Genomic DNA, 1,134,570 nt, shown 5'->3' on the forward strand with positions numbered 1-1,134,570 from the left:
GAACTTCCTGTTTCACCAAGGTAACATAATTCAATGTAAACTCACAATCTTCATTAGTATCAATCAATCAATCAATCAATCAAACTTTATTTATATAGCGCCTTTCATACATCAAAATGCAACCCCAAAGCACATTAGTAAGCATCATACAGGTCTTGACTTTGATATGGATGGGGTCACTCCTCTGGAAGGTGTACATTAAAGTCAAAAACATGCCATTTCCTGTGGCCAGTAGGTGGAGATATAACCATAAGTCCATTCTGGCATGCAGGTGCCACAAGGCCAGGACTGTGAAGAAGCATGCCAAGTTTGGGGCAGATTGGACAATATTTGCTTAATTTACAACTTCCTGTTTTATGATGAAACATGCAAAATGGCCGCTGTGCCATATCAAACCCATTAGATGAAAGCTCATAATTTTCATCTGAAAGCATCATCAAGGTCTTGAGATTTTTGGGGTTTTATGAAAAGCATAAACCATGTTGTTTCCTGTTGCCATTAAAGAGACACCAGGGGCTCTAGTTTCCCGGCGCAGCGCAGGTGGTGCAGGGTTGCGAACCCCGCGCAGAGCTAGTTTCCAGCAGCGCAACCTGAGGCACACTCAGTTTGGTAGTTTGGCAGACTGAGGTGCGCTGAGATGGGTGTGGCGGCGCAGCAGGGGGAGGTGCTGACAGATCCAGCTTGGCACAGTGACAGTTTCGTGCCAAAAGGCTTTGCCGAAGGTGCGCTAAAAGCTTGCCATCTGAAACCAGGTCTACTGTCAACGCAGGCACAGCGCAGCCGGTTTAAGCTGAATTTTGGCTGACTGGCAGACAATGCACACACGTTACCAAAACCTCACAGGCAGGTTTCCAGAATATAGGCACATTAATAATGCAATAAATAGCCACATTAACTATTCAATGCAACTATCTGCAATCAGCACAGAAATGTATCTCTATACCGACTGTCCCGTCACATCTGATGTCAGATCAAAGGGGATTGGCACCGTTTGGCATGTTTGGCACGCGTAATGGAAACCCAACCTGATTTGATTAACACAGCCTGCAAACTAATGAGTTCACATCCCTCTCAGCCGACCACAAACAGCCACAGCATCAGATAGGGAGTATATATTCAACATCTGTCATCTTAGAAAAGTCAAAAGAAAAGAAACAGAGTGAGACTGCAAGAGAGAAAGAGAGAGCGCGCGCGTGCACGAGAGAAACGCAACATTGACTTACAATTGTGGTGACCTCCTCCCAGGCTACCTTTGCATCATCAGCCCGTAGAGGTCTCCTTGCAGTTCCTTATATTTGGACACTGCGACCTTGGACCTCCCGGACCAAAACATCAGTTTCCTCCTGGGAGGAGTTTGGCTGTCTGACGCTGCTGCTCTCTTCTGCCATGGCGAATTGAGTAAACTCTCATTACGCCTTCGCATGGCGCATTTAAGGGCGAGGAGAGGGGCTCATTTGATTGGTGTGATGTGTGTAAAACCCACTCCACGCCTTCTCTCCTCCCTCTTTCCAACTTGCGCCGGTAGGAGGGATGGAAGTGGGAAAGAGGAGTAGCTGGGCCAGGCGCACAGTGTGCCAAAATTGCAAAATCCGCCTGGCCACACCCAGTTGGTGAAGTGCAAGTGCGCTGCGCCCCCGCCGCGCCTGGTCTGCAAAACTAGAGCACCAGGTCTTGGCCAGTTGACAGCCCCACTCCTCTCTTGAGCCAAGTTAGTTGTAAGACTTACAGCTGCTGATTTGATGATGAATCAAGAATCAAGAGAATCAAGCATCACATAATTTTATAACAGTTCATTTTAATTTCTATGTTTCATGAGCATTTTCATTTTTGACATGACAAAATTCTGATCTATTTTTGTTTTCCTCATTAAATTGACATTTTACATTTCAGATTTTTAATAGTTTTTGTAAGAATGGGGAACAGTTCGCACGAAGCGACAGGATGTCATGGTCTTCATGATGTGCTGTCGAATCTCAGTGGTTCTCATGCCGTAGATGATTGGGTTGAAACAGCTCGGGAACAACACATACATGATACTAAAGAAAACCCGTACAGCAGCAGGAAGACTGTTTCTGATTCGATATGACAGTAAAGCAACAAGTGCAAAGGTCAGGCTGATGGTCATTACCACAATGTGAGTGACGCAAGTGTGGAGCGCTTTAACACCCGACTTACCGGAACTCAGCACAGAGGTAAATATGACCACATAGGAAGAACTGATGAAGATGAAGTCTGCTACAGGGGTGAGGAAGACACCCAAAAGCCCAAACAGGTTGTTTTTGGCGGTGCTTTCACAGGCCAGCTCCACTAAGGCCATGTGCTCACAGAAACAGTGATTTATCACATTTGAAGAGCAGAATGACAATGATCCTGCCAGACTCACCACAAGTGTATTCAGGAAGATGTTTCTAATAAGAAGTGGAATTACGAATTTGAGGAATCGTGGTATTGCCATGCGTTCATGGTAGCAGAGTGGCGAACAGATGGCAAAGTAGCGGTCCAGTGCCATCCACACCAACAATGTGGACTGAAAAGCCCCTGAAAACTGAATGAAGAGCATCTGAACCAGGCAGCTAATCAGAGAGATTCCCCTCCAGCCAAACAGGAAGCTCAGCAGCATGTTGGGAACAATGACCAGTGGGGAGCTCAGGTCCACACATGCCATGCCAGCAATGAGGATGTACATTGGCGAGTGGAGGCTTCTCTGTGAAATGATGATATAAAGCAGCATGGAGTTGGCCGACAGTGACACAACAAACATGATGAAGAATGGGATGAAGAGGACGGGCCTCAGAACTCCGATTTCATTGAAGCCATTGAGAGTGAAATGTTTGTGTGAAGAGACGTTCTCCATCTCCACTTAAAACGTCCTCATTCAGGGTTTTAAATGGATTACCTGAAAACAGAGAAACATTTTTAAAAGTTCCTTCACCCCGTCAAAGACACAATCTGTGATCTGAATCAAGTCAAAACACACGTACACACAACAAACAGTCCGATCATCAGAAGAAAATGTCAGCAAACACAAATATGTTACATTTTTGTATTTCATCTGTAACTAAGGTTCTATGAATCCTAGATGACCCCTGCCAAACTGCAGACCACTGCTGACAACAGGAACAAACCACAACCTAAAGGTCTCTTTGCCTGAACCTCACCACACGTTAACTACAGTGTTGTTGAGAAGCATCACGATTCAACGTATCCACAACAAAATACTGTACAACTGTAACTTATTTGTGGTTGACAAAACCAATATTTTTCAAAATAAAGTGTAATATAGACAAGGTCATTAGAAACACTTAACACGTTAAATCAGTTCATGTCTGTGTCTGTCTGTGGTTCTTAACTTATTGGTCACGTCGCTGAGTTAAGAATATTAATGGCATTTGGGATGAGGGACTTCCTTAATACATTTTTAGTTGCCAAAGAGACTCTCTAATGCCTTCCAAAGTTCAAGAGCTCAAACTGGCTGAAGACAGGATGGCAGCTACCAGCTAAAATACTCCTTGCTTTCTTCTTTGTCCTCCCTGTAAAGAGTTGGCTCAAGGGCTTTTATGGTTTGGCAGATATTGTGCTTTCAATTGATGCAGTCCTAGAAAGTTTTTTCCTAGATATAGAGATAAAATGACCATAACAAGGAGAAAGGTAAAAACACTCTCAACCATAATTTACTACATGATGTCTACAATCTGCTGGCTAACAATGAGGCCACAAAGTTTCACTTGAGAGTCGAGAACCGTACTGAGATATTTAAAGTTTTCCACAGTTTCAACATATTGACCATCAAGTGAAACTGTCTCTGTACTTAGATCTTGTTTTGTGGCAAATATATAATTCTAGTTTTGCCTAAACCTAACCACATGTTAACCTCAGCATTGCTGAGAAGCATTAAGATTCAATGTATCTGCTACAAAATTACATACAATTGCAACTTATCTGTAGTTTACAGAAATGTTAAATGCCAACATTTTTAAAATAAAAAGTAATTTTTAGCTGGTTGATTGAAATATGTAGTGGAATCTAGAGCCACAGATACAGATGCAGCTCTCAATCTCTCCAAACAAAAGTGAAGAAAAACTGCTGAACATGTTTTATAAAGATATGTACATTTGTGTTAAAGGTTCAAAACATGTAAAAAGGGTCCATCTGCACATTCGGAAAGATTCTATTTTAAATTAAGATAATAAGAAACTTTTTTATTGCCAAAGACTTTCCTGTGCAGTTCATCATTTCATTTCATCATTTTATTTTAATTGAAAGTAGGTTGTCTTTAACCATTTAGTTGTTAATACTGTTACTACTAACACTACTACTACTATGTCTGCAACAACATAGAAATATAACATACAAAATGTCCCACGCCCTCCCTCTCCCTCTATAAAACAGTAAAATGCTCCTGACACTTTAATTTATTTTTAATATACATTTGTTTACATCAGTACTGTTAGTAAACAAAGCAGGGTAAACATATTTAAATTCTGATCAGCTAACAGACACAATACTAGTTATTTTCTGTTTCTTGGTTAAATTGCAGTCATCTGGAAATTATTCTCTTTCTGCAAAATCTAAACATACACTTTTGGCCAAGATTCTCTTGCATTTAATTTTTTTTTTAGAAAATAATTTAAAATGACTGGTTTAAATAGTGAGTTTTGTGGTTTGTAGTTTGTTTATGGGGCTACCCTTTTGTAGACATTTTCAGTAGTGACCGTACCTGCAAGACTCCTATCCTACACCCTGAAATATCGTCACTAAAATAAAGTACTTAAAAACCGGACTTGTAATTTTATCCATTCTGCCAAAAAAATACTTTTTTTCAGTGACCACAGAACAAAGCAAGAAATTCATCAGGGATGGAGAAAGGAAAAGAAATTCAGGCCTGCAGTCAGAGTAGTTACCGCCTCCTGCAATTCTTAATATTTTCTATTTTGACCATCTTGGTGACTTCACTGCCTTTGTGTAGACTCACAGAAGTCAAATCTGTCTCCTTAAGTCACATTTTTACATTTTGCAAGGGTTTGACTTTTTTGTTGGAGAGGAAAATACGAGCGACAAAGAAACAGGCACAGGAGCGACTGCAGAGAAATAACTTGTATCAGAAAAACAGCAATAACATTATCAGTTAATGCATCTGCTGGCTGAAGGGAAACTTTGAAAGGATTCAAAAGCACATACTTGTTAAAAGGAACAACACATCAGCACCATCACACATTTTAACAAACAAACCTCACCAGAAGCAGAGCTGGCTCATCTCTCCTCAGAGTGTTTGGTTTCACATCACAGAGAACACTGAAAACACTCAAATTCATTAGAAGACTCAGGCAATCATTTCACAGTGTCTAAAAATGGCATCAAAGAGCATATCATTGATCATATCATCAACTCTGGAAAATGTCTGAAACAATCCAGGTGAAATATCTCCTCCACTGTCAGAAAATCAGATTTGGGAACTCAACCATGAAAAGTTCAACAAGAGGAGCTGCTGACAGTTCAGCTCTGTCAAAAAGAAATCAGCAGCTTTTACTTGTTCTTGGTGTTTGGGAATTTGTCTTGTTTGCCAGGTTAATGTCCTCCATCCATCCCATCGACCACATGTCCCTGCTGAATGCTAACTAAGCACTTTAATACTCTCCGTCTCATGCTGCCATAGGCTGCAGAGATGACGTTCAACACCTCATTCCATTTCAGCCAATTCACAATAAAAAAATCTAAGAACTACAAGTCATGATTGTTAACAAGGTATTCATCAGCTGTAGTACTGTACACATGTGTAACAGCCCACTGATCTGGATTAATACATCAATTTATTGATCAACAATCTAATATCATGGATGCAAAGTGAAAACATTCAACCATATCTTCATCTCTTGGATATGCCTTTATTTTGAAAATCTGCCACAGTCAAACAGCTGCAGGTAGGCGGCAAACAGCCAAGAAAAAAACAATGAGGTTAAAGTGATAGTTCAGGTTTTTGGACATGAAGTTGTGTGAAACGCTGACCATCTGTAGCTCTGATGTGACGGTGTCACTACTCTCAACGAGCGTCCTGCTCTGAGAAATCGCCCGTAGCTTACCGGAGAAAAAGGAGTTCTTAAGATATAAGGGGGACACATAACCAAAAGGTTTTAAACTACAAAAAAGTATGCATGTGTTTTGTTAGACTGTTACAATAATTTTAAAACATCCCCGCATTACGTCAGACCTTGCTATCAATTGGGACTATTTTCTGGCCAGTATCACTCCGCCATGCAGGCCCGCAAGACAGCACGGCAACAGAAATCAATAAGACAGTTCATCACCACGCCGTGCAGGCGCGCAGGATAGCAACGGCTAACGAAAACTTGATCGGCTGTTTCCAGCAGAGAACCAGTAGGCTTTTATTAGTGAGGAAGAAGATGTACTAGCCCTATATATACCTACTACTACAGCGCAAACACCGGCTCGGGCTCATGACACACCCTCATCAGCTGCTGTAGGTAAACAGAGGAATACCAAAATGGTGCGAACTTGTGATTTCACCAGCTGTGGGAATAAAAACATCGCTGGCTCCCAATTCCATCGGTTTCCTGTTACAGTTGTAACCCGTAGGCAACTTTGGCTAACCCACCACCAGAACAAAGCAGAGACTGGTCATAGTCACATATCAATTCACATTTCTATGTGACTGATTATTCGTGTCATGGATTTAGCAGTTTGCCTATTGTAGCAGGATGAAGTGCTCTCCCATGGGTGAGTGTGCTGCGTTGCTCTCCCCTACCTTATTAGCCAATCCGCACCTGAGGCCACCTTATTTAGGGAGGCAGTGTCCATCTCGTCTTCCTCTTGCTCTTTGGCTCTGAGGCCCACCCACTTCCAGGTCGCCTCACTTCCTCCTCTTCGCCATCGCCTGTGCAGACGTCCGACGGGCGGACGCTGCGCCTGTGGGGCTGGCTCGCTGGTAATCTGCCATTCAATGCGCTATTGGTCAGCCGCGTTTGCCACTGCCGCTGGGAGACCTGAAGTGCTCCGACCCTCTCCAGTGTGTGTGCGTCATCGACGCTGCCTGATCGATGTTAATTGATATGCGGTGTGACGCTGTCTGAAGACCCGCTGCTGCTTTGCTGCATGTTTTGCTTAGTGCGCTGCTCGCATCACTCCTGTGCTGGCTTTAATCTGCTGGGCTCTGCACGTGCTTGCTGTATGCGTATGGCTGGGCTGGATGGGATGTTCTGTGCCCACCGACAGAACTTCTTCACCCCTATTAGCTCCTCTTTCTTTTGCCTCAGCCCTGATGCAGCATGTGTTGGTTTTGATTTTCTTATGTTGGATTAATTTTTGTTGTTTTGGTTTTGTTTAATCAGATCTTATTTTCTTTTCAGATTAGTAATTAATTACCTTTGATTGACTGTAGCTCCTTTTTTTCTCTCTTACATTAGGATTACTTTGTGATTTGTTTGGTCAAGGTGCCTGAGTTTTGTAAATTCTGGTAGCTGGACTTTCATCATTTGATTTATTTTGTGTATAAATGTTATTCCTAGTAAATCATTTGTTTTTCTTTTGTTTATTCACTTTTGTTAGCTTATTTTGTTAACCATTAAATTGAGTTATTTTTGGCAGCTACAGTGACTATTTTGTTAAGTTGGTTAATTTGTAACCTTGGTTGCTGTCTATCTTTAAGTCTCATTTATTTATTTGGTTATTTTGTTTATTGGGTTGTTTTGTTTGCTTTGCTTGCTTGTTTTGGAGTTATCCCCTTCTTTAATATTTTCTTTTTCTTGTTTTTTTTTCAGGTGCTGGAAGCTTACAGTGGCAGTCCTGGTGTCCTGGTGGTGGGGTTCCCCTTTTTCTTTTGGTGTCTGTGTGTGCGGTGCGACCCTTCCTCAGTTATTTGGTTTTGGTGTTTGAGTGACACGAGCGAGTGGGGTGCTTTTCTCCCTGGGTTCCTTCACCTCCCCGTTCTCCTAGTCTCCTCCACTGGTAAGCTCCAGCCCTGTTTGTGCATTTCTTTCTATTAAAGAGCCACACGCAAAGCTTCTTTTAATATATATTGGTTTTATGAAATTTTGTAATAAAAAAAAAGAAAAAAATATATATTTTCATAACTGGAACCACGTCTCCTGCTCCTTAAATAAAACGAACCTGAGTGCCTTGGTATTAGCTCCAGTAAGGTAAAACAAAACTATTTCCTTGGGTGAAATTCCCAAGGTGGCGTTGTCTAGTTTGGTTGGTCATTCCCTAATACTTAAACTTCCCACTTGTATGCTGAACGCCACAATCTGGCGTTGTCGGCAGGACCTTGCTTGCTGTGAGCAGAGACGTGTGTTCAATTTTCTTTTTTTTCCTTCTAATTTTCACTTTTGCCCTTGATAAAGTTTCTTTTAAGTGTGTGTTCATATTTTATTCGGTAGCAAAGCAGCAGTTGGTATCTTCGAGCCTTAGTGAGATTCAAAATTTTCCTATTTCTCTTTCCCCTGTACCTCACTTCACTGCACTATTAAACTGGTAATTGCAAATTGTCACCTGTTTTTGGTTCAGGGGTAGCTATGGAGGGAGAGTTGCAAGAGCTGAGGGAGTTAGTAGCACAGTTAAGAGCAGATAATGAGAAGCAGCGGCAGGAACAGGCTGCGGCCGTGCCTGCTCCTAGTGCCGCACCTTCCACCTCTGCTGTGCCCCCTCCTGCTTCTTCCACTGCTAGCGCCCCTCTAACAGAGAGGCTAGTGTTTGTGCCTCGGGACAGAAAATGTCCCATGTTCAGGGGAAGAACAGGGATAGGTTTAGCTGAGTGGATCGAAGAGGTTCAGGCTTGCATGAGAGCGCGTCATTTATCTGCACCCGATCAGGCATTTTTCTTGTTTGACCATCTGGAGGGAGAGGCACGTGAGGAGATCAAATTCCGTCCTAGTGCGGAACAGGGGGGACCCAGCCAAAATAATTTCTGTATTGCAAGAGCTTTACGGTTGCGCTGACTCCTACGTAGCCCTACAGGAGGCGTTCTTTTCCAGACGACAGCAAGAGGGTGAGACACTGGAAGAGTTCTCCCTTGCGCTGATGGGTTTAATGGCATCTGTTAAACAGCATGCACCTAGTGAGATGATAAATGCGGAAGTCTTGCTGCGTGATCAATTCATAGAGCATGTTATTGATGGTCCCCTCTGCCGTGAACTAAAACAGTTTGTGCGCAGGCAGCCTACCGCTACATTACTCGAGGTCCGGAGTGAGGCGATCAGGTGGGAGCGTGAGGGGTCCCCTGCGAAAGTAAGGGGCCGAAGTAACTCTGTCCCCTCAGTTCTTGGCCTTTAGTATGGAGTCAACAGTGGTCCTCAGGTGGTGGTAGCCCATGTGTCTGAGCTAAGTGAGATGAGGGAGATGCTCAAACTTCAGCAAGAGCAGCTTAACCAGCTCACCCAAAGCATTTCCCGCTTGCAGAGCTCTCATCAGCGCTGTTGCTCCTCTTATTGTGGCCCAATCGTCTGCAGAAGATGTCAGCAGCCTGGTCACTTCGCCAGAGAGTGTGATGGGGTTTGTGTTACTCCGCGCGCTCAGCCCTCTTTACCAGCCCAACAGTTTAGTCGGCAGCCCCATGCCACTGGGCATCCGGAAAACTAGCACCCACCGAGTTGCAGAGCCACAGTTCGGGGGGTGCAGCCACTGGCTCGGAAGTTGTTTTTAGTGATTCAGATGAAGTTGCTAAGCTCATGTCCTCTTGTCCCCATCTAAATGTAAGCGTGGGTGGAATCAATGTCCCTTGCTTGGTGGATACAGGCTCCATGGTGTCCACTATAACAGAAAGCTTCTTCCACCAGCATTTCGAGTCTTGGGGACAAGAGAAGTTTCAGTCTTACCACTGGCTCCAGCTCAGGGCCACCAATGGGCTGGCCATTCCTTACATTGGCTACTTGGAGCTAGAAATTGAGCTTTGTGGTAAGCTAATGCCACAATGTGGGGTATTGGTGGTCAAGGACCCTCCTGGTGGTGTGTCAGCTCAGGTCCCTGGTGTCTTAGGGATGAATGTCATCCGGAGATGCTACCGTGAGCTTTTTGGGCAGCACGGTCTGGCCTTGTTTGAGTTGACCTCAGTATTTGGGGCCCCAGAAGCAGTTGTGCAGGCACTGCAAAAGTGCCATCAGGCCAGCGTGAATGCCCCTCAGCATATCTCCGGCAGGGTCCAAGTGTGTGGCAGGAAGGCTTGGCAGATCCTTGGTGGCACGATGAAGGTTGTTGTAGCCACCTGCTCAGAGCTCTACTCTGGCACCACTGTGTTGTTTGAGCCCTTGGACTCTGGCCTTCCTGCTGGACTGCTCACCTCTCCCGCTTTGGTTCAGGTAAAAAGGGGCACTGCCTACATTCCCATCGTGAATGTAGGTTCCACTGAGGTGTTGCTCTACCCCCGCACAGTTGTTGGCGGATTGAATGAAGTAACTGTTGTGAGCCTTCCCACAGGAGTCACTGAAGTGCCTTCTACTGTGGCCACAGTGGCATCTCAGTCTGTGTCTGCTTCGGTTCTAGAGCAGATTGCAGCCATGGATTTGTCATCCTTGCCTGCTGAAGAGCAGGTTAAGGTAAGGTCCCTCCTCACAAAGTATGCTCCCGTCTTCGCTCTACACGATGGGGATCTCGGCTGCACCAACTTGATTGCCCATGACATTCCTCTCTTGGACAATGCTCCTGTTCGACAGCGCTACAGGCGCATCCCCCCATCTGATTATGAGGTTGTGAAGGAGCATATTAACAAATTGCTTGAGTCACAGGTGATCAGAGAGAGCTGCAGCCCCTATGCGTCCCCCATCGTTCTTGTTAAAAAGAAGGATGGCAGTCTTCGCCTATGCGTCGACTACAGGCAGTTGAACCAGAAAACCAGGAAAGATGCATTTCCTCATCCCCACATCGAGGAGTCACTTGATGCTCTGACAGGTGCCCGCTGGTTCTCCACCATGGACCTGGCCAGCGGGTACAACCAGGTCCCAGTAGCAGAGGTAGACTGACCCAAAACAGCCTTTTGCACTCCTTTTGGCCTTTTTGAGTGGAATCACATGCCTTTTGGCCTCTGCAATGCCCCGAGCACCTTCCAGAGATTGATGCAACAGATTTTTGGTGACCCGCAATGCCAGTCTTTGCTGCTCTATCTGGATGACATTGTAGTCTTTTCCTCTACAGTCAATCAACATCTGGAAAGATTGGAGGTGGTGCTCGGGCGGCTACAGCAAGAGGGGCTTAAAGCTAAACTCACCAAGTGTTCCTTTTTCCAGACGGAGGTGCGTTACTTAGGCCATGTGATTTCAGACAAGGGTGTCTCCACAGATCCCAGTAAAGTTGAGGTGGTGGCAAACTGGCAGCCTCCAACTACCATCTCTGAACTGCAGTCATTTCTCGGCTTTGCCAGTTACTACCGCCGGTTCGTGGAAGGCTTTGCCAAGTTGGCAGCCCCTCTACACAGACTGGTGGCTGAGTTGGGGGGCACCAAATCCAAGAAGAGGTCAGATCATGCAGTTGCTGAGAAGTGGTCTGATGAGTGTCACCGAAGCTTCGAGGCACTAAAGACCAAACTCACTACTGCATCTGTGCTGGCATATGCCGACTTCTCCCTCCCCTTTATTTTGGAGGTTGACGCAAGTCAGGGTGGCCTGGGAGCCGTGCTGTCACAGGAAAAGGGTGGCAAGGTGAGGCCCATTGCCTATGCAAGCAGAGGCCTGCGGCCCACTGAGCGCAACATGCTAAACTATAGCTCCATGAAATTGGAGTTTTTGGCACTCAAGTGGGCCATGACAGAAAAATTCAGGGAGTATCTGCTTGGCCATAAGGGCGTTGTCTATACGGACAACAATCCGCTTAGCCACCTGTCCTCCGCTAAGCTTGGTGCCACGGAACAACGTTGGGCAGCACAGCTCGCAGCATTTGACTTTGAGATCAGATATCGCTCAGGAAAGGTTAACAAGAATGCTGATGCTTTGTCCCGTCAGTGTCCTCCCGGTGCAAGAGACATGGAAGCCATGCTCCCCGGCACATCACTCCCTGAACCTTTGCAACAAGCCTTGCAGTTTCAGAGGTCCAAAGCAACCCAAGCTGCTGTTGTAGCACTGCCCCATTATGCCCCTTCTGACCTTTGTACACTCCAGCAGGCTGACCCTATCATTCAGGAAGTCTTGGTATTCTGGAAACAGAAGCGGCATCCAAACCAAGCAGAGCGCGGACAGCTTTCTCAGCCTGCTTTGGTCCTCCTCCGTCAATGGGATCGCTTTGTGGAGAGGAGTGGAATTGTGTATCGGCAGGTGTTTTGTCCAGATGGCGCTGAAGCAGTTTTCCAGCTGCTGTTGCCTGCGGTCTTGAAGGAAGAGGTCCTGACTGAAGTTCACCAGAGGCATGGCCACCAAGGTGTCGAGAGGACCTTGGAGCTACTATAGCAGAGGTGTTACTGGCCGAACATGTCCTCCGATGTGGCACAGTGGTGCCAGTCATGTGAGAGGTGCCAGGTTGCCAAGAACACACAGCCAGCCCCTCGTGGCTTCATGGGTCACTTGCTAGCATCCCAGCCAAACGAAATCCTGGCCATGGACTTCACAGTGTTGGAACCCACCCATACTGGGATTGAGAACGTCCTTGTAATGACTGACGTTTTCAGTAAGTATACACTGGCAGTCTCCACTCGTGACCAGCGAGCCGCCACTGTGGCTCAGGTTTTGGTCACGGAATGGTTTTGTAAGTTTGGTGTCCCCGCCCGTATTCATAGTGACCAGGGCCGCAACTTTGAAAGCTGTCTGATTCAACAGCTTTGTAGCCTTTACGGCATTGAAAAATCTCGCACCACTCCATACCATCCAGCTGGTAACGGACAGTGTGAAAGGTTCAATCGAACCCTCCACAACTTTTTGCGTACCCTACCTGTCTTCCAAAAGCGGGACTGGCACGCCTGTCTGCCTCAGCTCCTGTTTTCATACACCACCACTCCCCATCAGTCAACTGGTGAGTCGCCGTTCTTTTTACTGTTCGGGCAAGAGCCCAGGCTCCCAGTTGATTTCTTGTTGGGTCAAGTCCAAGATCCAGTTGGTGGTGATGTTAATAAGTGGATCCAGAAGCACCAGACTCGCTTGCAGATTGCCTTTGAGGGTGCCTGAGAGAGGCTCCGGGTTGCAGCAGAGCGTAGAAAGAACAACCATGACCAGCATGTCCGAGATGCTCCATTGCAGGAGGGCCAGCTGGTGCTGTTGCGGGACTTCGGTGCAAAAGGGCGTCATAAGATTCAGGATCTGTGGGGACCCGTAGTGCATATAGTCCTCAAGGCACCGAAGGACAGAGGCTCTGTGTACACCATCGCCCCCGCTAATGATCACTCTCGAATCAAACATGTTCACCGTACACTTCTGAAGGCAGTGGTTGGAGCTGGTGCTCCAGATGGTGCTGCCGCCTCTTCTGCACCGCTTTCTGACGAGCAACCATCAGAGGACGAACTTCCACATGACGGTGATTTGTTTGTTTTGAGGCAGGAGATCCCTCCTGCAGCACCCGTTCAAATAGCTGCAGTGACCCAAACCACTCCTCAGTTGCTGCTCCCACAAATAGACCCAGTACCAACTGTACCAGGTCCTTGTGTGGATCCTGTGGCAGGCGCACCATCCACTCACATTGACGTTCCACCAGTCACATACCCGGGCGCTGGTGAGGCAGCAGTCCGCCGTTCCGTACGTTCGACTGCAGGGCAGCATTCAAACATGAACCATCTCCCAAGACCCGTTGGGGACTTGGTACACGGTGCTGCAAATTCTTCTGGCCCAATGTCAAATGCAGTGTCCGCTCTCTTCCGACCGTGGAACAAGTGTTGGTTGCCTTGGGATGGAGTGTTACATCGTCGGGGCAACGATGCATTTGGGGGGGGGGTAGATTGTAGCAGGATGAAGTGCTCTCCCATGGGTGAGTGTGCTGCGTTGCTCTCCCCTACCTTATTAGCCAATCCGCACTTGAGACCACCTTATTTAGGGAGGCAGTGTCCATCTCGCCTTCCTCTTGCTCTTTGGCTCTGAGGCCCACCCACAGGCACACCTTGAAAAACTGAGTTCATAATACTACAGGCTCTCTATAGCCTCCTGTTAATCACTCTGTGTGTGTTCATATGGGCGTACATGAGCTGCTTGTATAATGTTATGCATGCACGCGTGTGCGTGTGCGTGTGCGTGTGCGTGTGCGTGTGCATCAGCACTGTACGTGCATGTCCATGCAAATACCAGTCTGTCAGATGATCGGTCTGGAGTTATTCCTTCCCAAAAAGTGCGACAATGTCTTTCATGGTCTGGCCTTTCAGTTCAGGCTCGAACCTTGTGTCCCACATAGCCGACCGGCCCGGTCCATGCAGTTCTTTTCGGGCAAGTTCTGCTTACCTTACAGTTAATCCCATGCCCGTATAGGCCGTCTGCTGCTTCCCAAGCTGAGTTGAACACCACCGCTCCCGTCTCCAGGAAAACTTTAAGCTTAAACTGACTGGAATCTGATTTCTTGCCGTTTTAATTGCTTCTTAATCTCGATGTATTCTCTCTTTTTGTTCTGCAGGGAATTAGAGTGATCATGATCGAGAAAAATCCTCCTCCCTTTGAACTCCAGTTTCTTCTTTTTCCAAGCCCTGTGTAGGACACTTTCTTTAATTTGAGAGCTTGAAAATTGATCTCGGAGGGTCCATCGGGTTCGTTGGTTTCCTCTGGAGTGACCTGTGTGCTCCTTCTATCCCCAGATTGCCGTCCGGTGGTAAATTTATGAGCCCTTTAATGAACGGGTCTATGAACTTCAGCATATCTGCAGCCTCCGTGTCCTCCGCCACTCCATAAATCCTCAGGTTGTTGCGTTGCTCTCAGTTTTCCAATCTTGACATTTTTCTTGCAAATATTGATTACTTTGCAAGAGGAAGGATATCAATCTCTCTGAGGCAGCGTTGCGATCCTCTGAAGTATTTATCTGACTTTACGTCTCTTCAAGTCAGCCATCAAGTTTTTTAACTGCTTCATTCAGCATTGTCACTTTCTCTTCCAGTCACTCAAATCCATTTTTCATCTCACCACAAAGTCATTTCATTTCAGACCTCAGATCTGACTTGATATCTGTTTTTAGTTCAGCAAGGATTGTCTTTATTTCAGCAAGAGCAGGTGTGTCCGAGCTCATGTTCTTCTCTTTTTCTCGCTGTTGTCTTCTGGTATTTACTTTACTCATATGGGTCGGCTTCCTTTGAGTTTGTTCACTTAAGTTTATTTGCCCATAATTAGTCTCAAGATTACTTGTCTGCACAAAGCATGAAATTGTTTGTTTGTTTGACTGATGGCGTGCAGAGCTAGATCAGTCCGCCATGCCTCGTCACTTAACCGGAAGTCAAACTATCTGGATCAATATTTTGATGTGATGTGGTACCAGCTGAAGGGAATAATCCTATTAAATTGCTTTCTGATAATACAAACAAAGCCAAATGCTTCCCAGTGTTATCTCCATAGAGACATTATACATACAATAAAAGTGGAACATATCAATTGACATTGTCGCCTTATTTCAATAACAGGATTGTTTGAGACTGAACAGGTTGTGACAAATATATCTATTGCACTACGAAAAGGAAATGAGGGGTTGTACATCCCAAAGGCCAAGTGATGATCTGTTGAAGAATGGGGAATCTTCAAAGAAGTTGGTGGAGTTTAATGATGGGTATCATTTCCTTAAACATAATAGAGGTCTCCGATCTTTTTGGCAGGGAGCACAAGTGTAAACTAGACAAGAAAGTCAGTTTAATACAATGTGCGAGTGCAAATCAGGGTCAGAAAGATTCTACCCAGGCAGCAGAGATTATGACAGCAATCAAGAAGGCTCTTTCAGATGAGAACAGTGGCTATGATAGCATGGCACATTTGTTTGAAAATTCAGGTATAAATGAACCTAACTGGCATGTTGATGCCTTCATGCCTGGGGCCATATGAAACGAATGAAAATTTGGGGCAGACTAGACAAGGTACACATGAAGTTACATGAACTTCCTGTTTCGCCAAGGTAACATAATTCAATGTAAACTCACAATCTTCATTAGTATCAATCAGTCAATCAAACTTTATATAGTGCCTTTCATACATCAAAATGCAACCCCAAAGCGCATTAGTAAGCATCATACAGGTCTTGACTTTGATATGGATGGGGTAGGAAGGGGCTGGAAGGTGTACATCAAAGTGAAAAACATGCCATTTCTTGTGGCCAGTAGGTGGAGCTATAACCATAACTCCATTCTGGCATGCAGGTGCCACAAGGCCAGGACTGTGAAGAAGCATGCCAAGTTTGGGGCAGATTGGACAATGTTTGCTTAATTTACAACTTCCTGTTTTATGATGAAACATGCAAAATGGCCGCTGTGCCATAGCAAACCCATTAGATGAAAGCTCATAATTTTCATCTGAAAGCATCATCAAGGTCTTGAGATTTTTGGGGTTTTATGAAAAGCATAAACCATGTTGTTTCCTGTTGCCATTAAAGAGACAACAGGGGCTCTAGTTTCCCGGCGCAGCGCAGGTGGCGCAGGGTTGCGAACCCCGCGCAGAGCTAGTTTCCAGCAACGCAACCCGAGGCGTGCTCAGTTTGGTAGTTTGGCAGACCGAGGTGCGCTGAGATGGGTGTGGCGGCGCAGCAGGGGGAGGTGCCGACAGATCCAGCTTGGCGCAGTGACAGTTTCGTGCCAAAAGGCTTCGCCGAAGGTGCGCTAAAAACTCGCCATCTGAAACCAGGTCTACTGTCAGCGCAGGTAGAGCGCAGCCGGTGTAAGCCGAATTTTGGCTGACTAGCAGACAGTGCACACACGTTACCAAAACCTAACAGGCAGGTTTCCAGAATATAGGCACATTAATAATGCAATAAATAGCCACAAAACCACTATTCAATGCAACTATCTGCAATCAGCACAGAAATGTATCTCTATACCGACTGTCCCGTCACATCTAATGTCAGATCAAAGGGCATTGGCACCGTTTGGCACGCGTAATGGAAACCCAACCTGATTTGATTAAACAGCTGTAAACTAATGAGTTCACATCCCTCTCAGCCAACCACAAACAGCCACTGCGTCAGACAGGGAGTATATATTCAGCATCTGTCATCTTAGAAAAGTCAAAAGAAAAGAAACAGAGTGAGACTGCAAGAGAGAAAGAGAGCGCGCGCGCACACAAGAGAAACGCAACATTGATTTACAATTGTAGTGACCTCCTCCCAGGCTACCTTTGCATCATCAGCCCGTGGAGGTCTGCTCGCAGTTCTGTATATCCGGACACTGCGAGCTTGGACCTCCCGGACCAAAACATCAGTTTCCTCCTGGGAGAAGTTTGGCTGTCTGACGCTGCTGCTCTCTTCTGCCATGGCGAATTGAGTAAACTCTCATTACGCCTTCGCGCGGCGCATTTAAGGGCGAGGAGAGGGGCTCATTTGATTGGTGTGATGTGTGTAAAACCCACTCCACGCCTTCTCTCCTCCCTCTTTCCGACTTACAAAATCTGCCTGGCCACACCCAGACCGCGCCAGGTCTGCGAAAATAGAGCCCCAGGTGTTGGCCAGTTGACAGCCCCATTCCTCTCTTGAGCCAAGTTAGTTTGTAAGACCTACAGCTGGTGATTTGATGATGAATCAAAAATCAAGAGAATCAAGCATCACATGATTTTAAAACAGTTCATCTTAATTTCTATGTTCCATGAGCATTTTCATTTTTGACATGACAAAATTCTGATCTATTTTTGTTTCCTCATTAAATTTATACTTTACATTTCAAATTTAAAAAAATTTTTTTTTAAGAATGGGGAACAGTTCGCACGAAGCGACAGGATGTCATGGTCTTCATGATGTGCTGTTGAATCTCAGTGGTTCTCATGCCGTAGATGATCGGGTTGAAACAGCTCGGGAAAAACACATACATGATACTAAAGAAAACCCGTACAGCAGCAGGAAGACCGCTTCTGATTCGATATGACAGGTATGCAACAAGTGCAAAGGTCAGGCTGACGGTCATTACCACAATGTGAGTGACGCAAGTGTGGAGCGCTTTAACACCCGACTTACCGGAACTCAGCACGGAGGTGAATATGACCACATAGGAAGAACTGATGAAGATGAAGTCTGCTACAGGGGTGAGGAAGACACCCAAAAGCCCAACCAGGTTGTTTTTGGCGGTGCTTTCACAGGCCAGCTCCACTAAGGCCATGTGCTCACAGAAACAGTGATTTATCACATTTGAAGAGCAGAATGACAATGATCCTGCCAGACCCACCACAAGTGTATTCAGGAAGATGTTTCTGATAAGAAGTGGAATTACGAATTTGAGGAATCGTGGTATTGCCATGCGTTCATGGTAGCAGAGTGGCGAACAGATGGCAAAGTAGCGGTCCAGTGCCATCCACACCAACAATGTGGAATGAAAAGCCCCTGAAAACTGAATGAAGAGCATCTGAACCAGGCAGCCAATCAGAGAGATTCCCCTCCAGCCAAACAGGAAGCTCAGCAGCATGTTGGGAACAATGACCAGTGGGGAGCTCAGGTCCACACATGCCATGCCGGCAATGAGGATGTACATTGGCGAGTGGAGGCTTCTCTGTGAAATGATGACATACAGCAGCATGCAATTGGCCGACAGTGACACAACAAACATGATGAAGAATGGGATGAAGAGGACGGGCCTCAGAACTCCGAGTTCCTTGAAGCCATTGAGAATGAAATGTTTGTGTGAAGAGACGTTCTCCATCTCCACTTAAAACGTCCTCATTCAGGGTTTTAAATGGATTACCTGAAAACAGAGAAACATTTTTAAAAGTTCCTTCACCCCCTCAAAGACACAATCTGTGATCTGAATAAAGTCAAAACACATGTACACACAACAAACAGTCCGATCATCAGAAGAAAATGTCAGCAAACACAAATATGTTACATTTTTGTATTTCATCTGTAACTAAGGTTCTATGAATCCTAGATGACCCCTGCCAAACTGCAGACCACTGCTGACAACAAACAAGAAAACCGATTGTGGGCAACCCTTTGTGACGTTTCCATTGGTGTTGAGCCACAGAACCTCTGTGTTTTTCAGTGACCCATCCCTGCTTTTCAAATGTAGGTATTTTATTTCAAAATGTGAACTTTTCTTGACCATAACCAAAAGGTCTCTTTGCCTGAACCTCACCACACGTTAACTACAGTGTTGTTGAGAAGCATCACAATTCAACATATCCACAACAAAATACTGTACAACTGTAACTTATTTGTGGTTGGCAGAAATATAAAATACCAATATTTTTCAAAATAAAGTGTAATATCGACAAGGTCATTAGAAACACTTAACACGTTAAATCAGTTCATGTCTGTGTCTGTCTGTGGTTCTTAACTTATTGGTCACGTCGCTGAGTTAAGAATATTAATGGCATTTGGGATGAGGGACTTCCTTAATACATTTTTAGTTGCCAAAGAGACTCTCTAATGCCTTCCAAAGCTCAAGAGCTCAAACTGGCTGAAGACAGGATGGCAGCTACCAGCTAAAATACTCCTCGCTTTCTTCTTTGTCCTCCCTGTAAAGAGTTGGCTCAAGGGCTTTTATGGTTTGGCAGATATTGTGCTTTCAATTGATGCAGTCCTAGAAAGTTTTTTCCTAGATATAGAGATAAAATGACCATAACAAGCAGAAAGGTAAAAACACTCTCAACCATAATTTACTACATGATGTCTACAATCTGCTGGCAACCAATGAGGCCACAAAGTTTCACTTGAGAGTCGAGAACCGTACTGAGATATTTAAAGTTTTCCACAGTTTCAACATATTGACCATCAAGTGAAACTGGCTCTGTACTTAGATCTTGTTTTGTGCAAATATATAATTCTAGTTTTGCCTAAACCTAACCACATGTTAACCTCAGCGTTGCTGAGAAGCATTAAGATTCAATGTATCTGCTACAAAATTACATACAACTGTAACTTATCTGTGGTTTACAGAAATGTTAAATGCCAACATTTTTAAAATCAAATGTAATTTTTAGCTGGTTGATTGAAATATGTAGTGGAATCTAGAGCCACAGATACAGATGCAGCTCTCAATCTCTCCAAACAAAAGTGAAGAAAAACTGCTGAACATGTTTTATAAAGATATGTACATTTGTGTTAAAGGTTCAAAACATGTAAAAAGGGTCTATCTGCACATTCGGAAAGATTCTATTTTAAATTAAAATAATGAGAAACCTTTTTATTGCCAAAGACTTTCCTGTGCAGTTCATCATTTCATTTCATCATTTTATTTTAATTGAAAGTAGGTTGTCTTTAACCATTTAGCTGTTAATACTGTTACTACTAACACTACTACTACTATGTCTGCAACAACATAGAAATATAACATACAAAATGTCCCACGCCCTCCCTCTCCCTCTATAAAACAGTAAAATGCTCCTGACACTTTAATTTATTTTTAATATACATTTGTTTACATCAGTACTGTTAGTAAACAAAGCAGGGTAAACATATTTAAATTCTGATCAGCGACAGACACAATACTAGTTATTTTCTGTTTCTTGGTAAATTGCAGTCATCTGGAAATTATTCTCTTACTGCAAAATCTAAACATACACTTTTGGCCAAGATTCTCTTGCATTTATTTTTTTTAGAAAATAATTTAAAATGTTTAAGGTTTAAATAGTGAGTTTTGTGGGGGTTTTTTGTTTTGTTTTTTGTAATTTTATCCACAATAACTAAACTTTCTGCCAAAAAACTACTTTTCTTCAGTGACCACAGAACAAAGCAACAAATTCATCAGGAACGGAGAAAGGAAAATAAATTCAGGCCTGCAGAGTAGTTACCGCCTCCTGAAATTCTTAATATTTTTCTCTTGTGACCATCTTTGTGACTTCGCTGCCTTTGTCTAGACCCACAGAAGTCAAATCTGTCTCCTAATATCACCTTTTCACATTTTGCAAGGGTTTGACTGTTTTGTTGGAGAGGAAAATACGAGCAACAAGAAAACAGGCACAGGAGTGACTGCAGAGAAATAACTTGTATCAGAAAAACAGCAAGAACATTATCAGTTAATGCATCTGCTGGCTGAAGGGAAACTTTGAAAGGATTCAAAAGCATATACTTGTTAAAAGGAACAACACATCAGCACCATCACACATTTTAACAAACAAACCTCACCAGAAGCAGAGCTGGCTCATCTCTCCTCAGAGTGTTTGGTTTCACATCACAGAGAACACTGAAAACACTCAAATTCATTAGAAGACTCAGACAATCATTTTCACAGTGTCCAAAAATGGCATCAAAGAGCATATCATTGATTATACCATCAACTCTGGAAAATGTCTGAAACAATCCAGGTGAAATATCTCCCCCACTGTCAGAAAATCAGATTTGGGAACTCAACCATGAAAAGTTCAACAAGAGGAGCTGCTGACAGTTCAGCTCTGTAGAAAAGAAATCAGCAGCTTTTACTTGTTCTTGGTGTTTGGGAATTTGTCTTGTCTGCCAGGTGTTAATATCCTCCATCCGTCCCATCGACCACATGTCCCTGCTAAACGCTGACTAAGCACTTTAATACTCTCCGTCTCATGCTGCCATAGGCTGCAGAGATGACGTTCAACACCTCATTCCATTTCAGCCAATTCACAATAAAAAAATCTAAGAACTAAAAGTCACAATTGTTAACAAGGTATTCATCAGCTGTAGTACTGTACACATGTGTAACAGCCCACTGATCTGGATTAATACATCAATTTATTGATCAACAATCTAATATCATGGATGCAAAGTGAAAACATTCAACCATATCTTCATCTCTTGGATATGCCTTTATTTTGAAAATCTGCCACAGTCAAACAGCTGCAGGTAGGCGGCAAACAGCCAAGAAAAAAACAATGAGGTTAAAGGGATAGTTCAGGTTTTTGGACATGAAGTTGTGTGAAACGCTGACCATCTGTAGCTCTGATGTGACGGTGTCACTACTCTCAACAAGCCTCCTGCTCTGAGAAATGGCCCGTAGCTTACCGGAGAAAAAGTAGTTCTGAAGATGTAGGGGGGACACATAACCAAAAGGTTTTAAGCTACAAAAAAGTATGCATGTGTTTTGTTAGACTATTTCAATAATTTTAAAACATCCCCGCATCACGTCAGACCTTGCTATCAATTGGGACTATTTTCTGGTAAGTATCACTCCGCTGTGCAGGCCCGCAAAACAGCACGGCAACAGAAATCAATAAGACAGTTCATCACCATGCCGTGCAGGCGCGCAGGATAGCAACGGCTAACGAAAACTTGATCGGCGGTTTCCAACAGAGAACCAATAGGCTTTTATTAGTGAGGAAGAGGATGTACTAGCCCTATATATACCTACTACTACAGCGCAAACACTGGCTCAGGCTCACGACACCCTCGTCAGCTGCTGTAGGTAAACAGAGGAATGCCAAAATGGTACAAACTTGTGATTTCCCCAGCTGTGGGAATAAAAACATAGCCGGCTTCCAATTCCATCGGTTTCCTGTTACAGTTGTAACCCGTAGGCAACTTTGGCTAACCCACCACCAGAACAAAGCAGAGACTGGTCATAATCATATATGAATTCACATTTCTATGTGATTGATTACTCGTGTCATGGATTTAGCAGTTCGCCTAATATAATAAACTAAATGCCGACGGTAAAACGAGGCCGCGTATAATGTACTCTCCACAACACAACAGGCTATTAGTTCAATCAAACATTTTGTTTTACAGACAGTCAGTTACAGACATCGTAATACAGACTGGTATTAGGTAATATATCTCTCTTTGGGCACAGCAGTGCGGAAATTGCGTTTTCTCTGTCCGTCGGGATCTGTGGGCAGCTGAAGTAAGCCTGACATACGCGCAGTTGCTTCACCCTCGCCGGCTTGGTAGCGAGGAAACCGATGAAATTGGGAGCCGGCGATGTTTTTATTCCCACAGCTGTTCGCACCATTTTGGTATTCCTCTGTTTACCTACAGCAGCTGACGAGGGTGTGTCGTGAGCCTGAGCCAGTGTTTGCACTGTAGTAGTTGGTATATATAGGGCTAGTACATGTTCTTCCTCACTAATAACAGTCATTGCTATCCTGCGCACCTGCACGGCGTGGTGATGAACTGTCTTATTGATTTCTGTTGCCGTGCTGTCTTGCAGGCCTGCACGGCGGAGTGATACTGGCCAGAAAATAGTCCCAATTGATAGCAAGGTCTGACGTGATGCGGGGATGTTTTAAAATTATTGAAATAGTCTAACAAAACACATGCATACTTTTTTGTAGCTTAAAACCTTTTGGTTATGTGTCCCCTGTACATCTTCAGAACTACTTTTCCTCCGGTAAGCTATGGGCGATTTCTCAGAGCAGGAGGCTCGTTGAGAGTAGTGACACCGTCACATCAGAGCTACAGATGGTCAGCGTTTCACACAACTTCATGTCCAAAAACCTGAACTATCACCTTTGTAAAAAATGCTGTAATGAGATTGAACATCATGTAATGTTTCCTAACTTCTTGCAGCAACATTAGCTGCTCTGTTTCAACAATGATTGGAGAAAACATGCATTCAGGCTGAAATTCATTCATTCCTGCTGGAGGTCACAGGTTGATGAATTTTTAAAAGCAGAGATGCAGTCTCTATGGAGAAACTCAAAGGGACACAGTCTTATCCCAGTCAACAAGCCATGCCAGGGTCCTTTCCAGCAACCTGGCATATACTTTCCAGAGGGGACTCAGCAATGTGACACCTCGATAATCAGAGCAGACCCTCCCGATCCCTGCCATTCCAAATTTATTATCCCCATCCACCACAAAACATTAAAAGGTCACCTAAGTCACCTGAGACAGCCCAACATTACCCTGGCCTTTCAGCATGGGCAAGGGCAAATATCATCCACCCTTGGCAGTTGGCAATTCCAGGGCTTGACAACTAAATGACTGATCTCTCGGTAAGGCTTTCCCTGAGTCCTCCAAATCTGCTTTTCTTCATGTTGGTTCAGAAGTTCCCCAATGTTTTCAATGCCCCAAGTCAAGTCTAGCAGTTTCCTGGTTCCCTTCTCCATGGCTTCCCTGAAGTCCTTCCACATGCAGGAGTTGTTTCAGTGATTATCAAGCTGCAGCCCCTCTAATGTCCTGGTACTATTCAGCTACTTGAGGAGAAGTTTAGAGATTCTTCTTTGCAGGGTCTCAGGTTACCACAACAAAAGGGTTTAATAACCTTATGACCTCAGTTGCCAGCAGCTTCCTTCACAGTGGAGAGTTAAAACATTGCCCAATCTGATTCCATATCCCCAGCCTTCCCAAAGATTTAGGGAAAAATCTTCCAGAGATGGTGTTGGAGAATTGGAGGAACTCACCCTCATAACACATTTGAGTTTACCAGGTCCGTCTGGCAGCCTCCCCCACCACCTTTGTCCAACTCACCACCAGGGGCTCTAGTTTCCTGGCGCGGCGCAGGGTGGCAACCCCCCCGCAGAGCTAGTTTCCAGCAGTGCAACCCAAGGCGCGCTCAGTTTGGTAGTTTCGCAGACCAAGGTGCGCTGAGATGGGTGTGGCGGCGCAGCAGGGGGAGGTGTCGACAGATGCAGCTTGGCACAGTGACAGTTTCGTGCCAAAAGGCTTCGCCGAAGGTGCGCTAAAAGCTCGCCAGCTGAAACCAGGTCTACTGTCAGCACAGGTAGAGCGCAGCCAGTGTAAGCCAAACTTTGGCTGACCGGCGGACAGTGCGCACACATCACCAAAACCTCACAGGCAGGTTTCCAGAATGTCAGGCACATTAACGATGCAGTAAATACCCCAAAAACCACTATTCAATGCAACTATCTGCAATCAGCACATAAATGTATCTCTATATCGACTGTCCCGTCACATCTGATGTCAGATCAAAGGGGATTGGCACCGTTTGGCATGTTTGGCACGCGTAATGGAAACCCAACCTGATTTGATTAACACAGCTGCAAACTAATGAGTTCACATCCCTCTCAGCCAACCACAAACAGCCACAGCATCAGATAGGGAGTATATATTCAGCATCTGTCATCTTAGAAAAGTCAAAAGAAAAGAAACAGAGTGAGACTGCAAGAGAGAAAGAGAGCGCGCGCGCACGAGAGAAACACAACATTGATTTACAATTGTGGTGACCTCCTCCCAGGCTACCTTTGCATCATCAGCCCGTGGAGGTCTGCTTGTAGTTCTGTGTATTTGGACGCTGCAAGCTTGGACCTCCCAGACCAAAACATCAGTTTCCTCCTGGGAGAAGTTTGGCCGTCTGACGCTGCTGCTCTCTTCTGCCATGGCGAATTGAGTAAACTCTCATTACGCCTTCGCACGCCGCATTTAAGGGTGAGGAGAGGGGCTCATTTGATTGGTGTGATGTGTGTAAAACCCACTCCACGCCTTCTCTCCTCCCTCTTTTCGACTTGCGCAGGTAGGAGGGACGGAGGTGGGAAAGAGGAGTAGCTGCGCCAGGCGCACGGTGTGCCGAACTTGCAAAATCCGCCTGGCCACACCCAGTTAGCGGAGCGCAGGTGCGCTGCGCCCCCACCTTGCCTGGTCTGCGAAACTAGAGCACCAGGTGTTGCTCAGCTGACAGCCCCACTCCTCTCTTCAGCCAAGTTTCTAAGACTTACAGCTGCAGATTTGATGATGATGGATGTTTAGACGAAGCTGTCCAGTAATAAGCACTGGGCTCAATGACTATCCCCACTGTTGCCTGGCACCTTTCAGCATGGGCAACTCTTAGAAAAGACAGAATCAAGCATCACATAATTTTAAAAATAGTTTGCCTTATATTGTGGAAAACCAGAGGATTGTGATCAGTGAAAACAACAACTGGGACTGAACTGGAGCCAACATATACCTCAAAATGCTGCAGGGCAAGGAGCATGGCTAGTGTCTCCTTCTCAATGGTGGAGTAGTTCAGCTGATGGCACTTGAACTTAACAGAGAAGTAACATACTGGGTGGCACACGCCCCCCTTCACCACCCTGCAACAGTACGGCACCGGCTCCAGAGGCACTGGCATCCACCTGTAGCTGGAAAGGCAGGGAAAAATTAGTGGCAGTCAACAAAGGAGCACTACAAAGGAGAAACTTGGCAGCCTCAAAAGCATGCTGACATTCATCATTCCACACAAATGGAGCCGCAGGACTGCACAACCTGGTCAGGGAAGCAACCACCACAGAAAAATTCCTGCAGAAACAACGGTAGTAACCTGCCATGCACAGAAAATGCCGCAGTTCACGCCTGGTGGTCGGAACTGAGTAAGACAACACTGCTGCAACTTTTATAGGTGACCATAGTGTTACCAAACTCACATTTAGCAAGGTTAAGGGTTAGCGACGTGTTAGCAAGCCGCTGAAACACTTCTCTCAGACTGGACATGTGGCTGAAGCCACTTGTAAATGGGGAAAGGCGGGACCTGGAGGAAAAAAAAAGGGAAGGGGACACAAAGAAAAACAACACTGGCCAGCGGCCGTAACAACAGTATAAATTTGTTTACATCAGTAATGTTAGTAAACACAGCCGAGAAAACGTGACAACCTTTTTGAATTCTGATCAGCTGACAGACACAATACTAGTTATTTGGGTTAGGGTTAGGGTTACTAGGGCTACTGTTATGTTTTATTTTTTTTGGTTAAAGTGCAGTGTCAAATTCTCTTGCTTTGATTTTCTTTTCGACAATAATTTAAAATCACTGGTTGAAATAGAGATTTTTGTGTTTTGTATTTTGTTGATGGGGCTACTCTTTTGTAGGCATTTTCAGCAGTGACTGTACCTTGAAGACTCCTCTCCTAAACCCTGAAATATCATCACTGAAAATTAAATATATTTAAAAAATTGACTTGTCATTTTACCCACAATGACTAAACTTTGTAACAAAGAAAGCAAAAAGTCAGCCAAATGAACGATATAGAAAACTACTTTTCTTCAGTGACCACAGAATAAAGCATAACTTCATCAGAGACAGAGAAAGGGAAAATTACATCAGGCCTGTAGACAGTTTACTCTGACTGCAAAATCTAAACACACACTTTTGTTCAAGATTCTCTTGCATTTATTTTTTGTAGAAAATAATTTAAAATGACTGGTTTTAAAAGAAAGTTTTGTGTTTTGTAGTTTGTTTATGGGGTAACCCTTTTGTAGACATTTTCAGTAGTGACTGTACCTGTAAGACTCCTATCCTACACCCTGAAATATTGTCACTAAAATTAAAGTATTTAAAAACCGGACTTGCAATTTTATCCATGATAACTGAACTTCATGCCAAATGAACAATATGGAAAACTACTTTTCTTCAGTGACCACAGAACAAATAACAACTTCATCAGGAACGGAGAAAGGAAAAAAAATTCAGGCCTGCAGTCAGAGTAGTTAAAATGCGAGCAACAGAAAACGGGCACAGGAGTGACTGCAGAGAAATAACTTCTGTCAGTTTGAAGGCTGAAGGGAAACTTTGAAAAGATTCAATAGCATATACTTGTTAGAGGAACAACACATCAGCACCATCACACATTTTAACAAACAAATCTCACCAGAAGCAGAGCTGGCTCATCTCTCCTCAGAGTGTTTGGTTTCAGATCACAGAGAACACTGAAAACACTCAATTTCAATCAGAAAGCATCATCAAGGTCTTGAGACTTCTCTGAGTAAATTTGAGGTTGATTTGGTCAACCTGCTGGGAAAAGTAAATGAAAGCATAAAACATGTTGTTTCCTGTTGCTATTAAAGGGACACCAGGTGTTGGCCAGTTGACAGCCCCATTCCTCTCTTGAGCCAAGTTAGTTTGTAAGACCTGCAGCTGGTGATTTGATGATGAATCAAGAATCAAGAGAATCAAGCATCACATAATTTTAAAACAGTTCATTTTAATTTCTACGTTCCATGAGCATTTTCATTCATGACATGACAAACTTCTGATCTATTTTTGTTTTTCTCATTAAATTGACATTTTATATTTCAGATTTTTAATAGTAGCGACAGGATGTCATGGTCTTCATGATGTGCTGTCGTATCTCAGTGGTTCTCATGCCATAGATGATCGGGTTGAAACAGCTCGGGAACAACACATACATGATACTAAAGAAAACCCGTACAGCAGCAGGAAGACCGCTTCTGATTCGATATGACAGGTATGCAACAAGTGCAAAGGTCAGGCTGACGGTCATTACCACAATGTGAGTGACGCAAGTGTGGAGCGCTTTAACACCCGACTTACCGGAACTCAGCACGGAGGTGAATATGACCACATAGGAAGAACTGATGAAGATGAAGTCTGCTACAGGGGTGAGGAAGATACCCAACAGCCCAAACAGGTTGTTTTTGGCAATGCTTCCACAGGCCAGCTCCACTAAGGCCATGTGCTCACAGAAACAGTGATTTATCACATTTGAAGAGCAGAATGACAATGATCCTGCCAGACTCACCACAAGTATAGTCAGGAAGATGTTTCTAATAAGAAGTGGAATTACGAATTTGAGGAATCGTGGTAACGCCATGCGTTCATGGTAGCAGAGTGGCGAACAGATGGCAAAGTAGCGGTCGAGTGCCATCCACACCAACAATGTGGACTGAAAAGCTGCAACAAAGTGAACGAACTGCATCTGAACCAGGCAGCCAATCAGAGAGATTCCCCTCCAGTCAAACAGGAAGCTCAGCAGCATGTTGGGAACAATGACCAATGACCAGCTGAGGTCCACACATGCCATGCCAGCAATGAGGATGTACATTGGTGAGTGGAGGCTTCTCTGTGAAATGACGACGTACAGCAGCATGCAGTTGGCCGACAGTGACACAACAAACATGATGAAGAATGGGATGAAGAGGACGGGCCTCAGAACTCCAAGTTCATTGAAGCCATTGAGAATGAAATGTTTGTGTGAAGAGACGTTCTCCATCTCCACTTAAAACGTCCTCAATCAGGGTTTTAAATGGATTACCTGAAAACAGAGAAACATTTTTAAAAGTTCCTTCACCCCCTCAAAGACACAATCTGTGATCTGAATAAAGTCAAAACACATGTACACACAACAAACAGTCCGATCATCAGAAGAAAATGTCAGCAAACACAAATATGTTACATTTTTGTATTTCATCTGTAACTAAGGTTCTATGAATCCTAGATGACCCCTGCCAAACTGCAGACCACTGCTGACAACAAACAAGAAAACCGATTGTTGGCAACCCTTTGTGACGTTTCCATTGGTGTTGAGCCACAGAACCTCTGTGTTTTTCAATAACCCATCCCTGCTTTTCAAATGTAGGTATTTTATTTCAAAATGTGAACTTTTCTTGACCATAACCAAAAGGTCTCTTTGCCTGAACCTCACCACACGTTAACTACAGTGTTGTTGAGAAGCATCACGATTCAACGTATCCACAACAAAATACTGTACAACTGTAACTTATTTGTGGTTGGCAGAAATATAAAATACCAATATTTTTCAAAATAAAGTGTAATATCGACAAGGTCATTAGAAACACTTAACACGTTAAATCAGTTCATGTCTGTGTCTGTCTGTGGTTCTTAACTTATTGGTCATGTCGCTGAGTTAAGAATATTAATGGCATTTGGGATGAGGGACTTCCTTAATACATTTTTAGTTGCCAAAGAGACTCTCTAATGCCTTCCAAAGCTCAAGAGCTCAAACTGGCTGAAGACAGGATGGCAGCTACCAGCTAAAATACTCCTCGCTTTCTTCTTTGTCCTCCCTGTAAAGAGTTGGCTCAAGGGCTTTTATGGTTTGGCAGATATTGTGCTTTCAATTGATGCAGTCCTAGAAAGTTTTTTCCTAGATATAGAGATAAAATGACCATAACAAGCAGAAAGGTAAAAACACTCTCAACCATAATTTACTACATGATGTCTACAATCTGCTGGCAACCAATGAGGCCACAAAGTTTCACTTGAGAGTCGAGAACCGTACTGAGATATTTAAAGTTTTCCACAGTTTCAACATATTGACCATCAAGTGAAACTGGCTCTGTACTTAGATCTTGTTTTCTGCAAATATATAATTCTAGTTTTGCTTAAACCTAACCACATGTTAACCTCAGCGTTGCTGAGAAGCATTAAGATTCAATGTATCTGCTACAAAATTACATACAACTGTAACTTATCTGTGGTTTACAGAAATGTTAAATGCCAACATTTTTAAAATCAAATGTAATTTTTAGCTGGTTGATTGAAATATGTAGTGGAATCTAGAGCCACAGATACAGATGCAGCTCTCAATCTCTCCAAACAAAAGTGAAGAAAAACTGCTGAACATGTTTTATAAAGATATGTACATTTGTGTTAAAGGTTCAAAACATGTAAAAAGGGTCCATCTGCACATTCGGAAAGATTCTATTTTAAATTAAGATAATAAGAAACCTTTTTACTGCCAAAGACTTTCCTGTGCAGTTCATCATTTCATTTCATCATTTTATTTTAATTGAAAGTAGGTTGTCTTTAACCATTTAGTTGTTAATACTGTTACTACTAACACTACTACTACTATGTCTGCAACAACATAGAAATATAACATACAAAATGTCCCACGCTCTCCCTCTCCCTCTATAAAACAGTAAAATGCTCCTGACACATACATTTGTTTACATCAGTACTGTTAGTAAACAAAGCAGGGTAAAGATATTTAAATTCTGATCAGCGACAGACACAATACTAGTTATTTTCTGTTTCTTGGTTAAATTGCAGTCATCTGGAATTTATTCTCTTTCTGCAAAATCTAAACATACACTTTTGGCCAAGATTCTCTTGCATTTAATTTTTTTTTAGAAAATAATTTAAAATGACTGGTTTAAATAGTGAGTTTTGTGGTTTGTAGTTTGTTTATGGGGCTACCCTTTTGTAGACATTTTCAGTAGTGACTGTACCTGTAAGACTCCTATCCTACACCCTGAAATATCGTCACTAAAATAAAGTACTTAAAAACCGGACTTGTAATTTTATCCATTCTGCCAAAAAACTACTTTTTTTCAGTGACCACAGAACAAAGCAAGAAATTCATCAGGGATGGAGAAAGGAAAAGAAATTCAGGCCTGCAGTCAGAGTAGTTACCGCCTCCTGCAATTCTTAATATTTTCTATTTTGACCATCTTGGTGACTTCGCTGCCTTTGTGTAGACCCACAGAAGTCAAATCTGTCTCCTAATATCACCTTTTCACATTTTGCAAGGGTTTGACTGTTTTGTTGGAGAGGAAAATACGAGCGACAAGGAAACAGGCACAGGAGCGACTGCAGAGAAATAACTTGTATCAGAAAAACAGCAATAACATTATCAGTTAATGCATCTGCTGGCTGAAGGGAAACTTTGAAAGGATTCAAAAGCATATACTTGTTAAAAGGAACAACACATCAGCACCATCACACATTTTAACAAACAAACCTCACCAGAAGCAGAGCTGGCTCATCTCTCCTCAGAGTGTTTGGTTTCACATCACAGAGAACACTGAAAACACTCAAATTCATTAGAAGACTCAGACAATCATTTTCACAGTGTCTAAAAATGGCATCAAAGAGCATATCATTGATCATATCATCAACTCTGGAAAATGTCTGAAACAATCCAGGTGAAATATCTCCCCCACTGTCAGAAAATCAGATTTGGGAACTCAACCATGAAAAGTTCAACAAGAGGAGCTGCTGACAGTTCAGCTCTGTAGAAAAGAAATCAGCAGCTTTTACTTGTTCTTGGTGTTTGGGAATTTGTCTTGTCTGCCAGGTGTTAATGTCCTCCATCCATCCCATCGAGCACATGTCCCTGCTGAATGCTAACTAAGCACTTTAATACCCTCCGTCTGATGCTACCATAGGCTGCAGAGATGACGTTCAACACCTCATTCCATTTCAGCCAATTCACAATAAAAAAATCTAAGAACTAAAAGTCATGATTGTTAACAAGGTATTCATCAGCTGTAGTACTGTACACATGTGTAACAACCAGTGTTGTGCTAGTTACTGAAAAATGGTGACTAGTTACCATTACTAGTTACTTCATTAAAAAGTAACTCAGTTAGTAACTCAGTTACTTAAACCAAAATGTAATGTGTTACTGAGAAAAGTAACTTTTTAGATATGAACTCAACGTAGGACTCTCATCTTGGCTCGCCATCACGCCATGACCTTGACGCACGCACACTAGTGTCATCTATAACTCTGAATATGTCCTGGCTGTAGATGACTGAGTGAGGACCATAGAGGGCGCCAGGTGCTTTTTTTTTTTGCAGTGTAGTTTTTCTAAGCCACAAAGAAGGATCATGTTTTGGGAAACTCAGCCCAGGACTGAGGAACCTGAGGATGGCTGAGGACGGCTTTGAGCTGAAACGCATCCGTTCGACCACTACTGTGCAATCCACTATATGAAAAAGTATTATACTTATTAGAGAGTGCTGTCGGGTTTTTCTGCTTTGCTGTAATTTTTTGGACTTGCACCCAATTACACTTTCAGACTTTTGAGTGAGCACGCCAAGTTTGCTGAACACTTATCTCCATACACAACAGTACTAGCCAGCCGGCCGTGCCCTCCCCAAGATGGCGGCGACGTTGACGCATCGCTGAAATGGGCCAAAGCCGTCAACGAGGTATCTACTGTATATGATATCTATGGGTGTAATAGTCATTTTCATCCACATTCTATTCCAGTTAGTGGCGGTAATAAGATAACAATGGATATCACGTCACTGGATATCATGTTACTGGATATCATGTTACTGGGACATAAAATCTACAGAAGCGCTACGGCTTAATGTAACGTTACAGCACTGTGGTGAGGCCAGCAGGTCGACAGTGACTTCAGAGATGGTGAGAGACGTGTTTCATTAAGAAGCTTCATATACCTCTATCTGACTTGACCAGAGATGGGACCAAGTCACACATGTGCAAGTCTCAGGTTATGTCAAGTCAAGTCAAGTCAAGTCAAGTCAAGTCAAGTCACAGGTTATGTCAAGTGAAGACAAGTCAAGTCACCTTATTATTGTAATTCTACCTGCAGAATCTGATCTTAATAAAGTGAAAAGACAAGATATAAGTAACTGTCAGTAAACACCATTGGCCAATGTGTCCAACCTGTTTTTAAAAATATGACAATAATTTGGATTTGCATTGTAATTACTGATATTCAGTAAAATACATCATGGAATCAAACAAAACAGAAAAAATAACTTCATAAAATTATTTACTGATGGCTTTCAATCTAAAGAAGATCACTTCTGCTAACAGTGTTTGAAATATTTTAGTTGCCAAGAAAAAAAAGGCAAACATATAAAAATCTGAATACTTCATTTAGTCCATCTCAAACAGTATTCACTCAACTTTACAACTTAAGTTACTTGGGTTACTCAGTTTTAACCAAATTTTAGGTGACTTCATCGCTGCAATGTTTACTTTGCAGGGCCGACCCCCATGTACACAAAAACAAAATGACAAACAAAGTTTGAAGTTGTCGCCTGGCTGTCTGAGATGTTTATGCCACGTCTTGCACTGTGCTGTTCGTCTTTTGCCGTAATAATGGTAATTCCGAAAGCCGAAGACGATGACTCTCGGTACCCCTCCCGCTGACATGTTGATGCCTATCTGATATAAGAGGGCCTGTTTCTCCAATAAACATGTAAGGTACGTAGAGAGGGCATGACTGATTGACAGGGTAGTGATCCAATCATGACAACGCCATTCTCCGCCTGCGCTCCTACCGGGTAATCGACATTATTTTTTAAATTAATTTATTGATTTTATACTCTAACCGAAAACATGATGTGAATAACACTGAAGTCATTCAAGTCATCGTGTCTCAAGTCAAGTCAAGTCCTGAGTCTTTAACTTCCAAGTCTGAGTCAAGTCTCAAGTCTTTTATTTTTTGTCAAGTCAAGTCACAAGTCATCAAAACAGCGACTCGAGTCGACTCGAGTGCAAGTAACAATGACTCAAGTCCCCATGTCTGGACTTGACTATCGTTTATTGTTTAGGGCTAAAATGTTTTAGTGAAAAGGAACTTCAGTTTGTGAAGGAATACTGCATGCTGTGCGCCGTTTTAAAACCTGGCCAAAAATAACAGAGTAACACACCTTTTGGTGATGGTAACTGAGTTACTTAATTTAAAAACTAATGCGTTAGAGTATTACTTACTGCCAAAACTAACGGCGTTACTGTAACGCTTTACTAATAACACATTACTGCCCAACACTGGTAACAATCCACTGATCTGGATCAATACATCAATTTATTGATCAACAATCTAATATCATGGATGCAAAGTGAAAACATTCAACCATATCGTCATCTCTTAGATATGCCTTTATTTTGAAAATCTGCCACAGTCAAACAGCTGCAGGTAGGCGGCAAACAGCCAAGAAAAAAACAATGAGGTTACGGATATTTACTGAGGAATAAATCAGCAGTGTGATGTTTGTAAAAAATGCTGTAATGAGATTGAACATCATGTAATGTTCCCTGTTTGGCTGGCACCCACTCTGCTAACTTCTTGCAGCAACATTAGCTGCTCTGTTTCAACAATGATTGGAGAAAACGTGCATTCAGGCTGAAATTCATTCATTCCTGCTGGAGGTCACAGGTTGATGAATTTTTAAAAGCAGAGATGCAGTCTCTACGGAGATACTCAAAGGGACACAGTCTTATCCCAGTCAACAAGCCATGCCAGGGTCCTTTCCAGCAACCTGGCATATACTTTCCAGAGGGGACTCAGCAATGTGACACCTCGATAATCAGAGCAGACCCTCCCGATCCCTGCCATTCCAAATTTATTATCCCCATCCACCACAAAACATTAAAAGGTCACCTAAGTCACCTGAGACAGCCCAACATTACCCTGGCCTTTCAGCATGGGCAAGGGCAAATATCATCCACCCTTGGCAGTTGGCAATTCCAGGGCTTGACAACTTGAGAACTTGACTGATCTCTCGGTAAGGCTTTCCCTGAGTCCTCCAAATCTGCTTTTCTTCATGTTGGTTCAGAAGTTCCCCAATGTTTTCAATGCCCCAAGTCAAGTCTAGCAGTTTCCTGGTTCCCTTCTCCATGGCTTCCCTGAAGTCCTTCCACATGCAGGAGTTGTTTCAGTGATTATCAAGCTGCAGCCCCTCTAATGTCCTGGTACTATTCAGCTACTTGAGGAGAAGTCTAGAGATTCTAGAGATTCTTCTTTCTTCTCAGGTTACCACAACAAAAGGGTTTAATAACCTTATGACCTCAGTTGCCAGCAGCTTCCTTCACAGTGGAGAGTTAAAACATTGACTAATCTGATTCCATATCCCCAGCCTTCCCAAAGATTTAGGGAAAAATCTTCCAGAGATGGTGTTGGGGAATTGGAGGAACTCACCCTCATAACACATTTGAGTTTACCAGGTCCGTCTGGCAGCGTCCCCCACCTCATCCAACTCAACTAGAGCTTAGATCGGGCCCAAAAAATTCAGCCCGACCCGGCCCGAGCCCGTGCACATTATGTCCGGGACCGGCCTGTCCAATTAACTGCAACTGTGGGCCCGAGCCCGATTTAAACCCGACATTTGTCAATAAGTTGGCTGTTATAATTAACGCTAAGGACACACCGAGTGCGTTAGTGCCGCGGAAGTCCTGCGAGTGTACTCGCAGGCGCTTGACTGTCCACACAGGCAGCGCATTTCTCCTGCGCTCTCCGCACCGGTTAAACATTGACTCCACTCATCTGTTCCCGTCAGTACTCGTTTTTCACTTCAGCAGGTCATTTTAAACATGGGTAAGTCCATATTTTCATCATAAGTTAATGACAATTTGTCATTGCATGTCCATGTATTGAGTGTGTTGGGTAAACACTGAATGAATAGGGCATATTTTTTGGAGGCATGGAAAGCTGCTGTCCCTCCCACTTATCTCTACCACCCCCCCTCTTTCTCTCTTTCTGTATGTGTAAATAGCACCCCCCAACCTGCAGCCATTTCTCTCTCTCTTATATCTGACTCTCTCTCTCTCTTTTTGGGGCCGGGCTCGGGCAGAGAATCTAAGTTCTAAACTCACCACCAGGTGTTGATCAGCTGACAGCCCCACTCCTCTCTTCAGCCAAGTTTCTAAGACTTACAGCTGCAGATTTGATGATGGATATTTGGACAAAGCTGTCCAGTAATAAGCACTGGGCTCAATGACTATCGCCACTGTTGCCTGGCACCTTTCAGCATGGGCAACTCTTAGAAAAGACAGAATCAAGCATCAAATGATTCTAAAATAGTTTGCTTTAATTTTTAGGTTGTGCATTTGTCATTTATGACATGACTGACTTCTGATCTATTTTTGTTTTCCTCATGAAAATGACATTTTACATGTCAGATTACAGTTTCTTTTAAGAATGGGGAACAGTTCGGACAAAGTTGCATGTCAAGGTCTTTACAATGTGCTGTCGAATCTCGGTGGTTCTCATGCCGTAGATGATCGGGTTGAAACAGCTTGGGAACAACAGGTACATGGTGCTGAAAAAAACCCGAATGGCGGCAGGAAGACCGTTTCGGATCCGATAAGACAGTAAAGCAACAAGTGCAAAGATCAGGCTGACAGTCATTACCACAATGTGTGTGACACAGGTGTGGAGTGCTTTGACCCCAGACCTGCCAGACCTCAGCACGGAGGTAAATATGACCACATAGGAAGAAGAAATAAAGACGAAGTCTGCCACAGGGATGAGAAACACGCCCAAGAGCCCCACCAGGCTGTTCATTGCAGTGCTTCCACAGGCCAGCTCCACTAAGGCCATGTGCTCACAGAAACAGTGGTTCATCACATTTGACGCACAGAATGATAATGATCCTGCCAGACCCACAAATGGTGTGATCAAGAGGACATTTCTGACCACAAGCGGGATGATAAACTTGAGGAATCGTGGTAACACCATGCGCTCATGATAGTAGAGAGGCGTACAGATGGCAAAGTAGCGGTCCAGTGCCATCCACACCAATAGAGTTGAGTGAAAAGTTCCAACAAAGTGAATGAAGTGCATCTGAACCAGGCAGCCGGTCAGAGAGATTCCCTTCCAGTCAAACAAGAAGCTCAGCAGCATGTTGGGGACGAAGAACAACGGGACGCTCAGGTCCACACATGCCATGCTGGCCATGAGGATGTACATGGGCGAGTGGAGGCTTCTCTGTGAAATGACGACGTACAGCAGCATGGAGTTGGCCGACAGCGCCACAACAAACATGATGAAGAACGGGATGAAGAGGACGGGCCTCAGAACTCCGAGTTCATTGAAGCCATCAAGGACGAAATGTGTGTGTAAAGAGACGTTCTCCATCCTCTCCTCCTCTTAAAATGTCCTCTTCAGGGTTTTACTTTGATCAACCTGAAAACAGAGACAAAGATTTAAATACTTCAGTCACTTTTCCAAAGTGAATTTCTGTAAGGTATGTTGAAGTTGCACACAGACACTAGAAATTATTCTGCTTGCTTTGAGGACCCACGCTACATTTATCTTTTATTCTTAAAGGTACATCCGCATCTAAACATTAACAAAAGAGCAGACCCACCACCAAAAATACAAAAACAATACTGCCCTACAAAGGCTAACAGCAGTCACTGCAACTTTGGTCAAAACTGAGTTATGACTGAAATTAAAACTTTTCTTCCGACAGAATTTCTGGTTCAGTCTTGTTCTTTTTTAGAGGAAATATGGTGTAAAAAAAAGGAGTAAGAACAAAAATGAACCAAAACTGTAGTAAGTGTCATGACTACACTCCAGAAATTTGGGATTCTGTTGGGAAAACCTCAGTGAATGTGTGACAGCGATCGGTCAATGTGAGAATGAGGAGGATGTCAACAACAAAGCAATAACATCACAATGACCGTAACAAGATCAGGGATGAAGATGATGATGATGATGATGTCAAGTAATCTTAATTAAGGTTAAACTTTACAAAGTAAATATAATCACCATGTAATACTTGAGGGTTGCTTAAAATCTGGTGCATTACTTCTCATAGTATATGTAAGAACAGTGTATGAGAACAGTCTGGCTTTCGTGAATCAGCCTTTTTTCACTAGTTGTACATTGCACTCCAGTATTTCAGCGTTTCACGGCACAAACGCCACCCTGTCAGGACTTGAAGTCCACAGTTTGTAGGGAAAGAAACGACACTAGCCTTCGTGCCGGTGAAGGGTTGCTTAAAATCATCTTAAAATCATCAATCATAGTTTTCAGTCATAAAAAATATTTCAGGAATATCTATGTAATTGGTGAATTATCACTTTTCTACCTGTAACATGTTTGTCTGGACAGTCAAACATCTTTAAGCCATTTGTACTCAATTTCAGTGTACTTACTGTGGTTAATATTGTTAGGGCAGAATAATGGAGCCCAACACATGACGGAACATTAAACAATAATTTCATATACGTTACAGGCATTCAAATAATTCAAAATGTGCAATGTGCCTAAATCTCAGCATTTTATTCATTTTTGTGAAGAAAATTAAATGAACTTGTTATTTTTTAAAGTTTAGATTATTATTCAAGATATAAACATGAAAACATCTCACAGGATGAAGAAGACCTGAACACATCTGTGCTCACAGAGCCTTCACTCTCTGATAAACAGCCTCATCCTGCATCAGGAAAATTAAAACAGTTACAACAACCAAAGAGCTGACAGATAAATGGCCGAGCGTCAGGGAGAAAAAAAGGAAACATATTGAGTATGGTAGCTGAAAAACAAAACACAATAAACAGAGAGAATTGTTTAGAACATTTCTAAAAATATCAGGAGAACTCATCTCCGATGACATATTCACAGGACAAATCTGCTCAAAATGCATCCAAATCGCTTGTTTTACACAAACACTGTGCAGTTATGCATTCACTTCTTCTGTTAATTTCACAGCATATCAGTTATTTTGTACTGTTACTGTTGTGCTTTGAATTTAATATGAAATATCCATAACATATGTCACTTAGTAAAAGGTCCCTAAAGGGAAAAGTTAACATTTAATTCAAATAAAGGCTCAGGCTCTAAAAAAACAGTATCACAGTTTTGATGCTCAGCTCTGTGAGGACTCCTGTGATTTTGGCATCAATCCAACAGAAATAAAATGGAACTTTTAGTTGATTGACACTGATGAGAAAAAGTTCCGGACACGCAGCTCTCTATCTCACCTAACAGGCCTCACTGACTGCTGGTAACACCACTACTACTAACAGTAGTACTACTACCTCTGAGACTGTACCTCACAGCTCAGGTTGGTTCTGACTGTGGGAAATCCAGTTTGAGGTTAACTAACCTCCAACATTATGATCTTTTATCTCCCCTTGTACTTTTTAAATCAGCAAAGTAGCATTTAAAGGACATTTATGTGACATTAAATGAGTCCACTTTCTAGATTTGACTCCCACCTGAAAGCTCACCTTACTTTGCAGGATTACTTTTGAAGTTTGAATAACCAACATGAGCCGCCACAAACAACGGTGGAAACATTAGTGGAAGAAAACTATGAGCAACATGAGAACAACAGACACAGAGGAGGCTGAGAAATCATGTCGACCACAAACACAGCACTAACATTCACCAGTCTATACATGGAAGCTTTGAAATATTTCACAGCAAATATTTGTCAGGGAAAAATCACACCAGCACCATTAGTTATTACAGCAAACAAACCTGACAGAGAGCAGAGGTGGCTCTTCACTCTTCACGGTTTCACATCAAAGAGAAAACTGACAACACGCTGAAGTGAAGAAAAATGTAGTGAATGAAGTGAAATAATTCAACTTGTGCTCAGTTCAGGTTCTCTCGTTTTAAGAGTTTTCCAGAGATGTCAGCATCAAAAAGTAAAAGAGAACACCAGGCCCCCGCAACATACACATAAGAATCCAGATATATGACATTAACATTATTTTATAAAACCTCTGAAAACAAGCTGAGGTTAAATAATCTCCCCCTGCTGTGATTGTTCTGCTGCTTTGAAGAAATCTGATTTCAGGACTCAAACATGAGCTGCTGACAGTTCAGCTCTGAACCAAACAGATCAGCAGGTTTAACTTGTTCTTGGTGTTTGGGAGTTCGTCAGTAAATCTTGTCTGCAGGTTGATGATGTCAGCCGCTGACTCTCCTCCATCCACCTGTCTCTGCTGAACGCTGACTCAGCACTTTAATACCCTCTGGCTGAGGGTCATTGGCTACAGAGTCGAGGTCTAACACCTAGTCATGCTGTCGGTGTGACGGACTGAAAATCCCAGAGTGCAGCAGCAGCACACAGCCAAACTTACAAGTCGAATTCTTTAAATTAATGTAAAGTTTCTTGGAAATTTCCTTTTAAACAGAGAATCCAGACATTTATTTATTTTTTTTGCAAGACATAAGGGCAGCAATTCAGACGACAAAGAGGGTGAGCAATGCTCTTAAAAATGCTTTTTGGCCCTCACCCCATAAAATGACATCACACAAGGGAGTCAGTTTCTCTGACTCTGCTGTGTACGGTACTAAGTGATAGTGAGTGTGAGCCATTGTAGTTTAGCACCATATCCTCATATAGCTGTTCATATGAACGAATTAGGGCCCCACGTTTCGCACTTAATGTAAAGTCACATACTAAACGTAAAGGTTTAGGGAGAAAGATGGTGATGACGAACCTTAAAATAACTCAGAGTTCACTTGGTTTCACAGGACATGACCACAGGTCTCCTGGGGGAAAGTCCTGTGTTCGTTTGACCCATCCACCACTCCAACTTTCTTTACTTCCATGAGCACAGTGGTCACCTGACTGCAGCCTACCTGATTAGGTAGGTCATATACGAATTCTGGTGCATTACTTCTCATAGTATATGTAAGAACAGTGTATGAGAACAGTCTGGCTTTCGTGAATCAGCCTTTTTTCACTAGTTGTACATTGCACTCCAGTATTTCAGCATTTCACGACACAAACTCCACCCTGTCAGGACTTGAAGTCCACAGTTTGTAGGGAAAGAAACGACACTAGCCTTCGTGCCGGGATGTGTTAGGTGCAGCGGAAGAGACGAGACTTCACTGCTGTATCAAAAAACTGCCCTTAGTTCAGACAGTAGGATTGTGTTTTCTGTCCCTCCTTCTTTGGTTGGTGAGCAGCTGGAGCTTCTATGCCCGTCCCCCACTTCTTCCCACCTCTGCTTTATGAAGCATTAAACAACAGCTCTCTGAACGTGGCTCAAACAGACACAAAAACTCTTTTGAATGGTAGAAGAGACCAGACGACTTATTGCTCAAAACAGACACAAGTCTGTAAGCTCATTTCCAAGCAAATCAGAACAAAGCCAAGTTTGCGCCAAACTGCTATCTCTGTAAAGACACACAGAGCAACCAAATTCCTCTGATCGGCATCACTGGCATATGGCACAGCAATGACAGCACTGGCAGCAAAACTCTTCTAAACCAGACTCATCCACAATGGACAAGTGCCGGCTAACAAGCAGCACAACATCAACTCTTCCCTCCATTAATGGACTGGTAACGTAACAACTGGGCACCGCATTACTACAACAGTGCACAAGTTAAAGAAGCTGATGAGATCACATTTTACTGGAGTTGTACATTGTATTATTTCCATGTGACAAATAAATTATGATTATTTCATAGGGTACATTTTACATTACAGATTTTTAATCGTTTCTTAAGAATGGGGAACAGTCTGGACAAAGCGACAGCACATCAGGGTCTTCAGGATGTGCTGACGGATCTCAGTAGTTCTGATGCCGTAGATGATCGGGTTGAAACAGCTCGGGAACAACACGTACATGGTACTAAAGAAAACCCGAATGGCGGCAGGAAGTCCATTTCTGATTCGATATGACAGGAAAGCAACAAGTGCGATGGTAAGGCTGATGGTGATGACCACGATGTGGGTGACGCAGGTGTGAAGTGCTTTGACCCCAGACCTGCCAGAACTAAGCACAGAGCTGAATATGACCACATAGGAAGCAGCGATAAAGATGAAGTCAGCTACAGGGATGAAGAAGACGGTGAGCAGCCCTGCTAGGTTGTTGATGGCGGTGCTTCCACAGGCCAGCTCCACTAAGGCCATGTGCTCACAGAAACAGTGGTTCATTACATTTGAAGCGCAAAATGACAACGATCCTGCCAGACACACAAACAGTGTGACCAAAAAGACATTTCTGACCACAAGCGGGATGATAAACTTGAGGAATCGTTGTAGCGCCATGCGTTCATGATAGTAGAGAGGCGTACAGATGGCAAAGTAGCGGTCCAGTGCCATCCACACCAACAATGTGGACTGAAAAGCTCCTAAAAAGTGAATGAAGTGCATCTGAACCAGGCAGCCAATCAGAGAGATTCCCCTCCAGTCAAACAGGAAGCTCAGCAGCATGTTGGGGACGATGACCAGTGGGACACTCAGGTCCACACATGCCATGCCGGCAATGAGGATGTACATTGGCGAGTGGAGGCTTCTCTGTGAAATGACGACGTACAGCAGCATGGAGTTGGCCGACAGCGCCACAACAAACATGATGAAGAATGGGATGAAGAGGACGGGCCTCAGAACTCCAAGTTCATTGAAGCCATCAAGGACAAAATGTGTGTGTAAAGAGACGTTCTCCATCCTCCCCTCCTCTTAAAATGTCCTCTTCAGGGTTTTACTTTGATCAACCTGAAAACAGAGACAAAGATTTAAATACTTCAGTCACTTTTCCAAAGTGAATTTCTGTAAGGTATGTTGAAGTTGCACACAGACACTAGAAATTATTCTGCTTGCTTTGAGGACCCACACTACATTTATCTTTTATTCTTAAAGGTACATCCGCATCTAAACATTAACAAAAGAGCAGACCCACCACCAAAAGTACAAAAACAATACTGCCCTACAAAGGCTAACAGCAGTCACTGCAACTTTGGTCAAAACTGAGTTATGACTGAAATTAAAACTTTTCTTCCGACAGAATTTCTTTTTCAGTCTTGTTCTTTTTTAGAGGAAATATGGTGTAATAAAAAGGAGTAACAACAAAAATGAACCAAAACTGTAGTAAGTGTTATGACGACACTCCAGAGATTTGGGATTCTGTTGGGAAAACCTCAGTGAATGTGTGACAGCGATCGGTCAATGCGAGAATGAGGAGGATGTCAACAACAAAGCAATAACATCACAATGACCGTAACAAGATCAGTGATGAAGATGATGATGATGATGTCAAGTAATCTTAATTAAGGTCAAACTTTACAAAGTAAATACAATCACAAAGTAATACTTGAGGGTTGCTTAAAAGTTTCTGTGACTTTTTAAAACAGATGTTGATTAAAAAAAAAAGTGAAAACATGAATAAGTAGACATGAAAATCATTTTCTTCATCATGAAAAAATAAGTCTTTCAAACTGTAGTTTCTGTTCTTTGCTTGTGTATTTTCCATACAGCTGGTTAAGGTCATACACAGGCAGAGCACAGCAACATCTGCTTCGGTTCATTTTTTGGGTCATAGGACAAATCATCAATCATAGTTTTTAGGCATAAAAATTATTTTATAAACACATATGTAATTAGTGAATTATCGCTTTTCTACCTGTAACATGTTTGTCTGGACAGTCAACCATCTTTAAGCCATTTGTCCTCAGTTTCAGTGTACTGTGGTTAATATTGTTAGGGCAGAATAATGGAGCCCAACACATGACGGAACATTAAACAATAACTTCATATAAGTTACAGGCATATCTAAAGTCCAAAAAGGTTTGAAAACAAGGATGAACATTGCAGAGAAAAACTGAATAAAAGTTATTAGACCACTGGTTCCCAACCTGGGAGTCTCAACCCACAGGAGGGGTCCCCAAAGCCCAAAGCTACAGTGGGGGTCATGAGGCCTTATATATATATATATATATATATATATATATATATATACAGTACAGGCCAAAAGTTTGGACACACCTTCTCATTCAATGCGTTTTCTTTATTTTCATGACTATTTACATTGTAGATTCTCACTGAAGGCATCAAAACTATGAATGAACACATGTGGAGTTATGTACTTAAGAAAAAAAGGTGAAATAACTGAAAACATGTTTTATATTCTAGTTTCTTCAAAATAGCCACCCTTTGCTCTGATTACTGCTTTGCACACTCTTGGCATTCTCTCCATGAGCTTCAAGAGGTAGTCACCTGAAATGGTTTTCCAACAGTCTTGAAGGAGTTCCCAGAGGTGTTTAGCACTTGTTGGCCCCTTTGCCTTCACTCTGCGGTCCAGCTCACCCCAAACCATCTCCATTGGGTTCAGGTCCGGTGACTGTGGAGGCCAGGTCATCTGCCGCAGCACTCCATCACTCTCCTTCTTGGTCAAATAGCCCTTACACAGCCTGGAGGTGTGTTTGGGGTCATTGTCCTGTTGAAAAATAAATGATCGTTCAACTAAACGCAAACCGGATGGGATGGCATGTCGCTGCAGGATGCTGTGGTAGCCATGCTGGTTCAGTGTGCCTTCAATTTTGAATAAATCCCCAACAGTGTCACCAGCAAAACACCCCCACACCATCACACCTCCTCCTCCATGCTTCACAGTGGGAACCAGGCATGTGGAATCCATCCGTTCACCTTTTTCTGCGTCTCACAAAGACACGGCGGTTGGAACCAAAGATCTCAAATTTGGACTCATCAGACCAAAGCACAGATTTCCACTGGTCTAATGTCCATTCCTTGTGTTTCTTGGCCCAAACAAATCTCTTCTGCTTGTTGCCTCTCCTTAGCAGTGGTTTCCTAGCAGCTATTTGACCATGAAGGCCTGATTCGCGCAGTCTCCTCTTAACAGTTGTTCTAGAGATGGGTCTGCTGCTAGAACTCTGTGTGGCATTCATCTGGTCTCTGATCTGAGCTGCTGTTAACTTACGATTTCTGAGGCTGGTGACTCGGATGAACTTATCCTCAGAAGCAGAGGTGACTCTTGGTCTTCCTTTCCTGGGTCGGTCCTCATGTGTGCCAGTTTCGTTGTAGCGCTTGATGGTTTTGCGACTCCACTTGGGGACACATTTAAAGTTTTTGCAATTTTCCGGACTGACTGACCTTCATTTCTTAAAGTAATGATGGCCACTCGTTTTTCTTTAGTTAGCTGATTGGTTCTTGCCATAATATGAATTTTAACAGTTGTCCAATAGGGCTGTCGGCTGTGTATTAACCTGACTTCTGCACAACACAACTGATGGTCCCAACCCCATTGATAAAGCAAGAAATTCCACTAATTAACCCTGATAAGGCACACCTGTGAAGTGGAAACCATTTCAGGTGACTACCTCTTGAAGCTCATGGAGAGAATGCCAAGAGTGTGCAAAGCAGTAATCAGAGCAAAGGGTGGCTATTTTGAAGAAACTAGAATATAAAACATGTTTTCAGTTATTTCACCTTTTTTTGTTAAGTACATAACTCCACATGTGTTCATTCATAGCTTTGATGCCTTCAGTGAGAATCTACAATGTAAATAGTCATGAAAATAAAGAAAACGCATTGAATGAGAAGGTGTGTCCAAACTTTTGGCCTGTACTGTATATATATCTCATATATCATATATAATATATCATATAAATCATATATGTAATTCAAAATACAGTGTGTCTACATCTCAGTATGTTATTCGTTTTTGTGAACAAAATAAAATTAACTCATTTTTTAAAGTTTAGATTATTATTCAAGATGTAAACTTCCAAGATATAAGTGTCCTGTATCAGGAAAATTAAAACAGTTACAACAACCAAAGACCTGAAAGAACAATGACCAAGCGTCAGGGAGAAAAAAACACTGAATTTGTCAAAAAAAAAGGAAACATATTGAGTATGGTAGCTGAAAAACAAAACACAATAAACAGAGAGAATTGTTTAGAACATTTCTAAAAATATCAGGAGAACTCATCTCCGATGACATATTCACAGGACAAATCTGCTCAAAATGCATCCAAATCGCTTGTTTTACACAAACACAGTGCAGTTATGCATTCACTTCTTCTGTTAATTTCACAGCATATCAGTTATTTTGTACTGTTACTGTTGTGCTTTGAATTTAATATGAAATATCCATAACATATGTCACTTAGTAAAAGGTCCCTAAAGGGAAAAGTTAACATTTAATTCAAATAAAGGCTCAGGCTCTAAAAAAACAGTATCACAGTTTTGATGCTCAGCTCTGTGAGGACTCCTGTGATTTTGGCATCAATCCAACAGAAATAAAATGGAACTTTTAGTTGATTGACACTGATGAGAAAAAGTTCGGACACGCAGCTCTCTATCTCACCTAACAGGCCTCACTGACTGCTGGTAACACCACTACTACTAACAGTAGTACTACTACCTCTGAGACTGTACCTCACAGCTCAGGTTGGTTCTGACTGTGGGAAATCCAGTTTGAGGTTAACTAACCTCCAACATTATGATCTTTTATCTCCCCTTGTACTTTTTAAATCAGCAAAGTAGCATTTAAAGGACATTTATGTGACATGAAATGAGTCCACTTTCTAGATTTGACTCCCACCTGAAAGCTCACCTTACTTTGCAGGATTACTTTTGAAGTTTGAATAACCAACATGAGCCGCCACAAACAACGGTGGAAACATTAGTGGAAGAAAACTATGAGCAACATGAGAACAACAGACACAGAGGAGGCTGAGAAATCATGTCGACCACAAACACAGCACTAACATTCACCAGTCTGTACATGGAAGCTTTGAAATATTTCACAGCAAATATTTGTCAGGAAAAAATCACACCAGCACCATTAGTTATTACAGCAAACAAACCTGACAAAGAGCAGAGGTGGCTCTTCACTCTTCACGGTTTCACATCAAAGAGAAAACTGACAACACGCTGAAGTGAAGAAAAATGTAGTGAAATAATTCAACTTGTGCTCAGTTCAGGTTCTCTCGTTTTAAGAGTTTTCCAGAGATGTCATCATCAAAAAGTAAAAGAGAACACCAGGCCCCCGCAACATACACATAAGAATCCAGATATATGATATTAACATTTTATAAAACCTCTGAAAACAAGCTGAGGTTAAATAATCTCCCCCTGCTGTGATTGTTCTGCTGCTTTGAAGAAATCTGATTTCAGGACTCAAACATGAGCTGCTGACAGTTCAGCTCTGAACCAAACAGATCAGCAGGTTTAACTTGTTCTTGGTGTTTGGGAGTTCGTCAGTAAATCTTGTCTGCAGGTTGATGATGTCAGCCGCTGACTCTCCTCCATCCACCTGTCTCTGCTGAACGCTGACTCAGCACTTTAATACCCTCTGGCTGAGGGTCATTGGCTACAGAGTCGAGGTCTAACACCTAGTCATGCTGTCGGTGTGACGGACTGAAAATCCCAGAGTGCAGCAGCAGCACACAGCCAAACTTACAAGTCGAATTCTTTAAATAAATGTAAAGTTTCTTGGAAATTTCCTTTTAAACAGAGAATCCAGACATTTATTTATTTTTTTGCAAGACATAAGGGCAGCAATTCAGACGACAAAGAGGGTGAGCAATGCTCTTAAAAATGCTTTTTGGCCCTCACCCCATAAAATGACATCACACAAGGGAGTCAGTTTCTCTGACTCTGCTGTGTACGGTACTAAGTGATAGTGAGTGTGAGCCATTGTAGTTTAGCACCATATCCTCATATAGCTGTTCATATGAACGAATTAGGGCCCCACGTTTCGCACTTAATGTAAAGTCACATACTAAACGTAAAGGTTTAGGGAGAAAGATGGTGATGACGAACCTTAAAATAACTCAGAGTTCACTTGGTTTCACAGGACATGACCACAGGTCTCCTGGGGGAAAGTCCTGTGTTCGTTGACCCATCCACCACTCCAACTTTCTTTACTTCCATGAGCACAGTGGTCATCTGACTGCAGCCTACCTGATTAGGTAGGTCATATACGAATTCTGGTGCATTACTTCTCATAGTATATGTAAGAACAGTGTATGAGAACAGTCTGGCTTTCGTGAATCAGACTTTTTTCACTAGTTGTACATTGCACTCTAGTATTTCAGCATTTCACGACACAAACTCCACCCTGTCAGGACTTGAAGTCCACAGTTTGTAGGGAAAGAAACGACACTAGCCTTCGTGCCGGGATGTGTTAGGTGCAGCGGAAGAGACAAGACTTCACTGCTGTATCAAAAAACTGCCCTTAGTTCAGACAGTAGGATTGTGTTTTCTGTCCCTCCTTCTTTGGTTGGTGAGCAGCTGGAGCTTCTATGCCCGTCCCCCACTTCTTCCCACCTCTGCTTTATGAAGCATTAAACAACAGCTCTCTGAACGTGGCTCAAACAGACACAAAGTTTACTAGCTAACTTTCCAAGTAAAGCAGAACAAAGCCGAGTTAGTGTCAAATTGTTAACTCTGTAAGGAGACACAGTGCAATTAAATTCCTCTGATCTGCACCATTGGCATACGGCACAGCAATGACAGCACTGGAACCAAAACTCATCTAAACCAGACTCATCAAAAGAGATAAAGTCTGCCGACTAAGAAGCATCACAACAATCAACTCTCCCTCCATTAATGGACTGGTAATGTAACAACTGGGCTCAGCTTTGGTTCAGCAGTGCAAGCTAAATAGGATTGTTAGATTTTGTCAATGTATGTGCTGATTAAATGTTTTCCAATGAGTTTCTTGTTGTGATCTCTTTGTACTCAGGTCATTGGTTATCTGGCTTTGCCAAAGCTAAGTTGATGTTAGTTAGCCAACGCTTCACACAGACAGTCTTACATGCCACTAAACATGTACAGCACAGATCACAAATATACATACCAATTTGGCTTTTACACCCAGCTACACATGTAGAGAGGGAGCCTATAGTTTCCACTCTCACATGCTCTATTCTGAATGATCTCATGTGGTGAGGAAGAACCCTCCCTGCTTTGATTTGGACATCTTTGTAGTTGTCTCTGGTCAGCCATTTGGCCTTAGTTAATGGCATGTAGCTGTAGGTCCTCATCAGGATGAGGAAATCAACTCACCAGTCTGTAAACTTTCCTAGTGCTGACTTCTAGCTGCTAGCTAGCCAAGTCCATGTTTCCAAATGTAAACGTCAATAAACACTGAGAAAAAGATGTAGATTAGCACCAGCTGAACTAACATCCTGCCAGCCACTGTACAGGGGTTAATCAGGAATTGTAATATCCTTTGATTGACTGAAACTTGGCTAAATCCTGTACAGCTCTGTTCAACCAGGTGGCTTCCTTTCTATATGCAGATCCGACGAAGCAGAAGACTCTGATGAGAGATGGAGAGGAGGAGTGAGTTTTATGCCGTATAAGGAGTGGTGTGTTGGCGGGAATGTGAGATGCTGTCCTGTTTCTGCCATGGATAACCATCATAATATTTCACAGTGTGGAGATCACTGCGGAGCAGCACTGCCGTGTTCAGTGGAAATGACCATGCACATCATCTTGTTGAGTTTGAGATTTGTGGACAGTTAAATTAGTCCACAACCAGAAACCATGCAGAATCCTGGAGAATAAGGCAGCAGATAACAATGTAAGAAAACATAAAAAAGAACTAAATCACAGTGCACAAGTCAAAGGATGTTATTTTATTGGAATTGTACCTTGTATTAATTCCATGTGACAAAGATATGATGATATGATACATTTTACATTACAGATTTTTAATCATTCCTTAAGAATGGGGAACAGTCTGGACAAAGCGACAGCACATCAGGGTCTTCAGGATGTGCTGTCGGATCTCTGCAGTTCTGATGCCGTAGATGATCGGGTTGAAACAGCTCGGGAACAACACGTACATGGTACTAAAGAAAACCCGAATGGCGGCAGGAAGTCCATTTCTGATTCGATATGACAAGAAAGCAACAAGTGCGATGGTAAGGCTGACGGTGATGACCACGATGTGGGTGATGCAGGTGTGAAGTGCTTTGACCCCAGACCTGTTGGACTTGAGCACAGAGCTGAATATGACCACATAGGAAGCAGCGATAAAGATGAAGTCGGCCACAGGGTTGAGAAATATGGTCAGTAAACCAGCCAGGTTGTTGATGGCGGTGCTTCCACAGGCCAGCTCCACTAAGGCCATGTGCTCACAGAAACAGTGGTTCATTACATTTGAAGCGCAAAATGACAACGATCCTGCCAGACACACAAACAGTGTGACCAAAAAGACATTTCTGACCACAAGCGGGATGATAAACTTGAGGAATCGTGGTAGCGCCATGCATTCATGATAGTAGAGAGGCGTACAGATGGCAAAGTAGCGGTCCAGTGCCATCCACACCAACAATGTGGACTGAAAAGATGCAACAAAGTGAATGAAGAGCATCTGAACCAGGCAGCCAATCAGAGAGATTCCCCTCCAGTCAAACAGGAAGCTCAGCAGCATGTTGGGGACGATGACCAGTGGGACGCTCAGGTCCACACATGCCATGCCGGCAATGAGGATGTACATTGGCGAGTGGAGGCTTCTCTGTGAAATGATGACGTACAGCAGCATGGAGTTGGCCGACAGCGCCACAACAAACATGATGAAGAATGGGATGAAGAGGACGGGCCTCAGAACTCCAAGTTCATTGAAGCCATCAAGGACGAAATGTGTGTGTAAAGAGACGTTCTCCATCCTCCCCTCCTCATTACTCCTTGTTCAGGGTTTTAGTTGGATTACCTGGAATCAGAGAAACATTTCTCAAAGTTCTGTTACCTCTTCAAAGACACAGTCTGTAATCTGAATATAAACAAAATACACATTCAAACATTAACATGTCCAGGGGTGTATTCCAGAAAGCGGGTTCAGTAAAAACTCTGAGTTAGTTAACCCTGAGACAAGGGATACTCTGAGTTAGTTGTCAGTTTGGTAAAGCTGTTACACTAAAGTGTTTATTGCACATAATGTGTCATCTTAGTTTGAACTGTAAAAATCGGTAAGAAGCTTCTGACACATCGGATCAATTCATAATTCTCTTCATCACTAATGATGTGATTGGCCGCACTAATGGAACATTATTCCTATAATACTGGACATCATATGTTAACAGGCTATTCTGAGTGAGCAGGATGGTGGCGCAGTTGCAGCATATGAATGTGAGGTTTTGTTAAATAGATTGCGTTTATAGTCTGAATATGTTTTAGAAGCATTTCATTTAAATGTTGACATTTATTATATCTGTTGTAGTAGCCAAAGGCTCTACTGTATCCTGTTCCTCAATTACAAATCATCAACCACATTATATCCTGGACCTGGTTATAATTATGTCTTTGATTTATATGTTTTTTAAAACTTTTACCATTTTTACCATCTTTAGTTTTGTACCCGTCAAATTAAATTAATTAATTAAAGCTGAACTTAAAGATTTAAGATATAATGTAGCCTGAAGCCTAAATGATGAATTAATGGACACGGAATCTAACTTTATTGTTCTTATTTATCGACACTTTTTTGCCTTCTGACTCAGTTTAAAAAGAAAAAAAAAAGATAAATGTGCACAGTCTGTATATCTGCTGACAAATATATGTCACATTCATCATAATTCTGCCAAGCCCCAGCAATGGAGCTTGCGATCCCAGTTATTAATATCACTATGTGGTCTGGATTAAAATGGAGGCTCTGCCTTTTATTGACCCACTGCCATGTTGAATCTTAGAATCGGAGCTCCACTGATGATAGCTTTTCTTTTTCACCGTGCACAAGCTTAACTCAGAGTCACCATACTCAGAGTTGACCAAACTGACCAAGATCAGCTGTTATGAAACTGAAAACTCAGTTTTCCATCTCAGGGTTCAGGATTAGACTCAGAGTTTATTAAACCTGCTTCCTGGAGTGGACCTGAGCTCTGTGACGACACCTGTGCTTTTCGTGTCCAGCCAACATAAATAACATGTAACTTTCAGTTGATCGACACTGACGTGACAATTTTCCTGAATGTGTCTCACACACAGCTGAAGCCACAGATTCACCTGCAGCTCCCTAACAAGCTTCACTGACTACATTTGCATGCAAAAATTGTTTTGTTGCCCTTATTCTGAAAAAGGTAACATTCCTACTTAACTGTAAAGCTGTGTAAGTGAATATTCCACTAATATTCCTGTTTGTATGCAGCTGTACATACTCTGATTAACATGTCCTAAAATGTTGTTTGTCACATCAAACTATAGTAAAGTGGAACAGCTGAAGCCGCTTGTGTCATTTTGCTTCTTTGTATCAAAATAGGATTTTTTCAGTTTTCCACAGGTGGTGAACTTGTTGGACTGTGTGAATGCAGCCTCCGACTCTCTCCTCCAAAAGGTCGGCGCTTTGATATGTGCACATACCCAGAAACCTGCTGCTATCCAAGTCTTTCATCATGTTTAAAAATAGGTGCATTTGTTTTTCCAGTCAGATATGTGGGCTTTTCTTCCGACCATGCATTTCTTCACCAGCCTGAAAAACTGTTGATGAGTTAGTTTGTGATTTAGGGCTGACAGGAAACAGACAAGAGGCTGTGTGTCACAGTAAAAACACCACCCGAGAAACATATTCTGAATTCATTATACAGTAAAGATGTCCAAAGAACACTGTAAAAGCCTGAATAATATCAGCATATGTTGCATGTCTTAATTGGAAAATGCTACATTCTAAATAAATCCTAATTTAGAATCTCTAAGCAGAATATTTCTTTTTACAAGACCCGTATCAAATCCAGAAAATTATTCAGAATAATAGCAGTAATATTAGTGTGCATGTAGACATAGTCAGTGACTGTTGTTAATTTTGCTACTGCCAACACTAACACTATCATGTAAAATGAACAACAGTCTGTATTCCTTGACTGAGCATTGATATTGTCTTTACAGAGTAGACAGCTGGACCAGTCCTAGAATTACAATGTTGAGTAAAGAAATACATTTAAATACATAATCACATAATGGTGACTTTTTATTTATAATGTTTTGTGTCATTATGTGAATAGAACTGTAACATGTTAGCAGGCACATAGCCAAGTGACCTTTTCAAGGTCTGGTTTTTGTTTAGGAAATCACATTGCATTCTTTCACTCACAATCATTTTGTGTTTTACTGCGTCAAAAAAAATAAAATAAAAAATATTTAAAAGGTTTAAAACAATCGCTGTAATGGGTATAAATCTGTCCCATTTCAATACAGATGATGTTATCTCAGTCATAGTCAGCCTTTCCTGATTTGACTTGCTTGTTTTTAAGGTCATGTTTTGAAGATTTTTTTTCACTCGCTATAATGAAATCTTTTGTGTTGCATTGATGACCTGCTGATTTTTAATGTTTGGATCATGGATTTTATATCTAAACTTCCTCCTCACCATCCTTGCAGCTCAGCTGCCTATAATGTGACCAACAATTTTTTTTAACAAAAGCCTTTGCAACTTTTATTTGGCCCAAAGCTTAGCTGAAACAATAAGGTTACTACTCTTTAAACAATTCAGCATTAGCTGTAGTTCTGCAGTTTTAATTAGCAAAAGCACAGAGCGAGGCACGGCTGTGACACCTGCCAAAATTCTGGATGTATTCAGCAGAAAAACCAGCAGGTCTGCGATATCATAAGACCCAAACTCATAAGGATTATCTTGTCATTTAAGGTCTGTCAGTACCTTTTGGTGATGCTGCCTGATCCTGTTTTTGGGCCCATGCTCTGTGTTCTCTGACTCACAGTCTTCACTTTTACAAACACCCTTCCTAAAACTCTTTAAATTATTACTATTTACCAAACACTCACTTTGTGTTTCTCCATATTGTGATCGTATTCAAGGTCCATCTGTCTATTTTGTAGGTTAAATCCTTTAACAGGAAAAAAGGTTGAGTGTTTCCTGATCCTAATCTGGGGTCCAAGGACAGAGGGCGCTAAATGTTGTTCTGTTTGTGAGGATGTCTGAGAAAAAAATGATTTTCATTCACATAAATTAGACTGTTTGTTGAAAAAACACTTCTAACAGAAACACCGCAACATTTACCACATTTCTTCACATTGCTTCACATTCAAGTGTCATCTGGCTTCATGGGAGCTTTGAAAGGACTCAACAGCAAATATATGAAAAGGCAACAACATAAAAAGCTGGCTCATCTCTCCTCAGGCTGCTGGGTTTCACATTTAAGAGAAAACTGAAAAATACTGTAAACAGAACAACAATAATTAAAAGATTCAGCCAGTAGAGTCAGATCATTTCACTTTTCAAAAACATCTACAGTAAGGCACATCAAATCACGAGAGTCAAAATATATGCCGATATAGCAAAAGTCTGAAATAATCTGAGGTGAAATTATCTCACCAATGTTTCTCTTCTTTGAAGAAAATTAGATTGAAGGACTCAGACATGGTGAGATGCTGACAGTTAAGCCCTGTACAAAAAGAGATCAACAGGTTTTACTTGTTCTGGTTGTTTGGGAGTTCATCAGTAAATCTGTCCCGTCTGTAGGCTAAAGATGTCAACCGCTGACTCCTCCGTCCACCTCTTTCCTACTGAACCACTGACTCAGCACTTTAATACCCTCTGTCCGAGGCTGCTATTGGCTGCAGAGACAAAGTCAGACTGAATGTGTCAGAAAGTGTCAGTGTCTTGCAGTCTCACTAAGAAACTAAGTATGGAAAACTTTATCAATTCTAAAGCACATGGAAACAATTTAAAAAGTTACTCCCAGTAAGGTAAGAAGGACTGAACCATCATCATCCTCACTGTGACCTCGTCACATGTCCACGTTTGGTCATGGACTTTCCACGTCCACATATGGCGTCCAAGGTACCCTGGGTGTGTTGGTTGTTGACGTTCTGGGACGCCGTGTCAACTTCAGCCTGTTACATGCATTGTCTGTTTTCAAAATACACCTCTGTTTTCACAGGAAATGTACAATTTGATACAGTCTCTTTCAAAATAAAAGCACTACGTCGGTACAACACTGCAAATTGATGTCTTTTTTTCTTCAGCAACACACAGACGTGGTTACGTTTAGCCAACACACAGACGTGGTTACGTTTAGCCGACACACAGACGTGGTTACGTTTAGCTGACACACAGACGTGGTTACGTTTAGCCAACACACACACGTGGTTACGTTTAGCTGACACACACACACACGTGGTTACGTTTAGCTGACACACAGACGTGGTTACGTTTAGCCGACACACAGACGTGGTTATGTTTAGCTGACACACACACACGTGGTTACGTTTAGCTGACACACACACACGTGGTTACGTTTAGCTGACACACACACACACGTGGTTACGTTTAGCTGACACACAGACGTGGTTACGTTTAGCCAACACACAGACGTGGTTACGTTTAGCTGACACACAGACGTGGTTACGTTTAGGAAAAAAGAACAGGGTTTGGCTTTACAATCTTACAGGAAGAGAACACCATGAATGTGTGAATGTAATACCTCAAGAACACCTTAAGGGCACTCCTCAAGTTTGGCACAAATGTAAACTTGGCCTTAAGAATGAACTGAATAGAATTTGGTGGTTAAAGGACAGGGTCACTGTGACCTTGTGTACATCTCATTCTATGAATGCAATATCTCAAGAGGGCCTTGAGGGAATTCCTGAAATATGGCATGAATTTGTAGAAAACCAAGAAAATAAAAGACAATTTGTAGCAGGGCCAATTGCTCTGAGACAACAAGGGAGGCTGAACTTCCCCTAAACTTTCATAGAAGAAATGGTCAAATATGCACTATTGAATTTACATTAAAATAAGAATCTACATTGCATTAAACGTGCGCTAGGATGCGTTTCATGATGACTATGATGTTCATACATCAGCTTTTTATCACCAGTTTTCAAACGCGACCTCCCTGTCATACATTCTTGTGTCAGCACAGTGGACGCGGAGCCTCCAAGCATTCCTGTGAGACAGCGCTGAGCAGGTTTTTTTGCAGCAAAGCGAGATGCTCATTGGATAAATGCAACAAAATCGTCACTTCCAGGGAGGCTCAGCTTCCCTGGGACCTACTGGAGCGGCAGGCGGGCGAGGACACTCAGTGTCTGCATGCTGATTGGAGGAATTGTCTAAAAGGCTAAACCCCTTTGTGACTGACAGCGCTTTGTAAATACACACACTTTGATATTAGAACTCAAGTAAATCAGGAAAGGCTGTCAGATAAAAGTATGCTTTAAGAAGGGACTTAAAAGATATCAGTGACTCAGCCGACCTACTTCTTCTTCTTCTTCTTCTGATATTTAAATTCAGTTGGCAAACAGCTTTTAGGTGCATTACTACCACCTTCTGAAATGGAGTGTGGATCGGAGCGGCCTCATGCCTACATTATATTATTCTGCTTATCCCTGTGCTCTCCAAAAATGTAAATATTGCCCTATAACCTACATGCCCTGAGTTCAACTGTAGCATTTCCTTTAGTTCCAGTTTGATGCGTCTTTCCTGCCAATACTTTGGACAATTCATTATAACATGCTCGACTGTCTCCTGCATGTTACAATATTCAAACATGCCTGTTTCATTTTTACCAATTAACCTAAGTGCGCTATTCAGACCAGTGTGTCTAAATCTCATCATTGAAATTATATATTCCTCTTTTTTAGTTGTGCTAGTTTCTCTCATTTCTTCTGCTTTATTTTGGGTACTGTAGTAATGGACTCGGCTGACCTGATTTCCTTGTGCAGATCAATCCAGAGCCTCGAGGCCTGACTGCAAACACCCTGTCCTCTTTAGTTCTCAGCCGGGCCTCTGAAAAAGACAGAGGACCTCTGCTCCCGAGAATCTCAGAGTACGTACCAACATGTACAGAATTAAGAGGTCTGAGATATAGTTGGGAGAGAGAAAATGAAGAGCCTTAAAAGTAACTTGTGAACATATTTGTACTTATTTTCCTTTATTTCAATAAAGGGTTAAAATATCTGCAGCTCATTCAGCAGGAGGCTCTCGTGTCTTCTGTGTCTCTGCATCAAAAACCAAATTTTTTTGGAAATATCTGAACTCAGGAAGCTCAGAAATCAACAGTTTACAGGAAACAAGGACCTGAACCACAGCGCTAACACATGACGTCGACCTGTTCAAGGTCAGTGAAGGTCATAGATGGATTCATTGTCCTTGTTTGTGTGATGTATGGTGGACAGAGAGTGGGCAGTGGGGACTCTGGTGTGTGATTTCATCATGTTTACTGTTTCATCTGACGGTAATGAGCCCGGGAGGAGAAACAACACCAGACCCCAGAGGCATCTGTGGACACTTGGACACTCTGGAGGCTCTAAGCAGCTCCATAACAGGCCAATTAGCACACTGTGCATCATGGGAAATCATGGGAGGAGACTGCTGTAACCATGGTTACTGCTGAACACACAGCTGCTTCAGGCCTTAGCTCTGGGTGTTTATGCTCCTGTGTAGTGACCAGAGGAAAAAGTAATGTTTTATTTTATTATCTGTTCCTGTGGCAGCCGTCACACTGATGTGTAATTGGCAGATTAAAAAGATGAGAAAGTGAAAGAAGTAAGGAGGAAAACTTACAACAGTTTACAGTTCTTTTTTATGTTTTGTCCAAATAAGCACAGCTACAGTTTACTTCTGTCCCCACTGATCATTTTCCAAATCATCACCAATTTTTAGATTGATGTCCACCCTCCAAATAGCCACTGGTTCTAATTAATTTATAAAACATTTCATCTTGCCAATAAATTATCAATCACATTAAACATTTGTCACCTTTATGTTTAGTCAGAATTATAATATTACAAGGTGAAGCAGGAGAAAAACAGGAGCGGATTGGAAAATGTCTCCCTACTGTCAAACATCTGATCTTCAGGCCCTCTAAAGGTCTGGGTCACTTTACCTGGTTAATCAGCCCTAATGTCTGTGAGTTAACTATGACTGATGAGAAAAGCAGTGAATGCAGTGAGCTGTTGATTTACCACCCCTCCTGCCTACTCCACTTGGACTTTTTACCGCCTTAACTTTCGTCCTTGTCCTGCTGCGTTTCCCCTTGAGGCCGCCACGCATCATTAAACTATAACAACAACTGGCTGCGTATCATGCCAGTGTTAAAGGATGCCTTTTTTGTTGGTTTATGACGCTGCAAGTCACTGCCCAAACAGCGGTTTTTGACGACTTCAGAGTGAGACCTGGATCTGATATCTGTCTTTCACTTTGCATGGTAGAGTCTGAACTGTCATTGGTTGCATTCCCAAAATGCTGTATATTGGCGCTTGGGCAGTAACTTCCGTGTCAGACACTGACGAAAAAAGCCGTCCTTTCATGTCAGTATGACACGCGGCCGGGCACCATCAGGGTGTGAATTATATTTACTCAGTCTCTTCTCAAGGCAGCTGGTCTGTAATGATGGTGCCCACCAATTTTTTTTTTGTTCTGTTTTTTTTTCAAAAGTGTTGCATTGCTATTAGTATTAATAGATTAGCAGATTAACGGATTATTTACAGTTCAGTAGATGTGTTTATTTCTTCACACTGAAAGAGAATACATTTTTATAACACAATAATAACTTCATTTGTGGAGCACTTATCTAAACAAGGTTACAGAGGGTTTCACACAGTGTATGAAAATAAAACAAGGATAACAAGAACAACAATTAGCCTAATAAAAGTAGAGATTACAATAATTAAAAACAATGTAAAGAGCGAAGGCAAATCATGTACAAAAACAGAACAAAATGAAATAAAACAAACAAGTAACGTGCTTGCAAGCCTGATTTACTCAGGCAGAGAAGTCCAGGGCCTTGGGCCTTGATGGCAACAGCCCAGCAACTAGTGAGGGCTGGCTTAAGGATCTAAGTGCATGACTTGCAGCACACAGAGTCAAATGCTCAGCTATATAACTAGGAGCCAAACCACACTGAGCTTTAAAAATTATTAAAAGAACCTTAAAATCAAATCTGAAGTTCACTGGCAACCAACAAACAGAGGCGAGATTGGGCTGATATGTGACCTACGATTTGTTCCAGTTAAAATATATCATACCTTTACATAAGACACGGATTTTAGACAGTTTCAGACCGTACATGATAGGGTTAAAGAGCGGCGGGCATGTGAGAAAGTATAATGAGAAAAAAATGCGCAACACATTGGGAACACCAGTCATATTAAACCTGCTCTGTATTATTTCAAAGCAAGCACCAAAAGAAAAGTTGAGCAGAGAGGCGAGGTGAGGTGTGCAGGTACTGACAGCTTTCTGTCTCGTCTGTTTAGAGCCAGAAAAACAAACTTTAAGGATCTTTATATACGTGTAACAGATTAAAAACAGAGGACAGAAAACTGATAAAGAAGTAACAGTGAGTCCATAAATGTTATTGATGGTTGTGTCAGAGCAAGCCAGTTTCACTACAGAGTGATTGTCACAGTACACTTTGTTAATGATGTTCCCACACAGCTGTAAAGGCACAATCAAAGTTAATGTGAAAATATTAACAAAAAATGTGAGTAACCATATCAGAGCAATAAGAACAACAACTTTTTTTGCTGTCATACGTGTGTTATATTGTAGAGGAAAACAGATGGCGAGATATCTGTCATAAGACATGACGGCTAAGTTTAAAAATTCTATGTTTCCATACGTGTACACACAGAAAATCTGCAGGAAACAAGCTGAAGCAGAGACAGTGTGAATGTCAGAGAGGATCTGAAGCAGCAGCAATGGAAACAACCCTGTACTACCATACAGTTCATTTACAAACAGGCTGCACAGAAACATGTACATAGGTTCATGTAAGCTTCTGTTCACACAGATAACCACAATCAGCAGGAGGTTGGAGCAAAGAATCAAAATATATAGAGACATGACGATCATGAAATATATGTAATGATATTTAAAATAACCAAATGTGTGAAAGTAGGCAACAAGTGCAAAATATGAACTTTGCGTCGAGTTTACCATGAGTCTCTTATTTTTCTCTTATTTAACAGTTTCACTGAGCACATGGACTATTGATCATGTTGCATTTTGCTTTAGATTCAAACATATTTAATTGATTTAAAGTCGCACTTGTTTTTCCCAGCATGCAGCGAACACCTCGAACACACATGAACAGAAGCCAGTATCATGATAAAGTTATAATCGAGTCATTATCCTGGAAAACAAATATTCCGACGGCACCATTTTCTTTTTAGTCAATATAACATTTGGTTATTTATAGTATTGTTTATGGCATTGTGTGAAACTCTGCATTTGGCTGCTGACCTGCTGTGATCGCACTGTGAGTCTGTCCCAACTGAGGTCGAACTCTCAACAAAAAAAGGCAGGCTCCGCCCCACAGCAGCAGACTGACGTCATTATCTAACCCATTAATAATCCAATTAATAATAATAATAATAATAATAATAATGATAATAAATTTTATTTATGGAGCCCTTTTCATAGTACTCAAAGACACTTCTCATTAGTTAAAAATAACAACTAATAATTATAATAATTATTATTATTTTTATTATTATGATATGTTCCAAACACAAAAAATATTTTGATTGTAGATTTCTACTCTAAATGCACCCACAAATTATTAGTATTTTTTTTTTTAAATTAGGATATTAATTACTTAACAAATGTTTTTTTTTTCCTTTCCATTCCAATGGGCGAAGATACTTAAAGCATAAATCACCCAACAGGAAAAACGACTGTAAATGGTCTCAGTAGAGTTTTTTTAAACAAACCTCCTCATTAATGTACAGAATCAATAAAATGCTATATAAGCTGATGGTGTCATTACAAAATCAATTCAGAACAGTATTTCCCTGTTTAAACATTATTTCATTTTCTGGGGACACTTGGGTCCAAAGGGCAGATATTTTTGAAAAAAATCCTGTTTAAAATCTATAAATATTTCACAGGATTTTTTTTAAATGTAAAAGTAAAATAACACCTCACGTCTACTTTACATACAGTTGAAACACAAATTTTGTACTTTAATAATATGATACATAAACTAAAATGTGTCTTGCGCTTCCTCCTTGTCTAACAGTTGACCTTGCTGGTCTGTGGAAGGCTGTGATTGGTTTATAGATATCCCATCAAATAAGTCTGTCCATTTGAGTGGAGTTAGATGACAGAAATCATAGATCTAGACATCCTAGAAAGGTTATGTCCATTGGAAGGGATGGGGGATCAGGCAGCAGGCTAAGGTGCCACTGATTCTCACTGATGTTGAACTAATGTCAGAAAACAAAGATACCATTGTACCGAGTTAGCACCAAACTGCTAACTCTGTGCGGACACACAGTGAACAGATTCCTCTGCACCACTGGAGCACAGCACAGCAAGGACTGCATCAGGAGCCACACTTCTTTCAGCTTTGCTCATCCAGCTAACAAACAGCACAACAACAATCAACTCTTCCCTCCATTCATGGACTGGTAACATAACAACGAGTCATCACATTAGCACAGTAGTACAGGCTAAGCAAGACTGTTAACTTTTGTCACCATATGTGTAACATGTTTTGATTTTAATGTTTTACTGAGTTTATTGTTGTGATCTCTTTGTAGTCAGGTTACTGGTTAGCTGGCTTTGCCAAAGCTAAGTTTTTTTAAAAGATTTTTTTTGGGTATTTTTAGCCTTTATTTGATAGGACAGACAAGCATGAAAGGAGGAGAGAGAGAGAGAGAGAGAGTGAGATGCAGCAAAGGGCCACAGGCTGGAGTTGAACCCGGGCCGCTGCGGCAACAGCCTTGTACATGGGACGCCTGCTCTATCCACTAAGCCACCAAGGCCCCTTCCCAAAGCTAAGCTGATGTTAGTTTGCTAGTGCATTGCACAGAGTCTCACACACAACTTAAAATCCTTTCTACTACCCAACACCTTTTCACAACATAGATCACATACACATATGCTGTTATTTGGCTCTCAACATATTTTCCGCTTCACAGGTTTCCATTGTTTCTTTGTCCCTGACTGACCACATGTGGTTGGACAGAACCACCCCCACTCTGAGGCCATCTTTGATCTAGCCTACACATTTGTAGTCTATGTTGTCAGCCATTTTGTCTTTGATTGTTCACACTCACACTCTCACACCCTGGCAGCAACCTTCCAATTTACAGATTTTTCCACATGTCCTCACTATCTTTCTTAATTTCTTTAAATTTGGCAGACTGGTTCACTTGGACTCAACAATGAACTGGAAAGATTTTGTTGGCCAAAGGTCAAGGTCACTGTGACCTGGTTTGCCCCATTCTCTGAAGACGATATCTTTCTCCTTCCCCTTCAGGGACTTCATTAAAATTTGGCATGGATCTCCTCTTGGACACAAGAATGAACTGATTAGATTTTGGTCAAAGGTCAAAGTGAAGGTCATTGTGACCTTGTTTCTGTCTCGTTCTCATGAATGCAATATCTGAAGTACTCTTAAAAAGAAGTTTGGCACAAACATGGCTTTTGGACTAAAAGATAAACTTATTAGATTTTGGTGGTCAAAGGTCAATGCAGATATGACCTTGCATCTGTCTTGTTCTACTGAATGTGATATTTGAATAAGGCCTTGTGAGATGTTCTTCAAATCTGACACAAACATCCAAATAAAATAAGTTGTTCAACAGAGTTCAGTGTTTTGCTGGCATTAATTAAACGTGAGTATGAATCAGTGTGCCCTTTTATAATGAGGTCACTCTGCTGCTGTGGGTGTCCTCTGTCTGGAAAAGTTTAAGAGGAGTCAAAGCAGAGTTTCAGCTCAGTGAGGAGGGACTCTCAGTATGACTGCAGCAGGTGAAGGCTCACATTGACACAACGTCACAAAAGTGTTTTCTTCTAATTTCTGACCAAAGGATTTCACTGACTCAGAAATTGAAACGATACATCTGGGGTTGGTTGATAACATTTTTCCTGTCACAATGGATCAGTTTATATGTGCTTCATGTTTAAGCTGCACATTGTGCCAAACAACCAGACTCACTGTAACTACCAGTTGAATCTACAAGATTTTAACAACTCTGTTGCTTTGTGTGCACAGTAGAGTTGTGGTGAAGCAGAAGGAGGCTCATGACTAACTCTACACAAATTTCATATTTCATGTTTGCTGCCTACTTTGACATTGGGCTGTTTAAACACTTATGTTTCATGATCGTCATGTGTCTCTACATGTTGATTATCTGTGCCAACCTCCTGCTGATTGTGGTTATCTGTGTGAACAGAAGCTTACATGAACCTATGTACATGTTTCTGTGCAGCCTGTTTGTAAATGAACTGTATGGTAGTACAGGGTTGTTTCCATTGCTGCTGCTTCAGATCCTCTCTGACATTCACACTGTCTCTGCTTCAGCTTGTTTCCTGCAGATTTTCTGTGTGTACTCTTACGGAAGTGTAGAACTTTTAAACTTAGCCATCATTTCTTATGACAGATATCTTGCTATCTGTTATCCTCTGCAGTATAACACACGGATGACAAATCATAAGGTTGTTGTGCTCATTTCTCTGAGTTGGTTATTCCCTCTTCTTGCATTTATTGTTTTGGTATCTTTAATTGTGCCTTTACAGCTGTGTGGGAACATTATTAACAAAGTGTACTGTGACTACTACTCCATCGTTAAACTGGCATGTGATGACACAACAGTCCAGAACATTTATGGGCTAACTCATGCCACTCTTGGTATCTCATGTCCTGTACTGTTAATCTGTTACACGTATATAAAGATCCTTAAAGTTTGTTTTTCTGGCTCTAAACAGACCAGACAGAAAGCTGTCAGTACCTGTACACCTCACCTCGCCTCTCTGCTCAACTTTTCTGTTGCTGCTTTCTTTGAAATAGTTCAGAGCAGGTTCAATATGACTGGTGTTCTCAATGTGTTGCGCATCTTTTTATCATTGTATTTTCTCACATGTCCTCCCCTCTTTAACCCTGTGATATACGGCCTGAATCTGTCTAAAATTCGTGTGACATGTAAAAATCTCATTTTAAATGTAGGCTGTTAGTATTAGCAGACACACAACAGATGTGCCTGTTGTCTTTAATGATGTTGTATCTTTTTATTGTTCTGTGCAGTGTGTTGCTATTATACTTTGATTATTATTTCAGCCTGTTTTGCTTTTGTGCACACAGAGACATGATGGCCACAGTAGTAATGCTAAAGCTGTACAACAGTTGTAGAAACAGTTGTGTGCACCACGTTGTGTCGATTGGATTCAAATATGTAGGAAACCTCAGGAAGAAAAACTGAGGAGGGATCCCTCTGCCTGGACGGACAGACGTGCCATAGATGCCGTGTGTACAGAACACGTCAACATAATGAATTTACAGTGATTCATATGACACAATGATACACAGAGACATCCAGAGAGACAGACGGATGCACAACAACAACAACAATAACAATAAATGTAACTGTAGAATATGTAGTAATAAAATATGAATAATATAAATAGTTAAAGACTGTATTATTTGTAAGCATTAATATGACAGTACATGTATGTAAGAATAATAATGATACATATTTGGCACAAACAGCCATTTGGACTCAAGAATAAATCTAGTGGTTTGTACCTTATTAAAAGCTCTGCAATTTTATCGAGTGCTCCAGCCTCCTTTCATTTGGGTTCAGTCATTTTTTGAAGTGGCCCACCTGATTCAGTGTCTAATAAATCGAGTAGATTTAACTCTTGCACTCCACCCCCATTCTGTAAAAATGCATAAAATGACATACCCACATTAAAATGACTGTAGCTTCTGAACCGCTCTGACTACATGCATGCATGAGGTCTTGCCAGAAAGAAAACTCCCTGAAGTTTCTTGTGAAAGTGTCAGAAACACTCTAGGTGATACAGAGACAGAGTAATGGGCCTCTGAAGTCAGTAACAAGTTGAAGATTTTGCCTAAAATAAAATAAAAAATGTGTTTCAGGATGAATAACTGTCTGTGGCTTCATCTGAGCAGGTAAATGACACTGTGGGGCTGTAGGCACACTATCAATGAACACTTGTTTCAAATTTGAAGAAGACTGCTCAAAGTATGACCATTCTACAGTGTTTTTACCATGAAAAGAGCCAGGCGGAGCTCCAAATGACAAGTCTGTCACTCTGCTTCAAAACAGTACTATCAGTGATCAAACAACACTCAGCCAGCTTCAGACATTGTACCTTATTGAAATCAGGTGTGATTATGATAGCTGATGTTGTTTATGACACAGAAACACCATAAAATATCACCAAATAAAGCCATATGAAACGTGAAAGTTATGATCCCACTTTCTAGACGGTATATCTCAGCCAACAATAGTGGTAGGAGTGAGACTCTTCCCTTTTATAAACCAGCTACGTGCCCACTAACGGCTCCACATAAGATCGTGAGTAATCCTTTAACTTTTCCCGTCAAAAAACGGCATGACATGACTTGTCACCACTCATCGTGATTTTGGACTTTGTGTGTTTAGGCTGCTCTGGTGCAAAATCCATAATAAACAAAAGAAAAACTATGTTATTTTTTAAAAGTCGAGAGCTTCCTGAATCCAGCAATACCAAACATCACATGATTTGATGACGTAGTGCACCTGTGAGATACCATTTAACAGAGGAGGGGGGGAGTGAGGACGCCGCCGTCCTGGCGGAGTTAGAGAGGTTCAGTAGTCAAAGTTCAAAGGTCACTGTGTCCTTGCATCTATATCTCAAGAAGGCCCTGAGAGAATTTCTTCTAAATTGGTACAAACCTCTGCCTGGACTCAAGGATCACGGCATTTTGGTAGTCAAAGGTCAAAGGCCAAGGTCACTGTGACCATGTGTCTGTCTCAGTCTCATGAACAAGATACCTCAAGAACATTTTGAGGGAATTTTTTCAAATTGGGCACAAACGTTTGCTTGAACTCAAGGATGAACTGTTAGGATAATGGTGGCTGTGACCTTGCATCCATGTCATTCTCATGAATGTGATATCCCTCGCTATCGGATCATTATCTGATTACTTTTGATTTCTTTTTACTCGATTACACGCCACTCAGCAACAGTTACTATACTAGATGTTTATCAGATAGTGCTGTCGCAAAACTTAAGGAAAAGATTACTTCGTCGTTAAATTCAATACCAATACCTTCAGTAACAGAGGTTTCCCGTGCCGACTTTAACCTCTCCCGAATTGATCATTTTGTTGATAGCACCGTAGGCTCGCTACGAACAACGCTCGACTCTGTAGCTCCTCTTAAAAAGAAGTTAAAAAAGCAAAGAAAGTTCGCTCCTTGGTATAACTCTCAAACCCGTAAGTTAAAACAAATATCGCGAAAATTTGAAAGGAATTGGCGATTAACCAAACTGGAAGAATCTCGTTTAATCTGGACAGACAGTCTCAAAACTTATAAGAGGGGCCTCCGCAATGCCAGAGCAAACTATTACTCAGCTCTAATAGAAGACAATAAGAACAACCCCAGGTTTCTTTTCAGCACTGTAGCCAGGCTGACTGAGAGTCAGAGCTCTATTGAGCCTCGTATTCCCTTAGCCCTTAGCAGTAATGATTTTATGAGCTTTTTTAATGACAAAATTCTAACTATTAGAGGCAAAATTCATGACCTCCTGCCCTCAGATAGTACCTATCTAACCTCAAACACAGCTGTAAAATCTAATATATATTTAGATTGCTTCTCCCAATTTCTCTTCAAGAATTGACTGCAGTGATTTCTTCATCCAAATCATCAACGTGTCTCTTAGACCCCATCCCAACTAGGCTACTTAAGGAGGTCTTACCTATAGTTAACACTCATATATTAGATATGATCAATATATCCTTATTAACAGGTTATGTACCACAGTCTTTTAAGGTAGCTGTAATTAAACCTCTACTAAAAAGCCCACCCTGGATCCAGAGGTGTTAGCCAACTATAGACCAATATCTAATCTTCCCTTTATGTCAAAGATCCTTGAGAAAGTAGTCGCAGACCAGCTGTGTGATTTTCTCCATGATAATAATTTATTTGAGGAATTTCAGTCAGGATTTAGAGTGCATCATAGCACTGAGACAGCTCTAGTTAAAATTACAAATGACCTTCTGATTGCTTCAGACAAAGGACTCGTCTCTGTACTTGTTTTATTAGATCTTAGTGCGCGTTTGACACAATTGACCATCAAATTCTGCTGCAGAGACTGGATCACTTAATTGGCCTAAAAGTTCAGCACTAAGCTGGTTTAAATCTTATTTATCTGATCGTTTTCAATTTGTTGACGCCGTTCGCAATGAACCATCCTTACGGACTAAAGTTTGTTTTGGAGTTCCACAAGGTCCTGTGCTCGGACCAATCCTGTTTACTCTATATATGCTTCCGTTAGGTAACATCATTAGAAATCACTCTATAAATTTCCATTGTTATGCGGATGATACTCAGTTGTATTTATCAATGAAGCCAGAAGAAAGTAATCAATTAACTAAACTCCATAACTGCCTTAAAGACATAAAAACTTGGATGAGCACCAATTTCCTGATGTTAAATTCAGACAAAACTGAAGTTATTGTTCTTGGCCCCAAACAACTCAGAGACTCTTTATCTGATGACATAGTTTCTCTAGATGGCATTGCTCTGGCCCCTGCCACTACCGTAAGAAACCTCGGAGTAACATTTGATCAAGATTTGTCTTTTAATTCTCATTTAAAGCAAACCTCACGGACTGCATTTTTCATCTGCGTAATATTGCGAAAATTAGGCCTATCCTGACCGAAAAGATGCAGAAAAATTGGTCCACGCTTTTGTTACCTCAAGGCTGGATTACTGTAACTCTCTATTATCAGGTAGCTCTAGTAAGTCCTTAAAAACTCTCCAGCTAATTCAGAATTCAGCAGCACGTGTACTAACAGGAACTAATAAACGCGATCATATCTCTCCTTTTTTAGCTTCTCTGCACTGGCTCCCTGTAAAATCCAGAATTGAATTTAAAATCCTACTGTTAACTTATAAAGCTCTAAATGGTCAAGCTCCATCATATCTTAGAGAGCTCATAGTGCCATATTATCCCACCAGAACACTGCGCTCTGAGAACGCAGGGTTACTCGTGGTCCCTAAAGTCTCCAAAAGTAGATCAGGAGCCAGAGGCTTTAGCTATCAGGCTCCTCTCCTGTGGAATCATCTTCCTGTTACGGTCCGGGAGGCAGACACCGTCTCCACATTTAAGACTAGACTTAAGACTTTCCTGATAGATAAAGCTTATAGTTAGGGCTGGCTCAGGCTTGCCCTGTACCAGCCCCTAGTTAGCTGACTTAGGCCTAGTCTGCCGGAGGACCCCTATAATACACCGGCCCCTTCTCTCCTTCTCTCTCTCTCTCGATCCTATTACTGCATCTAGCTAACTCGGCCATTCTGGATGTCACTAACTCGGCTTCTTCTCCGGAGCCTTTGTGCTCCACTGTCTCTCAGATTAACTCATATCACAGCGGTGCCTGGACAGCGTGACGTGTGTGGTTGTGCTGCTGCCGTGGTCCCGCCAGATGCCTCCTGCTGCTGCTGCTGCTGTTATCATTAGTCATACTTCTTCTGTTATTATACACATATGATTATTGTCACACATGTACACTGCCAGGTATTAATACATACTTTCAACATATTGTACCACAGTAACCAGAACTATAACTATAATATTATTACTTCCATTAATGTTGTTGTAAGATACTGTCATTACCTGCATATCTCTCTCTCTCTCTCTCTCTCTCTCTCTCTCTCTCCCTGTGTCATACGGATTACTGTTAATTTATCATGTTGATCTGTTCTGTACGACATCTATTGCACGTCTGTCCGTCCTGGAAGAGGGATCCCTCCTCAGTTGCTCTTCCTGAGGTTTCTACTGTTTTTTCCCCGTTAAAGGGTTTTTTTGGGGAGTTTTTCCTGATCAGCTGTGAGGGTCTTAAGGACAGAGGGATGTCGTATGCTGTAAAGCCCTGTGAGGCAAATTGTGATTTGTGATATTGGGCTTTATAAATAAAATTGATTGATTGATTGATTGATTGATTGATATCTCAAGAAGGCCTTGATAGAATATCATCCACTGTGACTCAAGGATGAACTGATTAGATGATGGTAGTCATTGTCACCACTCATCCCCAAAACCCTGACCAGGATAGACAGGTTAAATGAATGCTTGGCTAAAATGGACACGATTGACCTTTTGTAAGGTCCTGCACCTTAAATGCAGACTGGCCAATTATAGCGTAGCATTGGCTAGCTCCAACATGAGTCCAACAACAACAACACGGCTGTGCTCTGTAGACTGTTATACGATTGTTTCAGGTCTTGTTCATTTTCAGGCTGGTTTTGTGGATTAGGAGCTAAACATTGTGCGTGGAGCTCATCGTGTGTTAATGACACGCAGTGGACGGAGATATACGTTTCTTTCCTGTTCCAAGACCAAAATCAAACACTAGAGAGTGCAGGGTTAGCTAGCTAGCTGCAGGAGATAAAGCCTACTGAATGTATACACATGCTGCTTGTTAATGAATACAACAATGAATAAAGGCCGACCTGCTCTAAAGAAACCAGTGAAGGGAAACTTTGCCAAAGTTTAACCAGCTCTGTGACATCACAGTGTGTGCAGATAAACAGTGTTTGGCTTCCCCTGAAGCTCCCTGCCCGTGCGGCAGTGAAGATCCAGGCACTGGTTGCATGGGAGAAGCCAAACACCATTCATCTGCACACACTGCGATGACACACAGCTGGTTAAACATTGGCAAACTGTCCTGTTTAATTCACCGGTAATGTGGTGGTTCAGGTTTACACTGTGATCTGTAGCCTACAGTTCGGCTTTAGCTCCGATGGACTGTAATCTTTGTGACCTTTTTTTGTGAGTTTGACATTCTGCTACATCCTTGAACCACATATTGTAGACCTTCTGTATGCTTCTTCTTGAAATCGCATTTTCTTTTTTTGTGTGTGTGTTTCATAAAATTGGACATTGTTTCTTCAGGGAGTGCAGTTAGTGACAGTCGGGGCTCCATGCTAACTCCAACAGCTTGATGGACCATCATAAAGGGGCGGGGCTTAGCAAAGGGTCAGCTGACTGAAACATGTTGTTTTATGGTACAGGACCAAAATCATTCCTTTTACTTTCTATTAAGTATAAAATAAGTTGTTCAACAGAGTTCAGTGTTTTGCTGGCATTAATTAAACGTGAGTATGAATCAGTGTGCCCTTTTATAATGAGGTCACTCTGCTGCTGTGGGTGTCCTCTGTCTGGAAAAGTTTAAGAGGAGTCAAAGCAGAGTTTCAGCTCAGTGAGGAGGGACTCTCAGTATGACTGCAGCAGGTGAAGGCTCACATTGACACAACGTCACAAAAGTGTTTTCTTCTAATTTCTGACCAAAGGATTTCACTGACTCTGAAATTGAAACGATACATCTGGGGTTGGTTGATAACATTTTTCCTGTCACAATGGATCAGTTTATATGTGCTTCATGTTTAAGCTGCACATTGTGCCAAACAACCAGACTCACTGTAACTACCAGTTGAATCTACAAGATTTTAACAACTCTGTTGCTTTGTGTGCACAGTAGAGTTGTGGTGAAGCAGAAGGAGGCTCATGACTAACTCTACACAAATTTCATATTTCATGTTTGCTGCCTACTTTGACATTGGGCTGTTTAAACACTTATGTTTCATGATCGTCATGTGTCTCTACATGTTGATTATCTGTGCCAACCTCCTGCTGATTGTGGTTATCTGTGTGAACAGAAGCTTACATGAACCTATGTACATGTTTCTGTGCAGCCTGTTTGTAAATGAACTGTATGGTAGTACAGGGTTGTTTCCATTGCTGCTGCTTCAGATCATCTCTGACATTCACACTGTCTCTGCTTCAGCTTGTTTCCTGCAGATTTTCTGTTTGTACTCTTACGGAGGAATCGAGTTTTTAAACTTAGCCATCATTTCTTATGACAGATATCTTGCTATCTGTTATCCTCTGCAGTATAACACACGGATGACAAATCATAAGGTTGTTGTGCTCATTTCTCTGAGTTGGTTATTCCCTCTTCTTGCATTTATTGTTTTGGTATCTTTAATTGTGCCTTTACAGCTGTGTAGGAACATTATTAACAAAGTGTACTGTGACTACTACTCCATCGTTAAACTGGCATGTGATGACACAACAGTCCAGAACATTTATGGGCTAACTCATGCCACTCTTAGTATCTCATGTCCTGTACTGTTAATCTGTTACACGTATATAAAGATCCTTAAAGTTTGTTTATCTGGTTCTAAACAGACCAGACAGAAAGCTGTCAGTACCTGTACACCTCACCTCGCCTCTCTGCTCAACTTTTCTGTTGCTGCTTTCTTTGAAATAGTTCAGAGCAGGTTCAATATGACTGGTGTTCCCAATGTGTTGCGCATCTTTTTATCATTGTATTTTCTCACATGTCCTCCCCTCTTTAACCCTGTGATATACGGCCTGAAACTGTCTAAAATTCGTGTGACATGTAAAAATCTCATTTTAAATGTAGGCTGTTAGTATTAGCAGACACACAACAGATGTGCCTGTTGTCTTTAATGATGTTGTATCTTTTTATTGTTCTGTGCAGTGTGTTGCTATTATACTTTGATTATTATTTCAGCCTGTTTTGCTTTTGTGCACACAGAGACATGATGGCCACAGTAGTAATGCTAAAGCTGTACAACAGTTGTAGAAACAGTTGTGTGCACCACGTTGTGTCGATTGGATTCAAATATGTAGGAAACCTCAGGAAGAAAAACTGAGGAGGGATCCCTCTGCCTGGACGGACAGACGTGCCATAGATGCCGTGTGTACAGAACACGTCAACATAATGAATTTACAGTGATTCATATGACACAATGATACACAGAGACATCCAGAGAGACAGACAGATGCACAACAACAACAACAATAACAATAAATGTAACTGTAGAATATGTAGTAATAAAATATGAATAATATAAATAGTTAAAGACTGTATTATTTGTAAACATTAATATGACAGTACATGTATGTAAGAATAATAATGATACATATTTGGCACAAACAGCCATTTGGACTCAAGAATAAATCTAGTGGTTTGCAACGTATTAAAAGCTCTGCAATTTTATCGAGTGCTCCAGCCTCCTTTCATTTGGGTTCAGTCATTTTTTGAAGTGGCCCACCTGATTCAGTGTCTAATAAATCGAGTAGATTTAACTCTTGCACTCCACCCCCATTCTGTAGCAAAAATGCCTAAAATGACATACCCACATTAAAATGACTGTAGCTTCTGAACCGCTCTGACTACATGCATGCATGAGGTCTTGCCAGAAAGAAAACTCCCTGAAGTTTCTTGTGAAAGTGTCAGAAACACTCTAGGTGATACAGAGACAGAGTAATGGGCCTCTGAAGTCAGTAACAAGTTGAAGATTTTGCCTAAAATAAAATAAAAAATGTGTTTCAGGATGAATAACTGTCTGTGGCTTCATCTGAGCAGGTAAATGACACTGTGGGGCTGTAGGCACACTATCAATGAACACTTGTTTCAAATTTGAAGAAGACTGCTCAAAGTATGACCATTCTACAGTGTTTTTACCATGAAAAGAGCCAGGCGGAGCTCCAAATGACAAGTCTGTCACTCTGCTTCAAAACAGTACTATCAGTGATCAAACAACACTCAGCCAGCTTCAGACATTGTACCGTATTGAAATCAGGTGTGATTATGATAGCTGATGTTGTTTATGACACAGAAACACCATAAAATATCACCAAATAAAGCCATATGAAACGTGAAAGTTATGATCCCACTTTCTAGACGGTGTATCTCAGCCAAAAATAGTGGTAGGAGTGAGACTCTTACCTTTTATAAACCAGCTACGTGCCCACTAACAGCTCCACATAAGATCGTGAGTAATCCTTTAATTTTTCCCCTCAAAAAACAGCATGACATGACTTGTCACCACTCATCGTGATTTTGGACTTTGTGTGTTTAGGCTGCTCTGGTGCAAAATCCATAATAAACAGAAGAAAAACTATGTTATTTTTTAAAAGTCGAGAGCTTCCTGAATCCAGCAATACCAAACATCACATGATTTGATGACGTAGTGCACCTGGGAGATACCATTTAACAGAGGAGGGGGGGAGCGAGGACGCCGCCGTCCTGGCGGAGTTAGAGAGGTTCAGTAGTCAAAGTTCAAAGGTCACTGTGTCCTTGCGTCTATATCTCAAGAAGGCCCTGAGAGAATTTCTTCTAAATTGGTACAAACCTCTGCCTGGACTCAAGGATCACGGCATTTTGGTAGTCAAAGGTCAAAGGCCAAGGTCACTGTGACCATGTGTCTGTCTCAGTCTCATGAACAAGATACCTCAAGAACATTTTGAGGGAATTTTTTCAAATTGGGCACAAACGTTTGCTTGAACTCAAGGATGAACTGTTAGGATAATGGTGGCTGTGACCTTGCATCCATGTCATTCTCATGAATGTGATATCTCAAGAAGGCCTTGATAGAATATCATCCACTGTGACTCAAGGATGAACTGATTAGATGATGGTAGTCATTGTCACCACTCATCCCCAAAACCCTGACCAGGATAGACAGGTTAAATGAATGCTTGGCTAAAATGGACACGATTGACCTTTTGTTAGGTCCTGCACCTTAAATGCAGACTGGCCAATTATAGCGTAGCATTGGCTAGCTCCAACATGAGTCCAACAACAACAACACGGCTGTGCTCTGTAGACTGTAATACGATTGTTTCAGGTCTTGTTCATTTTCAGGCTGGTTTTGTGGATTAGGAGCTAAACATTGTGCGTGGAGCTCATCGTGTGTTAATGACACGCAGTGGACGGAGATATACGTTTCTTTCCTGTTCCAAGACCAAAATCAAACACTAGAGAGTGCAGGGTTAGCTAGCTAGCTGCAGGAGATAAAGCCTACTGAATGTATACACATGCTGCTTGTTAATGAATACAACAATGAATAAAGGCCGACCTGCTCTAAAGAAACCAGTGAAGGGAAACTTTGCCAAAGTTTAACCAGCTCTGTGACATCACAGTGTGTGCAGATAAACAGTGTTTGGCTTCCCCTGAAGCTCCCTGCCCATGCAGCAGTGGAGATCCAGGCACTGGTTGCATGGGAGAAGCCAAACACCATTCATCTGCACACACTGCGATGACACACAGCTGGTTAAACATTGGCAAACTGTCCTGTTTAATTCACCGGTAATGTGGTGGTTCAGGTTTACACTGTGATCTGTAGCCTACAGTTCGGCTTTAGCTCCGATGGACTGTAATCTTTGTGACCTTTTTGTGAGTTTGACATTCTGCTACATCCTTGAACCACATATTGTAGACCTTCTGTATGCTTCTTCTTGAAATCGCATTTTCTTTTTGTGTGTGTGTTTCATAAAATTGGACATTGTTTCTTCAGGGAGTGCAGTTAGTGACAGTCGGGGCTCCATGCTAACTTCAACAGCTTGATGGACCATCATAAAGGGGCGGGGCTTAGCAAAGGGTCAGCTGACTGAAACATGTTGTTTTATGGTACAGGACCAAAATCATTCCTTTTACTTTCTATTAAGTATAAAATAAGTTGTTCAACAGAGTTCAGTGTTTTGCTGGCATTAATTAAACGTGAGTATGAATCAGTGTGCCCTTTTATAATGAGGTCACTCTGCTGCTGTGGGTGTCCTCTGTCTGGAAAAGTTTAAGAGGAGTCAAAGCAGAGTTTCAGCTCAGTGAGGAGGGACTCTCAGTATGACTGCAGCAGGTGAAGGCTCACATTGACACAACGTCACAAAAGTGTTTTCTTCTAATTTCTGACCAAAGGATTTCACTGACTCTGAAATTGAAACGATACATCTGGGGTTGGTTGATAACATTTTTCCTGTCACAATGGATCAGTTTATATGTGCTTCATGTTTAAGCTGCACATTGTGCCAAACAACCAGACTCACTGTAACTACCAGTTGAATCTACAAGATTTTAACAACTCTGTTGCTTTGTGTGCACAGTAGAGTTGTGGTGAAGCAGAAGGAGGCTCATGACTAACTCTACACAAATTTCATATTTCATGTTTGCTGCCTACTTTGACATTGGGCTGTTTAAACACTTATGTTTCATGATCGTCATGTGTCTCTACATGTTGATTATCTGTGCCAACCTCCTGCTGATTGTGGTTATCTGTGTGAACAGAAGCTTACATGAACCTATGTACATGTTTCTGTGCAGCCTGTTTGTAAATGAACTGTATGGTAGTACAGGGTTGTTTCCATTGCTGCTGCTTCAGATCCTCTCTGACATTCACACTGTCTCTGCTTCAGCTTGTTTCCTGCAGATTTTCTTTGTGTACTCTTACGGAAGTGTAGAACTTTTAAACTTAGCCATCATTTCTTATGACAGATATCTTGCTATCTGTTATCCTCTGCAGTATAACACACGGATGACATATGAAAGAGTTGCAGTCTTTATTGTTCTGATATGGTTAGTCGTATTTCTTGTGAATTTCTTTACACTGCCTTTGATTGTGCCCTTACAGCTGTGTGGGAACATCATTAACAAAGTGTACTGTGACAATCACTCTGTAGTGAAACTGGCCTGCTCTGACACAACAGTCATTAACATCTATGGACTCATTGTCAGTGCCTTCTCAGTCTTTGGCCCTCTCACTTTAATCTGTTACACGTATATAAAGATCCTTAAAGTTTGTTTTTTTGGCTCTAAACAGACCAGACAGAAAGCTGTCAGTACCTGCACACCTCACCTCGCCTCTCTGCTCAACTTTTGTTTCGGGGCTTGCTTTGAAATAGTTCAGAGCAGGTTCAATATGACTGGTGTTCCCAATATGTTGCGAATCTTTTTATCCTTGTATTTTCTCACATGTCCTCCCCTCTTTAACCCTGTGATATACGGCCTGAAACTGTCTAAAATCCGTGTGACGTGTAAAAATCTGATTTTAAATGTAGGCTGTTAGTATTAGCAGACACACAACAGATGTGCCTGTTGTCTTCAAAGATATTTTACCTTCGTATTGTTCTGTGCATTGTGTTACCATTTTAAACACAAGTGTGTACACAGGGACATGATGGCCACAGTAGTAATGCTAAAAGAACTGAATATATTCAGTAGCAGAGGGGGAATTAAAAGCTCTGTGTAATCAGAAAATAGCATATTAAACACACTTTGCTTTTTAACCACGTATTTGTGGAGACAAGTGGCTGCATCTTGAATGAAACTGTTCACATATTTGCCATTGTGCTATGTTAACATCAGAAAAATCAGACCATTCAGAACTTCATAAACATGACGACATTCGAGGAGGTTACAATGTTGTTAATTCTGAGATCACAACAGAAAAAGTGACAGCGGTGCCATCATAGATTGCAGAGGTGGGACTGAGTCATTGTTTTGCAAGTCACAAGTAAGCCCCAAGTCTGAGTCAAGTCCCAAGTCATGACCAACAAGCCCCTGGTTTAGTCTTTGAGTTTTAAGTCCTACACAAGTCATTACATGTTCTTCACCAAATGTAATGCCATTTTAACAAAAATAATAATACATGACATCTACAAAAATCATGGATGCTTTTTTAAAATTTATATTTATTTGTTGACCAGTTTTGGTCAAACAAGTGCAGCTGAACTTCATCTTAAAAACCGTAGTGCTGACAATGCACCTTTGTAGCATATAGCACTGGTAACAACAACAGAGTGAAATGTGTATGTTTCTATCCTGTCTTGTATAATATGAATGTACATTATGTAAATTGGTAAATACAGTAAACTGTAATCATATACCATACCAGCGATTGTAAAATACTCTTTAATCTTTGGATTTATGGAAACGTTTCAAGTATTTTTAAGCCAAAAGACTCAAGTCCAAGAATAGCCATGAATTATTTGTGTTACAGTCTAAGTTAAGTCCATTCATTTATTCATTGTCCGTAACGTCTAATCCTGTTGAGGTCACATGGGGGGCTGGAGCCTATCCCAGGTGACATTGGGCAAGAGGTGGAGTTCACCCTGGACAGGTCACCAGACTATCACAGGACTGACACATAGAGACAGACAACCATTCACACTCACATTCACACCTACGGACAATTTAGAGCACGGGTGTCAAACATACGGCCCGAGGGGCCAGACTGGCCCCGCCAAAGGGTTCAATCTGGCCCACTGGATGACTAGTACAAAGTTTTAAGGGCCAGGTTAAGAAGTGATTAGCTGCTTCAGAGGCCTCTCCACCCCAATTACAATATACTTCTCTGGGGAAAAAAACCCCCAAATAGTTACAGATATTAAACAATGTGCAAAATATTGTCAGTCAGCAAGAATCTTTATTAAAATTCCTTCTTAAAACAATATAAGTGGAGCTGTATTACTAAAAAAAAACATGTAGTGACTGAGAGGTATAACTGAATGTGGGAAAACTGAGACATATTATTGAAACTGCACCTATTTTTCTGAAGACCTCTCAGGTTGTTCATCTGTTTTAGGAAATGGTGAACATTCACAGAATGTATTTGTGCTTGTTTACATGAACAGAAAAATGGAAGCTATTGTTATTTGCAGGTTGTTTTTTAATATTTTAATCGCTCCAGCCCACTTGTGATCAGCTGGTTGGATGTGGCCCATGAACTAAAATGAGTCTGACACCCCTGATTTAGAGTCACTAATTAACCTGCATCTCTTTGGATTGTGGGAGGAAACCGGAGCACCTGGAGGAAACCCACGCTGACACGGGGAGAACATGTCGGAGCACCTGGAGGAAACCCACGCTGACATGGGGAGAACATGTCAGAGCACCTGGAGGAAACCCACGCTGACATGGGGAGAACATGTCAGAGCACCTGGAGGAAACCCACGCTGACACAGGGAGAACATGTCAGAGTACCTGGAGGAAACCCACGCTGACACGGGGAGAACATGTCGGAGCACCTGGAGGAAACCCACGTTGACACAGGGAGAACATGTCAGAGCACCTGGAGGAAACCCACGCTGACACAGGGAGAACATGTCAGAGCACCTGGAGGAAACCCACACTGACACGGGGAGAACATGTCAGAGCACCTGGAGGAAACCCACGTTGACACAGGGAGAACATGTCAGAGCACCTGGAGGAAACCCACGCTGACACGGGGAGAACATGTCAGAGCACCTGGAGGAAACCCATGTTGACACTTGGAGAACATGTCAGAGCACCTGGAGGAAAACCACGCTGACACGGGGAGAACATGTGAGAGCACCTGGAGGAAACCCACGCCCTGGAGGAAACCCACGTTGACACAGGGAGAACATGTCAGAGCACCTGGAGGAAACCCACACTGACACAGGGAGAACATGTGGGAGCACCTGGAGGAAACCCACGCTGACACGGGGAGAACATGTCAGAGCACCTGGAGGAAACCCATGTTGACCACACCACATATATGTTAATGTCCGCCTCCTCTGTTCACTGAGTTTTTCCTACTGACTAAAATATGAGCCTGTACACATCTACTGTGGACAAGGGTGCAACTTAACACTTTCCCTCCCACTGACAAGATTTTCTGTCATTCATGACACACTGCTCCCTGCCATTGATGGGATATTCTGGCAATCTGTGTTTTCACTGGTTTAAGATAGGGGGCACCTTTACACATCTTGTGAAATAGAACAGCACTGCCGTGTCCAAAAATAAATGAAGAAGAAAATCCACTGGAAACCGGAGGAAGATGTTGCAGCTTGTAAACTGCACGATGGAAAAGTTTACGGTTGCACAAGCCGTGGAGATGTTGATGGACTCGGACTCTGACACTTCCTGTTTTGATCAACGTTCTGAATGTGATTTGGATGAAGAAACAAACGAGTGTGGTGGGACGAAACAGGATCTCCATGACAACCACAGAGGAGACGGAGACAACAGAACACTGAACGATCACTTAACGTGACAATGTGTTCAGCTATACTTTGAAGAGAATTTTATTATTATTATTATTATTATATTATATTATATTTTCATTTATACAATGCAAACTTAGATAAGAAAATACAAAAAATGTAAATGTGAAACGATTTTGTTCTAGAAAATTACTTTTTGACAAAAATGCATTTTTCTCAGCTTTTTGTCTGAAAAGGATAAATAAAATGTTTTTTTGTTTATAAAAACAGGAGGGCTGTTCTTTATTTTGATGTATATACTGTTCACATAATTATAGAACAAATTATTCTGTGGGTGTTGAAATATTAGTGAAGATGATCAAAAAGGCCGACAGTGGCTGGCGACTTAAAAATCATACTCTGGCAGGAAAGTGTAAATACACCTAATATTATATTTTTGTTTCTGCTTTTTACATGTTATTGTCATTCTTTTTTCATAAGTTATTTCCTACTCGGGTCAGCTCTGTACTCTGCAAAGATTATGTCTTAAACATGTCTGCCCTTTCTGGAAGAGGAACCCTTCCTCTACAGTTATTACTGAAGTCAGATGAAAACGTGATGGGACAACAACGAAAGTTAAGGGGGCAGGATGATTGTATGATTGCAAAGACAAACCCTTTTCTTTTTTCCTAAACCCAACAATGTGTGTTTGTTGTTTAAGAGAAAAAATAAAAATAAATAATGTCGTGTGAGAATGTGTTGGTTTGTTACATCAATACGTACCGCTCTGTGAGGACACTTGTTCTTGTGACTTTTCCAGAAATAAAAAGTAGCATCTACTCAAATGTTGTGCTGAAGTACTATTAAGAGATAACTGTACCAAAATCATAAGAGGGGGAAATGTTGAGTGAATTAATTTTATTTTTCATAACGATAACAAAATGCAGTTCTACATTAGAATACTTCAAAGGTCTGATTAAATTAAAGCTGATAAGTAAACCTGTTCAGCGACTTGGCAACAGCTTGTACCAACCATCGATAATAAATGATTAATTAATAGTTCATTGAATTTTAGGTGGGGTATTTTACTGTAAATAAACAAATTGAGCAGATATTTACAACACTTTGTAAATGGTTAATATTTGGTTTTGGAAACTGTCTAGAAGTATTATTTTCGACAGCTATAACAAAAATCATAACACCTTGTTTGATGATTAATAAATACTGTGCAATACATCTGTAAACATTATCTGGGTGGTTATTATAAAGCTGTGGTGGTTGTAGCTGCACTATGGAGTATTTACTAACCATCTCATAAGGTTTATAACAGCCATCCAAAATATAGTTTATGGACTCTTAACAAACCATTTTTTTTATCCTTTACAAGGTGTTACAAATATCCAATCCATTTATCACCATACAAATTTATCTATTTATTTATTTATTTATCAGAAAATATGGACTAACTTCAGTTTAATTAACTATTATTTTTTATCATTTGTTAATGATGGTTTTGAGAAATTGTTACAGACAACATTAATATCCCATATTTGACAACAGACTTTTACCTATTTCACGGATCTTGGACATGTTCAAGCCATACAGTACAGGGTTGAACAGTGGCGGGCACGTAAGGAAGTATAAGGATAAAAATATTCGCATCATGTTGGGCACACTGCTCATATTAAACCTGCTCTGTATTAATTCAAAGCAAGTTCCAACAGAAAAGTTAAAGAGGGAAATGAGGTGAGGTGTGCAGGTACTGACAGCTTTCTGTCTGGTCTGTTTAGAACCAGAGAAACAAACTAAAAGAATCTTCACGTACGTGTAAAGTATGAAAATTAAAGCCCCAAAGATTGTGCCAAAACATGCAAGGAGCCCATAAGCATTAACTACAACAGTATCTGAGCATGCCAGCTTGACAACAGAGTGGCTATCACAGTAAACTTTGTAGATGATGTTCCCACACAGCTGGGAATCAGAATTCAAATATGTATAGACAACACATGCAAGCAAAGGATAAAACCATGTTAAAGCTATAAGAGTGGCGATCTTGTTATGAGTCATGCGTGTGTTATACTGCAGAGGATAACAGATAGCAAGGTATCTGTCATAAGACATTATGGCTAAGTTTAAATATTCAACAGCCCCATATGTGTACAAACAGAAAATCTGCAGGAAACAACAGGAAGTAGAGACAGTGTGAATGTCAGAGAGGATCTGAAGCAGCAGCAATGGAAACAACCCTGTACTACCATACAGTTCATTTACAAACAGGCTGCACAGAAACATGTACATAGGTTCATGTAAGCTTCTGTTCACACAGATAACCACAATCAGCAGGAGGTTGGCACTAACAATGAAAATATATAAAGACAAAACAATAATAAAATACAAGTACTTCAAAGCTCCGGTGTCAAAATAGGCAGCAAGTGTGAAATATGAAACCTGCGTAAAGTTAATCATGATCCCTCTTTAGGTTCACAACAACTCCTCTGTACACACCAAGCATTACTTACCTTTTGTTATAGATTTGTAAAAATTTAACTAGCTTCAGCTTTGAATTGTTTGGCACGATTTTCAACTTAAACATAAAGCACACACGAACAGAGGTCAGTGCAGTAATGCTAAACAGATTCATCATCATGGAAACTATTGTAAAAAACATCACTAAATGGACCATTTTGTTTCAAAGTCACAGCAATATCCTGGTTAAAATGTACAAAACAAAGTCAGAATCATTGTGTGAATGTGATTATTCACCTGCTGCCCCTTTGTACTGTAACTGTGAGAGCCTCTAACTAAGCTCAAACCCTGCTTCAACGTCTTATCAAAACTTTTAAAGACAGAGAACACCCACAGCAGCGTGACCTCACATCAAAAGGTCCCAATGATCCTCAAGTTTTTGTTCAGTGTTAGTAAAAACAAGAAAAGTTTGTAGCCTGCTCTTTGTAATTTCTAACCTTAACCTCAAAGATTGATACTGATCATTTCAGTTCCCTAAAAGAACAATTTTCAGTCAATTGTCTTTCCCTGTTTCAGAAGTTACTGAATACTGGATTGTTGCAATAGTTGCTTCATTCCTAAAGTGGTAGACTCCACCAGTATAAAACAATTCAGAACCATTTTACTGCTGACTGTGGTTGGATTAAATCTTCACAAGTCATATTTTTGCCGACTTGCATGAGTCTGAAGAAGAATAAAAAACCAACACTTCAAAGCTGACACAGTGTAGCTTACAGTAGCCTGCAGCTGCATCTTTGCAGTGGAAGAGGCACAGTCCTGATAGTCAGTCAACAAATCAATCAATCAGTCCAATTTGTCATTTTACTATACATCTGTTTGGATTCACTGGACCACAGATGATTTGTCATTTGTTAAGATCTAAACTTGACATGTGGAGGCTTTTCTTCTGGGTCTGTGGTCTGAAATGGCGGCTGAGACAACATGATCTTTGTTCATCAAACAAAGGACAGCCATTTGGCACTCAACTCCGCAGGATGCCTCATTGTCACACCTCAGTGAGAGTCCTGCCCATGGACCCAGTTTTAAAATCACAGTGACCTGTGACCCTGTGATGTCACCAGGCCAACAGACCTCAGCTTCTTGGTTTGGTATGATCTTTTTTTGCCCCTGAATCACTGAAGGGGCTCTTGCTCCTAGATCTCAGCAGACACAGAACCTGAAGACCAGAAAAGTTAGTGTGCCAAACACAAGGTTTGCAACTAACTTTTCAACAAGAAGAGCCAAGTCGAGTTGGCACAAGACTTCTAACTCTGCAAGTATACTGTATACTCAGATCTGCGCCTTTGGATCAAAGACACAAGGACTGAATCTGGAACAACATTTCTTTCCAGCCTTCAACTGCCAGCTAACAAAAGCAACACGCCACAGCATCTCTTTTTCATTTAATTTTTTTAAATTTAATTTTTAATTTTATATACTTTATTAATTCAATTCAATTCAATTCAATTCAATTCAATTCAATTTTTTCACTCCGTTGTCATTAACACACAGGTCCGAAATACACCCACATGCACAAAGTGGAGAGATGTCAGAGTGAGGGGGCTGCCTTGGTCAGATGCTCCGAGCAGTTGGGGGGTTCGGTGCCTTGCTCAAGGGCACTTCGGCAGTGCCCAGAAGGTGAACTGGCACCTCTCCAACCACCAGTTAATGCTCCGGGTTTGGTCAGGACGGGGACTTGAAGCGACGATGGTAACCACGTGTGTGTGTGTTGCTGAAGGAAAAAAAAAGTCAAATTGTGGTGTTGTACCAATGTAGTGCTTTTATTTTGAAAGAGACTGTATGCAAACTGTACATTTCCTGTGAAAACAGAAGTGTATTTTGAAAACAGACAATGCATGTAACAGGCTGAAGTTGACACGGCGTCCCACAACGTCAACAACCAACACACCCAGGGTACCTTGGACGTCATATGTGGACGTGGAAAGTCCATGACCAAACGTGGACATGTGACGAGGTCACAGTGAGGATGATGATGCTATGACAGGCTGTCTGTATCCCCTCCACACTGTTCCTCATAGAGCAGTGAAGGACAAGACGGCCAGCTGTGTTTTTGAACGAGCTGAATTTTATTAAGCTCTTGTTTCGAGGCACTAGACCAGATCCCTGGACAGAAGTCCATGTGTGATAAACCCAAACGTACTACTTGTTTAATTGTCATCTCTGTTAAAAAATAGAAATAAAAGTAAGCACACTTTCTGATAACTGAGATGCCTCTACTCATTTTAGTAACCATGTTATTAATGTGAGCTGACCAAGTGTGACCCCAAACAATTTGGCCTCCTTAACCTGCTCAGTAGCCACTCCATGCAAAGACATGCACAGCTCTTGATGTGTCCATAAAGTATACCTGGAGCACAAAATCAGACCCTTTGTTTTTGAGATGTTCAACTTTAGCCTGTTTTCAGAAATCCATTTAAAAACCCACCTCAACTTGGCATTTTTTGCAGATACACACTTTGTTGTATCATCCGTGTAACCATGCATGCATTTTTTAACCCTATGGGCCCTTGGCGTTTTTGGGGTATTTTTACTGCCTTTACTTTTAAGCTCATATCACAGTCATTGTAAAGGCTACATACACATGCTATATCTTGGTTTTTTTTATCAGGACAATCAGGGCTATCCAGATTTGCCATCATTTCATGTCCTCCTATGTGCCTGTATTTTATATTAATTTTCATATCAATGAAAAAAACAAATCCGTGTGACTAAATTCTTACATTTTTACATGTATCTCACCATAGCAAGTTGGAAGAAGACCTATTCTGCCATATATGAAGAGGGGAGACTCTCTGGAATCTGGCAATATAAGAACCATGATGGTGGGACATTCTGTCACTTCACAGCTGTCCAAAACATGTGGTTTGTGCCAGGCGGACATGATTGCCAGTATTTTTTCATTCTTGCAAGAAATTCCATTGACTCATTCACAAGTCAAAAATGTGTTTTATCTGAAAGAAACATGCAATATTTACATCTAAGATCATAGAAAAATAGTCAACCAAGTGCAATGATGTCCTCCAAGATAATGTTTGCCACTTTGTTTGCAGTAAACAAAGTTTGTTGTTGTTTTTCAGTTTCAGTTATATATTGGGGGCATTTTGGGCAATGGTGGGGGGGCACATGTCCCCCTCAATGTATATGGTGACTACGGCCCTGTCAGCATGCATAATTAGGCTACATTCGTCTGGGTGTGCAAAGGTGAAGTGGCTGGTCTTGTCATACAAAGTTTGATGGAGTGTCAACTGGACAATATGGAGATATTTGCATCTTGAAAGCCGGACTACAAATGTGGATAGACAGGGAGAAACACACGCAAGCCTGAGACGTGGTAAGATACGATATTCCTCACTACATGAAGTGACTGATAACAAGATCTGTATAATGGATTGTAAAGAAATTCATCAGGTTTTTATTTTGTAGACAATTAATCTGGATTTATAACATGATGGGATGACAGCACAATGATGTGTGTGGTATCACTGGAAAGCTCTGCTCCTGCACTTTCATGTGATATGCGTGGCATTTCTGTGCGAGCCTGCATTCACGAGTAATCCATCCAACAGTAATGTGTGTGCAGAGCTGTATGAAAGCTCTGTTATTCATCATTTTAGTGTAACTTTAGCATTTTTTTCACTATGAAAACATTGGACTACTGACAAGTGGTCTTGGTCTTGTCGGAAAGCTACAATTTCGCTGTTTCACGTGATATGTGTGGCTTCTCGCTATGACACATGGTCACGGAGAAAGTCAATAGAGAAGAACAGGTGTGAATTTGGACGCACAATGCGTCGTTCAGGCCCATAGGGTTAAGAAATCTGTCATATCAGCTGTGAAGATCGAATAAGGGAGCGGTCCTAGGCAGCTGCCCTGGGGAACTCCACATTGTAATGTTTTAATGTCTGACAGGGCAACATTAAAAAAACACATTGCTGTCTATTGAATAAATAATTTTTCATCCAATTTACCGCTGAAGTTTTGAATCCATATGTAGATAGCTTTAGAAGCAGTAGATCATGATCTATAAGTACAGTACCCATGATTCATTTTTTGTAAATCTGTTATTTGTTACGGTCTGATTTTTTAGACTGGTGTCGAAACTGTGTCATCTGGGAATATCTGACCCCGTCTGCCGCTGGATCAAAGACTTTTTGACAGACCACCCCAAGAGGGCGAGAGTGGGTCCCCATGTCTCCCCAGCCATCGGCCTCACACCGGCTCCCCTCAGGGCTGTGTGCTGAGCCCCTTATTATAAACACTCTACACACACGACTGTACCGCCATACATCCCAGCAACAGCATTATAAAGTTTGCTGACGACACCACTGTGGTGGGACTCATTTCAGGAGGGGACAAGTCTGCGTACCAGGATGAGGTGGAGCAGCTCTCTGTATGGTGCAAAGCAAACAACCTAATCCTCAACACTAACAAGACAAAAGAAATCGTGACAGACTGCAGGAGGAAGACAACACCCACCCGGCCCCTGTTCATTGGCGGGGAGTGTGTGGAGAGGGTCCCCAACATCTGGTACCTGGCCGTGCACATCGAGGACCACCTGACCTGGAGCACCAACACCAGAGCCACCATCAAAAAGGCACAGCAGAGACTGTTTTTTCTGAGGATTCTGAAAAACAACGACCTCAATCAGAAACTGCTTGTGTCCTTCTACAAATGCTCCATTCAGAGCATTCTTACATACTGCATTGGCGTGTGGTTTTCCAGCTGCACAGCAGCAGACAGAAAAATGCTGCAGAGAGTCGTCGCCTCAGCCCAGAGCATCATCGGTTGCAATCTTCCTTTGCTGGAGGAACTGCACAGCTCTCGCTGCCACAGGAAGGCTCAACACATCCTCAGGGATTCAACCCACCCTGGAAACACACTTTTTAAACTGCTGCCCTCTGGCAGACGGTTCAGGACTCTGAGGTCAAGAACAAATAGACTGAGAAACAGTTTTTATGCAAGAGCCATAACTGCACTAAACACAGCTTGATTGACCAACTAACTGTAACACATAACACAAATTACAGATGTGCAATAATAGAGTTGTTTTATTTATTGAATGTGAATATGGTGTGCTTGTTGATAGATATATTTTTCTACCTGTGTTTTTTTTTTTGCTTTTCTGTATTTCTCTTTTAATGACCTTTTAATGACACCTAAGGGGGAGGATGGACCTCTCAATGTCTTTGTGCTTGTTGCAAAGACAACAAAGACATTCTATTCTATTCTATTCTATTCTATTCTATTCTATTCTATTCTATTCTATTCTATTCTATTCTATTCTATAACCAGTCATCTGTTAACTGCGTTAGAGCTGTACATGTTGAGTAACTCACCTTATAATCATGCTGGAGTTCAGAGTAAATGTTATTTTCTGAAAAATTGTGCTGAATCTGTTCAAATACAAATCCCTCCATAAGTTTGCTCAGGACAGGCAAAATATTTATCGGATGGCTGTTTGGTCCCGTAAATTACTTTTTGCAATTTTTTGGTACTGGAGTAACCTTTGCAATTTTCTACATTTGTGGATAAACACCTTCATTCAGAGATAAATTAAAAACATGACATAGTGGCTTTGCTACAGTCCTAGCTGACAGCTGCAGTAATCTCCCATCCAGATTGTCATAGCCACACTTATATGACGAGAAATGCTTTTCCATTTCTTCAGTGTTTACATTTGTAAAATTAAATACACACTTTCAACACACATAAAATGCCACTTAATTAATGACTGAGAAAGTTCACCATACCACCTGGTTTCTAATTATAGCCACTTCACTTATGAAGTGATTATTGAAAAAGTCAGCTATATGTTGAGGCTTGGTAATAAATTCTTTACTTGTTTTAATAAATGGGGGGGTTTACTCACTTTATCTTTACTCATTACTTAATTTGGGTTCTCCATAACTTTTTGCAATCACCTTTTATTTCCTCAATCTTGGATTGATAATATTTCTTTTTCTTTTGTTGATTCATTTTTGTGACTCTGTTTCTCAGTGAACTGTAAGCCTGCCAATCAGCTGAGATACCATGTGACAGCAACTTTTTTCAGTTGGTCCCTCTCTGTCATACAGCTTCTTAGCTCCGAACCAATCCAAGTAGCTTTGATGTCTATGACAGTTAGTTTCCTAACAGGAACTGCTTGTCACAAACAGATAAAAACAAATGCATAAACAACTGTAATGCAGCCTCTGTATGAGTTAGGTTAATGACATTATCCCCTTGTATCATAGTCACGTCTTCAATGAATGCATCTCTACAAAAGTTTCTGTTAATTCTTTTGTAAATCACTTTTGTCCCAGTTTTAGGACCCTTCATTTTCCTCACCACAGCAACGATGTTGTGATCACTGTAGCCCACTGGTACTGATATAACCTTCAAATATTATAAGCTGTTACAGACAACATTAATATCCTATATTTGACAACAGACTTTTACCTATTTCACGGATCTTGGACATGTTCAAGCCATACAGTACAGGGTTGAACAGTGGCGGGCACGTAAGGAAGTATAAGGATAAAAATATTCGCATCATGTTGGGCACACTGCTCATATTAAACCTGCTCTGTATTAATTCAAAGCAAGCACCAACAGAAAAGTTAAAGAGGGAAATGAGGTGAGGTGTGCAGGTACTGACAGCTTTCTGTCTGGTCTGTTTAGAACCAGAGAAACAAACTAAAAGAATCTTCACGTACGTGTAAAGTATGAAAATTAAAGCCCCAAAGATTGTGCCAAAAGATGCAAGGAGCCCATAAGCATTAACTACAACAGTATCTGAGCATGCCAGCTTGACAACAGAGTGGCTATCACAGTAAACTTTGTAGATGATGTTCCCACACAGCTGGGAATCAGAATTCAAATATGTATAGACAACACATGCAAGCAAAGGATAAAACCATGTGAAAGCTATAAGAGTGGCGATCTTGTTATGAGTCATCCGTGTGTTATACTGCAGAGGATAACAGATAGCAAGGTATCTGTCATAAGACATTATGGCTAGGTTTAAATATTCAACAGCTCCATAAGTGTGCACACAATAAATCTGCAGGAAACAACAGGAAGTAGAGACAGTGTGAATGTCAGAGAGGATCTGAAGCAGCAGCAATGGAAACAACCCTGTACTACCATACAGTTCATTTACAAACAGGCTGCACAGAAACATGTACATAGGTTCATGTAAGCTTCTGTTCACACAGATAACCACAATCAGCAGGAGGTTGGCACTAACAATGAAAATATATAAAGACAAAACAATAATAAAATACAAGTACTTCAAAGCTCCGGTGTCAAAATAGGCAGCAAGTGTGAAATATGAAACCTGCGTAAAGTTAATCATGATCCCTCTTTAGGTTCACAACAACTCCTCTGTACACACCAAGCATTACTTACCTTTTGTTATAGATTTGTAAAAGTTTAACTAGCTTCAGCTTTGAATTGTTTGGCACGATTTTCAACTTAAACATAAAGCACACACGAACAGAGGTCAGTGCAGTAATGCTAAACAGATTCATCATCATGGAAACTATTGTAAAAAACATCACTAAATGGACCATTTTTGTTTCAAAGTCACAGCAATATCCTGGTTAAAATGTACAAAACAAAGTCAGAATCATTGTGTGAATGTGATTATTCACCTGCTGCCCCTTTGTACTGTAACTGTGAGAGCCTCTAACTAAGCTCAAACCCTGCTTCAACGTCTTATCAAAACTTTTAAAGACAGAGAACACCCACAGCAGCAGCGTGACCTCACATCAAAAGGTCCCAATGATCCTCAAGTTTTTGTTCAGTGTTAGTAAAAACAAGAAAAGTTTGTAGCCTGCTCTTTGTAATTTCTAACCTTAACCTCAAAGATTGATACTGATCATTTCAGTTCCCTAAAAGAACAATTTTCAGTCAATTGTCTTTCCCTGTTTCAGAAGTTACTGAATACTGGATTGTTGCAATAGTTGCTTCATTCCTAAAGTGGTAGACTCCACCAGTATAAAACAATTCAGAACCACCTCACTGCTGACTGTGGTTGGATTAAATCTTCACAAGTGATTTTTTTTGCCGACTTGCATGAGTCTGAAGAAGAATAAAAAACCAACACTTCAAAGCTGACACAGTGTAGCTTACAGTAGCCTGCAGCTGCATCTTTGCAGTGGAAGAGGCACAGTCCTGATAGTCAGTCAACAAATCAATCAATCAGTCCAATTTGTCATTTTACTATACATCTGTTTGGATTCACTGGACCACAGATGATTTGTCATTTGTTAAGATCTAAACTTGACATGTGGAGGCTTTTCTTCTGGGTCTGTGGTCTGAAATGGCGGCTGAGACAACATGATCTTTGTTCATCAAACAAAGGACAGCCATTTGGCACTCAACTCCGCAGGATGCCTCATTGTCACACCTCAGTGAGAGTCCTGCCCATGGACCCAGTTTTAAAATCACAGTGACCTGTGACCCTGTGATGTCACCAGGCCAACAGACCTCAGCTTCTTGGTTTGGTATGATCTTTTTTTGCCCCTGAATCACTGAAGGGGGCTCTTGCTCCTAGATCTCAGCAGACACAGAACCTGAAGACCAGAAAAGTTAGTGTGCCAAACACAAGGTTTGCAACTAACTTTTCAACAAGAAGAGCCAAGTCGAGTTGGCACAAGACTTCTAACTCTGCAAGTATACTGTATACTCAGATCTGCGCCTTTGGATCAAAGACACAAGGACTGAATCTGGAACAACATTTCTTTCCAGCCTTCAACTGCCAGCTAACAAAAGCAACACGCCACAGCATCTCTTTTTCATTTAATTTTTTTAAATTTAATTTTTAATTTTATATACTTTATTAATTCAATTCAATTCAATTTTTTCACTCCGTTGTCATTAACACACAGGTCCGAAATACACCCACATACACAAAGTGGAGAGATGTCAGAGTGAGGGGGCTGCCTTGGTCAGACGCTCCGAGCAGTTGGGGGGTTCGGTGCCTTGCTCAAGGACACTTCAGCTGTGCCCAGAAGGTGAACTGGCACCTCTCCAACCACCAGTCAATGCTCCGGGTTTGGTCAGGACGGGGACTTGAAGCGACGATGGTAACCACGTGTGTGTGTGTTGCTGAAGGAAAAAAAAAGTCAAATTGTGGTGTTGTACCAATGTAGTGCTTTTATTTTGAAAGAGACTGTATGCAATCTGTACATTTCCTGTGAAAACAGAAGTGTATTTTGAAAACAGACAATGCATGTAACAGGCTGAAGTTGACACGGCATCCCACAACGTCAACAACCAACACACCCAGGGTACCTTGGACGTCATATGTGGACGTGGAAAGTCCATGACCAAACGTGGACATGTGACGAGGTCACAGTGAGGATGAGTTGCTATGACAGGCTGTCTGTATCCCCTCCACACTGTTCCTCATAGAGCAGTGAAGGACAAGACGGCCAGCTGTGTTTTTGAACGAGCTGAATTTTATTAAGCTCTTGTTTCAAGGCACTAGACCAGATCCCTGGACAGAAGTCCATGTGTGATAAACTCAAACGTACTACTTGTTTAATTGTCATCTCTGTTAAAAAATAGAAATAAAAGTAAGCACACTTTCTGATAACTGAGATGCCTCTACTCATTTTAGTAACCATGTTATTAATGTGAGCTGACCAAGTGTGACCCCAAACAATTTGGCCTCCTTAACCTGCTCAGTAGCCACTCCATGCAAAGACATGCACAGCTCTTGATGTGTCCATAAAGTATACCTGGAGCACAAAATCAGACCCTTTGTTTTTGAGATGTTCAACTTTAGCCTGTTTTCAGAAATCCATTTAAAAACCCACCTCAACTTGGCATTTTTTGCAGATACACACTTTGTTGTGTCATCCGTGTAACCATGCATGCATTTTTTAAGAAATCTGTCATATCAATTGTGAAGATTGAATAAGGGAGCGGTCCTAGGCAGCTGCCCTGGGGAACTCCACATTGTAATGTTTTAATGTCTGACAGGGCATTAAACATTAAAAAAAACAAACTCCTGTCTATTGAATGAATAACTTTTCATCCAGTTTACCGCTGAAGTTTTGAATCCATATGCAGATAGTAGGGGTGTAAAGATTCATCGATTACATTGATGCATCGATTTATTTTCCTACAATCTAACTGCATCGATAGAGCCTTGGCAAGTTGTCCCTCACTGATGACGATATCGCTGTGAAATCGATTTACAAGGTCAAAAATCGATTATATCGATTACAAAGCATTTGTGCGTTGTATTTAAGCACGACAACGTTATATACATGTATTTTTATCACTTCTAATCGTAAAGTTGCTCGATTCGCTTCACTCTCCCTGAGTGTGACATCATCGGCATGTGCCGGTAGTGCCGACTCAAAACAAAATGAAGCATGGCTAACAGCAAAGAGGAGGCGGACAAGCTGGAGATTTTCAAGCTGAATTTGAAGTCGAGTGTGTGGAAACACTTTGGTTTCTGCAAAAAAGGAGATGTTCTGGACAAGTCGGTGGCTGTCTGTCGAATGTGTACTGAATGAGTAAAATGACAGAGAAGAAGCAGGGAAACCTACTGTCCATTCAACCTGATAGGTAGGGTTGCACTTTATTTTTGTGTATTATTGTACTCCTCTTGTACTGATTGAAAATCACGAGAGAAGTAGCAGGGAAACCTACTGTTCAGTTGTAATTCAGCCTGGAGGAATGTTGATCACACTTTTTTTGTCTTTTGATCAGCAGGTTCTGAACTTGTGATAATTATAATATTTAATAAAAGGTGAATGTTTTTGCCATTAATCGTTGTGTTTACTTATTTATATCCAAAATTAATTAATCCCTGATTCTCTTTCAAGAAAAAATGCCCCTGCACTGTCCATAGTATTCAGGTATGTATTTCACAGTCACACTGGTTCAGTTTTTGGCAAAATAAAAAAAGTTACTGAATCGATTTCTAGCCCTTGAATCGAATTGAATCGTATCGTTCTAGATGAGCCAAATATCGTTCGTGAATCGAATCGGAACCATGGAAAATTATATGAATTGAATTGTTGTAAAAATGAATCGTTACACCCCTAGCAGATAGCTTTAGAAGCAGTAGATCATGATCTATAAGTACAGTACCCATGATTCATTTTTATAAATCTGTTATTTGTTACGGTCTGATTTTTTAGACTGGTGTCGAAACTGTGTCATCTGGGAATATCTGACCCTGTCTGCCGCTGGATCAAAGACTTTTTGACAGACCACCCCAAGAGGGCGAGAGTGGGTCCCCATGTCTCCCCAGCCATCGGCCTCACACCGGCTCCCCTCAGGGCTGTGTGCTGAGCCCCTTATTATAAACACTCTACACACACGACTGTACCGCCATACATCCCAGCAACAGCATTATAAAGTTTGCTGACGACACCACCGTGGTGGGACTCATTTCAGGAGGGGACAAGTCTGCGTACCAGGATGAGGTGGAGCAGCTCTCTGTATGGTGCAAAGCAAACAACCTAATCCTCAACACTAACAAGACAAAAGAAATCGTGACAGACTTCAGGAGGAAGACAACACCCATCCGGCCCCTGTTCATTGGCGGGGAGTGTGTGGAGAGGGTCCCCAACATCTGGTATCTGGCCGTGCACATCGAGGACCACCTGACCTGGAGCACCAACACCAGAGCCACCATCAAAAAGGCACAGCAGAGACTCTTTTTGTGAGGATTCTGAAAAACAACAACCTCAATCAGAAACTGCTTGTGTCCTTCTACAAATGCTCCATTCAGAGCATTCTTACATACTGCATTGGCGTGTGGTTTTCCAGCTGCACAGCAGCAGACAGAAAAACGCTGCAGAGAGTCGTCGCCTCAGCTCAGAGCATCATTGGTTGCAATCTTCCTTTGCTGGAGGAACTGCACAGCTCTCGCTGCCACAGGAAGGCTCAACACATCCTCAGGGATTCAACCCACCCTGGAAACACACTTTTTAAACTGCTGCCCTCTGGCAGACGGTTCAGGACTCTGAGGTCAAGAACAAATAGACTGAGAAACAGTTTTTATGCAAGAGCCATAACTGCACTAAACACAGCTTGATTGACCAACTAACTGTAACACATAACACAAATTACAGATGTGCAATAATAGAGTTGTTTTATTTATTGAATGTGAATATGGTGTGCTTGTTGATAGATATATTTTTCTACCTGTGTTTTTTTTTTTTGCTTTTCTGTATTTCTCTTTTAATGACCTTTTAATGACACCTAAGGGGGAGGATGGACCTCTCAATGTCTTTGTGCTTGTTGCAAAGACAACAAAGACATTCTATTCTATTCTATTCTATTCTATTCTATTCTATAACCAGTCATCTGTTAACTGCGTTAGAGCTGTACATGTTGAGTAACTCACCTTATAATCATGCTGGAGTTCAGAGTAAATGTTATTTTCTGAAAAATTGTGCTGAATCTGTTCAAATACAAAACCCTCCATAAGTTTGCTCAGGACAGGCAAAATATTTATCGGATGGCTGTTTGGTCCCGTAAATTACTTTTTGCAATTTTTTGGTACTGGAGTAACCTTTGCAATTTTCTACATTTGTGGATAAACACCTTCATTCAGAGATAAATTAAAAACATGACATAGTGGCTTTGCTACAGTCCTAGCTGACAGCTGCAGTAATCTCCCATCCAGATTGTCATAGCCACACTTATATGACGAGAAATGCTTTTCCATTTCTTCAGTGTTTACATTTGTAAAATTAAATACACACTTTCAACACATAAAATGCCACTTAATTAATGACTGAGAAAGTTCACCATACCACCTGGTTTCTAATTATAGCCACTTCACTTATGAAGTGATTACTGAAAAAGTCAGCTATATGTTGAGGCTTGGTAATAAATTCTTCACTTGTTTTAATAAATGGGGGGGTTTACTCACTTTATCTTTACTCATTACTTAATTTGGGTTCTCCATAACTTTTTACTATCACCCTTAATCTTCTCAATCTATGAATGATAAGATTGCTTCTTCTTTTGTTTATTAATTTTTGTAACTCTGTTTCTCAGTGAATAGTAGGCGGGCCAATCAGCTGAGCTACCAGATGTAATGACAGCTTTTTTAGTTGGTCCCTCTCTGTCATACAGCTTCTTAGCTCCGAACCAATCCAAGTAGCTTTGATGTCTATGACAGTTAGTTTCCTAACAGGAACTGCTTGTCACAAACAGATAAAAACAAATGCATAAACAACTGTAATGCAGCCTCTGTATGAGTTAGGTTAATGACATTATCCCCTTGTATCATAGTCACGTCTTCAATGAATGCATCTCTACAAAAGTTTCTGTTAATTTTTTGTAAATCACTTTTGTCCCAGTTTTAGGACCCTTCATTTTCCTCACCACAGCAACGATGTTGTGATCACTGTAGCCCACTGGTACTGATATAACCTTCAAATATTATAAGCTGTTACAGACAACATTAATATCCTATATTTGACAACAGACTTTTACCTATTTCACGGATCTTGGACATGTTCAAGCCATACAGTACAGGGTTGAACAGTGGCGGGCACGTAAGGAAGTATAAGGATAAAAATATTCGCATCATGTTGGGCACACTGCTCATATTAAACCTGCTCTGTATTAATTCAAAGCAAGCACCAACAGAAAAGTTAAAGAGGGAAATGAGGTGAGGTGTGCAGGTACTGACAGCTTTCTGTCTGGTCTGTTTAGAACCAGAGAAACAAACTAAAAGAATCTTCACGTACGTGTAAAGTATGAAAATTAAAGCCCCAAAGATTGTGCCAAAAGATGCAAGGAGCCCATAAGCATTAACTACAACAGTATCTGAGCATGCCAGCTTGACAACAGAGTGGCTATCACAGTAAACTTTGTAGATGATGTTCCCACACAGCTGGGAATCAGAATTCAAATATATAATGAGAACACATGCAAGCAAAGGATAAAACCATGTGAAAGCTATAATAGTGGCAATCTTGTTATGAGTCATGCGTGTGTTATACTGCAGAGGATAACAGATAGCAAGGTATCTGTCATAAGACATTATGGCTAGGTTTAAATATTCAACAGCTCCATAAGTGTGCACACAATAAATCTGCAGGAAACAACAGGAAGTAGAGACAGTGTGAATGTCAGAGAGGATCTGAAGCAGCAGCAATGGAAACAACCCTGTACTACCATACAGTTCATTTACAAACAGGCTGCACAGAAACATGTACATAGGTTCATGTAAGCTTCTGTTCACACAGATAACCACAATCAGCAGGAGGTTGGCACTAACAATTAAAATATATAAAGACAAAACGATAATAAAATACAAGTACTTCAAAGCTCCGGTGTCAAAATAGGCAGCAAGTGTGAAATATGAAACCTGCGTAAAGTTAATCATGATCCCTCTTTAGGTTCACAACAACTCCTCTGTACACACCAAGCATTACTTACCTTTTGTTATAGATTTGTAAAAGTTTAACTAGCTTCAGCTTTGAATTGTTTGGCACGATTTTCAACTTAAACATAAAGCACACATGAACAGAGGTCAGTGCAGTAATGCTAAACAGATTCATCATCATGGAAACTATTGTAAAAAACATCACTAAATGGACCATTTTTGTTTCAAAGTCACAGCAATATCCTGGTTAAAATGTACAAAACAAAGTCAGAATCATTGTGTGAATGTGATTATTCACCTGCTGCCCCTTTGTACTGTAACTGTGAGAGCCTCTAACTAAGCTCAAACCCTGCTTCAACGTCTTATCAAAACTTTTAAAGACAGAGAACACCCACAGCAGCAGCGTGACCTCACATCAAAAGGTCCCAATGATCCTCAAGTTTTTGTTCAGTGTTAGTAAAAACAAGAAAAGTTTGTAGCCTGCTCTTTGTAATTTCTAACCTTAACCTCAAAGATTGATACTGATCATTTCAATTCCCTAAAAGAACAATTTCCAGCCAACTGTGATCCCTATAGTTTGTCAATCTATACCCATTTACCCTGAACAGGTCTATCACTGGGCTGACATAAACAATATTAACAGACAACATTCACACTAATATTAACACCTATATGCCAATTAGTGTAATCAGTTTCCCAAACCCTCTGTCTTTGACTCGTCGGAGGAAAAACATTTAGACAACAACGTTTAAACTCCACAAATAAAGACCCCAAACAGTTTGTGGATTCCCGGGACATTCTCCATGTATGGTGACATACATTTGCCTTTTATCAAAGGTCCCATCATGATATCAGATTATGGTGTGTAAAAACAAATGGAAGTAGCATGTGGTTGTTAAACCTTAAATCAAAAGATGTCTGACAGAAGTTATGGAATAGAGTTTTTAAACTAAAATAGGACAGTGACTATAAGAAAAAACTAGTGAGAAATCTTTGAGGCATGGTAACAGATCAACCTGGACTCACTCCGAAGTTGGCAAATATTGGTGCCTGGTCAGTGACCTCCAGTATCAGACGCCAACGAAAAAAGCTGTTTCATGTCAGAATGATACGTGGCCAGTCTTTGTTATTGTTATTGTGCCCAGGAGGATCCTGATCAGATGCCTGAACCACCTCTACTGACCCTTTTTGACACAAACGAGCAGCAACTCTACTCCAAGCTCTCTCCGGATGTCTGACTCCTCCCCCATCTTTAAGGCTGAGACCCCAAAGAAGAAATACATTTTGGCCTCTTGTATCTGTGACCTCATTCTTTCAGTCACTGCTCAGAGCTCATGACCATCGGTGAGGGTTGGGACGGAGATGGACCAGTAAATCGAAAGCTTTGCCTTCTGGCTCAGCTCCCTCTGAACCACGACGGTCTGGCACAGAGCCTGCATCACTGCAGATGCCGCACCAAAACGCCAGTCCATCTCATTTTCTGGCAGAGAACCATGGCCTCAGAATTGGAGCTACTGACTCTCATCCCGACCATTTCACACACGGCTGCTAACCTCCCCAGTGCACACTGGAGGTCACGGTGTGATGAAGCAAACAGAACCACATCATCTGCAAAAATCAGAGACTCAATTTTGAGGTCACTAAACCACACCTCTTCCTCCCCCCGGCGTGTGCCTTGAGATCCTGACCATGAAAATCACAAACAGAATCTGAGACAAGGGACAACCCTGGAGGAGAAACAAGACCCACTGAAAATGTGTTTGTGCCAAGTATTTGGACACAGCTCTCAAGCACCAGACGGGGGGGATGCAGTCGTAAGCCCCCTTGAAGTCTACAAAAAACATGTACGCTGGATGGGCAAACCACCACGACCCCTCAAGCAGCCCTGCAAGGGTAAAGAGCTGGATAAAAGAGGTTAAGAGCTACTGTTCCACGACCAGGACGGAATCAGCATCGCTCCTCCTGAATACAAGGTTCGACAGACGGTTGGAGCCCCCTTTCCAGCAACCTGGAACAAACTTTCGCAGGGAGGCTGACCAGTGCCCTTGTAATTAGAGCAAACCCTCTAGTCCCCTTTTTTTAAAATGGGAACCACCACCCTGGTCTGCCACTCCACAGGCACTGTACCCAACTGTCACATGACACTGAAAAGGTGTGTCAGACAGGACAGCCTAACAAAGTGTGAGAAAGATACTGACATACTAAGACACAGCTGATGTAAACTTATACTGAACAGAGAAATCTTATGACACAGTTTCACTCTGGATGATGGCAGCAAGGCCTGTCATAATTTTGTTATCGGCTCATTGTATGAAACATGGCCATGACCATGTTCATTTTGCTGACCTCCATATTGTCTGTTGTGTTTATGTGTGTGTTTGTTTACATAAGAAACACCGATCACCAACATTTTAGTCAACATAATGTCAGAATAAACATTTAGCCCTCAGTAATGACTTTATGAGTTTTTGAAAACTTCTAACTATTAGAGACAAAATTCATCACCTCCTGCCCTTGACTGGTACCAATCTGCCTTCAAACACAGGGACCCTAGACTCAGCTATGAGGCCTGATATATATATCAGGATTGCAGCAACAACTGACCTCAATGATTTCCTCTTCTAAATCATCATTTCTATTAGACCCCATCTCATCTAGGCTACTTAAAGAAGTTTTACCTTTAGTTAACACTAATTTATTTGAGGAATTTCAGTCATGATTTAGAGTGCATCATAGCACTGAGACAGCACTAGTTAAAATTACAAATGACCTTCTGATTGCTTCAGACAAAGGACTCGTCTCTGTACTTGTTTTATTAGATCTTAGTGCGGCGTTTGACACAATTGACCATCAAATTCTACTGCAGAGACTGGATCACTTAATTGGCCTAAAAGGTTCAGTACTGAGCTGGTTTAAATCTTATTTATCTGATTGTTTTCAGTTTGTTGACGTTCATAATGAATCATCCTTATGTACTAAAGTTTGTTTTGGAGTTCCACAAGGTCCTGTGCTCGGACCAATCCTGTTTACTCTATATATGCTTCCTTTAGGTAACATCATTAGAAATCACTCTATAAATTTCCATTGTTATGCGGATGATACTCAGTTGTATTTATCGATGAAGCCAGAAGAAAGTAATCAATTAACTAAACTCCATAACTGCCTTAAAGACATAAAAACTTGGATGAGCACCAATTTCCTGATGTTAAATTTAGACAAAACTGAAGTTATTGTTCTTGGCCCCAAACAACTCAGAGACTCTTTATCTGATGACATAGTTTCTCTAGATGGCATTGCTCTGGCCTCTAGCACTACCGTAAGAAACCTCGGAGTAATATTTGATCAAGATTTGTCTTTTAATTCACATTTAAAGCAAACCTCAAGGACTGCATTTTTTCATCTGCGTAATATTGCGAACATTAGGCCTATCCTGACCTGAAAAGATGCAGAAAAATTGGTCCATGCTTTTGTTACCTCAAGGCTGGATTACTGTAACTCTCTATTATCAGGTAGCTCTAGTAAGTCCTTAAAAACTCCTGTTTTAGCTTCTCTGCACTAGCTCTTTGAAAGGGTGTGCTTCTATTGATATACAATCATATTATCATTATACACATGGTTTAACATGGTCTTAAAATGACAATGATATTGTTAACATAATTATTTTTGGGACAAAACCTCATCCAACAAAAGGAGTTATTGTGACAGGACCAAAGACAGGAGAGTCATACATTGTCTCCCTGAGGTCAAGTATACCTCTCCATCTTTGATTTGGCCATCTTGTTGTTTTCATGTACACACCCACGCTTGTAAATTGTTAGTTAGAATCTGTGGGTTTTGTTTTACTTTGCCTCTTTGTGAATAAATACTTTTGGAATCCTACCTGCTGTCTGTTTAATATTACACAAGAGTGAATGAGTAGTAATCCCCTGCTGTGTCAAGAACTCTGACATCCTTCAACGTTTGCTATTAATATAGAAATCGTGGTTAAAGCTATTAATCTAATTATTAATCAGAATTCCAAATTGATAGGTTAGCGTATTTTATGAGACTTATTTCATTAACCGGCTATCATGTTTTCCCTTTCTGGGAATGGTGCCCCACAAGGTGATTTAATGTAAATTAAGTCACGTTATTTAACATAATTGATAATTATTACTATAAATAATTATTTCCGATAGCAATTTTGATACTTGAACCAGAAGTTCCTGACACTAGATAATCCGTTACAAGGTCAGGTCCCAACAGCAGCTTGCTGCTAACTAAGGTTTGTTGCTCCTTGTTGCCTCTGAAGTTAGTTTGCAGACTTTATTGTAGCTGCTTGTATTAAACTCATTTATTTTAGATTAGCAGTCCACTCCTAACCAACCAAGAACTTTAGCAGGCCCTTACGTCCTCTTAAGAAAAGTTCTATGTCTCCTTTTTGCAGGCCAAATGTGGTGACCACAGCAAGGCTGCAGCTCTTTATGGCAGCAGAGGTAAGAAGAAGACGACAAGGGGCTGGCAGGTCCCCCTGCTGCAGTGATCCTGATTGCTGGGGAATCCCTGAGCTGAGGTTTTGCTGGCAGTTAACATTACAATTTTCCCACCTCATCTGTGCAAGTATTTGACATTCTTTACTGAAATGCAGCAGGAGAGGGGCACATGTCAGTTTACTTGTGCATATCCACCAGCACTAACGCTACCGGGAATATTTGTCTCCTACGTGCCATCTCTTGGTCATCTTCTGTTTTGAGCTTCAAAACTGAAGATGACGATTCCGCAGACTGCAGCCTATCATTTGCTCTGCTGAAAAAAATAATTGGCTACAATCTGCAATATTACCAGGACCGGTGGGACTCCAGCAGCGTGACATGAACAGGAATGATTATGGCTGGCCCCCCCACCTTGGTCACAAATTCTTTGACACACTCCTCTCCAGCGAGAGGTGGGGGTCTATCAAGACCAAAACCTCATGCCACAAGAACAGTGTCTTCTCAACTGCAGCTGACCTCATGAACAAAGCTCAGGACTCCAACTGACTCTGACTCTGATCCTGCTCTAAACACACTACTAATGACATTCATTATGTTTTCTTAATGGTGACTAATGACCAACCAGAAGTGTATGGCGATGCATTTACCTGCAGAAAGATGGACTTAGTAGTAGACTAGTAGACTTAGTAGGACTAAGTAGTGACCAGGTAGTAGAAGGAAAAAGCTACAAAAGTTGAGGACAAAGTACTTAGAAAATACAATCAAAGAAATGCCAAGCAGGCAGATCTCATTCTAAATGATAGCGAATGGCATTCACTTTCACTGGTTAGCACTGAAGGAGAGGATGAGGTTGAAGATTAACAGACAGTTGGACTTTTTTCTGGAGGACAGGTCGATGATGGTAGTTACCTTAGTTAGCTTGCTGAAGTATCAGCTCTTGCATTACAACAAATGTGACATCCCTGCAGTCGTACAGTAGCCTGCAGTGAACGTACAAGCAGCATAGGGAGGAGACACCAAGTTTAAATGTTGTGTTTACAAACAGTAACCGATAACTCCCGTCCCTTCTGTTTCTCTATGCTGGAGTTCAGCCTACCTCCAAATTTGTTGGGTGGTTATTTGATTGAAGACCTTTACTCAGATGCATCATGGAAAAAACTAAATAATGAAGGTCTTGAAACTTGAATTGATACAAGGACCTACTTTGAGAAAGGCCTCAGGGAAAAAAAGAAGAAGAAAGGGAGTATCCTCCTCTCCCCCTTGGAGACATTATCATGTTGGCATGATACATTGGAACTGTGCCTGAGTGGTGCATGTTTCTAATCTCACACATTACCAGAGACCAGTCATGTATATTTCTCTTTATTCATTCATCTCTCTAATGTAACTTGACCCAATCAATTTCCACCCTGTGCAGTGTGTGAGTCCACAGAGACCTGTCCTTCTCAGGCGTTTCATAACCTTGTGATCTGTGTGTCTGACTGATTTATGATGGAGTTCTGACTTCTGTATCAAACTGCAGCATTTGCATCATTACTATCGAAAATAATTGATTTTGACTAAAGGCTGGACAGTGATCAATACCTACTTTAGGACTATCACTCTGATTCAAAATGTCTTCCACATGTTTTTTGTTGATCACAATCTATTCTGCTTTTAAATACATTTCACTCATTTCTTAATCTGTTTCTGTACAGATTTATCATTGGGATTGTGAAGAGAACATCAAAAGCAAAACATTTCAGAATTTTTTATATTTTTTATATTATATGTAATATACATATATTACATATAATTTGTACATATATATATATATATATATAACAGTGTCTTCTCAACTGCCTCTGTGTGCACAAAAGCAAAACAGGCTGAAATAATAATCAAAGTATAATAGCAACACACTGCACAGAACAATAAAAAGATACAACATCATTAAAGACAACAGGCACATCTGTTGTGTGTCTGCTAATACTAACAGCCTACATTTAAAATGAGATTTTTACATGTCACACGAATTTTAGACAGTTTCAGGCCGTATATCACAGGGTTAAAGAGGGGAGGACATGTGAGAAAATACAATGATAAAAAGATGTGCAACATATTGGGAACACCAGTCATATTGAACCTACTCTGAGCTATTTCAAAGCAAGCAGCAACAGAAAAGTTGAGCAGAGAGGCGAGGTGAGGTGTGCAGGTACTGACAGCTTTCTGTCTGGTCTGTTTAGAACCCAAAAGACAAACTTTAAGGATCTTTATATACATGGAACAGATTAAAATTAAAGCACCAAAGATTGTAACAAAAGAAGTTATGAGTCCATAAATATTAATGACACTGGTGTTAAAGCATGCCAGCTTCACAACAGAGTAGTTGAGACAATAAACTTTGTTAATGATGTTCCCACACAGCTGTAAAGAGGAAGTCATAAATATCATGCAAATGCACACTATCAAAGGGTATAACCATGTTAACGCAATAAGCATGGCAATCTTATGAGATTTCATTTGCATATTATATTGTAGAGGATAACAGATAGCAAGATATCTGTCATAAGACATGATGGCTAAGTTTAAATATTCTACACCTCCATAAGAGTACAAGCAAAATGTCTGTAGTAAACAGACTGCAGCAGAAACAGTGTGAATGTCAGAGAGGATCTGACCCAGCAGCAATGGAAACAACCCTGTACTGCCATACAGTTCATTTACAAACAGGCTGCACAGAAACATGTACATAGGTTCATGTAAGCTTCTGTTCACACAGATAACCACAATCAGCAGGAGGTTGGAGCAAAGAATAACAATATAATGCGACATTACAATTATAAAATATAAGTATTTGAGCAGTCCAGTGTCAAAGTAGGCATCAAGTATGAAAAACAAACCCTGTGTAGAGTTTATCATGATCCTCTCTTTGATCCTTAGGATCACTACATCTATTCTGTGAGCATAGAGCAAAAATTATTGCATTCTCTTAAAGATCTGTGAAACTTCTTTAAACTTGCATTTTGGCACAATGTGCAGCTGAAATATCAAACACACAAAAACAGTGGTCTGTGTAGTTACACTGAACAGATTCATTATCATAGAGAAAACTGTAAAATACAACCCCAAACAGACCATTTACTTTTTAAAGTGGTCAGAAATAACACTTTGGATGAGTACATTTGAACATTCACCTGTTAACCTGCTGCAGTCACACTGTGAACCCCTCATAACTGAACTGAAACTCTGCTTCAACCTCTTTTAAACTTTTCAAGTCACAGAGGACACCCACAGCAGAAGGATGGCCTCATTAGGAAAGATCCCACTGATTGATGCTCATGTTTAATTAAAGTTAGCAAAACAGTTAAACATTACAGAGAGCCTGTTGTTTACAATTTTTGATTATTTTCCCCATTAAAATAACTACCAGAACTAATGTTGGCACTGTCTGCAAACTATTGATATGTTCAAACTTGAGATTTCTCTTTTTGGGACCAAAATTAAAAGATCGACCCTTTTTCCATAGTTTAAGATATATCCTGAAATTTAGATTCTTTTTGAAAACCTTCACACATTTGTTTATACTTGGTGAATGCAAGAAGGAGTAGTGGACCACCACCACCATTGATATTCTGGATCAATTTTTGTCCAAGAGGCAGACACTGTCTCCACAGTTAAGAGTACACTGAAGACTTTCCTCTTTGATAAAACTTATAGTCAGGGCTGGTTCAGGCTAGTCTTGAACCAGCCCCTAGTTAGGCTGATGTAGGCCCTCGTCCACTGGGGGCTTCATATGATACACTGAACTCCTTTCTCCCTCTCCTGTCTTCATCTGCTAACATTCACATCCTATTACTGCATGTCACTAACATTCTTCTTACAGTCAGGGCTGACTCGTATAGTTAGGGCTGGCTCTAATAGTAGGGCTGGCTCAGGCTTATCTTGAACCAGGCCCTAGTTAAGCTAATATAGGCCTTATCTGCCGGGGGACTTAATATGATACACATTAGTCATACTCAGTGCTTAATTTGTAAAATTAGAAGTAGGGGAACACTTTGGGCCTCTGAGAGAGCAGTGTTCCCCCACTCCCAAAAGTGGGGGAACACTTTTGTGAGTGGCACCCGAGCGGCCTCACTGCGCAACTCCGAACGGAATGGTTGTGACATCTAGTGTTGTCACGGTACCAAAATTGGGACCCACGGTACGATACCAGTGAAAGTATCACGGTTCTGAGTAGTATCACGATACCACAGTGAAAATGAGGCAGATGTGCCTTTTGTCATTTGCGAAAAGATAAATCACTTTTCTATAATACATCAATGATATTTCAATGGAATAAATTACTTATTGACTTATTGACACTTCAAAAACAGTATCAATCAGTGATGAACATAGGGGGGATCAAAACAAAATAAATAAATGAAATAAAGATCAACCAGCCACCCTCCTCCCCTGACAGTCCCTTCATAAGTAAAGAACAGTCCCTTCATAAGTAAAGAACAGTCCCTAAAGTGCGGTGAGGTTTGTGGACCGTTACCTGCCACAAAGGCTTGTTTCTCCTCTGACACGCCACATACCTATGTGCCGCCACGGCTCGGTTGTCCAGGTACTACTGGGCAGTCATGACACCAACTAAAGAGGAAATTAGGCGACTGGACCTGGAGTCAGACCTCTCTGTGTCCGGTTACCTTGCGCCGCGGAGCCGCCGTAGGCTATTTGACCATCGTAATCCGGTCTGTGACCCCCATTCAATCCACTAATGGCAGGATTTGCCTATCGTTTCTGCTGCTGGTTGAAATCTGCAATGTCGCAAATGCGAGTAAAATGCTCACACGTAGAGCTCTGTGGAAAAAAAATCACTGCAGACAAGTAAAAAGAAATAAATAATAACTTTCACTGCTCAAAGATACTCACATGTCTGGAAAACAAACCACTACAGCAGCATATTGAGTGCCAGGTGGCCAGCACACGCCGTTATTGACCAGCGCGTGCTGTTATTGAATGGCGCATGGACACTCACCCTCTTGCGATTTGACTTCGAACTTATCCCACAGTAGTGGTACGTGAGGCACCGTAGTACTACAGTACTCCACCATGCAACACTAGTGACATCAGCCAATACTGTATGTAGTTTTTAGATGTGAAAAGTTCTAGACCCATGCAAATTAGTTCCAGAACGCACCAGAGCCTTTTCTGAAAAGATCCTGGTGCGTTCCACTACATTCCGGCTCAAATTAAGCACTGGTCATACTTCTACTGTTATTATACACATATGATTATTGTCACATATGTATACTATCAGATATTATACCATGGTCTCGGTGAATACTCAGTTTTGATTAGCTGCAGGGTGCTCTTTAAAAATTATCATGGACACCTAATCAGGCAATACTCCTCACTGAATGTTTACATACCACTCATAGTACTATATAAATCAAGTGTTTTATTATTAGTAGTATTATTCGTATTATAATTATACAATCACATTGTACTATTATTAATAATCATATTTCATATTTATATTATTGTTGTTATAGTCGTTATTGTTATTTAAGTTGTTGCAGTGCATCTCTTCCTCCATCTCTGTGTGAAAGAAGGTTGCCAAACATCATTATGAGTCCACAGAGACCTGTCCTTCTCAGGTGTTTCATAACCTTGTGATCTGTGTGTCTGACTGATTTATGATGGAGTTCTGACTTCTGTATCAAACTGCAGCATTTGCATCATTATTATCTAAAATAATTGATTTTGACTAAAGGCTGGACAGTGATCAATACCTACTTTAGGACCATCACTCTGACTCTGTCTTAGAAAAATGTCTTCCACACGTTGTTTGTTGATCACAATCTATTCTGCTTTTAAGTACATTTCACTCATTTCTTGATCTGTTTCTGTACAGATTTATCATTGGGATTGTGAAGAGAACATCAAAAGCAAAACATTTCAAATCAAAGTATTAGTTCATATACTTTATTTTTCATTTTATAAAAAAACTGAACGTGTCTAAATAAGCATACTACAGGTCTGGTTACATCAGAGATGACGTGCTGATCTGTTAGACAACTTAACCTTGACGGAGAACATTTGCAATCAGATTTTTACATGTGACACGGATTTTGGACAGATTCAGGCCATACATTAAAGGATTGAAGAGTGGAGGGCAAGCGAAAAGTATAAGGATAAAAGATACGCAACATGTTGGGCACACCGCTCATATTAAACCTGCTCTGTAACATTTCAAAGCTCGCTCCAACAGAGAAGTTCAAGACGGAAGCAAGGTGAGGTGTGCAGGTACTGACAGCTTTCTGTCTGGTCTGTTTAGAACCCAAAAGACAAACTTTAAGGATCTTTATATACGTGTAACAGATGAAAATTAAAGCACCTAAGATTTTACCAAAAGAAGTTATGAGTCCATAAATATTAATGACACTGGTGTCAAAGCATGCCAGCTTCACAACAGAGTAGTTGACACAGTAAACTTTGTTAATGATGTTCCCACACAGCTGTAAAGAGGAAGTCATAAATATCATGCAAATGCACACTATCAAAGGGTATAACCATGTTAACGCAATAAGCACGGCAATCTTATGAGATTTCATTTGCATATTATATTGTAGAGGATAACAGATAGCAAGATATCTGTCATAAGACATGATGGCTAAGTTTAAATATTCTACACCTCCATAAGAGTACAAGCAAAATGTCTGTAGTAAACAGACTGCAGCAGAAACAGTGTGAATGTCAGAGAGGATCTGACCCAGCAGCAATGGAAACAACCCTGTACTGCCATACAGTTCATTTACAAACAGGCTGCACAGAAACATGTACATAGGTTCATGTAAGCTTCTGTTCACACAGATAACCACAATCAGCAGGAGGTTGGAGCAAAGAATCAACATGTAAAGAAACATTACAATTATAAAATATAAGTATTTGAGCAGTCCAGTGTCAAAGTAGGCGTCAAGTATGAAAAACAAACCCTGTGTAGAGTTTATCATGATCCTCTCTTTGATCCTTAGGATCACTACATCTATTCTGTGAACATAGAGCAAAAATTATTGCATTCTCTTAAAGACCTGTGAAAACTTCTTTAAACTTGCATTTTGGCACAATGTGCAGCTGAAATATCAAACACACAAAAACAGAGGTCTGCGTAGTTACACTGAACAGATTCATTATCATAGAGTAAACTGTAAAATACAACCCCAAACAGACCATTTACTTTTTAAAGTGGTCAGAAATAACACTTTGGATGAGTACATTTGAACATTCACCTGTTAACCTGCTGCAGTCACACTGTGAACCCCTCGTAACTGAACTGAAACTCTGCTTCAACCTCTTTTAAACTTTTCAAGACACAGAGGACACCCACAGCAGGGAGATGACCTCATTATCAAAGGACCAGTGATAATTCGTGTTTGATGAGTGTCAGCAAAACAAGTACACTCTGTCCATGTTTCCAATGTGTATAATTCTTCCACCTTTACTATTGATCTGGTAGTTTTTCACAATTATTAATCAGAGTTTCAAATCAATAGTTTATTTTACTTTATGAGAATTTATTTATTGGTTCTCATTTTCCCTCATTTAGAAGTGTAGCCCCACAAGGTGAATTAATAGAAGTTAAAACATTATTTGATCTCATTCATAATTCCATCCGGTCCCTGTATGACCAAGGTGAGAGCTGTGTCCGAATACTCTCGGTGGATGTTGGCCTCCACCAGGGTTGTCCCTTGTCTCTGATCCTGTTTGTGATTTTCATGGACAGGATCTCGGGCACAGCTGGGGGGGAGGAAGGGGTCTAGTATGGGCCCCTCTAAAGTTTATCTCTGCTTTTTGCAGATGATGTGTTTCTGTTGGCTTCATCACACCGTGACCTCCAGCATGACCTGGGGCGGTTTGAGTGTGAAGAGGTCAGGATGAGAGTCAGCACCTCCAAATCTAAGGTCATGGCTCTCTGCTGGAAACTGATGGATTGCTTCCTTGTGATTGGGCGACAGTGCCTCAAGCAAGGGAGTTCAAGTATCTCTGGGTCTTGTTTAAGTGAGGGTAGAATGGAGCGTGAGATGGATCAGTGGTTTGGTGCAGCTTCTGCAATGATGCGGGCGCTGCGCCAGACCGTCATGGTGAAGAGGGAGCTGAGCTGGAATGTGAGGCTTTGATTTACTGGTTTATCTCCGTCCCAACCCTCACCTATGGTCATGAGCTCTGGGTAGTGACTGAAAGAATGAGATCACAGATACAAGCAGTGGAAATGAGTTTCCTCTGTGGGGTGTCTGGGCTCAGCCTTAGAGATAGGGGGAGGAGTCAGACATCTGGAGGGAGCTCGGAGTAGAGCCGCTGCTCCTTCATGTCGAAAGGGGTCAGTTGAGGTGGTTCGGGCATCTGAAAAGGATCCTCCTGGGTGCCTCCTGTTAGAGGTGTTTTGGGCACCTTCCACTTGTAGGAGACCCCGGGACAGACCCAGAACACGCTGGATGTATTACTTATCTCATCTGGCATCAGAATGCCTTTAGGTCTACCACGAAGAGCGGGAAACCGTTGCTGAGGAGAGGGATGTCTGGGGTGCTTTGCTAGGTCTGCTGCCCCCGAATAAGTGGATGGATGGACAATTCATAACTATTTTTAATAATAATTAATAATTTCTGATAGCCATTTACATACTTTGAACCACAACTAGCAGGTCTTATAAACTTAGACTATCCAGAAAGAGAACTGATATGTAGCCACCACAACAATTAGGTGTTGCCCAAGGTGGCTGTGGGACTGCAGAAAATGTAAAAGTTATACACATGGTTTTCCTGATCAGTGACCCTTGCTTCTTCGGGTGTCCATCATCCTTTGGTCTAAGTGTTCAGAACAGGGAGCAAGTTGAGAAGGGCAGCAAGCACAAAAGGGTGACCTTGAACAATTCTAGTCTCTGGTTCTTGAAAGCCAGGAGTTGAGATGGCAATTCTGGAGATTTCCAGGTGGGCTACAGTGAATTTGCAGTGCAATCACTCCCGCAAACTTTAGGGGTTTGAAGGCTTTACCAGCAAGAAGTTAGTGGCTGACATCAGTAAACAGGCAAAGGCTGTGACTCTGTCTCAACAGAAGTGTGCACTGACAGAAACTACTTGGTGGAAGTAAGAGACTTAAGGTGATGCCAGCTGAGAGACTGAGGCCACAGTTCAGGTATGCTGGTTTTGTTATTGAGCCTGCTTAGGGTGTTGTGGGCAAACCACCAAAACAATAATGAAGGAGCATGAAAAATTAAAAAACATGTTTAGTCCAAACGTCTCAGCCACCAAGCTGCACTCTAAAGAAGGAAAATGCCAAGATGTGCCCCTCCACCCCCTGTAATCTCAATGCATGAAAAGAGATGGAGAGGTGACAAAGGTCAGAGGTAACGCTTGTGACAGAAGGAAACACCAGTTGTTATCTACTATACAGTGTAATTTAGGTGAAGTTGAGAATGAGGTTCATTTCTTGTTTTACTATCCTGTATATGAAGACTTAAGGAATGTACACTATATGGACACAAGCAGGGCAGGAATTTCACGAGGGCCCACGAGAGTTGAAAAAAGCAGGATTGAATCATTTCATTGACATGGTGTTCAAGTTTCAATTAAGGGTCAAATGTAATGCCAACTCCTCCGAGAACCGTCACCTTATCGTGGTGGAGGAGTTTGAGTGCCCTAATGACCCTAGGAGCTATGCTGTCGGGGGCATTTTGCCCCTGGTAGGGTTGCCCATGGCAGATTGGTTCTGGGTGAAGGGTCAGACAAAGAACGGTTCAAAAGACCCTTCATGATGGTTATGATCAAGGATATGTGTACCCGGCCCGCAGGGTTACCGGGGCCCCGCCCTGGAGCCAGGCCTGGGGTTGGGGCCCGTGGGCGAGTGCCTGGTGGTCGGGCCTTCGCCCATGGGGTCCGGCCGGGCCCAGCCCGAACCGGCTACATGGGTTCGTCCCCCTGCAGGCCCACCACCTGTAGAGGGATCCAGAAGGGTTCGGTGCAATGTGGATTGGGCAGCAGACCAAGGCGGGGGCCTTGGTGGTCCGATCCTCGGTTACAGAAGTTGGCTCTTGGGACATGGAATGTCACTTCTCTGGCGGGGAAGGAGCCGGAGCTTGTGGAAGAGGCTGAGCGCTACCGGCTACATATAGTCGGCCTCACCTCGACACATAGCTTCGGGTCTGGAACCCTAGTCCTTGAGAGGGGTTGGACTCTCTCCTTCACTGGAGTTGCTCCGGGTGAGAGGCGGAGGGCCGGGGTGGGCTTTCTGATAGCCCCCAGACTCTCTGCTTGTACGTTGGGGTTTACCACCGTAGACGAAAGGGTTGCTTCCCTGCGCCTTCGGGTTGGGGAACGGGTCCTGACTGTTGTCTGTGCTTATGCACCGAACAACAGTTCAGAGTACCCGCCCTTTTTGAAGTCCCTGGGACGGGTGCTGGACAGTGCCCCAACCGGGGACTCCATTGTTCTGCTGGGGGACTTCAACGCTCACGTGGGCAATGACAGCGGGACCTGGAGGGGCGTGATTGGGAGGAACGGCCTGCCCGATCTGAACCCGAGTGGTGTTCAGTTATTGGACTTCTGTGCGGGTCGCAGTTTGGCCATAACTAACACCATGTTCAAATATAAAGATGTCCATCGGTGCACGTGGCACCAGGACAGCCTAGGTCGCAGGTCAATGATCGACTTTGTAGTCGTATCATTTGACCTGCGGCCATATGTTCTGGATACTCGGGTGAAGAGAGGAGCAGAGCTGTCAACTGATCACCACCTGGTGGTGAGTTGGATCAGATGGTGGGGGAACGCCTGGAGGAAGAACCTGTCCGGATGATCTTCAACTCCCACCTCCGGGAGAGCTTCGACCGCGTCCCGAGGGCGGAGGGGGACATTGAGTCTGAATGGGCCTTGTTCCGCTCTGCCATTGTTGAGGCGGCGGTTGCGAGCTGTGGCCGCAAGGCCGCTGGTGCCAGTCACGGCGGTAATCCCCGAACCCGCTGGTGGACACCGGAGGTGAGGGGACCCGTCAGGCTGAAGAAGGAGGCCTACAGGGCATGGTCGGTATGTGGGTCTCCGGAAGCAGCTGACGGGTATCGGCGGGCCAAGCAGAGCGCGGCGGCGGCAGTCGTGGAGGCAAAAACTCGGGCGTGGGAGGAGTTCGGTGAGGCCATGGAGGAAGACTATCGATCGGCTCCAAAGAGGTTCTGGCAAACCGTCCGGCGCCTCAGGGGGGGAAGGCGGCAACTTGCTCACACTGTTTACAGTGGGGGCGGGGAGCTGCTGATGTCAACTGGGGACATTGTCGGGCGGTGGAAGGAATACTTTGAGGAGCTCCTCAATCCCACGAACACGTATTCCAGTGAGGAAACAGAGACGGGGGTCTCAGGGGCAGGTCGTCCAATTTCTGGGTCAGAAGTCGCCGAGGTGGTGAAACAACTCTGAGGCGGCGGAGCCCCGGGGGTGGATGAGATTCGTCCCGGATATCTCAAGGCTCTGGATGCTGTAGGGCTGTCTTGGCCGACATGCCTCTGCAGCATTGCGTGGACATCGGGGGCAGTGCCTCTGGACTGGCAGGCCGGGGTTGTGGTCCCCATTTTCAAGAAAGGGGACCAGAGGGTGTATTCCAACTACAGGGGGATCACACTCCTCAGCCTAACCGGTAAGGTCTACTCCAGGGTGCTGGAGAAGAGGGTCCGGTCGATAGTTGAACCTCGGATCGAGGAGGAGCAATGTGGTTTTCGTCCCGGACGCGGAACCGTGGACCAGCTCTTTACCCTCGCCAGGGTGCTGGAGGGGCATGGGAGTTCGCCCAACCAGTCCACATGTGTTTTGTGGATTTGGAGAAGGCTTACGACCGTGTCCCCAGGGGCATCCTGTGGGGGGTGCTCCGGGAGTATGGGGTGGGTGGCCCCTTGCTAAGGGCCATCCAGTCCCTGTACGGAAGTCTGGTTCACGTGGCTGGCAGTAAGTCGGACCTGTTCCCGGTGAGGGCTGGACTCCGCCAGGGCTGCCCTTTGTCACCGGTTCTGTTCATAACTTTTATGGACAGAATTTCTAGGCGCAGCCGAGTGGTGGAGGGTGTCAGGTTCGGTGATGGGAGAATCTGCCCTGCTTTTTGCGGATGACGTGGTCCTCCTAGCTCCATCGAACAGTGACCTCCAGCTTTCACTGGGGCGGTTCACAGCCGAGTGTGAAGCGGCTGGGATGAGAATCAGCACCTCCAAGTCCAAGGCCATGGTCCTCAGCCGGAAAAGGGTGGATTGCCCACTCCAGGTCAGGGGGGAAGTCCTTCCTCAGGTGGAGGAGTTTAAGTATCTCGGGATCTTGTTCACGAGTGAGGGTAGGATGGAGCGGGAGATTGACAGTCGGATTGGGGCAGCGTCAGCAGTGATGCGGGCGCTTAACCGGTCCGGTCCGGTGAAAAGGGAGCTTAGCCAGAAAGCGAAGCTCTCGATTTACCGGTCGATCTTCGTTCCAACCCTCACCTATAGTCACGAGCTCTGGGTAGTGACCAAAAGGATGAGATCGCGAATACAAGTGGCCGAAATGAGTTTCCTCCGCAGGCTGGCTGGGCTCAGCCTTAGGGATAGGGTGAGGAGCTCAGACATCCGGGAGGGACTCGGAGTAGAGCCGCTGCTCCTCCACATCGAGAGGAGCCAGTTGAGGTGGTTCAGGCATCTGGTAAGGATGCCTTCCGGTCGCCTCCCTTGGGAGGTGTTTCGGGCATGTCCAACCGGGAGGAGACCTCGGGGCTGCCCCAGGACACGCTGGAGGGACTACATCACCCGGCTGGCCTGGGAACGCCTCGGGGTTCCCGCGGAAGGGCTGATGGAAGTGGCTGGGGAGAGGACTGTCTGGGCTTCCTTGCTGAGGCTGCTGCCCCCGCGACCCGGACCCGGATAAGCGGAGGACGACGAGTACGAGTACGAGTATGTAATGCCAAAATTTCTAGTGTTAATTTTGACATAGGGGGCAAGTGGGCCAATATGCTGAAAGATGCCTTGAGCAGTATTTTTGGGCCAAAAATGAGAGGCTCAGTTTTGTCAGAATTTAGCTGAAGAAAGTTGACAGACATCCAGTCCTTTATTGCAGCTAAACAGTTGTGGAGAGTGTTTAGGTTGCTAAGATCATCTGGCTTTAGTGAAAAAATATAGCTGAGTGTCATCCGCATAGCAATGACAAGATACACATCCAAAGTGACTAATTATCTGGCCAAGGGGAAGCATATACAATGAGAAAAGAATGGGACCAAGGATTGAGCCCTGGGGCACCCCATATAACAGCAGAGTTATAGTTATAGTTATACTATAGTTATAGTCTTCTACCAGCAGACTCGCCCATCTGACTGCCAAACAGAGAACTGTAATTTGTCACTCCACAGAACACGTGTCCACTGCTCCACAGTCCAGTGTCGGTGGGCTTTACACCACTCCATCCAACACTTGGCGTTGGACTTAGTGATGTGAGGCTTGTGTGCAGCTGCTCGGCCATGGAGACCCATTCCGACTTTTGCTTTGTCTTACAATTAAATGCACATGTCTAAATAAACATACTACAGGTCTGGGGCCTGTATCACGAAGCAGGATTAATGTGTTAGCGAGGTAACTTCAGGGTTAACCCTGGGTTTTCGGTCTCATGAAGCTGGTTCAGTTCTTATCGGGGTAGATCACCATGGTAACTTACTCTGAACGGCTATCCTGCTCCGGAGCAGGGTAAGTTCAGGGTTGAATCTGATCCTATAAAAAGCACCACCCACTGGCCAATCAGCTGTTCGGAAAAAAATGACTCCGCTGACAGAAATGCAGCCCAGTCATGACGGGAAGTTTAATTCATTTGATTGATTTTGATTTGAAAGTTTATTTTGAACATTAAAAAAGAAAAGAAAGCAACAACAACAGACAATGAAAAGATTGTTCAAAAAGGAGTGGAAAGAAGTGGAACTTTCATCCCAGCCCTTCATAAGAAAGAAACTGATCATTAGCGGACACTTAATAGCACCATTAATTAGTGCCAACATTTTGTTTTGTTGGAGGAAATGATCCCTGTTAAAGATAATGGGCCTAACTGACAGCTTTGCTGCTGGAAATGAGGAAAGTAGCCTATCATGTCTACACTTGATACACTCTGCACCTTTTCTGGTTGATTTTTGGCTAGTTTTGCATTTTTCCAGTGCCCTCACCACTAGTGGTATCATGAGGCAGTATCTGCAACCCGCAGAAGTGGCTCAGGTAGTGCAGTTACTCCAGGATAGCACATCCATACACACAGTGGCCAGAAGGTTTGCTGTGTCTCCCAGCAGTGTCAAGAGCATGGAGGAGATACCAAGAGACAGGCCAGTACACCAGGAGAGGTGTAGGGGGCCATAGGAGGGCAAGAACCCAGCAGCAGGACCGCTATCTGCTTCTTTGTGCAAGGAGGAATACGAGGAGCACTGCCAGAGCCCTACAAAATGACCTCTAACAGGCCACTCATGTGCATGTTTCTGCCCAAACTGTCAGAAACAGACTCCATGAGGGTGGCATGAGGGCCCGACGTCCACAAGTGGGGCCTGTGCTCACACCCCGGCACCGTGCACCCTGACTGACATTTGCAAGGGAACACCAAAATTGGCAGATTGGCTACTGGCGCCCTGTTCTCTTCGCAGATGACAGCAGATTCACACTGAGTACATGTGACAGATGTGACAGAGTCTAGAGACGCCATGGAGAACGTTGCTGCTGCCTGCAACATCCTCCAGCATGACCAGTTTGGTGGTTGGTCAGTGATGGTCTGGGGAGGCATATCCTTGGAGGGTCACACAGACCTCCATGTGCTAGCCAGAGGTACCCTGACTGCTAGTTCAATGGTGTTCATTATGTCTTCAGTTTCTGATAATGACTTTAGTTGTTCTTTTATCTCAGACATGTATTAGGATGTTACATACCTTGACATGTTTCAGCGTAAACTTCCGCCTTCCTCAGAACTGTCACTTGGTGGTGGTTGTGACACGTCTTTATCAGCTGATCTGTCAATCAGCTGATATTAGGGAGGCGTGACCATGCGTAAATAAGGAAGCGGGGCCCAGGGATGATGAACAGGGACGAGGGGGCATACATGCTCTCCCATACCTGGAGCAGCGCCCTGGAGAGGTGGCGGATGGACAGCAGGTGGCGTGATCGTCCTGTCAGTTTTGACAGGACGATCACGCCACCTGTCTCCCTAATACCAGCTGATTGACTGATCAGCTTAAAAAAATGCGTCACAACCACCACCAAGTGACACTTCTGAGGAAGGCGGAAGTTTACGCCCAAACATGTCAAGGTATGTAACATTCTAAAATATCTGAGATAAAAGAACAACTAAAGTCAGTACTTTGACTGCTGTTAGGTACCAGGATGAGATTGTCAGACCAGGTGCAGTGGGCCCTGGGTTCATTCTGATGCATAACAATGCCCGGCCTCATGTGGCTGGAGTGTGTTAGCAGTTCCTGGATGACAAAGGCACTGATGCTATTGACTGGCCCACCTGTTCCCCAGACCTGAATGCAATTGAGCACCTTTGGGACATCATGTATCGTAGCATCTACCGCTGCCACATCGCACCACAGACTGTCCAGGAGCTGACTGATGCCCTGATCCAGGTCTGGGAGGAGATCCCCCAGGAGAACATGCGTGGTCTCATCAGGAGCACGCCCAGACATTGTAGGGAGTGTATACAGGCACGTGGAGGCCATACACACTACTGAGCCACATTATGAGTTGTCCTGAGAAAATTCACAGAAGTTGGATCAGCCTGTGATCTGATTTTTCCACTTTGATTTTGGGTATGATTCTGAATCCAGTCCCAAATGAGTTAATGATTTTGGTTCCCATGGATTGTTCCTACATTATTTTGTTCTCAGTGAATTACACTACGTAATCAATAAAGATTTTCATTGGATTATTTCATTCATCGAGATCTGGGATGTGTGATTTAGGTTTTTCCTTTATTTTTTGAGCAGTGTATATACTATCATATATTTTACCATGGTCTGGGTGAATACTTGGTTCTGATTGGCTGCAGAGTGTCCACTAAAAACTGATCATGTACATCTTGTCAGGCATTACTTCTTACAGAATGTACACATATCACATATAGCGTCCCAATGACGAGATGTTCCTTTCAACCTGGATAATCTCACTGCATTAAAACATGGGGAGAGGTGAAAAAGGTTAGCGGTAAGGCTTGTGGGAGCAAGGAACATCAGGCGTTATGTACTACCAGTGAGTTCTGATCCCACGTCGTCACATATTGCCACTTTGTCAGTGGACTTTCACATTACATAGTAGGTGCCAAGTATCCTCCTGCATCTGCTGTTGACATTCAGGGATGCTACAACCAAAATCAACACTTCAAGCACTTGATTGTATTTAGGCAACAAAGCACATGGTTAGGTCGATGAAAAACAAACAAACCAAAAAACCCCATCATGATTTGGCTCTACATTAGAGGTGAACACAAGGCTCCAGGGCCATGTTGCAAAGTGACTATGCCTGGCGACAAATCGGACCACTGCGAAAGGTGGGTTTTGAGGCCAGTGTATGTGACACTGAACTTCATAATGAGAACAGGCTGGCACTACACATTTAAACTTATTTGTACTCCAAAAGTGAAAAGAGATCTGTGTAAAAACAGGCCTGACACCTCCCAGAAAACCCTTTGCTAGAAGCAATTAACCGTATTCACGGCCAACAGATCTAATGGACATGAAAACACACCTCACTCACTAAAATGTAAACTACCAGTGATCCTGTGCTTAGATGAGCACCGAACATGAACAAGGCACTGATATGTTGAACTGGAAAGTGTCATATTTAACTTCATACTATGGGGCGACCCTTTAGATTATAGTTTTAACCATGGCTGGATTAATTGTTATGGAGCCTCAGCACTGAAATCAGCTTCTGGGTCTCATTAATGCCAGTTCCTCTTGCTCTCTGTGCAGTGTGCAGAGTTTTTCTGTGCTGAGGTATGGCCTCAGACCAAATGTGTTGGAGGGTAATTTGATTAAACACATTTATGTAGTAGATGCAACACAGAGGCACAAAACTAAAATAATAAAGGTCTTAAAACTTGGATTTGATGCAAGGACCCACGTCAACAAAGGTCTGGGGGAAAAAGAAGAATCCACCTTGAGGTTGTTGTCATGTCAGTTGACACTGTGCCTGAGTGGTGCATGTTTCTAATCAAAGTTTCTCACACATTACCACAGTCATGTATATTTCTCTTTACTCATTCATCTCTCTAATGGAACTTGACCCAATCATTTTCCATCTTGTGCAGTGTGTGAAAGAAGGTTGCCAAACATCATTATGAGTCCACAGAGACCTGTCCTTCTCAGGCGTTTCATAACCTTGTGATCTGTGTGTCTGACTGATTTATGATGGAGTTCTGACTTCTGTATCAAACTGCAGCATTTGCATCATTATTATCTAAAATAATTGATTTTGACTAAAGGCTGGACAGTGATCAGTACCTACTTTAGGACTATCACTCTGACTCTGTCTTAGAAAAATGTCTTCCACACGTTGTTTGTTGATCACAATCTATTCTTCTTTTAAGTACATTTCACTCATTTCTTGATCTGTTTCTGTACAGATTTATCATTGTGATTGTGAACATCAAAAGCAAAACATTTCAAATCAAAGTATTAGTTCATATACTTTATTTTTCATTTTATAAAAAACTGAACGTGTCTAAATAAGCATACTACAGGTCTGGTTACATCAGAGATGACGTGCTGATCTGTTAGACAACTTAACCTTGACGGAGAACATTTGCAATCAGATTTTTACATGTGACACGGATTTTGGACAGATTCAGGCCGTACATTAAAGGATTGAAGAGTGGAGGGCAAGTGAAAAAGTATAAGGATAAAAAGATGCGCAACATGTTGGGCACACCGCTCATATTAAACCTGCTCTGTAACATTTCAAAGCTCGCTCCAATAGAGAAGTTCAAGACGGAAGCAAGGTGAGGTGTGCAGGTACTGACAGCTTTCTGTCTGGTCTGTTTAGAACCCAAAAGACAAACTTTAAGGATCTTTATATACGTGTAACAGATGAAAATTAAAGCACCTAAGATTTTACCAAAAGAAGTTATGAGTCCATAAATATTAATGACACTGGTGTCAAAGCATGCCAGCTTCACAACAGAGTAGTTGACACAGTAAACTTTGTTAATGATGTTCCCACACAGCTGTAAAGAGGAAGTCATAAATATCATGCAAATGCACACTATCAAAGGGTATAACCATGTTAACGCAATAAGCACGGCAATCTTATGAGATTTCATTTGCATATTATATTGTAGAGGATAACAGATAGCAAGATATCTGTCATAAGACATGATGGCTAAGTTTAAATATTCTACACCTCCATAAGAGTACAAGCAAAATGTCTGTAGTAAACAGACTGCAGCAGAAACAGTGTGAATGTCAGAGAGGATCTGACCCAGCAGCAATGGAAACAACCCTGTACTGCCATACAGTTCATTTACAAACAGGCTGCACAGAAACATGTACATAGGTTCATGTAAGCTTCTGTTCACACAGATAACCACAATCAGCAGGAGGTTGGAGCAAAGAATAACAATATAATGCGACATTACAATTATAAAATATAAGTATTTGAGCAGTCCAGTGTCAAAGTAGGCATCAAGTATGAAAAACAAACCCTGTGTAGAGTTTATCATGATCCTCTCTTTGATCCTTAGGATCACTACATCTATTCTGTGAGCATAGAGCAAAAATTATTGCATTCTCTTAAAGATCTGTGAAACTTCTTTAAACTTGCATTTTGGCACAATGTGCAGCTGAAATATCAAACACACAAAAACAGTGGTCTGCGTAGTTACACTGAACAGATTCATTATCATAGAGAAAACTGTAAAATACAACCCCAAACAGACCATTTACTTTTTAAAGTGGTCAGAAATAACACTTTGGATGAGTACATTTGAACATTCACCTGTTAACCTGCTGCAGTCACACTGTGAACCCTCATAACTGAACTGAAACTCTGCTTCAACCTCTTTTAAACTTTTCAAGACACAGAGGACACCCACAGCAGAAGGATGGCCTCATTAGGAAAGATCCCACTGATTGATGCTCATGTTTAATTAAAGTTAGCAAAACAGTTAAACATTACAGAGAGCCTGTTGTTTACAATTTTTGATTATTTTCCCCCCATTAAAATAACTACCAGAACTAATGTTGGCACTGTCTGCAAACTATTGATATGTTCAAACTTGAGATTTCTCTTTTTGGGACCAAAATTAAAAGATCGACCCTTTTTCCATAGTTTAAGATATATCCTGAAATTTAGATTCTTTTTGAAAACCTTCACACATTTGTTTATACTTGGTGAATGCAAGAAGGAGTAGTGGACCACCACCACCATTGATATTCTGGATCAATTTTTGTCCAAGAGGCAGACACTGTCTCCACAGTTAAGAGTACACTGAAGACTTTCCTCTTTGATAAAACTTATAGTCAGGGCTGGTTCAGGCTAGTCTTGAACCAGCCCCTAGTTAGGCTGATGTAGGCCTCGTCCACTGGGGGGCTTCATATGATACACTGAACTCCTTTCTCCCTCTCCCTGTCTTCATCTGCTAACATTCACATCCTATTACTGCATGTCACTAACATTCTTCTTACAGTCAGGGCTGACTCGTATAGTTAGGGCTGGCTCTAATAGTAGGGGCTGGCTCAGGCTTATCTTGAACCAGGCCCTAGTTAAGCTAATATAGGCCTTATCTGCCGGGGGACTTAATATGATACACATTAGTCATACTCAGTGCTTAATTTGTAAAATTAGAAGTAGGGGAACACTTTGGGCCTCTGAGAGAGCAGTGTTCCCCCACTCCCAAAAGTGGGGGAACACTTTTGTGAGTGGCACCCGAGCGGCCTCACTGCGCAACTCGAACGGAATGGTTGTGACATCTAGTGTTGTCACGGTACCAAAATTGGGACCCACGGTACGATACCAGTGAAAGTATCACGGTTCTGAGTAGTATCACGATACCACAGTGAAAATGAGGCAGATGTGCCTTTTGTCATTTGCGAAAAGATAAATCACTTTTCTATAATACATCAATGATATTTCAATGGAATAAATTACTTATTGACTTATTGACACTTCAAAAACAGTATCAATCAGTGATGAACATAGGGGGGATCAAAACAAAATAAATAAATGAAATAAAGATCAACCAGCCACCCTCCTCCCCTGACAGTCCCTTCATAAGTAAAGAACAGTCCCTTCATAAGTAAAGAACAGTCCCTAAAGTGCGGTGAGGTTTGTGGACCGTTACCTGCCACAAAGGCTTGTTTCTCCTCTGACACGCCACATACCTATGTGCCGCCACGGCTCGGTTGTCCAGGTACTACTGGGCAGTCATGACACCAACTAAAGAGGAAATTAGGCGACTGGACCTGGAGTCAGACCTCTCTGTGTCCGGTTACCTTGCGCCGCGGAGCCGCCGTAGGCTATTTGACCATCGTAATCCGGTCTGTGACCCCCATTCAATCCACTAATGGCAGGATTTGCCTATCGCTTTCTGCTGCTGGTTGAAATCTGCAATGTCGCAAATGCGAGTAAAATGCTCACAGAGCTCTGTGGAAAAAAATCACTGCAGACAAGTAAAAAGAAATAAATAATAACTTTCACTGCTCAAAGATACTCACATGTCTGGAAAACAAACCACTACAGCAGCATATTGAGTGCCAGGTGGCCAGCACACGTTATTGACCAGCGCGTGCTGTTATTGAATGGTGCATGGACACTCACCCTCTTGCGATTTGACTTCGAACTTATCCCACAGTAGTGGTACGTGAGGCACCGTAGTACTACAGTACTCCACCATGCAACACTAGTGACATCAGCCAATACTGTATGTAGTTTTTAGATGTGAAAAGTTCTAGACCCATGCAAATTAGTTCCAGAACGCACCAGAGCCTTTTCTGAAAAGATCCTGGTGCTCCCACTACATTCCGGCTCAAATTAAGCACTGGTCATACTTCTACTGTTATTATACACATATGATTATTGTCACATATGTATACTATCAGATATTATACCATGGTCTCGGTGAATACTCAGTTTTGATTAGCTGCAGGGTGCTCTTTAAAAAATTATCATGGACACCTAATCAGGCAATACTCCTCACTGAATGTTTACATACCACTCATAGTACTATATAAATCAAGTGTTTTATTATTAGTAGTATTATTCGTATTATAATTATACAATCACATTGTACTATTATTAATAATCATATTTCATATTTATATTATTGTTGTTATAGTCGTTATTGTTATTTAAGTTGTTGCAGTGCATCTCTTCCTCCATCTCTGTGTGAAAGAAGGTTGCCAAACATCATTATGAGTCCACAGAGACCTGTCCTTCTCAGGTGTTTCATAACCTTGTGATCTGTGTGTCTGACTGATTTATGATGGAGTTCTGACTTCTGTATCAAACTGCAGCATTTGCATCATTATTATCTAAAATAATTGATTTTGACTAAAGGCTGGACAGTGATCAATACCTACTTTAGGACCATCACTCTGACTCTGTCTTAGAAAAATGTCTTCCACACGTTGTTTGTTGATCACAATCTATTCTGCTTTTAAGTACATTTCACTCATTTCTTGATCTGTTTCTGTACAGATTTATCATTGGGATTGTGAAGAGAACATCAAAAGCAAAACATTTCAAATCAAAGTATTAGTTCATATACTTTATTTTTCATTTTATAAAAAAACTGAACGTGTCTAAATAAGCATACTACAGGTCTGGTTACATCAGAGATGACGTGCTGATCTGTTAGACAACTTAACCTTGACGGAGAACATTTGCAATCAGATTTTTACATGTGACACGGATTTTGGACAGATTCAGGCCATACATTAAAGGATTGAAGAGTGGAGGGCAAGCGAAAAAGTATAAGGATAAAAAGATACGCAACATGTTGGGCACACCGCTCATATTAAACCTGCTCTGTAACATTTCAAAGCTCGCTCCAACAGAGAAGTTCAAGACGGAAGCAAGGTGAGGTGTGCAGGTACTGACAGCTTTCTGTCTGGTCTGTTTAGAACCCAAAAGACAAACTTTAAGGATCTTTATATACGTGTAACAGATGAAAATTAAAGCACCTAAGATTTTACCAAAAGAAGTTATGAGTCCATAAATATTAATGACACTGGTGTCAAAGCATGCCAGCTTCACAACAGAGTAGTTGACACAGTAAACTTTGTTAATGATGTTCCCACACAGCTGTAAAGAGGAAGTCATAAATATCATGCAAATGCACACTATCAAAGGGTATAACCATGTTAACGCAATAAGCACGGCAATCTTATGAGATTTCATTTGCATATTATATTGTAGAGGATAACAGATAGCAAGATATCTGTCATAAGACATGATGGCTAAGTTTAAATATTCTACACCTCCATAAGAGTACAAGCAAAATGTCTGTAGTAAACAGACTGCAGCAGAAACAGTGTGAATGTCAGAGAGGATCTGACCCAGCAGCAATGGAAACAACCCTGTACTGCCATACAGTTCATTTACAAACAGGCTGCACAGAAACATGTACATAGGTTCATGTAAGCTTCTGTTCACACAGATAACCACAATCAGCAGGAGGTTGGAGCAAAGAATCAACATGTAAAGAAACATTACAATTATAAAATATAAGTATTTGAGCAGTCCAGTGTCAAAGTAGGCGTCAAGTATGAAAAACAAACCCTGTGTAGAGTTTATCATGATCCTCTCTTTGATCCTTAGGATCACTACATCTATTCTGTGAACATAGAGCAAAAATTATTGCATTCTCTTAAAGACCTGTGAAAACTTCTTTAAACTTGCATTTTGGCACAATGTGCAGCTGAAATATCAAACACACAAAAACAGAGGTCTGCGTAGTTACACTGAACAGATTCATTATCATAGAGTAAACTGTAAAATACAACCCCAAACAGACCATTTACTTTTTAAAGTGGTCAGAAATAACACTTTGGATGAGTACATTTGAACATTCACCTGTTAACCTGCTGCAGTCACACTGTGAACCCCTCGTAACTGAACTGAAACTCTGCTTCAACCTCTTTTAAACTTTTCAAGACACAGAGGACACCCACAGCAGGGAGATGACCTCATTATCAAAGGACCAGTGATAATTCGTGTTTGATGAGTGTCAGCAAAACAAGTACACTCTGTCCATGTTTCCAATGTGTATAATTCTTCCACCTTTACTATTGATCTGGTAGTTTTTCACAATTATTAATCAGAGTTTCAAATCAATAGTTTATTTTATTTTATGAGAATTTATTTATTGGTTCTCATGTTCCTCATTTAGAAGTGTAGCCCCACAAGGTGAATTAATAGAAGTTAAAACATTATTTGATCTCATTCATAATTCCATCCGGTCCCTGTATGACCAAGGTGAGAGCTGTGTCCGAATACTCTCGGTGGATGTTGGCCTCCACCAGGGTTGTCCCTTGTCTCTGATCCTGTTTGTGATTTTCATGGACAGGATCTCGGGCACAGCTGGGGGGGAGGAAGGGGTCTAGTATGGGCCCCTCTAAAGTTTATCTCTGCTTTTTGCAGATGATGTGTATCTGTTGGCTTCATCACACCGTGACCTCCAGCATGACCTGGGGTGGTTTGAGTGTGAAGAGGTCAGGATGAGAGTCAGCACCTCCAAATCTAAGGTCATGGCTCTCTGCTGGAAACTGATGGATTGCTTCCTTGTGATTGGGCGACAGTGCCTCAAGCAAGGGAGTTCAAGTATCTCTGGGTCTTGTTTAAGTGAGGGTAGAATGGAGCGTGAGATGGATCAGTGGTTTGGTGCGGCTTCTGCAATGATGCGGGCGCTGCGCCAGACCGTCATGGTGAAGAGGGAGCTGAGCTGGAATGTGAGGCTTCGATTTACTGGTTTATCTCGGTCCCAACCCTCACCTATGGTCATGAGCTCTGGGTAGTGACTGAAAGAATGAGATCACAGATACAAGCAGTGGAAATGAGTTTCCTCTGTGGGGTGTCTGGGCTCAGCCTTAGAGATAGGGGAGGAGTCAAACATCTGGAGGGAGCTCGGAGTAGAGCCGCTGCTCCTTCATGTCGAAAGGGGTCAGTTGAGGTGGTTCGGGCATCTGAAAAGGATCCTCCTGGGTGCCTCCCGTTAGAGGTGTTTTGGGCACCTTCCACTTGTAGGAGACCCCGGGACAGACCCAGAACACGCTGGATGTATTACTTATCTCATCTGGCATCAGAATGCCTTTGGGTCTACCAGGAGGAGCGGGAAAGCGTTACTGAGGAGAGGGATGTCTGGGGTGCTTTGCTAGGTCTGCTGCCCCCGAATAAGTGGATGGATGGACAATTCATAACTATTTTTAATAATAATTAATAATTTCTGATAGCCATTTACATACTTTGAACCACAACTAGCAGGTCTTATAAACTTAGACTATCCAGAAAGAGAACTGATATGTAGCCACCACAACAATTAGGTGTTGCCCAAGGTGGCTGTGGGACTGCAGAAAATGTAAAAGTTATACACATGGTTTTCCTGATCAGTGACCCTTGCTTCTTCGGGTGTCCATCATCCTTTGGTCTAAGTGTTCAGAACAGGGAGCAAGTTGAGAAGGGCAGCAAGCACAAAAGGGTGACCTTGAACAATTCTAGTCTCTGGTTCTTGAAAGCCAGGAGTTGAGATGGCAATTCTGGAGATTTCCAGGTGGGCTACAGTGAATTTGCAGTGCAATCACTCCCGCAAACTTTAGGGGTTTGAAGGCTTTACCAGCAAGAAGTTAGAGGCTGACATCAGTAAACAGGCAAAGGCTGTGACTCTGTCTCAACAGAAGTGTGCACTGACAGAAACTACTTGGTGGAAGTAAGAGACTTAAGGTGATGCCAGCTGAGAGACTGAGGGCACAGTTCAGGTATGCTGGTTTTGTTATTGAGCCTACTTAGGGTGTTGTGGGCAAACCACCAAAACAATAATGAAGGAGCATGAAAAATTAAAAAACATGTTTAGTCCAAACGTCTCAGCCACCAGGCTGCACTCTAAAGAAGGAAAATGCCAAGATGTGCCCCTCCACCCCCTGTAATCTCAATGCATGAAAAGAGATGGAGAGGTGACAAAGCTCAGAGGTAACGCTTGTGACAGAAGGAAACACCAGTTGTTATCTGCTACACAGTGTAATTTAGGTGAAGTTGAGAATGAGGTTCATTTCTTGTTTTACTATCCTGTATATGAAGACTTAAGGAATGTACACTATATGGACACAAGCAGGGCAGGAATTTCACAAGGGCCCGTGCAATTTTGCCCCATGTCCTTGAAAAAAATATTTGCCCTAAAGCCACAGTGCCCCAGGTGATTTTGTTATTTTCTCCTCTGCCTCTTTCCTGTCAACACAGATTTGACACCTGCATCTTTTGAGAAAAAAAATGCGTCTTTTGATGACATTCTGGATTCTTATTGGGCAACATCAAATGAGACGATGCGTACATCACCACTGGTGGGTTTGATTCGAGCCTGGCATGAACCGCTCAGACAGGCTATAGTAAGAAAGCAAGTAAAACTTTATTTTTATAGCACGTTTTTTAACGCAGGTTACAAAGTGCTTTACATTGAAATTAGGACACAAAGAAAAGAGGACCCCAAGACCATAAAAGACACATTCAAGAACACATACAGTACAGGCCAAAAGTTTGGACACACCTTCTCATTCAATGCATTTTCTTTATTTTCATGACTATTTACATTGTAGATTCTCACTGAAGGCATCAAAACTATGAATGAACACATGTGGAGTTATGTACTTAACAAAAAAGGTGAAATAACTGAAAACATGTTTTATATTCTAGTTTCTTCAAAATAGCCACCCTTTGCTCTGATTACTGCTTTGCACACTCTTGGCATTCTCTCCATGAGCTTCAAGAGGCAGTCACCTGAAATGGTTTCCACTTCACAGGTGTGCCTTATCAGGGTTAATTAGTGGAATTTCTTGCTTTATCAATGGGGTTGGGACCATCAGTTGTGTTGTGCAGAAGTCAGGTTAATACACAGCCGACAGCCCTATTGGACAACTGTTAAAATTCATATTATGGCAAGAACCAATCAGCTAACTAAAGAAAAACGAGTGGCCATCATTACTTTAAGAAATGAAGGTCAGTCAGTCCGGAAAATTGCAAAAACTTTAAATGTGTCCCCAAGTGGAGTCGCAAAAACCATCAAGCGCTACAACGAAACTGGCACACATGAGGACCGACCAAGGAAAGGAAGACCAAGAGTCACCTCTGCTTCTGAGGATAAGTTCATCTGAGTCACCAGCCTCAGAAATGGCAAGTTAACAGCAGCTCAGATCAGAGACCAGATGAATGCCACACAGAGTTCTAGCAGACCCATCTCTAGAACAACTGTTAAGAGGAGACTGCGAATCAGGCCTTCATGGTCAAATAGCTGCTAGGAAACCACTGCTAAGGAGAGGCAACAAGCAGAAGAGATTTGTTTGGGCCAAGAAACACAAGGAATGGACATTAGACCAGTGGAAATCTGTGCTTTGGTCAGATGAGTCCAAATTTGAGATCTTTGGTTCCAACCGCCGTGTCTTTGTGAGACGCAGAAAAGGTGAACGGATGGATTCCACATGCCTGGTTCCCACTGTGAAGCATGGAGGAGGAGGTGTGATGGTGTGGGGGTGTTTTGCTGGTGACACTGTTGGGGATTTATTCAAAATTGAAGGCACACTGAACCAGCATGGCTACCACAGCATCCTGCAGCGACATGCCATCCCATCCGGTTTGCGTTTAGTTGAACGATCATTTATTTTTCAACAGGACAATGACCCCAAACACACCTCCAGGCTGTGTAAGGGCTATTTGACCAAGAAGGAGAGTGATGGAGTGCTGCGGCAGATGACCTGGCCTCCACAGTCACCGGACCTGAACCCAATGGAGATGGTTTGGGGTGAGCTGGACCGCAGAGTGAAGGCAAAGGGGCCAACAAGTGCTAAACACCTCTGGGAACTCCTTCAAGACTGTTGGAAAACCATTTCAGGTGACTACCTCTTGAAGCTCATGGAGAGAATGCCAAGAGTGTGCAAAGCAGTAATCAGAGCAAAGGGTGGCTATTTTGAAGAAACTAGAATATAAAACATGTTTTCAGTTATTTCACCTTTTTTTGTTAAGTACATAACTCCACATGTGTTCATTCATAGTTTTGATGCCTTCAGTGAGAATCTACAATGTAAATAGTCATGAAAATAAAGAAAACGCATTGAATGAGAAGGTGTGTCCAAACTTTTGGCCTGTACTGTACAGACAACACAGACATATATGAGCACAGCGAGCATGCAGTCATCATCCAGAGTATACATTTGAATTTATCGAATGTTATGAGTGAGCCATTCTAAAAAAGTAGGTTTTTAGGTGTTTTTTGAAACAGTCAACAGACTCAGCTGATCTAATGGAAGTGGGGAGGTTGTTCCGAAGTCTGGTTGCCAAGGCAGCAAAAGCACAGTCACCTTTGGTTTTTAGTTTGGCACGTGGTATGGCCAACATGTTTTGGTTGGAAGACCTAAGTGACCACTCGGTAGTATATGGGCTTAGTAGCTCGGAAATATAGGTGGGAGCTAAACCGTGTAAGGCCTTATAGGTGATTAAAAGAATCTTGAAATGAATCCTGAGCTTCACTGGCAGCCAATGCAGTGAGGCTAAAACAGGAATGATGTGGGATCTCCTGCCAGTCCTAGTTCATATCCTCGCTGCTGCATGTTGTACAAGCTGGACACGTGACAGGTCAGCTCGGCTAAGGCAGGTGAAAAGGGAGTTGCAGTAATCGAGACAGGAATAACTGAAGGCATGAATGATATGTTCCAAGTCAGAGGCTGACAATAATGGTCTGATTTTTGCAATGTTCCTGAGTTGAAAAAGAGCAGGATTGAATCATTTTATTGACATGTTGTTCAAGTTTCAATTAAGGGTCAAATGTAATGCCAAGATTCCTAGTGTTAGTTTTGACATAGGGGGCAAGTGGGCCAATACGCTGAAAGATGCCTTGATCAGTATTTTTGGGCCAAAAATGAGAATCTCAGTTTTGTCAGAATTTAGCTGAAGAAAGTTGACAGACATCCAGTCCTTTATTGCAGCTAAACAGTTGTGGAGAGTGTTTAGGTTGCTAAGATCTTCTGGCTTTACTGAAAAATATAGTTGAGTGTCATCCGCATAGCAATGACAGGATACACAGCCAAAGTGACTAATTATCTGGCCAAAGGGAAGCATATACAATGAGAAAAGAATGGGACCAAGGATTGAGCCCTGGGGCACCCCATATAACAGCGGAGTGGACGAGGACACATAGTTACCTATGGACACACACACACACACACGCACGCACACACGCACACACACACACACACACACACACACACACACACACACTCAACAGAGTGAAGTCAGACAACAGCAGAGAGGCCACGGTGCAGATGAAGGGAATATAACTTCAAGATTATTCCAGTTGATGACAACTATGATTGTTACTGTAAGTGTTATGAAACCTCTGGCAGCCAAGTCAATACTTTATCAATACCTGTGATCAGCATGTAGAAAGCCATATTTCAACCCACTATGATTTATGATCGCGGTCGACACAAGCACATTGCGCTCGCGAGGCTAACAGCAAACTGTTAAAGACAAACTAAATGAAAGCTGTCTGTATGTAGGCTAACACTTTATCTGAACATGTACCTGAGGCAGCGACCTGCAGACAGTGAGTGTCCTCAGTAGAGGAGGGACAGAGAGCAGGATGAATAACTGATACTGATGTTTGTCTTCATGCTGAGATAACGTGACTTTCTTCACTCAGTATTGTGATGTCAGGAGGAATATTTATATTCCAGTCAGGTATTATTAGTTTTTAAATAGTGACTCTGTTGTTGTAAACATGACTGTTGCTGCCATGGACTGTATAAAACTATATCCTGTGTAACTGACCTATAAGGAAAGCATCAGGAGGTGAGGTGTGTGCATGTGTGTGTGTGGAGGAGAGGAGAGAGGGAAATGCTGGGAGAGAGATAGTGTGTGTTGTTAGATAATGTTAATGTCACTTATGCTTCTGTGCATTGACAGCTCTCTTTGGTCTGTTCCTACATCATGTTGAGAAGGGCCATGCCTGTATACAAATATTATATATGTATGAAAAAAAAAAAGTGGATCGGTTGCTTGCTGCTAAAAATGTGCGCAATCGACATGATCTGGTTTTGAAATGTGGCCCAGTTGAAATAGTAATTGAATAGCCCTGCTGTAGTTTGTTTGTTTGTTAGCTATCTAACAACACAACAAAAATAAGTGTAAGCCAGTCTTGTTCAATGAATCAGTTTATCATGTACACTCAAAACAGATTGTTTACTTATGAATACATAAACCTGGTTGTTCTATATTTAAAACACATTGGGTTTATTAGTGCTATTAAATAAATCACACTATTAAACTTATTATTATTACTTGAGCTTGTTTTATTTATTCATTTCACAGATAGTTAAACATCTTTCGTCCTGAAATTAAATTCATCATGGACGTGGACTTAAAATCATTGTTTTATTTTATGGCCTTGCTGCCCTCAAAAATTGACAACATGAAAGGTGAAGTGGCCTTGCCCCTTAAATGACAACATTCCAGGCCTGACCATTGCACCAACAGGGACTGAAAGGACATTGTATTCAAATACATAAATTTTGATATGGAGTAGGTCCCCTTTTGCACCTTCAGCAGCTTCCACTCTTTTTGGAAAGCTTTCCACAAGATTTCTGAGTGTTTCTGTGGGAATTTGTGTCCATTCATTCTGTAGAGCACTGATGAGGTCAGGCGCTGATGAGGTCAGGCACTGATGTTGGACGAGAAGGTCTGGCTCGCAATCTCTGTTCCAGTTCATCCCAAAGGTGCTCGATGGGGTTGAGGTCAGGGCTCTGTTCTTCCACACCGAACTCATCAAACCATGTGTTCATAGTTGTTGCTTTGTGCACAGGGGCACCGTCATGTTGGAGCAGAAGAGGGCCTTCCCTAAACTGTTGCCACAAAGCTGGAAGCATAGCATCGTCCAAAATGTCTTGGTGTGCTGAAGCATTAAGGTTGTCCTCCACTGGAGACAAGGGGCCGAGCTCAAACCCTGAACAACAGCCCCGTACCATCGTCCCTCCTCCACCAGGCGGGTAGCATTCTCCCAGCAGACTTGTCCATCTGACTGCCAAACAGAGAAGTGTGATTCGCCGCTCCACAGAACACGTGTCCACTGCTCCACAGTCACACGTGTCCACTGCTCCACAGTCCAGTGTCGAGTGTGCTTTACACCACTCCATCCAACACTTGGCGTTGGACTTGGTGATGTGAGGCTTGTGTGCAGCTGCTCGGCCATGGAGACCCATTCCGACTTTTGCTTTGTCTTCCAATTAAATGCACATGTCTAAATAAACATACTACAGGTCTGGTTACATTAATAAAGACACGCTGATCTATTAGACAACTAACCCTAACCCCAACCCTAACCCTAAACCCTACTGTTAACTTATAAAGCTCTAAATGGTCAAGCTCCGTCATATCTTAGAGAGCTCATAGTGCCATATTATCCCACCAGAACACTGCGCTCTGAGAACGCAGGGTTACTCGAGGTCCCTAAAGTCTCCAAAAGTAGATCAGGAGCCAGAGCCTTCAGCTATCAGGCTCCTCTCCTGTGGAATCATCTTCCTGTTACGGTCCGGGAGGCAGACACCGTCTCCACATTTAAGACTAGACTTAAGACTTTCCTCTTTGATAAAGCTTATAGTTAGGGCTGGCTCAGGCTTGCCCTGTACCAGCCCCTAGTTAGGCTGACTTAGGCCTAGTCTGCCGGAGGACCCCCCTATAATACACCGGGCACCTTCTCTCCTTCTCTCCCTCTGTCTCTCAGATTAACTCGTATCGCAGCGGTGCTTGGACAGCGTGACGTGTGTGGTTGTGCTGCTGCCGTGGTCCTGCCAGATGCCTCCTGCTGCTGCTGCTGCCGTCATTAGTCATTAGTCATACTTCTACTGTTATTATACACATATGATTATTGTCACACATGTATACTGCCAGATATTAACATATACTTTCAACATATTGTACCACAGTAGCCAGAACTATAACTATAATATTATTACTTTCATTAATGTTGTTGTAAGCTACTGTCATTACCTGCATCTCTCTCTCTCTCTCTCTCTCTCTCTGTCTCATTGTGTCATGTGGATTACTGTTAATTTATTATGCTGATCTGTTCTGTACGACATCTATTGCACGTCTGTCCGTCCTGGAAGAGGGATCCCTCCTCAGTTGCTCTTCCTGAGGTTTCTACCGTTTTTTCCCCGTTAAAGGGGTTTTTTGGGGAGTTTTTCCTGATCAGCTGTGAGGGTCATAAGGACAGAGGGATGTCGTATGCTGTAAAGCCCTGTGAGGCAAATTGTGATTTGTGATATTGGGCTTTATAAATAAAATTGTATTGAAATTGAAAGTGTCATATTTAACTTCATACTATGGGGCGACCCTTTAGTTTATAGTTTTAACCATGGCTGGATTAACTGTTATGGAGCCTCAGCGCTGAAATCAGCTACTGGGTCTCATTAATGCCAGTTCCTCTTGCTCTCTGTGCAGTGTGCAGAGTTTTTCTGTGCTGAGGTATGGCCTCAGACCAAATGTGTTGGAGGGTAATTTGATTAAACACATTTATGTAGTAGATGCAACACAGAGGCACAAAACTAAAATAATAAAGGTCTTAAAACTTGGATTTGATGCAAGGACCCACGTCAACAAAGGTCTGGGGGAAAAAGAAGAATCCACCTTGAGGTTGTTGTCATGTCAGTTGACACTGTGCCTGAGTTGGTGCATGTTTCTAATCAAAGTTTCTCACACATTACCACAGTCATGTATATTTCTCTTTACTCATTCATCTCTCTAATGTAACTTGACCCAATCATTTTCCATCTTGTGCAGTGTGTGAAAGAAGGTTGCCAAACATCATTATGAGTCCACAGAGACCTGTCCTTCTCAGGCGTTTCATAACCTTGTGATCTGTGTGTCTGACTGATTTATGATGGAGTTCTGACTTCTGTATCAAACTGCAGCATTTGCATCATTACTATCTAAAATAATTGATTTTGACTAAAGGCTGGACAGTGATCAGTACCTACTTTAGGACTATCACTCTGACTCAAAATATCTTCCACGTTGTTTGTTGATCACAATCTATTCTGCTTTTAAGTACATTTCACTCATTTCTTGATCTGTTTCTGTACAGATTTATCATTGTGATTGTGAACATCAAAAGCAAAACATTTCAAATCAAAGTATTAGTTCATACACTTTATTTTTCATTTTATAATAAACTGAACGTGTCTAAATAAGCATACTACAGGTCTGGTTACATCAGAGACAACGTGCTGATCTGTTAGACAACTTAACCTTGACGGAGAACATTTGCAATCAGATTTTTACATGTGACATGGATTTTGGACAGATTCAGGCCATACATTAAAGGATTGAAGAGTGGAGGGCAAGTGAAAAAGTATAAGGATAAAAAGATACGCAACATGTTGGGCACACCGCTCATATCAAACCTGCTCTGTAACATTTCAAAGCTCGCTCCAACAGAGAAGTTCAAGAGGGAAGCAAGGTGAGGTGTGCAGGTACTGACAGCTTTCTGTCTGGTCTGTTTAGAACCCAAAAGACAAACTTTAAGAATCTTTATATACGTGTAACAGATTAAAATTAAAGCACCAAAGATTGTACCAAATGTGGCAATGAGTCCAAAAATGTTATTTACGTTGGTGTCAAAGCATGCCAGCTTGACTACAGAGTGGGTATCACAGTAAACTTTGTTAATGATGTTCCCACACAGCTGTAAAGAGGAAGTCATAAATATCATGACAACACATGCAAAAAAAGGGTACAGCCATGATACAGCGATCAACATGATAATCTTGGTAGATGTCATACGTGTGTTATACTGCAGAGGATAACAGATAGCAAGATATCTGTCATAAGACATGACGGCTAAGTTTAAATATTCTACACCTCCATAAGCGTGTACACAATAAATCTGCAGGAAACAAGCTGAAGCAGAGACAGTGTGAATGTTAGAAAGGATCTGAAGCAGCAGGAATGGAAACAACCATGTACTACCATACAGTTCATTTACAAACAGGCTGCACAGAAACATGTACATAGGTTCATGTAAGCTTCTGTTCACACAGATAACCACAATCAGCAGGAGGTTGGAGCAAAGAATCAACATGTAGAGAAACATTACAATTATAAAATATAAGTATTTGAGTAGTCCAGTGTCAAAGTAGGCGTCAAGTATGAAAAACAAACCCTATGTAGAGTTTATCATGATCCTCTCTTTGATCCTTAGGATCACTACATCTATTCTGTGAACATAGAGCAAAAATTATTGCATTCTCTTAAAGACCTGTGAAAACTTCTTTAAACTTGCATTTTGGCACAATGTGCAGCTGAAATATCAAACACAGAAAAACAGAGGTCTGCGTAGTTACACTGAACAGATTCATTATCATAGAGTAAACTGTAAAATACAACCCCAAACAGACCATTTACTTTTTAAAGTGGTCAGAAATAACACTTTGGATGAGTACATTTGAACATTCACCTGTTAACCTGCTGCAGTCACACTGTGAACCCCTCGTAACTGAACTGAAACTCTGCTTCAACCTCTTTTAAACTTTTGAGGACACAGAGGACACCCACAGCAGAAGGATGACCTCATTTGGAAAGATCCCACTGATTGATGCTCATGTTTAATTAAAGTTAGCAAAACAGTGAAACAGCACCGAGAGCCTGTTGTTTCCAATTTTTGATTTTTTTCCCCTCATTAAAATAACTACCAGAACTAATGTTGGCACTGTCTGCAAACTATTGATATGTTCAAACTTGAGATTTCTCTTTTTGTTGTGAGAACGTTGTGGTTGTTTATGCACAAACACTGGGTTAGAGTTAGAAAATCAACTATAGAGACAGTGGGCTCCAGTTTCCCAGCGCGGCGCAGAGTGGCGAACCCCGCGCAGAGCTAGTTTCCAGCAGTGCAACCCGAGGCGCGCTCAGTTTGGTAGTCTGGCAGACCGAGGTGCGCTGAGATGGGTGTGGCGGCGCAGCAGAGGGAGGTGTCGACAGATCTAGCTTGGCACGGTGACAGTTTCGTGCCAAAAGGCTTCGCCGAAGGTGCGCTAAAAGCTCGCCAGCTGAAACCAGGTCTACTGTCAGCGCAGGCAGAGCGCAGCTGGTGTAAGCCGAAGTTTGGCTGACTGGCGGACAGTGCACACACGTTACCAAAACCTAACAGGCAGGTTTCCAGAATATAGGCACATTAATAATGCAATAAATACCCAAAAAACACTATTCAATGCAACTATCTGTAATCAGCACATAAATGTATCTCTATATCGACTGTCCCGTCACATCTGATGTCAGATCAAAGGGGTTTTGGCACCGTTTGGCACGTTTGGCACGCGTAAAGGAAACCCAACCTGATTTGATTAACACAGCTGCAAACTAATGAGTTCACATCCCTCTCAGCCAACCACAAACAGCCACAGCATCAGATAGGGAGTATATATTCAGTATCTGTCATCTTAGAAAAGTCAAAAGAAAAGAAACAGAGTGAGACTGCGAGAGAGAAAGAGAGAGCACACGCGCACGAGAAAAACACAACATTGATTTACAATTGTAGTGACCTCCTCCCAGGCTACCTTTGCACCATCAGCCCGTGGAGGTCTGCTCGCAGTTCTGTATATTCAGACACTGCGAGCTTGGACCTCCCGGACCAAAACATCAGTTTCCTCCTGGGAGAAGTTTGGCCGTCTGACGCTGCTGCTCTCTTCTGCCATGGCGAATTGAGTAAACTCTCATTACGCCTTCATGTTAAGGGCGAGGAGAGGGGCTCATTTGATTGGTGTCATGTGTGTAAAACCCACTCCACGCCTCCCCTCCTCCCTCTTTCCGACTTGCACAGGTAGGAGTGATGGAGGTGGGAAAGAGGAGTAGCTGCACCAGGCGCACGGTGTGCCAAACTTGCAAAATCCGCCTGGCCACACCCAGTTGGCGAAGCGCAGGTGCGCTGTGCCCCCACCTCGCCCGGTCTGCAAAACTAGAGCCCAGTGTCTGCCTCTAGTACCGAAATTGAAAGATCGACCCTTTTTCCATAGTTTAAGATATATCCTGAAATTTAGATTCTTTTTGAAAACCTTCACACATTTGTTTATACTTGGTGAATGCAAGAAGGAGTAGTGGACCACCACCACCACTGATATTCTGGATCAGTTTTTGTCCAAGAGGCAGACACTGTCTCCACAGTTAAGAGTACACTGAAGACTTTCCTCTTTGATAAAACTTATAGTCAGGGCTGGTTCAGGCTAGTCTTGAACCAGCCCCTAGTTAGGCTGATGTAGGCCTCGTCCGCTGGGGGGTTTCATATGATACACTGAACTCCTTTCTCCCTCTCCCTGTCTTCATCTGCTAACATTCACATCCAATTACTGCATGTCACTAACATTCTTCTTACAGTCAGGGCTGACTCGTATAGTTAGGGCTGGCTCTTATAGTAGGGGGCTGGCTCAGGCTTATCTTGAACCAGGCCCTAGTTAGGCTGATATAGGCCTTGTCTGCCGGGGGACTTAATATGATACACTGAACTCCTTTCTCCTCCTCTATGCTAACATTCACATCCTATTACTGCATCTAGCTAACTCGGCCAATCTGGATGTCACTAACTCGGCTTCTTCTCCGGAGCCTTTGTGCTCCACTGTCTCTCAGGTTAACTTATATCACAGCGGTGCCTGGATAGTGTGACGTGTGTGGTTGTGCTGCTGCCGTGGTCCTGCCAGATGCCTCCTGCTGCTGCTGTTATCATTAGTCATTAGTCATACTTCTACTGTTATTATACACATATGACTATTGTCACACATGTATACTATCAGATATTATAGCATGGTCTCGGTGAATACTCAGTTTTGATTAGCTGCAGGGTGCTCTTTAAAAAATTATCATGGACACCTAATCAGGCAATACTTCTCACTGAATATTTACATACCACTCATAGTACTATATAAATCAAGTGTTTTATTAGTAGTTGTATTATTCATATTATAATTATACAATCACATTGTACTATTATTAATAATCATATTTCATATTTATATTATTGTTGTTATAGTCGTTATTGTTATTTAAGTTGTTGCAGTGCATCTCTTCCTCCATCTCTGTGTGAAAGAAGGTTGCCAAACATTATTATGAGTCCACAGAGACCTGTCCTTCTCAGGCATTTCATAACCTTGTGATCTGTGTGTCTGACTGATTTATGATGGAGTTCTGACTTCTGTATCAAACTGCAGCATTTGCATCATTATTATCTAAAATAATTGATTTTGACTAAAGGCTGGACAGTGATCAATACCTACTTTAGGACTATCACTCTGATTCAAAATGTCTTACACATGTTGTTTGTTGATCACAATCTATTCTGCTTTTAAATACATTTCACTCATTTCTTAATCTGTTTCTGTACAGATTTATCATTGGGATTGTGAACATCAAAAGCAAAACATTTCAGAATTTTTTATATAATATATATATATATATATATATATATATATATATATATATATGTATATATAATCTTACAATAAAATGAACGTGTCTAAATAAGCATACTACAGGTCTGGTTACATCAGAGACAACGTGCTGATCTGTTAGACAACTTAACCTTGACGGAGAACATTTGCAATCAGATTTTTACATGTGACACGGATTTTGGACAGATTCAGGCCATACATTAAAGGATTGAAGAGTGGAGCACATGTTAGAAAGTATAAAGATAAAAAGATGCGCAACATGTTGGGCACACCGCTCATATTAAACCTGCTCTGTAATATTTCAAAGCTCGCTCCAACAGAGAAGTTCAGGAGGGAAGCAAGGTGAGGTGTGCAGGTACTGACAGCTTTCTGTCTGGTCTGTTTAGAACCAGAAAAACACACTTTAAATATGTTCACGTAAGTGTAAATAATTAAAATTAAAGCACCAAAGATTGCCCCAAATGTGGCAGTGAGTCCATAAATGTTATTTACTTTGGTGTCAAAGCATGCCAGCTTGACTACAGAGTGGGTATCACAGTAAACTTTGTTAATGATGTTTCCACACAGCTGTAAAGAGGAAGTCATAAATATCATGACAACACATGCAAAAAAAGGGTGCAGCCATGATACAGCGATCAACATGATAATCTTGGTAGATGTCATACGTGTGTTATACTGCAGAGGATAACAGATAGCAAGATATCTGTCATAAGACATGACGGCTAAGTTTAAATATTCTACACCTCCATAAGCGTGTACACAATAAATCTGCAGGAAACAAGCTGAAGCAGAGACAGTGTGAATGTCAGAGAGGATCTGACCCAGCAGCAATGGAAACAACCCTGTACTACCATACAGTTCATTTACAAGCAGGCTGCACAGAAACATGTACATAGGTTCATGTAAGCTTCTGTTCACACAGATAACCACAATCAGCAGGAGGTTGGAGCAAAGAATCAACATGTAGAGAAACATTACAATTATGAAATATAAGTATTTGAGCAGTCCAGTGTCAAAGTAGGCGTCAAGTGTAAAAAACAAACCCTGTGTAGAGTTTATCATGATCCTCTCTTTGATCCTTAGGATCACTACATCTATTGTGTGAGCATAGAGCAAAAATTATTGCATTCTCTTAAAGACCTGTGAAAACTTCTTTAAACTTGCATTTTGGCACAATGTGCAGCTGAAATATCAAACACAGAAAAACAGAGGTCTGCGTAGTTACACTGAACAGATTCATTATCATAGAGTAAACTGTAAAATACAACCCCAAACAGACCATTTACTTTTTAAAGTGGTCAGAAATAACACTTTGGATGAGTACATTTGAACATTTCCCTGTTAACCTGCTGCAGTCACACTGTGAACCCCTCGTAACTGAACTGAAACTCTGCTTCAACCTCTTTTAAACTTTTGAGGACACAGAGGACACCCACAGCAAAAGGATGGCCTCATTAGGAAAGATCCCACTGATTGATGCTCATGTTTAATTAAAGTTAGCAAAACAGTTAAACATTACAGAGAGCCTGTTGTTTCCAATTTTTGATTTTTCACCCTGTATAGCAAACACAAAGGACAATTTAACAACCAGAGTTAATGTTGGCACTGTCTGCAAATCACTGATATGTTAGATTCCTTCGTTCCTTCACAGCACATATGTTCACATATCTTTAGATTTCTTTTTATCTTGTGAGAACTGTGGTTAACGCTGTGGTTGTTAATGCACAAACAACACTTGGTTAGGGTTGGAAAATCATCATGATTTGGTTAAGGGTAGGGGGATAGGATTACAATACATAATAATAATAATAAAATACCCAGTTTGGTTGCAACAAACACAGCTGGACATGTCCCAGACTGTCATTAAAAAAAACCACACACTATAGTTGGTCTCCAACCATCTGCAGCTCGTCATGAGCAAAGGTGGAACGAGCTAATTTTAGACTAAAACTAAGGCTCTGACTCCTGAACCCATCCAGAATATCAATGGTGGTGGTGGTCCACTACTCCTTCTTCCACTCACCAAGTATAAACAAATGTGTGAAGCTTTTCAAAAATAATCTAAATTTCAGGATATATCTTAAACTATGGGAAAAAGGGTCGATCTTTCAATTTTGGTCCTAGAGGCAGACACTGTCTCCACAGTTAAGAGTACACTGAATACTTTTCTCTTTGATAAAGCTTATAGTCAGGGCTGGCTCAGGCTCATCTTGAACCAGCCCCTAGTTAGGCTGATATAGGCCTTGTCTGCCGGAGGACTTCCTAAAATTAAAAACTAATATCTTAAAACCATAATGCACAAATGTATGTAAGTGTGTGATGGCTATATAACATCTCTGTCCCCTCATCGGCTCTAAACAAGGTAATAAATGTCATCTGTCAGGAGCTCAAAGGTATGAGATGACAGATAATGTGGTGACAGGACCTGTCCTCCGAAACACATTGCACAGGTTCATATATTCAAGTGTAACTGGTGTATCCCCACCGTTGTATTTGTATTTCAGCCTTTATTAAAAAAGCTGAACCTTGATAAAGCTCCTCCACAGAACTATAGGCCCATTTCTAAGCTGCCTTTCTTATCAGAAGTTCTTGAAAAGGTGGCACTAACTCAACTCTTATTTGTTAACAATAATAACATCCTTGATAAATTCCAATCTGCGTATTGCAAACAACATAATACTGAAATGATTTACTGATGGGTGCTGATGCTGGGGAATGTTTTATTTTATTGCCTCATGACCTCGGTGTTGCGTTCAACACTGTCAATAAAGTTGGTGTGTGGATATATCTGGAACTGCTCTTAAATAGTTTGAATCATATCTCTCAGATATTTTTTTGTTTCCATTTGTAATTTTGTTTCATCTTCAGCTCCAGTGATTTGTGGAGTGCCACAGGGACGTACTCTTGGTCCTATTTTGTTTTTAGCTTATATCCTTTAGGACGCATCATCAGTCATGTCAGTGAGGTATCCTACCACTGTTACATCAATGACATGCACATCTACCTGTCCGTTAAGCCAGATAATGTTAGCTGTGTGAGTGCTTCTCTGCTATTAAGAAATGGATGACCTGTAATTTTCTGCAGCCAAACCCAGACAAGACAGAATGAATAAACTTTGGAACTGATCATCTAGCAAGCAAATGACAACCTTTTATTGGTCCTCCAGCAACCAATATAAAATCTACAGTGAGAAATTTAGGCATCACATTGATTCTCAATTGAACTTTGAACCACATGTCTGTAATCTCATTAAATCCTGCGACTTCCACCTAAGAAATATTATCAACATTAAATCAGCTGTGTCTTTCCCTGACCTAAAAAGGCTTCTTTGTGCTTTTGTTTTCTCACAACTCGACTACTGTAACACATTGTTTACATGTTTACATCAGTAAATCTTCAGTAGCAAAGATAAAATCGTAGGTCGCATATCACCCTGATCATAGCCTCCCTCCACTGATTGCCAGTCAACTTCAGAATTGATTTTAAGATTATTTAATAACTTTTAAAGTTCAACATGATTTAGCCCCCAGTTGTATAGCTGAGCTTCTGACTGCATACGCTCCAAGTTGTGACCTGAGATCCTCAAGTCTGCCTTCACTAGTCGCCCCTAGATCAAGGCTGGTAACTGAAGCTGATCAGGCTGTTGCCAACCAGGCCCTGAGGCTCTGGAATTCTCTGCCTGAAGACATTAGGCTTACTAGCTCATGACCTTTTTTTAAATCATTGTTTGAAACATATTTCTGTAGGAAAGCTTTTCCTTTTATACCTGATTTGTACTTTTGTGATTTGTAAATTTGTTTGTTTTGTTTTGTTTTGTTCTATTTTTGTCTCTGTGCACAGTATTTTTCTTTGCTCTTAACATTATTTTAATTATTGCAATTTTATCTTAATGCACTTTGTGAAGCACTTTGTAACCTTGTTCTAATAAGAGCCATACAAATAAAGTTACTATCATTTATTATCATTATTGGCTCCCAAAATGCCCGGAAGAAATAAAGGAAAACTTAAGGCATTTGAAGTATTTATTTTGTAGAACTTTTTACTTTCAAAGGTAACAAATCAATGTATGACACAAACTGTACTTGACACACAAGTCCTGCTGATTAACAAAGGCTTTTGTTTTCCATTCTTCTGTCAAATACTGCAAGTCACGTTTCATAACTCTAAATGTTGCTTGTATTTGGAGGAAAAAAAAAACTTTTTCACTTGTACACAACAGGTAATTTTACACGATTCAAATCAGCAAATCTCTGGGATGAATGTTAGTGGTTTACATTTTAAAATGAATCAGATTTTTACATATGATACGAATACTGGACACATTCAGGCCGTACACGACAGGGTTAAAGAGAGGTTGGCATGTGAGCCAGTATAAGGATAAAAATATTCGCACCATATTTGGTACACTGTTCATATTAAACCTGGTCTGATACACTTCAAAGAAAGCCCCAAAGGAAAAGTTGAGCAGAGAGGCAAGGTGAGGTGTGCAGGTACTGATGGCTTTCTGTCTCGTGTGTTTAGAACCAGAAAAACAGACTTTAAAGATCTTTGTGTAAGTGTAAAGAATCAAAGATACAGGACAAGAGATTGTGACAAAAGTGGCAATAAGTCCATAAATGTTATTGACTGTTGTGTCAGAGCAGGCCAGTTTGACGATGGAGTAGTTGTCACAGTACACTTTGTTAATGATGTTCCCACACAGCTGTAAAGGGACACTTAAGCACATTGGAAGAAAACATACAACAGAACAATAAAACCATATCAGAGCAATAAGTACTGCAATTTTGTTATGTGTCATGCGTGTCTTATATTGTAGAGGATAACAGATGGCCAGATATCTGTCATAAGACATGATGGCTAAGTTAAAAAATTCCACAGAAGCATATGAATACACACAGAAAATCTGCAGGAAACAAGCTGAAGCAGAGACAGTGTGAATGTCAGAGAGGATCTGAAGCAGCAGCAATGGAAACAACCCTGTACTACCATACAGTTCATTTACAAACAGGCTGCACAGAAACATGTACATAGGTTCATGTAAGCTTCTGTTCACACAGATAACCACAATCAGCAGGAGGTTGGAGCAAAGAATCAACATGTATAAAATCATCACAATGATGAAGTATAAGTATTTCAGTACCCCGGTGTTAAAGTAGGCACCAAGTGTAAAATATGAAGCCTGTGTAGAGTTCATCATGATCCTCCTCACGCAAACAGAATTCACTGTAAAGACACAAAACAGGTTATCATGCATTCCCTTCATTAAAATCCATATTGTGTTAAGATTAAAAATAACAAAACCACAGTCAGTTTATGACATTGTGCGAATTCCTACATTCAGTGTCATGTGGTGAGACTGTGAGTCCCTCCAAACTGAACTGGAACTTATACTGCTCTTAACGTCAGTGGATGCCCACAGCAGCACACTCACTTCATCACCACAGGGACTTTAGTTTCTAACTTGGGGAACGGACTGCTGTTTGCAATTTTCAGAACAGAGCTTAGAGAAGAAAACAAAATCTTCTGTACCTTAATGTAACATGTTACTTCTTATTTCTTGACTTGCAAGTCAGAGACTCCACACCAAAAAAACACCACTGAATGGGTGATATTAAAGGACAAGCAGTTCTCACTTTACTTATGAATGAACGATCGAGAAACTTAAGTCTCTAGGGTGATAACAGAAAATCAAGACTGCATTATGTTATACCCACGAATAGAATAAGCAACAAAGCACATGGCTAGATTAAGGCAAGACAAAGAGCAAGTGGTTAGGTTTAGGTAACAAAATAATGTGGATACGTGTAGGCCACAGAAGCACGTTGACAGGTTAATATAACAAAAGCACATGGTTAAGTTTAGGTAACAGAAGCACGTTGTTAGGTTCAGGTAACAACATCACCTAGTCAGGATCAGGGATCAAAATGAAATTGTGAGGTTTAGGTGACAAAAGCACGTGAGTAGGTCCAGGAAACAAATGCAGGTGGTTAGTTTTAAGCAACAACAGCATGTGGTTAGGTTAAGAAAAGACATCATGGTTTGGCTCTACATTCTATTTCATATGCACAACAACCTAAAGGAGATGAACTGAGGCCAACCTTGCCTAAAATTCACCATTCCTCTCAGGGATTAGGAAGTGTATTTTGAAAACAGACAATGCATGTAACAGGCTGAAGTTGACATCCTAGAACATAAACAACCAACACACCCAGGGTACCTTGGACGTCATATGTGGACGTGGAAAGTCCAAGTGTTGATATGTGATGAGATCAGAGTGAGAATGTGTTGCTACAAACATGCTCTCAAGAGTTCAGTTAGAAGGTGGTGAGGCCTGTGTGAACACGACCACCTAGAGTACAGAGACATAGATAGATAGATCTTTATTTGCCATTTCAACACACATGGTTGATTGGAAATTGCCTTGGTGTAGATTGCTCATACAGGCAAGGAGTGACAAGATAAAAACATAAAACCACACAAATGGCTAAAACTATATAATTTAAAATAGTGCTGCACGATTAATCTAATCGCAGTTGTAATCGGGCTCAAAATTGAGCAATTTTGCTCGGGCTCGGCCCACTTGACATGCTGCTGTGTTGTGCTATGGCGCTGGAATTTGTCATTTACGTGACAACGCCTGAACGCAACACAGCTCGCTCCGTTGTGTGTACAGTGTCGTGCTGCGCTGCTGTGTGAGCAGTGTGTTTGACTGTGCTGAGTCTGTTGATGGTCATTGACACACTGTCTGTCCATAACAATAACTCTGTCAGGTCAGTGCTCCCTGATATAATGTAGGGAAACACTGAATGAAGCAACAAGACTCATGATACCATTTATTTATTATATTGTAATCACAATCGCAAATCGCAATATTGTCCACTCAAATCACAATCGCACATTTTTATCAAATCATGCAGCACTACTTAAAAGACAATAAAAACACAATGGACAATAGCTCAAAAACCATACATTTAAAAACTTAAAAACAATAGTAAAGACACAATGGGCAGTAAAAGTAGCTTTAAAGTACAGAAAAAAAGTGCTTAGTAGTGCAAGGTGCTTAGAGGAGTGCAAAAAAATTGCCCTCCTAATACAAAGTGCACTTGGGCTAGGGTTGAGGTGATGGACAGCCTCAGGGTATGTGCTATTTCTAAAGCCAGATGTCCTACACCTAATACTCTAGAGTAAAGCGGGATGTGAGGGATCTCCCATCACCTTATCCCTCTTTTGCTTAATGCGTGTGGCATATAAGGAAGCCACAGAAGGAAGGTCACAGCCTACAATCTGTGCTGTGCGTACCACTCTTTCTAGCTGTGCCTTGTCATGCTCAGTTGTGTTTCCACACCACACTGTCACTGAAAAGGTGAGAACACACTCAACCGTAGCTCTATAGAAGCTGAGTTTCCAATCCCTGGAGACCCCAAACTTCCTTAGCTGATGCAGTGAGTGGAGCCTCTGGTGGGCCTTACCAATAATGTTGCTGGCGTTCCTCGGAATTTAGAATTACTTACTCGCTCCAGCTGTTGACCATTGATAAGCAGGGGAGGGTGAGCTGCATGGCCATGCCGAAAGTCTATGATCATTTCTTTTGTTTTGGGGATGTTTAGGAATAAGTCATTCTCTTCACACCAGTTGACAAGGCTATCTACCTCAGCTCTGTAAGCTGACTCGTCATTGTTCTTAATTAAGCCCACTACTGTTGTATCATCTGCATATTTAAAACATTCATTCAGAGTGGGAAACAGTCATTTGTGTATACAAGGTAAAGAAAAGCAGAGAGAACACAGCCCTGGGGGCCCCGGTGTTAAGAGTCCTAGAGAGCAGGTTACCAATTTCAACCACCTGTTCTCTGTCTGAAAGGAAGTCTAGAATCAAATAGCACAGAGACTCATCAATACCTAACACTCTAAGTTCTTCAAACAATTTAAAAGGCACAATTGTATCAAATCCTGAACTAAAATCAATAAAAAGAATTCTGGCGTAAGTGGCAGAGGCCTCTAAGTGCTGCAGGATCGTGTGGAAACACATGGATACAGCATCATCTACAGACCTGTTGGGTTGGTAAGCGAACTGATACATATCTAGCTTTATAATGCTAGACAAGTGGTCACATACAAGTCGATCAAACACCTTCATTATAACAGAGGTCAGAGCAACAGGTCTGTAATCATTCGGGCAAGAAGGGTTGGACTTTTTGGGCACAGGAATGACTGTAGCAGATTTATACAGTGCTGGGATTTTAAGTGTGCTCAGAAACGAATTACGCAGGTCAGTAAAAACAGGGGCAAGTTGATCGGCACAATGTTTCAAGGTAAAAGTAAACACATTGTCTGGCCCTGCAGCTTTCCTGACCTTTGTTTACATAGGAGAGCTTTAACCTGGTGCTCCTCAACTGTGAAAGGAGGGGTTAGAGGCCCCACACTGTCAACTTCTCTCAGTCGATCACCTGACTGTACATCAAAGTGACAATAAAATTTATTCAATTTATCAGGGAGTAGGGGATCTACATCCTGGACCAACTGCTTTTATTGGTCTTGGACCCAGTGATTGTAATAGGCCCTGCCAGACCCCCTAACATCCCCAGCTTTCAGTTTATCCTCCAGGCTCTCTCTGTATCTAGCCTTAGCTGTTTTAGCTGTCCGTTCAAATTCATAGCTGGCAGTCTTGTAGAGATCTGTGTCTTTGTTTTTGGAGGCCTGGAGGCTTTTAGCCTCTTTGTTAAACCAAGGTTTTCTGTTGCCAAACACAGACACTATTTCTGATGGGATAGACATCTCCTGAGAAAAGTTTATATAGGAGGATAGTGTATCAGTGTATTCGTCTACCCCATCACATGCTTCTTTAAGAGCAGAAAAACCAGTGGTTTCAGTGGTGTCTTAGCTCGTCAGCAGCCTCTGGTGAAAAACGCCTCACAGGCCAGACAGTCCGTTTAACAGTCTTTAGCTGCTGGCGAAGCTGGGGGATAAGAAAGACCGTGCAGTGGTCAGATTGGCCTAGAGGAGCGTGAAACGCCTGGGAGATTGTACAGTAACACCGGTCGAGTGTTCTTTCACCCCTGGTGGCAGCGTGTATTTGCTGTTTGTACCTGGGTGCCGACTTCCTCAGGTCGACGTGGTTGAAGTCTCCCATCACGAGAAGGATGGAATCTGGGTGTACGTTTTCCAAGTCTGTAATCCGTGCAGCCAACTGCTGTAGTGCCGATTTGTCCACGGCCTCCGGAGGGATGTATACTGCCACAATGACGATTGAGGCGAATTCCCTTGGCAAGTACAAAGGTCTGCATTGGATGGCGAGGGTCTCTAGCTCAGGAGCATGACTGATGTAATGTTCTCATGTCAGTACGCCACCTTAGGTTGACGTAACAGCCGAGGCCGCCACCTCACTGTTTCCCCGACTATGGTGCGATCTGCTCAGTGGAAGGAAAACCCCTCCAGCTGTAGTGCTGAGTCGGGAATGCCGGAGTGGAGCCAAGGTACCCTGGGTGTGTTGGTTGTTGACGTTCTGGGACGCCGTGTCAACTTCAGCCTGTTACATGCATTGTCTGTTTTCAAAATACACTTCTGTTTTCACAGGAAGTGTACAGTTTGATACAGTCTCTTTCAAAATAAAAGCACTACGATGGTACAACAACACAATTGACATTTTTTTCCTGGGTTTAGGAAAAAAGAACAGGGTTTGGCTTTTCAGTCTTACAGGAAGTGAACACCGACCTTCCAGATGAAAGTCGGTGTTTGTTGGAACTATCCACCACCCCTCTCACCCTCCCCCACTCGGACTTTCGCCATCTTAACTTTCATCTTTGTCATGCTGCGTTACCCCCTGATGTAGCAAGTTGCCATTAAACTACAACGGCAACTGGCTGCTTATCATGCCAACATTAAAGAATGCTTTTTTCTGCTGGTTTCTGAAAGTCACTGCCTTAGCACCTGATTTCAACAAGTTTGGACTGAGATTGTAATACCCTCCGCCATGTTACCTCCTGAAACCACCAGGCACTGTTAAACAATAACAGCGACCAGCTGTGTATCATACCAATGTGAAAGGGCTGCTTTTTTGTTGGTGGCTGATGCTGGAAGTCACTGACCAACTGCCTGATTTCAACAACTTGAACAATGGGCTACATTTAACGGCATTTAAATACTGCATCTAAAAAGAAGTGTGACAAACGAAAGGAAGATTCAATATCAAGTGTCTTAGTGTAACCATGAGTTCAACAGCTTTATGGCTGCTCGTCACAGATAATTGGATAATATTAAATGTTACTGATGGGATGATCAGCCAACAGATATTAGTGTTTAGTTGTTCTGATGGTGGTGAGGAGCTCTGCAATCGTATTCTGTATTGACATGTTTCACAAAACTGGAATCAATATTTGGTCTGAAATGTTTTTACTTTTTTCCCCTCTCAGTGAGATGTGTCCTTTGATGATGAGATCAGATCGCTGCAGTGGGCGTCCATTGACTTATAAACTTTAAAAGAAGCAGAATGAGTCTTTCACTCCAGGTAGGAGGGGCTGACAGTCTGACTGCAGCAGGACAGATGATTACACAGTGTCTTTAACTGTGTGTCATTTCTAACCTCAGCATTACTCGACTGGTGAGACTGTTGAATCTGTCACATTTGATTTTATAGGAATAAATCCCGAATACTGTTTTTTTGTTGTTAAACAAGCACAGCTTTGACATTTAAACTGTTATAAATCCACACAAAATTTGCACCACACCATCCTGCAACTAGTTTGTCTGAAATAACCCAGAGGATCATGATTAACGCTACACATGTTTCATATTTCACACTTGCTGCCTACTTTGAAGCCGGGATTTTTAAATACGTCTTCTTTCTAATTGTTATGTTGTTATACATGTTGATTCTTTGCTCCAACCTCCTGCTGATTGTGGTTATCTGTGTGAACAGAAGCTTACATGAACCTATGTACATGTTTCTGTGCAGCCTGTTTGTAAATGAACTGTATGGTAGTACAGGGTTGTTTCCATTGCTGCTGCTTCAGATCCTCTCTGACATTCACACTGTTTCTGCTTCAGCTTGTCTCCTGCAGATTTTCTGTGTGTACACGTATGCCAATGTACAGTTTTTTAATTTAGCTGTCATGTCCTACGACAGGTGCCTCGCTATCTGTTTCCCTCTTCAGTATAACACACGGATGACTTCTGACAAAATAGCCATTCTCATTGCTGTGATATGGTTACCCCCTTTTCTTGTGGTCCTTGTGGCGATAATGTTGAGTGCCTCTTTACAGCTGTGTGGGAACATCATTAACAAAGTGTACTGTGACAACTACTCTATTGTGAAACTGGCCTGCTCTGACACAACAGTCAATAACATCTTTGGACTGATTTACGTGTATATCTCAAAACTTGCTCTTGTAACTTTAATCTGTTACATGTACATGAAGATCCTCTACGTCTGTTTCTCTGGCTCTAAACAGACGAGACAGAAAGCTCTCAGCACCTGCACACCTCACCTCGCCTCTCTGCTCAACTTCTCCTTCGGGGCTTTCTTTGAAATAATGCAAAACAGGTTTGATATGAGCAGTGTGCCAAATATTCTGCGCATCTTTTTGTCATTATACTGGCTCACATGTCAGCCGCTCTTTAACCCTGTGATGTACGGACTGAATCTGACCAAAATTCGCATCATATGTAAAAGTCTTGTTTTTGGTAAAAGCTAAACTGTTAATGTTAAAAGTCAAATATTTCATCAAATCAAATAACCTTCACAATCTGGAGGAAAGTGTTGCTTTAACAAATAACAGCAGTGACAGTTTATAAAGTGTGAACCATTTATTTACCATTTCTCTTCTCTCAGTGCTACGGGGATCACTATTCTATTGTTTATTTATTCATATATTTATTTAGAATTGATTATGTTGATTTTTATAATTAGATTATTTATATATTGTTTCTGTATACATGCGCATATATATCAATAATAATACATTTTATTTATAGAGCACTTTTCACAGTACATAGAGAAACTTTACATTAGTTAAAATGGTCATAAAATAGAGTACACTAAAACATTATATTAAAAACAATTTGCTTTGTATATGGTTTTAATTGTTTTGGGTTTTTTTACATATTAATATGTTCTCATCTGTGTTATCACGATGATTATGACTATTATTAATTTGAATCATCACTTGCTGGAGAGACAAAACGAAAAGAAATTATGGTTGTTCTTTGGTGACAGATTTGTGTGTCATATGTACGACTGCTGTGTGTCTTGTACATGTTAATCAGAAATTAATATAAAGTTCTATATTAACTTATAAAAAATGCTTGTACTGTGATTCCAAAAATGTGATTAAAGATAAGTTAACAATAGTTTGGTGAGTCTGGAGAATGTTTTTATGTGACCTCACAGTTTGTGCAACACTTCTTCAGCTGGTCCAAAATACACATAAACTGAGTATTTCAACTATAAACCAGTGAAAGCACCACCAGGAACAACTCAGAGAAAAGAAAAGTTTCTGCTCTCATTTTTCATTTTAATGATCACCTGAGAGATAAGAGAGCTTCCTTGTCATCTATTTGTATCCAGCACAGTATGGTACAGAGGGGGACACGAGATGTGATTCAAAACAAAGACTGACGCAACAGTCTGAGAGGGAAAGGCAAACATTCAGGCGAAGGTGCAAACAAGTTACGACAACAGGAACAAACATGAAGTGCAATACACAGAACATCTTTACAAGACTGTAATAAGAGAATATAAAAGTACTGATATAAATGAAAGTATCATCAAAGTGTTAATGAAAGTATTTAATAACTGAAGTCTACAACCCTGATTCTAAAAAGTTGAGATGCTGTATAAAATGTAGATAACGACAGATTGCAGTTATTTACAGCTCCTGTTTGACCAATACTCAACTGAACACAGCACAATGTCAAGATATTCAAAGTTCAAACTGATAAACTTTGTTTTTCATTTTGTAAGTATACACTCAGTCTGCAACACGTTATAATAAAGTTGGGACTGTCACACCTCGTCTTGTTAGTTAAGTTACTTTTTGTTTCTCACATTTATCTTTGTTGTTTTATTTTGATACTCACCTGTTGTCTCATTTCAGGTCCTTCACTTCCTGCCCTCGTGTTTTCCCACCTGTGTGATTACCTGCCCCGCCCCTAATGTGTTGCACCTGTGTCTCATTGTCTCCCCTCCCTGTAGAGTATTTAGCCTGCTTGTTTTCTCCCCTCTGTGCCAGTTCGTCTTGTTTCTTTGTGACAGCGTTCCAGCGTTTTTTCCTTGTGAGTCTTCAGTGTTTTTTGACCAATAGCTACCCTTTTTTGACCCTGCTTTTTGCCTGCCGTCTCTGTACCTTTGCCTCCGCTGTTTGACCTCCTGTGTACCGACTTTGGCAAGATTAAAAGGACAAGTTTGTGTTTTCCACTGTGCATGAGTCTGCTTTTGAGTCCCTGCGTATGTCAGTCTTTACAGGGACAGCAGCAACAAAAGACTGAGAAAAAAAAAAAACTCCTGTCTGAAACCTTCCACAGGTGAACAAGTTAACTGGTAACAGATTATTATGACTGGGTGAAAGGAGCATCCTCCAAAGGCTCAGCTGTTCACAGGCTGGGATGAACACTTAGTAAAAAACTGTGAGGACAAACAGTCCAACAGTTTAAGAATGAGCCTCAACGTGCATGTGCAAAGAATTTAGTGATTTCACATCTACAACCCATAATATCATCAAAAGTTTCAGAGAATCTGCACAAATTTTTGCATGTAAGGGACTAGGCTGAATGTTGGTGACCTTTGACCCCTCAGACTGCACTGCAGTAAAAACCAACTTAACTGTATAAAGGATATTATCACATGGGCCCAGGAACGCTTTGGAAACCACTGTCAGTGAACACATGGCTGCATCTACCAATGACAGTTCAGACTCTACCTTGAAACAACAGATATCAGAGCCAGGTCTCACTCTGAAGTCGTCAAAAAGCAGTGTTTGGGCAGTGACTTGCAGCGTCATAAACCAACAAAAAAGGCATCCTTTAACACTGGCATGATACGCAGCTGGTTGCCGTTATAGTTTAATGGTGTCTGGTGCCCTCAGGAGGGAACGCAGAAGGACAAGGAAGAAAGTTAAGGCTGGGAAAGTCCAGGTGGAGTAGGCAGGAGGGGTGGTGGATGAGTCAAACAAATACTGACTTTCACCTGAGAGAGTGGTGTTTGCATCCTGTAAGATTCTAAAGCCAAACCCTGTTCTTTTTTCCTAAATCTAACTACGTGTGTTTGTTGTTGACAGAAAAAAGACGTCAATTTGTGGTGTTGTGCCGACGGAAATTTCCTGTGAAAACAGAAGTGTATTTTGAAAACAGACAATACATGTAACAGGCTGAAGTTGACACGGCGTCCCAGAACGTCAACAACCAACACACCCAGGGTACCTTGGACGTCATATGTGGACGTGGAAAGTCCATGACCAAACGTGGACATGTGACGAGGTCACAGTGAGGATGATGTTGGAAATCAACAACATCCAGAAACAGCTCCGCCCACTTCTCTGGGCTCACCTGAGATGGACTGATGCAAAGCAGTCTGACTAGTCCATAATGGACGTCCTGTCCTCCGGGACCATCCAGATTGTTACCAGCTCAAGGTTCAAAGCCAGCAGCTGTGATGGGATGGAGAGGTGCATCATGAGTAACTTCACATCTGTGATGGCTCCATGAATGCTGAAAGATACATACAGGTTTTGGAGCAACATATGCTGCCATCCAGATGCCGTCTCTTTCAGGGACGTCCCGTCTTATTCCAGTGAGACACTGAGACACATTGTGACGTGTTCCAACAGCGTGTCTCCGTAGTGACAGAGTGCAGGTGCCAGACTGACCTGCCTACAGTCCACACCTGTCTCCCACTGAACATGTGTGGGACATGATGAAGCATCGACCCCAGAGAGGTGCATCATGGGACTGTTGAGACACTGAAGTCGGATAAACTTCAACAGTTAGTGTCCTCAGTTCCCAAACACTGACTGAGCGTTGGTCAAAGCAAAGGTGATGATGTCACAACTTTAGCACAACCTGCTGCAGAATGAGTGATTTACAAAGAACAATAAAGTTCATCAGTTTGATCATTGCATTATGTCTTTATTCATATTTCATACGGCGTCCCAAATGATTTGGAATCAGGGTTGTAAGCAGCGCAGTAGCAGCAGTTCGGGGCTCACTGAGGATATATACAGGAGTATATATGGTAAAAGGTAAATGGCCTGCTCTTGTATAGCTCCTTTCTAGTCTTCTGACCAGTCAAAGCGTATTTACACTATGAGTCACATTCACCCATTCACACACACATGCACACACTGGTGGCCGAGGCTACCACCTGCTACTCAGTAACCATTCGCACGCACTTACACTCTAGTGGAACAGCCATCAGGAGTAATTTGGGATTCAGTATCACGCCCAGCTTGCGCACTAGAGGAGCCGGAGATCGAAACCGCCAATCTTCCGATTCATGGACGACTCGCTCAACCTCTGGGCCACAGCTGTCCCTTATATGGTATGTATGAAGTAAGGTACAAGAGGTAAAACTGGTGGAGGAAGCTGCTGAATCTGGAGGATCTATGATCCTGAAGGCACCGTTTGTGCATCCATCCACCTCTCCTGGAGGATTCCCAGGCGTTCCCAGACCAGATGAGATATATAATTCCTCCACTGTGTTCTGGGTCTGCTCTGGAAACTCATTTCAGATGATTGTATCCGCGATCTCATTCTTTCAGTCACACTCATGACCATAGGTGAGGGTTGCGACATAGATGGACGGGTAAACTGAGAGCTTTGCTTTCTGCCTCAGCTCCCTTTTTACCACAACAGTCTTGTACAACACCTGCAACACTGCTGACAGCACACCAAACCACCAGTCCATTGCATTTCTCCATTTTAATCTCACTCATGAACAAGATAGATACTTGAACTCTTTCCCCCGGGGCAGTAACTCTCTCCCAACCCAGAAGGAACGATCCACAGTGTTCTGGCAGAGAAAAATGCCCTCAGATTTAGAGATGCTGAGTCTCATCTGGACTGCGTCACACTCAGCTGCAAACTGCCCCAGGTCATGCTGGAGGTCACAGTGTGAAGAAGCCAACAGAACCACATCATCTGCAAAGAGCAGTGATTTAATAACAGTCATGGATGGAGGGGAAAGTGTTCCCAATGTGCCGTCCTCTTCCTCACATCATCATCCCCTTGAATATTGCTAACTGACCTGCTATCAGAGGTATGAAAGGATGGCATGCAACCTGTTCCTCTCTCGTTGTGGATGTGTCCCACAGCCACATTTTCTTCACCGCTTCTTGGTCAATCGACTCTCTAAATGCTACAAAACACTGAAAATCAAACCTGTTCAAAAAGCTTAAATGATGGGTGAAGGTTTCGAAGTCAGTGTCTAAACGCGACTGATGCAATGTGAGGGTGTGTTTATTTTTATGTATACGACAATTTCAGATGACAAGTGTGTGTGAGTGAGTGTTCAAAGACCATAACATTTAAAGTAACATTTAACACCTTAACTCAAAATGGCTGCTTCATCCATGCACACCGCTATTTTGGTATAACTGCACCTCAGCCTTGAGTGTGGTCAGACTGACTGGCTATAGACACTTTCTGTAGACATGGTTGGACAACACTTTGTACGAAACAATTTCAAGAAATAGCTTTAAGAACACTCTGGCCTTTAAGCAGCAACATAAGCTTTCTCTTTTATCACTGTGTATTCTTCCTGTATGTTTTTTTTCCAATCTAACATTCAGGTCACTGATGGTTGAGTTGTTCTCCCAATGGATCACGAATCATCACTCTAACAATGTCTTCAGTTAAAAAGCAGATGTAGCTGGGAGAGTTGTAATTCCATTCTTTGCTAAAACGTGATGAACCTCAACACAACCAGATATTTTAGCATTAAAATATATTTCTGATTTCTTTTAGTACAAGACTGTCCTTCAGGGGCCCGAGGCTCCAGGTCCATTGTGTGGCAGTTGGTTCTGTGATGAGGAGGTCAGTCTGCTGCTGTGAAGCAACAGACAGTGATTGTGATGAACTCCTCAAAGTTTTCAAATTTAAACCTACTGTAGATCTCTCCACTGAACAAAAACAAGAAAGAAGTAAGTAGGGCTAAGAACTGCTTGTAAAAACAAGTTGTTGGGTCATATTTTGGATGACGGTGTCTGTGGTTATCACTTTTTGTGAATCGAATCATATCGCAGCTTTTCTGTTTAAATAAACAGCTGATGATTTGTGTCCAAGACAAATGTCCCTGCAGGGACAAATGAATTAATGTTGAATCTTCCTGTAGAGTCACTGCTGTGTCTTCAGTTAGGTGAGTCCAGTGGGGATGAGGTCCGCCTGCTGATGTAATCTGACTTGAAGATGTTAAAAGAAGCAGAGGCAGAGTTTGGTCTCAGTCACAGCAGGACTGACTCACACTGTGTCAGGAACTCCTCTGTAATTTGTAACCCGGAATTTTTACTGACTTTGAATCAGGGAAATGGTGTGTGTGTGTGTGTGTGTGTGTGTGTGTGTGTGTGTGTGTGTGTGTGTGTGTGTGTGTGTGTGTGTGTTGATGCAGTGAGTCCAGAATTTTAAACCAGCTTGATTTCTGCAGATCTCCTCCACACAACATAAGACTGTGAATCCTTCATCCTGTGCAAACTTGACTTGTTGGACGGTCATGATCAACTCGTCACAGGTTTCATATTTCACTTTTGGTGCCTACTTTGAACTCGGGCTTCTGAAATACTTTGTTTTCGTGATCATAATGTCTCTATATGTTTTTGATTCTTTGCTCCAACCTCCTGCTGATTGTGGTTATCTGTGTGAACAGAAGCTTACATGAACCTATGTACATGTTTCTGTGCAGCCTGTTTGTAAATGAACTGTATGGTAGTACAGGGTTGTTTCCATTCCTGCTGCTCCAGATCCTCTCTGAAATTCACACTGTCTCTGCTTCATTCTGTTACCTGCAGATTTTCTGTCTGTACACGTATGCAAATGTACAATTTTATAACTTAGCCGTCATGTCTTATGACAGATATCTTGCTATCTGCTGTCCTCTGCAGTATAACACACGGATGACGGCTAATAAGATCACCTTTCTTATTGCTGTAACGTGGTTATTCCCTCTTCTTGCAATTGTTGTCATGATTTCCCTAAACGCCTCCTTACAGCTGTGTGGCAACTTAATTGACAGACTGTTCTGTGACAACTACTCCGTTGTGAAACTCGCCTGCTCTGACACGACCGTCAATAACATCTATGGACTCATTTACACTTTCACTATATTAGCTGGTCTTGCAACAGTGATATTTTACACGTACATGAAGATTCTTAAAGTTTGTTTTTCTGGTTCTAAACAGACGAGACAGAAAGCCGCCAGCACCTGCACACCTCACCTGTTGTCTCTGCTCAACTTCTCCTTTGGTTGTTTTTTTGAAGTGGTGCAGAGCAGGTGTGATATGAGCCATACACCAATTATAGTACGTATTTTTTTATCTTTGTATTTTCTCACTTGCCAGCCGCTCTTCAACCCTTTAATGTATGGACTGAATCTCACCAAAATCCGCATCGTATGTAAAAGTCTTGTCTTTGGTAAAATGTAAAATACTCATTTTGAAAGCCGTGTAGTTTATTCCCTCAGCTACGATGACATGAAAACAATGTGGAAAGACTGATGCTCTGACAAAAGCCTTGAATTTTTGAGTGATAAATGTTTAAGTTTGTAATTTGTTGAGTGTGTATAAAAGGTACATCTTCACAAAAGATGAAATAGTGTTTTACATTTATTAAAAACAGCAGCTTTTTTCAAACAAGGCAGGAAATTAAAATCAGCAAAAATCTGGCAACACTTTCTATGAAATCAACACGAGACCATTCACAGCGAATTTTACTGCTTTCAAGATGTTTATGACCAGGCCCAAACAGAATCTGCAGATGACCTCAAGCAGGATAAACAAACTACTGAGCGGATTTTAGGAGAAACTTTGAGTCAGAATTTTGATTTAATCCTGAATACTTCAAGAAAAAATGCAAACATTTGTTGGACAAGTCAGTCAACAAAGTGTGGAACACATTGCCGTTAAAACTGGAGCAGAGAACAAACATTAACAATTTATTAACAGTAAATCTGATTTGTGACATTTCTTCTCTCTACACCACTAACTCTGATTTTAATGCTCACTGCATACAACGCACAATCGTTACACACATGCACAAGGGGGTGCAGGAGACAGTGACAACCTTCTGAGTTTTACAAGCAGCATCTGATCGCATCAGTCCACTTCTACACCATAAACCCTGATCCATCCATGTTACAGTTTAATGTAAAGTCTTCACAAATGTCCCGCATGATCAAAATTACCTTCACTTCAAACACGTTTGTCAACATGTTAAGTCAACAATTCTTGTGACTAAAAAGCATAAATAAACAACACTATTATTGTGCACTTATCAGATTGTGGCATGTTGGGGCTAATTGGGCGGAGTTTCCCAGCATGCCTTGTGTTCAAGGCCATAAACCGAACAAACTGTGTTTAAATGTTGTATATCACGGACGTTACCCATTACACAGTGATTGATATTTCTGTATTTCACACTAGTTCTAGTGGGTTCCAGTTAATGTTGTGGTGATTGACATTTTGCACCGTGAGTGAATATATTATTATAGTTCATTCATTCATTTTCCATAACCGCTAACCGCGTTGGAGGTTGTGGGGGGGGGCTGGAGCCTGTCGCAGCTGACACTGGGTGAGAGGCAGGGTTCTGTGGGAGGAAGCTGGAGCACCTGGAGGAAACCCACGCTGACACAGGGAGAACATGTCGGAGCACCTGGAGGAAACCCACGCTGACACAGGGAGAACATGTCAGAGCACCTGGAGGAAACCCACGCTGACACAGGGAGAACATGTTGGAGCACCTGGAGGAAACCCACGCTGACACGGGGAGAACATGTCAGAGCACCTGGAGGAAACCCACGCTGACACAGGGAGAACATGTCAGAGCACCTGGAGGAAACCCACGCTGACACAGGGAGAACATGTGGGAGCACCTGGAGGAAACCCACACTGACACAGGGAGAACATGTCGGAGCACCTGGAGGAAACCCACGCTGACACGGGAAGAACATGTCAGAGCACCTGGAGGAAACCCACGCTGACACAGGGAGAACATGTCAGAGCACCTGGAGGAAACCCACACTGACACAGGGAGAACATGTCAGAGCACCTGGAGGAAACCCACACTGACACAGGGAGAACATGTCAGAGCACCTTTGCTCCATGCTGTGGGGATGCTCAGCAGCCCATTTTTGCCTGCTGTCCTGAAACAGATTATCTCGGCCCTGCGTAGCTACTTTATCTTTTCTACGTAAACGTCAGAGCTCCGGGGAACATTTGTTTCATCACAACTGACCAACTCAGAAAAGCTCTCAGATTCTTTTTCAGCAGAACCAACTCTTTGTCACCTTTAGCAGCTTCTAAACTTTAAAATAAGGTTTAATTTGTGAGATGTTTGTCTATGAGATTTTTTAATCAGGGTGCTCTGTAAACATGATGTCAGCCTGCTGCTGTGGGCGTCTCCTGTCGTCAACAGTTTGAAAAGAAACAGCAGCAGAGCTTTCAGCTCAGTTAGGAGGGACTCGGTCTCACCACAGCAGAGCAGCAGATGAATTCACACGTCACCTCTGTCATTTCTTACCTGAGCTTTATGTTGATTTTCAATGAGACAATGGCAGCTTCACAATACTTGTGTTTATGACAACTAATTTCTGTACTGATAGACTGAACACTGTTTTTCTGTTAATGCTGCTCACAGTTAAATTACACATTTAACCTTGTTTAAAATTCTATAACAGGAAGTCAAACAGTCGATACAAATGGTTTGCATACTGTGCAAACTGTAATCATTCTGTGAACCAACAGAAAGTGATTGTGATGAACTCTACAAAGTTTTCATATTTCACATTCTCACCCTACTTTGACTCCGGGCTTTTAGAGTACGTATATTTCATGATCGTCATGTCTCTGTATGTTTTGATTCTTTGCTCCAACCTCCTGCTGATTGTGGTTATCTGTGTGAACAGAAGCTTACATGAACCTATGTACATGTTTCTGTGCAGCCTGTTTGTAAATGAACTGTATGGTAGTACAGGGTTGTTTCCATTGCTGCTGCTTCAGATCCTCTCTGACATTCACACTGTCTCTGCTTCAGCTTGTTTCCTGCAGATTTTCTGTTTGTACACGTATGCAAATGTGGAGATCTGTAATTTAGCCGTCATGTCTTATGACAGATATCTTGCTATCTGTTGTCCACTACAATATAACATGCATATGACCCACAACAGGACCGTCATACTCTTCGCTCTAACATGGTTATACCCTTTTCTTGCAGTCATTGTCTTGATATCATTGAGTGCCTCTCTGCAGCTGTGTGGCAACATCATTAACAAAGTGTACTGTGACAACTACTCTGTTGTGAAGCTGGCCTGCTCTGACACAACAGTCAATAACATCTATGGGATGATTTACACAACTGCAACAATTTGTGTTGTAATTTTAATATTTTATTCTTATATCAGGATCCTTAAAGTTTGTTTCTCTGGTTCTAAACAGACGAGACAGAAAGCCGTCAGCACCTGCACACCTCACCTCGCCTCTCTGCTCAACTTCTCTTTCGGGGCTTTCTTTGAAATAGTGTCAAGCAGATTTGATATGAAACATTTACCTGATATGTTGCGCATCTTTTTATCATTATACTGGCTCACATGCCAGCCGCTCTTCAACCCTGTACTGTACGGACTGAATTTAACCAAAATTCGCATCATATTTAAAAATCTCGTCTTTGGGAAAATTTAGGCTCCTGACATCATAAATCTCAAATTCTGTACCATGAAAAGAACAGAATGGAAATTGATATATTAAAACAACTGTGGAACTAAATCAGCATAAATCATTAATGGTAGCATTACTGATAACGTTGCTCTGTCAGCAAGAGCTCAAACCTCAACCTCATGTTTTAAACTATGACTCAGCGCCAGTGTCTGGGCCTTATGCAAATATTATTCCACAGTGAGCCGTGTTACATGATGGAGGCATAATGCTGAAACCATTGTATTTCACATGAAATGAGTTGAAGCTTGTTGTTTGTGCTGTTTTGGGAAAGGTCAGTGACATAATGTCAGCAGTAACCAATCCCGTTAGACCTCTGTGATCTCCCGTGAACACAAATAACCACAGACTCTTTTCTCACTCAGAGAAAAAGGAGGCCACTTCTTTGATTTCTGTACTCAGGTATAATTCTCCAAAACATAATCTAAACATCTGTCTGTTTCAAATCCATCAGATGCTTTATGTGTATATTCCCTGAGTGCAATTTCACTGACAGCTCTCAACAAGCATGTTCTGTCTATGCATTATTAATTGTAATTAATACAAGATCTAAATAAAAAAAAAAACAACTAAAACATTGGTTTGAATCTTTTGATTCACTGAGAATCACTACAATTATTCAAATGGTGATTGTTTCCAGCCCAGCTGCAGAAGAACATGTTGGCATTTGTTGGGACCACTCAACTAAACTCTCTTTACACAGCACCTTTCATACTAACATGCAGCCCAAAGGGCTTCACGTGGCAAAACTGGAATGACACAGACACAATTTAAAGGGTACCTCAAAAAACTGAACATAAAGTTTTGAAAGACTAGAAAATTACAACAATAACACAATAAAATTATTTCAAAAACAAAAGCAAACTAAACAGAAAAGAACTAAGTAACAAAAAAGATTACTAAAAGTCCATAGAATAAAGAGAAGGTAAATAAAATAAGGTAAAAACTCAAAACAAAAAAACAACGATTAAACTTAAGTCAAGACTGTAATGTTACTCCACATTAAAAAGAAAGATTAAAAAGACAGATCTTTAATTTACTTTTAAAAATATAGAGAGAGCAAGTGGAAGCAGATACAATGAAAACAAAACTGGGTCAAAAATGCTTCCTTGAGGAACACCACATTTAATACTATAAGTCTCTGATTGATACATGAGCACCCAGGCTGTCAGTTAAATACAACTTAAACCAAGCTAACACACTGTCAGAGAGACCAACCCATTTTTTAAGTCTGTCTATTGACATACTCTGGACGACAGTAACAAATGATGCACTAAAGTCTCACAGAAGAAGAACAGCCACATTGTTTCCATCCACAAAAACCACCAGACTTCACAGATGATTTGGTTATTTGTGCATGTCTAAACTGGACATGTAAGACATGTCCTGTAAGTTCAGCCCACTCCAAAGGGCAACTGTAGCCTCCTTTGAGACTCAAAAAATGACTCATTTTCCCAGAGTCCTCTGTTTTTTCACTCACTATATGTGAAAACTTGGCCACACAGCAGTGCAGTGGTTAGCATTGTCGCCTCACAGCAAGAGGGTTAATGGTTTGAACCCTAGGGTGGGGGAGTTTGCATGTTGTCCCCATGTCAGTGTGGGTTTCCTCCAGGTGCTCTGACATGTTCTCCCTGTGTCAGCGTGGGTTTCCTCCAGGTGCTCCGACATGTTCTCCCTGTGTCAGCGTGGGTTTCCTCCAGGTGCTCCGACATGTTCTCCCCGTGTCAGCGTGGGTTTCCTCCAGGTGCTCCCACATGTTCTCCCTGTGTCAGCGTGGGTTTCCTCCAGGTGCTCCCACATGTTCTCCCTGTGTCAGCGTGGGTTTCCTCCAGGTGCTCCAGCTTCCTCCCAAAGACATGCACGTCAGTTGGTGACTCTAAATTGTCCGTAGGTGTGAATGTGAGTGTGAATGGTTGTCTGTCTCATGTGTCAGTCCTGTGATAGTCTGGTGACCTGTCCAGGGTGAACCCTGCCTGGGATAGACTTCAGCTCTCCTCCAATGCCTAAGTGGTTATGGAAAATGAATGACTGAATGTCACAACCTGGCCTGTCTCTCACCATTGGTCACTGAGGCATGTGACTCTGTGATGTCATCAAGCTGACAATAAGAAGAAGAAGAGGAGAGTCGTAGGTGCTGGAGGACCTGCTGAGACCTTTCCCTGCTTTTTCTCAACTCAGTTCTTGACAGCTGTACTTTTAGATCCCCCCCCCCCCCCCCCCCATTAAATATGAAAGGAGGCCCCCACATGCTTGAGCTTTACACTGCTGACTTGTATAATCAGAACAGACATGTCCTGTGATTTTCAGCCTTCTATGATTATATTTAACTTTTACAGCAGGCACATCCTGACAGCTGAGATTATTACTGTCAGGTAATATTAAACATGAAAGGAGGCTGAAAATCACAAGACATGTCTGTTCTGATTATACAAGTCAACAGTCCTGAAATGTGTGTTTCTCTTCTGTAGTACGTATTCCACATCTCGGAGGCGACGTCTTTCCACATACAGGTTTCCTTCACCTTTCAAACAAGGAAGGGATCTGTGGGAAACAGTGGGGGAGACACAGCCCGACGGGGAACAGGGATCTGACACAACACTGGAGGGAGAAGCAGGTCCGTGGAGCTGTGCGCCAGATGAAAAACAAGCGCGTCGCACCGAATACGTGATGCTACGGCATTGCTTTGGGTTGTGAGCGCGCATGACGCACATCTACATTGAAAGTAATGGGTTTGTGCGCACAAAAGACACTACATCTGAACGTGCCCCATGCACACACACACACACGCTTTCACCAAGGCGGCGGCCAAAATCACCCAGGCGGCCCGCCTTTGTCTTTGATAGGCAGGGAAAACCCTGGCTGTGATCTCCCTGTAACCAGGTTTTTGGGTTGTTGGCTATGCAAAAGCTAAGTTGATGTTGGTTAGCTATGCTGGTCTACTAACCCGGCACCTTTATACACCACAGATCACACACACACAAACACACACACACACGCACACACGCACACACACACACACACACATTTCCTGTTCCATACACGCTCTGACCACATGTGGTAAGTTAGAACCTCCTCAACTTTGATTCGGCCATCTCTTATAGTTTTCTCTGTCAGGTATTCTGTTTTGAATGCCAGTCTTTAGTTACGTTTATTTAGATTATTGATTTTTGTGGAAGTTTTTTACTTTTGCTTTCTTTTCAAATAAAGACTTTTGAATCATAAGTGCAGTCTGTTTAATGTTGCACAAGAGTGATTGAATCACCAACCCAAGACCTCCAAAATCCTTAAATCTTAACTAGTGATATGGGAAATTTAATCAAATAAATGGTAAATTTACTCATCGATGAACTGGTTAGAATTTGGTAGTCAAGTTAAAAGGTTACTGTGACCTCACAAAACATGTTTTTGGTGATAACTCAAGAATTCATACACAAATTATGACTTAATTTCATACAAATGTTGAACAGGATAAAAATAAAGTGATGACATTTCATATCAAAAAGGTCAAAGGTCAACTCCATTGTGACATTAGTGTAAATAGGTTCATTTTGTCTACTTAAATTAGATTCAGTGTAGAAAGTTTTTAAGGAGAAGTAGTTGACCTTTTGACATGTTTCGACTGTCACTGCAGTCTTCTTTAGAAGCGTCATCTGACATGCGTCATGATGTGTCTTTATTAGCTGGAAGTATCCAGCTGGTCACACCTCATTGTCTGAAAAAAAAAAATAAAACTTTCTAGACTCCATTGTGTTGAATACCAGCGCTTGGCCAGCGACTTCCAATGTCAGACACCAATGAAAGAGCCATCCTTACATGGCGGCATGATAAATAGCCATTGAACTATAACGGCATCAGGGGAGAATGTGGCGGGACAACAAAAGTTAAGGTGGCAGAAGTCTGAGGAGGGCAGCACGGTGTTCACTTCCTGTAAGACTGTAGAGCCAAACCCTATTCTGTTTTCCTAAACCTGTCACATGTCCACATTTGGTCATGGACTTTCCACGTCCACATATGGCGTCCAAGGTACCCTGGGTGTGTTGGTTGTTGACGTTCTGGGACGCCGTGTCAACTTCAGCCTGTTACATGCATTGTCTGTTTTCAAAATACACTTCTGTTTTCACAGGAAATGTACAGTTTGATACAGTCTCTTTCAAAATAAAAGCACTCAACTTCAGCCTGTTACATGCATTGTCTGTTTTCAAAATACACTTCTGTTTTCACAGGAAATGTACAGTTTGCATACAGTCTCTTTCAAAATAAAAGCACTATGTTGGCACAACACCACCGACTGATGTTTTTTACCTTCAACACATTTAGTCAACACGCACATGTGGTTACATTTACCGACACATACACGTAGTTATGTTTAGCCAACACACACACGTAGTTACGTTTAGCCAACACACACACACGGTTACGTTTAGCCAACACACACATGGGGTTACATTTAGCCGACACACGCACACACACACGTGGTTACGTTTAGCCAACACACACCCACGTGGTTACGTTTAGCCAACACACACCCACGTGGTTACGTTTACCCAACACACACACACGTGGTTACGTTTAGCTGACACACACGTGGTTACGTTAAGCCGACAAACTCACGTAGTTACGTTTAGCCAACACACACACACACACACACACACACACACACACACACACACACACACGTGGTTACGTTTAGCCAACACACACACACACGTGGTTACGTTTAGCCAACACACACACACGTGGTTACGTTTAGCCAACACACACACACACACACGTGGTTACGTTTAGCCAACACACACACACGTGGTTACGTTTAGCCAACACACACACACGTGGTTACGTTTAGCCAACACACACACACGGTTACGTTTAGCCAACACACACACACGTGGTTACATTTAGCCAACACACACACACACACACACACACACACACACACACACACACACACACACACACGGTTACGTTTAGCCAACACACACACACGGTTACGTTTAGCCAACACACACACACGTGGTTACATTTAGCCAACACACACACACGTGGTTACATTTAGCCAACACACACACACACACACACACACACACACACACACACACACACACACACGTGGTTACGTTTAGCCAACACACACACACGTGGTTACGTTTAGCCAACACACACCCACGTGGTTACGTTTAGCCAACACACCCACGTGGTTACGTTTAGCCAACACACACTTGTGGTTGGGTTTAGTAAAAAAGAACAAGGTTTGGCTTTACAATCTTACAGGAAGTGAACACAGGCCTCCTGGGTGAAAGTCGGTGGTTGTTGGACCCATCCACCGCCCCTTCCACCCAAACTAATCAGACTTCGCCCACCTTAACTTTCGTTGTTGTCCCGCTGTGTTTCCTCCTGACGCCGCTGGCTGCCATTAAACAATGACAGCGACTGGCCGTCAACCATGCCGAGGTGAAAGGACAGCTTTCATCGTTGGTGTCTGATGCAGGAGGTCTCTCACCAGGTGTCGGTTTTCGATGACTTCAGAGTGAGACTGGCTTGAGACAGCACCTGTCGTGGTGGTATGATACAGCAATTTACGTAAGAAATGTTGCTGGTAACAGCAAAATATATGGAGCTTGAAAGGGAGGCTGGGAGGGGAGATGTACGTGCCCAACAAACCCCAGGCTTTTACTCAGCAGGCTGATGTTCGCTTTCAATGTCGAGCCAAACCATGATGTTTTTTTTTTCTAAACCTAACCATTTGATTTTGTTGACATCTCGGTGTTGGTTGCAGAGTCCCGGAGTGTAAACAGCAAAGGCAGTGAAAGGCGACTGCAAAGCAATAATATGTGACCACTTTGGATTGAGAATGGGTTTGAAATGCTGTGGGGATGCTCAGCAGCCCATTTTTGCCTGCTGTCCTGAAACAGATTATCTCGGCCCTGCGTAGCTACTTTTCTACGTAAACGTCAGAGCTCCGGGGAACGTCTGTTTCATCACAACTGACCAACTCAGAAAAGCTCTCAGATTAGCAGCTTGATTTCTGCAGATCTCCTCCACACAACATAAGACTGTGAATCCTTCATCCTGTGCAAACTTGACTTGTTGGACGGTCATGATCAACTCGTCACAGGTTTCATATTTCACTTTTGGTGCCTACTTTGAACTCGGGCTTCTGAAATACTTTGTTTTCGTGATCATAATGTCTCTATATGTTTTGATTCTTTGCTCCAACCTCCTGCTGATTGTGGTTATCTGTGTGAACAGAAGCTTACATGAACCTATGTACATGTTTCTGTGCAGCCTGTTTGTAAATGAACTGTATGGTAGTACAGGGTTGTTTCCATTCCTGCTGCTCCAGATCCTCTCTGAAATTCACACTGTCTCTGCTTCATTCTGTTACCTGCAGATTTTCTGTCTGTACACGTATGCAAATGTACAATTTTATAACTTAGCCGTCATGTCTTATGACAGATATCTTGCTATCTGCTGTCCTCTGCAGTATAACACACGGATGACGGCTAATAAGATCACCTTTCTTATTGCTGTAACGTGGTTATTCCCTCTTCTTGCAATTGTTGTCATGATTTCCCTAAACACCTCCTTACATCTGTGTGGCAACTTAATTGACAGACTGTTCTGTGACAACTACTCCGTTGTGAAACTGGCCTGCTCTGACACGACCGTCAATAACATCTATGGACTCATTTACACTTTCACTATAATAGCTGTTCTTCCAACAGTGATATTTTACACGTACATGAAGATTCTTAAAGTTTGCTTTTCTGGTTCTAAACAGACGAGACAGAAAGCCGCCAGCACCTGCACACCTCACCTGTTGTCTCTGCTCAACTTCTCCTTTGGTTGTATTTTTGAAGTGGTGCAGAGCAGGTTTGATATGAGCCATAGCCACCAATTATAGTACGTATTTTTTTATCTTTGTATTTTCTCACTTGCCAGCCGCTCTTCAACCCTTTAATGTATGGACTGAATCTCACCAAAATCCGCATCGTATGTAAAAGTCTTGTCTTTGGTAAAATGTAAAATACTCATGTTGAAAGCCGTGTAGTTTATTCCCTCAGCTACGATGACATGAAAACAATGTGGAAAGACTGATGCTCTGACAAAAGCCTGTGTTTGTAATGTGGGTAGTAAATGTAATAAATATGAGATTTAAAATAAATATGTGAACAAACGCTGTGAAGGTTTGAATTTTTGAGTGATAAATGTTTAAGTTTGTAATTTGTTGAGTGCGTATAAAAAGTACATCTTCACAAAAGATGAAATAGTGTTTTACATTTATTAAAAACAGCAGCTTTTTTTCAAACAAGGCAGGAAATTAAAATCAGCAAAAATCTGGCAACACTTTCTATGAAATCAACACGAGACCATTCACAGCGAATTTTACTGCTTTCAAGATGTTTATGACCAGGCCCAAACAGAATCTGCAGATGACCTCAAGCAGGATAAACAAACTACTGAGCGGATTTTAGGAGAAACTTTGAGTCAGAATTTTGATTTAATCCTGAATACTTCAAGAAAAAATGCAAACATTTGTTGGACAAGTCAGTCAACAAAGTGTGGAACACATTGCCGTTAAAACTGGAGCAGAGAACAAACATTAACAATTTATTAACAGTAAATCTGATTTGTGACATTTCTTCTCTCTACACCACTAACTCTGATTTTAATGCTCACTGCATACAACGCACAATCGTCACACACATGCACAAGGGGGTGCAGGAGACAGTGACAACCTTCTGAGTTTTACAAGCAGCATCTAGATTCCTAAATTCTGCAGAAAATCTGTGGCTGCAGATTCAGTATGGAGCTGGTTATGACACACAGTCTCTAGGTGTCAGACTTCAGTCAGTATTCTTGTGTATGGTAGGTGTTAGTCACTTCTGATGCAGCATAGATTCTTTTAAATACATGAAAATGCATTACACTTTACTTCACGCCAACAATGGAACATTATGATGAAGCATGCGTTACTATAGATGCCTCAATATTTACTTCTCTTTACTGAACACACAGAATGATAACTTATAATACTGCATGAACTATTATAATGTTCTACACTACAATCACTACAGTTGATTATAGGTGAGTAAAGGTATTCATGATGAATTATACATCCCATCAGTCCACTTCTACACCATAAACCCTGATCCATCCATGTTACAGTTTAATGTAAAGACTTCACAAATGTCCCACATTATCAAAACAGAGAACACGTCAGAGCACCTGGAGGAAAGAACATGTCGGAGCACCTGGAGGAAACCCACGCTGACACGGGGAGAACATGTCAGAGCACCTGGAAGAAAGAACATGTCGGAGCACCTGGAGGAAACCCATGCTGACACGGGGAGAACATGTCAGAGCACCTGGAGGAAACCCACACTGACACAGGGAGAACATGTCAGAGCACCTGGAGGAAACCCACACTGACACAGGGAGAACATGTCAGAGCACCTGGAGGAAAGATCATGTCAGAGCACCTGGAGGAAACCCACACTGACACAGGGAGAACATGTCAGAGCACCTGGAGGAAACCCACGCTGACACGGGGAGAACATGTCAGAGCACCTGGAGGAAACCCACGCTGACACGGGGAGAACATGTCAGAGCACCTGGAGGAAACCCACACTGACACGGGGAGAACATGTCAGAGCACCTGGAGGAAACCCACGCTGACACAGGGAGAACATGTCAGAGCACCTGGAGGAAACCCACACTGACACAGGGAGAACATGTCAGAGCACCTGGAGGAAAGATCATGTCAGAGCACCTGGAGGAAACCCACACTGACACAGGGAGAACATGTCAGAGCACCTGGAGGAAACCCACGCTGACACGGGGAGAACATGTCAGAGCACCTGGAGGAAACCCACGCTGACACGGGGAGAACATGTCAGAGCACCTGGAGGAAACCCACACTGACACAGGGAGAACATGTCAGAGCACCTGGAGGAAACCCACACTGACACAGGGAGAACATGTCAGAGCACCTTTGCTCCATGCTGTGGGGATGCTCAGCAACCCATTTTTGCCTGCTGTCCTGAAACAGATTATCTCGGCCCTGCGTAGCTACTGTATCTTTTCTACGTAAACGTCAGAGCTCCGGGGAACGTCTGTTTCATCACAACTGGCTAACTCAGAAAAGCTCTCAGATTCTTTTTCAGCAGAACCAACTCTTTGTCACCTTTAGCAGCTTCTAAACTTTAAAATAAGGTTTAATTTGTGAGATGTTTGTCTATGAGATTTTTTAATCAGGGTGCTCTGTAAACATGATGTCAGCCTGCTGCTGTGGGCGTCTCCTGTCGTCAACAGTTTGAAAAGAAACAGCAGCAGAGCTTTCAGCTCAGTTAGGAGGGACTCGGTCTCACCACAGCAGAGCAGCAGATGAATTCACACGTCACCTCTGTCATTTCTTACCTGAGCTTTATGTTGATTTTCAATGAGACAATGGCAGCTTCACAATACTTGTGTTTATGACAACTAATTTCTGTACTGATAGACTGAACACTGTTTTTCTGTTAATGCTGCTCACAGTTAAATTACACATTTAACCTTGTTTAAAATTCTATAACAGGAAGTCAAACAGTCGATACAAATGGTTTGCATACTGTGCAAACTGTAATCATTCTGTGAACCAACAGAAAGTGATTGTGATGAACTCTACAAAGTTTTCATATTTCACATTCTCACCCTACTTTGACTCCGGGCTTTTAGAGTACGTATATTTCATGATTGTCATGTCTCTCTATGTTTTAAGAATTTTAAACCAGCTTGATTTCTGCAGATCTCCTCCACACAACATAAGACTGTGAATCCTTCATCCTGTGCAAACTTGACTTGTTGGACGGTCATGATCAACTCGTCACAGGTTTCATATTTCACTTTTGGTGCCTACTTTGAACTCGGGCTTCTGAAATACTTTGTTTTCGTGATCATAATGTCTCTATATGTTTTGATTCTTTGCTCCAACCTCCTGCTGATTGTGGTTATCTGTGTGAACAGAAGCTTACATGAACCTATGTACATGTTTCTGTGCAGCCTGTTTGTAAATGAACTGTATGGTAGTACAGGGTTGTTTCCATTGCTGCTGCTTCAGATCCTCTCTGACATTCACACTGTCTCTGCTTCAGCTTGTTTTGTACAGGTTTTCTTTTTGAATACATACGGAAATGTGGAGATCTGTAATTTAGCCGTCATGTCTTATGACAGATATCTTGCTATCTGTTGTCCACTACAATATAACATGCATATGACCCACAACAGGACCGTCATACTCATCACTCTAACATGGTTATACCCTTTTCTTGCAGTCATTGTCTTGATATCATTGAGTGCCTCTCTGCAGCTGTGTGGCAACATCATTAACAAAGTGTACTGTGACAACTACTCTGTTGTGAAGCTGGCCTGCTCTGACACAACAGTCAATAACGTCTATGGGATGGCTTTCCTAATTGCAACTGTTTTTTTTATATCTTTAATTATTTACTCGTATATAACAATCCTTAATGTTTGTTTCTCTGGTTCTAAACAGACGAGACAGAAAGCCGTCAGCACCTGCACACCTCACCTCGCCTCTCTGCTCAACTTCTCTTTCGGGGCTCTCTTTGAAATAGTGTCAAGCAGATTTGATATGAAACATTTACCGGATATGTTGCGCATGTTTTTATCATTGTACTGGCTCACATGCCAGCCGCTCTTCAATCCTGTACTGTATGGACTGAATTTAACCAAAATCCGAATAACATGTAAAAGTTTTGTCTTTAAGAAAATTTAAACTCTTGACATCATAAATCTCAAATTCTGTACCATGAAAAGAACAGAATGAAAACAGGTGATATATTTTTTAAATTAAACCCATCAAATGCTTTGTGTTTATGGGCACTTTCCACCACAAGTGTCGGCAACCATGTGCTGCATATGCATTTATTAAATGTAAATATTATAAGTTCTGACAATATGTAAATTAAAAAAAAACACTGGTTTGAATCTTCTGAGTTATTGAAAATCAATTCCTCATACGGTGACTGAGCTGAGTTTCTTAGTAGAGGTTTAATTACAGCTACCTTAAAAGACTATGGTACATAGCCTGTTAATAAGGATATATTGATCATATCTGAGTGTTAACTAAAGGAAAGACCTCCTTAAGTAGCCTAGTTGGGATGGGGTCTAAGAGACACGTTGATGATTTAAATGAAGAAATCACTGCAGTCAATTCTTGAAGAGAAATTGGGGAGAAGCAATCTAAATATATATTAGATTTTACAGCTGTGTTTGAGGTTAGATAGGTACTATCTGAGGACAGGAGGTCATGAATTTTGCCTCTAATAGTTAGAATTTTGTCATTAAAAAAGCTCATAAAATCATTACTGCTAAGGGCTAAAGGAATACAAGGCTCAATAGAGCTCTGACTCTCAGTCAGCCTGGCTACAGTGCTGAAAAGAAACCTGGGGTTGTTCTTATTGTCTTCTATTAATGCTGAGTAATAGTTTGGTCTGGCATTGCGGAGGCCCCTCTTATAAGTTTTGAGACTGTCTGTCCAGATTAAACGAGATTCTTCCAGTTTGGTCAATCACCAATTCCTTTCAAATTTTCGCGATATTTTTTTAACTTAAGGGTTTGAGAGTTATACCAAGGAGCGAACTTTCTTTGCTTTTTTAACTTCTTTTTAAGAGGAGCTACAGAGTCAAGTGTTGTTCGCAGCGAGCCTACGGCGCTATCAACAAGATGATCAATTCGGGAGAGGTTAAAGTTGGCACAGGAAACCTCTGTTACTGAAGGACTTGGTATTGAATTTAACGACGGAGTAATCTTTTCCTTAAATTTTGCAACAGCACTATCTGATAAACATCTAGTATAGTAACTGTTGCTGAGTGGCGTGTAATCGAGTAAAAAGAAATCAAAAGTAATCAGATAATGATCCGATAGCGAGGGATTCTGTGGAAAGACTGTTAGGTTATCAATTTCAATTCCATACGTCAGAACTAGATCGAGGGTATGGTTAAAACAATGAGTAGGTTCATGTACACCCTGACTGAAGCCAATGGAGTCTAATAATGAGATAAACGCGGTAGCCAGGGAGTCATTATCAATGTCAACATGAATGTTAAAATCGCCTACAATAATAACTTTATCTGATTTAAGAACTAAACTGGATAAAAACTCTGAGAATTCAGATACAAATTCAGAATACGGGCCAGGAGCATGGTACACTATAACAAATAAAAGTGGCTGCGAGGTTTTCCAGGTCGGATGTAAAAGACTAAGAACGAGGCTTTCAAATGAATTATAATCTAGTTTAGGTTTAGGGCTGATTAACAGGCTAGAGTTAAAAATGGATGCAACTCCCCCTCCTCGGCCGCTGCCTCGAGGAATGTGGGTATTATTATGACTGGGAGGAGTGGACTCATTTAGACTAACATATTCATCTGGACACAGCCAGGTTTCAGTGAGACTGAGTAAATCAATATGATTATCTGATATTAATTCGTTTACTAACACTGCTTTAGACGATAGAGACCTGATATTCAACAGTCCGCATTTAATTCTCCTGTTTTGTCTTTCTGTCACAGAAGAGGTTTTAATTTTTATGAGGTTGTTATGCACAACTCCTCTTTGTTTAATTTTAGATTTAAATAATTTAGGTGGTCGGGGGACAGACACCGTTTGTATAAAACTATGAAAACTATGGCTGGGTAACTGAACTAGAAGCTCAGAGGGGCGTATAGGACTGTGACTCTGAGTCCTGGTCTCAACTCTGGGTTGTCAGGGATTTGAATTACTAATAAAATATGCCAGGTTTCTAGAAATGAGAGCAGCTCCATCCAAAGTGGGATGAATGCCGTCTCTCCTAATAAGACCAGGTTTTTCCCAGAAAGTTTGCCAATAGAGTCGTAAAAAGATACATCTACTGAATATATCAAATGTCTAGTAAAGCCGAACTAGTAATGACACTGAGCCTAGATGAAATATGTTTAGAAAAGGTAAGGATGATGGTTAATTTCAGATATTTTAGCAAGTTCTCTAGAAACGGCGTTTTTGAGACTCCGGTTGTAGAGTTGTCAAATAGTGTTGTAAAAAAGTAAATCTACTGAATATATCAAATATCTAGTACAGCCGAACTATCATGTTACGGTTATTATTATTATTATTATTATTATTATTATCATTATTATTATCATTATTATCATTATTATTATTATTATTATTATTATTATCATTATTGGTGGGAAATTATAACAGAGGAATATATTTGCCGTTTTAATATCAAGAACACTTTGGTGTTTTTGTTTGTATACAGGACATTATTAAATCAGGGAATCCGTGTGTCCACCACTAAAACGGATCCTAACTGACTTTACATTGGCATATTTTCCATGGTGGCAGCACGTAATTTCAACCCATTACGTGCTGCCACTATGGAATGCGGTGTTAAAAGGTCGTGGTCATTTCATGTATTTCTGTGAGATCAGGTTGGGCACACCGAGCAAGAAAGAGCAGAAGGAGAAGCCATCGCTAACTATTAAGCTAATGTAGCTAACAAGGCTAATAACGTGCAAACAAGAGCTAAGAGATTAGCAAGAAAGTCAGAAGTGTTATAAGTGTTATAACAGAACTAGTGTAGGTTAAGACTTGAAGCAGATGTTAAGCAACTGAAGTGAGGAAAAAACAGAAAGCAAGCTGGTAGAGTTCGCTAGAGCAGCACAGAGACGTTCTCACAGAAACACCGGAAATGACAAAACATGCTTACTGCTGTACGTCAACACGCCAGTCAGCTAACAGCCTGAGTGAGCTGTAAATGTCTAGCATTCATGAACAAATAAAACCTCAACAAACTTTGATGGTAAAATTTATTTCAAACCTCAATAAAACTTGTTAAAAATATTCACATTCAATAAACAAACATCATTACTGATGTAAAAGAATCAACCTTTTCAGAGTTCTCATGTTACAGAGGATACAAATATACACTGCATGATTTTTTACATTCTACCCAAGACAAGCTGTTTACGTAAGGTATTAACTTTAGACAGTTTCAGTCCGTATATTACAGGGTTAAAGAGCGGCTGGCATGTCAGAAAATATAAGGATAAAAATATTCGTACTGTGTTGGGCACACTGCTCATATTAAACCTGCCCTGCATTATTTCAAAGAAGCAGCCGAAGGTGAAGTTGAGCAGAGAGGCGAGGTGAGGTGTGCAAGTGCTGACGGCTTTCTGTCTCGTCTGTTTAGAACCAGAGAAACAGACTTTAAGGATCTTCACATACGTATAATAGATTACACCTACAGCACCTAGTACTATGGCTAACGTGTAAATAATGCCAGAGATGTTGTCCACTATTGTGTCAGAACATGCCTGTTTGACAGTGGAGTAATTGTCACATTACATTTTGGGAATAATGTTCCCACACATCTGTAACATAGCAGTCTGACATATCATGGACGCAACTTTACTAACTGGAAATAACCACACTACAGCAATCAGCACTGCGACCTTTTTCAATGTCATACGTGTGTTATACTGCAGAGGATAACAGATAGCCAGATATCTGTCATAAGACATGACGGCCAAGTTACAGAGCTCTATATTTGCATATGAATACACACAGAAAATCTGCAGGAGACAAGCTGAAGCAGAGACAGTGTGAATGTCAGAGAGGATCTGAAGCAGCAGCAATGGAAACAACCCTGTACTACCATACAGTTCATTTACAAACAGGCTGCACAGAAACATGTACATAGGTTCATGTAAGCTTCTGTTCACACAGATAACCACAATCAGCAGGAGGTTGGCACAGATAATCAACATGTATAAAATCATCACAATGATGAAGTATAAGTATTTGAAGAGCCCGGTGTCAGAGTAGGCAGCAAGTGTGAAATATGAGAAGTGTGTGGAGTTGATCATGATCCCTCTTCTGATCAGTGCATCTGTTAAGTAATAATTACACGGCGTCACAAAGTGTCAGATTTGCAGTTAATTTGAACCAAAAGCATCACCAACAAACAAACAAACAAACAAACAGTATTCAGTCAGTCAACACTTTACATTTCAGAAATAAGACACATGATCTAAATGTTCCTTTCTGTTAGTAAAAGTCAATATCATACACAAAGACTCTGCTCTTTGAACTGTCACCCAACATCTATCAGCTGTTCTGCTGAAGTCAGACTGAGCCCCTCCTCACTGAGCTGCTTCTCTTAAACCCCCCCATACGGCAGCAGTATGACATCATCACTGCTGTCAGCAAAAACATGGAACCAGGTTAAACCGCTAACAGCTAGCAAATTTGGAAAGATGGCTAAAATAAACATCCACAAAAACAACAAAACAGGACGTGGTTGCATAAAACACAGTAAGTTTTCTCCTTAAGGCTTAATTTCTCCTGAGCTGAGGGACTTACTGTTTTTATTCATTTATTTATTTATTTAACCAGAAAAAAAACCTCTTGAGATTAAAAATCTGTTATTTAAGAGTGTCCTGGCCAAAACAGGCAGCAACATATTTACAGACAGACGGCATAGACCAGAAATACAAAATAAAATTAAAGCTGCAAGCAGCATTGGGCGGGACCTCGGCCTCTCGCTGCCGGCCTCCAGCTCACATAGACAATGTGAATTAGCCTCTCCATAAGAGTCCAGATGTCGATAAAACAAGCAATGTCAATAGAACACAAGGTCATTTTTGACAATAAACGCATGACTTGGGAGTAGAATTTTGATGCTGTATGCTGTAAAGCCCACAGGGCTTTACAGCATATGACATCCCTTTGTCCTTATGACCCTCACAGCTGATAAGAAAAGCCTCCCTTTAACAGGGGAAAAACACAGCAGAAACCTCAGGAAGAACAAATGAGGAGGGCTCCCTCTTCTAGGACGACAGACGTGCAACAGATGACAAACAGAACAGAACGTCCTTCGGCCGAGGTCTCCAATAATAATAATAATAAACGCACCAAAAGCAAGAGGGACTTCGTCCTTCGGCCGAGGTCCCTAAATATCCAGCTCTAAAACGAGCAGTATGAAACACCTGATGAGATTATTATAAAGAAAAGCCAAAAAGTATGTTAATATCTGCTGTAAGGAACCATAAAAACATAAAACATGGGGCAACTGCACATGATTACAAAGACCAGATAAAATACACCCTGACATCAGCATATAGATGACTCTGTACAAAAATCCTGCAGCAGTGATTTGAAACAGCTGAGAGGAACCACTGAGTGCTATTTGATGTTGTGTTCTGACACGTTTCAGAAGAAAAGACTCAGATACAGAGGAAAAAAAACCCAGGACAAAAAAATGCAGAAAGTCAAAGTTCTTTACTTAAAAATTCAAGCAGAATCCAAAGGAAGGCAATTCCAAGAGTAAGACACCAAAAGTCTTCAAAGTCCAAAAAAACAGGCAAACAAAACTAGATCCACAGGGCTGGAAAGCATGAACATACTGGGAGACAATGGTAATCTGGCAGAGGGCTGGTGAAAACACATGGTATATATACACAGGTGAAGTCAGTCAGTCACAGGTGAGTGATAAAAGGCGGGAAAAGAACAAAGACAGGAAGTAAAACTAGACATCAACCAAAAACAACAGGATTTCAAAATAAAACAGGAAATTAACACAAACACACTAACAGCTAAAGGGAACATTACAGTTTCACACCAGGCGCAAATAAAATAATCCATGTGAGTGAATTACCTGTGAAGTCAATGTAAAGACATGATTAAACACAAATCACTGCCAGGCAGCGTGATGGACGCAGTGGATGTGATGCAAATGACATGAAATACGCAAATCAGGTGGCAGAAATGAAGCGAGAGGCACGATTTTGCATCATTTGCTTACTCATGAGAGTTTAAAAATATGAACATGAATATGAATATGATCAGCGACCGATCAGCATTGAAATCCTCCAAGGACGTATGATACTGAGGACGTGCCCGCAGAAATTCATTCATCGGTTCAACAATTTGCATATGACAGAAGTCAACACAAAATATTCTAGCATTCAACCTTGTACAAGTAACGTGTCAGGAAAATTTGCATCACATATGGTGTGAACACTAATTTGAGTCCGTCTGCAGAAGATTCCATAGATAAGGAGCTGCAGATCAGTACCCAGCCTCGGTACAGACAATAAAATTGTTCTGTTAACTGAGAGCAGAGCCATTTTTATTTTTTTGCCTACTGTACACACATTAATACGCTGGAAGTAGGTCAAGAATAACTCTGTACTTTGAGCATAGAGGATTCAGTGATGAGTTCGGGCCTTACAGTTGGTCATGAATCTCAATGCACCATGATACACAGAGTCCAGAGCAAACACTGGGAGGGTGCATTCATATATAATCCATCCCAGAATCAAGCACAGCCAAGAATGTGGCAGACACCAGTATTATTTTTTTTCCCGCCTTTTTAAGGATGTTGGGCAGATTCCCTTAAAAGGTTTCCTTAGTTAAGGAAAAACAAAAAGACATTTACACTACTGAAAGAGATTAACAGCAGTAGAAGTTTCCATGAGGTGTGTTTGTTTGCATGGACTCGTGACGCCTATTGTCGCCCCACAAAGTCAGACTATCGATAGAAAAAAAAAAAAAAAAGAAATGACCCGAGGTCTGGAGAGAAACAAAAATAGACTGCACACACTAAAAAGTACATTTGATCCCCAAATACCAGAAAACAACATCTGTGAGAGGATACTGCAACAATAAAAGCGTATCCAGTGGCTTCCCTGGATGTGTTATTTTTCCTAAAACAAAACCTTGTGCCAAGAATTTAGCTGATGTTCATTTAGAAAACAATTTGTCCAAAGCCAATCTGACGCTGACAAGACAAGACAAGACAAGACAAGACAAGTCAAGTCTGGGTACGTAGGAATTCTTGTTCTTGTAGGAATTCTCAGTTATGACAAAAAACATGTTTTGTGAGGTCACACTGACCTTTAAAATGCAACCAAAAAATTTCAGTGGGTTCATTGTTGAGTCAAAGTTAACGTTTGTGCCAAATTTCAAGACATCCCCTCAAGGTATTCTTGAGATATCAGGTAAGATGTTTCTTAGAGTTTCTGAAACTATTCCAGACACTTTTTTTAAACTATCTGTCTGTCTGTCTGTCTGTCTATGCTTGATTCCTAGTCAGAGCAGGTAACACATATCCAGTTTGGACCCTTAGGCAAGGTCCATAACCTGATGAGAATTGGGCTACTGGAACAAGACATAGATGGTCTCGAACAAAGAATATGGAACTGTTGGAATGCTGCTGTACAAATAACCCCTGTGAGAGGGGCTACATGCAGAGGATGTGGGAGACATGGAGGCTCCAAAACGTAACGGCTGACGTAGAAAAAATTCCTAGCCCAGTGTTCCAACATCCACAGACAGCAACTGCTATTGCAACTAGAGATTGATGAGGTACAACAAACATGCTACGGCAAGGAAGAGACAGGACGACAGGTCAAAGTGGGGATGTCATCATAACCCCCACACTCCGAGATTGGGTACCAGCCCCCAAGCTCTTCTGACACAGATTCACTTACAACAAGGGCAAATGACCTGAGATTGAAAATCATGAATAAGATGGAAGCCCGGCACCCCTGAAGCCAACTACCAAGGCTAAGTGGCAAAGTGACAAAGTACAGTCTGAAAGTCTGCTAGATGATGTCAATGCAGTACTACAAACTATCCCCACTAAAACCATAACTGAGACCAATCAGTTAATATACACCACAGCGACAGTGATCCTAGAGATGCTTGGCTGCATCACAGCAGCTAAGATGAATAGGCACATGGCCTAATACATGAGCAAGGCCCAGAAAGGAATTGGTGGTAATACCAGGGTGGCCAAGCACCAGCTACTGGTCGGCAGAGCAGTTACCCAAGACTGAAAGACCAGGCAGACCAACCTGTGCACCGCCTGGATCAACTACAACATCTTGTCAGATAATGTGCAGGTTTACATTCATACTGCATGGAGCAACATGCCTCTCATTTCAGCTGAAACTGAATTATAATTTACATGGTGTAATGTGCCCCACATTTCAGAGGCAGTTCATTTATTTCAGATGTTATTTTAGTGGTTAACTTTTGACTGAGCTGCCATCATGTTCACATTCATACCTTACAGCACAAAGTGTCTCGTACTTCAGCAGCATTTAAAATCCAACATGGTTGTTAGGGCTGGGTGATATGGCCTAAAAAGAAAAAAAAAAATTCTCAGATTTTTTCACAAAAAATCCGATTCACGATTTAAATCGTTTTTTTCCCCTCCTAGTTAAAAAAAAAAAAAAAGAAGAAAGAAACGCGGCCTGGTAGCGCATACCTGGGGTTCAAAACTTTAAACATGTGAATAAACCCTGGCTTTTTCCACGGTAGCCTATATAGCCCATCCTGGATCCAGAGGTGTTAGCCAACTATAGACCAATATCTAATCTTCCCTTTCTTTCAAAGATCCTTGAGAAAGTAGTCGCAGACCAGCTGTGTGATTTTCTCCATGATAATAATTTATTTGAGCTGTGCTCGGACCAATCCTATTTACTCTATGTATGCTTCCTTTAGGTAACATCATTAGAAATCACTCTGTAAATTTCCATTGTTATGCGGATGATACTCAGTTGTATTTATCGATGAAGCCAGAAGAAAGTAATCAATTAACTAAACTCCATAACTGCCTTAAAGACATAAAAACTTGGATGAGCACCAATTTCCTGATGTTAAATTCAGACAAAACTGAAGTTATTGTTCTTGGCCCCAAACAACTCAGAGACTCTTTATCTGATGACATAGTTTCTCTAGATGGCATTGCTCTGGCCTCTAGCACTACCGTAAGAAACCTCAGAGTAACATTAGATCAAGATTTGTCTTTTAATTCTCATTTAAAACAAACCTCACGGACTGCATTTTTTCATCTGCGTAATATTGCGAAAATTAGGCCTATCCTGACCCGAAAAGATGCAGAAAAATTGGTCCACGCTTTTGTTATCTCTAGGCTGGATTACTGTAACTCTCTATTATCAGGTAGCTCTAGTAAGTCCTTAAAAACTCTCCAGCTAATTCAGAATGCAGCAGCACGTGTACTAACAGGAACTAAGAAACGATCATATCTCTCCTGTTTTAGCTTCTCTGCACTGGCTCCTCTAAAATCCAGAATTGAATTTAAAATCCTACTGTTAACTTATAAAGCTCTAAATGGTCAAGCTCCGTCATATCTTAGAGAGCTCATAGTGCCATATTATCCCACCAGAACACTGCGCTCTGAGAACGCAGGGTTACTCGTGGTCCCTAAAGTCTCCAAAAGTAGATCAGGAGCCAGAGCCTTCAGCTATCAGGCTCCTCTCCTGTGGAATCATCTTCCTGTTACGGTCCAGGAGGCAGACACCGTCTCCACATTTAAGACTAGACTTAAGACTTTCCTCTTTGATAAAGCTTATAGTTAGGGCTGGCTCAGGCTTGCCCTGTACCAGCCCCTAGTTAGGCTGACTTAGGCCTAGTCTGCCGGAGGACCCCCCTATAATACACTGGGCACCTTCTCTCTCTCTCTCTCTCTCTCTCTCTCTCTCTCTCTCTCTCTCTCTCTCTCATATTCTATTACTGCATCTTGCTAACCCGGCCATTCTGGATGTCACTAACTCGGCTTCTTCTCCGGAGCCTTTGTGCTCCACTGTCTCTCAGATTAACTCATATCACAGCGGTGCCTGGACAGCGTGACGTGTGTGGTTGTGGTGCTGCCGTGGTCCTGCCAGATGCCTCCTGCTGCTGCTGCTGCCATTATTAGTCATTAGTCATACTTCTACTGTTATTATACACATATGATTATTGTCACACTTGTATACTGCCAGATATTAATATATTATTATTAATTATAATATTATTACTTTCATTAATGTTGTTGTAAGCTACTGTCATTACCGTCTGTCCTGCTTCCGTCTCTGTCTCTCTCTGTCTCTCTCTCTCTGTCTCATTGTGTCATACGGATTACTGTTAATTTATTATGTTGATCTGTTCTGTACGACATCTATTGCACGTCTGTCCATCCTGGAAGAGGGATCCCTCCTCAGTTGCTCTTCCTGAGGTTTTTACCGTTGTTCCCCCGTTAAAGGTTTTTTTGGAGAGTTTTTCCTGATCAGCTGTGAGGGTCTAGCCTGAGTGTAAGACTGAAGCTCCCAGAAACTTCAGTCTGACATCGCCTCCATTGAAGGTGATTTACAAGGGGGAGGGAATTTGATTTTTCCCTAACCAATCAGTAGACAACAACAACTCACCCAGAATATGACGTCATTAGTATCCATGCCTCGGGGGTGCCGAAAACAAGCCAGCATTGTCCGTTTAAAATGTCTCCGTCGTTGTGCACGCCCAGCCGCATTGCCGTTAAATCCAGTTTAGCAGCTTCCTTAATTTGGTCCTCCATTAACACGAGTAGTGGCGAAATACTTCGATAGCATCGTTAATGTGGTCTGTAGGATCTGTAGCGGTCGCCTTTGTTGCTATCCTCACCAGTTACCCACCGGCGTACAGCTTGACATCAGCGTGGCGCTGATTGAGTAATTGCTAGACCCGCCCCTACCCCCGGCCTTCATTGGTCTGTCCATCGTTTGGACGAGATAAATCGCAAATTCATTGCAGTATGCCAGACCAGAGATGCAAGCCTACTCAGTTGAGTGGGCGGGGTCTATGGTCTGGAACCAGGCTAGTGAGGGTCATAAGACAGAGGGATGTCGTATGCTGTAAAGCCCTGTGAGGCAAATTGTGATTTGTGATATTTGGCTTTATAAATAAAATTGATTGATTGATTGATATGGGCACCATATCTCTTGCAATATACATGGCGACTGCATCTGTGATCGCTTTCCACCGGACCCCTTTCTTATCATACGGCAATGTTTCCCCTACCATCATATTGGATCACAACAGAAGTCATTTAAGGTTACCTTTAGTATCGAACAGGTCTATACCTTGTCCTTTTATTAAACAAACTAAATAGCCTTGTGTTACAGGTGTACAGATGGTACAGATGTAGGAGGTATGAGACGTTAGTGTGCCGGGTGTGGTGTGTGATGTCAGATGGATGCGCCCCAGGAAGAAAGTGAGGCATGTGCTCTGTTGTTTACTTCGAGCAGCCACAGCAAAGAAGTCTACGCAGTTCTGCATGCTGTTTTTGAGTTATTTCCCTCTATGTAAAAGTCAGACACTGATGAGAGAGGCTGTGCATCATCCCTGCAGTGCTGAAAATAAAGTGCCGTTCTTTAACGCAGACGAAGTCCCGTGGTTTATGTGTTGTTGCCACAACGAGCTAACACAAGCTAAAGGAGCTAATGGTCTTCGGAGGTCCCTTTACTACGGTTCGGGGGTCTGCCAGCTTGGCGTTGGTAACACTTGTTTATCTTATTTACACAACGGCATGTCATTTATGTCCCTACACGGTGCGCGTCTAAAATCCTCCTCTCTGTGTCGCACACGGCGGAGTTTGGCCCTGATGAAGATTGTGATTGAAGGCTTTAAAGGGCTCTGAATGCTCACAATATGTTTTGGGACAATCTTTCAAATACTCAACAATAAACTGTGATAAATTTTGACTATTATCTGATTTAACTGATCTATTTCCCTGAATGGCAATTCTGCCTTTGAAGTTTCAAATGAGCTGAAAACTTTTTACAACTGTTTTAATGTCCATCATTTTAATGAAGAGCTGTCAGTCTTTCCAAATGCTGCTCCTGCTCCTGAGGGGAACTGTGTTCATGTAGATAAGGGCAAAGTCCTCAAACTCTTCAGGAGTGTAAAAGAAATGAAAAGTCCTGGCCCTGACGTCATTTCAGGACATATTCTCAAACACTGTGCCGAAAAACTGGAAGATTTATTCTGGTTTATCTGTAATTTGTCACTTCAACTACATAAAGTTCCTTTTTGTGGAAGGATTTAATTATCTGACCTGTTGTTTTTCATTAACTGCTAAATATTAACTAAAGATTTATTATTTAAAAATGTGGTAGCATGTAATACCATGTTACACCATATGCAAGTTAATCATAAAAATGTTTAAAATATATGTACTTATATAAAATATGCTAACACATATATAATGTTCCTATATATTAATCCAAAAGCCCATAAATATGTTGATATTATATATGTTAACATAAGAAATATATACACATACAAAATTGTTGTATATTTGTTGATTTCATAAGCTTCTATGTATTAAATGAATCTTTTCATTAAAATATGGTAGCAACAAATGATACCATATTAAAATGTACCTTACAATTTTTTTTATATAAAAATAATAATAATAACTTAATTTATATAACACCTTTAAAAACAAAAGTTTACAAAGTGCTTTGACAAACAAAGCAAAAGCAGGAATATCTATAGCAAGAGAGTCAAAACAGTGAGGGCAAGCAAAAGCAGGACAAAATTAAGCTCAAATTGAGGTAAACTTAAGCAAAACATAGACAGAATGATATGACAGAATGTTAAAAGAGATAAGAACAATAAAGGTAATAAAATATTATTTCTAAATACTAGAAAAAACGAATAGAAGGATAAAAAGACAACATTGCATAATAACAATAGCATAACAAAGAATAAACAATTAAACGGAATAGAATAAAATAAATAAAAAGAGTAACATCACATAAAGGCAAGTCTATAAAAATGGGTTTTAAGAAGAGATTTAAAAGATGTTACTGATTCTGCAAGCCTTATCTCCTCAGGCAGGTCATTCCAAAGTCGAGGGGCCCTGGTGGAAAAAGCGTGGTCGCCTCTAGATTTAAGTCTGGACTTTGGAACGGCCAGGAGGGCCCTGCCTGAGGATCTAAGGCTGCGTACTGTCTCATATGGGGTCAACATTTCTGCTATGTAACTTGGGGCCAGACCCAGACGGGCTTTAAAAGTGATCAGTAAAATCTTAAAATCAATTCTAAAAAGCACAGGGAGCCAATGGAGGCAAGCCAGCATTGGGGTGATGTGATGCCGTCTGTTAAAACCAGTAAGAAGCCTAGCTTCTTCTAAGCGCATATATATATTCATCCCAGTCAATATGTTATTATTTATGTTAACAAAAGTGATGTCAAAAAAACCTCAAAAACATGAAGAATTGTTGCATATATGTTGTTTTCATAAACTTGTGCATATTAAATATTCATCATTCAACATATATTGTAACATGTAAAGGCACAACAATTCATCATATAATTGTTTTTAATATATGTTTATATGCTCATATTGTAGACATACATTATGCATATTAAAAATGTTTTCATACATTTCTTTATATGAAATATTCATTGCCTAAATACATAGTAACAGCATATATTACCATATAAAAATCCATCATATAAATGCTTTTAATATGCACATAAACAAAACGTACGGTGGGTATTTCACAGATGAATGCAGATGCATATTGCAGATGCCTCAAACTTTGCAACAAAGAGACATCTGTAGAAAATTTGCATTAAGTTTGGAATTTTAGGATAAGTAAAGATCGTACAGATGTCATTACTGTTGACACAAATATAATCAAAGACAGACTTTTCTTCCTCACTGGGCCAGACTTTTAAATATGTTACGAATTTTGGACATATTCAGTCCATACATTACAGGGTTGAAAAGAGGCTGACATGTAAAAAAGTGTAATGACAAAACGATTCGCAACATGTTGGGCACACTGTTCATATTAAACCGATTCTGTATTATTTCAAAAAGACCAGCAAAGGAGAAGTTCAAGAGGGAAGCAAGGTGAGGTGTGCAGGTGCTGACAGCTTTCTGTCTGGTCTGTTTAGAACCAGAAAAACAAACTTTAAGGATCTTTATATAACTGTAAAAGATTAAAGATACAGGACATGAGATTATGAGAGAGCCGTAAATTAGTCCATAAATGTTCTGGACTGTGGTGTCATAACATGCCAGTTTAACGATGGAGTAGTAGTCACAGTACACCTTATTGATAACGTTCCCACACAGCTGTAAAGAACCAATTAATGACACCAAAACAACAACTGTAAGAACAGGGAATAATCAACTCAGAGAAATAAGAACGACGACCTTGTAAAATGTCATACATGTGTTATATTGTAGAGGATAACAGATGGCAAGATATCTGTCATAAGACATGACGGCTAGGTTGGAAAACTCTACACATCCATATGAGTACACACAGAAAATCTGCAGGAAACAAAAGGAGGTAGAAACAGCGTGAATGTCAGAGAGGATCTGAAGCAGCAGGAATGGAAACAACCCTGTACTACCATACAGTTCATTTACAAACAGGCTGCACAGAAACATGTACATAGGTTCATGTAAGGTTCTGTTCACACAGATAACCACAATCAGCAGGAGGTTGGAGCAAAGAATCAACATATATAGGAACATGACGAACAAGAAATATAAGTACTGGAAATGGCTGCTGTCAAAGTAGGCGGTGAATGTGAAGTATGTCACCTGAGTTGAGTTTACCATGATCCTTCTTTTGGCTTGTGAAACATTAATAAAGCTGTTTGCAGATAAAACTAATTTTACTAATCAAATTACATTTCAGCAGATTTTTAACTCATCTAAACTAAACAACATCAAACACCAAGTATCACATTCACCTGCTGTCCTGCTGTAGTCATACCACAACTGTGCCCTAACTGAACTGAAACTCTGCTTCTTTAAAACTTTTTAAAGACGCCCACAGCACTGACCTCATCATTAAAGGGACCCACAGACTGATACTGATGATGGGAAAACAAACTTTTTAGCCCACTCACTGGAAAAAATATGAAGATGACAAAAAGAAAGCTGTGAACTAGCTATATTTTAGTATTTGGACTTTGACCCTCTCCAGTCAATCTATGGCTTTGGGCATAAACCCCTGCTGGGACCTGACCTCGTAACGGGTCACCAATTGCTACCAGAAATATTTATTAATTACCAATAATAATCATTAATTATGTTAAATATTGTTACTTAAATGACATTAAATCACTGCGTAGGGCACCACTCCCAAAAAGGCAAAACATGATCGGCAGTTAAAGAAATCAGTCTCATAAAATACACAACACATCAATTTGGAATTCTGATTAATAATGAAATTAATAATTATAACCAAAATGACCACATTAATAGTAAAGGTTGAAGGATTTTGGATTTCTTGACATAGCAGAGGATGACTACTCATTCACCTTTGTGTAACATTTAAAAGACAACAGGTATGATTCCAGTATTTACTCACATAGAAAAAAAGTCAAACAAACACAGATACTCACAAGCATGGATATGTGTGTGTGTGTGTGTGTGTGTGTGTGTGTGTGTGTGTGTGTGTGTGTGTGTGTGTGTGTGTGTGAGTGAGGCAAAGGCCATCTGACCTACAAATAACATGGCTGACAACAGGAAGCTATACATGGATTGGACTGGTCAAAGATGGCGCAATCAAAAATGACCTTGGAGTTCAGGGAGGGGTCTACCTGACTGTGAGGTCAGTCAGACAATGGAACAAAGAAAAGACTTGCGAACTTTGGGTTTCCTCTCAAAGAGTAGTCATGTTGAAAATAAAGTCTGTCTTGAGTACATGTGCGTGTGATATACAGTATATCGGCCCTGTGAAAAGCTAACTTTACAGCCTGACAAAATATGCTTTAAGGTTGCGGTACATGAACACAATGGGCATGATGGGTCCTCATTTACCCACAGTTTTAGGTTCTGGGTGGTTGGTAACACATCGTATGTAGCCCCTATCAGGAATCTAATACGATTCTCCTCCATACTCCACAGGTCCCTCCAACTAAGCTTCCTCTTCTCTACATTTTCCCAATTCAACCACTGTCCCTGTTTAGCCTGGGCCACTACCTTTGCACCCCTTAGCATCTCTTCCTGTCTGCGTCTCTGTTCTACAACCAGCTTTCTTTTATCTTTGAGGCCTGCTGTATTCCATACCGGTTTGCCTGAGCCAAGCCCCAGGCCTCCCCGGCCAAACTGAACATTACCTACAATCTCTGCATGTCTAAGAGCTGCCTCTGCCTCCTGAACTGCCGATCTTGGGTTCCACTTCCTCCCCTTGGTTGGATTTGGAACCACACTCCTAACTACCACGTCCTTACTCCCAGATAACAAGAGCTCTGTCCTGACCTTGGTACATTTAAATTCCTCTGTTAAACTAGATACTGGCAGCTGAAGTATCCCTTTTCCATACAACACAACACTACTTAGGCACCTAGGAGCACCCAACCACTTCCTAATATAGGAGCTAAACGACCTTTCAGTTCTCTCCACAACAGATATTGGAATTTCATAAACTGACAATGGCCACATTAACCTAGGATATAGCCCAAATTGCAAACACCACAACTTCAACTTTCCTGAAGTTCTGATTTATCTATTCTATCCAATCCTTCAGCCACATCTTTTCTAAATTTCACCACCTGTTCCTCATCATTCAACTCTACATTGTACAACCTACCTAAGCTCTTTACTGACTTTTCCCTAATTGTTGGGATGTCCTCATCATCTATGAAAAACTTCCTATCACTTAACTTCCTTCTACATATCGAGATTTACTAGGCTTGATCTTCATGCTGGCCCACTTGAGGTTCTTATTTACCTTCTCTAGTAGCCTCTTATGTACATGGCATTGTTGTGGTCACCAGTGTCATGTCATCCATGTAAGCCCTAACTGGTGGAAGATGCAACCCATTCTGCCGTCTCTCCCCACCTACCACCCACTTAGAAGCCCTGATGATTACTTCCATCGCCATAGTAAATGCTAATGGAGAAATTGTACACCCTGCCATGATGCCTATTTCTAGCCTCTGCCAACCTGTTGTGAAACCTGCCATACTTAGACACAACCTAATATCCTGAAAATATGCTTTCACTAAGTTGACAACTACCTGTGGCACTCTGAAGTAGTCAAACGCACTCCAAATGAGGCTATGCGGTACTGAACCAAATGCATTTGATCTAAGATCTAAAAATACTACATGCAGGTCCCTTTTGTTAATCTTCGCTGCCTGAATCTGGTGCCAGATCATACTAGTATGCTCTAAACACCCTGAAAAACCTGGTATTCCTGCCTTCTGCACCATGGTATCTATTAAGCTATTCCTTTCTAAGTAGCTAACTAATCTCTGCGCTACTACACTAAAGAAAATCTTCCCCTCTACATTCAAGAGAGAAATCATCCGGAACTGGCTAAGTCCACAGACTCCTTCTCCTTAGGAATGAGGACACCCCCTGCCCTACGCCATGCTCTTGGGATAATTTGTTTCTCCCAAACTATTCTTAGCTGTTTCCACAAAAATTTAACGATATCAGGTGCACTTTTATAAACCCGGTAGGGGACTCCATTAGGCCCTGGGGCCGAAGAAGCCGTTGCATGCCTGACTACCTCATGAACTTCCTTCCACCAAGGTGGCCTGACATCCATCTCATGCTCTATCCCTTCTAATGGAGGGATATTGGGTGCGAAACCTACTATACTATTCTTCTCTAAATCTGAATATGTACTTTTCAAATATTCTTCAACCTCTAGCCTTTCTGCTTTGAGCTGCCCTCCCCTGTCCTAACATATTCCTTCTTTCTCCTCTTTTTCCTGAGATGCTCTGCCCTTCTAAGAACTGCTAGCCTGCTTCTCAACTCCTCTTGCAACACATTAATTCTCTCCCTTTCTTCTTCTGTAGCCTTTCTCCACACCTTTCTTAACTGTCTCCTTTCCTTGACTAACTTCTCTATTTCTCTTTGCCGCCTAGACTTACCTGACTGTACCCTCTCACTCCTCTTTCTCTCATGCACCCCGAACCTCTCTACACCATATGAGTAAATTATATCTCCCATCTTTTCTAGCCTTTCTATTGCATTTCCTCTAAGCCTACTCAAGATTACTGACAAATCTCTATTAATTATCTCCCATTCTTTACTGTCATTTGCCCTAGGCCATCTAACTCTAACCTTTTGCTCCATGGTTCTCTCTCTGACTGGCATACTGACCTCAGTGTCACCTGCATCCTCTCTTACCTCCTCCTCCTCCTCCTCCTCCTCCTCCTCCTCCTCCTCCTCCTCATCAGTGGCAGCATTACTGATATCCTGTGAACTGTGGTTTTCTACCTGCTGCTGGACTTCATCCGACTGACTCGACTGACTTCTTAGGAAGTACTGATCAATGCGGCTACTCTGCCTTTTCTTTGCCACACACTTCTTCTTTCCCTGATGAGTTCTGAGGCCTTATAGTGAGGTTACTTTCTGCCAGCTGCAAGGACAAACCTGAAGCATCTTGATCTCAACTGTGCTACTTTTATCCTCTACAGATGCGCTCACCTTGCCCTGAATGCTGCTAATTCTAGCCCTGATGGATAGGTCCGTGCCCCTATCGTTCACTGAGTCACAGATCCAAGTCATAGTCGTGTCCGTTACAATGTCTGTTACCGTGTAATCCACCTGTGAGTCATCTTCCACCCCAGCTCTCGCTGACTCTTGGGATATTTTCCCTATGTTGGCTGTAGCTAATTTTGGTTGTAGTAAGGCTGCTAGGCCTCACCACTGCTACCATGGGTTGCTAACCCATGCCAGCACCTTTGGAGTCTTTTCCCTCCTATCAGCTGTCTTTCCTGATCTTTCCCTTGTTGTCAGCTGCCCTATTCACAGCAGTCACGAGCTAGAATCACAGCTATTATCAATGAACCTTTTATTAACTACAGTTGTATTTGTTAACAACACATACATAAATATACAACCTGTATGTATGTAAAAGATTATTCCGAAAATCATATAGAATTTAGATAAGCTCATGAAAAATACATAAAGCCTGTACAACCTGTATGCATGTGTTGTTTTATTAATCTTTTGACCTGCACATCATCTTTTATATGATATCAACATATGTTGATGGGCTTTAGGATGAACATTGTTGTATAAAGCATTAATGTCTACAATATAAGCATATACTGTAACATATTTGTTAAAAATATGTATAGCATGAGTTTTTATGCATTAATTTATGGTGTAACCATTTATGTTAAGGACATATAGTTAATTTTGATATGCAAATTCATGAAAATAATATATATATACACACACACACACACACACACAACAATTCTGTATGTATATATCTTTCTATTATTAATTTTCGACAATTATATCTATCTTCAGTGTAAAATATAAAAATTTATTGATGAGTTTTAGGATGAATTCATATGTACAAAACATATATGTCTACAGAATAAGCATTTATACATATATTAGGGACATTCATACACTGAATTTTTTGACAGTATTACGTGCTGCCACGTCCAGACTCACAGGAAAGAACCCAGATGCAAAGCAGCAAGCAGATAAAGTAATCAACAGTCTTTATTGAACACTCAGGAAAATATGTAACTGCCTCAGGCAGGTCTCGTACCCGCGTCGCCGGTGGGAGAGTTGGCGCTGTTACCTCTAAGCCATGAGGCGGTGACGTGTGCAACACAGGAGCAGAGTCTTTAATATCACTGGTACAGCTGGGGCTTGAACCCGCAATGCCAGGAGGGGAGTCAGAGACGTAACCTCCCGACCAAGAGGAGATTACGTGACTTGCAATCCAGATGAACAGTTGCGGGGGAACAGACAGTTGGAGAGTCGGGGACAGGCGAGGGATCAGATAACCAGCACAGTCAGGACTTACAGGCAGAAAGCTCGGTGTCAGAAACAGAAGGCGAGGTCGATAGCCGGGGATCAGATGAGCAGGCAGGGTCTCTGGTGTCTTCCTCCAGCGTGGGCCACCAGAATCTTTGGAGGAGGACCTCCTGAGTACGTCGGGAACCGGGATGGCAGGTGAGGTTGGAGGCATGGGCCCACAGCAGGACCTCAGACCTTAATGTTTCTGGGACGAAGAGGCAGTGGGAAGGACAGGTGCTGGGACCTGGCTGATCCAGAGTAGCTGCTCTCACCCGCTACTCAATGTCCCAGGTAAGGGTGGCGATGACACAGGGAGGCGGAAGGATGGGCGCCGGTCCCTTAGCAACATCGTCGTCCTGCAGAAATTGCTGTGAGAGGGCATCAGGTTTGGTATTACGAGAACCAGGGCGATAGGAAAGGGTGAAGTTAAACCTGGTGAAGAAGAATGACCAACGGGCTTGGTGGGAATTTAGTCTTTTGGCAGTCTTAATGTATTCCAGGTTTTTGTGGTTGGTAAGAAAGGGATCCTTGGTACCCTCAAGCCAGTGGCGCCATTCTTCCAGAGCCAACTTGACCATCAGGAGTTCTCTGTTGCTGATATCGTAGTTCCTTTCAGTGGGGGACAAGCGGCGAGAGAAAAAGGCGCAGGGGTGGAACTTTAGATCTGTGGTGGACCGCTGAGAGAGGACTCCTCCCACTCCAACATCAGAGGCATCCACTTCCTCTATGAACTGGAGGTCGGGATCAGGCATCTGGAGGATGGGGGCAGATGTAAACCTCTTTTTGAGTGTCCTGAAGGCGTTCTCAGCATCTGGCAACCAGAGGAAAGGAGTCTTGGAACTGGTGAGAGTGGTGAGCGGAGCTGCCACAGAACTGTAGTTTCGGATAAACCTTCTGTAGAAATTGGCGAACCCCAGGAAACGTTGCAGTTGCTTGTGGGAATCAGGGACAGGCCATGAAGCTACAACGGAGACCTTGCTAGGATCCATCTGAATGTGACCCCTTGAGACGATATAGCCCAGGAAGGAGACTGCTGTGACGTGAAACTCATATTTCTCTGCCTTTATGAAGAGTGAGTTCTCCAGGAGCCGCTGCAGGACGGATTGAACATGGTGGATGTGCTCGTTGTGGGTCTTGGAGAAGATGAGGATGTCATCAAGGTACATGAAGACATGCTTATTAAGCATGTCGCGGAGGATGTTGTTAACGAGGACTTGGAACACGGCGGGAGCATTGGTGAGACCAAACGTCATGACCAAATATTCATAATGGCCAATGGGGGTATTGAACGCCGTCTTCCATTCGTCCCCTTCATGGATGTGAACAAGGTGGTAGGCGTTCCGGAGATCAAGCTTGGTGAAGATGGTGGCTCCCTGCAACAGTTCAAAGGCTGATAAGATCAGAGGCAGAGGATAACGGTTCTTCACTGTTATTTCATTCAGTCCTCGATAGTCAATGCAGGGCCTCACGGATTTGTCCTTCTTTTCTACAAAAAAGAAACCTTCTCCAGCAGGGGATGAGGAGGGACGGATGAGGCCAGCCGACAGGGAGTTGTTGATGTACTCCTCCATGGCCTGCCTCTCAGGAGCGGAGAGGGAGTACAGACGGCCCTTAGAGAAGCGGTGCCAGGCAGGAGATCAATGGCGCAGTCGTATGGCCGGTGGGGAGGCAGAGACGTAGCTTTGGCCTTGCTGAAGACTTGGCTGTAGTCATGGTATTCAGGTGGCACATTAGAGAGCTCAGATGGTGGAATGGTGCTGGCAGGGTGGAGTAGTGCAGTGGCGTTCTTCAGGCAGGTGAGATGACATGATGTTCCCCAGCCAAGGATGGAACTTGTAGACCAATCGATGTGGGGGTTGTGGCGGTGAAGCCGTGGGAAACCCAGAGGCAGATCAGGGTAATCCAGAATGTGGAACTGGATGGTCTCATGATGATTCCCTGACAGGAGCATCGAGACTGGCGCAGTCTGGTGGGTGATGGTGCCCATCTTGTGGCCGACGAGGGCTCGTGCAGGGATCGGGTGAGTCAGTGGGACCTGGCCAAGTCCCATTTGCAGAGACACCCTCTCACTGATCAGACAGGAATCTGCTCCAGAGTCGATGAGGGTGGCCAGGGTGTGAGAACCATCATGGAGAAGCAGACGGGCTTGAAGCAGGAGACGGTGAGAGCGAGGAGACTCTGTTATTGAGCTCACCCATATCTCCTCATCTACGGGTGAGCTCTGTCTTTTAACGGGCAGGTGGCAACGAAATGTCCTTCTCCTCCACAGTACAGGCAGAGCTGGGCTAGCTGGCGTCGCCTCCGGTCTGCCGGGGTGAGGGAGGTGCGTCCCAGCTGCATGGGTTCCGGTTCAGTCAGCAGTAGGTTCGGAGGTGGGTGTGGACTGGTGGGCTCCCTCTGACATGGACCCTGGCATCATTCCCATCGCCGAGTCTGAACCCGGAGATCAATGCGGATGGCCAGGTTGATGATGTCGTCGAGGGAGGTAGGAACCTCGTGTGACACCAGCTCGTATTTGATGTAGTCGGCCAAGGCATGCATGAAGGCGTCGATCTGAGCAGCAGGGTTCCAGCCACACTGGCTGGCCCGGGTGCGAAAGTCTATAGAAAAGTCTGCCACTGACCTCTGGCCTTGTCTCAGATTCAGGAGTCCACCAGCCACTTCAGATCTAGCAGGAGTTTGTCCAAAAACCTTGCGGAGCTCTGCTGAGAAGGCCGAGAAGCTCTGGCAGGCAGGTGACTGTCGTTCCCACTCGGCAGTTCCCCACAGCTATGCACGGCCAGTCAGGTGATTAATGGTGAAAGCCACCTTGGCTAATTCCGTGGCAAACGTGCATGGCTGGAGAGCGAAGAGCAGGGTACAGTTTGTGATGATGGTGCACAGTCCTCTGAGTTCCCATCATAGTGTTCAGGCATCCCAACACGTGGCTCAGGAGTGTCCGTGGCTAGGAGAGGAGCCATGGGCACAGCAGCGGAAGCCGACGGTGCGTGTGAAGGGCCAGTGCATGATTGTTGCTGAAGCTGGTCGGTTAACCCTGACACCATCTTAGTCAGAGAATCAATTGCCCGTTGCAGATGGCTAGTAGATGCTGCAATCAATCCCTCATGGCTCACCAGTGTGTCTTCAATTCTCTCCAGTCTGTCAAGTGGGGAGGGCTTACTACTCGTTGGATCCATCTTTTGGCCAGATCGTACTGTCACGTCCAGACTCACAGGAAAGAACCCAGATGCGAAGCAGCAAGCAGATAAAGTAATCAACAGTCTTTATTGAACACTCAGGAAAATATGTACCTGCCTCAGGCGGGTCTCGTACCCGCGTCGTCGTCGGTACCTCTAAGCCATGAGGCAGTGACGTGTGCAACACAGGAGCAGAGTCTTTAATATCACTGGTACAGCTGGGGCTTGAACCCGCAATGCCGGGAGGGGAGTCAGAGACGTAACCTCCCGTCCAAGAGGAGATTACATGACTTGCAATCCAGATGAACAGTTGCGGGGGAACAGACAGTTGGAGAGTCGGGGACAGGCAAGGGATCAGATAACCAGCACAGTCGGGACTTACAGGCAGAAAGCTCGGTGTCAGAGACAGAAGGCGAGGTCGATAGCCGGGGATCAGACGAGCAGGCAGGGCCAGAGCAGAAACAGGTCAGGATCTTGCAATCAGTCCGAGGGCAAGGCCAGCAGGCAGGAACGGGGATGAAACGGGTCGGCAATGGGTGATCGGTCCAAGACAAATTGCTGGAAAGGCTTTCATGAGAGCGAAGACAATCTGGCAACTGGTGTGTGTGGAGCTGGAGCTTATGTATGCTGGGCTGATTGCATGAGATGAGCTACACGTGTGCTGATGAACACAGGTGAGTGGAATTGCCTGATGAGATGGGTGTGGCTAGGAAACATACTAGGTGAAGGAGAATGGAGACTGTGACACGTGCTGCTGTCATATATTTTAATGATGAATGTCTATTATATATACACAAGATTATGAAAACAACATGTACACAAAAAATCAGTATGTTTATATATGTCATTAATTTTGCCATACGTGTATATCATTCATGTTAACATAAATAACACATTGATGAGCTTTGGATGAATATATTTGTGCAAATATTAAAATAAAAACATTTATGTGATGAATTATTTGATGGTGTTATAGGTTGCTATCATATATTTAACAATAAATATTTAATCAATATATAGAAGTTTATGAAATCAACAACATAAGTTGATATTACACATCAATTAAAGATATGTATGCCAAAATTTATAAGAAACACATATACGTATAAAAGTATTTTATGTTGATTCCAAAAACTTGTAAATTTGAAATATTTCTGTTAAAATATATGATAGCAACATGTAATACCATATAAAAGTTCATCATAGTAATGTTTTTATTATATGAACTTCTATGTAGATGTGGTGATATTGTACACATGTTTGTACATTAAAATTCATCCCTTAGCTCATAAATGTATGTTGATATTATGAATGTACACATGAAAGATAGATGTGTATATAATTAATAAGAAAAAACATATACACACACAGAACTTTGTATATATGTTGTTTTCATAAACCTGAACAATATTTATTGATTGCATGAGATGAGCTACACGTGTGCTGATGAACACAGGTGAGTGGAATTGCCTGATGAGATGGGTGTGGCTAGGAAACATACTAGGTGAAGGAGAATGGAGACTGTGACACGTGCTGCTGTCATATATTTTAATGATGAATGTCTATTATATATACACAAGATTATGAAAACAACATGTACACAAAAAATCAGTATGTTTATATATGTCATTAATTTTGCCATACGTGTATATCATTCATGTTAACATAAATAACACATTGATGAGCTTTGGATGAATATATTTGTGCAAATATTAAAATAAAAACATTTATGTGATGAATTATTTGATGGTGTTATAGGTTGCTATCGTATATTTAACAATAAATATTTAATCAATATATAGAAGTTTATGAAATCAACAACATAAGTTGATATTACACATCAATTAAAGATATGTATGCCAAAATTTATAAGAAACACATATACGTATAAAAGTATTTTATGTTGATTCCAAAAACTTGTAAATTTGAAATATTTCTGTTAAAATATATGATAGCAACATGTAATACCATTTAAAAGTTCATCATAGTAATGTTTTTATTATATGAACTTCTATGTAGATGTGGTGATATTGTACACATGTTTTGTACATTAAAATTCATCCCTTAGCTCATAAATGTATGTTGATATTATGAATGTACACATGAAAGATAGATGTGTATATAATTAATAAGAAAAAACATATACACATACAGAACTTTGTATATATGTTGTTTTCATAAACCTGAATACATAAATTCAATATTTATCATAAAAATAGGAAGCAGCATATATTACCATATCCAAATTCTTCATATACATGCTTTTAATATGCACATAAACAAAACGTAAAGTGGGTATTTCAGTCAGTGACTGAATGGAGATTTAACACTTTACAAATAACACGTAATACCAGAGTTAAATTAATGAACTGCGCAGAAATACAATTTTATCTGTACTGAACCTACATATTGTTTTTAGATCTCTTTAAATGAATGCAGATGCATATTGCAGATACCTCGAACTTTGCAACAAAAAGACATTTGTGGAAAATTTGCATTAAGTTTTGAATTTTAGGATAAGTAAAGATCGTACAGATGTCATTGCTGTTGACACAAATATAATCAAAGACAGACTTTTCTTCCTCACTGGGCCAGATTTTTAAATATGTTACGAATTTTGGACATATTCAGTCCATACATTACAGGGTTGAAAAGAGGCTGACATGTAAGAAAGTGTAATGACAAAATGATTCGCAACATGTTGGGCACACTATTCATATTAAACCTGCTCTGCAATACTTCAAAGAAAACTGGTGTGCAGGTGCTGACAGCTTAGTCCATAAATGTTCTGGACTGTGGTGTCATAACATGCCAGTTTAACGATGGAGTGGTAGTCACAGTACACCTTATTGATAATGTTCTCACACAGCTGTAAAGAACCAATTAATGACACCAAAACAACAATTGCAATCAGAGGGAGTAACCAACTCAGAGAAATAAGAAAGACGACCTTGTTAAATGTCATACGTGTGTTATATTGTAGAGGATGACAGATGGCAAGATATCTGTCATAAGACATGACGGCTAGGTTGGAAAACTCTACACATCCATATGAATACACACAGAAAATCTGCAGAAAACAAAAGGAGGTAGAAACAATGTGAATGTCAGAGAGGATCTGAAGCAGCAGCAATGGAAACAACCCTGTACTACCATACAGTTCATTTACAAACAGGCTGCACAGAAACATGTACATAGGTTCATGTAAGCTTCTGTTCACACAGATAACCACAATCAGCAGAAGGTTGGAGCAAAGAATCAACATATATAGGAACATGACGAGCAAGAAATATAAATACTGGAAATGGGTGCTGTCAAAGTAGGCAGTGAATGTGAAGTATGTCACCTGAGTTGAGTTTACCATGATCCTTCTTTTGGCTTGTGAAACATTCATAATGCTGTTTGCAGGTAAAACTAATTTTACTAATCAAATTACATTTCAGCAGATTTTTAACTCATCTAAACTAAACAACCTCAAACACCAAGTATCACATTCACCTGCTGTCCTGCTGTAGTCATACCACAACTGTGCCCTAACTGAACTGAACCTCTGCTTCTTTAAAACTTTTTAAAGACGCCCACAGCACTGACCTCATCATTAAAGGGACCCACAGACTGATACTGATTTCTAAATGATGGGAAAACAAACTTTTTAGCGCACTCACTGAAAAAAATATGAAGATGACAAAAAGAAAGCTGTGAACTAGCTATATTTTAATATTTGGACTTTGACCCTCTCCAGTTAATCTATGGCTTTGGGCATAAACCCCTGCTGGGACCTGACCTCGTAACGGGTCACCAATTGTTGGGAACCCATGGTTCTAAGTATCAAAATAGCTACCAGAAATATTTATTAATTACCAATAATAATCATTAATTATGTTAAATATTGTTACTTAAATGACATTAAATCACCGCGTAAGGACCATTCCCAAAAAGGCAAAACATGATCGGCAGTTAAAGAAATTAGTCTCATAAAATACACAAACCATCAATTTGGAATTCTGATTAATAATGAAATGAATAATTATAACCAAAATGACCACATTAATGGTAAAGGTTGTAGAGGCAGATAATGTATTATTCTATATCAAAGGTGAAAATAATGTCAGTTGCAAAAAGTCTTAGAAACAGTGGACCAAATGTCAGATTGTGCAATAGGAAGGACTCCTTATAAGAAGTTATTTTTGAGTTGGTGAACTTTGGAGCTACTATGAGGGACTCCTTTAAAGGAGTTGTTTTGGTAATTCTGAGTAATTTTTGTACAATCAGTTCTTGGAAATCAAACTTGGCAGAACAGTTAGGACTCAGAGTAATTTTTGTACAATCATATCCAGGTAATTAAACCCGGCGGGACAGTTAGGTCATACGCCCAGACCTGTCTGCACATGGACACACACACACACACACACACACACACACACACACATGCACACAAACAAACAGATGTCCACTCACTCAAATAGTATAAAGGCATTTGAAAGTTGGATAAGCGGGGTTGTTTCTCCCATATCTTTTGTTTTCTACAACCTGTGTTGTTGAATTGTGTTCTGCAATTAAAGTAATCCCACTGGCTGTAAGTTTTCTCTGAGTCTCAGTGTTTCAGTGTTTGCTGAAGTTAAGCAATTTCCTTACAAGGTTGAAGGATTTTGGATTTCTTGACATAGCAGAGGGTGGCTACTCATTCACTCTTGTGTAATTTTTAAAAGACAACAGGTATGATTCCAGTATTTAGTCACATAGAGAAAAAAGCCAAACAAACATTCAAACTCAAACTAGTCACTATATACAAGCATGGATGTGTGTGTGTGTGTGTGTGTGTGTGTGTGTGTGTGTGTGTGTGTGTGTGAGTGAGGCAAAGGCCATCTGGCCTACAAATAACATGGCTGACAACAGGAAGCTATATATGGATTGGACTGGTCAAAGATGGCGCAATCAAAAATGACCTTGGAGTTCAGGGAGGGGTCTACCTGACTGTGTGGTCAGTCAGACAATGGAACAAAGAAAAGACTTGCGAACTTTGGGTTTCCTCTCAAAGAGTAGTCATGTTGAAAATAAAGTCTGTCTTGAGTACATGTGCGTGTGATATACAGTATATCGGCCCTGTGAAAAGCTAACTTTACAGCCTGACAAAATATGCTTTAAGGTTGCGGTACATGAACACAATGGGCATGATGGGTCCTCATTTACCCACAGTTTTAGGTTCTGGGTGGTTGGTAACACATCGTATGTAGCCCCTATCAGGAATCTAATACGATTCTCCTCCATACTCCACAGGTCCCTCCAACTAAGCTTCCTCTTCTCTACACTTTCCCAATTCAACCACTGTCCCTGTTTAGCCTGGGCCACTACCTTTGCACCCCTTACTATCCCTTCCTGTCTACGTATCTGTTCTACAACCAGCTTTCTTTTATCTTTGAGGCCTGCTGTATTCCATACCGGTTTGCCTGAGCCAAGCCCCAGGCCTCTCCAGCCAAACTGAACATTACCTACAATCTCTGCATGCCTAAGAGCTGCCTCTGCCTCCTGAACTGCCGATCTTGGGTTCCACTTCCTCCCCTTGGTTGGATTTGGAACCACACTCCTAACTACCACGTCCTTACTCCCAGATAACAACAGCTCTGTCCTGACCTTGGTACATTTAAATTCCTCTGTTAAACTAGATACTGGCAGCTGAAGTATCCCTTTTCCATACAACACAACACTACTTAGGCACCTAGGAGCACCCAACCACTTCCTAATATAGGAGCTAAACGACCTTTCAGTTCTCTCCACAACAGATATTGGAATTTCATAAATTGACAATGGCCACATTAACCTAGGATATAGCCCAAATTGCAAACACCACAACTTCAACTTTCCTGAAGTTCTGATTTATCTATTCTATCCAATCCTTCAGCCACATCTTTTCTAAATTTCACCACCTGTTCCTCATCATTCAACTCCACATTGTACCACCTACCTAAGCTCTTTACTGACTTTTCCCTAATTGTTGGGATTTCCTCATCATCTATGACAAACTTCCTATCACTTAACTTCCCTCTACATATCGAGATGCTTCTAGATTTACTAGGCTTGATCTTCATGCTGGCCCACTTGAGGTTCTTATTTACCTTCTCTAGTAGCCTCTTTGTACATGGCATTGTTGTGGCCACCAGTGTCATGTCATCCATGTAAGCCCTAACTGGTGGAAGATGCAACCCATTCTGCCGTCTCTCCCCACCTACCACCCACTTAGAAGCCCTGATGATTACTTCCATTGCCATAGTAAATGCTAATGGAGAAATTGTACACCCTGCCATGATGCCTATTTCTAGCCTCTGCCAACCTGTTGTGAAGCCTGCCATACTTAGACACAACCTAATATCCTGAAAATATGCTTTCACTAAGTTGACAACTACCTGTGGCACTTTGAAGTAGTCAAACGCACTCCAAATAAGGCTGTGCGGTACTGAACCAAACGCATTTGCAAGATCTGAAAATACTACATGCAGGTCTTCGCTGCCTGAATCTGGTGCCAGATCATGCTAGTATGCTCTAAACACCCTGAAAAACCTGGTATTCCTGCCTTCTGCACCATGGTATCTATTAAGCTATTCCTTTCTAAGTAGCTAACTAATCTCTGCGCAAATACACTAAAGAAAATCTTCCCCTCTACATTCAAGAGAGAAATCATCCGGAACTGGCTAAGTCCACAGACTCCTTCTCCTTAGGAATGAGGACACCCCCTGCCCTACGCCATGCTCTTGGGATAATTTGTTTCTCCCAAACTATTCTTAGCTGTTTCCACAAAAATTTAACGATATCAGGTGCACTTTTATAAACCCGGTAGGGGACTCCATTAGGCCCTGGGGCCGAATAAGCCGTTGCATGCCTGACTACCTCATGAACTTCCTTCCACCAAGGTGGCCTGACATCCATCTCATGCTCTATCCCTTCTAATGGAGGGATATTGGGTGCGAAACCTACTATACTATTCTTCTCTAAATCTCAATATGTACTTTTCAAATATTCTTCAATCTCTAGCCTTTCTGCTTTGAGCTGCCCTCCCCTGTCCTAACATATTCCTTCTTTCTCCTCTTTTTCCTGAGATGCTCTGCCCTTCTAAGAACTGCTAGCCTGCTTCTCAACTCCTCTTGCAACACATTAATTCCCTCCCTTTCTTCTTCTGTAGCCTTTCTTCACACCTTTCTTAACTGTCTCCTTTCCTTGACTAACTTCTCTATTTCTCTTTGCCGCCTAGACTTACCTGACTGTACTCTCTCACTCCTCTTTCTCTCATGCACCCCGAACCTCTCTGCACCATATGAGTAAATTATATCTCCCATCTTTTCTAACCTTTCTATTGCATTTCCTCTAAGCCTGCTTAAGATTACTGACAAATCTCTATTAATTATCTCCCATTGTTTACTGTCATTTGCCCTAGGCCATCTAACTCTAACCTTTTTGCTCCATGGTTCTCTCTCTGACTGGCATACTGACCTCAGTGTCACCTGCATCCTCTCTTACTACTACCTCCTCCTCCTCCTCCTCCTCCTCCTCCTCATCAGTGGCAGCATTACTGATATCCTGTGAACTGTGGTTTTCTACCTGCTGCTGGACTTCATCCGACTGACTCGACTGACTTCTTAGGAAGTACTGATCAATGCGGCTACTCTGCCCTTTCTTTGCCACACACTTCTTCTTTCCCTGATGAGTTCTGAGGCCTTATAGTGATGTTACTTTCTGCCAGCCGCAAGGACAAACCTGAAGCATCTTGATCTCAACTGTGCTACTTTTATCCTCTACAGATGCGCTCACCTTGCCCTGAGTGCTGCTAATTCTAGCCCTGATGGATAGGTCCGTGCCCCTATCGTTCACTGAGTCACAGATCCAAGTCATAGTCATGTCCGTTCCAATGTCTGTTACCGTGTAATCCACCTCCCCACCCCAGCTCTCGCTGACTCTTGGGATATTTTCCCTATGTTGGCTGTAGCTAATTTTGGTTGTAGTAAGGCTGCTAGGCCTCACCACTGCTACCATGGGTTGCTAACCCATGCCAGCACCTTTGGAGTCTTTTCCCTCCTATCAGCTGTCTTTCCTGATCTTTCCCTTGTTGTCAGCTGCCCTATTCACAGCAGTCACGAGCTAGAATCACAGCTATTATCAATGAACCTTTTATTAACTACAGTTGTATTTGTTATACATAAATATACAACCTGTATGTAAGTAAAAGATTATTCCGAAAATCATATAGAATTTAGATAAGCTCATGAAAAATACATAAAGCCTGTACAACCTGTATGCATGTGTTGTTTTATTAATCTTTTGACCTGCACATCATCTTTTATATGATATCAACATATGTTGATGGACTTTAGGATGAACATTGTTGTATAAAACATTAATGTCTACAATATAAGCACATACTGTAACATATTTGTTAAAAATATGTATAGCATGAGTTTTTATGCATTAATTTATGGTGTAACCATTTATGTTAAGGACATATAGTTAATTTTTATATGCAAATTCATGAAAATAATATATATATATATATATATATATATATATATATATATACACACACATACACACAACAATTCTGTATGTATATATCTTTCTATTATTAATTTTCGACAATTATATCTATCTTCAGTGTAAAATATAAAAATTTATTGATGAGTTTTAGGATGAATTCATATGTACAAAACATATATGTCATATATGTACGGAATAAGCATTTATACATATATTAAGGACATTCATACACTGAATTTTTTGACAGTATTACGTGCTGTCACGTCCAGACTCACAGGAAAGAACCCAGATGCGAAGCAGCAAGCAGATAAAGTAATCAACAGTCTTTATTGAACACTCAGGAAAATATGTACCTGCCTCAGGCGGGTCTCGTACCCGCGTCGTCGGTGGGAGAGTTGGCGATGTTACCTCTAAGCCATGAGGCGGTGACGTGTGCAACACAGGAGCAGAGTCTTTAATATCAGTGGTACAGCTGGGTCTTGAACCCGCAATGCCGGGAGGGGAGTCAGAGACGTAACCTCCCGACCAAGAGGAGATTACGTGACTTGCAATCCAGATGAACAGTTGCGGGGGAACAGACAGTTGGAGAGTCGGGGACAGGCGAGGGATCAGATAACCAGCACAGTCAGGACTTACAGGCAGAAAGCTCGGTGTCAGAGACAGAAGGTGAGGTCAATAGCCGGGGATCAGACGAGCAGGCAGGGTCAGAGCAGAAACAGGTCAGGATCTTGCAATCAGTCCGAGGGCAAGGCCAGCAGGCAGGAACGGGGACGAAACGGGTCGGCAATGGGTGATCGGTCCAAGACAAATTGCTGGAAAGGCTTTCATGAGAGCGAAGACGATCTGGCAACTGGTGTGTGTGGAGCTGGAGCTTATGTATGCTGGGCTGATTGCATGAGATGAGCTACACGTGTGCTGATGAACACAGGTGAGTGGAATTGCCTGATGAGATGGGTGTGGCTAGGAAACATACTAGGTGAAGGAGAATGGAGACTGTGACACGTGCTGCTGTCATATATTTTAATGATGAATGTCTATTATATATACACAAGATTATGAAAACAACATGTACACAAAAAATCAGTATGTTTATATATGTCATTAATTTTGCCATACATGTATATCATTCATGTTAACATAAATAAGAACATATTGATGAGCTTTGGATGAATATATCTGTGCAAATATTAAAATAAAAACATTTATGTGATGAATTATTTGATGGTGTTATAGGTTGCTATCGTATATTTAACAATAAATATTTAATCAATATATAGAAGTTTATGAAATCAACAACATAAGTTAATATTATACATCAATTAAAGATATGTATGCCAAAATTTATAAGAAACACATATACGTATAAAGGTATTTTTTGTTGATTCCAAAAACTTGTAAATTTGAAATATTTCTGTTAAAATATATGATAGCAACATGTAATACCATTTAAAAGTTCATCATAGTAATGTTTTTATTATATGAACTTGTATGTATATGTGGTGATATTGTACACATATATGTTTTGTACATTAAAATTCATCCCTTAGCTCATCAATGTATGTTGATATTATGAATGTACACATAAAAGATAGATGTGTATGTAATTAATAAGAAAAAACATATACACACACAGAACTTTGCATATATGTTGTTTTCATAAACCTGAATATATAAATTCAATATTTATCATAAAAATAGAAAGCAGCATATATTACCATATAAAAATTCATTATATACATGCTGTTAATATGCACATGCACAAAACGTACAGTGGGTATTTCACATATGTTATAAACTTCTATCTTCATACATCCAAAGGATTATGTATGTGCTAATACCATATCACCTTATAGGTAACATTTGTGGCAACATCACTCTTGATTTAGGGGCATATGGGTCATATATTACATTTGTGTAAGAGGTGAGGTTAAGAGGTCATGAGTTTTATTTTCCACAGCTGGTTTGTGTCAGTGACTGAATGGAGATTTAACACTTTACAAATAACACGTAATACCAGAGTTAAATTAATGAACTGCGCAGACATACAATTTTATCTGTACTAAACCTACATATTGTTTTTAGATCTCTTTAAATGAATGCAGATGCATATTGCAGATGCCTCGAACGTTGCAACAAAGAGACATTTGTGGAAAATTTGCATTAAGTTTTGAATTTTAGGATAAGTAAAGATCGTACAGATGTCATTACTGTTGACACAAAAATAATCAAAGACAGACTTTTCTTCCTCACTGGGCCAGACTTTTAAATATGTTATGAATTTTGGACATATTCAGTCCATACATTATAGGACTGAAAAGAGGCTGACATGTAAGAAAGTGTAATGACAAAACGATTCGCAACATGTTGGGCACACTGTTCATATTAAACCGATTCTGTATTATTTCAAAAAGACCACCAAAGGAAAAGTTCAAGAGGGAAGCGAGGTGAGGTGTGCAGGTGCTGACAGCTTTCTGTCTGGTCTGTTTAGAACCAGAAAAACAAACTATAAGGATCTTTATGTAACTGTAAAAGATTAAAGATAGAGCATATAACACTGTGACAGAAGTACAAGTTAGTCCAGAAATGTTCTGGACTGTGGTGTCATAACATGCCAGTTTAACGATGGAGTAGTAGTCACAGTACAATTTATTGATAACATTCCCACACAGCTGTAAAGAACCAATTAATGACACCAAAACACCAAGTGCAAGCAGAGGGAGTAACCAACTCAGAGAAATAAGAACGACGACCTTGTTAAATGTCATACATGTGTTATATTGTAGAGGATAACAGATGGCAAGATATCTGTCATAAGACATGACGGCTAGGTTGGAAAATTCTACACATCCATATGAATGCACACAGAAAATCTGCAGGAAACAAAAGGAGGTAGAAACAGTGTGAATGTCAGAGAGGATCTGAAGCAGCAGCAATGGAAACAACCCTGTACTTCCATACAGTTCATTTACAAACAGGCTGCACAGAAACATGTACATAGGTTCGTGTAAGCTTCTGTTCACACAAATAACCACAATCAGCAGAAGGTTGGAGCAAAGAATCAACATATATAGGAACATGACGAACAAGAAATATAAATACTGGAAATGGCTGCTGTCAAAGTAGGCAGTGAATGTGAAGTATGTCACCTGAGTTGAGTTTACCATGATCCTTCTTTTGGCTTGTGAAACATTCATAATGCTGTTTGCAGGTAAAACTAATTTTACTAATCAAATTACATTTCAGCAGATTTTTAACTCATCTAAACTAAACAACATCAAACACCAAGTATCACATTCACCTGCTGTCCTGCTGTAGTCATACCACAACTGTGCCCTAACTGAACTGAAACTCTGCTTCTTTAAAACTTTTTAAAGACGCCCACAGCACTGACCTCATCATTAAAGGGACCCACAGACTGATACTGATTTCTAAATGATGGGAAAACAAACTTTTTAGCCCACTCACTGGAAAAAATATGAAGATAACAAAAAGAAAGCTGTGAACTAGCTATATTTTAGTATTTGAACTTTGACCCTCTCCAGTCAATCTATGGCTTTGGGCATATACCCCTGCTGGGACCTGACCTCGTAACGGGTCACCAATTGTTGGGAATCCACTGTTCTAAGTATCAAAATAGCTACCAGAAATAATTATTAATTACCAATAATAATCATTAACTAGAACTGCAAGCAGTTATGAACGGGGGCCAAGCCTCCCTGCGCAACTCGGCCCCCGGGTGTCGCAGAGCCCTTGGAAGTCGGCCCAACCAAACATCACTAAGCTTTATGGCTGGCCTCAGGAGCGACTCTGCATCACGCTCACCAAATTTCATGCGAATCTCATCAACTTTCATGCTAGCTGGTATGGGTGGTCTGTGTGCTATTCTATATATACCCTGTGAATTTCAAAGCCCTCAGTATAAAAATAAATGTTTGTTGTTGATCTTGTAATAAGCCATGCCCACTTTGACCAGTCATGATAAACTTCAAGTTATGGCCTCAGGAGTGACTCAGCATCATACTCACCAAATGTCATACAAATCGGTGCTGCCATTTGAGAGATATAAATTTCCCATATTTGCAGCGCCCCCTAGTGGCCAACATTAGTCAAATTTGGCTCATACCCTCAGAGTCACATGCCAAGCAAGGATCTCAGATTTAGTGTTGTTAGCATTTATTTTGACTGAGATATGCAGTTCGCGTTTTTATAGGTAGCTAGAAAAATGTATTTGTTAATAATTTGTGCATATTTGTACCGAACAAAATTCTTTTGATAACTTTAGATCAGGTCCAGCTGACGACTGTCTGTGCCAAGTTTCACGCCGATCGGACAAAATCCCAAGGAGGAGTTTAAAAAAGCAGGTTTTCCAGTTTTCATGATTTTGTGAAAAAAAATTACAGGCGGAAATGGGCGTGGCCCAGCCCAGGTGATTCAGCACTATTCAGGGAATCTGGGGATATGACGCTGTTGAATGTGTGACATACAGTGTGCGTTGACCTTGGTTATAGCGCCCCCTGCTGACAGACTTATGTCATTTTTTGCGTCTGAGGTACGTGCAGGGGTCTGGACCAACCCTCCAAATGGCACCACCCTCCCTTGCACGGTTTAGCCTGCAGCATCACTTTTACCAACGGAAAAATAAAAATAGAGAAAAACTATAATAATAAAAACCCGAACAAAAACAATAGGGTTCCCAGCACCGCTGGTCCTGGGAACCCAGGCCCCGCGGGCTTGGCCCCCTAATTATGTTAAATATTGTTACTTAAATGACATTAAATCACCGCGTAGGGACCATTCCCAAAAAGGCAAAACATGATCAACAGTTACAGAAATCAGTCTCATAAAATACACAAACCATCAATTTGGAATTCTGATTAATAATGAAATGAATAATTATAACCAAAATAACCACATTAATGGTAAAGGTTGTAGAGGCAGATAATGTATTATTCTATATCAAAGGTGAAAATAATGTCAGTTGCAAAAAATCTTAGAAACAGTGGACCAAATGTCAGATTGTGCAATAGGAAGGACTCCTTATAAGAAGTTGTTTTTGAGTTGGTGAACTTTGGAGCTACTATGAGGGACTCCTTTAAAGGAGTTGTTTTGGTAATTCTGAGTAATTTTTGTACAATCAGTTCTTGGAAATCAAACTTGGCAGAACAGTTAGGACTCAGAGTAATTTTTGTACAATCATATCCAGGTAATTAAACCCGGCGGGACAGTTAGGTCATACGCCCAGACCTGTCTGCACATGGACACACACACACACACACACACACACACACACACACACGCACACATGCACACAAACAAACAGACGTCCACTCACTCAAATAGTATAAAGGCATTTGAAAGTTGGATAAGCGGGGTTGTTTCTCCCATATCTTTTGTTTTCTACAACCTGTGTCGTTGAATTGTGTTCTGCAATTAAAGTAATCCCACTGGCTGTAACTTTTCTCCGAGTCTCTTCATTTCAGTGTTTGCTGAAGTTAAGCAATTTCCTTACAAGGTTGAAGGATTTTGGATTTCTTGACATAGCAGAGGGTGGCTACTCATTCACTCTTGTGTAATTTTTAAAAGACAACAGGTATGATTCCAGTATTTACTCACATAGAGAAAAAAAGCCAAACAAACACACAAACTCAAACTAGTCACTATATACAAGCATGGATGTGTGTGTGTGTGTGTGTGTGTGTGTGTGTGTGTGTGTGTGTGTGTGTGTGAGGCAAAGGCCACCTGGCCTACAAATAATATGGCTGACAACAGGAAGCTATATTGAATGAATGAATGAAATGAAATTTATTTTTGAACATGAGAATCAACAAGGAAGCATTTTTCACATGACATTTCTCACAGAAAATAAATAAATTAAAGGTCTCTACATGTTCAAAAAAGGAGAAGGAAGAAGCTAACTTATGTTTACCTTCCCCTTTTATACATCTTAATTTTCTAACATGGCTACTGTTTATTTTATCAAAGTACCGCCATTTGTCCAAATGAGAAACTCTTGATTCATCTGAGGTAGTTAGTTCTGGAAATAAAAAACAATATATACTGAAAATATAATACAAGACAATATTTGAAAAAAAGGAAAAAAATGCAGACTTTATGGCTAAACAATTCAGTACAACCTCTTAAAGTGGAAATGAAACATTTGGCCCACCTTCACCTCAATTGTTATAGTTTTCTAATGTGAGAATTTTAAACTGTCTTTTGAATTGAGCAATGTGTTTACTTTCTTTGATCGTTACAGGTAAATTATTCCACAACCTCACCCCATTGACAGATATGCACATGCTTTTGAGTGTGGTACGCACCTTGGATTGTAAGAGATTCCCTCTCCTTCTTAAATTATAACCACTTTCTCCTTCTTTAAACCATTTTTGTATATTATTAGGGAGTAAGTTGTTTTTGGCTTTGTAAATAATTTGTGTGGTCTTGAGATCCACTATATCCATAAATTTTAATGTTTGTAATTTTAAAAATAAATCATTTGTTTGTGCTTTATAGCCAACATTGCTGACTATTCTCATTGCCTTTTTCTGCATGGTGCATATTGTCTTTAGGGTGGATTTGTAGGTATTACCCCACACCTCAGCACAATAAGACAGATAAGGAAGAAAAAGCGAGCAGTATAGAATGTACATTGTTTTCTGATTCATTATGTGTCTGACTTTACAAAGTATACCATTAGTCTTTGCCAATTTAGAGCAAATGTGTTTGACTTGCGGTTTCCAGCTGAGATTGTGATCAATTATTACTCCCAGGAAGGAATTTTCATAAACTCTTTCTAATCTGGTGTTATCACACAGTACTTCAATAGTTAAGTCTTCTGGAATTTAGCGTTTCCCAAAAATCATAAATTTGGTTTTCTTTATATTGAGAGATAATTTATTTGTATCAAACCACTGTTTTAGCTTAGCTAGCTCTTCAGAGACAATCTTTAACAGCTGTTGGAGGTTCTCTCCTTTACAAAAGATATTTGTGTCATCTGCAAAAATTACAAATTTCAAAATATTAGAAGTATTAATAATATCATTTATGTATAATATAAATAATTTTGGTCCCATTATTGATCCTTGTGGTACACCGCAAGTTATATTTAGGAGCATTGACTTTTCCTCTCCCATCTGCACAAACTGTTGTTTATGTTCTAAATAACTTTTTATCCAACTGAGCCCTACACCCCTAATCCCATATCTTTCCAGTTTTTGAAGCAAAATATGATGATTAATTGTATCAAAGGCCTTTTTAAGGTCAATAAATACCCCTATGGCAAACTTCTTGTCATCAATGCTGGTAGTTAGTTCTTCCACAAGGTCAATTAGAGCCAAAGATGTAGATCGATTTGGTCTAAAACCATACTGACTATCAGTTAAGATCTCATGCTTATCAATAAAACTGTCCAATCTGGTGGCAAATATCTTCTCCAAGATTTTAGAAAATTGGGGAAGCAATGAAATTGGCCTGTAGTTAGTATAAAGATTCTGCTCACCAGCTTTAAAGATGGGAATGACTTTGGCTATTTTCATCTTAATGGGAAAGGTGCCCAGTTTCAGTGAGAGATTGCAGATATGTGCTATGGGATCTGCTATAGCTACAATTACTTGTTTAATTAAGAATAGATCAATATCATCACAATCCCTTGATGTCTTGTTCTTAAAATTATTAACAATGTCAATTATTTCGGTTTTATCTGTATCTCTCAGAGAAATAGTAGCTGAGTTTCTTTCTTCAAAAATTTGTGAGACACCTCGCCCTTGTGGAGGGATTATCTCATCGGCCAGCTTGGGCCTGACATTTACAAAGAATCTGTTGAAGCCTGCCACCACTTCATCACTGTTTTTAATTATCTTACCATTATCAAGAAATTCATTTGGAAATCCAGCACTTGGTTTTTTTCTTCTAATAATTGAATTTAAAATATTCCAGGTGCCCTTTATGTTATTTTTATTGGTTTCCAACAATTTACTATAATAATCTTTCTTACATTTTCTTAGAATATCCGTTAGTTTATTTTTATATGTCTTATATTTAATTTCTTTTTCTTCAGTTCTGTGCTTGATAAAGTCTTTATATAATTTATTCTTTTTTTTGCAGGCATTCAACAGACCCCCCGTAAACCAGGGGTTATCTGGACGTTTTGATGTTTTCTTTGGTTGCTGAATTGGACAGTTTTTATGATATAAAGTCAAAAAAGTATTAAGGAATAAGTTATAAGCTGAATCAACATCTTCCTTTTCATAAACATTCCTCCAGTTTTGAACTAACAGATCATTTCTGAATGTATTCAGGGTGTCTTCCATTCTTAATCTCCTCTGCATGTTTATTTTGCTGCTGTCTAAGTTCTTGTGTTTACATTCATGGATAACAAACACCGGCAGATGGTCAGTAATATCGTTTATTAATAATCCACTTTCTAAATTACTGGTCATATTATTAGTAAGAATATTGTCTATTACTGTTGCTGAGTGGGTGGTAATTCTACTTGGTTTGGTTATACTAGGATATAGGCCCTTACTGTACATTGCATCTATAAATTCCTCTATTGCAGGTGATTTATTTGGATTTAAGAAGTCTATATTATAGTCCCCGCATAAAAAGGCAACCTTCTGCTCGGTGTTTGAAACCATGGCCTCAAACACATCTTTAAAACTTTCAATGCTAGAGTTGGGTGCTCTATAAACACAGCTAACAATGACATTCTTCATTTTACCCATATCAATTTCAACAGTAATACATTCACAGATGTCATCAATCACAGTCGTCATACTCTCTACTATCCTATACTTTAACCTGTTGTCCACATACAGTGCGACTCCTCCACCCTTTTTATTTGCTCTATTCACAAAGTTGAAATTATAACCTTCTAATTCAAAATCGGTCCCTTTGTCATGGCTAAGCCAGCTCTCAGAAATAGCGATTACATTAAATTGCATGGTGTAATGCTGTAGATAGTCTCTGATCTTATTAAAACTTGCGTATAGACTCCTACTATTGAAGTGTACAATTGATATACCATGCTCTAAATTGAATTTCTCCTTAAATTGGTTTTCGGTGTAATAACAACAATTACTGGTTACATAATCAAAAAAATTACTTTCCGGGTCTATATCTATATCTTGTTCCTGCATAGTAATTGTTCAATGTGGTCGCACACAGTCGCCTTCCCAGTCACACACATCCAAATTTGAGCATATACACACCCACAAAAATATATGGATTGGACTGGTCAAAGATGGCGCGCTCAAAAATGACCTTGGAGTTAGGGGAGGGGTCTACCTGACCGTGTGGTCTGTCAGACAATGGAACAAAGAAAAGACGCGCGAACTTCGAGTTTCCTCTCAAAGAGCAGTCATGTTGAAAGTAAAGTTTGTCTTGAGCACATGTGTATGTGATATATGTTGCAAAGGGTCTGGGTTAGTAAAGAGGATGTTTAATTGCAGGCAAGACGCATTGGCAAACTAACATTACTTAACTTTGGTGAAGCCAAATAACCAATTACCTAACTACCAACACGTCTCGATTTGCCTGTATAACTGTAATAATACTATGCCCAGTTGTTACGCTACCAGTCCTCAAATGCAGAAAACCCAGTAAATATTCCAACAGACTAACATTCTCTAATTTTTTTTTTTACTGAAGCAAAAGTAGCAACAGTGTAGAAATACTCTGTTGCAAGTCAAAGTCCAGCATTCAAAATATCATTGAAGTGCAAAAGTATTTCCAACAAAATATACTTAAAATAGCCTTCCAAAACTGAAAGTATTTTAAGTATTACATTTATTAATACATTCATGTGTTTATCACTTTAATGATGCAGCTCATTTTAAACATGGGATTACTGCTGGGTAGTTTCACCTATAATAATACACAGAAAGCTATTTGTTTGTTAGTAATCTGAATCTGTGAAGTAACTAAAGCTGTCACATAAATGTAGTGCAGTAAAAAGTACAATTTTTACCTCTGAGATGAAGAGGAGTAGAAGTAGCCTACAAAGTACCATAAAATGGAAATACACCAGCACAAGTACCTCAAAATTGTACTTAACTACAGTACTTGGGTAAATGTACTTAGCTACATTCCACCACTGTTAACAAATACAGCTGTAGTCAGTAAAGGTTCACTGGTAATAGCTGTGATTCTACTCAAAACCCATAATAATTTCTAACAGACACTAATGTTTTTAACATCATAGTTCACAATTAATCCAAAGAGGAAGTGACACTTTCTGACGCACACATTTTCAACTTTTTAATTATCAAGATGTGGTTCATTTTTGGTAAAGCATCTATATAGATGCATGACTAATGTTCTTTGCCATCTAAGCTCAAATCTAAAGTCAGTATGCTGGTTATTTAACTTTAAATATTAACTGGTCAGGGGTATAAACTAGGGGTAGGGCACGGCAAGATTAGTGCTTCTCCCTGTCCCCTTTTTTCAGACATATGGACTCAAAAATTATTAAAAGGAAAGAAAAAAAATGTAGAGTTTTCTAAAAAGGGCGTCATGATAGGATTTGTATTTCCTTTTGCATTTTTTTTCTATCTTTTCTCTTTGCATTTATATTTTCAAATGAATGTATTCTATTTGAATGTATTCTATTTCCTTTGTCCAACATCCGAAAAATAAATAAATAAACTAAAAAAAATAAACTAAAAACTAAACAAGCTCTATTTTGATGCTTGTAATGGACTCTGGCATCTTGTTTACATTCAAAGTGCACATCTTGATAATTAAAAAGTTGAAAATGTGTGCGTCAGAAAGTGTCACTTCCTCTTGGATTAATTGTGACCTATGATGTTAAAAATATTAGTGTCTTTGTAGTAATTATTATGGGTTTTGAGTAGGATCACAGCTATTATCAATGAACCTTTATTAACTACAGTTGTATTTGTTAACAACACATACATAAATATACAACCTGTATGTATGTAAAAGATTATTCCTAAAATCATATAGAATTTAGATAAGCTCATGAAAAATACATAAAGCCTATACAACCTGTATGCATGTGTTGTTTTATTTATCTTTTGACCCAAACATCATCTTTTATATGATATCAACATATGTTGATGGGCTTTAGGATGAACATTGTTGTATAAAACATTCATGTCTACAATATAAGCATATACTGTAACATATTTGTTAAAAATATGTATAGCATGAGTTTTTATGCATTAATTTATGGTGTAACCATTTATGTTAAGGACATATAGTTAATTTTTATATGCAAATTCATGAAAATAATATATATACAATAATTCTGTATGTATATATCTTTCTCTAACTAATTTTTGACATTTATATCTATTTTCAATGTAAAATATAAACATTTATTGATGAGTTTTGGGATGAATTCATATGTACAAAACATGTATGTCTACGGAATAAGCATTTATACATATATTAAGGACATTCATACGCTGATTTTTTTGACAGCATTACGTGCTGCTGTCATATATTTTAACGATGAATATCTATTACATATACAAGATTATGAAAACAACAACAGAACATAATGATGGGCTTTTGGATGAATATATTTGGGCAATTATTAAAAAAACAAAACATTTATGTAATGAATCATTTGATGGTGTTATAGGTTGCTATCATATATTTAACAATAAATATTTAATCAATATATAGAAGTTCATGAAATAAGCATATATACATATATCTTTAATTGATATTATATATCAATTAAAGATATGTATGTCAAAATTTATAAGAAACACATATACGTATAAAGGTATTTTATGTTGATTCCAAAAACTTTTAAATTTTTTTGGTTCAAATATATGATAGCAACATGTAATACCATTAAAAAGTTCATCATAGTAATGTTTTTATTGTATGAACTTGTATGTATATGTGGTCATATTGTACACATATATGTTTTGTACATTAAAATTCATCCCTTAGCTCATCAATGTATGTTGATATTATGAATGTACACATAAAAGATAGATGTGTATGTAATTAATAAGAAAAAACATATACACATACAGAACTTTGTATATATGTTGTTTTCATAAACCTGAATATATAAATTCAATATTTATCATAAAAATAGAAAGCAGCATATATTACCATATAAAAATTCATCATATACATGCTGTTAATATGCACATGCACAAAACGTACAGTGGGTATTTCACATATGTTATAAACTTCTATCTTCATACATCCAAAGGATTATGTATGTGCTAATACCATATCACCTTATAGGTAACATTTGTGGCAACATCACTCTTGATTTAGGGGCATATGGGTCATATATTACATTTGTGTAAGAGGTGAGGTTAAGAGGTCATGAGTTTTATTTTCCACAGCTGGTTTGTGTCTGTGACTGAATGGAGATTTAACACTTTACAAATAACACGTAATACCAGAGTTAAATTAATGAACTGCGCAGACATACAATTTTATCTGTACTAAACCTACATATTGTTTTTAGATCTCTTTAAATGAATGCAGATGCATATTGCAGATGTCTCGAACTTTGCAACAAAGAGACATTTGTGGAAAATTTGCATTAAGTTTTGAATTTTAGGATAAGTAAAGATCGTACAGATGTCATTACTGTTGACACAAATATAATCAAAGACAGACTTTTCTTCCTCACTGGGCCAGACTTTTAAATATGTTACGAATTTTGGACATATTCATTCCATACATTACAGGGTTGAAAAGAGGCTGACATGTAAGAAAGTGTAATGACAAAATGATTCGCAACATGTTGGGCACACTATTCATATTAAACCTGCTCTGCAATACTTCAAAGAAAACCCCGAAAGAAAAGTTCAAGAGGGAAGCGAGGTGAGGTGTGCAGGTGCTGACAGCTTTCTGTCTGGTCTGTTTAGAACCAGAAAAACAAACTTTAAGGATCTTTATATAACTGTAAAAGACCAAAGATACAGGACATGAGATTATGAGAGAGCCGTAGATTAGTCCATAAATGTTCTGGACTGTGGTGTCATAACATGCCAGTTTAACGATGGAGTGGTAGTCACAGTACACCTTATTGATAATGTTCTCACACAGCTGTAAAGAACCAATTAATGACACCAAAACAACAATTGCAATCAGAGGGAGTAACCAACTCAGAGAAATAAGAAAGACGACCTTGTTAAATGTCATACGTGTGTTATATTGTAGAGGATAACAGATGGCAAGATATCTGTCATAAGACATGACAGCTAGGTTGGAAAACTCTACACATCCATATGAATACCCACAGAATATCTGCAGGAAACAAAATACAGTAGAGACAGTGTGAATGTCAGAGAGGATCTGAAGCAGCAGGAATGGAAACAACCCTGTACTACCATACAGTTCATTTACAAACAAGCTGCACAGAAACATGTACATAGGTTCATGTAAGCTTCTGTTCACACAGATAACCACAATCAGACAGAGATTAATGCAAATAATTAAAACATATAGACACATGACAATGATGAAATATAAATATTTGAAATGACGAGTATCAAAGTAGGCAGTGAATGTGAAGTATGTCACCTGAGTTGAGTTTACCATGATCCTTCTTTTGGCTTGTGAAACATTCATAATGCTGTTTGCAGGTAAAACTAACCATACTGACTAAATTACATTTCCACAAATGTCTAACTCATCTAAACTAAACGGCATCAAACACTCATGAATGGTTTTCACATTTCAGTATCAATCCTTACATTCATCTGTTCTCCTGCTGTAGTTATACCACAAAAATTGCTAAACTGACCTGAGCCTCTGCGTCTGCTTTTTTCAAACTTTTAAGTCAGCAGACGCCCACAGCACTTACCTCATCATTACAGGGACACAAAGATTGACACTGATTTCTATCTGATGAAAAACTTTTACGCCCACCTACTGGTAAAGTATTACGAAAATAAATTAACAACAATAAAAGACGTATATTTAGGCAACCTAACATTTGACCATATGTTCTACGGTAGCTATATTTTAGTTTTTAGACTCACACCAATTCCTAACTGGATGCAGCACGGGTTTGCATCAGTGATATAATCGGTTTGACTGCACTGTCTGCTTTTGGACTGTCATAACTTCACGTATGTGACGTGGAATGATGCAGTACGCTGTTTTAAGCCAAACTTTTGTCGTACAGCCCATTTCACATTGAAAGATGGACAAAGAATGGCTGATTTACGGGATTGAAATGAAGCATTTTTTTAGGATACCGCCTCATTTTACTACAAAAACCTAAATAAGTTGTCATCTGGCCGGAGGGTGATCACCAGGGAGCTGAATGTTTCTGGTAACTACTGTGTGGGATGTTTAGCAAAGCTCACTAGCAAGCTAGCTTGTTTTACAAAGTGGAGATGGTGGTATTACATAGTAGCTACACCAATGATATCTACAAGTTACCCATGAGAGTATTGTTGTGAACATTAACAAAGTATGTATTCACCCATCTTTTCAGTGGGAGTTTACATGACGTGACCGGAGTTCCATATTTAACAGATCCAGTGTGGACAAAGAGCATCTGATGTAACGCAATGTGGTTTGATCGTCAGACAAGGTGTTGGACCCCATCCAGTCACTCTATAGCTTTGGGCATCACCCCCTCTTATTCAGAGGTTTATAAAGGTAACAGGTCATAAGAGTTCATGTCAGTGGGGGTCTGAGGACTTATGGATGAGTCCAGCTATGGTCAGGGAGAAACTGTTCTTGGTGAAAGGGGTTTTGCTCCTGATGGACTGCAGCCTCCTGCCGGAAGGGAGTGTTTCAAGGACTTTGTGTCCAGGGTTTGAAGAGTCATCCACAATCTTCCCTGCCTGCCTCAGGGTCCTGGAGGGACGAATGATTGCAGCCAATCCCCTTCTCAGCAGAGTGAATGATACGCTGCAGTCTACCCTTGTTCTTAGCTGTGGCATCAGTGTGCCAGATAATGATAGTGGAAGTAAGAATGGACTCAGTAACGGCACCATCATTGACTTTGTCAAGTAGAACTTTGTGCTCCTTCACCAACTTCTTAGGTAAAGGAGCAGGGCGGTGGTTCCTTAGTCATGAAGTCCTTTGGTCCTTGGCTTTTGGCGATGATGATGATGGTGGAGGTCTTGAGGCAGAATGGGACATAGCATGTCTCCAGTGAGATGTCAAAGACGTCTGTGAACACCGTAGCTGACTTTTGCCTCCTCAAAATCATAACTTCCTAGTGGGGCAATGGCAGGTACAGAGACACCACATGGTGACGGCAAGAACTTTGATGTGTCTGTTTCTGATGGCAGTAGAGATTTCTGGGAGAAAAAACATGAAGCTTCTTTAAAAAAGTATTTTCCTTTTACACATCTATCAAAGCGAATGAAACATGAAGACTGCAGGGAATAGTCTCCTATTTAGTCATGAAACAAGTCGGACTGTCCCACTCTGTATCACACAGTAAAAGGTAAATGAACTGTATTTAAAGTGTATTTGCCTAATGCAAGGTGCTGGCCTGACCATCAGAAGCAACTTGGAGTTACCCAAGGATACTCTGACAAACAGAAAGGAGGAGGCAAGGATCATTAGTGGTTGACCCGCTCTATGAATCAAAACTAATGCCACAGGTATACTAGGGCTGTCAACGAATATTCTAAATTCGAATTTAAATTCGAATTTGAAAAAAAAATGGACCTTCGAATGTGAAAATTGATATTTGATTGTGGAGAAAAAAAAAACACCACCGCAGTTGTCCTCTTTGCGAGTGGGAGGCGGGAGCGGCCACGGAGGTGGATGACACAATCGGTTAACATGGGCACCGAAAGGAAACTGGCTTCCCTTCTCGGCGCTTTGAGGCTATTCGCAGCGCTTCCGCAGGCGGTGTAGCCTGACGGGTCAGAGAGGGGGGGCGAGCGAGAGGTCCGCGGTCGTTTATAACGTAATGTTATAGATAATTGTTTTATGTGTTTTAATGTGTAGGTATGTAAATATTTTCAAAGACGTTTATGTTGAAATAAAAATAACTACAAGTAGTTATGTTTCCTTGTATTAATACATACAGAAGTATATTTCCTTGTATTAATTTGCCCTCTTGTGGACATAATGCGAAAAAAAAATTCGAATGGTTCGAATCTATGAGTTATTTTTAGAATGAATATTCGAACTTCATTTTTGAGCAATTTTGACAGCCCTAAGGTATACACAGTTTGACTCTGGATGAGCCCTTGCATCAAATTTAGCTTGATCCAGTCTGACCTGAACTGCACGTCACTTTGATGCTAGCTAGCTCCTGCAGTCTGCATGTCAAAGTACCCTTGAGCTTGAACCCCAAACTGCTCCCGATGATGCTTCCAGTTAAAAACTGAGTAGCAGGTGGCACCTTGTAGAGTAGCCTCGGCCACCAGTGTATGAATGTGTGTGTGAATGGTTGAATGTGACTCGCAGTGTAAATCGCTTTGAGTGATTGGATGACTAGAAAGGCACTATACAATAGCAGGTCCATTTACCAACTCTTAATGGAGCATTTTCAAATCCTCCATGGTTGCACAAAGTTACAGCCAGAAGATCATTTGTGTCCTAAATGACCAAATTCCCAAGAATCCGCTGGCCATGAGGTTTTGGGTTCTTCCATCTCGGGAACTCTGACAGAAGAAAGGTCTTGGTAGGCCTGAAAGACTGTCCACTATAGGGTGGGACCGGTGTGAGCATCTTCAAACCGGTTTGATTTTAAGCCAAACACTGGAGTAACCAAATGTTATACCAAATGTTACCTGGTGTCGCACTTGACTCAGCAGCTGCTCCTGAGTGGATCATAATGACACCGTGTCCAAACAGCTAAAGAGCATCAGACTATCTTTTAAATACGCACTTCTGTTACGTCACGTAAACAAATCATGTAAATATCAGCTATTTGCTCAAGACTGGAGACGTCAGTTCAGTCTCACTCATCGAAAACTGGCACTTGGTCGGCGACTTTTGGGGTCACACACGTCTTTTCATGTCTGCATGATACCAGGCAGGTGGCCGGCGGCGCCAGGGGGAAACGTGGTGTGACAGTAATTAAAGTTAAGGCGGCAAAAGTCTGAGGCTTGTGGGAGGGGTGGTGGATGGGTCTAACACCCACCAACTTCCACCCAGGAGGCCGGTGTTCACTGTAAGATTGTGAAGCCAAACCCTGTTCTTTTTTCCTAAACCTAAACACGTGGGTTTTGTTGGCTGAATGTAACCATGTGCGTTTGCTGTTGACGGAAACAAACGTCAATTGGTGGTGTTGTACCGACGTAGTGCTTTTATTTTGAAAGAGATTGTACATAAACTGTACATTTCCTGTGAAAACAGAATGCATGTAACTGAAGGTGACCCGGCACCAAACGGTCACAGTCTGGAGCCCTCTACAAGAAATGCACTCAGTAAATCCATAAGTGCTACAGGCAGCCTGGGTCCAGGAATTGAGGGCGAGGAGCCTGCTGAAGCGTTCTGCACCGTGGGACAGTGTTGCAGGGGACCGCTGATAAAAACAAACTTTCCACAGTTTTTTAAAAGAACATTGACACAAAATCCATTTTTGGCAGCTCTGGTTGCCAAATGAAAAATCAGCCGGTTTATGGAGGAAGGGAGTGAATGAAGCAGTTCTGGAAGTTTGTCAAGGATGACCGGGACTGTGCCTCCAGGAAAGCAGTGAGTTGTGACATTGAAAAAACAAATATTCCTGATGATGCTGTCCCTAAACAACACAGTGGAAGGAGGGAAAAGAGGACGAAGAGGAACACAATCGGGATTGGGGGACTCACGTGAGGCAGGTGGACGGTCCATGCTGCGTGACCGGGGGGGGCAGGTGTTGCGGTGACTCGGCGGCCCTGGCCCCGGCAGGAGGAGCGCCATCCCGGCTGTGGGAGAGGAGTCCTCCGGAGCGTCTCAGTACAGCCTCTTTTAGGAGCCTCCGACGCGCTGCAGAAGCCGATGCCTAGGAAGGGAGTTGATGGTCGGGTCCTGCAGCAGTGGCACTCCGGTCCTCAACAGGTGCCAGCGAAGAAGACCCAGACCCATCCATGCAGGGCACCACAGGAGTACCACCGGTCTGCGGAGAGGGAGCCACAGCGCCGTGGGACACCGAGGCCAACCCCTCCAAGCGGGGAGCGGCTGGAGCAGCACTGGTCGGCGGGGAAGGAGCCGCAATGGCAGCGTCTGCAGGGCCAGTGTCTGGGTCTCCGTCCGATGCCAGGGCGCTGTAGCGGTTTGACAGGCTGAGGCACAGAGGTGAGGCAGCACAGCCAGGGGCTCTCTTACCCCTGCCGACCAACTCCACCCAGGACCACCGGCAACTCGGCGTTGAGCTGGAGGACAGTGGAGGCCAAGCGCTGGGATCCCAGTGCACCATGTCTTGAAGGGCCGCCGTGAGTGAGGAGCGACTGTTCATGAGCCACCTCCTGGAGGGCGGTCAGCATGGAGGATTTGTCGTTTAGTTCACCAGAGATCCGGCAAATGTCCTTTGTCTGCTTTTTCAAGATGGGGGTCCACATCAGGGTGCATAGATGTAGCCATAGATGTATCGCTGTGCTGTCAGCTGGCGGAAGTTTTCCCACCTGTCAAGCAGACCGGGTAGTGTCTGGCTGTTAAAACCCCTAATGCTTGGACATCCAGTGAGTAGAATTTAACACCGATTAAAGGAGATAAATAAAAACAACTGATGTCCAAGCAGATAGCTTAAAAGTCACTTAAAAGCTAAAATAAATCAGTTTAAAATTGCGGGTTAGGGAGAGCACAGGCAGGCAGCTACAGATGCCGACACATGCGCAGATCTCTCTCTATATACAGTATATAGAGGAGGAAAGGTTGTGTTAGGGAAGTGCATATTTATTCTGTAACACTGGGTCGTACTTGGACTGTAAATAAACTGGGTTCATTACTTATATATTTAATTAGGTGGTAAACAGACTGAGGATTGTTGTAAATAAATTTGGCAATCTGTTGAAATAATATGAGTTAAAAGAAGAAATGTAAGGAAGGGGTAGAGACAGTTTCACTTCTACCTACTCCTTTTCGGACACTGTTATCTTTGTCTCGTTAGTTTTTTTGTTTTTGGTTCGTTTACATGAGGTTACTTAAAGCTAACATGATGTCAGTTCACCACACTATTATTATTTTATTTTATTTAAGCATGAGGTCCCGTTGAAATTGAAAATCTCTTTTACAACAGAGACCCAGCCGAGGCAGCAGCCAATCAGAACACGTTTAAAATGCAACTAATACGACATATAATCCAAAAATCCACAATAACACAACAGCTATTCAAACACAGCAGCCTCTCAGGAAGAACAAGCACATGTCTCTGTCACCACGTTCTTTATGATGCCCTTAAATGCATCAGTGGATACAAGTGTTTCTAGTTTTAGATATTTTTGTGGATTATTTCATGTCCATGGTGCGGAGTAGGAAAATACAGTTTCCTCCAGATCTGTTAAAACCTGCCGTTCATTAAAAAGCAGCCACCTGGAGGAGCGTAGCTGGAAACTGTCAGAGCTGACACACAGAGAGATGCAGACTTCGGCTGGGAGTTTGACCAGTATTGCTTTATAGATTAAAAAAATATAGCAGTGCTGCCATCTGCGAGTGGTGAGTGATGTCCAGCCCACCAAATCATAAAGAACTCAGGGACAAGTCAGAGACTCTGCATCTGTAATAAAACCCTAAGGTGCATGCTGAACTGAATCAAGGCTGCGTAAAACAGTGACAAAACAGTCTCATGTTTTTAATGGGCACATTCACTGAAACATTGTTAGCACATCTGCATCTGATCTCTGCGGCCGGCCAACAGTTTATAACACAGGACATGTTTACACGTGTTCCGTATCTTTGACATCTGCAGTCCGTACATGATGGGATTCAACAGCGGCTGTATGATGAGAAAATACAGCGAAAGAATGATCCGCAGCACGCTGGGCACGCCGCTCGTATCAAACCTGCTCTGAATGATCTCAAAGCAGCAGCCGAAGGAGAAGTTGAGCAGAGAGATGAGGTGAGGTGTGCAGGTGCTGACGGCTTTCTGTCTCGTCTGTTTCGAACCAGAAAAACAAATCTGGAAAATTTTCACGTAGGAGAAAAAGATGGGGAGCAGAGGGACTATGACGGTGAGGACGGTCCCAAATATTCCATAGAAGTTATTCACTCGAGTGTCAGAACACGCCAACTTTACAACTAAGTAGTTGTGACAGTACAAACTGTGTATGATGTTTCCACATAGCGTCAGACGGATATTTAAAGATAAAGTGATCATGAATTTCACAAAAGAGTAAAACCATAGACCAGCAATGAAGATAAGAGCCTTGTTAAATGTCATGCGTGTGTTATACTGCAGAGGACAGCAGATGGCCAGATATCTGTCATAAGACATGACGGCCAAATTACAAAACTCGACATGTGCATATGTGTACAGACAATAAATCTGCAGGAAACAAGCTGAAGCAGAGACAGTGTGAATGTCAGAGAGGATCTGAAGCAGCAGCAATGGAAACAACCCTGTACTACCATACAGTTCATTTACAAACAGGCTGCACAGAAACATGTACATAGGTTCATGTAAGCTTCTGTTCACACAGATAACCACAATCAGAGACGTGTTGATGAGAACTATAACACTGTATAACACTGCAGTCATCATAAAGTACAAGTATTTTAAAGCTCCTACATGCATATAAGTGCTGAGAATAAAATAAGATAAAGTTGAATTCACAGTCATTGTTGTTTCAGTTTAAACACGTTCACTCTTCACTTTTTAACCCACAACCACTCAGACACTGTTCTGAATAACACACATTATTTTCATACCTGCTGAGCCGTCACTGACCGTGTGAAGCGTGTCACAGGCAGGATAAACTCATCATTCACCCTGCACCTTTAAAATGATAGAAACACGTCACACAGCTCAGCTCAGGCAGAGTGCTTCAGTAACTGACGGGAGGCTGCAGTGATGTCTGCTGTTTATACCTTTACATGACAAGGACACGTCACCACAGTCAACACACTCCAACACACACTCAGATCTTTATGATCACTCTGCAACGTCAAGGGAGTTAATATCTGATGTCAGAACTGGGGGGACAGATGAAGACCAACATCATCATCACAAGTTAACACAAGATTAATACATGAATTATTAAATATAAACAGGAAAATTATTTATGTGGAGCTTAAAATGCTTTTAACCTGCAGTTATAGTTTATGTCAACACGTCCTCACTGTGACCTCGTCACATGTCCACGTTTGGTCATGGACTTTCCATGTCCACATATGACATCCAAGGTACCCTGGGTGTGTTGGTTGTTGACGTTCTGGGACGCCGTGTCAACTTCAGCCTGTTACATGCATTGTCTGTTTTCAAAATACACTTCTGTTTTCACAGGAAATGTACAGTTTGATACAGTCTCTTTCAAAATAAAAGCACTACGTCGGTACAACACCACCAACTGATGTTTTTTCCTTCAACACACACACGTGGTTACGTTTAGCCAACACACACATGTGGTTACATTTAACCGACACACATACGTGGTTACATTTAGCCAACACACACCATGGTTACGTTTAGCCAACACACACACGTGGTTACATTTAACCGACACACACACGTGGTTACATTTAGCCGACACACACACGTGGTTACATTTAGCCAACACACACATGTGGTTACATTTAACCGACACACATACGTGGTTACATTTAGCCAACACACACCATGGTTATGTTTAGCCAACACACACACGTGGTTACATTTAACCGACACACACACGTGGTTACATTTAGCCGACACACACACGTGGTTACATTTAGCCAACACACACACGTGGTTATGTTTAGCTGACACACATACACATGGTTACGTTTAGCCGACACACACACGTGGTTACGTTTAGCTGACACACACACACATGTGGTCACGTTTAGCCAACACACACACGTGGTTACATTTAGCCAACACACACACATGGTTACGTTTAGCCGACACACACACACGTGGTTATGTTTAGCCAACACACACCATGGTTACATTTAGCCAACACACACACGTGGTTACGTTTAGCCAACACACACACGTGGTTACGTTTAGCCAATACACACACACGTGGTTACGTTTAGCCAACACACACCATGGTTACGTTTAGCCAACACACACACACGTGGTTACGTTTAGCCAACACACACCATGGTTATGTTTAGCCAATACACACCATGGTTATGTTTAGCCAACACACACACACACGTGGTTACGTTTAGCCAATACACACCATGGTTATGTTTAGCCAACACACACACACACACGTGGTTACGTTTAGCCAATACACACCATGGTTACGTTTAGCCAACACACACACACGTGGTTACGTTTAGCCAACACACACACACACGTGGTTACGTTTAGCCAACACACACACACGTGGTTACGTTTAGCCAATACACACCATGGTTATGTTTAGCCAACACACACACACACGTGGTTACGTTTAGCCAACACACACCATGGTTACGTTTAGCCAACACACACACACGTGGTTACGTTTAGCCAACACACACCATGGTTATGTTTAGCCAATACACACCATGGTTATGTTTAGCCAACACACACACACACACACGTGGTTACGTTTAGCCAATACACACCATGGTTATGTTTAGCCAACACACACACACACACGTGGTTACGTTTAGCCAATACACACCATGGTTACGTTTAGCCAACACACACACACGTGGTTACGTTTAGCCAACACACACACACGTGGTTACGTTTAGCCAACACACACACGTGGTTACGTTTAGCCAACACACACACACGTGGTTACGTTTAGCCAATACACACCATGGTTACGTTTAGCCAACACACACACACGTGGTTACGTTTAGCCAACACACACACACGTGGTTATGTTTAGCCAACACACACACACGTGGTTACGTTTAGCCAACACACACACGTGGTTACGTTTAGCCAATACACACACACGTGGTTACGTTTAGCCAACACACACACGGTTACATTTAGCCAATACACAAACACACGTGGTTACATTTAGCCAACACACACACGGTTACGTTTAGCCAACACACACACACACACGTGGTTACGTTTAGCCAACACACACCATGGTTACGTTTAGCCAATACACACGTGGTTATGTTTAGCCAACACACACCATGGTTACGTTTAGCCAACACATACACACGTGGTTACGTTTAGCCAGCACACACACGTGGTTACGTTTAGCCAACACACACACACACGTGGTTACGTTTAGCCAACACACACCGTGGTTACGTTTAGCCAATACACACGTGGTTATGTTTAGCCAACACACACCATGGTTACGTTTAGCCAACACATACACACGTGGTTACGTTTAGCCAACACACACCATGGTTACGTTTAGCCAACACACACCATGGTTACGTTTAGCCAACACATACACACGTGGTTACGTTTAGCCAATACACACGTGGTTACATTTAGCCAACACACACGTGGTTACGTTTAGCCAACACACACACACACACACGTGGTTACGTTTAGCCAACACACACCATGGTTACGTTTAGCTAATACACACGTGGTTATGTTTAGCCAACACACACCATGGTTACGTTTAGCCAACACATACACACCATGGTTACGTTTAGCCAATACACACGTGGTTATGTTTAGCCAACACACACCATGGTTACGTTTAGCCAACACACACCATGGTTACATTTAGCCAATACACACCATGGTTACGTTTAGCCAATACACACCATGGTTACGTTTAGCCGACACACACACACGTGGTTACGTTTAGCCAACACACACACACGTGGTTACGTTTAGCCAACACACACCATGGTTACATTTAGCCAATACACACACATGGTTACGTTTAGTCAACACACGTGGTTACGTTTAGCCAAAACACAACATTGCTACCTTTACTACATTTATTTACATTTAAGATTTGTCATGAGCAAAACGTAAAGTTTTCAATCGGCTGCTCGCTGCTAAAAAAAACCTTAAACTGGTCAATAGTTTTTTTCTGGTTTTAAAAAATCCGGCCCAGCTGAATCCATAACTGAACAGCTCTGCTGTCGGATATTTTCTGACGCAGATGTCATTACACCACGACAGTGTCTCAAACATTTCATAACAGAGCATGTTTCAATAGATTCAATAGATATTTTAAAGGACTTTAATTTGTTGTTGTTTTATTTATTTGGTTTGAAGGATTTTGCCTTTTTTTTTTGCTTTGTGTGAACATTTAGGTGACAGAAAGTGTCTCAGCATTAATGATCATTAAGACTTATGTAGATATGTAATATAATTACCACTTTCTTTTCTGTTGTGTTTTATTAAAATACTGTGAATTATCTGCACATGACACATGCAACCATGTAAATTCTGCCACTGTCTGTTTATCATTATAGCTTGCTTTGTTTTTTTTTTGTTTTTTTTACTGCGGTACAAAGTCTCAGGGCTGCTGTGACACTGCACCGACTGAGGGCAACAAAAAAGAGTCTTGGATGCGTCGGTGTAATGGATGACCAAGAAAGGACGTCAGAGGACAGACACAAAAAGCTTCACAGGCTGAGATCAATGCAGACACATGTCAGTTTATTTCAAACATCCGTCATTATGATGATCGACAAGGACTGAGATGTTTGCTGCTTTTTATTCACTTCTTTTTGTGCACAGATGTTCGAAATAAACTCACATTTCTCTGCATTGATCTCAGCCTGTGAAGCTTTTGGTGTCTGTGCAGCTCAGTCACGTTGGTGTGCAGGTGTCTCCTCTGACGTTCTTACTGCATTACAATCACTCAGCTTTAATATCAGTGTTGTTAAACTGTGTAATATCTGTACTTCCATCAGTCAGTGATGTGAAATCAGCCCTCAGTCTGTCTCTTCTGCTTCTGTCTGCTGCCTCCTGATTATACTGCTCTTTGTTTCTGTACACTTGACTTGTTTTACAGACTTATATACTGCTCTGTATTTGTTTCTCCTGGTGCTTCCTGTTTGCACTTTGCTGTTGTGATGTTGCAAACGTCCCCGCTGTGGGACGTCTAAAGGATGATCTTCAAGCTGACGTGATTTCGGTTCATCACACTCCACATTAACTTGACACAAACAAACTGTTTCCACTCAGTCTCGTGTTTTTAATGGGCACATTCACTGAAGCATTGTTAGCACATCTGCATCTGATCTCTGCGGCCGGCCAACAGTTTATAACACAGGACATGTTTACACATGTTCCGTATCTTTGACATCTGCAGTCCGTACATGATGGGATTCAACAGCGGCTGCAGCAGCACAAAATACAAGGACAGAAAATTCTGCAGCACGCTGGATCTACTCGTCATATCAAACCTGCTCTGAATGATTTCAAATGTGCAGCAGCAGAAAAAGTTGAGCAGAGAGATGAGGTGAGGTGTGCAGGTGCTGACGGCTTTCTGTCTCGTCTGTTTCGAACCAGAAAAACAAATCTGGAAAATTTTCATGTAGGAGAAAAGGATGGGGAGCAGAGGGACTATGACGGTGACAGCAATGGCACACAGTCCGTAGATGTTGTTGACTCTGGTGTCAGAACACATCAACTTAACAATGAGGTAGTTACGGCAATACAGGTTGTTGATTATGTTCCCGCATAGCGTCAGACGGAGGTTTAAAGAAAGGGTTATTAAGAATTTAACAAAACAGACCAGCCAGATGACGATAATAAAGACAACTGCTCTGTCTGGTGTCATGCGTGTGTTATACTGCAGAGGACAGCAGATGGCCAGATATCTGTCATAAGCCATGACGGCTAAAGTACAAAACTCTATATTTGCATATGTGTACAGACAATAAATCTGCAGGAAACAAGCTGAAGCAGAGACAGTGTGAATGTCAGAGAGGATCTGAAGCAGCAGGAATGGAAACAACCCTGTACTACCATACAGTTCATTTACAAACAGGCTGCACAGAAACATGTACATAGGTTCATGTAAGCTTCTGTTCACACAGATAACCACAATCAGAGACGTGTTGGCAACAACAATAACAACATACAACATCGCAGTCAGCAGAAAATAAAAGTACTTCAGGTTTCCAACGTGCACATAAGCTCCGAGGACGAAAAAAGACAAAGTTGATAAAGTTGAATTTAACATAATTCAAATAATACACACCTCACAAACAGCCTAAACTCACCATCGACTCCTCTCTGAGTGTTTCAACACCTTCACATGTGGAAATGAGACATGGTCACATGACACACAGCGAGGTGTTTGTCACCTGTTGTGCTGCAGACGGCTGCAGTCACTGCTGTCAGCTGCACAAACCTGCTGCTTTATACCTTCTCACAACACAAGAGACCAACAGGACAGTCCCACTCTATCATCTGAACCAAACCAGCTGACCATCCATAGGCACAAATCCCGAGGGGGACGGGGGCAGGGAGGTCTGGAACCACTCTGCAAAGGTTCACTTCAAACCAGAGACACCTTTATTAACTTCTGCTTTCCAACACAATGAAAGACGTGAGCAGTTGTAACCTGACAGCGTTTGTTCACTTCATCACCTTCTGTGTGACTGCAGCAGTCGTACGAACAGAGCAGCTGCTAAACATCGTTCAAACTCAAAGAATTTTGAGTTACAATTTACAGAAGTGTTTTTACCAAAGACAAAACTTCATTCTCATAATAATGTTTTCATCTTTTGTAAAACTGTCACATTTCTACATTTGAAATCGACGTACCTTAAACAGTTAAGTTCCAATTATCTTTTCTGCATTTAAAGTCGTGGTGTGATGTTGTTTATAATCCTTTAAATAAATGAAGACTTGATTTAAAAAAAAATGACATAATTACAGCAGTCTCTGGCAGTCGTCATGGTGATGTGAGCGAAACAAATAAATCTTCTTCTTTGGGAAAATTAAATCCAATTAGGCATCTATTAGCTTTAATTCAATTAACAGGCATTGCCTCTGTGTGTGTGTGTGTGTGTGTGTGTGTGTGTGTGTGTGTGTGTGTGTGTGTGTTATTAATTGGCCATTTCGGTCAGCAAAAATGGCAGAAAAAAGAAAAATCATTTCTCAGTTCATCACTCACCAAAACACCAAGTTAGCAGAGAGCCTGTAATGTGAAAGGCCGTTTAATAAGATCTGTAAAACAGTCCTGGAGCTTCTGCAAATGTTTCATCATGGTGTCGTTAGGCAAAGGAAGCACAGAGAGAGTCTCAGAGTCTCAGGTCAGTTTGATAAGCTTGTGTTTATTAGTGGTGTGAAAAAGCGTCCCATTTGATTTAGACATGAAATAAAGTCGAGACGACAGAGTTGAACTGGGTGAAGGTCGGGATGCTGCTCTAAACATTATTATTACTTTAATATAATTATTAAATACATTTGACCACGCTGGTTCCATTTATATATGTGTTACAACAGCAGAGGTGGAAAGTAACTAATTACATTTACTCACATTACTGTAATTGAGTATTTTTTGTGTGTAATTTGTAATTTTTTCAGTAGTTTTTGAAATCTGCGTGTGTGTGTGTGTGTGTGTGTGTGTGTGTGTGTGTGTGTGTGTGTGTGTGTGTGTGTGTGCGTGTGTGTGCGCGCATCGGGACCGAAATCCGCCGTGCGCGATACAGAGAGCAGAGGAGGATTGTAAAGGTTTGACCATGTAGAGACAGAAATGACATGCCGCTGTGTAAACAATGTAAGTCATCACGTTATAAAATGAAACATTTCAGCGTATAACACAATAAACAGTATATTGTTATGTTATTATATGAAGCGTCCATCGCACAAAATAATATAACTTTAGTTTATGAAGAGATCAGACGGAGAACTCTCCTCCCCTTTTATATGCTTTACTCACAAGTGTGTGAATTGACCTGGATATGAAGCATCCGTAGCGCCAAATAATATAACGGTAGTTTCTGAAGAGCTACGACAAAAAAACTAAAAATAAATCAGCAGGTCATATTTCAGCAGCACCACCGCTGCTAGTTGCATATAGAGGAAACACTGTTGCTCAATGGATTTGTTGTGTTTTGGAATACACAGTATTCATCAAAATTAGTGTTGGTGTATTTTAATATTCAGAATTTCGCTTCGACAAGCTCTCTCTTTTTTGACCATACACCTGTTTGCATCCCTGAGAATAATGCCCAACAACATTGCTCAAAAAGTTGCTCTGTGTATCATCAGTCTAACAGTTGTGTTGGTGAGTCAAAATGAATGAGGGCTGCACAATATTAGACACAACTGACAATGAGACGGACCGAGCCTTCTCAAATCTCACGTCTTGTGTCACGTCTCCTGAAAGTAGAGTTGTACCGATACCAGTATCTGAAATGCCTCCGATACTGCCTAAAATGCAGTATGGGGCATCGGCGAGTACAGCCTATGACCAATCTGATACCATGTAATGCCTCACGTCATTACGCATACGCACGCTACAGACAAATGAAACGGGCGCTGGTATCGGATCGGTACTCGGTATCAGCAGATACCTAAGGTTCAGGGATCGGACTCGGTATCGGGAAGGAAAAAGTGGTATCGGTACATCTCTACCTGAAAGCTCACAGATGGTGGTGAAAACAGTAGGGATGGGCAACACAAGCAAAAACACTATTCGAAAATCGTGGCAAGTATTCGACAATTTTTCAAATGACCCCCCCCCCAAGCCACGCACACAGAGATCCATTCATCTTTAAAGGCCCGAACATACTCAGGCAGAACGGACTTCACAGAGATCTGCGCGGTCTTCACAAGCCCGCACACCAGTGACTGCTCGGCATGTATTTTTCACATCGCGGGGATTTCTCACGGACATTTTTACAGGAAACTACAACGCGGAAGTGCGCTCAACTATGAAAGCCCAAATGACTGCGGACATTCCTTACGGAGTAGTAGTCTCTGCACGTTTCTCCTGTTTGTAGAAGAGCATCTCACACCGCTGTAGCAATCCTAGACTGCCCTCGTGCGGTTAGGAGCTGAATTGCATGTCAAATAAAGGAGGGAAATTAGACGGCGAATTGTAATAGTCGCATTAAAAAAATCGATTTTTCAAAAATAAAACGACTATTTGAAAATCGAAAATCGTGACCCCTCCCTAGAAAACAGAGCAGCAGCACCAGAGACTGTGGAGGCAGTGTAGCGTAGCTCAAGTGACAGACTGGAGGAGACGAAGAGGACGTTTTTAAAACAGATGGAACGAATCATGGTGAAAACAGTTCTCCGTCCACATGTCATCATGTGTTTAATAGATGTGTTTCACGTGTTTAGACTGTAGAGACCTGTGGCTCAGAGGTAGAGCGGGTTGTCCACTAATTGGAAGATCGGTGGTTCGATCCCAGGCTCCTACAGGCCACATGTCAAAGTATCCTTGAACAAGATACTGAACCCCAAATGTCTCCAGATGGCTGTTCCATTAGTGTGTGAGTGCACTGAAAGAGCAGTAGCAGGTGGCACCTGTACGGCAGCCTCGGCCACCAGTGTGTGAACGTGTGAATGTGACCTGTAGTGTCAAAGCAGCTGAACAAGTGCAGGTCCATTTAATTGGATTAAACAGAGAAAACTTTTTGACATGAGGTAAAGACTCGAAGTAACAAACATTTCTGTCTAAATCTAAAACATTAAAGGAGGAGTAACTACTGTTACTATGCCACTACCTCCAGCAGCACCACGTTCAGGCACATTCCTCAGGGCTGGTTTGAATTCACCAAAAGTCTTTTTCCAGTTTTAACAAAAACCTGCCTGAACTTCCTGTGTTTGTTCTGAAAGTCCAAACCATCAAAAATGTTTCCACACCAAAAACTAAGCAATGAAAGCAGTCCCAGTGAAGTGGAGCTCCAGTCCCAGCTGGACGAGGACATCTAACTGGCCTACTGTCCTTGTCCCAGTATACAAGCACGGGAGGGGAATCCATTTATTGAGCCAAGTATGTGCGACTCCTCTACGATAGGTGGAGATATGCCCCCTTTCAGCTTGTTAGTATTGGACCTTTTTCCTGTTGACCTATTACGTCACAGACCAAACAATGGACAAACAAGTTAGCTACGGTTAGCTAGCAGCTAACTGCTACCATAGTGGACAACTTTACAGCTCTGTACATTTGGTCCGTCCAGAAAGTCACGGCTCTGGATGTAGATTTCTCCATGTTGTTACCGGCTTCTTCTTCTCTTACACATTTAATGCTATTGGACTTCCGGGTCAAAGCCCGGGGCGGAAACTGTGGAGCATGCTCAGAGCGCCTCGGCCAGTTTGGGTCTGATTGACTGTATACATGCAGGAGTCACATGACCTGGGTGTGTTAGTCCCACTGTGACACATTCACTGCAGGACCATTTCACTCACACTGACATGTTTACAGGGGTTTGATATAAATCCCTTTTCTCTGTTGTCATGGAAACGGACTGAATGGTTCAGACTGATCCGCACAGAGGCTGCCTCTGTTTGGTGGTCGAGGGAAGTTTCACATCTGACGCTTTGTTTCAGATCAAACTGAAAAATCTGGACCAAGTGAGGTCGGTGAGGAAGGGCCCTCATAACGTCACAGGAAGTGTTCATGTGTTCATCAGTGCAGAGATTCACCCAAATCTGGAGGTCCCAATTCATATCCAACATTTAGTGATTATTAAAAATATTATTTTCTAATCTGTGTCCGTCCGTCCGTCCTGACGCTGTCACAGAGCGGTCTGAGGGGAGGTCATTATCAGCCCTCTGAGGACCAGTGCAACCAGTCCTGAGGTGTGCTCCTGCTGATTGGTCTCACTGGTCAACAGCTCTGAGTGTAATTTGCTTCAGAGGGAATTGGTGGAAACTGTGGCGAGCGTGAAGACGCCTCAGGGACAGACATGTTGACGGGCTGAAATGACCTCTGACCTGAGGGACCTGGTTAATGAGCTGCTGTGATGTAACTTCCCCCAACACCTCTGAGAGGTTTGCATCAGTCACAGACGGGAGTGAAGTTAGTTTGTGTTAATGAGCTTTGCTTCAGATTGTTTGTCAAAGTTTAAAGCTCCAATAATCAGATGTTTTCATATTAACTGATAAAGTGTGACAGGAAAAGACTTTTTAGACTCTGAACTCAGGTCCACACGCTGCTGCTTGAAATATCGGAGCACTCAGAATCTAAATTAAAAAAAATAATTACCGATAATCACACGAGGCCGTGCATGAGACAGACAAATAAACACCTCATGTTGCAATCAGTGAGCTCAAGATGTGGTTTGTGGATATACTGGATACTGGAGAACATCTGAATATGTTTGATAATGATCCTGTAATGAAGTCGTGACTTTGTCCTGCCCAGTCACCAGAAGAAAACGTCAGCATTGTCCGTGACTGATAACTACAGATGTGTTACATTTCTACATAAGCATCATATCAGTGTTTGACGGGGAGGTGGAGAAGATAGTGGAGGCGCACACCGGGACGAGATGCTTGCCAAGCTGCAGGCCACTGTTAAACACCAACAAACAAAGGCAGCGGCTGGCCTTTGGACCAGTGGCTGCACTTCCAGCAGCATTCTTGCTAGTGAACATGGGTGTTCTTTGGCGACCCATCACTGTGTTTGCAGCAGCGGCTTTTGTGCCACAAAACATGAGTGTTTTCTTTGCAATTGGTGGCTGCATTTCAAGCAGCATTTCTAAGACCACACGTGGGTGTGTTATAGTGAACAACTACCACATTTCCAGCGGCTTTTGTGCCACTGAACACAGTCAGTCATTACCGCATTTCAAGCAGGTGTTGTTCAGTGCTTTAGTGACAATAAATGTAGGTGTTTTTTTTAGCAACCAGCGACCATGTTTCCAGCAGAACTGTTGCCACCAAACGTAGGTTTCTTTTAGGGACCGGGCCGTGTTTCAAACTGCCTTTTTGCCACTGAACGTGGGTGTTTCCAGCAGATGTTGTGCCAACACTGTCGGTGTTCTTTCAGGGACAGGTGGCCTTGTTTACAGCTAAATTTCTGCCGCCAAATGTAGGTGTTTTTAGGGACTGGTGGTCTTGTGAGGTTTTCACCACCAAATGGGAGTGTTTCTAGGAGGCCATACACTGTTCCAGCAGCTTTTATGCCATCCAATGTAGGTGTTTTCTCAGGGACTGGGGGCCGTGCCCATAAATGATCTTTTTCTAAGCACGTAGGTTTTGTGCCTAAACATAACTACATGTTAACCATTGTATAGTTTGAAACAAAGAGTTTCAACATACAAATGTAACGCATCACTGGTTTGTACTGGTTTCTGACCAGTTAGGAGGCTTTAATGATTCTGATCCAGCCAGCAGCTGTAACAACAACTGAAACCATCCTCTTCCTGCTGCTCAGACGGCACAGTCCTCACAGACAAACCTGGGCTCTTAAACATTTACTTGATAAAACAAACTTAAAGGCCGACGGCCCGTCAGGACACAAGAACAAACTTTTCTCATGTTTTCTGATCTTTTAAATGTTTAGATCAGATTGTTGTTGCACCCCGGGAGAAAACAGTGTCTGCTGCGTCACACCATTACAATCATAAAAACTTAATAAATGAAGACACATGACGACACTGCATGTGCTGCTGCTACACACAGAATATTATATCACGATAAAAGCAAATTAAAAAGATGTGTGTGATTTATAACATAACAATGTTCTGTTTCTTCTGCAGGTTAAAACTTTACTAGCAGATATTCAGCCCTCGTGAGACGACCTAGACTTTACTCAGACACATCACTTTGACTGAGTCGTTAAATAATTCAAACAAAGGTGATCAGTGAAGAACACAGTGAGCATCAGCTGTCTGTCTGTCACATGAAACACTTCATGGTATTTGTTAAAAGGATCAAACTCGTACAGACGCAGTGAAAGTACACAATTTAAAACTACTTGTACATCAGTCCCGTCAGCCTCTGTCGTCACTATCAGTCTTTTATTGATTGTGTTTTTCATTGATCTGCTGGTTTCACAGCCGAAAACTTCAAACACACAAACAGTCTCATTGTTAAAATCTGTGACACCACGGGACTGGACCGGTTTGTGCGATCAACAAATCCTCCTTTAGCTTTTTGTTTTTATAGTTTTCACAGGGTTTTAAATCTGTTTTACAATAATTTGTCTATGAACTCTTATTATTTACAGATTCCTGGATTCCGCTGAACTCCTCGTCATACAGTCGACCAAACGTCAGTCGGCCAGAAAGGTCACTAGTCACCAAGATGTCATTGGTCGCTTAGTGACAGAAAAACAAAACAAACGAACATGAATATACTTTCAGCATATTGTAACAGCCAGAACTATAACTATAATATTATTACTTTCATGTTGTTGTAAGCTACTGTCATTACCTGCATCTCTCTCTCTCTCTCTCACTCTCTCTCTCTCTGTCTCATTGTGTCATGTGGATTACTGTTAATTTATCATGGTGATCTGTTCTGTACGACATCTATTGCACGTCTGTCCGTCCTGGAAGAGGGATCCCTCCTCAGTTGCTCTTCCTGAGGTTTCTACCGTTTTTCCCCGTTAAAGGGTTTTTGGGGAGTTTGGACCCTGTCAGTCAGCTACAGTAGGAACAGTCTCAGTCAGGAGCAGCCCGACACTGATAAATGTGAGAAATGAAATAATGGTCCAGTTTGTCTCTGATGCAAGTGTCGCGTGCACGTCAGCAGATTTTCTGGAGGTTAATAAGATCTTCAACACAGCAGACACAGAAACAAGAAGGAGAGACAGCAACATTTCCAGAGGAGGCTAAAAACTCACACGCATGTTGTCCCACCACAAAAAATCTCACGTACCAACATCATGACGTCAACTCATGACCCGAAACGAGCTCAGACACAGTGTTAAACTGCCCTTTGGGAACATCTGAGTGAAACAAGCAGAACAGGAAGTCGTATATCAAACAGAACCTGAGAGAACCTCGTCACCATGAACAATCAACAAACCTCAGAAACAAAGTCAAGATTCAGGAGAACACGAAAATGTTCCTGCAGCTGTTAAAACAATCAGCTCCTCCTCCACAGTAGGAAAATAACAAGAGACTCACCTAGTTCTCCTCTCTGTGTGGTTCTCCTCTCTGTGTGGTTCTCCTCTCTGTGGTTCTCCTCTGTGTGTGGTTCTCCTCTCTGTGGTTCTCCTCTGTGTGTGGTTCTCCTCTGTGTGTGGTTCTCCTCTCTGTGTGGTTCTCCTCTCTGTGGTTCTCCTCTGTGTGTGGTTCTCCTCTCTGTGGTTCTCCTCTCTGTGTGGTTCTCCTCTCTGTGTGGTTCTCCTCTCTGTGGTTCTCCTCTGTGTGTGGTTCTCCTCTCTGTGGTTCTCCTCTCTGTGGTTCTCCTCTCTGTGTGGTTCTCCTCTCTGTGGTTCTCCTCTCTGTGTGGTTCTCCTCTCTGTGGTTCTCCTCTCTGTGGTTCTCCTCTCTGTGTGGTTCTCCTCTCTGTGTGGTTCTCCTCTCTGTGTGGTTCTCCTCTCTGTGGTTCTCCTCTCTGTGTGGTTCTCCTCTCTGTGTGGTTCTCCTCTCTGTGTGGTTCTCCTCTCTGTGGTTCTCCTCTCTGTGTGGTTCTCCTCTCTGTGTGGTTCTCCTCTCTGTGGTTCTCCTCTCTGTGTGGTTCTCCTCTCTGTGTGGTTCTCTTCTCTCTGTGGTGAATTCAGCAGCAATGCATCTTTTTGAGACGTTATATTATTTGTTAACTTTAAGAGTTGTTGTCAGATAATGTGCAGGTTCACATTCACACTGCACGCAGCAACAGGCCTCATAATTATAATTTACATGTTGTTTCATTAACTTTAAAGTGAAGTGCATCATTTCTGTCAGATAGTCTGCAGGGTTCAACGTGCCCCACACTTCAGAGGCACTTTATTTATTTCACGTTATTTTACTGGTTAACTTTTGACTGAGTTGCATCACGTTCACATTGATACCGCGCGGCACAAAGTGTCTCGTACTTCAGCAGCATTTAAAATCCAACATGGTTGTTGAAGATTGTGATTAAAGGCTTCAAAGGGCTCTGAATGTGCACAGTGTGTTCTGGGACAATGTTTCAGCTGTTTTCTGAGTGTTTTCCTTTAAAGTTTTCATTGAGTCAACAAGAACATCTCTAATACAAACATAATTACACTTTTTTATTTTCCACACATGCAAAGCTCCAAACTTTAGCTAATGAAATATTTTGGTTAAATCATTTTTACATGCATCTCTCTGACACTGAGCTCTGATCACACAGTGTTTATTCATCTTTCATATTTAAAACACGACTACATTTTAAAATATGTTTTAACTCATGACATTTAAATGTTCAAATAATGTACTCTTTTAAACATCATCACAACATTCATGTGACATCATGACCAAGTCACCAGAATGAATGTTGGGATTGTATGTTTCTAAAAACCAGAGCTGTGTCGCTCAGTGGACCCACAGCTGTCGTGGCGTGCTTTACGTGACACTGGGACAGTGACGATGCTGCAGAGGGGAGGTGACTGAGACAGAGTCGCCCTCCACACACACTGGAAACATTTGCTTGATCCCTTCGTCCCAACAGAATGAACGAGGAGATCCATTTGCTTTTCATGAAGTGAGTTTCTCTGATGCAGAAGATTGTGTGTGATGAACAGCTGTGGCTCCCCCTGCTGGGCTCTACCTGAGCTGCAGTACAAGAGTAACTCAGGTAGACTGCTGGAACAACACGGAGGCCGTCAGGTGTTTTAACCCAGAGGCAAATGGTTTCTGACGACAGCGTGCTACGTGCTGAGAGCTGTGTGTGTTCGGTTTGGATGAATGATAAAGAAATGGACATTTATTCGACCTGTGTGTGCGGGTGTGAATAAATACGATGATTGTTCTGTAACTGGAGGCTGAAGCTTATTGTCTGAACACAACACAACTGAAGAAGCATCAGCCGAGTGAAACATCTCATGTAGCTGCAAGCAACAGACCAAGAGACCAAAAAAGAGTTCACCCTGAAGGTACTTCACTAACTCTAAATCCTGCGTCGTGGTTCAGACCTCATAAACACTGAACAGATCAGTTTTACCTTAAAATAAAATGTGTCTTTCCAACGCTCTCGTTGCAAAGGGGCGCAGGACATGAACACATCAATGTCTCTATCTAGAGTCAGTGTTCGGTTTGTCCGTTCTGGGCTACTGTAGAGACATGGCGGAGCAACATGGTGATCTGTGTAGACGAGGACCTGCTCCCTGTGGAACAGCTCATTCTGAGGGAACCAGAACAAAACAATCAGATCAGATTTAAATCCTTCACACTGGAGCTTTAAGCGTTCTCTGTATTTAGAATAATGTGACGTCACACAGCTCTCCAACCAGGAGCTGATGACATCACCAGCGTCAGTTTCCCCTCTACGTTCTCCTCACAGACGCCAGACTCCAGCAACAACTAATGTTTCAGCTCCATAAACACACCATCAGAATCCTGCGGACCACAGATGGATTAAAATAATACACGCAGTATATGATCTAATGTGTGAAGCTGTCATAGATTCCATGTCTTTGAATTGTAATAGAGTACTTCTACTCTGACTCTACTTCTTCTTCTCTTTTACTTCACCAGTTCAAGACCTGAGATCTACTGGTGCACAAACAAAAGTAGATTTATGTTTTTTTTCTCGTCAGTCAGTAAAAACTGAACATATTTTAATAAAAATGAGAAATATTTACCTTTAAAATGATCAATAATCAGTTAATAATCAGCTGATCAGATGTATTGATGATGATTTAATCACTGTTTGGACTCATTTGTTAATGAGGAGTGAGAAAATGAACACCTGCAGGCACAGGTGAGTTAGCATTAGCCTCAGAGCTAACTGTGGCTCATAATAAAGTTAGAGACACGAGCTAAATGTCCTCCTCGCGCAGTTTAGACTCTCAGGTGTTACTCACCTGTTGTTTCAGTCAGGACTCACAGCCCGCTTTACCGATCGATCCTGATGACGTCAGTCACTTTAATTATTGATTCAAACGGCCACAGGTGACACTTCTTCTTCTTCTTCTTCTTCTCCTCTTTCTTCCTCGCGTAGTTTTAAAAACACCCGCCAACAGAGCGACCTCCTTCACTCATCAATGATCCGCACCTGAGAAAGGGGGCGGGGCTGACCCTTTACCTGTGATGACGTCATGTGCCATGACAGGTACACATACGTGCAGTGGCGTTTCTGGACTGTATATTAAAGTGAAACAAAATCATGACGTCAAAACTGAGTGTAAAAATGTCATTCAACATTTTGAATGAAAAATATGAGCAAGAGTAAAAAAAGAGTGATCATATGTGAGAGTTAGCACAATGATTGATTAATAAACATTTGGATTTATTTGTCAAACAACTTTGTGAAAACAACTTAATCTTAAAATAGTCCTGATATTAAACTTTAATAACACATATGTCAATAATGTAAATTACCAAAAGTTACCTCCAAACTTTCCTGAACTGTGAATTTTAAATACGTATAGACTCAAAAAAGTTCATATGTAAATATCACAGATGACATCAGAGACTCCTCCTCACTCTGCACCTTCAACACACCCCTCAAATCACACCTCTAGAGACCTGTTTCTAGAGACCTGTTTCAAAAGACCTGTTTCAAGAGACTTGTTTCAAAAGACCTGTTTCTAAAGACCTGTTTCAAAAGACCTGTTTCTAGAGACCTGTTTCAAAAGACCTGTTTCTAAAGACCTGTTTCTAGAGACCTGTTTCTAGAGACCTGTTTCAAAAGACCTGTTTCTAAAGACCTGTTTCTAAAGACCTGTTTCAAAAGACCTGTTTCTAAAGACCTGTTTCTAGAGACCTGTTTCTAGAGACCTTCCAGAGGTCATACAGAAGTGGACAGCGAGGCGGCCACAGTTTTTAGATGCAGGCGCTGCAGCTGCTCTCCACCAACTGCAAGACCCAGGGCATGATGGGAAACGCCTGGTTCTCACCTGATCTAACAGCCCCCACCTATCTCTCTGACCTCCTCCAGGAGTACGCCCCCTCCTGCTCCCTGCGCTCCTCCTCTGCTGGTCTCCTGACCATCCCCACCTCACGCCTCAGCACCATGGATGCTTTCAGCTGCGCCGACTCCAGGCGCTGGAACTCTCTACCTCCTCACATCCGACAGTCCGATAGCAACATCCTTCAAATCCCATCTCAGCTGTTCAAACTGGATTATTCACTTTAACAAAGACTGAACCTCTGAGATCACAGGAGACAAAGACTCAGGAAATAACTGGTCTGTACTTTATTGATCGACAGTCTGATACACAGTGTTTGTGAGGACGCTGAACCTCAGAGATTAAAACTATATTAACATGAGTGTCTTTGTACTGAATCAGTCCAGAGTCTGTCCCACCTCCTCATCCCGACCGCCCTTCATTGAGACGGCCGTGAAATAAAAATCAGGTGTTCTCCTGTTTCTTGTGGCACAGTTCAGGAGTCAGGAGACCAGCTCCGTCCTCACTTTGTCCTCTACTGACACTCAGAGACCTTTAAACCAGCTCTACATCTCACGTCGTCTCTTCTTTGTGTCGCTTTGTTTTAACAGAGAGCCAAAGTAGATTTCAGTGTTCACATGTAGACCAACTTCACAGCTACACGCCAACTTTGGCCTAAAGGTTGGGTCCTAAACGCCGCAGGCTGCCGCTGAGATCTCCTCCTCCTCCTGCTCTTCCTCCTGGTCTACCTCTCAGCGCTGATCTTGTACCGCAGGACAAAGTAAGCGATGAGCCTCAGAGAGAGGAAGAAGATGCCGAGGACGATGAAGTCCAGGTAGAGTTTGGCGTCCAGCATGTCCAGCTCCTTCAGGATGGCTTCAGACTTTTGGAAGTGACAGGTGTCGTCCTCATCGCAGTGCAGATCCTCTCGGTCCAGGCTGTAGATGGCCAGAATGACGCCCTCGAAGCCGTACCTGAAACACAACACAGGGAGTGGTTTTATAATCAGCTGATGTAGATACATCAGACTACTGCTAGTAGGATTCATTATTATTTCTGATGCTTCAGACGAGGAGACCTGCAGGTAAATATCAAAGTTAAGGAAGTACTCTGTGATACTCTGTGATACTCTATAAGTAGTAGTATAATTCTAATGTACTTGTACTTTAGTATCCCTTGTTTGTGCTACTTTACACTTGTACGGATCAGTCAGTCCATCCATCCATCCATCCATCCATTTTCATCTTGTTATCCAGGGCCAAGTCTCAAGAGCCAGCAGGCTGAGCAAAGCACCCCAGACGTCTCTCTCCTCTCAAAAAATGCTTCCCAGCTCCTCCTGGAGGACCCCGAGGTGTTCCCAGACCAGATGAGATCTATAATCCCTCCAGTGTGTTCTGGCTCTGCCCCGGGGCCTCCTACCAGCTGGACCAGGAGGATCCTGATCAGATGTCGAACCACCTCAACATGAAGGAGCAGCGGCTCTACTCCGAGCTAGACCTTGATGAAACAGTATATTAGGACTTTGAGCACCTCTCCTGGTATGGGGACACTGAGGTCCCCCCCGGAGCCAGACCAAATCATGTACTAAAAAATTGTCTGAAGGAAGGATGGGGTAGAATCCAAAGGATCTTTGGCACTGGAAGAGTCCTTCAGCAGATTCGATGACATAACCTCCCTGAAATTCAGCTGTTTAAGGATCCTTATTCGACTTTGAGAAACAGTTAACGATGCTTTAATGTGAAAATATCAGAGATTCTTCTTCTCTCTGCTCTGCATCATAGAACTGTAACCAAACAGCGCCCCCACCTGACGTAGGAGATGTAGGACATCCACTGCAGGTACCAGGGGATGGTGTCGAAGCTGACGAAGAACCCGGAGAACAACAGGACAGGGATCGCTGTGACCGGACCCACAAACGTCGCCACCTGCAGGAGACAAACAAACACACCTGAGCGAACACACACACACACACACCTGTTGGTGAGGTCACACAGGTGAGTCTTCAGGTGAACTGACCTGCAGAGAGGTGGAGGCGGCTCCGATCAGCAGACCCAGACTCTGAGCCACCAAAGAGGTCAGAACTCCCAGAGACAGGAAGAGGAAGAAGCGTCCGGCGTCCGGAGGCTGAGCAGTCATCCAGTACACGATACTGCAGTACACCACCGGGAACACGACCTGTACAGGAGAGGGTCGGCGGTATTCAGGGGTCAATACCACGACCTGTACCTCACACATTCTTCAGTCAGACGCTGCTGTCTGGAGAACACGTGTGCTTACCTGGAAGGGAACGTCCGCCATGGTTTTGGCGAGATAATACGCCTTCAGACTGTACCAGTAGTTCAGGTGCTCCCTCAGGAACACTCCCATCTCCAGAGGAACTGAGGCACAAACACACACATCAGATCACATCAAACTGAACTGAATCACATCAGCTAGTTCAAAAGCACCTGCTGCGTGCACAGCACTGTCAGTCCTCATGAAATGGTGCAGCAGGTGACGGCAGGAAACATCAGACTGATAACAAATAAGCAGACACACCGCACACAAGAGGGCTGAATTGGTTTCTTCTTAGGATTTAAAATTCACTTGAAATTATGCAAACAATACGTTCTACCCACGGCTGGGCAAATCAAATCACACTGAATCGCATCAGATCAAACCAAATTAAAACAAATTCAGCTGAATCTATGTTCCCTCACTCATTTCAATGTTGATTAAAATATTAATGATTGTCTTTAAACTATTTTCAGCTCTTTAACTTGACTTCTGTGTGATGACACAGGAAGTACTCACATCCTTTACTTTACTTTGGTATTCAGTATTAATACTGCAGTGTGGACATACTTTGAGTCGTGCACACTCAGGTGTTCAGAGTCTTGAGTTTGTGTGTAAGGACTCACAGGTGAGCACCGTTGGCATCAGAGCAGCGAACATGAGGAACAACATGGAGAAGAAGAGGAACCCTGAGTTACTCAGAACCTTCTTGGCCTCGTTCCCGATGCCCAGGTACAACAGACCAATCAGGACGCCGATCCCGATGTGGGAGGAGATCCTCAGGTGAGTCAGCACCTGCTCGACCAATGAGAGCAGAGATCGGTTACTCTGTATCACAGATAGATTCAGACGTGGAGACGTTTCTGCCGACCACAGGTACATTTGTACGTCATTAAGTAGCAGCTACATTTAAACAGCGCTGTGGTTGATCATGTTCAGGCTTCAGATAACCAGTCTGGAATGGGGCCGAAAAATCTGCTGATTTCACGAGTGACTCAAAATACTGACAAAATAAAATAAAAAAAATATCAAAATAAATAAATGTCTAAATTAATGAATAATGTCAAAATAAATCACTGACTTTATGTTGAAATAAGAAAATAAAAGAATAAATAAAAAATAAATGTTGAAATAAAATAAATAAATGGATTTATACATAAACATAAACAAATTATATGATCTAAAAATAAATAAAGTATATTTTAAATTTGTGTCAAAATAAATAAATGTGAAAATGAAAATAAACAAATAAATAATAGAAAATGTCTAAATAAATTAAACAAATATTTATTAATAAATAAATGTCAAAATAAATAAAAATAATTATTCAATTTATATCAAAATAAATAGAAAATAAATGATTAAATAAATAACTTAATGTCAAAATAAAAAAATGAAATAAAACAAATTCTTGAAGTGTTGTGATGGTATCGTGTGTGTGTGTGTGTGTGTGTGTGTGTGTGTCTCTCTCTCTCTCTCTCTCTCTCTCTCTCTCTCTCTCTCTCTCTCTCTCTCTCTCTCTCTGTGTCTGCGCTGCAGTATCTGTGTGCGTCCACCAGGTGTCGCTGTGTGTCCTCACCGAGTCTCTGAGGATGCTGAGGAAGGTTCTCCGGAACAGGATGGAGAACTGGGTCATACAGCTGGCTGAGAAACTGTGACACCCTTCAGACGTCGAGCTCTCCTGACCGACCGCAGAGGGACAGATACACATTACAAACCTCAGTTACAACACAAATATATATTTGACCTGTTTATAAATGTATTTAATTGATCCACAGACTGTGTCACTGAATCACGACACATGATAACACATGTTCACGTTCTGGTGTCAAAGCACGTTTGGTTTTTTGAACTTGACTGTCTCAAACTTCAGTCCTGGAAAACCTTTTTTTAAACTTGATCCTTGAAACAACACTAAATGATTTTATTAAAACATGTTTCAGAGCTGACAGCGGCTGTGCTCGCACCTATTCTCTCCTTCTGACTGTGTGAGATCAGAGCGCTGACGGGACGCTAAACGCCAGTTAAAGTTCCTCTGATCGCAGGAAGTGATGAGTTTTTGACTCGACGTCTCCGCGTCACGAACTTTGACATTTTTAAGCTAAAACAAAAACAAAACTTTCGAGGTGAGAAATGATCAATGCGGCGACAGAATGTTGGTTCACATCTGATCGACGGCGGCGTCAGAGACTCCTCAAATCTGATTGGTTGTTTTAGTGACTCCTGTAAATGCCGTCAGAAGCACTGTGAGGATGTCACTGAGAGCCGTGTGAGTACGGAGACCAGCTGCAGCTTTAAACCTGTCGAACACTCTGTTTGTGAATGCGTGGAAATGATGACATCATGAAGGATTCACAAACACGTTAAGAACACGTGAAGGGAGCACAGTCATCGCTGCACAGTTCTTTGTCCTTTGACTAATGAGAGCCAGTTAATTAATGATGCATCAGCTGTCTGTCTGCAGCATGTCTTTGCTCTCTGTTGAGAAAACAATTTCATCCTTGAAGATAAAAATGACAACTTCATAAAGTCAGCCGCCCCGTTTCATCATCAACACGTAGCTGATCTTCAGACGATGGAACTGATTTACTTAAATTTGCTCTCAGCGTGACAGAAGCTGAATGAATTTGGCCGGATAAAATGAGACGCTCTGAGACGTCACCTTGACGAACACCCTTCACTCTAAACTGAATGTTGTGTAGAAAATAATCAGAAACAAGATGAACATAAATCTGAGTCAGAAAGTTTTAAACACTAAATTACAGTTTGCATTTGTGTGAAATCTGGTCATAATTAGTTTGAATGAATGAATTCTTGAGTTATGGCCGAAAACATGTTTTGTGAGGTCACAATGACCTTTGACCTTTGACAAAATTCTAATCAGTTCATTCGAGTCAAACTGGACATTTGTGCCAAATGTGAAGAAATTCCCTCACAGTGTTGTTGAGATATTATGTTCCTGAGGATTGGATGTACGGACGGACACAGAGACAGACGGACACAGAGACAGATGGACACAGACGGACACAGAGACAGATGGACACAGAGACAGATGGACACAGACGGACACAGAGACAGATGGACACAGAGACAGACGGACACAGAGACAGATGGACACAGAGACAGACGGACACAGAGACGGACAGACACAGAGACAGACGGACCAACTGAGATAGACTGAGTCCAAACACAGCAGTGTGCACCGCATGTCATGTGAGGAGGACCGACCAATCACAGCTGACAGACATCTTTCCTCAGTGAACATCAGTGTGTGATAACTATGGAGGGAAGCTGGTCATGTTGGTGCAGAGCTGTCAGAGCGTCTCATCTGTCCCACTGACAGACAGGAAGTAGATCAGCTCTGACCTCAGGGTTTCAGGTAAACAGGCCGTGATACGTTGCTGGTTATGGTTGCTTAGCAACCACCGACGCAACCTGCCGCCGCGCTCTTGAAAGCTGGCAGAGAGAGGGCGCCAGAGCAGCACCTCGTGTGTGTTCACCTCGTCCGTGCGCTGCCACAGGAGCGGGTGGAGGTTAGTGTCTCCGTTCAGTTCGGTCTGATGATCCTTCTCACACTTCCTGTCCTGCACCGCCTTCACCAGTCGCACCATCTGGTCTCCGTATTCTCCAGACGCCACCTCCATCACTAAACACACACACATACACACTCGTACTTTAACTACACACTCCATGTACTTGTACTTTGCCATAGTACTTCCAGTCTCAGAGGGAGGGAACTCTCCTGATCAGACCTCAGTGTGATGTCACAACGTCTACAGAGGTCAGTACTCTTTGAGTATTCATGTATACAAATAATAATCAGTAAAACCTGAAGTGTTTCCCTCTGAGGTAGAAACATAAAGTAACTGAGTACATAAAGTAACTGAGTACATAAAGTAACTGAGTACTCCTCAGACTCCTGCAGACAGGTTTTTAACCACAGATATAAATGTGTGTATTAATAAGTTGTGTTCAGTGAAGAGTCCGTTCTCTGTTTCTGTGACCTCGAGTTTCAGACTGGACTCTGATTGGCTCCAGACTACGTGTGATGTCATAAATCCTGCAGCTACGTCGGGTGTTAAAGTCAGATTCAAGGTGAAACACAGAAACTGTCATCGCTCAGGAGACGAGCGTGAAAACAAAGATCTGAAACGTCACTGTGACGCAACAGGAAACAGAAACATCACGACCTCACACAGGTCACCACACAAGGACTACAGAGACACACAGGGACTACAGAGACACACAGGGACTACAGAGACACACAGGGACTACAGAGACACACAGAGACACACAGGGACTACAGAGACACACAGAGACACACAGAGACACACAGAGACTACAGAGACACACAGGTCACCACACAGGGACTACAGAGACACACAGGGACTACAGAGACACACAGGGACTACAGAGACACACAGGGACTACAGAGACACACAGGGACTACAGAGACACACAAGGACACACAGGGACTACAGAGACACACAAGGACTACAGAGACACACAGGGACTACAGAGACACACAGAGACACACAGAGACACACAGAGACACACAGAGACTACAGAGACACACAGGTCACCACACAGGGACTACAGAGACACACAGGGACTACAGAGACACACAGGTCACCACACAGGGACTACAGAGACACACAGGTCACCACACAGGGACTACAGAGACACACAGGTCACCACACAGGGACTACAGAGACACACAGGTCACCACACAGGGACTACAGAGACACACAGGGACTACAGAGACACACAGGGACTACAGAGACACACAAGGACACACAGGGACTACAGAGACACACAAGGACTACAGAGACACACAGGGACTACAGAGACACACAGAGACACACAGGGACTACAGAGACACACAAGGACTACAGAGACACACAGGGACTACAGAGACACACAGGGACTACAGAGACACACAGGGACTACAGAGACACACAGGGACTACAGAGACACACAAGGACTACAGAGACACACAGGGACTACAGAGACACACAGAGACACACAGGGACTACAGAGACACACAGGGACACACAGGGACTACAGAGACACACAGGGACACACAGGGACACACAGGGACTACAGAGACACACAGGGACACACAGGGACTACAGAGACACACAGGGACACACAGGGACTACAGAGACACACAGGGACACACAGGGACTACAGAGACACACAGGGACACACAAGGACTACAGAGACACACAGGGACTACAGAGACACACAGGGACACACAGGGACTACAGAGACACACAGGGACACACAGGGACACACAGGGACTACAGAGACACACAGGGACTACAGAGACACACAGGGACACACAGGGACTACAGAGACACACAGGGACTACAGAGACACACAGGGACACACAGGGACTACAGAGACACACAGGGACTACAGAGACACACAGGGACACACAGGGACTACAGAGACACACAGGGACACACAGGGACACACAGGGACACACAGGGACTACAGAGACACACAGGGACTACAGAGACACACAGGGACACACAGGGACTACAGAGACACACAGGGACTACAGAGACACACAGGGACACACAGGGACTACAGAGACACACAGGGACACACAGGGACACACAGGGACTACAGAGACACACAGGGACACACAGGGACACACAGAGACACACAGGGACTACAGAGACACACAGAGACTACAGAGACACACAGAGACTACAGAGACACACAGGGACTACAGAGACACACAGGGACACACAGGGACTACAGAGACACACAGGGACACACAAGGACTACAGAGACACACAGGGACTACAGAGACACACAGGGACACACAGGGACTACAGAGACACACAGGGACACACAGGGACTACAGAGACACACAGGGACACACAGGGACTACAGAGACACACAGGGACACACAAGGACTACAGAGACACACAGGGACTACAGAGACACACAGGGACACACAGGGACTACAGAGACACACAGGGACACACAAGGACTACAGAGACACACAGGGACTACAGAGACACACAGGGACACACAGGGACTACAGAGACACACAGGGACTACAGAGACACACAGGGACTACAGAGACACACAGAGACACACAGGGACTACAGAGACACACAGGGACACACAAGGACTACAGAGACACACAGGGACTACAGAGACACACAGGGACTACAGAGACACACAGGGACACACAGGGACTACAGAGACACACAGGGACACACAAGGACTACAGAGACACACAGGGACTACAGAGACACACAGGGACTACAGAGACACACAGAGACACACAGGGACTACAGAGACACACAGGGACTACAGAGACACACAGGGACACACAGGGACTACAGAGACACACAGGGACTACAGAGACACACAGGGACTACAGAGACTACAGAGACACGCAGAGACTACAGAGACACACAGGGACTACAGAGACACACAGAGACACACAGGGACACACAGGGACTACAGAGACACACAGAGACACACAGGGACTACAGAGACACACAGGGACACACAAGGACTACAGAGACACACAGGGACTACAGAGACACACAAGGACTACAGAGACACACAAGGACTACAGAGACACACAAGGACACACAAGGACTACAGAGACACACAAGGACTACAGAGACACACAGAGACACACAAGGACTACAGAGACACACAAGGACTACAGAGACACACAAGGACACACAAGGACTACAGAGACACACAAGGACTACAGAGACACACAGAGACACACAGGGACTACAGAGACACACAGAGACACACAGGGACTACAGAGACACACAGGGACACACAAGGACTACAGAGACACACAGGGACACACAAGGACTACAGAGACACACAGGGACTACAGAGACACACAAGGACTACAGAGACACACAAGGACTACAGAGACACACAAGGACACACAAGGACTACAGAGACACACAAGGACTACAGAGACACACAAGGACACACAAGGACTACAGAGACACACAGAGACACACAGGGACTACAGAGACACACAGAGACACACAGGGACACACAGGGACACACAGGGACTACAGAGACACACAGGGACTACAGAGACACACAGAGACACACAGAGACACACAGGGACACACAGGGACTACAGAGACACACAGAGACACACAGGGACTACAGAGACACACAAGGACTACAGAGACACACAGAGACACACAGGGACTACAGAGACACACAGAGACACACAGAGACACACAGGGACACACAGGGACTACAGAGACACACAGAGACACACAGGGACTACAGAGACACACAAGGACTACAGAGACACACAGGGACACACAGAGACACACAAGGACTACAGAGACACACAGAGACACACAGAGACACACAGGGACACACAGAGACACACAGGGACTACAGGGACACACAAGGACTACAGAGACACACAGGGACACACAGAGACACACAGGGACACACAGAGACACACAGGGACTACAGAGACACACAGGGACTACAGAGACACACAAGGACACACAAGGACTACAGAGACACACAAGGACTACAGAGACACACAGGGACACACAAGGACTACAGAGACACACAGAGACACACAGAGACACACAGGGACTACAGAGACACACAGAGACACACAAGGACTACAGAGACACACAGGGACTACAGAGACACACAGAGACACACAGGGACACACAGAGACACACAAGGACTACAGAGACACACAGGGACACACAGAGACACACAGGGACACACAGAGACACACAAGGACTACAGAGACACACAGGGACTACAGAGACACACAGGGACTACAGAGACACACAGGGACACACAGGGACTACAGAGACACACAAGGACTACAGAGACACACAGGGACTACAGAGACACACAGGGACTACAGAGACACACAGGGACACACAGGGACTACAGAGACACACAGAGACACACAGGGACTACAGAGACACACAGGGACACACAGGGACTACAGAGACACACAGAGACACACAGGGACTACAGAGACACACAGAGACTACAGAGACACACAGAGACACACAGGGACTACAGAGACACACAGAGACACACAGGGACTACAGAGACACACAGGGACACACAGGGACTACAGAGACACACAGGGACTACAGAGACACACAGAGACACACAGGGACTACAGAGACACACAGGGACTACAGAGACACACAGAGACACACAGGGACTACAGAGACACACAGGGACTACAGAGACACACAGAGACACACAGAGACACACAGGGACACACAGGGACTACAGAGACACACAGAGACACACAGGGACTACAGAGACACACAGGGACACACAGAGACACACAGAGACACACAAGGACTACAGAGACACACAGGGACACACAGAGACACACAGGGACACACAGAGACACACAGGGACACACAGAGACACACAAGGACTACAGAGACACACAGGGACACACAGAGACACACAGGGACACACAGAGACACACAGGGACTACAGAGACACACAGGGACTACAGAGACACACAAGGACACACAAGGACTACAGAGACACGGACTACAGAGACACACAGGGACACACAAGGACTACAGAGACACACAGAGACACACAGAGACACACAGGGACTACAGAGACACACAGGGACACACAAGGACTACAGAGACACACAGGGACTACAGAGACACACAGAGACACACAGGGACACACAGAGACACACAAGGACTACAGAGACACACAGGGACACACAGAGACACACAGGGACACACAGAGACACACAGGGACTACAGAGACACACAAGGACTACAGAGACACACAGGGACACACAGGGACTACAGAGACACACAGGGACTACAGAGACACACAAGGACTACAGAGACACACAGGGACACACAAGGACTACAGAGACACACAGGGACTACAGAGACACACAGGGACTACAGAGACACACAGGGACACACAGGGACTACAGAGACACACAGAGACACACAGGGACTACAGAGACACACAGGGACTACAGAGACACACAGAGACACACAGGGACTACAGAGACACACAGGGACACACAGGGACTACAGAGACACACAGGGACACACAGGGACTACAGAGACACACAGAGACACACAGGGACACACAGGGACTACAGAGACACACAGGGACTACAGAGACACACAGAGACACACAGGGACTACAGAGACACACAGGGACACACAGGGACTACAGAGACACACAGGGACACACAGGGACTACAGAGACACACAGGGACTACAGAGACACACAGAGACACACAGAGACACACAGGGACTACAGAGACACACAGAGACACACAGGGACTACAGAGACACACAGAGACACACAGGGACTACAGAGACACACAGGGACACACAGAGACACACAGGGACACAAAGGGACACAAAGGGACTACAGAGACACACAGGGACACAAAGGGACTACAGAGACACACAGGGACTACAGAGACACACAAGGACTACAGAGACACACAGGGACTACAGAGACACACAGGGACTACAGAGATCTGTAGGGTCTTACCGAAGTCAGCCGGGTTGTGGTAGGTGGGGCAGTTGAGTCCCAGGTCTCTCAGGTAAGGAACCAGACTGGAGACTTTACCTCTGTAGACACACTGACCCTGACTCAGGACGTAAAGCTGCAACACAGAGACAACACCACCCACATCCTTTACTGCAGCGACACCAATAATCCTTGTACGTAGTTGAAGTGGTAAAAGTGGAAGTAAAAAGTTTCCTGGTGTATCTGAGGACCTTGTCAAAGAGTTCGAACAGTTTGGCGCTGGGTTGGTGGATGGTGCAGATGACGGTTCGTCCTCCCTGAGCCAGAGCCTTCAACAGAGAGACGACCTGGAAACAGGACGAGCTGTCCAGACCGCTGAGACACAGGAAGTGAGACACAGGAAGTACTTTAATGTTTTATCTCATCTGTTCTATCACATTAGTGAGTGCAGAGTTTCTGATCCAGTCTCTGAAAGATTTTTGCCCTTTTTGCAGGACATGTTTTTTTTTCTCTCTCTTCTTTGTTTTTAATATTTTTATATATTAATTTTTTAATTTCAGCCATGGCATCAATTCTCAATCAGGTGCTCTGCAGAGCGTCACGTCTCTATGACCTGCCGTCATGGACAGTCAGGTAACCATAGTGTTTGTCCTCAGCTTGACAATTAAATCACTGTTAAATCATCTTAATGCAGGCCGAGCTGAGACAGACGCCGAAATGCTTTCCCACCTCCATGTGTCTTTTTTAACCAAAACTCAATTTGAAATAAAGTCTACATCTCCCACGTCACGTCTCTGATAATTAATCAAACAGAAATGACATGCATTTTGGGGCTGTGGAGCGTAAAGAGGGGAGGAGAGGAGGAGGAGAGGAGGAGGAGAGGAGGAGCGCGTAGGTTTGTTATTGTATTCATTCAGAGAACAGCATTTTCCAGGTTTGGAGTCACGATTTTAAGAAATCTAATCTTAAATTTAAATGTGCTAAATGCCAGTCAATACATCTAAATGTGTTTCATTTCTAATATTTTCTCTTGTTTAACTCAAGGGTTTCAAAGACATCTGTGTATTGTGAACATAACGGAGCACAAAACGAAATAAAACTGTATTTTCTTATAACGCACAACATTTATGTGTGATTCATTTCAAAGTGCCTGACAGGAGTGTGACGATAAATCCAGACTCCACCCTGCCTCCTGATGGAGGTTTTACAGAAACAAAACTTCCGTCAGTGTTTAGTAACATTAGTCTCGTAGCACCAACGGCAGATAGAGAATATCTGAGGCGGAGCAGATGGAGAGAATCAGGACACACCTGCTGTGAGTGAGGAGGACAGGTAAAGACTCTGAGCTCTGACAGCAGCCAGGTCAGATTTATTTATAGAGAATGCCGAGTCACAGAAGGTTTTACAGTCCGATCCTGAAACGCTGGACTCAGATCAGGAAAAACTCGGCTGAAGTGGGTCAATCTGACCGAGCGACAGAAACAGAGCTGCTGCAACAAACAGTCACCTTGTTTTCTACCACAGGAACTAAATCAGGAGGAAACCTGGAAACAGTTTGGGAGGGTTATTAAATGTGTGTGTGTGTGTGTGTGTATGTGTGTGTGTCAGACCTGGTGGGTTCATCGAAGAACATGACTGGTGGATTGTTGACAAGCTCCAGAGCGATGGCCAGTCTCTTCCTCTGACCCCCCGACAGGTGGGACGTCCTAGTTTTAGCACAGTCCAGTAAACCCAGAGCCATCAGGATCTCCTGTACCTGAACACACACACACACACACACACACACACACACACACACAGTAGTAGTATGAGTTACTTCTCCACAGTCAGTGTATCATCTTCAGTAGGGTCAGTTTGGAGAAGCAGGCAGCACACTGTAAAAACCAGTCCATCCATGTAAAGTCTACACAGATGCCCCGAATTGTCAAGAGAAGAGCGCCTCTTTCGTCAGACGGCGATTTCCAACCGGGAACTGAAGCTGACATCAGGCTCTACTGACAAAAAGAGTCAGTCCAGCTCGCTAAACAACCCAACCGCCAGAACAAATGGTGGCATTGACCACAGATATTATATTTGTAGGTTATTATGCAGCACATATGTTAAACTATGTTCCAGCAGTGTTGTTTAACACGTCATGAGGTTGAGGCACAAAAACCTCTCAGTTACAATCAAGAAACGATCATGATTTCACTTTGAATACTCATGTGTGGGCACAACCCTCTGGAAACACAGTGATGACTCGCTTAAACACAATCGGTTTAGTGTTTTGTTGGTGTTGAACAGTGCTCATCTCTCCGAGGTGTCACACCATCCACCATCCCTCCACCTCCTGATGACGCAGTCAGCTCAGATACTATGTCACTTTAGAAACATTGATATGAGACCTTTGAAACACAGCAATGTAACATGTCTGTGGTTTGCAGGAACGTACAATGCCAACATTTTCCTCTGGCGACTGGGCGGAGCGGCTGATTTACCACGGCCTCCATCAGTTTGTTAGTTTGTGTTACTGTGTGACTAACCAGTAACACAAACTAACCATTTAAAAACAGATGTTTTCCTGCTGACCCTGTGCAAACTGGAGGACGTGTTGACTGACATCTCCTGAAGGCAACACACTGACTGTGGACCAGTACCTCGTACAACCCCACGTCTAAAATATCAGAGCCATCCCTTGAACCTCTGAGACTCATATGTAACCAGGAAGTAGTCTGTGGTCAAAACCTCACCATCTCTCTGCGGGCCTCCACCTTCTCCTGCAGCTTCAGGTTGGCTGAAACCTGCAGAGACAAGATTCATGAAAACCTGCAGAAAACACCCAGAAACTCTGTTTAAATCTTTCCTGGCAGAATTAAACTAAAGTAGAAACCCGGCGAGACTGCTGATGAACACGTTAGTAGACAGAACATGAAACTAGTTTGATGGTTGAGGTCGTTTTTCCTGTTAAACCATTTCATGGTTCAGGTTCACAAACTTTTCCTTTGAATAATGTTTATTGTATAAACACACTGCTCAAAAAAATAAAGGAACACTTAAATCACTGATGAGATCTGGATGAAGGAATTATTTGAGTATAAAATCTTTGCTGATGTATGTTGTATAATTAGTTGAGAACAAAATGACATAACAACGGTCGGTGGAAACCAAAATCATCAACATCTGGGCATGCTCCCATCCTCCCAGACCTGATCCGTGGCGGATTCACCGATACATAACATCCCATAGGTGCTCAGCTGGATTTAGGTCAGGGGAACGAGAGGACCAGTCAGTGACATCACTGCCTTCATCATCCAGGAACTGTCTACACTCTGGACACATGAGGCCAGGTCCTGCAGCAAGAGGAACCCAGGGCCCTCTGCACCAGGAGGAACCCAGGGCCCTCTGCAGCAGGAGGAACCCAGGGCCCTCTGCACCAGGAGGGACCCAGGGCCCTCTGCACCAGGAGGAACCCAGGGCCCTCTGCACCAGGAGGAACCCAGGGCCCTCTGCAGCAGGAGGAACCCAGGGCCCTCTGCACCAGGAGGGACCCAGGGTCCTCTGCACCAGGAGGAACCCAGGGCCCTCTGCAGCAGGAGGAACCCAGGGCCCTCTGCACCAGGAGGAACCCAAGGCCCTCTGCACCAGGAGAAACCCAGGGCCCTCTGCAGCAGGAGGAACCCAGGGCCCTCTGCACCAGGAGGAACCCAGGGCCCTCTGCACCAGGAGGAACCCAGGGCCCACTGCACCAGGAGGAACCCAGGGCCCTCTGCACCAGGAGGAACCCAGGGCCCTCTGCACCAGGAGGAACCCAGGGCCCCCTGCACCAGGAGGAACCCAGGGCCCACTGCACCAGCTTTGGGTCTGAAAATCACTCTGAGGATTTCATCCTGGTACCTAACAGCAGTCAGGGTACTGTTGGCTCTGACATGGAGGTCTGTGTGACCCTCCAAGGATCTGCCTCCCCAGACCATCACTGACCCACCTCCTAACCGGTCACGCTGCATGATGTCACAGGCAGCATAACATTCACCACGGCGTCTCCAGACTCTTTCACGCCTGTCACATGTGCTCAGTGAGAACGGGGCACCGATGGTGGACCTGCCAGTTCTGGTGTTCTCTGGTGAATGATGGAGCTGCACGGTGCTGGGCTGTGAGCACAGGTCCCACTAGAGGACGTGGGGCCCTCATGCCACCCTCATGCAGTCTGTTTCTGACAGTGTGGTCAGAAACATGCACACCTGACTGATATGTCTTGAGTTTAGCTGACGTCCTGTTAGACTGTGACCTTTAATTGTTCCCTTCAGGTTTTGAGCAGTGTGGTTAAATATTTACTGAAGCAACATTTTACTATGCACAACTTTTACTGTAACACTGTAGTGTCAGTACTTGTACTGCAGTGTGAGTACTTCCTGTACCATCATGGCCTCCTGTACGGTGAGGTGAGGCAGCAGCATGTCGTCCTGCATGATGTAACAGGAAACCTTCCTGAAGGAGCGCAGGTCTCTGGGCTGACTGTTGATCAGGATCTCTCCCTTCATCCCCGTCTCTCTGGACACACACAGAAACATACATGTTAGAGAAACACACGCTGACTCTGGATGATGCAGGTGTGTGACAGTGTTAAATGTGAGCACTGTTAGTGTTCTGCCACCAGAGGGCGCTCTAACACATCTCATGGTTTCTCTGTGTCACTGACGACTCAGTGATTCTGAGCTGCTCAGACGGACATACAGCGTTTCATGCACTGCTCAGTCACTGTTCACTGCTCTTAGATCAATGCAGTGACGTGTAAAGGACAATTATGTTCAAGTACCAAAATAAACCTTCTTTAATAAAAACTGAACAAATATTGTGCAGGTCTGTGCACAACCTTTTCAAGTTTTCTGAAACTGAATGTTTAAATATACAAATCAGACATTATATTGCTTCCATAATATTTTCAGACTCGGAAAGAAAACGTCCAAAACACACATTTAGGTTTATTTACGTCAAACTGTTTCAGATTAGTTGTTTGCATAAATGTGATTATTGGATGCATGTTTCTGAATATAAATAAAAGACTAAGTTTGTTTTATTGAGAATTTATTTTTCATTTCCTCCTGTTAATGTTTATCTTTTATGTTTGTATAAACTGACACTTCATGATTTGAAGCTACAGATGAATCACCTTCCTCTCAGGATCAGACCGTCGTCGTAAAGTCCCATTAAAATCAACATTCACAACGTCAGACAGCAGAGCGGGACCCACCTGTACCCGGCCAGAATATTCATGAGGGTGGACTTCCCGGCTCCGGAGGGCCCCATGATGGCCACCAGGTCCCCGCTGGTGAATTTCCCAGAGATCCCTTTGAGCAGAGTTTTGTAACCTGAGACAGAACAGAAACAATCAGTCTGCAGGTTCCCAGCCGCTCTGAGGACAGCTCTTTGTCCTCCAGTCCTCCAACCACGACTCAGGTTTCACCTCAGTTTGGACGTTTTTCTTTTTCACATCAATCTGACACCCAAAAAACCCGAGCTCCCCCCATACACACCTGAACACACCTGAACTCTGTCACAGCTTTGTCCCGTTCAATCCTCTCTGAGGACAAAGTGTCCAGATGTTTGGACAGCTGACAGTGAGTTTTATCTGACACAGATTGATGTCCAACAGACTGGGGACAAAATAAAACAACCGACTGAGGCCTCTGATTTTTAAACAGCAGGAAACTAAAAGTACAGAAACATAATTCATATAAATCAGATGTGAAACAAACAGACTGCCGTTAGAAACAAAGTCCACAAACCTCCTGTTTGACTCAAGATTGTTCACCACTGTCAGACTGAAAGATTCATTGATTAAATACTTTAGATTTGATCATTTCATACTCATTCACTGACTCATTCATTGACTCATTCATTGACTCAGTGACTGAATGAGTGAATGAATAAGTCACGCACTCAGGGACTAACGCATTCATTAACTGACACACATTCACTCACTCACTGATTCATTCATCTAGTCACAAAACACCTCTGTGACATTTCATCACATTCATCAAAATAATTGGGGTCCCCACTGATGATGATGATGATGATGATGAAGAAGGAGATGATAACAGTGATGAAGATGGTGAAAAGAGTGATAGTAACAATACACTCTGTACTGCAGTAATAATACACTCTGTACTGCAGTAATGATACACTCTGTACTGTAGTAATAATACACTCTGTACTGCAGTAATGATACACTCTGTACTGCAGTAATGATACACTCTGTACTGCAGTAATGATACACTCTGTACTGCAGTAATGATACACTCTGTACTGCAGTAATAATACACTCTGTACTGTAGTAATAATACACTCTGTACTGCAGTAATAATACACTCTGTACTGCAGTAATGATACACTCTGTACTGCAGTAATAATACACTCTGTACTGTAGTAATGATACACTCTGTACTGTAGTAATAATACACTCTGTACTGCAGTAATGATACACTCTGTACTGTAGTAATGATACACTCTGTACTGCAGTAATGATACACTCTGTACTGTAGTAATGATACACTCTGTACTGCAGTAATGATACACTCTGTACTGCAGTAATGATACACTCTGTACTGCAGTAATAATACACTCTGTACTGCAGTAATGATACACTCTGTACTGTAGTAATGATACACTCTGTACTGCAGTAATGATACACTCTGTACTGTAGTAATTATACACTCTGTACTGCAGTAATGATACACTCTGTACTGTAGTAATGATACACTCTGTACTGCAGTAATGATACACTCTGTACTGTAGTAATGATACACTTTGTACTGCAGTAATAATACACTCTGTACTGTAGTAATGATACACTCTGTACTGTAGTAATAATACACTCTGTACTGTAGTAATAATACACTCTGTACTGCAGTAATGATACACTCTGTACTGCAGTAATAATACACTCTGTACTGTAGTAATGATACACTCTGTACTGTAGTAATAATACACTCTGTACTGTAGTAATAATACACTCTGTACTGTAGTAATGATACACTCTGTACTGTAGTAATAATACACTCTGTACTGCAGTAATGATACACTCTGTACTGCAGTAATGATACACTCTGTACTGTAGTAATAATACACTCTGTACTGCAGTAATGATACACTCTGTACTGCAGTAATGATACACTCTGTACTGTAGTAATGATACACTCTGTACTGCAGTAATAATACACTCTGTACTGTAGTAATAATACACTCTGTACTGCAGTAATGATACACTGTGTACTGTAGTAATAATACACTCTGTACTGCAGTAATGATACACTCTGTACTGCAGTAATGATACACTCTGTACTGTAGTAATAATACACTCTGTACTGCAGTAATAATACACTCTGTACTGCAGTAATGATACACTCTGTACTGTAGTAATAATACACTCTGTACTGCAGTAATGATACACTCTGTACTGTAGTAATAATACACTCTGTACTGCAGTAATGATACACTCTGTACTGCAGTAATGATACACTCTGTACTGTAGTAATGATACACTCTGTACTGTAGTAATAGTGATAATACACAGTGTGCAGTGATAGGAAAGGATGGAGGAAAGGATGGAGGAAAGGATGGAGGAAAGGTTGCAGGAAAGGATGGAGGAAAGGTTGTGTGATGGTGAATACAGTGTTTTCCTCCCTCAGCTGTGACTGTCAGGTAAACTCAGTGCAGCCTGGCAGACAAACAGCAGCTCAGTCAGATTAGTGACAATGAACTGTAGTGACCTCTGTGACAGTCAATGTTCTGCTGACGGCAGGTCACCTGACCATCATCACCATCATCATCATGGGGGGGAGGAGGAAGAGCAGCAGGTGTGTATAGCCCCCCCCCAGTGAAACTCGGGCATGAACAAGAACAAAGAGTTAAAGTTCTCTTCTCTCTGATTACACCTGAACACAACAGCCAAGAACTGAAAGCACACACAGGGATTACTGAGCATTGTCCTCTACACACTGTAGTACACACTGTAGTACACACTGTAATACACACTGTACTGACACCGCAGGTACTTCATGTACTTTAAAGTACTGACAGGAGGAGCCTGTGGGAAACCTTCATAACTGGTTAGTAAAAACTAATACTGAGGAGGTTGAGACGAGACATCAGCTGCAGCTAACATGTTCCTGTGTAACGTCGGCTCCATACTTTAGTTTCTCTGACTGAGGGTGCACTGAATCTTTGTTTCTCTGTTTATACCTCAGATTAATTTGTTCTTCACTACAGCCCTGATGTGTTTCATATAACGAGACAACTGAGACACTGTTGAGACAAAACAATCTGACAGTTACAGAATAAAGTTCACACAAAGTTTTATATATTATTATTTATCTACTGAACCCTGAACAGAGCAGAGATCAGACTTATTTTCACTTCAGTTTGAAATCACTAGTTAATCAAGGTGTGTATGTATATACGTGTACATATATACATATATTTGTGTATATGTATTATATATATATATATATATATATATATATATATATCTGTATATATACACATATATATACCATCAGACGGACAGACTGCGGCTCTTCAGGCAGATTAACTGGTTCTTTTGTTCCATAATCACAGGTCGAGCTCAAACATCATCACGTTTCCTGTTTTCAGTCTCAACTCTTTGTGCTTTCACTCTTTTAAAAAAACTGAAACATGATATGAGATTTTTTGTCCAGACTCACTGAGAGTTAAAAATATATTTACATTTATTTGATCTTGTTTAATGTGTTTTTTTTATCTATTTTTTATTATTATTTTTTTAATAACTTGTTTGTTGTTGTTCGTAGCAAAGATTTAAACTTAAATGTTTAAATAAAGTTTGTGATCTGAACAAAGAAACTAAACCACTGATGGATCTGGATACAGTTTGTGTAGTGTAATAAATAAAATTAGTATGATTCTTAATACGTCAACATTTATCTTCTAAACTCTAAAACGATATCAGAAGGTATCAGGGTGGTTTTATTGTGTTATGTTTATAATCCCACAGATTATATCATTAGTGTATTAATATCACTGTAAATATTAATGAGTCGTTCAGACGTCAGTCGGCTCCTCGTTCGTCTTTGTTTCTGTCGTCTGTATTTTATTTCCTCTCTGAGCAGCAGAGCGGCGTCTAATCTGACCTGCAGCTATTTACAGCAGGAGACCCTGCAGAGATTAACAGATTACAGCCCCATAATCCAACACACACACACACATACACGCACACACACACACACACACACACACACACACACACACACACACACACACACACACACACAGCGTCCCATATCAGGCTCTGATAATAATAAACTGTTGCTTATGGTTAAACTGAAGCTCTGCAGGGAAGTCCCCAAACACAAATAGAACAGAAGTACAGTCAGTACACTGAGGAGGTGTTTACCTCTAAGGTGACATCACAGGAAGTGACAGCACCGAAACAACTTCTGTATGACAGGAACAGACAGCTGGACGGGTGACGTTTTCATGACGTGTTATGTGTACAACATAGTGCGGGAAATTTAAAAAGCAGCTGTTCGCTGTTAGCAGCTAACTCAAAGACAAAGAACAGCAGCTATCAGCAGCTACCTCAGAGAAGAACAGCAGCTGTTCGCTGTTAGCAGCTAACTCAAAGAAGAAGTACAGCAGCTGCTAGCAGTTAGCGGCTAACTCAAAGAAAAACAGCAGCTCTTAGCAATTAGCAGCTCACTCAAAGCAAAAGAACAGCTGCTGTTAGGGGTTAGCAGCTAACTCAAAGAAGACGAACTGCAGGTGTTAGCAGTTAGCAGCTAACTCAAAGAAGACAAACTGCAGGTGTTAGCAGTTAGCAGCTAACTCAAAGAAGACAAACTGCAGCTGTTAGCAGTTAGCAGCTAACTCAAAGAAGAACAACAGCAGCTGCGAGATCAGCCGCAATATAACAGGGACGCTAAATGATGTTACTGACATGTGATGTCATTGTTATTGTTTATAAAGAGCTGCTGACACGTATGTTATATGTCACACTAGAGGCTGACGCTGTTGTGTTACATGTCACGCCTGTCACACCAATCTGAAGCACCTCTGTGTGTGAAAAGGACTTGAATGACATCATCATCATTATCTTCAGGTGCTGCTCAGGTGTATCACCGTACCTTTCTTCCTCCACCAGGGTCCGTCTCTGACAGAATACGAGACGTCCTTGAACTCGATGTTGACCGCCGGTCTCCGTGGTAATGAGGAGAACCTCTGGGCCTCCGTCAGGTTGTTGTCCACCTTCTTCAGGTGTCCCTGCAGCAGCGGCGTCTGCTGGCCGCCCGCCGGCCGCTTGTTGACCACCTCATCCAAACAAACGCACACCGTCCGGGGGTCCAACATGAGGTCCGGGGGCCCGTTGGTGTTCTGAGTGACAGAATCAGAGAGACATGTCGTCATTTCAACTCATCCCAAACAGCACATTTAATCTGAGAGTTCTCACCCTGTGATATCACGCCATAATTATAACTTGATCTTAACCTGTTTATCCACTCTAACAAACTCTGTACGCACAGCAATATTCCAGGACTTTTCCAAAACTTCCAGGCCTGGAAAATGTGATTGCACCATTACATGACAGCGAGAATCCTGAAAGGAGATGTGATCGACTCATCACTTGTTTCTCTGGCGCCACCATGTGGTTTAACACAGTTTTGCACCACACATAACGTAAGGCAGTGACGTCATTATGCACATGTACAACGTGATGACACAGACAAGAGAAGCCTGGGATTATGAATAAATGTTTGAGCTGATTTTTAATATTTTTAGGTCTATTTAAACAGGATTGAGCAAACAACGACCTCCCTCAATCACCAGGTGCCACACGGGGAGAACGTGTTGGAGCATCCGGAGGAAACCCAGGTGGCTGTCCCAGTTATAAATTGATTCTGTGCGCCCCGTTCCTCTGTCTGGTCTCAGCTGTGTCCCGCCACCACATTTTCTCCACTGATTCTTGGTCAAACGTCTTTAAAGGCTCCGACACACAAAATGGAACCTGTTCCGAAAATTTAAATGACGGATGGAAGTTTCGGACTCAGTGTGCGAACGCTGACAAAACGTGAAGTCCTACTTATTTTTAAACGTGCAACAATCTCAGACAAAAAAACAGGCCTAACGTTATGTTCTGCAATAATCCAACATGGAAAAATATCACTAGCTGTTTGACGAAGGAACCAGTGCGACGCCAACTCATCCTCACTGCGACCTCGTCACATGTCCACGTTTGGTCATGGACTTTCCACGTCCACATATGGCGTCCAAGGTACCCTGGGTGTGTTGGTTGTTGACGTTCTGGGACGCCGTGTCAACTTCAGCCTGTTACATGCATTGTCTGTTTTCAAAAGACACTTCTGTTTTCACAGGAAATGTACAGTTTGATACAGTCTCTTTCAAAATAAAAGCACTACATCAGCGCGAACCACTAACGCACGTGGTTGGGTTCGGGATAAAAGAACAGGGTCTGGCTTTACAATCTAACAGGAAGTGAACACCGGCCCCCTGGGTGGAAGTCAGTGGATGTTGGACATATCCACCACCTCTCCTGCCCGCCCGACTCAGACTTTTGCCCCCTTAACTTTTGCTCTTGTCCTGCCGCGTTTCCCTGATGCAGCCAAGTGCCGTTAAACTATAATGGCAACCTGCCACATATCATGTCGACATTAAAGGACGGCTTTTTTCATCTGTGCCACAAGTCACTGACCAAGCATGGGATTTTGATGCCTATTGAGTGAGACCGGGTTTGGGACGCTAACTTCAGGGTCGGACTACACCTCTGCACCACCATAGAAATGTCTAAAGTCACATGAGCTGATATTAACGTCTTGTTTCGGACCTGATTGGTGAAGCCTCTCTCTAAAGCCCAGTTCAGACCGAAGATCGGCGACGACACTAAACTGTTTCAGAACGTTGCAGAGAAAAGTGTCAGTGGTGTGAACTGGCCGGTCTGAGCTGGACTCAAGCCGGCTGATGGTGTCACCTGACACTCAGCTGGTCAAATGGCCAGTGGCTGGTTTTAAAGCACGTCACCTGAGTTGGCGTCACCCCACAGAGCCCTCTGTTTCCGTCCTCACGCCGTGCCGGTGTCAGACGGTGGGTCACTGCTGCTGCTGGCTGTATGTGCTTATGCCCCGCCCACACACACATTCTCACTGACTGATGAATTGGTGCTGGTTATTTATATTATTGTGGCGTATTGATTATGAACACAGTCCATCTGATGCTGGTTTTGTTTCATCACTGTAGCCAGTATCTCACTATCACTATCCTCATTCAGATTTTAAGAAGCTACAAATTATATTCAGCCACAAAGTAAGTCTGAAAAGCTGCAAATCAGAACGAAGCACAGAGAGTTGTTGACTAGAGATGATACGCCGTCTCATGGCGGTCACTTCCTGTCGACGTTACAGATCAGAAGCACAGAGAGTTGTTGACTAGAGATGATACGCCGTCTCATGGCGGTCACTTCCTGTCAGCGTTACAGATCAGAAGCACAGAGAGTTGTTGACTAGAGATGATACGCCGTCTCATGGCGGTCACTTCCTGTCGACGTTACAGATCAGAAGCACAGAGAGTCGTTGGCTAGAGATGATACGCCGTCTCATGGCGGTCACTTCCTGTCGACGTTACAGATCAGAAGCACAGAGAGTTGTTGACTAGAGATGATACGCCGTCTCATGGCGGTCACTTCCTGTCAGCGTTACAGATCAGAAGCACAGAGAGTTGTTGACTAGAGATGATACGCCGTCTCATGGCGGTCACTTCCTGTCAGCGTTACAGATCAGAAGCACAGAGAGTTGTTGACTAGAGATGATACGCCGTCTCATGGCGGTCACTTCCTGTCGACGTTACAGATCAGAAGCACAGAGAGTCGTTGACTAGAGATGATACGCCGTCTCATGGCGGTCACTTCCTGTCGACGTTACAGATCAGAAGCACAGAGAGTCGTTGACTAGAGATGATACGCCGTCTCATGGCGGTCACTTCCTGTCGACGTGACAGATCAGAAGCACAGAGAGTCGTTGACTAGAGATGATACGCCGCCTCATGGCTGGTCACTTCCTGTCGGCGTTACAGATCAGAAGCACAGAGAGTCGTTGACTAGAGATGATACGCCGTCTCATGGCGGTCACTTCCTGTCGACGTCACAGATCAGAAGCACAGAGAGTCGTTGACTAGAGATGATGCGCCGTCTCATGGCGGTCACTTCCTGTCGACGTTACAGATCAGAAGCACAGAGAGTCGTTGACTAGAGATGATACGCCGTCTCATGGCGGTCACTTCCTGTCGACGTTACAGATCAGAAGCACAGAGAGTCGTTGACTAGAGATGATACGCCGTCTCATGGCGGTCACTTCCTGTCGACGTTACAGATCAGAAGCACAGAGAGTCGTTGACTAGAGATGATGCGCCGTCTCATGGCGGTCACTTCCTGTCGACGTTACAGATCAGAAGCACAGAGAGTCGTTGACTAGAGATGATACGCGGTCTCATGGCGGTCACTTCCTGTCGACGTCACAGATCAGAAGCACAGAGAGTCGTTGACTAGAGATGATACGCCGTCTCATGGTGATCACTTCCTGTCAAGGTCACAGATCAGAAGCACAGAGAGTTGTTGACTAGAGATGATACGCCGTCTCATGGCGGTCACTTCCTGTCGACGTTAAAGAACGGAGCATTGAGAGAAGTCGCCTGTTTCAACTCGTCTCGTTGTGAATGTTTGGTCTGAACTGGACGTTACTGAAGATAGTCTGTCCTCTGAGCAGCAGCAGGTGTCCAGATGTCTCAGGTGTGTTACTGCTGATTGTGTCAACAAATACAATAAATCATATCAACCACACTTTAAATCAGCTCTACAGGCCATCATGGAAAATTCTGATTGTTCAGTGGTTGTGATTTCCAGTAATTAGATGACAATACAAATATTTGACACATTTTTATTCCTGTTATATTCATAACTCTTGACCTCTGCAGTTCTTGTTTTTATTTTCTGTCACTGTTTTTGTTGTGACTGAGACGAGAGGACAAACAGGAAGCAGTTTTGTGAGGCATCGGTCGATCAGCTGCTCCTCTCTGTTGTTGTGTTTGTGAGTCGCCTGTAAACATCATCCTGCCTCCATGTAGGGCACTAATCTGCCTCCATACAGGAGCTGCAGGAGGTCACTGTCGGTCACTGTCGGTCACGCTGCAGCACGACTCACCTGCACCACACGTCCTGTTTATACAGATGACATCTGTACGTGTCATTCATTATTTGGAGGCTTCAGAACTTACAAACATGAGTCGATTTAAATCGATGGTGTGAGCTTCCTGTGTGTCTTTGACACTCGTTATAATTATGTAATAATGTTGGTTAATTTAATTTAAAGCAGCTTCATGTTGTTTTTAACTGCCGTACGAAACATCTGCGACAGACACAACTTTAAGTTCACCGTATTAAAAGAAGACTCGTCAGAAACATCTGTTGATCATACTTCAGACTTGTTTTCTAAAGTTCAGCTGACATCACCAACAGGAAGTGTCACACCGCAGCGCGTCAACAGGAAGTATGTCTACTTTTACTACAGTAAAACATCGCAGCACTTCCACCGCCTGCTCTGGCCACAGATCTGATGATGTCACCATCTACTTAAACCTGATTTCCTGTCCGGAGAGCCAGTCTCTAGAGCTGCGGCTCGACAGGAAGTTACTTTCTGTCACTGTCTTTAAAATGATGTAAATGATGTCGTAAAGTTCTTCATCCGTCCTTCGACACAGAGAGACAACAAGAGGCGAGAAGAGTCGAGCTGCTACAGGAACTGAGACGTATGGGTGGAGTCAGTGTGCGCCCTGCCACCCGCAGTGTGGGGACGTAAAAATAATAATAATAATAGCTGTTTAATCTTAAATGTCCAGTGTGTCTTCAGTGTGTCTCCAGTGTCTCCACTATGTCTTCAGTGCGTCTTCAGTATGTCTTCAGTGTGTCTCCAGTGCGTCTCCAGTGTGTCTTCAGTGTGTCTCCAGTGTCTCCACTATGTCTTCAGTATGTCTTCAGTGCGTCTCCAGTGTGTCTTCAGTTTGTCTCCAGTGTCTCCACTATGTCTTCAGTATGTCTCCAGTGCGTCTTCAGTATGTCTTCAGTGTGTCTCCAGTGTGTCTCCAGTATGTGTCCAGTGTGTCTCCAGTGTGTCTTCAGTATGTCTCCAGTGTGTCTTCAGTGTGTCTCCAGTGCGTCTCCAGTGTGTCTCCAGTATGTGTCCAGTGTGTCTCCAGTGTGTCTTCAGTATGTCTTCAGTGTGTCTCCAGTGTGTCTCCAGTATGTGTCCAGTGTGTCTCCAGTGCGTCTCCAGTGTGTCTTCAGTTTGTCTCCAGTATGTCTCCAGTGTCTCCACTGTGTCTTCAGTATGTCTCCAGTGTGTCTCCAGTGCGTCTCCAGTGTGTCTCCAGTGTGTCTTCAGTTTGCCTCCAGTATGTCTCCAGTGTGTCTCCAGTGCGTCTCCAGTGTGTCTCCAGTGTGTCTTCAGTTTGTCTCCAGTATGTCTCCAGTGTGTCTCCAGTATGTCTCAAGTGTGTTTCAAGTGTGTCTTCAGTTTGTCTCCAGTATGTCTCGTGTGTCTCCAGTATGTGTCCAGTAAATCTTGAAGAAATTGTCTCCACTGTAACTCCACTATGTCCCTAGTATGTCTCCAGTATGTCTCTATGAAATGTCCAGTATGTCTCCACAATAATTCCACTGTCCCCAGTATGTGTCCTGTATGTCTCTACTTTGTCCCTAGTATGTCTCCAGTGTGTCTCCAGTGTGTCTTCAGTGTGTCTCCAGTGTCTCCAGTATGTCTTCAGTATGTCTTCAGTGTGTCTCCAGTGCGTCTCCAGTGTGTCTCCAGTGCGTCTTCAGTGTGTCTCCAGTGTGTCTTCAGTGTGTCTCCAGTATGTCTGCAGTGTGTCTCCAGTATGTCTCCAGTGCGTCTCCAGTATGTCTCCAGTGTGTCTCCAGTGCGTCTCCAGTGCGTCTCCAGTGTGTCTCCAGTTTGTCTCCAGTGTGGCTTCAGTGTGTCTCCAGTGTCTCCACTATGTCTTCAGTATGTCTCCAGTGCGTCTTCAGTATGTCTTCAGTGTGTCTCCAGTGCGTCTCCAGTGTGTCTCCAGTATGTGTCCAGTGTGTCTCCAGTGTGTCTTCAGTATGTCTTCAGTGTGTCTTCAGTGTGTCTCCAGTATGTGTCCAGTGTGTCTCCAGTGCGTCTCCAGTGTGTCTTCAGTTTGTCTCCAGTATGTCTCCAGTGTCTCCACTGTGTCTTCAGTATGTCTCCAGTGTGTCTCCAGTGCGTCTCCAGTGTGTCTCCAGTGTGTCTTCAGTTTGCCTCCAGTATGTCTCCAGTGTGTCTCCAGTGCGTCTCCAGTGTGTCTCCAGTGTGTCTTCAGTTTGTCTCCAGTATGTCTCCAGTGTGTCTCCAGTATGTCTCAAGTGTGTTTCAAGTGTGTCTTCAGTTTGTCTCCAGTATGTCTCGTGTGTCTCCAGTATGTGTCCAGTAAATCTTGAAGAAATTGTCTCCACTGTAACTCCACTATGTCCCTAGTATGTCTCCAGTATGTCTCTATGAAATGTCCAGTATGTCTCCACAATAATTCCACTGTCCCCAGTATGTGTCCTGTATGTCTCTACTTTGTCCCTAGTATGTCTCCAGTGTGTCTTCAGTGTGTCTCCAGTATGTCTCCAGTGTGTCTTCAGTGTGTCTCCAGTGTCTCCAGTATGTCTTCAGTATGTCTTCAGTGTGTCTCCAGTGTGTCTCCAGTGCGTCTTCAGTGTGTCTCCAGTGTGTCTTCAGTTTGTCTCCAGTATGTCTCCAGTGTGTCTCAAGTGTGTTTCCAGTGTCTTCAGTTTGTCTCCAGTGTGTCTTCAGTTTGTCTCCAGTGTCTCCAGTATGTCTCAAGTGTGTTTCCAGTGTCTTCAGTTTGTCTCCAGTATGTCTCCAGTGTGTCTCCAGTATGTCTCGTGTGTCTCCAGTGTGTCTCCAGTATGTGTCCAGTAAATCTTGAAGAAATTGTCTCCACTGTAACTCCACTATGTCCCTAGTATGTCTCCAGTATGTCTCTATGAAATGTCCAGTATGTCTCCACAATAATTCCACTGTCCCCAGTATGTGTCCTGTATGTCTCTACTTTGTCCCTAGTATGTCTCCAGTTTATTTCTCAAAAAAAAAAAAGTCCAGTAAGTTTCTGATGTATTTTTAAGAAATGCCCAGTAAATGTCCTCAGTATATTTCCACTGTGTCCCCAGAGTCCAGTGTCAGCAGTGTGTCCCCACTTGGACAGAGACAGAATGTGTGTGTTTTCTAAAGCTGGTGTTGGAGGTTGATTATTTGGACGTGGTTTAATCATATATGTTTATATACGTGTGTCTGATTTTAGTTTTCAGTTTATTTCCACCTCATCTGGTTTAATTGCATTAGTTGTATTTAGATCTGTGTGTCCCTCTGAGAGCTTAACGCTGTCCCACATGTCCCCGGCAGATTGATGTGATGGACAGAGTGTCTCGTGCGTACTCACCATGATGATGGAGTTGGTGACGGTGGGGTTATGGACGGACCAGGCGGCCATCAGACAGGCCATGGCCGAGACACAGCAACACACTCTGCTCCCCTCACACTCATCTGATCAGTGCTTACTGAGCCACAGCTGACCTGCCTACTTATCCCGCCCACCGCTGCACTGGCCCCGCCCACCTGCTCCTGCTCTCTGATTGGTCAGAGTCTCAGCCTGGAAAACTGTTTGGTCTTTTTCAGCTTGATGCTGGTTGTAGACTTGGTTTTTACATTTTCACAGGTTTTTCTGCTCCTAAAGCAACAATATAAAATAAAATGTGTGTCCGAATTCATAGATAAAGCATTTAGAATAAATAATAATAATAATAAATAAAATGATACAACTGAGATCCTCCTTCCAGTTACGTTGTTTTAAATGCCATAGATACATATATGAACACAGGATGATAATGTCAATTTTTAAACCACAGTATATATCTTTTAAATCTTTGCGGTGTTCCACAGGGAAGGTAACTGGGTCCAATTTTAATTTAAATCTTTGTGAAGTATTTGCTATCAGATGTTAAAAATGCTTGCTAACAACTCAACTTTGTTCTGCGCTTCACCAACACTCACTCATGGAATATAACAAAGTACATTTACTCAAGTAGTGTGCTTACGTACAATTTCATTTACAATTAAGTACAATTTTGATGACTTAAAATTTTCTATTTTTTACATAAGGGCGACTGTAATCACAATTTCCCCTCGGGCATCAGTGAAGTGTTTCTGATTCTGGAAAACTATTCTAATTATTATTATTATTACATCTTAAATTATGTCACAGAACCTACTACAATTTTTAAGCAGCTTTCCAGGTTATTTTCCGTGTTTGTTCCAGGTTATTTCTTGTTTTTGAATTTTCTCTTTTTACTAATGTTTTGCTTATTTTTTGGGGTCATTTTCTTCCTTCGTTGCTGTCTCCCCATATTTTAAAAGAAAACATGTTTTTGTATTTAATTTTTTTCACTAAATAAAATTTAGAAAGCAGGACATTTAGTTGTAATAATTTGTCTACACTGGAGTTTACTTTTATTTTAGTTTATTTGTATATTTTTAATACATAACACAGGAAGCAAAAAAATGCAAAGTAATTTTTTTTTTTTTTTTTTTCGTAAATTGTACATCTCTCTCTAATCATTTTGTATTTCTTGGTCTGGATCTCTTTTTCAGTTCTTTAATCTTTGAGGCCCCGGTGTCCCTTTATCGGGCGAGGTGCTCTGAGTCCAAATGTTGCGTTACATCAAGGTCTCTTGTCTTTTTTCCTGTATTTTCTGTACAACTAAACAAAAAAAAAACATTTAAATTAACTAATTTAAAATAGAATCAGATAAACGAGTCTAACATAAATTAACCAAAACAAACTGAACTACAAATAAACTATTGAAATAAAATAAAATTAACTAAGCTAAAACAAAGTAATATAAAATAAACTTAAACAAAATATATTAAAATAAAATAAAATAAACTAACCTTGGGTTCTCAAATCAATAAATATCAATATTTTCTCTCTGAGAGATGAAGTAGAAGTATTGAACAATATTCTGTAATGCAGTGCTTGAGTAAAAGTACTCAGTTACTTTAGTTACTTTACACATTCTCTGCTGGTTTCATTAACAAATGAGGAGAATTTTAATTTAAAGATCTTTTTCTATCTGAAGCTTCAAAGTATTTTTATTTGTCTTATTTAAAGTCACTAAAACTCAAACTGATTCATGTCACTCTGTTTCTTTTATTTCTTATTCAAACTCCTGTTTCCTCTCTTTTCATCTGTTGAGTCATTCAGTTCTTTATTCTGTTGATTCAGTGTGATTTTAAATTGTTTGTTTATTTGTTTGTTTGTTGTGTGCTGAGCTCAGGAGCAGAGACACTCCGCAGAGGCTCATGGGATCTAAATAAAGACTAAATTACCAGCCGCTGACCTAAATCCACTTTAAACACAGTGACCGTCAGCGAGCAGCAGGACGACGGCGCCACCTGCTGGATGAACGGAGGTACTGCAGGACAAACATCACCTGTAAACTCACTCTGAACAATCTCCATCTTTAATGTGTCGATAACAAAGTCACAGAGAAATAAATATGACATTCAAAAGTAAAGTGTGGTCGACATTCGGTCCACTTCCTGTTGTAAGGCATCAACACGTGCGTCCGTCTGTGTTCAACATCCTTTCACTTCCACTCATAAATGCTCATCTGTCGTTGAGTCGCACACAGACGCACGCTAACCAAGAGCTCCTGATGGTGATGTCATCGACACCGAGACAGAAATCAAATCTTTTTACAAACCGCGGCGCCGTGGACCCAACGTCTTTCTGTTCTGATTTTATATCTTTTATTTTGTCGGCTGCTTGTTCATGACCTGTGTGACCTTCACTGGTTTGGCCGCCCTCACAAGGCTCCGCCCACCAGTGATGTCACATCGAAGGGCCGTCGTTTGTTCTAAAACTGACAGAAGGAGACGAAGAGAGAAACTTTTAAAGGTGCGAATAAAGTCGATGAACTTGGTCCAAACCTGTGGGTCACTGTGAAGAGAAACTTTCAGAAGATGATGTTTTAAGATTACCGCATTATCTCGAAATAGTGAGTCAATTTCTTTGACCCAGAATGACTTGGTTATCATTTCAGAGTAAATCATAATGTAGAGATACGATGACATCATGTCGAGATACTGAGTTATCTTGAGATACTGTCAGAGTTCAGAGATGAGGGAGTTATTATTTTGAGACACTGTAACTTTAAGAAACTGACATTATTTCATGGTTATTTCTGAAAATCACGCCGAGGTTTTGAGATACGAAGTCATTATTTTAAAATGCTGTCATTACATTTTTAGATACTGTTCGATTATTTCGAGATCTCTTTTTACTAACTGGATCTTTATTCTAATCACATTCGTGCATATGGACTCCCATAAAGACTTATTAAAATCAGAATTTAGAAAACTGAAATAAGCCTCTCAGAGAATCTGACCAGTCATACAACGACACGTCACAGTTTTTAAAAACCTCCAACAGGAAGTCTCGTGGCGCGGAGACGTTATGATGAGACGAACCTGCAGAGTTCAGAGAAACACTGACAACACCTGAATCAACACTTTGTCACCGCTCGATGAGACAAAAATACGTGTTAATAACCTCACAGTATGAGCTGATGAGCTGCTGAGGATCATTAATTACCTTATAAATGACTGCCTGGGCCGAACAGAGCTGACCAAGAGGAACGCCACACTTTATTCAGCGTGTTTGCACATTAGCATTAAACTGTGAAAACTTCAACAGCAGCGCTGCAACGATCAGAGAAGACGGAAAAATTATTTAGATAACTGAACGATTAAGTTGTTTTACATCATGTTACACTGAACGTCTTTAAGATTTAGACTGATGAAACATGTAAAGACAAACATTTAGAGATGCTACGTCATTATTTTTGAGCTGCTATGCTTTTTTTCCCCAAGACAGGTTCGTTCTTATTTTGAGATCTGATGGTTTGGTTTGGTTTTTTTTTCCAGGATACAAAGTCATTATTGAGTCATCGTTGAGATAACTCATTTTTAAAATATAAAAGTAACACACATCAATAATTATAAGGAGGTGCTGATCACAGGCAGCACACCTGATGTAGAAAACAAGTGTCGCACACTCCGGCTGTGTTTCTTTTACTTTGATGACGTTTGGGCCAAAATGTCATCAAAGTAAAAGAAACACAGCCAGAATCTGAGAAGCCATTTGACATTTTATAGACCAAACACTGACGGAGAAAATAATGAGCAGACTGATCGATAATGAAAATAATGCAACTAAACATTATTTTCATTATTTTCTTTTGCTGTGACGTCTTCAGACGGTTCATCTGACCAACAGTCCAAAAATCCAAAGCTGTTCACTTTATTATCATGTGACAAAGAAAAGCATCAAAACAGAAAACGTTAGAAATAAAAAAGAAAATGGCTGCAGCTGCAAAAATAAAAGAACAACGATAAACAGATGAAAATAAAATAAAATAAAAGCAACAGACGACGGTGACGGTGTGTCCGTCAGGTGAAACTATAAAAAGGTTTTTTAATTCACTTGTTTCACAACAGAAGAGTCGATGTTATTGTCACTAATCGTTCTGTGAGGAAACTCTTCATTACTGCGGCTAAAAGCTTCAAGGCGAGCGAACGCTGACAACCTGACAGGAAGCGCTTTACTTCCTGTCGAGGACTTCGTTTGGTTTCAGGTCATCTCCATAAAAATGGCGGACAGCGTGAGAGAAAATCCATCAGCAGCTCCTGATGAAGACGACAGAGGAAACGCTGAGACGTGTGGTCTTCCTCTGCGGACACTCGGTGGTCACGGTCATCAGGTGTTAGGGTGAACAACTGAACTGTCAACATGTCACCATGACAACCGAGAAACCCTCTGATGAAGACCACAGAATGCAGCTGAAAACTCAGATGTGAAACAATTTGACAAGTAAAGTTTAATTTAAATCAGAGGAACAGACTGTTCAGCAGTCGGCTCTCTGAACGACCCTGAACGCATCACCAGGAGCTGCACTGACAGGTAACGATGAGGTCGTCTTCACAAACTCAGACGGTGATGGAGTTTCTCTCCGCAGGCTGAAATGAAACCAAAGACGTTCCTCCTGAATCAAGTGCCACCTCATGACTTCACAGATGTTCTGGTTTTATTTGGTCTTCTTCTCCGACGCCAGCGTGTCGTGAAGTTTAGAAACACACTTCTCAAACTGGTCCATGGCCAGCGTCCCGTTCTCATCGAAGAACGCCGACACAGATTTGGTAAACTCAGCTTCCCGCGAGGTCTTCGACTTTCCATCGCAGAAGGAGACTCTGAGAGTGTACTGGTCATCGAACCTGCGACACAAAACACACACAGTTAGCACATATTAAGATAAATGATGACGTCACTGATGAAGAGCTGCGGTCTCATTTAGAAACACTGAGTACACACAAAACGAGGCCTGAAAGAGGCGAAAGCCACTTCCTACGGAGAAAGCTGTGATCTATAAAGACAGACTTAGAGGGAGAAACTTTGACCCATGATGATCAGCATTTTGGAGACAGGAAGATGGCGACGCTGTAGAAACTGGCAAATATTATTTGGAGCACGCCATTTTAGCTTTTGTTCATCCATGCATTTTCAGAAAGGAGTCTACAAATGGTTTTATTAATGAGACGGCAGCTGACTGAGTCTGTTTGTCAACACAGTCAAACTCACAGACCCTTCAAGGGCCGACGCCACCATGACGTAACGATGACATCACAGTGACATCATGTTATCAGCTGGAGGTGCAGCTGCCTCTCCCCCACAGGGCTGTAGGCTCCATAGGAGTGTTAAAATGTGTTTGTCTTGTTGTGTTATTGGGAGCCAGAATAGAAGGAGTCATGGCTCAAAACCAGCCGCCACTGCCCGTCAACAAAAACAAAGACAACTATGGTTAAATGTGATAAGACCAAAGGACTGGACGGAGGCCATCATCAAAAATGCTCACATGTGCAGCGCACACTTCATATCAGGTTAGGGAAAAAGTATTTCCTGTTGTAGGGATGAATAAGGTTATGTGTATTAAGGGTTATCATGTCCACCTCATCAGAAACTGGGGAGGGATTAAGAGGAAGATTGGATTTCTCTGCAACGCTAACTTTTTAGCACATTAGCTAACGTTAGCTTCCATAGCAAAACAAACAAGTGTGGTCCTCCTTTGTAAGATTGGCTTCCTGTGACATCATCCATCCACTGAGTGAGAGCATACGGGTCGGCCAGTCTGGTCCCGTTGGTCAGTGTTTACTTATTCAAGTAACACTGGCGGTCCCGGAGAGTGAGTGACCTGACATGGTGCGTTGGTAAATTCAGTCTGACGCTCTACACTAAAATGAGAGCCCTGTTGGTGGAAGAAACGCAGCGTTATATTTCTACATGAATGAACCAACGGTTAAGTTAATCACACATTCACTCCGCTCGGCGCTCTGCTGCTCCGTCTCCACAGACAGAGTGTCCAGAGTGCGCTCTGCCACTCTGAGAGTGCGCTGCTCTGGATAACCCAACGCTACATTCAGACAGTGCTCCCAATTTATCAACGCTCCAGTTTGTGTCAGAGTGCGCTCCCACACTCACAATGAGTGTTTCTGAACGCACCACTCACATCATCTTCCTCCATCGTCTAAAACAAGACAACACAACTTGTTAGCTAGCGCTAGCTAACGTCTGTGGAGGACTGTTTTGCCTCCAGCTAAGCCCCGCCCACCAACAATGTCATACTAAACAACACTAATTGATAAAACTATTGAAATTATGTCATAGATGAAACATGACTAACTTTACAGATTCAGATCTGTGAAATCAGATGGGCTTGACATGTTTCCTGTGCAGTGGGATGTGTGTGTGTGATCAGAGTGCATGCTGGGTAAAGAGTCGTACCGTTTGAGGGAGGAGGACAGCTGCCACATGTGGTCTGGATCCATCCCAGCTGGATCCTTCTGCAGAGACACCAGGAAGATGTTCTTCTCTCTGTAGGAGGTGTACAGCGTCAGGATGCCCATCATGATGAAGTACGTGATGGACTGTTAGGGAAAAACAACCATTGCTCCCAGTTCCCCCAGTGCTCCCAGTCACCACACACACACTGACCCCACACCACATCAGAGGCTCGTTTGAGACAAGCTGCACCAACGCAGACCTGCTCGGTCCAGATCTTTGTCCTGCACTGCATGATGGGACCATCTGACAAAACTCTGTTCCTGAGATATGACGTCAAAACATGATGATGTCACAGTGAAGCTGACCTTTGACCTTTTGGATTTAAAATGTCAACACGTCATTATTTCATCCTGTCAGACATTTATGTAAAGTTTTGTCAAAATCAGCGCATGAATTTCTGAGCTATGGCCAAAAACCTAATCAAATCTTCTAATTAGTTCATCCTCATGGACGTTGGCGCCAAATTAGGGGAAATTCCCAAAAAAGCGTTCTGGACATATCACTATCATGAGAATGAGACGGACACAGGTCACAGTGACCCTGTCCTTTGACTACCAAATTCTGATTAGTTTATCTTTGAGTCCAGGTGGATGTTTGTGTCAAACTTGAAGAAATGTCTTCAAGGCGTTTTTGAGATATTGTGTACTCGAGAAGAGGACGGACAGACGGACAACCACCGGCTGTGGCTATCACCGGTGCCGAGACCTAAAAAAATGTATTGCATCAAATGTTTATTGCACACGGCTTGAGTGATGCGTAAAGTGAGGTCATCAGACAGGAAGTAGTGTCATACTTTGAACTGTACACTGATGCCGCCTCCAGACGATAACAGCGCCGTTTTTACTGCCGTCTTTACACGACGAGTTAAAACGACTTGACATCATCTGCTCTCGAGCCGCAACTCGTCTCAAACAAGCCTCCTGACACGAGTCCAAGCGGTCTCAGGTGGACTTCCTGTCCCCTGCTGCTGGTGAAGGATATGAGATGACGCAGCAGGCGAGGACTGGTCTGGACTCGGGGAAGGGGTGCAGGTAGTCCCAGACCAGAGCCAGCATGGCGAACAGACAGGAAACCGTACAGATCAACAGACGACCATCCACCAGCCTGAAGTTCTCCACGTAACCGTATTTCTCCAGCAGCACCTGAAGGCCACACAAATCAATACACAGATGGATTATTGATGACTGATTCTGACTGTAACGTTAACACACCAACATCCTGAGTGTGACGGACTTTCAGAATAAAGGCTGACCTTCTTGGCAGCGTCATCCAGAGAGTTCTTCACAGCGGCTCCGTCCCATTTATCGATTTTCACCGGCTTCTCATCGATTCTCCACTGAAACACAAGTTTATTGATTATCACTGATCATGTTGTGATAAAACAAATAAAAATAAGAACGGTTTCATACATTTAACTCTGTTATCACACGGCTATATTTATTCATTGACACTGGGCTGTGTAAATAAAGTTGACTTGACTTTTCTCAGGCAGGACGAGGCTGTCTGACAGAGTGACTGTAGTTTGTGTCTCACTCGTTTCAGGTTCAGCTCTTAAATAACGATCCACACTTTATATATTATCACATTTATTACGTGAACTAAAAGGGCCGAGTTACCTGTCAAGCATGTAATTATAATAAAAGGTTTTCTTACAGCCCTGATCATCACGGAGGTCATGTGACCCTCTGTGAAGCTATGGTGACCCCTTATTGGTGCCGGGACCCACAGGTTGGGAACCAGTGTATTAACAGCTCATCACTGCAGCCTCAGCATGTGAAGAAGTTTCCTCTGGTAACTAGTGACGCAGCGTTCATGGACAAATTAACTCATCACTGGTATCAAGAATAAAAAAATAACTCCTCGTATGGGATCAATGAGCCCAAACATCGATCTGCAGGACTTAAAATACAAACTACAGCTGACAGATCTGAGTGTGCAGCTTCCGCCTCATCTCTTTAACTCAGTAACATCTCTTAGGAGGTGGTGATGCAATAACGCGGGCTCAGCTGTCACTATAAAACCATGGCCGATTTAATGACCCAGTGCTAATGTCTGCTCCTGTGCTCTTACAATGACTCAGAGTACCTTTAACATTTAAATAAACCTAAATCACCTGTTTTCTGAATGAGGTTTGGTGCAGCCGGCTGAGCACCAGCTGTTTGTAACGGCTGCACACAGTGAACTAAACAACCCGCTGCAGTGTGAACACACAACGAGAGACGCGCACACACACTCAAACACAGCTTCACCTCCGAATGAACTCGGCTTGATTTAAATGTAATAAATACATGTATTTTAGCCAGCTAGCGTTAGCTTAGCAGGCTAACCGCTAACAGAGGATGAAGCTAGCCGGCGCGCAGACAGATAAAATGTCCGCTCCGACAGCCCGTCCTCCGGGAGAAAATAAAATCCTCCACTTTTCTTTACAGCTGAAGAAAAACAAGAAAAGTTTAACTCCTCACTTTTTCCAGGAGTCCGCTCTTTCCGTTCCTCGCAGCAGCCATCTTCTCTTCCGCTACGAACACGGCACCTGTGACCTGGACGATCCTGATTGGCTCTCACCAATATTTGAATGTTCAAATACGTAATGACGTCCGCGTGCCCGAGGAGGCGTGGTGGAGGCGGCAGCGTGCGCGCTTTTGTTTTTTTTTTAATCGCAAACAAAAACAATAAATGACCATAAAACATATTTTATAAAAAAAAGAGGACAAAACGAGGAAATGTTTTTTATTTTAAAAATTAAACTCAGTTTTTTGAGTAATTTATTCAGTTTTAAACATTTAAATAAAATAATCCATAATATTCCTTGTTATTAACTGATTACTGATATTTTCATGCTTGATCTGTTCTAAAATACGCTTTAAAAGAAAATTTTAAAACCATGGAGATAAGAGTCTCAGCATTTACTGTGAGATCAACAAACCTCTGGAAATGCTCATCTGTACAAAGACCCCCCAAAAAGCAAGAGATTTGTTAATTCACAAAAATATTTTGAAAATATATAAAAGATCAGCAAATACACAAATTCCTAATTTTTTTCTTAAAAAAAGCATAAAATAAAATTCTATAAACACAGAACTGAGATTCACAAATACGTGTTTGAAAGTTGCACGTTAGAAAGATATTCACAAACACTTGTAATCTAAATTAAATTATGTTTACACGTTTATTTTTTAATTTGTGGAATTTTGTTTGTATAGTTGCAGATCTGTTTTATATTTGCAAAATATTTTGTGATTTAACAATTTTTTTTAATTTTATTTAAATTTTTATTTATATATTTATTTTTGTGGATAGTTTTTTATTTTCAGATTACACAATATTTAAATCTATCAGGTCTTACCTCACCCAGAAACAATCAATAATTATATATTTGATGACAAAATATTATTGTGTGTGTGTGTGTGTGTGTGTGTGTGTGTGTGTTACAAAGACGACAGGACACAGGTTGTCTCAGGTCTTTAGGTTTTTCTTGGTCTCAGCAGCCACAGATCTCCTCTCATACAAAACTACTGAATAATTAACATGGTCCATCAGAGAGTCTCTGATCATTTGGCACTCAGCGTTAACCCCCCCTTCCCCACCCTGACCCCCCCCAACACACACACTCCTCAACACTTAAGTACAACTTTATAAAATGTGCATATCAGTGTTGTACAGAGTAAAGCTCATGTGGCGTCAGTAAAAAAAAAAAAAAGCCCTTCAGAGTCTCTGAAGAGAAACACTCTGTCAATAACACACAATAATAATAATAATAATAATAATAATAATCGTAATAATAATAATAATAATAATAATACTCATCTCACAAATCAGAACAGTCCCCTCCTCCTGATGATTTCACAACTTTAACAGAAAGAAGAAATAAACTGCAGGAATGTAAAAGACATGATGAACAGCTGATGGAGCGAGGCCGCATTCACATCACAGAGGAAACCATGGAAGTAAGGACGTCTCCTACGGCGCCGCGCTGCAGCACGACATACTGAACACGTTACCACGTGTTATCTCAGAGTGACGACGAAGTTTCTAAAAGTAACGACGTAGAATCTAAAAATGATTAAGTATCTCAATATAATGACATCTTGAAATAATGACTTAATATCTCAAAAAGAGTTCCTATGTCAAAACGAAGAAGTATTTTTTAAAAATGACAACGTATCTCAAAATAAAGAGTTGGTATCTGAAAACACAGAATCTTAAAGTATAGAGAAACCTTCTCATATTAATAACTCTCTGAAAAAGGCCTCAGATTAAATATTGTTTCACATTTTTAAGACACTGACTCATTATTCAGAAACACTACATCAAGATTTCAAGATACAGATTTGAACAAAATACAAACTCATTTTCTTGACATGCTAACACTCCCTTATTGTGACTCCTTAGTTTTTAGACAGTTTCTTTGTTGAGATACTAACTCATTTCTGACCTTCATTGTTTCAAGATACCAATATAACTATTATGTCACTAGTTTGAGATACGAACACATTATTTTTGAGAAACTACGTCATTGTTGGGCGATACAAACCCATTCTGAGATAATCACTCATTACTTTGACATACTGGTCTTTCATTCTGATACAGGAACTCATTTTTACAACCACGCCACTGTTTCGAGATATAGTTACCTCAGGCTGCTGTCAGCCCTAGAGTGGTCTCCTCTGGTCTGAATCAGGGACTCATGTTGTTCCAAAGTTGTGTAATTGCCTAGAGTTGGTTGGTGTTCTCACGGCAGCATTTACAAGAGGACCAGATCAAATGCCTTGTGTGAGAAAGCTGCTCTTGATTGGTCAGAATTTCCATGTGGGAAAAATCCAGGAAGTAAAGCAAACGCTGAAGAAGAGTACACTTGCAAGATAAATGTGACACTTTCTAATGTCACAATGGAGGGACAACTACGCAGGTTGATTTTAGCGCTGCTCATCGTGGACTATATTGCTGTCATTGTTCATTTTAGTCAAAGCATACAGTTTGAAAACGAGGCAAACGCGGCTCCAACTAGAAAACAATGTTTTGATGCATTGGATGTGCTGAATGTGCATATTAAGGCAGTACAGGAGGAGGTGCACATTAATAATCCTCCAGGACTGTAACATGCTCATGTTTAACCCAAACAATGTGTCATGTGACTGCAGTTGCTTCACATCCAGGTCGCAACACCTTCTTACCACAAACCAACCGCACCAGAGTTCCTTTGGAACCAGACTGAGACCACCTCTTCAAGAAGGTCTCGGTCCGGTTGTTTTGGTGTGTTCACACCTGCACAAATGAACCACGCTGAGGGGGCAAACACACCTGAGTTTGACTGAACTGAAGCGAACAGAGCAGGTGTGAACTCAGCCTGAGATCTACCTCATTTTGAGAGATGATGTCATTATTTTGGGGAAATGTCTCATTACAAAGAATTAAAGCTATAGTGCGTAACTTCTACAGGTCCGTAAATGTCCGTTTCACCCAAGCCACTACTAGACGAGATGACACAATGCTGATTAAGCCGATCAGCTCCTCTAACATCTCCCGGTATTTTTCAATATATATCATTTTTAGTATGCATGTAGACCGGCGACATTCCGCGCTGGCACACAGGAAATGCTTCCTCACAACAAGATGGGAGGGGGAGGAAGAGCGGCGAGGTAGAGCGCAGGTAGAAAGAGAAAGCAACATGGTGGAGAAGCGGCCGAGACACGGTGCAGAAGTGGATCCTACCACAAAGCCAAGTGTTATTCTGTGTACAGCGTGTGGCGACTGGCGAGTGTTACTCTGTGTACATGGAAGTGCTGCCGGCTTATTAGTTGTAATAACGCATTATCCGCTGGGAGGTGACACAAGTTACGCACTATAGCTTTAAAGTGTATTTTTTCCATCAAATTGGTGACATGAGCTTTTGTAGTTCATCTTTATGAGACTGATTATTTTACATTAATAAACAGAGCAACACTTTACAGTCATTACCACCTGCTGTATATTAATCATAAAGCCTGCAGTGCTGTTACTCTGAGAGATCAGGACTCTACTGAAGGATCTGAATTCTGCTGCCTTAGAGACGATATTCATTTTAATTGTGTTCATGTCCTAAAGTGTTTTCCTTCCTCATCTGTTTCACTGCTGTTAAACAGTTTGAACAACCACATTTGCTTCCTGTGTCATCATCGTGTGTCCAGATTATCTTCAGCGTGAATTAACCAGGTGAATCCTGGAGGTCCTGATCCAGAACTTTCCAGGTTAGATCTGATTGTGTTTTTGTTTCCATGAATCAAATAATGTGAATGCGGCCTCAGGCGTTAAAACACTGACTCCTCCCCCTCCTACAGGTTGAGTCCCGTTTGTTTCCATCCTGACCCCAAACACCAAACTGACTCCTGTCTCCTGATCCGCCTCCTGTTCAGTCTGTGGACTCCTAAAGGACTACAGTACCCATGAGCCTCAGCGCTCACAGAGCAGAGTCCACAGCTTCAACATGTTCAAAGACTGTCTGACAAACATTCAGACTGGAAGACTGTCACCTGCAGAGGGGTCCCAGTAACAACAGATAGTGGCCCCTAAAGCCTCAACCTTTGGTGGCCCCTAAAGCCACAGACCTCCAGTGACCTAACAACTCTGGAGGCCTCCACTGGGCCCTGGAGTCTAAGACTTTAAGAGGCCTGAGACCTTTGGCAGCCCCTGAAGCCTCAGACCTCTGGTTGCCCCTGAAGCCTAAAACCATTGATGGCCTCAGACCTCCAGTGGCCTCAGACGTCTGGCAGGAAGCCTCAGACCCTCAGTGGCCCCTAAAGCCCCAGATTATACGATCTGAAGCTGCTGTGTTAGGAGCTCCGATCGTTTCGTCCATGTTCAACTCGTTGTGGACGTTCTTTAATGAAACAACCTGACCGACACACAGAAGACCTGGACCAGGTCTGCACCCAGATGGTCTCTGGGTCTGGGGAGAGTCAACAGGGACCGGCCATAGGTGTGAAAGGTGTTAATGCATGTTGCCCCTGTGTAAGTTGATTTTACAGCCACAATCTGGTTGTATGAGTCAGTCTGGATTTTTGGTAAATGAACTGAATCTATGGAAAGTTCGTTTGTCCTCCGGAGACGTGATGAGAGTTCAGATTTTAGGCTGCAGCTGATTTTCATTCAGTTTTTGGTGATTTGCTGGTGAACAGATCAAAAGAAACGACGTTTGGAGGAAATGTTTCAGAGTTTATAACCTCCTTCCTCAACAGAGTTTCACTGTTGTCGTGTAAAAACATTCATACTTTGCATCAAACCGTTTGTCACTTTGCATATATGAACCACGTTCTGTCTGTCTTTGTGCCGAGTCAGCAGACGACTCCTCTCTAGTGCTTCTTGTTGATTCGTCGTGATCTCCTTAGGCCGCGCCTCCTGCGGTTCTGATTGGACATCCAGGACCGCAGGAAGTACTTGTTGGGGCTCCTGCGGCGGTTGGCGGTCTGGTTCTCCAGGTCGAATTGTCTCTGCAGCTTCAGGGCGAGCGCTCGGTCCTGACGCTCCTGCTGGATCTGATGGATGTACCGCTCGTCGAAGGCCTCCTGGCTGACCGACCGGCTCCTTTTCAGGTCTGAGTCCCGCTCTGAGTCCAGGTGTTTGGTCTTCTGTTCCCGCTTCTTGCCCCTCCTTGAGGTAGACTGGTTGTGGAGGCTACTGTCGGACTCCTTCCTTGGACTCTGAGAGTCCTTTGGCACTAATTTACACGACTGGAACCCAGAGTTCTTAGTGTACGGTGAGAACGACTGTTTCCGACTAAAAAGCGCTCCTCCTCCACTGCAGGATTCAGGAGCGCCGACTGCCGGCTCAAAGTCCGAACTTCCTCTGAATGTCGCCTCACTGCTGTAGCGGATTGCAGGGACCCGGATCTTTACGGACTGTTTCTGGAAGGTGTCCATGTCTACGGCCGGGGGGTCGAACAGCAGCCTCCTCTTGTTGACAGACGTCACTCCGTCTCCATCCTGTCCCGCCAGCGACTGATGGGTTTTTGCGTCCTCACCCCCGCCGTTCTTGTTGTGGAGCTCGCTGACAGGGCTCGTCAGCGTCGCCTTGGAGTTCACTTTGAGGCTCTGCCGGTCCAGTTCGATCTGCCTCCACTTCTGCAGGACAGCGGGACTGGCCTCATAGCTGGTGGCCTTCTGCAAGCCGCGGGTCAGGTTCCTGGGCGTGGACTTTACAATGGTGGGTTCCACCAGACGGCCATCAGGCAGGCGTTTGGGTGGCGTGCACGGCGAGCAGACGATGGGTTTGAAGTGGTTGAGCTCCTCGGAGATGCTGTCATTGCTCTCTGGGCTGATGGAGCGCTCCGGTCTGGGCGGAGGGAGGCCCAGCGGAGTTGATGATGATGAGACGACAGCTCGCCAGGTGAGCTTTCGGTCAGGAGCGGTGATGGGAGCGGAGACCGAGCGACTGTTCTCCGAGGAGAGGAGGATTCCTGCTGTGTAACTGTGACTGATGCCGACCTGACAGACCAGAACAGACAAACCGAAGTAAACAAACAGATGTAGTCACTGACAGACCAAAGTGTATGTGTTAGCAGACAGAAGGTGCTGCACATATGCATTAATATGGTTAAGCACCACAGATTGCCTAACATACTCTGTCCATGAGGGCTGGCTGTGCGATGACCTTCAGCTTCCCTCCTCGGTCCTCCACCGGGTCGGTGCAGCTCTGACTCCTCCGAGAACCACTTAAGAAGAACACACAGGTGAGATGATGGAGTAATAACACAGCCAGAGAGCATGAAAGCAGCGACTCCAGACCATGGTGCTTGTACAACTGCTGCTGCAAGATGGATCTGCGTTAGCACTGCCACCATTTTGGACTGAAATCGCCAACGGGTCACCATTAAAATTAAAATGATCCCAAACTGACAAACACAAGTACACATATCAGCTTCACTATAACTCGCAGCATTCACAGACAAACACTTGTCTTTATCTGGACACATTTTCCCCACAAATACAACATGCTAATGTTATTAGCACAAGCCTATGGCATTTTACATTGAATAAATTAGCCTAACAGCTAGCAGCTAGAAGACTTTTCCTCTTCTCATATAAAACCAGGGACAACAGCAACATGTAACAAAGGTAACTTTACAAAACTCAGCTCCATTACAGCTCACAAGGTTCACTGACAAAACAACTGTCTTATACTAAACACGTTTTCCAAACAAATACAACATGCTAACGTTATTAGCACAAGCCTATGGCATTTTACATTGTATACATTAACCTAGCAGCTAGCGGAGATTTCCTCTAATCGTATGAAGCCAGGATAAATCACACACAGGACTTAAAATGCTATTTTGTGGACAGACAAACAGACAGGTCAACATGTAGTTACATTTCTGGAGATGTGCACGTCAGGCTTCAGCGTAGGGTACGACGTCTTTTCAACTTTTCAGCTTTGAACAAAACAAGGTCTGTGCTCTGTTGTGCATCTACTTTGGAGTGTGGTGTGGCAACCTAACGGACAGAACTTCTTCCACTCCCAAGCTGCAGCTTTCTGACCTCATGTTGGTGACATTCTTAGGTAAACAAACACATATGTAAACACAACGGGCAATATCGAGGTCAGCAAAATGATTGAGATCACATCCATATACTGTACGATAAGTGGGTAATTATCCTAACAGGTCTGATAATACAGTCATGGCCTTTCAGTCCAAAATGGTGGGGGCACAGCGCTGATGTTGTGATGGAACAAACAATCAGCTTTCAATTCCTATCGGTGTAATGCGGGATTGATACTTCTGCATCGAATTGACACTGTAGCCTGATGTGCACCTCCAAGAACTGTAACTACACCTCGCGGCGACGCAGACCTCTGTCTATTTTTGTGAGCTGAAACCATTTCCCTCAGTGGAAACGAAGATTTTATTTACTTTGATTTCGGACTTCATATGAGCAGAGGAAAACTCCACTAGTCACTAGGCCAATTTATACAATGTAAAATGCCATATGTGCTTATAACGTTAGCATGTTGTATTTGTGGGGAAAATGTGTCCAGATAAAGACAAGTGTTTGTCTGTGAATGCTGCGAGTTATAGTGAAGCAGATTTGTCTTTGAAACTGTTTCTATTAAGCCATGTTTACTGTGTGTGTGTTTACTGTGTGTTTACTGTGTGTTTAATGTGTGTTTACTGTGCGTTTTGAATCAACTAATCTTAACAGCACTTCACAGAAACCCTGACACCGACTAGTGTTTTGTAGGTGTGACTGCAGAGTGATTCGTGAGTATAAATCCCACTTAAGGTGTTTGAGGCAGCTGAGTCGTGCTCACCCTGTGAAGGCTACCGAGTTTTTGGTTTTCCTGACGAAGGCCGAGATGTTTCTGATCCTCCTGCTGATCGGCTCCTCGTTCTCTGAGTCTGACAGAACTCCCTGCAGAAAAACAAAAAGAAAACATCCAGACTGAGTCTGTTAGCAACCATCTGTACTTCTTTAAAAAGGTGACATCGTTATAACTCTGAGACGTCTGAGCTGCTGAACGTCTCGATGCATCTTCAGGTTCAATAAAAGTGCTGCTTTGACTCACAGGCTCTTCATCGTCCTTACAGTTCCTCCTCTTCACCTCCTCTCTGTCCTCAGACAACAGCAGCTGAAACACAAACCACCATCAGTCTGAGGCTACACATGCTACGTTCACTGACAGCAGGAAATCGGACTCACTTTGTGTTTCCCCGTTGGTCCTGATGGAGCGTCACATTTTGGGATGAGAGCAGGAGAGACGAAGAACTCTGAAGAGTCAAAACAAAACAATGCCATCACAGTTCCAGCTACAGAAAACAACTTACAGCTAATAATTTAAGTACATCTTTAATTTGACGCTGAGGTCAAAATCCTCAATCACAGAAGATTTAATGACACGTGGTAACACTGATTTATGACACGTGTTCTGGAAAAATCTACCATGACAGACAGAGGCTAAAATAGGCTCACAGTAATGAACAGGCTTCTACATTTTAAGGTACGTTACGTTTACGACTTTTTTTTAATGCTAGTCAGAACAAAATATTTACAATCACCAAAACTGAAGAAAAATTAGGACAATTTGTCAGAAACATTACGCAGAAGCACCAGTCCCTCTGCTTTCTACGTAACTTTAGGATATGTACGTAACATGACAACACCCAAAACTTAACCTACGTAACTTTACGCAAGTGCATCACGTGACGACGCCCAACGACAATTTTTTCCCCCAAATCTAAGATATGCAACTTTACATTAAGTAGGTAACTTTACGTCAAGTATTTAACCATACTGACCAACGCCCACCTATGTTTATTTTCCTAAACCTGACCTATGTAACTTTTCGTTAAGTACCATTAGTACATAACTTTAGCATATGTACGTAACATGATGACACCAAAACATGTTTCTTTTTATAAATCTATGCTATGAAACTTTATTTTCCTAAACTTAACCTACGGAACTTTATGTCAAGTACGTAACCTTACGTTAAGTGTGTAACTTTAGGATATATACGTAACCATGTGTCTTTTTCTAAACCTAAACTATATAACTTTCAGTATGTAATATGATGACGCCCCCAACCATGCTTCTTAGACTAAACCTAACCAACGTAACTTTACATTAAGAACATAACTTAACGTTAAGTATGTAACAAGACGACACCCAACCACATTTCTTTTCCTCAACCTGACCTACATAACTTTGTGTATGTAACTTCAGATTAAGAGTCTTTGACCTTACACGGAGTACATAACTTTGGGATGTGTAGGTAACATGACAACGCCCAACCATACATTATGTACATGACTTTAAGTTAGGTAAATAACCTTACATTAAGTGCGTAACTTTAGGACATGTATCTCACATGACGATGTTTCTTTTTCTAAACCTAACCTATGTAACTTGAACTTCTCTTTTTGGAAACCTAACTTTACTTTTCTAAATCTACGTGACTTTGCGTTAAGAACATAACATACGACCCACTATAAGAGGATACATTGACCTGTTTCGGCCATGCTGTGAGATCTCGGATAAACAGCCAATTTTAGGTGAAATTTACACTTTTCGATGTCGTACAGGGTGATGGTTAGCTAGCAAACAGTGGATCTTCTGCTCTGAGCATTCCGGCCGAAAACTAAATATGAGTATTGTTGATATTGGTATTGTTGTTGCTGACCTGTAGCAACGTAATGCAACAGGGCGCTCGGTAAATTATTTATGAAAATAAATGTTGCCAATATTTAGTAATTTCACATTTTTAAAACTTCTGAAAGATTGATTTAAGACATTTCAACACAAACAAGCCTTACTGTTAAATGACTGAATTTAATGCCTTTTAAGAGTTTGAAGGATTTGTGGGAACCCTGATTATTGATAGGTAAAAATGGTTTATCATTAACAGCATGTTTAAATTCAATATTAGAAAATAACTACTACTCATAACAAAGATTCAAAGGAACAGATCTGTCTGATTTGATTTAAGAAAACAAGAAGATAAAATGATTAAAACCAAACACTGCTGAGATGATGAAATCAACTCAAACCCACCTGGACACAGACACTCAGATAAAGACCTGATCAAGTGCTGTGGTTCATCAGCTCCTCCTACAGCTGTACAAGTCTGGACAAGTCCTCCAACACCAACCCTCTTTACAGACCTGACCCCAAACTGTACAGCTACACTTCAAACTGCAGCTTTTATTCATCTAAATGAACCAGGTTAAAGAACAATGTCCACTGAGCTCTGATTTAACTGCTGCTCTCATCGCCACAGTCTGACTCAGCTGACTGGAGGTCAGTGAATAAGAAGAAGAAGAAAACAGATTTGAATTCAGAGCGTTTGGTTAATGATGTGAATATGTAACTAACATTTCTCCTGTCAGACATGAATAAAGTCTCCAGGCCTCCTGCTGCTGCTCACACTAAACTTGGACTAAAGTTACACTGAACACCGTCAAACTGTTTTTCTGGCGGTCGGTTTGTGAAACAAACACCGAGCGGCGGTGCTCACACGGCGGCCACTGAGCTGCACCTCCCCCGGTAAACACACCGACCTTTCCGGCTGTCGCAGTCCCTCCTGCCCGGCCTGCTGCTGCTCCTCTCGGGGTCACTCCTCCTCCGGAACCGCTCTCCGCTGCCGGAGTGTCTCTGGGCTCGGCACAGCGGACAGGCCGGGTGTCCGCAGGGCGGGCTGCCGCCGGGCTGCCCCTCCGCGCACGCCGAGCACTTCTTCGCCTCGTTCTCCGGAGGGCTGGACCCGGACCCGGACCCGGACCCGCGCCGAGCTCGGGACCCGGACCGGTACTTGCCGGCGACGGCGGCGGCGCTGGCCGGTCTGCCAGGCCGTTCGGCGGACCCTGCGGTCGCCATCTTCCCTGGTGAGTCTTCTCTCTCCGGTCCGCTCTCAAAACAAACCCCGCCCTGCTGCCGCCGAAACAGCGCGAGCGAGCGCAGATTGGACGCGCGTGCAGCCCGCCAACCGCGGAGCTGGAACACGGCGCGAGCCCTTCAAAATAAATCGCGTTTATATATTTATTATATAATGACCGCAACGCGCCTAACTATGAAATATATATTGAATATAAGTTAATATATTTAAATAGCAAATATATCTTAGAGCTGACATATAGGATTATCAAAATGTAAAGCTTAATGTCAGACAAGTTCTTTGTACAATAGAATATATATATATATATATATATATATATATATATATATATATATATATATATAATGTATATGTATACACACACACACACACACACACACACACACACGTATATATATATATATACACAGTGTGTTGTAAAATAGATGTTTTCTTTGGTGCACATTCTAATCCTGGCAGCCAGGTTGACTTGGCCCAACATCGGCCTGAACTCAGCACAAGACAAAAGTTGGCTGCATCCGGTTGCCCTCTATGACTTGAGAGACTCGGGATACCGTCCCAGAATCGGGACAAAAAAACTGTTGCAGCAAAATAACTTGGCCCAATTCTGGCTAGCGATACGGGCACCATGGGCCCTTATCAAAAATGACCTGGCCCATCATTGGCCAAAAGTCTGCATGTCAAAAGAGGTTAGCCGGCTGCATCCAGCTGAGACTCAAGACAAAGGACCCCCCAGAATTGGGCCAAATTAACTGGCCTGATCCCGACTGCCGACACTGCCATCACTGGGCCCTTATCAACAATGACTCGACCCTCATCGTCCCAAACTTGGCATGCCAAAAGAAACAAGTCAGTTGCATCCAGCTGCCCAACTCTGCTGAGACTTGAAATAAATGACCCCGTAGAATCGGGCTGAATAATTGGTGACTGCCGACACTGCCATCACTGGGCCCTTACCAACAATGACACGGCCGATCCGGTTGCCAGACTCCGCTGCATTAAATCAGCATTTAATAGACTATTCCCCCAGATGTCATAGAAACTTATTTCAAAATAAATCGTAAGGTTTATCCACCTGTAGAATTTCTTCAGAAAAAGCTCAGACTGAAGTGAACATGTTTACTTTATAGCTACAGTGACAGACAGGTACAGGTACTTCTCTTATTTTATGATAAGTCGTCTAGTTCTGATATGATTAATGTGCATATTCTTATGGATACATATCTGGTATGAAATGGAGAAACAGTCAGGCCTCCTTATATTGGTTCATAAATTATTTCAAATCATTTTTCTTATCACTTAAAAAATGTGAGGCAGAAAGATTTGTGGGGATGTTTCTTGTCTCTTGGTGTGTTGATTTATTTTTGAAGTCTTTACTCCTCTGTGCTTTTTTTCCTAATCTATGACAAGTGATTAAGAAATGACTGTTTAATGATATATTTTATCTTTAATATAAATACTCCATATTCAGTAGTGGAGGAAGGTATTCTCTTTCTTTGCTAAAGTAAAAGTACTAATGCCACACTGTGAAAACACTCACTATGTATTTATTTAACGTATTAGAAAACTCTAAAGCAAACAAACAAACAAACAAAACAAAACAAATAAACAAACAAAACCCTCAAAGTTATTAAGAAGAAAAATAGAAAATGGCTTAAATGTTTTTCAATTCATTGTGGTAATTTTCTGACAATTTGTTAATATATTTACCAACTCATTTTTTTAACTGTACTTGTATAAACTGTTGGGTAGTTTAATTTAATTTCATTTAATTTCATTTAATCTAACCTAATTTAACTTAACTTAATTTAATATAGTCTATAACAAAACATCATATTTCATAAACTCTTCTCGTGTTCTTTGTATTCAAAAATCTTAATTCCCAAATTAACCAAAGCTGTCAAGTATAAGGGATTCATTTAAGGTACATATTTTCCCTCTAAGATACAGTGGAGCAAAAGTAAGTGTCATGAAAATAAATGACTCATACAAGTACCATAAATTTGTACATAAGTATCCTTATAAAATAATATTACGAAATACGATGTATTTCGTAATATTCCACCACTGCTCTTATTTTATTTCTTTCCTTCATCTATTTTAAAAATGTTTATATTGTTGTATTTTGTATTGAGTGCTTGTATGTTCTGTGTGTTCACTGAAAATATATATATATTTTTCAACCTGAGCTAATAACTACACATTTCTAATAAACAAAATGAACTTGTTTTATTGTGAAAGGTTCCACTTTCCGGCGGGCAGGTGGCAGCAGAGTGCTGCAGAAACCGGAAGCAGATTACACCGGCGAGGAAGAAGGCGGAAGAATAACAACTATGGCGGCTCGTGAGGAGAGGAGCCGGCAGAGGAGGATTTCTGAGAGCTGACCGGTGACGTTAGAGAAGTCATACAGGTAAACATACCTGAGATCAAACTAATTCAATGTGAGGAAACTGACGTGATTAAAACCGGAAACGGTCAGAGAGTCTGAAGCTGAGTTTGAGTTGACTGTCAGTCAGTGAGGTCACACTGTCCTCACTATGAAGTCATTTACATTTAACGAGAGACATGTTTGAGGGATTTAAGGGGGATCGTTCATTGATGAATTTATTAATTATAATTTACAGTATTAAAATATTTTTAATGGATTATTAGCGGAGTTTTTAAGGGGTGAAATTCCCTTAAATTTGACCAAATAACATGAAAACTCATTAAGTGGAAATTCATGGATGGATTTAATGTTTTTTTAACTGTCAAATGTGCAAATAATTAACATACCTTCATATACTATTATTATATAAATATTATATAAAAAATTGTAATTGTATGATGAATATCTGAATTTGTACCCAGCTGATAAAATTAAAGTATTTAAAGGTACAAATTAAAGGGTAATTTGGATTTTATGAAGTTACTTTTAAAACTAAACAAAAACAAAATCCCTTACAGAGATAAACCATTAATCAATAATATAAGGTTGAATTTAAGGCCATTTTAAGGTACAAATTACGGGGTGTCTGTGACGTTGTTTTGTAAAGTTTAAAGGGCCAGTGTGTAATATTTGGCATGGTTTATTGTCAATCTGAATCTGAATCTGAATATTCTACCCATTAATATGTTTATACAAGTGTATGATCGCTATAAAATAAAATTTGTTTGGTTTTCGTAGCCTTATATATATATATATATATATATATATATATATATATGTATATATCAAGGGCCTTGCTTTAGAGAGGTCGCCATCTTGCGCCGCCATGTATGTACAGCAGACCGAGTGGACAATCCAGCCAGCCAGAGAACGCGTTCCACGTGTATAAATAAACCAACGAAGACAGCGGAAGGAAGGAAGAAGGAGGAGGAAACAGCAGAGTGTTAGTAGTTCGTTGATAGAGAGTAGTGAAAAGTTTTTTTAGTTATAAAGTTTGCGAATGGACCACACTTACCACGCAACAGGAGAGAATGAACCCGAACCGTCATCTGCGAGGAAAAGAAGATGCAACTTCACTCCTTGTGATGCACTCTCTGCAGCACTTTTCCTCCTGATGATATATCTCCCCAACGATGGCAGCAGTAGCACCGAATCCCATTCTGTGCATTCAGCCTCTCTTCTCGCCCGCTCAGCATCAAACACATGGAGTTCCTCATCTGTATGCTCCGGCTCAAACAGGTATGGCTCTGGGTCTGTGTCCGCTACAAGAAACTCTTCAAAATCGCGTTCAAAGTCGTCCATTGCAGCTACTATAGTCCGGAGATATTGCTAGGCTAAATAAACAGCTGAGCTCTGTTTACAGGCTACGCTGTCAGTCAGTGTGCGGGCTGGAGATTGGTGGAGCAGAGAGGGGAGGGGGTCCCCACTTGGGATGGTAAACGAGTATGTGTGTAAAGTTATGAAGTGTCTGTTACGCTAGAAGAGTCAGAGTTTGGGACGGAGTCTTTTACCCCCTGGAGTGTTACCGGAGTTTCTGGAGTGCTCAAATAAACGGGCCTTTTTCCCGAACGCTCCTCTGGTCTCCTGCTCGTGAGGGATTCATTACAATATCGTAACATGGATTAGATTTCCAAATAAACATTCACCCTGTCGCTAGATAGACCTACTCCTGAAAAACTCGTGGGCAAGGCTTTTTGTCCCTACGAGGCCACCGTCATTTACCCGACGGGAGGGGTGAGCGAGTGAGCCCTGCAATCTAGAATTTGACCACTGATGTCACTGTTTTCAACCCATTTTACACGCTGGCCCTTTAAGAACATTTTAGCCTCTTAAATTTTACAAGCCCCTTTAATCCCTGTGGGCCCCAAATCTGGGTAAACCTGTTCGGTCTCCTGGCCTGGTTCCAGCCCTGGTCTTCTGGTCTGGGTTAAGTCCTTGACTCCTGTTCTGGTTACAGTCAATTTTTTTTTTCAATTTTCAATTCAATTTTATTTATACAGCCCAATATCACAAATCACAATTTGCCTCACAGGGCTTTACAGCATACGACATCCCTCTGTCCTTATGACCCTCACAGCTGATCAGGAAAAACTCCCCAAAAGGGGGGGGGGGTCTCCTGTTCCAGTTCCAGTTCTGGTTTTCTGGTCTCAGTCTGATTTCAGACCAAGTCTCCTGGTTTGGTTTCAGTCCTGGTCTCTTGGTTTGGTTTCAGTCCTGGTCAGGTTTCAGTCCTAGTCTCCCATTCTGGTCCCAGACCTGATTTGGTTCCGGTCCCAGTCTTCTGTTCAAGTTGCAGTCCTGGTTTGTTCAGGTTGAAGTCCTGGTCTTGTGCTCTGGTTCCAGCCTCTTTTTTCTCTGGTCTGGTTCCAGTCCTGGTCTCCTGTTGTTTGTTTCAGTCCTGGTATCTGTTATGGTTTCAGCTCTGGTCTCTTGGTCTGATTCCAGCCCTGTTTTCCTGGCCTTGTTCCAGTCCTGGATGCAGGTCAGCAGCAGGCCGGTGGTGGAGGTGGTCCGTCTGGGCCTTGTCTCCTACCAGGAGGCTCTGCGGCTCCAGCAGGTCTATGTCAACCGGCACCGGTCAGGTCCAGCTCACGCTCTGCTGCTGTGTCAGCACCCGCCAGTCTACACCACCGGGATTCGCCACAAACCTTACCCCGCCCCCTTGCTGGACCGCCTCCGCCTGCTGGGGGCTGACGTCCACCGCACCAACCGAGGAGGACTCATCACGTTCCACGGGCCGGGACAGCTGGTGTGCTATCCGGTCCTCCACCTGGCCAGCTTCAAGAAGGTCTGATCTGGTCTGTTGTTGGGTTTCATGTAGTTTTCATGTGACATGTATTAACATGTGATCTGTCCTCTCAGAGCGTCCGCTGGTATGTCTGTGAACTGGAGAAGACCATCATCTCCGTCTGCAGCAGGTTTGGCATCGAAGCGTCGACATCGCCTCACACTGGAGTTTGGGTCAGAGACAGCAAGATCTGTGCCATCGGTAAGTAAACGCAATGTTACTCCTCTCGTTCGTCAGGCCTCACACAGGAACTGGTCCTTTTCCTGAATATCTCTGACTGCATTCTGTCATGACTGTTTATTGGAAGTCAGGCTGTAAACTGTCGACAAATTATGGGATATTGCCAGTATTGTTTATTACGGAACGTAGACCCCTGAATTAAATCAAAATTGTATCGTGGCAGACTGTTTCGTCATGAGTCGTTATGAGTTCATAACCACATTTGAAGATGTCACCTTTCCTGGTTCCAGTCCTTTTCTCCTAGTCTGGGTCCAGCCTTGGTCTCCTTGTCTGGTTGCACACCCGGTCTCCTGTTCTGGTTCAAGTCCCTCTCTCTAGTTCTGGTTTCAGTCCTGCTCTCCTGCTGTGGTTCCAGTCTCGGTCTCCTGTTCTGGTTCCATATCCAGTCTCCTGTTCTGGTTCAAGACCTGGTATGGTTCCAGTCCTGGTCTCCTGTTCTGGTTTAAGTCTTGTTCTCCTGATCTGTTTCCAGACCTGATCTCCTGTTCTGGTGCCAGTCTTTTTCTCCTGGTCTGGTTCCGGTCTTGGTGTCCTGTCTTGGTTTAGACCCAGTCTTCTGCTATGGTTTCAGTCCTGGTCTCGTGTTCTAGTTCCAGACCCAGAACCTGAGTTTGATTGAACAGGGCAGGTGTGAAGGCACCCTGAAATAACGGCTGATCCGACAGACATCTGTCCAGATTCTGACATTCGTCAGGAGTGACCAGTTCAGGGTCAAAACCTAGTTTAATGTGTCTGTCTTAAATCCACCTGTTGGCTCCACCTGTGGCTTCATTCACTGGTAAAAAGAAGAAGTTTAGGGGGCGGAGCTTTGGGTCCTGCAGTCAAAAGACAAAAACAGAACAAGTTCGTCAGCAAAAAACAAGATGATACAACTGCAGCAATCAGCTCTGTGTAGTTTAACTTCCTTCAGTCCGAACACATCTGGATGATTAAATCAGATCCAGATGTGTCCGTCACACTCTCTGCATCAGCGATCTCTCGTATGACCGTTGTTGTCTCTTTGTGTCTCTGTAGGAATCCATTGTGGTCGATACATCACGTCTCACGGCTTGGCCCTGAACTGTAACACTGACATGTCGTGGTTCGAACACATCGTGCCATGCGGTATCGAAGGTAAAGGAGTGACGTCACTGAGCGCCGAGCTGCAGAGAGACGTCAGCGTGGAGGAAACCGTTCCTCACCTGCTGGATGCCTTCAGGGACCAGTTCAACTGTCGGCTGATGGACGCACAAACACCTGAGACTGAGCAGGACAGCGGATCGTCGTCAGCGTAGAAACTAAAACATCACAGACGCTCTGTTTAAACATGTCGGACATCAGTTTGATCTCCATGTGTCCAGAACGGACAGACGTCCTGGATCTCATGTACATGTTGGATCACACAGTCAGATAAGAATTAAACTTTAAACTTTACAGAAACTTATTTAAAAAAATAATTTATATAATTAAGTTTATCCCATTTATTTGTCAGAGACAATGAACAAAACATTCATCTGACACAAGCAGACTAACAGAGACCTCGTTATATATGATTATCTCCTTAAATGTCCATTTACAGTGATGACATCATCATGAGGGGGTGAATTAAAGCAGGATTTATACTTGTGTGTCGCTCAATGCAAACCCTACGCACATGAGCATTTTTACTTGTGCAGTGGTGTGTCTGTGTCACTATGCAGTTACACCTCCAGAACACTAGTTGGCAGCAGGGTTTATGTGAATTACTGGAAAGTTTAGTTGATTCAAAACACACGTTAAACGCACAGTTAACATGTTAAACACACATTAAACACGTTAAATGCACATTAAACACAGTTAACACACATTAAACATGTTAAACACAATTAATGCACATTAAACATACAGTTAACACACATTAAACACAAACGTGTTAAACACACATTAAACACACATTAAACACATTAAACACACAGTAAACACATTAAACACACATTAAACACAGTAAACACACAGTTAACACACATTAAACACACATTAAACATGGCTTAATAGAGACAGTTTCAAACACAAATCAGCTTCACTATAACTCGCAGCATTCACAGACAAACACTTGTCTTTATCTGGACACATTTTCCCCACAAATACAACATGCTAACGTTATTAGCACAAGCCTATGGCATTTTACATTGTATACATTAGCCTAGCAGCTAGCGAGCTCTTCCTCTACTCACATGAAGCCAGGAGCAACAGCAACATTTAACAAAGGTAACGTTACAAAATTCGGCTCCATTACAGCTCACAAGGTTCACTGACAAAACAACTGTCTTACACTAAACACGTTTTCCAAACAAATACAACATGCTAATGTTATTAGCACAAGCCTATGGCATTTTACGTTGTATAAATTAGCCTAGCAGCTAGCGGAGGTTTCCTCTGCTAATATGAAGCCAGGATAAATCACACACAAGACTTAAAATACTATTTTTGTGGAGGCTTTATTGTCTTCACAATTTATCGTTTCTTATCTGTGAAATTAAAGAAAAGTTTTGTTTCCACTTCCAACACAGACTCTACGCTGTATGGCATCGATGCATAAGTATAAATCCTGTATTAGAGTGTCTTAAGAGAAAAGTTTGAGAGGGAAGTTTAACGATGTTAAGAAATCAAACTGCTGCTAAACCACACTGCCTTCACATACACAGTGTTTTTATATTTTACATGTCTGTTTGTACATCTGTTCAACAATAAAATCTTATGTGCATGGATTGTCTGCTGTGTGTATCTATATAAACACACACACACGCGCGTCTATACTTATGCTTAACTTAGACCTGCTGTCCTCGTTCTTGGACACTTTTTGTGTGGTAGCAAAAGCACAATAATGCATTTAAAAACAAGATGGCAGCCAGCTCTGCCACAGCAATGTGCCGACTGAACAGTTTTTTTCTTTATGACTCACTCATGACTGTTAGAAACTAACCCAAAGTCCCCACATGAGGACATTTTCCCTGTTCAAAGACGATGCGTGATTTGTTTAATTATTTATCTACTAATCGCCACGCACCAAAACAAAATGTTAGGTCTCAGGAAGTAGATGACACTTGACCGGAAGTGAGGATTATGTTCTTGAAAATTAAAGCACACCTAAATATTTAAACGACAGACACTTATTAGTCCTGATAGGTTGAAATATGATGTTAAAAACCATCATGTCAACACGTCAAAACCCGGAGTTTATTCTTTCATTAAAAATATAAACGGGACAAAAACATGCTTTTATTTTACTCCAAGACCGGAAATCGTCAGTGTTGCACTCCCCGGTGTTGACGATGTTGATGAACTTCATATTTCTGTCATGTCGAATTTTACCAAAGATTATTTACCGGGTTATAATCTCGGTATAGGTGTCGTTAGCTGGCCGGTACCGGTGCTGTAACTTTAGCCTGTAGCTAAAGTTAGCCTCGGTGTGAGAAGTTAAAGGCCCACACTCAGAGTGGGAGAGACGAGCTCCTGAGAGGAGATGTGTGTCAGGTTCAGGGGCCGGTGGGGGCAGCCGACAGCTTGGAGCTAAACACGGTATCACTTCACAGAGCAGCCGGTGGTCAGATGGCTCTGCTGCACTGTTAGCTCGTCTGGCTCTGTATGTCTGTCAGCATGGGGGACAACAACGGCGTGAACGGGGACCTGAACGCCAACTCGAGGTGCCAGAGCACCGGCGACCCGCAGCTGGACAAGGCGGTGCACCAGTGGTTGACCTGGGACAAGGTGAGAGTCTGTCCGCCCGTCAGAGCGTGATGTTCAAGCCGCTGGGAGCTCGGGTCTGTGCGGCTGAACGTGTCCGGCTGCGCGGGGGGGCCGTCACACCAGACCTCCCCTAAAAATCAGCATTTTAAGAAAGACGTTGCATATTCGCAAAGAGTGGATAAACTACTCATGATCATACTGCACTTCATACATGATTATGATGGTCTGGTAAAATCGGCACACTAATAGTTTAGTGAAGTTGTACTTAATTTCATTTAACAGTAACTTTGTTAGCTGAGTTCCTTTGCGTTGGGGGCGTGTAGGAATCGCTGGCGCAGCACCTATAAAATCTAAATTTATTTAAAACAGGAGCTTTAACGTTTAAACTTGATATGCCGAATTTTTCACTAGACCCACCCAGTTAAGAGGATCAGTCAAAACATGCTTAATGTTTTAAATTCTGTTGTCATTATGAAATAAAATGTTAAATTGCCAGACTTTGAATGGAAGCTCTGGGTATGGGCAGAGCGGCGCGTGATGGCCGCAGTGCGGACCTGCAGGCCGGCGGTCTGGGTCGTGATGGAGATTCGTTTTGTGGGTTATCACACGATTAAACGGCAGCATGACTCAGCTGTTTTACAGGTAGGGAGACAGGCCTGAGCAGTCAGCAGCACCTCTGCTCTAATGATGAGTTAAATTGATGTCAACCAGCCTCCATTCATATTACAGGTAATTTAGTTTTGTCTGAACGCCAGTTTTAACCAGCAGGGTGATTTTCACCTCCCACACTGAGTCACACTGAGTCCATGTGCTTCACATGTTCAAACTCACATATGAAGATAAATATGGGAACATATTACAAACAGAAACCGCAGCTTTTAAACCAGTTTACAGGCCTTTACACCAGTCTAACGGACTGGTAATGAAAGTAAATGTTATTTTTTAATACTGTAATGCCATCTTGGGAAAAATAAACAAATAAACAAAGTGAAGAAACAATTTCCTTACAAAACCTTTACAAGATGAAACTTTCAAGTGTCATGAACTCAACAAAAAAAAAAAAAAACAGCCTTAACAGTTACGCTCAGAGAAAACCTGCAAGTCAACAGAGCACAAATATCGTCCAATGAAACGAAACTTCTGAATGTATAGTTACAGCCAGTGAAAAGTATAAAGAATTAGCTATGTTCAAAAATGTATCAAATTATGAAGGAACAAAAATATTTTGAACTTTATAAATATAACAATTTGGGTAGTACCTGTAAATGATCGATGGTAAAGTTTCCTCCACCTTACAGCGCCCAGATCTCTGCTCCCCTCTCAGCTTTGGCATTTTTATATACCTTCCACCATGACACAGATAGAATAGAAGCGGATTGAGGGCTGGCTCTATGGCTGGCTCTTTGATTGGCTTCAGGGCTGGCTGGAGGGCTGTTGCTCAAACTACAGATTGTACCAGAGGATGTTGATAAACTGAGACAGCCCACTTCAGATTTATTTCCTGTATCTGCGTCATGTGGGTTTAGTACTTTGCATGATGGTATGCCTTCCATCATGGTCACAAAGAGTATAGAAGCGGTTTGAGAAAGAGACCTGCCCCTTTCTAGGGCTGGCTCAGGGGCTGGCTCTTTGATTGGCCGGAGGGGCTGGCTGTTGCTCTAACTACATATTGTTCTTGTATCCACATGACACAAAGTGTATAGAAGTGGATTGAGAGAGAGACCCGCCCCTCTCTATGGCTGGCTCTATGGCTGGCTGTAGGGCTGGCTGTAGGGCTGGTTGTAGGGCTGGCTCTATAGCTGGCTCTATAGCTGGTTGTAGGGCTGGCTCTATGGCTGGCTCTATAGCTGGCTGTAGGGCTGGCTGTAGGGCTGGTTGTAGGGCTGGCTCTATAGCTGGCTCTATAGCTGGTTGTAGGGCTGGCTGTAGGGCTGGCTCTATGGCTGGCTCTATAGCTGGCTGTAGGGCTGGCTGTAGGGCTGGCTCTATGGCTGGCTCTATGGCTGGCTGTAGGGCTGGCTGTAGGGCTGGTTGTAGGGCTGGCTCTATAGCTGGCTCTATAGCTGGTTGTAGGGCTGGCTGTAGGGCTGGCTCTATGGCTGGCTCTATAGCTGGCTGTAGGGCTGGCTGTAGGGCTGGCTCTATGGCTGGCTCTATAGCTGGCTGTAGGGCTGGCTCTATAGCTGGCTGTAGGGCTGGCTCTATAGCTGGCTGTAGGGCTGGCTCTATAGCTGGCTCTATAGCTGGCTGTAGGGCTGGCTGTAGGGCTGGCTCTATGGCTGGCTCTATAGCTGGCTGTAGGGCTGGCTCTATGGCTGGCTGTAGGGCTGGCTCTATGGCTGGCTGTAGGGCTGGCTCTATAGCTGGCTGCAGGGCTGGCTCTATGGCTGACTGTAGGGCTGGCTCTAGGGCTGGCTGTAGGGCTGGCTCTATGGCTGGCTGTAGGGCGGGCTCTATGGCTGGCTGTAGGGCTGGCTCTATAGCTGGCTGTAGGGCTGGCTCTGTGGCTGGCTGTAGGGCTGGCTCTATGGCTGGCTGTAGGGCTGGCTGTAGGGCTGGCTCTATGGCTGGCTGTAGGGCTGGCTCTATGGCTGGCTGTAGGGCTGGCTGTAGGGCTGGCTCTGTGGCTGGCTGTAGGGCTGGCTCTATGGCTGGCTGTAGGGCTGGCTGTAGGGCTGGCTCTATGGCTGGCTGTAGGGCTGGCTCTATGGCTGGCTGTAGGGCTGGCTGTAGGGCTGTGTCACGTGTGTTTCACCTGACTTCAGCTCAGTGTCCAAACGCCAAGCACTCATCAGTAGTAATCAGAGTGTGGAGGAGAGCCGTGGGAGGTTTGTTAAAGGTTCTATTAATGTTAATCAAATGTTCTCAGTAAAGTGCTGGATGTGAGGAGGAGACTCTGCTGCATGAATGTGTGTGTATCATTTTACTGCTCCTTCATATACTGTGGGATAGTTAAATACACACACACACACACACACACACACACACACACACACACACTCTGCTGTGTAGTTTTTAAAGGTCATGAATGTTTCTGACCTCCACTGTAAATGTCATCAGCCAGGAAAAGACCCACTGAGAGACAGACAGAGAGACAGACAGACAACATGTTGGTGCAGAGCTAACACCCATCATGTCCTCAGGCTCCACCTCTCTCCTCCGCCATGCTTTATATTTGCCTCCCAAAGACACACATGATCACACACACCTCCCAGGGACAAACCGATAAACTTCTGTCGCTCATTAAACATTCCTGCCGCCAACTAGCTGCGTGTGGCGATCATGTGATACTAGAGATGTTTCAGCCGCCACTCAGCGCAGCTCTGGATTTTAAATTAGTAACACCAGGAGCAGATTTCATGTAACATCAGACGTGTTTTAGGATTTTCACAAACATGTTTTAAACCACAACCAGATCTATTTATACTTAGTGTGTTAAAGGGAAAATGCATCAAGACACCGGCGTTGGCACATATTTGATGGCGGCCGTAGCGAGGCCACATAACGTCACAGCTTTGTGTCAACAGTATGCAGACACAAAGATATGTTTGTGTTACGATGCCTGTTTCAGCACAAGAAAGAGTCTGACTTCCTGCCTGACTTCCTGTTTGTCTTCCTGTCTGATTTCCTGTTTGTTTTCCTGCCTGACTTCCTGTTTGTCTTCCTGTCTGATTTCCTGTCTGTCTGTCAGCTTTCCAAGTTTTTATCAGACTTTGTCAGGGACTGTTTTCAGCGACGGTTTAATGTGTGTGTGTTCGTGGTGACCTGAGTTCTTCCTCTGTGGTGCAGAACTGGCGAACTCGGGCTCAGGTGGAGTCTCTAGTGGCGGCGGGTCGTCTGGAGGACCTGAGGAAGAGGCTGTGCAGCAGGATGAGCTTCGGCACGGCCGGACTGAGAGCGCCAATGGGAGCCGGATTTAACCGGATCAACGACCTCACTGTCATCCAGTCCACACAGGTCGGAGCAGCTGCTTCAAACCGGTCCAGCTGGACACGTTACTCAGTGTCCTGTGGTTAATATGAGTGGTGATGATGAAGCTGTGTGTCTGTGTGTGTCTGCAGGGTCTGTACTCGTACCTGTGCAGGTACTTTGCAGACTTCAGCAGCAGAGGAGTGGTTGTTGGCTTTGACACCAGAGGACAGGAGGACAGCGGCTGCAGCAGCCACAGGTGAACACTAAACACAATGGGACTTTATTTACCCACAACATGTCCATCTGTACATCAGGTACTCGCCAAGTCTAACGTTGAAGTCATTAAGAAAAGTTTGCACTCACACCTCCACAGTGAACAGAGAATCCAAAAAGGGAGAACATTTTTCTGTCTGCGTGTCTCTGTAAATTCAGAGGTTTCCGTGGGTCCATGAACGCAGCGCAGGTGGATGTTCGCGTGGATAACAGCCACAGGCGGAGACATTTTAGTTTCAGGTCATCCATCCGTCCGTCCTGTTCTCATGAACACACTAGCTATGTCTCAATTCATCTGTGCTACCAAGGCCGACCCATTTCAAAGGTTCCTTTGAAATTAACAGTTGTTAACTAGCTAACGGTTAACTGCTGTTAATATAACGTTAGCTAAAAGCACAAAGCTTAGAATTTAATAAGTTTACCTGAAAATATATCAGATGGCACTGAATCATCTCCTCAAGTATTAAATAAAATATAAATCTGTGGGTCCATGATTTAGGGCTAACTACCCTACGAGCTTATTCCTTGTTTCGTCAAGCACAGCTTGTTGCTAGGTAACAAGAACGCTAACGGGTCGGGGTCAGCTGGTGATGCAACCAGGTAATTCTCCACAGACCAGACCGTTCCGTTTCAAGGACTGTTCAGTCGGGCTGGTACGAGGGAATTTCTTCCAATTTGACACAAATGTCCAATCAGACTTAACAATGAACTGATTTTAGAGGTCAGTGGCCAAAGGTCAAGGTCACCATGACCTTGCATCCATGTTCCCACAGACATGGGGCTGGGATGCAGGATGTTGTGACATGCTCTTTCAAAATAGAGTCAGGAATGAACTTGTTTTGGTGGGACATTTGCACATGGGGTGGCGAATGCTGGCATTAAAATGGCTCTGAAAAAGAAACAACATCGTCGTCACTGTGATTCAACTTTTACAGATAAAACCAGTTTAAGTTTGTACACCAGACTGGACTGGCCTAAAACCAACCGCAGTATTCAGCTCAGATGTGTTATTATCATTTATGTTTGTGTGTTTCAGGTTGGCAAAGTTGACTGCCGCTGTGATGCTCAGCAGAGACGTTCCCGTTCATCTTTTCTCCACATTCGTCCCAACGCCGTACGTGGTGAGGAAACACTCACGCGTCACTTCCTGTCAGCTGTCTGTGTGTAGTGGTTGGGTTATTAAAGGTATGTTTGTCTCCAGCCGTACGCTGTGAAGAAGCTCGATGCCGCAGCCGGAGTGATGATCACCGCCTCGCACAATCCTAAAGAAGACAACGGGTACAAGGTCAGAGGTGACATTAGATGCTGGACAGGAAACATGTGACTGCTGCTCCAGGTGGTCCAACAGATACCTGAGGTCTGTCTGTGTCGCCCTCTGCAGGTGTACTGGTGTAACGGCGCTCAGATCTCCTCGCCTCATGACAAACAGATCCTGCAGAATATCGAGGAGCAGCTGGAGCCCTGGAGCGCCTCCTGCTGGGACGAGGAGCTGGTGGAGAGCAGCTCCCTGAGAACAGACCCCCTGACTCAGATCAACAGCTGCTACATGGAGGAGCTCTCCTCCCTCTGCTTCCACAGGTAGGACGAGGACAAAGCCGGATCTCTGTCGCTAGTCCCCAGACCTCTGTAACTAGTCCCCAGACCTCTGTAACTAGTCCTCAGACCTCTGTAACTAGTCTTCAGACCTCTGTAGCTAGTCCCCAGACCTCTGTAGCTAGTCCTCAGACCTCTGTAACTAGTCCTCAAACCTCTGTAGCTAGTCCCCAGACCTCTGTAACTAGTCCCCAGACCTCTGTAGCTAGTCCCCAGACCTCTGTAGCTAGTCCCCAGACCTCTGTAACTAGTCTTCAGACCTCTGTAGCTAGTCCTCAGCCCTCTGTAGCTAGTCCTCAAACCTCTGTAGCTAGTCCCCAGACCTCTGTAACTAGTCGTCAGACCTCTGTGACTAGTCATCAGACCTCTGTAACTAGACCCCAGACCTCTGTAACTAGTCATCAGACCTCTGTAACTAGACCCCAGACCTCTGTAACTAGTCCCCAGACCTCTGTAGCTAGTCCTCAGCCCTCTGTAGCTAGTCCTCAAACCTCTGTAGCTAGTCGTCAGACCTCTGTGACTAGTCATCAGACCTCTGTAACTAGACCCCAGACCTCTGTAACTAGTCGTCAGACCTCTGTAGCTAGTCGTCAGACCTCTGTAACTAGACCCCAGACCTCTGTAACTAGTCGTCAGACCTCTGTAGCTAGTCGTCAGACCTCTGTAGCTAGACCCCAGACCTCTGTAGCTAGACCCCAGACCTCTGTAACTAGTCGTCAGACCTCTGTAACTAGACCCCAGACCTCTGTAACTAGTCCTCAGACCTCTGTAGCTAGTCCCCAGACCTCTGTCGCTAGTCGTCAGACCTCTGTAGCTTCTCTGCCTCTTTAGGTAAGACCGGTAATCTCGGGTGTCTCATGTGTCTCTCGTGTCTCTCAGGGATCTGAACAGAAGCTGCCCATTGAAGTTTGTCCACTCGTCATTCCACGGTGTCGGACATGTCTTCGTCCAGCAGGCCTTCCATGTTTTCGGTCTCCCTCCGCCGATCCCCGTCCCTGAGCAGAAAGACCCCGACCCCAACTTCTCGTCTGTCCGCTGCCCCAACCCCGAGGAGGGAGAGTCTGTCCTGGTAGGACGCAGATCCCAGATCTTAAATTCCGTGTTTTTTTACACCTGTTTTAACAACCAGTTACTATTTTTCTGCAGGAGCTTTCCCTTCGTCTGGCAGAGCGGGAAAATGCTCGCATCGTCCTGGCGACGGATCCTGATGCTGACCGATTGGCTGTCGCAGAGAAATCTGACAGGTAATTGTGATGTTTGCTTAGAGGCACTTCAGTGCCAAATCTGTCAGTGTTGATGCTCCAAGTTGAGCACAGGTGTAGTTTACCTGAGTCTGCCTGTCTCTCAGGTGTGGTTGGAAGGTGTTCACAGGTAACGAGCTGGCAGCTCTGCTGGGTTGGTGGATGTTCTTTAACTGGAAGGAGGCTCATCCGGATCCTGCAGACACCCAGAAGGTTTACATGATGGCCACCACAGTGTCCTCCAAGATCCTGCAGGCCTTCGCCCGCATCGAGGGCTTCCACTTCGAGGTCAGATTACAACTTGTGTGTGTGATGTCATATCTGTTAAAGTGATGATAGTGATGATGATGATGATGAAGGTCTCCTGTTTGTCTGTGGTGAACAGGAAACTCTTCCTGGGTTTAAGTGGATCGGGAACAGAATACACGAACTCACCAAAACAGGAAACAGCGTCATATTCGCCTTCGAGGAGTCGATTGGTAACTAAGTTTAATTTTTACTGGAGGCCAAATATTTCTGGGTTGTCCATCTGTCTGCCTGTACATCCCATTCTCATGAACAGGATATCTCAGGAACGCCATGAGGGAATTTCTGCAAATTTGGCACAAACGTCCACATGGACTCATCAAAGTCTGTGACTAAAAGTTCACAGTTTTTAAAGGGGTTTTATGCCTCTGCACCGGTGACAGCTATGGTTGGAGGCATTTTGTTTTCGGGTTGTCTGCCTGTACGTCCGTCTGTCCTATTCTTGTGGGTGAGATATCTCCAGAACACCACGACGGAATTTCGGAAAGGTCTGTGCAAATGTCCACCCGGACTCATCAATGAACTGATTAGAATTAGGTGGTCAAAGGTCACGGTGACCTTGTGTCCATCTCTCTCTCACCAACACAATATCTCAAAAAGCGCTTGAAAGAACTTCCTTAAATTTGGTGAAAACGTCCACTCGTGCTCAACAGTGAATGTCTGCAACTAAAAACTGTTACTGTCTTGACATGTGAGAGGGTTTTATAGTTTAGTCTAAATCTTCGTATGGTGAGCAGACTGTTACGGTAAACAATGAGAATAACGTACACAAGAAATTAGAAATGGTTAAAATGATAATGATAATAATAAAGGTTAGTAGTATTTAAATATTCACAGATGATCCCAGTGAGACATTTGTGTTTGTGAATAAAGTCCTGGTGTTGAACTCGTTGACTCTGACAGAAACTGTTGTTGTCTGGTGTCGGCAGGTTTCCTGTGCGGCAGTATGGTTCCTGAGAAAGACGGCGTGAGCTCGGCGGTGGTCGTGGCTGAAATGGCTGCTTACCTCCACAACAAGAACCTGAGTCTGAAACAACAGCTGCACAACATCTACCAGACGTACGTAAGCTGCTGCGTTTCCTGCAGGACGAACCGATGACACGGTCAGAGCTCTCAAAAATAAAAGTCCTCACAGGGATAAAAAACACCAAAACAGAAGAATGAAAGGAGGCATCTGGAGTTATTCATTTAGGAACACGTGTTTTAAAGTCAGTCAAAGTTCTCATCTCATTACAGTGTTGTTACTTTTGACATTCATGAAACATTAAATGAAATAACAGCGACATTTTTCCTTATTTTTCTGCACATATTAAATAATTCATTCACACTTCTGTGTTACACTAATCTTCTGTGAATAACAGCAGACTAATTTTATTTAGCTGTCAACTTAACTCAGCTTTAATCTGCTGTCTGACGGCTCTGTAGCTCCCACTAGTGGCGGGCGGCTGCATGACAGTTAGCAACCTTGAACATGAATAAAACACTAATAGGTTTAACTGACTAATATTTCTGGTGCCGACTAGCGAGGGGTGGACGTGTTATCGCGCACATCTCTAAACCAAAGCAAGGACTCTGTCTTAACTGCAGCATGACCCAGTTTATGGTGAGGAATAAAAAACTAACCCACCTGAGCAGAGAGTTCTGCGACCACGAGAACCAACAGATACACTTCTGATTTTACACTTTAGATTTGACTGAACTCATTTTTGTTGCTCCTTCCTACAGTCATGTCTGGGGATCAAACTGACTTTGTAGTTTGTTCTCTCTATGATTGTATTCCTCCAGAAGTTTAATCTCTTCCTCCGACTGACTATCAGCCAACTTTGTGAAATGATAACAGGCGTCACAAGCAAGCAAACAGTCTCCATGGAAACTTACTGCTGTAAATTCTCTTTCAACATAGTAAATGAGTTTTTCTTTAACCAAGGAAATCTTCTAAGAGATTCTGTGCAACTGTGTAAGTCCCTAAGCTAAGGAGAAATTAAGCCTTAAGTGTCATATTTAAGCAAAAAACTTAAGGTGTTATGTGCAACCAGCCCGTGGTCCGAATGTAAACTGACGGAAGTGTTTAAGTCAAGACAACAACTGAGTGTAAGCGGTTGTTGTTTGTTTGATCAACATATCTACAGTTCAGATCAGCTGATAATCTGGACAATAAATCAATATAATCATTGATCAGACTCGAAGAGAAAAACTGGACATTTGGTCATTTTTACAGATCGTTCTTGTTCAGTTCAGTGATTCTGATTCAAACCTTGATAAAGATTTTGGTTTTAAACCCATAAAGACAGACAGCGTTCTCACAGTCATGAAGAACCTGGAAAAGTCATGGAATAAGTAAAAATCATTGAAAGTTCTGCAAAACTCTGGAATTCTGTTGTGTAGACTGAATTAATTGTTACAGTAGTCTTCAGGGATAAACGTCCACGTAATGTAACGTAACTGTGAAGTTATTTCAATCAGCCGTCGACATAACGTCGCTCTGATATTTGTCGACTGCTCGATACATCGTTTCAGCATTGACACTGTGACGCACATTAGTTGCACTGCGGCATGTGTGACGTCACTGAATAATACTAGACAGGTCTTCACCTTAAAGAAAGGTGACTATAGGTGATAGGCGTCCTGGAAAAGATTTGAGATTTTATCATGATATGAAAGAAGTGTCCAAACTCACATATGAGAAGTAACAAAATGTGCACGTAGAAATATTATTAAATCTGTTTCATATCTGTGGTTATATGACGTTAACATATATGTAAACCAACAAAAACTCAGTTCCTCCATAATCTTTGAGTTGAAGTTCATTTTTTAAATTCAGTCTGTTCACCATCATGTTCAGACGAGTCAGAGCTTTGCACCAGCAGAGGGCAGCAAACACCGAGTCACCCGCCAGACGTCCTCTGAGTCTCTCAGAGGAACTTGAAGCTTTACAGAAACACAGATGAGAGCAATATGAATATTATCAATAATATTTGTTTTGATGACTGAGTCTCTGACAGGAGATAAAACTCTGTCCTGACGTGTGACTCTGCTGACTGAGGGGGTCAAAGTGTGATGTCAGACGGAGGGTTGTCCTGTTACGTGTCGTGAGTTTGAGTCCTGACGGAGTCAGAATAAAGATGCTGATGTCTCTGAAGCGTTGAGATCAGAGTGTGTGGATCACTCTCACAGGATATCCAACATATTTTAACTTCAGAAGCTTTAGTTAGAATATTAACAGTTATGATCTGCACAGTTCTGTCTTCCTCCTTTCTCCTCTAAATGTCCTCCCCGACAGACCGCTGTGCAGCGGCAGAGAACAGTTTCAGGCCTCTGAGTTTGTTTATTATCATCATCATTATTATCTGTGGTCTCACGCTTTGACTCAAACGTCCAGGAGCTGGAATGAAACATGAAACTTGAACTGGAATTGATGTGCAAATACTCCACAAGAAAGATGACTCAATCAGCCACATGTTGGCGCTGTAATTAACGTTGAAAAAATATGATTTTCAAAAGGCCACGCCCCTCACACTGTAAAGGCCGAAACACACTGGCAGCAGCGACACACATGTCGGCGCTCCTGGACATGTCGCACTTCACCCCACTGTCCTGTTTCCAGCCTCGCCGCCCCCAGAATTTCCCCCACTCAACCTCTGCTGGTACAGACTAGTTCCTGTAGCAGCTCCTCTTCTCTGCTCCTGTAGCAGCTCCTCTTCTCTGCTCCTGGAGCAGCTCCTCTCCACGTGATGTGAAGCTGACGCAGAGGAGGAGGACGTACAGATCGGTCAGTAACAGTAACTTTGTGTGGTCGTCTGTTGATGAGCTGCAGCGTGACGTGTCCAGTGTGTGTGTTAGGGGCGGCACTCAATACGCATCATATGACACATCGTGGTGGTTGACTGGAAATTTGGAGTGCGTGCAGCTCGGTGTGCTACAGAAGCCTCTGAGACCATAAAGCTCCGCCATGATGGATTGTTATGATAATTTGCATAATGAGAAGAACAGTAAAACAAATAGACTTTAATTAATTTTAACTCAGAAGGTGCAACACCATCCAACAATAACTGAGCAAGATCAGTCAAAAAACATGGCAGCTGAGGGCGGGGCTTAGCAGGAAGTTGGCAGCAACGTTAAGTGTTGTTTGACGAGTCCTGATTGAACTCAGTTTGGTTCAGTTGTAATGAAGGTGGAGAAAATGGCAGCACTTTGAGTGTGCTGTTGTTGAAATGCTGCAGACGGTTGGACGGGTGTGTGATCGTCTCCGTCCTTCGTCAGACGACATTAACCTGCTGAAGTGTCTCTGATCAGAACTGATTTGATTTTCAGAAACTGAGCCGCGTCCCTCTCAGAGAAGACGTTAACCCTCGGGTTGCCACCTTCAGACCGTCACATCCTCAGAAACAGTTTTCATTCGCACATGAGTTTATTCTGCTCTTATTTTGACAGTTGCTTCTGTTGTGACTTCCTGTCTGCAGGTACGGTCATCACGTGTCTAAGACGTCGTACGTGGTCTGTAACGACCCGCCCACCATCCAGAAGATCTTCAGCCGCATCAGAAACTTTGACGGCGAAGCGTCGTACCCAAAGACGTGCGGCGGCATCCCGATCGTCCACATCAGAGACGTCACCACGGGATACGACAGCAGCCGGCCCGACCTCAGATCAGTAAGAAACCATCACCTAATCGATCAGTTAATCACCTTCCTGCTGACGGTTTGATTCCCGTCAACAGGAAGTGACTTGTGTCAGGAAGTAAAAGTACTCGAACGCAGCAGTAAAAAATATGTGTGATGTATGTAACTGTGTTTCCTGTGGAGGTTCTTCCTGTGACGAGGAGCAGTCACATGATCACCTTCACACTCCAGAACGGCGTCGTGGCGACGCTGAGAACCAGCGGCACCGAACCCAAAATCAAATACTACACGGAGTACTGCGCCGCCCCGGGGAACAGGTCAGCTGACTGTCGTACTCAGTAACAGTGCACATCTTAAAGTACAACTGTGAACCTGACCAACCAGAGTCCTGCTTCTATGTATATTATCCATTAGCTACAGTATTAGCATTATTAAATACTATTTATATTATTATTATTGTTCAGCCTCTGTGACTATGGAATATTAATAATGAATAAATTTAAATATGAAATGTGAAGTCATTTATCAGAACCAATCAGCTCTCAGATCATTCTTAATGACATGATGATAAAATGATTACCTGAGCGTCCTGATGACATCATGGCGGCGTGGGCGTGGTCTCTGTGTTGCAGCGAGGCGTCCAGTCTGGAGGAGGAGCTCAGGAAGACCACTGCCGCCCTGCTGGACGAGTTCCTGGAGCCTGAGAGGAACAACCTGATTCGCCGCTGCGTCTAGCCCCGCCTCCCCCTCCCATCAGCTGTTTTCCTGTTGGTGATGATGTCACATCCTGTCGTGTCTGTAGACGAATCAGAGCGGCTGCTGCTTCTCTCTGTGGTGTCGACAAAGTTCAGTTTAGACGAAAATACGAACTGATTCATTAAAAAATAAGTTTCAGGTCTGAACTGTGGTACTCTGTGTCCTCCATACGGCAGAGAGCATGATGGGTAACGGAGTCCAACCGTTGATTCTGATTGGTCATCAGGTCAGAGGACTCATTACAGTATTTTCATAGAAACAAAGTCACAGATGAAGTGTGTTGAACCAAATATTTCTTTTCACAGACCTGAACTGTAAACACTTGAAATATAAACGGAGGTTCATTCATGACAAAATCACAGAGCAGAAAACAAATTCAATACTATCAGGTTTCTGTATGGTGGCCTGTTGCTGTCAATATTTAAAATGTTTTATTGTTTTTTCATGATGAGATCAATTCCTCATTATTACCAAGAATCAAATATTTGCTTTCAAAGATCTGAACCTTAAAAACTTGAAATGAATATGGAAGTTTATTTATGACAAAACAACAAATTCAAAGTACGTCATTAACAGGTTTCTTTACACCATTACATACATATTGTTCTATATTTCATTATAACAAAATAATTTACCTCATCATAATTACAAACCAAATATTTGTTTTCAAAGATCTGAACTACAAAGACTTGAAATAAATATGGAAGTTCATTCAGGACAAAACCACAGAGAGCAGAAAACAAATCACTGTGAGGGAAATATAGTTTTTTGTTTTAAAAAGAAAATTTCCTCGTTATTACTGAAAAACCAAATGTTTAATGTCGTTCACTTTATTTTGTTTCATCAGGAAACTCTCGTTGTTACAAAGAATGTGAAATAAAATAAATTATGTTGTATTTATATTTACATTCACTGTTTAAATGTTTCTTCTTGTAATCAAATATTCAGATTTTGTGTAATGAGAATATTTTGGGATGTGACCAGATAAAGTTTTTTGGTTCTTGTTTCGCAGTTTGAATTTTGTTTCTCTGATTTTTTTTTTTTTCAATGTAAAAATGAATCTTTAAATATCGAAGAACAAGAAGCGAAAATAATGTGAATTAAACTTTGTTCTTTGTTAAAGGTTTACGTTGAACTGAAAGTTCAGGAAGTGAAGTCAGCGGTGGGTTTTAGGACAATCAAAATCAAGCTCTCTGATTGGACAGGTCTCACAGCAGTGAACTCTGGGAGTTGTAGTTGACTTTTCTCCTGACATTAATCTGTGACATTTGACTTTGTTTAAACTATTAAATTAATTAATTAGTCGACAATTTTGATAATCAGTTGTTCGTTTTACGTCGTCAGTTCTTTGGTTCCAGCGTCTCAGATGTGAAAACCTGCTTTGTATGGAGGACAGAAGCTGCCAATATCAAAAATAAATAATTGATTCAATAAATCAATGAATATGCCATAAAATGTACCAAAAATAAAATAATAAATTAAAAGAATGCATCAAGAAATTTATCAAGGAAATAACGCAGAAATATTTTTTATTTAAAATGACCTAAATTAAAATAAAGTATTTAATAAATAAGTGAATATGATACTAAATTTACGAAAAATAAAATATTAAAATGCATCAAGAAATTTATCGAGAAAATAAGACAGATTATTTTAAGTTTATCCAAAATGTATGGGGATAAATTTGTCTCAAATATTGTCAACTTGTGTGAGTGTCTGCAATTATAAAACAAATCTAAAACAAAAAAGAAAATCGCAAATAAAAATTAAAATCTGAGTACCTTAAATTAATCATCAAATAAATAAAAAGCATTTGAAAATATCTTCCTAACAACTGTCACAGATATTTGTGAGTCCTGTTTCTATTTGTGAATTTAAAAAAGAATTGTAAACTCAAAAAACTATTTTTCAAATATAAAGTGGATCTGCAAAGACTCAAAGTCAAAGAATGCAAATTTGCAAGTGCAGAATTGGGATTCACAAATATTTGTTTTTTTATTTATTTATAAATTAATTAATAGTCCTCACAGGTTTTTGTGTAACTTGTGTGTTTGCAGACTCATTATATATTTATAAAATATTTTTGTGAGTTCACAAATCTTTTTGTAAATGTATAACGTGTTTTATATTTAAACATTTCACAACACACACATTATTGATCTGTTCACACAAATATTACTGACACAAATTCATCTCCATAAAAATAAAATAATGAAAATAATAATAATAATTAAAATAATTATTTTTATTTAAATAAAGTAAAATGGAAAATAATGCAAAAAATAATTGATAGTAAACATTTATTAATAAATGAAACAGGAAAGTAAATAAAAACAAATTATTTTAATTTAATGGCACATTATTTTATTGAATAATATAGTAATGAAGTTAAAGCTTTTTTTTTTTATCTTTCGGACAAAAGGAGACGTCACTTTGGACTCTTTGACGTTGTCAAACAATGAGTTCATTAAATCAGATGATAACACAGTGGTTAGTTATTGTTCAGTGTCAGATTTCAACTGTTACAGTTGTTCCTGCTCAGTGGTTTTGTCATGAATGAACTTCCGTATCTGAGATGGGGAGAGAAAATCAGCTGTTTACCTTGTTGTGGTTTTTAGTGTTTAGCTGAAAGTTTCCCGCCGCACTCTGTGATCCATGTTCCTTATTTTTCTACTCAGAGATACAGAAACATATGTATGTTGTTGTTGTTGTTGTTGTGTTAAAGCACTCTGTTTTCAGTGTGGTTGTTTATAAAGAGGACAGAGTGAGACCTCTGTGTGTGTTCCTGTCGATGTGGCTCTCTGATGATCCACCAATAAAACACCAGAAAACTGTAAACTGTGTTTGTGTTTGTGTTTGTGCACACACTAACTCACTGACTCATATAATCAACACTTATCTTAACACCTGTGTGTGACTCATATAATCAACACTTATCTTAACACCTGTGTGACTCATATAATCAACACTTATCTTAACACCCGTGTGACTCATATAATCAACACTTATCTTAACACCTGTGTGACTCATATAATCAACACTTATCTTAACACCTGTGTGTGACTCATATAATCAACACTTATCTTAACACCCGTGTGACTCATATAATCAACACTTATCTTAGCACCTGTGTGTGACTCATATAATCAACACTTAACACCTGTGTGACTCATATAATCAACACTTATCTTAACACCTGTGTGACTCATATAATCAACACTTATCTTAACACCCGTGTGACTCATATAATCAACACTTATCTTAACACCCGTGTGACTCATATAATCAACACTTAACACCCGTGTGACTCATATAATCAACACTTATCTTAACACCTGTGTGACTCATATAATCAACACTTAACACCCGTGTTACTCATATAATCAACACTTAACACCCATGTGACTCATATAATCAACACTTATCTGAACACCCATGTGACTCATATAATCAACACTTAACACCCGTGTGACTCATATAATCAACACTTAACACCTGTGTGTGACTCATATAATCAACACTTATCTTAGCACCTGTGTGTGACTCATATAATCAACACTTATCTTAGCACCTGTGTGTGACTCATATAATCAACACTTATCTTAACACCCGTGTGACTCATATCATCAACACTTATCTTAACACCTGTGTGACTCATATAATCAACACTTATCTTAGCACCTGTGTGTGACTCATATAATCAACACTTATCTTAACACCCGTGTGACTCATATAATCAACACTTATCTTAACACCTGTGTGTGACTCATATAATCAACACTTATCTTAACACCCATGTGACTCATATAATCAACACTTATCTTAACACCTGTGTGTGACTCATATAATCAACACTTAACACCTGTGTGACTCATATAATCAACACTTATCTTAACACCCGTGTGACTCATATAATTAACACTTATCTTAACACCCGTGTGACTCATATAATCAACACTTATCTTAACACCTGTGTGTGACTCATATAATCAACACTTAACACCTGTGTGACTCATATAATCAACACTTATCTTAACACCTGTGTGTGACTCATATAATCAACACTTATCTTAACACCCGTGTGACTCATATAATCAACACTTAACACCTGTGTGACTCATATAATCAACACTTATCTTAACACCCGTGTGACTCATATAATCAACACTTATCTTAACACCTGTATGACTCATATAATCAACACTTAACACCTGTATGACTCATACAATCAACACTTATCTTAACACCTGTGTGACTCATATAATCAACACTTATCTTAATACCTGTATGACTCATATAATCAACACTTATCTTAACACCTGTGTGTGACTCATATAATCAACACAAATCTTAACAAACTTCTGACTCAAATAAACAACACTTATCTTAACACCCGTGTGACTCATATAATCAACACTTATATGAACACACGAGTGACACATATAATCAACACTTAACACCTGTATGACTCATATAATCAACACTTATCTTAACACCTGTGTGACTCATATAATCAACACTTATCTTAACACCTGTGTGTGACTCATATAATCAACACTTATCTTAACACCCGTGTGACTCATATAATCAACACTTATCTTAACACCTGTGTGTGACTCATATAATCAACACTTAACACCTGTATGACTCATATAATCAACACTTATCTTAACACCCGTGTGACTCATATAATCAACACTTAACACCCGTGTGACTCATAGAATCAACACTTAACACCTGTATGACTCATAGAATCAACACTTATCTTAACACCTGTGTGACTCATATAATCAACACTTATCTTAACACCCGTGTGACTCATATAATCAACACTTATCTTAACACCTGTGTGTGACTCATATAATCAACACTTATCTTAACACCTGTGTGACTCATATAATCAACACTTATCTTAACACCCGTGTGACTCATATAATCAACACTTATCTTAACACCTGTGTGACTCATATAATCAACACTTATCTTAACACCTGTGTGTGACTCATATAATCAACACTTATCTTAACACCCGTGTGACTCATATAATCAACACTTATCTTAGCACCTGTGTGTGACTCATATAATCAACACTTAACACCTGTGTGACTCATATAATCAACACTTATCTTAACACCTGTGTGACTCATATAATCAACACTTATCTTAACACCCGTGTGACTCATATAATCAACACTTATCTTAACACCCGTGTGACTCATATAATCAACACTTAAGACACTTGTGACTCATATAATCAACACTTATCTTAACACCTGTGTGACTCATATAATCAACACTTAACACCCGTGTGACTCATATAATCAACACTTAACACCCATGTGACTCATATAATCAACACTTATCTTAACACCCATGTGACTCATATAATCAACACTTAACACCCGTGTGACTCATATAATCAACACTTATCTTAACACCTGTGTGTGACTCATATAATCAACACTTATCTTAGCACCTGTGTGTGACTCATATAATCAACACTTATCTTAGCACCTGTGTGTGACTCATATAATCAACACTTATCTTAACACCCGTGTGACTCATATAATCAACACTTATCTTAACACCCGTGTGACTCATATAATCAACACTTATCTTAACACCTGTGTGACTCATATAATCAACACTTATCTTAACACCCGTGTGACTCATATAATCAACACTTATCTTAACACCTGTGTGTGACTCATATAATCAACACTTATCTTAACACCCGTGTGACTCATATAATCAACACTTATCTTAACACCTGTGTGTGACTCATATAATCAACACTTAACACCTGTGTGACTCATATAATCAACACTTATCTTAACACCCGTGTGACTCATATAATTAACACTTATCTTAACACCCGTGTGACTCATATAATCAACACTTATCTTAACACCTGTGTGTGACTCATATAATCAACACTTAACACCTGTGTGACTCATATAATCAACACTTATCTTAACACCCGTGTGACTCATATAATCAACACTTAACACCTGTGTGACTCATATAATCAACACTTATCTTAACACCCGTGTGACTCATATAATCAACACTTATCTTGACACCTGTATGACTCATATAATCAACACTTAACACCTGTATGACTCATACAATCAACACTTATCTTAACACCTGTGTGACTCATATAATCAACACTTATCTTCACACCCGTGTGACTCATATAATCAACACTTATCTTAATACCTGTATGACTCATATAATCAACACTTATCTTAACACCTGTGTGTGACTCATATAATCAACACTTATCTTAACACCAGTGTGACTCATATAATCAACACTTATCTTAACACCCGTGTGACTCATATAATCAACACTTATCTTAACACCTGTGTGTGACTCATATAATCAACACTTAACACCTGTATGACTCATATAATCAACACTTATCTTAACACCTGTGTGACTCATATAATCAACACTTATCTTAACACCTGTGTGTGACTCATATAATCAACACTTATCTTCACCCCTGTGTGACTCATATAATCAACACTTATCTTAACACCTGTGTGTGACTCATATAATCAACACTTAACACCTGTATGACTCATATAATCAACACTTATCTTAACACCCGTGTGACTCATATAATCAACACTTAACACCCGTGTGACTCATAGAATCAACACTTAACACCTGTATGACTCATAGAATCAACACTTATCTTAACACCTGTGTGACTCATATAATCAACACTTATCTTAACACCAGTGTGACTCATATAATCAACACTTATCTTAACACCTGTATGACTCATATAATCAACACTTATCTTAACACCTGTGTGTGACTCATATAATCAACACTTATCTTAACACCCGTGTGACTCATATAATCAACACTTATCTTAACACCTGTGTGTGACTCATATAATCAACACTTATCTTAACACCTGTGTGACTCATATAATCAACACTTATCTTAACACCTGTGTGACTCATATAATCAACACTTATCTTAACACCTGTGTGTGACTCATATAATCAACACTTATCTTAACACCCGTGTGACTCATATAATCAACACTTATCTTAACACCCGTGTGACTCATATAATCAACACTTAACACCCGTGTGACTCATATAATCAACACTTATCTTAACACCTGTGTGACTCATATAATCAACACTTATCTTAACACCTGTGTGTGACTCATATAATCAACACTTAACACCCATGTGACTCATATAATCAACACTTATCTTAACACCCATGTGACTCATATAATCAACACTTAACACCCGTGTGACTCATATAATAAACACTTAACAAAAAACCTGAGTGAGACTCATATAATCAACACTTATCTTAACACCTGTGTGTGACTCATATAATCAACACTTATCTTAGCACCTGTGTGTGACTCATATAATCAACACTTATCTTAACACCTGTGTGACTCATATAATCAACACTTATCTTAACACCCGTGTGACTCATATAATCAACACTTATCTTAACACCTGTGTGTGACTCATATAATCAACACTTATCTTAACACCCGTGTGACTCATATAATCAACACTTATCTTAACACCCGTGTGACTCATATAATCAACACTTAACACCCGTGTGACTCATATAATCAACACTTATCTTAACACCTGTGTGACTCATATAATCAACACTTAACACCCGTGTGACTCATATAATCAACACTTAACACCCATGTGACTCATATAATCAACACTTATCTTAACACCCATGTGACTCATATAATCAACACTTAACACCCGTGTGACTCATATAATCAACACTTATCTTAACACCCGTGTGACTCATATAATCAACACTTATCTTAACACCTGTGTGTGACTCATATAATCAACACTTATCTTAGCACCTGTGTGTGACTCATATAATCAACACTTATCTTAGCACCTGTGTGTGACTCATATAATCAACACTTATCTTAACACCCGTGTGACTCATATAATCAACACTTATCTTAACACCTGTGTGTGACTCATATAATCAACACTTATCTTAGCACCTGTGTGTGACTCATATAATCAACACTTATCTTAGCACCTGTGTGTGACTCATATAATCAACACTTATCTTAACACCCGTGTGACTCATATAATCAACACTTATCTTAACACCTGTGTGTGACTCATATAATCAACACTTAACACCTGTGTGACTCATATAATCAACACTTAACACCTGTATGACTCATACAATCAACACTTATCTTAACACCTGTGTGACTCATATAATCAACACTTATCTTAACACCCGTGTGACTCATATAATCAACACTTATCTTAACACCCGTGTGACTCATATAATCAACACTTAACACCTGTGTGACTCATATAATCAACACTTATCTTAACACCCGTGTGACTCATATAATCAACACTTAACACCTGTGTGACTCATATAATCAACACTTATCTTAACACCTGTATGACTCATATAATCAACACTTAACACCTGTATGACTCATACAATCAACACTTATCTTAACACCCGTGTGACTCATATAATCAACACTTATCTTAATACCTGTATGACTCATATAATCAACACTTATCTTAACACCTGTGTGTGACTCATATAATCAACACTTATCTTAACACCCGTGTGACTCATATAATCAACACTTATCTTAACACCCGTGTGACTCATATAATCAACACTTATCTTAACACCTGTGTGTGACTCATATAATCAACACTTAACACCTGTATGACTCATATAATCAACACTTATCTTAGCACCTGTGTGACTCATATAATCAACACTTATCTTAACACCTGTGTGTGACTCATATAATCAACACTTATCTTAACACCCGTGTGACTCATATAATCAACACTTATCTTCACACCTGTGTGTGACTCATATAATCAACACTTAACACCTGTATGACTCATATAATCAACACTTAACACCCGTGTGACTCATAGAATCAACACTTAACACCTGTATGACTCATAGAATCAACACTTATCTTAACACCTGTGTGACTCATATAATCAACACTTATCTTAACACCCGTGTGACTCATATAATCAACACTTATCTTAACACCTGTATGACTCATATAATCAACACTTATCTTAACACCTGTGTGTGACTCATATAATCAACACTTATCTTAACACCCGTGTGACTCATATAATCAACACTTATCTTAACACCCGTGTGACTCATATCATCAACACTTATCTTAACACCTGTGTGTGACTCATATAATCAACACTTATCTTAACACCTGTGTGACTCATATAATCAACACTTATCTTAACACCTGTGTGTGACTCATATAATCAACACTTATCTTAACACCCGTGTGACTCATATAATCAACACTTATCTTAACACCTGTGTGTGACTCATATAATCAACACTTAACACCTGTGTGACTCATATAATCAACACTTATCTTAACACCCGTGTGACTCATATAATCAACACTTATCTTAACACCCGTGTGACTCATATAATCAACACTTAACACCCGTGTGACTCATATAATCAACACTTATCTTAACACCTGTGTGACTCATATAATCAACACTTAACACCCGTGTGACTCATATAATCAACACTTAACACCCATGTGACTCATATAATCAACACTTATCTTAACACCCATGTGACTCATATAATCAACACTTAACACCCGTGTGACTCATATAATCAACACTTATCTTAACACCCGTGTGACTCATATAATCAACACTTATCTTAACACCTGTGTGTGACTCATATAATCAACACTTATCTTAGCACCTGTGTGTGACTCATATAATCAACACTTATCTTAACACCCGTGTGACTCATATAATCAACACTTATCTTAACACCTGTGTGACTCATATAATCAACACTTATCTTAACACCCGTGTGACTCATATAATCAACACTTATCTTAACACCCGTGTGACTCATATAATCAACACTTATCTTAACACCTGTGTGTGACTCATATAATCAACACTTAACACCTGTGTGACTCATATAATCAACACTTATCTTAACACCTGTGTGTGACTCATATAATCAACACTTATCTTAACACCTGTGTGTGACTCATATAATCAACACTTATCTTAACACCCGTGTGACTCATATAATCAACACTTAACATCTGTGTGACTCATATAATCAACACTTATCTTAACACCCGTGTGACTCATATAATCAACACTTATCTTAACACCTGTATGACTCATATAATCAACACTTAACACCTGTATGACTCATACAATCAACACTTATCTTAACACCTGTGTGACTCATATAATCAACACTTATCTTCACACCCGTGTGACTCATATAATCAACACTTATCTTAATACCTGTATGACTCATATAATCAACACTTATCTTAACACCTGTGTGTGACTCATATAATCAACACTTATCTTAACACCCGTGTGACTCATATAATCAACACTTATCTTAACACCTGTGTGTGACTCATATAATCAACACTTAACACCTGTATGACTCATATAATCAACACTTATCTTAACACCTGTGTGACTCATATAATCAACACTTATCTTAACACACGTGTTACTCATATAATCAACACTTAACACCCGTGTGACTCATAGAATCAACACTTAACACCTGTATGACTCATAGAATCAACACTTATCTTAACACCTGTGTGACTCATATAATCAACACTTATCTTAACACCCGTGTGACTCATATAATCAACACTTATCTTAGCACCTGTGTGTGACTCATATAATCAACACTTAACACCTGTATGACTCATATAATCAACACTTATCTTAACACCCGTGTGACTCATATAATCAACACTTATCTTAACACCTGTGTGTGACTCATATAATCAACACTTAACACCTGTATGACTCATATAATCAACACTTAACACCCGTGTGACTCATATAATCAACACTTATCTTAACACCTGTGTGTGACTCATATAATCAACACTTAACACCTGTATGACTCATATAATCAACACTTATCTTAACACCTGTGTGACTCATATAATCAACACTTATCTTAACACCCGTGTGACTCATATAATCAACACTTATCTTAACACCTGTGTGACTCATATAATCAACACTTATCTTAACACCCGTGTGACTCATATAATCAACACTTATCTTAGCACCTGTGTGTGACTCATATAATCAACACTTAACACCTGTATGACTCATAGAATCAACACTTATCTTAACACCTGTGTGACTCATATAATCAACACTTATCTTAACACCCGTGTGACTCATATAATCAACACTTATCTTAACACCTGTATGACTCATATAATCAACACTTAACACCTGTATGACTCATATAATCAACACTTATCTTAACACCTGTGTGACTCATATAATCAACACTTATCTTAACACCTGTGTGTGACTCATATAATCAACACTTATCTTAACACCCGTGTGACTCATATAATCAACACTTATCTTCACACCTGTGTGTGACTCATATAATCAACACTTAACACCTGTATGACTCATATAATCAACACTTAACACCCGTGTGACTCATAGAATCAACACTTAACACCTGTATGACTCATAGAATCAACACTTATCTTAACACCTGTGTGACTCATATAATCAACACTTATCTTAACACCCGTGTGACTCATATAATCAACACTTATCTTAACACCTGTATGACTCATATAATCAACACTTATCTTAACACCTGTGTGTGACTCATATAATCAACACTTATCTTAACACCCGTGTGACTCATATAATCAACACTTATCTTAACACCCGTGTGACTCATATCATCAACACTTATCTTAACACCTGTGTGTGACTCATATAATCAACACTTATCTTAACACCTGTGTGACTCATATAATCAACACTTATCTTAACACCTGTGTGTGACTCATATAATCAACACTTATCTTAACACCTGTGTGTGACTCATATAATCAACACTTATCTTAACACCTGTGTGTGACTCATATAATCAACACTTAACACCTGTGTGACTCATATAATCAACACTTATCTTAACACCCGTGTGACTCATATAATCAACACTTATCTTAACACCCGTGTGACTCATATAATCAACACTTAACACCCGTGTGACTCATATAATCAACACTTATCTTAACACCTGTGTGACTCATATAATCAACACTTAACACCCGTGTGACTCATATAATCAACACTTAACACCCATGTGACTCATATAATCAACACTTATCTTAACACCCGTGACTCATATATTCTTCACTTAACACCCGTGTGTCTCATATAATATACACTTATCTTAACACCCGTGTGTCTCTGATATTCAACACTTATCTTAACACCTGTGTGTGACTCATATAATCAACACTTATCTTAGCACCTGTGTGTGACTCATATAATCAACACTTATCTTAACACCCGTGTGACTCATATAATCAACACTTATCTTAACACCTGTGTGTGACTCATATAATCAACACTTATCTTAACACCCGTGTGACTCATATAATCAACACTTATCTTAACACCCGTGTGACTCATATAATCAACACTTATCTTAACACCTGTGTGTGACTCATATAATCAACACTTAACACCTGTGTGACTCATATAATCAACACTTATCTTAACACCTGTGTGTGACTCATATAATCAACACTTATCTTAACACCTGTGTGACTCATATAATCAACACTTATCTTAACACCCGTGTGACTCATATAATCAACACTTAACATCTGTGTGACTCATATAATCAACACTTATCTTAACACCCGTGTGACTCATATAATCAACACTTATCTTAACACCTGTATGACTCATATAATCAACACTTAACACCTGTATGACTCATACAATCAACACTTATCTTAACACCTGTGTGACTCATATAATCAACACTTATCTTCACACCCGTGTGACTCATATAATCAACACTTATCTTAATACCTGTATGACTCATATAATCAACACTTATCTTAACACCTGTGTGTGACTCATATAATCAACACTTATCTTAACACCCGTGTGACTCATATAATCAACACTTATCTTAACACCTGTGTGTGACTCATATAATCAACACTTAACACCTGTATGACTCATATAATCAACACTTATCTTAACACCTGTGTGACTCATATAATCAACACTTATCTTAACACCCGTGTGACTCATATAATCAACACTTAACACCCGTGTGACTCATAGAATCAACACTTAACACCTGTATGACTCATAGAATCAACACTTATCTTAACACCTGTGTGACTCATATAATCAACACTTATCTTAACACCCGTGCTGACTCATATAATCAACACTTATCTTAGCACCTGTGTGTGACTCATATAATCAACACTTAACACCTGTATGACTCATATAATCAACACTTATCTTAACACCGTGTGACTCATATAATCAACACTTATCTTAACACCTGTGTGTGACTCATATAATCAACACTTAACACCTGTATGACTCATATAATCAACACTTAACACCCGTGTGACTCATATAATCAACACTTATCTTAACACCTGTGTGTGACTCATATAATCAACACTTAACACCTGTATGACTCATATAATCAACACTTATCTTAACACCTGTGTGACTCATATAATCAACACTTATCTTAACACCCGTGTGACTCATATAATCAACACTTATCTTAACACCTGTGTGACTCATATAATCAACACTTATCTTAACACCCGTGTGACTCATATAATCAACACTTATCTTAGCACCTGTGTGTGACTCATATAATCAACACTTAACACCTGTATGACTCATAGAATCAACACTTATCTTAACACCTGTGTGACTCATATAATCAACACTTATCTTAACACCCGTGTGACTCATATAATCAACACTTATCTTAACACCTGTGTGTGACTCATATAATCAACACTTAACACCTGTATGACTCATATAATCAACACTTATCTTAACACCCGTGTGACTCATATAATCAACACTTATCTTAGCACCTGTGTGACTCCTGAGATGTTACCTGATGTTGCCACATTTTATTTACCTGCCAGAAGGATTGGCAGGATGTTCCTGAGCTGCACATCTCATGCTTTCTGTCGGCCATCTTGGTTTTCAGAGATTTGTGTTGCACTGACAGCACCTGGCCAGTGGGTGGCAGTGTGTGGCATGATATGAAACTACAGCATCAAGACTCATGGACATATAAGGACATGTCTGTCACACAGCTGTTTACTGCAGAGACCACGATGTGTGACAGAGGTCAAATTTAGAAACGTTAAATTTCTCATTAAATTTGCTGCTGAAGAAACGACCTGATGTGACTGTTTCCCCTCAGAAAATAAATATAATAAAAACTATGAAAAAAGTCATTAAAATGTTTCAAAGTCATAATAATTAAAAACAATCTACGGACTCAAGATGTCGGCACACTTACATCTCTGCAGTGTTTCACTTTACTGTTGAGTTTCATCAGAGTGAACACGAGGCATCACTGGACCAACAGGTAAAAGGAAACAATGTCAGTCTAATGTAACACACCTGTGGTCAAAGCTCTGCCTCCTGGGAGTTGTAGTTTTTAAGTACAGAAAGGTAAACTGTGAGGCCTACAGATGGAAGCTGGACGTGTCTTGTGTCTTTAATGGATTTGGGGCTCTCTGATTAATGATGGTGGTCACGTGTTATAAATATCTGCGTCTCTGTCTCAGTGACTTCGTTTGTTTCAAACCTCAGGTCCATGATCTGTAAAAGCTGAAGCTTGATTTCAGAAACGAGGCTGAAAACACCCGTTGCTGTTGCTGTTGCTGCTGCGTCTTCACCGTTGCTGGATCACAGGGATCTGTTGTACATGAATGTCACTGTGTGCTTTATTCCAGAGCTGGTCGGCCATCTTTGACCTTTCATAGGCGCAGTCGCTGCTATTTATAAACTATTACAAGTTATAATTTTCTTATACAATTTTCTTTTTAAAAAATTGCATTAATATCAAAGAATATTACAAGTCATACTTAAAAATAATAATATATAAAAAACAATATATATCAATATAATTTAAAATATTACAAGTCATAATCTAAAAAATATATTTATAATATTAAAAAGATGGGATTATTTTCTTTAAAAAATACATTAATATTATAAAAATGTTAGAAGTCATAATTTCTAAAAAATATTGTATATTAATTAAAAATGTTACAAGTACTACATTTCTAAAAACAATAATAATATCAAGTACAACAAGTCATACGTTTTTAATTATTACAACTTTTTTCACAGTTTCTCAGTTATTGTGACGTTTCTTTCGGAAAAATACTGCTTTCTTTCTTTCTTAATATTTTAATTTTATTCTTTAAATCTGAGATGTTTTTATTTCCTCTGATCACCACATTCAGTGAGAGTGAAAATATTTCTTATAACAGCTGTTTAAGACATTTATTAAAAAAAAAAAAACATAATATTTTTATAAAATATAATAATTTTTATCACACTGTTTTTTCTAGTTTTCAAGACTGAGACAAAATAAATAAATTAATATTGGTATAATAAGTTTTCTTTTACTACTGTGATTATTTTTATTTTATATTATTTTTTTATATTATTATTATTATTTTTTTCCTTTGAGTTCTTTAAACTCATGACATAAAACTCAAACATAAAAAAAGAAAACCAGAAAGTGATTCATGGTTTATTTTTACATTAAAAACATTGGTGTGTTTCTGTGACTTTACTGGATGTACTGCTTTACATATTTATTATTTTTTGACTTGAATCAATTTTGTTTTTGCAGTTTTGCATCAGATGAGGTACAGGAGCTGTACGGAGAAAGATTTGCGTCAATATTATTTATGTGAACAGATCAACAACCCTTGAGTAAATGTGTAATCTGTAAATATAAAACAACTTCCAAAAACAAAAATACAAAAAAAAGGAGATTTACAAACTCCCCAACATATTTTACATAAACAAATTATCTGTGAATACATTTAATTAATTTACAAATAAATAATAAAAAAAACCCAACTGAGATTGTCTTTATTAAATTAATATATGGAGACAAATTTGTGTCAATGTTATTTGTGCAAACGGATCAACAACCCGTGTGTACATGTGTAATCTGTAAATATATAAAACAACTTCCAATAATACAAAAAATTATTGTAAACTCCCCAAAATATTACACGTCAAGTATAAAACAGATCTGCAATTTAAAAAAAAGACTAAGTGTGTAAAATGCAAATCTGCAAATGTAACATTGAGATTCACAAAAAGGTTTCAGTTTTTCATTTATTTGCAAATTTATTTAAATTTGTGTTTTTACAGATTTGTTTTATATTTCTTTTTTTTTTTTAGTTTAAAAATCATACTTATGTATTTGTGTGAGTTGTTTTTACACATTAACACTCGGGTTGTTTCTGCAGATAATTCTGACACCAATCTGCCTCCGTACCATGCTGTAGGTTTCTTTATTGAAGTGGTTTCTGGATGTCGGGTCTGGCAGTGAAGTTGTGGAGGATCCTGGAGCGGATCTGATGCAGGTTGATGCCGTAGATGATGGGGTTAATGAGGGGCGGGACCACCAGGAACTCTGCGGCCAGCAGGTTCTGCAGAGCCTGCAGCGTGCCGCCGCCGCCGCCGCCATAACGAGCGTACATGGTGTCAAACACCAGCGAGCCGGTGAAGATGAGCAGCGTGGCGAGGTGTGGCAGACACGTCTGTATGAACTTCCTGCGGTCGGAATGCAGCCTGAGCGAGGCTCGGACCAGGTGTGTGTAGGACACGAGGATGAGTGCGATCTGCGAGATGTGCGAGAACATGAGCACGAAGCCGTAGATGTTGTTGACGGTGGTGTCGGAGCACGACAGCTTCACCACCTCCCAGTTGGTGCAGAAGATCTTCTTGATGTGGCGCCGGCAGATCGGCAGGCTGGCTGTCAGCATGATGCCGATCACCGTCTCCAGCAGCGTGAAGCACCAGGTGAGCAGCAGCAGCTGCGCCACCCTCTGCGCCGTCATCAGCGTGCGGTACTGCAGCGGCTTACAGATGGCCAGGTAGCGGTCGTACGCCATGACGGTCAGGCTGGTGAACTCACAGAAGACGTAGCAGTAAACGCCAAACAGCTGCAACAGACAGCCGGCGTACGTGATGACCTGGGCGTCGGCCAGGAGGTCGTGGAGCAGCTTCGGGTAGAAACTGGACGCTCCGCAGATGCCGTTAAAACACAGGTTGCACAGGAAGATGTAGATGGGGTCATGGAGCGTTTTCTCCAGGCAGACGGTGACGATGAGCGTCAGGTTGACGAAGATGGTGAAGAGGTATGACATCAGAGCGAAGGTGAAGAACAGCTGGCGGTTTGTCACAGAGTCGTTGAGACCCTGAAGCACAAACACAAGCTCCGAGTTATTCGGCATCATCATCATCACCTGACACTCTGTCACCATGTGACACCTTAACACCCTGTCACACTGTCACTCTGTCACACCGTCACACACAACAGGAACCGTCACATGTCAAACCAAAGGTGTCACCTCACCTCTGCACAGCGACAGAACAATCTGAGCCACACACGTCTTGTGAGTGAAACCAGGCGACAAAGAAACACTGTGACACACTGAGATATGAGCACATGAAACACTGAGCTGTTTAAACAGAGACACAGTGACACATGTTCAGGACCTGACCTGAGTCAAACTGTCAAACATCACTCAGTCACACCAGAGTCAAACCACAGTGTGAACACATGAACCATGAGCACATGAAACACATTCGTCAGCAGTGAATCACACCAGAGTCAAACCACAGTGTGAACACGTGAACCATGAGCACATGAAACACATTCGTCAGCAGTGAATCACATCAGAGTCAAACTACAGAGTGAACACATGAACCATGAGCACATGAAACACATTCGTCAGCAGTGAATCACATCAGAGTCAAACTACAGAGTGAACACATGAACCATGAGCACATGAAACACATTCATCAGCAGTGAAACCTGAAAACAGTGCGACACAAATGTTTAAATGTTGAGAGGAGACATCAGATGGACTCAGAGACACAGATGAGACAGAGGAAGACTCCTGTCCTTCATCTGTCCTTCACTGTGGACAAACAGAGACACGTGACATCATGAGCAGGACAGAGACACAGTGAGACATGAGACACATCAGCAGCTGGCAGGTGACATCACACAGAGCCGCTCAACATCCTGCCGAGCGGCTGGAGGACAGAGACGAAGATCAGCAGCTCTTATACACCTCAAACCTGCACAGGGACACGTACAGGGCGACCAGGCAGAGGCCACGCCCCCTCGTCATGAGTCACAGTCCAGTTTGTTATCACTGAGGAGGATTTTACATGTGAGGAATTTGGTTGTGAGACATAAATATAGGAGAAAATAAAAATATTAAAAACTAGGGCTGATTTTTCAACTCAGGATTAATTATATGTTTAAAATTACATTATTTTGCATTTAAAACATTTTGAAGTTCAAGTTGATTCAAGTTAATTCAAATTAAACGCACATTAACACAGTGGTTCCCAACAGCAGAGCATGGTGCTGCTCTGGTTACTTTGGCTACTGATTGTTTGTCCAAGTGTTGATCGAGTGGACTGTGTGATAAAATTTGAGCTATTGCATATACGGGACAGTGTCCAGCAGTCTCCACCAAGGCTGTTGTTCTCATCAAGCGACTTTCTAATTACTCCGAAGCCGGGTGAGGGATTGTTCGGCCAGGGCGGCCGCAAACAACTACCCTGGAAGCGAGGCAGGAGAGCCGGGGCTCTAGTACGCCTACGGAGGTGCAAACATCGCGATCCTCTGCCCAGCATTATCCCGTCTAATGTCCGATCGTTGGCTGACAAGACAGACGAGCTGTCCCTTCTCATCAGCTCGAGGTGCGACATTGCTGACTGCTCGGTGATGTGCTTCAACTTGAAACCTGGCTTCACGAAGGAATACCCGACTCAGCGCTACACCAGGCCGGCTCCTCACTGCTCCGGGCGGATCGCACTGTGGATTCACTAAAGCAGAAGGGCAGCGGGGTCTGCTTCTTGGTGAACAACAGGTGGTGCACCAACACTACTGTGATTCACTGAACACGTTCGCCTGAACTGGAGGCCCTCGCGATTCAATGCCGACCGTTCTATCTACAGAGGGACTTCGGTTCCATCATTCTGCCGTTCAGCTGCCCAGGTCACGGAGATGGAGAGAACGCACCCGGACTCGGTCCTCCTGCTAATGGGGGATTTCAACCACGTCAGTCTGAACAGATCTCTCCCCAGGTACAAACGACAGATACACCTTGCCACAAGACGTGAGAAAACACTCAACCAGTGTTACTGTACTATCCCTCAGGCATACCGTGCGGTGACGTGGGCGCCTTTAGGGCGATCCGACCATAACATGATCTTCCCGATTCATATCGTCAGCAATTAAAAACTGTTAAACACAAGACGAGGACAATCCGATGATGGACACCTGAGGCTGCAGAATTGCTATGCGACTGCATGGAACAAACTGACTGGAATGTTTTTGGGGAAGCATGTTGTGGCTTAGACGACTTTACTGACACAGTGACACCATATATTAACTTTGTGGAGGACTCATGTATTCCATCTAAGTCTGTGGTTGTGTTCAGTAATAATAAGCCATGGTTCAACAAAGAGATTAAAACAATCAATCAATCAAACTTTATTGCAGACTCCAACATCCAAACAGACATACAATCACATACAGTACATAAAACAAAAATACAGTAAAAAGGCGTTATATCACAAAATATTAAAAAAGTACTTGTGCATATTCAGTAAAACACTACGCACTAACAAAAATTCTGCTTTTAAAAGTGGAGATAAAGACCTGTATAGAATTGCCAGATATGAATTTGAACATGCTGTTAAGAAAGCAAACGCCAGGTATAGAGACAGTCTAGAAGATAGAATAAAGCTGGGGATATCAGGGGGGTCTGGCAGGGACGAGAGACGATAACTGGGTATAAGACTAACAGTTGGTCCAAGAGGCAGATCCACAGCTCCCAGATATGCTCAATGAATTCTTCTGCAGGGTCAATGTGAATTTATCCAACTCGGACCTTGCAATAAGATCACTCTCTGCCCCTCCCCCTGTGGTCGTGGAGCACGAAGTCAGAGCCCTGCTCCGCAAGCAGAATATTAGGAAAGCTGCAGGGCCAGATGGTGTGTCTGCCTTTACTCTCATGAGCTGCGCTCACCAACTTGCTTCTGTTTTTACAGACATTTGTAACTGGTCTCTTCACGAGTGCAAAGTTTCAAATCTGCTGTGATTATCCCTGTACCAAAGAAATCAAATGTCAGCTGTCTGAATGACTACAGGCCTGTCGCCTTGACTTCTGTTGTCATGAAAGTATTTGAACGACTAGTCTGTAATTTTTATCTAGTGTTGAAATGGACAGCTATCACTTTGCCTATAGAGCCAACAGATCTGTAGAGGATGCTGTGTCTTTGTGCCTCCAAAGCATTCTGCAGCACCTGGAGGTCCCTGGTACATACGCGAGAGTTTTATTCATAGATTTTAGCTCTGCTTTTAATACTTTATTGCCCAATATGTTATTTAGCAAACTCCAGTTGATGGGAATCAGACAATCCATATGTCACTGGATCCTAGACTGTGTCCTCTCTCCCTCCTCTCCTCTCTTCATACCAATGACTGTAGGTCTTAAATATGCCGACGACACAACTGCTGAAGGGCTCATCAGTAATAACAATGAATCAGACAGTTCTTGCCTTGTCTGGTTGGTTAGCCTTTTGGCTACAATTGGATGCATTTACATTTTATTTTTAAAATGTTCATTAATGTACATTGTCCCTGTACAACAAATAAAGATAAATGAAATGACAATGAAACTACAGAGCTGAGGTGGATGCTCTGGTGACATGGTGTAAAGTGAATGACCTGGTTTTAAATGTTGCTAAGACAAAAGAAATTATAGTTGATTTTAGACAGGGAGGGGCAGCCCACCTTCCTTTGGTCATTCATGACCAGATAGTGGAGAGAGTCTCTAGTTTTAAATTTCTTGGCACCACCCTATGCCACACTCTAAAGTGGGAAGTCAACTCCAGCCTACTTATAAGCAAAGCCCACCAAAGACTTCACTTTCTGCACCAGCTCAGGAAGTTTGGTGTGGGAAGAGAGGCAATGCTCCAATTTTACCACGCTGGGGCGGAGAGTGTTCTAGTCCCCTCATCACGGTCTGGTACGGCAATGGTACTGCCTCAGACAGGAAGCAGCTGGAAAGGGTGCAAAAACTGCATCAAAAATCATTGGGTGTGAGATTCCTTCTGTGGCCTCCATCTACGACTCCCGAATGAGCCACAGGGTGCAGAAAATGCTAGCTGACCCCTCCCACCCTGCGAAACCCATTTTCCAGCTTCTTCCTTCTGGGAAAAGATTTGAACGTCTAGGTGGGAGAACATCCCGCTCATGTAATAGCACATACCCTGTGGCCATTAAACACCTCAATGCCCGATCACCCTGTAGCACAATAATACTGAACTAAATGCACTTTAAACTGTACTGTATGTAAAGCACCTTATCTGATCTTACTTGAAGTCACTTTTAAGGAAGTTGTAAGGTCTGCTGTATTTATGTGTTTTAAATGTGAGTCCATGTATTTGTCTTTCATCTACAGTACTATGTGTTCCTGTGTGTGATATGCCTTTTTAACCTGACTACACTAAGACAAATTCCAATCAACCTTGTGTTGACATGGCAAATAAAGTATTCTATTCTATTCCTACAGTTGGGTCATGGTCCAAGCGTGGGTCGCAGTTTCATTCTGAATGGACCACAAGTGACTCGCAAACGTGTCAAGTTTGTAAGTTGACACGTTTTATTTTGAAGTGACGACATGACCAAACGACAGTGTGTATTCAACTGTGTGGACGTTGACCTAATGACTGAGGAGAAACTGGATCAGTTTTGAACCAGTGTTCTTGAGGTTCTTTAAAAGTTGAAGGTGTCGTAGAGGACGACCCGCGGTCCATTAATGAGGAGGGTTTCTGTTGTCCCATAATGCAACACTTGAGGAGCTGCTCATGAAGTGTGCAGTGAAACTTAAAACATGCTAACCCTAACGATTTAAAGACACACCTCCTGCAGAAAGACGCTGCAGATCTCCGTCTGCATCATCCTGATTAAATCCATCTGAAATAAAAACTATAACTTGTAGAACATTTGTTGTTTTTGCAGCAGAGAGCTGAAGCTTCTGTCTGTCCTGTCATCACATCTTTACTTTATGGTCCCGTGCTTTACACGTCATATAAACGTGATATTTAGCTGGAATTATTTGCAGGAATTTCCTGTAACAGCTGCAGGAGATCACTGTTTGCATCATCCTCTATGTCAATCTACAAAAAATCATAACCTCTGCAACATTCATTGTTTTTGCAGCAGAGAGGCCTCAGTCTTCCATGTCATCATGCCACACTCTCGTAATGACGTCATCTCAAAACGTCACACCACATCAAAACATGTGGTGGCGTCAGCGGAATGAAAACGCCTTTTGACTGCTCATAAAAATGATCGTATCTCAAAAACTAAATAATGTTCATAGTTCAAACAACTTACAAAGGTCTAAGACATATTTTCTTTATGTTTTTACATTAAAAATCTTTTGGATCAAAGTGTTTTTTCTTTTATTTTGTAAAATCTGACAAAGAAAAACGTCCATTTTTTTATATCATTTTTCTCAATGACACAATTTCAATACTGTTATCAATTATTGTGATTTATTGACTGAAATAACATTTTAGCTCCGGTTGTACAGATTTTAGTGATGTGAAGTATTTACAGATACTCCAGGAAATGACATCACAATAAACAGAAACACAAACGTAGGCAGTGGTGGACTGTTTCTGTTGTGCAAAGGGTTAAATCTGACTTTTGTTCAAAAGACAACCAATCTGATTTATGAGCATCCAAAACTACCAAAATAATGCAGCGTCAGCATCAGTGTGCAGAGAGTCATCCTGATTATAATGTTTCATGATGAAATAAAGATGTAAAGAGATAAACAGGATGAACGCAGCTCAGCTCATCTTAAAGTCCACAGAGGCTGCTGCTGCTGAGAGAGTTACATCACTGTCCCTCAGGTCAGAGGTCATTCCAGCCCGTCAACATGTCTGTCCCTGAGGCGTCTTCACGCTCGCCACAGTTTCCACCAATTCCCTCTGAAGCAAATTACACTCAGAGCTGTTGACCAGTGAGACCAATCAGCAGGAGCACACCTCAGGACTGGTTGCACTGGTCCTCAGAGGGCTGATAATGACCTCCCCTCAGACCGCTCTGTGACAGCGTCATCATGTTTACAACAAACTGCCACAACAAGTGGACACTGAAGTTTTCTGAAGCGTCTCTGGACAGTCTTTAGTCTTTGAGTCCCACTGTGAGAAAATAAAGATAAATAAATAAATAAAACATCCTTTCACGTTGGCATGATACGCAGCTTGTCACCGCCAATATGTAATGGTGCCCGGCAGTGCTAGGGGATAATGTGGCGGGAAAATAACTAAAGTTAAAAGGGCGAAAGTGGGGCAATAGGGACGGGCGGTGGATGGGTCCAACAACCACCGACTTTCACCAAGGAGGCCTGTGTTCACTTCCTGTAAGATTCTAAAGCCAAACCCTGTTCTTTGTTCCTAAACCCAACCACGTGTGTGTGTTGGCTAAACGTAACCACGTGTGTGTGTTGAAGGAAAAAAACATCAGTTGGCGGTGTTGTACCGACGTAGTGCTTTTATTTTGAAAGAGGCTGTATGCAAACAGGTCTTTAGTCATATCTGAAGTCGGACTGTGTTCTTTGGAGCTGGGATAATAGTCCATTGAAATAAAGTTCTGCTCCGTGATGTCTCTTCCTGAGATATGATGTCAAAACATGACAATGCCACAGTGACCTTTGACCTTTTTTCTTTAGTAAAATCTCGTACAGAAACCTTTCAGTCATGCTCAGCAGACACTTTCAAATGACTTAAATTGAAACTAATAAACTGATGACACTGTGTTTTTCAGACCATGTGTCTTTGCTTCTTATGACGGGACAATAACACAGGAAAATAAGATGAGCTGTGTGTGCTCTGTCCTTCCTGACAAACATTTTCCTGCTGAAGCTGCTGAGCCACAGACAAACACTTATTTTGTTCTTGTGTTACTCGCGCTGAAAAATCTAAAAAGATTTTTACACGTGACACGAATTTTGGTCATGTTGAGTCCGTACATCACGGGGCTGAGGAGTGGCTGGCACGTGAGGAAGTGTAATGATAAAAATATTCCTAACACATCAGGCACACTGCTCATATCAAACCTGCTCTGTAATATTTCAAAGAAAGTCCCGAAGGAGAAGTTGAGCAGAGAGGCGAGGTGAGGCGTGCAGGTGCTGACGGCTTTCTGTCTCGTCTGTTTAGAGCCAGAGAAACAGACTTTAAGGATCCTGATGTACGAGTAAAGAATCACAGACACAGGAACACAGACTGTGACAGAACAGGCGACGAGTTCATAGACGTTATTGACTGTGGTGTCATAACAAGCCAGCTTTATGATGGAGTGGTTGTCACAGTAGACTTTATTGATGACGCTCCCACACAGCTGCAGAGACGCACTCAACACTGTCGTAACAAACACAGCAACAAAAGGAGGAAACCAAATCACAGCAATGAGCATGATCACCTTATCAGACGTCATGCGTGTGTTATACTGCAGAGGATGACAGATGGCCAGATATCTGTCATAAGACATGACGGCCAAGTTCGTGAACTCGACACTGCCGTAAGAGTACACACAGAAAATCTGCAGGAAACAAGCTGAAGCAGAGACAGTGTGAATGTCAGAGAGGATCTGAAGCAGCAGCAATGGAAACAACCCTGTACTACCATACAGTTCATTTACAAACAGGCTGCACAGAAACATGTACATAGGTTCATGTAAGCTTCTGTTCACACAGATAACCACAATCAGCAGGAGGTTGGCACAGATAATCAACATGTATAAAAATATAATCAGCAGGAAAAAGAAGGATTTAAAGGACTCAGTGTCAACGTAGGCATCCAGAGTGAAATATACATCATGCGTGGAGTTTATCATCATCCTGCTTCTGCTTTAAAAACAGCGTCACAGTGCACGAGAGCAAACAGAGTCCAACACATCACATTGTGTTTGTTACAGACGATTTAACATGACAGAGCTCAAACAGTCAGCACAGTGCTCAGGCTCCTCACAGCCAGCTATCATCCCGACAAACAAACTTACCGCTCTGATCTAAAGTCAGTGTCCAGGTGAGAAACTACAAACACCAGCCTGAGTCTCTCCTGACTGAACCCAAACTCTTCTCCTGCTTCTTTTAAACGTTTCAAGCCCACAGCAGCGCCCCGACGACGTCATCACAGGAACTGCTGTGAGTTTCTAACTGAAAAACAAAAAGGCACATGTTGCTCGTTGGCCCCTCAGGGCCAAAAGTTATACACAAATAGATGATGGTTATTTTTTAACATTTTAATGTCTAAATGTGTAGCCTATACATGGGATACAAAATATGTTTCATCTACAAAGTGTGCCTTCTCCTCTACATCTGCCCAGCCTCAATAGGGGTGGCTAATCTTGAGTTATCCTTTTAGCTAGTTGTGGATTTCAAATCCAAACAGTAAACATATGGGACACAGAGGCTTTAATGGTGTGTGGAAGGATTTGTATGTTTTCACCGCCAAACCTGGAAAGGCAAAGTACGAAATAATCATAATTAGCCCACTGCAGAGTCGCCCCCTGCTGGTAAAAGATATCCTGGAATGTATTTGTGACTTATGTTATATGTTAATAAGCTGTGTCTTTGTACAGTTTGCATACAGTCTCTTTCAAAATAAAAGCATTAAGTCAGTACAACACCGTCAACTGATGTTTTTTCCTCCAGCAACACACACGTGGTTACATTTAGCCAACACACACACGTGGTTACGTTTAGCCAACACACACACGTGGTTACGTTTAGCCGACACACACACGTGGTTACGTTTAGCCGACACACACACGTGGTTACGTTTAGCCAACACACACACGTGGTTACGTTTAGCCAACACACACACGTGGTTACGTTTAGCCAACACACACACACACGTGGTTACATTTAGCCAACACACACACACGTGGTTACATTTAGCCAAACACACACAAGTGGTTACGTTTAGCCAACACACACACGTGGTTACGTTTAGCCAACACACACATGTGGTTACGTTTAGCCAACACACACATGTGGTTACGTTTAGCCAACACACACACACACGTGGTTACATTTAGCCAACACACACACACATGGTTACATTTAGCCAAACACACACAAGTGGTTACGTTTAGCCAACACACACACACACGTGGTTACGTTTAGCCAACACACACACACACGTGGTTACGTTTAGCCAACATACACACACGTGGTTACATTTAGCCAACATACACACACGTGGTTACGTTTAGCCAACACACACACACACGTGGTTACGTTTAGCCAACATACACACACGTGGTTACATTTAGCCAACACACACACACGTGATTACGTTTAGCCAACACACACACACACGTGGTTACGTTTAGCCAACATACACACACGTGGTTACATTTAGCCAACATACACACACGTGGTTACATTTAGCCAACACACACACGTGGTTATGTTTAGCCAACACACACACACACGTGGTTACGTTTAGCCAACACACACACACACGTGGTTACATTTAGCCAACACACACACGTGGTTACATTTAGCCAACATACACACACGTGGTTACATTTAGCCAACACACACACGTGGTTACGTTTAGCCAACACACACACACACACGTGGTTACGTTTAGCCAACATACACACACGTGGTTACATTTAGCCAAACACACACACACGTGGTTACATTTAGCCAACACACACACGTGGTTATGTTTAGCCAACACACACACACGTGGTTACATTTAGCCAACACACACACGTGGTTACATTTAGCCAACATACACACACGTGGTTACGTTTAGCCAACACACACACACGTGGTTACATTTAGCTGACACACACACGTGGTTACGTTTAGCCAACACACACACGTGGTTACATTTAGCCAACACACACACGTGGTTACATTTAGCCAACACACACACGTGGTTACGTTTAGCCAACATACACACACGTGGTTACATTTAGCCAACACACACACACACGTGGTTACATTTAGCCAACACACACACGTGGTTACATTTAGCCAACACACACACGTGGTTACGTTTAGCCAACACACACACACACACACGTGGTTACGTTTAGCCAACATACACACACATGTGGTTACGTTTAGCCAACACACACACGTGGTTACATTTAGCCAACACACACACGTGGTTACATTTAGCCAACACACACACGTGGTTACATTTAGCTGACACACACACGTGGTTACATTTAGCCAACACACACACACATGGTTACGTTTAGCCAACACACACACGTGGTTACGTTTAGCCAACACACACACGTGGTTACGTTTAGCCAACACACACACACACACGTGGTTACGTTTAGCCAACACACACACGTGGTTACGTTTAGCCAACACACACACACACGTGGTTACGTTTAGCCAACACACACACACGTGGTTACGTTTAGCCAACACACACACACACGTGGTTACGTTTAGCCAACACACACACGTGGTTACATTTAGCCAACACACACACGTGGTTACATTTAGTCAACACACACACACGAGGTTACATTTAGCCAACACACACACACGTGGTTACATTTAGTCAACACACACACGTGGTTACGTTTAGCCAACATACACACACGTGGTTACATTTAGCCAACACACACACACACGTGGTTACATTTAGCCAACACACACACGTGGTTACGTTTAGCCAACACACACACACGTGGTTACATTTAGCCAACACACACACGTGGTTACATTTAGCCAACACACACACACGTGGTTACGTTTAGCCAACACACACACACACACACGTGGTTACGTTTAGCCAACATACACACACATGTGGTTACGTTTAGCCAACACACCCACGTGGTTACGTTTAGCCAACACACACACACGTGGTTACATTTAGCCAACACACACACACACATGGTTACGTTTAGCCAACACACACACGTGGTTACGTTTAGCCGACACACACACACGTGGTTACGTTTAGCCAACACACACACACGTGGTTACGTTTAGCCAACACACACACGTGGTTACGTTTAGCCGACACACACACGTGGTTACGTTTAGCCAACACACACACACGTGGTTACGTTTAGCCAACACACACACACGTGGTTACATTTAGCCAACACACACACACGTGGTTACGTTTAGCCAACACACACGTGGTTACGTTTAGCCAACACACACACACGTGGTTACATTTAGCCAACACACCCACGTGGTTACGTTTAGCCAACATACACACACGTGGTTACGTTTAGCCAACACACACACACGTGGTTACGTTTAGCCAACACACACACACACGTGGTTACGTTTAGCCAACACACACACACGTGGTTACGTTTAGCCAACACACACACGTGGTTACGTTTAGCCAACACACACACACGTGGTTACATTTAGCCAACACACCCACGTGGTTACGTTTAGCCAACATACACACACGTGGTTACGTTTAGCCAACACACACACACACGTGGTTACATTTAGCCAACACACACGTGGTTACATTTAGCCAACACACACACGTGGTTACGTTTAGCCAACACACACACACACGTGGTTACGTTTAGCCAACATACACACACATGTGGTTACGTTTAGCCAACACACACACACACGTGGTTACGTTTAGCCAACACACACACGTGGTTACGTTTAGCCAACACACACACGTGGTTACATTTAGCCAACACACACATGTGGTTACATTTAGCCAACACACACACACACGTGGTTACGTTTAGCCAACACACACACACACGTGGTTACATTTAGCCAACACACACATGTGGTTACGTTTAGCCAACACAGACACACACGTGGTTACGTTTAGCCAACACACACATGTGGTTACGTTTAGCCAACACACACATGTGGTTACGTTTAGCCAACACACACACACACACGTGGTTACATTTAGCCAACACACACACGTGGTTACATTTAGCCAAACACACACACGTGGTTACGTTTAGCCAACATACACACACGTGATTACGTTTAGCCAACACACACACACACGTGGTTACGTTTAGCCAACATACACACACGTGGTTACGTTTAGCCGACACACACACACACACACACATAGACACACACACACATACACACAGACACACACACATACACACGGTTATGTTTACATGTGTTTCATGTGGCCATGGTGTCATGTGTTCACTGTGGTTTGAGTCTGATGTGATTCGGTGGTGATGAATGTGTTTCATGTGCTCATATCTCAGTGTGTCACCTGGTTTCAGTCACATGACATGTGTGGGTCAGATTTTCAACGACTTCAGAGTGAGACCGGGTTTGAAAAGTCTTTAACTGGACTGAGCAGTCTCGTCTTTAAAATTCTTAAATATCTGGTGGGCGTATTTTTTAAACAGTTACAGTGAAAGTATTAAAAGTCAGAGGGATATCTGATGAGGTCAGTGAGTGGGTGGACCCAAACTGGAAAAGGTCAAAAGAGGCAGACGCAGAGTCTCAGCTCAGTCGGTGTGATTCACTCGATGATGATGACTCGGTCCTGTGAGCAGACTGCTTCATGAACCTGTGGAGGATCATGATGAACTACACACAGTTTTCATATTTCAAACTTGTTGCCTACGTTGACTCCAGGCTGGTAAACTACGTCTTTTTCACTATTCTGACGTGCTTATACATGTTGATTATCTGTGCCAACCTCCTGCTGATTGTGGTTATCTGTGTGAACAGAAGCTTACATGAACCTATGTACATGTTTCTGTGCAGCCTGTTTGTAAATGAACTGTATGGTAGTACAGGGTTGTTTCCATTGCTGCTGCTTCAGATCCTCTCTGACATTCACACTGTCTCTGCTTCAGCTTGTTTCCTGCAGATTTTCTGTGTGTACTCTTACGTCTGTGTGGAATTTTTCAACTTGGCCGTCATGTCTTATGACAGATATCTGGCCATCTGTCATCCTCTGCAGTATAACACACGCATGACATTGAAAAAGGTCGTCGTGCTCATTGCTATCGTTTGGTTACCTGCTCTCCTGATAGTTGTCTGCACAACGTTGTTGAGTTCGTCTTTAACGCTGTGTGGGAACGTCATCAACAAAGTGTACTGTGAGAACTTCTCTATCGTCAAACTGGCCTGCTCCAGCAGCTTGGCCTTAAACATTTATGGACTCTTCGTCAGTGCCGTCGCAGTCTTTACTCCTCTGGTGTTTATCTTTTACACTTACATTCAGATTCTTTACGTCTGTTTCTCTGGCTGTAAACAGACGAGACAGAAAGCCGTCAGCACCTGCACGCCTCACCTCGCCTCTCTGCTCAACTTCTCCTTCGGGGTTTGTTGTGAAGTGTTACAGAGCAGGTTTGACATGAGCAATGTTCCCAACATATTACGAATATTTTTATCATTATACTTCCTCACGTGTCAGCCGCTCTTTAACCCCGTACTGTACGGACTGAAAATGAGCAAAATACGTGTCATATGTAAAAGTCTGTTTCTGCTCTGAGGTGTGGTTCATGTGGTTCAGCCATCACTGTGTCTAAAGTTTACTGTGTGTTTGAAAAAGAGGGAAATAAAGCCTGAGTGATCCAACACAAACAGCTGGAGTCTGTCTTTGTGAAGGCTGAGAGCAAGTGACTCACACATTCATTCACTCATTATGCCATGGTGAACCGTAGGAAAAGAAGTGTCCACACGTTTGTCTCCATGGTTCATGTTTTTCTGTTGTATGGATCAAAGACAGATGATCGGTCTTTAAAAACTATCAGAAGGATATGATGCAAACAATATATTAAATCAAACTGCACTGTATAACCACTGCTCTGCAGGTACACGTCATTTATAAAGGTTTCATTAATCTGAATTCAACAGCTGCCCATAAAATCTTGAACATAAAAGCAGAGATGCAGACTGATCTGTGAGATCTGTATCCCTCCTGATGTCGACCTTACGATGCAAATTAAGGACAGACGTGACAGATCCACATTAAGCAGAGTTTATAGTTCTGTGCTGTTCATCTCCTGTTTGATGGCTCTTTAAAGCTCTGCTGCAACACACAGGGTTTGTTTTTCTAGAAGCAGAAGGCCCTCATTCTACCTTTGGGAGTTTCCTCCATTGACTCAGGAATACAGACACTGACTTATTTATTGTTTGTCATGTTGACTGAAAGAAACGTGTTCATTTAAAGCTGTAATTTCTGTTAGTCAGATAACAGTACATGCGTTATGTGATAACACATCCCGGTCTCAGTCCAAAGTCATTCAACACCGCTGCTTAGTCACACGTGCCCGGCAGTGTCAGAGGGATGCTGCCGTTGACTGTTAAACAATAATGGACTTTGTATCACCGTCTCCTCACATAAGCAAGACAGCCTTAGAATTTACTGGACCTGGAGGATTTTTGGTGAGAAGAATGTTCAGCTTCACCACCTGAGAAAATAAAGAGTCTCGTCCACGACTATTACAAAAGGCTGCAAACTGTCACTGAAGCAAAAGAGGGACACACACACACGATAAAGATCTGAGGGAACGTAAACTTCTGAACAAGGACAATCTCAGTATTTTCTTTATCACAGAGGATGTCGTTCTGTTGGCTTCATCCAGGGGCGCAGACGGGCTTTTTGAAGTGGGGGGGGGGACCACGCTGTCAGCAAGTGATTCCAACTCAATTAGTTATTTTGTGTAAATAGATATATGTATATATACATATATACTAAAGCTGCAATAAACATGAGTTTTCTGACTGAATGAACATTGGTAAACAAAGGTCTACCTGATCAACACTAGCCATACATGATCAAACTGTTATTTGTCTGGTATGTCAATCACACACCAAAACGTCATGCTTTCTTCATATGTTTTATTTAAACTATTTAAACTATTTATTTATTTAAACTTTAACTGTATTCCAACAAAAAAGCAAAAAACCTATGTGCAAAAACTAATAATAAAATAAAATTGAAATGATTCACACTCGTGCCTTCATGTAAATGATTATAAACATAACAATGTGTTTGAAAATGGAAGCATAAACACTTAAACAACAGATTCACATTAATAAAAAGAAGTAAGTATAGCCTACATAGCATGAAATGTGAAATGAAATTCACACTTTAAATGAAATATTAGGAATTCCCTCTGTAACTATGACTGTTTCAGTTAACTGTTGCTGCTTACTAAAATAACATTATACATAGAAATAACAACATTTAAGATATTCACCTGCAGCCCAGAATGCTGTTATTTTACATTTAGCCTACTTCAGGTGAGTCCCAGTGCCTTCTTATTATTGTCAGACTAGCTGCTCAACATTACAAAACAAATATTTGCCACATCTGGGAAAGTCAACAGGCGTAGGATATTTACATCTTTTGGTTCTTGAAAAAAACGCTGTGATTATTTTTCTTTCTTCTCTGGCTTCATGTGGCAGAAAAATCACCAGCTCAGGCATTAGACAGCTGTATATGATCACTATGGTTACCGCTACAGGCACAGCTACCAGCTCCTCTTAGGACCCCGGGGTCGAGAATCGTGCCTTATGGTGCGTTACATTTACATTGGAAGTCGGAACTCGGCGCTCCGAACAACATAACCTCCGAACTGAGCGCTTCCCAGTTTAAAAACTGGGACATGGAACATGGAATTCGAAAAAAATGGACAGTTAATGAAACGAAACCCCAACGTTTACACTTGTAGATGCTAGATTTCAATGCTTTTCCAACTTCAAAACAACAACTTACGAGTACAACTGAACGCACCATGAGTCGTAGCACAAACACCGGGCTATCAATGGATCAACTGTGCAGTGTTATTAACCGAGAATGTGAACGTGGAGAGAATTGAACACCTTGCTTTCCCAACTCAGCAAGGATCTGCTCCAGCCTCTCCCCTTCTTGAATCGGTGTAATGTGGATTGATCACTGACAAGGCTACTGCCGCTGCCATTTCAACTTTGTGCTGCAATGTAAGTTAGCTTAACTAACGGAACATTGATCCTCTTTTTACTTATGTCTGGGGGGGGGGGGGGGGGGCAGTGGGGGGGACAGATCGGGGTCACTATAAATCTGCCCCCCCCCGTCCCCCCGTCCCCATCCCCAGTGCCATCTGCGCGCATGGCTTCATCACACTGGGACCTTCATCGCGACCTGGGGCGTTTGAGTGTGAAGTGGTCGGGATGAGAGTCAGCTCCTCCCAGTCTGAGGAGAGTCACTGCCTCAAGAGAAAGAGGTCAAGTCTCTCAGGGTCTTGTTCACAGTGAGGGTAGAATGGAGCGTGAGATGCATCAGCAGTTTGGTGCGGTGTCTGCAGTGATGCTGGCGCTGTGCCGGACCGTCATGGTTCAGAGGGAGCTGAGCCAGAAGGCGAAGCTTTCCATTTCCTGGTCCATCTGCGTCCCAACCCTCACCTATGGTCATGAGCTCTGGGTAGTGACTGAAAGAATGAGATACACTACATGGACACAAGTCTTGGGATGCCTGACCATTGCACCAACAGGGACCGAAAGGACATTGTATTCAACTACATAAACTTTGATATGGAGTAGGTCCCCTTCAGGCACTGATGAGGTCAGGCGCTGATGAGGTCAGGCGCTGATGAGGTCAGGCGCTGATGAGGTCAGGCGCTGATGTTGGACGAGAAGGTCTGGCTCGCAATCTCTGTTCCAGTTCATCCCAAAGGTGCTCGATGGGGTTGAGGTCAGGGCTCTGTTCTTCCACACCGAACTCATCAAACCATGTGTTCATAGTTGTTGCTTGGTGCACAGGGGCACCGTCATGTTGGAACAGAAGAGGGCCTTCCCTAAACTGTTGCCACAAAGCTGGAAGCATAGCATCGTCCAAAATGTCTTGGTGTGCTGAAGCATTAAGGTTGTCCTCCACTGGAGACAAGGGGCCAAGTTCAAACCCTGAACAACAGCCCCGTACCATCGTCCCTCCTCCACCAGGCGGGTAGCGTTCTCCCAGCAGACTCGTCCATCTGACTGCTAAACAGAGAAGTGTGATTCGTCGCTCCACAGTCACACGTGTCCACTGCTCCACAGTCCAGTGTCGGTGTGCTTTACACCACTCCACCCAACACTAGGTGTTGGACTTGGTGATATGAGGCTTGCGTGCAGCTGCTCGGCCCTGGAGACCTGTTCCATGAAGCTCCCGCTGCATGGTTTTTGTGCTCACAAAACCATGAAGCGGGAAGCTCAGAACTCTTCAGCTGTGGGATCAGCAGAGTGTTGACGACTTTCATCTTCTGCTTCGTGGCTGAGCTGCTGTTGTTCCTAAACGCTTCCACTTTCTAATATGTCACTTACATGTAGCCTGGCGGAGTTGGATCGGCACAGGACACAGAAATATCTTTTGGGGGTCTTTATTCTGAACAAAAGAATGTGGTGTTTGGTTACAATAAAATAAATAATAAAAGTTTCAAAATAAAACTAGCAGACTGTTCTCTGCTGTATCTGCAGTCCCCTTAGATAAACAAAAACCAGTAACCCCTAACACTCTGCTCTGTACTATGTAACCCTTTAGACCTGCCTAAATTAATCTGTTACATTCACACAGTAGCGATGCTGATGACCCTGAGCTACTGGTGCCTAACCCCTCTCCAAGGTGGACAACTGAAATCAGGATGCTAGTACACAAGTGTGCAAAATGAGTCTTCCAGTCTAGTACAAAAGTATACAAAAAATATATCTCTGCAGACTACTATCAAAAATACAACTGAGTAGTTCAGGCTGGCAACAGAGTGCAAAAATAACTATCGTGGCTCTCTCGACCCTGTAACACAACAAGTTCACATATTGTTAACAGTCTTACATTCACATGTCAAAATATTACAGTGAATGTGCAGAATTATAAAGCATACTAACGTGTGCATCTGTTCCGGAGCACAAACAGTGTTAACGGCGGAACGTTAACTAGGTGACATCCAACAGGTTTCTCTCAAGGCTATCATGAGACACAGCCTGTTTATGTGTCAGCATCTAACACAAACACTCCATAAACATCGAGAAACGTAGCGTGTCCACACCGCAGTAAACAAGATGGCGACTTCCGTTTTCCGGACTGCTCTCTAAAACAATTCCCCCACATGAGACAGTGCCCTCTGGTGGCGTTAGTAACCAGCTACTTTTTCCCACCCGGCTACATACAGCTGACTGTTGAATATCCAGCTGGGATGAAACTTCACAAACTGTCTTATTGCAAAGGTGACATTCGATCACAGTACCACGCCTGAAGTCACTGAGCTCTCCAGAACAACCCTTTGGTATCACAAATGTTTGCAGATGCAGACTGCATGGCTCACTGCTTGATTTTATTCACCTGTGGCAACAGGTCTGATTGAAACACCTGAATTGAGTAACTACCAGGTGTGGCCACATGCTTTTGTTCATATAGTGAGTGATGACCTCACTGTGTTTGGTCTAGTTTTACTCACTGTTTGATGATGCTGGTGCTTTGGGTGGTTGAAGAGTTGACTGATTTGCAGGATGATGCTATGAACTGACTGTCTTGACTGTTGCGCTTTTAAAAAGTGAAAACAAAAATCCCCAAATAAACAGGCCTTCAAAAAAAAGTTCAAATCAGCGGAGTATGAAATGACTTCATCAAATAATAAAAAACTAAGATTAACCAAACACGCGGCGGTTACAGACTGTAACCCCGCGGTGTCTTCCACGCTCCACACTCACCTCAGCACACCTGCCTTTAATTAAAGGTTCCAGGATGTCAGATCAGGTGGTGCATTAAAGGGACTCAAAAAATAATAGGAAAGTAGGACTTGTTAGAAATGGCTCTAACACTAATATTTCACCTCAGGAATCAGTTAGTGTGTTAATAAGTTGTAATTTTAAGGGTCATTTATTTATTTACGTTTTACAGGATGTGGGTCGCCCCAGTTACAGGTGATGTTTAAAGTGTCTACATAGGGACGTCGGTGGCTTAGTGGATAGAGCAGGCGCCCCATGTACAAGGCTGTTGCCTCAGCAGCCCGGGTTCAAATCCAACCTGTGGCCCTTTGCTGCATGTCACTCCCTCTCTCTCCCCCCTTCACACTCGGCTGTCCTGTCCATTAAAGGCAAAATGCCCAGATAAAACATCTTAAAAAAACAAAAAAAGTGTCTCCATAGTTGTCACTTCTGTGACATCAGTGAGATGAACGACGTCAGACAGCTGCTGTGGGTGTTCTCCGAAAAGCTTAAAAGAAGCAGCAGCAGAGTTTGAGCTCAGTCAGGACGGACGCATGGATTCACACAGTGTCACAAAGTGTTTCCTGTCTTATCTCAGCATCATATAGACTTTAAGTAAGAGACTGGTCAGTCAGTGTGAACTGTTGATGATGAATGTCTTTACTCTGCTTATTCCTGTCGCTGTGTTCAATACGTCAGCTGCTAACAGTCCTAAACATGTGCACAGTGTGTGACAGTAAAATGTGACACAGTTTTTCCTCTCAACAGTGTTGTGGCTGCTTTATGAAGCCAGGGATCATGATCAACTCCACACAGGTTTCATTTTTCACCCTGGCTGCGTACTCTGACACTGGAGCCTTCAAACATTTATATTTCATGATCGTCATGTGTCTCTACATGTTGATTATCTGTGCCAACCTCCTGCTGATTGTGGTTATCTGTGTGAACAGAAGCTTACATGAACCTATGTACATGTTTCTGTGCAGCCTGTTTGTAAATGAACTGTATGGTAGTACAGGGTTGTTTCCATTCCTGCTGCTTCAGATCCTCTCTGACATTCACACTGTCTCTGCTTCAGCTTGTCTCCTGCAGAATTTCTTTCTTTTCTTCTACGGAGGTGTGGAATATTTCAGCCTAGCCGTCATGTCTTATGACAGATACCTGGCTATATGTTGCCCTCTGCAGTATAACACACAGATGTCCTTTAATAAAATCACCATGCTTGTTGCTGTAACGTGGTTTTACCCTTTACTGTTCTGTCTTGTGATGTCGCTGACTTCCTCTTTACAGCTGTGTGGGAACATCATTCAGAAAGTTTACTGTGACAGCTACTCTGTTGTCAAACTAGCCTGCGGTGACACCACAGCTGTTAACATCTACGGACTCTTCATCTCTTTGCTCTCAGTCTTCTCTCTGCTGTTGCTCATTCTTTACACTTATGGGAAGATCCTTAAAGTCTGTTTCTCTGGTTCGAAACAGACGAGACAGAAAGCTGTCAGCACCTGCACACCTCACCTCATCTCCCTCCTCAACTTCACCTTCGGGGCTCTCTTTGAAATAGTGTCAAGCAGGTTTGATATGAACAATCTGCCCAATGTTCTGAGAATTTTTCTATCACTGTACTGGCTCACATGCCAGCCGGTTCTCAGTCCTTTAGTGTACGGTCTAAACATGTCCAAAATTCGCATCATGTTTAAAAGTCTTGTCTTTGATAAAGTGTAGAGCAGTTATGTTGAAGCCAGCCGACAGATTTCACTGTTTTCTGACGTTAAAATTGAACCTGTGGTTGTTTAACTTTAAAAAACATGAGACCTGAAATTCAGCTGCCGTGTCTTCACAACCTGCCCTCTGATGAGATATGTTAGCTTTCCACCACGCTTTCAAATCAGCGTCCATTTTCTTCTCACACTATTCTGAAATGCATTGCTACCATGATGTATGAAAGAAAGAAAGGAAAATACATGACGTGTTTTACTGAAGAGAAGCTGTTTAATAAGCTGCAGAAGATCATTTGTCCCCACTGTCTAAACATCACGTCCTCACTGTGACCTCGTCACATGACCACGTTTGGTCATTAACATATGACGTCCAAGGTACCCTGGGTGTGTTGGTTGTTGACGGATTGGGACTTCATCCTGTTACATGCATTGTCTGTTTTCAAAATACACTTCTGTTGTCACAGGAAATGTACAGTTTGATACAGTCTCTTTCAAAATAAAAGCACTACGTCAGTACAACAACACCAACTAATGTTTTTTCCTCCAACAACACACACACGTGGTTACGTTTAGCCGACACACACACGTGGTTACGTTTAGCCGACACACACACGTGGTTACGTTTAGCCGACACACACACGTGGTTACGTTTAGCCAACACACACACGTGGTTACGTTTAGCCAACACACACACACACGTGGTCACGTTTGGTGAACACACACATGATTACGTTTAGCCAACACACCCACGTGGTTACGTTTAGCCAACACACACACACACACACGTGGTCACGTTTAGCCGATACACACACGTGGTTACGTTTAGCCAACACACACACACACACGTGGTCACGTTTAGCCGATACACACACGTGGTTACGTTTGGCCAACACACACACACACACGTGGTTACGTTTAGCCGATACACACACGTGGTTACGTTTAGCCAACACACACACACACACGTGGTCACGTTTAGCCAAAACACACACACACACACACGTGGTCACGTTTAGCCAAAACACACATGTGGTTACGTTTAGCCAACACACACACACACACGTGGTCACGTTTAGCCGATACACACACGTGGTTACGTTTAGCCAACACACACACACACACGTGGTCACGTTTAGCCGATACACACACGTGGTTACGTTTGGCCAACACACACACACACACGTGGTTACGTTTAGCCAAAACACACACGTGGTTACGTTTAGCCAACACACACACACACACGTGGTCACGTTTAGCCAAAACACACACACACACACACGTGGTCACGTTTAGCCAAAACACAGATGTGGTTACGTTTAGCCAACACACACACACGGTCACGTTTAGCCAACACACACACATGGTTACATTTAGCCAACACACACACAAACATGGTTACGTTTAGCCAACACACACACACATGGTCACGTTTAGCCAACACACACACATGGTTACATTTAGCCAACACACACACACATGGTTACATTTAGCCAACACACACACATGTGGTTACGTTTAGCCGACACACACGTGTTACATTTAGCCAACACACACATGATTACATTTCGCCGACACACAGATGTGGTTACATTTAGCCGACACACACACGTGGTTACGTTTAGCCAACACACACATGGTTACGTTTCGCCAACACACACACACACACACACACACGGTTATCTTTAGCCAACACACACACGGTTATGTTTCGCCAACACACACTGTCCAAGAGTCCAAGAGTGACACCGCGTTGTTGCTAACGTAAGCGACAGTCATGTGTACGTACCTACAAGCCCTTTTGTCCCAGAGGCGTCCATGGAAGATCCCTGATCCTCCGAGTCATGTTACTCTCAGGCCCTGGCTGTGCCAGTGACGGGCACTGTTTGCTGTTTTTGAAGAATGTTGAACTACAAGGCAGAAATGACTTGAGATGTTTGTGGAACTTTAACATCATGTTGACGAAAGCTTGCAGTATGTGGATCTTTTAAAAAATTATTTAACCTTTATTTAGACAAGCATTCTCATTCAGTATGTTTCCATGGAAACAGTGAAGTGGAGTTGCAGTCACAGCTGGACGAGCACATTTAACTGGCCTACTGTCCTTGTCCCAGTATACAAGCACGGGAGTGTTATGCCTTTTTCATTTTCGAGGTAATCCTGGGTGGAGACATGTTTCTCTGGCGGGGGTAAGCGTTCAGGTTCCTGGCTGTCTGGCTGTGGTTCTCTGAGTTTCTGTTTTTAAAGATGCCTCGTGCCCAGCACGCCTCAGAAGATATTTAGGGTTGAGTGAATGTTGGGTAGGTATCGGGGGGGTTGCTTTTAACTGTCAATACACTCAGGGGCTTGCTTGCTGTACTTACTGGGGGGGGTGTTTGTTAAGTTAGGTGAGTTAAGGATAGTACTCTGTCTATTTGGTCCCATTGTGGTAATTTGTCCCTGATCCTAGCTTATGTGATGCAGTTTTTGTTCTGTCAGGTTGTGGTGTGTGACTTGACTTGTGTAGGCTAGTTTTTCCTGAGTTTGTTGCCTTAGTTTGATTGCCAGCAAGTGTCATCTGAATAATGGTACTTGTTGGGTAATATTCAGTGCTACAGTAGTAGTTGATGGGTGATTTCTAGGCCTACATATTTGTGACTATGTCTTTGGTGGTCGTTAGAGCATTTGTGATTTGGCTGCTTTTGTTTGTATGGGACACTTAGCGTTGTGTGCACTGTGTATATTGGTTAGTATAAGTTTCTAGGTGCAGTTAACCAGTTTTGTAATTAAGTTATCCAGTATGGCAACACTTGATGACTTTATTAGCACACCTTCAGAGAAGTTGCTTGAGCAGTTCACCAAAGATCAGCTGCTAAAACTCGCTAGTTATTATGAGATTGAGATCGCTAGCAGTGAGAAGCGCTTAAAAGAGAGTGTTAAAGAGGCTCTTAAGCCTATGTTAACTGAAAATGGTGTGTTAAAGCCTGTACCTCCCTCAGCTTCTCAAAGTATTTCTGAACCTTCTCAAATAACAGACGTTGCTCTTGAGTTGAGGCTTAAAGAACTAGCCTGACAAGAGTTGCAATTACAAGATAAGCAACGGGAGCGACTGCTAAAAGAGAAGCAAATGCACCTAGAGCATGAGCGTTTCCTCAAAGAACTGGAACTAAAGCAGGCTGCTTTGTTGCGCCCCCCTAATGCTGAGTCGTCTGCATTCGATGCAGCTAGAAACATTAGATTGGTTCCTCCTTTTGTAGAGAAAGACGCTGAAAAGTATTTCCCTCATTTTGAACGTGTGGCCACCCTTTCAAAATGGCCTAAACATGCATGGACTTTGCTTTTGCAGAGTGTGTTGGTGGGAAAAGCACAGGAAGCATCGAGGAAAGCCTGGACTATGAGACCGTTAAAGGGGCTATTCTGAGAGCTTACGAACCTGTCCCTGAAGCTTACCAACAGTTTAGAAGTCTCAGGAAACTTGATAAACAAACTTATGTTGAGTTTGCAAGAGAAAAAGACTCCCTCTTTAGCAGATGGTGCAAGTCTCAGAAAGCAGAAACAAAAGAAGATCTCAAACAAGTGATCTTGCTTGAAGAATTTAAAAACTGTCTGCCTGACATCATTTGTACATATTTAAGCCTGTGTCCATGTCTTCTGCTTCCTTCACTGGTAAATCAGCCGTTGGAAGCGCTTCTTCAGAAAAGGCCTGTTTCTACTGTAAGAAACCCGGCCATCTTATTGCTGATTGCCCTGTCTTGTGTAAGAAACAAAAGTCCTGTAAGCCAGTAGCTTTGATAAAAACTGTAAAAGAGTCTGCTGTAGCCCCAGCTATGGAGCATTCAACTCAAAAGAGTGAGTTAGCTGGCTCTTCAGCTTTTCTTATGGATGGTTTTGTTTCCTTGGTTCTGATCCTGCAAGCGGCCTATTAAGATCTGGAGAGATTCTGGAGCTTTTCAGTCTTTGATCCTCGAGGACTTCCTCCAGTTTACTGATGAATCTGCTCTGGGTTCTAGCGTTCTTGTCGAGGGGTTCGTGGGGTTATTTGTCCTGTCCTTTACATAATCTTAACCTTCAAACAGCTCTGGTCTCTGGAGAGGTAGCTGTGGCTATTTGTCCATATCTCCCAGTTGAAGGTGTGTCCTTCATCTTAGGGAATGACTTGGCCGGAGGTAGAGTACTTGTTGCCCCTGAAGTAGTTCTGTCCCCTGTAGCTATTAAAAGCCCAGATGGACTGGAGAAGCAATTTCCAGACACTTTACCTGTATGTGTTGCTACCCGTGCCATGTCAAGGAAAGACCAAGGCAAAACCTCTGATCCTGAGATTGTCCTTTCACACACCTTCCTACTAAAGGATGAGACACCAGGGTTTAGTAAAGTGTTCCCCTCTCGGGAAGAGCTCAAGCTTGAACAGGGAAAAGATGCAACTTTGTCTTCCCTGTTTGGTGAAGCTATTTCCGAGGATGAAATTACAGCTGTTTCATGTGGGTATTTTGTGAATGATGGAGTGTTGACGAGAAAGTGGACGTCTCCTAAGATGTCTTGTCAGGATGACTGGAGCAGTGTGTTTCAAGTTGTTGTTTGGCCTGGTGTGAAAAGGATGTTGCTCAACACTGTAGAACATGTCATGTGTGCCAACTGTTGGTAAACCTAACCAGAAAATCCCACCTGCGCCTTTACATCCTATTCCAGCTACTGGAGAGCCTTTTGAGCAAATCCTGATTGATTGTGTTGGTCCACTCCCTCGCACCAAGTCAGGTAACCAATACTTATTGACTATCATGTGTACGGCTACTCGGTTCCCTGAAGCCATTCCCCTGCAGAATTACAGCTTCAGCGGTTTCTAAGGCTCTAATTAAGTTCTTCACTGTGTTCGGCCTCCCCAGGGTTGTTCAGACTGACCAAGGGTCAAACTTTATGTCCCGTGTTTTCTCTCAAGTGCTCAAGCAGTTGTCTATCCAGCATTGTACTTCGTCTGCTTATCACCCAGAATCTCAGGGAGCATACTGATGTTGTGGTTGTTCCAAAAGACAGTGATGTTGTTGCTGTTTCAGAGAACAGTGATGTCCCAGAGGATGCTTTCGTTCATCCAGAAACCTCTCAGGGTAGGTTGCCAAATTCTAAAATCCTGGCTAACTTGGATGTCCATCTTACTTACTTGGATTCTCCCAAACGCTCTGACATCATTGAGTTGGTTAATAAACATCCTGCTCTGTTCTCTGATGTGCTGACACGCACAACCTTTCTGCAGCATGACACTGATGTAGGTGATGCTGCTCCCATTAAGCAGCATCCTTACAGAGCGAATCCTGTTAAGCGACAGCTTCTGCGTAATGAAGTAGATTATATGCTGCAACATGGTATTGCTGAACCTAGTGCTAGCTCCTGGAGCTCCCCATGCCTGCTTGTTGAGAAGTCAGATCATACTCCCCGTTTTTGTACTGACCTTCACAAGGTCAATTCTGTCACCAAGCCTGATTGCTACCCTCTTCCCCGATTGGACGATTGTATTGATAGGGTGGGATCAGCAGTTTTTGTCACCAAGTTAGACCTCTTAAAAGGTTACTGGCAAGTCCTCTTACTCAGCGAGCCGTCAAATCTCTGCTTTTGTGACACCAGACGATTTCTGTCAGTACGCTGTTATGGTTTTTGGAATGCGGAATGCACCGGCTACTTTTCAGCGTCTGGTAAATAAGGTATTGAAGGGAGTTGTAGATTGTGAAGCCTATCTTGATGTGGTGATTTACAGTTCCTCCTGGTCTCAGCATGTAGCTCAGCTGGAAGAAGTGTTTCACAGGCTTGCTGTTGCCAATTTGACTTTGAATCTTGCCAAGTGTGAATTTGGACAGGCCACAGTAACGTACTTGGGAAAAACGGTTGGACGTGGAAAGGTCTGTCCCATTGAGGCCAAAGTGGAGGCCATTGTGAACTTTGGTGTGCCCAGTTCTCGGCGTGATTTGAAACATTTCCTTGGTATGGCGGGTTACTATAGGAGTTTTTGCAAGAATTTTGCGACTGTTGCTGCCCCCTTGACTAATCTGCTTAGCCCAAAAGTCCCTTTTGTTTGGACAGACGTGTCAGTTTGCTTTCGAGAGCCTGAAAGCACTGTTGGCTAGTGCTCCTGTTCTCGCTGCCCCTGCCTTTAACAGGCCCTTTAAACTAGCTATTGATGCAAGTGATGCTGGTGTTGGGGCTGTTCTCCTCCAAGAGGATCCATCAGGGGTAGAGCATCGTGTGTGCTACTTTTTGAAAAAGTTTAACTTGCATGAAAAACACTACTCCACTACAGAGAAGGAGGCGTTAGCCCTTATTCTAGCTCTGGTTCATTTTGGTGTTTATGTTTCTTCCAGCCAGACCGTAGTGGTCTACACCGATCATAACCCTTTGGTTTTCCTTAACAGGATGAAAAACTCCAACAACCGTTTAATGCAATGGAGCTTGATCTTGCAGAGGTTTAACCTGGACATCCAGTTTGGGTCTGACTGACTGTATACATGCAGGAGTCACATGATCTGGGTGTGTTAGTCCCACTGTGACACATTCACTGCAGGACCATTTCACTCACACTGACATGTTTACAGGGATTTATATAAATCCCTTTTCTCTGTTGTCATGGAAACGGACTGACTGAGACATGCACCCACATTCTCAAGACAGACGTGCTAAACCTTAGTGGCCACAGGGGGCCACCTACAGGTGATATTTGGTGCCCACAAAGTATCGTTGTGTGGCCATGGTTCATGTCGAACCCTGCCGTACGCTTTTCCAGACATTTCCACATTCATTAGTGCAACATCGTAGATAACTGGACTTCCTCAGGTCTTTTTTGAAGACATTTCACTTGTCATCCAAGAGGCTTCTTCAGTATCTTGTTCTGCACAAGGCGAAACGTCTTCAAGAAACACAAGCAGGTCAGCTGCCTACGATACAGCACTTATGATGACCATGACCTGATGACTGAGATTCTTCACCAACATTTCCCACGTTTCTACTGTTAAAGGAAGTTTTTCCTTCTCTGACTTAAATCTTAAGGACAGAATGGTTGTACGCTGTAAAGATGGAAAAGACCTCTGAGTTAAATTCAGTTGGAATTTTGTGATATATAATTAAAACTGACTCAACCAAACTTGATTGGTGCGACCCATTCAGTTTGGAACTTGTGTCATGTTTTCACACTGAGTCTGAAACTTTTGCACATCATTAAAACGTTCGGAACAGATTTCAATTTTCTGTGTTTTTTCCATCAGAGTCTTGAGAGACGCTTCACACTCGGCTGTCCTGTCCATTAAAGGCAAAATGCCCAAATAAAACATCTTAAAAAAACAAAAAAAGTGTCTCCATAGTTGTCACTTCTGTGACATCAGTGAGATGAACGACGTCAGACAGCTGCTGTGGGTGTTCTCCGAAAAGCTTAAAAGAAGCAGCAGCAGAGTTTGAGCTCAGTCAGGACGGACGCATGGATTCACACAGTGTCACAAAGTGTTTCCTGTCTTATCTCAGCATCATGTAGACTTTAAGTAAGAGACGGGTGAGTCAGGGTGAACTGTTGATGATGAATGTCTTTACTCTGCTTATTCCTGTCGCTGTGTTCAATACGTCAGCTGCTAACAGTCCTAAACATGTGCACAGTGTGTGACAGTAAAATGTGACGCTCTGTGGAAACATTTTGTCCTCTCAACAGTGTTGTGGCTGCTTTATGAAGCCAGGGATCATGATCAACTCCACACAGGTTTCATTTTTCACCCTGGCTGCGTACTCTGACACTGGAGCCTTCAAACATTTATGTTTCATGATCGTCATGTGTCTCTACATGTTGATTATCTGTGCCAACCTCCTGCTGATTGTGGTTATCTGTGTGAACAGAAGCTTACATGAACCTATGTACATGTTTCTGTGCAGCCTGTTTGTAAATGAACTGTATGGTAGTACAGGGTTGTTTCCATTGCTGCTTCAGATCCTCTCTGACATTCACACTGTCTCTGCTTCAGCTTGTTTCCTGCAGAATTTCTTTCTTTTCTTCTACGGAGGTGTGGAATATTTCAGCCTAGCCGTCATGTCTTATGACAGATACCTGGCTATATGTTGCCCTCTGCAGTATAACACACAGATGTCCTTTAATAAAATCACCATGCTTGTTGCTGTAACGTGGTTTTACCCTTTACTGTTCTGTCTTGTGATGACGTCGCTGACTTCCTCTTTACAGCTGTGTGGGAACATCATTCAGAAAGTTTACTGTGACAGCTACTCTGTTGTCAAACTAGCCTGCGGTGACACCACAGCTGTTAACATCTACGGACTCTTCATCTCTTTGCTCTCAGTCTTCTCTCTGCTGTTGCTCATTCTTTACACTTATGGAAGATCCTTAAAGTCTGTTTCTCTGGTTCGAAACAGACGAGACAGAAAGCTGTCAGCACCTGCACACCTCACCTCATCTCCCTCCTCAACTTCACCTTCGGGGCTCTCTTTGAAATAGTGTCAAGCAGGTTTGATATGAACAATCTGCCCAATGTTCTGAGAATTTTTCTATCACTGTACTGGCTCACATGCCAGCCGGTTCTCAGTCCTTTAGTGTACGGTCTAAACATGTCCAAAATTCGCATCATGTTTAAAAGTCTTGTCTTTGATAAAGTGTAGAGCAGTTATGTTGAAGCCAGCTGACAGATTTCACTGTTTTCTGACGTTAAAATTGAACCTGTGGTTGTTTAACTTTAAAAAACATGAGACCTGAAATTCAGCTGCCGTGTCTTCACAACCTGCCCTCTGATGAGATATGTTAGCTTTCCACCACGCTTTCAAATCAGCGTCCATTTTCTTCTCACACTATTCTGAAATGCATTGCTACCATGATGTATGAAAGAAAGAAAGGAAAATACATGACGTGTTTTACTGAAGAGAAGCTGTTTAATAAGCTGCAGAAGATCATTTGTCCCCACTGTCTAAACATCACGTCCTCACTGTGACCTCGTCACATGACCACGTTTGGTCATTAACATATGACGTCCAAGGTACCCTGGGTGTGTTGGTTGTTGACGTTCTGGGACGCCGTGTCAACTTCAGCCTGTTACATGCATTGTCTGTTTTCAAAATACACTTCTGTTTTCACAGGAAATGTACAGTTTGAGACAGTCTCTTTCAAAATAAAAGCACTACGTCAGTACAACAACACCAACTAATGTTTTTTCCTCCAACAACACACACACGTGGTTACGTTTAGCCGACACACACACGTGGTTACGTTTAGCCGACACACACACGTGGTTACGTTTAGCCGACAAACACACGTGGTTACGTTTAGCCAACACACACACACGTGGTTACATTTAGCCAACACACACACACACACGTGGTCACGTTTGGTGAACACACACATGATTACGTTTAGCCAACACACCCACGTGGTTACGTTTAGCCAACACACCCACACACACGTGGTCACGTTTAGCCGATACACACACGTGGTTACGTTTAGCCAACACACACACACACACGTGGTCACGTTTAGCCGATACACACACGTGGTTACGTTTAGCCAACACACACACACACACGTGGTCACGTTTAGCCAAAACACACACACACACACGTGGTCACGTTTAGCCAAAACACAGATGTGGTTACGTTTAGCCAACACACACACACGGTTACATTTAGCCAACACACACACAAACATGGTTACGTTTAGCCAACACACACACACATGGTCACGTTTAGCCAACACACACACATGGTTACATTTAGCCAACACACACACACATGGTTACATTTAGCCAACACACACACATGTGGTTACGTTTAGCCGACACACACGTGTTACATTTAGCCAACACACACATGATTACATTTCGCCGACACACAGATGTGGTTACATTTAGCCGACACACACACGTGGTTACGTTTAGCCAACACACACACGGTTACGTTTCGCCAACACACACACACACACACACACGGTTATCTTTAGCCAACACACACACATGGTTATGTTTCGCCAACACACACTGTCCAAGAGTCCAAGAGTGACACCGCGTTGTTGCTAACGTAAGCGACAGTCATGTGTACGTACCTACAAGCCCTTTTGTCCCAGAGGCGTCCATGGAAGATCCCTGATCCTCCGAGTCATGTTACTCTCAGGCCCTGGCTGTGCCAGTGACGGGCACTGTTTGCTGTTTTTGAAGAATGTTGAACTAAAAGGCAGAAATGACTTGAGATGTTTGTGGAACTTTAACATCATGTTGACGAAAGCTTGCAGTATGTGGATCTTTTAAAAAATTATTTAACCTTTATTTAGACAAGCATTCTCATTCAGTATGTTTCCATGGAAACAGTGAAGTGGAGTTGCAGTCACAGCTGGACGAGCACATTTAACTGGCCTACTGTCCTTGTCCCAGTATACAAGCACGGGAGTGTTATGCCTTTTTCATTTTCGAGGTAATCCTGGGTGGAGACATGTTTCTCTGGCGGGGTAGCGTTCAGGTTCCTGGCTGTCTGGCTGTGGTTCTCTGAGTTTCTGTTTTTAAAGATGCCTCTGAGCCCGCACGCCTCAGAAGATATTTAGGGTTGAGTGAATGTTGGGTAGGTATCGGGGGGGTTGCTTTTAACTGTCAATACACTCAGGGGCTTGCTTGCTGTACTTACTGGGGGGGGTGTTTGTTAAGTTAGGTGAGTTAAGGATAGTACTCTGTCTATTTGGTCCCATTGTGGTAATTTGTCCCTGATCCTAGCTTATGTGATGCAGTTTTTGTTCTGTCAGGTTGTGGTGTGTGACTTGACTTTGTGTAGGCTAGTTTTTCCCTGAGTTTGTTGCCTTAGTTTGATTGCCAGCAAGTGTCATCTGAATAATGGTACTTGTTGGGTAATATTCAGTGCTACAGTAGTAGTTGATGGGTGATTTCTAGGCCTACATATTTGTGACTATGTCTTTGGTGGTCGTTAGAGCATTTGTGATTTGGCTGCTTTTGTTTGTATGGGACACTTAGCGTTGTGTGCACTGTGTATATTGGTTAGTATAAGTTTCCAGGTGCAGTTAACCAGTTTTGTAAGTAAGTTATCCAGTATGGCAACACTTGATGACTTTATTAGCACACCTTCAGAGAAGTTGCTTGAGCAGTTCACCAAAGATCAACTGCTAAACCTCGCTAGTTATTATGACATTGAGATCGCTAGCAGTGAGAAGCGCTTAAAGGAGAGTGTTAAAGAGGCTCTTAAGCCTATGTTAACTGAAAATGGTGTGTTAAAGCCTGTACCTCCCTCAGCTTCTCAAAGTATTTCTGAACCTTCTCAAATAACAGACGTTGCTCTTGAGTTGAGGCTTAAAGAACTAGCCTGACAAGAGTTGCAATTACAAGATAAGCAACGGGAGCGACTGCTAAAAGAGAAGCAAATGCACCTAGAGCATGAGCGTTTCCTCAAAGAACTGGAACTAAAGCAGGCTGCTTTGTTGCGCCCCCTAATGCTGAGTCGTCTGCATTCGATGCAGCTAGAAACATTAGATTGGTTCCTCCTTTTGTAGAGAAAGACGCTGAAAAGTATTTCCCTCATTTTGAACGTGTGGCCACCCTTTCAAAATGGCCTAAACATGCATGGACTTTGCTTTTGCAGAGTGTGTTGGTGGGAAAAGCACAGGAAGCATCAAGGAAAGCCTGGACTATGAGACCATTAAAGGGGCTATTCTGAGAGCTTACGAACTTGTCCCTGAAGCTTCAACAGTTTAGAAGTCTCAGGAAACTTGATAAACAAACTTATGTTGAGTTTGCAAGAAAAAGACTCCTCTTTAGCAGATGGTGCAAGTCTCAGAAAGCAGAAACAAAAGAAGATCTCAAACAAGTGATCTTGCTTGAAGAATTTAAAAACTGTCTGCCTGACATCATTTGTACATATTTAAGCCTGTGTCCATGTCTTCTGCTTCCTTCACTGGTAAATCAGCCGTTGGAAGCGCTTCTTCAGAAAAGGCCTGTTTCTACTGTAAGAAACCCGGCCATCTTATTGCTGATTGCCCTGTCTTGTGTAAGAAACAAAAGTCCTGTAAGCCAGTAGCTTTGATAAAAACTGTAAAAGAGTCTGCTGTAGCCCCAGCTATGGAGCATTCAACTCAAAAGAGTGAGTTAGCTGGCTCTTCAGCTTTTCTTATGGATGGTTTTGTTTCCCTTGGTTCTGATCCTGCAAGCGAGCGGCCTATTAAGATCTGCAGAGATTCTGGAGCTTTTCAGTCTTTGATCCTCAAGGACTTCCTCCAGTTTACTGATGAATCTGCTCTGGGTTCTAGCGTTCTTGTCGAGGGGTTCGGTGGGGGTTATTTGTCCTGTCCTTTACATAATCTTAACCTTCAAACAGCTCTGGTCTCTGGAGAGGTAGCTGTGGCTATTTGTCCATATCTCCCAGTTGAAGGTGTGTCCTTCATCTTAGGGAATGACTTGGCCGGAGGTAGAGTACTTGTTGCCCCTGAAGTAGTTCTGTCCCCTGTAGCTATTAAAAGCCCAGATGGACTGGAGAAGCAATTTCCAGACACTTTACCTGTATGTGTTGCTACCCGTGCCATGTCAAGGAAAGACCAAGGCAAAACCTCTGATCCGGAGATTGTCCTTTCACACACCTTCCTACTAAAGGATGAGACACCAGGGTTTAGTAAAGTGTTCCCCTCTCGGGAAGAGCTCAAGCTTGAACAGGGAAAAGATGCAACTTTGTCTTCCCTGTTTGGTGAAGCTATTTCCGAGGATGAAATTACAGCTGTTTCATGTGGGTATTTTGTGAATGATGGAGTGTTGACGAGAAAGTGGACGTCTCCTAAGATGTCTTGTCAGGATGACTGGAGCAGTGTGTTTCAAGTTGTTGTTTGGCCTGGTGTGAAAAAGGATGTTGCTCAACACTGTAGAACATGTCATGTGTGCCAACTGTTGGTAAACCTAACCAGAAAATCCCACCTGCGCCTTTACATCCTATTCCAGCTACTGGAGAGCCTTTTGAGCAAATCCTGATTGATTGTGTTGGTCCACTCCCTCGCACCAAGTCAGGTAACCAGTACTTATTGACTATCATGTACTGCCTACTCGGTTCCTGAAGCCATTCCCCTGCGCAGAATTACAGCTTCAGCGGTTTCTAAGGCTCTAATTAAGTTCTTCACTGTGTTCGGCCTCCCCAGGGTTGTTCAGACTGACCAAGGGTCAAACTTTATGTCCCGTGTTTTCTCTCAAGTGCTCAAGCAGTTGTCTATCCAGCATTGTACTTCGTCTGCTTATCACCCAGAATCTCAGGGAGCATACTGATGTTGTGGTTGTTCCAAAAGACAGTGATGTTGTTGCTGTTTCAGAGAACAGTGATGTCCCAGAGGATGCTTTCGTTCATCCAGAAACCTCTCAGGGTAGGTTGCCAAATTTAAAATCCTGGCTAACTTGGATGTCCATCTTACTTACTTGGATTCTCCCAAACGCTCTGACATCATTGAGTTGGTTAATAAACATCCTGCCCTGTTCTCTGATGTGGTGACACGCACAACCGTCCTTCAGCATGACACTGATGTAGGTGATGCTGCTCCCATTAAGCAGCATCCTTACAGAGCGAATCCTGTTGCGACAGCTTCTGCGTAATGAAGTAGATTATATGCTGCAACATGGTATTGCTGAACCTAGTGCTAGCTCCTGGAGCTCCCCATGCCTGCTTGTTGAGAAGTCAGATCATACTCCCCGTTTTTGTACTGACCTTCACAAGGTCAATTCTGTCACCAAGCCTGATTGCTACCCTCTTCCCCGACTGGACGATTGTATTGATAGGGTGGGATCAGCAGTTTTTGTCACCACGTTAGACCTCTTAATATGTTACTGGCAAGTCCCTCTTACTCAGCGAGCCCGTCAAATCTCTGCTTTTGTGACACCAGACGATTTCTGTCAGTACGCTGTTATGGTTTTTGGAATGCGGAATGCACCGGCTACTTTTCAGCGTCTGGTAAATAAGGTATTGAAGGGAGTTGTAGATTGTGAAGCCTATCTTGATGTGGTGATTTACAGTTCCTCCTGGTCTCAACATGTAGCTCAGCTGGAAGAAGTGTTTCACAGGCTTGCTGTTGCCAATTTGACTTTGAATCTTGCCAAGTGTGAATTTGGACAGGCCACAGTAACGTACTTTGGGAAAACGGTTGACGTGGAAAGGTCTGTCCCATTGAGGCCAAAGTGGAGGCCATTGTGAACTTTGGTGTGCCCAGTTCTCGGCGTGATTTGAAACATTTCCTTGGTATGGCGGGTTACTATAGGAGTTTTTGCAAGAATTTTGCGACTGTTGCTGCCCCCTTGACTAATCTGCTTAGCCCAAAAGTCCCTTTTGTTTGGACAGATGTGTCAGTTTGCTTTCGAGAGCCTGAAAGCACTGTTGGCTAGTGCTCCTGTTCTCGCTGCCCCTGCCTTTAACAGGCCCTTTAAACTAGCTATTGATGCAAGTGATGCTGGTGTTGGGGCTGTTCTCCTCCAAGAGGATCCATCAGGGGTAGAGCATCCTGTGTGCTACTTTTCGAAAAAGTTTAACTTGCATGAAAAACATTACTCCACTACAGAGAAGGAGGCGTTAGCCCTTATTCTAGCTCTGGTTCATTTTGGTGTTTATGTTTCTTCCAGCCAGACCGTAGTGGTCTACACCGATCATAACCCTTTGGTTTTCCTTAACAGGATGAAAAACTCCCAACAACCGTTTAATGCGATGGAGCTTGATCTTGCAGGGGTTTAACCTGGACATCCAGTTTGGGTCTGACTGACTGTATACATGCAGGAGTCACATGATCTGGGTGTGTTAGTCCCACTGTGACACATTCACTGCAGGACCATTTCACTCACACTGACATGTTTACAGGGATTTATATAAATCCCTTTTCTCTGTTGTCATGGAAACGGACTGACTGAGACATGCACCCACATTCTCAAGACAGAGCTAAACCTTAGTGGCCACAGGGGCCACCTACAGGTGATATTTGGTGCCCACAAAGTATCGTTGTGTGGCCATGGTTCATGTCGAACCCTGCCGTACGCTTTTCCAGACATTTCCCACATTCATTAGTGCAACATCGTAGATAACTGGACTTCCTCAGGTCTTTTTTGAAGACATTTCACTTGTCATCCAAGAGGCTTCTTCAGTATCTTGTTCTGCACAAGGCGAAACGTCTTCAAGAAACACAAGCAGGTCAGCTGCCTACGATACAGCACTTATGATGACCATGACCTGATGACTGAGATTCTTCACCAACATTTCCCACGTTTCTACTGTTAAAGGAAGTTTTTCCTTCTCTGACTTAAATCTTAAGGACAGAATGGTTGTACGCTGTAAAGATGGAAAAGACCTCTGAGTTAAATTCAGTTGGAATTTTGTGATATATAATTAAAACTGACTCAACCAAACTTGATTGGTGCGACCCATTCAGTTTGGAACTTGTGTCATGTTTTCACACTGAGTCTGAAACTTTTGCACATCATTAAAACGTTCGGAACAGATTTCAATTTTCTGTGTTTTTTCCATCAGAGTCTTGAGAGACGCTTCACACTCGGCTGTCCTGTCCATTAAAGGCAAAATGCCCAGATAAAATATCTTAAAAAAACAAAAAAAGTGTCTCCATAGTTGTCACTTCTGTGACATCAGTGAGATGAACGACGTCAGACAGCTGCTGTGGGTGTTCTCCGAAAAGCATAAAAGAAGCAGCAGCAGAGTTTGAGCTCAGTCAGGACGGACGCATGGATTCACACAGTGTCACAAAGTGTTTCCTGTCTTATCTCAGCATCATGTAGACTTTAAGTAAGAGACGGGTGAGTCAGGGTGAACTGTTGATGATGAATGTCTTTACTCTGCTTATTCCTGTCGCTGTGTTCAATACGTCAGCTGCTAACAGTCCTAAACATGTGCACAGTGTGTGACAGTAAAATGTGACGCTCTGTGGAAACATTTTGTCCTCTCAACAGTGTTGTGGCTGCTTTATGAAGCCAGGGATCATGATCAACTCCACACAGGTTTCATTTTTCACCCTGGCTGCGTACTCTGACACTGGAGCCTTCAAACATTTATATTTCATGATCGTCATGTGTCTCTACATGTTGATTATCTGTGCCAACCTCCTGCTGATTGTGGTTATCTGTGTGAACAGAAGCTACATGAACCTATGTACATGTTTCTGTGCAGCCTGTTTGTAAATGAACTGTATGGTAGTACAGGGTTGTTTCCATTGCTGCTGCTTCAGATCCTCTCTGACATTCACACTGTCTCTGCTTCAGCTTGTCTCCTGCAGAATTTCTTTCTTTTCTTCTACGGAGGTGTGGAATATTTCAGCCTAGCCGTCATGTCTTATGACAGATACCTGGCTATATGTTGCCCTCTGCAGTATAACACACAGATGTCCTTTAATAAAATCACCATGCTTGTTGCTGTAACGTGGTTTTACCCTTTACTGTTCTGTCTTGTGATGACGTCGCTGACTTCCTCTTTACAGCTGTGTGGGAACATCATTCAGAAAGTTTACTGTGACAACCACTCTGTTGTCAAACTAGCCTGCGGTGACACCACAGCTGTTAACATCTACGGACTCTTCATCTCTTTGCTCTCAGTCTTCTCTCTGCTGTTGCTCATTCTTTACACTTATGGGAAGATCCTTAAAGTCTGTTTCTCTGGTTCGAAACAGACGAGACAGAAAGCTGTCAGCACCTGCACACCTCACCTCATCTCCCTCCTCAACTTCACCTTCGGGGGTTTCTTTGAAATAGTGTCAAGCAGGTTTGATATGAACAATCTGCCCAGTGTTCTGAGAATTTTTCTATCACTGTACTGGCTCACATGCCAGCCGGTTCTCAGTCCTTTAGTGTACGGTCTAAACATGTCCAAAATTCGCATCATGTTTAAAAGTCTTGTCTTTGATAAAGTGTAGAGCAGTTATGTTGAAGCCAGCTGACAGATTTCACTGTTTTCTGATGTTAAAATTGAACCTGTGGTTGTTTAACTTTAAAAAACATGAGACCTGAAATTCAGCTGCCGTGTCTTCACAACCTGCCCTCTGATGAGATATGTTAGCTTTCCACCACGCTTTCAAATCAGCGTCCATTTTCTTCTCACACTATTCTGAAATGCATTGCTACCATGATGTATGAAAGAAAGAAAGGAAAATACATGACGTGTTTTACTGAAGAGAAGCTGTTTAATAAGCTGCAGAAGATCATTTGTCCCCACTGTCTAAACATCACGTCCTCACTGTGACCTCGTCACATGACCACGTTTGGTCATTAACATATGACGTCCAAGGTACCCTGGGTGTGTTGGTTGTTGACGTTCTGGGACGCCGTGTCAACTTCAGCCTGTTACATGCATTGTCTGTTTTCAAAATACACTTCTGTTTTCACAGGAAATGTACAGTTTGATACAGTCTCTTTCAAAATAAAAGCACTACGTTGGTGCAAAACCACCAACTGATGTTTTTTCCTCCAACAACACACACGTCATTATGTTTAGCCAACACACACACGTGGTTACGTTTAGCCGACACACCCACGTGGTTACATTTAGCCGACACATGCACGTAGTTACGTTTAGCCAACACACTCACGTGGTTACGTTTAGCCCACACATGCACGTAGTTACGTTTAGCCAACACACCCACGTGGTTACATTTAGCCGACACATGCACGTAGTTACGTTTAGCCAACACACACACGTGGTTACGTTTAGCCGACACACACACATGGTTACGTTTAGCCCACACACACACGTGGTTACGTTTAGCCCACACACACACATCGTTACGTTTAGCCGACACATGCACGTAGTTACGTTTAGCCAACACACTCACGTGGTTACGTTTAGCCGACACACCCACGTGGTTACATTTAGCCCACACACACACGAGGTTACGTTTAGCCGACACACCAACGTGGTTATGTTTAGCCAACACACGCACACGTGGTTATGTTTAGCCAACATACGCACACGTGGTTATGTTTAGCCAATACACACACACACATGGTTACGTTTAGCCAACACACACACGAGGTTACGTTTAGCCGACACACCAACGTGGTTACGTTTAGCCAACACACGCACACGTGGTTATGTTTAGCCAACACACGCACACGTGGTTATGTTTAGCCAATACACACACACACATGGTTACGTTTAGCCGACAAACACACACACACACACATGGTTACGTGTAGCCACACACACATGTGGTTACGTTTTGCCAACACACACACACGTGGTTATGTTTAGCCAACACACACACGTGTTTATGTTTAGCCCACACACAGACACATCCTCAACAGCTATAGGGAGAAACTGAAATGGAGCTTCCACATTTTCTTTACAAACAGGCAAGACATTACCGCTTTCAACAAGGGAATCAGGACTGTTTGACTCATGGCTAGATTCAAATAAAAAAACCCGCAGAAATAAAATGCTCATTAAAACAGTTTAATATCTCAGACTTATCAGGTATCATGCATGAGCCTTTGTTGATAAAGGATGGTGGATCGGTGGAAGGAACCTGGCCGGAAAAAGACCTGATCACTTTCCAAAACTTTTTTGGATCGTTTAAATTTTTACTGGTTTCGGAAAGGTAGTACTCTTTGCTCTTTTTATAGCCTGAGTACAACAGTTTCTAAGCTGCCTAAATCTGAGCCAATCAGCATCAGTTTTACTTTGTCTTGCTCTGGCCCATGCGTTGTTTCTATCTCGAAGGAGACTATTTAGCTCAGGAGAAAACCAGGGGTTATTGCGACCTTTCATTCGCAATTTGTAAAAAGGAGCATGTTTGTTTAAGATGTTCAGGAAACCATCAGAAAAGAATTTCCAGGCCAGTTCCACTTCACCAATAAGATTAAGTCTGTTCCAATCAAAATTATAAAGATCATGAAAAAAAAGCTCGCTCACAAAAATGTTTAAGGTCTCTTTTGATAAGCAGTCGGGGCTTGGCTTTAGGGAGCTTAGCCTGTCTGACAGTTGCAATGACACAATGGTCACTGAGATCATTTGCAAAAATGCCTACATCAGAGTATTTATGTGGAGCATTTGTCAAGACCAAATGAAGCAATGATGACTTCTCAGGACATTTGACATTTGGACGTGTTGCCTCCTCAATAAGTTGTGTCAGATTAAAGGAGTCACACCGATTTGAGGTTGTCTGATGCTGAAGTCAACCAGTCGGAGTTCAGGTCCCCCACTAGCAGTAGCTCATTTGAATCAAAATTAGACAAATAATGTGCTAATGAGGTTAGGGCTTCAGCACTAGCAGAAGGTGGCCTGTAGCATCCAATAATATTAATAAATTGACTCTGAGCAAGATCAATTTTTAAAGCCAGCAGTTCAAATTGCTTGCAGATGGACACTGCAGATAAAAGACTAATATGAAATTTGTTTTTTGCATATACAGCGACTCCGCCTCCTTTCCTGGGGTGATCGCAGCGATGTACAGTATACCCCTTTATACTGATATCTTTATCTGGAACTGACTTACCAAGCCAAGTTTCTGATACAACAATAATGTCAGCATCCGTTGAACAAGCCCAGATTCTGATCGAATCAGTTTTTGGAAGCAAGCTGCGAACATTAATATGGATAATACCGAGACCAGACCTGACTTTAAACTCCTCCGGTGTAGAGATACAGTTAAGACCTGGCCCTGGATTTGTATGGACATTTCCTGACATTAAAAGTAGTAGCAAAATGATATAGCTTTTCTTTAGAATGTTACTACGTGAGAGACCCGAATCATAGTTTTTAGTCTTGCTGACATGAGCACAGAGACAGTCGTCTGTAAATATAAAGTTTTTCCTCAGTACAGAAAGGTAAGCAAGCGAAAGCAACATCTTACGGTTAAAAGAATCTGAATACCAAAAACTCAGTTCTGACATAGCTTTTGAGTAAGACAGTGTTTCACCCACAACACTGGGTCTCACTGATGGAGAATAAACAGCCATGCTGCCGCTCTGGTTTAGGACCCAGAGTCACACAATGAAAGTACAACAAGCAACACCAAGAGCAATGTCATTGTCACAGTTTAAAGTCAGATATTACCCAGTAGCAGACAGAGACTGGTAGTAACAGGGCAGGGCTGGCTAGCTGCTGAAAGCTAGCTGCTGCAGGGCTGCTGGGGGCTAGCTGCCAGCAGGCCCCAGGCTGCAGAGCTGGCTAGCTGCCAGCAGGCCCCAGGCTGCAGAGCTGGATGGATGGAATCAGGCCCCAGGCTGCAGAGCTGGATGGATGGAAACAGGCCTTGCTGCTGTACTGCTGCAGTTCTAGGCTGAAAACTAGCCACACTGCAGCAGCTCCCAAAGTCTCTGAACAGGCCGAGGAGGCTATCTATGGTAGCCTAGAGGCTAATCCTAGAGGCTAACTAGCTCCAGCCCCATGGAGTAGTCAGACATACAGAGAAGGATAGCCTCCCAAGACAGACACAAATTTGCCCAGTTCCACAGAGCTTGTTGTAAACTTCCAAGGCAAATCAAGCAATGGCAGATCAGCAATAAAAACTATTATGCCTAAAAGCACAAGTGAAACTGTCAAAAGATACTAAAAACTAATAAAAACTATAAAAAACACACAAACACTGAACAGAGACACCATACATGCTGCCATCTTGGATTCATGAGTGTCCTCGAGAATGTCCCCCATGTTGTTGTTGTTTATTTGCACATACAATATTCACTTTGCACTAAATATGTTCACTTTAATCCATTGCTCACTTTTTATTCACTGCTCATTATTATTATTATTATTATTATTATCATTATTATTTATTGCTGTTTCTTTTATTTTTGTACTCTTTTTGCATGCCTAGTTTGTTTTACGTTTTTAAATTTTGAAATCTTTAATCTGACTCTTTCCCCTTGACTGCTGTAACACTGGAATTTCTCAATTGTGGGATCAATAAAGGTGTATCTTATCTTATCTTATCTTATCTTATCTTATCTTATCTTATCAGAGGAGGAAATGTGTCTTTTCATTTTGTCACGTGAATTTTCACAATGACTAGAAGAATAAAACACATCAGAATCAGTGTGAGAGGTTTCTGTCTAACGTGTTTTTCAGATGACAGACTAAAGAAATGCATCAGGAGAAACTGACTCAGAGGTACAGGCCTTTATTCAGTGTCTGTGGTGTTTGGTCTCACTCCTCAGAGTCCTTGTAGTTGGTAATACTCTGACAGAGGAAGGCAGTGTAGTATCAGGTACACAGCCAAGGTACAAAAGATCTCCCAAAGTGAAAATATAAAATTGAATATATTTTATTTCAAACATTTAAAAACTAGAATAACTGCGCTGTGGTCGTTTGTCTCCGCACACCAGTGAAGTTTCCATCCAAGTGTTTTATGCACAACATTATGATGTTACTGTGATGTTGACCATTGACCAGCAAAATCTGATCAGTTCATCGCTGAGTCCAAGTGGACGTTAGTGCTTGAGATATCACATTCAAGAGAATGGGATGGATGCAGTGTCACAGTGACCTTTGACCTTTGTAACTTCACCATATGTGTGTCGGCTAAATGTAACCACGTGTGTGTGTGTCGGCTAAATGTAACCACGTGTGTGTGTCGGCGAAACGTAACCATGTGTGTGTGTTGGCTAAACGTAACCGTGTGTGTGTTGACTAAACGTAACCACGTGTGTGTGTGTGTGTGTGTGTGTGAGGTGATGAGGTCAGACTGCTGTGGTGGGCGTCCCCCTGACTTTACAAGGTTAAAAGAAGCAGACTGAGTGTGTCAGCTCAGGTGGGAGGGAGTCACAGTGTGACTGTGGCAGGTAAACACATCAGTGTTGATCCATCTAATGTCACAGCCTGTGTTACCCTGACTTTAGATAGGTAAGCTGTGTGTGTGTGTGTCATGTGTTTTCCTTCACTAACATGAAGTTCAACTTGTTAAAGGTTCACAGAGCTGTGAGGAAATGTCCTTCAATGACTGCAGTGTGTTCATCCACTGACGTGTGTTACTGAGGGTCTGATGAGCTGACAGGAGGATCATGATCAACTCCACACACTTCTCATATTTCACACTTGCTGCCTACTCTGACACCGGGCTCTTCAAATACTTATACTTCATCATTGTGATGATTTTATACATGTTGATTATCTGTGCCAACCTCCTGCTGATTGTGGTTATCTGTGTGAACAGAAGCTTACATGAACCTATGTACATGTTTCTGTGCAGCCTGTTTGTAAATGAACTGTATGGTAGTACAGGGTTGTTTCCATTGCTGCTGCTTCAGATCCTCTCTGACATTCACACTGTTTCTGCTTCAGCTTGTTTCCTGCAGATTTTCTGTTTGTACTCTTACGGAGGAATCGAGTTTTTTAACTTAGCCATCATGTCTTATGACAGATATCTGGCTATCTGTTATCCTCTGCAGTATAACACACGCATGACGTCCAGTAAGATCGCTGTGCTCACTGCTCTGATGTGGATTTACCCTCTGCTTATCAATGCTTTGATCGTGGCTGGTCTGATGTTCCCTTTACAGCTGTGTGGGAACATCATTAACAAAGTGTACTGTGACAACTATTATGTCATTAAACTGGCGTGCTCTGACACAAGACTCAATAACATCTTTGGACTCACTCACATGTTCACAGTCATCTTGGGTCTTATACTTTTAATTATCTACACGTACATCAGGATCCTCTACGTCTGTTTCTCTGGCTCTAAACAGACGAGACAGAAAGCTCTCAGCACCTGCACACCCCACCTCGCCTCTCTGCTCAACTTCTCCATCGGCTGCTTCTTTGAAATCGTGCAGAGCAGGTTTAATATGAACAATTTACCAAATATATTGATTTTTTTATCACTATACTGGCTCACATGTCAGCCGCTCATCAGCCCTTTACTGTACGGACTGAAAATGACCAAAATACGTGTTTTATTTAGAAATATGCTCTTTAGGGGAAAAACGGTAACTGACAATAATATCAGATAAAATTATTATCAACTGTCAAGATTCATTTTCTTTGGATTTTCTTCTGTTCATCAAATTATTTTAGTGTTTTTATTGTTTTAATATTAAGAACCTTTAAACTGCATTTAAGAAGCGTCGTATCATTGTTATTAATCTGAAGCAGGCACATTTCCTGATGTCCTCTGGTGACTTTCCCTCCTCTCCACTCACCTGTCCTCTCCACTCACCTGTCCTCTCCACTCACCTCCTCCTCCTCCTCCTGCAGATAGCAGATATGTATCATGTCACATTTAATCAGCTCCAAAGTTGCCGTGCACCTCATGTCTTTGTTTTCAAGGCACCAAACCCTGAACCTGACCCCGACTCAGAGCCCATACCTCTACCTGTCTACCTGCACTGTCCCAGTCCACTTCCTGCTGTCCCCTGGACCTCATTCTTCTGTGTGGACACTTTGGACTTGTCTCCGTGCCCATGAGTTTCTGTGTCCTTGATTTCGGTGAATAAATCATTGAAGTGTCTCCGTCTGCCTCGACTGTTCTTCCTGCTCTCGTCTGTCTGAGCTCACCTTTACACTTCATATTTCAGTTTTATATCCTGTTTATAACTCTGTATACATGTGTTTATTAGACTTGTTGTTGTGCATATTCATTTGATCACATTTACTATGTTTTAATACATTCTGTGTATTTACTGTAACGACTTGTTATATTTGATCCCTGGACTTTAACAGGCATCACTTTATGTCTTAGATGCTCCTCATGTCTCGACATGGCTGATTTTCTTTTATATACACATTTCAGTGCATTGTCAGTTTTTTAATAAATAACTTCCAACTTTGAAAGTTTTGAGTGGTCCTGAGGCTGCGACCTGAACTGAGTGCAGTCACAAACCAGCTGAGAACATGAGATAAACAAACACATTTATCTGAGACAGTCAGACTATAACATGCAGCTGAAAGATGGTTTGTTGTATGAACCATTTGTAAATTCTGAGCATGAACTTCCAGCTTAAAATGTAACTTGTTAAAGAACAGACTCCCCTCTGTATCTGAAATAATAATCAGTCTTATAATGAAGCTGGATGCTTTCTCTGCACCACCTCTGGCTACGCCTGTCAGTTCCAGCTAATTTTGCTTTCGGTAACTGACATCCATTACCGACAGCTAACCAGTTAAAAAAATGCAAAATGATGTGAAATACGCTTTAGTCCGGCGCTCCCTTATCTCAGTGAGCTCTACAGCATTTTGAAGCGCTGTCCTTTAATGTTTTGTGTTGTAAATGTTTACCCTTTATCTTTTTCTGTCTCGCTCTCTCTCTCTCTCTCTCACACACACACACACACACACACACACACACACACGCTGCTGCAGCACAACGCTCTAGGCTGGCTCAGCTGATCAGTGCTCAAAGCGCCACAAAACAGGTTAAAAAAATCCTCAAACTGTGAACTTCATTTTTTTCCTACACAGTGCAGCTAAATAGAGTTTAGACCTCCACATGTGCACCACTGTTCTGTAACATTCACCACTGGGATATGAAAGGAAAAATAGGGAGACAAGAGGGTCTTGCTCTGCCGACATTATTACGGTGGCACATTTCAGAGTTTTCAGGATTGGCAAGATCTCGGCCATGATGTGCCCGTACTCATCTTGTAGCTCTGGGGTCCTGGCATCTGGTAATTTAGTGATCGCCCAATCAGACAAAACAGCTGTCACAGCCCAGCTCTGCTCCACCAACCTCTCCAACATGTCGTAAGCAAAGTTCCACCATGTTGTTGTTGCCTGGAGCAGAGTGTGCTGTGGCAGTTGCATCTGGGCCTGTTTTGTTGTAAGTCCCATGGTGGCGGTGTGGCAGTGGTGAAAGTGCTTTACCAGCTTCGCTGCAGCAACCATTACGCCACTGATGTATCCGCTGAAGCCGTCATTGATAGCGAGCTGCTGCATGTGTGCGAAGCATGGCACAGAGTGCCAGGGGACGCGCTGGGGAGTTGGCTGCCACAATGTTCCTGGCATTGTCATGAACGCAGGCCACCACACGGCCGTTGAGTAGGTTAGGCTATTACTGCAACACACGCGCAGTGTGTCTGTATGCAAATTAGCCAACATACCTAACCGGTCAAAAACATTCTCTGCAGCTAACCGATTAACAGTTAACCGGTTTAACAGTTAACCGATAACATCCCTAGCTCTGGCACTTTATCATTTGTTGGGGTGAGGCCTCTCGGCCTGCAGCGGGGCATCAAGGCCAAAAGTTGAAAATGTGGTTTTGATTTCACTTAAATTGACCAATCATTTCAAAAACATTAATAAAAACAGTGTAACACTGTTAGAGAAGTAAAAACAACAATCTTTATCAGAAGAATAATCTATTTCAGAATGTTATTAAGACTTTTGAAATAAGTTTCAACATGTTGTGGACGCAGACTGATGAGGTACACGAGTACGGTGACTTGTTTTTATATCACGTGTGTTTCTGTGAGTAGATCAGGAGCCAGAGCCTTCAGCTATCAGGCTCCTCTCCTGTGGAATCATCTTCCTGTTACGGTCCGGGAGGCAGACACCGTCTCCACATTTAAGACTAGACTTAAGACTTTCCTCTTTGATAAAGCTTATAGTTAGGGCTGGCTCAGGCTTGCCCTGTACCAGCCCCTAGTTAGGCTGACTTAGGCCTAGTCTGCCGGAGGACCCCCTATAATACACCGGGCACCTTCTCTCTCTCTCTCTCTCCCTCCATGTGCAAACGTTCATGTCCCATAACTACATATCACTAACTTGGTCTCTTCCCTGGAACTTTTGTGCTTCCTTGTCTCACAGGTTCTCTTGGATCACGGTTGCGCCTGGATTTTGGGTCGTGGCAGATGCCTACTGCTCTTCTAATTATTAGTCATACTTCTAATGTTATTACACACAACATCAACAAATTCTCACTTTAAAGCTGTCGAATACTGGCTCTTGGCTAGTGACTTCCAGTGTCAGATACTGACGGGAGCAGGTGGAGCTCCCTTTCACGTTGGCATGATACGCAGCCAGTCACCATTATTGTTTACTGGTCCCCAGTGGCGTCAGGGGAAAATGTGATGAGACAACAACAAAAGTTAAAGTGACTGAAGTCCAAGTGGGACGAGTGGTGGATGTGGTGTTTGTAAAGCCAAACCCTGTTCTTTTTTCCCCAAATGTGCCCACGTGCATTTGCTGTGTGGCGCTGTACCAATGCAGTGCTTTTATTTTGAAAGAGACTGTATGCAAACTGTACATTTCCTGTGAAAACAGAAGTGTATTTTGACAACAGACAATGCATGTAACAACAACCAACACACCCAGGGTACCTTGGACGTCAATTATTGGTTATCGGTATCAGTTGAAAAAAAATCGATATTGGTGCGTCCTTATTTTGTTGGTTAAATAATTACAGATAAAGACATCTCTGTACGCTTCTTGTGGTGTGGCACAGCAGTGCCCCCTAGCTGTATTTTGAAAGGTGCTCTTTTATTCTGAAAGTCCTTGCTTTTCTATTGGTTGTTAACGTCACATGGGTAGGGTCATCGGCCATCTTGTTTGTTATTGTGCATTGAAAATGTGCTCCAGAGCATTAACAAAGAGCATGGATGCCAAGAGGTGAAGCTCAATAGAACGCCCCATAGCAACAGACTCGCCCATGGTTTCGCCCTACTGCCGCCATTTTGGACCATCAGCAGACCCGCTTGCATACAAAAACACACAGACAAACTGAAGTATATCGCTATTAATTATGCTTACAATGCTACTCACCTCGTGATAGCTTGGTCACAGCTGCTTTTTCACCTTTTTGTAAAGCAAAATATAGACTTTAAAAAAAACAAAATGAGGAAAAACGGCCGAGATGGCATCTCTACATATTACATCCACTTATGACAAGATTAACTTAATTACTCCTTCAAAATCACCCCATAAGCCAATCTACCAAAAAATAAAAAAAAATAATAAAAAAAAATCAATATTTTAACTAGAAACACATTAATGGTGACGTCATAATAAAGATTTATTTACAGTTTGTACAGTGAGGGGACAGTAATAATAATAATAATAATATATAAGCTATTTTAATATGATATATTTTAATGCTAAAGCAGTAATCAGTTCTGATAAAAATATATATATATATATATATATATATATATATATATAGATACATAGATATATATGGCCTCTTGGACCATTTTTATCAGAACTGATTACTGTTGTCCCATGAAAAGATATAATGAAATATTTGCAAAAATGGGAGGGGTGTACTCACTTCAGATTCAGTGAGACATTGTATATACATCTATATATATATATATATATACATACATATATATATATATATATATATATATGTATGTATATCTATATCTATATATATATATATATGTATGTATGTATATAACATTTTATCTTCCCTCCAAAAAACTAGCATATTAAATTGATATTAAAACAATTTAAAACGTACACCTCAGGAGTTCTTACCTGTCGGGGTCCTTCGGGAAACGGTGGAAGGCCAGGTGCGGGGTGTTCCACTGATAGTTGTTGCAGTTAATTGCACTACACCGTTTTCTTTTACTTGTTTCCTCCTCTCTCCTTGACATCTTGCATGTTGTCTGGGCGCAACAGTCCAAGCTCAACAGTCCAAAATGGCGGCAGCGCCCCTAGTGGCTGTTGGCAGAAATTCAACGGAGCTTCGCCTCTTGGTATCCATGCTCTTTGGCATTAATCTGTTTCATCCACTGCCGTCAAGTCCTGGAGGAGCTTTGTTTGTGAGTTATATCTTATATTTAGTTCATAGTTTGTGGATGTTGTGATTGTTTACTTTTAACTTTTAGAAGCTAATGCTAACAGTCAATTTTTGTTGTATGTAGCATAGCCACTTACCTAGCTCTATGTTTTAAGCTAACGGTATAATTTAACACCCTTCATGTATAAAGACATTTTCCTGTATTTATTTTTGAGTTTCACATGAAAGAGTTTCTGGCTTGTAAAGCAACTGACAAAGACAAACAGTTACTTCAACATCTGAGTCGTCATTCACTTTTTCAACACCAGAACAAGTGTTTAGCTATGTGGTACTGCGTGCAGAGTCGCGCACATGTAGTGGACAGAATACGGCTCGTGACATTTGTGCCAAATTTGAGTACATTCCCTGACAGTGTTCTTGAGATGTCACATTCACAAAAATGAGATAGATGCAAGGTCACAGTGACCTTTGACCTTTGTTCATCATTGAGTCACGGCCATTGACAGTGTGGAGGCATAGACACAGCTCAGAGGGGCTGCTGGTGACCTGAGCTCTCATTTATAAACACTGCGTATGCACAAAAGCAGCCTGAAAAAGGCGTGCGCCACTTTCTACGGAAAAGTTGTGTCATTTAAAAACAGACTTGATGGGAGAAACTGGGAAACTGGAAATTGGCGACACAGATGGAGAGATGCACGCCTGACTGTAGAAACTGTCAAATGTTTTTGGACGCACGCCATCCTTGGCTTTTGTCCATATTTACATTTTAAGTATCGATCCTACGCGCTGTTTTATAAATGAGCCCCCTGTGGTTCAGATGTTTACTCCACAACAGCTCCAGTGTCCTCACTTTGATTCTGAGCCGACACATAAATTCATGTTGTTATTGTGACATTCTGTGAAGTTACATGATGTCTTCGAACATCTCATTGTGTCTGATACGACAAATAAAGTTTGTTGTTGGTTCCTGATGTCAGGCAGTCAGTGGGTCCTCTGAGAGTGACGTCAGCGTGCTGCTGTGAGCACCGACTGGCTGGAAGAGGTTAAAGAAGAAGCTCTGAGAGTCTGACTGCTGCAGGCGACTGAGAGGACTCACACCAGGTCTCAGACTGTGTCCTGTCAGCTTGTTTCTCTGTGACTGAGAGTTCTGGTCACTTGTTTCCATCATGAAGGATGAATCTGTTCACAGATGTGTTCATGTGTGACTGAGGTGTAAACTTTATTCATGTATGACTCTGTGTCACATGATAATTCAGATTATTAATCCACTGCATGATGTTTTGTCAGCTGAATGACGGATGATGACTAACTCCACACAGGTTTCATATTTTGCACTTGTTGCCTACTGTGACACCGGGCTATTTAAATATTTATATTTCATGATCGTCATGTGTCTCTACATGTTGATTATCTGTGCCAACCTCCTGCTGATTGTGGTTATCTGTGTGAACAGAAGCTTACATGAACCTATGTACATGTTTCTGTGCAGCCTGTTTGTAAATGAACTGTATGGTAGTACAGGGTTGTTTCCATTGCTGCTGCTTCAGATCCTCTCTGACATTCACACTGTCTCTGCTTCAGCTTGTCTCCTGCAGAATTTCTTTCTTTTCTTCTACGGAGGTGTGGAATATTTCAGCCTAGCCGTCATGTCTTATGACAGATACCTGGCTATATGTTGCCCTCTGCAGTATAACACACAGATGTCCTTTAATAAAATCACCATGCTTGTTGCTGTAACGTGGTTTTACCCTTTACTGTTCTGTCTTGTGATGACGTCGCTGACTTCCTCTTTACAGCTGTGTGGGAACATCATTCAGAAAGTTTACTGTCACAACCACTCTGTTGTCAAACTAGCCTGCGGTGACACCACAGCTGTTAACATCTACGGACTCTTCATCTCTTTGCTCTCAGTCTTCTCTCTGCTGTTGCTCATTCTTTACACTTATGGAAGATCCTTAAAGTCTGTTTCTCTGGTTCGAAACAGACGAGACAGAAAGCTGTCAGCACCTGCACACCTCACCTCATCTCCCTCCTCAACTTCACCTTCGGGGCTCTCTTTGAAATAGTGTCAAGCAGGTTTGATATGAACAATCTGCCCAATGTTCTGAGAATTTTTCTATCACTGTACTGGCTCACATGCCAGCCGGTTCTCAGTCCTTTAGTGTACGGTCTAAACATGTCCAAAATTCGCATCATATTTAAAAGTCTTGTCTTTGATAAAGTGTAGAGCAGTTATGTTGAAGCCAGCTGACAGATTTCACTGTTTTCTGACGTTAAAATTGAACCTGTGGTTGTTTAACTTTAAAAAACATGAGACCTGAAATTCAGCTGCCGTGTCTTCACAACCTGCCCTCTGATGACATATGTTAGCTTTCCACCACGCTTTCAAATCAGCGTCCATTTTCTTCTCACACTATTCTGAAATGCATTGCTACCATGATGTATGAAAGAAAGAAAGGAAAATACATGACGTGTTTTACTGAAGAGAAGCTGTTTAATAAGCTGCAGAAGATCATTTGTCCCCACTGTCTAAACATCACGTCCTCACTGTGACCTCGTCACATGACCACGTTTGGTCATTAACATATGACGTCCAAGGTACCCTGGGTGTGTTGGTTGTTGACGGATTGGGACTTCATCCTGTTACATGCATTGTCTGTTTTCAAAATACACTTCTGTTGTCACAGGAAATGTACAGTTTGATACAGTCTCTTTCAAAATAAAAGCACTACGTCAGTACAACAACACCAACTAATGTTTTTTCCTCCAACAACACACACACATGATTACGTTTAGCTGACACGCAGATGTGGTTACGTTTAGCCAACACACACACGTGGTTACGTTTAGCCGACAAACACACGTGGTTACATTTAGCCAACACACACACACACACGTGGTCACGTTTAGCCAAAACACACACACACACACGTGGTCACGTTTAGCCAAAACACACATGTGGTTATGTTTAGCCGACACACACATGTGGTCACGTTTAGCCAACACACACACACACACACGTGGTCACGTTTAGCCAACACACACACACACACACACGTGGTCACGTTTAGCCAAAACACACATGTGGTTATGTTTAGCCGACACACACATGTGGTCACGTTTAGCCAACACACACACACACACACACACGTGGTCACGTTTAGCCAACACACACACACACACACGTGGTCACGTTTAGCCAAAACACACATGTGGTTATGTTTAGCCAACACACACAGATGTGGTTACGTTTAGCCGACACACACATGTGGTCACGTTTAGCTGACACACACATGTGGTCACGTTTAGCCAACACACACACACACATGGTTACGTTTAGCCAACACACACACACACATGGTTACGTTTAGCCAACACACACACACATGGTTACGTTTAGCTGACACACACATGTGGTCACGTTTAGCCAACACACACACACACATGGTTACGTTTAGCCAACACACACACACACACATGGTTACGTTTCGTCAACACACACACACATGGTTACATTTAGCCAACACACACACACACATGGTTACGTTTCGTCAACACACACACACATGGTTACATTTAGCCAACACACACACATGTGGTTACGTTTAGCCGACACACACGTGTTACATTTAGCCAACACACACATGATTACATTTCGCCGACACACACACGTGGTTACGTTTAGCCAACACACACACGGTTACGTTTCGCCAACACACACACACACACACATGGTTACCTTTAGCCAACACACACACATGGTTATGTTTCGCCAACACACACACACGGTTACGTTTCGCCAACACACACACACACACACATGGTTACCTTTAGCCAACACACACACATGGTTATGTTTCGCCAACACACACACACACACACACATGGTTACGTTTAGTCAACACACACACTGTCCAAGAGTCCAAGAGTGACACCGCGTTGTTGCTAACGTAAGCGACAGTCATGTGTACGTACCTACAAGCCCTTTTGTCCCAGAGGCGTCCATGGAAGATCCCTGATCCTCCGAGTCATGTTACTCTCAGGCCCTGGCTGTGCCAGTGACGGGCACTGTTTGCTGTTTTTGAAGAATGTTGAACTAAAAGGCAGAAATGACTTGAGATGTTTGTGGAACTTTAACATCATGTTGAGCTTGCAGTATGTGGATCTTTTAAAAAATTATTTAACCTTTATTTAGACAAGCATTCTCATTCAGTATGTTTCCATGGAAACAGTGAAGTGGAGTTGCAGTCACAGCTGGACGAGCACATTTAACTGGCCTACTGTCCTTGTCCCAGTATACAAGCACGGGAGTGTTATGCCTTTTTCATTTTCGAGGTAATCCTGGGTGGAGACATGTTTCTCTGGCGGGGGTAAGCGTTCAGGTTCCTGGCTGTCTGGCTGTGGTTCTCTGAGTTTCTGTTTTTAAAGATGCCTCGTGCCCAGCACGCCTCAGAAGATATTTAGGGTTGAGTGAATGTTGGGTAGGTATCGGGGGGGTTGCTTTTAACTGTCAATACACTCAGGGGCTTGCTTGCTGTACTTACTGGGGGGGGGTGTTTGTTAAGTTAGGTGAGTTAAGGATAGTACTCTGTCTATTTGGTCCCATTGTGGTAATTTGTCCCTGATCCTAGCTTATGTGATGCAGTTTTTGTTCTGTCAGGTTGTGGTGTGTGACTTGACTTTGTGTAGGCTAGTTTTTCCCTGAGTTTGTTGCCTTAGTTTGATTGCCAGCAAGTGTCATCTGAATAATGGTACTTGTTGGTGTTGGGAATAGAATGATTTTATGCATTTTACTATCAGTTGTGTTTCACTATATAAGTTTTAGATGTGTGAACAATGAGAATACTAAGATGATTTCAGCTGATCTGAATGTGTTTGCTTTGCAGAAGCGGAGAAGTACAGGAGAGGAAGAGACATGAAATCTGAGGAGCACATACCGCAATGCTTAGATAATTAGTTTCATATATGGTAAAAATAATAGAAAGTGATGTACAGATAGTAAGGTACAGCACGTGTAGGGAGTTGTGTTGTTCTCTTGTCTTTCAAAACAGGAACCACGCCCCCACTGTCAGCGGGAAGGAGTCAGATTAACACGAGGCAGGGGCGTGGTGTGGTGAAGGAGGAAGTGGAACTGCCAATGAGAAGAGGACAACGCCTTGCGTGCACAATGACACTCTGTTACGCTCAAATATACTGGGTCAGGGAAAGGACAGGAGGTCAGACTTCGTGAACTGACACACCTTTGTTGTTCGTCAGGGACTTGAAGTTGAGACCCAGAGCTCTGTAATTTTATTCCTTTACTGCTTAATAAACTACATTAACTGAGACCGAATATCTTCTCCTATTGCTTCATTAAAGAACACGCAGGACTGAGCTCACACATAGCACATTGGAGAGTAGGATGAGCCCCTAGTCCATCAATTGGTGACCCCGACATGATGAAGCCGGAGAAGTGACGGGATAAAAGACATTCAACAGCGGAGGACAGCAGTATTGTGACAACACCTGCGCGGCCTAACAGAAGGTAAGCAGACGCCTGTTTTATCAAAGTTCTGCAATTGGAAACACTAAAACTTGTGTTGTCATTGTACTAAAGTCTCCTAGTCTGAAATGTAAAGGAATAAAGTTAGAACAAAACACAAAAGTGAAAGCCCCGGGGCAGGGTGAAAGGCCCTGGAGCAAATCATAAATTTGACTCCTAAATACGAAACATAGTCAACACCTCGACAGGACAGGGTGAAAGGCCCTGGAGCAAATCATAAATTTGACTCCTAAACATGAAACATAGTCGGGTGAAAGGCCCTGGAGCAAATCATAAATTTGACTCCTAAATACGAAACATAGTCGGGTGAAAAACCCTGAGATTAGGTTTTCCATCTAATCTCTGAAAAAGAAAAAGACGAGTGTCCTGAGGTGGATAAGCTCGGGGGGAGAACCCATAAGGTTGCCCCTTGGACAGCTGAGAATATAGTCTGAAGACACGGGTTGTCTGAGGTTGAAAGACCTTTGTGTAGATTGCTACAACACAAAAAAGAGGTTACAGAGTTCTGCGGGCAGGGAGCGTTTTCCATGTGATCCCTAACACTGAATACTATCGCTCATGTTGAGACATCTATTCAGTGGTCCAGAACCACCCTGATATTGGGAGTGTAAATAAATAAGTCTTTTAGGGGATATTGTTTTGTGGGTGGCTTACCGACAACCAGCTATCTTTCGGGCGGAAGAGTTGTGTAGAGTCTATTAGAGGTGACTCGAATTCCAACTCTTTTCGTGCCTGAGCGGTGGTCGCGTTCTGTGGGGAAGAAAAAGAGCTGTGTAATTTTGCCTTAAGATAGAAGCCAATTGTCGAGCCATAGGCATCCCGCACCCTCCTAGAGAGTGGTGTAGAAGCTTGGATGTGTCGGCCTGCAATTGGTGGAACTTAAGCAGCGAAATCACAGCGATAGAAAGTGGAAAATAATTCCGCGCACACTGCGCTGCAGAGCGGTCAAGTTGCGCTGAGTATTGTGTGTATTGTTGTAATTGTGTGAAGTTTTTTTTTTTTTTTTTTTAACATCGTGACGAGTAGTACCCTCTGAGTAAAATAAGTAAGGACAGAGGAGGGACAGAGAGACATCATGGACGGTGAATTTGACAGGGACTGTCGTGAGCAGGGTGGATGTCCTCCCATCCTAGTAAAAACACAGTACGGGAGATTAGGAAACAGTTATTGTCAGGAGTAATAGATAAGCAGAGACAGGCTGTAGGAAAGGAGTTTGATGATTTATGGAAGGCATTACAGGCCCAAAATGAGCTTCCTCGGGATGAGGAGGCAGTAAATGTTACAAAGAAATTGCTGGCTGCAGAGTTAAAGGCGAGAGATGATTTGGAAGAACACGCTAAAAAGGAGAACGAACCTAAATTTATAAAGAGAAAATGGAAACATCAAAAAGAAATGAAGGAGCGCAAACGATATCTGCTCCATCAGATGGCAGTTACAGCCATGGCCTATTGGAAAAACACAGACAAAAGTCACAAAAAACAAAACAAAGATAAGCAACCTCTGTCTGCTCCTGCAAAGGATCCAGCCTCACCCCCACCAGAGCCCACCTCTAATAGGTTGTATCCTGAGATACCCCAAACACACACACCTCCAATTCCCCCACCATATTCAGGAAAGAATATGCAAATGCCAATGTTGATGATTAAAGACGGGGTGCTTACTACAGAGGTGATCGGGCAAGGAGAGTATGTGAAGGCCAAAGAGGAAGTGATGAAGGAAATAAAACAGGGAATAGTACAGGTGGAGGCAATGAAACAGGACGTGATGAATATTGTGGCGGGAGCGCAGAATGTGTATCAGGAGACTCTGAGATCTATAGACAGGAGTAGGGACATGCAGGATGATGTGTGCAGCATAGAGAGCAGAGACAGTAAGAGAAGCATGAAACAGGGCCCTCTTTCCTCCAGCACCTCTAACGTGGAAGCAACGGAGGAGGAGCCGAGGCCACTAGCAGAGGCAGTGTTTCAGTTGAGGGCACAAAGAGAGGTCAGATAGAAGCAACAGAGAAAGGAGAAATAAGGAAAGGAAAGAAGAACCAGAGGAGTGTTCTGAGATAGAGGAAATGGAGGATGAGGAAAGTCAAGGATGGTCAGGGTCAGACTCTGAGAGTGACCAAGGTACGAAGGCTGTAAGACTAACAGGAATAATAAAGTCAATCAAAAGGCCACACAGTGCTGCGGGCTCACATTCAGGTTGTCCACATTCTCCTTATAATCTCCGACAAAATAAGAACAAGCCAAAAACATTTGCCATGCCACTCCTGGAAAAGACCCCAGGAGGAGGAGAGGTATACCAACCCTTCTCCTTTACAGATATGCACTGCATCCTGGATAAGATGCCCCCGCCATTAGAGGGAGGAGGCCCCTGGATGGAGCGGTTCTGTAAACAGACCATGGGTCACAAAGTAGCATTAGGGGACTGGAGCGCTATTGGGACAACAGCTCTCCAGCTGGGATTTAACTGCACTTGAGGCGTTGGCAAAAACAGTTAATTTAGCGGATAAAGAGCCATTCGCCCAACATGCCACTGCTATCGGTCGGGCCATGCGACAACAGTTTCCCATTCCATCTGGCGCCATGCACACGCTCACGTTTCACATCGAACCTGACGAAACGTCGCAACATTCCTTAGCAGATGTAAGAACACATGGGTAGATGTGGCTGAGTACACCCAGGGTCTTGTGACCTACAAACCACCCTGTTCAGAAAGGCCGTGTTAGAGGGACTGCCTACGAAGGTAAAAGAATCATTAGAGAACAATCCTGACCTTCCTGGCTGTTCCACTGAACAGTGGGAGAAACACCTCACACACCACATGAAAAACACAGAGCTAAACAGGCGGAAGAGAAGGAAAGCACAGACTCAGCACAGGTTCAGCTGCTCAAACTTCAATTGGAGGATGCACGTCGTAAAACGAACGATGTGAAAAAAGACAAAAAATCAAACAATCAAATGATTCAGCAGCCTCAGCCATCACCCACAGTTACCCCGATCTTTCCAACCCCTGAGGTAGACCCTCGCCCTCCCAATTGGAGCGGCTCCGAGGTGGTACAGGAAGATTCAGAGGCAGGGGAAGACGTGGCGGCCCAAGAGGGGTCAGGTTGATGGGCTGCTTCCTTTGTGGAGACCCATTGCATTGGCGGGAACGCTGTCCACACCAGACCCACTCATGTAATGCTGACCCCGAGTGGTTGGAGGACAGGATGCGAGGCAGGCAGCTCGGACCTCCCAGGGGTGGCGGAAACAGAACCCCCAGGGGCGGGTATCAGGGACCGCACAGGGGAGGTTATCAAGATTATGTGCATCAAGCACCCAATGCCACTGTCGCTCCGCAGGGTCAATATCCTCTGATGACCTGGGAAGATTCCCAAGGATATTGACGGGCCCAAGAACCCCTACGCGGGAGGGCTGGCAGACCCCTACTTGCGACTGAAAGTACTGAATCAAGAACTGCCTTTCATGTTGGACACGGGGGCACGGTATTCCACATTAAACCTCCCTGTGTCTGCTACTCACATGTCATCATCAGCGGTTGAATTAACTGGGTTCTCGGGTCAATCAGAAAATCTGCCACTCACAAAACCACTCACCACTACCATACTCCAAGCAGATCAGACATTTCCACACACATTTGTTTCCTCAATGGCATGTCCTGTTAACCTTTTGGGCAGAGATGTGTTATTAAAGTGTGGAGCCTCCATCCTGTGCAGCCCGGACGGACTGATAGTGACGTTCCCAAATGGATACACTGTGAACTGCTCATTGTCAACTGTACATTCATCTTCACAAATGTTGTTATCTGCAGACACATCCCCCACAGCTGAAGGACAGTGGGCAGATATCTACTGGGGCCTCCTCGAGCCAAACACCACAGCAACTCCTGGGATTTGCGCTCTCTATCAGTCATGGCGCCCTTGGGTTCAGTCATTAAATCTGACACACCTCCTCCTGATCCCTTCCATGTAACACTTTATTATGATAGAAAAGGGGATGAGATGTATCAGCAGGCATTTTATAACGAAATTGAAGGTCACAGGTGGGATATACAGTCGTCCTGTATACTGGTGGGTAATGAGGGAGTGGCTGCAGCTGTTGACCTCGCTTCAGAACAGCAACAGTGGTATAAGGGGGAGGAAGAAGCCTCCCCTCACAGATCTCTGGCAATCCCTGCAAAACATCAGGCCAACGACTTGGGCCCTATGTGTAAGAGGCTAATGCAACTCACTGATTGGATCCGCCCTCAAATTCCTCAGGTGCATTTCTCACCCTCTGAGAAAGCATATCGCATCAGGCAGGAGCTACAGACAAGGCGATCCTGGAACACCGACAGATAGAGAGGTTTCATGGTAGGGAAAGACTGACCATCCAGACGCAGAACACATGTTACACACACTTCCTGACTCTCTCTGGTCTTCTGGGCCCACCGATGTGGGCTACTGTGCACAGGTCACCCCCATTACATTTGAGTTAAATGATTGGACACCGATTTGGCAGAATCAATATCGCCACAAGCCAGCGGCTGAGGCTGGTATTGCAGATACTATCGAGGGTCTGTTACAGGCTGGAGTGTTGGAGGCCTCAAACTCCAGCTGGAACACACCCATTCTTCCTGTAGAGAAACAGAATACAGGCAAATATCGCATGGCGCATGATCTCAGACGCATTAATGCAGTAATCTCCACACCCACAGTACCAGTGCCAAACCCATACACCGCCATGTCTAGCTTGTCGCCAGAACATAAGTGGTTTTCTTGTATAGACCTTGCGAACGCCTTTTTCTGCCTACCTCTCGCGCCGCCCCTTCGCGACATTTTCTCATTCACTCATCGTGGTAGACAGCTACGTTACACCCGCGTCCCACAGGGTTTTATCCTGTCACCTGGTCTTTTCAATCAGGTTCTCAAACAGCAGCTGGCGAATTGTCACTACCAGAAGGGGTTGTGGTAATCCAGTACGTTGATGATATCCTCTTGGCCGCACCCGATCCCTCCACCTGCCTGGAGGCCACGTTCTGTCTTACTACGCCTACACCACACAGGGTTCAAAGTCTCTAAAACCAAGCTACAATGCTGTAGGCAGCAGGTCTCGTTCCTGGGTCGCATAGTGTCGGCTAAGGGCACGGCCGTGTCCCCGTCACACAGAGAATCGATTCTGCATCACCCAAAACCACACACCGTGAAAGACATGTTGTCATTTTTGGGCCTCACCGGGTACAGCAAGCACTATGTGGCCTCTTATGGCGAACTAACCCATCCTTTGCGTGCCATGGTTAACGCACAGGGCATGCGCAATCTTACTGCTCCTGGTATGGACCACTGACGCTGAAACCTCATTTATCTCCCTCAAACAGGCACTCTCTGCTGCTACGGATCTAGCCATCCCGACTACAAGCTACCGTTTTCTTGATGTTTCCGAAAGACACACACCACCTCTGGTGTGCTTTTCCAGAAAAAGGGGAGGCAGACAGGTGCTGATGTATGTAAGCATATCCTTAGACCCAACCGAGGATAGACACCCACCGTGCACTCGACATGCAGCAGGAGTGGCAAAAATTTTGCAGAAAATAGCACACATAGTGATGGGACACGCACTGACTGTACTAACAACGCACAGCATAGTGGCATATGTAAACTCAGCGGCATTTACTATGACATCACTCAGACAGACGAGGCTGGAAAAGATCTTAAATGCACCACACATAACATTCACACATGAAGGTGTAAACATGGCAGATAACATGGGAGAGGGCGAGCCACACAGATGTGAGGAAAAGGTGCAGAAAGACACCAGGGTGAGAGAAGATTTGCAGGCGAAGCCCTGACTAACGCAGAGGAAACACTGTTCACAGACGGATGCTGTTTCAGGCATCCAACTGAGGACTGAAAGCAGCATATGCAGTGGTGAGACAGACAGAAACAGGGTTTGAGGAAGTCCTCACGGAAAGGGTGACAGGGAAAGAGTCCTCACAGTTGGCTGAGCTCCAGGCAATGATTGCAGCATTAGAATGGTCAGAAGGGAAGAGAGTGAACATCTACACAGACTCTGCATATGTTGTAGGAGCAATCCATGTGGAGATGACACAGTGGATCAGATCGGGTTTTCTAACGGCAGCAAAACCCCCATTAAACACGAAAAGATATGAAGAGGCTACAGGAGGCTCTGATGAAGCCAGCACAGGTAGCAGTCATTAAGTGTAAGGGCCATGATAAAACAGGGACAGCTATCGCTAGAAATGAGGCTGCAGACATGGCAGCCAAGAGAAAGGCAGGATATAGTCCACAGTATATCATGCTACAAACAGAAAACAGTACATGATCTCCTGCCACCGTGTAATGTAAATATGTTAATAGCAGCAGAAAGCTTCTCCACAGGAGCTTACAATCTGGAAAGAGAGGAGCAGTGAGAACAGAGGGTGTGTGGAGGTCTCCGGACGGAAGACCAGTGTTACCCCAGGGCTGATGAGATCAGTCCTCCAGGAGGCTCACGGGTGGCTCATTGTGGAAAGGTGCAAATGGTGCGAGGTCTCACTCATTGGTGGCACCCTTTTCTGCCAGCCATGATTGAGAATCACATCAGAGAATGTAAAATATGTACAGAATATAATGTCAGACCCACAGTGAAACCACACCAAGGGAAATTTCCTCTCCCCAAACTCCCAGGTCAAGAGGTCATTATTGACTACACAGATATGATAGAGAGAGTGGGAGGGCACAGGTATCTTCTGGTGGCGGTGGATGCATACACCGGCTGGCCAGAAGCCATACCTGCCAAATCAGAGGATGCAAAAACAGTAATCAAATTTCTGATAAATCAATATATCCCCAGGCACGGGTTCCCAAACGAATCAGATCTGATAACGGAACTCACTTTAAAAACAAAGACCTACAGCAGGTAGAGAAGGCATTGGGGCTAAAACACACATTTGGCACAGTCTATCATCCTCAGTCACAGGGCAAGGTGGAAAGGATGAACCAGTCTATTAAGGGAAAAATAGGCAAAATCTGTGCTCAGACTAAAATGAGCTGGGTAGATGCTCTACCCCTAGCTCTAATGTCAATCAGGAGCTCGGTGAACGCATTGACAGGGTTCACGCCATATGAACTAAAAACAGGACACCAGTTCCCGGGACCGGGAGCTGGGATCCAAACTACAGAAGAAATAGAAAGCCCTATGCAATACAAACCATATTATGACCAACTAACAGCATTGGTGTCAGCTTTCTCCAAACAGGTGACCACAGCTCGGGAGGGAGCAGAAGGGAAAGACCCCCCAACATCAGAGTGGGTCCTACTCAAGGTGATCAAACGAAAGTGGTCAGAGCCTAGGTGGACTGGTCCCTACAAAGTCGTGGAACGGACGTCCCACGCCGTCAAACTACAGGGAAAAGGTGACACATGGTATCACTGGAGTCAGTGTGCAGTGGCAGAGACACCTGCCCGAACACTGGAGGACATAAGAGACACTAAAGCTTAAAAAAAAAAAACACGCACAGCTTACTCACACCGACATTTATTCATTTAGCTTAGCATAAGTGCAGAAGAGATATCCTGTGATCAATGTGAAGGTTTGAAGCTCCTCTGAAGCAACACTTTGCCCAGAGTACGCGTTTGAGTAATATAAAGCCAGGATACAAGAAAGACTCGCTTGCAGAACATTTACACTCCATATTTACTCTTATATTTTACACGTTTATATTTACCTTTTTGCAAAAAAAAAAAAAAAAATGAAATTATTAGTAGAATTATTAGGATTAGAACCACGCCACCATAAGTGGTTTGTGTTGGGAGTTGTTGTGTTAACCTGTGTTATTGTTTTACCTCTGTTGTATTATGAGTCTTCCCTCAGAGACAAAGCCGTAGAACCACCACGAAACCGAACCAGGAGAGACACCCCAGGGAGTGGAACGTCAGACTCCTGCATAGTTAAGTATGGTGGAGTAGAATTGACATACATCATAGGGCAAAGTACAGGGTTCCAGTTTGACTTGTGCTCCGTAATAAACTGTAAAGGAAAGGATCCAAATTGGAGGGGTATGACGTGTACTTATGCGGATTCTCATGGGGAGGGCCCACACACAATCCGTGGTGTGGAAGATGGAGAGATGTGATGACGTATTCTGGGCTTTGGGACCCACCACCATATAGGGTAGGAGGACAGGACATTGGGAAAAAGATAAAGATACAGAGGCAGCAGCTTCAGCCTCTTCCAGGCTCCCATAAGCAGAATCCGATATTGCTAAGTGTGTATAATCTCACAACAAACCCATGGTCAAACTCAATTAGGCACCGCACCAAATGTGGAGATCGCACCAACACCACAATGTATTTGGTGTTGGGAGTAGACCACAGTGGCACCGATACCATGGGACTAATTAAACTAACCTTATTGAATCCTCCCCTACTAATACCACCGTATCCCCAAGTAATGGAACCAAGGCGCCTGAACCTCAACAGAACACAGGCGTGATAAACATTGACTACTCTAAATTGACCCGCAGTGACGTAGTCAGATTGGCCACAGGCTACGGAGACAAAACCTATGGTTAGACTGGGTGACGGCGACAGCAGAATCCATGAACATGTCCAATTGTGTCGTATGTTCATCCGCCAGACCTACGCTGTTCACCACACCAGCCCCTTTGTATCCTGACACAGACCCTATTGGTTTCAACTGCATGATAAATATGACCATGTATCCTGATCCTGCTAATTGTACCACTCTGAGTTCTCTGTTTCCACACATAAAGAATCACACCATCCCACCAACGTTTAGTCCCAGAATCGCCAATTACACTTGTTTCCATAGGAACCTCTCCACCGGGTAGTAACTGATATGGGACAGATGCAAGCTGACTGGTGCCAGAGAACATTGAATGTGAGTACGTGGCAGAACGCCAGCAGCATGGTTCAGGCTAGAGGACCTGTTCTGGTACTGTGGAGATAAAACCCTCCACTTGTCCCTGCCATCCTCCTGGGTTGGTACGTGTGCACTGGTCCGACTGGCTGTACCCCTGATCTTGTTGGGGATGAGGATACCCAGACCAACTCAGGTAGACAGAAAAGAAATGCATTTGATATGAGCCAGGAACAACCACGTATATGGATGCCATAGGTGTTCCTCGCCGGGTCCCAGACCAGTACAAATTGGCTGACCAAGTGGCTGCTGGTTTTGAAAACATACCCATATTAGCTGCACTGTTTCCCATCACCCCTAACAAAAATGTGGACAGAATTAATTATGTGCATTACAATGTTCTTAGACTGGCCAACAGCACTAGGGACGCGGTTGGAGGACTCTCTGAACAACTGGCAGCTACCTCCCTGATGACAGTACAGAACCGAATTGCGTTAGACATGCTTTTGGCGGAGAAAGGGGTGTCTGCTCTATGTTCCAGGGCCTCTGCTGCACCTTCATCCCAAACAACACAGCTCCAGACGGGTCAGTAACTAAGGCGCTAGAAGGGCTGCACGCTCTCTGAGGAAATGCATGAACACTCAGGCATTGATAAACCCCTGGGTGGTATCTTCGAGAAGTGGTTCGGTAAGTGGAAAGATTTAGTGGTATCGGTATTCTTGTCTCTGGTGGGAATGCTCGCAGTGTTAGCATTATGTGGTTGTTGTTGTATCCCATGTATCCGGTCCCTCTGTGAAAGAATCATAGTGACAGCTGTGGAGAGAAAACATCCACAGCCCCACCATATCAGATGACTCAAATGGAGACGGCCACCCTGTTAGGAGAGCCGCCTACTGATTCAGATTCGGACTCAGCCTCAGGAGAAGACAGCAGGTGTGAGTGGTCTCATGTGTATGAGACCAAAAGGGAGTTATAACTTTTGTTTCAAAAGAAACAAAAAGTGCAGTAATCACAAGACCTAAAAGGGGACCTGGATACGTTGGGACTGAAAAAAAGAAAAGTGGCCTCAGTCCTATGAGGCCAAAAGGGGGACTGTTGGGAATAGAATGATTTTATGCATTTTACTATCAGTTGTGTTTCACTATATAAGTTTTAGATGTGTGAACAATGAGAATACTAAGATGATTTCAGCTGATCTGAATGTGTTTGCTTTGCAGAAGCGGAGAAGTACAGGAGAGGAAGAGACATGAAATCTGAGGAGCACATACCGCAATGCTTAGATAATTAGTTTCATATATGGTAAAAATAATAGAAAGTGATGTACAGATAGTAAGGTACAGCACGTGTAGGGAGTTGTGTTGTTCTCTTGTCTTTCAAAACAGGAACCACGCCCCCACCGCCAGCGGGAAGGAGTCAGATTAACACGAGGCAGGGGCGTGGTGTGGTGAAGGAGGAAGTGGAACTGCCAATGAGAAGAGGACAACGCCTTGCGTGCACAATGACACTCTGTTACGCTCAAATATACTGGGTCAGGGAAAGGACAGGAGGTCAGACTTCGTGAACTGACACACCTTTGTTGTTCGTCAGGGACTTGAAGTTGAGACCCAGAGCTCTGTAATTTTATTCCTTTACTGCTTAATAAACTACATTAACTGAGACCGAATATCTTCTCCTATTGCTTCATTAAAGAACACGCAGGACTGAGCTCACACATAGCACATTAGAGAGTAGGATGAGCCCCAAGTCCATCATTGGGTAATATTCAGTGCTACAGTAGTAGTTGATGGGTGATTTCTAGGCCTACATATTTGTGACTATGTCTTTGGTGGTCGTTAGAGCATTTGTGATTTGGCTGCTTTTGTTTGTATGGGACACTTAGCGTTGTGTGCACTGTGTATATTGGTTAGTATAAGTTTCCAGGTGCAGTTAACCAGTTTTGTAAGTAAGTTATCCAGTATGGCAACACTTGATGACTTTATTAGCACACCTTCAGAGAAGTTGCTTGAGCACTTCACCAAAGATCAGCTGCTAAAACTCGCTAGTTATTATGACATTGAGATCGCTAGCAGTGAGAAGTGCTTAAAGGAGAGTGTTAAAGTATGGGGTGCCGTTTGTAAAGTGTCTCACGCTGAAAATAACATCAACATTTTGCCACATTTAGCTTCAAACAATGTTTAAAAAAGTATTGTGATTTTTTTAACGTCACCTTTTACCACATTTACAGCAATATTTGTTAACTTAGAAATATATTAAATAGTTAAATCTAAATATTAAATGTGGCACCTAAATGTTAAATGTTAAATCTAAATATTAAATCTAAATCTAAATCTAAATGTTAAATCTAAATCTAAATGTTAAATCTAAATATTAAATCTAAATCTAAATCTAAATGTTAAATCTAAATCTAAATGTTAAATCTAAATCTAAATGCTAAATCTAAATCTAAATCTAAATGTTAAATCTAAATATTAAATCTAAATCTAAATGCTAAATCTAAATCTAAATCTAAATGTTAAATCTAAATATTAAATCTAAATCTAAATCTAAATGTTAAATCTAAATCTAAATGTTAAATCTAAATATTAAATCTAAATCTAAATCTAAATGTTAAATCTAAATCTAAATGTTAAATCTAAATCTAAATGCTAAATCTAAATCTAAATCTAAATGTTAAATCTAAATATTAAATCTAAATCTAAGTGCTAAATCTAAATCTAAATCTAAATGTTAAATCTAAATATTAAATCTAAATCTAAATGCTAAATCTAAATCTAAACATTAAATCTAAATCTAAATCTAAATGTTAAATCTAAATGCTAAATATAAATATAAATGTTAAATCTAAATATTAAATCTAAATCTAAATCTAAATGTTAAATCTAAATGTTTTGGGTGAAACTAAATATTTAGCTAATATGCAAATTCACACTGCCGGTCACCGGAAGTACCAAAATAAAAGCTCGAGATGGTCAGACTGTTTATAGAATCAAATAACGAATTAAAACCAACTTATCGGGGGAAATGGACACTTGAACATACATTAGCGTGATAATAACTACCTAAAATAACAAGAAACGTGTTTGGAGAAATTTTATTTGATGTGTACTTTGAGCTGTTAGTGTCCCTTCGGAGGGAATCACCTTGTTGTTTACAAATACTTCCGGGTAGAAAACCAGCGGAGTTTAGCAACATATATATATGCACATTCACATTTTTCACGTCACTGTATCACCGTTTAGACTGATCTGGTGTTTGTAAAGCCTATAAACACTATGACTGAACAAACATTACTATCACGGTCTGAAATTAATAACATGGTTATCGTAGATTAGCGAGGCTAACTGTTAGCTGTTAGCCCCGTTAGCGGTGTCTGTAATGACTCACTAACTCTAAACGGTCCGTGAAGAAAATATTTTTTCCAGCGGATGTCTTAGTTACAACATGATTGAGCTAACTGGAGTAGTTTAATGTCGTATCCGACAACGGGAGACATTTAACAGATGACGTCCTGATGTTAGCTTTGCTGCTGCTGCTGCAGCCACTGATGCTTTCTAGACATCGTGATTTCCCAAAACTGAATAAATACCACACACACAAATACCAACACACTGCTTTGCTAGCTCAATCATGTTGTAAAAAATATGCTGGAAATACGCTGGAAATACGCTGGAAAAAAATATTTTTTTCACGGACCGTTTAAGAGTTAATGAGTCATTACAGACACTGCTAACGGGGCTGACGGTTGTTAGCTTAGCTTAGGTTGTTAATCCCTCCGAAGGGACACTAACAGCTCAAAGTACACATCAAATAAAATTTCTCCAAACACGTTTCTTGTTATTTTAGGTAGTTATTATCACGCTAATGTATGTTCAAGTGTCCATTTCCCCCGATAAGTTGGTTTTAATTCGTTATTTGATTCTATAAACAGTCTGACCATCTCGAGCTTTTATTTTGGTACTTCCGGTGACCGGCAGTGTGAATTTGCATATTAGCTAAATATTTAGTTTCACCCAGAACATTTAGATTTAACATTTAGATTTAGATTTAGATTTAATATTTAGATTTAACATTTATATTTATATTTATATTTAGCATATAGATTTAACATTTAACATTTAGATTTAGATTTAGATTTAATATTTAGATTTAACATTTATATTTATATTTATATTTATATTTAGCATTTAGATTTAACATTTAGATTTAGATTTAGATTTAATATTTAGATTTAACATTTAACATTTAGGTGCCACATTTAATATTTAGATTTAACTATTTAATATATTTCTAAGTTAACAAATATTGCTGTAAATGTGGTAAAAGGTGACGTTAAAAAAATCACAATACTTTTTTAAACATTGTTTGAAGCTAAATGTGGCAAAATGTTGATGTTATTTTCAGCGTGAGACACTTTACAAACGGCACCCCATATTAAAGAGGCTCTTAAGCCTATGTTAACTGAAAATGGTGTGTTAAAGCCTGTACCTCCCTCAGCTTCTCAAAGTATTTCTGAACCTTCTCAAATAACAGACGTTGCTCTTGAGTTGAGGCTTAAAGAACTAGCCTGACAAGAGTTGCAATTACAAGATAAGCAACGGGAGCGACTGCTAAAAGAGAAGCAAATGCACCTAGAGCATGAGCGTTTCCTCAAAGAACTGGAACTAAAGCAGGCTGCTTTGTTGCGCCCCCCTAATGCTGAGTCGTCTGCATTCGATGCAGCTAGAAACATTAGATTGGTTCCTCCTTTTGTAGAGAAAGACGCTGAAAAGTATTTCCCTCATTTTGAACGTGTGGCCACCCTTTCAAAATGGCCTAAACATGCATGGACTTTGCTTTTGCAGAGTGTGTTGGTGGGAAAAGCACAGGAAGCATCGAGGAAAGCCTGGACTATGAGACCGTTAAAGGGGCTATTCTGAGAGCTTACGAACTTGTCCCTGAAGCTTACCGCCAACAGTTTAGAAGTCTCAGGAAACTTGATAAACAAACTTATGTTGAGTTTGCAAGAGAAAAAGACTCCCTCTTTAGCAGATGGTGCAAGTCTCAGAAAGCAGAAACAAAAGAAGATCTCAAACAAGTGATCTTGCTTGAAGAATTTAAAACTGTCTGCCTGACATCATTTGTACATATTTAAGCCTGTGTCCATGTCTTCTGCTTCCTTCACTGGTAAATCAGCCGTTGGGCGCTTCTTCAGAAAAGGCCTGTTTCTACTGTAAGAAACCCGGCCATCTTATTGCTGATTGCCCTGTCTTGTGTAAGAAACAAAAGTCCTGTAAGCCAGTAGCTTTGATAAAAACTGTAAAAGAGTCTGCTGTAGCCCCAGCTATGGAGCATTCAACTCAAAAGAGTGAGTTAGCTGGCTCTTCAGCTTTTCTTATGGATGGTTTTGTTTCCCTTGGTTCTGATCCTGCAAGCGAGCGGCCTATTAAGATCTGGAGAGATTCTGGAGCTTTTCAGTCTTTGATCCTCGAGGACTTCCTCCAGTTTACTGATGAATCTGCTCTGGGTTCTAGCGTTCTTGTCGAGGGGTTCGGTGGGGGTTATTTGTCCTGTCCTTTACATAATCTTAACCTTCAAACAGCTCTGGTCTCTGGAGAGGTAGCTGTGGCTATTTGTCCATATCTCCCAGTTGAAGGTGTGTCCTTCATCTTAGGGAATGACTTGGCCGGAGGTAGAGTACTTGTTGCCCCTGAAGTAGTTCTGTCCCCTGTAGCTATTAAAAGCCCAGATGGACTGGAGAAGCAATTTCAGACACTTTACCTGTATGTGTTGCTACCCGTGCCATGTCAAGGAAAGACCAAGGCAAAACCTCTGATCCGGAGATTGTCCTTTCACACACCTTCCTACTAAAGGATGAGACACCAGGGTTTAGTAAAGTGTTCCCCTCTCGGGAAGAGCTCAAGCTTGAACAGGGAAAAGATGCAACTTTGTCTTCCCTGTTTGGTGAAGCTATTTCGAGGATGAAATTACAGCTGTTTCATGTGGGTATTTTGTGAATGATGGAGTGTTGGCGAGAAAGTGGACGTCTCCTAAGATGTCTTGTCAGGATGACTGGAGCAGTGTGTTTCAAGTTGTTGTTTGGCCTGGTGTGAAAAAGGATGTTGCTCAACACTGTAGAACATGTCATGTGTGCCAACTGTTGGTAAACCTAACCAGAAAATCCCACCTGCGCCTTTACATCCTATTCCAGCTACTGGAGAGCCTTTTGAGCAAATCCTGATTGATTGTGTTGGTCCACTCCCTCGCACCAAGTCAGGTAACCAGTACTTATTGACTATCATGTGTACGGCTACTCGGTTCCCTGAAGCCATTCCCCTGCGCAGAATTACAGCTTCAGCGGTTTCTAAGGCTCTAATTAAGTTCTTCACTGTGTTCGGCCTCCCCAGGGTTGTTCAGACTGACCAAGGGTCAAACTTTATGTCCCGTGTTTTCTCTCAAGTGCTCAAGCAGTTGTCTATCCAGCATTGTACTTCGTCTGCTTATCACCCAGAATCTCAGGGAGCATACTGATGTTGTGGTTGTTCCAAAAGACAGTGATGTTGTTGCTGTTTCAGAGAACAGTGATGTCCCAGAGGATGCTTTCGTTCATCCAGAAACCTCTCAGGGTAGGTTGCCAAATTTAAAATCCTGGCTAACTTGGATGTCCATCTTACTTACTTGGATTCTCCCAAACGCTCTGACATCATTGAGTTGGTTAATAAACATCCTGCCCTGTTCTCTGATGTGGTGACACGCACAACCGTCCTTCAGCATGACACTGATGTAGGTGATGCTGCTCCCATTAAGCAGCATCCTTACAGAGCGAATCCTGTTAAGCGACAGCTTCTGCGTAATGAAGTAGATTATATGCTGCAACATGGTATTGCTGAACCTAGTGCTAGCTCCTGGAGCTCCCCATGCCTGCTTGTTGAGAAGTCAGATCATACTCCCCGTTTTTGTACTGACCTTCACAAGGTCAATTCTGTCACCAAGCCTGATTGCTACCCTCTTCCCCGACTGGACGATTGTATTGATAGGGTGGGATCAGCAGTTTTTGTCACCAAGTTAGACCTCTTAAAAGGTTACTGGCAAGTCCCTCTTACTCAGCGAGCCCGTCAAATCTCTGCTTTTGTGACACCAGACGATTTCTGTCAGTACGCTGTTATGGTTTTTGGAATGCGGAATGCACCGGCTACTTTTCAGCGTCTGGTAAATAAGGTATTGAAGGGAGTTGTAGATTGTGAAGCCTATCTTGATGTGGTGATTTACAGTTCCTCCTGGTCTCAACATGTAGCTCAGCTGGAAGAAGTGTTTCACAGGCTTGCTGTTGCCAATTTGACTTTGAATCTTGCCAAGTGTGAATTTGGACAGGCCACAGTAACGCACCTTGGGAAAAACGGTTGGACGTGGAAAGGTCTGTCCCATTGAGGCCAAAGTGGAGGCCATTGTGAACTTTGGTGTGCCCAGTTCTCGGCGTGATTTGAAACATTTCCTTGGTATGGCGGGTTACTATAGGAGTTTTTGCAAGAATTTTGCGACTGTTGCTGCCCCCTTGACTAATCTGCTTAGCCCAAAAGTCCCTTTTGTTTGGACAGACGTGTCAGTTTGCTTTCGAGAGCCTGAAAGCACTGTTGGCTAGTGCTCCTGTTCTCGCTGCCCCTGCCTTTAACAGGCCCTTTAAACTAGCTATTGATGCAAGTGATGCTGGTGTTGGGGCTGTTCTCCTCCAAGAGGATCCATCAGGGGTAGAGCATCGTGTGTGCTACTTTTCGAAAAAGTTTAACTTGCATGAAAAACATTACTCCACTACAGAGAAGGAGGCGTTAGCTCCTATTCTAGCTCTGGTTCATTTTGGTGTTTATGTTTCTTCCAGCCAGACCGTAGTGGTCTACACCGATCATAACCCTTTGGTTTTCCTTAACAGGATGAAAAACTCCCAACAACCGTTTAATGCGATGGAGCTTGATCTTGCAGGGGTTTAACCTGGACATCCAGTTTGGGTCTGACTGACTGTATACATGCAGGAGTCACATGATCTGGGTGTGTTAGTCCCACTGTGACACATTCACTGCAGGACCATTTCACTCACACTGACATGTTTACAGGGATTTATATAAATCCCTTTTCTCTGTTGTCATGGAAACGGACTGACTGAGACATGCACCCACATTCTCAAGACAGACGTGCTAAACCTTAGTGGCCACAGGGGGCCACCTACAGGTGATATTTGGTGCCCACAAAGTATCGTTGTGTGGCCATGGTTCATGTCGAACCCTGCCGTACGCTTTTCCAGACATTTCCCACATTCATTAGTGCAACATCGTAGATAACTGGACTTCCTCAGGTCTTTTTTGAAGACATTTCACTTGTCATCCAAGAGGCTTCTTCAGTATCTTGTTCTGCACAAGGCGAAACGTCTTCAAGAAACACAAGCAGGTCAGCTGCCTACGATACAGCACTTATGATGACCATGACCTGATGACTGAGATTCTTCACCAACATTTCCCACGTTTCTACTGTTAAAGGAAGTTTTTCCTTCTCTGACTTAAATCTTAAGGACAGAATGGTTGTACGCTGTAAAGATGGAAAAGACCTCTGAGTTAAATTCAGTTGGAATTTTGTGATATATAATTAAAACTGACTCAACCAAACTTGATTGGTGCGACCCATTCAGTTTGGAACTTCAGGCCTTTGCACATGGAGTTTGTTTTTTTGTACAAAATTGTCACGCTTCTAAAAATAACGTTGTGTCATGTTTTCACACTGAGTCTGAAACTTTTGCACATCATTAAAACGTTCGGAACAGATTTCAATTTTCTGTGTTTTTTCCATCAGAGTCTTGAGAGACGCTTCACACTCGGCTGTCCTGTCCATTAAAGGCAAAATGCCCAGATAAAATATCTTAAAAAAACAAAAAAAGTGTCTCCATAGTTGTCACTTCTGTGACATCAGTGAGATGAACGACGTCAGACAGCTGCTGTGGGTGTTCTCCGAAAAGCAAAAAGAAGCAGCAGCAGAGTTTGAGCTCAGTCAGGACGGACGCATGGATTCACACAGTGTCACAAAGTGTTTCCTGTCTTATCTCAGCATCATGTAGACTTTAAGTAAGAGACCGGTGAGTCAGGGTGAACTGTTGATGATGAATGTCTTTACTCTGCTTATTCCTGTCGCTGTGTTCAATACGTCAGCTGCTAACAGTCCTAAACATGTGCACAGTGTGTGACAGTAAAATGTGACGCTCTGTGGAAACATTTTGTCCTCTCAACAGTGTTGTGGCTGCTTTATGAAGCCAGGGATCATGATCAACTCCACACAGGTTTCATTTTTCACCCTGGCTGCGTACTCTGACACTGGAGCCTTCAAACATTTATGTTTCATGATCGTCATGTGTCTCTACATGTTGATTATCTGTGCCAACCTCCTGCTGATTGTGGTTATCTGTGTGAACAGAAGAGTACATGAACCTATGTACATGTTTCTGTGCAGCCTGTTTGTAAATGAACTGTATGGTAGTACAGGGTTGTTTCCATTGCTGCTGCTTCAGATCCTCTCTGACATTCACACTGTCTCTGCTTCAGCTTGTCTCCTGCAGAATTTCTTTCTTTTCTTCTACGGAGGTGTGGAATATTTCAGCCTAGCCGTCATGTCTTATGACAGATAACTGGCTATATGTTGCCCTCTGCAGTATAACACACAGATGTCCTTTAATAAAATCACCATGCTTGTTGCTGTAACGTGGTTTTACCCTTTACTGTTCTGTCTTGTGATGACGTCGCTGACTTCCTCTTTACAGCTGTGTGGGAACATCATTCAGAAAGTTTACTGTGACAACCACTCTGTTGTCAAACTAGCCTGCGGTGACACCACAGCTGTTAACATCTACGGACTCTTCATCTCTTTGCTCTCAGTCTTCTCTCTGCTGTTGCTCATTCTTTACACTTATGGGAAGATCCTTAAAGTCTGTTTCTCTGGTTCGAAACAGACGAGACAGAAAGCTGTCAGCACCTGCACACCTCACCTCATCTCCCTCCTCAACTTCACCTTCGGGGCTCTCTTTGAAATAGTGTCAAGCAGGTTTGATATGAACAATCTGCCCAATGTTCTGAGAATTTTTCTATCACTGTACTGGCTCACATGCCAGCCGGTTCTCAGTCCTTTAGTGTACGGTCTAAACATGTCCAAAATTCGCATCATGTTTAAAAGTCTTGTCTTTGATAAAGTGTAGAGCAGTTATGTTGAAGCCAGCTGACAGATTTCACTGTTTTCTGACGTTAAAATTGAACCTGTGGTTGTTTAACTTTAAAAAACATGAGACCTGAAATTCAGCTGCCGTGTCTTCACAACCTGCCCTCTGATGAGATATGTTAGCTTTCCACCACGCTTTCAAATCAGCGTCCATTTTCTTCTCACACTATTCTGAAATGCATTGCTACCATGATGTATGAAAGAAAGAAAGGAAAATACATGACGTGTTTTACTGAAGAGAAGCTGTTTAATAAGCTGCAGAAGATCATTTGTCCCCACTGTCTAAACATCACGTCCTCACTGTGACCTCGTCACATGACCACGTTTGGTCATTAACATATGACGTCCAAGGTACCCTGGGTGTGTTGGTTGTTGACGTTCTGGGACGCCGTATCAACTTCATCCTGTTACATGCATTGTCTGTTTTCAAAATACACTTCTGTTTTCACAGGAAATGTACAGTTTGATACAGTCTCTTTCAAAATAAAAGCACTACGTTGGTGCAAAACCACCAACTGATGTTTTTTCCTCCAACAACACACACGTAGTTACGTTTAGCCAACACACCCACGTGGTTACGTTTAGCCAACACACTCACGTGGTTATGTTTAGCCAACACACACATGTGGTTATGTTTAGCCAACACACTCACGTGGTTATGTTTAGCCAACACACACACGTGATTACGATTAGCCAAAGCACACACGTGGTTATGTTTAGCCAACACACTCACGTGGTTACGTTTAGCCGACAAACACACACACACACACACACACACACACACGGTTACGTGTAGCCACACACACACGTGGTTACATTTAGCCCACACACGCACGTGGTTACATTTAGCCGACACACACGAGGTTACGTTTAGTCAACACACACGATGTTATGTTTAGCCCACACACACACGTGGTTACGTTTAGTCAACACACACACGTGGTTACGTTTAGCCGACACACACACGTGGTTATGTTTAGCCAACACACACACGTGATTACGATTAGCCAAAGCACACACGTGGTTATGTTTGGCCAACACACACACGTGGTTACGTTTCGCCAACACGCACACTGACCAAGCGCCGGTTTTCAACAAGTTCAGAGTGACACCGGGTTGTTGCTAACGTAAGCGATAGTCATGTGTACGTACCTACAAACCCTTTCGTCCCAGAGGCGTCCATTGAAGAGACATTTGACCGAGAATCAGTGAGGAAAATGTGGCAGCGGGACACAGCTGAGACGAGGCAGAGGAAAGAATCATTTCATAACTGAGATACTTTGAACAGGTCAGATAGTGATATACAAGTAGATGATGATGAAGAGTAGGAGAATGTGGACGGACACAGAATTTCTTTTTTTTTTATTAAACCTTTATTTACCCAGGTGAAGCTTATTGAGATATAGAATCTCTTTTTCAAAAGTGACCTGGCCAAGAGGCAGCAAAATTACAAGTACAAGCAGTAATACAAATAAATAACAATAGTTCAATAAACAAAAGTAAAATTATCAGGCATAAGTTGAAAAACGTGTAACATCTGATTTAAAAACAGTGACAGAGCCCAATGCTTTCGAGTTCCTTAGTTTTAAAAATTTTAACAAAGTTATCAAGGGGGATCAGGTCCAACAATTTTAATTCATCTTGCAGAGAGTTCCATGCAAAGGGAGCAGCAAAACAAAATGCCTTTTTCCCCAGTTCTGTGAAAACACGAGGGACAGTCAGAGTAAAAAAGCCAGTGGATCGTAGCCTGTAATGTCCATGATTCCTGACAAGGTAAATTCCGAGATAGGATGGGACCATCCCAAGTAGAGCTTTGTAAATAAAAGTCAGCCAATGAGTGGATCTCCTGTCAGACAGGGATGACCATTCAGCTTTTTTATACAAAGTGCAATGATGGGTCAAATTTTTGCATCCAGTGACAAACCTCAGAACACAATGATACACAATGTCCAGAGAACATAGACATGTGACTGGAGCATGCATATACAGTACATCACCATAGTCAAGCAGTGGAAGAAAGGTTGCTGACTCAAGGCGTTTCCTGGCTCCAAAAGAGAAGCAAGATCTATTCCTAAAGTAAAAGCCCAATTTTACCTTAAGTTTAGAAACTAAGCTTGTAATATGGTACTTAAAAGTTAGACGTTCATCAACATGGAAACCCAGGTACTTGTAGGATGAGACCAGCTCAACGGCTGTACCTTGACAGGTTAAGACGGGGAGATTTTTGGACTGCACAGCAGCCCTAGAAAACAGCATAACCTTCGTCTTCTCGGTGTTCAAAACCAGGTTCAACCTTTGCAAACGGGCCTGAACAACATCAAAGGCCAACTGTAAATTAGTGAAAGCTTGCACAACAGACAATGCAAAACAATAAATTATTGTGTCGTCTACATAAAAATGATAAAGAGCATCTGACAAATTATTGCAAAGATCATTTATATAGATTGAAAACAAAATGGGGCCTAACGCCGACCCTTGTGGTACCCCCTTCGAAACCCTCAAAAATGTTGATGAGGACCCTGCCATCTGGACACACTGTGATCTACCCGATAAATAATTTCTGAACCAAGAAACTGCATGCTCGGATAAGCCCACTTTGTGCAATGTATCAATTAGGATATTATGATCGACGGTGTCAAATGCCTTGGATAAGTCAATAAATAACGCTACACATACTTTCTTTAAATCCAGTGCTTCAATGATGTCGTTTAAAACCTTAAGGGCTGCAGATACAGTGCTATGTTTTTTCCTAAAGCCAGATTGGTATCTTGATAAGGTGCTAGTTTCCTCAAGGAAATCCTTTAATTGATTGCTGACAAGTCTTTCGAAGACCTTTGGTAAAATGCACAGCTTCGAAATTGGCCTGTAATTGTTCACAATTGAAGGATCTCCCCCTTTTAGCAGGGGAAGAACAAAGGCAGACCTCCACATGCTTGGGACCTCGCTATTAAGAAGACTCATTCATTCATTCATTCATTCATTCATCTTTTAACCGCTTCATCCTCTTGAGGGTCGCGGGGGGGCTGGAGCCTATCCCAGCTGACACTGGGTGAGAGGCAGGGTTCACCCTGGACAGGTCACCAGACTATCACAGGGCTGACACATAGAGACAGACAACCATTCACACTCACATTCACACCTACGGACAATTTAGAGTTACCAGTTAACCTAGTCCCCAATCTGCATGTCTTTGGACTGTGGGAAGAAGCCCACACTGACACGGGAAGAACATGCAAACTCTGCACAGAAGGGCTCCCACGCCCAGGATCGAACCGGCAACCCTCTTGCTGTGAGGCGAGAGTGCTAACCACCACACCACCGTGCCGCCTTAAGAAGACTCAGGTTATACAAATTTGATAAGGGCTGAGCAATGAAATCCGCAGCCACCTTAAGAAAGTAGGGTTCAAGCCGATCAGGACCGGCAGATTTCTTTGGGTCCAGCTGTTTCAATTCTCTAGACACATCCTCAACAGCTATAGGAAGAAACTGAAATGGAGCTTCCACATTTTCTTTACAAACAGGCAAGACATTACCGCTTTCAACAAGGGAATCAGGACTGTTTGACTCATGGCTAGATTCAAATAAAAAAACCCGCAGAAATAAAATGCTCATTAAAACAGTTTAATATCTCAGACTTATCAGGTATCATGCATGAGCCTTTGTTGATAAAGGATGGTGGATCGGTGGAAGGAACCTGGCCGGAAAAAGACCTGATCACTTTCCAAAACTTTTTTGGATCGTTTAAATTTTTACTGGTTTCGGAAAGGTAGTACTCTTTGCTCTTTTTATAGCCTGAGTACAACAGTTTCTAAGCTGCCTAAATCTGAGCCAATCAGCATCAGTTTTACTTTGTCTTGCTCTGGCCCATGCGTTGTTTCTATCTCGAAGGAGACTATTTAGCTCAGGAGAAAACCAGGGGTTATTGCGACCTTTCATTCGCAATTTGTAAAAAGGAGCATGTTTATTTAAGATGTTCAGGAAACCATCAGAAAAGAATTTCCAGGCCAGTTCCACTTCACCAATAAGATTAAGTCTGTTCCAATCAAAATTATAAAGATCATGAAAAAAAAGCTCGCTCACAAAAATGTTTAAGGTCTCTTTTGATAAGCAGTCGGGGCTTGGCTTTAGGGAGCTTAGCCTGTCTGACAGTTGCAATGACACAATGGTCACTGAGATCATTTGCAAAAATGCCTACATCAGAGTATTTATGTGGAGCATTTGTCAAGACCAAATGAAGCAATGATGACTTCTCAGGACATTTGACATTTGGACGTGTTGCCTCCTCAATAAGTTGTGTCAGATTAAAGGAGTCACACACCGATTTGAGGTTGTCTGATGCTGAAGTCAACCAGTCGGAGTTCAGGTCCCCCACTAGCTGTAGCTCATTTGAATCAAAATTAGACAAATAATGTGCTAATGAGGTTAGGGCTTCAGCACTAGCAGAAGGTGGCCTGTAGCATCCAATAATATTAATAAATTGACTCTGAGCAAGATCAATTTTTAAAGCCAGCAGTTCAAATTGCTTGCAGATGGACACTGCAGATAAAAGACTAATATGAAATTTGTTTTTTGCATATACAGCGACTCCGCCTCCTTTCCTGGGGTGATCGCAGCGATGTACAGTATACCCCTTTATACTGATATCTTTATCTGGAACTGACTTACCAAGCCAAGTTTCTGATACAACAATAATGTCAGCATCCGTTGAACAAGCCCAGATTCTGATCGAATCAGTTTTTGGAAGCAAGCTGCGAACATTAATATGGATAATACCGAGACCAGACCTGACTTTAAACTCCTCCGGTGTAGAGATACAGTTAAGACCTGGCCCTGGATTCGTATGGACATTTCCTGACATTAAAAGTAGTAGCAAAATGATATAGCTTTTCTTTAGAATGTTACTACGTGAGAAACCCGAGTCATAGTTTTTAGTCTTGCTGACATGAGCACAGAGACAATCGTCTGTAAATATAAAGTTTTTCCTCAGTACAGAAAGGTAAGCAAGCGAAAGCAACATCTTACGGTTAAAAGAATCTGAATACCAAAAACTCAGCTCTGACATAGCTTTTGAGTAAGACAGTGTTTCACCCACAACACTGGGTCTCACTGATGGAGAATAAACAGCCATGCTGCCGCTCTGGTTTAGGGACCCAGAGTCACACAATGAAAGTACAACAAGCAACACCAAGAGCAATGTCATTGTCACAGTTTAAAGTCAGATATTACCCAGTAGCAGACAGAGACTGGTAGTAACAGGGCAGGGCTGGCTAGCTGCTGAAAGCTAGCTGCTGCAGGGCTGCTGGGGGCTAGCTGCCAGCAGGCCCCAGGCTGCAGAGCTGGATAGATGGAAACAGGCCCCAGGCTGCAGAGCTGGATGGATGGAAACAGGCCTTGCTGCTGTACTGCTGCAGTTCTAGGCTGAAAACTAGCCACACTGCAGCAGCTCCCAAAGTCTCTGAACAGGCCGAGGAGGCTATCTATGGTAGCCTAGAGGCTAATCCTAGAGGCTAACTAGCTCCAGCCCCATGGAGTAGTCAGACATACAGAGAAGGATAGCCTCCCAAGACAGACACAAATTTGCCCAGTTCCACAGAGCTTGTTGTAAACTTCCAAGGGAAATCAAGCAATGGCAGATCAGCAATAAAAACTATTATGCCTAAAAGCACAAGTGAAACTGTCAAAAGATACTAAAAACTAATAAAAACTATAAAAAACACACAAACACTGAACAGAGACACCATACATGCTGCCATCTTGGATTCATGAGTGTCCTCGAGAATGTCCCCCATGTTGTTGTTGTTTATTTGCACATACAATATTCACTTTGCACTAAATATGTTCACTTTAATCCATTGCTCACTTTTTATTCACTGCTCATTATTATTATTATTATTATTATCATTATTATTTATTGCTGTTTCTTTTATTTTTGTACTCTTTTTGCATGCCTAGTTTGTTTTACGTTTTTAAATTTTGAAATCTTTAATCTGACTCTTTCCCCTTGACTGCTGTAACACTGGAATTTCTCAATTGTGGGATCAATAAAGGTGTATCTTATCTTATCTTATCTTATCAGAGGAGGAAATGTGTCTTTTCATTTTGTCACGTGAATTTTCACAACGACTAGAAGAATAAAACACATCAGAATCAGTGTGAGAGGTTTCTGTCTAACGTGTTTTTCAGATGACAGACTAAAGAAATGCATCAGGAGAAACTGACTCAGAGGTACAGGCCTTTATTCAGTGTCTGTGGTGTTTGGTCTCACTCCTCAGAGTCCTTGTAGTTGGTAATACTCTGACAGAGGAAGGCAGTGTAGTATCAGGTACACAGCCAAGGTACAAAAGGTAAAAAACTAGAATAACTGCGCTGTGGTCGTTTGTCTCCGCACACCAGTGAAGTTTCCATCCAAGTGTTTTATGCACAACATTATGATGTTGACCTTGACCATTAACCAGCAAAATCTGATCAGTTCATCGCTGAGTCCAAGTGGACGTTAGTGCTTGAGATATCACATTCAAGAGAATGGGATGGATGCAGTGTCACAGTGACCTTTGACCTTTGTAACTTCACCATATGTGTGTTGGCTAAACGTAACCACATGTGTGTGTCGGCGAAACGTAACCATGTGTGTGTGCTGGCTAAACGTAACCATGTGTGTGTTGGGCAAATGTAACCACGTGTGTGTGTTGGCTAAACGTAACCGTGTGTGTTGGGCAAATGTAACCACGTGTGTGTGTTGGCTAAATGTAACCGTGTGTGTGTGTGTGTGTGTGTGTGTTGGCTAAATGTAACCACGTGTGTGCTTTGGCTAATCGTAATCACACGTGTGTCTGTTGGCTAAACGTAATCACGTGTGTGTGTTGGCTAAACGTAACCACGTGTGTGTGTTGGCTAATCGTAATCACACGTGTGTGTGTTGGCTAAACGTAATCACGTGTGTGTGTTGGCTAAACGTAACCACGTGTGTGCTTTGGCTAATCGTAATCACACGTGTGTGTGTTGGCTAAACGTAATCACGTGTGTCTGTTGGTTAAACGTAACCACGTGTGTGTGTGTTGGCTAAATGTAACCACATTTGTGTGCATTAGCTAAACATAACCACATGTGTGTTTTGGCTAAACGTAACCGTGTGTGTGTGTGTGTGTGTGTGTGTGTGTATGTGTGTGTTGGCTAAACGTAACCATGTGTGTGTGTTTGCTACACGTAACCACGTGTGTGTGCGTTAGCTAAACGTAACCACGTGTGTGTGTTGGCTAAATGTAACCATGTGCGTTTTTTGGCTAAATGTAACCACATGTGTGTGACTTGGGACATACACTGATGATATTGTGACATCCTGTAAAGTTCCGTGACCTCTTTGACGTCTCGTTGTGTCTCAAATGTGTGACAAATAAAGTCTGTTGTTGATTCATGATGTCAGGCTGAAGAGCAGTCAGTGCCGTCTCCATGAGGGGGTTTATTTTGTCTGCAGCGGTGTTTGGATGGATGGAGCATGTCAACTAGCATCAACATGAATGTCAGAGCCCAGGCTTTCCAGAGAGAATATTGCATTGCAAGATGATCAATGTTGTTCACTTCACCTGACAGTGGTTTGAATGTTTTGGCTGATCGGTGTGTGTCAATGAAGAGCAGGAACAGAGAGGGTTAGTTTCAGGGACGGACACCAGGGCGTAGAGTTTATCAGATTGATTGAGCAATAACTGAAGAATTCATTCACTAACTCTGACAAAACTTGACACAAATGTCTAACAGGTTAAAATAATGAAGGTCAAAAGGTCAAAGGTCAGCTTGACTGTGACATCATCATGTTTTAACGTCATATCTCAGGAACAGAAGGGGAGACATTTGGTCATGGACTTTCCACGTCCACATATGACGTCCAAGGTACCCTGGGTGTGTTGGCTGTTGACGTTCTGGGATGCCGTGTCAACTTCAGCCTGTTACATGTACACATGTCACACATCATGCCTCTCAGATCAAGTGACGAAGACATAAACAGAAAGCAAACTGAAGAACGACACTCTGGTGTGGAACTTCCTTTAAGAGCAAAATAAACCTCGACTCATCTTGTACAAATTGCACCTTTAATTTTCTCCCTTTGCACACACACACACACACACACACACACACACACACACACACACACACACACACACACACACACACACGTTCACCTGAACACACTGATGTGTGTGTGTGTCGATACTGTTGAAGTCAGAGGAGGAATTCACTCACTGCGTTTTCATGTATGTAAAAGTGAAGTGAACGACCTACACATCAGCACACAGCAGACGTTTACATATGATGCGTATTTTGGACATTTTCAGTCCGTACAGCAGCGGCGTGAAGAGAGGCTGGCATGTTAGGAAGTATAATGACAGTAAGATGTCTAACATGTGCGGCACACTGCTCATATCGAACCTGCTCTGATAAATCTGAAAACACACACCGAAGGAGAAGTTGAGCAGAGAGGCGAGGTGAGGCGTGCAGGTGCTGACGGCTTTCTGTCTCGTCTGTTTACAGCCAGAGAAACAGACTCTGAGGATCTTCACGTACGTGTAGAGGATCAGCAGCAGAGGGATAATGATGGAGATGACAGTGTAAACAAGCCCGTAGATATTATTAAGTGTGGTGTCAGAGCACGCCAGTTTAACGATGCCGTAGTTTCCACAGTAAATTCTGTTAATGACGTTCCCACACAGCTGTAAAGGAGCGCTCAGTGATATCAGAACAGCTATCATCAGAAAAGGGAACAACCAGGTGACAGCGATCAGCACTACAACCTTGTTAGCCGTCATGCGTGTGCTATACTGCAGAGGATGACAGATGGCCAGATATCTGTCATAAGACATGACGGCCAAGTTTAAAAATTCCACACATGCATACGTGTACACACAGAAAATCTGCAGGAAACAAGCTGAAGCAGAGACAGCGTGAATGTCAGAGAGGATCTGAAGCAGCAGCAATGGAAACAACCCTGTACTACCATACAGTTCATTTACAAACAGGCTGCACAGAAACATGTACATAGGTTCATGTAAGCTTCTGTTCACACAGATAACCACAATCAGCAGGAGGTTGGAGCAAAGAATCAAAACATATAGAGACATGACGATCATGAAATATAAATGTTTGAAGGCTCCAGTGTCAGAGTACGCAGCCAGGGTGAAAAATGTGACATTAACCATGATCCTCATAAACAACCATTTACAACATGTGCAAACTGTGAACTGAAGGTTTTGTAATGTTGAGTTAAACCTTTAAACACAGCACAGGTCCCCAGACTCACCATCCCTCACCTGTATGACACAACAGAGCAGGTGAGACAGCACACAGCTCGTCCCTCACCTGTATGATACAACTGTGTCTGCTCCTTTTAACCCTTTGATGTGAGGAGACGCCCACAGCAGTGCACAGACCTCATCACCAAACCACGTGCTGCTCACAGCTGCTTTTTAATTACTGCTTGAAAAACAATTGTTTTGCTCAATACAAGCACCTTTTTTTTTCTTGAACATCGTCATCTTCATGTGGATGTTGTTGTCTAATAACACACGTCAGAGTTCAGTCACAGTAAGTCTGCAGGTTTATCCAATTCCCGCTGCCTGCACCCCGACCATCATCATCCTCACTGTGACCTCGTCACATGTCCACGTTTGGTCATGGACTTTCCACGTCCACATATGACGTCCAAGGTGCCCTGGCTGTGTTGGTTGTTGACGTTCTGGGATGGTTTACAATCTTACAGAAGTCAACACCGGCCTCCTGGGTGAAAGTCGATGGTTGTTGGACCCTCCCACCTGCCCTACTCCGCCTTAACTTTTGTTGTTGTCCTGCCACGTTTCCCTGATTCTGCCGGGCACCGTTGAACAACGATGGTGACGGGCCGCGTATCATGACGACGTGAAAGAATGGCTTTTGACCTTGGTGTCTGACACCAGAAGTCACTGACCAAGCGCCAGTATTCGATGACTTCAGAGTGAGACTGGTTTCAATTTTAGGCCATAATCAAGAGCACGATCACAGTCTGCATCCTGATCAAGGACAGCAGGACCTCATCTGTGCCCAGGGTCAAACACAAAGACACTGCTGAGTCTGTCTTGATCTTCACAGCAGCAGCAGCAGGAGTCCAGCTGAGTGTGTTGGATGGTTGGTGTTAGAAAATGGAGGGATGATGCCATCCATAACATTTGTGCTCTGCTCTGTTTTCTGCTTGAAACACGTGAAGAATCTTGTTGAACCGTGTGCACTCACATGAAGGAAACATGTCAGTATGCACATGTGTGATCACTGAGAGCTCTAACAGCACACTGATCTGACATCAGAGCTCTACCAAACAGATGTAGTTAACCTGTTAACTTAGGTTCGGGAGCAGAACCACGCCTCAACCACACCTCTAATCACCTGCCAAGCCTACTTATGCCTTAGCCTGTTTGTCTCAAGATTTCTCGAGCTCAGACAGACCGTGCGTCTCGCCTAAACGCTTCATAGAGAAAACTTCAAACAAAGACAAAAATGTAAAGATTGTCTAAACGTTACCTACCATGGATCCGGTACTGCAGATCTACCCAACCGAGTCAGACGGCGATCCGTTCGATGATCTGTTCAACACCAGTCCACCAGACTCGCAGCAGCAACCAGACCGCAGCCAAACTCGCCGGCGTAGACGCTCCGCCAACGAGATCTCTCCGACTCCGACTCAGACCGCGGAGGTCCGCAGATCTCAGGCCTCTCTCCTCATTCAGCGAGGACCAGACACAGCAGGCACGGGCATAGGAGCCAGCTCCAACACGGCTCACCCTCGGCTCACAACCTCCAGTCTGCTCTTGCAGAACCTCACACTGTCGACACCCTGTTGGCTAAAGAGGTCGAAGAAGGATTCATGATAGGCCCGTTCGATATTCCTTCTTTTCCACTGTTCCGCATCAGCCCAATAGGTGTTGCCACTTGCAAATACTCTGGAAAAAAGAGGCTAATTATGGACCTGTCTTCCCCACACAGCTCACACATTCCAAGCATCAACAGCGTCATTCCCAGTCTGGATTTCTCCATGCAATACGCAACCATCGACCATGACATCACCCTCATTCAGCTAGCAGGACGTGGAGCTTGGCTTTCTAAAGCAGACATCACCAGCGCATTCAAAGTTTTGCCCATTCATCCTGACTTCTGGCGTTTTTTTGGCGTTTGCTGGAGGGGGGCACATTATTTTTCTGTGCGCCTTTCCTTTGGCTGCAAAAGCAGTCCTAAGATCTTCGATTCTCTTTCAGAAGCCTTATGCTGGATCCTTACTAACAACCACAGGCTCCCTGACATTCTCCATCTTCTCGACGATTTTCTCGTCGTCACTCCACCATCCTCACCCCCTCGCCACAGGCTCAATACGCTCACTAACGCTTTCTCTGAACTTGGCGTCCCTCTTTCCGAGGAGAAAACATCAGGACCTGGCACTTCCATTGAGTTCCTAGGTATCACCCTGGACTCAATTTCCTTCCAAGCATCTCTGCCCTTGGAGAAAATACAGCGCATCTCTCTGCTTCTGTCAAACTACCCTCTAGCAGACAGATGCACCAGCTGTTAGCCCTCCTTGGCCATCTCAATTATGCCATCCGCATAATCCCTCAAGATAAATCTTTCTTGTCCATCCTTTTGTCTAAGGCTTCTGCCATTCCCTCTCTCCACAATAGGGTCATCTGCACGATGCCTGCAAAATGGAAATGCATATGTGGCTACATTTCCTATCTTCTGGGAATGGCATTTCCTTCTTCTACGACAACTTCATCACCCAGTCTGAGGACATTCAACTTTTCAGACGCGGCTCCCTCCACAGGCTTTGGCGGCTGCTATGGAGGGAGATGGTTCGCCTCCGCTTGGCCCCCAGAGTTTGAATCCCTCGACTCAGAGTCCCGCTCTCCTTCCTCTGCGCTCCACGAGCTGTATCCCATCATAATAGCTGCCATTCTTTGGGGGCACGAATGGTCTAGGAAGTCCATACTTATCCACTCCGATAACACCACAGTTGTAGAGATCCTGAACAAAGGTCGATCTTGTTCTTTAGCCATCATGCAGTTCCTGCGCAGACTCACCTTATTCTCAGCTCAACACCAGTTCATCCTCCAGGCAGTCCACGTTCCCGGTCATTACAACAACATTGCTGACTCATTGTCTCGCTTCTCGTCCCAGAAATTCAGACACTTTGCCCTAGAATCAGATCTTCACCCAACACCTATTCCACCGTTTTCAGCCACAATATTCAACTAGCTCCACAGCTGTCAAACCTCTCTCATGCTTCACAAGAAGTCATCCTCAACAGTCTTGCCCCAAGCACACTCTCAGCCAACCTAACTGGCTGGAATTACTTCAAGGCATATCACTCCACCTACCAGCTGCCTTTTCCCTCTGCAATTTCATTACCCGTGCTCATTCCATCCAAAAAATACGGTCCTCCACCATCCAGACCTACTTAGCAGGAATCAACTTCTTCATCAAACTAGTCACTGGCTTCCATTGTCCTTCAACCTCCCATTCTCACGTTACTATGTTAATAAAAGGCCTGCGCAAACAGGAACCTGCTCTCCCAGCTAGGCGCTTGCCACTCACTTCAGACCTTCTCAGCCTCTATATCTCCTCCTATGGTTGACCTAACCATAGAATCCATGTTTCTGCTGGTTTTTTCGGATTCCTGAGGTGCTCTGAATTTGCCCCGACTTCATCCGTCTATAATCCTTCACATCACCCCAGTCTATCTGACATAACCATCCACACTGCTGACTCACTCATATTCACGCTCTGAAGGAGCAAAACAGATCAGCTGGGAGTTTCTTTCCCTATCTACTTATTCCACCTCGAAACCTACCTCAGTCCATACGAGTCACTGACCAAATACATCAGCTCCAGGTATGCTGCCAAGGCATCACGTCAACACCCACTCTTTCTCGCTGAAACAGGAAAATGGCCAACTGATTCTGGTTCCAGAAACACTTACACCAAGTCCTACGCATTTTAGGCGTATCTCTAGAACTCTATTCTAGCCACTCCTTCTGCATCGGCGCAGCATCCACAGCAGCCAGACTAGGCATCTCAGACCAAACCATTCAGGTCCTAGGCCGCTGGTCATCCCAAGCATATTGCTCCTACATCCGCAACAATCTTAACGATCTCCGTCAAGCTCATGTTCAAATCAGTTCAATTAAAATCTGACTCTTTTGGGGGCCAGTGATCAGCTCAGGTGGATATATACACCTGAGATGGAACCCCCACACTGAGTCTCCCTCCGCCCGGTCTTCGTCTTCCCTCTACCTCACCCACATCCATCCATCTATTCTCAACATTCAGTAACTCCTGTATTCCATTAAACCTTTAAACGACATATTGTTGTGGCGTGGTTCTTGCTGGTGAACCAGTGTTTAGAGAATGTGTGTGTGTGTGTGTGTGTGTGTGTGTGTGTGTGTGTGTGAGGTGATGAGGTCAGACTGCTGTGGTGGGCGTCCCCCTGACTTTACAAGGTTAAAAGAAGCAGACTGAGTGTGTCAGCTCAGGTGGGAGGGAGTCACAGTGTGACTGTGGCAGGTAAACACATCAGTGTTGATCCATCTAATGTCACAGCCTGTGTTACCCTGACTTTAGATAGGTAAGCTGTGTGTGTGTGTGTGTCATGTGTTTTCTTTCACTAACATGAAGTTCAACTTGTTAAAGGTTCACAGAGCTGTGAGGAAATGTCCTTCAATGACTGCAGTGTGTTCATCCACTGACGTGTGTTACTGAGAGTCTGATGAGCTGACAGGAGGATCATGATCAACTCCACACACTTCTCATATTTCACACTTGCTGCCTACTCTGACACCGGGCTCTTCAAATACTTATACTTCATCATTGTGATGATTTTATACATGTTGATTATCTGTGCCAACCTCCTGCTGATTGTGGTTATCTGTGTGAACAGAAGCTTACATGAACCTATGTACATGTTTCTGTGCAGCCTGTTTGTAAATGAACTGTATGGTAGTACAGGGTTGTTTCCATTGCTGCTGCTTCAGATCCTCTCTGACATTCACACTGTTTCTGCTTCAGCTTGTTTCCTGCAGATTTTCTGTTTGTACTCTTACGGAGGAATCGAGTTTTTTAACTTAGCCATCATGTCTTATGACAGATATCTGGCTATCTGTTATCCTCTGCAGTATAACACACGCATGACGTCCAGTAAGATCGCTGTGCTCACTGCTCTGATGTGGATTTACCCTCTGCTTATCAATGCTTTGATCGTGGCTGGTCTGACGTTCCCTTTACAGCTGTGTGGGAACATCATTAACAAAGTGTACTGTGACAACTATTATGTCATTAAACTGGCGTGCTCTGACACAAGACTCAATAACATCTTTGGACTCACTCACATGTTCACAGTCATCTTGGGTCTTATACTTTTAATTATCTACACGCACATCAGGATCCTCTACGCCTGTTTCTCTGGCTCTAAACAGACGAGACAGAAAGCTCTCAGCACCTGCACACCCCACCTCGCCTCTCTGCTCAACTTCTCCATCGGCTGCTTCTTTGAAATCGTGCAGAGCAGGTTTAATATGAACAATTTACCAAATATATTGCGTATTTTTTTATCACTATACTGGCTCACATGTCAGCCGCTCATCAGCCCTTTACTGTACGGACTGAAAATGACCAAAATACGTGTTTTATTTAGAAATATGCTCTTTAGGGGAAAAACGGTAACTGACAATAATATCAGATAAAATTATTATCAACTGTCAAGATTCATTTTCTTTGGATTTTCTTCTGTTCATCAAATTATTTTAGTGTTTTTATTGTTTTAATATTAAGAACCTTTAAACTGCATTTAAGAAGCGTCGTATCATTGTTATTAATCTGAAGCAGGCACATTTCCTGATGTCCTCTGGTGACTTTCCCTCCTCTCCACTCACCTGTCCTCTCCACTCACCTGTCCTCTCCACTCACCTCCTCCTCCTCCTCCTGCAGATAGCAGATATGTCTCATGTCACATTTAATCAGCTCCAAAGTTGCACCTCATGTCTTTGTTTTCAAGGCACCAAACCCTGAACCTGACCCCGACTCAGAGCCCATACCTCTACCTGTCTACCTGCACTGTCCCAGTCCACTTCCTGCTGTCCCCTGGACCTCATTCTTCTGTGTGGACACTTTGGACTTGTCCTTGATTTCGGTGAATAAATCATTTAAGTGTCTCCGTCTGCCTCGACTGTTCTTCCTGCTCTCGTCTGTCTGAGCTCACCTTTACACTTCATATTTCAGTTTTATATCCTGTTTATAACTCTGTATACATGTGTTTATTAGACTTGTTGTTGTGCATATTCATTTGATCACATTTACTATGTTTTAATACATTCTGTGTATTTACTGTAACGACTTGTTATATTTGATCCCTGGACTTTAACAGGCATCACTTTATGTCTTAGATGCTCCTCATGTCTCGACATGGCTGATTTTCATTTATATACACATTTCAGTGCATTGTCAGTTTTTTAATAAATAACTTCCAACTTTGAAAGTTTTGAGTGGTCCTGAGGCTGCGACCTGAACTGAGTGCAGTCACAAACCAGCTGAGAACATGAGATAAACAAACACATTTATCTGAGACAGTCAGACTATAACATGCAGCTGAAAGATGGTTTGTTGTATGAACCATTTGTAAATTCTGAGCATGAACTTCCAGCTTAAAATGTAACTTGTTAAAGAACAGACTCCCCTCTGTATCTGAAATAATAATCAGTCTTATAATGAAGCTGGATGCTTTCTCTGCACCACCTCTGGCTACGCCTGTCAGTTCCAGCTAATTTTGCTGGTAACTGACATCCATTACCGACAGCTAACCAGTTAAAAAAATGCAAAATGATGTGAAATACGCTTTAGTCCGGCACTCCCTTATCTCAGTGAGCTCTACAGCATTTTGAAGCGCTGTCCTTTAATGTTTTGTGTTGTAAATGTTTACCCTTTATCTTTTTCTGTCTCGCTCTCTCTCTCTCTCTCACACACACACACACACACACACACGCTGCTGCAGCACAACGCTCTAGGCTGGCTCAGCTGATCAGTGCTCAAAGCGCCACAAAACAGGTTAAAAAAATCCTCAAACTGTGAACTTCATTTTTTTCCTACACAGTGCAGCTAAATAGAGTTTAGACCTCCACATGTGCACCACTGTTCTGTAACATTCACCACTGGGATATGAAAGGAAAAATAGGGAGAGAAGAGGGTCTTGCTCTGCCGACATTATTACGGTGGCACATTTCAGAGTTTTCAGGATTGGCAAGATCTCAGCCATGATGTGCCCGTACTCATCTTGTAGCTCTGGGGTCCTGGCGTCTGGTAATTTAGTGATCGCCCAATCAGACAAAACAGCTGTCACAGCCCAGCTCTGCTCCACCAACCTCTCCAACATGTCGTAAGCAAAGTTCCACCATGTTGTTGTTGCCTGGAGCAGAGTGTGCTGTGGCAGTTGCATCTGGGCCTGTTTTGTTGTAAGTCCCATGGTGGCGGTGTGGCAGTGGTGAAAGTGCTTTACCAGCTTCGCTGCAGCAACCATTACGCCACTGATGTATCCGCTGAAGCCGTCATTGATAGCGAGCTGCTGCGTGTGTGCAAAGCATGGCACAGAGTGCCAGGGGACGCGCTGGGGAGTTGGCTGCCACAATGTTCCTGGCATTGTCATGAACGCAGGCCACCACACGGCCGTTGAGTAGGTTAGGCTATTACTGCAACACACGCGCAGTGTGTCTGTATGCAAATTAGCCAACATACCTAACCGGTCAAAAACATTCTCTGCAGCTAACCGATTAACAGTTAACCGATTTAACAGTTAACCGATAACATCCCTAGCTCTGGCACTTTATCATTTGTTGGGGTGAGGCCTCTCGGCCTGCAGCGGGGCATCAAGACCAAAAGTTGAAAATGTGGTTTTGATTTCACTTAAATTGACCAATTATTTCAAAAACATTAATAAAAACAGTGTAACACTGTTAGAGAAGTAAAAACAACAATCTTTATCAGAAGAATAATCTATTTCAGAATGTTATTAAGACTTTTGAAATAAATTTCAACATGTTGTGGACACAGACTGATGAGGTACACGAGTACGGTGACTTGTTTTTATATCACGTGTGTTTCTGTGAGTAGATCAGGAGCCAGAGCCTTCAGCTATCAGGCTCCTCTCCTGTGGAATCATCTTCCTGTTACGGTCCGGGAGGCAGACACCGTCTCCACATTTAAGACTAGACTTAAGACTTTCCTCTTTGATAAAGCTTATAGTTAGGGCTGGCTCAGGCTTGCCCTGTACCAGCCCCTAGTTAGGCTGACTTAGGCCTAGTCTGCCGGAGGACCCCCCTATAATACACCGGGCCCCTTCTCTCTCTCTCTCTCTCTCTCTCCATGTGCAAACGTTCATGACCTATAACTACATATCACTAACTTGGTCTCTTCCCTGGAACTTTTGTGCTTCCTTGTCTCACAGGTTCTCTTGGATCACGGTTGCGCCTGGATTTTGGGTCGTGGCAGATGCCTACTGCTCTTCTAATTATTAGTCATACTTCTAATGTTATTACACACAACATCAACAAATTCTCACTTTAAAGCTGTCGAATACTGGCTCTTGGCTAGTGACTTCCAGTGTCAGATACTGACGGGAGCAGGTGGAGCTCCCTTTCACGTTGGCATGATACGCAGCCAGTCACCATTATTGTTTACTGGTCCCCAGTGGCGTCAGGGGAAAACATGATGAGACAACAACAAAAGTTAAAGTGACTGAAGTCCGAGTGGGACGAGTGGTGGATGTGGTGTTTGTAAAGCCAAACCCTGTTCTTTTTTCCCCAAATGTGCCCACGTGCATTTGCTGTGTGGTGCTGTACCAATGCAGTGCTTTTATTTTGAAAGAGACTGTATGCAAACTGTACATTTCCTGTGAAAACAGAAGTGTATTTTGACAACAGACAATGCATGTAACAACAACCAACACACCCAGGGTACCTTGGACGTCAATTATTGGTTATCGGTATCAGTTGAAAAAAAATCGATATTGGTGCGTCCTTATTTTGTTGGTTAAATAATTACAGATAAAGACATCTCTGTACGCTTCTTGTGGTGTGGCACAGCAGTGCCCCTAGCTGTATTTTGAAAGGTGCTCTTTATTCTGAAAGTCCTTGCTTTTCTATTGGTTGTTAACGCTACATGGGTAGGGTCATCGGCCATCTTGTTTGTTATTGTGCATTGAAAATGTGCTCCAGAGCATTAACAAAGAGCATGGATGCCAAGAGGTGAAGCTCAATAGAACGCCCCATAGCAACAGACTCGCCCATGGTTTCGCCCTACTGCCGCCATTTTGGACCATCAGCAGACCCGCTTGCATACAAAGACACACAGACAAACTGAAGTACATCGCTATTAATTATGCTTACAATGCTACTCACCTCGTGATAGCTTGGTCACAGCTGCTTTTTCACCCTTTTGTAAAGCAAAATATAGACTTTAAAAAAAACAAAACGAGGAAAAACGGCCGAGATGGCATCTCTACATATTACATCCACTTATGAGAAGATTAACTTAATTACTCCTTCAAAATCACCCCATAAGCCAATCTACCAAAAAATTTAAAAAAAATCAAAAAAAAAAATCAATATTTTAACTAGAAACACATTAATGGCGACGTCATAATAAAGATTTATTTATGATTTATTATGTATGTATATAACATTTTATCTTCCCTCCAAAAAACTAGCATATTAAATTGATATTAAAACAATTTAAAACGTACACCTCAGGAGTTCTTACCTGTCGGGATCCTTCGGGAAACGGTGGAAGGCCAGGTGCGGGGTGTTCCACTGATAGTTGTTGCAGTTAATTGCACTACACTGTTTTCTTTTACTTGTTTCCTCCTCTCTCCTTGACATCTTGCACGTTGTCTGGGCGCAACAGTCAAAGCTCAACAGTCCAAAATGGCGGCAGCGCCCCTAGTGGCTGTTGGCAGAAATTCAACGGAGCTTCGCCTCTTGGTATCCATGCTCTTTGGCATTAATCTGTTTCATCCACTGCCGTCAAGTCCTGGAGGAGCTTTGTTTGTGAGTTATATCTTATATTTAGTTCATAGTTTGTGGATGTTGTGATTGTTTACTTTTAACTTTTAGAAGCTAATGCTAACAGTCAATTTTTGTTGTATGTAGCATAGCCACTTACCTAGCTCTATGTTTTAAGCTAACGGTATAATTTAACACCCTTCATGTATAAAGACATTTTCCTGTATTTATTTTTGAGTTTCACATGAAAGAGTTTCTGGCTTGTAAAGCAACTGACAAAGACAAACAGTTACTTCAACATCTGAGTCGTCATTCACTTTTTCAACACCAGAACAAGTGTTTAGCTATGTGTTACTGCGTGCAGAGTCGCGCACACGTAGTGGACAGAATACGGCTCGTGACATTTGTGCCAAATTTGAGTACATTCCCTGACAGTGTTCTTGAGATGTCACATTCACAAAAATGAGATAGATGCAAGGTCACAGTGACCTTTGACCTTTGTTCATCATTGAGTCACGGCCATTGACAGTGTGGAGGCATAGACACAGCTCAGAGGGGCTGCTGGTGACCTGAGCTCTCATTTATAAACACTGCGTATGCACAAAAGCAGCCTGAAAAAGGCGTGCGCCACTTTCTACGGAAAAGTTGTGTCATTTAAAAACAGACTTGATGGGAGAAACTGGGAAACTGGAAATTGGCGACACAGATGGAGAGATGCACGCCTGACTGTAGAAACTGTCAAATGTTTTTGGACGCACGCCATCCTTGGCTTTTGTCCATATTTACATTTTAAGTATCGATCCTACGCGCTGTTTTATAAATGAGCCCCCTGTGGTTCAGATGTTTACTCCACAACAGCTCCAGTGTCCTCACTTTGATTCTGAGCCGACACATAAATTCATGTTGTTATTGTGACATTCTGTGAAGTTACATGATGTCTTCGAACATCTCATTGTGTCTGATACGACAAATACAGTTTGTTGTTGGTTCCTGATGTCAGGCAGTCAGTGGGTCCTCTGAGAGTGACGTCAGCGTGCTGCTGTGAGCACCGACTGGCTGGAAGAGGTTAAAGAAGAAGCTCTGAGAGTCTGACTGCTGCAGGCGACTGAGAGGACTCACACCAGGTCTCAGACTGTGTCCTGTCAGCTTGTTTCTCTGTGACTGAGAGTTCTGGTCACTTGTTTCCATCATGAAGGATGAATCTGTTCACAGATGTGTTCATGTGTGACTGAGGTGTAAACTTTATTCATGTATGACTCTGTGTCACATGATAATTCAGATTATTAATCCACTGCATGATGTTTTGTCAGCTGAATGACGGATGATGACTAACTCCACACAGGTTTCATATTTTGCACTTGTTGCCTACTGTGACACCGGGCTATTTAAATATTTATATTTCATGATCGTCATGTGTCTCTACATGTTGATTATCTGTGCCAACCTCCTGCTGATTGTGGTTATCTGTGTGAACAGAAGCTTACATGAACCTATGTACATGTTTCTGTGCAGCCTGTTTGTAAATGAACTGTATGGTAGTACAGGGTTGTTTCCATTGCTGCTGCTTCAGATCCTCTCTGACATTCACACTGTCTCTGCTTCAGCTTGTTTCCTGCAGATTTATTGGGTTCATTTCTACGGCAGTGTCGAGTTTTTTACCTTAGGAGTCATGTCTTATGACAGGTACCTGGCTATCTGTCATCCTCTGCAATATCAGACACGTATGACGACTGCCAGAGTTGCAGTCCTCACTGCGTTCATGTGGTTGTACAGTGTCCTCGCAACTGTTGTCATGATGTCTCTGAGCGTCCCTCTGCAGCTTTGTGGGAACACTATTCAGAAAGTTTACTGTGACAACTACTCCATCGTTAAGCTGGCGTGCTTCGACACCACGGTCAATAACATCTATGGGATGGTTTACATGTTCACTGTGATAGTAACTCTTATAATTCTGATCCTCTACACGTACATCAGGATCCTCTACGTCTGTTTCTCTGGCTCTAAACAGACGAGACAGAAAGCCGTCAGCACCTGCACGCCTCACCTCGCCTCTCTGCTCAACTTCTCCTTCGGGGCTTTCTTTGAAATAATGCAGGGCAGGTTTGATATGAGCAGTGTGCCCATCATGCTGCGCATCTTTTTGTCTTTATACTGGCTCACGTGTCAGCCGCTCTTTAACCCCGTACTGTACGGACTGAACATGTCCAAGATACGTGTCATATGTAAAAGTCTGGCTTTTGGTAAAAGAATATAAAACTACTGCAAGAAACAGGAACAAACAAAAAAGTGATGCCGCTGATGTTAACACTGTGTGTCATGTGTGTACAAACTGTGTGTATAAACTGTGTCCCTACTGATGTGAAATTAAACAAGTAGATAAAGTTGACCTTCGTCTCATTTCAAATATCTGAGTTCAGTTTTTATTCATTAACAGAGGATTAAACAATCAGTCTGCAGCAGAGACACAGCCTGTGTGTGTGTGTGTGTGTGTGTGTGTGTGGCGCCTGCTTAACAATATTTATAAGGTAACTCATTAATAAACTATCCATAAGTAAACATCAACAGATGCATTAATAACAATAATATTTTAACATGATTAAAAACATTATTAAGAAGTTATTATTAAAACTGAACATTATTAAAAAGTAAACTATTAATGTGTGAACATTAACACAGCAATAAAAACACTGAGCATCAGCTGAGACCAGAGACACCACAGTGCGAAATACAATTAATAATAACATTGATTAAACATAGAGTTTAAAAGGAAGACACTGAGCTGTGGGGCTCTAACACAAACTGACCGCTGTCCTTTTGTAACCAGGTGAGCTGAGGGGACAGAGAGGAGGGTCGTACCTGAGGAGCGCAGGCAGCAGCTGGGCTCACAGGGTGGAAGTAAATGTATGATGTGTGTAGGAGCGAGGTCATGGAGGGCTTTAAAAGTTATTAGTTAAAGTTCAAAATCACTTCTAACCCTAACAGGCAGCCAGTGAAGCGTTGCAGTCTGGGAGTGATGTGGTCGTGTCTCTTGGAGTCAGTTAAAGGTCTGGCAGCTGAGTTTTGAACGAGCTGGAGACAGGAAATGGCCCCTGGGCTGAGCCCTGAACACAGGAAGCTGCAGTGATCGTGACGAGATGACAACATGGACGACTTCTTCAAGGTCCTCAAGTGTTCCCGAGGCTGGTTTTAAAGTCAGAGCTCAGGTTAGGGACCAAAAAATGATTTGTTGTTTGTCTTTGAAAAGGTAAGATTAAAAACAGCAGTGACCAACCTGAACATGTGACTGCACCTGAACACATGACTGCACCTGAACACATGACTACACCTGAACACGTGACTGCACCTGAACACATGACTACACCTGAACACGTGACTGCACCTGAGTCTCCTGTGGTCACTATCCCACTTGAATCCCATCAAATCATTTTCGCTGACCCTTAACCAGCAAATGTCTCAGAGTCACACATGATTTAGTTCAGTGACAGATGGATCAGGACTTTACCCCCGCTCCACCTGCACACCCGTCCATTGTTTTAGGTTCAAAGGGCCTCAGTTACTGGTTCGAACCAGGAACACTCTTGCTGCGAGGCAACAATGCTGCCCACTGCACCACCGCTTCCAGAGCTCTGCTGTCATGGCTCTGCGGGAGGCCAGTGAAGCTTTGAGCACACCAACCTGTGCGCCGTCCAACAGGGTCACCGTGGTGCCCAAAGACATCCAGCTGGCCCGATGCGTGCGGGTGTACTTTTCACCATCTCATTGGTTCAGCTGTAAAGAATTAAAGAATGTGGAGAAATGGGTTTTATGATGTTTGACTTTTCTGCATTGAGACATAGTTTTAAAGAGAGAATGACACACAGCAGAGAATTAGACGTGAGGGAAACAATGATAAGGCTGAGTATGGCGATATTTTGTGTGGCGATGTGTCGACACACAGACGCCAAGGATCAAACTTTTATTATAAACATCATTAATGTTGTAAACATGCCATTTAATCCATCTTTAAGTTCATCAAAACTATGTGACTCCGCCCCCTCACAGCCGTACCCAAGCTCTGCAGAGAAGTGAAGCATAAAGCTGAGGAACCTTTGAGTACAGCAGGACGAGTGGAGTTAACCTGTGACGCCTGGACTTCAACTTCATATGTGACTATAACAGGACATTATCCGACAGAGGACAGGAGACGCTGTCTCACGTTCTCCAAACTAGAGCTGGACATTATCTGACAGAGGACAAGAGACGCTGTCTCACGTTCTCCAAACTAGAGCTGGACATTATCTGACAGAGGACAGGAGGCGCTGTCTCACGTTCTCCAAACTAGAGCGGGGCATTATCTGACAGAGGACAGGAGACGCTGTCTCACATCCTCCAAACTAGAGTTGGACATTATCCGACAGAGGACAGGAGACGCTGTCTCACATCCTCCAAACTAGAGTTGGACATTATCCGACAGAGGACAGGAGACGCTGTCTCACGTTCTCCAAACTAGAGCGGGACATTATCCGACAGAGGACAGGAGACGCTGTCTCACATCCTCCAAACTAGAGTTGGACATTATCCGACAGAGGACAGGAGACGCTGTCTCACGTTCTCCAAACTAGAGCGGGGCATTATCCGACAGAGGACAGGAGACGCTGTCTCACGTCCTCCAAACTAGAGCTGGACATTATCTGACAGAGGACAGGAGACGCTGTCTCACGTTCTCCAAACTAGAGCTGGACATTATCCGACAGAGGACAGGAGACGCTGTCTCACATCCTCCAAACTAGAGTTGGACATTATCCGACAGAGGACAGGAGACGCTGTCTCACATCCTCCAAACTAGAGTTGGACATTATCCGACAGAGGACAGGAGACGCTGTCTCACATCCTCCAAACTAGAGTTGGACATTATCCGACAGAGGACAGGAGACGCTGTCTCACATCCTCCAAACTAGAGCGGGGCATTATCCGACAGAGGACAGGAGACGCTGTCTCACATCCTCCAAACTAGAGTTGGACATTATCCGACAGAGGACAGGAGGCGCTGTCTCACGTTCTCCAAACTAGAGCGGGGCATTATCCGACAGAGGACAGGAGACGCTGTCTCACATCCTCCAAACTAGAGTTGGACATTATCCGACAGAGGACAGGAGACGCTGTCTCACGTTCTCCAAACTAGAGTTGGACATTATCCGACAGAGGACAGGAGACGCTGTCTCACGTTCTCCAAACTAGAGCGGGACATTATCCGACAGAGGACAGGAGACGCTGTCTCACATTCTCCAAACTAGAGTTGGACATTATCCGACAGAGGACAGGAGACGCTGTCTCACGTCCTCCAAACTAGAGCTGGACATTAGTTTGCAGGACAGCAGAGCCCAGAGGAAAAGGCCACAGGTGAGAGCTTCATAAAAGCAGACGGCTGAGATCATCATCTCATTAGGAGGAGGAGGAGGAGGAGGAGGAGGAGGAGGAGGAGGAGGAGGAGCATTAGATGTCTAACATGATGAAGACTGAACGATTCACTGAGTTACTGTGTGTGTTTTCCTCTGCTGAGCGGTGAGAGTAAAGAAAAGGCGAAGGAGAGTTTTCCTGCTTTGCTCTGTGACTCTGTGTGTGTGTGTGTGTGTGTGTGTGTGTGTATGTGTGTGTGTCAGGATGAACAGCTCTGCGTCTGCAGCTCCCATCATCTTCACCATCTACAGCTCTTTTGGTCTTTATAACTTTGCACTTGTCGTTTGCATCTGTGTGCTGTACGTCTCAGGCCTGTGCATCAACCTCGTGCTCATCCTGGTTGTTTGCGTGGAGTCTCGCCTCCACAGGCCGATGTACGTGCTGTTGGTCAACCTGGCTGTGAGCGGCGTGATGGGCAGTTCATCTGTGTGTCCCGCCATTATTAAACACCTGGTAGCTAACAGGCCTGAGACGTCTCTGGCAGGATGTCTGACTCAGGTGTTTTTCATCAACATGTACAGCGGCTGTATCTTCTCCATCTTGGCGTTGATGGCGTACGATCGTTATGTCTCCATCTGTAAACCTCTGCTGTACCACTCCATCATGACGCCGGCCAGAGTCAGACTGATGCTGCTACTGGTTTATGTCGTCCTCAGCTTCCTCTCAGCCGTCCAGGTTTACCTGACGTCCATGCTCCGACTGTGCTCACACACGGTTGATAAACTTGCGTGTGACAGCAACGTGATCGCAAAGCTCTCCTGTAAGAAGACACACGTGGTCAGCGTGTACGGTCTGTGCTGCGTCGTCTGTCTGATGCTTCTGCCCTGTGTCCTGGTCCTGCTGTCATATGTTCATATTTTCATGGTGGTCTGTAAAACGTCCAGAGTCTCTCAGATGAAGGCGCTGCAGACGTGCACGCCTCATCTCGTCACCTTCGTTAACTTCTCCGTGGCAACTTTTTTTGGTGTCCTCTACAACCGTCTGAATAACCAGGTCCCGAAAGCTGTGACTGTTTTCACGTATATTAATTTTTTTGTCGTCCCTCCTCTGCTGCATCCCATCATTTATGGTATTAAAATGCAGGAGATTCAGCAGAGCATAAGCAGAGTGATGAAGGGGAGAGTTGTTCAGCTGTGAGTCTGTGGCTGTCGCACACACACACACACACACACACACACACACTCTACAGAAACACTGTCGCTCACACAGAAACATGACAATAAAAAAGTTCTGTTGTGATTTTCAACATCAGTCTTGTCAGACGGTCGAACACAAACTGAAACACATTATTATTATTATTATTATTATTAGTTCTTGCATCAGTGTGACTGAGCTGCTTCAATAACAGGTCGCTTCATTGGACTCTGAGGTGGGATGATGAATGTTTGAGTGCTGGAAACAGACTGCAGCTGAGAACTGTGTCACATCACTAATAGTGATGAATGATAGTTTGTGCGATCATCTGTCAGTGAAGTGTCAAAGTCTAAATCACGTGCAGCGCTGCTTCTCATTGTTCACATGCAATCTGCATTTCTCCACCATCTTAGTTCATCTGCAGAAACTCCTGTACGTCTCTAACTTGTGTTGTTTCACTGCTGTTTGTGTTTCGCTCATTAACCCTTTGAAACCTGAGCTTTTTGATTTCTTCCAAACCATGAGAGAAGGCAGAGGCGACACACACACGAGCATGAAAACAGGAAATGACCTGAAGAAGAGGCTGAAATAAAATATAACAATAATTATCATGCGTGTAAACCTAGATGTTATATGTTTATGGGTTATTTATCTACATACTATGAAATAATGATGTACAAGTGATTTATTATCATGATATTATTGTCACTTATTTCCTGATATTGTTAATGTGTTTGTTTGTTTATGTTTGTTTTGGTCTCTACGTATGTTAAAAAAAATCCTCAAAAATGCAAATAATATAAAGAAATATAATTTTTATGCGTATTTTTTTCTGTAACCTAATTTTAAATATATAAATATAAAAAATTAATTATTATAATTATACATAGCATTTTTGGGGCCTTTTTCCCCTAGTTTTTTTGTTTTCTTTTTTTAATAATTTTCCAATGATTCTGACACCTTATAATACTTCCTTGCAGTTTGCAGGATATTTCATGTTTGTTTGTTTTTAAGAAATCAAACCACTTTTCTCAGGTTTAAAAAACAGGTGTGAAAGGTGTCTGGGAGCAGCACGAGCAAAGTGAGGTCACTGCAGGTTTCAAAGGGTTAAACACTTTATATCTTGTATATTGTTAATATTCTGCATGATATTTGAAACTGGGCCCAGAGTGTGACTCTGACGTGGAGGGAACACACTGGTTGTTACTGTGATCTGAAGCCTTCTCTGGCACAAGAACTTCCTTCAGGATAAATAAAGTTTTATTGAATTGAACTGAACGAATCTCAAACATGTTAATTAAATATGAAGTTAAAATGTTTGAACGTTTAATCTCAAACACAAAGACGTTCGGTTTATTGAGATCAAATACTGACACACAGAGGGAGAACATATATGTTGTAGATTAGTTGTTGATCCTCGTTTGTCAAAAAACAACTTCAGTAAAGTTTCAGTCTCACTCCGTTCATCTTGTGTCACTCAGCTGATCCACAAACGCACGTTAATCTGAGACGTCACAAGACGATTAAAAGGAAAAAGGATCTCTGTTTCTATTCAACAAAACTATATTTAGTCTAAAAATTAACTTCATCTGATTTTTTCTTTTTATGTTGTGAAATCTTTTCAGCATCATCATCCTCACTGTGACCTCGTCACATGTCCACGTTTGGTCATGGACTTTCCACGTCCACATATGACGTCCAAGGTACCCTGGGTGTGTTGGTTGTTGACGTTCTGGGACGCCGTGTCAACTTCAGCCTGTTACATGCATTGTCTGTTTTCAAAATACACTTCTGTTTTCACAGGAAATGTACAGTTTGTCTCTTTCAAAATAAAAGCACTACACTGGTACAACAGCGTGAATTGACTTTTTGTTCCTTCAACAACACACACACATGTGGTTACATTAAACCATGTAACCACATGTGTGTGTTCATCAGGCGAACCGACAGTGAATGAACAGTGAGTTAAACCACAATGATGTCAGACGACTTCCTGTCGCTGCCTCCAGGTCAGTGGGCCGAGGTCAAACCGGACTCCACAGGAACATCGACGCTGCTCTGTGTTCAGCAGTAACCATGGTTACAGCAGTCTCCTCCCATGATTTCCCATGATGCACAGTGTGCTAATTGGCCTGTTATGGAGCTGCTTAGAGCCTCCAGAGTGTCCAAGTGTCCACAGATGCCTCTGGGGTCTGGTGTTGTTTCTCCTCCCGGGCTCATTACCATCAGATGAAACAGTAAACATGATGAAATCACACACCAGAGTCCCCACTGCCCACTCTCTGTCCGCCATACATCACACAAACAAGGACAATGAATCCATCTATGACCTTCACTGACCTTGAACAGGTCGACGTCATGTGTTAGCGCTGTGGTTCAGGTCCTTGTTTCCTGTAAACTGTTGATTTCTGAGCTTCTTGCGTTCAGACACATCCATACAGTTTGACCCAGAGGACACCAGTGTTGATTTTAACAGCTGTTCTGAACTGAGTCTGTGTTTTGAGACAAAACTGCTGCTTCATAGTTTCAGCTGATGAAAATTCAAAACAGTCTAAAGAGACATAAGAAGAGGTTTTATAACGTTCGTATGTTCGTAATATTTCTGATTATTTTGTGCACTTAATCAATCAATATTCCCATCATCACTGTTTGACTGGTCATAAGTCACTTCAAGGCAAGGCAAGGCAATTTTATTTATATAGCACCATTCATACACAAGGTAATTCAAAGTGCTTTACAAGAGAAATACGTTAAGATAAAACATTAAAGGAACAATAGATCATTCAAAACAAAAAGAAAAGAAAAACAGGGCAGAAAATGCATTTAAAAAGCAAACATAAAGCAACAGCAGACAAATATAAAAACAATAGCTACAGATTATCCTAACAATAAGTTACATATCTAGTTCACTGGTAAGCTGCAGTAAATAGTAATGTTTTAAGACCTGATTTAAATGAGCTGACAGTTTCAGCCGACCTCAGATATTCTGGAAGTTTGTTCCACAGGCGGGGAGCATAGACACTAAAGGCTGCTTCACCTTGTTTGGTTTTGATCCTGGGAACACTGAGTAAACCTGTTCCAGATGATCTGAGGGGTCTGGATGCTTCATAACGCAGTATATCAGAGATGTATTTAGGCCCGAGACCATTTAGTGCTTTATAGACAAGTAACAAGATTTTAAAGTCTATCCTTTGACACACAGGAAGCCAGTGCAGTGACTTAAGCACTGGTGTGATGTGCTCCACTCTCTTGGTGTTGGTGAGGACTCTGGCAGCAGCGTTCTGGACGAGCTGCAGTTGTCTGATTTTTTACTCAGGCCTGTGAAGACACCGTTACAATAGTCCAGCCTGCTGAAAATGAAAGCATGAACAAGTTTTTCTGTATCTTGTTTAGACAGAAATTCTTTTATTCTTGCTATGTTTTAAGGTGGTAGTAGGCTGATTTAGTCATTGTCTTAATGTGACGATTGAAATTTAGGTCTGAGTCCAGAACTACACCAAGATTTCTGGCTTGATTTGTAGGTTTTAGTGTCATGGCGTCAAGGTGAGCACTGACTATTGATCTTTGTTCTTTGGGGCCAAAAACAACTATCTCAGTTTTTTCTGTGTTTAGTTGTAGAAAATTCTGGCACATCCACGTATTGATTTCGTCAATGCACTTATTTAGTAGATATAGGGGACTGTAGTCATCTGGTGACACTGTTATGTAGAGTTGTGTGTCATCTGCATAAGTATGGTAGGAGATGTTATGATATTCCATAATCTGAGCAAGAGGGAGCAGATAGATGTTGAACAGAAGAGGCCCAAGAATGGACCCTTGAGGAACTCCACATGTAATTTTTGTTCGCACAGATTCATAATTGCCAAGTGACACAAAGAAATCTCTGTCTTGTAAATAAGATTTAAACCAATTTAGCACAGTGCCAGAAAGTCCCACAAACTCTTCTAGTCTGTCGAGCAGTATCTTATGGTCGACTGTGTCGAATGCAGCACTGAGGTCCAGTAATACCAGAACCGAAATCTTTGATGCATGACTGCTCAGATGAATGTGTTGCTGAAAACAACCTTTTCAATGATCTTTCCTAAAAATGGTAGGTTTGATATGGGCCTGTAGTTATTTATTACTGAGGCATCCAGATTAGGCTTTTTTAAGAGAGGTTTAATGACTGCAGTCTTCAGGGCCGCTGGAAAAAGGCCTGACTGAAGAGAACAGTTGACTATCTGTAGTATATCTGATGCTATGCAGTTAAAAACATCTTCAAAAAAGCTTGTAGGCAGAGTGTCAAGGCAGCAGGTAGTGGACCTAAGGTTTCTAACTATGTCAGTCAAAGTAGCATAATTTAATGGGTGAAAAAGTGCCAAATTAACTGGAGTAGTCTTATGAGGCACAGGTGAAATAGCCACTGTGTTGGAGTTACAGACTGTCTGTCTTATCTTTGAAATCTTGTCTGTGAAAAAAGAAGCAAAGTCATTGCATGCCTTGGTGGATAGCAGTTCAGGAGGGACTGACGCTGATGGGTTTGTCAGTCTGTCAACAACAGTAAATAAAGTCTGTGCATTGTTGTTATTTTTGTTGATAATCTCAGAAAAAGGACTGCTGCGCCCTTTTTAGCTCCAAGTTATAGATGTGCAGACTTTCCTTATAGATGTCATAATGAACCTGGAGTTTGGTTTTTCGCCACCTGCGTTCTGCTTTTCTACATTCTCTTTTTTGAGCTTTAACCCGTGTGGTGTTCCGCCATGGTGGTTTTTTTCTTACCAGAGACAACTTTGACCTTCATGAGGGCAATACTTCAATGTGCCGCCGTCCGTCACTGCAGCTTCTGACAGCTGTCAATCAGCTGTCATCTGTCTGCGGCTCACTCAATGTGACGTCTGCTCTGCAGAGGATTGTGGGTCAGAACAAGCAGACAAACATGCTGCCTCACAGACTGAACAATTGGACCAGTGGTCCAGTGAGTCGGACTCAAAAACAGTTTTTACTGGTCCTGACACCTCCTGCGTCTGAAGTTAAAGCACCTTTGTGGATTTAGTGGAACATTATTTTGTTTGTCAGGTCAAAAGCAAAGTTTCAACATTTTGCAGTCACATGGTGAAGTGACGTTGTGTTGGAGGGTGTGTGAGCACATGTGCAACACACGTGGGGTCAAGCTTTTCAATAAAACCCTTTCTAAGAGGATGATGAATCATACCTGTATTTAAAGCACTACTACCTATCGTCCACTCAGTTTGTGCCACACTGCTCCTGTGGGTGTTTCTGCATCTTGTTCTCTACGTGTTTCATTTCTGTAACGTCATCATGTGTTGTGAGTGTGACAGTGATGTAGCGCAGGGAGCTGAAGGGTTAATGTGTAGCGTTTATTCTGTTCAACTGTTCTGTCAGCATCTTTGCTCTGACTCTCATCTTGTGTGTCTCGTGATGATTTTTTTCTGGTCTATTGAATAGTGTGGTTGTGCGGGTACGATGAACACAGTGTGTGACTGATACACTGTAGTGCTCCTGTAGTTCCAGCTCTCTGCCTCTGGGGGGCAGTACAGCTCTCAGGCCACCTCCAAACTTCATGTAAACTCCTGCCTCTGTGTATTTCTACTTTTTCAGTGATGACATCATGACAAACAACATCATCACTCATTATTATTAATATTGTTGTTGTTGTGTGAATGGCAGACTGTAAACACAGTGACTGTCATTTAAAAACAGAAACTTAACTGCTGATCCAAAATAAAGATGAATAAAATAATTGATCATTTTATTTCACAGAGGAGCTGTCTGGGGTTTGAGAAGACAAATTTAACATTTTCATTCCTTAGAAAACATTTTTCAATTCAATTTACGAAACAACAGTCCAGTCTTGCTCCAGAATTTTTCAACTGAGGATTTTCTATGAAGTTATTGCGACTAGGAATCAGGAAGAGGACGACCAGCTGCGTCATGTTGCAGGTCTGGACTGATCTCCACGCTGGCTGCGGCCTCTCAACATTTCTTTTAAACTTACACCTTTAAACATTTTAATCAGAGGTCCTGGACGAAAACTGTCCCCAGATAACAGATATCATTATTCTGTTGGGTAAAACATTTTTATTCAAAGCTCAACCAAGACAAAAGAAATACAGTGCAAAGTTATTTTCTTATGGAAAACATTTTGTCACAAACCACTGGAACAACACAGAATCACACTGACCTGGGGTCCGTTTCACAAAGCAGGTTCAGTGAAAACTCTGAGTCTGTTAACCCTGAAATGAGGAAACTCTGGGTTTTCCATTTCAGAAAGGGAGGTAACTTAAACCAGAGAAAGCGGAGTAACTCCAGCCCGTTTCAGAAAGAGAGGTAACTGAAGCTCGGTGTCAGTTACTATGGCAACTGACTCTGTGAACCTAACCTGGTCGGGAGCAGGTTTTCTTCAGTGAACCTCGAGTTTCTAGCTGTCTCCTCCCTCTTACGCCACACACGCAGTGTGATTCATTCATTCATTCGTTTAGTGTCGCGCGGGTTTCAGTGAGTTTGATCATCTGTCCTCAAGGTAAAGTCGGATCCTAAAGTGTGTTCAAGTTCTAAATCTACTTTTTTCGACCATGGCATGTCTGTTCTTGGAGGACCCTGTGGACGAAGAGGCAGTGTTACTGAGGAGGGAGTTACGCATTTGTTGGGAGATTATTCACAGGCCCAGAATTGACGTATTATCATTTCCAGAACATTTTCTTTTTGAACGGTACCGTTTCACATCACAGTCCATCATTTATATCCATAACCTCATCCGTCTCGACATAACCAACGTCACCAACCGTGGACGTGCGCTTTCATCTACCCAGATTCTTTGTGTTGCTCTAGTTTTCTGTATAATATTGGAGATGCAGAAAATATCAGTGCGGCCACTGTCTGCAGAGCCGTGAGAAAAGAGTCCCTAGCTCTGAAACGTCTATTAACTCAGAGTGAACAAACTCTGTGTTGACTGAACTGATTGAAATCACCTGTTCTGAAACCCGTTACCCAGAGTTTCCCATCTCAGAGCTACAGCTGACGCAAGAGATTTGTTTCATGTCTTCAGTTGGGATGAAGCAAGTTCTGCTTCCTGTCTCTGAGAATCATGTTATCTACACTCTACTGATGATGTCTTTATAAGCTCACTGTGAGCACGCTTCCTGAAGTTGGAGCCTGGTATTTGAAGCAGAGTAGATTGTAGATGGTTATCAGCTGCTGCTCAACTCCTGCACACCTGATTTTACTCCTGCAATCAGAGAGAGAGAGGGAGTGAGAGAGGGGAGGGCGAAGCTCCCGACTAGGAGGGAGAGGAGGCTGCAGCAGAGGCTGTGACAACTATAAAAAACTAAATCAATGAATCCAGTCCTTCATTACACGTCACACCTTTGAATGAGCAAGAAACCCAGAAAAAAGGCCTCTGTTATTCAGCAGGCTTTGCTCTGTAGTTACGTTGTTGCTCATGCATTCAATAACTTCTTTGTTTCCTCTGTGGAGGAGCTTGCCAACACCTTTAGAGTTCACAGTGTGGAGCTATCTGTCCCAAATATTGTATGTGATCATGTCTTTACCAGAGATGGGGGAGTTTTTAAAATTCAGCTGATGAACTCAGCTAAATTTTAAAAATCTAATTCATGGTGAAGGGTCATGCATTTTCCACCAGTCACTTGGAAAAGCTCAAGGAAAAATATTTGTGGCTACAGGGGATCAAATAAAATAAATGAATAAACTAAAACCCAACCAGCCCCCCTCCTCCTCTGATAAGTGAAGAACAGTCCCTCATCAGTGCATAAACCACACACATCATGCAGCCCGGTTGGTATATTTTAGTACATTCCCTAATAGACCCACAGTGGGCTGGGTGCTAACAGTCACTGTGGAGCATGACACCGACCAAGAGGAAATTATTGGACCTGGAGCCGGGCTTCTCGGTAAACTGTCTGTGACCCCCCCGTTCAACCCACAACCAGGGTCTGCTGCTCTAATAGTAGAGCAGTAGAGTGTGCCCTGTGTGTGTGTGCTGGGCCCTTACCACACACATGATGGAGGAGAGCGTGGCTCCAGACGAGCCTTTGTGTTTTGTTGTTTTCCTATTAAATGTGTTATTTAACATTTTCACTGCGCTCCTAAATTTCTTTCTGTGCTCCTAAATTTTCAGCGTAGAGGTGAAGGTAGAGCCCTGTTTGAACTCTGTTTTTAGCCTCATTGTAGCCTGTAGCTCTAACTGCCTCTCTGGGCACCGCCTTCATGTGTGTGTGCTTGCTTTGGCTGGTCTGGCGCTGGCTGGTTGGTGCAGCCTGGACCCAAATGTTGTTGTTGCCATGTGCGGAGCCTGGGCTGCCTACAGAGACCAGACTTTTTCACAGCATATTCAGAGGACGTGTAGCTAGAGGATCGTGAGGAGATGTTTGCTGTATGTCACATATGACTTGACTTGTGACTTGCTTGATTATCACCACAACTAACTTGGGACTTGCTTGACATTTGAAGGTAAAGACTTGAGACTTGCTTGTGACTTGGCCCCATGTCTGGTGGGAGACTGTCCTGCTGGGGGGCCACTGCCATTTGGAAAAGCTGTTGCCATGAGGGGACGTACTCGGTGTGCAACAGTATTTGGGTGGGTGGAGTATGTCAAGTGGCATCCACATGAGTGCCAGGACCAAAAGTTTCCTCTCAGAACACTGGACACAACACTGCAATGTTGTTCACTTCAGCCACCAGTGGTTTTAATGTTCTGGCTGATTGGTGTATGACAGCAGTTACAATGATTGTTATCATCGCTTGAAGACTTTCATGGCAACGAGTAAAACAGTCTCGACACAGTACGTACGGCTGAAGTCTGTGAGGACTCAGTCCTCAAGTCCAGAGGGTGGACATTTGGATTGAGCCTTAGGCTGACTTCAGTTGTACATAGTGTGACGAATTTACCGTTATCACGTAAAGTCTGCAAGGGCAGAAACCACAAGCCACTGATGGACAGCCCTCGAGACGTCTGTTTATCTGTCCCTGCAGATCATAAGATATAAATCTTATGTACAGGGTTGTTTTGTGAGTGAACTAAATAAATGTCTGTATAACATGCCATGGAAACGTTCAACTATCGCTGCTGTCATATTCATATATATATCTATGTCATATGAGTGGATGAACAGTGCTGAACTCATCTGTCCCTGCAGATAACAAGATGTAAATCCCATGTACAGCCTTTTTTCTGACTGACAAAAAAATGTATCCATACATGTGGATGTAAAACCAGAAATATTCAAACACAGATGTGTGTAAATGAGGACTTTAACTCAATAAACTGTGTATCACTGGCATCAGAAACCTTCTTTTGTTGTTTCTGGCCCAATTTTTTTGAACCCTATTTCACTGCACAGTCTGGTACAATAATAAAATGCATTTTCAGTCCCTCTACAGTCCAGACTTCTACATGTCTCTGTATCATCCTGTGGTTGAATATTATGTCTGGACTACACAATTCAAGTAGCATTTTAATAGGCCTAATTATTAATAACTGCTTTCAACATTTGTAGGTGTTTACTGGAAGTGAACTCTGGCCTTCTGCGTAAAAGTCGGTGGTTGTTGGACCCACCCACCCCATTCAGACTTTGTGCCCCTTCAACTGACAGTAACAGCCACCAGCCGTGCATCATGCTGACATGAAAGGATGGCTGTTTTTGTTGGGGTCTGATGTGGGAAGTCACTGCCCAAGCACCAATATTTGAAGACTTTGGAGTGAGTTCAGATTGTCCTGGTGGACTGAAGCTCCGGCTTGTTCCTCCCTCCATCATGGCACTCTGGATTTTACTTTGACTCAAAGTGGACAAAGCCCTTCTTAGCTCTTTCTCAGCACCAACAGGGTTGGTGTCATCGTCAAACCAGACGTGTTTTACCTGACCTTGTCTGCAAACAAATCTCCTTATGACGTGGATACAGAAGTCTGTGTTGAGGGGTCGATGGGGTCAACTCAGACAACAAAGAGGGGTTAGCAAACATACAAGTATAACCGCTTTTTACCACTTCTTCTTGGAGTCTCTGGGTGGCGTCCTAGAAGGGACACCATCTGGGGACTCTGGAGTCTTGCTGGGGGACTTCAACACTCACATAGGCAATGATGGAGAAACCTGGAGGGGGGTGACTGGGAGGAACAGCCTGCCTGATCTGAACCCAAGCGTTGTTCTGTTATTGGACTTGTGTGCTAGTCATGGATCGGCCATAATGAACACCATGTTGGAGCACAGAGAGGTTCATAAGTGTACCTGGTACCAGAACACTTTGATATATTTATTATATTTCTTTAAGCTCATCTCTCTCTCCATCACAGATGTAGTCACATACACACATTACGTCCATGTCTCTCTCACACACTTGTCTCTGGTGGTTTCACCACATCTCTCAATAATCTGTGTTTGAAGACACGACAGCCTCAGTGGTTTTAGATACGTCCAAAGGACACAGATTACTTGATAGAGAGCAGAACGCCTCAAAGCTTCCACTGGCGATGATGATGATGATGATGATGATGATGAGATAAAGAAGTCACGTTGTTCAGACCACAGAGAGAAGCTGCTGATAAGGTGAGTGGTGTTAGTGTTTGTACGACACTCACAAGGAGACCTCAGAGCAGAATGGCTGCAGTCACAGAGCTCTGCTTCCTGCTGTTTGCTCTCATCAACAACATTCATGCAGAAGAACTCAACACCATCAAGAAAGAAGGGCACTCTTTCACCTTCCACCTCCCCAAAGAGGCCAGCTCCTGCCTGATCTCCAGATTTGTTGGTGAGGAGAAGCTTGTCCTGTGGAACACCTCTGACCTCTGGTCCCACAACTCCACAGTACCTGAAGACTTGAAACAACGACTCTCAGTTGTCAGCAGGAAGAATATTTCTTCTTACATCATCCACAACCTGACCCATTCAGACTCCGGCCTGTACCAAGAGCAGTGTTGGACCGACGGCAAAGTCACATATGAGAGAAACAGCAGTGTCATTATCTGTAGCTCAGTGAATCGAAGACCTTTTCGGTTTGTGATACCTGGAGAAACAGTCGACCTGCCATGTTCTGGAGCAGCTGACAATCTGGATTTCCTGTGGCTCAAACGTGACTTTAGATATGAACAAGAAATATGGAAGAAAGTTTCTGGGGACAATACGACATCAGTGATGGACGATGATGGAGGAAGATACCAAGTGGCGAAAAACTCATCAGCTCTGCGTGTATTCAACTTCACAACAACACTGAAGACACAGTTCACCTGTCTGGTGATGAACCAACAGCAGTGTGTTAGCAGTGAAAGTGTAGAGTTAGACCTGTTATATGAGACAATCTACAGCTCAGTGGGAGAGACGGCTGTGTTGCCGTGCACTGTCACTGACCTCAGTGATGACCAGCCCCCACATTGGAAGATGCACGACAATGTACTAAACAACACAACAAACCAGACTGTGCCTTCAGTGGACCAAAACTACTCTCTGGTGTTTTCATCACTGACATTAAATCACACAGGTCTGTATGAATGTAACACCTCTCTCAGTGCGAAAAGGTATGGTCTGGTGGTGTGTCCTAAATTTGGTCCTCCTGCTGTCGAGCTCTTCTCAGAGGGAGAAGAAGTCACTCTACCATGCAAAGACTGGGAAAAGGGTTGGTGGCACACTTGGTTCATCAAGTCAAACCAAACAGAAGGCAGAATCATTAATATAATACTGAATAAGACCATGAGCAGAGTGAGCATTGGCTCTGAGTGGAGTTTGGTTATCTCTAATGTCTCACTGAAAGACACAGGAGAGTATGTCCAGTTCTTGACCAAAATGATCAGTGTATGTCATCAGTGAAAACTGTGTTAATGTACAGAGATCCCTTTGGGATTCACTCCACCTTCTACACAGTGAGATGCTCAGTGCTCAGTGGTCTGCTGGTGATGCTCTGTGTTGTTGTAGTGGCTGTGAATCAGAGGAGCAGGAGAGGAGAGCAGCTTTCAGCTCAGACACACAGTTAATATGCATATGTTCATTTCCTCACTGTCTGTCTGTGACAATGTCAAAAGTACAAGAGGTGAAATAGAAGATGGGAGAAACAGACAAATGAATAGGAAACAATCAGAATAATAATAGAAAGAATGTTGGGAGAAAAAGTTGACAAGTTTACAAGTCAAGCTTTGATCCTGACAGGGTGCAGATATATATGTATATATGATATATATTGTAGTTAGTTTGTCTTTGTGTTGTTGTGGATCCATGTGATTATAGGGATGACTGCTTTGGGCTGCACCCTGACACACAGCAGGGGGCTGCTCTGTTATGTCATATTGTTTGGAATATTTTGGAACATTTCACTAATCAAACTTTGAACATTGCTTTCACCTCAGCTGTTGTTTTTGATCATTTGACTGATGTGTATCTTGTGTTATTGTACTGATGTTTGATGATGAAATGATTCTGTGATTCTTTTATTCTATGTGAAGGAATCTGAGTTGCCTTTTATGCATTTATAATTGTTGTATGTTGGGCTGTTGTCAGTGTTATATGATTGTTATTATACCCTGCTCTATATCAATCAATAATCAAGTGTCTCTATAATAAAGGTGAAACATAAACAATCAGACCTGGTACCCACTTTTTACTCTTCTGATCATGTAGGCTGTCAGAAATGTGGTTTTCTGATGTCACTAAATAAAGGTCACAGTAAAGTGTGTGCACACATCCAATCCTAATATTGAGGCCAGGTGCAGGAAAGCAGATTGAGTGGAGGAAAATGCAGAGAATATCAGTCAGCTGGATTCTAGCTCCCAAACTTTGATTTGAACTCAACAGTCATGTTGTGGGGACTGTTGTGTTCAAATGCTCATGTGCTCGTAGCTGCCAAAACATGATGAAGTGTAACCTGAGAGTGACTGTGGTGACACTGTAATGATGTGGTGGAAGGAGAAAATGATATTAATAATAATGACTTTATTTGTATAGCACAGTTCATACAGCAAGCGAAGCTCAACGTGAGAAAATACAGATAGAAGATGGTATAAGATAAAGTCAATAAGATTCAAATACACACACACATACACACACACACACACACACACACACACACACAATTACAAATTAGGTTTGATACCAATTAAGAAGCTGTCGACTGAATCAGAGTCTGACGTCCTCTGGAAGGCAGTTTCAGAGACGAGGGCCTGAGACACTGAACGCAGCATCACCGTGCCTTTTAGTTCTACTACATTTAGTAGACCAGAGGTCGAGGACCTGAAGGATCTACAGGGAATGTATCTGACCAACATATCAGATTAATAGTCAGGAGCCAGTCCATGAAGAGATTTAAAAAGCAACATTTTAAAATGAACTCTAAAATGAGCAGGAAGCCAATGAAGAGCCTCTAAAACCAGAGTAATGTGTTCTCCATGTTTAGTCTTGGTGAGTAGACGTGCTGCTGCATTTTGGATCATCTACAGTTTGTTTAAAGATTTATTTGAGAGGTCTGAGAAGAAGGCATTAAAGTGGTCCAGTCTGCGTGAGATAAAAGCATCAGTAAGTTTTTCTGTGTCTTGTTTAGATAAAGAGGTTGCAATGGGCAATATTTTGAAGATGATAAGTGCATTTTTGGTGACGTTTCTCACTTGGGGTTCAAAACACAGGTCACAGTCAAAGATAACACCAAGGTTCTTTACTTCATGCTTTTTATTCACAGGCAGCTTTTCTAAATGATATTACATTGGAATTGCTTTTCTTTTGTACTGATACTGATTTGTACCTCAGTTTTGTTCCTGTTGAGTCGCAGGAAATTTTGGGACATCCACGTATTAATTTGGCCAATACAGCGAGACAGTTTTTCAGTTGGGATTTTATCATCTGATGAGAATGAGATATACAGCTGAGTATCGTCAGCATAGGAATGGAAATCAATGTCATGCTCTCTAATGATATTTCTCAGAGGAAACATGTACAGATTGAAAAGAGTGGGTCCCAGAATGGACCCCTGGGGGACACCACAATGGACCTCAGTTTTAGAAGACAGTGACTCACCCAGGGACACAACATAGTCCCTTCCTGTCAGATAAGACTTGAACCAGGTTAGAACTGAGCCTGAAATGTTCAGATGGGTATGAAGCCGGTTTAGAAGGACGCTATGATTACTGGTGTTGAAAGCTGCCTTTAGGTCAAGAAGGACAAGAACTGAAATCTCTCCTTCAACAAGTTTCATTCTAAGATGGTTTACAGCTTTTACTAGTGCTGTTTCAGTCCTGTGATGGAACAAAAGCCTGATTGAAGAGTCTCTGTGTGTCTGTGAGAATTAGACACACCCCCATGTGTCTGTGGAAAAGGATCCAATCTGCACCTCAACTGCATGACAACTGTTGTCAGGTGCCGAGTGCGCGCATGTGAAGGCGGGGGAGCAGAGAGCAGCACAGATAGTAGAAGAGACTGATCTGAGAACAGCACCATGCACCTGTTTGGAACAAACTAGGATATTCTGCAGTGGAACCAGTTTCTCTTCAGTCTCACGTGACTCTTCAAACATGGACACTCTTGTTTCCAAGCAATAAATCATCCTTTGGAATCTGACTGTTTCATTCCTGTTTATCTCCCCCTAAATAGACGTGACAGGTTTTCTGTGTGTCACCACAACAGTCAACATTAACATCCATCTTGTCAGGACAGAGATCCAAAAACACAACGCAGGCCAACCAACTGGAACAGATAACAGACAGGAAACAGGTGACAGATGCTAGAAAGCAAAGGCATGAGACACATGGTGACAAAGTGACAAGGAGTGTGTGGAAAAGGGCCGCTTAGAAACTGCAGGGCTGATGAGGGAAAGTGGAAACAGGTGTGTAGGTGGGAGGGGACGTCAGGTGAGCAGGACTGGAAAGAGAGTCTGAGGACATGTTGCATTGCAGGTCCCACAGTCTGTGTCTCCATCTGCTGGTTGAATTGTAGAACTGACGCTGACACAGGACTTTTTAAAAGCCTTTTAGTTTGTGACATTTTCACCTGATTTAACCATGAAAAGCTTCACTGAGATGAAAGATCTGCTTTGCAAGATTGTCCTGGACGAGGAAGACAATAAAGGCTTGTTGTGTCCAAATCAACCAGTGTGTTCTGGTTTTCTTTGAATGGGAACATGTACAGAGGTCTGATTGATTGATTGATTGATTGATTGATTGATTGATTGATTGATTGATTGATTGATTGATTGATTCAAAACCAAAACAGTTTGATATAAATGGGATTCATACATGTGAGTGAAATGAAATGAGATTTACAGTTACCTGGGAACATTTCAAATGGCACAGATGGAACCCAAATGATTGGGTCTGAACACGCCTCGACTAAAACCTCTCTAACTTTGCTCTGCTTCACTTTCTCAGCATCAGTCTTGACACAGGTAATGATCAGATGTTGTGATGTGGTTTGCTCCAGGGTTGAGGCTGCAGCTCCATCATTGTGACACACTAACATCTATACTGATGCTCCCACCTCTGCAGAAATCTCACAGGTGTTACCTTCATCATCAGACAAAGACTCTTCATATAGACCTTGGAGTTGCACACATTTATTTTGGGCATGTCATTTTGGAGCAGAGGCCTGAGCCACAGGTTAAAGGGCAAATCATGTGTATGTATATTTATTTATTTATTTATTTATTTTTACAAAATGTCTGAAAAATATTAATCAAAATACAAAATATTGTTAAACAATATAAAATTGTCTGTAAAATTTCCAGAAATATTAGTCTAATTTCCTAAAATTAACAGTGAAATATATTTCAAAGAACAGTAATAAAGTCACTGTTATAACCTTAAAAACTGTAAAACATCCTAAGAACATAATCAGTAAAATATCAAGAAATAATGATAAAAATGTAAATATGTTATATCTCTATCTTATAGATAGATAGATAGATAGATAGATAGATAGATAGATTGTAATAATAAATACAAGTTAAATTAGCAGCTGTAAATGAATGTGTTTTAGCAGAAATAAACAAGTGAAGTTTTCAACAGCTGTGAGTGAGAATCCAACCAGCTGCTGCTTATTAAGAGGTTCTTACTCTTGTTGTAACAACAATAATAATAATAAACATAGATTTATTATTATTAACATTATTAGTGACATTAACAATATTATTATCATTTATGGATAAACACACTGTCGTCCATGTTAACTGATGACAAACACATGAATTAACAGGTTCATTTGTTTGTTTGTTTTTCAGCTGAATGAAATGGTTTAATTGGTTTAATGTGTACTGTGTGTCTGTGGCCAGCAGGTGGCGCCGTCAGCTGCCTTTGTAATAAACAGTCAAACAGGAAGTGTAACATGACAAGTTGTGGTGTCCTGCAGCTCAAGGAAAAATTAACAAGAGGATTTTTGCACTTGTTAGTTTTGAATTCATGTCCCTGATGAACACATGAATAAAGTCACAGGCGTCATGTTTGATTCAAGACTTTGATTCTCACACTGACTGATTATTCGTCCTCTGCTGACTCAATCCAGTTCGACCAGTTTCACCAGTTCTCATTTCCTTGCCGACAAGTTTTTTTCCTGACCACAGATTCTTTGTACGGTGGTGATGATGATGACATTTAAAGTTTCCACTTCCTGTTTACTCTCTTCCTCTCAGTGTATGAAGTTTTGATTTGATATTAATTCATGGTTTGATATATTTTTCATATCCTCTCAGGCTGCTGTAGGGCCTTATTTTCTCCTGGATGAGGATTAATAAAATGTTTTTCTGTCATTGAAGCTGATTACTTCTGTTTCTACTGTTTGTATTTTTTGTCTGAAAAAGTTTCTGTTCGGAGACAAGTTGTGACGTTTGACTTCAGATCAGAGGAAAATCAGACGGATTAATGATGAACCTCAATCAACGTAGAGCTGCCTCTGATACACTAAGGAATATTTTATTTATTCATTTATCAGCCGAACTTCAATCAGTAAATGGTTGAGTATGAAGTTACCTCTTGAGACCCTGCGTCCTCATATGAGGCCATCACCATCATATGTTGGACTGCTGCACCTGAAGCTTCATTCTGCTGAACTCAGACCTGTCGTCCTCGTCTGTGGACACGTCTTTGTGCCATTAAGTCGTAGCAAAAGCACAACACACTGGTCCGTGTAAAACAAGATGGCGACCATCTCTGCTGAGTCAGTCTGCAGCTGATCCCAACACAAAAGTGGACAAAACCTGATCACATGTTATGGCTGAAAGTTGTTTATTTTTGATTAATAAAGTCTGTAGTTTGACTGGCAACAAACTTGACCAACTTCAGCAACAGTAACAAGCTGAGACACTGTTGATTAGGGAGTACTCACTGGAGGACATTAATTATTGTTTCCTTAGAAGATATTGAAGCCGGTCAGGTGAGGCTGAAGATAGAGCAAAGATTGTTGAGCAAATAAGTTAATTTGTGTCATTTGACATTGCATGTCCTTTGATGCAACTGTTGCACATTGCAGTGTCAATGCTGAAAGACACATCATGCAGCTTTGAGTTGACGCACTTCAGAGTTACATTATGCTAACTTATAGAAAATGAATTTGCTGTTACATTAGCGTGGCGCAGGGAACCTCCCAGCACAGGGTAAATTGTAACACAGACTTTTTTAGTGGTTACACAGTGTCGACCTTTCATGCTTTGGGCCAGTTGACCACAATACCCCCAAACAGTGACCTGACAGATTCCACAGGGATCAGACGTGTTTTAGCAGAGTTCAGTGATGGAGAGCTTTTGGCTGACTTACGTTAATTTCTTTGTCATACTTGTTTGTCGCAGCTGAGTGTGAATGAGTCAGCACCTCCAAGTCTAGTCTGAGGCCAGACTAGTGCTCTGACATGTTCTCCCCGTGTCAGTGTGGGTTTCCTCCAGGTGCTCCCACATGTTCTCCCTGTGTCAGCGTAGGTTTCCTCCAGGTGCTCTGACATGTTCTCCCTGTGTCAGCGTAGGTTTCCTCCAGGTGCTCTGACATGTTCTCCCTGTGTCAGCGTAGGTTTCCTCCAGGTGCTCTGACATGTTCTCCCTGTGTCAGCGTGGGTTTCCTCCAGGTGCTCTGACATGTTCTCCCTGTGTCAGCGTAGGTTTCCTCCAGGTGCTCCCACATGTTCTCCCTGTGTCAGCGAAGGTTTCCTCCAGGTGCTCTCACATGTTCTCCCCATGTCAGCGTGGGTTTCCTCCAGGTGCTCCCACATGTTCTCCCCGTGTCAGCGTAGGTTTCCTCCAGGTGCTCTGACATGTTCTCCCTGTGTCAGCGTGGGTTTCCTCCAGGTGCTCTGACATGTTCTCCCTGTGTCAGCGTGGGTTTCCTCCAGGTGCCCTGACATGTTCTCCCTGTGTCAGCGTGGGTTTCCTCCAGGTGCTCCGACATGTTCTCCCTGTGTCAGCGTGGGTTTCCTCCAGGTGCTCCCACATGTTCTCCCTGTGTCAGCGTGGGTTTCCTCCAGGTGCTCCCACATGTTCTCCCTGTGTCAGCGTGGGTTTCCTCCAGGTGCTCCCACATGTTCTCCCTGTGTCAGCGTGGGTTTCCTCCAGGTGCTCTGACATGTTCTCCCTGTGTCAGCGTGGGTTTCCTCCAGGTGCTCCCACATGTTCTCCCTGTGTCAGCGTGGGTTTCCTCCAGGTGCTCTGACATATTCTCCCTGTGTCAGCGTGGGTTTCCTCCAGGTGCTCCCACATGTTCTCCCTGTGTCAGCGTGGGTTTCCTCCAGGTGCTCTGACATGTTCTCCCTGTGTCACTGTCACTCTAAAAATGTAATATATTATTCATTACTCATCACGCTTTTCAAAAGAAATAACATTACTTATTACTCCCTGCTGTAATTCACACTACCTGTTATATTACGTTTCCATTACACCCCATAAAACTGATAATTGCGCAAGTTCAGATGTGTCTCTGTGTGGATGTCAGGGTGATCACTGCTGAGTGTAGCTGAGGATAGATGGCTCCTATTTACCTGGAGGTCTTCAGTTACCTGTGAGCGTTATTTTCCCAGAGATCTGTCTGACAGACGGAGAGTCACTCATGGAGCAACATTTCATCCACCACATATCCAACCACCAGCTTCATCACCTCTCTGTGTCTGCAGCTGTCCACCAGTTTGGCTTGTTTAGCCAGTGCAGAGCTACAGCCGACCTCTGCAGCCGAGGAGGGCTCACCTTTGGTGGGGTGTATTTCCTGGAGCTTCTCAGTGTTGTGCTGTGGGTCGTAGAGGTGTTTCAGACCGAAGGTTTGAGGGCGTGTTTTTCACAGTGGAAAGAGTTTTAGTGCGACTACCTGCAGCAGCAGAGTTCCTGTCGTCGTTCCTCCAGACAGAATCAAGTGACAGGAATATTTCCTGCTGCTGAACGTTTCCAACTAGCATGCTGTTTCATGACGTGCGTGCGCAGCATGGCGATTATTAAAATGACTCCGCTGATGTGACTGTTGCATTTCAAGTCAGCAGTGATGTGATAACAGAAGTAACGAGTTGTTTGGTTTTGGAGTAACTGTAAAATTATTTCTGGGATTTCATTAGTAATCAGTTACACTACTGCTTACTGAAAAAACTAATATTATTACTGTAACACGTTGCTGCCCAACCACGTGTGTTAGCTCACGTTGTTGCACCAATGTAGTGCTTTTATTTTGAAAGAGACTGTATGCAAACTGTACATTTCCTGTGAAAACAGAAGTGTATTTTGAAAACAGACAATGCATGTAACAGGCTGAAGTTGACACGGCGTCCCAGAACGTCAACAACCAACACACCCAGGGTACCTTGGACGTCATATGTGGACGTGGAAAGTCCATGACCAAACGTGGACATGTGACGAGGTCACAGTGAGGATGATGATGGATGCAGCGGGGACACTTATTGTCATTGTTATTAGTGTCATCAGTAGTTTAATTGTTGTTGATCTGTTGATATTGTTTGTTTTGTTTCCTCTGAGTTTTACACTGTGATGTGATGTTTGTGTTCCAGGCCTGGAATATGAAACTGTGAAACTCCATGACTTTTCCAGGTTTTCCATGACCGAGGAGACTCTGTGTGTGTGTGTGTGTGTGTGTGTGTGTGTGTGTGTGTGTGTGTGTGTCTCCTCCTCTGTGGACAACATGTCTCCTCACTGATGACTCTGATGAAGGAGTGATGAAGAGTTTGGAAAATTCATGTGGGAACAGTTTGTGTTTTATTCTCAGAAGTGGTCTTGTGTGTCTCTCTCTCTCACACACACACACACACACACACACACACACACACACACACAGATAGATAGATGAGGAGCTGGAGGAGGTGACGTAGGGCCGTGAGGGTGACGTCAGCCCCTCTGTGTCTCGGGGTGTGTTTGTTTGTGAGAGGAAGAGGCTGGTTGGATGTTGGGCGGGGTCTGAGGAGACAGAGACAGAGAGAGAGAGAGAGAAAACAGCGGAACCTCCCGACCCTCCTCCTCCTCCTGCTGCTGCTGCTGCTGCTGCACGGACAAACGGAGAACCAGAGGAGGAAGAAGCACGGAGAGACAAACAGACGAAGACAGAGGGAGGGACAGACAGAGCGGAGGACAGACGGACGGACAGCCGGGAGGATGGGCCGGCGGAGCGGCCGTCGGTAGCGCTCTGTTTTCGGGGACGGAGCTCCAGGATGAGCGTAGCGCTGCAGGACCTCCGGAACACCGTGAGTACACACACACACACACACACACACACACACACACGTAAAACAAGCGTATACCCGCAACATGCACGCGCCAGGACGCCCACGCGTCCGCGCAGCTGTACCGGCTGATGCTGATCACCTGTCAATCACTGTGATTGACTGTCAGACGGGTCCGATGGATCTGTGTGCCTGTGTGTGTGTGTGTGTGTGTGTGTGTGTGTGTGTGTGTGCAGCAACATTTTGCTGACGTCACTGATCAAACAGGCTGATCGATGATGAGCTGATCAGCAGTCAGTGTGTATTTCACGCGCAGCTTCTGCGTGTTTCTGGTTCGTTTTTGCACCTTTTCCACCAAAAACAGTCAAATATATTTATTTCTGTAGTTTTTATTTCTGAGCTCAGGTTTTAGGTTTCAGATGTTTGGAACCACAGAAGAAGAGAAAGAAGAGGAGACTTCCTGTGGGCAGATTGTTCCTCACATGTTTGACCTTTTAAAGGAAAGAAGGAAACATATTGATCAAATGATCAGTTCAATAATTCATCACATGTGATCAGTGATTTATTTTCAGTAACAAGCTGCCACTCTCTATGCTTCAATTTATTATTTTTAATTATTTAAAAAATAATAATAACCAGGACGATGAATTCAGGACACATAAAATCAGACTATTAAAAACAACCCAAAAATATAAACAACAACAATAAAACAGATCAGACGTTTGGAACGAACCAGAAGCCCTTTTTAGACAGGAGTTGTGCAAATTTGCAGGAAAGCCCAATCAGTGTTTTTTCAGCATTGGCAGTATAAAAACAAAATCGGGGAGTGCAGCAAAATGCCGCCTACCTACTTTTGTTTATACAGAATGTGCCTTTTTCGGGGCAATGGGGGGCGTGAGCAAGTAACAAAACGTGTAGCTCAGCGTGTGACGTAAACAGAGACGTGGGAGGTTTATGTTTCCCTCTTGCTACTAGCTGCTCGCTAATTCCTGCTATCAGCTGTTTCCTGTTTATCCACCGCCAGTGGCTCGCACGTGCGGCGTCATCAACAGCTCCTCCCACAAGTCATCAACAGCCCCTCCCACAAGTCATCAACAGCCCCTCCCGTTGCAGAAGGCCGCCTCGGTCTGTTTAAACTAAAAGGGTTCCACCAATATGTCTACCCTATGAGGCGGAAAATTGGGCACCTCGGATCAACTCGCCAATCCGACTCTGTGTGTCTAAACGCTCGCAGCTTGCCGGCAAAACGGCCCAACATTTGCCGAAAATCTAGCAGTGTAAAAGGGGCTAGTCCAGTTATTTTCTGTATCTTTAAACGAGAGTAAAAAGGAGGAAGCTGCTGGAAAATAAAACAAGTATAATTATTATTGCTCTCAGCGCAGCTGCAGATTTTCGATCAGTCGACCGGCAACAGTTTTAATAATCACTGATTGATGAGGTCATAATTTCAGCTGCTCATATTTTGGGTTATATCACAGCAAAGAGAATTTCCATTCAGACAGGAATGTTCACAGTTAGTTAATTAATGAACAAATTAATGGACTTATCTGATACTTTATTGACCACAAGATGAATTTATTAACAACTGTTAATAATAACAAATATTTATCTATCTGGTGACAACTTCAGAAAATAAATAAAAGACCTGCAGATTTTTAAAATTTATCTGAAACTTTCATTTCTGCCCTGAAACATCTTTTTAAGTTTCAGATGAATTTGTTCTGTACATCATTATCATCATCATCATCATCATCATCATCGACGTGTTGTCGACGTTGATTTAAAAGCCTCAGCTCCTGCTGCTGCTCGTCACTCTGTAAAATATGAAAGATTAAACTGTTAAAGTACCAAAGTTCAGTCGATGATCCCGAGTCACATGTGAACACTGTGCCTTCAGGGCTCCTGTACTCCTCACTATCTGCTCACTAACTGCTTACTAACTGCTCACTATCTGCTCACTAACTGCTCACTAACTGCTCACTATCTGCTCACTATCTGCTCACTAACTGCTCACTAACTGCTCACTAACTGCTTAGTATCTGCTCACTATCTGCTCACTATCTGCTCACTAACTACTCACTAACTGCTCACTATCTGCTCACTAACTGCTCAGTATCTGCTCACTATCTGTTCACTAACTGCTCACTATCTGCTCAGTATCTGCTCACTAACTGCTCACTATCTGCTCACTAACTGCTCACTAACTGCTCACTAACTGCTCAGTATCTGCTCACTAACTGCTCAGTATCTGCTCACTAACTGCTCACTAACTGCTCACTAACTGCTCAGTATCTGCTCACTAACTGCTCACTATCTGCTCACTAACTGCTCACTAACTGCTCAGTATCTGCTCACTAACTGCTCACTAACTGCTCACTATCTGCTCAGTATCTGCTCACTATCTGCTCACTAACTGCTCACTATCTGCTCAGTATCTGCTCACTATCTGCTCACTATCTGCTCAGTATCTGCTCACTATCTGCTCACTATCTGCTCACTATCTGTTCACTATCTGCTCACTATCTGCTCACTATCTGCTCACTATCTGCTCACTAACTGCTCACTATCTGCTCACTAACTGCTCACTATCTGCTCACTATCTGCTCACTATCTGCTCACTATCTGCTCACTAACTGCTCACTATCTGCTCACTATCTGCTCACTATCTGTTCACTAACTGCTCACTATCTGTTCACTAACTGCTCACTATCTGCTCACTATCTGTTCACTAACTGCTCACTATCTGTTCACTATCTGCTCACTATCTGCTCACTAACTGCTCACTATCTGCTCACTATCTGCTCACTATCTGTTCACTAACTGCTCACTATCTGTTCACTAACTGCTCACTATCTGCTCACTATCTGTTCACCATCTGCTCACTATCTGCTCACTAACTGCTCACTATCTGTTCACTATCTGCTCACTAACTGCTCACTATCTGCTCACTATCTGCTCACTAACTGCTAACTAACTGCTCACTATCTGCTCACTAACTGCTCACTATCTGCTCACTATCTGTTCACTAACTGCTCACTATCTGTTCACTATCTGCTCACCATCTGCTCACTATCTGCTCACTAACTGCTCACTATCTGTTCACTATCTGCTCACTAACTGCTCACTATCTGCTCACTATCTGCTCACTAACTGCTAACTAACTGCTCACTATCTGCTCACTAACTGCTCACTAATTGTTCACTATCTGCTCACTAACTGCTCACTATCTGCTCACTAACTGCTCACTATCTGCTCACTAACTGCTCACTATCTGTTCACTATCTGCTCACTAACTGTTAACTATCTGCTTACTAACTGCTCACTATCTGCTCACTATCTGCTCACTAACTGCTCACTATCTGCTCACTAACTGCTCACTATCTGCTCACTATCTGCTCACTAACTGCTCACTATCTGCTCACTAACTGCTCACTATCTGCTCACTATCTGCTCACTAACTGCTCACTATCTGCTCACTATCTGCTCACTATCTGCTCACTATCTGTTCACTATCTGCTCACTATCTGCTCACTATCTGCTCACTAACTGCTCACTATCTGCTCACTAACTGCTCACTATCTGCTCACTATCTGCTCACTAACTGCTCACTATCTGCTCACTATCTGCTCACTATCTGCTCACTAACTGCTCACTAACTGCTCACTATCTGCTCACTAACTGCTCACTAACTGCTTAGTATCTGCTCACTATCTGCTCACTAACTACTCACTAACTGCTCACTATCTGCTCACTAACTGCTCAGTATCTGCTCACTATCTGTTCACTAACTGCTCACTATCTGCTCAGTATCTGCTCACTAACTGCTCACTATCTGCTCACTAACTGCTCACTAACTGCTCACTAACTGCTCACTATCTGCTCACTAACTGCTCACTATCTGCTCACTAACTGCTCACTAACTGCTCACTAACTGCTCACTATCTGCTCACTAACTGCTCACTATCTGCTCACTAACTGCTCACTAACTGCTCAGTATCTGCTCACTAACTGCTCACTAACTGCTCACTATCTGCTCAGTATCTGCTCACTATCTGCTCACTAACTGCTCACTATCTGCTCAGTATCTGCTCACTATCTGCTCACTATCTGCTCAGTATCTGCTCAGTATCTGCTCACTATCTGCTCACTATCTGTTCACTATCTGCTCACTATCTGCTCACTATCTGCTCACTAACTGCTCACTATCTGCTCACTAACTGCTCACTATCTGCTCACTATCTGCTCACTATCTGCTCACTATCTGCTCACTAACTGCTCACTATCTGCTCACTATCTGCTCACTATCTGTTCACTAACTGCTCACTATCTGTTCACTAACTGCTCACTATCTGCTCACTATCTGTTCACTAACTGCTCACTATCTGTTCACTATCTGCTCACTATCTGCTCACTATCTGCTCACTAACTGCTCACTATCTGCTCACTATCTGTTCACTAACTGCTCACTATCTGTTCACTAACTGCTCACTATCTGTTCACTAACTGCTCACTATCTGCTCACTAACTGCTCACTATCTGCTCACTATCTGTTCACTAACTGCTCACTATCTGTTCACTATCTGCTCACTAACTGCTCACTATCTGCTCACTATCTGTTCACTAACTGCTCACTATCTGTTCACTAACTGCTCACTATCTGCTCACTATCTGCTCACTATCTGTTCACTAACTGCTCACTATCTGCTCACTATCTGTTCACTAACTGCTCACTATCTGTTCACTAACTGCTCACTATCTGCTCACTATCTGTTCACTAACTGCTCACTATCTGTTCACTATCTGCTCACTAACTGCTCACTATCTGCTCACTATCTGCTCACTATCTGTTCACTAACTGCTCACTATCTGTTCACTAACTGCTCACTATCTGCTCACTATCTGCTCACTATCTGCTCACTATCTGCTCACTAACTGCTCACTATCTGTTCACTATCTGCTCACTAACTGCTCACTATCTGCTCACTATCTGCTCACTAACTGCTAACTAACTGCTCACTATCTGCTCACTAACTGCTCACTATCTGCTCACTATCTGTTCACTAACTGCTCACTATCTGTTCACTATCTGCTCACCATCTGCTCACTATCTGCTCACTAACTGCTCACTATCTGTTCACTATCTGCTCACTAACTGCTCACTATCTGCTCACTATCTGCTCACTAACTGCTAACTAACTGCTCACTATCTGCTCACTAACTGCTCACTAATTGTTCACTATCTGCTCACTAACTGCTCACTATCTGCTCACTAACTGCTCACTATCTGCTCACTAACTGCTCACTATCTGTTCACTATCTGCTCACTAACTGTTAACTATCTGCTTACTAACTGCTCACTATCTGCTCACTATCTGCTCACTAACTGCTCACTATCTGCTCACTAACTGCTCACTATCTGCTCACTATCTGCTCACTAACTGCTCACTATCTGCTCACTAACTGCTCACTATCTGCTCACTATCTGCTCACTAACTGCTCACTATCTGCTCACTATCTGCTCACTATCTGCTCACTATCTGCTCACTATCTGTTCACTATCTGCTCACTATCTGCTCACTATCTGCTCACTAACTGCTCACTATCTGCTCACTAACTGCTCACTATCTGCTCACTATCTGCTCACTAACTGCTCACTATCTGCTCACTATCTGCTCACTATCTGCTCACTATCTGCTCACTAACTGCTCACTATCTGCTCACTATCTGCTCACTATCTGTTCACTATCTGCTCACTAACTGCTCACTAACTGCTCACTATCTGCTCACTAACTGCTCACTATCTGCTCACTAACTGCTCACTATCTGCTCACTAACTGCTCACTAACTGCTCACTATCTGTTCACTATCTGCTCACTAACTGCTCACTAACTGCTCACTATCTGTTCACTAACTGCTCACTATCTGCTCACTAACTGCTCCACTCTCTGCTCACTAACTGCTCACTATCTGCTCACTAACTGCTCACTAAGTGCTCCACTCTCTGCTCACTATCTGCTCACTAACTGCTCACTATCTGCTCACTAACTGCTCACTAACTGCTCACTATCTGTTCACTAACTGCTCACTAACTGCTCACTATCTGCTCACTATCTGCTCACTATCTGCTCACTAACTGCTCACTATCTGTTCACTATCTGCTCACTATCTGCTCACTAACTGCTCACTATCTGCTCACTAACTGCTCACTAACTGCTCACTATCTGCTCACTAACTGCTCACTATCTGCTCACTAACTGCTCACTATCTGCTCACTAACTGCTCACTAACTGCTCACTATCTGTTCACTATCTGCTCACTATCTGCTCACTAACTGCTCACTATCTGCTCACTAACTGCTCACTAACTGCTCACTATCTGTTCACTATCTGCTCACTAACTGCTCACTATCTGCTCACTAACTGCTCACTATCTGCTCACTAACTGCTCACTATCTGCTCACTAACTGCTCACTATCTGTTCACTAACTGCTCACTATCTGCTCACTAACTGCTCCACTCTCTGCTCACTAACTGCTCACTATCTGCTCACTATCTGCTAACTAACTGCTCACTATCTGCTCACTAACTGCTCACTATCTGCTCACTATCTGCTCACTATCTGCTCACTAACTGCTCCACTATCTGCTCACTAACTGCTCACTATCTGCTCACTATCTGCTCACTAACTGCTCACTATCTGCTCACTATCTGCTCACTAACTGCTCACTATCTGCTCACTAACTGCTCACTATCTGCTCACTAACTGCTCACTATCTGTTCACTATCTGCTCACTATCTGCTCACTAACTGCTCACTATCTGCTCACTATCTGCTCACTATCTGCTCACTATCTGCTCACTAACTGCTCACTAACTGCTCACTATCTGCTCACTATCTGCTCACTATCTGCTCACTAACTGCTCACTAACTGTTCACTATCTGCTCACTATCTGCTCACTATCTGCTCACTAACTGCTCACTAACTGCTCACTATCTGCTCAATAACTGCTCACTATCTGCTCACTAACTGCTCACTATCTGTTCACTATCTGCTCACTATCTGCTCACTAACTGCTCCACTATCTGCTCACTATCTGCTCACTAACTGCTCACTATCTGCTCACTAACTGCTCACTATCTGTTCACTATCTGCTCACTAACTGCTCCACTATCTGCTCACTAACTGCTCACTATCTGCTCACTATCTGCTCACTAACTTCTCACTATCTGCTCACTAACTGCTCACTAACTGCTCACTATCTGCTCACTAACTGCTCACTAACTGCTCACTAACTGCTCACTATCTGCTCACTATCTGCTCACTATCTGCTCACTAACTGCTCACTATCTGCTCACTATCTGCTCACTAACTGCTCACTATCTGCTCACTAACTGCTCACTATCTGTTCACTATCTGCTCACTATCTGCTCACTAACTGCTCACTATCTGCTCACTATCTGCTCACTAACTGCTCACTATCTGCTCACTATCTGCTCACTATCTGCTCACTATCTGCTCACTAACTGCTCACTAACTGCTCACTATCTGTTCACTATCTGCTCACTATCTGCTCACTATCTGCTCACTAACTGCTCACTATCTGCTCACTAACTGCTCACTATCTGTTCACTATCTGCTCACTATCTGCTCACTATCTGCTCACTAACTGCTCACTATCTGCTCACTATCTGTTCACTATCTGCTCACTAACTGCTCACTATCTGCTCACTAACTGCTCACTATCTGTTCACTATCTGCTCACTAACTGCTCCACTATCTGCTCACTATCTGCTCACTATCTGCTCACTAACTGCTCCACTATCTGCTCACTAACTGCTCACTATCTGCTCACTATCTGCTCACTAACTTCTCACTATCTGCTCACTAACTGCTCACTATCTGCTCACTATCTGCTCACTATCTGTTCACTATCTGCTCACTAACTTCTCACTATCTGCTCACTATCTGCTCACTATCTGCTCACTATCTGCTCACTATCTGCTCACTAACTGCTCACTATCTGCTCACTATCTGCTCACTATCTGTTCACTATCTGCTCACTAACTTCTCACTATCTGCTCACTATCTGCTCACTATCTGCTCACTATCTGTTCACTATCTGCTCACTAACTTCTCACTATCTGCTCACTATCTGCTCACTATCTGCTCACTATCTGCTCACTATCTGCTCACTATCTGCTCACTAACTTCTCACTAACTGCTCACTATCTGCTCACTATCTGCTCACTAACTGTTCACTATCTGCTCACTAACTTCTCACTATCTGCTCACTAACTGCTCACTAACTGCTCACTATCTGTTCACTATCTGCTCACTAACTGCTCCACTATCTGCTCACTAACTGCTCACTATCTGCTCACTATCTGCTCACTATCTGCTCACTATCTGCTCACTAACTGCTCACTAACTGCTCACTATCTGCTCACTAACTGCTCACTAACTGCTCACTAACTGCTCACTATCTGTTCACTATCTGCTCACTATCTGCTCACTAACTGCTCACTATCTGCTCACTATCTGCTCACTAACTGCTCACTATCTGCTCACTAACTGCTCACTATCTGCTCACTATCTGCTCACTATCTGCTCACTAACTGCTCACTATCTGCTCACTATCTGCTCACTAACTGCTCACTATCTGCTCACTATCTGCTCACTATCTGCTCACTAACTGCTCACTAACTGCTCACTATCTGTTCACTATCTGCTCACTATCTGCTCACTATCTGCTCACTAACTGCTCACTATCTGCTCACTAACTGCTCACTATCTGCTCACTAACTGCTCACTATCTGTTCACTATCTGCTCACTATCTGCTCACTATCTGCTCACTAACTGCTCACTATCTGCTCACTATCTGCTCACTATCTGTTCACTATCTGCTCACTATCTGCTCACTATCTGCTCACTAACTGCTCCACTATCTGCTCACTATCTGCTCACTATCTGCTCACTAACTGCTCACTATCTGCTCACTAACTGCTCACTATCTGCTCACTATCTGCTCACTAACTGCTCCACTATCTGCTCACTATCTGCTCACTATCTGCTCACTAACTGCTCCACTATCTGCTCACTAACTGCTCACTATCTGCTCACTATCTGCTCACTAACTGCTCACTATCTGCTCACTAACTGCTCACTATCTGCTCACTATCTGCTCACTATCTGCTCACTATCTGCTCACTATCTGCTCACTATCTGCTCACTATCTGCTCACTATCTGCTCACTATCTGCTCACTATCTGCTCACTATCTGCTCACTAACTGCTCACTATCTGCTCACTATCTGCTCACTATCTGCTCACTATCTGCTCACTAACTTCTCACTATCTGCTCACTATCTGCTCACTATCTGCTCACTATCTGTTCACTATCTGCTCACTAACTTCTCACTATCTGCTCACTATCTGCTCACTATCTGCTCACTATCTGCTCACTAACTTCTCACTATCTGCTCACTAACTGCTCACTATCTGCTCACTATCTGCTCACTAACTGCTCACTATCTGCTCACTAACTGCTCACTATCTGCTCACTAACTGCTCACTAACTGCTCACTATCTGCTCACTATCTGCTCACTATCTGCTCACTAACTGCTCACTATCTGCTCACTATCTGCTCACTAACTGCTCACTATCTGCTCACTATCTGCTCACTAACTGCTCCACTATCTGCTCACTATTTGCTCACTATCTGCTCACTAACTTCTCACTATCTGCTCACTATCTGCTCACTATCTGCTCACTAACTGCTCACTATCTGCTCACTATCTGCTCACTATCTGCTCACTAACTGCTCACTATCTGCTCACTATCTGCTCACTATCTGCTCACTAACTTCTCACTATCTGCTCACTATCTGCTCACTATCTGCTCACTAACTGCTCACTATCTGCTCACTATCTGCTCACTATCTGCTCACTATCTGCTCACTAACTGCTCACTATCTGCTCACTAACTGCTCACTATCTGTTCACTATCTGCTCACTAACTGCTCACTATCTGCTCACTAACTGCTCACTATTTGTTCACTATCTGCTCACTAACTAGTCCCAGCAGTTGTCAAATCAAACGGGAGGCTCAGCAGCTTCATTATTGTTTTCTTCTTCATCATCTCCATCATGATTGTCTTTGTCTTCCTCCTCTTCATTATCATCATTGAAACGGTCACTGCCCTTAAGTAAACAGATATCAGATCCAGAGTCACGTGTATGACATCACTTCCTGCTTATACTTTGCAATAAAAGCATCGTATTGTAAATTCAGCGGTGCACCTTTACCGTGACTGTGTCACGAGTCACTAACGTCACGTCAAAACTTTATTTGAACACTTTCTGCCTTTTCACTGGGAACCAGAAGAACCTATAGATTCATTTAACATCAAGACAAGACAAAGTTTTTCCTGTGTAGAGAATAACGAGGCCGCCACCTGTGGATGTATGAAGAGACCTGGATACAGCGTTGGTGGCAGGATCCCTTTTGTTCCTATGAAAGTTTATCAGCAGCTCATGAAGCAAAAAAACATTACGTGGGTGGTCGGCGCTGGCTCTGCGTCATCAGGCGCATAGAGCAGGAGTGTCAGAGTGGCGGCTGAGTGGCTGACTTCCAGTTTAGCACTTTGCATCAGGAATGGGGCTAAAATACTTCAATGGTGGGGCGTTGGTAGCATAGTGGATAGTGCTGGCGCCCCATGTACAGAGGCAGTGCCTCACTGCAGCAGCCACGGGTTCGATTCTGGCCTGCGGCCCTTTGCTGTGTGTCACTCCCCACTCGCTCTCTCCCCATTTCACATACTGTCCTGTCCATTAAAGGCAAAAAGCCCATAAAAATAATTTAAAAAAAAACAAAAAAAAAAAAAAACAATACTTCAATGGTGTGTTTCTTTCCCAGTGTAAGTCAATGGGAAGGTATTTTTTTGGCCCAGTGGCATCACGTGATGAACCCCCGGAAATTGCAGAACTGTTTTTTGGCCACCACAGAAATTGGCGTCAAAGCCTAGCACACTTCCTGAGGCCTGCCGCCACCTCCTGTTGTAACCCTCGACAAAACTCTGCCGGGTGTCTTCATGGAAAACACTGTTTTCTTACAAGCTTTTGCACTTGGTGGATTTTTGTCATTTGTACCTTTGGTTGCATCATCACACTGATGTGGTGGCGCTGTGTCATCATCAGCACAGTGCAGCAAAGTGCTGAAGTGGAGGAAAGGAGCCGTCCACTAGTATTTGGCTGGGTGGCGACCAAACGAAGATCAGGCGCCTGAACATAAAGGTCTGACTGACTGAGTGAGGGATGAAATGAAAAATGCACCAAAGCCGTTTTACTCGTAACATCTTTGCCACCACATCAAAAGAAAAAAGAAATCATATGTCAACAGAATATTCCGCTATCAGTTGTTTGTGAACGCTGCTCTGTGCGTCTGCACGTGTGCCAGAACGCCGTCTCGTACGCCGGCTGCGACCACAGTGTGTCTGTTTACACTGGTGAAATGTGAGGAATTTTTTAATCCACTGTTTTCACTACAAAAGTTCAAACACCTGTAAAACATGACCAGATGTCAGCACTGGAGTATTTTTACCACGTAACCTGGGGTTATCACACTGTGCTTGTCTGTGCTAATGAAAAAAAAATGGTGGCTAATTCGGCTCCTCGTAAAAAAACTTATCAGAGAAAAAGGTGAGCTCACAGCAGCGTGTGCTGGGCCAGCGGCCCGTCTCCAACATGCCAAACATCCGAGAAGAAACTCTGGTTTGTAACATGAAACGTCTTTTTCCAGATTTCTTCCTGGTGTCAATCAGCTGGTGTGTTTGTTTCTGAGAGGAAGAGACCTGTGTGAATAATTCAGCTCCGCAACAATCAGCACTGGAGGAATTCTGAACATGAGAAGTTTCAGCTGGTTGTAACCTGCAGTCCTCCCTGATAGACGCTGATAAATCCTGCTAAATCTGACACAGGGGACCTTTGAGGGTCGTCGTGACTTGTAACAATAATAATAATTATGTAATACTACGAAACCGTTATAATTTCTGAGACTGTTATCGTACCAGGAAAATCTTAAACTGCCGCCACCCTCCACAGGACCTAAGTCATGTGATGTACTTACTTGAAACCAACCCATGAAGTTTTTCGAACCCATCCTGCAGTTTTGGCACCAAAACCTCATCAACACACCCTCATTGAAGAGTTCTTTTGTTATCCTACGAATTAGCGCCCCACGAATGACGTCACGTCCCCAACATACAGTTATGTAAGTAAGGTAGCGGTACAGAGGTTAGGGTTAGGAACAGAAACATAAGAGCTGTGAGGTCGGACCTTAAAATGACTCAAAGTTCACACAGATCCAAACATGCGTCTCCTGGTCCAGAGGAGAGTCTGTGACCCACCCACCGCCTGTCCCGCCTCCTTACAGGGACCGCTTCCTTGTTTACTGCCGTCATCGCCGCCTTCCAAAATATGCACGAATTACCAGCTCATTGTTAGAGCCATTTCTAGCAAGACTTAGTTTCCTATTATTTTTTGAGTCCGTTTAATGCACCACCTGACCTGACATCTCGGGAACTGTTAATTAAAGGCAGATGTGCTGAAGTGAGCGTGGAGGACGCTGCAGGGTTACAGTCTTTAAGCACTGTGTGTTTGGTTAATCTTTGTTTGATCATTTCATTGATTTGAACTTTGTGTTTTTTAAAGGCAGGTTTATTTGGGGATTTTTAATTTTAGTTTAAAACGACAGTCAAGACAATGACTTTACAGCGTCATCCTGCAAATCAGTCAACTTTTAAACCACCCAAAGCACCAGGATCATCAAGCAGTGAGTGCAGTCAAACTAAAGGCAGCTAGTTTATCATATCTCCTGTTATGGCGTCTGTGGGCGGCCATTTTTGAACTCACATGGAAGCTGCAATACTCATGATTACGTAGGGTATGTATGACTTTGGGAGCATAACTTTTCATAGGAAAATAGTTTATGAAAACGGCCTGACCCGATGAAACTGCTGCAGATGCTAAAGGGCTTCTTAGACAATGATAACAGGACTCTGAATCTACTAGTTGGTGTAACAGGAGCTTTCTAACCCAAATCTATGATGCTGATAACCACTAATAACGCCCATTTAATGGAGTGAGAACATTTTAAATGGGCGACTTAGAGCCACTTCTCATACACTTTGCATACCAGCGGGTAGATTAGTGCTCCAGTCCTGCATCTTATCACATCAGCACAGTAAACCTGTGTTTTAACTTCAATATCAAACTATAATTCTCAGATAAATGTAGTGCAGAAAAAAGTACAATATTTCCCTCTGAGGTGGAGTGAAAGTAGAAAGCAACAGAAAAATGAAACACTAAAGTAAAGTACCTGAAATTGTGTTGGAGGATTTGAGGAGGGGAAGGACCTCCACCACAGATCTCTGATCAGTGATTCACACGTCTGGGTCCAGATGTGTCTGTGTTTGATAAATCATCATGGAACATTTCACCTCCGACAGTTTGTCAGAAAGTGACGTAGAAACAACCTGAAACATCCATCAGCATATGAACACGTCGGCGTGCTCCACGGCTCAGAGCAGCTGTTACTGACCAACAAGTGTAACAGGTTGTGTGGCTCTGATGTGAGTCAGTGCACCTGTGGGTATTTATAGTTCCTCATGTGTTAACTGTCATCAGCTGCTCAGTCATCATCACTGAGTGTCAGAAAGATGATTAATAATCCACATCAGGCTGAAAATTAACGAAAGATTTACGTGTGAGTTCAAGAATTTAGAATGCAGCACTCGGACGTCGTTCATTTAAATAAAGTTTGCACCAAATACACTTTAACTGATTGAACTACTTTTGTCCGATCACATACTTTTACTCAAGTAAGATTTTGATTGTTTGACTTTTACTAGTAAGGAGTATTTTAACAGTGTAATTTCAGTACTTTTACTGCAGTAGAGGATCTACATTCCTCTTCCAGTGCTGCAGATTTACATCAAGCCCTTCTTTCAGTTCTCAGTGACTGAAAAACATCAATAATGAACCTGTGAATTAAAGTTTTAGAAGCTCAGCAGATACGAGCTGGTTTCATTTCTGCCTGCAGACACAGAGAAATCTGGCACCTTGTAATGAGAGGGAAATATCTGATTATGCTAAGCTAACTAACGTTATGAACTCAGTCAGATGTTGTTAAGACAACCTTTGATAATGTGAAGTACATTAGTGAAACTTGACTTTAAATCTTCTTCATTAAACAGAATAAATCAACCTTCAGGTCGGGCTGGAACTTCCCTGCATGCTAACAGCTAATGCTAACCACCTGCCCTCAGACTGGAGGTGTAATGCTCATGGTTCATGGCGAGGAAAAATGTTTGCATTGTACGTTTCAGCAAACCATAGATACGTTACATTTATACATTTCATGTGTAGCGGACATGTTGAAACTCCACATGTGTATGTTTCAGTTTTCAGTGTTGTGTTTCAACAAGACTATGTTTAATGTGTGGTTAGAGATCATGTGTTGGCTTAAAATGCTGAGTTTGGTGGCCACAAACATGTCCCGACCTGTCGTTAAAAACAAAACACAGACACTGCTGGAAAAATCTCGCACCCTTGTGAAAAAATACCTGGTTTTATTGCAACAAACAAGAAAATTATTGTTATTTAAAATCTGTACAGAGTGGTGCAGGGATGATTTTGTAGGCCAGTACAGAAGTTAGCATCGCTGTGGTACCCTCGTCAAAAAGCCGATTCCTTTTTTCGTTTTGTTCGGTGAGTCAGTATTCACTAATGTACACCACTTTTATGATTAATTAAATGATTTAATTCAATCACCAGAAGTAAAAAGTTAACGTTAGGCTATGAACAAACTACACCACGGTGACTTAACGCGCCACCACGACGAGGGTGTAAAGGGTTTAGCAGCTGTCTTTTTTAAGACACATAAAAGCTTCTAAATTCACAGTGACGAATTTACTGACGACTTTTATGTTGTAGAACAAAACGTCACCTTGTGTTAATCACATACCTTAATTCAGACATCGAACCAAAAACACACTGAGACAAGGGAACAGGAAGTGCTAGCATGCTAACATGCTAACTCATTTGAGGGTTTTGGGACTCATTCCTGCAGCACTTTATCTAAACAGAGTCATCAAGTTTCAGGTCGACCTGAAACAACATCCTCATGCTAACAGCTAATGCTAATGCTAACCACCAACCCTCAGACTGGAGGTTTAACAATCGTGGTGTCACCTGATTGGTCCTGAAACACACCTGGCAGCTTTTTGTCCTGAGCTTGTCTCCTCAGGGAAGGCAGCAGGAATGTGGTTCAGCCTGAAGTCAAATCAGACGAAACACTTTATTTCACACGTGTGGAACTTCCTCTTAACTTTCACGGAGGTTTCATGAGAAGAACTTTTGCTCCTTGTTTGTTGTGTTCGTGCCTGTAGACAAATTTATTTACCATTAAAATACAGTTAATTACTAGAAGTGTGTCAGTGAAAATTATTTGTAGTTACTGTTTAAATGCAGAGTTGTATCAGGAAAAAATATTAAAAAATTACACAAATATTGGGTGTTTATATTCTGGTTCTTAGGCTTAGGCTTGTCGTCTTCACTTATCTTGCCAGCAAGCTTTTCATCCTCCACAGTCGACTTCATGTTGAAAGCGTACGACTCCAGGCCGTTCTTAGCAGACACCTTGTCACGCTGGACATCGTCTTCAGCCTTGTACTTCTCAGCTTCCTGGTTCTGGTTTAAGGTGGTCTGGCAGGGTTTGTCTCAGGAAATGATTTGCCTGACAGAGACATTAAATATCTGCAGTTTGCTGCATGAAAGACACCCTCAGGTTTCATCTCCTGAATGTTTCATGTTTTTAAAAATAAAATTAAGGGGAAAAAGAGTCGACATTCTGTTGTTCAGGTCACTGGTTCCCAATCCGAGGGCTGAGGCCACGCACAGGGCCGGGACACATTACTGCAGCAGGAAACATAAATTAATTAAAACATCTGTTTCACAAAATCCTGATTGTTTTTTAGACTTCTAATAATGTGTTTGTTGTTTTCAAAACCCACGAGGCCTCAGAGAGATTTAGACGACTAAAGAGATGTCCTCAAACGTCTCATTGTGTCTAAAACACAGAGATGTTCAGTTTACGGTGACATAAAACAGAGCCTCGGAGATGTTTAACAAGCTGCAGGCAGCATTTCTAAATGTAAAGTGACTTTAATGACGAATTCATCACCAGGGTTTCCAATGAATTCCCAGTCAGTCTATAAATTGATGATGAATCATTTAAGATGTTTTCTTTTTGATTTTCTTTGTGGGAACATTCCCACAATTACAGGGAGCTGCCAGTGTGTGTGTGTGTGTGTGTGTGTGTGTGTGTGTGTGTGTGTGGGGTTGGGCAGGGTTTACTGTTTCCTGTCTGCAACTCTGTGACTTCCTGTCTTAAGACGCCCAGTTTCCATCTGAGCAACAAAACAACACCCCTGACCACCACTGCTGCTGCTCCTCTTTATATCTGACCTCAACCTCAGTCACCACGAGAAATGTTAGCACCGTATGTTTCTGCAAACCATGGATACGTTACATTTGTGCGTGTCATATGCAGCGGACATGTTGAAACTTTACATTTCACTTTTCAATTTTATGTTGTGACAGTGCTGTGGTTAACATGTGGTTGGGTTTAGGCACAAAACCACTCGGGTAGGGTTAGGGTTAGGAACAGGTCATGTTTTGGCTTAAAATTAAATAGTTTGGTCGCCAAAAACACGGCTGGAAATGTCCCGACCTCTCGCTAAAACATACCTGGTTTAGTCGCTGTCACTGTTCTGCTGCTCTCTGGTGACTGGCAGCCGTCTCACCGATGTGTCACATCTTCTCAAACTCTTGATGAGAAGATGGCAGGTCCAGTAATGTGACTGGTTTCAGATGCTGGGTCCAGTAATGTTACTGGTTTCAGATGTTGGGTCCAGTAATGTGACTGGTTTCAGATGTCGGGTCCAGTAATGTGACTGGTTTCAGATGCTGGGTCCAGTAATGTTACTGGTTTCAGATGTTGGGTCCAATAATGTGACTGGTTTCAGATGTTGGGTCCAATAATGTGACTGGTTTCAGATGTTGGGTCCAATACTGTGACTGGTTTCAGATGCTGTGTCCAGTAATGTGACTGGTTTCAGATGTTGGGTCCAATACTGTGACTGGTTTCAGATGCTGTGTCCAGTACTGTGACTGGTTTCAGATGCTGGGTCCAGTAATGTTACTGGTTTCAGATGTCGGGTCCAGTACTGTGACTGGTTTCAGATGTCGGGTCCAGTAATGTTACTGGTTTCAGATGTCGGGTCCAGTAATGTTACTGGTTTCAGATGCTGGGTCCAGTACTGTGACTGGTTTCAGATGCTGTGTCCAGTAATGTTACTGGTTTCAGATGTCGGGTCCAGTAATGTTACTGGTTTCAGATGTCGGGTCCAGTACTGTGACTGGTTTCAGATGCTGGGTCCAGTAATGTGACTGGTTTCAGATGCTGTGTCCAGTAATGTTACTGGTTTCAGATGTCGGGTCCAGTAATGTTACTGGTTTCAGATGTCGGGTCCAGTACTGTGACTGGTTTCAGATGTCGGGTCCAGTACTGTGACTGGTTTCAGATGTCGGGTCCAGTAATGTTACTGGTTTCAGATGCTGGGTCCAGTACTGTGACTGGTTTCAGATGTCGGGTCCAGTACTGTGACTGGTTTCAGATGCTGGGTCCAGTACTGTGACTGGTTTCAGATGTTGGGTCCAGTACTGGGTGTAGTCCTCTACTGGTTTAATGAACGAGGGCTGAGCTCTGAGGATGGTGGTCCAGTACTGTGACTGGTTTCAGATGTCGGGTCCAGTAATGTTACTGGTTTCAGATGTCGGGAACAGTAGTGACTGGTATGGCGAAAGGTTGCTATGGTGACGACCTGCAGGTGCTGAGGTCATCAACAAACTGGTCCCCTCTGTGTGAATGAGGGAGCTCCAGATCTGGAATAAACAATATGTTTACATGTTTTCTTTGTTGTCAACAGTAATCCAGTGATTGCTGTAGGTTTCCATGGTTACAGGTCCACTAGTAGCGACAGATTCATCCAGATGTAAACAAACAGGACAAATGCTAAAAAACAAACAAACTTGGAGGTGTCTGGTTTTAGGTTGAATATTCAAACAGAACTTAGGGACTGTCTCTAAAGAGCATTTTTACTTTATTCCAGCTTTATTTCACCGTCTCGTCGCCAACAACCTTTCTGTTGTTGTCGTCAGTTCAAACCAACTTTATTCATTGTGTGCACGCAGGAGGAAAGCTGCAGTCTGGCTCGTAGTTACTGATTGATTAATAGATTTAGATGTTTAGTTTCCCTGTGGCTCTGCTGAATCACACAGATGTGATTGATCTGAACGTTCACACACAGTTTCCTGTTTGTCTCGTGTGTTTGCTGCAAAAGAAAAGCGTGGGTTGATGTCGTAAACGTTCAGCAGCTGCTGCAGTTTGATGTGAGCTGACACGTTGTTTCTCTGCACGCGCTCAGTGACGCAGCCAACTGTTTGGGATTTTTTTTGTTCCAGATGTTTTCAGTGACGTCGTCACTCCAAACTCTCTGAGTCTCTGACGCCTATTATACGTATGATTTATTTGAATGCTCCCTGTGGAGGCTTCTGACAGCCAGCGGTTATCTTTAGAAAAAACACCTTTCATTTTCGATCAGTTTTGGTACCAGGTGTTTTTGGGAGTGTGTGTATAGTGAACAGGTATGGTGCTAACAGCTTCCCCCTGCTCCCAGTCTTTGTGCTAAGATAGGCTAACAGTTTCCCCCTGCTCCCAGTCTTTGTGCTAAGCTAGGCTAACAGTTTCCCCCTGCTCCCAGTCTTTGTGCTAAGATAGGCTAACAGCTTCCCCCTGCTCCCTGTCTTTGCGCTAAGCTAGGCTAACAGCTTCCCCCTGCTCCCAGTCTTTGTGCTAAGATAGGCTAACAGTTTCCCCCTGCTCCCAGTCTTTGTGCTAAGCTAGGCTAACAGCTTCCCCCTAAGCTAAGCTAGCAGTTTCCCCCTGCTCCCTGTCTTTGTGCTAAGCTAGGCTAACAGTTTCCCCCTGCTTTCAGTCTTTGTGCTAAGCTAGGCTAACAGCTTCCCCCTGCTCCCAGTCTTTGTGCTAAGATAGGCTAACAGCTTCCCCCTGCTCCCAGTCTTTGTGCTAAGATAGGCTAACAGCTTCCCCCTGCTCTCAGTCTTTGTGCTTAGATAGGCTAACAGCTTCCCCCTGCTCCCAGTCTTTGTGCTTAGATAGGCTAACAGCTTCCCCCTGCTCCCAGTCTTTGTGCTAAGATAGGCTAACAGCTTCCCCCTGCTCCCAGTCTTTGTGCTAAGCTAGGCTAACAGCTTCCCCCTGCTCCCAGTCTTTGTGCTAAGATAGGCTAACAGCTTCCCCCTACGCTAAGCTAACAGTTTCCCCCTGCTCCCTGTCTTTGTGCTAAGATAGGCTAACAGCTTCCCCCTACGCTAAGCTAACAGTTTCCCCCTGCTCCCAGTCTTTGTGCTAAGATAGGCTAACAGCTTCCCCCTACGCTAAGCTAACAGCTTCCCCCTGCTCCCTGTCTTTGTGCTAAGCTAGGCTAACGGCATTGTGGTCTCACAGAGATGAATCTGACGTTCTTGTGTTGTTCTGGAGGAACAGAGATGATCTACTAAAACCTCTATGAGTGTTTCCTCAGCAGTGTTTGTGTGTGAGGTCAGTGTTTAGAGTACGGAGGCTGTGTAGGGACAAAAGAGCAGATTTCACAGCCAGAACAGAGAGACAGACAGACAGACAGACAGATGTTATATAAGCTGCAGTGAACTCCATTAGAGCTGAATGGAGATGATTCACACACATTATCTAATTACACACACACACACACACACACACACACACACACACACACAGAGTGACATCACCCTCTACAGAGAGATATAACACACACTCCTGTCTCCTAGCGACCTTGCTCGCCCACTCCCCCCTCTCTCCCCCTCGGTGTGCGTCATCAATTAAAGAGAACAGAGCCGAGTGAGAGACGCCGCCGGAGACAGAGACAGACAGAGACAGACAGACAGAGAGACAGGCAGGCAGACAGGTTTCAGTGAAGGTCCTGAGGAAGGAAACAGTTGGAAACCTTTCTTTCCTGCAGGACCTTCAGACAGCAGCAGCAGGACAGTGAGACTCTGCAGAGACAGACATGCTGCTGTTAAAGACATCACGTGTGAGGTGATGAGGTCTCTCAGTTCGTCCCAGAGGTGATGGACGGACTTCTCCCACACCAGGCTGGGAAAGTGTTGCAGCTGCTCTTGTGCACGTTGTCAAACAGGAAAGAGACAAACACAAACTGTTGACACGAAGCTAGAAGCAACACGTCCTGGGCTGCAGCCAGGATTTAGACAGGTTCGAAATAACGTCCTCAGCTTTTATTCAGACGAATCAGAACGTCTGAAAATCAGCGACAACACAGCGAGCTCATAAGGAATTGTTCTGGGAATTTCTAAATGCGGTTTCAAAGCCTGTCTCGTGCTGTGAGTGACACAGCTCTGCTGCAGAAACGCTCAACTTTGGTGGGAAAATACTGGAATCAGGATCAGCTTGAACGGTGAAATTTAACCCTTTAAAAACGGCCCTCCTGCGGGCGGCTGCAGGAGGTCGTCGCTCGCTTGATCCTGTTTAAATTGGTCTAAAATAAAAACCATAACAGCTGGAGCATTCATTCTTTAAACAGCAGGAAGCTGAGGCTTCTGTCTTCCCCGTCATCATGTCATGAGCTGAGATACATGTATGTATTAGTGAGGGCTGTCATTTCAAGTGATTAATCACAGAAATAATAACATAAAAAAATAAAAGCTGATGAATGGCGTCCCGTGGTGCCACAGTGTCTTTGTCACATGATGGAGGCAGATGAGATGACGCTGCTCGGCCCCGTGAATGGAACATTAACATTTAACAAACACGCAGATGGAGCTGTGGATAGGAGCACTGCTCTCTGCAGGCTCTGCATGAGGGAATTTTCATATCATCGGAGAACTTAAGTCTGAAACATCACCTCAACACAAAGGGTCTCATTCATGTAAAGTGAGTAAATCTGTGTGTAGATTTGCACATAAAAGCCTACGCTACTAAAAACCTACTCCGGATCCAGGAACGTCGTGGGAAACTCAGATTTGATCGTAAACATGTGTGTATGATCATGAATGCCAATCCATCGTAAAGTGACAGCGCGCTCCCGGTAATCAGCAATTAGCATAAATCCCCGCCCATGAATAGCCAATGACCACCATATAAGGAGGTGTAGGTGCATCCAGTTGACCTGTCAGTCATGGCGCAAAGAAAGAAAGAGAGAGAAAGAAAAAAGAATTTTTCCAAAGCTGAGATCGAAATAATTTTGGGTGAAGTGGACTTAAGAAAAAACATTTTCTTTTCTTCAGTTAGTAGTGGTGTGACAGGGACAGGCAAAGAGAAGGCCTGGAGGGAGGTAACAGATGCTGTTAATGTTGTCTCCGTAGTACAAAGAACCATGTCAGAGGTGAAGCGTAAATGGTTTGATATGAAACTGGAGGCAAAGAAACGCATAAACACACACAAAAAATACACAGGTCACCAAACAAACAGAAGATTCGTTTGTGGGTTTTGAATGAAGTGGGAACGGGAAACCAGAGGTGTTTTGTGCGTAATGGATAAACTCTAAATCAGTGATGGCTGTCGGAATGTAGAGCTATTTAACATTTATTTTAACAAGTGATACGGATAACATATAGCCTACAGCAGTTTGTATGCATCGTCTTCAAATTACTTGAATCTTAATAGCCTAAAGCTCTGTTTAATACAACGTAAATTAAACATTCTTCAAATCAGATTTATTCATTCAAATGATTAAAAAAAACAAAACGTGTAAATAATTCTTTCAGCTGGCGCGTGCTCCTTCGTGGCTCCACCACCTGCTGCTCCTGCTGCTCCTGCTGAACCCAGGCACCGAGGCCGAAGAGGCTGTGATCCGGCTGTCCTTACGGATATTTTTATCATCATCATTCAACATGTAGAAAGAACGTGTAATCTACTGAGTCGATTTACATAGATAATTCACAATCATGAACCTAATCTGGATCTTAAACCTGCTAATTGCCAACTAATTTAACTAAATGTGTTCTATTTTTAATATTTTGTCATGTTTAGATTATGTGTTTCAAAGGCATTGTGTATTGTGTACATAACAGAGAGCAGTACGAATTAAAATTGTAATTTCCAATCGTGAAAAGCAATATTTATGTGCTTTACTAAATTTACACAAGCACTACGAGTGGTCAGGAGCAGGAGTAGATTTTGTTAGTAGCTACGAAAAGATCGGAGCTACTAAAATATTGATGAATGCGGACATGCACGTAAATTTCCGTCTGCGAACAGTTTACACACAAATTCCTTCTGCTCACGTTTCATGAATGAGACCCAAAGACTTTAGCAGTGAACCCAGAGGTCAGAGCTAGCACAGCCTCTGATGCTAACGCTAGCAGCCAGCCTCGACGAGTCACACTGGACCAGGTGTTCAGACCGAGTCAGTCCGGCAGCTTTACTACGACACATCTGACAACATTCACTTGAACTGAAATTGTTTCAATACTTTCACAGCAAAAGTTGATGCATACAGTTAATTCAGATTAATTAATCACAGAGCATTAATTATTTCTGCAGCAGAACGCTCAGGCTTCTGTCCATCGTGTCATCACTTTGTACATGTGGCACAAAAACACTCGCTGGCGCCGGAGGAATCGGTGTTGAATCAATGAGTTTTTCGCTCTGCACACATCCCAAAAACTAAATCTCATCTCTGTCTTTTTTTTATATGCCACAATTTAAATACTTTTATCAGTTTCTGTGGTTTATTGATCTGCATCATCTTTTAGCTCAGGTTGGACAGATTTAAGAGATATGACGCATTTGAAGATACTTCAAGAAGTGAGGATCATTTCTGTTGTTCAGAGGCTTGAAGTTCCCTTCACTGGAGCTACGAGGCAGAGACAGTGTCCACATACTTATGGCCGCATGTTGGAGGTCAAAAGGTCGCCAAAACCATCAGGACTGATCTGGATCACAGGAGCATAGGTGTCCTGCAGGAGGTCAGACATGTTGTTCTGGAGCAGAGCTGTGATGCTAACATGCATTAGCCCCTGCACCGCAGTGGTTGCCGTGGTAACTGAATGCAGCCAACAAGGCGTTGACGTGATGAAACGACGTGAACTCTGCAGCAGCTGTTTGAGTTTATAAAATGTGTTTGTGTGGCTGATCCTGGATCAGAGGGCGCAGTGCTGCACTGTTTGTGTTTCTGCACCACAATGACCGAGGGAGGAGGAGGAGGAGGAGGAGGGGGAGGAGGGAGGAGGAGGAGGAGGGGTCTCTCTCTCTCTCACACACACACACACACACACACACACACACACACACACACACACACACACACACACACAGAGGGGAGCTGAGTGTAAACAGAGGAAGTGAAGATTTATTTGATCACAGTTAAATATCTCCTCATGCTGAGTCTCCGCTCTTTAAACTCCACTTTCTTCTTCGTGTGTTTCTGCTGCAGCTCACAGCTGACCTCCAAAATATGACACAGGTCCTCTGTTGACAAATAAACCTTCACATAAATAAACAACTGCTGAAGGACAAAGGCTTATTCTGACAATGTGACCATCTGATTTTTATCTCACCAAACAAAAGCCTTTTTCACACACAGGTGGCGCTACAGAATCCCTTCCTGACGCCGCCTTTGCATTTTTATACAACAGCTACGGCATCTTGTCGCTCCGGTGTGTGATTTTAGACAGCATGATGATGGAAGCAAAAGAGGCGTGATGAGCGTGACATGTGAGAGCTCATTCAGGCTCAGCATTACATACGTGTACGCAGACAGACGGAGATTAACACTACATGACTGCTTTGTTTAATTTGCACAAGAACAGGAGTTTAAAAAGCACAACCACAGTTTAATGGAGGATATGAGCCTGCAGAATGGAGCGTTGACAGTAGTTGTGTGTTTCAACTCATGTTGTTGTGTATCTTTGGTCTGAACTGGACGTAATAACCCTGCAGGTCAACACAAAGTCCACAGCACATTGGAAACAAGTGAAACACATCAGGAGGAATAGAAACCATTTTAATGTGTCAGTGACATTTTAGTAACGCTGTGCTGTCGTGGTAGAAACATCACACAGAACTGAAAACACGACCTTCTCCTTAAACTGACGTCCACCGAGAAGATCGTGTTCCCAGTTTGTCTGTCAGCAGGATTACAGAAAACTACTGGCCTGATTTTTATGAAACTTAGTGGAGGGTGCAGCGTGGGTCGAGGAGGAAGTCGGAGTCCCCGGGTGAATACACCCAGAATTTTTCACTTCAGTCCACATTGTGAGAGGATATTTGGTCTTGCTGAAGGTTTGTACTGTCTACTAGATTCTGTGTGCTGCTGAGACAGAAAGGCGTTATGTGTCGTCTTACGCTGTTTCCTGTGATGGTTACCAGCCAATCAAAGTACTCGAACCACAGAGCAGAGCTGATGTATTATACAGTAGTTCTGGGTATCAAACTTCAGTACTTGACGGTACCGCCTGGCATGTCTGCAGCAGCGAGGATCAGTCTGCAGCGGAGTAAAGCTTTAATGTCCCAGAGGGCTGTTTCAGCTTACAAACAGCAGTCAATGAATAATAAATACAGAAAAGCTCAGAGATCAATACGAGCAACAGTGAAGTGTGCGCTTTAACTATCATCATTTTTACTCCTCATCCAGAGTGCAGCAACAAGAAGAAGCTAGAAACCACTTTACATCCACAGCTGCTAATAGACTGAACCACAGAATCACGAACTTCATTCACAACGCTGACGTTCAAAATCTAAATTAACACTTATTTTTTCTTTCTTCTTTTTTATACGGCTTTAAACCCAGTGTCTCTGCAGAGTTGCAGATAAAGATTAGGCTGCTAACTACTGTCATCAAACTCCAGTGGTGGCTGCGTGAACTGATCCTGATCCAAACATTTTCTAAAACTCCAGAGCACTGTGAGGGGGGCGGGGCTCAGCCCACTTGACATGCTGCTGTGTTGTGCTATGGCCTATTCAAGAGCTGGAATTTGTTATTTACGTGACAACGCCTGAACGCAACACAGGCTCCACTCCAATTGAGAGTGTGTACAGCGCTGTGCAGGGCTGCTGTGCCTAACAGCAGTCTTTAGGTGGTCATTTACACACTGTCCATAACAATAACTATGTCAGGTAACAAACTGCGTCGGGTTGGGTTCAGACGTAAAAATCAGAAAACTCGGTTACCTCAGGCGCGGTTATAATTGTCTCGGACTCGGGTCGTTGGGGCGGCGGGGGGATGCCCCTTCTATAATGGTAGGGGAAACACTGACGTCGGTATAACTACGCAAATTGACGTTTTTCCCTTTGACAACAATGCACTTGGTTGGGTTTAGCTTTACAATCTTACAGGAAGTGAACACCAGCCTCCCGTGTCAAAGTCAGTGGTCGTTGGACTCATCCACCACCCCTCCTGCCCACTCGACTCGGACTTTCGCTCCCTTAACTGACATTGTTGTCAGTGACCGGCCAGATATCATGCCAACATGAAAGGACAGATTTTTTTTGTCGGTGTCTGACGCCAGAACACACTGACCAAGCACCAATTTTCAACACCTCCGGGGTGAGACCAGCTGCCTAACTCTGCATAAGACGGTGCTCATACACAATGGTGCTTTAGGCTAAATGCTAACGTAACCATGCTCATAATGACAATGCTAAGATTCGCTAATAAGCAGTCAAGCAGACCAACCAAGTCCAGCTGAGGCCGATGTGAATGTCATTAGTTCTGCAGGTATTTGGTCGTAAAGCAAAGTATTGGAGCTGATGATGGCGCTGGATAGATAGATCTGTAGGATACATCTTCTGGGCACTACAGATATCCATACCATGTTGATGTATTTGACAGGTGATTGTTAACCTTCTCACTCATTACAATGTATTCGTTTGGGACTTTGAATATCGGCTGTAAATGTCATGGCAATCCATCCAGTGGTTGTAGTAGATATTTCACTGTGGACCACAAGTATCGACCTGCTGTTGGCACGAGAGGAAAGGTCAGAGGATCATTAAAGTCAGCAGGCTGTATCCTCTGGGGATAATGAATGTCTGCAAAACAATTGTAGTAATCCATCTCGTAGTTGTTGAGATATTTCTGGACCAAAGCTGTGAACAGGCGGACAGAACATCAGTGCAGTAGCAAAAGAAAAGGGTTGTTTATAAGTTCTGGTCCGACCATCAGCTATGCCCAGTTCTGTTCAGGGTCATGGAGGCTCTGCAGTCTGTCCAAGTTCACACTGGGTCAGAGGCAGGTCAGACCTGGACAGGCTGACCACATTTATGAAACTTAATGATCATATGACTGCATTTTGACAAGTTCTGTTCTCTGTTTCCGCTGCGCAGATTAGATTTATTCAATTTATTTCTAATTTATCTGCATTACTGACCGCCTGTCTGACTTCCTGTCTCTCTCTCTACAGATGTCCAGCTACAAGCGAGCTACGTTGGAGGAGGATGAAGTGTCGGATGCTCCAGCTGAGGTAGCCTCGTCTCCTGACAGAGTGGAGGTCAGTGAACGCAACAAACAAACACACAGAAATTTGTGAAAGCAAGATTCTTCTATAGAGGACAATAAATAATGAATCTTATCTGACACAGACACAAGTAAAGAGCGGACAAAGACAGAACTGGATCTCAAAGGTAGCAGACATTTTGTCTGTCCGAGATACTCGGCGAGGACAGTGACTCAGCTCAGCTGAGAAAATGAGTTTTACAAATATAATTCCTGGCGTCCTCAGGAAATCTCCTAAAACCTCCCGTGGCTAAGTGGTACCAGGTGAAGTCCTGGACTCAGAGATTTAAATCCTGAGGCAGAGTCACAGAGCCAGACCTTGGGGGGCCTCAGACTGAAAACACAATTGGGTGCCACCATCGTGTGGGTCCACCACCCACAAAGAGAGGAGCAGCGGGGGGTCTGGAGCGTTGCCATCCAGAAACTTTGGCTCAACAAAAGTCAGCTCTGTGGAGGAGAAAAAGAAGGCAGCGCTGGTAGAGGAGGTTCAGTGATACCCAAAATATTGTAGCGTCCCTCAGTGAGTGAAATCAGCCCGAGTTAAAGTGGCACAGGGAGCAGTGCTGGTGGGGGGGTGTTGTTTAAGGGTTAAAGATTATCAGACAGCAGCACGCTTTACAGAAGTTTATAATCCTCACAACTCCGGGAACTATTTTATCTTTTGTCACGGCAGCATTTAAGTTATAACGTGATTTCACAGGACTTTGTGTTTGCATGTACTTGATGAGCTACCACAGAGCCTGTTTCAACTATTTAGCTGGAGGCTTCTGTGTCGAGACCCCTGCTGCGACATCAGACTTTATCTCAGCTCTAACATTACCAATAACAAGTCACCCAGTGCACCCTGACTCCCAGCACCAGCTCTGGAAACCAAACTTGGACCAGGCCCCGTGCAGGGCACGTTCTGTCTGTGCCCATGTCTCAAACAGTAGCTGGAGTTGGAGTCTTTAGTTGGGGTCCTGGAGGTGGTGTCTGCTCGGGGAAATGTGGACCAAATCCACCTGGAGAAGCAAACTTCTTTTAATCACTCTTTTATTTCCTTTTCATTATTTAGCCAGAGAGATTTCACTTTTGCAGACACACCCAAATCAAACTCACACTGTTGCACTCCTTTAAACCTACAGCTGCTGCCACAAACCCATGCTGGACCATAAGATGGTTCATAAAGCCCCGTCTCCACCAAACCCTTTCGGTCCAGCAGCCTTCAGACATGGTACCTAGACCCTCGGTGTGTTCAGACAGTCCTCTTAAATGTGGGCGGGGTTGTTGTCACTCACTGCTCCGTCCAGCACTCGCTGTATTTCCTCATCAGCGGTGACACAGATGGAAGTCTGCACCTGGTTTATCGTCCACAGAACGAGGCTGCACGCCCACATTTTCACAACAAAATAGAACAGGCTGCAGTGAGAGTCTCCTCTCCATGGGATATTTCAAAATAGCATCCTTCCATCCATTTTCATCCGCTTATCCAGGGCCGGGTCGCAGGGGCAGCAGGCCGTGCAAAGCACCCCAGACATCCCTCTCCCCAGCAACACTTCCCAGCTCCTCCTGGAGGACCCCGAGGTGTTCCCAGGCCAGATGAGATATGTAATCCCTCCAGTGTGTTCTGGGTCTGCCCCGGGGCCTCCTACCAGTGGGACGTGCCCGAAACACCTCCAGCGGGAGGCATCACAGGAGGATCCTGATCAGATGTTGAACCACCTCAACATGAAGGAGCAGCGGCTCTACTCCGAGCTCGCTCCAAATATCTGACTCCTCCCCCTATCTCTAAGGCTGAGCCCAGACACCCTACAGAGGAAACTCATTTCCGCCGCTTGTATCTGTGACCTCATTCTTTCAGTCACTACCCAGAGCTCATGACCATAGGTGAGGGTTGGGACGCAGATGGACCAGGATATCAAAAGCTTTGCCTTTCAGCTCAGCTCCCTCTTCATCTTTAAAAAAGTTAACAAAGCAGTAAATCATAGCTATGAATCGTAATACTTGAATCGTGATCGTATGGAACTGGGAGATCAGCACATGGTTGCAGCCCTGATAAACATCCCTGTGGACGTGTTGTGGACAAACAGGGAGCACTCAGGGTGTTCCCAGGGTTTAGGCCTGGGGATAACTCCAGATAGGAAGTTCTCATCCAGCTGTTTGTCTTCAGGCTCCTTGTGTCTCTGTCTCTCTCAGGTGGGTTTCAGGAAGGGAGGTGTGGACATTCTGGGCAGGAGGACCCAGCTGGAGGTTCTGCTGTCAGTCCTGCTGCTGGCTGCCCTGCTGGCTCTGCTGGCCTGTCTGCTGGTCCTGGGACTCGGATTCAGCTCAGGTAACAACCCCCGCCGGCTGCCCTCTGCCTCTTCCTTTCCACCTCTATCTCCTCTATCTCGTACCGCCTTTCCTTTCCTTTGTTACCTCACTGATTCTTCTGCACCACAACTTCTCCTGTCTCTTCTCCACTCATCTGTCTTTTCATTGTCTGCCTCTCCTTTCATCTCCTGACCTTTGTATACCTTTCCTGCTGCACCAGTTCTCATCTACCTCCTACTGACCTTTACCCCTGCCTTTCCTTCTCCACCTCTTCTTTTCATTCTCTGCCCTCCTTTCCTTTCCTATCACCACTTGGCGTCCTCCGCACCTCCCCAGCATCTCCTTTCCATTCTTATCCTTTCCTATCCCACCCATTCTTCACAGCCTCCTCCTTTCCATCTCTTCCTCCTCTTGCTTTATTGCTTTTTTCCTTTCCATTCCTCTCTTGCCCTCACCCACTTTTCGCCACCTCCTCTTCCCATCTCTGTTCCCTTTCATTTCCTTCACTGCCTTTCCTTCACTACCTACTTATCCCACTCTGCCACCTCCTTTTCTACCTTCCTTACTCTTTCTGTTCCTTCCTCCTCTACCACAGCCTTTATACCTCCTCCTTTGCTTCTCAGTCTCCTTTTTTCTTCTCTTGCCCCTCCGACCCCCACCTTACCTTCCTTCTTTCCTTCACCACAGCCTATGCTTCTCCACCCAACCTCCCCCCCATTCCTTTCCTTTCCTATCATTTCCCTTTCTTTCCTATCCACACCCATCCTTCTCTGCCTCATCTCTGCCTTCCCAGCATCCTCCTTTTGTCCTCTCTTATTTTTCTCCTTTTCTTTTCCTTTCATTTCCTTACTGGCAACAATTAAATCAAAGTCCAGTTGCCTACGATTTAATTGTTGCCAGAATGGAATTGACCTGGATAAATGAGAATATCCACAGAATCATTTCCTTACCTATACCTCTTCCTCTTCTGTCTACCCATCCCTTTCCTTTCCTGCCCATGACCCTCCTTCTCTATCTCCTCCTTTCCTTCAAGACCTCCTTCTGTGCCTACCTATGTCCTTCTTCCTTTCTCTGCCTCCTCACTTCTTTTCCTGCCTACTCTTTCCTCTTATCCTTTCCTACCCCAACCTTTCCTTATCTACCTCCTCCCATCCCTCTCAGTCTCAGTTTCACCACCTCTTTTACATGTCTCCTGCAGTTCAGCTTCACTCACTCCCTTCTTTTCTTTCCCGTGATGCCGTGCAGACAGTGGGCGTAGCCTGTGCCTGTCGGAAGCGTGCGTCACGGTGGCGAGTCAGATGGTGGAGGCGATGGACCGCAGCGCCGACCCCTGCCACGACTTCTACCAGTTCGCCTGCGGAGGCTGGATGAGGAAGAACCCGTTGCCTGACGGACGGTCGCGCTGGTCCACGTTTAACAGCATCTGGGAGCAGAACCAGGCGCTGCTCAAACACCTGCTGGGTGAGAGGGGTGGAGAGACAGACGGGTGGAGAGACAGACGGGTGGAGAGGGCGACACAGCTGACTTAAACATTTAAATTATCTTTGAAATAAAAGATTAATTTTCTGGATAAGACATCACTTTATGTGCTTTTAACTTATTAAAGTTCGGCAAATGGCCCCATAATGAAAAACTTTGCTGAGGTTTTACTCAAAATTACGTCAGTGTACCAAAACAGATTGTAATAATTAGCTATAACTCATAATCCAGAGATCCAGACACAACCAGTCCTACGTTATCTTTGGTCTGGAGCAGAGTGGATTAACTCAAGATTAAAGATATTGAAGAGGAATGTCATAGACGGGGAAATTCTTAGAAAACTGATAAAGCGTAAAAAAAACATCTGGACCGTTTTTGTTTGCTTCAGCTATGATGTCATTTTCATGCCACTCCACACGGCCAGAGGCATTGTGTTTTTGGGTTGTCTGTCTGTCTGTCCCATTCTCGTGGATGAGATATACCTGAGAAACACCTTGAGGAAATTTCTTTAATTCAGTGGTGTTTATTATGTCCTCAGTTTCTGATCATGACTGTAGTTGTTCTTTCATCTCAGACATGTGTTAGGACAAGGTATGTAACATCCTGACACATGTCTGAGATAAAAGTCATTATCAGAAATCTCTTTAGCTTTGGCACAAACGTCCACGTGGACTCAACGATGAACTGATTAGATTTTGGCAGAGATGGGACCAAGTCACACATGTGCAAGTCTCAAGTAAGTCTCAAGTCTTAACCTTCAAGTCTCAAGTAAGTCCCAAGTCATTTTTTCTTGGGCAAGTCAAGTCAAGTCACCCTATTATTGTAATTTTACCTGCAGAATCTGATCTTAATAAAGTGAAAAGACAAGATATAAGTAACTGTCAGTAAACACTGACTTCATCGCTGCAATGTTTACTTTGCAGGGACGACCCCCATGCATGCGTGTGCACACACACACACACGCACACACACTAACCAAGGCAGCGGCCAAAATCACCCATTTAGCTCATTTAACCCTGTGTTGCTCGTTCATAAAACACACAGCCGGTCTTGTGATGAACCGGTCAGAATGTTCGCTCACGTTTTCTGGGGTTAATGTTAGCAAATAAATTAAAAAACAAGTTCCACCAAACCGACCCACCCCCCCACCCCACCCCACCCCCGTATGGTATCAAGCTAACGTTAACTAACTACCGACTAACCAGATAATATTAGCTAATTGACAAGCACTTACTGGGCAGAATGGCTCTTCAAATGACGAACAAAGTTTGAAGTTGTCGCCTGGCTGTCCGAGATGTTTATGCCACATGTCTTGCACTGTGGGGTTTGTCTTTTGCCGTAATAATGGTAATTCCGAAAGCCGAAGACGATGACTCTCGGTACCCCTCCCGCTGACATGTTGATGCCTATCTGATATAAGAGGGCCTGTTTCTCCAATAAACACGTAAGGTACGTAGAGAGGGCATGACTGATTGACAGGGTAGTGATCCAGTCATGACAACGTCATTCTCAGCCTGCGCTCCTACCGGGTAATCGACATTATTTTTTAAATTAATTTATTAATTTTATATTCAAACTGAAACATGATGTGAATAACACTCAAGTCATTCAAGTCATCGTGTGTCAAGTCAAGTCCCGAGTCTTTAACTTCCAAGTCCGAGTTAAGTCTCAAGTCTTTTATTTTTTGTCAAGTCAAGTCACAAGTCATCAAAACAGCGACTCGAGTCGACTCCAGTCCAAGTCACAATGACTCGAGTCCCCATGTCTGGATTTTGGTGGTCAGAGGTCACTGTGACCTTGTATCTGTCTCGTTGTGGTAAATGTGATATCTCAAGAACACTCTAAAGGGAATTTGGTGGTCAGTGGTCAAAGGTTACTGTGACCTTGCGTCTGTCTCATTCTTGTGAACGCGACATCTCAAGAAAGCCTTGAGGGAACTTCTTCAAATTTGTCACAAACATCCACTTGGACTCAAGGATGAACTGATTAGGCTGGTGCTGCTGGGGGAAGATATGTGTGAAGCATCTATGATTTCCCAAATGTGGATGTAAATTATAATTGCAACTTGATGCATACAGTAATCCTAGTTTACCGAAGTTCTCTTCCTTTGAAAACTCCTCCCCCTTCGAATTCCTCTCTTGTTCCCATTGAGAACAGTTTTTTTGGTAGTTTCTGGTTGGGATCCTTCCCTTTGCTTCACCTGTGACATAGTGGACCCTGACAGTTTGTTTGTTTCACAGAGAATGGGACTTTTAACGGCAGCAGCGAAGCAGAGAGGAAGACTCAGTCCTACTACCTGTCCTGTCTCAACACCCAGAGGATCGAAGACCTGGGAGCTCAGCCTCTCATCGACCTCATTGCCAAGGTAACCACTCATACATCTCATCACCGTGGTGACTACATCATTCAGGTACAACAGGACTGCATGGTTCATCTCCCCCGAGGGATATTTGTATATGTGACATATGAAGCTGGTGAAAAAATATATCGCCCTGCACTGAGGACTCATTACCAGAGGTCACTGTGAGGTTCAGGAAGTTAATAGTGTCAGTTTCAGTGAATTATTTGTCTATGAACTTTAGTTTTGGATAAAAACCAGATAATCTGTAAAAATATGTAAACTATCAGTATATTTGTCCTGTGACGGACACCTGTACTCGGTCTCTCTCTGTAGATCGGGGGCTGGAACATGACGGGTCCCTGGGAGAAGGACAACTTCATGGAGGTCCTGAAGGTGGTTTCTGGTCCATACAGAGCTCAACCTTTCTTCAGTGTCGGAGTCAGTGCTGATCCCAAAAACTCCAACAGCAACGTCATCCAGGTAAACCAGAACCAGACTGAACCAGACTGAACCAGACCACAGGGAGTTAATGAAGCTAATACAGAAGCACTAACTGAAGTAGCCAACCATCTAGACTTTCATGATCAGAGTATCATGTTCACATGAACCTTAGACCTTGAGAGAAAACAGGAATATTAAAGCAACACAGTGGAGTTTTTGAGCCCTCAAAATATATATCCAAGATCCTTGTGAGGATACATCAACTCACAACAGGCTGGATGACTCTTCCGTCATTGCTTGAGAGCGTCTGTTTCGCTTGCACTGGCACTATGCAGTTTCAGGGTTCAGGTAGGAACCTGGACACAAAAAAGACTACAAAATTTACGTCATATCCCCCTTCTCGTCATAGCGTAGCTGAACTGAGGTGAACGAAGTTAGACGTGGTTGACCCAGAAAATTCGAAGCTTCGATCCTTCATTCGATGGCACGGGATTCGATTGTGAAAAAAAAAAATTTAAGTTTCGGCGCTTTTTTTCTGGTTTTTGGGGGAGGCCTTAAACGCAACACTAACCCCCACCAGTCCGATACTGACGACGAGCGCACTCAGAGCTGCAGACGTGTCCAAGAAGTCATCAGATGTGTGGTTGCACTTTAAAATATGCCCTGACAACCCCCAGAAAACAGAGTGCCAAATTTGCCAAAAGCAATTGGCATATCACAACTCAACAACAAATTTGGGAAATCACTTGAAAAACGTAAGTAGTAACTAGTAGGCCTAATATGCATTTTCCAATTCCACCGGTCCGCTCTGGTGTCAGAGACACTTCTGATGCTCTGAGTTGCACATGCAGTGTGCGCCGAGGGTTTTAATTTAGTGTTCAATCAAAAGTTAAACACTACTTATCACCGACCATTAGTGTTTTTTCGTTTGTGAATATTTTTATCTTAATTCTAGTGTTGGAAGAAACTACGTTTTTGCCATAATTTTTTTTTTCGCACTTACTCACAGTAACAAGCGTAGTTGTCATTAACTAGAGTGATCTTGAAGTTATATTCCCTTCATCTGCACCGCGGCCTCTCTGCTGTCTGACTTCACTCTGTGTGTGTGCTGTGAGGAGCAGGTCAGCCCTGACATGCAGAGAGCAACTCATTTCTGCGTTTCAGCCTAATCATGTATGTACAAAATGCTATGAGGCTACTTTACCTCTTCTGACGACATGATGATCGTGCATTACATGGCCAGCTTCAGGAAGTTCACCGGCATCGTTGGCTTGTCAACAAATGCGCGCGCAGAAAGATTTTTGCGACAGTTGTAACAGACAATACCGTTTTTCGTCTGTAGGGGGAGCCCGTGAGCTAAAAAGAGCAATCCTACATTGTGTTGCTTTAATGTTTTTTCATCACGGCAAAAGAGAAAAACAAGGGAAACAAATTATTGTCTTAACAGCCGGAACATGGGAGAGAAGTGCTCAGAAATAACAGACGCGTCTATAATCCCACGACAACTCGGCAACTCCATGTGCTGATGAAGACTCTGTGGTTTGAGTGAAAGCTCCAGAAAAGCTCCTAAATTGGACCTTTCAGTGAGAATGGTCTGTAGGCTGGGTTTTCGACTGTCGTACAAAACAAAAGATGGTAGCTCCGACCTGCAGCCAACAATTCTAACTTTATATGGTGCTCAGAGCTGATTGGTCCACAGGTCACCCAGGTGTCTGTGCGATCACACGTCAGGCTGCAGTACAACAGTTTGTTAGATATTTGATGATTAGTGGTCGTCATCCACACACCTGTTGATCTCTGCCCAGGTGGACCAATCAGGGCTCTTCCTGCCGTCCAGGGACTATTACCTCAACAAGACAGCCAATGAGAAGGTGAGAATCCTCAAAGCTTGGATGAGCGTTGTGCCTGTGTTTATTAACTTTAGATGATTTGAGGCTTCAGAGTGTTGACTGTGTAACGCACAGACGTTTGATTAAAGAAATCAGTCGTGTTTCTAAATGCCAGGTGCTGGCGGCGTACCTGGACTACATGGTGGAGCTGGGGATGCTGCTCGGGGGCGAGAGGAGCTCCACACAGGTCCAAATGCAGCAGATTCTGGAGTTTGAGACGGCGCTCGCCAACATCACCGTCCCGCAGGACCAACGGCGAGACGAGGAGAAGATCTACCACAAGGTCACCATCGCTGAACTCCAGGTGAGCTCACGTCTCAACAACTATTATGGGGTGGATTGTGATGGTTCATCATTCATGTCCCACCTCCGGATGAACCAAGAACTTTGTTGATCCTCTGGCTTCTCACGTAGCGCCATCATCAGGTCAACATTTTAGTGTTTATGACCTGCAGATCTAAAGACAGTCATGTCAGCCTCAGCTGGACTGTGTGTTTGCTGCTGATTAGCTAATGTTAGCATGCCAACATGCTCAACTAAAGTTGGTCAACATTAAACATCAGCATGTTAGCGTTTAGCCTGTTTTTTGTAGGTAGGCTAACAACAGAGACAGGTAATGTGTTGTTGTTTTTTAAATTTCCATCACTGACTCTGTATCTCTAACTCATTATTAGAGCAGCTGTTTGTGCTTTTGGAGATCACGTGTAAACCTAAACATGTATGACCTGCGCTCCAGGTTTTGACCTTTAATGTGTGTTTTTTAATGTACTGATGCGTCTTGGTGCGTCTGCAGCGTCACTGTTCACTGATTCATCCGCAGCCTTCTTCATCAGAGCAGTAATAAAGATGTGCGTATTGTGTGGAGTGCAGTCCCTCTCTGCTGCAGCTCTCCGTCCTTCAGGGTTGCAGATGCTTCTGGGGTCACCATGGCAACTGTTGCCAAGAGCTGTTGCTATGTGCCTGCATCTCTGTGGCAGAGACAGAGAGGGAGGTTAGATAACAGGTTATTACATAAACACAGCTGATATGAAGATGAAGGAGAACTCAGGTTTCAGTGCAGATTCACCCTGTTTGTTTGTCCTCAATCGTAAAGGTGGACATTGTTTATCGTTGTTGTTGTTTATGGAGTCAGGTGAAGTGACATCAGTCAGATGAGAGCAGAGCAGAGCAGAGCGCCCCCTGTAGGTCAGCTCAGTCCTTTAGCTTATAATTGATTCATGTTTACATCCATTAACAGTACGGTAAAATGAAAGAGGACCCATCAGCGCCCTCTGTCTGCAGCCTGAGTCAAACTGTCAACATGTTCTCATCAGAGATCGCTCATCTCAGACGCTCTAGGTGTCCTGGCTTTGTGTTGTTGACGGTCTGGGACGCCCTGCAGGAACTCTCCAGCTCCTTATATTACGTTGTTACCAGCAGTGTTTCAAACTGACGCCATCCAGCAAGGTATCACAGTGCTGCGACAGGTGCTCTCTGGCCGACTGATGGTGTATCATGCCACCTCCAAAGGAGCCTTTCAGCCACGTTTCAGATTGACGCCGCCCAGATTGACTCAGCTAGACTCGGCGCATCAGTCCAGCACTGCACTGCAAATTCTCTTTGGAGTCCCCCAAGGATCACGTCTTGGCCAGCTACTTTTTAATTTTCATTTTTTTTTACTTTTACTTTTTAAGAGGGATGCTTAAAATAAATGGAAGAGTCAGAGTTGTAATTTTGACTTTTAAGATATGTTGACTGATTCATGACACCAACTCATGCCTTGATGTGAGAAAGTATTCCACCTTAAAGCTCCAGTGTGTCGGATCGAATGGGATTTAAAGGCAGAAAGTGAATATAATCACTGTTTTCTTTAGTGTATCATCAGCTGAAAATAGCAATCCTTGTGTTTTTGTTTTCTCAGAATGAGACGTTTATATCTACACAGGGAGCAGGTCCTCGTCTACAGAGATCACCACGTTGCACTGCCATGTTTCTACAGTAGCCCAGAACGGACAAACCAAACACTGGCTCTAGACAGAGACATTCATGTTGTCGCTCATGTCGGCCACTGTAGTTAGCAGCCCCTCCAAGATGAGTGGTGTAAATCAGCTGGTCTGGAAGAGACCTCTGAGGATAACTCAGCTCCTGAACTGTGAACACTGAAGGAATTCTGACCAGGAGAAGTTTCAGCTGGTCGTAATCTGTGGTCCTCACCGCTAAATCTGACACACTGTTCCTTTAAAAGTTGACGGTGGCCTTTGAGCGGCACATTGAATTATTTCTCTCACAGTTTCTGCAGCTTGCTGACCGTGCACGCTTCACTCCTCTGATGGTTTCCTTTAAGGTGCCGACAGGATCACAGGAGCTGTAGTCTGCATGATGTCATGTGACAATTGATTGACACGCCACTGAATCGTCACTGAATGTTGAATGACGATGAAGCACATCTGATGTCACCACAATGTGACTCAGGAGATGGTCCATCTTTGTCCTCTCTATCGACTCGGCACAACTCGGGGCGTTAAAACTGGAAAAGCCTTCTGTGCAGTTATTTGTCCAGGTTAACGTTTCCTGCAGTTTTTTGTGTCTCTAAGATGATGAAGAGTTGGAGCTCCTCCTCCTGACTGTGACAACCTGTGACTTGGAGTCTTCTCTCTGCACGGCCTCCAGTTTTCACTTTTTGGGATCAGTTTTTCCTCTCAGTGGAGAAATGAAAATAAACATCATGTATCGTAAAGGATCACATTAATATTTCCAAAGTTTAGATTAATAATACAGAGGCTGACAAAAAAAAATATCAAATTTGAAATGATGATGTCACAAGTATGAGAATATTGTCGTGATGATGATTATGTTTTCACTCTGAAGCAGAGAGGCCACGATTACCCTCAGCTAGACTTCCTGTCACACTGTGTTTTGCATGGTGCCTGACAAATAACCTAATAAATAAAATAAAAACATGAAAACTCAGCTTCATACAAACACGCACCCCAAAACTGAAATAACACCGAGCCAATTTAAAGGAGAACACAAACAAGTGTACATACAGGATTTTGAGACTGGAAAATTATGACAATGAAATATAGAAAATATAAACAAACAAAAAGAGAAAAACTGTAAAATGAAAATAAAATAAATAAATAAAAAAAGTAAAAGTAAACAGTGGGGATAAAATAAGATAAAAGCAACGATTAGATCAAATGAAAGGTATTCATATAATTGTGTGCTTTCTTCCAGCACCAGAAATCATCTGTGTATCTGTATCTCTAATTTAATCTCTCTTCTTCTGTGGTATTTTAGCTGTTGGCTCCGGCCGTGGACTGGTTGGACTACCTGTCGTCCTCTCTGTCTCCTCTGGAGCTGAACGACACTGAACCTGTCGTCCTGTACGCCAGAGAGTACCTGCAGCAGGTGTCTGACCTCATCAACAAGACGGAGCGCAGGTCAGAAACTGTCCAGGGTCAAAGACGGCAGCAGGTCTCTCACCTGTCTCTCACCTGTCTCACCAGCTGTCTTTCTGTCTGTCTGCCTGCAGTCTTCTGAATAACTACATGATGTGGACGCTAGTTCAGAAGAGTGTAGCTAGTTTGGACCAACGCTTTGAGAACGCTCAGGACAAACTGCTGGAGAGTCTCTACGGCACCAAGAAGGTACTCATACTGCAACACTACTGCTGTTATTGCTGCCACTTGTTTTACACCACAGATTTATATTGTTACTGCCAATAATACAGATAATATCACTGTTAATGCTACAACTACTACAAATATTACTGTTAGTACTGCTATCCACCTTATTTCTGAGGGCGCTGCAGTAGGAATGAAGATGGGTGCAACTTCCGGACAGAGAGATGAAGTGGCAGCAAACTGTTTAATCACACAGACTGTCTCTGATTTGCTCCAGTGACTAATCTCAGTGGCTAACCACCAACAGCGGATCTTTTCTGAAGTAATTCACCTTTAATGCAGCAAACACTGCTTTGTTTTAACATTAAATTAATAACATTAAATTTGCGTTTTCTAAAATGTCCCTGAGGAGCTCTGGTACCTGTTGTGCTGTCCACATCTGTAACGTCATTACCAACCAGACTGATCGAAATATTTGGCTTCAGCAGCAACCAGAGTGTTGAACAAGCACCCAACACAAACAGGACAGTTTTCATCACGGACCTACAGAGAGGAATAGATAACCACTCATTCTGTGTAACTTTCAAATGGATTGTCCGTATTGAAAAATAAAATGCTCTTGGGGCGTCGGTGGCTTAGTGGATAGAGCAGGCGCCTCATGTACAAGGCTGTTGCTGCAGCAGCTCCAGCCTGTGGCCCTTTGCTGCATGTCATCCCCTCTCTCTCTCTCTCTCTCTCTCTCTCTCTCTCTCTCTCTCTCTCTCTCTCTCTCCCCTCCACACTTGGCTGTTCTGTCCAAAAAATAAAAATATATAAAATGCTCTTTCCCTTCCTGAATCAGTACGGGATGTGGTTTGTCAGGTGTGTACACACACCCTACGCTAATGCATCCTCTGCACTTTCATATGATTTGGAATGACATAATAAAATCAAAAGAGTTTGGAGAGTATTAGATCATAATTAGTGGAGGAGAATGATTAATACAGTATTATATTAAATGCTTATTGAAGGAGTTAGTGTGTGTTTATGAGTCGTGGGAAATCAAACAGGATCTTGTAGAAGGAGCAGATGTTTACTGTGAGGTAGTTCAAACTCATATTTAACAACACGTTAACACAGCTGATGGTTTCAAGGAAGACGAGCATGCTCTGAGGCAGCCGTCAGAGATGTAACAGGCCGTGTGTTCCACATGTTTTGTTTCCCAATTGCTCCAAGAAAGGGGATTAACAAATCGTTAGCATACCGTTACCACGCCAGTTTCAGTTCAGCGCCAGAAGTCACGCCCATAATTCATGCAAGGCATCATGGGGGCTAGGAGTAAGGTGGATAACTACTACTGTTTCTATTGTTATTGCCAATACTAGAGATAATAATACTATTACTATGGCAAGTACAAGAACGTCTACTCTCACTGCTATCACTGCTGTAACTGTAACTTTGTTGTTACTGGTGTAAAAACTACAGATAGTGCCAGTGTTACTGGTGCTGTGACTGATCCAGTGTGTTTCTTTGATTACAGCAGGTAGAAGTACTTGTAATGATACTATGACTACAGTAACTATGGTCAGTAATCCTCTCACAGTCTTGGTCCTGTTGGTGGAACTGATGCAGCTCAGTACTGGTTCTACTGGCCTGTATCTTTGCTCTTCTAACTGGTTTTACTGGGCTCTAACTGGAACCACTCTGGGGTGTTCTCACTGGGATGTAAGAGGGCTTTATGTGTTTGGACACCTCTAACTCGCTCTAACAGGGAAACTGGGAAACTGGATTTGGTCTAACTGGTGTGTAACTGACTCTAACTGGTCCTGGCCTGCTGGAGCTGTAGATGTGATGGACTCTAACTGGTTATAATGGGAAGTATGTGGTTTTAATTTAGAGTGCTGGGCTCTCATTGGTTACTGTGGATTTAAGATGGTTTTACCTGGCTGTGGACCCGAGGGTTGGGCACCGAACTCTGTCCAAATTACATCAGCACTGCAGAGGCCCAATTCACGTTAAATCCATCGAGGCTGGATGTCGGCACCTGAGTGCACCTCGAGGTGAGAACGCCGGGTTCAGATGAGGTGGAAGTGCTGTGAAGCACCCCAAAGCCTGAAGCCAGCCACGACGCTCCAAGGCTGCTCCGTCAGCCTCCCAGCCAGCCAAAACTATCGCAGGAGATTGATGCTTCAGTTTTGGCAGCTGGTTTGTTTTCTTTACTAGTCTACTACTACGCCACTCCTGCAGCTACAGAGAAAGTACCGAAAACAAGGACTGTTGGGTTCTGGTACAAAATTCCAGGCACCAGAGATGGTCCCAGTATCAGGTCAAATGTGAACAGTACCGAAACCAAGTGGACCCCAGTAAGCCAGGCTAATAAATGAGCCATTAGAAACTGGTTTTGCTGTGTGGCTCAAACTGGTTGTGAAGTCTCAAACTGTTCAGGTACCATTGGGAAAACTGGTTCCAGCTGTCTGTAATTGGTTCTAATGGTTCTGCAACTGGTCCTATGTGGCTCTAACTGGTTGTGTTTTGTCGCAGTCCTGCACCCCCCGCTGGCAGACGTGTATTGGGAACACTGACGACACTCTGGGCTTTGCCTTGGGAGCGCTCTTCGTTAAAGCAACCTTCGACAAACACAGCAAAGAGATCGTGAGTCACAGCACCGTTCACACCTGAAGACGTCGTGGACATGATGTTGTCTCTACAGCAGAGACAGGTCTGATCAGTTCATCTCCGTCTCTCTGTCTCTCTCAGGCCGAGGAGATGATTAACGAGATCCGCTCAGCCTTCAAAGAAGCTCTGGACCGACTCAGCTGGATGGACGACCAAACGAGACAGGCTGCTAAAGACAAGGTACGCAGGCGGGCGGACCGACAGGTGGAGGTGAAGAGTGCTGATTGCTCTAACTGTTTCTGTTTGTCGCTCGTTAGGCAGACGCGATCTACGATATGATCGGCTTCCCAGAATTCATCCTGGACCCCAAAGAGTTGGACGATGTTTATGACGGGGTGAGTGACAGCTGTCAGTCATCTTGTCAACACAGATTTATTTTATTCCAGAGGTTGTTTGTATTTCAGTGTGACACCACAAGGCGGCGCTCTGCTGCCCCCTGCTGCTCTCATCAACACCTTCTAACGTGTTGTGTTTCAGTATGAAGTGTCAGACGACAGCTTCTTCCAGAACATGCTCAACTTCTACAACTTCTCAGCGCGAGTGATGGCCGACCAGCTGAGGAAGACTCCCAACAAAGACCAGTAATAATGATGAAGACCAGTAATACACACGAACACACACATCAGGGGTTCACAAAACGTCTTCTGTCCTTATGACCAATGAGTAGGAACACAACTTAACTCCTCTCCTCTCCTCACCTCCTCTCCTTGTTTCCTCTCCTCCTATCAGGTGGAGTATGACTCCTCCTACAGTTAATGCCTACTACATGCCCACTAAGAACGGCATCGTCTTCCCTGCCGGGATCCTCCAAGCTCCTTTCTACGCCCACGACCACCCCAAGTCTGTTTACCTCCATATCTACCTGTGTGTGTGTGTTTGTGTGTGTGTGTGTGTGTGTGTGTGTCCACCTGTCTGTCAGCTGTTGATGACTCATTAAACCTGTAAAATAATAATAACTTACTGTGAGATGTCCCGACACGAGAAGCTGAATTTGTTACAGACAGTCAGATATATAAACAACAAGTCCTCTAGCACCACCCACAGGACGAGTGTTAGCTCCACTAATATCTGATCATCAGGATGTTGTTTGAAGGAGGCGCTGACGGGACTTTAGACCGTTGGTCTGTGGTTTCTGGACTCTTTAAATCTCCTGAGAAACTTTGAAAATATCTTTTTGTGTTTTCAGGGCGTTAAACTTTGGCGGGATCGGGGTGGTGATGGGTCACGAGCTCACGCACGCCTTCGATGATCAGGGTGAGTCCAAAGTTTATTTCAGGCTGCTGACAGCCCTAGAGTGGTCTCCTCTGGTCTGAATCAGGGACTCATGTTGTTCCAAAGTTGTATAATTGCCTAGAGTTGGTTGGTGTTCTCACGGCAGCATTTACAAGAGGACCAGATCAAATGCCTTGTGTGAGAAAGCTGCTCTTGATTGGTCAGAATTTCCATGTGGGAAAAATCCAGGAAGTAAAGCAAACGTTGAAGAAGAGTACACTTGCAAGATAAATGTGACACTTTCTAATGTCACAATGGAGGGACAACTACGCAGGTTGATTTTAGCGCTGCTCATCGTGGACTATATTGCTGTCATTGTTCATTTTAGTCAAAGCATACAGTTTGAAAACGAGGCAAACGCGGCTCCAACTAGAAAACAATGTTTTGATGCATTGGATGTGCTGAATGTGCATATTAAGGCAGTACAGGAGGAGGTGCACATTAATAATCCTCCAGGACTGTAACATGCTCATGTTTAACCCAAACAATGTGTCATGTGACTGCAGTTGCTTCACATCCAGGTCGCAACACCTTCTCACCACAAACCAACCGCACCAGAGTTCCTTTGGAACCGGACTGAGACCACCTCTTCAAGAAGGTCTCGGTCTGGGTGTTTTGCTGTGTTCACACCTGCACAATGAACCGCACTGAGGGGGCAAACACACAGGAGTTCGACTGAACCAAACCAAACAGGGCAGGTGTGAACGCAGCCTCGTTTTAAATAGACCTTCAAATACATTGATCTCCAAAATGCTTTCAGTGGCACTTATTTACAACAGGTGGTCAGTAAGTGAAGGAAACATGCACTGTTCTCTGATCCTTCCTTCTTGGAGTTGGGTAGAAAAATCAGAAGCCTGTCAGGAAATACCAGCGAGTATACCAGGTTGGAAGGTTCAGTTTTAACACTGAGAGTCTGTTGTAGAGAGACATCATTATCTGTGTCTGTATCTGTATCTGCACCTCTAGTCCTAACTGGGTGGGGTAGGAGAGACAGTAACATCTATCTAGGTCTGATAGAAGTAATAAACCTTAAAGAACCTGCAAAGGGAGTTGGTATTGTGTTGAACAGTTGACAATTTTGATTGCCCTCCTCCAGTAACACAAACATTCACAGTGCTGTGGTTTGTGTGGAAAATAACAAAGAAGAGCTGTTGTAAAGACAATAAACAAAAGAATACGTCTCTTCACATTGAACTCAACTTCCTTCAATTTGAGAGTTTTTAGTTTCCAGAGTTTCAAAAGTTCAGTTCCTGGTGTCGTGAAGTGTGTTCAGCATTGTTTCCTGCTACAATCTGTGATGAGTTATGAGTGTCTGTGTCCTTATCTGGAATCAGAGTGAACAAGTCGAGCGAATCTGACATCCTCTGTGAGCAGGTAGGCCACTCCACATCCACGACCGTCCACAGCGTCGCTGGGCTGGGCTCGCCATCACTGAGTTCATCTGTAAATATGGTAGTTTAAAAAAAACAGCCGGAGTTCTGAAGACATTAATAAGGGGACAGAGGTTATCATCTCCTCCACGCTCACAGCTCCTAGTCTGATAGAAGAGCAGCTGATCAGCACTGGGCTGATTGAATAATCAGGTTTAAGATCATTTTGTGGCGCTTAACACAACTTGCTGTGTCTGCCTGTAGCATCTATACAGGACATGTTCAGGACGTTTTTCAGAAAGTGAAACCAAACCAGTTTGTGTCAGGGTTGGTTGTTAAGGTGTCACTGAATTGATGTTAGTTGGTGTCTCAGAGGTTTTTGGATGATTGTTGAGATTTTTAAAGGAAGTGTTAGGAGGTTGTTCTCAGGGAACTCTGTCTGTGTGAAACAATGAAAAATTCAAATCTAATATCTTTATTTGTATCAATAATAAATCATTTAGAACAACAGTGTCAAAAATGACCCTGCATTGTGTCCTGAACCTGAAGTTAAGTCCTTCGGATTTGATCTGTTTGTTTCATGAGGATGTTTGTCTCACAGACAATTCAGTGTTTGTTAGAACCACACACATCAGTCATATTTGCCCTAAAGTGTAAATGACAGTGAAAGCATCAATAGATTATCATGACAGAGTGAAGGGAAAGGAACAATAAACATTAAACTCATCTGAGTGTTCATGTCCTCCTTCCTGCTGTCAGGTCGTGAATACGATAAAGAAGGTAACTTAAGGCCGTGGTGGCAGAACTCATCAGTGGACGCGTTTCGTCAGAGAACAGAGTGCATGATGGATCAGTACAACCACTACACCGTCAACGGAGAACATGTCAACGGAAAACAGACACTCGGAGAAAATATTGCTGACAATGGAGGACTGAAGGCCGCCTACCATGTTAGTAACAAAATGAAACAAATGTACTGAACCATACCACACCCTGCCGTTTGTTTCTCATGTAGTGATGACTAAATTGATGTTATTTCATCAGGCCTATCGGTCGTGGGTCCAAAGGAACGGAGACGAGAAGAGGCTTCCTGCTGTCAACCTGACAAATGACCAGCTCTTCTTTGTGGGATTTGCTCAGGTGAGACAAACAATAACACCTCTGTTACCCTCTTAACAGAACAGCATGGAACAAGGCTCTATACTGGGACCACGTCTGTTTCTATTGATGACCAATGCTCTGCTTGTCCTGATGTCGAATTATATGCTGATGACACTGTGATTTATTTTTACCTGCTGCCACTGAATTCTGCACCAGACTGATGAAGTATTCAGCCATCTGGATTAATTCTGTTCTTCAGACGTCATTTTAAACATAAAAGTGTTTAATGTGGTTTTAGTTAAAGGCCACGCAGGTGTTTTCTACAGAACTTCTCTTTAAAGCTCCGCTTTCCATCGACCTGCATCGAATCCATTAATATGAGACGAAGCTTACACACTTCACACATCAGTTAGAATCACACTGAAATGCAGTGCCTGTAGACACTCCTCTATAACGAGGAGTGTGAGGAGTGTGTTCTTTGGTTGATGTTGAATGTAGCTTTATTTAAAGTTACCGTCAATAGTAAAGATGGCAAAGGGTTAGGTTATCATGTACTGACCATTCAATGAAGTCAGTCAAACCGTTTTTTTTACTTCATTAACAAAACAAACCGTGATGCCGCCCGAGCCTTGTGTCGGTGTTGATTGAAAACATCAGTCTCTGCTGATTGGTTAGAGCTGAATAACCTCCCAACCCAACCAGGAAACAGCATGAACACCATGTCAGAGTAAAGAGTGAAAGGAACGAAGTGGACGTTCATCAGAGGAACAACTTTTTTTTGCTTTTGTTTTCAGGTGTGGTGTTCAGTCCGAACACCAGAGAGCGCTCACGAGGGCCTGGTGACCGACCCCCACAGTCCCCCCCGATACAGAGTCATCGGCACGCTCGCCAACTCTCCAGATTTCAGCCGCCACTTCAACTGTCCTGTAGGAACGCCGATGAACACCGGGAAGCGCTGCGAGGTGTGGTAGACGGACTGCTGACAAGGACGGGGGTCAGAGGAGGGTCAGGGTTAATTAGGTCAGTCTGTTAATGAACAGGTCGGTTTGTTAGGTCAGAAACGTAGAAAAACATATTTAGTTTGTTAACAAGTCAGATTGTTAATCGACAGGTGAGTTTCTGAATTAGCCGGCTGGTTAGTGTCTTAATTAGAGGAGTTGATCAGGACGTTATCAGGTTTCATTCGGGGCGCTACAGGTGTATCTTCAGTTTCATACCGTTAATATCAATCTGTTAATTAGAGACGATCAGACTGACTTCCTGTCTGGAAACTAATCGGACTCAGTGGACTTCACACCGAGACACGAAGGACTGACGAAGACGAAGATGGGGATGAAGCCACATGGGACAACGATGTTGCTGATTTCTGCTTTATTGCCGTTATTGATCATTATTATTATTAATGGGCTTTGGTTCGTTGGGTGTGTGTGTGTGTGTGTGTGTGTGTGTGTGTGTGTGCGTGCGTGCGTGTGTGCGTGCGTGTTGACTGTTGTATGAAAGCACTCTATAACTCTCTCTGATGACATCACTGTGATGACCTCATACAAAGTTGAACTGTTACATCATCAGTCATGGCCGTGTGCGAGTGTGTGTGTGTGTGTGTGTGTGTGTGTGTGTGCGTGCAAATCGTCTGATTAATTTTTCAATTAAGAGCCTTTTAAGGTGAAATTTTTTAGGGTTCAAATTAAATTTGGGAAAAACTGATCATTTTCATGGTTTCAGAGTAAAAACACCTTAAATTTTTATCAAATAACATAAAACTGTCTTGGACCTTCAACTTTATTTGAAAAATTAAGGGACATTTTAAGGTAGAAATTAAGGAATGGCTATTATGTTATTTGGTAAAAAAAAATCTTAAGGGCTTTTTGTTTAAGTCTAAAAATGGTATAAATGCTCTTAACCCATGCAGATAATTTATTTTACAATCCATTACTTCCCCCCTAACATCCCATTAAAATTACCTTAATTACTTCAGTATTAAAGGGTAAATTTGTGGACTTTGAAGTAAAAATGAAGGGATCATGTCGGTGATGTAACGTGTTCAGTCAGCTGTCTCGTCAAACTGTAAACCACTCTACATGTCAGCGCTCTGTAACCACTAAATGCTATGCTGGTGTTGTCATGGTAACCGAATTACAAACTGTGGAGTTCAGTGTCGTTTGGTGACATCACAACAAACGCCTTAATTAGGATTACTAAAACACTGAATTTGAAGTGCTGCCTTAATTTCAGAAAAACGCCTTAAAAATTAGAAATAACAAAAAACCCATTAATTAATCCTTAATTTAACATCTTCACCTAAATATATTACAGTGCATTCATTATTATTAATCCCTTAAAATGTCTTTAAAATATCTTAATTGCAGCTGTATTCATGAGCAAGGTCTGTGCCATAACGTACCCCTTAATTTGCACCTTAAGGGACCTAAACTTGTAAATGTTGGTGCAAATTCAGGGGTTCACCCCGAATCCTGTGTTAATTAGTGGGATAGTTCAAATGTGTCAACTGTAGGAAATGGCACTAAATCATCCCTGAACTTTTACCTTACCTGAATAATTAAGGCCATTTTAAGGTAAATTAAGAAACTATTTTTTCCCCTTTATCCTTAATTGAATCATTATTATTTGCAGTTTTAAGGTGGAAATGAAGAGATTATGCTTCACAGTGAAAATGCTGTTCGGTCTGTCGTTCTGTGTACTTTAACCACTCTGCATGTTTAACCACTAACCGCCATGCTAGTGTTGTCATGGTAACCCAAACAGAGTTAATGAATCAGAACTGATTGAAAAACAAACGCCTTAAAAATTAGTCTCCATTATAAAACTGACTTTAGAATACTGCCTTAAAAATTAAAAATGGACGCCTTAAAAAATAAAGTTATCAGCTGTTTGTCGAGCTCTGACGCCTCGCGATAAAAGTCCCATCAGACGTCTTAATTTTACCGTCTGACGTCACAGATCAGTCTCACGAGTCTTTAAAACCTTCCAGCATAAAACTCCTTCTATTCTCAGACTGGGCCCGGGGCGTTCAGGGACTGAATGGATAACAGGGCGCTCAGGAACTTAAATTAATGTGGGGCATCAAGAAAAAATGAGCATGGGGCATTCAAGAATTAAAACAAGCGTAGGATGTCCAGGAATTAAAAAGATGTGTGGGGCATTCAAGACTCAAAACCAAGTGTGGGGCTTTCAATGTGTGTCCAGGAGGCAGATTTCTGAATCCAAGTGAAGCCTCTGATTGGCTTACACTGACATTCTTATCCGAAACCTAACCAATCCAAAAAACAAAGGCAACAAGCATGAGCCAATCAGAGGAGGAGTAGGGCGGCTCACTCCTTTGCTATCCTAGGATTTGCATCCAGGACAGTTGTGAGTCTCTGGGAATTAAGAGTGTGAGGCGAGTGTGGGGTGTTCAGGAGCAAAAAGAGTGTGGGATTTTCAGGGAGTTCAAACAGTTGTGGAGTTTTCAGGAACCTACATGAATGTCGGGCGTTCAGGAACAAAATAAACATGGGGCGTTCAGAGACTAAAATGAGCTTGGGGGTTTGACGGGTTCTGGTTTTATCCCGTGCAGTGAGTGAAGTTTAAGTGAAGTAGTTTAAACTCCTGTTTTCTTTTTTATTTTTCTGACTTATCTTCAAAAATGTTTGTTTTATCAGTTTGACTCTGAACAGGACTTCCTGTGATGTCAGAGCGTCGAGAGACGACAGCTGGTTATAAAAACACTATATGATGATTAAAACAGATGACGTATATAAGATATAGTATTTAGTGAAGACGAAGTATCATACGTGTAAACATGTTTCAGTTACATCACAATTAAAACTTCATCAGGTGGAAAACATTAGTTTCAAGACATGTTACCTCAGCGTCATTACCCACAATTCCTTTGTGTTGCTGTTTGTTGAGTGCAGGTACCTGCATGTGACAGCAGGTGGAGCTGTTCACCTGGACTCAGAGTATTCAGATTTTAAAGTGACAACACTACACACTGTACACTGTCTATGTGTGTGTGTGTGTGTGTGTGTGTGTGCGCGCGCGCTTCGCTTCCTGATGACATCACTGGCCGATCCCCGTGCAGCTCCTGTGTGTTTGTCGTCGTTTGTTCAGCAGAAGAAGAAGCTGCTTCCTGCCAAAGACATTTCTGTGTGTGTGTGTGTGTGTGTGTGTTGTTTGTCTATGTTTGTGAGGACCAGATCAAAGGTTCATGGAGGGTCCTCACAAATATAGAAGTATCAAAGTGTGTGTGTGTGTGTGTGTGTGTGTGTGTGTATGTACAGTAGTTCTGATGTAGAATAAAAGCAGCTTGTTGAAACTCTGTTGTGTCCTGAAGGAGGCGTCGCCGCTCTGCTCGTCCAATCAGAGCGCTGTGTAAAACAAACATAATAAACACTGAATACAATAAAACTCACAGTCGTGCTCTCGTTATAAATTCTACACACTCAACATCCCATAATACACAAGTGTCATCTCATTTACAGTGTTTAAAAAAACAACTTAAAATTACAGAGGTTATATTTATATTCCCTAAAGAACACCTTGAGGGAGTACAAATTTGGCACAAACGTCCACTCAAATGGTCAAAGGTCAAGGTCATTGTGACCTCGTCTGTCTCATTCTTGTGAACATGACATCCATCCAAAGAACATGTTGAGGGATTTTTCCAAGTTTCACTTGGACTCAGCAATGACTTGATTAGGATTTGGTGGTCAAAGGTCAAGGTCACTGTGACCTTGTGTCCATCTTATTCTCATGAAAGTAATATCTCAAGAAGGCCTTGAGGTAGTTTCCTCAAATTTGGTACAAATGTCCACTTGGACATTAGAATGTACTGATTAGACGTTGGTGGTCAAAACTAATTGTGACCTTGTCTGTCTCATTCTCGTCAATGCAATGTCTCAAAACCACCTTGAGAAATATTTTTTTCCAATTTAGCACAAATGTTGACTTGGACTTAACAATGAACTTTGGTCCGTCTGTCTGTCCGTCCTATTTTTGTGAACACAGTCTCTCAACAACGCCTCAAGGGAATTCAAATTTGGCACAAACCTCTATTTGGACTCAACAATGGACTGATTAGAATTTGTCCGTTGAAGGTCACTGCGACCTTGCATCCTTCTCATACACATGATCACCATATATCAAGAACACCTTGAGGGTATTTCCTCAAATTTGGCACAAACACCCAATTAAACTTGATGATGACCTCACTGGATTTTGGTGGCCGAAGGTCAAAGGTCAAAGTTACTGTGACTTAACAAAACATGTTTTTGCCCGTAACTATTACAAACTGTCCATGGTGCTACTAATGGGTTCAGACACATCCATCCATATTTGAAGCATTGTCTGCTGTCATGGCAACATGTGAGTCTGTACCGACATGGACGTAAACTGCAACTTGACGTGTTCGTGGAGGCGGAGCAACAGCGAGGCAGTGATTCTAGTTTACTTCTGATGCAGCTTTTGTTTTATGTGTTACTGTTACTTTTACTGAAGTTAAAGTACAGAACTAACCAGTGACCACAGTAATAAGTACAATACTACCATCTGAAGATGTCATCTGTGATGCGAGGGGCTTCTATCCAATCAGACGTTGTTGTTCAAACTATCAGCCTCTGCAGCCAATCAGATTGTTTGGACAGTACAGCTCAGCACACGAAGGATAGCACTGCTGACAGTCAGTGAGCGCAGACGCAACCAACACGCATCTGGTGGAATTTGGGGGTTAGTGTCGTGTCTCTTTCTTTTTCACAGCAGATTTACATTGTAGTCATGTATTTAGATCTTTGGCCCGACAGCGTTCAGTGGCTTTATCTCAGATCAGTCACTGAAGTGCTTTTAAAACACGTTCAGACCAACCTGTTCTCATTCAGAAGTCATCAAATATTGCCACATGGTCATTGATTACCACACAAACACAAGAAACAGGCATCCTCTTGTGGCAGTATGTCACGACAGCTAATAACACCACCGGACGGATGAGAATGTAAGTTCAGGAGCTGGTTAATGAGGCGAGCAGGAGGTGAGGTGGATGGATCCAACGACACCAGACTTTCACCCAGGAGCCTGCTGTTCATTTCCTGTATGAACGTTGAGCCAAACCATGATGCTTTTTTCCATCTAAGTTTGTTGCACGTGAAATAAAAGTAAATATGAGGTGTTTTACTGACGTACGTTTATTGTGTAAAAGTGTTTGTGTCCAACAGGCAGAGACTGTAAGTTTATTTTCAGAAGACACTTTGCAACTAGATTTTTTTTCTTGCATTACATACGTAAAGTGAATGTTGGAGACAGATCAGGCAGGTTGGATTAAATTCCAGACATCTCACTATATAATGAGGAAAACTCTGTGTGTGTGTGTGTGTTCCATGTTTTTCTCCTCACTGACTTGGTCAATCCATGTGAAATTTGGCACAGTGGTAGAGGGTCATGGGAGGATGCCAATGAAGCAATATTACATCAATTGGCCAAAGGGGGGCGCTATAGCAACCCATTGAAATGTCAAACTTTGAATGGGCATATCTCATGCCCCGTATGTGGTAGAGACATGAAACTTTGCACAGAGATGCCTCTCCTCATGAGGAACACATTTGCCTCAAGAACCCATAACTTCCGCTTATATAGATTTTCCGCCATTTTGAATGTTTTGAAAAACACTTCAAATGGATCTCTTCCTAGGAAGTTTGAGCGATCTGCATGAAACTGGGTGAACATAATCTAGGGAGCAATATCTAAAGTTCCCTCTTGGCAAAAGTTGGAAAACTTCCTAAAACTGAGCTTCTATAAGGCAATGAATATTGCGGAGGGCGTGGCTCATCACATAAAGGTGTAGAACATCTCAAGGGTTTCACCCATCACCACGCAACTTTGTAGGCATATGACCACACATAATCTGAGGGGACCCCTCCATTATTGAGCCCATCAAACAAAATGGGGGCGCTAGAGAGCTCATTTCTTATCTAGGCCTAACCGCCATATGGATTTTTACTAAACTTGGTAGATATGTAGAACAGGACGCCTCAAGGTGACTGGAGAAATTTAACTCTAAGTGGCAACTGGGTGGCGCTATAACAACAGAAAAATGCTTCAAAATGGCTAAAATGCGACCGATCGCTGTGGCTCCCCCTGTGGACCAATGTTGGTGTTGTTTTCTAATGTTTGGTATGACTAAGTCATGGTATGGTATGCTGTACATAATGAGTATGGACTAGTTTTTCATTAAGATGCAGTGACTCAAAATGTGCTCTGCCAACAGCTGAGCAGAACATTAAAGGGTTAAACTGAGATGACACATTAGTTGTGATAAATATGTTGGTGCACTAACAAACTGACGTCTGTCTGCAGGGTGATAAAAACACTGCAGCGCCCTCATACAGTACATAGTGTGTGTGCACTCTTTCAGGACACACTGCTGTCTCTAAACAATGAACACAGCAGATCTTATCGCTTCATGTTACTGTGGAGACAAACCAAGTGTCACGGGGTGTATGTGTGTGTTTGGTTTGTGCGTCTGATGTAATGTAATGTTGATAAAATGTCCAAAAAATATTTTTAAAATGTCTGAATGAATGTTATTGAAATGTCAAAAAAATGTTTAAAAATATCTGAAAATACATGTTGATAAATTGAGCGAAAATAAGTTTTAAAAAATTGTTGATTAACTGTCTGAAAAATAAAATCCAATAGTCCAATAAAATGTTACTGAAAAGTCTGAAAAATGTCACCGAAACATATGAAAAAATGTTGATGAAATGTTGTAGAAAATATTAATAAAATGTCTGTAAAGGTAAAGAAACCAATGAAAAATTAACAATAAAAAAATAAAATGAGTAAAATAACAACTCTTCGGGGTGGCAGTAGCTCAGTACACTTGGGTTGGAAACTGGAGGATCGTCGGTTCAAGTCCCAGTCCGGACCAAATATACAAGTATGGACTGGTAGCTGGAGAGGTGCACCACCGAGCTGCCCCCAAGTAGGGCACCAAACCCCCAGCTGCCTGTCCAAGGCAGCCCATCCCCCCAGCTCTGCTGCTCAACAGTTCCTGTTCAATCTGAAGCTCGTCCTGAATGCTGATAAAACAAAGTGCATGCTATTCACAAATCTCCCAACTGTTGTTGCACGCTGTCCTGGCGTGTACCAACAGTCTGCAGTTTTGAAGGCTCAAAGTGCAAAGTTATTCTTGACCTACTTCCAGCGTATTAATGTGTGTACATGAGGCAAAAAATTAAAAATGCTCTCAGTTAACAGAATGATTTTATTGTCTGTACCGAGGCTGCGTACTGAGTTTGGCAAGCGAGCGTTCATATCTGCAGCTCCTCATCCGTGGAATCTTCTGCAGACGGACTCAAAGTTGCACTCAGTGGTTCCTCTCGACCATTTCCAAGCACTGTTGCAGGATGTTTGTACGGAGTCATCTATTGTCTCAGTGTGTCATAGCCGGTGTTTGGAATCATATGTAGTTGCCATTTCTGAGTTTTTATGGTTCATTCCTTGTGTATGTTAACATGTTGTTCTTATTTTGTGTTTTACATTGCTCATATGGTCTATGTCGTCTGTCTGTCACTGATGTTGCTGCCTGTCTCGACCAGGACACTATTGAAAAAGAGACAAAAAAAAAGATGCACGTACAGGTCCCTCTGGGATGGATAAAGTATATCTTCTAAACTAAAGCTCGCCACCCTCCCTCCAGACGGGAGTAAAGGTCGCAGACTGTGATGCACTACAATTCAACCGTTCAGTTCTCCAGGTATTTAACCACCACGTCCTCAATGGATGTATAGATCACAGGTGTTTCCAGTCAGGTACAAAGAAAAGAAACACAGGAAAGCAGCTGCAGGTGCTCTGACATGTTCTCCCCGTGTCAGCGTGGGTTTCCTCCAGGTGCTCCAGCTTCCTCCCACAGTCCAAAGACATGCAGGTTAATTGGTGACTCTAAATTGTCCGTAGGTGTGAATGTGAGTGTGAATGGTTGTCTGTCTCTATGTGTCAGCCCTGTGATAGTCTGGTGACCTTGCCCAGACACAAACGTCCACTTAAACTCAACAATGACCTGTCATGGGTCAACAGTCACGGTGACCGTTTCATTCTAAGGAATTTCTTTAATTTGGTACAAACATCCACTTTAAACTCAAGAATGAAATTATATAAAGTTACTCATCAAAGGTCATTGTGACCTCACTCGGATTTCATTTCTGATATTAATGTGGCTTCTCAGCGCCACGTTATCTCCCCGAAAGAAACCAGCTGCTGTTTGTTCGGCATGAACCGGCTCATGGCTCAGACAAAAAGAGGGAGAATACTGAAAAGGGTGGAAGTCACAAAACAAATGAATGAGACGTGAACAGTCAGCAACATCAGTGGTGCATGTGAGTGTCAGGGTCGGTGGAGAACAGTGTGTTGTGGCAGCAGGGAGGGCAATACAACACCCAGGAAATTATAAATCAGAAAGAAACTCAAAACAACAACTTAAACCTAAAATGTAATCAGGTTCTACGACCTCACCAGAATAATTTACTGTGGATCCACAGGTCCAACGTGACCTTCCAGTTTTTCTCCCAGGACTACCAAGTGGAGCCAACACCGCCAGGACCAACGGGTAAACTAACAGCTACTGAACGCTGCTCGATGTGTTCAGAAACTCTAAAATGTCTTTGTGTGACATCTGTCCTTCCTGTGCTCCTCAGCTGCTGTCGCCTATCTGACTTTCAATTTTCTGTTTCTGAACTTCTCCCTCGTGACCTTTAATCTCCGTTAATGTCATTCATTGTCTTTCACTGCTTCTGTTTCTGGTGTTGGACGTAACATTTACTGAAGCTGCAGTGCTGCTCTCACACTTACACCGTCAGAACATTTCAGGGTGACATCATCACTGTTGTTCTACAACAGTCTGTTCGGGAGCGATCACACCGAGATGAAACGCTAGAAACGCAACACCAGTAAAACCATTGTTTTCCTATGATACAGCGCGTCTGACCGGCAAAAACGCCTGTTTAAAAAGACGCTTCAGCGTCTTTTTAAACAGGCGTTTTTCCGGTGTCTTTTTAGACGTGGGTAGATGCTGAAAAGTTTAAATATTTTCAACTTTTTGAGCGTCAGATGCCAGTAGCTAGCACACATTGAATCAGCGCTTCCAACGTTTCAAGCGTCTTTGAAGCGATTCATTTCTGTGCGATCGCCCCCTTACAAAGGTTATCTGGTCGCACAATGTAGTGACAGGGTGTGTGTTACAGGAATCTCTCTCTCAATGCCACCTGGGCTCTTCTTTTCATCAGGATCATGAGGGGCACTGCAGGGACACGTCACAGTAGAAAAACAAAATACGTCAATATACAGTTACATGCCACTTTATTAGGTACACCTGTCCAACTGCTCATTTATACAAATATCTAATCAGCCAATCAGGTGTCAGCAGCTCATTAACATTTAGTCATGTAGACATGGTGAAGACGAGCTGCTGAAGTTCAAACGGAGCATCAGAATGATGAAGAAAGGTGATTGAAGTGACTTTGAACGTGGCATGGTTGTTGGTGCCAGACGGGCTGGTCTGAGTATTTACTGGGATTTTCAGCACAACCATCTCTAGGGTTTACAGAGGATGGTCTCAAAAAGAGAAAATATCCAGTGAGCCAAAATGCCTTGTTGATGCCAGAGGTCAGAGGAGAATGGCCAGACTGGTTCAAGATGATAGAAAGGCAACAGGAAGTCAAATAAGCACTGGTTCCAACCAAGGTGTGCAGAAGAGCATCTCTGAAGCAACAACACCTTGTCCAACCTTGAAGCAGATGGGCTACAGCAGCAGAAGACCACACCAGGTGCCACTCCTGTCAGCTAACAACAGGAAACTGAGGCTACAATTCACACGGGTTTTCTCACCAAAACTGGACAATAGAAGATTGGAAAAACCACATTCAGATGGAAGCATGGATCCATCCTGCCTTGTATCAACGCTTCAGGCTGCTGCTGCTGCTGCTGGTGGTGTAATGGTGTGGGGGAGATTTTCTTAGTACCAACTGAGCATGGTTTAAACACCACAGCCTACCTGAGTATTGTTGCTGAGCGTGTCCATCCCTTTATGACCACAGTGTACCCATCTTCTGACACCAGGTCCAACCTGGTACCAGCAAGGTGTACCTAATAAAGTGGCCAGTGAGTGTATGTTATATTGTTATACTGTTTGTCCACTGTTTGGCGCACGTTAAGAGGACTGAGTTTGGTTTGTATTTGACATGTGAGAGAATATTTATCTACATGTGCACATAAGATGAGAAATGTGTGAAAGTCTCTGGCGATTAGACCTCATCGTGATTAGGGGTGTGAATGTGAAGAGGAGCTTTTGATGAGCTCGCCCTGGGCTCTGGATAAGGTGAGTGGGGGTGAATGAGGTGGAGGAGTTCTTCAAGTTCTAACCAACCAGTCTGGTGTGTGCAGAGGTCTGTGTGGTCCTATGGGAGCAGCCTGGTGTTGTTTTCAGCATGGTCAGAAAAAAGTCAAAGTCACGGGAATGAAAATGAGACACAAACAAATCTTTTTCACTCTGACCTCACATTTCTTTGGCTGTGTGTTTACTGCTGCTGTGGTGTGAGTGCAGGGACGCTTTTCACTCGTGCAGCTCCTCAGGAACTAAACGTGTCTGTTGTGGCGGTCGAAGGGACGAAGACCCTGCTGTTGGGAGCTTTTCTGGAGCACCGCACTTATAAGAAAAAGGTCAGTGAAGAGATTTAACGTGGCAATAAGTCCAGAGGTTTCAGACTTAAACAACAGCAGGAGTAGAAACACACTGTAAGACACAAAGAGTCAAATAAAATAGGATTGAAATGTGATGAAAGTGTTGACAGTGTGATGGAGAACATTTAAACTGTAGGTTTGAAATTATCACCATAACACTGCAGTAACATCCATATTCTTGCCTCCTGCTGGCAGGTCCGTGTCAATGCAGTGGTGCTGAGGAAAGAGAGAGTTGCCTATTGCTGCCTCCTCCGTTGCCAAGGGCAACTGCATACCTCTGGCAGTTTCTGCAGCATCCACAATGATCACTTTGGTTTTCCATACGGGACGGCTGACATCCTCTGTTACCTCCCCTCAGGCTGTCAGAGCCCATCTCACGTCACTGTGACCACAGCTGCAGCCAAATCTAAAGGTACTGAAGGTTCTGCCCATCAGCTGTTTAGCATGTTAGCGGCAGGGTTCCCACCACTTTGGTCCAGGAAGTTAAAAACTTTTCTGCCTTTACCTCCTCTCATTATTTATGTATTCATCACAGAACATAAAAGTTAAATTTACAGCCGTCAGTGTACGTGATGTTTATGTTGTTCGGCTTCAAGAAATCAACCCTTTAGATAAAACAAGACCAGACAGAGGAACCAAAACCATCAAACAATAAATGACCAAAAAGGAAATCACCGGTCCGACTCGTAACCTTTAAATGTTTTGTTTCTGAAGAGTTTTAACATCTCTTACACCAGTTTATTTCAGTGGTGCCCAGATGACGTGTGTGAAGACTCAGACACACCAAACTGAAATCACAGAACTAGTTGTGATGGGGGATGAGTGTTGCGCCACGTAAAGTTTAGGTTGCCCTTGAATACACCGCAAAGACGACAGCCAGCGACCAACCAATACGTACGGCAGCCGTGGCCTGTGTTCATCATTCAAAACTATAAACCTGAAGAGCGACAGGACGGATTCAAGAAGCTAGTTAGCCAGTTAGCACGTAAACACCACAACCCAGTTTTTAAAGAACAAATATATTCAGCAAACAATAACACAAACGATTACAGTCAGTTTCTGCCAAACAGCTCAGTGGTTTTAAAAATCATCTCACCTTATTCCTAATTTGCCCTCTTGACTTCTTGTTTCCATGTCTTCATCGTGCACTGAGCTGAATGGCTTCCTCTCGTCTATGATGCCGACAGTGGCTGAGCGGTGCCAGCGGTGTGGAACACGCTAAAAAACCACAGACTGCCCAACACTGACCGAATGCCGACAGTTGGCTCAGCGTGTCAGGGCCCTCAGAGACTCTCCTTATCTCGCCACATTTGTGGTTTGGAAGGAAATATCTCAACAACTGTTGGATCGGACTCTACGCTAACTTTAATCCTCTGACTTTCTATTTAGCACCATCATGAGGTCAAAAATGGAATCTGTCCAGTACTTTGATTTATGAGTGGACAGTCTAACCCCTAAAATGTCCTCACATATCAGTCCTATCAGCAACAGCTGCTCTGTTTGCTGCTAATTAGCAAACGACAACATGCTAACATGTTAAACTCAGCACATCGTACACGGTCACAGAGTTTTACTGGACGAGTCATTGAATAAGAAACAGTAAAAGTCCGTTTTACTAGCCCGGTGAGGCTACACATTTTGAGGAATAAAGGCCTGTTTCAGTTAGAGGCCTGGTCTGGTTGCCAAACAGTTCATTTTTATAGTTCTCTGGATGTGTGAGGAGCAGCGCAGCCAGAGTCTGCAACAGTTTTATCCCTCAGGCCGTAAGACGACTGAACTCTCAATCAAACAAAGTCAAACAGCCACATAGACGATGAAATGACACAAAACTTGCTTCTAGAACTATCGACTGATTTTAAAAACTTTATATTTATTCCTATATATTATTGCAGATTTGTTAACTGTACACAAAGCACTTCTTATGGTTGACAAATTGTATTTTAACTGATATTCCGAGAGTCAACGCAACGAAATGTTTTTCTAGCGCGCTGTTTTTTTTACGTGTGTCCTTGACTGACAATAAAATCTGTCATCTATCTATCTGTATGAAAACGGGTTGTTGGCTACCCACTGTTTAGATCGCACGTACAAATACAAATGTTAAACTTGTGTCAGTATGGAGACGCTACACATCGTTAGCTCATCTCACTAAAGCCGTGAGCACCAGAGAAGACTGTGATTCATTCAGATTTAGTGGTAACTCCCCACGTTTCCTCTGAAGCTGTCATGAAGTCAGAATCTGTGTCCAGTCCTCGATTACCTGGTAAATTATTCATATTCCTCATTCCTTTAGTCCGTGTGGGTAAAGTTGTGTTGTGTCGCCATGCCAGGTGCCGTAACCCTCAAGTCCCATGAACCAGTGTCATAACATCATCGATATGTTATTATTTAATATTCACACTGGTTCAAATAAAGAATTTGATCGTATTCACTGATCTTTGCTGAGCAACAGTTTTATGTAAAAGGAATTAAAGGTCAGTGATTTCAGCAAATAAAAGCCGGGGGCTACAAATACAACTTCAGCTGTATGTCGAGGTCTTTCAGATATCATCAGACATTCTTCAGACTCCTCCTGTTTAAACGGAGTGTGATTGTAAAAATGTGTCTGTGGTTCTTTTCTTCGGACTCTTAGGTGCACCTGATGAAAACTTTTTGGAGGTGAAGAACCACAAGAAGCGGAGTGACTCCTTTCCTTACAACTTCACTGTCTGCTTCTCCACCATGTATAATTTCACCAACGTGCTGCAGGTAACGTGACCTGACATGGATTTCTACAGTCACAGATTTCTTACTTTATTAAAGGTCCAGTGTGTCGAGCCCGGTCTCACGCTGAAGTCGCCAAAATCTGGAGCTTGGGCAGTGACTAAAAAAAAGGCGTCCTTAAATGTCGGCCTGTTGCTGTTATAGTTTAACTGCGCCAACTGGGACAAGGATGAAAATTATTAGTTTAGAATCAAGTGGATATAAGAGTTGTTTAGGGGTGAGGGAAGTGCCAAGTATCGATTTGTTCCAAATCAAACGTGAGGTAGCCTCCTAGAATAATATAATCTGTCCACTAGATACATTTTGCTGCTGCAAGACATGACTGAAATCAACAGAAGTTTTCCTTTGGGACATAATTTACAGCTGAAAAAAGGTAATAAATCACAATATATTTGATCACAACACTCAGTATATCGCAACATATTCAAAATTGCAATAACTCTAGAACTGTTAGAATGAGCCGTTACTATCTACATACGGACCGCCATGTTGTTTCTACGGTAGCCCAGAATGGACAAACCAGACCCTTTCTCGATAGGAACATTTGCATTTTTGCATTCTCTTACATGCTTGTCATGCGGGAGAAGTTTCAGTTTGTGGCAAACTGCGATCTCACCACTAGATGTCACTAAATCCTCCACATCAGACCTTAAAGAGCCAGACTGGAAAATAAAAAGCTGGTTTCTAAGACATCCTGACCAGTGACGGTATATGAAGATGGACGACATGACAGCTCCCCAAATATGAAGCAAAACCATGTGGATCGCCCCCTGGTGGCCGGCTGCAGTAAAGGTCATAAGCCCCGCCCCGTCCACGTTCTGGATTTGACATGGACCAAAATATTCATCAAAATAATTTTCCTCAAATATGATGTCTATCATTTTAGGTAGTTTTTTCTTTTTTGTTAAGTGTTCGCTTTTCTCATAAGTTTGGTTTTAATTAGTAATTTGATCAGTGGTGCTGCTCATGATTGGCTGGACGGGTGTTTGGGTGGGAGCTCGTTACAGTGGGGATAGCTACTGTGCAGACTGCCTCCAAATGATGGGGATATTTTGGCTTCATTTTTGTGTAGTGAGAGGAAGAGGAGACACGTCGTCCATCTTCATATACAGTCTGTGATCCTGACCAAGACAGGCCGACATGAGAAATACGCAATAACAAAACCCTCAAAGAAACCCGGCTGTGCTTTCATGCCGAGCACGTTTCCATCCCATCCAGAGAATATTCCCTCGATGCTTCTTGCTGCTGTTTTTCTTTAAGAATGGACAAACTGAGTGTCTGTGTCTTGTAGCTGGTTCAGAGTTTGGAGATGCTGCAGCTCCTGGGGGTTAACCGAGTCGTCATCTATAAGACCAACACCAGCCCTGAAACTCAGCGCATACTGGACTACTACACACAGAAAGGTGGAGTATGGAGGAGGACTGTGTTGTCTGTCTCCACAGCACGAGCAGCAGCAGGACTATTTTATCCGTGGTTTTCTTCACCTTCCCCTCCAGCCTTACCTTCTGGGCAGTTTCCTGTTTTATTTTGTAGAGTCTCTCCTCGTTAGTCATGTCTGGTTTTACTTCCTGTCTTTGTGTGTTTTCCCGTCTGTTTTCTATCCCATCTGTCTTCCATCGGTTTCGTTAGTCCCTCACTAACGAGGTCATTAAGGTCAACTCACGTGACCTCAGCGTCTCTGTAGGGGTCACGTTCACAGAGTCTGAAGCCTGTGACGCTGCACCGCTCAGTTAGAACTGAAGGCGAAACATCTTGATGTCAGTTCAGACCAAAGATTCCAGACACAGCAAAATGGTTTCAGGACTTTGCAGAGAAAGGTTGCAGTGGTCTGAATGACTCAGCTGCATATCGGCTCAGGTCGACTCATGCAGTTGCAAGGGATTCAACCTGTTCAACAGCAGGCATTGCGCCGCAGATCATCTCAAACCTTGTAACCAATCAGCGGCAAGCTTGTGCTCTTTTTTGTACAGCTAGGTAGCTACGTGGGCTGTATGCATGGGCGCATGCTGTGGCTCTTGCACACACACAGTAGTAAACATAACATAACATAACATGCTAACACATATAAGAGGAACTATCACTCACCTGTTGCCGCAGGGTTCCCATCAGCCTCTCTCCTGGTGAAATACAGTCTGGCAAAGTTGTTTTCTGCCTGTTGACTCAACGATTGGTGTTATCATCATTTGTTTGGAAACAGTCGAGTGAAATTATAAGAGGCTGGCGTGTCCTTCGCCTCTAATTCCCTGCACAGATTTGCATAAGCACCCTGGGTCTGGCTCTGCCCGATCCGGCTCTGAGTCCATATCCAGTGTTCTCTTTGTCAGCGTCCTCGTCTTCTCTTATTAACTAGCACAGCTGCTAATAACACCAGAGCCACAGCAGAGTCGCTGTCACAGACCTTTCAAAGATGCAATACGGCAAATAAAAGGTGACGTTAGGGTACCTAACCACAGACGGCAGCATACAAGAAGAGCTGAGTGCTGTGCTGATGCATCCATGTGCTCTCTGGGGTTTGTTGTACTGTTCAGCTTTACGTTACGCTGGAACGTACCAGTTGCTGTAGAAATGACAGCAGTTTACGTGATGTCACAAGAGCCAGTGTCAGCTCAGTGCGTCGCTGTGAGCTGTACTGTTGCAAGACGTTGCAAGGCTATTAGGTTGCACATTGGTGCAAGTCATTGCAAGTACGTGGACGTGCAGGGAATCTTTGGTCTGAAGGCTGCGTTAAAGAAACAAAAGCAGGTCCAGTTGCCTACGATATAGCACTTATGATTACCAATGCAGCTGCTGGTGGATGAGTTCAAAGGGTTAATCAGTGGGTTTATGAGAGTCTCCTGTTGAACCGTCACCGATTTTAATGATTGAATGTGGGTCGTTAGTGTTTATCAGCCTCATAGATACGGGTAAGAAGGAGCCGGCTAGTAGGTTCAGAACGCTCGTATTAGTTGTAATTGGGAGCACCTGCATCAGGTGTGGGCTCCAGTCTCTGCATGGTTAGGGTTAGAAAAAAAGTCATGGTTAGAATACAGTTGTTATGTTTCATAACATGACATGTAGCACAAGCCTTTGACATTTGCATCGTATAAATTAGCCTAGCAGCTAGCGGAGTTTTTCTCTACTCATTTGAAGTCAGGATAAATCACGCAGGAGTTTCCACCCGTTAGTCAGTACTTAACTACTTAGATTTAGTTTGATCCACTGGTCTGTGATTTGCTCACTCCAAAATAGAGCTTAGTCATCTTTGGCGATGCGGCAGCCTGCTGATGTCCGTCTGACCAGCTGCTCCTGTGTGCTCAGCTCGTAGGTGCAGCTCAAAGTCCTTCAGTGGTATTTTACTTCAGTTTGACATGAGGTGCAGATCACTGAGCTGTCTGTGAAGTTTTTACAGTGAAAGAAGACGTTGAGAAGTTCAGTGGAGTCGTATTTTCCATCATTACAGCAACAGGAAGCAGGAAACAGGAAGCAGCTGCAGCTTGACTACGAGTCATCGAAGAGAAGAAACAGCAGCACGTGATTTATGCGATTAAAAAAAAGCATGTTATTTGTGAACCTTAATCGCATCACAATTAATGCGTTAACGCTGACAGCCCTAATTATAACATAAAATACAAAGGTCAAGTCATTTCCCAGAATGCAACAGAAATGCTGAAATGATAAACTCTCCCAGCTGCTAACCCGTGTCCTCCGATGTCTCCTCCTCAGGTTTGTAGAGGTGCTGGCTTGGTCTGCTCTGTCCAGATTTCTGAATGTGTCTCGAGTCTCGAAGCCGTCACGCGGTCCAGGCAACCTCCACTACTTTGGCCAGATTCCTGCTCTCAATGACTGTGTTTACAGATACATGTACCAGTCCAGATACGTCGCCCTGCACGATACGGACAAGCTCATAGTGCCTCAGTCAGTCTACAGGTAGGACTTAGTCTGAGAAAATGGACTCTTGAAATGAGACAGATGTCTTTTGTTAATTAAGACTTCAGCTTTAGGAGATGAAGTCTGATATCAAATAAAGTTCCTGATTGAGTTGAACAGTGACGGCATGAAACACAATCTCTGTAAACACTGATTACGCTCTAGGTCACATGTTCAGAGGAACAGAAAACTGAAATACATTTCCACAGAGAAGGGAGTTTATGATTACTAACACATTGTATAGCGAGTATTTATTTACAGGTCTGTTTAAAATGATTTATTGATTTTATTACTTCTTGAAATATTAAATATTTATCTTGGAATTTATTTCTATTTTAACACAGCAGTTACTGATGCTTCGTAGGAGTAACCCATGTTTATAAATGCAACAGTTTAAATATATTCATATGTGCTTCATTGTTTGTTAATGTGGGTTTTTTTATCATTATTATTCTAATGTCAGTTGGTCGGAGCTGTTGCCTCTGCTGGAAAAGAAATATGGCGTGGACAAGTGTTACCTGTTTGACAATGCCGTGTTCCGCAGCACCATCACGCTGCCTCCTCCCACCAACCAAACTCTGCTCCCGCCCAGCTGCTGCCCCGGCTGGCAGAACGTGTCCAGGGTGAACATCCTGGCTCACCTGTACCGTGAACCAGTCAGAAAGACACATTCAAACTCCAAGGTCATTGTCAACCCCAGAGCTGTGTTCTCTATGAGCGTTCACACAGCGCTGAAATCACAGAGGGGCTGCGCCCTGGTCAATGGGACAATAGCACTGATGTACCACACCAGGTAGACCGATGGTTTTGTTCTCCATAATCTCATCATATGTGTGACTGGGTCATGTAGCTGCAAGAAAAACACTCCTTAAATCTAATAATGATAATTATCATGAATGTTTTTATAGACTGCTTCGCATAACCAAAGTTATGAAATGCTTTGCAAAAATAAAAAGTGATAGACATTGCTCTTAAAAAGAGCCCATGCATATCTGGGGGCTTCCAAAAGTGCTAGAAAAACACCCACAGGTCGCTTACAACAACCCATGTTTGGGGACGAAAAAGTGCTGGAAAAACACCCTTGGGTGACTAATAAACAACAATGTTTGTGAGCTGAACGCTGCTGGAAAAACGCCCACAGGTCACTTAAAAAAAAGTCACATTTGGGGGTTGTAAAGTCCTGGAAAAACACACATGGGTCACTTTTAACCACCCACATTTGGGAGCTGAAAAGTGCTGGAAAAGCAGCAACAAGTTGCCAAAGAAACACCCATGTTTGGGGGCTAAAAACTGCTGGAAAAACATCTACAAGTGTCTTTAAAACAGCCGCATTTGAGAACTAAAAACTGCTGGAAAAACATCTACAAGTTGCTAAAAAACAATCACGTTTGGCGGCTAAAAAGATTCTGGAAAAACAGCCATTGGTCACTTATAAACACCAATGTTTGGGGGCTAAAGGGCTGGTAAAAATAGCAATGAATCACTAAAACAACTGGTTTTGTTGTTTGTTGATTCTGAACATTGGTCTGCAGGGTGGCAGGCGTCTCCAAGGTGTCGCACCATCCAGGCCACAAACCCCGTGAAAGCACATTGAAGGCATTCTCCTCACACGTATTTATCAACCAGACACACCAGTCTAAGTCGCCGTTTCAGTTTTCAGGTGTTGTTCAGGTGTCGTTCAGGTGTTGTTCAGGTGTTCCTCTCTCCTTGCTGCTGATGCATTTAAATAAGAGCCATGTAACTAACTGGAAGACGCCTGTATTTAAGATTTGTTGTGTATTTAGTTGGATTCACTTCACTTCAAAACAGAGAGCTGCACACCATCAGTTAGCCTCTGTAAGACTTTAAAGCAACAGCGACACCTGATTTTCTGGTGCTCGTGTTGCGTCTAACTGTCACTCCGCTTCCTGTCTGTGCAGACCTCCGCAACAATCCGAGCTGACACTGGACCAGCTGATTTATGACGACCGACTGCTGAACTACAGCTCCCTCCTCATACCAAATGTCAACACTGTGATCAGAGAGAACGGACTTCTACCAGAGGAGAGCGTACAGGACCCTCTGTTTGCATCCGTGTATGTGCAAGTGTGTGTGTTCGTGATTTTGTGTTTGTGTGTGTGTACGTGTGTGTATTTGTGTGTTTGTGTGAGAGAAAAAGGGAGACTATTTGTCCCCTAAAACCAGCTCCTTCTTATTCTGAAGTCGTCAACTGCCGCTCGGTCAGTAGTTTCGGCCTCAGACACCAACACCATGGATGGACAGACGGACAGCGTGTGTACAGAGTGGCTGGACAGCAGCGGCCATTCAACACTTACCTCAGACACTCTTCTGATTTGTCAGTTTGATTTCACCGCAAGTATTTTGGAGGTGTTTCTGGATTTCTTACAGAGCACAGGTGACAGGAGCTGAAGTAAAAATGGGGAATGACGTGACAAAGGTCCTCGGTCAGACTGTGAACATTACATGATGATGGTTTTATTACTGTATTTAAATCTGTAAATGTGATGGTAAATAGGAATTATTGTGAACTTTTTTTACATGGCATCATGAAATTACAAAATGCACTTTAAAGTGCTGCATCTCATTTTTGTATTCTGGGAATTCAATTTGTTTCTGTGTTCAATCCTGTCACTCCAAAGTCGTCCAATACCAGCGCTTGGTCAGTGACCTCCAGAAAAACCTGTCCTTTCACGTTTGCAAGACACGCAACCAGTCACTATTGATGCTTAACAGCACCCGGCCGCGTCTACTCGAATCGCAACCTAGTTCAGATCGCCACGCCCACTTCCGCAAATGCAGAGCCCTGACGGAAACCTCCGATGCCCTCCGAGCTCCCGCAAATAACAGCTAGTCAGCTAGCTAGCTAACTTAGCCTGTTTTGGTTTACCCCGTTACATCAATATACAACTACTTGTAAATTTAGTACTGCCGCAAATCTATTGTATGACTACTTGACTACTTATCACCGCCACAAATATACTCCAAACTCATCTTCATTATTTTCACTATGTAACATTACTGCTATTCATAACACTAGAACGCCGCACAAAACAGCTGTTATTACGTTAGTTCAATGAAAGTGGTCTTCTCTTCTGCTAGATCTATCCTTCGGTAAAGCTGACCAGATGTAAAGAGGTGGACACATCTGGATTCATCTCTCCTTATAGAATCTAGCTGTGTGTTTTTGAGTAGTTTGGAGTCGATTGTAAGCGTTAACGTTATTGTAAGCATAAACTGGGGTGCAATTCGAGTAGACGCGTGGTGTTCTAGTGTTATGAATCTAGCCTACGTGAATGGCAGTAACGTTACATAGCGAAAATAATGAAAATGAGTTTGGAGTATATTTGTGGCGGTGATAAGTAGTCAAGTAGTCATATAATAGATTTGCGGCAGTACTAAATTTACAAGTAGTTGTATATTGATGTAACGGGGTAAACCAAAACAGGCTAACTTAGCTAGCTAGCTGACTAGCCCTTATTCGTGGTAGCTCGGAGGGCGTCTGAGGTTTCTGTCAGGGCTCTGCGTATGTGGAAGTGGGCGTGGCGATCTGAACTGGGTTGCAATTCGAGTAGATACCACCTGGCAGCGTCGGGGAAACACCGTGGGACAACAACAAAAGTTAAGGGTACAGAAGTGCTAGTAGGGTGAGTGGGAGGGTCCAACAACCACAGACTTTCACCCAGGAGGTAGATGTTTGCTTTCCGAATAATGTAAAGCCAAACCCTGTTCTTTATTCCTGAACCCAACCATGCTGAATGTTGTTGAAGGAAAAAAAACAGCAATTCTCAGTGTTGTACTGACGTAGTGCTTTTATTTTGAAAGAGACTGTATGCAAACTGTACATTTCCTGTGAAAACAGAAGTGTATTTTGAAAACAGACAATGCATGTAACAGGCTGAAGTTGACACGGCGTCCCAGAACGTCAACAACCAACACACCCAGGGTACCTTGGACGTCATATGTGGACGTGGAAAGTCCATGACCAAACCTGGACATGTGACGAGGTCACAGTGAGGATGAGAGTTTCTGTATTTGGATTTTATTTTTTGTATTCTGTACATTTCTTTTTCTTGGGTGATGGACTACTGATGAATGGAACTGAGACAGAATTGGGACATGGTATGAGGACAGAGAAGCAGGTCTCCAAATGTTCAAACACTGAGACACTTCTGTCAGAAACACAGCTTCAGTTTCAGAACAGTCTTGTTGTATCGACAGGAGCACTGCTCAGAACTAAAACACTGCACCAACATGAATTAAACATCAGTGACCCTGCCCTGGTCTCCAGTGTCGCATGTTAGTGATGAAGAGAGTTTGAATATTTTGAAGTGGGGTTGTATGAGGTACTGAACCAAAGTCAGTATATTATAGACAGTAGCTGCCAGTCAGCATGCTCCCAGTTTGGAGAAGCCAACAGGAGCGTCTTCAGACTGGGAGAAGAAGCTAATCAAAGTGCAGTTGTGGACAGGGGCAGCAGCAAAACCTAACTCTGTAACATTGATATAACATTTTTACTGCTCTACCTTGCAGCAGACAGTCCTCTCTGATGGACAACTGAAGCCATAAACGCCTTTACTTGTTCATCTATGCTCTCCTTCAGTCTGGATCAGTCAGTAGGAGGCCGTATTTAAATGGACAGCCATGTTGTGTGACTGATTAGAAGCAATGATCCAATCAGCTGGCTGTCACCTGATTACAGCTGGAGTGTGAGACTTCTGTGCTCTGCTTGAATTAATGCAAAGCTCCATTTAATGATGTGGGAAAATGCACTGCAATGGTAAATAAAATGTGATTTGCCCTTTAACCTGTGGCTCAGGCCTCTGCTCCAAAATGACATGCCCAAAATAAATGTGTGCAACTCCATGGTCTATATGAAGAGTCTTTGTCTGATGATGAAGGTAACACCTGTGAGATTTCTGCAGGGGTGGAAGCATCAGTATAGATGTTAGTGTGTCACAATGATGGAGCTGCAGCCTCAACCCTGGAGCAAACCACATCACAACATCTGATCATTACCTGTGTCAAGACTGATGCTGAGAAAGTGAAGCAGAGCAAAGTTAGAGAGGTTTTAGTCGAGGCGTGTTCAGACCCAATCATTTGGGTTCCATCTGTGCCATTTGAAATGTTCTCAGGTAACTGTAAATCTCATTTCATTTCACTCACATGTATGAATCCCATTTATATCAAACTGTTTTGGTTTTGAATCAATCAATCAATCAATCAATCAATCAATCAGACCTCTGTACAAGTTCCCATTCAAAGAAAACCAGAACACACTGGTTGATTTGGACACAACAAGCCTTTATTGTCTTTCTCGTCCAGGACAATCTTGCAAAGCAGATCTTTAATCTCAGTGAAGCTTTTCATGGTTAAATCAGGTGAAAATGTCACAAACTAAAAGGCTTTTAAAAAGTCCTGTGTCAGCGTCAGTTCTACAATTCACCAGCAGATGGAGACACAGACTGTGGGACCTGCAATGCAACATGTCCTCAGACTGTCTTTCCAGTCCTGCTCACCTGATGTCCCCTCCCACCTACACACCTGTTTCCACTTTCCCTCATCAGCCCTGCAGTTTCTAAGCGGCCCTTTTCCACACACTCCTTGTCACTTTGTCACCATGTGTCTCATGCCTTTGCTTTCTAGCATCTGTCACCTGTTTCCTGTCTGTTATCTGTTCCAGTTGGTTGGCCTGCGTTGTGTTTTTGGATCTCTGTCCTGACAAGATGGATGTTAATGTTGACTGTTGTGGTGACACACAGAAAACCTGTCACGTCTAGTTAGGGGGAGATAAACAGGAATGAAACAGTCAGATTCCAAAGGATGATTTATTGTTTGGAAACAAGAGTGTCCATGTTTGAAGAGTCACGTGAGACTGAAGAGAAACTGGTTCCATTGCAGAATATCCTAGTTTGTTCCAAACAGGTGCATGGTGCTGTTCTCAGATCAGTCTCTTCTACTATCTGTGCTGCTCTCTGCTCCCCCGCCTTCACATGCTCGCACTCTTCACCTGACAACAGTTGTCATGCAGTTGATGTGCAGATTGGATCCTTTTCCACAGACACATGGGGGTGTGTCTAATTCTCACAGACACACAGAGACTCTTCAATCAGGCTTTTGTTCCATCACAGGACTGAAACAGCACTAGTAAAAGCTGTAAACCATCTTAGAATGAAACTTGTTGAAGGAGAGATTTCAGTTCTTGTCCTTCTTGACCTAAAGGCAGCTTTCAACACCAGTAATCATAGCGTCCTTCTAAACCGGCTTCATACCCATCTGAACATTTCAGGTTCAGTTCTAACCTGGTTCAAGTCTTATCTGACAGGAAGGGACTATGTTGTGTCCCTGGGTGAGTCACTGTCTTCTAAAACTGAGGTCCATTGTGGTGTCCCCCAGGGGTCCATTCTGGGACCCACTCTTTTCAATCTGTACATGTTTCCTCTGAGAAATATCATTAGAGAGCATGACATTGATTTCCATTCCTATGCTGATGATACTCAGCTGTATATCTCATTCTCATCAGATGATAAAATCCCAACTGAAAAACTTTCTCGCTGTATCGGCCAAATTAATACGTGAATGTCCCAAAATTTCCTGCGACTCAACAGGGACAAAACTGAGGTTCTAACCATCGGTACAAAAGAAAAGCAATTTCAATTTAATTTTATTTAGGAAAGCTGAAAAATCTTGAAACGAACTTCAGATGATCCAAAATGCAGCAGCACGTCTACTCACCAAGACTAAACATGGAGAACACATTACTCTGGTTTTAGAGGCTCTTCATTTGCTTCCTGCTCATTTTAGAGTTCATGTTAAAATGTTGCTTTTTAAATCTCTTCATGGACTGGCTCCTGACTATTAATCTGATATGTTGGTCAGATACATTCCCTGTAGATCCTTCAGGTCCTCGACCTCTGGTCTACTAAATGTAGTAGAACTAAAAGGCACGGTGATGCTGCGTTCAGTGTCTCAGGCCCTCGTCTCTGAAACTGCCTTCCAGAGGACGTCAGACTCTGATTCAGTCGACAGCTGCAAACAAAATCTTAAAACCGTAAAATCTTTTTAGACTTGTATTTATGTAGCTTTCATTTACTTAATTGGAATCAAACTGTGTTTATATTTGAAGAGCCTCTAAAACCTCGGAGTGATATTTGATCAAGATTTGTCTTTTAATTCTCATTTAAAACAAACCTCACGGACTGCATTTTTTCATCTGCGTAATATTGTGAAAATTAGGCCTATTCTGACCCGAAAAGATGCAGAAAAATTGGTCCACGCTTTTGTTACCTCAAGGCTGGATTATTGTAACTCTCTATTATCAGGTAGCTCTAGTAAGTCCTTAAAAACTCTCCAGCTAATTCAGAATGCAGCAACACGTGTACTAACAGGAACTAAGAAACAAGATCATATCTCTCCTGTTTTAGCTTCTCTGCACTGGCTCCCTGTAAAATCCAGAATTGAATTTAAAATCCTACTGTTAACTCATAAAGCTCTAAATGGTCAAGCTCCGTCATATCTTAGAGAGCTCATAGTGCCTTATTATCCCACCAGAACACTGCGCTCTGAGAACGCAGGGTTACTCGTGGTCCCTAAAGTCTCCAAAAGTAGATCAGGAGCCAGAGCCTTCAGCTGTCAGGCTCCTCTCCTGTGGAATCATCTTCCTGTTACGGTCCGGGAGGCAGACACCGTCTCCACATTTAAGACTAGACTTAAGACTTTCCTCTTTGATAAAGCTTATAGTTAGGGCTGGCTCAGGCTTGCCCTGTACCAGCTCCTAGTTAGGCTGACTTAGACCTAGTCTGCCGGAAGACCCCCCTATAATACACCGGGCACCTTCTCTCCTTCTCTCTCTCTCTCTCTCTCTCTCTCTCTCTCATATTCTATTACTGCATCTTGCTAACCCGGCCATTCTGGATGTCACTAACTCGGCTTCTTCTCCGGAGCCTTTGTGCTCCACTGTCTCTCAGATTAACTCATATCACAGCGGTGCCTGGACAGCGTGACGTGTGTGGTTGTGCTGCTGCCGTGGTCCTGCCAGATGCCTCCTGCTGCTGCTGCCATCATTAGTCATTAGTCATACTTCTACTGTTAATATACGCATATGATTATTGTCACACATGTATACTGCCAGATATTAATACATACTTTCAACATATTGTACCACAGTAGCCAGAACTACAACTATAATATTATTACTTTCAATAATGTTGTTGTAAGCTACTGTCATTACCTGCATCTCTCTCTCTCTCTCTCTCTCTCTCTCTCTCTCTCTCTCTCTCTGTCTCATTGTGTCATATGGATTGCTGTTAATTTATCATGTTGATCTGTTCTGTACGACATCTATTGCACGTCTGTCCGTCCTGGAAGAGGGATCCCTCCTCAGTTGCTCTTCCTTTCTTCTACCGTTGTTTTCCCCGTTAAAGGGTTTTTTTTGGGGAGTTTTTCCTGATCAGCTGTGAGGGTCTTAAGGACAGAGGGATGTCGTATGCTGTAAAGCCCTGTGAGGCAAATTGTGATTTGTGATATTGGGCTTTATAAATAAAATTGAAATTGAAATTGAAAATTGAATATTTGTGTGTGTGTGTGTGTGTGTGTGTGTATTTGAATCTTATTGACTTCATCTTATACCATCTTCTATCTGTATTTTCTCACGTTGAGCTTCGCTTGCTGTATGAACTGTGCTATACAAATAAAGTCATTATTATTAATATCACTTTCTCCTTCCACCACATCATTACAGTGTCACCACAGTCACTCTCAGGTTACACTTCATCATGTTTTGGCAGCTACGAGCACATGAGCATTTGAACACAACAGTCCCCACAACATGACTGTTGAGTTCAAATCAAAGTTTGGGAGCTAGAATCCAGCTGACTGATGTTCTCTGCTTTTTCCTCCACTCAATCTGCTTTCTTGCACCTGGCCTCAATATTAGGATTGGATGTGTGCACACACTTTACTGTGACCTTTATTTAGTGACATCAGAAAACCACATTTCTGACAGCCTACATGATCAGAAGAGTAAAAAGTGGGTAGCAGGTCTGATTGTTTATGTTTCACCTTTATTATAGAGACACTTGATTATTGATTGATACAGAGCAGGGTATAATACAATCATATAACACTGACAACAGCCCAACATACAACAATTATAAATGCATAAAAGGCAACTCAGATTCCTTCACATTGAATAAAAGAATCACAGAATCATTTCAAATCAAACATCAGTACAATAACACAAGATACACATCAGTCAAATGATCAAAACAACAGCTGAGGTGAAAGCAATGTTCAAAGATTGATTAGTGAAATGTTCCAAAATATTCAAACAATATGACATAACAGAGCAGCCCCTGCTGTGTGTCAGGTGCAGCCCAAAGCAGTCATCCCTATAATCACATGGATCCACAACAACACAAAGACAAACTAACTACAATATATATCATATATACATATATATCTGCACCCTGTCAGGATCAAAGCTTGACTTGTAAACTTGTCAACTTTTTCTCCCAACATTCTTTCTATTATTATTCTGATTGTTTCCTATTCATTTGTCTTTTTTCCCATCTTCTATTTCACCTCTTGCACTTTTGACATTGTCACAGACAGACAGTGAGGAAATGAACATATGCATATTAACTGTGTGTCTGAGCTGAAAGCTGCTCTCCTCTCCTGCTCCTCTGATTCACAGCCACTACAACAACACAGAGCATCACCAGCAGACCACTGAGCACTGAGCATCTCACTGTGTAGAAGGTGGAGTGAATCCCAAAGGGATCTCTGTACATTAACACAGTTTTCACTGATGACACACACTGATCATTTTGGTCAAGAACTGCACACCAATACTCTCCTGTGTCTTTCAGTGAGACATTAGAGATAACCAAACTCCGCTCAGAGCCAATGCTCACTCTGCTCATGGTCTTATTCAGTATTATATTAACGATTCTGCCTTCTGTTTGGTTCGACTTGATGAACCAAACAGGCCACTCATCCTTTTCCCAGTCTTTGCATGGTAGAGTGACTTCTTCTCCCTCTGAGAAGAGCTCGACAGCAGGAGGACCAAATTTAGGACACACCAACAGAAAATACCTTTTCACCCTGAGAGAGGTTTTACAGTCATACCGACCTGTGTGATTTAATGTCAGTGATGAAAACACCAGAGAGTAGTTTTGGTCCACTGAAGGCACAGTCTGGTTTGTTGTGCTGTTTAGTTCAGTGTTGGAGGTGACATTAATCCAAAGTGGGGGCTGGTCATCACTGAGGTCAGTGACAGTGCACGGCAACACAGCCGTCTCTCCCACTGAGCTGCAGATTGTTTCATGAAACAGGTGTAACTCTACACGTTGATTGCTAACACACTGCTGTTGGTTCATCAGCAGACAGGTGAACTCTGTCTTCAGTGTTGTTGTGAAGTTGAATACACGCAGATCTGATGAGTTTTTCTCCACTTGGTATCTTCCTCCAGCATCGTCCATCACTGATGTCGTATTGTCCCCAGAAACTTTCTTCCATATTTCTTGTTCATATCTAAAGTCACGTTTGAGCCACAGGAAATCCAGATTGTCAGCTGCTCCATAACATGGCACAGCCACTGAACCTTCAGGTGTCACAAACCATAAAGGCCCTCCATTCACTGAGTTACAGATAATGACACTGCTGTTTCTCTCATATGTGACTTTGCCGTCGGTCCAACACTGCTCTTGGTACAGGCCGGAGTCTGAATGGGTCAGGTTGTGGATGATGTAAGAACCATTCTTCCTGCTGACAACTGAGAGTCGTTGTTTCAAGTCTTCAGGTACTGTGGAGTTGTGGGACCAGAGGTCAGAGGTGTTCCACAGGACAAGCTTCTCCTCACCAACAAATCTGGAGATCAGGCAGGAGCTGGCCTCCTTGGGGAGGTGGAAGGTGAAAGAGTCCCTTTCTTTCTTGATGGTGATGAGTTCTTCTGCATGAATGTTGTTGATGAGAGCAAACAGCAGGAAGCAGAGCTCTGTGACTGCAGCCATTCTGCTCTGAGGTCTCCTTGTGAGTGTCGTACAAACACTGACACCACTTACCTTATCAACAGATTCTCTCTGTGGTCTGAACAACGTGACTTCTTTATCTCATCACCATCAGTGGAAACTTTGAGGCGTTCTGCTCTCTATCAAGTAATCTGTGTCCTTTGGACGTATCTAAAACCACTGAGGCTGTCGTGTCTTCAAACACAGATTATTGAGAGGTGTGGTGAAACCACCAGAGAAAGTGTGTGAGAGAGACATGGACATAATGTGTGTATGTGTCTACATCTGTGATGGAGAGAGAGATGAGCTTAAAGGGCCAGTGCGTAATATTTGGCATGGTTTATTGTCAATCTGAATCTGAATCTGAATATTCTACCCATTAATATGTTTATACAAGTGTATAATCGCTATAAAACAAAATTCGTTTGGTTTTCGTAGCCTTATAATTATGCTTTTATATATATATATATATATGTATATAGCAAGGACCTTGCTTTAGAGAGGTCGCCATCTTGCGCCGCCATGTATGTACGGCAGCCCGAGCGGACAATCCAGCCAGCCAGAGAACGCGTTTCGTGTGTATAAATGAACCAACGAAGACAGCGGAAGGAAGGAAGAAGGAGGAGGAAACAGCAGAGTGTTAGTAGTTCGTCGATAGAGAGTAGTGAAAAGTTTTTTTAGTTATAAAGTTTGCGAATGGACCACACTTACCACGCAACAGGAGAGAATGAACCCGAACCGTCATCTGCGAGGAAAAGAAGACGCAACTTCACTCCTTGTGATGCAGTCTCTGTGGCGCTTTTCCTCCTGATGATATATCTCCCCAACGATGGCAGCAGTAGCACCGAATCCCATTCTGTGCATTCAGCCTCTTCTCGCCCGCTCAGCATCAAACACATGGAGTTCCTCATCTGTATGCTCCGGCTCAAACAGGTATGGCTCTGGGTCTGTGTCCGCTACAAGAAACTCTTCAAAATCGCGTTCAAAGTCGTCCATTGCAGCTACTATAGTCCGGAGATATTGCTAGGCTAAATAAACAGCTGAGCTCTGTTTACAGGCTACGCTGTCAGTCAGTGTGCGGGCTGGAGATTGGTGGAGCAGAGAGGGGGATCCCCACTCGGGATGGTAAACGAGTATGTGTGTAAAGTTATGAAGTGTGTCTGTTACGCCAGAAGAGTCAGAGTTTGGGACGGAGTCTTTTACCCCCTGGAGTGTTACCGGAGTTTCTGGAGTGCTCAAATAAACGGGCCTTTTTCCCGAACGCTCCTCTGGTCTCCTGCTCGTGAGGGATTCATCACAATATCGTAACATGGTTTAGATTTCTAAATAAACATTCACCTCGTCACTAGATAGACCTCCTCCTGAAAAACTCGTGCGCAAGGCTTTTTGTCCCTACGAGGCCACCGTCATTTACCCGACAGGAGGGGTGAGCGAGTGAGCCCTGCAATCTAGAATTTGACCACTGATGTCACTGTTTTCAACCCATTTTACACACTGGCCCTTTAAAGAAATATAATAAATATATCAAAGTGTTCTGGTACCAGGTACACTTATGAACCCCTCTGTGCTCCAACATGGTGTTCATTATGGCCGATCCATGACTAGCACACAAGTCCAATAACAGAACAGCGCTTGGGTTCAGATCAGGCAGGCTGTTCCTCCCAGTCACCCCCCTCCAGGTTTCTCCATCATTGCCTATGTGAGCGTTGAAGTCCCCCAGCAGGACTCCAGAGTCCCCAGATGGTGTCCCTTCCAAGAGGAAGTGGTAAAAAGCGGTTATACTTGTATGTTTGCTAACCCCTCTTTGTTGTCTGAGTTGACCCCATCGACCCCCCAACACAGACTTCTGTATCCACGCCATAAGGAGATTTGTTTGCAGACAAGGTCAGGTAAAACACGTCTGGTTTGACGATGACACCAACCCTGTTGGTGCTGAGAAAGAGCCAAGAAGGGCTTTGTCCACTTTTAGTCAAAGTAAAATCCAGAGTGCCATGATGGAGGGAGGAACAAGCCGGAGCTTCAGTCCACCAGGACAATCTGAACTCACTCCAAAGTCTTCAAATATTGGTGCTTGGGCAGTGACTTGGAACCCCTCACCCCAAACCACATCCTTCTGCTTAACTCCCAACCTGTTCTTCCTCCTGGTGAGTTTTAACTACTTTCTGTGTTCTGAGTTGACCCCATCTCGTAGCTGTGGACGGATGGGGATAAAGCAAAGGGAGGCTGCCTGGAGGGTGTGGCCAGAGCAGGAAGAAAAGTCTTTGACCTCACATCCTCAAGGCCTGATGCACAGACTGTGGCTGAATCCACATGTCAGGACTTTACCACACTTGCAGACTTTGTGGGCACCCCGGGAAGTCTTGGAGTGCTGAGGACTCCAAATCCACAATTCATTATGATACAGACATGACGTTGTGGGTTTTTTAATTGCTAAAAAAACCCACCTACGAATGTTGAAAGCAGTTATTAATAATTAGGCCTATTAAAATGCTACTTGAATTGTGTAGTCCAGACATAATATTCAACCACAGGATGATACAGAGACATGTAGAAGTCTGGACTGTAGAGGGACTGAAAATGCATTTTATTATTGTATCAGACTGTGCAGTGAAATAGGGTTTAAAAAAAATTGGGCCAGAAACAACAAAAGAAGGTTTCTGATGCCAGTGATACACAGTTTATTGAGTTATAGTCCTCATTTACACACATCTGTGTTTGAATATTTCTGGTTTTACATCCACATGTATGGATACATTTTTTTGTCAGTCAGAAAAAAGGCTGTACATGGGATTTACATCTTGTTATCTGCAGGGACAGATGAGTTCAGCACTGTTCATCCACTTATATGACATATATATATATATATATATGAATATGACAGCAGCGATAGTTGAACGTTTCCATGGCATGTTATACAGACATTTATTTAGTTCACTCACAAAACAACCCTGTACATAAGATTTATATCTTATGATCTGCAGGGACAGATAAACAGACGTCTCGAGGGCTGTCCATCAGTGGCTTGTGGTTTCTGCCCTCGCAGACTTTACGTGATAACGGTAAATTCGTCACACTATGTACAACTGAAGTCAGCCTAAGGCTCAATCCAAATGTCCACCCTCTGGACTTGAGGACTGAGTCCTCACAGACTTCAGCCGTACGTACTGTGTCGAGACTGTTTTACTCGTTGCCATGAAAGTCTTCAAGCGATGATAACAATCATTGTAACTGCTGTCATACACCAATCAGCCAGAACATTAAAACCACTGGTGGCTGAAGTGAACAACATTGTAGTGTTGTGTCCAGTGTTCTGAGAGAAACTTTTGGTCCTGGCACTCATGTGGATGCCACTTGACATACTCCACCCACCCAAATACTGTTGCACACCGAGTACGTCCCCTCATGGCAACAGCTTTTCCAAATGGCAGTGGCCCCCCAGCAGGACAGTCTCCCACCAGACATGGGGCCAAGTCACACATGTGCAAGTCACAAGCAAGTCTCAAGTCTTTACCTTCAGGTCTCAAGCAAGTCTCAAGTCTTTACCTCCAGGTCTCAAGCAAGTCTCAAGTCTTTACCTTCAAGTCTCAAGCAAGTCTCAAGTCTTTACCTCCAGGTCTCAAGCAAGTCTCAAGTCTTTACCTTCAGGTCTCAAGCAAGTCTCAAGTCTTTACCTTCAGGTCTCAAGCAAGTCTCAAGTCTTTACCTCCAGGTCTCAAGCAAGTCTCAAGTCTTTACCTTCAAGTCTCAAGCAAGTCCCAAGTTAGTTGTGGTGATAATCAAGCAAGTCACAAGTCAAGTCATATGTGACATACAGCAAACATCTCCTCACGATCCTCTAGCTACACGTCCTCTGAATATGCTGTGAAAAAGTCTGGTCTCTGTAGGCAGCCCAGGCTCCGCACATGGCAACAACAACATTTGGGTCCAGGCTGCACCAACCAGCCAGCGCCAGACCAGCCAAAGCAAGCACACACACATGAAGGCGGTGCCCAGAGAGGCAGTTAGAGCTACAGGCTACAATGAGGCTAAAAACAGAGTTCAAACAGGGCTCTACCTTCACCTCTACGCTGAAAATTTAGGAGCACAGAAAGAAATTTAGGAGCGCAGTGAAAATGTTAAATAACACATTTAATAGGAAAACAACAAAACACAAAGGCTCGTCTGGAGCCACCCTCTCCTCCATCATGTGTGTGGTAAGGGCCCAGCACACACACACACACAGGGCTACACTGGGCCTACTGCTCTACTATTAGAGCAGCAGACCCTGGCTGTGGGTTGAACGGGGGGGTCACAGACAGTTTACCGAGAAGCCCGGCTCCAGGTCCAATAATTTCCTCTTGGTTGGTGTCATGCTCCACAGTGACTGTTAGCACCCAGCCCACTGTGGGTCTATTAGGGAATGTACTAAAATATACCAACCGGGCTGCATGATGTGTGTGGTTTATGCACTGATGAGGACTGTTCTTAACTTATCAGAGGAGGAGGGGGGCTGGTTGGGTTTTAGTTTATTCATTTATTTTATTTGGATCCCCCCTGTAGCCACAAATATTTTTCCTTGAGCTTTTCCAAGTGACTGGTGGAAAATGCATGACCCTTCACCATGAATTAGATTTTTAAAATTTAGCTGAGTTCATCAGCTGAATTTTAAAAACTCCCCCATCTCTGGTAAAGACATGATCACATACAATATTTGGGACAGATAGCTCCACACTGTGAACTCTAAAGGTGTTGGCAAGCTCCTCCACAGAGGAAACAAAGAAGTTATTGAATGCATGAGCAACAACGTAACTACAGAGCAAAGCCTGCTGAATAACAGAGGCCTTTTTTCTGGGTTTCTTGCTCATTCAAAGGTGTGACGTGTAATGAAGGACTGGAGTCATTGATTTAGTTTTTTATAGTTGTCACAGCCTCTGCTGCAGCCTCCTCTCCCTCCTAGTCGGGAGCTTCGCCCTCCCCTCTCTCACTCCCTCTCTCCCTCTGATTGCAGGAGTAAAATCAGGTGTGCAGGAGTTGAGCAGCAGCTGATAACCATCTACAATCTACTCTGCTTCAAATACCGGGCTCCAGCTTCAGGAAGCGTGCTCACGGTGAGCTTATAAAGACATCATCAGTAGAGTGCAGATAACATGATTCTCAGAGACAGGAAGCAGAACTTGCTTCATCCCAACTGAAGACATGAAACAAATCTCTTGCGTCAGCTGCAGCTGAACAGCGTGAGGTGTGATGGGAACAGACTGCAGAGTTAATAGGTAATGTGAGGTGATGTGATGTCATGTGATGAGGTCATGTGTCTAACATACAGAAACATGTTTCTATCTTAACAGTGTTCATATATTTGAACCATGAGTCTTTGAATATATGAAAAGTATTCATGAATCACTGCATCATGTATCCACGTAGATTCATTTCTCATTAACACTGACAAACCTGCAGTTCTTTTTTAAACATTATTTTTGGGGCTTTGTTCCTGATTTATGTCCAGGAAAACCACAACAAGGGTCCAAAGTCTTTTCAGAGCCAGAGACACTTTTCTTACGGGCCGACAAACCGCTGTCTCTCTGATGTGTTCAGTGTCTCTGATGTTATAAAGAAAAGAATCAAAGGACAATGCATAAAATGTGCTGTGATGATAATGTAAATCCAGGATGTGTCATATGTGATATATGTGGGTGGAACAGATTGTTAGATAAATGATAGAGTGTGAGGTCAAACAGTATCTTTCATATAGACACTCCTCCAGGGAGACATCCAAACAGGCTCTAATCACCTTCTCCTTACACAACAGCCTCTGAATACACTGGGCCTCAACCTCAAACAGACATAAAGCTAATACATACAGCTTTAAGGTAAAAACCTTGCATGAGTCATGCTATTAAAATTATACATTCATGTATAGCTAACAAGAGTTATACAGTCAAGATAGCAAATTCCTTTCATGATGCATCGATGCCAACAGTCCACATTTATATTGAATCATTTCATTGGAAAGAAGAGGAAAAGATGAAACAGAACAAAAGTCAGATCATTTTAACTTTCAGTCATATGGTTGGCGGCATTATGTGTGTCTTAAGTAGTTTCAAGACATTATTGAACGGTAAATAACTGTGTGTTTGAGTAGGTTTGTTCTTGGGGTTGGAGGTATTAAGTGACCTGAGCTGGCGTTCCTAGTGTCATGGTTGTGTCTGTCTCTTGTCTTTAGTATTTGGCTGAAGAAATATTCAGGTGTCTGATTGAAAATTATATTTCTAAAAAACATAAGAAGACTATAGCGAAGGTTGGTTTCAACTGAGAACCAGGACAGACGAGTGTGCATATAAGCTATATTTGTGCTCGTCTGGCAGCTCCATTTTGAACTAGCTGTAGTTTATATATATCTTTTTTTGATGCAGCAGACCATATGACTGAACAGGATTGTAAGTGACAACAAACCAAAGACTGAATTACTTGACGAATAATAGAGCATGTTAAATAAGTGGAGCACTTTCTGATCATTGCTATAGCTCTTCCCATTTTGGACACAACACCATCAGTGTGATCAGACCATAACAACTGTCCATCCAACACTACTCCTAACACTTTAGTTTCCTTGACCTGAGGGGTATTGCACAAAACCAAGATGAGGGATTAAGCCGGGATATGTTGCTTATCCTGGCTGAATTTAGCCTCAACTCAGTTGCATGAAAGCAGCTCAAATTAAACCTGCTCCAGACCTGGGGTCTGTTTCAGAAAGGAGGTTCAACAAACTCTGAGCCTAACCCTGAACTCTGGGATGAGTCACTCTGAGATGGGAAACTCTGGGTTACGGGTTTCAGAACAGGTGATCTCAATCGGTTCAGTCAACAGAGTTTGTTCACTCTGAGTTAAGCATGTGCACCACGACTTTAAAAAACCGCCATCAATGGAGCCCGATACCACGATTCACCATGGCAACAAGCGACAAGAAAAGGTCTGTATTTTTACTCCTCTGGAGTTGGATATTTTAATGCGCTCATACAGCGAATTTGAAGCTGTTTTCAGGAAGAGGAGTAACACGGCTGCAGCAGCGAAGAGGAACGGAGTCGGCGTGGGAGAAAATTACTGCTCGAGTCAATGTGAAAGTTTAAATTTATTTTATGCATTTATGCAATCACAATAATGTTAGGCTACAGATGCAAACAGGTGGAATGGTGTTAAAGCTACAATTTAGTTCACTTAGATGCAATCCCACTGGTGAAAAAAGAACGTGAAAGCAACTAAAGATGAAATATCAAAACATAACAAGTAACAAGTGATTGTGCAAAACTTTAGGCTGCTTACCATGTTCCAGTATGCTGATATTAGACTCACGATACATCTGTGAGTTATGTACCGACAGGCCACTTGGCCTCCACATTAGTGATAATGTGGGCTGCATCATATGATCTTGACAGTGCAGAGAATGACAGATGTTAGTTGCTAGTCTACATTTCTCATTTCTAATCAAATCAAATGTCTTTACACTTAAGACACATCACCTAAAAAGTAACTTGTTTTTAGACAGTTTTCACTAGTTTCAAGCACATTTTCAATTGAAATAAGTAGAAATAACAAACTTGCTCCTGACAGATTTTTCTAATTATTTTTCAAGTGAAAATGGTCTAAAACAAGTTCCTTTTAGGTGTGATTTGTTTTGACTAGAAATAAGACACACATTCTTGGTATGATTGTGAGTTTTGCAGTGTGATGCAGTCTGACATTTTGAGACAGTCACTCTACCTGCACATTAATGCTGTGAATGGACTTCATATTCACATAGTCTCCTTCATTTTGTGAAGGAGCAATGATGGGAATGTGGTTCCATCAGCGCACCCTATCACACCGGGAAATCCTAAAAGAAATTAAAAGGACTAATCCCAGTCTGAGGTTGCAGCACCATGTCATTAACTGAATATGATTTATAATCATACATTTGAACTGATTTCTACATCATTCACCTGCAATCCTGTGGAGCTCCTCCTTGATGACCCTCACAGGTTTATGTCCAGGGAACACAACAAAAGAGTTTAATAGACGTTTCAGAGCTAGGTACATTACCTTTAATTGTCAGTGCCTGCTGTTCTGAGATCGGTGGGGCAGAGCTGCCCGCTGAAATGGAGGTGAACTGTACAGCTCCTTCTCTCCCTCAAAACTAATCAAATACACCATCAAATGACTCCAAAACGCTCTCGTGGACAACACATGGCTTGCACATTCCCCACGCTATGAAATAATAATGTATAATTAAGTAACATTATGACACATGAAGCAAATACTCGGAACTACTTTCTTGAGTAAACCCCTGGGCGGAGTGACACAGTGCGCAGCTGACACAGTGCTGTAGTTATTGCTTATAGCCATTTGCGGTATCGTCAGTTGGACACACCAGAAGGTTTGAGGAAAGTTTACAAGTGTTTTTGTAAATCATGGTTTACACATGTATTGTAAAAGGTTGCAGTAACAAGCTGAAGACACGGAGCAGAGTGAAGTTTCACGTAGTTCCAACGAATGAAATGAAACAATGGCTTTTTGTGCTGGACATCGACCCCAACACGCCTGTGAAACGGTCCAGAAAATGTTTGTGTGCTGCTGCCATTTTTACCAGAGGACTACGCTGAAAGGATGGAGCGCAGAAGCTCAGGAATGGTTCAAACTCCTTTCTTGAGAGACACTGTCACACCATCTGTCAGCATCACTAAACGAGCAGACGTGGTAAGTGATTGTTGTGTATGTTGCTCAGCAATCTCTCTGCTGTAACGTTAACGTCACCTCCATGTTGAGTAACATTAGCCTACAACCCAAGCATGGTAAATAAGGCTGAAATGCAAATGTTGTTGTGGTCATGTTATGGATAAGTGCTGCCCAGAGCATATTGTTTATTGTTTATTGTTTATTGTTTATTGTAGATCCCCATTAGTCACTGCCTCAGTAGTGACTATTCTTCCTAAGGGGTCAATTAAAATTCACAAACAAAAACCTAAAAACAAAACAAATTGAGAACAAATATAATATATGCATTCACACATCTATCAAAGGAAAAAGAAAACAACTATTATCCTAAATGACAAAGAATGATAAATTAAAATATAACAGACAAAGTACATACAGAAGTGAGCAAAAATAAAATGTATATCAGTATAGTAATGATAAGCTAACTGAGCACACTAAATTGATATAAAACAAAAATAAGTTTAAAGAAAATCAAACATACATAATTCATAACAGAATACAATTAACTGACAAAAACATGAGTCACAATCTACAACAACCTCTTTCTGCATTACAGCTCCTCTAAGTGTTTTCTTAAAACCAACTCCACTGGAAATTAAAACTAAATGTTATGGAAGTCTGTTCCAGTATGTGATTGCCCTGTACATCACTGTTTTTTTGAGGGCATCAGTTTTAGGTTTAGGCAAGGTGAAATCACCTCTCAAGGCTTGTCTAGTGCCGTAGTTGTGACTATCACTAGCGAACAACAGCTGAGAAAAAAGACTAGTAAGTTTATGTGATATATAGATGTTTTTCAAAAATATAATAATGCTACAAGCTAGTCTCTCACTGACTCTCATCCATGACAATTCATTGTGCATTTTTTCAATGCTGTTCCTAAAACAGCAGTGCAGAGCTAATCTCGCAGCTCTATTTTGGGTGAACTGGATTTTATTTAGTTCATGTTTAGATGCATTTGACCAGATTGCTGGGCAATAATCAAGATGTGACAAGACAAGGGTTTGTATAACTTGTTTTTTTGTTTCAAGCGTTTCATCTATTGTAATCCCCAGCAATCTGGCCTCCTTAACTTGTTCAATCTTAACTCCATACAAAGAAACACTTAATTTGTGTTCTTTCTCTGAGCATAATTTGAGCCAATAACAAGACATTTGGTTTTAGAAATATTAAGTTTTATCTTATTTTCAGTGACCCATTTAGAAATCTGCATAAACTCATCTTGAATTATACTGCTCAGGTCTGTGACATTCTCTGCAGAAGCAGATCTAAATCTAAATACTAAATCTAAATCTAAATGTTAAATCTAAATGCTAAATCTAAATCTAAATATTAAATCTAAATCTAAATACTAAATCTAAATCTAAATGTTAAATCTAAATACTAAATCTAAATCTAAATGTTAAATCTAAATGCTAAATCTAAATGTTAAATCTAAATCTAAATCTAAATGTTAAATCTAAATCTAAATGCTAAATCTAAATCTAAATGTTAAATCTAAATCTAAATACTAAATCTAAATCTAAATGTTAAATCTAAATCTAAATGTTAAATCTAAATCTAAATACTAAATCTAAATCTAAATGCTAAATCTAAATCTAAATATTAAATCTAAATCTAAATACTAAATCTAAATCTAAATGTTAAATCTAAATCTAAATGCTAAATCTAAATCTAAATATTAAATCTAAATCTAAATACTAAATCTAAATCTAAATGTTAAATCTAAATGCTAAATCTAAATCTAAATATTAAATCTAAATCTAAATGTTAAATCTACATCTAAATATTAAATCTAAATCTAAATACTAAATCTAAATCTAAATGTTAAATCTAAATGTTAAATCTAAATGCTAAATCTAAATCTAAATGTTAAATCTAAATCTAAATCTAAATGTTAAATCTAAATGCTAAATATAAATATAAACCTAAATGTTAAATCTAAATCTAAATATAAATATAAATATAAATGTTAAATCTAAATGCTAAATATAAATCTAAATGTTAAATGTTAAGTCTAAATGTTCCGGGTGAAACTAAATATTTAGCTAATATGCAAATTCACACTGCCGGTCACCGGAAGTACCAAAATAAAAGCTCGAGATGGTCAGACTGTGTTTATAGACTCAAATAACGAATTAAAACCAACTTATCGGGGGAAATGAACACTTGAACATACATTAGCGTGATAATAACTACCTAAAATAACAAGAAACGTGTTTGGAGAAATTTTATTTGATGTGTACTTTGAGTTGTCGCAATACTTTGAGTGATTTACAATTCTTATGGCTCTCTTTTGGAATTTAATTATTGGATCAGTGTTTGTTATGCCAATATCTCCACCCAATACGTGATGTATGGGACAATGAGTGAACAATATAGCATGTAGGTGGATTTCTGATTTAAAATTTCTTTCATCTTGTATAGAATTGCAATGATTTTGGACAAATTAGATTTAATATTATTTATTTGTGTTTTCCAATTGAGTTTATCATCAATTATCATGCTCAAGAATTTATTTTCACACACTCGTTCAATTTCGACATCATTAACTTTGAGTTTAACTTCACAATTTACTTTTCGAGTACCAAAGATTATAAATTTAGTTTTAGTTAAATTCAGTGGTAATTTGTTGATATCAAACCAAATTTTAAGAACTTTCAACTCTTTTCCACTGCACTTAAAAGCTGTTCCAAATGTTTACCAGAGCAATATATACTGGTATCGTCGGCAAACAACACAAATTTTAACAGTTTTGACACATCACAAATATCATTTATATACAAAATAAACAATATGGGAACCAGCACAGATCCTTGTGGAACACCATATATAACTTTTAATAAATTAGAATTTTCATTGTTCAGATGTACATATTGGAATCTGTCTTCCAGATAGCTTTGTAGCCATGTATAGGCTATTCCTCTGAAACCATATCTCTCCATTTTATTCATCAAAGCCTGTGGTCGATGGTGTCAAAGGCTTTTTTTAAGTCAATGAACACCCCTACTTTAAACTCTTTATTATCGGCTGCAGTTGAGATTTCTTCTACCAGTTCGGTCACTGCCATCGAGGTAGACCTATTAGACCTAAAACCATACTGATGGTCATTCAGTATATTGTGTTTATTTAGAAATTTATTGAGCCTGTGTATGAACAATTTTTCCAGAATCTTTGAGAATTGTGAGAGCAGAGAGATTGGTCTATAGTTGGAAAATTGATGTCTGTCTCCACTTTTAAAGATGGGAATGATTTTACCAGTTTTCATTTTAGTAGGGAAGATACTGGTTAGAAAGGATTGGTTGCAGATGTGTGTCAGTGGAGTTACAATACATTCTATTATATTTTTGACAAATGTCATATCAAAACCCATCCAGTCAGTGGACTTTTGTTCTTGAATTTATGAACAATATCGATTATGTCCTCTTCAATTACCCTATTAATAAAAATAGAATAAGTATTTTGTCTGATTATAGTTTCATCCAAGCCACCCTTATCTCTCGGTTCCACAATCTCTTTTGCGAGGTTAGGTCCAACATTGGTAAAATACATATTGAATTCATCAGCGATTTCCTTTGTTTAATCTATAATTGTTTTGTCTTTTAGACAGTAGTTTGGATATTGTGCTTTTTCAGAGCACTTTTTCATTATGCTATTGATTACTCTCCACGTTCCTTGAACATTACTCCTGTACTGTTCTAATCATTTATGGTAATGATTCTTTTTATTTGCCCTAATTATACTTATTAATTTATTTTTATATGTCTTATATCTATTTTCTGCATCTTTAGTTCTGTGTTTTAAAAACAATTTATATAGTATATTTTTCTTTTTCATGCATTCTCAATTCCCTTAGTAATCCAAGGCTTTTTTATATCATTATTTTTCATACTTAACTTTTTACAGGGCAATGTTTATCATACAATTCAAGTAGTGTGATTAGAAAGGCATCATATGATTTATTTGGATCATCATTAGCATAGACCTCACTCCAAGTTTGGTTCCTAAGATCCATCTTGAGGGCAGCGGCCACTTCTGGCGTGTGTCGAACTAACACAAGTATTAATACTACTTTCTTTTTTTGTCTTGAAAAAATGGTGAAAAATGATGAAAATTGCAAAGACAGGAAGGTGATCAGTTATGTCATTTATTAGTATAACCCGGCAGTTATTTCAGTTTCAAGTGTATTTGTAAATATGTTGTCTATCAGTGTGAGAGTGTCTATTGTTATTCTGCTTGGCTTTAAGATTACAGGAAATAGACTGCTGCTTTACATAAAATTGATGAAGTCTGTTGTTTTGTGTTTCCATGTGGGGTTAATAGGTCAATATTTATATTTCCACATACAATTTGAATCTTATTATTATTCAGATTTCCAAATATATTGGCTAGGTGTTCATTGAACGTATCCACACAGGATCCAGGCCTCCGATAAACATAGTTAATAACTATATTTTTGAATTTCTCGACAGACATTTCAACTGTTAGACATTCCATTATATCTGCTACAGTATTTGACATGCTTTTGATTAATCTGCATCTTAAAGCAATGTATGTATGTATGTGCAAAAGTAAGTGAACCACAGCTGCATTGGTAAAGTCAAGAGGGTAATAGACTCAGGTGAAACACATGTGGGTGCTTAAGTAATCAGTTAGGCAGACCAATCAAATGAGACATCCTAGGAAAGGTTTTGGGCAGCTGTGATTAAAGAGAGAGAAACCAACCAAACCACTTACATACCAAGGCGTAAGACACACAGATCAACAATGCCAGGAGGAAAGGAGACATCCGAGGACATCAGGAAGAAGATGGTGACAGCCCATCAGTCTGGGGAAAGCCACAAGACCATCTCCAAAAGAGTCAGCTCCATCCATCCACTGTAAGACAAATCATTTACAAATGGAGGGCACTCAGCATGACCACAACTCTGCCCAGAAGTGGACGGTTGCATGTTTAAACTTTGCCAGAGAGCACTTGGACAAACCAGAAGCCTTCTGGAAGTCCATTCTCTGGACAGATGAGTCCAAAATTGAATTATTTGGCCACAATCACAGGCGCCATGTTTGGAGAAAAGTAAACACTGCATATCAAGACAAGAAGCTCCTCCCAACAGTGAAGCATGGTGGTGGAAATGTTAAGGCCTGGGCCTGCTTTTCCACCTCCGGACCAGGACAACTCCAAATTATCCAGGGAACCATGAAATCCCAGGCCTATCAACAATTTCTTGACCAGAGTCTCCTGCCATCAATCAGGGAGTTGAAGCTGGGACAGAAATGGATTATGCAACAGGACAACAACTCAAAGCATTCCAGTAAAACTACCAAGGAATGGCTGAAGAGAAAGAAGATTCACACTCTGGATTGGCCCGGTCAAAGTCTGGACCTCAATCCCATAGAAATGCTGTGGCAAGATCTGAGGCGGGCAGTACATGCCAGATGTCCCTCCAACCTCTCTCAACTGGCTGAGTTCTGGAAGGAGGAGTGGGCAAAAATCCCCAACAGCAAATGTGAGACATTGGTTTGTGGTTACAGACGATGTTTGGTTGAAGTAATGACTGCAAAAGGAGGTGCCACAAAATACCAACTGAAAGGGTTCATATACTTTTGCATCTGGCAGATTTTCAGTTTTTTGAGAGATAAATTACTTTTGTTTATAAAAAAATAAAGTATATGTCTTTTTTCTGCATTTTCCTTATTTGGATGGTTTGCTTTACAAATTGGGATTTGGATGTTCATGTCATAAGGTTGTTTTAATTTTTTTTTTTTAGAAAGCAATGACCATGTTTAGAGGGTTCACAAACCATCAAGTAGCACTGTAAGATGGACATCACTGTCTTTGGGCCACTGGCAGAAAGACAGAGTGTCAGCTCTACCTTGAGGCCCTCTCTCTTATAACTAAGAGTCACAGAATAAACCTTGGTGTTATCCTGGACTCACATTTAACTTCCACAGCCACATCAAATCTGTAACATCACCTGCCTGCTACCATTTAAAAACACTGTTAGAGGAATAATGTCAAAGTGAGACCTTGAAAGGCTCAACCACACCTTTATTTCCAGTGGATTAGATTGCTGTAGTGGTCTGTTTGTAGGAGTTTTAAAATGAGCTGTTGAGCAACTTCAGCTTGTTCACAATGCTGCTGCTCAGGTCCTGACAAAAAACTAGGAAATATGACCACATTACTCCAGTTCTGAAATCCTTACACTGGTTACCTGTCACTCAGAGAACTGATTTCAAAATCCTGCTGCTTGTGTATAAATCACTCTGTGACTCAGCACCCAAATATATCTCTGACATGCTTGTGACATATTTTGTCGTAATGTGTTCTCAGCAGCCCTCACACACTGTCTCTGCCTTTAGTGTCTTCATGCTGCTGTCGTGCACATGGTCATGGTGCTTTTAGCCATCATTTCACAGCAAATAATTTCAAATGTGAAACATTCTCATTATTTTTCCAATTTTCTATTGGTAATTTTCCTGTAATTTACTGTCATAGCTGACCTTAGCATTTCATTGTATCTCAAATACAATATAAGATCCATTTTACACACCAACAGATATGTTGTCTCTACTCATTCAAATCACAATCACAACAGTAAAAAGTGGGTAGCAGGTCTGATTGTTTATGTTTCACCTTTATTATAGAGACACTTGATTATTGATTGATATAGAGCAGGGTATAATAACAATCATATAACACTGACAACAGCCCAACATACAACAATTATAAATGCATAAAAGGCAACTCAGATTCCTTCACATAGAATAAAAGAATCACAGAATCATTTCAAATCAAACATCAGTACAATAACACAAGATACACATCAGTCAAATGATCAAAAACAACAGCTGAGGTGAAAGCAATGTTCAAAGATTGATTAGTGAAATGTTCCAAAATATTCCAAACAATATGACATAACAGAGCAGCCCCTGCTGTGTGTCAGGTGCAGCCCAAAGCAGTCATCCCTATAATCACATGGATCCACAACAACACAAAGACAAACTAACTACAATATATATCATATATACATATATATCTGCACCTGTCAGGATCAAAGCTTGACTTGTAAACTTGTCAACTTTTTCTCCCAACATTCTTTCTATTATTATTCTGATTGTTTTGTGTTCATTTGTCTTTTTTCCCATCTTCTATTTCACCTCTTGTACTTTTGACATTGTCACAGACAGACAGTGAGGAAATGAACATATGCATATTAACTGTGTGTCTGAGCTGAAAGCTGCTCTCCTCTCCTGCTCCTCTGATTCACAGCCACTACAACAATACAGAGCATCACCAGCAGACCACTGAGCACTGAGCATCTCACTGTGTAGAAGGTGGAGTGAATCCCAAAGGGATCTCTGTACAATAACACAGTTTTCACTGATGACACACACTGAGGTTTCGGTCACGAACTGCACACCAATACTCTCCTGTGTCTTTCAGTGAGACATTAGAGATAACCAAACTCCGCTCAGAGCCAATGCTCACTCTGCTCATGGTGTGATTAAACATACGAACAATTCTGCCTTCTGTTTGGTTTGACTTGATGAACCAAACAGGCCACCTTCTTCAAATCTTTGCATTGTAGAGTGACTTCTTCTCCCTCTGAGAAGAGCTCGACAGCAGGAGGACCAAATTTGGGACACACCAACAGATAATACCTTTTCGCACTGAGAGAGGTGTTACATTCATACCGACCTGTGTGATTTAATGTCAGTGATGAAAACACCAGAGAGTAGTTTTGGTCCACTGAAGGCACAGTCTGGTTTGTTGTGTTGTTTAGTTCAGTGTTGGAGCTGACATTAATCCAACGTGGGGGCTGGTCATCACTGAGGTCAGTGACAGTGCACGGCAACACAGCCGTCTCTCCCACTGAGCTGTAGATTGTTTCATATAACAGGTCTAACTCTACACGTTCACTGCTAACACACTGCTGTTGGTTCATCAGCAGACAGGTGAACTCTGTAATGACTGTTGTTGTGAAGTTGAATACACGCAGAGCTGATGAGTTTTTCTCCACTTGGTATCTTCCTCCATCATCGTCCATCACTGATGTCGTATTGTCCCCAGAAACTTTCTTCCATATTTCTTGTTCATATCTAAAGTGACGTTTGAGCCACAGGAAATCCAGATTGTCAGCTGCTCCAGAACATGGCACGTCCACTGTTTCTCCAGGTATCACAAACCGAAAAGGCCTTTGATTCACTGAGCTACAGATAATGACACTGCTGTTTCTCTCATATGTGACTTTGCCGTCAGTCCAACACTGCTCTTGGTACAGGCCGGAGTCTGAATGGGTCAGGTTGTGGATGATGTAAGAAGAAATATTCTTCCTGCTGACAACTGAGAGTCGTTGTTTCAAGTCTTCAGGTACTGTGGAGTTGTGGGACCAGAGGTCAGAGGTGTTCCACAGGACAAGCTTCTCCTCACCAACAAATCTGGAGATTAGGCAGGAGCTGGCCTCCTTGGGGAGGTGGAAGGTGTAAGAGTGCCCTTCTTTCTTGATGGTGATGAGTTCTTCTGCATGAATGTTGTTGATGAGCGCAAACAGCAGGAAGCAGAGCTCTGTGACTGCAGCCATTCTGCTCTGAGGTCTCCTTGTGAGTGTGGTACAAACACTGACACCACTCACCTTATCAACAGATTCTCTCTGTGGTCTGAACAACGTGACTTCTTTATCTCATCACCATCATCATCATCAGTGGAAACTTTGAGGCGTTCTGCTCTCTATCAAGTAATCTGTGTCCTTTGGACATATCTAAAACCACTGAGGCTGTCGTGTCTTCCAACACAGATTATTGAGAGATGTGGTGAAACCACCAGAGACAAGTGTGTGAGAGAGACATGGACATAATGTGTGTATGTGTCTACATCTGTGATGGAGAGAGAGATGAGCTTAAAGAAATATAATAAATATATCAAAGTGTTCTGGTACCAGGTACACTTATGAACCTCTCTGTGCTCCAACATGGTGTTCATTATGGCCGATCCATGACTAGCACACAAGTCCAATAACAAACAGCAGACAGAGAGTGACGACAGTGTGAAGGTCGTCTCATCCCTCTCTGCATGTCCTCTCCTTCACTCTTCGCCTGCTTTACATTTAACTCTCACTGTCTGAGGCACATTTAGCCCATGAAGAGACCACAACAGCTTTTTGTTCCTATTTCAGCTGCTGAGTGAGTTTTCTGGGGATTTTGTGGACATTGGTGCAGCCTGATGCTGCTCATGTGGTGCAGGGCCCACAGTGTATTTTCTGTGGTTTGTTCCAGTCGCCCCCTGTGGACCAATGCATGTGTGTCTCAGCCCATGTCGGACCAGTGTGGTGGACACAGACATGATTGGTGACTTTGGCTGTACTTCAGTCCCAACAGAAGAACCAAACATGTCTCACTCTGACAGCTTCTGTCCAGTTGGGACTGATTTCCTCTGACATGTTTGGATGAATTCAGGCTCTGATCAGCTCTGAATGTCTTTATGAAACACACTGATCCTGGTTCAGCTTGTTGGCAGAAGGAAAACACAAAGAGCACAGATGGGATTTGAACCCATTAACCCTCAGACTGAGGAGCAGCTTCTCTACCAGCTGAGCTCTCAGGACTTTGACAGGTGACCTTAATATTTCAATCAACAGACTAATACAGAGGACTGATCCACATGTGTGGGGCTTCACAGCAGCTGTCAGCTTATTTCATCCATAAATACATTTCTAAGTTTGCTAAGTTAGCTAGCTTGATGGGCATTTTTAAAACTATTTTTTCAATGCTTTTGTTCTGACTTGAAATGTTTGTGTGTTTGTAGACTGCAGACTGATCAGCTGACTCTGCAGCTGATAGAGGAGCTGATCATGTGACCTTCACCTGTATGACATATTATACAGTAAACCTGCCTTATGAAGACTTTAATGCATCATCTGCAGGCTGTCAGTTAAAAGGGATACGTTTTAATGGATAAAATAAAATGAAAAACAAATCATCTTTATTACAAATACATTTGAGTATTTTTAAAGTGTAAACTCATTCAAATGTGCAGAATAACATCACAGGTAATTACACTTTAATTTGTACCTTAAAGGACCAGATTTGTTTCAGTTCAGTTAATTAATGGGTCAGTTAATGGGTTGATGTTTTAAGTGTTTTTTTTAACCCTTAATGTGAAATTGTGTAAATTTTGCAAGATGAAATGTCACAATTCTCCTCTTAGAAATTAAAAGTTGATTTGATAAGCAATGAAACACACTCTCTGTCACTTTAATGCACTCAGGAATAAAACAACATCACAGGTAACTACGTCTTAAACCACCTGAATCTCTCAATACAGATGCATTGGTAAATAAAATCTGATTTGCCCTTTAAACTGTGGCTCAGGCCTCTGCTCCAAAATGAATGTGTGCAACTCCAAGGTCTATATGAAGAGTCTTTGTATGATGATGAAGGTAACACCTGTGAGATTTCTGCAGGGGTGGAAGCATCAGTATAGATGTTAGTGTGTCACAATGATGGAGCTGCAGCCTCAAACCTCGAGCAAACCACATCACAACATCTGATCATTACCTGTGTCAAGACTGATGCTGAGAAAGTGAAGCAGAGCAAAGTTAGAGAGGTTTTAGTCGAGGCGTGTTCAGACCCAATCATTTGGGTTCCATCTGTGCCATTTGAAATGTTCCCAGGTAACTGTAAATCTCATTTCATTTCACTCACATGTATGAATCCCATTTATATCAAACTGTTTTGGTTTTGAAACATCAATCAATCAATCAATCAATCAATCAATCAATCAATCAATCAATCAATCAATCAATCAGACCTCTGTACAAGTTCCCATTCAAAGAAAACCAGAACACACTGGTTGATTTGGACACAACAAGCCTTTATTGTCTTCCTCGTCCAGGACAATCTTGCAAAGCAGATCTTTAATCTCAGTGAAGCTTTTCATGGTTAAATCAGGTGAAAATGTCACAAACTAAAAGGCTTTTAAAAAGTCCTGTGTCAGCGTCAGTTCTACAATTCAACCAGCAGATGGAGACACAGACTGTGGGACCTGCAATGCAACATGTCCTCAGACTGTCTTTCCAGTCCTGCTCACCTGATGTCCCCTCCCACCTACACACCTGTTTCCACTTTCCCTCATCGGCCCTGCAGTTTCTAAGCGGCCCTTTTCCACACACTCCTTGTCACTTTGTCACCATGTGCCTCATGCCTTTGCTTTCTAGCATCTGTCACCTGTTTCCTGTCTGTTATCTGTTCCAGTTGGTTGGCCTGCGTTGTGTTTTTGGATCTCTGTCCTGACAAGATGGATGTTAATGTTGACTTGTGGTGACACACAGAAAACCTGTCACGTCTAGTTAGGGGGAGATAAACAGGAATGAAACAGTCAGATTCCAAAGGATGATTTATTGCTTGGAAACAAGAGTGTCCATGTTTGAAGAGTCACGTGAGACTGAAGAGAAACTGGTTCCATTGCAGAATATCCTAGTTTGTTCCAAACAGGTGCATGGTGCTGTTCTCAGATCAGTCTCTTCTACTATCTGTGCTGCTCTCTGCTCCTGCCTTCACATGCTCACACTCTTCACCTGACAACAGTTGTCATGCAGTTGATGTGCAGATTTTTCCACAGACACATGGGGGTGTGTCTAATTCTCACAGACACACAGAGACTCTTCAGTCAGGCTTTTGTTCCATCGCAGGACTGAAACAGCACTAGTAAAAGCTGTAAACCATCTTAGAATGAAACTTGTTGAAGGAGAGATTTCAGTTCTTGTCCTTCTTGACCTAAAGGCAGCTTTCAACACCAGTAATCATAGCGTCCTTCTAAACCGGCTTCATACCCATCTGAACATTTCAGGCTCAGTTCTAACCTGGTTCAAGTCTTATCTGACAGGAAGGGACTATGTTGTGTCCCTGGGTGAGTCACTGTCTTCTAAAACTGAGGTCCATTGTGGTGTCCCCCAGGGGTCCATTCTGGGACCCACTCTTTTCAATCTGTACATGTTTCCTCTGAGAAATATCATTAGAGAGCATGACACTGATTTCCATTCCTATGCTGACGATACTCAGCTGTATATCTCATTCTCATCAGATGATAAAATCCCAACTGAAAAACTTTCTCGCTGTATCGGCCAAATTAATACGTGGATGTCCCAAAATTTCCTGCAACTCAACAGGAACAAAACTGAGGTTCTAACCATTGGTACAAAAGAAAAGCAATTTCAATTTAATTTTATTTAGGAAAGCTGAAAAATCTTTAAACAAACTGTAGATGATCCAAAATGCAGCAGCATGTCTACTCACCAAGACTAAACATGGAGAACACATTACTCTGGTTTTAGAGGCTCTTCATTGGCTTCCTGTTCATTTTAGAATTCATGTTAAAATGTTGCTTTTTAAATCTCTTCATGGACTGGCTCCTGACTATTAATCTGATATGTTGGTCAGATACATTCCCCTGTAGATCCTTCAGGTCCTCGACCTCTGGTCTACTAAATGTAGTAGAAATAAAAGGCACGGTGATGCTGCGTTCAGTGTCTCAGGCCCTCGTCTCTGAAACTGCCTTCCAGAGGACGTCAGACTCTGATTCAGTCGACAGCTGCAAACAAAATCTTAAAACCGTAAAATCTTTTTAGACATGTATTTATGTAGCTTTCATTTACTTAATTGGAATCAAACTGTGTTTATATTTTGTGTGTGTGTGTGTGTGTGTGTGTGTGTGTGTGTGTGTGTGTGTGTGTGTGTGTATTTGAATCTTATTGACTTTATCTTATACCATCTTCTATCTGTATTTTCTCACGTTGAGCTTCGCTTGCTGTATGAACTGTGCTATACAAATAAAGTCATTATTATTAATATCATTTTCTCCTTCCACCACATCATTACAGCGTCACCACAGTCACTCTCAGGTTACACTTCATCATGTTTTGGCAGCTACGAGCACATGAGCATTTGAACACAACAGTCCCCACAACATGACTGTTGAGTTCAAATCAAAGTTTGGGAGCTAGAATCCAGCTGACTGATATTCTCTGCTTTTTCCTCCACTCAATCTGCTTTCCTGCACCTGGCCTCAATATTAGGATTGGATGTGTGCACACACTTTACTGTGACCTTTATTTAGTGACATCAGAAAACCACATTTCTGACAGCCTACATGATCAGAAGAGTAAAAGTGGGTACCAGGTCTGATTGTTTATGTTTCACCTTTATTATAGAGACACTTGATTATTGATTGATATAGAGCAGGGTATAATAACAATCATATAACACTGACAACAGCCCAACATACAACAATTATAAATGCATAAAAGGCAACTCAGATTCCTTCACATAGAATAAAAGAATCACAGAATCATTTCAAATCAAACATCAGTACAATAACACAAGATACACATCAGTCAAATGATCAAAAACAACAGCTGAGGTGAAAGCAATGTTCAAAGATTGATTAGTGAAATGTTCCAAAATATTCCAAACAATATGACATAACAGAGCAGCCCCTGCTGTGTGTCAGGTGCAGCCCAAAGCAGTCATCCCTATAATCACATGGATCCACAACAACACAAAGACAAACTAACTACAATATATATCATATATACATATATATCTGCACTGTCAGGATCAAAGCTTGACTTGTAAACTTGTCAACTTTTTCTCCCAACATTCTTTCTATTATTATTCTGATTGTTTTGTGTTCATTTGTCTTTTTTCCCATCTTCTATTTCACCTCTTGCACTTTTGACATTGTCACAGACAGACAGTGAGGAAATGAACATATGCATATTAACTGTGTGTCTGAGCTGAAAGCTGCTCTCCTCTCCTGCTCCTCTGATTCACAGCCACTACAACAACACAGAGCATCACCAGCAGACCACTGAGCACTGAGCATCTCACTGTGTAGAAGGTGGAGTGAATCCCAAAGGGATCTCTGTACATTAACACAGTTTTCACTGATGACACACACTGATCATTTTGGTCAAGAACTGCACACCAATACTCTCCTGTGTCTTTCAGTGAGACATTAGAGATAACCAAACTCCGCTCAGAGCCAATGCTCACTCTGCTCATGGTCTTATTCAGTATTATATTAACGATTCTGCCTTCTGTTTGGTTCGACTTGATGAACCAAACAGGCCACTCATCCTTTTCCCAGTCTTTGCATTGTAGAGTGACTTCTTCTCCCTCTGAGAAGAGCTCGACAGCAGGAGGACCAAATTTAGGACACACCAACAGATAATACCTTTTCGCACTGAGAGAGGTGTTACATTCATACCGACCTGTGTGATTTAATGTCAGTGATGAAAACACCAGAGAGTAGTTTTGGTCCACTGAAGGCACAGTCTGGTTTGTTGTGCTGTTTAGTTCAGTGTTGGAGGTGACATTAATCCAAAGTGGGGGCTGGTCATCACTGAGGTCAGTGACAGTGCACGGCAACACAGCCGTCTCTCCCACTGAGCTGCAGATTGTTTCATGAAACAGGTGTAACTCTACACGTTGATTGCTAACACACTGCTGTTGGTTCATCACCAGACAGGTGAACTCTGTCTTCAGTGTTGTTGTGAAGTTGAATACACGCAGATCTGATGAGTTTTTCTCCACTTGGTATCTTCCTCCAGCATCGTCCATCACTGATGTCGTATTGTCCCCAGAAACTTTCTTCCATATTTCTTGTTCATATCTAAAGTCACGTTTGAGCCACAGGAAATCCAGATTGTCAGCTGCTCCAGAACATGGCACAGCCACTGAACCTTCAGGTGTCACAAACCATAAAGGCCCTCCATTCACTGAGTTACAGATAATGACACTGCTGTTTCTCTCATATGTGACTTTGCTGTCAGTCCAACACTCCTCTTGGTACAGGCCGGAGTCTGAATGGGTCAGGTTGTGGATGATGTAAGAACCATTCTCCCTGCTGACAACTGAGAGTCGTTGTTTCAAGTCTTCAGGTACTGTGGAGTTGTGGGACCAGAGGTCAGAGGTGTTCCACAGGACAAGCTTCTCCTCACCAGCAAATCTGGAGATCAGGCAGGAGCTGGCCTCCTTGGGAGGTGGAAGGTGAAAGAGTCCCTTTCTTTCTTGATGGTGATGAGTTCTTCTGCATGAATGTTGTTGATGAGAGCAAACAGCAGGAAGCAGAGCTCTGTGACTGCAGCCATTCTGCTCTGAGGTCTCCTTGTGAGTGTCGTACAAACACTGACAACACTTACCTTATCAACAGATTCTCTCTGTGGTCTGAACAACGTGACTTCTTTATCTCATCACCATCATCATCATCAGTGGAAACTTTGAGGCGTTCTGCTCTCTATCAAGTAATCTGTGTCCTTTGGACGTATCTAAAACCACTGAGGCTGTCGTGTCTTCCAACACAGATTATTGAGAGGTGTGGTGAAACCACCAGAGAAAGTGAGAGAGACATGGACATAATGTGTGTATGTGTCTACATCTGTGATGGAGAGAGATGAGCTTAAAGGGCCAGTGCGTAATATTTGGCATGGTTTATTGTCAATCTGAATCTGAATCTGAATATTCTACCCATTAATATGTTTATACAAGTGTATAATCGCTATAAAACAAAATTTTGGTTTTCGTAGCCTTATAATTATGCTTTTATATATATATATATATGTATATAGCAAGGACCTTGCTTTAGAGAGGTCGCCATCTTGCGCCATGTATGTACGGCAGGGACAATCCAGCCAGTTAGAGAACGCGTTGTGTGTATAAATAAACCAACGAAGACAGCGGAAGGAAGGAAGAAGGAGAAGGAAACAGCAGAGTGTTAGTAGTTCGTCGATAGAGAGTAGTGAAAAGTTTTTTAGTTATAAAGTTTGCGAATGGACCACACTTACCACGCAACAGGAGAGAATGAACCCGAACCGTCATCTGCGAGGAAAAGAAGACGCAACTTCTCTCCTTGTGATGCAGTCTCTGTGGCGCTTTTCCTCCTGATGATATATCTCCCCAACGATGGTAGCAGTAGCACCGAATCCCATTCTGTGCATTCAGCCTCTCTTCTCGCCCGCTCAGCATCAAACACATGGAGTTCCTCATCTGTATGCTCCGGCTCAAACAGGTATGGCTCTGGGTCTGTGTCCGCTACAAGAAACTCTTCAAAATCGCGTTCAAAGTCGCCCATTGCAGCTACTATAGTCCGGAGATATTGCTAGGCTAAATAAACAGCTGAGCTCTGTTTACAGGCTACGCTGTCAGTCAGTGTGCGGGCTGGAGATTGGTGGAGCAGAGAGGGGGATCCCCACTCGGGATGGTAAACGAGTATGTGTGTAAAGTTATGAAGTGTGTCTGTTACGCCAGAAGAGTCAGAGTTTGGGACGGAGTCTTTACCCCTGGAGTGTTACCGGAGTTTCTGGAGTGCTCAAATAAACGGGCCTTTTTCCCGAACGCTCCTCTGGTCTCCTGCTCGTGAGGGATTCATTACAATATCGTAACATGGATTAGATTTCTAAATAAACATTCACCTTGTTGCTAGATAGACCTCCTCCTGAAAAACTCGTGCACAAGGCTTTTTGTCCCTACGAGGCCACCGTCATTTACCCGACAGGAGGGGTGAGCGAGTGAGCCCTGCAATCTAGAATTTGACCACTGATGTCACTGTTTTCAACCCATTTTACACACTGGCCCTTTAAAGAAATATAATAAATATATCAAAGTGTTCTGGTACCAGGTACACTTATGAACCCCTCTGTGCTCCAACATGGTGTTCATTATGGCCGATCCATGACTAGCACACAAGTCCAATAACAGAACAGCGCTTGGGTTCAGATCAGGCAGGCTGTTCCTCCCAGTCACCCCCCAGCAGGACTCCTCCAGATTTTCCCCAGATGGTGTCCCTTCGAGGACGCCACCCAGAGACTCCAAGAGGAAGTGGTAAAAAGCGGTTATACTTGTATGTTTGCTAACCCCTCTTTGTTGTCTGAGTTGACCCCATCGACCCCCCAACACAGACTTCTGTATCCACGCCATAAGGAGATTTGTTTGCAGACAAGGTCAGGTAAAACACGTCTGGTTTGATGATGACACCAACCCTGTTGGTGCTGAGAAAGAGCCAAGAAGGGCTTTGTCCACTTTTAGTCAAAGTAAAATCCAGAGTGCCATGATGGAGGGAGGAACAAGCCGGAGCTTCAGTCCACCAGGACAATCTGAACTCACTCCAAAGTCTTCAAATATTGGTGCTTGGGTCTTTGACCTCACATCCACGAGGCCTGATGCACAGACTGTGGCTGAATCACATGTCAGGACTTTACCCACACTTGCAGACTTTGCACCGGGAAGTCTTGGAGTGGGACTCCAAATCCATGATACAGGGTTTTTGCTAAAAAAACCCACCTATGAATGTTGAAAGCAGTTATTAATAATTAGGCCGATTAAAATGCTACTTGAATTGTGTAGTCCAGACATAATATTCAACCACAGGATGATACAGAGACATGTAGAAGTCTGGACTGTAGAGGGACTGAAAATGCATTTTATTATTGTATCAGACTGTGCAGTGAAATAGGGTTTAAAAAAAATTGGGCCAGAAACAACAAAAGAAGGTTTCTGATGCCAGTGATACACAGTTTATTGAGTTATAGTCCTCATTTACACACATCTGTGTTTGAATATTTCTGGTTTTACATCCACATGTATGGATACATTTTTTTGTCAGTCAGAAAAAAGGCTGTACATGGGATTTACATCTTGTTATCTGCAGGGACAGATGAGTTCAGCACTGTTCATCCACTTATATGACATATATATATATATGAATATGACAGCAGCGATAGTTGAACGTTTCCATGGCATGTTATACAGACATTTATTTAGTTCACTCACAAAACAACCCTGTACATAAGATTTATATCTTATGATCTGCAGGGACAGATAAACAGACGTCTCGAGGGCTGTCCATCAGTGGCTTGTGGTTTCTGCCCTCGCAGACTTTACGTGATAACGGTAAATTCGTCACACTATGTACAACTGAAGTCAGCCTAAGGCTCAATCCAAATGTCCACCCTCTGGACTTGAGGACTGAGTCCTCACAGACTTCAGCCGTACGTACTGTGTCGAGACTGTTTTACTCGTTGCCATGAAAGTCTTCAAGCGATGATAACAATCATTGTAACTGCTGTCATACACCAATCAGCCAGAACATTAAAACCACTGGTGGCTGAAGTGAACAACATTGCAGTGTTGTGTCCAGTGTTCTGAGAGGAAACTTTTGGTCCTGGCACTCATGTGGATGCCACTTGACATACTCCACCCACCCAAATACTGTTGCACACCGAGTACGTCCCCTCATGGCAACAGCTTTTCCAAATGGCAGTGGCCCCCCAGCAGGACAGTCTCCCACCAGACATGGGGCCAAGTCACACATGTGCAAGTCACAAGCAAGTCTCAAGTCTTTACCTTCAGGTCTCAAGCAAGTCTCAAGTCTTTACCTTCAAATGTCTCAAGCAAGTCTCAAGTCTTTGCCTTCAAGTCACAAGCAAGTCTCAAGTCTTTACCTTCAAGTCTCAAGCAAGTCCCAAGTTAGTTGTGGTGATAATCAAGCAAGTCACAAGTCAAGTCATATGTGACATACAGCAAACATCTCCTCACGATCCTCTAGCTACACGTCCTCTGAATATGCTGTGAAAAAGTCCGGTCTCTGTAGGCAGCCCAGGCTCCACACATGGCAACAACAACATTTGGGTCCAGGCTGCACCAACCAGCCAGCGCCAGACCAGCCAAAGCAAGCACACACACATGAAGGCGGTGCCCAGAGAGGCAGTTAGAGCTACAGGCTACAATGAGGCTAAAAACAGAGTTCAAACAGGGCTCTACCTTCACCTCTACGCTGAAAATTTAGGAGCACAGAAAGAAATTTAGGAGCGCAGTGAAAATGTTAAATAACACATTTAATAGGAAAACAACAAAACACAAAGGCTCGTCTGGAGCCACCCTCTCCTCCATCATGTGTGTGGTAAGGGCCCAGCACACACACACACACAGGGCTACACTGGGCCTACTGCTCTACTATTAGAGCAGCAGACCCTGGTTGTGGGTTGAACGGGGGGGTCACAGACAGTTTACTGAGAAGCCCGGCTCCAGGTCCAATAATTTCCTCTTGGTTGGTGTCATGCTCCACAGTGACTGTTAGCACCCAGCCCACTGTGGGTCTATTAGGGAATGTACTAAAATATACCAACCGGGCTGCATGATGTGTGTGGTTTATGCACTGATGAGGGACTGTTCTTAACTTATCAGAGGAGGAGGGGGGCTGGTTGGGTTTTATTTTATTCATTTATTTTATTTGGATCCCCCCTGTAGCCACAAATATTTTTCCTTGAGCTTTTCCAAGTGACTGGTGGAAAATGCATGACCCTTCACCATGAATTAGATTTTTAAAATTTAGCTGAGTTCATCAGCTGAATTTTAAAACTCCCCCATCTCTGGTAAAGACATGATCACATACAATATTTGGGACAGATAGCTCCACACTGTGAACTCTAAAGGTGTTGGCAAGCTCCTCCACAGAGGAAACAAAGAAGTTATTGAATGCATGAGCAACAACGTAACTACAGAGCAAAGCCTGCTGAATAACAGAGGCCTTTTTTCTGGGTTTCTTGCTCATTCAAAGGTGTGACGTGTAATGAAGGACTGGAGTCATTGATTTAGTTTTTTATAGTTGTCACAGCCTCTGCTGCAGCCTCCTCTCCCTCCTAGTCGGGAGCTTCGCCCTCCCCTCTCTCACTCCCTCTCTCCCTCTGATTGCAGGAGTAAAATCAGGTGTGCAGGAGTTGAGCAGCAGCTGATAACCATCTACAATCTACTCTGCTTCAAATACCGGGCTCCAGCTTCAGGAAGCGTGCTCACGGTGAGCTTATAAAGACATCATCAGTAGAGTGCAGATAACATGATTCTCAGAGACAGGAAGCAGAACTTGCTTCATCCCAACTGAAGACATGAAACAAATCTCTTGCGTCAGCTGCAGCTGAACAGCGTGAGGTGTGATGGGAACAGACTGCAGAGTTAATAGGTAATGTGAGGTGATGTGATGTCATGTGATGAGGTCATGTGTCTAACATACAGAAACATGTTTCTATCTTAACAGTGTTCATATATTTGAACCGAGTCTTTGAATATATGAAAAGTATTCATGAATCACTGCATCATGTATCCACGTAGATTCATTTCTCATTAACACTGACAAACCTGCAGTTCTTTTTAAACATTATTTTTGGGGCTTTGTTCCTGATTTATGTCCAGGAAAACCACAACAAGGGTCCAAAGTCTTTTCAGAGCCAGAGACACTTTTCTTACGGGCCGACAAACCGCTGTCTCTCTGATGTGTTCAGTGTCTCTGATGTTATAAAGAAAAGAATCAAAGGACAATGCATAAAATGTGCTGTGATGATAATGTAAATCCAGGATGTGTCATATGTGATATATGTGGGTGGAACAGTTGTTAGATAAATGATAGAGTGTGAGGTCAAACAGTATCTTTCATATAGACACTCCTCCAGGGAGACATCCAAACAGGCTCTAATCACCTTCTCCTTACACAACAGCCTCTGAATACACTGGGCCTCAACCTCAAACAGACATAAAGCTAATACATACAGCTTTAAGGTAAAAACCTTGCATGAGTCATGCTATTAAAATTATACATTCATGTATAGCTAACAAGAGTTATACAGTCAAGATAGCAAATTCCTTTCATGATGCATCGATGCCAACAGTCCACATTTATATTGAATCATTTCATTGGAAAGAAGAGGAAAAGATGAAACAGAACAAAAGTCAGATCATTTTAACTTTCAGTCATATGGTTGGCGGCATTATGTGTGTCTTAAGTAGTTTCCAAGACATTATTGAACGGTAAATAACTGTGTGTTTGAGTAGGTTTGTTCTTGGGGTTGGAGGTATTAAGTGACCTGAGCTGGCGTTCCTAGTGTCATGGTTGTGTCTGTCTCTTGTCTTTAGTATTTGGCTGAAGAAATATTCAGGTGTCTGATTGAAAATTATATTTCTAAAAAACATAAGAAGACTATAGCGAAGGTTGGTTTCAACTGAGAACCAGGACAGGCAGTGTGCATATAAGCTATATTTGTGCTCGTCTGGCAGCTCCATTTTGAACTAGCTGTAGTTTATATATATCTTTTTTGATGCAGCAGACCATATGACTGAACAGGATTGTAAGTGACAACAAACCAAAGACTGAATTACTTGAATAATAGAGCATGTTAAATAAGTGGAGCACTTTCTGATCATTGCTATAGCTCTTCCCATTTTGGACACAACACCATCAGTGTGATCAGACCATAACAACTGTCCATCCAACACTACTCCTAACACTTTAGTTTCCTTGACCTGAGGGGTATTGCACAAAACCAAGATGAGGGATTAAGCCGGGATATGTTGCTTATCCTGGCTGAATTTAGCCTCAACTCAGTTGCATGAAAGCAGCTCAAATTAAACCTGCTCCAGACCTGGGGTCTGTTTCAGAAAGGAGGTTCAACAAACTCTGAGCCTAACCCTGAACTCTGGGATGAGTCACTCTGAGATGGGAAACTCTGGGTTACGGGTTTCAGAACAGGTGATCTCAATCGGTTCAGTCAACAGAGTTTGTTCACTCTGAGTTAAGCATGTGCACCACGACTTTAAAAAACCGCCATCAATGGAGCCCCGATACCACGATTCACCATGGCAACAAGCGACAAGAAAAGGTCTGTATTTTTTACTCCTCTGGAGTTGGATATTTTAATGCGCTCATACAGCGAATTTGAAGCTGTTTTCAGGAAGAGGAGTAACACGGCTGCAGCAGCGAAGGAACGGGAGTCGGTGTGGGAGAAAATTACTGCTCGAGTCAATGTGAAAGTTTAAATTTATTTTATGCATTTATGCAATCACAATAATGTTAGGCTACAGATGCAAACAGGTGGAATGGTGTTAAAGCTACAATTTAGTTCACTTAGATGCAATCCCACTGGTGAAAAAAGAATGTGAAAGCAACTAAAGATGAAATATCAAAACATAACAAGTAACAAGTGATTGTGCAAAACTTTAGGCTGCTTACCATGTTCCAGTATGCTGCTGATATTAGACTCACGATACATCTGTGAGTTATGTACCGACCCAGGCCACTTGGCCTCCACATTAGTGATAATGTGGGCTGCATCATATGATCTTGACAGTGCAGAGAATGACAGATGTTAGTTGCTAGTCTACATTTCTCATTTCTAATCAAATCAAATGTCTTTACACTTAAGACACATCACCTAAAAAGTAACTTGTTTTTAGACAGTTTTCACTAGTTTCAAGCACATTTTCAATTGAAATAAGTAGAAATAACAAACTTGCTCCGCTGACAGATTTTTCTAATTATTTTTCAAGTGAAAATGGTCTAAAAACAAGTTCCTTTTAGGTGTGATTTGTTTTGACTAGAAATAAGACACACATTCTTGGTATGATTGTGAGTTTTTGCAGTGTGATGCAGTCTGACATTTTGAGACAGTCACTCTACCTGCACATTAATGCTGTGAATGGACTTCATATTCACATAGTCTCCTTCATTTTGTGAAGGAGCAATGATGGGAATGTGGGTTCCATCAGCGCACCCTATCACACCGGGAAATCCTAAAAGAAATTAAAAGGACTAATCCCAGTCTGAGGTTGCAGCACCATGTCATTAACTGAATATGATTTATAATCATACATTTGAACTGATTTCTACATCATTCACCTGCAATCCTGTGGAGCTCCTCCTTGATGACCCTCACAGGTTTATGTCCAGGGAACACAACAAAAGAGTTTAATAGACGTTTCAGAGCTAGGTACATTACCTTTAATTGTCAGTGCCTGCTGTTCTGAGATCGGTGGGGCAGAGCTGCCCGCTGAAATGGAGGTGAACTGTACAGCTCCTTCTCTCCCTCAAAACTAATCAAATACACCATCAAATGACTCCAAAACGCTCTCGTGTACAACACATGGCTTGCACATTCCCCACGCTATGAAATAATAATGTATAATTAAGTAACATTACGACACATGAAGCAAATACTCGGAACTACTTTCTTGAGTAAACCCCTGGGCGGAGTGACACAGTGCGCAGCTGACACAGTGCTGTAGTTATTGCTTATAGCCATTTGCGGTATCGTCAGTTGGACACACCAGAAGGTTTGAGGAAAGTTTACAAGTGTTTTTGTAAATCATGGTTTACACATGTATTGTAAAAGGTTGCAGTAACAAGCTGAAGACACGGAGCAGAGTGAAGTTTCACGTAGTTCCAACGAATGAAATGAAACAATGGCTTTTTGTGCTGGACATCGACCCCAACACGCCTGTGGAAACGGTCCAGAAAATGTTTGTGTGCTGCTGCCATTTTTTACCAGAGGACTACGCTGAAAGGATGGAGCGCAGAAGCTCAGGAATGGTTCAAACTCCTTTCTTGAGAGACACTGTCACACCATCTGTCAGCATCACTAAACGAGCAGACGTGGTAAGTGATTGTTGTGTATGTTGCTCAGCAATCTCTCTGCTGTAACGTTAACGTCACCTCCATGTTGAGTAACATTAGCCTACAACCCAAGCATGGTAAATAAGGCTGAAATGCAAATGTTGTTGTGGTCATGTTATGGATAAGTGCTGCCCAGAGCATATTGTTTATTGTTTATTGTTTATTGTAGATCCCCATTAGTCACTGCCTCAGTAGTGACTATTCTTCCTGGGGTCAATTAAAAATTCACAAACAAAAACCTAATAAAAACAAAACAAATTGACGAACAAATATAATATATGCATTCACACATCTATCAAAGGAAAAAGAAAACAACAACTATTATCCTAAATGACAAAGAATGATAAATTAAAATATAACAGACAAAGTACATACAGAAGTGAGCAAAAATAAAATGTATATCAGTATAGTAATGATAAGCTAACTGAGCACACTAAATTGATATAAAACAAAAATAAGTTTAAAGAAAATCAAACATACATAATTCATAACAGAATACAATTAACTGACAAAACATGAGTCACAATCTACAACAACCTCTTTCTGCATTACAGCTCCTCTAAGTGTTTTCTTAAAACCAACTCCACTGGAAATTAAAACTAAATGTTATGGAAGTCTGTTCCAGTATGTGATTGCCCTGTACATCACTGTTTTTGAGGGCATCAGTTTTAGGTTTAGGCAAGGTGAAATCACCTCTCAAGGCTTGTCTAGTGCCGTAGTTGTGACTATCACTAGCGAACAACAGCTGAGAAAAAAGACTAGTAAGTTTATGTGATATATAGATGTTTTTCAAAAATATAATAATGCTACAAGCTAGTCTCTCACTGACTCTCATCCATGACAATTCATTGTGCATTTTTTCAATGCTGTTCCTAAAACAGCAGTGCAGAGCTAATCTCGCAGCTCTATTTTGGGTGAACTGGATTTTATTTAGTTCATGTTTAGATGCATTTGACCAGATTGCTGGGCAATAATCAAGATGTGACAAGACAAGGGTTTGTATAACTTGTTTTTTTGTTTCAAGCGTTTCATCTATTGTAATCCCCAGCAATCTGGCCTCCTTAACTTGTTCAATCTTAACTCCATACAAAGAAACACTTAATTTGTGTTTCTTTCTCTGAGCATAATTTGAGCCAATAACAAGACATTTGGTTTTAGAAATATTAAGTTTTATCTTATTTTCAGTGACCCATTTAGAAATCTGCATAAACTCATCTTGAATTATACTGCTCAGGTCTGTGACATTCTCTGCAGAAGCAGATCTAAATCTAAATACTAAATCTAAATCTAAATGTTAAATCTAAATGCTAAATCTAAATCTAAATATTAAATCTAAATCTAAATACTAAATCTAAATCTAAATCTAAATGCTAAATCTAAATGTTAAATCTAAATCTAAATCTAAATATTAAATCTAAATCTAAATGCTAAATCTAAATCTAAATGCTAAATCTAAATCTAAACATTAAATCTAAATCTAAACATTAAATCTAAATCTAAATGTTAAATCTAAATCTAAACATTAAATCTAAATCTAAACATTAAATCTAAATCTAAATGTTAAATCTAAATCTAAATGCTAAATCTAAATCTAAATATTAAATCTAAATCTAAATGTTAAATCTAAATCTAAATGTTAAATCTAAATGCTAAATCTAAATCTAAATATTAAATCTAAATCTAAATGTTAAACCTACATCTAAATATTAAATCTAAATCTAAATACTAAATCTAAATCTAAATGTTAAATCTAAATGCTAAATATAAATCTAAATGTTAAATCTAAATCTAAATATTAAATCTAAATCTAAATACTAAATCTAAATCTAAATGTTAAATCTAAATGCTAAATCTAAATCTAAATGTTAAATCTAAATCTAAATCTAAATGTTAAATCTAAATCTAAATATTAAATCTAAACCTAAATGTTAAATCTAAATCTAAATGATAAATCTAAATCCTAAATCTAAATCTAAATCTAAATGTTAAATCTAAATGCTAAATATAAATATAAACCTAAATGTTAAATCTAAATCTAAATATAAATATAAATATAAATGTTAAATCTAAATGCTAAATATAAATCTAAATGTTAAATGTTAAGTCTAAATGTTCGGGTGAAACTAAATATTTAGCTAATATGCAAATTCACACTGCCGGTCACGGAAGTACCAAAATAAAAGCTCGAGATGGTCAGACTGTGTTTATAGACTCAAATAACGCAATTAAAACCAACTTATCGGGGGAAATGAGCACTTGAACATACATTAGCGTGATAATAACTACCTAAAATAACAAGAAACGTGTTTGGAGAAATTTTATTTGATGTGTACTTTGAGTTGTCGCAATACTTTGAGTGATTTACAATTCTTATGGCTCTCTTTTGGAATTTAATTATTGGATCAGTGTTTGTTATGTAAGTGTTTCCCAATATCTCCACCCAATACGTGATGTATGGGACAATGAGTGAACAATATAGCATGTAGGTGGATTTCTGATTTAAAATTTCTTTCATCTTGTATAGAATTGCAATGATTTTGGACAAATTAGATTTAATATTATTTATTTGTGTTTTCCAATTGAGTTTATCATCAATTATCATGCTCAAGAATTTATTTTCACACACTCGTTCAATTTCGACATCATTAACTTTGAGTTTAACTTCACAATTTACTTTTCGAGTACCAAAGATTATAAATTTAGTTTTAGTTAAATTCAGTGGTAATTTGTTGATATCAAACCAAATTTTAAGAACTTTCAACTCTTTTTCCACTGCACTTAAAAGCTGTTCCAAATGTTTACCAGAGCAATATATACTGGTATCGTCGGCAAACAACACAAATTTTAACAGTTTTGACACATCACAAATATCATTTATATACAAAATAAACAATATGGGAACCAGCACAGATCCTTGTGGAACACCATATATAACTTTTAATAAATTAGAATTTTCATTGTTCAGATGTACATATTGGAATCTGTCTTCCAGATAGCTTTGTAGCCATGTATAGGCTATTCCTCTGAAACCATATCTCTCCATTTTATTCATCAAAAGCCTGTGGTCGATGGTGTCAAAGGCTTTTTTTAAGTCAATGAACACCCCTACTTTAAACTCTTTATTATCGGCTGCAGTTGAGATTTCTTCTACCAGTTCGGTCACTGCCATCGAGGTAGACCTATTAGACCTAAAACCATACTGATGGTCATTCAGTATATTGTGTTTATTTAGAAATTTATTGAGCCTGTGTATGAACAATTTTTCCAGAATCTTTGAGAATTGTGAGAGCAGAGAGATTGGTCTATAGTTGGAAAATTGATGTCTGTCTCCACTTTTAAAGATGGGAATGATTTTACCAGTTTTCATTTTAGTAGGGAAGATACTGGTTAGAAAGGATTGGTTGCAGATGTGTGTCAGTGGAGTTACAATACATTCTATTATATTTTTGACAAATGTCATATCAAAACCCATCCAGTCAGTGGACTTTTTGTTCTTGAATTTATGAACAATATCGATTATGTCCTCTTCAATTACCCTATTAATAAAAATAGAATAAGTATTTTGTCTGATTATAGTTTCATCCAAGCCACCCTTATCTCTCGGTTCCACAATCTCTTTTGTGAGGTTAGGTCCAACATTGGTAAAATACATATTGAATTCATCAGCGATTTCCTTTGTTTAATCTATAATTGTTTTGTCTTTTAGACAGTAGTTTGGATATTCTGCTTTTTCAGAGCACTTTTTCATTATGCTATTGATTACTCTCCACGTTCCTTGAACATTACTCCCGTACTGTTCTAATCATTTATGGTAATGATTCTTTTTATTTGCCCTAATTATACTTATTAATTTATTTTTATATGTCTTATATCTATTTTCTGCATCTTTAGTTCTGTGTTTTAAAAACAATTTATATAGTATATTTTTCTTTTTCATGCATTCTCAATTCCCTTAGTAATCCAAGGCTTTTTTATATCATTATTTTTCATACTTAACTTTTTTACAGGGCAATGTTTATCATACAATTCAAGTAGTGTGATTAGAAAGGCATCATATGATTTATTTGGATCATCATTAGCATAGACCTCACTCCAAGTTTGGTTCCTAAGATCCATCTTGAGGGCAGCGGCCACTTCTGGCGTTGTGTGTCGAACTAACTTACAAGTATTAATACTACTTTCTTTTTTTGTCTTGAAAAAATGGTGAAAAATGATGAAAATTGCAAAGACAGGAAGGTGATCAGTTATGTCATTTATTAGTATAACCCGGCAGTTATTTCAGTTTCAAGTGTATTTGTAAATATGTTGTCTATCAGTGTGAGAGTGTCTATTGTTATTCTGCTTGGCTTTAAGATTACAGGAAATAGACTGCTGCTTTACATAAAATTGATGAAGTCTGTTGTTTTTGTGTTTCCATGTGGGGTTAATAGGTCAATATTTATATTTCCACATACAATTTGAATCTTATTATTATTCAGATTTCCAAATATATTGGCTAGGTGTTCATTGAACGTATCCACACAGGATCCAGGCCTCCGATAAACATAGTGAATAACTATATTTTTGAATTTCTCGACAGACATTTCAACTGTTAGACATTCCATTATATCTGCTACAGTATTTGACATGCTTTTGATTAATCTGCATCTTAAAGCAATGTATGTATGTATGTGCAAAAGTAAGTGAACCACAGCTGCATTGGTAAAGTCAAGAGGGTAATAGACTCAGGTGAAACACATGTGGGTGCTTAAGTAATCAGTTAGGCAGACCAATCAAATGAGACATCCTTAGGAAAGGTTTTGGGCAGCTGTGATTAAAAGAGAGAGGAAACCAACCAAACCACTTACATACCAAGGCGTAAGACACACAGATCAACAATGCCAGGAGGAAAGGAGACATCCGAGGACATCAGGAAGAAGATGGTGACAGCCCATCAGTCTGGGGAAAGCCACAAGACCATCTCCAAAAGAGTCAGCTCCATCCATCCACTGTAAGACAAATCATTTACAAATGGAGGGCACTCAGCATGACCACAACTCTGCCCAGAAGTGGACAGTTGCATGTTTAAACTTTGCCAGAGAGCACTTGGACAAACCAGAAGCCTTCTGGAAGTCCATTCTCTGGACAGATGAGTCCAAAATTGAATTATTTGGCCACAATCACAGGCGCCATGTTTGGAGAAAAGTAAACACTGCATATCAAGACAAGAAGCTCCTCCCAACAGTGAAGCATGGTGGTGGAAATGTTAAGGCCTGGGCCTGCTTTTCCACCTCCGGACCAGGACAACTCCAAATTATCCAGGGAACCATGAAATCCCAGGCCTATCAACAATTTCTTGACCAGAGTCTCCTGCCATCAATCAGGGAGTTGAAGCTGGGACAGAAATGGATTATGCAACAGGACAACAACTCAAAGCATTCCAGTAAAACTACCAAGGAATGGCTGAAGAGAAAGAAGATTCACACTCTGGATTGGCCCGGTCAAAGTCTGGACCTCAATCCCATAGAAATGCTGTGGCAAGATCTGAGGCGGGCAGTACATGCCAGATGTCCCTCCAACCTCTCTCAACTGGCTGAGTTCTGGAAGGAGGAGTGGGCAAAAATCCCCAACAGCAAATGTGAGACATTGGTTTGTGGTTACAGACGATGTTTGGTTGAAGTAATGACTGCAAAAGGAGGTGCCACAAAATACCAACTGAAAGGGTTCATATACTTTTGCATCCGGCAGATTTTCAGTTTTTGAGAGATAAATTACTTTTGTTTATAAAAAAATAAAGTATATGTCTTTTTTCTGCATTTTCCTTATTTGGATGGTTTGCTTTACAAATTGGGATTTGGATGTTCATGTCATAAGGTTGTTTTAATTTTTTTTTAGAAAGCAATGACCATGTTTAGAGGGTTCACAAACCATCAAGTAGCACTGTAAGATGGACATCACTGTCTTTGGGCCACTGACAGAAAGACAGAGTGTCAGCTCTACCTTGAGGCCCTCTCTCTTATAACTAAGAGTCACAGAATAAACCTTGGTGTTATCCTGGACTCACATTTAACTTCCACAGCCACATCAAATCTGTAACATCACCTGCCTGCTACCATTTAAAAACACTGTTAGAGGAATAATGTCAAAGTGAGACCTTGAAAGGCTCAACCACACCTTTATTTCCAGTGGATTAGATTGCTGTAGTGGTCTGTTTGTAGGAGTTTTAAAATGAGCTGTTGAGCAACTTCAGCTTGTTCACAATGCTGCTGCTCAGGTCCTGACAAAAAACTAGGAAATATGACCACATTACTCCAGTTCTGAAATCCTTACACTGGTTACCTGTCACTCAGAGAACTGATTTCAAAATCCTGCTGCTTGTGTATAAATCACTCTGTGACTCAGCACCCAAATATATCTCTGACATGCTTGTGACATATTTTGTCGTAATGTGTTCTCAGCAGCCCTCACACACTGTCTCTGCCTTTAGTGTCTTCATGCTGCTGTCGTGCACATGTTCATGGTGCTTTTAGCCATCATTTCACAGCAAATAATTTCAAATGTGAAACATTCTCATTATTTTTCCAATTTTCTGTTGGTAATTTTCCTGTAATTTACTGTCATAGCTGACCTTAGCATTTCATTGTATCTCAAATACAATATAAGATCCATTTTACACACCAACAGATATGTTGTCTCTACTCATTCAAATCACAATCACAACAGTAAAAAGTGGGTAGCAGGTCTGATTGTTTATGTTTCACCTTGATTATAGAGACACTTGATTATTGATTGATATAGAGCAGGGTATAATAACAATCATATAACACTGACAACAGCCCAACATACAACAATTATAAATGCATAAAAGGCAACTCAGATTCCTTCACATAGAATAAAAGAATCACAGAATCATTTCAAATCAAACATCAGTACAATAACACAAGATACACATCAGTCAAATGATCAAAACAACAGCTGAGGTGAAAGCAATGTTCAAAGATTGATTAGTGAAATGTTCCAAAATATTCCAAACAATATGACATAACAGAGCAGCCCCTGCTGTGTGTCAGGTGCAGCCCAAAGCAGTCATCCCTATAATCACATGGATCCACAACAACACAAAGACAAACTAACTACAATATATATCATATATACATATATATCTGCACCCTGTCAGGATCAAAGCTTGACTTGTAAACTTGTCAACTTTTTCTCCCAACATTCTTTCTATTATTATTCTGATTGTTTTGTATTCATTTGTCTTTTTTCCCATCTTCTATTTCACCTCTTGTACTTTTGACATTGTCACAGACAGACAGTGAGGAAATGAACATATGCATATTAACTGTGTGTCTGAGCTGAAAGCTGCTCTCCTCTCCTGCTCCTCTGATTCACAGCCACTACAACAACACAGAGCATCACCAGCAGACCACTGAGCACTGAGCATCTCACTGTGTAGAAGGTGGAGTGAATCCCAAAGGGATCTCTGTACAATAACACAGTTTTCACTGATGACACACACTGAGGGTTTCGGTCACGAACTGCACACCAATACTCTCCTGTGTCTTTCAGTGAGACATTAGAGATAACCAAACTCCGCTCAGAGCCAATGCTCACTCTGCTCATGGTGTGATTAGAAAACATACGAACAATTCTGCCTTCTGTTTGGTTTGACTTGATGAACCAAACAGGCCACCAACCCTTCTTCAAATCTTTGCATTGTAGAGTGACTTCTTCTCCCTCTGAGAAGAGCTCGACAGCAGGAGGACCAAATTTGGGACACACCAACAGATAATACCTTTTCGCACTGAGAGAGGTGTTACATTCATACAGACCTGTGTGATTTAATGTCAGTGATGAAAACACCAGAGAGTAGTTTTGGTCCACTGAAGGCACAGTCTGGTTTGTTGTGTTGTTTAGTTCAGTGTTGGAGCTGACATTAATCCAACGTGGGGGCTGGTCATCACTGAGGTCAGTGACAGTGCACGGCAACACAGCCGTCTCCCACTGAGCTGTAGATTGTTTCATATAACAGGTCTAACTCTACACGTCACTGCTAACACACTGCTGTTGGTTCATCAGCAGACAGGTGAACTCTGTAATGACTGTTGTTGTGAAGTTGAATACACAGAGCTGATGAGTTTTTCTCCACTTGGTATCTTCCTCCATCATCGTCCATCACTGATGTCGTATTGTCCCCAGAAACTTTCTTCCATATTTCTTGTTCATATCTAAAGTCACGTTTGAGCCACAGGAAATCCAGATTGTCAGCTGCTCCAGAACATGGCACATCCACTGTTTCTCCAGGTATCACAAACCGAAAAGGCCTTTGATTCACTGAGCTACAGATAATGACACTGCTGTTTCTCTCATATGTGACTTTGCCGTCAGTCCAACACTGCTCTTGGTACAGGCCGGAGTCTGAATGGGTCAGGTTGTGGATGATGTAAGAAGAAATATTCTTCCTGCTGACAACTGAGAGTCGTTGTTTCAAGTCTTCAGGTACTGTGGAGTTGTGGGACCAGAGGTCAGAGGTGTTCCACAGGACAAGCTTCTCCTCACCAACAAATCTGGAGATTAGGCAGGAGCTGGCCTCCTTGGGGAGGTGGAAGGTGTAAGAGTGCCCTTCTTTCTTGATGGTGATGAGTTCTTCTGCATGAATGTTGTTGATGAGCGCAAACAGCAGGAAGCAGAGCTCTGTGACTGCAGCCATTCTGCTCTGAGGTCTCCTTGTGAGTGTGGTACAAACACTGACACCACTCACCTTATCAACAGATTCTCTCTGTGGTCTGAACAACGTGACTTCTTTATCTCATCACCATCATCATCATCAGTGGAATCTTTGAGGCGTTCTGCTCTCTATCAAGTAATCTGTGTCCTTTGGACGTATCTAAAACCACTGAGGCTGTCGTGTCTTCCAACACAGATTATTGAGAGATGTGGTGAAACCACCAGAGAAAGTGTGTGAGAGAGACATGGACATAATGTGTGTATGTGTCTACATCTGTGATGGAGAGAGAGATGAGCTTAAAGAAATATAATAAATATATCAAAGTGTTCTGGTACCAGGTACACTTATGAACCTCTCTGTGCTCCAACATGGTGTTCATTATGGCCGATCCATGACTAGCACACAAGTCCAATAACAAACAGCAGACAGAGAGTGACGACAGTGTGAAGGTCGTCTCATCCCTCTCTGCATGTCCTCTCCTTCACTCTTCGCCTGCTTTGCATTTAACTCTCACTGTCTGAGGCACATTTAGCCCATGAAGAGACCACAACAGCTTTTTGTTCCTATTTCAGCTGCTGAGTGAGTTTTCTGGGGATTTTGTGGACATTGGTGCAGCCTGATGCTGCTCATGTGGTGCAGGGCCCACAGTGTATTTTCTGTGGTTTGTTCCAGTCGCCCCCTGTGGACCAATGCATGTGTGTCTCAGCCCATGTCGGACCAGTGTGGTGGACACAGACATGATTGGTGACTTTGGCTGTACTTCAGTCCCAACAGAAGAACCAAACATGTCTCACTCTGACAGCTTCTGTCCAGTTGGGACTGATTTCCTCCTCTGACATGTTTGGATGAATTCAGGCTCTGATCAGCTCTGAATGTCTTTATGAAACACACTGATCCTGGTTCAGCTTGTTGGCAGAAGGAAAACACAAAGAGCACAGATGGGATTTGAACCCACAACCCTCAGACTGAGGAGCAGCTTCTCTACCAGCTGAGCTCTCAGGACTTTGACAGGTGACCTTAATATTTCAATCAACAGACTAATACAGAGGACTGATCCACATGTGTGGGGCTTCACAGCAGCTGTCAGCTTATTTCATACATAAATACATTTCTAAGTTTGCTAAGTTAGCTAGCTTGATGGGCATTTTTAAAACTATTTTTTCAATGCTTTTGTTCTGACTTGAAATGTTTGTGTGTTTGTAGACTGCAGACTGATCAGCTGACTCTGCAGCTGATAGAGGAGCTGATCATGTGACCTTCACCTGTATGACATATTATACAGTAAACCTGCCTTATGAAGACTTTAATGCATCATCTGCAGGCTGTCAGTTAAAAGGGATACGTTTTAATGGATAAAATAAAATGAAAAACAAATCATCTTTATTACAAATACATTTGAGTATTTTTAAAGTGTAAAACTCATTCAAATGTGCAGAATAACATCACAGGTAATTACACTTTAATTTGTACCTTAAAGGACCAGATTTGTTTCAGTTCAGTTAATTAATGGGTCAGTTAATGGGTTGATGTTTTTAAGTGTTTTTTTTAACCCTTAATGTGAAATTGTGTAAATTTTGCAAGATGAAATGTCACAATTCTCCTCTTAGAAATTAAAAGTTGATTTGATAAGCAATGAAACACACTCTCTGTCACTTTAATGCACTCAGGAATAAAACAACATCACAGGTAACTACGTCTTAAACCACCTGAATCTCTCAATACAGATGCATTGGTAAATAAAATCTGATTTGCCCTTTAACCTGTGGCTCAGGCCTCTGCTCCAAAATGAATGTGTGCAACTCCAAGGTCTATATGAAGAGTCTTTGTATGATGATGAAGGTAACACCTGTGAGATTTCTGCAGGGGTGGAAGCATCAGTATAGATGTTAGTGTGTCACAATGATGGAGCTGCAGCCTCAAACCTGGAGCAAACCACATCACAACATCTGATCATTACCTGTGTCAAGACTGATGCTGAGAAAGTGAAGCAGAGCAAAGTTAGAGAGGTTTTAGTCGAGGCGTGTTCAGACCCAATCATTTGGGTTCCATCTGTGCCATTTGAAATGTTCCCAGGTAACTGTAAATCTCATTTCATTTCACTCACATGTATGAATCCCATTTATATCAAACTGTTTTGGTTTTGAAACATCAATCAATCAATCAATCAATCAATCAATCAATCAATCAATCAGACCTCTGTACAAGTTCCCATTCAAAGAAAACCAGAACACACTGGTTGATTTGGACACAACAAGCCTTTATTGTCTTCCTCGTCCAGGACAATCTTGCAAAGCAGATCTTTCATCTCAGTGAAGCTTTTCATGGTTAAATCAGGTGAAAATGTCACAAACTAAAAGGCTTTTAAAAAGTCCTGTGTCAGCGTCAGTTCTACAATTCAACCAGCAGATGGAGACACAGACTGTGGGACCTGCAATGCAACATGTCCTCAGACTGTCTTTCCAGTCCTGCTCACCTGACGTCCTCCCACCTACACACCTGTTTCCACTTTCCTCATCAGCCCTGCAGTTTCTAAGCGGCCCTTTCCACACACTCCTTGTCACTTTGTCACCATGTGCCTCATGCCTTTGCTTTCTAGCATCTGTCACCTGTTTCCTGTCTGTTATCTGTTCCAGTTGGTTGGCCTGCGTTGTGTTTTTGGATCTCTGTCCTGACAAGATGGATGTTAATATTGACTGTTGTGGTGACACACAGAAAACCTGTCACGTCTAGTTAGGGGGAGATAAGCAGGAATGAAACAGTCAGATTCCAAAGGATGATTTATTGCTTGGAAACAAGAATGTCCACGTTTGAAGAGTCACGTGAGACTGAAGAGAAACTGGTTCCATTGCAGAATATCCTAGTTTGTTCCAAACAGGTGCATGGTGCTGTTCTCAGATCAGTCTATTCTACTATCTGTGCTGCTCTCTGCTCCCCCGCCTTCACATGCTCGCACTCTTCACCTGACAACAGTTGTCATGCAGTTGATGTGCAGATTGGATCCTTTCCACAGACACATGGGGGTGTGTCTAATTCTCACAGACACACAGAGACTCTTCAGTCAGGCTTTCGTTCCCATCACAGGACTGAAACAGCACCAGTAATAGTTGTAAATGATGTTGGAATGAAACTTGATAGAGGACAGATTTCAGTTCTTGTCCTTGACTTAAAGGCAGCTTTCAACACTACTGATCACAGCGTCCTTCTCAACCGGCTCCATTCCAATCTGATCATATCAGGCACAGTTCCAACCTGATTCAAGTCTTTTCTGACAGTAAGAGACTATGTTGTGTCCCTGGGTCAGTCAGTGTCTTCTAAAATTGAGGTCACTTGTGGTGTCCCCCAGGGGTCCACCCTGGGACCCACTCTTTTTGATCTGTATATGTTGCCTCAGGGAAATATCATTAGAGAGCATGACATTGATTTTTATTCCTATGCTGATGATACTCAGCTGTATATCTCATTCTCATCAGATGATAAAATCCCAACTGAAAAACTGTCTCGCTGTATCGGCCAAATTAATACGTGAATGTCCCAAAATTTCCTGCGACTCAACAGGGACAAAATTGAGGTTCTAACCATCGGTACAAAAGAAAAGCAATTTCAATTTAATTTTATTTAGGAAAGCTGAAAAATCTTTAAACGAACTTCAGATGATCCAAAATGCAGCAGCACGTCTACTCACCAAGACTAGACATGGAGAACACATTACTCTGGTTTTAGAGGCTCTTCATTTGCTTCCTGCTCATTTTAGAGTTCATGTTAAAATGTTGCTTTTTAAATCTCTTCATGGACTGGCTCCTGACTATTAATCTGATATGTTGGTCAGATACATTCCCTGTAGATCCTTCAGGTCCTCGACCTCTGGTCTACTAAATGTAGTAGAACTAAAAGGCACGGTGATGCTGCGTTCAGTGTCTCAGGCCCTCGTCTCTGAAACTGCCTTCCAGAGGACGTCAGACTCTGATTCAGTCGACAGCTGCAAACAAAATCTTAAAACCGTAAAATCTTTTTAGACTTGTATTTATGTAGCTTTCATTTACTTAATTGGAATCAAACTGTGTTTATATTTTGTGTGTGTGTGTGTGTGTGTGTGTGTGTGTGTGTGTATTTGAATCTTATTGACTTCATCTTATACCATCTTCTATCTGTATTTTGTCACGTTGAGCTTCGCTTGCTGTATGAACTGTGCTATACAAATAAAAGTCATTATTATTAATATCATTTTCTCCTTCCACCACATCATTACAGTGTCACCACAGTCACTCTCAGGTTACACTTCATCATGTTTTGGCAGCTACGAGCACATGAGCATTTGAACACAACAGTCCCCACAACATGACTGTTGAGTTCAAATCAAAGTTTGGGAGCTAGAATCCAGCTGACTGATGTTCTCTGCTTTTTCCTCCACTCAATCTGCTTTCCTGCACCTGGCCTCAATATTAGGATTGGATGTGTGCACACACTTTACTGTGACCTTTATTTAGTGACATCAGAAAACCACATTTCTGACAGCCTACATGATGAGAAGAGTAAAAAGTGGGTAGCAGGTCTGATTGTTTATGTTTCACCTTTATTATAGAGACACTTGATTATTGATTGATACAGAGCAGGGTATAATAACAATCATATAACACTGACAACAGCCCAACATACAACAATTATAAATGCATAAAAGGCAACTCAGATTCCTTCACATAGAATAAAAGAATCACAGAATCATTTCAAATCAAACATCAGTACAATAACACAAGATACACATCAGTCAAATGATCAAAAACAACAGCTGAGGTGAAAGCAATGTTCAAAGATTGATTAGTGAAACGTTCCAAAATATTCCAAACAATATGACATAACAGAGCAGCCCCCTGCTGTGTGTCAGGGTGCAGCCCAAAGCAGTCATCCCTATAATCACATGGATCCACAACAACACAAAGACAAACTAACTACAATATATATCATATATACATATATATCTGCACCCTGTCAGGATCAAAGCTTGACTTGTAAACTTGTCAACTTTTTCTCCCAACATTCTTTCTATTATTATTCTGATTGTTTTGTGTTCATTTGTCTTTTTTCCCATCTTCTATTTCACCTCTTGCACTTTTGACATTGTCACAGACAGACAGTGAGGAAATGAACATATGCATATTAACTGTGTGTCTGAGCTGAAAGCTGCTCTCCTCTCCTGCTCCTCTGATTCACAGCCACTACAACAACACAGAGCATCACCAGCAGACCACTGAGCACTGAGCATCTCACTGTGTAGAAGGTGGAGTGAATCCCAAAGGGATCTCTGTACATTAACACAGTTTTCACTGATGACACACACTGACTATTTTGGTCAAGAACTGGACACCAATACTCTCCTGTGTCTTTCAGTGAGACATTAGAGATAACCAAACTCCGCTCAGAGCCAATGCTCACTCTGCTCATGGTCTGCCTCGTGTCTATAGAAACGATTCTGCCTTCTGTTTGGTTCGACTTGATGAACCAAACAGGCCACACACCCTTTTCCCAGTCTTTGCATGGTAGAGTGACTTCTTCTCCCTCTGAGAAGAGCTCGACAGCAGGAGGACCAAATTTAGGACACACCAGCAGACCATACCTTTTCGCACTGAGAGAGGTGTTACATTCATACCGACCTGTGTGATTTAATGTCAGTGATGAAAACACCAGAGAGTAGTTTTGGTCCACTGAAGGCACAGTCCGGTTTGTTGTGTTTAGTACATTGTCGTACATCTTCCAATGTGGGGGCTGGTCATCACTGAGGTCAGTGACAGTGCACGGCAACACAGCCATCTCTCCCACTGAGCCGTAGATTGTCTCATATAACAGGTGTAACTCTGCATGTTCACTGCTAACACACTGCTGTTGGTTCATCACCAGACAGGTGAACTGTGTCTTCAGTGTTGTTGTGAAGTTGAATACATGCAGATCTGATGAGTTTTTCTCCACTTGGTATCTTCCTCCATCATCGTCCATCACTGATGTCGTATTGTCCCCAAAAACTTTCTTCCATATTTCTTGTTCATATCTAAAGTCACGTTTGAGCCACAGGAAATCCAGATTGTCAGCTGCTCCAGAACATGGCACGTCCATTGTTTCTCCAGGTGTCACGAACCAAAAAGGTCTTTGATCCACTGAGCTACAGATAATGACACTGCTGTTTCTCTCATATGTGACTTTGCCGTCGGTCCAACACTGCTCTTGGTACAGGCCGGAGTCTGAATGGGTCAGGTTGTGGAAGATGTAAGAAGAAATATTCTTCCTGCTGACAACTGAGAGTCGTTGTTTCAAGTCTTCAGGTACTGTGGAGTTGTGGGACCAGAGGTCAGAGGTGTTCCACAGGACAAGCTTCTCCTCACCAACAAATCTGGAGATCAGGCAGGAGCTGGCCTCCTTGGGGAGGTGGAAGGTGTAAGAGTGCCCTTCTTTCTTGATGGTGATGAGTTCTTCTGCATGAATGTTGTTGATGAGAGCAAACAGCAGGAAGCAGAGCTCTGTGACTGCAGCCATTCTGCTCTGAGGTCTCCTTGTGAGTGTCGTACAAACACTAACACCACTCACCTTATCAACAGCTTCTCTCTGTGGTCTGAACAACGTGACTTCTTTATCTCACCATCATCATCATCATCTTCTTCTTCTTCATCATCATCATCATCATCATCATCAGTGGAAACTTTGAGGTGTTCTGCTCTCTATCAATTAATCTGTGTCCTTTGGACGTATCTAAAACCACTGAGGCTGTCGTGTCTTCAAACACAGATTATTGAGAGATGTGGTGAAACCACCAGAGACAAGTGTGTGAGAGAGACATGGACATAATGTGTGTATGTGACTACATCTGTGATGGAGAGAGAGATGAGCTTAAGGAAATATAATAAATATATCAAAGTGTTCTGGTACCAGGTACACTTATGAACCTCTCTGTGCTCCAACATGGTGTTCATTATGGCCGATCCATGACTAGCACACAAGTCCAATAACAGAACAGTGCTTGGGTTCAGATCAGGCAGGCTGTTCCTCTCAGGGACCCTCCTCCAGATTTTCCCCAGATGGTGTCCCTTCTAGGACGCCACCCAGAGACTCCAAGAAGAAGTGGTAAAAAGCAGTTATACTTGTATGTTTGCTAACCCCTCTTTGTTGTCTGAGTTGACCCCATCGACCCCTCAACACAGACTTCTGTATCCACGTCATAAGGAGATTTGTTTGCAGACAAGGTCAGGTAAAACACGTCTGGTTTGACGATGACACCAACCCTGTTGGTGCTGAGAAAGAGCTAAGAAGGGCTTTGTCCACTTTCAGTCAAAGTAAAATCCAGAGTGCCATGATGGAGGGAGGAACAAGCCGGAGCTTCAGTCCACCAGGACAATCTGGACTTACTCCAAAGTCTTCAAATATTGGTGCTTGGGCAGTGACTTCCAGCATCAGACCCCATGAAAAACAGCCATCCTTTCATGTCAGCATGATGCACGGCTGGTGGCTGTTACTGTCAGTTGAAGGGGCACAAAGTCTGAATGGGGTGGGTGGGTCCAACAACCACTGACTTTCACCCAGAAGGCCAGAGTTCACTTCCAGTAAACACCTACGAATGTTGAAAGCAGTTATTAATAATTAGGCCGATTAAAATGCTACTTGAATTGTGTAGTCCAGACATAATATTCAACCACAGGATGATACAGAGACATGTAGAAGTCTGGGCTGTAGAGGGACTGAAAATGCATTTTATTATTGTATCAGACTGTGCAGTGAAATAGGGTTCAAAAAAATTGGGCCAGAAACAACAAAAGAAGGTTTCTGATGCCAGTGATACACAGTTTATTGAGTTATAGTCCTCATTTACACACATCTGTGTTTGAATATTTCTGGTTTTACATCCACATGTATGGATACATTTTTTTGTCAGTCAGAAAAAAGGCTGTACATGGGATTTACATCTTGTTATCTGCAGGGACAGATGAGTTCAGCACTGTTCATCCACTTATATGACATAGATATATATATGAATATGACAGCAGCGATAGTTGAACATTTCCATGGCATGTTATACAGACATTTATTTAGTTCACTCACAAAACAACCCTGTACATAAGATTTATATCTTATGATCTGCAGGGACAGATAAACAGACGTCTCGAGGGCTGTCCATCAGTGGCTTGTGGTTTCTGCCCTCGCAGACTTTACGTGATAACGGTAAATTCGTCACACTATGTACAACTGAAGTCAGCCTAAGGCTCAATCCAAATGTCCACCCTCTGGACTTGAGGACTGAGTCCTCACAGACTTCAGCCACGCACTGTGTCGAGACTGTTTTACTCGTTGCCATGAAAGTCTTCAAGCGATGATAACAATCATTGTAACTGCTGTCATACACCAATCAGCCAGAACATTAAAACCACTGGTGGCTGAAGTGAACAACATTGTAGTGTTGTGTCCAGTGTTCTGAGAGGAAACTTTTGGTCCTGGCACTCATGTGGATGCCACTTGACATACTCCACCACAAATACTGTTGCACACCGAGTACGTCCCCTCATGGCAACAGCTTTTCCAAATGGCAGTGGCCCCCCAGCAGGACAGTCTCCCACCAGACATGGGGCCAAGTCACACATGTGCAAGTCACAAGCAAGTCTCAAGTCTTTACCTTCAGGTCTCAAGCAAGTCTCAAGTCTTTACCTTCAAATGTCAAGCAAGTCTCAAGTCTTTGCCTTCAAGTCACAAGCAAGTCTCAAGTCTTTACCTTCAAGTCTCAAGCAAGTCCCAAGTTAGTTGTGGTGATAATCAAGCAAGTCACAAGTCAAGTCATATGTGACATACAGCAAACATCTCCTCACGATCCTCTAGCTACACGTCCTCTGAATATGCGGTGAAAAGTCTGGTCTCTGTAGGCAGCCCAGGCTCCACACATGGCAACAACAACATTTGGGTCCAGGCTGCACCAACCAGCCAGCGCCAGACCAGCCAAAGCAAGCACACACACATGAAGGCGGTGCCCAGAGAGGCAGTTAGAGCTACAGGCTACAATGAGGCTAAAAACAGAGTTCAAACAGGGCTCTACCTTCACCTCTACGCTGAAAATTTAGGAGCACAGAAAGAAATTTAGGAGCGCAGTGAAAATGTTAAATAACACATTTAATAGGAAAACAACAAAACACAAAGGCTTGTCTGGAGCCACCCTCTCCTCCATCATGTGTGTGGTAAGGGCCCAGCACACACACACACAGTTACACTGGGCCTACTGCTCTACTATTAGAGCAGCAGACCCTGGTTGTGGGTTGAACGGGGGGGTCACAGACAGTTTACTGAGAAGCCCGGCTCCAGGTCCAATAATTTCCTCTTGGTCGGTGTCATGCTCCACAGTGACTGTTAGCACCCAGCCCACTGTGGGTCTATTAGGGAATGTACTAAAATATACCAACCGGGCTGCATGATGTGTGTGGTTTATGCACTGATGAGGGACTGTTCTTCACTTATCAGAGGAGGAGGGGGGCTGGTTGGGTTTTAGTTTATTCATTTATTTTATTTTGATCCCCCCTGTAGCCACAAATATTTTTCCTTGAGCTTTTCCAAGTGACTGGTGGAAAATGCATGACCCTTCACCATGAATTAGATTTTTAAAATTTAGCTGAGTTCATCAGCTGAATTTTAAAAACTCCCCCATCTCTGGTAAAGACATGATCACATACAATATTTGGGACAGATAGCTCCACACTGTGAACTCTAAAGGTGTTGGCAAGCTCCTCCACAGAGGAAACAAAGAAGTTATTGAATGCATGAGCAACAACGTAACTACAGAGCAAAGCCTGCTGAATAACAGAGGCCTTTTTTCTGGGTTTCTTGCTCATTCAAAGGTGTGACGTGTAATGAAGGACTGGAGTCATTGATTTAGTTTTTTATAGTTGTCACAGCCTCTGCTGCAGCCTCCTCTCCCTCATAGTCGGGAGCTTCGCCCTCCCCTCTCTCACTCCCTCTCTCCTCTGATTGCAGGAGTAAAATCAGGTGTGCAGGAGTTGAGCAGCAGCTGATAACCATCTACAATCTACTCTGCTTCAAATACCGGGCTCCAGCTTCAGGAAGCGTGCTCACGGTGAGCTTATAAAGACATCATCAGTAGAGTGCAGATAACATGATTCTCAGAGACAGGAAGCAGAACTTGCTTCATCCCAACTGAAGACATGAAACAAATCTCTTGCGTCAGCTGCAGCTGAACAGCGTGAGGTGTGATGGGAACAGACTGCAGAGTTAATAGGTAATGTGAGGTGATGTGATGTCATGTGATGAGGTCATGTGTCTAACATACAGAAACATGTTTCTATCTTAACAGTGTTCATATATTTGAACCGCGGAGTCTTTGAATATATGAAAAGTATTCATGAATCACTGCATCATGTATCCACGTAGATTCATTTCTCATTAACACTGACAAACCTGCAGTTCTTTTTTGAACATTATTTTTGGGGCTTTGTTCCCTGATTTATGTCCAGGGAAAACCACAACAAGGGTCCAAAGTCTTTTCAGAGCCAGAGACACTTTTCTTACGGGCCGACAAACCGCTGTCTCTCTGATGTGTTCAGTGTCTCTGATGTTATAAAGAAAAGAATCAAAGGACAATGCATAAAATGTGCTGTGATGATAATGTAAATCCAGGATGTGTCATATGTGATATATGTGGGTGGAACAGATTGTTAGATAAATGATAGAGTGTGAGGTCAAACAGTATCTTTCATATAGACACTCCTCCAGGGAGACATCCAAACAGGCTCTAATCACCTTCTCCTTACACAACAGCCTCTGAATACACTGGGCCTCAACCTCAAACAGACATAAAGCTAATACATACAGCTTTAAGGTAAAAACCTTGCATGAGTCATGCTATTAAAATTATACATTCATGTATAGCTAACAAGAGTTATACAGTCAAGATAGCAAATTCCTTTCATGATGCATCGATGCCAACAGTCCACATTTATATTGAATCATTTCATTGGAAAGAAGAGGAAAAGATGAAACAGAACAAAAGTCAGATCATTTTAACTTTCAGTCATATGGTTGGCGGCATTATGTGTGTCTTAAGTAGTTTTATGAATGACAGTTTATTTTGAGCGCACGATATGTAAGGAGGCAAAGAATTCCAAGACATTATTGAACGGTAAATAACTGTGTGTTTGAGTAGGTTTGTTCTTGGGGTTGGAGGTATTAAGTGACCTGAGCTGGCATTCCTAGTGTCATGGTTGTGTCTGTCTCTTGTCTTTAGTATTTGGTTGAAGAAATATTCAGGTGTCTGATTGAAAATTATATTTCTAAAAAACATAAGAAGACTATAGCGAAGGTTGGTTTCAACTGAGAACCAGGACAGACGAGTGTGCATATAAGCTATATTTGTGCTCGTCTGGCAGCTCCATTTTGAACTAGCTGTAGTTTATATATATCTTTTTGATGCAGCAGACCATATGACTGAACAGGATTGTAAGTGACAACAAACCAAAGACTGAATTACTTGACAAATAATAGAGCATGTTAAATAAGTGGAGCACTTTCTGATCATTGCTATAGCTCTTCCCATTTTGGACACAACACCATCAGTGTGATCAGACCATAACAACTGTCCATCCAACACTACTCCTAACACTTTAGTTTCCTTGACCTGAGGGGTATTGCACAAAACCAAGATGAGGGATTAAGCCGGGATATGTTGCTTATCCTGGCTGAATTTAGCCTCAACTCAGTTGCATGAAAGCAGCTCAAATTAAACCTGCTCCAGACCTGGGGTCTGTTTCAGAAAGGAGGCTCAACAAACTCTGAGCCTAACCCTGAACTCTGGGATGAGTCACTCTGAGATGGGAAACTCTGGGTTACGGGTTTCAGAACAGGTGATCTCAATCGGTTCAGTCAACAGAGTTTGTTCACTCTGAGTTAAGCATGTGCACCACGACTTTAAAAAACCGCCATCAATGGAGCCCGATACCACGATTCACCATGGCAACAAGCGACAAGAAAAGGTCTGTATTTTTTACTCCTCTGGAGTTGGATATTTTAATGCGCTCATACAGCGAATTTGAAGCTGTTTTCAGGAAGAGGAGTAACACGGCTGCAGCAGCGAAGGAACGGGAGTCGGCGTGGGAGAAAATTACTGCTCGAGTCAGTGCGAAAGTTTAAATTTATTTTATGCATTTATGCAATCACAATAATGTTAGGCTACAGATGCAAACAGGTGGAATGGTGTTAAAGCTACAATTTAGTTCACTTAGATGCAATCCCACTGGTGAAAAAAGAACGTGAAAGCAACTAAAGATGAAATATCAAAACATAACAAGTAACAAGTGATTGTGCAAAACTTTAGGCTGCTTACCATGTTCCAGTATGCTGCTGATATTAGACTCACGATACATCTGTGAGTTATGTACCGACCCAGGCCACTTGGCCTCCACATTAGTGATAATGTGGGCTGCATCATATGATCTTGACAGTGCAGAGAATGACAGATGTTAGTTGCTAGTCTACATTTCTCATTTCTAATCAAATCAAATGTCTTTACACTTAAGACACATCACCTAAAAAGTAACTTGTTTTTAGACAGTTTTCACTAGTTTCAAGCACATTTTCAATTGAAATAAGTAGAAATAACAAACTTGCTCCGCTGACAGATTTTTCTAATTATTTTTCAAGTGAAAATGGTCTAAAAACAAGTTCCTTTTAGGTGTGATTTGTTTTGACTAGAAATAAGACACACATTCTTGGTATGATTTTGAGTTTTTGCAGTGTGATGCAGTCTGACATTTTGAGACAGTCAATCTACCTGCACATTAATGCTGTGAATGGACTTCATATTCACATAGTCTCCTTCATTTTGTGAAGGAGCAATGATGGGAATGTGGGTTCCATCAGTGCACCCTATCACACCGGGAAATCCTAAAAGAAATTAAAAGGACTAATCCCAGTCTGAGGTTGCAGCACCATGTCATTAACTGAATATGATTTATAATCATACATTTGAACTGATTTCTACATCATTCACCTGCAATCCTGTGGAGCTCTTCCTTGATGACCCTCACAGGTTTATGTCCAGGGAACACAACAAAAAGAGTTTAATAGACGTTTCAGAGCTAGGTACATTACCTTTAATTGTCAGTGCCTGCTGTTCTGAGATCGGTGGGGCAGAGCTGCCCGCTGAAATGGAGGTGAACTGTACAGCTCCTTCTCCCTCAAAACTAATCAAATACACCATCAAATGACTCCAAAACGCTCTCGTGGACAACACATGGCTTGCACATTCCCCACGCTATGAAATAATAATGTATAATTAAGTAACATTACGACACATGAAGCAAATACTCGGAACTACTTTCTTGAGTAAACCACTGGGCGGAGTGACACAGTGCGCAGCTGACACAGTGCTGTAGTTATTGCTTATAGCCATTTATGTATCGTCAGCTGGACGCACCAGAAGGTTTGAGGAAAGTTTACAAGTGTTTTTGTAAATCATGGTTTACACATGTATTGTAAAAGGTTGCAGTAACAAGCTGAAGACACGGAGCAGAGTGAAGTTTCACATAGTTCCAACAAATGAAATGAAACAATGGCTTTTTGTGCTGGACATCGACCCCAACACGCCTGTGGAAACGGTCCAGAAAATGTTTGTGTGCTGCTGCCATTTTTTACCAGAGGACTACGCTGAAAGGATGGAGCGCAGAAGCTCAGGAATGGTTCAAACTCCTTTCTTGAGAGACACTGTCACATCATCTGTCAGCATCACTAAACGAGCAGACGTGGTAAGTGATTGTTGTGTATGTTGCTCAGCAATCTCTCTGCTGTAACGTTAACGTCACCTCCATGTTGAGTAACATTAGCCTACAACCCAAGCATGGTAAATAAGGCTGAAATGCAAATGTTGTTGTGGTCATGTTATGGATAAGTGCTGCCCAGAGCATATTGTTTATTGTTTATTGTTTATTGTTTATTGTAGATCCCCATTAGTCACTGCCTCAGTAGTGACTATTCTTCCTGGGGTCAATTAAAAATTCACAAACAAAAACCTAATAAAAACAAAACAAATTGACGAACAAATATAATATATGCATTCACACATCTATCAAAGGAAAAAGAAAACAACAACTATTATCCTAAATGACAAAGAATGATAAATTAAAATATAACAGACAAAGTACATACAGAAGTGAGCAAAAATAAAATGTATATCAGTATAGTAATGATAAGCTAACTGAGCACACTAAATTGATTAAACAAAAATAAGTTTAAAGAAAATCAAACATAAATAATTCATAACAGAATACAATTAACTGACAAAAACATGAGTCACAATCTACAACAACCTCTTTCTGCATTACAGCTCCTCTAAGTGTTTTCTTAAAACCAACTCCACTGGAAATTAAAACTAAATGTTATGGAAGTCTGTTCCAGTATGTGATCACCCTGTACATCACTGTTTTTTTGAGGGCATCAGTTTTAGGTTTAGGCAAGGTGAAATCACCTCTCAAGGCTTGTCTAGTGCCGTAGTTGTGACTATCACTAGCGAACAACAGCTGAGAAAAAAGACTAGTAAGTTTATGTGATATATAGATGTTTTTCAAAAATATAATAATGCTACAAGCTAGTCTCTCACTGACTCTCATCCATGACAATTCATTGTGCATTTTTTCAATGCTGTTCCTAAAACAGCAGTGCAGAGCTAATCTCGCAGCTCTATTTTGGGTAAACTGGATTTTATTTAGTTCATGTTTAGATGCATTTGACCAGATTGCTGGGCAATAATCAAGATGTGACAAGACAAGGGTTTGTATAACTTGTTTTTTTGTTGCGCTGGTTAGAAAATAAGCACTCCTTCTTATGACTGAAATACTCCTACTCATTTTTATTACTATATTATTAATGTGAGTAGCCCAAGAAAGCGTTTCATTTATTGTAATCCCCAGCAATCTGGCCTCCTTAACTTGTTCAATCTTAACTCCATACAAAGAAACACTTAATTTGTGTTCCTTTCTCTGAGCATAATTTGAGCCAATAACAAGACATTTGGTTTTAGAAATATTAAGTTTTATCTTATTTTCAGTGACCCATTTAGAAATCTGCATAAACTCATCTTGAATTATACTGCTCAGGTCTGTGACATTCTCTGCAGAAGCAGATCTAAATCTAAATACTAGATCTAAATCTAAATGTTGAATCTAAATGCTAAATCTAAATCTAAATATTAAATCTAAATCTAAATACTAAATCTAAATGTTAAATCTAAATGCTAAATCTAAATCTAAATGTTAAATCTAAATGCTAAATCTAAATCTAAATATTAAATCTAAATCTAAATACTAAATCTAAATCTAAATGTTAAATCTAAATGCTAAATCTAAATCTAAATGTTAAATCTAAATCTAAATACTAAATCTAAATCTAAAGGTTAAATCTAAATGCTAAATCTAAATCTAAATGTTAAATCTAAATCTAAATACTAAATCTAAATCTAAAGGTTAAATCTAAATGCTAAATCTAAATCTAAATATTAAATCTAAATCTAAATACTAAATCTAAATCTAAATGTTAAATCTAAATGTTAAATCTAAATCTAATTATTAAATCTAAATCTAAATACTAAATCTAAATGTTAAATCTAAATACTAAATCTAAATCTAAATGTTAAATCTAAATGCTAAATCTAAATCTAAATGCTAAATCTAAATCTAAATCTAAATGTTAAATCTAAATCTAAATGTTAAATCTAAATGTTAAATCTAAATGTTAAATCTAAATCTAAATGTTAAATCTAAATCTAAATGTTAAATCTAAATGCTAAATCTAAATCTAAATGTTAAATCTAAATCTAAATCTAAATGTTAAATCTAAATCTAAATACTAAATCTAAATGTTAAATCTAAATGCTAAATCTAAATCTAAATGTTAAATCTAAATCTAAATGTTAAATCTAAATCTAAATGTTAAATCTAAATCTAAATACTAAATCTAAATCTAAATGTTAAATCTAAATGCTAAATCTAAATCTAAATATTAAATCTAAATCTAAATGCTAAATCTAAATCTAAATGTTAAATCTGAATGCTAAATCTAAATCTAAATGTTAAATCTAAATCTAAATCTAAATGTTAAATCTACATCTAAATATTAAATCTAAATACTAAATCTAAATCTAAATGTTAAATCTAAATCTAAATACTAAATCTAAATCTAAATGCTAAATCTAAATGTTAAATCTAAATCTAAATACTAAATCTAAATCTAAATGTTAAATCTAAATACTAAATCTAAATCTAAATATTAAATCTAAATCTAAATGATAAATCTAAATAAATCTTTGAGTGATTTACAATTCTTATGGCTCTCTTTTGGAATTTAATTATTGGATCAGTGTTTGTTATGTAAGTGTTTCCCAATATCTCCACCCAATACGTGATGTATGGGACAATGAGTGAACAATATAGCATGTAGGTGGATTTCTGATTTAAAATTTCTTTCGTCTTGTATAGAATTGCAATGATTTTGGACAAATTAGATTTAATATTATTTATTTGTGTTTTCCAATTGAGTTTATCATCAATTATCATGCTCAAGAATTTATTTTCACACACTCGTTCAATTTCGACATCATTAACTTTGAGTTTAACTTTTCGAGTACCAAAGATTATAAATTTAGTTTTAGTTAAATTCAGTGGTAATTTGTTGATATCAAACCAAATTTTAAGAACTTTCAACTCTTTTTCCACTGCACTTAAAAGCTGTTCCAAATGTTTACCAGAGCAATATATACTGGTATCGTCGGCAAACAACACAAATTTTAACAGTTTTGACACATCACAAATATCATTTATATACAAAATAAACAATATGGGAACCAGCACAGATCCTTGTGGAACACCATGTATAGGCTATTCCTCTGAAACCATATCTCTCCATTTTATTCATCAAAAGCCTGTGGTCGATGGTGTCAAAAGCTTTTTTTAAGTCAATGAACACCCTTACTTTAAACTCTTTATTATCGGCTGCAGTTAAGATTTCTTCTACCAGTTCGGTCACTGCCATCGAGGTAGACCTATTAGACCTAAAACCATACTGATGGTCATTCAGTATATTGCGTTTATTTAGAAATTTATTGAGCCTGTGTATGAACAATTTTTCCAGAATCTTTGAGAATTGTGAGAGCAGAGAGATTGGTCTATAGTTGGAAAATTGATGTCTGTCTCCACTTTGACATGATTTTACCAGTTTTCATTTTAGTAGGGAAGATACTGGTTAGAAAGGATTGGTTGCAGATGTGTGTCAGTGGAGTTACAATACATTCTATTATATTTTTGACAAATGTCATATCAAAACCCATCCAGTCAGTGGACTTTTTGTTCTTGAATTTATGAACAATATCAATTATGTCCTCTTCAATTACACCATTAATAAAAATAGAATAAGTATTTTGTCTGATTATAGTTTCATCCAAGCCACCCTTATCTCTCGGTTCCACAATCTCTTTTGCGAGGTTAGGTCCAACATTGGTAAAATACATATTGAATTCATCAGCGATTTCCTTTGTTTAATATATAATTGTTTTGTCTTTTAGACAGTAGTTTGTATATTCTGCTTTTTCAGAGCACTTTTCATTATGCTATTGATTACTTCCACGTTCCTTGAACATTACTCCTGTACTGTTCTAATCATTTATGGTAATGATTCTTTTATTTGCCCTAATTATACTTATTAATTTATTTTTATATGTCTTATATCTATTTTCTGCATCTTTAGTTCTGTGTTTTAAAAACAATTTATATAGTATATTTTTCTTTTTCATGCATTCTCAATTCCCTTAGTAATCCAAGGCTTTTTTATATCATTATTTTTCATACTTAACTTTTTTACAGGGCAATGTTTATCATACAATTCAAGTAGTGTGATTAGAAAGGCATCATATGATTTAATTGGATCATCATTAGCATAGACCTCACTCCAAGTTTGGTTCCTAAGATCCATCTTGAGGGCAGCGGCCGCTTCTGGCGTTGTGTGTCGAACTAACTTACAAGTATTAATACTACTTTCTTTTTTTGTCTTGAAAAAATGGTGAAAAATGGTGAAAATTGCAAAGACAGGAAGGTGATCAGTTATGTCATTTATTAGTATAACCCAGCAGTTATTTCAGTTTCAAGTGTATTTGTAAATATGTTGTCTATCAGTGTGAGAGTGTCTATTGTTATTCTGCCTGGCTTTAAGATTACAGGAAATAGACTGCTGCTTTACATAAAATTGATGAAGTCTGTTGTTTTTGTGTTTCCATGTGGGGTTAATAGGTCAATATTTATATTTCCCCATACAATTTGAATCTTATTATTATTCAGATTTCCAAATATATTGGCTAGGTGTTCATTGAATGTATCCACACAGGATCCAGGCCTCCGATAAACATAGTGAATAACTATATTTTTGAATTTCTCGACAGACATTTCAACTGTTAGACATTCCATTATATCTGCTACAGTATTTGACATGCTTTTGATTAATCTGCATCTTAAAGCAATGTATGTATGGATGTGCAAAAGTAAGTGAACCACAGCTGCATTGGTAAAGTCAAGAGGGTAATAGACTCAGGTGAAACACATGTGGGTGCTTAAGTAATCAGTTAGGCAGACCAATCAAATGAGACATCCCTAGGAAAGGTTTTGGGCAGCCGTGATTAAAAGAGAGAGGAAACCAACCAAACCACTTACATACCAAGGCGTAAGACACACAGATCAACAATGCCAGGAGGAAAGGAGACATCCGAGGACATCAGGAAGAAGATGGTGACAGCCCGACTGGGGAAAGCCACAAGACCATCTCCAAAAGAGTCAGCTCCATCCATCCACTGTAAGACAAATCATTTACAAATGGAGGGCACTCAGCATGACCACAACTCTGCCCAGAAGTGGACGGTTGCATGTTTAAACTTTGCCAGAGAGCACTTGGACAAACCAGAGGCCTTCTGGAAGTCCATTCTCTGGACAGATGAGTCCAAAATTGAATTATTTGGCCACAATCACAGGCGCCATGTTTGGAGAAAAGTAAACACTGCATATCAAGACAAGAAGCTCCTCCCAACAGTGAAGCATGGTGGTGGAAATGTGAAGGTCTGGGCCTGCTTTTCCACCTCAGGACCAGGACGACTCCATATTATCCAGGGAACCATGAAATCCCAGGCCTATCAACAATTTCTTGACCAGAGTCTCCTGCCATCAATCAGGGAGTTGAAGCTGGGACAGAAATGGATTATGCAACAGGACAACAACTCAAAGCATTCCAGTAAAACTACCAAGGAATGGCTGAAGAGAAGGAAGAGTCACACTCTGGATTGGCCCGGTCAAAGTCTGGACCTCAATCCCATAGAAATGCTGTGGCAAGATCTGAGGCGGGCGGTACATGCCAGATGTCCCTCCAACCTCTCTCAACTGGCTGAGTTCTGGAAGGAGGAGTGGGCAAAAATCCCCAACAGCAAATGTGAGACATTGGTTTGTGGTTACAGACGATGTTTGGTTGAAGTAATGACTGCAAAAGGAGGTGCCACAAAATACCAACTGAAAGGGTTCATATACTTTTGCATCTGGCAGATTTTCAGTTTTTTGAGAGATAAATTACTTTTGTTTTATAAAAAAATAAAGTATATGTCTTTTTTCTGCATTTTCCTTATTTGGATGGTTTGCTTTACAAATTGGGATTTGGATGTTCATGTCATAAGGTTGTTTTAATTTGTTTTTAGAAAACAATGACCATGTTTGAAGGGTTCACAAACTTTCAAGCAGCACTGTAAGATGGACATCACTGTCTTTGGGCCACTGACAGAAAGACAGAGTGTCAGCTCACCTTGAGGCCCTCTCTCTTATAACTAAGAGTCACAGAATAAACCTTGGTGTTATCCTGCACTCACATTTAACTTCCACAGCCACATCAAATCTGTAACATCACCTGCCTGCTACCATTTAAAAACACTGTTAGAGGAATAATGTCAAAGTGAGACCTTGAAAGGCTCAACCACACCTTTATTTCCAGTGGATTAGATTGCTGCAGTGGTCTGTTTGTAGGAGTTTTAAAATGAGCTGTTGAGCAACTTCAGCTTGTTCACAATGCTGCTGCTCAGGTCCTGACAAAAAACTAGGAAATATGACCACATTACTCCAGTTCTGAAATCCTTACACTGGTTACCTGTCACTCAGAGAACTGATTTCAAAATCCTGCTGCTTGTGTATAAATCACTCTGTGACTCAGCACCCAAATATATCTCTGACATGCTTGTGACATATTTTGTCGTAATGTGTTCTCAGCAGCCCTCACACACTGTCTCTGCCTTTAGTGTCTTCATGCTGCTGTCGTGCACATGTTCATGGTGCTTTTAGCCGTCATTTCACAGCAAATAATTTCAAATGTGAAACATTCTCATTATTTTTCCAATTTTCTGTTGGTAATTTTCCTGTAATTTACTGTCATAGCTGACCTTAGCATTTCATTGTATCTCAAATACAATATAAGATCCATTTTACACACCAACAGATATGTTGTCTCTACTCATTCAAATCACAATCACAACAGTAAAAAGTGGGTAGCAGGTCTGATTGTTTATGTTTCACCTTTATTATAGAGACACTTGATTATTGATTGATATAGAGCAGGGTATAATAACAATCATATAACACTGACAACAGCCCAACATACAACAATTATAAATGCATAAAAGGCAACTCAGATTCCTTCACATAGAATAAAAGAATCACAGAATCATTTCAAATCAAACATCAGTACAATAACACAAGATACACATCAGTCAAATGATCAAAACAACAGCTGAGGTGAAAGCAATGTTCAAAGATTGATTAGTGAAATGTTCCAAAATATTCCAAACAATATGACATAACAGAGCAGCCCCTGCTGTGTGTCAGGTGCAGCCCAAAGCAGTCATCCCTATAATCACATGGATCCACAACAACACAAAGACAAACTAACTACAATATATATCATATATACATATATATCTGCACCCTGTCAGGATCAAAGCTTGACTTGTAAACTTGTCAACTTTTTCTCCCAACATTCTTTCTATTATTATTCTGATTGTTTTATTCATTTGTCTTTTTTCCCATCTTCTATTTCACCTCTTGTACTTTTGACATTATCACAGACAGACAGTGAGGAAATGAACATATGCATATTAACTGTGTGTCTGAGCTGAAAGCTGCTCTCCTCTCCTGCTCCTCTGATTCACAGCCACTACAACAACACAGAGCATCACCAGCAGACCACTGAGCACTGAGCATCTCACTGTGTAGAAGGTGGAGTGAATCCCAAAGGGATCTCTGTACATTAACACAGTTTTCACTGATGACACACACTGAGGGTTTTGGTCACGAACTGCACACCAATACTCTCCTGTGTCTTTCAGTGAGACATTAGAGATAACCAAACTCCCATCAGAGCCAAAGCTCATTCTGTTCATGGTCTGATCAAAATTTATACGAACGATTCTGCCTTCTGTTTGGTTTGACTTGATGAACCAAACAGGCCACCAACCCTTTTCCCAGTCTTTGCATTGTAGAGTGACTTCTTCTCCCTCTGAGAAGAGCTCGACAGCAGGAGGACCAAATTTGGGACACACCAACAGATAATACATTTTCGTCCTGAGAGAGTTTTTACAGTTATACACACCTGTGTGATTTAATGTCAGTGATGAAAACACCAGAGAGTAGTTTTGGTCCACTGAAGGCACAGTCTGGTTTGTTGTGTTGTTTAGTACATTGTTTTTGATCATCCAAAGTGGGGGCTGGTCATCACTGAGGTCAGTGACAGTGCACGGCAACACAGCCGTCTCTCCCACTGAGCCGTAGATTGTTTCATATAACAGGTCTAACTCTGCACGTTCACTGCTAACACACTGCTGTTGGTTCATCACCAGACAGGTGAACTCTGTCTTCAGTGTTGTTGTGAAGTTGAATACACGCAGAGCTGATGAGTTTTTCTTCACTTGGTATCTTCCTCCAGCATCGTCCATCACTGATGTCGTATTGTCCCCAAAAACTTTCTTCCATATTTCTTGTTTATATCTAAAGTCACGTTTGAGCCACAGGAAATCCAGATTGTCAGCTGCTCCAGAACATGGCACGTCCACTGTTTCTCCAGGTATCACAAACCGAAAAGGCCTTTGATCCACTGAGTTACAGATAATGACACTGCTGTTTCTCTCATATGTGACTTTGCCGTCGGTCCAACACTGCTCTTGGTACAGGCCGGAGTCTGAATGGGTCAGGTTGTGGATGATGTAAGAAGAAATATTCTTCCTGCTGACAACTGAGAGTCGTTGTTTCAAGTCTTCAGGTACTGTGGAGTTGTGGGACCAGAGGTCAGAGGTGTTCCACAGGACAAGCTTCTCCTCACCAACAAATCTGGAGATCAGGCAGGAGCTGGCCTCCTTGGGGAGGTGGAAGGTGTAAGAGTCCCTTTCGTTCTTGATGGTGATGAGTTCTTCTGCATGAATGTTGTTAATGAGAGCAAACAGCAGGAAGCAGAGCTCTGTGACTGCAGCCATTCTGCTCTGAGGTCTCCTTGTGAGTGTCGTACAAACACTGACACCACTCACCTTATCAGCTCTGTGTCAACTCTCATCAGCAGCTTCTCTCTGTGGTCAGAACAACGTGACTTCTTTATCACATCATCATCATCGCCAGTGGAAACTTTGAGGCGATCAAGTAATCTGTGTCCTTTGGACGTATCTAAAACCACTGAGGCTGTCGTGTCTTCAAACACAGATTATTGAGAGATGTGGTGAAACCTCCAGAGAAAGTGTGTGAGAGAGACATGGACATAATGTGTGTATGTGTCTACATCTGTGATGGAGAGAGAGATGAGCTTAAAGAAATATAATAAATATATCAAAGTGTTCTGGTACCAGGTACACTTATGAACCTCTCTGTGCTCCAACATGGTGTTCATTATGGCCGATCCATGACTAGTACACAAGTCCAATAACAGAACAGTGCTTGGGTTCAGATGAGGCAGGCTGTTCCTCCCAGTCACCCCCCTCCAGGTTTGTCCATCATTGCCTATGTGAGCGTTGAAGTCCCCCAGCAGGACTCCAGAGTCCCCAAATGGTGTCCCTTCTAGGATGCCACCCAGAGACTCCAAGAGGAAGTGGTAAAAAATAGTTATACTACCCCTCTTTGTTGTCTGAGTTGACCCCATTGACCCCTCAACACAGACTTCTATATCCACGCCATAAGGAGATTTGTTTGCAGACAAGGTCAGGTAAAACACGTCTGGTTTGACGATGGCACCAACCATGTTGGTGCTGAAAAAGAACTAAGAAGGGCTTTGTCCACTTTCAGTCAAAGTAAAATCCAGAGTTTCCATGATGGAGGGAGGAACAAGCCGGAGCTTCAATCCACCAGGACAATCTGAACTCACTCCAAAGTCTTCAAATATTGGTGCTTGGGCAGTGACTTGGAACCCCTCACCCCAAACCACATCCTTCTGCTTAACTCCCAACCTGTTCTTCCTCCTGGTGAGTTTTAACTACTTTCTGTGTTCTGAGTTGACCCCATCTCGTAGCTGTGGACGGATGGGGATAAAGCAAAGGGAGGCTGCCTGGAGGGTGTGGCCAGAGCAGGAAGAAAAGTCTTTGACCTCACATCCTCAAGGCCTGATGCACAGACTGTGGCTGAATCCACATGTCAGGACTTTACCACACTTGCAGACTTTCAATCAATCAATCAGTCAATCAATTTCATTTATAAAGCCCAATATCACAAATCACAATTTGCCTCACAGGGCTTTACAACAAACGACATCCCTCTGTCCTTATGACCCTCACAGCTGATCAGGAAAAACTCCCCAAAAAACCCTTTAACGGGGAAAAAACGGTAGAAACCTCAGGAAGAGCAACTGAGGAGGGATCCCTCTTCCAGGATGGACAGACGAGCAATAGATGTCGTACAGAACAGATCAACATGATAAATTAACAGTAATCTGTATGACACAATGAGGCAGAAAGAGAGACAGAGAGAGAGAGAGAGAGAGAGATGCAGGTAATGACAGTATCTTACAACAACATTGTTGAAAGTAATAATATTATAGTTAAAGTTCTGGCTACTGTGGTACAATATGTTGATAGTATGTATTAATATCTGGCAGTATACATGTGTGACAATAATCATATGTGTATAATAACAGTAGAAGTATGACTAATGACTAATGATGGCAGCAGCAGCAGGAGGCATCTGGCAGGACCACAGCAGCAGCACAACCACACACGTCACGCTGTCCAGGCACCGCTGTGATATGAGTTAATCTGAGAGACAGTGGAGCACAAAGGCTCCGGAGAAGAAGCCGAGTTAGTGACATCCAGAATGGCCGAGTTAGCAAGATGCAGTAATAGAATACGAGAGAGAGAGAGAGAGAGAGAGAGAGAGAGAAAGTGCCCGGTGTATTATAGGGGGGTCCTCCGGCAGACTAGGCCTAAGTCAGCCTAACTAGGGGCTGGTACAGGGCAAGCCTGAGCCAGCCCTAACTATAAGCTTTATCAAAGAGGAAAGTCTTAAGTCTAGTCTTAAATGTGGAGACGGTGTCTGCCTCCCGGACCGTAACAGGAAGATGATTCCACAGGAGAGGAGCCTGACAGCTGAAGGCTCTGGCTCCTGATCTACTTTTGGAGACTTTAGGGACCACGAGTAACCCTGCGTTCTCAGAGCGCAGTGTTCTGGTGGGATAATAAGGCACTATGAGCTCTCTAAGATATGACGGAGCTTGACCATTTAGAGCTTTATGAGTTAACAGTAGGATTTTAAATTCAATTCTGGATTTTACAGGGAGCCAGTGCAGAGAAGCTAAAACAGGAGAAATATGATCGCGTTTCTTAGTTCCTGTTAGTACACGTGCTGCTGCATTCTGAATTAGCTGGAGAGTTTTTAAGGACTTACTAGAGCTACCTGATAATAGAGAGTTACAGTAATCCAGCCTTGAGGTAACAAAAGTGTGGACCAGTTTTTCTGCTATTAATAATTAGGCCTATTAAAATGCTACTTGAATTGTGTAGTCCAGACATAATATTCAACCACAGGATGATACAGAGATATGTAGAAGTCTGGACTGTAGAGGGACTGAAAATGCATTTTATTATTGTACCAGACTGTGCAGTGAAATAGGGTTTAAAAAAAATTGGGCCAGAAACAACAAAAGAAGGTTTCTGATGCCAGTGATACACAGTTTATTGAGTTATAGTCCTCATTTACACACATCTGTGTTTGAATATTTCTGGTTTTACATCCACATGTATGGATACATTTTTTTGTCAGTCAGAAAAAAGGCTGTACATGGGATTTACATCTTGTTATCTGCAGGGACAGATGAGTTCAGCACTGTTCATCCACTTATATGACATACATATATATATATATATATATATATATATATATGTATATATATATATATAAATATATATATATATATATATATATATATATATATATATATACATATATATATATATGAATATGACAGCAGCGATAGTTGAAAGTTTCCATGGCATGTTATACAGACATTTATTTAGTTCACTCACAAAACAACCCTGTACATAAGATTTATATCTTATGATCTGCAGGGACAGATAAACAGACGTCTCGAGGGCTGTCCATCAGTGGCTTGTGGTTTCTGCCCTCGCAGACTTTACGTGATAACGGTAAATTCGTCACACTATGTACAACTGAAGTCAGCCTAAGGCTCAATCCAAATGTCCACCCTCTGGACTCTAGGACTGAGTCCTCACAGACTTCAGCCGTACGTACTGTGTCGAGACTGTTTTACTCGTTGCCATGAAAGTCTTCAAGCGATGATAACAATCATTGTAACTGCTGTCATACACCAATCAGCCAGAACATTAAAACCACTGGTGGCTGAAGTGAACAACATTGCAGTGTTGTGTCCAGTGTTCTGAGAGGAAACTTTTGGTCCTGGCACTCATGTGGATGCCACTTGACATACTCCACCCACCCAAATACTGTTGCACACCGAGTACGTCCCCTCATGGCAACAGCTTTTCCAAATGGCAGTGGCCCCCCAGCAGGACAGTCTCCCATGCTACACTGCAAAAACTGTTCAGGAATAGACCAAGGAGTATGGCAAAGAGTTCAAGGCATCAACCTGGCATTCACATTATCCAGAGCCCAATCTGACTGAGCATTCATGGGACATGCCAGTACCTCAGAGGTACCCCTGATTGATGGTGGGGCCTCCTTGGATTGGACCTGTCTCTGGTCTGATGAGGCATGGACACAGGACCTCTGGGGGGTGTCTGTGGTGTCTGGGACTGGGGACTTGACAGCAGAGCCTTTGAGTCCTGTTGGTAACAAGGTGGGGTGCTGGTGAGTTTTTGCAGGGTGGCATGACACATTGTCCTGCTGGGGGGAGGCACTGCATTCGAGGAGTGTTGTGTTTGGGTGGGTGGAACATGTCAAGTGACACCCACATGAACACCAGGACCAAACGTTTCCCAGCAGAAGAATGCGCTGTAACAAAATGATCAACATTATTTACTTCCCTTGTCAGTGGTTTTGAAGTTTTGGCCGAGCTCATCTGTCCCTGCAGATAACAAGCTATAAATCTCGGGGTTGTTTTGTCAGTGAGTAAAATAAACGTCTGTGTAACTTACTGACTGCAGACGTTCACATACAGAGATGGTTGTGAATACGGGCCGAGCTGTGACTGAATAATTTAGGTCAGGCTCTTAGTTACATGACAAGATCTTCTTTTGTTGTCACCTTTCCAGCTTTTATATTTGACATCACACTGCACAACCTGCAGCTGCAATAATACGATGCATTCTGATTCCCCTCTGCAGCCTTCTACATGTCTGTATCATTATGTTGTTGAATATTATCTCTGGTCTGCATGGTTCAAGAAGTGTTTTAATAGGCCGCAGTAACTGTTTTACACAACAAAACACAAGTTTTATTTTATTTTCTTAGTTATTTTTTTACTGAAAATAAATAAATGTCTACAGTATCACGTCTCATATCATGTGACACACACTGAACTGTAACATACAAATCCTCCTGTCTTATTCTGAACACATGACATCTGCTGCACGTCTGTCCGTCCTGAAGAGGGATCCCTCCTCACTTGCTCTTCCTGAAGTTTCTACCGTTTTTTTGGGGAGTTTTTCCTGATCAGCTGTGAGGGTCTAAAGGACAGAGGATGCCCATATGGAAAAGATATACACTGAACAAAAATATAAACGCACCACTTTTGTTTTTGCTCCCATTTTTCATGAGCTGAACTCAAAGATCTAAAACATTTTCTATCCACACTAAAGACCATTTCCTCACAAATATTGTTCACAAATCTGTCTAAATCTGTGTTAGTGAGCACTTCTCCTTTGCCGAGATAATCCATCCCACCTCACAGGTGTGGCATATCAAGATGCTGATTAGACAGCATGATTATTGCACAGGTGTGCCTTAGGCTGGCTACAATAAAAGGCCACTCTGAAATGTGCAGTTTTGCTTTATTGGGGGGGGGGGTCAGAAAACCAGTCAGTATCTGGTGTGACCACCATTTGCCTCACGCAGTGCAACGCATCTCCTTCACATAGAGTTGATCAGGTTGTTGATTGTGGCCTGTGGAATGTTGGTCCACTCCTCTTCAATGGCTGTGCCAAGTTGCTGGATATTGGCAGGAACTGGAACATGCTGTCGTATACGCCGATCCAGAGCATCCCAAACATGCTCAATGGGTGACATGTCCGGTGAGTATGCTGGCCATGGAAGAACTGGGATGTTTTCAGCTTCCAGGAATTGTGTACAGATCCTTGCAACATGGGGCCGTGCATTATCATGCTGCAACATGAGGTGATGGTCGTGGATGAATGGCACAACAATGGGCCTCAGGATCTCGTCACAGTATCTCTGTGCATTCAAAATGCCATCAATAAAATGCACCTGTGTTCGTTGTCCATAACATACACCTGCCCATACCATAACCCCACCGCCACCATGGGCCACTCGATCCACAGCGTTGACATCAGCAAACCGCCCCCCCACACGACGCCTCACATGCTGTCTGCCATCTGCCCTGAACAGTGAAAACCTGGATTCATCCATGAAGAGAACACCTCTCCAACGTGCCAGACGCCATCGAATGTGAGCATTTGCCCACTCAAGTTGGTTACGACAACGAACTGCAGTCAGGTCGAGACCCCGATGAGGACGACGAGCATGCAGATGAGCTTCCCTGAGACGGTTTCTGACAGTTTGTGCAGAAATTCTTTGGTTATGCAAACCGATTGTTGCAGCAGCTGTCCGGGTGGCTGGTCTCAGACGATCTTGGAGGTGAACATGCTGGATGTGGAGGTCCTGGGCTGGTGTGGTTACACGTGGTCTGTGGTTGTGAGGCCAGTTGGATGTACTGCCAAACTGTCTGAAACGCCTTTGGAGATGGCTTATGGTAGAGAAATGAACATTCAATTCACAGGCAACAGCTCTGGTGGACATTCCTGCAATCAGCATGCCAATTGCACGCTCCCTCAAAACTTGCGACATCTGTGGCATTGTGCGGTGTGATAAGACTGCACATTTCAGAGTGACCTTTTATTGTGGCCAGCCTAAGGCACACCTGTGCAATAATCATGCTGTCTAATCAGCATCTTGATATGCCACACCTGTGAGGTGGGATGGATTATCTCGGCAAAGGAGAAGTGCTCACTAACACAGATTTAGACAGATTTGTGAACAATATTTGTGAGGAAATGGTCTTTTGTGTGTATAGAAAATGTTTAAGATCTTTGAGTTCAGCTCATGAAAAATGAGAGCAAAAACAAAAGTGGTGCGTTTATATTTTTGTTCAGTGTAGATAAATCTTTGTATAAATATAAATAGTTTGTATATCTTTTGTCTGAAACTTGTATGTAATGCATACAACAGTGAAACCAGATATAAGATCCTTATTAAATTTGTACAAAATGAAACTTGTATGATTTGCGTACTTATAAGAACATAATATGACAGTAATTCCACATACAATATCCTTAGTAGAAAAGTGTAATATCAAACTTATATGAGTTGGACAATAATCAGTGAAACTAAACTCTTGTAAGTATTATAGAAAATACTTACAAGATTTACTTGTGGTGTCACAAACAACATAATCTGATAATGAAATTGAAGGGAAAAGCATATGAGTTGACTGAAAGCAGGTTTTCAACATGTAATGACAAAGGACTGTTAAAATGTTGCTAAGTTTAGCATTTTGCAAAACCAGGCATCATATTCTTCTCTCTAAACTAATTAATTTTCCTAAAATTATTACATGGGTAATATTGTTTAACATTTTAGGAGCAATTATATCCAATACGTTAGGAAAAATGATTAAATCAACACAGCATATATTCAAAATCCCTGTCGAATGTATTCAATGTAACGCAGAGATTGAAAAAGACTATTCATCCCATTCTTGTAGAAATAGTTTTAATTTTGCACGAGATCAGCAGATTACATCAGTTGTACATTTACTTAAGAAAGAAAAAATGGCAATACTTGTTCCCTTTTCACATGACCCAAGTTCTTTATGACGGTGCTTTAATAATTGTTGCACCACTTTACCACTATTCTTTTGGATTGTACATCACAATACATAAATATTGATAACACTGCAATAGAGCTGGCACCATTAGACATTAATATAATGTAATGATCCTTCTTTTATTGGTTTTTATTGGTTTCGTTCAGACTACTAACTGTTAACCCTCTATGGTACGATGTTGCCATTTGGTAACAAACCCATTGAATTCCTTCTACACACACACACAGTACCTCCCCTTGTAGTGCATTGAAAGAGAGGTGGGGTCCTAAGAGAACCAAAAGCAGTGTTTAAATTTGTCACATGACTTTCTGGAGGGAATTTTGAAGCCCTTTTCTGCAGACTTCTTCACAGGGAGGAGCCTCGCCATTTGACTCCTCAAAAATCATCTAAAAAAGTATTTTTATGACATTTTTCGACGGGGAAAAAAATACATACACAACAGTAAGTGAGGTAAGTTCACTATTCTGTAGTTTATTACACTGTCCTTGATCATTTAATAATGTTAAACTGTTAAAATGTGTAAGTTGCCATATGGCAACACCGTACCATTATTATTACCATTGAATTGCTAGCCTGGCATGTTGATAGCATTTAGGATTAGGTTATAGGCCTACATTGTTCAAAAGCATATTCTACCATGTGGACTCATTTAGTTATTTTTTCAGGTCCATCAATTTGACAGACACACATTTGATTGTTAGTTGTAGTAAAGTTAAAGTTATTAGCAACATTGGTATACACTGATCTCCTAGAGTCTACTATAATAATGCGCTTTGTGAGTCCTTTCCGCATTGCATATGATTATATTTGACACTTTATTCTTCCATTTACAGAATGAACGCAACAGTGTTTTATGGTTCCTCATGGAAGAAAGCCAAACTAGCCCTCCCTGTAGATGGTAGTGAGGGTGAATTAGGATTTAGTGATGAAGAAAATGAGCAGCTTGCAACCAAGCAAGGAGAGAGTGAGGATGATGGAGACAGTGAGAATGATGAAGACTATGAGCCAGAGAATGAGGACAGTGGAGACAGCATGGACAGTGGAGACAGTGAGGACAGTGGAGACAACGAGGACAGTGAAGATAGCGAGGACAGGGAGGACAGTTAGAGTGAAAGTGCAGTGACAGTGCAGAGTGGGTGAAGGGCCCACACAAATACCCCGGTGCAAATACCCAGGCTGTACGGGTATTGTCAGAGTGCAGTGCACAAAGTGTGAGACCTACCTGTGCCTCACAGCTGAGAAGAACTGCTTCAACAATTTCCACAAGCAGTAAGGCAAAGATGGCAGCATCAAGACACTCAGATCAAATCAAAACAATTATTCAAATGATATAGCACAAAAATTTGAATGAAATTATGAAAAATATCTTTTTAAATGGTTTTAACTTTCAAATGAGATGCATTTTTAACTGGTGATGCTACTGGGAACTGTTGAGACTATAACCTGAGTTTTTAAATAAAGGTTTTTACAACTATAAACAAAAGTCTCGTTTTCATTAATTTCCACTATCGTACGGTGTTGCCGCATGGCAACATCAACAAAAAATTACTAAAAAAATAATATTTTTTGAAAATGTCTCTTGATTATGTTTACTTGGTCTATTTTATGACAAAAAAACATCCCAAACATTTTTTTTTACCAACTGGCATCATGATGCGTACCATAGAGGGTTAAGTTCTACTAAGTTCTTTTATTTTTTCCCCTATTTTTTGTTTATATATACTGTAGATGCAACTCTTGAGAGGTGGTAGGGACCCAACCCACCAGCATTGGCATCACAATCAATGCCAAGATCACAGAGCTCCGTGCCAAAAGTAAAGCATCCCCTTAAATTGAGCTTTGTTGCCGTTTGTTGTGTAATTTCAGAACACACTGTTCCATGTGAAATGATTATTGTTCAGCAGTGGTAAATATTAGTCAATATACAGTAAGTGACTATGCCTAATTTGTTTTGCAAATAAAGTTTGTTGAATTAAAAATTTGCCTAACAGCCATTTTTTCAGTATTACAGGTAGTGAAAGACAACATTTATAGACTGCATTTATTAAATGACATATAATGAGCTTGTATAAAGCCAGCTCAGTGGCCTAGTGGTAAAGTGCCCGCCCCCGAGACTGACAGGTCGTGGGTTCGATCCCTGGCCGGGTCATACCAAAGTCTACGAAAATGGGACCCATTGCCTGCCTCCCTGCTTGGCACTCAGCATCAGGGGTTGGAATTGGGGGCTTAGATCACCACATGACTCAGGTGTGTGACAATCAATGGAACTTTAATCTTTATGAATAAAGCATAATCCCCTGCAAAATATATTGACTTTACATACAGAAAACATATATATAATGGTATTTGTTCATATATGTGAAGCATATGTCTTTAAAACAGACATATAGGAAAAACTGCAAAAAATTATATGTAACATGTATGGAAAACATACTTTGACATGTACTTTCCTTATATACCGCATACATAGATTTCACATGATTCTTGTGTAATTCTTTTTATTTTCTTGTAAGAAAAAAATGCAAAAGTGGCCCCTTTCAAGAGTAAATCATATAAGCCTTATATGATGCACAATACATAAAACATACACTGAAGGTGATGGAACTTATAAGTTTTTTCTATTTCTTTTCCATATGGGTGTCACGTGCTGTGAGGCAAACTGTGATTAGTGATGTTGGGCTTCATAAATAAAATTTAATTGAAGTGTTGTATTCTATTATTGTTGCTGAGGAGGGTCAACCACAGTGCACTTTCATTCACCACATAAATGGACACTGAGGTGGTGTGTTTCTGGTGTCGGTGCAGCAGAGGAAATGTGGGCTAAACCCAAGGTTATGTGTGTGCGGACTTTATTAATATAAATAATAAGCATATCAAATATTGGTTGTTCTCAGAGTTATTGTGTAAGAACAAACACCTGAACCTCTGCCTGGCTTTTCATATTGAGGTGCTCATTAATTAATGTCATTCAGTGGATTTAATAATATTAGAATGAACACATAAAAACTGTTTCATATGGAGCCAAATCTTTAAATCTGGGTCTTTGTGCACATGAAATATGAACAGGTTCTTTTCTTATCAGCTCACCTTTGTTACTTTATTGCGATATTTGATGTAGGTCGACCAAGTCAACATTTCCTCACGAGCCAAAAGCACTTTTACAGTTGATCACTTTCAAGTGTTTATCGGGTTAGCAAATATGGATTTGACTTAATGCGAATAAACATTGTGCTTTGTCAGAGTGAGGAGGTGCTGAATGTGTTGTGGCTGCAACCATGTGTCCCTCTCCTTGAAGTTATGTGCTAAATTATTCCATAACCAGAGATGAAGGTTACGATATTGTAACCTTAGTTCTGTTGGCACAGGCAGAGTCCAATAGAGGGCTCTGCCTGTGCCAACAGAACTGGGCTAAGTGCCTTAAACATCCCTAATTGACCTATGGCTAAGCCACGCCCCCTCCACTCACTCGGACAAACTATCAACATTCAGTGAGCGGCGCTATGGCAGGTGTCACAGTACACGACATTTCACAGGAGGCAACTGATGATTTTTGGGGACATAACGATCAGATGTCATTGAGAAGTAACCAAAAGGGCCTAAACTACGCATTGGAGGGATATATTCATCATTTTATTGTTGAGAAGGTCGATGAAAAGCTTAAATTACAAGCCAAAATTTACAGGTCACAGTGTACGCTTGTGAACCGCATCTGGTTGCCGTCACCATCAAAGACAACAAGTTAAAGTGCCACTGAAGTTAAGGTTTTTGGCTCAGAATATGAGAAAAGGATAACGGCCTTTTTACCATCTTTACCAAGAGTGTCTCTCCGTTAGTTTGGTGCTACAGTATTTACACTGAATCATTCAGCATAACGTTTGCCAACCTTTGTTATCTCTGCCATTACAGATAAGTTAATGAAGCTAAGCTCCAGAAGTTAACGTTAGCTTAACTAGAGCCCTTTGGACAACAGCTAACAATGATGTACCATCACCAAAGTACAAAACTAGAACAAAATAGGCTAATGAACTCCCAGCAAACAAGGTGACATGATGAAGAACGCAGCTAGGAGCTAACGTTAGGCTAACTTTAGCTAACGTTAGCTAGAGATGTTAAAGATAACTTTATATTTCTTTGCAGCAAAGTGACAATATGTTGCCTCAAACACCATGTTGACTTACCTTAGAACAGATGTAGACATCATTGTTAATCTTATTCACGTTGAGTTGATGTTGTGGTCTAACGTTACCACACAACTTTATCCAAAGGAGACACTTTTCTCGCTTGAGATATGGTTTAAAGTGTAAAAATACACCTGGTCGCCCAGCCTCTCAGGATACCTTGTGTCAGAGTTGCATGTACCCCATGCACACCGTTTGACCATTTTTAAACTTCAAATCTCAGAAAAAGCTCATAAAACCCAACAAACTGACTTTCTGTAATGCATTTCAATGGACGTCCAGGTAGAGAATGTCCCAGTGTATGGGAATGGCTATACGCACTGTGATTGGCTCATCGTGTCTGAGGGCGGGGCTTAGCCATAGGTCACTTCAAAACCTTGAGCTGACCCTTTAATATGTCACATGGTGCTGCCTGTCTTTAAAAGAGTTTAGTACAAAGCTGACCATCCCAGAGTGTGGCTCTAACTCTAAACCTTTGGATTCAGTGATCAGACATTTTCCATCCACTTTAAATCCCCATCCATCACAGACATCACGACCAGCGTGGAGCAACAAGTGTCCCATCATCCCTGCCTGACTCCAGGTGTGCTCACTGGAGAATTCCTCCCCTTTGGCGAGTTATGGGGGACAGGCAGAGGAAGACGACAAACAAGAGGAACCACTGACGTTAAGAACAGTGTCGATCTGTACACAGTACGGTGCTGTGTATATCTTCAAGTCTGAACATGTCAGGTTCATGTTAAGCTGTAGATTCAGCCTGGGAGATATGCAGACTTCGGTGACGAGTTGCGGCTTGTTGCCATATTTGTCACATCCCCAAAGACTCTGAGGAATTCGACGGTGTCTCCAACTTCCACAGGATGTGTCAGAGCAGCCAGGACATGAGACACACAGAGGAAGGGAGGCCTCTGTGTGTCTCTGTAATTTGAGGATTCCAGTGAAGATGTCATTCTCGTTGTGAGACGACAATAGGTGGCATTATATTAAAGATCATTTCAATAAATATCAATTATAACATGCAACCAAACGAGAGCTTTTTATTTATTTATTTTTGTAGTCATTTTAGGATCCAGTTAATGAGAAGTCTTTAAGGGACTGTTCTTTACTCGTCAGGAGAGTTAGTGGCTGGGTGTGAATTTTTTTATTTTCCATGAAGCTACAAATATTTTGTGACAGGTTGAAAATCATGACCCTCCCTCCACCATAAATGAGTTATTAGATGTTTAAAACTTAACCTTTGATGTTTTAAAGTTTAAAGTTAAAAGATAAAATCCTGAATTTGAAAAAGCTTCATTTTTTTACTCATGTTGTGCAAACGGTTTATTTTTGTAGAAATTTTAAGTGAGAGGTAGAATAAAGTCAATTTGATGAAATATCATTATTTTAAGCTCAAGCTTGGTTACTTTGTTTTTTTTTTTCTACCTGAAGTGTTTGTCACACATGATGTGTCCAGGGATCATTTCTGTTTTTACAGTTTCTGGCTGTGATAAATAAAAAAACACAAAAAAAACTGTGTTTATAAATAAAAAATAAATACAAACTACAGCCAGTAAAATGTGTAGGCCCCTCCTCTAAGCCAAAATAAAAATTTGACAAATTATTTGACACCAAGCATTCGGCATTCACGCTCAGGTGACATGACTCTGCAGTGGTCAAAAACAGTGGGAGCTCTCTGAGGCCTCTCTCAACCCTTAGGGACTGTTCATTATTTATTCTTGGCGGTGTGTGCAAAAAAGGGGAGGCAGGTCAAATAATTTTTTAAGCACTAAGGAGGGACTAATGGTTTTTATTTTGGCTTAAGGAAGGGGCACACAAATGCCAATTTCTAAAGCCACCAAACCTGCGGGCACGTGTGGAAGCCATGTTGTCCTTTTGAAACAATCACCAAAATGACCCCATGTATCTCAGACAGAAACTGTACAAACAGAAATTATCATTGGATTTTTACATTTCTGGCGGTCCTTGAACGCATCGTGTGCAATTAATGCCTCCGTCAGAGGGCAAAACAAATTCTAAGCTCACAAGTGATATTTCATCAAAGTCACTTTATTCTATGTCCCATACTTTCAAACGTTTAAGGGGAAGTTTCAAAGAGGGAGGGTCACGCACTCTCCTCAAATCACTCAGGGAGGCTCAAGGAAAAATTTAAAAATTATATTTAAAAAAGTAAGCACAGAACAGTCCCTTGAAGACATGAAACTGTTTCGTCCCCCCTGTACAGGGATTCATCTCTTACCACAGTGGTGTGAGTGACGTACGCCAACAAAGGGACATCAGGGTACCAAAAAATAAGAAAAGAGAGAAAGGAAGAAAGCAAAGTGACTTTGTAAAACAATTTCAAAAGGAGCGTGAGAGACACATGAATCAAGAGAGGATGGGGGCCCACAGAGACTGCTGATGCATGGGGCCCAGAGTTTGGTGCTACGCCCCTGTGTGTGTGGAAGTATATGGCAGCCTGCTGGAGGGCTCAGTGCTCCTCCTGGTCCTCCTCACACAAAGGAGCAGATAGCGGTCCTGCTGCTGGGTTGATGCCCTTCTACGGCCCTGTCCAGCTCTCCTGGTGTAACGGCCGGTCTCCTGGTGTCTGGTATCAACCTGATTGGGCTGCAGGTACGGCCTCATGCTACCAGTAGTGCCAAGGACACTAGCAGAAGACCAAACTAGAGAAGAATCAGTCAGGAAGGATAAGGAGAGAGCAACTGTCTGTGGACACCACATGTAAAACCATTTCCTGTTTGTCTCTTTGATTTGACCCAAAGCGGCTGAAACTGATTCACAATCACTTCCTTCTTTACTGAATGGAGCCGTATTCACAAACATCCTGAGAATCCTCTCACAGAGCTCCTGACTCAGCCTAAAGGTGCGGACACACCAAACCGACATCAAAGAACTAGTGGTGACGAAAGCCAACTGTTGAGTCGTCTACGTCGCCTCACGTCGCCCTGTGTCAGCTGCATTTGAACACACTACACGGACTACATCCGACGGCCAAGTAGCACGTACGTTCTGCGCCTGCGTGAGAGAGAGCGGAGTGAGAGAGTGGTACATCCTGTCAGCCGAGGGGTTTCCTATCTGTGCAGCCGAGCACCGCAGCACCTCCACGGACTATTACATCCAGACGGTCCCGGTGTTTCCTCCGCAGGCTCCACTTCACTCAGCTGCCCGATAAACCCGCTGCTTCTTCCCACTTTAACCTGAATAACAAACCAGGGCTCGGTGCTCCGGTTGGATCCAAACGGAGAGCCGGGGCTAGCTCAGAGACTAGCGGAGGCTAACTGGCTGTGCTTCCCTCCGGTCATGCTGCGGCTAACGCTCCGCTAGCCGCTCCCAGCTAGCTCCGGTTTGTTATTCAGGTTAAAGTGTGAAGAAGCAGCGGGTCTGTGGGGCAGCTGAGTGAAGTGGAGCCTGAGGAGGAAGCACCGGTTAGCCCCGGTTTCACTACAGGCAGATTCACTCGCTACAGGGGCGAGGAAATAAAACCTGAACAGCCAATCAGAGTGATCTCTCTCACCGACAAGCTCTGCCGCCAATTCACCATGCTCAATCGGCCAAAAAGCTGCCAACGCCAAAGTGCCGACAGTGCGGGACACACCGCAAAAACTAGGGTGACACACGCTCACTGACGGCCCACCGACAGTTGCTAGCTAACAGTAACGCCAACGGGTCGGGCGAGAACAGCTGATGATGCAACCACGAAAACGTTTGAAGACCGTTCAGTTTGGCTGATGTGGTCTTCTTGGGACGTGGTCAACGTCGTCCATCAAAGGCTGCAGCCCCTGAACTGAGAGGCAGCTTTTGTGTTTCTGCCATTTTCTCCTCTTTTCTAAGAATGTCAGCAGGGTTGCATCACTGGGAGCGACTCTCTGTGCCAGGAGGCTTTGTGAAGTTTACCTGACGTGGAGCTCCACCGTGGGGCCCCTTCACATACCTTCATTTACGTTCATATTAACTCAAGCTACAGTTCAGAGATCATAGAAATGTGGGTTACAGAAACATAAGCTTTCACCTGTCACCATGATGAAGATTAGAACACTTCAGTGAAGCAGAGGAGTCATTTCTCCTCCCCTCCCCTCCCCATGTGAGCCGGCCGGCCCACCCAGCCCTCCCCCTGTCCTGATCCGCCCTCCCTGCCCCTGCTCGTGCTCCCCGCTCCTGATCCTGCTCCTGCTCGGCTCCGGCGTGCAGCGATGCTGTAGATGCGGCAGACCGGAGCAGACAGCGGTTGATCCTGAATGCAGCAGCCGGGGAGGAGGATCACATCATCCTGACACACAGCGCGGAGGACAAACACACTTGGTCAGACAGCAGCAGTCAGAGTAAGCTCCTCACTCCTCCTCTGCTCCTCTGCTCCTCTCTTTATCTGACAGCTGTTACTTTCTGATCATGACTCATCTGTGGCTGCTGTGGCCCACTCACACTGTGGCTGCTCTGTGGCTGAACGCAGTCCTTTAACCCTTTGAGACCTGCAGCGACATCACTTTACCTGAGCTGCTTCAGACGCAGACACATGGGGAGAAGGCAGCTTGGTGAGAAATGTCACACCAGCTGAAAACAATTCATAGATTTAGATTTGGGACAAACTACATTTACAATTATTATTGTTATTATTGCATTTTAAAATGATGTCACATATTTACTGTCATTTTTAAGCAGGTCATTTTTTGGTCTTTGTTTGTTTTTAACTTTATTTTCACTAATTTGTTGCAGTTTTTTGGGTCATTTCTTCTGTCGCTGCTCGCTGCCTTGCGCCGATGTTTTAAAAGAAATCATTTGCTGTCAGGTTTCAGATTAAAGGGGGACAAGCAGCTCCCTGTCACACACCCTGCATTAAACTGCAGCGTGTTAAAGTCGAGTCAAGAGCACCAACATGGGAACAAGTCCATTAGAATACACCTGAAATGTGTTTTAACATCGGGGCCTACGATGAACGTTAATCTAGTCCTGTTGGTAAATTAAAAAATATGATTTACACTTCAGTTAGTTTAAGTTGTGCGTCAGTCTATAGGCTGATATCAGGCTGTGTTTACACATTAAAATAAACTGTCCAGTAAATTTACTTCTTTGAAATAATTTGGCCGACAGAAATGATCGACTGACCCACTGTCCACTAAATTACTTTTGACATCTGTATCTACAGCTGATAATATTTGACTCATGGACTCAGTATATCCCCACCTTCCTTTTTACACTAAGTCCATTGTTGAGTTAACATTTAAAGGGGAACACCACCAGACCTCAGAGCTCCTATATGCAGTTTCCATGGTCGAGGAGAGTTCGATCAGTATGTGCGAACATGAGCTGCTCTGTGTCTGCCAGCAACCACAGAGGCTCAAACCTGTGATGGAGCTGCTCCACAGACAGAGACTTTATATTGTCGTGTTCTCAGCTGGGGAACAGAACGTGTCCCCACGTACTCAGGACGTGCTCACATGGGCCTTTTCCACTGTCACTTTTGGCTGTGCCGAGTCAAGCCATGCCGCATCCCCCTTAAACAAGCATGTGTGTTGTGAGACAGAGACAGGTGTCTTTAAAAGTCTCTGTGTTCAGCTCTCAGTGCGTCTGTAGCTTCTGACTGAATCTCTGTGGTTTGGAGTTTAGCTTCTCTCCTGCGTCCTGTTTGTACTTTACATATCTGCTTTATTTCACTGTTTCATGTTCACTATCAGCCGTGTTAGAAGTTGTGTGAAGCTGCTGCTCAAAAACTCAACATTTTCTCATTTTGCTGCTTCACAATAAAAGTTTATACATAACAAAATAACAGGGGACTTTTATTGTGAAGAATCTACAGGAAGTGAAATATGTTATTTCTGAATTAGCAGAACTGTGTCAGCAGCTTTTCTTCAATAAAGACAAGTCTAATAATACGGCAGGGAGGAAGAGTGAAAGCAGAAACAGCCACAGTGAGATGATGATGATGATGATGATGATGATGATGATGACCACGAAGAGCTGCAGACAAACAGCTCACCTCCAACAGGTAAACTTCCTTTACCTGCCCTGCTGTGGAAAAACACCTGCAGCAACAATAACAGGGACTTTAGCCGTGGATCAGCCCGCTGCTTTTAAACGTCATCAGTTAAAGACACACCTTCAACAGGTGGACCTGTTGTCATGGAGACACAAACCCCTGCTGTGCTGGGCTGACGACCCAAACCAAACCAGCCCATGACTGTGGAGAAGTGGTATCAGTGTCATCTAGAACACATCACATCACATCACTTGCAGAGATCCAAGGGGAGAGGAGGTAGCAACACAACTCCACCTAATGGAGGCTGACGGCGCCCCAGATTCAAACGTCCAAAAACACATCATTGAAACCACAAAATATCTCCATACTGCTCGTCCGTAGTGATCCAACACAAATGTCTAACAGGATGAAGGTCAAAGGTCAGCTTGACCGTGACATCATCATGTTTTAACGTCATATCTCAGGAACAGAAGGGGAGACATTTGGTCAGATACTGAATTGAATTTTGAAACTGTGCTGATTGTATAGATCTTCTGTGTGTGAAGCATCCATGTTTTCACTGACATGGATGGAGACTGTAGCCCTTTTTAAACAGGAGTTGTGCAAATCTGCAGGAAAGCCCAATCAGTGTTTTTTCAGCATTGGCAGTATAAAAACAAAATCGGGGAGTGCAGCAAAATGCCGCCTACCTACTTTTGTTTATACAGAATGTGCCTTTTTCGGGGCAATGGGGGGCGTGAGCAAGTAACAAAACGTGTAGCTCAGCGTGTGACGTAAACAGTGACGTGGGAGGGAAGCCGCGGCTGGTCAGTCCTTCGGTGATTCTCTCGTAAGTCGGCCCGTTCTTCACCGTCCCCGTCATCTGACGGTTAATGGCCTCTTCGTTTGCGAGGACAAGGAGGGCGCGCAATTCCTTGTCTCCCCAGTTGCTCATCTTTACAGTGTCTGTCAGGTTTGTGTTTCCCTCTTGCTACTAGCTGCTCCAAGTCATCATCAGCTCCTCCCACTAGTCATCAACAGCACCTCCCACAAGTCATCAACAGCCCCTCCCACAAGTCATCAACAGCCCCTCCCACAAGTCATCAACAGCTCCTCCCACAAGTCATCAACAGCCCCTCCCACAAGTCATCAACAGCCCCTCCCACAAGTCATCAACAGCCCCTCCCACAAGTCATCAACAGCCCCTCCCACAAGTCATCAACAGCTCCTCCCACAAGTCATCAACAGCCCCTCCCGTTGCAGAAGGCCGCCTCAGTCTGTTTAAACTAAAAGGGTTCCACCAATATGTCTACCCTACGAGGCGGAAAATTGGGCACCTCAGATCAACTCGCCAATCCGGCTCTGTGTGTCTCTTGCTGGCAAAACGGCCCAACATTCGCCGAAAATCTGGCAGTGTGAAAGGGGCTATAGAGACTGGACTGGAGGGCAGAGTCATACAACCACGGGGCGGTGATTCTAGTTTACACACATTATCATTTACCTTGTAATGATCACTGATAAACAGAAGTGCTGTAGTTTAGTCTCTGACCTGTCAGCTGAGACAGTTTCCTAGAGTACATTATTATCAAGTCCCCCCCCCCCCGTGTCAGTGCTGTCGCAGCTTACAGAGCCTCTGTGGGCTGTAGTTCTTACGAGGAATGTTCGTGAGCCTGTCGTTTTTTCTTTTTCAGTGACTTAACTCTCATTCTTACAAAGTCATGGGAGAGCAGGCTGCTAACCCACTGCTCTGGGTCTTAACATCCTCATGTTCAGCCCTCTCCTGTTGTGTAAGAACAGTCAGGGAGGCTGCTGTTCACTGTTGGAGCAGTCAGATCCTATCTGAACGTTAATCCTTTAAAATGAAGGACCTCCTGCAGATGGTAGCAGGATCCTGTTTAAATTATTAAATTATGCCAGAGTCTCCCGTGAACTTCCCTGCAGTGGCTGTAGGAGATCTGTGTTTGCATGATCCTGTATAAGATAATGTACAGGATTCAGATAACTTATGGAGTGTTACAACATATTTTCTTTATGTTTCTGGATCAAAATGTTTTGTGTGTTTTTATTTTGTAAAATCTGATGAAAAAAAAAGATTTCTGATTTCTGTATTACTTTTTTTAAATGGCACAATTTCAATACTTTTTCAGATTACTCTGGTTTATTGACTCACAGAAACTTTTAGCTCAGGTTGCACAGAGTGTAGAGACATGATGTATTTGAAGAAACTCTAAGAAATGACATCACAATAAGCCAAACAGGCACTGGAGGAATGTGTCAGAGGCTGCAGCAGACACTTCCGGCTCTTGTGTGCGAGCCGTTGCTTTAACTCAACGTTAGCATTCAAGTTGACACGACAGCACTCATTCATGCAGCGCATGCAGTGTTTAGGCAGCAGCCTGTGAGTCATCTCAGCATGTTTACAGGTACTCATCACCTCCAGCTTCAACCAGCACAGAACGTACATTCTTGTACATTTCTGTTCAGGAGTGAGGACGGAGCAGATCGGCCATGTTGTTTGTGACTTTAGGAATTTACTGAAATATATAAAGTAAAAATTAAACCTTAAAGTGAGGATGATGTCAGCTGTGTAAATACTATGTCAGTGACGTAATACTTTGAGGTGGCAGTAGCTCAGTGTGTGTATACGACAACAGAGTAAAGTATATCTACATCGTCGTTTCCTGGCCAGGTGGTGTGAGCGGGTTTTACAGATCTGCGGTAAAATAAATACAAAATACAGCCATCTGATTAAAAAAAAACCCAAACGTTACGTTTAGCCAACACACACACGTGGTTAAGTTTAGCCAACACGCACACGTGGTTAAGTTTAGCCGATACACACACACACACACATGGTTACGTTTAACCAACACACACACACACGTGGTTACGTTTAGCCAACACACACACACACACACGGTTACGTTTAACCAACACACACACGTGGTTAAGTTTAGCCGACACACACACACACACACATGGTTACATTTAACCAACACACACACGTGGTTAAGTTTAGCCGATACACACACACACACACATGGTTACGTTTAACCAACACACACACGTGGTTACGTTTAGCCAACACACACACACACACACGGTTACGTTTAACCAACACACACACGTGGTTAAGTTTAGCCGAAACACACACATGGTTACGTTTAGCCGACACACACACGTGGTTACGTTTAGCCGACACACACACGTGGTTAAGTTTAGCCGACACACACACATGGTTACGTTTAGCCGACACACACACATGGGTACGTTTAGCCAACACACACACACGTGGTTACGTTTAGCCGACACACACACGTGGTTAAGTTTAGCCGACACACACACGTGGTTACGTTTAGCCGACACACACACGTCGTTAAGTTTAGCTGACACACACACGTGGTTACGTTTAGCCGACACACGCACGTGGTTACGTTTAGTCGACACACACACGTGGTTACGTTTAGTCGACACACACACGTGGTTACGTTTAGCCGACACACACACGTGTTTAAGTTTAGCCAACACACACACGTGGTTACGTTTAGCCGACACACGCACGTGGTTACGTTTAGTCGACACACACACGTGGTTACGTTTAGCCGACACACACACGTGTTTAAGTTTAGCCAACACACACACGTGGTTACGTCTAGTCGACACACGCACGTGGTTACGTTTAGCTGACACACACACGTGGTTACGTTTAGCTGACACACACACGTGGTTACGTTTAGCCGACACACACACGTGGTTAAGTTTAGCTGACACGCACACACATGGTTACGTTTAGCCAACACACACACGTGGTTACGTTTAGCCAACACACACACGTGGTTACATTTAGGAAAAAAGAACGCGGTTTGGCTTTACAATCTTTCGGGTTAAGGTTGGTGTTTGTTGGACCGATCCACCGTCCCTCCTGCCTGCCCCATTAAAGGAAGCTTTTCTTCATTGGTTTCTGGCGCTGCATGTCACTGCCCAAGTGCCGATTTCCACGTCTTCGGAGTGAGACCGGGCTCACCTTCTAGGAACTTTCCAGCTCCTTATATTAAGTCTTTACTGGCCGTGTTTAAAACTAACGCTGTGTTGTGACGTATCGTACCACAGGGACAGGTGCTGTCCAGCCACGCTGTGAACTGATGCCGCTCATCTCCGTATCACACAGGCTCGTGCCATCCCGCGAAAGGTTCCCTGTTACAAAGTGACACCACCTGGCAGCGTATCATACCAACATGAAAGGTGACTTTGACCAAGCGTTGGTATTTAACGACGGCTGTATTTGACAATTTGAAGGCATATTTTGTATCCTACTTGAGAGTGGTATCAGTCATCTCATCTAACTCAATGAAGCAAATGATTTTCCAAAACTATTTCTTTGCCCTTGACAGAGGCGATGTGAGCGCTGGGCTCTCTGTAACATACAGTTAGCATTAGACCAGGGCTCAGCGGTGCATCTAACTGATGGTGGGTGTTTGATTTTATTTCATAGTGTTGTTACGTGCTGTAAACCAGAGAGCATCGGCCAAATGTGGCTTTAGTCTTATTTTTGGAGAAAATCTATAGATTAGACGTCTGTTCAAAGTTCATTCCAGTTGGAGCAGGCAGTTAGCATGATTACTTTGATGTCTCCATTTAGCTGTGGGGAACTGAACACTTTATTTGACTCTAATTGGCCTTTAATCCGGCTCTATTTGAGGCATCAAGCCTTTGAGTCAGATACAAAAGTAACAGTGGTACAGTAGATAATCTGAGGCACTGAGGTCACTGAGTTCTCTGCCTCTCTCCTCTCCCCTTGTTGGACCTTCCATCCCGTCCTCTCCAGGTTGACTCGTGACATGTTGGCATACGAAACATGTCTCTCTGTTTCCCTGCCTGCCTCTCATCAGGACCATTTGACACCCAGAAAAGACTTTTCTTTGGCCTGTCTCTCCCTGCTGTCAGTGAAATGTGTCTGCGTGGAGGTGTGATGTGGAGGGCAAGTGAAGGAGCAGTCGATTCCCATACATTAGTTGGGCTTGGTGCTTGGTGGTGTACCTGAGTCTGCAGATTTTTTCCCAAGCTGTTAACGCCGGGCCCCCCCTGCTCTGAGCAGATCAAGGGTAGAAAAGAAAGTTGATTTTAATCCACAAGGGGATTAAGAACCCCATGAGTGATTAAATGAGACTTCTGTCTCAAAAAGGACAAATTACTGTACCACCTCAGACTTGGGAACCGATTTTACAGTGGTCTGTGCTGCAAGTAGATTAGACGTATCTCTGTTTCGATGATCAGTAATCACCTCGCGATCACAGGGGAGGTTGCATATTTCTACTTCTTAGAGTCCTGCCAGGACAATGGACGTGGATTTTGTCTGATGTTGATTATACCTAAGCTATCTTTCCCAGGAAACGTATAGACCTTTCCACTGAAGCTGGACTAAGAACGAACCATCACCAGCAGTTCAGTAAATGTGTGAACAAATCCTCAACACCAAATCTTCAAAAGTCTCCCAAAGCTGGACTGACTCAGAAACTAAAGAGACATTTTGACCACAAAAAGGGAAGAAAAATCTGTATGTCAGCAGGTGACACCTGGCACCTTTATTCCTGGTTAAACCTAGATATGATGACAGAAATGATCAGGTGCCAGTAGATGTCTCCTGAGGTATTAACCTTATTAACAGTGCATGTACAGTGAAGTAGGTCTGCAACTTTGGTTTTATTATTAAGTGATCTGTTTCCCAGTCAGTGAGTCCAGAGATATTCAGTTTACTCAAATATCCTCTGACTGAAGAAGCTACAACCACAAACGTTGGGCCCATAAACACTTTGCCCCATAGACTTACACTGGTAAAGAAATGTCTGTAAATCAGTGGATCATTTTTTTGAGCATCATTAGCCCCGTAAAATGCTTCTTGGTCTCACTCTAAAGTCCTCGTAACTTGGCCCTCGATCAGTGACTGGTGCTGATGGTTTCAGTAAAATGAAATGAACAATTAAATTGTGGAGAATATGATTAAGCTAACGATGTTTAAACATTTACATCTGTATGTGTGATCTAAGCTAACGAACATTAGCTCCAGTGGGTAACTAACAACCTGTTTTATACATCCAAAAAACTTCTATAAAAATGAACTGCTTGGCAACCAGACCAGGCCACAGCAGCGGGATCACTAATAAAAGAAAGCAAAAATAAGTGGCAACACATCAACGCTGCTGATGCTGTCAGCTGTGTCTGTGGGACTGCACGGACAGTGCCATCTTGCGCAATTACACACGAGGGTCACCACAGTATTTATATGTTTATGGCAATTAGTCTGATCAGACTCCCGGCCTGAATTACAGCATGAACCAGTGGTATCCCTGTCCCAAATTACAGCGTGTAATTTGAAATACAATTCAAAGATGAAAGTGTAATAGGCGAACACGTTTCTTCATGCCAGCTTTGTCATGAACAACACATGTCTAAGTAGGGCTGATGAAATGAGTGTAACGGTTGTGCCTAATGGCTGTATTTCGAGACATGATAAATGCACTGGAAATATTCAGCTAAATAAATAAATATATTCCATGCAGTCACGCCGTCCTCTCCCCCTCCTGCGCTCACAGGTGAGACGTTAGAGGCAGTGCGGATTAAATACGTATTTAGAAATAATTTCAATTCAGGATTTGAGTTGGATTTTACAACGTTTTTATGAAACAATTATCACTCACTCCAAGCGCAAAATAAGGCTGCTGGATTTAATTTCAGTGATAACATGGATCTAAGGTGGATATAGCGTGACATGAAATTGGTGTGAGACATCAATAAAAATCTGACTCCACTTCTCCACCTCGCCGTCTGCGTCGCCACTTCCCAGTGTCTCCAAAATGTGCGTACGCATGACTCAGAGTTTGCTTACAGGTGCGCACATTCTCCCGCCAAGTTTATTTTTATAAATCACAACCTTTGGCGTACGCCACTTTCAATCCCCGTTTTGTGCGTAAGCAAGCTTTATAAATGAGGCCCCAGTCCTCTAATAGAGACAGGCCTTTAATTGTCAAAGTGTGTAGCCACAGCGGGCTGGTAAAGAGGACTATAGCCCCTTCTACACTGCCAGATTTTCGGCAAATGTTGGGCCGTTTTGCCAGCAAGAGACACACAGAGCCGGACTGGCGAGTTGATCCGAGGTGCCCAATTTTCCGCCTCGTAGGGTAGACATATTGGTGGAACCCTTTTAGTTTAAACAGACTGAGTCAGCCTTCTGCCACGGGAGGGGCTGTTGATGACTTGTGGGAGGAGCTGTTGATGACTTGTGGGAGGAGCTGTTGATGATTTGTGGGAGGAGCTGTTGATGACTTGTGGGAGGAGCTGTTGATGATTTGTGGGAGGAGCTGTTGATGACTTGTGGGAGGAGCTGTTGATGACTTGTGGGAGGAGCTGTTGATGACACGTGCGAGCCACTGGTGGTGGATAAACAGGAAACAGCTGATAGCAGGAATTAGCGAGCAGCTAGTAGCAAGAGGGAAACACAAACCTGACAGACACTGTAAAGATGAGCAACTGGGGAGACAAGGAATTGCGCGCCCTCCTTGTCCTCGCAAACGAAGAGGCCATTAACCGTCAGATGACGGGGACGGTGAAGGACGGGCCGACTTACGAGAGAATCACCGAAGGACTGACCAGCCGCGGCTTCCCTCCCACGTCACTGTTTACGTCACACGCTGAGCTACACGTTTTGTTACTTGCTCACGCCCCCATTGCCCTGAAAAAGGCGCATTCTGTATAAACAAAAGTAGGTAGGCGGCATTTTGCTGCACTCCCCGATTTTGTTTTTATACTGCCAATGCTGAAAAAACACTGATTGGGCTTTCCTGCAAATTTGCACAACTCCTGTTTAAAACAGGCTATGGAGTGTAAATGGGGACGAGGCTTTTAACTGAAGTTTTGCTGTATTTATTGTCAGAACATGACAAAGACTTGACAAACAGCTCAACATTTCGGTGCATTCAAAACAGTTATAATCAAAATTATGTAAATTAATAAAACAATCTACAGAAAAGGAAAGTTTAAATCTGGTTAGCAGCATGTCAAACTCTTTGGTTCAAACATTTTCTAAGTGGTTTAGCAGACTGTCAACACAAGACACAGACAAGAGAAAAATATCTCAGTAATGTTTGTCTAATTTTAAACCCACAATATTAAGTATGTCTCATATTATAATATCACACAGCTTCCTATACTGACAAAAAAACTTTCCAGTTGATGTAATTCAGACAGCAGCTAACTGGACTGTAACTCATATGGTTGGTTTGTTCCCACCCATCAGAGGCCTGACAGCAGATGTCTCCATCATAAGTGATATCGAGCTGGTTTGTACTCAGACTCATGTCGTCCTTTCTCCTACACACACACACACACACACACACACACACAGCCTGCTGAGACATGCTGTTACTCGCCACTGTCTGTGTGTCAGAGGAAACAGCAGTTTCTTCTGTGTGCTGGCTGATCTGTATCTGTTGACAGTGGAGCGCTGCTGAGGCTCAGGAGCTGAATTGTTTGTGAGAAAACATATTAAATGGAGTTTAGATAACCTTTGGGCTGCGTGGGATGTGTAGGCAATGAGAGAAACTGAGAAACTGAGAAACAATGAGAGAAACTGCTCGGTGAGGTGTGGTCTTCATACTCTTTACACTCCTAGTGCTTTTACAGATAGTTTCCAGTGGATCCTTCTCCATTGATGACCGCAGCAACACGATGAATCCTTAAGTGTCTTATATCCATTCAAATGTCAAATAAGTTATTTGATAACACCTATTTATCGACCAAGCTAAAGTATTTTTACCCCCCAACTCCCCGATTTCAGGTGCCCATTTGTCCCTGGTGACAGAGTTTGAAGGAGCAGAGGTGGAAATCTTCTGCATTTAAGTGAAACATTCTCCAAGACCCTGATGAGTCATCAGTAGTCATAGATTATGTTAACCAACCAGGCCTCACTCCAAAGTAATCAAAAATCAGTGCCTGGTCAGTGACTTCTGGCGTCAGACACCCACAAAAAAGCCATCCTTTCACATGAGCGTGACACGCAGCTGCTCACCGTTATTGTTTAACAGCTCCCGGTGGTGTCAGGGGGAAACGCAGCGGGACAGCAATGAAAGTTGAGGCAGTGGACGTCTGAGTAGGGCGGGTCCAACAACCACCAACTTTTACCAGGGAGGTCCGTGTTCACTGCACGTAAGATTGTAAAGCCAAACACTGTACAATTTTCCTAAACTCAACCATGTGCGTTTGTTGTTGTAGAAAAACAGAAGTGTGTTTTGAAAACAGAGTGAAAAAAGTAAAAGTAGCTTCACAAGTTTGTCATAGCTGAGCTGCTACATTTCTCTGGAGACAGCTTCAGTGTAGTGATGTATTGTGATGTAGAGCAACTTCTGTTTTTACCTTTCTTACCTCACTGCCTTCATCCATCCCTTTCTCTTCTCTCTCCCCTCCCACAGACAGAGAGCTGGTATGGACAACAAGGCGTTGGAACCTGATTCTGTGAGCATCCCCATGGAGGAGGCCATCATGTGTAACGGAGGCGGCCAGCCTCAGCAGCAGCAGGAAGCCTCCATGTTGACCCACCTGAAGAAGGTTGAGAACCAGATCACGGAGGCACAGCGTTTCTCCCACCTACCCAAACGCTCAGCCGTGGACCTGGAGTTCAGCGACCTTTCCTACACCATCCAGGAGGGACCGTGCTGGAGGAGGAGAGGTAGCACACATTATTCTTTACTTTGTAAAGTAGTGAGGAAGTAGGCTGTGGAAATGCACCACATACCATCAAACTGTTACCAAGACAAGGACGATGACTTCATGTAGGCACAAGATCGAGCACTAAGCTCTCTGAGATTCTCCAGTTCTGTGGAGCTCTACTGATGAACAGAATTTGTCCCAAAGATACTTCATTCGGCGTTTTGATGATGTTGATGCAGAGCACCTTCCAGCACATTGCTCTAAAATCTCTCACAAGTGTGTCTTCAGGCCCTGAATGGACTTCCTGTTTGTCTCTTTTGAGCATCAAAAGCTGCTTTTACACTGCCTGTTCAAGGTGGAAGTATTGCGCTGTTATAGGTCTCATCGTTTCTTATATAAAGCCCAGTTCAGACGAAAGATCGGCAACAAGATGTTTCAGAACGTTGCAGAGAAAAGTGTCAGTGGTGTGAACTGGCCGGTATGAGTTGGACTCAAGCCGGCTGATGGTGTCACCTGACCCCCAGCTGGTCAAATGGCCGGCGGCTGGTTTTAAAGCATGCGGTGGAATGATGTCTGTTTAAATAGGACAGCCAGCAGGACGGATCATGGGTGGCACAGGTGTGACGTTTTGACAACGCATTGTGTGTGCAACCCATCATGGGAGATTTAAAAAGTAGCTGTTAGCAGCTAACTCCAAGACGACACAATGAGGTTCAGGAGCTCCTTCACCGCTGAGCAGAAGACGAGATCAGGCCGCCAGTTCTCATTCTGAAGTCCTCAAACACTGTAGCTTTGTATGATACACGACCAGGCAGTGTCAGTTCATAACATGGCTGGTAAGAACATAATCCCCCAATCCCAAATGGCTCCATTACAGACTCGTTGACTCAAGCCCTAAGCCCTCACAGACCTAGGACCAATTCCATTTCTTCCCCTTCACTTAAGGGGAAGTGGTGTCCAAATTCTCCGTCAGGTAAAGAGCTAACCTAACGGAGAACTGGGACACCACTTCCCCTCACGTGAATGCGCAAAACCAAGGGGAAGAGTTGTAAAGGGTGGGTGGGAGGGATGGTGGATCGGTCCAACAAACCCCAGACTTTCACCTGTAAGCCCGGTGTTCACTTCCCATGCGAGTGTAGAGCTAAACCATGATGTTTGTTTCTAACCCTAACCACATGCTTTTGTCGACTTCCTGGCGTTGGTTGCGGTGTCCCAGAGCATCAACAGCAGATACAGGTGGGTACCTAGCACATAAGAATGACAAAGCGGCGATATCTGACAACATGGGATGAGAACGTGTTGGATCAGCTGCCTCATAAAATAGATAGATAGATAGATAGATAGATAGATAGATAGATAGATAGATAGATAGATAAAATAACTAATAAAAATTAAACAGAGCAAATGTTTTGTTCTGTTCACAGTCAGTTGTGTTTTGAATCAGACAGAGACGCTTTCAGGACAAACATGAGGTGAGGAGGTCAGCTCACTGTCAGCCTCGCTCTGTTGCCTCTGCGTGGTGCAGCAGCTACAGTGAGGTGACTGACTGATGCCTCCAGCAGTGAGCGCTGAGCTGCTGCTTTAGTTAGTGTTACAAACTCTTGTCTTTATCGATCTTTCTCGTTGAGATCGTTTTCCTACATAGAGACAGAGGGAGCAGGGCTGATTGTGTTTGACACGCTGCCCTCACCAGGATCCATCAGTGTCCATGGCACACAGAGGATCAATAGGCGCTGCACAGTGGAGTCATGGACAGCAATATACAAATGTAGTAGCTACTCACACGCTACCACTGTGTGTATTTCCATCAATGCAGATCAAAGTCATTGACCTTTTGAACCCAGGCTTCAGTCCCTGTAGTCTGTGGCAGTAGCTCAGACAGTTGGCCTCCTGGGCGTTGCCAAGGTGCCCCTGCTTAGGGTGCCTGTCCATGGGCTGCCCCCTCACTCTGACACCTCTCCATTTAATGCATGTATAGGTCATGTGTGTGCATGTGTGTGTACTTCAGGCCTGTATAGTAGTATATCCTCTTCTCTTTCTTCCTCATACCACAGCTGGAGGGCACCTGTCGCGGCAGTCTGATATGAGGTTGAAATGCTGCCAGTAACAATGTAAGGAAGCTGGAAAGACAGGGTTGCTCCTGTTTTCTAACCCTAACACATGTTTTGGTTGACATCCTGGCGTTGGTCGCGGCATCCCAGACCAGTCCTACAACAGCGTCAAGTATAGAGACCTAGTGTGCAACATGTAGATGTGAAGGCCAAAGACAAAGCGGCGATATGTGACGACTCGGGATGAGTTGGATATTAGATGAATGGACAGAATCATATTTAATTCGCAGAGATTCATGGTCACAGTTGTTTGTTTATTGTAAGCTAAGCGATGACATCAACATCACGGCATAATCTTGAGTTTAGAGCTTCACCAGAGGGCCTGAAATGTAAAGGTCGTCCTGGTGATCACGTGGTGGGCTCATGGTGGTGGTGCTGGAAACAAAAGGAGGTCACCGGGCATTACTTGTGACTGTTTCATCTGCGATGTGAGAGTCTGTGTCTGGTGTCTCCCTTTGAAGAGGACAGGGACGCAGCTGTGTGCTACTCTTTATCAAAGGTGGGCACGCTGAGCAGACGCACATTCACCAAACCAGTCACCTCCATCTGTGAAGTCTTTTCTCCTGTGTAGAGACCTGAGTGCAGATCTGTGACGCTGAGCTGGACGCTGTGAACCAGCCGGACTTTATCTATGAGTCTGATGTTAAGTGTCTGCATGTGTCTGAGTGCGTCCTCCGAGGCTTCCTGTAAGTGCTGCAGCATCTGAGAATGATGAGGTCATCAATAATGGAGCTGAGTGGGTGAGCCGGAGGACAGAGGAGAGGTAGGGTGAAAGTGAGGGGAAGTGAAGTGAAGTAGGGTCAAAGGAGGGGAATGAAATGATGTAGTGTGAAAATGAGTGAAGTAGGGTGAAAGTGAGGGGAAGTGAAGTCGGGTAGGGTGAAAGTGAGGGGAAGTGAAGTGAAGTAGGGTGAAAGTGAGGGGAAGTGAAGTGAGGTAGGGTGAAAGTGAGGGGAAGTGAAGTGAAGTAGGGTGAAAGTGAGGGGAAGTGAAGTGAAGTAGGGTGAAAGTGAGGGGAAGTGAAGTGAAGTAGGGTGAAAGTGAGGGGAAGTGAAGTGAGGTAGGGTGAAAGTGAGGGGAAGTGAAGTGAAGTAGGGTGAAAGTGAGGGGAAGTGAAGTGAAGTAGGGTGAAAGTGACGGGAAGTGAAGTAGGGTGAAAGTGAAGGGAAGTGAAGTCGGGTAGGGTGAAAGTGAGGGGAAGTGAAGTGAGGTAGGGTGAAAGTGAGGTGAAGTGAAGTGAAGTAGGGTGAAAGTGACGGGAAGTGAAGTGAGGTAGGGTGAAAGTGAGGTGAAGTGAAGTGAAGTAGGGTGAAAGTGACGGGAAGTGAAGTGAGGTAGGGTGAAAGTGACGGGAAGTGAAGTAGGGTGAAAGTGAAGGGAAGTGAAGTCGGGTAGGGTGAAAGTGAGGGGAAGTGAAGTGAGGTAGGGTGAAAGTGACGGGAAGTGAAGTGAGGTAGGGTGAAAGTGACGGGAAGTGAAGTGAGGTAGGGTGAAAGTGAGGGGAAGTGAAGTAGGGTGAAAGTGACAGGAAGTGAAGTGAGGTAGGGTGAAAGTGACGGGAAGTGAAGTGAGGTAGGGTGAAAGTGAGGGGAAGTGAAGTAGGGTGAAAGTGAGGGGAAGTGAAGTCGGGTAGGGTGAAAGTGACGGGAAGTGAAGTCGGGTAGGGTGAAAGTGAGGGGAAGTGAAGTGAGGTAGGGTGAAAGTGAGGGGAAGTGAAGTCGGGTAGGGTGAAAGTGAGGGGAAGTGAAGTGAAGTAGGGTGAAAGTGACGGGAAGTGAAGTGAGGTAGGGTGAAAGTGACGGGAAGTGAAGTAGGGTGAAAGTGACGGGAAGTGAAGTGAGGTAGGGTGAAAGTGACGGGAAGTGAAGTCGGGTAGGGTGAAAGTGAGGTGAAGTGAAGTGAGGTAGGGTGAAAGTGAGGGGAAGTGAAGTGAGGTAGGTTGAAAGTGAGTGGAAGTGAAGTGAGGTAGGATGAAAGTGACAGGAAGTGAAGTGAGGTAGGGTGAAAGTGACGGGAAGTGAAGTGAAGTAGGGTGAAAGTGACGGGAAGTGAAGTAGGGTGAAAGTGACGGGAAGTGAAGTGAGGTAGGGTGAAAGTGAGGGGAAGTGAAGTCGGGTAGGGTGAAAGTGAGGTGAAGTGAAGTGAGGTAGGGTGAAAGTGAGGGGAAGTGAAGTGAGGTAGGATGAAAGTGACAGGAAGTGAAGTGAGGTAGGATGAAAGTGACAGGAAGTGAAGTGAGGTAGGGTGAAAGTGACGGGAAGTGAAGTGAAGTAGGGTGAAAGTGACGGGAAGTGAAGTGAGGTAGGATGAAAGTGACAGGAAGTGAAGTGAGGTAGGGTGAAAGTGAGGGGAAGTGAAGTCGGGTAGGGTGAAAGTGAGGGGAAGTGAAGTGAGGTAGGATGAAAGTGACAGGAAGTGAAGTGAGGTAGGATGAAAGTGACAGGAAGTGAAGTGAGGTAGGGTGAAAGTGACGGGAAGTGAAGTGAAGTAGGGTGAAAGTGACGGGAAGTGAAGTGAGGTAGGATGAAAGTGACAGGAAGTGAAGTGAGGTAGGGTGAAAGTGAGGGGAAGTGAAGTCGGGTAGGGTGAAAGTGAGGGGAAGTGAAGTGAGGTAGGATGAAAGTGACAGGAAGTGAAGTGAGGTAGGGTGAAAGTGACAGGAAGTGAAGTGAGGTAGGGTGAAAGTGACGGGAAGTGAAGTAGGGTGAAAGTGACGGGAAGTGAAGTGAGGTAGGATGAAAGTGACAGGAAGTGAAGTGAGGTAGGGCGAAAGTGAGGGGAAGTGAAGTCGGGTAGGGTGAAAGTGAGGTGAAGTGAAGTGAGGTAGGGTGAAAGTGAGGGGAAGTGAAGTGAGGTAGGATGAAAGTGACAGGAAGTGAAGTGAGGTAGGATGAAAGTGACAGGAAGTGAAGTGAGGTAGGGTGAAAGTGACGGGAAGTGAAGTGAAGTAGGGTGAAAGTGACGGGAAGTGAAGTGAGGTAGGATGAAAGTGACAGGAAGTGAAGTGAGGTAGGGTGAAAGTGAGGGGAAGTGAAGTCGGGTAGGGTGAAAGTGAGGGGAAGTGAAGTGAGGTAGGGTGAAAGTGAGGGAAGTGAAGTGAAGTAGTGTGAAAGTGAGGGGAAGTGAAGTCGGGTAGGGTGAAAGTGACGGGAAGTGAAGTGAGGTAGGGTGAAAGTGAGGGGAAGTGAAGTGAGGTTGGGTGAAATTGAGGGGAAGTGAAGTGAGGTAGGGTGAAAGTGAGGGGAAGTGAAGTGAGGTAGGGTGAAAGTGAGGGGAAGTGAAGTGAGGTTGGGTGAAATTGAGGGGAAGTGAAGTCGGGTAGGGTGAAAGTGACGGGAAGTGAAATGAGGTACGGTGAGAAGCAGGGGAAGTGAAGTGAAAGTGAGGTGGGGTGAAAAAGAGGTTATGTGAGGTGAGGTAGGATAAATGGGGAAGAGGTGAAGTAAGGCAGGGTGAAAGGAGTGGAGGTGAAGGTATGGGAGGAGTGTGTGCCAGCAAACATAAGTATAATTCCTTTCAACCTTTACAGAAACTGCAGGTATACACTTGTGATTGATGAGCTTCAATAGCTCCACAGCACGGCGCCGTAAAATCCTCTGTGTGTGTTTGCACAGTCACCGCAGTGTGTAAATGAAGCACCAGTGAGTTTCACAATAGAGCTGTGGCTGTGGAGGCAGGTCTGGACGCTCTGAGCAGTTTGAACAAAACATCAGTGCAATGATTTCTTGGAAATGTGACAAATATTATGTTTAAATGTTCTTTCTCGCAAAGTGGAGCAGCTCTTACAGGTATCTACAAACTCAGTAATTATGTTTTATTATCTAAGACAAGAGTCGACTGTTAACCAAAACATAGATGTGAGATGACAGAACAGAGTGTATAGCTTGCAGCTACATATATATATATAGACATAGACGTGAGAGTGTGGGGAGAGACCTTCACAGTGGCAGGTGCTCCAAGTTAAAATAACCTGGTCTGACTCCAAAGTCATCAAAATCAAGTGCCATTAATGTTCAACAGCGCGGCGTCAGAGGGGAACATGGCGGGAAAACAACAAAAGTTAAGGTGGTGGAAGTCCGAGTAGAGCTGGCAGGAGGGGTGGTGGAGGGTCCGACAACCACTGACTTAAAGCCAAACCCTGTTCTTCTTTCCTAGACCCAACCACGTGTGTGTGTGTTGTTGAAGGAAAAAAAACATCAGTCGGAGGTGCTTTTATTTTGAAAGAGACTGTATCAAACTGTACATTTCCTGTGAAAACAGAAGTGTATTTTGAAAACAGACAATGCATGTAACAGGCTGAAGTTGACACAGCGTCCCAGAACATCAACAACCAACACACCCAGGGTACCTTGGACGTCATATGTGGACGTGGAAAGTCCATGACCAAACGTGGACATGTGACGAGGTCACAGTGAGGACGTGATGGTTGTTTTTTGGACCATGTTACCAAGTGACTCAGCCGGCAGCGTGTCATGCTGCTGCAAAAGGTGGCTTTTGCTGTTCATGCGTGACGCACGAAGCAGCTGTATTTGACGACTTCAGAATGAGAATGGCTGGCATGTGTGTAAAGGGAGACTCAAGTGGGTGCACATTGACCCCATTTTCATTCACATATCGTGAGCGGAGAGGCAAGGGATCCTCTTCCTGATTGGCACCAGTGCATTCCTCAGGTCGTCTTATTTCATATGATATCAGTATCTTCACTCTAACTAAGAATCTAAGAATCTAAGAATCAGACCACCACAGCCAGTGAAAGTCATGTCGTCCCTGCAGAGTGACAGAGGTTGAAGACAAAGGGTGCTGCCTGCTGATGATGGATCGGCTCTTTTAGCATCGACTGTTTGATGTGACCGCCTGGAGGCCTATTTTAAGAATGACATTTAATTTGTGACAGAACAGGTAGGACGGTCGTCTTTGACCAACTCCTGGACTTCTAGTTCCAACAAGAGAACGTCTAGTTGTTGTTGTGTTTCCTGCAGCACAGCACAGAGGCTCCTCTCAAAGGTTGCAGTGTGTTGTTGAGAGATGACGCAGGTGAGTGCTGGGGGTTAATGCTGTTAGACTCAAGTGCAGCATTTGATACTGTGCAGTGTAGGAGCCGTACTCAGGCTAAAGCTGTGGGTCAGGAAATGATGCTTGTCTTGTCTGACTGAGTGGAATCAGGCGTGTCAGGGGCTTTCAGAGGAGCAGAGGTGATCTACCATGAAACGATAAAGTTGATTTTGACAGCGTGAGCTGTAAATTTGTGCTCATGTGTTTGGGGGTGTCCGGATGACGCAGCAGGTCAGTGGTGTAAGGTGGTTATGATGGGCCCCAGTGCACATTATTGTGACAGGCCTGATCGTGCACGCTATCGTGCACATATTGTCTCGTCACACGATCAGAGACTTGACATTGGATAAATTTAACATACATGTTACCCAGCAGTGCTGTGCACAGACTTTTTGCAGGGCTGTGCTCAAGTGAAAGAAAAGGCACCCCTTCCACAAAAAGTTTTTACATGCAGACATTTTTTTTTGTTCACTTTTAAAACACGCCCTGCCAAGAGGTTTAGTGATCTATAAAGTAAATTAAAAAAAATCAACAAATCTTTACACATTAGAAAACTCTGTTCTCTGAATAAAGAGATGTTAAAGACATGTAAAACATGCTGAGGTTTGGTTTATTAAGACACATGGAAAGCAATTCAACGTCTGCTTCTGCTCGCCACAGGCAGGTGGTCAACTCTGACCGAGAGCTGGAGGGAGACGTTGTGATTTTACACCAGACTAGTTTACTTGTTGTTAAACTTAACGGTGGGTTATTGCCTAAATTAGTCTGGCTGTATGAGATGATTTTATTGTGGATTAATTGAACAACTATGACAAACAGTGCTGAGGCTGAGGGCAAACACCATCACTACCTGTCTGTCCAGAGCAGGTCAGGGAGACGCGACGTGACGCTGCTCTGCAGGGCGCTCGGCTTGTGCTCATTAACTGTGGTGGCTCTGACGGGACGTTGGAGAGGGAGGGGCTCGACTCAGATGTAGTTGTCGTGTTAAATATACATTTTATTTCCTCAGTGGTGTTTGACCCGTTTGTTTTTAGAAGCACTAAATGAATTAAGTTTTTTTTTTTTTTTTTACGCCTCTGCACCGATAGCCCGGCTGTAGGCGTTATGTTTCCTGGTTGTCTTTTGTACGCCTTTCCCATTCTCATGAACCCGGTATCTCAACAACAGTTTTTACAAATTTGGCACAAACATCCACCAATATGCCAATTAGACTTTGGTGGTCAAAGATCAAAGTTAAATGTCGCTCTGATCTTACTGTACATCCGTGTCATTCTCGTGAACATAATATCTCAAGAACACCTTTTGAGATTTCCTTGAATTTGGCACAAACATCCACTTTGTCTTAGGAATGAACTTATCAGAATCTGGTTGTCAACGGTTAGTATTTTAAGGTCACTATGACCTTGTGTGTTGCGTTCATGTAAACGTGATATCTCAACACCTTGAGGGATTTTTTTTTTTTTTTCAAATTTGGCGCAAACATCCACTTGGACTCAACGATGAGCTGATTAGAATTTGGTGGTCAAAGGTTAAGGTTTCTGTGACCTTACATCCGTCTCATTCTCATTAACGTGATATCCCAAGAATTCCTTGAATTTGGCACAAACATCCACTTTGAGGTAAGGACAGACTAATCAGAATTTGGTCATCAAAGGTCAAAGTTTAAGGTCACTGTGACCTTGCATTTGTCTCATTCTTGTAGAAGTGATATCTCAAGAATACCTTTGGAGATTTTTTTGAATTTGGCACAAACATCCACTTTGGGCTAAGGATGAACTAATCAGAATTTGGTGGTCAAAGGTCAGTGTCACTGTGACCTTGCATCATATGATATAGATACAAATAAAGATAGAGATAGAGACAGACATGCTGAAACGGCCAGTGCCTCCTTTGTTGTTCCTAGGTTTCAAAGCCTTACTGAAGTGCCTTTCTGGAAGGTTCTGCAGTCGGGAGCTGATAGGAATTATGGGGCCCTCAGGGGCCGGGAAGTCCACCTTAATGAACATCCTGGCTGGATACAGGTGAGAAAATTCCCTTTTGCTTTACAGCTTAAGAAAAAGGTTTAAAATTTCATCCTCAGTTTTATGAGACAAAGTTCAGATTTATCAAGAAAAGCTACCAAACAACCAAACGCAGCACAGTTAGAGAAATGATCTTCATCACAGGCACTTATGGCACACTGCAATATAGAGCTCAAGGCTTTACATAACTGTGTGTGTTCTCCCCCCGCCCAGGGAAACAGGGATGAAGGGTCAGATCCTGGTAAATGGGAAACCCAGGGACCTGAGGACGTTCAGGAAAATGTCCTGCTACATCATGCAGGAAGACATGCTACTGCCACACCTCACTGCACGAGAGGCCATGATGGTGAGCTGTTACTGACAGTGCTCGTAGCACAGCCAGGAAAATCTGAAGTCATCCTCAAAGTGTGCTTTTATTTCAAAACTCTGTGGTGACAGTGATAATACTTCTGAACCCGTGATGACAAGGTTGATAGTTAGTGTGGCAGCGTGCTGCAGGGATCGGCCTCTGAGACCGACACAGATCTGTACTGCTGTTAAAGATATGCTGCATTACATGGTTATGACACATGTGTTCACTCTCTGCTGCAGGTTTCAGCCAACTTAAAGCTGAGTGAAACTATGGATGTGAAGAAAGAACTGGTGAGATGAACATCTACTATTTTAACACACACAGGAAAATGTGTCAACAATAATACGTCCTCTTAAATAAACTGAAGCCTGGCCTGAAACACACAAGTCATATCTAAACCTCACCAGCTGATCACAGTTAATATGGAGTCATGAAACATGCTGCACACTTGGCTCTTACAACCAGCTGAAACTTCTCCTGGTTAGAATTCCTTCAGTGTTCCTAGTTCAGGAGCTGAATGATCCACACAGGTCTCTTCCTCTCAGACACAAACAGAACCAGTGATTTAAACTGGTAAAAACACTGACTGAAGTAGTTTAACGTTACAAGTAAGGTTCCTCTCACACTGAGCACTGTCGCTGCATCCTGTGCTTAGCGCCACTGTACATGATTGTGTCTGGTTTAAAGGAAGAAAAACAAGGCCAGAGCGTTATTTTTCTCCTGTAGCAGAAAGGTTATCAATGAATCCAGACCTTTCTGGAGCACTGACACAGCGTGGTAGAGACAGGTCTGGCTATGTGAGACTATTTTCAAACGGACTGGTTATGAATCTCCTCCTCTCTTTCACTTTCTCTGTTCAGGTGAATGAGATTCTGACTGCGTTAGGGCTCCTCGACTGTGCTCACACTCGTACCAGCTCACTGTCCGGTGGTCAGTGTAAACGACTGGCCATCGCCCTCGAACTGGTCAACAATCCTCCAGTCATGTTCTTTGATGAGCCCACCAGGTGAGACACACAGATGCTGCCGATCTGATGATGGTTCAATGTTAACTTTAAAAGTATTGATTACATTTTAAGTGTTTGTAATGCACTTCCTTAAGATAGATAAGCATTCATGGAAAGGCTTTGACCCTTGCCATAGCAAGTCAATGGGCTGCTTCTGTGTAGCTGTGTCCCAACTGGGACTGAAATACAATACAAACTTCTGATGTGTTTTACTGCTTGTTTTATTGGGGTGCAAGTTCGTTAGTTTATCCACAAACTGTCCATGTGAACATCAGGACTGAAAATTTGAATTCAATTATTGTCTTTTTTTGCACCAAGCATGACGTGCTATGCCACGGTGGCACCGGTGTGTTTTCAGCTTGTGCAGGTGGATAACAGTTTAAGTATCTGAGGTGAAAGCAGCAGGACTGACTTGACGTGTTTATTGAATTCCTGCTGAGAGTCAAAATTGACTGTTTAGCAAAAGATTTTCTATCTGTGGCCGATGACCCAAGATGTTAGACGATGTTATTAGAGTCCTGATCTGGGGCGCAAACCAGAACTTTGGTTTTACTGGAATTTAATTAAAGATAATATTGACACATACAGTTACTGATGTCGTCTAGACACTTGTACAGAATAGGTAGATGTGAGAGGTCAGCGGGCTTAACAGAAAGGTAAAGGTGTGTATCATCAGCGTAGCAATAGAATAACATACTACCAAATAGACAGATTAAGTGCCTTAAGCAGAGCATGTAATGAAAATAAAATGGGCCCAACAACTGACCCCTGAGGCACCCCACAGGTTCAAAGAGCACAGGTGGATACCTTGTCATCAGCAGACACCAGGAGGAATGTCCGGTTGGATGAATAAGGGAAACCAGCTAAGTGCTACACCAGATACCCCAACCCATTTTTTCAGCTGATGAATCAGAATAGCGTCATCGGTCGTATCAAAGGCCGTGGACAAATCTAAGAGAACTAAATTGGCAATTTCACCTTGGTCTGCATTAGCATATCGTTTGTGACCCTCAGCAGAGCCGAGCTGATGGAAGTCACATTGGTGTTTGTCAAATATCAATACAAAAAATCTTGGATGTAAAAGGAAACTTAGAAACAGGTCTACAGTTCACAGATGTGGTTTGTAGAAAAGCAGACATCTCTTGGCAAATGCAGTTTCAGTAGGTCCAGAGGGCACATGTGGCTGCGTATTTAAAATGAGTCTTGTGACAGCTGGACATACGGTGTTGGATCGACTCTTGAATCCCGAACAATTAAACTTTTAATTACAGTGGTGCCATCTGGCAGGTGTGAGTTGTTGGACGCTCTGGGACCCGCAGTCTCTGACAAATGAACCTTTGCAGAGAAGGATGGATAAAACAATCCCGAGAGAGTTCACTGATGAATCCCTGATAATGACTGAAGTAATCCTAAACAAGATATCCACCACCCTCACTGTATCGTCACAGGTTTTCTGTAGTTAATTAACTCAGGTATTTTTACTTCTAAGCGACTAATGGGAACAACAATCTTTGAAACTGGTCCAGTATCGAGCCAGAGCCCTGCAGCCAGCAACGGCCGAAGTGCACATTTCAAATAACTTTAATTTTAATAAATATTTTGTTTTGTGTCTACATCTAAACATTTTCCATATCGGTATGTTTTGTGTTTTAATTTTGTAAAAGCTGTTGAAAAAACATGCCCTTTTTTGACAACACAATTTAAACACTTTCGTCAATTATTCTGGTTCATTGACTCACATAACCTTTAAGCTCAGGTGGAAGAGATTTCAGAGAAATGAAGCATTTGAAGATGTTCCAAGAAATGACGTCAGAATAAGCAAAAATACCACTGTAGGCCCTGGTGGACTGTTTCTGGAGTTGGACACACCTTAACCCTTTGAAACTTGGAGTGACATCACTTTCCTTGTCCTGCTTTCAGACACCTTTCACAAGTATTTAAACCTTTGATCCCTGAGCAAATTGGTTTGATTTCTTTTCTGTTTTTTTAATTAGCAATTGGCAATTTGGCACAGCGTCCTCCAAATTGCAGGAAATTACTGAAGTGACAAAACGTCATTAAACACTCCGACCACCAGACTCACGAGCAGCTTCTTTCCTGAAGTCATTCACACTCTTAATCAACACACAACATGAACAGTCATAGTCTCTCAACAACAACACTCTCACTGTTTTTATTTCTACATCTCAATAACGACAGCGGACTGGGCGATTTGCTGACTCTGGCACTGCATAGCTACCTCATTTATATAATGTGCAGTGTGTTCAGTGTTTGTAATATTGTATGTAATATTAACTCTTACGCACCAACCAGGAGTGGCACTCCACATTTTGTTGTATCCTGTAAACACAATGACAATAGCACCCAGTACGTGTCTGTCTCTGTTCAGTGGCCTGGACAGCGCGTCGTGCTACCAGGTGGTCTCACTAATGCGCTCTCTGGCGCTGGGAGGACGGACCATCATCTGCACCATCCACCAGCCGAGCGCCAAACTGTTTGAGATGTTTGACAAGGTAAGTCTGTCAGGAGATGAGGAGCTGAGTGGATGGAAGTTGGCACAGACTCTTTCAGTTGGAAATGTTTTGCCCTTAAATTCTTTTGTTCCTCCGCAGCTTTACATTCTCAGTCAGGGACAGTGCATCTACAAAGGCACAGTCCATTACCTCATCCCCTATCTGAAGACTCTGGGCCTTCACTGTCCCACCTACCACAACCCTGCAGACTTCAGTATGTCCGCTCCTCATTCATTCATAGATTTGTGAGAATGATTTCTGATTCCTTCATGATCTGTGTCTCTGTTCTCTGATGTTTCCTTCAGTCATCGAAGTGGCATCAGGAGAGTATGGAGACTTGAACCCGGTGCTGTTTGAAGCCGTCCAAGGAGGAATGTGTGCGTTAGAGGAGAAGAAGAACCAGTGTGATACCAACGGGCAGGCGGTCTGTGCAGCAAAGTTCCCCATGGTGCGTAAAAAACTTTATTCATATAGCACCTAAGAAGAACTGATCTCCAAAAGGCAAAAAGTTAAAGACAATATTTTTATTTTTTTTATTTTACTGACCATACTCTTCTACTGACTTAACTACTCAGGGTAAACAAATTTTTGACCAGGGGTGCCCAAACTTTTGCACGCCTCTGTACAAAAAAAGAAAAAGAAAATGGCAGGCCAAGTCCTTCCAAAATTACATCCCGTATGGTCAACTACAGACTCCATGTCCTATTTCTATATATTCTCACTGTATTAACCGTTATTATAAACTGTGCATAACACGATCAAACATGTATTACGATCTGGACGAACGTAGACTCCGTGTCATCTTTATGCACAATGTTGTCAACAATCTCTTTTAGTCTGTTAACGTGGCGCTGACAGCAGGACGTTGTGTTGTGCTGCACTGCCATGATGTGGGTTATAATCATGGACACATATTTAAATGCTCCTTTTTCCTCAGGACACTGGACACATAGAGAGCCATACTTTTGCCACAAGCACGCTAACACAGTTCTGTATCCTGTTCAAGAGAACCTTCATCACTATATGTCGAGACCAGGTGAGAACATTCAATACAGATATTTCAGCTGTGCATGAAAAAGTCCCATTCTATACCTCAAAATAAAGTTACCTACAACACTTTGTCCTGCTCCTGTTGTGTCCTCAGGTGCTGACCCACCTCAGACTGATATCCCACATCGCTATTGGTGTGTTGATAGGTTTGCTCTATCTGAACATCGGCAATGACGCCAGCAAGGTCTTCAACAACACCGGCTTCCTGTTCTTCTCCATGCTCTTCCTCATGTTTGGAGCGCTCATGCCAACCGTGTTAACCTGTGAGTCTGACCGGGGAACGTTCACAATGCACAAGGACAGCAAGGTCAATATGTTGTGAAGTGACAGATGTGTGTGAATGTCTTTGTGCCCTCTGTTAGTTCCTCTGGAGATGTCTGTGTTCCTCAGGGAGCATCTGAACTACTGGTACAGTCTGAAGGCGTACTACCTGGCCAAGACCATGGCTGACATCCCCTTCCAGGTGAGCTGGCAGTGTCGGGCTGGTGGGCTGGACGTGTTGCATACAGCTCAACACAACTACACAGTACAATGCTGCACTCTAGTGGTGGTTGATTGTACTGCCTGGTTGTGAAGTTATAAAGGGGAAGATTAAATTTTAGGAGAAAAACAGTTACTCCTTCATACATTTTAAATACATACAGTGTTGTTTGTGATTGGGCTGAGATGGAAGATCCAGGCCAGAGTTTTATTTTAGTGTGAACTCTTACCGAAGCAAAGGTTAATGAAGTCGTTATTTCAGGTGATCTGCCCCATCATGTACTGCAGCATCGTGTACTGGATGACAGAGCAGCCTCCTGAAGCCACCCGCTACCTGCTCTTCATAGCCCTGTCCACCTGCACTGCCCTGGTAGCCCAGTCCCTAGGCCTCCTGGTCGGGGCTGCCTCCACCTCACTACAGGTACTGCATGTTTGCATCGTTGGATATCAGACACCACGGCTCATGTTGTACATATGAGACAGAAACGTGTCCTTTGCACCCTGATACAGGTCGCCACGTTTGTTGGTCCTGTCACAGCCATCCCAGTGCTGCTGTTCTCTGGATTCTTTGTGAACTTTGACACCATCCCCAAGTATCTGCAGTGGAGCTCCTATGTGTCGTACGTAAGGTGTGTACCACAGTCAGGAGGTTTTGTTAGCGTTTGGACGTAGGGATCCAGATGTTGGTCAGCTGCTGTGGCCACACAGCTACATCACTGGACATAACTCCGCCTCACTCACAGGTCCATGCCAGTTTCCTGTGGCACATCTGGCACTTGAGTTTTTGAGCAGATTCTGAAAGTGTCCCAGTGGCTTGGGTCATTTTGTGGACACACTGTGGACATTGTAGCCGACAGATGACTCTAGTAGAGTTGAAGAATTTGCAGTTTTATTTGAACTTTGAGTCATTCTGACTCAGAATCAAGACATGAGTGTTTGTGTCTCTCTCCCACAGGTATGGCTTTGAAGGGGTGATCCTGTCCATCTACGGGATGAACCGCTCAGAGCTGGAGTGTCCGGGGAAGGTGTGTAAGTTCCAAAAGCCTGAAGAGGTTCTGCAGTTACTGGATGTCGAGGATGCAAAGCTCTACTTAGATTTTATTGTCCTGGGCATTTTCTTCATCATCCTACGGCTGGCCACCTACCTTGTCCTTCGCTACAAGGTCAAGTCTGAGCGATAGGTTTCGCTTGGCTCACCGTCCAAATCTCAAGGCCCTCCCTGACATCATCCCAGACCTGGTCTCCTTTCTGTGCACAGACAACAACTTCTCATGCGGGAATTTGTTTTATTTCATTGTACGCGTTGCTGCTAAAAGGACAGAACATAAATTCTGATCTGTTCGACTGCCAGCTGTGCAGTGACTGATGACGCAGAGCAGGGAAGAGTCATCCTATAAATCCACATATACCTGTTTTACCTCGGACATCAGGACTTGCTGTGCACAAAGCCAGGTCAGCAGTGAAGAGGGCGAAGAGACTGAGCCACATTCAGCAGCTTATCCTGTACGTCTGATATTCCTGCAAGGCAGAAATTTTTTGAGAACAAGGTAGATGTGATACATCAGCACTTATTGGCGGGGACATGATGTTTGTTCAACACTGTGTGCTGCCATTCTGTCTGTCAGCGCGGGAGTGTTCGGATTTTTGGTCCAAATACAAAGTGTTTCCATCAGTCTGTTGATCCTAAACCCTGAGAACAAATGCTTTCACTGCAGTATACAGTGGCTGCAAAGGTTTGGGCTCCCCTGGTCACAATTTAGTTTACTGTGAATAGTTAAGTGAGTAGAAGATGTACTGATGTCTGAAAGACAGGAAGTTAAAGAGGAAACTTTTCAACATTGTACGCAGGGTCAGTGTTTTAACTGTGTTTTGTACAATTTTAGAGTGAAAATAAGGAAAGCAGCACCATGCAAAAGTTTGCAGCACTCCAAGACATCTGAGCTCTCAGACACCTTTTCCCAGGGTCTCAGACCTTAATGAGCTTGTTCGGGCTCTGGCTTGTTCACAGTCATCGTTAGCAAAGGCCAGGTGATGCTAATTTCAAAGCTTTATAAAGACTCTGACTCCTGAAAGCTTGTCCCAACAGTCAGCAGCCATGGGCTCCTCTAAACAGCTGCCTAGCACTCTGAAAACTAAAAGACCTGATGAAGACTAGAAGAAGATAGCAAAGTGTTTTCAGGGAGCTGTTTCCTCAGTTGGTCATGTCAGTAAGAAATGGCAGTTAACAGGAACTGTGGAGGTCAAGCTGAAAACTCTCTGAGAGAGCTGCTCGTAGGATTGTTAGAAAGGCAAATCAAACCTCTGTTTGACTGCAAAAGACCTGCAGGAAGATTTCTCAGACTCTGGAGTGGTGGTGCACTGTTCTACTGTGCAGACACACCTGGACAAATATGAGCTTCATGGAAGAGTCATCAGAAGAAAACCTTTCCTGTGTCCTCACCACAACATTCAGCCTCACAAGTTTGCAAAGGAACATGTGAACAAGCCTGATGCTTTTTGGAAACAAGTCCTGTGGACTGATGAAGGTAAAACAGAACTTTGTGGACACAATGAGCAAAGGTATGTTTGGAGAACAAACTGTTAAACACGGGGGTGGATGGATGATGCTTTGGGCTTGTGTTGCAGCCAGTGGCACGGGGAACATTTCACAGGTAGAGGGAAGAATGGATTCAGTTAAATTCCAGACATCACAGCATCTGTAAAAAAGCTGCAGATGAAGAGAGGATGGCTTCTACAACAGGACAATGATCCTAAACACACCTCCAGATCCACAATGGACGACCTCAAGAGGAGCCAGCTGAAGGTTTGGCCACGCCCCTCACAGTCCCCCGACCTAAACATCATTAAACATCTGTGGATAGAGCTCAAAGAGCAGAGCATGAAGACGGCCCAAGAATCTCACAGAGCTAGAAGCCTTTTGCAGGAAGAATGGCTGAAAATCCTCCAAACAAGAACTGAAAGACTCTGAGCTGGATACAAAGTGTTTAGAAGCTGTGATACCTGCCAAAGGGGGCGCTACTGAGCACTGACCATGCAGGGTGCCCAAAGTTTGGCTTTGAATGTTTCATCTCCAGCGTCATGCCCTCTGGAGATCAGTCCATCGTCTTCTTACTGAACTACTCACGGTAAATTAAAGTTAAAGTCCAGCGGGGCCCAAACCTTTGCAGCCACTGTCATGTAATGTTCCTGGAACAGTGAACACTGGAAGACAGCAGTCTGCTTGAGCTCATCTCTGCTCTATATTCTTGTTGTCGTATGACAGAAGTTGACAGTTTGGAGTCCCACATTTATTTCCTTTATTTCATTGTTGGAGCTAGATTGTTTTTAACATGTTGATAGTTGTTAATTAAGCTTTATCATGATTGTCGACCAAAAATTAATATTTTTTGTACCTCGATGATGTAATCTGAAATCTTAAAGAGTTGTTCAGCCTTAATCACTTTATACTGTACTGTATTATCTTCATTCACAGTTATGTAGATGTATTTAAGCCAAAAAGATGAATTACTGTATCGTTATTATTCTGTGTCACACATGGACACAACACGCTCATGCAGTCATGTTTGGTGCTATCTGAAGTTTCATGTTTTATTTGAATAGCATGTTTTAGAAAATGCATCTGGACTGACACGTGACACGAGAGCAGAGCCCAGGAGGGGACATGAGGGGGAACACCGACGCTGACGTATCACACATGCTGTAACAGTTATGTCATTTTATTCTCAGCCAAAAAGAGGAGTCATGGAGGAGTGTCTGTGACGTGTCCTACGGTAAAGAGAGGTCCAAAACATGGAGCCCAGGACGGGACATGGAGGGGAACAAATCTAATTTTAAGCTAATATTTAACTCAAACCCACTGACAAAAAATCACGTATAGAAGCACGTTGTCCTCGAACTCTGTGATGTTGGATGAGATGGTTTAAGAGAAGAAGATTTAAAGTTAACAGGCTGTTCATGGTTAACGTCATGTGTGTGGTGCATACCAGGGATGAGTGAGTACATCATCTCTGTCTGTACTTGAAATGGGCGGAGTTTATGCCATGAGTGGGTGGGGTTTAATCAAAAGTTATTTTAAGCCTGAAATTTATGTTCATTATTTATATATATTATTATTGATTATATTGATAAGTTGAAAGCATACGGGTCGGCCAGTCTGGTCCCGTTGGTCAGTGTTTACTTATTCAAGTAACACTGGCGGTCCCGGAGAGTGAGTGACCTGACATGGTGCGTTGGTAAATTCAGTCTGACGCTCTACACTAAAATGAGAGCCCTGTTGGTGGAAGAAACACAGCGTTATATTTCTACATGAATGAACCAACGGTTAAGTTAATCACACATTCACTCCGCTCGGCGCTCTGCTGCTCCGTCTCCACAGACAGAGTGTCCAGAGTGCGCTCTGCCACTCTGAGAGTGCGCTGCTCTGGATAACCCAACGCTACATTCAGACAGTGCTCCCAATTTATCAACGCTCCAGTTTGTGTCAGAGTGCGCTCCCACACTCACAATGAGTGTTTCTGAACACACCACTCACATCATCTTCCTCCATCGTCTAAAACAAGACAACACAACTTGTTAGCTAGCGCTAGCTAACGTCTGTGGAGGACTGTTTTGCCTCCAGCTAAGCCCCGCCCACCAACAAACATCACACTGTTTTCATTACCTAAGTGGAAAGTATTTGCAGAACAGCTGCAGAACTCAGACTCAAGAAAAGTAATAATGCAATCTAATTCTTTAGATGTCTAACTATTCAAAGTGCCTCACAAACAGCCTCTCTGCTGAAACTCCAGTAACTGTGTTCAGTTCAGTTTGAGCTTTGAGTTTCTGTTAAAATGTGATCATGAAATATCCAAACTGCCCGTACAAACAACTCTCTGCCTCCCGCCAACAAGTCGTCACATGGAATTAAAAGGTTCATCTGATTCATATGTTCTTATTTTTTCTAACTCTTTTTTGGAGTTATATGCATTTTTGGACATTTTATTTAGAAAACAAAACATCATCCTCACTGTGACCTCGTCACATGTCCACGTTTGGTCATGGACTTTCCACGTCCACATATGACGTCCAAGGTACCCTGGGTGTGTTGGTTGTTGACGTTCTGGGACGCCGTGTCAACTTCAGCCTGTTACATGCATTGTCTGTTTTCAAAATACACTTCTGTTTTCACAGGAAATGTACAGTTTGATACAGTCTCTTTCAAAATAAAAGCACTACGTCAGTACAACACCACCAACTGATGTTTTTTTTCCTTCAACAACCAACACTTGTGATATGTTTGACCAACACACACACATTGTTGGGTTTAGGAAACAAAATGTAACTTACCATAGTAACCGACCCTGGGTCTGTTACCATGGTAACTGACCCTGTGAACCTAACCTGTTTGCTGGCAGGTTGTCTTCATCACAGCCTGAGTTTCTGGGTGTGGTCCAGATCACATACATTTTCTCTTCATTGTTAGCACGTACTGCAGCTGCCCTTAAAAAGTGTGTACTGTTGCGTGCAGTGATCGCACACAATCAGGACAGACTACTGTCTCATTACATCACACCCTGAACTTTGACCCCTTCCGGGTGTACTGTGCGTCAGAATCTAAATCCTGGTTGGATATGAGTAAGTTATTCAGGACTATCTAAGTGTAACCATGTAAGTGTTCACACAGCATCCAGGCAGCCCTAATCTCTGTTTGTGCTTGACCATCGTCAGACGAGAGCTGATGGGTTCTGAGACTGAGACACCTCCAGCTCAGAGTCAACGCTTCGTCTGTCCTTCTGTCTGAGAGAGGAGGTTGTTTTACACAGGAAACACTGTGACTCTGTGCACCACACAGCTGGCAGTGTGTTGGAGCAGTGAAATAATAAAATAAAATGATCTGAAAAATAACGTTTGATCACTATGGTTTAAAGTGTCAAACCAGTCGTCCACACACGCTCTGTCACTCTTGATGAGACTGGTCCCATCACTGAAGTGTAGCCTGTATGTTCCTCATCATGTGTGTTGAGGCAGCTGTCATGGAGCCGCTGAGAGCTGCTGAGCCAGAGATGTTCAGCTCAGCATCAGGGCTTTTAAATCATCCTTGAGCGCCTCCTTGTGGACACAAATAAAACAGCCTGGCTCAGCAGGCTCACTTCTGTCTCCCTCTTGTACACCACCACGCCCAAACTACATGACTCATCTTCATGTTGTGACGTGCTGCTCTAATGTTTTAATGCTGAGAGAGGTCACAGTTATCGTGGCCATGTCAAGACAGAGTCTGACTGAGGAACTGAGATATTTTGGAGGAACACTGTGATGAATGTGGCCAACTAACTCCAGAGCTGCCTCCTCCTCCATCCACACCCCTAATCAGCCCCAGATTATAGAAGGCTGTTGGTGGCTGGACTCGTTCCTCTGGCTTGTGACAGGTATGTTGTTAGGGTTCCTCTGGACGAGCTGTGATCTGAGCATGATGCGTGTGGTCCTGCGTCGAGGCCCCGTATCAGAGGTGGTGAACCTGCTGCTGTTTGTCGCCCTCTCCTTATTTTGATCCTTTTATTCAGCCTCACAGCTGATTTGCATGAACTCTACCTATCTTGCTGCTCTCATGAAACCAGCTGGGTTGTTTATCTTTTCTTTCAGTGGAGCAGAGCGCCATCTTGTGGGCAGCTTGGGCCCCTGAGCTCAGTAAGAGTAAGAGCACCAGGACACGACTGTAGATGGCTCCGTATCGCTGTGAGTATTGGTGTGTTGGCGGTGGCACCCCTGGGTGCTCCTCAGTGACCTCTGCTCACCTCCTCTGGTTTAGTTTAGCTAGCTTCATGTTGGACAGAATATTTCACTGACTCGTGGTGTTTAGACTCTTTTGAGCTAATTGTAATAAACAGTATTTTAATTACTGGTATTTGTGTTGATTTGACGATCAATATTAAATGTTCTCCCAGCAGCTCTGGTCTCTTCCTGTCTGCTTATTTTTGATCATTTCAATAAAACATCTGGTTGATTTTAACGTCACATCTGTGCTTCAGTAACCAGCCTGTGTGGCCCTGAATTCAACTCCTTTTTTAAGGTTCTTGAAAGTGTTTCCTGAGGTGTCGTTCCCTCAGGTGCTGGTGTCTGTGTTCTTCCAAATTTTTCCACTTATTGCCCTCGACACACTTGATACAGGGCTTTAAACAAATGTATATTAAGCTCCAGGGCTACTCATGAAATGCTTCGGACGCTCACTGGTTTGGTGACGGGGCTGGTTCTCCTCCTCTGATAGAGTCGACTCTGGAGCTCAAATGTGAGAATAATTATAATGATTATAATAATGATGCTTCTCATGATAAAAAATTACAAAGTACTTCACAAAAATACAACATTAGAAGATGATGAAATAAACCACTTGAGTAAAATAGGTGAAAAATAACAAAAGTTAAAGGGCCTTTGTATATAAACAGGTTTTAAGAAGTGACTTCCAGTTCAGTGAGCTCACACCATGAACCCTGAGAGCACATTTATAAAGTGTGTTTTTAAGGGATTTGACCAAAGATAAGGGACTCCTCAGAGAGTGAGGCCCAAACAAACTGTCAGCCTCACTTCTCAGCTGAGCCTTGGCTCAGGGCCTCAGGTTACGACTGGGCACACAGAGTTAGATATATTATATTAACTAGTCCATACCCACTGAGTGCACAGCTGCCCACGTACAGTTTCACATGGTGTGTGTTTGGGATACAGGTCATAGGAAACTGCAGATTAAATAGTCAACTGAACCCATTAAGAAGAGCAATGTATTCAGACAGAGTGTTTGTGAAGCTGATAGTACGATTGCTTTATTGAAAGTACAGTAGTACCATTGCCAATAGTGGGATAGTTAGTGGGCTGAAACTGTACATTAGTAGTTGAGGCAGCACGTTGAAAGGCAGATAGTTAAAGTGTTTAAACCAACACCAACATTGGTCCACAGGGGGAGCCACAGCGATCGGTCGCATTTTAGCCATTTTGAAGCATTTTTCTGTTGTTATAGCGCCACCCAGTTGCCAATTAGAGTTAAATTTCTCCAGTCACCTTGAGGCGTCCTGTTCTACATATCTTTCAATGGGTTGCTATAGCGCCCCCCTTTGGCCAATTGATGTAATATTGCTTCATTGGCATCCTCCCATGACCCTCTACCACTGTGCCAAATTTCACATGGATTGACCAAGTCAGTGAGGAGAAAAACATGGAACACACACACACACACACACACACACACACACACAGAGTTTTCCTCATTATATAGTGAGATAATCTACAGACACATTAGTTTCTCTCTCAGTGAACCAGTTAAACCAGTTCACTCAGGAGGTAAAAATCCAGTCAGTCTGGGAGCGACGACATTTCAGCAGCTCGAAACCTTTAAAATCCTGCTACAGTGTGGAAACATGAACCTGCAACAAAGAGAAAATACAGAAGCAAAAAGGTAAATAAATTGTAGTTTGTGTCTCAGGACATTTTGTCCCTCAGCTTCTGTGTCCAGCAGCATCACAGGCTGAAGTCAAATATCAGCTGTCTGTCATGGTTTCACCCACAAGATGGCTGCTCTGTTCAGAAGCTCTCCACATATATGGAGCTGCAGTTACAAGTGTGGCCACTAGATGTCGGTGTACAGCCCGAGGATGTCGAATCAAATGTCTTAAATTCAAGTCTGTAAATATGAAGCCTTAAAAGTCATGAAATAATCTAAAATTTGACATTTTATTTATTTGAATCTTGTCAGACTGAGTCAGGCTCCTCTGCATGAAGTCCACAGATCTTTAACCCTTCACTGACTCGAACACTGTCGCTTTACTTTAGACTTGGACTGAACGTGTCGGCAAACTCTCTCTATAAACCATGTTCCTGCATAAAACCGTCCTCTGCATGAGACCACACATTTATACTCGCCTGCACTGCTTGAATAAGAGATGATTTGTCCAATAATCAGTCTTAAATATCTTTAAACATAAACAAGTTACTAAATCAAAGTTTAAAATGTAATGATGGCTGTACACACCACAGACCACTGTGATTTGTGGACTCTGCTTTGAAGCCTCTAGTTTGGCAATCTAGCCGTCGCCATCTTGAATTTTCAGAGCCAGAAGTGACCATATTTGAGGAGCGAGGGAGTGATCACAGACGGTACAGTTGTCTTGAGACCAAATCTGTTTTTGTTCCAGGCTGTCCTGGATGGGTCCCTCAAGAAAAAGGTTTGGAGCCACTGAGTTGAGGCATTTACTGCAATGACAGAGATGTACAGTGGTAACATGCTATGGTTTCTATGACAACCAAGTTGTCCTCAAGTCTTTAATGGATGGGTTAACTAACTTTAAGGGATTCCTCAGTTACATGTAGACCTTATGTCACTGAGATTTGCAGTATTGGCGTTTGCTGCGAGTCCATCGTTCGGCTCCAAAATGGCGACAGACTGTTCTTTGCATGACGCAGAGGATGAAACATCTCACTGTTGCAAGTGTGAAATCTGGTCTACGTGTGAACGTTCAGTCAATGTCTTAGAATAATCAGAAAAAACTTTTGAACCAGTTCTAAACACTTTGTCACCGCAGTGGTTTTCAGGTGTCTGTTAAAGTGTTCGCTGGGTGAATTCAACACTTGTAGTGTTTTTAATATAAGTGTCATGAAGGAGGAACTCTGCAGTCTGTGTGCTTCAGTTTCTGATCCGTACGTTCATCATTCAGGGAAAATAACTTGTGTTAGTGCTGTAAGGTGCACAGGTGCTTCGCTGTGACACTCGACCAGCTCAAATGTAGGGATGTCTTACGGTTAAAGGCTAAATGTGTGAATATGACTTGGTATGAAACGTGTATGCTGTTATTGCTGTCATCCTGAACACAGAGCCACTTGTACAGTCAGAGGCCGAACACATGCCGCGGCACTGACCACCTGGAGAACCCGCGGTCCGGCTGTAGTTCTTATTTTGTGTCAGCTCTCATGAGGTTGGTTGGTCCTCGTCACATGATGTGTGGTGCACGCTGCTGCAGCTTTCAGAGTCAGATGGTTAAAAGAATGTACCTCTAACCCTCATTTGGTACCACATCCCAAACGAACGATCTGATCAGGCTGGAGGTCTGATCTTCCCTCTCAAGTGTGATTTTAAAGTGTCCAAAATAAAGTTATCCATCTTCCACAAACAAGCCTTAATGTTTTGGAAAATGTTATTTACCCACAATTCCATTTTATGGAACAATAGGGTCGTAACTATAAACAGAAAATGAAAATAATGTGAAATGTGTCTGTGATTGGTTGAATCCAGATGCTCAGTTGTATCCTTTGAAGACTGGAAAGGAAAAGAAAAGGATATGACACAATCTGTAAAGCCATTCCTGTTCTTACTTTGTTTGACGCAGTCTTCTGTGATTTCACCTTTGTTGTCTTCTCTTAAAGTTGGTGGGGTTCATTTATTGGACAGAAAATGTGACAACAAATCAGTTAGTTTGGTCTTTAAACAAATAAATTGGGGAGACTTTAATTCATGCTCTGTACGGGACAATATGGGGAACTCTTTAAGGAAAACATCTTTTTCTTTTTATCTTTCACCTCCTGTTGCTCCTAAAGTAAAGGATCATTATCACAGCAATACACCCTGCTAATGATTTCAGTTTGATGTGGGTCCTTGTGTCTTTGTTCAGCTGAAGTTGAATCTGTTGACCATTTATTTTGTTCTGAAACTCACAACTGGTTGTCCCTGAAAATCAACAGCATACCTTCACTTGCTTTAAATGACATAATTTAATATATGGACAACTTGGACACTAATGTTTCTGATATTATTAATCTTGTGATTATTTGTGGTAAATGCGATATACACTGTTGTAAATGGAATGAAAGCAGTCCCTCCTTCACTGCGTTCATCTGTTCCTTTACCAGCTCTTTTATCACTGAAAAAGGTTGAAAAAGTTAACAGAAAAGCTAAAAAAAAGATCATAGCTATCTGTCAGTCCTTGCTCTGTTGTGCCTTTGTTCCTTTTTATTTTGTTTTGTTCTATCTAGTAAACTTATATTGTTGTTTCCCCTGTGCCTAAACATATTGTTTAATATCTCTGAAGAATTCCATATACGTCTTCTCCATCTGACATGTTTGCAGTTGTATCCTTGTTTTACTCCCTGTCTTGTTTGTATATTCTTTGTTTATTTATTTATTGTGAAGTATTGTGACCACTGTCCCAACACATATCGTGTGCACTCAGAGCCCTCTGAAGCCTTTAGTCTTTTCTGAACGTTTATTTTTTACCAGAAAAGTCTTCCCCTTGGCTCCAACTCAAGTGGTATGAGTTACAATATCCGAGCTTTCCTGCCGGTCCCTGAACGCACCTTAAACTGTGTTTATTCTGTGTCTCAGGAACATGGTGAGTGTTAGGACCCTGAAGCCTGTGTGTGTGTGTGTGTGTGTGTGTGTGTGTGTGTGTGTGTGTGTGTGTGTGTGTGTGTGTGTGTGTGTGTGTTGGGCGGAGCTGATGATGCATTGAGAAAGAACGTGGATCTCTGTTCAACTGGATTTGCTGCTGCCTGAATATCTGCGTGTGTGTGTGCCTCTCCCTCCTCAGTGTGTGTTCAGCTCTCTGTCCGCTTCTCCTCTTCCTCACAACTCACAGTAAGTAACAACAAACCTGATGTGTCTCATGTTTCTAACTGAGTTTTAGTATAAAGGTCTGAAGTGTGTGTGTGTGTGTGCAGGTTTAACAAAGTGTGCGTTGTGTTTTTGTTGCGTGTGTGTGTGTGTGTGTGTGTGTGTGTGTGTGTGTGTGCTGAAACCTGACACTGTGTACATCATGTTAAGGTAAAGAGTTTGCATGTGTGTCCAGAGGTGGAAAGTCCATGAAGAAGGAGACAGTGAGACACTCAGGGACACTCAGGGACAGTGGGACACTCAGGGACACTCAGGGACAGTGAGACACTCAGGGACAGTGGGACACTCAGGGACACTCAGGGACAGTGGGACACTCAGGGACAGTGGGACACTCAGGGACACTCAGGGACAGTGGGACACTCAGGGACAGTGGGACACTCAGGGACAGTGGGACAGGGACCCAGTGCTGAGCTCCTGGTTGAGTTAGATAAGGAGTGGCTGCTTCAGCAGACAGGCTGAGGGACGGAGGAAGTGTCAACAGCTGTTAGTGGAGTTAAAGCACCTCGCTGTGATGATGAGAGGGCCTGCACTGAAGTAGCTGCAAAGGAAAATTAATGAAAACTTAATGAAAAAGTTCTTGATAACATTTAATAACTTCGTACTTTGAGGCTTTTTGACAGTTGGACCGACATGACGAGACGTCTGGTACCATGACTTTGTGCTACAGGATATTGTGAGGGGCGGTTCTCACGTAAAGTTATGACCTTAATGTAAAGTAATGTGGGTTAGGGTTAGGAGAAGCATCATAGTTAGGTGTGTCACGTTATCTACTGAATGTAAGGTTACGAAGGCTACTTAACATAAAGTTACAAAACTGTAGGAAAATAAACATGGTTGGATGTTATCATGTCACGGACTTAACGTAACGTTACAAAGGTTAGGTTTAGGAAAAGAAACATGCTTTGGCGTTGTTCCACATGTTACATACTTAACGTAACGTTGCGTAGTTTTGATTTAGCAAAGTAAAGTTACGCAGGTTCGGCTCAGGAAATTTAAGTTACATAAGTTTAGGAAAAGAAACACGGTTGGGCATTTTTCTGTTACATACTTAGCTAACGTTATGTAGTTTTGACTCAGGAAAGTAACGCTACATAGGTTAGCTTTAGGAAAGTAAAGCTACATAGTTTTGGTTTAAGAAAGTTACATAGGTTTCACAAGGGAAAATAAAGTTACATAAGTTTAGGAAAAGAAACATGGTTGGGCGTTGTCATGTCACAAACTTAACGTAACATTACAAAGGTTAGGTTTAGGCAAGTACAGTTACGTAACTGAAGGAAAAGAAACATTGTTCTGTTACATATTTAACGTAATGTTACGTAGCTTTGGTTTAGGAACGTAGTTCTACATAGGTGAGGCTTAAGAAAATAAAGTTGCGTGAGTCTAGGAAAAGAAACATGGTTGGGCATTGTTACGTCTCAAACTTAACATAATGTTAATGTATTTGTTTAGGAAAGTAACGTTATGCTAGTTTTAGCAAAGTGAACACATGTGGGTCGGGTTTAGGGAAGTAAAAGTACATGGGCTTATGAAAAGTAATACAATTGGGCGTCACCATGTTCCGTACTTTACGTAAAGCAGTGACCTCAGTGTAAAGTTACGTAGGTTAGGTTTCTTGGGTCAGATTTTTTTTCTGGTGTTTAAATATTGCTAATTCCTTACTGTCTTTTTCTCTATCAGGCAGACGGCAAGATGTCGTTTTTATCAGGCTTAGTCGGCGGCATCATCAAAGCTGTCATAGAGTAAGCACTCACACCATCTTATTTCTGTCCTCTTTTAATGGAGTTAGCAGCGCTAACAGTTTCCCTCTGCTTCCAGTCTTTGTGCTAAGCTAAGCTAACCATTCACTGGATGCACATATTGATCTTTTCAAATCTGCTCTCTGACTCATGTTTTCTTTTTTGTTCCCCTGACAGTAACATCGATGCCGATACTTTTCAGAGTTCAGACCCTGTAAGTACCAACATCAGCAAACGTTGCACATTAAATCCAAAGAAGCCACGTACTTGTGTAGTATTATTATTATTATGTGTTGGGTCCTCCCAAACAAACGTTTAGCACATCACACATTTGATGGTGCGCCAGCCCAGGCACCAGAATAAATGTTGGCATTGGACAATTCTGCGAAACACTCGCACTTTTCATTGGTGTGATAGAAACACGTCTAAAGTTACGTAGTGTATGATGTGGCAGGTGGAGGGGATGGTCGGTGGCTTGTCACCTCGCTGCAGATGACCAATCAAGACCAACAAAACTGGTTGTATTTTAGCATGGCTGTGTTTCCAGCAGATATTTTAGCCACCAGACGTGAGTGTAGCATTTTTTAAGCCAAACATCGACAGCATTTCCAGCGACAACTGCACGACCAGAATCAGGTGTTTTTTAGTGAGGAATTGGCGGCTTGTCCAGCGAGGATTGTGCCACCAACAGCAGGTATTTTAGGCCATGACATGATCTTTTCCAACCATAACCAAGTGTTTTTAGCCAAACCCAACTGCACGCTTAGCACAGCGTTGTTGGAACATAAAGTCTCAACACATCTGTTGCATCATGACATGAATTTTAAGGTATTTGTGTTTTGCAGAAACGTACAATGCCAACGTTTGTCCTTGCAGTCAGGTTGCATATGTTTCAAGTTTGTGCTTAAAAATGTCTCGTTTATCTCTTCAGACCCAAATGTCTCACGGTGTCAGCTAAGAAAATACACAATAAGTGTAAACCAATGTAGTTTAGTTTTAGATTTCAACATTTCAAAAGGTTTTAAAGGTCTCTTTAGTTGCAGTTAATCAGAGGTGTAGATCACAAGACAAAACTGTGCATGCTTCTGTTTGTGTGAACTTTATTAAACCTCCTCTTTTCTTCTGGTGTAACGTAAGGATTTAATGAAAAATACGACAGACATTGATTAAACCTGTGTATCTAATTAATCATGTGTTCACCTGAGAGTTATTTGATCTGATGGTGTCCTCATTAAACCGTGGAACTCTGTATGAATGAGGTTTAACTCGACCTCATTACTGACACTCAGATTTCTCCCAGTGGAAGATTTCATAAGCAAACAAACACACTCACACACATTCCTCTGTCTAACAGTAGCTTGTTGTGTGTGTTCGCAGCCTCCTTGCAGACCTGTTCAATTCGCAGAGTCTCATGAGAGCGAAGAGGAGAAACAGTTTCGGAGAGTTTTCAAGCAGCTGGCTGGAGAAGTGAGTCCGTCATATGTGCATATTCACTCATCTTGTTTGTTCCCTCTGCTCTGTGTTTACACTCCAGTTCACTCCCAGTTTGACTGTTTCTTTATTGTGGTTTATCCCAGTTAATCTGAGGTTCCCACCTATTTCCTATTTATTCTCCCAGCACATAAATAAGCCTCCATACTGAGGTGCTCCGTGTTTCATTTTAGTTTCTTATTAAATGAAATATAACAGCTCAGGAACAAGTCTTGTTCTGCTGACGACTGTAAGTCACTGATGATGGACTGGACTGCTCACCTACCTGACCAAATCAAACCTCAGCATGTTGTTGGAGGTCACAGTCTGAGGGTCACATGACCGCGGGCCTCACAACACACCACAGAGACTTTTGGTCTCTTCTGTAATTACAGTGTAACGAGCTGTTTACATCAGTCTGGCTCCTTTTGTTCAGCCGCTCATGTTTTCTCTGATCTCATCAGGCAGCAAACCAGCCATACGTTACATTTGTACTTCATATCAACGTCTCACATCAGGTGATTACATGTACATGGGTTGACGTTGTCATCGGGAGGTGGAGGGGATGGTGGATGGTGCGTCACCTAGGTAACATGGCTGCTAGGCTGCAGACACTGTTTGAGACCAACATACGACAAATCTGGGTGTTTTTAAGCGAGACATGAAACAGCATTTCCAGCAGCGAGTGTGCAACTGAAATCAGGCAATTCTTAGTGAGCCATCGGCAGCATTTCTGGCAGCAGTTTTGGCACCGAAATTAGTTTGTTTTTTTTAAGCGAAACATCACAGTACAACCAAAATCAGGTGATTCTTAGTTCAGCATTGGCGGCACTTCCAGCAGTGGCACCAAAATCAGGTGTTTTAAGGCACAACGTGATCTTTTCCTGACCACAACCAAGTGGATTTTGTACCTAAACAGAGCCACTAATTAACCAAAGCATTGTGCAGATGTTACACATCTGTTCTTTGCAGAAACATTCATGCACTGGACTCCATGAAGAACCGAGACAGCTGAGAAATACGGAGGTTACATTCAAGTGTTTTACGACAGGTAGCTTGCAGGTGTGACTGAACTCAAATCAACTGACTAAATTTGTTTCTTTTACTTTTGAGTCACGGCTGAAAAGAGAGTTTACGAACGAGTATTTTCCGATCTGAGGAGAACGTTTGTAAAGAGTCTCTCCAGTTTCTGTCTGATGAAAGTGTGTCTTCTGTTCTTGGATGTTTGCATATGTTACATTTTAATGAGGTGATCTCAGTCAGTCGTGACTCTCCGCACCTCAGTCTGTTTGATCTGAGGGAAGGTTCCTTTCTCGCCGCACCCTATTTCAGGTGTGTCCTGTTTCCCTCAGTGGAGAACGGTGCTCAACTGAAATGTTGACCTGATGCGGCTCAGCAAGTTCTTAAAAGTCTGTTCTGCTTTTCACCTGATTCCTCATCACTTCCACACACCTGTCTGTCTGCCATCGGCCGCATTCCAAACTCCACCCTCTACTGTCCCGTCCTCTCTGTCTCTTTGTCTGGTTCACCATCACACCCGGCAGGTTCTGTAGCTTCTACAGGTTCTTAAGTATTCACAGGAAGAATCTGAAACAAACACAAAACTGCAGAATTTTAACATCATTTGGTGTCGCCCTCCAAACTGAACTTCAGCCACGATTACTTTCAACTTTACTATAATTAGATGTCACCTGTTAATGTTCCTCCCTGCTAGCAAAACATGAACTGCTGCATCTGGGCCAACAATCTAGCTCATAATCAGATTTGATTTTAGAGCGTCAGAACAGACGTTTTCCTCCTCGTCATATCAGCGTTTCCTGTTTCAGTACAGCTGATGCTGAGGTCAGGCGTCGTCTCTCTCTGTTTCTGCTGTCAGACACAATCAAGTCAAATAGGTCGCTCCTGTGTGATTCCCTCCGTCAGCGTAAAGTAACAAAGATGAGCAGAGAAACCTGCAGACAGGAAGTGGAATTTATTTTCACCTTTTTAAAACTGTAAATGTCGATACTCAGATTTGAGGCCTTGAAGGCTTCAATGCTGATTCCTTTTGACTTTGCGTTACAGTATGATCCTGATGCTGCTAACTTTGTCCTGGAATTATAACTCACTACATGTTAGAATGAAAACTTTTTCGTCTTCGGTTCACAGTGAAACTCTGGGACGTTTTATCTGTCACGTTCAAATGTTTCACAGAGCGTCATTTGCCTGCAGAGATAAACAGTGTCAGTGTTTTATTGTGTCGTCTGATAAACGTTGGAGCAGCAGAGGCAGCTTCAGGGCGGCTCGGAGACAGAGAGCTCTTTCTCTGCATTCCTGCCATTGTCTGGCAGGGCGGCACTCGAGCCTGCGGGGCGTTGGACTGTGTGTGTGTGTGTGTGTGTCTGAGGTTTTCTCTGACTCATCAGAGGGGTGTGTGCACCAGTTTTACCAGAACTCAGTTGGCTTGTCGGTCGGTGGATTCTCTAAGCTAACAGCAGTAATAAGCGTGATGATGAGGAGGATGAAGATGGTGTAGTAAAGTGTCCCCACCCACCTGGCTGAGCTCTGAGTGGGTGGGGATCAGGCAGCCTGCCAAGTCTTTTCTGGAAACTTCCTGTTCCGTTTAAAGGAACAAACTCCAGTTCTGAAAGTTAGAAAAGATAAACACTGGACTGGGAGGAGAGAGTTTTATTTCACGTGCTGAAACACTTTTGTTTTTGCTCCCAGAATTCACGATTAAAGATCGAACATGTTTTCTTACTTCTCTCAGATTTTGGTCTCATCATTCCTCTCAGTTCACTGATGAAGAGTTTCCTCCCTCGTCTGTCTCGTGCCGTCTTCTCCAGCTGTTCCCATGTCAGTCCCTTCTTTCTGAATTCTTGTTGCCGCTCCACGTGTATTTGGCTCTTCCTCTCCCTCGCCTGCTTTGTGGGCTCTGTGTCAGCACCTGCTCGGTTATTGCTGTTGTTTCTTCTCAGAGCCGATACAGCTCCACTTCCTCCTGTTCAGCTGTGTTTCTCTTGTCTTGTTTGCTGCTTGGTCGTAGTCTTCCTTTCTTGTTCAGGATGTTAAATGCTGTTTATGCTTATCTGATTCTTGTCTTTACGACCTCTCCTGTCCCACCATCCACAGCGATTACACTCCCCAGGTATCTGAACTGGTCGCCCTCTCCCAGAGACTGACAGCTCCCCGACAGTTATAGGATTCATGCTTTTGTTATTGGTCCGCATGATTTTGGTTTTTGTTCCATTTATTTTGAGCCCAAGCTTGGCTGCAGTTGTTTCTGCTGGTGGATATGTGAGAGGATTTCATGCATGCATCAGTGAGCATTTCTCCTTCACCAAAACATCTGACAGGGATGGTCACTGAAAAAGGCCTCTCTAAAAATGCCGGCAGCCGGACGTCCCATCCTTGTGAACGCGATATCTCAAGAACGCCTCGAGAGAATTTCTTTAAATTTAGCACAAACGTTCACATGAACTGAAGAGTAAACTGAGTAGAATGTAGTGGTCAAAGGTCAAAGGTCAAGGTCAGTGTGACCTCACAAAATATATTTTGGGCATAGCTCAAATTCACACGTTAATAATGATGAAACACTTGGACATTTGGTCAGATACTGAATTGGTGACTCTAATCTTGACACTGTGCTGATTGTATAGATCTTCTGTGTGTGAAGCATCCATGTTTTCACTGACATGGATGGAGACTGTCAGAGACACTGGACTGGTGGGCGGAGTCACACAACCACAGGGTGGACTGGTGGGCGGAGTCATACACCACAGGGTGGACTGGTGGGCGGAGTCATACAACCACAGGGTGGTTGTATGACCACCAGTCCACCAGTCCACCACAGGGTGGACTGGTGGGCGGAGTCATACAACCACAGGGTGGACTGGTGGGCGGAGTCATACAACCACAGGGTGGACTGGTGGGCGGAGTCATACAACCACAGGGTGGGCTGGTGGGCGGAGTCATACAACCACAGGGTGGACTGATGGGCGGAGTCATACACCACAGGGTGGACTGGTGGGCGGAGTCATACAACCACAGGGTGGACTGGTGGGCGGAGTCATTCAACCACAGGGTGGGCTGGTGGGCGGAGTCATTCAATCACAGGGTGGGCTGGTGGGCGGAGTCATACAACCACAGGGTGGACTGGTGGGCGGAGTCATACAACCACAGGGTGGTAGTTCTAGTGTTACCCATGTGTAGGCGCTGTTACATAAAGAAACCACTTTAAATACCTGATCATGTCCTGTTTTGGTGTATATCTGATCAGCTGTGTTTCATAGAGGTCACATCAGTAATAAATAATTTCATGGACGTGACAAAACTGTTTTGTTCTTTATCAGAATCATAAACAAAAGGTTTGAACTTCCACCTGAACGTGTGACACTCTCGGCCCTCTGATTCCAGTTGCGTTCATCTTCACTCACACGAGGTCAAAGTTTCATCTCAGAAATATTTGTGTTACAGTTTGAAATAAGTGAAGAAAGCCTGAGAGTCCAGAGATAGCTCAGTGTTGCCTCACAATGTTTTGGCAACAGAGAGACAATCTGAGAGTTGCTATGGGGGGGGGCTGTGAGTCAGAAGAAGGAAAACTATCAGAGGAAATAAAAGGAAACAGCTTTAGTGTGGTTTGAGTCACACTCACATCAGCTGTGACTCACTGTGTTTGTGGGGCTTCCTCTGTGGAGGAAAACAGAACATGAACAGCCTTTCTTGTGTGTGTGTGTGTGTGTGTGTGTTAACAGGACATGGAGGTCAGCCCCAAGGAGCTGATGGACATCCTCAACAGAATCATCTCCAAACGTGAGTCTGCTTCTTTTTTATGCCTCTGTGACAGTTTTCCGTCCGTCCATCCTTGTGAACACGATCTCTCAAGAATGCCTTGAAGGAATTACTTTAAATTTGGCACAAACGTCCACTTGGACTGAAGAATAAACTGATTAGAATTCGGTGGTTGAAGGTCAAAGGTCAGTGTGACTGCACATAATATGTCATTAGAACTCGCTAATCAAGACAAAATTTTCAGGGAGAAATTGATGAAGTGATATTTTCTATCCAGAAGGTCAAAGGTCAGCTTCACTGTGACATCATCATGTTTTCACAGACATGGATGGAAACTGTCTGGTGCACGGAGGCATGCAGCCGCAGGGACTTCACCCGTATTTTATTTGGCATTACGACTCTGTGGTCGTCGCAGCGTGTCATCATCACTGCGCCTCAAGTTCTCAGAACAGACTTTGTGTCCTTACATGCTGATTGGTTCCCTGATCGGGGGGATGAGCGGAGTGACAATAAAAATGAAACCGAGGTAGAAGACAGCAGGCACAGATAAGAAAAGTTTGGGATGTATGTTACAAAAACAACAAGGAAATAACTGTGCACATAAACGTCTCATTCATGGAACGTGAGCAGAATGAATTTGTGTGTATTTCTTCACCTGCCTCTGACTGCTCCTAGTGCCTGTGTTGATAAGATATTGGACATAAATATCGATTGTTATTATTAGAAATGATAGTTTTATTCCACACTGGGCTCTGTGATGAAGATTATAAATAAAACACATTTAGATAAATGAGTTGGCATTTAGCAGATTAAAGCTTCAGATTAGGTTTCTTAAAAATATGAATGAGTTATTTAAATCGACTTCAGATATGTGTTTTCTACATGTCTGACATCCTGTTGATCCAATCAGGAGAGAGACCTCCACAGGTGTATCTGCAGTTTGGGTGGTGAGACTGTGACTGAGCTGTCAGTGATGATGTCACAACGTACAGATATTAACACTTAATGTAACACGTACATCACCGAACCTTCTGAGTTCGATACTGACGGCTCCAGTGGAGGCATGTCGCTGGCTCCCCTGACAGAAGGGTGTGTGTGTACGTGCGTGTTTTTTTTTTTTGTTTTTTTTTAAAGATTTTTTTTTTGGCCATTTTGCCTTTACTGGACAGGATAGGCAAGCGTGAAGGGGAAGAGAGAGAGGGGGGACGACATGCAGCAAAGGGCCACAGGCTGGACTCGAACCCGGGCCGCCGCGGCAACAGCCTTGCACATGGGGCGCCCGCTCCGCCACCAAGCCACCAGCGCCCCCGTGCGTGTTTTTTTGCATCAAATTTCAAATCAAACCTTTTTCATTTAACCTCCTGGATGGTTCTTACAGCAGAGGACACGGAGTTAGCGGCCTTTGGTGCACCTGTCCCTGTCACACACTGCTAACAGCAGAAAATGAAACAGTGTCTCTCAACTCCACTTCACCTGAAACAACTTCAGTCTCAGGGTCGGAAAAGTTTTTCCTTCTCTCCTTGTTCGCAGGTCGACAGGACGCACCTGTCCATAGTAATTATCACCTCCATATATGGTTGTCACTAGATATTCATGAGCATCCATGAGCTAATTGCTGACTAGCGAGAGCTCTACTCACAGATTTACTGACGTTTCATGATTGAAACCAAAAGTATTTAAAATGTTTACAAAAATACTTTTTGTAGAAATAAAGAATAAATTACCAATTCAATGACTAAAATTAACAACCAAGCACACCTGTGCAGTATCTGTTCCTGATGTGTTTTATTTAACGGCTGAATGCTTGTTTCAGATGGAGGCCTGAAGACTGACGGCTTCAGCATCGAGTCCTGCAGGAGCATGGTCGCTGTCATGGATGTATCCTTTCACCAAGTCTGGTCCTGACGCCACACAGCACCAGTGATACTGAGTGCACTGCACGTCAGGAGCAGCAGTAGAGCTAGGACTTGTTGTACAGCCCAGCCGTTAAAGGAAAATGTTTGCACTGTACGTTTATGCAAACCATGAAAAACATGACACTTCTTTGTTTCATACATCTCATCTTCTAAAGTGACATAGAGTATGGGTTGACTCTGTCGTCAGGAGGTGGAGGGTGTGACACCACAGAGAGACGCCTGCAGAGCTGCAGACAAACAACAACAGAACCAGAAGTGATTCAGCAACCTGTCACTGTGTTTCCAGCATTTTTTTAGGCACCAAACTGATTGTGATTTAAAGGGTCGCCCTGACACTCCAAGCTGACGGTCGGCCGTCGACCAAAGTCAGGCCGTCGGTGAGCGTCTGTCGCCCTAGTTTTTGCGGTGTGTCCCACACCATCAGCACTTTGGCATCGGCGGCTTTTCGGCCGATTGAGCATGTTGAATCGGCGGCGGAGCTTGTCGGTGAGAGAGCTCACTCTGATTGGCTGTTCAGGTTTTATTTCCTTGCCCCTGTAGCGAGTGAATCTGCCTGTAGTCAAACCGGGGCTAACCGGTGCTTCCTCCTCAGGCTCCACTTCACTCAGCTGCCCCACAGACCCGCTGCTTCTTCACACTTTAACCTGAATAACAAACCGGAGCTAGCTGGGAGCGGCTAGCGGAGCGTTAGCCGCAGCATGACCGGAGGGAAGCACAGCCAGTTAGCCTCCGCTAGTCTCTGAGCTAGCCCCGGCTCTCCGTTTGGATCCAACCGGAGCACCGAGCCCTGGTTTGTTATTCAGGTTAAAGTGGGAAGAAGCAGCGGGTTTATCGGGCAGCTGAGTGAAGTGGAGCCTGCGGAGGAAACACCGGGACCGTCTGGATGTAATAGTCCGTGGAGGTGCTGCGGTGCTCGGCTGCACAGATAGGAAACCCCTCGGCTGACAGGATGTACCACTCTCTCACTCCGCTCTCTCTCACGCAGGCGCAGAACGTACGTGCTACTTGGCCGTCGGATGTAGTCCGTGTAGTGTGTTCAAATGCAACTGACACAGGGCGACGTGAGGCGACGTAGACGACGCAACAGTTGGCTTTCGTCACCACTAGTTCTTTGATGTCGGTTTGTGTGTCAGGGCCTTAAAACATGATCTTTTTCTAAGCTGAAACAGGTGGTTTTTGTGCTGAATCACACGTTAACCACAGTGTTTTTAGAACGGAAAGTTTCAACATATCAGCTGCATAATAAGGTGCAACTGTAACGTACCTGTGGTTTGCAGAAAACGTACAATGCCGACATTTTCCTGGCTGTTGGGTCGAGTAGAGACAAGAGAGTAGCTGTAGTGCTAGTAGAGGGTCCAGCAGTAAATTTAGGAGTGGAGGCAGCAGTATTAAACACAGTGCTGGTGCTAATGGTAGAGGAAGCGGTACTAACAGCAGCAGGTGTGTCTTTAGGGGCCACACACGTGTCATTGTTTGTGTCGTTGTGTTCTCTGCTCTGGTTTGTGTGTTTGACCTTTGACCTGACTCCCTTCAGAGCGACAGCACAGGGAAACTGGGCTTCCACGAGTTCAAATTCATGTGGAACAACATCAAGAAGTGGCAGGTGAGCTCACGGCTTCCATGAGTGCAGATCAGTTTTACAAGCTCATAGTCAGGCTGCTGTTTGGCTCGTGTTGAGGGTTTGATTCCCTGCGACAGTCAGTAGATACACCGACACAAGCCAACAAACATTGATGTTGTTCTGTTTGTTTGTTGTGTGTCATCTCCAGGGCATCTATTTGCAGTATGACAGAGATGGCTCAGGTACAATCTGCTCCCAAGAACTGCCGGGTGCCTTCAAGGCTGCAGGTGAGAAACACTCTGCGTGTGTGTGTGTGTGTATGTGTGTGTGTGTGTGTAACATTTCAGACTAACTCTGTTTGCCGTGTGTTTGCAGGTTTCCCTCTGAATGACCAACTCTTAAAGCTGATTAGCCGTCGCTATAGCGATGAGCACGGAGACATGGACTTTGACAATTTCGTTGGCTGCCTGGTGCGACTGGACGCCATGTGCAGTGAGTCTCTCTCTCTCTCTGCTCCTCTTCACCTTCCTCACCTCATTCATGCATCATTTTAGACAAAAATCAGCCCGTCGTCTTTTTAACCTCTGAAACGGTAAAAACGTGGCTGCGAGCAGCAGCTGACGGGTCACGACACCTGAGAGTAAGATAACAGGTTTAATAACGATCAGACACGACGCTTCCGTGACTTCATTAAAAATATCCACAGAGTTTGTGACAAACTGTCACTGATCTAAGTTTTGTTGAGTGAGAATAATTATACTCGCATCACGTGGCGTTCAGACAACAGCGTACATGAGGAAAAAAGTAACGGCTACACACTCTCTCCAGGCCCGGGGGCGGAGCAGCAGAGTTTGTGCCGCCTGCTCGTCCTCTCTTGATCCGTGTCCTCCTCATGAACCTCTCTTGTGTTTTGGGGGAAAGACATAGATCTTCTGTGTGTGAACACTCACGTGGATGGAAACTGACTCTAGTTGTTTTTTGACCCTTCCCAGAACTACAGATATTTCACCATGACCCTCCCTCCTGCATGAATTAGATTTCTTTATTAGACTTTTAAAACATACCCTGTGATGTGTGACACTTAAACGTTAAAGACGAAATCCTGGAGTTGAAAAAAGCCTCTGTTTTTGGCTCTTGTCGTGCGGCTGGTTAGTTTGTGTATTTATTTTATTTTGAAATGAGACGAAGAATAAATAGATTACGTATCAAAATAAATTCTGATGAAATATCACTATGTAAAGCTCAGACTTTCTTTGTGTGTTTATGTTTTTTACTGAGGGAAGTGTTCGTCACACAAGATGTGTTCGAGGACCGTCGGAAATCTAAAAATCCATTGATAATTTCTCTTTTTAGTTCCTGGCTGTGACCAGTTAGAATCATGAAGAAGAAAACACATCAGTATTCACTTGTTTAAATATTTATATGACTCCTGTGTGTGTGTGTGTGTGTGTGTGTTCTGCAGGAGCCTTCAAGACCCTGGATAAGGACCACAGTGGCCACATCGACCTGGACATCAAGGAGGTAAAACACACTGCAGTTCACTTTCTTTGGATGAACTCTCAGACATTAAGAGACAACTTGATCGTTGTGCATTTGTCGCAGCACAAAGGGCGCTGAAAATATTAATTAAATTAAGTTAAACTAATGATCGTACTCTCCATAATAATGGTCGTATAGCTACTGATAAATGCTCTGTATTGTATCCTGCTGTAACTCAGTGTTTCCTTTGTGACTTCCTGACAGTTAGTGATAGATACATTTACTACAGACTGTACCACAGTTTGTAACTGTCTGAGTTCTGCCAGCTTATTTTAGGATGATATTAGCTGTAGGCAAGATGATTTTCCAAACCAGAGAAACTTTTTAGCCCGAGTGAGTCTGTCCCTTCAGCCACTCACCAGAAGAAAATCCTGACATCACATCTTTCTGTGAATCACGTGAACTTCATATCAACGAGTATACGAGTGAAGCTCTGACAGCGTCTCTCTCTCTCTCTCTCTCTCTCTCTCTCTCTCTCTCAGTGGCTTCAGCTGACCATGTACTCCTGAGGCGACGCAGAGAAGCTGCTGCACAACACAAACTTCTTCTCCATCTCATCCCTCACTCCCTCCACTCCTGTGTGACCCCATTGTTTCCATGGTAACGGGACCAAAATGTCAAGGGAAAAATCAAACCGGGACCAAAGTCAGCGCCGATGCTACAACGCTACAACGTCCACGTGTTAGAGAGCTCTGTTTTATGTTTTAGGGACAAATGTTTTATCAGAAACTGAATAAAGTGGCACAACTGACATTAAAGTGTTGTCGTGGTGAGTTTGTGGGTGTGTCGTCTGGGTTTTTAGTTTTTCGGCCATCGCTGCTCAAATAAAGCGCCTGTGACTTGTGTTTGCTTCAAGAGGAACCTCTGATGTTTTACTGTCAGTGTGTCAGAACAAAACAGTGTTCATGAAGTTGTCTTTGTCCTGATCACGTCTGCTTCAACAGCGTTAGAGATGATATCTGAATATGTCACCGACAGGTTTTATCTCTTGTCCTTTCATCATGAAACAACGTGCAGCTTAGTTTGTAGATTTACACAGTGAATGTCCACACAGAGATCAGGTGTTCGTGGTGATACTGGTGTAGTGTGAGGTGAAACTTCCCAGCCTTCCTTTGGGGCCAGAGCAGAGAACACACACTTCATTTTATTTAACCTTTATTATTCAAGGAGAGCCACAGTGAGAGTAAATGTCTCATGTTTAAGATGGCCGACAGGAGCAACAAGACACCAACAACATGAAACAGAAAACTCAAATTCTGCTGCAAAATCTGAGCTGAACATTAGAGAAGAAGAAGAAGAAGAAGATATACTTTATTATTCTCCAAGGTGAAATTCATTTTTTTTACTCATACACACACAGGCCTGAAATACACACACATACACAAACAGGACCTATATATGCATTACATGATGAGATGTCAGAGTGGGGGGGCTGCCCATGGACAGTCCACACGTTCGTTAAAGAATGAGCCCTCGAAATTCTGCACAGTGAATTCAAAATGGCCGACTTCCTGTTGGGTTTAGAGCATGGGTCCAAGAGGCTTTTTTGTACGTCTTGGAGTGTTACAGGTGCCTAACAAGTTTCATACATGTGGGTTGAACCATCACCAGGGGCTGTTTTGTAGACATTTTGTAGGGAGCCCTACCGAGCCATTTTTGGCCCCTGAGAAGGAGACCCTTGAAATATACAATCTTAATATGTTGCCAACAAAACACACACACACACACACACACACACACACACACATAATAACATGATAAAATAATATTAGTATTAACAACTAGTCCATAGCCATTGGTAGCTTTATCACCTTCTACCTATGCCAGTCCTCAATGCCTATGTGCAGTTTCACATAGATTGACCACGTCAGTGAGTAGAAAAACGTGGGACAGACAGAATGACTGACTGACAGAATGACACACTGACAGTTTCCGTGATTATGTACAGCATACCATACCATGACTTAGTCATACCAAACATTAGAAACAACACCAACATTGGTCCACAGGGGGAGCCACAGCGATCGGTCGCATTTTAGCCATTTTGAAGCATTTTTCTGTTGTTATAGCGCCACCCAGTTGCCAATTAGAGTTAAATTTCTCCAGTCACCTTGAGGCGTCCTGTTCTACATATCTACCAAGTTTAGTAAAAATCCATATGGCGGTTAGGCCTAGATAAGAAATGAGCTCTCTAGCGCCCCCATTTTGTTTGATGGGCTCAATAATGGAGGGGTCCCCTCAGATTATGTGTGGTCATATGCCTACAAAGTTGCGTGGTGATGGGTGAAACCCTTGAGATGTTCTACACCTTTATGTGATGAGCCACGCCCTCCACAATATTCATTGCCTTATAGAAGCTCAGTTTTAGGAAGTTTTCCAACTTTTGCCAAGAGGGAACTTTAGATATTGCTCCCTAGATTATGTTCACCCAGTTTCATGCAGATCGCTCAAACTTCCTAGGAAGAGATCCATTTGAAGTGTTTTTCAAAACATTCAAAATGGTGGAAAATCTATATAAGCGGAAGTTATGGGTTCTTGAGGCAAATGTGTTCCTCATGAGGAGAGGCATCTCTGTGCAAAGTTTCATGTCTCTACCACATACGGGGCATGAGATATGCCCATTCAAAGTTTGACATTTCAATGGGTTGTTATAGCGCCCCCCTTTGGCCAGTTGATGTAATATTGCTTCACAGAGTTTTCATCATTATATAGTAAGATAATAATAATAGTGAGGATCAAGACAGAATAAAAAATAATCAAATATAAAAGTCAACTTATTATATTTATCAACACATTTACAGTGACAGATGACTGTTGGTGTAAATCAGACCTTGATCAATAAAACATATTTATTTTCATATATTTCCATCAGATTTGATTGTTTCCCTGTAAAGGAGCAGCTCACAGTGTGTATCTGTGTGTGTGTGTGTGTGTGTGTGTGTGTGTGTGTGTGTGTGTGTGTGTGTGTGTGTGTGATGATAAGAGCTCTGAATCACTTCCTTTAAGCTGAGCTTCACCCTCAGCTTCATCAGGCTGGTTCTCAGCTGTTTCTGTCAGGCTGCATCACTGGACCATGAGCTGAGCAGACACATGTATGACGTATGACACATGTCCAGCACCTGAGAACACAGTTTATCTTTCATGTAGTATCTGGTGTCTTTATAACTTCACTGTGGCGACGCTGCGTTTGTTGGGGGGCGGGGCCTGTGTGGGTGAGGGGGCGGGGCATATAGGGCAGAGATGCTGAGGAGCGACACAACAGGTTAGTGCCGCACAGTGCGGAGGGGTACATGCGGACAGACTGCACACTAACTCAGAGTGAAGAGGAGCTGGTGAAAGGTAGGTTTGACTTTATTCATCAACATCTGAGGGGTTTTTATTCTTATCATATAAAGCATGATGTCATCAGAGTCCATCCGCCCGCGCGTGTCTCACCTCACTTGATTCTTGTCTTTAGTTGTGAAGTGAGAAGGAAAAGAAGCAGCTGAGTCTGAAACGCTGGTTTAAAGACTGAAACAAGAACTGAAGTCAGACTGAACTAACACACAAGCAAAGTGAGCATGAGTTTAATGAGCAGCGTCACTGGATGATGCTCCAGAAGCTGCACGTCAGATTTTGTTTATCACAGATCAATACCTCCTGACTCATCATCACATATCAGCTGTTATATTCACAACCTGCTCAGAGTTCCTCCTGCACGGTCACACACACACACACACACACACACACACACACACACACACACACAGTGCAGATGTTAAAGTGTAAAACATGCAGCACTGGGAGTGTGTGTGTGTGTGTGTGTGTGAGGTGGGGCTGGAGCAGAGCGTGTAGGTGACGTCATAATGTGCAGCAGGTGGCAGGAAGGCTTCATTGTTTACTATGTGCCTGCTCACTGGTCGCCCAGCTGTGAGATGTTGACTCTGTGCCACCACGCTGGGCTGGTGTCACAGAGTCAGTCTGAGGGATGAACTTTGTGAAAGACAGCTGTCGTCTCATTGGCCGAGACTGATGACACGTGACGTCACTGAGGAACAAGGTGAGAGCTGAATCTGGTTTAAAGGTTAACACTGGTGTGTTTATAACCTGGGTCCTGTTTTTGTTTCTTTAATGATGAACGTAAACAACAGGTTTTTTAAAGTGGTCATGATGTGCACGTAGCTGTTTACATCAGTTGTGGACATGAGACGCTCTCAGTGACGTCATCTCACGGCGCCCTCTTCTTCTACGGGTGTTCTTTTGCGTTTTTATTTTTATTTTTCGCGAGGAGTGCCACCTACTGCTCCACCTGCTGACTCCCAATACTCGCAAAACAATAATGAATGGAAACGTGCATACATTTGCATTTTCACAAAATTCGCTTAAAGTTTGCGACACATTTGGATGGACAGCCAGTCACAGTGAAATTTAAGGTGTGCTGATGGATTCACGTCATCAACTCATGCATTGAGTAACATTACAAGTTAACGTTGAGCTTGGGTGAGTGGGCGGAGCTGTGAGGAGAGTGTGCGACAGGTGAGATGGACGCTGGCGTTCTGTAACTTGACCCTGTATCAATATGAACGGTGTTGTCGAAATCTATTATCTTGACAATACATCAGTATATTGTACATAGTCATTCTGTGTGGCGTCTCTAGGTGTCACGCCGTCCTCCGTCCCGTCCACCTCCTGGTGACAGAGTCAGCTCAGATACTGCGTCACTTCAGGAGCACAGGAAACACACAAATATATCTGTGGTGCAGAAGCTGAGCTCAACTGTCTCACTGAGAGATTTAATGTCAGAAAAATACCACACGTTTGACGATGTAAGAATTTACCTTAGTATCTCTGTACACTGAGTATCTTTGGATGCATGTGGTAAGTGAGGCGGGCTCAGCACTGAGCAGTTCTCCAGGTTACAGCAGATATAATCATATTATTATTTAGTGACGGTCCCTCAGTGTGATTCCAGTTTGCTCCAAACAGCGTGGAGTCTTTCCTCTGCTGCCCCTCCTTCCTCGTCTTTATTCCAGCAGGTGGTGATTAGTGGTTAGGCCTAATTATGATGCTCCAGCATGATAACACAGTGTCTGAAAAGAAAAGTGTGTGTGTGTGTGTGTGTGTGTGTGTGTGTGTGTGTGTGTGTGTGTGTGTGTGTGGAGGAGCTGCAGTCAGGCAGGGGCCTGTTTTTATGGTACTGTGAGGACCAACCAACACCTGGTTGGACAGAGACATTGTGTCTGATCATCTGATCACAGAGGACAGATTCATCTTATGTGCAGTTTAGGTTTGGGAGTTTTGACAGCAGCCAGCTGTGCGTCAGTCAGGCAGATGTTGAAAACTCTTTATCTGTAATCAAACAGTGAATCTGGAATTCACTGATGCAGAATATCTTGTCTTCAAACAGACTCTGTATCGAACCAGGTCCAGTGAAATATTCTTAACAACATCTGGATATTTGAAGTCAGACTTTAACTGTGGAAACACAGCCCACATTCATTCATTCATTCATTCATTCATTCATTCATTTCACCTTTAACCAGTTGACATTTAACTTTGGGTCCAGAAACTCTGGAAAAGTTGTGATCCCAAACCAACAAGTCAACTTTATCTTTACAGCACATTTCATACGAGAAGCATGAACTCAGTGTGCTTCAGATACATCATACTGTAACTGACAGAAAATATCATTTAAGATAATAAAGTATTATAAAAACAAACAATAAAAAGCTTTTATTATTATTCTTAAAAAAAAGGGGGAAATAATAACAGTAATACTGCAGTTCGTCTAATGTCCACTAGAGGCTGGCTCCTACAGTGAGTCAGTCCCCACAGACCTCCATGTTAACATGTAGAAGTAAACATGTTTACAGCCTCGTACAAAAACAGTTTTGGTCTCTGTAGATAATTCCAACATTCATGACGACTGTACGAGGCTGAATTTATAAAACTCACCTGTTTGCATTTTATTAAGGCTTAGGGGGCGATCACACAGAAATGAGTCGCTAGAGACGCAGACGCTTCAAAAACACTTGAAACGCTGGAAGTGCTTATTCAATGCGCGCTAGCTACTGGCGCCTGACGCTCAAAAAGTTGAAAATATTTTAATGTTTCAGCATCTACGCGCGTCTAAAAAGACACCGGAAAAACAGCCGTCTAAAAAGACGCTTCAACGCCGGTCAGACGCGCCGTATCATAGGAAAACAATCGTTTCTAGCGTTTCATCTCAGTGTGATCGCTCCCTTAAAGATACGAATAATTAAGGGCAGACCTCTTTGAGTGACAGGCTGTCTGCTGATAGTGTCTTCAGCTCCTCCACAGCTCCGCCCTCTCGCCCAAATATGGTCACTTCTGGCTCCATAAAGCCGAGATAGCGATGGCTGAAACGCAGAAACACGAGTCTGCAAACCAGTGGGTGATGTCACGGTAGCTACGTCCATTATTTTACAGTCTGTGGAGAGATCCTTATTCAACCACTGAGAAACTGGGAATCTGCTGAGCAGCAGTTGGAGCACAAAGTAGAGAAGAGTCTTAGGGCCCGTCCCAGTACCCCCCCTTGGCCCTACCCCTTTTTGCGTGTAGGGGTAGGGGGCATAACGAGGGGTAGTGGGTATGAAACTAGCCCTTCAGAGCGAGGGATTTCAGATGCTGACTTGCCAGCGAGGGGTAGACGTCGCCATGGCTACCACCGAGCAAGAGACAGGGAAAAAAGTTCACACATAGCTAACGTTACTGTCGTTAGGTTGCTTGTTAGCTAGCTAGCTAGCTAGCTTGCACTATCTGGTGTCTGTCATCTGTCCTGTTCTGCAAAATTGTCGGACTTTTCACATTACGATAACACGCCAGCTAGCATAACTATGCTGCCTCGTAATGTTAGCTGGTTAGCTAGCTAGCAGAAGTCCCCTGTCGTCTGTCGTTCATCAAACAAAGCATGATGAATACAGCAAACGAGATCGGTAGAATGAACTCAACCAGAGACTCCATTGTAGATGTCGGTTGGAAATGTAGATGGCTCGCAGCTTCCTGTTTAAAATAGTTACGTATGCGTGAACGTAACCGACGCGGTGACGTAGTGAGTGGTGTCCCAATTCCTAGGGAAGGATTTTTACCCCTACCCCTCGCTGCTTCATTTCAAGGGCTAAGGGGTAGTGGACAGTGGGGGGTGTTGGGATTGGGCCTTAGAATGAGGACAAAGTGCAACTCCAACATAGACATGATAAACACCAGTAATGATCTGGGTCGCAAACAGACGTGTGTGTCAGCTAACAGGTGCAGTCACTGAGCTGAGCTGAGTCCAGTAAGCGATCGATAAGATGACCTGTTGACATATTTTACTGGCTACCAGCTCTGTAATGAACTGGTGTCCCTGGTGTCAACTGGTTGGTTGTCAGGGGAACTGGCTCCTGGGAGCCGACTGTCACTGACATTACTCTGTGGCTCCACCACACGCTCATTAGACTTTAAACTGTGGGGGTGTCGGTGGCTTAGTGGTAGAGCGGGCGCCCCATGTACAAGGCTGTTGCCGCAGCGGCTCGGGTTCGACTCCAGCCTGTGGCCCCTTGCTGCGTGTCACTCCCTCTCTCTCCCCTTCACACTTCCTCTTATCCATTAAAGGGTAAAAAAATGCCCCCCAAAAAATATCTTTAAAGACATTAAACTGTGTTCCTTCAGAGCCTTTATTATTGGATCAGCAGTTCTCAGCAGTGGAAATTTAAGATATCTGCAAAACAATTTCTCCTTTATTTGTTCACTAAAATTCAGTTCTGATGAGTTGCAAAGGAAGTGTAGACATTTGTCACCGGTCCAAACTGTATCTCGGGGATCATCAGCAGAATTCTACATATCTGAAATGACATTCAAACTGATGTATCAATAATTTAATTTTGACTCATCAGAGCTGAATTTTAGATCTCGAGTCCATTTATGATGTCTGTGAGGAGAAAAGCTCATCTCTCTGCTCACTCTGTTGTCAGTCATTAGAAATAATCGTGGTGTCACTCTGCTCTCCAGGTGCCAAAACCACCTGATGCTGCAGTCTAATCTGGACACCTGGGACTGAACACACACACACTCACAGGCGGCCACATGGCGTCAGACCCGCCCATCTTGACGGAGCAGCAGGAGCTGCAGAGGAGAGCCAATCAGGTCACAGATGAGGTAAGGAATGACTTTATTAAATATTAAAAACACATTTTTACAGGATGAATTTTTCCGTTCAGAATAACGGCGGAGGCGTCGGATGAACGCTGATGTTTTAACAGACTCTTGTGTTGTGAATGTGTTTGACCAGAGTCGCCATCTTCAACTCACTCACTGTGTTTTCATGAGTTCATAGAATCTAAGGCACAGAATGAAGTCTGCAGATGATTGGAGAAACTTTTAACCAATCACAGCCAGTGTTGGGCTCGTTACCCTAAACATGTGATGTGTGTGTCTCTGTGTGGATGTCAGGGTGATCACTGCTGAGTGTAGCTGAGGATAGAGAGATGTGTCTGACAGACGGAGAGTCACTCATGGAGCAACATTTCATCCACCACATATCCAACCACCAGCTTCATCACCTCTCTGTGTCTGCAGCTGTCCACCAGTTTGGCTTGTTTAGCCAGTGCAGAGCTACAGCCGACCTCTGCAGCCGAGGAGGGCTCACCTTTGGTGGGGTGTATTTCCTGGAGCTTCTCAGTGTTGTGCTGTGGGTCGTAGAGGTGTTTCAGACCGAAGGTTTGAGGGCGTGTTTTTCACAGTGGAAAGAGTTTTAGTGCGACTACCTGCAGCAGCAGAGTTCCTGTCGTCGTTCCTCCAGACAGAATCAAGTGACAGGAATATTTCCTGCTGCTGAACGTTTCCAACTAGCATGCTGTTTCATGATGCGCCTGCACAGTGCGATGATTTTGTTTGGTTTTGGAGTAACTGTAAAATTATTACTGACATTTCTTTAGTAATCAGTTACACTACTGCTTACTGGAAAAAGTAACAGCTGATCAATTCAAATCTAACGCTCTCTGCGTCTAACTCAGTGAATGAAGGGTTTATTTCGACCAAGCGCGAGGTGGTGATTGTGGGAACAGCGGACTAGCTACCTGGATAACAGAATGGTTCATTTCAACAGTGCTCTGAATTTAAGAATGGTCCAGTTTGTGCCAGAGTTCGCTCCAGCTCCGGTTCCAGTTTGCTCCGTATTACGTCCTATGACTTTACGCCCCGCGATTGATGTTACGTCCTTATGTTATTAACATAAAGTTACAGAGGTTAGGTTTAGGAAAAGAAACACGGTGAGGACGCACCTTAAAATCATTTAAAGTTCACACAGATCTGAACACGTGACTCCAAGACAAGGCCCCAGGTGAAAGTCTGTTTTTTTGTGACCCATCCGCCGCCCCAACCTGCCTCCTTACAAGCACACGGGACCACTTCCTGTTTACTGCCGTCAGCTCATTGGTCAAACCTTTCAAAATATGCGGGACATGTACAAAGTTTGGTGCATTACTTTTCGTAGGAAAACATACGAAAAATTTGTGAGAGCGGCCCGAACAACGTCATAACCTGACTGTTCTCAGGTTTTATACTTCTTAAAAAGGAAGGTGCTCATTTGGGTGTCAGGGCAGTTTGAAGAGGCCTTAAAACAGGTTTAATCAAAATGATTTGCACAGAAGTTCTTCCCTCTTCCAACACACCTTATAGCTGCTGAGCAAAGAACTCTTTTATCTCACAGGGATTTTAACAACGTCTGAAGACAGAAAGCACACACGATGTCCAACAACACACACGAGAGACGGGATCAGTGTTGCTCATGTTTCACAGCCTCTTTGAGTGCAGCGCTCTGCCTGATATGAGGGGAGTGTCTCTTTAAGGACACCTGGCTCACCTGGTTGCCATAGAGACAGCTGGTCTCCCAGTGTCTGCAGGGAAACATCAGGCCCGGAGGAGCTCATACACACCGCGGGGTTTAAAGGTTACTGCAGGTCAAAGCCATTTGGCACCTCATCATCTTCCTCGGTGGGGAAGTCCCCGGAGATTAACATGATATTTACACACACACACACACACACACACATACAGAGCAAGAGATGGAAAGACTTGGAGAGAGAATTTACAGTGTGAGCTCAATGCATCAGCACAGAGCGACAATGAAAGGTTCAGTCAACTTCATCTAAAGAACACGTCTGTTCACATGAGCGAGAGCCTGTCGTTCATTACTCAGATTCAGATTCAGATTTTCTTTATTGTCATTGCAACAAGTGCAATGAAAGGTAAGGTACAGGCCATTCAGTGCGAAAAAACAAAGCAAATATATAAAAACTTTGTGAAAATAAAAACACAAAAAGACAAGATAAAATTACAATAAATAGGCACAGTCTAAAAAGCACAGATTGAAAAGGGTATGTACATGAGGTGCAGAGAGGCTGTAGTGTGTATATATATACAGTGGATATAGCAGGATGAGTATTGCACAGAGGTAGTGTCAGTTGTATCAGTATATTGCACATATTACAGACAAGAGTTATGTATTTAAGGCTCTTACAGCGGTTGGAAAAAAGCTGTTTTTCAGTCTGTTTGTCCTGGTTGTGATGGCCCTGTACCGTCTGCCCGACGGCAGTAGCTCAAACAGGAAGTGGCCCGGATGGTAGGAGTCCTTCAGGATGGTGTTGGCTGTCCTGAGGCAGTAAGAGCCATGAAGGTCCTCCAGTGTGGGCAGAGGGCACCCAGTGACCTTCTGGAGTTCTTTCCTGTTTGCCACTGAGCAGCTGGCAAACCACGTACAGAGGCAGTATGGGAGGATGCTCTCCATGGTGGAACGGTAGAAAGACACAAGCAGTCTCTGGCTGATGTTGTTCTTCCTGAGGATTCTCAGGAAGTGGAGTCTTTTTTGTGCTTTCTTTACCAGCTGTGTAGTGTTCTTATTCCAGGTCAGCTTCTCCTCGATGTGGACTCCCAGAAAGCAGAAGTCACTGACCCTTTCTACACAGGTCCCACTGATGAGAATGGGCTGAATGTCCGTTTTGTTATTTCTGAAATCAAAGATGAGCTCCTTTGTTTTGGATGTGTTCAGGAGCAGGTTATTGTCTCTACACCACACAGTCAGCTGTTGCACCTCATCCCGGTAAGCGGACTCATCGCCTCCTGTGATGCAGCCTACCACTGTGGTATCGTCCGCATACTTAATGAAGGTGTTGCTGGTGTGGATGGGGGTGCAGTCTGAAGTGTGGAGGGTGAAAAGCAGGGGGCTCAGCACACAGCCTTGAGGGGAACCGGTGCTGAGTGTGAGGGGTGCGGAGGTGTGGGGGCCAATCCTGACCCGCTGTGGGCGCTATGTCAAAAAGTCCTTAATCCAGAGGCATGTGGATGAGGTAGACCGAGGTTCAGCAGTTTCCCCACTAGACAGTGCGGAAGGATTGTGTTGAATGCCGAACTAAAATCCACATACTCAGCTGTAAATCACCAGTTTCATCATGACACATTATCATATCGACTCTTTGGACATTGATACAATGTTTACTGATATCACAAAGTCTGCTATGATTCGAGTCTCTGTACTGAGATGTGTTCTTACCTGTGGACAACATACCTGTGTTCACATGTTCAGCTGACTGTGCACTGAATACCCTGTATGTTGAGGCGTCTGTTTTTTGTGTCTTTCAGTCCCTGGAGAGCACGAGGCGCATGATGCAGCTGGTTGAGGAGGTACACACACACACACACACACATGGATATATTTATATTTATGTAGCCAGAGTAGCCTGTGATAGTCTGGTGACCAGTCCAGGGTGCACACCGCCTCTCGCCCACTGTCAGCAGGGATCGGCTCACGACCCAGGACCAGGATGGGCAGTCACTGGTAATGAATGGATGAATGAATGAATATAGCTGGAGAACTGCTGAGGCCTGCAGCGATTACAAGTGTTAGAGACAGACAGTCAGCCTCGTTATGATGTTAGCATCATCATCTTTACATTAGCCGTCTGTGTTTCCACCCAGAGATGACTGTAAACAAGACGGATGCTGGATGTGATTAACTGGAAGCTGCTGGAAAGCAATTTTGGCTTTTGACATATTGAAAACAAAAGTGTGTGAGAGCAGAGACGACACGTGCCGGTGAGACAGTCAGACAAACGTGTACGGTAGTTAATGCCCCAAACTAAAACCTACGTGCTGCTGTTCATCTCGTCTGTCATCCAGCCGGTGTCACTTTCTTTCTATGAGCATAAATGTGTCTGCAGGATGAGTTTCACAGAACTGCACTGAGCCCAGTGGCTTCCTGGACCAAGTGAGAGCTCAGGTCAGCAGATGTGTTTTCTGTGCTCCTCTCTGCAGAGTAAAGACGCTGGGATCAGAGCCGTGGTCATGCTGGATGAACAAGGAGGTAACCAGCTCTGTTTGATTCTGCTTTCAGCCGTCTTCAGTGTTTTTCTCAGCTGTAACACAGAAAGGTTGCTGCTTCCAGGGCAGAGGGTCGGTATCGTTGCACTGCTTCAGTATTTAGGATATGTGCCCTGAGACTGAGTGAGAGTTTGCTTCTCACAACACAATCACCAGAAAAGAAGTGTTGCATTGTGCTGCAGACCTTGGATATTTCATATTTGTGTGTTATCATGTTGCATATATGTTGAAACTTAACCCATCAACAACACTCGGATTAACATGTGGTTAGATTTAGGCACAGGAAGCACCTGGATATGACCAGGAAAAGATCAGGTTTTGTTTTTAAATTCCCCAGTTTTGGCGTCACAGTTTTGGCAGGAAACAGAGCCATTTATTGTAAAAACAAAGCAAAAAACCCAGCAGCTTTTTGAGGCACTATCATGGCAGGAAATACAGTCATGTCTCGGTAAAAAACAACAGCTTTTCATGGCATTAACCCCGGTGGGAAAACAGATGTTTGCCGCTGGAAAACAGCCATGTGTTGCTAAATGAACACCCATGCTTGTGAGCATAAAAGCTGCTGTAATATAAGCCATGCATTACTCAAAACACCCAGAATATATATATATAACCCTAACCCACATTTTGGAGCTTGAAAGCTGCTAGAAAAACACCCATGTTTTGGTGCTAAAAAGTCATTGGAAAAACAGCCACTGCTCACTAAATCCACCCACATTTCAATGCTTAAAATCCTCTGGAAAAACAGCTGTAGGTTGCTAAAAAACACCCTCATTATAGGGCTAAAAAGCTGCTAGAAAAACAGCCACCGGTTGCTAAAACCACCCACATTTGGGTGCTATAAAGCTGCAGACAAAACAGCCAAGGGTCGCTAAAAAAACTCCCAGGTTTCACTGCTGTAAAAAGCTGCTAGAACAGCAGCCACCTCTCACTAAATCACCCACGTTTCAGGGCTAAAAAGCCTCTGGAAAAACAGCTGTAGGTTGCTAAAACACACCTGCATTTTGGCACAAAAAAGCCACTGGAAATTAATTTATGAGCTGCTAAAAAACACTCACACTACAGGGCTAAAAAGCTGCTAGAAAAACAGCCATGTTTTGGGGCTAAAAGTCCTGTGTACGTTTGCAAAGTGTGGAAATGCTCCATCTTCCTGCGCTGACTGGACTGCTCCTCAACGTCTTTCCCATCAGACCTTGGAGTCAGTTCCTGTCCTGTATGAAACCTGTTTCCTGCTCAGGCCGTCTCAGATTTGAGCTTTGATTTATCTGTACATATCGACCTGAACCTGCTCTAGACCAATCAGATCAGTGGTTTGAAACCATGTGCTGCACACTGTCCGTCTCTGTTGTTGTTCCGCCGCCATGAAACCCAGCAGCATGAACTCCTGTTCCTAACAGAGCAGCTGGAGCGTATTGAGGAGGGCATGGACTCCATCAACAGGGACATGAGGGAGGCCGAGAAGAACCTGACAGACATGGCCCAGTGCTGCGGTCTGTGTGTCTGGCCAATCAGGAAGTAGGTGCTGGTTTCCGGGATCCGCACCATCACCAGACTGGTGGCCTAAGAAACCTGTACTGGTGCCCAGTTTCATTCAAGGAGTGTGTTACTGGAATGTGGCTCTGCAATAAGAACACCATTTACTCCACATTAATCGACCCCTACACGTCACAGACCGACACACTGACGAGTGTATGATACACACGGGACGCATCACATGTGATGAAACTGGGCACTGAGGTCAGGGTGCAAACAGCTGGCACATCGATGCATATCTGGGCCCCATGTGGCCCCATGTGGCCCTGTTAGTTAGCACATAGTGACCTTATTTATGATTTGGGAGTGGATATCTTTGGTCTTCAGCTGTGGCGCTTTTAGAAAATACTCTGTGATTATTTTTTCTTTTTTTGGATTTTGTTTTGCCTCTCCTCCTCTGCTCCTCTCCTCCTCTGCTCCTCTCCTCCTCTGCTCCTCTCCCTCCACGTGTCCTGTTTCCTTTCTCCTCTTTTTGCTTTCCCTGCTGTTTCATCTCTCCTTTACCTCCTTCCTTTCTCCAACCCTCTCTACCTCCTTCTCCTCTCCACTTATACCATCACCTGCCTCTCCTCTCCCACCTCCTTCCTCTTTCCCACTTCACCCCCTCCGCCTTTCCCCTTCTTTTTCATGTCCACCTTTGCTCTTCCTTTCCTCCTCTTCCTCCTCCTCCTCTTCCTCCTCCTCCTCCTCCTCCTCCTCCTCCTTCTCCTCTCATAGAGCAGTTGGAGCGAATAGAGGAAGGCCTGGATCAGATCAACTCTGATATGAAGGAGGCCGAGAAAAACCTGACTGACCTGGGCAAGTGCTGTGGCCTCTGCTCCTGCGAGAAGTAGGTGGAGGTGTGTGCGTGTGTGTGTGTGTGTGTGTGTGACTGGTACACTGAGGTAAGTGAAAGATGATCCTCTAGAAGAAATAAGACTTATAGAAGATCATATTTTCTGTTTGATATCATTCTTATGAGACAGCAGACGTTTCAACACAGTCACCAGGATGAATGTTGGCATAGTCTGTTTTTGCAAACCATGGATACATTATATTTAGACGTCATTATGAAGGGTGGAAACTTTATGTTTCTTTCAATAACACTGTAGTTAATGTGTGTTTCAGTTTAGGCACAAAAACCACCTGGTCATGCTGAGGACGGGTGATGTCCACTTTTTGTGGGGTTACCCCGCCAGAACACAGCAGTGACTTGGAAAAAAAAATGTTTTGTTGTTTGCTGGTGTTGAACAGTGGTCTTTGGTTGGGCAGGCATGAAAACCATTTGGTTATGGTCAGGAGAAGATTATATTTAGGCTTGAAATATTCAGTTTTAGGGGCACAAACCCTGCTGGGAAATCAGCCATGTCTTGGTTAAAAAATCACAGCTTTCATGACATCACCTCAGCTGGAAAAACAGCAACAATTCACTACAAAACAACAGAGTTTGGTGCCTAAAACACTGTCAGAAACCCAGCAATGACTCGCTACATCACAGAGCGACAGGTTGCTGCAAAACACCCACATTTAGTGCTTAAAAAATGCTGGAAACACAGCGACAGGTCACTAGAAATTTAACACATTTCATGCCCCTAAATCTGCTGGAAACACAGCGACAGGTTGCTACAAAACACCCACATTTAGTGTTTAAAAATTGCTGGAATCACAGCAACAGGTCACGAGGAAAAACCCACATTTGGTGCCCAAAAAACGCTGGAAACACAGCTATGGGTTGCTGGAAAACACCTACATTTAGTGCTCAAAATTCTACTGCAAACACAATGACAGGTTGCAACAAAACACCAACATTTAGTGCTTAAAAATTGCTGGAAACACAGTCACTAGAAGTCACTAGAAAATACCTATGTTTGGTGCCTAAAAAAACACTGGACACACAGTGACAGGTTGCTACAAAACACCCACATTTAGTGCTTAAAAAAGGCTGGAAACACAAAGATGGGTCACTAGAAATTAAACACATTTCATGCCCCCAAATCTTCTGCAAACACAGCGACAGGTTGCTACAAAACACCCACATTTAGTGCTTAAAATCTGCTGGAAACACAGCGACAGGTTGCTACAAAACACCCACATTTAGTGCTTAAAATCTGCTGGAAACACAGCGACAGGTTGCTACAAAACACCCACATTTAGTGCTTAAAATCTGCTGCAAACACAGCGACAGGTTGCTACAAAACACCCACATTTAGTGCTTAAAATCTGCTGGAAACACAGCGACAGGTTGCTACAAAACACCCACATTTAGTGTTTAAAAGCCGTTGGACTGGTTTTGTTGTTCGTTGGTGTGCAGCTTGGCAGGTGTCTCCTAGCTGTCATCACCTCCACCTCCCATTGACACAGTAGCTCATACACTACATCACTTTATAAACGTTGACATGATGCGTATAAAATGTTCAAATGCAGTGTGTGTGTGTGGTTTGCAGGAACATCACATGCCAACATCTCCCTCAGACGACGGGGCCGGTAGTTTTCAGTCTTTGTTCATCAGGTGCTTTAGTTTCTTTTGTTGCCTGCTTGCTTTGCTGCTGTGTGGTGTTGTTTAAGTATCATCTGACAACCACTGTGTCATCTGTGCTGTATGAATGGACCACTGCTGTCTCCATACTGGGAGGGATCACATGTGTCCTGGTTGCAGATTGGAGAAATGACTCCAGAGCCTCTGTTGCTATGAAATAATAAGTCGTGTGGTGCAGCTGTGGGACCAGTATGGAGGGTGGTGTGTGTCACATTTAACAGGGAGAACTCATGATAAAAGGTCAGTCATGAGGTCGTCCTCTCCGTCTGTCCGTCAGGCTGAAGGCCTTCGAGGAGAGCGGAGCGTACAAGGCAGTGTGGGGCGGCGGTCAGGACGGCGTTGTGTCCAATCAGCCGCCATCGTCTCGAGTCATCGACGAGAGAGAGCAGATGATCATGAGCGGAGGATACATACGGAGGTAGAGGGAGTGTGTTGTTGTGTGGGAGAGGCAGCTGTGTAATGTAAGGTAACACCAGCAGCCCTCAGTCTCACGGGCAGCTGGCCAAACACAGCACATTAACACACACACACACACTCTTTATTCTGCTCCGTGTGTCAGGGTGACTAACGACGCCCGCGAGGACGAGATGGAGGAGAACCTGGCTCATGTCGGCAGCATCATCGGAAACCTGAAGAGCATGGCCCTGGATATGGGCAACGAGATCGACACGCAGAACGTCCAGATCGAACGCATCCAGGGAAAGGTACTGATGTCACATCCCAGCGCCTCACCAGGTGTCAACAAACATCACAGTGCGTCTCAGAACGCCGCCACGTATCTGCGAATATATAAACCACGTTCACAACATCTCCACAGTGCTGAGCAACCAGTGAGAAATGAAGAGTCTCACAGGTTAATAACCTTGGTGTCATGTTGACCTCAGCTCCACTGTCATGTTAATACTGTCATCATCATCTGAGACGTGTTGCTGAGGCTCTTTAGATCTCAGGATGATGCTGACACACTCTTTTATTTCATGACGACTGTGACGCTCACAGGAAAACCTAAAACACATCAATGACTGCAACTCCTCCGAAACACAGCTGACGTCAGCACGCTGACTCTCAGGGGAATTTAGAACTGATTTTAGAATAGTGACGCTTGTGTTTAAGGCTTCATGTGTTCACACACAGCGATGCCTCTCTGATATGGCTGTGAGCTCTGAGTCAGCTCGACCCCTGAGGTCACCTGGAACAGGTCACCTGGTACAGGTCACCTGGTACAGGTCACCTGGTACAGGTCACCTGGTTATTCCTCAGGTCTCCATGCATACAGGTGAAAGTTCCTTTAGTTTCTTTTCTGCTCCAAGCTGCTGGAACATTTCACCTGATGACATCAGGAGTGTCCAAACATCTTTTAAAGTTAAACTGAAGACATTTCTTTTTAGCCATGCATTCCAGTAGTTTGGTTTGACTATTATTTTATTTTTATTTTCTAAAATTTTGATTTAGTTTAGTTTTGTTTTAATTAATTAATTTTATCTTATTTTTTCATTCTATTTTTGTTTTGTTTTATTTAATTTATTTTTTTTATTTCTTTTTGTTTTGTTTTGTATACTATTTTATTTGATTGTTTATTTTATTTAATTTAATATAATTTATTTAATTCTATTTTATTTTGTTTTATCTTATTTTTATTTTTTAATTTCATTTTTGTTTTATTTTATTTTATTATTTGATTTCATTTTGTTTTGTTTTAATTTAATGTAATTTAATTCAATATAATTTATTTTATTTTATCTTATTTCATTTTACTCTATTTATTTTTTATTTTCATTATATTTCTCTTACCAGTTTTAACTCAGATGTACTTTTACCAGTTTATCCATCACTTAATCTTATTTTGTTGGTTTAACTTGTGTGTCATATTTTTGGGGCGATTTATTTTATTCAGTTTTGTTTCTTTTATATTGATTCTTACGTGTTATCTTCTTTTAATGATCTACTTTAGTTTCATTGCCTTGTTTAAATGTAAGAATGTTTATCAGGTCTTTTTTTTCTTCATCTTAATTATTATTCATGAGGTTTTATTCTTAGTTGTAATGATCTGGTCGGTTGCTGCTTTGTGATGCACATTTTAAACCCAAAGGTCAAAGGTCAGCTTGACTGTGACATCATCATGTTTTAACGTCATATCTCAGGAACAGAAGGGGAGACATTTGGTCAGATACTGAATTGGTGACTCTAATCTTGACACTGTGCTGATTGTATAGATCTTCTGTGTGTGTGAGGCGTCCTCCATGTTTTCACTGACACGTGACCAGAGCGTGGCGGCGAACAACCGCGGGCGGTACCTGTAACATTTCTCTCTCTGTTGTGACGTTTTCATCGCAGGTGTCCGCAGCCTGCTGTGTGTGCAGAGTGTTTGATGAGTCGCTGCAGTGACGCAAACTGTGATTTGAAAGATAAACAGTTCTTATCAACACTTCCTGTTTCTCTCCTCCGTCTGTCTCTGCAGGCCATTCTCAACGTCTCCCGCATCGACGCCGCCAACCAGAAAGCCAACAACCTCATGAGGCGATAGAGGAAGCGCTCCTTCATTTCTTTCCTCCTTATTCATCCTTCTAGTGATCACTGTGCTTCTGCATGCTGTGCCAAAGTGTTGCTGCTCGTACTCTCTGCTTCACACACCTCACTTATAGTGAGTGTTTCCTTCCTGTGATGTAATCGCTGTGATGTAATCGCTGTGCTGTTCCTTCAGGGACCAGAAGTCCTCGACTGTCAGTAGAGAGGTGTTCATTATGTGTGTGTTCCTATTTATTCTCACAGCGCTCAGACAGCTGATGTGTCATCTTGCTGCTTATTACTCAGCAGGGCTTTTGTCACTCTGTGTGTCACACTCGGGTGTTTCCCCTCGCCATGGCCTCTGCCGTCGTGGTCGTGCAGCACGGTTAGATCACAGGGCGCTTTAATGAGCCCTGTGGGGAGAGTGGGCCGCTGCAGCAGCCCCGTCACCACCAGCAGCAGCAGCAGAGAGCACAATCAACACAAATCAAGAAATGATTTCACCACAGCTCAACGTGTGGAGGACAACACTGCGAAAAGAAGCGGCGCCGTGGTGCCAGGCTGGGCCGGGGCGTGTCCAGCCAATGAGAGGCCTCTTTGCTTCCAGCGGGCTGATGATTAAAAGCATGACTGACTCTGTGTTTGTGGAATAAATGTCCAGATTTATTAAAGAAACAAAACTATCAACAAGCAGTTTGTTTCCTCATGTAAACACCAACACCCCCCCCCCCCCCCCCCCATCTGTGTGAAATGTCCCAAAGAGGCTGAAACACGAGCATGATGGCGCCCTCTGCAGGCGCAGCCGGGTATCGCACAGAGGAAGGAAACACGTATTTCCCCTCAGAGGCGGATCTCTGGCGACACCAAGCGGACAGAGATGGAACCTGCTCCTCTCGGCCTCTCCATCTTCTCCTCTTCTCCATGTTGAGTTAAAATGGTGGTGACATGACGACGTGTTGGTTTCAATCTCACATCCCGTCATCTGATGTCGTCACAGCCAAACTCACGTGGAACATTTATTAAATATGAACAGCTGTTTTCCTTCATAACCAATAACACATGAGCTGCTTGTGTTTACGTCACGATCGGTCCAGTGTGGAGCCACACTGAGCTGTGATGAGATTAATAAGATGTTGGTGCATGACCTCTGTTGACCTGAGCAGCCCTCGTGCGTGTTTACGCAGCAGGTTTAAACCACAGAGACACAGTGGCGCGTGCGGAGCGCCTCCGTGTTGGGATGAAGTGCTGAAATATGACGTGATGAATGAAAATGTGCTAAAAACAAACATGGCCGTGGAGAAGTTAATTAGGCCAGGGCTGGGGGAGGGGTGTGTGAGTGTGTGTGTGTGTGTGTGTGTGTGTTGGGGGGGGTCACTATCTTGGAGAGGGTTAATCACCGTGTTTCTGGTCAAACACTTAAACTGTGAGTTATTTGCGCATCACTGTGACTTAGTGTTTGGTGTTTGGTTTCTTGGACAGTGGCAGTGATTGGTGCACGTTGCATGTGGGGCAGCTGGGGGCGCGCAGCGGGCTGAGAAAATGTTGCGCGTTCAAGGGAGGAAAAAAAAATCGGAGTCTGCGCAGTGTGGTTTTTCTCGACACTCCGAACTTTCGGGAGAACCACGGAGGAAGGAGGGGAGAGGGACAGGACAACGCCATTTTTCCTGGTAATTATTTTCTACGTATTCAGCTTTTTTCAAAATACCGCACACCGCGATTAATTCCCAAAAACGTGCCGCGCGCGTGATTCAGCGCAGAGAAGCGTCTGGTAGCTACGATGCGGAAAAGAACGCAATCAGCGTCGGAGCGAGGAGACATTTCGTCCTCTGCCTCGACCACGGAGAGTCGCGCAGCTTCAGCTCGGCGCAGCGAGCCTGCGCACAAACACAACGCTGCGCTTTGTACACGCGCGTTTTTACATCCACGGTAACCGCGCGTGTCTGCACCGACACTCGCCGTTAATCCGGTGCCGCTGGCTGAACCGAGCGGCCGAACGGAGCCGACAGAGATGGCGGAATCAGTGGGCTGCTCCTCCTGCGAGCCGCCAGGCACGAGCAGCGGGGGGAGAGGCAGGCACGAGCTCAACAAAGACACGGGAACACCGCAGCTGATTGGCTCAGAGGGGCCACGTGGTCAGAGCGAGCGTAATGTTCATTCTGAATGATTTCATATTAAGAAGTTCGGATCACAGGTGCGTCAGGAGCCAAACACACCTTTGGTCCCTGCGGCGCGCGGAGAGTCCGCGTGGGGTCAGAGAGCACAAACTAATACTGATGGTTCTATTAGAAACAGATTGATCTGCGCGTCATGACGCACTGACGCTGTGAGGAAACTTGTTGTCAGGGACGGAAATGATTAAACAGAAGTTTGGAACCCAAACAGTGTGATCATAGCTAAAGTCACGTGGCTTCTTATGTTTGTGTCAAGAAGTCACATTTGTTTATCTGAACAGGTAAACATGTCTAATGCGCGTCAGAACACATTTAACTTGGAGACATGGAGCCATGTTGCTGTCGATATAATCTCATCATGTTGCTCACATTTACCTGCAGTATTGTCATTATTATTATTAATAATACTAATAAAGATGTGGAGCTCCAGGCCGCAGTGAAAGACGTGACGCGCAGCCGTGTTCAGGATGGACTCGCCGGGTCACACACTGACAGCAGGAGACAGTGCTGACAAAGTTAGAGGAGGAGCGACAAGTTTTAAGAGACACACAAGTGAGTGTGGAGCTGGTGAAGTGTCTCCAGTGCGCCTCCATGTGCCGTGCGTAATTACGGTTCATCAGTGCGCGACATCTCCAGTGATGGAGGAAGCATCCAGGTCGTTGGCTGAGGCAGGAGTGCTGACACCACACAGGGAGAGGCAGCTTTATTTGTGCAGCACATTTCATACAGCAGAGCAATGACACATAAGCAAGGAAACAGATTTACATTAAAAAATAACAAAGAGAAAAAAATATGAAAAGTAAAATTAATTCTAAATAATTTACAATTAAAAAGAATCACCATCAGAAACAGCGAAGTGCAGCCAAGACGTGCAAAGATTAAAAAATAAATAAATCAATAAAATATTTAAAACACAGTTAAATAAAGTTGCAGTGCAGAGTAAGAAGTGAATAAATATTTGATTCAATAAAAAGCAGCAGCAAACAGAAAAGTCTTGGAAGAGTGACGTCACTGATCACGTGCTGCTTTCAGACGCTTCTATAAGTATTTAAACCACTGAACGCTGAAAACAAACTGGTGAGGGTGCTTCAGACACACTGGGGAGAAGGCAACGAGCAACTCAGTGAGAAACGTCCAGAATGTCTGGGACATTTCTCACTGAGTTGCTCGTTGCCTTTCTGGGTTAAAATTAAGAGATTTAGAAAATTATTTAAAAGAGAAAAGCTCTGGAAAAATCGTATTTATCATTATTACATATTTAAAATTGTGGTGCAGAATTATTATATTTTTAAGCACATGTCCAGGTCACTTCCTTGTTTGTTTTTTCAAATTAATTTCTGTCTTTCTTTTTTAAATTTTTCTTGTTTTTGATTTTTTTTTCTTTTTACTAATTTCCTCCCAATATCTTCCGCTGCCTTCGTCCCGTGTTTTTGACAGAAATGATTCCAGTGTGCCGTCAGGTTTTAAAGAGTTAAAAGAAGTGAGTTGGTGCAGAGCTGCAGTTTTCAGGTAGTTTATTTCAGATATGTGGAGAATAAAAACTAAACGCTGCACCTCTGTGTTTCGTCTCGACTCTGAGCACCTGCGAGCTCGGATGGTCCAGACTGTGGCAGGAGGAAGTCCTGCACTGTAAATGTTAAAGATCAGGAACATGTACTCACAATATTAAAAGTTAAATAAACAAAACTCAAAATGAGTAAAAATAAATTAGAAAACATTCACAGTTTATCAGAAACAGTCTGCGGGGAATTTTCTGTCAGTCGGCTCGTTGATTCATCGACTTGTTTCAGCTGTATGAACTGTTGGGATGTTTAATTTACAACATAACATCGTATTATATACATTTATCTTTTGCCTTTTATGCCAAAATGTTCATGTGTAAAGTAACTAAAACTTTGACATAAATGCAGTAAAATAAAAGTAGATTATTGAACCAAGAGCTAAACTTCCTGTTTTTACCTTCGACTGCTGAGACGCTGCTCTGACACGTCTTCATCTCTCAGTCTGGTCGAACCATTGAACTGCGTTTTGTTCTCCACGTACAGAACAAACTCTTCACACACTAACGTCTGTTTGTAAAGACGACTTTCTACAACGTAAAACATTCAAACATCAGAAGGAGTCGTCTCACACGTCTGAGCGTGACTCCTAACGTGTGGACGGCTGTGTGTGTTAGTGGATGTTTACAGAGTGAAATATAAGAACAAGTGTTTTTAATATACTTCAACAAGCGGATTATTGTCAGGTTTTGGTCCTTTGGAAAACAAAATGGACACTCGCCCACAGAAAAAGAACCATGACTCATCCTGGGGTGGAGGCCTCATCCTCCACCAGGGCTTTCTTCAGTTTAAAGTGCAGCCACAGGGAGGCGCTGTAGAGACGCAGCTGAAGGAGAACAACGTGTTCTCGGGCTAAAAACACAACTCCAGTCCAAGTCTTCACCTGAAAACCAGCTCACGTCTGTTTCTCAGCTGTGGTCAAATCTCCCTGTCGGTCGGTCTGTGGCGGCGTCCTCCTGCAGCTGCGGCGTCGTGTCTCCGCTGGAGGACACACACACACACACACGTCCACGCGCCCAGCAGCTCCTGGTCAGAGGGGTGTTAACGCAGAGTGACGTTTGGAGCTCACAGCTTGTCCTCTGACTTCCAGTCATGTGACACGCCACACCTGGCGCCTGTCCACATAAGAAAGTTTATTCACAATAGAAATCAGTTCTTTGTAAAAGTCTGCCGGCTGAGGAGCAGCTGTGGTGTCAGAGTCAGACGCTGAGGCTCTCAGGACGTTGGTGCCCACAGTGTGGCGCTGCTGCCACAGTGACTCAGCACATCTGCAGCCCATTTGTAGCTTCAGTCCTCAGCCGTGTGTCCTGTCTCCCTCTGGGCCGAGGTCCAGGAGCCTAACGCCGCTCACTAATGGACTCAACAGCAGTTTGAACCTGTGGCTGATGAGTCAGGACATGTGACATCATGTCCTCTCAGATGCAACACTGACACTTCAGCTTGATGTATGCACGATTTATTTCTGATTTTATGAATGATGATGATGCCTGCTGGTTTTATTGGCACCTGATCACAGGGCTGTTGTAGCTGTTCTGTTATTTGCCGTCACCCCCTCTGACGACATACCCCAGGCTGTTCTCATGCACTCTTTGTATGATGCAAGTGTGCACAGTGCTGTGAACAGTATCTGCCCCCTGAACCTGATAACTTGGCAGCAACAGCTGCAATCAAGTGTTCGTGATAACTGGCAATGAGTCACTTACATCGCTGTGGAGGAGTGTCGACCCACTCTTCTTTACAGATCGTTCTAATTCAGCCACATTGGAGGGTTTCAAACATGAACGGCCTGTTTCAGGTCATGCCACAGCATCTCAGTCAGACTGAAGTCCAGACTTTGACGAGGCCACTCCAAAACCTCCATTTAAATGCTGACCATGAAGTGCTGTGTTAGTTTAAGGCCAGATGTAACGAGACACACGCCTTCCAAAAAGTTTAACTTTTTTCGCCCTGGAACTCTCCCACGGACGCTATTTTTGCCCGCTCTCTCTCTTATTGTTGAATCATGGACACTGACTTTGACTGAGGACAGTGAGGCCTGCAGTTCTTTAGATGTTGTTCTGGGCTCTTTTGTGACCTCCTGGATGAGTCATCGATGCGCTCATGGAGTAAATTTGGTCAGCGGGCCCCTCCTCTGAACCTGTTCCAGGTTTTCTCCATATGTGGATAATGACTTTGTTTCTCATCTGTTGTTGAATTTCGTTAGATCGCAGCATGATGTGATGCTTAGCAGGACACTGATCATGTGCTGTGTCAGACCAAGAGAACTTTGAGCTATTTAAAGATACGTCATCACCATGTTTCTTTTCCTAAATCTAACCTGCGTAACTACATGAAGTACGAGACGTGACAGCGTCAAACCATGACTCTTTTTCTAACCCTGACCTCATGGATTGGGGCGCTAAGTTGTTAGACACTGTGAGGATATGTTGTATATGCACATTACTGATGATTATCTATCAAAGTCGTAAAGCACCAATAGTGAACCCTACAGTATCGTCACATTGATATTGAGGTTTCTGGGGAAGGTACAGTGTGTCTGAATCCAAGTCTGGAGATGAATGTGTGATTTTTGTGACACCGTTAAATCAGTTGCAGCCGGTACAGTCACAGTGCCGTTAAACACCTGCTTTGACGCTCAGTTGTGACTTTGGGTTTTGGAATTTCGGCTTTGTAACGTGCATTTTTTTTTTATCCTGGTAAGAATAAACGTCTGTGTCACCATTTTGTACTCTGATTCTGTTTCACACTGCCACCTGCTGGACAGGATGACTCACAGTTTGTTTTTTATCTTCAATATTTAAATTTTCTGTGCTCAGTTGGAGCTGTGAGTCCGGTCCAAATCCATAATAAAGTAAACAATATATTTACATGTTTATTTGACTGACAGGTGACCTTTGTGTCTGTGTTTAATAAATGTAGTGACAGACCGTATTTAGTAGTTAAAGTGTTCTTATTTTAATGTTGTGTTTTCTCTGTCTCTCTGTCCCTCTGTCCCCCTCATGTGTCCCTTTGTCTCTTCCTTAGAGACCCTCGACGGGTGTCTTCGGCCCAGACTGGCAGGTGGATCAGGACCAGAGAGTCCTGGAGGACGGTGACATTCAGTCTCAGGTGGACTGAGTTGTAGTGGGCCGTCAGAAGAGGAGGAGGAGGGGAATGGAACGAGCTGAAGGCGCAGCTATGTCGTGGCGTCCGGACGAAGAAGAGTTTAAGGTGGAAGGAGTGACGGGAGGGTTGAGAGTCAAACCGAGGTTCACCTTCAGCGAGCTCAAACTGCTGCTGGAGGCCGTGAAGAGGAACAGATACATCCTCCTCAGTGAGTGTGATGCAGGACAAACTCCGCTCCAGCTTCATCTTTACAAGGTGCTGGAAACTGAGACATTACATCTGTGCAGTGTTTGACTGTGGGTCTGTTCGACCTTCATCAGACTGAAGATGAGACAGTAATGGGCAGATCAGATCAGACTGTGATTGGCTCCTCCTACCTGCCTGTCCACTGCTGACTCATGTTCGCTCTGATGAAGGTCTGACAGACCCAGAGCGCAACAATAAAGTCAAACTCTGCACAGATGTGAGCGTGTGGAAATCTTTTCTCCCAGTTTGGACCATAAAACATGTCGAATCATGAAATAGTCAAAGTATAGCATGCTATGAAAATGTCATTAGAAAAATAAAATTAAAACATTTTAAATCATAAAATAGTATACCATAAAAAATCATGAAAATTCATTAAAATGTCACACTAGAGGATAACATAATGAAACTAGTCCATAGCCATTGGTAGCTGTGTCACCTTCTACCTATGCCAGTCCTCAATGCCTATGTGCAGTTTCACATAGATTGACCACGTCAGTGAGGAGAAAAACGTGGGACACACACACACACACACAGTTTTCTTCATTATATAGTGAGACAAAATAAATCAATAAACAGTCACAGTTTAACATGCCAGAAAAACTGCCATTAAAAAAATCCTGAAAAGAAACGCCGTGAAAGAAATCATTAAATACTCGTAATAATTATTAAAAAAGTGAGAGAATGAGTGAGAGCAAACACATGTCCATAAAAACATCAGAGAACAGGTGTAGTGTGTCAGGCCATGAACGCTGCCATTAGGAAACATTTTTAAAAAGAACCATAAAATAGTCGTCATTGAAATTCATTAAAGAGGTCATTGTGTATCACACTGTAAAAAAGTGCAGTTAAAAATGTTTTTAAAATCATGAAATATTCACAGTATAGCGTGCCCCAAAAAATCATATCAGAGCATTAAAAAAGTCAGAGTATGTCATGCTATAAAAATGTTACAGAACAGGTCATGTAACAGGATGTAGTATCAAAGTGCAACACACAGGCCAGTGACGCTCAGAAACATCCTGTCTCTCAGCCAGCGCCGACCGGTCTGTTGTTAAAGTGACGTTAAACTGATCTGGAGTCTGAAAGTGAGACGAGGTAAAGTGATGAACACATGTTGGCAGATAATGACTGAGAACACGCTGCATGTGAGATGTTTCACCAGCAGAGGGAGATAGTGAGCCAGAGAGAGGGGGAGTGACGATACCACTGCTGTCCAACTGGACCAGGACTGATGTCTCACCTCATGTCTCTGTCACTGTGTCTGTCTCTGTGTCTGTCTCTCTGTCTCTGTCTCCGTAGGGAAGTTTAACCAGGGTGTGTCAGCTGATGCCAAGAAACGGACCTGGACTGAAATCACCAACCAGGTGAACGGACTGGGACAGACGCACAGAGAGGTCTGTGACTCATCACTGTTCACTTTGAGTCATGTTGGTCATATTAATATTTGAGGTGTGCCCTCAGACATGATCGTAGTTACACCTGGAAAGTCTGCCTTTAATGACCCTCATTAATGAAACAGACGTACGACACAATACTGGGCGTACGGTCGTTTCCACGCAGCGCTCGGCATGTATCTGAGCCGAGGCTCTGATCAAATCTCACGTCAGGTCTCAGCTTGTGTCACAGCTTTGGATCAGCATTGACTTGCAGTTCATCTGGAGAGAACTGTTGTTAGTTTGTATTCTGACTGACATCTAATTATGCAGTCACATGGTCATCAGTCAGTCCAGGCGGCCTGAGACAATCAAAATAGCTGGCGGAGTTTTTCTGTCCAGACTAATTCACTCATGGTTTGATGATGTCAAGGTCACAGCAGCAGCGTCTCCTCCATGAGAACAATGAATGTCATCATAGCAGCAGTGTTTTAATCTGAGGTTTTAATCTCCTCACAGGTGCGCCAAATCATGAAGAAATGGGCGGACCTCAAATGTGACGCGAAGCGACGCATGGGCGCCCTCCAGGGCCTCAATGGCGGCAACCTGAGGAACAAGAACCTGGGCCCTGTGGAGAAGATGGTCCACAAGATACTGATGATGAGTCCCAGAGGAGGTGATGAGCAGTCTGTGGAGTCTGGTTTTATCAGTCGTTCCTGTGAGAGCAGCGGTACATCGGAGCACGACGCATGAGACGAATACAGACCTGAATGATTGTGTCGACTCTTAAGATGACAAACACGACTGTTCATTGGTGTTTTGTATGAAGCTCAGGTCAGATCAAAGATTCACGACGAGAGGAAACAGTTTCAGAACGTTGCAGGGAAAAGTGTCAGCGGTGTGAACTGGCCGGTCTGAGCTGGACTCAAGGCGGCTGATTGTGTCACCTGTTTCAACAGCCAATCAGCTTGTAGTGAAGTCCGCTGATCAAATCAAAATGGCCACAGACGGCGTGTTGGCTTGCTGCAGCAGGTGCTCCGTCCCCACAGAGCCCTCTGTTTAAGTTGTCGACTAGAGATGATGCGCCGTCTCATGGCGGTCACTTCCTGTTGACGTTACAGATCAGAAGCACAGAGTGTCGTTGACTAGAGATGATGCGCCGTCTCATGGTGGTCACTTCCTGTCAACGTTACAGATCAGAAGCACAGAGAGTCGTTGACTAGAGATGATACGCCGTCTCATGGTGGTCACTTCCTGTCAACGTTACAGATCAGAAGCACAGAGAGTCGTTGACTAGAGATGATACGCCGTCTCATGGTGGTCACTTCCTGTCAACGTTACAGATCAGAGAGTCGTTGACTAGTCCTTTAAGATGAATAAAAATGTTTTTCGTAATTAACCCGTTCTTGTTTGTGGGTTCTCAGACTGTGACAGCGACCTGGACCTCGCCGAAGATGAAGATTTTTCGAAGCTTTACAGTAAAGGCCCCTCCCCCACCCCGCCTCCCTACTCCTACCTCAGCCTGACGGACAGCTCCCACTCGATGCCTGGAGGAGCCTCCTATGAGTTCTCTCCTCTCTCCTCACCAGAGAAAGAGCTCGGGGGTAAGTAGAGCAGGAAATGTGACGAGGGCAGGAAGTTCACTCGTGTTCATTGTTGTGTCATCGTATATCCATCCATACGTAAAAAAAATTGACGCATGAACAGAAGTAAAGAATGACTTGTACCAAAAAATATTCTACAGTTTCCAAAGTCAGGCTACAACCTCACCATCTGTGTCGCCAATATCCCGCCGCAAAATGTTTGTAAGCGCGGGTCACAGTTTCTCCCATCATTTTTATAGATCACAACTTTTGTGTGTGAAGTGGCGTTCACCTCTGTCAAGCCTTGTTTTGTGTGTATGCAATGTTTATAGAGGGACCCCTGGACTCTTTTGTTGCTACTTGACTTAACGTCAGTAGTTTTGCTTTTGCTAACGCTAACGTTAGCTACAGAGTACCTGTGTTTGTACAGCGTCATCTCTCTGGTAACCAAAGTATTTCCAAACAACAGCAGTGCTGTTTCTTCTCCGCCCACACTTTCCTCACTCGTCTCTGTCCCGTCAGCCATCATGACGCTCACTAAGTTCTGTCTCCATGCGCTTTGCGACCTCAACCACTCGCATCTACATGAGGGGCGACATCTAGGACAGTAGGACTGTGGGGACACACATATATTGACATGTAGAGTGCATGGAAACACACCATTCATCGCAGTTCAGTCTTTTGCAGTATGTATATCGTCCACGTTGATATCACGATGATGGTAAATTTGCAATATGTTGTCCTAGTTAGATTTGACATTTTACATTTTTAGGGATGCTTTGTATAATCTTTATGTAGTAATACACTCCTTATACTGTTTCCAGACGTGTCACACTGCACATTTCAAACAAACAGTTTGGATTCTGAAATGATTTATTTGAGCTTTTGTGCTCAGTCGTGTTTTCTGTCGTTTGTCTCTGACTGTAGCCGCTGTATGAAGGATCAATAGAGAATCTATCTACAACGTAAAACCCCAAATATTAAAAGACTACTAATAAAGTCAAGTGTGCCCTCATAGAGACACTCCTCTCACTTTGTGTCCTCACAGTTCCCAGATCTGATCAAACATTGATGATTGTCTTTGAGTCAGTGGGTGATTCATCCCAAAGGATCCATTCAGGGAAACTGTGGGACGCTGAGAGAGGAAGAGATAAAACACACAGTCTTAAACCACAGAACGTTGTGTGTTCAGCGACGGCAGTTTGAGTTTTTATATGTTCTGTTTCTTGTCTTCTTTATGTCCTTTTAAGTTTTATTCACAAACCTTCTAACTGCTGCTGGTGATGTTGTTTTGCAGGCGACCCTTTCCACTCGTCTCCTGAGTGCGACCTGACTGAGGATGGAGGTAAGACTTTGAGCCGAGCAGCTTCAGGGTTTTCCCTGCATAGAAAATATTTTGGTGGCCGCCAAAGCCGTTTTAGCCAGTGGAAAATCCCCTCCGCCAAAGAGGGGTGTGTGAGCGGGGAAGGGAGGGAAAGAAAGAAATCAAATCTCAGTGCAACCACTCATAGTTCAAAAAAATTATTCATTGGATTAAAATGTGCTATATCATGATACATATCGTTATCGGGATATGAGATTTTGGTCACATCGCCCAGCCCTAATGCACTGTATTATTTGGACCTCTCTCGTCTAATAGAGAAGATATGGATATCTTAATACATTTGCACGTTCTGTGAATGTAAATGCGAAGCGTGCGCCGCAGACATCACCACCAAAGCCCCTTCTGAGCCAGAGATAACCCTGCTATGTTATGACGTTATTGCATTTCTGTGACATACTGTACGATCTTTTGATTTTATCTTGTTTTTTACAGCATTAACTTGGACTTTTTAATGGATCTTTGCATTTTTATGATGAACTATATTACAACTTTTTTCATTTCATATGACACTCTACCTGTTTATTTATTTATTTATTTATCTGTTCTGTTAATGACAGCATGTGTTGTGTGCATCCCTAAAGAACTGTAAAACACATTTTCTGAGATGTCTTGTAAAATCTGTCAGAAACAAAACGTACATGTTAAAAACAAAGGTGTTCTGATCGGGTCGTGAGTCTGAAACGTTTCGTCTCTCTGATCTTCCAGAACGAACGATGGACTTTGAAGACAACGACAACTCCATGTTCTCCACCTACCTTTCCTCTCTCCCCCCAACCTCCTCCCCCTCCCTGGACCCCCTGCCTGACAACGCCCTGCTGCGGATGAAGCCGGTCCACACCTACTCCAGAAACAACAGCCAGAACAACACCTCCTCCCGCCCTCCGCCTGGACCCTCCTCCTCTGTGGCCTCCACCTCCTCTGCTTTCCCCTTAGTGTCTGATTCAGACGCTGCCTTGTCCTCAGCTGCACCTCCCTCGGAGCAGTCCCACACAACCGCCCCCCCTCCACCTCCTTCTACATCTGCTGCAGCCAATACCTCACACCCTGCACCTTCCTATTCCTCCCTCCCACCTCCTGCTGCTGTATCTTCCTCCTCTGCTGCTTCTACTGCGACCTCCTCCTCAAACTCCCACAAAGCCCCTCCCCTCTCCTCAGCGCTCCCACCCAGGCGTGCCTCCTCCTCAGGCTCAAACCCGCCTGACCCTCTCCCGGGTGGAGCTTCGTCCCACAGGGACCAGGTGGCCCAGATGGCGTCTCAGAGCCTCCAGCAGCAGCGTGCCAGCAGGATGCTCCTGACCTCGGTGTCTCAGTCTCTGGAGATGTTGGCGCAGTCGGTGCAGCTGCTGGTGGAGACGCAGCAGGAGTTTGTGCAGGAGTCTCTGCTGCTGCAGAGGGAGACGGTGGACGTCCTGAGGGATTTCTCCAACACGGCGCTGACTATGCTGAGAGACAAAGCCAACAGTGGACAGCTGTCCTCACACCATCGCCCTGCTGCACACTTCTGAAACACGGAGATGAACAAACTTCTGAAACAGACATGGCGGGCGACCACGAGCCAGATGCAGCTGTGGTGTCTGTGTGGAGACGTTGGGATGGAAACAGCCATCCTGTGAGAGAGACAGTTCATGTTTGACTTCAACAGCCTCTATGGCTGCTGGACAGAAACGTCTGTCCGCGCACACACACACACACACACACACACACACACACACACACATGCAGTTTTAGGCTACAGGCTGTTTATTTATGTGCCTGGGACTTTTTTTTTTCTTCTATATTTTTGTTTGTTGCAGGCTCGTGTGTGTTTTCACACTGTATTTAGATTTCAAAGGTTTCGAGCTGCTGAAACGTCGTCGCTCCGTAACACAGGTCGACTGACTGGATTTCCACGTCCTGAGCACACTGGGTGGTTTAACTGGCTCGCTGAATGAGAGGAAACTAACAAATTAACTACAGAACCAACCTCACGTTTGAGCTCCGGGAGCGTCCCTCTTGTCACCGTCTTCACGTTGGACAGTTGGACTCTGGACTGGAGGAACACGTGATTTGGTGGGAGGAGCTGTTGAGACAGAGCAGAGAGGACATGTAGTCCTCGTCACACCAATGTCCTCCTCACTCAGGATGTGGCCATGCTACAACTTTGACAAATAATAATTTTGAAAATTAGGGATGCACCGATTTATCTGCTGAGCGTCAGTATCGGTGGATATTCTCCTCGTCGACTGTCGCCGGCCTCTGGCAAACCACATGACATTTACCGATGGCAGCGGCCGATGTTTTTCTGTTGTGTCACATCAATTGTGTGCAGCGTTCTGCAGACGACAGAAAACGTATAAACGGAAATCTTCCCGGGACACTTTGAGACGAAAGGATGCAGTAAACTCACTATTGATGCGTCAGGAAACGCACCCTACTGTGTGCCTGATAACGCTACGTCGTGAACAACCTGTTAAAATCAGCAGGAGCAGAGCTAGTTAGCGTTAGCTCGAGCAGCTGGGGCTGCAACTAACAGCTGCATTTAGTTACATCACGATGTGTTCGAGTTCTGTTCGATAAAAACAAGCATTGGGAGAAGGTCATTTTAACGTTATTATGATGTTTTCAAAATGTAATCAAGAAACTTGAATAAATTTGAGCTGTTTGAAGAAGAAATGTGTCGATGTTTTTACAGCAAAATGAAAGATATTAGAGAGGGAATTCTGATTCCTATTAAACGTTTCTCATTTATTAAAGGTCGTTTCATAAATGAGTGTAATGACGGACTGACTTTAAACAGTTTTTTTACCACAGATTTCTTTGTTTGGCACAAAAAGGGAAAAAATAATAAAAAAACAAAACAAATATTGGCCCATAATTTTATAATCGGTGCATCCCTATAAAAATTTAACACAACTGACATGTTTTGTTGAATTTACTGCTGGTGATAAAAAACATCTGTCATTTCCCAACGGTTAATTTTCATCTTTCCTTTTTTAAATGAAGGACTAACAGTTCTCTCCTGCCTCTGTTTTTGACGTGTCCATCCCTTTCTTGTGAACGCAATATCTCTATCTCAGAATTTCCTCAAATTTGGCACAAACGTCCACTTGGACTCAGCGATGAACTGATTTAGATGTTGATGGTCAAAGGTCAATGACACTAAGACCTTGCATCCATCTCATTCTAATATCTCAAGAAGGCCGTTGGGGAATTTCCTCAAGTTTGGCACAAACGTTCAATTGGACTGAAGGATTAACTGATTATAACTTGGTGGTCAAAGGTCACTGTGACCTCACAAAACATGGTTTTGGCCCTAACTCAAGAATCCATACGTTAATTATGACAAAACTTCATACAAATGTTGAACAGGATAAAACGATGAAGTGATGACAGTTTATATCCAAAGGTCAAAGGTCAGCTTCACTGTGACATCATCATGTTCCACAGTCCACATCAGAGTGTATCTCAAGAAGGCCTTGAGGGAAGTTCTTTGAATTTGGAAAAACACGTCCATTTGGAAACACGAATGGTCAGAGGTCAAGATTTATGTGACTGTCTTGCTCTCGTGAACGTGATATCTTCAGAAGGCCTTGAAGAAATTTTGTTATATTTGGCACAAACATCCACTTAGATTAGATTTTGGTGGTCAAGGTGGTCAGTAAGCATGTTTTGGACCATAACTCAAGACTTCATTCACTAATTCTAACTTCTAACCAAACTTGACACAAATGTCTAACAGGTTAAAATAATGAAGGTCAAAAGGTCAAAGGTCAGCTTGACTGTGACATCATCATGTTGTAACGTCATATCTCAGGAACAGAAGGGGAGACATTTGGTCAGATACTGAATTGGTGACTCTAATCTTGAAACTGTGCTGATTGTATAGATCTTCTGTGTGTGAAGCATCCATGTTTTCACTGACATGGATGGAGACTGTCAGAGACACTGGACTGGTGGGCGGAGTCATACAACCACAGGGTGGGCTGGTGGGCGGAGTCATACAACCACAGGGTGGGCTGGTGGGCGGAGTCAAACAACCACAGGATGACCCTGTGATTTTAAATATGCTACGATATGCAATATATGCGATAAAATATATTGCGATTTATTCCCTTTTTTCAACCGTAAATTTTGTCCCCAAAGGAAAACTATGTCAACATCTTATTATCTAGTAACAAAGTTTTCTGTCTGTTCGTCTGACCTCAGCCATTTTTTTGCAGCAAAATGTATCTAGTGGACTGAACAAGCATCTGATTACATTACTGTAGCAGGCTCAGTAGTTAAAGTTTTTAAACGAGTTGACCCCAGAAACGGGACATTGTTGTTGTCTTGATGTTAACAGCTTTAGAGATGGCAGTAATGTGCTGCTGAAGAATGAGAAATCAAGTCTATTATAAAAAATATATTTGTAAAATTATTAATGGAAATATCATGATGAGACGTTGCTACAAGCCAGATGTTTAAATATTTGTGCCGTTGCATCAGTTAAACACTGAGAGCTCCAGCAGAGCTCTGGGTATGCTGAACCTCGTCAGCCACTGCGGCCCGTAATGAAGCACGGTGAATTTGATCATGTAGATTTATTAGAGGATAAGTTTGAGCTAACTCCTGAACTTCACCCTGCGACCCTGGTGAGCATCACATTCCTGACTTAAACCTCCAGGTCTGTTTGAATCTTGTCGAAAACAGCAGCACATGAAGAAACACTGGTGTTAATGTTCACACACCTCTGTGTGATTGGAACCACAACACTGAGACTAACATGTTAGTATATGGTTGTTGCCCTGCTGCCTGATGTGCTGTTGAAACTCCAAACCTCTTTTTCTTCATCCCAACTGACACTTCATCATCCTCCCTTACAGTCGGCTTTCTGTCTGACTGACTGACCAAAATGACTTGTAACTGTCTGCTGTGATACCGGGCTGTGATGTTTCCTTCCAACCAGATCCTGACAATAAAGATTTTATTATTAAAAGAAGACAAGTCTGTTCGGAGAGTATTTTCTGATTTTATTTCTAGAAATTTGAGTTTAAAAAAAGTCTCTGATTCCTGCAGGTTGTTCCAAACCCGAGGCGCCCAGACAGAAAACACAATCACCTTTAGATTGAAGCCTCGACTTTGGAACGTCCAGTATTTAATCTTATAATGGTATGAACTGATCTCCAAACAGACGACTTTTCCCAGGGTCTCAGACCTTAATGAGCTTGTTCGGGCTCTGGCTTGTTCACAGTCATCGTTAGCAAAGGCCAGGTGATGCTAATTTCAAAGCTTTATAAAGACTCTGACTCCTGAAAGCTTGTCCCAACAACCAGCAGCCATGGGCTCCTCTAAACAGCTGCCTAGCACTCTGAAAACTAAAAGACCTGATGAAGACTAGAAGAAGATAGCCAAGTGTTTTCAGGGAGCTGTTTCCTCAGTTGGTCATGTCAGTAAGAAATGGCAGTGAACAGGAACTGTGGAGGTCAAGCTGAAAACTCTCTGAGAGAGCTGCTCGTAGGATTGTTAGAAAGGCAAATCAAACCTCTGTTTGACTGCAAAAGACCTGCAGGAAGATTTCTCAGACTCTGGAGTGGTGGTGCACTGTTCTACTGTGCAGACACACCTGGACAAATATGAGCTTCATGGAAGAGTCATCAGAAGAAAACCTTTCCTGTGTCCTCACCACAACATTCAGCCTCACAAGTTTGCAAAGGAACATGTGAACAAGCCTGATGCTTTTTGGAAACAAGTCCTGTGGACTGATGAAGGTAAAACAGAACTTTGTGGACACAATGAGCAAAGGTATGTTTGGAGAACAAAGTGTTAAACACGGGGGTGGATGGATGATGCTTTGGGCTTGTGTTGCAGCCAGTGGCACGGGGAACATTTCACAGGTAGAGGGAAGAATGGATTCAGTTAAATTCCAGACATCACAGCATCTGTAAAAAAGCTGCAGATGAAGAGAGGATGGCTTCTACAACAGGACAATGATCCTAAACACACCTCCAGATCCACAATGGACGACCTCAAGAGGAGCCAGCTGAAGATTTGGCCACGCCCCTCACAGTCCCCCGACCTAAACATCATTAAACATCTGTGGATAGAGCTCAAAGAGCAGAGCATGAAGACGGCCCAAGAATCTCACAGAGCTAGAAGCCTTTTGCAGGAAGAATGGGTGAAAATTGTGCAAATGTTTGCTTCAGGCCCTTCTCTGTGATCGTCCTCATGCTGGTCCAGACCTGCTTCATTCCATCGTGCTGCAGCTTTTGTTCCAGTTTGTGCCTGAAGGCTCTTTTTCCCTCCTCAGTCTTAACCTTTAGTTTTCTTTGTCGTGCTTCATGCTTCCTCTCTGTCGCCCTCTCTGAAAGCTTATTTCTTCTGGTTTCACAGGGCTTTCAGTTCCCTGGTAACACAAGGTTTATTGTCAGGGATGCACCGAATTTCTCTGCATTTTCGGACCGCCTACCTGTACCATGGACTTTGTTGTTTTTTTATCTTAAAGTAACTCTTTGCCCCGTCCTTAAAGAGCACCTGATTTTTTAACAGCTAGCTACACAGAGCCCTAACTCAGTGCAGCGCTCTCTGATGTTTCCAGTGACAGTGTCAGACCATCAACATCCTACAGAGAACATCCCAGTCTGTTGACTCTGCACATCACTGCAGAGAATCCTCCACTTCCTGGGACCAGCATTCCACAGGTTTGGTGGTGACAGGAAATCTTTTAACACCCGTCTTTAATTTCTCTGATATATTTTCTATTCTTATTGTGAGTACCCTCATGATTTATTTACTTTGCTTCTCTGTTTATCTGAACTTATTCCTGCCATCGTGCTGCTTCAACATCTAAATTTCTCCCCTGAAGAAAGCTTACCTTATCTTATTTTGAAAGCCAGATGTGCCCACATGTGTGTCTTTGCACTAACTTCACAGAGTCTGAGGCAGTGTGATGGACTGTACTTCATGTGGTGCTTCACGTGCTGCAGCACAGAATGAAGTAACCCTCCCTGTCAGTTCTCTCTGGACCGTCTCACTGCATTTACCTCGAGGTACGTTTCTCTTTACTGACTGAATTATTGAACATGTGGAGTTGTGTGAACATGAACTGATCAGACACTGATTATTAAGTGCAAAGAGAAAAGTGTTGATACAAGATCTGCTGCTGCTCAGATGCAGTTACTTTGCTGCAGCACCTGTTTGCATTCAACAGTTGTAAATCACCGTTGTAGTTTATACATTTACTCAAGTGCTGTATGTAAATTGTACTTTATTTAAGTCTCGAGTCCGTCCACAGAGGAGTGTGTAGACGTGAGGCAGCAGGAGCAGAAACCTGAAACCTTCTGCAAGACGTTCAGACCCACAGGAAGGAATTTACATCAATGTAAACATTTAATCTAAAACAGATGTATGCCTACACACACACACACACACACACACACACACACACACACACATTTCTTTAGGTCCTCTTTAGCAGCCTACCCTCACCACCACTACTTACCTAATCCTTTTTCTAACCTTAACTTATCCCTAAACTTTACCACCCAAAAATCAGCTTTATCCCACCTTCTGTCCCCAGTTAACAGGGCTGGTTTCCCTTAAAGTCCTAGTTAAGGTTTCCTCAAAACAGAATTAGTTGCGTAAAACACCCTTAGTCTTCTCCTTAAAGGGATAGAGCACCCAAAAATAAAAATTCAGCCATTATCTACTCACCCATATGCCGAGGGAGGCTCAGGTGAAGTTTTAGAGTCCTCACATCACTTGCAGAGATCCAAGGGGAGAGGAGGTAGCAACACAACTCCACCTAATGGAGGCTGACGGCGCCCCAGATTCAAACGTCCAAAAACTGCCTGTCTGTGCACTACGCTCGTGTGTGTGTGCATGCGCGAGACCGTGAGACATGGGCACTGTGAGACATGGGCACCGAGCTTGCGCGAGACCAGCAAAAGCGGTGAACACACATGACGGCGGTGCCCATGTCTCACGGTCTCGCACAAGCGCACACATGCTAGCGCGGTGCCCAGAGAGGCAGTCAGAGCTACAGGCTACAGTGAGGCTAAAAACAGAGTTCAAATGAAAATGAGTTCAAATTTTTCCAAACAACTTTTTATGTCGGGGCTTCAGGACACTTGGATCACTACGGACGAGCAGTATGGAGATATTTTGTGGTTTCAATTATGTGTTTTTGGACGTTTGAATCTGGGGCGCCGTCAGCCTCCATTAGGTGGAGTTGTGTTGCTACCTCCTCTCCCCTTGGATCTCTGCAAGTGATGTGAGGACTCTAAAACTTCACCTGAGCCTCCCTCAGCATATGGGTGAGTAGATAATGGCTGAATTTACATTTTTGGGTGCACTATCCCTTTAAGGTTTCCATAAAATGTCACCCTGAGTATTTATGGTTTTCTCCTTGTCTTGGTCAATCTCTCGACTGTTGCAGAAAAGACCTTAGTGACCAAAGCAAGGCTCTGTCTTAACTGCAACATGACCGAGTTTATGGAGATGAGAGAAAACTACTAACACACCCTGAGAGGAGTGTTCTGAGACTGACATGGATACGCTTTTGATTTGAATACATTTTTGTTGTAATTTCTTCCTACAATCGTTTTCTGTTTTCTGGTATTTGAGGATCAAATTTACTTTGTAGTTTGTTCTTTCTATGATTGTGTTCCTCCAGACGTTTAATCTTTTCCTCCTCTGACCAGAATGGTTTTCTCTTCTTTTCTTCTGCCTTTTTTTCCACTATCGGACTATCGGCCAACTTTGTGAGACGATAACAGGCGTCACGAGTGTAATGCTGTGTTTACACCAAACGCGATGTGAATTTTGCATTATTTGAACACTAAAATATTTTGTGTTGACTCGCTTCATATGTGCCAATAACTTACGTCATACGCGTGTGAAATAGCTGAATCGATGAATGAACTTCCGCTGGTACATCCTCAGCATCACACATCCCCGGACAATCTCATATGGCTATCGTGGCGTGAATTGGACGCTGTAGTTTAGATTTTTCAACTCTTGGGATAAAGCATATGATTCACACCACTTAATTCATGTATTCTATATCATTTGCGTCATTTGCGTCGCGTCCAGACGTTGACATCACACCAGCATGCCAAGTGCCTTCTTGTGCTGCAAATCCTCCAGAGATTGTTACATCGACGTTAAGTCTCATTTTGTTTACTTTCTCGTTCATAACTTACAGGTTCTTTCTTCAGTTGGCTTTTTTAGCGCGTTCATGCACAACACAGCTATTAGTTATATATGTGTATTTTTTTGTCCTCTCTTAGTCTCAGCACAGCGACAGAACCCAGCAGAACTCACAACAAGCCAGTGACAGACATTGAAAGCCTTTTCCTGACGATGCTGGACATGGATCACACATTGATGGTGGTCTTGATGCTGCTCTGGAGCTCAGGTAGGACCTGGAATGTGGCAGCGTGCTTGTTCTCTACTATCTGCACATGAATGATGATTTGTCCTCTTCTCAAACTCAGTTCTTACAGTATTCTTACAAGCATCTCCTTGATCTGCTGTGGCTGGGACTGTACCTCATTCACATGTCTTCTATCTAGCAGCTTGATTGCAGTCTGTCCAGAGCTCTGTCCTATTCATTATTTTGCTGTCATGTGATGTTTATCGTCTAATTTTCTCACTCAGGTCTCTGTGCGCAAGAAAGCCACAACCACAATGGTATGTATACAAGTGTATAAATATAATTATTTGGTCACGCAGTCCTTTTCCCCATGCCTGTTTAGTTGTTTTCGTGGAGGGAGAGTTTAGGCTAGTTACTTCAGCTGTACATTGCTGAACAGGAAGTCTTAAATGTAGGTCTTTTGAGGTGTGAGCTTTGTGAAAGTGTTTTTAAGCCTTTGTGAAGTTGGATTCCTGTGGGGCTTGGACAATAACTTGTTGATGGTCACCAGATGGAAAAGGTTACAAAACCATTTCTAAAGAGTCTGGCCTTCACCAATCCACTGTCAAGCAGATGTGCAGTGTACATATGGAGGAAATTCAACAGCATTGTTATGCTCCCCAGGAGTGGTAATCCAACACAAAGCACTCGAAAAGCAAGGTTTGTAGTTGGCTCATTTGACGCAAAGGAGGAGCAGCTCTACTCCACAGCTCCCTCCACATGTCTGACTCCTCCCCCTATCTCTACGGCTGAGCCCAGACACCCTACAGAGGATACTCATTTCAGCTGCTTGTATCCGCAATCTCATTCTTTTGGTCACTACCCAGAGCTCATGACCATAGGTGAGGGTTGGGACGGAGACGGACCAGTAAATTGAAAGCTTCGCCTTCTGGTTAGCTCCCTCTTCACAATTGCTGTGTTTCCCAGTTAAGAGCAATCTTAGGACTTAAGACCGCAGTTAAGAACATCTTTGGTAAGAAGGGTCACTAAGATAGGAGTGTTTCCCAGATGCCTTCTTAGGATCGCTCTTTAAGACGCTCTTAACAGGAGCTGACCACTATTGCGGTGCTGAAACTAAATCAATCGAAGCTCTTAGCGCTAAGAGCGATCTGGGAAACTCAGTCAATGACAGTCCAGCACAGCGCCCGCATCACTGCAGATGCTGCGACAAACCACCGATCCATGACACGCTCCATTCTACTCACACTCATGAACAAGGCCCAGAGATACTTGAACTCCTTCTCTTGAGGCAGTAACTCTCTCCCAACTCGGTGAGATCAATCCACCGTTTTCCATCAGAGAACCATGACCTCAGATTTGGAGGTGCTGACTCTCATCCTGACTGCTTCACACTCGGCTACAATCCGCCCTAGTGCCTGCTGGAGGTCACAGCGTGATGAAGCCAACAGAACCACAAAAAGTCCACAAGGCACATGTGGAAATCCAACCCTTCATCCCAGGAACCTCATCCCAACTGTGAAGCATAGTGGTGGCAGTATCATGGCTTGGGGCTGCTTTGCTGCCTCTGGACCAGGGTGGCTAGCAATCATTGGCAGAACTATGAATTCTGGATTGTACCAACAAATTCTTCAGGACACTGTCAGTGTATCCGTTTGTAAACTGGAGCTCAACAAAAAGTGGGTCAAGACAATGACACAAAACACACAAGTCAGTCTACCTAAGAATGGTTAAAGCAGAAAAAAGTCCAGTCCTTGATCCAATAGAAATATTGTGGAAAGATCTGAAGAGAGCAGTACATGCAACCAAGCCCACCAGAGTCGTTGAGTTGAAGCGGTTTTGTAAGAAGTAATAGGCCAAAAGTCGATGTGTGGGACTGATCAACAGTAAGAGAAACACTTGGTAGAAGCTGCTGCTGCTTAAGAGGGTCACACAAGGTACTGAAAGCAAAGGTTCACATACTGGGTCCTCATTTGAGATCACATTTATGCAGCAATACAGACAAATCTACAGGGTTCACAAATGTTCTAGCAGCACTTAACATGTTTGTTGTTTCATAATAAAAGTCTTTTTTTTTTCTTTCTAATGACTCTCCTGTTTCTGTTCAGAACTTGTCAGGTTGGTGGGAGGATCCAGTCGTTGTACTGGAGCACTGGAGATGAAACATAGGGATGACTGGAGGCCAGTGTACGGCCATCATTGGAGCCTGAGGGATGCAGCTGTATTCTGCAAAGAGCTGGATTGTGGCTCTGCTGTTTCCCTACGACAGAGAGAGGAGTCCTCAGCCAGACCTGTGTGGATGATGACATCTGGCTGTCTTCACTCTAAATATGCTCTGAGGGGCTGTGCAATGTCATATTCCACTTCCTATACTTTGGAGATCACCTGTTCAGGTAAGTCATGGTCCTCCCGATTAGCCACTCCGGGCCTGATAACGAGGCACGGCTCCAACTAGAAAACAATGTTTTGATGCATTGGATGTGCTGAATGTGCATATTAAGGCAGTACAGGAGGAGGTGCACATTAATAATCCTCCAGGACTGTAACATGCTCATGTTTAACCCAAACAATGTGTCATGTGACTGCAGTTGCTTCACATCCAGGTCGCAACACCTTCTCACCACAAACCAACCGCACCAGAGTTCCTTTGGAACCGGACTGAGACCACCTCTTCAAGAAGGTCTCAGTCCGGTTGTTTTGCTGTGTTCACACCTGCACAAACGAACCGCACTGAGGGGGCAAATGAACATGAGTTCAAATGAAATGAACCAAACAGGGCAGGTGTGACAGCAAACTCAGCGTAAACTGAGAACTCTCACTCTTTCTCTCCAGACTCTGTCAGGCTGGTGAATGGGACCAGTCTGTGTTCAGGCAGACTGGAGGTGAAGTCTAACCAGTCTAACCAGTCTAACCAGAGGTGGTCCTCAGTGTGTGAAGCTGACTTTGACCAGCAGGATGCAGAGGTGGTCTGCAGGGAGCTTGGCTGTGGGGCTCCTTCAGTCCTCCAGGGGGCGCTCTATGGAGAAGTGGAGGCTCCAGTGTGGACCAAAGAGTTCCAGTGTGGAGGCCATGAGTCTGCTCTCCTGGACTGTAGAAGCTCAGGCTCAGATAGAAACACCTGCTCACCTGGCAAAGCTGTTGGACTCACCTGCTCAGGTAGAAGAGGAGCTGCAGCTTTGATTTGGTTCATTTCTCTTACACTCACTTTGTTCTTTTACTGACGACTCTCTGGTTTCTGCTCAGAGCCTGTCAGGTTGGTGGGAGGGTCCAGTCGCTGTGCAGGAACACTGGAGGTGAAACAGGGAGAGTGGAGACCAGTGGACAATTTCAAATATATCTGGAGCCAGAAGAAAGCAAATGTATTTTGCAGAGAGGTGGACTGTGGCTCAGCTGTTTCTGTCAAATGGATAAAGGAGTCCTCACGTAGACCTGTATGGGCAGTGACATCTGACTGTGTTCAATCTGGATCAGCTGTGAGGGACTGTGTAAGATCAGATTCCTCTCTTTACATCCTGGAGATCACCTGCTCAGGTAAGTCCATCAGTCAGCACGTTCACATACACAGTTTAATTCCACTTTTAATCGGAATGAAAGGCCATTCTGATTAAAAGTGGTCATGTAAACGGTCATTCCGATTGAAAATTAAATCCGTTTAAAGGGGGTGGTTTATTCCGTTTGTCATTCCGAATGAAATAATTTTGTGTGCATGTATACACTCATTCCTCTTTAAGTTCATTCCGGTCTTTCTGCACATGCTCGTTTCCTTGCCCTTCTGGTGCAATGATGTATATAGCGCGCATAGCAACGGGCTGAGATAGAGCAGTCGGACTCGTTGCACTCACCAGTTTCCATTCGCCACAGCACGGTCTTCTGTCTCCCTTCTTCGACCTTCTACCTCCCTTCTCCTCCTCAACAGATGAAGCATTAGCAGAACAAGGTTGTTGTCGTACTGCTGCTTCAAGAATATCAGCAAAACACGCCCGAAAAAGGCACTAAGAATGGCGTCATCAAGCATCTTGTTATCCGGAATGAGGACTACAGTGTTTTCTTCCAGTTAACATAAACACGTAACATCCGCCCCGCCCCCTATCCAATCAGAAACCTTCCCTGCCCCAAACCTTGCGCAGACCTGAATAAAGGCGATTGAACTGATCTCCGTGTAAACCCTCATTCGGAATGAATATTTCCCATGTAAACTACCTGGAAGGACTTTAATTCCGAATGATTGCCACTGACATCATTTTGGACAGTAATGTTTCCTGAGTCTGGTGGTTCGTGTTTTGGCAGCTCTGTAGCATCTACCAGATGGCAACAGTTCAAAGAGTTGGTGACCAGGGTGAAAGGGATCTTGATTGACGTTGTTTGTTCTGCTGACGTAGCGTGAAGTGGCAACTTCTTCCAGTGAGGGTTTGGGACAGCCAGTGATTTTTTTTTTCTGCAGACTTGATGACTCTTTGCAGAGCCTTTTCATCTGCAGCAGTGCAGCCCGCATACCACACCGAGATTCAGTATGTCAGAACGCTCTCGATGGATGCCCTGTAGAACGCCACCAGCAGCTTCCTCTCCATGTTGTTCCTAACTCACAGCCTCTTGGCTGTTTACAGTCAGCTCCGTGCGTTGTACACAAACCAATTGACCTATGGCTAAGCCACGCCCCCTCCACTCACTCGGACAAAATATCAACATTCAGTGACCGGCGCTATGGCAGGTGTCACAGTACACGGCATGATAATTTTTGGAGACATAGGCTAACGATCAAATTTTGGTGCATCATAGTGCCACTGAAGTTAAGGTTTTTGGCTCAGAATATGAGAAAAGGATAACGGCCTTTTTACCATCTTTACCAAGAGTGTCTCTCCGTTAGTTTGGTGCTACAGTATTTACACTGAATCATTCAGCATAACGTTTGCCAACCTTTGTTATCTCTGCCATTACAGATAAGTTAATGAAGCTAAGCTCCAGAAGTTAACGTTAGCTTAACTAGAGCCCTTTGGACAACAGCTAACAATGATGTACCATCACCAAAGTACAAAACTAGAACAAAATAGGCTAATGAACTCCCAGCAAACAAGGTGACATGATGAACAACGCAGCTAGGAGCTAACGTTAGGCTAACTTTAGCTAACGTTAGCTAGAGATGTTAAAGATAACTTTATATTTCTTTGCAGCAAAGTGACAATATGTTGCCTCAAACACAATGTTGACTTACCTTAGAACAGATGTAGACATCATTGTTAATCTTATTCACGTTGAGTTGATGTTGTGGTCTAACGTTACCACACAACTTTATCCAAAGGAGACACTTTTCTCGCTTGAGATGTGGTTTAAAGTGTAAAAATACACCTGGTCGCCCAGCCTCTCAGGATACCTTGTGTCAGAGTTGCATGTACCCCATGCACACCGTTTGACCATTGTTAAACTTCAAATCTCAGAAAAAGCTCATAAAACCCAACAAACTGACTTTCTGTAATGCATTTCAATGGACGTCCAGGCAGAGAATGTCCCAGTGTATGGGAATGGCTATACGCACTGTGATTGGCTCATCGCGTTTGAGGGCGGGGCTTAGCCATAGGTCAATTAGCCAACAGTTTTTCAGGCTGGGGGAGAGAGGAGCCCACATTTCTGTGCAGATGTAGAAACACGCCTGTTTTTAAACATTATAAACAGGTTATTGGACATGCACAAATATCACAACACTGATCTTTTCGAGAAGGTGGTCAAAGGGCACAAGCAGCTCCAGCTGTTCCATTCTTCCCTATTTTTACTTTGACATTAGTCAGAGTATGCTCAGCTGCATGTGAACACAAATATTGGTGGAATATTATTTTTTATTAGCCATGTAAACAGCTCAGTAGGGATATTGTTCTCTTTTGGAATGAGGGTAAAAACCAGAATATTTTGTGCATGTAAACATCGTGATTAGTGTGAATGTTACAGTTGCATTATTTCCAAGGCCAAATTATATTTTATTCAATAGTTATGTTTCGTAGGTGCCGATATATAATCACAAGATAACAGCCATAATGATTTCTCTGTCTGTCTCCAGACTCTGTCAGGCTGGTGGATGGGACCAGTCTGTGTTCAGGCAGACTGGAGGTGAAGTCTAACCAGTCTAACCAGTCTAACCAGAGGTGGTCCTCAGTGTGTGAAGCTGACTTTGACCAGCAGGATGCAGAGGTGGTCTGCAGGGAGCTTGGCTGTGGGGCTCCTTCAGTCCTCCAGGGGGCGCTCTATGGAGAAGTGGAGGCTCCAGTGTGGACCAAAGAGTTCCAGTGTGGAGGCCATGAGTCTGCTCTCCTGGACTGTAGAAGCTCAGGCTCAGATAGAAACACCTGCTCACCTGGCAAAGCTGTTGGACTCACCTGCTCAGGTAGAAGAGGAGCTGCAGCTTTGATTTGGTTCATTTCTCTTACACTCACTTTGTTCTTTTACTGATGACTCTCTGGTTTCTGTTCAGAGCCTGTCAGGTTGGTGGGAGGATCCAGTCGCTGTGCAGGAACACTGGAGGTGAAACAGGGAGAGTGGAGACCAGTATATGACTTGAACTCTCTGTGGACCCTGAGGGAAGCAGCTCTAACGTGTACAGAGTTGGACTGTGGCTCTGTTGTTTCTGTAAGACAGAAAGAAGAGTCCTCAGATGAACTTGTATGGGTAATGACAGCTGGCTGTGTTCCCTCTGCACCTTTTTTAAAAGACTGTGCAATACCAACTTCCTCTTTCTACACCCCAAACATCCAGATCACCTGTTCAGGTAAGTCCATCAGTGATCTCATCTCTGACAGGGCTGTGATGATAATTGCATTACTGCAGTGATGCAGTCACATGACGCTACTGCAGTGATGAGGACATCACAGTGCATTTGAGATCAGAGCTGTCATACACATGCCTTGTCAGGAACACAGCCTCTACATGGGTCAACACACTAACTAGCAGCACTTAACATGTTTGTTGTTTCATAATAAAAGCAATTTTTCTTTTCTGACTAATGACTCTCCTGTTTCCGTTCAGAATCTGTCAGGTTGGTGGGAGGATCCGGTCGTTGTACTGGAGCACTGGAGATGAAACATGGGGATGACTGGAGGCCAGTGTACGGCCATCATTGGAGCCTGAGGGATGCAGCTGTATTCTGCAAAGAGCTGGATTGTGGCTCTGCTGTTTCCCTACGACAGAGAGAGGAGTCCTCAGCCAGACCTGTGTGGACGATGACATCTGGCTGTCTTCACTCTAGATCTGCTCTGAGGGGCTGTGCAATGTCAGATTCCACTTCCTATACTTTGGAGATCACCTGTTCAGGTAACTCTAGCAGTGAGATCATCTCTGACAGTAGTGTTTCTTGAGTGTTCCTCTAAGACAAAAGACATGACTACTGACTTCAGAAGATCAGCACCAATCCCTCCCTTCCTGACCATTGTCAAAGGTACAGGAGTAGATATATGAGAGCTACAAGTATCTTGGTACATTAATTGACAAGAAATTTTACTTTAATCTGAACACTTGCAGCAATGTGTAGGCCAGCAGAGACTTTATTTTCTATGGAGGGTTAATGTCTCTGCTGGTAATATCACTGAGATGGCCAACAAGATCATCTGTAAGCAGCAGTCCTCATTGTCAGATATCATTTGTTGCCAGGTCTTGAGGACAGCAGGATCACTTTTAGGAAGCCGGGACCTTTGTCTTGCTGAGGCATTTGATCTCACCGTTCCAAGGGCAATGTGCAATAGATTTAAATTATCCATTGTTCCTAGTGTAATGCACATGCTTAGTTTGTTGGTGAAGATTTTCAGTCATCCAGGTAATCGTAATCTTAAGTGCTATCTCATAGGCAACTGGACTTGATCGAGTTTCTTGAAGACATTTCTTGAATGAGAAGTGAAACATCATCCAGAAGGTCAAGCAAGTCTGGTTGCTTACGATATATCACTTAAAACTGACATGCTTAATTTGCACAAAAGGCAATTGTTAACCTTGCACCTGTGCACTTGTAGTTTACCTATGTCAGCCATTTTGTTTCGTAGGCCATGCAGCCTCCATTTTGAAATCAGGTTTGTGAAATGGTCATTTTCACTGACAATAGCCGTGGCCATAGGCATAATGTTTCCAGGTTGTCTGTCCATCCGTACAAATGTGTGTCCCTTCCATTGTCATGAAAGTGATATCTCAAGAACACCTTGAAGGAGATTCTTTAAATTTGGCCCAAACGTCCACTTCAACTCAAGGATGAAACAATTCAGTTTTTGTTGTCAAAGGCCCAGGTTACTGTAACTTGGTCCATCATATTCTTGTGAACATGATGTCTCAAGAACGGGTGCCTGAAAACTCAGCAGGTAGAGTGAACATCCAATGCACAAAGGGTCTTTGCTGCAGCAGCTGTGGGTTTGACTCCAGCCGATGGCAGTTCACCTCATGTCATTCCTTCTCTTTCTCTCCCTCTCTGCTTAAATCGTCCCATCCAATAAGTAAAAAAAAAAATAAAAATCTTAAAAAGAAAAAGAACAAACAGCGTCTGAATTTCCTCACATTTGGCACAAAAATCCACTTGGACTCAAGAATGAACTGCTTGGATTCTGGTGATCAAAAGTCAAAGTTGAGGTCACTGTGACCTCAGAAAACATGTTTCTGGCCACAACTCTTAAATTCATGATCTAATTATGGGGGAAGTTCTGTGCAGGTATATGTGATGCTGGAGACAGATGATGTCTCAGAGTGAACTGTGACCTCTCTCTTTCTCTCCAGACTCCGTCAGGTTGGTGAATGGGACCAGTCTGTGTTCAGGCAGACTGGAGGTGAAGCCTAAACAGTCTAAACATTATAAAGAGAGGTGGTCCTCAGTGTGTGAAGCTGACTTTGACCAGCAGGATGCAGAGGTGGTCTGCAGGGAGCTTGGCTGTGGGGCTCCTTCAGTCCTCCAGGGGGCGCTCTATGGAGAAGTGGAGGCTCCAGTGTGGACCAAAGAGTTCCAGTGTGGAGGCCATGAGTCTGCTCTCCTGGACTGTAGAAGCTCAGGCTCAGATAGAAACACCTGCTCACCTGGCAAAGCTGTTGGACTCACCTGCTCAGGTAGAAGAGGAGCTGCAGCTTTGATTTGGTTCATTTCTCTTACACTCACTTTGTTCTTTTACTGATGACTCTCTGGTTTCTGTTCAGAGCCTGTCAGGTTGGTGGGAGGATCCAGTCGCTGTGCAGGAACACTGGAGGTGAAACACCAGAATGAGTGGCGACTGGTGGATGGTGATGACTGGAGCCTGAAGGAAGCAGCAGTAGTTTGTGAAGAGCTGGACTGTGGCTCTCCAATATCTGTGGGACAGCGAATGGAGTCTTTAGCCAGACCTGTATGGACGATGACGTCTGAATGTGTTCACTCTGGATCAGCTCTGAGGGACTGTGTAACATCATATTCCTCTTACGCTGTCCAGGAGGTCACCTGCTCAGGTAGAAGAGGAGCTGCAGCTTTGATTTGGTTCGTTTCTCTTACACTCACTTTGTTCTTTTACTGACGACTCTCTGGTTTCTGTTCAGAGCCTGTCAGGTTGGTGGGAGGATCCAGTCGCTGTAAAGGAACACTGGAGGTGAAACAGGGAGAGTGGAGACCAGTGGACAATTGGAAATATATTTGGACCCTGACAGAAGCAACTACATTTTGCAGAGAGGTGGACTGTGGCTCAGCTGTTTCCGTCAAATGGAGAAAGGAGTCCTCACGCAGACCTGTATGGGTAATGTCATCTGACTGTGTTCAATCTGGATCGGCTCTGGAGGACTGTGTAAGACCAGATTTCTCTTCCTACATCCTGGAGATCACCTGCTCAGGTAAGTTCATCAGTGATATGATCTGGGACAGTAATGTTTCCACTGTGTTCATTTCTCTTTCACACTGACAGTCAGTGGTTTCCACTGGACTGAATCCAGTCAGTCCAAAGAGCTTAAGAGCACCTGGAGGAAACCCACGCTGACACGGGGAGAACATGTCAGAGCACCTGGAGGAAACCCACGCTGACACGGGGAGAACATGTCAGAGCACCTGGAGGAAACCCACGCTGACACGGGGAGAACATGTGGGAGCACCTGGAGGAAACCCACGATGACACAGGGAGAACATGTCAGAGCACCTGGAGGAAACCCACGCTGACACGAGGAGAACATGTCGGAGCACCTGGAGGAAACCCACGCTGACACAGGGAGAACAAGCAGACTCTGCACAGAGGGGCTCCTCCACCAGTAACCCTCTTGCTGTGAGGCGGCAATGTTAACCACTGCACCACCATGCCGTCTACATTACTGCTCCTGGCTTCCAGCCTCCCTCCTCCCACCTACTCCACATCCAGCAGGGGGCTCATTCTGCCTCCTCCCCCATCCTACGAGTTGGTTGTCTCTTGCTCCTTTTCGTCCAGGCCCAGAGCTGACAACAACCTCTGCAACCGATCTCCACAGGGAACAACCATGCCTGCCATCCCTTGTCCGTGCACCCCTGGTACTTGAGGGCTTTTCTCTCATGGGCCTCACACCCTTCTCCTCCCATGGCACCGTCAGTTCAACAAGAGAGATGTTCTTGTCTTCTGCTGACCACAATACAGTGCCCAGGCCTTGGGATGTGTGCACCATCTCTGGGAGCAGCAGCCTCTTCCCTACGTCAACCCTTATCTGCCAGGGCCTGACAGTCTGCAGAAGATGGGCTTTGGTGTTTTAGTTAAGAAAGGCCTGGCTCCTACATTAATGAAGCTGATGGCCTTTTTAGATCCCGCTCTGGTTGGCCTCTTCTTGCATCTGTTCATATTGTGATTTTCAGAATAAGGGTGAAAACCAGCATATTTTGTGCATGTGAACAAAATGATTAGTGTGAATGTTTCAGTTGCATTATTTCCAAAGATAAATTACTTGTTACATTTAAATTACATTTCATAGGTGCCATTCAAAGCAAAATATATAATCACAAGAGTTTAACCATTTCTCCCTCTGTCTGTCTCCAGACTCTGTCAGGCTGGTGGATGGGACCAGTCTGTGCTCAGGCAGACTGGAGGTGAAGTCTAACCAGTCTAACCAGAGGTGGTCCTCAGTGTGTGAAGCTGACTTTGACCAGCAGGATGCAGAGGTGGTCTGCAGGGAGCTTGGCTGTGGGGCTCCTTCAGTCCTCCAGGGGGCGCTCTATGGAGAAGTGGAGGCTCCAATGTGGACCAAAGAGTTCCAGTGTGGAGGCCATGAGTCTGCTCTCCTGGACTGTAGAAGCTCAGGCTCAGATAGAAACACCTGCTCACCTGGCAAAGCTGTTGGACTCACCTGCTCAGGTAGAAGAGGAGCTGCAGCTTTGATTTGGTTCATTTCTCTTACACTCACTTTGTTCTTTTACTGACGACTCTCTGGTTTCTGTTCAGAGCCTGTCAGGTTGGTGGGAGGATCCGGTCGCTGTGCAGGAACACTGGAGGTGAAACAGGGAGAGTGGAGACCAGTATACGCCTGGAACTCTCAGTGGACCCTGAAGGAAGCAGCTCTAACGTGTCAAGAGTTGGACTGTGGCTCTGTTGTTTCTGTAGGACGGAGAGTCAAGTTCTTGGATGGACTTGTATGGACGATGACATCTGGCTGTGTGCACTCTGCACCTGCTCTGAAAGACTGTGTAAGGCCATACCCCTCTCTCTACACACTGATGACCCAGATCACCTGTTCAGGTAAGTCCATCAGTGATCTCATCTCTGACAGTTAGGGCTGTGATGATGATAGCGTTACTGCAATAATTCAGTCACATGACGTTACTGCAGTGATGAGGACATCACAGTGCATTTGAGATCAGAGCTGTCATACACATGCCCCGTCAGGAGCACTGGACAGCCTGTAGACAGCCTCTACATGGGTCAACACACTAACCCTAAGACATCATAGGATTGCCAGTGAACAGCTAACGACAATAACAACTTTTTTCAACGTGGAAAAATTGATAAATAATCCCAGAAGACATTCACCGTTGAATTTATTTGACAAAAAGACACTGCAGAACGAGGCTGGATTGCAAAGCTTCTGAAAGAGATAATTGCACTGCAGCCAGTGTTGGAGCAGCACAGTGGTATTGTTAGTATTGTTAGCCTGTTCAGCTGCCAGCCTCCTCAACATCCAGCTAGCCCCCTTCGCTTTTCCAACAGCTGGGAAATAACAGACGAGACTCAAGTTGAGGTTGTTACTGCTGGTTGTTTCCACTCTTGCATGCCGTCTTCAGAACAAAAAGAAGATATTTATATGGATTTTAAAATGGCAGCTTTGTGCTCTGCTCCAGTCGATGGACTGCAGCGTTTGTAGCTCCACCAGTTTCAGATCGGTGTGCGAGGTATCTCAGCAGAGAGGTGAGGAAAAACAGGGCAGAGTAGAACACTTCTGTTGGTAAAATCCAGAGCATATTTTTGTCCGTTACTCAAGACAGCATCCAGCCATTATAACAAACTGTAACACAAATGTCTTATAGGTTATAATAATGTATATATATCCAAAACGTCACAGGTCAACCTCACTGTGACATCATAATGTTCTGCAAAAACACACAAACAACAGACAAACAAAGCGTCATATCTCAGGAACAGAAAGGGAGACATTTGGTCAGATACTGAATTGGTGACTAGATCTTCTGTGTGTGAAGCATCCATGTTTTCACTGACATGGATGCAAACTTTTAAGCGCAATTTTTTTTTTTGCAACGGCGTGTTAAGGAGGCTGTTATCTATAATCTGGTGTCATTTTTTTTCCTTCCACTGTTCACGGCTTAAATTCACGTATAACTAAGTTTATTTAAAGACTCAACCTCTCGAGGAGTCATGTTCAACCTGTGCTGTCTTGTCTCTCCAGGCCACTAGGAGGCAGACGTCTAAACGACAGAGGGATCTTGCTGGTTCAGAGAGGAAGAAGACCTGAGAACACGGATGCTCAACTGATTAGATCTGACCCAGGATTTTTAGGACTTGGAGACGAAGGCTGAATCCAAATGTTCGCACTTCACTGCACTTGCAGACTCACGGACTTTGCGGGCGTGTTCACGGGAAGTCCAGGAGTGTGTAGGGCTCCAAGTCCACCATTCAGTCCACAAGGGACCTCAAGCTGACTTTCTGCGGACTTCAGAGAGCCTGCTTGGGGTGCAGACTTCACAAGTTTAATTACCCACAATTCATTGCAATACGGACGTGACGTTTTAATTTTTCTAAATTGCTGACAGACACACACACGCACACACAAAACCACATAAACTTATTATAAATTGTAACATTAAAACGTTACTTGAATAATGTAGGCCAGATGCAAGACTTTCATTTGTTGCTAGACTGCTTCCTCGGTGTCGACCCTGCCCGTCTCTCACTCTCTGGCTTCGTCTGCTCCCCAGTAAACCACTCTGCCTTCTGTTTTCGACCACTATGCTTCTGCCCTCCTGGTTCCTGTTAGCCTGTTAGCCTGTTAGCCTGGTTCCTGTGACGTCACCCAACTTTCCAAAATGAGTTTACTGGTCCAGTCACCTGAGATCTTCTGAGCTGTGGTTTGCTTCATTCGTCAACTCACCTGTGTGCTGCTACAGTGTTCCACGTGGAGAGCTGCAGCCTGATTCTGTTCGCCTGGGGAATCTGACACTCAACACTGACTCCCTGTGCCTCACCCGTCTGCTCTCACTGTACTTATTGAAGTGGTGCATTAAAGCTCAAACTGTTCCACCTGTCCCCGGTGCTGTTTCTGGCTTCTAACAGGCATCCCCTGGCGTCCTCCATCAGCTGTGCCGGTGACTTGGCGCTACTAGCTTAAAAATACATGTGTCTATTGATGCAGGAGCTAAATCTGTTTATGGAAAAATATTTTTTTCAGCAGATATCTTAGTCGTAACAAGACCGAGCTGGCTGAGCAGTTCTGTGTTTATATCTGGAGTCCTCCACGCCAGTATTGAATGTGTCCACGGGGTCAAAGGTTCCACTTGTGTCGTTGACTTTCAAAATAAAAGTAATTGCGTCATGAAAATAGTGATTTAGATGTATATATACACATATATTACACATATACTGCACATCTTTTTACTGCATTGTATTCAGAAAAATAAAGAACAGATTTGGTCTCACCTGCTGCCCGCCCTCATGTTCTTCATTTTTACTTTTGCCATTCACATCAGTTCACCTCCTATTTTGCTCCTTTAATTATCTGAACTTATTCCTGTCATCATGCTGCTTCAACATCTAAATTTCTCCCCTGAAGAAAGCTTACCTTATCTTATTTTGAAAGCCAGATGTGCCCACATGTGTGTCTTTGCACTAACTTCACAGAGTCTGAGGCAGTGTGATGGACTGTACTTCATGTGGTGCTTCACGTGCTGCAGCACAGAATGAAGTAACCCTCCCTGTCAGCTCGCTCCGGACCGTCTCACTGCATTTACCTCGAGGTACGTTTCTCTTTACTGACTGAATTATTGAACATGTGGAGTTGTGTGAACATGAACTGATCAGACACTGATTATTAAGTGCAAAGAGAAAAGTGTTGATACAAGATCTGCTGCTGCTCAGATGCAGTTATTTGAGTGCAGTTTGGATTTAACTAGTAAATCCCCGTCTGTCTGTTCTGTGCAAATTCAAGGTACATGTACTTAACTTGAGTCTTTCCTTTTAAAGCCACTGAGTGCTTTTTACTCCATGACATCTTTACAAATTCAGGTTTTTACACATTAAACACACGAGGAGTTTATAATTTTTTTTTTTTGTCATTAACTTCCCAGCAGTGTGTACAAGTCCAGCTGAAACCACAGAGATTACAGTGTGGTATTAGTTCTTTTACTGAAGTGAAGGATCCAAACACTGCCCAACATAAACAGCACAAGACAGATGCGGAGATTCTCCAGGACACGCTCACATAAACAAACTGAAGCTGTGTTGCACACACTTGAGCCTGCAGACGTGAGGCAGCATGGGTCGGGACATCGAAACAGTACACAAGAAAACATATCTTAATTGTTTAGCTTACTTAGATCAGCTTAATCCCAACATGTCCTCCAAACCACAGGACCGCACATGTCGTTTTTTCCTACACTCTAACACACTTTATTTATAAAGCGCTTTTCAGAATAAAGGTATAAGTGCTTTACATGGTTGATCCCAAAACAATGCCGAATTCAAGCAAATAAAATGAGACAATTTTAAGAAAACACAAAGAAACAAAAAATGAAAATAAAATACCGTCACTGAGGCAGATAAGCAACGATTGGCAACTAATTGCCCCACAGATTGTGCTGAGGTACAGCGAATCGTTTACAGTAATACAAAATAAAAGAACACCAAAGCACTGACAACACAAGATGAAAACATTTAAAAGATAATCAAATGACACATATATAATGTGGCTATTTGCTGACTAGCAGGAGCGTGCTGGCAGTTTACGACTGATCGGCTTTCATGAACGTACACACAATCAAATCTGAGTTTTCTGTGACATTCATGAATCCGCTGTCGGTTTTTAGTACCGAGGTTTGTTATGTGCAAATCTTCTCACAGATTTACCAACATTTCATGAATGTCAGTCAAAGTGTTCACTGTGTATGAAATGTGCTGCACAGATCAAATTGAACTGGTTTTTCTCCTTGTGTTGTACAGAGGGACTGTAACTGCATTATGTTGTGCAGCCCTGTGTTGTACAATGAATGACCCTTGACCCTGGCCAACAGCCACAATCACAGCTCCAGTCAATCAGCCTAATCTGTGAGGAAACGAGGTTTACAAGCTCTGGTCGTTATCTGAGCAATCCCAGCTGAGGGTGTGCCCGCTCCTGCTGCAGTCACATCCAGTAAACCTGCACCATACAGTATATATACAAATATATCACAGCACAGCTCAGCCTGTCTCCATGGATCACAGCGAACGCACTGTGAGGTCACACTGAAGTCAGAGAAAATATATGGAGGCTTTTATGGGCTGTGTAACTTTGTTTGTCTCTGATTCACAGCACGGGAGGCCGAACTCAACAGAGCTGACAACCAGGAGTAGAGACAGATGACGGCAGACAGACAGACAGACAGACAGACAGACAGACAGACAGTGATACTGTGGTTGTGATGATGCTGGACATGGATCACAGGTTGATGGCGCTCCTGGTGTTGTTCTGGATCTCAGGTACGACTCATGCTCATGCGTCATTGGATGAGGACTGTACCACTCTACAAAAACAAGTTTTGTTTTGCCTGTGTTGATTGTTTCTGATGATATTTTGTGTTGTGAGGTGTTTTTGTGTCGCTGAGTCAGGCCAGTTTTAACTGTAACACACCTCATGTTGCTTTCAGTTCCTTTCCTGTATAAACAAATACCTGTAAAACTTCCATTAGCAGCCCGGGCTATTGTTTGCTTAAATCACTGGAGTCAACAGGCCTATATCTGGGACAGGCCTTTAATTCCCTTCACACAAAACTGTCACTCAGCAGATATGGGCAACATGACCAAACTGTTTATTTAAACCAGTACAAAATGAGGCTTCAGATAATATATCAGTGATGAATCATTCATTGATCCAGCTCCAACAGACTGCGCATCACAGAGAGAGTGAGTTACTGCATTTGAGGATGACAGCTCTGTTCAAATCATTTTATCGCTGTTATGTATGTTAATGTTTATTGTCTAATTTCTTGACTCAGGTCTCCAGACAGAGGAAACACTCAACCACAACGGTATGTATATAAATAAATATAAATGTAGACATAATTCCTGTGTGTATTCTTCTTAAAATACATCTGGAAATTAAACATTTGGGTCGCTTTCTTTTCCAACAAAATGAATCCATGAATCTCTGTATGGGTGCAGATTTTTTTTCCACTCAAGCGAACAGCAGTTGTATCAAGGTTCAGTCTTGGGGCCTATTTTATTTTCTATTTATATAAACAAAATATGTGATAACCTGTCAAATGCCTCTTACCATTTTTATGCAGATGACACTGTCATCTATTGTTGGTCACCCTCAATTGTGCAGGCTCTTGAGTTTTTACAATCTGCTTTTAATGTTGTTCAATCTCGATTGCAAAATCTTAAATTAGTTTTAAATGCACAAAAAACCAAACTGATGGTGTTTTCTAGATCTGGTGAATTACCAGGGAACATCCCCTCAATCTTAACCTCACGAGGTGTTCCCATTGAACTTGTCTCAAATTACAAGTACTTGGGTTTTCTTATTGATCATGAGCTTTCATTCAAAGTGCATATTGTTAGTTTGGTCACCAAGCTCAGGATTAAAATTGGTTTCTATTATAGAAACAAATCCTGCTTCTCTCTCCGAGCTCGCAAATATCTTGTTTCTGCAACTTTTTTACCTCTGCTTGATTATGGTGATGTTCTGTACATGACAGCTTCAGCTAAATGTCTACAGTCCTTGAACACCGTCTATCACTGTGCGCTGAGATTTGTCACTGGCTGTAGCAGACTCACCCATCACTGTGAACTCTGTGCCAAGTCTGGATGGCCATCTCTGAGTGTCCGCCGGTACATACACTGGTTGACTCTCATTTATAAAGCTCTTCTTGGCCTAGTTCCAACATACTTGTGTACACTTCTGCAAAGAACTAAAAGCCGCTACGCCTTACGCTCTGGTGATATCATTCACCTGATTGTCCCCCATGTCAGGACTGAACAGGGGAAAAGAGCTTTCAGATTTGCTGCCCCATCAGCGCGGAATACCCTCCAGTCTGATTTAAAAATGTCGGAGCTTATTCCATTGGAGAACTTTCGCTCTCTCTTGACTGACAGACATTGCGAGACCTTGGAACAGTGCTTATGTTTTTAAAATTGTTATTGTGACTTCCACTGCTGCACTTTAAATGTCAACCTTTTACCTTAGTTATTGGCTGCTCTATCATATTGTTTATTGCCTGTCTGCTATTTATTGTGACGTGGGCTGCTGACCTCTTGGCCAGGTCCCCCTTGTAAAAGAGATCTCGATCTCAATGGGTCTTTTACCTGGTTAAATAAAGGTTAAATAAAAATAAAAAAAATAAAATTGCAAAAGCAAGCATCTCTTTCATTTTCATCCACAGAGTTTAAATTTAGTTACAGATTTCTAAATTGAAGGATATGGGCAGTCAAGAAAGTGTATAAGATTCTGATCCAACTATGAAAATCTTTTCCAAGGCGTTCCAAAAGATAGATAGATAAATCTGTTTGATCCCAACTGATTAATTTACCTTTGAGTCTGTACGCTACTGGTTTTGAGCAAAGGCTCTGTATGACCCAACATTGCCAGCCTCATCAGTTACAGCTGAAAACATTCATTCATTTTCCATAGCTGCTTATCCTGTTAGGGGTCATGGTCGCTGACATTACGCTCACTACAACAACAGTTCAGCTGAGACATGAACAGACACAGCGACTGAAATAATAGTAACAGTAATAAAACAGGACAAGAATAACCCGATGGCATGTCTAGTGTTTTGGACAGGGAATTACAGTCAGTAGTAAGGTGGGTATGGAGTAACAAGTTGGTTCTTAATATATCAAAAACAAAAAGTATTGTATTTGGATCTAACTTAAAACTTAAACATAAACCACAGTTAAATGTGTCTGTACAGGGAGTGCCTGAGGAGCAGGTAGATGACACAAAACTTCTTGGAGTAATTTTAGATAGCAGATTAAAGTGGTCAAAGCAGACTGAAAAAACAGTGGCAGTTATTAAGAGATGTGCTAAATTTTCAAACATTGTTCTTACTCATTTGGATTACTGTCCAGTAATGTGGTCAAGTGCACCAAATAGAGATTTAGAAAAATTACAGTTAGTTCAGAATAGAGCCGCATGACTCGCTCTGAACTGTAACATTAGAGCTAATATCATCAGAATGCACAGAGCCTTAGGCTGGCCATTGGTGAAGGACAGAATGATTATCTCTCTGCTCTGTTTTATAAGAAATGTTTCAATGTCCAAAATCCCAAATGTCCTGTACCATCAGTTTGCATACAGTAGTAATGGTCATAACTTCAGTACTGGACATGCATTAAGAGGTTGTTTTTAACTTCCAGTCTCAAAAACGAATGCAAGGCAACGCACTGTTATGTACAGAGGAATGAAATTGTGGAGTAGTCTGCCATCCGATATAACACATGTGACAAGTAAAGCAGTTTTTAAAAGCAGTTTGAAGAGATACCTGATGGTACAGAACACCAGCCCTCTTCAGATATAACATGTTTTTACTGCATACTTGACTCTGATAAACACTGAGGAACTTTGGTGGTCCTTTTCATACTGTTTTTTGGTATTATTGTCTCCTCTGAGCTGTATTGAATGTTTTATTGATGACTTGGATATGGTGTAGGAATTTGATGTTATTGACATTGTTATCATTATCAGTAGGTTTATTGCTGTTGATTCATTGTTGCTTGTTTTGATTGTTTTGTAAATGGAGTTTATTGTTTTTTGTTTTTTTTCCTGGTTATTTTCTATCTTTTTGTCTCTGAATTTTAAATAGATCATTGTTTTGTACTTACTTACTTCTGTGGACCCCAGGAAGAATAGTTGCTACCTTTGGTAGTGACTAATGGGGATCCAAATAAATAAATAAATAAATGAATAAACATTGCGCACGTCGTGAACGACGACTGGGGATGATTGGTCACTGACCAACATCTAGTCTGTCGTGTCTGTCGGCCAAGTCACAGCACGATTTTATGACTCTACAATCACGTAATCTGACATAGAGACTGAAAACAGATAGAAATGTCAGCACAGCGCTGCGCTGCATGTGTGGGACACAGAGCTGCTTGATTGTGTCAGGTGAGCGTTCGTTTGCTAGTTTATGTGTGAGGTGGATCATCACTGTTCTTCTTGGTAGTTGTAGTCTGATGTGTGACACTGAGACGGCGCCTGGACGCAGACAACAGATGTGTTTAAAGAATGCAACAAAAACGCAGATGTGTCTCTGTCCCTGCCTCGGCCTCTCTGTCGATGCTCTGTGCAGAAATAAGATTAATGATTTAAATCATTTCCAGCACTAGATTCATTTGAAACGCCAAAAAATCTTTTTAACTCCGCCCACAAAGATTTTTAACTGTTTCAAACCTACCTGATCCTTTTACACTCATGTTACAGTTCAGTGTCCTGAGCTGCAGACCTTTAAACCTCTGCAGCTCCAGTGCTGTGTGCAGAAACATGAACGCACAGCTCTGCTGTTTATTCTATATCATTCTACATGAACATGTTGTGCAGCTGTTTATTTTCAAACAGAGAACAGAATCTCTGTCTTTGCTTTTTATTTTGATCAGTCTGTTTTTGTAAAAGTGCTCCTGACATCTCAAATGTAGCTTTGACCTGCAGCTGAAAACATGGAGCTCATTTTGAAGTGAATACCGAGATATATATCGTGTATCGCCAGTGAGCCTGTAAATACAGCGATATGTATGATATACATTTAAACCAGCCCAGAAGATTTGAGTGCCTTCAGGGATGATGTTCCAGGTATGGTGCAGGTTTTATTGAGGCCTTAGAGCCCACCTTAGGGTGGGACCTGCAGATTACAAGAGGCCATAGTGTTCTTGAATAGGCTTTGAAACACCAGGAGGAGTTGGACCAGAATTCACTTCCAAATTTGGATTTAGTGACTTCAGCTGTACACTGCTGCCCCAGAGCATAACATGAGAAAACATGTCCTTTTTTAATTCCCAATAAAACTACAGATGACTCTATTGTTTCTATTCAGAATCTGTCAGGTTGGTGGGAGGGTCCAGCCGCTGCACTGGAACACTGGAGCTGAAAGGTGAGGATGAGTGGAGACCAGTGTACAGCGAGCAGTGGGCCTTGAAGGACGCAGCTATAATCTGTAAAGCGCTGGACTGTGGATCTGCCATTTCAATACGACATGTAAAGACTTCATTAAACACACACTATGTGTGGAGTGCCAGACCTATATGTACTTGGTCTCCATCTGCTCCGAGGCGCTGTCTAAGCTTCGATACCTCCACTGTCAGTCTGGAGATCACCTGCTCAGGTAAGCTCATCAGTGTCTATCTGTGACAGTAATATTATGTAATGTGACAACAGATGGTAGAAAAATTAACTTTATCTTGATTATGTCATGTCAAATCATTTCAGATTTAGGTGTTCCCTGAAAAAAGGGACCTCTGCCTCTCTCTCTGTGTCACTGTTTGACTGACTCGGCAGCTGCGTCACTGTTTTAAGAGCCCGGTCTCACTCTGAAATCGTCGAAATCCGGTGCTTGGGCAGTGACTTGCGGTGTCAGAAACCTACGAAAAAAGGCGTCCTTTGACGTCAGCATGATACACAGCTGGTTGCCATTATAGTTTAATGGCGCTGGTGGGAAATGTGGCGGGACACGGACAAAGGTTAAGATGGTGAAAGTCCGAGTGGGGTGGGCAGGAGGGGTGGTGGATGGGTCCAACAAACACTGACTGTCAACCGAGGGGGTGGTGCTCACTTCCTGTAAGATTGTAAACCCTGTTCTGTTTTCCTAAACCCAACCATGTTTTTGTTGTTGAAGGAAAAAAATGTCAATTTGTGGTGTTGTACCAATGTAGTGCTTTTATTTTGAAAGAGACTGTAAATGTCAAATTTCCTGTGAAAACAGAAGTGTATCTTGAAAGAAGAGAACTTGACACGACGTCCCAGAACGTCAACAACCAACACACCCAGGGTATGTGACGAGGTCGCAGTGAGGATGAGTTGCTTTGAACAGCAGGTGTGTTACAGAGAAAATAGACGCACTGCAACAGACGAGCAAGTGCAGTTTAAGATGTTTTTACCCATTCTCACTCGCAACCCTCGGCCTCAGAGACTGAAGCACAGAGGCACATTTGTGGCGGCACGCATTTAGAGACAGCGGGCAACAACCCAAGTCTTCAAGCACTGCTGCTTTATCAGTGGACATAAGCATCAGAAACAGACGCAGAGAGGCACCTCTCACAGTGATATGATACACGCCATTTGGCAGCGGTTTGTAATGCCGCCAACTGTAAGTTGTATAGGGGTGGCAGAGGGGTCAATCAAACCCCGGACTTTCACCTTGGAGCCCACTGTTCAGCTCCCGTATGAATTTCAAGCCAGACCATGATGTTTTTTTCAAAACCTAACCACATGCTTTTGCTGCCTAAACTTAAGAAAAATCAACCTACAACTGAAGTGTTTTACATGCGTTCAAGTTTTATTTTGAAAGGACTTGTAACAAGCAGAAGCAGGAGCCTGGTAAGACCATCCTGATGATCCCTCTCTGTATCAGTCTGGACTTGGTGCACCGCAAACACTTTCAGTGGGCGTGAGGACTGACCTTGACAGACAAACTCCTTCAGTCAATCAGCATAACAAAACACGCAAGAACATCTTCCTCAGCACCAACAGTTGATAAATCAAGCTTTTGCAAAATCCAGTCAGAGGAGCTATAAAAAAACGTCTTTCAAGAGGTCAAACTCTTGTTCCTCTTTAATTGTTATCGACTCGTTTTCTGCAAAGACTTCACTATGTGTCTATGTAAATGTAAAAGTATTCTGAGGGAAGTAAAAACTGTCTCTCTCTGTCTCCAGACTCTGTCAGGCTGGTGGATGGGACCGGTCTGTGTTCAGGCAGACTGGAGGTGAAGTCTAACCAGTCTAACCAGTCTAACCAGAGGTGGTCCTCAGTGTGTGAAGCTGACTTTGACCAGCAGGATGCAGAGGTGGTCTGCAGGGAGCTTGGCTGTGGGGCTCCTTCAGTCCTCCAGGGGGCGCTCTATGGAGAAGTGGAGGCTCCAGTGTGGACCAAAGAGTTCCAGTGTGGAGGCCATGAGTCTGCTCTCCTGGACTGTAGAAGCTCAGGCTCAGATAGAAACACCTGCTCACCTGGCAAAGCTGTTGGACTCACCTGCTCAGGTAGAAGAGGAGCTGCAGCTTTGATTTGGTTCATTTCTCTTACACTCACTTTGTTCTTTTACTGACGACTCTCTGGTTTCTGTTCAGAGCCTGTCAGGTTGGTGGGAGGATCCAGTCGCTGTGCAGGAACACTGGAGGTGAAACACCAGAAGGAGTGGAGACCAGTATATGGTGATCACTGGACCCTAAAGGGAGCAATTGCAGTCTGTAGAGAACTGGACTGTGGCTCTGCTGTTTCAGTAAAAGAGAAAGAGACTTCACTCAGACTCTATGTGTGGCGTGTCAGTGAATACTGTGTTAAGTCCGTATATGTTCTGAAGGACTGTGTAAGACCTGGTGTCTCCTCTAACATCCTAGAGATCACCTGCTCAGGTAAGCCCATCACTGATGCTATCTCTGACAGTGATGTTATATAATGTGACAGAAGTGGGCTTGTTTTGTTTATGTCATGTCAAATTATGTCAAATTTTGGGCATTCCCTAAGAAAATGGACTTCTGGTTGCTTCACTGTTTTAACTCATCTGTTGAACCAGTTTGGTGAAAAGTAGGGATGCACGATATGTTTTGCCAATATGCAACATCTCATTTGATCGATAACTGATGTTAGTATATCCACTTTTTCTCACCTTTTTCTTTGCCCACCAGTAGATGGAGACATGACATTGAATGCCTCTCAATGTATGTAATATTCATTCATTGTGCAAAATGGGAAAAAACAAGTTGGCTGATTCTAATCGCTGGAGGATTATTAATGTGCACCTCCTCCTGTACTGCCTTAATATGCACATTCAGCACATCCAATGCATCAAAACATTGTTTTCTAGTTGGAGCCGCGTTTGCCTCGTTTTCAAACTGTATGCTTTGACTAAAATGAACAATGACAGCAATATAGTCCACGATGAGCAGCGCTAAAATCAACCTGCGTAGTTGTCCCTCCATTGTGACATTAGAAAGTGTCACATTTATCTTGCAAGTGTACTCTTCTTCAACGTTTGCTTTACTTCCTGGATTTTTCCCACATGGAAATTCTGACCAATCAAGAGCAGCTTTCTCACACAAGGCATTTGATCTGGTCCTCTTGTAAATGCTGCCGTGAGAACACCAACCAACTCTAGGCAATTATACAACTTTGGAACAACATGAGTCCCTGATTCAGACCAGAGGAGACCACTCTAGGGCTGACAGCAGCCTGAGGTAACTGTAACACTCAAGTAATTCCACTTATGTTTCATTATAGGTATTAATTCCATCATAAAACAACTGTTGGCTTGATTTGGACAAATGAATCAATCAGACCTCAATACTTATTCCCATCCATAGGAAACTACAATCAGTAGATTGAATAACCCTTTAATGGCCGTTAGGGTGTATTATGTGTGGGCTCAGACCCATCTAAACGTACCACAGACCATGAAATGAAGGCTTTTCTCTTTAAACTTCAGGAGTTAGCGGACTTCATTCCTGTCCTCTGGCAGTACAAGTTAATAGAGATGGTGTTCACTGACTGTAGTAAACTGAAAACGGCCCGGAGGCTTTGGATTACACATTTCTAGCAGTTTTATGCAACCAGACACAAGTTTTGATGACAACAACAGCGAAGGTATGATACGATTTGTGGTTGTAAATGTTTGAGGGGAAAGATTTTTACCATTTGATTTTGACGTTTCATGCTTTGAGTCTGTGGTTGTACAGGATGTGTCAGGATTCATCTGTGGTGTCATCTGTGTGGATAGCGAGAATTAAAAGATATTGAGAGTGCTGTAATACAAGCATGCGCCATGTTCAGACAGATAATGCTTTTTGCCTGTACGATGACAGTTTGCTCTTCTTGATGGCAGTTTGGCTTAGGTAGGAACTGGTTACACTACCTTTCTCTCTTCCTTGTTTTCTCTTTCTAGCCTCCTTCACACTGCTTCTTTAAGGCAGAAATTTCACACTGTTATGTTGCCTTGCCGTTCTGTATAAAAGGTACAATCATGAAATGGGGGGCAGAGTTGTCTTGTCTTTAAGCCACCATCGGAGGTAGTAACAGAATGATGTCTCTATAAATGGAACAGCTGTTAGCAGTTAGCGGCAAACTCAAAGACAAAGAACAGCAGCTGCAGATGTCCACAAATAGTGAAATCAATGAGGTCCAGGAGCTCCTTACCCTCCGAGCGGAGGACGAGATCAGCCGCCATATAACAGGGACGCTAAATGATTGTTATTGACATTGTTTATAAAGCGCTGCTGGTGCATATGTTATGTCACACTAGATGATGATGCTGGTGTGTTCCATGTCATGCCTGTCATGCTCTTTTGATTCCGCGCTGCCATCGTGCTGCCGCCGCTGTTTGGTTCTGTGTAAAGATGCAAAGGCAGTGTAAAATAGGGATTTTAGCAGCTCTATCGCCTCATCTCTGTGTAAGAAGGCCTCTTTCTCTCTGTCTCCAGACTCTGTCAGGCTGGTGAATGGGACCAGTCTGTGCTCAGGCAGACTGGAGGTGAAGTCTAACCAGTCTAACCAGTCTAACCAGAGGTGGTCCCCAGTGTGTGAAGCTGACTTTGACCAGCAGGATGCAGAGGTGGTCTGCAGGGAGCTTGGCTGTGGGGCTCCTTCAGTCCTCCAGGGGGCGCTCTATGGAGAAGTGGAGGCTCCAGTGTGGACCAAAGAGTTCCAGTGTGGAGGCCATGAGTCTGCTCTCCTGGACTGTAGAAGCTCAGGCTCAGATAGAAACACCTGCTCACCTGGCAAAGCTGTTGGACTCACCTGCTCAGGTAGAAGAGGAGCTGCAGCTTTGATTTGGTTCATTTCTCTTACACTCACTTTGTTCTTTTACTGACGACTCTCTGGTTTCTGTTCAGAGCCTGTCAGGTTGGTGGGAGGATCCAGTCGCTGTGCAGGATCACTGGAGGTGAAACACCAGAATGAGTGGAGACCAGTGCATGACTTTTTCTTTGTCTACACCTTGAAGAAAGCAGCTGAATTGTGTGGAGCGCTAGACTGTGGCTCTGCTGTCTCTACAAGTCAAAAATATGAGTTCTCATACAGACTCATGTGGATGATAACAACTGAGTTTGCTCAGTCTGTATCTACTCTGAGGGAATCTGTAATATCAGGTTCCACTCGCCGAGTCGTGCGTGTCACCTGCTCAGGTAATGGCATTTACACTGGATGCCTAAGTGCCCTGATATGTCTCTGCTCTTTTCTAATCACATGTAGATCTCTGTCTCTGTCTGCTCGTCTCTGTTTAGACACAACTGACAAATATGTGGAATAAGTAAGAATGAGTTGCATTATTCGTGATTTATAAAAAAAATTAGGTCTTTTATATCATATGTATTTTATATAGCTCATAATAGATTATCAGTGTTTTCTTGCTAGATTCGCTCGTGGCTTGCTTAAAAACAGGGCAGATGCCGAAACTTTTGCTGCAGGTCACAAGCTGGCTACGAGCTCAGTGCTGCGGTGCGTCCAATGTGAACGGTCCAGTTGATTAAAACATGGGCGCCGGAAGGTCAGGCTGTTCCCATAAAAAGTATTGTACCCAAATTTGTGCATATCCCACATGTTTTTAAAGGCTGCGATCACATTACGAAAGCCCGGCTGGGAGTAAATAAGGAAGTGGTCCTGAGCGGTCTTGTAATGAGGCAGGTTGAGAGTGGAGGGGTCATAAAAATGCAGCCTTTCCCCTCCATAAACCTCTGTAACTTTACTTTAACTATGTAACTGTACGTTAAGGATGTAACGTCATTTGTGGGACTCTAATTTATGGGATATCACATGAACTGTTCTTTGAGGATGTGTTGAAAAGGGAGTGGGAAACACTTCACGGAAAAAAAGACGTGTCATGGTGCTTCCACATCCAATATGAATCTGACATGAGTCCCTCAGTAACATCATGTCTGACAGTGATGTTTCCAGTGTGTTCCTGTCTCTGCCACGCCGAGTTGGTGGTTTTTATCGTACTGAATTGTAAAGTTAAGCCCCGAACACACAGAAAGCATTTAGCAGGTTGCAAAACACCAGGCGCATCACACACTAGTAAAAAACATGACAAATGGTGCCAGGCAACCACCCCATCACCTCCTTACCCTAACCTTTCCATGTAATCAGTCTACTGTTTATTTTTATCTTATTTATTCAGTAGTAATCAGTGTGTAGTTCCTGACATGTTGAGGCAGAGGGTACTGTGTGTAGCTCTGGTTGAGGGTGAGAGGCTGTCCAGGAGTTGGTCCAGGAGCTTCCCCTCCATGATAGACTTTTCAAGGCATATTTTAGGATGACTCAGGGGCAGTTTGACAACAAATGAAAAAAAATACATACTAACTACAGGGAGTTCATTGGTCCTGCCGTGTGACTGAACACCACCAGTGTCTCCCCCACTGTTTACCAACTGGGAACTTGTGGGCCCGCCTCTTTAATCATCTGATTAGACAATGGGAAGGAAAGCAGAGATGACGTGAGATGCTTTTCTGCTCTGGCAAAAACACCAAGTGCTTAGAGCACTAAAATGCGAGGCACGTAGCAACCCAAAAACAGTGAGCAAAAAGCTTCATTGTTATTAACTATAGTCCCTTTTACACTGCCAGATTTTCGGTGAATGTTGGGCCGTTTTGCCGGCAAGCTGTGAGCGTTTAGACACAAAAAGCTGGATTGGCGAGTTGATCCGAGGTGCCCAATTTTCCGCCTCATAGGGTAGACATATTGGTGGAACCTTTTAGTTTAAACAGACCGAGGCGGCCTTCTGCAATGGGAGGAGCTGTTGATGACGCCACACGAGCGAGCCACTGGTGGTGGATAAACAGGAAACAGCTGATAGCAGGAATTAGCGAGCAGCTAGTAGCAAGAGGGAAACACAAACCTGACAGACACTGTAAAGATGAGCAACTGGGGAGACAAGGAATTGCGCGCCCTCCTTGTCCTCGCAAACGAAGAGGCCATTAACCGTCAGATGACGGGGACGGTGAAGAACGGGCCGACTTATGAGAGAATCGCCGAAGGACTGACCAGCCGCGGCTTCCCTCCCACGTCACTGTTTACGTCACACGCTGAGCTACACATTTTGTTACTTGCTCACGCCCCCCATTGCCCCGAAAAAGGCACATTCTGTATAAACAAAAGTAGGTAGGCGGCATTTTGTTTTTATACTGCCAATGCTGAAAAAACACTGATTGGGCTTTCCTGCAAATTTGCACAACTCCTGTCTAAAAAGGGCTAGAGACAAAAAGACGCCCCAGCTGCTAAAATGCTTTCTTTGTGATCGCAACCTGATCCAGGGCAATGACTTCAGTCTCTCAAACTCAAATTAGCATCATTGACATAAATGTTAGTCTTGATAATCTCTCTCTGTCTGTGTCCAGACTCTGTCAGGCTGGTGAATGGGACCAGTCTGTGTTCAGGCAGACTGGAGGTGAAGTCTAACCAGTCTAACCAGTCTAACCAGAGGTGGTCCTCAGTGTGTGAAGCTGACTTTGACCAGCAGGATGCAGAGGTGGTCTGCAGGGAGCTTGGCTGTGGGGCTCCTTCAGTCCTCCAGGGGGCGCTCTATGGAGAAGTGGAGGCTCCAGTGTGGACCAAAGAGTTCCAGTGTGGAGGCCATGAGTCTGCTCTCCTGGACTGTAGAAGCTCAGGCTCAGATAGAAACACCTGCTCACCTGGCAAAGCTGTTGGACTCACCTGCTCAGGTAGAAGAGGAGCTGCAGCTTTGATTTGGTTCATTTCTCTTACACTCACTTTGTTCTTTTACTGACGACTCTCTGGTTTCTGTTCAGAGCCTGTCAGGTTGGTGGGAGGATCCAGTCGCTGTGCAGGAACACTGGAGGTAACATGTGAGGATAAGTGGAGACCGGTGGACGGTGATGACTGGAGCCTGAAGGAAGCAGCAGTAGTTTGTAGACGGCTGAACTGCGGCTCTGCTGTTTCAACAGCATCAAGAATAGAGTCCACAAGAAGACCTGCATGTAGAATAACGACTGCATGTGTTCACTCTGGATCTACTCTTAATGACTGTGCAGGACCATATTCCTCTTACAAAGTCGTGGAGGTCACCTGTTCAGGTAAGTCCATCAGTGACAGTCAGTGGTTTTCATTGGACTGAACTGTAAAGTTATTGAGGTCAGTGACATCCTAAAAGGTGAAAAAGTGGTCTTGTTCCTGGAAGACTGGTGCGTCTCTCTTGAACTGAAGGCCATCAGTATTAATGTTACAGTTCCATTATGTGTCCCAGTCAGTGCTTCTCAAAGTCAAGGATGCCTCCTTAGTAGGACGGGTCCTTCCAAGTTGGGTCCCACAGAGACTTGGCATGACTCCCTCACAGCATTCGGTGAACACACATTGGAACAGGCTAATGAGTGCCTAGGTGTGCATCACTGAAGAGGCCCTGCCTTCAACTCCAGCAAATCATGCAATATGCCTGCTGAGGATACACACATGCATCCTTGAAAAATCTCTGAAGGAAGGACTCAGTCCTCTGTAGAAAAAGTCGAAGGATCCTTGTCATTGGAACAGTCCTTCGGCGGGATTAGCTGTCGTAGCCACTTTGAAATTCAGCCATATAAGGATTCGTCGTTGACTTTCAGAGGTCTTTCTCCATTCCTTATGTTTCCTGCGCTCCCGTCTGTCTCTCTTGCCCTTTTCAAATGGAGATTCTGCAATACTGCTGTAAAAAAGATCCGCCATTAACCCAGCTTTGCTTCCATTTGCCACTTCTCTGGAAGCAAAAGAAGCATGATGTGTGACACGATCTCTAGTGTGATGGCTCCCCCATTTTTCACAGGCATTGATTTGGCTTTGTTACTTCCCCACTGCCGGCTTCATGGTGGAGTAAAGCACCTCCTTCCACATTCCTACATTTTACACAGAACAGCGAGGTGGGATTACAGTGTGTCATTCCTGCCTTGAATAGGGTGTATAAAAGGTGCTTTAGTCTGTGTCAGTGACTACCTTCACATGCAGAAAATAGTCAGTTTTATGTCCTTGTTCCCAAAAAGAGAATATTCCTACTAAGCTGTTTATATCTTTCATGAAAATGAGTATTCCACTAACATCAAATCTACATGCAGCCCAGCATGTCTTGATTAATGTGCCCTGACATGACATTTATGAAGTCAAAATATGGAAAAGTGGAAGAACTGTTGCTGTTGCCAGAATTTTTTCAAAGTTTGCCACCGGTGTCAGGCTTGTTGGACTGTACGAACGCAGTCTCCTTCTTTCAGTCCTTCAACCACCTTCTTGAAGTGGTCAGTGTTGAGAAACTTGTGCATGTTCAAATACTTCCTGATAATCCAAGTCTTTGATAATGTTTAAAAGTAGGTGTGTTTCTCCTTATAGACAAGAAATGTAGGCTTTTCCTTTGGGCATGCATCTCTACCCCGTCTGCAAACTAGTGCAGGGTGGTATACCAGGTTACCAATTTCCCGTACGATATGATTTTTTTGTGCAAATCTTAAACAACTCTCCAACACTCTGCAAAGGTGAGTAGTTAAGTAAGCAGAAGATGAACTGATCTCCAAAAGGCATTAAGTTAAAAATGTAACGTGCTTTTCAACATTGTAAGCAAGATCTGTGTATTATTTTTGTCTTGTACAATTTTAGAATGAATAAAAGGAAACGAGCACCATGCAAAAGTTTGGCCACCCCAAGACATTTGAGCTCTCCTCACCTCCCTCAGCTTACACACCTGCCGTCCATCAGCTCATCATCTCCTCAGTATAAAAGCCCTGTCTCCTCACTCATCGTTAGATTTCAGCTACTGTGGTCATCTCTGATTCTCAGGCCTCTTTTTAGTACTTTTCCTGAGAAGCTTGACGCTCCCTTGTATTGTGTTCTGCCACTCTCTCAGATCACTGCATTCCCATCTGACTGCCAGTCTCGTCTGTCTGCCCACCTAACTAGCCCATTTACCTAACTTCCTCCCCCACTTGGCTTCACTCCGGCCCAGTCGTGCTCTGGTGTTCCCCAAACCTCTGGACATCCTTCCCCCATCTCCTTCGCCCAACCTCTGCAATAGATCCTATTTTCTTAAACCTTAATTTCTGATCGTAACACATTATCAAATAATTGTGTTTCATACAACATAACAAAGACCTCATCACAAGGAACAGCCATAATGATTTCTCTCTCTGTCTCCAGACTCTGTCAGGTTGGTGGATGGGACTGGTCTGTGTTCAGGCAGACTGGAGGTGAAGTCTAACCAGTCTAACCAGTCTAACCAGAGGTGGTCCTCAGTGTGTGAAGCTGACTTTGACCAGCAGGATGCAGAGGTGGTCTGCAGGGAGCTTGGCTGTGGGCCTCCTTCAGTCCTCCAGGGGGCGCTCTATGGAGAAGTGGAGGCTCCAGTGTGGACCAAAGAGTTCCAGTGTGGAGGCCATGAGTCTGCTCTCCTGGACTGTAGAAGCTCAGGCTCAGATAGAAACACCTGCTCACCTGGCAAAGCTGTTGGACTCACCTGCTCAGGTAGAAGAGGAGCTGCAGCTTTGATTTGGTTCATTTCTCTTACACTCACTTTGTTCTTTTACTGATGACTCTCTGGTTTCTGTTCAGAGCCTGTCAGGTTGGTGGGAGGATCCAGTCGCTGTGCAGGAACACTGGAGGTGAAACAGGGAGAGTGGAGACCAGTGGATGGTGATGACTGGAGCCTGAAGGAAGCAGCAGTAGTTTGTCGAGACCTGGACTGTGGCTCTCCAATTTCTATAGAACAGAGAAAGGAGTCCACGAGAAGACCTGCATGGTCGATGACATCTCAATGTGTTCACTCTGGATCTGCTCTGAGGGAGTGTGTAACATCATATTCCTCTTTCAATTTCTTGGAGGTCACCTGCTCAGGTAAGTCCATCAGTGACATCATCAGTAATGTTTTCAGTGTGTTCCTTCCTCTGTAAATTAACTGAACTGTAAAGTTTCCAGAACAACAACATAAGTGACAGAAGTGGTCTTGTTTCTGGAAACTAAGTGCATCAATACCACCTTAAAGTGGAGATGAAATACTGAAAAATGTGACTGTAGTTCGTTTGATTTTTACTTTAAGGGCTTTCACACTGCCACACAGTATTTTGCCACCTTGTTATGTCAGCAAGAGCAAGGCGGCAAAGGCTGAGCATGAGACAGCTGGGGTATGAAGTGGTTACCACCCACATGCAAGCACACAGATTTTGCTCTGCTGGGCTGAGTTCACCGAGTTGAACTTGTGGTTGCTGCCTAGCTATAGCCGATCAAATAGAGGGCATGTCTGAATCTAAAAGAAGACAAAATGGAGGAGCTGATAATGTTAGTGTCTGACAACCCAGGATTACAGTGCTAGCAACCTATAAGGACAGCCAGAAGGAAAACTGGGCCTAGGGTAACATTTCTACCAAACTTAAGATGACTGGTAAATTGCCCAAATATGTAGAAAGCCTTGGTAGTCTCAGTGATTTCTGATGTCTTGTTACAGTATGCAGCTGCAAGCTAGCATGCAATTCTGCCAGTGTTCACCAGAGCACCTGCCCGGCAGCACAGCCGGGACACCATGGCAACAGCGTCATAGCTTATCGACTGTGGAGGCATTTTGAAAATGCTTTGCTTTTTGGGGAAAACCCCCTGCGGGTCGGCAGTTGTCAGGGTGGTTACTGTGTGGCGGTGTGAAAGCAGCTTTAGGCAAGATAGGATTTTCACTCAGGCTGTCAAGCAATTAAAACGATTTATCTAATTAGTTACATGCTCTGTGATTAATTAATCTAAATTAATTGTATGCATCAACTTTTGCTGTGAAAGTATTTAAAAAATTTCAGTTCAAATGAATGTTGTCAGATGTGTCGTAGCAAAGCGGCTGGATGTTGGACACAGTTGTCCCCCTGTCCTCGACCACTCAAACTGGTCTGCAGTCCATTCTGTGAGGGAGTCAGTGAGTCGGTCACAGGTAGACTGACTCAGTCTGAACACCTGGTCCAGTGTGGCTTGACAAGGCTGGCTGCTAGCGTTAGCATCAGAGGCTGTGGGAGCTCTGACCTCTGGGTTCGCTGCTAAATGCTTTGTGTTGAGGTGATATTTCAGACTGAAGTTCTCTGATGATATGAAAATTCCCTCATGCAGAGCCTGCAGAGAGCAGTGCTCCTATCAACAGCTCCATCTGGGTGTTTGTTAAATGTAAATGTTCCATTCACGGGGCCGAGCAGCTTCGTCTCATCTGCCTCCATCATGTGACAAAGACACTGTGGCACCACGGAACATGATTAATCAGCATTAATTTTTTTGAAGTGTTAGTTTTTTCTGTGATTAATTAATTAAAATTAACGCATTATTATGACAGCCCTAATTGTTATTACATATACAGAACATATGTGAGTGAACTGACAGGTGGTCCAGGTGAGTTTCTGTGCAGGTATATGTGATGCTGGAGACAGATGTCTCAGAGTGAACTGTGAGCTCTCTCTCTGTCTCCAGACTCTGTCAGGCTGGTGAATGGGACCGGTCTGTGTTCAGGCAGACTGGAGGTGAAGTCTAACCAGTCTAACCAGAGGTGGTCCTCAGTGTGTGAAGCTGACTTTGACCAGCAGGATGCAGAGGTGGTCTGCAGGGAGCTTGGCTGTGGGGCTCCTTCAGTCCTCCAGGGGGCGCTCTATGGAGAAGTGGAGGCTCCAGTGTGGACCAAAGAGTTCCAGTGTGGAGGCCATGAGTCTGCTCTCCTGGACTGTAGAAGCTCAGGCTCAGATAGAAACACCTGCTCACCTGGCAAAGCTGTTGGACTCACCTGCTCAGGTAGAAGAGGAGCTGCAGCTTTGATTTGGTTCATTTCTCTTACACTCACTTTGTTCTTTTACTGACGACTCTCTGGTTTCTGTTTAGAGCATCTCAGGTTGGTGGGAGGATCCAGTCGCTGTGCAGGAACACTGGAGGTGAAACACCAGAAAGAGTGGCGACCAGTGGATGGTTTTGATTGGAGCCTGAGGGAAGCAGCAGTAGTTTGTGAAGAACTGGACTGTGGCTCTGCTGTTTCTGTACAAAAAGAGGAGTCCTTCTACAGACTTGTGTTGGCGATAACTGCTGAATGTGTTCACTCTGGATCTGTTCTAAGGGACTGTGTAACATCACGTCCCTCTTCCACTGTCCTAGAGGTCACCTGCTCAGGTAAGTCCATCAGTGATATCATCAGTAATGTAGCAGTGATGTTTCCAGTGTGTTCCTTCCTCTGTCATTGGACTGAACTGTTATCCAGGACAATGAATTGGTAATGAAGCAGTCTTGTTCCTGGAAGCTCAGTGCCTCAACATCACCTTGAGCGTGTTGCATGTTATGGGGTTCCACTGTAGCTGGTGTGCGCCTCCTTAAAAAAACGTAACCACACCTCAGAGCAATGGTGGCCATGGAGATACCACATGGAGACAACAAGAACTGTGACTGGTCAGCTTTGGGCTGCTTGTGTTTTTTCCTACATGTTTCTGATGATAGTGGGGATCTTAGAGAGCCAAAACAACATGGTCAAGTTGAAGAAAGTGATTTTCTTATTTTCAGAGACTGCAAATGACAAAGACTCTGGTCATAATGTAAATACAGCAGAATAGTCTAATATTTAGAAATGTGGACTGAAATGGTCCTGCAGTGAATGTGTCACAGTGGGACTAACACACCCAGATCATGTGACTCCTGCATGTATACAGTCAGTCAGACCCAAACTGGCCGAGGCGCTCTGAGCATGCTCCACAGTTTCCGCCCTGGGCTTTGACCCGGAAGTCCAATAGCATTAAATGTGTAAGAGAAGAAGAAGCCGGTAACAACATGGAGAAATCTACATCCAGAGCCGTGACTTTTTGGACGGACCAAATGTACAGAGCTGTAAAGTTGTCCACCATGGTAGCAGTTAGCTGCTAGCTAACCATAGCTAACTTGTTTGTCCATTGTTTGGTCTGTGACGTAATAGGTCAACAGGAAAAAGGTCCAATACTAACAAGCTGAAAGGGGGCATATCTCCACCTATCGTAGAGGAGTCGCACATACAGGGACAAGGACAGTAGTCCAATTAAATGTCCTAGTCAAGCTATAAACGTGGCTCAACTTAACTGTGCATGGAAACGTATTGAGTGAAAGTCTCTGAACCACAGGAAACTACAGGTAAGCAGACTAGAACACTCACACTGTAGCGTCACAGTTGGATGGTAACGTCAAGTAGCCACAGGCAAACAGGAACCGAGGACGGTCTTGTTGTCAGGGACAGAAGGCTGGTACATTTACTGGAAATCAGATAAGACAGGTAGGTCAGAGGCAGGCAGGGTCGGCAATGGGAAATCATTCCTGGAAAAGTTCTGGAGAGTCTTGCATGAGTGGCGAAGAACAATCTAGAAAAGACTGTCTGTGAGGTTGGGGAGTATGTACCGGCTGTGAGTTGTGAGGAACAGGTGAACTGAGTTGCCTTGATGAGGTGGGCATGACTGATGCTGACGCATGGGAAACCAGGGTCAATGGAAAATTACTGACTGGGGGCTGGGTGACTGGGCAGGCAGAAGTGAGCAGGTGACTAGAGATGCTGAACTGTTACAAAGGGTACTAAACCAGTATGTATTCTCTCGTATATATTAATAGCATTAATTATTTTTTTTTAAGAATTAAAAGCTCATTTCTCTTTGCAAGGGTGTACTGCATTATAATGCTATAATAACATTACATCAGTGGCATGAAATGTTCTTAAAATGGCAAGTATAGTGCAACTATTTCTGGGACAATACATTGTCCAACAAAGAAGTAGTTATCATGACAGACCTAATGAGGCAAAAATAAGGACTTTGGTAAATGCCATTTCAAACAGCTGTGCTACCAGTTTACTCTCAATGACACCAGTTCCATTAGAGACAAAGAGAACTGGGAGAACTACGTGGTTTGGTGGTCAATTATGGGAGTGAATTAAAAGGCAGTCCAGATGGTTATTTCTGTGCTTGTGTTTCCTAGATACATTCTGAGGCTAACATGAAGCCGACTGCTGCTCTCGACTAATCTCTCTGTCTGTCTCCAGACTCTGTCAGGCTGGTGAATGGGACCAGTCTGTGTTCAGGCAGACTGGAGGTGAAGTCTAACCAGTCTAACCAGTCTAACCAGAGGTGGTCCTCAGTGTGTGAAGCTGACTTTGACCAGCAGGATGCAGAGGTGGTCTGCAGGGAGCTTGGCTGTGGGGCTCCTTCAGTCCTCCAGGGGGCGCTCTATGGAGAAGTGGAGGCTCCAATGTGGACCAAAGAGTTCCAGTGTGGAGGCCATGAGTCTGCTCTCCTGGACTGTAGAAGCTCAGGCTCAGATAGAAACACCTGCTCACCTGGCAAAGCTGTTGGACTCACCTGCTCAGGTAGAAGAGGAGCTGCAGCTTTGATTTGGTTCATTTCTCTTACACTCACTTTGTTCTTTTACTGACGACTCTCTGGTTTCTGTTCAGAGCCTGTCAGGTTGGTGGGAGGATCCAGTCGCTGTGCAGGAACACTGGAGGTGAAACAGGGAGAGTGGAGACCAGTGCATGGCTTTGGCTGGAGCCCAAAGGATGCAGCTGTATATTGTAGAGAGCTGGACTGTGGCTCTGCTGTTTCAGCAGAATGGAGAAAGGAGTCCAATGAGTCTTTAGAGAGACCTGTTTGGATGATGTCTCAGCATGCCCCCTTTGGATATGCTCTGAAGGACTACGTAACACCAAGTTCCTCTTCCAACATCTTGGTGATCACCTGCTCAGGTAAGTCACTTAGCAATATCATCTGTGACAGTAATGTGTCTTATGTGTTGCTCCCTCTGTCACAGTGACAGTTAGTAGTTGTTACTGGACTGAACTGTAAAGTTATTCAGGGCAAGGACATCCTAATGAAGTGGTCTTGTTTAGGACTGGGCGATACATCGAGGTCGTCGACGTCATCAACTACATAAATACGTTGACGCAAATTATTTGCCTCGACACGTTGGTTCAAACAAAAAAATGCTGGCGTGCAGCAGCAGTGCTGTGCTATTGTGCTATGGCCTATCCAAGTACTGGAATTTGTTATTTACGAGACAACACCTGAACGCAACACAGGCTCCGCTCCATTCAAATACATATTTGGAGGTTGTTACATTGATATATGAACTGTTGAACCTGCATTTTACAAAGTGCTTTTAATTTGTAAACTTCCCTGCATTTGTGTGTGGGAGTTTTGAGACTCTCCTGACGTGACTCGATTCACAAATGCATTTTTTCTAAGACGGGATTGTCTGCAGCCAATCAAATGTCTCACTCCTTTACAGCCAGTCACATGAGTGCCTCCCCACGAGGAGTATTATATGACGTCATTAAAGTGCGCACAGGTGGGAGTAAGGTGAAGCTGCGGAGGCTGCAGTTTGCCGGTCCTCTCCGCTCCACTGTCAACCACACGAGCATCCGTAATGGGATACACAAATTTGCCTAAATGTTGATTAAATATGTACAGTAAATGAAATCAGCCATAGACTATGAAATCTGAGTTACTTTATCCAAGCACTGGAGTTCCTGGTTCAAAAGATAAAAGGTTTAAAAGCTTAGATTCTTGATTTGACATAAGAAAAACTGGGAGAAAGTGACTCCTGAAAATGATGCGACAGGATAAATCTGGCCCTTGAAACGATAAAAAAATCATGGGGGATCTATGAGTCGTGTTGATTGATAAGTCTGACATTCTCTCTGCGAGACGTCAGAAACACTTCTAAAAGAGTTTTCTTTGTGGATTGGTGTGACCTTTTTATCTCTGTCTGTCTCCAGACTCTGTCAGGCTGGTGAATGGGACCAGTCTGTGTTCAGGCAGACTGGAGGTGAAGTCTAACCAGTCTAACCAGTCTAACCAGAGGTGGTCCTCAGTGTGTGAAGCTGACTTTGACCAGCAGGATGCAGAGGTGGTCTGCAGGGAGCTTGGCTGTGGGGCTCCTTCAGTCCTCCAGGGGGCGCTCTATGGAGAAGTGGAGGCTCCAATGTGGACCAAAGAGTTCCAGTGTGGAGGCCATGAGTCTGCTCTCCTGGACTGTAGAAGCTCAGGCTCAGATAGAAACACCTGCTCACCTGGCAAAGCTGTTGGACTCACCTGCTCAGGTAGAAGAGGAGCTGCAGCTTTGATTTGGTTCATTTCTCTTACACTCACTTTGTTCTTTTACTGACGACTCTCTGGTTTCTGCTCAGAGCCTGTCAGGTTGGTGGGAGGATCCAGTCGCTGTGCAGGAACACTGGAGGTGAAACACCAGAATGTGTGGAGACCATTATATGACTTTTACATGAGCCTGAGGGAAGCAGCACAAATTTGTAAAGAGCTGGACTGTGGCTCTGCTGTTTCAACAGACGTGAGAAGAGAGTCCCGAGGCAGAACTGTGTGGAAGACCCAGTATAACTGTATTGATTCTGGATCTGCTCTGAGGGACTGTGTACTGCAAGGTTATGGTTTCTCCAGCCGGGAGATCACCTGCTCAGGTAAGAGTATCAGTGATATCATCTCTGACAGTAATCAAGGGTGTAAATATTAGTTACATTATTGCTAAAGTGAAATTACATATTATTGTATAACAACGTATCTTCATCCATCCACATCCACGTTCCCAGACCAGATGAGATACATAATCTCTTCAGTGTGTTCTGGGTCCGCCCCAGGGCCTCCTACCACGCGAATGTACAGGGAACGCCTCCAATGGAAGATGCTTTGGATGCATCCTGAACCGCCTGAACTGGCTCCTTTTGAAACAAAGGAGCAGCGGCTGCACTCTGATCTCCGTCTGGATGTCTGAGCTCCTCCCCCTATCTTTAAGGCTGAGCCGAGACACCCTACGGAGGAAACTCATTTTGGCCACTTGTATCCGCAATCTTGTTCTTTCGCACAGGACCCAAAGCATGACCAAAGGTGAGGGTTGGGACATAGATGGACCAGTAAATGGAACCCACCCACACCACTGCACAAGCTGCCACAAGCCGCAGATCCATCTCACGCTCCATTTTACCTTCACTCGTGATCAAGACCCTGCGATACTTTAACTCCTTCACTTGGGGCAGTAACTCTCTTCCAACCCAGAGGGGCAATCCACTGTTTTCCGGCAGAGAACCATGGCCGCAGACTTGGAGGTGCTTCAGCTCACTTCAGTGTTTATTTACAGTATATAGCCCAATATCACGAATCACAATTTACCTCAGAGGGCTTTACAAACTGTTCAACAAATGACACACTCTGTCCGTCCAGCCTTGCACCCCAAGAAAAATCTTTAACAGGTAGAAAATTACAGAAATGTCAGGAAGCACAGCTGATGAGGGCTCCCTCTTCCAGGACAGACAGACATGCAAAAGATGTTGTGTGGTCAGACTTGACCGACATTATGTTATTACAGTACTTCAAGGCAAGGTTCAAGGCAAGCCTGAGCCAGCCCTAACTATAATCTTTATCAAAGAGGAAAGTTTTAAGCCAGCTCTTTGAAAGGGTACTTTGCTGATTTTCAAGTAGCTTTGTATAGGAACAGTGTGGAGCACCTGGAGGAAACCCACGCTGACACGGGGAGAATATGTCAGAGCACCTGGAGGAAAACCACGCTGACACGGGGAGAACATGTCAGAGCACCTGGAGGAAACCCACGCTGACACGGGGAGAATATGTCAGAGCACCTGGAGGAAAACCACGCTGACACGGGGAGAACATGTCAGAGCACCTGGAGGAAACCCACGCTGACACGGGGAGAACATGTCAGAGCACCTGGAGGAACACCACGCTGACACAGGGAGAACATGTCAGAGCACCTGGAGGAAACCCACGCTGACACGGGGAGAACATGTCAGAGCACCTGGAGGAAACCCACGCTGACACGGGGAGAATATGTCAGAGCACCTGGAGGAAAACCACGCTGACACGGGGAGAACATGTCAGAGCACCTGGAGGAAACCCACGCTGACACGGGGAGAATATGTCAGAGCACCTGGAGGAAAACCACGCTGACACGGGGAGAACATGTCAGAGCACCTGGAGGAAAACCACGCTGACACGGGGAGAACATGTCAGAGCATCTGGAGGAAACCCACGCTGACACAGGGAGAACATGTCAGAGCACCTGGAGGAAAACCACGCTGACACAGGGAGAACATGTCAGAGCACCTGGAGGAAACCCACACTGACATGGGGAGAACATGTCAGAGCACCTGGAGGAAACCCACGCTGACACAGGGAGAACATGTCAGAGCACCTGGAGGAAACCCACGCTGACACAGGGAGAACATGTCAGAGCACCTGGAGGAAACCCACGCTGACACGGGGAGAACATGTGAGAGCACCTGGAGGAAACCCACGCTGACACGGGGAGAACATGTGAGAGCACCTGGAGGAAACCCACGCTGACACAGGAAGAACATGTCAGAGCACCTGGAGGAAACCCACGCTGACACAGGGAGAACATGTGGGAGCACCTGGAGGAAACCCATGCTGACACAGGGAGAACATGTCAGAGCACCTGGAGGAAACCCACGCTGACACGGGGAGAATATGTCGGAGCATCTGGAGGAACACCACGCTGACACAGGGAGAACATGTCAGAGCACCTGGAGGAAACCCACGCTGACACGGGGAGAACATGCAAACTGCACACAGAAAGGCTCCCCCACCCCAAGATTTGAAACCCCCCACCCCGCAGTTTAAACCCTCTTGCTGTTAGGCGACAATGATCACCACTGTGCCACCATGCCGCCAGGATTTTAAATTCAATTCTGTATTTTACGTGAAGCCAGTGCAGAGAAGCTAAAACCAGTCAGTACACGTGCTGCAGCATTCTGGATTCAGCTGGAGAGTCTGTAGAGACTCATTGGAGCAACCTGATAATAATAAATTTCAATAATCCAGCCTAGAAGTAACAAATGCTTGAAGTAGTTTTCCTGCACTTTTTTGAGACTGGATGTGCCAGATTTTTGCAATCTAACGCAGTTGAAAAAAGCAGTCCTTGAGGTCTGTTCTTGAAGTTAGAGGACAAAACGTGATCAGAGATTATATCAAGATTCCCTACAGTGGTGCTTGAGGCCAGAAACTCTGTGAAACTTTGTGAATAACTTGGAGGAATCGTTTATAACATGTACAAACTGAGAACAGGCTGATGAATACAGCGCCAAACAGCTTAGTGTGGTTCCTTTGATGCCAGTTAAATTTTCCAGTCTCTGCAATAGGATGTGTTGGTCAGTGGTGTCAAGTGTAACACTAAGACCTAATAAGACAATTGTAGAGATCAGCCCTGTAATTTTCACCATAATCACAACATAACAATCTGCACAATCTTTCTCTCTGTCTCTCCAGACTCTGTCAGGCTGGTGAATGGGACCGGTCTGTGTTCAGGCAGACTGGAGGTGAAGTCTAACCAGTCTAACCAGAGGTGGTCCTCAGTGTGTGAAGCTGACTTTGACCAGCAGGATGCAGAGGTGGTCTGCAGGGAGCTTGGCTGTGGGGCTCCTTCAGTCCTCCAGGGGGCGCTCTATGGAGAAGTGGAGGCTCCAGTGTGGACCAAAGAGTTCCAGTGTGGAGGCCATGAGTCTGCTCTCCTGGACTGTAGAAGCTCAGGCTCAGATAGAAACACCTGCTCACCTGGCAAAGCTGTTGGACTCACCTGCTCAGGTAGAAGAGGAGCTGCAGCTTTGATTTGGTTCATTTCTCTTACACTCACTTTGTTCTTTTACTGACGACTCTCTGGTTTCTGTTCAGAGCCTGTCAGGTTGGTGGGAGGATCCAGTCGCTGTGCAGGAACACTGGAGGTGAAACACCAGAATGAGTGGAGACCAGTATATGATACGTATAAGGAGTGGACCCTGAAGGAAGCAGCTGTATTCTGCAGAGAACTGAACTGTGGCTCAGCTGTTTCTATGGGATGGAGAAATGAGTCCTCAGACAGACCTGTATGGATGATGAACTCTGGATGTGTTGGCTCTGGATATGCTCTGAGGGACTGTGTAATACCACAGTTCAGTTTCTATTTTGGGGTGCTCACCTGCTCAGGTAAGTCCATCAGTGATATAATCTCTGACAGTACTGTTTCCAGTGTAGTCCTTCCTCTCTCAGTGGTTTCCATTGGACTGAACTGTGAATTTATCCAGGACAGTGACATCCTGAAGGTCTCAGGTGACATGTCATTTTTTTACGCAGTGTGAACAGCACAAATCACATGAAACCTGATTATTTTATATCTAATTTGGGCCACTTTTCCACGTGGTCTTTAGTTGGATACAGATCAGATTTTTTTGCAGTGCGACCCCAGTCCGAACAGTCATCAGAATTCACGCAACTTTTACAAAACTGACAGGTCACGTGAACTGAGTGTCTTACCCAAGCTGTAACCTCCAGAGCTAAAGAATTAAGCCAGCACATACCAAAAACTGCAGCAGCTAGTAAAATCAAAAACAGCCACAGTAAGAAGGTGAAGAAGAGCTGCAGACAACAGGCTCTTCCTGCACCTCTGCAAACAGCTCACCTCCAACATCAGCCCACTGCTTTAAAACTTCACTCAACTCATCACTCAAGAAAAACTCGTCATCAGTTAAGGACAGACCTTCAAGCAGGTAGCCCTGTTGTAATGGAGACACAAGTCCCTGCCGCACTGGACTGATGTGTCGAGTTAAATCAAACCAAACCAAGCCAGCACGCGAGTGAGGAAAACGGGTAACACAGACTACTGAGCTTCGCCCAGCAGGACACACCTTGAGGGACCGTGTTTCTTCCTTCCTCTGTGCTTTATTGTGACATATTGTGTCAGCCAACAGTATCATCCCGCTCTGTTCACAGATGTGCTGTTTCAGCTCAACATATCTGTGTCCTCCATGGACGGGGTCTCCGAGGCCCAGCAGCAGGGGCTTCAGGTGCTCAGTGGCTCCAACTTCACCGTCAGCTGCTCCATCCAGCCACAGTTCCCAGGAGGATCCTTCCTGCTCAGCTTCACTTCCTCCAACTCAACACACAATTACAACTACACCCAGCCAGCTGTCAATCACTCTGCCCACTTCCTGTTTCCTGCTGCAGAGCCCGCCCACCAAGGAAGCTACATCTGTGTTTATCACGTCTACGTTTTTTCTCAAAACTTCTCGTCTGAGAGCCGTTTGCTGTCTCTCACTGTGTCTGAGGAGAATGCGACGCCGAGTCAAAGAGGTAAATGTTCATGTTGGTTTCACTGAATGTTCACTGGTTCAGTTTACAAACCAAAAGTCTGACATTGTTTAGTATGAACGTAAAAATGTTCAATATCAACAATATGATCGGTTCAGCATGACATGGAAATAATATGCAGGAGTTTTTTGCAGTTTCTTGATTTTTGTCAGTCGATCATGTTACTTTTATTTTTAAAGAACGGCTGAACTTCCTGTTAAAGAGTTTGTAGTTAGTGGTTTTAAAATGTTGAGGACAACTTACAACTCTAATTTGTGATCTGATGTGATGTGATGATTCTGTTTCAGCATTTCCACCGATTTTCATCTTTGCTCTTGTGCTCTTGTTGCTGAGTTTGGCGCTGTTCTTCACTGGCATTTATTCATCTTGCAAGGTACAGTTCACACACAGAAATTTAGAAAACAAAATCACGGCCTCATGTATCTGACAAAAAGAATATGTCTGCATATTTCTGACTTTGATAGAGTTTTATGCATCTGGCACCAGGTATTGGCTTAAACACCTGGCTTTGGTGCCACAATCACCACTGGAAACACGGATTGTGTCAATAAATAACAACCAAAGTTGTTTGTTGCTTAAACATACAGAGACAAGCAAAAGTAGAAGACGAACTGATCTCCAAAAGGCATCAAGTTAAAGATGAAACATGCTTTTCAACATTTCAATGCATTATGTTTGTTTTGTACAATTTTAGAGTGAAAAAAACTGAAAGCAGCACCATGCAAAAGTTTGGGCACGCCAAGACATCTGAGCTCTCAGACGACTTTTCCCAGGGTCTCAGATCTTAATGAGCTTGTTCGGGCTCTGGCTTGTTCACAGTCATCGTTAGCAAAGGCCAGGTGATGCTAATTTCAAAGCTTTATAAAGACTCTGACTCCTGAAAGCTTGTCCCAACAGTCAGCAGCCATGGGCTCCTCTAAACAGCTGCCTAGCACTCTGAAAACTAAAAGACCTGATGAAGACTAGAAGAAGATAGCCAAGTGTTTTCAGGGAGCTGTTTCCTCAGTTGGTCATGTCAGTAAGAAATGGCAGTTAACAGGAACTGTGGAGGTCAAGCTGAAAACTCTCTGAGAGAGCTGCTTGTAGGATTGTTAGAAAGGCAAATCAAACCTCTGTTTGACTGCAAAAGACCTGCAGGAAGATTTCTCAGACTCTGGAGTGGTGGTGCACTGTTCTACTGTGCAGACACACCTGGACAAATATGAGCTTCATGGAAGAGTCATCAGAAGAAAACCTTTCCTGTGTCCTCACCACAACATTCAGCCTCACAAGTTTGCAAAGGAACATGTGAACAAGCCTGATGCTTTTGGAAACAAGTCCTGTGGACTGATGAAGGTAAAACAGAACTTTGTGGACACAATGAGCAAAGGTATGTTTGGAGAACAAACTGTTAAACACGGGGGTGGATGGATGATGCTTTGGGCTTGTGTTGCAGCCAGTGGCACGGGGAACATTTCACAGGTAGAGGGAAGAATGGATTCAGTTAAATTCCAGACATCACAGCATCTGTAAAAAAGCTGCAGATGAAGAGAGGATGGCTTCTACAACAGGACAATGATCCTAAACACACCTCCAGATCCACAATGGACGACCTCAAGAAGAGCCAGCTGAAGGTTTGGCCACGCCCCTCACAGTCCCCCGACCTAAACATCATTAAACATCTGTGGATAGAGCTCAAAGAGCAGAGCATGAAGACGGCCCAAGAATCTCACAGAGCTAGAAGCCTTTTGCAGGAAGAATGGCTGAAAATCCTCCAAACAAGAACTGAAAGACTCTGAGCTGGATACACAAAGTGTTTAGATGATACCTGCCAAAGGGGGCGCTACTGAGCACTGACCATGCAGGGTGCCCAAACTTTGGCTTTTCATTTTTTGTTATTTTGAAACTGCAGAAATGTAAAGAAATGTTTCATCTTTAACTTCCTGTCTTTCAGAGATCAGTTCATCTTCTACTGACTGAACTACTCACAGTAAACTAAATTTTGACCAGGGGAGCCCAAACAGTTCGTCAGTAAGTCATGTACTGGAAGTGTAGTTGGCAGCCATCTTGCCTCTGTCTCACGTCATCTGCCAACCGCTTCTCCTCCAGATAAGAAAGTTGACTTACGTACATCAGACCTACGTCACCTTGAAAAACCCTGTTTTGGTGCAACTTGATATGATGCGTATAAAACATACTAATGTAACAAATATATGTGATCTGCAGAAACGTACAGTGCTAACATTTTCTTCTGGGCTGATATATTCACCCAGAGGAATGATTCAGTAACTGCGCTGTTGTGTCTCTGCAGGCCACCAGGGGACAGACATCTGAAAGACAGAGGGACACTGAAGTGCTATAACCGCACTGATTCAGTGAGGAAGAAGCCAAACGAACACCGATGCTCAACTGAAAAACTGATTTACTCAAGAGAAATTTTTTAAGAGTGAAGTAAGATCACAACATTCCCTTTGGAGACACTGCGGAGGGTTTGCAAACACATCACTGCCTCACAGCACCCAGAAATATTTTGTAAAAGTCAGAATCAGAGGTCTTCATTTTGAACCCGATCTGAAAACGGACCTGCGATTAATTAATTCATGAACCCAAAGTTCATGTATTAATTATTACACAAGAGACCTGATCTAAATGAACCCAACGATGATTGTTAAGACAACTTATTTTTTTCCATTTTTCAAATTTCTTTATTTGGCACTGAATCCTTTATCTTCCATTGCGGTGCACGTAGTTCCCCCAAAATTTGTTCCCAGCTGTTAGTAGGTTCCCACTCTATTGGTTACATAGAGCGTACCTTTTCGTTTGCCTCGGCCGTTCTTTGAATATTTAACGACAGACATGCACAACTGTATGTTTGACATTTAACAAATTAGCACCCCACGACTCAGCGCCCCTGCCACTTAGGTTAGGTTCGCAAAGAATCACTGTTGAGCACCATCCCGTTACGTGCTTTAATTATAGTTATGTACTTAACATAAGGTTACTTAAAAGAATCATAGTTGGGCACCGTCATGTTATGTACTTAATGTTAAGTTTAATACTTAATATAACATTACGTACTTAACGTAGAGTAACATAGATTAGGTTTAGAAAAATCATCTATCATTGTTGGGCATCATCATGTTACGTTAAATCATGTTATGTACTTGACGTAAAATTTCATACTTAATATAAAGTTATGTACTTAACTAAAAGTAACATAAGTGAGGTTTAGGAAAAGAATCGTTGTTGGACACTGCCATGTGTGTACTTAATGTAAAGATTCATATCTATATAACCTTACGTACTTAACATAAAGTAACGTAAGTCAGGGTTAGGAAAAGAATCATTGTTGGGCATCATCACGTTATGTACTTCACGTAAAGTTTGCACTTAATATAGTAACATACTTGACGTAAAGTAACGTAGGTTAGGCTTAGGAAAGAATCAATGTTGGACACTGTCACGTTACGTACTTCAAGTAAAGTTTTGTACTTAATATAAAGTTATGTACTTAGTGCAAAGTAATGTAGGTTAGTTTTAAGAAAAGAATCAGAGCTGGGCATTGTCATCTTATTTACTTAATGTAAAGTTTGCACGTAGTATAAAGTTACGTACTTAACGTAAAGTTATGTAGGTTAAGGTTAGGAATAGAATCATTTTTGGACACTGTCACGTTAGTACTTCACATAAAGTAACCTAGGTCAGGTTTAGGAAAAGAATCATTGTTGGGCATCATCATGTTACGTACTTAACATAAAGTTTTGTACTTAACATAAATTTATGTATTTCAAATAACGTAGGTTAGGTATAGGAAAAGAATCATTGTTGAGCGTCATTACGTCATGCACATAACATAAAGTTCTGCACTAGCATGAACTCACACAGTTAACATAAAGTAACGTAGGCTAGGTTTAGGAAAATAATCATAGTTGGGTATCATCACGATACGTACCCAACATAAAGTTACACAGGATAGATTTAGATACATAGATTAGTTTGAGGAAAAGAATCATGGTTCAGTGCCATCACATTACCTACTAAACGTAAAGTTACGTACGAAACCTAAAGTAACATAGGTTAGGTTTGGAAAAGAATCATAGCTGGGCATCGTCAATGTTATGTACCTAACGTGAAGTTATGTACTTAACGCAAAGTTACACAGGTTACGTTTAGGAAAAGCATTATGGTTAGGTGTCATCACATTATGTACTAAACGTCAAGTTACGTACTTAATATAATAAAGTTATGTAGGTTAGGTTAAGGAAAAGAATTGTGCTTGGGTGTCATCACATTACATACTTAATGTAAAGTTATTAAGTTACAGTTTTTAAAGTAAATTTACGAGAAAGAATCACGGTTGAACGTCGTCAGGTATTTTAACATTTTGGTACAATAATATAAGAAAACAAACCTTTTTGTTGATTAATAATCACAACAGCGTTGATTATAATAGTACACAAAATAAGGATAAAGTCTGACAATGAAAATATAACATGTCGATTAAATTTATATCTGACTCATTTCTGTACTGAAAATTTAATTTAACTAAATGCACTAAAGTATCAGCATCAAAATATACTTCAAGTACTGCAAGTAAAAGTACTCATTGTTACTGTTGTGTTCACACCGGGCGCAGATAAAACAATTCACACGCATGAATTACATGCAAAGTCCCGCTGGGTGGCATGATGGACACGACGTGAATGACGTGAAATATGGAAATTATCAGCAAGAAAGAAGCAAGTAGCGCGATTTCATGTGTTACGCTAACGTGGGAGAGTTGAAAAATATGAACTGACCAATTTGTGTAAAGTCGATGTAAAGATGCGATTAGATGCGAATTCCCGCCAGGCGGCCTGATGGGTAAGCCACAAATGGCACCAAAGAAGCGAGTAGCGTGATTTTGCGTCATACCCTTATTAGCAAGAGTTGAAAAAGCTTAACGTCAGTGACTAATTCACGCCATGATAGCCAATTAGCATTGAGATCCTCCAGAAACGTATGGCGCAGACAAAGTACCGGTGGAAGTTTATCAACCAATTCAGCAATTAAACGAGTCAACACGCGTTCAGCAGTGTGAACATAACATAACAGACAGCAACTTGACGATGACAACAAACTAGCTCAACGACATTGCCGAACACAAGTATGACTCTGAATATATGAAATTGTGTGGACCTTGACCTGACGACGAGGGAGAATTCTGGACTGATTATTTCTTTCGTGATTAATTGTGTTGTTTGTTGTTTTTTGTTTGTGTCTGCATTAAAATACATGTCAGTTAATGTTGAGACTACAGCAGGTTTTTTATTTAGATGGTGGGTAAACCTTCTCTTGACGTTTGTTTTACAGAATGTCCCTTTAATAACGACATATTGGACGTATACAGAATTGTAGAGGAAATTTTGAAGATTGTAACTCAATGGATGAAAACTGTTCAGACTGGCTGCACATTTGCAGACGTACAAGTAAACTTTAAAATGAACACTTTCTGAATGGAGTTTGGCCTGTGGGACTGCAGATCTCTGTTTTACACTTATTTCCCCACATTTAGCAGCAGCAGCTCATTAGTTACTGTCTTTAAAGTGCTGCCATCGTTTACTGAAACATTCAGGTGAGAAAAGGTGATCTGATTCTTAAAAAGAAAAGCAGAGTCTGTCATTAAAATGAATCAAACAAGCTGTTATTTTAATAAAGATTTCAGACTGCTGAGTAAATATTACAAAATACATTTGTAGATACAGATTCACAAACAAAACGTCCTGTCCTGGAAAGATAAACAGGTTTTATCTTTCACGTGTTTCAGTCTGAATGACAGAAGTCAAATGTCCCACACTCTGATGAGGCCACAAACGCCCCTCAGTCTTGTCCTTTCTTTCTCTTCTTCTTCTTGCTCTTTTTCTGCGGCTCTTCCTCCTCCTCTTCCTCCTCCTCCTCTGTTGTTGTTTTTCTCTTCGGCCTCTCCTCCACCCGTTCCATGCTCTCCCACACCTCGTCATCCTCGTCTTCCTCCTTCACCTCCTGAGACCCCGCCGCCGCCCCGCCTCCATCCTCCAGGTCTCGGCTGGCGAGCAGCAGGCAGTTGAGGCGGGACTTGAGGTAGACCTTGTGCTGCAGTTTGCGGTCCTCCAGGCTGTGGATTCGGAGGAAGCGGTCCAGGCCACATGATGCGACCACGGGCTGGGAGGGGTGACACTGCAGCCCCCGCACGCCCCCCGCCAGCCCCTTCAGACAGCCACGCACCAAACCTTTCCTCAGGTCCAGCAGGGCGATCTGGCCCTGGGTGTTCCCCACCACCACCGTGTTACCGCCGGCGGGCAGGGACAGAGCGGTGAGCGGGTGCTCGCCGTACTCAGCCTCCAGCACGGGACGCCGCTGAGGGCAGGAGGGATCGAACACGTGGACCTGACGGAGGAGAAATTATGTTAAAGCTGTGTGACAGAAAAACTCAGACACACAGTTGACTGTTGTGGTGCGTTCAAGGTCATTACAAATGCAAACAAAACTTCAGCGCTTAAGAAAACATCACAAACTGTAGCAATAGTGTTGTTGCATATTGTTTGTCTGCATGTTAAAAAAATTAAGTGTAGGAAAGTAAAGTTACGTTAATTGAGTTTAAAAAGCAAAGTTACGTAGGTTAGGTTTTGGAAAGTACAGTTATGTAGGCTAGAGTTAGGAAGTAATATTATATACAGTACAGGCCAAAAGTTTGGACACACCTTCTCATTCAATGCGTTTTCTTTATTTTCATGACTATTTACATTGTAGATTGTCACTGAAGGCATCAAAACTATGAATGAACACATGTGGAGTTATGTACTTAACAAAAAAAGGTGAAATAACTGAAAACATGTTTTATATTCTAGTTTCTTCAAAATAGCCACCCTTTGCTCTGATTACTGCTTTGCACACTCTTGGCATTCTCTCCATGAGCTTCAAGAGGTAGTCACCTGAAATGGTTTCCACTTCACAGGTGTGCCTTATCAGGGTTAATTAGTGGAATTTCTTGCTTTATCAATGGGGTTGGGACCATCAGTTGTGTTGTGCAGAAGTCAGGTTAATACACAGCCGACAGCCCTATTGGACAACTGTTAAAATTCATATTATGGCAAGAACCAATCAGCTAACTAAAGAAAAACCAGTGGCCATCATTACTTTAAGAAATGAAGGTCAGTCCGGAAAATTGCAAAAACTTTAAATGTGTCCCCAAGTGGAGTCGCAAAAACCATCAAGCGCTACAACCAAACTGGCACACATGAGGACCGACCCAGGAAAGGAAGACCAAGAGTCACCTCTGCTTCTGAGGATAAGTTCATCCGAGTCACCAGCCTCAGAAATGGCAAGTTAACAGCAGCTCAGATCAGAGACCAGATGAATGCCACACAGAGTTCTAGCAGCAGACCCATCTCTAGAACAACTGTTAAGAGGAGACTGCGAATCAGGCCTTCATGGTCAAATAGCTGCTAGGAAACCACTGCTAAGGAGAGGCAACAAGCAGAAGAGATTTGTTTGGGCCAAGAAACACAAGGAATGGACATTAGACCAGTGGAAATCTGTGCTTTGGTCTGATGAGTCCAAATTTGAGATCTTTGGTTCCAACCGCCGTGTCTTTGTGAGACGCAGAAAAGGTGAACGGATGGATTCCACATGCCTGGTTCCCACTGTGAAGCATGGAGGAGGAGGTGTGATGGTGTGGGTGTGTTTTGCTGGTGACACTGTTGGGGATTTATTCAAAATTGAAGGCACACTGAACCAGCATGGCTACCACAGCATCCTGCAGCGACATGCCATCCCATCCGGTTTGCGTTTAGTTGGACGATCATTTATTTTTCAACAGGACAATGACCCCAAACACACCTCCAGGCTGTGTAAGGGCTATTTGACCAAGAAGGAGAGTGATGGAGTGCTGCGGCAGATGACCTGGCCTCCACAGTCACCGGACCTGAACCCAATGGAGATGGTTTGGGGTGTGCTGGACCGCAGAGTGAAGGCAAAGGGGCCAACAAGTGCTAAACACCTCTGGGAACTCCTTCAAGACTGTTGGAAAACCATTTCAGGTGACTACCTCTTGAAGCTCATGGAGAGAATGCCAAGAGTGTGCAAAGCAGTAATCAGAGCAAAGGGTGGCTATTTTGAAGAAACTAGAATATAAAACATGTTTTCAGTTATTTCACCTTTTTTTGTTAAGTACATAACTCCACATGTGTTCATTCATAGTTTTGATGCCTTCAGTGAGAATCTACAATGTAAATAGTCATGAAAATAAAGACAACGCATTGAATGAGAAGGTGTGTCCAAACTTTTGGCCTGTACTGTATAAGAATGTGAAACTACGTAGGTTGGGTTCAGGAAGTAAAGTTGCGTAAGTTGGATTCAGTAAAGTAACGTTACGTAGTCTTGGTTTAGGAAAGTAAAGTTATGTAGGTTGAATTTAGAAAGTAACTTTACGTAGGCTAGCTCTGGGAAGTAACGTTACATATAGGAATGTTAAGTTATGGAGGTTGGGTTTAGGAAGTAACATTACGTAGACTTGGTTTAGGAAAATAAAGTTACGTAGGCTAGCATTGGTAAGTAACATTACATATAGGAATGTGAAATTACGTAGCTTGGGTTTAGGAAGTAAAGTTGTGATTCAGTAAAGTAAATTTACGTAAGTTAGGTTTACAAAGTAAAGTTACGTGGACTTGGTTTAGGACAGTAAAGTTATGTAAGCTAGCTTTGGGAAGTAACGTTACATATAGGAATGTGAAGTTACGTAGGTTGGGTTTAGGAAGTACCGTTACGTGGGCAAAGTATTGGAAAGTAACGCTGCATATGTTAGGTTTAGGTTGAGAATCATGGTTGGGCATCGTCACGTTGTGAACTTAACGTGAAGTTACATACTTAACATGATGTAAACTTTCATTTTAGAATGACGACAGGCCTCTGTCCTGTGTTTTCTCTTTGAAGGGTGGGGCGACCCTGTTGGAAACATTTTGTTTACGTAATGTCCTTTGATATTAACGTATTTGCTGTGTGCCGAATTAAACAGGACATTTCAGTGAACATGAATCAAGGAATAAAAACTTTTTCAATGAGGTGTAAATTAGCTCACAGAGAAGTAAACTTTAAAATGGACAGTTTTTGAATGGAGTTTGGCCTCCGGGACTTAGAGATCTCTGTTTTACAGCTATGTTTTTCCTCCACATTTAGCCTAGAAGGTGGAGCGACCCTTTGTTGACATTGTGTTTTCGAAATGTCCCTTTAATATAGGTGTATTTGCTGTGTGCCGAATTGATCGGGACATTTTAGGGAACATAATTCACGGAGAACATTTTTTTCAATAAAGTGCAAATTAGCTCACAGAGATGTAAACTTTGAATTTGACAGTTTTTGAATGGAGTTTGGTGGATCTCTGTTTCACAGTTAATTCTTCCCACTTCTAGCACCGCACTGCGAACGCACCTGATGGTAACCTGTGCACGCGACCACTTTGTCCGAGTCCGGGATGAAGGCCATGTCTCTGACCCAGTGCGGCCGCCGTAGATCCAGCCAGTCGTCCCGCAGGTTCTTCGCGGTGAACACGGGTTTCTCGGGGTTCTCCAGGTCCCAGATCTTCAGCCCGTTCTCCTTCCCGCCGGTCGCGACTCTGTGCGGGTGCACCGGGCTCTGCCGCATCCTGCACACGTTCTTCCCCGCGTTCAGCTCCGTCACGGGCTCGCTGCTGTCCTCCCTCCACACGCGCACCGTCCCGCACTCCACGCATGTGACCAGCGCGGAGCCGCTGAGCGCCGCCAGCCCGGTGAAGCAGCCCTCCGCCGGGTCTCCGCAGCGCCGGGTCTCGGTGAAGACGCCTTTCTCGGTGCTGAAGGTCTTCACGGTTCCGTCCACGGAGCCGACCAGCAGCTCGCTCTCCGCCGGGTCGCCCCAGCACAGCGCGCGGACCTCCTGGTCCCGGCTCAGGTGGCTCGTGTTGCAGAAGTTGAAGGCCTGTTTCCGGGACAGACTGACCCCCTTCAGGATGCCGGTCTCCGAGCCCAGCCACACGGAGCACAGCCGGCTCGTGTCCCCCATCACACCGGGTCTAACGGGACCGAAGACGGGACACAAAACCGGATTTCAGCGGCTCCGAGTCCAGAAAACACACGTGCCCTCCTCTGAGGACTGTGTCGCGTTTTGACTACGTCACACCGCAGTGTTTTCTTTTTTTTAAATGAACTTTATTGAACACGTTTAATTTACAGAGAACCAACATTTCAGATTTTATTAGAAAATGTAGAAAATATATGTTATCATATAAAAATAATATAAACATAAATTCAACTGCACAACAAATAAATAAAATGTTGGTAAAGATAGAAACATAGCAAAAACATTTCGGGTCTGCCAAACACATGGAATAAAACTGAAATGTCAAAATAATCTTTTTATTTTATATTATTTTATAATTATTGTTATTATTGTTTGCCAATTTACAGTTTTTGAGTTGTTTAATGTGTTTTAAACATTAGTTAAAAATAAAAAGTTAAAAAATTAATGAACTAATAAATTTACTTTTTTAATTTATTTTTGTTTTCTTCTTTTTCATTTTCTCTTATTTCCTTTATGTGTACACTTTAAATATTTCCTATAAACATTCTTCTTTTGTTTCTTTTTTTAAAAAATGTATTTTTACACCTTTACTTTTCTCAATAAAAGAAATACTTTAAATAATTTAGCTGTCTTTAAAAATATGAAACACGAATATTCTTTTTTTTTTGCCAAATTATTCTATTTATATCATAAATAAAATCTTAAAGTTAATTATGAGCTCTTCATCTGCTGAGAAACTAGCATTGTTTAAAATGAGTAATATACTGTGTATAAATATATATATATACAGTACAGGCCAAAAGTTTGGACACACCTTCTCATTCAATGCGTTCTCTTTATTTTCATGACTATTTACATTGTAGATTCTCACTGAAGGCATCAAAACTATGAATGAACACATGTGGAGTTATGTACTTAACAAAAAAAGGTGAAATAACTGAAAACATGTTTTATATTCTAGTTTCTTCAAAATAGCCACCCTTTGCTCTGATTACTGCTTTGCACACTCTTGGCATTCTCTCCATGAGCTTCAAGAGGTAGTCACCTGAAATGGTTTCCACTTCACAGGTGTGCCTTATCAGGGTTAATTAGTGGAATTTCTTGCTTTATCAATGGGGTTGGGACCATCAGTTGTGTTGTGCAGAAGTCAGGTTAATACACAGCCGACAGCCCTATTGGACAACTGTTAAAATTCATATTATGGCAAGAACCAATCAGCTAACTAAAGAAAAACCAGTGGCCATCATTACTTTAAGAAATGAAGGTCAGTCAGTCCGGAAAATTGCAAAAACTTTAAATGTGTCCCCAAGTGGAGTCGCAAAAACCATCAAGCACTACAACGAAACTGGCACACATGAGGACCGACCCAGGAAAGGAAGACCAAGAGTCACCTCTGCTTCTGAGGATAAGTTCATCCGAGTCACCAGCCTCAGAAATGGCAAGTTAACAGCAGCTCAGATCAGAGACCAGATGAATGCCACACAGAGTTCTAGCAGCAGACCCATCTCTAGAACAACTGTTAAGAGGAGACTGCGAATCAGGCCTTCATGGTCAAATAGCTGCTAGGAAACCACTGCTAAGGAGAGGCAACAAGCAGAAGAGATTTGTTTGGGCCAAGAAACACAAGGAATGGACATTAGACCAGTGGAAATCTGTGCTTTGGTCTGATGAGTCCAAATTTGAGATCTTTGGTTCCAACCGCCGTGTCTTTGTGAGACGCAGAAAAGGTGAACGGATGGATTCCACATGCCTGGTTCCCACTGTGAAGCATGGAGGAGGAGGTGTGATGGTGTGGGGGTGTTTTGCTGGTGACACTGTTGGGGATTTATTCAAAATTGAAGGCACACTGAACCAGCATGGCTACCACAGCATCCTGCAGCGACATGCCATCCCATCCGGTTTGCGTTTAGTTGGACGATCATTTATTTTTCAACAGGACAATGACCCAAACACACCTCCAGGCTGTGTAAGGGCTATTTGACCAAGAAGGAGAGTGATGGAGTGCTGCGGCAGATGACCTGGCCTCCACAGTCACCGGACCTGAACCCAATGGAGATGGTTTGGGGTGAGCTGGACCGCAGAGTGAAGGCAAAGGGGCCAACAAGTGCTAAACACCTCTGGGAACTCCTTCAAGACTGTTGGAAAACCATTTCAGGTGACTACCTCTTGAAGCTCATGGAGAGAATGCCAAGAGTGTGCAAAGCAGTAATCAGAGCAAAGGGTGGCTATTTTGAAGAAACTAGAATATAAAACATGTTTTCAGTTATTTCACCTTTTTGTTAAGTACATAACTCCACATGTGTTCATTCATAGTTTTGATGCCTTCAGTGAGAATCTACAATGTAAATAGTCATGAAAATAAAGAAAACGCATTGAATGAGAAGGTGTGTCCAAACTTTTGGCCTGTACTGTATATATATATATATATATATATATATATATATATATATATATATATATATATACCTCTCTGTCATATTACAACAAAACAAACGTAAATATAGCCAAGAAAAAAAATCACGATAAACTAAAAAAATACATACTATATTCATATGCTATAGAGAAACTGTAACTATAATGTACTAACACTGAAACAATGTTTATAAAAAATAAATAAAAAAGTTTCTTCACTTAATTGTTTGAGTGTTTACAGCAGTGTGTCTACACCGCCCTCCTGTGGGCACAGTCCGTAACTACACCCTGAAACTTTTATTTTGAAAGTGTTCACAGGAACTGCTGGTATGTTGTTGTGTCTGCACACAGACATATATACGTCTACGTATATATGTCTGTGTGTCTGCACTCACACTTTTAAATATCGTGTATCAATTCAGTTCAATAAGCTTTATTGACATGACATTTCATATGTGCTGCCAAAGCAATGTCTCCACCGCCCTCCGGTGGCCACAGTGTGTAACTGCACTTGGTTCTGTGTAATGACGCACTGTGACCACCGGAGGGCGGTAGAGACATGATTCTAAATACTCTAATGAGAATTAACAGTTTAATGTTTAACTGGACGAAGAAGACAACTCACTGACACCTCTGCTGCTCCACAACTCTACAGTAATCTCTAGAAATTATTGTTTATTAATTTTGTATAATAAAAAAATAAATCACAACAACATGTGTCGCTCGCCGTGTTCACACAGAGTGACCTCCTGGATGGGGACTAGAATAAATATGTGAGTAAGCAAAAGGTGTTACTGTATATAACTTTAGTTTTTAAATGAATCAGTTCTCTGGAAAGTGATGGGAAGATGTTTCCAAATGTGTTACTGACATTATTTATAAAGACTTTGTGTTATTTTGTGTTTTATTCAGATTCTTTGCCTGTGACAGGGCATGTGAGGAGCAGACATGTATCATATATCTACTCATTATTCTTGACAAAAAAAGACCCTTTTTACTGTGGTTTACAAAGATTTTAAAAATGACATAAATACTATTAAATCGTGTACCAATAAAAAAAGGCCATAATAACTGTCCCAGTATGTTTAACTGTAAGATATGTAATTAAAATGTGACCTAAGCTGTTGTGCAGGAACTGTTCTATTGGATCAATGTTTGGACTGGACACTTCTGTTACATGTATGAGTTAACTGTATATGGGCCGTGATTCTTAAATACTTAACTTTAGTTTATTTTTTCTCTTTGTATTTATTTTATTTTATTTAACCTAAACCACCTGGCTTGTTTTTTGCACTATGGTTATTGTTACTGTTTATTAAATCAAAATGAATAAATATATAAATAAATAAATGAATAAATAAATAAATAAATAAATAAATAAATTCTATTATTATTGTGAATTGTAATTGTTCGTATTAACAATAAAGTTTTTTGGATTAAAAAAACAACTTGCCATCTCGTCCTGCGTGTCGACAGCACATCTGCGCATGCGTATATTACGGAAGTGACACCATTTTGGATCTCCGGGCTACAGTAGCTCGCTAACTAGCTGTTAGCTTTCGACAACGCATCGTTACTTTGATCGGGTTTATTTTTCCCGCTCTGATATCAGACGTTGACGTTACCGGAGAGCTTTCCGGTGTTCGGATCTGAACCTGAATCTTTCTTCGTCTGAGAAATGGACGGAGAGGAGGACGACTTCATGTCCGCGAGCCACTCCGGTAACACACTGCTCTGCTTTGTTTCCTAACAAGCTAACAAGCTAACGGCTACATGTGTTGGTTATAAGTGGGTCTCAGGTGAAGTTTCAGGTGATGAACATGTCGGACACACTGTTAGTCACTATCTTATCAGCACGATGCTTGTGAAGAAGTGTTACTGTGGTGTTAGCATTAGTGCTGCTGAGAAACAACCAGGAAATGGGTCTAATTTTAGCCTCGGGAGCGGTGCGCAGGCGGATGTACAGCCCTGCTCATCGGTCGCATTTTGTCTTTAAAGTTTAAAAGAAAATACAAAATGAAAGCCAAGTGTTTAATGGATAACGTTCATACAGCGTTGGGTAAAGCGGGGGCTCCAGTCCGACTTGAATCCGTCTGTAAGCCGCCTCCTGTCGGTTAGCACCGTGCGGACACAGCCGCTCTGGATCAGCAGCGTTGGGTTAAAATAGAATAAAAATCACAGACCTTTGGATATAAAGGTGTTGGCTGCATGCCGAATTGAAAAACAGACCTAAACATTATATCTACCAATGTTGTCTGGTTATATTATATCTTACTACTATGTGGTATTTACCCGTCAACCTTCAAATGCTTGATATTTGCATGGAGTTTGGTGTGCAGGCTGTGAAACTGCCTGGAGTCTGTCTGTCTGTAAAGTGAGTTTACCCACACATTAGACCCAGTACGGCTGCCGTAGATTGAGATAAAGTCAGCCTCCTGCGGATCAGATCCGAGATCATCTGCAGGATATTTATAGCACAAGTGTGATGTGGGGAGCTACTGTAGCAGCAGTGCTGGCGAATGACAACCATAATATTGTTTCTCTTTAACTTAATGCAGGTTTAAAATCTGTCTCTGTGACATGATGAGCTTGAACAGTGTTAATGATGATAGTAATAAACATGGGTCTGATTTGAAACTGCAGGTGAGTCAGTTAGCTCCTTAAACTGTCTTCTGCTGCCTGTTATTTACCTGTCAACCTTAAAATGCATGACTTTTGAATGAGGTTTGGTTCACAGATTAAAAGATCCTGATACCTGTTTGTTTCTTAAGGGGATTTTCCCTCTGAAAGCACCACAGTAAATGCAAACCTGTTGCAGACCCATGCAGGAAACCACCTTGATACCCACATCTCAGTTTATTTTATTTTATATACTTCATTAATCCTCCTGAGGGGAAATTCAATCCAATTAGCTGCTGTAGGGTCAACCAGAATCAGGTTACTGCAGGTCCTCCTAGTGTCTCCAAGCCCCAGACTCTCTCCCTTCTCTCCCACAGGATGCCTCGTCTCTGCTGGTGTTCACAAGCTAATTAGAGATACAGGAAATAAAAACATGACAATAACCAGGCACGTTGTGGTCCAGTAGAACTGGGTTTCCTGTCTCATCTACACATCTTTCTACCAGAACACTCTCATTCTTCTTCTCGTCTCCTGGCGCTCTGCAGGTGTTTGACATCAAGATATTCTGTGTGATAACACTGAGATGCTGAAGTGTGTCACTGACCTGTTGTTGTGTCCTGCAGATGATGGAGGCGGCACGCCAGTTCAGGACGAACATCCGGCATCAGATGGCGAGGAGGCGAGGAGCGACGGACATCAGTCTGAGGTCAGAGTGAGGCAGCTTCACCGCCGCCTCAACACCAGCTCTGCATGTCGTGTTTATGTGTCGCAGCTTCTCTTAGAGCACGCTTTGGGATTCAGTGGAGCAGAATGGGCAGAATATGACGGAGGAACCCAGCTGGGAGATTTAATTATTATTATATTATTTGTGCATCAAAACATACCAGAATATTATAACTTCCCAACCTGGAGGTCAGAGCCTTCAGAGTCACAACATGACACTAAAGATAAAAAACAAACCTTTCTGCAACACAAAATTCTGTGAAGTTTTTCAGAACGTTCTCAAGGCTTAGACCGGAGAACTTTACGTCTTCATGCCTCCACAAACTGTTGAAAAGACAAAATGCAAGATGGAAACACAACTCTGCAGTTTAAAGAGTGAGCTCAGTATCTTTTAAACTGCCATGTTTTTGTGTCTAAGCGACTGACGCCAACAACAGTTTTCAAACTGGTCCAGTATTGAGAGAGAGCGCTGCAGTGTAACCACTCTGGGCATTTGTGCACCGTCAGTTAGCGTCCATTGCAAGTGTTTGTTTTTGTCACTGACAGGCTCAGATTGTTATTCTAAGTGTCTGACAACATTATGAAAAGATCCCTACAGAGATAGAGCTTTGTGTTAAAGAGTCAGATCCTTTAGTTTAACCAGAAACAGCCCTGAAATCACCATCACCAAACCCACCAGACTCCATTTGAATAAACACTCATTTTATCATCTTTAAACACACTTTATTCAAAACTGACAGAAACAAAATAAAACTCATAGAAGCTGCTTTGGTTCCTCTTTCAGCTGTTGCAACAATCACCAGCTCTGGTTTGGCTGAAATGAACCCTTAATTCCCTCAGTCAGATGTGACAGCACGGTGCATCCAAACAGGCTTAAATTACTGTTTATTTGAATGCAGTCTGGTGGGTTTGGTAAAGACAATTTTAAACAACTTGTCGTTCAACTACTTGGTAAAAAAAGCACATGTCAGCTAACCTCTGCCCCAAAACTTGAGACCTTTTTCTAAGTCTCTTTGATGAGACTGTGGCTCTGACATTGTTTGTCTCAACAGGACGACGGCAGCAATGATGAAGACGCTCCCCACGCCATGAAGACCAGCGGGGTGGCCAGCGGCTCCGACAATGAGTTACACCAAGGAGCCGACAGTGACTCAGAGGGCGAGGCCCCCAGCCGCCGTCATGACGACAAAAGTGACTCCGACGGTGAGGCTGGCAGGGGCCGCCACAATGACGACAAAAGCGACTCGGAAGGCGAGGCCCCCAGGGGCCGCCGTCGAGATGATGACAAAAGTGACTCTGAGATGGAGGCTTCACGTCCCGCTGACAGCGATGATGATGACGACTCGCCGGTCAAACGCAGGATGAGCGTCTCAGACAACGAGGAGGAGTCGCCCGTCAAACACGGAGCTTCAGACAACGAGGAGGGGGGAAGGTCACCTCCCGCCAATTGCAGGGGGAGCAGCTCGGACATGGAGGAAGGAGAGGAGAGGCCCAAAGCGGCCGCAGAGAGCGACTCGGAGAATGAGGAGGACAAACCTGCGGCATCTCCCGCCCGCCGGTCCAATGCAGACAGTGACTCTGACACAGAGACGCCTGCCAGACGTAAGGCGGCACAGATAGACTCTGACGAGGAGGAGGAGGAGAAACAGCAGGAGAAGGCGGAGGGAGGAGGAGGAGGAGGAGGAGGGAAGTGGAAGGCTGTGATGCAGTCTGACAGTGAGGACGAGGAGGAGGAGGGACAAACGAGGAAGGCTTCAGCAGGAAGTGATGGAGAGCAGCAGCAGGAGGAGAGGGAGCAGAAAGATGACAGTGATGACGAGGATGAGAAGCCAGGTACTGACCTGAGGCCAGCTGCAGAAACATCAGCCGTGCCTTTAAAGCTGATTGGCTGCTGGCCACTGATTGGCTGCTGGCCACTGATTGGCTGCTGGCCACTGATTGGCGTCCTTCATGAGTATTGTGTTTTATTGTGTGTGTTTGCAGTGAAGAGGAAGAAGGCCATCCTGTCAGACAGTGAGGATGAGGAGAAAGCAGACAAACCAGGTAAGACGACACGATCTCCACACTCGAGCTACATGCTGGTTGTTTGTAGGATGAACTGGAACACGAGGGACGCACAGATATGGATATTTACAACCGATACGACAACTAATGATTTCACATTTATATTTCCAGAAGAAGTATAACCTGTAGTTTGTGTCACCTGAGTTGAATCAACACTGTAGCTACAGCGTACACTACACGTCGACTGTAGCATCACATGGTTAGCAGTTGTTAATAAGTTTACCAACAGTGTGGAACCTTTAAAAGCTCAGTGTTGGATGTTAGCCGCCCGCTGCTGCTAACTAGCTCGTGCTAACACTCTGGAGACGGTCCTTCAGTGCCATGTCTGACCAGTGTCCGGCAGTCAGAGATCAGACCGTCGGCGCCGTCCTGCTGTCGTCCTCTGAAGCTGTGAAAGACGTCCACACTGCGACATGTTTCGCCCTCCTGACAGCTGCTGCAGTTGTTGTTTTTCTTCTCTGTGTTTATTGGCGGCTCACAAACCAAGTTTAAAGGTACATGTAGCTCCGCCCACTGTGTCAGTGTGTAGATGCTGCCCTTGGCAAGTCAGTAGAAGCAGTCTGGCTTCATATTATCGGCGTTATTTATCTGCTATAGTTGTAATTATCGGAATAATGCGTACATGTAAAAATGTCCCATATATGGTCCCTGAGGAACACCAGACCTGACTCACCGTGTCCACAAACTTGTGGCCTTGTAGTTTGTCCCAGAAACGCTCCATCTCTCGGTCTCGTGTGTTTTTTCCTCCTCAGCAGTGAAGAGGAGTCGTGCAGTGTCAGATGACGAGAACTCTGACAGCGACGGCGGCTCTGTCGGTCCCGATAAGAGTCTGGCCGCCAAACTGAGAGAGCTCGGCTCGGACAGCGGGAGCGAGGACGACGAGAGGTTGAAGGCCACGGCCACGGGGAAGAAGGACGAGAAGGCGCTGTTTGGCAGTGACAGCGACTCTGGAGACGGCGATGAAGAGGAGTAAGTACTGCACTCCTCCCTGCGTCTTACAGTCGAACCTGTCTGTGACTTCAGGGACATGTAGAATATTTTCATCTGATGAAGCTCAGTCACAATCTGTTGTTGCAGTCAGTGGAAACATTGTAGAGCCAGAAGTGAACGCTGCAGGTGTGACCTTTGACCTCTGTGTTTCCTCCAGGAAAATGATCGCAGACATTTTTGGAGAGTCTGGAGATGAAGAGGAAGAGGAGTTCACGGTAAGTAAAACCTCTTGCAGACTGTTTGATCGCGTCAAAGTCAGCTGATTAAAAACTGTCTTGTCTCCTCGTGCAGGGTTTCAACCAGGAGGACCTGGAGGGGGAGAAGAAGGAGTCCAAGGAGAAACAGCAGGAGGTGGAGGAGGAGTCTGACTCTGATGAAGGAGTCGACCGCAGCGGCCAAGAGTAAGGAGGAGTCTCTTTATAGACGATCAGCCGGAGATGTGTTCAGTTTTTTTTAAATTTAAGATATTTAAATGTTTGGATGTCGCAGAAAAATAAATCTGCACATCAGGTTTGTAACTCGAGATTTTCATGTTATATGATGTATATAAAATACATGTGTACATGAAGGAAGAGACGCAGGAATAGTGCTCATGGAAATTAAGAAAGAAAGACTTATAAAAAGGAAATTACTATTATTATTAATATTAATGATAATTATGCTAATCATGATAATAACAATAAAATACACTAAAAATAGGAAAATAAATGCAAATAAAAATGAAGATAAATTAAATAGTAATAGTGAAAATAAAAAAATAGAAAACAAGACTCACCTAAAATACTACTACTACTACTACTAATAATAATAATAGTGATCATCATGCTAATCATAATATTATTAAAATTAATTAATTAAAATATAACTTAGAAAATAAAGATAAAATTAATTAAATCAGAGAAATGCTAATAGTGATAATAAGAATTAAGGAAAAAATACATAGTTAAAAAACTATAATAGATAATCATCATCATGCTAATCATAAAATGTATTAATTAAAAATCTAAATACAAAAGATGAAGATAAATGTTAAAAATGAAATAGAGATAGTGGTATTAAAGATTATGGAAAAAAATAGTTAATCATTAAAGATGTAAATACAAAAAAAGATGATAATGAAGTAAAATAAAGAAATAGTAATAAAATAAAAAAGATGTAATAAATTCTTCACATTAATAATAATAATAATAATAAAAACAATTACAGATATAACTACAGTAGAAAAGTAAAGATTCATCTGAATTAAAATAGAGATGGTAACAGTGATTAAAAAAAATCAAAGTAAAAAGTAAGAATATAATTTTGTCTCAGCTTCAGACTCCATTTTCTGATAAATGTTGTGAAGAAACTGAATCAACGAGCAACATCTTCACATGAAAACACTTTTATTATATTTTATTATCATTTATTTCTGCTGTTATAAAACTGAAGTGTTAGAACAATGTCTAAGCTGTGGTGTGTGTGTGTGTGTGTGTGTGTGTGTGTGTGTGTGTGTGTGTGTGTGTGTCTCTCTCTACGTTCAGCACCTCCTTCATGTCGGACTTTGACATCATGCTCGCTCGGAGGAAAGCCATGAACAGCAGGAAGCGGCGGCACCGCGACGGGGGGACGTTCATCAGCGACGCCGACGACGTGGTCAGCGCCATGATCTCCAAGATGAACGAAGCAGCAGAGGTCAGCCTGTCAAAATAAAAGCCTCACTGAATGATTTCCTGTCTGTGTTTCACTGTAGTAACGACTGTGTGTTGTTGGTTACAGGAAGATCGAACTCTGAACAGTCAGAAGAAACCAGCGCTGAAAAAACTCACTCTGCTGCCACAAGTCGTCATGCACCTCAAGAAGTAAGAACGCCTCACACCTGTCAGTCTCCAGTGGTCCACTGCATCTCTACTCTTGACTGCTTTACGTCGGTTATTTCATACCTTTAGTTACTTTGATTATTAACACACAACTGATTAATGAGCAGCAGTAACAGCAGTAACTAACTGGTGGTGGTGTTTGTCCCTCAGACAGGACTTGAAGGAGACGTTCATCGACAGCGGTGTGATGTCAGCCATTAAAGAGTGGATCAGTCCTCTTCCAGACAAATCACTGCCTGCTCTCAGAATCAGAGAGGAGCTACTCAGGATCCTACAGGAAGTGAGTACGCACCAGCGGAGGGATGTAACCGTGGTGTTCCTTTATGCATCGATGAAACTCTCCTCCTGATGAGTCTGTTCAGCTCAGTGTTTGACTGTTTGCCCTCTGCAGCTGCCCAGCGTGAGTCAGGAGACTCTGAAGCACAGCGGGATCGGACGCTCCGTCATGTTCCTGTACAAACATCCCAAAGAGTCTCGAGCCAACAAAGACCTCGCTCTCAAACTCATCAGTAAGGACCGCTCTGTCTTTGCGCAGTGATGGGTGTGTTAAGATAAGAGTGTTAATCTCTGTCGTGTGTCCAGATGAGTGGTCGCGGCCCATCTTCGGCTTGACGTCCAACTACAAGGGGATGACGAGAGAGGAGCGTCAGCAGAGAGATCTGGACCAGCAGATGCCTCAGAGACAACGACTGAGGTAAAACTTCCTCCTGACAATGTGACACAACCTTTACCTTCCTCTGACACAACCCTCATCATCACTCTGTGGACAGGAAGGAAAAACACAGTCAGCTGATTATTTTCTGTCCGCCCATTTGTGTTTTTCCTTCCAGCCTCTCCCTCCTTCCTCTTTGTTGTTTCTCTGAATCTCTACCTTCAGTTTTTCTCCTTTCATTCCTCTTCATCCGTTCCATTTCATCCCTCCTCTTCTTCCTCCCCTCCTCCTCCCCCCAGTCAGCCTCAGAAGGTGGAGAGGGCGGAGGAACCTGACGTCTTCTCTCCACCAATCAGGTTCAGTCTCAAAACTGCATGGTGTCACTGCGAGTCCCGCCTCTTACAGACAGCTGTGGTTAAACGCACACAGTTTGGTTTATACGGACTCTCTGGGCGCAGCAGCTGAATGTGACGTGGTCACTTCCTAACACGACCACCGTCAGTCTCCGGTCGAGGCGCCCTGCGGCCTGAAGCTTGTGCCGTGTTAGTGTTCAGAGCATTATTTACCTCTCTGCTCTGGTTGTGTTTCAGCATGGAGGCAGTGTGAGGAAACGTTCACTTGTTTAAGTACAGTTTAGAGGCACCTGTAAAGGGAAACAGCTTTAGCTGCAAGTTACCTCTTACAGATTCAGATTAATTATCCAAAACATCAGTGGAAACAGAATAAATAGAAAGAAGCAAGACATCTCAGCTGTGGTCAGCACTTCCTGTAACTTTTCCCCTCACAGTCTGTCAAGTAACGTGGGGTCAGTTATTGTTGATGTAAATCTGTCTGATGAGACAAGAATCATGTTTCCAGGTGAGTTCCTGTATTTAAAGCCGCGTTTCCACCGAGCAGTTCAGTACGGTTCAGCTCAGATCGTTAGGAATCAGCTGAGGTGTCGGGTATTTTCTTGTTGTTGCACTGAAATGCTGACTAACTGCTGTGAGGTGGAGAATGCTAATAATAGCATGGAGGCTCAGCTGGTGGTGTTTGTGCTGAGGCCAGGCTCTGTGTGTCTCAGCAGACTGTGGACGTTCAGCTCAGTCAGTGATTTCACCCACTGTATAATCTGTCCTGGTGTTAACCAAAGTGTCTGTCTGTCTGTCTGTCTGTCTGTCTCCAGCTCTGGTGGTCAGACGCCTCGAAGAGACCTGGAGAAACAGCTGACCGGGGAGGAGAAGTAAGTTCAGATTAACACAGCCTGTTCTACTAGAATCACATGGAGGGTTCAGCATTATTATAACTGAGTTCCTCCTCCTCCTCCTCCTCCTCCTCCTTCCCGTCTCCACAGAGCTCTGAGACCAGGTGACCCTGGGTTCTGTGCCAGGGCTCGGGTGCCGATGCCCTCCAACAAAGACTACGTGGTACGACCCAAATGGAACGTAGAGATGGAGTCCAACAGGGTGAGTCTGTTTTTACTCCTCAGTCTCCAGGTGTGAACTCAGTCACCTGTAGAGGCTGAGTGTCACCATCAAAATATAAAACACAACAAAAGAATCTGAGCTTAAAGGATGACGTCAGCATCTCTTACCTGTTTATTACATCAACACTTAGTAGGTGTTCATGTGGAGGTTATTATTATGAGGGGGAGAAAGCCAGGTGGGAATGTGTGAGACAGGAAATACACAATTACTTCTCTGGTTGAATAAATATTTGAGTAATAATTAATATCAGAAACAGAAGTACTGAAAGAACTGTGAGAAATAAAAATGAGAAGTAGGAAAAGAAAAAGTCTGCATTATGCTACAAGTGTGCTAAATATAAATGCAAGAATTAAATAAGAAGAGTTTTGTATAGCTGAATTATTAATACACAGATTATGTACAAGTTGGTATATATTGTACAGTATTGCAGAGATGAAAATATAGATAATAAATAAATCATGGTTATAGCTATCTTAAACCATAATTGTAAATATATTATAAATAATACAATATAATAGCAATATAGATAATTAAAAATATATAATAAATATGAATAATTATTAATGTGATTATCATAAAATAATATATAAATAATTATAATTAAAAAGAACTAAGTTTATAATAAATATATTAATATATATATATATATATATATATAAATAACTACAAATATATAATAAATAATAAAGATAATTAAACAAATAACAAAAATCTAATTAAGCTATAATATACATAGATAAAGTTATAATAATAATACATATGAATAATTTTAATAATTATAATAAATAATGTTTGAAATCCATAAAATATTCATAGATAGATAAATCTGTATTGCCTGTATTTCAGTTGAGAACTACTTAATTTACCAATGTAGGGATAGTTTAGTGGACGTCAACATGTAGAAGTGATTCACTTCATTTTCACATAATAATATAAAAACTGCTGTTGTTGTCATTGTTATAATAATTACTGTTATTGTCATCATACCTATTGTTGGTCATTCACATGTTAGAGTTGGTATATGAAATCATATTTCTGCAGTGTTGCTCCACACGGTGTTAAGTTGTGTAAGTTGTCTCAACTTCCTGTAATGACAGAAATGAGAATGAAAAAATTCTGTTAAAAAAAAAAAGACTTGTGGAGTCTGGTTCTGGTATGGAGGGCCGTCTGCACACAGGAAGTGAGGTGTTCAGCTGAGCTGTGATTGGTCCTCTGTAGAGCTATAAGAAAGGCATCAGCCTGCTGGAGAAGCACAAGCGTCGCTTTGCAGAGAAGAGGAAAATGGGCCGTCCGCAGGGAGCTGTCAAGATCAGCATAGAGGGAAACAGAATGCCCCTGTAGTTCCTGCTGTTGGCCTGTGGGGGGCAGTAAGTCCTTGTGCATGGTGTGACAGACGCCTGCGGTGATGGTTCAGTTAGCTGTGTGAGGTGTCTGCAAAGAGTTTTCCCTCTGGAGAAGACGTGCTGCTCTCTGGAGTAGAGCGTCTCTCTGCGGGGAACCATCTTTGTCTGAAAACTGACCTCTGACCTCTGACTCATCTGTGACCACTGGGACCAGCACTGATCTAACTTTCCTCCATTATGTCAAGATATATCCCCTGACCCCTCCCTTCCGTCAGCACGTACATTTCTAAAGTACGTTTCTGATCTGAACACACTCGCAGTCCTGGTGCCTCTTTGTTGTATCATGACATCATCCAGTTCTGCCAATGAAAAACAAGCAGGCGCCCGTTAATGGAGGATCACTGTTCATATTGTAACCTTCACATTAATGACTTGTTACTCAGACTGGACCTATTTATCGTCTCACCTGAACCAACGCAGCCTGTTGGGTAGTTTTAACCCTTTCAGTCTGACAGCCTGCTGACTCATGTATTATTGAACTGTTTCACCTCAGCTGTTGTTGGTGTGTGTGTTTGGCTTGAATTGTCGTCCTCTTCCTCAGCGGACACACACACACAAACACACATCAATTAACAAACATGTTGGGGGGGTTGAGGCTGTGACTTCTGGGATGTTTGGTGACCTCTGAGGGTTTAAACTCTTCCCTGCATGACCCTGGAGACATGAGTTGTGCTGAAGGCCCTGTCCACACATATGCAGATGCTTCTGGGAACAGATACTTGTCCACACAACATTCATTTTACAAAATATCTCCATCCACACTAAAATGCAAAAATGACTTCAAGCGATAACAGTTTTCCTCAGTTTTTTCCTCTCGTCCACACAAACTGAGTTTTAGGTCACTAAAGTGGAGGTTTTTAAAAACGCCCTCCAAGGTGCAGGTTGTAAAAAAAAAAAAAAACAACTCTAGGTACCTTGTATTAGGGGTGTAAATCAACAGTTTGATTGATCAGTTAGATTTGTCGTGATTCAGGGGCCTGCGTGTTAAGACAATGTTATCTGCCCATTTAACGATTGCAGAATCGGCAATTGCAGAAGAAGCTGCCTCCTTTATCTTAACTTTAACTTCTTTCTTAAAGTCCCGAAAACAAACGTCTGTCTGAAAGTTCTGAAGACGAACTTCTTTCTTAAAGTCCTGAAGACAGCAACAACAGGAGACAATTGTGTCCACAACATTGATTTTAAAGAAATATCTCCGTCCACGCTATAAAGAAAAAACAACTTGCACTGCTGGCATCATACATCAAATACCATAGAAGAATTATCCGAAACCGTCGTTCCTGGTGGAATTTAAACCAGGGCGCTGAGGTGGACCAAACAACATTGGGCGCATCAGAGGCTCCCATTCATCTGTGAGATATTTGTGTATTGTAGTCTTACTACCACTCGATGGCTCAAAAAAGCGTCCAAGAATGAGGACAACAGGTCTAAGTTCAGCAGAATAAAATGTAAGGTGCAGCCTAAAATCTAACGTCCTCGTGAGGGTTGAGGGTCGCAGCAGGTAAAACTCAGTTTCTGTGGACGAGAGGCCAAAACGTAGAGGAAGATATCAGTTTTCAAAAATATCAGCATACGTGTACACGGGGCCAAAGAGTGATGAAACACTGACTAAAAATACACTGCTGTTAAATCTTTATAAAACTAAAATCTCTAAAACATGTCACAGATTTAGTGTTTCATCACTTGTTTCTTTTTTATTCAAAGGCGGAGATGGTTAAGCGCATAAGACGACCCTTAACGTGTCGCAGCTTTCTAATCCTATGTTTCTGTTGTCTTCCCGCAGGGTCCGATGAAGAAGGGTATGTCCCGTGTCGATAAACAGATGCGTAGATTTGCCGACATCCGCCGCCTGACGAAGCCGGGTCACGCTGTTAAAATCAGCGTTGAAGGCAACCGGATGCCTCTCTGATTTTAACCTCCATAGTTTTTTTTCGTTTTTTTTCTTTTTAATGTGTTGCTTCCTGAACAATCCCTCTGTTCTCCTGCCCTCCCTCCCTGCTCCTCCTCCTCAGGTCCAGCTCGCCTTACTGAAGGGCTGAGGTCAGATCACTTTGACTTGAGTCAGAATGTGAATATCTGCTGTAAACTCGTCTGGTCTTTGGTTAAATCATGTAAAAGCTTTCAGTCTAATCCACAGAATGATAGATAGCTGCTATTAATGTGAACTAGCATTCAGCTATGTTCATTTTATCTCCCACATTTTAGCTTTAACTCCAAACCAACTGGATTTACAACAATAACTAATGTAATTAGCGTTACCTAAGTTAAATGTAGCTTTCTCTCCAAGTCCATAATGTTAGCTAATGCTAGCTTTACATCTGTGTTAACTAATATAGCTAATGGAAGTGTTCAGCTATGTTAGCTATATTTAAAAACGATCAAAATCTATCTCTCTAGTCTCTGTTACAGTCAACCAGTGTTAGCATTATGTTAGCTTTACCTCAAAGTTAAGTAATGTCAGCAGACAGCCTTATCTGCAAGTCCATAATACTAGCTAGTGTTAGCTTAAGACAACTAATATAGCTAATGCTAGCAGTCAGCTACAAATGATATATCTAAAAACAAGCAAAATCTACAACATTAGCTTATGTTGTCACTTAGCTTTGTTAGCCTTACGTTAAGCAAGCAGACTAGCAAGAGCCATGACTCATTCAACTCAGTCAACCAGTGTAAGCATTACGTTAGCTTTACCCCAGAGTTAAGTTGGTCAGCAGTCAGCCTTACACTAAGTCCACAATACTCGCTGGTCTTAGCTTTAGCCAACAAACAAAGCTAATTTTAGCGGTCAGCTACATAAGCTGTGTCTAACAACTAGCAAAATCTCCAACATTAGCTTATACCATTATTATCTTATCTTAACGTTAAGTCATGTTAGCAGTTAGCTTTATCTTTGAACCTACAGCCAACTACTATAGCTAATGTTAACAGTGTGCTATGTTAATTTTCTCTCATAACATTAGCTTATGTTAGCTGTTAGCTATATTAGCACTAGCTCTAAACCAGCTGGGTCCATGATGTTGGCTAATGTCAGCTTGACACTAATAATACCAGTTAGTTACATTAGCTTTAGCATTATGGACTTGAAGATAAAGCTAGTTTTATCATTTTAGCTAATGTTATGTTAGCGGTTATCTACATTAGCTTTACCTCCAAACCAATGGGGCCCTCAATGATGACTAATGTTAGCACAAAATGCCAGCTAATGTGAGCTTTACATCCAAGCTAACTAATGCTAGCAGTCAGCTATATTAGCTCTTTCTCAAAACTAACAAAATCTACATTAGTTAATATTATCAGTTAGCTGTGTTAGCCTTAACTCAAAAGCAGTGAGTACATTAACGTATGTTAGCAGTCATGTTAGCATATGTCAGCACTTTATTTGCTTTACCTACAAGCTAACTCAGTTAGCAGTCAGCTACATTAGCTTAACTCTTAACCAGTCTCATCTTTGACCCTGCTGGTTCAAAGTAAAACCTAACGTAGCTGATCGAGAAATTGTTTCGGTGACATTTTGTGAGTATTTTGTCCAAAGCACCGTCACATTTTCCAAAATTTCCAACATTGGATTTGAGAACAAAATCTTCCCTCATGCCCTTTTTGTTTCTGAATGTGAAGGTGTTTGTGTTTTGCTAGTAGGCTGGACAGACCTCTTCCTCCTCTTCTTCCTCCTCAGTCTTTTTTGTCCTCTCTCTGCTCCCATAGCGGCTGTACAGAAGTATGTAAAGTGTCTGCAGGACTGAGTTCACACAGGTAACACAGTGGGCATCAGATCTCGGTGTGTGTTGACTGTGAATCAGCCTGTGTGTGTGCACTGTGTTCTGAACAGGTGATACTTTTCTTAATAAAGCGACAACAGAAACTCACCTCTGCCCTCTGAGCTCATATGTTTATTATAAATATAATAATATATGTTATCCTTTTCCTGCATGATTGTTTTTGTGTTTGCGCCATACTCAACATTTTTATGCCTTTGCACCAGCGTAGCCGTAGCTGGAGGCAATATGTTTTCAGGTCGGCCGCTCGTCTGTCCCATTCTCGTGAACGCAGTATCTCAAGAGGACCTTGAAGGAATTTCTTCAAATTTGGCACAAACCTCCATGTTGATTCAAGCATGAACAAATGAAATTTTGGTGGTCAAAGGTCACTAAGACCCTGCGTCCATTGCATTCTTGTGAATGCTGTATCTAACACCTAAAGATAATTTTCGAATTTGGCACAAACGTTCACTTGGACTCACAAATGACCTTGTCTGTCGCATTCTTGTGAACACGGTATCTCAGGAAAACCTTGATTGAATTTCTTCAAATTTGGCACAAACATCAACTTTGACTCAAGAATGAATGAATTGGACTTTGGTGGTCAAAGGTCAAGGTTAATGTGACCTTGTGTACGTTTGATTCTGTGAACACAGTATCTCAAGAAAACCTTGAAGGAATTTCTTCAAATTTTGCACGCTTTGATTCAAGGATGAACAAATTAGATTTTGATGGTGGAAGGTCACTCCAACCTTGCAGCCGTTTTATTTTATAATTGGGGTATTTTAAGAACATCTTAAGGGAATTTTCAAATTTGGCACAAATGTTCACCTGGACTCACAAACAAACTGATTGGAATTTGTTGGTTGAAGGTCAAATTTCATTAACTTTTCCATTATTCCTCTTCACAGTAAAAATGGTTGCTGTCTGAACCTCCCCTCCCCCTCTTGTCAATCCCAGAATGCAACCAGACATGTTTTGAAGGTCAGCGTCTTTATGGCGGTAAAAGTAAAATTAATGTACTTTTGATGTAAAAACCATGATGTAGTATTTTTGATATAAACATTGGGACAAAACCTTATTTTTTAGGTTTTTGATTTTTACTCTTCAGTAATGCTGAAAATATATTTTAAAAGATCAAAGAATTTACTGTGAAACGAACTCTAATTATTCTGCTAAAATACACATCACCAGATAGATTCTGTTTCGTCCTGGGGGCAAGTAATTTTTCTGTCTCGTTTGACCTTCAGAATAAAAGAGACACCTCGAGCAGCGTGATCATTAACTCTTTATTAAGCATAATTAAACTTAAAGGCAGTAAGAAGCATTTTAAAAACAGGATCAGTGGAACAGGACTGAACGTAGACTGAAACAAAGTCACATCAGACTGTTTTTTTTTTTTTTTTTTTCTTTTTTTAAACCTCCCGCTGACGAGGAAACCGTCTCCACTGCACCGGCGTGTCGTCCAGGAACATTCAGTGTCGCACAGTAATGTGCTGAAGCAGCACTCGTATGAACCTGAACCAGCTGACTGTGAAGGCGACACAGCTGTGATGATGTGTTTGAGGTTTTAAAGGAATATTCCAGATAATATGACGTGTTGTAGTCCATTAAATTGGAACTACATGAACTGTCCATCTGACCCGGTTTGTTTTGGAAGGAATCGTTCTACATGTTTGGCTTTTTCTTTCTTTCTTACAGTGACATGTTCAGATAGATAGCAGTCTCATGTCTGTTTAAAACCCTTTTCACACAGAGGTGGCGCTATAGAGCCGCTACTAAGTCCCCTCTTTATGTTGTGTTCACACAAAATGCAATGCGAATTTTCACGAGAGTATTTTGTGCATTGACTCACGTCATACGCGCATGTAATCTCTGGATCGATGAATGAACTTCCCCCAGTATGTCCTCGGCGTCATTCATCCCCAGAGGATCTCAATGCTGATTGGCTATAGCGGCTACCTGTTGTCGCGCCTACGTATTCTCAAAGTTCGCCTGATATTTAAGAAAAATGGTAGAAGAAGACACGAAAACCAAATTGGTCAGAGGAAGAAAACATCTAGATAAATTCAATAAAAGAACAAAATGAAAAATAAATTTGATCCAAAAATAACACGAATGTGGGAAGAAACTGCGACGTTTGGACGGGAACTTCAGCACGATGTTCAGCAGACAGGTGAGGGCGTCTGACACCCGGCGAATGACGCGGCACACCGTTGACTTGTGAACATGAATTTCTTAACTACAAGACTAAGATAAGGAGAAAAACTTAAGGATGTTTTGTGCAACAGATTTTATTTAAAGGAAACCTTAATCGACAATCTTAACTTCAGGTGCTCTGTGCAACCGGCCACTAATTTTTAACCTGCGAAAAACTGAACTGACACAACAGAAAGCATCGGCCATCAGTGACTGTCATTTTAACTGCTGGTGGCCGATGGTGATTAAAAAGGTGAATGTCGGATGATACCGATGATCAGCCGATAAATCGGTGCATCTCTACCCTAAATTTTTTCTCACTGGCTTCATGGTCGTCACTTATTTGCAGTGGAGGTCGGTCCAGTTCTCGTGATGTCCCGGCGCAGTGGAGACGTCTCTCAGCGTGTCGTCCTGCTGTAAACAGACCTGCTGCACTACGAGGCAGAGACTCGAGTCAAGTGGTGTCGGATGTTTGAGGCGACAGACGCCTCCAGTCAGAGTCACAGGAGGCAGGGAGGGGCAGTGATGGTGCATTCAGGTGACACTCAAAAAACTGCGAGAATGTTTCATCATAACTGTGAAAGTCAGTTTTTTTTAAAAAATATCTGTACCAGTTTGACAAATACATGTACTTAGTTACTTTTCACCACTGCCTAACACAAACTGCTGTAGACGAACTCTGAAGAAAAACAGTCTGAAATGGATTAAAATTAGGAGCTATCTTGAAACCACAGTTGATTATTCAGGACAGAAATTAATGGAGGATGAAATTTTAAATTAATAATAAAAGTTAATCTTCTGCCACAATGTTTTGGTGTGGCAGTTTTCATTGAGACGTTTAGGTTCAGGCGGTGATTTTATGGAATTATAAAATCTAAAGACGGATATTGAATGTTTTTTAAATGTGACAATTATCAGTTTGAGGTTTTCCTAAGACGTAAACATGAAATCTGATCAGTAATTATTTGGTCCTGACATTCTCAGACACGTGCGATAAATTTACCAAGCAGCACCTGAAGGCACCGTCACTAAACATTCATCACTGTGGGGGTCGGGCGTGTCCAGGTGAAGTGAAGGTAGATGATTGACAGGTGGAAGGCGTGGCGGTTGGTGATTGGCTGTGTTTCATGCATCTGTGGTGACTCCTCTGCAGAGAGAGAACAGCGTCAGAAGAGTTTACAGAATCATTTCAGTGTTTTGGGGGAATGTGAGTCGACTGCAGTGCCGCACCTGTCCAGAGGAGGGCGCTGTAGAGAGGGGCCAGACTGTCAGAGGGAGGGGGCGTGGCCTATCCTCGGCTGTTTGGTAGACGACTCATTCCAATCCTGTCGACGGGAGGTGGGTTGACTCGTCGCCGTGGCAACTCAACTACCTTGCTGCAAAAACAAAAAGGAAAACAAAAGTGAACAAACGAGTTGGAGCACATCTTTTCTTTTTACTCGTTTTCTCAAACTGACTTTTTATGAAAATGATAATAATATTAAATCACCTCTATTTATAAAGTGCTATTCAGTTTTTTCGATGTGCTATACTATGACTTTTTCCTTTTTTCGACATGCTATACTATGACTTTTTCCTTTTTTCGACGTGCTATACTATGACTTTTTCCTTTTTTCGACGTGCTATACTATGACTTTTTTTACTTTTTTCGACGTGCTATACTATGACTTTTTTACTTTTTTCAATGTGCTATACTATGACTTTTTTACTTTTTTCGACGTGCTATACTATGACTTTTTTACTTTTTTCAATGTGCTATACTATGACTTTTTTTACTTTTTTCGACGTGCTATACTATGACTTTTTTTTACTTTTCTCGACGTGCTATACTATGACTTTTTTTTACTTTTTTCGACGTGCTATACTATGACTTTTTTTTACTTTTTTCGACGTGCTATACTATGACTTTTTTTTTACTTTTTTCGACGTGCTATACTATTAATTTTTTTATTTTTTCTTTGTGGTATAGTATGACTTTTTTTACTTTTTTCGACGTGCTATACTATGACTTTTTTTTTCCTTTTTTCGACGTGCTATACTATGACTTTTTTACTTTTTTCAATGTGCTATACTATGACTTTTTTACTTTTTTCGATGTGCTATACTATGACTTTTTTTCCTTTTTTCGACGTGCTATACTATGACTTTTTTACTTTTTTCAATGTGCTATACTATGACTTTTTTTACTTTTTCAACGTCATACTATGACTTTTTTACTTTTTTCGACATGCCATACTATGACTTTTTTACTTTTTTCGACATGCCATACTATGACTTTTTTTACTTTTTTCGACGTGCTATACTATGACTTTTTTTTACTTTTTTCAACGTGCTATACTATGACTTTTTTTACTTTTTTCAACGTGCTATACTATGACTTTTTTTACTTTTTTCGTCATGCCATACTATGACTTTTTTACTTTTTTCGACATGCTATACTATGACTTTTTTTTACTTTTTTCGACGTGCTATACTATGACTTTTTTTTACTTTTTTCGACGTGCTATACTATGACTTTTTTCGTCATGCTATACTATGACTTTTTTTTCGACATGCTATACTATGACTTTTTTTTACTTTTTTCGACGTGCTATACTATGACTTTTTTTACTTTTTTCGTCATGCCATACTATGACTTTTTTACTTTTTTCGACATGCCATACTATGACTTTTTTCGACATGCCATGCTATGACTTTTTTCGACATGCTATACTATGACTTTTTTCGACATGCCATGCTATGACTTTTTTCGACATGCTATACTATGACTTTTTTCGACATGCCATGCTATGACTTTTTTCGACATGCCATGCTATGACTTTTTTCGACATGCTATACTATGACTTTTTTACTTTTTTCGACATGCCATACTATGACTTTTTTCGACATGCCATACTATGACTTTTTTCGACATGCCATGCTATGACTTTTTTCGACGTGCTATACTATGACTTTTTTACTTTTTTCAATGTGCTATACTATGACTTTTTTTACTTTTTTCGACGTGCTATACTATGACTTTTTTACTTTTTTCAATGTGCTATACTATGACTTTTTTTTACTTTTTTCGATGTGCTATACTATGACTTTTTTTACTTTTTTCAACGTGCTATACTATGACTTTTTTACTTTTTTCAATGTGCTATACTATGACTTTTTTTACTTTTTTCGACGTGCTATACTATGACTTATTTTTCCTTTTTTCGACGTGCTATACTATGACTTTTTTTTACTTTTTTCAACGTGCTATACTATGACTTTTTTTACTTTTTTCAACGTGCTATACTATGACTTTTTTACTTTTTTCAATGTGCTATACTATGACTTTTTTTTACTTTTTTCAATGTGTTATACTATGACTTTTTTTACTTTTTTCGACGTGCTATACTATGACTTTTTTACTTTTTTCAATGTGCTATACTATGACTTTTTTACTTTTTTCAATGTGCTATACTATGACTTTTTTTTACTTTTTTCAATGTGCTATACTATGACTTTTTTACTTTTTTCAACGTGCTATACTATGACTTTTTTACTTTTTTCAATGTGCTATACTATGACTTTTTTACTTTTTTCGATGTGCTATACTATGACTTTTTTTACTTTTTTCAACGTGCTATACTATGACTTTTTTACTTTTTTCAATGTGCTATACTATGACTTTTTTTACTTTTTTCGACGTGCTATACTATGACTTTTTTTTACTTTTTTCGACGTGCTATACTATGACTTTTTTTTACTTTTCTCGACGTGCTATACTATGACTTTTTTCGACATGCTATACTATGACTTTTTTTACTTTTTTCGACGTGCTATACTATGACTTTTTTTTACTTTTTTCGACGTGCTATACTATGACTTTTTTTTACTTTTTTCATCGTGCTATACTATGACTTTTTTTTACTTTTTTCGTCATGCTATACTATGACTTTTTTACTTTTTTCGACATGCCATACTATGACTTTTTTCGACATGCCATGCTATGACTTTTTTCGACATGCTATACTATGACTTTTTTCGTCATGCTATACTATGACTTTTTTTCGACATGCCATACTATGACTTTTTTCGTCATGCTATACTATGACTTTTTTCGACATGCTATACTATGACTTTTTTCGTCATGCTATACTATGACTTTTTTTACTTTTTTCAATGTGTTATACTATGACTTTTTACTTTTTATGACGTGCTATACTATGATGACTTTTGACTTTTTCAATGTGCTATACTATGACTTTTTTTACTTTTTCAATGTGCTATACTATGACTTTTTACTTTTTCGACGCTATACTATGACTTTTTTACTTTTTTCAATGTGCTATACTATGACTTTTGACATGCTATGCTATGACTTTTTCGATGTGCTATACTATGACTTTTTACTTTTTCAACGTGCTATACTATGACTTTTTACTTTTTCAATGTGCTATACTATGACTTTTTACTTGCTATACTATGCTATACTGCTATGACTATTTTTCCTTTTCGACGCTATACTATGACTTTTTACTTTTTCAACGCTATACTATGACTTTTTACTTTTTCAACGCTATACTATGACTTTTTTTTACTTTTTTCAATGTGCTATACTATGACTTTTTTACTTTTTTCGACGTGCTATACTATGACTTTTTTACTTTTTTCAATGTGCTATACTATGACTTTTTTACTTTTTTCGATGTGCTATACTATGACTTTTTACTTAATTTCAAACGACATGCTATACTATGACGTTTTTACTTGATTTCGGACGACATGCTATACTATGACTTTTTTACTTTTTTCGACATGCCATACTATGACTTTTTTCGACATGCCATGCTATGACTTTTTTCGACATGCTATACTATGACTTTTTTCGACATGCTATACTATGACTTTTTTCGTCATGCTATACTATGACTTTTTTCGACATGCTATACTATGACTTTTTTCGACATGCTATACTATGACTTTTTTCGACATGCTATACTATGACTTTTTTTCGACATGCCATACTATGACTTTTTTCGTCATGCTATACTATGACTTTTTCCGAAAGTCATAGGACATGGAAAGGGTCTTTAAAAAAGGCATTTAAGGGTAATATATCTCTCTTCAGGATTCCTGCAGTATATCCTGTAATCACATAACCAAAAATCTGTCAACAAGTGGTTAATGTGTGGCTTCTGGGGCTTCAGATGCCGTTTGTTTTCTTACAACCAGTAGGACCCTTTCATATGTTTTCCACTGCAGAAACTTATGGTAATAACAAGTTTCCTCTCTCGCTGATTCTGGTTTTGTTCCCATCTTTTTCCCTGTATCTTTGGGGACAACTTTGTGAAACTAATTTTGGACTGCAGGAGCTAGATATAACGCATTGACAATCAAGTGGAATACGGTGGAAGCACAAGAGGAACTTTGCACCAAAGACTCATACATTTTTAAAGTTCAGGTTCTGGGTTTTTGAGTTCCTGCATTAGTGAATTTAAAAGACACAACCTGTCGTCCTACCTCTGCTTGTTCGTTCCCTGTTTGATCTCCATGGAGCTGACAGACAGGCGGTCCAGCGGGGCATTGTTACCGGGGAAACTCCGCTTCCTCTTTGGCTCCATGACATCATTCTCCATCCTCACCAGGTCGTCCAATCGGAGCAGCTTGGCTGTCAGCTCCTCCCCTGCCTTCACCCCTCCAGGACGAGGCCGAAGATGTGCTGGAGGCCGAAGAGGTGCCGGAGCCCTCAAGGTGCGCTGGTCTACACCCTGGAACACAAGGACGGGATGGGATCAGGATATGAACTAAAATGTCAATTATCTATTCTCTTTGGTAATTTAAGTATATTTTCATGCTAATACGTTTGTACTTTTACTCTCAATGCCGGACCTTTTCTTGTAACAGTGTAGTTTTACCTTGTGGTGTTGCTACTTCTTCTTAAGTCAAAGGTCGAAGCACTTCCTCCACCACTGTGTGAAACTATCACGACTGATCCTCCATATTTTATTTTCCATAAGGGAGTCTCCGTATAGAAAATATTGACCTCAGCAGAGGACGGCCACCCTGCTCCGTGTCTCCACCTCGCCTGGTGTTTTCATACGTCAGGACTCCACGTTGCGAATCACCTCTTACATCACGACCCTGACAGTGAGCAGTTTCTGACTTCCTGTCCGCCCGCTGCCTCTGATGAGTCACACGATCACATATCATCCAGACTAAACAGAAAACACCTTCAGGCTCGTCTCCCTGCAGCCCGTCAGACGTGTTACATCATCTGATATCGGCACAGGGGCCCTCTGAGGGAGGGGCCGTTTGTTTTGGCCCTTGGGATGATTTGATAGGACACAATCTGATCTGCTGCTGCCACGCCTGAACCAGAATCTGATCCAGGAGCGACTCTGCTGTGTCAGTACGAGACTACTGCAGACAGCTTGGTCTGATTCTCATGTGGTGGAAGAAGATCTCATAACTTCAGTAAATTGCATCATATTCTATAATTTCATCATGTGCTTATAGCGTGGCTGTCCTGTGAGAACCAAGTAACTCTAAAAAGTCAGAAAAGCCCCCTGTTGTCAGCTTTGTGATGACAACTTCTCCACATGATCCAAGAGGGTTTTCAAAGAGTTTATTCAGCTCAGGAGGTGAGAGGATTTTGTCAACACATAAAGGAACATTTCATCCTTCAGTGTATCAAAAACATTCAACATGAACACATCTGGAGATACAAGGTTTTCACTGGACAGGAAGTAACTAAAGCTGTGTTCTGTGTGTGTGTTCAGACCTGTTGGACTCTGAAGCCGTCGACGCTGCAGTGCAACAGCGTGATGAGCAGCAGGCAGGAAAACAGCAAACAGCCACAGAACTGCATCTGTAACGACAGGAATCACATCTCATCCTGTCATCACTCTTCATTCAGAAAACATGCAGACTTTCCCAGCTGCACCTGAATGCAACAGAAGCTTCATTAATAGGAGCGAGGTCAGAGGTCGCACCCCAGACTACACACTACCTGTATCCCCCCCCGAGACCCTGCGTCCTCATATGAGGACATCACTTGTAGGGATTGTTGCAGGTTATATTTCATTCTGCTGAACTTTGACCTGTTGTCCTCGTCCCTGGACACTTTTTGTGCCATCGAGTGGCAGCAAAAGCACAACACACTGATCCATGTAGAAACAGCATGGCGGCCATCTCAGCCGAGTCAGTCTGCAGCCCATCCCGACACAGAAGTGGACAAAACCTGATCAGATGTTATGGTTGAAACTTGATTATTTCTGATTAATAAAGTTTGAAATGTGACCAATTTCAGCAACAGTGACCAGCTGACACTGTGAATGAGGAAGTGCTCGTTTGAGGACACTGGGACTTTATATTTGTCTGCAGTTAAAGTTCAAAATTTAAAACCTTTATACCAAATAGTTCAATACATTCTGCTTCATAATCCCTTTGGTTAGTTTTTGTTTGTTTGTTTGTTTGTTTTGTTTTGCAGCTGTGGTTTCCTCTGTGCAATGCATTATGGGTACAATGACCCATAAACTGCAAAATACTTTTTTTAGTCTCAATATTTTCAGTTTACTTCAATTAGTCTCATTTCCAGTGTGAACACACAACAGACTGAAAACCTGCACACTGCTGCTGTTAGTGCACACACACACACACACACACACACACACACACACACACACACACACAGAGGAGAACACTTTTAGCTCAGCTGACGGGTGAACCGTATTGTCCAGCAACATCGGCTAATTTTAGCATTTTCCATCCCTGCAAATAAACACTTGTTGTCGACGTCACACACATTCTTGATGATGCACAAACAATTGTGCACGTGTACACAATCAAACACACACACACACGGTGAACCATTCACACCACTGCTGATGCTGACGTACTGCAGCTCTCATTCATGCACGTGTGAGGATATAACACACACACACACACACACACACACACACACTTTGCAAATTCTTCCATTCACAAAAATACCCCGTGTTTCCTCGCTGCAGCCCAGCAGCAGCCCCAACACCTTCATGTTCACAGGACAAACCGACGTCAGAATCTGCACCTGAACGCAACATTTTTACTTAAACTGTGTTAAAACCTGCTCATGTGGGGATTTTCAAAACTGTTTTTCTGTGCAAAAATCTTGCTGACATTCAGGGAAATTTAAACTTTGATGCATATTCAAGACTTTAATTTGTTACACTTAAAAAAGCATCATTAACATTAAAACTCTCTGACTCAGATAAGCAGCAACGACTGCACAGACGAAGCTGAAAATATGCCATGAATCAGAATTAAAGAGAAATAATGCAAAAGACAATTTAACATATAAAAGATTCTGTCCTTAAACAACCCAACCTGCACTCAAACAACCAAAGAGCTGTTTGAAACCATGCAGATAATTAATACATAACCTGAAACAATAACTTCAGTTAAAGAAAGTAAACATCAAAGATTCTAATTTACTGTCGTTAATCATAAAAATCAAGAAGCAGACAGCAGCTTAAAGTGACGCCACAGTCATAAATTATAATTTTAGTACCAGATTCATTAAAAAAAAGTTAAAAGAAAAAGACAATGTCAAACTGCAGCGAACGTCTCAGACACAGAATCTGAAGTTTGAACGATGAGAGATAAAAAGAATTAAAAATCACCTGCTGAAAAAAAAGAGGACATTTTCTTACAGTGTAACACCTGCAGGAGTCTGAACCTGTGCACATCTGCATCACACACACACACACACACACACACACACACACACACTCTGTACCTCGAGTCTCTCTCAGTGTGTCCGTCCCGCTGTGTCGTCTCTTCTCTGTGTTTCTGTGTCTTGTTGTGGCTTCACGTCAGGTTTTATAGCAGCTGCCCGGGAATCTCCTGTCCAATCAGCTGCCTCCGCTCCTGTGACATCACTTCCTGTGCTTCCCTACTTTTTTCCACATGAATGTTTTGTGGCATTTCATCATCAGGACCATTACCTGTTAATGAAACCTCCTGGGAGCAATCACACCTCCTCCTCCTCCTCCTCCTCCTCCTCCTCAACCATTCTGTCCTTCCTTACCTCCTCTCTCCTCTCAGTCTTTAAAGTTAAAACATTTACACTTTATGTCTTCCACACACAGTTCAGTCCTGGACGGTCAAACTGTGACGGTTGTGTTATAAATCAGCTGAGGTGCAGTTCATGTCTCAGGTCCTTTAAAATCAGATGTTCGTGGTGTTGAGCTGACTGACTGGACGTTTCCTCAGCTGGAAAAACAACCGAGCCAATCAGAGCTTTGTAGGCGGGGTTAAGGACATCGTCTTCCTGTGCCAGAGACAGAAAAATGTCCCCAAGGCTGTGTTTAAAATCTCATCCTCACGTACTACTCAGAATAAGTATAACAGCAGTCGAGTACGTGCTGTGTTCCAGCTGCAGAGTGTGAAGGTTCTGAGTGTGTGAGAAATGTCTTGTGTCATCCTGAGACCCTGCGTCCAAAACTGGACAAGGTCCAAAACCTGGTCACATGTTATGGTTGAAACTTGTTTATTTATGTTTAATAAAGTTTGTAGTTTGGTACGGCAACAGGAACGAGATAAGACGCTGTTAATTAGGAAGTACGGATGCTGGGACTTTATTATCGTCTCGTATGAGGTTTGAGAAGTTCATTTTCAGGTCAGTACTTGTATTTCAGGTCTCGACTAGAACGTGTTCAAAAAACATTTTATTTTCCTAATACAGTCTGTGCTGCAACACCTGTAGTTCCAGTCTGCTCTCATTGCTCAGTGTTTCTGGACCTTCCATACCTCGTTGTCTCTGCTCCGTCGTTGCAACTGTTTAATGACTGTTACAGAGAATAGCTGCACTCTGTGCCGTGAAAAACCTTCAATAAAAGCTTCTAAACACAACCAGACATCAAGATTACAGGTTTCCCTGATGTTAGCATGGAGCTACATGTAGCAGTGTACTTGCAGCCAGGGAACGACTGTGATGGGAAATACCTGCACTTTCTACTGTAAACAAAACTCGACCAGACATGTTCTAGCAGGAATATGATCGGAACATCAGCAACCAAGATGGCGTTAGCATGTAGCTACATGTAGCAGTGTACTTGCAGCTGGTGAATGATTGTAACGGAGAATAGCTGTGAAAAATCACTGGTAAAAGCTTCTTAACACAACCAGACACTCTCAAGTAGGAAATATGATCTGAAATCAACATCAGCAACCAAGATGACGTTTACCTGACATTAGCATGTAGCTACATGTAGCAGTGTACATGCAACCAGGAAATGATTGTAACGAAGAATAGCTGCACTTTGTACTGTGGAAAATCACCAATAAAAGCCTCTAAACACAACCAGACATGTTCCAGCAGGAAATATGATCCAAATTCAACATCAGCAACCAAGATGACATTTCCCTGACGTTAGCATGTGGCTACATGTAGCAGTGTATGTAATGTAAACACATGTAGTAGCATGCCTGAAGCAGATGAGCATACAAAGAAATCTGTCACCAGCTGATGAGTATTCAGAATGGTCTGAAGCCGGATGGTTTTACTCACAGGGTAGCGTTATAGAAATATATGACAGAGCATAAGGAAAAGCATGAAAGGCGCCCTTCACAAACTTTGGTTACGGCTAAACAACCTTCCCAAACTAAAAGCAGTGAACATGAACTCCACGTTGGACCGAAGAAAGAAGAGAAACGAACATTTAAAAGTTGTGCGGCTGAATTTATTTTCACAGCTGCTGTTCATGTGATGTGTCGAAACAAAAATGGCGTCTGAGCAGAGGGTGCAAAATTCAGACGCTAAACCAAAACCAGCAGGTGAGTCTGAAAGTTACTGATCTCTGCTGATACACAGACTGAATTAGAAGCACTGACGTATCCGATCGTCTCCACACTGACCTTAGTTACACACCAGCACTCCTCACTTTGTACCAAAGACTAAATGTTAGACACAATAAAGCTCGCATGAATTCTGACGTGTGTCTGAGTTGCTGATGGAGCCTCAGTTTGTCTCCTGCATGACTTTATTTTTTTTTCTCTTTGTGTTGCTGTTGCTAAGGGCGACGGGGCCCTCTCCCACATGGTCGGCGTTCCCCTCAGGGGACCAGACGACCTTCAGTTCCATCGCTCCATTCATGCTTCGCTCCATTCATTCAGGACGGAGGATTGGGTCATTGAGAAAACACACCTGGGTTAATAACAGTAATGACACCGCGGCTAACAGGCTAATAATGACGGAAACACCGCCCCCTCCCCCTCTGTCCGCTCACCCTTTAATTAGTGACGACCTTCTCAGCTCCAGGTGATGTCATGTTACCCCCCAACCTCACCTCACCTCCCCCTCCCCCCACCCTCACTGTTGCCATGTGAGCAGAGAACATGGTTTAAATACTCAATGATAAAGATGGACGGATGGTGTCGTGTCACGTCTCTGAACATGACGCAGTGTGAAACGCTTCATAAACATAAAACAGTCATGTCTTAATACAACGAAAAGCTCTACAATCTGCTAACGTGGTGAGTGAGGAGCTTTGTCTTGTTTTATCATCGTAAAGTGAAATAAAAAAGATGAATTGATGGAATTTTAACAACAAAAGAGTTACAACCAGAGAAATGTATTACAACTTCAGTCAACAAGAAAAAAATAAACAGAGCGAAATAAAAAGTGAATTAATCACTGTTTTAACTGAAGAAATGAAAATAAACTGTGCACAGAATGGAGGCACGGTGGTGCAGTGGTTAGCACTGTTGCCTCACAGCAAGAGGGTTCCTGGCTCAAGCCCCAGTACTATATAGGGTATAATAATTCCTACTAGACATTCAGACAGCACTACAAAATGGCAAACTCTATATGGTGGACCATGTAGTGAGTGATTTTGGACACAGCCTGTGTAATAAACTACTGCTTTTTGTGGCACTATCTCTGCAGGAAACAGCTATTTCTCAGTAAAAAAAATAATCTTTATTGAAGGTACTGATCTGATAACTTCCTCAGAAAGAACCAGTTTGTTGTTTGTTGGTGTTTCTGCAGCTTGCCAGGCATGACACACCATCAGCTCATATACTACATCACTTTAGAAACACTGATGTGATCATATGAAACATGCAAATGTAAAATATGCAGAAACTCAAAGTGCCGACATTTCCAGTTTGGCTCAGCGGAGTCATTTGAATTAAAGTCGTCACACAATAAAACCCTGTCATCTTGTATCAGCTCCGCAGCTGAACACTGTTAGCGTCTCTGTTAGCCGTTAGCCAAATGTCTCCGAGGTTTGACTTGGCTGCTGAGGCTGGACGGGAATCAGAAGTTAATGTTAAAGTTCAAACTAACATAACCTGCTATTAAGGTGAGAAATAAATACAGCTACAGGTGACGCAAGACTTCTGCTTTAAGAGTCTTTTTTTCTGGCCTTTAAATTTGGACCAGTGTCCTCACTGTGGCCGCAGGGACAACACCGTCACTCATAGTAACAGCCATGGAGAGACTTATGGAGCCAACATGGCTGACAAATGCTCTGGCAAAAAGCACAGTCACAACCGCGGTTCAATCCCTCGAATGGCCTCGAGAGAAGAAGATCATTTACATCTGTAGAAGGTTTCTAACACCTGAAAGTAAAGATTTATCCAGAGAGGTTTACTGCTTTTGAGGTTTCCTCTTGAGATTCATGCAGAGGACGAAACCTGAAGTTCTGCTGGCTCAAACTATCTGTATCAGCCAGTTTACCACAGATTACCTTCACTAAAAAGAACTCTATAAAACAAGCAGGAGGCTCCTGATTCACGGTGAGGAAGAGCACTCCAGGTACCGGTGGCTCCAGTCACTCTCACTTCACCCCTCTACAGAAACGCTTCTCTCAGCCAACGCTTCCAACGAAGGAGACGCCAGCTCTGAGGGAGGAAAAGAAAGTGTTGCTCATCAGTTTCCCTGCAGGATCTGACCCATGAACCCTCTGGTCCTGGTCCCGTCAGGCCTCCGTCCTGCTGACTCTGCATCCATGATGTAAAGATCACACCTGATGACTCTCAGAGGTCAGATGACTCACATCTCGTGAGTAAAGCTTCTCTCGGCCAAATCAAGCCTGCAGGATTCCCCCTGGATGTTTCCCACCATCCTCCGTCTCTCGCCTCCAGGTTTCCTCGAACTCTCTGTTTACTCTGAGATTTAATTCTCTGTGCTTCGGATCTGAGCGGCCGACACGACGCCTCGCAGAACTGTTTTGCTTTAAGCACAGCAGGAAGAAGTTTTCAGTGAAAGAAACGGTAACAACCTGTTGTAAACTACCTGCTCAGCACCAAACAGATCTTCTCAGTGATCTTCATATGTCCTCACCATGTTTCCTTTCCTAAACCAAACCTCTCCAAGTTAACATCAAGTAGACCTCTGTAACATCATCCATGGGACACTAACCTATAGGACATTATACCAACTGTTGCGTGTGCATTTCTGTATTGTGTTTATGCATTACATGAAGACAGGCTGCTGTTGTATGAGTGACAACATGATGACATCCAAGAAAATGTATCGACCACCTGAGCAAAACTCATTATTTCACTGGTTGGCCTGTTTTAATGTGCACACAAACAAAACAAAAACTCGAACTTCCAAACAAACTTTGCGACAGGAAGCTCTGATCTGAAAATTAAAGTGAACTAAAACTCACACTCGGAGTGTGAAGCGGTCGGGATGAGAGTCAGCACCTCCAAATCTGAGGCCGTGGTTCTCTGCTGGAAACTGGTGGATTGCCCTCTCTGGGTTGGGGGAAAGTTGCTGCCTCTAGTGAGGGAGTTCAAGTATCTCGGGGTCTTGATGGATGGATCGGTGGTTTGGTGCAGCATCTGCAGTGATGCAGGTGCTGTGCTGGACCATCTTGGTGAAGAGGGAGCTGAGCTGGAAGCCTTCGATTTCATGGTCCATCTACGTCCTCAGCCTCACCTAGTAGCTCAGACATCCGGGGGGAGCTCGGAGTAGAGCCGCTGCTCCTTCGCGTTGAAAGGGGTCAATTGAGGTGGTTCAACATCTGATCAGGATCCTCCTGGGCGCCTCCTGTTAGAGGGGTTCTTGGCATGTCGCACTGGGACACCGGAGCAGACCCAGAACACACTGGAGGGATTAAATATCTCGTTTGGTCTGGGAACACCTCGGGGTCCTCCAGGAGGAGCTGGAAAGTGTTGCTGGGGAGAGGGACGTCTGGGGTGCTTTGCTTGGCCCGCTGCCCCTAAGACCCGGCCCCGGATAAGCGGATGAAAATGGATGGACGAAAACTACGACCTTGTTTTCTGTGAAGAAAACCAGACAATGACGAGCTAAAAATAGATCTTGATAATAAATATTTAGACAAAATCTATGTTTCACTTTTGTTGATGAGACGAGATGAAAATGTTAGCAGTGGACTATAAGACGTTGAAAGCCGAGAACAGTCGTGTTCGTAATGATCTTCAGATGCAGCATGAGCGACAGGCTGGTAAACTCCAGTAAATAGTCTGCACCAGGATGTTGTGAGCTGTAATTCAGCAGTAAATAATCAGCCGTGTGTGTCTGACTGTGGATGGTGGAGCTGCTGAATGGATTTGTGGAGTTTGTTAGTTGCAGCGGTGGCTGTTAGCAGCTAGCTGTTAGCTGTTAGCAGCTAGCTGTTAGCAGTTAGCAGTGTCACTGGATTAGTTTAAAGATAAAAAACAGATAGAAAACAGTAGGACTAAAAGTCAAAGCTCTTTAGGACGCTGACTCCTCACGCTCCCTCAGTCTGACTCTCTATGAACGTCTCTTTCGTGACCTGATGAGGTCAACAGACGGAAACAAACATAATGAAGTCTCTGCAGATGAGGGAGCGCTTGTTTTGTGCGTCTGTGGTAATGAAAGCTGCAGGACGCTGGACAGGCTGACGGAAAAGGACAGATTACAGTCAGTGGGGGTGATGGAGGTGATGGTGGTGTGGTTGGGGGTGGTGAAGGGGACGAGTGGGGGGGGTAATTCCCAGCTGAAGCTCCCTCATGCTTCCATTTAAATGTTTCAGTCATGACTTCCTGGTTGTGACCGCGAGTCGACCCGTCCCACACACCAACACGACCCACACCTGTGAAAGCCATTAGCTGCTGCCTGGAACTCTGCGCTCAACCTAAAGGGACAGTTCACACAAAACTGTGTTTCACCTGATGTACAATTCTTGTTACAACAAGCTTGTGTTCACCAAGATCTGCTGACATCACTAAAAGAAGAATCAATAGTTTATTCAGACGATCTAAATCAGAGGTGTCAAACCTGTTTTAGTTGATGGGCCACATACAGTCTGATTTGATCGCAGGTGAGCCGGACCAGTAAAACCACTGCAGTATATCCTATAGATAACAAACACCTCCAGATTTTTTCCCTTTTTTAGTTTAATGCTCATCCATTTACAAAACAGATGACAAACAGCCTGTGATGTCTCCAGAAGAAACTCACTCTCTTTACTGTACGTTCACACCAGAAGCTTCCCAAGAGCCAAAGTCTCTCGCTGACGCCCAAGAAACACGACTGTCAAAAATATTTGTGGCAGCTTTGGTTGCTCGAGTCGCTCATCACGTGAATCACTGAACGTTCGATCACGCTTGTCAGTTTAAAGGAGCCGCAAAGTGACTGGTTTGAAAGCAGCGTAGTTCCTGTTGTCCAGTCAACAAGCTCATGGCTACAGAAAGTTATGTTTGGTCAATGAAAACAGAAACCAAGCAAGTAAGACTTACATGCTACGTCGCAACATTAGCCAAAAATTCTCTCCTCTATTACGAACATTACACACTTTAAAACTCACCAGATCAACCAACTACCTCTGTGACACGGTCCCAAGCCTCATTCTTTTTATTTTGGTCTCTGTAACTGAACAGTGACACATTATAAAGGACTGAGTTGGCGTGAACACAAGTAATAAACTTCTCTATCCATTGTCGGAACAAGTGTGCTGTAGGAACCAAAGTTGCATGGCTTGTTCTCTGGGACCCACTTCATCGACGCACGTCAGCATTCTGATTGGTTGTCACCGAACCGCGTCAGAGCTCATTACAATAAAGTTAAATGAGTTTTAATTCCCCTCTGGAGCCGCTCTGATGGCCCAAGACACGCGGCTGACGACCAGGTCGCCCAAGTTGCCCAAGTTGCCCAAGTTGCTAGGTTCTCATTGAAAATAAATGAATGAATTCCGCCGCAGGCTAAGCAATCGCCTGCCTCACTAACCATTTACAAATCAAAAGTTTCAGCAGTGTCTTAACAATATGGTTCCACCTGTGCTGATTTAAGATAAGATTCTTTTGTACTAAAGATGCTGGTGGACAACATTTTGCACATTGCATTTTACACGCACTGCTTCTTCAGAAAACTGAATTCTAGTCAGCATGGAAAAACCTCAGAGGCAGCACTTTAGATAGATAGATAGATAGATAGATAGATAGATAGATAGATAGATAGATAGATACTTTATGGCCCCCGAAGGGAAATTTGTCTTGGACTCCATGAGCTGAGACAAGCTGCCGCCATAGTTAAGTTTACATGACGAAAGCTTCTCATGGTTTCACTGTCTCCTAAAACCTGACACCTCTCAGCCTTCACAGGTGCATCACTATGACGAGTACAAAGTCATCTAGTGGGCCTGATTGGACTCTGATTGGCCCCCAAGCCCTGTGTTTGACAAATCTGATCTAAATGACGGTTGAAACCATGAAAACCAGGTTTAAAGCTGCGGTGCAGAACTTTATCTCCCCCCTGTGGCAGTAAGAGTAATTACACACTGTTATTCTGTACGTTCCCATGCACAGATAGGTGAAGCTGCGGATACAGCTGGATGAGGACATTTGATTGGACTAATGAAGGTTAGCGTACGTTCAATCAGGAAGACTTTCTTTGTGCTATATCAATTCACAGTTCTCTCTCTCCACCGCCTCCTCCAATCAGCTGATCATGGGTGTTCAAACTTTGCCCTGATCTCCTTCAGCCATTCATGTTGCTGCTGCCAAACTTTAAATCTGTTCTCCTCTCAGCTGCCATGTTGCTCCCTCCTCCACCCTGTTCACCTCCAGTCACAGGTACTTCCCACTCTGCAGGACAATGAAGTTAATCTTGAATTTTGAATCCCCAGAGGATGAACCCTTTGGACTTTAATGACCTCATGATTTTTCCTCCAAACACAGAAACTATTTTTGCATTTTCATTGAAAGAAGAAAAGGCTGCCATGACACCAGCTCAGTCACTTTAGGTGACAACACTCAAATAAAGTCTGAAACTCTGGAGGGACCAGAGCTCGACCAAAAGACAAATCATCGCGGTTTTATTTCATCTTGTGGCTCTGATGGACACAGCGAGACTTCAGTGGCCTGATGGTGGCGCTACAGCATTTCCTCACTATCTGTGTTTTGCCAGAACTTAGATGAAAGATGCTCGTCACTGCTGCCGTCTCACATTTTACAGTTTGGAGAAATAATCAGATAATATTGTGTCGACATCAGACGGAGGAGAGGAGCGACGGAGGCCTACAGGAGAGTTTATTTCTGCTCCACCAGCTGCTTCACATCACACACATTATCCTCATTTTCCCCACAATTAGGCCCACTCTGTGTGTGTGTGTGTGTGTGTGTGTGTGTGTGTGTGTGTGTGTGTGTGTGTGTGCCAATGAGCCGTGTGATTGGTTCATTACTGAGAACAAACAAAAGGGGAGCAGGCAGCCTATCAGCACTGAGAAAACACACCTCTCTTCCTCTTTCCCAGCATCCCCCGGGAGCTGCAGTAAAAACTCGGTGATCAAACACTTCAGCTGGAGTTTGGCTTCCTCCGCCCGGCACTTCAGAGCATTCAGGAAGTTTCAACGCCGCAGGACCAGAGGCAGAAACCAATCAAAAGAACATGCTGGTGTTTTTGTCTGTGACACACTGATGCTTTACTGAGCGTGCTGTGTCTGTATGAACAAAGACACACTAGATAGAAATCTGAATTCAGCTTTGCAAATCATCACATAGGATGGAAGAACACCACGTTCAGAGTAATATCCCTGTGACTGTTCTCCCATCACACACCTGCAGTTCCAGCTGTAACCACAGAGAGGCAGCACAGTGCAGGAGAAGCAGGTCTGAGAGGCTTCAGTTCAAATGCATCAGTTTTACTTAGATTATAATGTTTAACTGCTTTAAAACAATAGTGAGATATTCTGTATGTAACTTAATAAAATCACACTATTCAAATAGTTTGGGGGGAAAAGCAAGACAAGCTTTATGAAGCACAGAGGACAAACGAGAGGGGAAGGAAACACCCAGGGTACCTTGGACGTCACATCTGGGCGTGCAAAGAGTGAAGGGAAAAAGAGTGACAAAGCTGGAGATCTCAAGGGCCGGGCGGGAGGAGGAAGGAGTCCAGTTTGGGGACCTCAGAATTACATCTCTGCTCTTTGCAGTTGATGTGGTTCATTACTCTGTGACCTCCAGCATGACCTGGGGCAGGTTGCAGAGTGTGAAGTGGTCAGGATGAGAGTCAGCACCTCCAAATCTGAGGCCATGGTTCCGTGCCAGAAACCGGTGGATTGCCCTCTCTGGGTTGGGAGAGAGTTGCTGCCTCTAGTTGAGTGATACAGGCGCTGTGCTGAACCACCGTCAGGAAGAGGGAGCTGAGCCAGAAGGCGAAGCTTTTGATTTCCTGGTCCATCTCCGTCCCAACCCTCACCTATGGTCATGAGCTCTGGGTAGTGACTGAAAGAATGAGGTCACAGATACAAGCGTCTGAAATGAGTTTCCTCTGTAGGGTGTCTGGGCTCAGCCTTAGAGATAGGGGGAGGAGTCAGACATCTGGAGGGAGCTCGGAGTAGAGCCGCTGCTCCTTCACGTTGAGGTGGTTCAACATCTGATCAGGATCCTCCTGGGCGCCTCCTGCTGGAGGTCCCGGGGCAGACCCAGAACACATGGGAGGGATTATAGATCTCATCTGGCCTGGGAACGCATTAACACAACATTTTGGACCATAGATGCTCCAGATTTAATAAATCAAAAATCCATAAAAGAGATGTTTTGCAGCTGACATCAGATTGTCGTCTCAAGGATGAAATCTGATTCTGCAAACTTTCATCTGTGAACGAAGCCTAAAGTCCTGCCTCTCTCAGAGGTCTCTGAACGGACAAACTGACTCGACTGACAGCAGTTACACTTTCCCCGTCTCTCACTGTGACACTGAACAAGTCTGTGCTGCAGCACTAATCTGTTTGATCAGGTGACACTTTAAGAACGCAGTTATCTTGGTGGTAATCTGACATTGGCATCAATCCCTCAAAGAAACATTCCTTTAAGTATTTCTGCTTGTCTGATAATCTGACGTTGACATGCAGTATCTGTTGCCTTTAAAGACCTGACAGTTTAAAAAGGTACACGCTGTGATGTCGCAGAGGTTAAAAGCAAACATAATGCTGTAATCAGCGGGCGGTTGGCGGCTCCTGGCAGGAGATGAAGGCGGCAGTACGACGTTAGCTGACAGCTGACAGCAGCCTCAACATGATTTCAGAGTGTTTGATGGATAGTGGCGTGCTGCAGGCCAAGTCCCGCCCCCTCTGAGCTTTACACATGATGGCAGCAAAAACTGAGGGTGCTGATGACGGCAGGCTGACGCCAGCCCACCCTGCTGGGATTAGAAAGATGACACTGCTGCAAATATTTAGACGATGAAACAATGTTTAAAAATGTGACAGTTCAGCCAGCGTGAAACAAGAGGAGCGTCTACACCTGCTACCTGCACAGGTACCTAAACATTCTGCATCACTGTCACTAAACTGTATCTGTGTTTAACAATCTGAAGAACTGACACCTTGAAGGAATCCTGAAAAAACCTGGAACCCACTCGTGGAGCCCAAAAGACCCTCCTGAGTAACAGCTCCACACCCCTCACCTGTTGCTCCACATCAAGTTCCCCTGAAGAACCATCCAAAGCTCCTCAGAACCACCTTTGTTATCCACAGGAACACTTTGGATCCACTACAGAATCTTGACAACAAGTCTTTCTGAAAATCTCTTCAAGAACCACTCGACCTCCTCACAGACTCCAGAAACCGTCCCTGCAATCCTCTGAGCAACCTGACAAACCAAATGTATGTTTCTACAGAACATGGACACATCATGTTTGCACATTAACATGTAGTGGATACTTTGAAACTTTACATTTCAGCAACGCTGTGGTTAACATGTGGTTAGGTTCAGGACACAAAAAATGCTTAGTTACTGTCTGGGCTGGAGATGCAGAGATGTCGCACTGAAGAACAACCTGTTTTTGTGGCACCACTTCAGTGGAGACACAGTGACAGACTGCTACAAACCCTCCACGTCTGAGGGATAAAAAACAGCCAGTTCTGTTATTTGTTGGTGTTGAACAACAGTCTGAAGCTTGGCAGGTGTCCTGTCTGTAACGTCGCCCCCCCAGTGCCCGATGACAAAGTCCGCTTATATACTATGTCACTTCAGAAACGCTTTGATACGTATGAAACATACAAATAGAAAATTGATGTTTTGCCAAAATGTGCAATGTCACAACACATCCTCACTGTGACCTCGTCACATGTCCACATCTGGTCATGGACTTTCCACGTCCACATATGATGTCCAAGGTACCCTGGGTGTGTTGGTTGTTGACGTTCTGGGACGCCGTGTCAACTTCAGCCTGTTACATGCATTGTCTGTTTTCAAAATACACTTCTGTTTTCACAGGAAATGTACAGTTTGCATACAGTCTCTTTCAGAATAAAAGCACTGCATCGGTACAACACTGCAAATTGACTTTTTTTTTACCTTCAACAACACATGTGGTTGGGTTTAGGTAAAAAGAACAGGGTTTGACTTTACAATCTTACAGGAAGTGAACACCGGTTTCCTGGTGAAAGTCCGTGGTTGTTGGACCCATCCACCACCCCTCCCACCTGCCCTTCTTGGACCTTTCGGGTGGCTTTAAACAATAACTGCGACCAGCTGCGTATTATGCCGATGTGAAAGGATGGCTGTTTTTTGTCAGTGTCTGACGCTGGAAGTCACCGACGTGAGACCAGATTGAATGACAACATTTTCTTCCAACGACTGGACTGTGGATCAAACTCCCCACTGATATCAGGACAGCAGGAACTCGACACATCCTCTGTCTCAGCCTAAAGGTGCAGACACACCAAACCGACATCAAAGAACTAGCGGCGATGAAAGCCGACTGTTGCGTCGTCTATGTCGCCTCACGTCGCCCTGTGTCAGTTGCATTTGAACACACTACACGGACTACATCCGACGGCCAAGTAGCACGTACGTTCTGCGCCTGCGTGAGAGAGAGCGGAGTGAGAGAGTGGTACATCCTGTCAGCCGAGGGGTCTCCTATCTGTGCAGCCGAGCACCGCAGCACCTCCACGGACTATTACATCCAGACGGTCCCAGTGTTTCCTCCGCAGGCTCCACTTCACTCAGCTGCCCGATAAACCCGCTGCTTCTTCCCACTTTAACCTGAATAACAAACCAGGGCTCGGTGCTCCGGTTGGATCCAAACGGAGAGCCGGGGCTAGCTCAGAGACTAGCGGAGGCTAACTGGCTGTGCTTCCCTCCGGTCATGCTGCGGCTAACGCTCCGCTAGCCGCTCCCAGCTAGCTCCGGTTTGTTATTCAGGTTAAAGTGTGAAGAAGCAGCGGGTCTGTGGGGCAGCTGAGTGAAGTGGAGCCTGAGGAGGAAGCACCGGTTAGCCCCGGTTTCACTACAGGCAGATTCACTCGCTACAGGGGCGAGGAACTAAAACCTGAACAGCCAATCAGAGTGATCTCTCTCACCGACAAGCTCCGCCGCCGATTCAACATGCTCAATCGGCCCAAAAGCCGCCGCCGCCGAAGTGCCGATGGTGCGGGACACACCGCAAAAACTAGGGCGACAGACGCTCACCGACGGCCCGCATTTAGTTGACGGCCGACCGTCGGCTTGGTGTGTCAGGGCCTTTAGAACTCAGGTTCAGGGACTGAACCTGGGCCCATTAGAAAATAAAAAATAAAACAAAGAAAAACTCAGCACATTTAATGAAACTGCACATTTAAATGCACTCATGAGCTTTAGAGAATAACTTTTATGTTCTGTAAATGATCTGAAACAACAGGCGGCCTGTGAGGAGGGAAATCAATCTAAAAACTGACCTGATTCAGAAAACCATGAACAGGAATAAAAAATAAAATCCTGAATTATAGTTATATTTATAGTTTAGATTGCAGAGAACTTAATACGATGTTCAGTGATGTCAAAGTTCAACATCAACAAGATTTATCTTTATTATACGGGAGCAGCTCTGGAGGCTGGTTGTGACCTGACGTCAGTTAGAGATGCAGGCAGCAGCTCACACACACACACACACACACACACACACACACACAGCTTGTTGTTGACAGCAGCGTCCGTCAGGGGAATCGAACGTGTGACAGGTCACAGTCCAGCAACTCGTCAAGGACACTTCAACAGGATGGATGGCCTCTACTGTCACTGTGTGTGTGTGTGTGTGTGTGTGTGTGTGTCCCAGTATCACACTGTGAATACCAAGTTCTGATGGAGCAGTTCATGTCTTGTGACGTCAGAGACATTAATGTGTCGTAACTAATGAGTTTAATGAACCATTAACATGTCACTGTCATATATGCTCATCACTGGTTTCCTTTTCCTGTTCTCTGTTAATGACTCATTTCTACAACAAACGTTTGCAAAGGAATTCAGTGAAAGCAAATACTTCATATTTTAAAAGTCACAAACAAAAGGAAAAAGAGGAAGAAAATAAAAGATGGATAAAAATAAGTCGGACGTCCTCAGTAACTTCATGTTCATCACAGAGCTGTAAATTAAGGACGTGACGTTGTTCGTTGGGCACAAATTTGTAGGACATCATATGAACCGTTCTATGAGGATACGTTGGTGACGCAGCCTTCAGTCTGTGCTGCTGTCATCACACAGCTTCACTAAGGTGACATCACAGCTCAACAAGTCTGTCTCACGCTTGTCCCCGACTGTTTCTCGTGATGAAGCATCTGTACATGCTGTATTTTTGCTTTAGGAGACGATGTGAGCAGCTCGTCCAGCTCAGAGACAGAAATCTGTTAAACCTGCAGAAATAAAAGCAAAAGACACTGAAGAGCTCAACAAAGTGTGTGTGTGTGTGTGTGTGTGTGTGTGTGTGTGTGTGTGTGTGTGTGTGTGTGTGTGTGTTATTGGCAGGTATCTGAGGACCTGATTGATGCCAGCAGCCCCCTGCGACAGGCAGCACTCTGATTGGTGGATCTCACTCTGGTCTGAGCGCGCTCACTGGGGACACTTTGGCCTGGTTCCATCGCTGCGGTGACAAGAGACACACACACACACACACACACACACACACACACACACAGAGTTTTACCGCTGTACTTGTGAGGACCGTCAAACTTTAACCCTCAAACAGCTCTGTGAGGACGTGAGGACCAAACACAACGACCTCGCTCTCTAAGAATGTCCTCACTCGTCAAACACCCCAACTTTCTAACCTCCTCACCTTCACTGCTGCACCCGCTTTCTATTTTCATTTGCTAATTATTCAGCTGCTGAGTCATTTCCTGTTTCATCTCCATATTTATTCTGTCGTACATTTTTGTCCAGATTGCTTTATTTTATTTTGTAAGTAGTAAATTCCCAGTGCATCAGTTCACTGTAAAATTCTGAGCACATGGTATCTACAGTTTCTCTTTTTAGTTTGAGACATTTTTTATTTTAGAAGTCTGCAGGATTATTCACTTCTCTACACTGTTATGTTTCAAATGCTCAAAAATACGTAGAAACACTGTTCGGTCTAAATTCTGACACAAAGACATGAAGTCATATGAAAATAACCCTTTAAATTATAACTAACACACCACCTCTATATTTGGGCTGAAACATTGTTCTGAAATGATGTATAAACATGAAATAAAAAAAATTTAAAATTGTTTTGATTTGCTTTTGTTTTTAAACTTCTAAACTTGCCCTGTGTCAGAAAACAGCCTCGTCCCCGACAAGAATTCATAACTTCAAAGAGTTTAAAATGTTAAAAGTAGGGATGGATGATGTCGTGTTTTTGGCATAAATCTTTCGATTTTGTTTTTTTCTGTGAAGGACGTCGTGAGGCAGCAGCCTGTGGATTTACTGAGGTCAGGACGATGCTGTGTTGTAAGTGACGATTCACTCCTCTGAGCCACCGTACATTTGTTCACAGACTGTGACAGAAACACATCTGTGGGCCTGATTGTTTCATTGTTCACAACTGAATCATGAGCACTTAGGACACGTTCTCTTTGGTTACTGGTTCTGTCATCATCACTTACAAGCATGCCACAGTTTTCTTTGCTGCTTCATTGCTCTGTTGGTAATTAAAGCTCTACAAGCCAATTGTCTGTCATCTGTTTCAATTTTTGTCATTCATACTCCTCATGCACACTTGTTTATCTTTCAAATGTGTTGTTTTCTTACTGTATCATTTACCTAATCAATCAATCAATTAATCAGTTTTATTTATGAAGCCCAATATCACAAATCACAATTTGCCTCACAGGGCTTTACAGCATACGACATCCCTCTGTCCTTATGACCCTCACAGCTGATCAGGAAAAACTCCCCAAAAACCCTTTAACGGGGAAAAAACGGTAGAAACCTCAGGAAGAGCAACTGAGGAGGGATCCCTCTTCCAGGACGGACAGACGTGCAATAGATGTCGTACAGAACAGATCAACATGATAAATTAACAGTAAACCTGATGTGTTCTACATTAAAAAAAAATAAAAAAAACGGTTTATTATTTTGGCGTGATTCCGTTTATTCAGTTTATTTTAAAGCCAATATCTGCTAATGCCGATGGTATGTCAATATTATTCTGCATCCCTCTGTAAAAGCCTCCAAAATCTAAAACTATAAAACAGTACCTACTGCCCAGATAGCACACATACACCTGGTCGACGTCGGCCTGATGCATCAAGTTTAGATCGTTAAGACGTAGCAGGGAGAGCGTTTGCTCATTGCCAAGACGTCGCTGAGACGTCGACCTTTAATCGAAAATGACCACCACGCAACGTTCAAACGATCAGTAAAAGAAGCTGCGCTCAGTGGGCGCTCCTTCATTAATATTCATTGATATTCATATACTTCATTATCTACAACATTTATTCATTTAGGTCGGACCTTTCAAACTACAAATATTTCACCATTCAATGTGAGAAATCAATGCTATCATTCAAAAATAGCTGACTGTTACCCAGGGGTGGTAACGAATTACAAATACTCACGTTACTGTAATTAAGTAGATTTTTTGGGTACTTGTACTTTTATGAGTATTTTTTGAAGTGTGTAATTTTACTCATACTTGAGTACAATTTACACCATGTAATCTACTTCTACTTTTAAAATCATAAGTCGCTACTGAGTACGGCCACAATCTGAATTAATATTCAAACCTTTCATCTGCATCTTTGTAGCCAGTAAGGCTGTCCGATCGCGACCACGCCAATTAATCTATGACATAAGGAAAGGACAACTCCGCTGCAGCAGGCACAGGTGTCTGGCGGTAACATACCTACACAGCGGAGTAGAGACTAATTTATGGACTGAAGATTTGGAGACAAAGAAGCCAAGGGTGAGTGTCCATGTGCTCCGCGCAAATCCCATGAGCACCCGTTCTGGGATACACAGTGTCGGCCCGCCCCGCCTTACCTCCGCGCTCCTCTCCGCTCCTCTCCCAGACACTTCAGCACACGTCCAGGGCCCCGGAGGTCAGGCCAGGGGGCCGCGGGACCACGGGTGGCAGCTCCGGGCACTTCCACTTTATCCCAAAACGAGTGCTCACGATAACCAGATGAGCAGATAACGTCAACTGGGGAAAATAAAATGAAACACCACAGTTGTAGCCTGTTAGCTAACATGAGCTAAACCGCTAAACTAGCTAACAGCTAACGAAAGATAACGTTAGCTGGTGGGGACCTGTGCTATATACACCCAGTCGTGCCTCGCCACTCACCAGGAACCTCTTTTAACGGGCACAGAATAAACAACATAGCTATTTTCTGCCAATTTATTCCAGTTAGCTTACCTGAAACCAACTGCGATGAGATGCTGTGTGCTGCGAGCTCAGTTCCAAACAAACACCGTGGAGATGAAATTCCGTGTCTGTGGCGACTTCCGTATGTGGACAGACATTCTACGGCACAGGGCCGACCCAAAGCCGACGTAACAGAGACGTTTGACGAGCTGGGACAAAAGAGTATTAAATTTAATGATATCCGCCCATGCGACCCACGCTTGTCAGACGTTATAAATTCAGGGCCGATGTGTCGTCCTCAGGCCGACGTCGGCCAGATGTATGTGTGCTATATGGGTGGTAACATTGGTGTCAAAATGTACTGCTATAATCATCTTTGATTTAAAGTCTATTTTTTCTGACAATGTTGGCCCTTTAAAGATGTGTTCCACCTGTGTTTGAAGGTTAAAAGCTGCGAGAAAAACAGCAATTGAGTGACAGAGAACACCCACCTTTTCTGCCAAAAAAAAAAACGCTGGAAAAACAGTGACGAGGCGATACCAAACAACCAAATGTTTTGTTTGTTGGTTGAACAGTGTCACACCATCCGCCATCCCCTCCACCTGCTGATGACAAAGTCAGCTCATAAACTACGTCACTTCAGAAACGTTGAATCGTATGAAATGTGCAAATATCAAGTATTTGTCGTTTTGCAGAAACATTCAATCCCAGCAATTTCTTCTGACGACTGAGCTGCAACTGAGTTGATACCAAAGAAGTACCGGATATTATATGCAACTTTATTATGATAGAAAAACAAAATAGAACGGTTTGCAGAGTTGAGATCTACCGTGCAGTGAAGATGAGGCTTTTAAAAAATTTCCAAATGATTAAAAAATTATTTTTCGCCAAAGACAACATTCAGAAACTAACGCTACCTGTGCACAAGATGCACCAAACCTACAGCAACAATGTTTCCACAGGCACCTCCTCCTGAGGCGGTGTGGTTTCTTTGACCCACATCACAAGTTGAGGAGGAAAAATCATTTCAGGAGTTCAGAGCTGATCTGCCTCCTGCTGGATTCACCCTGTAGTCCTGCAGGTACACTCACAGCACACAGACAGGTACGTGCACGTCTGTACTTTAACCACAATCACTCAACACTGGTGTGTCTTTTAAAGGAAACTTCCATCACATGTTGTTTGATACATGACTGAGACACATTACTACTTCGCTGAATAGTTCGGCTTCTTCTTTTTACTACTACTACTACTGTTTCCATGACAACCAGCGTTGTTGGCTCGCCGGTTGCCCCTTCAGGCTTGGCTGCTGTTCAGACACTCGGCGCAGCTCTCCAGGCGCCCGCCCCCCCTTCACACAGTGTTTGGTTTAGAGACACAACAGCCACCAACAGTCCTGCTCTCAGCCTTTTCTGCTCCGTGTCTGGCTGCTTTTGAAGCGGCGGCTGCATTTGGGTCTTTGAGGGGATAACGTGTGTGTGTGAGTGTGAGTGTGAGTGTGTGTGTGTGTGTGTGTGTGTGTGTGTGTGTGTGTGCGCCAGTCTCGGACTTACAAGGCTGCTGTCACCGCTAAGAGTACCGTGATTTGTCCCCTCATGACATCACCGATCAGGGTCTTTGTGCTCTGATTCCTCGGTTCACCTTGAAGGACGCTGACAGAGAAGATTAAACATGAAGATTCAGCACTTTATATAAGACATGCAGCTTTACACTGAGAGAAACATCTGACAACAAAAGACAAAAAAAGAGCAGACAAGTTAAAGCTTCTCCAACAGATGTCTTTTTGGTTTTACTGCACATTTACTGATCATATCTATAAAGTATTCATGCAGAGAACAGCCGCTCAGTCACCAGAAGAAACTGTTGGCATTGAAAAGTGTCATCTAAAGTGTCGTAGTAAATGAACTACCTTTGTCATCAGGCGGTGGAGGGGATGGTGGACGGCATGTCACAGGCAAAGCTGCAGACCACTGTTCAAGACCAACAAACAACAACACCGGTTGGGATGCAGGGAGTCAGCGCTGTGTTTCCACAGGTTTAAGGCACCAAACACAGGTGTTTGCCACAACCTGTCACAGTTTTTCCAGCGACTTCTTAGACACCAAATGTTGATGTTTTGTAGCGACCCGTCACTGTGTTTCCAGCGGATATAGTGCCTCAAAAAGCTGTTGTTTTTAACTGATTCATTGCAGTGTTTTCAGCAGCTTTGTAGGCACCAAACATGTTGTTGGTTTTTTTGTAGGAGCCTGCTTTTTTCTAGTGGCTTTTGTTTTGTATTGCCCCGTCACTGTGTTTCAAGTGGATAAGGTGCCATGAAAAGCTGCTGTTTTAAGGGAGTCCTCGTTGTGTTTCCAGCAGCTGTTTAGCCACCAAATGTCAGTGTTTCTTTAGCACCCCGTCACTTTTTTTCCCAGAAGCTTTGAGGCACTCAATGTAGATGTTTTGTAGTGACCCGTCACTGTATGTCCAGCAGATATAGTGATGCAAAATGCTGTTGTTTTTTACTGAATCCTCGCTGTGTTTTCAGCGGATATAGCGCTTTGAAAAGTGGTTGTTTTTTACTGAGTCACTGCTGTGTTTCCTGCTGCATTTCAGCTACCAAATGTGGGTATTTCCTACTGTCCTGTCGCTTTTTTCCCAGCCGGGATAGTGACAAGGAAAGTGGTTGTCTCTTTCTTTCAAAGACATTTCTTGGTTTGGGGAGAGGCTCAGATCATGAAGTCTCTGATCTTGTCCTTGTTTATAAATGTTGTGGCTGCTGCCAGCTATTTAGCTGATATGAAGAACAAATGTGTCCCCAGCAGGCCCCAAAGATTCGAGGAGTCTCTGCTGCTCCCTGTAACCACAGGTAAAGTCAAAGACACACAGTGAAGCTGTTTTTTGGGTTGGCCTCTGAATCTGACGACAGCACTGTCACATATGATCCAGTGGCGGCTGCTGGTCTTTCAAGGAGGGGAAGCTCATTTTCGGCCTACATCATAAAATGTGTCCGTTTATTTATACGTAAATTCTATGTGCAGCTTGCTAGCTCACTCGCTCTTTGGATACTGAGCTTCCACTGTTTAATGCACTGTGACGCTACGGGAATGAATGAGAAGAAAGTCGCGTCAGTGACCTGTGATAAGTAGCTGATTCTGAACAAAAGTTGAACGCGTTCTAGCGCATATTTAATCAATGAAATGTAAACACAACAGTACATATTTGACCACTTATTTTTTGACATTTTAGGGGAAGCTGAGCTTCCCTTGCAGTCTTAGAGCAATCGCCACTGATACGATCTTTAAAGGGTTACTCCAACGTTCCTCCACATCAGCGTGGGTTTCCAGGTGTTGGAAAGTTTAAACTGTATTGTAAAGACTTTGTTGTCTCTTTTTTCATGACCTCTTAACCTCTCCTCAGAAACCACCCACAGAACACACTCCACATTTTTCAGCTCAACTTCAGGTAAAGCTGGGTTTGCTGTTTCATACGCTGCGGCCTCTAGGGGGCGCTCTGAGGACTAAATGCTGTTTTAATGACTGAAAGTCATTAGTGCATGCACACACTCCCACACTGGGATATTTTGGGCTGTTTTGAGGACTTTAACCGCTGCGTTAAATCGAGCCGTCTTAGAGCAGAGCACTAATATGGAAGTAATGAAAAGTTGTGTGATCAGATTTTAGATTTAGAGGCGTTAGTTTGCTGGATTCCTGTTGGGATTAAACCAGATTAGTTTGTGGAGCGAAGGAACCTGCTGAGAGAACAACAGACCGGCAGTCCGTCAGTCAGTCCTCGACTCCAACCTGAGGTTCCCGTCATAGACATTCACAGTCTGCAGTCCTGAAACCAGGAGCTGTTTGAGCTGTTCGATTCGGTCTGATTATCCAACTTTTACTACCACAGATCATGAGCTATGACGCACACACACACCTCTACACACACACCTCTGTGTCGATAAAGATGACGGGTCGTGTTCTGCTGCTGTGGCTGATTATTGGTGCATCATTAAATAAGGAGTATTTTGAATGGGGTTTGGCTCAGTGATCTTCTCCAGCATTCAGAGCAAGAACAGTGAACATTCACACCAAGATCTTGACATTACCACAATGTAGAACAACACACATACACACACACACACACACACACACACACACACACACACATCCGCAGGAGGAAATATTAAATCTCTTTCTCTTTACACTTCACTAACCAGAAAGAACGCTTTGTCCAAACACAGAACATTTACAACGCTTCAGTGGTGGCACACTCTCATCCACCCACACACACTGACCTCTCCTGAGTGTTTTGTGACCCCACAGACAGCCAATGAGAGGGCCCGTAGCCGGTGATGTCACCAGGTGACTGTCGGGGTATTGTTGCGAGAACAGAGGGAGGCACGCTGCCTGGTGACACCTGACTCCTCTCTACTGTTGGAGGTGTTAGTAACGTATCATTAGCTGTCACTCATTTTCAACATAATCTCATTACTGACCTGGCAGAGCTTTAATGTTGTCACCAAATGTAACAATACAGGTTTTTTTGCATGGAGGTGAAAAGGTGATGTCGAGACCGTTAAATGCTCCGACGAAACTCAGAAAGTGAAACACAGTCTGAACTTTGTGTATGAGAGTATCAACAGATATTCCCCTCAGGAGGTGGTGTACACCAGTGCTGGGACGATTCAGTGTTTAAATACCAACATGTACTGTCTGTTGTCAAAATACACTTTTGTTTTCACAGGAAATGTACAGTTTGCATACAGTCTCTTTTAGTCAGTGTCTGACGCTAGAAGTCACTGACCACCAAGCTCCGGCTTTCGACGACTTCGGAGTGTGACCGTGTTGGCTACCTGTGCAGAATTGTTTTAGATAGATTTCCATCAAGGGTTTAGATGGCAACAGGAACATTGCGAGACGCAACCTTTTTGTCTTTCAGGAGTTTAGAAGCAACTGTAAATGAATGAAGCAGTTTGTCAAAAGCAGAGTGTAAGCTGGAGAGCTGATAGCATACAAGACAGTGTCATCAGCGTAATGACGGACATTACATTCACTGTGCAAACCAGTCGCCAGAATAAATGTTGGTATTATACGTCTCTGCAAACCACAGATATGTTACATTTGTATGTTATTATGTAGCAGAGACATTCAGACTTTTCACGCCATTATTCCAGCTGAAGATACAGTGACAGGCCGCTACACAACACCTACATTTGGTGCCTAAAAAGCAGCTGGAAAAAAATACCCTGATGACTTGCTAAATCGTAATCGGTTTTGTTATTTGTTGATCTCAAACAGTGATAGTCTGCAGCTTGGCAACCTATCCCGGCTGACGCTGGGTGAGAGACGGGTACACCAGGTCTCCAGACTATCACAGGGCTGACACATAGAGACAGACAACCATTCACACTCACATTCACACCTACGGACAATTTAGAGTCACCAATTAACCTGCATGTCTTTGGACTGTGGGAGGAAGCTGGAGCACCTGGAGGAAACCCACGCTGACACAGGGAGAACATGTCAGAGCACCTGGAGGAAATCCACACTGACACGGAGAGAACATGTCAGAGCACCTGGAGGAAACCCACGCTGACACGGGGAGAACATGTCAGAGCACCTGGAGGAAACCCACGCTGACACAGGGAGAACATGTCAGAGCACCTGGAGGAAACCCACGCTGACACAGGGAGAACATGTCAGAGTACCTGGAGGAAACCCACGCTGACACAGGGAGAACATGTCAGAGTACCTGGAGGAAACCCACGCTGACACGGGGAGAACATGTCAGAGCACCTGGAGGAAACCCACGCTGACACAGGGAGAACATGTCAGAACACCTGGAGGAAACCCACGCTGACACGGGGAGAACATGTCAGAGCACCTGGAGGAAACCCACGCTGACACAGGGAGAACATGTCAGAGCACCTGGAGGAAACCCACGCTGACACGGGGAGAACATGTCAGAGCACCTGGAGGAAACCCACACTGACACGGGGAGAACATGCAAACTCCTCACAGGAGTGCTCCCCCACCCTGGGGTTCGAACCCTTTTGCTGTGAGGCAACAATGTTAACCACTGCACCACCATGCTGCTGGTCAAAGGAATAGTTCATCCAAAGTAGAAATCACCTCCTTGGGCTCTGTGGTCACAGAAAAAGGGTTCTATTGAATAGCATAAAGGAGAGTCGACCAAATCAGGAGTCTGAACAAAAGACAGTAAGTAATAGATTACCTCAGGGTGTGAATTTTTGTATTTGTACTTTGGTACTATTTGTCTTGAATGTTTGTACTTCTTTCTGTTAGCTGGTGTTGTGTGCCCATATGTGTTGACGGGTCTTGCTATGTCCAAGTCAAATTTCCCCACGGGCACAATGATCTATCTTCCTTCAAGGGAACTTGCTTTGCTTACCATAAGTTAAGTTGCTGTCTCACATTTGGACTGTGTCAAAGTCTCCTTGGGCTGATATGCTTCGGGCGCTCTGCTCTCCTTAACTCCATATAACATAAAACTTTTTATATACGTCCGAACGATGTTTGAGTGCAGCTTGGATGGAGATGGAAGGTATTTGGCGGCCGATCAGAGCCGGAGTCGATGAGTATCTGTGACTACTGCAGAGTCATTTGTCGCAGGAGTGAAAGCTGATTGTAACCTTCCCCATTAAATACAGAAGCCAGATGTTAGTTGGTTTTATGTCCGGTAAAACAGGGAAAGGGAAGGGAGTAGAAAAAAAGGAGATGAGGTCTTAACGTTTCACTCTATTCTGTGAAAGAAATATGAGAATATGATTTAATGACTTTGTGTCTGCAGCAGGTGGTTTGTCCCCCTCAGTCTGTGACAGGAGCCCCGAGCGAGGGAGCGAGGTTAGAGGCCTGGAGGTGTTTTTTCTCCCTGTCTCAGGGCTTTAATTGGCCCTGAGCTCTCAGCAGGTCGCCATTGTGGACATAAAGGAAGCTTAGCAGCACGAGGCCAACGGCCGGCCACACCACGTATGATTCTGTGTGTGTGTTAGGGCGCATTACATGTCCCGTGTGTCCATGTTTGTGTTTTGAGGGGGGTAGTTAATGTGTGTGTGTGTGTGTGTGTGTGTAGTGACCTCCTGTGCAGAAGTCAGGCGTTCCGGCCTGTTGTCTTTAGTTCATCTCGGCGGGGGACAAACACACTCAGAATTAACTAGGCAGGTTAACACACACACACACACACACACACACACACACACACACCTGTGTATTACACACTCAGTCATGTCTGTCCCATTTTTCTGTGTTTGAGGCAGCAAACTCACCGAAAGAAAATGTAGGCACTGTACGCTTCTGCAAACCATGAATATATTACATTTGTCAGTTTTATAAGTATCATATCAGCGTTTAAAAAGTGACGTAGTGTCTGAGCTGACTTTGTCATCAGGAGGTGGAGGGGACGGTGGATGGTGTGCACCTAGGAGAGACGCCTGCCAAGCTGCAGACCGCTGTTCAACACCAACAAACAACTAAACCGGTTGTTTTGTTAGCGACCTGTCACTGTTTTTCCAGCAGCTTTTTAGGCACTAAACACGGCTGCTTTTTATTTCTCCAAAGATGCACCAAACATGGGTGTTTTTTAGTGACCTGTTGCTGATTTACAGACGACCTCGCTGCATTTCTTGCGGAGATAGTGCCATAAAAACTGGGTATTTAAAGCCAAAACATAATCTTTCCTGAACCATAACCAAGTGGCTTTTGTGCCGACACCTAACCACACATAGTACTCCTAAATACGTCCTCAGTAGGAGCCAGTGGGTTTGGAGCTGTGAGACACAGACAGGAAGTCAGACAGTACTGAGAGACGGACTAACATGTTGTTGATTCGTTTGGACTTATGGGAATTCTACAGTGGTTTATGGTCACTGTGTTGGGGCTTGTGGTTACTGTATGAGGACTGGAGGTGGTTTAACAGTTGAAAAGTGGTTTCAGTTCCTGTAACAGAGGTTTGAAGGTGTTGTGGTGGTTAATGGTGACAGTCTGGGTAATACTTTCATACGGTGGCTTTAAGATCCTGTTTAAGGTTTTATATGTAAACGTGTTCGACTGCAGATTGTTTAAAGACCAGTTAAGTCAGATTAAGACGAAGTGTGTTGCGTTGGTGGGAGGGGTTGTCAGTGTGTGTGTGTGGACGTCCAGTGGAGAGCAGGCTGTCGGCAGTCGGGCAGCCGCCGCTGTTGTCCAACAAATCCTGCTGTCCGTCCCCCTGTTATTAGGATCCCAGCAGGGAGGAGGCGTAAGAAGGGGGGTTTAACATCTGTCCCACTGAACCTGAGTTAGACCACCAGGTAGCCCACCTGTAGCCCTCTGCCTCTCCTCCTCTCCTGCTGCCCTACTGAGGGGTAATTAGCTGCTAACTGCTGCCAGGGCTGGAGGCTGTTTGTTTAAGTGTCGGTCACCATTAACTCACTTTATGTCTGCTGTAAAACTTTGACTTTTATTTTATCCATTACCACGTGTACACTAACATGTTACGGGTTAATATTACTCTATACGAGTCAGCAACAGATTAGGACATTTAAGGACCAGTGACAGGTCTGTCATACCTCATCAGAATATTCTGTAAAAAGTGTCGTTTTGTTTTTTGATCAAGTCCCTGTGGAGATTTATAAGTCTTGTGGCAAATCCAAATTTAAAACATAGAATAGAAACTATACAGTGAAATGTAGAGCAGCGGACTCAATAATAATCAGAATAAGATTCAGAAAAAGTGTAAAAATATTACAGGGGAAAAATTCTGAGATGAAAGTTGCCAGTGTACACTTACATCACATATTTGTAAATTTTTTATAGTACATTTTTAATCTTTTATGGATGTTTTTTAATCATAAAGTCTTTAGCCTCATGCTGAGTTTCAGAAGTACAGCTAAAAAAAACTCAAGCCAATTCCCTCTATCCCGGCAGAAACTGCACAGATGTCTGGTTGAAAAAAAAAGCTTACGGTTAGGAAAAGATCATGTTTTGGCTTAAAATACCCAATTTGGGGTACAATCCCCGCTGGAAAACCGGCGATGTCTAGGTAAAAAACAATCACTATCCTGGCAGGAAACACAGCAACAGCTTGGTAAAAAACAACTGCATTTCGTGCTTCTTACCCCAAAGCAAATGGAACAATGTCTTGGTACAAAACACTTTTTGTGCCAGGCAGAATCCTTTGTGATATTTCATAGGCACCTGGACTTGGTTGAGTTTCTTGAAGGCATTTCACCTCTCATCCAAGCAAGTCCAGTTGCCTACGATATAGCACTAAGGATTACCATGACCTGGATGACTGAGGACCTTCACGAACATATCCTTAGAGAAAACGCACCAATGTCTGGTTGAAAGAAATGCGTATGGTTAGGAAAAGATCATGTTGTGGGAGTACAGTCCCTGCTGTAAAACCAGCAATGTCTCCATAAAAAACAACCGCCTGTCGTGGTGTTACTCCAGCAGGAAAAACAGCGATGGATCACAACAACACACCCACGTTTGGGGGCTGTAAAGCTGCAGGAAACACAGCAATAAGTTGCTAAATCACAACTAGTTTTGTTGTTTGTTGGTCTCAAATAGTGCTCTGACATCTCACAGCCCGCATACTGCGTCACTTTGGAAATGCTGACATGACACATACGAATCATACAAATGTAACATATTTGTAGTTTGAAGAAACGTACAATGCCAAGAATTTCTTGTGGCGACTGGGCTGAAAAGAACTTGAAAAGTTGTACTTTTCATAATCAGTGGCCCTGAACAATCCTTAAATTCAGCTGCTGTGTGGCCCTTTAATGTTATCTTTATGTCCTAGACTTTATTTTTACATCCTTATTAGTGTTAAAACTTTGAATATAGCTTGATGTGGTGCTAAAGGAAAAGCCATGATGTATGAATATGCACAACAAATATATACTACACACACACACACACACACACACACACACACAGAGTGTTGCTGTGCTGGGAGCAGCCCAGTCTGACCAGTCTGCTGTGTCTCTGGAGCAGTCAGAGCCTCTGTGCCTGGCTCAAAGGCACCTCAGCAGAGACTAAATGAAACCAGCTGGCTGCTGAAACTCGAGGCTACAGAGGGTCAGTAATCCTCTGACCTGCTGCCCGCCGCCGCTCAGGTTTTCGGTTAACTACTACGGCAACCCGGAGGCTCGGTTTAATTGGCAGAGGGCGTTTCTGACCTACTGGCTACAAATGAGAGCTCAGCAGGTTGCTCAGCAGAGACACATCAAAGAGGAGCTAAGAGGACGACCTGCTGACCGACACTCCCATACACACCCCCTGCCAAACACACACACACACACACACACACAAAAGAAAACCTTTCCTCACCAGTGTGGTTTCAGAAATCTGGTGTTCCTCAAGGGTCAAGTTTGGAACCATTATTGTTTTATTATACAGAAATGATCTGCTAATGTTTGTAAAACGGCATTTAAAAGTTTTTGCTTTCAAGTCTCAAGTGTTTCAGGAGACAGTAACACCTCTTACACAGAGGTGGCGCTACAGAGCTGCTGTGAAGTCACTTCTTAATGCCACCTTTGCATTTTGACACAGAACCAAACGACGGTGGCATCACGCTGGTCTAGTGTATGATATTAAACAGTGTGCCGACATCGTGGAAGCAAAAGAGCCGTGACATGTAACACAACAGCATCAGCCTCTAGTGTGGCATATATATAAAAGCCATATGATGTTCAGTAAAATTCATTCGTCTTAACAGGTAAATATATAACATCTTTACACATTTACTGTTAACAGGAACATTACTGACGTCTCAAGATGTTTAGAACATTAAAGCATCCATGCCATTAGTTCGTGTCAACATACCCGCCCCTTTTTGACGTAGCAACTGCGCTGGTCAATGTGGGCTCTTGTTAAGGGGGATTCACCCTTCGCACGTAGCCTACGCTGTTGTGAGCATTTATACTTGTGTGGTGGTGTGTCTGTGTCACTCTGCAGTTACACCTCCAAAACACTAGCTGGCAGCGAAGGTTTCTGTGAAGTGTTAAGTTGATTCAAAACACACGTACACTATTACAATGTATACCAAATATTTTGTCATCCGTTTGCCTCCAAAAATGGTGAAACAGTTGCACCCAATATTATCCGTCTTAGGACGTCAGAAACATTCAAGTTAACAGGACACTTTCTGACGTCTCAACGCACATTTGACATGTTAAGACGTTTTGTGTTTACCTGTTAAGATGAACATATTTGACTCATTAATAGGAATGTCAACATCGACATTAAGAGCCGTAAGGGTCTGACACACATATATGTGAGGCGGACGCTGCCACAGTAGCAGTTGACATCATCTCTGCTGCTCCCAGGATTCAAACCTGAAACCTCCCGATCACCTCCCCTGTCCTGCAGACGCCACATACGGCTGCTGCTGCGTTCGCTCTGCTGCTATTTGACGTGCGGCGGAGCGGCTGGCGGAGGTGATTAACCCCCTGCACGACCGCTCAACCAGCCACAAAGGCTGATGGGCAAAGTCACATTTAATGGTCGTGAGGGAGGGAACAGATTTGTGTCTCAGCCGGAGCTGAAGAAACGTCTGCTGCAAATGTCACCGCTGACCTTTGACCTCTGGTCTGGAGGAGAGATCAGTGTTTGTTACATATTATGGGATGTTTATTTTCCTGACAGCTGATCCAGATCATCTCCTTAGAGTCAGACTGTGTTAAATCAGAGTTTATCTACAGCACTCTCCTTCTCTCATCTCCTTATTGTCCTCTTCTCTCCTTCTCTCATCTCCTTATTGTCCTCTTGTCTCCTTCTCTCATCTCCTTATTGTCCTCTTCTCTCCTTCTCTTGTCTCCTTATTGTCCTCTTCTCTCCTTCTCTCATCTCCTTATTGTCCTCTGCTCTCCTTCTCTTGTCTCCTCTCCTTGTTTCATCTCCTTATTGTCCTCTTCTCTCCTTCCCTTGTCTCCTTCTCTTGTCTCCTCTCCTTGTTTCATCTCCTTATTGTCCTCTTCTCTCCTTCCCTTGTCTCCTTCTCTTGTCTCCTCTCCTTGTTTCATCTCCTTATTGTCCTCTTCTCTCCTTCTCTCATCTCCTTATTGTCCTCTTCTCTCCTTCTCTTGTCTCCTTCTCTTGTCTCCTCTCCTTGTTTCATCTCCTTATTGTCCTCTTCTCTCCTTCTCTTGTCTCCTCTCCTTGTTTCATCTCCTTATTGTCCTCTTCTCTCCTTCTCTTGTCTCCTCTCCTTATTGTCCTCTTCTCTCCTTCCCTTGTCTCCTTCTCTTGTCTCCTCTCCTTGTTTCATCTCCTTATTGTCCTCTTCTCTCCTTCTCTTGTCTCCTTCTCTTGTCTCCTCTCCTTATTGTCCTCTTCTCTCCTTCCCTTGTCTCCTTCTCTTGTCTCCTCTCCTTGTTTCATCTCCTTATTGTCCTCTTCTCTCCTTCCCTTGTCTCCTTCTCTTGTCTCCTCTCCTTATTGTCCTCTTCTCTCCTTCCTTTGTCTCCTTCTCTTGTCTCCTCTCCTTGTTTCATCTCCTCACCTCTCATTTTCCTTTCTCCCCTTTCTCATCTCCTCCCTTCTCTCCTCGTTTCCTTCTCTCCTCTGTTAATCAGTCACCTTGTTGGTATGTCAGTTTGTGAATTAGATTCCTAATTATTGCTGCAGTTTAACTGACCTGCTGTCAGATTACACTTTAACTCAGCAGACGATCAGGTGTGTGTGTGTGTGTGTGTGTGCTGGTGACACTAAAGATGCTCAGTTAAGTCATTATTTCCGGGGAAATTTACCAGACATGACTTTATTTTTTTTTGTTTTTTCCTACACACACACCTACAGTACCGGAAGTCGTCTCTGACTGGTCCAGTTCCGGTTCTTCTACCTGACAGTGACCTCACACCTTCGGCTTTTATTCTGCTGCAGCTCAGACTGAGGCAGCGTCACGAGCTCCGTCCAACGAGCTGATTGGACAGACCGATCTGTCATCTCACACACACACACACACACACACACACACACACACACACACACACACACACCTGTGTGTATGTGTGTGTGTGTCTGTGTGTGTCTCGGCTTCAGTCGGAGCTGAGTCCTCAGCGGAACTTGAGGAGCTCTCACCTCTCCTCAGTCTAACTCAGGATTTTATTAATAATCCGGGTTCTTTTTAAACAAAACTTGCCTTAAACTGTTTTTTTTTTTTTTTGTATTTTTACATTTCATTTTTCCACGCGCTTATTTTTCTGAACTTCTGCAGCGCGCATTTACGCACAGCCTGACGCAGCGCGTGCAGAATAAAAACGGATCCGTGGAACATTTCGGCGCGTCCTCGGTGAGTTCATGTCTCAGTTAATAATAGATTTAATAAATGATTGATGTGCACGCGGGCAGTTTGGTGACGGAGGTGCAGTCTGGGTCAGTGTGGTGTTTGGAGGGGTGTTTGGATGGAGACAGGTGAGACGCAACAGGTGGAGAGAGGAGCGCAGAGGTGGAGCAGCGTCCTGCCGTCAAAGATAAAAGAATACACTTATGTTCATCCACGTGTGAAGAGAAGCTCAGGGAAAGAAATGCGGCTTTCTGTGTAGCTGTAAAATGCGTGATGAGCAGGACGTGAACACCGCGTTAGAAGAAGTGACATTATGATTTCATTATTAAGCCGTTACTCCACAGAATGTATGCACACCAGAATAAAGTTACAGATGCGTCCTAAAATAAAGAAATGTTATTATTTCAATTCAATATTCAAGTTTTCATTTTATTTTTCTGATGAATCCACATGAATATATATTTATTATTTTATCTGTAATTTAATATGTAAAATATCTAATTTATAAAAATGACCAGCTGCAGCTTTTTACTGATGTTATTCGTTGTTTTATAATTTTATTTATTTAGTTCTTATTTATGTTACTTCAGGGACTTGCAGTGAGTTTTTAGTGACGTATCTGTGACGGTCTGTTGGACCGATGTGGTCGAAAGTTTGTGGACACTGTCTGTTGTTCCTGGTTTGGGTTTCTGAGGGACTGTTCTTTATTTATCAGAGGAGGGGGGGAGGGCTTTTCTTTTTCATTCAATTAATTTATTTTTTTAAAGCTTGAACCCCAGAGCTACAAATACTTTCCTTGAGCCCCTTGAGTGACAGGGACCCAACGTATGACGCTCCCTCCACCACAAACAACTATATATCCACACCACATGTAGATAACCTAAACGTAACCGTGTGTGTGTTGTTGAAGGAAAAAAACATCAATTCACAGTGTTGTACTGACGTAGTGCTTTTATTCTGAAAGAGACTGTATGCAAACTGTACATTTCCTGTGAAAACAGAAGTGTATTTTGAAAACAGACAATGCATGTAACAGGCTGAAGTTGACACGGCGTCCCAGAACGTCAACAACCAACACACCCAGGGTACCTTGGACGTCATATGTGGACGTGGAAAGTCCATGACCAAACGTGGACATGTGACGAGGTCACAGTGAGGATGAACATGTCGGCGCTTTAAGGATCAGGAGTTAAAAGTTGAAAACACAAAAACCTTAATGACAGAATGCATTCAGAATTTTAGCCTGATGTTATTTTCAGGATCTGGTTCGTGCAAACAAACAAACAAACAAACAAACAAACAAACACGCCTTTCAAACCCTCCTGCAGGTTCTTGGATTTAAAATAAATACAAATACGACCATTTGAGGTTGAATGTCTCCTCAGTGTTTGACAAATGATTTCGCGTCTCCTCTGATAACTAACAAACAGTTCCTCAGGTCCACCGAAGAGACGTTTAAATGCTTCAGCATACAGTTGGATTTTACAGCAGCTTTGCACCGAGACAGCTCCATCAAGAAAATGTCTTTTGGTGTGGAAGAACTCGACTGTTACAGCAACACATTAACAAACATGCTGTCGCTGTCTGATACAGGGCTCATATCAGGGTGTCCACATACTTTTGGCCACGTAGTGTCGTTTTATTTCTCTCTGTTTAAAGTTTGAGAGAAACTGAGAGGAGGGTTTTTTTTGTCTGAAAATTTAAAAGTAACTGAAGTGTTGATCATCACCATATCAACACACAGTCAGCTGGCACTGCTGAGTGCACACACACACACACACACACACACACACACACACACACACACCCTCCCTTCCCTTCATTCACACACAAACTCTCTCTGTAGGGAATCCCTCTCCTCCTCCTCCTCCTCCTCCTCATCATCACCACCTCATGCTCCAGGACTTGGCCCTTGGCCCTGACACTGTTGACGTTTCCATGGAAACCCTGGCCTCCGTTTGGGTCCATGACCCCTGTGACCTCAGCGACCTCGGAGAGAAGTCGTCTGTTTGGGGTGAGTCTGCTGATGTTAAGCAAGAGAAACCTAAAGTATCAAAAGTAAAAGTACTTTAACATAATTTAAACAGATGGATCATTATTACTGATGCATGAACGTGTACGCAGTGTTTCAGGAGAAAATATAACCTCCATCATGTTCTGTTGTCGAGCAGCTAAATCAAGAGAAAACCAGAATATGTTATAATCTTATTTTGTTCTGTCACTAAAATCTTAATGTGAACTTTAACTTCAGAGCAGTGAAAAGAACTTTTCCCTCTGAGATGTCGTGAAATAAAAGTATAAAGCTGAATAAAATGAAAGTACACAAGTACAAGTTCCTTTAAACTTCACTTGAGTAAAAGTAGTTAGTTACTTTCCACCGATGTATTAAAGTGATAGTTTGATATCTGGTCAAATCCTCCTCTCCTCTTCTCTTCTCTCACAGTTCAGGCTTATTTATGCTGAACGTTAGATACTGACACAGACGGAGCCTTCTGTTCGTACTCTGCGTTCATTTTGTGTGAATTCGTGCACGTTTCTGGAAGTTTACAGACGAAGCAGAGCAGTGCCTCTGGAATTCGTGGGGGCAGTGTAGCGTAACTCAAGCAAGACTCAACTGTAGGACACGACAAAGACATTTCAGAAACAGCTGAGTCACAAGTTGGTAATATAATAGAAGATACATAGAAACTTCTGACTCTAGTGCCATCTAGTGGATGTACGTATGTCAAGGATGCAGCGATGTTGACACCATTTGAAATTAACAGATCTCTTTTCAGAGGGAATACAAATGAGCCCTCAAATGTTCAGACTGGAAACAGCTAGCCTGGCTCCGCCTAGTCATCAGGACGTCAACCTGTAAAGCTCACCGATTAACAAGAGACATCTCATTAGTTCACAATGTGCAAATACTGAGGTGTAAAAACAGAAAGTTAAGAAGTAAACAGAAGTAAAACAGCACTTAGTCATCAGAAAAATTGTTGGCACTGCACGTCCCTGCAAACCACATATATGTAACATTTGCATGTTGTTATACCAGATATATTGAAACTTTGCATTTCTTTATGTTTCAACAGTGCTGTAGTTACTGTGTGGTTAGGTTCAGGTACGAAAACAGTTGGTTATGGTTCAGAAAAGATCAAGTTTTGGCTCAAAATACCTGGTTTCGGGGGCACAATCCCTGCTGGAAAGACAGCAGTATTTAAGTAAAGAAACAGCTGCTTTTTGTGCAACTATACCCACTGAAAAAACAGCCACAGATCACTAAGATACATTCAAGTTTGGGGGCTAAAAGGCTGCTGGAAAAACAGCCACAGGTCTCTAAAAACACCTACCTTTGGGGCCCAACAAATGCTAGAAAAAGTGCCATGGGTCGCTAAAAAACATTCAAGTTAGGGGGCTAAAAAGTTGCTGGAAAAACAGCTATGAATCGCTAAGAAACACTCGAGTTTGGGGGCTAAAAAGCCACTGGAACAGCTATAGATCACCAAGAAATACTCAAGTTTGAAGGGGTTAAATAGCGCTGGAAAAGCAGCCAGTGGTGGCTAAAAAACACCCATTATTTTGGGGCTAAAAGGCCATTGAAAAAAAAAATAAAAATACGGGTCGCTAAGAAACACTCACGTTGAGGGGGTAAAAAAACTGCTGGAAAAACAGCTACGAGTCGCTAAAAAACACTCAAGTTTGAGGGCTAGAAGCGCTGGAAAAGCAGCCACTGGTGGCTTAAAAACAGCTACCTTTGGGAGCTAAAAAGCCGCTGATAATACAGCTACAGGTTGCTAAGAAACACTCGCATTCAGGGGCTGAAAATCCACTGGAAAAACGGCTACAGATCACCAAGAAATACTCAAGTTTGAAGGGGTTAAATTGCCCTGAAAAAAGCAGACAGTGGTGGCTAAAAACACCCATTATTTAGAGGCTAAAAGACCATTGAAAATCAAACATGGGTCGCTAAGAAACACTCATGCTGAGGGGGTACAAAGCTGCTGGAAAAATAGCTATGAGTCGCTAAAAAACACTAAAGTTTGAGGGCAAGACGCACTGGAAAAGCACCCATGATTAGGGGCTAAAAAGCTGCCGGAAAAACAGCTACAGGTCGCCAAAAACACATTCAAGTGCTAAAAAGCTGCTGGAAAAACAGTTACTAGTCGCTAAGAAACACTCAAGTTTCAAGGCTAAAAAGCAACAACAGCCATGGGTTGCTACAAAACACCCATATTTGAGATAAAAAAAACCCCAGCCCTGGTCACTAAGAAACACTCAAGCTTGGGGAGTAAAATATGTAGGAAAACAGCCATGGGTTGCTAGAAAACACTTAAATTTAGGGGCTAAAAAGCTGCTGGAAAAACAGCTACAAGTCACTAAGAAACATTCAAGTTTGAGGGCTAATAAGCAATGGAAAAACAGCCAGTGGTGGCTAAAAAACACCCATGATTTGGGGCTAAAATGTGCTGGAAAAACAGCTACAGGTCGCTAAAAACACCTAACTTTGAAGGCTAAAGAATGCTAGAAAAACAGCCATTGGTTGCTAAAAAACACCCATGATTTGGGGGTGAAAAAAACACTAGAAAAGCTGCCGGAAAAACAGCCACATGCCACTAAGAAACACATTTGGGGGCACTGGAAACAAAGCCATGAGCTGCTGAAGGACACTCAAGTCTGGGGGCTAAAAAGTTGCTGGAAAAACAGTATGAGCCGCTAAAAAAACACATTGGTGGGCTAAAAGCTGCTGGAGAAGCAGAGGCAAACATGATTTGCAGAAACACTAATCTTTTCTTCTGGCGACTGGGCTTATGTGAGTGTTTTCAATCTGAACATCTTGTATGAGGGTGTTTCCCAAAATGTGGAATTATTCCTTTAATAATTTCAGGATAACAGCAAGACTCATTCAATTGTACGAAGCAGCAGCTGTTTCAGTATGTGAGGAGGAACAAACCTACATTACAGACTTTAACAACAGTTGCAGTGAACTATCATCCACCCACTCAGAGTTGTGTCTCTGAACGCAGCTTCACTTTGCTGACTGAGGGATGTTTCTACTTCTCTCATTCAGCAGAGTGGGACTCTGCACGGCGGCAGCTCATCCATCAAACACAAGAGTTCCCCAGGTTTCCCTGTGAACTCTGGGTAACCAAACGCTCCAGCAGGTTCCACGTGAGCGGATCCGTCCTGATGGAAATATCCGGAACAGTTTATATTAAGATTCATCTTTTAATTTTCTCCACGTCTCCTCGCTCAGAGAGTTCAATTCATCATCGATCTGAGATGTAATCTGAGGGAGTTTCTCCTGAACGGCTGAGCTGCAGCTGAAAATCAAGCTGCAGTTCCTCTGGTGTCCACTAGATGCTCCCAAACAACTCTGACTGCACTGATGCGAATATTAAACAGGTCGTGCTCTCAGCAGCTCAGTCAGAGTGGTTAGAGGGAGAAGTACATTAACTGTGGTTCTTTAATCAGACATCTGGAGACACTTTACCTGAATATTTATACTTAATGATACTTACTGCCATCAAAACAGAATGTTGAGGAAATGATCCTGTAAGTTAAAGCACTCAAGCAGATGAAATATTATATAAATAAAAGATAAGCTTAAAAACAACATATGATGCGAGGGACACCAAATAATGAGTCCAATAATCTAAACATATCAACATACACAACAATTACAAAGATCACCACGGGCTAAAAGAACATGGTGTCTGGGCTGCTCAAACAGGTCCGTCTGTACTTTGACATAAAGCGGGTAACATGCTGAACCTTTATTGTGGTGCTGCTGCACTTCACTGCTTATTAAATGTCTCTTACTGTTCATCCTGATTTTGAGAAAGTTTTCAGAGCTATCAGGGTGATTTTGTCGTGACTGACTCAGCTGTGATTGTTGCACCATCCAAATAGAAAGTCTTTAACATCTGCGTTCGTAAGGAGACAAAAGCACGACATGTAAGTAAGAATGTACTGTCTGTCTGTCTGTCTGTCTGTCAGAGTCTCAGTGTGTTTACAACAGCTCGCCCCCTGCTGGTCTGATGTGGTCTGAGCAGCTCTCCCCTCACCTCCAGAGAAACAAACAGGTATGAGGCTAAAACAGAGGAGTTCAAAGTGAAATCAACTTTTTTCACTTGTACAGTCACATTTTTTATTTCCAGAGCAAAAGTTTTTGACTTTAGCATCAATATGTTTGAACCCTCCTCCAGCTGCAGGACACTCTGCTGCAGAGAGAGGAGGAACTGGCCAGACTGCAGGACGAGAACAACAAACTCAGAGAGTTCCTCAACTCTTCATTTGTGAGGAACCTGGAGCAAAAGGCAAAGGTCCGTTTACTATCACCAAAAACTCAGACAGACTCAGTCCAGATTGTATTCAAAAATAAACCTCTGTCCAGCTCATAGTTGGTCTTCTGAACATAACGAGGGCGATATAAGTTTGACAAAAACAGAAAAGTGTAAATCTTTCTTCTTCCTCTGTCCTTGTTCCTTTTGTAGAAACTGACCTGTGACAGGAGGAGGAAGCTGAAAAGAAACCTGAGGCACATTGATGAGGGATCGTTCCAGTCCAGCAGTCATCAGCTCCGAACCTCCCAGCAGGTCAGCAAGAGAGTCTGCAGGAACCTCACTGCCGAGTTCGGCTGCGAGTCCTCCGAGACATCCTCCTCCTCAGAACCAAACCTGGACCTCTGGGTTCTACGAACGTTGGGACTGAAGGACAGAGACACCATCGATACGTCCAATGACTCCTCCTCCTCGTCTGGATACAGCTTCAGCAGTTTGGTGTATGATGAAGCAATCACGTCTTCCTCATCCTCTGAATACACCCTCAACTCCTCTTTCAGCCCTTCAGTCACCACTTCTACGCCTTCTTCTGTCCTCAGCTACTGCCAAAGACCCACACAGCAGGCTGATTATAGCTACAGTGCTGCTGAATGCCAAGAAGTAAACTGTGGTAATGCTGCCAACTCACCTCAGAACTGCACAACATCTCTGAGTCAACGCTCTGACTTCACTGCCACCGGACTGACCGGACTGTACGAAGCTCCTGAAGCGGTGATCAGGAGCTACGACACAGTAACTGCCTTCCAATCTCCAGCACCTACAGAGGAACTACCTTTAACCCAGTCACCAGTCAGAGCAGAGATCTGCTCCATCACTGCCTCAAGTCGAGTCCAAACTCTGGAGGGAAACCCAGCGAAACATCCGGCTTACTGGTCTCCACTGAGAAGCAGCCGGACACCATCACAGGACACGATCCAGTTCAGTCCACCAGGAGAAAGACTCCATTTCTCTCCCATCTTGTCTTCAAGTCCTGCCATGACCCAGGTGCGGACACCTGTCTGCGGCAGCAGCCCAACGAGTCCGTCAGTGGGATCTCAGCCTCCTGCCACGCCTGAGACGCCTCACAGCCGGACAGATTTGGCGTTCAGTATGTCCCTCAGCCCGTCCAACAGTGTCAAGACCCACAGCTTCCCTCATGGACAAGCCTTTGTCAGAAAGGACACTGAAGGAAGGTGGAAGTTCACCTGGGTGCCCAAACAAGGACCATAGGCAGCTCAGAAAGCTCCACATTACATGTCGTTGGTACCTGAACAAGTGTCCCAGGCCAGCTTTCAGGACTCTAAGTCCATGTTGAACTTGTTGACGTCTTGTTTGTCCTGGACCCTCAAAGAGATTCTGTTTATACAAGACAATGCAGGCAGCACGGACACTTCATACAAACATGCAGTTCTTGAACTCCCCTCAAAGACTTTATTATGATACGGTTTTACACAAAAGACCAGTCAGACCTGATGATCCTGACATTCATAAAAAAGCAGTGTTGCTTTTTTCGTACATCACTGCGAAAGTTCAGAATACAAAAGGACTTGAAAATGCTAATGATGAATTGTTAAACTGAGGTACGATGAGGCTAACCAGCTTGTTTTAGGCTTTACATCTAGAGCCAAACTGTGGGCGTTACGCAGCGTTTTACATTTTAATCACGTAGCCAATAAATGAGTGTAACATTAAAAATTAACAGGACTGCCTAAACTGTTTTGTATTATGTAAGTTTTTATTTAGTTCATGTGTGAAACTGCCATGTCAAAAGGTCAGCAATGTCCCTTGCGCCACGTTGTGTCCCTTGTTACACTATTAATAAACAAATGCAAAGACTGGAAGAATTCAAAATGGTGCCACGAAGCAAACTGCCTCCGAACTAAAGACAGAAACTGCACTGATTTTAGCAGATACAGAAAAGTGATTAGAGATTACATGTTAGCTTAAAGTAAGTGCTAAAAACTTGATGATGATGTTTAATGCACGGACGTACTTTCCACACTTAAAGTGCGGTTACTGTGACGCCTGTGCTGTTTCATCAAAGTACAGCTGAAGGTCAGCCTCCAGCAAATAAAGGGCGGGCCAGGATGTGAGCTCACGTCCTCCTACTGCCAACGTCCAGTGAAACTACAACTAAGAAGACAACGCTGGGTTTTGTACTCGAAGCATGTGTAGTCTCGCTCTGCGTACAGTCCATGTAGTTACAAAAAATGGGCTGCACTGCATAGGAGTCTGTGCAGATGCGTCACACAGACCAAAGCAGACCCTCGTGAACATATTATTTGATTGTCAAAAACAAAGCAGAATTTCTGAAAGAAGTCACTGCCGTTGGGAACTGCCCATTGGTTCGACAGCCCATTGGTTCGACAGCCCATTGGTTCAACATCCCATTGTTCCGACCATATTAAACTCATTGTTCCGAAGTCCGTTCCGAAATCATCACGATGCCCTGTGGTTAAGGTCTGGTTAGGTTTAGGCACAAAAACCACTTGGTTAGGGTCAGGAAAAGATCATGGTGTGGGTTAAAATGAAAAAGAAAGTGACAAACACATAAGCTGTGAGCCTGCTCCGCCTCAAGCCGGTCGTGGCGCACCATACGCCCGCCGCGAGCCGATCAGCACCACGGACAGTCGGACTAATGGGCTGTCGGACCAATGACATGGACCCGTTTTCACACCACCAGCAAACTGGTACAAATTAGTACAAAACCTAAATGATATTACTGTAAATTAACTTCTGTAAACGCTCCAGCCGGCAGCTTGTACACCATCTGACCAGCGTAACAGAAAGCACTTCTGAACACAAGTGAAGCATCGGCTGAATCTGTGACCGACACCACGAGGTTTTGCACTCTAGTTTTCATTTTACCAAACATTAGCTGAGGTTAGCATTCAAACACAACAGTAGCTGAAAGAGTATGCTAACAAAAACACCTGTTTTTTTATAACTGCAAAACACAATTTCACACGTGATTCATTCATGTACTTGCATCTGTGGTTTTCAGATATTCGACGTTAAATGTAAGACTTCATGTCGTCACCGTACTGAGAAAGAAACGTTGATGATGTAATATCACATTTTACACAAAGACGTGGTTTTTGGAAATTGCACTTCATGAATTGAACACCATAGGCCACATATTATCAGTGACACCACATGATCAAATCATTATATTTTCCTCCGGAGTCTCCAGACGTGCTTGTAGCCGGCCCGTCTCCAGGTCGAGCCCCTCTTTCATTTCTTTTCAACATCTCCGCATTTCTGTCATGAGCACCCTCTGGCTCCCCTGCACGACCTTGTCCAATGATTTCTCCAAACCTTCCTCTTGAGCGTCTTATCAAGGCTTATCTAAAGGTCATCAAATCTATAGATTACTTATTCTAGCAGTTCTATTACTTGTTCGTTCGTCACATCAGCCACACATTTCCGGGACTTGCTCCATAAAGCTCTCTCCATACAACACAGCTGACGGCTCGATTGTTTGTTTGCGTTGGAGACGTTCAGGTGATTTCAGACGTTTCATCTTACGTAAGGGATCAGATCCGGGTGATTTAAAATCCGGGACGGTTTGCATAAAAAAACAACATTTTTTTCTGGCGATTGGGTTGAAATGTAAATTAATTTCACAAGTTTAATTTGCCCTTTAATAAAATGATGTTAAATCTAAAAACCACACGTCTTCATCATATGAGCTGAAAACATTACTTGTGTACATATTTTGTTTCATCACAGGAAATGATGTAAAAACCACATGTGCCTAAATGTGGATTCTTTCTATGTGTAAAGCTTCACCTTTATTACAAAGTGGAATTGTTTTTCTTACATGTGCTGTGTATTTAACGTCACATATCTGAAAATAACATGTCTATGTTGTGAACATCTGAGTTATTGCCCATATGTATGCGTGACAGTTTAACTGAGGATGTTTAACACAGGACTAACATGTACAATGTGCTTCTTATAATTTGTAAAAATGTGTAAAACACCTGAAGGTGACATGTGCCTACATGTTAAATGTCTTTGCCAGGTTACAAACTTTAAGATTAAATTTTTTTGCTGTTGAATTCGGTGCAGAAAATTGCTGGTGTGACTGCTGCTGAAAGCAATGATAAAAATTCAGAAGCAACGGAGACACATTTGAAGGGAACATGAAGACTGTGTCAAAGTCTTCATGTTTCATGAGCTTTTAAATGTCTAACAGGATGTTTGTGTGCTGTAATGTTCGTACATGAACGTGTGCAGAATGTAATGAGGAAACTGTAACTGACCGTAAACTGTCGACTAACAGAAAACACACGGACACGTCTGAGTCGTCTCTGTTTGATTTACAAACCTCACCTTGTCTCATAAAATGTCCTGTACGTGTTACTAATGTGCTTTTGACAAATATATTTTGGGGTTACAAACGTTAACGTGTCTCTTTTCATGTTTGCGTTCACTCTTGATCTCGGCCTGTGATTTTCAGTGGTTTCAAAGCTTTTCTTTGGGGCGAGATCACACCACGTAGAAGCCCCGTTAGCTGCTGTTAGCTAAACTAAAGTGTCACCTGACCGCTTTAACCAATCAGAGGCAGACCTGCAGATACAGTATTGTACATATAATAAAACATATCTGGTTTGGACAGATTTTATTAAGCAACAGAAGCATAATATTAGCTTTGTTATAGACAATAACCCGTACCTGGATTATTCTCATCATTCATTCATTCATCAAACTGAACATCCAATCACCCTCTAACTCCTGGAGGAGGGCATCACCACACTGACTTCACCCCTGCATCATTTTCTACATTACACTACAAATTATTTCCATAAAGTTACAATATGTAACTGTAACATTTCACAATAAATTACAGTATTATCACCTTAAAGGCTACAACTGTGATATCTGACCACATTCAGAGTTTTATTGTGAAATCCATGCAGGTAAATATAATCACAACAATATGTTAAGAGTTTGACTCTTAAATAAGGTTCATAGTGTTGGAGAGACGAAGCTACCAGCAGATAATATCCAAGTGACAGTTGGTTAATAAACTACAACACCTGGCCACATGTGGACACATATCCCAAATGTCTTGGCCTGTGAGTCCAGAACACAAAGCAATGGCTAGTTTTGCCCCCGTTCTGTAAAAGACAACATTCCTACTGAGCTGTTTACATGAAAAATGAAAATGAATGTTCCACTTATTCCCATTTACGAGCACTCGTGCATACTCTGATTAATGTGTCCCAACATGTCGTTTATCACGTCAAAATATGGAAAAGTGGAATGGCTTATTGTCATCAGGGCTTGTATCTCAAGAATGTCTTCTTCGAATTTGGCACAAATGTCCACACGGACTCAAGGGTGAACTGATTTGATAGTATCAAGCAATATCTCAAGAACACCTCGAGGGAATTTCCTCAAATTTGGAAAAACGTCCACATGGACTCAACAATGGTCAAGGTCACTGTGACCTTGTGTCCATCTGTGATACATGAATGTGATATCTCAAGAAGGCCTTGAAGGATTTTTTTTTTTTTTTTTAATTTGGCACAAACGTCCACTTGGATTCAGCGATGAATTGATTACATTTGGTGGCCAAACATCACTGTGATCTCAATAACCATGTTTTTGGCCATAACTCAAGAATTCATTCATTCCTTCACTAATTATCACAAAATTATACACAACAGGATGAAATAATGAAGGTCAAAAGGTCAACGATCAGCTTGACTGTGACATCATCATGTTTTAACGTCATATCTCAGGAACAGAAGGGGAGACATTTGGTCAGATACTGAATTGGTGACTCTAATCTTGAAACTGTGCTGATTGTATAGATCTTCTGTGTGTGAAGCATCCATGTGTTAAAACATGTAGCTTCTCTGACGGCTTCATATGAGTCTGGACGGACACAGATATAAACTGTAACTGCAACTTGACTGGCTTGTGAAGGCATAAGACTGTGAGGTAGTAATTCTAGTTTGGCTGGGGGGACAGAGAGGAGGGTCGGACCTGAGGAGCGCAGGCAGCAGCTGGGCTCACAGGGTGGAAGTAAATGTATGATGTGTGTAGGAGCGAGGTCATGGAGGGCTTTAAAAGTTATTAGTTAAAGTTCAAAATCACTTCTAACCCTAACAGGCAGCCAGTGAAGAGTTGCAGGGTGGGAGTGATGTGGTCGTGTCTCTTGGAGTCAGTTAAAAGTCTGGCAGCTGAGTTTTGAACGAGCTGGAGACAGGAAATGGCCCCTGGGCTGAGCCCTGAACACAGGAAGCTGCAGTGATCGTGACGAGATGACAACATGGACGACTTCTTCAAGGTCCTCTTGAGACAAAAAATATTTTACTTTTGTAATGTTTCCAATTTGAAGGGAGCACGATCGCACGACTTTGGTTATTTGAGGGTTGCAACAGCGCTCAGAGTCAAAGATGACGCAGAGTGCTTTACATCGGAGGACAGGTTCCCAACGTTCTTTCTTAGGTCAGAGGTCAGGTTTGGTGGACCTAAAGAATGACCTCAGATTTGGACTCTGTGGACTTTTCCTTTGGACCCATGCATCTTTACCCCGGCCTTAAAAACTGTTGACGAGTTCACAGAGCTGACTGCAAACAGGAAAGACACAGACGTGTCACAAACTGCAGTAAAAACCTTCACTGAGACGCAGATTAAAAACGCTTCTAAAACCTGAATAATATCAGCATATCCACGTCTTACTGCATGTGACATTATTTAAAAAGAACCAAAGAGATTAAACTATCTAGTAATTTACAGGGAGTCCAGAGGAGGAAGTTAATCATCTCATGATGCATCAGATTTATATTGTGACCCTTCGAGGAGACCCTGATCCCCATGACGGGAGCCACTGGTGTAAAATATTGCATGCTGTTAAGATTCCCCTTCATTTGGACTGAGCAGCTCTGACAGACGCAGACTGAAATTACACTGATGTACGAGGACAGGAAGAGGCTGTCCACATACTTTTGGCTGCAGCTGTGTGTCCTGAGCCTTTGAAAACAGATATGATCTTTATTTAAGTGACATTTCATTCGGGTCTGTTTCTCTTCAACATGTCACACGTGTCGTGTTCAGGGTCGCCTGGGTAAATCGGGACTTGTTTAAGTTCGTCCCGGCCTCCCAGTCTTCAGCTCAGTTACCAGTTAAACCAGTCTGACCATCCTCCTCCTCGCCCTCAGCTCCCTCTCTTCTCAGGAACAAAAGGAGGCCAGCGGCTCCCCGGAGACGCCCTCCTCCACCTCCTCCTCCACCCTGATACGCCCCCCACAGGTAGAGATGGTGGGGGTTCTTCTCCCTAGGGGTTCCCAACACAGGGTCCCGGCCCTGCCCCGGCTCCCCTGAGAGCGAGCCGGGGCCGAGGGAAAGTTGGGAGCGAGCTGTGTCCGAGGCGGGCCGAGCGAGTGGTCTATCTCTAATGACAAGGTAAGACCGGCTGCAGATGTCCGACAGATTGGAGGCTCTTTCAGGGCAGGGAGGTCCCGGAGTCTGGCAGGAATGTGAAAGGAGGGCCGCTCCGGATCACAGGCTCTGTTGTTGTCAGCGGGCTGAGTGTCGACCAGGGAAAGGGGTCATTAAGGAGGCCGGCCAGCTGAAACTCTATCCGCTCCGGCTGATCGGGGGAACGGCCTCATCACCGTGTTCTCGCAGAAACCAACAGCTTGGCTCACCTCAAACACATCAGATAATGAGGCCGCTCCTCTCCCAGAGAGAGCCACTTGTTTCAGCTTTTCCTCCACAGTTTCCTGAAGGAAGGCAGAGCTCAGGTTTCAGAGTCACCTGCAGTCATAGAAATACTTGTACTTCCTCTCTTCCTTACGTCCAAGTGGACGTTTGTGCCAAGTTTGAGGAAACTCCCTCAAGGCGTTTTTGAGATACGGCGTTCAACTGAAAACATAAAAACCTCTAACGATGGTGCAAAAGCATAAAAAGACCCAAGCCAACAATAAACTGATCCCACTAAAGCAGGATTTATACTTCTGCTTCGACACCATACGTACGGCTCTGTGTAGACACGTAGACGCCGTAGATGTGCACCTCCCCACCTACCTTGCGGCGACACAGACCTCCTGCTAATTTTTGTAAGCTGAATCCATTTCCCTCAGTGGAAACAAAGCTTTAATTTACTTTAATTTTACAGATAAGAAACAATAAATTGTGAAGACATAAAGCCCTCAGTCACATTTTAGGTCCTGTGTGTGATTTATCCTGGCTGAAATATGAGCAGAGGAAAAGTCTGATAGCTGCTAGGCTAATTTATACAATTGGAAATGAAATAGACTCATGCTAAGACTGTTAGCATGTTGTATTTTAAGGGCAAAATGTTATATTTTATTCAATGTTTTATGCCATGTTTCATATGTGTGTTTTAAGTTAATTAAATCAATCAAACTTCACTGTACTTCACAAAAACAACACAGCGGCATAGAAACCCCAACATGAACTAGCAGCTTCTCAAATTCAAGGATGCTTCCTTGGTAGGACGGGTCCTTCAAGTCAGGTCCTTCAAAGAGAAAAAATGTTGACATAATGTAGAAAACTATTATTAAATTGTCCAAAAGAATGTTTTAAAAGATGGACGCAAAATTGTAGATAAAATGTCAGTGAAATTTTATTGAAATGTCCAAAAGGTGTTTATAAAATGTCTAAGAACATGTTGATAAAACATCAGAAAAAATATTAATAAAATGTCTGAAAAAAATGTTTTAAAAAACGTATGAAAAATGTTATAAAATTGCCCAAAAAAAGTTTTAAAACATACATTTATATTTTCGGGGGAAAAAAAAGTTAAAAAGTCCAAAAAAATTATTAAAATGTCTGAAAAATGCTCTTGAAATATTCTGAAAATAATATTTAAATGTTGAAAAAATGTTGATAGAATATCTGAAAAATATTTTAAAATGTCTGAAAATAACCTAAAGTTTTGTGGGCACCATATACTGTGGTGTGTGTGTGTGTGTGTGTGTAACCTGTGAGGTGTCTCACCTGGCAGCTGTAACTCCGCCTCCATTTCCTCCATCCTCTCACTGATCAATAACCAGGACTGATATTATCCCTGAAAACACAACGGTTGATCCCAACTCTGGAGCTGGAGAGGAGGTGAGGGGGAGGTCAGAGGTCAGAACCAGAGGATCCTGGGTCCATCATAGATGGTGAGAGGTGGGCGGAGCCAGCAGCTGTCAGTCAGGTGTAGGTGTAACATTAACAGCACAGACTTAGACCACAACACACTCCAACAGAGCACATTAACCTGACATTAACTCTTAATGAGCCGCCACACCCCCACAATCCAAACCCCGCCTCCACGATGTCACCCCGTCTGCCAGAGACGTATCCCACAATGCCCCTCATTAACCTTCACCATGGCTGAACCAGAGTATCAGAGCTCCACTCATCATGTTTCTCTGTTCAACAAGAACACAAATATCTGGGGTCTCATTTATGAAACAGTGCGTAGGATCAATCCTAAAAATGTACGTATGAGCATTTGATTTGGTAAATTGGGAATTCTTATATAAAGTGTTAGAACAATTTGGATTCAGTAGTAAATCAATACAGTGCATAAAGACATTATACCACCAGCCCACCGCGAGAATCAACATAAATGGAAACCTGACTGACAAATTCAGTATACAGAGATCAACTAGGCAAGGATGTTGCTTATCACCTACCCTATTTGCTCTCTTTATCGAGCCTCTGGCGCAAGCAGTAAGGCAAAATTAAGAAATTAAAGGAGGTATGGTAAATGGCAAGGAACATAAAATAGGACTTTTTGCTGATGACGTTGCAGCCTTCCTTGAACAACCAAATAAATCACTACTTGTATTGATGAATCTTCTAGAAAAGTACGGCTATCACTCAGGATATAAAATTAATGTCTCAAAAACACAGATTTTAACGCTTAATTACACCCCATCAAAAGAGATTCAGGAATCGTATCACTTCAACTGGAATATAAAGAAAATCAAATATCTGGGGGTTACCATCACTAAAGGACTATCTAAACTTTACAAAGCAAATTATAATAAGATAAGTCAAGAGATACAAAAAGACACTGAAAGATGGTCTACTAGACCTTAACTCAAGAATCGAGACTATCAAAATGAATGTACAGCCAAGACTTCTTTATTTATTCCAGTCCTTGTCAATAGAGGTCCCCCAAACGCAATTTGTGACCTGGGACAAGATAATATCAAGGTTTATTTGGGGGGGCAAAAAACTTAGAGTTAGGTATGAAACTCTTCAGCTACCAAAAGATAAAGGGGGTATGGGTCTCCCAAAACTGAGAGAATACTTTTATGCTGCCCAGTTAAGGCATATTATATGCTGGTGCACACCAGATTATACAGCTAAGTGGAAAGACATGGAGAAGGAGTTTGGAGAATACCCATTTCAGAGTATTATTGGAGATGAAGACACATACAAGAAGATTAAAAATTATATGGCTTCAATTACAGTGTTTACACTGGAATTATGGTTCAGATCACTAAAAAACTACAGGATAAAGACAGAAACAAATGTGCTTAGATGGGTAGCATTTGACAGTAATTTTAAACCAGCAGTGTATGATGAAGGATTCAAACGGTGGATACACAGCATGGTACACTTTACAGAAGGATGGGGAGCTGGAGAGTTTCCAGAACATGAAAGACAAATATGATTTAGATAAGCATGAGTTCTACAGGTACCTACAATTAAGAGACTATTACAAAAACGAAATCAGGATGGATCCCTCCGTGGAAATGAATGGTGTGATTCAAATTATAATAAATTCCTAAAATGGAAAAAAAATTAAAATCATATCTGCCTTATACCAAAAATTGATGACGAATAAACACTCAACTAAGTATATAAAAGTAAAATGGGAATCAGAATTTAACGGGAAAATATCGGATGAGGATTGGCAAGCTATGTGGAAAACTCATCAGACATCCACCAAGTCGCGGATATGGAGAGAATTTTCCTGGAAAAATTTGATTCATTTTTTTATTACATCCAAGGTGAAGAATAAGAATAAGGGCACAGACTTGCCATGTTGGAGGAAATGTGGAGTAGTGGATGCAGACCACTCACACATATTTTGGAAATGCCATACTGAAGTTTTGGAGAATTGTACACGTAACTATACAAAAGATACTGGGGTATGATATTCCTATGAGCTACAGTACAGGCCAAAAGTTTGGACACACCTTCTCATTCAATGTGTTTTCTTTATTTTCATGACTATTTACATTGTAGATTCTCACTGAAGGCATCAAAACTATGAATGAACACGTGGAGTTATGTACTTAACAAAAAAAGGTGAAATAACTGAAAACATGTTTTATATTCTAGTTTCTTCAAAATAGCCACCCTTTGCTCTGATTACTGCTTTGCACACTCTTGGCATTCTCTCCATGAGCTTCAAGAGGTAGTCACCTGAAATGGTTTTCCAACAGTCTTGAAGGAGTTCCCAGAGGTGTTTAGCACTTGTTGGCCCCTTTGCCTTCACTCTGCGGTCCAGCTCACCCCAAACCATCTCCATTGGGTTCAGGTCCGGTGACTGTGGAGGCCAGGTCATCTGCCGCAGCACTCCATCACTCTCCTTCTTGGTCAAATAGCCGTTACACAGCCTGGAGGTGTGTTTGGGGTCATTGTCCTGTTGAAAAATAAATGATCGTCCAACTAAACGCAAACCGGATGGGATGGCATGTCGCTGCAGGATGCTGTGGTAGCCATGCTGGTTCAGTGTGCCTTCAATTTTGAATAAATCCCCAACAGTGTCACCAGCAAAACACCCCCACACCATCACACCTCCTCCACCATGCTTCACAGTGGGAACCAGGCATGTGGAATCCATCCGTTCACCTTTTCTGCGTCTCACAAAGACACGGCGGTTGGAACCAAAGATCTCAAATTTGGACTCATCAGACCAAAGCACAGATTTCCACTGGTCTAATGTCCATTCCTTGTGTTTCTTGGCCCAAACAAATCTCTTCTGCTTGTTGCCTCTCCTTAGCAGTGGTTTCCTAGCAGCTATTTGACCATGAAGGCCTGATTCGCGCAGTCTCCTCTTAACAGTTGTTCTAGAGATGGGTCTGCTGCTAGAACTCTGTGTGGCATTCATCTGGTCTCTGATCTGAGCTGCTGTTAACTTGCGATTTCTGAGGCTGGTGACTCGGATGAACTTATCCTCAGAAGCAGAGGTGACTCTTGGTCTTCCTTTCCTGGGTCGGTCCTCATGTGTGCCAGTTTCGTTGTAGCGCTTGATGGTTTTTGCGACTCCACTTGGGGACACATTTAAAGTTTTTGCAATTTTCCGGACTGACTGTCCTTCATTTCTTAAAGTAATGATGGCCACTCGTTTTTCTTTAGTTAGCTGATTGGTTCTTGCCATAATATGAATTTTAACAGTTGTCCAATAGGGCTGTCGGCTGTGTATTAACCTGACTTCTGCACAACACAACTGATGGTCCCAACCCCATTGATAAAGCAAGAAATTCCACTAATTAACCCTGATAAGGCACACCTGTGAAGTGGAAACCATTTCAGGTGACTACCTCTTGAAGCTCATGGAGAGAATGCCAAGAGTGTGCAAAGCAGTAATCAGAGCAAAGGGTGGCTATTTTGAAGAAACTAGAATATAAAACATGTTTTCAGTTATTTCACCTTTTTTTGTTAAGTACATAACTCCACATGTGTTCATTCATAGTTTTGATGCCTTCAGTGAGAATCTACAATGTAAATAGTCATGAAAATAAAGAAAACGCATTGAATGAGAAGGTGTGTCCAAACTTTTGGCCTGTACTGTACATGGTACTATGTCTCTGTAATTTTAATTCTATTAGAGAGACAATAAGAGTAAGGGATAGATATTTGATCAAAATACTGTTGATAGCCAGTAAGAAAGCTATTACGAGGAAATGGGGTAAGGTGGATCCTCCTTGTCAGGATCAGTGGATTGGGATAGTAGAAGAAATCTACACAGTGGAAAAACTGACACATCGCCTGAGACTACAACAAACACAGCTGGAAGAAAAGTGGGAGAAATGGACATTATTCAAAACCAAAAACAGCGACGAAGACGACAGACAGAACCAACTGATCTAAATGAAGACACTATGACAAAGGATGAATAGCTGAAGATGTAACTCCCAAACAAATATTATTCTTATTTTGTATTGTTTTGATTGTGGGTTGTTTATGTATGCCTTGTATGTGTGTGGATGTAGAAAATATCAATAAAAAATAAGTGATAAAAAATAAAAATAAAAATGTACATTTGGACAAAAGCCAAACATTTATTAGACACAGTCAGGCTCCACCTCACCGTCTGTGTCGCCAGTTTCCTGTCCCCAAAATGTTCCTAAGCCCGGGTCACAGTTTCCCCCATCATGTCTGTTTTCATTGATCACAACTATTGTGTGGGAAGTGACGTACAAAAAAAGAAAATAAAAATCAGTGTTTTTCCAACGCTCTCACCACAGAGGAGCTGCTCACTGCAGTGGCCTGACGTGAACACATGAATGTCTCTATCTAGAGTCAGTGTTTGGTTTGTCTGTTCTGGGCTACTGTAGAGACATGGCGGCCGCTGTCAGCTTGTGTGTGTGTGTGGAAATTGTATTGATCAGTCTCTAACTGTAATTGGCTGATTGATGAGGGAACCATCACAGTCAGGAATGCAGACACACACACACACACACAGAGTTACAGATTGACCGAGTGTCCACTGTGTCTTCACACTAATTGCTTTTGGGTAATGCGTCATGTATAAGTGTGTGGATGCTGCTGACCTCTGACCTCTGATCAGTGAGGGAGAACACTGACAGCACAGAGGAGAGTTAGTTAATGTGCATTCAGGGGACAATGAGGAAGTAAGGGCCTGAGTGGATACACACACACACACACACACACACACACACACACACACACACACACACACACACACACACAGTCTCTGATCTGTGGGCAGATGGACAGCACACTGTCCTGTATGGTACAGTATAAAGACACATTATAATGTCGGAGGAGTTCTTCCTGCAGACGTGTCAGGGCCTGAAATCCACCTGTAAACGTCCATGATGGAGGAGAAGCTCCTGGACCAACTGGTGGTACTCCCCATGATCCAGCCTCTTTTTTAGGGTCTCATGTACCCACACAGATCTCTGTTTATCTGCTGACAGCCTCTCACCCTCAACCAGAGCTACAGACAGCACCCTCTGCCTCAACATGGCAGCAGCTACACACTGATCACTGGGAAATATGACAAGAGATAAACGATAGATTGACAGATACATGTGAAGGTTAGAATAAGGTGGTGATGGGGTGGTTGCCTGGCAACAATAAAAAGGCGCAGCAAGCGCAAATATTATACCTGCAGGATCTAATCTGTAGCATTTCATTGACTCACTGTCTTCCAGTCTTTGGAGAATATTTCTACCACCTCTTTGTGTTTCTGCCATTTTCTCTTAAAGTCCTCCGCCTGCTCCCAACAGTTTAGTACCTTAGGATCTCTCTTAATATAAAGATGAAGATACTCTGTGAATCACTGTTATCTTTACCAGGACCTAGTCTTGCCTTTAAAGGTGCGGACACACCAAACCGACATCAAAGAACTAGCGGCGACGAAAGCCAACTGTTGCCTCGTCTACGTCGCCTCACGTCGCCCTGTGTCAGTTGCATTTAAACACACTACACGGACTACATCCGACGGCCAAGTAGCACGTACGTTCTGCGCCTGCGTGAGAGAGAGCGGAGTGAGAGAGTGGTACATCCTGTCAGCCGAGGGGTTTCCTATCTGTGCAGCCGAGCACCGCAGCACCTCCACGGACTATTACATCCAGACGGTCCCGGTGTTTCCTCCGCAGGCTCCACTTCACTCAGCTGCCCGATAAACCCGCTGCTTCTTCCCACTTTAACCTGAATAACAAACCAGGGCTCGGTGCTCCGGTTGGATCCAAACGGAGAGCCGGGGCTAGCTCAGAGACTAGCGGAGGCTAACTGGCTGTGCTTCCCTCCGGTCATGCTGCAGCTAACGCTCCGCTTGCCGCTCCCAGCTAGCTCCGGTTTGTTATTCAGGTTAAAGTGTGAAGAAGCAGCGGGTCTGTGGGGCAGCTGAGTGAAGTGGAGCCTGAGGAGGAAGCACCGGTTAGCCCCGGTTTCACTACAGGCAGATTCACTCGCTACAGGGGCGAGGAAATAAAACCTGAACAGCCAATCAGAGTGATCTCTCTCACCGACAAGCTCCGCCGCTGATTCAACATGCTCAATTGGCTGAAAAGCCACCGACGCTGAAGTGCCGATGGTGCGGGACACACCGCAAAAACTAGGGCGACAGACGCTCACCGACGGCCCGACTTTGGTCGGCTTGGTGTGTCAGGGCCTTTAGACGAAATTCTAAAGCCCAGTTCAAACCAAAGATTGGTGACGAGACAAAACTGGTGTGATTAGTCCGGTCTGAGCGCGACTCAAACCGGCTGATGGTGTCACCTGACACTCAGCTGGTCAAATGGCCGGTGGCTGGTTTTAAAGCACGTCACCTGTTTTAACAGCCAATCAAACAGAAGTGTATTTTGAAAACAGACAATGCATGTAACAGGCTGAAGTTGATACGGCGTCCCAGAACGTCAACAACCAACACACCCAGGGTACCTTGGACGTCATATGTGGACGTGGAAAGTCCATGACCAAACGTGGACATGTGACGAGGTCACAGTGAGGATGATGATAGATTACGACTGACTTAATTACCCTTTTAACTTATTGTTAAACACTCCATTCAGACTTGACAGAAACAAAATAAAACTAATCAAAGCTGTCCTGTTAGTCACACAGTTAGTTAGTCCACTGTTCCAACAATCACTAACTCTGTTTGGTGGAAATAAACTCTTCATTTACAGAGTCTGACGTGAAAATATCTTGTTCTTCCCTTCAGTCTCTGTTGTTTAAGTCCTGTAACATTATCCCCACCACTCACAGTTGCCATCTTTCTCAGCCCAGCTGCTTGTTCCACCAGTAAAGACTGACCTCTGGTGGCGTGTGATGAGCACTACGTATAAAACATCTTTAATACAGCATCTCCATATGAGTTTGATAGAAAGAGGAACAACTGTATTTTTGACAGTATTGAAAATTATACCTTGAAGATTGTCCTGTAACACTGTGAAACTGTGAAACTGTGATACTGTGACACTGTGACACTGTGATAGCGCCCGAGCCTGAAAAGACTATTACAGTTTTTTGGGGTCCCTGGAATTCCTTCAAGGACCGCTGTTTGAGACCGACTGAGCTATAACCTCAAAGGAAGCCCACTGTATCTGTGTGTGTGTGTGTGTGTGTGTGTGTGTGTGTGTGTGTGTGCTGTCAGTTTAATGGTTAATGAGTCTTTATGGCATTCTGTGTGAAGATGAGTAACTTTATACCAACATACTAACTGCTGCAGTCTCCTGCTCAACAATTAACCCAATGAGTGCCTACACACACACACACACACACACACAGAATGTAAATCATACAGTACTGAAGACTCCAATATGAACTCAGATACTCGATGGTTTACAGAGTGCCGGGGAGAGGAGAGGAGAAGAGGAGCGGCGTTAAGGCTAAGCTAACCAAGATGGCTGCTGTCGTTGATGCTGCTGGCAGTGAGCGAATGACGGTACATTTTCTCTATAAAGAGAAGAATCAACTGCACTTAACCAACCAGGATGCAGAGTTAATGTTTCGTGGCATCTCGTGGTACAGATGCAGATTGCAACCAACTGAAGCACCTGTCCCTCACCGCTCCCTTTCTTCCCTGAAGAAGAATCTTCATCAGCCTTGAGGTGCGTTCATGCACGTCAAAGAAGAAACTCAAAAGGTGCTCTTAAAGCCAGCATTTGGCTACTGTAGAAACATGACGGCGCAACACGGCACTCCATGAGAGATGACCAGCTCCCTCTGTAGATATGAAGGGATCATTCTTAGCTTATAAAACATATTTCATCTCTACTATAGATCCATCTTAATCCTACACACTGGACCTTCAAAGTTTTTCTTGAGAACACAGATGTGTTTCCTTCCCTCAGTACCACGTCATATGTTTCATTGCTCTGATCAATTTTAGGTTTCCAGTCCAGCTGTTGATAACATGTCAAAGAAACCTAAAATGAACTGAAAGGTTCCAGACTAACTCACATTTCAAAAGAACACAATGGCATTTCTGCAAACCATATGTTGCTTTTAAACGTGTCACTCATGTCATATAAACGCTTCAAAAGTGACGTAGTATATGAGCTGACTTTGTCATCAGGAGGTGGAGGGCATAGAGGGAGAGACTCCTGCCAAGCTGCAGACCACTGCCTAACACCAACAGACAACACCTCAGCAATTCATTGCTGTGTTTCCAGCACATTTTAGACCCAAACGTCAGCGTTTCCTTGCAACGTGTAGCTGTTGTTTCAGCAGCGTTTTAGCCCCCAAACATGAGTGTTTATACGCGACCTATGGCTGCTTTTCCAGCAGCTGTTTAGCACCCGAACATGGGTGTTACTTAGCGAGTTGTTGCTGGGTTTCCAGTGGCTTTTTAGGCCCCAAATATGGGTGTTTATAAGCGACCCTTGACTGTTTTTAAAGCACTTTTTAGCCCCCAAACACGGCTGTTTTGAAGAGACAAGTGGCTGATTTTCCAGCAGTTTTCAGTCCCCAAATGTGGGTATTTGTTAGAGACCTGTAGCTGCTTTAACAGCACTTTTTAGCCCCCAAACGTAGATGATTTTAGCAACCCCCGGCTGTTTATCCAGCGGCTTTTCAGTCCCCAAACTGGAGTGTTTCTTTGCAAGCTGTGGCTGTTTTTCCAGCATTTTTCTAGCCCCCAAAACTGGATGTTGCTTGGCAACCTGTGGCTGGTCTGACAGCAGCTTTTTAGCACCCAAAACTGGGTGTTATTTAGCGACCTGTTGCTGTATTTCCAGCTGGTATTTTTTTAGCAACCTATGGCTGCTTTTACAGCACTTTTTAGCCCCCAAGCTTGAGTGTTTCTTCACGACCAGTGGCTGTTTTCCAGCTGGTATTTTTATCCTCCAAACATGGTTGTTTTTTAGCGACATGTTGCTGCTTTTCCTGCATTTTTTTGCTGCTAAGCATGGATGTTCTTTATCAACCCTTGGCTGTTTTTTCAGTTCTTTTAACACCCCAAACATGGGTGTTTTGTTTAACAGCATGTTGTTGCTTTCCCACCAGGGACAGTGCCATGCAAAGTGGTTGTTTACCAAGACACTGGTGCGTTTCCAGCAGAGACTGTGCCCCCCAGAACTGTGTAGTTTAAGCCAAAACATGATCTTTTCCTGACCATGACAAAGTGTTTTTCGTGCCTGAATCTTACCACACATTACCACACACCACAATGCTCTTAAAAGCTGAAGTTTCAATGTATCTACTCAAGAAGGTTCTTCTTTTCTTTTCTTTTCATTTCAGCGATCAGTATTTCTAACGTCCTGTCTGCAGCTGTGTGTCCCCTCTTTACTGTTTGGGTGGTTGTATAATGAGAGAAATGTGAGGAATGATGTAATGTGAGGAAGAGGAGAGGAAATGTAGTTAATGAAGCAGAAAAGAACACAAAGAGCTAAAAAACAATACTTACAATAAAGAACGAGAACATGAACTGTGAGCAGCGGCGAGTGGCGGGTGTTTCTGTCAGAGGATCAAATAACAGCAGTCGCGTGTTCTAAGCGTGTGTGTGTGTGTGTGTGTGTGTACGTACATTCCACATACACACCACACACACACACACACACACCTGGCACATACCTCTGGCACAACGCCACAAACACACTCAGTCATGTACAAACACACACACCTCAAACCTAATGTGATACTGGCACAGAGCCTCGGTGTGGTGTTAACAATGGACACACACACACACACACACACACACACACACACACACACACACACACACGCACACACACGCACACACGCTATGATCTCACTAACAAACAGTTATAATTAATAACCAGTTGGACCAGTCCACACAGAGAGCAGCAGGCTGGATTACACACAGTCATCATGAACCGTTAAATCTGATATGGGCGCTGAGATTCCTGAGTCAGGCCCCGCCCCCTTCTGAGTCACCATGTCAACACCAAACACGTCAGATTTGGTCACAAATCGGTCAAATGATGAAAACTGGTTCTCTTTGTCACTACATGAAAATAACCTTATCTAAAACACGAGAACACAGACGTTCTGCTGCACACTGTGAAATAATGATGGAGCAATCACAACAGCTTCGACCAGTAACAGCACACGTAGAAATAAATCTGGTTTGTGTTCACACTCGTCTGCTGTAGAATCTGATTTGGAGTTCAGTATATTTGCAGTGAAAACTTCTTTGCTGTGTTTCGTTGCTCCCACCAACCTGACATATAAATATGTTGTTAAAGGTCCAGCGTGTCAGATTTAGGGAGACTTTAGGGAAACTTCTCCTGGTCAGAAATTCCTACAGTGTTCATTGTTCAGGAGTTTTTACCGGCAGCTGAATGATCCAGAGGTCTCCCTCTCTACAACCAGATCAGGGGTCTCGTTTATAAAACAGCACGTAGGATCCAGACTAACAATATATGCACGGACAAAAGCCAAAAATGGCGTGTGCCAAAAAATATTCAACAGTTTCTACAATCAGATTTCAGGCTCATCAAGTCTGTCTGTTTTTGTCTGATAACGTAAGATCCAGATGTTCAGGAGGTTTTTACCAGGAGCTGAATTATCAACAGAGGTTTCCTCCTCTCCAAAACAAACAGAGCAGCTGATTCAAACCAGTGAAAACACTGAATGAAGACAAGTGTCTCTGACAGTCTCCATCCATGTCAGTGAAAACATGGATGCTTCACACACAGAAGATCTATACAATCAGCACAGTGTCAAGATTAGAGTCACCAATTCAGTATCTGACCAAATGCCTCCCCTTCTGTTCCTGAGATATGACGTTAAAACATGATGATGTCACAGTCAAGCTGACCTTTGACCTTTTGACCTTCATTATTTCGTCCTGTTGTGTATAATTTTGTGATAATTAGTGTATTAATTCTTGAGTTATGGCCAAAAACATGGTTATTGAGATCACAGTGATGTTTTCAATTCATCGCTGAATCCAAGTGGACGTTTGTGCCAAATTAAATTAAAAAAAAAAAAAAGAAATCCTTCAAGGCCTTCTTGAGATATCACATTCATGCTAACAAGATGGACACAAGGTCACAGTGACCTTGACCTTTGACCATTGTTGAGTCCATATTTTATCCTGTTAGACAGTTGTTTGCTGTCCAGGCCCCAAATCTGCCCGAGGAAATCAGGTCTGCCGAGTGAGTGATCTCTTTCAGTCGCTTCTTAAAACAAACTTTAATCGGGGAGCCTTTCCTGATTTCACTTGAGTTTACCTTCATTTAAACTTAAATTTAATTCATCAGTTTTATACAATAAAGTGTTTTTACCAGTTCTTATAAAAGCTGTTATTTTCATGTCTTGTCTGTTTTAACTGTTGACATGTAAAGAACGTTGTAACTCTGCTTATCTATGAATAAAGAACGATTATTATTATCATTATTTGTGTGAAGTTTTGTTAGAAATATGCATATGAATTCTTGAGTCAAGGCCAAAACCATGACCACAAAACTCTAATCAGTTTATTCTTCAATCTAAGTGGACGTTTGTGCCAAGCTTAAAGAAATTCCTCAAGCAGTTCTTGAGATATTGCATTCACGAGAATGAGACAGACAAGGTCACAGTGACCTTGACCTTTGACCTATGACCACCAAAATTGTATCAGTTCATCACTGACTCCAAGTGGACATTTGTGCCACATTTGAAGAAACTCCCTTGAGGTGTTGTTGAGATATTGTGTTTACAACAATGGGAATGACGGACAGACAACCCAAAAACATAATGCCTCCGGCCACGGCTATCACCAGCACAGAGGCATACACAGCAGTGTTTTTCCAACGCCCTCACCACAGAGGTGCTGCTGACTATGGTGACCTAACGTGAACACATGAATGTCTCTATCTGGAGTCAGTGTTTGGATTGTCTGTTTTGGGCTACTGTAGAAACATGGCGGTGCAACATGGTGATCTCTGTAGACGAGGACCTGCTCCCTGTGGAGATATAAACAGCTCATTCTGAGGGAACGAAAACACAACGATTCTTATTTTCAGCTGATTATACACTAAAGAAAAAAGTCCCTGTTTAAACAAACATGTTCAGGATTGAGGAGATCAGATCTTCCGCTCTCATGTTCTCTCATTATAAACTGATGTGTGAGGCTGCCAGAGAAATCTCCTCCAGACTAAACTTTTGATTGATGTGTAGATGAGGCATCCTGTCTGGCAGCATTGAGGTAATGACGGATGTTCGGCAGAGGAGGAGGACGCCGTCTGGCTGAGCTGCAGCTCGCATTAATAAACGCTGATGAGGCCGTTTTTCTTTAAAAGCCATTTCTGCTTTATTAGAGAGGACAACAAGGAGGACAGGTAGAGACAGATAGGAGGACGAGGGAAAGGTCACAGTGACGACGATGTTCAACAACTCTCATGTAGCTGATATCGATCCAGCTATTGTCTCTGTGCGTGACGTCTCAGGAGTTCAACAGCAAATCAAAAGAGTGGGTCTGTCAGGAGAAACACCATCTGTCAACTTTGGCTTTACTTTCCTTCAAATGTCATTTTTTTCCTCTGACTGTATTAAAACCTAATATTTGTAGAGAGTACTGCAGTGTCAGGGTCGTCCCTGGTCTCTGATCCTGTTTGTGATATTCATGGTCAGGATCTCGAGGTGCAGCCGGGGGGGATGAAGGGGTCCGGTTTGGTGACCTCAGAGTTACATCTCTGCTCTTTGCAGATGATGTGTTTCTGTTGGCTTCATCACAGCGTGACCTCCAGCATGACCTGGGGCGGTTTGCAGCTGAGTGTGAAGCAGTCAGCACCTCCAAATCTGAGGTCATGGTTCTCTGCTGGAGAACACTGGATTCCTCTGGGCTTGGAGAGAGTTACTGCCTCAAGAGAAGGAGTTCAAGTATCTCAGGGTCTTGTTCACAGTGAGGGTAGAATGGAGCGTGAGATGGATCAGTGGTTTGGTGTAGCGTCTGCAGTGATGCGGGTACAGTGCCGGACCGTCATGGTTCAGAGGGAGCTGAGCCAGAAGGCAAAGCTTTTGATTTCCTGGTCCATCTGCATCCCAACCCTCACCTATGGTCATGAGCTCTGGGTAGTGACTGAAAGAATGAGGTCACAGATACAAGCGTCTGAAATGAGTTTCCTCTGTAGGGTGTCTGGGCTCAGCCTTAGAGATAGGGGGAGGAGTCAGACATCTGGAGGGAGCTCGGAGTAGAGCCGCTGCTCCTTCACGTTGAGGTGGTTCAACATCTGATCAGGATCCTCCTGGGCGCCTCCTGTTGGGGGAGGCCCCGGGGCAGATCCAGAACCTTCTGGAAGGATTATAGATCTCATCTGGTCTTGGAACACCTTCAGGTTCCTCCAGGAGGAGCTGGAAAGCGTGCTGCCCCCGGTGACCCGGCTCTGGATAAGCTGATGAAAATGGATGGACTCTTCACTTCGATGCAAAGTGAGCTGTACATTTGCTGAAGGTGATGAAAAACCAACATGAGCATAAACCAAAAAAGAAATACTTCACAATATAAATGTAGAGTTTGTTATCCTGCAGAGTTATGGTACGTATGTTTGGGAACAGTTCAGCCTCAGAGAGGTGCAACTTCCTGTTAGACATGAACAAACTGTCAAGACAGAAACATGTTTTTTTTTTTTTTAACCTTTTATTCTGTAAAATAGTTAATAATATAATTATAAATATAGTTTGCTGGGCATTTGTCCCTAGTCATATATATATATATATATGTATATGTATATATATATATATATATATATACACACACATATAGGCTTTTAAAGTAAATATCTATAACAGCTCAACATTGGATTTCTATTTATAGTAAATACTACACTGTCTGGGTGTTTTAGATTGGTAAACACACACATTCTTGTGCTTCTATCTTTGTGAGGACCCTTATTGACATAATGCATGTCCTCACCCGTCACCCAAACCCCAATATAAACCCCAACCTAAACCTAACCCTATCCTGAACCCTAAAACCAAGTCTGAACCGTCAAACAGGCCTGTGAAGAAGTGCGGACCGGCCAAAATGTCCTCGCTTTCTGAAAATGTCCTCACTCTGTTGCTATGATATGTATCTCAGTCCTCACTATGTAGCATGTACAAGTATGCACACACACACACACACACACACACACACACACACAACTTCAATAAGCTGTTATTGATCGTTTGTTGTTGCATGCGCACACTTTAAGTGCTTTAATCAACTCTGCCATTTTCCTATTGATCCACACACACACACACACACACACACACACACACACACACACACACACACACACACACACACAGAGCAGCAGCAGCAGCAGATGTGATGGACGATGCTCTCAGCAGAGCTCTGAATATTTACAGTTTACAGCTCAGACTCGTATTTCCCTGTGTTTCTGTCTGATATTTGTTTCATACGTTAAAGGCTGTTTTTAGATGTTGACTGTAATTTATATTAAACACATGAAATATAAAACCAGCATGTAAACAGATACAGTATGACTGAGTGGCTGCAGGGAACATCATTACAGGAAGAAACACAACGTGTCCTGTAAAATAACTCCATTAAATCAGATTTCTCATATTTTGAACATTGACTCCAGCAGCTTCAGTACAGTAGCCATGAATGGACAAACCAAACACTGGATTTAGCCAACTGCATTTTCACATCTGCCACCGTAGTTAGCAGCCCGTTTTTCATCATGAAACGGCTTTATTCAGTGTTTATACCGGTTTAAATCTGTTTGTTTCAGAGACAGAGACCTCTGGGGATGATTCAGCTGCTGAACAATGAACACTGAGGGAATCGTAACCAGGAGAAGTTTCAGTTAATAATAAGTGCTAAACATTGTTTTGTGAATCAGACACCACGTTGGAAACAAAAGGAAGTACTCCACTACAGTGCAGCACGTGTCTTTAGCTGCTCACACAGAGGTGGAGGAAGTGTTCAGATCCTCTACTGCAGTAAAAGTACTGACACCACACTGTGAAAATACTTCACTACAAGTAAAAGTCCTGCATTAAAACAATGACTTAAGTTTGTTAACAGCAACTGATAGTTTGCTAATATTTCTGTAAATAATCATTTAAAGTGGTGACACTGACAGTTAAAATGTCTCCACTTGGAATCTCACTATATAATGAAGAAAACTGTGTGTGTGGTCAATCCATGTGAAATTTGGCACAGTGGTAGAGGGTCATGGGAGGATGCCAATGAAGCAATATTACATCAGTTGGCCAAAGGGGGGCGCTATAGCAACCCACTGAAATGTCAAACTTTGAATGGGCATATCTCATGCCCCGTATGTGGTAGAGACATGAAACTTTGCACAGAGATGCCTCTCCTCATGAGGAACACATTTGCCTCAAGAACCCATAACTTCCGCTTATATAGATTTTCCGCCATTTTGAATTTTTTGAAAAACACTTCAAATGGATCTCTTCCTAGGAAGTTTGAGCGATCTGCATGAAACTGGGTGAACATAATCTAGGGAGCAATATCTAAAGTTCCCTCTTGGCAAAAGTTGGAAAACTTCCTAAAACTGAGCTTCTATAAGGCAATGAATATTGCGGAGGGCGTGGCTCATCACATAAAGGTGTAGAACATCTCAAGGGTTTCACCCATCACCACGCAACTTTGTAGGCATATGACCACACATAATCTGAGGGGACCCCTCCATTATTGACCCCATCAAACAAAATGGGGGCGCTAGAGAGCTCATTTCTTATCTAGGCCTAACCGCCATATGGATTTTTACTAAACTTGGTAGATATGTAGAACAGGACGCCTCAAGGTGACTGGAGAAATTTAACTCTAATTGGCAACTGGGTGGCGCTATAACAACAGAAAAATGCTTCAAAATGGCTAAAATGCGACCGATCGCTGTGGCTCCCCCTGTGGACCAATGTTGGTGTTTTCTAATGTTTGGTATGACTAAGTCATGGTATGGTATGCTGTACATAATCACGGAAACTGTCAGTGTGTCATTCTGTCAGTCAGTCATTCTGTCTGTCCCACGTTTTTCTACTCACTGACGTGGTCAATCTATGTGAAACTGCACATAGGCATTGAGGACTGGCATAGGTAGAAGGGGACAAAGCTACCAATGGCTATGGACTAGTTGTTAATAAAACAAACATGAGCAAATCTTTCTTCCTGTTTCAAAGATGCACTGAAGGCTTGGTTGAGTGTCCAGTATTCCCCCGACACCCCAGAAGATATTCAGGATCAAGTCACATGGTTGAACTCTGTTAATAGATGTGAACCCCTTTTTATGGGAAACACTTCAGAAACATTGAATCAGTTTTATAAATGATTTACCAGATAGCACTGGTGACTTCCTGCCATACCATCAATTCTGTAGGGCTGTAATCTCCTGGTTGACTAGTTGATTATTTGGTTGCTACCTACCTTTCACAGTTACCTGTGAAAATGGGGGTGTTTTCAAAACACCCCCATTGTTGACAGAAAGTTGAACTCGCCCACCCTCACGCTCAGCGTTGTGGTGACGCAGACCTCCTGTCTGTCTCTGTAAGCTGAAACCATTTCCCTCAGTGGAAACAAAGCTTTGATTTACTTTAATTTCATAGATAAGAAACAATAAATTGTGAAGACAATAAAGCCTCCACTAAAATAGCATTTTAAGTCGTGTGTGATTTATCCTGGCTTCATATGAGCAGAGGAAATCTGCTAACGATGCTAACATCATTAGCATGTTGTATTTGCTTGGAAAACATGTTTAGTATCAGACAGTTGTTTTGTCAGTGAACCTTGTGAGTTATAATGGAGCCAAATTATGTGCCGTTACCTTTGTTACATGTTGCTGTTGTCCCTGGTTTTATATGAGAAGAGGAAAAGTCTAGCCACTAGGCTAATTTATACAATGTAAAATGCCATAGGCTTGTGCTAATAATGTTAGCATGTTGTATTTGTGGGGAAAATGTGTCCAGATAAAGACAAGTGTTTGTTTGTGAATGCTGCGAGTTATAGTGAAGCTGATTTGTGTTTGAGACTGTCTCTATTAAGCCATGTTTAATGTGTGTTTAATGTGTGTTTACTGTGTGTTTAATGTGTGTTTACTGTGTGTTTAATGAGTGTTTAATGTGTGTTTAATGTGTGTTTAATGAGTGTTTAATGTGTGTTTAATGTGTGTTTACTGTGTGTTTACTGTGTGTTTACTGTGTGTTTAATGAGTGTTTAATGTGTGTTTAATGTGTGTTTACTGTGTGTTTAATGTGTGTTTACTGTGTGTTTAATGAGTGTTTAATGTGTGTTTAATGTGTGTTTAATGAGTGTTTAATGTGTGTTTAATGAGTGTTTAATATGTGTTTAATATGTGTTTAATGTGTGTTTAATGAGTGTTTAATGTGTGTTTACTGTGTGTTTAATGAGTGTTAAATGTGTGTTTAATGAGTGTTTAATGTGTGTTTAATGAGTGTTTAATGAGTGTTTAATGTATGTTTACTGTGTATTTAATGAGTGTTTAATGAGTGTTTAATGTGTGTTTAATGTGTGTTTAATGAGTGTTTAATATGTGTTTAATGTGTGTTTACTGTGTGTTTAATGAGTGTTTAATGAGTGTTTAATGTGTGTTTAATGTGTGTTTACTGTGTGTTTAATGTGTGTTTACTGTGTGTTTAATGAGTGTTTAATGTGTGTTTAATGTGTGTTTAATGAGTGTTTAATGTGTGTTTAATGAGTGTTTAATATGTGTTTAATATGTGTTTAATGTGTGTTTAATGAGTGTTTAATGTGTGTTTACTGTGTGTTTAATGAGTGTTAAATGTGTGTTTAATGAGTGTTTAATGTGTGTTTAATGAGTGTTTAATGAGTGTTTAATGTATGTTTACTGTGTATTTAATGAGTGTTTAATGAGTGTTTAATGTGTGTTTAATGTGTGTTTAATGAGTGTTTAATATGTGTTTAATGTGTGTTTAATGTGTGTTTAATGAGTGTTTAATGTATGTTTACTGTGTCTTTAATGAGTGTTTAATATGTGTTTAATGTGTGTTTAATGAGTGTTTAATATGTGTTTTATGTGTGTTTAACGAGTGTTTAATGAGTGTTAAATGTGTGTTTAATGAGTGTTTAATGAGTGTTTAATGTGTGTTTAATGAGTGTTTAATGTGTTTTATGTGTGTTTAATGAGTGTTTAATGAGTGTTAAATGTGTGTTTAATGAGTGTTTAATGAGTGTTAAATGAGTGTTTAATGAGTGTTAAATGTGTGTTTAATGTGTGTTTACTGTGTGTTTAATGAGTGTTTAATATGTGTTTAATGTGTGTTTAATGAGTGTTTAATATGTGTTTTATGTGTGTTTAATGAGTGTTAAATGTGTGTTTAATGAGTGTTTAATGTGTGTTTAATGAGTGTTTAATGAGTGTTAAATGTGTGTTTAATGAGTGTTTAATGAGTGTTAAATATGTGTTTAATGTGTGTTTAATGAGTGTTTAATATGTGTTTAATGTGTGTTTAATGAGTGTTTAATATGTGTTTTATGTGTGTTTAATGTGTGTTAAATGTGTGTTTAATGAGTGTTTAATGTGTGTTTATTGTGTGTTTAATGAGTGTTTAATGAGTGTTAAATGTGTGTTTAATGAGTGTTTAATGAGTGTTAAATGTGTGTTTAATGAGTGTTTAATGTGTGTTTACTGTGTGTTTAATGAGTGTTTAATGTGTGTTTAATGAGTGTTTAATGAGTGTTAAATGTGTGTTTAATGTGTGTTTACTGTGTGTTTAATGAGTGTTTAATATGTGTTTAATGTGTGTTTAATGAGTGTTTAATATGTGTTTTATGTGTGTTTAATGAGTGTTAAATGTGTTTAATGAGTGTTTAATGTGTGTTTATTGTGTGTTTAATGAGTGTTTAATGAGTGTTTAATATGTGTTTAATGTGTGTTTAATGAGTGTTTAATGAGTGTTTAATATGTGTTTTATGTGTGTTTAATGAGTGTTTAATGAGTGTTAAATGTGTGTTTAATGAGTGTTTAATGTGTGTTTAATGTGTGTTTAATGAGTGTTTAATATGTGTTTTATGTGTGTTTAATGAGTGTTTAATGAGTGTTAAATGTGTGTTTAATGAGTGTTTAATGTGTGTTTATTGTGTGTTTAATGAGTGTTTAATGAGTGTTAAATGTGTGTTTAATGAGTGTTTAATGAGTGTTAAATGTGTGTTTAATGAGTGTTTAATGTGTGTTTACTGTGTGTTTAATGAGTGTTTAATGTGTGTTTAATGAGTGTTTAATGAGTGTTAAATGTGTGTTTATTGTGTGTTTAATGAGTGTTTAATGAGTGTTTAAAGTTAGTTTACTGTGTGTTTAATGAGTGTTTAATGTGTGTTTAATGAGTGTTTAATGAGTGTTAAATGTGTTTTAATGAGTGTTTAATGTGTGTTTACTGTGTGTTTAATGAGTGTTTAATGTGTGTTTAATGAGTGTTTAATGAGTGTTAAATGTGTGTTTATTGTGTGTTTAATGAGTGTTTAATGAGTGTTTAATGTGTGTTTACTGTGTGTTTAATGAGTGTTTAATGTGTGTTTAATGAGTGTTTAATGAGTGTTAAATGTGTGTTTAATGAGTGTTTAATGTGTGTTTACTGTGTGTTTAATGAGTGTTTAATGTGTGTTTAATGAGTGTTTAATGAGTGTTAAATGTGTGTTTAATGAGTGTTTAATGAGTGTTAAATGTGTGTTTAATGAGTGTTTAATGTGTGTTTACTGTGTGTTTAATGAGTGTTTAATGTGTGTTTAATGAGTGTTTAATGAGTGTTTAATGAGTGTTAAATGTGTGTTTAATGAGTGTTTAATGAGTGTTAAATGTGTGTTTAATGAGTGTTTAATGTGTGTTTATTGTGTGTTTAATGAGTGTTTAATGAGTGTTAAATGTGTGTTTAATGAGTGTTTAATGTGTGTTTAATGAGTGTTTAATGTGTGTTTAATGTATGTTTACTGTGTATTTAATGAGTGTTTAATGTGTGTTTAATGTATGTTTACTGTGTATTTAATGAGTGTTTAATGTATGTTTACTGTGTATTTAATGAGTGTTTAATATGTGTTTAATGTGTGTTTAATGAGTGTTTAATATGTGTTTAATGTGTGTTTAATGAGTGTTTAATGTGTGTTTAATGAGTGTTTAATGAGTGTTTAATGTGTGTTTAATGTATGTTTAATGTGTGTTTAATATGTGTTTAATGTGTGTTTAATGAGTGTTTAATGAGTGTTTAATATGTGTTTTATGTGTGTTTAATGAGTGTTTAATGAGTGTTAAATGTGTGTTTAATGAGTGTTTAATGTGTTTTAATGTGTGTTTAATGAGTGTTTAATATGTGTTTTATGTGTGTTTAATGAGTGTTTAATGAGTGTTAAATGTGTGTTTAATGAGTGTTTAATGTGTGTTTATTGTGTGTTTAATGAGTGTTTAATGAGTGTTAAATGTGTGTTTAATGAGTGTTTAATGAGTGTTAAATGTGTGTTTAATGAGTGTTTAATGTGTGTTTACTGTGTGTTTAATGAGTGTTTAATGTGTGTTTAATGAGTGTTTAATGAGTGTTAAATGTGTGTTTATTGTGTGTTTAATGAGTGTTTAATGAGTGTTTAATGTGTGTTTACTGTGTGTTTAATGAGTGTTTAATGTGTGTTTAATGAGTGTTTAATGAGTGTTAAATGTGTGTTTAATGAGTGTTTAATGTGTGTTTACTGTGTGTTTAATGAGTGTTTAATGTGTGTTTAATGAGTGTTTAATGAGTGTTAAATGTGTGTTTATTGTGTGTTTAATGAGTGTTTAATGAGTGTTTAATGTGTGTTTACTGTGTGTTTAATGAGTGTTTAATGTGTGTTTAATGAGTGTTTAATGAGTGTTAAATGTGTGTTTAATGAGTGTTTAATGTGTGTTTACTGTGTGTTTAATGAGTGTTTAATGTGTGTTTAATGAGTGTTTAATGAGTGTTAAATGTGTGTTTAATGAGTGTTTAATGAGTGTTAAATGTGTGTTTAATGAGTGTTTAATGAGTGTTAAATGTGTGTTTAATGAGTGTTTAATGTGTGTTTACTGTGTGTTTAATGAGTGTTTAATGTGTGTTTAATGAGTGTTTAATGAGTGTTTAATGAGTGTTAAATGTGTGTTTAATGAGTGTTTAATGAGTGTTAAATGTGTGTTTAATGAGTGTTTAATGAGTGTTAAATGTGTGTTTAATGAGTGTTTAATGAGTGTTAAATGTGTGTTTAATGAGTGTTTAATGTGTGTTTACTGTGTGTTTAATGAGTGTTTAATGTGTGTTTAATGAGTGTTTAATGAGTGTTTAATGAGTGTTAAATGAGTGTTTAATGAGTGTTAAATGTGTGTTTAATGAGTGTTTAATGAGTGTTAAATGTGTGTTTAATGAGTGTTTAATGTGTGTTTACTGTGTGTTTAATGAGTGTTTAATGTGTGTTAAATGTGTGTTTAATGAGTGTTTAATGAGTGTTAAATGTGTGTTTAATGAGTGTTTAATGTGTGTTTAATGAGTGTTTAATGAGTGTTAAATGTGTGTTTAATGAGTGTTTAATGAGTGTTAAATGTGTGTTTAATGAGTGTTTAATGTGTGTTTACTGTGTGTTTAATGAGTGTTTAATGTGTGTTTAATGAGTGTTTAATGAGTGTTTAATGAGTGTTAAATGTGTGTTTAATGAGTGTTTAATGAGTGTTAAATGTGTGTTTAATGAGTGTTTAATGTGTGTTTAATGAGTGTTTAATGAGTGTTAAATGAGTGTTTAATGTGTGTTTAATGAGTGTTTAATGAGTGTTAAATGTGTGTTTAATGAGTGTTTAATGAGTGTTAAATGTGTGTTTAATGAGTGTTTAATGTGTGTTTACTGTGTGTTTAATGAGTGTTTAATGTGTGTTTAATGAGTGTTTAATGAGTGTTTAACGTGTGTTTTGAATCAACTATATAAATAAAGTTTGATTTGAACTAAACTTTACAGCTCTTAACACAGTCCTCCACCGCCAACTAGTGTTTTGGAGGTGTAACTGCAGAGTGACACAGACACACCACCACACAAGTAAAAATAACGTGCAGATTTATCAGATGAATTAAATGTTTTCCTCGTCTATCTGATGTTTCTGGATGAATATTTCATGTAGTTTAATCTGCAGAGAGGCATCAGGTTCTATTAGATCATCACGTGTGTGTAACATGTGAGAAGCCCCGCCTGTCTCCAGCAGCACATAAAGAAACACTTCCTCCTTCAGTTTGTCACAAACACTCAACATCAGCACATCTGGAGATTCGTGGTTTCCACTAGACAGGAAGTGGAGGACACACTGTATAAGCTTTAGAGACGTAAGAGCCAGACAGACGTCCTCACAGAGACAGAGGGACAGACACACAGTTCAGTGGTGGAACGGTGACACCTGCTGCTTCACTCTGAGTCTGACCCTGTGTCCCTGTGTCCCTGTGTCTCTGTGTCTCTGTGTCTCTGTGTGTCCCTGTGTCTCTGTGTCTCTGTGTCTCTGTGTGTCCCTGTGTCTCTGTGTGTCCCTGTGTGTCCCTGTGTGTCTGTGTGTCTCTGTGTGTCTCTGTGTGTCCCTGTGTGTCTGTGTGTCTCTGTGTGTCCCTGTGTCTCTGTGTGTCTCTGTGTGTCTCTGTGTGTCCCTGTGTCTCTGTGTCTCTGTGTGTCTCTGTGTGTCTCTGTGTCTCTGTGTGTCTCTGTGTGTCTCTGTGTGTCTCTGTGTGTCTGTGTCTCTGTGTCTCTGTGTGTCTCTGTGTGTCTGTGTGTGTCTCTGTGTCTCTGTGTGTCTCTGTGTGTCTCTGTGTGTCTGTGTCTCTGTGTCTCTGTGTGTCTATGTGTGTCTATGTGTGTCTCTGTGTCTCTGTGTGTCTCTGTGTGTCTCTGTGTGTCCCTGTGTCTCTGTGTCTCTGTGTGTCCCTGTGTCTCTGTGTGTCTCTGTGTCTCTGTGTGTCTCTGTGTCTCTGTGTGTCTCTGTGTGTCCCTGTGTCTCTGTGTGTCTCTGTGTGTCTCTGTGTCTCTGTGTGTCTCTGTGTCTCTGTGTGTCCCTGTGACTCTGTGTCTCTGTGTGTCTCTGTGTCTCTGTGTGTCCCTGTGTCTCTGTGTCTCTGTGTGTCTCTGTGTGTCCCTGTGTGTCCCTGTGTGTCTCTGTGTCTCTGTGTGTCTCTGTGTCTCTGTGTCTCTGTGTGTCTCTGTGTCTCTGTGTGTCCCTGTGTCTCTGTGTCTCTGTGTGTCTCTGTGTGTCCCTGTGTGTCCCTGTGTGTCCCTGTGTCTCTGTGTGTCTCTGTGTGTCTCTGTGTCTCTGTGTGTCTCTGTGTCTCTGTGTGTCCCTGTGACTCTGTGTCTCTGTGTGTCTCTGTGTCTCTGTGTGTCCCTGTGTCTCTGTGTCTCTGTGTGTCTCTGTGTGTCCCTGTGTGTCCCTGTGTGTCCCTGTGTCTCTGTGTGTCTGTGTGTCTCTGTGTGTCTCTGTGTGTCCCTGTGTGTCCCTGTGTCTCTGTGTGTCTCTGTGTCCCTGTGTCTCTGTGTGTCTCTGTGTGTCTGTGTCTCTGTGTGTCCTTGTGTCTCTGTGTGTCTCTGTGTGTCTGTGTGTCTCTGTGTGTCTCTGTGTGTCTGTGTGTCTCTGTGTGTCTCTGTGTGTCCCTGTGTCCCTGTGTCTCTGTGTGTCTCTGTGTGTCTCTGTGTGTCTGTGTGTCTGTGTGTCTCTGTGTGTCTGTGTGTCTGTGTGTCTCTGTGTGTCCCTGTGTCCCTGTGTCTCTGTGTGTCCCTGTGTCTCTGTGTCTCTGTGTGTCTCTGTGTGTCCCTGTGTCTCTGTGTCTCTGTGTGTCTCTGTGTGTCTCTGTGTGTCCCTGTGTGTCCCTGTGTCCCTGTGTCCCTGTGTCTCTGTGTGTCCCTGTGTCTCTGTGTGTCTCTGTGTGTCCCTGTGTCTCTGTGTGTCCCTGTGTGTCCCTGTGTCTCTGTGTGTCCCTGTGTGTCCCTGTGTCTCTGTGTGTCTCTGTGTCTCTGTGTGTCCCTGTGTGTCTCTGTGTGTCCCTGTGTGTCCCTGTGTCTCTGTGTGTCCCTGTGTGTCCCTGTGTCCCTGTGTCTCTGTGTGTCCCTCTGTGTCCCTGTGTCTCTGTGTGTCCATGTGTCTCTGTGTGTCCCTCTGTGTCCCTGTGTGTCTCTGTGTGTCTGTGTGTGTCTGTGTGTCCCTGTGTGTCTGTGTGTCTGTGTCTCTGTGTGTCTCTGTGTGTCTGTGTGTCCCTGTGTGTCTGTGTGTGTCTGTGTGTCCGTGTCTCTGTGTGTCTGTATCTCTGTGTGTCTCTGTGTCTCTCTGTGTCTCTGTGTGTCCCTGTGTCCCTGTGTGTCCCTGTGTGTCCCTGTGTCTCTGTGTGTCTCTGTCTGTCCCTGTGTGTCCCTGTGTGTCTCTGTGTGTCCCTGTGTGTCCCTGTGTCTCTGTGTGTCTCTGTCTGTCCCTGTGTCTCTGTGTGTCTCTGTCTGTCCCTGTGTGTCCCTGTGTGTCTCTGTCTGTCCCTGTGTGTCCCTGTGTGTCCCTGTGTGTCTCTGTCTGTCCCTGTGTGTCCCAGGGAGCAGCTGAAGGACAAATCAAACGCCCCTCAAATCCAATAAAAAGGAAGTCATAAAAACCTCCAAATTAAAACAATAAAAGCATCTTCCTGCAGCCTGTAAATCAACACAATAAAAGCATCTTTACAGTTTTAACTTGAAATATCTACTCACATCCTGTCAGCGTTCGACCTGTGTGACCTCACCTCGCCGTGGATTGTGGGATACGCTTCACACTGGACGCTGTGATTTATAGTCTCACTGGAAGGAAGTAAAAACAAAGGAGTCAGAGTAACTGTAACTGATCTCTACCTTTAATACTTAGAGTACATTTATCTGATTACAGAGTGCTGTTGCTACTGTGACTCCAGTGAAGGACCTGAGCACCAGAGGAGGAAGAGCAACTCAACATTCCTGAGCACCAGAGGAGGAAGAGCAACTCAACATTTTGTTTTGTTTGTTTTTTCTGTACAAAAGTATGAGGATCCAAATATACTTAGAGTACCAAACACACAGTGGCAGCTGACAGGGAGCGCTCACAATCTGTCCTGTTCAAAATGTGTTTTCTTTTTAAACTTTTCAAATGTCGACATGTTATTAATCATCATGTTCTGCAGACCACAATCACACAGAATACACATGTCAGAGCACAAACTGTTCACTTGTAAATAAAATAAAATTAGATAGAATAAAACAGAATTAAATTAAATTAAAGAAAAGAAAAGAAAAGAAAAAAATATATATTGTTGCTGTAAGTCTCCCTGCTCTCTCATCTTCATATAATTCAAAGATTATTTTGAGGTAATTTTGCATTCATTAAATAAATAAACTGACTCAAACACGCAGTTTCACGGTGACGTCATGTGTCCAGTCGTTAATATAAACTCCTCCATCACTCACTGTTTCACTCTTAAAGATTTAACCTGTCACTGTGATGATGATGATGATGATGATGATGATGAAGTCTCTGAACTATTTTGACCATTTATTTATATTATTTTTTCATAAACAGAACATTTTAGGTGCAGGACTGATGAGAGAGAAGAGTCGTGAGGGTTAAACTGTCAGTGCAGACACTTACATATTTTCATATTTTCAGTCGATTCAAACTACAAAAATAAAATTATATTTTATCACCCTGATTCTAAAAAAGTTGGCGCTCTGTATGAACGTACATCAAAACTGGATGTGATTAGCTGTGAAATCTTTTTGACATAAAGTGGAGAAAATAAGTTTCAACATGTTTCCAGTAAAGCTTTTAACGTTAAATTATGGTTTTAACTCAAAGAAAAATTACACAGATTAAGAAATCATAATTTTTGAATCCATAAAAAAAAATATCTGTGCAATAAAGTGACATTACAGGAGACGAGTTTGAAACACGGTAACTTCAACTTATTTAATTTAAATTTATATATTAATATATAATTTACATATATACTATTTTATAGCTCCTTGTTGACAGCGGCAGCCTCTATAGATTTATTTCTTTATTTTATTGTAAATATTTTTTATTCATAAACACAAATTCTTCAGTTCACAGGTTCCTGGTTAAATAAAAGTTAGATGAAAAAATAAATCTTATCTGATCTTAACTCTCTGCTGCTCTAACAAAGTTTTTAGAATATTACAAAAAGATATTTGATGAAACCTCCTCCTGTGAAATGAATGGTTTGTAGTTTTGTTTTTTCTCATCCTTACTTTATTTATTATAAGAATTCTATTATTATAATTATAATTAATTAATTAAAATTAATATTATAATTATTATAATGTTGTTTAATGTCACTATCTTTCATTGCAACTGATGTTTTCAGCTCTCGTGTTGTGTTCTGGTGTTTTCTGTTGTATTGTTCAATAAAGTTTTTAAAAAAATCTCCTCCATCTGTTTCACATTAAAAGTCTTCCATCAGTTTTATTTTGAAACATCAGCAGGAAGTGCAGATTGACGCAGAGATTAAAACATAATCTGTCACAAAATGCACATTTTTATAATAATTTGCTGCCCCGTCTCTCTGATCTCTGATGTCTTCACCCTCAGCCACATTAATTCAGCTGTTTGATTATATTTCATTGATTATTAATCCCCAGCCTCAGCAGAGGAATCAGCTGATCTGATGTTAGTGTGTGAGACAGTGTGTGGACATTAAAGGGTTAAACAGCAGGATCGTGTCTGTTCTCACAGGTTCAGGTGTGTTTGGTGCCGCAGGTGAAGCTGATGACACACACACACACACACACACACATACACAGCAGAACCAACTCTCCATCAGCTCATTAAACTCACCTGAGCATCTTCTTCATGTATTTGGAGCGTGCAGAAAACACGCGCTTCCGGTCGCGAGATGCTCCGCCTCTTGTTTCAACTTTGACCCGCGAGAGTTTGAGGAGGAACTCAGCTGAGATGGAGCCTGACCACATTTATTAATTATATTAAATAACATTGATATTAATATTCCTGCACATCTCAGATTGAAATAATAAACTTGATTTATTTTATAACTTCAGTTACTGTGCAGATTCTAATTAACAATAAAATACATGTTATAATTTAAATAACACTGTGTTGATCCTCAGGCAGAAGTTCACAGGAGTAGCCTTTATAAAATAACACATATGAAAATATAAATATATTAAAATGAGCTCCACCTTCAACAGTCGCAGCATTAAAGTGATGAACACATGAATGCATCAATAATTATAAAACAATCATACATGTTATTCTGTGTGATGAGTGCTTTTACTTTTGGTCCTTGAAGTATATTTTGATATTAATTCTTTGTACCTTACTTCAGTAAAAACAAAAACAATTAGATGAGTGTTTATCTTGTTTTATTTTTTATTTTAGCTTTTATTTTATCTTGTTTTGTTTTATTTTCTAATTTTATATTATTTTTTATTTGTTTTGTATTTTAGTTGTTTTTATCTTGTATTTTATTTCATCTTGTTTTGTTTCCTATTTTATTTTTATTTTTTTCATTTTATCTTGTTTTATTTTATAATTTTATATCTTGTTTTTTAATTCTATTTTATATTGTTTTATTTTCTTCTTTATTTTATTTTATCTTGTTTTATTGTTTTTTTATTTTATTGTATTTTATCTTTTTAAATTTATTTTATTTTGTTATATTTAATTAATTTTATTTTGTCTTGTTTTGTTTTATTTTCTAATTTTATATTATTTTTTTGTTTTGTATTTTGTTTTTTTATCTTGTATTTTATTTCATCTTGTTTTGTTTTCTATTTTATTTTATTTTTTCATTTTACCTTGTTTTATTCTATTTTATTTTATTCACCAGTGAATAGTTTTTTGTGTATTTTGTGTGACTGTGTGATGCAGAACATGATGTTAAACATTTCGTCTTTAAGGGCTTTTTAACAGGAAATATAGGAAGTTCACCTGCTGCCAGCTGTCACTGTGTGTTTGGTACTTGAAGTTTATGTTGATACTAATACTTTCGTATTTTTACTCCAGTAAAGAACAAGTTCCTCTTCCTCCTCTGGTGCTCTGATCCTTTACTTGAGTCACAGTAACAACACCACAGAATAAAACACTCTATAATCAGTTAAAGTCCTGCTGTGGAAACTGTGTGTGTGTGTGTGTAAAAGTACGTATCATCAGCTAAATGTGCTACAAGTATTAAAATAATACTCACTCTGTAAAACATTTCAGAGTGTTATATTTGGAGCCTTCAAGGTCCTGAAAGATGAAGAGCCTCTCACAAACTTTCATCGAAGCAGCTCCCTGAAGAATGTACAAAAATTTGGAGGCATGTTAAACGTCCCAAGACGTACAAACAGCCTCCTGGAGTCATTTTTAGTTTGTAGTTCTAACGTGTGTCATGATGAAGATAACATGAGCAGATGATTAATAACACGTCATGTTTATATCTTTTATTTTGCGTCATATTTAAACTCATCTGAGAACATTCAGCAGATCCTGCTTTAGAAAACACAGTTGATAAAGTTTGATGAACACAATAAATCATCATGTGACCACTTCACTGTCAGCGTATAAAATAAGGCATTTTCCAGCTGTCTGATTAATTAAAGGTGAATTTTATTTCAAAGGACGTCCCGTCGTCTCTGCAGCTGTCGCTCATGTGTTTTCCTCACAGACACGAGCTGATGACATCACCTGCTGATAAAGATGCTGCGTTCAGGTCATGTTGGATTCAGTTGCCCTCTGGTGTGTTTGAGTCTGTCAAACGAGACCTTAGCATCACATCCTCACTGCGACCTCGTCACATGTCCACGTTTGGTCATGGACTGTCCACGTCCACATATGACGTGTCAGGTCCAAGGTACCCTGGGTGTGTTGGTTGTTGACGTTCTGGGACGCCGTGTCAACTTCAGCCTGTTACATGCATTGTCTGTTTTCAAAATACACTTCTGTTTTCACAGGAAATGTACAGTTTGATACAGTCTCTTTCAAAATAAAAGCACTACGTCGGTACAACACCGTGAATTGACATTTATTTTCCTTCAACAACAAACACACGTGGTTACGTTTAGGGAAAAGAGAACAGGGTTTGGCTTTACGGCTGTATTTTTTCTTAACGTTCCGTTTTACCATCATTCCTGTGTGACTTGAATGCAGCATCACTCAGTGTCTGTATAAAAAGGATTTCAGGGCGGAGCCTCTGCTACATCCTGGCTCTTTGGAGTGGTTTTATCCACAAGCCCTTCCCCTTTTACTGCTGACATCACTCAGAAGTCCCCGAGCCAATCATCTGCTGCCTCCATCCTCCTGCTGGCAGGTGGGGAGGGCGGAGTCAGGGGCGGGGTCTGAGGCCAGGTCAGGTGAAGGGGAGGGGTTAGAAGTTGACTGAGGGTCATGGGTAGAGTCTGGCGTTGGGGCGGGCTCTGTTTCAGAGACGGGATCCGACCGGATCTCAGTCCTGTCATGTGATACCTGCTGCATCTCTGTTTCTACTGCTAGCCCCGCCCCCCTGTCCCTCACCTGACAGCCACACCCTGAGCAGCTGGTGCTGTGCTGTGACCACCCCTCCCTGCATGTGTCCGCCCTCCTCACTCTGCCCCTCCCTCTGGGTGGGGCCCGCCTGTTTCTACGACTCTGACTGGCTCTGTCTTTCTGATTCTGGATCCGCTGTGCTCTCTGCAGCGCCAGGACGGCGAGGTCTGAATGAGACGACGTGCTGTCAATCAACCTCCTGCCCAGAGCGAGCGGGCGGACAGGCAGCGCCAGCCTCAGCCTCAGCCAGAAGCGTGACCGTCGCGGTTCAGATCGACTCCCTCGCCAAGTCACGGTGGTGGTGGCGGCCTGCCGGAGCTGAGCCACCTCCACGCAGGGCAGTTTACTGATGGAGCGGTAAACTACAGCAACGATGGAGGCCTGGTGGCCATGTTGGAGGTACAGACCCAGACGACACTCCAGGAGGCTGAAGCTCTTCTCTGCCAGGAAGTCGGGGCTGAGGACGAGGACGAGGCGGCGGCTCCGCTGCATCGAGTGCAGGATGGCCTCTGATAGGTCTGACAGAGGACAAACAGGAAGTCAGAACTGCAGCTGCTAAAATATCAACAGATTAAACACAGTTTGTACAGTCCAGCAGAGAGCAGCTTTACTGATGATGGAGGTGTCGACCGTACTACACCTGCTACACCTGCTACTGCTGCTGCTGCTGCTTCGAGGTACGAGGCTGTTTTTGGTTGAACAACAAGGATGTTTGGGTTGGTGCGAGCTGTGAGCTGTAATTCAGCAGTAAATAATCAGCCGTGTGTGTCTGACTGTGGATGGTGGAGCTGCTGAATGGATTTGTGCAGTTTGTTAGTTGCAGCGGTGGCTGTTAGCAGCTAGCTCCGCTCGCAGCCTTCACAGCTTCACCCCGCAGGACTCCACTCAGTCCGGACTGGAGAAGGTTTGTGGGTTGATGGTGTTTGACAGGCAGGTAGGAGGCTCAGTTATCTGTGAGTGTAGCTGTGCTGTAAGTAAACAGTCTGAACTCAGATCAGTTTTCTCTGACAGAGATGAAAGTTTAGTTTGAATCACCAACTCTGTGAGAGGACACCAGTTTAAACCTCCAGACTAACATGTTGCACATGAAGAAACAAGTTATGTTTCTGCTTCTTAACAGTCACATGGATAAGTCAGAGTTTACAATGAACCTGGGGACAAATCCTAGTTGGCTCACATTAGTTATTTGTTGAGAGCATAAATAGAGAGATGTTGAGCTTTTCAGATGATGATCAGTGAGTGTGTGCTCGTGAATCAGCCCTTAAACCTGTCACACACTGCTGGAGACATGACACACACATTATCTTATACAACCTGTCACCTTGAGTCTGATTTATGATCCATGAATCAGCCTCACTGGATCAGTTTAAAGATAAAAACATAGAAAACTTAAGGACTAAAATGTTTTGAATTTCTGTTGACTAAAAATATGAAAGATAAAAATAAGTAAAATGTGATTAAAACTAAAAAACATAGAGACTCAGACTGAATCTAAAACAGCTGCATAAATTAACACTGCCAAGAGGAATTCTTAAATGGTGAGTTGATTTGGTGAATGTACGTCTGGTTGAAGCACGCAGCTGTTTCACTGGAATTTTCAAAAGGAAAAATCTGGGACTGTCTCAGTCGTTCCAAACAGGTCACAACATGCTCTCATGCTGTTGTCAGAATGCTAAACAGCAGCATGCTAATGTTGGCATGAAGCTTGTATCACCACTTAGCCTGAACACTGCTGTGTTATATCAGAGTTCTGCTGCTGTAGCTACAAACTGGCTTGTTAGACTTCTTACCTTCCAGACTGTCACTCGTTAATCAACATACAGACTCAAGACAAGACAAATAATCCATCAATAATTTGTCAGCCTGTCTTGTCCAGACGCAGCATAATGTTCACTTAAAAGCCAATGAGTGAATATAAGTAAACTAAACTCTGTACTGTTTTACATATTTATTCTAAAATGAAATGTGAATGTTTATGGTTTTAAGAGTCGGACAGTTTTCTAGAAAGAATCAATGATTTCATGTTAACCTTCTGGGGAGAAAAGAATAATCGTAGGGACTATTTATATGTGGTCACATGTGCATTATCATTTTGACTCCATGCTTGTGTGTAACTGCAAATGTAAGACATGAAATGAAGAATGAAAAAATGATGATGATGACATGGTGGAAATGAACAATTTATTTATTTACAAAAATAGATGAAATACTGCAAACTGCTAAAATATAAACATTTAGGCATGACAAGGTGCAGGATGCATTCTCCCATTACATTACTGTTCTTTTACAAAGTGTTAAAGATGAATAGCACAATATCTTCTTTATACGACACTGTGCACTAGATCAGTGGATCCCAACTGGTCTGGATTTCTCCTTTGGCCCCGATCACACAGAAAGCCCTTTGCAGGTTGCAAGTGGTGCACTACGCTTGCTGCGCCTTTTAATTGTTGCCAGGAAACCACCCCATCACCTTAGTACCCTAACCTTCCTGTGTGATCAATCTACTGTTCATTTTTTTATGTATCCTGCAGTAATCAGTGTGTAGCTGCTGCCATGTTGAGGCAGAGGGTGCTGTCTGTAGCTCTGGTTGACGGTGAGAGGCTGTCAGCAGATAAACAGAGATCTGTGTGGGTTCATGAGACCCTAAAAAAGAGGCTGGATCATGGGGAGTACCACCAGTTGGTCCAGGAGCTTCTCCTCCATCATTTACCAACTGTAAACTTCTGACCACCACAGAAGGCCCACCTCTCAAATAATCCCATTGGACAACAAAGAAAAAAGCAGACATGACTCAGGCTTTTCCGCTCTGAGTTGAAGTTTTTTTTATCTCAAGTGTTCAGAGCGCTCTGGCAAAAACGCCAGGCGCCTAGCGTGCAGAAACTCAAGGCATGTGGCTACTCAAAAACAGCGAGCATGAAGCTTTGTTCTCATTAAAAACAATTTAAAGAGTCGCCTCCAATTGCTAAACTGCTTTCTGATCGGGGCCTAGTCAATAGTTCAAGATTCACACAGTTTAATACATTTGGCGTCATACTTGGCTTTGGCCAGGTCATCAAGCTAATTTGCTATCTCTGTCAATTAGCTGTCTTTTAGTTACTCACTCTACAGCAGGAAACTTTAAAATATAAAGTCTGTGCTGAAAATTAAATGCACTTAAAAATAGGGTGTGTCTTTCTATAAACTTGACATGTTTGCAAGTCACTTGCGGTCCATTCAGAATGGATCTGCGACCCACCAGTTGGGAACCACTGTACTAGAATATACTACATTCCTTTACAGAAAAATATAACTTGATTTATTGTAGATATTTTGAAGGTATAAAAGTGGAAGCAGTGACAAACAGAATAAAATACAAAAAACAAAGTGCAGAGTAACTGTAACATTTTAAAGTAATGATCAGGTTTTATCTGTAAATACATTCATTTATGGCTGATATGTGAAATGAAGCAGTGCATGGATCCCTCTTTGGTGGGTCTGTGTTTCCTCTGTAACATTTTATAGCTGTGGTGCTTTTGAAGGCTGCTGCATACAATACTGAGAGTGTCATTCTACGCAGATGACACCCAACTTTATTTTTGGAATAAATCTAACAGAAGTTTAGGGACCACCACAGCTAATAGTTGAAGTGTATTAAATGCAGCTCCTCTGATGGTCACCAGAGGCTCAGTCCAGTCACCAGAAAAAATGTTGGCCTTTCACATTTCTGCACAGACACTTTATATTTGCATTTTTCATATGAATCATATCAACATTTCTAAAGAGACGCAGTACATGAGCTGATTTTGTCATCTGTAGGTGGATGGTGGATGATCATGTCACTGAGGCAAGATGCCTGCCAAGCTTCAGACCACTATTCAAGACCATGGCTCTTTCTCAGTGACTTTTCAGGTGTTTTTTTTAACACCCTATCACCATTCTTCCAGTGGGGATAATCTCACGCAATTTCTAGCCATGACTGTGCCACCAAACCGTATATTTTAAGCTAAAACATGAGCTTTTCCAAACCATAACCAAGTGCTTTTTCTGCCTAAACCTAACTTCACATTACCCCAAGCACTGCTGAAACAGAAAGAGTCAACTTATCCACTGCATAATAAAATAACGTGCAAGTGTAACATATGCGCGGTCTGCAGAAACGCACAATGCCAACATTTTTCTGGCCACTGGGTGGAGATATTTCTTAGAGAAAAGTCTGACTGAACTGAAATAAGTAAACCTGCAACTTCGGTCTAAAGATGCAGTACAATTGAAAAGTAGACATTCATGGTCCCCTGAGGATGAATTCTTTGGTCTTTCTTCTAACACTGTATTATATAATAGAAATACTGATGCTGATAACACATGCTAACATGCTACTGTTAGCATGGTAAACATGAAACATGCTAAGGCATGCTAATGTTAGCCTTTGGCTCAAAAACCAGGTGGACCTAAGCACAATTGAGGCTGTTGAGTCTATGGAGTAAAATGAAATGTGTCGTGGTGTAGAAAGATTTATGTATTTTCGCCTCGACTGGCAGATGTCTTGGCTGCTGTGGACAAACAGTCGGAGCTCAACCCTAACTCCAGGGTTCAAAACAAACACCAGTGTGCAACCATACTTAACACAGTGCTCTGAAATCTGTACAGACGATACAGTAATATGAAATACACAGTGATAATTAGTGGATAGTGTGCAGATGAAAAATGATTTATGGTAACGATGATGATAATGAGAGGACGAATAATACTGAAGCTGAGTTTATGAAAAATTAATCTGAGAAGCACCGCAGGTTTCTGTACTGTTTCATTCGTTCCTCTTCTCTTTGCTTTTTGAGCTGCTGAGTGTTTTATAATGAAGGTTTTGCAGGAAAGGTTGAAATTAATAAGGCACTGTTTTGGCATCATAACTGAGTCACAGGCACAGTGACGATACCAGATGAACTCAGCCAGAGTTAAAAACAGACTGAAAATAGAGGCAGAAACATCTCTGTAGATGAAGGCTGTCCACACATGTCACCTGTGGTCTCAGTCATAAAGACGTGATGACAGCTCTGTGGACACTGAACACGCCACGGATGTCTGTCGTGTCTACGCTGCAGAGTTGAGGATCTTCTGCGGGTCTTTGATCGTGTTGCTGATGAGGCCTGTTTGGGAGTTTGTGCTGTTCTGACTGTGCAGCCTCATCAGAGCCACTTCCTTACTGCTCTCCTCCTTCTCCCCTCTGCTGCTGACCCTCCTCACAGGTAACTCCACCCTCAGCCTCTTCCAGAAGCGCGACGTCAGCTCCTTGGACTTGTCTCCCTGCCAGCGGACCAGAGCCAGGGCCACCCGGGCCCTCCTCAGCTCCCTGACCCAGCCCTGCCTCCGGACTGGCTTGTACTGGACCAGGATCACCCGCAGGTGCCCGCCCCTCGCCATGCCATCGATGCCGGCCTGCAGCTCCAGCAGGGCCTGGGAGCCCTGGGAGGCGTAGCCGGGGCTAATGACCACCAGGAGGCGACGGCTACGAGCCACAAAACTCAGAGTCTCATCAGTGATGGCTGCAGGGAGAGAGGAGGGTTAGTGAAGGGATGATGGATGAATGGATGAAGTGTGTTTTGTTGGTCTGTAGCAGAAGTAGCAGACAGAATAAAGACAGCAGCAGCAGCAGTTGTAGCATCAGTGACACAACTGCAGTACAAGTATCGGCAGAAATAGTGGAGGCAGTAGACGTAATGTCTGAGATCTGACATCAGCTTGTTATCTGATTAACAATCTGTGAGTAAAACAGGAGCTGTTGGTAAACTCTGCAGTTAAATGGTGGGAAAAATGCGTCAGCATGAGACATTCAAACTTTCCTGACATCACTTTCCTAAAGGTCTGACAGCCAGACGAAACTTTTCTATTAATTTATCTTTGTTTCTGTCTTGTTTGGTTTAACCCGCCTGACAGGGAGTGTGTGTACGCTGTGTAAAGGTAGATTTATACTATGCAGAGCATGCGCTGTAGCCTACGCCGTTGTGAGCATTTATACTTGTGCAGTGGTGTGTCTGCTGAGTGTCAGGTGACACCATCAGCCGGCTTGAGTTGAGCTCAGACTGGCCAGTTCACACCACTGACACTTTTCTCTGCAACGTTCTGGAAGTGTTTAATCTTGTCATGAATCTTTGGTCTGAACTGGGCTTAAGTAGGAACAGTAGCAGGGAGAGCAGCAGGAGCAGCAGGAGCAGTAGAAGTAGAAGTAGGAGGAGGACAAGGAGCAGGAGCAGTAGCAACAGTTGTAGAAGTATTAGTAGAAGTAATATGACTGGTAGCAGTGACAGTAGAGAGTCTGAGCAGAGCTGGTAATATGAACAGTACCAGGACTCCTGGCAGTTGTATGTGTAGTTGTTGTGAGACTGTATTGTACTGTGGTATCAGAGCGCAGACCAGGGGTCGGCAACCTGCGGCTCTTTGGCCCCTCTCTAAAGGCTCCCTGTGACTTCAAAATAAAGTATATGGAAATGAAGGGGCAGCGGCTCTACTCCGAGCTCCCTCCAGATGTCTGACTCCTCCCCCTATCACCCTACAGAGGAAACTCATTTCAGATGCTTGTATCTGTGATCTCATTCTTTCAGTCACTACCCAGAGCTCATGACCATAGGTGAGGGTTGGGACGGAGATGGACCAGGAAATCAAAAGCTTTGCCTTCTGGCTCAGCTCCCTCTGAACCACGACAGTCTGGCACAGCGCCTGCATCACTGCAGATGCTGCAACAAACCACTGATCCATCTCACGCTCCATTCTACCCTCACTGTGAACAAGACCCTGAGATACTTGAACTCCTTCGCTTGGGAGCGAGACTAATCAGAGGGTCAGCTGAGGTGTTCTGGGCACGTCCCTCTGGTAGGAGGCCCCGGGGCAGACCCAGAACACACTGGAGGGATTATATATCTCATCAGGCCTGGGAACACCTCGGGGTCCTCCAGGAGGAGCTGGGAAGTGTTGCTGAGGAGACGGACATCTAGAATACTCTGCTCAGCCTGCTGTGATTCTTAAATTCTCCAACTTTACACTGAATAAAAAAAAAGGTTTTAACATTTCGTCAACTAAAATGTGCTCCATCAGTCGACTGCCTGGAGCCTCTTCCTCTAAATTCTGCCAAACCTCAATAGCAGTGGTCGGCCTTGAGTCTCCCTCGCTGCGCTAGCTATGAAGTCTAGATCCAAAAAAAGGGAAAGAAATTGAGAATTCAACAGTACATGTACAGATTCATTCGCTTTCAACACCAAAACTTCAAAGTTAAAGAACCACATAATCATTAAAAACCGACTTCAACATATTAACGAAGGAAAGACTTAACAGGCTGTGTTACCTTCACTGTGAGGCTCAAATATGTTTTTTGCAGCTCAACACATTTTAATCTTCTCTTAGATTTGGCAGAAAATGTAACACAGGTTGCCGACTCCTGGTGTAGACGGACTGTTCTGCATTATGTTTGTGTGCAGTGCATCATCACTGTGTGCTGTACTGCAGAAAGTGTGTGTGTACGATCATACAGAGTGTGTACGGCAGTATCAGTGTGTACTGCAGCACGTGTGAGTACTCACTCCCTCCCGGCAGACTGTCTCTGTCAAAGATACACACTGAGTATCCCAGCTCATTCTCCAGGACGCTGCGCAGCATCGACAGAACAAACTGCTCCTCCTCGCTGTTCCTCGCGTACGAGATGTACACGTCATACTCCTTATCATCTGAACACACACACACACACACACACACACACACACAGTATTGATTACAGATTAGGAGGTGTCATTGGGGGAAAAACATTTTTTCCACGTCCTTATCTGCAGGAAGTCAAGTCAAAATCTTTGTGACGTAATTGTCAAAAACTCCACACACAGCTGTTTTTTTCTGTTTTCTCTGTAACACATTACATAAAATCTGTCATGTCTCTGCTGATGAGTTTCTATTAACTCTTGCACTCCACATTTTCTAGTGAAAACGCCTAAAATGACATACCCACATTCAAATGACTGTAGCTTCTGAACCGCTCTGACTACATGCATGCATGAGGTCTTGCCAGAAAGAAAACTCTCTGAAGTTTCTTGTGAAAGTGTCAGAAACACTCTAGGTGATACAGAGACAGAGTAATGGGCCTCTGAAGTCAGTAAAAAGTTGAAGATTTTGAAGAAGATGAAGAAATTTGCCTAAAATAAAATAAAAACGTGTTTCAGGATGAATAACTGTCTGTGGCTTCATCTGAGCAGGTAAATGACACTGTGGGGCTGTAGGCACACTATCAATGAACACTTGTTTCAAATTTGAAGAAGACTGCTCAAAGTATGACCATTCTACAGTGTTTTTACCATGAAAAGATCCAGGCGGAGCTCCACATGACAAGTCGGTCACTCGGCTTCAAAACAGTACTATCAGTGATCAAACAACACTCAGCCAGCTTCAGACATTGTACCTTATTGAAATCAGGTGTGATTATGATAGCTGATGTTGTTTATGACACAGAAACACCATAAAATATCACCAAATAAAGCCATATGAAACGTGAAAGTTATGATCCCACTTTCTAGATGGTGTATCTCAGCCAAAAATAGTGGTAGGAGTGAGACTCTTCCCTTTTATAAAACAGCTACGTGCCCGCTAACAGCTCCACATAAGATCGTGAGTAATCCTTTAACTTTTCCCGTCGAAAAACGGCATGACATGACTTGTCACCACTCATTGCGATTTTGGACTTTGTGTGTTTAGGCTGCTCTGGTGCGAAATACATAATAAATAAAAGAAAAACAATGTTATTTTTTAAAAGTCGAGAGCTTCCTGAATCCGGCAATACCAAACATCACATGGTTTGATGACGTAGTGCGCCTGGGAGATACCATTTAACAGAGGAGGGGGGAGCGAGGACGTCGGCATCCTGGCAGAGTTAGAGAAGTTAAAAACCATCTGCAGACTCAAAACTTACTGTAGATGGATTTCTGTCACTTTTTATCTGTGTTCATTTTCCCCTGATGCATTCATGAGCTGGGTTTGAAACTCGATGGTGCGTTCATGGAAACTCCGACATCGGATTATTATTAATAATAATAATTATCAGATCCAGTGGAAGAACAATAAGTAGCAACACTGAGGAAACATGGAGACCCTGAAGTTGCGAAGGATATTCTTTAAATCTTGTGCACTCAAATGATTAGACACATAGTAATTTGTGCACACAAGTCACATTACTTTACGTGCACAAGATAATAAAAAAAAAATATTGTGACACTAACTTGTGCTGATATGATCATTTGCGATCAAAATCTGCATGCACAGGATCAGAACCTGTGCACACCAGATTTGCACAGATGACAACTTTGATGCACAGGATGTAAATGTTGTAAATGTTACTGGCGTCCGACGCAGGTTTTGTGGTCTTGAGTAAAAGCTTCGCCATAAAAATGTTGAGCGAGGTTGTTTGAGCTGGCAGCGGCGCTCTGGGCTCGCTGCACGGTGTTGCAACATTTTTGGGGCTGAATGAACAAATCTGGCAGCGTGACGAGCAACTATCCTGTGTTCTACTATGTGAGGTTTAATAATCTAAATGCTCCAACTGCAGCCAGACAGAAACGATCACCATCGTTAAACCCAAGAAATTTACAATCAGGACGTAAAATGTGAAGTGCTGAAGGTGAAACGGTGAAGACAAGGGTCCAGTTTTATTACTCATACTTCAGAAAATGTTTTTCTTCCTGCTCACGTGTTTTTCAATTATACAAAAAGGTGCTAAATCATTTAAATGTGTTGACACATCTGTGGGTTTACTGAGTGTCGTACCAGCAGAACAGCACGGAAACTAGAAATACTGCCTCCACAAACCGGTCAGGGCACAGTTACAGTTTACATCCATGTCTGTCCTGACTCACGTGGAGCCATGACAGTGGACACGGCTTCAAACATGGATGCTTCACACACAGAAGATCTATACAGTCAGCACAGTGTCAAGATTAGAGTCAAACTTTACAAATTAAAATAAGAGAACAACCAATGAGTTCCCCTGCCGTTATCTGAACATCCGGTTTTTATTTGAGACTTAAATGAAATCAGAAGAGGCGACAGGTTTTTAAAATAAGGCACACCTGAGGCGTTGCCTGGCGCTCACCTGTGTGCCGCTCGTCTGTGCCAAACCAGGAGCGATAGAGCAGCAGCAGCTCCAACCAGAAGACGTGATAAACCACGAAGAGGAGCAGCATGAGGACCAGAGTCACACCGAGACCACAGCCCAGCTCCACCGACGGCAGCCACACTGACGCAAAGCAAACACACCTGAACTTTAATACCTGTCTGTCCACCTGTCCGGGCAGATTTAAAGGAACAGTCTGACATTTTCAGTAAAGGATATCAGCTTCATCTCTGTGTCCTCACCCTCCTCCTCCAGGTGAACTCTGCGGGTCTCAAAGCCCTTCACGTTCCTCACGGAGCAGTTATACTCCCTTTTCAGGTCTTCAGACCGAAAGTCCTTGATCACCAGTACACTCTCCAACGTGCGGTCCCCGTGGTCGTTCTTCAGTTCGCTGCAAACAAACACACACATCATATCTGTCAAACACTCTGACTTATTACCCATAAATCCTGTATGTTTAACCCTCTGCAGAGACCTGCTGAGCTCGGCGCTCTATGTCAAGCTCAGTATTTGACAATCACAGAGTTTATGAGCAGGGTGAGGGATGCAGCTGCTCTTTAACAACCACAGCAGCTGCAAGCTTTATATGTAACACATTAATAAAACCTCAGACTGAACATGTTTTCCTTCCACCTGTCAGAGTTGTTGAATCGAGGGTCACCGAGTTTATCCAACTTCTTCCCATCAACGGTCCACCAAATGTCCCGTGGAGAGTTCAGGTAGGGGAACACACCTACGCACACCAGACGCACTTTGGTGCCTGAGAGGGAGGAGAAGATTCACAGTCAGAACTCAGCATCATTGACACACATTTACAACCCCGACTCTAAAAACGCTGGGACGCTGTGTAAAACATCAGTTAAAAACAGAATGCGATACGGCTGCAACGGTATGAAATGTTCACTGTGCGATAACCGTCTCAGAACATTTGCGGTTTCATGATATCACTGAATTAAACTTACATCACTTTCAGTCAGGATGAGTGAGAGGCAGGGTTCACCCTGGACAGGTCGCCAGACTATCACAGGGCTGACACATAGAGACAGACAACCATTCACACTCACATTCACACCTACGGACAATTTAGAGTCACCAAGGAGCTGATCGTCGACTACAGCACGTCTGGTTTCTGGGTGTCCAGATCGAGGAGGACCTGGAGCGCCAACACCACAGCGTTATCAGAGGGCACAGCAGAGACTCTACTTCCTGACGTGCACAGAAGAGCTTGACAGTCAAACCGCCGCAGTCACAGTCAGAATAAAGCATCAAACAGTGTCTGTGCACAAGAGACACGTTTCCTTTAAACATCCTGCAGTTCACCGCCCGTTCAGCAGTGATGTACAATCCATGTTCATGTGACACGTGTTTGGCGCCGTGTCTCCGTGCTCCTTGTTAACGGCTCGTTCTCTTTTATTGGACGAGCTCCTGCAGCCTGCACTAGTTCTGTTCACACAATTAACTTTGTGAATGTTGAATCTCCTCCGAGCCGCTCTCAGGAAAAACCAATTTAAAAGAAGTTGTTGGCAGAGGAGGCGGCGCCTCTCCATCACTGCCGGAGCAGCTTTATGTCCTGAGAGTCCTGCTGCAGGTGGAGGAGCTGACGGAGGTCCCATAAAAACACAGGAAATATGAACAGTAACGAGGCTGGAGCAGATGAAGCTCCCATCTGGATACCCCGCAGTCACTGAGCTGCTGAGAGGGTTAGAAAGTATCAGAGGGAGAAGCCTGTGCTGCAGGACAGGATGTGAGTGTCTACTTCCTGTTTGCTTTTCACGTACAAACAAATGAACAAATATTTCAACATAACCTGCTCCAGTTCCAGAATAACTATTTTACTGGGAGTGGTCGAGTTAAAGTGAAGACGCTGCATGTCTCAGAGACGATAATCAGACTCCAGGGGAAGTGAAACTCTGCGATGCTTCACAAGGAAAGTTAAAGGTCCAGAGTTAAAGGAACAGTCGGACATTTTGGGAAAGCTACTTGTTCTCCGTCTAGATGAGAAAAGCTTTAAAAAATCCAATATTCTCTCCACTTCCTGTCGCCATCATGAGTGTGTGTGTGTGTGTGTGTGTGTGTGTGTGTGTGTGTGTGTGTGTGTGTGTGTGTGTGACAGATTGTTCTAATCCAACAATCGTTCCTGATCAATAACAAATTACCGCAGCGATTAGTTTGGCTGTACCATTCCATCACCACGACGACCACATCCTTCAACAACAACTGCTGACTGTCATGTGCACTGATCAATGAGTCCTCACGTACATGTCCTCATAATGTATGACACATTCACGTGTCCCCATATTGTATGCAAAGTCAGCTACCCTCATAATATATGACACAGGGAGGTGTCCCCGAAATGTATGATACATGATGGAGTCCCCATGAAATACTCAGAGTCAGGTGTCCCAATAGTGTATGACACAGGAAGGTGTCTCTATAATGTATGACATGGGATGGTGTCCTCTTAATATATGCAAAATTAGGTGTCCTCATAATGTATGATACATGATGGAGTTCCCATGATGCCTGCAAAGTCAGGTGGCCCCGTGATGTATGACACAGACAAGTGTCCCCAAATAATATATGCAAAGTCAGCGTCTTGGAAAAGTCAGTCAAGCCACAGGAGGGTGTCCCCATAGTGTATTAGACAAGAAAGTGTCCCCATGTTGTGAGACACAGGCAGGTGTCCCCATATGTGCAAAGTCAGACATCCCCATAATGTATGACAGCAAAATGTGTATCTACATGAGGGCAGTAAACAGGACTGGGTGTCTGTTTGGGACGGGGCTTTTAACTGAAGTTTTACAGTATCTTAAAACAACATAAAGGGCTGTGTTGGAAATAATCCGGTGGCGAACAGGTCTGTGAATTTGAAGGTTTACTGGAGGTTTATTTTATCGAGTTTTCACAAGTCTATCAGCGACAAATCATCTCATCACAACCACTGTGGAAAAACTGCCTTCACACTATAAAGGAATCCACCAGCAGTGTGAGCTTACATGTGTTTTACTGACAGCGCTACAGCTGATGTAAATGCAGCCAGGAGGAATTTGCATCACCTGATGGGGACGTAACCTCGTTTGTAGACCTTCACTAATCCCGTTTAATCGTGATCAAATTGTGCCGATCTGTTTCTGGGTCTCCGGAGTAATCTTGAAAAATCAACGTTAGCTAAAAGGCTAATTTAATCACATTTTAATTCAAACGGTTTCATGATCTGACAGCTGACAGTGTCCCTGCTGTTAACTCACCCTGTTCGACAATGATGACCTGGTTTTCCCCCGGGCGGAGGATGATGGGTAGTTTGGGCAAAGCAGTCGGATCTGTGGGAATAAAACCGAGTGTTAAACCTCACAGTGGTGTAAATGAATGTCTGTACAGTGGTGGTGTTGTCAGCAGTGGTGTGGCTGACTCACAGACTGCGCTGACGTTGATGCTCCTGGTGAAGTTGAGGGCTTTGCCTCTCCTCCTGTAGTCGACTGTGCAGAAATAAACACCCTGATAGAACTCGTACATGACGTGAATGTGCAGGCTGGGTCCTCTCTGCTCCCGGTTGCTGGCCAGGAACGGGTACTGGTCACACCGCTGAGACACAGAGAGACAGGACGGAGAGAGACGGTGAGATTTTTATGAGGTGGATCGTTTTCTCTTTTGATGGCACTACGCTAGCAGTTTCCCTCTGCTTTCAAGCTTTGTGCTAAGCTAGGCTAACAACACCCGGCGTCTGTGACACTCTGGTGTCCACATACACTACAGCTACGACCACAGGCTGACCCACATGTTGGATAGATGTTAGACAGATGGACGGATGGATTACCGAGCCGCCTAGTTTCACATGGTACCAGGTGACGGTTGGCTCTCCTTCGGCCATTTTGCGTGCTTCCTCTAGGTCTGGACAGTCCAGCACCATCCCCTCCTGAAAAGGGATGATCACCTCGCTGGCTGCCATGGCAACCGGAGGCTCGCATTCAAGCCTGCGGACCACGTCGTCGGGCCGCAGCACCTTCAGCTGCATGGCGATCTGACTGCAGGACGACTTGTTACTGCAAAGACACAGACAAACAAAAACTGAACCTCCATCATCACAGCAAGAAGCTCTCTGATTGGACGTCTCTCATGAAGACTCCTGGGGATGCACAGACCACAGACCAAAGATACCATCTTCAGCTGTAATTTCCAACCTGTTGTTTTTGGGGTCACAAGTATGAAACTGCCTGTGAGATCAAACAGCGAACATGATCAGACAGGAAGCAGGATGTGACTTGTGACCACACAGGAAAATAAAACTAGATCACACTGGGCCGAATGAATGGTTTAATGTCACAGCAGCAGTGACAGCAGACCTGACCCTGTAACTCTGTGTGTTGGACGATGTATCGTCCCAGAAAGAATTACAATATACAATGTTCTTGTCATTTTGACACCATTTTAGACCAGTCACAGTGCAGTTACAGTTTACATCCATGTCTATTCAGACTCGTCTGCAGCCGTGACGGCAGACAATCTTTCAGATGCTGCTACAGAGAAGCTGAAATTTGTAAAACATGGATGCTTCACACACAGAAGATCTATACAGTCAGCACAGTTTCAAGATTAGAGTCACCAATTCAGTATCTGACCAAATGTCTCCCCTTCTGTTCCTGAGATATGACGTTAAAACATGATGATGTCACAGTCAAGCTGACCTTTGACCTGTGTTATTTTATCCTGTTAGACATTTGTGTGAAGCTTTGTCATACAACGAGGTTATGTCCATATATCGTAGGATAAGGATTAGTCGGCAGGATTTCATTGGTTGCTTAGTCACAGAAGAAGAAAACAAACATGAAATTCTATCAGGAGCTGCACCTTGTCAAAATAAATCCAAGCCTATATGACTGGACCATGTGTGACTTTACTTTGAAAGGACAGACACAGGAAGTGTCCACGCTCAGCAGTCAGACAGGAGTCAGGTTAATCTCCAGGGCTGGTACCTGCGGTTATTCCACAGGCTAGTTAATAACATGTCGGGCAGGAAATCCAAAGTGTGGGATCATTTTGAGAAGGTGAAGGACGAACCCAAGGTGATATGTAAACTCATCTTCATTGGTCGACTACAAACATGACGTATCATCTGAAACATGGAAGTAGCTACATGCCCATTAGCCCACAGCGTCATTAACAGGCGGCTCGCTCAGTGTGTGACGTGCACTTGGAGATAAAATATAGGCCTATATTAATGAAGGTTCATTAGTACGGTTTGTATTTCTCTGTAATGTAGCACAGTGTTAACAATAGCTATGTTTCCATCCAAAAGTGATTTGAATCATTGGGAAATGTGTATTAAAAGTGTGTTTCCATTAAATGTACAGACTTTGGTGAAAACTACGAACTCGCACAAGTTTTCCGCAGAACCGGAAACAAAACAAGTCTCGCATTCTTCTTCTTCTACGTTTTCTGGCGGTTGGCAACCAGCTTGTAAATGCATTACCACCTTCCCGACCCGGAGTGTGGATATCACCATGGAGAGAGGTGCGCTACGTCAGACTTAATTCGAACATAACTGTTTCCATCCCCCATTTTGCGAATCAACATTTTTTCGCATCAACCAAAACCCGGCTAAAGCGAGTGTATTTTAGTTTGTGCGAATCAGGGGATTTTAATTCGAACTTTGGTGTTTCCACCAAAATTTTCCGATGCGATACTTCTAGATGTGCATCTAAACAGGCTGATGGAAACATGGCTGCTGTTACTGATACTATTCTTTCTCACACCTTCAACTCAAACCACCAAAATATATCATTTAATCATTACATTCATATCAGAAACATGCAGGAGACTAGTCCACTGATGGACCCTGGTGAGGACTGTTGGTCCACTACGAACAGTCTTAGTCAGGGGGGCAGCCCTAGTGACAGGCCTTAATAAATAGTCACAGTAGTAAAGTTTGGGAAGTCAGATTATGACCGTGTGTCGTCCACTGTATCAGGAGGAAGTGCTTGTTTAGAGGAGTGACAGTCGTCTTGACCTGCAGCAGGAGAGTATATAAATGAGAGTAAAGCTTCAGTCGTTTCTTCTTCATTATTAGTAAATGAAAAACAAACATCCTGCTGAGATCGTCATCAGCCTGAATGTCTGATAACATCTCTGGTGACTTTCAGTGGAAACAGTAATGCACTTCCTGGCAGAGAGCGAACACTTATCTCCATCTACCACTGAAACACTGACTGACTCACAGTGTGTGTGTGTGTGTGTGTGTGATGTCATTCCACAGTTGTGGACAAATTCTGTTCATCAGATCACATTTGCGTGAGCCTCATTTCCTCCAGTGAGAGTAGAAACGTCCAGAAACAACAGTGTGCACATCAGTTCTCGTGTCAGCTCCGTCACTGCAGAGAGTGACGCTAACAGTCAGAGCTGCAGTGCAACCAACATATCGCCGTCTTTAAAACTCTCATCATGCTCATTTGCTGCATTTTGATTGGCTGACTAAAGATGCAGCATGAAGCATCCCGTCCCTAAAGCACCCTGCACAGACCAGAACCCTGCAGTGATTAAAGGCGTCCCTCCTCATCCTCTCAGCTCAGTGACCTGCAGACCTCATTTCTCAGGAAATGAACTGTCACATGCAGGCCTGGACCGCCGCCAGCTGACGGGTCGAATCTGAAACCCTGAGTCTCCATTTCTATAAGATCCTGCGAGCCGAGCAGCTGCAGATCTTTAAGACGCTCTCAGAGACACTTTAGCTGATTAAGTGTCGAGCGGCTGAGACGGGAGGATCAAAACCAAGAGCAGCGTCTGATTTTATCTGAAGGATCTGCAGGTCTGATCTCTGAGCTGCTGTTAGAGCACTGAGCAGCCACAGTGCTGTTTGTTAAATGTCTCCCAGGGACTCACACAATTCAGAGGAGTTGCAATAGAGCTGATAAAACACTAACATGCAAAATGAAACTCCACGTGAAACAAAGCACACCCTGACAGTTGAACGTCTTACCGCAGCATGCAGATGTACTGTCCGGTGTCGGCGGCGGTGGCGGGCTCCAGCAGCAGTCTGTCTCTGTCTCTGCTGAGCCTCGAGCTGCAGACGAGAATCACATTAGACTGTGAATGAACGTAAATCAGATCCAATTACAGCGACATTAGAACAAACCTCCTCTAAGTCTGGTGACGCTAATCGTGCTGCTCGCCTCCAAAACACCATACATCCTGTCTGGAAGGGAAATCGTTACGCCGCTCTTCATCAGTCAGTTACTCTCAGAGTGTCTCAATTAGTCTGAATGATCCCAGATTGGTTTTTAAAATAGAGACTGAGAAGTGCACGCATCAATCCATCGTGTTTCCTGAGGGCCCACGATCGAGCCACTAAGGAACATTGAGTTTAACCACCTTTTACGTTACTACGGCAGCTCTGTAGTGACTCTGCTGTAACTTTATGAATGAAGAGAGTAAACTATAATTACTGCCTCACAGTTTTACGCCTCTGCAAACCAGTCAAGTTCCTCTTACTGTCATCAATGGACGGCCACACTACTGCTGGCACAGAGGCATAAAACAGGTAAATAATCAGTGGATCAGAACTTCCTGTTGTACCTGTTGACCTTCCTGTTGTAGGGGATTGGCTGCTCCACATCGTGACCCTCAGGGACACGGTACCAGACGAGGTTGTGCCCGGCGCTCTGGGAGGAGGTGTAGTTGTAGACGGAGGGGTGAGAGAAGAGAGGGCAGGAGAGCCAGCCGGCCTCCCCCTCCATGACCGACACCGCCCCTTCGCTGGACACCCCCCAGTCGTAGCACGTGGGCTCTGAGGGAGACAGAGAAAATGTTGGCATTGTGTATTTCTGCAAAACACGGGTCATTACACTTGTTATCATGTGGCGGACAAGTTTAAACTTGACGTTTCAAGCACAACAAACACTCCGCATTAGTTAGGAAGAGATCATGTTTTAGTTTTGGGGACACAATCCCCGCTAGAAACACAGCGTAGCACATTTTTGTAGTTGTAGTGTGGACAACAAGCTTTGGGAAAAGAGTCTTTGCAAACTTAAACAATGTGTACAACTGTGTGAAAGTGACTCAAATGAAACCAAGAGAAAAACATTTAACCACACCATCTTTAAGAAAACATCACACACACAAAAAATCAGGAACACTGAACAAAGTCCAAATATTTAGATTAAACAGTCAGCAGTTTCTAAAAATAAAAAAGTTGGATATTTTGAGGAACACATCGAAATATTTCATTAAAAAAATAGTCTGAACATTTGATGAAACGGTCTTAATATTGTTGGAATACTTCAAGAAAGTAGTTACAACGTTTTGCAAAATGAGTTGCAATATTTCTGGAATATTTCTCTGACTCTTACTGAAGTGTCCTCGAGCAACACATTTGACCCCAAATGTCTGCCAGTGAACGGGTCAGCGCCCTGCATGACCGCTCCATCAACATTAGTGTAAGCGTGCGTCGTAAGTCTATTTAGCATATGCATGGTCAGAAATGTTTTTCATTATCTTTCAGTGCAATGAAACGCTTCAGTGCTGATCACTGTCCTGGACGGAGCAAAAGGTCGAACGAGCGAAAAACTTGAGGCTGTTGTGACGAAGTTCTTTTATAACTTGATCATTATATAATGATGGAGTGAAGAGAAAGAGGAGTGGAGGGACGTCTCTCCCTCTCTGGATGTGGTCCAGTTGTTCTGGCTCTGATTTAGAGTTTTTATGAGGGAATCAAACAGAGCTTAGTGGATGTCGTCGTTAACTGGCCTTATTAAACGAACGACGTTATTACACTTCCATCTCATTAAAGGCTTAAAGCACAGAGGGCAGCTGCCCCATTAAAACACTGGAACTCATCTGAGCTGCACACTAAACACTTTGTGCTGAAACTCAGTCAGAGAGAAGGAGACCAGGCTTCATCTGAGACTGATCTGCTGCTGCTTTTATTTCTGAAATTTGGTTTGAAATGCTGCGAAACATTTGACACAGACACAACCAAACAGAGCACAGTGAATGAGATGTAAACAGGCTGCTGATGTTTGTGGACAGTTTCCTGACCCTGACCTTAAAGCTGAAAATATCCCACACTGCCCTGATTTATTTCCGTGAGGCTGGGAAAGCCTCTGAATCAGAGGAACATCAACATTTAACATTTGTGCAAGTTACTTTTTCTGTACATAAATCCCATGAATTAACTCTTTATTGTTTTAGGATAAAGACAAACAAGTGCAGCCAGTTTGTTGATTAGTAGAGTGTGGATGTAAAAGCTGCAGTTTTCTGGTCATGTAGGAAGCTGATCAAAAATGTGCAGTGAGAGTTCAAACAACATACAAGATTAATGAGATTAGTGTCTTTGCGTCTTTAGGGACGAAGCTAGTTCAGGCACAAGTAAAGACTTTTGTTTTATCAACATTAAGCTGTTGAACATTATCGACCAGCTGCTTGTATAGTGCTAAGACAACTTTGCGATGTATTCAGATGTAGAACTGGATATCATCTGCAAAGAACAGAACATGAGGAATCACAAGAACCCCTTAAACCTCCACTTAAAAGATCTCTAAAGCCCTTTAGGCATTTAAATCACGAAAAGACCTCTAGAACCAATCAAAAGACGATTAAATCTCCTTTAGGAAATACTTCAAGGTCTTTGGTTAGCTCTTTAAGAAGCCCTAGGCCCCCCTCAAGGAACTCTGAATCTTGACGCTTACAACTTTCACTGGAAACTCTTCCGAGATACCATGAACTTCACTGTCCTTCAAGTACCTGTAACAGCTCAAAAATGTGTAGATAACATCCACGATTATGTGTTCAGTGTCTTTGCGTCTTCAGGGACGAAGGTAGTTCGAGCACAAGTAAAGACTTTTGTTTTATCAGCATTAAGCTTTTATAGTGCTTAGAAAACTGCAATGTAAATGTAAATTAAATTACATGCTCATAGAAATGGCTCAGAAACATCTGTAGGAAGTCAACTATGAATCCTAGAGGGAGCTGCTGCAATAAACATCCAATCAGAGAACTTCAGGTCCCATTTCCGTGCAGCTAATGGCAGGGTGAAGCGTGGGGCTAAGTATCGATACTTGACCAAAAAACCCAGAACCGAGTAGTATCGAAACATCCTCAACCAAGGGGCTGATCCCAGACTGTCCCAACTCCCCGCTGTATTGGAAAACTTTCTGTTGCTGCCGTCACCAAAGCCACCATACTCCCATGGAGCGGTCAGTTTGATGGGGATGACAGGGCTAACAGTCAAGTCAGAACGTTTGGACAGATTTTTTTTAATAACCCTGTTCCTGCGTGCAGCACTGTAGCCTTCTGAATATGATACAACTCTGAATTCATAGCTCTTCTGCTCCATGGCGACATCTGCTGAGGCTCATGGGTACAGTAGTATTCATAACCATTCTACATGCCAAAACATTTAGCCGGGAGGGAAGACGGAACACTTCTGACGACCAAATTAAAAAGAGAAACTGCAAATCTTCACTTTGTGATTTTCACTGAAAGAAAGACTCAAAGAACAATTAATCATCCGGCTAATTTTCTGCCAATTGATTTAATTGAGTAACGGTTTCAGCTCAAGTATTCAGTCTTCAGTCGATCAATCAATCAAATCAGACACACACACACACACACACACACACACACACACACACACACACACTCCTTCCAAGGCCTCATTCATAATGGATGAGTAATGGATGGAGGATGAAGACGATGAGTGTTCAGTACGTGATGGTAATAATAATGACTAATGTGTTCTCCACAGACGGGCCTCTTCCAGTGTCTCAAAACAACTTACTCCCTAAAATCCTCCTTAAATTAGATCACAGATCTTTATCTTAAATTCAATAATGAAAGTTCAAGAGAACATCAGGCAGGTGAATCACTAGTAAAAATAATCTTTAGTGGCAGCCATACTGACTGGAAGTTAACCACAGCTACAAAAACTTTTCAGCATCAAACTTACAACATCTAAATGATCAATAAATCAAGCTGTAAGAAAGATTCAGAGTTTATTGGATAACTGAGGAGCAGCGGCCTGTTTTGGGCCTCGAGCCTCAGAGTGTAGGACGCTTTCAGCTCGGCTGGTTCTCTGGATCCTGAACACCGAACGCTGGATTAATGGAGGCCCTCTATTGTCTGTAAAGTGTGTGTGTGTGTGTGTGTGTGTTGGTAATTGACCTGTCAGGTTTTCCTGCCCAGAGTATTAGTCTTTCTATTAAAACCTGCTCCAACATCCATCCACCTCCTTCTCCTCCTCCCTCACTATACATCCATCCATCTACAGTAATACCTCCAGCCTCATCCCTACACACACACACACACACACACACACAATCCATCCATCTGTAACAAGCAGCTCTTTTATTTTCATGCAGGTTTCAGCTTCAGTCGGAGCTGCTCCGTATAAAGACGAGATGTGTTGTGTAATAAATGTGTCGGATATTGAGCTGCGTATATGAGACGCAGTAAAAATGTAATTGAATATTTTTACTGCGTCTTCAGACCTGAACATCTTAATTATTCTCCACATGCACAAGAAGAATGAGTCTAAAACTGAGCAAGGTCAAACTAAACAAACACTTTCATATCGTCAGCATACACTCTGAATATGACGATGAATAAAGGAATGACTGACTGAAAACACCACGTTACAAAGACAACAGTAAAAATGTCACCTTAATAAGAATGCCACATGCTTATTATCAGTAACAGGCATTGTGGTGATGCAAGGAAGGAATGCGGCCCATCGCAGGTCCTTCGTTGGGTCCCGTTTTGTTCTTTGGCTCAGTGCAAATGTTATAAATAAATAATTTGGTCCTACGACGTTTTTCTCTGATCTGAAGAGATGAAGCTTTAACCAGGCTTCATCTCAGCGCAACGACTTTGGAATCAAAAATAATTTGAACTTTTAACTTCGCTGAAGTTAACTAACAAAAACATTTGGTGTCATTCGTCGTCAGTCGACCCAAACACCAGAAAAAATGTTGGCACTGTACGTTCCTGCAAACCGTGGATACTTTACATTTGCAGATACTTTATAACTTTGCATTTCTTTTTTTTCTAAACCCTGTGGTTAACATGTGGTTTGGTTCAGCCCAGGGGTCGGCAACCTGCAGCTCTTTAGACCCTCTCAACTGGTCCCTGTGGCTTTGACATAAAATTATACAGAAATGAATAACAGTTATTTTTTAACTTTCAGATTTTCGTTTATATTGTTGCAGGCCTGGAGAGATTATTGCATTCTACATCTGTAAAAATGTGCAGCCTACACATCAAATTAAATGTTTTGACGTTTTATCAACTAAAATGTACATCACACATCTATGACCTGCTAACCTGGAAATCCAGATGCCCCGCCCCCAGCACATTCGAATTTACACTGCACGGGGATCTGGCCCCGACGAGCAGAGCCCACTGAATCGCCCATCGGACCAATCAGATCAGTCTATCTGACAGAGGCGGGCTCTGGGCGGGCGTAACATGATGAGGACAGCGCTGCACCGTAGTCTAAAAGTAAACAGCCAAGATGGCAGCTGCCGAAGCACCGCGTCCATTCAGTTTAGCTGTGGAAGAAACACTAAGCCAACTACACTTATCTTTCTCCTTGAGAGAGGAACAGGAGACTGCCCTAGAAGCCTTCGCTTCCAGGAAGGACGTTTTTGCTGTTTTGCCGACGCCATACGGCAAAAGCATAATATATCAGTTAGCCCCACTGGTCGGCAAACACATGGGGCTCAGTGCAATGAATACGTCACCTTGTTTTTTGCTCTGATTGGCTATCATGCTATCCAATTGCGCGTGGCGGCATTTAATATGCCTCAGTTAGTGCCGCCCCTTGGGTAGGAAGGGTGTATCGGTGAGGGCACAGAGGGTACAGAGGAGGGCTAATAGCACGAGCTAATGTTAACGAGCAGGGTCGCTGCTCGTTCTGATTTGTGCCGTAATGGCGTAGTGCATAAAGTTACACATTAAATCATGTAATCACCACGTCATTAACAGCCCTGAGAAAATGACCTGAGTGTTTTTTCATGTTGCAGACGTGTAGTCCTCCACACAGAACATTCAGACACAGCCAAAGTCAGCTCATACACGACGTCACTTTGGAAACGTTGATGTATGTAACGTTCAACGACAACCTTTTCTCTTGGTGACTGGACTGCATCAGTCACTGTGTGCTGGTTCATCTTCTACGGCCTCTTAAAGTTCTTGCAGGCCAAACACAGAAGCAGCACCGCCGTTATTCCCACCACACCTCATTATGTGGTACAAAAAGTTTCCCAAGTTGTCCCAGGCCCCCTGAAACCATTGAACCCAGCAGGTCTGGTTTAATTATCTGTAAAGGTGTTGACATGTGGAGCCGTGAATCAGCCTAATTTGCAAAATCAATGTATTAATCACGTATTAATCCCTGAAGGTTTAATATTTGTACAACTTTCACAGAGACTTTTAAATATATGTCTGTGACATCATCAGGCTGCGGGACATTAAACACGTTATCTATATGCTCAGTGAGTGTTCGAGCAGTTTGTTGGTGTAATAGCGCAGTTTCCCCAAAGGATTCATTCAAGTTTCATCTCATTTCATTCACCAGCATCAGCTCCATCCATCTCCCCCCACTGTCTGATCCCCTCCTCACTTTACATCCATCCATCTTCACCTCCTTCTATCCATCCCCCCCTCCTCCCCTCTACAGCCTCCCTCCTTCCCTCCACTCTCAGACAGTGTTACAAATGACCTTCCTCTCTCTGAGACCATCCATTCCTCGTCCTGCAGGGTGAGAGCTTCGACTTTTAATTAACCCCGCTTCTGCAGAGTTGCACCACATGAACGAGGGAGGATTTTATTTTATTTTCTACCTTCTACACGGCGCACAATGTGGAAGGTTAAAAAATATCATGAGGATCATATTTCAAGTTTTTAATTCCCTTCACCTGAGAGAAGAATGCTCACACAGACGGAGCCGTGCAGCTCTGTCAGCGCTCTGCAAGATTATTTACTTTAAAACAACGTAAAGATTCTGTAAAACACGTCGACACATGAAACCTGAGTCAGTCTTGAGTGCAGGTGAAACGTGAGGTGTGGCTCCCTCAGTGGTTTCAGTCTGCTGTTAAACTGATGTCATCGAATGTGTCCTCTAACAAGCTCCAGTCACAGCGCGGCTGTCACCTACCTGATGGGTTGCTGGACTGACTGACGGCTGGTGCAACGCCGCCCGCCACCAGGATGAGGAAGAGGAGGGTGGAGATGAAGGGCGCCCTGCAGAGACACAGAGAGACTGTTAATGTCCTATCAGCTCGTTTTGATCACTTTAATGTTTTATTTCAGGAGAAAATGTCGACCAGTCGCTGCTGTTCTACTGACACAGCAGAGTTTTGCCCACAAACGCCAAAATCTAACTGTTCGCCCAACTTTCAGCTTTATTACGTCTTTAAGATGGTTTGAACGCCGCTTTCAGGAGGAATTGAAGCTCTGTCTGTCGTCTCTTTGCTACCAGGATTCTGTCTCGGCCCTCGTTCATAAATCTGCTGCAGCAGCAGAGTTAATCAGACTCGTTATGGGAGATGAGACGAGGTGATACTGACCTTCACCTCTCTTTACCTCTGTTCATCTCTTCATCTAAAGACCTCATGTAAAAGTCTTTCTGTGAGTGATTTCTGCTTTCTTCTTTTTGCTGCTCTCACATCTGATCTTATTCTACAAAAACACCTCATTCACGTGTGAGTGTTTCCTCTTCCTCAGATCAGGGGTAGAACACATGAAGCAGCGGCGTTTACGCACACAAGACATCACAAAGTTTTTTAAATATTCTGACTAAGCTGTTCACGTCTAATGAAAAACAACATTCCACAAGTATTCCTGTTTCCATGCAGCTGTGCAGACTGTGATTAATGCGCCCTGACATGTTGATTATCACGTCAAAAGCTGCTGCTTGTCACTTTGCATCAACATTTCTTTACAGTTTTCCAACAGTGGTGGACGTATTGGACCGTGTGAACACAGCCTCCTTCTTTCATTCCTTCAAACACCTTCTTCTTTGGAAAAAAAAGGTCAGCACTGTGATATCTGTTCATTTCCAAGTCTTTCACAATGTTTCAAAGTGGGTGTGTTTCTCCATCTGCACAGAACTGTGGGTTTTTCTTTTGGACATGCATCTCTTTCCCAGCCTGAAAACTGACCCACTGTTGGTTTGCGTCCACTGGGCGGACCTGACCACAAACAGGACGGAGGCCAAGAGGACATTTGTGCTAAATTTGAAGAAATCCCCATCAGGTGTTCTTTAGATATCACGTTCACAAGGACTGGACGTATGACACGAAAATATATACAAATATAAACACTGATGGATTAAAGAAACCATCTGTGACACAAGATGGACGAGGATACGAAGAGTTTAGTTTCCTGCTCTGAAGAACTGAGTTTACCCCCAAACTCTGAAGGAAGAACCAGAAAACACCTCCAGATCCAGACCCCAAACTATCAGAGAACAGTCCAGACACGTCAGACAGGACGAGGTGTCTGCGTATGTTTTACATTTCAAAATAAAAGACATGTGAAGTTGGGAGAAGCAGACGAAGAGGAGGAGGAGGAGGAGGAGACTGTGGAGGAGAGGAAAGATGAAGTGAGGCTGGAACAGACAGACGGAGAGAGGATGTGTCATGGTGGACGATCAGGCAGAGCTAGTGGATCCCAGGAGGGACATACAGAACCAGAGCTGCTCCACAACACCATCCATCACACACACACACACACACACACACACACACACACCTCAATAAACCTGCTGTGTGTGTTCATATAAGCGTGTAATACGCCTCAGGTATGGAGATGACAATAACCACCGCAGCCCGGCCCCAGAGGATTCTGGGTAGTTAATTAGTCATATCCACACAAACAAACACTCAGCAGTTTCCTCTGTGCTGCAGAAAATCATATTTCACACTCTGATCATCATTTAGCATCGCCGCCGCCGGCCGCAGTCTTTCATTTACACTTTGTAATTTACAATCACAACGTTCGTCTCAGTGGAGGTTTGTTGTCACGGTCCAGCTGCTGCTCCTCTGCTCCTCTGCTCCTTCACTTTATGACGGGGACACGCAGACTTTGGACTCTCAAACAAAAGGATGGAACGTTCAATTAGTGCAAACACACACAGCTGAGGCCTCAGGAGCTGCGTCAACGGTAGAAAACTCTTGTGGATTTGGTTGTGTTTTGGAGGTGCAGAGCGTCAGTGTGTTCAGATACTGAAGACGACCGCTGTAACACAGAGCTACACTGGTCTCAGAATAAGAGCCAGGAAATTACACTTCTGTTTCAAGATAAAGTTTTTATGTGGATGTGTCTCATAGTCTCAGGTCTGCTGGAGCTGTGCAGGAACCAGATGTGGCTGTTTCTCTGCGACCCGTCACAGTTTGTCCAGCAGGGATAGCGCCACAATAACAGCTGTCTGTTACAGAAACACTGCTGTGTTTCCAGCGGGGACTTTGCCCCCAGTGCTGGGTAACAGCATGTAAGAGGGGGGTTTAGTGGTGTCTATCAGTGAGGACTGCAGATTACAACCAGCTGACACTTCTCCTGGTCAGAATTCCTTCAGTGTTGATTGCTGAGGAGCTGAATGATCCTCAGAGGTCTCACACCAGCTGATTTACACCAGGAAACACTCTGAATAAAACACTTTTAAATCTGTGTTTTTCTGACGCTCTCGCAGTGGAGGGGCTGCTAGCTATGGTCCCTGTCTGGTGTTTGGTTCGTCTGTTCCTGCCTGTTCTCAGTCCAAACACGTCAAACGCCGCTGCTGTGTCACTGATCTGGACACCAACAAACAGAGGCACTTTTTGCAGCGTTATAAAACGCACCAGCCAGCAGCAGTTTGTAACACCGCTGGTAACAATCTAACACAAGGAGATGAAAAGTCTCTATCTGGTGTGCAGAGGGGAGGTGGACAGGTCAAACAAGCCCTGGACTTTCAACCAGGAGGCCACTGTTCACTTCCTGTGTGAATGTACAGCCAAACAAGGAAGTAAACGTAACTAGGAGGTGCTTCACTGACATTCAAAGTATATGATTAACTAACGAACAGACACCGTCACATTTCAAGAGACACGATGCATGCAGCGTCCCACAGTGTCAACACCTGAGGATACCCTGCATGCTTTATGTGGACGTTAGAGTCCACAGACAAAGCAGCAATATTTGACGAGTTGGGATCAGACCGTGTTGAGGCAACATGGTGATCTCATCATGGCGATGAGGACCTGCTCCCTTTATAAATATAAACAGCTCCTTCTAAGGTAACAGAAACATAATGATTCATATCCTCAGCTGATTAAATAAACACAATATTCCATTTAAAATCATTTATAATCTGTGTCTCAGCTGTCTCCTGACTAGTGAGGACTGAAATCATCCCTGAATAACCAGCAGCATGAACCCTGACCTCCTGCACTCCCTCAGCTCACACAGGAAGTTCATTCAGCTGCTGGAGCAACAACCTGCAGACTGTAAACCACAATCAATCAGCTGCAGGAGAGGCCCGATCGACTGATCAATAACAGCTAAGACTGGATTCATACCTGCAGTCAGGCGCAGTTTGTCACAGCTGTTGCTTCAGAGTTATTGTTAGTATTTATTGCTGTTTCTTGTATCTTTTGTACTTTTTTCTGCATGCCTAGTTTTTTAAGTTTTTAAATATTGAAATCTTTAATCTGACTCTTTCCCCTTGACTGCTCTAACACTGGAATTTCTCAATTGTGGGATTAATAAAGGTGTGTCTTATCTTATCTTATCAAACACATGATGATGGCTTACAGAGACACTTCCTGTTAACGGTTTAATTTGAGGAGGATGTTTTAGGATGGTCCAGGTTACAGTGTTCGTCTGTGCTGGAGTTTATTTATTCACCAAATACTCGAGTACAACGCTGAGGCACTGGTGCTTCATGTGAATCCAAACACATCACATGTAACAGTAAAACACAGCTAAGCAGGTGATGAAGGTCTTTGTTTGACACGTCAGGATTTATGTGAGGCTTTTTGGTAATGATGATGGTGATGATGATGAAGAGGCAGGTGGACTGCAGTGCTCAGCTGTGTTTGTGCTGATCGCTGCAGATCCCCCCCGAACTGATGTGAGTGACGATAATCTGATTATCAGAGCGGATCGATGGAGAACAACGACTCCGCTCACAAACAAATTTGTGTGGCGGATCTTCATTTAAAAAACGTTCATTTTAAAACACATTCACGGTCTCAACAAACTGAACCGAATTTTTTTTACAAACTTTAAGACGTTTTTACAAATGCTTTGAGTGTCGTGAATAATTCGGCTCACAAATTAGCAACAATTTGCTTTGAGAAAACTTTCCTGACCGTCTGTAACTGTGTCCGTCGCGGTGCGTTTGCAGTTACTGGCTTGAGATGAACAAAAGTTGTATTTCTGTTGATTTAAATGCAGGCTGGTGTTGTGTTTCAAAGCCGAAACGTAGAGTACATTAATATTATTAATGCTAACGTGTAGTTTAGCTGTCACTTTGTATGTGCTGGTAAGAATCTCTGACAAAACTATAAATTGAAAGGTTTTTGAATGAGATTCCGCACACACAGGACCCCAAACACGAGCGAACCGCAATCCCCGGTCTATCCCTGGTAAACATGTTGTTTATTTTCAGTCACGGGTTCATGCTCTCATTCAAAGCTTCAGTCAGTGAGTCAAACCACACAATTACATTTAATTAACATTTAATTACCATTACTACAACAGCGACACGCGGCAGTGCCAGACTCCATAGAGAAAATGACACATTTAAGACATAAAGCACAGCAGGAGGTGGACTTACATTGACAGCAGGTCCGGGAGGTCTGCTCGGTGTCTGCCCGGTCGGGATGAGCCAGTCGGGGGCGGGTCCGGCGGGGCTGTGAGGGGGGTACCCCGAGTCTGTGTGTGTGTGTGTGTGTGTGTGTGAGAGAGAGAGAAAGAGAGAGAGAGAGAGGTGTGACAGTCCTGCAGCTGACGCACACACACTCACACACACCCTCCGGTTAGCACCGCAGCAGATGATGAACGGCCCCGTGGCAGGGCTCGGTCACGGCTGTAAATCTCCGGGAGTAACGGCGGCGGTCCCCCCGGTGGTCCGGGAAATCTTCCAGCTGAGCGGCGGTGGCGCGAGAAGCCTGTCGGTAATTAACGAGCCCCGGGATGAAGTCACGTGCTCATTAACTAATTAATTAAAGGCAGCGAAGTGTTGCCGCTATCAGAGACAGGAACCAAAACAGAGAAGTGACGGACACACACACACAGACACACACATTGTGACACACACACACACTGACAGACGCAGAGAAACTTTCTGTGTTTAAATCTGCGACAAAACAAGTTACAGCGGCACAGAGCGGTGTGTGTCTGTGTGTGTGTGTCGGTGTGTGTCGGTGTGTATTTAGGAAGTAAAAGTTGAGTGTATTCCGGTTGATGCTCCTCCTCCTCCTCTTCCTCCTCCTCCTCTTCCTCCTCCTCGGTTGCGACATCGATCAGTGTGATTTCCCAACAGCACGAGGCGTCCAATCAGAGCCTGATGAACCAGGTCAGATCTGACATGTGAAGGTTTCTGCTGCAGGGAGGTCACTGACCTGGTCAATCCATGTGAAATTTGGCACAGTGGTAGAGGGTCATGGGAGGATGCCAATGAAGCAATATTACATCAATTGGCCAAAGGGGGGCGCTATAGCAACCCATTGAAATGTCAAACTTTGAATGGGCATATCTCATGCCCCGTATGTGGTAGAGACATGAAACTTTGCACAGAGATGCCTCTCCTCATGAGGAACACATTTGCCTCAAGAACCCATAACTTCCGCTATATAGATTTTCCGCCATTTTGAATTTTTTGAAAAACACTTCAAATGGATCTCTTCCTAGGAAGTTTGAGCGATCTGCATGAAACTGGGTGAACATAATCTAGGGAGCAATATCTAAAGTTCCCTCTTGGCAAAAGTTGGAAAACTTCCTAAAACTGAGCTTCTATAAGGCAATGAATATTGTGGAGGGCGTGGCTCATCACATAAAGGTGTAGAACATCTCAAGGGTTTCACCCATCACCACGCAACTTTGTAGGCATATGACCACACATAATCTGAGGGGACCCCTCCATTATTGAGCCCATCAAACAAAATGGGGGCGCTAGAGAGCTCATTTCTTATCTAGGCCTAACCGCCATATGGATTTTTACTAAACTTGGTAGATATGTAGAACAGGACGCCTCAAGGTGACTGGAGAAATTTAACTCTAATTGGCAACTGGGTGGCGCTATAACAACAGAAAAATGCTTCAAAATGGCTAAAATGCGACCGATCGCTGTGGCTCCCCCTGTGGACCAGTGTTGGTGTTGTTTCTAATGTTTGGTATGACTAAGTCATGGTATGGTATGCTGTACTCATGGGTATGGACTAGTAAACTTTATTGATATAAAAGTTTTGCTTTACAGACACAGAACAAAATACAAAGTGCAAAGACTGGAGTTTGATCAGTGTAGCAGAAAACAGAAACAAATAAGAGACAATTAATAAAAATATGAAGATCGGGGCGTTGGTGGCTTAGTGGTAGAGCGGGCGCCCCATGTACAAGGCTGTTGCCGCAGCGGCCCGGGTTCGACTCCAGCCTGTGGCCCTTTGCTGCGTGTCACTCCCTCTCTCCCTTTCACACTTGTCTGTCCTGTCCATTAAAGGCTAAAAATGCCCCAAAAATATCTTAAATATATACATATATATATATGAGGATCAGCAAATTAATAAAAGTATCAAACAAAGAAAACAACAACATGTGTCCAGTAACTGTGGGTCAGAGGTCACTGTTCAAGACTGTTTATTTCACACCTGAACTTGATGCAAATAATTCAACACATCACAAAGTTATTTGTTTGTTTTGTAACTGTGTGAATTTTATTTGAATTTTTATTTGTGTGTCTCATGATTATTTGATAATATGTGTTTACTATGTGCTGCTATTAAATGTTGCTATTGTTTTATTCTCAGAGAACATATTTGTATTTATTGTATTATCTATAGATTTAACAGCTGACAGAGAGCCGGGGCCACAAAGTGTTTCATTACACTGAATGTATGTAAAGCTTGAACTTTTATAAAGTGCAGCAGCGTGAACATGTAACGTGCTCATGTGAGGCTGCAGGGTCGCAGCAGGTTAAGTTAAAGTACAGAAATATTAATATCAAAATAAATAAAAGTCCTCATGAAGCAAAATGACCTGTTTCACAATAATTTCATATTGTTGGATTATAATTATTGATCACTTTAATGTCGCAGCAGGTGGAGCTCAGTTTAATTACTTTATATCCCACTGAATAAATGAGCTTTTAAATTTCACTAAGGATTAAAAAAAAGAGTTTGATCTTCATCCATAAAACACATATTAATGTGTCATTGATCAGAGTTTATTATATTCATCTATATCTCTAAACTGAAGTTATCAAACTGATGCAGGTCAGTAACAATTAAAATGTTCACTCTGAGATGTGGAGTAAAAGTCAATGTGCTCAGCTGCTGAGTATAAATACTGAGATGACGTATTTATGTCTGTAAATATTGACATGTTTGTCAGACACAGCTGTTGACACATCTGTTCCTGGTGTGATGTCTCCCTCTGGTGGCCTCAGCCTGCCACTGCAACTATGCACACATCAACAGAGCCAGGCTGATGAGTTCACGCTCTGAACCCTGAGCAACTCTTTATTTAAAACACATGGGTAAAAAAGACATTGAGCAAGTTGGTACAAGATGTTCCACAAACAAAACAAAATAATAGATTTAGAAAATGATATTTTAAAAGCTATGGGAAAACATTATTTATGATTATTATCATATATTTAAAATTATGTTGCAGTTTGTTTGTTTGGCTTTCTTTTTTCCTTTGTCTTTAAATATTTTTTTTGTTTTTTAAATTTTCTTTTTTTAAAACTAATTTCTTGCTGATTTATTGGGTCATTTCTTCTTTTGTTGCTCGCTGTTTTCTGCATGTTTTTGAAATAAACCAAGGTAAACAAAGGGTTAAAGGCCGACAGAAGCAGATTTTATTTTGTGTGGAAATATTTTAATATTATTTATTTAATATTATTAAAATAGTTTCTCATTTATTTTATAACAAAACTCAAAATTCAGTGTTTCCAGAGCTTTAGAGAGGTGAAGACTGGATAGAGTTCCTTGTTCAGTTACATTATTATGATCTGAATATGTTAATAATCGGAGACGAGGAGTAATAATGGCTCCTACCACAGAGTTTAGAACGCACTGTATGAACATCAAAACATCTTTAAAGCTAAAACAAAACTAAACAAAAATATCTGTTTACACTACTTACTGTGAAATAAATCACATTATCAGAATTTGAAGGTCAACACATCAATGTTGTGAACCAGCTCCAATAAAATAAATAAATAAAACACATTAAAAATAATAATACAGTTTCAAAAGTTTAAAAATTGTAAAAATAAAGCCCAGACCTTTGGACATTTAAATGATCACAGTAAAAGTCCTAGTAGTCTTAGTAAGTCGAAGGTCTTTTCAAAGTAAAAGTCCTGTTACTGTGTCTTAGTAAGTCGAAGGTCTTTTCAAAGTAAAAGTCCTCGGCGTCTTAGTAAGTCGAAGGTCTTTTCAAAGTAAAAGTCCTAGGCGTCTTAGTACGTCGAAGGTCTTTTCAAAGTAAAAGTCCTAGTAGTCTTAGTAAGTCGAAGGTCTTTTCAAAGTAAAAGTCCTAGTAGTCTTAGTAAGTCGAAGGTCTTTTCAAAGTAAAAGTCCTGTTACTGTGTCTTAGTAAGTCGAAGGTCTTTTCAAAGTAAAAGTCCTCGGCGTCTTAGTAAGTCGAAGGTCTTTTCAAAGTAAAAGTCCTAGGCGTCTTAGTACGTCGAAGGTCTTTTCAAAGTAAAAGTCCTAGTAGTCTTAGTAAGTCGAAGGTCTTTTCAAAGTAAAAGTCCTAGTAGTCTTAGTAAGTCGAAGGTCTTTTCAAAGTAAAAGTCCTTGGCGTCTTAGTACGTCGAAGGTCTTTTCAAAGTAAAAGTCCTAGTAGTCTTAGTAAGTCGAAGGTCTTTTCAAAGTAAAAGTCCTAGTAGTCTAAGTCGAAGGTCTTTTCAAAGTAAAAGTCCTAGGCGTCTTAGTAAGTCGAAGGTCTTTTCAAAGTAAAAGTCCTAGTAGTCTTAGTAAGTCGAAGGTCTTTTCAAAGTAAAAGTCCTAGTAGTCTGAGTCGAAGGTCTTTTCAAAGTAAAAGTCCTAGTAGTCTAAGTCGAAGGTCTTTTCAAAGTAAAAGTCCTAGGCGTCTTAGTAAGTCGAAGGTCTTTTCAAAGTAAAAGTCCTAGTAGTCTTAGTAAGTCGAAGGTCTTTTCAAAGTAAAAGTCCTTGGCGTCTTAGTACGTCGAAGGTCTTTTCAAAGTAAAAGTCCTAGTAGTCGAAGGTCTTTTCTAAGTAAAAGTCCTACGCGTCTTAGTAAGTCGAAGGTCTTTTCAAAGTAAAAGTCCTAGTAGTCTAAGTCGAAGGTCTTTTCAAAGTAAAAGTCCTAGTAGTCTAAGTCGAAGGTCTTTTCAAAGTAAAAGTCCTAGGCGTCTTAGTAAGTTGAAGGTCTTTTCAAAGTAAAAGTCCTAGTAGTCTAAGTAAGTCGAAGGTTTTTTCAAAGTAAAAGTCCTGAAACACATGACCACACCACCAGCCTCAGGTCAGTAATGGTTGCAGTGAGCTGCTGCCTGGTGTGTTTCACTGTGAAGCAGCTGCAGAGATGAATTCTGGGAAACAGATGTTTTAATAACAGCTGGTGTAAATCTACATGTGCATGTTGTCTCTGTCAGGTGATGTAATGATCCGTCCATCAGTCTGTCCATGAAGACAACAAGAGTAAAGACAGATCGTCCTCTCGTGTCTCTCTCAGCTCGTGTTGTTGTTGTTGCGATGTCAGCTGAGGGTTTCAGCCTCGTGCCGCAGCAGCAGAGTCGTGTTTTTGTGTCGCTCCTCGTTAAAGTTGGATGAAGCTCTTAAGACATCAGAGCATCAGACGGCCTCGTCTGCAAAGTGGAAACCAGCTGCAGAGTGTATTTATACTGCGGCACGGTGGATGGATGCTCCGTGAGCTTTTAGCCCGTCTGTCCGACTCTGTGTTTTTCACTTCGCTTCAGGAATAACAGAGAGCTTTTAAGAAGGCAGCAGCTGAAACCACGGAAACACTTCAGACTGTGACCAGAACCACAAACTGTCCTCACAGTGTCTCTGCTCGTCAGCGTCCTGTGAAGGTGCTGAACACAAACCGGTCTGATTCTGTCTGGGTTAATATCAAACACACCAAAGCCCAAAGCATCATCCATCCACCCCCGTGTTTAACAGTTTGTTCTCCAAACATACCTTTGCTCATTGTGTCCACAAAGTTCTGTTTTACCTTCATCAGTCCACAGGACTTGTTTCCAAAAAGCATCAGGCTTGTTCACATGTTCCTTTGCAAACTTGTGAGGCTGAATGTTGTGGTGAGGACACAGGAAAGGTTTTCTTCTGATGACTCTTCCATGAAGCTCATATTTGTCCAGGTGTGTCTGCACAGTAGAACAGTGCACCACCACTCCAGAGTCTGAGAAATCTTCCTGCAGGTCTTTTGCAGTCAAACAGAGGTTTGATCCGCACGGCACGGCTCAGCAACTCAAGTGCTGTATGCTTTAAAATTCACTTAGAGATTTAGAGGGAATAAAAAGCCGACAGCACCTCTGAGGATACGCCACTGTAAACACAACAATAATTCACCTACACTCTCGTTGTTGTTACGAAGCTTCAGTTTAACATCAGCTGCAGAGGTGGAAGATGTACTCGGATACTTTAAGTAAAAGTCCTGCATGCACAGCCTAACTTTAGTGAAGACTTTTCAGCACTAACGGTGAACGCTAACTCCAGAGTGCTTTAATGTTACTGTAACTTTAAATAAAGTGACGTGTCTCTGCTCCGTCAGCATGAAGAGTGACTGTGCTGCTCGTTTAAAGACAGTCTGGTTGTAAAGTTGAATGTCACAACATCAGTGGTGCAGATGTTTTAAGCGCCCGTCCCTCCAGACCTGATGACATAACTCCATAATCCCCCTTAATTTACTGTTACCTCTATCCTGCACTTTTTCAAATGTGCCCCATCTTTTATTTAACAGTGACCATTTAATTTTCAGGGCTCGACTTTTAACATTTAACAAGCTGAACTTTCTTTCAACAGGAACGTCGATGTGGAGCTCAGACAGTTATTTTTTTAACGTGTTTCCTGCTGGAGGAGAGTCCTGTGAGACGTCACTGAGGGGGTGAAAACTTCATATAAGACTGAACCTTACAAACTCTGAAGATGTGACGTCACGTTGGACTTCAGCCCGCTGACAAACTGCACACAGCATCAAGGAAACAGAGATTTCTTGTACGGTTGAAACAAACTTCAGGACCTGGCTCGACTTGCAGGACTTGAGACTTGAGACTTGAGCAGGACAGTTTGCACAACAGAGACTTTGCAGCCCAGTCACCAGAAGAAAATCTTAGCACTGTACGTCAGTGCAGACCACACATGTTGCATTTCTTAGTTTCATAAAAAGCATCTCAGTGTTTCTACAGTGACGTAGTTTATGAGCTGACCTCATCAGTGTGAGGACGAGGAGACGGTGGAGGCTGTGACAGCTGGGCAAACACTGAGCATGCTGCAGACAGTGTCGTGCAGTAATGTTGAGGAACATGGTGGTTCTGTATTGATGTGTGTGTGTTTGTACATGTGTTACTGTATGTTTGTGTGTTTATATCAACCTCGTGTCAGGGTTATGATGCATCATGTGCAATATGTGGCCTGGATTTGTATTTTCATTTATTATTATTTCACCATGTAAGCAGCTACACGTGCCAGCTCTGATCCAAGTTCCCCTCGGAGAATCTAGAAAGATTTAGGGTCTGGCTATGAGTAATGCAAATGGCCCAACTCGAGGGGCGGCACCAAGCATGCATTTGTAAATATCACTGCACGCAATTGGATAACACTACGACCAATCAAAGCAACACACGGGGTGACGTATCCAGAGCTTAGCTACCAGCGGAGCTAACTGGTAGATTAGACTCTTGCTGTATCCGGTCGGCAAAACAGCAAAAACGTTCTTCTTGCAAAGGAAAGACTCGAGCGCCGTCTTCTGTTCCTCTTTTAGAGAAAAAGCCAAGTCTAACTCGTTCATTGTAGCGGCCAAAGCCGTTTCAAACAACTGGTGTTCATCCGTAGCCATCTTGCAATGTTTACTGACTGATTCCGGACTTCGTCGTCGCAGCGCTGTCGCCATCTGTTTAGCTCGCCTCTGGCCCGCCTATATCAGATACACCGATGTGACTGGTGCAGCTCGGCTCCAACAGCATGGGTAATGAGCATCATTCCTGATTGCCAGAGTGACTCGCTGAGCAAATTCAAATTGTGCTCTCGCAGGAACTCTGGATTTCTAGGGTACCTCTAGCGGGGATAGTGCCACAAAAAGCAGTTGTTTTATTTTACTGTGACAGAGCTGCTTTTCCAGCAGTGACAGTGCCAAGAAAGTTTTTTTCTGTTTTTTTTTTTTACCAACACATTGCTGTATTTCCTGCCCAAAAATGCAATAAAAAGCAGGGTGTTTTTTTAATGGGACATTGCTGCTTTTCCAGCAGGGATAGTGGCAAGAAAAGCAGTTGTTTTTGACCAAGACATCACTGCATTTCCTGCTGGAAAAGTGCCACAAAAAGCAGTTTTTCTTTCTCCACTGAGACACCACAGCTTTTCCAGCAGTGATAGTAGCAAGAAAAGTGGTTGTTTTTACTGAGAATTCTATGTTTTACTAGCGGGGATAGTGCCACAAAAAGCGATTTTTTTTTTTTTTTTTTACTGTGACCTAGCTGCTTTCCAGCAGTGTTTTTCTTTACCAAGACAATGCTGCTTTCCAGCAGCAATAGTGGCAAAAGAAGTGATTGTTTTGTACCACAACATTACAGCTTTTTGAGCAGGAATAGTGACAAGAAAAGCAGCTGCCATGATTGAGCCCCCAAAACCAAGTTGTTGACACCCAACAATGTTCTTTCCCTCACCATAGCCAAGTGGTTTTTGTGCCTCCACCTAACAACACGTTAACTACTCTGTGGTGTTGTTAAAATGTTAAGTTTTAACGTGTCCACCACATAATAACGTACATATGTAACACATTTGTGGTTTGCACAACAATGTCAACATATGTCTGAACTTGGCCCCACCTCGACACGTCTGTAATAAGTAGCGGACATAAAACCTTCATGGAGGAATAAAAACCAACGCAGACACTGAAGCTTTTATATCGTTCTTTTTTATTTTTTCAATAATCTTTTTCATCCTGCTGCGTATTTGCGATGACTTTTTTCTAATATATGATGCGTTATATGAAGGTGTCTCAGAAAAGGTGCAAACATCAGCAAACACAAACAACAGCAACAGGCTGAGTGTCTTATTGTTTTTGGATGAAGTTACAGTGAGAGTTCAGCAGGTCGACTCACAGGCTTCGTTTCTACCAATACACACTGATTATAAAGTTAGTTATCTGATTTTAAAACCTGCGAGCGGAGCTGCTGCCCTCTCTGAAAACAGACTTTAACTGCAGAGCGTCCTTTGTACTCTCTCTACTTCAGTTCACACACTGACGCTGCCTTCAGGTGACACAAACAATACACATCTGATTCTGCTGCGTTCACGTCATGTGGAAATTTCTCAAATTCCCATTTTCTGATTAATAAATCACCACCTGGTCGTAACGGTCGGATTCTTTGTGGTCATCATGTCTGATCACATTCTTGATCAGTTTATGGGCGATACCAGTTTGTGCTTGTTTTACAAACTTGTGACAAACTCTGCAGGTTTGTGCAGAAACAACTTGAGAATGTCCGAGTAACGTTTGTGCTTAAAGGATGTTCATCAGCTGTGAGATTACACAAAGACTGTGGACGGATACAAAGCCCGAAACTTTACGCACACATATTTAAATACAAGTACAAACTTTGAGACATTCTCAAATGTTTTCTGCAGCCATTACCAAATAATAATAATGATAAAAAAAAAGGTGACGGGTAAGTTAAAGGGCGTTTTTTTAAAATTTATAAAACATTGTGACTGATGATCTCAGTTTCACAATGCATTTGTAAATTCATAATAACGTTATTTAATAACTTTAATAAGAACTTAAGGTTCTTTTTTTCATACATTCAAAATTAAATGTTTTAAAGACTTTTTGTTGGCATGTATGAAGCCCCTAAAAACCTGAAAGGTGATAACTTTTATATCTTGTGTGCAGAAATCATAGTAATTCTTGGACACAAGAAAAAAAAAAAGTAAATTCATCTCAAATTATTTTTCATTTTCTTAAAATACTACGATGGATTCATTTCCAAAAATGACTCTATATTTCCCACAAAGTTTCATTTCTTTTCCATATTTTTTTTTTTTTTTTTTAAAACTTGACCTCAAAGTTAAACTTTCTGATTTCTTTCTTTCAGCTTATTTTTTATATGAATTCACAAATGCATTTGTCGGGAAAAGAAAAATAAACAGACAAAAAATGATAAATGATCCAAAAAAAAAAAAAAAAAAAAAAATTCAATCAGTAGGTGTCTTTATATCAAATCTCAATGATTTTAAGGACAAGAATAAACTTCATTATGTCTTTAAATTCCACATTTGTAATTTCATTCCCATGATCCTCCTCTCATGACGTGAAGGCAGTGGTGCTGTTGTGTTGATTTTATCAGCAGATATTTAAAACGCGTCGGACTGAAGGAGGCGTACAGAAGTAGACGTGATAGAAAGGACTCTCATGTTACAACATTCCTGTCGAGTGTTTTGGTGTGTCGAAGCTTCACAGACGTGAAGAGCATTCACAAACATTTAACGTCCCTGTGGACCAAAAGACGAGACGGTGAGACACGGCCAGTGTTTCTGTCCGTCGTTACAATCCTCGTGGTCCGACCCCAAAAACCCCAAACTGGAAGACTTTCTCAGAGGCAGTACGGTGGATTGTGATTGGTTCATTTCTTTCAGTCCATCAGTCCTTTAGTCCATCCATCCATCGGTCCATCCATCTGTACAAACCTTCCATCTGTCCGTCCATCTGTCCATTTGTCTGTCCATCCATCCGTTTGTAATCAACAAAATACAAAAACATAAATCTCAAAAGAAAAGAATAAATAGAAGAGTTGACCTCGTTAACCCCGCCCCTCCTTTCAACACGTCTAAGTTTAAAATGGCGGCAGACACAGCAGCGTGGTTATTAGCGGCGCATGCATCACAGTTCAGCTGTCGAGTAAAATAATGTCTCTGATTGTTTTTTGTCCACATGCAATTTTTTAATTTTTTTTTAATCTTAGTGATGTCAAAAAACCTACAAACGATAAATCTCTGATATTTTTACGTCTTTTATTCTGACGGTTTCCAGTGTTGGCTGAAGTCAGGTGATGTCGGCTGATGGGAGGCGGCCGAGTTTCCCAAAGATCATCTCTGCATGAATTCAAAACTACCGACTCATCCGCGTGCAGCTGACGTTCATCACTTTGCTCATAAACACACAGAAAATATTTTGTTCATTTTCTTTTATCCTGAATTGTTTCTGTATTTTGTTTTTAGCATCTGACACAGAGTAAATTTCACTTGTCAACATCTGAGTTTTGATAGTTTTATCATTCCTTCCCCTGGTGCCACTGAGTTCTGCACCACATGTAGCATAACGTAATGATGTCATCACAAGCATACAATGTACTGACGGGGAAAACAGGAGCCGTCTGCTGCAAAAAGAATAAATGTTGTAGTTTTTATGGTTTTTATTTTAGATCAGTTTAAACCTGATCATGCAAACAATGTCCATCTGTTTTTAAAGGTTAAATAAACTAATTTAAGTTATGAATTTTAGTTTATGAATCTGGCTTTCACGTTTGCTCTCAGTTCTATTTCTGATTAAGACGTGTCCACGTCTTTTCACGTCTAAAATACAGCGAAGAAGCCAAAGTGTGAACTCAGGTACGATTTATGAATTTATTTATTTCAGTAAATTTAAAATCTTGATAAGTTTTACCTGAATATGATCTGAGGACTGAAACTACTTTATAGTGCGCAGTAACCTTAGCCATCAAAGAGTCTAAAATAAAAATAATAAAAATTGTAAATGGCTGATTTTTTAAATTTTTTTAATTTTATTTTTACTGAGAGAAAACATCTGGATTTATTTCAGTGTGTTTTGAGCAAAAAGCACAAATCAAATCAGACTATTATCAATACGGAACTTTCATACATTTGTAAAATTTGAAAAATAAAAAATAAAAACGGAATTTAAAATCTGTGCAAAACATATGCAATGTAAAAAAAAATATGGCACTAATCACACTCCGTACCTTTAAACACATTTTCATTATTAGGCAGTGATAGAAGTTGTCGAGGTGGACGGACGGGTTGAGATATAACTCTGTGTGAGGCATGAAACAGGAAGTGGAGGTCGACAGGTTGAAATGTTCAAGATGCTTTTTGGGAGACTCGGTCAGAAGAGTAAAGGGTCTGAGTTAGAGAAGAAGAAACATACTGCAGGTCGGACCGTTGGGCAGTGCGGCGACTCGTCTCACCGTCTGAATGTTACTCTCTGGAAAAACATATTATTTTTTAACACAACTGTTTACAGGAAGGAGCTGAAAGGAACTCAAAGAAAATCAATCTGAAAACTGATTTGGCAGCGAGGCTGAAAAAAGTTCATCTTGACATAAAAAGTAGCACTTTGTCCTGACTTTCACAGCTGTGTTAAAAAAACTGACAAAAACTTTTGTCTTTTGATTTTTCCAGGTGTGACGGTCATGAAGTTGAGATGAGGTTGGAGTGAAACAGTTTTCTGGGCAGTGCTTTTTGCCTAAATTAAGCAGGGCAGTGTTAAATATGTCAACAAATCCTCTCATCAGCCGACACCTGAACACAACACGAGGAGCTGTGGACCAGGAGAGGACGCTGATGCCAGACACATAGTTTTATCCACACTGTAATAGTCTGTCTTTAAAACTCACTTTAAAGTTTCGAAATCAGTCACTTTATTCAGTTGAATCTACTTTGAGTATTTTTTCTGTCGCACGTTGGTGGACCTGCAAGGAACATTTTACATTTTAGGACTTCATTACCCAGAAATCAACGTTTTTAAAGACTGAGCGCTGAGCTAATGTCATCAGAGAGTTTGGTCTTTAGAAACATCAATTTACCTTTAACGTTCAGTCTCTAAAAATTCACTCCTCAAGCTTACCGGTCTTTACTTGTTGACTTAATATGTCTGAATTTGTTTTCTAGTTAATAAACAACGATTATTTTCCACCAGTTGAAACATGATGATTGTGGCACCAGCGCCGCTCTGCCTGTGCCTCCAGAGGAAAGCTAAGAGGCAGAGAACATCCCATTTCCCAGGTTTCCTCAACGCATCACGAGCAGAAAGTCTGCGGACGTGTCGCAGCGCTTCTGCATGATAAATATATTTCTGTCTGTCTGATGTGACTTCACTCTGACTTTACATCCCGGTCATCAGGAGAAGATGTTATTGTACGTTTCTGCAAATCACAAATATGTTACAACTGCATGTTTCACACGCGTCATCTCAACGTTTCTAAAGTGACAAAGTGTATGAGCTGAGTTTGACATCTAAAGGTGGAGGGGACGGTGGACGGCGTAACACTGAGGCAAGATGGCCGCCAAGCTGCTGAAGACCACTGTTTTTTGGTTTGTTTTTTTTTGTCCAGCGAGTCATTGCTGTGTTTCCAGCAGCTATTTTGGCATCAAATGTGGGTGTTTGTAGCGGCCCGTCACTATTTTTCACGCGGGAATAGTACCCCAAAAATTGGTTGTTTTTTTCCCGGTACATTGCTACTCTTCCAGCAGGGTAGAGCCACAAACAGCAGTTGTTTTTTACTGAGACATTGCTGCTTTCCAGCAGGGATAGTGGCACAAAAAGCTGCTGTTTTTGTTTTAATTTTATCAAGACACTGCTGCACTCCTGCCTGAAAAATGCCATAAAAAGCAGTTGTTTCTTATCAAGACTTGTGGCAGCCACACAAGGTATCTGCTACATGACAACATACTAATGTAACGTATCCATAGTTTGCAGAAACGTACAGTACCAACAGCTCTTCTGCAGACTGGGCTGGACTTCAACAGGAACAGGAAATAGTTGTTTTGTCATAAAGATGTGATGAGTTTGACTGCAGGTTTAAACCGTTGAAAACTGACTTATCTGGGTCCTAAAGATTAAAGATGTGTTTTTGGCAGGAAGGCAAACGATCAGTGATGAAACACAACCTTACCAAGAAAAACAAAACATAATATTTGGATTAAAGAGATACAAAAAGTTAGTTTTTATAATTAATGATAAACTAACATCAGCTGCGACACTGATGACGATGCTGCTGTGATGATCCTTCACTGCAGGTTCACTTAGAAAATAAAAATTGAATCATTCCCCAACGACGCCAATCATAATCAGCCGTTAAAACAAGGAACCAATCACAAAGCTTCTGTAACACTGATTGTGGGGGGTGGGGGTGGGGGTGGGGTCAGCACACCCCTTTTTTTAAAAGTGCACCAATCAGAGTGCGACGTGCCCGACTGCTTCAGGACAACAGGTCGAGTCTGCTGAGCTGAAGAAAACAAAAACATACAATCGTGTTCAGGAGAGTGTGCACGTGTCAGGGTCTCGATACATGCGGTGTCATCTATCAACACAATGTCCTCATCACACTGTCACATCATGTCATATCATGTCATATCGAACACTGGATCATATCATACAGAGGTGAGAGCTGGACGGGGCAGGTAACAGAGCGGCTTCAGTCCTGTTCAGACCGGATCACAGTTACACAACACTGCTGGCTGTTAGTGTCTCCATAAATCATTCAACCCTCCCAAACGTCTGCGTGGGTGTCTCTGCACTTTTTGGAGAATACATCATGCAATATTTCTGCCTGCCGACTTCACTCAGCGCTGTGAAACTTTTCATCTGCTCAGACCCTGAACGCAGCGTGAAGACAGAGACGGGAGGACGCTTCTGTTCAGACATCAGAGTTTTATCAGCGCTTCACATTCCTGATGATCATTTTACAAACCAGCAGATTTGAGACGGAGCTGCTTCCTTCCAGAGAGATGATCCATCAGCTGCGTGTGATTCTGATCAAATGTCCCAAACACTGTTACTGACACTGTCCTCTGTGGTGCGTTCAAATACCCTCGAGGTTTTAGTCACTAACTGTAAGATTTTACAAAGGCTGGGCATCTTTCAGGGTCACTGTCTGCAGACTACAACTAGATCCTGTTCAGATTATTTCCCATCCTGCTCCTGGTGTCAAACATCACCCCAAACCTCCTTTAAGAAATACGACATATTAATAATTCTGCATCCAGAAAGATAAACTACAATTACCGCCTCACGGCTGTTTGCCTCTGCGAACCAAGCTGCAGATTGCATCCACGTCTGTCAAGACTCATATGTTGCCATGACAATGGGCAGTGCTTCAAATGTGGACTTCGCTGCAAAGTTGCGACGTCAAATAACGGCAAGAAAACTTTACGATGTCACAGTGATGTTGACCTTTGACCTTTTTGACAAAAAAATCCATCATCACTTTATCAACATTTGTGTGAGATTTTGTTATAATTAGTGTATGAATTCTTAATTTACATGTATTTTGAGGTCACAGTGACCTTGATCTTTGACCATCAAATTCTATCAAGTTTATCATCGAGTCCAAGTGGACGTTTGTGCCAAATTTGAGGAAATTCCCTGAAGGTGTTCTTGAGATATCATGTTCACAAAAATGAGACGGATGCAAAGACACAGTGACCTTTGATCATCAAAATCGAAATCAAAAACCTGAGATAATGTGTTCACGAGAATGAGAGTGACAAGGTCACAGCGATCTTGACCTCTGACCACCAAATTCTGTCCAGTTTATTGTGAGCTCAAGAAGACATTTGTGCCAAACTTGAGGAAATTTCCTCAAGGCAAGTCGCACTTACGAGAATGAAACAGATGCAAGGTCACAGTGACCTCTGACCATCAAAATCTTACCAGTTCATTCTTGAGTCCAAGTAAACGTTTGTGCCAAATTGTAGAAAACTCCCTTAAGGGTTCCGGTTATATTGTGTTCACAAGAATGGGCCGGACGTGAGGTCACAGTCAAACTTTGACCACCAAAATCTAATCAGTTCGTTGTTAAAATCCAAGCAGATGTTTGTGCCAAATTAGAAAAAGTCCCTCAAGGCGTTCTTGAGATATCATGTTCATGAGAATGCAACACACAAGGCCACAGTGACCTTAACCTTTGACGAGTTCGTCCTTAACTCAAAGTAGATGTTTGTGCCAAATATGTGTTTTCATTTTCACGTCCATCTTATTGTTTGCTTACGGTTTGTCTTAGGCCTCGTTTCCACTTACGTATATGACTGGTGTCCGTAGATCCGTAAATATACAGATGATGCCTCTAGTGTCCAACGCAAGGAAGTGCATTTCCTTACGTATGGATAGAAACCTGATAGAAACTACCTGTGGCCTGCACCTGTAACATTACTCAGATTCACGATGTGTTCAAACTAGATAAACAAGTTATTTTTAATCATCAGCCTGTTAGCTAAGCTAGCACACTGTCACACGGTCTCTCTGAAATCCACTGCCAAAGTTCACTTCTTTTTTTAACTTATTCGAGGCAAACTGCGGACCGAAATATTACAGAGGAGTTTCACAAGCATATTCCAATGGAATGAATGGACTGAGGCGTTCACTTGTACTCCCACATGAAGCAAACAAAAAGAGTTGAATGCAATAGATTTAAAGGTGTAGTTTACTGTTTCTTCTGGATCACCTCTAATGATCCATCCATCCATTTTCATCCCCTTATCCAGGGCCGGGTCTCGGGGGCAGCAGGCTGAGCAAAGCCTGTTCTGGGTCTGCCCCGGGGCCTCCTACCTGTGGGATGTGCCCAGAGCACTGCAAAACTAGTTTACCCTTGGGTATCAATAAAGTAACCTGAACCTGAACCTAACAAGAGGCGCCCAGGAGGATCCTGATCAGATGTTGAACCACCTCAACTGATCTCTTTCAACATGAAGGAGCAGCGGCTCTACTCCGAGCTCCCTCTAAGGATCACTCTGCAGAATTTAACTAAAAGCAGCGGCGGTGTGCGGGCTATCGTGCCCTGGATTTTGCCTCTCAATTTGTTGTGTTATTGCAGCCTGCAGGCAGAACTCAGGGCTGAGAAGAGACTTTACATCTAAATTTACAAATTCTAAGTTCACCGTAACGTGTTGTTTTCTAGATTTATAGAACTGCAGCATTTTGTCTTTTTTTTTTTTTTGTTCAGTGTTTTTGAGGATCGTCTGATTTCATTCTACTTTTTAAAAGTCGACTCTTCGGACGGATCATCTCTCTGCAGTAAATCTCACATCTCTGACATTGATTTCCACAGGAAGTGATTTCTGTCTGGAAGGAAATCAACATAAAAACTGACAGATGTTCTTAAACGTGTAGGAATGTGAAGCTCACGCTGAATAAATCTGCAGAGACACCAGGACGCTGCGTCAGACACCAGACAAACTGTCAGTAATCTGCAGCAGGAAGTCTCCAGACACCAGCAGGTCGCTCTGATCGAAGCGTCGATACCACAAGCACGGCGCAGATCACCTGACAGACGCCATCGGTCCGGTCCCAACACAACAGGAAGTCCTTCCTTCTCCTCTGAAGCTTTTTATCGGCAGTGTCTGCAACAAATCCCACGACTCCCCGACCCCGAGAAACAAACAGGATGTGGCACAAAACAGAAAAAAAACCTCCTCTCTGATTGGACGGAACATCACGGAGAGGAAGAAGAAGAAGAAGAAGCGCGGCGTGTTGAAAGTGCGAAAGTTTTTGCATTCATCAAGAAATGAAAGGAAGTGAAGTTTCTACATGGCTTAAAGCTTCAGAGTTCTCAGCGCTCGCTCAACTCGGGAAACATCTCGTCATCGTCGTGACAGTAATGATGATGATGATTACAACGTGGCGATGAAGAGTAGGTGTGCTCGCCTCCAGGCGCCGTATCAGCAGGGCTTTTTGCATAAAATGTAACTCATCATCATCAAAGTCCTGATTTTTTTTTTTTTTTTTTCCCATTTTCAAACAAGCCCCTCCCCCTCGCCCTCCCCCGGCAGATTTCAAATATTTCAACATGAGCAAGAAGATTTTTCCCCGTTTTTTTTTTTTTTTAAGCTTCTTTTTTTTCTTTGTTTTCGTTGTTGTCGCCGTCGTCGTCGTCGTCATCGTGGCGGTTGTTGTTGTCGTTGGTGTGGTTGTAGTTGCTTTTGTTGCTGAACAAAGGGAGTGTTAAAATGGGAGTTCGCCTCCTCCTCCTCCTCCTCCTCCTCCTCCTCCTCCTGCTCCTCCTGTGGGGGGCGCTGCAGGCTATGATCCGTCCTGCTCTGTGCAGTCCTCCTGCTGCTCCTCCTCCTGGTTCCCCAGAGCCCTCCGCTCCACGCTGTTAATCGTCGGGCTCCGCGAGGACTTCAGCAGCTTCTCCTCGAGCTCGTGCAGCGACGGCTCCTTATACATACAGACTGCAGGGCGGGGGAGGAGGAGGAGAAGAGGACTTTATTAACCAGGATATTTAACATATATTTACACGTATGTAACATAAAAATATATCCATATACACGCAATATAAAATGTGTACACGTATGTAAAATATAAAGTATATATACATGTATGAAATAAAACCATATGTATATCTGTGTTATATAAAAAATATATACACATGCAATATAAAATGTGTCGACATGTACGTGAAATAAAAAGGAAGGGAGGAGGGGGGAGGTTGAGAGAGGTGAACATTAAAGGGGGGGTTGGAGGTGGAGAGGTCAAAGGAGAAGGACGTGGAGGAAGAGGAGAAGATGGAGCGATGTAAAGGAGGAAGGGGAAGGTGATAGTTGAGAGATATTTTTAAATGAAGATGGGGGAGGAGGGAGGAGGAGGAGGAGGAGGAGGAGAGGGAGACACAGAGCAGCTGAAAGCAGAGACGCAGCTTCATGTTTCCTGTTAAACCTCCATCTGTGATATTAGAGCTTCAGCCTGTCCTCAAACTCAGAGCAAGTTCCTGCAGGACGACCTCTCTGAGTGATGATCTCCACAGAGCTCACACCTGACGACACACGCTGAGTTCAGGTGCAGCGCGGAGTCGACAAACCCTCTGTGAGTTCTAACGTTGATGTGATTTTTATGAACACAGACTCCTCATACAGTTCTCACAACTCGTGTTATTTCTTCAGCTGCTCAGTGACAAGTTCAGATGCTAACAGTTTCCCTCTGCCTCCAGTATCTGTGCTAAGCTAGGCTAACCCCACCCAGATCTGTTGGTGTGGCTCTGGACTGAGGAGACTGACGTGTGTCCACAGGTGTGTCGTGGGTCTCACCTTCAATGGGTCTGGGGACGAAGTGTGAGCAGGGTTTGGTCTTCTTCACGCGGTTCCCCTTCATGATGATGCCGTCCTTGTTGAGGCCCAGGAACCAGGCCCGGCCCGACTCGTGCTGTCGGTACAGCGTGGACGAGTAGATGACGTAGTAGTTCTCAAACACCGACTCCTTGAACTTACACTCTGCTGTGAACACATCCTGACACACACACACACACACACACACACACACACACACACACACACAGTGAGAACATCATGTTTAAAGTCAGTTTAAATCAGCACTTCACAACAGTCTTGTATTTTCATTGATAGAAAATATGATAGATGAATATGTGATGACAGAAACAACAGAATCAACTGAGGCTTTTTTCTTCTTTCGTCCTCTGAGCTCCACAGAATAGTCCGTTCTTTTTCTTATGCAGCAAATGTCAATAAATGAACCTTGAAAATGTCACGACTGCGGGTTACTGAAGCCCTCTACTGTACATGAAGTTTAAGTCAACCAAAATAAAACAAGAATATTTTAAAGTTTGAAAAAGTTGTTCACACGTGCAGTAATCAAACTGAATTTAATTTGAATTTTATTAACACACAAAATGTGATAAAAACAAGCATGTAAAAATAAATATGGCAGAGTTTGTGCAGGAGAGAATAGACCCAAAATGGGCTCGTGGTGAGATCTTCCCCTCTAAAAATTATATTCCTCTCAGAAATAATCAGAAATGGAATACACACATAAACTCAGAGTGTTGATGGAGAAACTATGAGTGAGTGAGGGGGCGGAGCTGTGAGGAGAGTGTGAGAGAGGAGAGGTGCACAGTGGATTGTGTTATGTGACCCTATATTGTTATAAAAGGTGTTGTCTAAATCTATATCTTGCTTGAAAATATACTGACATATTGTAAACAATTGATATACCGCCCAGCCCTGGTCAGCAGTATAGACATTAGAAATAGAAGAGGCTCCAGTAGAGAGCCTTGAGGCACTCCACAGTATAGTTTGATTTTATCTGCGATACAAACATTTCATAGTCATGGGCATCCTGGGTGATCCAATTACAAGTGATAAGACCATGACCGACCAGTTGGGAACCACTGTACTAGACTGCATCAGTCTGAATTTAATGGACCTCATGAACTGAGTGTATCGGCCCTCATGTTCAGATCCTCAGCTCTGCAGGAACTATGAGTTCATGTCAGCTCTGTTTGTACAAAGAGTCCAACTCAGATTCACTCCACACTCTGATGAAAGTAAATTTAGCACATTGCTGTTCCCTCTGTAGCTCAGGTGTGTGTGTGTGTGTGTGTGTGTGTGTGCCCTCTGGATATAACAGGTGGTCAGGAGGAGCAGACAGCCAATCAGAGCAGAACAAACCCACATGATGCAGAAGCCTGTTCCAACATTTAACACTCAGTGGAGGTTTTCTAAAGTACAGAAAGAAGACATCATCAAAGACACACTGATTTGTGTCATAGTTTCAAAGTTATGTTATAATTAGGGCCTTGAAAAGGTGTGATTAGTTTTTTGGTCCAGAAAATGTCAGAAACAGGAAGTCATCACACAGCTGACTGCTAACACTTTGATTTGTTTGATAAACCACTGGCAAATACTAAAGTTACCTTAGTTTTGATTCTTTGAGAAGTCTGATTGTTGGTGCACTGACCTCTGACCACTAAATTCTAATTAGTTTATTCTTTGGTCCGAGTGGATGTTTGTGTCAAATTTACACAAATTCCCTTAAGGCGTTCTTGAGATATGGTGTTCACAAGAATGAGAAGGATTCAAGAGCACTTTGACCTTCGATCACCTAAATCCAATTGGTTCATCATCGAGTCCAAGTGAACATTTGTGCAAAAAAAAAAAAAAAAAATTTTTTTTTTGGAGGACTGCGTTCAATAAATAGGACAGTTTAAGCGGGAAAAGGGGAGAGAAAGAGGGGATGACATGCAGCAAAAGGGCTGCAGGCTGGAGGAGAGCCGGTAGGACAGTGCCTTTGTATATGGGATGCCTGCTGTACCCACTAAGCCACCGGGCGCCCCGTTTGTGCCAAGTTCTAAGACATTTCCTCAAGGTATTCTTGAGATATCTTGTTCACAAGAATGAGAAGATAAGGTCACATAAACCTTGACCATTGACCTTTGACCATCAAAATCCAATTGGCCACCAAAATCATCACTGAGTCCAAGTGAACGTTGGTGCCAAAATTGGATTAACTCCACAGACACAAGCGTTCTTGAGATATCACGTTCAAGAGAATGAGACAGACGCATGGTCACAGGGACCTTTGACCACCAAAATCAAATCAGTTTATTCTGGAGTTCAAGTGAATGTTTGTGCCAAAATCTTGAGATATCACCTTAACAAGAATGAGACAGATGAGGTCACATAAACCTTGACCTTTGACTTCCAAAATACAACTGACTACTACTACTACCACAATCATCTTTGAGTCCAAGTGAAAGTCTGCAAACTTGAATAAATTCCCTAAAAGCATTCATGAGATAGCATGTTCACAAAAATGAAACAGATGCAAGGTCCCAGGGACCTTTGACTCAAAATCGAATCAGTTCATCCTTGAGTCCAACTGAGTGTTTGTGCCAAAATTTAAAGAAGTATCCTCAAGGTGTTCTTGAGATATCATGCTCATGAGAATGAGACAGATACAAGGTCATATTGACCTTTGACCACCGAAATCCAATCAGTTAATTGTTGAGCCCAAGTGAACGTTTGTGCCAAATTCATAGAAATTCCCTCAAGCTGTTCTTGAGATATTGCACTCACAAGAATGAGATGGATGCAAGGTCACAGCAACCACACTCTTTGACCTATGACCACCAAAATCCAATCAGTTCATCCTTGAGTCCCAGTGAACGTTTGTGCCAATTTGAATAAATTCCTCAACCACTTCTTGAGATATCGTGTTCAAAAGGATGGGATGGACAAACGGACAACCCAAAAACATCATGCCTTTGGCTGCTGCTATCAACGGCGCTGAGGTATAAAACACAAGCACAATAATTTTGATGTTGTATTTAGTATTTAAGGCTCCTGCAGGTTCAACACACTCTCGTACAACATGAACACATCTGGAGATTAGTTCATTACATCCACACACATCATGTATGAGCTGCAAACAGCAGAATGACTGATGACGACACATGAAGCAGAGAAAGAAGAGAAGGCAGAAATGAAGGAGCGTCAGAGGGAGGAAGAGGATGACGAAGAGGAGAGGAGGTTTAAAGAAACGGAGGGAATGGATACCAGCAGGCGGCCTGCATCACATATCAGGACACACCATCATTCAAATGAACAGTGTTTAGACAGCGGGAGCCTCCCAGCACACAATACAACTTTCAGCCGAGTGAAGGAGCTCCACTCTAATGTTTTTACATAACTGCACTGAGGAAGAGGAGGAGGAGGAGCTGGTGTTCCCTTCATCACTTTACCCAAAAATGGGATTAATTCCGTCACTGCAATCCAGTCACCAGATTAAATGTTGGCATTTCTACAAACCACAGACATGTTACATTTGTACGTTATTACACAGCGGACATGTTGAAACTTTACGTTTCTTTACATTTCAACAACGCTGTGTTTAATGTGTGGGTCGATACAGAACACCCACATCTGGGGGTTAAAAGCCGCTGAAAACAGCTGGTTTTTTTGGCCTTGTTGCCTTCATTAGGTTGGACAGTGTGAAAGGGTGAGAAAGAGAGGGGGTGACATGCAGCAAAGGCTGGAATCAAGCCCATGGCTGCTGTGGCAAGGATACTGCCCACTGAAACGCCCACCCACCACTAACATTTTCATGACGTCTTGTCAAAGAAAATGAAACACAGATTTCGTTTCTATTATCAAGATGTATTTTTAGCTCGTCATTGTCTCGTTTTTGTCATGGAAAAATCTGTAATAATCCAGCATTATTTATTAATATATTGTATTCTGATTTCATAATCTGAAACTGAAAATGAACTGCTGTGAACAGGTAAACATAGAGCAGTAAATAGTGCAATATTTCCCGCTAAGAAAAACAGAATCTACAATGTGGTTATCTAGTCCAGTACGTGCAGATGTGAAAGCAAAGACCAGAAGTGAACACACACTGCCAGAGACGCAGGAGTGCAACAGGAAGTTTAGAACATAAATCAACATATCATCTGCGTACAGTAAGACTTTCTTTCATCAGTTCTTGATTTTAGAAATAAAGAGCCCTAAAAATGGCACTGGTCTTCACGTGGCTGTCACCAGCACGAGGGAAACCTTATGTTAAATTCCACAGATGATAAATATGAACGGCTGAGATGAAAGAAAAATGTTCACATCAGTGCAAACTAAATTAAATTCCAAGTTAGAGATTTAGGGCGTCACAGTGATGCAGTGGTTAGCGGGTTCCTGGTTCGAACCCAGGGTGGGGGAGCCCTTCTGCACAGAGTTTGCATCTCAGTGTAGGTGCTCTGACATGTTCTCCCCGTGTCAGCGTGGGTTTCCTCCAGGTGCTCTGACATGTTCTCCCTGTGTCAGCGTGGGTTTCCTCCAGGTGCTCCTACATGTTCTCCCTGTGTCAGCGTGGGTTTCCTCCAGGTGCTCTGACATGTTCTCCCTGTGTCAGCGTGGGTTTCCTCCAGGTGCTCTGACATGTTCTCCCTGTGTCAGCGTGGGTTTCCTCCAGGTGCTCTGACATGTTCTCCCTGTGTCAGCGTGGGTTTCCTCCAGGTGCTCCAGCTTCCTCCCACAGTCCAAAGACATGCAGGTTAATCGATGACTCTAAATTGTCCGTAGGTGTGAATGTGAGTGTGAATGGTTGTCTGTCTCTATGTGTCAGCCCTGTGATAGTCTGGCGACCTGTCCAGGGTGAACCCTGCCTCTCACCCAGTGTCAGCTGGGATAGGCTCCACCCCCCCCCGCGACCCCTAACGTGATGAGCAGTTACGTAAAATGAATGATGAATTCCCAAAAGCAGACAAAAGTGTCAATAAACCAAATTACACCTCAACAAAACATCAACTCTGACTCGTTCAGTCCATTAAAAACAATCTATATACTGTTTTATATCTTGTTTTAAGTATTAACAACAATACTACAACAATAAAATCAGATACTTCAGACTTTGTTTCTGATCATCTTGTCTGACTAAAGGCTAGCGGGGTAGGGGATGTTACCATATTGGAATAATATCGGACTAATGGAACGGATCTTCTCATTCAGTAAAAAGCCACATCAAGTCCAAGTGTCGTCTCACAGTTACACTTCCTGTGAGGATGTAACAGGATTGCAGCAGCTATGTTAACAGTGAATTTATAATAATAACTGCCATTTTATCTCTGTGGTCATGTTTGAAACGAAGCTTCCTGCCTCTCAGAGAAAAGCTGCCCGAGGTCACCTCTTCCTGTTTGCACAGTATCATCTCCATCATCCCTCTCTTCCTCCATCACTCTGGCTCCTCTCTGATGCTGCGCACACAGCGACTCAAGAATTGCATTTTAAAGTTTTATGGAAGGAACGGACATGAATTATGGATGGAGGATGGACTCAGTGAGGCGGAGCAGCGATGCAACAACTGTAGCTGCACTCTGTCTTCACTGCACGCTGATGATCACGGTTGTCTCTTAATTATCGTCACTATTAACTTTTGGTATCAAACACAGGGTGTTTTCAAATGGAACTTTTAGATCCAGAGAAATATCATATATATCTACAGAGTTTGTTTTTTAATTATAACTATATTTGCTCTTGCAGCAGCACAATACTGCAGTTTAAACATCAAGAGTCTATAATTATAATTATTATATATAGTATAATTATTGTCGAACTTGAACCATATGATACAGAAATCTGTCGTATGAACATTTACAGATTTAAATGAAAACTTTTTGTCAGAGCACCTGGAGGAAACCCACGCTGACGCAGGGAGAACATGTGGGAGCACCTGGAGGAACCCCATGCTGACACAGGGAGAACATGTCAGAGCACCTGGAGGAAACCCACGCTGACACAGGGAGAACATGTCGGAGCACCTGGAGGAAACCCACACTGACACAGGGAGAACATGTCAGAGCACCTGGAGGAAACCCACACTGACACAGGGAGAACATGTCGGAGCACCTGGAAGAAACCCACACTGACACGGAGAGAACATGTCAGAGCACCTGGAGGAAACCCACGCTGACACGGGGAGAACATGTCAGAGCACCTGGAGGAAACCCACGCTGACACGAGGAGAACATGTCAGAGCACCTGGAGGAAACCCATGCTGACACGGGGAGAACATGTCAGAGCACCTGGAGGAAACCCACACTGACACGGGGAGAACATGTCAGAGCACCTGGAGGAAACCCACGCTGACACTGGGAGAACATGTCAGAGCACCTGGAGGAAACCCACGCTGACACGGGGAGAACATGTCGGAGCACCTGGAGGAAACCCACACTGACACGGGGAGAACATGTCAGAGCACCTGGAGGAAACCCACGCTGACACGGGGAGAACATGTGGGAGCACCTGGAGGAAACCCACGCTGACACGGGGAGAACATGTGGGAGCACCTGGAGGAAACCCACGCTGACACAGGGAGAACATGTCGTAGCACCTGGAGGAAACCCACGCTGACACAGGGAGAACATGTCAGAGCACCTGGAGGAAACCCACGCTGACACGGGGAGAACATGTCAGAGCACCTGGAGGAAACCCACACTGACACGGAGAGAACATGTCGGAGCACCTGGAAGAAACCCACACTGACACAGGGAGAACATGTCAGAGCACCTGGAGGAAACCCACGCTGACACAGGGAGAACATGTCAGAGCACCTTGAGGAAACCCACGCTGACACAGGGTGAACATGTCAGAGCACCTGGAGGAAACCCACGCTGACACGGGGAGAACATGTCAGAGCACCTGGAGGAAACCCACGCTGACACGGGGAGAACATGTCGGAGCACCTGGAGGAAACCCACGCTGACACGGGGAGAACATGTCAGAGCACCTGGAGGAAACCCACGCTGACACAGGGAGAACATGTGGGAGCACCTGGAGGAAACCCACGCTGACACGGGGAGAACATGTCGGAGCACCTGGAGGAAACCCACACTGACACGGAGAGAACATGTCGGAGCACCTGGAAGAAACCCACACTGACACAGGGAGAACATGTCAGAGCACCTGGAGGAAACCCACACTGACACGGGGAGAACATGTCAGAGCACCTGGAGGAAACCCACGCTGACACAGGGAGAACATGTCAGAGCACCTGGAGGAAACCCACGCTGACACGGGGACAACATGCAAACTCCACACAGAAGGGCTCCCCCACAATGGGGTTCATACCAGGATCCCTCTTGCTGTGAGGCGACCACACTAACCACTGCACCACTGTGCCTCCAGAATTAAAAGTGTTTTTCATAAAAAGTTTGCAGCTCTGCTAGAAGCCTGAGATCTTTTCAAGCTACTGTGTGACGAGAAGAAACTGAGAAACTGGAAACAAAAACTGGCTCACAAAGTGAATAAGAGACAGACAGGCAGGCAGACAGACAGGCAGATAGACAGGTAGACTTTCTTACTGATGTATAGAGGAATCCCTCTGCGTTCATGGCCACGTAGAGTCCAGCCTTCACTCCCTGGATGGCCACAACCCTCAAACCTACTGGGATCAGGTTAAACAGAGCTGCAGGGCGACAGACAGACAGACAGACAGTGTTGGTTACTGCAGAGGTAGAGAGAGGTCACATGTACCTTAATACATCACTTAATTCATGGTAGAATGAGTCTGAAACCAAAAAATCTCTTTCTTTCAAAATGATGAAACAAAAGTGATACTTTCTACAAACAACAGAGAGAATCCATTTTGTATTTAAAACAAGGTACATCTGTGTAAGCAGACATGTTTCAGCACTTTAAACTGTGCGAGTGTTTAACGCAGGTTAAAATGCGTCCTCAGCCTGCTGGATGTGACGCTTCCAGCTGATAAACACAGAAAACGCCGCTGAACAAAAGAGAGGAGAGGAGAGAGGAGAGGAGAGAGGGATGAAGTGATGAGAGGTGATTTAATCCTCGGGGACAGAGAGCTGCAGTGTGGGTGAGGATGAAGAGGAGGAGGTGGAGGAGGAAGAGGCCTGTGGCGATGGCTGCTGTTAATCCTCCTTTATTTAACTCAGAGACAGAGATGATCTGAGAGAGGGGGGGAATCCAAAACATCTCTTCCTCCTCCTCCTCCTCCTCCTCCTCCTCTTCTTCCACTTGTCCTCTTTTTGCTTCTCGTTTCCAAACCAGAGGATTTAAGAGGAGAAGCAGCAGGATCTGTAATCCTGAGCTCATCCGGCCGCTCGCAGAGATTCAACAGAAACAAACTGAGATACATGTGTGACGATCATGTCTTTGATTACTGACTGAAATGTGTCCGAGCAGCCGCAGCATCAGACGCCTGCTCAGATTCACCGCCTCGTTCACTTCTTCTAAGATCACTTCCTGATTCATATTTAAATCTCACCAATCATGTTGCTCTGCTGTCAAACACAGAGCTTCACCTTTATCAGATTATGTTCCTGTGAACGTTTCCTAAAGCAGACTGAAGCGTGTCAGGGCCACACATGAGGGTGAATGGATTTAAAAGAAGAGAGTGGTTATGTTCAGAATAAAGGCGAAATTTCAGTAATAATGCCAGGCATTAAAAAAATTATAATAATAGTCAGAGGAGAATGATTCTTTTATTTTGCATCACGTGAATAAAGTCTAAATGCTGAGTATAAATTCAGATGTCAAGCGTTAAGTTGAAATAACATTTTGAGAATTTATTTATTTTATTGCCAAACATAAGAAAAACGTTATAATAATTTCAATTTTGCTTTAAGAGAATAAAGTCAAAATATCGCAAATAAAGTTTCAATGTTGGGAAAAAGTTGAATTTTTAGTATTAGTGCTCGGCATGAGGACAAAAATAAATCAGATGTTTTCCGTTTCTTTATTTTGCATTACGAGAATAGAACCAGTTGTCGAGAATAAAGTCAAACTTTTATTAGTAGTGTCGTGAAAAAGACAAAAAAAAAATCAGGAGAGGAAGTTTTTAAATTTTGTATAAAGAGAACTGTCGTATTGTCGAGAACAAAGGTTGAAATGTTGAGAACAGAGTCAAACTTTCAGTATTTGTGCCATGGATAAAAAAAATCAGAGGAGGAAGATTTTTTTAAATTTTGCATCATGAGAATAAAGTTTGACGAGAAAACATCATTTAGAAGATGATTTTTTTTAATACATTAATATTTTTCATTACAAGAATGAAGACGAACTGTTGAGAATAAAGTCACATTTTTAGTATAAGCACCAGGCACGAGAAAATAAATCAGAGGATGTTTTTATAATTTTTTATTTTGCATTACAAGAATAGTCGATTGACGAGAATAAAGTCAAAATGTTCAGAATAAAGTTGAAATACCATTTGAAGAATAAAGTCTTCATGTAAGTAGAGTTGTACCGATACCGATACCAGTATCGGAAATGCCTCCGATACTGCCTAAAATGCGGTATCGGGTATCAGCGAGTACAGCCTATGACCAATCTGATATCACGTAATGCCTCACGTCAGAGTTTAAAAAGCGTTCTACTGTAGCCTTTAAAATGTCTTTTTACCAAATTGTGTGGCTGCACTTTAACCTGTGTCTTGATCTGTATCATCACTGGATAATAATAATAAAAGTTTTATGGCATTCATTCTACTGTTATGTATTTATTTCTTAATATTTTACACAGAGTTTTAGGAGTTGAGACATACAACAATTCATATCCCATCCATTTTTTAGTGTACGCGCTGGTATCAGATTAATGCTCGGTGTCAGCAGATACCTAAGGTTCAGGGATCGGAATCAGTATCGGGAGGGAAACAGTGGTATCAGTACATCTCTACGTGTAAGTAAAATCAAAATAAAGTCTAAATGTCAAGAATAAATTCAAACTTTAAATTGTACTGCCGAGCACAGAATAAAGCAAATCAGAGGAGATTTTTTTTTTAAAAAAATTTGCATCACAAATGTAACGATGAAATGTCAAAAAAGTAAAGTTAAAATCTGAAGAACAAACTTCACGTTTCAAGATTAAAGTCGAGCTTTTGAGATGAAATCAAACTTAGCGTTAGCGTATACAGCTGCCTCAACAAAATGCCTCCTGTAGATGAATCAGTAAACCCGTACTTCAGAATCAGTTTTAATATCAATGACATTATTTGTCTCCCAGTGCAGTCACACAGTGTGGTCATAAGAATCAGGACTTTGAAAATATTTTTGCCAAAAATTGTGTCTGTTCAGAAGAAGAGAGCGAACAAACTCTGAAGGGGTCGCTGCACATGCTAAAGTATCAACGGTCACACATGTGTGCAACACACAGAGGATGTGTTTCATCACAGGCTGCACATTTTGACTTTATTCTTCAAATAAAAAGAAATATATAAAAACCATCGTCCTCTGATTTATGATTCGTATACCTGGCACTGAAAATTTGACTCCAAAATTTCTACTTTATTCTCATAACGCAAAATAAAAAAAAGCCCTCCTCTCATGCCGAGATTTTTTTGTGAGTTTTATTGATGAGTTTAACATTTTAAAGTCATATGTCTATATTCTTTAATGAGTCATGTGACCTGGTTGAGGTCAGTTCAGAACGAACGATCGTGCTCCACGTTCACGATAAACTCAAATTAAACCTCAAATCAGCCGCGACGCTTCTCACAAGCTTGATGAATATTTACGCCCTTCATCATAGATGCGATTCTGTCCTCATCTCTGTTCTCTGCGTCCGTACGAGCAGGAACAGGAAGGAACGAGAAGAAGAGAATAAAAACAGAACAGATGGAAACAGAACGTGAGGAGAAGCAGAAAATGGGATTAATGTGAGAGGGTTATTGCTGAGGAGATTCCTCCAGCACACACAGATACATTCACACTGACGGCGCCAACAGAAGGTTTCTGAGGATGAGGAGGAAGACGAAGGCAACAGAAACTGTGAATCAGTCAAAAGACACAGATCTGTTGTTTAATGTCAGCTGTTCTTCCTTTTATTTCTGTATTTCTCTGTGACGTTGTCAAAGAGTTTAAGACCTGATGTGATAAATGAAACTAACAGGAGCGTCTGTGTTCGTCAGGAGTGAGCTCAAGTTATCGACTCATCTACGAGTCTTACATTTAGATGCTTCTTGGAAACACCTCTGAAACTGAGCTGATCATGAAGTCCCTTCTGTGATGATCTGAGCTTTAAGAAGCTTTGTTAAGCTGCAGCAGAGCTGAGGTGTGTGTGCAGAGTCGAGGTGTGTGTGCAGAGCCGAGGTGTGTGTGCAGAGTCGAGGGGGACAGTGACAGAAAACTTTGGAATTGAAAATAAAACTTTGGAGTGAAGAGAGCGAAGTCTTGGCGGCGACCCACCATCACCTTGGTGTCGGTGGCCCTGTCGGTGTTCGTGGAGGAGCTGATCCTCGCCCTCGAGGAAACTCACAGAGGAGGACAGACGCTACGTGACACCGAAGCATAGCAGCATCGTTTTTGTGCACTGTGAAAAACGCCTCTAGCCGTGGGGAAACTGCATCGACATTTCTACTGTTCAGTGTTTTAAAATTGATAAAATTTTTATTATCCAATTCGTCAATGTTTTTGGCATCACAGAAATCATCCGGCCGTCCCTGGTGTTTCCCTCTGCTGTTGTTTTTGACACATAACTGTCTGGTTAAAGCTAACTTTAACTGGAATAACGTTAGCTGATACGTGTCAGCTAGCTAACGTTGTCGTCCACGTACACTGAACCCTGGAGTCACCGCTCGTGGCCATGTTCAAGTTTTATTCCATTTCTGACATCAGATCTGAAACACTGGACCTTTAATGTGTGTGTTTTATTTCTCAGTTCAGTTCCTGCTCTCAGTGTCGCTGCTCCGGCTCCGTGTGTCGGCGTGAGGACGAGGAGAACAGCTGTCGGCGTGTTAAAGACTCACTGTAGTCGCTGTTCTCGTCCTTGTTTCCACTGATGGCTCCATCAGGCTGCATCTGCAGGAAGAAGCCCTGCTCACTGAAGAGACGCGTCACGATGCCCTTCAGCTGCGGCTCTGAAACACACACACACACACACACACAGAGTTTGTAGTTTGGGATCAGCACTACAGAGGCTGCAGAACCATCACAGCTCTAAACACACTTTGACCACATTCATTATTCAGCTGGATCTGATGTAAGAGCAGAGACATGTGCTGCTGCTGCTGTCGGAGGACCTCCTCACCTCACTCACTCTTCTTCTGCAGCTTCTCTAAACCTCGTGCTCGTATACTGAAGCAAATACACTTATTGTATTGTCTCAAAATCTTTACTCCATGTTATCTCTCGTCCTTTTATTTGATCTCATTTTATTTAATCTTCTTTCACCTCTTGTCACGTTATAACATCTTATCTCCTCTGTCCTCAGTTCATCCCCCTCTCTTCTTCTTCATTTTATCTCTTGTCTTCATGATCTTATCTCACACTTGATCTCCTCTAATTTTATCATATTTAAGATTATTAATCTCTCATCATCTCAACTGATCTCATCTTTTTAACTCTGCAACAGAAACAGTCCACCAGTCCTACACTGGTATCTATGCTTGTTGTCATGTCATTTGTTGGAGTTTCCTTAAATGCTTTATATCGTTAAAATATGTACAACACAAGGAACAAAGTTATGGATGTCAATAAACCATGATAATTGATAAAAGTAAAAAATGTGTCCTGTGCAGATTATTCAGTTTAAGAGATACGATCATTTCCATGAGCGGACTGCAAAGACGTTCTGATTCATCATTCATTCCTCTGGCGCCACCATCTGTTCATCTGTAACGTAGCGTAAGGACATCGTTGTGAGTTTACGACATGTCGACGTGAGCGACAGACGGCTCAGCTCTCTGCTGCAGAAAGAATAAATGTTTTAGCTATCATGGTTTTTATTTTAGATTGATACATAAACAGGATGCAAACCATCTCCTGCAGCCGAGAGACACAAACACTGACCAACGGGACCAGACTGGCCGACCCGTATGCTCTCACTCAGTGGATGGATGATGTCACAGGAAGCCAATCTTACAAAGGAGGACCACACTTGTTTGTTTTGCTATGGAAGCTAACGTTAGCTAATGTGCTAAAAAGTTAGCGTTGCAGAGAAATCCAATCTTCCTCTTAATCCCTCCCCAGTTTCTGATGAGGTGGACATGATAACCCTTAATACACATAACCTTATTCATCCCTACAACAGGAAATACTTTTTCCCTAACCTGATATGAAGTGTGCGCTGCACATGTGAGCATTTTTGATGATGGCCTCCGTCCAGTCCTTTGGTCTTATCACATTTAACCATAGTTGTCTTTGTTTTTGTTGACGGGCAGTGGCGGCTGGTTTTGAGCCATGACTCCTTCTATTCTGGCTCCCCATAACACAACAAGACAAACACATTTTAACACTCCTATGGAGCCTACAGCCCTGTGGGGGAGAGGCAGCTGCACCTCCAGCTGATAACATGATGTCATCGTGACGTCGGCCCCAAGAGGGTCAACCTTCTGCAGTTGTCCGGTTTCAATTGATTCGCCTTCCCTTATTTTACTTCTAATTTCACCTCTCATATTCTCTCCATCATCTTCTTTCATCCCTTCTCACGTTATCTCATTAATCCTCACCTTATGTCATCTCATGTCCTCTGACCTCACCTTATTTTAATCTATGTCCTTTTATCTCACCTCCTGTCTCCTGTCGTCTCCTCTCATCTCTCGTCTCCCAGTTCATATAATCTCATCTAATCTCCTCTCATCATATCTTGTATCATCACAGCTCACCTCCCCTTCTCTTCTGTCATGTCACCTTTCATCTCCTTCCTCCTCTTGTCACCTCGTCTCCTCTCACCTGCTCTAATCTCACTGAGTCACACCTCAGGTAACATCATCTCGCTTCAACCTGTCGTATCTCCGCTCATGTTATCAATCTTTGATTATTGCAGTACTCTGTGACACTGCAGAAAATAAATACGTGTCACTGTACGAGAGGCTCACACTGATTGGTCAGATTTTCCCGTCATACGTTCACTGAGACACACACACAGCATCACACCTGTCCGTGTCCAGCCCACATCCTGCATCCTGCCTGAAGGTGTGAGGACGTAAACATGATGGAGGCCGAAGACATGAAGTGATGCTCCACATGACAATGTGGGACAGAAGGACTCATCTCCGGCAGAAATAGACCAACATGCAGAGAGAGGCTAATGTGGAGCAGGCTGCTGTGCTACTTAACATTCACACTGACAGACAGACTGGAGCCCAACTGGTGGGTCGCGGTCCCAAAGTGGGTCACGGGTCCACTCTGAGTGGACCGCAAGTGACTCAGGGACAAGTCAAGTAGGTAAAAACAGACTTTATTTTAGAGTACAGTGAATTTCTGGCACAGAGCTTTTATTTTGAAGTGCTGTTTCCTGCTGTAGAGTGAGTGACTAACAGACAGCTACTCAACAGAGACAGCAAACTAGCTCCAGGACACGGCCAACACAAGTCCAAGACTTCAGGACAAATCTGGACCCTGTGACTGGACCAGTTGGGAACCACTGGACTAAAGAGTCCTGAGCGGGCACGGCGCCAAACCCGGGTTAGAGGGAGCTACAGTCACGCCACACACAATGGTGTAACGATATCGATTCAGTGAGCCAACATCAGTAATGCAAAGTGGAAACTCTGATCCATATCATCGTAGAGATGTGCCTTTATTTTGAGATTCCCACTGCACATCTGCGTCATCGTCAAACAGCGGCAGGCAGGTAACAGCCAGAAGAGAAACACGATGAGGTCATTTACTCAGGAATAAATCAGCAGTGTGGATCTCAGAGACAAGATGAGTCAACAGATGAACACTCGGGAAACACGATAAACCTGCCTCGTCGGTCGTCTTACTCTTCTAAAGGTGCGGACACACCAAACCGACATCAAAGAACTAGTGGTGACGAAAGCCAACTGTTGCGTCGTCTACGTCGCCTCACGTCGCCCTGTGTCAGTTGCATTTGAACACACTACACGGACTACATCCGACGGCCAAGTAGCACGTACGTTCTGCGCCTGCGTGAGAGAGAGCGGAGTGAGAGAGTGGTACATCCTGTCAGCCGAGGGGTTTCCTATCTGTGCAGCCGAGCACCGCAGCACCTCCACGGACTATTACATCCAGACGGTCCCAGTGTTTCCTCCGCAGGCTCCACTTCACTCAGCTGCCCGATAAACCCGCTGCTTCTTCCCACTTTAACCTGAATAACAAACCAGGGCTCGGTGCTCCGGTTGGATCCAAACGGAGAGCCGGGGCTAGCTCAGAGACTAGCGGAGGCTAACTGGCTGTGCTTCCCTCCGGTCATGCTGCGGCTAACGCTCCGCTAGCCGCTCCCAGCTAGCTCCGGTTTGTTATTCAGGTTAAAGTGTGAAGAAGCAGCGGGTCTGTGGGGCAGCTGAGTGAAGTGGAGCCTGAGGAGGAAGCACCGGTTAGCCCCGGTTTCACTACAGGCAGATTCACTCGCTACAGGGGCGAGGAAATAAAACCTGAACAGCCAATCAGAGTGAGCTCTCTCACTGACAAGCTCCGCCGCCGATTCAACATGCTCAATCTGCTGAAAAGCCGCCGACGCCGAAGTGCCGACGGTGCGGGACACACCGCAAAAACTAGGGCGACAGACGCTCACGGCCTGACTTTGGTCGACAGCCGACCGTCGGCTTGGTGTGTCAGGGCCTTAACTTGTTGCAAGTGCTACGGCGACATACGCTGCTCTGGAAAATCGTGCACACAAGCTGAAATTCAAGCGTGCTGTTCTTTAGGGAGATACTGTCACTTTAACAGATGGTGAGTAAGAAAAAGTTTAAAGGATCTGTTATTTCGTTCAACTATGAGAAAGGCTGCAACGTATGAGATTTCCATGTTTCTGATCATAAAGTCAGTTTAACTGCCTACATTCATTTTTGATTTTTATATGTTGTCATTTAGAAAAAAACGAGTGGCAGGATCCTTAACTGGACTGAAGTGAAATTGGATCGTTGTCCAAAGAATCAATATAACATCATAGATATGTGAATAACATTGGTCATGCTGGTCCTAACATTGATGGGGACGCCACTTGACGCACTCCACCCAACCGAACAACGTTACAGACCATGAACCCCCCCATCATTACACAACACTCCCCAACAGCAGAGGCCCCCAGCAGGACCGTGCAGCATGCCACACCACAAGAACTGTTCAGGAACGACCCAAGAAATATGACAAAGAGTTCAAGGCGTCAACCTGGCCCTAAAGCCACCAGATCTCAGTCTGATTGAACACCTGGTGCGTGCCGGTAACTCACGTCAAAACCTACAAGACCATAAGAATCCAACGCCTTGATGCCAGACACGACAGGACACCCCCCCCCGCAGAAGTCCTGTATCCATGCCTTGACATGTCAGAGATGAGTCCGATCCAAGGAGGCCCCACCCTTGATTGGGCGTACCTCTGGGGTGCTTCATTCAGATTGGGATCTGGGGAATTGGGCTCTGCTGTTGCCATGAGAGGGGGTACTTGGTCTACAACAGTGTTTGGGTGGGTGGAGGGCGTCAAGTAGCATCCACATGAATGCCAGCACCAAAGGTCTCCCAGCAGAACGTTGTGACGAAATGACTAATGTTAATCACTTCATCTGTCAGTGGCTGATCGGTGTGTGTACTGTGTATATATTTAAAATCCAGAGGTATTTTTGTGAGAGAAGCTATATTTATAAGTGTGTGTGTGACACTGTGTGAGGAGGTGTGAATTGTTAACACATCTCTGAACCTGCAGGGTGAAAAATAAAACACCTCATCACATGCTGCTTCCTGAACTGAGACGTGATGAAGATGACACATCCTTTAAAACTGAGCCGACGAAGCGCCGTCACATTTTAACCAACTGTTTCAACTATGCTGCTTAAAAATAGAATAATATTTAAGAATAAAAATCTGTTCCTGTGACACATCGCCTGTCTCACAGAAAGTGATGAGTTCTATACTTCCTGTTTGTTTTGGACGACACAGCTGCCAGAATAAATGTTGGCTGTGTCCTTCTCTGCAAACCACGCACGTTTCATTTGTGTGTTTCATATGTGGCAGATATAAAGAAAGTTTATGTTTCTTTATGTTTACTTTATATGCTGTCAAAGATTGTGGTCAAAGTGTGGATGTGGTTATAAAAACAACATGTTTTAGCTTGAAATATACCCAGTTTGTCACCAAAAACACGGCTGGAAATGTCCCAAAGTCTCGGTAAACCATACCTGCTTTGGTCGCCACAAACGTGACTGGGAACGCCCAGTTGACTCGTTCCAACATACCCACTTTAGTGGCTACAAACATGAATAGAAATGTCCCAGTGTCTCATTTAAACAAACCTGTTTTGGTTGCCAAAAACACTGCTTGAAATGTCCTGATGTCTTGTTAAAACATACACCAGTTTGGTCCCCACAACCACGACTAGAAATGTCCTGATACCCAGTTTGGGAATGTCTCTTTATAACATACCTAGTTTTGTCACCACAAATAAGACTGGACATGTCCTGATGTCGTACCGGTTTGGAGGCCAAAAACACGGCTGGAAAAGTTCGGATGACTTCTTTAAACTGTCCCATTTGGTGGCCGCAAACATGACTGTTAATGTCTCAATGTCTCGTTTAAACATACCCGGTTTTGTCCCCACAAACAAGACTGGCAATGTCCTGACGTCTCATTAAACCATACCCGAAAAGCAGCTGGAAATGTCCCGATATCTTGTTAAAACATACACCAGTTTGGTCCCTACAACCCTAACTAGAAATGTCCTGATACCCAGTTTGGTTCCAACAAAAACAGTTGGAAATGTCTCAGTGTCTCATTAAAACGTACCTAGATTTGTCCCCACAAACAAGACTGGAAATGTCCTGATGTCTCATAAAAACATAACGGTTTGGAGGCCAAAAACACGGCTGGAAAAGTTCTGATGACTTATTAAAACAGTCCCGATTTGGTGGCCACAAACATGACTGTTAATGTCGCAATGTCCTGTTAAAACATACTTGGTTTGGTGGCCACAAACGCAGCTGGAAATGTCATGGTGACTCATTAAAACATTCCCACTTAAGTCGCTACAAACGAGACAGGAAATGTCCCAATGTCAAATTAGAAATGTTGATATGATACGTAATAACTTATGTGTAAGATATCCGGTGTTTGTAGAAACGTCCAATGCCAACATTTTCTTTCTGAGGACTGTCTGAGGATGAACAAAAGGCAAGAACTGATGGAAAAAGTATCTACAACAATTTTGTTTCATTTGGTTCTGACCTCTTATAAACTCTGATTTCATTTTTCATTTTTACATGACTGCTGAGACAAATGTTCAGTAAATTATAAATATATTTTGGTCGATCAAGTTTTGGAAGTGAGAGTAAATATGATCATCAGCATGAGCAGTGACAGAAAACAGCTGAACTCACAGAACATGACAGACACCGTCCTCCAGAGGACGTCTGTCCCTCTGAGAGTATTTAAATGTGAAGATGGTTATTATGAATGAAGCATGTTAATGGGTGATGTAAACAGCTGCTGACAGCAAGTATTGATCGTGTGGTTGATCAATAACCGACAGCCTTTGTGTCAGAGTCACTGTGAGTCAGCAGGAAACAATCAGCCGCTAAAAGCTACGACTACTTGATGTTTTATATCTTTGAATCACATTTTTGTTGCATATTTTTCTTAAATTTTACAGGATCAGTTTTGGACGGAGCACAATTTCATTCAGAGTATGACCGAACATACAGGACGAATTACCAACTGGCCTTTATGTATTTGTGCAGCTCGCACCTCCGAGACTGTTCTCCAGAAAAGATCGTCAGCATCCATTGATTCAATAAAATACCCCAAAATGTCACATTCACTTCCTGTTTCCTCCCACCAGTCATTGTTCTCTCAATCATTACAACCATCATAAGGACACAAATGTCATCACTCGGGGGCTCAGTGATGCTAAATGCTGACGTTGAAGTTGAGGTGACTCAGCGATACAGCGGCTGCAGAGACGACTCGCTCTGCAGCCTCCTCTGTTCCTCCTCACTGCAGACGTTGGACAAGTTAAACAAGTCTCTGAACTGAAGCAGCTGATCAAGCACAAGCTCCGTATAACGCTTCCTTTAAGAAGCTGTTTGTTGCATTGCCAAGAAAACATGAAGCGGTTTGCAGCAGCGGGGAGTCGGCTAATGAGACATGCAGCTCATGAATGTGTTAATGCTAAACGTGCGTCCAGCGGTCCAACACGCTGCACATCTCCTCCTGCTCCGAGACGCCAGCGAGGAGTTTCCTCAGTAGGGAACTTTTAACTTGTTACTCTGAAGGAGGACACAGACGGTTTCTGTTATTTTCTCAAGTGAGAGGTCTCCAGACACAAACTGACATTAAATATTTAGAATCGTTGATGAAAATTATGCAAAGTTTGTTGCAACTGTGTTCATCAAACAGGAGATGATACTGCAGTGAACAATTACCGCTCCAGTTTGAGCCGAGACTGAACAGAGACTCGTGAAGTCGTGTGTCGACCTGATGATCGTGTGAGATAAAAGTCAGAGGATCACCAACGTTACTGCCCCTCATCCTGAGAGGAACATTAATGATGAACCACATGTGAGCGCTCAACGTATTCTTATACAACAGTTTGTATGATATCTAACGAACAAACACCCCGTGAATTAACACTAATGTAACCGGTGAGGTCAGGAAAAGATTCATGGTTAGGTGTCACCAAGTTAAATACTTAACACAGAGTTAGGTAGGTTTGTTTTAGGAAATGTATCATGGTTTTATGTTAGGTTACGTACTTTACATAAAGGTATATACACAAAGTTACATAGGTTGGGTTTAGCAAAGTAAAGATAGGTAGATAGCGGGTAGCATGGGGAAAGAATTATGGTCAGGCATCTTCAAGTTACGAACTTAAAGTAAAGGTATGTACACAAAGCTACGTAGGTTAGGTTTAGGAAAGTAAAGTTACGTAGATAGTTTAGGAAAAGAAACATGGTTGGGCATCGTCAAGTTACGTACTTATGTACACAAAATTACATCGTTTGGGTTTAGGAAAGTAAAGATACGCATGTTAGGTTTCTTAAAAAATTATTTTGGGCATTGTCAAGTTATGTCCATAAAGTTGTGTAGGTTGGGTTCAGGAAAGTACGTAGGTAGTTTAGGAAAAGAATCATGGTCAGGCGTCATCAAGTTACGTACTTCACATAAAGATATGTACATAAATTTACGCAGGCTGAGTTCAGGAAAGTAAAGTTAGGTGGGTTCGGTTTCGGAACAGAATCATGTTTGGCATCGTCAAGTTATGCACTTAACGTAAAGTTATGTACTTAACACGAGGTGATGACGTACGATAAAATAACTCAAAGTTCACTTGATGTCACACGGGACACAAACATCGGTCTCCCGGGGAAAAGTCTTTCTTTCTTTGACCCAACCTGCCTCCTCACGTGGGCTTTCGCTCGTCATACTACTTCCTTCTTTACCCCGATCAGTGCACGTGATCGCAGCCTAAATGATTACGTGGGTTTTATAAAAATTCTGGTGCATAATTTTTCGTAGGTATATATACGAATAGTTCATGAGAACAGCCTGCAGTGTGTCTTGTTCCAATTAGTTAATTAAGATGTTAAAGCTGAGCGGTGGGAAAAGGTGCTAACGTGTCAGTTTTGTCTCAGAGTACGAATAATACGGTCCTGAGTCTGTGGACTCACCTGGTTTCCGTCGCACGGGTCTTTTCTTCCCGCTGCAGAAGCGAACTTTGCTGAAGACGCTGAAGATGTGTCTCTCACACAGAGACCTCGGGTCTTTACTGGGACTTGTGCGTCTCTTGTTGGTGGCAACCTTGTCGCTGTTGGACTCACGGGCCTGACGCTTCTGACGGATCAGGGAGCTGGCGATGGCCGCTGCCATCTCCCTGAGAGGTGGACGGAGCCACCGGGGAACAAATATCCGCTCCTGCTCTGAGTGTCTGAGTCTGAGGACGAATGCTTTTTAGTCCGAAACGGGGGACATGTCTGAAGGGTAGAATCCACCAAGTGTCTGATCAGTCCGCTCTTACTTTTGGTCGCTCCATGATTAGAAACTGATTCAAAACATTTCAGATCCACTTTGAGAAGCAGAGATTTACATGTCCATAGTTTTACAAGATACGTCAAAGATCATTGAATGCTTCAAAACTGAATAAAGCTGAAACATCCTGTGTGTTTGATGCACTTTAGTCTCATTGCAGACGTCATTTCCTTCCAGCAGATGAAAACGCGGACGTTAGGCGGAACCGTCTTCACATAAGTGAGCTCGAACAATAAGACATGCAGACGTGTTCTGTTTACAGCAGAGAAGGCAACAAAGCTTTGGTCTTGACAGCTAATCACGAGTAACTTTAAAATCTCTTTCAGACATTTTCTTCAGCTGAAGAATTTTAAATACGACACGTGAAATTCTGTCATTTAAATTATTTTAATAATGTAACTTTTTTCTGTTTTCATGATGATAAAACGGACGAGATGTTCTCAGAATGCAGAAAGTTTGAGTCTCTACGGTTATGGAGAAAACCATAAAATAACACTTCAGTTATCGCTCTGAGGATTTATCTGTAAATGCTGATTAAATGAGTTTGGAAGTTGAAACCTTCATATGAGTCTTACGATTCCTTGTTTTTAAACAGCAGCAGCACGTATGAGTGAAAAATCCACAATGCACGCTGGGTAATTTGTCAGTTTCCATCTCAGGCTTTTAGACTCTCGATGAAAGCACATGGCTGCAGGAGCTGCTGGGATTCTTGAGGTTTACGCCCCAGTGGTGTGTCCAGAAATGAAGCCTCAGCGATGAATCAAAGGGCGACTCCTGCGGCGTCCTCGCGTCTCATAGGATGTTTTGTTTGTCGCCCGTTCACACGTCCATCGTCAACATCAGTTCGTCGACAACTTTCAGAGAATCAGTAGCAGCAGAAACAGTACGCAGTGAAGAAAGAGAAAACGGTGACAGCATTCAACAAACCCGACGAAGTTCAAAATAATCCCAGAGAGAGAATCCAGCAGAGAGAAGAGACGATACAGCAGCAGATTACACACGTCGACTCCATCCTGCTCTATTTTACTCCACTGTTTTCTCCTGCCTGATCCTCCTCCTCCTCCTCTTCCTCCTCCTCTCGGGCTGAGAGCTGCTGAATGTGATGAGAGGCTGAGAGAGAAGAGAGACGAGGGGAGGGAGAGGACCAGTCAAAGAGAGGAGGGAGAGAGATGGAGAGACGGGCGGTGGAAGAAGCTCCTAAAAATATTCTGCCTGATGTTTCGTGTTGCTCCCACATCAGTCCACTCTACCTTCACTTCATCCTCCTGATACACTCGACACACCGCGGGAGCACAGTTTGCTTCTGTTAGCTGCTGCTTTCATTCCTGCTGCAGTTCAGGCTGATAAAACACCAACATTTATTCAGCTCTGTTTACACTTTTTATTTTAAGTGTTTAGAATCCAAATGAAATCCACACGAGGTTTAAGACTCTCTCAGACTCGCATGTCCATGTCTCTGTTGGTCAGAATATAAATCTGATTGCAATCCCTCTTTATTTTTTGGGCTTCAGTCGGTCCTCCTCCAACTTTAGACCTTTGCTGTTTACTGCAAGACAAAACTTTGATCACCTTTGTCACAATAGCTTTATTGGTAGTTTAATGAATGTCTCGTAGATGTGGGTGTGGTTAAGGCAGGTGGTAGGAGGCAGGGTCAGCACTGACTTCACACTTGGGGCTGAAGGTATTGACTCATTAGTTGCTTTTAGCTGCACCTAGAGTGTCTATGAGCTGAACGGGCACGCCATGAAGGAGATGCCGGAGGCAAGACATTCTGAAGAGAAAAAGAGACTGAAAAAATGTTTGACACGCCACCACAAAATATCCATGTAAATATACCTTTACTCTGAACAACTGCGAAGAAGAGCGAGCTGGCCGACTGGTCCGATGGAAGGGCGCCCTAAGAGTGTCCAGCGGCGTCGCCCGGTTCCAGTGAGCTGGTCGCAAGGGGCAAGAGTGGTGGCCTGGCGGTGAATCAACAACACGCAACCCTCAGAAAGGAAAGGTCACACTCACCCAGGGGAAGTCCAAGTACACCTCTCACATCTAATGCAACACGCAGGGAGAGGCACTAAGGTAGGAGCTTGTTAGCCTTAGTTGATGAGGTTTCAGGAGCCAGGGTTAGCATAGCAGCCTAACAGTCTTTATGGCCAAACGTGGTGTAGCAGGTTGTGGAGGTCGACGCATCTGGACTCAAAGTTCAGGTCAGTTTATCATCCATCCATCTATCCATTTTCATTGGCTTATTTGGGCAGCAGGCTGAGCAAAGCACCCCAGACGTCCCTCTCCCCAGCAACAATTTCCAGCTCCTCCTGGAGGACCCCAAGGTGTTCCCAGGCCAGATGAGATATATAATCCCTCCAGTGTGTTCTGGGTCTGCCCCGGGGCCTCCTACCAGTGGGACGTGCCCAGAATGCCTCCAGAAGGAGGCGCCCAGGAGGATCCTGATCAAATGTTGAACCACCTCAACTGACCCCTTTTGACGTGAAGGAGCAGCGGCTCTCTAACCCTATGTGTAAGGCTGAGCCCAGACACCTTTCAGAGGAAACCCATTTTGGCTGTTTGTATCCGCGATCTTATCCTTTCAGTCACTACCCAGAGCTCATGACCATAGGTGAGGGTTGGGACATAAATGGACCAGTAAATTGAAAGATTCTCCTTCTGGCTCAGCTCCCTCTTCACCACAACGGTCCGAACTGGCAAACCTTTGGACTCTTTGGATCATACTTTTGGTCAGTCAAATCAGTTCATCCATGAAGTGTAAAATACTTCCCAACATAAAAAACAGCTGTTCTCTCCGTTGGACATCATGTCTTTGCTCCGTTGGATGTCAGATTTGCAAATTGTCCTGTGAAAGTCCTGTGAGAACTGATCTGATACCATCCAACCATCCACCTGGTGGCAGCAGGCTAAGCAAGGTAGTCCTGACATCCCTCTCTTCAGACCAGAGTCCTGCACTGGGTCGGGTACCCGCAAAAACAGCTGATTTGCGGGTGGTTTTTAAAAAACATATTTTTTTTCCCAGGTTCGGATCTGGGTGGAAAAAACAACATGCGGGTCGGATCTCGGGTTTTAGGTAAACACATCAGTCATTAGTTCGGTAAACTACAGATAACTATCTTGGTCATTATTTACTCTCTGAGGATCGCCTCCACTATTTTGCAACGGTCATTGGTTCAGCTGTTTACACGCGTTTCACCATCTAATAACACAATTTGTGATCGGACAGAATGAACATGGCTGCCACCGTCTAACAAGTGCCGCTTCTAAAACAGTAAATAAGTATTTAGGTATTTGAGAAATAAGTGGATAAAACGTACAACTATCACTTTATAATGTTTCTGAAGTGTTTCCCTGATGGATTACTTCTCTCCTCGATGGATTCTAAAAACACGTGACGGCTCGTAACTGCTGAACGTCGCTCTGGACAGAAAGTAAGTCTATTATTACACATGTAAAGTTCCTTTACATAGATTAAAAGTTTAAAAGCATTAAACGTAACAAACGAGTGCTTTTACACTCGTATGGGAGAAGAACACAGAGGGTTGATGATGGAGCTGAAGTCAGGTTTTTATTGTGAGAGCTGCTTCATTCAGGTCGTTGTTTACTTACTGGCACCTTAACTGTGGCGACATGCTGTTCAATATTCAGCCAATATGACCCAACATGATTACTTTAAATCCGGGTTATATGTCGGGCTGCGGGTCGTGTTTCAACGGGTCGGACCAGGTTGCGGTACTAATTGGCCTGATGCGCGGGTTTGCGGTTCGGGTGCGGGTTTGTACGCCCCCGGGTCAGGTCAGGGCGGATCTTGAAAACTGGACCTGTGCAGGACTCTGCTTCAGACACATTTTCCAGCCCCTCCTGGGAGATTCAATTCAATTGAGGCGCTCGCAGGCCCGATGAGGTATATTATCCCTCTAGCGTGTTCTGGGTCGACCCTGGGGGTTTCCCACGAGTGGATAAGCCTGGAAAACCTCCGTTCTCCAGGAGCACCTGACACAAGGTCTTGATCTATGTTTTATTATACAGAACAACCAAAAATCAGTTTGTCATATTGGCAGAAATCAGCATGTTGGCCAATTACAATTTTAAAGCCAGTGTCAGCCAATACCATATTATCGTGCATCCCTAACCAATACAGTACTTAATTTGATAACTACACTGGCGTCTATTGTCTAGCCATACTTTCAGTGTTTTGGTGGCATCTCGGCACGCTGAACTTTCAACTTTGTCAAATATACAGCGCACAGCTTACTGTTACTACCACATGGCGAACATTGCAGGTTTAACGAAAGAGCAGAGGCGTTTTGGTGTTGGTGTGAGTTAGCTGGTGCTATGTAACGACTCGGATGTTAGCTCGAGCTAACCAGGCTAACTACCTGACCGTTAGCCGGGAGGAGACAGAGAGACATTTTGATACGACTTGGTACTGGGTTACTTCTGTCATTACTTTAAAGGTATCGAGTACCAAAGTCTAGCCCTACGGCATATCATTTACATCACCACCAATACTCAGCCCACTAAATAAGGACAGGATCACCCAAAGTACCAAAGTCAATGACGAACATCAGCAGCAGCAGATCATTTATATGAAGTCCACGAGTAAGTAAAGAGCCAATATGAATCATTCCACTCAGCCAGAGATGGTTTGTTTGAGAAAGAAGGATCACTCAAGAATATAATTATTCATTCATTCATTCATTCATTTACAGTATGGGCGAAGCTCCTGAACGCCACGTTAAATGAAGTGCAGGTGAAGCCGTGTCTTTATCAAACCACGTTAAATCCATGTTCAAACAGCAGCTCTCATTTTGCAGATGGGAAACACTCTGCTCAGGCGCCTCCTGTTGGAGTGTGTGACTGCAGGCTTACATAAAACCATCTTTATGCCCGCTGCATCTGTACAGCCTCACGAACATGTAGTCAGGGCTGAATAACCATGAGATCTGCTCTCAGATCAGCTCCCTGAGCCTGCAGGTATCAACGCTACCCGACACTCTCCAACTGCTGCTGCTGCTGCTGTGATTCACTCATCGCTTCACATCACTGCGAGGAGGAGAGCAGCCTCACAAGAGACGACAAAAACCCTGAGAACACTGATCCCAGTTCTGTGGAGGCTTCATCTGATTATATTCACTGTATCCGATTACATTTAAGATATCTGCAGATGCACTTTGACAAATTACAACTGTGATACAACCATTTTCATTATTGTCTTGATTATGGATTCATTGATTGTCATAAAACAGAAAATCTGAGACACTGGAGAAACTGGAACAAAACAATATTTGGTGTTTCTGCTTGAAAAGCGACGATCATTATCAAAATAGTTGCAGGCTAATTTTCTGTCAATCTTTCAGCTTCAGAGGAGACTGAATGAAAATTATGATAAACTTGCAGGGCAGTGAGAGAGAGACCCCCGCCAGGTATAAATGCCCAATCTCACAATGTTAATCATCCATCCATCCATGCCGAGGCGTCCCCAGGTAGGGCTGTCCGCTAACAGTCAACCAAACGTTAGTCGACTACAAAGGTCGTTAATTGGTAAAATTTCATTGGTCGCTTAATCACAGAAAACAAACAAATGTGGAACTCTATTAGGAGCTGCGCCTTGTCAAAATAAATTGAAACTTATGTGACTGGACCATGTGGGGATTTAATCCCACTGAGATCCGTTAGCTCAGTGGATGTTTGTGTCTGAATGAATCTGATTGGCCGATACAGTCTGTTGTTGAACCGTTAGCTCAGTGGATGTTGATGTGTTTGTGGACATAAAGCTTCTGTGAGCACAAAACAAACAATCTAAATAAATCCCCCTCTCCTTTCTCTCTCCCCATCCCCATGTTGGAATGATGATGATGAAGATGATGTTGACAGATGACTCCATGTTTGCTGTCAGTGACTCATCCTTTCTACAGCTGATAGCTGGATTGTGTAACGAGCTCTTCTCTGGACTCATCTACACTCTGCTTCCTCTTGTCGCCTCTCACGCCACCAGCAGCCAATCACAGCTCAGTGATGAAGCCTTTTAGCCCATTTTAGCTCCTAGTTTTGGTTTTTCAGCACATTTCCTGTCTGATAAGAGGTTTTTCCTCCTTCGTTCTCAAAAACATCCCCTTAGGAGTTGGTAGAAACCAAAGACAGGAAAAAAAAGAATTAATACATTCAAATTTAATACATTTTAAAAAATCTAAAAATAAAGTATTTAATGTAATTCTAAAATTTTAAATATACTAAAAAATAAATAAATGTATAAGTTACTTTAAAATATTGTATAAATTATACAAGCCAATTTTAAATAAATAAAATATGCAAAATAAATTAATACATTTAACAAATGTATACAAATATGAATCAATAGATGTTTAAATTACTTTAAAATATTTCTAATTTTAATTTAATGTCACATAAATAAAAAGATAAATGAATACATTTAAAAAATACTAAAAACAAATAAATGTATCAATTACTTGAACATAAAACAAACGCAAAAACAAATTACTACATTCAAAAATTCTAAAAATAAATAAGTATTTCATTTAATTTAAAAATGACTTTAAAAAATAAAATGAATAAAATGTACAAATATAAATTGCTAAATGTTTTTAAAAGTAATTAAAATAAATAAATATTGAAAAGGGAAAATAAAGTTGGAAATGAATGGGGGAATCAGTACAAAGGTAAATTATTAAAAAAGCGAATTTAAACAGAAATATTAATTTATGTCATATTTTATCAGTTGATTAATGCCTATATTTATATTACTTTTGGAACATTATTTTTGAGTCATATATTTATTTTTGATTTTGGCAGCTTCCATCTTCCATAGACTTCTAATTCCAAACCATCATTTCTGAACCTGCACAGACACTAACAGCATCTCTAAGAACCTGTTGTTTCCCTCACAGCTCCCATGACTCACAAATCCTCCTTTACATAAATTAGTTTATATGATACTGACTCTTTAAGGCTGAGGTTAGTATTTAGTTACAACAGCTGCATGTTGTTCAGGAGGTTTGGAGAAAGTAATCTTGAAAACTCTAAGTGTGTGTTCTGGTTTTGAAGAAGTGGAATCAACTGATCCTCCTGTAAAACGAACGAAGCTCCAGCAGTGACGAACTCTCCGACATCACTGATCCGACGGAGCTGATGTGAAACGTTGTGATTAAACTGAAGGTTTCAGCTCTGGAGTCATGTGACGTGTGAACACTTTGATGCTGTAAAAAACTAATCCTCCACATCTAATCACTTTGTTTCTGAGCCCGAGGCCGACGAGGCCGACACACTCCACAAAACTCAACATCATCACATCACTAACCGGGCTACGTGTGTCAGTGAACGCAGCGCGGTGCTGAATGTAGGCCTACGCTCCCTGCAGTTAAAACCAGGTCAGCGTCTTTAATTACTGTCGTGTATTTGCGTCCTCGTACCTGCACACTGGGACTGAGAGCAGAGACGGAGGAGGACGAGGAGAAACATCTTCATCATTCACTCCGATCTTCAGCTGCTTCCTGTCCGTTTGTCCAGGTCTGCTGCTTTCAGGGCCCGAGTTTTAACGGAAACTTTTTACTCATTTCAAAAGAATCAGTGCGATCAGAGGATCCGCTCAGAGAGATAAATGTGCATCAAAGTTCAGTATCGGGTTCAAAGCTCGTGACCTTTGACACGCAGATTTGTTGACAAACAGCACGATGACAGAGAGCTGGAGGGTCCAACATGGAGGACGCTGTCGGAGCTAATCGGTTTTGTTAAACTGCTGCACAACACCACACAACCACCACACACACAAACACACACACACACTGACCACTGTCGTATCTTTATGTTTTTATGTTGTTATCATTTAATGTAAAAGAAAAAGCACATTTATTTATGTTTTGTGTATTTCTCTTTGTATATTTTGTTTTGTTTGTGTATTCTTATTTTGAGTTTTATGGTATTTATCAATTTTGAGTTTTTTGTGTGCTAACTGTTTTGCATATTTGTGTATAATCTTTGTATTTTTTGTATCTTCTTTGTACATGTTGCTATTTTGGGGATTTTTGTAAAGTTTTTTACTACTGAGAGTACTTTTCTACTTGTTTTTTTCCAGTTTTATTTCCATGTATTTCCTTCATCTCCTGAAATGTTTTCAACTGTTTAAAGTATTTATAGTTTATTATTATCATTATTATTATTACTATTGTCATGAGACAGGAGGTGATACTGAGGCTGCACACAGAGGGACATAACCAAGGACAAGGAGGATCACAGGTGGAGACCTGTCCTGGTCTTAAAGTGCAGGACTGCTGAATAATGTCAGTCTGATGACTACACACACACACACACACACACACACACACACACACACACACACACGGGGAGAGTCCAGGACTGAAGGACAGGAAATCCACTGTGGCAGCACCATAATCGATCCCACGGCTCATTAACACCCAGCGTGTGTGTGTGTGTGTGGTGCGTGTGTGTGTGTGTGTGTGTGTGTGTGTGGTTCAGGTATGTTTCCTGATCAATAGACACAAACTGCCTCATCAGAGGGCGGCAGAAAGTCAGCAGGACACTTAAACGACCATGAAAGCACCACAGACTGAGAGCACAGTATTCGCAGTAAACTCGGAGTAATCAGAGTACTCAGATTACACAGAGTACTCAGAGTACTGGTGGTACTGGTGGGTTTGCAGGACCAGTTTTCGGCTCGATTAAATCAAACTTTCTTTCGCAGACGTTCAGTTCAAATCCTCAGGTACTGATCAGGACGGAGCAGCGTTCTGCTTCCAGTTACGTTCATTTACACATTTCCTCTGGATGACAGAAATCATTACACACACACACACACACACACACACACACACACACTGTCACAAGAGCAGCACATGTGGATCAGTCCTTGTGTTTGTTTGATGAAAGCTTCAGTGAGCTGCTGTTTGAGGTGTTTAAAGATTTATGTGACTGTTGGTTTGACTCTGCACGTGAGATTTACTGGCAATAAAATAAATAAATACATAAATAAATAAATACATAAAGCAAAGTATGGAGGACATAAGCTGCAAACTTAAAAAAGAAATGAATGTTAAAAAAAACTTTAAAATACATTTTAAGTTAAGTAAATTGAATATAAATGAACAAACATGCAAAATAATGTACACATTTTAAACCATTAGAAAAAGAAATAAATGTCTGAATTATTTTAAAATAGTTTTCATTTTATTCAATTTAAAATAAAGAAAACACTAAAATTATATAAGTAAATATATAAATGACTTTTAAATGTTTTGGATTTTAATTTAAAATGAATAAAAATGTTCACAAACAAATCAATACATTTAAAAAAAATTGAATATCGATACATATTGAATATTTTAACGAGATTAAATGAATGAAGGAATATATTTGAAAAATATTAAGGATAAATGAATACATTTCTAAATTACTTTAAAATGTTTTAAACTTAAATTAATGAATAAAAATAACAACTAAATTAATACATTTAAATATATAAATAAATATTTAAAGTATTTTAGATATTTCACATTTTAATTTAATCACATGTAAAACAGATAAAAAATATATGCAAAAATAAATTAATACATTCAAATACTACTAATATATATATATATATATATACACACATATATATATATATATATATATATATATATATATATATATATATATATATATATATAAATAAATATGTGTAGGTTACTTTAAAATATTTTTTTTTATAATTTTTTAAGAAATTAATACATTTAAAAAATACAAAAAGTAAACAAATAAATGTGTAAATTATATATTTGAAAATTCTAAAAATAAATAAGTATTTAATTTAAAATGACTATAAAATACAATGAAAAAATATGCAAATGTAAATTCATTACAGTTGAAAAATAAAAATGAATTAATAAATCAGTAATGACACAGGAAAGTGAAATAGAAAATAAATAGGGGAATTAATGCAAAGATGAATTAATAAAGATGCAAATTTGAACAGGTCATATTTTATCAGTTTCATAATGCCTTTATTATTTTTGTACATTTATTGGCAAATTAAATTATTTTTTGAGTCATTTATTTAGTTTTGATTCTGGCACTTCCACCCTCCGTACACTGTAATTTAAATACAGCTCATTTAAAGATGATTTCTCAACCTGCACAAACACTTTAAAGCATGTTGTTCCAAAACACATGATGTGTTCGATCTATTCATTCATCTTATAAACACACACACACACACACACACACACACACTGCAGCTAAACCCTAAAATAAAAGAATAAAACTGGAGAGCAGAGAGAAGGCTCGGTGTGGGCGGCGGCAGAGAGGACAGCAGCTGGATGTTCAAACCAAACAAAGACGCTTGCTGCACGTTAAACTCTCCATTGTTCCTGTGTCTATTGTTACGAGACAAACACACACCCGAAATAGATTCTTACACCAGAACCCTTCAGTGTGTGCTCCTGAACAGAGTCCAGCTCCTGCCGATGACTCATCTCACTCATATCAGAGAATAATCCCCCATCACAGGATCCTGCAGGACGGCTTCCTTCTTAAAGGGACAGGGTCTGTCGTGAACACAGAGATCACTATGGAGCCAGACAGAGGGCATTGTGGGTAGGCATAATGTTTGACAGGGATATGGAGATTCATATGTGACAGCTGACTTCACTCAGTCAGTCTCCCTGCTGTCACCGTGCTCCTGAGTGTGTTCAATAAAGGTTGAATCAAAGCTGGACCAATCAGCTGCAGCCTCTCATCACACAGCTCTGAACCATCAGAGACTGAAGACTGGAGACACAGCTCCCTCTGCTGGACACCAGGAGTACTGCACCTGACTGTTACTGCAGGTACTGTTACTGCTGATACTACTGCAGGTACTGTCACTGCTGATACTACTGTAGGTACTGTTACTGCTGATACTACTGCAGGTACTGTCACTGCTGATACTACTGTAGGTACTGTTACTGCTGATACTACTGCAGGTACTGTTACTGCTGATACTACTGCAGGTACTGTTACTGCTGATACTACTGCAGGTACTGTCACTGCTGATACTACTGCAGGTACTGTTACTGCTGATACTACTGCAGGTACTGTCACTGCTGATACTACTGCAGGTACTGTTACTGCTGATACTACTGTAGGTACTGTCACTGCTGATACTACTGCAGGTACTGTTACTGCTGATACTACTGCAGGTACTGTCACTGCTGATACTACTGCAGGTACTGTTACTGCTGATACTACTGCAGGTACTGTCACTGCTGATACTACTGCAGGTACTGTTACTGCTGATACTACTATAGGTACTGTCACTGCTGATACTACTGTAGGTACTGTCACTGCTGATACTACTGCAGGTACTGTCACTGCTGATACTACTGTAGGTACTGTTACTGCTGATACTACTGCAGGTACTGTTACTGCTGATACTACTGCAGGTACTGTTACTGCTGATACTACTGTAGGTACTGTTACTGCTGATACTACTATAGGTACTGTTACTGCTGATACTACTATAGGTACTGTTACTGCTGATACTACTGCAGGTACTGTCACTGCTGATACTACTATAGGTACTGTTACTGCTGATACTACTGTAGGTACTGTTACTGCTGATACTACTATAGGTACTGTTACTGCTGATATTACTGCAGGTACTGTCACTGCTGATACTACTATAGGTACTGTCACTGCTGATATTACTGCAGGTACTGTCACTGCTGATACTACTGCAGGTACTGTTACTGCTGATACTACTATAGGTACTGTCACTGCTGATACTACTATAGGTACTGTTACTGCTGATACTACTGCAGGTACTGTCACTGCTGATACTACTATAGGTACTGTTACTGCTGATACTACTGCAGGTACTGTTACTGCTGATACTACTGCAGGTACTGTCACTGCTGATACTGCTATAGGTACTGTCACTGCTGATACTACTGCAGGTACTGTTACTGCTGATACTGCTATAGGTACTGTTACTGCTGATACTACTGCAGGTACTGTCACTGCTGATACTACTGTAGGTACTGTCACTGCTGATACTACTATAGGTACTGTTACTGCTGATACTACTGCAGGTACTGTCACTGCTGATACTACTATAGGTACTGTTACTGCTGATATTACTGCAGGTACTGTCACTGCTGATACTACTGCAGGTACTGTCACTGCTGATACTACTATAGGTACTGTCACTGCTGATACTACTATAGGTACTGTCACTGCTGATACTACTGCAGGTACTGTCACTGCTGATACTACTATAGGTACTGTTACTGCTGATACTACTGCAGGTACTGTTACTGCTGATACTACTGCAGGTACTGTCACTGCTGATACTACTGCAGGTACTGTTACTGCTGATACTACTATAGGTACTGTTACTGCTGATACTACTGTAGGTACTGTCACTGCTGATACTACAATAGGTACTGTCACTGCTGATACTACTGTAGGTACTGTTACTGCTGATACTACTGTAGGTACTGTTACTGCTGATACTACTATAGGTACTGTTACTGCTGATACTACTGCAGGTACTGTCACTGCTGATACTACTATAGGTACTGTCACTGCTGATACTACTATAGGTACTGTTACTGCTGATACTACTGCAGGTACTGTCACTGCTGATACTACTATAGGTACTGTCACTGCTGATACTACTGCAGGTACTGTCACTGCTGATACTACTATAGGTACTGTCACTGCTGATACTACTATAGGTACTGTCACTGCTGATACTACTGCAGGTACTGTCACTGCTGATACTACTGCAGGTACTGTCACTGCTGATACTACTGCAGGTACTGTCACTGCTGATACTACTGCAGGTACTGTCACTGCTGATACTACTATAGGTACTGTCACTGCTGATACTACTATAGGTACTGTCACTGCTGATACTACTGCAGGTACTGTCACTGCTGATACTACTGCAGGTACTGTCACTGCTGATACTACTGCAGGTACTGTCACTGCTGATACTACTATAGGTACTGTCACTGCTGATACTACTGCAGGTACTGTCACTGCTGATACTACTATAGGTACTGTCACTGCTGATACTACTGTAGGTACTGTCACTGCTGATACTACTGAAGGTACTGTCACTGCTGATACTACTGAAGGTACTGTCACTGCTGATACTACTGTAGGTACCTGTCACCGCTGATATGCTACTATAGGTGCTGTCACCGCTGATACTACTGCAGGTACTGTTACTGCTGATACTGCTATAGGTACTGTCACTGCTGATACTACTGCAGGTACTGTCACTGCTGATACTACTGCAGGTACTGTCACTGCTGATACTACTGCAGGTACTGTCACTGCTGATACTACTATAGGTACTGTCACTGCTGATACTACTGCAGGTACTGTCACTGCTGATACTACTATAGGTACTGTCACTGCTGATACTACTATAGGTACTGTCACTGCTGATACTACTGTAGGTACTGTCACTGCTGATACTACTGCAGGTACTGTCACTGCTGATACTACTATAGGTACTGTCACTGCTGATACTACTATAGGTACTGTCACTGCTGATACTACTGCAGGTACTGTCACTGCTGATACTACTATAGGTACTGTCACTGCTGATACTACTGCAGGTACTGTCACTGCTGATACTACTGCAGGTACTGTCACTGCTGATACTACTGCAGGTACTGTCACTGCTGATACTACTGCAGGTACTGTCACTGCTGATACTACTATAGGTACTGTCACTGCTGATACTACTATAGGTACTGTCACTGCTGATACTACTGCAGGTACTGTCACTGCTGATACTACTGCAGGTACTGTTACTGCTGATACTACTATAGGTACTGTCACTGCTGATACTACTGCAGGTACTGTCACTGCTGATACTACTGCAGGTACTGTCACTGCTGATACTACAGTAGGTACTGTTCCTGCTGATACTACTGCAGGTACTGTCACTGCTGATACTACTGCAGGTACTGTCACTGCTGATACTACGGTAGGTACTGTTACTGCTGATACTACTGCAGGTACTGTCACTGCTGATACTACTGCAGGTACTGTCACTGCTGATACTACTGTAGGTACTGTTACTGCTGATACTACTATAGGTACTGTCACTGCTGATACTACTGCAGGTACTGTCACTGCTGATACTACTATAGGTACTGTTACTGCTGATACTACTGCAGGTACTGTTACTGCTGATACTACTATAGGTACTGTTACTGCTGATACTACTGCAGGTACTGTCACTGCTGATACTACTATAGGTACTGTCACTGCTGATACTACTATAGGTACTGTCACTGCTGATACTACTGCAGGTACTGTCACTGCTGATACTACTATAGGTACTGTCACTGCTGATACTACTGCAGGTACTGTCACTGCTGATATTACTGCAGGTACTGTTACTGCTGATACTACTATAGGTACTGTCACTGCTGATACTACTATAGGTACTGTTACTGCTGATACTACTGTAGGTACTGTCACTGCTGATACTACTATAGGTACTGTTACTGCTGATACTACTGCAGGTACTGTCACTGCTGATACTACTATAGGTACTGTTACTGCTGATACTACTATAGGTACTGTCACTGCTGATACTACTATAGGTACTGTCACTGCTGATACTACTATAGGTACTGTCACTGCTGATACTACTATAGGTACTGTCACTGCTGATACTACTGCAGGTACTGTCACTGCTGATACTACTATAGGTACTGTCACTGCTGATACTACTGCAGGTACTGTCACTGCTGATACTACTATAGGTACTGTCACTGCTGATACTACTGCAGGTACTGTCACTGCTGATACTACTGTAGGTACTGTCACTGCTGATACTACTGCAGGTACTGTCACTGCTGATACTACTGTAGGTACTGTTACTGCTGATACTACTGCAGGTACTGTTACTGCTGATACTACTATAGGTACTGTTACTGCTGATACTACTGCAGGTACTGTCACTGCTGATACTACTGCAGGTACTGTTACTGCTGATACTACTGTAGGTACTGTTACTGCTGATACTACTGCAGGTACTGTCACTGCTGATACTACTGTAGGTACTGTTACTGCTGATACTACCGCAGGTACCGTCACCGCTGATACCACTATAGGTACCGTCACCGCTGATACCACCATAGGCACCGTTACCGCTGATACTACTATAGGTACCGTCACTGCACTGTCACTGCTGATACTACCGCAGGTACTGTCACCGCTGATACTACTATAGGTACCGTCACTGCTGATACTACCGCAGGTACCGTCACTGCTGATACTACTATAGGTACCGTCACTGCTGATACTACTGCAGGTACTGTTACTGCTGATACTACTGTAGGTACTGTCACTGCTGATACTACAATAGGTACTGTTACTGCTGATACTACTGCAGGTACTGTCACTGCTGATACTACTGTAGGTACTGTTACTGCTGATACTACTGCAGGTACTGTTACTGCTGATACTGCTATAGGTACTGTCACTGCTGATACTACTGCAGGTACTGTCACTGCTGATACTACTGCAGGTACTGTTACTGCTGATACTGCTATAGGTACTGTCACTGCTGATACTACTGCAGGTACTGTTACTGCTGATACTGCTATAGGTACTGTCACTGCTGATACTACTGCAGGTACTGTCACTGCTGATACTACTGTAGGTACTGTTACTGCTGATACTACTGCAGGTACTGTTACTGCTGATACTGCTATAGGTACTGTTACTGCTGATACTACTGCAGGTACTGTTACTGCTGATACTACTATAGGTACTGTCACTGCTGATACTACTGCAGGTACTGTCACTGCTGATACTACTACAGGTACTGTCACTGCTGATACTACTGCAGGTACTGTCACTGCTGATATTACTGCAGGTACTGTTACTGCTGATACTACTATAGGTACTGTCACTGCTGATACTACTATAGGTACTGTCACTGCTGATACTACTGCAGGTACTGTCACTGCTGATACTACTATAGGTACTGTCACTGCTGATACTACTGCAGGTACTGTCACTGCTGATATTACTGCAGGTACTGTTACTGCTGATACTACTGTAGGTACTGTCACTGCTGATACTGCTATAGGTACTGTTACTGCTGATACTACTGCAGGTACTGTTACTGCTGATACTACTGCAGGTACTGTTACTGCTGATACTACTGCAGGTACTGTTACTGCTGATACTACTGCAGGTACTGTCACTGCTGATACTACTATAGGTACTGTTACTGCTGATACTACTATAGGTACTGTTACTGCTGATACTACTATAGGTACTGTCACTGCTGATACTACTGCAGGTACTGTCACTGCTGATACTACTATAGGTACTGTTACTGCTGATACTACTGCAGGTACTGTTACTGCTGATACTACTGCAGGTACTGTTACTGCTGATACTACTGCAGGTACTGTCACTGCTGATACTACTATAGGTACTGTTACTGCTGATACTACTGCAGGTACTGTTACTGCTGATACTACTGCAGGTACTGTCACTGCTGATACTACTATAGGTACTGTTACTGCTGATACTACTATAGGTACTGTCACTGCTGATACTACTATAGGTACTGTCACTGCTGATACTACTATAGGTACTGTCACTGCTGATACTACTGCAGGTACTGTCACTGCTGATACTACTATAGGTACTGTCACTGCTGATACTACTGCAGGTACTGTCACTGCTGATACTACTGTAGGTACTGTCACTGCTAATACTACTGCACGTCTCTTAATTTGGTGGAGGGGTTTGCATGTCCCCATGATCCTGGGTACTGGTTAACAGCCCCAGACAACACAGAGGAGCAGACCAAGGGTGATTCAAGAAGACTTTGATGAAAAGGACTTTTCGGACCTTGAGCACCTTGTAAGGAGACACCAGCCCCTCTCTGGAGCCAGACCTGGGGGGGAGCTTACAGCGCATCTGCGCTCAGCCCAAACAAAACAACATGGAGCCGTCGCCCTGTGGGCCCACCACCTGCAGGAACAGGTCTGGTGCATTGTGCGCCGGGCGGCAGGCAGGGGCGGGGCCCCAGGCGTGCTGAGCCCTGGCGTCGCGTACTCGATCTTGGGACATCGAATGTCACCTCTGTGGTGGGGAAGGAGCCGGAGCTGATGCGGGAGATGGAGCGGAACTGACTAGATATAGTTAGGTTCATGTCCACACGCAGCACTGGTTTTGGAAGCAAACTTCTGGAGAGGTGCTGGACCCTCGCCTTTGCCGGCTGGGAACTCCAACGCTCTCGTGGGCATTGACGGAGAAACCTGGAGGGGGGTGATTGGGAGGAACGGCCTGACCTGAACCTGAGTGGTGTTTTGTTATTGGACTTCTGTGGGAGTCATGGACTGGCCATAACACACACCATGTTTGAGCACAGGGAGGTTCATAAGTGTAACCAACCTGAGTTTGACTGAACCGAACAAAGCAGAGAAGGTGTGAACGCACCCCAAGTTTGACGTACTTGCTGTTCTGTAGCTTGTCGATCTCCTTCTTCACTTCATAACAATCAGCTCTTTGATTTTCTTGTTACAAATCAATATGACTCAAAGTCTGAATGATTTGGATACACACACCCTGCACTGTAGAGAGAGAGAGTGTGTGTGTGTGTGTGTGTGTGTGTGTGTGTGTGTGTGTGTGTGTGTGTGTGTGTTAAATGTTTGATGCTGAATCTTTAATTCAGGAGATTCTGCTGCTGCAAAATTGATGATTCTGGAAAACGACAACCAGCTTCTTAAAAGACTTTAAACATCCATGATGTTCAGATTATCAAAGGTTAACCTGACTCCACTGTTCAGTAAATATTCTTTAACTACATTTCAGTGATTAAACTTGTCTGCTTTTACTGAAGGGATATTTTCAATGCAGGACTTGTACCCGTACCAGTGTGGTACTTTTACTGCAGTGAAGGATCTGAGTACTTCCTCCGCAGCTGTTAGTTACTGTGACAGAGATGATATGCAGTGAAATGACAGGAAGCACTGAGGATAAATAAAACTGCTTATATATAATAATCTGACATAAAGTGACATTTAATAAAACAATGTCTGCTACAGTTGAAACAAACTAGAAGCTTGACATCCACCAGCTGTCAGTGTCCACCAGAGGGAGACACAGAGACACAACAACAGCAGGACGACTCCGTCCACACTGAGCTGACTGCAGCAGTCCTCCTCCACAGCACTGAACTGTCTCCATCAGGGAGTCAATTAAATGATTCTGATGATTAACAGCCTTTAACCAATTAACAAAGAGAGAATGAAAAGGAAGAGGGCGTAAGGACAAGTGACAGAGAGGACTGATGAAGTTTAACTTTTATCTGATAATAATATGAATCACAGTGAGGTGGTGTCGGGGCGACACGCAGCCTGACAGCAGGACTTTACCACAAGCTGAAAGCATCAGAGTCATGGCAGCAGAGACATGAGTCCACATATGATGGTGGAGCCTGTTTACATACTTATAGTCTTGTGTAGCCAGCAGCAACGTGTCAGCGCTACAGAAAGCTCTAGAAGGACCGATTATCTCTCTGCTACGGGGGGGGGGGGGGGGGGGGATCCAAGACAACTTCGGTCATGTACATTAGGTTTAGCAGCTTAAGTTACGTAGGTTAGGTCTAGGAAGTAAATTACATAGGAAGTAAAGTTACGCAGGTTAGATAGAGGAAGGTAATGTTACCTGGTTCAGGTTAAAGAGAGTTAAGTGACATAGATTAGGTTTATGAATAACAAGTTACGTAGCTTAGGTTAAGGAAGTAAAGTTATGTAGGTTAGGTTTAGGAAAATAAAGTTACATAGGTTAGGTTTCGTACAGTAAAGTTGCGAAGGCTAGGTTTGGGAATGTAAAGCGTCACAGGATGGGTTATACAAAGTACAGATACATAGGCTAGGTTTAGGAATCAAAGTTACATAGGTCAGGTTTATGAAATATAAGTTATCTAAGGGTATTTTAGGATAGTAAAGTTACGTAGTTTTGGTTTCGGAAAATAATTACGGAGGTTGGGTTTATTAATAAAAAGTTACGTAGATTAGGTTTAGGAAGCAAAGTTACATAGGTTAGGTTTATGAATGTAATGTTACGTAGGTTAGGTTAAGGAAGTTAAGTTATGTAGGTTAGGTTAAAGAAGTAAAGTTATGTAGGTTTAGTTAAGAAAGTAAAGTTATGTAATTAGGTTTAGGAATGTAAAGTTCGAAGGCTAAGTTTAGGAAGCAAAGTTACGTAGGTTAGTTTTAGAAAGTAAAATTACATAATCAGGTTTATGAAGTTAAGTTTGAAGGCTACATTTATGAATGTGAAGTTATGTAGGTTAGGTCAAGACAGAAAAGTTACATAGGTTAGGTTAAGGAAAGAAAAGTTACGTAAGAAGCAAAGTTGCATAGGTTAGGTTAGGAAAGTAAAGTTACATAGGAAGTAAGGTCACACAGGTTAGGTTTATGAATGTAAAGGTAAGTAGGCTAGGTTTAGGAGAAGAAACATAAAGCTGTGTAATTAACGTAACCTGAGGAGCTACATTAAAATAACTCAGTTTCCTTGGTTTGACACAGACTGTATATAAAGACGGACGATATGTCTCCACTTCCCCCACTGTACAGAAGTGAAGCTAAAATATCTTGGATACGGGCGCTGACATCTTGCTCTGGTGACATCATTCAGACCCACAGTCTGCACAGCAGCCATCTCCACGGTATTGAGTATCCTGCCCATCCACCTGTGTGACCAATCGCGAGCTGTAATGTAACCGAATTTTGTAACGTTACCTTCGTTAAATGTTGCTCCTGACTTAATATGCGTAGAAGAAAAGTCTGCTAGCCACTAGGCTAATTTATACAATGTAAAATGCCATAGGCTTGTGCTAATAACGTTAGCAAGTTGTATTTGTGTATTTGTGTGTTTATTGTGTGTTTAATGTGTGTTTAACGTGTTTAATGTGTGTTTAATGTATGTTTGATGTGTGTTTAATGTGTGTTTAACGTGTGTTTATTATGTGTTTAATGTGTGTTTAACGTGTTTAACGTGTGTTTACTGTGCGTTTAATGTGTTTAACGTGTTTAATGTGTGTTTATTGTGTGTTTAACGTGTGTTTAATGTGCGTTTAATGTGTGTTTATTGTGCTTAACATGTGTTTAATGTGCGTTTAATGTGTGTTTAATGTGTGTTTAACATATGTTTAATGTGTGTTTAATGTGCGTTTAATGTGTGTTTATTGTGTGTTTAATGTGTGTTTATTGTGTGTTTAATGTGTGTTTATTTAATGTGTGTTTAACGTGTGTTTAATGTGTGTTTTGAATCAACTAAACTTTACAGCACTTCACAGAAACCCCGCCGCCGACTAGTGTTTTGGAGGTGTAACTGCAGAGTGACACAGACACACCACCACACAAGTATAAATGCTCACAACAGCGTAGGGTCTACGGCGTAGGGTCTACAGCGTAGGGTCTACGTAGAGCTGACGCACTAGTATAGATACTGGTTAATATGGAGGAGGCTGGCTTCATGATCTAAACTGCAGCCAGCCACAAGAGGGCGACCCAGATGTTTCAGCTTAACTTTTGGGGAGCTGTCATGTCGTCCATCTTGATACAGTCTATGGTTTCACATGCTACATGAGAGAACAGCCTGCTGGTTGTGGGCTCATTGATGTCAAAGTGTTTAATAACCCTTATATTTTTGTTAATGATGTTGGTCATTATTCGGATAGTGTCGGCGATGTGGATGGTTTTATACGACTGTTGTGTTCTGTGAGTACATATGCAGGTCTGTTTGTCATATGAAGACAAGCTTGGTGGTTTAAATGGTTAAATGGTTTAAAGAGTCCGTAAGACCTGATTTTTGTACCTCTGACTCTTCACTTATTCTCCTACATAACTATCTGAACACAGGATATCATTTATGCATGACACATTTTTCCCCTGACTTGAGGTAACCTGAAGTCCTGAGGAAACACACAGCTGGTCAGACAGAAATACACGATACTGTAAATATAACTGAGACATCACTGTCAAGGTCACAGAGACACACTCTCACGGGGGCGTTGGAGGTAATTTTAGTCGTGTGTTCTGTTTCTGTCACAAGTTACGGAGCTAAATATGTTGCTCTCACTGAGTTTTTCTGTTTTTGTCGACACCAGAGCTCTCTGGAAAACTCTGGACCTTTAAACTAGAACACTCTGAATCAGGAGCACAACTCTGTGTGGTCTGAAACAAACAAAAACTATACTGAGTACAGTTATTGTCGTGTTGCTTTGATGCAAGCTAGATAACATGGTGTACGTCCACTGCAGCACTGTGTAATAAAACAACAGGAGGGAAACAATGTTTTAAGTCTGTGGTCAGAGTTCTGTTGTCCAACTTTTGTGGTGGTCATTAAAGTAAACCAAGCTTCCTGTGCTTTTATTTCTACCTGCCACCTGTAATTAGCTGTAATGATTTACCAGCTAACAGCTACATTATCCAACAAGAACAACAGTGTCCTGTGTTTATATCTTATACACCACCGCCTGAGTGTGAGTCTGCATACGTGTGTTTCTGTGTGTGTGTGTGTGTGTGTGTGTGTGTGTGTATAAAAAGGTATCTGTGAAGTGAGAGGTGTTGGCTGAGAGCTGGTGAAGGTGTGAGACACTAAGATCTGATCAGAGATGTTAACGCTGATATTTATACACTAAGATTAATATCTGACATAACAGGAGAGGAGTGTCTACTACTTTATATAGACAACACTAAACAGTGTGTATATACCTTTATACACACATCATTTATTAGTCTCTGCTGAATATATACATCTGTCTGTCCTTTGTCTCTATAAACATGTATTTGACACATTATAGGGCTGGGCAGTATTTGCTGTGGCTACCTTCATACCGCAGTACTCCAGCTACAGCAACAGAACAGGGCCCCGCGGGACCGCGCACCTCCCTCGCTATGTGATGGGGGTGGCCTGGCCGACCGCACCAAACCCAGGCCCGCTGGAGAAGGGGGCCCGGGAGCCGCCAGCCCTCCCTCTTCCCTGTAACGTTTATACATACTATATAAGGTTTTATACACAATAATAGATGGATCAGCAACCGTGTTACTTCTGACGATAAATAGTTTCCATCCTAGACTTGTATGGCTTTTTAAATTGTTTAATTTAAGGTGTAAAAAAAGAGAGAAGACGATATAGTCTGTGTATAGTTTTATATACTCTACTATAAACTGCATTTTGCAGGACATTACTGTTAATGTATAACATTATATACTAGTAAATATGTGGTGCTATTATATATCTTCATATACCTTTGTGGGTAAAAATACGGAGTGTATCTTACTATATAATGATGAAAACTGTGTGTGTGTGTGTTCCAGGTTTTTCTCCTCACTGACTTGGTCAATCCATGTGAAATTTGGCACAGTGGTAGAGGGTCATGGGAGGATGCCAATGAAGCAATATTACATCAATTGGCCAAAGGGGGGCGCTATAGCAACCCATTGAAATGTCAAACTTTGAATGGGCATATCTCATGCCCCGTATGTGGTAGAGACATGAAACTTTGCACAGAGATGCCTCTCCTCATGAGGAACACATTTGCCTCAAGAACCCATAACTTCCGCTTATATAGATTTTCCACCATTTTGAATTTTTTGAAAAACACTTCAAATGGATCTCTTCCTAGGAAGTTTGAGCGATCTGCATGAAACTGGGTGAACATAATCTAGGGACCAATATCTAAAGTTCCCTCTTGGCAAAAGTTGGAAAACTTCCTAAAACTGAGCTTCTATAAGGCAATGAATATTGCGGAGGGCGTGGCTCATCACATAAAGGTGTAGAACATCTCAAGGGTTTCACCCATCACCACGCAACTTTGTAGGCATATGACCACACATAATCTGAGGGGACCCCTCCATTATTGAGCCCATCAAACAAAATGGGGGCGCTAGAGAGCTCATTTCTTATCTAGGCCTAACCGCCATATGGATTTTTACTAAACTTGGTAGATATGTAGAACAGGACGCCTCAAGGTGACTGGAGAAATTTAACTCTAATTGGCAACTGGGTGGCGCTATAACAACAGAAAAATGCTTCAAAATGGCTAAAATGCGACCGATCGCTGTGGCTCCCCCTGTGGACCAGTGTTGGTGTTGTTTCTAATGTTTGGTATGACTAAGTCATGGTATGGTATGCTGTACATAATCACGGAAACTGTCAGTGTGTCATTCTGTCAGTCAGTCATTCTGTCCGTCCCATGTTTTTCTACTCACTGACGTGGTCAATCTATGTGAAACTGCACATAGGCATTGAGGACTGGCATAGGTAGAAGGTGATAAAGCTACCAATGGGTATGGACTAGTGTATATGAAACCTTAAATCATACTGAGTGTGTAGTCTGTACAGCTCATTATAACATTATAGTCTGTATATAACTATAACTTTTGTCTATACGTTCAATCAATTTTCTACTTTAAAGAGTTTATATAAAGTCACCCATCACTATACACTGAGTTTAAACTGCAGACAAATGATTCAAGTGTATTTGTATGTTTCTGAATATTATTTGCATGTTGGTCTCACTGCAGACTCTCTCACTGCTGACACAGCAGAGACTGAACCAAACCCTGGAATCACTATTTATACACGTATATATATTTACAGTGTATCTGCTTTCATCCAACATGCCAGCAAATAATAGAATTAAATAAATCAAACAAATAATAAAACCCACCACATACACTACATGAAGCGACGACATGTTACATATCTGCATTTATGTCTGACAGGGATCTAATGTGTCCTCAGAGCTGTATACAAGCACACTGACGGCTCCTGTCAACATATCTGACCAACAGAAATAACTTTAAATCTCATGTTTATTTATGAACTCATCACTTTATATTTTACAGCTCATGAACAGACCAATTGTGTTGTTAAGACAGCGAACAGCCAAACCCGTCTAGCTCTAAAGTTCAGCCCCAGCAGGACGCCATGCACCTGCTGACTCTGTTTCCATCACTGACTTTTAACCAACAACAACAACAACACTCTCCTGCAGGCACATTCCCAGTCCTCTTCTTCTACTACAGTAATTACAGGTCAGTGTTGGGCGTCCGCTCACCCGCCTGGCTGCTCTCTTTGCGAGCGCTGGCCTCCTCCTCATCTGCCTCCTCTGCCTTACTCTCACCGGACAGCAGGCGACGGAGCAGGCTGCAGTAACGGGTCATCGTATGCAGAGAGCCGACTCAGCTCACACACACGGACTCAAAACGCTGGCTGAGGAGGTTTCAGGAGTCCAGAGGCAGTCAGTTAATCAGTCAGTCAGTCAGGACACGGATCGATGACTCAGTCACTGCAACTGACACCTTTAAACACACTCACAGGACTCATTACAGTCTGTCTGTCTGTCTGTCTGTTCCTGTTGCACATACCTCCAACTGCTCACGCCTCCATGTGACGACACACCCCTCAGCTGTTGTCACGCTGAGAGACACTGACAGTCACGGCACTGTGAACCAGAGGGACGCCTGATAGTGAGGAAGAACACCTTCTCTGTCGTCCCAAAAAATATGAACCTGGAGGTTTTGTTGGACTTTGAGTGTCAGACTGAAGTTTCTCTGATTCTAATAAAACAAAACCCTGAGCTCTTCTGCTGCGTTCACATGGACTCAGGTAGATGGTCCAACAGAACGGCAGGTCGTTAACACAAAACAGAAATGATGATAAGTTGCAACAGTGATGTTGTATTGTTTACAAAGACTGGAATATAGTACATTAAATAAAATCATTTCATGTCTGGTATTATGCCTCCGTGCTGGTGATAGCCGTGGCCGCAGGCATTATGTTTACAGGCTGTCCGTCCGTACGTCTGTCTCATTCTCATGAACATAATACCTGAAAAACCTTGAGGGAATTTCTTCGAATTGGCAAAAACATCCACTTTGACTTAAAAATAAACTGGTTGGTTTTTAGTGGTTAAAGGTCAAGGTCATTGTCACTTTGCACCCATCCTTTTCTCGTGAATGTGACATTTCAAAAAGGCCTGCTCTGAGCTGTTCCTTTGCAACCTCGTCCATCCCCGGCACAAACTACCGTAAAACCTCTATTAGTAGCCCAGGCTATTACTTGCTTAAATCAATGAACTCAACAAGTCTCTATTTGAGACAGGCCTTTAATTCCTTTCACACAAATACAGTCAAACTGTTCATTTAAACCAGTATGAATATTACTTGTATAAAAGTTAGGCTTCAGATACTTTACCAATGATGAATCATTCAATTGATCTAGCTCCAACAGACAGTGACGGCACTCGAAGACTACGGCACCTGACATACCGACACGACACCACTTTATCCTGTTAAAACAATCCTCACAACTTGGATTAAATTTTATGAAAAATCCTTTTGATTCTTTTGACCTGAGGACCCTGACGGACTAAAGGAGTATAAATAACTTACAGGGTTATCGAGGAACGTACACATAATTTCAGGTGGCCAGCAACCTGGTTTATACATCCCAAGAACTTCTATAAAAAAATGAACTGGTTGGCGATCAGACCAGGCCTCTGATAGAGACCGGCCTTTATTTGTCAAAGTGTGAAGCCACACTGGGCTGGTAAAAGAAACTGGGTGTTTAATTGACCTATGGCTAAGCCCCGCCCTCACACGTGATGAGCCAATCACAGTGCGTATAGCCATCCCCATACACTGGGACATTCTCTGCCTGGACGTCCATTGAAATGCATTACAGAAAGTCAGTTTGTTCGGTTTTATGAGCTTTTTCTGAGATTTGAAGTTTAACAATGGTCAAACGGTGTGCATGGGGTACATGCAACTCTGACACAAGGTATCCTGAGAGGCTGGGCGACCAGGTGTGTTTTTACACTTTAAACCACATCTCAAGCGAGAAAAGTGTCTCCTTTGGATAAAGTTGTGTGGTAACGTTAGACCACAACATCAACTCAACGTGAATAAGATTAACAATGATGTCTACATCTGTTCTAAGGTAAGTCAACATTGTGTTTGAGGCAACATATTGTCACTTTGCTGGAAAGAAATATAAAGTTATCTTTAACATCTCTAGCTAACGTTAGCTAAAGTTAGCCTAACGTTAGCTCCTAGCTGCGTTGTTCATCATGTCACCTTGTTTGCTGGGAGTTCATTAGCCTATTTTGTTCTAGTTTTGTACTTTGGTGATGGTACATCATTGTTAGCTGTTGTCCAAAGGGCTCTAGTTAAGCTAACGTTAACTTCTGCAGCTTAGCTTCATTAACTTATCTGTAATGGCAGAGATAACAAAGGTTGGCAAACGTTATGCTGAATGATTCAGTGTAAATACTGTAGCACCAAACTAACGCAGAGACACTCTTGGTAAAGATGGTAAAAAGGCCGTTATCCTTTTCTCATATTCTGAGCCAAAAACCTTAACTTCAGTGGCACTTTAACTTGTTGTCTTTGATGGTGACGGCAACCAGATGCGGTTCACAAGCGTACACTGTGACCTGTAAATGTTGGCTTGTAATTTAAGCTTTTCATCGACCTTCTCAACAATAAAATGATGAATATATCCCTCCAATGCGTAGTTTAGGCCCTTTTGGTTACTTCTCAAAGACATCTGATCGTTATGTCTCCAAAAATCATCAGTTGCCTCCTGTGAAATGCCGTGTACTGTGACACCTGCCATAGCACCGGCCACTGAATGTTGATAGTTTGTCCGAGTGAGTGGAGGGGGGCGTGGCTTAGCCATAGGTCAATTGGGACGAGGCTTTTAATTGAAGTTTTACAGTAAATGAATGAGTGTATACTCCTGTAGAATATGGAAAACAAAGGTAACTTGGTTCAGCTCACTGCATCAAATTCATTGCTAACATTCGGTCTTGCCTTTTTTAAACCCAGCTGGGGCAAGCAGCACAAGAATGTGAGATTTTTTTCCACTGGAATCTGAACTGATTTTTTTCCTAAAACTCCTCAAAATATTTAATTAAACTGGTTTCAGCAGCACCGATGGCAATAAATAAACAATTAACTGATTAGATTTTGGTTGTCAAGGGTCAAGGGCACTGTGACCTTGCGCCTGTCTCATTCGTATGCGATATTTTAAAAAGGGCCTTAAAGGAGTTTCCTCAAATTTGGCAGAAATGTTCACTCTGACTTAAAAATGATACCGATTAGATTTTAGTGGTCAAAAGTCACTGTGACCTTGAAAATCATGCTTTTGGCCATAACTCAAAAGTCATGCGCTAATTATGATAAAATTTTGTAGAAATGTGGAACAGGATAAAATGATGAAGTGATGATGTGAGTGCGGCTGCAGACACAGCTCCGCCTCAACTCGTCAGTAAGAAAAGTGTTTCTCCCGTGGCAGCATATTTTGTTTAATCTTTCGTGGCATTTCGCTGGTATCAGTATCAACTAGTAAATTTCTGGTATTGTGACAGGTCTGGTCTGGAGTCGTGCTCTGAGATCTGAGGGTGCATTTGACCCCTCAGTAAGAGGAGAGGAGTTATTCTGAGAGTGTCAACAGGACTATATATATATCACTACACACACTAATCCCTGCAGCTTGACTTGTAAGGTATTTGTAAGGTGCCCTTTAAGGGCAAGTAGTTACTAGAGGGCACTTATTCTAAATATTGATGACAGACAGGTTTACAGTGTGGAGGTTTTCTCTCTTCTGTCTTTATCACGTATTTTTAAAAAGTGACTGAAATATATTTTGTGACATCACAACACATTTTTCTGCAGGTCTTGACACTGCTGCCACATCTGGTGACTGACATGATGTCACAGTTTGGAAAGTTACAGATGGGTCAGTTAGTTTTGGAAATAAAGACGGTATTCAGGTCCAAGTCTTTCTCGCAGTTAGTGACACAAACATTTGTGTTCATGTGACTAAGTTAAAATCAGGTTTCTTTGGTGGTTGATAAATGCAGAGCGGTGAGTCGAGGATCATTAAACCCCAAGGGGCCGTATATATGCTGCATTTTTTGTGCCCTCAAATGAACTGTTTTCAAAGTACATGCGCAGCAGGCGTGCTCAAACACCAGAGTGACACCCGTTCCCGAGTGCCTATTTTTCAGGGTGTGATGGCCGTGCCCTGAGACAAACAGAGTTCAACTTTTGGAACGCTGCAGCGTGCACCACATGTCATGTGATGAGGAACAACATATCTTTCCCTTCTTCCATCAATATCAGTCGGTGGTAAATATGGAGGAGAAGTTTCAGTGCAGGACTCAGAGCTTTACATCTGTCCCACGGACAACATGTTTGGCCCAAGACACACTTAGGGAACAGCACCTGGAAGAAGATCAGCTCTGCACTCAGGATTTTTGGTAAGTAGGCTGTAATACGGTGCTGGTGATGGTTGCTTAACAACCTCAGACGCAACCTGCCTGCACTCCGTTGAAAGCTGGCACAGAGTTGGCACGAGAGTAGCACCCAGCACCCAACCTTACTTTTTCCAAGCGGTCGAAGACATGGCATGTGTACATGTGGCTCCTCAATCCAACATCCCTACAAACGTCACATCTTCACCAGCCTGTTATATTTCATGTCTCTCCTGTAGCTGCAGTGAAAGTTTTAAGTCTCAGTCCTGAGAGCTGTGCAACTATAATGCAATGTACATCTTTAGTATCTCATTCATCTTTTTATTTTATATCCGCTCCTGATGCTGCTAAATGTGACGGCTCGTCTGGCGTTCACTTCCTGCAGAAGCATCTCCACTCAGGACTACTGAAGCTTTTTTAATGTTTGGAGTTTGGTGCTCCGCCCTCTCCAGACCTTCAGTTCGGCATTCTTGACTCAATTCTCTAAACTTTTCTTCTTCATCCACAGTTTCCATGTGTGCACACGGCCCTGCAGTCTCATGCCCTTTTATGGGGACTGGCATGACGTTTATGCTAATTAGGATCAACTGGTACATGCTATCAACTAACGAGGACAATGGGTTCATCATGACGAGAACAATGATGGAGTTTAAGAACACATGACGCAGACTTTTCTATGTGAGACCTGTGTGAAGAACAAAGTTAAGAAAAATCATAAGAAGATATCTGTGAATGAGGCCCACTGTCTGGAGCTGTTTATTGATAAATCAGATGTTCTATTTTTAAGCAATAGCACAGCAACACACCTTCACTGTTAGCCTGTTATGTCGCTACTGTCTCTTTAAACATGATTCTCTTTCTGACTTTAGTATGTTCATGCTGCAGTTCTGTGCGCCCTCCACCTCCCCATCACAGATCCATCAGCCTCATCAGTCTCATCATGCACCACCAGTGTCTGGACTCTTTTGGGGGGGGGGGTCATCTTGCTGCTGCTCAGGGCAGACGATTACAAAATATCCCTGATGAGTCTCAGTGTCAAAGTCTGTCTGTCAAATCATCTCGTATCACCTGTTGACCTGGACTGCACTAAAGTCCAATCAGATCACACAGTCAGATAAATATCTGCTGCCTTTCACAGTTTGTTTTCATCAATATCCATGAACACGACTCTGAGGTCGGCCTCCTGTTGAGCTGAAGCGTCTCATTTTAGAAAACTGCCAAAAATAAAATGAAGCCTTAATAAAGGAAAGTTTGAAACAGTTGAGAGCAGCAGCAGCAGAATAAGACCGAGACAGAGAATACTGCAGAGTCACATCACAGAGCTTTAAAACACTGTGTTGATGCTGAACCAGAGCAGGACTGCAGTGATGGCTCTGATGGTCCTAAAGTGATGATGAATATTTCAGAGATGTGATTTTAAATCGATTCCTGACTCACTGCACTAATGTTCATCTCAGCTCCTCTTCATCCTGATGTCCTCCTCTCTGTTTAATGCTCTGTTCGATACAGTCTACACATCCCCTGAGCTGATTCATGTGCATCTGCAGATGATCCTGTGTGTGTGTGTATGTGAGCTGAGGACGGAGCAAACAGGTGAGCAGCACCTGCACACACACACACACACACACACACACACACACACACACACACACACAGACTAAGTGTTGTGGTGTTTGTGCTCAAGCTGCAGACTGAAGCTGCTGCAGTGAGTTCTCAGAGCGTCCAGCAGGGGGCAGACAGCAGCAGCTCAGGAGGCGTCAGGGTGTGACTGAGCAGCACTGAAGGACAGGAGGTGCATCCCAATTCACTCTGAACTGCAGCCATGTTTGCTTTAACTTGTGTCTTCTGCTCACGTCTCACTGGAGACCGAAGGAAACCAGGACACACACGAGATGAGACGTCTTTTCTGTCTCTGGATCAGCTGATGGGTTATCACAGTAAACACTGTCCAGTGATATAAACACACAGCACAGCAGCGTCTGTGTGTGTGTGTGTGTTTCTGCTGTCAGTCCTCTGCAGCCCTGAGTCTGACAATGACTTCAAGGAAAAAAGCCTTGAGCTGGAAATCGCTCTGGGTTTAAAGGTTTGTTTTATTTCCTCCTGCAGATGCTTCAACACGACGTTTATATAAATCCTACAAACTGTCGCTGTGCAACATCAGAACCATGATGATAATCAAGCTGCTGTTCAACAATCAAATCAATCACGTCAACTGAGACATCCACCAATAAAACACATCGATACTCAGGTAACCATGTTTGCATGTTGCCATAGCAACCCCAGCCACGTGTGTTTGTCCTGTCTGCATCATCTCTGCGGCCACAGCAGCCAGCGAGCAGGAGCGTGTGTACCTGTAACAACAATGACACCACGGTACTGTTTGGGTCCGAACTGCCCTCCCCGAACGGTAACCACAGTAACCGCATCCCTCCTGTGTCATCGCTGAGCCTCGGTGTCTTCATTTGCATGCGTCAGATGATTCGTCATGTGACTGCCGTACTGCATTTTTTATAGGATTACTGGGACCAGCATGTATGTGCTTGGAGTGAGTTATATACAACCAGAGGCACTGCAGCAAACACACACACACACACACACACACACACTGTAAAATACATGAGAACATAAACTCTGCATGAAGTCCAGAAACAGTTCTCTATCTGTGCTGCGTAGAGCTCAGTATTTCTGACTGCTGCTGGGGGGGAATGTATATTTCTACTATAACAGGACTTAAAGGTCCAGACAGTGCAGGGCTGGGCCATATCACAACTGTACCATATAGATCCATACATTTTTAAGCAAGATGTAAATTGAGACACTGTTTATATCAATAACCCTAATCAATATACCCCTCACTCACTCACAAGTTCTCCATCATCACTTTTTAGAGCCGTAGCCTGACGTGCACCTCCCCAGAGGTGTAACTCCACGTCACAGTGACACAGACCTCCTGTCAAACAACAAAGCTTTGATTTACTTTAATTTCACAGATAAGAAACAATAAACAACAACAACAATAAATTGTGAAGACAATAAAGCCTCCACACACTGTGTGTGATTTATCCTGGCTGAAATATGAGCAGAGCAAATCTCTGCTAGCTGCTAGGCTAATTTATACAATGTAAAATGCCATAGGCTTGTGCTAATAACGTTAGCATGTTGTATTTGTGGGGAAAATGTGTTTAGTATCAGACAGTTGTTTTGTCAGTGAACCTTGTAAGCTGTAATGGAGTTTGTAACGTTACCTTTGTTAAATGTTGCTGTTGGCCCTGGCTTCATATGAGCAGAGGAAAAGTCCATTAGCAGCTAGGCTAATTTATACAATGTAAAATGCCATAGGATTGCGCTAATAATGTCAGCATGTTGTATTTGTGGGGAAAATGTGTCCAGATAAAGACAAGTGTTTGTCTGTGAATGCTGCGAGTTATAGTGAAGCTGAGTTGTGTGTTTAATGTGTGTTTTGAATCAACTAAACTTTACAGCACTTCACAGAAACAGCCCACTAGTGTTTCTGAGGTGTAACTGTTGTGCCTATTTTCAAATGTTAATAAAATCCCTGTCTTTGCATTTTATTCTGATCACAGTCGGTTCTTAAGTCGGTTGTGTCAGATTTAAGGGGAGTTTAGTGGCGTCTAGCTGTGGACTGCAGATTACAACCAGCTGAAACGTCTCCTGGTTAGAATTCCTTCAGTGTTGATTGTTGAGGAGCTGAATGATCCACAGAGGTCTCCACACCAGCTGATTTACACCAGGAAACACTCTGAATTTAAAGAATAAAAATCACTGTTTATACCAACGCTGCTCGTCACAGAGAGGACTCTAAATGCAGTGTCTGACATGAGAACACAAATGTCCCTATCTGGAGCCAGAGTTTGGTTTGTCCATTCTGGGCTACTGTAGAAACATGGCGGTGCAACATGGTGATCTCCTCTGCTACTTTATTAACTTCAACACTTCTCACATAATAACACTATTTTTATATTAATTAATAGACATGAGATGCAGCCCTGGCCTCATAACATCTACATGTCAACATTATGTGACAGCCATGGTGCCTCTTAGTGGTAACAGGAAATGACATGTACAGTACTCTGACATGCTCCTCCCATCAGGGGTGTAAAACTGAATGGACTCTAAAGCCGTTAGTCCCTTTGGAACCAGCAGTAAGCCTTCAGACATGGTACCTAGACCCTGGGTGTGTTCAGACAGTCCTCTTAAATGTGGGCGGGGTTGTTGTCACTCACTGCTCTGTCCAGCACTCGCTGTATTTCCTCATCAGCGGTGACACAGATGGAAGTCTGCACCTGGTTTATCGTCCACAGAACGAGGCTGCACGCCCACATTTTCACAACAAAATAGAACAGGCTGCAGTGAGAGTCTCTCTCCATGGGATATTTCAAAATAGCAGCTTTGTGCATTTAGTCCTTCTCAGGCAAGCTCAGGGGTTTAGTGTTGCTGTAGCCCACAGGAAGTGAGGATTAGAATATATGACCTTCACATAATCCGCTCCAAATGAATCTATATTTTTAAAGTCATTACTAAAAGTGTGTGTCATATAAAAACTAAAGTGATGGTCAAAGTTGTCACAGTGAAATTTAAGGTGTGCTGATGGATTCACGTCATCAACTCATGCATTGAGTAACATTACAAGTTAACGTTCCACCTTAAAAGTTGCCGGCAGTCGGCCCAGTGAATGAAGTTATTTTTTTCTCTTTCATTTTATAGTTGTAGTTTACTGATGTATGAACAGAGGTTACATAAAACCAGAGTGAGTGTCCTCTACTGACCAATCAGACTGCAGGGTTTCTAGCTCCACCTTTTAGTACCAGATCTGTGTGCTAGGTACCCCAACAGAGGGGGGACCAAACATGGGGACACTAAGGAACGCTGCTGTTGGTACCTTATAACCAGTCCAGAGCATTATTCAGCCAGTCCTACGGCACTGTTCCACCTGCTTCTTAAACACGTCATCAGTTACTGACAGAGCCAAACATCACCAACACTGCTGCCAGGATAAGTGGTCTCCCCACACCAAGCTGACAGACTTAAACATCAGGGCCACTGCGCTCATTATTTCCTCAACAGGACAGGACGTCACACACCCACTCTGTCACCACCTCCCTGCCCTCCTGGTGCAGGTACAGAGCACTGAGGTGCAGCAAAGAGTCTGATCCCACAGACACAGCTGCCTTAACCCTTTGAAACCTGGAGCGACATAACCTTTACTGTGCTGCTGTCAGACGCCTTTTGTAAGTATTTAACCCTTTAAACCCTTAAGTGTGATTGCTTTCAAAAACAGACGAGAAACACCTGTTCGTGTGTGTGTGTGTGTGTGTGTGTGTGTGCGTGTGCGTGTGCAGAGCGTCTACAGGCCTGAATTTGAAATGTACATGCAGTCAGAGGTTGAGAACAGCTGCGGCGACATCAATTAAAGTCATTAAGTTAATGTGTTAATAGAGCTGCTCTCCCTCCCACACACACACACACACACACACACACACACACACACACACACACCCTCCTACACGTCTGTGATTTGACTCATCAGTCGAGAAGCTCAAGAGTCAAGTCGCTGCTCTCTGCTTTCAGCTGCGTCCTCGTCCACAGAGCGACCAAAGATAACAACAAATAAACTTTAAATGTCTGTCGATCAGAAAAAACAGAATCCACAAACACACCATGGGACTGATGAGTTCAAGTCCACCTGGGAAATGACAGCGCTCATCATACATTCAGCTGCTCTTCATACGAGGAGGGACATGTCCTCTCATTGATGTTTTGTCTGTCCAACAACAACTGACTTATTGAAACATTTTAAAGGCCTATAAAGTTGTAATTTGCGATGTCAAAAATTGGGTTTTAACTTTTCAATCACTTTTTTTAACTGCATCAAGGCAGGAAATCTGTCAAGAGGAAACTGTGATGCATCTCTGAATGGATTATTTTCCTCACTCCTACAACAAAGTCACGTCTGTTTCCTCCAGTTTGTTAGATTAAAACTAGGGATGCACGATGTACACTGATCAGCCAACACATTAAAACCACTGACAGGTGACGAGAATAACATTGATCATCTCGTTACGGTGCAGTGTTCTGTTGGGAAACCTTGGGTCCTGGCATTCATGTGGATGGTACTCGACACACTCCACCCACCAGAACAAAGTAACCCCCCTCATGGCAACAGCACTGGCTGATGGTAGTGACCCCCCAGCAGGACAGTGCACCATGCCACACCACGACAACTGCTCAGGAATGACCTGAGGAACAGGACGAAGAGCTCAAGGTGTCGACTTTGCCTCCAAATACCCCAGATCCCAACCTCAATGAACATTTGTGGGACGAGCTGGTACCCCGAGGCAACCCCGATCCATGGTGGGTGCTCCTTGGACCGGACTTGGCTCTGACCTGTCAAGGCATGAACACATGACCTCTGGAGGGTGTCCTTTGGTGTCGGGCACCAACATGTTGAGTCCTGTGGGTTGTGAGGTGGGGTACCAGCACGTCCCACACATGTTTGATCAGACTGGGGACTTTTGGAGGCCAGGTTGACGTCTTGAGGTCTTTGTCTCGATCCTCGGTCCATTCCTGAGCAGTTGTCGTGGTGTGGCATGGTGCACTGTCCTGCTGGGAGGCCACTGCTACTGGGGAGTGCTGCTGACATAATGGGGGGTGCACTGGTGTTCAGGTGGGTGGAGCGTGTCAGGTGGCGTCCACATAAATGTCAGAGCACCTGTGAGTGTTTTGAATGTGTTGGCTGATCGGTGTGTATCAGGCCACTAATGTGACATTTTTATAATCATGCATTATTCTGCTACATGTACCTTAAACTTGGTTTGTGGGCCGCCAATAAACACAGAGAAGAAGCTGTCAGGAGGGTGAGACATGTCGCAGTGTGGACGTCTTTCACAGTTCATGAGGAAGACAACAGGACGGCGCCAAGGGTCTGATCTCCAACCGCCCGCCACAGGTCAGACACAGCGCTGAAGGACCGTCTCCAGAGTGTTAGCACGAGCTCATTAGCAACAGCGGCTAACATCCAACACTGAGCTTTAAAAAGGCTCCACTCTGTTGGTAAAGTTGTTAATAACTGTTAGTCATGTGATGCTACAGTTAGCGATTATTTGTATCGTTACCCCTCTGACTGCGTGTGTGTGTGTGTGTGTGTGTGTGTGTGTGTGTGTGTGTGTGTGAGACACAAGTGTAAATGTGTGAGGTGAATCAGCAGCACACTGCTATTCTGCTTGGTAGTTGGAGGCTCGTCTGTCGTAGGATGGTGAAACATTTCATACACCAGATGTAACACAGACAGTTATCTGTCAGTGTCTGCGAGCGCTGAGAGCTGAAGGCATTTGACAAGACCTGAGAAAATCTCACACCGGAGCGACACGACGCCGCTGTCGTTTGGTTCTGTGTAAAAATGCAACAGTGGCATAAAGGCGGGACTTCGTATCGACTCTGTGGCGCCGTCTCTGTGTAAAAAGTGCTCCTGTAAGAGGCTTCAGGTGAGGACTCTTACTTTGGCGGGGTAAAGTGCAGGAAGTGTGTAGAGGGAGGTGACGCCGGGGCTGATGGGAGTTTTAATGCAGCGCTGCAGCACTCAGACATCCATCCTGTTCATCTGCTGCAGCCACACAGCCGCATTACATTAGACTGTTCATCAAGCCACATCTACAGCTGAGAGAGAGAGAGTGTGTGTGTGTGTGTGTGTGTGTGTGTGTTGCAGAGACCATTTGCAGAAGAGCCTCATAAATAATTGAAAGGTCTGCTGACTCTCTCTCTCTCTCTCTCTCTCTCCGCTCTCACACCATCTCCATGGCGATGCTCTTAAAGGAACATGCCGCCTCTTTCTTCAGAGTGTCCGGTCGGAACATTAGGAGGAAATGAACATCATGATCGATCACCGAGTCCATTAGCCACATGCTAACACATTAGCATTGATTGTTCCGTGCTGATGCAGTAATGCAGTGCGAGCAGGACGCAGATCACATGACATCATGTTTATAATAAACATCATAAACACAAACAAACAGTAGTTAGAACTCAAACTAAACATCCTGAACGCTGAGGAGGAAATCAAGCAGCTGTTCCTCCGACTGATGATGTCATGATGCTGATTTAATCTGTGATTATCTGCCTATAATCAGCTCCAGGTGGGGACAGGTTCAGACCATCAGAACTCATGTATGTTGTTTGTTCATAAACACAATCAGCTGTTGAGCGTCTGAGTCAGTTTGTGTTGTTCTTCATCAGTTTCACTCAGACTGAATCATTCATTCACTTCCTTTGTGCAGGTGTGAACACACCAAAGCAACCGGACCGAGACCTTCTTGAAGAGGTGGTCTCAGTCCGGTTCCAAAGGAACTCTGGTGCGGTTGGTTTGTGGTGAGAAGGTGTTGCGACCTGGATGTGAAGCAACTGCAGTCACATGACACATTGTTTGGGTTAAACATGAGCATGTTACAGTCCTGGAGGATTATTAATGTGCACCTCCTCCTGTACTGCCTTAATATGCACATTCAGCACATCCAATGCATCAAAACATTGTTTTCTAGTTGGAGCCGCGTTTGCCTCGTTTTCAAACTGTATGCTTTGACTAAAATGAACAATGACAGCAATATAGTCCACGATGAGCAGCGCTAAAATCAACCTGCGTAGTTGTCCCTCCATTGTGACATTAGAAAGTGTCACATTTATCTTGCAAGTGTACTCTTCTTCAACGTTTGCTTTACTTCCTGGATTTTTCCCACATGGAAATTCTGACCAATCAAGAGCAGCTTTCTCACACAAGGCGTTTGATCTGGTCCTCTTGTAAATGCTGCCGTGAGAACACGAACCAACTCTAGGCAATTATACAACTTTGGAACAACATGAGTCCCTGATTCAGACCAGAGGAGACCACTCTAGGGCTGACAGCAGCCTGAGACTATGCGCGTTATTTAGTTTCTGAAATATACTCACTGTTATGAGCAGAGTGAAAAGGTGTTGTGTCATTGATTCCTCTGGCGATAACACTTGTTTTTGCACCACACGTAACGTGGCGCAATGACGAGCGGGCAACATGATGACATGAAAGACAGACGCCTGAGCTTTCTGCTGCCAGAAGAATGAGTGCTCTACCTACTACAGTTTTTATTTTAGATCAATATACATCCAGGATCATGGGAAAACAGTCCTCTGCAGCCATTTTGTGGAAATACAAGAGTGATTACGGTAAAATACCAAGTTTGCACAGCACCCAAAGTAAGATATGAATGTGATGACTGGGAGACAGAAGCCTGAGCTCTCTATAACAGAGAAAAAGAATGCTCTCGCTATTATGGGTCTTATTTTAAATCGATTTAAACAGTCTTAACAACAAAATACACTTTTGTTTTCACAGGAAATGTACAGTTTGCATACAGCCTCTTTCAAAATAAAAGCACTACTACTGCAAATGTGTACACTCAACAACAAACACACAGGTTGGGTTTAGGAACAAAGAACAGGAGGTGTTTCTCAGAGTCAAGGAAGGATCCTCAAACGGCCAAATCTGAAGGAAGTTACATCATCGACCTGCCGAAGGAAGGACTGCTCCAATGTCAACGGTCCTTCTGGATATCACTGAGGACTGAGTCCTTCTTTCAGAGAGATTAGAAGGATCCATGTGTAGATCCTCCGCAGGTATAAAATCCCCACAATGCTTTGCACAGTACACAGTTTGCTGGAAGTGAGGGCGGGGCCTCTTCAATGAAACCTGCGGCACAGAGCTCGGCAGGATTTAGATTAATATGTCATTTATTTGGATTAATGTCTCCACCTGAGTTTATCAGACAGACACCTCATCATTTACACTTTCTAATGTGTCCACTGCCGCATGATGAGATTTATTAAATAACGTGATTTAGATGAAATATAAAAGTTTTAAATGAATCATTCACAGCAGAGACGGAGCGCTGAGTTCATCACTAAATGAAAAAAGAAGCGTCGGTTTTAGACGATTTCAGAAACACTTAAATGGAAGTTTGTGTAAAAGTCTGACAGGCAGTCGAGGAGGAAATTAAATGCACATGTGCAGGTTAGATTTTCCATCTCGTACCACAGGTAAGTCAGAGTACACAGAATGATAACCATCGACTTTCAAACCATGGTAAACCTTCAAACTGCTGCAACCCGACACCCAACTTGGACTTTTCACCCTCTTAACTGACGTTGTTGTCCGGCTGTGTTTCCCCCTGAGTCCGTCACGCACTGTTACACACCAATGGCGACCAGCCTTGGATCACGCCAACGTGAAGGCGCAGCTTTCATCATCATTGTCTGACGCTGAGGTCACTGCCCCAGCACCAGTATTCAATGACTTCAGACCGAGCCCGAGTTGTGAACGTTAAGAAGGAACGACTTTGTGTTGATCCTTCAGACTGACAACAGGCTGAACTGATGAGCCTCTGACTGACAACCAGCTCCTCTGGGTTTAAACCAAGATGCAATTCAATTAGAGCCACAACTAACAGTTATCTTCCCAATAATCAATCAATCAATCCTCTGATCGATCAAACTGAGAGAAAAGTCAGAATGTAGAGAGTTCACGTCATCACGTCCTGATTGGTCCAAACTAAGGGACTCAGTTTCCTGTGAGAGGAAACACAAACACTGAGACAATTAACTGATCATTAAAACAGCTGATTAATTTTCTATCGATCAGCTGATATCAATATTAACCCTGCTGATTCAGCTCCACGTGTTTTAAGCTAAACGCCTGACAGTGAAACTCTGAAGCTTTTTCTTCCACATTAAAAGGATTACGTGTGATTTTTCCTCGTCAGCAGTTTCCTGCTCCGTCTCCTCTGAGACGTCCGCCTCCATCTGCTCCCTTTATTCTGCTGCTACTGAAGCCCCGCTGCTTTAAATAGACATGATGTCATCAGCTGTTTGATGATGTCATCGTCCACACAGAGCAGGTTATACATCGATCACTGATAATACTGATGAGAAACTGAATCAGAGCTGAGGGGCTGCTGGGAATGATGGAGACCAGAGAAACCAGTACTGAGAACAAAAGGTCATAAAACAGGGAGCAGCACACACACACACACACACACACACACACACACACACACTAATCAGCCTGACTGTGCTGAGCTCAGCATCTCCTGCTGTTAATGTTCATCTCCCACACAGTGGAGGAGGGGAGTGTGTGTGCGTGTGGCCTTAAATCATAGTTCATTTTCGGACACACACACACACACACACACACACACACACACACACACACACACACACAAGGTTATCAGCAAATAAGAATATTCATTTTTCTTCACATACTATGTAACACTGAGTCCTGATGGAAACATCTGAAGCATCTTTATACCAACTGATGATGTCACACAGTGGCTGTTACATCACTTCTTCCGAAAGGTCAGGTCAGATCAAAGATTCACGACGAGAGCAAACAGTTTTAGGACGTTGCAGAGAAAAGTGTCAGCGGTGTGAACTGGCCGGTCTGAGCTCGACTCAAGCCGGCTGATGGTGTCACCTGACTAGAGATGATACGCCGTCTCATGGCGGTCACTTCCTGTCAACGTTACAGATCAGAAGCACAGAGAGTTGTTGACTAGAGATGATACGCCGTCTCATGGCGGTCACTTCCTGTCAACGTTACAGATCAGAAGCGCAGAGAGTCGTTGACTAGAGATGATACGCCGTCTCATGGTGGTCACTTCCTGTCAGCGTTACAGATCAGAAGCACAGAGAGTTGTTGACTAGAGATGATACGCCGTCTCATGGCGATCACTTCCTGTCAACGTTACAGATCAGAAGCGCAGAGAGTTGTTGACTAGAGATGATACGCCGTCTCATGGTGGACACTTCCTGTCAGCGTTACAGATCAGAAGCGCAGAGAGTTGTTGACTAGAGATGATACGCCGTCTCATGGTGATCACTTCCTGTCAACGTTACAGATCAGAAGCGCAGAGAGTCGTTGACTAGAGATGATACGCCGTCTCATGGTGGTCACTTCCTGTCAACGTTACAGATCAGAAGCGCAGAGAGTCGTTGACTAGAGATGATACGCCGTCTCATGGTGGTCACTTCCTGTCAACGTTACAGATCAGAAGCGCAGAGAGTCGTTGACTAGAGATGATACGCCGTCTCATGGTGGTCACTTCCTGTCAACGTCACAGATCAGAAGCGCAGAGAGTCGTTGACTAGAGATGATACGCCGTCTCATGGTGGTCACTTCCTGTCAACGTTACAGATCAGAAGCACAGAGAGTCGTTGACTAGAGATGATACGCCGTCTCATGGCGGTCACTTCCTGTGAACCAGCAGCTTTTTACAGCGTTACAGAACAGAGCGTTGACAGTAGGTGATTGTGTCATCTCGTCTCGTAGTGAATCTTTGGTCTGAACTGGACTTTACACCGTGACGTGTTGAGGAAATGCATCTTCCACACAGTTACTGTTTTAACATCCTTTCATTCACTCTGTGATCGAGACCACACTGTCCAAAATTAAGTTAGACAGCCCCGTGTGAATGGAAACACATCTAACTAGCTAACACACACTCGACAGCATCACCCAGATGTGCAGATCACTGGGACGAGGACAAACAAACCATACTGAGTATTTTCAGTTTGATGTCATCAGAGATGGTTTTGAGTTTTATATCCTGCTGTGACCTGTTGTATTCTGGGAAAGTCTGAACAATAAGTTTAAAAATACTTCAACTCGATCCTGAATCTTTACACCTGAACCTGAGCTGCTTCTGTCCTGATCATCTGATCAGCTCATGTTCTGCTGCCCTCCATTTTTATTGATGAGTTTATCTCACTGATCAATCAGACGGAGGAGCAAATTGACGGTGAAGTCCGACCACAGACAAACTACACACTGTTACCTTTCAATTTAAACTGTTTGAATATTTGGTTTATCTAACTGCAACACACACACAGTGTTTGGGTGTTTCTCAGCTGATCAGCAGAAACACAAACAGAAATCGACAAGAAATACACACCTCCTTTGGGACACTGTGTGTGTGTGTGTATGTGTGTGTGTGTGTGTGTGTCAGGTTTCTCGGGTCACTACAGTCCTGAACGGTGTGGATCTGATCCCAGAATCAATACGACAAGCTGATCTGTCTGTAAACAAACACACACATTCTGAAACTGTACCTGACCTCATTTCACCTGCATTCACACACACACACACACACACACACACACACACACACACACACACACACACACACACTGAACTCTGTAGTCCCGCCCTGACTCCTGTCAATCATACACCAGCTGATTTCAGGCCCCTTTCACACATGAACTGAATTTGTCTCGACATCAGCCAGAAGAGCTGCAGATGAGAACGTCTCATAAGCTCAAGTGGACTTTAAGAGTCCATTCAACGTCTGACTGATCCCATGTGTGAACAGAGCAGATCGTCGTCAGGAGGATGTGGGCAACTTGGTGACGTTTCTGTCATGACGCTCACACAGCACCGGAAGTAAACGAACATCTGAGGATGAAGACGACTCAGTTACAGGAAGAAAGCAGCCAAAATGTCAAAATGGAGAGATGACGAGATTCAGGAGCTTCTGAGGCCAAAATGGTCGGACAAATTCAAGGGACGACGAGAGACTATTGTTGTTGACTATGACTAAAGTACAAACAACCAATGTGATCACAGTATAATCATGTCCTGCCTCCTGCACGCTCTACCAACTAAACAGAGTGTTTCCAGTGGGTGAGACGGATCATCTCCTGTTGTGTTCAACGAGGTCTGAACCTGATTCTACAGATATCGTCTAAAGTTCATGAGAAAATGTCTCATTTATTCTCCCACAAAAATAGATTTGTCTGTTTCAAAGATAAATGACACTGCCTTTATAATTACATGCCTCCTTGATGATGTCATAGATACAGCCAATAGATGGCACCAGAGGGCGGAGTCAAAGGTTTCACTCAACAACAAACAAGGCGACAGTAGAGGAGGTGGTGATATTGAACCTTTTAACGGGGGCAGTGTTGTAGACGACGATGGTCTGTGAGGCCGTTAAGGCCCTAACACACCAAACCGACATCAAAGAACTAGCGGCGACGAAAGCCAACTGTTGAGTCGTCTACGTCGCCTCACGTCGCCCTGTGTCAGTTGCATTTGAACACACTACACGGACTACATCCGACGGCCAAGTAGCACGTATGTTCTGCGCCTGCGTGAGAGAGAGCGGAGTGAGAGAGTGGTACATCCTGTCAGCCGAGGGGTTTCCTATCTGTGCAGCCGAGCACCGCAGCACCTCCACGGACTATTACATCCAGACGGTCCCGGTGTTTCCTCCGCAGGCTCCACTTCACTCAGCTGCCCGATAAACCCGCTGCTTCTTCCCACTTTAACCTGAATAACAAACCAGGGCTCGGTGCTCCGGTTGGATCCAAACGGAGAGCCGGGGCTAGCTCAGAGACTAGCGGAGGCTAACTGGCTGTGCTGCCCTCCGGTCATGCTGCGGCTAACGCTCCGCTAGCCGCTCCCAGCTAGCTCCGGTTTGTTATTCAGGTTAAAGTGGGAAGAAGCAGCGGGTCTGTGGGGCAGCTGAGTGAAGTGGAGCCTGAGGAGGAAGCACCGGTTAGCCCCGGTTTCACTACAGGCAGATTCACTCGCTACAGGGGCGAGGAAATAAAACCTGAACAGCCAATCAGAGTGATCTCTCTCACCGACAAGCTCCGCCGCCGATTCAACATGCTCAATCAGCTGAAAAGCTGCCAACACTGAAGTGCTGACAGTGCGGGACACACCGCAAAAACTAGGATGACAGACGCTCACCGACGGCCCGACTTTGACCGACGGCCGACCGTCGGCTTGGTGTGTCAGGGCCTTTACATCCAGACATGTGGACGGAGTATTCTGTTCACTATATTACAGATTTGTTCGGTTCTGCTATTATCTAAACGTCTCTGTCGTCTCCTGTGGTTGTATCTCACTTGGACTCCACAATCTGAGGTGGTTCTGCTCCATTTCGTCTGAATCCACAGGTGCACAGAAAACATGCACAAATACGGATGAAATGAATGCAGAGTATGGACAGAAGGCTCCGTCCATCTCCGTATCTAAAGTTGGGCGTTAACAAGCCCTTAAGACACACAGAAGTGTAAACGGCCCACCAGCAGATGGAGACATGAAACACTTTCAATGTATGTGATATTCAGTCATTGTGCTAAATAAGAAAAAGCATGTTGGCCATTTAAAGCTGAGACCGATGACGTGCTAATATTATCGTGCATCCCTACTGCAGATGGGTCAGCACGTTTGCATTTGTGTGTCCATGTGTACAGCATACCACAAAAATCTTTAAAATCACTATATTACTGTATCATGACTGAAGTATCGTGATAATATCACATCGTACGTGAAAATTCATAAAAATATGTCTGGAAAATGTAAAAAACAACTTCAAATAAACTCAAAATCACACGCAGGAAGTCCATGAGCTAAAAAGGAAATTCGGACATGCAACAAGTACAGTCTGTAAAATAAGACGATCGCGATACTTCCTGATAGAACATGGAAAGACCCATTTTATAGGACGGTGTCCCATGAAACCAGAGCGCTCTCTGTCAGAGTGAGATCAGATGAATGATTCGTAATTGTCATGAGATAGCTGTTCCAAGTAATATTCAGATTGATTTGCATAAACCATTTGATAGTATTTCCTGTTATTTATGTATGAAAATGAATAAAAATGCAGCTGGAAAATGTCGATTTAAAATAAACACATATGCAGCAAAAACACAAATTACATAAAGCAAAGAAAAATCTAAAACTTCCAGGGTAAAAGTCTTTGAGCTAAAGAGGATGTGCACAGTTTTTACACCAAGATGATCGTGATACTTCCTGTTATAACACCAAGCAGTTCTTTTCATGGGAAGGTGTCTGACATGTACATGAAGCCATGTTTACTCCCATAAAATACCATATGAACAAAACTCTGTAACAACCTATACCGACCAAAACTAGAATCACCACCCTGTGGTTGTATGACTCCTCCCACCAGTCCACCCTGTGGTTGTATGACTCCGCCCACCAGTCCACCCTGTGGTTGTATGACTCCGCCCACCAGTCCAGTGTCTCTGACAGTCTCCATCCATGTCAGTGAAAACATGGATGCTTCACACACAGAAGATCTATACAATCAGCACAGTTTCAAGATTAGAGTCACCAATTCAGATTCTGACCAAATGTCTCCCCTTCTGTTCCTGAGATATGACGTTAAAACATGATGATGTCACAGTCAAGCTGACCTTTGACCTTTTGACCTTCATTATTTTATCCTGTGAGACATTTGTGTGAAGTTTGGTCAGAATTAGTGAATGAATTCTTCAGTTATGGACAGAAACATGTTTGTGAGGTCACACTGACCTTTGACCACTAAATTCTAATCAGTTTATTTGTCAGTCCCAGTGGACGTTTGTGCCAAATTTGAAGAAATTCCCTCAAGCTGTTCTTGAGATATTGTAGGCACGAGAATAAGATGGAAGCAAGGTTGCAGTGACCTTGACCTTTGACCTATGAGCACCAAAAACTGATCAGTTCAACGTTGACTCCAAGTGGACATTTGTCCCAAACTGTAGCGAGAGATATGTCCACAAGAATGTGACAGACAGACGACCTGCCAACATAACGCCTCTGCCCTGCGCTGTAGCCAGTGAGGAGACATGATAAAAGTCTCTGCTTAAATCACAGAGGATTTACAGGAATGTCTGACAGAAAACGCTGAACTCTTCCTTTAATTATATCACAGCTGAGTAGGTATAAAGTGTGCTGGTGATTTCACGCAGTGTTCATGTCGGGAGCTGACTCACGCTCTGCTCGGCTCTTCAGAATAAAGAGCTCACAGATGTTTCACTGACTTCAGCAGAGTCTCCTCTCACAGGCCGACAGGAAGCTCCACAAATATAAAGTCCAATCTGCCCGTTATTTACAGAAACACTGAGTCACTTCATGCGTCTCCAGCGGATCAGATACCTGATCTGAGAACAGCAAAGTGAAAACCAATCCAAGAGAAAACATTTTAGGACGGACTGAAATCTGATGGGTGAACTCTGGAGGTTTGAGATGTCTGTCATCTGTCCTCCTCCTCCCACAGCTGAGCTGCGGCAGTCTGTCAGCATCATCATCATCAGCTGGGTGATTATTAAAGTTGAGGAAGGATCCTAAAACAGCTGCTTTTCAAGGATGCTTCAACATCCAATCCTTTGTTCAGAGGATTTAAAGGATCCTCAGCTCTTAAAGTACCCACAATCCTTTGGGCACGATGCATCGGTCCCTAGATTTAGAAACCAGTCGTATTAAATCTACAAGGTCTCATTTGAACGTTTGCTCTGGCTCTTGTAAGACGAGGGCACTGACGCATCGACAGTTCTTGTCAGTCTTTTAACAATAGCTGCAACCACGTGTGTGCACATGTCCACGCCCCTTTTCACCATGGACCAACTGACTGACAGAGCGAGCTAAAGAGCAAACTCACGGCATCGCCGATGATGAAATATGCAGTTACATGTATGTCAGTATCTTCAGTGTCCATGTCAATTTATTGTTGTTAGGTGACTGGATGACCAAATGAGAGACGACAAGAACGCACATCGTCCACACAACAGGACATGAGGCCCCGTCCCTGATGGAATACATCGATTCACAAATGTCAACAATCAATTATATAAATGTTCATTAACAATGTGATGAAAGAGGCAGAACTCAACCATGAGAGCACCTGGACAGTTTACTCTAACTCCGACGACGTCCTCGCTCCCCCCCTCCTCTGTTAAATGGTATCTCCCAGGCGCACTACGTCATCAAACCATGTGATGTTTGGTATTGCCGGATTCAAGAAGCTCTCGACTTTTCAAAAATAACATCGTTTTTCTTTTATTTATTATGTATTTCACACCAGAGCAGCCTAAACACACAAAGTCCAAAATTGCGATGAGTGGTGACAAGTCATGTCATGCCGTTTTTCGACGGGAAAAGTTAAAGGATTACTCACGATCTTATGTGAAGCTGTTAGCGGGGACGTAGCTGGTTTATAAAAGGTAAGAGTCTCACTCCTACCACTATTTTTGGCTGAGATACACCATCTAGAAAGTGGGATCATAACTTTCACGTTTCATATGGCTTTATTTGGTGATATTTTATGGTGTTTCTGTGTCATAAACAACATCAGCTATCATAATCACACCTGATTTCAATAAGGTACAATGTTTGAAGCTGGCTGAGTGTTGTTTGATCACTGATAGTACTGTTTTGAAGCCGAGTGACCGACTTGTCATTTGGAGCTCCGCCTGGATCTTTTCATGGTAAAAACACTGTAGAATGGTCATACTTTGAGCAGTCTTCTTCAAATATGAAACAAGTGTTCATTGATAGTGTGCCTACAGCCCCACAGTGTCATTTACCTGCTCAGATGAAGCCACAGACAGTTATTCCTCCTGAAACACATTTTTATTTTATTTTAGGCAAAATCTTCAACTTTTTACTGACTTCAGAGGCCCATTACTCTGTCTCTGTATCACCTAGAGTGTTTCTGACACTTTCACAAGAAACTGCAGGGAGTTTTCTTTCTGGCAAGACCTCATGCATGCATGTAGTCAGAGCGGTTCAGAAGCTACAGACATTTTAATGTGGGTATGTCATTTTAGGCGTTTTTGCTACAAAATGGGGGTGGAGTGCGAGAGGATTTAAAAGCTCAGGTATGGAAGCATTTTAGCCATCAGGTTGCAATGGCATGACATTTTCACTGTACGATAACCACCTCAGAAAATATTGTAGTTTCACTGTATCACAGTATTACAGGATTTATATTATCAGTCAGAATGAGTTTTAAAGGAATAACAATGGAAGAGTTACTGTTGGTTGAACAAACGTTTTATGACGATGAAACAAACTGTCTCCTCTGACAATAAGTACAATAAAGGCAAGATTCTTCGTCCAGTTACATCAACAAGGCGTCATTGGACGCCTGGGAGAGGAATCTATTTATTGACCGGGCTGTAGGCTCCATAGGAGTGTTAAAATGTGTTTGTCTTGTTGTGTTATTGGGAGCCAGAATAGAAGGAGTCATGGCTCAAAACCAGCCGCCACTGCCCGTCAACAAAAACAAAGACAACTATGGTTAAATGTGATAAGACCAAAGGACTGGACGGAGGCCATCATCAAAAATGCTCACATGTGCAGCGCACACTTCATATCAGGTTAGGGAAAAAGTATTTCCTGTTGTAGGGATGAATAAGGTTATGTGTGTTAAAGGAGCAATAAGCGAAATTCATCATTTCTAGATTGAAGGAATTAAAAAATTGCTATGTGAAGAACTAGAGGTGTAATTTCATCTGGACTATAGCATGACCTCACACACCCTCTCTCTGTGTTGATCTCCAGCCCATTGTTTACAAGCCGGTCCGGCTGCACGTTCATGTACGTTCATGTGAAACCCCCCCTCCTCCTCCTCCTCCTCTTCCTCCTCCTCTTCCTCTCGGAGCCCTTGGCCCTCCCTCCCTATAAAAGGCTACAGCCAGTGAGCAATGGCAGCGGTTATTTTCGAAATGAAATGGCAGAGAGCGGAACGTCCACCTGAAGACGACCAGGATCTGACATTACCTCTAAAGAAACAACGGTTGTTGGCGAAGAAGTTGTCGGATAAAGAAAGGGACAGAACTCGGATTAACATTGGCCTTGCATTTCCAAGGTGGAGAGCACTGCGAGAGCTAAAGGGGCTACAATCTGACTCGGAGCTAGCTCTTCTTCTCCTGGACAGGTACAACATAAAGTCAAAAGTCTGTTTTAATTAGTGTTACAGTAACGTTAGGCACATGTCGCTATGTCGATTCAATTAAATTTAATGTTACAATCGTAGCATGGGTTAATGTCCGGAGCTTGAGTTATTAGCGGCTCGGTCCCAGCAATGGGTCAGCCGTTACGGTTGTGTTAGGTGAGTAGCCCAGCAGCCCAGCTAACATTTGCAATTAGCAATGTAAAATGTAGCCCGGCGGGCAGCCTGGCGGCTGTGTTTAGCTATTCCCCTGCCTACTTCAATGATGATGGTCCCTGTAATAAATGCAGTGTTTCCCATACATTCATTAATCTGTGGCGGTGCGCCACGAATAAATTATCTCCGCCACATATAGATTTCTCTGCTTTTGGCGCTACGTGTTCGACCTCGCTCATAAACACATTATAATGGGACTCAGTGTCTGTGAATGTAGCTTGTCGTTACAATTCCGGTGCAATAGGTGGCAGTATGCATCGTAAAGACGCACTTAACGCACCTGGTCCACCAGAAGAAGAAGAACAAGAAGCAGACGTAGTAGCAGAACGGATCCGAAGACCTCTCGGTACAAATATGTGGGCAAACAAGTCCAAAAGTGGTCCGAACAACTCTAACTCATCATGTTATATTAGCTGTTTTATTAGCCTGTGTCTGTATTAACATAGCTGGAAGCTCAACATGTGCAGAGACATTAACTCACGCTGTTAGTAGTGTTAACTGCAGCGCGAGTCCCGTAGCAGCTCGCCACCCTGTTAATCAATTACAGCGGCTGCACTGGCAACGGGAGCAGCATGACAACCCCCGTCTGTCGCGCGACAACTCTCTATTTTATGCGGCTCTTCTATTTTTGTCGCGCTATGCTCCCCTACGCGACCCTGCAGCAGATAAAAACTATATGAAATAGTGTGCTAAAGGAGCACAATGTGTTTTTAAATGAATAAACCATTATCAGAGGTGATATGTGATGATTTTTTTTCATGCATTTATCCATGTTTATCCGTGACATTGTGTAAATGTCCGTGGCGGACATTTGAAAGTGAGTAGATGACAAACAGTACAGTAAACTTGTAGATAACTCAAATATATGTAATAACTTAGGTGGAAAATGCTTTAACATTTCATGCAGCCTACATGCAGCCTCTCGGCTTGGCAAACAGTAAACAACCCCGCTGGCGTCTCTACGTGTCGCTTCCGTACGCAGTCAGTGGAGCCCAAATGAATACGCCGCGACGCTACGCTGACGTGACGTAGGTTTGCAGCCGGTGGAGCCCGGCCGTGTGGTTCTGCTCGTTAGTAATTAACTCTGACGTTGGATGTTCACTTCTTCACACAGATGAGTATTGAAAAATATTTTTAATACCCCCCCCCCACCCCCCCACCAGGACCACACCACCACGAATAGATTCCTGTCCTGTGGGAAACACTGAAATGCAATATATTTGCTGAGATGGAGGCGAGGCTCAGTGACTAGAAGAGCTGGCAGAAGCGCTCCATAGCTGTAAGCTACTCCAGTAGCTGTAGTAGCTCTAGTGCTAACTCTCGGAGCTAACGCTAACATTCCTCTCTTCTCCGTGAGCTGGAGGAGCCCGCACAGAGAAGAGTTGGAACGTTAGCATGGCAGCCGACTAGTGCTAACGCTAACGTCCCCACGCTTCTCGGCTCCGGCTCACTGAGCCTGGCGGAGAAGTGTAGGGACGTTAGCACTAGTCGGCTGCCATGCTAACGTTCCAACTCCTCTCCACTGTTGCCAACTCCTCAGTAAGAAAAGTAGCTATTGGCTGTCCTGAAAGTCGCTAGAAGTCGCTAAATGGTGTCATCGCCTAATTTGCATAATTGTCCATAAGCATGTAATTGTAATGGCTGCTGTAGGAGAGAGGAATAACGTCGTGGGAGAGACAAAAACTGAGTAAAAAACACCCTGAATATGTTTAGAACTACAAATGAACCTTCTTTCAGTGATTTATATCAGACAAAGAAAATTTAACGTTTACATCCCGCCCTGACTGTAAACCAGGTCGGGATCAGCCAGCGGTGGTTCCGCGCATGCGCGATTCACTTGCAGTCTGGACGTGGAGGGGTTAACATCTGCTGCTCTGACTGCAGCTGGGAGGGAGCCCACGGCACGGCAGCATCCGCTGCTCGTTGAGAAGAATAAGAACGATACGTGCTCTCACAACAGAGTCTCCAGAAGTCTTCAATAACATCAGAAAAAGTCACTAGATTTGTCGCTAGTCGCTTTTTAAAAAAAGAGTCACTAGAGGTGTCTGAAAAGACGCTAATTAAAGCGACAAAGTCGCTAAGTTGGCAACACTGCTCTTCTCCGTGAGACCGTCCTGGCTCAGTTGGAGTTAGAGCGTTAGCGTGGCAGCCGAGTAGTGCTAACGCTAACAGGAAAGCAGGAAAATAGCTAAACATGACACACTTTGTTTTGGTCTACAGGCAGTGCACAACAGCAAACCTGGCAGTGAAAGGATTCCGCCTCATCAGAAACTGGGGAGGGATTAAGAGGAATATTGGATTTCTCTGCAACGCTAACTTTATAGCACATTAGCTAACGTTAGCTTCCATAGCAAAACAAGCAAGTGTGGTCCTCCTTTGTAAGACTGGCTTCCTGTGACATCATCCATCCATGTAAAAGTCCAGGTTTAATTGGACGAACACAATAAATCGGTTTCCTCTGATGTCATGTAAACATGTTCATCACGTGTCACCTGATTGGAAAGAGGGCGGAGTCTTGTGCAGCCTCTGTAGGACCTGACTTGGATGGACCCACCCTACAAAGGAAGAAGCACCCAACTGTGGTCTGTCCCTACACCTGTCTGTCACTCCACCTGTCTCACCCTCCACCTGTCTGTCCCTCTGTGACAGCAGCAGCTACAGTTTGAGGGGAGTTGTTGGGCGATAAGGTTGTTATTGCAAAATGAACCCAGAGGGATAGTGGGGGGGACGGGCGGGGACAGACGGGAACGGACGGGCGGGGGACTTGTGGGCACTCGTGGGACAGACGAGGAGGAGCCAAAGACGTCCCACCTGCACACACTGCGATGACAGAGCCGGTTAAAAATTGTCAAAGTTTCCCTTTGAATAGAGACAACTGCAGAAAGTGAGACGTTCACTGTCCCGGGTCACACCCAGGGGTCAGAGGTCACATTCAGTCAGTGTCTCTTGTCTCCTGTCTGTCTCTCTACCTGTCCTCGTGTCTCTCCGTCCACACCCCGCCGTCCAAGTGTCATGTCAGTTTCCCCATCTTGTTGTCTCCTCCCTATCTGTCTCCTGACAGTCTCACTGTCTCGCTCCTTCCTGTCTGCCTGCAACATCCTGTCTGTCTTCAGTCCGTCTCACCACCTGCGTCTCTCTGAGCTCACGTCCGTCTCTCAGATCTTTGACCACTTGTCAACTTTCCTGTCCCCCGCCTCCACCCTCATATCCGTCCGTCCCCACCTCGTCTCTCGACGGTCTCAGCGCCTCGATGTGTCTGCAGCGTCCTGTCTCTCTGTGTGTCCGTCTCACCACCTGTCTCTCCCTCAGCTCACCTGTCTGTCTGTCTGTCTGTCTGTCTGTCTCTCTGTGTTTTGCTGCATCAGGCGTCTCTCAGCCGATTGCTTGACAACACACACACACACACACACACACACACACACACTGCACCCCATCCCATAATAACCACACCTCAAAGCTCCAGTGCAGCTGCATTCAGGATGTGAGCAGCAGGCAGGATACCGCAGTACACTTGTACCCAACATGCATCACTCCCTCCACCCATCCATCTCCACCCTCCACCCTCTCCGTCCTACCTGCCGGTGCCTTCTCTTTGCTCTCCATCTCCCGGTGCTGCTCGGTGCTGCTCGGTGAGGTGAGCTGCTCCTCTTCCTCGTCACAAATCCACTTCCCTTCCTTCCTTCCTTCCTTCCTTCCTTCAATCAGTCAACAAGCGTCGAGCCACACCGAGAAAATCTGATCGGTAATCAGCCGCTGGCGGATCGATACCGGCGGGAGAGGAGGAAGAGGAGGAGGAGGAGGAGAAGGAGGAAGGAGGGACACAGACCGCGGTGTGGTTCTCCTCTCAGCGGGGGCTCCTTCTTCTGCTTCTTCTTCTTCTTCGCTGTTTTTCTTCCTCCTGCGGACGATGAGGCTCGTGCGTTCACCTGTGCCGTGTCCGCGCGCTGCTGCTCCCTCTCTAGCTCTCTCTCTCTCTCTCTGCTCGCGCCGTGTTGCTGCAGCTCACGTGACGTCACCGCCGGAGGAGTTTTTAAGGTGACATGATGATGATGATGAAGATGATGATGATGGTGTGAGGAAAGTAAAACACAGTAAAAACACTCTGTGACATTAAGATATGTTCTATTAAAATATTAAATACAAACTGAATTAAAGCTCTTAAAACTGTGTCGCATTTCAATTTAATGTAATTTAATTTAATTTAATTTATCATTATATAATATATCTAATTTAAAAAATCTAATTAATTTTAATAAATATTTATATATTTTTATATATTATTTATATTTATTTGCATATGATATAAAGTAATATAACATACTATAATATAATTTAATTAAATCTAATATAATCTAATTTAATGTAATTTAATACAACATAATGTAAAATAAAATAAAATAAAATAATATAATATAATTTAATTTAATTTGATATAATATAATATAATACAATACAATATAATATAATATATCCAACAACCACGGACTTTCACCCAGGAGACCGGTGTTCACTTCCTGTAGGATTGTAGAGCCAAACACTGTTCTTTTTTCCTAAACCCAACCACGTGTGTTGCTGAAGGAAAAAAAACATCTGCTGACGGTGTTGTACCAACGTAGTGCTTTTATTTTGAAAGAGACTGTATCAAACTGTACATTTCCTGTGAAAACAGAAGTGTATTTTGAAAACAGACAATGCATGTAACAGGCTGAAGTTGACACGGCGTCCCAGAACGTCAACAACCAACACACCCAGGGTACCTTGGACGCCATATGTGGATGACCAAGCATCAGGAGGTGGAGGGAAGGTGGAGAGATGTGTGCCAAGCAGCAGGCCACTGTTCCAAACCAGCAAACAACAAAAACAGTTGTGTTTACAGACCTGTAGCTGTTTCTCCAGCAGGATTTTGCCCCTGAAAGTGTCAGTGTGTCTCAGATCTCACACCTCTGTACTAAACACTCCATATTTTCAGTGCGCTAAGTGCATTCACGCTCCACAGTATGGGAAAATGCAGTGCATTACTGGTGTGCTCAAAATGGTCCAAAAGTTGAGTGTGTAATGACGGACACTTCTCAATCTCAACAGTCGCCAAACGTCCCAACTTTTGACATGATGGCAGGGGACAACAAGGAGCCTGAGCTGGCTACAGTGAACACTGCGTTATACACATGTTTTTTGCACAAAGTGCCAATACTGTTGTCGGATAGAAGCGACGAGCAACATAGAGGCAACAGGTCAAATGTTGGTGACAATGCTCCACTGTACGTTTGCAATGTGCTGTTTAAAAAGACGACGAAGAAGAAGAAGAAGAAGAAGAAGAGGCTGCTACAACACGACCCTGTTGAACTTAGTGCACCACGCAGGAAGTGCGTAGTTATCGTGTGATTTCAGACACAACATTTTACTGACAAAGATATATCTGTGTATTTATTATGGTGTCAGTGTTAACACATTAACTGCCATGCGATTAAAGTCCAAGCACAACTTGTTGTTTTTAATGCATTATTTGAATGCTGCTATTTTGTCCCTTCAATGCATCCGTACTTGTAGTCAAGCTGCCTCCTTTTTGCTGCTCCCCGCTGCTGCAGTGCTGTAAAAATAATGCTGTGTCTCAAATCGCGTACTTCTGTACTTACACTTAATATTTTGAGTGCATAAGTGCGTTCACACTGAAAGTATGGAAAAATGCAGTGCACTGTGAGTACCTGGATGGTGCACTCAAAACGGTCAAGAAGTTGAGTGTGGAACTATGGACACTTCTCGCCCTCAATGGTCGCCATCTTGGCTACGTAGCGGAAGGCAAGGGACCACTTTTCAAACTGGAAATGGCGCCCGAGGACTGTGCAACCATGAACGTTGCTGCATTGTACAAATACATGTGTTTTTTGCACTAAGCACCACTATACTGTTGTCAGGTATAAGCCAGCTGTGTGTTTGTTGGGTTCATTTAGCAGTCTGTAATGATTTGGTACCACAAACAATAACGCGAATGCTAATGCTAGTTTGCTAACTAGCTAATTTGCGGTCGTCATTTCCGGTGAGTGCACAACGGCCGTGTTTGGTTTGAGACAACACTACCCTGTGAAATTTGCGGACTATTACATCCAGACGGTCCCGGTGTTTCCTCCGCAGGCTCCACTTCACTCAGCTGCCCGATAAACCCGCTGCTTCTTCCCACTTTAACCTGAATAACAAACCAGGGCTCGGTGCTCCGGTTGGATCCAAACGGAGAGCCGGGGCTAGCTCAGAGACTAGCGGAGGCTAACTGGCTGTGCTTCCCCTCCGGTCATGCTGCGGCTAACGCTTCACTAGCCGCTCCCAGCTAGCTCCGGTTTGTTATTCAGGTTAAAGTGGGAAGAAGCAGCGGGTCTGTGGGGCAGCTGAGTGAAGTGGAGCCTGAGGAGGAAGCACCGGTTAGCCCCGGTTTCACTACAGGCAGATTCACTCGCTACAGGGGCAAGGAAATAAAACCTCAACAGCCAATCGGAGTGATCTCTCTCACCGACAGGCTCCGCCACCGATTCAACATGCTCCTGACAGTGCGGGACACACTGCAAAAACTAGGGCGACAGACGCTCACCGACGGCCCGACTTTGGTCGACGGCCGACCGTCGGCTTGGTGCATCAGGGCCTTTAGGAGTGAAGTGGAAACATGAGGCTAGTTTTTAACAGTTTTTTTTTTACACTTTTTTTGTTCATTTGTTTTTTTATTTTGATTTCAATGCGACCATGAACTTCAGACTGATTAAAAGTTGTTTTGATTTCACGTTTTTATTCCTATTGAGGGTAAGACAGTTTTCAGTTGGCCTATCTCAGAAAATGCCGCTCTTTTTCACAGCCTGATGTCGGCAGGTATGAAGACCTCACTGTGCAGCAAAGACATGAATCTAAAATCAACACCATAAAATAAACTTCAGGACACTCTGGTAAGACTTTCTTCATCTCGTTAACACAGACTTCACAGCGTGATTAATCACAATTCAAATGTTATTCCTTCAGCCCTGGTTTTGATTATATTTAATATGTTGTGAAATATGGCCTGAACAAATGTTGTAATCTGTGTTATATAAGCGCCGGCTTGCTGAGGTCGAACCTCACAGATATTTCTCATATTTTGTTGTGATGATTCAAGAGAGTTCCTCGTCCATCAGAGACCTGACGACAGGAAACTGTCAGTCAGCAACACGTCTGTTACAGCAGCAGAGAAGCCATCCTCCCACATCACAACTCTGTCGCCACAAACAGCACACAGAAACCTAACGTTGCATTCAAGGACCAGGCGCATTCACAACAGCAGGTAGACTGTTGAGACCTTCAGAATAAAAGCTGTGGGAGGAAGTACATTTACTCGAGTACAATTTAATACTTTATCTGAGTAAATATTGTCCAATAATTTATATTATTCTGCATCATGAGAACTTTAACTTGGTAAAATATCTGAGTACTTTCAGCACTGATGATCAGAGGAACATTACATCATACTGATCTGACCAGGTGAGACAGTCCAGGTGAGTCCTCAGTGTGTGTCTCAGCAGGAGGAGGAGGAGGAGGAGACAGACGAGCTTCCTTCACTGTTGGCAGCAGCGTGTTGTTGTGTCCTCCCTCACAGCGCCACACACTGCAGTGTGTCTTCATCACAGCATATGTTGTGTTTATATTTGGAGGCTGATGGATGGTTTGGGGTTGGCACGGCGACAGTTCTGATGATGACCAGGAAGAAGGGAGCACGAGCAGAAGCACAGCGGGGAGCAGAGAGATGGAGGGAGGAGAGCAGGTGGAGAGGACAGGTGCTGAGACGACAGGAAGCTGAGGGGGAGAGGGCAGGAGGCAAGGAGAGGAAATGAGAGGAAAACAGGTAAAGAAGGTGGGGAGGCAAGGAGAGGAGGAAACAAAAAGAGGAGAAGAAACAAGGAGAGGAGAGGGAGAAACGAGAGGAGAGCAGGTGGAGAGGACAGGAAGCTGAGGGGGGAGGAGAGGAAACAAGGAGAGGAAACGAGAGGACAGGGAGACAAGGAGAGGAGGAAAAATATAAGGAAAGGAAACAAAATAAAGTGAGGAGAGGAAACAAGGAGAAGTGAGGAAGAAACACGAGAGGAGAGCAGGTGGAGAGGACAGGAAGCTGAGGGGGGAGGAAACATGGAGAGGAGAGGACATAAGGAAAGGAGAGGAAGAAATAAGGTGAGAAAAACTTAGAGAAAGGGAATCAAGGAGAGGAGGAAATGAGAAGAGAGCAGGGAACAAGAGAGGAAAGGAAGTATAAAGGAAAACGAGACAAGAAGAGAGGAGGACATAAAAGAGGAGAGGAAAGGAGAGAAAATGAGGAGAGGAGAGAACAAGTGAGACTAGGAATAAGGAGAAGAGGGAAGGGGGGAAGGGAAGGAAATAAGGGCAGAAAACAAGGAGAGGAGAACTGGAAAGATGAGGGGAGGAAATGAGTGAACAAGGAGAGGTGGGAACAAAAGAGAAAGATGCTGCGTTTGAGGCACCCTGTACAGTGGGAATATTCAGCTTGTTCTCTCAAAGCTGCTCATCAACATCTCTGTATTAACAATAAGTAAATTAATTAAAGGAGTGAATGTTGGACTTTGATCCATCAGGTGACACAAATACGATGATGACGTGTGTCAGCAGGATGAAGGAGTAAACAGCTGATCAATCACATGTTAGAAACATCATGTTTACAGCTGATGGTGGGTTTACTCTGCCCCCTGGTGGCCACAAACAAAATCACAGACCTGTTTGTGTCATTTCTCACAGAATTATTCAGACCCTGAACGTCACCTGTGTCATCGAGGCCACTTTAAATAAGGACAAAACTTTTCAGAGTGGACAGGAAGTGAAATGTACGGAAGCTCAGAGGGACCATCAAACAGGAGCTGGGCGCTGGTGACACATTCCAGCTGCCTCCATCTTAATGACACCAACACCTGACAGAGCTGCTGCTTCTTCTTCTGCATCACTGTACTGTCACACTGGTGCCCCCTGGTGCCCCTGAGAGGAACTGCTTCAGTATCGTCCAGTGGTTCCCAACTGGTGGGTTATGGGCCGAAACAGCGGTCGCAGGTCCATTCTGAACGGACCACATGTGACTCAAAAACATGTCAAGTTTCAGTACAGTGAATTTATGTGAATTTCCACCACAAGCTTTTATTTTGAAGTGCCATTTCCTGCTGTAAAGTGAGTGACTAACAGACAGCTACTTGACAGAGACAGCAAACCAGCTCCACATGACCAAACACAAGTATGATGCTGAATACATTTAACTGTATGGACCTTGAACTAATCACTAAGGAGAAATCTGGACCCCATGACTGGACCAGTTGGGAACCACTGGTCTACTGGACTTGTGCAGGATGAGACTTCAGTGACGCCCCGGTAAGAAAGAATCACAAAAAACAATAACATTCGCTTTAAACCACGACCATGAACACGTTTGTTTGAACACACAACCAGTGTAATTACACAGATTCATCATCGTGCCATGGAAGGAACTGGATAACTGTAACATTCTTATTTTAATATACTCTTTGTCAGCTCACTGTAGCACCGCCATGTTTGTGTCTCTGTGTGACGTCATGGTGGCAGAATTCTTGGTATGATGTCAAAAAAACATGTCTTTTGTTTTTCTTTTACAAGTTATGCCCTGTGCTCACATCTGTACCGTGAGTGCAAAATGATAAAAAAAAATATTGTTTTATTTTCTTGTGGCCTCAGGTTTTGACCTTTTGCACACAAGATTATAACTTGTAAACAGCAGATAAAATTTGCACACCAGATACATTTTTTTGCAGGATAATAAGATTGGATTTATTTATACTTTGTGCACAAGTTATGAGCTTGTTCCACGTTACTGCTGACAATCATGAATCTGAGCAAAGCTCCCCAGGGTTCGATTCTGGGGCCTCTCTTGTTCAATGAGGACTTCCCTCGTGACTGCATGTTATAACCCTTATGCATGAGACATTTTTGCACACAAAATAACTTGTGTGAACTTTTTTTGCAAGATATTAAAATGTATTTGTAGTTATGAGCTTTATGTCCTGAAATAACTTTTGTGAACGGCACAAAAACTTCTGTGCAAAAGAGAACAACTTTTAACCACAGCCGAATGTCTTCTGCTTACAAACAAAACTGCTGCTAACAAGTTATCTTGTGTGCACAAGATACTGAAAATTCCATCTTTCAAAGCCATCTTTTTAAACACCCTTTTAGGGAATAAATCATATATTTGACAGGAGTTCCCCAGGGTTTAATTCTGGGTCCTCTATTGTGCGAGATAATAAGATTGTATTTATTTGTACTTTGTGCCAAAGTTATGAGTTCATTTTTGTACAAGCTCATTTTTGTTAACGGCACAAGAACTTAAAGAGAATAACTTTTAACCACAACTGAACATCTTTTGCTTACAAACAAAACTGTTTATAACAAGATACCTTGTAAGGATAAGGATAAACTTTATTGTGTGCACAAGATATAAAATGCCATCTTTCAGAACCATCTTTTTGAACACCCTTTTTGGGAATAAGGGTTGGTGCACAGTGCAATAAACTGAAGAGTAGCAAAATGAACTTACAGACTAACACTGGTAACTGTTAGAAATATATTATATTCTCTGCAGTTGAGATTCCAAGATGCAAACAAGTTATCTTGTGTGTACAATATATAAAATACCATCTTTCAGAGATTTGTTTTTGAACCCCTTTTAGAGAATTAGTGCCATGATCAAGGACACTCTGCCGCTGACAATAATAAATCTGAGCGGAGTTCCCCAGGGTTCGATTGTGGGTCCTCCATCGTTCGACACAGACTGCCTATGGGCCAAATTCTGCCGGATAATATGACTGCTAATCACAAATTTGAGGATGACACCCATACTGTTTAACTTCTGTATTGAACCACATACTTATCGTAGAGCAAATAAATAACTTTATTTAATTAAAGTTTTTTGTTTGTTTTTTTTGTTAAAAGACAACACGGCTGAAATTACAGGAAAGACCTGAAGTTGCTTGGTTTGACTAAAGGTCCAGAATTATTTACACCTAAGAGCCAAAATGAAGAAAAGACTTATAATAACTCACTGAGGACAAACAGGGACAGTTCTGGTTAAAAGACTTTATGACTCTACTGTACAGTGAAATATAGTGGAGAACCTTCATAGACGGTGGAGGAGCTGCCATCTGAAGGGTTAACCCATCCAAGTCAACATTGCATAAAGAAATCCATCATCAGAACGAAGCAGAGCAGCAAAGATACAGAAAATAAAACTCACAGTCCAAAGGTTCTGAACAAACAAGAGACAGGAGTAAGGTCAAAGGTCATGGAGCTCAGAAGAACAACACATTGATTACATTTCCACCGAGCAGGAGTGTGTGCGTGGCACTTTGATGGTGTGTGTATGTGTGTGTGTAAGTGTGTGTTCTTGTGGGATTCAGTGGAGGGTTTAGTGTCCCCTGTGTGTCGCCGTTAAAACCAGTTTCAACAGAACTTTAGTGTCTTTTTGTCTTAATGCTACATAATGTGTGTGTGTGCGTGTGCGTGTGTATGCGTGTACCTGTGGTGTGTGTATTTTCACTAATTGCACTTGAGGATGAGGAGATGGAGATCACATTACCGGTCAGATGTCTGCAGGGGTTTTTGGCATTTTTCTGGAAATGTTTGGGATGGTTGAAAAACACAAAGAAAACAAAAACTGGGAGCGACTCTCCTTCAACTCAACCAGCTCAAGACCAACTACAACTCCCATGATGCCTCAACACACTCAAAGCCACAAGGCAGCCAAAACTGTTTAATGCCAAGAATACGTTTAATTTTCTTTAATGCAGTTTTGCTCTGCGGTCAGGTGGGAGCTAGCTTGTAGCACTGCTTATTTGGCAATTACCTCTGCTAACCAGGAAAGAACTGCTGCAAAAACACCGTGCCCACCCTTCACTGGTCCCCCAGGTCTCCCCAGTGGGAGAGTGGCTTCATTTTGAGCTGCAAAACTACTTTAGCATTGCTAATTGTCTTGGAAAAACTGACATACAGACCGACATATGTAACTATTTAAAAAAAACATATAATATTCTCAAAGATTAACTGTCGAGATTCCTGGTTGCAAACAAGTTATCTTGTGTGCACAAGATATATAAATACCATTATTCAGAGCCCTGTTAGAGAATAAGCGCCTTGCTCAGGGACATTTTGCTGCGGAGTTCCCCAGGGTTGGATTCTGGGGCCACTGTTGTTCAAAGTAGACTCTATCAGCCTGCTGTTAACAGATTAACTGTTAGACTCAGTTTTAATTATCCTTCCTTAAATAGTGACAGTGTCAGATGACAGAATGGAACTGACCCTGGATGTATCAGGCCCTGATCACACAGACAGAGCTTCACCAGCTGGAGGCGGCTTTTTGTAATTGTTTTTAATGAGAATGAAGCTTTTTGCTCACTGTTTTTGCATTTCTACGTGCCTCATGTTTCTGAGCTCTAGAAACCTGGCATTTTTGCCAGTGCGCTCTGAACTGCTCAGAACTGAAAAAACTTTAGCTTAGAGCCCCACGCCATCTCCACTTTTTCCCCATAGTCCAATCAGATGATTTCAGAGGCGGGCTTTCTATGGTGGTCATTTACAGTTGTTAAATAATAGAGGAGAAACTGGTGGTAGTGGTTGCTGGTTATAACAGGCAGAACTTGACCCCAACAACCAACACACCCAGGGTACTTTGCACGCCGTATGTGGACGTGGAAAGTTCATGATATGTGACGAGGTCAGAGTGAGGATGTGTTGGACAGACTGGATAAAATCCATGTCCTGAGCTGGTTGTATTGAAGCGGAGTCGAACCCTTGACTTAAAGTAAAAACACAAATAAAGCAGCTGAAGAGGAAACGTTATAAAACATGAGGTGGAACGTACAGACACAGTGAAGCTTATTGAAACGATCACGTCGGATCAAAACAACGAAAACTTAACAAAGTGACAGGAAGAAGTGGAAAGAAGATGCCAGTGATATCATGGCTAAAGGAATATTCTGTGACACGTTACCTGACGATGGTCATAATGCAGCAGTATCACCGTGTACATGGTGCCGATCCACCGCTTTAACACACACATTTAAAACGTGCAGTACGACCGTTCCTCAGCAGTGTCACCTGTCTACTGATATGATACATCATTTCACAATCAGGACGAACACGACGTCCACCATCGAGAGGAAAAGTGGTGATTTGTTTTTTTACATTCTGTGCAAAATTAGACGAAAAGTAGTCCACATATCATCTTCATCATCATCTTCGTCAGTCTGTTTATCTGTCTACACATCAGTGTTCAGTCAGTATTCTTCTATTTACAGTTAGTTTCTAAGACGTTAGTACCGTCACCCCCCAGCGGGACTAAAACATTCCTCAGAGGGACAAAATCCACCTTCAGACAGAACTCTGCTGTCTTTACTCCTGGGTCTGAGACTTCTGTACGTGCCATTTGGCATCCCCAACTCCTGAATGTGTATACAATCTTATGAAGTACAGTCTTGTTCAACAATCGTGCTGCTGTTCGAGGTCTGGTGTGAAGTCGTGATCGACGCTGAGGCGTTGAAGATGTTTGTGTAGTGTAAAAGAACAAAGTGAGTTTCAGACGTTTCATAAATTTGTGTCAAAACAACAACAAAAAAGATCAGCGTTTAGCTTGTTTCCATTTTAAATCTTTTTATAAAAAAATCTCCTAATTCTGACTTTGTATCTGAGAAACTAGCCCTTTATTATGACACTCTCTCATGTCTCTAAAAAACCTTCTCATTACTACAAGAGAGTTTTTACTTTACTTAATTATGAGAAATGAGTACAGATAAATTATGATATGAGTCTACTGAATTATTATGATTACAATAATGGGCTTGCGCATAATATTATATAACATCTTTTAGTTAAGACTTTGTATCAGGTGCACATTTATGACAGAGATACTCAGAGAGTCATCAGAGATATTTAATTTTGAGGGAACCTTTCTCATCACTCTGGCCGGGTATTTCATAATTAAGACAACAATAATGGGCTTGTATATGGGACAATACTTCATGAAACGTAATGTATCTTATAAGAAAGTCTCCTAATTTAGTTCATTAAAGCAATTATCACATAAGTTATAATCATGTGAGGAAAAGCAAAGTTTTTGACCCCCTGGGAGTCGAGCTTTTGTTTGGTATGCATTTTTAATTTCTCCGAGCTATTTGTGATTATCAAGTCCTGATGCGAATAAAAAACTAAGCGCTGTGTTTGAACAGACAGTAGTTTTTGAAAAAAAAGTCCTTATATGGGGACAATGGGTTAATTTGTAATAGTCACATACATATAAGTCTTACTTCCTGTTGCCAGCAGGTGACTCAGTGACTAAAACACCTATTTAGCAGGTTAATGTCATCAGGCCAAGAGTCTTATCAAACATGTAAAATTTGGGGCAGATTGGCTGTACACTCAGTTTATCAGTAAATCTAAGAATCAAACTTGTCATTTCCTGTTGCCAGGAGGTGGCACTATGACTATAGCTCCTTTTCAGCAAATAGATGTCATGAGGCCAGGTCTCTTATTGGGCATGACAAATCTGGAGCAGACTGGACAATGTATGCTCAAGTTACAACAACTTCCCGTTTTATAGCGAAAAGTGCAAAATGTCCACCACGCCACGGCAATGGCGTGTGATGGAAAGTCGCGATTTTCACCAGAAAGCATCATCAAGCTCTAGAGACTTTTCAAAAGAAATTTGAGGTGGACCTGGCCAACCTGCTTGGAGAAGTACATCCAAGTATAAAACATGTTATTTTCTGTCGCCAGGTGGTGGCATGTGATGTTTGGGGCGGATTGGACCACTTGCCTTGGAGTTACAAACCATTTACTGTTTCATGGCCAAACATGGAAATTTGGTGCCCCGCCACGGTCACACAGTTTCATGGAAAGTCAAGCTTTTGACAACTTTTGATGTCGAAGATCTTCATCTTTTGAAGTCGATCAGATCAAATCTCTTGGAGATCTTTAAAATAAGACCCCTGGAAATGGCCAAAATGCACAAAATTTAACAGTAAATTCAAAATGGCTGACTTCCTGTTGGGTTAGGGGTTTGGCTCCAGCGACTTTTTTGCACATCTTTACATGATACACGTGCACACCAAATTTCATACATGAAACTGAAACGTATTTTGCCATTTTGTCACACTTTAACAAGAGACCCATGAAATATTGAATTTTTTAGTCAGTTCTGTGTTCAGTGTGCAAAGTGGCGTAGGTTTTCAAACACCTTAAGCTCCTTAAAAAATACAATTAATTTAAGAGAAAAATAATAATAACGTCAGTTTCCAGAGGGTCCAAAGAATGCAACATATTTTTAAGCCTTTAGTAACTCTGTATAAATTTTCTACGCTCCATTCTTCAAGCTAGGAATGCCCTTTGTGTCTGCAGGAACAGTCTGGAACACCCGATTAGCCTGTGTGAAATGCTGCGATGATACGATAAAGCCCCAGTGTCCTCAAATAAGTACTTTCTAATGCCTTAACTTGGTAGTGCTGCTAAAATTGATCATGTTTGTACATTATTAATCAGAATTAGAAAAGTTTCAACCATAACATCTGATCGTTTTGGACCTTGTCCACTTTTGTGTCGGGATCGGCTGCAGACTGACTTGGCAGAGATGACCGTCATCTTGTTTTTACATGGATTAGTGTATTGTGCTTTTGCGACCACTAGATGGCACAAAAAATGTCCACAAACGAGAACAACAGGTCTGAGTTCAGCAGAATGAAGTGTAAGGTGCAGCAAACCCAAAATCTAATGTCCTCATCATGTGACACAGGGTCGCATGATGAGCTTCCATAGTGAGAAAATCAAAATTATAAGATATGAAACTGAATTTCTGCGATCAAAAGTTTGTAACAACTTTGCTCAAACATTTAATCTTCTACTGAGTATTTTTGCATGTCTTTTATCAGCTCCAGCTTCACATAATATGTAATCTGAGTTTTCATGGCAATGACTGGCCACAAATTATAAAGTGAAAACGTTACCTTCATGTTACCTGATAAACAGGCTTCATGTCTGACCTGTAACTTGATCAGTGAAGTTTACTTTAATCATGCATCTGTGACGTTTTCAGGAGTTGTTGGTTTCGTCTCATTTCCAGGATCCCTGATAATCAAACTACCGAAACATTGGAACAGCAGTTCCGTCGTAAAGGTGGATTATCGCCTCGTCCTTCATCTTTAAAAACAACCTGCTGCTATTCAGCTGTCTATTTAAAAGGCATTCAGCAGGTAAAAAACACAGGGCACACAGTGAAAGAGGAGGGAAGAGGGGAAGGGGAATAGAAAAATAAAAATTAAAAAATTAAAAAATTGTGGCAGACACTACTAGACGATCACCTCACTTCACTCTGTGGCAGAGAAACATAAAAAATGTAAAAAATAAAGTTTCAGAGGAGGCAGGGCACCAGGCGAGGAGGAGGAAGGCAGAGAGACAGAGGAGGAAGAGGTCTGGGAGAATGTTTCTCCGTCTCAGAAGAACTTGTCGTCGATGCGGAAGTGCGGTCGTGTGACGTCGTCTGGGTTGATGAAGACCGAGATGGACTTCCCAGGATTCTCTGTGACCAGCTGCTGAAGCTTCTTGGCCAGCCGGTCGTCTGGCTGGTTCTCTCCGCCGGCATCTGACTGCGGCGACGGCAGGTTGTTAGCACTGCCTCGCCACTGCAGTTCCACCGTCAGCCTGTTGGCGGCCTTGGCGTGCTCGATGGTGGTGCGGAGGTGCTCGGCCGGGTCGGAACGCACCGAGCAGAGTTTGCGGGCGTGCAGCATGGCTGTTTCGTCCGACAGGTGCTCCAACATGTTGCACTGGGGAATAAAGTAATTAGGACACATCTTGTTGACGAGGCAGTGCTGCAGGTCGTCGATCAGGCCCAACAGGAAGTGGGCGGAGAAGTCATCCTGGCCCAGGTAGTTGGCAGGGAGACGGTCGCAGGCCCACAGCATGATGCTGCGGAGGTGGTAGGGACTGATGGCTTTGGGGCGAGACAGCAGCTTGATGATGATGGCTTTACAGGCCTGATACGCCTGCATCAGGCTGGATGAGATGCACTTCTTCAGCTGCACCTCGCTGCGAGCGAACGACAGGCGCCACTCGTTCTCCTTGCGGCCTTTGTAGGAGCAGGCAGGGACGAGGTAGAAGCCGCTGATCACCTCCTCCTCCGTGATCTTCCCATCCCAGAAGTGATTCTCCATCAGCCAGCTCTGAGCAACAGCCGGCCAGCCTTTGAACGACACCACGGGGACGATGTCGTAGAGCATACGGCTGCTCCCGACGCCCAGGATGACGGAGATGATGGTGCCATTCCTCTCCACCTTCTCCACTTTCGGCATCCCTCTCTGAGGCTTCTTCTGCACCTCCAGCAGCACCAGGGAGATGGACTGGTAGAACCAGTCAGCCACCAGTGTTGGAGAGAAGAAGTAGTTGGTGGTCCCGTTGATGTGGTCGACGATGGTGCAGCAGTCCTTCCACTTGTTGATGGTTCCTTCGTCAAAGAGGCGGAGGCTGAGCCAGGAGTGGCCCAGAGCCGAGTGCCTCATGTCCAGGGTCACCGGCTGGTTGCGGTCGTGGAGTTTCAGCGCTGGGACCAGCAGGGTGAAGTCCATGTCGTAATCTGTGCCACGGGCGTAGACGCTTAGCTCATCCAGGTCCATGTCCACCACACCCTCCCGAACGCCTCCCGACAGGAGGAGGTACTCGTTGGCCACCGGGAGCTTCTGGTCCAACTTCTGAACCATTCCTAAGACAGAGGAGGAAAGACAGGATGAGTTAAAGAAATGTGATACCACACTGAATCCAAATATGGACACAACAGAGCACGCAATGCGTCTTATCGTCGATGACTTTTGGGATCGTCTAAAAGTATCTGAAACCCCGCCCCCCCCACAGCTTTCCGATACCACTTTTATACCTCTGCGAAAACATAAACTTGGCATTCACAGATACTTTGCACAGGTGAGACAGTTAGCTAGCTTTTTCATATGAATAACTGATTGCAACACCATGAATGTCTACGAGGAAAGACTGAAAATGTGCTTCATTATCCGAATTTGTATGAATCATCTGTCTTGTCCCTGAAAGTGGGGTTTTCGCCCCACCTTTAGGAGTGGCCTTTCGGAACAGCACTTTTGCCTTTGGACATAATCAGACCACACTTCGGACAAGCAAAGTAAATCTTTCATAGATCTTAACAACCATTGACCAACTGTGATCATCTTGACAGAGCTAACCTTTGAGGAAACAGAGAGCCACAATGTTGAAAATGGAGGAAGCCAACCACAATACTTTGCCAAGTAGCCCCACAAGTACTCATTACTTCACCAAACTTTTAGCACCAATGAGCTCAAGATCCAAAAGCCAATTTTACACCTCCTGTTTAAGGGGCTGAAGTTGCACCGTCATTACCCCGCTTCGGAAGTAGTAATGGTGCCAAATCCAGGTCTGTGTAAAAGTGTGAGTTCGCAGGACATTTTGTGGATGTGTTATGTGTGTGACCCACTACCGGCAAATTTAAGACACAGGTATCAGCAGTTAGCAGCTAACTCGTAGAGGAAGCACAGTCGGCGAAATTGTCCACAAACTGGGGAGACAATGAGGTCTGCGATGAGTTTAACGGCTATGTAACAGGGACAGTAAATTCATGTTCTACATTCGATTTATGTTATTGTTGTTGTTTGGAAAGTGCTGCCCAATGTGTATTTAATATGTCTTACTAGAAGATGATGCCATTGTGTTAGATGCCACGCCTGTCTCTTGCTTCTGGGGCAACTTTTTATTCATTGGATTAAAATGTGATATATCATTATATGTATCGTTATCGGGATATGAAATGACCTATATCGTGATATGAGACTTTGGTCATATCGCCCAGCCCTAGCTGAGTACTGTAATAAAATATGGTGCGATTTATTACCTTTTTTCAAATGTGAATTATTTCCCCAAAGGAAAACTTTTTCAACATCTGTTCTATCTAATAGTATCAAGTTTCTTCAGCCATTTTGCAGCAGAAGCAGCAAATTGTATCTAATAGGGGTGGGGAAAAAATTGATATAACTTAGAACCACAATATTTTGCGTGGCGATATTGTGTCGTTACACAGATGCCAAGTATCGATCTTTTATAATATACATTATTCATTGTTGCAAATACACATTTTAATACAACTTTTGGTTCTAGAATAATAAAATCAGTTGCTTTTTCTGTCCACTAGATGGTGCTGATGTTTTTTTCCTGGTGAGGTCAGCAGAAGTCTCAGTCAGCGGCATTTGGCAGGAATTCATCAAAACAAAGATGCAGGATTTTATTACATTTTTTCAACTGTAAATTATGTCACTAAAGGAAAACTTTGTCAACATAAACAGTTTTGTCAAATAAAATAAAGTTTTCAGTCTGTTCATCTCACTTCAGTCATTTTTATTGCAGCCAATTGTATCTAATAAACTTTACAGGGAACTGATTATATTATTCTAGTAGGCTACTAAAAGTTTAATTTGTGTTTGTAATATTAATAATTTATATTATTAAAAATCGATGCTTGGTGTCCATGTGACAGTACAATATTCCCACACAAAAATATTGTGATACTTTGCTGTATCGATGCTTTACCCTGCCCCTACTGTGTGTAGGGTTTGGGTATCATTTGTACTTTGACATACAATACAGTATCTGAGCTTCAGTACCAAAACCAAAATACCTTTCTTAACCTTACCTTGAGGAATATGAACACGTTTTTCTACAAAACCCATTTTTGATCAAAAGCCAAAGAAGTCTGATGTTAAATGTCACAAATCAAGCAGCTGTACAAGAACTCTGAACGAATGAGATACAGGTCAAAGAACGAGCCAGAAAGATTAGAACCAAACACTTGACGACACCTTGCAGCACTTCACATTTCTGACACTGTGCCCATGGACACATCTGAAAAAAAAGCAGAGTACCTCTGAGTGGGATGTGTATCAAAAGACATGAAGCTGTGCGACACCCCCACTGTTTCCCTTCAGGGTCAAAAACTGACCCTGAAGAGTCTGGACTGCTTCAGACCAGACAGGTTATTGTTGGACTGGATCGGTCTGGACTGGTTTTCCGCTCTGCTGGGTGGAAAGACACACACACACTTCCTGGCTGATGGCTGCATTCCTGTGCTGTAGTGGGGTGGACACACAGTTTGTTTGGTGGTTTCTCAGAGACAGTTTGAACTGAAAGATCACGGACAGAACTGGGTTCAGGTTTTGTGTTGCAGTGTGAGCTGACCTGCAGCAGTACAATAATCCATCACTGCTGCACATTAGAGGCACAATAAACAGGCCTGTGCTGAAATCTAGTTCTAGATAAGTCTGTCAGCTTCACATTCCTGCTGATTTTCTCCCAATAATAGGAATTAGGCTGACTCAGCTCTGTTGGAAGGCGGGATTGAAACAAACAAACAAAAAACAACTGGAATCAAATTCTGTACAGATATAAAAGAGGTCAAACTCCTGGTCTCCAGAGCTGGTGTTGCCCCCAACCTGCTGTACGGAGCCCAGTCTTGGACCACCTACAGCAGGCACCTGAGAGCCCTGGAACAATACCACCACAGACTGGAGGACAAACGCACCAACATCAGCGTTCTAGAAGAAGCCAACATGACCAGTATCACCACTACACTAATGCAGCACAAACTTTGATAGACAGGCCACGTCATATGAATGGCCGACACAACAAACAGATCCTGTACTCCCAGCTGAAGCGAGGTCAGTCAAAAAATCGCTTCAAGGACATCATCAAAACTAATCTAAAAAAAAAAAAAAAACTGGGAGCACACTGCACTTGATTGGCACTCCTGGAAGACATCTTTACAGGAAGGTGCTGCACGTCACGAAAAGGAAGTCCACTGTGCTGCAGAGATACAGCAACAACACCGCAAGGAGAAACTACCACCACATTCCTCTGCTCGTACTGCACCAAAGTATGTGGACCGCAGATCCGCCTCTGCAGCGATCTGACGAGCCACAAGGAGACAACCCATCATGGAGGACACTCATACTCGCCTCAAATGACCGCTGATGATGATAAAAGAAGCAGCAGCGCCATTAAGGTCTCCAAATGACAGGTCGACCAATGGTGGATTACTCACGGTTGCTATAACAACGATAGTTGGGAGCAGGGAAAAACGATAGTTGATTAATCATCTCAAGGCAACTGAATCGAACGCAACTGGACTTAGTTTTGTCTTAGAAGACGTTTCACCTCTTACCCAAGAGGCTTCATCAGTTCATGCTTGTCTGACTAGGCTGGAACTAGTCTGACAAACTGGTGTGGAAGCACCCAGGTATTTAACCTCTGGGGAGGTCTTCACAAGGCCAATGATGTCACTGGTTCATTAGTGCTCCAATGGTGTGTCAACGACGGTTGTTGAAACTCCTGCTGCAACGTTGGTCGTTGGAGTCGTTAGAGTCACATGAGGCCATCTGTTAACAACTATTGTTTTTAGAGGTTAAGCTGTTAAATCTCCTGGGCAAGGATGAAAGGACAGCATTATAGGTGGGGGATAGGTGGTGTCGCAGACCTCCTCCTCTATGAGAGATGGCTTTTCCAATTTCACATAGATGGCTTCTTTTACACCTCTTTCAAACCATCGGTCTTCCCTGTCCAAAATGTGCACATTGCTGTCTTCAAAGGAGTGTGCTTTCTCCTTGAGGTGTAGATAGACAGCTGAGTCTCGCCCTGACGAGTTCGCCCTTCTGTGTCAGCCTGTGCATTTGTTTAGTGGTTGTTTTGTTTCACCAGTGTACAAGTCTGGGCATTCCTCGCTGCATTGGACAGCGTACACCAGGTTGCTCTTCTCAGTGTGTGGTGTACGGTCTTTACACAGGTATGCGGTGTTTGTTGAAGATCCTCCTGAGTGAAGAGTTTTTCAGACACATAGAGGATGACAATGTTATTGCGTTATTGCCTCCACTCCACCTCCTGATGTCACAGGCAGCTCATAACGTCTGTCACTTTAACAACATACAACTGTAACATATTCGTAGTTTGCAGAAATGTACAATGACAGAATGTTCCTCTGGTGACTGGGCTGAATAAAACATGCACATCACTGTTATAGCTGTCTAATAATACCCTTGTGGAGAGTCTCTCTTTATTGGCCCCTGACATCTCAAACGTTGATCTCATTGGACAGCAGCAGAAGAAGCAGATGAGTCTGCTCCAGTTTAAAAGACAAGTTTGGCACTACAGCACAAACAAACCAGGAGGAATGAGGGTTCACAGAGGAACTTGCCATCTGTTCTTATTCCCACTGTCTTTTTTGTTTGTTTCTGTTGATTTGTGTCCAACGAGGCAACAAAAGTGTCACACTATTTAAATCTTAAACCAACACCCTGAGGTTTCTATCCGGGACTTCTTCACTGAGAATCAGACAGAAATCATCTTCAGTTTTTGATCAAATATTTGCTTCATAACCGTCTGTCTGATAAAGTGGACAAACAACACCTGTGAAAACATCAGGGACGTTTGTTGGCCTCTGCCTGGACATTTTGGACACAGCTGACAGGATGTGACACGTCCATTCACACTGTGACAGTTTCAGGAGAATCTGAAACAAGACGAATCATTCTGCTCTGCTGTCAAGAAATGCTGCTTTAATGACTAAAATTAACCGTGCGGCTCAGTCAGACGGACAGACGGACTATTTTCAGCATCGTAATGAACCTCAGTGACAGGAAGTGTTTTCACTGATCTCACACCCCATGTTTCCTCTTCCTCTCACACTGATCCTGATCAATAAACACAACTCATCAGCGTTGTTAAAAAAGTTTTATTGAAGCAGAGCAGAGTGACCTCACTCTGTCAGAACACTCTTCATCAGTAACTCAGCGGGACGAGCCGGTGGTGACTAATCTGATCTTTAAAATCCGCAGTGAGGAGGGTCATCTTTAAGTTCAATTTATCAGCAGCAAAATCAGGAGGTGTCGCGATGCGTTTAAGGTACCGTCTTCTTCCAGGCTTTGGCACAAGCGCGAGTTAGGTTCTGAAACTTTTAGCCTTTCACCGTTAGGAACACCTGCTGAGGTCAGTCTGCTGTGAGTCAGTCACGTTGTAGGGAGAATATATAAAATGGCGGAGCCTGAAGACCCGCCTGCAGGTTCCTGCTCAGCTACAACAGCAACCAGAGGGAGAGGTGTGTATAAAGGTCCAGACATAGGCTCCACCTCCGCTGCCGCCACTTCAAAATGCTCAGTCAAAGACAGCCTGGGATAAACTTGTGACAGTGTCAGATATTTGGGATGACCGTCTCACTGTGTGACTGCTGTTACCACCTATGTCTACTAACCAACCAATAGAAATGCAGCATGAAGTGACGCACTGATCAGCGCTAAACCCAAACACACAGACAGACAGCAGCTCGCCATGGAGGTAAAGAGGAAAACCTTGTGGAGCCTTGTGATGTGTCCTCCAGCTCTGACCGTGACCGCGTGAAGAAGGACGAAGCATGGAAGGAAATAGAGGCGGAGCTACAGCTGCCAGGTGAGACACCTAGCAGCTAGCAAACACACATGGACACACACACACCGCAGTATATAGTGACCACAGAACTTTTGGTTATTTTCAGACATTTTATTAACAATTTTAGAAATTTTTAAGAATATTTTTGTGACAATTTATCACAAGTTTTCAAACATTTTAGTATCATTTTTGGGACATTTTTATAGATATTTTTCAGACATTTCAGTAACATGTTTTGGACATTTTGATAATGTTTTTTTTTTTAACATTTTATTATCATTTTATCATCAAATATTTTTCAGACATTAAATTAACATTTTGAGACATTGTAATGATGTTTTTACTGACTATTTTTATCAATATTTTTCAAACATTTTCTTCGGACAATGTAATAAAGTTTTTTATCAGCATTCTTTCTGTCATTTTTTGATATTTTTCAAATATTTTTTGGGCAATTTATCACCCATGTGTCAAACATTTATTGACTTTTTTTTTTTTTAAATATTCTTCAGACATTTCCTGAACATTTTTTGGACATTTTAACAATGTTTTTTTTTCCTGACATTTTATCAACATTTTTTAGAACTTTTTTCCCCTGGCATTTAATAATATTTTTTGGACATATTATCAGCGTTCTTTCTGTCATTTTTTGATATTTTCCAGGTGTTTTCTTAACATTTTTTTGGTCATTATTAAAATATTTTTTTTTATCACAAATTTTTCGAACATTTATCATCAGTTTTTGGGACATTTATATAAATATTTTTCAGACATTTCAGAAACATGTTTTGGACATTTTAATAAAAAAAAAATTTCTGACATTTTTCAAACATATTTTTGGACATATTATCATCAGCATTCTTTCTGTCATTTTTTGATATTTTTCAGGTATTTTATTAACATTTTTTGAACATTTTTTAAAAAAAATTTGGACAATTTATCACCCTTTTGTCGAACCTGTATTATCATTTTTTGGGACATTTTTATAGATATTTTTCAGACATTTCAGTAACATGTTTTGAACATATTTTTAAAAATATTTTCTGGACCATTTTATCATCAAATATTTTTCAGGCATTAGATTAACATTTTGAGACATTTTAATGATGCTTTTTCCTGACATTTTATCAACATTTTTTTTCGGGCATTCAATAACATTTTTCAGACATATTATCAGCATTCTTTCTGTCAATTATTAAATTAAAATGTTTGAAAATACATTGAGAGCGAATGGGGGGAAGGACCACATTTAATTCCAGGGCAGCGAGATTGGAAATAGGACAGTGGCATCAAGTGGCGTGTGAGGAGTCATGAACTGAGAGCGACACTAAACTAACTGATACACAGACGGTCAATTTGAGGGTGAAGTGTTCCTTTAATGTTTGAATTAATGACCGCTGCATAGTTTTAATATTTCTTTATTTGCACTTTGTATTAATAATCTGCAAAGTGATGAAAGCGCTCAGGTGACTGTGTACAAAATAAAGAGTATAATCTTTAAGTACATGGTAGCATAAAGTGGAGATACTCGAGTAAAGTACAAAGACCTCAGGATTATACTCGAGTACCGTTACATTCACTGTGATGTTGAGCTCTTGAACGCATCACAGTGATGCTCACCTGAGGTGAGCGCAGGTGGAGCAGCCTCCGGTACCGGGAGACAAACAACCTCATCCCGGGGATTAAACCGTTTAAAGTCACACACACACACCAACATGAAAACACCACCCTGTGTGTGTGTGTGTGTGTGTGTGTGTGTGTGTGTGTGTGTGTGAGCAGGTGGAGTCCGGGGCTTCAGGGCGGGCATCCCTCCTCCACCACCAGCTCCACCTCACCGGGGAGAAAACAACACGGTACACGGTGACGCGACCGCGGCCGTTAGATAACGGTTCCTCACCCAGCATGGAGAAGATGAAGTCCTTGGCCGTGTGGATCTCCAGAGCCCGCTGGTCGTCGTACTCCCGCTGGTCGTGCTTACTGAACTCCTGGATGAGCCGGTTCAGGTCCTCCATGCGGGCCGCCGACCTGAAGTCCAGCTCGGGCCCGACGCCTCCTCCGCCGCCGCCGCCGCCGCTGTGCGGGAGCCTCCCGGCGGCCATGGTGGGGCTGTTCCCGAGGCTGCCCGCCGAGCCAGCCCGACTGGAGAGAGCAGGGGCCGCCATCTTTCCTCCGCGGTCACACACACACACACTCACACACACGGGTTCACTACAGCTGATACACTGCTGGTCTGTTCTGAGCCGAGCCGAGCCGAGCCACACCAAACACAACCACCGGAAACAGCCGACACACTTCCGCTGCTCAGCGCCTTCAAAATAAAAGTAACGCTGAGGACACAGGAAGTTGTCAATGTGTCTGAGTTTATTTATTTTAATAAATCAAATTAATGCAACAAAAACCAGCGGGGTAAAGTAAGGAACTGTTATTTATTTACTTATTTAAATAGATGTTTGTCTGCTCTGTGTCATTATTATATTATTATGTTTATTTATGAGGGGGTGCAAAAAGGGGGAGACATGTTAAATTATTGTTGTGAACTCAAAGGAGGGGCGTACACATTCAAATTTTAGTATTTTAGGTTGATTTTACAGCAGATTTATAAAGAAAACAAGTTTTTCTCCATATTTTATAATAATTATAATAATAATGACTTTATTTGTTTGCTTTATGGGTGCATCAGAATGACTAATATTATTCTTACAATGAATGTGTTTTTAGGGACAGACACATTTAGACTCAGTTTAATGATAAATATGTCATAATGAATAAGTGAAGGAAATGATTAAGATATTATACGCGTGATATTTTAGTTACAAGGTGAAAAAATAGATTAAAAGAATGAAAAAGACAGAGAGAAAAACAATATTTGTTTTTCCTTTTTTAAGTATATCAACATTTTTTTCACACTTTATGCTCACATAAAACACAATCTCAAATTTCCTCTTTAATAACACTGATTTTTCTCTGCAGGACAAAACGGTTCAATAGTTTGTAAACAATTTAATTCTGCTGACAAAATATTATTTATATTTATATTTTTAAACTCCGGATCTCCTCCTGTTGGTTTAAAAATCCTCAATACGTATTACCAGTAAGAAACTGTATTTAAAAGTATTCCTTTTCTCACTCTTTAATGAGACACTTTATCCTACTTTAAAATAATTACTTTTTTTTTTCCAGTATCTGTGGCGGTTCTCTTCTGTAAAACATTTGGGGCTGAAGCCTCAGACGCTCAGGCCTGATAACACCACCGTGATAAAGTGTTAATAAAAAATTAAAACATTGTTCATGTTACTTTTGTCCGAAAAAATGGACTGAACTCTGTAACACGTGTGTAAAATGTATTCGTGAACAAGAAAACAAAAACAATACTTTTCTGCTTTGAAAGTGAAAATAAAAATAAGATAAATTACTTGAAAAAAAGTAAGTGTGAAATATTTTTTAAATAATTGCGTCTTATTTAATTATTTATTCTATTCCAGCATTTATATTTAGCTGACTCAGAGAACAATGTATATGTTAATATATGTTAATTCTGTTTTTTTATATATTGTTGCATGAACATTTTTCTCTTGCATGATTCTTATTTCTAATTTCTCTACGCCTGTTAACAGTGTCAGAGCAACTGTAATGAGTCCTAACTTCCCCTCCAGTGATCAATGAAGTATTTCTGATTTCTGAATGTTATTGATTTATAAATGCAAAGGGAATTTTAAAAATGTTGTAGGTTATTTTTTGTAGCAGTGAAACACGAGGCCACACATTTAAAACAGCTGCTGGAAATGTCTCTCGTTCGATCTTTAAAAACACATCTAATGTATTATTATTATTACATCTGCTGTTAATGAATAATACAAACAAATAATAAAAACTCAAGTTTAAGTGAAATTAAATTCAAACTACAGTAAATTAAAATAAAGTTGCTCCTTCACAATAAAAGCATTGTCATAGTTGGAGACTTTAAATGAGTCAAAAAACAGCCGTCGGTGATCTGATGAGTTTTATTGTCATTAAAAGCTGATTTCTGTACAGACAGAGATTCATTTCATACATCCACATTTCCAAGAGACAGAATTTAAAAATGGAAAATAAAAGCAGAGGTGACGTGTGTTTGCTGCCCTCCGGTGGTCAGAGCGAGCGACTACATGTTCTTATTTTGAAAGTGTTGACAGGAAGTGAGCGGTTGAATCTGCCTTCACACCTGCTGCAGAGTCTAAATATGAAATATGACATTTTCATATGAACGACAGAGCGTCCGGTGACGTCGCCCATCAGCACGTGAAAACTCTGCAGAAACAAAAGTTGATTTTTATGGAGAGATGAGAAGTAATCAATAACAATCAGATGGTTTGAAAACAATCAGCAGGAAATTAAACATCATGTTTGTAGTTCAGGAGCTAAAAGACATAAAAGCATTAAATGTGGAAATGCAGAATAAACCATTAAAATATGTCAACGTTGTGTCAGCAGAGCGAGGTGTCTCTCTTCAGTCTCTACGTCTACACTGTTGGTTTAACTCTTTAAATCAGCAACAACATGTTCTACAGTCGATATTATTGTATCACCAAAAGAACTAATATTTATCTCCCACATATTTAATAAACCTCATCACACCAAAGAGCTCCGACTATAATCACTCAGATCATCGTTAGTACCTTTGATTTTTACCTTTTATCGTGTGCAACAATAAAACAAACTCTCCAGTTTCTGTGTCCGCGGATTATAAACTGAACTTTCCAATAAGAGCGTAAATGAGATTCTCTGAAACCCCCAAAATAATCCTGAATTTCATCCAGACCTGGATTAAAGTGTGAGACCCTGAGGTCACCTGACCCCCAGCTGCAGTCTTTCACTCTGCTTCAGTCTCTGTCCCGCTCTCTGTCCCTTAATGAATGTGCTCCTGTCCCAGAGTCCACAGCAGCACGCAGAGAAGACAGCTTTTCTTTTATTGATCCTCTACGAGGCGTCTTCCAGCTCAAAGTCCACGAGTCCTACAGGAACTCTTTGTCCTGATGCAGCTGCAGGTCCCAAATCACGCGAGACGTTTGGGTCCAAACAAATGATTTTCCATCCTACGAAGAAGCAGCTCAGTTGCCAGACGGTAACGTTGGCATTGTGCGTTTCTGCAAACCACAAATACACGTGTCGCATACACATCACATCAACGATTCTAAAGTGACGCGCTTTATGAGCTGAATCTGTCATCAGGAGATTGAGGGGATGATGGATGGCGTGACTCCCAGGAGAGACGCCAAGATGCAGACCACTGTTCAAGACCGGTTGTTTTTTAGCAACCCATCATTGTGTTTCCAAAAGTGGTTCTTTCTAACCGAGACATTGTTGTGTTTCATGGTGTGTTAGTGCCACAAAGAGGTGTTGTTTCAAACTGAGACATAGCTGCATTTCGTGCCGTTATGGCACAACAAAAAGCGTTCGTTTCTAATGAGCATTGCTGTTTTGTGGCAAAATAGCACCAAAAAAGTTGTCATTTCTAACCAAGACATCACTGCATTTTGTGCCAGGATAGCGCCAAACAAAGCGGTCGTCCCTAATCAAGACGTCCCTGTGTTTCCTGTTGGGATAGCGCCACAAAAAGTGATTGTTCCTAATCAAGACGTTGCAACATTTCGTTCCGAGATAGCGCTAAGGACAGAAGTTGTCTCTAATGGAGCCACCGCTGCACTTCATGTCGGGAGAGTACCACAAAAAGTGGTTGTTTCTAATTGAGACGTTGCTGCGTTTCACGGTGGGACAGCGCCAAAAAAGTGGTTGTTTCCTATGAGTCATTGCTGTTTCCTGCCAGGATATCACCACAAAAAAGCAGTTGTTTCTAACCGAGACATTGTCGCGTTTCATGCCGGGATAGCAGCACAAAAAGCGGTTGTTTTTTAACCAAGACGTTGCTGCATTTCTTGCCGCAATAGCGCCAAAAAAAGTGATTGTTTCTAATGAGACATCACTGTGCCAGGATAGCGCCAAAAAACAAGGATTGTTCCTAATCAAGACGTCGCTGCATTTCGTTCCGAGATAGCGCTAAAGAAAGAAGTTGTCTCTAACGGAGCCACCGCTGTGCTTCATATCGGGATAGCACCACATAAAGTGGCTGTTTGTAATTGAGACGTTGCTGCGTTTTATGGTGTGTTCGTGCCACAAAAAGTGGTTAACGCCTGATCTTTTTCTGACCCTAAGTGTTTTTGGTTTCTGAAACAAACCACACATGAACCACAGCGCTGCTGAAATGTAAAGTTTTAAAGTATCGACCACATAATTTCTGTGGTTTGCAGAAACGCACAGTGCCAACATTTCTTTGCTGACGAGGTTAAAACAACACAAAAAGTGCGTCTGAATTTTTCTGATTTAAAATCATTTTGTTGTGCTTCAGTAAGGAGAACTGATTCTTATCTTCACTGGAAGAGAGTTTAATTATCTTGCTAATAATCCTCCCATCCTCTGCCTACACCCACTCAGCTTTGTGTTCAGTCCTCTCAGCATCATCACTCCTCGTCCACCAGGGACGTCTGTCTGTTCCTTTTCCCTCCTGTGGGACAGTTTTCCTCTCAGAGCTCAGAAAGTAAAAGTGTCAAAGCTGCACTTCACACAGATTTTCATGAAACTGAAATCAAAAGAGTCGAAATGATTAGAAGTTGGTCTGATATTAGTCTCAAAGTCTCCGCTGGACAAACGTCTCCCGAGTCTCCTGCAGAGAAACAATCTTTGTAGTGTCTCCGGTGGATTCGTGTGAAGCAGCAGCCTGATGGAAACATTCAGTCAGCGAAAGCTCGGGTAAAAATAATCAGGACTCTGTTGAAAATAGAAAAAGTTTCTATTAATACTTGGTGATAAAAACCAGGCCAGCAGACAGCAGGTCCGTCCGACTCCGGTGCTGTCGGTCGGCGGTTCAGAGGACATCGTCAGGATTTTCCTGAACGGGCGTCCTGGTCTTGCGTGGTCGCGGTCGCAGCATGCTGAAGCAGGACGAGGCGGTGAGGGCGATGCGGCTCAGGCCCACGTTCAGGCAGTGGACCTCAGAGGTGACGGGCACCTCAGAGAAGAGGGCGCGGTCTCGGGTCAGCCGGGCCGAGCTGACGCCACCACCACTGCCACCGCCGGCGGCGTCGCTGCTCTCGATGTCTTTCACGATGTTGAGGATCTCCTGACGCTCCGCCTGCCGAGTCATCCCCCGTATGTTCAAAATGGCCGACACGTGCTTCTTCCTGGACACGAAGAGAAGAAACACGTGGTGAGAGCGTTTAATGGCGTTTGTGCCAAACAAAGAATGTGAAATACATTTTATAAAAATATATGTTTACATGTCTGTTAACAGAGATGTGTCACAGTGTGGAGGAAAATATAATCCATACAGCTATCAGGAGAACAATAACGAGAGAGCGCACACACACACACACACACACACACACACTCAGAGGCTCAGTGGGTTAAAGGTGACATTTCAGAGCAGCCACGTAACGATCACAGAGGAAGGAAAGTGTTTATGTATTTAGTTTCTCACACGCCTCTGTATGGTCCCTGAACGCACCACAAAGAAAGAAGGAGAAGAGGAAGAAGATGGAGAAGAAGAAAAGAAAGACAGGAGGAGATGACGACATAGAGGAAGAATGAAAAGAAGAAGACAACGAAGAAGATGATGATGATGACAATGACGGAGGGGATGAAGAAGAAGACGAAGATGAAGAAGATGAAGAAGACGACAGAAAAAGACGACAAAGGAGACGACGATGAAGAACAAGAAAAAGAATAAAAATAATGATGAAGACGAAGACAACAAAGAAGAAGATGAAGAGGAGGAAGAAGGCATCAAAGAAGACGACAAAGAATGAAGATGAAATCAAGAGGATGACGAAGGAGATGAAAAACAAGACTTCAAAGATGACGAAAAAGCAGGAGGAAAAGATGAAGAAGAAGAAGAAGACAATGACAAACAAATAAGTGGTGCGTTTGATTCGGCCGCACCTGACGTCTGGAAACTCTCGGACCAGAACGCCGACCTCCATCTGGATGGAGGGGACGTCCTCCAGCTGGATGATCTCTGAGATGTGGGACAGGGCGTTGTCCAACCAGCTGGATGGAGACTCCTGAAAGACAGACAGACAGACAGACAGACAGACAGGATTATGAACCCCTGAGCTGTAACTGAAACACTAAAGCCTCTGAGGGGCGCCAGGTCATTGACCTTTGACCTCGAACACTGACCAGGTCTTTGAAGAGGACTTTGATCTGTTTGCCTTCGTCTCTGAGCCGGCTGGCCATCCTCTTCCTCATCTTCATGGAGGTGCAGATGATTCTGCCTCGCATGACCGAGCGCAGGTACTCCATCACCACCCGCCGGTGCACCTCCGCCACCAACAGCTGACGGAGACACAGAGAGCGGGGGAGGGTTCATTCAATATCTAATACGTTTGATTAATATAGTAATAATAATAATCCACGTACGTGTGGCCATGTACAGTGTGTGTGTACCTGGTAGGGAGGACTGTCCATCCTGTGATACTTCTTAAAGTCTTCTTTGATGACGGCTTCGATCTGCTCGTACGCCTCCGTGTTGCTCAGCCACTTCCTCTTCACCAGGCGCTCAAAGAACGGCTGACAGACGCACACACCAGATTATAGATTATTAAACTTTACACCATTTTAACTGTGACTGTGTGATATGTGGTGATGTCATCCGTAAAACACTCTGGATTTCATTGTTTTAAAAAGTGAGACACAAACTGTCTAAACTCAACTGTCTGTGTGTGTGTGTGTGTGTGTGTGTGTGTGTGTGTGTGTGTGTGTGCGTTGTCTGGCTGTTGACTCAGAGTGTTTCGACAAACACTCGAGGAATAAATGAAAGTTAAAAATTAAATTGAATTGAGAAAGCTTTATTGATACAGAGACAACAGAGGAGTGGCCTCCACACAACTCAGAGAAAAGAGACCAGAGGACAAACACTTGACTCGAGTGCCGACAGTCACAGGTCACAGTCATAAAGATACTGACTTATTGCCGGCATGTTTCTGTGTATTCATGAGTGTGTGTGTGTGTGTGTGTGTGTGTTTCAGTGTGTGTGTGTGTGGTTCAGTGTGTGTGTTAGTACCCTGATGTGCAGGTAGAGCCGTTCAGACAGGACTCTGATTCCCTGCTGGACGATGTGATCCAGAGCTTTATTGGCTCGACGCAGTGAGTCCTCGCTGACCGACGGGTCACACTGAACACAGCGCTGCACAAACCCTCTGTACACACACATACACACACACATTACTAAACAGGGACCATGATCACACACCACCAAGTGAGGACAGTCTACAAACAAATAAAATGTGGAATGAAACTAAAGTTGAGAATTAATAACGTCATTAATTAAGTGCGGGGACATCGTTAATGTCACAGGTCAGCGGCGGTTCAGCTCAGTGATTCTGATTAATTTGGGAACAATAAAGGAACGGGAGCTTTGACTGCAGAGAGCAGGTCTAGATCATGGTCTCAAACTTCACAATACTTAAGAGGGACAGAGTTAAATCGGAAAACAAAAACTGGTGATGAAATGAAAAATGAAGCACAACAGTAAAATGTAAAGTACGTTGGAGACAACATCTCGTATGAAGGGCATAACGTCACATACAAAGAGATAACATGTTCTGTGAAGCTCATTAGTTGATGCAGTGACAGTTGATTTCCTGTTTGTACCTGAATGGAGGGCAGCAGTTGACCAGAGCGATGGTTTTGGACACATATCCGTCCTCGTTGTCTCCAAACATGCCGAACTGCATCCCTTCATGAAACATGTCTGCTTTACGCTGGAAACTGAAACAGTTACACGCACGAGCGTCAGAATTCTGATCATTAAGTAACCTCTCTGAAGCCACGAAACAGAAGATCATAAAGTTCATATGTGCACCTGTACAGGAAGTCAGCCAGGCCGTTGAGGCTGCACTGAGCCACTCTGGAGCCCAAACTGCTGTTGATGGAGGCCGAACGCTCCAGATCGACCTGCAGCCTCTGAGACAACAAACACAAAGTCAGGATCTTTTCTTTTACAGATATATTTATTCATTTTATAACTCTGAAAAGAGACAGAATTTTGTGCACAGAACACTGAAACTGCAGGAGCCTTAAAAAACCAGAGAGGTGAGAACTAACTTCACGTTTTAACCCATTAAACACAAATATTATCACACTGACATCCTCATGTTATTTTAAAGGACAGGTTCATGCACACAGTCAGATAAACTGTCCTCATATGAGGCCAAAAACTACTTCCTGTTCAAAGATAATGTTTAGTTTCTTATCGGGTCCTACTGATCCCAAATAGTGAGGAGAAATGAAAAATGCATACCAAACTAAAGTTCGTGTCTCAGGAGGTTAAATGGAAATCATCACAGCAATACATTGCTTGATTCAGATCTTCTGGATTCAGTGTGTTTTAATTAATTTTTCAGGGTTTGTGAAGCTTCTGGCGCATTCAAGGACACTGTGTCCTTTTCACTGGACCTTTAAACTGTCCTGTGTGAGCTTGTTCTTGTTGTAACCCTTCTTTAAACCACCAGAGGGCGCCAGCCGGTTCAATGAATGATGTTATTGTGTGTGTGTGTGTGTGTGTGTGTGTGTGTGTGTGTGTGTGTGTAAAATCAGGAAGTGCTCGATGTTGACTTTGGCTTCAGTTAAAGGAAACACTCAGAAAACAATCAGCATTGAAAACACAGGGGAATCCACCTTTATGTAACACTTCACTCTTGATTCAATAACCTTTATTTAAAACAGGCAGGAAACACTGATCAGTGCTGCCGGGTGGTCAGCTCACACACACACACACACACACACACACACACACACACACACACACACACACATACACACATACCTGCTGTAACCATGGTAACATAGGAGGAGGAGGGTGTGTCCTGTACCTGTATGACGGTCTTGGCCAGAGTGATCTGATACTCCTCGATGTGCAGCGTCTCCATCCATCGTTTCTCCTCCTCGTCCAGGACCTGACTCAGCTCTGTGGTCACTTTAGCCTGCACGCAGAGGGAGGAGCCGGGGGTCAAAACAAACGCACCTTCACGTTTAACCACAAGCTGCAGGAAAGTTCACAAGTTTTAAAGACACCTTCCAACCCTACAGGAAGCCGTGTCCCCCGAACATTTCACCTCATGTTAATCCTCATGGACAAGCTGTCTTCTTGGAGACAAATAAATGAGGCAGATACATTTCATTCAGCTCTGCATTTTCCTCAGATCAATATTTTGGCGTCACTCAGATGTCCTTATTCAACTTGTTCAACTTAAAGGACACTTTTACTAGTTGGACTTTAACTTTGTCAAACCTGAACTGTTGGTCATGTCTCCTCAGATGGACAGAAACAACTGTGAGCTTTGTCCTCGTCATCTCTTTCATTTTGTTTTGAATAAAGTAGCCCTGTCCGCCAGAAAAATGTTGGCATTGTACGTTTCTGCAAACCACCAACGTCACGTTTGTACATTTGTAAGTATCGTAACAAGGTTTCCAAAGTGACGTAGTGTGTGAGTGATCCAGAAACTTTTTATACACCAGACGTCTGTGTTTTTTAAGTGACCATCACTTTTTTCCAGCGGGGACAGTGGCATGAAAAGTGGCATATATTTCACAGACATCGCTGTGACCCCAACACTTTGTGCCTAAATCTAACTACACATTAACCACAGCCTTGTTCAACGTATCTGCTGCATAATAGCGGGTGAATGTGACATATCTGTGCTTTGCAGAAATGTATGATGCCAAATTTTTTTCTGTCGGCTGGGATGAAATACAGTTGTGTGTCTCACCCTGACAGAGTTGAGACAGTCCAGCTCCAGTCTGTCCACAGTCTCCACAGGCAGCAGAGGACTCAGCTGAGCGCGGCTGAATGGACTTGTGATGCACACCGTCCCCAGAACGTCTCTGAAACAGACACACACACACAGTGAACATGATGTGTGAACAAACACAAACTCACACAGGAACTCCTCCAGAGCAACAACAACTCTTATAAGAGACTAATCCTGTGAATCCACCGGAGGAATCAGGTGCTAAATACAGTTCCTGTGGGACAGTTTCAGGTGTGAACGACGTCCTGGCTCCATTGGTCAATCACAGATGTCGCTTTTGTATTCACAAAATGATGAAATATTTGGTGCAGCTAGTTTTAACACAGGGACAAGATACAGAAATTTGTTGTAGTTTGTTTACATTAAACGTTACACTGTCGGCTTCCTGACAAAAACTAGAGCTGTACTCCACCAGGCGGTAACCTCTGGGGATGAATAATGAAGGCAATGCAGCTAATATCATGATATCACATAATACTGTAAATAGGGCTGACCCAAAAAATGCAAAGCTTCGAAGCTTCGTTCGATGGCACGGGATTCGATTGTGAAAAACAAAATTCGAATATTCTGCCTTTTTTTTCTCCCCTTTTTTTGGGGGGGACCTTGAACGCAACACTAACCCCGCCACTCGGCTACTTTTTGTTTGTGCAACAAACGCAGACATATGTGAACTCAAAGAACGAGAAGCAATGTCTGTTGGGCATGTAAGATTTCATGTTCCAGTTCCAGTTTGTGTTTTTAATTGGATTGTTTTTGGTTGGTTGACAAATAAAGGCCGGCCCCATTAGGCCGAGTAAAGAGGTCATCTGGTCTGACTGTTGCATGAATTGCCTAAAAAAGTTTCACAGTAAATCAGAGAACAGGGATATTATTATTGCCACGGGTTGTTTGAAATGGACAAAGGTATTCTTTACTGGTGAGTTAAGGGAGAATAGCTATCACGTAATTAAAAAAGAAAACATCTCCGACAAGGAAATAGAAAGCCCGACGTGCAATGAATGGAGACCTGTTATCCTGCTTGAACACAGAACTAATTCTTTCAACAATGTGACTCAAAATAATGATAAAATAGATTTTATTGATGTAAAATGATATGCTGATGGTGACATTTTCCACCGGTCCGCTGCGCTCTGAGTCTGGTGTCAGTCACATGCTGCTCTGAGTCGCGCATCTGTCTGCTTGCGCTGCAGTGCACGCCAAGGGTTTTAATTTTTAGTGTTAAATCAAAAGTTAAACACAACTTATCAGCAACCAGAAGTGTTTTTTTCTTTGTGAATATTTTTACCTTAATTCTAGGGTTGCAAGAAACTACATTTTCACCATAATTTTTTTTTTTTTTTTCCCGCTCAGACAACCATTCACACTCACATTCACACCTACGGACCATTTAGAGTCACCAGTTAACCTGCATGTCTTTGGACTGTGGGAGGAAGCTGGAGCACCTGGAGGAAACCCACGCTGGAACTCCAAACATAGGGGCTCCCCCAGCTGAGGGTTCAAACCAGGAATGCTCTTGCTTTGAGGCAACAATGCCAACAAAAGTGTTTTGAGCTCAAACTGCAAAAGCATTATCGCCTCCATGAAGTCATTTAGACGTTAGAACAACAAGAAAAGATGCATCAGAGGATCTCAGAATGCGGGAGGGACAATAAGGGCAATAAAAGATCTGTTATATAACTTGGAGTGAGGCCTCTCAGGGCTTTGTAAGTAATCAATAGAACTTTAAATTCAATTCAAAAAGCAACAGATCACCAGCGTCGAGAGGCCAGGATCAGTGTGAAGTGGTCATGTTTTGTAGACTGAGTCAAGATTCTGGGGCTGGAGGCGGCAGGGGATTTTTTACTGATGCCAGACAGCAAGGAACTACAATAATCCAATCCACTGGTTATGATGCATGAATAACAGTTTCCAGATGTTTGTTAGAAAGGAATTATCTGATCCTGGGAATATTTCTGAGATGGTGGAGGCCAGACTGAACCACTGGATTTACATGTTTGTCTAAACTGAGGGTTTGATCAAAAATGACTCAGCGTGGAGTTATTGATTGGGACAGAGAACCAAGACTGTTTAACATATGAACGTTCGTCCTATGATCAACATCTCTGTCTGATCAGCATCGAGCTGCAACAAATTTTGTAACATCCATGTGTGAACGTCACGCAGGCAATTTAGCAAGTTAACAGCATTTTGTTTTAGTTAGTTGTTGGATCACAGCGTAAATAGATCTGAGTATCATCTGCGTACAAATGGAAACTGATATCATGTATAAGATGGCCAAGAGGGAGCATGTAAATTGAAAAGAGAATTGGACCTAGCACTGACCCCTGGGGCACCCCGCAGTGGACATCTGTTGTACCAGACCTGGCGTCGGCACACATGAACCCAAACAGCTGCTGTTTGTTTCAGTATCACCTCATGTTTGTTGTTAAGCTTGATTAATATTCAGGTGTCAGTGCACGTAGCAAACTTCATAAACCTTTACGTTCGGCCACTGATGTCCTGGCGACACGTTGCTCTTTGAGAGACGGGGAAACGCAAACAGGAAGTCACAAGAGAAACTTTTCGTTCCTCAGTTCCTGGAACCTTCTGTGTGAATATGTGTGTGTACCTGTTGTAGATGTTGTGCAGCCAGTCCAGCAGGGAGTAGATGTCAGTGATCTCCAGCTGGTTGTCAGTGATGGCCTGCAGTCGCCTAGCAACCGCCTGGTGGTAGCTCTGCACGTACACCTGACAGGTCACAGGGTTAAAGGTCAGACCTTAGTACATCCTAAGAGGAAACTCTGAGTTAGATACTTTGAACTCTGCCACAGAAATGGAATAATAAACCGGCTATAATATCTGCTCAGGAGTATTATCATATATTTATTGGTATCGTTGTGTAATTAACCCTTTGAACTCCGCGGTACAAAAAAGGATCATGCAAACAATGATCTCCCATTATGGGAAATTCGTGGAGAAATTCTGGCACATTTAAGGTGAAATACTTTGTCTGCATGTGACATGAGGTGAGGTAACATAAGGTAATGACAAGATGACGGGGAAAACAGAAACCTTGGCTTTCTGCTGCAAAAAGTATGAATGTTCTACCTGTTGTGGTTTTTATTCCAGATCAATATATATCCAGGATCATGCAAACAACAATCTCTCGTGGCCATAACGGGGAATACTAGCATATTACAACGAAATACCATGTTTGCACCACATGTAAGGTAATGTGAGGTCTTGATGTGACCTCTGCAGCAAACAGAATGAATGTTCTCTTTATTATGGTTTTTATTTTAGACGTATTTAACCCTTTGAAACTTGAAGCGCCGTCACTTTTCTTGTGCTGCTTTCAGACGCCTGTGAAAACACCCCTCAGTTTTCCTGTCCAGGTGTTGTCTCACCTGGAAGGGCTGGTAGTCTTCAGGGTAGATGGACACCACGTTCCTCTTGGCGGCCCCCAGGTCCTCCACCACCCGGGCTCGGAGCCGGTCCAGGTACTTGTCCAGCTCTCCAGCTGTGAACTCGGCCCTCTGAGGCAAAGAGCCGTCAGCCGCCTCGTCCACCGCCTCCCTCCACCTCTGCTTCAGACGGCGGGGCCTCGGGCCCCCGAGGGCCGCAGCCTCACTTACGGCCCAGTTTCTGTCCACCTGCTCCTCTTGCTGCAGCACCTGCAAACGGACAGACAGACGGGTCACCTAAAGACCTGTTACCCAGTAAAGTAACTTTACTTGAGTAAAAGATTTTGTTCCCCATCCCCACTGTTACCACAACTGTTGCCATGGTAACAGCAGTCCTCACCTGCACCACCAGGCCCAGGTTTGGCCCGGCCGTCGGGGACCTCAGAGACTCCCTGACAACGGCCCACAGCTCCTTCTGCAGCTCCTCGTACAGCAGCTCCACGTCCTTCGCCTTCCTCCGCCCGCCGTCTTTGACGCTGGGGCTGGTGGTGTCCTCAGGCTGCGGCCCGGCGGCACGCTCGGCCGCCAAGGACTCATTACACTCCTGCTCCAGCTCCAGGATGTGTGTGTCGGCCAACAGCAGGTCCCGCTTCTTCACCAGCTGCAGGATCTCCAGGACTGAAGGAGAAGGGGAGACGTACGACATCAGAGATTACAACTTTGTACATTTTCTGTACGACAGAGTTTGATGTGTCGTGTTAATACTTTGACTTCAGTAGATCTGAACACTTGTTACGTGTTTTCACTGCAGTTCTTTTCTCAGAGTCTTTAAAGGTCAGACACTCCACAATGAGCCCTCTTTATTCTGACTGATTAGCATTAACAGCTGTTCATCAAGTCCCAGAGGTGAACATCAGCACCCACAACACACACACACACACACACACACACACACACACACACACACTGATCCGTGTGGGTTCGTTTGATTTGAACATCAAAGCAGCCCTGAGGGAGACAGACAGAGGGACGGAGGTTCCCACAGAATCACTGATCAGTTTCTGCTCGACTCTCAAACACTGAGAGACTTCAGGAGGTTTCAGCACATTTATATTCCAGACATTTAACTGACTGATATTCCTCTTCGTCCTCGCTGAGAAAAAACTGTAAACATCTGTAATAAATATTGTAAACTCCATAAAGTGAACACATGCCACACACACTGGTCCCTGTGCTTTGGTATGGAGGTTTGAAAATAAAGTCACGCTGCCGACGGGGAAAGGGTTGAAATGTAGGTCGAGGGTATCTGGCTGTAAATCGGTGGTTACATTTTTTTTTTTTTTGGAGCTAAGAACCCACCGCAGAATGATTTGTTTCACTATCAGAGTTTGATCCGTTCAGTCCAATAACATTTCAGAAGTCTAGAAGAGCCACAGTTTTTTAATCCCCATTCAAGTTAGCGGGGTGCTAAACAGGAAGTAGCCTGCTGTACGGGCCCAATGACGCAGAAGCAGCGCTGATCATGCGCATAACTTTGTGTCTCCCTTTCCCCTTGAAATATGACATTAAAACATGATGATGTCACAATCAAGCTGACCTTTGACCTTTTGACCTTCATTATTTTACCCTGTTAGACATTTGTGTGAAGCCTTGTCATAATTATTGAATGAATTCTGCAGTTATGGCCAAAAAAATGTGTGGTGGTTGTTGTCCACGCGGGATAACAGTCGGGGGTCGAGTCGGGCTGATGTCATGTCACCTCTCCATCTCTGTCAGGATTATTTTCACCCACATGTTTGAAACTTCAACACTGAATTCTAACGTTGTTTATTCTGCAGTTCACCAACAAGAACAGAGGAAGATGTGTTTTTGTCCCAAGACGAAGACGAACACTGACTTTTCTCACACACATCAGCAGGGTGTCGATGGGAACCTGTCAGTCCGCCCTGAGGGACAAACAGCCCACAGGCAGCGTACGCCATCAGGGACTGTCGAGCTGCTCTGAGGTCAGTCAGGGAGGATCCTCGCTGACTGACAGCTGATGATGTCACAGCAGCAGAGCGGGGACTTCTTGCTGCGGTGACATCATCAAGACTGACAGAAGAGTCTCAACTAATTACAGCGACAACTTTTCTTCATATTCATCACCTTCAGTGGTGCAGCGTCACGAAATACATTTACTCAAGTGCCAGTTCTGAGGTGCCTGGACTTCACTTGAGTCTGTTCTTTCTTTTATTCATAGTTTTACCGCAGTTAAGTCTGTAAAGACTTCCTCCACCTCTGCTGGGTTTAAAGAAGAACAAAAACACAACTGTAATAAATGAAGTTTACACAAAGTCAAACCAGAAACAGACGCAGGATAATCAGAGCGGAAATATGACTCAGTTATTCATCACTTCATAATACTGCTGCAGCCTGATAATACACACTATCACTGCAGGAAGTACACACACACACACACACACACACACAGTTGGACAGGAAGTGATATCTCCTGCTCCAACTGCTGCGTCAGAGGAGACGGCTTCTCCGGGGCTACTCTTTCAAAATAAGAGCGAGGATGTGAGGCATCCAGATGTTGCCTTGTTGGTCCACCTCAGTGGCGTCAGAGGAAGACACACACACACACACACACACACACACACGCTCACACACAGTGGCAGCCCAGAGGAAGATCATCTCTATAAACAGAGGAATGTGACAGGAACATCTCGGCTTGTTGCTCTTTCATGTTCCTGGTTTGGTTCCTGCGGCAGCGGTGGGCTCAGAGGTCAGAGGTCAGAGAAGCCTCAACACATGCTCACAGGTCAGCGTCAGGTGAGCTGCTGGAGCTTCCTGTAAACTGTCAGGAAGTGTGTGTTGATCCTTCTCTACCTGCAGACTCTGGTTCCCACGCCGTCAGCTGTCTGACTTGTGTTTCCTCTCACACACAGAGTCACTCTTTACTGTAAACTGCTCTTTGTTGTGAGGATGATCTCATTTGTGTTGTCGACTCTCTGCAGAGTTCAAACTTGTTCCTTCACACGGCGGACGCAGCGGTTAATTTGCACCTTCTGGATAATCTTTATTTTTTGTTTACCGGTCCACCCTGTGGTTGTATGACTCCGCCCACCAGTCCACCCTGTGGTTGTATGACTCCGCCCACCAGTCCAGTGTCTCTGACAGTCTCCATCCATGTCAGTGAAAACATGGATGCTTCACACACAGAAGATCTATACAATCAGCACAGTTTCAAGATTAGAGTCACCAATTCAGTATCTGACCAAATATCTCCCCTTCTGTTCCTGAGATATGACGTTAAAACATGATGATGTCACAGTCAAGCTGACCTTTGACCTTTTGACCTTCATTATTTTGTCCTGTTAGACATTTGTGTCAAGTTTGGTCAGAATTAGTGAATGAATTCTTCAGTTATGGCCAAAAACACGTTTTGTGAGGTCACACTGACCTTTGACCTTCAACCATGAAGATAAGTTCAGTCCAAGTGGACCTTTGTGTCAAATTTAAAGAAATTCTGTTCTTGAGATTCACACTCACAAGAATGAGATGGATGCAAGGTCACAGTGACCTTGACCTTTTAAAACCAAAATCTGATCAGATAGTTGTGGAGTCTAAGAGGACGTTTTTGCCAAATTTGAAGAAATTTCCTCAAGACATTCTTGAAATATCATGTTGGTAAGAGTGAGACAAAAAAGGTCACAGTGACCTTTACTTTCCCTCAAATCCCTCAAGGCATTCTGGAGTTGTCACATTCACATTCACGGATGCAAGGTCACAATGACCTTTGACCTTTGGCCACCAAACTCCCATCAGTTTATTCTTCAGTCCAAGTGGATGTTCATTCCAAAATTGAAGAAACTCTCTCAAGGCGTTCCACTTTCTTCAAAGTGGATGTCTGTGCCAAATTTGAAAAACAAATCCCTCAAGGCGTTCTGGATATGTCACAATCACAAAATGAGATGGACGTGAGATCATAGTGACCTTTGACCAGCAAAATCTACTCACTTCACTGTTGAGTCAGCCTCGTACAGTCGTCCTGAATGTTGGAATTATCTACAGAGACCAAAACTGTTTTTGTACCAGACTGTAAACATGTTAACATGGAGGTCTGTGGGGACTGACTCACTGTAGGAGCCAGCCTCTAGTGGACATTAGAAGAACTGCAGGTTTTAGCACTTCAGCGTCGGCTTCATTTTTCAGCCCCGAATGCTGCCACTTGGTCCGGACTGTCAGTTACATAGTGGAGGTTTGTTTTAATGAGACCAGTGGACACACACACACATACACACAGAGTCAGGGTGTGACCACTGTAAAGTGATATATCAGCACTTTGAGCACCTTTAAACCAGACGACACTGGAGCTTGTAAAACACAGCTATAACAACACACACACACACGCACACACACATATGTAGACCCTATATGTCATGTAGAAAATGTCCACACACACACACACACACCGCACTTACCACCCATATACATGGTGTGCCCCTCCACACAGAAACACAGCTCTTATTGTTCACCTTCAGCTTTAGAGGAAATCTGTTCCAGCTGGAAGAAGCCCCGCCCACCTTCGCCCACCTCCGCCCTTCTCCTCATACCAACATATAATGGCTGCAGGACAGTTTTTAAAGTCCTGGAATAAATCTGTTACCGGAACATTATTAAAGCTGGGGAAGGCGATTTGATTTTGGACGTCACTGAGGCAGATATCCCACAATAACCTCTGAACATATTGTAACTAGACTTCTGCTCCTCCTCTTGTTTTCAGGAGACTTTGTCCAATCACAAGTCATTTCAGAGAGAGGGGGTTCCTATTGGCTGTTCTACAGATGAAGATGAGTGTGCACGTCCCTTCAGATGATGAAGGTCTCAATCGACGCTGGAGAATCCTGCAGAGAAAGTTCCAGCATTGGCAACTACTGTCTACACTGCAAAGCAACCCGAACGGTCTTAACAGTAAAAGACAATAAACGAAATAAAACATGTGTCAGTATCAGCAACATGTTTCAGAGATGGCTAGTACTTTAGCCCCTTGCTAACCAGAGCTAAAGGCTAACGGCTGCAGCTTATAGTTCATGTTTATGTAGCTAACATTAGCTACAGCCTCGAGCCGCTACGGAGCACCTCACCAAGACGAGAGCGGGCAGCAGCTCCGGGGACAGACCCTCATCTGCAGCTGTGGTAATCCAGCCAGTAAGAATCCCCAGCTCTGGGGGACCGGACAACCCCGACTCCCTGCCAGATCAGCAAACTTTCTGTTGCTGCCGTTACACAAGTTAGACTCAGCACTGCTGCTGGCAACCAGCCTGCTGTGACACCCGGTGCTGGGGGCTTTCTACAGCTGCCGACTGAAGGTCCGTTTCCAGAGCTGCTGCCAGCTCTTCTCCCGGGGAAGCAGCCCACAACGGCGGGGAGTGAGGCGGAGGGACCGTGGGGTGGCGAACACCTAATTGTTGTCTCTCTTGTGGTCTGATAAACAGAGAGAGAGGGGTGAGGAGGTGCTGAGTAAATTAACTGTGCACAGCTCCACGGTGAAATAAGATCAAATAAATCAATGTGTGGGAAACACTGGGTTACGGTATGACATGCGTGCATGTGTCTGTGGTTGTCTAGTGGGTGGGGCTTTGGACAGAGAGGGCAGAGCTGCAGGAGGAGGGTGCTCTGCCGTTTTCTGTCTCCCCCGGCTTTAAGAGAAAAATGAGTGCTTTTGCAATCCTGACTGACTCAGCCTCAGAGGGTTTAACTTGAGGAATGTTTCTGGATATTTAGCTAAAGTAAATGAAGTAAAGATGGTGGAGAACTTTTTGGGAGGGCTGTCCTGAAGCTACATGAATGGACTGACTTCCAGAACAAGCTGTATCTGAATGTTCACCATCTTATAAACTGGTGGTGCTTAACTCATGTTCTTTATTTCCACATCCAGCAGTTACAGAACAACACGATGATTCATCAGGAGTCCTTGTGTCCAACATTCTGTCTCCTTCAGCTCTGTTTTCAGTCTCTATCTGTCTCTTAAGGTTCCACAGATGTGAAAACTTTTCTCTGTCTCTCTGCTGAAGTTTCTGTTGGCTGAAGCAGAAAACACTGAACTCTGTGACTGAAACTGAAGCTGCTGAGTCAGAGTTTACCTGCTCAGATACACCTGGAGGAGAGACGGGCTTTATGTGAGCATCTGTGTGCAGCGAAGAGCTGATCTAAGAAGGGACCTACTGAGGTGCCTTTAATATACTGTACATCCTCAGCGTGTGTGTGTGTGTGTGTGTGTGTGTGTGTGTGTGTGAACAGTAGCAGTATTGTGTGAGTGTGTGCGCACAGTAATCTGAGCTCTGCATTCACATTTTTCTGCTCTCTGGTCGCCTGTCGGTTCCCTCAGCTGCTCCTCCTTCAGACAAACCCCACAAGACTAATATAATCCAACTTTCTTCATACAGAAACACTTTTATATATAGATGCAGTACATATACAGAGATCTATTCAAAGTACTGTGAAACGGTGTTTGTGCTGAAGGTCTCTGGAGTTTGTAGAACTGATCATACAAAGAGAGAAAACATCAGATGCACTGATGGATTTCTGACTTATCACCTCTACAGCTCAAATACATCCTGCAGGCAGTTTTCTCAAAGAGGTTTAAGTGTAGAAACTACAACTACAACCTTACAGTTGTTCACCTCCACACACTGTGAGGTCACGGTGACCTTTGACCACCAAATTCTAATCAGTCCATCATCGAGTCCATGTGGACCATTGTGCCAAATTTGAAGAAATTTCCTGATAGCGTTCATGAGATATCACGCTCATGAGAATGAGACGGATGCGAAGTCACACTGACCTTGACCTTTGACTGCCAATTTCTAATCAAATCATCACGAAGTCCAAGTGAACGTTTGTGCCAAATTTGAAGAAATTCCCTCAAGACTTTCTTGAGATATCATGCTCACGAGAATGTGATGGACGCAAAGTTAAAGTGACCTTTGACCGCCAAATTCTAATCAGTTCGTTTTTGAGTCCACAAGGATGTTTGTGCCAAATTGAAGAAGTTTTCTCAAGGTGTTCATTGGACATTACGTTCACGAGAATGAGACGGACACAAAGTCACGGTGACCTTCGACCACCAAAAACGAATCAGTTCATTCTTGAGTCCACAAGGATGTTTGTGCCAAATTGAAGAAATTTTCTCAAGGTGTTCATTGGACATCACGTTCACGAGAATGAGACGGACACAAAGTCACAGTGACCTTTGACCACCAAAAACGAATCAGTTCATTCTTGAGTCCACGAGGATGTTTGTGCCAAATTGAAGAAGTTTTCTCAAGGTGTTCATTGGACATCACGTTCACGAGAATGAGACGGACACAAAGTCACAGTGACCTTCGACCACCAAAAACGAATCAGTTCATTCTTGAGTCCACAAGGACGTTTGTGCCAACTTTGAAGAAAATTCCTCAAGGTGTTCTTGACACATCACGTTCACGAGAATGTGATGGGCATGACTATCCCATAAGAAAAACTGGAGACTCCGTTAGATACAGAGTGTTCAGTAACAGTTGTAACACCACAGAGTAGAAATACTCTCTTACAGGGAAAAGTCCTACGTTAAAATTGTTGTTAAGTAAATGCATGAAAGTATTAGCGTCAAAATATATCTAAAGTACAATGGCTGCTTTATTTTCAGTCTGAAGTCGTTTGCTTTTTTAGCTAACTTTAATCCTGTAAAACATCAGAAAACGTCAAAGTTCAGATCAACAGTAAAAACAAAGATCCTCAGTTATGTGAGATATCACAGAGCTGCCTGTCTCAGGGCAGAATATCTAATATAAGTAGAGGATCGTCCGGCTCGTTCCCTGCAGGCACAGCTGGATCAAATCTGTTTCACTCTGCTTCCTTTGTATCATTTTTTCTTTCTGTTGAACTTTTCATCTGCTCACACATAAAGACATACTGACTGTCTGTCTCTCTGTAACCAACACACGTCTTTAAAGTTAAAATAAAGGAGCAGAAACTGAAAGCAAACTCAGGCAGAGCTGCAGTTCATTCATCTTCCTCCCAGAAAGTATTTCACTTTCACACAGAGAACAAACTCCGTGACTTCTGTCATGAAAACGAAGTTTTTAGTGGTTTTACAAATAAATGTTGTGCAAGATTTCATTCAGGACATAAACTTCTCCAGTCTGGAATACATTATAATAATCATCTCCTTGTTTTGTATAACTGTGGGAAAAGAAAAATAACTCCAATGACTTCTGCTGTGGGTGGCACAGTGGTTCAGTGGTTAGCATTGTCGCCTCGCAGCAAGAGGGTTCAGGGATTGAAACCTGGGGTGTGGGAACCCTTAGGTGCGGACTCTGCATGTTCTCCCTGTGTCAGCGTGGGTTTCCTCCAGGTGCTCCAGCTTCCTCCCACAGTCCAAAGACATGCAGGTTAATTGGTGACTCTAATTTGTCTGTAGGTGTGAATGTGACCACCAACAGGATAAGCGGTAACGGAATGAATGAATGACATCTGTACTGTGTCTCAAATCTCATACTTCTGTATTAAACACTTAATATTTTGAGTGCGCTAAGAGCGTTCACATTGCACAGTATGGAAAAATGCAGGGTGCTACCAGTGCACTCAGAACTGTCCAAAAATTGAGTGTGGAATGACGGACACTTCTCACCCTCAACAGTCGGCATCTTTGTGATGTAGCAAAATAGCAAATTGGCGAATAGAAGCTGTCAGTAATGTTTAGGTAACGTTAGCCTGCTACATAACGTTAGCGCTCACTAGCTAGCTAGCTTGCTCCTAGCTACGGTGGCACATTTTAATCAGCACTAATGTTGTGGCCTAGGTTTGGTTTGTGTGTGGCTGGAAACGACAGCCAACTGATGGTGATAAAGCTCCATCGTTGGTTTGCAACTTGCCGTTTCAAAAGAAGACAAAGAAAAAGCTGTTGTCTCTTCTGGTACGTGCCAAACGGTAGAGACAAGAAATTAGTGCACCATGCAAGAAGTACATAGTGAGCATAGTGTACTACACTGAAGTGTACTAACAGAAATATGGATTTGAGACATACTGTTGACAGGAAGTGACCACCATGAGACGGCGTATCATCTCTAGTCAGCGACTCTCTGCGCTTCTGATCTGTGACGTTGACAGGAAGTGACCACCATGAGACGGTGTATCATCTCTAGTCAACGACTCTCTGTGCTTCTGATCTGTGACGTTGACAGGAAGTGACCGCCATGAGACGGTGTATCATCTCTAGTCAACAACTCTCTGTGCTTCTGATCTGTGACGTTGACAGGAAGTGACCGCCATGAGACGGCGTATCATCTCTGGTCAACGACTCTCTGTGCTTCTGATCTGTGACGTTGACAGGAAGTGACCGCCATGAGACGGCGTATCATCTCTGGTCAACGACTCTCTGTGCTTCTGATCTGTGACGTTGACAGGAAGTGACCGCCATGAGACGGCGTATCATCTCTAGTCAGCGACTCTCTGTGCTTCTGATCTGTAACGTTGACAGGAAGTGACCGCCATGAGACGGCGTATCATCTCTAGTCAACGACTCTCTGTGCTTCTGATCTGTAACGTCGACAGGAAGTGACCGCCATGAGACGGCGTATCATCTCTAGTCAACAACTCTCTGTGCTTCGTTCTGATTTGCAGCTTTTCAGATTTATTTTGTGGCTGAATATAATTTGTAGCTTCTTAAAATCTGAATGAGGATAGTGATAGTGAGATACTGGCTACAGTGATGAAACAAAACCAGCATCAGATGGACTGTATTCATAATCAATACGCCACAATAATATAAATAACCAGCACCAATTCATCAGTCAGTGAGAATGTGTGTGGGCGGGGCATAAGCACATACAAATTTCATTTTTGCAAAACAGCATTCAGATAAATTAGGTTAAAACGTTTAATATGTGTAATAGAGGTATAAAACATGGTGGTTATTCTGGGTTATGAAATGAGGAATTATTGGTCCATATAATGATAATAAAAGATTAAATTTTGTTCTCATCAAATGTCATCAACACTCGATGAATTCAATTAATAAAGCTGTGAAGAAGTTCCATATTTGGAGAAGTTATTTCCCTCTGGAGGTTTGTAACTGAGTGTTAAAGTGTCAGATAAGTGATTATCAGCAGGGTGAAGCCTCCGCTGTGGTCTCTGACAGGAAGTCATCCAGTAACAGTTTTATGGCTCAGACCTCCATCAGCTGCTAAACATTGACTGCTGCTGAATATTATCAAGGCTCTGACTGGAGTTATGCAACAGTGAACAGGCTGTCCTCACTGCGAGCTGTTAGTAAGTCTGTTAGTAACTGACACTCATTTAAGGGTCAGACACAGCCGCCTGTGGAGGCCAAATCAGGTCTCAACTCCATAATTTGACGTCTGGTTGTTTCCAGTCTTCTCGCCTCCTCAGTGAGAATTTTGTTGCAGTGTTTTGTTTTCAGACAGCAGGATCAGATCTGACAAACTGAGCTGAAGGAGAACCGTGCTGACGGTATCATCCAGACTGGAAGGAGCACATTAACCTGAGTGTACGTTTGGGAGTTTTCTTTAAAGTAGACTTCCTGTTTCATGTTTCACCTTTTACCTAAAACCTGCAGCAACATGTCGACACAGAGCTGCTGCTGTGCGGAGCCGACAGGACGCTGCGGTAATACGATCCAGGATTAAAGAAACAGGAGTTTGTGGAGGGTAAATTCCACAGTTTATATCTTAACACTAAGTCTGTCATCACTCCGTCCTTCTCTTCACCTCAAACACAAAGTGGAGGCGAGCTGAAGGTCAAAATGAGTCGGTCATCAGAGGAGGCGGGTCAGATGGGGCAAAAATAGTTTGGTTTTAATGTGTAACTTAGAAATGACCATAACTCTGGACTGATGCATGACAACAAATACATCCTTCACTGCTGCTGTTATTTTTTGTTGTTTGTCAGTGGCTGATGGAAGACTTTTAAATCGTGTTCACTGTGCTCAAGAGGCCGCTGTGTGGAGACAGCCCCACAGTGGGAAAATAACAACAAGCATTCATGTATTTCTTTTACAGACGTAACGTTAGCTAATGCGCTAAACACCTGCAAACAGCATGACAACAGCATTTGTCCTACCCGTGGCACTGCGTGTTCAAGTCTGTGCTGATTGGCTATTTTTTATTTTAATTGAGAAACTGTTTGCCACTGCATCTTTACATTTATCGACTGAACGTGACCACTTTTCCTGTCTGTGTGACGTGTCCAGTTTGCATCACCAGCTCCAGTTTAGTTGACGATGTGTGACGCTGCATCAGTGTGCTGCAGTGAACAAGGCTGCGTGGAGAGACATAACTGTGGATTTGTTTTTATGCAGATGATGAAGTTTTATTAGATCATGACTTCATACGAGCACTGGGTTAGTCTGCAGCCGAATGTGAGGCCTCAGACTCTGCAGCGGCATCACAGGACGACTGACAGTGTGAACAGATGTGACACATTTGTTACCAGACTAACATGGAGGTCAGACAGAGAGAAGAGTTTTCTCTAAACAAAAGCTCGCACAAATATTTGATTTCATAACTCTTCTTCTGTGTGTGGGTCTAAACCACAAAACATCCCAGCTGTTAAACACACACACACACACAGATGTGACTCTTGTGTAGACAGGAAGTTAAAAGAGCAGAGCACTTTCTTGTTGACAAAAAGTTCAATATGTCGTCTGATGTTCAACCCAGCGTGAACCCTCGTATTGATCTTATCGTCCCCGTCGATGAGTGAGAGGATAATACGTCTCGTCCTCCTCCAGCGGTCGAGCAGAACAGACGGTTCTTCTGTGCAGAGCGGCTGACGTTTATCTGTCAGCTCAGATCTCTGCAGATCTCCACGCTCACGTAAGAAGTCAGAATGCATGAGGAAAACAATCAGCAGCAGCAGCACTGAGTCAAACTGAGGTCAGACGCTCCTGAACGCACCACAGGAAGTTAAAGGAATTAATGAATGAGTATAAACCTTTGATTGTGTGTGTGTGTGTGTGTGTGTGTCGGGTGCAGGAGTCAAATTTCACTGGTGTTAGTATGGACCAACACATTTCGGGTATTGTGACTAATCATACGTGGCTGGTCACCATTATAGTTTAAGGGCGCCTGTCAGCGTCAGGGGGAGACGCGGCTGGACAACATCAAAAGTTAAGGGGGCGGAAATTCAAGTAGGGCAGGTGGGAGGGGTGTATGATGGGTCCAACAGACGCCAACTTCACCCAGGGGCCGGTGTTCGTTTACAGTGAGATTGTGAAACCAATGTTCCCGGCATTGTACCGACATAGTGCTTTTATTTTAAAAGAGACTGTAAGCACGTCAACAACCAACACACCCAGGATACCTTGGACGTCGTATGTGGACGTGGACAGTCCTCGGCCAAATGTTGATATGTGATATGTGTTGGTGCTACAGGTGTGTGTGTGTGTGTGAACTGTACATAAGAGTGATGCAGGTACAAACAGCTCTGACTCCTTTAGTCCTGTTTAGCAGTGACACAAGAGACGCTGACACACACACACACACACACATGCACGCACAGAGCTGATTGTGCTGATATCTCAAAAACAAGTCCTCACCTGAACATCTAGAAGCTTCTCTGCTCTTTACAGTCAAACACTGAACTCAGACTGTGTGTGTGTTTCTTCTTCAAAACAATATAATTTAAACTGTAAACTACATATTATTATAATTAATACATATTTATATTTACACAGCATATTGTTTTATTAAAAACAGCAGAGTGTGTTTATCAAAACAGATCCAGGTCTCTGGTCTCAGGTCTGAGTGAACCTGTGAAGACTTTAGTCCGTCTTTACCCTGTGACATTATCAGGCTGAGCTCTGTGTGTGTGTGTGTGTGTGTGTGTGTGTGTGTGTGTGTTTACAGTAATAACAGCTGACTGACTGCTGTTCCTTTAATCACAGCTCTTTTTTGTAAAGCTGAATGTTTCCTGCCTCACACAGTTCAGTTTTCAGTCACAGACAGACAGAGTGAGTCGATACGATCAGCTGATCTGATCTATCAGGGTTCATGTGGTCCGATCGGTGACAGTGAAATACACTGTATGTTAGATAGGAAAGATATGGTTAAAGTCAGCCTCCGTTACATTGGACCCAGTGAAATCCATTTAAAGTTTTTCCCCGTTCCTGTTGTTTTGTTTCAAGATTTTATGCTTTCTATTTTAATTTTTCTGAATTCTGTGTTTTACAGTTCGAGCTCATTTTGTCACCAGAAAGATGTCTAAAATATCAGTTGGGCTCAAATATATATCTCGTACAAACATTAGAGCTGTAACGACTGGTCAATCAACAGAACATTAATCTGCAACCATTTTCGATTTCAGCCTCTCAGTGTGAAGATTTGCTGCTTTCTTTCATTTTCTGTGACTTCATACTGAATTTCTTTGAGCTGTGAAAAACACTTTATTGAAAGTATAGTGTATATTTATAGTATATATATTTATAGTTCAATATTTTTTGTACTTTTAGTAGTCTTCCATAGTTATAGTACTTTAATAGTGTGTTTATAGTTTTATAAAATGGTGTTAATAATTTATTAATAATAATTTAGTAATTATCTTAATTTAATAATTTAACTAATAATTTAATTAAATGTAATAATATTTCCACATTTTTTTAGTAATAACAATAATTTAATCAGTAATAAAAATAATAATAACCTATTTCTAATAATTTAATAATAGTAGAATAATAATTTAGCTATAATTACTCATAGTTTTTTATAGTTTTATAAAGTGTTAATAATTTAATAATAAATTTCACGTAATCATTCAATTAATAATTTGATTTAATTTTACAATAATTATTAATAATAATTTAGTAATTCTTTTAATTCAATAATTTATCTTATAATTGAATTTAATCATAATAATTCAATAATATTGTAGAAACAACAATAATTGAATTAGTAATAATAATAATGATACTTTAATAATAATTTAGCTATAATTACTCATAGTTTTTATAGTTTTATAGTTAAAGTGTTAATAATCTAAAAATTAATTTCATGTCATGATTCAATTAATAATTTGATTTTATTCAATAATTATTATTAATAATACTTCAATTTTAATATTAAAATAATAATTTAGTTACAATAATTCATAGTTTATTTATAGTTTATTATGTACATTTATAGTCATCACCCTGGACTCTTAAAAAAAAACACTGATGAGTATTTTTATTACATAAATCATTAACCAATCAATCGGGGGGAAAAATGAATGATAATAATCGTAAGCTGTAGCCTTCATGTGTAACTCCAAATTCAGTAAAGTTGGGACACTGTGCAAACGGTACAGAAAACGTCAAATTTGCAAATTTTTTGACCAAATTCAACTGAATCCAGTCAAAAGATTTTCAATGTTCAAACTGTTTGTTTTTGTTTTTTAAATAAATATTCACTCATTCTGAATTTGACACTGCAACAGGGGCAACAAAAGACCGGGAAGTTGTGGCATGGTCAAAAAACACCTGTGTGACATATTCCACAGGTGAACAGGTGAAGTGGTCCCAGATTAAAGTCTCATGACTGAGTTTGAAAGAAGCCTCGAAAGACTCAGTTGTTCACGAGCAAGGACGATGTGACGTTCATCACTTTGTGACAACAGTCCAACAGGAATTTATAGATGTCACACCTATAATCCATAACATCATCAAAAGATGCAGAAATCTCTGCATGTAAGGGTCAAGGCTGAAAACCAAAGCTGCATGACCTTTGACCCCTCAGACTGCAATGCATTAAAACCAACATGGCTGTATAAAGGACATTACTACATGGGCTCAGGGACACTTTGGACACATGGCTGCATCTACCAATGACAGTTCAGACTCTACCAGGCTCCGCCCACTTCTCTGAGCCCGAGCTCATCTGAGGCGGACTGACACAAAGTGGTCTGTCCAGTCCATCATGGACGTCCTGTCCTCCAGGACCGTCCAGACTGTCACCAGCTCAAAATTCAAAGCCAGCATCTGTGATGGGATGGAGAGGTGCATCATGGGTCACTTCTTATCTACTGAGAGGTACACCCAGGTTTTGGAGCAACATATGCTGCCATCCAGACGACGTCTTTTTAAGGGGCGTCTCTGCGATTGTGCACGTGTTCCAACAGCGTGTCTTCGTAGTGACAGAGTGCAGGTACCAGACCGACCTGCCTGCAGTCCACACCTGTCTCCCACTGAACATGTTTGGAACAGTATGGAGCATCGACCCCAGAGAGGTGCATCATGGGACTGCTGAGACACTGAAGTTGGGTATCAACCAAGAATGGGAAAGAATTTCACTTTCCAAACCGTCCTAACTTTATTATAACCTGCTGCAGAACGAGTGCATATTTACAAAAAACAATAAAGTTTATCAGTTTGAATATTAAATATCTCGTCTCTGTTGGACAAAGGTCAAAATGTTTTAATTCACGTTTGACACAACGCCCCAACTGGTACAGACGTGTGTGTATACATTCTGTCACAGTTTAACACAGTTGGAGTTATACAACTGTTTTAACATGTAAACAAGGGTGTGGGGGAACTGATAACACACACACACACACGCGCGCGCACACACACACACACACGAGAATCATTCATTACCAAACAGCAGAGTAAACAGGCTGCGATAAACAATAGACGCCCTTAGAAAGTTTCCAGTTTCCAGGACCGGCCCAGTACTAATGATATCACACACACACACACACACACACACATACACACACACCAAACAGATTTCACTGTCTTTGTGCAAACTCCCGGAGAAATTAAAGCATCTTTCTGTAACCCGGTTGGCCAAAAGGTGTCCTTCACTGATGTGTCTGTTGGTCTGTCTGTCTGTCCATACCTCTGTCTGTCTGTGTGTCTGTCTGTCTGTCTGTCTGTCTGTCTGTCTCCACCGTTCATTGTCGGGGTCTAAAATAGCTGCAGACTGTCGGCAGACGCTGATAAGATCAGTCGGGGTGGTATGAAAACAAACTGGACCACAGCTTTAACACACAGAGGGAGACCACCTTTAACTCCGTCTGCTGTGAAACAACCTTCAGACTGAAGCTCAGAACGTAAACCTCAGTGAACTCATCTGTCCTCAGAGAGCATCTCTGACTGCACTTTATGTCAGAGTTACAAAAACAGTACAAGTACTCATACAGTTTATAAGTCAGGGCTGACCCCAGGACCATTTTAAAGCTTCAGCAGCAACACCAAACACTTGAAGCTTCCGCCGGGAGGCTGAACAGAAATGTTGATAATAACAGGCTCTGAATCTGAGACGACACCTGACACAGAGCCGTGAAACACAAAGTCTGCGCTCACCGACAAAATGACCACATGGGCCGTCTGTGCAAACAGATAATTACAACCTGTTATTCTAAGGCACAGATTGTGTACAGGTCCTTAATAGACTTAAAATGTCTTAAATTATCATTAAAAGGCCATTAATCAGAGCTGATTAATATATTACTGTCACATGACCTGACAGACTCATCAATCATTGGACAGGCCTGGAACTGCAATAATAAATAACTAGTGGCATTCAATTAAATGCGTTTTGCAACCTACCTACTTACAACTTACTGACAGCTACTTGACAAAGATAGCTAACTAGCTCAACGACATGAACAAACCCAAGTATGACATGAATGTATTAAACTGTGTGGATCTTGAACTAATGATTAAGACCAGTTGGGAACCACTGGTCTTCACTGTATAAAGACTTGGACCATTACCTCCTCTCCGCCATGACTCCTTCTTGTTGCAAGTTTTCAGCAGCGCAGACATTTGAGGTTTTTGTTTTCCAATGAGTCATTTTCAGAAAGACACACCAACATTTAAAAAAGTTATTGTACGATTCTGATTCCAATTTACCATCGATTCTCAAGTGGAACTGGTTTTCGATTCCCAAACTGAAGCTGACTTTTGGTTAGATGTGGGACACACACACTGCTCTCCTGGGTGAAAGTCCGGTGTGTGACCCATCCATCACTCCTCCCTCCCACCCTACTCTGAATTTCTCTGTCTTTCTGCTACATAATGGCCGCAGACATTGGAGTTAGCTGAAAGCCTGGTGTGTCTCATTCATGCCTTGTGCCTTGGAGCCACTGACCAGGCTGCAGCGTTTGACGCCTCGGTAATGAGAGAAAAAATAACAACCAATGTGTCACCATCTGTGACTTTTCCTACCTGACAGCGGCTCTCTGGGTTTGACCTCCTCCACCACCTCCTCCTTCACCGGCTGCTCCTCAGGTCCCTGGGACGAGTGGTCGTTCATGGACTCCCTCTTCAGCTTCCCCAGACCAACCATCTTCATGAAGGACAGGCGCCGGCTGGTTGAGTCGCACTCACTCTCTGAACAGTTCAGCTCGCCGTTGGTGAGAGACTCCTTACGGGAGCCGATGGTGTCGCGGTACTTCCCCGCAAACCTGAGAGGGATGCAAAAGAAAAAACGTCGGTGAACAAACTCCTGTCGTAGCATTTTATTTCGACAAACTCCTCCCATCCATCTTAAACTTAAAAAACCAACATCAAGCTACTTCTTCCCCAACAAACTCTTTGAATCCCTTTTAGTCTCAAAACTCTGACACAAATCCTGGCCTCAGCAACTTTCCCTGATTCTTTCCTACCTCAACAAACTGCCGTCATCCCTCCCCACCTTGAAAAATAACCCCAATCATCTCTCCTTACCTCCACAAACTCCTTATCAGTCTTGATCTTAACAAACTCTGACTGTCCTGCTTTACCTTAACAGACTTCCTTCAGAGCTCCTCCTCCCTCTCTTCTTCTTCGTTGCAGGTGAAGGCGTTCCTTGCAGCGAACCCTGAGGCGACGGTGTTTCACTTCCTTTGCTCCTCCCTGACATTCTCAGGTTCTTCCCCAGCTTCCCCAGAGTCTTCAGTGGGGACTTGAATTTGAAGGATCCCTTCACCGAACCTCCGCCTCCAACTCCGCTTCCCTTTTTCCCCTCATTGGCTTCGTTCTCGTCCTCCTCGTCCTCGAACGGGTTACGATCCCTTGGCACGTCGCCGTCGAGCAGTGAGCTGCCGGGCGACCAGTGGTCGCTGTGGCCACCGTTGCCGTGGATGCCGTCGTCATTGTCAAAGGGGTTGTGATGGTGGGGTGTGATGTTGAGGCTCATCCTGCGCAGGATCCAAGCGTTGTCTAGAGTCGGACCGCCGCCTTTCAGGCGCACTGGGAGGTTTTTGAGGACGGGCATGATGGAGCTGGGGGAGGGGGGGCGGGGAGGGAGGAACCTGGAGAGAGAGAGAGAGAGAGATCAATCAATTAATCAATCAGTCAAAGAGCTGCAGGGGACTGCAGTCATTTTACTTGACTCTTTGACGAGACTGTTGTGTCTGTTTCTACTAGACTTTGGTAACCTGATCCATCCACCTGACAAGTGTGGCATATCGAGATGCTAAATAAACAGCATCATTACGACACAGTTGCGTCCTGGGATGGTCCAACTCATCCTCACTGTGACCTCGTCACATGTCCACGTTTGGTCATGGACTTTCCACGTCCACATATGACGTCCAAGGTACCCTGGGTGTGTTGGTTGTTGACGTTCTGGGACGCCGTGTCAACTTCAGCCTGTTACATGCATTGTCTGTTTTCAAAATACACTTCTGTTTTCACAGGAAATGTACAGTTTGTATACAGTCTCTTTCAAAATAAAAGCACTACATTGGTATGACACCTCAAATTGCCATTTTTTCTGTCAACAACACACACGTGGTTGAGTTTAGGAAAAAAGAACAGGGTTTGGCTTTACAGTCTCACAGGAAGTGAACACCGGCCTCCCAGGTAAAAGTCGGTGGCTGTTGGACCCATCCACCACCTCTCCCACCTGCCCTACATGGACTTCCACAACCTTAACTTTCGTCGTTGTCCCTGATGCTATTAAACAATAGGAGGAAAGGAATGTGCCATTGGCATGCTGACTGCAGGAATGTCCACCAGGACATTTAACGACCATGAGCTGTCTCCAGAGTTGTTTCTGTGAATTTGGCAGTACATCCAACTACTGTTGCAACAGTATGATGAACAGTATCATAAAAAATATCATATTTTTACAGTATTACACAATAATTATCATCAGTCACAGTGCCCCTTAAAGGAAAGAAAACAGTTTTTCGGTTGAACAAATGGTTCACTATAATTGAAGCATTTTTCTGGACAGAAGTGTGTGTAAAGCCTCTAACAGGCAGTCGAGGAGGAAAGGAGATATGCATGTGCAGGGAAGGCTCTCTGTTTGGTTGCTTTAACTACATCGGCCCAGGACCTCCAAACCGCTTCTTCACCTTCAGAGTTTGCATTCTTTTATCAGGACTCAGTGAACCTCGGTGAAAACAACAGGTGCAGGTGAAAGCTCTGGAAAACAGTTGGTAAGCAATCCCTCAGTAAAGATTAAATAAAAGTTTATAACTTAATTATTACTTAATTGATACATTAAAACTGCAGTTTAGAAATGGATTATTTCATTTTCATCTTTAGGGTGGCAAAATTAATCAAATATATTGATAAACTAAACATTAATTAAATGTGTTCATTCTATTCTAAGTGTTTTTTTTTTAAGTAGATTTGTTCTTTTGTCATTTTCTGCCTGTTTGTTTGATGAATCAGATGAGAATCAAAATCAGAAATACTTTATTGACCCCTGAGGGGGAACTGTGTTTTGTTACAGTCGCTCTGATGTAAAGAAAAGAGAATTATAAAAAGGAACAATAGAGTAGAAATATAAGCATGTAAATATAAAGAAATAAAATAAAATAGAAATAAAAATGTGCATTATGTTTAACACTTGTACTTAAGATGTTAATAATAAATTATATATCTTCACCGGTCTAAGTGTGTAAAAATATCCAAATATGTGCATCGTGCTTTCTGCTATTTCTTATTTTAATATTCGCTGTGTTGTTTTACAGTGAAGTGCTGTATGAATAAAATGATGAAGATTTATTACTGCTCACTGGTTCCTGAACACACCTGTTGTGTTTGGACGTTGGGGGGAAGTTACTGATAAGACTCCACCCTCACTCACAGTTACACTTTATGGCTTTATGTTAGATAATGCACTGTGATGACGCACGGTCTCCATGGCAACACATCCTCCAGGCGGAGGACACAGGACGTCTCAGTTTGAGCTCCTCGCTCTAATTTCTGTTTTCTTACGACTGTGGATGTCTCCAAATGAGTTGTTACATATTGGCATATCAGATATCAGCAAAAATCCAGTATCATGCGTCCCTAATAAATAGACCACTGTGGTAAAACTGTTCATTCAGACAAATCATTAATACTGATAGGCTAGGTGCTGATGCCTTCTCGAGGGAGACTCAAGACGAGCCACCAAGGTTCAGCTGAAGTCAGAGGAAAAGGTGACAGGCTGTAGACGCACGACACGTCACAGTGACCAAATGTTTAAACTTGGAGAGCGAATAAAAAACATGCGTGACTCTGGAGCTGCAGGCTGTCCCCCGCTGAGTGAACCCATCATAAAGCACAGTGAGACTCCTCAGGTGTGTCAACATGCATCACACCACCTTCATGTGACCACACCACCTTCATGTGACCACACCCAAACTGACCCTTACAGATGTGAAACTGCGCTCACACATGGCGACCGTTTGTCCAGTAAATAAAGTTTAACCAGGAAACTGCTCTGCAATCCAACACCTGACCTCAAGCCATGGCAACAGGGAATACTGATTTCTGATTGGCTGCCGACTGTCAGTGTTCACCTCAACAACAGTACAGCTCTGTTAGCAGCTCACTCCCTCAAGGACACCTGGAAAACCTTCAAGGACCCTGTGAAGCTTTTTAAGGATTTATTTAACCTCCTCAAGGACAGCAGTCAGATGTAATCCTGCTCTGTGATTGGCTGGCTGGCTCAGGGGTATGTTAAACTGCAGGTAGCCATAGCAACAGTGCAGACGCCTCGGTTAGCTGTTAACCGACCTGACGGTGATGTTAAACTGAGCACAGACACACTTAAACACACGCAGGAGGATTTGAACACAGCTGAGCTCTGCTCCTGTGGAGAGCGGACATCATGTAACACAGTCTGACATATGATGACATGCGATGACTCGTACAGTGTGCCACCGACACAGCCGCTCCTCACTGAGCGGGTCAACAGGAAGCTGCAGACAGATCCCGCCCGCTCATGAAGCAGCTGATGTCACACAGTCCCACAGTGATAATCCGTTAGGACATAAAATGATCAAACATTAACAGACGGCAGAGATCGGCTTGCTGTGATGATTCATGGAAAACTTCTTAATGATTAAAGAGAAATGTGCCGTCAGGGTGGAAAATACACTCTTTGTCTCAGATGATTTGTGTCATCAGGACACTTTATAATCTACTGATAAAGATTTAATACTCGTTACTGTGGACACCATCAGATTTAAAATGTTATCTTTAACTTCTTTACACAGATTACTAAAACTAAAAGTTATTAATAAGCAGAGGTGGAGGAAGCACTGAGAGACACACTGTAATACTCTGTCACAGTAAAAGTATGAAGGTATAATCTGCTGATCTCTGTCTGGGGGTCCAGTCGTGCATATTTTTATGCACCAATTTGTGTTTTTTTATGTATCAAGTCCTCGCTACTCTCAACATGAATGTAAAGGGAAAAAGAGTCAATTATATTTAACAGCTGCATCAGTTTTATAAAAGCACCGGCGTCCCAGGTGAAAGTCCGTGGTTGTTTGACCAATGCACCGCCCCTACTCAGACTTCCGCCGCCATAACTTTTGCTTTTGTCCCGCCGCGTTTCCCCCGACGCTGCCAGGCACAGATAAACAATAACGGCAACCCGCCACGCATCATGCCGACATGAAAGGACAGAGTCGTTGGTGTCTGATGCCGGAAGCCACGCGACGAATGAAGCGTCGTTTTCTGACAACTTCGTAATGAAACCAGGTTGGTTCTCAAATTTTTCATATGTTTTCCTACAGAAGCAGTGCGCCCAAATTTGTACAAGTCATATGTATTTTGAAAGGCTGCAATCACATGACCAATGCGCCGACGGGAATAAACAAGGAAGCAGTCCTGGCCACTTGTAAGGAGGCAGGTCGGGGTGGTGGATGTGTCACAAGAAACCAGACTTTGGCCCAGGACTCCCCCTGGAGTCACACGTTTGGGTCTGTGTAAACTTTGAGTCATTTTAAGGAACGTTCTCACCGTGTGTCTTTTCCTAACCCTGACCTCAGCAACTTTTATTGCCTGAATCCAGCCTCTGTAACTTTATGTTAATAACGTAACTGTATGTTTAGGACGTAACGTCGTTCATGGGGCACTGATGATATCATAGGCTATCATCAACGGTTCCATGTGAATATGTTTTGACATATTATCATTTTAGTTTTCATCAACTCGTCACCTCAAACCAAAAGACTCACAGGGTTCTTCATAGTTCAGGTTAAAGAGCTAATAGTGAAGTGTTGCCATGGTTACAGAAAACTGCGTGTGTGTGTGTGTGTGTGTGTGAGACTGGGAGCGGATGTTGTTCATGTAGTTGGTTTTGCAGCCTCACCAGCTCAGGACACACTGCTGCCACAAATAGACACACACACACTCACATATGAACAGTGAGGAAGCCACACACACACACACACACACTGAAGTGCGGGTGAAGTGGGAAGTGATTCAGCGCTGTTGGCTCCATAAATACCCAGCAGCCCCGGCAGCGGGCTCAGGAAACCCCACGTGGAGGCCGGCGGCGCTCACACACAACCTGTTTTCTTCAAGAGGGTCGCAGGGCATCGCGGAAGCTCCTGGACACAAACAATGGGAGCGGAAAGGACAGCGATAGTGTGACGGACAGAGGCAAGGACTCCTGGGTCCTCAGGGTGTGGTCCACTCACAACCACCACAACACCAGAACTGGGGGGGGGGGCAACCAGGCAACAGTGCTTTATCTCTGAAGCACAGGTCAGACCTGAGGACCAGCTGAAAACTCCAGTCTGGACTTCAGACTGTGAGGACCGTTTTCAGGTGACGTGAGGTGGAGATACAGTTTGAGGTGGCATCTCCTTGGTGTTTGAGCACACCTGCCACACGTCTACATCGAAAACAAAACCCATACAGAACACACGGCATGTGTACGGCCCCTTACGTGAGCAACCCACCGTAGAAGATTCAAAAAGTAAGTAGCAGTTAGTGGCTAGCTCAACGAAGAAGAACAGCAGCCATAAATGTCCACAAATAGTGAAAACAACGAGGTCCAGGAGCCTCCCCAGCAGTGGGAGAGATGTGCATAACGTACAGTGATGAGCGGTGATCATCATCTGCATTGCCATGAATCACTGTGCGCAATTTTTTTTTTTGCAATTTAAAGGGCGCATTATTCAGATAGTGAGATGCACCTACATAGATGGGTTCACAACACGTATACACTCTGCTTGTTACACACACAGGGACGTGCAGATGGGTAAAATAATCCATCATTGTAAAATGTGAACGTAGCAGAGATCAGAGCAGAGCTGCTGTCTGACTCCACATTAACAGAGATGCTGTGCACATTTAAACACAAGGAGCAACGTAACTTCACTGATTATTTATCTCAAGTTAAAAGTCTAGTCACGTTCCTTTCTCAAGTTTTAAGTTTTGATATTTGCTGCAGTGACATCACTGCTCTGACTGCTGCACTCTCAGCAGGAAACCGCTCACATGTCCAATCTGCTGAATCCACCATGTGAATAGCAGTTGGTTGAACTCACGTTACACCCAAACACACCTGCGATTAATTAAGAGACTAAATACAAACCCTTTGCCCCTTGTGCCTGACTTTGTACATGGATTATGCGCGATTTAACTAACAAAGATGATCTGGACACGCCCTAAATGCACTTTAGACCACAAGCTGTAGATGGTTTAAATAAGGCCCTGTGTCACAGAGGCTCACACACACACCTCCACATCTTAATAACAGCCTGTACAGCTCTGCACGTCACAGCAAACCCAACTTCCCATTGAAACCTGTCTTTTAAATAGAAAATTTAAAGTATGTTTAATATGAGTATCGAAGAATGAAGCACTCATTTAGGCCTTCAGCCCGGAGATGTGAGCCGACTGCTTCAGATCCACATCAATAACTCACAGCAGAGTCACAGCTGACTGACCCAACGTTAACAACCTGACATCCAAACATCATGTGAAGGTGACGAGGTCGCAACCTTCAAAACGTCACAAACAGGAAACCAGGAAGAGAAGCAGATATCCAATCAGACGGAGGCAGAGACCTCAGCCTTGACCTCAAGAGTGTGTGTGTTTCATGACTAATGGCTGTATAGATAATCAGCTGATGTATGTGTGCTGACGGAAACAGTGAGAACAGGCAGTACGTTCAAATATGAAAACAGGAATCATTTAATAAAGCAAGACGATGGCCGCCTTCCTGCTCAGACTAAATCTTTATTTCCTTTTTCAACTCCAAATCAAGATTTCATTATTTTCTTCATATAACTGATAAACTGCTGCTTTCTGATGACATATTTGATCAAAGTTAACTGAGGACTTCAGCTGACTCCTTGGTTATCAAGTAATCATGTACAAATTTCAGGTACTTGTACTTCACTTGAGTATGTTCTTTACATGCCACTTCCTACTTTTTACTTGACTTCATTTACATTTCTACACTTTTATATAGTTTAACTATATTTTACTGACGACACGGACGCTTTTACTGATGGAGCATTTTAATTACAGGACTTTTACTTATAATGGGTTATTTTTAATGTATGTTAAAACTGTCCACCACTGACTTAATGCTCACTTATACTTACTGTTTGATACATGCACTGACAAAGATGTTCAGTGATGGGTCGCTATAAAACACCCACGTTTGGTGCTTAAAAAGCCGCTGGATGGACAGTGATGTGTTGCTATTAAAAACCCATGTTTAGTGCCTAAAAGCTGCTGGAAAATAAGGGATGAGTAGATAAGAAACACCAATGATTGGTGCCTAAAAACACCCACATTTAGTGCCTAAAAAGCTGCAGGAAAAACAGGCATGAGAGGATAAGAAATACCTACGTTTGGTGCCTAAAAATTCGCTACAAAAAGCAGCTATAGGTTGCTATAAAACATCCACATTTGGTACCTAAAAACCTGCTAGTATAACAGCCACGTGTCACCAAAACCCCCATGTTTAGTGCATAAAAAGCTGCTGGAAAAAAAGGGATGAGTCGATAAGAAACACCCATGATTGGTGCCTAAAAAGCCGCTAGAAAAACGTGCAACGTGTAACATGCTGCTATAAAACACCCACATTTTAGAACATTGATTGGTCACTACAAAACGCTTCAAAAACAGTGATGGGTTGTTATAGAACACCCACATTTGGTGCTAAAAAGGTGCGAGAGATACAGCGACAAGTTGCTAAGGGCTAAGTCATGCTAAGTGTCAGATACAGAGATGGAGCTGGATGGAGCAGTCTGTCTGCACTCGCACATTTTCTGAAAGTCCACGGATACGGATGAAACGGAGCAGCGCCACGGGTGATCGTGGGGGCTGTGCAGCGTAGTTCAAGCTACATGTGACTGTAGGAGACAACGAAGAAATTCAAATAATGGCGGAACAGAACTGATCAATGATAGAGTATGAAGAATTCTCCATCCACGTGTGGGATGTGTTTAATTGCCTCATGGCATCATTACCTACAATGCTGCCTCCATTAAAAGGTACAATATCATGACCTCCTCCACCGTCGCCTCGTTTGTTGTTGTCTGAAACTTTTAACTCTGCCATGATGGATGTATATATGTCAACATAAAGAAAGGAAACGGATCTAATTTTGTGTGCAAAGGTGGTAAAAATGCAACATCGTCACTTTGTTTATGCACATAATTAAACAAGATAACAGCTCATGCTAAAGCTAACTAGCATTGCAGGGTTTTGACTCCAGCTGAAATCATGTGCTCGTTTGTTTCCGTGTTTCCTTCACTTGACTTGACATTGACTTGCAGTAATTTCCTGGAAACTCACTCTGACCTTAACCCGAGTCTTCACAATGACATTTAATGATTTATGTTACGGATATGTGTGATTTGTCCCCAGAAGGAAGTCGAGTCCTCACAATGTATAAACAGCGTAATGTCCCCACAACATCAGTGAAACACGTCGTCACACACACACACACGAACACACAGCTGATCTGTGTTGTGTTTACACACAGCAGGTCTCAGAGGAGATGTTTTACTGGGAATCTGCTGGTAGCTCAGAGGAATGATAAGTGGACAGTTTGATGTAGAAACATGTTTCCTCTTGTTTCTCAACATGTTTCTGGACGTCAGTCGGACTTTTTATAACAGAGCGTCACTGTGGCTGCAGACTCACCAGTCCGCTGAGTCACTGGAACCATTGTCCCTCTGGTTCTGGACTCTTCTCCTCCCATCGATTAAAGGAAATCATTTCCAGTGAGTGACACACCGACTAAAGAGTCCTGCAGAGTCACTTCCACACAGACACAAACACATGGGAAGTCCTCACAGTCCACATAGTGTCCAACTCAACAGTGTCTTTCATCAGAGCCTTCCTGCCTGGTAAACAGCCACATTGTCTCTTGACAGAACTGAGCTTTAGATTTTTAATTTACAGCCGAGTCGCCAGTGGAAAATGTTGGTAGAGTGACATTGTAGTTTGTGAGCTGACTTTGTTACCAAGAGGTGACAAAACTGGCTGTTTTTAGCAACTCTACACTGTTTTTCCAGGCAGTGTTTAGGCACCAAATAGGAGTGTTTCTTGGAGACTCACCACTGTTTTTCCATCAGCTTGTTGGACACCAACAATGGATGTTTCTGAGCAAATCATCACAGTTTTTCCAGCTGCTTTTTAGGCGCCAAACATGTAAAGCTTCAACATATCGGCTATATAGTAACATACACGGGGGTTGTAATTTATCCCATCTACAGGTGATACATGAAGTCTAATTCCTCCAATTTCTGCAAGGTGCATCTTGGGAAATATGACATCATAAACTCAGATAAATATCATATCTGCGTGTTCAGTGTAGAGCTATAGTCAAGACATGATTAGCCTAGCTTAGCATAAAGACTGGAAACAGAGGGTAACAGCTAGCCTGTCCAAAGTTCAGAAATACACCAATGTGCTTAACGTCTCGTTTGTTTCATCTGAACAAAAACAGACATTTAAAAAACTCAATTTGCAGTTTTAAAAGGAGAAAAGCTGGAACTACTTCTTGGCAAACAACTGTGTATCAATCCACCGAGTACTTCTGTGCAGCCTCTCTGCCTACAGCATGTTTCCCATGATGCTGAAATGTTACCTTAAAAAATACAAAATCTTGTACGTAAAGAAGCAGAAAGCAAAAATAGAAAATGTCTCACATCCATTATCACACAAAAATATTTTGCAAACAAACTCAGGTCCCACTGTTCACCAAATTTCAAAATAAGAGCACAATACAGACAAAGACCCCCAATAAACACGATGTGACACAGAACACAAAGTCCGTCACTTAACAGCTTTAAAAGACGTCAATACAGCGACGCCCCAACAGAGTAAATATATGAGGACTGATCTGAGATCCGTCATCAGAGTAGATGATTGATGAGAGCCGAGCTGCTCTGATAAAAAGAACTTTAATGGCTCCAAAGTCCCATCAGCCACCTCTCTGAGGCGTCTCGTCTCAGACCAGCCGGGCGGAGCTGATCCACGACGATTGATTATCTGATTTAAGTGATCAGCAGGACGCAGCAGCTGAAGAAACAAACATATTCATCATGTGCTGAAACTCACATTCAAGACAGATTCCTCCATTTTGTCAACAATGCTTTGCACCATGAGGTGAGACAGTGTGTTTGTATAGATCAGACAGACAGACAGACAGACAGACAGTGATGATAAGAGCAGGTTGCATGTGTTGGCCTGCAGGCGAGGACAGACAGACAGACTGATGTGGGCACCAGCAGAGTCACAGCGAGCTGCTCCTTTAAAGGTCGACTATCAAACACTCTCCCTTCCCATGTCACACTCTGCTGTGAGTGAGGTCACAGTTACCCACGATGCATCTGTCTCTCATTAAGTAAAAAACTGCCCGCTCAGCATCATCTGTGAGAGAAAACAGCTGTTGAGAAAAAATGTAATATTATCTTTTCCCTGAAGGGAGGAATGTGTGCTGCTGGGTAAATGTCTCAATGTGTTAAAGGGCGGCGGGGACGGCAGAGAGGTCACATGACTCACAACACAGGGACACAGCTCAGCGACAAGCTGAAGACAAACTTCACAGTAAACTCTGTTCCTTTAGACGACAGAAGAGACTCGAGATTTCAGTTTGAGGTTACAGAGGCTGTAGAACAACGAGCTGCTTCTCGTCTTACATTAGAAAGAACACTTATTGACATGATCAATGAATCCACTCTTCTTGTCGTCCACAAAAAGTCAGAAAATGGTGTAAAATTTGCTCGATTGCTTTGTGTCTTTTCTACTGATACTTCCTGTCTAAACTCTGCTGTTGTAATGCTGGAAATTCCCTCACTGTGGAACGAATACGAAAATCATATCATAGCATATCATATCTTGTTTTTTTCCTGTCCTCTGTGTTCTGAATAAAAGTGAGGTTTTAGAAATATTTTGTCAGCGAAGATTCAACAATAAAACAAAAACAACAACAAAAACTCTAATCACTGCCCCTGTGGTTGTATGACTCCGCCCACCAGTCCACCCTGTGGTTGTATGACTCCGCCCACCAGTCCACCCTGTGGTTGTATGACTCCGCCCACCAGTCCACCCTGTGGCTGTATTCAGTATTCAGTATCTGACCAAATGTCTCCCCTTCTGTTCCTGAGATATGACGTTAAAACATGATGATGTCACAGTCAAGCTGACCTTTGACCTTTTGACCTTCATTATTTTAACCTGTTAGACATTTGTGTCAAGTTTGGTCAGAATTAGTGAATGAATTCTTCAGTTATGGACAAAAGCACGTTTTGTGAGGTCACACTGACCTTTGACCTTCAACCATGAAGATAAGTTCAGTCCAAGTGGACCTTTGTGTCAAATTTAAAGAAATTCTGTTCTTGAGATTCACACTCACAAGAATGAGATGGATGCAAGGTCACAGTGACCTTGACCTTTTAAAACCAAAATCTGATCAGATCATTGTGGAGTCTAAGAGGACGTTTTTGCCAAATTTAAAGAAATTTCCTCAAGACATTCTTGAAATATCATGTTGGTAAGAATGAGATTAAAAAGGTCACAGTGACCTTGACTTTTGACCCCCACATTCCAATCAATCCATTCTCAGTTTGGGGCAAATTTGAAAAAAATCCCTCAAGGCATTCTGGAGTTGTCACATTCACAAAATGAGACGGATGCAAGGTCACAGTGACCTTTGACCTTTGGCCACCAAATTCCCATCAGTTTATTCTTCAGTCCAAATGGATGTTCATTCCAAAATTGAAGAAACTCTCTCAAGGCGTTTGAGAGAATGAAATGGACCCAAGGTCACAGTGACCTTGACCTTTGACCACCAAATTGTAATCAGTTCATCTTTGACTCAAAATGGACGTCTGGAGTTTTGTCATAATTAGTGTGTGAATTCTTGAGTTATGGCCAAAAACATGTGACAACCAAAAAACAATTCTAATCAGTTTATTCGTCGGTCCAAAAAGATGTTTGTGTCAAATTTAAAGAAACACACAGACACACAAAAAACTAGAAACAAGAAAAACAGAAAGACTTTCCTGCAGGTGTCTTTGTCTCGCAGGGAGTCGTGACATCAGAGCTGAACTGCTCCGACACCTGAACATAAACACACCTGAAGCTGCATCATCAGCACGTTTACCTGTAAACTGACCACCAGCTGGTCGTTGAACCTGTTCATGGAGGATCTGACTGACAGGGACAAGTCTCTGTGATGTTGCAGTGTTTTTCATTTTTGTTACAAACACTTTCTATGTTGCAATAAACCATAATTCATGGGTTTGGTTTCATTTCAGGTTCAGTTTAAATTTAGAAACAAAACCATTTCATCAGCTTTTTCGAGAAAGTGAAACCCTGGTTTTCTGCTTTAAAATAGGATGTGGACGTGTCCTCTGGTACACTGACCAAGGAGGGCAAAGTTGCTTCAACATCCTGAAACATTTCCATCAGGAGGAACGAGCTGCAGCATCAGAAACGAGGCTGATTCAAAAGCACGTGCAGAAGTCAAAAACAAATACAGCAGAAACAAGCTGCAAATAAAAACTGCCTGAAACTTTCAAACGTGATCTTGAGACACGTTCTTATCATCGCTCTCTCCTGAAATTTATTTTATCTTGTCTTACCCTGAAGTTTTGACTGAATTTAACTTTATCTTTCATTTTTATTTTTTTATCAGACGTTTTTATCATCTGTTTTTTCTTTTCATTTTTTATTGGTTCAGCATTTAATGCATGAATTGTGCCTCATAGATAAAGTTATTATGATTATTAATGTAACGACAAAAGGTGCTTTGAATGTAAAATGTTGCTGCAAATGACAAAAAATATGCTATTAATATAAAAAGTGCTGCAAATGAAAATAATGCTTTACATAAACTTAATAAAGTGCTGTAACGACAGAAACAAACTCCAAATGCAAAAACATGCTGTAAATGCAGACAAAAACTGTTGTAAACGACGTTAAAGCTCTGTGTGAACTCTTCCACGTTGTGTTGACAGGAAATATAACGAAGCTTCACGGCTCAAACTGAACGTCTCTGCTGCAGCTCTGTCACACATGAAGGTTGTTTGAGGGTCATAAAGTGTGTCGGCTCACAGTGAAGGTGTGTCGTGCTGTTCAGAGTCTCTGTTTTATGACCGCTGATGATCAGTAAAACTTTAACTGACCAACGTCTGAGACACACAGAGACGTCTCTTTCTCACATTGTTTCACAAATCAGATTGACTCTAGGAACAGATCGAGCACCAACGTACTTACTGTTTAATTAAAACAATCACTGACACTCATTCTGTTTGTTTTAGGACTGTTGAAGCTCAATAATTTCTGACGACAGAATCAAACAGTAAAGTCCTAAAACTTTGTGTCAGACTGATTTAAATCAGTAAACTGTATTTTAAATAAAAGTTTCCACAGGTTTTTGTTTCTGTTCAGAAGCTCTGGTTCGTACTGAGACTCTGATGTGTCTGACCAGCTTCTGTATGTTTGACACAACACAACTCTTCTTCATGTTTCATTCCCTGAACGTCTGCAGCTCTCTGACCTCCATCACACAACATTAACACACTGTCATAAAGTCCTGATCCAGAATCAGCTGACTGTGACCGACTGGTTCAGTTGTGACGTCGTATTTCTCTGAACCTTCTTTTATCTGTCAGAACAGATCCAGTAAAGAAAGGTGACACAGCTGAGGCGGCGTGGTGTGATGTGTCCGATGAACTCTCACTGCAGGTCGCCAACATCACAGATGACCGTCAGGAAAGAGGTCAAAGGTCAAAGACAGAGAAGCACTTCAAACGGGAAGTTAAAATGTGGCAGTCAGCAGGAAGGCTGCTTCTAATAATCCTTTCATTTTCTTTATGTTTGGATTCATTCATTCATTATTCAGGATGAGGAGGAGGGAAAGAAATAAAATAGAGTGAGACAGAGACAGAGTGAGACAGAGACAGAGTGAGGGTGCGACACTTTGATCACTCTACATTCTCCTAACCCTCCCTCATGCTGACTCGGCAGAGTGCACATTTATAAACTATGTAGAAACCTCGGAGAATGTGTCAGTGAATGCAGCGCTGCAGCCGGACGGACACAACCCCTCTGTGGACAGACACACTGTCTCTGTGGACAGACACGCCGTCTCTGCTCATCTCTAATGTCATGTGACCAGCTGATCAGTCAAAGCAGAGACATTGGACGCTGGTCAGAGAGTCCAATTCACACAGAACCTCTCAGGAGTACGTCAGAGTCCTCAGAAGGATGTCGGCAGCGCATGTTTCTGTAAACCACAGATACGTCACTTTTGTACGTTATTATGGAGCAGATATATTTTAACTTTACATTTTTGGTTTGGGCCTAAAACACCTGCTTTCAGTGGCTCATTCCCTGATGAAAACGCAGCAGTATCTCAGTAAAAAACAACCACTGGTGGTACAATCCCCGCCAAAAAAAATGAGCGATATCTCTGTAAAAGACACCACTTTTGTTGCCATAATCCCAGCTCAAAATTCAGCAATATCTCAGAAGAAAACAATCACTTTTGATGGCATAATCTTTGATGGAAATGGGCTCTGTATGTGACGTAATCGCTGCGTGACCATTTTGACCGGGGCGACGTAGGGACGTAGTTAGCTGTTAGCTGTTAGCTGTTAGCCGTTAGCCGTTAGCGGTGCCTGTACTAACTCAATAACTCAATAAATGGTCCGTGCGGATGTCTTAGTTACAACATGATTGAGCTAACTGGAGCAGTTTCATGTCGTATCCAACAACGGGAGGCTTTTAACAGATGACGTCCTGATGTTAGCTTTGCTGCTGTTAGCTGTCCCTGTCAGCTGATGCTTTCTAGACATCGTGATTTCCCAAAACTGAATAAATACCACACATAGCAACACAAAACTGCTTTGCTAGCTCAATCATGTTGTAACTAAGATATCCGCTGGAAAAAAAAAATTCACAGACCGTTTATTGAGTTATTACAGACACCGCTAATGGCTAACAGCTAACAGTTAGCCCAGCTAATCTACGACAACCATGTCAGTAATTACAAAACGTCACATCCCTCCTTGAGTATATCCAATCAGCACCAAGTAATCCCCAAGCCCCACCCAGGAGTTTTTCGGGGCCGTTCTGAGTACCTACCCCGAGGCAGAGACTTGTTTAGCCGCTGTAAAAGTTCCGGAACTCTGTCCTTCGGGGGCGGTTCCTGCGGTGGAGACACGCACCAATGGCCCCGGCCCCGTAAATTTACCCTGAAGTTCCTGCGGTGGAGACAGGCCTTATGTCTTAATCAAAAAAACAAACCACTTTTGATGCCGTAATCCCCGCCGAAACATTCAGCAATATCTCAGTAGAAACAATTACCTTTGGTGGCACGATCTCCCCTGGAAACTCAGTGACATCTTGGTAAAAAACAAAACACTTTTGGTGGCGTAACTGGGAATGAAATCCCTGAATGAAATCCCTGCTGGAAATGCAGCGACGTCTCCATTAGAAAACAAACAAAACATTATCAAACCTGTCGTCCGCCACTGCTGCTATTGTCTTCAGCGTTACATCATTGTTTTCCAAACTTTAACAGTAACCGTATGGACAGGATCTCAATGTGGACATTTGTGCTAAATTTGAAGAAACTCCCTCAGGAGATATCACGTTCACGAGAGTGATGTGCGGGCAGACAGATGGACGGACAATCCGAAAACATAACGCCTCCAGCCACAGCTATCGCCTGGACAGAGACATAACGAGACGCTGAGCACACTGCGACATGCATCGTCATTTTTTAGAGAAGCTGCATTTAAATCAGTCACGTTAGGCTGCAGCAATCCCAGGAACAGGTTCTGAACATACAACCAGAGAAGTCGCCCCCTGCTGGATGTCATGAAAGAACGCAGGTTTAAAGCACCTCAGTTTGGGCTTCACTTCTCAGCGGCGGAGATAACGCCGCCTTTAGACCAAGAAGACAAAATAAATATACCAACAGGAAGTGAGACGGAGTGCAGGACATTTCACAACGAGGAGACTCCACCTGACGTCCTGACCTGAAGGTGGAGAAACTCTGCTCTTTATACATCAAGTTAATCTGTGACATTTCCTGCTGCATCAAACGCACCGTCTGCACTGAGAAGTCACAGTCACTCAGAGACACGACCTTCAGCTCATCAAACTGTTTTTATACAAAATAAGACGAATATTTTAAAGACGTCTCTGACTGAAGGAGAACTCAGACGGGACAGGTTCAACTTTACAGCAGCAGAGCGTCGACCTCTGACCTTCAAACCTCTCATGACCCACACACACACACACACACAGACCCACACACACACACTGAATCACACTCACACACAATACTACATAAAGAAAATCCAACATATTCTGGAATCATCCACGAGCTCTCGCATCCAGCCAACAAGACAAGTCCAGAAAATTAATTCTGACACTCACTTCATCATCAGAGTTATTTCATGGAGCAACAACATGAAATAAACTCCAGTTTCACCTCCTGAGGTCACAGACCTGCAGCGTTCATCAGCTTGTGTTCATATATCTCTGAGTTTTAGACAGACATTTGAAGGTGTCACCAGCAGCTTCATAAAAAGGGTCATTTTCACTATTTTCACTAATTTTATAAACTAATATTTCAGAGATTAAAGTGGTTTTGCAGCTCTGATGACTTCCTCTTCCTAAAAACCTCGGTGGGTCAGATTATTGATGAATAACTGATGTGAACCTGAAAATAAATCTGTGTCCATAAAACTCTTTAAATCACTCCAACAAGCTGTTAAAGCTTCTGTCCATCAGTGTGTGTGTGTGTGTGTATGTGTGTGTGTGTACTCACAGCGGGGAGCCATAGCGGCGGATCAGCGGCTCAAACTGTCAGCAGAAGCCCGGCTGAAGCGTCACAAGCGGCGGACACACAGAGTGAGATGTTCCCGGAGAGAAGCGGAGCTGCAGCCGGCTCTGCACCGTCACTGAGTCTGACTGCTGCTGCTGCTGCTGCACACACACCCAGCTCGACACACACACACTCAACACACACTCACTACCAGCAGCAGGGTATGCCATGCTGCGTTCAGGAGCGGTCGGAAATTTCGTAATCAAAAAGAGAGCGGTGCAGGAACAGCGGGTCCAGCTGCTGATGGACTTTAAGGCTTTTTTTTAATGTTTCTATTCGACTTCATAAAACCAACATATCATTTAAACCATGTTGAAAATAAAACTTAGTGTATGCACATGGTGTGTGACATCATCATCACCTGTAGAGGCCACGTTCAGACTTATTCAACCTTAAAACATCGTCTTTATTTTATCTTGGAAACCATAAAGCCTCTCAGTGTTTTACTGAAGGTGAGTCATTAACAGAGGAGCTTTTATAAGAAAGATTAATGCTGCAGTGTTTCAGTGATCTGACTTTATGGACATGATGGATGAAGATGCTGCAGAATCATAGTGTGTGTCATTTACAGGCTGCTGGTTCAGGTCAGATTGTTCATGTCAGGTTAAAAAGTCTAGCATTAGAAAAAGGTTCCCATGTGTCTGCATGGCTTTTTAATGTCTCAGTTAAAACAAAGCAATTTTGGTGTCACAATCAGCTGGAAACGTTCTATGTCTCCATTAAAAAACAAAAGACTTTTGGTGTTGCAATCCCCACGGTTAAAAATCAAATAGTTGAAAACATGCAAACTGTGGCTGAACGATGGTACGACGTCTACATGATCACCAGAACAACGTTGTCACTGCCTATTTGTTGCCAGCAGCGAGACTCCTTTTCTCTACAACTCATCGCACATGGGGTTTGTCTGGCGGCCATCTTGAACTGATGTCCGCACTAATGGTGAAGAGCGCTGATTTTAATAACGCCAGAACTGGACGACACACAACAGTGAGAATAGTCTGAGGACATTTGTAGAATGATGACGTTCTCTAAGAATTTCCCCTTAAAGTTAAGACTAAGTCCTTGTAAAGATAAAAGTTATTCACAGAGCATCTCAGCCCTTAAAAGAGCTCCTCAGGTGACAAACTGTTGGGAGCAGGAGGAGGACTTTAAGAGGTTTAAGAGTTTCTGAACCAGAGGAGAAAATGGTGGAAACACAAAGAGGTCGGAGAAATATTCTCCAAATACTGTAAGACAGTGAGTTAATGCTACAGATTAGATGGTGCAGGGAGAATATGTGTGGTCGATGTCATCAGGGGTACACACACATTTCCCACCCAATAAAATCAAACTATAACACCAGAAATAAAACTGATCACAACACTGAGATATTTGGAAAAATGCATCAGTGCATCAGTGATGACTTCAGCCTGTCTGTCGCATTTGGACTTGCTTGAGTTTCTTGAAGACGTTTCCAGTTGCCTACGATATAGCACTTACAATTACCATGACCTGGATGACTGAGAATCTTCACCGACAACTCACACCTTACAGGCTCACAAAGGGTGTGTCTGTGACAACCAATCACATCTGTTAAAATAATGCATCACACCTAGCAACACGGTCGACCACACCTCCTCACTGAGGTAAAAGTTTCTGTCCCTTCCTTGCTGTGAGAACGTTCCTAAATCACTCTGAAGCTAGGACTGTTTACCACGATGAGTAGCCTAAGTTAGCAGCTCTGTGAGAGGATTCTCAGGATGTTTATACGACCCTGGGAATCAAATGGAAAGGTCTGACACTGACGTGCTACAGCCTCTCTTTATTGGTAAAAAACAGGCAAATGACACGTTTTAGGCTCATAATATGTTTGTTCTTGTGTTTCGCAGTAGTTTCCTGCAGCAGCCAAATGTAAGCAGTTTATTATCTTATATCAGTTTTAAGGTTATTTAACAGTTGAGGTCTGTGGCACCAAGACGAGTCAGCTCCAGGTTGATGAAGAAGACCTCAAACCAGACTTGATGGGAGAAACTTTGACCCACACTGACGGACATCTTGGACGCTGCTGTTTGTAGCAGAGTGTAAATATACGAAGAATAAACAAAACATGTTGGTATCAGGAAAAATGCTTTTCAACAAGTCGAGGCGGAGCTGTCGCTGCTGCTGCACTTGTTGTTCTTCAGTGTTCTTCCTCTTTTGATGACAGCAGACTAGCAGGCACTTGAAGGCGTATACGCTGCCCCGTCAGGTCCAGAAGAAATGTGTTCCCAGTACCTACACTGCTGCAGAAAACCAAGAACCTTCACGATGTTATTTTGTCTCTTTGATGAACTTTATTTGTGGTCAAGCTGCTGCAGCGCCGTCCTGCTTCCTGCTGCAGCAGTGATGGAAAATACGACTTCACTGAGCTTCTCAGCGCCTCCTTTCACTTTAAAAAACTCTGAGACGACTCAGCTGAGAAGTCAGCAGTAATCTGCACCTCATGTCAAACTGAATTAAAATATCACTGAGCTCCACCTATGAGCTGAGCACACAGGAGCAGCTGATCAGACTGACGTCAGCGGGCAGCCGCATCGTCAAAGACTGCAAGGCACGAGTGAGCAAGTCACCACAGACCTGTGGACTGGATTAAATCAAAGAAGGTCACTACAGTGCTGATAAACCCGTCAACACGGTGGAAGACTCAGGTCTGCATGTTGTGACCAGTCATATGAGGCTCGGCTAATTTACACAATGTAAAATGCCATAGGCTTGTGCTAATAATGTTAGCATGTTTTATGGGGAAGACATTACCTTTGTTAAATGTTTCTGTTGCTCCTGGTGTCATATGAGAAAAGGAAAACTCCACACACTAGTGGAGTTTTCCTTTTCTCATATAGCAGCTAGGCTAATTTTGTATTTGTGGGGAAAATGTGTCCAAGTGTTTTGTCTGTGAATCTTCCGAGTTATAATGAAGCTGATTTGTGTACTTGTGTTTCACATTGTCTCCATTAAGCCATGTTTAATGTGTGTTTAATGAATCTTTACAGAAACCTCCACCGCCGACCAGTGGTTTGGAGGTGTAACTGCAGAGTGACACAGACACCACCACTCAAGTATACTATGTATTCAGGGGACAATAGTTTGACACAAACAGGACCTGTATGAATCAGAGACAGAAACTAAAGTGGAACAGAAATGTGGTGATGCTGTCACATTAACTTGATCATTGGACGTCAGTGAATCATCAACATTATATCAGAGTAACTGCACTTTCTCACTGGAGCCGTGTGATCCTTTTAAACAAACAAACAAACAAACAAACAGTCAGTGCCTTCTGGCGTCAGACACCGACATCACATCACGTCAGCTTGATATGAGGCCAGTCGCTGAAACAGCACCTGGCGGCGTCAAGGAGACACAAAAATATTTTGTAAGGTCATTGTGACCTCAATTTTGACCACCAAATTATAATCAGTTCATCACTGAATCCAAGTGGATGTTTGTGCCAAATTTGAAACAACATAAGAATCGCTTCACCTCGTTAGTATGAACTTCAAAACTGTTTGGAAATGCAAAATAATGGAGTTTTGAACATTGATTTAAAAATGTGGTTAATTGCAATTAAAAGAATAAATCATTTGACAGCCCTGGTTACTGTTGATCTTCACCAGCTGCAACTTTAAACTGACGAACACATGACTATTACATGTGACAGAGTATTTTTATGCTTTAGTATTTCTACTTTTACTGAAATAAAATATCACAGTCCTTTTTCCGCCTCTTGTCTGAGGTGTTCCAGCTTTAATCAGAGACCTCCCCTGACTCCAGCACTTTCTATAAACGAACCTCTGATTGTTTTTTGGCCGCGTCCCAACAGAAATCACAGCGTCCTCCTGGGTCACACCCCAACTCTGTTTCAATGTCAAACTACTTCCTGTTTCTTGTCTCCAAATCATTTCCCCAAAGGCAGAGAAAAAAAGTCACTCTTCATTCAACAAGGACGTTATTACAATGTGTGTGTGTGTGTGTGTGTGTGTGTGTGTGAACATTCCTGTAGCTGGGAGTCATCGGTCAGTCAGCTGGTAAACACACACACCTCACAAAAGAGCTGACACAATACTCATTAACTCCGCTTTCAACACAGGTCAACACACACACACACACACACACACACACACACACACACACACTCTCCAAACGTTCGTCCTCACCTCAGGTAATTAATGACATCATTTCAGATGTGATGGAGAGAAAACAGGCTGTTTTCCAACATGGCCGCCTCGCCTGTCTGTCTCTGAGGTTATCACTTGTCCATTAATCTCAGTGGACTTCTGAGACACATCTGATATCTGTTATCTAACAACAACAATCGTTCCACCAGCACGAACTTTCCCTCCTGCTCCTCTGATCTCACATCAGATCTCTGCTCCATGGGGGCCGTTACACAACTTTGTTCATCTACACAGATTCACACATACAGAGAGAACACTGAACACTGAGCAGGTCTACAGAGGCCTACAGGAGCCTACAGAGGCCTACAGAGGTCTACATGAGCCTACAGAGGTCCACAGGAGAGGTCCACAGGAGCCTACAGAGGCCTAAAGAGGTCCACATGAGCCTACAGGGACCTACAGAGGTCTACAGGGGCCTACAGAGGTCTACAGGGGCCTACAGAGGTCTACAAAGGTCTACAGCGGCCTACAGAGATCTACAGGGTCCTACAGAGGTCTACAGGGTCCTACAGAGGTCTACAGAGGCATACAGAGGTCTACAGGAGCCTACTGAGGCCTACAGAGGTCTACAGAGGCCTACAGGGACCTACAGGAGTCTACAGAGGTCTACAGGGACCTACAGAGGCCTACAGGAGTCTACAGAGGCCTAAAGGGGCCTACAGGAGCCTACAGGAGTCTACAGAGGCCTACATAAGTCTACAGAGATCTACAGGGGCCTACAGAGGTCTACAAAGGTCTACAGCGGTCTACAGAGATCTACAGGGTCCTACAGAGGTCTACAGAGGCATACAGAGGTCTACAGGAGCCTACTGAGGCCTACAGAGGTCTACAGAGGCCTACAGGGACCTACAGGAGTCTACAGAGGTCTACAGGGACCTACAGGAGCCTACAGGAGTCTACAGGAGCCTACAGGAGCCTACAGGAGCCTACAGGAGTCTGCAGAGGCCTACAGGAGTCTACAGAGGCCTAAAGGGGCCTACAGGACCCAAAGCGTCAGAGCTTCTCAAGCCCTTTTTAGACAGGAGTTGTGCAAATTTGCAGGAAAGCCCAATCAGTCTTTTTTCAGCATTGGCAGTATAAAAACAAAATCGGGGAGTGCAGCAAAATGCCGCCTACCTACTTTTGTTTATACAGAATGTGCCTTTTTCGGGGCAATGGGGGGCGTGAGCAAGTAACAAAACGTGTAGCTCAGCGTGTGACGTAAACAGTGACGTGGGAGGGAAGCCGCGGCTGGTCAGTCCTTCAGTGATTCTCTCGTAAGTCGGCCCGTTCTTCACCGTCCCCGTCATCTGACGGTTAATGGCCTCTTCGTTTGCGAGGACAAGGAGGGCGCGCAATTCCTTGTCTCCCCAGTTGCTCATCTTTACAGTGTCTGTCAGGTTTGTGTTTCCCTCTTGCTACTAGCTGCTCGCTAATTCCTGCTATCAGCTGTTTCCTGTTTATCCACCGCCAGTGGCTCGCACGTGCAGCGTCATCAACAGCTCCTCCCACAAGTCATCAACAGCTCCTCCCACAAGTCATCAACAGCTCCTCCCACAAGTCATCAACAGCCCCTCCCACAAGTCATCAACAGCCCCTCCCACAAGTCATCAACAGCTCCTCCCACAAGTCATCAACAGCTCCTCCCACAAGTCTTCAACAGCTCCTCCCGTGGCGGAAGGCCGCCTCGGTCTTTTTTGACCAAAGGGGTTTCACCAATATGTCTACCCTATGAACTACCAGTAAGATTCAAACCAAGCAGAGCAGAGTGAATAACACCAGCAGTGTCCTGCTCGTATGAAGGAGAGGTGCAGGGGCCTCCTACATGTCTGAGCTCAGGGGCCCATTGTCTCATAATCCGCCCCTGGTCTACACTGAGCCGTCCAACACTGAGGACACAAGAACGTCCTCATGTTTGTCCTCCAATCCTGTCTGACTGTTTTCACTGTGATGTTTGTTTAATTCAAACAGTCTGAGGCTCTGTCTCTACACCGTGCTGTGTGTGAGCGTCCACAGTGGGACATGATGAACTGCGTGTGAGCGTCCACAGTGGGACATGATGAACTCTGTGTGAGCGTCCACAGTGACTCTGAGGAGAAAGACGAGCAGTCGAGTCAGCAGATTAATAAAAGGGAGAGTCTGTGGTTTCATCAGGTCGCTGAAATAAAGAGAAGTTAATCTGCTGCTGTCACTGGTTTCACATGAGACTGAAACTGTGTCCATCATTTACAGAGACACATTCACTCTGTGTCTCTGTCCTCATGTCTTCTTCTCACCTCACAGGTCCTCACGTGTCCTCGTGTCTGTCTTTATTGTAGGTTTCTCTTTAATCAGGACGGAGACACAGTGAGTGAGCAGAGTGCAATGAAGACACACAGAGGACAATAAAGACAGTAAAGGACAGCAGAGGACAGTAGAGACAGTAAAGGACAGCAGAGGACAATAGAGGCAGTAGAGGACAATAGAGACAGCAGAGGACAGTAAAGACAAAAGAGGACAATAGAGACAGTAGAGGACAGTAGAGACAGGAGAGGACAGTAAAGACAGCAGAGGACAATAGAGACAGTAGAGGACAGTAGAGACAGGAGAGGACAGTAGAGGACAGCAGAGCACAGTAAAGACACTAGAGGACAATAAAGACAGCAGAGAACAACAGAGGACAGTAAAGACAGTAGAGGACAGCAGCGGACAGTTAAGACAGTAGAGGACAATAAAGACAGCAGAGGACAGCAGAGGACAGTTAAGACAGTAGAAGACAGTAAAGACAATAAAGACAGTAGAGACAGCAGAGGACAGTTAAGACAGTAGAGGACAGCAGAGGACAGTAAAGACATTAGAGGACAGCAGAGGACAGTTAAGACAGTAGAGCACAATAAAGACAGCAGAGGACAGTAGAGACAGTAGAGGGCAGAAGAGGACAGTAGAGACAGTAGAGGGCAGTAGAGACAGTAGAAGACATTAGAGGACAGCAGAGGACAGTAAAGACAATAAAGACAGTAGAGGACAGTAGAGGACAGTAAAGACAGTAGAGGACAGTAGAGGACAGTAAAGACAATAAAGACAGTAGAGGACAGCAGAGGACAGTAAAGACAATAAAGACAGTAGAGGACAATAGAGGACAGTAAAGACAGTAGAGGACAGTAGAGACAGTAGCGGACAGTAGAGGACAGTGAAGGACAGTGAAGACAGTAGCGGACAGCAGAGGACAGTGAAGACAGTAGGGGAGCATGAAACAACAGAAACTCAAACTGCTGCAAATAAATAAATAAATAAATAAATAAATAATAACAGGCTGCAAATGAAAACAACACCATGAAATTTTAAAGTGTGCTGAATGCCACGAATGATAAAGAAGCTGTAAATGAAAAAATAACACAAATGAAAAAAGTACTGCAAATAAAAATGGCTGCAAGCGAAACAAACGTGCGACAAAAAAAAAAAAAAATACTGCAAATTCTAAAGTAAAACAAGGTGCTGTGAAGTCAATATGAAGCTGTTCCCCTCACAGCGCCCCCTGCAGGCCTGGAGGACTTCTGTCATGTCACAGCATTTCTCTGTTAGTTCGTTTTCATTTGTTTGTGTTTTTAACTTTGCATCATGTCTGTCGCTGTCGATGGATCCGTTTATCACTGCAACATGTTTCAGCTAGTGTGTGTGTGTGTGTGTGTGTTTGAACCAAAATGTTTTCAACCACTGTAGCGTGTCTGACCTTGTCGACAACCATAAATATAAAGTGCAAATGGATAAAAGATCTAAATTAAATGATGTTTTCCTCACTTATAAATGTAATAAATAAAAACTGTCTGTGACATGAGCAGAGTGATAAAAGAACGAGCTCTTACCTTCTTCTTCTGTTTTTGTAGAATAAAGAAATTAATCCACGAATGTTCCTCAAGAGTGTGACATCTCTGCCGCAGTGTGTGTGTGTGTGTGTCAGTGAGTCCAGGTCAGGAGCTGCTGGCCGGTTGTTCGTACTCCACCGTGAGCTGCAGTCTTACTTTGCACTTCTCTCTGCTGTGTTCTCACAGAGGGTTCTACTGTCCTCAGATCAGCTCTGTTTACGGCTCTGTACTCTCCTGATCTGCTGCAGGTTCCTGTCTCCTCTGCTCTGTTAGACGTCCTGCTTGCCAGGTTCTCCTGGGTTCTCCTGGGTTCTCCTGGGTTCTCCTGGGTTCTCCTCCCTGTGGTTCTGTGCGACTCTACTGGTTTCTACTCATCTCCTCTCGCTCCTCGTTGAGCTCTGGGAGTTCTGCTGCTTGTTTCCTGTTTGTTTTATTTTCTAGCTGCAGCAGGATATGGTCATCTTTTCCTCTTCCTCCCCCCCACTGAAGACCCCCAGCACACACACACACACACACACACACACACACACACACACACACACCACACCCTGGCCTTAATGACTGGTCAGGTTGCCGGCCCCGCAGCAGCAACGCCCCCTGGTGAATTTGCAGTTTTTGCTGCCTTGCTCAGAGGCAGTCAGCTGAAACCAACACAAAAACGACTGACAGTCAAGAGAGATCGTAAACCTGACGACAGCACACTGGACCACTGAAGCTCTGCAGCCAGACGACCCCACAAACCCAACGAGACTGAAACAACTGAAACATCTTCTTCTTCTTTAAGACTTTATCTGCGTCCTGACCAGCTGAGTGTAAATAACTAGGGCTGGCAGGAGGGGTGGTGGATGGGTCCAACAACCTCCAACTTTCACCTGGGAGGCTGGTGTTCACTTCCTGTAAGACTGTAAAGCCAAACCCTGTTCTTTTTATGTAAACCCAGCCACATGCGTTTGTTGTTGAAGGAAAAAAGCATCAATTCACGTTGTCAGTTGAATGAAGAAAATCAGACACCTGTTCAAGAACTTTCCTCTGGCTACAGACAGGGTGGGGAAGTCAGAAGGTTCATTACCATGTTAGCCTCTAATAATTTATAAAATGTGTTAGATGTTTATTTTGCTTGTTTTTGTGCTTAAATTTCCTCTTGAATGTTTCTTTTTGTCGTCATTGAAGGTGCTCATCCGTTAGTTTTGTTGTTAAGGCATGAGGACCTGTGTGTGACTGTCATTTGATTCATAAACATAACTTTGAATGACATATTAGCATGTCACTAAAAATACAGAGGATCTAGAACAGAACCCTGAGGAACCCCACAAGTAGTTTTTGACAGTGTTGTTGCTGTGTATCTGCTGAGAGCCCGGTCTCCGAAGTTGTCGAAATCCGGCACTTGAGCAGTGTCTTGTGACGTCATACACTGACAGAAAAAGCCGCCCTTTAATGTCAGCATGGTACACGGTCGTTATGGTTTAATGGTGCTCGACGTCGGGAAACGCGGCAAGACATGAATGAAAGTTAAGGTGACGAAAGTCCAAGAGAGGGGTGTTTGTGTCTTGTACGATTATAAAGCCAAACTTCTTTTTTCCAAAATTTAACCACATGTTTTTGTTGCCTAAACCCAACCACGTGCGTTAGTTGTTGGGGGAAATTTTTCAATTGCCGTTGTTGTACTTACGTATGGCTTTTATTTTGAAAGAGACTGTATGCAAACTGTACATTTCCTGTGAAAACAGAAGTGTATTTTGAAAACAGACAATGCATGTAACAGGCTGAAGTTGACACGGCGTCCCAGAACGTCAACAACCAACACACCCAGGGTACCTTGGACGTCATATGAGGACGTGGAAAGTCCATGACCAAACGTGGACATGTGACGAGGTCACAGTGAGAGTGTGTTGATCGTCCACCAACATGGAACCGGTTCTGTTCTGAATGTTGATGAACCTCTATCCAGTCTTTAATCGAGGGATACGAGCTTTTTTACATGCAGCCAGCAGTGTTGTCAAAGGGTCCTACCTTTGGAGTTTATCTCTTGCTGAATATTGCAGATCTGAGAGGGATATTGGATCTGAGCATCTTCTCTAAGATCTGATGGACATTCTTCCAGTAAGCAGTCAGGACAGGGCACAACCAAAATATACGATAGTGATTCGCATCTGCGGCCTTGCATTGCCTCCAACAGTCCGAGTTGCTCGTTCTGTCGCTTCTGTCGGGGAGTTAAGAAGAAGCGCACTAAACTCTTCCAGCAGCTCTCCCTCCAAACAGGGGAACTTGAAGTTTTCCACTGTATTTGGCAAACCCTGAGATGCTCCTCCTGAGACAGAACCCTTCTGTCTTCATTGTCCCATTTCCCTTTAATATACAGTGGCTCTTCTGATTTCCTGTTTGGAAAAAAGTTGTATTTCCTTGAAATAATTTTAGCATTGCTCTCAGAGTTATAGGCACGTATGACGACTTTCATGAGTCCTTCCTCTCGGTTTGCCACATCGATGTCTTGATTGAAAACAAATAATTGTATTTTCAATTAAACAGCTGTAAAACCTGAGAGACAGTTTATAAACTTTCTGGGTGGTGTGCGGTGATGTGGACTCCCTGTAGTATGTTCTTTGACCTCACGCGGCACCTTTACATCATCCCTCCTTCAGACCTCCTTTGACTCTCCTGTGTCCCCCGGCGGAGCAGCTCCCCACAGTTTGTAATCCTCTGCTCCGCTGCTCTGGACTTTGTTGAGCTCAAGTTCCCATTAAAATAAAAAATGTCTTTTTCACTCTCGGGGTTCTTCCATCTATCACAGGCTGACTTTGTGCCAACGATACATTTTCTTGTATTTTCTTTATATAAAGTGTCCGAGGTGTCTCTCAGGGCGTCGCCTGTATACGATTTCCCTTCATTAAAACGTGATGATAGATTTCGGGGTCACCAGCCAGCCTCCCCTCTTTAAAAACCTGCAGCTCTGCTCGTCGACAGGCAGAGACGTTTCTCATTTATTGTACATAAAACAAGAACAAATCATCAGACTGTTCTCTGTCACTTTGAGATGTGAACAAAAAAATGTTTGTTTGTCCTGAAAGTTCAGTTTAAATCTTAAATTAAGACATTTTAGTCAGGGTGTGTTTTACATAAATTGTTCTTGAAATTATCACAATTATTTGTTTAATATTGAACATTTTGTGGCTCTCTGCTGGATTGTGTCACTGCTCGTGTTTTGTAAAGCTCCTGAATTATAAAACGTAACCTTGAGTGATAAATAGGTCTATCTTAAATGTTATTTATTCTGTATAGTGCTGGGTAATGAATTTTGTCCCCTCATGTTTTTTAACATGTTTGAATGACGATAAACTGAACCTTGAACCTTGAACCTTGAATAACGCACCGACAGACCAAACCCCTGTGTAATTCAAATACATCTAAACAGCTGGTTGAAAGACAGTGTTTTTAATTTTGATGCAGACACCAGTTGGCACTGTAACAACTTTACCATGAAGACAATTCAGAAGTTCAAACTAAACCAATACATGGAGAATAATTCAGTAAATCAGCTATGAAAACATGATTCTTCCTCTGACGTCTCAAACAGCAGCTTCACCCACACACAAACTAAACAGAAAAAAAAAACGACATAAAGGAAGGAAATTCCTGAATTTTACCCAAAATGCAGAATCACATGATACTGAAAAATGATTACTAAATAAGGAAATAAAGAATAAACAGTCTGTCAAACACATGTTGTAGACCCCTCTGTGTGCTGCTCTCTGGAATCACCTTTCCGTTTTCCCAAAAACTGTGACAGCATTTCTTCTGGGAGTGCAGTTAGAGACAGTGTGGGCTCCCTGCTCGCTCCAACAGCTTGATGGACCATCACAAAGGGGCGGGGCTTAGCACAGGGTCAATTATACACGTTTAAATTTAATCAAAAGTGTTGATTTTTACAGTGATTCAGTGACAAACAGTGAGAGGACATCAGCAGAGGTGCCCTCTAAAGGCCCACCCAATCCCTTGAAGCAGTCTGTGGTCGAGGACTCGATGAGATCCCCTCAACAGACGCCGACTCCACCAAAGATTACTGAGCTGGATCTGCATCTGCCAGCCTCTGGTATCTGGAGAGGAAGAATCACAAACAAATGTAGGGTTACTCGTGTGCCAGCTTTCAAGTGTTGAGGGGGTTCGGGCATCTGATCAGGATCCTCCTGGGCGCCTCCCGTTATGCCGGGTACACACTACACGATATCAGCCCGATTATAGACCAACGCAGCATCGTACGGTGACGGCTCGTAAACGACGACATGTCGTACGTGATAATCCATCGCTTTATCTCATGTAGTGTGTCATAGTGGACAACAACCTACGCCACGTCTGGGAGCTTTTCGACGTTCCAACAGAAAGTCGAACATGTTTGATTTTCTCTTCCACGACTTCACCCGTCACAGCCGCCACTTTGACCAATAGGAACACAGAGCAATCTGCTGCCATGGAAACTGCAGGGACAGCACTCAACATCTGAACAATCAGAGGGGTGCGCTGGCAGGCACTTGCAGAGCTGCAGCAGGTGAAGAGTTGTCGACATGTCGTCCAAAAGAGACTCAGGAGTATTTGCGGGGACAGGAGGGCAGGCGGGCCCCACGGAGGGGGAGACCCGAGCCTCGGGAGTATGTGCGGGGCCGGGAGGGCGGATGCTCCCAGAGAGGGGAGAGGGAGAAATATAGCTAAATAAGATGAAAATAGAAAAGAATGTCTCTGTATTTTATTTCTGTTTTCAGTGTTTAATTAAGGTGGGAGAGGCGGAGGGCTGAGGGAGATCGGACGCCTCCAGAGAGGGGAGAGGGAGAAATATAACAAAATAAGATTAAAAAGGAAAAACCTGTCTGTCTCCCTCTTTTATTTTATTTTCAGTGTTTAATCAAGGGTGGGGGATTGAGGTGGTGGAAGTTACTTTCTTTTGATGAGTAATTGATGGCTATTTGTGACTCAGATTTGTTTATTTATTTATTTCAGTTTGAAGTTATTTTTATTTAATATTTATTTATTTTAATTTTTTATTTTATTTGGCTCATACAGCCAAACTACTGTATCTACAGTACATTTGTTATTGCCAGTAAAGGTTGTCAAGTTAAATGACAAGTTGTTGTATGGTCATTTTGTACCTATGATACATTTGGGATGGGGGCCTCCAAATAAAATTTCGCTTAGGGCCCCAATTTGGTCAGGGGCAGCCCTGCAGGCATGAATAAGATAAGCGGATAAGTGCATGAAAATGGATGGATGGATGGATGGATGGATGATAAACAACTTCCACTTGCAGTAATGGAAGTGTGCCTGAACACACATGTGCTCTCTACTTGAGTACATTGCCTGAGTAAATATACTTAGTTACTTTCCACCACTTATTCACACATACAGTATTAGTTGTCTCGTCGTTACCACAAACTGCAGATTAAAAATATTTTTCCAGCTAACATGAAAAATGTCTGCTGAAGAACAGAGTGCTGCAACACATCCAGCGGACATGACGAGTTACAATCTGACATTTAACTTTACCTGTCAGGAGAACGGGGGAACAGTCTGCCGCACTGCATGGCGATGGCAGCTATGATCAGCAGCAGCAAAATGACACTGAGGAAGACCGCTAAACAAGAGGAAGGAGGAAGATGAAGATCAAGAGGTTTGATGCATTTAAGACAAACAGCAGCCCCACCATCATGTTTAAACCCTGACATTTAAAGTCTGGATGTATATTCTGACACATTCATAAACTCTACCAGCTGCATGTGTCTGAGGCTCAGGATTCACCTTCTGCACGAGATGTCCACATACTTTTGGCCTCCCACACTAACCCTCAGGTAGTAAAGATAAACGTGTGCAGTGAGTGAAGTCAAGACAATACCTGATATGGAACTGGTTACAGGAGCTGCAACATCTGAATTAAATGAATAACCTTAATCAACATCACAGAATGAATGTGATACAAATACAAGTAAATATAATAAACAGCAAATATATTTACCTGTCCCATCCAAAGGAGCAGCCACTGTAGTGTCTGCTAAAGAGTAAGTAATGTTAATTATTTCGCCTCAGGTGATGAGATGGTTATACAAGTGAACATAATGCAATTAAACACTGATGTCTTATCACCTGAATCCACAGCACGTGGGCCGGTTGTAGGAGCTGGTTTAAGGTCAGAAATATTGATTTGTGAATTATTTATAAGATAAACATGGAGGTCAAGAGTAAATACAGGGAAATAAAAATATGTAAAGTTGGCTGTCTGTTACCTATAATAAATTATTATTTATAAATGTGGTGTTGATGAGACAGCCATACAGGTGAAGATGAAGCAGGTGTGTTGTTACCTGTGTTCACAGCAGGTTGAATGGTTGTAGGAACTGTTTGAACATTTAATTTAGTTTCAACTTTTTCCATATCTGAGTAAATGTATCCCAACAATATGATGTGCAGAGCATATAAAATAACACACAAAAAGTGAAGCCCTTCCTTTAAATAGATATGAGTTCGTAAGAAAAGAGGACACAGTGTTGCCCATTCTCTGTTATAATGTAGGAGTGCCCCAGGGCTCTATACTAGGTCCTCTCCTCTTCAGTTTATACATCAATCATCATGGAACTGATGTTCAAATGTATGCAGATGACACAGTGATATATTTACATGGAGAAAAATGCAAAGAAGATGCTCATAATCTTACAAACATGTTGTTTCTATTATTTTGTTTTCTCTGTATTAACTGCCCTCATTGATAATTGACATTACAGAATGACTGTGATACAAATACAAGTAAATATGATAAACAGAAAACATAGTTACCTGTCCCCTCTGCAGGAGCAGCCACTGTCAGATCTGGTGGAATAATATTAAATGAAACATGGAAATGACGCTGTCTGTTATAAGTTTTAGAGAACAGAGAATATAATCAGCAGATTAATCCGTAAAGTGAGCTCCACCTCAACCAACTCCAACAGTAAAATCCTGCTTTTACATTAATGCATGAGTCAGAGTCATGTAATGAGATTGGATATTTCATACTTTAAATACATTGTACTGATGATACTTACATCCTTTTACTGGTTGAATATTTTCAATGCAGGACTAACAGAGTATTTTTACTGTGTGGTATTAGTACTTTTACTGAAAGATCTGACTGCTTCCTCCACCAGTTAAAGAATCTATCTAATAAGAGCAAACAGAGAAGCAACAGAAATCGTTTTGTCTGTTACCTTTAACACCAGCACAGAGTCTTTCACACTCCTCCACAGTGTTAAAGATGTTCCCATTAGACACACTGCCTCTGAAGTGAAACCCTTCACACCTGGAACTCGACACGTTGTAGAAGATCTTGTTGGGAATGCTGTCATCATAGTTGTCTGAGACATCGGTGACGCGAATGGGGGGTGGCTGACCGTGCTCCATTGGCCGATAACAAAGGACTGGAGAGACAAAGATTTTTATTCATAGGTACAAGAGTCTTCTGTTTCCCTCCACGGTGGACTCATACATCGTGGAGAGGAAACTCAGAGATCAGAGTCCCCCACTTGGCTGCTCAACATTAGGGACTTCACAACATATATTTAAGAGGTCACTTACACTTCTGACTGCAGAGGGCCTCACAGGCCTCCTGGGTATTGAATGTGTTCCTGTTGGACCCACAGCCAGTGTAGAACTGCTCACACCTGTAACTGGTGCTGTTGTAGAAGAATTTGGGAACCCCCGACTGGCAGCTGCTGTAAGTCATGATGTCGTAGCATCGACCTGGAGGTAGAAGGACAGATGGCACAAATGATTTTGTCAAAACTAAAATCTTCTTATTTGACTTATTTTCAAATATTGAAAATAAATGTATTTTTAACCAATTATGTTTTAGGAGACAACCCCGCCCACTTTAGTGAATGTTACTAAGAAGTGACCAGTGCTGGGCAACTTACTCTCAAAATATAATATATTACATATTACTAGTTACCTTCATTTTAAAGTTACTTTACAATATCACTCTCTGTGTAGAGTAATAAGTTACTCTTTACACTACATTTGTGCTACTTTGACCAGAGCTCTGCAGCTTTCAGAGATGTGAATGGAAACACATCCAACATATACTAACATCACCCAGATGTGCCGATCACCAGGACGAGGAAAAAACAAACTAGAGGCCAGCTCTTCATCCCCAGAAGAGGAGTTTAGCTAGCAGTCATCTTTGCTTGGGAAACGTTTCTTCAACATGTACAGGATGTTACAAATGTAAAAGAAAAATATTAATGTACACAAGTTAATGTAGAACAATATTTGACCTGTTTATTGTATCCCAAAAGTAAAATAATGTTATTTAAATCTGAATCCAGTCTCAGTAATATTACGTTTGGTTTTGGATGGAGACACATTTGTTAAACAAGTTGTGATTAAGCAGGTTTAGGTTTGTTCTTACCCGTCTCATCATCGACTGCATGTTGGTGTTTCATGAGAAAGGTACTTTGTTCTGTGGAATAAGAGACGTATTCAACAGCAGGAAGCAGGTTTTTAATCTCAATCAAAAATATTGATGCTGGATTCTTAATCTGGAGTTTTCATGCCAACATTCAAACATCATGCAGACAAAAGGCCAGGGAGCGGTTACACAAAACACCTTAAGTTTTCTCCTTAAGTATGACACTTTAGGCTTAATTTCTCCTTAGCTGAGGGACTTACACAGTTGCACAGAATCTCTTAAAAAGATGATTTACTGTATTGAAAGAGATTTTACAGCGGTAACAGTTTCCATTGAATTGTTTGTTTGTTTGGACTCAAGCTGTGACGCCTGTTATCGTCTCAAAAGATAGTGAAAAAGTGAAAACCATACAGGTCAGAGGAGGAAAAGATTGATCTTCTGGAGGAACACAATCATAGACAGCACAAACAACAAAGTAAATTTGACCCCAAATACCAGAAAACAGAAAATGACTGTAGGAAGAAACAACAAAGATGAATTCAGTCAAATCTTAAGTGTAAAATCAGAAGTGTGTCCGTCAGGTTCTCCTGGTCGCAGAACACTCTTCCAGGGGTGTGTTGGTTTTTTTCATTTGTCACCATAAACTCAGTCATGGTACCTTTGGTTTTTTACCTCGCTTTGGTTGCTAAGGTCTTTTGTGCACCGGTCTAAGGGTTCCTTAAAGCCACTACAAGGAACTTTTAACTGGATGTGCAAAAGTCTCTGGTTTCTGCTGATGTCTGTGCGTGACCTACAACAGCAAATGAGACCATCGGTGTGAAGATAAGCTATTTCTATATAGTGTATATCCATACCTTTAGGAAACTGTCTCCGGGTCCGCCCCAGGTCGCTTCCAGGACTAAACGATTTACGGCACTCACACGGCACACGTCATCTTACCTAGCTGCTTACATTTATAATGACTCTTATAAATAGTCGCTATTCCTCCTCCTCGACCCGACGTCCGCCGGGAGTTAAAATAGCAGCAATCATCGGGTAAAAGTTCTGTGAAAGCACTGGACTCACCAACAGTCAGCCACGTCTCAGTCACACAGAGAAAATCCAATCCTCGGGAAGTCAGGAAATCCTTCAGGATAAACGTTTTGTTCACTAGCGATCTAGCATTTACCAGCCCAATCCTGGCAGCAGCCGGCGGGTCCACGGCGTTAGCTGTCCGGGGAGCCACACACAGAGGCCGCAGGTTGCACAGATTCACCCCGCGCCAGCGGGAACAAGGAGAGCAGGGGCCGCGGGGCTGGAACACCTCATCCGGGCCGACAACAGGTACCAGCCAGGCCTCGACAGGGTCCAGCGAGTGCAGAGAAATAAAGAGGTGAGGCACCGCTCCATACTCAGTCCAAGAAGCCGTGGAAGTGCTCGCCAAACAGGCCTTCAGCCTTACCAGCTGACTGCTGTGTTTACCCCGGCGGCGGTGGCACTTACGCCGGAGAGGTGGAGCTGGGGCACGGCAGAGGTGAGCTGGGATCCCCGATAGGAGCGGGGGCAAAGTTTTCCCGTCTTGTTGTTTCATTCATCTCCAAAAAAAACACATGCGCGAGCCAGGTAAGCGTCTTTACGACAATACGCGCTACAGCTCATGGGAAATGTAGGCTTCATTCTGGCAAAACACTACCGCTTTTGTCCACAGGGTCGCCAAAATCAACTCAAAATGAAAGTTCCTTGTAGGGGCTTTAAGTACAAGCCAAGAAAACCATAAATACTTCAGTGAACATTTTAAGGAAACCTTAAGGAGAAGACTTAAGGGTGTTTTCTGCAATCAATTTTATTATGAAGAAACCTGAACTCGGACTAGGAAAATCTTAACTTAAGGTGTTTTGTGAAACCGGTCCCAGAGGTCCGTGTCAGTTTGCCATACACTTACTCTAAACAGAATCCTGTAATAAATATAAATCCATCTTACCATTGTTAAGTGTGCTCTTGGGGTAGACACTGATCTTTGCGCTGGGATCTCGGGGATACGAGTGTTGACCCTGGTTCAGACAGTTGACCAGCAGACACTCAGATGGGCCGCTGACCGGTTGTGTCACCACGGCCATGTGGCAGTCAGGTTCTTCTAAGCAATCATGATAGCAGCTGTGGTAATCTTTACTCTCCGGCAGCCGGGTCAGACTGTACATCCTGGAGACGAGGCACTGCGCTGGCTCAGGAACCTGCTCAGGAACCTGAGCCAGTCCGGGCTGGAGCAGGAAACAAACCGCCAGCAGACAGAACCCAAACAAACCATTCTCAGTCATGGCTTCGGTTTTCTTGTGTTTTTTTTACTGCGTGTTGAGGCTGATGAATTCTGCCAGCACAGTGAGGACACACTTCTGGAGTTTGCTGGGTTTGTGTGGAGTAAATGAAACTTATACCTGAGCCCCGCCCACTCTGCTCCATCATCACACATTCCTTTTCTGTCAGCCGACATTCCTGTCATACTCTGAGAGGGAGTTGTCTCTTTGTTTTTCTATAGAGGTTATAAATAAGTCTTAACCTTCAATTTCCTATAAAAGTCGACCGGCCTGAATTTAATCAAATATGTTTCCAACACGACGTGCACAGTGGACACATTTAGAAACCCATCTTTGTCTCTGAGTTCTGGTTCTCCAGAAGTGCTCATTATCAGTGAACACAGCACAGCTGGGGCTGATGGGAACGTCTTTAGTTGTGCAGGTTGTCGTAACGTCACAGCAGCAGATCTCGTGACTAAATATCAGCTGATCTGAGGTCTGTTGCTTCTGTCTGTGACACCAGAGAGGAAAACGCTCACACAGATTCAGGAAACATTTATTTACAACACGTCAACATGGAACAAACAGAATGGTTCAGAAATCTCGGTGACATCAGCAGTACAAAAAGATTTCGGCATAAATCAAAGCATGAGTGCCCTTCACAGTAAAACATTTAATTTTATACTTAGAAAAAAAAGGAATTCTTTAAAAACCAGCGTGATCCTGGATTAGACTGTGACGTTACGTCAGACAGGAAGTGCTGAAGAGGTTTAGACATAAGCTTTGGAGCTGCTGTTGTCGGAGGCCGGAGCTGCTCTGTAGATGTTCTGCCCTCGGCTCGTCGTGGTGAAGTTGTATGAAAATTGTCTGAAAGAGAGAACGTGAGATTTTTGATTTAAAACTGATTTGTTATCGGCCCCTTTAACGCCTTCTATCAGTCTCGTAGATTTGGATTAGAAAGGGCCTGCTACACCTGCCACCGACCGTTTCACAGAACTCCCTTGACCTCTGACCTCAAAATATCTAAACAAAAATGGGTTCTATGGGTACCCATCAGTCTGCGCTTCACAGACACACCCACTATACGCCTACTGCAGTTTTTCTCAGGCAGTACAGGTGTGTTATTTGCCTATTGTATTTGAATATTTCTGCACACTGGGTCCATAAACAGTCCTGGATTTACATAAACCTGGAAAGCTGAGACTCTTGTGGATTCAGAGAGCCCAGTTTTATTCATGTGTGATGGTGTTCGCTCCCACAGCACCTATTTCACTGTAGTGAGACTGTTTTTTTAAATTCAGACATCACACCCCGTGTGGACAAACCCAGACGTCTGTGTGGTGCAGTGTACCTTGCAGCAGGGGGGGCAGGCGAAGTCTTCTTGCAGGAGCAGCACAGCATAGATCCTCCCAGTATGGCCAGACAGGAGGCGCCCCAGCCCAGATACAGACCAGTACCCAGCTCAAACCTGCAGCACCATCACACACAGTGTCAGCAGCAGAAAGTGACATCATACTGTCCGCACGGTGTTTGTGCGTGACTGACCTGACTCCTCTGTACAGCGGGTCGTAGAAGTCGTGGATGACTCTGGCAGCGTACCACGACACTGCAATCAGAGTGAAGAGGCCTGAGGAGGAGACACACATGAAGACATCTCAGTCACAAACAAGTACCGACCGAACAGATGAATAACGTGTTCAGCTCTGAGAGGAATCACAGTGTCACGCACCGGACACGATGAACAAGACTCCTCCGGTCAGAGCCATCTGGTTTTTGGCGTGCTCCGAGGTTCTGCCAATCTTGGTGCACTTGAGTCCCAGAATAGAGACGATGATGGAGGTGAGACCGATCAGCATGGACATGATCATCAGAGCCCTGCAGGCCTGCAGGTGAGCTGCAGACGCACCCAGACGTGACACACAGTGATGTTTAACAAGAGTAAAGAAGTTTGATGTATATGTTTTTTTAAAGGGTTAATTAAAATCAGTAAAATGTGTTAAAACTCAAACTTAAACAACACAGAACAAGGTCTGAACAAAGCTGATACTGGCTGATGTGCATCCCTAATTTAAGGTTTATACATATAAAAACTGTTACTACTGTACAGCTTATTATTTCCAAGAATCAGCGTTCTAACAATTCTAGACTACTGATAGGTGGCCAGCAAATTCAGTTCACCTGCCGGATTGAAAAATGCATTCGGACACTGAGGGACATTTACAGTGAAGAGGGCTTGAGCTCTTTTCTAGATTTATGCACAGAATTCGACTCACCACGCTCCTCCTTTATCTTTTATTTGCAACCACAATGAGCTCTGAAGGCTGGCAGAGGTTCATGGCAGAACCCTCTGACGCCTCAGCCTTCTCACAAAATGACCAAATGTTTGGTCATGGACCAAACATTAATTCCAATTGCTGCCAAAACCTAAATGATGTTTCAGTTTCTACAGCTGTTCAATAGACAGGATGGTTGCATGATGACTCACCCGGCAGTCCCAGCACCGTCTTGAACCTGCTGCACTGTATCGAGCCCAGCGACGTGGCAGCGCAGCTCATCCACAGACCTTCCATCTGCCACTGACTGGTGCTGACCGACTCCGCCTGGCTCTTCACCTTCCACACCTGAGAGGAGGTGCAGCTGGACTGCAGACACCAGGACACCACGCCCAGGACCAGACCCACAACCTGCAGGCCCACCGCCATGCTGCTCAATGTCCCCCGCGCACACCTGGGAATACAGCAGGAAGTCACCTGGTGGCTCTGACACCAGACAATCTGCAGAAAGTGAATTTCAGTAGTTGATGCTAACATGCTAGCAACCTGCTACCTGCGTCCACATTCAGCAGACACACATTTTCACTCCAACTTCATATATCGACGTTTGGTCAAGGACCTTCCACGTCCAGATACATTGTTGACGTTCTGGGACGCTGTGTCAACTTCAGCCTGTTACATGCATTGTAGCTATGTTTTCAAAATACACTTCTGTTTTCACAGGAAATGTACAGTTTGCATACAGTCTCTTTCAAAATAAAAGCCATACGTAAGTACAACAACAGCAATTGAAAATTTTCCCCCAACAACTAACGCACGTGGTTGGGTTTAGGCAACAAAAACATGTGGTTAAATTTTGGAAAAAAGAAGTTTGGCTTTATAATCGTACAAGACACAAACACCCCTGTCTTGGACTTTCGTCACCTTAACTTTCATTCTTGTCCTGCTGCATTTCCCCGACGCCGAGCACCATTAAACCATAACGACCGTGTACCATGCTGACATTAAAGGGCGGCTTTTTCTGTCAGTGTATGACGTCACAAGACACTGCTCAAGTGCCGGATTTCGACAACTTCGGAGACCAGGCTCTCAGCAGACACACAGCAACAACACTGTCAAAAACTACCTGTGGGGTTCCTCAGGGTTCTGTTCTAGATCCTCTGTATTTTTAGTGACATGCTAATATGTCATTCAAAGTTATGTTTATGAATCAAATGACAGTCACACACAGGTCCTCATGCCTTAACAACAAAACTAACGGATGAGCACCTTCAGCGATGACCCAAGAAACATTTAAGAGGAAATTTAAGCACAAAAACAAGCAAAAATAAACATCTAACACATTTTATAAATTATTTGAGGCTAACATGGTAACGGACCTTCTGACTTCCCCACCCTGTCTGTAGCCAGAGGAAAGTTCTTGAACAGGTGTCTGATTTTCTTCATTTAACTTTTGCAATATTCATGTTTTCAATGTGAGTTTCTTGCTAAGTTCATAACAGGTGCACAGACTTACCCCTAAAAGACTAAATCACATATTGACGGCAGCATATGTGATAACTTTCTGTCAGCAAAACAATGTGACAGTATGAAAGCAGCAGAGTTCATAAATGTAGGTTAGTCATCAGTAAAACTACGCTCAGCACGCAGAGTAAATGCTCAGGACAAACCACACTTTTTAAGACTGTGACCATATTTGTAAGGCATCTTTTTCTTCTGCCTCCGTCCACACTACCGAGCTCTTATAAAATGATCCAAATACACGTGTCCACATCAGTTAACATTCCCAGTAAAGCAGCAGATCACAGTTCTTACCGTCAGCTCAGATCCGAAGGCTGAAGTCAAGTTTTTTTGTTTCTTCTTCAGCCGTTAGTTTCAGTGATGTGGTCTCAGTGTGAAGGTCTGATCCTCTGAGGTCTGCTGGTGTCCAGGGTCAATGAACCTCCGAACCACCGCTGAACACACACAGTTATTGACACACGGGAATCCCAGAGTTTCACCTCCAACTCTGTTTCTCGACAGCTTTCATGATCTTTAGTGCCACTTATCTCTCATAGTTTATTTAATAAACCTGGAAAAAAGTAATTATTCGATGTCCCAACAAACGTAGCTCCACTGAGCGTTGTGTTGGACCAATAAACGATCTTATTGTTGATCTCTCAGTATCAGATTATCTGTAAATTGATAGATGAAATTTAAAAACAGAAATGTTAAACTGGGTTTAAGTTAATTTAAAAACATTGCTTGTCCACCAGGGAGCGCTGTGAAAGCTCCTGCTCAGATAATATCTCTGTCATAACAATAGACTGCTTAAAAAATGAAGGGAACACTTAATGGTCACAGTCTAACACCAAGTCAGTTAAACTTCAGGGTTTATCAATCTGTCCATTTAGGAGACAGTTGCTCTCTCCTTATCCTTCCTGACTGATTCTTCTCTAGTTTGGTCTTCTGCTAGTGTCCTTGGCACTACTGGTAGCATGAGGCCGTACCTGCAGCCCAATCAGGTTGATACCAGACACCAGGAGACCGGCCGTTACACCAGGACAGCTGCACAGGGCCGTAGAAGGGCATCAACCCAGCAGCAGGACCGCTATCTGCTCCTTTGTGTGAGGAGGAACAGGAGGAGCACTGAGCCCTACAACATGACCTCCAGCAGGCTACTGGTGTGCATGTTTCTGACCACACTGTCAGAAACAGGCTGCATGAGGGTGGCATGAGGGCCCCACGTCCTCTAGTGGGACCTGTGCTCACAGCCCAGCACCGTGCAGCTCCATCATTCACCAGAGAACACCAGAACTGGCAGGTCCACCATCGGCGCCCCGTTCTCTTCACAGATGAGAGCAGGTTCACACTGAGCACATGTGACAGGCGTGAAAGACTCAGGAGACGCCGTGGTGAACGTTATGCTGCCTGTGACATCATGCAGCGTGACCGGTTAGGAGGTGGGTCAGTGATGGTCTGGGGAGGCAGATCCTTGGAGGGTCACACAGACCTCCATGTCAGAGCCAGCAGTACCCTGACTGCTGTTAGGTACCAGGAGGAAATCCTCAGAGTGATTTTCAGACCCAAAGCTGGTGCAGAGGGCCCTGGGTTCCTCCTGGTGCAGAGGGCCCTGGGTCCCTCCTGGTGCAGTGGGCCCTGGGTCCCTCCTGGTGCAGTGGGCCCTGGGTCCCTCCTGGTGCAGTGGGCCCTGGGTCCCTCCTGGTGCAGAGGGCCCTGGGTTCCTCCTGGTGCAGAGGGCCCTGGGTCCCTCCTGGTGCAGTGGGCCCTGGGTTCCTCCTGGTGCAGTGGGCCCTGGGTTCCTCCTGGTGCAGAGGGCCCTGGGTTCCTCCTGGTCCTGATACAGGTCTGGGAGGAGATCCCCCAGGACACCATCCGCCGACTCATCAGGAGCCAAGGTGTTAGGTCATACAGGCAGGTGGGGGCTGTACACACTACTGAGTCACATGATGAGCTGGATCAGCTGTGATTTCAATTTTTTACTTTGATTTTCAGTGTGATTTTGAATCCAGCCCTCAGTAGGTCGATGATTTTGTTCTCAACTAATTACACAATGATCATCAGTGAAGATTTTACACTTGAATAATTCGTTCATCGAGATCTGATGTGCGATCTAAGTGTTCCCTGAGCAGAGCACATATGAAGCCTACAAACATTCACGGTTATATAAAACTGACCTGACGGTACTTTTATTCACTGAGGGAGTTTTGCATCTTAGGTGTGTTGAATACACTAAATGTGTGCGGTACACATATTCACATTTATTTTATTTTCAAAATTCACTCCTTTCATGTCTTTTATTTTTGTTTGTGCCACTTTAACTTGTGTCTCAGTATCTGCAGATGTAACAGTTACTATCAGGTCCCGTCTGCTCTGTGTGCGTCTGTTTGTCTCTGTGACGGTTTGTGGACTTTAAACTGTCTGTTTATCAAAGTGACTTCATGTTTGCAGGTCAGTTCACTGCTCAGTCTGCAGTTATTAAACTGCTTCAATAAAACAGATCAAAGAGTGTCAACTTAACAGCTGATTAACTAATGATTTAAATAAACCCTGTTTTGTCTGCAACAAAACATTTGCTGTCAAAGTGACTTCATGTTTTCTGTGGTGTCTTTGAGCTCACAGCTCTGACGTGGGCGGGGCTCAGCTGGAGGACGGTTTAAATTGAGTTATTTTTTTAGAAAGCTCCAGATCAGACAGAGAGGACTTTGTCTGTCTTTATGTTGCATCTGAACAACTCAACATCTCAGTGACACTCGGTCCACCCTGAGCACAAAAACACCCAGGCTCAATAAGTGTGTGCAGTTCACTGCAGCCAGGAATGCACAGATTCGCCCATGAAGGAAACAAAACAACTCCAGCACAGTAGGACCGGTTCTGTCTTGAATCTGCACAAACAGCAGAGTCATGGTTCAGAGGATTCAACAGCATCGTTTACAGTTTTATTCAAAAGACACAAACAAACATAAATAAGCAGAAAGAAAGACGAGAACATGTTGGAACAGAGTTGACTTCTTCTTCTCTCTCACACGTGAAGAACTCACTTTAAAAATGTCAGAGAGGGTTGAGGTTCTATTATGGAAGAGTGTTGATGTCACGCCGGAAAAACAAACAAACAAAACCTGAAGTTTCTTGTTATAAAAAGAAACTTCTCTGGTTATAACAATATACTCAGTCTTGTATTATATTTGCAGCAAAGCACCACAGACGTCTCTCTCCCCAGCAACACTTTCACGACATTACAAGATAAATAAGTCGACTGTTCTGACAAGAAAAGTTCCTTGGTATAATATGAAAATGTCTTGTATCTCATGACATGAAAAACATCTTCCTGCTGCTGGTGATTCTGCTTTCAAACACACACGTATGTATCTCATGTGTCCTGAAGCAGAGTGACTCCTCGTATGAACTGGACGCAGTGTTTATCTTATTCAAATGTTGTACACAGACGTCAGGAAACTACGGGATCATTAAAGCTTTGAATTAATTTATTAATCTATGAAAAAGCAAACGATAAATTCAAAGTGTTTGTGAAGCGCTGCCTAAATCTTCCTGGACTTTAATTGGCTGAACGATGAATCCAAATACAATCAGAATCATTGGTTTCTGCTCCGTCTGAGTTCATTTATCTCTAAACAAACAACAGGTAAACAAAAACAATCAAACAGACACAAACAGTTGAAACCTTCACGTCAACTGTTTCTATAAATATGAACCACGACTTCACCTCCAGGTGTCTGTGTGACATCATCACCTGTCCTGGGGAAGCCGAATGGTGCAGCGATCCGGCTTCTGTCTGTACATTTTATACATCTTTACATGTTTATATTTTCCCATCAGCCCCGGCGTCTGAGCGTCCTATGCCACGCCTCCTCCTGCGCCTCCTGCTGCTCCTCCTCCTCCTCGGCCCGGCCCTCCTGTTCTCAGGTTATGCCACAGTTTAACAAACGGCTCTCGGTTCTTCCAGATGAGCTCGTGACCAAACAGGATGTACCAGCTGGAGGAGAGAGGACAGAGAGCATGATGGGAAACTGAGTTCTGCTGTCACACGCAACACCACACGGTGTCTGTCCTGCTTCACAGTGAACATCCTCGAGTTCAGTTCAAATCTGAGGTACTTTTACTTTTCATGACACTTTCTTCTTATAAGAGTTATAAAATCTGATGTTTTATAACAAATAAAACTCCCTGACAGTTTATACGAGTCCATCTGAAACAATCAGACAATTAATTAATCAGAGGACTGACTGTGACAGTGATCAGACTCAGCTCTTCTTCTTCTCCTCTAACGTGTGACCCACAAACCTCCGTCTGCTTATATGAGAGTATTAAAGGGATCATCAATGTTCGCTCTGCAGATCCTTACGACGGCATATTAAGGCTACTGTGAGCAAAACATTTATAAATATGTAAAAATACAGAGCTGAGGGAGGGAGGTAATGTTTCAATATAACAATGTTCAAAATTTCCACAATAAAATTTGTATACTTACAAGATAAAAAAAATATCAGATATTCTCTGGGATTTAAGTTGTTAATTTAAGATTTAAGATTTTAAAAAACACTCACAGATGTTTCTGTGTGTGGCAGCCTTTATGTCCAAGACAAACTTCAGAGTCATTTTAAAATATACCCGAAAATGCCCAAATTTACAATAAAAAAAAAAAACTTGAATATTCTCTGAGATTTTTAAAGTTTTTGTCTTGCAAATTCATGACTAAATAGTCTTTGAGAATGTCATTGTTTTTTTTACCTGCAATGGCTCTAAAATTTCCCACATCAGTGGTAAATTTATTATTAAAATAAAAGTTCCTTGACAACCTTTATGTCCACGACAAATTTCCCTCGGGACAAATAAAGTCATTTTGAATCTTCTTGAAATGTACAAAAAAAAAAAAAAAAAAAAAATCACAAATTTTAAATTAAACAACTGAATATTCTCTGAGATTTTTCAGAGTTTTTGCAGATTCATGACTTTCTAATCTAAGAGAATATCTCAGTTTTTATCTCGTACATTTACGACTTAAAACTTGGAGATTTGGAATTTTTAATCAGAATATTTCCCACCATCCCGCAGCTCTGTATTTGTGTAGTTTGGTTTTATTTGATCTTTTAACCTACAGTGGGGCGAGTAATTAGTGGTATATTAAGTCTTTTAAAACTTCAACAATAGAGCTAAATTATTTCATTAAGTTTTTGCTCCTAGTGTGTGTAAAGACTCTTTCTTTCTTTCTTAAAAAACATGAACATACACATCCATTCATATGATAAGAAAACTCACAAATGTGTTTTCTTTGTGTCCGAGACAAACTTCCCTCAGGACAAGTAAAGTTACCTTGAATCTTCTTGAAAATTACAGTAAAATACTCTTCTGAGATTATAACATTTTTTTCTCGCAAATTCATCACTCAATAATCTCAGAGAATATCCGGTTTTTATTTCATAAATTTGTGGCTTAAATCTGAGTCGTTGTTTGTTTTTTATCAGAATATTACGACACTTCCCGGAGCCGTATTTTCTTACTTCACCTACACTGACCCTGATAATTCCCGCATTAGTGAAGGTGTCAGAGGAAACAAGCGGCTGCTGATTGGTCGAAACAGTGACTCACATTCCAAACAGGGCTCCTCCTAAATGAGCAGCGTGGTCAAAGAACTTCCATCCCAACACCATGCCGGTCGTATCCATGGCGATTATGGCCTTCAGAGCCTGAGGGGAGACAGAGGAGGAGTTTCAGGTGACGGTCAGACAGAGACAGGTGGAGCAGGTGAAAGTGGGCGGAGCTTGTCTTACGTTGCCAGCAGTGAAGGTGAACATGGGCAGGAAGATGATGGACAGTTTGGCTTCTGGCATTTTGGTGCAGACGGCGGCGAGGACGGTCATGATGGCTCCAGACTGAGAACACAGACACACACACAGCTGGTGAGACCACATTAGACCCTGCGCTCACACACGGAGCCACGCCTGAAGGCCTCTTACAGAACACGTCAAACAGTCCAGAGACATTTACAACAGAAAACGTAGGAATGTGTTTTAAAGTGAAAGAGCTTCACAGTTTGTGCGGGAGCGTCTGAATGTTGACCGGTGATGTGTCACAGGTCACAGTATGATGTGCAAAGAACAGGAGCCTGAGGGGAGGAAGTGACGATGTGCGTTAATCGGTCCCTTCAGGATTTCACAGGATAGTTTGCCTTGATAGTGTGCCTTAAATTCCTGATGTCACAGCAGCTTTTCTAAAATGTTGTGACGCATGTTTAACAGTGTTTTAGTCCTGTTTTTGTGATGAAACTGCGGTGGGTGAAAATTGCAAAAACAGTGTTGAGCGTGCATCAACACGCTGAACGCAGCTCTACAATAAAATCACATTTTACCTGTTTTAAACAGTCAAATCTGCGGTAACTGGACGAAATTGCAAAGTTCTGCAGAATTGACGGGGATCGCCTAAATTTGCATTAATTGTTGCGATCCAAACATCCTGAAGAGACTGGTTAACGTAACAATGTTTCCTGTTTCTACGTCAGCTGTTGTGTAAATCCACAGACAGTAAAGCTGCCGTGACATCACCCACTGGTTTGTGGACTCCTGTTTTGTCACTCTGGAGCCAGAAGTGACCGTATTTGGATGAGAGGGTGAAGCTAATGCTAGCTGCTAGCTCAGTTAGCACAAAGCCTTTTCAGCTACAGTTGACTGTGATGATGCTAATGTTCGTTCGTGAAGAGCAGGTTTAAACCCACTGAAACAAAATGTACTTAGCTGAAAAAATGACATCTGACTCCTTAGAGGATCTTTGAGTTTAACTTAACACTCAACGAGATTTTCTCAGGGCAGGAAGATGCTGGACAATCACAGAAACTGTCAGTGTGTCATTCTGTCAGTCAGTCATTCTGTCTGTCCCACGTTTTTCTACTCACTGACGTGGTCAATCTATGTGAAACTGCACATAAACATTGAGAATTAAGGATAGACAGATTTATTTTTCCCTGGCATGATTTACAGACAGGCATCCACGGGCAGCTCTGTGTTGCCGGAAGACCCTGCAGCGCACATGCAGCGAATCCTACTGTGTACAGTAGTTGTTGTTTTATTTATGCTTCAGCTTAAATATTTGTTTATTTTAAAGAGAGACATTGCTGGAAGATTTAAGAGCACTGAACTCTTTTTTTTTAATTTAAATGTATAATAATAATAATAATATTCTACCTGTTCTACCTCAACTTTCCATCTTGTTTTAGTATGTTTTACGGTTCAATAAATGTTTATTATTTTAAACTTGAGACCTGTAATATTTCTTATCTTGTTTTTTGTGCTTTAATTCCTGGAAATGTAGCGACCCTCTGTAACCCTGGTGCCGACCCAGAGTTTGGATCCACTGCAGTAAAACAGGTCTACAAACACAGTGTTTCACTGAAATGAAAGCAGTGATGTCAAACAATATATATATAAAAAAAGATACAAATTTTATATTGAAATTGTGGGGTTTTTTTTTTGTGCTTTAATTCCTGGAAATGTAGCGACCCTCTGTAAAGTAAAACAGGTCTACAAACACAGTGTTTCACTGAAATGAAAGCAGTGATGTCACTTACAGCTCCCAGCGACGGACCGAACCTCCCGGTGGCCGTCTTACACATGTAACTGGCAAACGTGGAAATGACACCTGAAAGACAAACAAACGAAAACTAAAATCAGCGTCAGCGCCAACAATTGAACTCTGTGTTTGATCTGTTTGTCTTCACTGTATGAGCATGAAAACAAATCACTGCCAGTCAGAACAACGTTAAGTGACAGTGTTGTGTGGTGCAGCACCTGCAGAAAGGTAGACGGCCATGAACTGCTCTCTGCCCAGCATGGAGACGGCGCTGGTGGAGAAGCTCCAGAGGACGTACATGTTGGCGGCCATGTGGAAGAAGGAGAAGTGGCTGAAGGTGGAGAGGAGCATCGGAGAGCACAGAGTCCCTGCAGGAGCACAGACGAAGAGGTCAGAGACAGACACAGACTCCCGCGTGACGTGTTGCTGGTTTGATCAGTTTGTCAGCCCAATCTAAAACACGTGGGACCTTGAACGCACCACCCTGAGGACCTGAAACAGCTGTTAGTAACAGTGTGAGCAGACAGACTCACTGGAGGCCGGGTTGGCGGTGAAGTATTTGATCATGGAGCGCTGCAGAGACGGGACTCTCCAACAGCAGAACACGACGGCGTTAGCAGCAATGATCCCTGGGAAAGACAAACAGGCTTATTATATTAACTCTATTAAATTAGACTGATGTAAATGTTTGCTGCAGTTTGTCTCACCTGTGACCGTCTTCTGACCCTCACTCAAGCTGTTCCACCAAATGTTAATCTGAAACACAAACAGCCAATCAGAGCTCAGACTGCAGAACATCAGCAGAATCTGTGAGCACGTCTTTTTACCACATTAACACTCACGCACGTTTCTGTGAGACATTTAAAAACAAGAAGTCTGTCTGCAACCTTCACCTGACACTTTAAAAATCTATATTTGAAAACCACTTACAAAAGAAATTAAGTAAAGTATTCGCAGACTGTCTACGGGCCCTGGACTGAGAACTTCACCAGCGTTTGAAATTACATTTTCTACCAGGGAATATTCAAGGTGGAGACTTTAGAGGGATTAAATAACAGGGTTCTCTCCTCAGGCTGCGTTCAACATGTCACACACAGATAGACAGAAACCTTTCACCACATCACGAGCAGACAGAATGTATTTATATCCCAAATACATACAAAATAAAATACGCCATGTGGTGAGTTAGCAAGCTAACAAGTTAACAATTTAACTGACTTCACTAACTTAAAAATTTGAGCCAACACAGGGGCAAACTGTGCAAACTTAAGTTTACTGAGTTTAAACTAAAATACTTATTTAAAAAAAGATAAGGTGCATGGTTACTATTCAATTAAATGGGCCAATTTTGACCAAAACTCGTCACAAGACCTCATATTTCTAAATCAGTTTATTCACTAAATCAGTTCACTATTAAAAGGTACAATCTTTAAGGAGAAATTTTGTAAAATTCCTAAAATTCCGAAGCTTAACTTCCAAGATATTTATTGAAAACTGGAAAACATAACAGAAATTTACTAAAATTTACTGAAAATTTAGTAATAATTAACACAAAACGTATTTTTAAATTTACTAACAAATTTACTGAAAATTTAGCAGAAATTTACCAACGGTATACTGTAATTTTTTCCCCTAAAAATTTACTAAACTTTACAAGAAATTTGCTAATAATTTACACAAAATTTAGTTTTCAAGAAATTTACTGAAAATTTATATAAAAATTAATTAATTAATATAATATACTAAAAATTATCTGGAAATTTACCAGAAGTTCAATAAAATTCTCTTCAATATGTACAAACAAATTTACTGGAACTTTACCAAAAATTTACATCAAAACTGACTCACAAATTTTATGAAAATTTAGCTGAATTTATGAACAGATTTACTGGGAATTGGGAAGAGGACCAGAAAATTACTAACATTTTGGACCTTTTATAGCTCTAAGCACACTTTTGACTAAAACATACCGTAAGACGTCAGAGTGATTTATTATTTCCAAAACATAAGTTCACTATTAAAAGGAACATTTTTTATGTTGAGACTGTGAAAAGCTCTTTGAATTCCTGAGGAGAACTGCACAGAAATATTTACTGACCCGTCTCAAACCTAATTTCTGCTGATGTTCCTCTGACGCTGTAAATAAAGAAATGACAGAGGAAACGTGTTTTTGTTCTCGTGATGGTGCAATCTGAGAGAACAGATCGTCACAGCTGTGACACACCTGACCAAACTACGAGGACTTAAATTTACTTTTAAAATCAAATCACTGATGTTTTTCTCTGGTGGATCGCGGGACAGTTTCTTCGCACAACACAAAGAGGGATTTCACAGGAGGAAATCTGGACTCGTGTGATCAGAGATCACACTCCTGAAGCTCCTGATCTCCTCCTGAAGCTCTTCAGACTGACGTCAGAGTGATGACTCACCTCTTTGCGAACGTCTCCTCGTTTCTGAGGTCGCAGCTTCTCCAGCCAATCAGCTCTGATCTCGTCGAAGTAGCTCTGGACTCGAGACTTGAGAGACTCGTACTGCCAGATGGCCGCCGAGCCGAAGGAGCAGCCTGTAAACTGACATGGAGTTAACACCTGACAATGACATCGCTGATGACATCATCTACCATCAGACATCACCTACCCCCACGGTGAAGATGAATGGTCTGATGAGCCGGTTGAAAGCCCGGGGCGAGCTGGGCGCCGCCTGCTGCTGCTCCAGTTGGGGTGTCCGGCGTTGGACCGCAGCCTCAGCTCCCAGATCCTCCTCCACCTTCTTGGGTTCTGGTTTCTTGGCAGCTTTCCTGAAGCCACATCTCTGCTGGAGGCTGTGAGGCCACCTGCTGGACAGATGGAGAACTTTAACCACAGAGAACAGATGCCTCGGACTATAGACTGAAAAAGAACTGTAACTATAAACGAAGGACGTCAGTGACAGCGTTCAAGGAGCCAGACTTTGGCGTGCCGATATCATCATGCATCCCTGGTCATTGTAGCAGCGTGTTGTGGTTCCCTGTGAGGTGAGATTAAAGTCACATACTGGAGCTGCTCCTGTTCCAGTTTAGATCCAGTTCAGCACTGAGAGTGAACTAACGTGATACTGGGACAGGACCTGGGGCCTTTCATGAAGCATTACATAGACCTAAAATAAAACAGGCTACTGTGAACACTTGTCACATCATTTGTTTATTAAACATCCCAATAAAAAGAACAAAAACTGTTTCAAATATATTAGTTTAATAAATGCTGACCTCCTCATATTCACACATCAGACTTGATCATATTTTCAGGGTTGTTTGGAGCTGATCTGTAGAGTTTAGCTCACACATACACCAGCACTACTTGTTGTATTATTAATATTACAGAGTGAAAACATGATGTGTGTTTGTGACACAGCTGAAATGTATTTATATCACCGGGTGATGAACACAGAGGCTCAACAGCTGACAGTGTTACTGTTATTAGTTATTATCTTCCGTCTATTTCGAATAAGAGCCGGATAATTACAGGATTAATCTGTTTAAACAGATCAAAACAGAAGCCAGCAGCTCTGTTAGCCTTCAAGCTAACGTTAGCCGCTAACACCCAGTTTAATCTAACTGTCCTTGGGAGCTAACAGAGCTAACTCCGAGCAGCGGGGCTCTGCCTGTCTGTCAGCCGGAACACGCTGCCTCTCTCCGGCTGTGGTCACTGACCTGCCTCCCCTCGCGGAGCCCCGTAAACCATTGTCTCCGGTCAGTCTGAACACAACAGCGCAGCTCCTCCACGCCATGGTGGAGCCCGGTGACCCCGGCCGACCGACCCCGGAAGCTCGTTCACTTCCGGGTCACCGCGGAGCTCCGAGAGCGGAGCTGGGGGACGACAGAGACACCTGGTGGACAGAGACAGACACTGCACCACACATATTTACATGTGTTTTATTTATTCTTTCCGATAATATACAGTACAGGCCAAAAGTTTGGACACACCTTCTCATTCAATATGTTTTCTTTATTTTCATGACTATTTACATTGTAGATTCTCACTGAAGGCATCAAAACTATGAATGAACACATGTGGAGTTATGTACTTAACAAAAAAAGGTGAAATAACTGAAAACATGTTTTATATTCTAGTTTCTTCAAAATAGCCACCCTTTGCTCTGATTACTGCTTTGCACACTCTTGGCATTCTCTCCATGAGCTTCAAGAGGTAGTCACCTGAAATGGTTTTCCAACAGTCTTGAAGGAGTTCCCAGAGGTGTTTAACACTTGTTGGCCCCTTTGCCTTCACTCTGCGGTCCAGCTCACCCCAAACCATCTCCATTGGGTTCAGGTCCGGTGACTGTGGAGGCCAGGTCATCTGCCGCAGCACTCCATCACTCTCCTTCTTGGTCAAATAGCCCTTACACAGCCTGGAGGTGTGTTTGGGGTCATTGTCCTGTTGAAAAATAAATGATCGTCCAACTAAACGCAAACCGGATGGGATGGCATGTCGCTGCAGGATGCTGTGGTAGCCATGCTGGTTCAGTGTGCCTTCAATTTTGAATAAATCCCCAACAGTGTCACCAGCAAAACACCCCCACACCATCACACCTCCTCCTCCATGCTTCACAGTGGGAACCAGGCATGTTCACCTTTTCTGCGTCTCACAAAGACACGGCGGTTGGAACCAAAGATCTCAAATTTGGACTCATCAGACCAAAGCACAGATTTCCACTGGTCTAATGTCCATTCCTTGTGTTTCTTGGCCCAAACAAATCTCTTCTGCTTGTTGCCTCTCCTTAGCAGTGGTTTCCTAGCAGCTATTTGACCATGAAGGCCTGATTCGCACAGTCTCCTCTTAACAGTTGTTCTAGAGATGGGTCTGCTGCTAGAACTCTGTGTGGCATTCATCTGGTCTCTGATCTGAGCTGCTGTTAACTTGCCATTTCTGAGGCTGGTGACTCGGATGAACTTATCCTCAGAAGCAGAGGTGACTCTTGGTCTTCCTTTCCTGGTCGGTCCTCATGTGTGCCAGTTTCGTTGTAGCGCTTGATGGTTTTGCGACTCCACTTGGGGACACATTTAAAGTTTTTGCAATTTTCCGGACTGACTGACCTTCATTTCTTAAAGTAATGATGGCCACTGCTTTTTCTTTAGTTAGCTGATTGGTTCTTGCCATAATATGAATTTTAACAGTTGTCCAATAGGGCTGTCGGCTGTGTATTAACCTGACTTCTGCACAACACAACTGATGGTCCCAACCCCATTGATAAAGCAAGAAATTCCACTAATTAACCCTGATAAGGCACACCTGTGAAGTGGAAACCATTTCAGGTGACTACCTCTTGAAGCTCATGGAGAGAATGCCAAGAGTGTGCAAAGCAGTAATCAGAGCAAAGGGTGGCTATTTTGAAGAAACTAGAATATAAAACATGTTTTCAGTTATTTCTCCTTTTTTTGTTAAGTACATAACTCCACATGTGTTCATTCATAGTTTTGATGCCTTCAGTGACAATCTACAATGTAAATAGTCATGAAAATAAAGAAAACGCATTGAATGAGAAGGTGTGTCCAAACTTTTGGCCTGTACTGTATACATATATATATATATATATATATATATATATATATAATTTTCAGTAATTTCTAGATATTTCCTGTTTCTTTCTTTTTTTGATGTTTTACTCATTTGTTTTTCAGGATATTTGCGGATTTCTTTTCAAATATTTTATTCAAAAAAATGTTTGTCTTTTTCAGGTATTTTCTGTTTCTTCTTTGTTTTATTTATTTACTTTTGGATATTTTACTCATTTGTTTTTCAGGTATTTCTGGATTTCCTTTCAGATACTTCAGTAGTATATTTTATTTATGTTATTTTTCTGTCTTTTTGAAATATTTTCTGTTCCTTTTTATGTGTGTTTTTTTTTTTTTTTTTAAATTTTTGGATATTTTACTCCTTTGTTTTTCAGATATTTGCGAATGTCTTTTTAATTTTGCAGTTAAAAAAAACTCTTTTTCAGATGTTTTCTGTGTTTTTTGTTTTATCTCGTATTTATTTTTCAATATTTTACTTGTTCTGATATTTTCCGGATTTCTTTTCATATATCTGAGTAATATTTTCCAAATAATTTAGAGCTTTTTGTTTCGAATTTTTTATTTCTTTATTTTACTACGAATTTTCAAATATGTTCTTCATTTTTCTCCTTGGAAATATCACTTACTCTACAGCAACTTCTGGAGTAAATTAAATAAATAAATAAAAAGACTCTTGAGGTGAAACTTTGATGCGATTTATTGAAGAGTCGTCCGTCCACAGAGAGTAAAATGTTTCACAAGTGTTAGTGAGAAGTTTCCTCCTACAGAGATTAAAATATCACCGACAGATTTAAATACAATAAAAACATGATGGTGACACAGTGACACCTCCCCCTCCTCAGGTGAGGATGAAGCCCCGCCCACTTTTTATTTCACACCTGATTTCTCATTTCTTTTTTTTTTTTTTTACATCCTTTATTAAAACACTGAGGTGTCTGGTCTTCAGCAATAGACACAGGCCTCATCTCAAAGCATCATGGGAGCTGTAGTTAACGAGGTGCGCACAGATAATAAACTGAATATAAAGGTCAGACTCCTCCATCATGAACACCGTTATGTTTGTGCATTTTGTTTTGTAGGAGGGAGGAAGGGGGCGGGGTTTCACCAAGTCACCGTTTACCAAAATAAAACAAAAACAAACAAATGAAACATCAAATAGCACCAACATTAATTTCAGGCTAAATAAATACTCTGATGACATTTACAGTAAAAATATAAAACGGTGGAGTCCAAACATATTTACAAATCACAGAGAGATAAAACAGAACCAGGAGCAGAACCAGAACCAGGACCAAGACCAGGACCAGGACCAGACGCTTTGACACAACCAGGAATAAAAACTGAACTGAAACTGGACAAAAACACAAAATCTTAAGATATCTCCAAAATATTTTTTCTAAATTAAAGTTTAACAGGAAGTAATTTGTCTTTCAGCAGTTGACCCTGTTTACGTTTTGTGACGGCGACTACGAAGCTTTAGTTAGTTTTGATATGAAAGTATCAGACAGATAAATATTCAAGTCGACTCTAACACACAGACGCCATGACGTGATTTGACTGAACCATGAAGAGAAAAGACAACATCAGTTGCTGGTCCCGGTTCAGCTCCTGGTTCTGTGCCGCAGCTCGTCCGTTCAGATGTTCGACTCACGACACGCTGCTCTCTTTGTTTTTACACTGAAAACTGAAGAACATGAATAAAGAACATGAAGCTGAGCTGAGGGAGAAACTCCGAACGCGTCTGATCTGAAAGAAAACTGGAACAAAAAAAAAAAGCACGTTTCAAGGTTTGATGTCAAATGTATTCACAGCTTCTCACACGATTCTCTCCCTACTTATTAACAAAATACTGACTGACCAATGACACGCAGTCACTGCCTCCCAGCTGACCAATTAAAATGCAGTCGCTGCCTCTCAGCCGACCAATCATAACGTTTCTCAGTGCACTTCTAGTTGTGCAGTGGGCGGGGCTGGAGGCGGGGCTAAAGTTCACTCAGGTGTTCTCTCGTCGTGCTCTCTCATGAGGAGAGAACATCACGTCAACGCCACCAACCGATCAGCTGCTGAATCACAGGATGTGACATCACAGGATATGTGCGATATCAGAGGAAACCTTGTAACCTGGTGTTTATTTTCACAATAAAAGCACTGAAATAAAAGTCATCCAGATGAAACCAGTCTGGTTTACCAACCCAGTCCCAGAAAAAATGTTGGCATTGTACGTTTCTGCAAACAGATATGTGGCATTTGTACATCATCATGTGGCTGATATGATGAAACTTAACATATCAGCAGCGCCGTGGTTGGCGTGGTTACGTTTAGAACAAAAACTATTTGGTAATGCTCAGACAAAAATCACATCGTGGCTTAAAATATGAGCTCGTTCTCACTCCCAACCACAACAACATCAAATAACCCTGTTGTTTTAGTGATCTCGACATTGAACTAGTGACGCACTGAGGCACCCTTTGCAGTGGTATGATACACATCAGGTAGTGGTGATTTTTGACACAGCAGGCGACAGCCCGACAGCTCATGTAGCGCTGCTTTGTCAGTGGACGTCGGCATGAGACACCGACGCAAAGACGCCAAGAGGAACCCTTCGCTGCTGTATGATACACGCCGCCAGCAACTACCGTAAAATGATGAGCGAGAAAGTCCATATTGGGAGGGTGGGAGCGGAGGTGGATGGGTCAAACAAACTCTGGACTTTAACCCAGGAGCCCGTCATTTCCTGTGTGAAACCAAAGGTCAATGGAGTTACTTTAATAACAACATAGTGCGTTAGTATAGCACGCTACGCTAGGGATGTATGCCACACAACAACCCATTCTCAATATGAAGTCGTCAAATATTGTAGTGTGATTTCCGCATCAGACACCAATAAAAAATGGCATACTTTGTCAGCAGTTTGATGCGCCCCTTTCAGATGACATCAGCTCGAGATGCAGCAGGACAAAAACAAAATGTTACGAGCTGCAAAGTCCCTATAGAGTGGGTCCAACAAACACTGGACTTTCACCCAGGAGTCTGCTGTTAGCTTCCTGTTTGAATGTAGAGCCAAACCATGATGTTTATTTCTAAACCTAACCATGTGCGTTTCTTGAACAATGTCATAAACGTGAATACATGTTTTACCAACTTGAGTTTATTTTGAAAAAGACTGTTTGCATCTAATGAGCAGAAACTGTACATTTCCTGTAAAAATGGAAGTTTATTTTGAAAAATCGATGTCCCAAAACGTCAACAACAGACGCCCCGTGGATATCTAGCGCGTCATATGTAGATGTCAAAGTCTACTGACTAAGCTGCGATATTTCAGTGGAGAGTGAGAATATGTTACATATGACATCATGTTCATAACAAACGTATTTATATTAGGTCAAACCATTTTTTTGCTAAATCTCACCGTGGACCTATGTTGTAAGTGTATTCTGAAAAAGGCTGTGTGCATGTAATGAGCAGGTACATTTCCTGTGAAGATGGAAGTATATTTTGAAAAGGCACAGCGCACGTTACAGAAGTAATTTGACACACCATCCCTGAAAGTCCAAAACTGACAGGAGGCTACACAGAGCATCATTTTTTGATCCACTGACAAAATGGCAGTATTTGACGAGTTGGGATGAGGACTTTTTGATTTTTTGTGGCATTGTCCTGCTTGACACACGGCGAGAAACACCCAAGTTTGGGGGCTGAAAAACTGCTGGAAACGCTGCGATGTCTCACTAAAAACAACCATTTTCGTTGATTGTTGGTGTTGAACAGTGGTCTGCAGCTTGGCAGACATCTCTCCTAAGTGTCACACCATCCACCATCCCCTCCACCTCCTTACGACAAAGTCAGCTCATATACTACGTCACTTCAGAAAGCTGATATGATATGTATGAAACATACAAATGTAATGTATCTGTGGTTTGCAGAAATGTACAACACTTCCCTCTGGCGACTGGGATGGGGTTACTGAGCTAATAAAACGTTGACATTTAGATACAAGTTCTTCACCTGACAACAGTGATAAGCGAAATAAATATGACTTTTAAAAAACGTCACATCAGAACTGATTCAAACTGGGGCTGAGCCATGTTTGGAAATGATCAACAGAATTATACCCAACTTAATAACTAGATATGAGCGAGATTTCATTGGTCGGTTTGGTGGTGTTCATACTCTCTTCTACCTAAAAGAGTAAATTCCGTATTTTCAACCTGGTCCTTTTTGTTAAACCAGTAACAGCCCTGAAATCACCATCACTAAACCCACCAGACTCCATTTAAATAAACAGTGATTTTAGTGTGTAAAGAGGCAGCATGTTTACACATCTAACTGGGTGAATTAAGGGTTAATTTTAACCAAACCAGAGCTGGTATAGATGGAACAGTATAAAGACAAACCACTGTGGTTTTTGTGAGTTATAGTTTGTTTCTGTCGACTTTGAATTAAGTGTGTTTTATAATAAAATTACTGTTTATTTAAATGTAGTCTGGTGGGTTTGGTGATGGTGATTTCAGGGCTGTTTCTCATTAAACAAAAAGGACCTTACTCCTAAACACAAAGGTCTGTCTCTGCAAGGATCCTTTCCATAATGTTGTCAGACACTTAAAATAACAATCTGAGCCTGTCAGTGACAAAAACAAACAAATCTAGTGGACGTTATGAGGCAAATGCTCATTAACGTTCTGCACTGCCGACAGCAGCGCTGTTGCTCAATACTGGACCAGTTTAAAAATTGTTGATCCCATTCATCACTTAGTGGCAAAAGAAATAAGGTCTAGATTGAAAAATACTGAAGTTTCTCTTAAAACGAGTTTGCAGAAGCTACACAACTTTTGAATTAATATGTTTGGACAAAATTATCAATAAAAATGTTTCTTTCTGTCACAGTTTGAATTGAAAACAACACGTCTTCAACACGTGGCATATACAGTACATGTTCATTCTAAATACTGAAAAGTTAAGAGCAAATATGAATGAAGAATAAAGAATGGAAAACACGAATCACACCAGCTAAATAATCTGCGTTCAGGACAAAACAAAGAGCTCTTTTACGAGTCATTCACAACTCAAATTATCAATAAACTGATCATAAATCAATAAGTGACCTCAGACCTCACAGTCCCTTCCACTGATTCACCCTTAAACAGGCCATTCTGACATTTTTAACACCTCATTCTGTTTTGTTTTGTCCGTGGATCTTTAACTCACTCTTATGTGTAGATATTTAATATGTCTGACCTTAGCGCCTCCTAATGGTGAAAGGAGACACAACATCAGGATGACTCCACAACAGTGTGACAGTTATCATCGTATGGAGTAGTTTGATCTAATGCAATCAAACTTCAGCAAACACACAACAAGCAACATAGTGAAAAAGGGGATAATCATTAATGGGGTTCCACAGGGTTCAATTATTGGTCCTTTATATTTTTAATTTACAAGCTAATTTAACCTCCTGACACCCCAGCTTTTGTTTGGTATGCATTTCCAAATTCTCCTAGCTACTAGGGACTGGTAAAACCTGCTGAGAATAAAAAATGAAGCATTATCTTTTAACAGCAAGTGGGTTTTTTAAAAACAGTGTCCTCATACATGGATAATGAGTTTATTTTAAATGCTCACAAGTGTGTAACAAATATAAAACTGATTACTTAGGTGTCTGAACATTGTTGTGTTAAAACAAAATTACAATCAATGCAACATTTGTTCAATGTTTTGTAACTCTGTGGGTTAGGGGTCACTGTTCAGGTCTACGACTGACTGAAACTGTTCATTTCAACACCTGAACACAACTGTGTAAAAACAAAATGGCAAATAATGTACTATATCTAAAAGCCTTGTGATTTGTTTCTCTTGTAATGTTGTATGAAATTTCCTTGCGCCATACGAATGTGTTTTTGTCTGTAGGAACAGTCTGTAACACCCAGCTGGCCTGAGAGAAATGCTGCGATAATAAAGTCCCAGTGTCCTCAAATGAGTACTTCCTAATCAACACCGTCTTAGCTTGTTACTGTTGCTAAAGTTGATCAAATTTGATGCCACATCAAACTACAAACTTCATAAAACATAAATAAACAAGTTTAAATCATAAAATTTAATCAGGTTTTGGACCTTGTCCACTTTTGTGTCAGGATCAGCTAGTGCAGACTGACTTGGCAGAGATGGCTGCCATCTTGTTTTTTACATGGATTAGTGTACTGTGCTTTTACTACCACGAGATGGCACAAAGAAGTGTCCACGGATGAGGACAACAGGTCTAAGTTAAGCAGGACAAAGTGTGAGGTGCAGCAATCAAAAATGTGATGTCCTCATTTGAGGACGCAGGGTCACAGGAGGATTTAAGATGCCAATTTATTACCCCAAAAATCTTTAGACCTCTCTTCTGTTAATACTCTCACCCTAAAACAGGAGTCGGACACCTTCACTATCAAAAGAGACATTTTTGGCCAAAATAATAATACTAACAATAAAAATAAATATAAGTCTGAAGCTGCAAAACATATTTTAGCCTAATCCTGACGCTAACATCGCCTGTTAAGTCTAAACCTATCAATATTACAAATAGGTCGACATGAGCATTCATTAATATGTTTTACCACAAGGTGGCGACTCTGCAGGTAGCTATTTAAAATTATTTGGTGCTTTAACTTTGCAGCGGTGGCGATGAAAGCAAACTAATCTGTGTCCACTATTAAATTGGAACCTCTACCGAGCCAAGCTAGAGAGACTTAAGGGAATAAAGGTGCCAGGTCGTAGACGTATGATGCACATTTTAGTTGACAGAAAGTAAAACTTTTTTTTATTCGGTGAATAGGCCACACATTTTCATATTGGAGATTGTAAGAATTTTCAGCCTACAACATTGATGAATGAACAGTAAAATGTTAAAATGTTAAGCCACTGGAGAGGTAAAAAATCAGCACCAACTGGACTCATGCAGGTAAAAATAAAGCTGCTTTACCATGATAGTCATCAAACTTTTCCAAAATACAGCTATTAATGTTAAAATATAGGAGAGTTCACTTTCCTAAGTAAGTAGTTTTGTTAACTGACTGAACAGTGAGCTGTAAACTGAAGCTTTGTTTGACAAATTCACATCAGAAATACATTTTTAAACAGCTAATCTGCTTTTCAAAATTGTGTTTTTAACACGTTTATCTGGAATTTAAATTTGAATGAATCTGAATAAATCCAAATCCCCTCCTCACTCTGTTTTGTCCGGTGGAAATTTTGTTTACAATAAAATCTAAGAAGGTTTTACCTGCTGATCCAAACATGAACACGAGCCCAGTGATCCCACAACTGGTGAGGTTTTATATCTGATCTTTGACATCTGGGTGGAGATCAAACATCCTGACTACAAACTGACATCAGACAACCCCAGTTCATCTGTCTGCTGTGACGTTTGTGCTGCACTTAGTCACTCCTGATGATCTGAACAGGACTGACTGATTGATTGGCAGCGTTATCTTTAACATGATGGTCTCTCCTCACAGAGACAAACAGACGAGTCTCGTCCTGTCCGTCCTCTCAGGCTCTGCAGGAGGAGGAGAAGGAGGAGGTGCTCCCCCTCAACCCCTCATGCAGACGTTGCACCTCCCGATGCTCTCCCTCTGCTGCCAGCCCTCGGTCAGCGTGGTGGAGGAGCTATTGGAGTTGGAGGTGGTCTTCCCCACTCTGGTCAGCCAGAAACTGTAGATGTTGGCGAAGTAGTGGCAGGTTCCTCGAGGCCCCTGACACTCCACGAAGGGCTGGGCCCTGAAGTCTGTCAGACAGCTACCTGATGATGTCAGGGACTGGCCGCCGCCCTCGTCACCTGCACCTGTATGCTGCAACACGCACAGGAAATTAAATTGTGGTGGAGAAAAGGCCCAGAATGAGCACCATTAGCAGTAGTAGTTCTGTAGTAGTTGTACTTGTAGAACTGCAATAACAGTATTATTAGTAGCATTAGCAGTAGTACTTCCACTGCAGTACCCACCATGAGGAAGGAGTATCCGGTCCACAGGCTCCTCCAGCTGGGGGGGCATTCTGGCTGGTTGGAGGTCTGGCTGTGCAGAGCGACAGGTGCGGAGGGGGCTTCACACACCACACAGCGGCTGATGTGATCTTCAATGGAGGCTCCGCCCACTGGTATACTAGGGACGGCTGCCGTCGTCGACAGCCAGTAGGATTTGTCGTTACGACTGGCGTAAGAGCAGGTTCCCATGTTACAGGAGGAGAATGGCATGGTGGAAAAGACCCGCATACAGGACCCAGCCTGACCTGGAAATATTAAAATATAGATTACATTTAAATCATTTAACAAATCAAAGGTCTTTGGTTGGTTTGAAGCTGTTCTCACAAAGGGACATTATAGTGTGTAGATGTATGTAAGCCGTTCTATGGGGGAAAACATTGAGGAACTCTTGAACCCAACTGACGTCACCCATAGAGGAAGATAAACAGAAAGACTTGGGTTAAGACCAGGTGTGGATGACATTCACCCTGAGATGCTGAAAGCTCTGGACATTGTTCTGTTTCCTTGGATAACTATTCAGTACCTTGTAGAGTTCGGGACCTGTGGACTGGCAGATCAGGGTGGTGGTGCACTGCCTCCTTGAGAAAGTTTCTGTCAGGCTGCTGACAGGAGACCCTGCGTGATTGTTGTGATCTGCATTCTGTCCTGGTCCTGGAGTAGTGGACTCTTGCAGGGATCCTGCAGAGGTCACGGGACTTTGTCCAGTCTAGGCTTGTGTCGGTTTGAAAATTTTCCAACGGGTTTGATTTAAAGCCAAATATCTAACCGAACCGATATATCAAATTATATACCTAATTTTACCACAGGGGTGGCATTTGAGCTATTTTTCCCAATAAAAGCTCATTATAGGTGTAATGTGCTTCCAATCCACTAGGTGGCGATAATGCTGTATTAACCGCCAATACACACAAGGATACACAAGAAGAAGAAGAAGCAGAAGGACATTTCTCTCGCAGCAGCAGCAGACAGCTGAACGGAGCTGCGGAGTCCGCGGAGCCTCTGAGACAAACTAAACAAAACACTGGTAGGCTCCTCCACTTCATTTAAAAACATACATAAACCTTATTAAGTTGTCATAATGCATGTTACAATGCAAGATAAGTTGAATATAGTCCCTTGACACGCAGCAGGATGAGGGTCACCAGCTAAAAATCTGAGGTACTCACTGGATTGTTCCCATCAGATTGAGAGCGAGTCCTTGAAGAGTTAGTTAGTCTGACATTGTGTCCACTGTAACTGGTATCTGCGGGGAAGGGGCCTATCCCAGCTGACACTGGGCAAGACATGGGGTACGTCCTGGACAGGTCGCCAGACTATCACAGGGCTGACACATAGAGACAGACAACCATCCGCGCTCACATTCACACCTACGGACAATTTAGAGTCACCAATTGACTATCATGTCTTTGGACTGTGGGAGGAAACTGGAGCACCTGGAGGAAACCCACGCTGACACGGGGAGAACATACAAACTGTTTGAACTCCACCTTGGGTTCAAACTAGGAACTTATCGCTTCTGTCACGGTCACCAATGTTGGTATTCATCCTCATTCCAGTGGTGGTTCCAGCACACCACTTAAACACAGCTTGACATTGACATCCTTGTCGTTTTTTATTTCAAATGTAAACCGCTGTTTGATGTCACAAAGCCAGTTAAAAAAAAACCAAAAACAAACGTCAAACAGAGCTCCGTGGAGTAGGTGGATATCAAGGTCTGGACCTGGACAAGTATCTTTGGGTCTAGTCCTCCAGTCAGGGTCAGATGGAGTCAGACTGTGGTGGTTCAGAGACGGCTGACCCTGAAGGTGAAGCCCTGGATTCTCTGCTCAGGACCTCAGCTGGGGTTCTGGTCTATGGGTAGAGACTGAAATGTCTGAAATGTTGTTTTTTTTATATGTGAGAAGTCCTACTAAAAATAGACGATAGACTCCTTTCCCATTGCTCATAGCAGACAAGTATGCCTTTCTGATTTGTTTTTTTTACTGGTGTGTCGGGGTTGGTGTCTTGGATGCACCAGAAAACGGGGTTAGTGAACAGTAGAAAGGAGCATGGAGGGCGGTGAAAATTCTTTCAAACTTGGTGCTGACGGATAGTGATTGCATCGTGGCATAAAAGGAAATCAGCATGTCATGTTTCCATTGCTGCCTATTGAAGCTGGAGCCTATGAATATGAGTCATTTTTCTCTGGAATAAATGCCAACTGTAACCTTTCCCATCAAAGGAAATGAAAGGGGTTATTGTATGCGTGTGCTTATGTGTTACCCAGGTCCTGAGTGTGAGCCTTCTCCTGACCCTCCAGGTACAGCAGACTGTATCCGATCCACAGGACCCTCATGTTTAGTGGACAGGAGGGTACTGTCGTTGATTGGCTGTGCATCACCAACAGGAAGCCCGAGTTCAAGTTTTTGGTTGGTCCAGGAGGACCGGGGTCACCGCTCGGACCCTGATCACCTGAGACACAAGGACCAAAGAGAGTTACAGCAACAGAACAAATCTACACAGGTGATACACAACAACTCTAACAACCCCAGACAACCAGACAGACAGGTGGAGGTCTCACCTTTGGCTCCCACTATTCCATCCTCCCCTTGCAGGCCTGGCACTCCTCGGTCTCCATCTAGACCTGCGGGACCTTCAAGGCCTATCGGTCCCTCAAGCCCGATGTCCCCCTTCCTACCTGAAACACACAATCAACCACCTTAATTATCAGCTGCGCTGATACTACACCGGATGGTAGTAGTTTCACATCAGAAGGTTTTATTTTGAGAGTTTAGATCTGCTGTCCCTCATTAACCTAACTACCCTGAAATGGCTCTGGAGTTTATTGTATTTGGATGACTGTGGAGAAATGTGTTCTTCTAAGCAGAAGTTAAAGACCAGAAAACTTTCTGAATGGGTCATGATGATTCATCATAACCCCGTCCACCAACCGTTTCTCACCTTTTGGTCCCACCCGGCCGATTTCTCCCTCGACGCCGACATCTCCAGGCTGACCAGGAAAGCCAGGAGGTCCTGGAGGGCCCTGTGTTGCGGGAGGATAATCGGGGCAGGGGGAGACACGTCCCTTCTCCCCCTTTGGACCCATAGGTCCTGCATATCCCTTTGGTCCTGGAGGCCCACTTGCACCAGTGCAACCTTGAGGACCCCGACTGCCAGGTAGTCCCATCAGACCTGGAGACCCCCGCAAGCCTAATCACACACACAGATGTAACTAAGTGACAGTCCATGATGAGGTGGCATAGCACAACAAAAATACAGTGGTGGGGGCTGAAGTGGAACACAGAGATTTGAAGAGACAAAGATCAGCTGGGTCAAGTCCTGCTCCATGTTTTAGAGTGTGTCCCTACTAAGTTAAACCCAGGGTCCACTTAATTTCATACCTCAGGTAACTGCAAATATAGCCTAAAGCTTCAGAGGTTTTCCTATGCTTGGTGCTCAGGTACACCTACCATTCAGTTCTGTTGGGTTGTAAAGAGAATCTTCTCTGAGTGAAGTTCTGTCAGCAGCTCTTCATTTAAAGATATCTCAGTTACATGAAGAGAGTCTGACCTTTAACTCCTGGATTTCCAGGGATGCCTGGCAGTCCTCTGGGCCCCGGAGATCCTTTTGGGCCAATGGGCCCCTGGCACCCAATAGCCCCATTGTCCCCATCATCTCCAGGCACGGGAGGGTTCGGACCTGGATCCCCCATCTCACCAGCACACCCTGAAACACCAAACAAAGGTCAGAGGTCATGCATTGTGATTTATCTGACTTACAAGTTTATTAAATCTGAAGGTTTAAGTCTGACCTGGCTCTCCATCTGGCCCAGTACAACCAGGATCTCCACGAGGCCCTGGGATTGGACTCTTACAGTCTGGTCCCATTTTACCTGGAGGTCCCAAAACCCCTGGAGGTCCTACAACACAAAGTTCTGATCTTAGATGGATCACTGCTGGTCTGACACATCCTGACCCTGATGGGAGTCACACTACTACACACCTTTGGGTCCTGGTGGGCCTGTGGGTCCTGGTGGTCCGGGCTGGGAAGGACCCATGGGTCCTGGAGGACCTGGAGGACCTTTATCCCCTGGAAGACCATTAGAACCTGGAGGACCCGGCACACCCAGACCTAAACAGAATAACGGGTGTTATTATTGTGATGCTGATGTTTCATCATCATCATTTACTTGAGGTTTGTATGTTAGTAACTGACTTTAGCTTGTTTAGTGTTTGTTTTTGTCTATGTGAGAGTCTCATACCTCTGGTCCCCATGTCCCCCTTCACTCCTTTCAGTCCGTCCAGTCCATGAAGTCCAAGTGGTCCAGGAGGACCTGATATGGAAAAAAAAAAATTATAAAAAAGCAAACAGTCAGCTTATTTCGGCCACCTCAGACACATGTGCACTGCAATCTGTCAGGTAAATATAATAAACAACAGTAATTTATTGGATTTATAATTTATAGTAAATTCAACTGTATCGAGTATCACCGCATCACAGGAACGACTTATCTGGAGCTTTTATTTTGACAGGCAGCTTCAGATAGCAGGAAGAGGAGTGACGAAACGTTATTTACATGTGGCTGAGATCTGATCACAATGTCAACCAGTTTCAGATGTGGTGTGGGTTATAATGTGTTCTGAGTCTTTTCCTGATCCAGATCAGATTTCCAGATACACATCACATGTTTAAATCAACCTGGAGATGAGGTCTGGATTTAAAAAAAAATAGACTTCCACCTCCTCTGAAGGAAAGAGACTGGAGTTAAACCTCTTCCCTTTACGAGACAATCTCTTTGACTTCTAAGACGACAGCAGCTCTGGGTTTGAGTTCTGACCTTGGAGGCCCGGGGAGCCCTGCGGTCCTGGTGGACCATCAGCACCGGCTTTACCAGGAAGACCTGGAAGACCCGAACGACCTCTGGGACCTGAGGGACCGACCACACCTAGAATAAAGTAGATGAACAGACAGGGTTAAGCAAGTTTATGCTCTCCGTAGTGTTCCTAGTGTAAGGCTTGTGCGCTAAAAAATTATGTCAAGAATTACAGGACAAGATGTTGGTATCAAAGTGTTGTGGTTTCTATTTGTAGTCCATTTGTAGTCTGAATAGTACTGACCAACCACATTTGAACATAAGGTAAACAGTCCATGCGAACAGGTTGAACATGTGGGCTGAAATGCAATCTCGGAACCCTTCGGCTATCATCTGGTGAGTTAGTTTCAAATTAGCTTTTTAATTTTTTTTATCTGCATTCAAACACAGTTAAACAGATGAACTCAAATGTAAGGGCCACAGAGGAGGAAGTCTTGACTCAGACATCTGCTGGCTACACCAGCTAAACCTGAAATATTGGCCCTCGCCACCACAGGCTTTACTGTCATCAGACAGTAGCCAGTTCAAAAAATTGCACCTCTACAGACATCTCTACGACTGTTCATTGAGAGACCACACAGACAGTCAAATGACCTTAAATTCTTGGAACGAATTAGCGACGACAATGGGGAATTATGATTACAGGAGTGGAACCTGGTGTGAAGGAGTCTGATAGCAGCTGCTAATCCTCTACAATCTACTCTAACTTCAGCACGTCACCAGATTGCGGACTCTGCTAACCAGTCAGTCTCATTCAAGCCACTTTGTTAACCCTTGACCATTGACTTGCTTGCTAATACCCATTGCCCTGTGCCCGCAGCATTGTCCTGATTTGACTCCGGCCTCCTGCTCCACTCCTATTCCACCTGATTACCACCTGGGATCACATCAGCTCTCCCCTGTACTGGGACACCTGCTCACTTGAAAACCACCTGGATCTCATCTGCTCCACTCACCACTGCTCCCCGAAACCACTCTGCCAGCTCCCCCAGCCCAGCTTCCCTGCTTCACTTCCCTACCTCAGACTTTTGCCACCCAGGACTCCTCCACTCATTTTATAAATAAATTACCTACTTGATCCTGCTCCCAGTCTGTGTCTGCATTTGGGTTCATTAGACTAGTTTTGTCACAAAATGTGGTATGTAGGTGGACTACTACTTTTGCCAGGCAACCTACTTTACCCGTAACGTTCTTCTGGTAACACTCCACTTTGTGCTTATCCAGAATATTTTGTCTGTACACCCCCTTGTGTTATGGAGCATATAACAACAAACACAATGTTGAACATAAATGCCGCTGTTTAAAGAAACAGAGGTGGAAATACGTTCCAACCACTTAGAATGACTGAGTCTCCCACTATGTTTGGGGGCGTGGCTAGGACACACAAATGAAGGCCAGATAAAAAAAGCACTGAGGGGGGTGACATTACCTGTAGCCAGCAAAATTGCATTCAGCATAATTTACATTTGTTTTTAACAGACACAATGTTTTCATTGTTCAATTGTTTCTTCTTTGCCGTACTCTTGATCCACGTTAATCTGTCATCAACAGCACTTTCTGGTGTTTTCTCACATTAACAGCTTACCTACAAAGGCAACCATTCCGACTGACCAGCTATCGGCCTTCACTGGTTTTAAATAGCAGCAGGTCACATGACTCAGCTCATGTTAATAAATAAGGGTGTAAAGACTTCATAAGGTCCAGGTGAGCTTCTGTACCTGGTTCGCCCAGGTCTCCCTTCTGGCCTGGATCTCCTTTGCATCCTTTCTGTCCCGGAGCCCCGTTGACACCAGGTCGTCCGGGATCTCCTCGAGGTCCAGGAGGTCCTGGGAGAGAAAAACAGCTGATTGATCCAGAAACTCACCTGATGGTTTCATCAGTTCCATCACAAAACACTCAATTAAGATCAATAACAGATTATCTCGTTTGAGCACTAACGGACTTCATTTATTCAGTTTGGAGTCAACTTTAACCAATATTAAACCAACACAGTCATGTGTTTGGATTTTACTTGCTGTTTATTCACATCCAAGCTGCGGATCATCTTTATGCCGTGTTTCACAACTGCAAATCCAGATACTCACCTGAGGGCCCGAAGTCTCCAGGAGGCCCCTTGTCTCCAGGTGGACCAGAACAACCAACAGAGTCTCCTTTATCACCTTAAAATACAGATAGAAGCATTACACACCAACCAGCACAGATCAGAGGGAAGGAATCAAAGATGCAATTGTTGATTTTGCTTTGGATTTCATGTGTGAAAGGTTAAAACATCATGGTGGTGGGTAGGGTTAGGGGTTCGGGGTTAGTTGCTACCTTTGGGTCCAGTAAATCCTTGCCGCCCAGGCTCTCCATCTTTGCCCGGACATCCCAGGTCACCCTGCAACCAGAAACAAACAACAAATCAAAAGACAGTTCTGATTCTTTGATTCTAATATATAATTCTTAACTTCTGGACTTCTTTAATGGCTCAAATACACATTCAGCATTTACACTCCCAAAGCCCAAAGTCTGTTAGGGATTCTGTTAGTGGTGTTTAATAATGGTTTGTACAAAGTCCTCTTACTGGATCTCCAGTCTCTCCGGGGAAGCCGATGAATCCTGGCTCTCCTGTACGTCCAGGCACTCCACGAGGTCCTGGTTTGCCATAGGGCCCTGCGGGTCCTGGGAGTCCTGTGATGCCTGGGGGTCCATTGACGCCTGGATAGCCTGGCTTACCGGTAGCTCCTCGCGCGCCTTTATTTCCTGTAGCGACAGAGTGTTTGAGGTTGACAGCTCTATTCTCCTCAGTAAGCTTCAGCAATGGGCGGATATAACAGGGACTGCCATTGACTCATTTGCCTCCTTTTTGTCAGACAGAAGTTTTTCTGTGATCATTGATCACTACGTCTCCTTGTCTACTTAGTTAGTGTGTGGTGTACCCCAGGGTTCAATCCTTGGTCTGATACTTTTCTGTCCTTTTAAGTGCATGTAGGGGTTCAAGCCTGAAGGGCTGAAACACTAATATTTTTGCTTTGACTTCTTTTTTGTCTTCAGAAGTGTTTTCACAAATTCCTGCGATATGGTACATCGTACTCACATAGTCAAATGAAAGTTGTGTGCAAATGCTGCTTAACATATATGATGCCAACTGGCTCGATGGGAGGTGCTATAACTAATGTGAGAAAATTCTTATTTTGAAAGGCCATGCCACTCACACTGTAATTCCAACTTACTTGAAATTTGTCACACAAGTGCAGCTCATTGTGTTTTACAAAAAACATGCACGAACCATTACAGTCCTATGGTTAAAATGTCCACCATTTTGAATTTTTTTGAAAACTCATTTTTGACATCTTATCCTAAACCACATATTCAATTTGTACCAGACTTTCTGTGGATCATCGCTGGACCAACTTTATCAAAAGTTATCAAAAGCTTGTGGATACCTGTAGGGATGAGCGAGTACACCACTATCTGTATCTGTATCTGTATCTGTATCTGTTCAACCATCTAAATTATCTGTATCCGTATCTGTACTCGGAGCGGGCGGGGCCTAAACCGGAAGTGGGCGTGGTTCAAGTGGAACTGGGTGGGGCTTAAATCAGTACATTATTTTAAGTCTGAAATTGATATGGATTGACCTGACTGTGTTTTGAATTTATTGACCGATGAACTTTAGCATGGGCGTGGCTCAACACATAAACAGACCTAACTCCATAACTGTTAAGCCAATCATCACAAAACTTGCAGAAAATGTCTAAAGCTGTAGCAGGAACATACTCTGAAAGTTTTATTCATGTTCACCACTAGGGTGGCACAAATGCAAAAAATGGATGTGGCACTGCACAAATCAGACTATAAATCAGAAATTGTTTGTTTGACCATCCCAAAACTTGCAGGACATTTTAAATCATAATGTTGAACCACATGTGTAAAATTATTTTGACATCGGTCAAAAGGGGGCGCTGCAGCGTTATTTTGATTCCTATGAAAAACACATTGTTGACATCTCCTCCAAAACCATAGGTTCAAATCATTCCATAGTTTCTGTGGATCATTATTGGGCCAAGCTCATCAAATGTTATGAAAAGCTAGTTGATATCTCAATGGGTTTTGACTTTAAAAGGTGCCGTGGCTCAGCACATAAGTAGACCTAACTCCAAAACCGTTAAGCCAATCATCAGATACTTGTAAGATATGTCCACACACGTACCTTAAACATCCTAAAAGTTTATTCAAATCGATCACTGGGGGTGCAACAAATGTGAAAATGGGCATGGCAGAACACGAATCTGACTATAAATCATACATTTTTCTCTCTGATCGCTCTCTCTAAAGTTTTAACCACTGGTTTTACCCTTTTTGTATCTCTCCTATCTATTTATTTCTATTCTATTTTATTTATTTATCATTCTGTTCTATGGATTTTAATCATCTTTTTTGTTAGTTTGTCCTGTTTTGGTTGGTTTGCTTTTTAAATATTTTATTGTCTTGTGTCTGTGTCATTCCAATTTTGCCATGTGAAGCACTTTGGGCTGCATGTTTGGATGACATGTGCTATATAAATAAAGTTGAGTTGAGTTAAAACTTGCATGGTTTGTTAAATAAAGTTGAAATACATGTAATTTTAAAATCGTTCAATAGGGGGCACCACCAGTTCCAAACAACTGCAGTGGCCTTTCACAAAATTTGGCCATTAATCACTGACAATTTGTAAAAACATCACCAAAGTTGGTGGATATTTTTAACTAGGCCATTGAAGCATATCCCAAAAATGTTTCTGTAACTCACCAACAGGAAGTGACAGCATTACCAAAGAAGAGTGAGGCCAAGCACAGATATGGACATTAGTAAGTGAGCATCTGTCTGATCGTCAAAAAACCTGTTGGTTATTCTTAATGCAGGTGTCATAAACTGTCGAAGGTCTTGATCCTACCCAGCTTTTAAGTTTAAAAGGTCCATGCTGGCTTGAACCTTAGAATTGCCGCTTGTGGCTATAGTCTTGTCACTGTTATGCAGACAATACACTGCTGTACGACTAAGAGCTGTCAAGGACTGGATGTCACATAACTTCTTCATCATAGGCCCTGAGAGCTTTTCTGATAAAATACAGCCATGTATTGGTGCTCTGGCAGCTCCTACAGACATGTATGAATGTTGTATCATGACAGCAGCAGAAATAAGACAGTAACAGTATTCAGTTTTGTGCCGATTAGTGTTAATAATTGTTTTGCATTTTGATTTAAATACTTTTATCATCTTATTTCTGCTGCTGTCATCATACAACATAAATGCATGTTGATTTTGTCAATTTCCTGCAGAGACTGGGACTCAGTTGGAATTCAGAGCTGTTTTCAAACTTACTACAGCTGTTTCAAAGTTGTCTGTGATAATGAGTCCAAACCTTTAAGATCAGCGTTCAGGTGCCTAGTGTAAAGATGTGTCCAACTTTCATAAAGTGCCTGAATGCAGCACTGAACCTCTGATCTAGGTTATGACCCAGCCACTTCCTGTGTGACATCACACCCTGACACTGGTCTCCTCTGTTACAGTTCTGACCTCGTGGTCCAGGAAATCCGTTGAAGCCCGAGGGTCCTTCTCCTCCTCTTCCTCCTTTGATGGGGATAAACTTAGTCTCTCCTGGAAGCCCCGGGGCCCCTTTACAGCCTGCAGGGGGACACACATGGGATCCATCATGTTTCACATGCGACAGATTTCACATTGAATAAAAGTTTGACTCATTCATCACATTTACACTGGCAGTTTTTCACGAAACTGTTGTACTCCAAGTAAGTATTACTTAGTGCGTACCTTTCTCTCCTTTCTGGCCCTCACATCCTGGGCTTCCATCTCGTCCATTCACCCCTCTCTCCCCTGTCCTCCCTGGGGCTCCAAGGGCCCCAGGCAGTCCAGGGGCCCCTGGCCCTCCTTCCTGGCCCCGGGGCCCCATCAGACCTGAAACAGACGGTTGGTATTTCTGTGAATCTGTCGTCAGAAAACATGTAAACACAGGTGTTCTGGTGGGAGGTGCTCACCTTTTGGACCATTGGGCCCCGGTAGTCCAATGTCTCCAGTGGGGCCAGAGGGGCCCTGGAGCCCTGGGTACCCCGGGAAACCTGGAGTGCCTGGTTTCCCTGGAGGGCCTTTAGGGCCAAAACCTGGAGGACCCTTCTCCCCGATCGCACCTTTCTCCCCTGGAAAACCTGAACAGAAATATGACGTCTTAAGTAAAGTACAGTTAAATAAAGTACACTGAAGTATCGTATAGTACAGTGCAGTGCAGTAAACTACAGTGAAGTAAGGTAAGGTAATGTACAGTGGAGTAAAGTACATTGTAGTATAGTTAAGTGGAGTAAAGTACAATGGAGTAAGGTGAGGTAAAGTACAGTTAAGTAAGGTAAGGATGAAGGACAGTGTAGTATAGTACAGTACAGTAAGGTAAGGTAAAGTTAGGTAAGGTAAGGAGGAGGAAAGTACACTAAAGTCAAATTAAGATCATTGAAGTACAGTAAAGTGAGCATCTTCAGGAGTCAGAGTTTACCTGGGGGTCCTATGGGCCCCTGAGGGCCCAAAAGGCCTCTGGGACCAGGTTTTCCTGCATCACAGAAATCACGTGTGGGCCCCTGGGGGCCACGTTCACCTGGGACCCCATCATGTCCTCTCTGGCCCTTTGGTCCAGGGCCCCCAGCCAGACCCAGGAGTCCTGGACAAACACAGGAAATAATTCTGAATGAATGAAACTGAATCTATCTGATGATTCTGTTTTTGCTGCTGCAGCTGTTATTCCATTCTGTTCTACTGGACCTGATGTTCAGGTCCTGATATTCAGGTCCAGTACTTCACCTGGTAGTCCATCATTGCCGGGGGGGCCAGGTACTCCTTTAGGCCCCTGAGAGCCTGGTCGCCCTGGGAAGCCAATGGGTCCTGAGGGCCCGACAAAAGAGTTTCCTGCTGGGCCCCTGAGTCCAGGAGAGCCTGGGAGCCCTGGAGAGCCTGGTATACGGACAGTTAAACATATTGTGAACACAGCTGATAATAATGACATTAATCCAAAACATCTGAATCAGTGAAGATCAGTGATACCCCGCTTAAATCAGATCTCAGATCCCCTTCACACCACTAACAAACCACTCCAGACCAGGTCCTCTAAAAGGTCTCTGTGATGCTGTTTTGATCGAATTGTGATTGTCATGTTTGAATCTGCCCAAACAAATCGCACCAACAGGAAAACCAACCAGAGTCTGATTCAACCGGACTAAACAACATGCTGAAAAGACACTTAAATGTGTTTTCATGTTTGAAGTGGTTCAGAGAAACAAGTGAAAATGTTGGTTTCATCTGGACCTTTGACTGAGGTCAAACTACTGAAATATGAGGTCATAAAGGTAGTCAACAGGCGATGACAGTCTAAGTCACATCACAGAGACAGGTGACTGTACCTGGCTTTCCGCCATAACTATCGCCTTCACGTCCTTCTTCTCCGGTATCTCCAGTAATACCTGGAGGTCCTGCAGGAGGAAGAGAGGATCCTTGTAGAAATAATGTAAAGGAAAGGTGTTACAGGTGTTTTGCAGGTGTGATCCAGTACCTTGTCGTCCAGGTAGTCCAGGAAGTCCAGGTTGTCCTTTGTCTCCTTTAGCTCCATCAGGTCCAGTGATGCCACGAAAACCTGGAGGACCCGGGAGTCCTGGGTAACCTGGAGAATAAGACAGGTGGGTGGGAGGTCAGACAGACAGGTGAACAGTGAGTCCAGCCTATTCTTATTTGTAAGTAGTCAAATACCGCCGCTTTGACAGTGATTTGGCATCAAACGTCGGTGCTAAAAGCCACCAGTGTGTAACATGGCTGAATGGAATCTTTTACGGTGATTACGGTGATTCATGAAAGATTCCACCAGTGGTGTCAATTAATAATGCAGCTGGACGGCACCAGTCGTGGCAGTAGGATACACCGCTGGATGCTGTCAGTGTGAAACGCTGCCATTAACCTTATATAAGAAGTCCCTATAGAGCGGGTGGGAGGGGAGGTGAATAGGTCCAACAAACCCCAAACTTTCACCCGGGAGCCCAGTGTTCGCTTTCTGTATGAATGTAGAGCTAAACCATGATGTTTTTTTTCTAAACCGAACCAAATGTTTTTGCTGCATGGTGTAAATTGACACGCCGTCCTGGAACATCAACAGCAAATGCAGTTGAATGGCACTGACAAAGCGTTCTCATCCCAACTTGTATAATATCGCTATTAGACGAGTTGGGATGAGAACATGTTGGCGAGTCAGACAGACAGTCTTTATAGATGGTGTTTACCTGGATTTCCAGGGTCCCCTTTCTCTCCGGGGGCGCCAGGGTTTCTGGGTACACAGGGCAGAGTATCACCTGCAGGAAGGGGAGGAGTCAGGGAACAAATTGAGTTTGGGAGAAGTAATGAACCGTGTTGCTGGAGTTTGTGTTTACACAGTCCTAATTTAAAATCAACTTCAGATTGATCTCTACCTCTAACCCCCTTCGGCCCTGGGGGGCCAGGGAGTCCTGAAGGTCCTGGGTCACCAGGGGCCCCACGCTGTCCTACTGCTCCGACTACACCTCGCCCGGGGGGGCCTGAAGGTCCTGGTAATCCCTTTGGCCCTGAGAGTCCTGGGAAGCCTCTGTCTCCAGTAGAACTGGCGAAACTATCACCCTGAGAGGAAAACGGAAACATGATTTAATCTGATGAGAGACAGAACAGCAGGACCAGAGACAGTAACAGTGTGAAAATGCTGTCAGCGCTCGCTGAAGGCTGCAGAGTTTCACCGTAGAACAAACAACATTATGGGAATTTATCTGACTCCATTAGAGTTTTTCCTGAGGGTGGTGCTGGAGTGTGGGTTCAGCAGGAGTGTCTCACTGACCGGTGGGCCGGGGTTTCCAGGGGGCCCCACGGGCCCATCCAGTCCTCGTCTCCCTGAGAATCCTTGTCTGCCTGCAGGGCCCTGCTGGCCCCTGTTTCCTTTCTCACCTGGCGACAAAAAAACAATCAGAACCATTGATACACTCACATGATGTCATGGCTGGAGTCACACAGTCGTTCATTTTTACAGAACTGAGACAGAGTTTAACACAACTCTTACATCTGCTGGTGTGTAGAGTTTGAGAGAGATGAGACTCTGAGGTGATTAATAAGTACCTTTAAAATCCACCACAGTGAAATCTCCCTTCTGACCTTTGAACCCTGTGACACCTGGAAATCCACCCAGACCCTGCAAACAAATCAATCAATCAATCAATCAATCAATCAATCAGTGAAACAAATCAAACATCAAACAGTGAGCTCCTGGATCTGTTAGTGCTTCTCAAACTCAAGGACGCTTCCTTGGTAGAACAGGTCCTTCCAAGTCGGGTCCTGCAGAAGCTACGCAAGACTCCTTCCTAATATTCGGCAACACACGCTGGATCAGACTAGCAAGAGGCCCCACCTTAAATTCCGGCAAATCATGCACAAGGAATTGTAGGCACTTCATGTCTGCTGAGAGAAATCTAAGGATCCTTGACATTGGAACAGTCCTTTGGCGGTATTTTCGATGACGTAGCCTCCTTGAAATTTTAAGTATCCCTACTTGATTTTGAGAAGCATCATGTGTTTTCTGTGACCCCTGACCTCTGACCCTGTTGTCCGCTGACTCACCTGTTGTCCACGCACACCTGTGTCTCCAGGTAAACCTTCCTCTCCTTTCTGCCCCGGAGCCCCTGGGGTTCCTGGAAACCCTGGAGACCCCGGGTCACCCACAATGCCGGGGGGACCCCTCAATACAAATGGGGGGCCACAAGCACAGTCACCAGGACTACCTGAAACACACAATAAGATTTAAAAAGAGTTATAAAATGTGAGGTCAATAACGTTTGGAGTTCCTCTGGGAAACATTCTGGAGCCTCTGGTCTTTCTATTAAACCAAATGTAAGGGACAATGTTTGATCTTCAGTGAGTCTAATGGATCATGTGGAGGTTAAGATCCATTCAATAACAAAACGTTTTACTGCCTAGAACTTGGTACCAGAACCAATGAACAATCAATCAATCAATCAATCAATCAATCAATCAATATGTCCCAACACTGACCTTTAAACCCTTGGAAGCCCTGGGACCCCGGTGGCCCCTGATCACCTGGATTGCCAGACTGTCCTGGAGCCCCGGGAAGACAGTAAGTACCTGAGGAGATAAACAGGAAGTCAGCAGGACGACAACAAGAAATAATCTGTATTCATGATCAGAATCAGGCTGAAAGACAGGCGTGAGAACAACAGGTAGAAACAGTGCTCTCATTTACCTGGAACCCCTGGTTCTCCCTTTAGTCCTTTGACTCCTGGGCGTCCTGATTTTCCAGGTTCTCCAGGTGTTGGACCGTTTAAATACACCAGACCTGGATCTCCTCGGTCCCCTCTGGATCCTGGAACTCCCCTCTCACCCACAATACCTGCCCGTCCTGAAGAGGAACAACAGAGAACTTTATTTATTATTATACCACCTTAAATATGAATCAAACTGTTGATGGGCTGCAGGTACTGACCAGGTATGGATCTGCCGGGGGCTCCTGGGGGGCCTTGCATTCCCATCAGCCCTTTGTCCCCTGGAGAGCCCCTCAGTCCAGTAGCTCCGGGGTCTCCAACGTCACCTGAAAGACAGGTGGCAGTTAGCTGACCTCAAACCAGAGTGATGACATCAGTCAGCTGGTTGATCAGTGTCTATTGATCCGTACCTGTGTGTGTGACTTCTGCTTCATGAGGGAGGCCTTTAGGACCCGGATTTCCCATCATGCCCTGGGAACAGGAACAGGCTTATTACAGACTGCATATTAACAGACAGGAGCTCATCAGGTGAGTCACCACCCGACTGTGATTGGTCAGAAGGGTGCTGATGGTGTTACATCACAGACTAACAAACTGACCTTAGGACCTTCTCTTCCAATCAGACCTGGGAGACCCGGAATTCCTTGGATTCCCTGAAAACACACACCCACCATTAACACGGGGGAAATCCTGGTTTCTGATTGGCTGACAATTGTATCATTTAAAATGTTAAAGCTGAGTAATTAGTGAGCAGTTTAATTATCATTACGTCAGCTTTTATACCTGCACAGTGTTGACGACTCACCTTGAATCCTTTCTCTCCGAGCACGCCAGGGTAACCAGAAGTTCCCTGAAACACACAAACACATCACACACACACACACACACACACACACACACACATTACATTATCATTGTTCTGAACATAACGAGTTCATGTGAATTTCCATCACACGTTCATCCTGCCACCTGACTCTTAACATTTCGGCAAGTTCTCATGAGAGCATTTTAATGGGGGCTGATCAGTTAGCTAAGATAGAAAAAATCTACAGTTTGATCCCCTGATCGATACTGATCAATAACATGAAGAGGGAGGGTGACTCACCCTGGGTCCAGGGAATCCCACAATCCCCTTCTCTCCTTTTATCCCCTTTAGAGTGTCCAAACCCTGAAACCAAAAACATCATCACATCACGTTCTCGATAATCACTACGTGAGGAAAATTACAGTGTTCGGAGGAACCCTGTGTTCCTTGAGCCAGATGTTCCAGAGGTTTGATCAGATGTCTTCACTTACCGGCAGTCCCTGACTTCCACAGACTCCTTTAGGCCCTCGAGGACCCTGAAGAATCAACAGAACCCAACATTAGAATCAACAGAGCCAGAACTACACAACAGCCACAGTAGAACAGGACACACAAACATCACATAGAACAGGTTCAGAGTTTTAGGTCATTTACAGTAGAACAGCATTAGACAGTATAGAGCTTGTAATCTGACTGGCTGTGTGACACCATGATTCACCTGTTCTCCTTTAATGTACAGGTCTTCTGGAGGGTCGACGTACTCAAACGGTCCAGGAGGCCCCTGGAGGCCCTGATCCCCCTGTGGACCACAAAGAGTACTGCAATACTACTACTGCACATGACTTTGACAATGTTCACATTAAAATAACAGTAAAAGGTAAATCCTCTCAGTTCTGCTCTCTGAAGCTTTAAAGTCGCCTGACTGTTGTTTTTCTGGTGACGCCCCCTCAGTGATGCCACTGCAGGTGTTTTCCAGGTGTTTTCCTGCATAAAAATTTTTGTTTGTTTGTTTTTCTTTTATAAATTTGTACCTCGTCTCCTTTCTGTCCTGGCAGAGATCGACCCTTTTCTCCCTGAAACACAAACACATGAACAACCTGTCACCACAACAACCTCAACAGGTACAAACTGATCGATAATCAGTAATCAGATTTTTAGAAATATCCAAGTGAAGTACAAGTATGCCAAAAAGTACACTGCAAGAGTTTAGTCAGGACCACTTTATTTCCATTTGCAGTATTATATTTGGTGGTATGGTTCTGTTCTGGGGCCTCTCAGGCCTACACAGAAAGCCTAAGGCAGAGAGAGCACACCTCCCTGCCCTTCCATGCGCCTACATGGAAAGCCTAAGGCAGAGAGAGCACACCTCCCTGCCCTTCCATGCGCCTACATGGAAAGCCTAAGGCAGGGAGAGCAGCAGCAAAGACCCCCGGGATCAATGACAAACAGAAATGACATTGATAAGTCAGACACAGCATGGAAAGGAGGAGCTGGGGTGGAGGCAGGTTGCAAAGCAGCTTGCAGAGGAAGCAGCAACAGTAGACAGGCCAGAGCAGTTTAAACAGGGCGCCCTGAATGAGATTTGCCAATCGGTTGCATAGAAAGGCATCATGTGATCTATCAGCTGACTCCCTTCCATCTACCAGCTGATCCATCAGCTGATTGGCTGTTTGAGATCAGCTGATGTAGCTGGGATGTGAGCCGAGCTCAACATTGTGTCCTGCCTGAACTAACGCTGTGCTCAGTTAAATGTACTTTATGACAGACATCCACCACTGACAATACTTACAGGTAGACCTCTGGAGCCAGGTAGACCAGGAAGACCCTGGAGACACAGACAGACATATTGTGGGTACGTGTATGAACAGAATTTATTTGTTTGTACTTTGGTTGAATGTAAGAGGATTTACTGTTTCACAATAACTGTGAGGAACTTGAAAATAGGATTGAGGCTCAGAGGAGCGTCTACAAGTCTTAACATGGTCATTATTATCATTAGTAATAAATTTGAATCAGGTGTGTTTGTTGTGACTCACATTAGTCCCATCCAGTCCTGAAGTACCCACATTTCCCATCGGACCAGGCAGACCCCGTTCACCCTGCAGACCGAGACACCGTTCAGTAACATTACACACCACTGACACAAGTACAAATACTCATTGTGCAAAAAAAGCTTATTCCAGAAGGTGGCAGGATCAAGTCCCCTTCCGAACCAAATATGGACTGTGGACTGGTGGCTGGAGAGGTGCCAGTTTGCCTCCTAGGCACTGCTGAAGTGCCCCTGAGCAAGGCACCAAACAGGTTAAAATATATATATATATATTTAGCACATTTTGTCACAAATGCACCATGAAAGACTAAAACTACTCAAAAAGCAGATGTTGTGTTGTTTAATATAAATCAAATGCATCAGATTTTTTTTTAAAAACTGTTCATGTGTTTTGAAAGTAAAATATGCAAAAGTGTCACAAATGTAATGAAGTCAAAGGTTTGTTCTCACCGGCCGACCAGGAAGTCCACTTTGGCCAACGCCTCCCTGTAACACACAAATACTAACATTAGTTTATCTTCACGGTGCAGTGATGCAGTGGTTGGTATTGTTGCCTCGTAGCAAGGCGGTTTCTGGTTCAAACCCAGGGCGGGGGAGCCCTTCTGTGCGGAGCTTGCATGTTCTCCCTGTGTCAGCGTGGGTTTCCTCCAGGTGCTCCAGCTTCCTCCCACAGTCCAAAGACATGCAGGTTAATTGGTGACTCTAAATTGTCCGTAGGTGTGAATGTGAGTGTGAATGGTTGTCTGTCTCTATGTGTCAGCCCTGTGATAGTCTGGTGACCTGTCCAGGGTGAACCCTGCCTCTCACCCAGTGTCAGCTGGGATAGGCTCCACCCCCTGCAACTGCTAACAGGATGAGCAGTTATGGAAAATGAATGGATGAAGAGTTTCTCTTTATGTGGCAGCATAACTATACAGCACAAGTACTATACGGCGAATGTGCTCGGTGACAGAGAGGAAAACATGAACAGAAACAAACACTCAGACCATCCAAACATCCCATAATCTGTGGTCTCTAGTGGAGCATAGAGCTGCAAGTATTGGTCGATACTGACAGTACGAGCATACTTATATTGCTTACAGGTATTCCAGGGTACTGTATGTAGTAGACTGCTGGATCTCCTGGAAACCCCTTCGGTCCTGCAAAACCCTGCAGAATAAAACACCGTTACCATGGTGATGACATAAAACTACACAGCATGTATTGCAGTACATTGTAGTGCTCAAACATCTTCCGTACTGTTACATGAGATAAAGTCTTCTACGTTCAAGGAGGTTTTGATTTCTAAAATCTAAAATCAGAAACCTCCTTGGAGTCTGGTGATTAAAAAAAGAAAGAATTATTACAAATTTAATAATGTCTAAAACCAAAAGCTAAAGCCTGACTGCGTCAAACATTCAATGTATGTTATGATCGATCAGTGACTCTGACCTGTTCTCCATCAGGTCCTGGTCTTCCTGGAAATCCAGGTCCTCCTTTCTGTCCTCTGGTTCCGTTACATCCATCCAGACCTGGAAAACCAGGTCCGCCAGCCGGACCCGGGTGACCCTAAACACACAAAGACATGGTCACAGTCTGACCTTTGATCTTGCTACATTTGGGCCAATCAGAGCAGCTGAGAAGTTGAGAGGGCGGGGCTTCTTACCGGAACTCCTTCTATACCCGGAAAACCTGGAACGCCGACACTTCCCTGAAACAACAGACAGAGTTAAACTGTAGCTGTGGTTTTGAGTCACAACAGACCGACTGTTAGAACTTTAGAGCTTTAATCAAGAAAACAGTGCACATCAGAGCGTCGGCCATCTTGTCTTCAGGTCAGAATGATGGAGTTACAGAACAAACAGAACCACCATGTTTCCAACAGAACCATGTTTATTCACCGAGTCTCCTTTCAGTCCTACAGCTCCTGTCGGCCCCTCGTCTCCTCTCTGGCCCTTCTGTCCTGGAGGCCCCTGAGGGCCTGGAAAGCCCGGGGGCCCCGGAGGGCCCTGCCGCCCCAGAAGACCTGGAGACCCCTGCAGGAAACAAACAAAACCGTTAGAGTCTGATCTATCTAATCTCGGGCTGTCCTGAATACCAGTTTTTGTGCATGGATGCTTCAGTGAGCTTCCAACTGTACACTGTGAAACTATTCCATGTGCTTGACACGTCCGACATCATGTTTGTGTATCTGTATCACTAAGTTTAAATGTCCTTGTCTGTGAATGAATAATAATTAATCCACCTTGTGAAGGGCTCATTGCTAACGTTCTGACAGACAATCCTTGGGTGCGTGCACAGCGGCAGTCGATCATGTTCATTTAATAGTAGGAAGCCAAGAAATCACAATCAAGATTAATATTCAAATAACTGCAGACTACCTGGTACTGTAAACAGAGCCTGATAAAACCTGATCCTGTAGACCCTGATAGAACCTGACAGAGCCTGATGAAACCTGATCCTGTAGACCCTGATAGAACCTGACAGAGCCTGATGAAACCTGATCCTGTAGACCCTGATAGAACCTGACAGAGCCTGATAAAACCTGATCCTGTAGACCCTGATAGAACCTGACAGAGCCTGATGAAACCTGATCCTGTAGACCCTGATAGAACCTGACAGAGCCTGATGAAACCTGATCCTGTAGACCCTGATAGAACCTGACAGAGCCTGATGAAACCTGATCCTGTAGACCCTGATAGAACCTGACAGAGCCTGATGAAACCTGATCCTGTAGACCCTGATAGAACCTGACAGAGCCTGATGAAACCTGATCCTGTAGACCCTGATAGAACCTGACAGAGCCTGATGAAACCTGATCCTGTAGACCCTGATAGAACCTGACAGAGCCTGATGAAACCTGATCCTGTAGACCCTGATAGAACCTGACAGAGCCTGATGAAACCTGATCCTGTAGACCCTGACGGAACCTGACGACCCCATCAAATCTGATCTGAATCTGTAAGGAGCTAAGAGAACTGAAGAGAACCTGACAGTACAGAGTGGAACCTGAACAAAGCTGACAGAACCTGATAACGATGATGATGAATGATTAAAAAAAAGCGACAGCACGTGATCAAAGCTTTTTACAGAATTTCAAACATTATACATTTTGTAACTGTCTGGAAACTTTTCACTCTGACTCAGGCTGAATCCACACACAGGAATCTTTCAGATTAACACAGGTATTGATTATGTATCAAATATATTGATATCTTCTGATGTGTAAAAAAGAGAGCCATGATCTTTGTTATCTTTGTGTTCAGACTGTACGAACACAACAACCATCAGGATGTGATGAACCAACAACAACCATCAGGATGTGATGAACCAACAACAACCATCAGGATGTGATGAACCAACAACAACCATCCACACTGTTGGATGGGCCATCAGTTAGATACATGCTGTGTTGGTGTCTGACCACAGGAGGGCAGTGTGACACAACGACAACAACACCACACACACACACACATTACACAAATACTAACACACACTAGTAAGAAAGAAAGACAGATAGTATAATGAATGAAGAATGAAGGAAAGAAGAAAGAAATAAAAAATAAAATTACAAAAGAAAGAAAATAAAAATAACAGATAGAAAGGATGATGAAAATAAAATAAGAAAAAAGAAAGAAAGAAACAAGAAACAAAGAAACAACAAAGAAAGAAAGCAAGCAAGAAAGAAAAAGAATGAAAGAAAGGAAGAAACAAGAAAGAAAGAAAGAAACGAGAAAGAAGGAAAGAAAGAAAGAAAGAAAGAAAGAAACAAGAAAGAAAGAAACAAGAAAGAAAGACAGAAAGAAAGAAACAATGAAGAAAGAAAGAAAGAAAGAAAGAAAGAAACAAGACAGAAAGAAAGAAAGAAAGAAAGAGAGGAAGAAAGGAAGAAAGAAAGAAAAACACAAAGAAAGAAACAAGAAAGAAAGAAAGAAAGAAAGAAAGAAAAAAACAAGACAGAAAGAAAGAAAGAAAGAAAGAAAGAATCAAGACAGAAAGAAAGAAAGAAAGAAAGAAAGAAAGAAAGAAAGAAAGAAAAACACAAAGAAAGAAACAAGACAGAAAGAAAGGAAGAAAGAAAGAAAAACACAAAGAAAGAAACAAGACAGAAAGAAAGAAAGAAAGAAAGAAAGAAAGAAAGAAAAAACAAGACAGAAAGAAAGAAAGAAAGAAAGAAAGAAAGAAAGAAAGAAAGAAAGAAAGAAAGAAACAAGACAGAAAGGAAGAAAGAAAGAAAAACAAGACAGAAAGAAAGAAAGAAAGAAAGAAAGAAAGAAAGAAAGAAAAACACAAAGAAAGAAACAAGACAGAAAGAAAGAAAGAAAGAAAGAAAGAAAGAAAGAAGAAAGAAAGAAAGAAAGAAGAAAGACAGAAAGAAGAAAGAAAGAAACAAGACAGAAAGAAAGAAAGAAAGAAAGAAAGAAAGAAAAACAAAGAAACAAGACAGAAAGAAACAAGAAAGAAAGAAAGAAACAAGAAAGAAAGGAAGAAGAAAGAAAGAAAGAAGAAAGAAAGAAAGAAAGAAAGAAACAAGAAAGAAAGGAAGAAAGAAACAAGAAAGAAAGAAACAAGAAGGAAAGAAAGAAAGAAAGAAACAAGAAAGAAAGGAAGAAAGAAAGAAAAACACAAAGAAAGAAACAAGACAGAAAGAAAGAAAGAAAGAAAGAAAGAAAGAAAGAAAGAAAGAAGAAAGAAAGAAAGAAACAAGAAAGGAAGGAAGAAAGAAAGAAAAACACAAAGAAAGAAACAAGACAGAAAGAAAGACAGAAAGAAGAAAGAAAGAAACAAGAAAGAAGGAAAGAAAGAAAGAAAGAAAGAAAGAAAGAAAGAAAGAAAGAAAGAAAGAAAAGAAACAAACAAGGAAGAAAGAAATAAAGAAAGAAAGAAAGACAGAAAGATAGAAACAAGAAAGAAAGAAAGAAGGAAACAAAGAAAGGAAGAAAGAAAGACAGAAAGAAAGAAAGAAAGAAAGAAAGACAGAAAGAAGGAAACAAGAAAGAAAGAAAGAAAGACAGAAAGAAAGAAAGAAACAAGAAAGAAAGAAAGTTAGAAAGAAGGAAACAACAAAGAACGAAAGAAAAACGAGAAAGAAAGAAAAAAGAAAGAAAGAAAGAAAGAAAAAAGAAAGACAAAAAGAAAGAAACAAGAAAGAAAGAAAGAAAGAAACAAGAAAGAAAGAAAGAAAGACAGAAAGAAAGAAAGAAACAAGAAAGAAAGAAAGTCAGAGAGAAGGAAACAACAAAGAAAGAAAGAAACAAGAAAGAAAGAAACAAGAAAGAAAGAAAGAAAGAAAGAAGAAAGACAGAAAGAAAGAAAAAAACAAGACAGAAAGAAACAAGAAAGAAATAAAGAAAAAAAGAAAGACAGAAACAAACAACAAAGAAAGAAAGAAAGAAAGAAAGAAAGAAAGAAAGAAAGAAACAACAAAGAAAGAAAGAAACAAGAAAGAAAGAAAGAAAGAAAGAAACAAGAAAGACAAAAAAAGAAAGAAACAAGAAAGAAAGAAAGAAAGAAAGAAAGAAAGAAGAAAGAAAGAAACAAGGGAGAAGGAAAGAAAGAAAGAAAGAAACAAGAAAGAAAGAAACAAGGAGGAAATAAAGAAAGAAAGAAACGAGAAAGAAAGGAAGAAAGAAAGAAAAACAAAGAAAGAAACAAGACAGAAAGAAAGAAAGAAAGAAAGAAGAAAGAAAGAAAGAAAGAAACAAGAAAGGAAGGAAGAAAGAAAGAAAAACACAAAGAAAGAAACAAGACAGAAAGAAATAAAGAAAGAAGAAAGAAAGAAAGAAAGAAAGAAAGAAACAAGAAAGAAAGAAAGAAAGAAAGAAAGAAAGAAACAAGAAAGAAAGAAATAAAGAAAGAAGAAAGAAAGAAAGAAAGAAACAAGAAAAAAAGAAAGAAAGAAAGAAAGAAACAAGATAGAAAGAAAGAAAGATACAAGAAAGAAAGTCAGGGAGAAAGAAAGAAAGAAAGAAAGAAACAAGAAAGAAAGAAACAAGAAAGAAAGAAAGAAGGAAACAAGAAAGAAAGAAAGAAAGAAGAAAGACAGAAAGAAGAAAGAAAGACAGAAACAAGAAAGAAAGAAAGAAAGAAAGAAGAAAGAAAGAAAACAAAGAAAGAAACAAGACAGAAAGAAAGAAAGAAAGACAGAAAGAAGAAAGAAAGAAAGAAAGAAAGAAGAAAGAAAGAAAGAAAGAAAGAAAGAAGAAAGACAGAAAGAAGAAAGAAAGAAACAAGACAGAAAGAAAGAAAGAAAGAAAGAAAGAAAGAAAGAAAGAAAGAAAAACAAAGAAACAAGACAGAAAGAAACAAGAAAGAAAGAAAGAAAGAAAGAAAGAAAGAAACAAGAAAGTAACAAGAAAGAAAGAAAAAAACAAAGAAAGGAAGGAAGGAAGAAGGAAAGAAAGAAACAAGAAAGAAAGAAGAAAGAAAGAAAGAAAGAAAGGAGGAAAGAAAAACACAAAGAAAGAAAGAAAGAAAGAAAGAAAGAAAGAAACAAGGAAGAAGGAAAGAAAGAAAGAAACAAGAAAGAAAGAAACAAGAAGGAAAGAAAGAAAGAAAGAAACAAGAAAGAAAGGAAGAAAGAAACAAGAAAGAAAGAAAGAAAGAAAGAAGAAAGAAAGAAAGAAGAAAGAAAGAAAGGAAGAAAGAAAGAAAAACACAAAGAAAGAAACAAGACAGAAAGAAAGAAAGAAAGAAAGAAAGAAAGAAAGAAAGAAAGAAAGAAACAAGAAAGAAACAAGAAAGGAAGGAAGAAAGAAAGAAAAACACAAAGAAAGAAACAAGACAGAAAGAAAGAAAGAAACAAGAAAGAAAGAAAGAAAGAAAGAAAGAAAGAAAGAAAGAAACAAGGAAGAAAGAAAGAAATAAAGAAAGAAGAAAGAAAGAAAGAAAGAAAGAAAGAAAGAAAGAAAGAAAGAAAGAAAGAAAGAAAGAAACAAGAAAGAAAGAAAGAAGGAAACAAAGAAAGGAAGAAAGAAAGACAGAAAGAAGGAAACAAGAAAGAAAGAAAGAAAGACAGAAAGAAAGAAAGAAAGAAACAAGAAAGAAAGAAAGTTAGAAAGAAGGAAACAACAAAGAACGAAAGAAAAACGAGAAAGAAAGAAAAAAGAAAGAAAGAAAGAAAGAAAGAAAGAAAAAAGAAAGACAAAAAGAAAGAAACAAGAAAGAAAGAAAGAAAGAAAGAAAGAAACAAGAAAGAAAGAAAGAAAGACAGAAAGAAAGAAAGAAACAAGAAAGAAAGAAAGTCAGAAAGAAGGAAACAACAAAGAACGAAAGAAAAACGAGAAAGAAAGAAAAAAGAAAGAAAGACAGAAAGAAAGAAAAAAAGACAGGAAGAAAGAAAAAAACAAGACAGAAAGAAACAAGAAAGAAATAAAGAAAAAAAGAAAGACAAAGAAAGAAACAACAAAGAAAGAAAGAAAGAAAGAAAGAAAGAAAGAAAGAAAGAAAGAAACAACAAAGAAAGAAAGAAACAAGAAAGACAGAAAGAAACAAGAAAGAAAGAAAAAAGAAAGACAGAAAGAAAGAAAGAAACAAGAAAGACAGAAAGAAAGAAAGAAACAAGAAAGTAAGAAAGAAAGAAAGAAAGAAAGAAGAAAGAAAGAAACAAGGAAGAAGGAAAGAAAGAAAGAAAGAAACAAGAAAGAAAGAAACAAGAAGGAAAGAAAGAAAGAAAGAAACGAGAAAGAAAGGAAGAAAAGAAAAACAAAGAAAGAAACAAGACAGAAAGAAAGAAAGAAAGAAGAAAGAAAGAAAGAAAGAAAGAAACAAGAAAGGAAGGAAGAAAGAAAGAAAAACACAAAGAAAGAAACAAGACAGAAAGAAATAAATAAATAAAGAAAGAAAGAAAGAAAGAAAGAAAGAAAGAAAGAAAGAAGAAAGAAAGAAACAAGGAAGAAGGAAAGAAAGAAAGAAACAAGAAAGAAAGAAACAAGAAGGAAAGAAAGAAAGAAAGAAAGAAAGAAAGAAAGAAAGAAACAAGAAAGAAAGAAAGTCAGAAAGAAGGAAACAACAAAGAACGAAAGAAAAAGAGAAAGAAAAAAGAAAGACAGAAAGAAACGAGAAAGAAAGAAAAAAGAAAGACAAAAAGAAAGAAACAAGAAAGAAAGACAGAAAGAAAGAAATAAAGAAAGAAAGAAACAAGAAAGAAAGAAAAAAGAAAGACAAAAAGAAAGAAACAAGAAAGAAAGAAAGAAAGACAGAAAGAAAGAAATAAAGAAAGAAACAAGAAAGAAAGAAAGTCAGAAAGAAGGAAACAACAAAGAACGAAAGAAAAACGAGAAAGAAAGAAACAAGAAAGAAAGACAGAAAGAAAGAAACAACAAAGAAAGAAAAAAGAAAAACAGAAAGAAAGATACAAGAAAGAAAGAAAAAAACAACAAAGAAAGACAGAAAGAAAGAAAGAAGGAAGAAAGAAAGAAACAACAAAGAAAGAAAAAACAACAAAGAAAGAAAGAAAGAAAGAAAGAAACAATGAAGAAAGAAAGAAAGAAAGAAAGAAACAAGAAAGAAAGAAAGAAAGAAACAAGAAAGAAAGACAGAAAGAAAGAAACAACAAAGAAAGAAAGAAAGAAAGAAAGAAAGAAACAACAAAGAAAGAAAGATACAAGAAAGAAAGAAAAAAACAACAAAGAAAGACAGAAAGGAAGAAAGAAACAAGAAAGAAAGAAAAAACAACAAAGAAAGAAAGAAAGAAAGGGAGAAAGAAAGAAACAATGAAGAAAGAAAGAAAGAAACAAGAAAGAAAGACAGAAAGAAAGAAAGAAATAAGAAAGAAAGAAAGAAACAACAAAGAAAGAAACAACAAAGAAAGACAGAAAGACAGAAAGAAAGAAAGATACAAGAAAGAAAGAAAGAAAGAAACAACAAAGAAAGACAGAAAGACAGAAAGAAAGAAAGAAAGAAAGAAAGAAAGAAAGAAAGGAAGATATAAGAAAGAAAGAAACAACAAAGAAAGACAGAAAGACAGAAAGAAAGAAAGAAAAAAGAAACAAGAAAGAAAGAAAGAAAGAAAGACAGAAAGAAACAAGAAAGAAAGAAACAAGAAAGAAAGAAAGAAAGAAAAAAACAACAAAGACAGAAAGAAAGAAAGAAAGAAAGAAAGAAAGAAAGATACAAGAAAGAAAGAAACAACAAAGAAAGACAGAAAGACAGAAAGAAAGAAAGAAAGAAAGAAAGAAAGAAAGAAGAAAGAAAGAAAGAAAGAAAGAAAGAAACAAGAAAGAAAGAAAGAAAGAAACAAGAAAGACAGAAAGAAAGAAAGAAAGAAAGAAAGAAAGAAAGAAAGAAAGAAAGAAAGAAAGAAACAAGAAAGAAAGACAGAAGGAAAGAAACAAGAAAGAAAGAAAGAAACATACAAGAAAGAAAGAAACAAGAAAGAAAGACAGAAAGAAGGAAACAACAAAGAAAGAAAGACAGAAAGAAAGAAAGAAAGAAACAAGAAAGAAAGAAAGAAAGAAAGAAAAAAACAAGAAAGAAAGAAAGTAAGAAAAAAACAACAAAGAGAAAGAAAGAAAGAAAGAAAGAAAGATATAAGAAAGAAAGAAACAACAAAGAAAGAAAGAAACAAGAAAGAAAGAAAGAAAGAAAGAAAGAAAGAAAGAAACAAGAAAGAAAGAAAAAGAAAGACAGAAAGAAGGAAACAACAAAGAAAGACAGAAAGAAAGAAAGAAAGAAAGAAAGAAAGAAAGAAACAAGAAAGAAAGAAAGAAAAAAACAACAAAGACAGAAAGAAAGAAAGAAAGAAAGAAAAAAGAAAGAAAGAAAGAAAGACAGAAAGAAACAAGAAAGAAAGAAACAAGAAAGAAAGAAAGAAAGAAATAAACAAGAAAGAAAGAAACAATAAAGACAGAAAGAAAGAAAGAAAGAAAGAAACAAGAAAGAAAGAAAGAAACAAGAAAGAAAGACAGAAGGAAAGAAACAAGAAAGAAAGAAAGAAAGAAAGAAAGAAAGAAAGAAACATACAAGAAAGAAAGAAACAAGAAAGAAACAAGAAAGAAAGACAGGAAGAAGGAAACAATAAAGAAAGAAAGAAAGAAAGAAAGAAAGAAAGACAGAAAGAAAGAAAGAAAGAAAGAAAGAAAGAAAGAAAGAAAGAAAGAAAGAAAGAAAGAAACAAGAAAAACAGAAAGAAAGAAACAAGAAAGAAAGAAAGAAAGAAAGAAACAAGAAAGAAAGACAGAAAGATAGAAAGAAACAAAGATACAAGAAAGAAAGTCAGGGAGAAAGAAAGAAAGAAAGAAACAAGAAAGAAAGAAAGAAACAAGAAAGAAAGAAACAAGAAAGAAAGAAAGAAACAAGAAAGAAAGAAAAAGAAAGACAGAAAGAAGGAAACAACAAAGAAAGAAAGAAGGAAAGAAAGAAAGAAACAAGAAAGAAAGAAAAATGATTAATCAATCTGATAATTAATAAACTAATAATGTTTGATCAGGATCAATAACTGTGATTGAGTCACGTCTGTAGTGTCTGGGATGTTCCCCTGAGCCCACAGGTGTGTGTCTGATCACAGTTTGATTGATCCAGGTGAGGACGGACAGACACTATCAACAGACACTCTGACAGCTATTGATCAGTCTGTGATGGGATCAAATCAATACTGATCGGAATCGACGTGCTGATTTATCAGTCGAGCTCTGGTGCTCCCTGTGTGTTAGTGTGTGAATCAGTGATGTGAAGTGTGTGTGTGTGTGTGTGTGTGTGTGTGTGTGTGTGTGTGTGTGCGGAGTGTGTGTGTGATGAGATGTGACAGCTGTGATCTCTGTTAGTCCTCTCTCTGTCCTTCTTTCTCTGAAACCACTCAGCTGTGAAATCACTGAGACAGACGCCTTCCCACAATCCTCTCTGCCTGTCTGCTGCCCCCAGCTGTACAAACACACACACACACACACACACACACACACACACACACACACACACACACATAGGACACACAAATCGGAGGTCAGTTTGTGGTCTGGACGACGGTCTGACCAGATAACGTTTGTTGTTGTTTACTTGATCAGCTGACTGTAGTGACATGTGACGCTCTAGGAGCCGTTTGATTGGCTCCTGATCACGTTTCTAAAATTAACAAACATTCCTCAGTAAACTGAAACACATGCTGGAACATCTGGAGCAAAGTGACTGTGAACACAAACATCTGGGCCACACTGACTGTAGATAGAAACATCTGGGCCACACTGACTGTAGATAGAAACATCTGGACCACACTGACTGTAGATAGAAACATCTGGATCACACTGACTGGAGATAGAAACATCTGGATCACACTGACTGGAGATAGAAACATCTGGACCACACTGACTGTAGATAGAAACATCTGGATCACACTGACTGGAGATAGAAACATCTGGGCCACACTGACTGTAGATAGAAACATCTGGACCACACTGACTGTAGATAGAAACATCTGGATCACACTGACTGGAGATAGAAACATCTGGATCACACTGACTGTAGATAGAAACATCTGGACCACACTGACTGTAGATAGAAACATCTGGATCACACTGACTGGAGATAGAAACATCTGGGCCACACTGACTGTAGATAGAAACATCTGGACCACACTGACTGTAGATAGAAACATCTGGATCACACTGACTGGAGATAGAAACATCTGGATCACACTGACTGGAGATAGAAACATCTGGATCACACTGACTGTAGATAGAAACATCTGGACCACACTGACTGTAGATAGAAACATCTGGACCACACTGACTGTAGATAGAAACATCTGGATCACACTGACTGTAGATAGAAACATCTGGACCACACTGACTGGAGATAGAAACATCTGGATCACACTGACTGTAGATAGAAACATCTGGATCACACTGACTGTAGATAGAAACATCTGGATCACACTGACTGTAGATAGAAACATCTGGGCCACACTGACTGTAGATAGAAACATCTGGACCACACTGACTGTAGATAGAAACATCTGGGCCACACTGACTGTAGATAGAAACATCTGGACCACACTGACTGTAGATAGAAACATCTGGATACAACTGACTGTAGATAGAAACATCTGGATCACACTGACTGTAGATAGAAACATCTGGACCACACTACTGTAGATAGAAACATCTGGGCCACACTGACTGTAGATAAAAACATCTGGACCACACTGACTGTAGATAGAAACATCTGGACCACACTGACTGTAGATAGAAACATCTGGACCACACTGACTGTAGATAAAAACATCTGGAGTACACTGACTGTAGATAGAAACATCTGGACCACACTGACTGTAGATAGAAACATCTGGGCCACACTGACTGTAGATAAAAACATCTGGGCCACACTGACTGTAGATAGAAACATCTGGACCACACTGACTGTAGATAGAAACATCTGGAGTACACTGACTGTAGATAGAAACATCTGGACCACACTGACTGTAGATAGAAACATCTGGGCCACACTGACTGTAAATAAAAACATCTGGATCACACTGACTGTAGATAGAAACATCTGGACCACACTGACTGTAGATAGAAACATCTGGAGTACACTGACTGTAGATAGAAACATCTGGACCACACTGACTGTAGATAGAAACATCTGGACCACACTGACTGTAGATAAATCATCTGGACCACACTGACTGTAGATAGAAACATCTGGGCCACACTGACTGTAGATAGAAACATCTGGACCACACTGACTGTAGATAGAAACATCTGGACCACACTGACTGTAGATAAAAACATCTGGGCCACACTGACTGTAGATAGAAACATCTGGGCCACACTGACTGTAGATAGAAACATCTGGACCACACTACTGTAGATAGAAACATCTGGACCACACTGACTGTAGATAGAAACATCTGGACCACACTGACTGTAGATAGAAACATCTGGACCACACTGACTGTAGATAGAAACATCTGGATCACACTGACTGTAGATAGAAACATCTGGATCACACTGACTGTAGATAGAAACATCTGGACCACACTACTGTAGATAGAAACATCTGGGCCACACTGACTGTAGATAGAAACATCTGGACCACACTGACTGTAGATAGAAACATCTGGACCACACTGACTGTAGATAGAAACATCTGGACCACACTGACTGTAGATAGAAACATCTGGGCCACACTGACTGTAGATAGAAACATCTGGACCACACTGACTGTAGATAGAAACATCTGGATCACACTGACTGTAGATAGAAACATCTGGACCACACTGACTGTAGATAGAAACATCTGGACCACACTGACTGTAGATAGAAACATCTGGGCCACACTGACTGGAGATAGAAACATCTGGACCACACTGACTGGAGATAGAAACATCTGGGCCACACTGACTGGAGATAGAAACATCTGGATCACACTGACTGTAGATAGAAACATCTGGATCACACTACTGTAGATAGAAACATCTGGACCACACTGACTGTAGATAGAAACATCTGGATCACACTGACTGTAGATAGAAACATCTGGATCAAACTGACTGTAGATAGAAACACACAGTGACCAGTAACAGTGTTACCATGACAACGCTCTGAATTGTGGGTCTCTACATCATTATGTCCCTATCTGTTCATGTTATCTAGAAGATTAGTTTCAGGAGTGAGAGGAGTAACTGTGACATCATTGTGTGTGTGTGTGTGTGTGTGTGTGTGTGTGAGTGTGTGTGTGTGTGAGGAATCTGTTGACTCAGTTTAAGGTAAACAGCTGAAAATTTAACACAAACACATTCCACTCTGACACTCCTCCATCCTGCTGCTCATTATTACAGTCTGTGTGTGTGTGTGTGTGTGTGTGTGTGTGTGTGTGTGCGCACGCGTGTCTGTGCGTGTGTATATGTCTGTGTGTGGTTTACGAGCCAACAGTGGAGACTTCACACGTCTGTTAACAGGATTGTCTGCAGCTGTGATGATGTCATGCTGCAGCAGGGCTCTGATTGGCTGTGGGCTGCTGTGTTAGTGGGTGGAGACTCACCCGGGCTCCTTTGGCTGGGAAACACTGACAGGTGGAGCAGTCCCGACCACCGCACACCTCCGATTGGTCGCCCTGGAAACCAAGAAAGATCACAATGACATCATAGCATCATCAACGTTACCCTGGCAATCAGGAATGATGCTCATTACCCATGCTGTTGGAGCCGAGCTGCACCAGTCACATCGGTGTATCTGATATAGGCGGGCCAGAGGCGAGCTAAACAGATGACGACAATGCTGCGACGACGAAGTCCGGAATCAGTCAGTAAACACTGCAAGATGGCTACGGATGAACACCAGTTGTTTGAAACGGCTTTGGCCGCTACAATGAACGAGTTAGACTTGGCTTTTTCTCTAAAAGAGGAACAAAAGACGGCGCTCAAATCTTTCCTTTGCAAGAAGGACGTTTTTGTTGTTTTGCCGACCGGATACAGCAAGAGTCTAATCTACCAGTTAGCCATGGGTGCAGATCCCGGGGGGGACGGGGGGGACATGTCCCCCCCAATTCTAAATAGCCTAAATGACTGAAATTGAACAAAAGTATTTTCCGACTCCACATTCCCAGTTTCTAAAATAAATGAAAATTGTGAAATTACATTACATGTTGTGCAAAATGGCAGATGGAAACAAACAAGGCCCCTAACTGTACATGGACATGATCAAAAATGTGACGTGATAAATACTTTGTTACTTGGATATTTATTCCCATAAAGATGATTTTAAATAAATCTGATTGTGTTGGGTCAACTTGTGTAACTTGTAAGTATTTATTGTGCTCTTGTTCTAACACTAGCATTTCTGGCTCTGTAAAAACATGATCAGTTAGTTTAACCAAGCTCAGTTAGGGACTCATGTTCTGACAATCATTCATACCCACTGAGTAATGAGGAGAACTGGGAATCTGTGAGAGGCGAGAGATGAGAACGTGAGTGGACATAACATGCCTGAGACCCTGAAACTAGAAGTAGCATTAACTAACAGCGAAGCAGTGAAGAGGAGTCCACAAAGCATGTGTAGACTGGTTGAGCAGAATCCCACGACCCCTGCAGCAGCCCCGCAACAATGAAGAGCTGGTCCACTGTTCCACACTGTTCCACAGCGTGGACAGAATCCACACTGCACCTCCTGAATCCGTGTCCTGGTACCAAGTACACTTATAAACCACCCCATGCTTGAACATGGTGTTCATTATGGCCGATCAATGTGAGGGGCGTCAGTAACTTAGTGGATAGTGCCAGCGCCCCATGTATAGAGGTGATGCATCGCTGCAGCGGTCGCAAGTTTGACTCCGGCTTGCAACCCTTTGCTGCATGTCGTCCCCCCACTCTCTCTGTCTCCCCATTTCACACTGTCCTGTACATTAAAGGCAAAAAGCCCCCAAAAAAATCTTCAAAAAAAAAAAAGTAAATTTGACCCCAAATATCAGAAAACAGAAAACAACTGCAGGAAGAAACAAACAAACAGACCTGAGTGTATCCGTCAGGTTCTCCTGGTCACAGAACACTCTTCTCGGGGTGTGTTGGTTATTTTCATTTATCACCATAAACTTGATCATGTTGCAGTTAAGACAGGTTTTTTTTTTTACCTTGCTTTGGTTGCTAAGGTCTTTTGTGCAACAGTGTAGGGAGCTTCTCCTCCATCACGGACGTTTACAGGCAGATTTTAGGATGACTCAGGGGCAGTTTGACAACCTGCTGTCTGTCATCAGGCCGTATGGCTCTGGGTATCCAGCAACCACTACCACCAGTTTCTTCTCCATTGTTGACCAACTGTAAACTTGTTGTCGTGAGAACCATTGAAGCCTCGCCTCTCAAATCATCTGATTGGACAATGGGAAAAAAGATGCTGAAAAAAGAGATGACATGAGGTGCTTTTCTGCTTTGAGTTGAAGTTTTTTCAACTCCAGGAGTTCAGAGTGCTCCGGCAAAAATACAAGGTGTCTAGAGTACAGAAACGTGAAGCGCGTCGCAACGTGAAAACAGCCAGAAGTTTCTTTCTCATTAAAACCATTTACAAAAAGCTGCCTCCAGCTGATACAACTCTTTCGGTGTGATCAGGGACTTAGGGTGCTTTGTGCAACCAATTTTATTTTGAGGAAATAACTGGGTCTTTAAGGAAAACCTTCACTTTAGGTGTGTGTGCAACCGGCCTCTGGTGTTTACACCTGCAGGTATCCTGAAGGGATGATGGAAGTCTACGTGTGTTTTTTGGACTAGGGTGAGGTTTAGGACCGGGTTATCTGGGGTATCTTGTGGTGGGTAGAGTGAGTATGGGGGCACTGGGGCTGTAACTATGACTCATTCAGTTTTTAACAGCAGTGAGAGCTGTATTCCTAGTAGTTACTGGACTCCTCCGCCAGGTTTGTGTCCTTGTCACAGACTGTTTGTGATTTTCATAACCACAATATTAAGGTGCAGCCAACAATTGGAGAGTTTGGGATGGTGATCTAAGATCCAGGACACACTGGGTGGATTATATGTCCCATCAGGCCTGGGGGCGCCACACCACTGAAGGATGTATGAGCTTCCGACTGCGATCATAAAAACAGGAGTGTTAAATGTATGAAATCATGGATGTTATGACTGCAACAAGGCAACAAGTTTTTGTTTTTATTGTTTTGGGGTGTATTTCCCCTAGCATGTGAGTTTTGTGTTTTTGGGTGTATTGTCTCCAGCAGAGTGTGTTTTGTATTTTATGGTGTATTCTCTGTGTTCAGACAGTGAGGAATGTAAACACTGCGCAGAGACAGACAAGCATCTCTGAGATTCTCAGGAAGCAGACAGCTGACTGTGCTTGTGTGTGTGTGTGTGTGTGTGTGTGTGTGTGTGTGTGTGTATGTGTGTTTATCAGATAACGTCAGTGACAATCATGCATCCATTTTTTCTGACCCACAAAACTCTTTGAACAGTCTGAATGAGGACAGATGTGAAGCAGCTTCTGTTCATCAGATACGAATCAAACCATCAGAAAATCACTTCAACAATAAAAAACGCCGACTGCTGCAGCTGAGCCAAAACACGTGCATGTCATGTACACAGTAAGATAATCATGTGTTTGTTACTGTACGTCATATAATCATACATGTGTTCGTTCACGTATTCCGTACAATAAAACACATCTGTAAATGTACGCCGTATAAAAAAGCATCCATCCATGTGTGTTAGATATTGTACACACTATGTGTTCATTTACGTACAGTACAGTAAAACACATTTGTTCATTATAGCTGTACACAACCAATGACACACAGGTTTGTTAATGTGTGTTCTATTATGAAAGATTTCTGTAAGTTAGTTCACAATGTATCATAAAACATGTTGTGCAGCATATGATAAAACACGTGTTCATCAATGTAAGGTGTATAATAAGACACAGGTATATTCCTTAATATACAGCATAACAAAAGGTGTTCATGAATGTACAGTCCATAATAAAATACATATGTTTGTCTATGTATGCCATACAAGTCACATACATTTCTTAATGAACGCTGAATAAAAAACACGTTTGTAGATGTATGTCATATAATATAACGCATGTAGGGTTGTTAGCGTATGTTGTATAATAAAAACATGTTCAATACAACACTTTTGTTAATGTACACTGTATGTTTGTTAGTGTGCGTCGTATAATAAAATGTGTTTGTTGGTGTACGTCGTATCATAAAATGTGTTTGTTAGTGTACGTCGTATAATAAAATGTGTTTGTTAGTGTGCGTCGTATAATAAAATGTTTGTTAGTGTGCGTCGTATAATAAAATGTGTTTGTTAGTGTGCGTCGTATAATAAAATGTTTGTTAGTATGCGTCATATAATAAAATGTGTTTGTTAGTGTGCGTCGTATAATAAAATGTTTGTTAGTGTGCGTTGTATAATAAAATGTGTTTGTTAGTGTACATCGTATAATAAAATGTGTTTGTTAGTGTATGTCGTATCATAAAATGTGTTTGTTAGTGTGCGTCGTATAATAAAATGTGTTTGTTAGGGCATGTCATATAATAAAATGTGTTTGTTAGTGTATGTCGTATCATAAAATGTGTTTGTTAGTGTGCGTCGTATCATAAAATGTGTTTGTTAGTGTATGTCGTATCATAAAATGTGTTTGTTAGTGTGCGTCGTATAATAAAATATGTTTGTTAGTGTATGTCGTATAATAAAATGTGTTTGTTAGTGTATGTCGTATCATAAAATCTGTTTGTTAGTGTACGTTGTATAATAAAATGTGTTTGTTAGTGTATGTCGTATCATAAAATGTGTTTGTTAGTGTGCGTCGTATAATAAAATGTGTTTGTTAGGGCATGTAATATAATAAAATGTGTTTGTTAGTGTATGTCGTATAATAAAATGTGTTTGTTAGTGTGCGTCGTATAATAAAATCTGTTTGTTAGTGTACGTTGTATAATAAAATGTGTTTGTTAGTATACGTTGTATAATAAAATGTGTTTGTTAGTGTACATCGTATAATAAAATGTGTTTGTTAGTGTATAGGACAACAAGTGTCCTTGGTAGTCTCAAGAGATGTTGTGTTTAGGAATGTCAAGTGCACATATTTTAAACTGTTGTTTGTTATGTGTTATGTCGAACTATAAAGATAAATGAAGTTTGTTAGTGACTCTTACTGACTGACTGTTCATAATAAAATGTGTTTGTTAGTGTGCGTCGTATAATAAAATGTGTTTGTTAGGGCATGTCATATAATAAAATGTGTTTGTTAGTGTATGTCGTATCATAAAATCTGTTTGTTAGTGTATGTCGTATCATAAAATGTGTTTGTTAGTGTACGTTGTATAATAAAATGTGTTTGTTAGTGTACGTCGTATAATAAAATGTGTTTGTTAGTGTATGTCGTATCATAAAATGTGTTTGTTAGTGTGCGTCGTATAATAAAATGTGTTTGTTAGTGTATGTTGTATAATAAAATGTGTTTGTTAGTGTGCGTCGTATAATAAAATCTGTTTGTTAGTGTACGCTGTATAATAAAATGTGTTTGTTAGTGTACATCGTATAATAAAATGTGTTTGTTAGTGTATGTCGTATCATAAAATGTGTTTGTTAGTGTGCGTCGTATAATAAAATGTGTTTGTTAGTGTATGTCGTATCATAAAATGTGTTTGTTAGTGTACGTTGTATAATAAAATGTGTTTGTTAGTGTACGTCGTATAATAAAATGTGTTTGTTAGTGTATGTCGTATCATAAAATGTGTTTGTTAGTGTGCGTCGTATAATAAAATGTGTTTGTTAGTGTATGTCGTATCATAAAATGTGTTTGTTAGTGTGCGTCGTATAATAAAATGTGTTTGTTAGTGTATGTCGTATCATAAAATGTGTTTGTTAGTGTGCGTCGTATAATAAAATGTGTTTGTTAGGGCATGTCATATAATAAAATGTGTTTGTTAGTGTATGTCGTATAATAAAATGTGTTTGTTAGTGTGCGTCGTATAATAAAATGTGTTTGTTAGTGTATGTCGTATAATAAAATGTGTTTGTTAGTGTGCGTCGTATAATAAAATGTGTTTGTTAGTGTATGTCGTATAATAAAATGTGTTTGTTAGTGTGCGTCGTATAATAAAATGTGTTTGTTAGTGTACGTCGTATAATAAAATGTGTTTGTTAGTGTACGCTGTTGTGATGGAAAATTCTGGTATTTGGTATTGCTGTGATGTGTGATGTGTGGTGCTCACTTAACCCCTACTGTGACAGCAGTGAGAGACACCAAGGTCACGAGCCAGGAGGACAACAAGTGTCCTTGGTAGTCTCAAGAGATGTTGTGTTTAGGAATGTCAAGTGCACATATTTTGACTGTTGATGTGCATGTGTTATGGGAACTATAAAGATAGCAGGGCGAGAAGACTTGCTAGGCACTCTTACTGACTGACTGTTCATGCGGTTGTATGTGTGAGTGTCTCCGTTCATGAATGCTTGTTAAAACTCAAGAAAGACAGCCGACGTGTGAAGACTTTTTCTTTAAACTGTTCATTAAATAGTAGTTTTGCCACCACATGTTTGTTAGTGTACATCGTATAATAAAATGTGTTTTTTAGTACACGTTGTATCATAAAATGTGTTTTTTAGTATACGTTGTATAATAAAATGTTTGTTAGTGTGCGTCGTATAATAAAATGTGTTCGTTAGTATACGTTGTATCATAAAATGTGTTTTTTAGTATACGTTGTATAATAAAATGTTTGTTAGTGTGCGTCATATAATAAAATGTGTTTGTTAGTGTACATCGTATAATAAAATGTTTGTTAGTGTACATCGTATCATAAAATGCGTTTGTTAGTGTGCGTCATATAATAAAATGTGTTTGTTAGTATACGTTGTATAATAAAATGTGTTTGTTAGTGTGCGTCGTATAATAAAATGTGTTTGTTAGTGTATGTCGTATAATAAAATGTGTTTGTTAGTATACGTCGTATAATAAAATGTGTTTGTTAATGTATGTTGTATAATAAAATGTGTTTGTTAGTATACGTCGTATAATAAAATGTGTTTGTTAGTGTATGTCGTATAATAAAATGTGTTTGTTAGTATACATCGTATAATAAAATGTGTTTGTTAGTGTATGTCGTATAATAAAATGTGTTTGTTAGTGTGCGTCGTATAATAATATGTGTTTGTTAGTGTACATCGTATAATAAAATGTTTGTTCGTGTGCGTCGTATAATAAAATGTGTTTGTTAGTGTACGTCGTATCATAAAATGTGCTTGTTAGTGTATGTCGTAAAATAAAATGTTTGTTAGTGTGCGTCGTATAATAAAATGTGTTTGTTAGTGTATGTCGTATAATAAAATGTTTGTTAGTGTACGTCGTATAATAAAATGTGTTTGTTAGTGTATGTCGTATAATAAAATGTTTGTTAGTGTGCGTCGTATAATAAAATGTTTGTTAGTGTGCGTCATATAATAAAATGTGTTTGTTAGTGTGCGTCATATAATAAAATGTGTTTGTTAGTGTATGTCGTATAATAAAATGTGTTTGTTAGTGTTTGTCGTATAATAAAATGTGTTTGTTAGTATACGTCGTATAATAAAATGTGTTTGTTAGTGTATGTTGTATAATAAAATGTTTGTTAGTGTGCGTCGTATAATAATATGTGTTTGTTAGTACGCTGTTGTGATGGAAAATGTGTTTGTTAGTATTTGTGTATTGCTGTGATGTGTGTTGTTACTTAACTATAATAAAATGTGTTTGTTAGGTCACGAGCCAGGAGGACAAAATGTGTCCTTGTAGTCTCAAGAGATGTTGTGTTTAGAATACTGTTGATGTGCATGTGTTATGGGAACTATAAAGATAGCAGGGCGAGAAGACTTGCTAGGCACTCTTACTGACTGACTGTTCATGCGGTTGTATGTGTGAGTGTCTCCGTTCATGAATGCTTGTTAAAACTCAAGAAAGACAGCCGACGTGTGAAGACTTTTTCTTTAAACTGTTCATTAAATAGTAGTTTTGCCACCACGTTTGTTAGTGTACGTTGTATAATAAAATGTGTTTTTTAGTATACGTTGTATAATAAAATGTTTGTTAGTGTACGTCGTATAATAAAATGTGTTTTTTAGTATATACGATGTATAATAAAATGTGTTTGTTAGTGTATCGTCAGATAATAAAATGTGTTTGTTAGTATACGCTGTATAATAAAATGTGTTTGTTAGTGTGTCGTATAATAAAATGTGTTTGTTAGTATACGCTGTATAATAAAATGTGTTTGTTAGTGTATGTCGTATAATAAAATGTGTTTGTTAGTATACGCTGTATAATAAAATGTGTTTGTTATTGTATGTCGTATCATAAAATGTGTTTGTTAGTATACGCTGTATAATAAAATGTGTTTGTTAGTGTGTCGTATAATAAAATGTGTTTGTTAGTATACGCTGTATAATAAAATGTGTTTGTTATTGTATGTCGTATAATAAAATGTGTTTGTTAGTATACGTTGTATAATAAAATGTGTTTGTTAGTGTATGTCGTATAATAAAATGTGTTTGTTAGTATACGTTGTATAATAAAATGTGTTTATTAGTGTATGTCGTATAATAAAATGTGTTTGTTAGTATACGTTGTATAATAAAATGTGTTTGTTAGTATACGCTGTATAATAAAATGTGTTTGTTATTGTATGTCGTATAATAAAATGTTTGTTAGTATACGTTGTATAATAAAATGTGTTTGTTATTGTATGTCGTATAATAAAATGTTTGTTAGTGTACGTTGTATAATAAAATGTGTTTGTTATTGTATGTCGTATAATAAAATGTGTTTGTTAGTATACGTTGTATAATAAAATGTGTTTGTTAGTGTATGTCGTATAATAAAATGTGTTTGTTAGTATACGTTGTATAATAAAATGTTTGTTATTGTATGTCGTATAATAAAATGTGTTTGTTAGTGTATGTCGTATAATAAAATCTGTTTGTTAGTGTACGTCGTATAATAAAATCTGTTTGTTAGTGTACGTCGTATAATAAAATGTGTTTGTTAGTGTGCGTCGTATAATAAAATGTGTTTGTTAGTGTGCGTCGTATAATAAAATGTGTTTGTTAGTGTACGTCGTATAATAAAATGTGTTTGTTAGTGTACGTCGTATAATAAAATGTGTTTGTTAGTGTGCGTCGTATAATAAAATCTGTTTGTTAGTGTATGTCGTATAATAAAATGTGTTTGTTAGTGTACGTCATATAATAAAATGTGTTTGTTAGTGTACGCTGTATAATAAAATGTGTTTGTTAGTGTATGTCGTATAATAAAATGTTTGTTAGTGTGCGTCATATAATAAAATGTTTGTTAGTGTACGTCGTATAATAAAATGTGTTTGTTAGTGTATGTCGTATAATAAAATGTTTGTTAGTGTACGTCGTATAATAAAATGTGTTTGTTAGTGTGCGTCGTATAATAAAATCTGTTTGTTAGTGTACGTCGTATAATAAAATGTGTTTGTTAGTGTACGCTGTTGTGATGGAAAATTCTGGTATTTGGTATTGCTGTGATGTGTGATGTGTGGTGCTCACTTAACCCCTACTGTGACAGCAGTGAGAGACACCAAGGTCACGAGCCAGGGAGGACAACAAGTGTCCTTGGTAGTCTCAAGAGATGTTGTGTTTAGGAATGTCAAGTGCACATATTTTGACTGTTGATGTGCATGTGTTATGGGAACTATAAAGATAGCAGGGCGAGAAGACTTGCTAGGCACTCTTACTGACTGACTGTTCATGCGGTTGTATGTGTGAGTGTCTCCGTTCATGAATGCTTGTTAAAACTCAAGAAAGACAGCCGACGTGTGAAGACTTTTTCTTTAAACTGTTCATTAAATAGTAGTTTTGCCACCACGTTTGTTAGTGTACGTTGTATAATAAAATGTGTTTTTTAGTATACGTTGTATAATAAAATGTTTGTTAGTGTACGTCGTATAATAAAATGTGTTTTTTAGTATACGTTGTATAATAAAATGTGTTTGTTAGTGTACGTCGTATAATAAAATGTGTTTTTTAGTATACGTTGTATAATAACATGTGTTTGTTAGTGTACGTCGTATAATAAAATGTGTTTGTTAGTATACGCTGTATAATAAAATGTGTTTGTTAGTGTATGTCGTATAATAAAATGTGTTTGTTAGTATACGCTGTATAATAAAATGTGTTTGTTATTGTATGTCGTATAATAAAATGTGTTTGTTAGTATACGCTGTATAATAAAATGTGTTTGTTAGTGTGTCGTATAATAAAATGTGTTTGTTAGTATACGCTGTATAATAAAATGTGTTTGTTATTGTATGTCGTATAATAAAATGTGTTTGTTAGTATACGTTGTTTAATAAAATGTGTTTGTTAGTGTATGACGTATAATAAAATGTGTTTGTTAGTATACGTTGTATAATAAAATGTGTTTGTTAGTGTATGTCGTATAATAAAATGTGTTTGTTAGTATACGCTGTATAATAAAATGTGTTTGTTAGTATACGCTGTATAATAAAATGTGTTTGTTATTGTATGTCGTATAATAAAATGTTTGTTAGTATACGTTGTATAATAAAATGTGTTTGTTATTGTATGTCGTATAATAAAATGTTTGTTATTAGTATACGTTGTATAATAAAATGTGTTTATTATTGTATATTATAATAAAATGTGTTTATTAGTATCGTTGTATAATAAAATGTGTTTGTTAGTGTATGTCGTATAATAAAATGTGTTTGTTAGTATACGTTGTATAATAAAATGTTTGTTATTGTATGTCGTATAATAAAATGTGTTTGTTAGTGTATGTCGTATAATAAAATGTGTTTGTTAGTATACGCTGTATAATAAAATGTTTGTTATTGTATGTCGTATAATAAAATGTGTTTGTTAGTGTATGTCGTATAATAAAATGTGTTTGTTAGTGTATGTCGTATAATAAAATGTGTTTGTTAGTGTATGTCGTATAATAAAATGTGTTTGTTAGTATACGTCGTATAATAAAATGTGTTTGTTATTGTATGTCGTATAATAAAATGTGTTTGTTAGTATACGCTGTATAATAAAATGTGTTTGTTAGTGTACGTCGTATAATAAAATGTGTTTGTTAGTATACGCTGTATAATAAAATGTGTTTGTTAGTATACGTCGTATAATAAAATGTGTTTGTTAGTATACGCTGTATAATAAAATGTGTTTGTTATTGTATGTCGTATAATAAAATGTGTTTGTTAGTATACGCTGTATAATAAAATGTGTTTGTTATTGTATGTCGTATAATAAAATGTGTTTGTTAGTGTATGTCGTATAATAAAATGTGTTTGTTAGTGTATGTCGTATAATAAAATGTGTTTGTTAGTGTATGTCGTATAATAAAATGTGTTTGTTAGTATACGCTGTATAATAAAATGTGTTTGTTATTGTATGTCGTATAATAAAATGTGTTTGTTAGTGTATGTCATATAATAAAGCACACAGATCATTTAAAATGAAACCATCTGGAAGTTAATGGATGGTGTTATCGAAGAAGGACCTGAGTTCATGTGATGGAGGTACGTCAGACACAACATGGAAGGAACAACTGTTGAACAGGACCTGATGGTGGCTGTCCCCCTTTACATGTCCCACACTGAGTGTCCCTGTTGATACACTGAGCGTGAGGGGTTTTTATTTCACTGTGGGCCCCAGACGGTGAGTTTCCCAGCATGCAGCAGTGTTTGTGTAGCAGCCACATTCCTGCAGCGTTGTGTAAACCAGGTTATCAGTCAGGCGTGGCTATCAGCAGCAGGAATGTGGCTATCGCTCTATCTGCTGTCACGACTTTGTCCTGAATGTCTGCACTCGCACCATCCTCCCTCCATCAGTCCTCCATTTATCCTCCATCATCGCTCCATTTACTGTCACGACTGTTCTGCACCCGTCTGCACTCGTGCTGTCCTCCAACCTCCATCAGTCCATCCTGTATCTTCACCTAATCTGCACTGCCACCAGCTCCTATTGCCATCCATCCATCCTCCATCATCTCTCCATCAGGGACACCACACTGCCACTGATTGGCTGAGCAGACAGCGTAGCAGCTGATTGGCTGCCTACCCTGCTGTTCACAGACAGACTGAACCTGACGACCTCAACAGGATGGAGAGACTGAAAAGTTTCTCCACCTCTGCAGGGTCATCCCCACATCCTCTGTTCATCCTGGATCAGTTCAGCATCAGTCCTCCACCTGTCCTCCATCATCGGTCCATCCCTGTCACTTTATATTGATCTCTTGTGTTCCAGTGTTTAAATAAATAAAGACCTGAGGCCCGAGGTCTGATCCCTGGGGGACACCAGAGACACTCAGGTGATGTTCGAACTATACCTGCAGATCAGTCCCACCTGAGTCCACCCAACTCCTGAACCTCTCAATCAGCTGAACCCAGCGTGCCAAAGACCCTCTGAGGATCAGGCGGCTCTTCCAAACCAGAGTTACTGTCTCGTGGTTTTATGCCTCCGCACACCAGCATTTTAACTCAAGTCCAGTGTCTCTGACAGTCTCCATCCATGTCTGTGAAAACATGGATGCTTCACATGCAGAAGATCTGTACAATCAGCACAGTTTGAAGATCAGAGTCACCAATTCTGTTCTGTTCCATGACCCTGAATAATGGTCAGAAAAGGGTTTTTGCACAACATTACGATGTCACACAAAAGATAACCTTTGACCTTTTGGATATAAGGTCAAAGGTCATTCACAACATCTATGCAACATTTTTTCGTTATTAGAATATGAATTCTTGAGTTATGGCCAAAAACATGTTTTGTGAGGTCACAGTGACCTTCGACCTTCAACCACCAAATTCCAATTGGCTCATTCTTGAGTCCAAGTGGATGTTTGTGCCAAATTTGAGGAAATTCCCTCAAGGCCTTCTTACAGCGACAGTGACCTTTGACCACCAAAATTTAACCAGTTCATTGAGTTAAAGACAACTTAGAGATATTGCGCTCACGAGAATAGGACGGACGGATGGACAACCCTGAACTATAATGCCAGCGGCCACGACTATCACCAGCGTGGAGCCACAAAAAGACCTCAGCAGACACAGTGAGGCAAAAATTAAGAATATTTCAACGTCTTGTATCTCCAGTAAATGTGACGATTGTGACTTCATGGGTTTAGTTTAGTGTAGTTTATTTAAGCTTAGTGTAGTCTAATTTCATTCTTTCTCTTAATTTCATTTAGTTTAACTTAAATTAGCTTCATCTAGTTTAGTTTAGCATAACTTACTTTGTTTATCTTAGCTTAAATTAGTTTAGCTTAGTTTACTAGCTTTTAACTTAATTTAGTTTAATTTAGCTTAGCATAATTTAATTTAGTTAGTTTAGTCTAATTTAGTTTATCATAACTTAGTTTAGTTTATCTGAACGTAATTTAGTTTAGCTTAACTTAATTTAGTTAGTTTAGTTTATCTTAACTTTGCCCAACTTAACTAATTTTAACTTAATTTTAACTTAGCTTAGCTTAGCTTTGCTTAACTTAGTCTAGGTTTTTATTTTCAACATTTTTCCGACAATTCGAATATGAAAAAAAATTATGTTAATCATCTTATTTTTATTATGGTTATTTAAAAAAAAAATCTTGACGATTATTGTAAAAATTTCATTGTACACAAAATGTGATAACTTTTTCAAAACTGCCAAGGATATTGACCAATTCCATGTCCTTTCCAGGCCTGGAAAATGTGACTGTAAAAATTCCATGACATTCCCAGGATTTCCATGATCGTGGGAACTCTTTAAATATATGATTTGACCTAAACTCACTATAAATATAACCCACATCGTTGTCCATGTCAGCAGCTGCAGCACCAAAATACATAAGCTATCAGTTCACTGAGTCACACTTTCGTATGAAAATTAACTTTACTGTAGTTTTTATTTCATCAATGGAAACTATGACAAAACATTTTAATAACGACGTTTTTCACGGTGAAAATGTGACTGAGACTAAAAGAAAAAAAATGACCTTTGAAAATGAGATTTGATTGATTAATGCTCCATTAATAAGAAGCATCTTGTTTTCAGTCACGCTGCATCTGTCAGTAAAGTTATCTGATGATTTATGGACTAAATTAATCCGCAAGCCATGAAGAATTAAACAAGCAACAACAAAACAACTGAGACAAACGATGAAAAACAAAATGTACTTCACTGGATTGATGAAAAAAATGAATGATCTTAATATTTGAGACCGTCCATGAATTTAATTTTCATTTGAAGGGGCGTTAATCGGGGAGTTGGAAAACCTCTGATACCCCCTCTCTACCAACACGTGACGGGATCTTTTCCCGTTCGCTCAACGTTCAGAGCCAACCAAAAATAAACTGTGCGAACCGTGATGACGTCACTGGTCGCTGCTTTGTTACTGCTGTTCAATTCTGTTGTGCAACGACCTCTGTTGATGAAACATCCTTCATTACAATTGTTCTTACTGAAACTGGTGGAAATTCGAGATGGTTCGCTCAATAGCACCAAAGTTCCAAGAATCCTGAGCAGCATCGGTTCAAGAACCAGAGCTCAGTTGGTGAAAAAGAGGTGTGTGAGTTTGACACACTGTCAGAACCTGATGATTGGATCAATAACACTCTGATCAACAGGATCAATAACACTGAGGTGAGCATCATGCCAACATCCTGTGACCTCACATCAGAGGCGTTCAGAGGAAGAGAGAAAGCTCTTTCACAATAAAAGCCCCAGTGAAGAAACGACAGGTGAGTTTTAAACAACAAGTGGTGAACTCACCCCGAGAGCTGCTGTAGGAGCCGTCAGGACCATCAGGAGGCACCTGGAGGAGGAAACACACAGGTGAGTCACTGATCAGTGATTGATAGCGATGAAAGTGTCTCCTGGTCATCTCCTGCAGAGTCACAGCTGCTGATGGTCATTTATTTGTGTTTGTTTGTTTATTTGTTTGTTTACCAGAGCCAGATGTAGCTGCAGGGGGCGGAGCAGGAAGTCAGCAGCATCTTGTCCTCTGCTCAGAGGAAGTCGCCCCCACGACACGACCCTGTCACTCTGACTCTGCCTCCAGACGGCTCTCAGCCAATGAGGACACTCTGACACTGGTGGTCGTCCTGCAGGGACACAAAGACACAAAAAATGTTAATTACAGACACAGTGGGTCCAGCCCATTTCAGCACGCCAGTGCGCCGCTTAACACAAAACACTCCTGTGATCTTAGACCAGATTTTAACAATGCTTTAGACCATTTTCTTCAATGTGAGGCTGTGAAACCAGCAGATAAATGAAAAACACAGGAAACTCTTAATAAAAGACTGATAAAAACGGCAGAGGGTGACGGGACTGAAAAGAAATTTAGCTTACGGAGAAGGTGAATTCTCTGTTGCCCTCGCTTCACAGTACCTACAGAGTTTACATCAACTTTAAGATGTTCATCAAAAAAGGTACCTAAATATTTGTACGAAGTAACCCTGTCCACAGTTTCATTGGAAAGGGTGGTTGAGTTTTGAGTCGCAGGACGGATAATCGATCAGTCAATCTGATCAGAGCTGATCAGACCAGATCAATGGATGGGAGGAGCAGCTGCTGCAGAGGTGAGTGAAGGCAAACTTTTAGACCCAGCTCAATGAGCAGTTAAGTTTCACATTTACTGCACCTGATGTTCTGCTGCTCCATCTGTGCCCAGATTCGCTCTATGCTGCGAGACTGTGGTGCAACAACTAACTGAACAGTACAGTGTCACGCAAAAGTCGAGGCACCCCTGGTCATAATGCCTTTTACTGTGAATAGTTAAGTGAGTAGAAGACGAACTGATCTCTGAAAGCTATGAAGTTAAAGATGAAACATGATTTTCAACATTTTAACCAAGATCAGTGTTTTATTTTTGTTTTGTACAATTTTAGAGTGAAAATAAGGAAAGCAGCACCATCCAAAAGTTTGCAGCACTCCAAGACATCTGAGCTCTCAGACGACTTTTCACAGGGTCTCAGACCTTAATGAGCTTGTTCAGGCTCTGGCTTGTTCACAGTCATCGTTAGCAAAGGCCAGGTGATGGTCAAGCTCCGTCATATCTTAGAGAGCTCATAGTACCATATTATCCCACCAGAACACTGCGCTCTGAGAACGCAGGGTTACTCGTGGTCCCTAAAGTCTCCAAAAGTAGATCAGGAGCCAGAGCCTTCAGCTATCAGGCTCCTCTCCTGTGGAATCATCTTCCTGTTACGGTCCGGGAGGCAGACACCGTCTCCACATTTAAGACTAGACTTAAGACTTTCCTCTTTGATAAAGCTTATAGTTAGGGCTGGCTCAGGCTTGCCCTGTACCAGCCCCTAGTTAGGCTGACTTAGGCCTAGTCTGCTGGAGGACCCCCCTATAATACACCGGGCCCCTTCTCTCCTTCTCTCTCTCTCTCATATCCTATTACTGCATCTAGCTAACCCGGCCATTCTGGATGTCACTAACTCGGCTTCTTCTCCGGAGCCTTTGTGCTCCACTGTCTCTCAGATTAACTCATATCACAGCGGTGCCTGGACAGCGTGACGTGTGTGGTTGTGCTGCTGCCGTGGTCCCGCCAGATGCCTCCTGCTGCTGCTGCTGCTGCCATCATTAGTCATTAGTCATACTTCTTCTGTTATTATACACATATGACTATTGTCACACATGTATACTGCCAGATATTAATTCATACTTTCAACATATTGTACCACAGTAACCAGAACTATAACTATAATATTATTACTTTCATTAATGTTGTTGTAAGATACTGTCATTACCTGCATCTCTCTCTCTCTCTCTCTCTCTCTCTCTCTCTCTCTCTCTCTCTCTCTCTGTGTCATATGGATTACTGTTAATTTATCATGTTGATCTGTTCTGTACGACATCTATTGCACGTCTGTCCGTCCTGGAAGAGGGATCCCTCCTCAGTTGCTCTTCCTGAGGTTTCTACCGTTTTTTTTCCCTGTTAAAGGGGTTTTTTGGGGAGTTTTTCCTGATCAGCTGTGAGGGTCATAAGGACAGAGGGATGTCGTATGCTGTAAAGCCCTGTGAGGCAAATTGTGATTTGTGATATTGGGCTTTATAAATAAAATTGATTGATTGATTGATTATAAATAAAATTGATTGATTGATTGATTGATTGATGCTAATTTCAAAGCTTTATAAAGACTCTGACTCCTGAAAGCTTGTCCCAACAGTCAGCAGCCATGGGCTCCTCTAAACAGCTGCCTAGCACTCTGAAAACTAAAAGACCTGATGAAGACTAGAAGAAGATAGCAAAGTGTTTTCAGGGAGCTGTTTCCTCAGTTGGTCATGTCAGTAAGAAATGGCAGTTAACAGGAACTGTGGAGGTCAAGCTGAAAACTCTCTGAGAGAGCTGCTCGTAGGATTGTTAGAAAGGCAAATCAAACCTCTGTTTGACTGCAAAAGACCTGCAGGAAGATTTCTCAGACTCTGGAGTGGTGGTGCACTGTTCTACTGTGCAGACACACCTGGACAAATATGAGCTTCATGGAAGAGTCATCAGAAGAAAACCTTTCCTGTGTCCTCACCACAACATTCAGCCTCACAAGTTTGCAAAGGAACATGTGAACAAGCCTGATGCTTTTTGGAAACAAGTCCTGTGGACTGATGAAGGTAAAACAGAACTTTCTGGACACAGTGAGCAAAGGTATGTTTGGAGAACAAACTGTTAAACACGGGGGTGGATGGATGATGCTTTGGGCTTGTGTTGCAGCCAGTGGCACGGGGAACATTTCACAGGTAGAGGGAAGAATGGATTCAGTTAAATTCCAGACATCACAGCATCTGTAAAAAAGCTGCAGATGAAGAGAGGATGGCTTCTACAACAGGACAATGATCCTAAACACACCTCCAGATCCACAATGGACGACCTCAAGAGGAGCCAGCTGAAGGTTTGGCCACGCCCCTCACAGTCCCCCGACCTAAACATCATTAAACATCTGTGGATAGAGCTCAAAGAGCAGAGCATGAAGACGGCCCAAGAATCTCACAGAGCTAGAAGCCTTTTGCAGGAAGAATGGCTGAAAATCCTCCAAACAAGTACTGAGAGACTCTGAGCTGGATCCACAAAGTGTTTAGAAGCTGTGATACCTGCCAAAGGGGGCGCTACTGAGCACTTTTAAAGTAGCCTAGCAGTGACACACGTGACGCTGCCTCACATGAGCAGGTCCACTGCAGAACATGCGCATCACTAAGCTGGTGTTACGTCACGTGGATAAAATGTCGGTACGGTCAGTGATTCGTTCTGTTTAAAGTTTATAAACTATAATAACCACCCATTCTCATTCCAAACTCATCAAATACCGCTGCACAAAGGCACCTTACGTGGTGGGATGATACCAACCGAAGTCGTCCAGTACGGGCACTATAGTGGACGTCGACTGACACACAAAGGTACCTTTTGCGGTGTTGTGAAAGGCACTAGCCAGCTGCAGTTTGTAACGCTGCTGGTAACAATGTAATCTAAGGAGCTGGAAAGTCCCTGTTGGGTGGGCTGCAGGGGAAGTGGACTGGGCCAACAAATCCCAGACTTTCGGACTTTCACCCAGGAGACTGCTGTTTGCTTCCCCTGTGAATTTATTTTTTCTAAAGCTAACCACGAGCTTTTGATGCACAAATAAATAAACATAGATTCGAGGTGTTTTACCGATGTTGTCAGTTTATTTTGAAAGAGACTCCTCTAATGAGCTGAAACTGTACATTTCCTGTGAGAATGGAAGTTTATTTTGAAAAAACACAGCGCATGCGTTAACTGAACACGGCAATCCAGAGTGTCAACAACAGACACAGGATGATACCGAGTGCATCATATGTCAACGTGAAAGTCCAGAGATATTTTACAAGTTGGGATGAAAACGTGTTGGATAAACTAATGCCCATGTCCAGGCAACACATCCTCACTCCGACCTCGTCACATGTCCACGTTTGGTCATGGACTTTCCACGTCCACATATGACGTCCAAGGTACCCTGGGTGTGTTGCTTGTTGACGTTCTGGGACGCCGTGTCAACTTCAGCCTGTTACATGCATTGTCTGTTTTCAAAATACACTTCTGTTTTCACAGGAAATGTACAGTTTGATACAGTCTCTTTCAAAATAAAAGTACTACGTTGGTACAACACCACAAATTTAATTGTTTTTCCTTCAACACACTCATGTGGTTGGGCTCAGGAAAACAGAACAGAGTTTGGCTTTACAGTCTTACAGGAAGTGAACACCGGCCTCCTGGGTGAAAGTCTGTAGTTGTTGGACCCTCCACCTTAGCAGTCGCAATTCCACTGCTTTAACCTTTGTTGTTGTCCCGCCACGTCCCCCCGACACCGCTGGGTGTCAATAAACAATAACGATACTCAACTGCGTATCGTTGCCCAAGTGAAAGGACAGCTTTTTTGGTCTGACACCAGAAGTCACTGACCAAGCCCTGGATTCCGACGACTTCGGAGTGAGACCAGGTTGGTCCAGGTGCTGTCTCACTTCCTCTTCTTCTCATTGTTGTTATCGTACTCATGCAGCTGAGGGTGTGTGGGTATTTTATTGGCTATCGGATGAATAACTTTAACAACTGGAAAAATGCTTGATGACCCATCGTTAGGACACGTGAATCACGGGTGCATGTGAACGGGAACATCATTTTCATCAGCCAGCAGAAGGAATTTTTTGGAATCAGGACAAAACCTGGAATATTCTGTGCAACGCAGTCAGTGGATGTTTGGTTCCACTGAGTGAGGAAGAGGAGGAGGAGGAGGAAAGATTCCAGATGTGGCTCCAACCATCAGATCTCATTCCATCTTGAAATGTTTTCTTGGATTTCACTTTGCTGTTCTGAGATCAGATATCTGATATCGGGAGATGCATGAGGTGACTTAGTGGAAATGAGGTCAGAAATGAAGACGTGTAGACAAACTGATGAAGACAAACTGTGCTCGGCCTTCAACTTCACAAACACTCTCAATTACTTACTCGATTACTGTCAATGAGACTGAGAGTACAGTTACTCCAGTACTGCACTCAACAGCAACTCTCGTGTACTTGTACTTCAGTATTTTCTGCCACTTCATACTCCTACTTCTCCACACTTCAGAGGAACGTACTGCACTGTTTGCTGCATTCGTTCATCTGATAGCTGCAGATTTTACACACGACTCACATTAACTCAAATAAAACGGTTTAAAACATATTAATCATCAAATATGTCAAAACACTTCAACAGAGTTCATTCTGCTGCACAACGAGCACTTTGATACTTCAGGCACAGTTTGCAGATAAAACTCTAACACTGCAGGACTTCTACTTGTGATGAAGTATTTTCACACAGTGTACCAAAGCACAGAGGCTTTAAATAAACATCAAGTACTTTTTGTTTGTTTGTTTGTCACGTGACTGGACTCAATAAACAAGGTTCTCTCGGTATCAATAAAGTTATCAGTTTATCTCTCTCATCTTTTTCTGTGTATAAAGTTTGCAGGATGAAGTAGTTCAGTACAGCTGCAGTGACACTGGACTGCAGCACAGTAGTTGAGTAAAAGTACTCCGTTACTTCTCTCCTCTTCAGCTTCATCATTAACGTTAATTAACCTGCTGACGTCGCTGACGCTGATTAGAGCTTCATTAACACTTAATCACCAGCTGATTGGTGTTAATCACCGCGGCTGCAGCGCCTCACACACACACACGCACACACACACACACACACACACGCACACACACACACACACGCACACACACACGCGCGCACACAAACACACACACACAGATACAAACACAGGTGAGGCTCACTTACCTGAAGGTCTCGCGCTCAGTCCGAAGCTTCACGCGCTTTTCATGTCAGAGACACACGGACAGAAAACTCTCAACTTTATCCGCTAAACTGAAGCCGCAGCGCCGCGCTGCACACACAACCCAACACCTGTCAACCGCCGCAAACACCTGCAGGTGCGCACACACACACTTCCGGTCTGCAGGCTCCGCGCTCCAAAATAAAAGCTGCATGTCTCTGCAGAGAGAGGAGGAGGAATAACTGATGGAGAAGGTTTTACCTTCAGGAAAGTTTTATCGTATCACGTGTGTCTCGTGCTGTGGACCGGCAGTGTCTCCACGTGGACTTTAATCGATTAACTGATCGAAACATTTATTGATCAAATCAGAATCAGGTTTATTGCTGATCAGGTTTTCACATGTTCTTTGGTGTTTGGTGCACAGCCCAACAATAAAGATCATCAGAGACAAGAGAAAAACAGTAGTGCAACAGGGAAGAATCATAAATGGAATATGACTAAATAAATAAATAAAAACACAAATAAATAAATAATATGTCTAAAAAAAAAAAAACATGTTTAAAATGTGTTTGTAAAGTGTTTCTGTGTGTATGGGGAACTGACAAGGAACTCTCTTTTGACAGACATAATAATTATTGGTCACACGATGAAACAAAACACGGCCAGCAAGACTTTAATAAATACATAAATAAATAAATAAATAAATACATAAATAAATAACAAATAATGTACAACACAGACAAAGCTGTGAACTCCATGACGTAGACGCTGGTTGTTGTTGTGTTTCACTGATGGAGACAAACTGTCTGGTGTCCCGAGGATGACGACAGTTATTTCATGACATAAACACATCAGTGTCAATTAATAAGTCCAGTGACGGTCGTACAGCAGGAATGAAACAAAACGCTGTTTCAGGAGTGAAGTTGATGTCGGCACATTTACCAGCCCTGTGTGGCTTCACATTTTGACAAATACAGGCCTGTCTCAGTTAGAGGCCTGGTCTGGTTGCCAAACAGTTTTTTAAATAGGAGTTCTTCTGACGTATTAAACCAGGTTGTCGGCGACCTCAAATTATGTGTCCGTTCCTGGATTACACTGTAAGTTATTCATGTTCCTTTGGTCTGTAAAGACTCAGTTGTGAGGATTGTTTTAACAGGATGAAGTGATGCTGTGACGATGCGTTGGGTGGAGTTAGATCAAATCAGTGATTCATAATTGATTTATTATCTGAAGCCTAATTTTTATACAAGTAATATTCATACTTGTTTAAATCAACAATTTGATTGTATTTCCTGATTGTTGCTGAGCAACAATCAGGAAATACAATCAAATTGTTGATTTAAAGGAATTAAAGGCCTGTCCAAATGTAGGCCTGTTGAGTTGAGTGATTTAAAGGGATAGTGCACCAAAAATGAAAATTCGGCCATAAAAACAGAGTTCAAATGAGGTTTTTCCAAACAACTTTTTATGTCGGGGCTTCAGGACACTTGGATCACTACGGACGAGCAGTATGGAGATATTTTGTGGTTTCAATTATGTGTTTTTGGACGTTTGAATCTGGGGCGCCGTCAGCCTCCATTAGGTGGAGTTGTGTTGCTACCTCCTCTCCCCTTGGATCTCCACAAGTGATGTGAGGACTCTAAAACTTCACCTGAG

The 1,134,570-nt window shown here is 42.7% G+C and overlaps 65 protein-coding genes, 3 long non-coding RNA genes and 5 pseudogenes across 97 annotated transcripts; 33 read left to right on the forward strand and 40 right to left on the reverse strand.

The window, feature by feature from the left end:
- Positions 1–1,894: 1,894 nt before the first annotated feature.
- Positions 1,895–5,312, reverse strand: LOC125888449 (olfactory receptor 52K1-like). Its single transcript, XM_049575833.1, has 2 exons — positions 5,301–5,312; positions 1,895–2,854 (listed from the first exon to the last, which is right to left on the reverse strand). The coding sequence occupies exons 1-2, from the start codon at positions 5,310–5,312 to the stop codon at positions 1,895–1,897; spliced, it is 972 nt and encodes a 323-aa protein (XP_049431790.1).
- Positions 5,313–17,761: 12,449 nt separating this feature from the next.
- LOC125888450 (olfactory receptor 52K1-like) lies at positions 17,762–21,210 on the reverse strand. The gene is made up of 2 exons (XM_049575834.1): positions 21,199–21,210; positions 17,762–18,709 (listed from the first exon to the last, which is right to left on the reverse strand). The coding sequence occupies exons 1-2, from the start codon at positions 21,208–21,210 to the stop codon at positions 17,762–17,764; spliced, it is 960 nt and encodes a 319-aa protein (XP_049431791.1).
- Positions 21,211–27,926: 6,716 nt separating this feature from the next.
- Positions 27,927–31,432, reverse strand: LOC125888451 (olfactory receptor 52E8-like). Its single transcript, XM_049575835.1, has 2 exons — positions 31,421–31,432; positions 27,927–28,856 (listed from the first exon to the last, which is right to left on the reverse strand). Exons 1-2 carry the CDS (start codon positions 31,430–31,432, stop codon positions 27,927–27,929), a joined length of 942 nt encoding a protein of 313 aa, XP_049431792.1.
- A 4,852-nt stretch (positions 31,433–36,284) lies between these two features.
- On the reverse strand, positions 36,285–37,229 carry LOC125888454 (olfactory receptor 52E4-like). Its single transcript, XM_049575838.1, has one exon. It carries the CDS (start codon positions 37,227–37,229, stop codon positions 36,285–36,287), a length of 945 nt encoding a protein of 314 aa, XP_049431795.1.
- Positions 37,230–41,568: 4,339 nt separating this feature from the next.
- On the reverse strand, positions 41,569–43,758 carry LOC125888455 (olfactory receptor 52K1-like). Its single transcript, XM_049575839.1, has 2 exons — positions 43,701–43,758; positions 41,569–42,527 (listed from the first exon to the last, which is right to left on the reverse strand). The coding sequence occupies exons 1-2, from the start codon at positions 43,756–43,758 to the stop codon at positions 41,569–41,571; spliced, it is 1,017 nt and encodes a 338-aa protein (XP_049431796.1).
- A 5,784-nt stretch (positions 43,759–49,542) lies between these two features.
- Positions 49,543–234,952, reverse strand: LOC125888456 (olfactory receptor 52K1-like). The gene is made up of 3 exons (XM_049575840.1): positions 234,876–234,952; positions 234,745–234,758; positions 49,543–50,535 (listed from the first exon to the last, which is right to left on the reverse strand). Exon 3 carries the CDS (start codon positions 50,488–50,490, stop codon positions 49,543–49,545), a length of 948 nt encoding a protein of 315 aa, XP_049431797.1. The 5' UTR covers positions 50,491–50,535; positions 234,745–234,758; positions 234,876–234,952.
- LOC125888457 (olfactory receptor 1500-like) lies at positions 58,768–59,712 on the reverse strand. The gene has a single exon (XM_049575841.1). It carries the CDS (start codon positions 59,710–59,712, stop codon positions 58,768–58,770), a length of 945 nt encoding a protein of 314 aa, XP_049431798.1.
- On the forward strand, positions 62,805–63,735 carry LOC125888458 (olfactory receptor 142-like). The gene has a single exon (XM_049575842.1). The coding sequence runs from the start codon at positions 62,806–62,808 to the stop codon at positions 63,733–63,735; it is 930 nt and encodes a 309-aa protein (XP_049431799.1). The 5' UTR covers position 62,805.
- Positions 70,296–71,226, forward strand: LOC125888460 (olfactory receptor 142-like). The gene has a single exon (XM_049575843.1). The coding sequence runs from the start codon at positions 70,297–70,299 to the stop codon at positions 71,224–71,226; it is 930 nt and encodes a 309-aa protein (XP_049431800.1). The 5' UTR covers position 70,296.
- On the forward strand, positions 74,732–75,662 carry LOC125888461 (olfactory receptor 11A1-like). Its single transcript, XM_049575844.1, has one exon. The coding sequence runs from the start codon at positions 74,733–74,735 to the stop codon at positions 75,660–75,662; it is 930 nt and encodes a 309-aa protein (XP_049431801.1). The 5' UTR covers position 74,732.
- On the reverse strand, positions 80,080–81,009 carry LOC125888462 (olfactory receptor 5F1-like). The gene has a single exon (XM_049575845.1). The coding sequence runs from the start codon at positions 81,007–81,009 to the stop codon at positions 80,080–80,082; it is 930 nt and encodes a 309-aa protein (XP_049431802.1).
- On the reverse strand, positions 87,476–88,405 carry LOC125888463 (olfactory receptor 6N1-like). Its single transcript, XM_049575847.1, has one exon. The coding sequence runs from the start codon at positions 88,403–88,405 to the stop codon at positions 87,476–87,478; it is 930 nt and encodes a 309-aa protein (XP_049431804.1).
- On the reverse strand, positions 94,496–95,425 carry LOC125888464 (olfactory receptor 6N1-like). Its single transcript, XM_049575848.1, has one exon. The coding sequence runs from the start codon at positions 95,423–95,425 to the stop codon at positions 94,496–94,498; it is 930 nt and encodes a 309-aa protein (XP_049431805.1).
- LOC125888466 (olfactory receptor 52E4-like) lies at positions 101,869–102,798 on the reverse strand. The gene has a single exon (XM_049575850.1). It carries the CDS (start codon positions 102,796–102,798, stop codon positions 101,869–101,871), a length of 930 nt encoding a protein of 309 aa, XP_049431807.1.
- Positions 105,978–106,790, reverse strand: LOC125889548 (olfactory receptor 10A6-like). Its single transcript, XM_049577636.1, has one exon. The coding sequence runs from the start codon at positions 106,788–106,790 to the stop codon at positions 105,978–105,980; it is 813 nt and encodes a 270-aa protein (XP_049433593.1).
- LOC125888467 (olfactory receptor 10A6-like) lies at positions 117,651–118,586 on the reverse strand. The gene has a single exon (XM_049575851.1). It carries the CDS (start codon positions 118,584–118,586, stop codon positions 117,651–117,653), a length of 936 nt encoding a protein of 311 aa, XP_049431808.1.
- LOC125888468 (olfactory receptor 10A6-like) lies at positions 121,727–122,662 on the reverse strand. Its single transcript, XM_049575852.1, has one exon. The coding sequence runs from the start codon at positions 122,660–122,662 to the stop codon at positions 121,727–121,729; it is 936 nt and encodes a 311-aa protein (XP_049431809.1).
- LOC125888469 (olfactory receptor 10A6-like) lies at positions 132,360–133,295 on the reverse strand (annotated as a pseudogene).
- On the reverse strand, positions 136,675–137,610 carry LOC125888471 (olfactory receptor 10A6-like). The gene has a single exon (XM_049575853.1). The coding sequence runs from the start codon at positions 137,608–137,610 to the stop codon at positions 136,675–136,677; it is 936 nt and encodes a 311-aa protein (XP_049431810.1).
- On the reverse strand, positions 140,819–141,745 carry LOC125889543 (olfactory receptor 52D1-like). The gene has a single exon (XM_049577633.1). It carries the CDS (start codon positions 141,743–141,745, stop codon positions 140,819–140,821), a length of 927 nt encoding a protein of 308 aa, XP_049433590.1.
- Positions 147,311–148,237, forward strand: LOC125888472 (olfactory receptor 142-like). The gene has a single exon (XM_049575854.1). The coding sequence runs from the start codon at positions 147,311–147,313 to the stop codon at positions 148,235–148,237; it is 927 nt and encodes a 308-aa protein (XP_049431811.1).
- On the forward strand, positions 154,243–155,170 carry LOC125889544 (olfactory receptor 49-like; annotated as a pseudogene).
- Positions 157,495–158,419, forward strand: LOC125889559 (olfactory receptor 52E4-like). The gene has a single exon (XM_049577654.1). The coding sequence runs from the start codon at positions 157,499–157,501 to the stop codon at positions 158,417–158,419; it is 921 nt and encodes a 306-aa protein (XP_049433611.1). The 5' UTR covers positions 157,495–157,498.
- Positions 164,634–165,353, forward strand: LOC125889550 (olfactory receptor 49-like). Its single transcript, XM_049577641.1, has one exon. The coding sequence runs from the start codon at positions 164,634–164,636 to the stop codon at positions 165,351–165,353; it is 720 nt and encodes a 239-aa protein (XP_049433598.1).
- Positions 168,303–169,226, forward strand: LOC125889546 (olfactory receptor 142-like). Its single transcript, XM_049577634.1, has one exon. It carries the CDS (start codon positions 168,303–168,305, stop codon positions 169,224–169,226), a length of 924 nt encoding a protein of 307 aa, XP_049433591.1.
- Positions 172,432–173,358, reverse strand: LOC125889542 (olfactory receptor 52E4-like). The gene is given in 1 exon segment (XM_049577632.1): positions 172,432–173,358. A coding segment is annotated over 1 exon segment (927 nt).
- On the reverse strand, positions 182,984–183,901 carry LOC125888473 (olfactory receptor 49-like). The gene is given in 1 exon segment (XM_049575855.1): positions 182,984–183,901. A coding segment is annotated over 1 exon segment (918 nt).
- Positions 203,016–203,933, reverse strand: LOC125888474 (olfactory receptor 142-like). Its single transcript, XM_049575857.1, has one exon. It carries the CDS (start codon positions 203,931–203,933, stop codon positions 203,016–203,018), a length of 918 nt encoding a protein of 305 aa, XP_049431814.1.
- On the reverse strand, positions 213,397–214,314 carry LOC125888475 (olfactory receptor 10J4-like). Its single transcript, XM_049575858.1, has one exon. The coding sequence runs from the start codon at positions 214,312–214,314 to the stop codon at positions 213,397–213,399; it is 918 nt and encodes a 305-aa protein (XP_049431815.1).
- LOC125888479 (olfactory receptor 5F1-like) lies at positions 220,493–221,452 on the reverse strand. Its single transcript, XM_049575862.1, has one exon. It carries the CDS (start codon positions 221,450–221,452, stop codon positions 220,493–220,495), a length of 960 nt encoding a protein of 319 aa, XP_049431819.1.
- LOC125888480 (olfactory receptor 11A1-like) lies at positions 225,918–226,883 on the reverse strand. Its single transcript, XM_049575863.1, has one exon. The coding sequence runs from the start codon at positions 226,881–226,883 to the stop codon at positions 225,918–225,920; it is 966 nt and encodes a 321-aa protein (XP_049431820.1).
- Positions 234,953–238,800: 3,848 nt separating the features above from the next.
- Positions 238,801–630,442, reverse strand: abcg1 (ATP-binding cassette, sub-family G (WHITE), member 1). 2 transcript variants are annotated; one of them, XM_049577595.1, is made up of 15 exons: positions 630,212–630,442; positions 260,564–261,634; positions 255,655–255,772; positions 254,822–254,954; positions 253,157–253,207; positions 252,038–252,183; positions 250,679–250,802; positions 250,449–250,563; positions 244,388–244,533; positions 242,467–242,568; positions 241,514–241,682; positions 240,891–240,991; positions 240,630–240,788; positions 240,420–240,538; positions 238,801–239,587 (listed from the first exon to the last, which is right to left on the reverse strand). In XM_049577595.1, the coding sequence occupies exons 2-15, from the start codon at positions 260,841–260,843 to the stop codon at positions 239,359–239,361; spliced, it is 1,992 nt and encodes a 663-aa protein (XP_049433552.1). In that variant the 5' UTR covers positions 260,844–261,634; positions 630,212–630,442; the 3' UTR covers positions 238,801–239,358. The 2 variants fall into 2 exon arrangements, with proteins under 2 accessions (XP_049433552.1, XP_049433551.1); XM_049577594.1 differs by lacking the exon at positions 630,212–630,442 and adding an exon at positions 262,473–263,442 and having other exon boundaries at positions 260,564–260,810.
- Positions 271,210–277,037, reverse strand: spcs2 (signal peptidase complex subunit 2). The gene is made up of 5 exons (XM_049577651.1): positions 276,944–277,037; positions 275,734–275,817; positions 275,471–275,623; positions 274,422–274,564; positions 271,210–272,857 (listed from the first exon to the last, which is right to left on the reverse strand). The coding sequence occupies exons 1-5, from the start codon at positions 276,983–276,985 to the stop codon at positions 272,671–272,673; spliced, it is 609 nt and encodes a 202-aa protein (XP_049433608.1). The 5' UTR covers positions 276,986–277,037; the 3' UTR covers positions 271,210–272,670.
- On the reverse strand, positions 277,949–287,869 carry rnf169 (ring finger protein 169). Its single transcript, XM_049577602.1, has 6 exons — positions 287,509–287,869; positions 285,152–285,219; positions 285,018–285,080; positions 284,763–284,863; positions 283,074–283,164; positions 277,949–282,937 (listed from the first exon to the last, which is right to left on the reverse strand). The coding sequence occupies exons 1-6, from the start codon at positions 287,822–287,824 to the stop codon at positions 281,807–281,809; spliced, it is 1,770 nt and encodes a 589-aa protein (XP_049433559.1). The 5' UTR covers positions 287,825–287,869; the 3' UTR covers positions 277,949–281,806.
- On the forward strand, positions 290,150–296,021 carry lipt2 (lipoyl(octanoyl) transferase 2). Of its 3 annotated transcripts, none has more exons than XM_049577643.1 (4): positions 290,150–290,253; positions 292,717–293,059; positions 293,134–293,260; positions 294,314–296,021. In XM_049577643.1, exons 2-4 carry the CDS (start codon positions 292,748–292,750, stop codon positions 294,571–294,573), a joined length of 699 nt encoding a protein of 232 aa, XP_049433600.1. In that variant the 5' UTR covers positions 290,150–290,253; positions 292,717–292,747; the 3' UTR covers positions 294,574–296,021. The 3 variants fall into 3 exon arrangements, with proteins under 3 accessions (XP_049433600.1, XP_049433599.1, XP_049433601.1); XM_049577642.1 differs by having other exon boundaries at positions 290,153–290,253; positions 292,692–293,059; XM_049577644.1 differs by having other exon boundaries at positions 290,158–290,253; positions 292,742–293,059.
- On the forward strand, positions 296,567–312,542 carry pgm2l1 (phosphoglucomutase 2-like 1). Its single transcript, XM_049577597.1, has 14 exons — positions 296,567–297,025; positions 300,794–300,961; positions 301,066–301,172; positions 302,226–302,310; positions 302,391–302,474; positions 302,571–302,767; positions 303,662–303,851; positions 303,929–304,026; positions 304,131–304,311; positions 304,409–304,502; positions 305,259–305,388; positions 308,790–308,979; positions 309,132–309,265; positions 309,581–312,542. The coding sequence occupies exons 1-14, from the start codon at positions 296,903–296,905 to the stop codon at positions 309,681–309,683; spliced, it is 1,884 nt and encodes a 627-aa protein (XP_049433554.1). The 5' UTR covers positions 296,567–296,902; the 3' UTR covers positions 309,684–312,542.
- Positions 326,173–327,120, reverse strand: LOC125888482 (putative gustatory receptor clone PTE03). Its single transcript, XM_049575865.1, has one exon. The coding sequence runs from the start codon at positions 327,118–327,120 to the stop codon at positions 326,173–326,175; it is 948 nt and encodes a 315-aa protein (XP_049431822.1).
- LOC125888483 (olfactory receptor 3A3-like) lies at positions 333,873–334,823 on the reverse strand. Its single transcript, XM_049575866.1, has one exon. It carries the CDS (start codon positions 334,821–334,823, stop codon positions 333,873–333,875), a length of 951 nt encoding a protein of 316 aa, XP_049431823.1.
- On the forward strand, positions 339,524–340,444 carry LOC125888484 (olfactory receptor 1509-like). Its single transcript, XM_049575867.1, has one exon. The coding sequence runs from the start codon at positions 339,524–339,526 to the stop codon at positions 340,442–340,444; it is 921 nt and encodes a 306-aa protein (XP_049431824.1).
- Positions 346,414–347,337, forward strand: LOC125889562 (olfactory receptor 49-like). Its single transcript, XM_049577655.1, has one exon. The coding sequence runs from the start codon at positions 346,414–346,416 to the stop codon at positions 347,335–347,337; it is 924 nt and encodes a 307-aa protein (XP_049433612.1).
- Positions 363,260–364,185, forward strand: LOC125889561 (olfactory receptor 49-like; annotated as a pseudogene).
- Positions 369,269–370,673, forward strand: LOC125888485 (olfactory receptor 49-like). Its single transcript, XM_049575868.1, has 2 exons — positions 369,269–370,195; positions 370,536–370,673. Exons 1-2 carry the CDS (start codon positions 369,269–369,271, stop codon positions 370,671–370,673), a joined length of 1,065 nt encoding a protein of 354 aa, XP_049431825.1.
- Positions 398,615–399,541, forward strand: LOC125889560 (olfactory receptor 49-like; annotated as a pseudogene).
- LOC125889547 (olfactory receptor 11A1-like) lies at positions 407,832–408,749 on the reverse strand. Its single transcript, XM_049577635.1, has one exon. The coding sequence runs from the start codon at positions 408,747–408,749 to the stop codon at positions 407,832–407,834; it is 918 nt and encodes a 305-aa protein (XP_049433592.1).
- Positions 410,444–411,822, forward strand: LOC125888486 (uncharacterized; annotated as a pseudogene).
- On the forward strand, positions 413,352–414,305 carry LOC125888487 (olfactory receptor 49-like). The gene has a single exon (XM_049575869.1). The coding sequence runs from the start codon at positions 413,352–413,354 to the stop codon at positions 414,303–414,305; it is 954 nt and encodes a 317-aa protein (XP_049431826.1).
- LOC125888488 (olfactory receptor 6N1-like) lies at positions 419,932–420,864 on the forward strand. The gene has a single exon (XM_049575870.1). The coding sequence runs from the start codon at positions 419,932–419,934 to the stop codon at positions 420,862–420,864; it is 933 nt and encodes a 310-aa protein (XP_049431827.1).
- Positions 424,251–425,183, forward strand: LOC125889541 (olfactory receptor 52E2-like). The gene has a single exon (XM_049577631.1). The coding sequence runs from the start codon at positions 424,251–424,253 to the stop codon at positions 425,181–425,183; it is 933 nt and encodes a 310-aa protein (XP_049433588.1).
- ece2b (endothelin converting enzyme 2b) lies at positions 445,479–495,304 on the forward strand. The gene is made up of 19 exons (XM_049577593.1): positions 445,479–445,804; positions 472,361–472,447; positions 474,628–474,763; positions 475,990–476,205; positions 478,464–478,588; positions 478,898–479,044; positions 480,811–480,876; positions 481,010–481,198; positions 484,174–484,316; positions 484,409–484,523; positions 487,020–487,130; positions 487,236–487,334; positions 487,412–487,489; positions 487,632–487,735; positions 487,884–487,994; positions 488,341–488,408; positions 490,556–490,746; positions 490,841–490,936; positions 491,692–495,304. The coding sequence occupies exons 1-19, from the start codon at positions 445,772–445,774 to the stop codon at positions 491,866–491,868; spliced, it is 2,292 nt and encodes a 763-aa protein (XP_049433550.1). The 5' UTR covers positions 445,479–445,771; the 3' UTR covers positions 491,869–495,304.
- Positions 496,278–507,118, forward strand: LOC125888490 (uncharacterized). Its single transcript, XM_049575871.1, has 7 exons — positions 496,278–496,283; positions 500,306–500,492; positions 502,485–502,600; positions 502,817–503,033; positions 505,254–505,369; positions 506,676–506,792; positions 507,014–507,118. The coding sequence occupies exons 1-7, from the start codon at positions 496,278–496,280 to the stop codon at positions 507,116–507,118; spliced, it is 864 nt and encodes a 287-aa protein (XP_049431828.1).
- Positions 508,420–512,067, forward strand: LOC125889554 (uncharacterized). The gene is made up of 3 exons (XM_049577646.1): positions 508,420–509,290; positions 509,754–510,083; positions 511,210–512,067. Exons 1-3 carry the CDS (start codon positions 509,223–509,225, stop codon positions 511,466–511,468), a joined length of 657 nt encoding a protein of 218 aa, XP_049433603.1. The 5' UTR covers positions 508,420–509,222; the 3' UTR covers positions 511,469–512,067.
- On the forward strand, positions 599,210–630,222 carry LOC125889525 (ATP-binding cassette sub-family G member 4-like). Its single transcript, XM_049577596.1, has 15 exons — positions 599,210–599,301; positions 610,394–610,650; positions 619,698–619,815; positions 620,029–620,161; positions 620,407–620,457; positions 621,028–621,173; positions 623,563–623,686; positions 623,786–623,900; positions 623,992–624,134; positions 624,624–624,722; positions 624,831–624,999; positions 625,099–625,199; positions 625,479–625,637; positions 625,727–625,845; positions 626,172–630,222. The coding sequence occupies exons 2-15, from the start codon at positions 610,407–610,409 to the stop codon at positions 626,395–626,397; spliced, it is 1,947 nt and encodes a 648-aa protein (XP_049433553.1). The 5' UTR covers positions 599,210–599,301; positions 610,394–610,406; the 3' UTR covers positions 626,398–630,222.
- Positions 630,443–636,655: 6,213 nt separating the features above from the next.
- On the forward strand, positions 636,656–650,589 carry LOC125889555 (calpain small subunit 1-like). The gene is made up of 11 exons (XM_049577647.1): positions 636,656–636,803; positions 638,517–638,578; positions 638,753–638,789; positions 639,953–640,042; positions 644,779–644,836; positions 646,629–646,693; positions 648,266–648,334; positions 648,501–648,579; positions 648,668–648,784; positions 649,755–649,813; positions 650,314–650,589. The coding sequence occupies exons 2-11, from the start codon at positions 638,529–638,531 to the stop codon at positions 650,338–650,340; spliced, it is 651 nt and encodes a 216-aa protein (XP_049433604.1). The 5' UTR covers positions 636,656–636,803; positions 638,517–638,528; the 3' UTR covers positions 650,341–650,589.
- A 2,475-nt stretch (positions 650,590–653,064) lies between these two features.
- On the forward strand, positions 653,065–669,413 carry zgc:101731 (SNARE_SNAP25N and SNARE_SNAP23C domain-containing protein). Of its 2 annotated transcripts, none has more exons than XM_049577648.1 (8): positions 653,065–653,170; positions 657,821–657,967; positions 661,448–661,489; positions 662,120–662,168; positions 664,436–664,547; positions 666,511–666,651; positions 666,793–666,937; positions 668,692–669,413. In XM_049577648.1, the coding sequence occupies exons 2-8, from the start codon at positions 657,896–657,898 to the stop codon at positions 668,755–668,757; spliced, it is 627 nt and encodes a 208-aa protein (XP_049433605.1). In that variant the 5' UTR covers positions 653,065–653,170; positions 657,821–657,895; the 3' UTR covers positions 668,758–669,413. The 2 variants fall into 2 exon arrangements, with proteins under 2 accessions (XP_049433605.1, XP_049433606.1); XM_049577649.1 differs by lacking the exon at positions 653,065–653,170 and adding an exon at positions 653,736–653,870.
- An 875-nt stretch (positions 669,414–670,288) lies between these two features.
- LOC125889533 (myb-related transcription factor, partner of profilin-like) lies at positions 670,289–685,131 on the forward strand. The gene is made up of 7 exons (XM_049577605.1): positions 670,289–670,405; positions 675,493–675,781; positions 677,122–677,216; positions 677,715–677,871; positions 678,620–678,799; positions 680,076–680,123; positions 680,868–685,131. The coding sequence occupies exons 2-7, from the start codon at positions 675,622–675,624 to the stop codon at positions 681,665–681,667; spliced, it is 1,440 nt and encodes a 479-aa protein (XP_049433562.1). The 5' UTR covers positions 670,289–670,405; positions 675,493–675,621; the 3' UTR covers positions 681,668–685,131.
- A 1,922-nt stretch (positions 685,132–687,053) lies between these two features.
- Positions 687,054–691,661, forward strand: LOC125889565 (uncharacterized). The gene is made up of 4 exons (XR_007449463.1): positions 687,054–687,166; positions 689,408–689,535; positions 689,778–689,810; positions 691,599–691,661. It is a non-coding gene; the product is annotated as an uncharacterized LOC125889565 (long non-coding RNA).
- Positions 691,662–691,770: 109 nt separating this feature from the next.
- On the forward strand, positions 691,771–696,729 carry LOC125888491 (scavenger receptor cysteine-rich type 1 protein M130-like). The gene is made up of 7 exons (XM_049575872.1): positions 691,771–691,883; positions 692,323–692,646; positions 692,734–693,021; positions 695,537–695,860; positions 695,948–696,241; positions 696,499–696,633; positions 696,719–696,729. The coding sequence occupies exons 1-7, from the start codon at positions 691,790–691,792 to the stop codon at positions 696,727–696,729; spliced, it is 1,470 nt and encodes a 489-aa protein (XP_049431829.1). The 5' UTR covers positions 691,771–691,789.
- LOC125889531 (scavenger receptor cysteine-rich type 1 protein M130-like) lies at positions 696,697–703,374 on the forward strand. The gene is made up of 7 exons (XM_049577603.1): positions 696,697–696,783; positions 698,224–698,547; positions 698,635–698,919; positions 699,007–699,294; positions 700,452–700,766; positions 700,854–701,147; positions 702,310–703,374. Exons 1-7 carry the CDS (start codon positions 696,741–696,743, stop codon positions 702,315–702,317), a joined length of 1,557 nt encoding a protein of 518 aa, XP_049433560.1. The 5' UTR covers positions 696,697–696,740; the 3' UTR covers positions 702,318–703,374.
- A 2,134-nt stretch (positions 703,375–705,508) lies between these two features.
- LOC125888494 (scavenger receptor cysteine-rich type 1 protein M130-like) lies at positions 705,509–731,374 on the forward strand. The gene is made up of 8 exons (XM_049575877.1): positions 705,509–705,590; positions 710,144–710,254; positions 711,975–712,301; positions 712,389–712,673; positions 714,735–714,784; positions 717,695–717,968; positions 730,932–731,222; positions 731,370–731,374. Exons 1-8 carry the CDS (start codon positions 705,533–705,535, stop codon positions 731,372–731,374), a joined length of 1,401 nt encoding a protein of 466 aa, XP_049431834.1. The 5' UTR covers positions 705,509–705,532.
- An 818-nt stretch (positions 731,375–732,192) lies between these two features.
- LOC125889564 (uncharacterized) lies at positions 732,193–735,537 on the forward strand. Its single transcript, XR_007449462.1, has 3 exons — positions 732,193–732,365; positions 732,671–732,756; positions 734,674–735,537. It is a non-coding gene; the product is annotated as an uncharacterized LOC125889564 (long non-coding RNA).
- A 2,106-nt stretch (positions 735,538–737,643) lies between these two features.
- wdr74 (WD repeat domain 74) lies at positions 737,644–742,571 on the reverse strand. The gene is made up of 2 exons (XM_049577609.1): positions 741,807–742,571; positions 737,644–738,767 (listed from the first exon to the last, which is right to left on the reverse strand). The coding sequence occupies exons 1-2, from the start codon at positions 742,413–742,415 to the stop codon at positions 738,222–738,224; spliced, it is 1,155 nt and encodes a 384-aa protein (XP_049433566.1). The 5' UTR covers positions 742,416–742,571; the 3' UTR covers positions 737,644–738,221.
- Positions 742,572–746,340: 3,769 nt separating this feature from the next.
- Positions 746,341–760,484, forward strand: LOC125889522 (protein IWS1 homolog). 5 transcript variants are annotated; one of them, XM_049577589.1, is made up of 17 exons: positions 746,341–746,566; positions 748,088–748,170; positions 749,240–750,020; positions 750,171–750,230; positions 751,004–751,220; positions 751,399–751,456; positions 751,533–751,642; positions 752,765–752,915; positions 753,000–753,082; positions 753,251–753,380; positions 753,492–753,609; positions 753,683–753,794; positions 754,052–754,108; positions 754,918–754,974; positions 755,086–755,197; positions 756,437–756,585; positions 758,405–758,542. In XM_049577589.1, exons 1-16 carry the CDS (start codon positions 746,524–746,526, stop codon positions 756,557–756,559), a joined length of 2,295 nt encoding a protein of 764 aa, XP_049433546.1. In that variant the 5' UTR covers positions 746,341–746,523; the 3' UTR covers positions 756,560–756,585; positions 758,405–758,542. The 5 variants fall into 5 exon arrangements, with proteins under 5 accessions (XP_049433546.1, XP_049433545.1, XP_049433547.1 ...); XM_049577588.1 differs by lacking the exon at positions 756,437–756,585 and having other exon boundaries at positions 758,405–760,484; XM_049577590.1 differs by lacking the exon at positions 756,437–756,585 and having other exon boundaries at positions 751,007–751,220; positions 758,405–760,484.
- A 1,215-nt stretch (positions 760,485–761,699) lies between these two features.
- ostn (osteocrin) lies at positions 761,700–785,442 on the reverse strand. 2 transcript variants are annotated; one of them, XM_049577653.1, is made up of 5 exons: positions 785,434–785,442; positions 769,333–769,419; positions 768,072–768,319; positions 763,806–763,951; positions 761,700–763,722 (listed from the first exon to the last, which is right to left on the reverse strand). In XM_049577653.1, exons 2-4 carry the CDS (start codon positions 769,417–769,419, stop codon positions 763,864–763,866), a joined length of 423 nt encoding a protein of 140 aa, XP_049433610.1. In that variant the 5' UTR covers positions 785,434–785,442; the 3' UTR covers positions 761,700–763,722; positions 763,806–763,863. The 2 variants fall into 2 exon arrangements, with proteins under 2 accessions (XP_049433610.1, XP_049433609.1); XM_049577652.1 differs by lacking the exon at positions 785,434–785,442 and adding an exon at positions 771,331–771,374.
- Positions 785,443–801,752: 16,310 nt separating this feature from the next.
- Positions 801,753–812,509, forward strand: gmnc (geminin coiled-coil domain containing). The gene is made up of 5 exons (XM_049577606.1): positions 801,753–801,846; positions 803,687–803,854; positions 807,820–807,905; positions 808,029–808,145; positions 808,317–812,509. The coding sequence occupies exons 2-5, from the start codon at positions 803,734–803,736 to the stop codon at positions 809,370–809,372; spliced, it is 1,380 nt and encodes a 459-aa protein (XP_049433563.1). The 5' UTR covers positions 801,753–801,846; positions 803,687–803,733; the 3' UTR covers positions 809,373–812,509.
- A 4,036-nt stretch (positions 812,510–816,545) lies between these two features.
- On the reverse strand, positions 816,546–826,817 carry LOC125889566 (uncharacterized). The gene is made up of 3 exons (XR_007449464.1): positions 826,738–826,817; positions 817,125–817,315; positions 816,546–816,642 (listed from the first exon to the last, which is right to left on the reverse strand). It is a non-coding gene; the product is annotated as an uncharacterized LOC125889566 (long non-coding RNA).
- A 23,456-nt stretch (positions 826,818–850,273) lies between these two features.
- On the reverse strand, positions 850,274–876,301 carry LOC125889528 (interleukin-1 receptor accessory protein). Its single transcript, XM_049577598.1, has 12 exons — positions 875,689–876,301; positions 871,027–871,112; positions 864,450–864,660; positions 863,854–863,937; positions 860,698–860,923; positions 860,297–860,465; positions 860,132–860,203; positions 857,517–857,643; positions 857,126–857,274; positions 856,863–857,006; positions 854,314–854,457; positions 850,274–852,285 (listed from the first exon to the last, which is right to left on the reverse strand). Coding segments are annotated over exons 1-12 (1,866 nt in total). The 5' UTR covers positions 875,691–876,301; the 3' UTR covers positions 850,274–851,833.
- A 15,904-nt stretch (positions 876,302–892,205) lies between these two features.
- Positions 892,206–967,749, reverse strand: LOC125889549 (fibroblast growth factor 12-like). Of its 3 annotated transcripts, none has more exons than XM_049577640.1 (5): positions 967,349–967,749; positions 906,273–906,383; positions 901,870–901,973; positions 894,311–894,509; positions 892,206–893,458 (listed from the first exon to the last, which is right to left on the reverse strand). In XM_049577640.1, exons 1-5 carry the CDS (start codon positions 967,374–967,376, stop codon positions 893,307–893,309), a joined length of 594 nt encoding a protein of 197 aa, XP_049433597.1. In that variant the 5' UTR covers positions 967,377–967,749; the 3' UTR covers positions 892,206–893,306. The 3 variants fall into 3 exon arrangements, with proteins under 3 accessions (XP_049433597.1, XP_049433596.1, XP_049433595.1); XM_049577639.1 differs by lacking the exon at positions 967,349–967,749 and adding an exon at positions 939,568–939,831; XM_049577638.1 differs by lacking the exon at positions 967,349–967,749 and adding an exon at positions 915,086–915,557.
- Positions 967,750–973,799: 6,050 nt separating this feature from the next.
- Positions 973,800–989,570, reverse strand: LOC125889532 (nucleotidyltransferase MB21D2). Its single transcript, XM_049577604.1, has 2 exons — positions 989,188–989,570; positions 973,800–981,546 (listed from the first exon to the last, which is right to left on the reverse strand). The coding sequence occupies exons 1-2, from the start codon at positions 989,450–989,452 to the stop codon at positions 980,282–980,284; spliced, it is 1,530 nt and encodes a 509-aa protein (XP_049433561.1). The 5' UTR covers positions 989,453–989,570; the 3' UTR covers positions 973,800–980,281.
- A 1,705-nt stretch (positions 989,571–991,275) lies between these two features.
- LOC125889521 (tumor necrosis factor alpha-induced protein 2-like) lies at positions 991,276–1,045,467 on the reverse strand. Of its 2 annotated transcripts, none has more exons than XM_049577586.1 (15): positions 1,045,099–1,045,467; positions 1,020,271–1,020,780; positions 1,019,714–1,019,952; positions 1,002,917–1,003,194; positions 1,002,520–1,002,786; positions 1,001,742–1,001,860; positions 999,092–999,206; positions 998,195–998,305; positions 997,186–997,286; positions 996,975–997,091; positions 996,385–996,520; positions 995,769–995,891; positions 995,502–995,657; positions 995,262–995,383; positions 991,276–994,504 (listed from the first exon to the last, which is right to left on the reverse strand). In XM_049577586.1, the coding sequence occupies exons 2-15, from the start codon at positions 1,020,741–1,020,743 to the stop codon at positions 994,189–994,191; spliced, it is 2,673 nt and encodes an 890-aa protein (XP_049433543.1). In that variant the 5' UTR covers positions 1,020,744–1,020,780; positions 1,045,099–1,045,467; the 3' UTR covers positions 991,276–994,188. The 2 variants fall into 2 exon arrangements, with proteins under 2 accessions (XP_049433543.1, XP_049433542.1); XM_049577585.1 differs by lacking the exon at positions 1,045,099–1,045,467 and adding an exon at positions 1,037,028–1,037,218.
- A 3,044-nt stretch (positions 1,045,468–1,048,511) lies between these two features.
- LOC125889538 (tissue factor pathway inhibitor-like) lies at positions 1,048,512–1,055,895 on the reverse strand. 17 transcript variants are annotated; one of them, XM_049577617.1, is made up of 11 exons: positions 1,055,478–1,055,895; positions 1,053,518–1,053,568; positions 1,052,686–1,052,850; positions 1,052,319–1,052,528; positions 1,051,909–1,051,941; positions 1,051,440–1,051,472; positions 1,051,222–1,051,254; positions 1,051,094–1,051,126; positions 1,050,974–1,051,006; positions 1,050,628–1,050,715; positions 1,048,512–1,049,189 (listed from the first exon to the last, which is right to left on the reverse strand). In XM_049577617.1, exons 1-11 carry the CDS (start codon positions 1,055,809–1,055,811, stop codon positions 1,049,153–1,049,155), a joined length of 1,050 nt encoding a protein of 349 aa, XP_049433574.1. In that variant the 5' UTR covers positions 1,055,812–1,055,895; the 3' UTR covers positions 1,048,512–1,049,152. The 17 variants fall into 17 exon arrangements, with proteins under 17 accessions (XP_049433574.1, XP_049433570.1, XP_049433573.1 ...); XM_049577613.1 differs by having other exon boundaries at positions 1,050,880–1,051,006; XM_049577616.1 differs by having other exon boundaries at positions 1,051,094–1,051,129.
- Positions 1,055,896–1,056,327: 432 nt separating this feature from the next.
- LOC125889552 (claudin-1-like) lies at positions 1,056,328–1,060,033 on the reverse strand. The gene is made up of 6 exons (XM_049577645.1): positions 1,059,876–1,060,033; positions 1,058,273–1,058,514; positions 1,057,517–1,057,681; positions 1,057,333–1,057,414; positions 1,057,139–1,057,255; positions 1,056,328–1,056,654 (listed from the first exon to the last, which is right to left on the reverse strand). The coding sequence occupies exons 2-6, from the start codon at positions 1,058,487–1,058,489 to the stop codon at positions 1,056,558–1,056,560; spliced, it is 678 nt and encodes a 225-aa protein (XP_049433602.1). The 5' UTR covers positions 1,058,490–1,058,514; positions 1,059,876–1,060,033; the 3' UTR covers positions 1,056,328–1,056,557.
- Positions 1,060,034–1,062,418: 2,385 nt separating this feature from the next.
- On the reverse strand, positions 1,062,419–1,070,978 carry LOC125889537 (presenilins-associated rhomboid-like protein, mitochondrial). Of its 2 annotated transcripts, none has more exons than XM_049577611.1 (10): positions 1,070,830–1,070,978; positions 1,069,779–1,069,974; positions 1,069,571–1,069,711; positions 1,067,849–1,067,897; positions 1,067,675–1,067,770; positions 1,067,360–1,067,509; positions 1,067,140–1,067,210; positions 1,065,350–1,065,451; positions 1,065,168–1,065,265; positions 1,062,419–1,063,554 (listed from the first exon to the last, which is right to left on the reverse strand). In XM_049577611.1, the coding sequence occupies exons 1-10, from the start codon at positions 1,070,904–1,070,906 to the stop codon at positions 1,063,416–1,063,418; spliced, it is 1,119 nt and encodes a 372-aa protein (XP_049433568.1). In that variant the 5' UTR covers positions 1,070,907–1,070,978; the 3' UTR covers positions 1,062,419–1,063,415. The 2 variants fall into 2 exon arrangements, with proteins under 2 accessions (XP_049433568.1, XP_049433567.1); XM_049577610.1 differs by having other exon boundaries at positions 1,069,779–1,069,977; positions 1,070,830–1,070,967.
- Positions 1,070,979–1,073,574: 2,596 nt separating this feature from the next.
- On the reverse strand, positions 1,073,575–1,133,057 carry col4a4 (collagen, type IV, alpha 4). Its single transcript, XM_049577584.1, has 47 exons — positions 1,132,920–1,133,057; positions 1,127,081–1,127,235; positions 1,126,904–1,126,946; positions 1,112,671–1,112,742; positions 1,100,595–1,100,729; positions 1,100,360–1,100,404; positions 1,100,146–1,100,262; positions 1,099,795–1,099,863; positions 1,099,165–1,099,200; positions 1,098,701–1,098,763; positions 1,098,454–1,098,489; positions 1,097,696–1,097,737; positions 1,097,383–1,097,463; positions 1,097,156–1,097,200; positions 1,096,965–1,097,027; positions 1,096,665–1,096,709; positions 1,096,459–1,096,512; positions 1,096,270–1,096,330; positions 1,096,081–1,096,185; positions 1,095,841–1,095,996; positions 1,095,633–1,095,722; positions 1,095,201–1,095,361; positions 1,094,703–1,094,775; positions 1,094,428–1,094,534; positions 1,094,033–1,094,216; positions 1,093,847–1,093,915; positions 1,093,129–1,093,236; positions 1,092,980–1,093,048; positions 1,092,384–1,092,533; positions 1,092,082–1,092,243; positions 1,091,576–1,091,743; positions 1,091,352–1,091,495; positions 1,091,100–1,091,207; positions 1,088,125–1,088,303; positions 1,087,875–1,087,938; positions 1,087,646–1,087,720; positions 1,087,280–1,087,387; positions 1,085,526–1,085,633; positions 1,084,950–1,085,021; positions 1,084,691–1,084,819; positions 1,084,500–1,084,607; positions 1,084,259–1,084,414; positions 1,083,650–1,083,898; positions 1,083,270–1,083,386; positions 1,082,972–1,083,160; positions 1,080,671–1,080,954; positions 1,073,575–1,080,518 (listed from the first exon to the last, which is right to left on the reverse strand). The coding sequence occupies exons 2-47, from the start codon at positions 1,127,125–1,127,127 to the stop codon at positions 1,080,261–1,080,263; spliced, it is 5,004 nt and encodes a 1,667-aa protein (XP_049433541.1). The 5' UTR covers positions 1,127,128–1,127,235; positions 1,132,920–1,133,057; the 3' UTR covers positions 1,073,575–1,080,260.
- Between the last annotated feature and the right edge of the window lie 1,513 nt (positions 1,133,058–1,134,570).

Source organism: Epinephelus fuscoguttatus, linkage group LG5 (genome assembly GCF_011397635.1).
Source record: "Epinephelus fuscoguttatus linkage group LG5, E.fuscoguttatus.final_Chr_v1".
In the NCBI taxonomy this organism is placed as follows: domain Eukaryota; kingdom Metazoa; phylum Chordata; class Actinopteri; order Perciformes; family Serranidae; genus Epinephelus; species Epinephelus fuscoguttatus.

What these genes read in the sequence shown, in the direction of transcription:
- LOC125888482 (XM_049575865.1), bottom strand. Translation starts at nt 327,120, where the DNA reads ATGATGCCGAATAACTCGGAGCTTGTGTTTGTGCTTCAGGGTCTCAAC.
- LOC125888463 (XM_049575847.1), bottom strand. Translation starts at nt 88,405, where the DNA reads ATGATTAACTTTACGCAGGTTTCATATTTCACACTTGCTGCCTATTTT.
- LOC125888484 (XM_049575867.1), top strand. Translation starts at nt 339,524, where the DNA reads ATGATGAACTACACACAGTTTTCATATTTCAAACTTGTTGCCTACGTT.
- LOC125888461 (XM_049575844.1), top strand. Translation starts at nt 74,733, where the DNA reads ATGACTAACTCTACACAAATTTCATATTTCATGTTTGCTGCCTACTTT.
- LOC125889562 (XM_049577655.1), top strand. Translation starts at nt 346,414, where the DNA reads ATGATCAACTCCACACAGGTTTCATTTTTCACCCTGGCTGCGTACTCT.
- rnf169 (XM_049577602.1), bottom strand. Translation starts at nt 287,824, where the DNA reads ATGGCGACCGCAGGGTCCGCCGAACGGCCTGGCAGACCGGCCAGCGCC. An exon ending in AACTCGGTAGCCTTCACAGG is followed by an intron (nt 283,165 to 284,762) that starts GTGAGCACGACT and finishes GTTCTTCTTAAG; the next exon opens with TGGTTCTCGGAGGAGTCAGA. An exon ending in AGCCAGCCCTCATGGACAGA is followed by an intron (nt 282,938 to 283,073) that starts GTATGTTAGGCA and finishes CTGGTCTGTCAG; the next exon opens with GTCGGCATCAGTCACAGTTA.
- LOC125888474 (XM_049575857.1), bottom strand. Translation starts at nt 203,933, where the DNA reads ATGGTAAACTCAACTCAGGTGACATACTTCACATTCACTGCCTACTTT.
- LOC125888454 (XM_049575838.1), bottom strand. Translation starts at nt 37,229, where the DNA reads ATGGAGAACGTCTCTTTACACACACATTTCGTCCTTGATGGCTTCAAT.
- ece2b (XM_049577593.1), top strand. Translation starts at nt 445,772, where the DNA reads ATGAGCGTAGCGCTGCAGGACCTCCGGAACACC. An exon ending in TGCAGGACCTCCGGAACACC is followed by an intron (nt 445,805 to 472,360) that starts GTGAGTACACAC and finishes CTCTCTCTACAG; the next exon opens with ATGTCCAGCTACAAGCGAGC. An exon ending in TACGCCCACGACCACCCCAA is followed by an intron (nt 487,995 to 488,340) that starts GTCTGTTTACCT and finishes TTGTGTTTTCAG; the next exon opens with GGCGTTAAACTTTGGCGGGA.
- LOC125889537 (XM_049577610.1), bottom strand. Translation starts at nt 1,070,906, where the DNA reads ATGGCGTGGAGGAGCTGCGCTGTTGTGTTCAGACTGACCGGAGACAAT. An exon ending in GGCTCCGCGAGGGGAGGCAG is followed by an intron (nt 1,069,978 to 1,070,829) that starts GTCAGTGACCAC and finishes CCATCTGTCCAG; the next exon opens with CAGGTGGCCTCACAGCCTCC. An exon ending in GGGTCAGAAGACGGTCACAG is followed by an intron (nt 1,067,771 to 1,067,848) that starts GTGAGACAAACT and finishes TGTCTTTCCCAG; the next exon opens with GGATCATTGCTGCTAACGCC.
- LOC125889543 (XM_049577633.1), bottom strand. Translation starts at nt 141,745, where the DNA reads ATGATGAACTCTACACAGGCTTCATATTTTACACTTGGTGCCTACTTT.
- LOC125888472 (XM_049575854.1), top strand. Translation starts at nt 147,311, where the DNA reads ATGATTAACGCTACACATGTTTCATATTTCACACTTGCTGCCTACTTT.
- LOC125889547 (XM_049577635.1), bottom strand. Translation starts at nt 408,749, where the DNA reads ATGGTTAATGTCACATTTTTCACCCTGGCTGCGTACTCTGACACTGGA.
- LOC125888483 (XM_049575866.1), bottom strand. Translation starts at nt 334,823, where the DNA reads ATGATGATAAACTCCACGCATGATGTATATTTCACTCTGGATGCCTAC.
- LOC125889538 (XM_049577612.1), bottom strand. Translation starts at nt 1,055,811, where the DNA reads ATGACTGAGAATGGTTTGTTTGGGTTCTGTCTGCTGGCGGTTTGTTTC. An exon ending in CAAGAGCACACTTAACAATG is followed by an intron (nt 1,053,569 to 1,055,477) that starts GTAAGATGGATT and finishes CTTATTCCACAG; the next exon opens with AACAAAGTACCTTTCTCATG. An exon ending in TGCTCCTGCAGAGGGGACAG is followed by an intron (nt 1,051,473 to 1,051,908) that starts GTAACTATGTTT and finishes ATGTTCAAACAG; the next exon opens with TTCCTACAACCATTCAACCT.
- abcg1 (XM_049577594.1), bottom strand. Translation starts at nt 262,589, where the DNA reads ATGTGTGTGTGGGCGGGGCATAAGCACATACAGCCAGCAGCAGCAGTG. An exon ending in TCAGCATCCTCAGAGACTCG is followed by an intron (nt 241,683 to 242,466) that starts GTGAGGACACAC and finishes TTGGTCGAGCAG; the next exon opens with GTGCTGACTCACCTGAGGAT. An exon ending in TCCTACATCTCCTACGTCAG is followed by an intron (nt 239,588 to 240,419) that starts GTGGGGGCGCTG and finishes GTTGTGTTTCAG; the next exon opens with GTACGGCTTCGAGGGCGTCA.
- LOC125888456 (XM_049575840.1), bottom strand. Translation starts at nt 50,490, where the DNA reads ATGGAGAACGTCTCTTTACACACACATTTCGTCCTTGATGGCTTCAAT.
- LOC125889548 (XM_049577636.1), bottom strand. Translation starts at nt 106,790, where the DNA reads ATGTTTCTTTACATGTTGATTCTTTGCTCCAACCTCCTGCTGATTGTG.
- LOC125888471 (XM_049575853.1), bottom strand. Translation starts at nt 137,610, where the DNA reads ATGATAAACTCTACACAGGGTTTGTTTTTTACACTTGACGCCTACTTT.
- LOC125888491 (XM_049575872.1), top strand. Translation starts at nt 691,790, where the DNA reads ATGATGACATCTGGCTGTCTTCACTCTAAATATGCTCTGAGGGGCTGT. An exon ending in TGTTGGACTCACCTGCTCAG is followed by an intron (nt 692,647 to 692,733) that starts GTAGAAGAGGAG and finishes GTTTCTGCTCAG; the next exon opens with AGCCTGTCAGGTTGGTGGGA. An exon ending in CCTGGAGATCACCTGCTCAG is followed by an intron (nt 693,022 to 695,536) that starts GTAAGTCCATCA and finishes GTCTGTCTCCAG; the next exon opens with ACTCTGTCAGGCTGGTGGAT.
- LOC125888468 (XM_049575852.1), bottom strand. Translation starts at nt 122,662, where the DNA reads ATGATAAACTCTACACAGGGTTTGTTTTTCATACTTGACGCCTACTTT.
- lipt2 (XM_049577643.1), top strand. Translation starts at nt 292,748, where the DNA reads ATGCAGGTCAGCAGCAGGCCGGTGGTGGAGGTGGTCCGTCTGGGCCTT. An exon ending in ACCTGGCCAGCTTCAAGAAG is followed by an intron (nt 293,060 to 293,133) that starts GTCTGATCTGGT and finishes CTGTCCTCTCAG; the next exon opens with AGCGTCCGCTGGTATGTCTG. An exon ending in CAGCAAGATCTGTGCCATCG is followed by an intron (nt 293,261 to 294,313) that starts GTAAGTAAACGC and finishes GTGTCTCTGTAG; the next exon opens with GAATCCATTGTGGTCGATAC.
- LOC125888485 (XM_049575868.1), top strand. Translation starts at nt 369,269, where the DNA reads ATGATCAACTCCACACACTTCTCATATTTCACACTTGCTGCCTACTCT. An exon ending in TGCTCTTTAGGGGAAAAACG is followed by an intron (nt 370,196 to 370,535) that starts GTAACTGACAAT and finishes TTTGTTTTCAAG; the next exon opens with GCACCAAACCCTGAACCTGA.
- LOC125889528 (XM_049577598.1), bottom strand. An exon ending in TACAACAGGAAGGTCAACAG is followed by an intron (nt 863,938 to 864,449) that starts GTACAACAGGAA and finishes TCTCGTCTGCAG; the next exon opens with CTCGAGGCTCAGCAGAGACA. An exon ending in GGTCATCATTGTCGAACAGG is followed by an intron (nt 857,644 to 860,131) that starts GTGAGTTAACAG and finishes CCTCCCTCTCAG; the next exon opens with GCACCAAAGTGCGTCTGGTG.
- LOC125888455 (XM_049575839.1), bottom strand. Translation starts at nt 43,758, where the DNA reads ATGACCCCCACTGTAGCTTTGGGCTTTGGGGACCCCTCCTGTGGGTTG. An exon ending in CTGTGGGTTGAGACTCCCAG is followed by an intron (nt 42,528 to 43,700) that starts GTTGGGAACCAG and finishes GGACATTTTAAG; the next exon opens with AGGAGGGGAGGATGGAGAAC.
- LOC125888479 (XM_049575862.1), bottom strand. Translation starts at nt 221,452, where the DNA reads ATGACTGTGAATTCAACTTTATCTTATTTTATTCTCAGCACTTATATG.
- LOC125888464 (XM_049575848.1), bottom strand. Translation starts at nt 95,425, where the DNA reads ATGATTAACTTTACGCAGGTTTCATATTTCACACTTGCTGCCTATTTT.
- LOC125889531 (XM_049577603.1), top strand. Translation starts at nt 696,741, where the DNA reads ATGTCAGATTCCACTTCCTATACTTTGGAGATCACCTGTTCAG. An exon ending in TTTGGAGATCACCTGTTCAG is followed by an intron (nt 696,784 to 698,223) that starts GTAACTCTAGCA and finishes CTTTCTCTCCAG; the next exon opens with ACTCCGTCAGGTTGGTGAAT. An exon ending in CCAGGAGGTCACCTGCTCAG is followed by an intron (nt 698,920 to 699,006) that starts GTAGAAGAGGAG and finishes GTTTCTGTTCAG; the next exon opens with AGCCTGTCAGGTTGGTGGGA.
- LOC125889555 (XM_049577647.1), top strand. Translation starts at nt 638,529, where the DNA reads ATGTCGTTTTTATCAGGCTTAGTCGGCGGCATCATCAAAGCTGTCATA. An exon ending in CTTTTCAGAGTTCAGACCCT is followed by an intron (nt 638,790 to 639,952) that starts GTAAGTACCAAC and finishes GTGTGTTCGCAG; the next exon opens with CCTCCTTGCAGACCTGTTCA. An exon ending in GGGTGCCTTCAAGGCTGCAG is followed by an intron (nt 648,580 to 648,667) that starts GTGAGAAACACT and finishes GTGTGTTTGCAG; the next exon opens with GTTTCCCTCTGAATGACCAA.
- LOC125889532 (XM_049577604.1), bottom strand. Translation starts at nt 989,452, where the DNA reads ATGGCGGCCCCTGCTCTCTCCAGTCGGGCTGGCTCGGCGGGCAGCCTC. An exon ending in CTTCATCTTCTCCATGCTGG is followed by an intron (nt 981,547 to 989,187) that starts GTGAGGAACCGT and finishes CCTCTGTCTTAG; the next exon opens with GAATGGTTCAGAAGTTGGAC.
- LOC125888460 (XM_049575843.1), top strand. Translation starts at nt 70,297, where the DNA reads ATGACTAACTCTACACAAATTTCATATTTCATGTTTGCTGCCTACTTT.
- spcs2 (XM_049577651.1), bottom strand. Translation starts at nt 276,985, where the DNA reads ATGGCTGCTGCGAGGAACGGAAAGAGCGGACTCCTGGAAAAA. An exon ending in TGGATGACGCTGCCAAGAAG is followed by an intron (nt 275,624 to 275,733) that starts GTCAGCCTTTAT and finishes TGTGGCCTTCAG; the next exon opens with GTGCTGCTGGAGAAATACGG. An exon ending in GACCAGTCCTCGCCTGCTGC is followed by an intron (nt 274,565 to 275,470) that starts GTCATCTCATAT and finishes TTTCCCTAACAG; the next exon opens with TCCATCACGTACTTCATCAT.
- LOC125889550 (XM_049577641.1), top strand. Translation starts at nt 164,634, where the DNA reads ATGTCTCTATATGTTTTGATTCTTTGCTCCAACCTCCTGCTGATTGTG.
- LOC125889525 (XM_049577596.1), top strand. Translation starts at nt 610,407, where the DNA reads ATGGACAACAAGGCGTTGGAACCTGATTCTGTGAGCATCCCCATGGAG. An exon ending in TTCTTTGATGAGCCCACCAG is followed by an intron (nt 621,174 to 623,562) that starts GTGAGACACACA and finishes GTCTCTGTTCAG; the next exon opens with TGGCCTGGACAGCGCGTCGT. An exon ending in TGTTTGAGATGTTTGACAAG is followed by an intron (nt 623,687 to 623,785) that starts GTAAGTCTGTCA and finishes GTTCCTCCGCAG; the next exon opens with CTTTACATTCTCAGTCAGGG.
- pgm2l1 (XM_049577597.1), top strand. Translation starts at nt 296,903, where the DNA reads ATGTCTGTCAGCATGGGGGACAACAACGGCGTGAACGGGGACCTGAAC. An exon ending in AGTGGTTGACCTGGGACAAG is followed by an intron (nt 297,026 to 300,793) that starts GTGAGAGTCTGT and finishes TCTGTGGTGCAG; the next exon opens with AACTGGCGAACTCGGGCTCA. An exon ending in TGCGCCGCCCCGGGGAACAG is followed by an intron (nt 309,266 to 309,580) that starts GTCAGCTGACTG and finishes TCTGTGTTGCAG; the next exon opens with CGAGGCGTCCAGTCTGGAGG.
- LOC125889533 (XM_049577605.1), top strand. Translation starts at nt 675,622, where the DNA reads ATGGAACGAGCTGAAGGCGCAGCTATGTCGTGGCGTCCGGACGAAGAA. An exon ending in ACCAGAGAAAGAGCTCGGGG is followed by an intron (nt 678,800 to 680,075) that starts GTAAGTAGAGCA and finishes GTTGTTTTGCAG; the next exon opens with GCGACCCTTTCCACTCGTCT. An exon ending in CGACCTGACTGAGGATGGAG is followed by an intron (nt 680,124 to 680,867) that starts GTAAGACTTTGA and finishes CTGATCTTCCAG; the next exon opens with AACGAACGATGGACTTTGAA.
- LOC125889522 (XM_049577588.1), top strand. Translation starts at nt 746,524, where the DNA reads ATGGACGGAGAGGAGGACGACTTCATGTCCGCGAGCCACTCCG. An exon ending in GGAGAAAGCAGACAAACCAG is followed by an intron (nt 750,231 to 751,003) that starts GTAAGACGACAC and finishes TTTCCTCCTCAG; the next exon opens with CAGTGAAGAGGAGTCGTGCA. An exon ending in TACTCAGGATCCTACAGGAA is followed by an intron (nt 753,381 to 753,491) that starts GTGAGTACGCAC and finishes TGCCCTCTGCAG; the next exon opens with CTGCCCAGCGTGAGTCAGGA.
- LOC125889541 (XM_049577631.1), top strand. Translation starts at nt 424,251, where the DNA reads ATGAACAGCTCTGCGTCTGCAGCTCCCATCATCTTCACCATCTACAGC.
- zgc:101731 (XM_049577648.1), top strand. Translation starts at nt 657,896, where the DNA reads ATGGCGTCAGACCCGCCCATCTTGACGGAGCAGCAGGAGCTGCAGAGG. An exon ending in TGATGCAGCTGGTTGAGGAG is followed by an intron (nt 661,490 to 662,119) that starts GTACACACACAC and finishes TCCTCTCTGCAG; the next exon opens with AGTAAAGACGCTGGGATCAG. An exon ending in GGCCTCTGCTCCTGCGAGAA is followed by an intron (nt 664,548 to 666,510) that starts GTAGGTGGAGGT and finishes TCTGTCCGTCAG; the next exon opens with GCTGAAGGCCTTCGAGGAGA.
- LOC125888457 (XM_049575841.1), bottom strand. Translation starts at nt 59,712, where the DNA reads ATGGTAAACTCGACGCAAAGTTCATATTTTGCACTTGTTGCCTACTTT.
- LOC125888488 (XM_049575870.1), top strand. Translation starts at nt 419,932, where the DNA reads ATGATGACTAACTCCACACAGGTTTCATATTTTGCACTTGTTGCCTAC.
- wdr74 (XM_049577609.1), bottom strand. Translation starts at nt 742,415, where the DNA reads ATGGGGGACACGAGCCGGCTGTGCTCCGTGTGGCTGGGCTCGGAGACC. An exon ending in CGTGCACAGGTTACCATCAG is followed by an intron (nt 738,768 to 741,806) that starts GTGCGTTCGCAG and finishes CTCCTCCGTCAG; the next exon opens with GTCCACGTGTTCGATCCCTC.
- LOC125888467 (XM_049575851.1), bottom strand. Translation starts at nt 118,586, where the DNA reads ATGATAAACTCTACACAGGGTTTGTTTTTCATACTTGATGCCTACTTT.
- LOC125889546 (XM_049577634.1), top strand. Translation starts at nt 168,303, where the DNA reads ATGATCAACTCGTCACAGGTTTCATATTTCACTTTTGGTGCCTACTTT.
- LOC125888487 (XM_049575869.1), top strand. Translation starts at nt 413,352, where the DNA reads ATGATCAACTCCACACACTTCTCATATTTCACACTTGCTGCCTACTCT.
- LOC125889559 (XM_049577654.1), top strand. Translation starts at nt 157,499, where the DNA reads ATGAACTCTACAAAGTTTTCATATTTCACATTCTCACCCTACTTTGAC.
- LOC125888494 (XM_049575877.1), top strand. Translation starts at nt 705,533, where the DNA reads ATGATGCTGGACATGGATCACAGGTTGATGGCGCTCCTGGTGTTGTTC. An exon ending in TGTTGGACTCACCTGCTCAG is followed by an intron (nt 712,302 to 712,388) that starts GTAGAAGAGGAG and finishes GTTTCTGTTCAG; the next exon opens with AGCCTGTCAGGTTGGTGGGA. An exon ending in CCTAGAGATCACCTGCTCAG is followed by an intron (nt 712,674 to 714,734) that starts GTAAGCCCATCA and finishes CTCTGTCTCCAG; the next exon opens with ACTCTGTCAGGCTGGTGAAT.
- LOC125888480 (XM_049575863.1), bottom strand. Translation starts at nt 226,883, where the DNA reads ATGTTAAATTCAACTTTATCAACTTTGTCTTTTTTCGTCCTCGGAGCT.
- ostn (XM_049577653.1), bottom strand. Translation starts at nt 769,419, where the DNA reads ATGCAGTTCTGTGGCTGTTTGCTGTTTTCCTGCCTGCTGCTCATCACG. An exon ending in ACGGCTTCAGAGTCCAACAG is followed by an intron (nt 768,320 to 769,332) that starts GTCTGAACACAC and finishes CTTGTGTTCCAG; the next exon opens with GGTGTAGACCAGCGCACCTT. An exon ending in CAGGGAACGAACAAGCAGAG is followed by an intron (nt 763,952 to 768,071) that starts GTAGGACGACAG and finishes TTGTTTTTGCAG; the next exon opens with CAAGGTAGTTGAGTTGCCAC.
- LOC125888466 (XM_049575850.1), bottom strand. Translation starts at nt 102,798, where the DNA reads ATGATAAACTCTACACAGGGTTTGTTTTTCATACTTGATGCCTACTTT.
- LOC125889554 (XM_049577646.1), top strand. Translation starts at nt 509,223, where the DNA reads ATGTACCAGTCCAGATACGTCGCCCTGCACGATACGGACAAGCTCATA. An exon ending in GTGCCTCAGTCAGTCTACAG is followed by an intron (nt 509,291 to 509,753) that starts GTAGGACTTAGT and finishes TTCTAATGTCAG; the next exon opens with TTGGTCGGAGCTGTTGCCTC. An exon ending in GCACTGATGTACCACACCAG is followed by an intron (nt 510,084 to 511,209) that starts GTAGACCGATGG and finishes CTGTCTGTGCAG; the next exon opens with ACCTCCGCAACAATCCGAGC.
- gmnc (XM_049577606.1), top strand. Translation starts at nt 803,734, where the DNA reads ATGCTCCAGGACTTGGCCCTTGGCCCTGACACTGTTGACGTTTCCATG. An exon ending in AGAGAAGTCGTCTGTTTGGG is followed by an intron (nt 803,855 to 807,819) that starts GTGAGTCTGCTG and finishes TCTGTCTGTCAG; the next exon opens with AGTCTCAGTGTGTTTACAAC. An exon ending in ACCTGGAGCAAAAGGCAAAG is followed by an intron (nt 808,146 to 808,316) that starts GTCCGTTTACTA and finishes TTCCTTTTGTAG; the next exon opens with AAACTGACCTGTGACAGGAG.
- LOC125888458 (XM_049575842.1), top strand. Translation starts at nt 62,806, where the DNA reads ATGACTAACTCTACACAAATTTCATATTTCATGTTTGCTGCCTACTTT.
- LOC125888462 (XM_049575845.1), bottom strand. Translation starts at nt 81,009, where the DNA reads ATGATTAACTTTACGCAGGTTTCATATTTCACACTTGCTGCCTATTTT.
- LOC125888490 (XM_049575871.1), top strand. An exon ending in AACACCGCCAGGACCAACGG is followed by an intron (nt 500,493 to 502,484) that starts GTAAACTAACAG and finishes GTGTGAGTGCAG; the next exon opens with GGACGCTTTTCACTCGTGCA. An exon ending in ACTACACACAGAAAGGTGGA is followed by an intron (nt 506,793 to 507,013) that starts GTATGGAGGAGG and finishes CGGTTTCGTTAG; the next exon opens with TCCCTCACTAACGAGGTCAT.
- LOC125889521 (XM_049577586.1), bottom strand. Translation starts at nt 1,020,743, where the DNA reads ATGCCCGTCCTCAAAAACCTCCCAGTGCGCCTGAAAGGCGGCGGTCCG. An exon ending in TCTGAAGGAAGTCTGTTAAG is followed by an intron (nt 1,019,953 to 1,020,270) that starts GTAAAGCAGGAC and finishes CATCCCTCTCAG; the next exon opens with GTTTGCGGGGAAGTACCGCG. An exon ending in AACTGCTGCCCTCCATTCAG is followed by an intron (nt 996,521 to 996,974) that starts GTACAAACAGGA and finishes GTGTGTGTACAG; the next exon opens with AGGGTTTGTGCAGCGCTGTG.
- col4a4 (XM_049577584.1), bottom strand. Translation starts at nt 1,127,127, where the DNA reads ATGCTGCTGACTTCCTGCTCCGCCCCCTGCAGCTACATCTGGCTCTG. An exon ending in CGGGTATAGAAGGAGTTCCG is followed by an intron (nt 1,100,263 to 1,100,359) that starts GTAAGAAGCCCC and finishes TTGTGTGTTTAG; the next exon opens with GGTCACCCGGGTCCGGCTGG. An exon ending in AGGCCCACCAGGACCCAAAG is followed by an intron (nt 1,084,608 to 1,084,690) that starts GTGTGTAGTAGT and finishes TTTGTGTTGTAG; the next exon opens with GACCTCCAGGGGTTTTGGGA.
- LOC125889549 (XM_049577638.1), bottom strand. Translation starts at nt 915,284, where the DNA reads ATGGCAGCGGCCATCGCCAGCTCCCTGATCCGTCAGAAGCGTCAGGCC. An exon ending in ACCCGTGCGACGGAAACCAG is followed by an intron (nt 906,384 to 915,085) that starts GTGAGTCCACAG and finishes TGTGTGTTTCAG; the next exon opens with AGCCGCAGCTGAAGGGCATC. An exon ending in AGGGATTCCTCTATACATCA is followed by an intron (nt 894,510 to 901,869) that starts GTAAGAAAGTCT and finishes TGTGTGTGTCAG; the next exon opens with GATGTGTTCACAGCAGAGTG.
- LOC125888475 (XM_049575858.1), bottom strand. Translation starts at nt 214,314, where the DNA reads ATGGTAAACTCAACTCAGGTGACATACTTCACATTCACTGCCTACTTT.
- LOC125889552 (XM_049577645.1), bottom strand. Translation starts at nt 1,058,489, where the DNA reads ATGGCGGTGGGCCTGCAGGTTGTGGGTCTGGTCCTGGGCGTGGTGTCC. An exon ending in AGTCTTGTTCATCGTGTCCG is followed by an intron (nt 1,057,415 to 1,057,516) that starts GTGCGTGACACT and finishes TCTCCTCCTCAG; the next exon opens with GCCTCTTCACTCTGATTGCA. An exon ending in CCGCTGTACAGAGGAGTCAG is followed by an intron (nt 1,057,256 to 1,057,332) that starts GTCAGTCACGCA and finishes ATGGTGCTGCAG; the next exon opens with GTTTGAGCTGGGTACTGGTC.